Below are 1,153,433 nucleotides of genomic sequence, written 5' to 3'. Positions count from 1 at the left end.
GCTGTTAAAACTCCAGTTACACTGTTCTAACAAGGTTTAACATTTAATGGGTTATTTAACAGTGATATTACCATGGAAATGCCCAAGTCTTCGCCAGCTTCACCGATTTCACTGATTGACGGCTATGTTGGGAGGGGGCCGCCGATGGGGTTCACAGCTCAACCAATGTCGGAGCAGTGAATTACAGCCCGCAACTTTAGGATTTCCTCGTTTAGATGTGCATGGGCAAAATCCTGAAGTTGCAGTCAGTTTCAAAGGAGAAATGTCAGCACTACACAAGTGCCAGACAATCACTATCTCCAACCGCCGCCTCTTGACATTTAATGGCATTTCCATCCCCAAATCCCTCACCATCAACATTCTGGACCAGCCACATAAATAATGTGGCTACAAAAGCAGGTCACAGGCTGAGTATTCTGAGGCGAGTGTCTCACCTCCTGACTCCCCAAACCCTTTCCACCATCTACAAGGCACAAGTCAGGAGTGTGATGGAATACTCTCCACTTGCCTGGACGAGTGCAGCTCCAACAACATTCAAGAAGCTCGACACCATCCAGGACAAAGCAGCCTGCTTGATTGGCACCTCATCCACCACCTTAAACATTCACTCCCTCCATGGATGCAGAGTGTACCATCTATAAGATGCACTGCAGCAACTCACCAAGGCTTCTTCGGCAGCACCTCCCAAACCCGCAACCTCTACCATGTTGAAGGACAAAGGCAGCAGGCGCATGGGAACACCATCACCTCCAAGTTCCCCTCCAAGTCACACACCATCCTGACATGGAAACATATCATCTCAGGGTCAAAATCCTGGAACTCCCTCCCTAACAGCACTGTGGGAGTAACTATACCACAGGGACTGCAGCGGTTCAAGAAGACGGCTCACCACCACCTTCGCAAGGGGAACTAGGGATGGGCAATAAATGCTGGCCTGGCCAGTGACATCCACATCCCAGGAATGAATCAATAAAACAAAAAAAAACACCCAATCTCACACACTTCCCCATGTTAAAATTTCCACCAGTGACCAGGAAGGAGGATGGAACTGATGGTGAGGGAGTGGAGTTTGTGATGGGTGCCAAAGACAATGGCTTTTGTTTGCCATGTTTACTTGGAGGAAACTGCGGCTCATCCAGGATTGAGTGTCGGACAACTATTCTGACAATGAAGAGGCAGTGGAGAGATTGAGAGAGGTGGTGGTGAGTTAGAGCTGGGAGTGGTCATCGTTAATGTTCTGTCCAAGCTGCACGGCCGTAATGGAAAAGATCACTCACCGGCTTCTCCATTGTGAATACCGCGCAGGCACGGAAATTTAAAGGGACCATGCACTAAAAGAAACAGGCTGCGCAGAAGAAAGTGCTGCTTACAGGGAGCATGAATCACCATACATGTGGCTCCTGATGTCATTTCTTCGGATGACGTCGCCGAGGGACAGAATATAAATGAGAAATAGGAGGGGGCCTAGGATAGATCCTTGAGGGACTCCAGACTTAATGAGGACAAGAAGCCATTACAGGAGATTTTCTGGCTATAACTGGAGAGGTAAGAGTAGGTGAGTTGGCAGATTTCAGTGACGACCTCCTTAGCAGTGCGCAAACTTTGGCCGTTGCTGAGGTTCAGGCAGGAGAATTGCTCCCTAAACATTCCGGGTGGATATGGTCTCCTGCTGAGAACCTTTCTCCCCCACCTTCTCCTCCTCCCTCTTCTAGCAGCTTGTCCTGTTCGGCTTGGCCTCTGCTCATTCTTCCAGTTATGTTCAATGCCAAGAGGAAGGCCTACTAGTGCACCCATCTATGGAAGTAATTGGTTTGTGTATAAGCCTTGATGTCAATAAAATGTCCTTCAGCACCTACCAAACTACTCTCTGTAGATGTTTGAAACTTTAAATAACTATAGAAAGCATGCAAAGCTCGTAGAATTGCAGGAACAGCCAGAAGAAATAAACCTGTAACTAACCTGTAAGTAGTCGATGATCCCTTTAAATAGTGCTGGTGGGGGGGGGACCTTCATGCTGCTTAACGTCGTCTTCCGCTGTATGAGGTGACGAGAAGATGGAGGCTGGAGCATAGAAGTCCAAAAAGCCAGCGCTAGTGTCAAATCAGTATTGCACGCTGAATGATGTCATGATCAGCCTGCTCTGCATTCTATCGGTGGACATTAGGTGCTGGCGTGCTAACCTTTTACCAATATAGCATCCACCGCACCTCGCATCAGAAGTGTGCTTGCCAATATGGATGCCATTTTGAAACCTTACAGGCCTCTTGGCACCCAAATAATGGGCACGACTGAGCCCATTTTTGCTCCCTTATTTTCCAAGGAGGCTGTGGTTTCTTTATTCTTCCTACCAAAATATACTACCTCACACTGGTCCATATTGAAGTTCATTTGCTAATTACACACTCATTCTTCAAGTTTATTAATGTCTTCCTGTATTTACTCGCAGTCCTCCTCTGCAATGAACTACACCCCCCCAATTTGGTGTCATCTGCAAATTTTAAATTGTACTTCCAATTCCCGAGTCCAAATCGTGATGTAAATGGTGAACAACAGTGGTCCCTGCACCGATTCTTGTGGAACACTGCTTCCCGCCATTTGCCAGTCTGAATAACTACTTTTAACCCCCTACTCTCGTTTTCTGTTTGGGAGACAGCTTGCTATCCAGTCTGCTCCTTGTCCCCTGACTCCATGTGTCTGACCTTATTCATGAGTTAACATTATCAAAAGCTTTTTGGAAATTTATAAGAGAATTGGATAAGTATTTGAAAAGGAAAACATATAAATGAATATGGGAAAAGGGCAGGAAAATTGGATTAGAGTAGAGCTCCAGTTGAAGAAATAGTACCAGCAGAGCAAAATGGCTTCCTTCTGTGCTTTAATTTTTAAGATTCAATACATAAGTATTTTCCACGTGGTAAATACATGAAAGTGATAATTATTCACCTGTGATTACAATTTGTCTAATTACACACAAACAGGAAGAGTTAATAAGTTGTTTCCATAATCTGTGTAAGCAAGGACATTTCTACCAAAGCAAATAAATTAGAACCAATACTTCATTCAAACCTTTGACTCTTTATTCTCCCAAGCATTCAATCGACTTCATTTAAAAGCCAGTCAATTATTTTTTTCCCTGTGCTTCACTCAGCACTCTATGGTACTTCACTTGGTGATGATGTGCAGAAACACCGAGTGTTGCAGTAATTATTTGATGAACTATTCATGAGATGTGGCTGCTTATTCGTGCCACAATTATCGCTCTCATTTCTGTTAGTTTTTTTGTTTTTGAAATGCAAATGTGGTGAATATCACTTGTTTTGATTGTGGGCCATGAAAGACCTTATTACGCAGTGCACTGAGCACAGCCATAAAATAAATGATATGGTTTTGAGGGATTCGCAGTCTCGGTTAAATTGACATAGTTAGTGAGGCATTCCAAATACTATTACAGAGAGTTATTTATAGCTAGAAATCGACTTTAACTGTTATCACATTATTACAATAATGCCTGGAAAGTGACATTGTTATTTTGTTCTGATTAGTGTACGCCAGTTAGTCTGTGTTATGGATATGTGCTAGATATATCCTAACACAAACTCTGCGTTCTGGCATTTGACAAATATCCATGACCGGTGACAGAAACCTCATATACACAGTACTTAAATGAGATAAAAACAGCCCAAAGTCATTGAATAATCTCTTCAAGAAACAAAACATCATTAGCATTCCTAGTGTACTCATTTGTGTTTTTACAGTGCAATTTGTCAAAAAGGACCACCCACTGTTCAGACCAAAAGTGGTCCTTATGAATAGATAGTTCCTCTATGAAGTGCTGGAAAATAAAACCCTCCAAAGACATTAGGATTGTCCATTATACTTTTATTACATAAATGATGATGTATACCTAAAAGTGTGTACTAACGTAATATGGCTCATATAAATAAATAGAAAATCTGATCATGTTACACTACACTAGGCAGTGTTGGTATTCATTACAGAACCATCGCTAAATCTGTTTAGTAACATTTGGCCAATGCATTTGCTGGTATGTCTAAACAATAAAAGAATGAAACAGATTGCCATTACTGTGCTAGAGAATAGCTAGTCATTCTAGTGATAACTTCAGTAGCGGTACTATTTTTCAAACATGTAATATTTCTGTTACTTTAATATGCCAAACCATAAATAATCATAGAAAAACTTTGAATTCACAATGATGAGAAATCTATATTGCAGTATGAGTGCAGTCTTGCTTGCTCCTATACACTATCATGCTGGTGAGTGCATGTTTCAGATGGCAAATTGATATAAGCAGGTTGTCCCAGGAGGGACCATTTATATTGGTTCCAGAAAATGGTGCCTGGAGGTTTACTGGATGCCACTGCGAATATCAGTTGCATTGCAAGTCATAGTTGCGCAACTGTATATATATAAAATTCCTTTCAAACCCCATACCCCCTACCCACCCCACCACATTTAAAGGGTAGCATGACAAATTTAAAAAAATGCAAAAATACTACATGATATAAGTGTCGAGACTAATCTAATTTAATATTGGAGTGCACAGAAAAATGCCAGGTGTCAAAGCATTTATGAAAGATAGATTGCCACGTCAGGATCTCAAAGCTTACATTTTGCTGCAATGTTCAACTAAAGCACAAATAATACAGAGCAAAATACAGTAATGGATAGAAAACAGCGGTACCACTCTTCTTTTCATAGCATCACAGGGCTGTAAAGTAGAAACAATTGAACATAATGTCCACTTTAAACCTGCTTTGCCTCAACATCCTTTACTTAATTACCAACATTGGACTTTAAATAAGGTTTTGAAGTGCTGATGTGAGAAATAGTTGCACTCTAAGCAACTGTTTACTTAACACTCTTTAAACTTTCTCATTGCTTATGCACAATTTGAATGTGGACTGATCACTAATCACAAGCTGTTGTGCAGTTTTATGAGCAGAGGAAGTTTACACTACTTTAATCCCTTGTGGAGCCTCATAAATTATATGGAGCAAAGTTCAGTTATGTTAGCGAGCATACACTCTTATGCTCGTTAATGTTCATCCTCTTGTGTGACAAATCTATTTTCAGAACCAATCAGGTGCAATATATGCTCCAACACTTTCAAAGTTATGGAACTCCCTCACCTCACGGACTGCAGCGGTTCAAGAAGCCGGCTCACCACCACCTTCTCAAGCGCAATTAGGGATGGGCAACAAATGCTGGCCTCCCAGCGATCCCAGGAACGAATAAATGATGTTAAAAAAATCAGCAAAAGATTGTGACCTCAAATATCATTGAATATACAGAAAAATGCAATGAAATTTCTATGAGATTAAAAGAAAGATCGAGGAATACAAAACCCATATAATACAAAACCCACTGAAATTGTCTCCATTTCTCAAACTAAAGGATTTCTTGTCCTTGAAAAATAACAAAGGGCGATTGTTTGAGATGCCCTCAGAGGAATCCAAATCCCTTCAATCCTTTGGAACTCCTAATTAGTTCCTGTGATGGGGATGGATTATAATTCATAAAGGGAGAACTATAAAACTACTGTCTTCAAATTTGATTTTATCAGTAGTTTGACAAAGGCTGTAGTTAGCAACTGAATTTCCTAAAATTTTCCATTACTTGCCTGAATACATCTTATTGTCCCATTGAAAGATATAATAGCCTCTGCTTCATTGTGATTTGTTTGAATTGTAGCCTGGCACTGTGAGAGTGCCACAAACTATACACATAACAAGCAATAGTTGCCAACATTTGGGCATGACAATGACTGGTTCTATTTGGTTGGTTATTTTTGGCAATATAGTTATGGCCCCCAAAATATCCCTCTGCCCGAAACGGGGCGCACACTCCGCATTTTAGCGTCCCTTACCACCGAGATGGATGGAGTGGTGTTTAGAGCAAAATTCCGCTTATTCCAGCCCAAACGGAGCGGGGTGGTAATGACTGGTGGAATGGGCTGGGGTTTCAGTGATGTGGCAGCGAAGTGACGTTTGGACCACGACATTCCACTCTAACTGATGCTAATGATGCAGCTGCTCCCTGGCTTTCTTAAAGGACAGGTTTTGCAGCTGTGTCTTGAGTTCGGTCTGACTTGCTTGAGAGGGGATGGCTGCAAGCGGATGTTTGAGGAGGGCCAATGCTTCAGTGACGCGGAGCTGGAAATTCTGATGGAAGCTGTAGAGGGAAGGAGGTGGCTACTCTTCCCTGAAAGTGGAGGGAGACCAAGGAGGATCGTCTTCACAAACTCCTGGAGGGAGATTGCGGCGGTTTCAGGCACCTCCATTCACCAGCGGACCCCCAACCAATGCAGAAAAGGCTCACCGACCACATCCGAGTGATGAAAGTGAGAATATGCTCCCCTAACTCCCCACATTACATCTGCCACACTCTCCTTCACCTTAACTTCTTTCTCAATAGCACTACATAGTAGCTGAAGTAGCTGTCGATTGCTAAGGCATGTATGTTTGCACACTCAAAAATGAGATTCACAGCTGCATGTAATGGACCCATACTTGCACTCGTTGCCGAGGCCTCTGGAAACTACCACTTACCAACCCTTTGTTGCTTTGCAGGCACAACCGTGGCGAGCAACAAGCCATTGGTGGGGGCAAGTCCCAAAATGTCCAAGCTCACTGATATGGAGGAGAGGATGCAGTGGCTAATCGGCATGCACATTGGAATCCCTGTGGCTGCTGGTTGCTCCGATGGCACTGGGGGCAACATGGACAAGTGATTGTGCAATGCCATCTCTCCCTGACAGTGCAATGGCCTACCTGGGTATTGCTTATGCTTGTGTGCAAGCTGCTTGCTGCATGGTGCAATGCGGCTCTTCACCCTCACTACACCCCTTCTCCCAATTATTATTGCAGATGAGACCCCGAGTGTCAACATGGGCGACACAGAGACCCTTGATGCAACTGGCAGCCGCAGTCAGGAGGAGACATTTGAATGATCTTGGCAGCATGTCAGATGAGGAAGATGGAGAGGGGGAGAGCTCTGCCAGCAACAGCGCGTCACTGCTTCATACAGTCCCACGCACCAGCTCAGATATTGGGATTCCACGGTCAGGTAACATAGATTTAGGAGAGGAATCTGCACTTGGTGAAGCACCGGGGCCTAGCGGGCTGCAGCATGGTGAAGGGCAAAGGGAACCTCGGGTGCCATCTCTCCGGGGGACGAGTACACAGCCAAACCCTGCTGAGGAGGACTCAGACGAGCCCATCAATGTTGGGGCTTACGAACAAAGGGTGGAGGCCATGTAAACGGAGATATTGACGGCAATAGAAGGGGTGCTCGAGAGGCTGTCGCAAGTGATGAGGAGTGAGGAGAAGTTCGCCTCCCGTATTGTGGACAGCTCTGTGCATACCATGGGGACCATCATTGTGAGTGTGCAGACGATGGTGGAATCCCAGAGTGACCATGCGGATCCAGCTGCGATGACGTGCCCCTTGGCTAAGGTGACAGCACAGGCACAAGGGAGTGAGCATGGCTGTGCTTCTTTGCACAGGATGGCTGCTGCCCTGGAAGCTCAGAATGCTCTCATGCACTCTGGGCAACAGGGCACTGAGCGTTTGACTGCTATCGTCTCAGATGGCTTCCAGGGTGTGTCTGCTTTCATGCAGTCTCAGCTGGAGGCTACGCGAGATCTGACTGCTGCCATTGTAGCTGGGTCCACCACAGTCGACTGGGGGCCTAACGGCGCCACCCCACTCCGCCGACCTGTGCTCCTGCAGCTTGGTGGGGGAGGTGGGATGCTGCCCCGGGGGAGTGGTGCTGGATCCTCGGATCAGGATCCTGATGTGGGCTCTCCAGTTCACAGCAGCCCTGAGCCGAGACCTGCCACTCCACAATTGCTGCCAAGCATGGAATCGCCCCAGCCACTTCCGACTGAAGGCACAGAGGGGGATGTGGCCCAGTCTGCAGCCCGACCCTTCCAGGGCCAAAGCTGGTTGAGGGCGTCCGAGAAGGACATCTGTAGCTTCCTCTGCAGACACACAGCAGCCTTCCCAAAGCCATGAGGCAGCCACAGGGGAGACACTGCAGCATAGTGTAAGGATAGGGCTGCGTAAGAGGAGTAATAAGGAGTTGCACAAGGGTGAAAATTAATTATGTGAATGTTTTGGAAACCCATTGTTTGGGTTCTAATAAATCTTTATTTTGTGTTTGGAATTTGTGATGTTTCTCATTTAACTGCACGGGAATGATGTGTGAGAGGGCTCACAGGCTTGGCCCATGGGCATGGCCAGGTGCAGGCTCAGCTGGCCATTCAGTTAAGTGAACCGCCCGGCTATGAGACAGCTTTGTGCTTCCCTTGCAGGGTCACGATGGCGACGCTGCCTCCTGCGTGGCTGCCCACCTGCATCCTGCTCCTCCTCCAGTGCCTCCTCCTCCTCCTCCACCTCCTGCTCCATTGGTTCCACTGCTGCCTCGTCTTCCAATGGCTGCACCCTCATGATGGCCAGGTTGTGGAGCGTGCAGCACACCACCACAAATATGGAGACACGCACAGGCGTGTACAGCAGCATACCCCCCTGAGCAGTCCAGGCAACGGAACCTCTGTTTGAGAATCCCAATTTTGCGCTCGATGAAGGTCCTGGTGGTCGTCAGACTCTCATTGTATGTGAGCTGTGCAGCAGTTCTAGGGTCGCGCAAAGGAGTCATGAGCCAAGTGCTCAGCGTGTAGCCCTTGTCGCCAGGGAGCCAGCCGCAATCTTGATTGGGACCAGTGAAGAGGTGTGGCGTACCTCACTCTCCTCCTAGGGGACACAGTTGTTGAGGGCCTTCCTGTGGCACCTCTCTTGCATCCCCTCTGTGGCCATCTCCCTGGCCCTCTCCACGATGGGCCGCCATGATAGCTGCGGCCCTTGCCCACTGCCTCTGCAGCCATTGGACTGGCACCATCTTCTCCTGCGTACCTCGGCGGCGCGCACAATGTGCAGGAGGCGTTGGCCTGCCAGCACTGCCCCCATTTCCAACCCCTCCCCAAGCCCAGCCTCCTCGAAGTCGCCTCCCTGTACTGCAGGTGGAAGGTGCCTCCAGCACTCACAAAGAATCGAGCAGTGTATCCTTGCACTACTAGTGAAACAACGGGTAAAAGTACTCCGACACAAAAGCAACAGAAACCAAGACAGCTTTAAGGCACTCGGGCAGTGTACATCAGGAACAATGCACCACCCGATAAAAACTACTCTTGGCACCGCCGAGCGGTCGGAAGATTTTTATAGCGGAAAGTCGCTTCCAGCCCGGGACCTCGGCGGTGCGTGCAGTGCTGACGCACTTAGAAATGCTGGCCAGCACCGCCATGGAAGTGGGGGCGGGGGGCAGAAACGGTGAGGTGCTGGTCACTGCCGGAAAACCGCCAAAGGTCAATTGGGAGATCGGCGGTCATTGCACAAAAAGTCGGCGGCCACTCCACTCCGAACAGGCCTTAAGGAAAGAGGCAATTTTGGCCCCATTGTGTGTTATTTTCACAATGATAGCTGCAGACAGTTGGATATGTTTGCCACTTGGTTTGAATTAAGGCATGAATAGTCTTCTTAACCAACAATGTGTAGAGAAGAGACTCAAATTACATGTGAATTTGCAAGCGTATGAAATGAAGGGCAAGAAAAGAATAGGGTTATCAAGTCCATCCTACCTAGTCAATAACGCAACCTCATTCAGCATTCTCCCACCTCTGCTAATGCTACCTATTGGGAAAATCAATTGAAAGTGACCAGGTAACTATCGATGGATCATTAACTACACATTCTAAAATATTTTATTACACAAATACAAGCAAATACGTATATTATTTTTCAATTAATACTCCCATATAACTGCCAAGTGATCTGATATACCCTAAGTATTTTGTTGTACCCTCCTATATCCTGTCTCTTGGCAGATAAAATGTTGATGTTTTCTTCAGGAAACTTTATGCTGACAAAACGATTCTAGTATCGCTGCCCTTTTTTCCATCTAATGTGATCTGCCTTATATTTTTATATCATAACTGGGTATTACCGTCCTGTGACATCAACAGCGCTAGCATTTTCAGGGCACTCCAGCTTAATGTAGCCTATCAATTTAGAGTCACTTGTATGAAAAAGGGAAACAAAACCAAGATGGTAAAATGCCAATGGAGGACCCAGTAAAACAAGAACTGGCTGCGGAAGCATTTGTTATATATGCCAAGAAAATGAAACCTTCATTAATCTAAAAAAAATATTTAAAATGTACAAGGACAAACTCTGTCATATGTGAAATGAATAATGGTTTGCCTCATTACGCTCGGGGAGGATAGAGAAGTGCATCATTAGTACAGTTAGAAAAACATCTTGCAAATTCCCTTTCTTGAAAACACAAGAAAGAACACGCCAGGGAGTTTAGTTCTCTTTGTGCATTCGTTTTAGTGCACTGGTTAACACGTTTGTGTAACTCCCTGTCTCCACTATTTTGCTATGACTGCTAGCCCAGTTAAACTGATCAGATTAACCACTGTGTGGAGAGACAAAGCTGATGAAATGGGTTAACAACTACACAAAGGAAATTAAAGCCATGCCTAAAGAAAGTGGGGGTGGTTGAATTTCCACAGAGGCTCTCCCAATCATCCACTGTAAGTTTGGCAGAGGAGTCAGGGAAACCCGGAACAGTGGTGTAAATACCACATTCCTGGGAACGGGGCAGCTCCTCCGCCGAGGATTGGAAGAATTCTTGCAGAAATTCACCCCAATGATTTTAAACCCAATGTCATTAAAACTGTGACAGGTAACACAGTAAGCAGTTAAAGTACAGTTACGACGTCTGTTTTTGAAGTACATGATGAATATGTAGAAATGCAATAAATATTAAGTTTTGTGTAAAAGGTGAAAAAATATGAGAAGTACACGATACTCAGACTCCTCCAAAATAAAAATTAATCAGGTGACTACTTATTAACTTACAGCAATCTGAATTAAAGAATACTGGGGCATATCTTTTGTACTGATGGTTCCCTCCAGTGCCATTCGGGTGGTGGACATTTTGTGCAAAAGCTTCAGATCAATATTTAAATAAGGCCTAACTGTTTGCAAATTGGAGACCATATCCTATTGTTTATGATGGAATATGAACCCCGTCCATCAGCAGTGTGCAGACACAGAAGCATCATGCTTTGGGTTTTATTTTTCTGCGTTATTTCTTTTCTTTCTAATTCATTTTTTTGGAGGGTTTTTTTTTCATCAAAACATATTTGGAATGTTTACATGGACACCGAAGCTGTCAAATATTGTCTACAAGATCTCTGGGAAACCTAATGTAGTTGAAGCATTTCTAAGAGTTTAGCAGAACAGAAACATAATAAAAGGACAGTGACATAAAAAGATGCTCTTCCAATACAAGCATCTGTTCCAGGTCAGGGGACAGCAAACCACCTAATCCGTACTGCTGGTTCCATGCCAGTTGGTAGGACAACTTCAAATTAATGCTGTGCGCTGCTTTTAAAGTGTACCAAATGCATCATTCCATGGTGGAAATGTACAAGATGAAAGCAAGCATGCCAGAGAGATGAGCAGGCACCACCACTGCTTGACCACACTCACCATTCTACCATCAACTGCATCTGCAGCCATGGCACACATACCTGGCAATGACAGTGGCAGGCAGGATTACCACCACCCCCAACATTTCATCCTCTGCCTCCTTCCAGAATATAGATGGTAGCTTGGTGTCAGCTGTGGCTCAGTGGGTATCACTCTCACCTCTGAGTCAGAAGGTTGTGGGACTTGAGCACAAAAATCTACGCTGACACTCCAGGCCAGTACTGAGGGAGCGCTGTACTGTCAGAGGTACCGTCTTTCAGATAAGACGTTAAACCAACGCCTCGTCTGCCCTCTCAGGTGCACATAAAAGATTCTATTTAGAAGAAGAGCAGGGCAGTTATCCCCGGTGTCCTGGACAATATTTATCCCTCAACCAACATAACAGAAACAGTTTATCTGGTTATTATCATATTGCTGTTTGTGGGAGATGCTGAGCACAAATTGGCTGCCGCGGTTCCCACATTACAAAAGTATTTCATTGGCTGTAAAGTGCTTTGAGATGTCCGGTGGATGTGAAAGGCGCTATAGAAATGTAAGTCTTCCTTTTTTTTATGTCACTGGATTGTAATCCTTGTAATATTAGGAATGTTAAGAAAGAGCACGAGAAATTCTTGGCTAGTAAAATTAAGGAAAACCTTAAGATGTTCTATAAATATATTAAGAGTAAGAGGGTAACTAAAGAAAGGGTAGGGCCTATTAAAGACCATGAGGGTAATCTTAGTGTGGAGGCGGAAGATGTTGGGATGGTTCTTAACGAATACGTTGCATCTGTTTTCACAAAGGAAAGGGGCAATACAGATACTGCTATCGAGGAGGAGTGTGATATTCTGGATGAAATAAATATAGTGAGAGAGGAAGTTTTAAGGGGTTTAGCAGCTTTGAAAGTAGATAAGTCTCCAGGCCCGGATGAAATGCATCCCAGGCTGTTGAGAGAAGCAAAAGAGGAAATAGCAGAAGCCTTGACCATCATTTTCCAGTCCTGTTTGGATGTGGGCATGGTGCCGGAGAATTGGAGGACTGCTAATGTAGTACCCTTGTTTAAGAAGTGGCTCTAATGAACAAAATGTTGAATCACTGTGGGTGGAGATTAGAGATAGTAAGGGGAAAAAGTCACTGGTGGACGTAGTTTATAGGCCCCCAAATAATAACTTCACGGTGGGGCGGGCAATAATCAAGGGAATAATGGAGGCATGTGAAAAAGGAACGGCAATAATCATGGGGGATTTTAACCTACATATCGATTGGTCAAATCAAATCGCACGGGGTAGCCTTAAGGAGGAATTCATAGAATGCATACGGGATTGTTTCTTAGAACAGTATGTTACAGAACCTACAAGGGAGCAAGCTATCTTAGATCTAGTCCTGTGTAATGAGACAGGAATAATAAATGATCTCCTAGTAAAAGATCCTCTCGGAATGAGTGATCACAGTATGGTTGAATTTGTAATACAGATTGAGGGTGAGGAAGTTGTGTCTCAAACGAGCGTACTATACTTAAACAAAGGGGACTACAGTGGGATGAGGGCAGAGTTGGCTAAAGTAGACTGGGAACACAGACTAAACGGTGGCACAGTTGAGGAACAGTGGAGGACTTTTAAGGAGCTCTTTCATAATGCTCAACAAAAATATATTCTAGTGAAAAAGAAGGGTGGTAAGAGAAGGGATAACCAGCCGTGGATAACCAAGGAAATAAAGGAGAGTATCAAATTAAAAACCAATGCGTATAAGGTGGCCAAGGTTGGTGGGAAACTAGAAGATTGGGAAAATTTTAAATGACAGCAAAGAATGACTAAGAAAGCAATAAAGAAAGGAAAGATAGATTACGAAAGTAAACTTGCGCAAAACATAAAAACCGATATATAAAACGGAAAAGAATAACTAAAGTAAATGTTGGTCCCTTAGAAGATGAGAAGGGGGATTTAATAATGGGAAATGTGGAAATGGCTGAGACATTAAACAATTATTTTGCTTCGATCTTCAGAGTGGAAGACACAAAAACCATGCCAAAAATTGCTGGTCACGGGAATGTGGGAAGGGAGGACCTTGAGATAATCACTATCACTAGGGGGGTAGTGCTGGACAGGCTAATGGGATTCAAGGTAGGCAAGTCCCCTGGTCCGGATGAAATGCATCCCAGGGTATTAAAAGAGATGGCAGAAGTTATAGCAGATGCATTCGTTATAATCTACCAACATTCTCTGGACTCTGGGGAGGTACCAGCGAATTGGAAAGCAGCTAATGTAACGCCTCTGTTTAAAAAAGGGGGCAGACAAAAGGCAGGTAACTATAGGCCGGTTAGTTTAACATCTGTAGTGGGGAAAATGCTTGAAGCTATCATTAAGGAAGAAATAGCGGGACATCTAGATAGGAGTAGTGCAATCAAGCAGACACAACATGGATTCATGAAGGGGAAATCATGTTTAATTAATTTACTGGAATTCTTTGAGGATATAACGAGCATGGTGGATAGAGGTGTACCGATGGATGTGGTGTATTTAGATTACCAAAAGGCATTCGATAAGGTGCCACACAAAAGATTACTACAGAAGATAAAGTTACGCGGGGTCAGTGGAAATGTATTAGCATGGATAGAGAATTGGCTGGCTAACAGAAAGCAGAGAGTTGGGATAAATGGGTCCTTTTCGTGTTGGAAATCGGTGGTGAGTGGTGTGCCACAGGGATCGGTGCTGGGACCACAACTGTTTACAATATACATAGATGACCTGGAAGAGGGGACAGAGTGTAGTGTAACAAAATTTGCAGATGACACAAAGATTAGTGGGAAAGCGGGTTGTGTAGAGGACTCAGAGAGACTGCAAAGAGATTTAGATAGGTTAAGCGAATAGGCTAAGGTTTGGCAGATGGAATACAATGTCGTAAAATGTGAGGTCATCCACCTTGGGGAAAAAAAACAGTAAAAGGGAATATTATTTGAATGGGGAGAAATTACAACATGCTGCGGTGCAGAGGGACCTGGGGGTCCTTGTGCATGAAACTCTTTTAGAGTCTACCTGCAAAACATAAAACATGTATCCGTGCCACCCGACCTGGATGACACACCAGACATTTACAAGGCCCTTTTTTTTTTCTTTTTTTTTCTTTTTTTTTCCTTTTTTTTTTGGTTTTTTTTTTTGGGCACTAAAATCAAATTTTTCCTTTTTCCAGTGCCCCTATAAAGGAGAGGGGGACACTAAAAGCACCGGCAATTAAAATAAATTAAACTTTAAAACGTAAAATCAAATTAAAATTTGGTTGCCGGGCGTGATGATGCACTCCAGTCCCTCCGGTGCCCACCTCTCGCGGAAGGCCGCGAGCGTACCGGTGGACACCGCGTGCTCCATCTCCAAGGACACCCTGGACCGGATGTAAGAGCGGAAGAGAGGCAGGCAGTCAGGTTGAACGACCCCCTCGACCGCCCGCTGCCTGGACCGGCTGATGGCACCCTTGGCCGTGCCCAGGAGCAGTCCTACGAGGAGGCCTTCGGACCTACCCGCTCCCCTCCGCACAGGGTTCCTTGTGCATGAAACTCTTTTGAGTTTACCTGCGAAAACATAAAACATGTATCCGTGCCACCCGACCTGGATGACACACACAAGACATTTACAAGGCCCTTTTTTGTTTTTTTTTTGGGGGGTTTTTTGTGGGTTTTTTTTTGGGCACTAAAATCACATTTTTCCTTTTTCCAGTGCGCCCTATAAAAGGAGAGGGGGACACTAAAAGCACCGGCAATTAAAACAAATTAAACTTTAAAACGTAAAATCAAATTAAAATTTGGTTGCCGGGCGTGATGATGCACTCCAGTCCCTCCGGTGCCCACCTCTCGCGGAAGGCCGCGAGCGTACCGGTGGACACCGCGTGCTCCATCTCCAAGGACACCCTGGACCGGATGTAAGAGCGGAAGAGAGGCAGGCAGTCAGGTTGAACGACCCCCTCGACCGCCCGCTGCCTGGACCGGCTGATGGCACCCTTGGCCGTGCCCAGGAGCAGTCCTACGAGGAGGCCTTCGGACCTACCCGCTCCCCTCCGCACAGGGTTCCTTGTGCATGAAACTCTTTTGAGTTTACCTGCGAAAACATAAAACATGTATCCGTGCCACCCGACCTGGATGACACACACAAGACATTTACAAGGCCCTTTTTTTGTTTTTTTTTGGGTTTTTTTGTGGGTTTTTTTTTGGGCACTAAAATCAAATTTTTCCTTTTTCCAGTGCCCCCTATAAAAGGAGAGGGGGACACTAAAAGCACCGGCAATTAAAACAAATTAAACTTTAAAACGTAAAATCAAATTAAAATTTGGTTGCCGGGCGTGATGATGCACTCCAGTCCCTCCGGTGCCCACCTCTCGCGGAAGGCCGCGAGCGTACCGGTGGACACCGCGTGCTCCATCTCCAAGGACACCCTGGACCGGATGTAAGAGCGGAAGAGAGGCAGGCAGTCAGGTTGAACGACCCCCTCGACCGCCCGCTGCCTGGACCGGCTGATGGCACCCTTGGCCGTGCCCAGGAGCAGTCCTACGAGGAGGCCTTCGGACCTACCCGCTCCCCTCCGCACAGGGTTCCTTGTGCATGAATCCCCAAAAGTTAGTTTGCAGGTGCAGCAGGTAATCGGGAAGGCGAATGGAATGTTGGCCTTCATTGCGAGAGGGATGGAGTACAAAAGCAGGGAGGTCCTGCTGCAACTGTACAGGGTATTGGTGAGGCCGCACCTGGAGTACTGCGTGCAGTTTTGGTCACCTTACTTAAGGAAGAATATACTAGCTTTGGAGGGGGTACAGAGACGATTCACTAGGCTGATTCCGGAGATGAGAGGGTTACCTTATGATGATAGATTGAGTAGACGGGGTCTTTACTCATTGGAGTTCAGAAGGATGAGGGGTGATCTTATCGAAATATTTAAAATAATGAAAGGGATAGACAAGATAGAGGCAGAGAGGTTGTTTCCACTGATCGGGGAGACTAGAACTAGGGGGCACAGCCTCAAAATACGGGGGAGCCAATTTAAAACCGAGTTGAGAAGGAATTTCTTCTCCCAGAGGGTTGTGAATCTGTGGAATTCTCTGCCCAAGGAAGCAGTTGAGGTTAGTTCATTGAATGTATTCAAATCACAGATAGATAGATTTTTAACCAATAAGGGAATTAAGGGTTACGGGTAGCGGGCGGGTAAGTGGAGCTGAGTCCACGGCCAGATCAGCCATGATCTTGTTGAATGGCTGAGCAGGCTCGAGGGGCTAGATGGCCTACTCCTGTTCCTAATTCTTATGTTCTTATGAAAGGGATAGGCTGAGTAATTACAGGCCTGTCAGCCTAATCTTAGTGGTGGGAAACTTATTGGAAAAAATCCTGAAAGACAGGATAAATCTACATTTGGAAAGGCAAGGATTAATTAGGGGCAGTCAGCACGGATTTGTTAAGGGAAGATCGTGTTTGACTAACCTGATTGAATTTTTTGAGGAGGTAACCAGGAGGGTCGCTGAAGGTAGTGCGTACGATGTAATATATATGGACTTTAGCAAGGCTTTTGATAAGGTCCCACATGGTAGACTGGTCATGAAGGTTAAAGCCTATGGGTTCCAGGGCAAAGTGGCAAGTTGGATCCAAATTTGGCTTGGAAGTAGGAAGCAAAGGGTAATGATTGATGGATGTTTTTGTGACTGGAAGGATGTTTCCAGTGGGGTTCTGCAGGGCTCAGTACTGGATCCCTTGCTTTTTGTGGTACATATCAACAATTTAGATTTGAATATGGGGAGTATGATTAAGAAGTTTGCAGACAAAACTAAAATTGGCTGTGTGGTTGATAATGAAGAGGAAAGTCATGGGCTGCAGGAGGATATCAATCTACTCGTCAGATGGGCAGAGCAGTGGCAAATGGAATTTAATTCAGAGAAGTGTGAGGACTTTGGGAGGGCTAATAAGGAAAGGGTATACACATTCAGCGGTAGGCCACTTAATATTGTAGATGAACAAAGGAACCTTGGAGTGCTTGTCCACAGATCTCTGAAAGTAGCAGGCCAGGTGGATAAGGTGGTTAAGAAGACATACGGAATGCTTGCCTTTATTGGCCGGGGCATAGAATATAAGGGCAGGGAGGTTATGCTTAAATTGTATACTACTTTGGTTAGGCCACAGCTGGAGTACTACATGCACTTCTGGTCGCCGTATTATAGAAAGGACGTGATTGCAGTAGAGAGGGTGCAGAGGAGATTTACTAGGATGCTGCCTGGAATGGCGACTCTTAGTTATGAGGACAGATTGGATAGGCTGGGTTTGTTCTCATTGGAACATAGGAGGTTGAGAGGAGACCTCATTGAGGTGTACAAAATATTGAGGGGCCTGGAAATGTGTATAGTGAGGGCCTATTTCCATTGGTGGAGGAGTCTATTACAAGGGGGCATAGTTTTAAGGTGTTTGGTGGAACGTTTAGAGGGGATTTGTGGGGGGACTTCTTTACACAGAGGATTGTGGGGATCTGGAACTCGTTGCCTGGAAGAATGGTGGATGCAGAAAACCTCACCGCTTTTAAGAGATGGTTGGATGGGCACTTAAAGTGCAGTAACCTGCAGGGTTACAGAACTAGAGCTGGTAATTGAGATTAGACGGATGACCCTTTGTTGGGCGGTGCAGGTATAATGGTAAGTACTGCAGGGAATAAAATACGGCCAGGGTGATCTCCTGGACGAGTTTCGATCGCCTGGATGGGTCGGAGAGGAATTTTCCCAGATTTTTTCTCCCTAAATTGGCCTGTGTTTTTATCTGGTTTTTGCCTCTCCCAGGAGATCACATGGCTACAGTTGGGGTGGTGTGTGGAATGTTTCAGTATAAGGGGTGTCGCAGTTGTGTGAGCCGGACTGGGCTGGGTGCTCTTTGGCTTTCCGTCATTGTTCAAAGGTTTATATGTAACCTTTAGGGCTGCTGACCAGGGGCCCTGCGGCTCTTTATCGTCCAGCGCGGACACGATGGGCCGAAATGGCCTCCTTCTGCGCTGTAGATTTCTATGTTTCTATGAGTTCAAATCCCACTACGGCAGCAGGGAAATTTAAATTCAGTTAATTAAATAAATCTGGAATAAAAAGCTAATATCAGTGATGGTGACCATGACATTACTGGATTGTCATAAAAACCCATCTGGTTCACTAATGTCCTTTAGGGGAGGAAATTTGCCATCCTTACCTGGTCTGGTCTCTATGTGACACCAGACAAAAGCTTAACTGCCCTCTGAAATGGCATAGCAAAACACTAATTTGTGTAAGGTGACTCACTACCATCTTCTGAAGAGCAATTAGGAATAGGCAATAAATGCTGGCCTTGTTGGCGATGCCCACATCCCATGAACGAATCCTTTTTTTAAAAAGTATCAATCAATGTGCTATTCGTATATGTGGCAAATAGATGACAGATGCATTGGTTAGCATGACCAGTACTTTAATGTCCTTTATCCAATGAATATCAATTCCAAAATTAGGGGTGAGAGTGATGACAGCCATGTGACCTCAATCCCAGGACACAACAGTGGCCAGATACCTTACATACCCCTGCCACTGAGACAGATTTAAGAGCTCATATATCACATTGTCACCAAGAGGAAGGAAACGGTGGCCACTCATACATGTCACAAAGACAGTTAACAATAATTAGTTGCACTGAAGCTGTGTTTGAAGAGACCATTCTTGTAAAGGATAGGGCACATGTTTCAATCAAATGCCAAGAATGGGAGATTTCGGAGTTATGAGGAAAATTTAAAGCACTTGAAGTGAAGACATATTTGTGGAGGACATGGGGAAGTTGTAGAGAGCAGTGTTCATACAGTGTTCTTTGACAGCACTTCCTAAACCTGCGACCTCTACCTTCTAGAAGGACAAGAGCAGCAGGCATATGGGACTCCTGTCCATCACACACCATCCTGACTTGGAAATATATCACCTGTCCTTCAGTGTTGCAAAATCCTGGAACTCCCTCCCCAACAGCACTGTGAGAGTACCTTCACCACACGGACTGCAGCGGTTCAAGACGGTGGCTCACCACCACCTTCTCAAGGGCAATTAGAAATGGGCAATACATGCTGGCCTTGCCAGCAATGTCCACATTCTGTGAATGAATAAAAAAAATGCTAGGCTGGATTTGGATTGTCGCAATTTGGAGATATTTGAACTTTTCCGAAGGGAAAATATTCAAAGTAATTTTAGGAAAAATTAGGGATTTTTTTTCAATAGTTTCTTTTCCAGAAATTAATGCAACTTTTTTTAAAATTCAAGATTGTTTTGCCATTCCCTACCATGATGTTGAGATAGAGAATGATCGGGATATGGGTCAATGCAAAGCACTTCAAGATTAAATCCTTCTTTGCAGTGTTTCCTGAAGGAATGCAGAAAATACAGAAAGAATCATCGATAGCGCTACCTTGTACACAGGGATCCATATGGGACATTTTCCAGCACAAACATTAGCATCATTAAAGTAATTTATATTGGAGAGATTAAAATACTCGACAAAGCTCAAGACAGACAGAAAGGACTGATATACAGGAATGTATTATAGATTTGTGGGCGCTCCTTGATGATATCATCTTTTCATCTCCTCCTGTTTCTGGTTGTGCTCCAGAATCCTTTGAATGCATGGATTTAGAAGGAATTAGTGAACCGCAAATACATTTGAAAAGATCATATTTACATTACATCTGTGAGGTCGAAGAAAAGACACAGCAAGTTTCAACTTTGAATTTCATAGATACACCAACTAAGTTATAAGCTCGCACTTGGAAGTGAACGATTGATAAATGCCAATAAAGCAAAAACATTATAGGACTAATGCTTAGCTCCTAAAATGGAGAAAATGTGGGAAAATATAAATAAAAATGAAAGTCAGTCTGATTTCACCGAGAAAGCTAGATTAGATAGGTTATATGTTTGCTCAGCCTGTCACAGAACAACAACAACAATAATTGCGAATCTAATTTGAAGCAACTGACAGTAACCAGATACTACAAACATATCATTATAATAGCCATTTAAATCTCTTGTACATATAGTGAACGGATTGTATTAGCAGCTTTAAAAAGCAGATAGACTACATTATACAGGAAGATATTCTAACAAGCAACCATAGCCAGTGTTCAATTTTCAGAATCCTATGGAATCTTATTAGATTTTTGAACAATTCGTATAGGATCCTATAAGTCAAAATGCAGCTTTTTAAAGAAATAAAAACAGAGAATGCTGGAAATACTCAGCAGGTCAGACAGCATCTGTGGAGAGAGAAACAGGGTTAATGTTTCAGGTTGATGACCTTTTGTCAAAACTGGGAAAAGTTAGCGATGTAACAGATTTGAAACAAGTGCAGGGGCAGGGAAAGGGGGGAAAGGAGGAAAGAACAAAAGGGAAGGTCTGTGATAGGGTGGAAGGCAGGAGAGATTAAATGACAAAAGGGATGATGGTGCAAAGATGGTAATGGGATGAGTAAAGAAACAAAAGATACGTTTAGAAAAGGTGTAAATGGGAATGGCAGAATCATACAGCTGCCATATGAAAAAATAGGGGCAGAGATAATGGTCTGAAATTGTTGAACTCGACGTTGAGTCCAGAAGGCTGTAAAGTGCCTATTCGAATGATGAAGTGTTGTTCCTCGAGCTTATATTGAGCTTCGTTGGAACAATGTAAAAGGCCGACAAAGGAGATATCAGAGTGGGAGTGGAGCGGAGAATTAAAGTGACAGGTGACCGGAAGCTCAGGATCACACTTATGGACTGAACGGAGATATTCAGCAAAGCAGCCACCCAATCTGTATTTGGTCTCCCCAATGTCGAAGAGACCGCATTGTGAGCAGCGAACACAGTCTACTAAGTTGAAAGAAGTACAAGTTAATCATTGTTTCACCTGGAAGGAGTGTTTGAAGCCCTGGACGGTGGGGAGGGTGGAGGTAAAAGGGCAGGTGTTGCATCTTCTGCACTTGTACGGGAAGGTGCAGTGGGAAGGGGAGAGTGTGTTGGGGGTGTTTTAGGGGTGAACCAGGATGTCGGGGAGGGAGCGGTCCCTTCAGAATGTTGAAATGGGAGGGGAGAGGAAGATGTGTTTCATGGTGGGATCACACTGGAGGTGGCGGAAATGGCGAAAGATGATCCGTTGAACGAGGAAGCTGATAGGGTAAAATGTGAGGACAAGGGGAACCCTATCGTGGTTCTGGGAGGGAGGGGAAGGGGTGAGAGCAGAAGTGCGGGAAATGGAACGGACATAGCCGAGGGCCTGTTAATCATGGTGGAGGGGAATCCTCAGTTGAGGAGAAAGGACGACCTATCAGAATCACTAGTATGGAAGGTGGCGTTGTCAGAACAGATGCGATGGAGACTGAGAAACTGGGAGAATGGAATGGAGTCCTTACAGGAAGCAGGATGGGAGGAAGTGTAACAGGTAGCTATGGGAGTCAGTGGGCTTATAGTGGATACTGGTCGATAGCATATCCCAGAAATGGAGACAGAGAAGCCAAGGAAGGGAAGGGAGGAGTCGGAGATGGACCATGTGAAGGTGAGAGAAGGTGTAAATTGGAATAAAGTGAATGAAATGTTCGAGTTCAGGAAACGGCACCGATAAAGTCATCAAAGTACTGGAAAAAGAGGTGAGGGATGGGACCTGAGTCAGACTGGAACAAAGAATGTTCCACATATCCCATGTAAAGGCTGGCATAGCTAGGACCCATGTGTGTTCCCATAGCAATACCTTTAACTTGGAGGAAGTGAGTGGAGTCAAAGGAGAAGTTGTTCAATGTGAGAACAAGTTCAGCCAGGCGGAGGATGGTGGGGGTGGATGGGGATTGGTTGGGCCTCTGCTCGAGGAAGAAGTGGAGTGCCCTCAAGCTGTCCTAGTGGGGGTTGGAATTGTAGAGGGATTGGATGTCCATGGTGAAAAGGAGATGATTGGGCCAGAAAACTGGAAACTGTTAAAGTGGCGGAGGATGTTGGAAGAGTCGTGGATGTAGATTGAAAGAGTTTGCACAAGGGAAGAAAAATAGAGTCAAGATAGGAAGAAATCAGTTCCGTGGGGAAAGAATAGGCTGAAACAATGGTTCTACCATGGCAGTCCTGCTGTGGATCTTGGGAAGGAGGTAGAAGCGGGCTGTGCGGGTTTGGGAAACCATGAGGTTGAGGTTGACGGCTGTGAAGGAAGCTCTCCAGAGGATCCAAGTGACGGTCTTGGAAACCATGGCTTGATGTTTGGTAGTGGGGTCATGTTTTAGGGGGAGGTAGGAGGAGGTGTCAGAGAGTTGGCATTCAGTCTCCGCAAGGTAGATGTCAGTTCAACAAACAACAACAGCGCCACCCTTGTCAGAAGATTTAATGATAATGTTGGGGTTGGATCTGAGACAACAGAGTGTTGCAAATTCAGAGGGAGGCAGGTTGGAATGAGTGAGGGGAGCAGAGTAATTGAGGTGGCCAAAGTCACACCAGCAGTTTGCAACAAAAAGATCTAAAGAGGGACGAATCCAGGTAGAACTAAAATTCTGACAACGGGGGAAAGGGTCAGCTTTGTGGGGGGAAGACTGCTGGCCAAAGAATTGGGCACGGAGATGAAGGCCACAAAAAAAGAGCTCAGCATCATGCTGAGCTCGAAATTCATTGAGGTGGGGGCGTAAGATGATGAAGCTCAGGCCTTTGCTGAGGACTGGTCGTTCAGGGTCAGAGAGGGGAAGGTCGGAGGGGATGGTGAAAACACAGCAGGGCGCGAGATTGGAAGAAGGGATGGGTTCAGAGGAAAGTGAAGGGGAAGAAGGATCCGGAGGGGTGTTGGTGTCCAAAAGTTGTTGAAGCTTGCGATCCTTGACACCTGAAAGGAAGAATAAAAGTTTTTTGTTAAAGCGCCGGATGAGGCGAAGGATAAATGGAACTTCGGACCAGGACAGTTTTGAGATAGAGTGAGTTGGTGCTGCTGCAGAGAGAGGTCGAGAGCGTGCCTGTGACGCCGTATGGTGTTGAGTGTGGATCCCAGGATGCGGCGAGAGCAATAGTTCGAGGAACGCTGAATACCTTGGAGATATTTGTAATCCTCAGTGGATCCGAAACATGAAGGGTGGAATTTCAGTTGGAATCCATGTGGATTTTATTTCAGGTTTTCAGCAGTCACAGTATCTTGCTTTTGTATCAACTTTTTAAAGACATTTTGAGGAAGAGACAGTATGGGGTATGCAGTTTGCTGTTTCCTAGTATCTGTTAAATAAAGACATAATTACTAATAAACTATTTCTATTAAGCCAGTAGATAGTAGGAATTGCTTATTCTTTATATTACTTAACACCAAAATCCACAACATAAAAAAGTGAACAATAATTTCAAATGTAAATCAAAGTATTTGATCACTCCATATCAATTGTTTACTTCTTAAAAGGTTAAGGGGATATTTAATAGAGTGTTCAGAATTATGAAGGGTTTTTATAGAGTAAATAAGGAGTAGCAGTTTCAACTGGCAGGAAGGTCGCTAACCAGAGGACGCACATTTAAGTTAATTGGAAAAAGATTCAGAGGGGAGATGAGGAGAATTATTTTTATGCAGTGAGTTGTTACGACTTGGAATGCACAGTCTGAAAAGGTGGTGGAAGCAGATGCAATAGAATCTTTCAAAAAGAATTGGATATAGACTTGAAAAGGAAAAATTTGCATGTAAACAGCAGCGGAGTGGGACTAAATGGATAGCTCTTTCAAAGACTCTGCACAAACGATGGGCTGAATGGCCTTCTTCTGTGCTGTATGATTCTATGAAATCCTTGCGGTGGTAACAGACATGGCAGATGGAAGAATGTAGTGGATTTAATGTGTATGGACTTTAGGAAAGTCTTTGACAAGATAGCACACATAACATTACTAGAGAAGGTTAAGGGATGTGGAATGGGTAGGATAACATACTCGATTAAAAATTGGTCAGAAGGGATAAAACAAACATGAGGAGTTAACGGTAGTTTTACAGGGCCCAAGTTTCAGCCTCAGTTGCTCCTGATTTTTTGGAGCAACTGGTGTAGAACGGAGTATCTTAGAAATTCAAATTCTCGGCATTTAGTTTGCTCCAGTTCTAGTCAGTTAGAACAGTTTCACTTTGGAACAGAATTTTTTTTTCAAAAGGGGGCGTGTCCAGCCACTTACACCTGTTTTCAAGTTTCGGCAGTGAAAACTTACTCCAAACTAACTTAGAATGGATTAAGTGAAGATTTTTGTAGGCTTGAAAAAACCTTGCCTACACTTTAGAAAATCAGGCGTAGGTTACAAATCAGGCGTAGGGAATGGGGGGAGGGGTGTTTAAAGGGAAGTTTACAAACATTAAACACTTCAGTTTTACAAATAAAGAGCCATCATCAATAATAAATGATAAAAACATCAATAAATCAACCAATAAATCAATCAAAAAAAATTAATAAGAAATAATTTTTTTTTTTAAATCAATAATTAAAACATTTTCTACTTACCGACTGCAGCACCGGGAGCCCTCCAACAGCGTGCTGGGATGCCCCCTCAGTGTGTCTCTGTCAGTGTCTCTATCTCTCTGTCTGTCTGTCTGTGTGCGTCTCTCACTCTCTGTCTGTCAGTGTCTGTGTTTCTGACAGCGAGGGGTGGAGGGGAGCGGGAGGATGGGGAGGGGTGGTGGAAGGGTGGAGGGGAGGGGGAGGAGGAGTGGGGGAGAGGGGGTGGGGGGAGAGGGGTGAGAAGGGAGGGAGGGAAGGGGGGTGAGAAGGGAGGGAGGAGAGGGGGGGTGAGGGTGAGAAAGGAGGGAGGGGAGGGGGGAGGAGAGGTAGGAGGAGGGAGGGGAGGGGGGAAGAAGAGAGGGAGGGGAAGCGGGGTGGGGAAGGGGGAAGAGAGAGAGAGAGAGAGAGAGAGAGAGAGAAGGGGGAGAGAGAGAGAGAGAGAAAGAAAGGAGAGGGAGGCTGAACAGGGCGGGCCCGCCTGGGCCCAAGAATTCGAGCTTAGACTTACCGGATTGACAGGTATGTGGCGTCGGTTCCGGGGTCCGGGGGGCATCGGCGGGAGCGCGGGTCGGGGTGGAGGGGAGGGGGGGTCGGTCGGTCGGTGGGGGGGGGGCAGAGATCGGTCGGGGGGAGTGGGGGGAGATCGGTCGGGGGGGGGTAGATCGGTCTGGAGTGGAGGTCGGTCGGAGAGGGGGGGGGGAAGGTCGGGAGCGGGGGAAGCGGAGGTCGGGTCGCAGGGGGGGGGGGCGGGCGGTCCGGTGGGGGGGGTGGGAGTGGGAGTCAAGTCGGGTCCGGTCCGGTCCGGAGGAAACAGGAGCTGGGCGTGGGAGGAGCCTTATACACGCAGCCCCAGTGAGCCCATTCAGCCAGGGCTAGGGGCTGCGTGCTTCGGGCCCCTCCCACACAGTTTTGGGCGCCTGGAGCTACTGCACTTGCGCGCCCACTGTAGCGCGCATGTGCAGAGGTCCCGGTACTGTTTTCAGCGCAGGGACCTAGCTCTGCTCCCTACAGCTTTTGCTATGCCGCACCAAGGGCCAGAGGACCTGCCGGGAGCTGGAGAATCTGGAGGGTTTTTTTAGGCGCATTTTGTGGCGCGAAAAACGGGCGTCCAGGTCGGGGCTGCGCCATTCTAGGCGCGGCCCGAAACTTGGGCCCACAGAGTGGTTGGATGTGGGTAGTGGTGCCCTACAGGATTCAGTTCTGGACCACAATTGTTCATTGTGAATATGAATAACTTGGATACAGGTCTGGAGGGAGTTGTGTCGAAATTTGCAGATGGTATCAAAATAGGAGGTACAGTTAATTCTTTAGAAGACCAAAGGAAACTGCAAAGGGGTATTGATAATAAGGCATTAAACTATGACCCGTCTGCTTGCTCAGGTAGATGTAAAAGATTCCATGGCACAGGCCAAAGCAGGGAAATTCTCCTGGTTTCCTGGCCAATATTTACCCCTCAACCAACATTATTAAAACAGTTTATCTGATCAGTTGTCAGTATAGAATGAGGGGCCATAGATACAAGATCTAATGTAAAAGATTTAAAACAGAGAGCAAGGGGAGCTTCTTTACACAGAGAGTTGTGAAGCTGTGGGATCACTTACAGGGTTAGTGGTTGTGGCAGAAACAAAGTCAACATTCAAGATTAGATTGGATGAGTGAATGAAAGAAAGGGAAATAAAGAGGTATGGTAAAAAGGTACATAAACATAATTCGGACTAATCATGGAGAGTTAACACTGAAATATTAGCTTCCCTAATTTGACAAACGGACACTGAAAGGTTGGCAAAATGGCCTTTTGCTGAGTTACAACTTCTGTATATTTCTATATATTTCTTATATTACTATATATTACTGGAATACAGTTCAGTGGGTGATCAGCACTCCACTACCTTTCATTACAAACAATTCTTCATATGTGGCCAAGATAGTGAGTGTCAATAGTCTATTCAATCTTGGGTAAGTCTGTTCCTGTCCTAACTGAAAATTCACACATGTGCATTCTCCAGTAGGTATTGCCATGATCAGTAGAACCCAGTAGAACCCCTGGTTGTTCTTCTCTCCTCTCCCAAGTCCTATGACACTGAGGTCAACTCCAATCCCCCCTCCCCCTGACCCCCAACTTTGCTGCCCTCATTAATACCATGGACTGGACCTCATCTGCTAAGCTTGGTATTGTACCACGTGATGTCGCTGGAAGAATCCCTTGATCACTGTTTTTAGACTGTTGATCTTAAACATGGTTGAATTATTTAATTAGAAAACAAAAGCCTTACCAATCTTTTGCCACTGTTGTAAATCACTATTTGTATACCAGATTCATGATCATTTGGCTTATATCCATTAGTCAAATTAGGAAAACTAATTAAAAAATTGCTACATGAATCCTTGATATAAATGATTGATTGCCATTAAATGAAAAATGGGTCAGAAATAAAACAGCTTGTTGGGACATGCAGATAGGCCATCTCACATAATAGTGGGACATTAATTAATAAAATTGTTTATGATGTTCCAAATATCCCCTGCTGTGGCAACAAATAAAAGCTGTATTTACTTAGGATTATGTCTATCTTTCAATTTTGTTCATTCCCATGAGGCACTTTATAATTTATGACGCCATCTAATTTGTTGTTATTTATTTTCTGTGTTGTAATTTTAAACGGCTCTCTGCCTTCAGACTGATTGTAACAGTGCCGTGTGGCAGAATCCATCAGAAATTGGTACATTCACTGTGAAGAATTGTTTTTGCATCAGTAAGATTTTGTTTTTCTTGTTAAAAATATACTACATGTTTACTACTGGGCAAAATCTTCAGAAAGATCACATTGAAGAGTTAGGATTTTAATACTTTAATTTTAATAATTTAAATTTTATCCTGCTTGAGATAAAATTAAGCATTCATTCCACTCAATGTGCAGTAGATTTTATTACATGCTGCTTGCTACTTGGTCTCTTATGGCTTTGGTTACAGATGGTATTAAAAAATATTTTATTATATATTTTTTAAAATTCATTCTTGGGATTATGGGGTCGCTGGCATGGCTTGCTTTTACTGCCCATCCCTAGTTGTCCTTGAGAAGATGGTGGTGAACCTTCTTCTTGAACCGCTACAGTCCATGTGGTAAAGGTACTCCCACAGTGCTTTTTAATGCATTTTCAGTGAAACCCTGTATCATTTTAAAGTGGCACATTCTCTTACTTTTGACCTTTTCAAAACTTGATTTCAGCAGTAATATTGAACTGTGCCTCGGAGCTAGGAAACCTTATTAGAAAACCACATTGTAGAATGTAAAAGATTCAATAAGTTGTCCTTATATCAAGAATCATTTTAATTTGTTATGCATTACATGATGTATAACAGTGTTTTCTTCAGTGCAACACACATTTAGCAATCAAAGGGTTTATTAAGACTTTGGTACCAATAAACAATAACATGATGGCCACTGCATTTATGTTATTGTACTTCTGTAAGCTTAAATAAAAACATGCAGAAGTACAATAACATAAATTCCCATAATAACATTCAGTTTAATGGACTCTGTAATGAAAGTATCACTAGTTAGCTATTTGGTGTAAACTACCATCTTGCAATGCATCCTAACTGCTAAATCTGCCATGAAATTAATTTGCCTTACGTGTTTGTAATCCTTGTTCAACTCAGGCAGTCTTGCAGGAGAATTGCATTATTTAAGTCTTCTATAAATAACCATGGAATAGGGCTTCTGAGTTGGTTAAAAGGTCAATATCTCCCAGCTGAATGTGCAGCTGGTTATAAGCAGCCTTACCAACACTTGCAATGCAAATGAAGAGCTGTAAAATTGATTTTTAGATAATATATTTTTCAATCCTGTCCTCCACCAGTGACTGATATGAAGCGTATTATCCTAAGAATCTTTAACTATTGTCGTTAATAAATGAACGTGAAACAATTCAGTTTTATTTTTGTTTGTTTTTTCCCAGTTTTCTTTTTCTGTTCTCTCTTCATCCCCTGATGGTGTTGACTCTTGCTAGGCCCACAGGCCCACAGGTCTCAGCAACCTGCAGTACCTCACACGTGGTCAGTAACCATATGTGATGTCCGGCAGTGTTCCCCGGCAAGCTCTTTGACCAAGGAAGTTATCACACTGAGTCACAACATCCACGTATGCATGTTCCAACAGGAGTCATTAGATATTACCTCGGAGCAGGAACCCTGGCTACTGTTAATCCAGGGATCCTGAGGGCAACTGTAGCACCACAATTACTTCCCTGGCTGAGATCAGCTCACTCTCTCCTCACTTTGTTCGTGACAATTTTAGATTAATGAAGTTTCCTGCATTACAACAGTGACTACACTTCAAAAAGTATTTCAACTGTAAAGTGCTTTGGGACATCCGGTGGTCGTGAAAGGCTCTATATAAATGCAAGTCTTTCTTTCTAACTCTTGCTACGGTAGTACAGTGGTTATGTTACTAGACTAATAATCCAGAGTCCACGACCAATGATCCGGAGACGTGAGTTCAAATCCCACCACAGCAGCTGGGAATTTAAATTCAGTTAATTAAATAAATCTGGAATAAATGAAACCTAGTATCAGTAATGGTGACCATGAAATTACCAGATTGTTGTAAAAATCCATCTGATTCACTAATGTCCTTTAGGAAAGGAAATTTACCATCCTTACCTGGTCTGGCTGTAATGTATGCACCTGTGAGTATGCTCACAGGTTTGTAGAGCTGTTGTTCCCTGGAGATGGAGCACGCGGTGTCCACCGGTACGCTCGCGGACTTCCGCGAGAGATGGCCGCCAGAGGGGCTGGAGTGCATCATCACCCCCGACAACCAAATTTTAATTTGATTACCTTTGTTTAAAGTTTAATTTGTTTAATTGCCGGTTTTAGTGCCCCCCCCCACCCTTTTAGCTAGGGGGCACTTGTATAATTTGCCTCTCAGTGCCTTCGGAAAAATAAAACTCACAAAACAAGGGGGCACTTGTTTGAAAATGTTTGGTGTGTCCCCCCATTTAATCAGGGGACACTTGATTAATTGATTAATTGATTACAACAAAAATAGTTGTAGAGCTGTTGCTCACTGGAGATGGAGCACGCGGTGTCCACCGGTACGCTCGCAAACGTCCGCAAGAGGTGGGCGCCGGAGGGACTGGATTGCATCATTTGAACCTTTCAGGATCTTTTCATTGAACGTATACAGGTGCAGCATCCAGGTTCGGGTATTTCTGTATTTCGGAACATTAGAAGTGGGGGAGGAGCTACCTGCCGAGCAGCTGTTCGGGCCATACGGGGCCCGCCGAGGAGGTCGTCGGGCGGGTCCCCACCAAGGAGTTCGTCGTGGGGCTGGCTCCGCCAAGGATGTTGTTGGGCGGGCCGCCGGGGCCCATCGAGGAGGTATTTGCCTCGGGCGGGAGCCTGCCGAGGAGGTCGTTGTCGGGCTGGCCCCACCAAGGATGTTATCAGGCGGGGCCCCACTGAGGTCGTATTCAGGTAGGCTGGCCCCGCTGAGGAGCTTGTCAGGCCCCGCTGAGGTGGTGTTCGGGCAGGCTGGTCGTGCCGAGGTTGTTGTCGTCGGATGAGGCCCCGCCAAGGAAGTGTTCGGGCAGGCCGGCCCTGCTGAGGAGGTTGTCGGGCCAGCGGGCTCCGCCAAGGATGTCATCGCCGAGCGGGCCCCACCAAGGAGGTGTTTGGGTGGGCAGGCCCCACCGAGGTGATGTTCGGGCGGGCCAGCAAGGAGGCCCTGAGGTCCCAGCAGATCGGAAAACTGCAAATGGGGTAACGCCACTATTTTAAAAAGTAGGCAGACAAAAAGCAGGATACTATAGACCAGTTAGCCTAACATCTGTGGTTGGGAAAATTTTGGCGTCCATTATTAAAGAAGCAGTAGCAGGACATTTGGAAAAACAAAATTCGGTCAGGCAGAGTCAGCATGGATTTATGAAGAGGAAGTCATGTTTGACAAATTTGTTGGAGTTCTTCGAGGATATAACGAACAGGGTGGATAAAGGGGAACCAGTGGATGTGGTGTATTTGGACTTCCAGGAGGCATTTGAAAAGGTGCCACATAAAAGGATACTGCACAAGATAAAAGTTCATGGGGTTGGGGGTAATATATTAGCATGGATAGAGGATTGGCTAACTAACAGAGAACAGAGAGTTGGGATAAATGGTTCATTCTCTGGTTGGCAATCAGTAACTAGTGGGATGCCGCAGGGATCAGTGCTGGGACCCCCAATCTATATTAACGACTTGGAAGAAGGGAAGCAGGGAACTCTTGCTACAGTTATACAGGGTATTGGTGAGGCCACACTCGGAATACTACGTGCAGTTTTGGTTTCCATATTTATGAAAGGATATATTTGCTTTGAAGGCAGTTCAGAGAAGGTTCACTAGGTTGACTCCGGGGATGAGGAAATTGACTTATGAGGAAAGGTTGAGTAAGTTGGGCATCTACTCATTGGAATTCAGAAAAATGAGAGGTGATCTTGTTGAAAAGTTTAAGATTATGAGGGGGCTTCACAAGGTGGATGCAGAGAGGATGTTTCCACTGATGGGGGAGACTAGAACTAGAGGGCCTGATCTTAGAATAAGGGGCAGCCCATTTAAAACTGAGATGAGGAGAAATTTCTTCTCTGAGGGTTGTAAATCTGTGGAATTCGCTGCCTCAGAGAGCTTTGGAAGCTGGGACATTGAATAAATTTAAGATAGAAATACACACTTTCTTAAACAATAAGGGGATAAGGGGTTATGGGGAGCGGGCGGGGAAGTGGAGCTGAGTCCATGATCAGATCAACCATGATCTTATTGAATGGCGGAGCAGGCTTGAGGGGCCGTATGGCCTACTCCTGTTCCTATTTCTTATGTTCTTATGTTCGTATGGTAGCAATGCGGTGGAGGAGGATTTCCTGGAGTGTATTAGGGATGGTTTTCTAGACCAATATGTCGAGGAACCAACGAGAGGGCTGGCCATCCTAGACTGGGTGATGTGTAATGAGAAAGAACTAATTAACAATCTTGTTGTGCGAGGCCCCTTGGGGAAGAGTGACCATAATATGGTAGAATTCTTTATTAAGATGGAAAATGACACAGTTAATTCAGAAACTAGGGTCCTGAACTTGGGGAAGGTAACTTCGATGGTATGAGACTTGAATTGGCTAGAATAGATTGGCAAGTGATACTCAAAGGGTTGACGGCAAACATTTAAAGATCACATGGATGAACTTTAACAATTGTACATCCCTGTCTGGAGTAAAAATGAAACGGGGAAGGTGGCTCAACTGTGGCTAACAAGGAAAATTAAAGATAATGTTAAATCCAAGGAATAGGCATATAATTTGGCCAGAAAAAGCAGCAAATTTGAGGACTGGGAGAATTTTGTAATACAGCAGAGGAGGACAAAGGGTTTAATTAGGAGAGAGAAATAGAATATGAGAGGAAGCTTGTTGGGAACATAAAAATTGACTGCAAAAACTTCTATAGATATGTGAAGAGAAAAAGATTAGTGAAAACAAACGTAGGTCTCTTGCAGTCAGATTCAGGTGAATTTATAATGGGGAACAAAGAAATGGGGAACCAGTTAAACAAATACTTTGATTCTGTTTTCACGAAGGAAGACACTTTGGGGGCAAAAACACGAAGGCAGAATATTATCTGAATGGCAGCAGATTAGGAAAGGGGGAGGTGCAATGAGACCTGGGTGTCATGGTTCATCAGTCATTGAAAGTTGGCATACAGGTACAGCAGGCAGTGAAGAAGGCAAATGGTATGTTGGCCTTCATAGCTAGGGGATTTGAGTATAGGAGCAGGGAGATCCTACTGCAGTTGTACAGGGCCTTGGTGAGGCCTCACCTGGAATATTGTGTTCAGTTTTGGTCTCCTAATCTGAGGAAGGACGTTCTTGCTATTGGGGGAGTGCAGCGCGGGTTCCCCAGACTGATTCCCGGGATGGCGGGACTGACATATGAGGAGAGACTGGAACAACTGGGCCTTTATACACTGGAGTTTAGAAGGATGAGAGGAGATCTCATAGAAACTTATGATTCTGACGGGACTGGACAGGTTAGATGCGGGAAGAATCTTCCCGATGATGGGGAAGTCCAGAACCAGGGGACATTAGGATAAGGGGTAGGCCATTTAGGACTGAGATGAGGAGAAACTTCTTCACTCAGAGAGTTGTTAACGTGTGGAATTCCCTGCTGCAGAGAGTTGTAGATGCCAGTTCATTGGATATATTCAAGAGGGAGTTAGATATGGCCCTTACAGCTAAAGGGATCAAGGGGTATGGAGAGAAAGCAGGAAAGGGGTACTGAGGGAATGATCAGCCATGGTGTTATTGAATAGTGGTGCAGGCTCGAAGGGCCGAATGGCCTACTCCTGCACCTATTTTCTATGTTTCGATGTTTCTTTGTACTTATGTAAGGGTGGCGAGGCAAGCGATGACGAGGCGAGGTGAGGCCCAATGTTGGGCAGCGGCGCAGCCCCAAGGTCGGGCAACGGCGAGGCCCCGAGGTCGGCAGGGTTTTCCGGTCTGGATTCCGGAACATTTTACAGATTCCGGACGACCCTGCCACGAATCGTCCCGGAGTCCGGATTCCGGAACATTCCAGATTCCGGAACTCTGGATTTTGGACGCTGCACCTGTACCAACATTCCTTGTTCCTCCAAAAATGTATTACTTCATTCCTCCACACTTCAAATTGCATGTACCACCTGTCTGCCCATTATATTTCTGACGAAAGATCATTGACCTGAAATGTTAACTCTGTTTCTCTCACCACAGATGCTGCCTGACCTGCCGAGTATTTCCAGCATTTTCTGTTTTTAATTGCCCATTATAGTTGCCAGCAAATTTGAATATCGTGCTCACTATGCCCAAGTGCAAACCACCTTTTCTACCCAAGAACAAACATGGCCTTTACAGTAACCATTATGAAGAAGAAATTTCAAGTTCCACCAGGAAGAACCCCAACCACACACACTCCACCTAGTATCAGCCATTTAATTCAGGAGGTGGGAGGAGTAGGTGTATGTTTGGTGTTTTTCTTGATGGAATTTGAAACTTGTTCTTTCTGAGAAATGTGGCCCCAACTGCTGAGAAAAATGATCGGACAGAGGTATAACTAAAGGGAGATGTCAGTTCAAGAGGAGCTGCAGGAAATAAAAATTAATTCTCCCTCACCCACCCACTCCACCATATCTTCCACAACATTCATCTTGTAAAAACTTACAATTTGAGTTATGTAGGCATGCCAGTTCATTATAGTGAGGGGACACCATGAATATTATCAAGATATCAAAGCACATCCATTGGTATCAAAACACACCCACTGAGCATCACAGAGTTTACATGTGCTCACAGTCCAACTGAGAGCCTTAAAAGATGATTGCCCAAATGATCGCCCATCCCAAGTTTTGGCACCATGCACTTCGCTGGGCTGGTGTAAGGCCCAAAAGAGTGCTGAGAAATAGTTGCTTTTATTGGGCTTAAGAGAAGGAAATGGGCACCACGGACACCATTTTGAACTTCGGAGGAAGGGTGGAGGCTTAGTTGTGAGTTATTTAGAGAATTTATTTAAAGATAATTGTACTCAGAATATTGGGACAGGGAATATAAAGAGGTATTATCAAATTATTTTTGGTAAATAGGTTTTGTATATTGACATTTTTTTGTAAATAGCTTTTACATAGTGAAGTTATTTACTGATATTGTTGGGGCTTATCAAACTGACTGCTATACAGCATAGAGAGTACAGAGAGTGCAAAGTGCATTAATTAGAGAGTATAGAGTAGAGAGATTATTAAAATTATTGAAAGTAATTATTGCTAGTGATATGGGGCCTATGCTTTCCCTGCCTTTAATTGCAACTGCTCACTCACTGGTTACTGAAAGGATCAATCGAAGAGGTGGCAGAGTAATGCATAGTCGGAGACGAAGACAGAGGAGGAGACTGTATAGCCAACGAAGGTTATCTGAACTTGTCTGAAAATGCTTGTCTTAGGAGGCTGCGATTCCGGAAGGAGGTCATCGATGAGATATGTCAACTCGTCAAGGTTGATCTGCAGCCTTCCAGCACCATCAGAACCACACTGTCCGTTGAGGTGAAGGTTACTGCTGCCCTAGCCTTCTACGCATCGGGATCTTTTCAGGCTTCAGCTGGCAACATCTGTCATATCTCTCAGCACGCTACACACTGTAGCATTCAACAGGTGACTGAAGCCCTTTACGCTCGCAGGATGGACTTCATAAGCTTCCCAATGACCAGGAAGGCACAGACCAAGAGGGCTTTGGGTTTTTCGAGAATAGCAGACTTCCCCAACGTGCAGGGAGCAATAGACTGCGTGCACATTGCCCTGAAAGCACTCTTAAAGAATGCGGAGGTGTTTCGTAACAGAAAGGGGTTCCAATTACTAAATGTACAGCTTGTTGTCGACCACAATCAAACAATTTTAATAATGAATGCTACATTTCCTGGCATTATGCATGATGCGCACAACTTACATGAAAGTGCTATCCCTGACCTGTTTGTCACGGTTGGATGCTGGGGGATAAAGGATATGGCCTTGCCAGTTGGCTGATGACCCCTCTGCGTAATCCCGTCACTGAAGCACAGAGACGGTATAATGAAAGTCACATAGCGACTCGCAACATCATTGAAAAGACAATTGGAATCCTAAAGCAGCGCTTCAGATGGCTGGATCATTCTGGAGGCAGCCTACAGTACCACCCTGACCAGGTTGCAGAGTTTATTGTGGTGTGTTGCATGCTGCATAACCTAGCTATAAAGAGAGGACAAGTAATGCCAGATCGGGCTGCAGGTCCACCTCCAGAAGGAGGGGAGACAGAAGAGCCAGCCGGCGAGGATGAAGAGGAGGAAGAGGCGGAAGAGGACGCAGGCGAGGACACAATCAGGGGAACACAATCAGCCTGGCGATCTCGCACCGGTACCACCACACCCCTCCCGAAGACCAGTAGCCAGTGGCAGTTACACGGCTGCTAAGCTGGTGCGTCAGCAGCTCATTAATGAACGCTTTGCATGAACGATCATTGTGGATATTCAAATGTTCATTTACAGTTAGCGTTAATCAAAAGTTTCAATTGCGTGGGGTTTCCTTGTTGCCTTGCCTGCACTGGTCTATCATCGGAATTAATGCTTACTTTAAGTAAAGTTTAAGTAAAATACTGCTATAATAAAAGAATAAACAAATAAGGATGAACAACTGTAAATTTGATAACTAATGTAACTAAGAGAGAAGGCACACAATTTGTGTTGAATTAAAGATTTTTTTTATTAACAAAGACAACAAACGATTTTTAAAAAACTATTGAACAACACCCTCCCTCCACCCCAACCCACCCTTCCCTCAAATCCCAATGAACCTTGAACAAAATGTTAACAATTAAAAAAAAAAAGAAAAAACAATTCAACAACGAAAAACACACCCCCCTCCCGACCTGCGGCCATGTTTCCCTCCAGGTCCTGTCCCACCCCGTGTGCTTACCCCACCCACCCGTTTTGGTCTACGCAGACCGACACGAACGGGTTGTGCAGAATGGGACGGCAAGACTTCCTGCCGTGGTGGAGGTGACGGATTGGAAGCAGAAGCCTGAGGCTCCACTTCCGAGTCAGGAGGAACTGTGTCCTCCGTACTTGCTTGCATGCTTGGGGTCTCGCCTCGAGCTGACATGACACCTTGGGGTGCAGCGCCGTGTCCAGCCTGCAACACGTGCCGAAGGACATTGGTTGCGGCGGTCTGCTGACGAATGGCCTCCAACGTCTCTCATGCTGTCTGTGCTTGCATGGAAGGCCAGTTGGAGAAGTTCGTGCTGAACTCGCTCCGGGTTGCTGGAAACTGGCTCCGGTTCGCAGAGAACTGGCTCCAATTTGCGGAGAAACCTACAAAACCCTGGATAAGGTCGCGACCGATCGTGACCGTCTCCCTGCACCAGGATATCAAGCTCTCCGTCTGGCCCTTCATGGTAGGCGATTGCTCAACCCGCTGACCGGACCTCCCTGGGGTCGGCGTTTGCAATATTTCGTGCCTTGGCGTCACCACCTGCACACCGCTTGGTCCCGGTGTCTCATCCATCTCAATAATGATTGCCGCAGGTTGTTTCCCCCCCACAAAAAGAATGTCGTCGTCGTCGTCATCGATTGCTGCCCCATCTCCTGCGAGGTATTTGACGGTGCAGGAGTAGTGGATGAGTCCGCTGACTCTCGCGACACTTGACCTTGAAAAGACGACTGACATTTCTACACAACTTATCAGGACATTAACGGTGCTCATTGTTAGTAAACATACATCAATACATATCAAATTCTCAATAACCCATGACATAAGAATACTTTTCAATACCCCATATGCACAAGGGTTCACCAGGGTTGCCATGACCTCATTTGTAAATCAAGAGGACATCAAAAGTATATATCACATTGCATTATAATTGCAGAACATTACATTCATAACTAAGATATTTTTAATATGTATTTAATAATGTTTGACACATTGCACAGTTCCCATTACTCACGAGACTCAAGGGTGGGTTCGGCCACACCACGGGTCGTGACCGAACGGCTGTCAGGCCCCACTAAGGCGACTGCAAACTCCTCGTATTCGGATAAAATCTGCACCTGAGCAGAGCCGCCGCCTGTCCTCCTCTGCTCGGTGCGATTGATAGATATCTTCTTCCGTAAATGACAAGATAACATTGCATGGCATAAGCTAATGGACTTAGTAATAAACGTTTAAGACTGACAGATTTAAATATTCGATTAGAAATTAGCATTGCATTGCATATGAATAATATTTCATAATATAAAATTCACCTTAGTGTTCGGATGCATAAATTAATTCATAATTTAATTAATTAATACTATAACGAAATTACATTCAAGATTCAAATTAAAATTTGCATGCATCATATGTAAAATTTAAAACATAAAATGCAACTTACTCTGGCTGCTGCCAGCAAGCTGTTCCACCTTTTCCTGCACTGGTCAGGTGTAGGTACTTCATTCGAGGCCGAGGTTACGACAGCGGCAATCTCGGCCCAGATTCTCCTATATGCAGTGGGTGGAGATTTCTCATGGCCACCCCGTGTTAAATAATTCCACCTGCCGCTCACTATATTCACCAATGCCTCGTTGGCCTCCTCGCTAAAGGGTTTAGCCCTTATACGTTCAGTTTCTCCACCATAGTAATATATATTTAAATATATTTTTCAATATATTGGATAATATATTGTATATTATCTAAGTTCAAATATTAGACAAAAAAATTACTTAAAAGACAAAAAGAATGAATAATTTTTAACAAGATTTCGCTTTTCAATGCAACCACCCTCAAACAGTTCCTACTCCTTTCCTTCCTCTCTCTCTCTCTGACCCTCCATGTGTTTCTGAGCACGTGCGATGATCCCTGACCTGTCAAAACGCGGCAAAAAATTTCAACCACAAAAAAAAATCTCACACATGCGCAGAATAGCGTTGCTAGGGAAGCTTTTTTTTCTTCTTTGACTTCCGTTTTTGGTGGGCGATCATGAGATCGGCAAAAAGTCACATCGCCCATTTAACATCGCCGGGGTAAGGCCGAGTGGAAAATTGCCCAAAAAAAAATGGGCCTTGTGCCGGCGATCAGCAAGGCTGAGATGTCCCACATCGTTGGAACATGGCCCATTTTTTTGGGCCTTAGCCACCTAGTAGAAAGTCTAGCCCATATAAACATAGAAAATATGTGCAGGAAGAGGCCATTCGGCCCTTCGAGCCTGCACCACCATTCAATAAGATCATGGCTGATCATTCACCTCAGTACCCCTTTCCTGCTTTCTCTCCATACCCTTTGATCCCTTTAGCCATCAGGGCCATATCTAACTCCCTGTTGAATATATCTAATGAACTGGCATCGACAACTCACTGCGGTAGAGAATTCCAGAGATTAACAACTCTCTGAGTGAAGAGGTTTCTCCTCATCTCAGTTCTAAATAGCTTACCCCTTATCATTGTGAACCCTGATTCTGGACTTCCCCAACATCGGGAACATTCTTCCTGCATCTAACCTGCCCAGTCCCGTCAGAATTTTATATGTTTCTATGAGATCCCCTCTCATTCTTCTAAAGTCCAGTGAATATAGGCCCAGTCGATCCAGTCTCTTCTCATATGTCAGTCCTGCCATCCCGGGAATCAATCTCGTGAACCTTCGCCGAACTCCCTCAATAGCAAGAACATCCTTCCTCAGATTAAGAGACAAAAACTGAACACACTATTCCAGGTGAGACCTCACTAAGGCCCTGTACAACTGCATTAAGACCTTCCTACTCCTATACTCAAATCCCCTAGCTATGAAGGCCAACATGCCATTTGCCTTTTTCACTGCCTGCTGGACCTGCATGCCAACTTTCAATGACTGATGTACATGGCACCCAGGTCTTGTTGCACCTCCCCTTTTACTAATCTGCCGCCATTCAGATAATATTCTGCCTTCGTGTTTTTGCCACCAAAATGGATAATCTCACATTTATCCACATTATACTACATCTGCCATGCATTTGCTCTCTCACCTAACCTGTCCAAGTCACCCTGCAGCCTCTCAGCATCCTCCTCACAGCTCACACTGCCACCCAGCTTAGTGTATCTGCAAACTTGGAGATATTACACTCAATTCCTTCATCCAAATCATTGATGTATATTGTAAATAGCTGGGGTCCCAGCACTGAGCCCTGCGGCACCCCACTAGTCACTGCCTGCCATTCTGAGAAGGACCCATTTATCCCTACTCTCTGCTTCCTGTCTGTGAACCAGTTCTCTATCCACGTCAGTACATTACCCCCAATAACACGTGCTTGAATTTTGCACACTAATCTCTTGTGTGGGACCTTGTCAAAACCCTTTTGAAAGTCCAACACACCACATCCACTGGTCCTCCCTTGTCCACTCTACTTGTTACATCCTCAAAAAATCTTGAAGATTTGTCAAGCATGATTTCCTTTTCATAAATCCATGCTGACTTGGACTGATCCTGTCACTGCTTTCCAAATGCATTGCTATTACATCTTTAATAATTGTTTCTAACATTTTCCCCACTATTGATGTCAGGCTAAATGGTCTATAATTCCCCGTTTTCTCTCTCCCTCCATTTTTAAAAAGTGGTGTTACATTTGTTACCCTCAAATCCATAGGAACTGATCCAAAGTCAATAGGCAGTTAGAAAATGATCACCAATGCATCCACTATTTCTATGGCCACTTCCTTAAGGACTCTGGGATGCAGACTATCAGGCCTTGGGGATTTATCGGCTTTCAATCCCATCAATTTCCCTAACACAATTTGCTGACTAATAAGGATTTCCTTCAGTTCCTCCTTCTCGCTAGACCCTCGGTCTCCGAAGCAACAGAAAAACAGAAGCAGGAGGAAGAGACAGAAGGAAAAGGAAAGGAACCGAAGCTGCAGTTAACTACCACGAACCACGAATCTACAATGGTGATTGTATGTCTAAAGTCAAATTTCTCTCAGCCGTCTAGTCCTGTAGTTTATAGTTGGGTTTTTGTTCCGTAATAAAACTGAACACTGGGTTAAGCCTAAAATTTTGTGTCATGTGCTGTCCTTTCCCACCAAATGTTCCAAGGTCTAAGAATCAGAATAGAGTGTAAAAAACAAACACTCTACAGGTGCTGTACCTGCCCTGGGAGTTTTTGATGGGACAATGTACAGAGCTTCTGCTATCTCCACCCTTGCTTCACTCAGCAACCTCGAATGCATTACATCGGGACCGGATGACTTGTTAACTTGAAGCAAAGCCAGCCTATTTAGCACCCCCTTTCTATTTTGAGCTGATCCAATATCTCTACTGCCTCTCCTCTCCTGCAACATTAACTTCATTCTCTTCTTTTGTCAAGACAGATGCAAAGTAATCATTCAGTCCCTCAGTCCTGCTCTCTGCCTCCGCACAATATTTGCCTTGTTTTCCCTGATGGGCCCCACATTTAAGGCGGGTGAAAAGGGATTGGGGTGTAGCAGACTCCAGGGGAGCGATTTTCCCTAAATACTTTGGGTGGTAAAAAGCTGGTCAAGATGGGGTCTTAAGCTGATGCGCCCGGTTAGCGCATGTTTAGCACAAGATGCAATCTTGGTAAAGGAGTTGAAGACAGCGCTCGGAACGGCTGCCGGAGGCATGTTGAGCTGATTGCCACTTAAAATATCTGATAGCGCTCATTAAAGAGGCTGCACGGCATTCTGGTGGCTAGCGCTTCAACTAACACTCGCTCCTAACAGCAACCAGCTGTTTGGGAGAAAAAACAGTGTTTATGTCGATTTCAAGTACTACTTAAAGGGATACTCACCGCTTAAACGTACACTCACCATTTAAAGGGGGACTTACCATTTCATGGTCATTGCTGCTGGAGCTGTGAAGAGGATCTCTGAAACACATTGAGTAACTTTCTGGGAAATTTTGTCAAGACTTCATCAGCACTTGAGCAACATTTATTCCAGAAATTCTCTGATGACTTCCTCGAAGTGCTGTGCTACTCCTTCTTATTGGACACCTAATAAGAGTTGCCAGGAGAAAGGGAGTGCTTGGTCCTGGCCATCTTGCCAGGGTCTCCCCTTGGTCTGGATGAGAAATGGGAGGAGGACATGAGGCCAGGCACAGCAGCACCAACTGCTGCAGGAGAGAGGGACAGGAGGGCAAGTTGGTGTCCTTTGTGGTAAGGATGGAGGGGGTCAGGGAGAGGAGTTTAAGAAGTCAGTTGGTAGAGGAGAAGAGAAGTGGAGGCTTATCTATGCATTCTAGGATGATCAGTTGTGACAGAGGAGAGCGGGACCCAATATTGCTTGAGGTGGTCCAGCCAGATCTGACCAGATCAGTTGTGCATCAGAAATGCTTAAGTCTGTGCCTCTTGGAATTGGAGGCCTGACAATGGGGAAACAAGTAGGGTGGATGAGAGTAAAGATTTTACTGGGGACATGACATTAAAGGCATTCAACAGGATATAATATTAAAATTAGAGCCAGCACATTCAGGGATGAAATCGGGAAACACTTTAATCACACAAAGAGTAATGGAAATCTGAAAGTCTCTCCCCCAAAGGTCTGTGGATTCTAGGACCATTGGAGCTTTCAAGGCTGGGATAGATAGAATTTTAATAGGTAAGGGAATCACGGGATATCGAGCACAGGCGGGTAAATGGAGTTGAGGTGCAAATCAGCCGTGATTTAAGTTAATTGCAGCAAAAAGCTTAGGGGCTAAATGTCCTCCTTCTGTTCCTATGAAAGAGAGTTTTTTGTGGGGGTGGATGCAGAAGGAAGTGGGGTTGGAAAGAGATTGTTGGTGATATAAGGAATTGGCCAGAGATGGCCTTGTCAATGATTGAGACCATGGAGGTATGAAGCCAGCGGAGATGACAAAGTTGAGCGAGTAGCCGCAAATATCAGTTGGAGAGTTAAAAGGACGATAGGCAGGCAGTAAAATCATAGGAGAGGGGGCAAGGAAAGTTGCAATGGAGATTGAAATGACCAAGGATGAGGAGTCACTGAGTTCTATAAAAGCAGGGAAGTCTTGCTAAAGTTGTACAGGGTATTGGTGAGGCCTGGAATACTGCGTGCAGTTTTGGTTTCCATATTTACGAAAGGATATACTTGCTTTGGAGGCAGTTCAGAGAAGGTTCACTAGGTTGATTCCGGGGATGAGGGGGTTGACTTATGAGGAAAGGTTGAGTAGGTTGGGCCTATACTTATTGGAATTCAGAAGAATGAGAGGTGATCTTATCGAAACGTATAAGATTATGAGGGGGCTTGACTAGGTGGATGCACAGAGGATGTTTCCACTGATAGGGGAGACTAGAACTAGAGGGCATAATCTTAGAATAAGGGCCGCCCATTTAAAGCTGAGATGAGGAGAAATTTCTTCTCTTAGAGGGTTGTGAATCTATGGAATTCACTACCTCAGAGAGCTGTGGAAGTTGGGACATTGAATAAATTTAAGACAGAAATAGACAGTTTCTTAAACGATAAGGGAATAAGGGGTTATGGGGAGCGGGCAGGGAAGTGGACCTGAGTCCATGATTCGATCAGCCATGATCGTATTAAATGGCGGAGCAGGCTTGAGGGGCCGTATGGCCTACTTGAACCGCATAAGGAGATATTAGGGCAGATGGTCAAAGAGGTAGGTTTTAAGGAGTGTGTTAAATGAGGAAAGAGCTACAGAGAAGTCGAGATGTTTAGGGAGGGCATTCCAGAGCTTAGGGCTTTGGCAGCTGAAGGCACGGCCACCAATGGTGGAGCAATTAACATCGGGGTTGCTCAAGAGGCCAGAATTAAAGGAGCGGAGAAAGTCAGTGGGATTATTTGTTTAGATGGTGATGAACGTACAAACATACAACTGTGTTTACTCATCCTTTCTAGACCGATTCCATATTATTTGAGACTATCCTACTGGAGTGAAGGAGCTTTATTGTTCTGGGCTGAAAATGATACTTTTCCATTCCAACACTGGGATCATCTCATGATGTCAGATCTTTTATTTATAGTGTATTTAAAATTGATTTCATATGAACATCCCAATTTGGGGCAATTCTGCTCGGAATGTATGTCCTACACTCCCATTTCTACATCTTTTGTCACGTGTACTTTGAGAGTCTGTGGTGCAGTGGGTTCTTTATTAGGAGCAAACAGCTGCTCAATCCAATATGGCTGCCAAGGGTTGCAAATGATGCATTGACTGTATGGTCTGTATCTCAGGCCTGGGCCTTCACCCCCACCACCCACCTTAAACTGACACACACAGCCTTATATGGGCACATGACCCAGGGCCACATCACAACTGAGAGGTTATGTAACCTGGCCTCACAATGAACACCATGACAACCCAGAAACCACAGGGTGAAAAAATACAGCAAAGTGGTTGAAACTGTGCATTTGTGCGTGAGGAAGCAAAGAGGTGAGAGCTTCAAGGCAAGTGCTTTAATCAAAACTATCCAAATCCTGGATAATCACAAAGAACAAATTGAAAACACTGTGTTCATCATCCAACTGAAAGAAGTAAGAGAAGTCATCTGATTTCAAACTGAGTGAGTGAAATAGCCAATCTATACTCACAGAAATTATTTGGTTAAAACTTATCTTGAAGAATTGTAGAATTTGATGACGAAAATGTCTGTCAATGCCAAAACTTTCTCAGTTGCCCTCGTGAAGATGACAGCCGAGGAAGGTGAAAGTTGTCGGGAGAAAATATTCAAAGACCATCCTGACACTGGGACGTCAGCACCCAGAAATAATATTAACAAGTTGCCATGATTATCTGTGCCATCGCACCATGCGGACAGCTCCACGCGGTGTGGTAATATTGGAGAGCATGGTGATGATTATCAAGGACAACCTTGATCAACTCAGCCAAGCACGCGCCGAGAAAGTTATCTCTTTGGCTGAAATTTGGATGACAATGTCAGCAGGAGCGCAAGCTGAGAGCCAGGAAACTGCCTGCAATCTCCTGGTTGCCATGAGCTTCAGGTTCAGGAAGGAAGTTGTGCAGTTGATGAAAAAGAGTTTCGAACAAGGGCACCTTTCACATGTGTACGTGGTCAAGACATTAACAAAACTGGCTGTGGAAAATGTGCACGGCATGATGCCTTTACTAAAATCCATCTTAGGGACCATGATTCCAGTATTTGTTGGTGTTGACCAGGCTGAGCTCAAGTCTGCATTTGTTTCAGCGGTGGGAAGTTTTTCCAAGAGCATCCTGATTTATCTGGGAAATGTGGAGGGAGCCGTAGACTTTAACATGACTAAAGATTCTTTCTCCTCCGAGTTCCACTCCGTCTATAGTCTTATACTCAAGGTGTGGCTTGAGAAGGAGTCCTCTGCATTTAAGATCCCGATAGTGGACGCTCTAGGCTATGTCATCTCCCTGCTGCCCAAGGACACACTGGAGGAGGAGCTGCCCAGGTTATTTCGTAGCATCCTATCTCTCTCAAGAAGCAACCCAGGCATTGTTCCATTACAGAGTGTCTGTGCCGGGTACTGGAGGTTGCCATGGAGATGAAGTGTCTGGAGCTGAAAGCACAGATGGACAATCTGCTTCAAAGTCTCCACCAGCAGATGTGTGTGTTGACCGGGTATGATGACCATTTTGCTGCGAAGAAGATTCTTAGCTGTTTTGAAGCTCTGGCCCCAGCTTATGGAGATTCAATACAGAAACTTATCCTCTCGCAGTTAAAGAACACTGAACAAAACACGAGAGTTGCAACACTCAATGTATTGAGACAGCTCATCATATCGGTCTTCCCACAATGTGAGAGGAAGGCTCAGACTGTGGCCGCCTTGAAACCCCTTCTCCAAAACAAGAGCAGCAATCTGGAGAAGAAGCTCGTTGCCCAGGTAATCTGTGTCATGGTCCAGCAAAGTTACCTTGAGCTAGAGGGAAGCAAGGCCATGGTGGAATTTCTCATCCAAGAGTGTGCTGCATCCATTGACTCAAGGCCCTTAGTACCATCCAATAATCGGCCAGACCAGGTTACAGATGAGGAAGTAGTGACTGTATGTGAAACAGTAATGTACGTATAATCACAACTGAAGTCAAGATGGAGGATGTCCTTTGGCCATTCTTACTGCAGTTTGTCACTATGACCCAATACACCACTGCTTCAACAATCATATATAACTGTGCTGCACATCTTGGGAAGAAGAAACTGCAAGCCGGCAGTGAAAGGTATTTCCTTGCTTGAAGTGAAGATGTCAATCTCTCTAAAGCCCAGACATTGCTGACCTGGCTCCTCGTCGTGTCTTGTTGCCCAAATCAGGGAGGAAGCCAAGGAGCTTGCGGCACTGAGGCTAATGCAAGTCCTGAGCTTCAATATCCACCCAGCAACAGCGAGGGGGTAGGAAGAGGAGCTTCCTTCATTGGTAGAGGAACTGCTGACAAATTCAAAGGAGTCTCTGGCCCAAAGGGAATGGGAGGTGAAATTATTGCTGTTCTTGTCCACATCCCTCAATGCCAATGGACATGTCAGCTCGCCAGTCAAATACACAGCGAGATCGGCACCGGCAATCTCTCCCCACAAGAGAAGGGCTTTCTCTATAAATCCCTGGGGACAGTGCTCCGTCACATCCACTAAGCAAATAAAGGGGCAGCTTTCCAAAATGCTATTGAGTGTGCAGCACAGTGAGAGTGCGGAGAGGGTGCAGCCCTCGCGATTGGTTTCTGTGCCATGACGCACTTTGTTGAAACCCTCAGTAGCCTGAAGGAGATTGCTAACTCCAACCACTTGAAAGTGAAAAGTTTCTTGAACATTCTTGGGGACAAGCCTGATGGGGATTTGGCCAAGAACACTCTGGTACTGTGTTATGGGAACAGAGCCTTTTATGCACCTGCGGAACTAGTGTTGTCCACGATCGAGTCCCACATTCTGCCAGTTGTGGTCAACCTACACACCACAACTGGGCAGGAGAAAAAGTCGGAATCCGGAGATGTTACACTAAAGCTCAGCCTGATAAAGGCCATTAAACTGATAGCCAGCTCCCTACATTCAAATCGCCAGAGAGTTCCCCTCAACCTGATCAGAAACAAGGAGCTGCTGATGTACATGCTGGATGATATCGAGGCCGAGCCTCCAGAGCTGCTGCAGAGCCCTGTCCGACAGTTAGTCATGGACGCCTGCATACACCTGATCAAATTAAACATTGAAACAACCAGAGCGGACACCTGCCAAGTGATCCAAGCCTGCCTGACCAGTGCTTTCAGCGTGTTACCTCCAGAACTGAACAATGCCAAGGACATAAATGGGGATAGAAAAGAGATGGCAACACTTTATACCCAGACCATGAGTTCCCTGGAAGAGCTTCTGAAGCAATTATTGCTTCAGGTCCTGATCCTGAAGGACTGGAGGTCATTTTGAGGTCAAAAAGAAGTGGAAATAAATCAAAAGGTGACGTCACAGCCAAGGGGGTAAGTGATTGGCTGGTGATTGGTAAGTAGTTTTTCTTTTTTCTTTTTCTTTTCTTTATCAGTAATTAACCTTTTAGCATTGTTGTTGCCAAATTAAGTTAATCTAAGGGTTAAGTCATGGCAGGAGAGCTCGGACACGTGTTATGCTCCTCCTGTACTATGTGGGAAGTCAGGGACGCTTCCAGTGTTCCTGACAATTCCATGTGCGGGAAGTGCATCCGCCTCCAGCTCCTGGCGGACCGCATTGCGGCACTGGAGCTGGGGGTGGATTTACTCTGGAGTATCCATGATGCTGAGAATGACGTGAATAACACGTTTAGTGAGTTGGTCTTACCGCAGATAAAGGGTACACAGCCAGATACGGAATGGGTGACCAACAGGAAGAGCAGTGCAAGGAAGGTAGTGCAGGATGCCCTGCGGTCATCCCCCTGCAAAACAGATACACCGCTTTGGGTACAGTTGGGGGGATGACTCATCAGGGGAGGGCAGCAGCAGCCAAGTTCATGGCACCGTGGGTGGCTCTGCTGCACAGGAGGGCAGGAAAAAGAATGGGAGAGCTATAGTGATAGGGGATTCAATTGTAAGGGGAATAGACAGATGTTTCTGCGGCTGCAACCGAGACTCCAAGATGGTATGTTGCCTCCCTGGTGCAATGGTCAAGGATGTCTCGGAGTGGGTGCAGGGCATTTTGAAAAGGGAGGGTGAACAGCCAGTTGTCATGGTGTATATAGGTACCAACGATATAGGTAAAAAACGGGATGAGATCCTACGAGACGAATTAGGGAGCTTGGAGCTAAATTAAAAAAGACCTCAAAAGTAGTAATCTCAGGATTGCTACCAGTGCCACGTGCGAGTCAGAGTAGGAATCGCACGATAGCTCAGATGAATACATGGCTTGAGGAGTGGTGTAGAAGGGAGGGATTCAAATTCCTGGGACATTGGAACCAGTTCTGGGGGAGGTGGGACCAGTACAAACTGGACGGTCTACACCTGGGTAGGACCGGAACCAATGTCCTAGGGGGAGTGTTTGCTAGTGCTGTTGGGGAGGAGTTAAACTAATATGGCAGGGGGATGGGAACCTATGCAGGGAGACAGAGGGAAGTTGAATGGGGGCAGAAGCAAAAGAAGCAAAAAGAAAAGTAAAAGTGGAGGGTAGAGAGACCTAAGGTAAAAAGCAAAAAGGGCCTCATTACAGCAAAATTCTAAAGGGGCAAAGTGTGTTAGAAAGACAAACCAAGGAGTATTCGGAATAAGGTGGAAGAATTAACTGCGCAGATAGCAGTTAACGGATATCATGTAATTGGCATCACGGTGATATGGCTCCAGGGTGACCAAGGCTGGGAACTCAACATCCAGGGGTATTCAACATTCAGGAAGGAAAGACAGAAAGGAAAAGGAGGCGGGGTGGAATTGCTGGTTAAAGAGGAAATTAATGCAATAGTAAGGAAGGACATTAGCTTGGATGGGTGGAGCTACGGAATACCAAAGGGCAGAAAACGCTAGTGTGAGTTGTGTACAGACCACCAAAAAGTAGTAATAAGGTTGGGGACAGCATCAAACAAGAAATTAGGGATGCATGCAATAAAGGTACAGCAGTTATCATGGGTGACTTTAATTTGCATATTGATTGGGCTAACCAAACTGGTAGCAATGTGGTAGAGAAGGATTTCCTGGAGTGTATTAGGGATGGTTTTTGAGACCAATATGTCGAGGAACCAACTAGAGAGCTGGCCATCCTAGACTGGATGATGTGTAATGAGAAAGGGCTAATTAGCAATCTTGTTGTGCGAGGCCCCTTGGGGAAGAATGATCATAACATGGTAAAACTCTTTATTAAGATGGAGAGTGACACAGTTAATTCAGAAACTAGCGTCCTGAACTTAAGGAAAGGTAACTTTGATGGTTTGAGGCGTGAATTGGCTAGAATAGACTGGCAAATGATACTTAAAAGGTTGACGGTGGATAGCCAATGGCAATTATTTAAAGATCACATGGATGAACTTCTGCAATTGTACATCCCTGACTGGAACAAAAATAAAACGGGAAAGGTGGCTCAACCGTGGCTAACAAGGGAAATTAAGGAGAGTGTTAAATCCAAGAAAGAGGCATATAAATTGGCCAGCAAACCTGAGGACTGGGATAAATTTAGAATTCAGCAGAGGAGGACAAAGGGTTTAATTAGGAGGGGGAAAATAGAGTACAAGAAGAAGCTTGCCGCAAACATAAAAACTGACTGCAAAAGCTTCTACAGATATGTGAAGAGAAAAAGATTAGTGAAGACAAACGTAGGTCTCTTGCAGTCAGATTCAGGTGAATTTATAATGGGGAACAAAGAAATGGCAGACCAATTGAACAAATATTTTGATTCTGTCTTCAGGAAGGAAGACACAAATAACCTTCCCGAAGTACTAGGGGACTGAGGATCTAGTGAGAAGGAGGAACTGAAGGATATCCTTATTAGGCGGGAAATTGTGTTCGGGAAATTGATGGGATTGAAGGCCGATAAATCTATGGGCCTGATAGTCTGCATCCCAGAGTACTGAAGGAAGTGGCCCTAGAAATAATGGATGCATTGGTGATCATTTTCCAACAGTCTATTGACTCTATTCTATGGACTGGAGGGTAGCTAATGTAACACCACTTTTTAAAAAGGAGGGAGAGAGAAAGCGGATAATTATAGACTGGTTAGCCTGACATCAGTAGTGGAGAAAATGTTGGAATCAATTATTAAGGATGAAATATCAGCGCATTTGGAAAGCAGTGACAGGATCGGTCCAAGTCAGCATAGATTTATGAAGGGGAAATCAAGCTTGACAAATCTGGAATTTTTTGAGGATGTAACTAGTAGAGTGGACAAGGGAGAACCAGTGGATCTGGTGTATTTGGACTTTCAAAAGGCTTTTGACAAGGTCCCACACAAGAAATTGGTGTGCAAAATCAAAGCACATAGTATTGGGGGTAATATACTGACATGGATAGAGAACTGGTTGGCAGACAGGAAGCAGAGAGTCAGGATAAACAGGTCCTTTTCGGAATGGCAGACAGTGACTAGTGGAGTGCCGCAGGGTTCAGTGCTGGGACCCCAGCTCTTTACAATATACATCAATGATTTAGATAAAGGAATTGAGTGTAATATCTCCAAGTTTGCAGATGACACTAAGCTGGGTGGCAGCATGAGCTGTGAGGGGGACGTTAAGCGGCTGCAGGGTGACTTGGACAGGTTAGGTGAGTGGGCAAATGCATGGCAGATGCAGTATAATGTGGATAAATGTGAGGTTATCCACTTTGGGGGCAAAAACACGAAGACAGAATATTATCTGAATGGCGGCAGATTAGGAAAAGGGGAGGTGCAACGAGACCTAGGTGTCATGATTCATCAGTCATTGAAAGTTGGCATGCAGGTGCAGCAGACGGTGAAGAAGGCAAATGGTATGTTGGCCTTCAAGCTAGGGGATTTGAGTATAGGAGCAGGGAAGTCTTACTGCAGTTGTACAGGGCGTTGGTGAGGCCTCACCTGGAATATTGTGTTCAGTTTTAGTCTCCTAATCTGAGGAAGGACGTTCTTGCTATTGAGGGAGTGCAGCGAAGGTTCACCAGACTGATTCCCGGGATGGCTGGATTGAAATATGAGGAGAGACTGGATCAATTGGGCCTCTATACATTGGAGTTTAGAAGGATGAGAGGGGATCTCATAGAAACATATAAAATTCTGACGGGACGGGACAGGTTAGATGTGGGTAGAATGTTCCCGATGTTGGACAAATCCAGAACTAGGGGACACAGTCTTAGGATAAGGGTTTGGCCACTTAGGACTGAGATGAGGAGAAACTTCTTCACTCAGAGAGTTGTTAACCTGTGGAATTCCTTGCCGCAGATGTTGATGCCAGTTCATTGGATATATTCAAGAGGGAGTTAGATATGGCCCTTGCGGCTAAGGGGATCAAGGGGTATGGAAAGAAAGCAGGAAAGGGGTATTGAGGGAATGATTAGCCATGATCTTATTGAATGGCGGTGCAGGCTCAAAGAGCTGAATGGCCTACTCCTGCACCTATTTTCTATGTTTCTATGTTTCTATTTTGAACCAGGTAGAAGTCTGGATTATTTCAGGAGAAGCTCACGAGCGAGAAAGCGCCATGAACATGAACTTCCAGCTGCTGAAATTTTACAGAGAGCAGCTCAATGTATTCATCATGTGGCACCTGCAAATAACCTGGGGACTCTGATTGGATGACTGATGCCACGTTGTGCAGCCCCTTCGCTTCCCATGCGATGGATGGCTCTGGACACCTTATACACCATCCTGGTCATTCAGATATCGTATGAAGGCATCGATCGGGATCAGCAAAAGGAGTAGTTGGAAGTTCTGAAAGCAGTCAGGGAACAGTTAGTTAACCCTGATGCTTCAGTCCTCTTTCAAACTTACTACCAGATCGCGGAGGTCATTGCTAAGTGTTTGCCCCATGACCAGCTGACCAACCTACTCTTCATGTCCTTCAAGGAATTGTCCGACCAACACTTCAGCTATTCCAGTGCAGCCGCTGCCCTCATGAAAGCCATCATCGAGAGATGTAGTAGTGAATTTCAGGATCAGGTGGCAGAGATAATTTACGGGTTGAGGGCTCAGTTGGAGTCAGTTGCTCAAGAGGAGGTGAAACGTTTGGTTTTAAGGAGCATCGCCATTTTGTCCTCCCACAACAGTTCAACAGTTGTGTCCTGTCTCCTCACCTACCCTGTACCTTTGGACAAGCACGTCAGTGCCGTGTGGCAAGCACTGGCAGAGAACACTGACTGTGCCATGAGTACAGTGGGGGAGCTGCTGGACATCCCCAATAGTCAGCTGCCATTTACGGTAGGCAGAACCGATCCTGACCAAACAACCAAACATTGGAGCCAAGAATCCCTGGCTGCCATCTGTGGGCTACGTGCAATGATAAATGAGCCCGAGTCGGCAACGGCAGTGACATCATTGTTCCCGCAAATATTTAGTGCCCTGCTCATTTATCTTAACGCTTGCACAGATGTTTGTCTGGTCAGTGTTTTGGTTCCTGATGGTCAATTCCAGCAGAGTGAAATCTCCAGTGAGCCTCTAACACCAGAGAGCAGTGGCTTATGCGTGAACTGTATGCAGACGCTGAAGGTCCTGCTAACACGGACAAAGAACGAAGCAGTGCTGAACAACATGGAGCAAAATGGAGGATGGGACCAGATGATGGATCTCCGCACATCCCACAGGGGCATTGTCCTGCTGGCCAGGGCAATGGGGAGATTTGTTGGCCCCAGTCTGACTGGCATTGTGACACTGCTGGCGGCCCAAATCCTTACGCTTCAAGACTGTTGGGCAATCATCGTGGCTTGCTTCTTTTCAGAGCTGTTGAAATCCCCAGTGGCTTCACAGCAGCAGCTGACCGGCATTCTGGCGAGTAGATTGCGAAGCTGTTTGCTCTGTGGTTCTCCAGTTGTCCAGTTGGTGTGTGTCAGGGGCCTGTATAACGTTCGAGTGCATCATGATACTCAAAGTTTGTCTGAGAGCATGATACACACAATGATTACTGTGTTGGGGACCCAGGAGGACCAGGCAGGAGTGATATTATTTGAGGTATTGTCATGCCTCTGAAACACTTAATCCTGTCAGGAGCAAACATCATCCAACCCTTTTTAGGGAAAATCCTCGTCACGATTCAACCTCTCTTTGAGGCTGAATCGGATAAGGTGCAGGCTGAAGCGTTCAGCGTGTTGGGGATCTTGGCCAAATGTGGAATGGGAGGTTCCAAATCCTACTTCTCCATCCCAACCTGGTGTGCTTGTTGTTGCACCTGGCTGGAGGGAGTGAGGAGGTGACCAGGTCTTGTTGTTCCACACTACGATTGCTGCTCCCACTCCTTGGATCTGTCGAGGCTTCCTCAATAATCGCTGATTATGAGGATGCGCCCACCAGGAACTACGTGGGATTCTTGACAAGCATTTCACGTCAGTTGGCTCAAGATCTCCCAAAACAGATGACATCATTTGCCCAGGATTGCCAGTCATTCTTCCAGGGCCCCCAGGAACAACTGCGAGCAGGTGCAAAGACCTTGGCCAGTTTACTACACCATCAGTCGGAACGTGTCCGACTCGCCCGGAGGGTCAGCTGGTGGAACATGAGCATCATGACCTGCTACCGTTCACCATCATCATCATAGGTGGTCCTTCCCCATGTGCCCATGCCTCTCCTGAGCCCCGAACTCACGCCTGTCCTGGGCCCCGATCACATCGCTCTGCAATCTCTCGCTGCACCTTCGCCCTGGCCTCGCTGCTCCTGCTGTACCTGCCCATGCTCCAATCAGCGACCTGTGCCTTGGTGACGTCCAATCCAGTAGCTCCCTTCACAGCCATCGCTCGCCAGCACCCGCTGTACCATGAAGTCATATGTTCCTTTGAAGGCCCAGACCTGCTGATGCTCCTTGCTGCCGTTCATCAACAGACAACAGCTCAGGCCACCAACCTTCTCTACCTCCTCTCAGCAGCAGACTGATCAACCATTCAACCTGATTTCTAAATATGTAATTTTATGGCATGTAAATGGCAGAGGGTTGTGGAGATCTGGAACTCGCTGCCTGGAAGAATGGTGGATGCAGAAACCCTCACTACTTTTAAGAGATGGTTGGATGGGCACTTAAAGTGCCGTAACCTGCAGGATTGTGGACCTGGAGCTGGTAATTGGGATTCGACTGGATAACCTCTTGTTGGTCGGTGCAGATATAATGGCAAGCACAGCAGGGAATGGAATACGGCCAGAGTGATCTCCTGGACTAGTTTCGATCGCCTAGATGGGTCGGAGAGGAATTTTCCCAGAATGTTTTCCCTAAATTGGCCTGGGTTTTTATCTGGTTTTCGCCTCTCCCAGGAGATCACATGGCACCAGTTGGGGTGGAGTGTAGAATGTTTCAGTGCAAGGCGTGTCGCAGTTGTGTGAGATGGACTGGTTGGGCTGGGTGCTCTTTACCTAACCACCATTGTTCATTGTTCATAGGTTTATATGTAACCTTCAGGGCTGCTGACCGAGGACCTTGCGGCTCTTTGTCGGCTGGCGCGGACACGATGGGCCGAAATGGCCTCCTCCTGCACTGTAAATTTCTATGTTTCATTTCTAAATAAATTGATATCCTGTTGTTACATTAATGGCTATGTGTGGATCTTTAAAAGGTGCAGGTCCTGTTGCTGTGTGATTGGGAGTGAACTCTCCTGATACTCTCTCTCATACACACACACACACACACAGACACACTCTCACACACTCACACACACACACACACACACACACACACACACACACACACACTCACACACATACACTCATACTCATACACTCACACACACACTCTCACACACTCACACACACACACACACACACACACACTCACTCACACACACACACACACACACACTCTCACACACACACACACACACTCACACACTCTCACACACACACACACTCTCACACACACACACACACTCTCACACTCTCTCACACACACACACACACAACGGACATTAGACGCAGACCCTGCTCCTCACTCCATGCAATTCCTCGCTGGTTCACCATGCTGGTTTATTTATAGACGCAGTCCCCTTACAAACAGTGCAGGGATCTGCCTGTGCATTGCAAAGTGCATCACTTCACACTTATTCACATTAACTTGCATCTGCCATGTGTCTGCCCATTTTACCAGCCTCTCTGCACTCCTGAAATCTGATTCTATCCTGCTCACTATTTACTGTGTTGCCAAGGTTTGTAATCATGTGCGACCTTTGACATTGCATTTAATGTCGCAAAACATCCCAAGGCACTTAACATGAGCGATAGCAATAAAAACATTTTTGACACCAAGCCACAGAAGGAGGTATTGGGATAGACGGACAGACAGGATAAAGCTAGAGGAGAAAGGAGGGCTCGGGCGAGTAGGAGTGAAAGTCACAATTGAGAAAGGAACAGACATTGGGACGATTGGATGGGAGAAAGACTCACAAAGCAGCAAATCAATTTGGGATAGAGAGCAGGGTCGGAGAAGAAGAACTGCAAGTTGTGTGAGGATGGATGCTCATTTGTTAGGAATAAATGCTTGCCTGTTTGATAATAAAGAAATCACCCCCATGTTTTCAATCTTCTACCTTCAGTATTTTCATTGAAAGAGAGCAGACATCCACGTTCTGTCGGAGCACTAGGGCAACCATTGCACATATCAGCTACAACAATCACGCTTTCTCAACCCACCCTGCCAACATCAACGATTTGTGAACACATACCCCCAGATCTCCCTGTTCATGTGTAGGTAAAAAGCAGCGTGCTTTACCCTACGTAACAGTGTTCGTGACTCCGGGAATTATAGACACACACACACAATGTTGGATTAACCGTGAAGACTTTTATTTGTATAACCAAAGTTAAATCTCTCACAGAGGCAATGATTATACACAGCACAATATATACAAAGTAAATACCTAAATGTTTCCTTTTTATGCAACCCAGACCCAAATACTGGTCAGGCCTACCTTATCCCGGGTAATATCACCTTAGTGACCAAACTAAGGGCTCCTCGACTGTAGTATGTGTTAACTCTTCCAACTCTTCCAATATTTAAGCCTGAAATCCAGCGGCTGCAACTGAATACGCGAATCTGTTTTGATCAGTGTCGCCTCGGTGAGAAGATTGCTTGTTTGTCGTACAGGACGTCTCCTGCGCACCCCCCGCCCCCCACAGCAGTTGTCAGGGACAGTTATGCTCATATCTCGTTTAGGTTTTATAACTTTGTTTTTACAAGGATTTTATCTCTTACTTTTTCTAAACACTTTATGTAAGGCTTAGCTCATTATAGCAGCCATCTCACAGTTTCCCAATCTTATAATGACAATAGCCATCTTACATGTGCCCCCCCTCACATGCCTTTACTGACTGAAAGTCAGGGAGGGTATGTTCATTGGCAACTGGGTAGAACAAAACAGTTGCCCCCTCTCGCGTTACAATTTATACTCCCGCATTGTATAGAAATGTCCCCGTTTCCATCCGGCCCTGGGTAGCCCACAGGCCCCTCACAAGGCACCCAATGTGATAGCAATACATAAGCATTCTAGAGACAAGATAAGACTGTAGAAACAATAATATCACTGATGTTAGACGTAGCCAGGGATTTTGGGACAGGAGGAGGATGCTGTGAGGCTGCAGAGTGACTTGGATAGGTTAGGTGAGTGGGCAAATGCATGGCAGATGAAGTATAATGTGGATAAATGTGAGGTTATCTACTTTGGTGGTAAAAACAGAGAGACAGACTATTATCTGAATGGTAACAGATTAGGAAAAGGGGAGGTGCAAAGAGACCTGGGTGTCATGGTACATCAGTCATTGAAGGTTGGCATGCAGGTGCAGCAGGCGGTTAAGAAAGCAAATGGCATGTTGGCCTTCATAGCAAGGGGATTTGAGTACAGGGGCAGGGAGGTGTTGCTACAGTTGTACAGGGCATTGGTGAGTCCACACCTGGAGTATTGTGTACAGTTTTGGTCTCCTAACTTGAGGAAGGACATTCTTGCTATTGAGGGAGTGCAGTGAAGGTTCACCAGACTGATTCCCGGGATGGCGGGACTGACCTATCAAGAAAGACTGGATCAACTGGGCTTGTATTCACTGGAGTTCAGAAGAATGAGAGGGGACCTCATAGAAACATTTAAAATTCTGACGGGGTTAGACAGGTTAGATGCAGGAAGAATGTTCCCAATGTTGGGGAAGTCCAGAACCAGAGGTCACAGTCTAAGGATAAGGGGTAAGCCATTTAGGACCGAGATGCGGAGGAACTTCTTCACCCAGAGAGTGGTGAACCTGTGGAATTCTCTACCACAGAAAGTTGTTGAGGCCAATTCACTAAATATATTCAAAAAGGAGTTAGATGAGGTCCTTACTACTAGGGGGATCAAGGGGTATGGCGAGAAAGCAGGAATGGGGTACTGAAGTTGAATGTTCAGCCATGAACTCATTGAATGGCGGTGCAGGCTAGAAGGGCTGAATGGCCTACTGCACCTATTTTCTATGTTTCTATGTTTCTATGTTGTCACATACCAGGGTCCCGCTCCTCGTTCCTCATCTAGCGACTAGCTCTTTCCTTAGCCCTCTGTCGCCTGATTACCAAATGTTTCTGGGAGGTGGCGGTGTGTGGCAAGATTTGCTTCAGATTTAGAGAGAATGGAGGAATTGGGTTCCCGAAGGCAGCGGGAGGTCGAGGCCCAGATAAAAGGGTGTGGCAGTCGGGAGGAGCCAGCTGGTGCAGGGACAAAAAGTAAAAAGAATCGAAATCGAAGTGTGACGTCACAGCCAAGCAGGTAAGTGACTGGCTGGTGGATTGGTGAGTATTTTTCTTTTCTTTAGGAAACCTTTGGCATTGTTGTAAGTTAGGAGAACTGCAAGTAAATATATGTTATCTTAATTATCTAAGGAGAACGAGTTAATTAAATTGGCTGTTTGCTGAGTAGTGGCTGGGTATGTTTTGCTAAGGTTTAGAGTTTAGTTCTACTCGATAGTTGCGAGTGTAACGAGAGGGTTAGCATGGCAGCTCAGTCCCGTGGATTGCACATCCTGTGGCATATGGGAAATCCTGGATGCTTCGCGCAGCCGGGACGTCCACTTGTGCAGGAGGTGTCTCCAGCTACACCAACTCGAACTCCGTGTTGGCTGGAGTCACTGCGGTGCATCTGCGAGACTGAGAGCTACGTGGATAGCATGTTTCTAGAGGCAGTCACCCCACAGCTTAAGAGTGTGCAGGCAGAGAGGAAGTGGGTGACCCCTGGACAGAAGAGGAGGACTAGGCAGGTAGTGCAGGAGTTTCCTGAGTCCATCTCGCTCTCCAACTGGTACTCTGTTCTGAGTACCGGTGAGGGCGCTAGTGGCTCTGGGGAGAGCAGCCAGAGCCAAATCCATGGCACCACGGGTGGCTCAGCTGCACAGGGAGGGAGGAAAAAGAATGGAAGAGCTATAGTGGTAGGGGATTCAATAGTCAGGGGAGCAGACAGGCGTTTCTGCGGCCGCAGATGTGACTCTAGGATGGTATGTTGCCTCCCTGGTACCAGGGTCAAGGGTGTCACCGAGCAGCTGCAGTATATTCTGAGGGGGGAGGCTGAACAGCCAGAGATCGTGGTTCATATTGGTACCAATGACATAGGTAGGAAGACAGATGAGGTCTTGCAGGCAGAGTTTAGGGAGCTAGGAAAGAGATTAAAAAGCAGGACCTCAAAGGTAGTAATCTCCGGATTACTACCAGTGCCATGAGCTAGTGAGTACAGAAATAGAAGGATAGAGCAGATGAATATGTGGCTGGAGAGATGGTGCAGGCGGGAGGGCTTTAGTTTCCTGAGGCATTGGGACCGCTTCTGGGGGAGGTGGGACCTGTACCTCAACAGAGCCGGGACCAATATCCTCGCGGGGGGGCACTTGCTAATGCTGTTGGGGGGGAGGGGGTGGGTGTGGGGGTTTAAACTAGCTTGGCAGGGGATGGGAACCTGAAAATAGATTCAGTAAGGAGGGGAATAAAGCTGGAATTAGAAAGCAAAAATAAAGAAAGTGAGTTTGAAGGAGAGAGGAGACAAGCAGGAAAAAAGGGTAAAAAAAACAAATTTAAAGGCACTTTGTCGAAATGCATGTAGCATTTGTAACAAAATAGATGAGTTGACGGTACAAATTGAGACAAAAATGTATGATCTGATAGTCATTACAGAGACGTGGTTGCCAGGTGACCGGGACTGCTAATTAAATATTCAGGGGTATTTGACAATATGGAAGGATAGAAAGGAAAAGGAGGTGGGGTAGCTCTATTGATAAAGGTGCAATAGTGAGAAACGATATTGGCTCAAATGATCAGGATGTTGAAACAGTTTGGGTGGAGATAAAGAATAATAATGGGAAAAAGTCACTGGTGGGCGTAGTCTATAGGCCCCCTAACAGTAGCAACTCTGTTGGTCGGAGCATAAACCAGGAAATAGTGGGGGCTTGTAAAAAGGGAACAACAATAATCATGAGTGATTTTAACCTCCATATTGATTGGACAAATCAAATTGGTCAGAGTAACCTTGAGGAGGAGTCCATAGAGTGCATAAGGATTCCTTGAGCAGTATATAACGGAACCAACCAAGGGGCAGGCTATCTTAGATCTGGTCCTGTGTAACAAGACAGGATTAATAAACAATCTCCTAGTAAAGGATCCCCTCAGAATGAGTGATCATAGCATGATTGACTTTCAAATTCAGATGGAGGGTGAGAAAGTTGGATCTCTGACCAGCGTACTAAGCTTAAATAAAGAAGACTATGAAGGTATGAGGGCAGAGTTGGCTAAAGTGGACTAGGAAAATAGATTAAAGTGTAGGATGGATGATGAACAGTGGTGTACAGTTAAGGAGATATTTCACAACTCTCAAGAAAAATATATTTCAGTGAGGAGGAAAAGGTGTAAGAGAAAAGATAGCCATCTGTGGCTAACTAAAGAAATAAAGGACGGTATCCAATTAAAAACAAGGGCATATAAAGTGGCCAAAACTAATGGGAGGACAGAAGACTGGGAAGCTTATAAAAGCCAGCAAAGAATGACTGGCCCAAAAATTCCGACGTCCTGGGCCTATACGAAGTTTCTACGGACCCGGGAAGGCATCGGAAAAGCCGGTTTTCAGCACAAAATGCGCATGCGCTGAAAACCGTCTTTTCCATTCTGTCAAGCTGGAGCTCGACAGGTCCTCCTCGTGCGCGAGAACTGTTCTCGCGCACACTTCCGCATTTTAGAGATCTTCTGCCCAGGATTAGGGCAGGAAAGTTCTGCGACAGATAAAGCAAGCGTATAGCCTGTATTCTGTGCGCAGGACTGCTGGAGGAAGCAGATAATTAGGGTACTTTACAGGACGTTTACTTTTTAAAGCCTGACATCAGCACTGTAGTTGTTAAAATTTATTAGAAGGATTGTTTGAGATTTTCCTTTATATCTGCTTTGAAGGCTGCGTGTTGAATGGAAACATTTCAATAGTAAAACAGCTGGTGCTTTCGGTAATGGTTGTAGTATACCTAACATAGACAAGGAATAAGTCTCTGATCTTCCTAGTCTGCGTGGTGGTGATGGTGGTCCAGCATCTACCAACTTAGCCGTCGGGGGAAGCTCCTTATTTCTATTTTGAACCCATGAAAACATTCTGACTTTCTTTCACTCACTCATTGCAAGTTGGCCCCATTTACTGGTGCCTCTCCCCAAAATTAAAGCAATGGTCAGCTTAGACAATAAGCCAAATTAAAAGACGCTCCTGCGCTTTAATTCATTGATAACCATTCATTGTGGTAACCAACCACCAAAGCATGAGTGGCTGGAGCTGGAATCGGGGGGCCCGGGATACAGGGTCAGAATATGGACAAATACGCAAGCTGAAAAACAGGGAGAGAGGACCCGAGGGAGGGAGGGAGGGAGGGGGTTAGTAGGAATATGTGTGTGTTAGGCTCTACTGACTTTAAAAGTGAGTTCTACAAGTATTTCCTTCTTTCCTCCTATGTGTACAGCATCTATCTGTAAGGGAGAAACATGCCTGCGTATGATATACTTACCATGCAGGTGTGTGACATTCTGGAGCAGAGAAACATATGTCGCAAGGAACAACTAAGAAGATTTGTGAACCACCAATGCCTCCTCATCAGAGGGAATAACTACCCCCCACAGAGAGTGTACAGGGAGAGGCTCTCTTTTGAAATTATGTCGGAGGAGTTATGTGTGAGGAGGCTGCGCTTCAGCAAAGAGGCAATCGGACGACTGTGTGACAAGTTGAGAGATGACCTTCAAACACGCTCAACGACCCGCTACTTTGTCTGTGTCCATGAAGGTAACACCGCATTGACCTTCTTTGCATCAGGGTCATTTCAGACAGGCACCGGTGACCTTTCAAACATCAGCCAGTGTGCTGCGAGGTCCTGCATTCACCAGGTAACGGATGCCATATTATGTAGGGGCGACGAGTTCATACGTTTTGACTTGTCTGCTCTGCATCAAAGGGAGCGTGCCCTTGCTTTTTATAGATACTGCTGGCTTCCCAAAAGTGATTGCGGCCGTTGATGGAACCCACGTTGCATTGAAGGCACCGAGTAGTAATGCTGTGAGATTCATCAACAGGAAGGGGTATCATTCATTAAATGCAATGATCGCCTGTGATGCGAAACTCAGGATCCTAAGAGTGAATGCAGGTCACTGTGGAAGTAGTCAGGACTCCTTTGTCCTCCAGCACTCCTATTTATATGACTGTCTCAAACAATTGCCTCCAGGATCCGCATGGATATTGGGCGACAAGGGCTACCTGCTAAAAACGTGGCTGATGACACCATAGCGCAGGACCAATAATGAGGCCCAGGAGAGATACAACCAAGCACATGTGGGGACATGGCAAGTAGTCGAGAGGAGAATCGGGGTTTTTAATCACGCTTCCGGTGCCTGGACAGATCAGGGGGGGCATTGCAGTACAGTCCTGCAAAAGTGTCAAGGTTTGTGGTGGCCTGTTGCACTTTGCACAACTTTGCTCTGAAAGAAGGATTAACTCTTAACCCTTTAGATGAACTCCCTGCTGAAATGGAAGATCTTGAAAATGTCCCATGGGGAGGAGTGAAGAGGAGGAGCAAGCTGCTGCCAAAAGCAGAGCGGTCAGGGAACAGCTAATTGGCAACACGTTTACAAGGTGATGATACTGTCGCCTCCTCCCTCCCCGCTGCCCCAGCCCAGCAAGGCACAGAAAAGATGAAACAGAATTTTAAAGTGAAAATGTAACATTTTATTGCATCAAAGTTTTTCATCTTTGTCAGATAATTGCTACTTTACAAACATTTTCAAAAGTCTTTGATTAAAACATGTAAACAGTTTAAAATGATTTATTTGGTTTCTTACTGTAATAAAGACTCACCAATAAGATGTAAACTTATTTGCTACTATTCATTTGTACAGTTGTAACATTTCGTTGGTTGTTAATAAAAAAATTGAATCAAAATTTCAAGTGACTCCAGGCTACAAATATTAAATAAAATAGCGAAATACAAAATAGTGAAATACAAACACCAACAATCTTGGAGACACACAATTATTGACTTTTTACAACTTAGAAGCAGTTCAAAGATAAATGTAAACAAGCCCTTTCATTGAACCACAGCCATAAAACTTCACAATGAGCTCAGCTTACCAGACGATTAAGTCAGTTAACAAAGCACTTTTAAATTGGTTAAAAACATTTGAAATTTTTTATAACTATAGAAACCTTAGCAGATCTCACCAAATAATTTTTAATTTCTTGCGGCATTGTTCCGCTGTCCGTGGAATGGTGGAGTTGGCGCGAACAACCATCGCAACTTCATTCCATGCTACCATTTGTCCTTTCCGATGTGGTTTCGACTTTGCATTCCCAATGAGCCGAAGGCGTTTCGCCTCAACCTCAATTGACGAGTGTTGTAAGAATACCATCAGAGAAATTCTGAGCCCTTTTCATGACAACAACGTTAGATTCATCCATTTCACTCATCTGTTTAATGATAATTATTACAAATTATTTAAAAGGTTTTTAAGTCTTTACATCGTTTTAATTGTCTTTTAAAACTATTAAAATGTTTAAAATAAATTAGACAATCTTTAAATTATTCTAAAAGATTAAAACATCATTAAAATAGCTCACCTTTGAAAGCCTTGTTATGATCTCTACAGCTGCTACAGCACTGAAGTCAAAATTAATCGGGGGCGTGGCCTATGTAAATGAGCTCCTTTTGACAGCTCCTGCAGGCGGGGGCAGTCTCCGAAGGAAGCCACAGGCTTCGCGCACTCTGCGTTCCCGGGCGGCGTGATGTCATAATCTGCCCGGGAATAATCTTCACAGAATCAGAAGCTGCGGGGGGCACAGGAGAGAATGGTAGGTGCACATTTCTTTTCTATTTTTTACCTGTTTGCCCCCGGGAAGACCCTCAGAGGAATTTCTGGGCCATTAAGAAAGGGAAGATAGACTATGAAAGTAAACTAGCACAAAATATCAAACCAGAAAGCAAAAGTTTCTATAGGTATATAAAAAGGAAAAGAGTGGCTAAAGTAAATGTTGGTCCCTTAGAGGACGAGACCGGGGAATTAGCAATGGGGAACATGGAGATGGCAGAAACTCTGAACAAATATTTTGTATCAGTCTTTATGGTAGAGGACACTAACAATATCCCAATAGTGAAGTAGCGAAGTAACAACATTCTCACGAGGAATGGGAACACTGTCTGGGCACATGAGGGAGGGAATGTCGCAGCTAGTTGAGACACTGCTGGAGCACATGAGGGAGGGAATGTCAGAGGTAGCTGCTGCAATAAGGGAACATGCCCAGACCATGTGATTAAGAAAGGGAAGATAGACTATAAAACTAAACTAACACAAAATATAAAAACAGATAGCAAGAGTTTCTATAGATATATAGAAAGAAAAAGAGTGGCTAAAGTAAATGTTGGTCCCTTAGAGGACGAGACGGGGAATTAGTAATGAGGAACATGGAGATGGCAGAAACTCTGAACAAATATTTTGTATCAGTCTTTACGGTAGAGGACACTAACAATATTCCAACAGTGGATAGTCAAGGGGCTATAGTGGGGGAGGAACTTAACAATCACAATCACTAAAGAGGTGGTACTCAGTAAGATAATGGGACTAAAGGTAGATAAATCCCCTGGACCTGACAGCTTGCATCCTAGAGTCTTAAGAGAAGTAAAGGCAGGGATAGTCGATGCACTGGTTATAATTTACCAAAATTCCATGGACTCTGGGGAGGTCCAGCAGATTGGAAAACTGCAAATATAACGGTCCTATTTACAAAAAGAGGCAGACAAAAAGCAGGAAACTATAGACCAGTTAGTCTAACATCTGTGGTTGGGAAAATGTTAGAGTCCATTATTAAAGAAGCAGCAGCAGGACATTTGGAAAATCATAATTCAGTCAGGCAGACTCAGCATGGATTTATGAAGGGGAAATCATGTTTGACAAATTTGCTGGAATTCTTTGAGAATGTAACGAAGAGAGTGGATAAAGGGGAATCAGTGGATGTAGTGTATTTGGACTTCCAGAAGGCATTTGACAAGATGCCACATAAAAGGTTACTGCACAAGATAAAAGTTCACAGGGTTGGGGGTAATATATTAGCATGGATAGAGGATTGGCTAATGAACAGAAAACAGAGAGTCGGGATAAATGGTTCATTCTCTGGTTGGCAATCAGTAACTAGTGGGGTGCTGCAGGGATCCAAACTATTTACATTCTATATTAATACTTGGAAGAAGGGGTTGAGTGTAACGTAGCCAAGTTTGCTGATGATACAAAGATGGGAGGAAAAGCAATGTGTGAGGAGAACACAAAAAATCTGCAAAAGGACATAGGTTAAGTGAGAGGGCAAAAATTTTGCAGATGGAGTATAATGTTGGAAAGTGTGAGGTCATGCACTTTGGCAGAAAATAAGCAAAGAGCAAGTTATTATTTAAATGGAGAAAGATTGCAAAATGCTGCAGTACAGCGGGACCTGGGTGTACTTGTGCATGAAACACAAAAGGTTAGTATGCAGGTACAGCAAATGATCAGGAAGGCCAATGGAATCTTGGCCTTTATTGCAAAGGGGATGGAGTATAAAAGCAGGGAAGTCTTGCTATAGTTATACAGGGTATTGGTGATGGCACACCTGGAATACTGCGTCCAGTTTTGGTTTCCATATTTACGAAAGGATATACTTGCTTTGGAGGCAAGATCATATTAAATGGCGGAGCGCGCTCGAGGGGCCACATGGTCTACTCCTGCTCCAATTTCTTATGTTCTTAATATCTTATGAGCTGTACTCTGTATCTAACACGTGCTGTACCTGCCCTGGGAGTGTTTGATGAGACACTGTAGGGGGTTCTTTACTCTATATCTAACTCGTGCTGTACCTGCCTTAGGTGTGTTTAATGGGACTGTGCAGGGGGAGCTTTATTCTGTATCTTACATGAGCTGTACCTGCCCTGGGAGTGTTTGATGGGACACTCTAAGGGGAACTTTACTCTGTATCTAACCCGTGCTGTACCTGCCCTGGGTGTGTTTGATGGGACTGTGTAGACATGATTCTGGTGACATGAATCATAGAAATTTACAACACGGTAGGAGGCCATTTCGGACCATTGTGTCCGCGCTGGCCGGCCAAGAGCTATCTAGCCTAATCCCGCTTTCCAGCGCTTGGTCCGTAGTCGTGTAGGTTACGACACTTCAAGTGCATATTCAAGTACCCTTTAAATGTGGTGAGGGTTTCTACCTCTACCAGCCTTTCAGGCAGTGAGTTCCAGACCCCCACTACCCTCAGGGTGAAGATATTTCCCCTCAAATACCCTCTGAACCTCGTACCAATTACTTTAAATCTATGCCCCCTGGTTGTTGACCCTTCTGCTAAGGGAAACCGGTCCTTCCTATCCACTCTATCCAGGCTCCTCATAATTTCATACACCTCAATCAGGTCTCCACTCAGCCACCTCTGTTCCAAAGAATACAAAGCCAGCCTCTCCATCCTGTGAGTGAGATGGTGCAACAGACAATGCTATAGAACACCAGGATAGAAGGTCCCACAGACATTCTCTCTGTGACCACTTCCTGTCTTGTAACTGCAGTGAAGCACTATTTTAATTTGTCCAGATAATTTATCTACTGTTCGGAGAACTTGGCCCCCATTTTTGAACTTGGTATGTAATCTTCTTAGTGGGGCCAGAACATTCTAGCCACCCAGCAGTAAAGGCTGCCCACCTGTGGAGTGACGTTCCACACACGTGTCTGTCCAAGCTCACCTGATCGCGGCTCTTGAATCATCATGGTTACTGTGCACTGCACCAACTCATGGTGGTTACGCATCGCGCTGCCCACATATCAGTCTGGGACTAGTGTCTGCGGGTTATAATGACCCGAATAGTCATTGCAAATCTTGCAGAACTAGAATGAGTTAATTTAAAATCTCTCAGCAAATGTAATTAGTTAAAAAAATGATTACCTGGTAATTGAAATGTGAATATTGCTAAGTGTACTTGTATTTATTTTTCCGATTCAGATCTCAGTTGCCTCGCAACAGCCATAGCTTTTGTGGGCAAATTAGGAATCACTATAAGCTTCGAAATGGTGCTATATGTAAATGCTGAATTATACCCAACATTTATAAGGTGCGTGCTGAACAGAAATGATTCTGTACATGGAACCAGCAGTCTTATAATGAATCTTTAAATTATAGTTCTAGTGTCAGCTGTGGCTCAGTGGGTAGCACTTTTGCCTCTGAGTCAGAAGGTTGTGGGTTCAAATCCCACTCCAGGAAATTGAGCACAAAAATCTCGGCTGACATTCCACTGCTGAGGGAGTGCTGCACTGTCGGAGGTGCTGTCTTTCAGATGAGACGTTAAACCGTGGCCCCTCTGCTCTCTCAGGTGGTCGTAAAAGATCCCACAGCACTATTTCGAAGAAGAGCATGGGAGTTATCCCCGGTGTCCAGGCCAATATTTATCCCTCAATTAACATAACAAAAAAACAGATTATCTGGTCATTATCACATTATGGTTTGTGGGAGCTTGCTGTGTGCAAATCGGCTGCCGCGTTTCCTACATTACAACAGTGACCACACTCCAAAAGTACTTAATTGGCTGTAAAGCGCTTTGAGACAGCTGGCGGTCGTGAAAGGCGCTATATAAATGCAAGTTGTTCTAATTCAGTTATCGATTACGCATAGTGTTACATTTAGAATAACTCCACAAGACTGAGTACTGTTAGCTTAAACTGATGTGACCTTAGTCTCTTTAATAAAACTCCAGAGTGCCCGAGCAGCATGGCAGACAACCTTTTATACCTGCTTGCATGAGGTGTGCAGGTGACCTTTGGGTCTCTAACAGGTGCGCCCTCTGGTGGCAAGTCTTACACAGTTAGAATGTTTACATCCATAACATCCCTCCCCCCGCAAAGTCTTTGATACAAGTTATTTACAAGTTGAGGCGGTTCGGGGCCCTTCGATCCCTGGCTGAATGCCTGAGTTCGAATCCTGGCATGGGTGAGTTGGTCGGGCCATTGCTGCACTGCAGCGCGGCTGGTCTGACCAGGCTGCTGGGCATGGTGGGTTCATCCTCTTGATTGATGGCAAGGTCGATTGTTGGTTGGGTGTGTGTTGGTGGATCGATGATGGTAATGTCTTCTTCAAGTTGTTCCTGGTTGTCAGTTTGTTCTGATCCAAATGCTTTCTGCCATTACATAGTTTGATAATAAACACTCTATTCCCCTCCTTGGTCAAGACAGTGCCAACAAGCCATTTGGGACCATGACCATAATTAAGGACAAACACAGGGTCATTTACATCAATGTCACGCGATACAGCCGCACGATCGTGGTACAGTACATGTTTTGCCGGTGACACCGGGTTTCCACATGATCATTAAGATCCGGGTGGACTAAGGAGAGCCTGGTTTCGAGTGCTCTCTTCATTAACAATTTCACCGGGCAAACCCCGGTAAGCGAGTGGGGTTGTGTCCGGTAGCTGAGCAGAACCCGAGATAAATGGGCCTGCAGGGAGCCATCCATCACGCGATTCAAGCTCTGCTTGATAGTTTGGACTGCCCATTCTGCTCTACCGTTGGATGCGGGCTTAAATGGGGCAGAACCGACATGCTTAATGCCATTGCAGATCATAAACTCGTTGAATTCCGAGCTGGTGAAACACGGCCCATTGTCACTAACAAGGATGTCGGGCAAGCCATGGGTGGCGAACAGGCTTTCAATCGTGGCAGTGGACGTGCAGGATGACATGATTACACATTCAATCCATTTAGAGTAAGCGTCCACTACTACTAAGAACATCTTTCCTAGAAAGGAGCCAGCGAAATCTACGTGGATCCTGGGCCACGGTTTGGAGGGCCATGACCACAGACTCAGTGGAGCCTCTCTTGTGAGCAAGTGTTACATTGATGTATGCATGATTCCAAATCCGAGTCAATGCTGGGCCACCAAACGTACGACCTGGCGATAGCCTTCATCATGACTATGCCTGGGTGGGTACTGTGTAGTTCACGTATAAACGTTTCCCTGCCTTTTTTTGGCAAAACCATGTGATTATCCCATCAAAAAAAAACCGACTGGATGGACATTTCATCTTTACGTCGGTGAAACGGCTTAATTTCATCTTGCATTTCCCCGGAAATAGCCGACCAGCTCCTATTGAGGATGCAACTTTTTACTAGTGATAGCACAGGGTCCAGGCTAGTCCAGGTCCTGATCTGGCGAGCCATGACGGGTGACCCCTCGCTCTTAAAAACATCCATGACCAGAAGCAAGTCTGCGGGTTGCGCCATTTCTACCCCAGTGGTGGATAATGGTAGCCGACTGAGGGCATCAGCACAGTTCTCAGTGCCTGGTCTGTGGCGGATAACATAGTTATACGCAGATAATGTTAGTGCCCATCTTTGGATGCGGGACGAAGCATTGATGTTAATACCTTTGCTTTCTGAGAACAACGAAATGAGCGGTTTCTGGTCGGTTTCAAGCTTGAACCTGAGTACAAATATGTATTGGTGCATTTTCTTAACCCCATGTACGCATGCTAATGCCTCTTTCTCAAACATACTGTAGGCTCTTTCAGCCTTAGATAGACTTCTAGACGCATGTGCAACCGGTTACAGTTTGCCTGGTACATTGATTTGCTGTAACACACAGCCGACCCCGTACGAAGATGCATCACAAGTGAGCACTAAACGTTTACACGGGTCATACAATACAAGTAACTTGTTTGAACATAGCAGGTTTCTAGCCTTCTCAAAGGCTGTCTCTTGAAATTTAACCCAAACCCAAAAATTCGATCTCTGGCGCCAGGAAAACACACTTGGAGTGTTTCAGCCTGAGTCCCACTCTGTCTAGTCGACTTAAAACCTCTTCCAGGTTGTGCAGGTATTAGATGGTGTCATGACCGGTGATCAGGATGTCTTCTTGAAACACAACGGTGCACGTAACCGATTTCAGCAGACTCTCCATGTTCCTCTGGAAAATGGCAGCAGCCGAGCGAATCCCAAAAGGGCATCTGTGGTATATAAACAGTCCTTTGTGTGTATTGATGCACGTCAATCTTTTCAAAGATTCAGCCAGCTCCTGTGTCTTGTACCAGAAGTTAGATCCAATTTGGTGAATGACTTCCCCACTGTTAACGTTGCGAACAGGTCATCCGCCTTGGGTAGTGAATACTGGTCTTGCAACGAGACTTGGTTCATCGTTAACTTGTAGTCTCCGCAAATTCTGACCGTGCCATCGCTTTTCAACACCGGAACAATTGGGCTGGCCCACTCGTTGAACTCAACTGGTGATACGATTCCCTCTCGTTGAAGTCTGTCCAGTTCGATCTCAACTTTCTCCCTCATCATATATGGAACTGCTCGAGCCTTGTTATGAACAGGCCATGCATCAGGGACTAGATTGATCTGCACCTTGGCGCCTGTGATGCCTGGTTCAAATAGCGATTGAAATTTGTTCTGCACTTGAGCGCACTAAGCGTCATCTACCGAAGATAGCTCTTTGATGTCATCCCAGTTTCATCGAATCTTTCCTAGCCAGCTTCTACCGAACAGTGTTGGGCCATCGCCTGGTACAATCCACAGTGATAGTCATGCACAGATCCATCATATGATAACTTCACTGCCGCACTGCCAATGACTGGTATGAGCTCTTTGGTGTAAGTGTGCAGCTTTGTATAAATCGGGCTCAGTTTAGGCCTTTGTGCCTTGTTGCCCCACAGTTTCTCAAAAGCCTTCTGGCTCATAATTGACTGACTCGCCCCCGTGTCCAACTCCATGGAAACTGGAATGCCATTTAATTTGACTTTCAGCATTATAAGAGGGCTCTTGGTGGTGAAGGTGTGTACCCCATACACTTCTTCCTTTGCCTTGGGTTGAGTTGCCCCTCTCACTCGTTCTGTGTGATTCGGATCGACCATCTTCTGCCGACTCTGCCACGTGGTGAGTCGCAGCACGTTTGCACATTCACCGGAGGTGCCCCATTGTTTCGCAGCCTTTGCACATGTAATACTTGAATCGACATTGATGGGCTCTATGATTACCCCCGCAGCGCCAACATGGTCATCCTAGGTCTTGCAGCTGCAAACGTGTAGGCCCTGCCATGTACAGTTCTGCCTCCTAACGGCATTATTTTATGCGCAGTACTTGCCGGTGAGCTTCGATGCTGAGAAGATATCAGTTTACATTTGTGGACATGAAAGCCTGGGCTATCATGATGGCCTTGTTCAGGTCTGGGGATTCGGCAGACAGCAGCTTGCGAAGAATGACCTCATGGCCGATTCCAAGCATGAAAAAGTCCCACAGCATTTCCCCCAAATATCCAGCAAAATCGCAAGATCCCGCAAGGCGACTTAGGTCGGCGACATAACTTGCCACGTCCTAACCCTCGGAGCGATGGTGCATATAGAAGCAATACCTGGCCATTAAGATGCTCTCCTTCGGCTTGAGGTGTTCCCGAACCAGCGTACACAACTCTGCATATATCTTTTCCATTGGTTTCGTCGGTGCTAGCAGATGCTTGATGAGGCCGTATGTTGTAGACCCACAAACAGTGAGGAGAATCGCCCTGCGCTTGATCGCTTTATCGTCCGCATCCAGCTCGTTGGCCATGAAGTACTGGTCGAGACATTCAACGAAGGCTTCCCAATCATCACCCTCTACAAATCGCTCAAGAATACCAACGGCAGCCATAACCGCGTGAAAGTTCGTGATCTGTTACTCATCGCCAATTGTTACCTTTAGAATAACTTCACAAGACTGAGTACTGTAAGCTTAAACTGATGTGACCTTAGTCTCTTTATTACAACTCCAGAGTGCCCGAGCAGCATAGCAGACAAACTTTTATACCCGCTTGTATGAGGTGTGCAGCTGACCCTTGGGTCTCCAACAGGTGCGCCCTCTGGTGGCAAGTCTTACACAGTTATAATGTTTACATACATAACACATAGCATCTGGTCGAGGTCACCCATTCTCTTGAATTGTAACATAAAGATGAAGCCTGACTTGCTGGAAGTATTTAGTGCTCGTGAAATGGAGAAGCTACTTTGTCAGGAGGTAAAGGTACATTATTTTTATACAGGAATCTTGGTGTTTCCGAGCGCTCATCACTGTGTGGCATCGGAGGGATTGCAGCCCCATGCATCGTGTACAGACTGGCAGCTATCTGGATGGGAATGCCTTTTGTGGTTTTTGGTGAGGATCTTGTACTTTGTGCAATGCATTTAGCGAGTTTAATGTTAGGCTTTTATCATTTGCTGACACAACAAGATACACAACTATAACGATTGCAATTCTCAAACGTCCCAATAAGTCCACAATGGGCAAAGGGAGATCAGATTTCACACTCACTAAAAAGCAAACACTTCTTATGTCACTGTCTCTAATAATTCCTATTCTTAAGCAAAGGACCGATCACATCCCTCCATTCAAGTGGGGAGACCAGACCGGGGGAGGAATCACACCGAGGGGGTCGGGGGGGGGGGGGGAATCAGACACCGAGGGGGGGATCAGAAACCGAGGGGGGGTGGAAATCAGACACCAAGGGGGGGGATCAGAAACCAGGGGGGTGGGGCAATCAGACACCAAGGGGGGGGGGAATCAGACACCGAGGGGGGGTGAAATCAGACACCGAGAGGGGGGGGGAATCAGACACCGAGGGGGGGGGGATCAGACACCGGGGTGGGGGTAATCAGACACCGGGGTGGGGGGAATCAGACACCGGGGGGGGGGGGATCAGACACCGAGGGGGGGGGGATCAGACACCGAGGTAGGGGGGTGAAATCAGACACCAAGGGGTGAAATAAGACACCAAGGGGGGGGTGGGATAAGATACCGGGGTGGGGGGGGGGAACCAGGCATGCGGGGGGGGTGGTGGGATCAGACACCGAGGGGGGGAATCAGACACCAAGGTGGGGGATCAGACACTGAGGTGGGGGGGATCAGACACCGAGGTAGGGGGGTGAAATCAGACACCGAAGGGGTGGGGGTGGTCACAATACAATTCAGGATTGGTCAGAATCCAAACTAATGTCTTTCTGCAAACAATGGTCCTGAAATCCCGGCCTCCCCGGGTCCGTACGGAATGTGTATGGTCCCGGGAAGGCATCGGAAAAGCCGGTTTTCAGCACACAATACGCATGCGCTGAATACCGGCTTTTCCGATCGGTCAAGTTTCTGGCTTGACCGAGGGCCGCATCTCGGGAGAAGGATATTCCCACGGCAGAGATTGCACTATTTGCCCATCTCTTGCCCAGCGAATGTCCTTAAAACTCTTGCGCCTGGTAAAAGCAGTCGCATAGCATACTTTTACCAGCATAAGAGTTTTAAAACATATGAAAAACATTTAAAAATAAAATTTTAAAATACATATTTATCTTAAAAACCCTGCCCACTCAAGTAATTTTATTTTAAACCATAATTAAAACTTTTTTTTAAAAATCAGCAAAAATTTTTTTTCAAAAACATTTCTATCAACTTTAATTTCTGTAATGTATTTCTGTGAGGTGTTTTTTTTAATGTTTTATGTAGTGTTTAGATGTTTGGGGATGTTTTCCATTCATAGTAATAGGAGTTTCAGAGTTACGAAACACCTATAATATGAATGAGAAAATACTTTACCATGATTGGATGTCCAGGCCCACATGACTCCTACGAATGTCCCAATGTGAACGCGTTCCATTGCGCAAGAAGAGGCGGCCTCAAGTCTGGGATCTCTGGCGAGCATTTGACCAAAGGGTAAGTGCGCATCTTTTGTTCTATTTTTAGTCGAACGCCCGCAGGAAGAAGAAAGCGGTATTTCAGGGTCATACATTCTTCACTTCTGTTTCAACATTCCGAGCTGGTGTAGAATAAACTGTATTAAAACATATTTTCTTTATGTACAATTCCTATGAGCATCACAGAAAATATCAGTGCAGTAGCTTTCCTGAGCGAGAGTTCTTCAAATTTAGTTTAATTTAAAGTAACCTATTTGTCTAGTTTGCACTAAATGGTTTGATGTTGTGTCCATTCATTCCCAGGGGGACGGGTTTGATTTCTGGCGGCCTGGTGTTGCTCTTGCCTGAAACAAAGGGATTGACTTTACACGACACCATCGAGGACGTGGAGAGGATCAGGCAGTGAGTGAGTCAGTGAACAATTGTGGCCAGGCTGGCCAGCCCTTGCCATCAACTTTCCAACTTAATTATTTCGCCTATTGTTGAAGTTTTTTCCCTTCTCGTGTTTAAACTTCCCCCACCCCCCCAAACCACCATTACCATTATTTCCCAATCTTGTCCACAAGTGTTCCCGAACTCCTGTCCATTCTTCTGGAACTCTGGACCCATCCGGTGGATGGTTTAGAGCAGCAGAGCTTGGTCTCCAGTCGTCTTGGTTAAACCCTTGCCACTGGACCAAGACCTAGCTCTGTCAAGCCCGTGTGGTGGCTGGTGTGCAACGGTCACCACATGTTAAAAAAATCCATGCACAGGCATCTTCCACCCTTCAAGATGTCGTTCTGGATCTGGAATATCAGGTCCTTCATTGAAATACCTGTGAACTCATTCATTTTTGGCGTGGAAGCAAGTCATCCTCGATACGAGGGACTGTCTATGAGAAGATGGTTTAGAAGAGTGACCAGTGGTGACACATCCTCCCTCCCTGTGAGAGAGCAACCAGCATTTCCTCAGTGCCATGGTCCGAGGACCCGGGTAAAACCTGAGCTGGGGTGGGAGCTTGGATCGAGTGGGGCTCAGCTTGTTGGGCGTTGCACTCCACGTACGGGAGAGTAATCTTCACAGACGTGGTGGTCGGTGCGGAGCATCAAACACAAGATCTCCAGATTCCGGCTGAGTGCTTCCTTAGGGTCTCCGTCTGATGGAGGTGGTTTTGTAACCCCGCACCTGCTGAATGTGACTTCAAAATGCTGCAATTGTCCTTATGTCTTATGTCTTATAGTAATCTCCGGGTTACTGCCGGTGCCACGTGCCAATGAGTTCAGAAATAGGAGGATGGAGAAGATGAATGCGTGACTGGAGAGATGGTGCAAGCAGGAGGGCATTAGATTCCTGAGGCATTGGGACCGTTTCTAGGGGCGGCGGCACCTGTATAAGCCAGATGGGTTGCACCTCAACAGAGCCGGGAACAGTATCCTCGCGGGACGTTTTAAACTCGCTTGTCATGGGAGATGGGAACCGGAGAATAGATTCAGTGGGGAATGAAGCAAAGCTGGAATAGGGCAGCAGAAAAGTAGAAAGTGAATTAGGAACACAGAGGAAACAAGGGCTGGAAAATAGACAGCAAAGGAGTTTGGCCCCACTAAATGATATAAGATGGATGAGGTAAGAGCGTGGATAGACACTTGGGAGTACGATTGTATAGCTATTACTGAGACATGGCTGAAAGAGGGGAAGGTATAGCAGCTCAACATTCCTGGTTACAGGGTTTTCAGACAGGATAAAGAGGGGCGGGGGGAAAGGAGCAGTGGGGGGTGGGGGGCGGGTCACAGTATTAATTAAAGAAACAATTACAGCTGTGAGAAGGGATAATATGTTAGAGGGGTCATCAAACAAGGCCACATGGGTTGAATTGAAGAACAAAAAAGGGGTGATCACACTACTGGGAGTGTACTATAGACCCCCAAACAGTCAGAGGCAGATAGAAGAACAAATATGTGGGCAAATTATGTGAAGTGCAAAAACTATAGAGCTGCAATAGTGGGGGATTTCAACTACCCTAATATTATCTGGGACGAAAGTAGCATGAATGATACAGAGGGTGCGGAAATCCTGAAATGCATTTTGGAGAACTTCTTTAGCCAGAATGTAACAAGCGCAACAAGGGAGGGGACGGTTCTGGACTTGGTTTTGGGCAACGAGGAGGGGCAGGTGGCAGGGGTATCAGTGGGAGAGCATTTTGGTGCTAGTGATCGTAATTTGTATCTAACCCCGTGCTGTACCTGTCCTGGGAGTGTTTCATGGGACAGTGTAGAGGGAGCTTTAATCTGTTTCTAACCCCGTGCTGTACCTGCCCTGGGAGGGTTTGATGGAAAAGTGTTGAGGGAGCTTCACTTTGTATCTAACCCGTGCAGTACCTGCCCTGGGAGGGTTTGATGGGACACTATAGAGAGAGCTTTAATCTCTATCTAACACAGGCTGTACCTGCCCTCGGAGTCTTTGATGGGACAGTTTAGAGGAAGCTTTAATCTGAATCTAACCTGGGCTGTCTCTCCCCTGGGAGTGTTTGATGGGACATTGTAAAGTGAGCTTTCCTCTGTATCTAACTCCATGCTGTATCTGCCCTGGAAAGTTTGATGGGACACTGTAGAGAAAGCTTTACTCCGTATCTAACACGTGCTGTAACTGCCCTGGGAGTGTTTGATGGCACAGTCTAGAGGAAGGTTTACTCTATATCTAACATGTGCTGTATCTGCCCTGGGAGCGTTTCATGGGCCAGTGTTGCGAGAGCTTTATTCTGTATCTAACTTGTGCTGTACCTGCCCTGGGAGAGTTTGACCAGACACTGTAAAGGGAGCTTTACTCTGTATCTAACGCGTACTGTACCTGCCCTGGGAGTGTTTGATGGGACAGTGTAGAGGGAGCTTTACTCTGTATCTAACCGAGTGCTGTACCTGCCCTGTGAGCGTTTGATGCAACAATGTAAAAGGAACTTTGCTCTTTATCTAACCCGTGCTGCACCTGCCCTGGGGCTGTTTGATGCGACAGTGTAGAGTGAGCTTTATCCTGTATCTAACCGGTGCTGTACCTGCCCTGGAAGTCTTTGATGGGACAGTGTAGGAGTGAAAACTTTAATCAGGGGAAAAGTAATTTGGTAAAATTAAAACATAAAGCAAGAAAGGTTGAGAGAAAGGTTTAATGCGTTCATGGTGGAATAGCTGAATTTCACATTCCAGCAATTAGGCTGAAACACAGAACATTGGGTCTCACAAGGGCTAGGACTAAGGTCAGAGAAATTCTCTGAGTAGATAACACTTCTATGAGCACGCACAAGATTTATGTAGACAGCTCACAGAAATAATGAGCTTGAGGCCGCCATGTTCCAGTCACACGAGATAACAGAAAAAAGGCCCCTTTGAATTAGAATAGTCAGATGGATCTGAGAGCTAGCTTGGGAACACATTCACAGAAATGTAACACATAACCTATACGGGGTTTTTCCCTCGCAATAGTGGCCATAACTGAATGTACCAATGAAATCATTAGAAATTACTGCAACCAATGAAATTAATGTAACTGTAGTAACCAATGATATTGTTGTAACTGAATGAACCAATGCATTAATTGCAGGTGGGCGGGGATTGTTGGCAAATAACCAATGGAACACTTCCCCACGTAGTTTCGCCATTTTGACTGTATTTCGACTGTATAAAATGTAACTGCGCAGACTGTCCCACGAGACTGCCGATTAGGAGCATTCAGTAGGGGTACTGATGCAACTGGTTCTCCCTTGGTTAATCAGATTTTAATAAACAATTCTTTTCTCTATATACGGACCTTGTGTCGAGTGTTATATTTTTAATACTCCACAACATTTTGGCACTGCGAACAGGGTACAATGGGTGGCCTACACACGAGCATGTATGGATCCATCACGAGTGAGTACATTTAACTACCATTCATAATCCGATGTGAGCTGTTACGAGACGTGTCGGTTGCTCAGGGTACCAAAATCTGTGAAAGGTCTGCCATGGTGTAAAAGACTTGGGGGAATTAGGAAGTCACGATAGACACTATCATAAGGTGTCGATGTGAGTGCTGCCTCTAAGTTCAAGGGGAACCGGGTAGAAGGACAATCAGTAACTTAGAATACAGATAAATTGATAAGGGTGTCAATGTAATTGTAGGCTCTAGGGGTAGGGGAAACTGATTAGAGGGACAATCAGTATATAAGAAAAAGTTTAAATCGATATAAAGTCAGGTGAAACCAACAAGAGAGACGGTCAATATCTGAGAATACAGTAAAACCGATATAAGGCTAGACATACCAAAACTGAGTATGGTGTGGAAAGATATGCTGGACACTGCTTCCTTATGGGGGGCTGGCTAGATATTTTTCAGACGACCATACTAAAAACTGATCGTGACAATGTTAAGTGATGTATGGGATCCAAAAATAGAGCCGACCAAACAATAGAATTAATAAACTTTGTCGAATGAAAAAAACTGGTGTGAATGTCTGTCTTTAAATGCAAAGTGCTTGTGTGGTTTCATTTGTCTGAAAGCCTGTTTGAAAAAATGGTGGAGCTGTCTATTTGCTTTAGCTCCACCCACTTTTTCAGACAGAGTTGAAAGTTTTTAACCCTTTGTATTGTTGTCCTAGATGTGGACATTTTAAGAAAGTGTGAACCTAGAATTGAATTACATTTTAAGTTAGAAATGCAGGTGTGGATTTATTTTGATAAGTTATGGAGCTGGGAAATGCAAAAAAGATAGATTTGTTTAACAAAAGATAAAAAAATGCGTGGTCCAGTTTTTTTTTTTAATTCCGACACGCTCACTTGTCAAAAGAAAACACGTAATCATTGATTACATTGGGTTGAAAGATAATAAGTTTAGGCTTGGAATCAGATAAAGAACGGAGAATGGAAATTGTAATGCCTTTAAAAAAAGCCCGGGTTGATTTCTTGAGGCTGTGGGCTGGGGAAGTTATTCCCCCATTTTCCTTTATGTAAAATCTTACGTTAAATGACGTGAAAGTTTCTAGCTCAGTAAAAAGAGTTTTAAATAAAAGATTGGCAGTACAATATTTGAATTGGGATTTTGAGATAGTTCAGGTGATTCTCCTTGATAAACATTCTGGTTGTATTGGAAAATCTTGGGTTTGGAAGCCTTTTTAATAAAAGTGCACATCTGTGTAACTCTACCTCAACTACTGAATCAGAAGCTGAAGCTTAAAAAGATGTAATTTATGAGATACTGTATCACAAAGTATATCTTGATGTTACAGAGCAAAAGATTTGCTACTTATGCTATTCCTACTTGGATTGGAGTTTTTGATGTTCAGCTTCTAAAACAGAAGTTAGGCATATAATTATAAAACAAGCACTTTGCATTCTGTGATCTGTGAATCACTTAGAAACTATAAGCAGAAATGAGAAATCCAATAGTTAAAAAAAACAGTATTACAATATTTGACATTTTTGAATCAAAAATAAATTCAAATACTACAAAAGGGGAGCAGAAATTAGGGTGGGAAGAGTTAATTTTATTGTGAAGGTTTCAAGTACCACTGGTTAAGAAAAGGCACAACAAAATGTAAAGTAGTATGTTAAGTCTGATCTCTTTTAAAAAAAAAGAAAAACTAAAAGGTTTGGAAACAATCGAGAAATACCTTCGGGGAACAGAATAATTATGACGGGCATGCTAAGGTAGGAAGTGCCCAACTTCTTGAAAGGGAGTGGGAGGCACTGGGCAAGTGGGGAGCTATCTGTGAATGTGTAAAAGGAGTTTGGGCTACCTCAAAGCAGGACTGTGGGCTGGTAAAGTGCGAGCCTGTGGTGATTCCAGGACCCGGACACACTTCCCACCGCCAATACCCGATAAAACCAGAAGCCGCGCAGGCTGTGAGAGAGATAGTGGGGGATTTACTGGAAAGCGGTATACTCCGAGAGGGAACAGCAAACTCCCCTGTTTGGCCCGTGCGAAAGCCGGACGGATCATAACGTGTTGATTATGCTGCCCTCAATAAGGTCACCTGTCTACATCCCATCATGGCCAGCCCGGCCACAATATTTAATGGATTAAAACCAGAGCATAGGTTCTTCACCGTATTAGACATAGCCAATGGCTTCTGGTCCATACCCCTGGCAAAAGAGTCCCAAGATAAATTCGCCTTCACAGTCAGCGACCATCAGTGCACCGGGACCCAAGGGTTCCAATGACAGGAAGGAGGCCATTAGGATCATGCCCCGACCAAAAACAGTCCATAAGGTACTGGGGCTCTTTAGCTATTGCAGGAATTTTGTACCTAACTTCGCGGCAATTGCAGAACCAATACAGCGGTTAGTGAAAGGGGGAAAACCATCCTTAGAAACTATAGAGTGGGGCCCCGAACAAGAAGCAGCATACGGTAATCTGAAGGAAGCGCGAATGTCAGCTCCAGGGCTGGGACTCCCGAACAAGGATCTCCCATTCCATATATTGTGAGAACCAGGGAGGTTTCTATGGAGCGGTGGTGACACAAATGCATGGGAATAGGATGAGACCCGTAGCTTATTACTCGACACAGCAATCACCAGTGATTGCCGGTCTGTCCAGATGCGTGGCCGCACGGGATTGTGCCACTTGGGCAGTCAAAATTAGCGAGCCTGTCATAATGACAGGAGAAATAATACTGCACACAAAACACACACTGGTGGAAATGCTAAATACAGGGAAGCTCCGGGCCATCTCCAACGTCCGCTGGGCAAAATGTGAGGCAGTCTTATTACCACATGATTGACTCGGATCAAGGAACTCATTTCAAAGCTCAAGAAATGAAAGAAACTTGTAGAATATTCGGTATTAAGCAGAAGTTTCACATCCCATATCACCCCCAGAGTTCAGGGATGGTAGAGAGAATGAATCGAACCCTTAAAACCACCTTGAGCAAGGCAATATAGGAAACAGGGCAGGAATGGACTGAACTCCTACCGACAATATTAATGAGGCTGCGTGCCACACCAAACAGAACCACGGGATTAACCCCGTATGAATTAATGACCGGCTGCGCAATGAGGTTACCAGAAGGAATAGTCAGGAGGAGCTGACCTCGGTCCCTGTGAGACAGAATCAGAAAGTATGTGAGGGAATTGAGTGAGCAGTTGAAAGGTATGCGACAGGAGGTCCGAGAAAGGCAGAAGGAGGAGACGAAGGCGGTGAGACAACCACCTCGGCTATAATCCCTGAGGTGGGGGCGAAGGTAATGGTTAAGGAAATAGCAGAGAAACCAGAGTTTGCACCGAGGTGGAGCGGACCATATGAGGTATTAATTAGTGGAGATATGTGGCACTTGTGTGAATATGAAAGGTAGGGGCCGGTGGAAGCACTGGTCCCAGCTGATAGAATATAAAGATATGACAGAAGGCAAAACCTAGGGTAATCCCAGTAAAACACTTCTTAAGATACGCTTTAGAGTATAAGGAGTGAAAGGACAAACTGACAGATGAACTTTTTAGAGGATTAGGATGTATCTTTGCAATATTAAGGGTATTGGCTATAATAAAAATGGATCTGGAAAAGGGCACATGCCTGGAGAAACGGTGCAAACAATTGCAGAAATGATGCAAAGAATCCGGTTGAAATAGAAATGATAAGAAATTAATCCCTGGGATGCCAGGTTGTAATCTCTCAACAGAAAAAGAATGTGGCTCATTGCAAGGATTTTGACAGGCGCCTTAATCCTCACTAGCCTGGGAGAAGCTACCAGGACACTAACATGGGGACAACCGACTGAGGAACAGCAAGGTGTATATTACATGGATTCAGGTGACATTGGGTGTGAGACCGGTGGCGGTTGGAACAACAATAGACTTAAGGTGCAACGTCGGAATGCTGTATCTAAAACAGCGGACAAAGGGCTTGAAAAACCTGTGAAAATGGGGCAGTATGGAATTAACAATTTGGGTAAATGAGACCGCGGAGTGTCAGATAGACGAGTTGGGATGGGAGAGGGAGAAATGCGCCCAGAAGGAAGGGGTGCAGATAAGGTGCACATCACGAGACATTGAATTCTCAGGAGTACCTCAGCCAGGAGAGGACAAGAAAAAGTTGTGCCCGCCCTCTAAATGCACATATGGGACCAGTGGTGAGTGGTGCTGGGAGGTTGTTCCCCGAGGTAGACCCACCATCACTGCCCCACAAACTACCACAGCCCCTGTTACTACTGTCCCCCCATCGGAACCCCTGGAGTGCCCAAATAATATGACCATGGAAGCTCCACGAGGGCTAGTAATAAAGCGAACAAGTGACAGAATCCACTTCGAGATGTGACAGCAGGTGATTACAGTATTTTTAAACCTGACGGATATAACGATCCCCAGTTTCTGCGAGCCCAGAACAGTTGCACTATATAAGAATCTGACACTACGAGCCTTGGAGGGGCCAGAGTCTAACACCATGAAATTTGTGGTGACCCAAAAGAGGAGGAGGAAAAGGGGCATATTACAAATGGTAGGTGTGGGCTATGCAGCCGGGGTCGCGACAATTAACACGGTAAACCTTCAAGCCATAAATGAGCAAGTCAGTACTTTAACCCGTATCTTAAAGGGGCTGTCAGAAAGAGGAGATGATAACAACCAGCTACAGGCCCAATTAGGGGATGGGACCGAAAGAGAAATACTGCAAGTAGCCCACACTATTAACCATTAACCTGCTGAACGACCGAACCGCTAAGGCAAGTGCGGCCGGTGTGTGTGTGGGGTTTGGAGCATGCATGCTGGCCTCAGTGGAACATAATTTGGAACAGTTACAGAACGGAGAGGTCCCAGACTGGATAACCAACAACGTTTTAAAAACTTGGACGCTGGATAAAATTCCTGTTCAAGCCTGTCATATTCGGAGGAATAACCACGCATGGGTCCCGGAGAATAGATGCGTCACTGGCCACCAGAATATAATAGGGTTCGTAGTAAGCATTCCCCAATATAAACTTACTGAAGGACAAAGTCTATACAAAGTTACAAACATAGGGGGAATAAGAAACCAAACACGAGTAAGGTATCACAAGCTGCATCAGTATGTTATTAAAAATGGGAATAAGACCAAGGGTGTATCTATAACAGATTGTTATAAGAATAAACAAGTTGTGTTATATCGAGAGTCATTTCAGGAGGGAAAAGATGATTGTGGATACGGCCAAAAAGAGCATTGCGTCCTAAGCATCACCCCATGGGCATTGGACTATATGACTATCGTGGCATCACAAGGAGACGGACGGTGGTGCATCAGCACAACAGTCGCTAACCTGAATTTGAGAGGGGTGATAACATGCCCCATCAAAAGCTATGGCTTCTTTATGAAGCCTAAACACAAGATCAACGTAGAAGGATTTACAATATACCCAGAGCTGAAGGAAGAGACCATCGACGGAACGATGAGAGATACGATAAAAGCGGGGTATAAAGATTTTGGAGAACCACAAGGACAATCGACCCCTAAGCTGAGGGAAGAGCAGACGGCACTGGAAAGGAGTGTGTTTGGCCAACGAAGGAAATACGTTGTCTTAAAGGAACAAATAGACAAACTACAAAAGGACACTGATAAAGAACTGACTGACCGGCGGTGGTATTCTCGACTCTACCATTTCGGACTGAATCTAAACATACATCCTTGGATCAGAATTAGATCCCATGTGTTAGTCCCAGTGCAGCTGATAGTGGTGCTGATACTCTTGGGAGAATGTGCAGGCAGAAACAAGAGACACAGAGTGAAGGCATTGGCCAAAGACCTTAACCAAGAACGCAGAAAGCCTTTGCTGGATCCAAAAAGGGGTAATCAAACACAAAGACGGCACGAGTACCTGATATGAGTCGTGTCCCAATCCTATCGCCTGATCAACAAAACGCGGGGCGGGAGACACACAAATCGAGACAGGAAAAGGTAGGGAAAGGAAAATTGTTGTTCATGGTGGGTATTTGGGGTTACCACCTGATCAAATGGGGGATTGTAGGAGCGAAAACCTTAATCAGGGGATAAGTAATTTGGTAAAATTAAAACATAAAGCAAGAAATGCTGAGAGAAAGATTTAATGTGTTCATAGTAGAATAGCTGAATCCCATATTCCAGCAATTAGGCTGAAACACAGAACAACAGGTCTCACAAGGGCTAGGACGATCTAGGGGTGAAAGGGGGTCAAAAGGTGCATCCTAAAACGCGCGTGTGGAGGTAGCACGGCAGTGCGATCAGGGTACGACGCAAGGGAAGATATAGAGGGAGAGGGAGGTCTATTGACCCGAAGCGGTACGAGCACACGGTGCTGGGACGAGAGAGAGAGGGAATAGAGACAACGTCCCTGAGCAGTGACGGGATATATTGACCCAAAGCGTGCAGTGGTACGAGTGTATGGCGCAAGGGAAGACATATAAATAGCGTCCTGCATACCTGACACGAATTTAAGGGAGTACCCACGACCCTCATAGCCCGAAGAAGATGGGTAACACGGCTAGTAAAGGAACAAATGGAACTGGTGAGGGAATGGGGACCCAGGCCATTAAACAAGGGAAAAGGGGAGAGGGTAACCAGGGACCCGAAGGGTCTCTATTAGAATTACTAAGTAACAAATATGTAACCTTAATGGAAGGGATGAAGCGGAGAGGGTGGCAGCCCACGGATGCCCCCGATAGGCAGAAAAAATGGTGGGATAGTCAGACCAAAAACAAGGTTAGAATGGCCCAGGCAATTATCCTCACCTGCTACCGGGAACTAGTAAAGGAAATAGATACCCATGTTGAGCTGATTCAGAAATTAAACACGAAAATTGCAACCTTAGAAAGGGGCGTAAAGGAGAACGATAAACCCCTACAGTGTACACCAGCAATATCCAACCCAAAGGCAGCCCCGATAGCCGCTCCACTGAAACCCTTCCCTGGAGGAAATATCAGTAGGAAAGCCTCCAGATGGTGGAACACAGAGAGAGCCCCCAGCATATAATGAATACATACAGGCAGCTCCCGTACGCACGACTGCCACCCCTGCACACGGACAGCAACCCGCTCACGTCACTATACAAGAAGTTCCCCTTACCCCGCATGAGAGACAGACACTATTAAAGGATCTACCCACACCCAAACCCAATAGCAGAAATACAGACTTCTGGCAAAAGGTTGAGGAAATGTTCGATGCGCGTAACTTAACCTTAGGTGACATACCCAGTTTGGTAAAGGCCAAAACCGGTAGTGTAAATTGGCAGAGGGCTACCCTATACGTGCAAAATGGTGGCTGGATGACGATAGGGAACTGGACCAAGCCACAGCGGTTGCTAGACCTAAAACACGGGATGGATGGATGTTGGGGACCTATAAGAACTAACTGGAGCAGAAAATTAAAGATAACCCAGAAGCCAAACGAAACTGCAGGCGAGTATGGGGAGCGGAAATGACTTGAGTATAAGGACCACTCCGGTGCTAATGACCCCGAGAAGGATGACGAGGCATTTCTAGAAATGTTTAAGGATGGGCTGGGGGAGGCGCATCAAAAGGTAATTAAACTAGGATTTAAGATAGGGGATGACTATGATGAGATCTTAGAGTGGGCACAGAATGTAGAGGAGCTAAAGGCTGAGCAGAAGGAGAAAGTGTCAAAGATGGTGGCAACAGCATTAGCAACAGAAGGAAAGGAAGGGGATGGGGACCTCCGCGCCGCCCCCTCGACATGTTACACGTGCTATCAGGGCGGACACACTAGCAAAGAATGCCCACGAAAGGATGCCAGAAAGGGGACGTTTAGGTGCTATAATTGCAATAAACCGGGACACATGGCAAGAAACTGCCGAACACAGAAAGGGGGGGAGGCGGGGAAGGGCCCCCAGCAAACCGGGAAACAAACTGGGACGCCCATTACCCGTGAGGAACTGGTGGAGATCCTCCAGCAAAAGCTATTGCCCCCGCCGGAGCCACCCTCTAATGAAGAGCTCCTTAACCTGCTCAAACTGGCTAGTGGTGGCCGCTAGGGGTTACCGGCCCCCGAAGGACGGTTGGAACGGCCAACGCTAGATTCCCGTATGTTCATTAGTGCGGTGTTAGGGGGCCGGCAGTGCAACATGCTAGTAGACACGGGAGCGTCGGTATCCATAACCAACCTAGACCTCCCCCTTACCCAGACCACGGTCAATATTCAGGGAATATGGGGGGGATTTTAAAAAGCAACATTGAGTGAAGTAGTACCTCTGGAGATACAGGGCATAATGATACCCACCCAATTCTGGTGCTGCCCTAACCCAGAAGGCACCATACTAGGGATAGACACTTTGAGGGAAGTAGGGGCACTTACAGACCCCCAGCGGAATCGGATTATATGGGGAGGGAAACATCAAACCGAACAGAAGTTCGATTGCCCGGGACATCCACAACAGCGAGTGGCAAGGATAGTCCCAATACAGCCCGAATGGGAAACGAAGGGAGTGTGGGGTAGTGTCTGCCAACTATACCCGACGCTGTGGGCATGGCACAAACAGGATTGTGGACTGGCCCGAATGAACCCGATCAATGTTCCCAGGCCGGAGCATAAGGCCCATAAACAATACCCCTTAAAACCCGAGGCTGATGCAGCTGTCCACCAAATAGTCCAAGAGTTAGAAGCGCAAGGGGTGGTGAAGCTAGTAACAGCCACCACTAATTCACCGGTGTGGCCTGCGAAGAAACCAGACGGGACTTATAGGTTCACCGTTGATTATACTGCCCTGAACAAAGTCACCCCAAGGGAATACCCGATTGTGGCAAGCCCTTCGACTGTGTTCAACGGCCTGAACCCAGAACATAAAATCTTCATGGTACTTGACATAGCAAATGGGTTATGGTCCATACCTCTGGAGGAGGAGTCACAGAAGAAGTTTGCCTTCACTATAAAGGGGAGACAATATACGTGGACAAGGGTGCCCCAGGGGTTTCACAATAGCTCGGGAATATTTCACCGGGCATTGTCAGGGATCTTGGAACCCCTGGATGTAGGGGAAGGAAGCACTGAACTACAGTACGTTGACGATATTCTTATCGCCTCAGGTACTGAGGCACAACACCTGATGGCCCTAACTACAGTACGAGGGGCCTTACAGCGCTCGGGGTTGAAGGTTAACCCTAGGAAAGCCCAGGTCGGAAGAAGGGAGGTTACATACTTGGGATACGCAGTATCCCAATGGAACAGGCAGATGCCCGCTGATAGGAAGGAGGCTATTAGAACTATGCCTAGACCAGGGACAGTGAGAGGGGTTCGACAGATATTGGGGCTATTTAATTATTGCTGGAACTTTATTCCAGAATATGCAGAAATGGCCCAGCCAATACAAGATCTAGTGAAAGGAGGTAAACCATCCCAGGAGCCTGGGGCCGCCCCCAAGAGGCGGCATTCACACAGCTTAAACACGCCCTTATGAGCGCACCCGCCTTGGGGTTGCCGGATCAGAATAGGCCCTTCCACCTGTATATGTACAATAGTGAGACCCACTACAATGCGGTGGTAACCCAGGAACACAGGGATAGACAAAGACCTGTCGCATACTACTCCACGAAACAAGGAGCAGTGGCCGCGGGCCTATCTCGATGTGTCGCAGCCCTTGATTGTGTGGCATGGGCCGTGAGGGTTAGCGAGCTATCATAATGACCGGGCAGATTATCCCGCATACACCACATACCTTTGTGGAACTGCTTAACACTGGGAGACTAAGGACTATATCAGACGCACGACGCGCCAATTGGGAAGCAACGCTTTTGCCCCCAAATGGCGCTTTGACTATCATAAAGGATAGCGGGAATAATCCCGCAGGCTGGATAATCACTGAAGGCAAGGAGCACCAGTGTGACCCCACGGGGAGCGAGGAAGAAGGGAGCCAGATTAGGGAAACCCCACTCGAAAGGGCAGATATGGATCTTTATGTAGATGGATCCCGTCGATACGTAAACGGAACTCCCCGGACAGGGTGGGCAGTCGTGGACAACAATGGGCAAGACAGGGGAAAGGGTGCCCTAGAGGGAAATCTATCAGCTCAGGTAGCGGAATTGGTAGCCCTTACCAAGGCATTGAAACTAGCAGCAGGAAAAAGGGTCAACATATACACTGACAGCCGGTCCGCCTTCGGAGTGGTGCACGACTACATGACTGCTTGGAGGAGGCGGGGATACGTGACTTCGGGAGGGGGACCTATTAGGCATGAAGAGATAGTCAAGGGATTGGTAGAAGCTTCCCTCCTCCCTCAGGAATGTGCAGTAATAAAAATTAAAGCGCACTTAAAAATCACAGACAGGCACCAGCAGGGAAATGCCTGGGCAGCCGAAGCTGCCAGACAGGCAGCTGAAGCAGACAGGACCCCGATTGGCTCATGTGTCACCCAAACAGAAGAAATAAACATACTCAAGGTACAGGGAGAATCCACCCCGCAAGAAATAAAAGGATGGGAACAGAACGGAGCAAGAAAGGGGGCGGATGGAGTGTGGAGGAGAGATGACAACGTGTTGGCCCCGGAATGTCTCCGACAGAATCTATTGGGTCTCTACCATGGGTACACCCACACTGGTAGGACTGGCATGATAAACTCCATGTCACGATGTTGGTGGTGGGAAGGAATGGGGAGAGACGTAGAAAACTATTGTAGGAGGTGTATAACATGCGCAAAACACAACCCGGGAAAAAGGATAAAGGTCCGACTGGGACACCAACCTCGCCCAAAGGGACCCTGGGAAGCCCTACAAATAGATTTTACCGGGCCACTGCCCAGCCAGAGGGGAAAAATGTACTGCCTGGTAGTAATAGATCAATTTACAAAGTGGGTAGAAGCCTTTGCTACCAGGAATTGCACCGCCGATACAGTGGCTAAAATCCTGGCTGAGGAAATAATACCCAGGTGGGGGATGCCACTGCAGTTGGACTCAGATCAAGGTACACATTTTACGGGGAAAGTCATGAAACAAGCCTGTGCCCTGCTAGGGATCAAACAAAAATTCCACATCCCATACCATCCGGAATCGTCCGGATTAGTAGAGCGGATGAATAGGACCCTAAAAACTGCATTGGCCAAGGTAATCGAAGAGACCGGGAAGGGGTGGGTGGAGTTACTTCCACGAATCCTAATGAAATTAAGAGCCACCCCGAACCGAACCACCAGACTGACCCCCTTTGAGCTAATGACAGGCAGAGCTATGAGATTGCCAGAAGTATTAGTATCTGGGAGTGAGGACGTGGGACCCTACAAGGACAAGATACGGAGGTTCGTCATGGAGCTATGTAAACAGCTGCATGGATTACAAGCGCAAGCTAGGGACCAACAAGCCATTAGAGATTTAGAAAGGGATACGAAGGAACAAAGGGTTCAGGTACCCACCATAGGGAGCCAGGTCATGGTGAGGTTGAATCCCAAGAGACCCGGAGCTCTCACCAAAATGGATCATGATCAGCGACACATACGCTTGCATAGATATGGGGGGTATTGGTAGATGGAAGCACTGGACCCAGTTGAAACGATTTGGATCTTAACCAGAAATGTGTTTTACAGGATCCTATTCCTCCTTGGAGCCGGGACATCATCCGACGAAGGAAGCTACAGACCCCAAGGCCTATACTATAGAACATCTGAAACTATTAACTGTGATTCGAGAGCCTTAGTGGTGGTAGCCGGTACAACAGTAGATTTAAATTGTAGCATTGGACTAACGGGCATAACCCAATTCAACCCGGATGACAATCGACATTGGGGGTGGACCAATAACTAGGGCATAATAGTAATAGTAAACGAGACCGCAGTGTGCTTCGTGCTAGAGAAGAAACGGGGAAGTTGTACTCACAGGGAGGCGGCACAAATAAGGTGCACGCCTGTCTTTGCCCAATTCTCAGGGAGACCTCAACCAGGGGATACCAGTTGGAGAATATGCCCGGCCTCCCCGTGTGGGTACAGATCAGTGGTGTTGGGACATTCGAGTCCGGAATAGATCTACCACCGTTGTTCCAACAACCACTCTGGGAACTACAACTCTTTATAGTACCACCACACATCCCCCTCCCACATGCCCGTCCATAAAGACGGGAGTCACAGGGGGATTAGTAATAAGGAAATCTAAGAAGAAGATACATTTTGGGATGCGGCAATGGCTACTTACGGTGGTCCTAAACCTCACGGATATCATCCTTCCTACCTTCTGTGGGAATGAGACTATAAGTCTGTACCAGAATCTAACTCAGAGAATCCTTGAAGGCCTGGAATCCACAACCATGAGATTCAATACCAGAAAAGGGATAGAACGAGGTCGAACGAAGAGGGATATACTGGAAATGCTGGGCACGGGTTACACTGCGGGACTTGCAACAGTGAATACCATAGACCTGTATACAATAGACGATAGGGTCAATACCTTGATGCAAATCTTGAGGGGTGTGCTGGGGAGGGACATGGATAACCAAGTCCTACAAGCATGGTTGGGAGATGGCGCGGAAGGGGAACTGTTACAGATGGCCCATACCTTGCAAAAACATGCCAAGACAATAAATTTGATCCATGCAATGGGAAACGCTATAAGTAAACGATTACAAGCTGAGATAGTTTGCTCCGGGTATGGGGCCTGGATATTAAGTGAGGTACAACATAACTTGGAGCAACTCCAAAATGGGGACATACCAGATTGGATCCCAAACAGTATACTTAACAATTGGACTCTAGATAAAAAGGTGAATAACACATGCGAGGTACGAAGGAATAGCCACGCAAGGGTGCCAAAATTCAGATGTATTACTGGGCGAGTGAATATGATTGGATTTGTGTTGTCCATACCACAGTATGATGTAACAAAGGGAGACCCCTTATACCAGATTGATAATATCGGTGAAGTGAGAAACCAAACTCGGTTGCGTTACCATCAGCCTACCAGATGGGCAATTAAAGTTAACAATAGTACCAGAGGCATTGCCATAACCGACTGCTATAAAAATAACCAAGTGGTTTTATGTCGAGGTACGCCACGAATGACGAATGATGAGTGCGGATTCCACCAGATAAACGGATGTATGCTGAGTATTACTCCTCTTGAACACGACCTGGAGACCATCGCTGCCCCGCAAGGGAACGGAGAGTGGTGCGTGAGCACGGGGGCAGCCAACCTAACCATTAAGACCAGGGGAGGAGTCACCCCCTATGTCCTCATTAGTCCTAACTTCTGCTTCAGACCGAAGGGTGAAATAGACATAGACGGATATCATATTCATCCTGAGGCAACGGATATCACCCATGGAACAATCACGGATACCCTCCGAGAAGGGTACGAAGAGGCGGTATGGGAACCGCAAGGCAAACAGATACCGGAATTAAATGAGGAACAATTACGTCTGGTGCAAGGAATCCAAAATCAAAGACGATAGTATATCCGGCTGATGGAAGAAATAGACAATTTACAGAGAGACACTAACGCAATGCTGGCTGATCAGCCCTGGTACTCAAAGCTGTGGGACATTGGACTTAATATTCAAATTCACCCATGGATAAGAATAATATCACACGTACTTGTAGTAATACAGGGCCTTGTTCTGTTGGTCATGATTGGATTAACATGTGCAAGAATAAAACAGGCCAAACGACACGTCAGGGCACGCACTATGATTAAGGTCATAAGGGATGAAAATTTAAGCAGTCCGACTGGAAGGACTTACCTTATATAATTCTGTGGGAAGGTTTCAGGGGGTCCCGAAGCTTGGGAGATGGCCACCCAGGTGAACGAACCTATCTGGAACTTGCCTACAGGGAGATAGTTGTCGGGAATTATGGCCAGCTTGGCGTATAGCCAAGGGCCAAAATGGGGGGAATTGTAAGAGAAATTTGGCATTAGGGGTACCAGCGGGACAAGGGTTAAAGTGCTGGTTCCTGCATAAGGAGGTAAAGGCTTTTCTTCTCACGCCTTGTATCTCTTCTCACGCCTTGTACATTCCAGCTCCAAGGCTCCAGAAGGTACTGTTATGGGTTGGGATACCATATAGTATTCCAACATGGAATGTCAATAGGAGAAAACCTAAACAGACCGCTGATAAGGCGGTGAGAAGAGACCAGAGAGACTTCATGGCACCAAAGGAAATGTATAACAAATCCCAACGTAATGATACCATTCTGGGAACGGTCTAAGATGGTCATGAGATCATGGCCTGTCAGTCAGAGCTCATGACCTGTCAATCCGGAGTAGTACTGATAAGGTAGTCCAATTAGGGAAGTAGCGCTGCTAAGGTAGTCCAATTAGAGATCTAGGGAGGTCTTATCCGGGAACAGAGGGGTTTTTGAAATGTATAAAAGTTGTATGATTGTGCTGTTCGGGGAGCATCCCCACTCACAGGCGGCTGTGATGTGGTTTGTTCCCGGACGTTCGTAATAAAGATCATTATACTTTGCCATCAGTCTCTGTCTGCTAACTTCTAGAATTGCTACGTGGGCTGGGGCGAGCGTCGACCCTCTATATCAGTGGGAAAAGAAGCCTTCCCTCTCTCCCCCAACAGTCAGAAAAATTCTCTGAGGAGATAACACTTCTATGAGTACCCACAAAATTTATGTAGACAGCTCACAGAAATAATGAGCTTGAGGACGTTATGTTCCAGTCATACGAGATAACAGAAACAATGCCCCTTTGAATTAGAATAGCCAGATGGATCTGAGAGCTAGCCTGGGAACACGTTCACAGAAATGTAACGCATAACCGGGCTTTTCCCTAGCAACAGTGGCAATAACTGAATGTAACAATGAAATCATTAGAAATTAGTGTAACCAATGAAATTAATGTAACTGTAGTAACCAATGATATTGCTGTAACTGTATGAACCAATGTATTAGTAGCAGGTGGGTGGGTACTGGTGGCAAATAACCAATGAAACACTTCCCCGCATAATTTCACCATTTTGATTGTATTTTGACTGTATAAAATGTAACTGCGCAGACTGTCCCAACAGACCGGTGATTAGGAGCATTCAGTAGGGGTACTGATGCAACCGGTTCTCCCTTGATTAATCAGGTTTTAATAAACAATTCTTTTCTCTATATACGGAACTTGTGTCGAGTGTTATATTTTTAATACTCCACAACAGACAGTGTAGAGGGCGCTTTACTCTGTATCTAACCTGTGCTGTCCCTGCCCTGGGAGTGTATAATGGGACAGTATAGAGGGAGTTTTACTCTTTATCTAACCCCGTGCTGTGCCCTGAGAGGGTTTGATGGGACAGTGTTGTGAGTGGTTTGCCCTCGGTGGTTTCGAATCACTCCTCTTACAATAGTTCCAGACACCGGAATTTTCGTCGTGAACAGTAATATGCAGTCATTGACAGATCTTTCGGTCTCAACTGTCACGTTAAAATTCAAATTAAAACACCCCTGCCTCCAGAAAAACACACCCTGGTAGTGTAAAGCAAACAAAACACGGTACAACACACCCCCTGGCCCATCTAAAAAGGCCCCTAATGCGAAGTACCCATATCTAAAACACCTCTGCTCAGATTCAAAAGTGCACCACCGAATCTGTCCAATAGAATGTGTGTACGCCTATGATCCTTGCAGCAAAACTCCCAACTAAACCCCTAAGACTTGGTTGGGACACACAGCACCCTTTCACATGTGTGTGGGCTGAGAGAAATGCTCACAAATTACCCCTCTGGCTTACTCGCTGCTTCTCCCGATGAGGCGTATCTTCTGGTTCTGTACCAATCTGTGGTATTCAAGTCCAGTCTCAAGGTCAGCTTCCCAGTCGAAATAGCGAGACTCTCTTTGCTCGTAGATGGTGTTTCTTCTCTCTGTCCCAGATGGAGTGCTCAGTCCTTATGCATTGAAAGACGCAAGCTGGCGTAGAAAAGGGAGAGAGAGAGAGATGGCTGCAAACTACCGTCACTTATACTTGCAAAAATGCCTCTTCTCGCACCAAAAGTCCAACTGTCCGTTCACCTGAGGCAGTCCAACTGAAAAGCAAGACACATCTCCAGCCTGTCTCTTTGTTACTGTGCCTGTATTGTACCTGTCCTAGGAGTGTTTAATGGACAGTGTAGAGGGAACTTTACTCTGTATCTAACCCATGCTCTACTTGCCCTGGAAGCTTGATGGGACAGTATAGAGGGAGAATTATTCTGTATCTGACCACTGCTGGACCTGCCCTGAGAGTGTTTGGAGGAACAGTGTTGAAGGTGCTTTACTCTGTATCTAACCCCATGCTGTACCAGCCGTGGAAAATGTTTGATGAGACCGTGTAGACGAAGCTTTACTCTGCATCTAACCCATGCTGTACCTGCCCTGGAAGTGTTTGATGGGATAGTGTTGAGGGAGAATTATTCTGTATCTGACACCTGCTGGACCAGCCCTGGGAATGTTTAATGGAAAGTGTAGAGGGAGCTTTGCTTTGTATCCTAGCTGTGCTGTACCATCCAAGGGAGTGTTTTTTGGGACAGTGTAGCGGAAGCTTTACTCTGTATCTAGCGCATGCTGTATCGAGCCTGGGAGTGTTTAAGGGACAGTGTAGAGGGAGTTATACTCTGCATCTCACCTGCACTATACCTGCCCTGGAAGTCTTTGATGGGACAGTATAGAGGGAGCTTTACTCTGTATCTAACCCGTGCTGTACCTGCCCTGGGAGTGTTTGATTGGACAGTGTAGAGGGAGCATTACTCTGTATCAAACCCATGCTGTACATGCCCTGGAAGAGTTTAATGGGACATTGCAGATGGAGCTTTACTCACGATCTAACCCATGCTGTACCTTCCCTGGGAGTGTTTGATGGGATGGTAGAGAGGGAGCTTTACTCTGTATCTAACTCGTGCTGTACCTTCCCTGGGAGTGTTTGATGCGATAGTGTAGAGGGAGCTTTACTCTGTATCTAACACATGCTCTACTTGCCCTGTGTGTGATGGATGGGGCAGTGTAGAGGGAGCTTTACTCTGTGTCGGACCTGTGCTATACCTGCCTGGGTGTGTTTAATGGACAGAGTAGAGGGAGCTTTAGAAACATAGAAACATAGAAAATAGGAGCAGTAGTCGGCCATTCGGCCCTTCGAGTCTGCACTGCCATTCAATATGATCATGGCTTATCCTCTATCTCATCTCAACACCATATTCCCGCTTTTCCCCCATACCCCTCAATACCTTTTGTTTCTAGAAATCTATCTCTCCCTCTTAAATATGTTCAGTGACTTGGCCTCCACAGCCTTCTGTGGTAGAGAATTCCACTGGTTCACCACCCTCTGAGCGAAAAAATTTCTCCTCATCTCAGTCCTAAATTTCCTACCCCATATCCTGAGACTGTGTACGGGGAGCTTTACTCTGTATCTAGCCCATCCTGTACCTGCCCTGGGAGGGTTTGATTGGACAGTGTAGCAGGTGATTTACTCTGTATCTAACATGTGCTGTACCTGCCCTGGGGTTGTTTGATGGGACAGTTTAGAGGGAGCCTTACTCTGTATCTAACCGGTGCTGTACCTGCCCTGGGAGTGTTTGATGCGATAGTGTAGAGGGAGCTTTCCGCTATATCTAACCTGTGCTATACTTACTCTGGGAGTGTTCAATGTGACAGTGTAGAAGGAGTTTTATTCTGTATCTAACTGGTGCTGTACCTGCCCTGGGAGTGTTTGATGCAATAGTGTAGCGGGAACTTTACTGTGTATCTAACCCCATGCTGTACCAGCCGTGGAAAGTGTTTGATGAGACAGTGTAGATGGAGCTTTACTCTGTATCGAACCCATGCTGTACCTGCCCTGGAAGTGTTTGATAGGACAATGCAGAGGGAGCTTTACTCTGTATTTAACCTGTGCTGTATCTACTCTGGGAGTGTTCAATGTGACAGTGTAGACGGAGCTTTACTCTATATCTAACCCGTGTTGTACCTTCCCTGGGAGTGTTTGATGGGACAGTGCAGTGGAAGCTTTACTCTGTATCTAGCATGTGCTGTACCTGTCCTGGAAGTGTTTAATGGACAGTGTAGAGGGAGCTTTACTCTGCATCTAACCCTGTGCTATAACTGCCCTGTGAGTGTTTGATGTGACAGTGTTCAGGGAGCTTTACTCTGTCTTTAACCCATGCTGTAACTGACCTGGGGATGCTGGATGAGACAGTGTAGAGGGAGCTTTACTCTGTATCTAACCCGTGCTGTACCTGCCCTGGAAGTGTTTGATAGGACCATGTAGAGGGAGCTTCACTCTGTATCTAACCTGTGCTGTATCTACTCTGGGAGTGTTCAATGTGACAGTGTAGACGGAGCTTTACTCTATATCTAACCCGTGTTGTACCTTCCCTGGGAGTGTTTGATGGGACAGTGCAGTGGAAGCTTTACTCTGTATCTAGCATGTGCTGTACCTGTCCTGGAAGTGTTTAATGGGCAGTGTAGAGGGAGCTTTACTCTGCATCTAACCCCGTGCTATAACTGCCCTGTGAGTGTTTGATGTGACAGTGTTCAGGGAGCTTTACTCTGTCTCTAACCCATGCTGTAATTGACCTGGGAGTGCTGGATGAGACAGTGTAGAGGGAGCTTTATTCTATATCTAACCCATGCTGTACCTGCCCTGGAAGTGTTTGATAGGACCGTGTAGAGGGAGCTTCACTCTGTATCTAACCTGTGCTGTACCTGCCCTGGGAGTGTTTGATGGCACAGCGCAGTGGAAGCTTTACTCTGTATCTAACGCATGCTGTATCTAACCTGGGAGTGTTTAATGGACAGTGCAGAGGGAGCTTTACTCTGCATCTAACCCATGCTATAACTGCCCTGGGAGTGTTTGATGGAGACAGTCTACAGGGAGCTTTACTTTGTATCTAACCTGTGCTGTACCTACGCTGGGAGTGTTTAATGTGACAGTGTAGAGGGAGCTTCACTCTGTATCTAACCCGTGCTGTACCTGCCCTGGGAGTGTTTGATGGGACAGTGTATAGGGAGCTTTATTCTGTATCGAACCCGTGCTGTAACTGACCTGGGAGTGTTTGATGAGACAGTGTAGAGGGAACTTTACTCTGTATCTAACCCGTGCTGTACCTGCCGTGAAAGTGTTTGATAGGACAGTGTAGAGGGAGCTTTACTCTGTACCTAACCCGTGATCTACTTGCCCTGCGAGTGTTTGATAGGACCGCGTAGAGGGAGCTTCACTCTGTATCTAACCTGTGCTGTACCTGCCCTGGATATGTTTGATTGGACAGTGTAGCGGAAGCTTTACTTTGCATCTAATGTGTGGTATAACTGCCCTGTGAGAGTTTGATGGGACAGTGTATAGGGATCTTTACTCTGTATCTAACCCGTACTGTACCTGTCCTTGGAGTGTTTGATAGGACAGTGTGAAGGGAGCTCACAGGGCAGTTATAGCTCTGCTGCACCATTTGAAGCAGGGTGGTACGGTGGAAACTTGGTATGTTTCACAACATTTTCGCTCGTGAACTGTGCAAAGTCTTCTGAATGAAATTGTGGTCCATTATCAGAAACAATTTCTTCTGGGAGGCCAAATGAAGAAAATAATCTTCGTAAAATGTCGAATGTTTTACTTGTTGTTATTTTCCACATTGGAAACACCTCGACCCACTTCGAATGACTATCAATCAGAATGAACAATTTTTGTCCTTCTAGCTTGGCAAAATCGATATGTAACCTTTGCCACACCCTGGGAGGCCATTTCCATGGCTGTAATGGTACTGATGGTGGTTGCTTGCTTACCGATTGACATGTTGTACACTGACTGATGATGTACTCTATATCTTTATTTACATCTGGCCACCATAAGTAACTGTGTGCAAAGCTCTTGGTCAAGCACATTCCCAGGTGCTGGTCATGGAGGTTTCCTAATAATTTGGACCTGAATTTATTTGATATAACCACTCTTGCACCCCACATGATACAATCTTTATTGACTGATAATTCATTCCTACGAATATCTTTGCCTGTTACCTGGTTTGGCCATCCATTTGCAATATAATCATACACTCTTGACATAACTGGGTCACGTTTGGTTGCTCAACCAATCTTTTCAGCTGAAACTGGCAGTTCATCAATGAATGAAAAATAAAACACTTCTTCCCTATCAGGTGTAACTTGTGGTGGGGAAAGCAATCTAGACAGCATCAGCATTATTGTGATCAGCTTATCATCTGTATTCAATATCATATGTATATGCTGACAAAATCAAAGCCCATCTCTGCATTCGGGCTGCAGCTAATGTTGGAACTGGGGACTTTGGATGGAGGATTGCTGTCAGGGGCTTATGGTCCGTAATGATGGTAAACTTATGACCATACAAGTATTTGTGGAACTTCTTGACCCCAAAAATGAATGCCAAAGCTTCCCTTTCGATTTGCGTATAATTATGCTCACTGGCACTGAGAGTGCGTGAAGCAAAAGCAATTGGTTTCTGCTCTCCATTATGTAGTACATGAGAGATCACTGTCCCAATTCCATACGGAGAGGCATCACATGCTAGCTTGATTTACTTAGATACATCATAGTGAACTAACATGGTGCTCTCTACCAATTTGGCTTTTACACTCCTTGAAGGCTGTATTGCATTCTTCTGACCACTTCCAATGGACCTGTTTTTTCAAAAGTTCATTCAGTAGATGTAATACTGCAGCCAAATTTGGTAGGAAATTCCCATAATAGTTCAAAAGACCCAAAAATGATCGAAGTTCAGTGACATTCTTGGGAGTGGGTGCATCTCTGATTGCATCCAGCTTTCCCTCGGTTGGATGTAAACCGTCTTTGTCCACTCTGTACCCGAAGTACTCCACTGAGTTTTTAAATAACTCACACTTATGAGCAGACACTCATACTCTGTGCGTCCCTAGCCGTTTGAGGACTTCATTCAATATGTTATTATGAATTTGCCTATTTGTTGCTGAAATTAATATGTCATCTAAATAATAGACTACCCCTTCAATACCTTGCAAAATCTGGTTCATCACCCCTTGGAATATGGCAAGGTGGAAGACACTCCAAATGGTAGCCTATTAAATTGATATAGGCCTGGATGAGTAACATGGAAACATGGGCTAGACTTTCCACTTCACATCGCCCATCTATGGCCCATCTATCGCCCAAAACGGATCTCTATCACCCCTTTTGAGCAAAAAGTGGAAACTAGGCCCAAAACATCACCGGAAAAACAGGTGCTAATCGCCGAGATAATTGCCCAAATGATCGCCCACACAAGGCCCATCCCAAATTTTGGCACCATGCATTTCGCTGGGCCGATGCAAGGCCCAAAAGAGTGCTGAGAAATAGTTGCTTTTACTGGGCTTAAGAGAAGGAAATGGGCACTACGGACGCCATTTTGAACTTCGGAGGAAGGGTGGAGGTTTAGTTGTGAGTTATTTGGAGAATTTATTTAAAGATAATTGTACTCAGAATATTGGGACAGGGAATATAAAGAGGTATTATCAAGATATTTTTGGTAAATAAATTTTGCATATTGAAATTTTTTTGTAAATAGCTTTTACATAGTGAAGTTATTTACGGATATTGTTGGAGCTTGTTTGGTATACAGCGGAGAGAGTACAGAGAGTACAGCGTGCATTGATGAGAGAGTATAGAGTAGAGAGATTATTAAAATTATTGAAAGTAATTATTGATAGTGATAAGGGGCCTATGCTTTCCCTGCCTTTAATTGCAACTGCTCACTCACTGGTTACTGAAAATATTGTGTTCCTAACACAGATGAGACTGCACACAGGAAGGTTAAAGTAACAGTGACCTCAGATCTCAGTCTTTATTAAGACACTCCAGAGTGAGGAACAGGCCTTAGGGGCCGGCTTATATACAGTGCTCCCAAGGGATGCTGGGATCCCTTGGGACTTCAGGAGATGCGTTCCCTGGTGGCGGAACATGGGAATGCATGCTTTACAGATACACAACATCACCCCACCCCCGCAAAGTCAAAATGAAAACTATTTACAAGGTGAGGCGGTCGGGAGTCTTTCTTTCCCTGGTGGACCGCCTCGGTACAAATGTCTGTTCTGCTGTGTTGGCTGTGCCCTCGCTGGGCTGGCGTGTTGTTGGCCCTGCAGGGCTGCTGGGTGAACCTGACCTTACTGGGCTGTTGGGCATGATGGGTTCAATTTCCTGGTCTGGGGTGGTGTCGTTGATCCTTTGGGTGTGTGTTGTGGGCTCAAAAAAGGTGGTGTCTGCTGTGGGTTGTTCAGGGCAGTCTGTGAACTGCAGTCTCGTTTGATCCAGTGCTTTCTGCAAATTTGTCCATTGCCTAGTTTGACTACAAACACCCTACTCCCTTCTTTAGCCATCCCAGAACCAGGGGACATAGTCGAAGGATAAATGGTAGGCCATTTAGGACTGAGATGAGGAGAAACTTCTTCACTCAGAGAGTTGTTAACCTGTGGAATTCCCTACCGCAGAGAGTTGTTGATGCCAGTTCATTGGATATATTCAAGAGGGAGTTAGATATGGCCCTTACAGCTAAAGGGATCAAGGGGTATGGAGAGAAAGCAGGAAAGGGGTACTGAGGGAATGATCAGCCATGATCTTATAGAATGGCGGTGCAGCCTCGAAGGGCCAAATGGCCTACTCCTGCACCTATTTTTCTATGTTTCTATGTTTCTAATCTGGAATTAGTAGCTGCTGAGCACATTTGGTAGGGGGAGGAGAGTCATGGACCATTTAGTCTGGAATCTCCTATGGCAAAATTATACTGAAATTTACAGCGGTTTCTACGACAATCATGCCAATAGCAACTCACTCAGAAATTTCCTGAGAATCTCATTAGAACATAAAAAAAAGTGTAAATCAGTGTATACAATCGAGCCTCGAGGAGAGTGCAGAACATACGCCATCTTTCTTCTTTATGTTCATCTTCCTCTTATTAATGTTATGAAAATTGAAGTTTGAAGCCAGCAAATCATCATTTATGCATACTAAACACAGTACGGCAAGAAAATGTAGTTGTGGAAGCTTTTCTCTTCTTGATTCCCTAAAAAGCAATGAAAGTTAACAAAAATATAGTGCAGATCGCAGTAAGGATATATTAATAAAACTACTAAAACATTGCTATAAAAAGCCAGAAATAGTGACTGCAAGTCCTGTTTGTGCCTAAAATTTGGGGCGTATATTTAAATCCATTCAAACTTAGCATAAATGCAGGAAAATAACATTCTCTGCACTTTTGTATGGGAACTAAGCTATGTTAATGAACTAAGTGAGGTTTCAGTGGATGTAACTCGGGAGTGGCTTAAATGATCAAGGCTGTGTAGCGAGATTCTAGTGCAAAATCAGCGTAAGTCACTTATGCGCAAATTTCATCAGAGGTAACCAGCGCTACGCAGCTCTTACGCCGTTGAAGTTAAGAGGAAATTCAAGGTCATCATATCTTGTAATCAGAGCTTTCATGAAGCTATGGCTTATTATTTGTTGGATAACTTTGATTATTTACTCCCCCAAAGGATTAACACTTCAGCCTGGCTGGAGTCACATCTCTGCTAGGAAAAGCAAAACTGAAGCCAGGGTTAAATTAATTTGGGAGCAACAAAAATCATGAGTGGGGAAGGAAGCTAAATGGAATTGTACTGACAGAGAACGCAATCAGAATGAGAATAATTTTGATGCTCCATTAAAATTAGACTATCGCTCTATTATATTATACTCTGTTATTGTGGAACACTTATTATCATTTTTCTTTGCCTTTTCTGTCTTATCTCTTCAGATTTAAACGTAAATTTGCAATTATTGCTGGAATTGATCCAGCCTTTGCGAGAAGGCTGAGTTATGCTGCTTGTTCTGCAAACCAAATGCAAAGTTATACAGCTGTCTGAGGACATCAGATGTGCTTTGATTATATTTTCATGCTGCTGTCTAAACTGACTTAACTGCAGTAATTTATTTGGATCAAAAATACATTTCTTTAAGGACTGGGTAACATGACTTAGAACACTGTCCTGTTATATCTGGGTTTCAGATTTGAATCGGGTCCAGCTTGATATCTCCTCTCTAATGCTTAAGAGGGCCTAAAGTGAAATCAGTCTGCACTCAGCCCAGCAGCCAGTGTGTTTGAGTCTACAATTAGTTCAACATTAATTGAAAAAATAAGGTATCTTCAGTGCTATCAGCAGAGAGCCACGTTCAAAGGGAGTCGGAGGCTGGAGAATCGGCACTACAATGCTGTAACCTTATCTCCAAAGAATTCTCATTTCCAGCATTGCTCTCCCTCGAAGCGTGAGATTGCTAAATTTGTACTTACATTCGCAGTCTCACTGAGATGCCACCAGGGTAACTAATATGGGAAATGGAAACATCCACGTAGGTGCTCATCTCAGGCTGGGCTTACGGCACATTCAGCTGGATTTTCAGATTTGGGTGTTTTTGGGCGAAAACGTAAGCAATATGTGAAAATTACCATTTTCGCTGCGTTACCGATTTTAGGCCAAACTTTCGGCCTTTGAGGTCGGGCACATCGCAAAGGGAGGCATTGCACAATTATTCGCGCCGCAAATCGCGATCCTCGCTAACTTTAGTGCAGGGTCGGGAACGCTGCTAGAGAGACTTTGGGAGGGGGGAAAAATTTCAAAAAAATATTCACAAAACATTACCTTACCTAATAAATTGCTGCAAAAAAATGAAAAAATTAAAACCCTTAACTTAGCTTTTTTGCAGGTTTTCTAACTTACCGCTGCTGGCAGGGCTGCACAGATAGGTTTTACCTGTCGCTGTTCTGGGCACGGCGTAAGGGTGGGGTGAGTGCTGAAACTCAGACAGTAACGCAATCCGCGTTGTTACATGTCTGGCGCACCTCTCCCCGGCGGTACCTCCCAGCACCGCCGCAAACAACTAGCCAAGGATCACGCCCGGGCTTTGTAACCGGGTATTTGCCTCGGAGGGTCAAAACGCAGCGAAAACCCGATCACAAACCCCTCGAAAATCCAGCCCATCGGGCATAATTTTGACTTTTGGTGATTGATTTCAATGGAAATGAAAATCTGGAGAAATGATTAACAGACAGCTTTTCTGATATTAGCAATTTTGCACTTTTTTCCACAGTCAAAATGACCCCCATTTGACTTGAATTTCCTCAGGGCCGAGGGCAGAATTCCTGCACAAAAGGGTCAGGAGAGTACAGATGGTGGGGGCGGGAACAAGAATCAGACAGAGCCTGGGAACCACTGCTGGGGACCAGAATGGACCGAGGTTCTGTCTGTCTCACTACTGGGCTGAGGTTAAGAAGGAGATGGGGTCAGCGGGATGGAGTCATCCACTGCAATTCCTCCTATTCTTGCATCTTATTCCTTGAGTGACCCAGAGGCCGGCAAGATACCCAAGTCCAGATCAATGGAGTGGTGGAAGTGGAGCTCGTCGGAATGCCCAGGTCTGAGTCTTGGCCTGAAACGCCCCAAAATATTTAAAGCAGCTGCAGTAAAAGGGGATCTATGGACATACGAACAATGAAGGATAGATAAAGACCCTCTGGTCCATCGAGCCCGTCATGCACAATCCTTGTGTATCGCAACATATACTCTCCACCCCACCCGAAACCATGTGATCTCTACAACTTGCTCAACAGTTAATTCTGTTTCTTTCTGCACAGCTGCTGCCTGAACTTCTGAGTGTCTCCAGCATTTTCTATTCTTATTTCAGATTTCCAGGATCCTTTACAGTCCCAAGAATAGATTAAGCAACTATTTGATGGACTTTGCTGATACAGGTACAACGTCTGAAATCTGGGATCCTCGGGACTGAGTCCATTCCAGTTTTTAGGTTTTCCCAGATTTCAGACAAGAAAATCAATCGTCTGAAATCCGGAATCCTTGACCGAATCCGTGCCAGATTTTGAGCGGCAAGGTCTGCAATCCATCAAAACCTGAAATCCGGCACGGATTTGGTCGAGGATTCCGATTTTTTTGTCTGAAATCCAGAATCCTCGACCGAATCCGTGTCAGATTTCTGGTTTTGCCAGATTTCGGAACTTGCCGCTTGCCGATTCATGCCGCTTCTTGCTGATTCCCGCCACCCACGGTCCCCTGGCACTGCGCTTTTTACCGGTTTCCTTGTCTCTTGCTGCCCGATGTCGCCATCTTGATCGCCTCAGAAATGTCCAGTTTTCGAACAATAATTCCGGATTCCGGACGACTCCATCGGCTATGCACAAAATGTCCGATTTTCAGACAATACCAGTTTTCGGAGCTCCGGATTCGGGATGTTGCACCTGTAATGATCAAATGCTGTCTGTTACTGTTATTTTACTGGTGCTAATTGCCTGTTTGCATGTCTGCAGGTTCCTGAGGCTTCTACAAATGGCACAGTTATTATGGATGTGAACTGAACTTTTATCACTAACAGGAAAGCCAGACGTCTATTTCTTCCACAAATCTTATTCAAAGCAACCCTTGAGACTGATCTTCAAAAGCAAAATCAACTATAAAAATAATGCGAGGTGGGAAAACATTTTCTTTCCTCTTTAGGTAGTATAATAAATGTGAATTGAACCCAACATCTATGACGATGTGATCGTATTTCCTCATTTCATTTCTGTTATTGACAAATTCGATTGGTTACAGTTACAGAAAAGTACAAACCATTTCCAAAAGCAGAAGGCAAAGCTAAAGATGGTTAGTCAACTTGCTTCTCATTAATCATTTTCTCCATCATTAGAAATAGATAAGAGAAACTGTCTTGAAATTAAAACATTCACCACTTGGTTGAATTTCCTCCAGCAATGTCGGGAAGCCTGCTTGAGCATGTAACCCATCAGTTGTTACAAGCAGGGGTGCCACCCACCCTTGGTATGCGCTTATAACAGCTGCAAAACAGATGGTACCACCTACCCATATCAAGTATGCTTAGATATAATGATATAAATTAATTAGGATTAAGCGATTGAAGTATATCATACAGTACAACGTATAACTAAAGTCTTTACCAACACAGAACCCATACTGTATTAAATCAAATAATTAAAATTAAAATCCATGATAGAAAGCCCTATAAGTAAAATTAAATGTTGTTTTGCCCACCACTGCATAACAGTGTGTTGCTATCTCATTTTGTCCTTTGAATTAATTGATTATTTCAAACCATACATATGCTATAATATGCCACACATTTCCCAAAATAGTCATCGATATTGAACTCTTTTAATGGTTCTTTATGAAGTTAGATAAATGCTCACTCAAATCTACCTTAATGTACACTGACTCATACATCATTATTTCATTACATTGTGGATCAATCAGAGCTTGTCTAGACTTTTGGTAAATTCAATTGGATATTACGCAGTTGTACAATCCAATCTGTTTTACACACAGATAAATATTTCAGTATCAATATGGATTTTTCTACTTAATATAATTTAACATTATTTACATAAATGCAATTCTTAAGTGCTACCCTCATATGACCTGGGGGTATTCTTCATTGCCTGAGTGCAATGTGTTGAATCAGTTGTAGTCTTTCTCCCAATAGTAAAACATTTGTTTATATACATGGCAATAAGGGTGGCAATATAGAAATGTACTTCTAAGGTTATTTTTCATCATAATCTGAAGGTCGTGGGCAAATTCAACAATTCCACTCTCCCAGCAGGGAGCCACACTAGAAGGTCACACAGGTTAGAGAATTAGTGCTACAGTGTTGTAGCTCTATCTTCCATTCTACACTTCCTCCGAGCACGGCTCCCATCTGGAATAGGAGATTGGTGAATACATTGCCATGAGACCAGTGCGTCTCATAGATCAGTTTTATATATATTTGTGCCAGTCAGAATAAGAAATCGGATATCCATTAGACTATGAATCACAAAGCTTTGACCCTAATTTCAGTTTCCCAGCATAATAGTAAATGTTAAAAGTATGACTACATTATACAGGAATCAATAAATTGATACAGTGTGGACTACAGTCTATTAAAAGAGTAACCAACAACAAAAACAATTTGCATTTATATAGCACTTTTAACGTAGTAAAACACCCAAGGCACTTCACAGGAGAGTTATCAAACAAAATTTGACACCGAACTGAAAGGAGATATTGGGACAAGTTGATCAAAGAGGCAGGTTTTATGGACCGTCTTAAAGGAGGAGGGAGAGGTAGAGAAGCGGAGATGTTTAGAGAGGGAATTCTAGAGCTTAGGGGCCAGGTAACTGAAGGTAATGCCAGTCAATGGTGGAGTGATTAAAATCGGGGATGCGCAAGAGGCCAGAGTTGTAAGAGCACAGAGATCTCGGAGGGTTATAGAGCTGGAGGAGGTTACAGAGATAGGGAGCGGCAAGGCAATGGAGGGATTTGAAAACAAGGATGAGAATTTTTTAATTGAGGCATTGCCAGATCTGGTCAGTGAGCACAGAGATGATGGTTAAATAGGACTTGGTCCGAGTTAGGATACAACAGAGTTTGGATGAGTTCAAGTTTATGGTGGGAAGTAAATGGTTAGTCAGCACAGCAGAGACCCGCTCAGGAGAGGCATGCGACCAAATTCAAGTATTTGAGAGTGCGTTAATAGGCTATTAACAGTTTTTTTAACCTGAAGTTGCAGCTTTTATTGGCTGTCTATGGGATTCCGGGCTTCCTGAATGTAGCCTGTGAAAGCAAAGCAAGAGCTGAGCAGCCATTGTGTGAGTTGAGCAATTGACAGTTGAAAAACATAATATAAATACTCACACCTAACAGCTGCTTCCTTGCCAAAGGGAAAGGCTGTTGCTGACAGCATTTGTGCTGAGAATTTGCTTTCAGGAGTTTGCAAGTGACTTCTGCAACCACGGAAGCCACTCTCACTACATTGGAGGACTGTGCCTCTGATCTTCACTTTGCCTGGCATCTATCAGATCAGCATGGGTGCTGCTTATGCTGCTTCACCTTGGACCTCAGCTTCGGATCAAGTTGAGCCCCAGCAGCAACACCACCAGCAAAACCAGCAGTAGTCTTCTCCTCACCAACCTGCCGCACCTCAGGAGAGAGGGGATGTGCACCTCACCAGAGGAGATACCCCCAGGGTATACAGGCAGAGGATCAGCTTCCTGGACATGACTGAGCAGCAGTGCTTCAGGAGACTCAGGCTATCGCGCTATGTCGTCACAGACATCTGTAGCCTGCTGGAAGAAGACCTGATGCCAAGTGGACCTGGTGGAAACGCGTTACCAATGGCTGTAAAAGTCACCACTGCCCTCAACTTCTTTGCCTCAGGCTCCTTCCCGGGATCTGTAGCGGACATTTGCAGGATCTCGCAGTTGGCCGCACGCAAATACATCACCCAGGTGACCGATGCCATATTTCATAAGTCAGGTACTTATGTACACTATGTACCATTGATGAAGCCAGTCAGACTTGAGTGGACGCTCAGCTTTATGGTTCTGGCTGGCTTCCCACAGGTGCAAAGTGTCATTGACTGCACACATGTGCCCATCAAGGCACCGCCATATCACCCAGGAGTGTTTGTGAACTGCAAGAGCTTCTACTCCATCAATGTGCAACTCGTCTGCAATCACAAAAAGATCGTCATGCAGGTGTGCGCCAGATTCCCAGGGAGCTGTCCTGTGCCAGTCCACCTTCCCTCAGCTCTTCACAGATCAGTCATGATCTTATTGAATGGCGGGGCAGGCTCGATGGGCCAAATGGCCTAATCCTGCTCCTATTTTTTATGTTCTTATGCTCTTATGCACCTCCTGTGGCTTCAGCAGAGGTAGAGGCAGGCTGCTCACTGCTCTGCTCTGAGATCTTAGAAACTTTTGGGTTTTGAGCTGGTGAGGGCCCCGCCAAAGTCTGGTCCTCCCACACCTGGGCAAGGGGCAGACTCAGCCATCGGGATCTGAGATAGCATGTGGGGGTCTGACTGAGGGCGAGGCAATGGGGGAGAAGTGGGAGCACTTGGAGCAGAGCCCCCACTTCCATGTCCCCTCTCACTATCATACCTCTCATGGCCCACCCGCACTTCCTGCTCACAAGGAGCTGGAGAGCACCTTGCTGCACATCAGTGGGGCGATGACCGGGCATGTCTAGGTATATATCCCTCCGAGATATGGCTGCAATCAGAGTCTGCAAGCTGCTCACAGCAAGCATGCACTTGTTCGACTGGCGCATTTGATGCTCCATGCAGGTGGCCACCCTTTCCATGGAAGAGCACAACGTAGCCATCGGCTGCGACATGGTGCTCATGTTGGACAGGGACTCCTCCATTCTTCCTACAATAGCACACATCGCAGCTGAACAAACTGCCGGAACCTCCTGCAATTTTTGCTGCTCGTGAAGAATCATCCTTTTTGTCGACGGTCCCTGAGGTTCAGCACCTGCGTCCAGCTGAGCAGAGCTTGGAGCGTCCTGCGCCCTCCAACGAGGTCTCTCTGCTGCAGTCCCTGCCTCTACCATCTGCTCTATCTCACTTATGATCTGTGAGACACCAGGTGACAAGTCTACTCCATGTTGCATAAGACCCACCGAGGTACGCGTTTCTGCGCTGGTGTTGGGTGTGCATGGGTTGGGTGGCGGTGCACCCTCAGAGACCACGGCCTACTCTGAGATGTCGCCATCCTCCTCTGACTGGACAGCGGGGGGTGGGGAGGGGGCACTTGATGGACCTGTGGGAGAGTAAAATAGAACTGTTATGATAAGAATGCTTTAAGTTACCATTATGCACATGATCATGTTTCACTGGCTGCTGTCTTCACGTCACCATGAGTGACTGTTGTTTGTCATGTGGCTGTATGTTATTTATTCAGTCACCAAGTGGCTGGGAGGTCCCCCTCTCTCCACCTCCCACCAGCAGCTCCACAACTCCGCTGATATCCAGTGCCTCCTCCTCTGCTGCAATCAATGGTGTTGTTACTGGAGGGCCACCTCCAATTCTCTGCCTCGCCCGCGTGTTCTGTGCTCTCTTCCCCTGCAAGGAGGGAAACAAGGGACCTTTGAGTGAGAGTCATGGAATGAGTGTAAGGGATGGATGGGCTACATCTGTAGAGGGTGACCATGAGGGAGTGGCACCACATTGCCGAAGGGCCTCCTTCTGTGGCGTTAATTTCTATGATTCTATGATTGCATTAGGCTGAGGGAGAGTGTCAGTGGATCATCAGATGGGGATGTGCATAGGTGCATAGACAGTGAGCGATGGGTCCAAGGTAAAAGAAAGACTTATATTTCTATAGCGCTTTTCACGACCACCGGACATCTCAAAGCACTTTACAGCCAATGAAGTACTTTTGAAGTGTAGTCACTGTTGTAATGTGGGAAACCCGGCAGCCAATTTGTGCTCAGCAACTCCCACAAACAGCGATGTGATAATGACCAGATAATCTGTTTTTGTTATGTTGAGTGAGGGATAAATATTGGTCAGGACAATGCAGCGCTTCCTCAGCACTGCACTGGAATGTCAGCCTAGATTTATGTGCTTAAGTCCATGGAGTGGGATTTGAACCTGCAACCTTCTGACGGAGAAGCAAGTGTGCTACCCACTGAGCCACAGATGATTGACATGAGGAGTGGCGTGCGGGAGTAGGCTTGGGAAGGCAGAGTGAGGGGGTTGGGGTGGCATGCATATCAGGATGCAGGGCAATGCGGCATTGCACTCACCTTTCCTGTCCTCATGATGTCATTAAATCTCTTCCTGCACTGAATCACACTCCTGCTGCTCTCTTCTTCCGCAATCTCCAGCTATGCCCTCTTTGTCTCAGCTACTGGCCTCTTCCTCCCGTCACAGAGAAGAGGACCTCCCCGCGTGCCCTGACTCCCCGGATTTCCAGACAGGTATCACTGAATCTGGGACAGCTTTTTGGTGCTGAGCCTGCATTTTTGCTTCTCAATCTGTATTTCCCTGGGCCTAGACTTTCCACTTTATTTGCATCAATACCGTCCCACTTAATGTCCATTTTAATGCTGAGATGAGGTATAATGCCCAGATATCGGCCACTTAGCAACAAAATGGAAACTAACGCTCATGTATCGCTCACTTATCGCCCAGCGTTACTTTCGGCATGTCATTAATGCTGAGAATTAATAATACCGCCTACCCACTTTTTTTTGCAATAAAGATCAGAATGGGCGAAAGTAACGGCCATAATATTGGCGAGCGTTACTTTCAGCACCTCGGCCACATATCAGCGAAAATATCGCTTGCCAAAAAACCCCACTGAGAAAAAGTTGCTCTCACCTGAACTAAACCCAGCGGTATGGACACCGTGTTTTAAGTCGGAGATTGGTTCATATAAAAGGCTGCTTCAACTTCTGGGGTGTTTTGATGTACTGTGCAGTTCTTTGAAGGTGATTTGAACATCTGAACAAACATCTTATCATACTGTGGATGATTTGAATTTATTTTAGGTGTTTTAGTAGGTACATTTATTGTTTGTGAACAATAGGTATAATACTGATTGTTATTGTAATGGGGCCTGTAATTTCTCAGCCTGTCTTGATGACTGCGCACATGCTGCAGACTAGAGATGGCAGAAGTTATATTCAAGAGCATTATGTGCCCAATCAAAGAAGTGGTAGACTGCCGAGGAGGACGAGAGCTTACACCCCACGCACTTACAGAGAAAAGCGATCTTATCTGAGACAATGCACAACAAGGTTATGTGAAATAAAAAACATTTAATGAGAACATTTGTATAAAATCATAATTGTAACTGTAAAAAAACACCCCACCCCACTCCCATCCCACCCCAAAACAAATTGATGACATTTATATCATTCATTAAAAGTGTTCACATTTCATAATCAAAGAACACAAATGCAAAAAATCAAGGAACCTCCCTCCCGTCTTCCCTCAAACCTCCCAACAAAATAGCAACCACAACATAAAAATACTGTGACCAATACAACTCCTGCGGCCATGCACCTCACTTTCCTTCCCCCTCCGCCCCCCAACACCGCTTTTCCTCCCTACCTCTACCCTTTCCCCTTCCCCTCCTGACTCCAAGCTGCCTTGCCGAGGATCTCCTCAGGCACTGCTTCATTGGGAGGATGACGGCAGAACCGCTGGTTGGCCAGATCGGATGGTTCCGAGGTGGGAACGTCCTCCGAACCAGAAGCAAGATCTTCTTCCTGGCTCTCATGTCTCATTGGCAATGAGGGGGCGGCACCTTGGGGAGGTGGAGCAGGAGTTCGAGAGGCCTATAAAGGCCCATCGGATGTCCGGGGATCAGCGACAGCGTCGGAGAGATGGAGCAGGAGTTCGTGAGGCCTATAAAGGCCCAGCGGATGTCCGGGGATCGGCGGCAGCGTCGGAGAGATGGAGCAGGAGTTCGTGAGGCCTATAAAGGCCCAGCAGATGTCCGGGGATCGGCGGCAGCGTCGGAGAGGCGGAGCAGGAGTTCGTGAGGCCTATAAAGGCCCAGCGGGAGTCCGGGGATTGGCAGCAGAGTCGGAGAAGCGGAGCAGGAGTTTTTGAGGCCTATAAAGGCCCAGTGGGAGTCCGGGGATCAGTGGCAGCATTGGAGAGGTGGAACAGGAGTTCGTGAGGCCTACAAAGGCTCAGCAGAAGTCCGGGGATTGGCAGCAGAATCGGAGAGGCGGAGCAGGAGTTTGTGAGGCCTATAAAGGCCCAGCGGATGTCCAGGGATCTGCGGCAGCATTGGAGAGGTGGAGCAGGAGTTTGTGAGGCCTATAAAGGCCAGCTGGTGCAGCTGCAGCAGGGGCAGAAGGTACACAAAGAAGTAGAAAGAAATCGAAAGGTGACGTCACAGCCAAGGGGGTAAGTGATTGGCTGGTGATTGGTGAGTAGTTTTTCGTTTTCTTTTCCCTATCAGTAGGTAACCTTTATCATTGTTGTTGCCAAATTAAGTAAATCTAGGGGTTAAGTCATGGCAGGAGAGCTCGGACACATGTTATGCTCCTCCTGTGCTATGCGTCCCTGGCGACTACATGTGTATCCGCCTGCAGCACCTGACAAACCGCATTGCAGCACTGGATCTGTGGGTGGATTTACTCCACGATGCTGAGAATGATGTGAATAGCACATTTAGTGAGTTGGCCACACCGCAGGTAAAGTGTACACAGCCAGATAGGGGATGGGTGACCAGCAGGAAGAGCAGTGGAAGGAAGGAAGTGCAGGGGTCCTCTGTGGTCATCCCCCTGCAAAACAGATACACCGCTTTAGGTACTGTTGAGGGGGATGATTCATTAGGGGAGAGCAGCAGCAGCCAAGTTCATGGCACCGTGGGTGGCTCTGCTGCACAGGAGGGGAGGCAAAAGAATAGGAGAGCTATAGTGATAGGGGATTCGATTGTAAGGGGAATAGATAGACGTTTCTGCGGCTGCAATTGAGACTCCAGGATGGTATGTTGCCTCCCTGATGTAAGGGTCAAGGATGTCTCGAAGCGGGTGCAGGACATTTTGAAAAGGGAGGGTGAACAGCCAGTTGTCGTGGTGCATATCGGTACCAACGATATAGGTAAAAAATGGAATGAGGTCCTAAAAGTTGAATTTAGGGAGCTAGAAGTTAAATTAAAAAGTAGGACCTCAAAGGTAGTAATCTCAGGATTGCTACCAGTGCCACGAGCTAGTCAGAGTAGGAATCGCACGATAGCTCAGATGAATACATGGCTTGAGGAGTGGTGCACAAGGGAGGGATTCAAATTCCTGGGACATTGGAACCGGTTCTGGGGGAGGTGGGACCGGTACAAACCGGACGGTCTGCACCTGGGCAGGACTGGAACCAATGTCCAAGGGGGAGTGTTTGCTAGTGCTGTTGGAGAGGGGTTAAACTAATATGGCAGGAGGATGGGAACCTATGCATGGAGACAGAGGGAAGTAAAATAGGCGCAGAAGCAAAAGATAGAAAGAAGAAAAGTAAAAAGTGGAGGGCAGAGAAACCCAAGGCAAAAATCAAAAAGGGCCACATTGCAGCAAAATTCTAAAAGGGCAAAGTGTGTTAAAAAGACAAGCCTGAAGGCTCTATGCCTCAATGCGAGGAGTATTTGTAATAAGTTGGATGAATTAACTGCACAGGCAACAATTAATGAATATGATATCATTGGCATCGGCTGGGAACTCAACATCCAGGTGTATTCAACATTCAGGAAGGACAGGCAGAAAGGAAAAGGAGGTGGAGTAACATTGATGGTTAAAGAGGAAATTAACACAATAGTAAGGAAGGACATTAGCTTGGATGATGTGGAATCTGTATGGGTGGAGCTGAGGAATACCAAAGGGCAGAAAACGCTAGTGGGAGTTGTGTACAGACCACCAAACAGTAGTAGTAAGGTTGGAAACAACATCAAACAAGAAATTAGGAATGCATGCAATAAAGGTACAGCAGTTATCATAGGCGACTTTAATCTACATGTAGATTGGGCTAACCAAACTGGTAGCAATATGATGGAGGAGGATTTCCTTGAGTGTATTAGGGATGCTTTTGTGGACGAATATGTTGAGGAACCAAATAGAGGGCTGGCCATCCTAGACTGGGTGATGTGTAATGAGAAAGGACTAATTATCAATCTTGTTGTGCGAGGCCCCTTGGGGAAGAGTGTGCATAATATGGTAGAATTCCTTAGTAAGATGGAGAGTGACACAGTTAATTCAGAGACTAGGGTCCTGAACTTAAGAAAAGGTAACTTCGATGGTATGAGACGTGAATTGGCTAGAATAGATTGGTAAATGATATTTAGAGGGTTGACGGTGGATAGGCAATGGCAAACATTTAAAGATCACATGGATGAACTTCAACAATTGTACATCCCTGTCTGGAGTAAAAATAAAACGGGGAAGGTGGCTCAACCATGGCTAACAAGGGAAATTAAGGATAATATTAAATCCAAGGAAGAGGCATATAAATTGGCCAGAAAAAGCAGCAAACCTGAGGACTGGGAGAAATTTAGAATTCAGCAGAGGAGGACAAAGGGTTTAATTAGGAGGGGGAAAATAGAGTATGAGAGGAAACTTGCCGAAAACATAAAAACTGACTGCAAAAGCTTCTATAGATATGTGAAGAGAAAAAGATTAGTGAAGACAAACCTAGGTCCTTTGCAGTCAGATTCAGGTGAATTTATAATGGGGATCAAAGAAATGGCAGACCAGTAGAACAAATACTTTGGTTCTGTCTTCACGAAGGAAGACACAAATAACCTTCCAGAAGTACTAGGGGACTGAGGGTCTAGTGAGAAGGAGGAACTGAAGGATATCCTTATTAGACGGGAAATTGTGTTAGGGAAATTGATGGGATTGAAGGCCGATAAATCCCCAGGGCCTGATAGTCTGCATCCCAGAGTATTAAGGAAGTGGTTCTAGAAATAGTGGATGCATTGGTGATCATTTTCCAACAGTCTATCGACTCTGGATCAGTTCCTATGGACTGGAGGGTGGCTAATGTAACACCACTTTTTTAAAAAGGAGAGAGAGAGAAAATGGGTAATTATAGATTGGTTAGCCTGACACGGTAGTGGGGAAAATGTTGGAATCAATTATTAAAGATAAAATAGCAGCGCATTTGGAAAGCAGTGACAGGATTGGTCCAAGTCAACATGGATTTTTGAAAGGGAAATCATGCTTGACAAATCTTCTGGAATTTTTTGAGGATGTAGCTAGTAGAGTGGACAAGGGAGAACCAGTGGTGGTGGTGTATTTGGACTTTCAAAAGGCTTTTGTCAAGGTCCCACACAAGAGATTGGTGTGCAAAATTAAAGCACATGGTATTGGGGGTAATGTACTGATGTGGATAGAGAACTGGTTGGCAGACAGGAAGCAGAGAGTCGGGATAAACGGGTCCTTTTCAGAATGGCAGGCAGTGACTAGTGGGGTGCCGCAGGGCTCAGTGCTGGGACCCCAGCTCTTTACAATATACATTAATGATTTAGATGAAGGAATTGAGTGTGATATCTCCAAGTTTGCAGATGACACTAAACTGGGTGGTGGTGTGAGCTGTGAGGAGGATGCTAAGAGGCTGCAGGGTGACTTGGGCAGGTTAGGTGAATGGGCAAATGCATGGCAGATGCAGTATAATGTGGATAAATGTGAGGTTAACCCATTTTGGGGGCAAAAACACAAAGGCAGAATATTATTTGAATGGCACCAGATTTGGAAAAGGGGAGGTGCAACGAGACCTGGGTGTCATGGTACATCAGTCATTGAAAGTTGGCATGCCGGTACAGCAGGCAGTGAAGAAGGCAAATGGTATGTTGACCTTCATAGCTAGGGGTTTTGCGTGTAGGAGCAGGGAGGTCTTACTGCAGTTGTACAGGGCCTTGGTGAGGCCTCATCTGGAATATTGTGTTCAGTTTTGGTCTCTTAATCTGAGGAAGGACGTTCTTGCTATTGAAGGAGTGCAGCAAAGGTTCACCAGACTGATTCCCGGGGTGGCTGGTCTGACATATAAGGAGATACTGGATCGACTGGGCCTTTATTCACTGGAGTTTAAAAGGATGAGAGGGGATCTCATAGAAACATATAAAATTCTGACAGGACTGGACAGGTTAGCTGCAGGAAGAATGTTCCCGATGTTGGGGAAGTCCAGAACCAGGGGACACAGTCTGAGGATAAGGGGTAAGCCATTTAGGACTGAGATGAGAAGAAACTTCTTCACTCAGAGAGTTGTTAACCTGTGGAATTCCCTACCGCAGAGAGTTGTTGATGCCAGTTCGTTGGATATATTCAAGAGGGAGCTAGATGTGTCCCTTATGGCTAAAGGGATCAAGGGGTATGGAGAGAAAGCAGGAAAGGTGTACTGAGGTGAAAGATCAGCCATGATCTTATTGAATGGTGGTGCAGGCTCGAAGGGCTGAATGGCCTACTCCTGCACCTATTTTCTATGTTTCTATGTGCCATGCCCCGGGACCACTGGGAGCCCTCTGCCACCAGGCGATCACCTCCAGGGCCACCACCATCGCGGCACATACTTGGTCATGGTGGCGGACAAGGTGGAGGAGGGCATGGCCACAGGAGCTTGCCGATGTACGCTCCTCAAAATCGGCACTGTCATCTGTGGAGAAGGCACCCTGCAGCTCCACAGGCGATAATCGGGGCTCCTCAGCACCAGACGGACGATCGTCCGGTGAGTCTGGCCCCGGACTCCCAGCTTCTGGGCTCAGTGGTCTTCCATGGGGCCGCACTGCTGGCTGAGATACAAAACATAAATGAGGTTATTAGAGGATAAGGGGGTGCTAGGATCAAAAGGTGATTCCAATGCTACACACAGCATATGTATGACAAAAGCACCGCCGCTATCAAAATCATTACAGATGTCACATTTCATGACCATGACCAAATTCTGCATTGCAATAATTCTCATGAAGCCATTATTATTTATATAACACTTTTATAAATCATCTATCATATATTATTGGTCAGATATTAGTGGCATCTAATGACTTTACATCACGCAATGGTGAATAGTTTACTCACGTGGCATCACATCAGGTTTTGCTGCTGCTTGCTTGGCCGACCGGGGATGGCTCCACCCGCTCTACTGCCAGCACCCGTTCCTCGATGTCGATGAGGTCATTGATGACTGGTGGCCCGCCACCTGTTCGCCTCTGCTCGTCCCTATTCTTCGAAAGCTTCTTCTGTAAAAAGTAACATCAGCACGACATGGCATGAAATCATTGCATGATATCATTGCTAGGTACTGTCACAGAGACTGATACAACACATAACCGACAGATTTAATCATGATTATTATGAAAATTATCATTATTTACCTAAAGACATACACCATCAACGCAGGCTTTGAGTAAAACATTTCCGGTATAAGTGCAAGACATCACATCTGATTTTAATCAATCATTACACTTACAATTCAAATTATATAAATATATAAGTAAATGTAAACAAATGTAATACTTACTCTGGCGGATCCGACAAGGTCGTTCCAGCGCTTGGAGCACTGGTTTCCCTCACGCACCTCATTGGTCGCCGACGAGACCACCTCGGCTATGTTGGCCCATATCTTCTGGTAGACCTTTGGGGTGGGCTTCCCATGCACAACCCGGGTCAATTGATTCTAGCGTGACTCCATCTCCTGCAGAAGGATGGCATTTGCCTCGCTGGAGAACCTCTGAGCTCGTTTCGTCCTCCCAATAATTCCTCTCCCACTTTACTGCTTTCGGCAGCGTCCTCAGTCTCCACAGCGTGCTGTGTCACCTCCTGAAACACAGGAAACAACCATTGCCATGGCGTTGCTATGGACGCCGACAGTTTACAGCAGAAGGTGAAAACATTTAATGCTAACGCCCATTTCAGATCGCTCGTGGTAACGCCTATTTTATAAAATGTAAAGTTGGGATTTTGAAAATGGCCGATAATCCGGCGATCTCAAAACCCATATTTACCAGCAACGCTGGAAATAACGCCCATTTTTGGGCGATCTGCACAAAAGTGGAAAGTCTAGCCCCTGGACTCCAAGGGTTAAATTACGAGGATTACACAAATTAGGGTTGTATTCCCTGGAATTTAGAAGGTTAAGGGGTGATTTGATCAAAGTTTGCAGGATATTAAATGGAACAAATAGGGTAGATAGAGAGAAACTATTTCCGCTGATTGGGGAGTCCAGGACTAGGGGGCATAGTCTAAAAATTAGAGCCAGAACTGTCAGGAATTAAATTTGGAAACACTTCTACACACAAAGGGTGGTAGAAGTTTGGAACTCTCTTCCGCAAACTGCAATTGATTCTAGATCAATTGTTAATTTTAAATCCGAGATTGATAGATTTTTGTTAACCAAAGGTATTCGGAGATATGAGCCAAAGGCAGCCATGATCTCATTGAATGGAGGAACAGGCTACAGGAGCTGAGTGGCCTACTCCTGTTCCTATGATCGTATATATAATTTTATATAACAAGTTTACTCTGTCAACAATGCATTGTCTCCCCCATCAATTTCTCCTGCACCTCCACCAACCTTCAACAGTCATCTGTGCTTTGCTCCTTTAAATAGCTGAGCTGAAGTCGCGTCGTCTGTGATGTTATCAGACCCGTTCCAGTTAATTGGATGGGAAACCCAGAAGTCTGATTCAATTACAGTGGCTTAGTTAAAAAACCACTCCAAGACACGCCGCTTCAAAGCTCGGGTTTCTGATCCAATCCATGGCCTCCCTGCCCCCACCCGACGCAAGGTAAAAATTCAGCCCAATGGCTTAGGTCTTCCCAAATTTTATTTGGAGGAGGTTTCTGCTCATGTCGGACAAGCAGCGTGACAAATCAGACAGTGGAGCGGTCGATAGATAGTGGTAATGAGGTAGAGGTGGGTGTCGTCAGCGTGCATGGGTTTTCAGAAGATGTCACCAATGGGCACCATGTAGATGAAAAATAGGAGGGGGCCGAGGATAGATCCTTGGGAGACTCCAGAGGTAATGATGTGGGAGCCATTGCTGGAGATTCTCTGGCTACCATTGGATCGGTAAGAGTGGAGGAGGATCGTCTGGTCAACCATGGCAAAGGCTGCAGGACAGTTCGAGAGCTGTACTACAGCTTCTTCAAAAACAATCGCTCTCTCTACTAAAGTAATCATTCTGCAACTTTGTTTGTTCTACCCATATTTACAAAGGCATTCGACAGATTATGAAAATAATTTTTAATATTTTTGTATGAACCTTAATTTACTCAGAACAAACATTTCCACTGCAAACCCTTGTGCATCATAAAACATAGTTAATGTGTGGCTGGGGGAGACAGAGGCTCTGATATTTATGGGGAGGTAGGGAGGGGGACGCTTTGCTGTCGGGAAACCTGGAAGAATGGGTTTCCCTTAGGTCCTGCTGAATTTAACGGCAAGACCTGATTTCCATTTTTGGACATTGTTTCCCAGCCGCAGCCAGCCAGATTGAGAGATCGTGGGTGGGGGGGGGGGGGGGGGGGGGGGGGGTGGGGGGCGGCCGATGGTGGTTTGGGGGGGGGTGTGGTGGGGGTGGAGGGTTAACATTGGCGGGGGTGCCCGGAGAGATAGGTTGTGGGGAAACATTGGTGGGGGGGCAGAGAAACCGGTGCTGAAGGTGGAATGGTGGGGCGGGGGGGTGGGGGGGCCGGATAGATCGAGGGTTGTGGGGTTCCAAGACACCAGAGAGGCCGGAGAGGTCAGGGGTCAGAAGGTTTGGGGGGGTCCGATCGGTAGGGGTGGTTAACAGGGTAGCTTGATGAGCTGGGGGAAAGCTCTCCTGCTCCTCTTGGCCTACAAGCAATGCTGGAAAGGCACTTACCTGCTCCATCCAGAAGGCCTCCCCTCCCTTCAGTTGCTGGGGTTCCCAAGGCTCGGGAAACCTGGCCAGCCAGTATTAAAACTGGAACAGAGATAAAATCTTCGGCATGCAGGCTCATTGAAATATTTAAATGAGGAACCCGCCTTCTGGGATTGGGTTGGTCACCTGGGCGGCTTCCGTTAAAACCAGAAATGGACGGAATCGAGGCGAGTCGGGTTCGGACTTGAAATTTTTTTAATTGTAACTTCACACCCAACCAAAACCCACCCGGTCGTGAGGTTTAAATTACCCCCTTTGTGACTGGGTGGCACCTCCTATACCAGGAATTATAGTCTGTGTATGCTTTGCTTTAGTCTCTGAATTGCAGTTTGACTTTTCCATTATACAAAAAAAATGCATACAAGCAACCTGCACAACAGCACGTCAAACCTATATAGATTATTTTATTTATGATATTTAATATTTCTGATGACTGGAATTTAGAAATGATCATTCCAATTTAAATTTGGAACAAGTGACATAATATTAAATGGGAGACATTTTTAAAGTAATATACATTGAGGAAAATTTTCATCTGTTTTTCAAAATGGACACTGATCAAGTCAAATAAGATACTGCAGCCTGAAAATGACTGTTTTGCTATTAGCAGACCAACTCTCAATATTTTCTATCACTTTCCTGTGCCTGCTATTTAAACACAAATAACAACCTGTTTATATGATAAATGCTTTTTTTAAATTAATTCCTGGGATGTGGGTGTCACTGGCAAGGCCAGCATTTATTACCCATTTCTAATTGCCTTTGAGAAGGTGGTAGTGAGCTGCCTGCTTGAACTGCTGCAGTCAGTGTGGTGAAGGAACTCCCAAAGTAGTGTTAGGGAGGGAGTTCCAGGATACTGACCCAGCAACAATGAAGGAACGGCGATATATTTCCAAGTCAGAATGGTGTGTGACTTGGAGGGGAACTTGGAGGTGCTGGGGCTCCCATGTGCCTGCTGCCCTTGTCCTTCTAGGTGGTAGAGGAGATGGGTTTGGGAGGTGCATCAAAGAAGCCTTGGTAAGTTGTTGCAGTACATCTTGTAGATGGTACACACTGCATACATAGTGTGCTGGTGGTGGAGGGAGTAAACGTTTAAGGTGATGGTTGGCGTGCCAATCAAGCGGGCTGCTTTGTCCTGGATGGTGTTGAGCTTCTTGAGTGTTGTTGAAGCCGCACTCATTCAGGCAAGTGGAGATTATTCGATCGTCTTGTGCCTTGTAGATGGTGGAAAGGCTTTGGGGAGTCAGGAGGTGAGATACTCGCCACAGAATACCCAGCCTCTGATTGTTCTTGTAGCCACAGTATTTATGTGGCTGGTCCAGTTAAGTTTCTGGTCAATGGTGACCCCTAGGATGTTGATGGTGGGGGATTCAGTGATGGTAATGCTGTTGACTGTCCAAGAGCAGTGCTTAGACTCTCTCTCGTTGCAGATAGTCATTGCCTGGCATTTGAGTGGCACGAATGTTATTTGTCACTTATTAGCATAAGCCTGAATGTTCTCCATCTCTTGCTTCATTACCTGAGGAGTTGTGAATGGAACTTAACACTGTGCAATCATCAGCAAGCATCCCCCACATCTGACCTTATAATAGAGGGAAGGTCATTGATGAAGCAGCTAAAGATGGTTGGGTCTCGGACACTGCCCTGAGGAACTCCTGCAGCGATGTCCCGAGGCTGTAATGATTGACCTTCAACAACCACAACCATCTTCCTTTGTGCTAGATATGACTCCAGTCATTGGAGAGTTTTCCCCCTGATTCCTATTGACTTCAGTTTTACTAGGGCTCCTTGATGCCATACTCAGTCAAACAATGCCGTGATGTCAAGGGCAGTCACTCTCACCTCATCTCTGGAATTCAGCTCCTTTGTCCATGTTTGGACCAAGGTTGTAATGCCGCTGACAGAGAAATGTCATATGAACATGTGAGAAGATCATCCAAAAACATTGGTAATATTAATTTCTACCTTCATGCTTTTTATATTTATCAGTCAAATGTGATCTGCCTATTTCTTATGATTAAGAAGGTGCCGATACTGAAATTTAGTTATATAAAATGATAGGTTGAATGATGATATTCATAAGTTTTTCTCTTAAAATATGATAATCAAAACTTTGTGAATCTAATAGACCAAAATGAAATGAATTGGCAGGGTACTACCTCAATGCTTCAGGAAACGATTCATTATTAGACATGCTTCCCGGCAGGCCACTTTAATAGCAGCATTAATGGTTCCTGTGGGGACCTGCAAACCTAATACCCAAAGTTAACAGAGTGAGTTTGAAGCATTCACTTTGGACAAGAAGGAATAAAGGGCAAAAAAGTTAATATTTTTTGTAAATGCTGTGAATCTGTCCGTCATGTCAGTCCTTTGTAGTTAAATAGCTTTGCTGATTTAAGGGATACTTCGGCAAATTCACACTACTTGCACAAAGCTACGCATGAAGCAGGAATACAGGCAACCCCTATGATTATCCTCCATTTGGACAGAAAATTGTGTGGGCTGCACGCCAGAATTCCTGTTATACTCTGTACTCAGTTTCCTACATTACAACAGTGGCTACAATTCAAAAAAAATTACTTCATTGCCTGTAAAGCACTTTAAGACATCCTGAGGTTGTGAAAGGCACTATATAAATACATAAGAACATAAGAAATAGGAACAGGAGTAGGCCATTTGGCCCCTCGAGCCTGCTCCGCCATTCAATAAGATCATGGCTGATCTGATCATGGACTCGGCTCCACTTCCCTGTCCACTCCCCATAATCCTTTACTCTCTTATCACGCAAAAATCTGTCTATCTCCGCAAAAGGACTTAGACAGGCTAAGTGAGTGGGCAAAAATTTGGCAGATGGAGTATAATGTTGGAAAGTGTGAGGTCATGCACTTTGGCAGAAAAAAATCAAAGAGCAAGTTACTATTTAAATGTAGAGAGATTTCAAAGGGCCGCAGTACAGCGGGACCTGGGGGTACTTGCGCATGAAACACAAAAGGATAGTATGCAGGTACAGCAAGTGATCAGGAAGGCCAATGGTATCTTGGCCTTTATTGCAAAGGGGATGGAGTATAAAAGCAGGGAAGTCTTGCTACAGTTATATAAGGTATTGGTGAGGACAAATATGGAATACTGCGTGCAGTTTTGGTTTCCATATTTACAAAAGGATATACTTGCTTTGGAGGCAGTTCAGAGAAGGTTCACTAAGTTGATTCCGGGGATGAGGGGGTTGATTTATGAGGAAAGGTTGAGTAGGTTGGGCCTCTACTCATTGGAATTCAGAAGAATGAGAGGTGATCTTATCGAAACGTGTAAGATTATGATGGGGCTTGACAAGGTGGATGCAGAGAGGATGTTTCCACTGATGGGGGAGATTAGAACTAGAGGACATAATCTTAGAATGAGGGGCCGCCCATTTAAAACAGAGATGAGGAGAAATTTCTTCTCTCAGAAGGTTGTAAATCTGTGGAATTCGCTGCCTCAGAGAGCTGTGGAAGCTGGCACATTGAATAAATTTAAGACAGAAATAGACAGTTTCTTGAACAATAAGGGGATAATTGGTTATGGGGAGCAGGCGGGGAACTGGAGCTGAGTCCATGATCAGATCAGCCATGATCTTATTAAATAGCGGAGTAGGCTCGAGGGGCCATATGGCCGACTCCTGCTCCTATTTCTTATGTTCTTATGTTTTTATGTTCTTAATTATATTCAATGACCCAGCCTCCACAGCTCTCTAGGGTAGAGAATTCCATAGATTTACAATGCTCTGAGAGAGGAAATTCCTCCTCATCTCAGTTTTAAATGGGCAGCCCCTTATTCTAAGACTATGGGCTAGAACCTCCACTTCTTTTGCATGCTTAACACGCACTTAACTCCCATTTTACAACTGAAATGAAGTATAACGCCCATATATCGCCCATTTTAGCACAAAATAGAAACTGACGGGCATTTTTAGGAAACTTAGTGCCGAACGTTACTTTCCCAATGTGTTTAACGCCGGGAAAAAATATTACCTCCCGCCCACTTTTTGGGGGTGGAATCATTAGAATGGGCGAAATCAACGCTCATAATATCACCCAGTGTTACTTTCCGTACGGAATTAACGCCGAGATTCAATAATACCGCCCGCCCACTTTATTTTGTTGTAAAGAGTACATATGGCGAAACTAACGCCCAGGAGATCGCCCACAGTCACTTTCACCACCTCACACACATATCGCCCACAATATCGCTCGCCCCAAAAAATGCCCAGAAAAAGTGGAACCGTTCTGAACGAACGCCAGCGGTGTGGCTGGCATTTTTAAAATCCCACTCTTACGTGAGGAACTGATATCTGAACGTTTTACCTGAAAGAGCATTGATGTGATTGACAACGTTGTCACACTGCTGTGTGTGTGCAGCTCAGACATCAGTGGTGCCCATCAGCTTTGTGCTCGTTAAGGTTTACATTGATTGCTGCTAAGTTGTATTTAGCCCTTTCATGTTAAGGAATCACCAGTGTGTAACGGTGCAGCTATCTGAGACAGTGCGCAACAAGGTTATGTTCAATAACAAAAATTTTATACCAACATTGATCTGAAATCATAAGTATCACAGCCAATAACACCCAACCCCCGCACACACCCCACTTTTTCCACCATGGACATCAATCAAATGTTCAAAATGTCCAGCAGCACAAAAAAGAAAGGCAACGCAGGAGTATGGTCGCCAGCCCCCATACATTACAACAAATTGCATACACCCAGATGGAGATATAACACAGCCATCACCTGCGGACACGCACCTCACTTTCCTTCCCCCCCATCCCTTCTTCTCCCCACCTCTATCCCTTCCTCTCCTCACTCCATGGCGCCTGGCCGAGGAGCTCCTCAAGCATTGCCTTATTGGGGGGGGATGAAGGCAGATGTAGTCGTTGCTCGGGTACGGGAGCGGGGGGTGCTGAGGAGGCAACATTCTCTGATGCAGAAGCAAGATCTTGGTCTTTGCTTTCATCTGCCGTTCGCAGTGTTGGTGCAGAACCTAGAGGTTGAGTGCCGAACTCGGGGACCTCTGGGAGGCCTGTGGCAGCAGTGCTCCTGGCTATCGCATCCAGGGCCTTCGCCATCCGTGGAATGCACTAGGTCATAAGAACATAAGAACATAAGAATTAGGAACAGGAGTAGGCCATACGTCCCCTCGAGCCTATTCCACCATTCAATAAGATCATGGCTGACCTGATCATGGACTCAGCTCCACTTCCCCGCCCGCTCACCATAACCTCTTATCCCCTTATAGTTTATGAAGCTGTCTATTTCTGTCTTAAATTTATTCAATGTCCCAGCTTCCACAGCTCTCTGAGGCAGCAAATTCCACAGATTTACAATCCTTTGAGAGAAGAAATTTCTCCTCATTTCTGTTTTAAATGGTGGGCCCCTTAGTCTAAGATCATGCCGTCTAGTTCTAGACACCCCCATCAGTGGAAACATCCTCTCTGCATCCACCTTGACAAGCCCCGTCATAATCTTATACGTTTCGATAAGATCACCTCTCATTCTTCTGAATTCCAATGTGTAGAGGCCCAACCTACTCAACCTTTCCTTATAAGTCAACCCCTCATCCGCGGAATCCTAGTGAACCTTCTCTGAATTGCCTCCAAAGCAAGTATATCTTTTCGTAAATATGGAAACCAAACCTGCACGCAGTATTCCAGGTGTGGCCTCACCAATACACTGTATAGCTGTAGCAAGACTTTCCTGCTTTTATAGTCCAAGCCCTTTGCAATAAAGGCCAAGACACCATTGACCTTCCTGATCACTTGCTGTACCTGCATACTTTCCTTTTGTGTTTCATGCACAAGTACCCCCAGGTCCCGCTGTACTGCGGCACTTTGCAATCTCTCTCAAATAATAATTTGCTCTTTGATTTTTTTCTGCCAACATTTCACACTTTCCAACATTATGCTCCATCTGCCAAAATTTTGCCCACTCACTTAGCCTGTCTATGTCCTTTTGCAGATTTTTTGTGTCCTCCTCACACATTGCTTTTCCTCTCATCTTTGCATCGTCAGCAAACTTGGCTACGTTACACTTAGTCCCTTGCTCCAAGTCGTTAATATAGATTGTAAATAGTTGGGGTCCCAGCACTGATCCCTGCGGCACCCCACTAGTTACTGGTTGCCAACCAGAGAATTAACCATTTATCCCGACTCTCTATTTTCTGTTAATTAGCCAATCCTCTATCCATGCTAATATATTACCCCCAATCCTGTGAACTTTTATCTTGTGCAATAACCTTTTATGTGGCACCTTATCAAATGCCTTCTGGAAGTCCAAATACACCACATCCACTGGTTCCCCGTCATCCACCCTGTTCATTGCATCCTCAAAGAATTCCAGCAAATTTGTCAAACATGACTTCCCCTTCATAAATCCATGCTGACTCTGCCTGACCGAATTTTGCTTTTCCAAATGTCCTGCTACTGCTTCTTTAATAATGGACTCCAACATTTTCCCAACCACAAATGTTATGCTAACTGGTCTATAGTTTCCTGCTTTTTGTCTGCCTCCTTTTTTAAATAAGGGCGTTTCATTTGCAGTTTTCCAATCTGCTAGGACCTCCCCAGAATCCAGGGAATTTTGGTAAATTACAACGAATGCATCCACTATCCCTGCCGCTACTTCTCTTAAGACCCGAGGATACAAGCCATCAGATCCAGGGTATTTATCTGCCTTTAGTCCCATTATCTTACTGAGTACCACCTCCTTAGTGATTGTGATTGTGTTAAGTTCCTTCCGCCCCCATAGCCCTATAGTCCCTTGACTATCCACTGTTGGAATATTGTTAGTATCCTCTACCGTAAAGACTGATACAAAATATTTGTTCAGAGTTTCTGCCATCTCCATGTTCCCCATTACTAATTCCCCGGTCTTGTCCTCTAAGAGACCAACATTTACTTTAGCCACTCTTTTCCTTTTTATAAAACCATTAGAAATGCTTGCTATCTGTTTTTATATTTTATGCTAGTTTACTTTCATAGTCTATCTTCCCTTTCTTAATCATTTTTTAGTCATTCTTTGCTGGCTTTTAAAAGCTTCCCAGTCTTCTGTCCTCCCACTAGTTTTGGCCACTTTGTATGCCCTTGTTTTTAATTGGATACCGTCCATAATTTCCTTAGTTAGCCACGGATGGCTATCTTTTCTCTGACACCCTTTCCTTTTCACTGGAATATATTTTTCTTGAGAGTTGTGAAATATTTCCTTAACTGTACACCACTGTTCATCAATCGTCCTATCCTTTAATCTATTTTCCCAGTCCACTTTACCCAGCTCTGCCCTCATACCTTCATAGTCTCCTTTATTTAAGCTTAGTACGCTGGTTAGAGATCCAACTTTCTCACCCTCCATCTGAATTTGAAATTCAATCATGCTATGATCACTCATTCTGAGGGGATCCTTTACTAGGAGATTGTTTATTAATCCTGTCTCATTACACAGGACCAGATCTAAGATAACCGGTTGGTTCCGTTACATACTGCTCAAGGAACCTGTCCCTTATGGACTCTATGAAATTCTCCTCAAGGCTACCCTGATCAATTTGATTTGTCCAATCAATATGGAGGTTAAAATCACCCATAAATTTTGCTGTTCCCTTTTTACAAGCTCCCACTATTTCCTGGTTTATGCTCCGACCAACAGAGTTGCTACTGTTAGGGGGCCTATAGACTACGCCCACCAGTGACTTTTTCCCTTTATTGTTCCTTATCTCCACCCAAACTGTTTCAATACCCTTAACATTTGAGCCAATATCGTCTCTTACTATTGCAGTGATTTCATCCTTTATCAATAGAGCTACTCCACCTCCTTTTCCTTTCTGTCTGTCCTTCCAGTGGCCAGCTGTCGGGATATGCCCCACAATGCTTCAATGAGCTGGTCACCAATGTCTACAGTCCTCCTGGACAACTGTATCATCTCTCCACTGTCATGTGGCGCTCGTGGACTAGACCTGCCATGTCCACAAGACCTCCGCGGGGTCGGCGTCGTCCTGGGGACAAATGGGGTACCCTGTGGTGAGGTGCTTGGGGCCAGTACCTCCAGAGTGGAGGCGGGAATGACCGAAGGACCACTGGATGGCATTTGGGGTGGAATGGCTTCTGGAGCTTGGTGATGCAGGTTGCTCGAAGTCCGTGCTCTCATCCATGGAGAACAGACCCAACGGATTGACGGGCGAGAATCAGAGCTCCTCAGCACCAGATGTTGGATAGTCCGGAGAGTCGGGCCCCGCGCCCCCACCTTCTGGCCTCTGTGGCCCTGCCTTGGGATGCGCTGCTGGCTGAGCTGCAAAACACAAATTAGGTTATTAGAGAGAAGCGGGTGCTAGGGTCACAAGGTGAGTCCAGCGCTACACACAGCATATGCACGACAAAAGCACCACCACTCTCAAAATCATCACAGACATCACATTTCATGACCAGCAACATATTTGCTTTCCAATGATTTTCATTAGGCCTTCATTATTTCTATGACAATTTTAGAAATCTATCATATATGATTGTTCAGATGTGAGTGGGTGTGGCATCTATTGACTTTACATCACACAATGGTGTAAGCTTTACTCACGTGGCATCACTTCTGCAGATGTGTCCGTGGCCATCCGGGGGTGCTTCCCCACGAGTGCGAGCACTTGCTCCTCCATCTCAGTAATGTCGCTGGGGAGTGGTAGCCCCCTACCTGTTCCCCTCTGCACGTAACGCGTCGATAGCTTCTTCTGTAAAAGGTGACAGGACGACATGGCATGAGATCATTGCGTGATATTATTGCTAGGTACTGTCACAGAGACTGATACAACATGTAACTGACAGATGTAATCATGATTATTATGAAAATTATCATTCTTTACCTAAAGACGTACACCGTGATTTCAGGCTTTGAGTAAAACATTCCCGGTAAAAATGAAAGACCTCACATCTGATGCTAATCACTCATGACTGTTACAAATCAAACTATATATATATATAAGTACATGTAAATCAATGTAATACTTACTCTTGCGGATCCCACAAGGTCGGTCCATCGTTTGCGGCATTGGTTGCCCTCATGAACTTCGTTGGTCACCGACGAGACTACCTCAGTTATCTCGGTCCATATCCTCTGGTAGGCCTTTTGGGTGGGCTTCCCATGCATGGCTTCCCATGCCCACCCTGTGTCAAATCACCCCAGCGTGACTCGATCTCCTGCAGGAGGGAGGCATTTGCCTCGTCCGAGAACCTCCTGGCTCTTTTGCGCCCTCCAATGTGCTCCTCTCCCACCTCACTGCTCTCTCCAGAGTCAGTCTCCACAGCGTGCTGTGATGTCTCCTCCTCTCTCTCCATTATAGGCCAAATTCGGGCAAATATGTGGCTGGTAACAGCTACTTTTTGTTTGCCTACTTGCTGTGAAGATCTAAAGTCTCCCTCCTTCCATCCAACACAGCCACACCACACCCAGACATGCCTTCAGTTCCTCTGAGCTCCCTCTCTCTCTGTCTCCTCTTCTGCGCATGTCATAATGACCCTTGACCTCCTGAATCGCGGGAATCGAGCATTGCCATGCCGTTGCTAAGGATGGCCACACTTTACGGCAGAAGGTCAAAAAGATTTAACGCTACCGCCTGTCATGTATGCAAACTCTTTGTATTCACTATGTAACTTATGTACGATGTACCACCCCGAGGGTGCTGCTGTTGGAGGCCCCAGGGATTACCTGCCCAGGTGTGCAGGGGCATATAAAAAGTGGTCAGCCATGCTGCCCCTCACTGTACAGTCGTCTCAAATGGACTGAAGTCACACAGCTCTTACTCACAGTACAAGGCCTCATGGAGTTCTTCGGTGGTAATTGCAGACATAATACAGCCCATTTTATATCGCTCGCGGTAATGCCCATTTTCAAAACTCGAGACTAGGTGCTTTGAGAACGTACGAGAAGCCGATGATCCGAAAACCCTTTTTTAACGTCCGCGCCAGAAATATTGCCCATTTTTGGGCGATCACCACAAAAGTGGAGGTTCTAGCCCTATGTCCCTTAGTTTTAGTTTCCCTTGTGAGTGGAAATATCCTCTCTGCATCCATCTTATCGACCCCCCTCATTATCATGTTTCAATAAGATCACCTCTCATTCTTCTGAACTCCAATGTATATAGGCCCAACCTACTCAACCTATCCTCATAAGTCAACCCTCTTATCTCCGGAATCAATCTAGTGAACCTTCTTGAACAGCCTCCAATGCAAGTATATCCTTCCTTAAATACGGAGACCAAAACTGTACGCAGTACAACAGGTGTGACCTCACCAATACCCTGTACAGTTGTAGCAGGACTTCTCTGCTTTTATACACTATCCCCCTTGCAATAAAGGCCAACATTCCATTTGCCTTCCTGATTACTTGCTGTACCTGCATACTAACTTTTTGTGTTTCATGCACAAGGACCCCCAGGTCTCTCTGTACTGCAGTACTTTGCAATTTTTCGCCATTTAAATTATAATTTGCTTTTCTATTTTTTCTGCCAAAGTGGATAACCTCACATTTTCCCACATTATACTGCATCTGCCAAATTTTTGCTCACTCACTTAGCCGGTCTATATCCCTTTGCAGATTTTTTGTGCCCTCCTCACAATTTGCTTTCCCATCCATCTTTGTATCATCAGCAAACTTGGCTACATTACACTCGGTCCCTTCATCACCAGTCTTTCTTCTATTACTGGGATTTGTATATTCACACCTTAAAAGAACAGTCAATATATACTTTGTACGACTTTCATTCTCTTTGTTGGATGGGAATGGGCCAATAGTACGATTAAATAGCAATGTGTCACTTACTGCCCCATTCCCACTGATGTTTGAGTCACTGCCATTTAGTTGGAGGCCTAGAAATGAGTGGTTTAGGTGCCCGCCAGAAACAGTGGGAGCCCCATTTTCAAATCAGGTACCGTCGATAAGACCACAATCAGTGTTGAGATACCAATGGCTGGAACATTGATACTTGCCGATGAAATGTCTAATATCAGTCCTTAAAGGGACCCTGCAGAATGTTAAGACATTTTTTTTAATAAGATTTGTGAATCATTGTTATGGGATCAGGAGGAGCATTAATACTCATCCTGGTACTACAAAAATCGCCTGTCCCTCTGATGCCCAACCCTCCTCAGTCCTCACTGGCTCTCCCTGGGATTGTCTTGCCTCCCTCCTTTAACTTTCTTGGAGCCATCGAATCTCTGGCCTTTTCAACGGGTGAGCTGCTCTAAATGTGCGAGCAGCTCATCGACAGAATGTTAACGAGGCCTGATCACATAAATTGGCCAGGCCTCAGACTGCGTCCATCGGGCAGATGGAAGTGGTCACATTGAAAGTATTGTTTGGTGAATCTAAGGCTGCATTATCTACAGAGAGTGAAGGTATCTTGCAGAGGCCACGAATTTGTCAGATTAAAAATAAGTAAGGGTGCTACAATTGACCTCAGAAACACTGAACAAGGGAGATAACAAATCAGCCAGGTTCGCATGCCCGAAGGCTATTCAGTGACTGTTGCTGGAAAGTGTACTTGCAAAGATCGAGTGAGGAAAGGATCAGGCTGGCCTGTGTTGCTGCCCATCATATATAGCGCCTTTAACATAATAAAACATCACAAGGTGCTTCACAGGAGCGTTATCAAACAAAATTTGACACCGAACCACATAAGGAGATATTAGGACAGATGACAGAAAGCTTGATCAAAGAGGTAGGTTTTAAGGAGCATCTTAAAGGAGGAGAGAGAGGTAAAGAGGGAAAGAGATTTAGTGAGGGAATTCCAAAGCTTAGGGCCCAGGCAGCTGAAAGCACCAGATGTAAATCTGAGACCAGCAGCATGGGAAAGATGCAGGAAAATGTCTGTGTCTTTCTGCCTGCAACAAGAGGGCTGTCCATCATTGCTTTTGAAAAATAGGGATTTAACATTACATTTACATAACAGTTGCTATCATGGACATTCAGGACAGTTCTGACCTCCCCCTCCCTCACCTTCATTTATTGCATGTCATGAATGACTGACAGGTTGCACAGAAAACTGCTCAAGGTTTAACTTTTTTGTTTCATTCACAAAACGTTTCTTCTCGAAATCGCAAGAGAATTTGAAAGAAATAAAATTTTTGGTATTAAAACTGACAAGTCTCATTCAGAGAGGCTAGAAAGATGAAGGATAAAGAAATGCCACACTGGAGTAACAGTAGGTTCTGAGGCTCATCCACAGAGTTGTTGGAACCGAATAGACAGCTCTATTCTGCATCTGACTGTGCTGTACTCAACCTCTAATGCTGACACTAATAACAAAAGTGGAAAGGTGGTCTATACTATGGCATTGCTATCTTCTCCTTGATAAGCATAAATAAAATTCAACAAGGAATATAAATAACAAACTAAAACATGTACAATATTTTGGTGGATGATTAAGAGTTAAGTTAAGAATATTTATATAGCGTACAGCTTTAAAACATTTGCGGTCATCAGCCTCTGGTCTGAGTATTAATACAAAAATTCTGCTTAATCTATCACTGTATTATTTGTTTTGTAATCTCAAATTTTAAATAAACCGCCTGGGAATTTTTAAAACTTGGCTTTGCACTAAACTTCAATTATACTGCACCAAATATGAAGACCAAGGGCTGTGAGATGGTCGCATGCCTCAACTTGAGAGTAGTCGGCAATAGATTTTGCTATGATTTCGCATCCAAAACAACTCCACATTAACACAAAGCCAGTACTATAACTGTCCACTAATTGGCAGCAACAGGGATTATATCATTAACTGTGGATTGTGAATAATCTTTCCGAAGCAGTATATAGCTGCTCTCTGTAACTTAAAAGCTAAAAATGAATTAATACTGAGAACTGAAGCATGGAAATGACACTGTGTGATATTATTGTACAAAAGCTTGGCATGCTTGTATCAAATTCCTTTATCGCTAATTTAATGGATGTGTTAACCGGTTTAAAACAATTGGGTTAGTACCTTTGTTAAAATGATGGATAGAGTACTTTGATCAGAATGCATTAAGCGTGAAAGTATAATTTCTGTGCTATAATTACTTGACACTCTTTAATTACAGGTATAACGTGAAATTAGCTGGACTTCAAGTTATTTTGTCTCTGGTACTAATTCAAAGAGGTGTTTTCCTTGTTTGTAGACAACATGACCTATTCATTCATAGCTCTCTCTGAAATATCACGTGTTTACATTCCTTTACAAATATCAAGAGCATGGAGAGTATTATTTTACATTTTCTTTTGAAAGATAAAGTACCTGTAAAAGGTCACCCTGGATTAGCGATCCTAGCGAGACTTAGAACACTAGCAAAAGTTGACCAAAGGTTTCAAAACAAAGCTGACATAGTCTCCAAAAAAGCTTTTTTTTAAATTAATTCATGGGATATGGTTGTCACTGGCAAGGCCAGCATTTATTGTCCATCCCTAATTGCCCTTGGTGGTGCTGAGCTGCCTTCTTGAACCGCTGCAGTCCGTGTGGTGAAGGTACTCCCACAGTGCTGTTAGGGAGTTCCAGGATTTTGACCCAGTAACGATGAACAAACAGCGATATATTTCCAAGTCAGGATGGTGTGTAACTTGGAGAGGACCTTGGAGGTGGTGGTATTCCCATGCGCTTGCTGCCCTTGTCCTTCTAGGTGGAAGAGGTCACAGATTTGGAAGGTGCTGCTGAAGAAGCTAACAATCAAACATCCCCAAGTACTGGCCTGTGGCAAGCAAACACAACTCATTACACTGAAAGTGCAGTGGGCCATGGTTTGTTGTCATTTGAACTGTAGGTATATCCAAGAATCTAACAGTTTTGTCATTGGAAAAACCCCAAAGAACACACAAGCACAATTTGTAACAGTGGTGGATTTAGTAATTTCTTAAGGAGGCTGACGTGTGAGATTTATTTTCTAGAGTGGTCTGGGAGCATGTCTCCTCACCCAAAATTTTGAGTTCCTTGATCTGCATTATACCTACAATTCAATTACGCAGCACATTACTCCATGAAAAGAATCATTTGTTTTTAGAGTTCACTGATGTGTATGTGAAATAATGCAATGCCCCATTTTTCAGCGCTCCTCGCACAGAAACTTCGAAATGATGGCTCAGCAGGTTTAACCAGTGAGCAAATATGCCATACAGACCAAGTAGATCCTGCATTCAATACTTGGCCTATGCGAAGTTAACCAACTTTAGCTAGGAGGCCAATAGAAGGAGCTACAATTAGCCTCAGCACCTCTGGATTACAGAAGACAAAATTAGTCAGGGTTCCCACTCCTGCTTTCTACCTAGTACTCCCTGGTGGAAGTGAATATTTGTGGCCACCAGTTGTAATACCCCCTGTGATTGACTAGCCTGCTAACACTCAGTGTCAATACCCACACTTGAATAATGGACACCTGCACAAGGTACTGGAGGGTGGGCCAAATCCCAAGGAACTGTAACCCAACAAAGAATTGATCTCTTGAGAAGAGGAAGGGAAGAGAGACAACTGGCAGGAAAAATTGGCAAAGAAACCTATTATTTATTAAAAAATAATTATTTTTAAATTACTGGCAAATTACCTACAGTTAGTTGATGAATATAATTTGTTTTAGTATACAAAATGGAGCTAAGAGACTTCGGAAACTTGCTCCACAAGGCCACCTAGTGACTAGAGTCTGCAACTACATGGTCACAGGTAACAGCAAAATTGAATGGGAAATGTTGACATGGCAATTTACAATGATCAATGATGGTAGAAAAACGTGACCAAAATTCATGACAACTGGAAGTAGCACATGCTACTTACAAAAAGCAAAGTGTGATACCTCACATTGATGTTTTGGCCAAACAGAAGCCTCCAAAGGATTGTGTAAGTAATATAGACATTACTTAACATATCGTTTAAATATACCCTAAATGTTTCTTTAAGTATATTTTAATATTAATCTCGTTTTTTTTCCAATCAAGCACATGTAACAGACATTGTCATGCACTTTATTAAACATATTCCTTTTAGCTTTTTCTTATTGGAAAGATAATATTACAAGTACCAACAGGATAGCTGAGTTATCCAAAATGGAAGATCTATGCAATTTGAAGCTTGTCCATTCTTCAAATATCTTCCCGGCACAGGGCAAGTAAGTTATTGAAAGTATTTGAGGAGTTATCTGGCTCAGCAAGTTAAATGGGTTGGTCAAAGCACAGCCAATACACAGTTGTTTTCCCACAGCTTGATTTAGCTATTTGTGTAAAAGGCAACTGTCCAAGCACAAGGTCTGTAAGGGCTGGTTAATAATATTATAATATAGTGGCTATTTGTGGCTCCTATGAAATGATTCCTTCAATAATATATCCCGAATGCACATCATCAGAGTTTTACAGCAGCAATCTAATGTATTATTAGTTTAATGTAGTGTCATGCTTCACTGTCCACATGAAGAGACATAAAATGTACAACTCCAATAAGGCTGCCTCTCCACAGACACTTTGTTGTACAGGGTAACCTCACCTAGGAAGGGGAGCACCATTTCAACTCTTCAATCGATGTCTCAATTTGTATTTTAAGTAAAGGCTAAATATATTGGATGCAGATAAATGCAATACAAAGCTGAACCATGAGGATCATGTGTGTGGCATCTAGTCAACTCTCCAATGCACTTTTGGTGAATTCAAATCTAAGGTACAGCCTTCCGATGGTCAATTGTAGCAATGGTGGTTTGAATCCCAGAAGAAGGATTTGTCCTTTGCAGGTCTGTACTCACATGGTGTCTCTGTGACATTCTTTCTAGCTTCACCCATGCGACCCAGTGCTGCTTAGTTCAAGCACTCCCCAAATGCAATTGCGAACATAAGAACATAAGATATAGGAGCTGGAGTAGGTCATTTGGCCCTTCAAGCTTGCTAACCGCAGTTTGCCACAGGTATGAAATTCTGTAATGTTTATCACGAAGAGAAAAGTGGTCTGACTGCTTTGTGCTCAGCCCTGAAGTGACTCCCCAATAAAGCAGGAGTAGATTTCATGTAAGGAACAGCCCAATTGAGCAAAAACTAAGATGCTGAAATTTAGCAGATTGAGTCATAATAAGAAGGCTTTGCTAAGTCTTCTGGGATATCTTGTTTAAAGAAATTAGAAGCAATGTCTGTCTGTTGATATTTTTGCACAAATATATTGCCTTGCAGAAAATGAGTAGTTTAGACAATATTAACATAAATTTACAAATTCTGGTTGAATATTTTGGAAAATCCTACATGCTGGTGGACTAAAACATTGAGCTAATATAATAGGGGAGACTACAGAGTCAATTTCCTCAAATCAAATGACAAATTCTGAATCGTTAAGTGGTACACTGTATTGGCATCGTAAATCACACTTAGTTAAAACCTTTTTGAAATTAAGAAGTTGAGGTGAAGGGACAAGACATGGTACCTCTCAGATTATAGAAGGTTGAGGCTTATGCGTAGAGGGGGCTGGGTGTGGAATGTTTTAATGTGTACCACACTAAGGTGTTATTGGTAATTCTTAACATGTTGGGAGCGTCTTGAAATGTGATCTTCATCAAACCTCTTTAACTAAAATAACAAGAATATGGCTGGGTCTTTATATATTACTGGGATTGAAAAGTGTAGAAAAGGAGACATAGTAAATCAAGAAGTAATGATGAAAGCATGTAGATTGTAGGAGAGAGGGACAAATGAGGGGCTTCGACGTTTGGGAGGAAAAGCTGGAAAATTCAAAAGGAGCATTAAATAAAGACAATCTACACCAGCAGATTATAGTCAAATTAGTTTTTTAAATGTTTGATAAATTAATGTGTTTACCCTACTGGTATATATGGAAGCACTGAGCTGTAATACTGATGAGTTTTACCAAAAATTGGTACACATTGCAATATTTGAATCCTCTTTGCAGCTTATTACAGTAGTGCATTATTTGTAAAGTACATGAAACTTGAAAATACTGTAGAAAAATGCAACACTTGCTTGAACAAATTTCTCAGTTGCCACTCTCTACATGAATATATTAAAGACAGCAGACCTACAGGATACAAATGAAAAGTAACTGAAAAGTCTAGAAACTGTAACCGTTGCACCCATTGCCCCTCCAGGCAGTCGCATTTCGGTCATCCGTAGAATCTATTTAGTTCCAAAAGAGGATCTTGAGATTTGATGAATTATTTCATCAGAATGAACATTTTGCCCTCTGCAGTATATGGTTTGCCTTTTCACTTTAAAAGTAGATGTTGTTGTTCTTTATTGTCACTAATGTAAATCATATTCATTAGCATAAGTCAAGTAATCAATGTTTCCCACATTACAACAGTGAGTACACTCAAAAAAGTACAGCACTTTGACACAACTGGTGGTCGTGAAAGGCGCTATATAAATCTAAGTGTTTTGTTCTTCATTCTTACTCATTTTTGAAAACTCTAGTGAAAGAATGGAAGTTCTAACTAACTTCTGATTGGGTGTCTTAACTGACTGCCAAAGACAAATGAAGTTGATATGTGCTGGAATTTTCAGTGTTCCCACCTGGGTGATAAGTGAATAAGAACATAAGAAATGGGGACAGGAGTAGGCCATTTGGCCCCTCAAGCCTGCTCCGCCACAATAAGATCATGGCTGATCTGATCTGATCATGGACTCAGCTCCATTTCAACTGCCTGCTCCCCATAACCCTTTATGTCCTTATCGCTCAAAAATCTGTCTATCTCTGCTTTAAATATATTCAATGACCCAGCCTCCACAGCTCTCTGGGGCAGAGAATTCCATAGATTTACAACTCTCAGAGAAGAAATTCCTCCTCATATCAGTTTTAAATGGGAAGCTTTTTATTCTGAGACTATATCCCCAGTTTCAGTTTCCCCTATGAGTGGAACTATCCTCTCTGCATCCACCTTGTCGAGCCCCCTCATTATTTTATATGTTTTGATAAGATCACCTCTCATTCTTCTGAACTCCAATGAGTATAGGCCCAACCTACTCAACCTATCTTCATAAGTCAACCTCCTCATCTCCGGAATCAACCTAGTGAACCTTCTCTGAACAGCCTCCAATGCAAGTATATCCTTCCTTAAATACAGAGACCAAAACTGTACGCAGTACTCTAGGTGCGGCCTCATCAATACCCTGTACAGTTGCAGCAGGACTTCTCTGCTTTTATACTCCACCCCCCTTGCAATAAAGGCCAACATTCAATTTTCCTTCCTGATTAATTGCTATACCTGCATACTAACTTTTTGTGTTTCTTGCACAAGAATCCCCAGGTCTCTCTGTACTGCAGCACTTTGCAATTTTTCTCCATTTAAATTATAATTTGCTTTTCTATTTTCCTGCCAAAGTGGATAACTTCACATTTTCCCACATTATACTCCATCTGCCAAATATTTGCCTGCTCACTTAGCCTGTCTATATCCCTTTGCAGTTTTCTTGGGTCCTCCTCACAATTTGCTCTCCCACCCATCTTTGTATCATCAGCAAACTTGGCTACATTACACTCAGTCCTTTCATCCAAGTCATTAATATAGATTAGAATAGTTGAGGCCCCAGCACCGATCCCTGCGGTACCCCACTAGTTACTGTTTGCCAACCGGAAAATGACTCATTTATCCCGACTCTCTATTTTCTGTTAGTTAGCCAATCCTCTATCCATGCTATCCCCAACCCCATGAACTTTTGTCTTGTGCAGTAACCTTTTATGTGGCACCCTTAATGAATGCCTTCTGGAAATCCAAATACACCACATCCACTGTTTCCCCTTATCCATCCTGCTCATTACATCCTCAAAGAACTCCAGCAAATTTGTCAAACGTGATTTTCCTTTCATAAAACCATGTTGACTCTGCTTGATTGGAAAATGCTTTTCCAAATGTCCTGCTACCGCTTCCTCAATAATGGACTCCAGCATTTTCTTAACAACAGATGTTAGGTTAACTGGTCTATAGTTCCCTGCTTTCTGTCTGTCTCCTTTTTTAATTAGGCGCGTTACATTTGCGGTTTTTCAATCCGCTGGGACCTTCCTAGAATCCAGGGAATTTTGGTAGATTACAACCAATGCATCCACTATCTCTACAGCCACTTATTTTAAGACCCGAGGATGCAAGCCATCGGGTGCAGGGGACTTGTCCGTGTTTATGTATCTTTTCCTTTTTATATATCTGTAGAAACACTTACTATCTGTTTTTATATTTCATGCTAATTTGCTTTCATACTCTATCTTCCCTCTCTTTATTATTTTTTTTAGTCATTATTTGCTGGCTTTTAAAAGTTTCCCAATCCTCTCGTCTCCCACTAGTCTTGGCAACTTTGTATGCCATTGTTTTCAATTTGATACCATCCCTTATTTCCTTAGTTAGCCATGGATAGTTATCCCTTCTCTTACAGACTTTCCTTTTCATTGGAATATATTTTTGTTCTGAGTTATGAAATATCTCCTGAAATGTCTGGCACTGCTTATCAACCATCCCACACTTTAATCTATTTTCCCAGTTCACTTTAGCCAACTCTGCCTTCACACCTTTGTAGTCTCCTTTGTTTAAGCTCAGGACACTGATTTGAGATCCAACTTTCTCACCCTCCAACTGAATTTGAAATTCAACCATGCTAATGATCATCATTCCTAGAGGATCCTTTACTAGGAGATCGTTTATTAATCCTGTCTCATTACACAGTACCAAATCTAAGATAGCCTGCTCCCTGTTTGGTTCCGCAATGTACTGTTCAAGGAATCTATCCCGGATACGCTCTTCCTCAAGGTTGCTGTGGTCAATTTGCTTTGTTCAATCAATATGAAGGTTAAAATCACCCATGATTATTGCTGTTTCTTTTTTACAAGCCTCCATTGTTTCTTGATTTATACTCTGTTGAACAGTATAGCTACTGATAGGGGGCCTACAGACTATGCCCATCAGTGATTCTGCCCCCTTATTATTTCTTACCTCCACCCAAACTGATTCAACATCTGGATCTTCTGAGCCAATATCGTTTCTCACTAATGCACTGATCTCATCCTTTAGTAACAGAGCTACCCCATCTCTTTTCTTTTCTGTCTGTCCTTCCAAATTGTCAAATACCCCTGAATATTTAGTTCCCAGCCTTGGTCACCTTGCAACCACGTCTCTGTAATGGCTATCAGATCATACCCCTTTGTTGCGCTGTCTACTTGTTTATTTTGTTATGAATGCTGCGTGCATTCAGATAAAGAGCTTTTAAATTTGTTTTTTTACCATTTTTTCCTGCTTTGACCCCACTTTCTGATACACTTTTATGTTTATACATTCTGTCCCTTCCTGGCACACTCTGGTTTTTATTTCCCCTAGTGCTACCCTGCTTTATTGCCTTCTCCTTATTCTTTGACTTTTTAAATTTCCACTTACCTGAACCCTCCCCCGACTAATTCGTTTAAAGCCCTCTCTATAGCCCTACTTATTTGATCCACCAGGACCCTAGTCCCAGCACGGTCTAAGTGGAGCCCGTCCAAATGGAACAGCTCCCTCTTACCCCAGTACTGGTGCCAGTATCCGACGAACCAAAACCCATTTCTCCAACACCAGTCTTTGAGCCACGTGTTTAACTCTCTGATCTTATTTCCCCTATTCAAATTTGCTCGTGGCTCAGTTAGTAATCCAGAGATTATTACCTTTGTGGTTCTGCTTTTTAATTTGGCCCCTAGCTGCTTATAATCTCCTCAGCAGAACCTCTTTGTTTATCCTACGTATGTCATTGGTACCTACATGGACCACGACAACTGGATCATTCCCCTGCCACACCAAGTTCCTCTCCAGCCCTGAGGAGATGTCCTTAACCGGGTAAGCAACACAGCCTTCGGGACTCATGCTCACGGTTGCAGAGAACAGTATCTATCCCCTAATGATACTGTCCCCTATCACTACAACATTTCTTTTTACTCCCCCCACTTGAATGGTCCCCTGTACCATGGTGCTGTGGTCAGCTTGCTCATCCTCCCTGCAGTCCCTGCTCTCGTCCACACAGGGAGTAAGAGCCTCGAACCTGTTGGATAAGAGCAACGGCCGAGGCTCCTCCATCACTACATCCTGAGTCCCCATACCTTCCTCGCTTGTAGTCACATCGTCCTGTCCCTGACCACTGATCGAATTTGAATTAATTAATCTAATTGGTGTGACTAGCTCCTGGATCGCAGCATCCAGGTAACTCTCCCCCTCCGTGATGTGTCGTTACGTCTGCAGCTCGGACACTTACCTTCACATAACTCCCCAAAGTGTTTTAGTATTGCCTTTTCCAGGTATAGACCATTGAGATAATGCCTCTTAAATTAGAAATCTAAATACTTTTCTTGATTTCCCCTGACAACTGAATGGACCCATTATAGCTTACCTCAGTAATTTGCCAATTACCAATATGCAGTTATGTATGAAATTCAAGACACTTACTTGGTAACATGAAGCTTTCAGTTCTTCCCCTGCCTGGATACCACATTAATAAAAACCACAATGACATTCACGTAAGTAAAACTGTCAGCGTTCTAAAAGCATTTGTCACAGCTTCGTCATAGTACAAACCATGCCTCGATGGACAAAATATTTAAGTTTATATATGTTTTGAGTGTGTAAGCAATGTCTGCTTTATGCTTTATGACCACTGACAAGCCTATTTAATAGTCAAAGCACTTTTTGAAACGAATGCTCTTCTTTGACTTGGCTTCTGTAACCCGTACTCTCATCAAACAGCAATCCATAAAGAACTAAGGCAAGAAAAAGCAATGTCCCAAAAGAATGATCGGTGAAACATGAAACGAATAAACTGGCATGTAACAAATAGTGCTGACTTATACTGACTTATACTAAGTCGTAACTTCATGAAACTGGATTGTTGCAGGACAGGAGGTGACTGTGGGAAGTATCGTGCAGCAAGCTTAATATAGTTGCCATTGCATTGAAATATGCTCTAAATGTGTGGATAGTTTTCATTACTTTTTCACCAGCTGAATGTTTTCACCTAAGCACTACAAATTCCAGTTAAAATATTGCAGGCGATGTTAAATTATAAGTTGAGAACTTGGCATTTTTAATAACTGAAACGTTTTTGTTGGAGAAATATCTGCAAATGCTCACGATGAGGGGTCGGACATTAAGATTAGAAATGGGTATCGCAACTTTGGTCAGCTTCGTGGGTTCCCAGTTAATCACAGAGCCGGGACTCTCACAACTCTGCATCAGTCACAATTGGTGATGGATATAATTATACAACAACATGGCGGATATTAGATAACAGGCAAGTGGAGCCCAGTGTGTTGACTGCGTGCATCTGCTTTTTCTCAACCTGGGAATGCATACAGTGCCGAGGCATTCCTGCGCTGCTTTAAGGTCGTGCAAAACAAGGCAGGAGAGACAGAGCTTGACCCACAGGGTGGGGGTTCCGAGCATTGCTAAATCATGGTGGCGGGCGGGAGGTTGAGGCTATACAATAGTCACTTCAGGCCGCACGCAGATGTCCCAGCGGAATAAATCCAAGCGGTGTTGTCAAATGCAGGGCAGTGCCACAATGGACACGCTGCGCCGCTCTGAAAAATTGCTGCAGCGTGCTGAGCACAGATTAGATTCAGAGGCGAGCTGGAGCGAAACAGTTGGCATATGCAGATCCAGCATGATCCCACTCACTTCGAGGATGTGCCTGGGCTGCAGTGGGGCGATGTGACAGCGCGGAGAGCTTTGCAGCAGCTCCTCCGGGACTCCGCACTTGCGAACTGACACTTCTCCTGCTCGGAACACTGCCAGCGACGGTGCTCGGCGCGTTACCAAAGATAAGAAGGGGGAGGGAGGCAGGGGGCATGCTTTCTGCAACGTCGCTGCTTTTCACCCCCTTTTCCCACATGTCTTTCACAAGGAGCGGCGGCGAGGTGATTGGGCGCAAGTGGCAGCGCTCAATCCCTTTAAAGGCGACTTGAGGTAGTTGGCCGAGTGTGTGTGTGTGTGTGTGCGCTCTCTTCCTCTAACTGTGCCGAGCCAGTGCAGAGGAGGCGAAGGCGGACTGGCTTCAGAGTGGACATCGCCTGTTGCAGCAATTGCCCGGGAGAGTGCAGCTCCCAACATGTGATCCTTTCGTCTCATTTACAACTGCCGTTTGGAGAAGATTCGTTTTTTTTTCTGTGAGCTTTGGCAACTTTTCTGGATCGCTGAATATATATGTTTTCAGGCGGCAGTTTGGTGTTGCGGCCATTGCGATTTTAAGGCAGATTTGGCGCGCGTGTGTGTCTCTCCCTGTCCAGAGCCAAGTTGAATCAAACAAGGGACGGACGCTTCTCTCTCTGTCTCTCTCTCTCTGTGTACTGTTCGCCTCTGGACTTTCTGCACCGTTTAAGCACGGTGTGTGAGTGGGTGTGGAGAAAGAGAGAGTCTTTCAAAGAGGCTCCAGCTGCCTCATGTCCCGGGGAACAAGTCAGTGAAGACAACTTCGATGTGAGCAGACGGCAAGTCTTTCTGGAAGATTCTAACCCTTCCCATCAAAGTTTACCAAGGACGGTCTTGCCATCTCTCTCCCGCCCAAGTGCAAGGTGCTGCCAGGTTGCGAGCAGAGCCCGGGAGGCGGGATGTTGGCCGCTGAGCTGCCGTTCACTCTCTGCCCCTGCATTCTGAGTCGCTACCTTGTCACGTCTCTCTTCTTTTTCGTTCAGGTGAGTTAACCGGGCAGAAGCGAGCTTCTCGAGATAGATTGTGTCTATGTGTGTGTGTATCCATCCCCTCGCCTCCCCCTCCCTCCCTCTCTCTCCACTCCCTCTCCCCGGTCGTTTAATGCAAGTTTCTTTTACTTTGCCAGCTTGCTCAGAGCGAGCTCCAGAAATCCAGCGGGAGATCGGTTTTCGAGACGGTGACTGACAGCTGCCATGAGATCTGCTGGTGTCGACCTCCCCCGTTGCCCCCGCCGCCGCCGCCTCCTCCTCCCCCCAGGCAATTGGTGTCTCTAAGTAAGTGGAAAACAATTCCCTCAGAATGCACCTCAGACCTTTTTTTACAGTGTGTGTGTGTGTGTGTCAGAGAGAGAGACAGAGAGAAACCCCCCACACAGTTGGACTGGGAAGGGCCACCGCTCCTTCCTATTGACCAATTCCTCTTCCTGTTGAATGCTCCTCTCCCCTCAGTCAGGTCAGGAGTTTACATTAACCCCGAGGCAAAAGATGAACGTGAGCTCCACATCCCCTGCAATTTGCAACTTCCTTTCACCCTTTACAAGAAAGAGAGAGAGAGAGAAAGGGGACCTTTTGGACGAGTCTGTCTTTGCTTGGCTATTGTGGGCGTTTCTACTGACATCACATTTCACTTCCAGTCACCAGCAACAATAACTCAAGCACAGCTTGTCAGTGAAGTTCGGGAGATTAAAATGAGTTTCTGTGCCGCAAATTAATTCAACACAATTTTGAAACTGAAATCTGACGAACTAGTAACATTTGTGATGTTTGGAAAGTTCGGGAAATGAATCACCTGTGATTTTATACAATGTTGATTATATGTATGAAATTTTAAGTTGCATGTTTTGTGAAAGGTCCCGACGCTGTTGCTATTTTTCAGTACATTCCCAAATGATGTTCAAAGCAGGACAACCGCCCCACAAGTTAAAAGATTCGCACTGCAACTGTTGTCACATCCAGCTGGACGGAGGAAAATCTTTTAAATGACAGTTAGACTGCAGATCATAATTCCCAAAAGAAAAGTGCTATAAACATCTGTTTAGTATAACTCAAATATTGATTGTTCAGGAACCTAATTCATCATTTTTTTTCTGCAGGAACATATGCTGTAGGGATTTCACTGTAAGCTATACAAAATATTTGTTAAAGCAGTTGGGAAAAGATTCACCTATATATTTGATTAAAAAATAATTGTAATGAGTGCTGGATCGGAAGATAATCCCTTCTGATGTCCAGGAAAAAGGTCTGAAACTATTTTATGACTCTTTTAAAGCAAAAATATCAAAGGTTTAACTGCAAGAGCCTGCTCAGTGCAAGGTCTAGCAAATCAAATACCCAGTTTCATCAAGACATTTAATCCTCTCAACATAAATCTTTCCCCCACCTCTCAGTAAATGTGGAACAATTTCCACATCTCTTCTGATGACATTTTTAATTCACTTTTCCCTTTCCCATTCATTGTGGCAGTTATTGATGATTTTCATTGTTCTGAGATTTATGAAAGACTGAGTGGCTGGCCATGCTTTGCCTATGGTAAAGTGCATGGTAAAGTGCAAGCTTTCAGTGAAAGACTGCCTCAGGCTCTTGGCTACATAACAATAGATCAAGTCAGTGCATAGCCAGAGCAAATTACATCACTGTAGTCATGAGATTATGCAACTTCAGGCTAATAATTGTGTTAATGTCATGGGGGGGTTACTCTTTTTGTGATAAAAATGTGGAAAAGGATGCATTTTTAAATGATTAGCATGAACATTACAAGAATAGATGTTTTGGGGATGAACTGAAGTAATACAGTTCATGGCCAGTTTACTTTTCATTTTTTGTTAAAGACTGCATTCATCCAGTGCCCACGGATTGAAAGATAACGAATGTAATCCCACTATTTAAGAAAGAGGGAGAGAGAAAATGGGGAATTACAGACCAGTTAGCCTGACATCACTAGTAGGGAAAATGCTAGAATCTTTTTAAAAACGTGGTAATAGAGCACTTAGAAAATAGGATTGGGCAGAGTCATTTATGAAAGGGAAATTATGTTTGACGAATCTGTTAAGAGTTTTTGAGGCTGTAATTAGCAGAATAGATAAGGGGGAACCAGTGGATACGGTGTATTTGAATTTTCAGCAGGCATTTGATAATGTGCCACATAAGAGGTTATTAAACAAAATTCGGGGTCATGGGATTGGGGGTAATATACTAGCATGGATTTGAGGATTGGTTAATGGACAGAAAATAGAGAGTAGGAATAAACAGGTCATTTCTGGGTTGGCAGACTGTAACTAGTGGGGTACGCAAGGTTCATTGTTTGGGCCTCAGCTATTCACAATCTATATCAATGATTTGGATGAAGGGACCAAATGTAATATATCCAAGTTTGATGCTGATACAAAACTAGGTGGGAATGTAAGTTGTGAGGAGGCTGCAAAGAGGCTTTAAGGGGATATAGACAGGCTAAGTGAGTGGGCAAGAACCTGGCAAATGGAATTTTGGGCTCAAGTTTCCACACGATAAAAAACGGGCACCCCTCCGAGCTGGGCGCCCGTTTTTCGCGCCACAAAGTGCGCCTAAAAAAACCCTCCGTATTCTCCACCTCCCTGCAGGTCCTCTGGCCCTCGGCGCGGCGCAGCAGGAGCTGTAGGGGGCGGAGCTAGGACCCTGCGCCAAAAACAGTGCCGGGACCTCTGCACATGCGCGCTACAGTGGGCACGCAAGTGCAGTAGCTCCAGGCGCCCGAAACTGGGAGGGGCCCGAAGCACGTAGTCCATAGCCCTGGCCAAATGGCCTCACTGGGGCTGCGTGAATAAGGCTCCTCCCACGGCCAGCTCCTGCTTCCTGCCGACTCCTGCTCCTGCTTTCCCCCCACCGCCCGCCCTCCTCCCACCCCCCCCCCCCCGGACCCGACCCGACCCGACCTAGAACTCTGTAGTGTTTCTTTTTAAGTTGCTACTTCATGGTGGGAGACACTTCAGTCACATAGACCTCGTCAAAATGGGGGCTGATGGTTTTAGTAACCTCTACGTCTCCAGCTCCGAGATCAAGCACCCTGCCCGTCCTCCAGTGCGTCCCCACCCTGAGCAGCTGAAGGAGCTGCTCCTCAGAGAAGATGAGCTGCCGCTCCTGCTTCCCCGACCCCCGACCGGACCCGACTCGACCCGCCTGTCGCTGCCGCTCCTGCTTCCCCGCCGCTCCTGCTTCCGCCCCCCCCCCCCCCCCGACCGGACCGGACCCGACTCGACCTGTCTGCATCTGTCGCTGCCACTCCCGCTCCCACCCGACTCGACCCGACTCTACTCTCGTCCCCGGACTGGATCCGACCTGACCTCCCCCTCCCCGACCTGACCTCCCTCTCCCCGACCTGACCTCCCTCTCTCCCTCCCTCCTCTCTTCCTCCCTCCCCCTCCCTTTCTCCCTCCCTCCCCCTCCCTCTCTCCCTCCCTCCCCCGCCGACCTGAGCCGAACCTCTCTCCCCGACCCGACCCAACGCCACCTACCTCTGGTGCTGGGGACGGGCTCTGCCCGAAATCTCGGGCCCGGCCCGTTCAGCCTTCGGTCCCGACGGCAAACCTCTTCCTAAAGGCCTGCCTGAAGAACTTTCACACAGTTAGGAACATGGTTTATTTAATCTTTTCTTTGCTTATAAATGTTTATTCAGGTTGGATTTATTTGTATAATATTTGTATAAGTATAATTAAGGATTTATTGTAGAATTTAATGACTTCCCTTCCCCTCCCCCCTCGTTCCCTACGCCTAATTTGTAACCTGGGCCTGATTTTTTAATGTGTAGAACAGGTTTTTTCAGTTCTACAAAAATCTTCACTTGCTCCATTCGAAGTTAGTTTGGAGTACGTTTTCACTGTGGAAACTTTGAAATCAGGCGTCAGTGGCCGGACACGCCCCCTTTTGAAGAAAAAATTCTGTTCCAAAATAGAACTGTTCTATCTGACTAGAACTGCAGAAAAAAAAATGTGGAGAATTGCGATTTCTAAGATAGTCCGTTCTCCACCAGTTGCTCCTAAAAATCAGGCGCAAATCATGTGGAAACGTGGGCCCATAATGTGGAGAAATGTGAAGTTATTCACTTTGGTAGGAAAAATAAAAAAGCAGAGTATTTTTTAAATGGTGAGAAATTGGGAAATGTTGGGTGTTCAGAAGGACCTGGGTGTCCTTGTACACGAATCACTGAAAGTTAACATGCAGGTACAGCAAGTAATTAAGGAAGCAAAAGGTATGTTGGCCTTTATTACAAGAGAATTTGAGAACAAGAATAAAGATGTCTTACTGCAATTATCTAGGGTCCTGGTGAGACCAAACCTGGAGTATTTTGTACAGTTTTGGTCTTGCCTAAGGAAGGATATACTTGCCTTTGAGAGAGTGCAATGAAGATTCGCCAGACTGATTCCTTGGATGGGGGGGTTGTCCTATGAGGAGAGATTGAGTAGACTAGGCCTATATTCTTTAGAGTTTAGAAGAATGAGAGATGATCTCATTGAAACATACAAAATTCTTTAGGGGCTTGACAGGGTAGATGCAGGGAGGATGTTTCCCCTGGTTGGGGAGTCTAGAACCAGGGATCACAGTCTCAGAATAAAGGGTCGGCCATTTAGGACTGAGATGAGGAGAAATGTCTTCACTCGGAGGGTGGTGAATCTTTGGAATTCTCTACCCAGAGGGCTGTGGAGACTCAGTCATTGAGTATATTCAAGACAGAGATCCATAGATTTTTGGATATTAAGGAATCAAGGGATATGGGGATATTGAAGGAAAGTGGAGTTGAGAGAGAAGATCAGCCATGGTGGAACAGGCTCGAGGGGCCGAATGGCCTACTCCTGCTCCTATTTCTTATGTTCTTACATTCATTGCAATGCTGGTAAATGAAATAATTGTGCTACGCAAAGTATTGTGTAAGAGGTTGAGAGGTGTACATTATTCTTCAACAATAAACCATCTACTTGCTAGAATCTCATCTGTATTGCCAAAACTGTTTCATTTTTGAAACATAACCTTAATTTTTAAAAATAAATCGCTGTTGTAAAAGTGTTGTGTATTAACATTTAGAAAAGCATTTGCACAACCTCAACAGGTGAAGTTTGTTTTGTTTAGAAGGAAATCTAAAAGCTTTTAGAAGGAAATCTTTGTGAGGAAACATGCATAATCACTGGACCTTAGAATCAAGTTAGATTTTTATTTAGAATAGTTTTGACATGAAATGTAAGTGGAAGAAAAACACTTAATTTCTAATTGAATGAGTTTTTTTCCCCTCCTGTCGATCCAATCCAATAACATTTCGCTTGTGTCTTAAATTGTAAATACCTCTACTATTCAGACAACCATGTAGTGAAAGCAATTTGCCCAATTAACTCAACAGAAAATAGCTCTATCTGCTACAAGTATGCCAAAAACGGTCACTACTTTGTCCCGCAGTACGTTTCACCCTGCTCCCTGTCAGACTAACCATATCTCCTGCAAATTGTAGTCACCATTGACAAAATTATATCTCCATTATCATTGTTCTTATAGCTTAAATTTACAATCACATAAAAATATTTTATTGTAAATTTGACTTTGTCTTATTACTTATGAGACAAAGTCATTTGGAAATATTTTACACTGTAATTTATATGTTTACAATTAAAATAGAAACAGCCACCAGTTTTCATGTGTAACATATACCAAAAACAGCTTTAAATATGTTTCTTTCATGCATCGTTAGTGGATGTCCCGTGATACGATGTACTGTGTTGTAAGTACAGGCGTTTAATACCATGTAATGCACAGGATATTCTGCTAAAGTGGAACTAAGGAAACACAGTCTAAGGGGGGAGTTTTCTGAGAGGGTCAGCGGGCACGATCAGTAGTGGGTCGGGTGGGGAAGTGTTTTATTTTTGACAGTGAGTCAGGAACCCGCAGTCAACCCGCCGCCACGTTCCGATCCTAAATGTCGGGTCTGTCATCGCTGAGCAGACCCGAAACGCTGTGGCAGGGGAGGGAATTGAAATCAACAATGGCTTGTTTACAGCCACTTAACAATGCTTTTTTTCGCAGTTTTTTGATTTTGACAGGTCGTCCACCAATTTCACGCTGTGCCTAGACCTCGTCAGTAAAGCTAAGGTGGGAGGTCACTTATCATTGTTTCAGCTGATGAGTTGACAGCTTCAAATGTTAAGTCAAAGCTCTCAGTTGATTGAGAAATGTTCCCTTAGACACTAGCATCTTTAAAACTGCATTTCCACTACAGATTCAGAACGCTACTAGTCTTTACACAAGTCTCTATGCTGTCTCCTCTCCTCTCCTCTCATTACCTCTCCTACCATTGATAGATCAATTCTGTCATCTCAACTTCACCTGCCATCTATTCCACCAGTATCGGAGCCCTTTATACTGTCTCACTTTGGTCTTCAGTATCCCACCACGATCAGCCCCAACACCAGCAGCACCAGGCACACCAGCAGCACCAACAACAACACCAACCTTCTCTGCAATCAACTGATGCTGCACAGGACAAATGGCATCAGCTCCCGACCACATTGCTACCCAGGACACCAGGGATGGCCTCACCTTGGCCACATTTATTTCATTTGACACTGTACACTCTGGCTGCCACATGACATGCCAGGTTGGCACCAACACCATAAAGCATCCCTATAATGCCCAAGCCATTCCGTTCACACTCGTCAGCATTGTGGGGGGTACCATTATGTCTCACCATTCACTGCAACTCACGAAGCCACTTCCTAAGGTGCACAGAAATCTGTCCAAGAAAGCAAATGTTGAAAATAAAGATTTCAATGTTTGACACCACATTTACAGAAACTTTGCATGAACATTGGCTAAAAAACACAAGTGCCTACCCTTGTGTGTTGTTAGTTGGTATGATTGGACTCGGCTGAAAGTGACTGTGAGGGGTGCCGATTGAGATGGGGAAATTATAATGTAGATAGAGAGGGATTTGTGGTGGTACAAGGTAATTTGGTGTGAGTAAGGATGTGCAGAAATAGGTTAGGGAAGGCAGAGTGATGGGGATGTGCTGAGTGGCACAGCAGGATGAGGTTGAGTGTGGCTTTGCAGTAACATTTCGTGATCTACTAAGATAACTGAAAGGTTTGCTCCACTGCAGCCTGGTCTTCTTAGTGACATCCCTTGTGACCTCCTGTGCAATGTGAAACCAGGCTGCATTGATCTCCTGGGGAGTTCTCTTCCACTCATTGGAAGGGAAGAGGACTTCCCTGAGTGCTGTGACTCTGTCCATAAGCATATGGGGGAGTCATGAGAGAACCTGGGTGCTGCCCTGCACCTTTGCGCAGTGTTTGTCAATGTTTGCAGCACCTCAATGCTGGAGAACACTGACAGCACAAATGTCAAAATAAATTTGTGCAAGGTCCTTTAAGGAAACTGGCTGATGATGCATCATCAAATGATGTCATCAGATCCGCTTCCTTCAATTGGCCGGGAAACGCACTGGGCAAGTTTAACAAGCCCAGTCAAGGGAAAATTATTCTACACAGCGGGCTGGAGCCAGCAACAAGGCTGGGACCCGCCACCAGTGTTGCCCGCTATGGACTTGCCAAGGTTGGTAAAATCCAGCCCTAATTGTTGTGAAGTAAACATATAGTCAGGTTGCTCAGAGTTTAATTCATGTTCAGTTCAGCTCCAAGGGAGAAGTGCCCAGCAGTAAGTAACTACATTCTTTTGAGATTACTTTGCACCTGTAATAAATTCTCCAGAATAATATCTGCAGTATGACAACTGCATGAACTGATATACCATTTTTCATATATTACTAGCAAATATACCATAGCACTGATCATAGTAAGTCCAGGATTTAAATGGATGGGAACATTAGACCATGTAAAACACAATGGGCCAGAATTTACTGTAGTGCGCAAATCAGACAGCAATTTCAGGCAAATGTAGACGTGTAGTAAAACACGAAGGTCCAGAAGTTGCTGGCGAGATGCGCCGCTGCGCCGTAAGTTGCATGAAAACAGCATCTTGTCATCTGGCCCCCTATTCAAATGTGTTGAACGGTATGAAGTTCCTGTACTTATGTCAGATACGGACTTAACTTGCCATTTCAGCCTAAGTAGGCTCCATTTTCTAGAATGGTTCTAGGGATGAGGGATTGCAGTTACATGGATAGACTGGAGAAGCTGAAGTTGTTTTCCTTAGAGCATAGAAGGCTAAGATAAGATTTGATCATGGACAGTTTAAATACAGTAAATAAAGAGAAATTGTTTCCATTAGTTGAAGGGTCGATAACCAGAGGACACAGATTTAAGGTGGTTGGTAAAAGAACCTGAGGAAAATAAGGAAAATCATTTTTACGCAATGAGTGGTTAGGATTTGGAATGCACTGTTTGATAAGGTGGTAGATACAGATTCAATAGTAGCCTCCAGTAGGGAATTGGATAAATAGTTGAAGGAGAAAAAAATTGCAGTGATATGGGGAAAGAGCGGGGGAGTGGGACGAACTGGATTACTCTTCAAAAGAGCCGATACAGACTAGATGGGCCGAATGGCTTCTGTACTGTACTATTCTATGATTCTATAAGTACCCTTTTTAACAATGTGATAAGCCTTGATAACTGCCAAACAATCTCTGGCACTGAAAATTAACAAGCGGGAACCTCATTCCTTCAGTTTTTAATTGTTGATTTAAAAACATATTTTTTTACTTTTTCTGTCTCTCTTTTTCTCTCTCTCTTAATCCATTCTTTCTTTCCCTCTCTTTATTTAGCTTTCTGTATATGATTTGGCATTAGATTCACTATTCTAACTTAAACTTCCAGGTTCGTGCTGTTTGTTAACAATTATTCAATCTGATTAGCTGAGGAGATACACAGTTGCTTGACCTGATCACACAGGTCCCAGGTGCCCTGTAGAGGGCGCCGCGCCATTTCAATGTCCTGCTTGCAGCAACATGCCGAGCAAAAGTTCATGGAAATGATACAGGCGAGAGCAATTCTAACCAACGGTGGCCATTTACAGTAAACTCTGACCCAATGAATTATCCTTCTGCTACAAAGTCTAAACATGGTGAAATTATACAAATCTCAATTCAGATATGTTCTGACTCAAATATTTTGTGTTCCTGTACAGTTTCTTTGTTTCTTTATACATTTTAAGAACTGTTACGCAGCTGTCTTAGTTATCCACTTATATTTGTTATTATGGTTATTCTTTTAATTGAAGGTTTAACATTTAAAAAGACTCAAAGCCAGATCATTTTATAGATAGTTTAGCAGTTTTGTACAGGCTTATCAGCTTCAACCACAGAAAATATCACACCGGAAAAAAAATTATTTTCTTAATACTTTGATTTAAGACTGTCTTAAGCGTTTGACTTTGTGGTTACGCACAGTGCCTCATTTATATATGCAATTATGATGCAATGACAACAGAGAATGAGGCATGTGCTGACAGCCACATCTCAAAACGATAGGGGTGCATAATTATCTTTTTTGGAGAACAGTGGGCCGAAATTGCCCCTTTCGATAAGGCCTCTGACCACCGGAAAGCGGCGGCCATGGAGCGGCGTGGAATGGCCATCGCCTCTGCGTGGAAGTACCGCCATTTTATAAATTGCCCTTCCTCAGGGTCGGAGCGGTGTCCGCGACCTCTTGGGTGTCAGGCCATTGGCCCGACTGAAACCCTCCCTGGTGGCCCAGTGGGCCTAACTAAAATGAATGCAGAGTTCGCACCGGCCCTCCCCTTTAAATGAAGGGGAGAGACGTTGTGATATGCCAGCGCAATGACGTCATCAGCGTGATGCTGATGACTGACAGCTGCGGACACTCCGTTCCGCTCCGCTCGTGACGGCCACAGCGCTCCACTCCCACTTCCGCCCCCTTGATGATCCACTTCTGTCCCGCTGGGAAAAACCTCCCGAGGAGCTGAATTTCGCCGGATAGGCCACCGCATCCAGTGCGGCCAGAACACTTCAAAAAAGGTAGGTGCGCCACGTTTCTGGCGGAGGGCAATTTCTACCCCCGGTTCTCTTGCCTTTTAGTTGTGCTGGACTGATGTTTTACTCTTTAGATTATGTTGCTAATCATGAAAATATTAACAAAAATGGTTACGTAGGAGTGACATCTTTTTAGTTTGCAGAATGTGGGCGATGCTGGTAAAGCGATATCTATTGGCCATCCATTGTTGCCTGTCTTTGCTGCAGTCTTTGTGGTGTTTGAGCTGGTGTTAGATTGGGAATTCCAGGCTATTGGCCCAGTAACAGTAAAGGAATGGCAATATTTGTCTTTGATGTCATCATAGTGCATGACTCGGAGGCAACATGGAGGTGATTGTGTTCCCACAACATTGCTGCTCTTGTTCTTCTCGGTGTTAGAGGGTGCAGGGAATAGAGGTGCTGTTAAAGTTTAAAAAAAACACTAATACAAAGCAAAATACCGCAGATGCTGGAAATCTGAAATAAAATGCAGAAAATGCTGGAAATACCCTGTGAGTCCGGGTTCATCTGTGGAGAGAGAAACCGAGTTAAAGGCCGCGATTTCCTCAACCTGGGCGAATCTGTGGCGGGCGAGGTCGGTGGTGGGTCCCCGCCTTGTTGCTGGCTCCAGCCCGCTGTCGAAAATGATTTTCCCCTGAATTGGGCTTGTTAAGCCCTCCCAGTGGGTTTCCCAGCCAATTGAAGGAAGCGGGTCTGATGACATCATTTAAAGGGACCATGTGCAAATTAATTTTGACATTTGTGCTGTCACTGTTCCAACATTCCTCCCTCATTCAGGACCACCAAAAACAAATGATCTGGTCATTCATTCATTCGTTTGTTATTTGCAGAATCTTACTGTGTGGAAATTGGCTGCTATATGAAAGGTACTGTAACAGTTCAAGCCCATTCTTCCCTCCTTCCTTCCTGTAGGTTTTTAGCATACATTGCACATTCTGGTTTAGCAATTTTCTTAATGTGCTGATTCTGCAGTTCAGCTTTACAGAAATATTAAACTACAAGCCTTTTATTTCTCTCCCTGAGCTCGAGCCCTAACATTTCCTGCCATGTTTACGGAACCACTTCTGTAACTTTAATTAAGGCTGAGTTTGACTCTGCAGTTAGCCGGCATTCTCTGGAGTGCTGCAAGATTCTTGTAAATTGCAAAATTAATATCATTATTGCTTGATGAAGGAGTGGAAAGTTTCTACACAACAAATGAGTGCAAGTTCGTGGTATAATCTCGGCTTGGGAATTTAGTCTTCTTGAGCCTTTGGTTGAAATTTGATGGTTGATTTCCCTCTTTATTTCTTTTATCGTATGTCCTTGACAACAAATATTTTATTTCAAAATGGTAAGAAAAACTTGATGTTTATTAAGTTTTGCAAGAATGTGGAAAGCTAATCTCCAGATCGATTAACTATCTTATTTGAAGTGGTACTGGTCTAGAACTGCTGAAAAGCAGGATTAGATATGCTTTGGCCTTGTCCCACTCAATGTTGTAGCTAGAGAACGGAAGTGTTGATCACGAGTGGCAATATGTCACCTGTTTAGAAAGTGTATTTTCATGGTAAGTATTACTTGCTTTTATTCCCTTAATTGCAAATGCACCTCAATCGTCAAGGGGCTCGAAAGGAATAGTAACTACATAGGAATAAAAGGGGAAGCTCTATTGTGCGCAAAACCTAAAGGTCAAGATTGACACATTGATCAGAATATATGTCTGTGAGTCATGCTATATTATTTGTGTCCATTATTGAATATGGGACCAAAGCCAAATATACACAGATCTGGAGGAAGTTCCATACCACCCAGCCAGATGCTTTCTGCACATCTAGGAAGATTGCCACGGCTGGTATGTCTCCTTTTGTTGCATAGCCCTATTAGATTTAGTACTTTGCTGATGTTGTCAGAACTATATCCTCCTCGCATAAAGCTTCTTTGTCAATTAGTGTCATTAATTTCTTCCTGTAGAACTCCAGCAGGAAGCCTGTAAATTCTACAGTTACCAGGACCATTGCCTTTCTTGCATAGCCATATTTATCAGTCAATTAACCTTCCAGCCTAATTAACACTGTAGCATAGAGTAGGCATTTTCAAAAAGGGAGTTAGAGATACTTACAGACAAGTTAGTTTATAACATAAGAAGATAAGAAATAGGTGCTGGAGTAGGCCATTTGGCACTTCGAGCCTGCTCCGCCATTCATAAAGTTCATGGCTGATCTTCTACCTCAACTCCAGTTTCCCGCACTATCCCCATATCCCTTAATTCCTTTAGTTCCCAAAAATGTATCGACCTCTGTCTTGAATATACTCAATGACTGAGCACCCACAGCCCTCTATAGTAGAGAATTCCAACCTTTTGAGTGAAGAAATTACTCCTCATCTCAGTGCTAAATGGCCGATCCCTTATTCTGTGACTGTGGCCCCGTGTTCTAGATTCCCCAGCCAGGGGAAACATTTACTCAGCATTAACCCTGTCAAGTCGCTTAAGAATCTAATGGGAAATTGCAGTCGGAGACTTCCCACGGGCAATTGCCTCCGACCTGAAACATATCTACGAAATTACCTGGTGGTCCGGGAGGAGCGTGGGATTCCGGTGGGGAGGCCTTCTCTTCCCGCGCTGCGAAGCGTGCTCCCGTCCTCCAGGTTCCCACGCAGAAGGTGCAGTCACGTGTGACGGCTCAGCCAATCAGGTACAGTATTCCACATCTTTCCCATTAATAGCAATAAGAACTCCGTATCTACGAATTGTCATTGCTATTAATGAGAAAAAAAAACAAATACACTAAACACATATAATAAAAAACACACTTCACTTAATTAAAATTAATTGAAATTAAAGTTAATAAATATCTTAGAGAAATTTTTTTTTCCTGAGTTTTTCAAAAGTTTTTTAAATTATAGTTAAAAATAAATGTGACGTGGTGGGCAAGTTTTTTAAAAATAATATGTGTTTTTAAAATGTAATTTAATTATAGTTTTTTGTATGCTTTTAAACTCTTATGCCTGTAAAAGTAGGCTATACGTCTGCTTTTAACAGGCGCAAGAATTTTGAGGACATTTGCTGTGCAGTATATGGGTAAATGCCACAATCTTGCCCTTGCAAATGTCGTCGCTCCTGATATGTGTGAGATCTGTCAAGCTCCAGAATGACAGATTGGAAAAGCCGGTTTTCAGCGCATACACATTGTGCACTGAAAACCGGCTTTTGAGATGCCTTCTCGGGTCCATTAACACTCAGTACAGACCCAGGAGGCTGGAATTTCAGCACCTATATGTTTCAATTAGGTCACCTCTGACCTCTCATTCTTCTAAAATCTAGGGAATATAGGCCTAGTCTACTCAATCTCTTCTCATAGAGCAATTCCCTCATCCCAGGAACCAGTCAGGAAGAATATACTCTAAGACAAGTATATTCTTCCAGAGGTAAAGAGACCAAAACTGTACATAATACTCCAGGCATGGTCTCACCAAGGCCCTATGTAAGAACATAAGAACAAAAGAAATAGGAACAGGAGTAGACCATACGTTCCCTCGAGCCTGCTCCGCCATTCAAAAAGATCATGCTGATCTGCTCATGGACTCAGCTCCACTTCCCTGCCCGCTCCCCATAACCCCTTATCCCCTTATCGTTTAAGAAGCTGTCTATTTTTGTCTTAAATTTATTCAATGACCCAGCTTCCACAGCTCTCTGAGGCAGCGAATTCCACAGATTTACAACCCTCTGGAGAAGAAATGTCTCCTCATCTCTGTTTTAAATGGGCGACCCTTATTCTAAGATCATGCCCTCTAGTTCTAGTCTCCCCCAGTGGAAACATCCTCTCTGCATCCACCTTGTCAAGCCCCCTCAAAATCTTATACGTTTCGATAAGATCACCTCTCATTCTTCTGAATTCCAATGAATAGAGGCCCAACGTACTCAACCTTTCCTCATAAGTCAACCTCCTCATCTCCGGAATCAATCTAGTGAACCTTCTCTGAACTGCCTCCAAAGCAAGCATATCCTTTCGTAAATATGGAAACCAAAACTGCATGCAGTATTCCAGGTGTGACCTCACCAATACCCTGTATAGCTGTAGCAAGACTTCCCTGCTTTTATACTCCATCCCCTTTGCAATAAAGGCCAAGATTCCATTGGCCTTCCTGATCACTTGCTGTACCTGCATACTATCCTTTTGTGTTTCATGCACAAGTACCCCCAGGTCCCGCTGTACTGCAGCACTTTGCAACTTTCTCCATTTAAATAATAACTTGCTCTTTGACTTTTTTCTGCCAAAGTGCATGGCCTCACACTTTCCAACATTATACTCCATCTGCCAATTTTTTGCCCACTCACTTAGCCTGTCTATGTCCTTTTGCAGATTTTTTGTGTCCTCACACATTGCTTTTCCTCCCATCTTTGTATCATCAGCAAACTTGGCTATGTTACACTCAGTCCCTTCTAAGTCGTTAATATAGATTGTAAATAGTTGGGGTCCCAGCACTGATCCCTGCGGCACCCCACTAGTCACTGTTTGCCAACCAGAGAATGAACCATTTATCCCGACTCTTTATTCTCTGTTCGTTAGCCAATCCTCTATCCATGCTAATATATTACCCCCAACCCCGTGAACTTTTATGTTGTACAGTAACCTTTTATATGGCACCTTGTCAAATGCCTTCTGGAAGTCCAAATACACCACATCCATTGGTTCCCCTTTATCCACCCTGTCCGTTACATCCTCAAAGAATTCCAGCAAATTTGTCAAACATGACTTCCCTTTCATAAATCCATGTTGACTCTGTCTGACCGAATTTTGCTTTTCCAATTGTCCTGCTATTACTTCTTTAATAATGGACTACAACATTTTCCCAACCAGAGATGTTAGGCTAACTGGTCTACAGTTTCCTGCTTTTCGTCTGCCTCCTTTTTTTAAATAGGGGCATTACATTTGCAGTTTTCCAATCTGCTGGGACCTCTCCAGAATTCAGGGAATTTTGGTAAATTACAACCAATGCATCCACAATCCCTGTCGCTACTTTTCTTAAGACCCTAGGATGCAAGCCATCAAGTCCAGGGGATTTATCTGCCTTTGGTCCCATCATCTTACTGAGTACCACCTCCTTAGTGATTGTGATTGTGTTAAATTCCTCCCCCCCACATAGCCCCTTGACAATCCACTGTTGGAATATTGTTAGTGTTCTCCACCATAAAGACTGATACAGAATATTTGTTCAGAGTTTCTGCCATCTCCATGTTCCCCATTACTAATTCCCCGGTCTCGTCCTCTAAGGGACCAACATTTACTTTAGTCACTCTTTTCCTTTTCATATACCTATAGAAACTCTTGCTATCTGTTTTTATATTTTGTGCTAGTTTACTTTCATAGTCTCTCTTCCTTTTCTTAATCATTTTTTTAGTTGTTCTTTGCTGGCTTTTAACTGCTTCCCATTCTTCCGTCCTCCCACTAGTTTTGGCCACTTTGTATGCCCTTGTTTTTAATTGGATACCGTCCTTTATTTCTTTAGTTAGCCACGGATGGCTCTCTTTTCTCTTACAGCCTTTCGTCCTTTCTTGAGAGTTGTGAAATATCTCCTTCTTAAATGTACACCACTGTTCGTCAACCATCCTACACTTTAACCTATTTTCCCAGTCCACTTTAGCCAACTTTGCCCTCATACCTTCATAATCCCCTTTTTTTAAGCTTAGTATAATAGTAAGACTTCTTTACTCTTATACTTTAATCCCTTTGTAACAAAAGCTAACCTACCATTTGCTATCCTAATTGCTTGCTGTACCTGCATGTTAACTTTCTGTGACTCATGTACAAGGACACTGAATGCAAACATTGCCCAGTCTCCCACCATTTATATAACACTTTTCACAACCACTGGACATCCCAAAGTGCTTTACAGCCAATGAGGTACTTTTTTTGAAGTGTAGTCACTGTTGTAATGTTGGAAACGCAGCACAGCAAGCTCCCACAAACAGCAATGTGATAATGACCAGATAATCTGTTTTAGTGATGTTGCTTAAGGGATAAATAATGGTCAGGACACCGAGGATAACTCCCCTGCTCTTCTTTGAAATAGTGCAATGGTATCTTTTACATCCACCTGAGAGAGCAGACAGGGCCTCGGTTTAACGTCTCATCCGAAAGATGATTGGCTAGATTAGTTTTTGACTTTGTATAGGTTGGAATACTAATCTTTAGATTCTTTATCGTACTTGGTGATAGTCACCAGAGAATCACTGACTAATGGTGGTGGCTGTAATTTGAGGGTTTCATGAGCAGTATTTTGCTTTAAAAAGTCATGGGGCAGATCAGCAAGTAGAATATACACTAACTTTCTAACGCAGGTAGTGTTTGAATTCCTTGAGCTCCACAAGTTTCAGCCTTAGTTCAGTGGTAGCCCTCTTACCTCTGAGTTTGAAGATTATGGATTCAAGGCCCACTCTAGGACTTGAGCACAAGATATACTGAAGAAGTGCTGCTTTTCAGATGAGATGTTAAACCAAGACTCTGACAGCCCTTTCAGGTGAATGTAAGAGATTTATTTAATGAAGAGTAGGGGAGTTCTCCTGGTGTGCTAGTCTACAGCACCAGAAACAGATTGTGGTCATTTATCTCTTGTTACTGTTTGCAGGATCTTGCTGTGTGCACATTGGCTGCCTACAAACCAACAGTAACTAAACAGCAGAAGTAATTCATTGGATGTAAAATGCTTTGGGGAAATAGTGGGTGCTAAATAAGTGCAAGCTCTTTTTTCCACCTCCCTTTCTGCTTCATATATTGAAACCAACAGAAATAAAAATTGAAATAAAAACGGAAAATGTTGAAAATGTCAGTGGGTCAGGCAGCATCTGTGGAGAGAAAAGCAGAGTTAACGTTTCGGGATATCCAGCATTTTATGTTTTTATTTCAGATTCCAGTATCCCTGATATTTTGCTTATGTAGAAATGAAAATTGGTTGGTTTCTATAATGTGTGGCCAATCTGCATTGCCATTTTTATATCTGGCCTGAAAGTTGAAAATCTACCCCATGGTTTGTTTCCACAGCCTCCCATCCTTCTGTGTAAAAAAAAAAGTTTCTCATGCGCGCTTCCCTAATATTTAATCGTATATCTATGTCCTCTCATTAAAGACCCTCCAATCACTGGAAACAGTCTGTTTCTATCTACTCTGTCCCATCCCTTCATCATTTTAAACACCTCTATCAAATCACATCATAATCTCCTTGTTCTATTGAAAACAGCCCACATTTTTTCCAAGTATAGGTCTATCGTCTAACTCAACCATGAATACAAGTTGGATTTATGTCATTTTGGAGGAGGGCTGAAATTTTTATTTTGTTTACATTTAACAGTACAGTTCCTGATATTTATTCAAATGTTTTTATACAAATCTTATTTTATAAGTTCAGATATGAACTCGGAGCTGGAAATTGGCCACCTAGCACAAATATTGGATTTGGTTCAATATGGTCACTTGACCTTTAATTTAAGAGGATTATCTACATCTTAATCCTTTCATTAGTAGGAATTTGCACTTGGACCTAACAGAGAAAATGTGTGAAAAATATTTTTTAGATGATATATGTTTGTGTTGAAGTTCATGTTGCCATCTATACCATTTAGCATTGTGTAATATTCTTTGATAGATTCAGTGTAATATTGCAATCAGCAAAATTATCCAGGAAAGATCACTCAGATAAAGAACAGTGAGTTTCAAGAAGTTTATATGTTCAGTTACCAAAATTCAGTGCTTTTGGTAAATGCAATGGAACTGTAAAGGGGTTTAAAGTACAATTGATTTCAAAACGATATTCTATTGCAATTAAATATATGACTGACATTCAGCCTTGTAATTTAAACAAATTGCACCCACATTGCATTTTCTGAATAGGGACTTGTGTACACATGGGGATATAAGTTACATGAGAAGTGTATTGTGGCAAAACCAACAAGATGATAACATGGCATTTTCTGCTATTAAGGCAGCCATCTCCCTTTCAACAGGGAAATAGGAAGAGGAGGTACAAAAATACAACAACAACAACTAGTATTTATGTAGTGCCTTTAAAATAGTGAAACGTCCCAAGGCGCTTCACAGGAGTATTATGAGATTAAAAAATTGACACATAAGTAGAAATTAGCACAGGTGACCAAAAGCTTGGTCAAAGAGGTATGTTTTAAGGAGCGTCTTGAAGGAGGAAAGAGAGGCAGAGAGGTTGAGGCAGGGAGTTCCAGAGCTTGGGGCCTAGGCAACAGAAGGCACGGCCACCAATGGTTGAGCGATTATAATCAGGAATGCTCAAGAGGGCAGAATTAGAGGAGCACATACAAGCAGGACCATAACTGAGAGAGTGGATCATCAGGGTAAGAATGTCCTTCTTAGGACTAACAAAGAAGCAGGGTATAAGGAGAATCAAATTCCAACAAAGCACTAAAATTCTTTTCTAAAATGGTCGCAGATGACTTAAGAGTGTCACATGGAAATCAAATTACTCTGACTTAAAGTCTTTCACTGTTGGGCCATTCCAATCGCCTGGGGCTGGGAGTGGGATATATGAAACAATATCCAAAGGACTATTTAAAAAAAAAATACTGCAGATGCTGGAATCTGAAATAAAAACAGAAAATTCTGGAAATACTCAGCAGGTCAGAGATCGATCTGAAATGTTAACTCTGTTTCTCTCTCCACAGTTGCTGCCTGACCTGCTGAGTATTTCCAGCATTTTCTGTTTTTAATCCAAAGGATTATGTTCATTTGCAATACGGAGCTGACTGGTGCAGTATTCCTGAAGGGACACAGATTCATTCATTTGACAGATGCGCTCAGATAAACTTTTGGAGAGATAGCAATGTATACCAATTTTAGCTACCCCTTATACTGAAACATTCTACACTCCTCCCCAACTGGAGCCATGTGATCTCTTGGGAGAGGCAAAAACCAGATAAAAACCCAGGCCAATTTAGGGAGAAAAAATCTGGGAAAATTCCTCTCCAACCTATCCAGGTGTTTGAAACTAGTCTAGATCAGCCTGGCCATATTCGATTCCCTGCAGTACTTACAATTATATGTGCGCTGGCCAACAAAAGCTCATCCAGTCTAATCCCAATTATCAGCTGTTACGGCACTTTAAGTGCTCATCCAACCATCTCTTAAAAATGATGAGGGATTCTGCATCCACCATTCTTCCAGGCAGCGAGTTCCAGATCCCCACAACCCTCTGCATAAAAAAGCCCCCCCTCAAATACTCTCTAAACCTTCCACCAACCACCTTAAAACTATGCCCCCTCGTAATAGACCCCTCCACCAATGGAAATAGGCCCTTACTATCCACTATGTCCGGGCCACTCAATATTTTGTACACCTCAATGAGGTCTCCTTTCAACCTCCTCTGTTCCAATGAGAATAAACCCAGCCAATCCAATCTGTCCTCATAACTAAGATTCTCCATCCGAGGCTGCATCCTAGTAAATATCCTCTGCACCCTCTCTAGTGCAATTGTTGATTACTGGATTATTTTCCCTCAATCTGGTTCAGTGAAATCACTGAGTCGAATACCGATTGTGCTTTAAACAAAGCAAGCTTTTATTTAAAAAGCAAATCCCAATCGGGGACCTTATCAGACAGAAGGAATGCAACTCTGATAGATCGCACTCACTTCCTATGGACAAAGTGACGTTACATTGTAAAGGCACGACGGTTATACATTTTCGGAAAAAGATAACAAGATACAATATGAGTGACATCCTAGTTCAGCCTATCCTCTTTGATCCCTCTTTCCCTTTGTCCACTCACAAGCCGATCTAAGAATGGTCTGATTTTACACAAAGGCCCATTACTCTCTTACTGTTAATGTTTCAGGTGAGCAATGTGAGTTAGTACGGCCTTGAGGTTTTTTGCAAGCTGTGGGTTTTTTTTTAAACTGTGTTAGTATTGTAACATTTTGCAGTCTCGCGTCTGAGATGTCATGGCTATTCCTCCATGAATTCTTTGTTCAATTTCACTGTCTCTATATTTTCCCACATTCTCAACTTCAATGTCTCTATACATTTTTAAACATTCACACAATCACGTCCTTCCTATAATACAGTGACCAGAACTGCACGCAGTACTCCAAAGTATTATACAATTTAAGCATAACCTCCCTGCTCTTATATTCTATGATATTCTATGCCTCGGCCAATAAAGGCAAGCATTCCGTATGCCTTCTTAACCATCTTATACACCTGGCCTGCTACTTTTAGGGATCTGTGGACAAGCACTCCAATGTCCCTTTGTTCATCTACACTATTAAGTGACCTACCGCTTAATGTATATACTTTTTCCTTATTAGCCCTCCCAAAGCGCATCACCTCACACTGCTCTGAATTAAATTCCATTTGCCACTGCTCTGCCCACCTGACCAGTAGATTGATATCCGCCTGCAGTTCCTCTTCATTATCAACCACACAGCCAATTTTAGTGTTGTCTACAAACTTCTTAATCATACTCCCTGTATTCAAATCTAAATTGTTGATATATACCACAAAAAGCAAAGGACCCAGTACTGAGCCCTGCGGAACTCCACTGGAAACATCCTTCCAGTCACAAAAACTTCCATCAAAAACATCCTTTGCTTCCTACCTCCAAACCAATTTTGGATCCAACTTGCCACTTTGCCCTGGATCCCATGAATTTTAACCTTCATGACTAGTTTACCATGTGAGACCTTATCAAAAGCTTTGCTGAAGTCCATATACACTACATCGTACACACTGCCTTCATCGACCCTCTTGGTTATCTCCTCAAAAAATTCAATCAGGTTAGTCAAACACTATCTTCCCTTAGCAAATCCATGCTGACTATCCCTAATTCATCCTTGCCTTTCCAAATGTAGATTTATCCTGTCTTTCAGGATTTTTCCAATAATTTTCCCACCATTGAGGTTAGGCTGACGGGCCTATAATTACTTGGCCTATCCCTTTCTCCTTTCTTAAACAAGGGTACTACATTAGCAATCTTCCAATCCTCCGGCACCATGCCCAAATCCAAAGAGGACTGGAAAATGATGGTCAAGGCCTCTGCTATTTCCTCTTTTACTTCGTTCAACAGCCTGGGATGCATTTCATCCGGGCCTGGGGACTTATCTACTTTCAAAGCTGCTAAACCCCTTAATACTTCCTCTCTCACTATATTTATTTCATCCAGAATATCACACTCCTCCTCTATAGCAGTATCTGCATTGCCCCTTTCCTTTGTGAAAACAGATACAAAGTATTCGTTAAGAAAATTACCAACATCTTCCGCCTCCACACAAAAATTACCCTCATGATTTCTAATAGGTCCTACCCTTTCTTTAGTTACCCTCTTACTCTTAATATATTTATAGAAAATCTTAGAGTTTTCCTTAATTTTACTGGTCAAGAATTTCTCGTGCTCTCTCTTGGCATTCCTAATATCCTTTTTAATTTTGCCTCTAAACTTTCTATATTCCTCTAAAAATTCTATAATATTTAGCCGTTGATATGTGACATAAGTGTGCCTTTTTTTCTTTCTCCTCCCCTGTATGTCCCTAGACATCCAAGGAGCTCTAGAATTATTATTCCCAACCTTTTCCTTTCAGGGCACATGTTTGGCCTGAGCCTTCTGGATCTCCTCCTTGAATGCCTCCCACTGTTCTGACACTGATTTACCCACAACATTTATGTATAATCACCTGCACTTATGTGAGGAAAAAAATGCTGGCAGTGAATCAGATGGCATAATTTAAATACATTCAATATTTAGGCAGGCTGTGAAGCACATAGAAGGTTCTTGCATGTAAATGCCCAATGCCGAGTGTTAATACATGACTTATTCACACCCAGGCAGTTATTTCTGACTGTGTGGCATTAGACCTCAGTGAAGTGAATTGCTGGTTGTTAGCATTTTGGCTTGAAAAATGGCTTGAAAATGTTGGCACTCATAAGTCAAGCTGCCCAATAAAATCTTAGATGTAATAATACAAGCTTAACAGCTAAAAATAAGCCAGCTGACCCTTGTTTAAAAAATCTGATTTATTTTGTACTGGCAGTAATTAAAGCAAAATCATTTGCTGAAGCCCAGTAAGGTGCAGCCCATATTTCAGGGGGCATGATCTTTGTATTTTAGAGAAAGAAGTAATTAAAATGAAGGAAAAATTACGGGCTCAAAAAGCCATTTACCTACAGTGAACGGGAGTTGAAGTGCTTGTGCTATAATTGTAAGTTTCTGGTCATTTGAGTTAATGTCAAAATAACTAACAGATGGAAACATTACCTCAGCTGTTTCTCTCTCTAGGTAGGCATAATAGTACTGCAGCGCATACAGTATGTACGTGCCAACACATTTGTACCTTCACATGTTTAAAGCAAACTGTAATGCAGATTATATATGGGACATTTCGCCCAAAAACACAACAGTTCCATCGACTTGGTCTGAATCCACTGGCCTGAGCGGGAGGTTGGATTTCCACCGGTAAGAAAATAGTGGTTTCAAAATAGAAAATGATGTGGTGCCACTGGAGGAGATGTAGACTTCTGAGGTGCTGTGTTTGCTTTGCTTGGAGTTAGCACAATGCTACACCATGACTGAGTAACCAACTTGAATGTACTACCCAGAGAATTGTGAACCTATGGAATTCTCTACCACAGAAATTTGTTGAGTCCAGTTCGTTGGATATATTCAAAAGGGAGTTAGATGTGGCCCTTAAGGTTAAAGGGATCGGGGTATGGAGAGAAGGCAGTAGTGGGGTACTGAAGTTGCATGATCAGCCATGATCATATTGAATGTGGTGCAGGCTCGACGGGCCTAATGGCCTACTCCTACACCTATTTTCTATGTTTCTATTAGTGGAGACAGATCAGCTTAGCTGAAGTCCGACTATACCAGTATTTTCAAATTGAATTAATGTGGCCAGAGCTCTAAATTGGGTATCAAAACCCTAATGGGCAAAACAAAAACTTATCTGTACACAGGAAACATTCTTACTAGAATCACAGGAGGATCTTTGGGCAAATAGTGAACTCATTCTTTTCCAACAGGGTTACATTGCTGTACATTAGACAGCGAGGAAATCTCTCTTCTGTGTGCACACAGAAGAAACATTCACTGTTTTGTACATCAGAAAGGGCTTTGATCCACTGTCAGTGCTTTATAATTTGTATTGAGAGAGCGAGTTTGATTTGGGACAGACAAATTGAATTTTAGTGAGGTTAGCTTTGCCTTTCTACTTGAGAAATTGACTTTGTGCAAGAAGAAGCAATACAGGATGAAGTGCCCAAAGCAAGGAGAGCAGTAGTTCAAAATTCCTGAGCGGCAGCAATGTGAGTTGTGGTGATGCCTTTTCATCAGGTACCAATGACAGCCGTGTAAAGGGCTTACACTTACAGACATTGTTTGTGAAAATCTTTTCTTATTAACCTTCATATTAAAACTATACCAGACTTCTGATGTCTCCCTAACCTTTCAAATAAAGGTTTGCAAAACTTCACAGAAAAAGCAATCTACAAGCAGTAATTGCTAAGGCATATTAGAACCTTACTCACTGCTACTGAATCAAAGCAACTGCACCTCCGTTTCACTTGAAACATTGGAGTTCAAAATCAACTGTGATCTCCAGCAGATTTTGGGCACACAATAATGATCTCTGCATGATTCAAATGAGACTCGAGCAGCGGTTGCTATTGAAAGTACTCGAGCTTGCAGCTGACTTTAAATCAGCAATCCTTTCAGACAAAGTGCCTGTGAAGATCATTTTCATCTGTTTCCACTGAGCAATGCCAGATGATTCTGAAATTTCTTATCAGAATTTGGATGATAGCCATGCCTGATCTGATCATCCATGCTCTACATACCTCTTCCTTCCTACTTGGCTTGTCACTGAGCCATAATATTTAGTTAATATTAACCAGGGCCAAAGCCAGACAACAGGCTCCAGCCTTGCTTGGATTTCCATCATCTCATCCCAGGTTTAAATATTCAAATGAATAAAAAGGATAAAACAAGATAATTCACAATGTAATGTGAGGGCCCCAGTACTTAGATAATTTGTGCTGTCAGCAGCTCTTTAAAGGGTAGGAGAGTACTTGCAATGAATAAGTGTCCTTGTGTCTGCTATTTTTGAGGATTAGTGGGGCTGCTCTGTTGCTGATGGGAAGCTACAATTTATGAAGGTCTAAGCAGAATGGAAAGTGTCCATAAAGAACAATTACCATACAGTTCTTTCAGTTTTTGTTGCGAGCTCATGTGCAAGCCAAGCCAGCACCTGTTCAGTTTTGGAGAAGCTCGGGACATAATTTTAACCTAACTCGCCTGTGTAAAACGGGTGTCCGATCTGATTATGTCAGTTTCCCATCATCAGGTCAAAATGACCCCGCATAGTGAAATGTTGATCAGCACGGACGGAGGAGCTACACGTTGTTGCTTGCTGAGGGACACCTCCGTGCTGATCCCTTCGTGCAATGCTAGGTTTCAACTTCTTAACTTAGTGATTTGTCTTCTGTAAGAAGCTTAAAAGCTCCGATTTAGGAGTCACAGAACTAAGTAGTTTAAATTTAAACTGCTTTGTCCAAGTAACAAAATAAAACTAAGCATCATAAGCCATATTGCTTCACTTGAAAAGTAATCACATGTACAAACGAAAGCGCTTCTCCCCATCCATTCTTGTCCTGAAGGCATTGGCTCTGTTTATGTTTCCATTGATGGCATTTGCCTCTGATACATCACCCATGTAGCCTTTGTTAATGTATGAGCTTTGACAGTGACTTTAGCAGGCTCTTCGACTGTGTAGGGCTTTAGAGTAGAACCTGATCCTGTTTTGCCAAAACATGTACACTTCCAGCAGAGATTGAAATTTAGTCATGTTTTGCCCTTTCCCTCACCCAGGGGAACTGCAGCCTCATTGCTACCTTGGCTGAGATTAGGAAACACAGCACAGGGCAGGCATCTAACCTGGAGCCTTCCTAGTCTGTATGGCCCCTGAGGAATCATTTTAGCTTTGAGAGTCAGCGTCAGCCGGAAACATTTGTTAGGACGAGATTCAGTCATGCACTGCAGACAGCATACATCTATCTTTATCATTATAAAAGGAAGGTCTTTTACTTGCTTAAAATGTTCAGGGAATTGAGTGAAAAGTAATTTATGTACAATTTTTCCAAATGAGATCATATGACTGACATTTATGTTTAATCTATTTGAAGGGTAATGTTTAAGCAGGTAAAATAACTCAATTTTCCCAGATATCTCTCAAAATGCAGCCTCCCCCCAATATTCCATTCAGCAATATTAAATGCTCAAAACTCCAGTTTACCCAATTTGATTTGTCTTCCTTCAAATCAGAGTGATAGGGGCAGACTTTCCTGTTCCTGCACATGGGCTTTTTGGATCACCTGAGAGCAGCAAACAACACGAAACAGGCACATGGGATCGGGAAGCCTGCGGCCTGATATTTTTTCTCATCCAAATGAATGGACGAAAAATTAGGTGGGCTCCCCGCTGGGCATGTGATATAGCAAGAAGAAAATGGGACAAAATTAGGTGATTAGGCCTACTGTCGTTTCAACGCCCCAACCTCAGTTTCCCTCCCCAGCCACTAGTGGAACTGCCGCTGGCCTCGCCTTCCTTACCTGCTGTGTGCAAATGCCAGTGGGGAGGGAATTTCCCTCTCATCCACTCTTGGTCCTGCTGCTCCCTGGGATCGCCTGATTAAACCTGTTCATTTCTGGGGTAGCGACGACAATGTCCCAATGTCCCCAGATGGAGAGAGAGGATCTAGTAGCGGCCTTCTCTCCCTTCATATTCCCCTCCCAGCACTTAACTGCTGAAGGACACAGTCTTGGCTGAAGCCTTAGGTCGGAGATATGTTGGAGTCTTTGGAGCTCTTCTGCTCCTTTAACGTGGCTCCCGCCTCTTATGGTGCTGTAGCAGTGGTCCTGCTACAACACCACTGGGATTTCCCTTGGGGCCATTGACAGAAGTCATGGGTGGATTGGGACAGTGGACGTAAATCTTGTCCCTACTCTGTAGGGCAGGAAGAGGGAACCCCTGTCCCATGTGTTCATTTACAGAATTCTGATGAGAGGATTCCAATGTCAGATGCACATCATCATTGTAGCTCTGAAATATTATTGAAATTAGTCATAATGGTGTAACATGCCTTTTTAATATAAACTATCTTAAAGTATTTCACAACTTTCCTTCAGCTTACTCCAGCCGTGGACTAGAGCAGCATTCTATTGTACAGTTTTGTGTAGAATAATAATGGTCTTTCTCCTGAACACCAATTTACACATTAAAACTCTTGATAATAGCCTAGCAGATTTATATTATCCATAATTGTTTGCTTCCAGCAGCCTTGATGGGTTAGACTAGTGAATCCCCTACGGCATTGCTCATGGCATCTTTCGTAATGTGAAAGAGGTTGAATTGACAAGAGCACGTCTTGTTTTCTTTCTTTATCTCCATTTCTTATTTTTAGCAGTTTTTTTTCTTTCATTTGTTATTGATACTTTTCTAGCTGTATACAAATACAGCAGTCATAGCAACCTACAAACAAACTTTCCATCCCTGAAAAACAAAACTCTTCGCAGCTCTTTTCTGCTCAGTCAATACCAGCTGAGTTCCGTTAGTAAAGCGCGCAGGTCAGGCATGCTGATATAGCAAGTTCATGGCACAGAGAAAATGTTTCTAGTGGATTAGCTGACCATCGAGCAATGTAAGTGCTGCAGTTATTGACCAGCAGTAGAGCTGTGCTGATAATTTGAAACAGCTTAATTCAAGCTAATCTGATTGCTCGTTCAGTAACTGTCAGTATGAATTTTGCGAATGTAATTCATCGTGCCTGATAAGTTTTTGGCTCAGTTATTGTTATCCAAAATGTACATGCTTTATAATGGGAAACAAACATAATTGTATCAGAGGTTGAACACTGATAAGTACAGGAAGGAAAGGATAAGCCAACCTCACTGGAGGTTACTTTGACTTTGTGCGATAGTGTTAAACCGCCGATAGTGAATCGGCAGTCTATTTTACAGACCGGATTTTGCAGTGGGTAATGACAGAGAACTGTCAGCGTTCGCCGTCATTACCCCTCTGAAACAGACCACAACCTCAGGATTTAGCGCATGTGCATCTAAATGCGGAAACGACAACGTTTTCATCAGTCATTCAGTGCTCCGACACAGATTGCGCTGTGTAGCCCCCCCTCCCCCCCATAGCTGGCAATCCGTGAAATCCGTGGAACTGACAAAAACTTGAGCTTTTGCGTGCTAATATCACTGTTAAATACTCCATTAAATGTTAAACCTTGTTAGAATAAGGTGTAACTGAGATTGTAAGAGCATATTGACTGCTAAAATTCTGTGCTGTCCCAGAAAAACTAATTTTTATATTTTACAAAATATCACATTTCTCCTTTATGATAAAAATTATAATTTTTTTAAATAGAAACTTTTAAAAAAAGTTTGTTTGTGATATTTCAGCTTCCACCTTAACCCCATGTGTATGTTCCAATCTTCATTTCACTCTGTAACATTTTGAAAAAGTGCAGATAATCAGTGTTTTTCATTACCTGGTTTGCTGCCTGTGAGAATTCTTTAATGTGATTGGCTTAGACAGTTTGGTGATGTCACTGCCGCACTATGCTAGGAATCCCCTATTCACAGCGCTACAATCAATTATACGTTGAGAAACCTAAAGTTTTTGCCACAGAAATCGCGAGATCTCTTTGGGCAGCTTTCTTCAAGGCCAGCAGCGATCGCCGTCGCATCACCGCTGATCACAAATTACGGGCCATTTATATCCTAAATTTTATTCATATTCACGACTGATGTCAGGCTAACTGGTCGATAGTTCCCTGTTTTCTCTTTCCCTCCTTTCTTGAACAGCAGGTTTACATTTGCTACTTTCCAATCCACGGGGATCATTCTAAAATCTAGAGAATTTTGGAAGATCAAAACCAATACATCCACTATCTCTATAGTCACCTCTTTGAAAACCCTAGGATGTACACGATCAGGTTCGGGGGATTTGTTGGCTTTTAGTTCCTTTAATTTCTCCAATACTATTTCTTTAGTAATATTATTTTCTTTAAGTTCCTCACTTTCACTAGACCCTTGGTTCCCCATTAATGTTTTCAATGTTTTCTTCCTTGAAGACAGATACAAATAATTTGTTTAATGTCTCTGCCATTTCCTTATTCCCCATTAAAATTTCTCCTGCCTCTGCCTGTAAGGGACCCATGTTTACTTTCACTAATCTCTTCATTTTTACATATATGGTAGGGAAATTTTACAATCCTTAATTAAAGATGAAACTACAATAGGACGAGAAAATCGTTAGCAGCAGCCAGCTTGGATTTTAGGAAACAAAAACAAATGTGATATATTTCTTTGTGGAGGTATCACATATGGTGATTGGCAAAACACAATGCATGTGGACTTTGAAAAAGCTTTTAACATGTTACCAAACAAGAGATTATTGGAGATTAAGCATCATATAATTACAGGAATGGCAGCAAATTGGATTATAAACTGGTTAAAAGGAAGTAGGCACAGAGTAGAAACAAAGGCCAGTTTCTTAGGGCTCAATTTTCCCCAAAGTTTTTTTATGGCATACCTGAAGAGTTATTTGTTTGGGCCCAAGTACGCCAAAAAAAATGTTCTAAGTTTCCCCGTTGGATTTCTTCATTTTGGCATGGCCTAACCTGTCCTTTAGTTTTGGGGCTGGAGTCTTGATCTGCGCTAAAAAGATAAGGCTGCCATGGTAACCAGGGACACAATGCGAACTGAAGCTACCAGCTCCCAACACATAAGAATTGAAAAATACATAGCAGCAACTTACCTCCAACCACGCCCAAAGGGTTTGCCGGTCCGGTCCCATTCTCGATCCCCAGTCTCCCGGTCCAGTCCAATTCTTGGTCTCTCTCTCTCTCTCTCTCTCTCTCTCTCATGTGTGTGTGAACCGGGGACCGAGAATGGGACCAGACCGGAAGAATGGGGACAGCCTTCCGGCGAGGTTGGAGGTAAGTTGCTGCTGCTATGTGTTTTTCAATTCTTTTAGTGTGTGTCCGGGCATCTGCTGCGCCGATTTCCTTACTTGCGCCAATTTATTTAACTCTCCGCAAGGGTTTTCTGGAGAGGCCACATGCGCTGGCCTAAGCAGAACTGGAGTAACTCTCAGCTAGCCAAACTTCCATAAATGACCAGAATTGGCACGGGGGGCTGGTCACGCCCCCTTTGGCTGAAAAAAAAACTGACCTAAAAAAATCGTTACTGAGTTTCGCTGGTCCAAATTGATTGGGGAAACTCTGCTTTTTCATCTAAGGCCAAAAAGAGCAGCCTGCTCCAAAAAAAAATGGCACAAATCACTGCGGAAAATTGAGCCCTAACTTTGAGTTAACTCTTCTTTATTTGTAATTTGTTTTTCTTCTATCATGAGATCTAGTTCTTTCTCATTTCTTTGACTTTTATGGTACAGTTGCCTCTATTATTTTCTTTGACCACGTTCCAATCAATATCAAGTTTGTGTGGAATCTGACATGTTTTTGGATGATGTTGCCAAGGGGCAGCATGTAGATGAGAAATAGGAGAGAGCAAGGATAGATCCTTGGCGGACACCAGAGGTAACGCTGCGGGAGTAGGAAAGCTACCAAGTACATTTTTTATGCTCCTGATTGATGTAACTTGGAACAATGAATTGAGGATGGAAGTCAGTGAAAACGGAAATCGGGAGAGATGTTTAACGGGTGGTAGAGCCGATATCGCCCGTTTCACACTATCATCTAAATCAAAATTACCTCTCCTGCAACACTCCTCCAATTCTGGCCTCTTGCACATCCCTGATTTTCATCACTTCACCAGTGGCGGCCATGCCTTCAGCTGCTGGGGCCCTAAGGTCTCTGCCTCTCTACCTCTCATGCCTTCTTTAAGATTCTCCTTAAAAGCTACCTCTTTCATCTGCCCTAATATCTCCTGATGGGGCTCGGTCTCAAATTCTGTTTGATAACGCTCCTATGAAGCGCCTTGGGATGTTTTACTACATTAAAGGCGCTATATAAATGCAAGTTTTTGTTGCTATATATCTGTAAGAATAAATTCTGCTTCATTATTAAACTTGTTTTTACATTTTAGAATACATAGTAGTAAATTGTATATATGTTGCAAACCTTCTGTTTTAATTTCTAAAAATGATGAAGAATGCTGTTTAATGTTGATATTATGTTATATTGCTTATGGTTAACCTCAGATAACCCAATTTATCTTTGTCACCCCAGCCAGTATTAATGACATCCCATTACTGTTGTGACATTTAAAGTTGATGTAAATTGTGAATATATTGAAAAGCCAGCTTCTTATATTCAGAGCAAAAATTTAATTAAAAATACATTGACAGTGGCTGCATCTTGTATATTGTTTTATAGATTGTCTGTGCTGAACTTAATAAGATTTTATTTCAGTTTATATTTAGACTCCAGAAGGAAATAAATAAGAAAAAGTAACTACACTGACAGAAAAATCTAAAGCTGGACATTTCGTCATTGTTTCTGGACTTGCTGTAATAGATTCAATAGTCTAGAATTACTGTCAGCATAAAAACTTATGGAAATGGTAATCGAGGGAAAAGCATCAGAACAAATTGCAAGTGGTTCTTTGCATCCATATGCAACGAGTTTACTCTGTGTCCTATAATTCTGCCAATGCAAGAAGGCTACTATGTATTAAACTGCACAATGTACATGTAATTATAATTAAGGGCTAGAAATTGCAGTGGCTCACCGCCCGGTTTAAGTTAAAAGGATCCTGAGAATGTTTTTATGATTTTTTTATGTTTTGTTTTTTGAAAAAATATTTTTAGTGTTTTTCTCCTCCTAGGCCCAACCCGCAGCCTCGGGGTAAATTTTTAGTGAATTTTTAAATTATCGGCAATTTCTTTAAGAACCGCCCAATCGACCCTAAATTCCACCGTTTTGCCGAGAATTGGGGTGCAACGCACATTCTTTTCGCTGGGCAGATTTTTTTCTTTTTCGCCAGCGATAATCTTGGGAATCTTAGCGGTCTTTTGGGCGGCAATCGGACGCTGGTGGGTTGTTAGGAAATTCTAGCCGTAAGGCTTTTGGACCAACAAAATTGACAGTTAAAAGGGGAACAAACATATCAGTGAGCTTGTGCATCACACACTCCTATCTGTCCTTTCCGTTAATTTAATTTGGCTATTGGAGTTAAGCCAACATCTCTTGCAGGAGACAGATTTTTGTAACAATCAGGTTGAAACTCCCCAAGGAACAACTGATTTTGTGACCGAGCGCAATGAGGATTACATCCGGTGGTCCCCTTGCAATCAACTTGGCCGAAGAAGCTGAGCAGGCTAACGGTTATTAGGTGGCACCCAAAGACATATTGTTTGGACTCACTGCTGTAATTCCCATCAGCTGTACCTGAGAATGAATTAAAGAGCTGTTCCTTACAAGGCAACAATTTAATAAGGAAGCAGTGCTGACGTTGTACCAAATCCTTTCGAAAACCTCCAGACAACATTTTCAATCTGGATGGCACTGCCAATAACCATCAAGGTAATCACAGCTCTCGATGTTTCTATGCTTCCAGGCTGGCACTGGGGACATCAGCGGTACCACCCAGTTTGCTATCCATAGACACCTTCATAGCTTTCACCATTGAGCAGCAGCAGTGTGACAAGGCTGCACTATTCTATTGCACTGCTGGATTCCTAGGAATGCAAAGGGTGATTGATTATATATGCCTCTGCCCATAATTCTTTTGTGTATAAGAACAGAAATAAGTTCTACTTTCTCACTATTCAATAGGTTTGCAGCAATCGGAATAGAATCATGCAACACCTGGTTTCATAAGAACATAAGAATATAAGAAATAGGAGCAGGAGTAGGCCATACGACCCCTCGAGCCTGCTCCGCCATTTAATAAGATCATGGCTAATCTAATCATGGACTCAGCTCCACTTCCCCGCCTGCTCCCCATAACCTCTTATCCCCTTATCGTTTAAGAAACTGTCTATTTCTGTCTTAAATTTATTCAATGTCCCAGCTTCCACAGCTCTCTGAGGCAGCAAATTCCACAGATTAACAACCCTCTGAGAGAAGAAATTTCTCCTCATATTTTAAATGGGCGGCCCCTTATTCTAAGATCATGCCCTCTAGTTCTAGTCTCCCCCACCAGTGGAAACATCCCCTCTGCATCCACCTTGTCAAGCCCCCTCATAATCTTATATGTTTGAATAAGATCACCTCTCATTCTTCTGAATTCCAATGAGTAGAGGCCCAATCTACTCAACCTTTCCTCATAAGTCAACCTCCTCATCCCCGGAATCAACCGAGTGAACCTTCTCTGAATTGCTTCCAAAGCAAGTATATCCTTTCGTAAATATGGAAACCAAAACTGCATGCAATGTTCCAGGTGTGGCCTCACCAATACCTTATATAGCTGTAGCAAGACTTCACTGCTTTTACACTGCTTTTATCCCCTTTGCAATAAAGGCCAAGACACCATTGGCCTTTCTGATCACTTGCTGTACCTGCATACTATCCTTTGGTGTTTCATGTTTCCTTGTAGTGCTCACGATACATTCATTTTGCATCAATTATCTGTGCCAGAAGGTATTTAGAATGAAAGCAAAGAAAGAACTTGCCTTTACAAAACCCCTTTCATGGCCTCAGGACATCCCAATGTGCTTCACAGCCAATGAAGACCTTTTGAAGTGTAGTCACTATAGTAACCAAGGGAAACGTGGCAGCCAATTTGCGGTCAGCAATGAGATAAATTATCAGAAAATCTGGTTTAGTGATGTTGAGAGATAAATTTTGGACAGGACACTGGAAAAACTTCTCTGCTCTTCAAAGATCTTTTACGTCCACCTGAGAGGGCAGTTGAGGCCTCGATTTAACATCTCACCTGGAAGATGGTACCTCCAACAGTGCAATAGTCCCTCAGTACTACACTGAAATGTCATCCTGTATTATGTGCTCAAGTCTTTGGAGTGGGACTTGAATCTGTAAGCTTCTAAATCAGAAGCAAGTTGCTAGCACTGAGCCAAGGTTGAAGTGAGACCCTGAATAGCCTCTCCAACTCAGCGATAGTTTGCTGCTGGAGAGAGCTGCGAAGGAATAGTAGAAAAATACAATTTAAAATAAAAAATGTATTCTTCATTCTATTTGTATGATTCTACATGATATTGAATTACAAGAAGTATACAGAAAGCCATTTATCCAGATTGGTTATATTTTTGAACAATGTATTTTGGAGTGGAAGGATGGTTCCAGGGAGAGCAAGGCTAACTTCTTGAGCCACGGTTAGTCCAGCAGATACAAATAGAAGCAGAATGCAGCTACATGAGGCCCACACAATAACCATATCATAATTGAGCTTACAATCAGCATTTTCTAGACTAATATTATCCAGAGGTCAGTCTATAGTCTACATGCTACAATCTAGACATTGGATTGCTTGTGAGGTCATCACTGAGCATCATCCGCTAGTGTATGTAGTAACAAAAGATATGGGCCTAGAAATCCCGGCCTCCACGAGTCCGTACTGAGTATGTACAGACCCGGGAAGGCATGCACAAAGCGCATGCGCTGAAAACCGGCTTTTCCGATCTGTCAAGCGGATCCTCCGTATCTTGGTAGCCAGGACATTCGCATGGGCAAGTTTGCGGTATTTACCCAGATCTTGCCCAGTGGATGTCCTGAAAACTTGCGCCTGATAAAAGCAGGCGTATAGCCTACTTTTACATGTGCAAGAGTTTTAAAACATACAAAAACATAATAAAATAAATTTAAAAAGCACATTTTATTCTTAAAAACCCTGCCCACTACGGTAAGTTTATTTTAAACCATAATTTAACATTTTTGTTTAAATCGGAAAAATATATATTTTTTCTAAAGCATTTATTAACTTTAATTTAAATTAATTTTAATTATGTGAGGTGTGTTTTTTATTTTTTATTATGGTGTTTAGTGTGTTTGTTTTTTTCATTAATAGCAATGCGAACTCGTAGATAGATAGTTCTCATTGCTACTAATGAGATTGCTGTGGAGTACTGTACCCGATTGGTTGGTTGTGCAGTCACACTGAATGCACCTTCTACATCCGAACCTCGAGGACGGGAGCGCGTTTCACAACGCGGGGAGATAAGGCCTCCCCACTGGAATCCCCGGCGCCTCCGAGACCACCAAGTAAATTCGTAAAAATTCTCCAATCGGAGCCGTTCGTTCGAAAGAAGCCTCTGACTCAGGGCCAATACCTTTTCTCCAATGCTTTGCTTATAAAAATTTGCAAACAAATGCTGGATTATTATCTGACCCCAATGCGTACTACTGATGTCTTTCTTTGCCAAAGTATCAACTTGCAATGTCCCTTTAGCCAAACCATGGGTTCCTTGTGGGGCTGAATTCCTTTGTTTCTCTTCATTTAGATGACATTTTTCTTTAGTGATTGGTTATTAGTAGCTCTTGTAGTCTAGCGCATTAAGCTTGATGCAGTTTTGGTTCCAAATATACTGCACACTTTAAACACCATTTCTCATTTGGTTTATTTTAGCAGCTGCAAAACATTTTTTATATTGTATCTCTCATCCCATGTTCTGCCAACAAAAAGTACTTTTTTATCTTGTATTTTGACTGATGAAGGTGATGTCTTAATCTTATTCAGAAATTTGATATATTCCATTTGGATTGCTTTCAGGCAATCTAGATGCCATTAATTCTAGTGAAGGAAAAGAAATCTGAAACAAAACCTGTAGAGTAAGTTTGAGTTATATTTATCAGAAACCTTTCCATTGTGAAGAATGTGGGAATTATAAACAAATTCATCATCATAGCCAGTCCTATGGAAGACTTGCTTCCACTCTTAGCATTAGTTCTTAGATGGCTGTACAGTCCAATATGAGAACCACAGTCTCTGTCACAGGTGGGACAGATAGTCGTTGAGGGAAAGGGTGGGCAGGGAGCCTGGTTTGCCGCACGCTCCTTCCGCTGCCTGCGCTTGATTTCTACATGCTCTCGGCGACGATACTCGAGGAGCTCAGCGCCCTCCCGAATACACTTCCTCCACTTAGGGCGGTCTATGGCAAAGGACTCCCAGGTGTCAGTGGGGATGTCGCACTTTATCAGGGAGACTTTGAGGGTGTCTTGTAACGTTTCCTCTGCCCGCCTTTGGCTCGTTTGCTGTGGACGAGTTCCGAGTAGAGCGCTTGCTTTGGGAGTCTCGTGTCTGGCATGAAAACTATATGGCCTGCCCAGCGGAGCTGATCAAGTGTGGTCAGTGCTTCAGTGCTGGGGATGTTGGCCTGGACGAGGACACTAATGTTTGTGCGTCTATCCTCCCAGGGGATTTGCAGGATCTTGCGGAGACATTTCTGCTGGTATTTCTCCAGCGACTTGAGGTATCTACTGTATATGGTCCACGTCTCTGAGCCATACAGGAGGGCGGGTATTACTATGGCCCTGTAAACCATGAGCTTGGTGACAGTTTTGAGGGACTGATCTTCAAACACTCTTTTCCTCAGATGGCCGAAGCCTGCATTGGCGCACTGGAGGCAGTTATGGATCACATCATCAATGCCTGCTCTTGTTGATAGGAAGCTCCCGAGATAGGGGAAGTGGTCTACGTTGTCCAGGGCCGCGCCGTGGACCTTGATGACTGGGGGGCAGTGTTGTGTGGCGAGGACAGGCTGGTGGAGGACCTTTGTCTTATTAATGTTTAGCGTAAAGCCCATGCTTTCATACGCCTCGGTAAATACGTCGACTATGTCCTGGAGTTCAGCCCCCGTGTGTGCACAGACGCAGGCATCGCCCGCATACTGTAGCTCGGCGACAGAGGTTGGAGTGGTCTTGGACCTGGCTTGGAGACAGCGAAAGTTGAACAGCTTCCCTTTGGTTCTGTAGTTTAGCTCCACTCCAGCTGGGAGCTTATCAACTGTGAGATGGAGCATGGCAGCGAGGAAGATTGAGAAGAGCGTTGGGGCGATGACGCAGCCCTGCTTGACCCCGGTCCGGACATGAATTGGGTCTGTGATGGATAACGGCTTGCATGTCGTTGTGGAGCAGGTGGAATATGATAACATACTTTTGGGGGCATCTGAAACGGAGGAGGACTCTCCATAGACCCTTGTGATTGACAGTGTCAAAGGCCTTTGTAAGGTTGAAGAAAGCCATGTATAAGGGCTGGCCTAACAATCGTAGTGGTGAAAATGTTTGGAACAATTTTACAGAGTGCTCTCCATGTTCATCTGAAGAGAAAGGATAGTCAGTGTGGACGTAGATGCCTCACAAATCTATTGGGATTCTTTAAGGAAATGGGTAAAAAGGTTGATGAAGCTCCTATGAAGAAAATAATCTGCTTGTACGTTTAGGAACAATTTGATCATACAGTAATGCATGTTAGATTTGTAAAGGAGATAAAGGCCTATGGAAGTAATATCAGATTAGTGTATTGGATGAAAAACCACCTGAGAAACAGGAAGAAAAGGATGATGCCCAATCGGAAAAGGTCTGGCTTGGAGCCAGTGTTTAGTGGAGTATTACAAGAAGCTGTTGTGGCTGCCCTGCTGCTCACACTGTTCAGTAACAACATTAGTTGATGACACTGAATTGTGTGTCCAGCTGATAAATATAAGAAAGACAAAAGTAGTGGTGTATTCACGGGAGCAGAGAAGATTAAAAGTATCTAATTAAAACGATTTGCAAAATAATAGCAAGATTAATTCTATTGGGTGATGAATCAATAATTAGAGGTTGCTAATCAAGACCAGTACTAAGACTGTAAAGGGAGATATCAGGAAGAATTTTTGAATCAAAGCCAGTTCTGACGTTAGCTAAAAATTTGAAGATAGGTTAAATGTATGGTAACGAGCAGGGAAATGGGATTAGAGTAGATATGGGAGCACTGACATAATGACTTGGATGAAGGGACCGAGTGTAACATAGCCAAGTTTGCGGATGATACAAAGATGGGAGCAAAAACAATGTGTGAGGAGGACACAAAAAACCTGCAAAAGGACATAGACACGCTAGGTGAGTGGGCAGAAATTTGGCAGATGGAATGTAATGTTGGAAAGTGTGAGGTCATGCACTTTGGTAGAAGAAAATCGAGGAGGAAGTTATTATTTAAATGGAGAAAAATTGCAAAGTGCTGCAGTACAGCGGGACCTGGGGGTCCTGGTGCATGAAACACAAGGTTAGTATGCAGGTATAGCAAGTGATCAGGAATCTTGGCCTTTATTGCAAAGGCGATGGAATATAAAGCAGGGAAGTCTTGCTACAGTTACACAGGGTATTGGTGAGGCCACACCTGGAATACCGCGCACAGTTTTGGTTACCATATTTAAGAAAGGATATACTTGCTTTGGAGGCAGTTCAGAGAAGGTTCACTAGGTTGATTCCAGAGATGAGGGGGTTGACTTATGAGGAAAGGTTGAGTAGGTTGGGACTCTACTCATTGGAATTCAGAAGAATGAGAGGTGATCTCATCGAAACGTATAAGATTATGAGGGGGCGTAACAAGGTGGATGCACAGAGGATGTTTCCACTGATAGGGGAGAATAGAACTAGGGGGCATAATCTTAGAATAAGGGGATGCCCATTCAAAATTGAGATGAGGAGGAATTTCTTCTCTCAGAGGGTTGTAAATCTGTAGAATTCGCTGCCTCCGAGAACTGTGGAAGCTGGGTCATTGAATATATTTAAGACAGAGATAAGACAGTTACTTAACTGATAAGGGAATAAGGGGTTATGGGGAGCGGGCAGGGAAATGCACCTGAGTCCATGATCAGATCAGCCATGACCTTATTGAATGGCAGAGTAGGCTCGAGGGGTCGTATGGCCTACTCCTGCTCCTATTTCTTATGTTCTTATGTATATTGGGATGAATGGTCTCTTCCTACAACAAGAATTCTATGGGCTAGATTTTCCATGTTTTTTGCATGCTTAACGGCCACTTAACATCCATTTTACCGCTGAAATGACGTATAACGCCCATATATCGCCCATTTAGCCACAAAATGGAAACTGATGGACATTTTTCGGAAACTTATCGCCAAGCGTTACTTTCCCCATGCGCGTAATGCTGGGAAAAAATATTACCGCCCGCCCACTTTTTTGGGGGATGGAATCGTCAGAATGGGTGAAATCAATGCCCGTAATATCGCCTAGTGTTACTTTCCGCACGGAATTAATGGCGAGATTCAATAATACCGCCCGCCCATTTTTTTTTTCATAAAGAGCACATTTGGCAAAACTAATGCCACCGTCACTTTCACCACTTCGCACACATATCGCCCACAATATCTCTCGCCCAAAAAAACGCCCCAAAAAAGTGGAACTGTTCTGAACTAAAGCTAGCGGTGTGGCTGCCATTTTTATAATCTCAGGTCGCTTCATTCAAAAGGCTGCTTCAACTTCGGGGGAGTTTGAATTGACTCTGGAGTTCTTCTCAGGTGAAGTGACCATCTGAACAGACATATTTTCAGACACTGGACTATTGGGGGTTTATTCTAGGTGTATTTTAGTGAGGAAATTATTGCTTCTGATCAATCGCTATTATACTTTCATTGCACTGGGGCCAGCCATTTCTCAGCCTGCATCGATTAATATGCAGATGCTGCATAGTGCAGGTGGCTCAATATATGATGCACATCATTATGTCCCCAATTTAAGACGTGCAAGAATGAGGAGGAGGGCCAGACCATACACACCCAGCATGTACAGGGAAAAGTGGTCTTACCTCGACGTGTCTGACCTCACCTGCCTTCGGAGACTGCGCTTCAATGTGGTGATCAATGAAATATGTGAGCTCATCAGGCCACATATGCGGCCTGCCATCAGGACATCAGTGTCGGTCAAGGCCACCGCGGCACTGTATTTCTACGCGTCCGGTTCCTTTCGGTCAAGATTTGCCCTCTCATCGCTGCATTAGACAGGTCACGGAGGCCCTGTACGCGCGAAGGATGGACTTTATCAGCATCACCATGACCATGGAGGCTCAGACTTTCAGGGTTGGAGCACACCACCGCATTGCTAAGTTCCCCAGGGTGCAGGGAGCAATACAGTGCACTCACATCGCCATGCGGTCACCTTCTCAGGACCCGGAGCTTTTTCGTAACAGAAAAGGATTTCACTTCCTGAAGATCCAACTAGTTGTCGACCACAACCAGATCATAATGGTAGTGAATGCTAAATTTCCAGGCAGTATCCATGATGCTCACATCCTGCGTGAGGGCACTGTATCTGATTTGTTTAACAATCAGCCACAAGGCCAATGCTGGACGCTTGGTGACAAAGGATATGGCCTCGCCACCTGGCTGATGACCCCCCTGCGTGACACCCACACTGAAGCCAAGGGCTAATAAAACCAGAGCCACAGAGCCACTCGCAATATCGTGGAGAAAACCATCAGAGTGCTTAAACAGCGCTTTAGATGCTTGGACCACTCAGGAGGCGAGCTCCAATACCACCCTGAGCAGGTAGCTCAATTCATGGTGGTGTGCTTCATGCTGCACAACTTGGCTATCAGGAGAGGACAAGAATTGCCTGATGAGTCTGACAGTCCACCTCACTAGAGAGAGGAAGAGGAGGATGAGGACGTGGACGCAGACATCGGCCCAGACAATTGGTCTGAAGCCATGCCCCCGCCCCCCTGTAAACTGCATGAAAGGGCCCATGGTGGCATGATAGCTACAAGAGCCTTACGTCAGGAGCTCCTCAATTAGCGTTTTGCCTGAAAGAACGTTGGTGTTATTTACAAGGCTGACACACTGCTGGGTGTGCAGGTCATACATCAATGGTGGGCATCACCTTGTTGACAGTTAAAGTTTAAGTTTATTGAAGTTAAGTGTAATTATACCCTTTGATGTTAAGGAATCACCAGTGTGTAACAATACAGCTATCTGAGCCAATGCGCAACAAGGTTTTGTTAAATAAAAAACATTTAAATTGAACAGTTGTCTGAAATCATAAGTACTGTAAAAACCAACCTTTCCCCACCGCCCCCCCCCCCCCCCCACTCCGCTTCTCCTCCCCACCTCTACCCCTTCCCCTTCCCCTCCTGACTCCAAGCCGCCTGGTCGAGGAGCTCCTCAGGCAATGCTTCATTGGGGGCGGGGGAATGATGGCCGAACCGCTGCTTGGACGGATACAAGAGAGGACGGTCCCAAGGTGGGAACGTGCTCCGAGCCAGAAGCAAGATGTTGCTTCTGGTTATCATGTGTGGTTGGCAATGGGGGTGCATCATCTTGGGGCGCTCCAGGACCACTGGGAGCCCTCTGCCACCAGTGTTCCTGGCTACCAGCTCCAGGGCCGCCACCATCCCTTCCATTTTATATCTTATTGTTGGACAAAAACTCAGTGCCAACTATGTTCTTGGTGCTTAGTAGGCTTTTTGCTGCAGGTGAATCTCCCTCGTGCCTCCCACAGCTGCCAAACAAGCACAAACCACAGCCACACACGCTTTCAGTCCCTCTCACTCCCTCTCTCTCCGTCTCCTCTTCTGCGCATGTCATGATGAACCTTGACCTCCTGAATCGCGGGACTCCAGCGTTGCCATGCCGTTGCTAAGGACGGCGACACTTTACGGCAGGTCAGCGAGATTTAAAACTACCGCCCATTTCATATCACTCGCGGTAATGCCCAATTTCAAAAATGGAAACTAGATGCTTTGAGAATGGGTGAGAAGCCGGCGATCTGAAAACCCATTTTTAACGCCCACGCTGGAAATAATGCCCATTTTGGGGCGATATGCACAAAAGTGTAAAATCTAGCCCGATGACTTTTGATGCAAAAGGATTTGAACATATCAAGGAATGGCAGATGGATTTTAATGTGACAAGATGAAAAGTATTGGAACAGGAAATGCGAAACCGTTCTTCAGAATGAAGCACTATCCATTAGCAAAGGTACAAAAGGAAGAGGATTGTGACCATTCACTGGAAAGTATCCAGTCAATGTCGAGCTGCCAACAAGGGTAATCATGTTTTGTGATGCACAGAAAGGACAGTAAACTTTGGAAATCTTGTATAGAATCTCTGTATTACTACCTGAGCCAGGAGCAAATTTGCATAGGATAAATAAAATCAAGAGAGTTAAAAACATGGCTCAAAGATTGGTGTGGGAGGAATGGGTTTTGGTTCGTGGGACACTGGCACCAGTACTGGGGTAAGAGGGAGCTGTTCTATTGGGATGGGCTCCACTTAGACCGTGCTGGGACTAGGGTCCTGGCAAATCAAATAGCTAGGGCTGTAGTGGGTTTTAAATAATTAGTGGTGGGAAGGTTCAGGTGAGCGGAAATGTAAAAAGTCAAAGAATAAGGAGAAGGCAATAGAGCAGGGTAGCACTGGGGCAAATGAAAACCAGAGCGTGACAGGAAGGGACAGAATGCATAAACATAAAAGTGAATCAGAAAGTGGGATCAAAGCAGGAAAAAATGGTGAGAAAACAAATTTAAAAGGTCTTAGGGCTAGAATTTCCAGTGCTTCACCGCCTGGTTTCTCGCCGGTATTGACCGTTTTGGGCGAGAACCAGGTCGGCGAAAAATTCCACTGCTGAGTTACGCGGCGGTTTCGAAGTACTGCTGGGGAGCAGGCCGTCAGCGTGCACCATCCATAGATCGCCATGGCGCGATTTTTGGCTCAGCGGTGACCCGTAGGTAAGTTGGGAAAAAAAACACCCACGAGAATCAGCGGGGCTGGGCAGTAGGTAAGTAGCCCTGCAAGAAAAGGTAAGTCATTGGTTTTTTACTAATTATTTTTAAATTCTCTTGCAGTGATTTAAGTGAAAAGGGGCCCCGAGAATATTTTTCTGATTTTTTTTTTTTAATTTTATGCTTTTGGAACAAATATTTTTTGTGTTTTTCGCCTCCTAGGCGCAACCCGTAGCCTCGGTGTAAATTTTTAGTAAATGTATTAATTATCGCCATTTTTTTAAAGAACTGCCCAATCGGCCAAGATTCCTTTTTTCGCCGATAATAGGGGTGTAAGGCCCATTTTTTTTGCTGGGCGGATTCTTTTCTTTTTTTGGGGGGGAAACATAGAAACATAGAAAATAGGTGCAGGAGTAGGCCATTCGGCCCTTCGAGCCTGCACCACCATTCAATAAGATCATGGCTGATCATTCACCGCAGTACCCCTTTCCTGCTTTCTCTCCATACCCCTTGATCCCTTTTCGCCAGCGATATTTTTGGGAATCTTAGTGGTATTTTGGGCAGCAATCGGGCGCTGATGGATTGTTTGGAAATTCTAGCCCATATCTGAATGCACGCAGCATTCGTAACAAAATAGATGAATTGACGGCACAAATAGATACAAATGGGTATGATCTGACAGCCATTACAGAGACGTGGTTGCGAGGTGACCAAGGCTGGGAACTAAATATTCCGGAGTATTTGACAATTCGGAAGGACAGACAGAAAGGAAAAGAAGGTAGGGTGGCTTTGTTAATAAAGGATGAGATCAGTGCAGTAGTGAGAAACGATATTGGCTCAGAAGATCAAGATGTTGAATCGGTCTGGGTGGAGATAAGGAATAATAAGGGAAAAAAGTCGCTGCTGGGCATAGTCTATAGTTCTCCTAACAGTAGCTATACTGTTGGACGGAGTATAAATCAAGAAATAATGGAGGCTTGTAAAAAAGGAATGGCAATAATCATGGGCGATTTTAACCTTCATATTGATTGGACAAAGCAAATTGGCCAGGGTAGCCTTGAAGAGTTCATGGAGTGTATCCGGGATAATTTCCTTGAACAGTACATTGCGGAACCAACCAGGGAGCAGGCTATCTTAGATCTCGTACTGTGTAATGAGACAGGATTAATAAGCGATCTCCGAGTAAAGGATCCTCTAGGAATGAGTGGCCATAGCATGGTTGAATTTCAAATTCATTTGGAGGGTGAGAAAGTTGGATCTCAAACCAGTGTTGTAAGCTTAAATAAAAGAGACTAAAGGAGCAGAGTTGGCTAAAGCGGACTGGGAAAATAGATTAAACTGTGGGACGGTTGATGAGCAGTGGCAGCCATTTAAAGAGATATTTCATAACTCGCAACAAAAATATATTCCAATGAGAAGGAAAGATTGTAAGAGAAGGGATAACCATCCGTGGCTAACTAAGGAAATAAGGGATGGTATCAAATTGAAAACAAGGGCATACAAAGTGGCCAAGACTAGTGGAAGGCCAGAGGATTGGGAAACTTTGAAAAGCCAGCAAGTAACGGCTAAAAAAAGAGAGGGAAGATAGGTTATGAAAGCAAACGAGCACGAAATATAAAAACCGATAGTAAGAGTTTCTACAGGTATATAAAAAGGAAAAGAGTGGCTAAAGTAAATGTTGGTCCCTTAGAGGATGAGACTGGGGAATTAATAATGTGGAACAGGGAAATGGCAGAGACATTGAACAAATATTTTGTATCGGTCTTCACGGTAGAAGACACTAAAATCATCCCAATAGTGGATAATCAAAGAGCTAAAGGGAGGGAGGAACTTAATACAATCACTATCCCTAAAGAAGTAGTACTTGGTAAAATAATGGGACTAAAGGCGTACGAGTCTCCTGGCCCTGATGGCTTACATCCTCGTGTCTTAAAAGAAGTGGCCACAGAGATAGTGGATGCATTGGTTGTAATCTACCAAAATTCCCTGGATTCTGGGGAGGTCCCAGCAGATTGGAAAACCCCAAATGTAATGCCCCTATTTAAAAAAGGAGGCAGACAGAAAGCAGGAAATTATAGACCAGTTAGCCTAACATCTGTCGTTGGGAAAATGCTGCAGTGCATTATTAAGGAAACAGTAGCAGGACATTTGGAAATGCGTAATACAATCAAGCAGATTCAATAGGGTTTTATGAAAGGGAAATCATGTTTGACAAATTTGCTGGAGTTCTTTGAGGATGTAACAAGCAGTGTGGATAAGGGGGAACCAATGGATGTGGTGTAGTTGGATTTCCAGAAGACATTTGATAAGGTGCCACATAAAAGTTTACTGCACAAGATAAAAGTTCAAGGGGTGGGGGCTAATATGTTAGCATGGATAGAGGATTGGCTAACCAATAGAAAACAGAGAGTCGAGATAAATGGGTCATTTTCCGGTTGGCAAATAGAAACAGGTGGGGTGTCGCAGGGATCAGTGCTGGGGCCTCAACTATTTACAATCAGTATTAATGACTTGGATGAAGGGACCGAGTGTAATGTAGCCAAGTTTGCTGATGATACAAAGGTGGGTGCGAGAGCAAATTGTGAGGAGGACACAAGTAATCTGCAAAGGGATATAGACCAGGTGAAGTGAGTGGGCAAAAATCTGGCAGATGGAGTGATGGCCCCAAGTTTCCACATGATTAGCTCCTGATTTTTAGGAGCAACTGGTGGAGAACGGTGTATCTTATAAATCGGAATTCTCCACATTTAAGTTTTCTGCAGTTCTAGTCAGGTAGAACAGTTTCACTTTTGAACAGAATTTTTTTTTCAAAAGGGGGCGTGTCCGGCCACTGACGCCTGATTTGAAAGTTTCCACAGTGAAAACGTACTCCAAACTAACTTAGAATGGAGCAAGTGAAGATTTTTGTAGGCTTGAACAAACCTTGTCTACACATTAAAAAATCAGGCGCAGGTTACAAATGAGGCGTCGGGAACGAGGTTGGGGGGGGGGGGGTGGAGGGGGGGAAGGGAAGTCATTAAATTCTACAATAAATCCTTAGTTCTACTGATACAAATATTATACAAATAAATCCAACCTGAATAAAAATTTATAAGCAAAGAAAAGATTAAATAAACCATCTTCCTACCTGTGTGAAAGTGCTTCAGGCAGGCCTTTCAGGCAGCGGTTTGCCTTCGGGACTGACCGACGGCAGGGGGAGGGAGGGAGAAGGTTGCAGGAAGCCTCAGTACTTGAGGCAGCCGCTTGCCGTCGGGACCGACGGGAGGCAGGGGGAGAAAGCTGCAAGAAGCCTCAGTGCTGATCATGGAAGGGCAATGTGGTTTTATTAAAAAATTTAAAAAATTGAACAGCTACAAAGAATTTGAATAGTCTCAAACAAGTGCATGTGTCCCGTTTATCACAGTCTATCTTTAATTACAGAATGCACTCCCTCACTCTCACACACAGAAATATCAAGAAAATTAAAATACAAGCCTTTGCAAGGGTTCAATAAACAAATTTTCACTTTTTCTGCAGCACTTTTTAAAATGGCCGAGTGCCAATGTTTACGCACGCGCAGGGTTGCCGGCACGAAAAAAACTCATTTAAATTGTACCCGCCCCCTCCTACTTACAAAATCGGCGCGAGTGGTAGGCTCCGCCCCCTGTGCGCCACACCAAGCAGACATCGAGCTGCAAAGCGCTTGAGAATAGCGCGGTTTTTTCAGGCGCCGTTTTCGGCGTGAAAAACAGGCGCCCAGCTCAGAGGGGCGCCCGTTTTGTCACGTGTGAAAACTTGGGGCCATAATGTGGGAAAATGTGAGGTTATCCACTTTGGCAGAAAAAATAGAAAGGCAAATTATAATTTAAATGGAGAAAAAATTGCAAAGTGCTGCAGTACAGAGTGGACCCAGGGGTCCTTGTGCATGAAACACAAAGTTAGTATGCTTGCACAGCAAGTAATCAGGAGGGCAGATGGAATGTTCGCCTTTATTGCAAGGGGGATGGAGTATGAAAGCAGAGAAATCCTGCTTCAAGGTATTGGTGAGACCACACCTGGAGTACTGCATACAGTTTTGGTTTCCGTATTTAATGCAGGATAGAAACATAGAAAATAGGTGCAGGAGTAGGCCATTCGGCCCTTCGAGCCTGCACCACCACTCAATAAGATCATGGCTGATCATTCACCTCAATACCCCTTTCCTGCTTTCTCTCCATACCCCTTGATCCCTTTAGCTGTAAGGGCCATATCTAACTCCCTCTTGAATATATCCAATGAACTGGCATCAACAATTCTCTGCGGTAGGGAATTTCACAGGTTAACAACCCTATGTGCGAAGAAGTTTCTCCTCATCTCAGTCCTAAATGGCTTACCCCTTATCCTTAGACTATGTCCCCTGGTTCTGGACTTCCCCAACATCGGGAACGTTCTTCCTGCATCTAACCTGTCCAGTCCCGTCAGAATTGTATATGTTTCTATGAGATCCCCTCTCATCCTTCTAAACTCCAGTGAATACAGGCCCAGTCGATCCAGTCTCTCCTTATATGTCAGTCCTGCCATCCCGGGAATCAGTCTGGTGAACCTTCGCTGCACTCCCTCAATAGCAAGAATGTCCTTGCTCAGATTAGGAGAGCAAAACTGAACGCAATATTCCAGGTGAGGCCTCACTAAGGCCCTGTACAACTGCAGTAAGACCTCCCTGCTCCTATACTCAAATCCCCTAGCTATGAAGGCCAACATACCATTTGCCTTCTTCACCGCCTGCTGTACCTGCATGCCAACTTTCAATGACTGATGTACCATGATACCCAGGTCTCGTTGCACCTCCCCTTTTCCTAATCTGCCGCCATTCAGATAATATTCTGCCTTCATGTTTTTGCCACCAAAGTGGATAACCTCTCATTTATCCACATTATACTGCATCTGCCATGAGTTTGCCCACTCACCTAACCTGTCCAAGTCACCCTGCAGCCTCTTAGTGTCCTCCTCACAGCTCACACCATCACCCAGCTTAGTGTCATCTGCAAACTTGGAGATATTACACTCAATTCCTTCATCTAAATCATTAATTTATATTGTAAAGAGCTGGGGTCCCAGCACTGAGCCCTGCAGCACCCCACTAGTCACTGCCTGCCAATCTGAAAAGGACCCATTAATCCCGACTCTCTGTTTCCTGTCTGTCAACCTGTTCTCTATCCACGTCAGTACATTACCCCCAATACCATGTGCTTTAATTTTGCACACCAATCTCTTGTGTGGGATCTTGTCAAAAGCTTTTTGAAAGTCCAAATACACCACATCCACCGGTTCTCCCTTGTCCACTCTACTAGTTACATCCTCAAAAAATTCTGGAAGATTAGTCAAGCATGATTTCCCTTTCATAAATCCATGCTGACTTGCATCGATCCTGTCACTGCTTTCTAAATACGCTGCTATTTCATCTTTAATAACTGATTCCAACATTATCCCCACTACTAATGTCAGACTAACCGGTCTATAATTACCCGTTTTCTTTCTCCCTCCTTTCTTAAAAAGTGGTGTTACATTAGTTACCCTCCAGTCCACAGGAACTGATCCAGAGTCGATAGACTGTTGGAAAATGATCACCACTGCATCCACTATTTCTAAGGCCACTTCCTTAAGTACTCTGGGATGCAGAGAGCATGCAGAAATCAAGCGCAGACAGCGGAAGGAGCATACGGCAAACCAGGCTCCCCACCCACCCTTTCCTTCAACCACTGTCTGTCCCACCTGTGACAGAGACTGTAATTCCCACATTGTACTCTACAGTCACCTGAGAACTCACCTTTAGAGTGGAAGCAAGTCTTACTCGATTTTGAGGGACTGCCTATGATGATGATGATGATGATTCATAGGAGCTGACACTAATGGGCTGATGAACAACAGTTAATTGAGACAGTCTGTTCCTGCCACTTATAATCTCAGACTGGGAAACCATACAAGACTGTGTGGTGGATTTCATCTTTACCCACTGGGAATTAATCTAATGGAACAAATCGTCTGTTTTATAGAACCCACCAGTTTCACTGGAATGGAAATCAGATGGGTTCTGTAGCTGGTGGGCAATCTGCTCTGACAGATTACAATCCAGGCAGTGAAGAAAAAAATCCACCCCCATGATTTAGATTTCGGAGCATATAATGCGCCTCCAAAACTATAATGGACCTCAAAACCACAATGCTAACTGATATAGAAAATGAGCAATCGTATTGGACAAACTACTATTTGTCTACCAAATAGGACAGTAGTAATGCATCTTGGAATTGTTATGTGCCTCAACATATTAAGCAGTAGAGATCTGTACTTAGGGGCCTAAACTACTATTGAATTGCTGGTATTCTCCGGACATTTTTAGTACACTGGGCATTTGAATTGCTTAACATTCAAACTTTAGTGGCAGAGCTATTATTCCATAGTAAGCAGTTATTTTGTAATCAGATTTAGAAAACCTTGACAAAGTTTAAAAGAAATAAAACCCAAAGGCTTGGAAATTGGAACCTTCAGCGCTGGCTGTTAAGGCCAGTTTTGAAGAAAAAATGGCGGCTGCCTCGCTTCCGCCCAATTCCGGCGCAGAACACGGTGACCGCCATATTGGGCAGGTCGGTAACGCTGCTATTGCCTGTGTTCGCCTCAAATATTTAATGATGAAGAGCATGATATCAATGCCGAATTCATGCACGCTGAGCGATTTTGGACATTAGCGCTCCTTTTACCGCCCTCTCCAAAGCATGCACGTGTATGCAGCTGCTGCCAGTGTGTGGACCTGGGAGAAGCCGGCAGTGATAGATCTCTCCCAAAGTTTTCAATAACTATGTAGAGTATGTCCAGTCCAGTGAGATGGCTCATGGTCATTATTGCAGAACCACATCAACAGATTGAATGCCTGTTCTATCCCCGTTACAAGCCAGCACTCAACCGGAACAGGTCAGTGAATTCTGACATATGCAGCACGGCATATGGTTACAAATTGTCTGGGAGACTTGTGCTGTATCTAAAGGCCTGATACTTTACTGTTGGTCAGTTGTGTAATGCAAAATGTACACTTGTACACCAGATTTTCAAATCTTACTAATAACAGTAAACTGGAAATGAAATTATATTTGGGCTTTGTAATTGTTTACTGTTAGTTATTACAGAGTCTTTTCACTGAAAGTCCTTTTGTCCGTATTGAATATGCATCCTGTTCCTCTGAAGTAACATTACATTTTCAATTAAAGGAGAACTAACGCATTTTTCCTGTTTTTGAAGGAATTTGTACATCCAGTTTTGCAAAGAAATCTCCCAATTCCAGTACACCATTGTACTTTCTGGAGAGATATACTCCTAAAAAGACAGTGAAAAGCCTCTGTAATAACAAAGCTTATTCACTGTCTGTGTATTAGAAGAATAGGTTGCTTTTATTTGTATTCTAGGGAGTAGAATTGGAAATATTGGTTGCATTCTTTAAAACACGACAGATTGGTGTATTTTTAGGCTTTCATTTATCTTGCATATTCTCTCTGTCAACCGACAAAACACGAGAAGCATAACCGGAAACATTGCACTTCACTTTTATAAATTGCGATTTACTGATAATGCTGCACATATAGATTAGACCCGACCTTCGGCCTCCTGCTGATCGTACTGCCGGAAAGAGCGCGTTGCATGGGAGGTACTGCGCCGCGCTCATTTAAATCCGCACCAAAATATCGGTGCTACCTGCGCTCCTTTCACGGGCGGCCATTAGCCTTGGCCCACGGTGGCATTGCACGAACTCGGGCTTTATCAAATTTCGAGGCCAAAGTCTCAGAGTGACTGCAAAAATATCAGCAATAGTTTTACAAGAACCATCTTTCTCCTCTGGATTTGGTCTCTTAAGAATCTTTAAGGAAACCAATTGTTACCTTGTGCGTATGGACTTAAATGGTGATGGAAGGTAATAACTACTGACTCTTGAGTAAAAGAGACAATGCCCATGGATTACTCTCTTCATTTTAAAGGGATCGATAATACCATAATTTGTTTCCTTGGTTTGTCTTCCAAGGAATTTTCCTTCACACAAAGAATGATCAATACGTGGAATGGAATGCCGGATATAATAAATAGTGCAAATGAAATTCTGGTCCCTGTACCTCATTCCAACTAACCTCCCACGCACACCCAGACTTATCTGAGGGCAGCTACCAGTGAGGCCAGCAGCCTAAAATTGACGTCTTCCCTCAGGCGAGCTGCCTGGGTAAATTAGAGGCCTGTTAAAGGACCATATTGACAAATTTGTTAGCAGTGAGTCAGGGTTGCTCCGCTCAGGATTCTTCTGCAGCTCCTGCGGCCACCAACCAAAGGTAAGTATTGTAATTATATATTTTTTAAGAATCACTTCCCTCAACATTATTGAATGTCTCTGACACTCGCATTTGCGATGAAGGTGGTACAAAGCTTTTGGAAATAATTGACAGGTGAAGAAAATAACTTTATTCCTATCTTCCTCTCTTGATTGCGTGGAGATAATTAATAAAGAATATGTTACTGGGTGTAGGGGGGTAGCGGAAAGGCTTCTCTTTCCACGAGCGGACCCCCTGATATAAGGGGTCAACACTCATTCCAATCCGTGTAGCAACTCTCGAAGTTAATAGACGGAGACGGAAGGCGAAGTTCATGATCTGTCATCACGAAAGATCTGGGAGCAATTTCTCAACACAGCTGCCTGTGAGTGGAAACGCTCTGAAAACAGCAAATTCATACATCTTTTATACAATTTCAAAGACCCCTTTACTTCCCCAATACAACCTCCCACGACTCCTGATTGGTTACTTTATCAGTAATACCCTGGATTGACAGACCTGTGTCTTAAGGCAGTTTCAGGCCTTCTCTAGGGTGACCTCATCTTGTTAGAATGTGCTCACCTGGTGGCCTTCGGCTCGGGTTGGTTATTGGGGCTATCGAGCTCTGTTATAATTACAGGGTTAGGAATGGACCTCGGACATAGGCTTTTGTAATGGTCACTTTTATAAGGGTGTGTAAAGGAAATAACAAATCAGAATGATTAATTACAGGAGGCCTCATCACAGGAAACCCTGAGGGGCAGATAAGCAGGTCTAAAGTGATAATGGAAAAACTCCATCTGGTCAAGACAAGAGAGATGAGATAACACTCCAATGTGCTAATAAACCGTTGAGACACAGTGAGATTTATGGAGTACTGGAGATAGGCGTGTCCGAATTGTACCTTTACTTTGAATGACAAGGATTTCAACTATACACCTTTTCTGGCTAACTAACTTAAAACATTTCATATATACCCCTAATGCCAAATCTATTTTTCCTCTTACAGTGGGGGTCAAATTGGACAACTGTCAAAAACGGGAGTGGGGTACGCGATAACCCGCGCCCATTCATTGTGTTGCAGGCAGCACATTAAATTCGTGCTGCCTGCTGTTTTACATGATTCCTGCGTGCAGCCAGGTCCAACCTACACTGTTCATTGGCTGCATGCATCAGCAGGAGGCCCGATATCGTGGGTGGCTAGCATTACTTAAAGGCAGTCTGCACTTCTTAAAGAAGAGGTGCATTGTGGCTACAAGAAGTAGTGGGAGACCTTTGTGAACTGAACCTTTGCTGTAATATATTGAAGAATAATTAAATATGGGAGAGAGCCAACTATAGCACACCTTCAAAACATATACAATTGCACCAGCATCCAGAAGAAATAATCCAGCAACTAACCTGTAAGTACTTCATGATCCCTGTAAATAGTTCTGGTTGGGGTCCTTCGTTCTGTGGAAGTGAGGAATTAGAAAATGGCAGCGGTGGTTTCAATCAGCGTTGCACACTGATTCGCATCATCATCTCGCTGCTCTGCATGCTGCTGGTGGTCGTTAAGTGTGCGCGGACAAACCCCTTTACCAAGATGGCATCCTACACACTTCCTGTCGAAAATATGTACATGCATCTTGGACCACATTTTCGAGTCTTAGTTGGCAACCTGAAAAACAGGTGCTAAACAGGCCAATTTAGCCCACACTGTTTTTCAGTTAGACACCTAAGGTAACGAATAATGGTGGTGATGTGTAGTAATTATAATTTACAAAATATTTTTTAATAGTTTTACTGATACTATACTCTTATACATAAGTCATAATTGTTTGTGGAGCAATAATTGTACTTGGCATTATCCATCATTGGACGGATTTAAGAGTTTACAGGCAGCAAAAAAATTTACGTCCTGAAATTACACCATGAGAGATTCATGTCCGAATGCTTAACTCATTTGTCTGAAGTTCCTCTCTGTTTTGGCCGAGGTGTTAACTCACTTAAAATGGTAGACAACTGTAACAATATTGAGACTAATTCCCGATAGTTGTGCATAGTTGAGATGATTACAGTGTACCTGGCAGCAAGGTATCCTTTTCCTTTACAATATGTTCAGCCAAGGTTTGTATTTGATTAATTATTCCAAAGTACATGATTTAGCCCTTTAGGCGAAAGCAAGAATTGGCCGGGTTATCAATGGCATGAAACCAAATGACCTCCCAAAATTGCATTTCTCTGTAATGTTATTTTAACTATGTTTATTTTTCCAAAGCATTAATGTGTAGAATGTTACAGGGATACCAAAATCCCCTACTACGAGGTCCTAGATCTATTTGTCTGTGACTTAAAAAGGATTCACAAACTTGTTGTTTCTCAGAAAAGATGAATGCATGACAGCTTTATCATTTGTTTTAGTCTGTTGCCTTGTACACCAATAACAACTTTTACAAGATTGAATACTCTTTCCTACAGACATATTTATTCTGGCAAAACTTCCAGATTTCAATGTACGAACCTACAGTAGTGTTAGTACTTCCAGTTCTGAACCTCTTTTAATGTCTCTCAGACTTTCTAGTGTGTATTCTTTATTTCATCTTGTCGCAGCTGATTTAATCTTTTGAACAAGCTTTCCTAAAAATGATAATGAGCACTGAACACCTTTTTTTTGCTGTGTTGTGTGTTAACTATCTGAAACAATAAGGTGGGTCATTTTCACCTTTACCACTTGTGTGGTAATCTAGTGGAGCGGATTTTCCACCCCTTAAAGAACCCTCCCAATTTTCAGATGCATATTGTATTAGAAAAACGAACCTGCCGCCACAAATACATCTGCTGGCAGTTTTTTTTAACTCTTAAATTATCTTTTTTTGCTGTCACTTCAGCAATAAATGGCAGTCACTAGCTCGCTGCTATTGAAGTGGAAATGCTTGCAGTGAGATGGGTAACGTTGCAGTATATGTGCACCAAACAACACTTGTTGCTCAATGCTTGGACTGTGCTATTTTAAAGGAACAGGCCATGCATTTTAAAATAAACCTGAGATGATCTGAAGTTAACAACATTCAGGTATTTTTGAAGAAATTAAAAATTGCTTAATGTGAGTTACTTTAGGTTTTCACTTTGTCTTAAATCCCACTCAGGTAATCTATTTGCTGCCTTTGCATGCACATTATGTATATGCGTGTTATGTTGTATCACTGATTCAACTATCCAGATGAAGGCATTTTCCCTCATTCAGCACTATAGGGATTCATAGGTTCTTGCCCTCAAGATTTGACTGAAACACTGCAATACAAATTTTGGCAGATCACTGGACCATTGACTCAATAATGAGAAAGAGTTACTAATAATATCCGTGTAAGTGTCAGAAACATCAGTTTCATTAAATAGACAGCGATTGGATCTTTCTGCTCCAATTTGATTTTGAGGTTGTTACCAGGTGTGTATGGCACCGTGCTTGCTGCTTCTGAGATTTGTAGGTGCAAGGAATCAGACCAGTTATAACATTTTAAATTTCCACTTCTCTTGCATTAATAACCTTGATAGGTTTAAAATAATTTAAATTTTGTTTTCATAAAAGTCATTGGCTGAAAGGCTTCTTCTCATTTGAATCTTCCTTCTGATTTTGGCAATGCTTCAATTTGTCTCTTATGTAATTTTACTTCTGCGATAAATTTCCCAGAATTTATATTTTAGCAGTTGGTTTCCTAATTCTGTCATGAAGAACAACCATTTTCCGTATCTCGGTTTTGATAGCCTGACTAATGGGTTTCAGAAAAGATCAGCGAGCTGATTGCAAAATCTCTGTGCAGTCTCTGAGACACGGAACGTGCATATGTGTGCTGTATGCCAGAAGAGTTCTGGCATAGAGCACACGTATGCACTTATTTTACATTTAAGAAATTACTTTCATATTTTGAAGAGTCAGGTCACAAGGGACTTATTGCGGCTACCTTAATCTGATATTAGTAATACATTTTAGGCAGCAATCTGGTGCGTGGATGTTGTGGTTAGAAATTGGTTGATATCAATCTGTTTGCGTCTACAATATTTTAAAATAAAATCACTTATTTGATCCGACATTTCTGAATGTGGATGATACATATAAAGGGCCTGAGGCAAGGAATAAGATATGTTTAGGATATGTGTAATACATATTTAAAATAAGCTTATAATAATTAGGTTTAAAATTTAACGTACAGAAAGGCATCGTTCTGTAGAATTCTTCATTGTACATTAATCTTTATTGTAGTTCTTTGGTACATTAAGGAGAGAACTTCACCATCTGTACTAGTTAAGAATCAAATGAATATTTAAAATTTCAGTTCAACCTTAGACTCCTGCACAAGTATGTATATTTTTCACACGGTGCAACAAACTTATACTCAACAGTATTTCTGATTTCAGTTGTCACCAGGTTTAAAATTTAGCAATTGTGGCCCAGGAACACCTATGCAACTAAAAGTCCTCGAGTCGATCAAATATTGTTGACTTTGAGTCTCTGATCCACATAATATGAAGATTAATATTTTCAAATGTCTGAACTTTGCACTAAAACATTGACCGAGACAAATGGGAAAGATAAATGAATAATACTGGAATATTAATATGTTTTGTGACTGTCGTTTAACTGGTTTCAAAATTCCTGTGTGGTTATTGTGAAGTGGAGGCAGCTTGGTGGTTTTTAACTGTGCCTAAACTTGTGACAAATTGTGACTGTATAACCTAATGACACATGTCAGGTCAGGACCCTCATGCTGTTGCCTGAATTAATACAACAAGATGAACTATTAAGTATAACTTAGTAACAATTGCTCCGACAACAATATGGTTTTACAGGTGGTATCATACATATGGGAACATTTCTTCAACCTAAAGTTTAATCTGTTGATTTAGATTTTCATTAAAAATGTGAGAGCTGGTCTTTATGAGGTACTGAGCATAACAGTCTGAAGGAAATTCATTGACTTCCAGAGATATTTTATGTTTAATTCAAAGTGCTTCAACAATGTAGTATTTCAATTTTGTCTGTTAATTCAGCTCCCTCACTTGAGCATAGAAATTCCTGCCAGCCAATTTCTGCAATCATGCCTTTTGCATTTAAATATTGAAATTCTTCTGTTTATTATTTTAATGAAGATAAGAATATAAGAATTAGGAGCAGGAGTAGGCCATATGGCTACTCCACCATTCAATAAGATCATGGCTGATCTTTGATCTCAACTCCAATTTCCCGCCCGATCCCCATATCACTTGATTCCCCTAGAGTCCAAAAATCCATCTATCTCAGCCTTGAATGCACTCAATGACTGAGCATCCACAGCACTTTAGGGTAGAGAATTCCAAAGATTCACAACTCTCGGAGTGAAGAAATTCCTCCTCATCTCAGTCTTAAATTTCCAACCCCTTATCCTGAGACTGACCCATAGTTGTAGATTCTCCAGCCAGGGGAAACAATCTCTCAGCATCTACCTTGTCAAGCCCCCTCAGAATCTTATATGTTTCAATGAGATTGCCTCTCATTCTTCTAAACTCCAGAGAGTATAGGCCCAATCTACTCAATAAAGTAATTATCCCATTTAAAATAATTAAACAGGTAATGACTTTATTAAAAGAATTCTATGCAAACACATTAGCCATTGTATAAAAAATATTGCACTGTGAAATTGCAACTAAAATCAAACAAAAAAGTCCAGGGGATAAAATAGACCTTTACAAAAAAAAATCTACTAACAATTGGTTCATAGTTATACTGTTCAACAATGGCATTCAAATTTTGGTAAAATGGTAGCTAAAATGATGCGTCACAATGCCCCTCCCCTTCTTTTAAAGGGGAGGGCCGCTACGAACTTTGCAGCTGTTTTACTGCCGCCCACTGGGCCACCAGGGAGGGTGTCAGCCGGGCCAACGGACCGGCACCCAAGAGAGGGTTGGCATGTTGGCGCCGCCATTGTCGGGGTAACTGAGAAGTCGGCCCGACACAGAAAAGATGGGGGCGGCAGTGCTAACACTTCCCCTTCAAGGGCGGCCGGGGCACCTCAGCCACCACAATTTCTTGCCCCGCAAAGCTGTCGATGGCATCGCCCCATGCCAACCTCGCGTCCCGCGCGGCAATTTCCCCCATGGGGCACAAAGGGGTCAGCGCGGGCGATAAGGGGTCGTGTGCACCATGATGATGTCATCGCCGTGCTTGCGCCACCCAGACCGCGAATCGCGGGACGCGGCGCAAAGCCCTTTTCGCACGTGAGCCCCGGGTGTGGGGGGTGCTCTGGTCGCCGCGCTCGGGTGAAAAGCCGTTAGTGCCTAATGGGTCTTTCTCAGGTGGACAATTTTGACCCCATAAAATCTGCAGAGCCTGGCAGTAATCAATCTGTGGCCATCTTGGAAAATTGTATATTCATTGCTCTCAAAAGTTTTGAGTTGGGAGAGATGTGATCCTCTTGTTATTTTTCTCCAACATTATTTAACAGACTGATTGGAACACGGCTTATCACATGAGAGTAAATTCACAGTATACAAAAAAAACTCCAATATGTTTTTGTCTTTGTTTTATAGCTGTAAAACCAACAGATTATCCCCTGTTCAAACCCTGGTGGACGGACATGGTCATTTTAATTGCAGTGGGTTGTGCAACACTTGCTTTCCTGGTGGTAGCTGTAATTATCTGCTACAAAGCAATAAAAAGGTAAGCCTACATTTTTCACATCCTGTGGACCAATTTGACTTACGTGAGCGTTCTGTTCGTTTTATTGTGTTTTTTTTTCTGTGACTTTGTCTTCCTTGTTTCACCAGTTATTTTGCATAAAAAACAAACCACAACGTAGCCTTTATAAACGATAGCCTGACATCAGTAGTAGGGAGAATGCTAGAATCTATTATTAAGGACATGCTAACAGGACACTTAGAAAATAATAATAGGATCGGGCACAGTCAACATGGATTGACCAAAGGAAAATCATGTTTGAGTAATCTGTTTGAGTTTTTTGAGGTTGTAACTAGCTGAATAAATAAGGGGGAACCAGTGGATGTGGTGTATTTGGATTTTCAGAAGGCATGCGATAGGTGCCACACAAGAGGTTATTAAACAAAATTAGGACTCAAGGGATTGGGGGTAATATATTTGCATGGATTGAGGATTGGTTAACTGACAGAAAACAGAGAGTAGGAATAAACGGGTCATTTTTGGGTTGGCAAGCTGTAACTAGTGGGGTACTGCAATCAATGATTTGGATGAAGGGACGAAATATATCCAAGTTTCTTGATGATACAAAGCTAGGTGGGAATGTAAGTTGTGAGGAGGAAGCAAAGAGGCTTTAAGGGGATATAGGCAGGCTAAGTGAGTGGGCAAGAACCTGGCAAATGGAATATAATGTGGAGAAATGTGAAGTTGTCCACTTTGGAAGGAAAAATAGAAAAGCTGAATATTTTTTAAATGGTGAGAAATTAGGAAATGTTGGTGTTCAGAGGGACCTGGGTGTCCTTGTACACGAATCACTGAAAGTTAACATGCAGGTACAACAAGCAACTAGAAAAGCAAATGCTGTGTTGGCTTTTATTATAAGAGGATTTGTGTATAAGAATAATGAAGTTTACTGCAATTATATAGGGCTCTGGTGAGACCGCACTTGGAGTATTGTGCACAGTTTTGGTCTCCTTACCTAAGGAAAGATATACTTGCCATAGAGTGAGTGCATCAAAGGTTCACCAGACTGATTTCTATGAGGAGAGACTGAATATACCAGGCCTATATTTTCTAGAGTTTAGAAGAATGAGAGGTGATCTCATTGAAACATACAAAATTCTTACAGGGCTTGACATGATAGATGTAGAGAGGATATTTCCTCTGGCTGGGGCATCTAGAATCAGGGGTCACAGTCTCAGAATAAACGGTTGCCCATTTAGGACTGAGATGAGGAGAAATTTCTTCACTCAGAGGGTGGTGATTCTTTGGCATTCTCTACCCCAGAGGGCTGTGGAGACTCAGTCGTTGAGTATATTCAAGACAGAGATCAATAGATTGGTCATGTATTCAACTATCATTGTAACCCATGTATAAGCTGACCTAAGTTGTACACCTTGAGAACATTGACCACAAGGGGCGAACTTGTGGGAAACACTCCTAACCTGGACTTTCAGGTATAAAAGGGGAAGCTCCACCCACCTTCATCACTTGAAGTCTTGGTAATAAAGATAATTGGTGACAGAGTGACCTTCTATCTAGTATGGGCCTCGTGTGCATTTATACTGTATAGTAAGGACATATCATTGGCGATGAGAAACTGGGATTTAAACCACGCGAGCATGGCCACTAGCAGCACAGAAGAGAGGTACTGTGTTGGTGATGATTGGGACGACTTTATTGAGAGACTACAGCAAAGTTTTGTCACTAAGGAATGGTTGAGACAGGATTCGGCCGACAAACGCAGGGCTCATCTCCTGACAATTTGTGGATCCAGAACGGACTCCCTGATGAAGGACCTTCCAGCGCCAGAGAAGCCTGCGGACAAGACGTTCGAAGAGCTCAGTAAGTTGATCGAGGAACACCTTAAACAGGCGAGCAGCAGGCACATGGCGAGACACCGGGTTTACATGCACCGGCGGCGAGAAGGGCAAAGCGTTCCAGACTTCATGGCAGATCTCCGGCGACTGGCGAGCCTATGTAAGTTCCCAGATGCATGCAGAGCGGTGATACTGCGAGACTTTTTTATTGAGGGCATCGGGCACGCTGAGGTTTTCAGGAAACTGATTGAGACCAAAGACTTGACCTTGGAAGCGGCGGCTCTGATTGCCCAGACATTTATATCAGGGGAGGAAGAGACCAGAATGATATATGACAAAAATCCTGGCTCAAATGCGGCAAACGACCAGGGAGTCAACATTGTTAACGCGGCACACAGTTCTCTAGGCAGACAAGGGCAATCGGACATGCCCCAGCATGTAGTCGAACCCAAAGGGGGAATTCAACAGAGACAATGGCTAGCTGAATGGCGATTCATGCCATCGCAATGGACAATGGGCCATTAACACCTGTTAATGGTGCGCTTAAGGACAGTTACAGAGACAGTCAGAGACGATCGACTGGTAATGGACCTTTTGTTTCCAACAACGGGGCCTCCAGCTCATGCTGGAGGTGTGGAGGCAAACACACAGCCAGAGCTTGCAGGTATCAGCAATATACCTGCAGAAACTGCAACGTCAGTGGTCACTTGGCGCGTATGTGCAGGAAGCCTGCAGCCAGGTTGATGTACGAGGAGGACGGGCCCGATGTAAGCCCTAGAGGCCAAATGAATACTGGGGGAAATCGCTGGAAGCTGAAGTTCAGCGAGTTCATGTGGAGCACATTTACAGTTCATATACCAGGACGCCACTGATAATAATGAAAGTGCTTCTCAATGGCATCCCAGTATTAATGGAGCTAGGCATGGGGGCCAGCCAGTCCCTGAAGAGTATCAAACAGTTCGAAAGGTTGTGGGTGTCCAAGGCCAGGAGGCCAAAATTATTGCCGATTGACGCACAGCTACGGACATATACAAAGGAGATCATTCCGGTGCTAGGCAGCGCCACGGTAGTCGTGACCCACAAAGATTCGGAGAACAGGTTGCCACTTTGGATTGTCCCGGGGGACAGTCCCGCACTACTGGGGAGGAGTTGGCTTGCTGCCATGAACTGGAAATGGGGCGATGTCAATGCAATTTCTTCTGTGGAGCGAGTATCATGCTCACACATCCTGGACAAATTTGACTCATTATTTCAACCCGGCATCAGCACTTTCATGGAGGCCAAGGTAGTGATTCACATAAACCCGGACGCCAGGTCAGTACACCACAAGGCCAGAGCGGTGCCGTACGTGATGCGGGAAAAGATAGAATGCGAATTGGACTGCCTGCTGAGGGAAGGCATCATCTCGCCAGTCGAATTCAGTGACTGGTCGAGCCTGATCGTGCCGATGCTCAAGGCGGATGGGTCGGTCAGGATATGTGGCGACATGCACGGGGTTGTATTGAGAATAACAGATGCCCGTTCGGGATTCGTTCGGCTGTCGCGATCTTTCAGTGAAATATGGAAAGGCTCCTCAAGTCGATTCCAAGGACAGTGGTTTTTCAAGACGACATCCTCATCACGGGTCGCGATACCGAAGAACACCTCCACAACCTGGAGGAGGTGCTACGCAGACTGGACCGGGTAGGGCTGCGACTGAAAATGGCGAAGTGCGTCTTCTTAGCTCCAGAGGTAGAATTCCTGGGGAGGAGGGTAGCAGCAGACCTACTGCGTCCAAAACGGAAGCGATCCAGAGAGCACCCAGACCACGTGACACGGTGGAGCTGCGTTCGTTCCTGGGGCTCCTAAACTATTTTGGTAACTTTCTTCCCAAATTGAGCACGCTGTTAGAGCCGCTACACGTGCTCCTTCACAAATGTCGTGATTGAGCCTGGGGGGACAGCCAGGAAAGGGCTTTTGATAGAGCATGCAGTTTGTTATGCTCCAACAAACTGTTAACGTTATATGACCTGTGTAAAAAACTTGTTTTAACGTGCGATGGGGTCGGGTGTGTGTTGCAGCATGTGAATGCCAATGGTTAGTTACAACCGGTAGCTTATGCCTCCAGAAGTCTGTCCCAGGCAGAAAGGGGCTACGGGATGGTAGAAAAGGAAGCGCTAGTATGTCTATATGCAGTAAAAAAAATACACCAGTACCTGTTTGGCAGGAAATTTGAGCTGGAGATAGATCACAAATCCCTAACGTCCCTTTTGGCCGACAACAAGGCCATAAATGTGAATATATCGACCCGCATACAGAGGTGGGCACTCACGTTAGCCGCTTATGACTACACAATTCGGCACAGACCGGGCACTGAAAACTGCGCCGATGTACTCAGCAGGCTCCCACTAGCCACCACTGAGGGGGCAACTAAGCATGATGCTGAGATGGTCATGGCTGTTGAAGCTTTCGAAAGCGAAGGCTCACCTGTGACAGCCTGTCAGATTAAAGTCTGGACAAGTAAAGACCCGCTACTGTCTTTAGTTAAGAAATGTGTCCTGAATGGGGACTGGGCAGCCACGTACGGGGCATGCCCTGAGGAATTTAAACCGTTTCATAGGCGCAAGGATGAACTCTCGATTCAGGCCGATTGTCTACTGTGGGGAAACCGAGTCGTCATGCCCCAGATGGGCAGAGAGGTGTTTATCAGAGAACTTCACAATGAGCACCCGGGCATTGTCATGATGAAGGCAATTGCCAGGTCACACGTTTGGTGGCCAGGGATAGATGCAGACCTGGAACTTTGTGTTCGCAGGTGCAACACGTGTGCTCAACTGGGCAACGCACCCAGGGAAGCCCCCCTTAGCCCTGGTCCTGGCCCGCCAAGCCATGGTCACGCATCCATGTGGACTACGCAAGTCGTTTCATGGGAAAAATATTTTTGGTTGTAGTAGACGCCTACTCCAAATGGATTGAGTGTGCCATTTTAAATTCAAGCACATCCTCTGCCACGGTAGAAAGTCTACGGGCAATGTTCGCCGCCCATGGTCTACCGGATGTCTTGGTCAGCGACAATGGCCCGTGCTTCACAAGCACTGAATTCCAGGACTTCATGGCAGGCAATGGAATCAACCATGTCAGAACGGCACCATTCAAGCCGGCCTCAAACGGCCAGGAGGAACGAGCAGTGCAGATAATCAAACAGGGGATGCTCAGAATCCAAGGGGGTTCCCTAGAAAGCCGCTTATCACGCCTCCTGTTGGCCAATAGATCCCGACCACACTCGCTCAAAGGGGTTCCACCCGCAGAGCTGCTAATGAAAAGGATGCTCAAAACCAGGTTATCCCTATACACCCTACTATGAAAGAAATTTTTGAGAGCAGGTGTCAGTCACAATGTGACTACCATGACAGGAATGCGAGGGCGCGATGTATTGATGTCAATTCCCCTGTTTTTGTCCTTAATTATGCTGCAGGGCCCAAATGGCTTGCAGGCACTGTGATTGCCAAAGAGGGGAATAGGGTTTTGGTAGTTAAATTTACCAATGGACAAATCTGCCGCAAAAACGTGGATCAAACTAAAAGGAGGTTCAGCAACCCCATAGAAGAAGCGGAGGAAGAACACGACGTAGAGTTTACTCCACCACAGGTGACCGAACACCGGAACCAAGTGGAGGAGAGCCAAGTCACTGTGGGCAGTCCAGACAGGCCTGAGGCACCGCAAACAGCAGACTCTCAGGCCAGCGCTAAACAAACGGAGCCCCAACTCAGGTGCTCTACAAGGGAGCGTAAACCACCAGAGAGACTTAACCTGTGATCCCAATAAGACTTTGGGGGGGGAGGTGATGTCATGTATTCAACTGTCATTGTAACCCATGTATAAACTGACCTAAGTTGTATCCCGTGAGAACATTGACCACTAGGTGGTGAACTTGTGGGAGACACTCCTAACCTGGGCTTTCAGGTATAAAAGGGGAAGCTCCACCCACCTTCATCACTTGAGGTCTTGGTAATAAAGGTAACTGGTCACAGAGTGACCTTCTCTCAAGTATGGGCCTCGTGTGCATTTATACTGTATAGTAAGGACATATCAAGATTTTTGGATATTAAGGGAATTAAAGGATATGGGGATAGTGCAGGAAAGTGCAGTTGAGGTAGAAGATTAGCCATGATCTTATTGAATGGTGGAGCAGGCTCGAAGGGTGGCATGGCCTACTCCTGCTCCTATTTCTTATGTTCTTATGATAATAACTTACAGTTGTACCTGATATACCTGCACTGTGGATTTTGTAGTTACCATAATATGCTTATTATGCAGTGTTAAGGAGAAAATATAGAATAGGGATTTTGTGGGTACATTTTTTTTTAAGTTCTCTCTTCATAACCGGAAGAGCAAAACTTGAACAGTTTATGATCATTACTTGATCCGCGACATTGAACAACTGCTGCCTTTAACTCCATCTTCAGTGCTTTTAATTTTGTATAGTATATATCGTATGTGTTATTCAGTGGGGATACATTTGCTGGTGGGAGATTATTGCAGTGCCCTGATGGTTATAAATCTTGTTGGTTAGATATGGAGTGGATTTTTATATGAATGAGCATCATTGTATCCAATAACTTGAAGAAAATATTTGGAGTTGGTGAGATATTTTCAGTATCTTGTGGGTGGCGAATTATTAACACGTGGTGACTGTGTGAGTAGATGAGTATAGTTTTGTAGAACTCATGTATAAGGCATTATTTCACGAGGCTATGCTCCTGGCACTATCTGTGAGCACAGGTTGAAGATCAGGACTAGTGTTAAAGGCCTGTCACTGAACCGTGTTCAAGTCCAGCGGCAATGAAGCTTTGCAAAATGGTCCTCTTAAAGTTATAACAGCTACTGATTTTTCACAAAAAGAATAGCAGTATTATGTGATAGTTACTGCAGAATAACTGCACCATGAGATACTAACTTCTGAAATTACTCTCCTCACTATTTTATTCAGGCATTAACCCATTTACAATAAATGGATTAGTACCTCCACTTAAACAGAGAGAAGACTTGGGCATCATTAGTCACTTGTACTTTTGTACCTTACTGCCTAATTTTGAGGATTCATTTTTTTTAAAGTTTGCTTGAGTGTATGGTATAGAAGAATAGCGTAAGGTACATATTATGGAGGAATAATACAGAAATGGGTTGAAATCACTCTGTACAACATTAGTAACTGATGTGTTAATGCATTTTTAGGAAAGTCCTTCCCCCTTGTTTAATAGCAGTATCCCATTTATTTTAATTAAGCTAACACTTCTGTTAAAATAACAGACTGAAGAATCTCATGCAAATGCATTAATACATTCCCTACTAATATCACATGGTGTAACAATACAGTAGATATTATACCCAGTAAGTCCACTAACAATATGTATATCATAAACATGGTATGCTATATTATGCAATATTTTTTTTGAGGTTACAAGTTTGTTGAATGTAGATATGAAAATCATTTGTCTGCTTAGTGAAAAGTACAAAAAAATCTGAAATAAGTTTTAGTAAGTTTTGACATTACTACACCAAGTATCAAATGTTGCTATTTTATATATTCTTCAGTTCATTAACATCCACCACCCCCATACACTTCCTCATTTATGGAATGTGGGCTAAAAAAGATTATGGCCGAGAAATTCGCTGACGGCACACCCATTTTACCAGTGTAAATTGGGCACCTAAGATCCAATATGGCGGGCAGCCCACCTCACACATTCCGCGCTGGAATTGCACCACCTGCCATATTGGTAAAGGCTGAAGTATAGGCATTCCGGGCCTACACCTGAAACAGGTGTTAGGTCTTTCGCACATGCAAATAGGGGGCATAACATCTTGTTTCAGAATACCTTTCCGAAATTGGTTTGCCCTGAACACCGGCAAAGAAGGTTCAGAGGAGATTTGATATATTAGGGGGTAATATATTAGCATGGATAGAGGATTGGCTAACTAACAGAAAACAGAGAGTCGGGATAAATGGGTCATTTTCCAGTTGGCAAACAGTGACTAATGGGGTGCCACAGGGATCGGTGCTGGGTCGTCAACTATTTACAGTCTATATTAATAACTTGGATGGAGGGACCGAATGTAATGTAGCCAAATTTGCTGATGATACAAAGATGGGTGGGACAGCAAACTGTGAGGAGGACACAAAAAAATCTGCAAAGGGATATAGATAGGCTAAGTGAGTGGACAAAAATTTGGCAGATGGAGTATAATGTGAGAAAATGTGAGGTTATCCACTTTGGCACAAATAATAAAAAAGCAAATTATAATTTAAATGAGGAAAAATTGCAAAGTGCTGCAGTACAGAAAGACCTGGGGGTGCTTGTGCATGAAACACAAAAAGTTAGTATGCATGTACAGTAATTAATCAGGAAGGCAAATGGAATAGAAACATAGAAACATAGAAAATAGGTGCAGGAGTAGGCCATTCGGCCCTTCTAGCCTGCACCGCCATTCAATGAGTTCATGGCTGAACATTCAACTTCAGTACCCCATTCCTGCTTTCTCGCCATACCCCTTGATCCCCCTAGCAGTAAGGACCTCATCTAACTCCTTTTTGAATATATTTAGTGAATTGGCCTCAACAACTTTCTGTGGTAGAGAATTCCACAGGTTCACCACTCTCTGGGTGAAGAAGTTCCTCCGCATCTCGGTCCTAAATGGCTTACCCCTTATCCTTAGACTGTGACCCCTGGTTCTGGACTTCCCCAACATTGGGAACATTCTTCCTGCATCTAACCTGTCTAACCCCGTCAGAATTTTATATGTTTCTATGAGGTCCCCTCTCATTCTTCTGAACTCCAGTGAATACAAGCCCAGTTGATCCAGTCTTTCTTGATAGGTCAGTCCCGCCATCCCGGGAATCAGTCTGGTGAACCTTCGCTGCACTCCCTCAATAGCAAGAATGTCCTTCCTCAGGTTAGGAGACCAAAACTGTACACAATACTCCAGGTGTGGCCTCACCAATGCCCTGTACAACTGTAGCAACACCTCCCTGCCCCTGTACTCAAATCCCCTTGCTATGAAGGCCAACATGCCATTTGCTTTCTTAACCGCCTGCTGCACCTGCATGCCAACCTTCAATGACTGATGTACCATGACACCCAGGTCTCTTTGCACCTCCCCTTTTCCTAATCTGTCACCATTCAGATAATAGTCTGTCTCTCTGTTTTTACCACCAAAGTGGATAACCTCACATTTATCCACATTATACTTCATCTGCCATGCATTTGCCCACTCACCTAACCTATCCAAGTCGCTCTGCAGCCTCACAGCATCCTCCTCGCAGCTCACACTGCCACCCAACTTAGTGTCATCCGCAAATTTGGAGATACTACATTTAATCCCCTCATCTAAATCATTAATGTACAGTGTAAACAGCTGGGGCCCCAGCACAGAACCTTGCGGTACCCCACTAGTCACTGCCTGCCATTCTGAAAAGTACCCATTTACTCCTACTCTTTGCTTCCTGTCTGACAACCAGTTCTCAATCCATGTCAGTACACTACCCCCAATCCCATGTGCTCTAACTTTGCACATCAATCTCTTGTGTGGGACCTTGTCGAACGCCTTCTGAAAGTCCAAATATACCACATCAACTGGTTCTCCCTTATCCACTCTACTGGAAACATCCTCAAAAAATTCCAGAAGATTTGTCAAGCATGATTTCCCTTTCACAAATCCATGCTGACTTGGACCTATCATGTCACCTCTTTCCAAATGCACTGCTATGACATCCTTAATAATTGATTCCATCATTTTACCCACTACCGATGTCAGGCTGACCGGTCTATAATTCCCTGTTTTCTCTCTCCCTCCTTTTTTAAAAAGTGGGGTTACATTGGCTACCCTCCACTCCATAGGAACTGATCCAGAGTCAATGGAATGTTGGAAAATGACTGTCAACGCATCCACTATTTCCAAGGCCACCTCCTTAAGTACTCTGGGATGCAGTCCATCAGGCCCTGGGGATTTATCGGCCTTCAATCCCATCAATTTCCCCAACACAATTTCCCGGCTAATAAGGATTTCCCTCAGTTCCTCCTCCTTACTAGACCCCCCGACCCCTTTTATAACCGGAAGGTTGTTCGTGTCCTCCTTCGTGAATACCGAACCAAAGTACTTGTTCAATTGGTCCGCCATTTCTTTGTTCCCCGTTATGACTTCCCCTGATTCTGACTGCAGGGGATCTACGTTTGTCTTTACTAACCTTTTTCTCTTTACATATCTATAGAAACTTTTGCAATCCGTCTTAATGTTCCCTGCAAGCTTCTTCTCATACTCCATTTTCCCTGCCCTAATCAAACCCTTTGTCCTCCTCTGCTGAGTTCTAAATTTCTCCCAGTCCCCAGGTTCGCTGCTATTTCTGGCCAATTTGTATGCCACTTCCTTGGCTTTAATACTATCCCTGATTTCCCTTGATAGCCACGGTTGAGCCACCTTCCCTTTTTTATTTCTATGCCAGACAGGAATGTACAATTGTTGTAGTTCATCCATGCGGTCTCTAAATGTCTGCCATTGCCCATCCACAGTCAACCCCTTAAGTATCATTCGCCAATCCATCTCAGCCAATTCACGCCTCATACCTTCAAAGTTAGCCTTCTTTAAGTTCTGGACCATGGTCTCTGAATCAACTGTTTCATTCTCCATCCTAATGCAGAATTCCACCATATTATGGTCACTCTTCCCCAAGGGGCCTCGCACAACGAGATTGCTAATTAATCCTTTCTCATTACATAACACCCAGTCTAAGATGGCCTCCCCCCTAGTTGGTTCCTCGACATATTGGTCTAAAAAACCATCCCTTATGCACTCCAGAAAATCCTCCTCCACCGTATTGCTTCCAGTTTGGTTAGCCCAATCTATGTGCATATTAAAGTCACCCATTATAACTGCTGCACCTTTATTGCACGCACCCCTAATTTCCTGTTTGATGCCCTCCCCAACATCACTACTACTGTTTGGAGGTCTGTACACAACTCCCACTAACGTTTTTTGCCCTTTGGTGTTCTGCAGCTCTACCCATATAGATTCCACATCATCCAAGCTAATGTCCTTCCTAACTATTGCCTTAATCTCCTCCTTAACCAGCAATGCTACCCCACCTCCTTTTCCTTTTATTCTATCCTTCCTGAATGTTGAATACCCCTTGATGTTGAGTTCCCAGCCCTGCTCATCCTGGAGCCACGTCTCCGTAATCCCAATCACATCATATTTGTTAACATCTATTTGCACAGTTAATTCATCCACCTTATTGCGGATACTCCTTGCATTAAGACACAAAGCCTTTAGGCTTGTTTTTTTAACACCCTCTGTCCTTTTAGAATTTTGCTGTACAATGGCCCTTTTTGTTCTTTGCCTTGGGTTTCTCTGCCCTCCACTTTTCCTCATCTCCTTTCTGTCTTTTATTTTTGCCTCCTTTTTGTTTCCCTCTATCTCCCTGCATTGGTTCCCATCCCCCTGCCATATTAGTTTAACTCCTCCCCAACAGCACTAGCAAACACTCCCCCGAGGACATTGGTTCCGATTCTGCCCAGGTGCAGACCGTCCGGATTGTACTGGTCCCACCTCCCCCAGAACCGGTTTCAATGCCCCAGGAATTTGAATCCCTCCCTGCTGCACCATTGCTCAAGCCACGTATTCATCTGAGCTATCCTGCGATTCCTACTCTGACTAGCACGTGGCACTGGTAGCAATCCCGAGATTACTACTTTTGAGGTCCTACTTTTTAATTTAGCTCCTAGCTCCTTAAATTCATTTCGTAGGAACTCATCCCTTTTTTTACCTATGTCATTGGTACCAACGTGCACCACGACAACTGGCTGTTCTCCCTCCCTTTTTAGAATGTCCTGCACCTGCTCCGAGACATCCTTGACCCTTGCCCTTTATTGTTGGCCTTTATTGCAAGGGGGATAGAGTATAAAAGTAGAGAAGTCCTGCTACAAGTGTACAGGGTATTGATGAGGCCACACCTGGAGTACTGCATAGAGTTTTGGTCTCCGTATTTAAGAAAAGATATACTTGCATTAGAGGCTGTTCAGAGAAGGTTCACTAGGTTGATTCCGGAGATGAGGGGGTTGACTTATGAGGATAGGTTGAGTAGGTTGGGTCTATACACATTTGAGTTCAGAAGAATGAGAGGTGATCTTATTGAAACTTATAAGATAATGAAGGGGCTCAACAAGGTGGAAGCAGAGAGGATATTGCCACTCATAGGGGAAACTAAAACTAGGGAGCATAGTCTCAGAATAAGGCGCCGCCCATTTAAAACTGAGATAAGAAGGAATTTCTTCTCTGAGGGTTGTAAATCTATGGAATTCTCTGCCCCAGAGAGCTGTGGAGGCTGGATCATTGAATATATTTAAGGCAGAGATAGACAGATTTTTGAGTGATAAGGGAATAAAGGGTTATGGGAAGCGGGCAGGGAAGAGGAGCTGAGTCCATGATCAGATCAGCCATGATCTTATTGAATGGTGGGGCAGACTCGAGGGGCCAAATGGCCTACTCCTCTTATTGCTTATGTTATTATGTTCTTATGGGCCCACACCTGAAACAGGTGTTCGACCCTTCGCATAAGCAAATAGGGGGCATAACGCCTGATTCAGAACCCCTTCCCGAAATTGGTTTGCCCTGAACACCGGCAAAGAAGGTTCAGAGGAGATATGATAGACGTGTTCAAAATAATGAATGGTTTTGATAGAGTAAATAGGAGAAACTGTTCCCAGTGGCAGAAAGATTGGTAACCAGAGGACACAGATTTAAGGTGATTGGCAAAAGAACCAGAGGCAACATGAGGAAACATTTCCTTTACACGACGAGCTTTTGTGGTCCGGATTGCACTGCCTGAAAATGTGATGGTTCAATAGTAAATTTCGAAAGGGAATTGTATAAATACTTGAAGGAAAAGAAATTACAGGACTAGGGGAAAGAGCAGGGGAGTGGAACTAATTGGATAGCTCTACCAAAGGGCAGGCACAGGCACCATGGGCCAAATGGCCTCCTGTGCTTTTATTTTTTGATTCAGACTATTGAAGGCCGCCACCAAAAAGGTAAGTTCGTAACACTCCTGCTCCTCCCTGCTCCACAGCAATCCTAAAAACTGTTGCCAACTCCCACTCCGCCACCTCCAAATTGTTGAAATAGCTCACTTGTATCTGTCGTTGGATAAATATGTGCTTTCTTTTCATCAAACTGTACAGACACAATTACATTCTGTCACAGGGGCAGGAAAAAGATTTGAGAACATGAAGGGAAAATAAAATGGAGATACTAAGGTTTGATATGTAGATGCATGTCTCATGAAATGGCTAAAAAAAATGGAATCTAATTCTTGTTTCAAAATGTACAGTTTTGATTGGCAAAACAATGATGTGCATTTATTAAGACAGACCTTCTAGAGCTGTTCTATTGCATGGTGGAGTGTTAACCATTACCCCATTCAGCATCTTAACTGCAGTAGAGAGTATGCGCCGAATATTTAACCAGGATAAAACTGAATGTCTAAAATCGTAGAAGAAACCAATTAGTAATAATGGATTCCACCGTGCTCCACCAGGGATTGGAGAATACAAGACTGGCTGAAGGACTCGAGTTTCTGGTCTGTAGCTCATTGGAATGGTATATGTGGTTATTGATTACTGGTTAATTTACATTAGGTCTGCACTTCTGTCAACTTCATAGCTAGTTATTTTGACAACAAATGTGAGATTGAGATCAGTTTGTGCATTTGTTATATTCCCCTTGGCATTAATGTCACTTCTGTCATTCATTTTTCTCAGGGGTAAAATGCAATGGACGTGCTTCTCACAGCATTGTTATCTACCAAGGGAATACATAGCATTGCGCCTGGGCCAGGTCATTTTATGCCCTTCCCATTTAATTAAAGTCATTTTGGTCTAATAATCGATGCTGGTAACCTTGTCAGTAAGTTGATAGACTGTTAAATCTGTTAAATATGTTTGTATAGAACACCCCTTCTGCAGGATGCTGCTCCAAATGTAGTCCCTCTTGCTCGGCTTTGATGAAGTATGTTTTGCCTCAGGCTACAATAAGTCTCATTGCTACAAGATGTAAGTTGTCTACTATATCTCTGGTACAGCCAGTCTCCTGCTTATTCCTGACAGATACTCCGCCTTACAGCTTAGTAATAGCAAATGGAAGTGTTCTGTTCACAGTTTGCAGCAAATACTCAAATCTCTTTGGTTGTCACTCATGCGGAGCAGAAAAGATTACAATGAGCTTGGTCCTTCTGAGGTATATCTTTCTTGGCGGGTGGAACGATCTCACCGCTGCATCTCAGCAAGGCTGTGGTCAAGTATTTAATAGATCTTTATCCTCTACCACAGTGGGATTCTGGCCATGACAGCTGCTGAGTCCTGCTCAGATCACAGATTTTTAAAAATTAATTCATGGGATGTGGGCGTCACTGGCAAGCCAGTATTTATTGCCTATCCCTCGTTGTCCTTAGAAGGTGGTGATGAGCCGCCTTCTTGAACCGCTGCAGTTTGTGTGGTGAAGGTACTCCCACAGTGCTGTTAGGGTTGAAGCTCCAGGATTTTGACCCAGCGACGATGAAGGAACGGCAATATATTTCCAAGGCCCCCTGAGGAAGAGTGACCATAATATGGTGGAATTCTGCATTAGGATGGAGAATGAAACAGTAAATTCAGAGACCATGGTCCAGAACTTAAAGAAAGGTAACTTTGAAGGTATGAGGCGTGAATTGGCTAGGATAGATTGGCGAATGATACTTAGGGGGTTGACTGTGGATGGGCAATGGCAGACATTTAGAGACCGCATGGGTGAATTACAACAATTGTACATTCCTGTCTGGCGTAAAAATAAAAAAGGGAAGGTGGCTCAACCGTGGCTATCTAGGGAAATCAGGGATAGTATTAAAGCCAAGGAAGTGGCATACAAATTGGCCAGAAATAGCAGCGAACCTGGGGACTGGGAGAAATTTAGAACTCAGCAGAGGAGGACAAAGGGTTTGATTAGGGCAGGGAAAATGGAGTACGAGAAGAAGCTTGCAGGGAACATTAAGGCGGATTGCAAAAGTTTCTATAGGTATGTAAAGAGAAAAAGGTTAGTAAAGACAAACGTAGGTCCCCTGCAGTCAGAATCAGGGGAAGTCATAATGGGGAACAAAGAAATGGCAGACCAATTGAACAAGTACTTTGGTTCGGTATTCACTAAGGAGGATACAAACAACCTTCCGGATATAAAAGGAGTCAGAGGGTCTAGTAAGGAGGGGGAACTGAGGGAAATCTTTATTAGTCGGGTAATTGTGTTGGGGAAATTGATGGGATTGAAGGCCGATAAATCCCCAGGGCCTGATGGACTGCATCCCAGAGTACTTAAGGAGGTGGCCTTGGAAATAGCGGATGCATTGACAGTCATTTTCCAACATTCCATTGACTCTGGATCAGTTCCTATGGAGTGGAGGGTAGCCAATGTAACCCCACTTTTTAAAAAAGGAGGGAGAGAGAAAACAGGGAATTATAGACCGGTCAGCCTGACCTCAGTAGTGGGTAAAATGATGGAATCAATTATTAAGGATGTCATAGCAGTGTATCTGGAAAATGGTGACATGATAGGTCCAAGTCAGCATGGATTTGTGAAAGGGAAATCATGCTTGACAAATCTTCTGGAATTTTTTGAGGATGTTTCCAGTAAAGTGGACAAAGGAGAACCAGTTGATGTGGTATATTTGGACTTTCAGAAGGCTTTCGACAAGGTCCCACACAAGAGATTAATGTGCAAAGTTAAAGCACATGGGATTGGGGGTAGTGTGCTGACGTGGATTGAGAACTGGTTGTCAGACAGGAAGCAAAGAGTAGGAGTAAACGGGTACTTTTCAGAATGGCAGGCAGTGACTAGTGGAGTGCCGCAAGGTTCTGTGCTGCGGCCCCAGCTGTTTACATTGTACATTAATGATTTAGACGAGGGGATTAAATGCAGTATCTCCAAATTTGCGGATGATACTAAGTTGGGTGGCAGTGTGAGCTGCGAGGAGGATGCTATTAGGCTGCAGAGTGACTTGGATAGGTTAGGTGAGTGGGCAAATGCATGGCAGATGAAGTATAATGTGGATAAATGTGAGGTTATCCACTTTGGTGGTAAAAACAGAGAGACAGACTATTATCTGAATGGTGACAGATTAGGAAAAGGGAAGGTGCAACGAGACCTGGGTGTCATGGTACATCAGTCATTGAAGGTTAGCATGCAGGTACAGCAGGCAGTTAAGAAAGCAAATGGCATGTTGGCCTTCATAGCGAGGGGATTTGAATACAGGGGCAGGGAGGTGTTGCTACAGTTGTACAGGGCCTTGGTGAGGCCACACCTGGAGTATTGTGTACAGTTTTGGTCTCCTAACTTGAGGAAGGACATTCTTGCTATTGAGGGAGTGCAACGAAGGGATGGCGGGACTGACCTATCAAGAAAGACTGGATCAACTGGGCTTGTATTCACTGGAGTTCAGAAGAATGAGAGGGGACCTCATGGAAACGTTTAAAATTCTGACGGGTTTAGACAGGTTGGATGCAGGAAGAATGTTCCCAATGTTCCAATGTTGGGGAAGTCCAGAACCAGGGGTCACAGTCTGAGGATAAGGGGTAAGCCATTTAGGACAGAGATGAGGAGAAACTTCTTCACCCAGAGAGTGGTGAACCTGTGGAATTCTCTACCACAGAAAGTAGTTGAGGCCAATTCACTAAATATATTCAAAAGGGAGTTAGATGAAGTTCTTACTACTCGGGGGATCAAGGGTTATGGCGAGAAAGCAGGAAGGGGGTACTGAAGTTTCATGTTCAGCCATGAACTCATTGAATGGCGGTGCAGGCTAGAAGGGCTGAATGGCCTACTCCTGCACCTATTTTCTATGTTTCTAAGTCAGGATGGTGTGTGACTTGGAGGGGAACTTGGAGGTGGTGGTGTTCCCATATGCCTGTTGCCCTTGTTCTTCTAGGTGGTAGAGGTCATGGGTTTGTTTTGCCTTTCCATAAAAGTAGGCCTTTTCCCATAAGTTGTGAGCTGAGCTTCCCTTAGCCTAATGGATAAAACCATCATCTGCTGCAGTACTAAGCAACATACATGTGATGTTTCCAGATCCATTTCCAGGTCTGTCCTGAGTTGAATGATCTCATCTGTGGGCAGCAATAGTGGTGTTACAATTTACCTCAGTTTCCTTTAGCTAAGGATGAGAAAAATCAGCGAGAGTTTCCACCCTTGATTATTATCCATTGGCCCTTGATGGAGAGCGCATGTGTGGCCTTTAAACTACACAGTGGTCCGGCTTGGCTAGGATGTATCAGGAAACTGGCAGAGGGCAGCTAGCACCTATGAAGCATGCTGGCGGCACCCCAGCAAAAGTTAGTGTCTTCAGGACAAAATGTGGGAGGAAAAGTTGTTGCAAATTTTACACTTCCGGGTTTCCTGCCGGCCCCTCCCACCCTGCTCCCAGCGGGTCTCCAGGTAAAAATTTGGGCCACAGTTTGTAACAGACATTCAATGGGAGCAATCTGCATGCGAGCAGAAATTTATTGAAAGTATAAGGCACTTGTTTCTAAAACATTACATTAAAGAACCTACAAGAGTTAATACAATGATTGATTTCATTCTAATGAATGAGGAGGGAACAATAAGCAAAGTAGAAGTGAGGAAACATTTGGGATCTAGTGACCATAATGTTCTGACATTCAGGTTAACAACAACAATAACAACGTGTAATTATATAGCGCCTTTAATGTTGTGAAACGTCCCAAAGCACTTCATTATAAGAAAAAAAATTGACACCTAGTCACATAAGGAAGAATGGGGGCAGGTTAATCAAAAGCTTGGTCGAAGTGGTAGGTTTTAAGGAGTGTCTTAAAGGAGGAAAGAGAGGTAGAAAGGCAGACAGTTTTAGGCAGGAAATTCCAGAGCTTAGGGCCCCGGCAGCTGAAGGCTGAGCGGTTATAATCGGGGTGCTCAATGGTTGAGCGATTATAATCAGGGTGCACAAGAGGGCAGAATTAGAAGAACGCAGATATCTCGGGCGGGGGGGTAGGGGGTTTGTGGGGCTGGAAGAGATTACAGAGCTAGGGAGGGGCGCAGCCATTGAGGGATTTGAAAACAAGGATGGGAATTTTGAAATCGCGGCGTTGCTGAACTGGAAGCCAATTTAGGTCAGCAAGCACTAGGGTGATGGATGAAAGTGGACTTGGTGCGAGTTAGGGCAAGGGCAGCCGAGTTTTGGATGATATCTAGTTTACGTAGGGTTGAACATGGGAGGCCAGCCAGGAGTTCGTTGAAATAGTCAAGTCTAGAGGTAACAAAGGCATGGTATGAGTGTTTCAGCAGAGGATGAGCTGAGGCAAGGGCAGAGACAGGCGAGGTTACAGAGGTGGAAATAAACGGCCTTAGTTATGCTGCAGGTATTGGTCAGGGTCAAATATGACACCAAGTTTGTGACTAGTTGGGTGCCGCCAGGATCAGTGCTGGGGCCACAACTATTTACAATCTATATTAACGACCTAGATGAAGGGACCGAGTGTAATGTATCCAAGTTTGCTGACGATACAAAGCTAGATGGGACAGTAAGCTGTGAGGAGAACACAAAGCGCCTGCAAAGGGATATCGATAGACTGAGTGAGTGGGTAGTAATGTGGCAGATGGAGTATAATGCAGGGAAATATGAGGTTATTCACTTTGGTAGGAAGATTAGAAAACCAGAATAGTTTTTAAATGATGAGAAACTTTTAAATGTTGGTGTTCAGAGAGATTTGGGTGTCCTTGTGCAAGAAACACAAAGCTAGCATGCAGGTACAGCAAGCAATAAGGACGGCAAATGGCATGTTGTCCTTTATTGCAAGGGGGTTGGAGTATAAAAGTAAGAAAGCCTTGCTACAATTGTACAGGGCCTTGGTGAGACCTGGAGTACTGTGCAGAGTTTTGGTCTCCTTATCTAAGGAAGGATATACTTGCCTTGCAGGCGGTGCAACGGAGGTTCACTAGATTGATTCCTGGGATGAGAGGGCTGTCTTATGATGAGAGATTGTGTAGAAGGGGCCTGTACTCTCTGGAGTTTCGAAGAATGAGAGATGATCTCATTGAAACATGCAAGATTCTGAAGGGGACTGACAGGGTAGATGCTGAAAGGTTGTTCCCCCCGGCTGGAGTATCTAGAACTAGGGGGTACAGTCTCAGGATAAAGGGTCAGCCATTTAAGACAGAGATGAGGAGGAATTTTTTCACAGAGGTTTGTGAATATTTGGAATTCTCTGCCCCAGAGTGCGGTGGACGCTAAGTCTCTGAACATATTCAAGGCTGAGACAGATAGATTTTTGGAGTCCAGGGGAATCAAGGGATATGCAGATCGGGCGAGAAAGTGGAGTTGAGGTCAATTATCAGCCATGATCCTATTGAATAGCGGAGCAGGCTCTAGGGGCCATATGGCCTACTCCTGCTCCTATTTCTTACGTTCTTATGTTCTTATTCCCCATGTCATTATGAACCCATGACATGATAAGCACAGCAGGAGGATTTTCTATGTATGCTATTTTGAGTAAAACCGTAAAAGATTTCAAGAAAGTGTTTATAACGTAGCTGGAAATGATTAGAATGTCGCCAACACATAGGGCCCAAGTTTCAAGCCGCGCTTAGAACGGCGCAGTCCCGACCTGGACGCCCGTTTTTCGCGCCACAAAGTGCGCCTAAAAAAAACCCTCCAGATTCTCCACCTCCCTGCAGGTCCTCTGGCCCTCGGCGCAGCGCAGCAGGAGCTGTGGGGGGCGGAGCCAGGTCCCTGCACTGAAAACAGTGCCGGGACCTCTGCACATGCGCGCTACAGTGGGCACGCAAGTGCAGTAGCTCCAGGCGCCCAAAACTGTGTGGGAGGGGCTGAAGCACGCAGCCCCTAGCCCTGGCCCAATGGCCTCACTGGGGCTGCGTGAATAAGGCTCCTCCCACGGCCAGCTCCTGCTTCCTCCCGACCCGACTCGACTCCCGCTCCCCGCCCCTGCCCCCGGACCGGACCCGACACCCGCCTCCCCACCCCTGCCCCCGGACCGGACCCGACACCCGCCTCCCCACCCCCCCCCCCCCCCCCGCCCCCGGACCGGACACCTGCTCCCCGGACCGGACCCAACAACCGCTCACCCCCCGCCCCCGGACCGGACCCGACACCCGCTCCCCCCGCCCCCGGACCGGACACCTGCTCCCCGGACCGGACCCGACACCCGCTCCCCCCCCCCGCCCCCGGACCGGACACCTGCTCCCCGGACCGGACCCAACAACCGCTCACCCCCCGCCCCCGGACCGGACCCGATACCCGCTCCCCCCGCCCCCGGACCGGACACCTGCTCCCCGGACCGGACCCGACACCCGCTCCCCCCCCCCACCCCCCGCCTCCGGACTGGATCCGACCTGACCTCCCTCCCCCCGACCTGACCTCCCTCCCCCTGAACCGAACCGAACCGACCTCCCTCCCACCACCCCCCCGGCCCAACCCAACGCCACCTACCTGTAAATCTGGTGCTGGGGACGGGCCCTGCCCGTTCAGCCTCCCTCCCCCTTCTCCCCCATCCCTCCCCCTTCCCTCCCTCTGCTCCCCCCCTCTCTCCCTCTACCCCCCCCCCCCTCCCCCTCCCCTCGCTGTCAGAAACACAGACACTGACAGACAGAGAATGAGAGACACACAGACAGACAGAGAGATAGAGACACTGACAGAGACACACTGGGGAGGGCGGGGGTGGGGGGGCATCCCAGCACGCTGTTGGAGGACTCCCGGTGCTGCAGTCGATAAGTAGGAAATGTTTTATTTATTGATTTTTAAAAAAAAATTATTTCTTATTAATTTTTTTTGATTGATTTATTGGTTGATTTATTGATGTATTTATCATTTATTATTGATGATGGCTCTTTATTTGTAAAACTGAAGTGTTTAATGTTTGTAAACTTCCCTTTAACCACCCCCCCCCCCCCACCATTCCCTATGCCTGATTTGTAACCTACGCCTGATTTTCTAAAGTGTAGACAAGATTTTTTCGAGCGTACAAAAATCTTCACTTACTCCATTCTAAGTTAGTTTGGAGTAAGTTTTCACTCACGAAACTTTGAAATCAGGCGGAAGTGGCCGGACACGCCCCCTTTTGAAAAAAAATTCTGTTCCAAAGTGAAACTGTTCTAACTGACTAGAACTGGAGCAAACTAAATGACGAGAATTCCGATTTCTAAGATACTCCGTTCTACACCAGTAGAAATCAGGAGCAAATCATGTGGAAACTTGGGGCCATAGCAACCAGAGGAAATCTTTTCCCACAATGATTTAAAGCTGTGGCACTGAGTCTGAAGAGAAAGGTGTCACACCACAGTAACCAAAGCAGCCATTAACAAGATTAATGTGTAGTGGCAAGGTTAGCTGCACCCAGCACTCCGTAAAACAGCCATAAACACTGGAAAAGTCATTTTGTGTATTTATGAGCGTGAACTGCAAGAAACTGCAGCCATCCCCTTTGTGATATATAATTATGCCAGATAGGTAGTTTATAGCTGCTGCAAATCTCCACCAGCAGGGATTTAGTAGTAAATTGAATCCATTAGTCTAATAGCACAACAGAAACAATTACATTACATTACATTAATTACCTGAGGTGTTATCCATGCTTATTGCTGCCAGTGTGAAAATTGCCATGTTAGATTGCATAGTCAAAAGAGCATGTATTTGATCGTATGGTAAACAACATAGTCATGATTACTCACGATTGATGCCAGTGGTAATTAGTTCTAAATTTTTGCATATTAGGTGACGCATCAATAAGCCAGAGGCAACTATAACAATGACCAATGTCTCTTAAAATTGCCCCTAATGTTGCTGACTTCACAAAAGACTTGCAGAAATTAGCACAAGATTACCGTTTGCCAAGAGAAAAGTTAAGCACTTCTAATATCTGCTTTAATACTGTACCAATCCAGCACCGAGCATGCAAGTTTGATACAGTCAGTCGATAAGGCCGGGATGTCCCACTCCTTACTATTTCATCATGTGCCAGCCTCGTCTCAGTGGTAACACTCGCCTCTGAATCAGAAGGTCATGGATTCATATTTGACCCTGAAATGAGCTTCCGATCACATATCCACGGCATAACTAAGACCGCCTATTTCCACCTCCATAACATTGCCAGTCTCTGTCCTTGCCTCAGCTCATCCACTGCTGAAATCTTCATCCATGCTTTTGTTACCTCTAGACTTGACTATTCCAATGCACTCCGGGTTGGCCTCCCGCATTCTACCCTATGTAAACTTGAGGTCATCCAAAACTCGGCCACCTGTGTCTAACTCGCACCAAATTCTGCTCACGCATCTCCCCTGTGCCCGCTGACCTACATTGGTTCCTGGTTAAGCAACGCCTCGATTTCAAAATTCTCATCCTTGTTTTCAAATCTCTCGATGGCCTTGCCCCTCCCTATCTCTGTAATTTCCTTCAGCCCCACAACCCCCCCGAGATATCTGTGCTCCTCTAATTCTGACCTCTTGAGCATCCCTGACTATAATCGCTCAATCATTGGTGGCCGTGCCTTCTGTTGCCTAGGCCCTAAGGTCTGGAATTCCCTGCCTAAGTCTCTTTGCCTATGTACCCTTCTTTTCGCTTTCACCCTTCTATCCCCGGTGTCCTGGCCAATATTTATCCCTCAATCAACATAACAGAAACAGTTGATCTGATCATTATCACATTGCTGTTTGTGGGAGCTTGCTGTACGCAAGTTGGCTGCCGCGTTTCCCATATTACAATAGCGACCATACTCCAAAAGTAGTTCATTGGCAGTAAAGCGCTTTGAGCAGTCCAATGGTCGTTGAAAAGCACGATATAAATGCAAGTCTTTTTTTTTCTTTTTTCTCCTTTAAGACACTCTTCAAAATTTACCTCTTTGACCAAGCTTTTGGTAACCTGCCCTAATTTCTCCTTATGTGGCTCAGTGTCAAATTCTTTGTCTTATAATATGCCTGTGAAGCGCCTTGGGATGTTTTACTGCATTAAAGGTACTATGTAAATACAAGCTGTTGTTCAAGCCCCACTTGATCGCATAATCTAAGCTGACACATTGGTGTTGAGGTTGTGCTACACTTTCGGAGATGCCATCGTTCAGGTGAGTTGTTGAACCGAGGACCCGTCTGAATCGTCTCACTTCTCAGTTGGCTCTATTCAAAGAAGAGCAAGGGAGTTCTTCTGTTGGCCTGACCAATATTTATCCCTCCACCAACACCACCAAAAACAGATTATCTGCTCATTTCTCTCATTGCTATTTGTGGGACCTTGTGTGAAAATTGTTTGAGTTGTATTTGGGGCAGGACTCAGTTACACTAAGTCCCCGCCACGTTTTCTGCCTGTCAGAAATTAGAAACATACATAGAAAATAGGTGCAGGAGTAGGCCATTCGGCCCTTCGAGCCTGCACCGCCATTCAATGAGATCATGGCTGATCATTCACCTCAGTACCCCTTTCCTGCTTTCTCTCCATACCCCTTGAACCCTTCAGCTGTAAGGGACATATCTAACTCCCCCTTGAATATATCCAATGAACTGGCATCAACAACTCTCTGCGGTAAGGAATTTCACAGGTTAACAATTCTCTGATTGAAGAAGTTTCTCCTCATCTCAGTCCTAAATGGCTTACCCCTTATCCTAAGACTATGTCCCCTGGTTCTGGACTTCCCCAACATCGGGAATATTCTTCCTGCATCTAACCTGTCCAGTCCCGTCAGAATTTTATATGTTTCTATGAGATCCCCTCTCATCCTTCTAAACTCCAGTGAATAAAGGCCCAGTTGATCCAGTCTCCCCTCATATGTCAGTCCTGCCATCCCAGGAATCAGTCTGATGAACCTTCGCTGCACTCCCTCAATAGCAAGAACGTCCTTCCTCAGATCAGGAGACCAAAATTGAACACAATATTCCAGGTGAGGCCTCACTAAGGCCCTGTACAACTGCAGTAAGACCTCTCTGCTCCTACACTCAAATCCCCTAGCTATGAAGGGCAACATACCATTTGCCTTCTTCACTGCCTGCTGAACCTGCATGCCAACTTTCAATGACTGATGTACCTTGACACCCAGGTCTCGCTACACATCCACTTTTCCTAATCTGCCGCCATTCAGATAATCTGCCTTCATGTTTTTGCCACCAAAGTGGATAACCTCACATTTATCCACATTGTACTGCATCTGCCACGCGTTTGCCCACTCACCTAACCTGTCCAAGTCACCCTGCAGCCTTTTAGCATCCTCCTCACAGCTCACACCACCATCCAGCTTAGTGTCATCTGCAAACTTGGAGATATTACACTCAATTCCCTCATCCAAATCATTAATGTATATTGTAAATAGCTGGGGTCCCAGCACTGAGCCCTGCGGTACCCCACTAGTCACTGCCATTCTGAAAAGGACCCGTTTATCCTGACTCTCTGCTTCATGTCTGCCAACCAGTTCTCTATCCATGTCAGTACATAACCCCCAATACCATGTGCTTTAATTTTGCACACCAATCTCTTGTGTGGACCCTTGTCAAAAGCCTTTTGAAACTCCAAATACACCCCATCCACTGGTTATCCCTTGTCCACTCTACCAGTTACATACTCAAAAAAATTCTAGAAGATTTGTCAAGCAGGATTTCCCTTTCACAAATCCATGCTGACTTGGGCCGATCCCGTCACTGTTTTCCAAGTGCGCTGCTATTACATCTTTAATAATTGATTCCAACATTTTCCCCACTACTGATGTCAGGCTAACCGGTCTATAATTACCTGTTTTCTCTCTCCCTCCTTTCTTAAAAAATGGTGTTACATTAGCTACCCTCCAGTCCACAGGAACTGATCCAGAGTCGATAGACTGTTGGAAAATGATCACAATGCATCCACTATTTCTAGGGCTGCTTCCTAAAGTACTCTGGGATGCAGACTGTTAGGCCCCGGGGACTTATCGGCCTTCAATCCCATCAATTTCCCTAACACCATTTCCCGCCTAATAAGGATTTCCTACAGTTCCTCCTTGTCACTAGACCCTCGGTCCCCTAGTATTTCCGGAAGGTTATTTGTGTCTTCCTTCGTGAAGACAGAATCAAAGTACTTGTTTAACTGGTCCGCCATTTCTTTGTTCCCCATTATAAAATCACCCGAATCTGACTGCAAGGGACCTATGTTTGGTTTCACTAATCTTTTTCTTTTCACATATCTATAGAAGCTTTTGCAGTCAGTTTTTATGTTCCCAGCAAGCTTCCTCTCACACTCTATTTTCCCCCTCCTAATTTAACCTTTTGTCCTCCTCTGCTGTATTACAAAATTCTCCCTGTCCTCAGGTTTGCTGCCTTTTCTGTCTAATTTATATGCCTCTTCCTTGGATTTAATACTCCTTAATTTCCCTTGTTAGCCACGGTTGAGCCACCTTCCCCGTTTTATTTTTACTCCAGAATGTACAATTGTTGAAGTTGATCCATGTGATCTATAAATGTCTGCCATTGCCTATCCACAGTCAACCCTTTAAGTATCACTTGCCAGTCTATTCTAGCCAATTCACGTCTCATACCATCGAAGTTACCTTTCCTTAAGTTCGGGACCCTAGTCTCTGAATTAACTGTGTCACTCTCCATCTTAATAAAGAATTCTACCATATTATGATCACTCTTCCCCAAGGGGCCACACACAGCAAGATTGCTAATTAGTCCTTTTTCCTTGCACATCACCCAGTCTAGGATGGCCAGCCCTCTAATTGGTTCCTCGACATATTGGCCCAGAAAACCATCCCTAATACACTCCAGGAAATCCTCTCCACGGCATTGCTACCAGTTTGATTAACGCAATCAATATGTAGATTAAAGTCGCCCATGATAATTGCTGTACCTTTATTGCACGCATCCCTAATTTCTTGTTTGATGCTGTCCCCAACTTCACTACTACTGTTTGGTGGTCTGTATACAACTTCCACTAGCATTTTCTGCCCTTTGGTATTGCGTAGCTCTACCCATACCGATTCCACATCATCCAAGCTAATGTCCTTCCTTACTATTGCATTAATTTCCTCTTTAACCAGCAACGCCACCCCACCTCCTTTTCCTTTCTGTCTATCCTTTGCAAATGTTGAATACCCCTGGATGTTGAGTTCCCAGCCTTGGTCACCCTGGAGCCATGTCTCCGTGATGCCAATTACATCATATCCGTTTACTGCTATCTGCACCTTATTCCGAATACTCCTCGCATTGAGGCACAGAGCCTTCAGGCTTGTCTTTTTAACACATTTTGCCCCTTTAGAATTTTGCTGTAATTTGGCCCTTTTTGCTTTTTGCCTTAGGTTTCTCTGCCCTCCACTTTTATTTTTCTTCTTTCTATCTTTTGCTTCTGTCCCCATTCTACTTCCCTCTGTCTCCCTGCACAGGTTCCCAGCCCCCTGCCATATTAGTTTAACTCCTCCCCAACAGCACTAGCAAACACTCCCTCGAGGACATTGGTTCCAGTCCTGCCCAGGTGCAGACTGTCCGGTTTGTACTGGTCCCACCTCCCCCAGAACCGGTTCCAATGTCCCAGGAATTTGAATCCCTCCCTTCTGTACCGCTCCTCAAGCCACCTATTCATCTGAGCTATCCTGCGATTCCTACTCTGACTAGCACATGGCACTGGCAGCAATCCTGAGATTACTACCTTTTGAGGGTCCTACTTTTTAATTTAGCTCCTAGCTCCCTAAATTCGTCTCATAGGACCTCATCCCGTTTTTTACCTATATCGTTGGAACCTATATGCACCACGACAACTGGCTGTTCACCCTCCCTCTTCAAAATGTCCTGCACCCGCTCCGAGACATCCTTGACCCTTGCACCAGGGAGGCAACATACCATCCTGGAGTCTTGGTTGCGGCCGCAGAAACGTCTGTCTATTCCCCTTACAATAGAATCCCCTACCAAATCCCCCACCACTCTTGCTCTCCCACACTTTTTCCTGCCCTCCTGTGCAGCAGAGCCACCCACGGTGCCAAGAAACGTGGCTGCTGCTGCTTTCCCCTGATGAGTCATCCCCCTCAACAGTACCCAAAGCGGTGTATCTGTTTTGCAGGGGGATGACCGCAGGGGACCCCTGCACTACCTTCCACTGCTCTTCCTGTTGGCCACCCATCCCCTATCTGGCTGTGTACCCTTTACCTGCTGTGTGGCCAACTCACTAAATGAGCTATTCACATCATTCTCAGCATCGTGGATGCTCAAGAATAAATCCACCCGCAGCTCCAGTGCCGCAACGCGGTCTGTCAGGTGCTGCAGGCGGATGCACTTCCCGCACATGTAGTCATCAGGGACACTGGAAGCGTCCCTGACTTACCACATAGCACAGGAGGAGCATAACACGTGTCCGAGCTCTCTTGCCATGACTTAACCCTTAGATTAACTTAATTTGGCAACAACAATGCTAAAAGGTTACTTAATGATAAAGAAAAAGAAAAACTACTCACCAATCACCAGCCAATCACTTACCCCCTTGGCTGTGACGTCATCTTTTGATTTCTTTCTACTTTTTTGCCTCCAAGCTGCAGTTGCACTGGCTGGCCTCTTGTCGGCCTCACCACACTGCCGCTCCGCCTCCTGACTGTCCACTGGTCACTCCAATGGTAGAGGGGTGCACACATAGTACAAACGGGCAAACACATTCTGACGCCATGCAAATAAGGGAACTATGTCATACGCAGTAAATTTCCACCCCTGCTCCTTCTCCACATGATCCAGGCATCCTATGTGGAGTCTGAAGATGTCTCTAACCTTTGCATTTGGGACAGGATCAAGGATCCAATCATGGGGCAGCCGGAGATTCTTTTCCACCCACAAAAGCCTTCCGCTGGAATTTCTGGGTGCATCTGCTACCTTCCAAAAGATTGCCAATTACCCAAAGGATAACTGTTATTGCAGAAGTGTTTTTTTTACTATAGGTGCAACGTCCAAAATCTGGAATTCTGTAATCCGGAATGTTCCGTAATCCGGACTCCGGACCGATTGGTGGCAGGGTCGTCCGGAATCTGTAAAATGTTCCGGAATCCGGACCCGCCGACTCTGCCAACTTTGAGGTCCCACTGCTGCCTGATCTTGGGCCTCGCCTCGCAGCACCTCGCCTCGCCGCCGCTGCCCTTATCTCGGGGCCTCCTCGCCGGCCTGCCTAAACACCTGCTCCACGACAGGGCCCGCCCGAATAACTCTACTGCAGCGGGGCCCGCCCGAACACCTCTTTTGCGATGGGCCCCACCCGAACAGCTCCTCCATGGCAGGGCCCGCCCAAACAGCTCCTCCATTGTGGGGCCCGCCCGAACAGCTCCTCCATTGCGGGGCCCGCCCGAACAGCTCCTCCATTGCGGGGCCCGCCCGAACAGCTCCTCCATGGCAGGGTCCGACCAAACAGCTCTTCCATGGCAGGACCCACCCGAACAGCTCTTTCATGGTGGGGCCTGCCGGAACAGCTCCTCCATGGCAGGGCCTGCCCGAACAACAGCTCCTCCATTGCAGGGCTCGCCCGAACAGCTCCTCCGTGGCGAGGGCCCGCCCGACCAGCTCCTCCATGGCAGAGCCCTCCCGAACAGCTCCTCTGTGGCGAGGGCCCTCCCGAACAGCTCCTCCGTGGCGAGGGCCCTCCCGAACAGCTCCACAACGACGGGCCCGCCTGAACAGCTCCTACTCGATAGGGCCCCGCTGGAACAGCTCCTTGGCGGCTGGGCCCTGCCTGACGACCTTATTGATGGGGCCGATGGCCCAAACAGCTCCTCGGCGACCACCCCTCCCCACCCGCCCACTTTTCTGACAATCCGAAATCTGGAAATACCTGAACCTGCGCTCGGATGTTTCCAATTCGTGACGTCAGAAAGACAATCCAAAGTCCGGAAATACGGAACGGGGATTCAGGATTCTGGACGCTGCACCTGCAGTATACAATTTTTTGTAGAATCTGCAGGGGAGTCCTATGGGTCTGCAAGGTCATTAGCTTTGTCCCTTTCTGAAATCTCCTCCAATCCTATATCCTTTCCTGAGCAATCTGACTCTGATCACCACTTCCAAACTCTCCTTCCGTGACTTGATGCCCATTTTTCTTGTGGCACACCATGGGATGTTCCTTCACGTTAAAGGCACAGTATGAATACGTGTTGCAGATAATAACAGCTGAACTATATACTAAAGCAATTTACACCAATCCCACACCACTAGGATGATAGTTCTGATGAGAGATTTGGAAAATTTACAGAAGAGAAGCTTGTGGGGGGAGGTGGGGTGGGGGGGAGGAATCTAACAAGAGTGTTAAAATTTTTGAAAGCCTTTGCAAGGATAAATAGTGATGAAATTGTTTCTACTAGTCAGTCAGTTGGTAAGCGGGGGACATAGACTTAAATTACGTATTGAAACCAGAAAGAAATGGTTAAAAAAATTCTCTCAAATGTTCAAAAATGCAATTCATTACTGCAAATGATGATTAAACTGAGTCAATCATGGATGGCATTAACAGTAAATTGGATAAACATTTGAAGAATAAAAATATTAAAAGGTATGAAGAAACAGCATGGCGATGGAATTGGACTATTTACCTCCAATGTAGGTGGCCAATAAATGCCGGCTTTGTCTGCGACGCCCACATCCTGAGAATACATTGTTTTTTAATTAAATTACCAACACACAGGCACGAGGGGCCAAATAGCCTCCTGTGCTGAAATTGCAATGATTCTGGTCCTGATAATACGGATTCTTTTTCCCTCAATCTGTTTCAGCGAATACACTGACACAAACACCCATGTTGCCTTTTCTGTAAAAGACCTTTATTGAAGATTCTCCGATCGGGACTTGTCAAGATAAAGGAACACACTCTATTAGAGCTTGTTCATCTCCCTCAGGACAAGTCTCGTAACAATGCAAAAGCTCAATAGTTATACATTTTCAGAACAGAACACATTTGATTAGCACTTGGTCCATCCTATCCCTTTCTACCTCCCCCCGAGTACGTCCAATGGCAGGCCAACAGGTCCCCCAGACAGGGCGGGCGCTAATGTTAGTCTGTTTACAGTTTTGCTTCATCGTTGTTCCCTATTTTATGGCTTGTTATAGCAGTCTTTTTCCGTCTGACTCATACCTGACTTCGCTTTTCCCGTAACTCGTGTTTGACCACACTCTGAGTAACCTCTTTTTGTGTCGACACTGCAAGTATTGCAGCTTGACATTTCTTTCAGCTATCTTCCCATGATTCTCTTCACCACTTGACACATTCACAACCCCTCTATTCACATTCTCAGTCCAGCTATGGAATTTGTAACTTCTGCACACTTGTTCACTACAAGTTCGGCTCAAAACTAGACAAACTCAGCATAAACCGCAGCAAGAGCAGCACTTTAAAGAAATGTTACATCATAGAATTTCTTCCAGGACTCCACGGCCTTTTTCCATGTGTAACCATTCTATGATTCCATGGTTCTATGACTCGTGCCAGATCCTGTGGGTAGTGGAGACCAGAGGTAAGCAGCTGGTAATCTCCTCCCAGGCTTGCTTACTTGTGTGTGGATTGGGCAGAGGTTGTGTGCATGAACTGAATACTGCTGCCCTCCTGCCCAGTATCTCATCAACAATTAAGTTGACTTCAGCATTAGTGAAGTCCATCTGTCTGCCAGATTTTCCAACCGTGGACCTGAACTATACAATCAGCATATTTTGATAGGTGAAGATTTGTGGATTTTTTTGGAGTGGTGAAGTGCTTAATTTTCTTTTTGCTAAGCTGCAAATTTTTGATAGAAACATAGAAATCTGCAGCGCAGAAGGAGGCCATTCCGGCCCATCATGTCCACACCAGCCGACAAAGAGCCGCACAGCCCTTGGTCAGCAGCCCTAAAGGTTACATATAAACCTATGAACAATGATGGAAAGGCAAAGAGCACCCAGCCCAACCAGTCCGCCTCACACAACTGCAACACCCCTTATACTGAAACATTCTACAGTCCACCCCAACCGAAGCTAGGTGATCTCGTGGGAGAGGCAAAAACCAGATAAAAACCCAGGCCAATTTAGGGAGAAAAAAATCTGGGAAAATTCCTCTTCGACCCATCCAGGCGATCAAAACTAGTCCAGGATATTACTCTGGCCTTATTCGATTCCCTGCAGTACTTACCATTATATCTGCGCTGTCCAACAAAAGGTCATCCAGTCTAATCCCAATTACCAGCTCTAGGTTCGTAACCCTGCAGGTTATGGCACTTCAAGTGCCCCTCCAACCATCTCTTAAAAGTGGTGAGGGTTTCTGCTCCACCACTCTTCCAGGCAGCGAGTTCCAGATCCCCATAACCCTCTGCGTAAAGAAGCCCCTCCTCAAATCCCCTCTAAATCTTCCAACAATCACCTTAAAACTATGCCCCCTCGTAATAGACCCCTCCACCAATGGAAATAGGCCCTTACTATCCACTATGTCCAGGCCCCTCAATATTTTGTACGCCTCAATGAGGTCTGCTCTCAACTTCCTCTGTTCCAATGAGAACAAACCCAGCCTTTCCAATCTGTCCTCATAACTAAGGTTTTCCATTGCAGGTAGCATCCTAGTAAATGTCCTCTGCACTCTCTCTCGTGCAATCACGTCCATCCTATAGTACGGCAACCAGAACTGCGCACAGTACTCCAGCTGTGGCCTAACCAAGGTATTATACAATTTAAGCATAACCTCCCTGCTCTTATATTCTATGCCTCGGCCAATAAAGGCAAGCATTCCGTATGCCTTCTTAACCCATGATGTCACAGAGTGGATGCAGGGCATCCTGGGTGGGGGAGGGTAAATAGCTAGAGGTCGCGGTCCATATCGGGACCAACGACATAGGCAAAATGAGGGATGAGGTCCTACAGGAAGAATTCAGGGAGCTAGGAAGAAAATTGAAGGGTAGGATCTCAAAGGTACTACCAGTGCATGTGCTAATGAGTATAAGAATAGAAGGATAGAGAGGATGAACACGTGGCTGGAAAGTTGGTGTTGGAGGGAGGGCTTTAAATACTTGCGGCATTGGGACCGCTTCTGGGGGAGATGGGATCTGTACAAACCGGACGGGTTGCACCTCAACAGCGCCGGGATCAATATCCTCGCGGGGAGTTTTGCCAGTGCTGTTGTGGAGAGTTTGTGGCAGGGGGATGAGAACCTGAGAACAAATTCAAAAGGGAAGGAAATGAAGCAGAAATTAGATAGCAAGAATCTAGAAAGCGAATCTGTAAGACAGAGGAAACAAGCTTAGTAAGTCGTAAGCAAGGAAGTCTTCCTATGCTGAATGGTATATACTTTAATGTAAGAAGTATAGCGAATAAGGCGGATGAGCTAAGAGCACAGGTAGACACTTGGGAGTATGACATTATAGCCATTACAGAAACATGGCTGAAAGAGGACAGATTTGGCAGATCAATATTCCTGGCTACAGGATTTTTAGACAAGGTAGAGAGGGGCGTAAAAAGGGGCGGGGGGGGGGGGGTCGCGGTACTGATTAAAGAAATTATCACAGCGGTGAGGAGGGATGATATGTTAGAGGGATCATCAAATAAGGCCATATGGGTCGAATTGAAAAATAAAAAAGGGCCAATCACACTGCTGGGCGTGTATTATAGACCCCCAAACAGTGGGAGGGAGATAGAGGAGCAAATATGTGGGCAAATTGCTGTGAAGTCCAAAAACCATAGGGTAGTAATAGTAGGGGATTTTAACTATCCTAATTTAGTGTGAAGGGCATAGAAGGTGTGGAATTCAGGAGATCCGGAAGGCTCAGGCCAAACATGTGCCTTTAAAGAAAAAGGCTGGGAAAAATAACTCTGGAGCCCCCTGGATGTCCAGAGACTTACAGGGGAGGATTAAGAAAAAAAGGGACGCTTATGTCATGTACCAATGGCTAAATACTATAGAATCTTTAGAGGAATATAGAAAGTTAGGAGGCAAAATTAAAAAGGATATTGGGAATGCTAAGAGAGAGCACGAGAAATTCTTGGTCAGTAAAATTAAGGAAAATTCTAAGATGTTCTAAAAATATATTAAGAGTAAGAGGGTAATCTTTGTGTGGAGGTGGAAGATGTTGGTAGGGTTCTTAACAAATACTTTACATCTGTTTTCACAAAGGAAAGGGGCAATGCAGATCCTGCTATCGAGGAGGAGTGTGATATTCTGGATGAAATAAATATAGTGAAAGAGAAGTATTAATGGGCTTAGCAGCTTTGAAAGTAGTTAAATCCCCAGGCCCAGATGAAATGCACCCCAGGTTGTTGAGTGAAGTAAAAGAGGAAATAGCAGAGGCATTGACCATCATTTTCCAGTCCTTTTTGGACCTGGGCATGGTGCCGGAGGATTGGAGGACTGCTAATGTAGTACCCTTGTTTAAGAAGGGAGAAAGGGATAGGCTGAGTAATTACAGGCCTGTCAGCCTAACCTCAGTGGTGGGAAAATTATTGGAAAAAATCCTGAAAGCCAGCATAAATCTACATTTGGAAAGGCAAGGATTAATTAGGGACAGTAGCATGGATTTGTTGAGGAAAGATGGTGTTTGACTAACCTAATTGAATTTTTTGAGGAGGTAACCAAGAGGGTCGATGAGGGTAGTGCATACGATGTAGTATATATGAACTTTAGCAAGGTTTTTGATAAGGGCCCACATGGTAGACTGGTCATGAAGGTTAAAGCCCATGGGATCCAGGGCAAAGTGGCAAGTTGGATCCAAAATTGGCTTGGAGATAGGAAGCAAAGAGTAATGATTGATGGATGTTTTTGTGACTGGAAGGATGTTTCCAGTGGGATTCCGCAGGGCACATTACTGGGTTCCTTGCTTTTTTGTGTGTGTGATAATCACTGGTTTTCTGTGATTGCTTGCATATTGTTTGCTGAAAGTTCCAAAAACAAGCAGTAGGTGACTGATAAGAAGAACCTTTACCATTCAAACATACTCAGAAGTTCTTCACATTGTATAACACCCACATTTCGACACCTGGCAATCTAACTGTAATTTTGTGATACATCACAGGTAGATTATCAACAGTGTTACCTTTTTTCCCTAATTTTTGGACATTTGCTCATTTTCAAAGCGTTAAATTGCAGGTAAAAAATTGAAGGAGAGTTGAAATTACTCTCATTCTAACTCACAGTCCAGTCCACACTCGATGTGGATCTAATCTGCCTGAACATCTTTACTGGGAAAACAGTAATTATTGCATGTTATCCTCACTTGATCCTTTCACTACACGATGTTATCCTTTCACTACATGGTCCTGATAAATAAACTATTGTGGTACAGCTTTGTCTCTTTTTAGCTGGCAGAGATTCAGGCCATGAACTTGATGGATGATTCCCTTGAGCTGCTTTCTGCACAGATGTGCTGTTGTGGAGCATCAGGATAATTTTACAAATTGTGCGCTGAACCCTTGTTTTTTGTTCTCAGTCACTTCCGCTGGAAAGCTCTCTTTTCTCCGCTTTTCTTTCATTATTAAATTTGCGGCTAGTCACATTTTTATTTTATTTGCTGTCTTACCCTTGAGATCTTACTTTCTCTGTGGCACGTTTTTCAGTTTGCAATATTTACTGAATCACATGTCACCGCCTCTGCTACAGTTCTAGTGTATTTAACAACTATCTGTGTCAGCTTAGTGCTTGTGATAACGTAGTAGCAACCCAGTGGTAGTGAGCTCATAATCCCACCATGGCAAATTGTGAAACTAGATTCAATAAATCTGGTAATTAGAGGGCTTGCACCAGAAGATGACTGTTTAAACTGCTGGATTGCTGTAAAAACCCTACTGGTTCACTAATATCCTTCAGGAAAAAGAACCTCCTGCCCTTTCCTAGTCTGACCTGCATGTGACTCCAGTTGCACACTACATGGTTGACTCTTAATGCGCTCAGGGCAACTAAGCATAGGCAACTCAGGATAAAACACAACTCATAGTCCCAGTCTTAAAATACAGATTGAACCTCTCTGGTCCGGAAACATCCGTGGTTCGGCATTAGTTTGCGGAACTGCCGCTTTCCTGAGCCTGGGCTTGGAGCTCATTGTTATGCGCTCCCATGATGCTCAGCATCTCACTCTGCTTCCTCATTGTGGAATTCTGGGACTTGACGGCGCAGTGAAGGGGCGGCAGACCTGAGACAGACAGAGAAATGACCAATCACCAACGTTGCCCGCCTTTCCTCCCTCACTCAGCGATCACCAGCACTGACCTCCCGTGGTTTGGAAAATTCTCTATTTCGGCACTGGTCAGGTCCCGAGGGTGCTGGACCACAGACGTTCAATCTGTAGGAGGTTTTAGTTTTAATTGAGAAACTTAGATAAAGGTCCATAGTTCCGACACCATTTTGATTAGACATAGCCATAGTAGGGTAAGCATCAGTCCCAAGACCTAAGAGACTATCTTCACGTTAGCACTGGTATTGCAGGTTTTGTTAATATTGTCCTGGATCTCTTGGGATCTGTAAATTCTTTAGTCCTCAATTGCTGTAACATGGCCTCGCCCCCAATCCCCACCCAACCCTTCACCCTCTCATTACCAGCTACGCTTTCAGCCATCTAGGTGCAACTCTGTGGAATTCCCTCCCAAAATCCCTCAGCATCTGGATCTCTATCTGTTTAAGATCTTCTCTTATAACAGACCTCTTTGATCAGACTTTTGATTCTCCTAATCTCTCCTTTGGGTAAGTGGTTGTTTCTCCTCACAGTTTTGTGAAGTGTGTTTTTTTATACACTAAACAAACTATATAAATATATGTGCCTGATCTGACCTGCATGTGACTCCAGTTTCACACTACATGGTTGACTCTAAATGCCCCCAGAGCAATTAAGCGTAGGCAATAAATGCTACTTTGGCAAAACACAATTGATTATCCCAATCTTAAAATAGGTTTTATTTCTAATTCATAGAATCATAGAATGATTACAGCACAGAAAGAGGCCATTCAGCCAGTTGAGCCCATGCCGGCTCTCTGTAAGTGCACTTCAGCTAGTCCCACTCCCCCGCCTTTTCCCCGTAGCTCTGCAATTGTTTTTTCCCTTCAGGCACTTATCTAATTTCCTTTTGAAAGCCACAATTGAATCTGCCTCCATCACCCTTTCAGACAGTGCATTCCAGATCGTAACCGCTCGCTGCTTAAAATAACTTTTCCTCGTGTCGCCTTGGGTTCTTCTGCCAATCACCTTAAATCTGTGTCCTCTGGTTCTCGACCCTTCCTCCAATGGGAACAGTTTCTCTCATCTACTCTGTCTAGATTCTTCGTGATTTTGAACACCTTTATCAAATCTCCTCTCAATCTTCTCTGCTCCAAGGAGAATTACCCAGCTTCTCCAGTCTATCCATGTAACTGAAGTTCCTCATCCCTGGAACCATTCCTGTAAGTCTATTCTGCACCCACTCCAAGGCCTTCATATCCTTCCTAAAGCATGGTGCCCAAAATTGGACACAATACTCCAGTTGTGGTGAACCAGTGTTTATAAAGAGAGAGGGGGAGCGAGAGCGAGGTGGGGGCCGAGGGCGGGAGAGTGAGCGAGAGAGAGGAAACTTTGTCTGAATTACATTTTTATTAGCTTTTTAACACTAAATGTGACATGCTGTACAGTAAGAACCTTCAATGTTGTCTGATTAAGGGAAAGCACAATCAAAGTAGTCTATCTGGTATTCGATATGATTTCTAAAATAGATTTAATTGAATATATGGAGCGCTGAATATGCATTGAGTCATATGATCTTCTACGTATTCAATATGGGATCCTTCTTTGTACTAAAGTCTTAGTTTACAACCATCAGTACAAATTGAGGTCATCCTATCAGTCCTTTTTCAAGTCAGAAATGGAATGTTTAACTACCTAGAGGCCTAGCTAAACATATGTTAAATGCTCATCCTAACTGAAGTGGGCAAGCATGGATTCAACACAAGAGCATGTGCTTAGAAGGTCAGTACTATATCCAACAAACGTCAGCTCGGCATGTGTCCCTTACAATGTTTAAACATTGATTGCAGTTCAAACAGTGTGAGAGAGTTGCCTATTTTCACTCTATATATTTCATAGCCTGAATCAGAATACACATTGGTGTGTAGCAGAAGGAAAAATGTTGTCGATCTTCCATTCAGTTTTTAATATACTTAAAATAAAAGATTTATAAAAATTGGTTTGTCTTCACAGGAAACTTAGCTATATTGCAACCCCAAAACAGATAATATGTACAAATCTCATGTTTTTTTCTGTAATTTGTAGTGTTGTACCAGAGTGCTGGTTCAACTTTGACCTGTGTGACCTTTTGACAAATGTAACCTGCTAATGATAGTGTATTAATTCTGTAAAAATGCTTATTTTAAAAGAATACTCGGATAAGGCTTTAAATATATATCCAAAAAGTTTAATTATTTATATTTAATTTTTTTTAAATTATAATTTCAAATATTGCTCATGCCCTTTCTGAAGCTGAGATGGCTCTCAGTCTCCCCACTGCTTATTTATTTTAATAGAGCCATGTTTCCACAGGACGAGATCCGATTCAGGTCCTGGAAATGTTCTAGCCATTCAGTAACTGATATTGTTTGATTTTCAATAAAATAACTTGCATCATAAATTATTCCACAGTCTGATGAAATATAAGAATTGCCTTATTTATCAGCAACCACAATATTACTATCTGCAGGACTTGTAAATTATTCAGCTATCTTCTGAACATTATGTTTAATTCGACATTTCTTCATACAATCGATTTAAGCAAAAACCTTTGTTTGTCAGAAGACACTAAAAACAGATTCAATCATCATCTAAATGCCAGAGTCAACGATTATTGTATTTTATTATATTTTGGTTACAATAGTAAGATAACGGCTACTATGTGCTGTATCATTCTACAATTTTATTAGGGAGAAATTCCGATTGGGGCGATAACCTGCTCGGAGTGGGACTTCCTGTGCCCAGTCCGGAAGTCCCACCCTGGCCGTGAATTTGCCCCGGCCGTGCCCCGCTGGTGACCCCCGGGCCACCACGCAATCACCATACGCAGCGCTACTGTTGCAACGCCCCTGCTCACTCTTGCGCCATTTCACGGGAGCCGGTATAGCCCTCCCCCACCACCCCACCCATGGGCAAAAAGTGTTTCATGCCACCATAGTGCCCCCCCAATGCAAATGGGCATTGCAAAAAGTGGCAATTTTGACCCCTAAGTGTTAAAAATCAAGGAAGCAAAATTGCCCTGCATCCCAATTGGGGCGGTAACCTGCCGGGACCAGGACTTTTAGCGTTCGCCGCGGAAGTCCTGACCCCGCCGCGGAATTACTGCCCCTGAAAGGAAGCTGAGCACAATCTCCCCCGCTCCATTTCCTTTGAGGGCGGTAACATAGAAACGTAGAAACATAGAAAATAGGTGCAGGAGTAGGCCATTCGGCCCTTCTAGCCTGCACCGCCATTCAATGAGTTCATGGCTGAACGTGCAACTTCAGTATCCCATTCCTGCTTTCTCGCCATACCCCTTGATCCCCCTAGTAGTAAGGACCTCATCTAACTCCTTTTTGAATATATTTAGTGAATTGGCCTCAACAACTTTCTGTGGTAGAGAATTCCACAGGTTCACCACTCTCTGGGTGAAGAAGTTCCTCCTCATCGCGGTCCTAAATGGCTTACCCCTTATCCTTAGACTGTGTCCCCTGGTTCTGGACTTCCCCAACATTGGAAACATTCTTCCTGCATCTAACCTGTCTAACCCCGTCAGAATTTTAAATGTTTCTATGAGGTCCCCTCTCATTCTTCTGAACTCCAGTGAATACAAGCCCAGTTGATCCAGTCTTTCTTGATAGGTCAGTCCCGCCATCCCGGGAATCAGTCTGGTGAACCTTCGCTGCACTCCCTCAATAGCAAGAATGTCCTTCCTCAGGTTAGGAGACCAAAACTGTACACAATACTCCAGGTGTGGCCTCACCAAGACCCTGTACAACTGTAGTAACACCTCCCTGCCCCTATACTCAAATCCCCTCGCTATGAAGGCCAACATGCCATTTGCTTTCTTAACTGCCTGCTGTACCTGCATGCCAACCTTCAATGACTGATGAACCATGACACCCAGGTCTCGTTGCACCTCCCTTTTTCCTAATCTGTCACCATTCAGATAATAGTCTGTCTCTCTGTTTTTACCACCAAAGTGGATAACCTCACATTTATCCACATTATACTTCATCTGCCATGCATTTGCCCACTCACCTAACCTATCCAAGTTGCTCTGCAGCCTCATAGCATCCTCCTTGCAGCTCACACTGCCACCCAACTTAGTGTCATCCGCAAATTTGGAGATACTACATTTAATCCCCTCGTCTAAATCATTAATGTACAATGTAAACAGCTGGGGCCCCAGCACAGAACCTTGCGGTACCCCACTAGTCACTGCCTGCCATTCTGAAAAGTCCCCATTTACTCCTACTCTTTGCTTCCTGTCTGACAACCAGTTCTCAATCCACGTCAGCACACTACCCCCAATCCCATGTGCTTTAACTTTGCACATTAATCTCTTGTGTGGGACCTTGTCGAAAGCCTTCTGAAAGTCCAAATATACCACATCAACTGGTTCTCCCTTGTCCACTTTACTGGAAACATCCTCAAAAAATTCCAGAAGATTTGTCAAGGCTGCTACTAGGGCTGGGAGTCAAGTACCACGTGGCTGCTCAGCGTAGCGCTGACATGCTTCAACATCTCTCCCTTTCGATTAAAGGGGAAGGCCGCTGCGCATTCTGCATGGCCTCTGATGGCCTCCACTGGGCCACCAGGGTAGCGTGCGACTGGGCCAGCAGCCCGGCACCCAAGACGGAGTGCGTGGCTGCACGCTAGGGCCGCCATTGTTGAGCCGACCCAAGAATCTGACGACAAAAAAAGATGGCGTCCCGGGGCGCTGGCACCCTCCCCTTTAAGCATCACATGTTGGCTTGTTGAAATCTGCTTGTGCCAGCCTCATGGCCCGCAGGGCAATTTCCCCGCCGGGCAGGAAGAGGCCAGCGTGGGACGGTGAGGGGTCGCCGTGTACGACAATGATGTCATCGGCGGTTGTGCGGCTGTCCGGCGGGTGCTAACCGCAGGGCTTGCTGCTGCCATGGCAATGCCTCCCCCCCCTCCACAAACACCTAGGCAATTTCCCGCAAAGCGGTACCGCTCCCCTCTCCCAACCCCCCAGGTGAAAACTATCTTGCAGGGGCGCTGACGGGGCTAGAAAAAGGGGCAATTTCGCCCCCAAATTTCTCTACATTAACATTTTTTTGCTGTAATATCCAAGATTAAAAATAATCCTCAGAGCTCTTGCCATTGGATGATACTTTGGGAAAATTAGAGATAACACCGACTTTTGGTCCAATATATTTATGGGCCCAAGTTTCGAGCCGCGCCTAGAACGGCGCAGTCCCGACCTGGACGCCCGTTTTTCGCGCCACAAAGTGCGCCTAAAAAAAACTTCCAGATTCTCCACCTCCCTGCAGGTCATTTGCAGCTCGGCGCAGCGCAGCAGGCGCTATAGGGGGCGGAGCCAGGTCCCTGAGCTGAAAACAGTGCCGGGACCTCTGCACATGCGCGCTACATTGGGCACACATGTGCAGTAGCTCCAGGCGCCCAAAACTGTGTGGGAGGGGCCCGAAGCACGCAGCCCCTAGCCCTGGCCGAATGGCCTCACTGGGGCTGCGAGAATAAGGCTCCTCCCACGGCCAGCTCTTGCTTCCTCCCGACCCGACTCGACTCCCGCTTCCCGCCTCCGGACCGGACCCGACACTGACCCGACTCCCGCTTCCCCCCCCGCCCACCCGACTGGACCCGACCTGAACTCCCTCCCCCTGACCTGACCTCCCTCTCCCTCCCTCCCCCCGACCTGAACTGAACCGACCTCCCTCCCACCATCCCCCCGAGCCGCGCTCCCGACCCCGACCTGCGATCCCGACCCGACCCAACACCACCTACCTGTAAATCTGGTGCTGGGGACGGGCCCTGCCCGAAATCTCGGGCCCAGCCGGGCCCGGCCCGTTCAGCCTCCCTCCCCCTTCTCCTTTCCCCCCCCCACCACATCTCCTTTCCCCCCCTCATCTCCTTTCCCCCCATCTCCTTCCCCCCTCTCCTTTCCCCCCCTTCTCCTTCCCCCCCTCTCCTCCCCCCTTCTCCTTCCCCCCTCTCCCCCCTTCTCCTCTCCCCCTTCTCCTTTCCCCTTCTCCTTTCCCCCCTTCTCCTCCTCCCCCCTTCTCCTCCTCCCCCCTTCTCCTCCCGCCTTCTCCTCCTCCCCCCCTTCTTCTCCTCCCCTTCCCCCTTTTCCTCCTCCCCCCCTCCCCCTTCACCTCCTCCCCTCCCCCCCTTCCCTTCCTCCCCCCTTCCCTCTCCCCTCTTCCCCCCTTCCCCTCCTCCCCCCTTCCCCCTTCCCCTCCTCCCCTTCTCCTCCTCCACCCTCCCCTTCTCCCTCCCCCTTCTCCTCCCCCTCCCCCTTCTCCCCCCCTCCCCCTCCCCTCCCCCTCCCCTCCCCCTTCTCCCCCCTCCCCTCCTCCTTCTCCCCCCTCCCCTCCCCTTCTCCCCCCTCCCCTCCCCTTCTCCCCCCTCCCCTCCCTCTTCTCCTCCTCTTCCTCCTCCCCCCCTCCCCTGTCTCCTCCTCTCTCCCCCTTCTCCCCCCTCCTCCCCTTCTCCTCCTCCCCCCTCCCCCTTCTCCTTCCCCCTCCCCTTCTCCCTTCTCCACCTTCTCCCCCCCTCCTCCCCCATCCCTCCCTTCTCCCCCCTCCCCCTCCCCCTTCTCCCCCATCCCTCCCCCTTCCCTCCCTCTGCTCCCCCCCTCACTCCCTCTAACCCCCTCCCCTCGCTGGTCAGAAACACAGACATTGACAGACAGAGAATGAGAGACACACACAAGCAGACAGACAGAGAGATAGAGACACTTACAGAGACACACTGAGGGGGGCATCCCAGCACGCTGTTGAAGGGCTCCCGATGCTGCAGTCGGTAAGTAGAAAATGTTTTATTTATTGATTTTAAAAAAAAATTATTTCTTATTAATTTTTTTTGATTGATTTATTGGTTGACTTATTGATGTTTTTATCATTTATTATTGATGATGGCTCTTTATTTGTAAAATTGAAGTGTTTAATGTTTGTAAACTTCCCTTTAAACCCCCCCCCACCCCATTACCTACGCCTGATTTGTAACCTACGCCTGATTTTCTAAAATGTAGACAAGGTTTTTTCGAGCGTACAAAAATCTTCACTTACTCCATTCTAAGTTAGTTTGGAGTAAGTTTTCACTGACGAAACTTTGAAAACAGGCGTAAGTGGCTGGACACGCCCCCTTTTGAAAAAAAAATTCTGTTCCAAAGTGAAACTGGTCCAACTGACTAGAACTGGAGCAAACTAAATGGCGAGAATTCCGATTTCTAAGATACTCCGTTCTACACCAGTTGCTCCTAAAAATCAGGAGCAAATCATGGCGAAACTTGGGGCCAATAAATCTAAAGGTGCTTGTATATTTAATGATCTGTGGTGACACTTGCACATGGAAGAATCAATTGTTTTACATTATTGCCAAAAAATTAAATTAGCCCCAAGATTTTTATTCCATTAAAATGCTTTAGACTCACAGTGAAATAGTAACATCCAGGACTCTGATATGGTTAAAGAAAATGTAATGGTTCCTAGTTCGCAATTTATGCAACAGCTGTTAGACAATAAGGATAAGTCCATTGATGTTACTGTCAGATCACAACTTTCATTCCAAACATTGCTTCTGAAAACAAAATTTTTCTTCAGTAAGTTTAGCATTTTGCCTAGTAATTGCTGTAACTACTTGTGTTGTGAAAGCAATTATTGTGTCAGAGAATGACAGGTAGGCATACCATTCTAGTATCAATCAGAAATCACATCTCCATAACTCAGTACAAGAGACAGCAAAGTCTCATGTTTCATAAGAACATAAGAAATAGGAACAGGAGTAGGCCATACAGCCTCTCGAGCCTGCTCCGCCATTCAATAAGACCATGGCTGATCTGATCATGGACGCAGCTCCACTTCCCTGCCCGCTCCCAATATCCCCTTATCGATTAAGAAACCATCTATTTCTGTCTTAAATTTAATCATTGTCCCAGCTTCCACAGCTCTCTGAGGCAGTGAATTCCATAGATTCACAACCCTCTGAGAAGAAATTTCTCCTCATCTCTGTTTTAAATGGGCGGCCCCTTATTCTAAGATTGTGCCCTCTAGTTCGAGTCTTCCCCATCAGTGGAAACATCCTCTCTGCATCCACCTTGTCAAGCATCACCTCTCATTCTTCAGAATTCCAATGAGTAGAGGCCCAACCTACTCAATCTTTCCTCATAAGTCAACCCCCTCATTCCCGGAATCAACCTAGTGAACCTTCTCTGAACTGCCTCCAAAGCAAGTATATCCTTTCGTAAATATGGAAACCAAAACTGCATGCAGTATTCCAGATGTGGCCTCACCAATACCTTTATATAGCTGTAGTAAGACTTCCCTGCTTTTATACTCCATCCCCTTTGCAATAAAGGCCAAGATACCATTGGCCTTCCTGATCACTTGCTGTACCTGCTTACTATCCTTTTGTGTTTCGTGCACAAATAGCCCCAGGTCCCGCTGTACTGCGGTACTTGCAATTTTTCTCCATTTAAATAATAACTTGCTCTTTGATTTTTTTTCTGCCAAAGTGCATGACCTCACACTTTCCAACATTATACTCCATCTGCCAAATTTTTGCCCAATCACTTAGCCTGTCTGTCCTTTTTCAGATTTTTTGTGTCCTCCTCACTCATTGCTTTTCCTCCCATCTTTGTCTCATCAGCAAACTTAGCTACGTTACACTCAGTCCCTTCTTCCAAGTCATTAGTATAGACTGTAAATAGTTGGGCTCCCAGTACTGATCCCTGAGGCACCCCACTAGTTACTGATTGTCAACCAGAGAATGAACCATTTATCCCGACTCTCTGTTTTCTGTTTGTCAGCCAATCATCTATCCATGCTAATGTATTACCCACAACCCCGTGAACTTTTATCTTATGCAGTAACCTTTTATGTGGCACCTTGTCAATTGCCTTCTGGAACTCCAAATACATCACATCCACTGATTTCCCTTTATCCACCCTGTTCGTTACCTCCTCAAAAAATTCCAGTAAATTTGTCAAACATGACTTCCCTTTCATAAATCCATGCTGACTCTGCCTGACCGAATTTTGCTTTTCCAAATATCCTGCTGCTGATTCTTTAAAAATGGACTCCAACATTTTCCCAACCACAGATGTTAGGCTAACTGGTCTATAGTTTCCTGTTTTTTGACTGCCTCCTTTTTTAAATAGGGACGTTACATTTGCAGTTTTCCAATCTGCTGGGACCTACTTCTCTTAAAACCCGAGGATGCAAGCCATCAGACCCAGGGGATTTATCTGCCTTTAGTCCCATTATCTTACTGAGTACACCTCCTTTGTGATTGTGATTGTGCTAAGTTCCTCCCCGCCTATAGCACCTAGATTATCCACTGTTGAATATTGTTAGTGTCCTCTACCGTAAAGACTGATACAAAATATTTGTTTAGAGTTTCTGCCATCTCCATGTCCCCCATTACTAATTCCCTGGTCTTGTCCTCTAAGGGACCAACATTTACTTTAGCCACCCTTTTCCTTTTTATATACCTATAGAAACTGTTGCTATCTGTTTTTATATTTTGCACTAGTTTACTTTCATAGACTATCTTCCCTTTCTTAATCATTGTTTTAGTCATTCTTTGCTGGCTTTTAAAAGCTTCCCAGTCTTCTGTCCTCCCACTAGTTTTGGCCACTTTGTATGCCCTTGTTTTTAATTGGATACCGTCCTTTATTTCTTTAGTTAGCCATGAATGGCTATCCTTTCTCTTACACCATCTCCTCCTCACTGGAATATATTTTTCCTGAGAGTTGTGAAATATCTCCTTAAATGTACACCACTGTTCATCAACCGTCCTACACTTTAATCTATTTTCCCAGTCCACTTTACCCAACTCTGCCCTCATACCTTCATAGTCTCCTTTATTTAAGCTTAGTACGCTGGTCAGAGATCCTACTTTCTCACCCTCCATCTGAATTTGAAATTCAATCATGCTATGATCACTCATTCCGAGGGGATCCTTTACTAGGAGATTGTTTATTAATCCTGTCTCATTACACAGGACCAGATCTAAGATAGCCTGTCCCCTGGTTGGTTCTGTTATATACTGCTCAAGGAACCCGTCCCTTACGCACTCTATGAACTCCTCCTCAAGGCTACCCTGACCAATTTGATTTGTTCAATCAATATGAAGGTTAAAATCACCCATGATTATTGCTGTTCCCTTTTTACAAGCCCCCACTATTTCCTGATACTGCAGGGCTACTAACAGAGCTGCTACTGTTAGGGGGCCTATAGACTACACATACCAGTGACTTTTTCCCCTTATTGTTCCCAAACTGTTTCAACACCCTTATCATTTGAACCAATATTGTTTCTTACTTCTGCAGTAATTCCATCCTTTATCAATAGAGCTACCCCACCTCCTTTTCCTTTCTGTCTGTCCTTCTGGATTGTCAGGTTCCCCTGAATATTTAATTCCCAGTCCTGGTCACCTTGCAACCACATCTCTGTAATAGCTATCAGATCATACCCATTTGCCTCAATTTGTGCCGTCAACTCATTTATTTTGTTCCAAATGCTACGTGCATTTAGACAAAGTGCATTTAAGTTGGATTTTTAACCATTTTTTCTTTCTTGTTTCCTCTCTCCTTCAAACTCACTTTCTTTATTTTTGCTTTCTAATTCCTTCTTTACTCCCTTCCCTACTGAATCTATTTTCAGGTTCCCATCCCCCTGCCAAGCTAGTTTAAACCCTCCCCAACAGCACTAGCAAACCCCCCCACGAGGATATTGGTCCCGGCTCTGTTGAGGTGCAATCCGTCCGGGTCTCACCTCCCCCAGAAGCAGTCCCATTGCCTTAGGAAACTAAAGCCCTCCCGCCTGCACCATCTCTCCAGCCACGTATTCATCTGCTCTATCCTCCTATTTCTGTACTCACTAGCTCGTGACACTGGGTGTAATCCGGAGATTACTACCTGTGAGGTCCTGATTTTTAATCTCTCTCCTAGCTCCCTAAACTCTGCCTGCAGGACATCATTCCTCTTCCTACCTACGTCATTGGTACCGATGTGGACCACGACCTCTGGCTGTTCACCCTCTCGCCCCCAGAATGCCCTGCAGCCGCTCAGTGATATCCTTAGTTTCGGGCATTATTCTGAAAGCTACGAAAAGGATCCTTAGGAAAAGTCAGAATGTTACCCAGGAAATATAGGCCCTGAAATACCTGCCTCCCGGGTCCATACTGAGTGTGTACGGGCCCAGGAAGGCATTGCAAAAGCTGGTTTTCAGCACACAGTGCGCATGCGCCGAAAACTGGCTTTTCCAATCTGTCAAGTTTCTGGCTTGACAGATCACACGCATCTCGGGGAGAAGCACATTCCCACGGCACAGATCGTGGTACTTCCTCATCTCTTCCCCTGTGAATGTCCTTAAAATTCTTCCAGCGTAAGAGTTTTAAAACGTATCAAAAGCATATAAAAATAAAATTTAAAAATAGATATTTATGTTAAAAACCGTGCCCACTCAGGTAATTTTATTTTAACCATAATTAAAACTTTTTTTAAAAATCGGCAATTTTTTTTCCAAAACCATTTCTATCATCTTTAATTTCTAATATGTATTTATGCGAGGTGTTTTAAAAAAAAAAATTATGTAGTGTTTGGGTGTTTGGTGGTATTTCTTATTCATAGTAATAGGAGTTTTGGACTTACAGAACTCCTATTACTAGGAATGAGAAAATACTTTACCGTGATTGGCTGTCCAGGCCCACGTGACTCCTACGGACGCCCCAATGTGAACGCGCTCTGTTGTGCAATTAGAGGAGGCATTGAGTCCGGAATCTCTGGTAAGCGTTCGACCAAAAGGTAAGTGCGCATCTTTTCTCCTATTTTTAGTCGAACACCCGCGGAAAGAAGAAACCCGGATTTCAGGCCCAATACTGCAAAAAAAAATCAGTAAATTACGCATAGAGGTTGCAAATCTGCTTCCCCTCAGCCTCCTGCCAGAATTACACAGATCTGAGAGAACAGGCATTATTTTTCTGTGACATAAAAATGCACTGCCGAGAATATTTGCTCATAATTATCAAAAGGAGCTAAAAAAAAAAAGGTCATTTGTATACTCTTGAGGTGCAGATCAAGTTGTTGTAAATGGAAAATTTGTACCAATGTTAGTTTGATCACTGCTGGCTTCTGCAATTCCCATCCTGATACCTAATTGATTGGCACCATTTCACATTGCTACCAAAGAGCAATGACCATCATTAATTAGATTTCACCCCACCCCACCAAACAAGGCTTGTTAGCTAATAGGTCGAGGAGGCTCAAGTACGTGGGGAGATCCCGTCCGAACTGACCTCCGTCCAGACGGAATTCCTCATCGGCGCCAAACCCCGGAACCTCCCTTGGGAGCCGCGCCTCACAACTTGAGCCGCCTCGGGGAAATCCCCTCCGTGCCTTTCAGTTCTGCGCGGAGGGGTTTCCTGTACGGGCTGCTCCTGCACACTCTTAACCTTGCCATCCTCGTCTGCCGTCCGGACACGCCATGGCGTACCATCTTGCCGTCCCGAGGAGGCGGGGGTCCCCGATGGAGTGCACTCTACGCGGGAGTCCTCCCACTATTTATCGGGGACTTGGCCTGGAGGGTGGTGCACGGAGCAGTCCCGTGCAATAAATTTTTAAGCCGTTTCACGGGCTCCCAGGCCACCTGCAATTTCTGCGGTCTGGAAGAGTCCGTGTTCCATGTTTTTATTGAATGCACGAGGTTGCAGCCCCTGTTCCATTATTTAAAGGGGCTGCTCCTCAATTTCTGGCTGCACTTCAGTCCCACACTCCTGATCTTTGGGCACTCTGTGCGGAGGGGAGCGGGTAGTTCCAAAGGCCTCCTTGTAGGACTGCTCCTGGACACGGCCAAGGGTGCCATCAGCCGGTCCAGGCAGCGGGCGGTCGAGCGGGTCGTTCAGCCCGACTGCCTGCCTCTCTTCCGCGCTTACATCCGGGCCAGGGTGTCCTTAGAGATGGAGCACGCGGTGTCCACCGGTACGCTTGTGGCCTTCCGCGAGAGGTGGGCACCGGAGGGACTGGAGTGTATCATTACCCCCGGCAACCAAATTTTAATTTGATTTTATATGTTTTAAAGTTTAATTTGTTTTAATTGCCGGTTTTAGTGTCTCCCTCCCCTTTTATAGGGGGCACTTGTAAAATATATGATTTTAATGCCCAAAAAAAATCACAAAAAAACCCACAAAAAAAACAAAAAATTTTTTTTAAAAAGGGCAGTTGAAAAGTGTCTGGAGTGTCCCCCCGATCGGGGGGTACGTGATCTAACTGTTTATTTTGTTCCTTAAAAGAGTTGTTAGCTAATAGGCAGCATAATTTTACCATCAAAGGACGCGTTAATGAAAGTGACATCTACACTACCTGTTCAGCCCCGGTGATCTAAAGACCCGATGACCTATTTATTTGGGACTTGGAAGGCAAAACACATCAAATTACTTTGAAGCTGCCAGCTGTTAATGTAAAAAGTAATTGGTTGACAACTGCAGATTCCATTTGCAGAATATCCAACTCACTCAGTTAACCAGGCTTAAAGTGATGCATTTAAGCTAAAACAGCTAAGATGTACAACATTTTTCTTGAAATCTCTGAAAAATTTAAATTGCTAGAATTGCAATAGTCATGCACATGTGAAAATACACGATCTAATCAAAAAATACAAGTAAGGAATTGCAGTGCGTTGGGTAAATGACTAACTCATCCTTTACCATTTGCTGGAGTCAGAAAGCAGGCAAGGCTTTCATTTAGTAACACAACAACTATTGAATAAGGAAAGGCCATTCAAGTGTATTCCCTGCCTGAAAAATTTGCACTCTATTAGACTCTTTCCATCTTATTTAATATACCAATGGAGGTGGATAGTCACTGTGTTCACTTTGATGCTTCAAGGTCAATTCGAAACAGACATAACATTCTTGATCAACCAATGAAGTCATCATCATAGGCAGTCCCTCGGAATCGAGGAAGATTTGCTTCCACTCTAAAAGTGAGTTCTTAGGTGGCTGTACAGTCCAATATGAGAATTACAGTCTCTGTCACAGGTGAGACAGACAGTGGTTGAAGGAAGGGGTGGGTAGGTTGTCTGGTTTGCCGAACGCTCCTTCCGCTATCTGCGCTTGATTTCTGCATGCTCTCGGCAACGAGACTTGAGATGCTCAACGCCCTCCCGGAGGCTCTTCCTCCACTTAAGGCGGTCTTGGGCCAGGGATTCCCAAGTGCCAGTGCGGATGTTGTACTTTATAAGAACATGAGAAATAGGAGCAGGAGTAGGCCATACGTCCCCTCGAGCCTGCTCCGCCATTTAATACGGTCATGGCTGATCCGATCATGGACTCAGGTCCACTTCTCTGCCCGCTCCCCATAATCCCTTATTCCCTTATCGGTTAAGAAACTGTCTATCTCTGTCTTAAATTTATTCACTGACCCAGCTTCCACAGCTCTCTGAGGCATCGAATTCCACAGATTTACAACCTTCTGGGAGAAGAAATTCCTCCTCATCTCAATTTTAAATGGGTGGCCCCTAATTCTAAGATCATGCCCTCTAGTTCTAGTCTCCCCCATCAGTGGAAACATCCTCTCTGCATCCACCTTTCTAGCCCCCTCATAATCTTATACGTCTCGATAACATTGCCTCTCATTCTTCGGAATTCCAATGAGTAGAGGCCAACCTACTCAACCTTTCCTCATAAGTCAACCCCCTCAACTCTGGAATCAACCTAGTGAACCTTCTCTGAACTGCCTCCAAAGCAAGTATATCCTTTCTTAAATATGGAAACCAAAACTGTACGCAGTATTCCAGATGTGGCCTCACCAATACCCTGTATAACTGTAGCAAGACTTCCCTGCTTTTATCCCCTTTGCAATAAAGGCCAAGATTCCATTGGCTTTCCTGATCATTTGCTGTACCTGCATACTAATCTTTTGTGTATCATGCACATTACCCCCAGGTCCCGCTGTACTGCAGCACTTTGCAATCTTTCTCCATTTAAATAATAATAACTTGCTCTTTGATTTTTTTTTGCCAAAGTGCATGACCTCACACATTCCAACATTATACTCTATCGCCAAATTTTTGCCCACTCATTTAGCCTGTCTATGCCCTTTTGGAGATTTTTTGTGTCCACCTCACACATTGCTTTTCCTCCCATCTTTGTATCACCAGCAAACTTGCCTAAGTTACACTCGGTCCCTTCTTCCAAGTCGTTAATATAGATTGTAAATAGTTTGGGTCCCAGCACTGATCCCTGCGGCACCCCACTAGTTACTGACCGCCAACCCGAGAATGAACCATTTATCCCGACTCTCTGTTTCCTGTTAGTTAGCCAATCCTCTATCCATGCTAATATATTACCCCCAACCCATGAACTTTTATCTTGTGCAGTAACCTTTTATGTGGCACCTTGTCAAATGCCTTCTGGAAGTCCAAATACACCACATCCACTGATTCCCCTTTATCCACCCTGTTCGTTACATCCTCAAAGAATTCCAGCAAATTTGCCAAACATGACTTCCCATTCATAAATTCATGCTGACTCTGCCTGACTGAATTATGTTTTTCCAAATGCCTTGCTACTGCTTCTTTAATAATGGACTCCAACATTTTATCAACCACAGATGTTAGGCTAACTGGTCTATAGTTTCCTGCTTTTTGTCTGCCTCCTTTTATATAGAGGTGTTACATTTGCAGTTTTCCAATCTGCTGGGACCTCCCCAGAATCCAGGGAATTTTGGTAAATTACAAGCAATGCATCCACTATCCCTGATGCAACTTCTTTTAAGATACTAGGATACAAGTCATCAGGTCCAGGGGATGTATCCGCCTTTAGTCCCATTATCTTACTGAGTACCACCTCCTTAGTGATTGTGATTGTGTTAAGTTCTTCCGCCCCCGCTATAGCCACTTGACTATCCACTATTGGGATATTTTTAGTGTCCTCTCCCGTAAAGACTGATAACAAAATATTTGTTCAGAGTTTCTGCCATCTCCATCTTCCCCATTACTAATTCCCCAGTCTTGTCCTCTGAGGGACCAACATTTAATTTAGTCACTCTTTTCCTTTTTATATACCTGTAGAAACTCTTGCTATCTGTTTTTATATTTCGTGCTAGTTTACTTTCATAGTCTATCTTCCCTTTCTTAATCATTTTTTTTATCAAGGAGGCTTTGAGGGTGTCTTTGAAATGTATTCTCTGCCCACCTGGGGCTCACTTGCCGTGTAGGAGTAACCAGTGAAGTAGTATGTTTGCTACTGTAATACAGGTACACCTGGCAAATTAGCTGGTGCTGGAACATCATTAACAGAACACTGAACAGAACACTGAACAGAAGACTGTTCAGAACCACCAGCAACACAGGGACTAGACACAGCATCCAACTTTAAGCTATTGGTAAGGTTGTACTGTTATCACACTCACTCTAAAACTACCTGAAATTCAGCACAAAATTTGAGTTGAGGAAAGTGCAATTTACAGTATTTCAAATTGGTCGGTGAAATAGTCACTTCCCAGCCAAAACATAAAAATGTCATCTTCTCTTTACTTTGTGCTTTAGCAACTTCAGCACAAAATCTCAGCGACGACAATGTAATCTTTTCCTTTGTTACCTTGTCCCAGTTATTCTTTGCTGAGGTAATACCAGCTACTGCACAAAATTTTAATACTTTTTTTCTCTGTGCAAGTATAAACCAATTAGGAAATTGCACAAGCGCAAATGATCTTTGTGTCAAGGTGAAAGTTTCTCCAATACTTATGTGACTGCATTCTTCTTAATTCAGCTTTCTCTACACACACAACACAATTGATCTTTGGGAGCTACATGTTTGACATTGCAGAAAGTGATGACATGAGCCCATTGGGGTAAAAATTGTTCCCCGCTGGAAACGGGGCGCACCTACTATTTTTAAAGTGTTCTAGCCGCTGCGATGGATGCAGTGGCCTATCCAGTGAAATTCAACTCCTCGGGGTTTTTTCCCAGTGGGGTGAAAGTGAATCATCATGAGGGTGGAAGTGAGAGCGGAACGCAGTGGCCGTCACTAGCGGGGCTGGACGGAGTGTCCGCAGCTGTCAGTCACCAGCGCTGGCACGATAACGTCATTGTGCTGGCGCGTCACACCATCTCTCGCCTTCAGTTAAAGGGGAGGACCGCTGCGAACTCTGCATTCATTTTAGTTAGGAACACAAGGCCACCAGGGAGGGTTTCGGCTGGGCCAGCAGCCTGGCACCCAAGAGGGGATGCCAGGCTGCCTGTTGGCGGCCCAGCCGAACCCGGGGGGGTATAATTAGCGGGCCGACTTGGCAGTCGGCTGACAAAAAAAAATAACATGGCGGCCGCGGCAGTGCCAATTAAGGGCAGCCGTGCCGTCATTTCACACAGAGTGCTCTGACAGCAAAAGCCGACGGGGCACCGGCCGGAGGCGGGGCTGTGTCCCCAGGGCAATTTTGGGTAAGGGACAATTTTGCAAGGGCAATTTCACGCTGGGATCCCCACCAGATAGTAAGGAGTCGGTGCGTGCACACTGCGGCGGGAAAACAGGCGGAGCGATCCTGGACACCACTCCACTCTTAAGGAAGGGCAATTTCTAAAATGGCGGCCCCTCCACGGCGAGTGATTGGCCATTCCGCGCCACCCCGTGGCCGCCGCTGTCCAAAGGCCTTATCGGGAGAGGCAATTTCAGCCCCCATGTGTCAACACATCCTTGCTTATTCCAACAACAACAACTTGTATTTATATAGCACCTTTAACGTAGTAAAACGTCCCATGGCACTTCACAGGAGTATTATAAGATAAAAAATTTGACACCGAGCCACATAAGGAGTAATTAGGGCAGGTGACTAAAAGCTTGGTCAAAGAAGGATGTTTTAAGAAGCTTCTTAAAGGAGGAAAGAGGCGGAGAGGTTTCGGCAGGGAATTCTAGAGCTTAGAGCCTAGGCATCATCACCATCATAGGCGGTCCCTCGAAACGAGGATGACTTGCTTCCACGCCAAAAAAAAGACGAGTTCACAGGTGTTTCAATGACGGACCCGAACTACTTCCTGAAGGGTGGAAGATGCCTGTGCGTGAATTTTTTTTAATGTTTGGGTGGCCGTTGCACTCCAGCCACCACAAGGGCTTGACAGAGCTAGGTCTTGGTCCAGTGGCAAGGATTACCCAAGGCAACTGGAGACCAGCTCTGCTGCATGGACCTAGTGTGCACACGTATCGCAGTGTGGGCTGGTCCGTGCTGCCCCTGGGCCCCTGGCCCCAAACTCGCGCCTCCCATGGGCTCCGATCACGTCCCTCCACAGTCTCTCGCCGCTCCTTCGCCCCGACCTCGCTGCTCTTGCTGTATCTGCCCACGCTCCAATCACCGACCTGGATCTTGATGACATCACTCTTCACAGCCATTGCCCTCCTGCACCAGCTCACACTGGCCTCCACACTGCTCCTGGGCCTCCACACGCCGCTCCTTTTATGGCCCCGACCTGCCACTGATGTTCGCTCGCAGGTCGGGACCTCCACGCTGCCCATGGCCCCCGCTCCTTTTATGGCCCAGCGGCAGGTCGGGGCCATAAAAGGAGCGGCAAGCAGCGGCCATGGGCAGCGTAGAGGCCCCGACCTACGAGGGAACATCAGCGGCGTAGGCAACAGAAGGCACAGCCAGCAATGGTTGAGCGATTATATTCAGGGATGTTCAAGAAGGCAGAATTAGAGGAGCACAGATATCTCAGGGGGTTGTGGGGTTGAAGGAGATTACAGAGATAGGAAGGGGCAAGGCCATGGAGGGATTTGAAAACAAAGATGACAATTTTGAAATCGAGATGTTGCTTAACCAGGAGCCAATGTAGGTCAGCGAGCACAGGAGTGATGGGTGAGTGGGACTTGGTGTGAGTTAGGACACGGGCAGCCGAGGTTTGGATGACCTAATTTTTACGTTGGGTAGAATGTGGGAGGCCAGCCAGGAGTTCATTGGAATAGTCAAAAAGAAAGAAATAAAGACTTGGATTTATATAGCGCCTTTCACAACCACTGGACGACTCAAAGCACTTAACAGCCAATGAAGTACTTTTGCAGTGTAGTCACTGTGTAGGCTCAAGCAAGCTCCCACAAACAACAATGTGATAATGACCAGATAATCTGTTTTTTTTTTGTTATGTTGATTTGAGGGATAAATATTGGCCAGGACACCGGGGATAACTCCCCTGCTCTTCTTTGAAATAGTGCCATGGAGTCTTTTACATCCACTTGAGAGAGCAGACGGGGCCTCGGTTTAACGTCTCATCCGAAAGACGGCACCTCTGACAGTGCAATGCTCCCTCAGCCTAGAGGTAACAAAGGCATGGATGAGGGTGTCAACAGCCGATGAGCTGAGGCAAGGGCGGAGACGGGTGATGTTATGCAGGTAGAAATAGGCAGTCTTAGTTATGCTGCGGATATGTGGTTGAAAGCTCTTTTCAGGGTCAAATGTGACACTGAGGTTGCGAACAATGTGGTTCAGCCTCAGACAGAAGTTGGGGAGAGGGATGGAGTCCGTGGCTAGGGAACGAAGTTTGTGACGGGAATTGGAAACAATGGCTTCGGTCTTCCCAATATTTAATTGGAGAAAATTTTTGCTCATCCAGAACTGGATGTCGGACAAGCCGTCTGACAATTTAGAGGGGTCGAGAGAAATGGTAGTGAGATCAAGCTGGGTGTCATCAGCATACATGTGGGAACTGATGCTGTGTTTTTGGATGATGTTGCCAAGGGGCAACCTAAAACAAGCAGGCAGCATGCCTAATTGTCAGCACAAGATTTTCTCCAGAGATTATCATCAAACTAATTTGCTCTCTTTGCAAACATTTTTGAAAGAGAATCTCATCATATAAAAATATTTCAGTGAGGTGTGAGACTGTCACCCTCTACAAGGAAAGGAAAGGTGCAATCTGTTAAGGGATAAAAAGCAAGTCGTCTATCACAGCAATGTGCACTTTTATCAAAATCATCAAACATGATAAACATCTGTTGCTGCAATGAAAATCCCTCAAAATCTGCAGTGGTCCCCTGAAATTCAAACCAGCTCTTTGTGGAGGCATGACAGGCACTAGAAGTCCCCCATATTATTTGGTTAAGGCCCGAGGCCCAATTTGAGGCCTGCCTTGGGTTTCCTGGTTTGGGCGGTATTGCAACCCCACCTCTGTTTTTGTGCCCAAAATTGGCCGCCGATGATTTTCTGCCCCGTGGAATATATTTTTTTTAAAGAGGTAACTCTGTCTTATTAGAATTAGACAGAAAGCTAGTTCTTTCTTTTAGAAATAATTTATGATCCCATTTATTCCAGAACTTTGAATAGCATTTCCACAGTAAACCTTTATGGCTGGAATTAACTATTTCAGGCAGTCACCAGGACAGCCAAGTACATTCTGGACTGAATCTGGTCCAAAACTCTACTGCTGCTTGAATTAACTTGCATATACTGATATAATAAAATGGTACATTTTGGAGCTGGAGATTTTCTAAATCACCAAACTGCTCTTGCATTCTGAATAAATAAATTAGCGGGCTCTCTTCACTTAAGGATTCATGGGAGAACCGTTTTTGTGAATGTACTTCGTAAAGCTGGCATGCAAAGCTGTTGTACTGCATTAATGACTTGTGGATTATTGTAGCACAGGAAATGTATAATATATTAAGGCACTTAATCCTACATGTACAGTACCATGGAATCATTAAAAATGAATCAAACTACTTTTAGATTATAAATGCCTTACTCTATGGAGCTGGTTCTCAGGGAAAAGTTGCGTGCGTAGTATTTTCCGTTTAGGTGAGGGATTTATTTTAATTAATTGTTGGATCATAAATAGTTCTGTAACTCGCTGTCAAATCATGAGTAGTAAACTGTGGGATTTTATAACAGTGTAATCAATGAACACTTAATTCATAACGCTGATGGAAAGTGATGCTACTGATTCTTCATTCAAAACCAAAATGTGCTTCGATAAAAGGAACGGGTCATATTTCGCCTTGTATGAAAAACTATTTGGTGTGTGTCCTTTAACAGGTGAGAGACAAGGGCAGCTTTTACAGGTGCAACCTTCCAATGCAGAGCCTCTTCCATCAGGAATTGTGAAAGTCTGGGTATGCTGCTCACCAACTTCTTGTCCGGGAGAGCTGTTTTGTAAAAGCAGCCTAATAAGCATGGCAGACACATGGACCATCTTTTGTTGGAATTTAAGTCAGACACTTGACTAAGACATTTCTGCAGTTTTTGAAGCGGAAATGTAGTGAAAAAGATGATTTAAGTGAATGTGTTATAGTTCCTCAAACACTTAGACTAATCTTAACAGTTAATTAAACAGTGCTCAACATTCAGGTCCCAAAAGTGATGGAAAACTCCCTTTTAACACTGCAAATTAGTTTCCTTTCCCAAAAACATATCAAATGCATGTGATTAATAAATACTGACAATTAACATTTCTTTTCTGTTTTGTTTCTCCTTGCATTTAACCATCCTTCCCGCACTGGAATCAGGAAGCCCATGCGGAAAGAAGAGAATGGGACAAGTCGAGCTGAATATGCAATGACCTCCCAAAACAACAAAATGCCGGGCACAAATAGTTCAATCATTTAACTTAAAAAAAATTACCGCAAAGTTGTTTCAAGACAGGAGAGTGTTTAGTTCAAAATACACACAACGTGCTGTGTGCAAAGGTTGAAAAGGTGTTCTGAGGATAAGGACTGCATTTCAAAAAAAGGTGAACACATCAGTTATTCACAGCAGAGAAGCAGACTGCCCTTCAGCCCAGTTGACTGTGAGGTGGAGGATAAGCCTGCCAATCAAACTAAGTAAGAGACAAGACCTCACAAAGGCATAATCGCTGCTTGCAGTCTCCATTGAAAGCAACAACTTCAAGATGCCTCAGCACCTGGGTGAATCTCAACTAGTTCTCACGAACAATCTATAAACTCTTGCCAAAATAAATGCAATCTACTTAAATGGTTTTAACTTCTTGTATTCAGTTGCAACAGGAAGTGGGAATGTTGAAGCCTTTACCTGCATGACCCAGTGTCTCCAGAATAAAACAGGTTACAATGAAAGGGAGAAGACCGCTTCCATAAAACCAATGAAGCAACAAAGAGCATGGCTGTCTATCACACAAAGCGCATTTGCGATCTGATTGACTATGCAATTTCCTTTATCTGAATTCATCTCATCGAAATGTTGCAATTTCCTTTATCTGAATACATCTCATCGAAATGTTGCAATTTCCTTTATCTGAAGACATCTCATCGAAATGTTGCAATTTCCTTTATCTGAAGACATCTCATCGAAATGTACTAATTCTTTCAGAAAACATAGCCAGTCAAGTTTTGTGAATGACTTTTAAAACAGGTGCTTTTTAATCTTCATTGGCATATAATTTTTTGATTTGATTGATAAAGCCTTTTCTACACTGGCAGGTTTTATCCCAAGTTGCTTTAGCATTATTTTAAATCACAATAAAGAGTGCTGTTAATAGTCACAAGCATGGTAAAATATTATGTTTTTTTTTCTCAAGACCAAATCCAGTGGTTTATACTTCAAATGAGGTTAGAAACATTTATTTTCTATATCAAACATGTACTGTATAATGATTTGCAGCACTTTGAACATAATGTTTTTCGAATAAACATTGGAAATATTCATTGGTGGTAGAACAGATTCAGCAGGGTTAGTCAAGATGGCCGATTTCTCATCACTTCCTTAAGCCCTTATGTTATTTAAGTTGATGTTTATTATTTTCTGGATTTTTGCATATATGAATCTTTTAAATATATTTTTCATTGAACTTTAAAGATTTACTTCCAATTTCCAAAGTAAACTTTCTTCTACTTTTTAATCTAAATGTATGTTTTGCAAGTGAGCTGTTTTAGGTTCAGTAGCATTCATTTTCTGACAGGTGAAGGAAATTTGAAAGATTTGTGTGTGTGTTGCCTCTAAAACTGATATTAATTGACTTCAAAAGCAAATGTAGTCCAGTGTAAAAAAGGCTTTAGTTTACTCAAGATACGACTAAAATGCATCTCTGACTTGGTAGCATTTTCTAATACTGAAGCCACATCCCAGATGCTCTCTACTTTAATGAACATCCAATAATGATGTAACTGCTGATAGTATTCAATAATAGGTTAAATGACCTAAATCTTAGCCAGAACGTCCCTGAGTTATTCCTTTTATGTTCATGATTTATACGCATAGTACCTTTCCATTTGTTACATATTCAAATTGACCGCATGCATAAGTGAGAATGTATATACACTGAATGTAGAAATGATCAGCATGGCACAGGCTCAGGACCAGCTCCCTCTGATTGCATTCTTCCAAACTGTCCCCAAAGCTTTTAGAAGCATGTAGGTGTAACATGATGGAGTCAGAAATTTTATAATCTAATCATATCATTCACACATGTCTGTTCTTGTAAATTCCTCAACAGCAAAGCAACTTTGTGCAGATTATCCAACAAGTATTGCTTGCATCAACATTTACTAGCCAACAAGTGTACTTTCTTTCGGATGATAACCAAGGAGTCAAAAATTGGTTTTGATGCCTTGTGACCATGATTGAAGTCCATGTATAGAATTAAACACAAGAGCAAAATTTGTGAACAGTGTCACTACTCCTCCTAGCATCTACATCCTTTTAACATCCAAGCTAGACATCACCTAACCACTACTCGATCTTTCCGACAGGTAATTTCATTGAACCTGCACTCAGGGGAAGTGTGGGTCACGGTTATGATACTTAAAGGATGTGCACTGATAATAGAAATATCTTGGACCTCTTGAGAATGCCTTTTTATATTGCCCAGCAGCCTTCTGGAGATATCCTGGGCAACACTGTAGCCCCAAAATCCTATCTTTTGTGGTCACTCAGCACTGGAAGTGCGGGATTGTTCAATTCACTCTCTACTCTTTTCAGCCTTGAAAGGGATCCTTCAACCAGTTTTCTCAATTTTAGAACAATGTTCCAATTCTGCTTGCATTCATTATGGAAGGACTTTCCTAATCAGTGAAGTAATAATTAAATGTAATTAGAATTTGACAAGTGGGAAAAATCCTATTGGCTGGTTGCCCAGGATATCTCCAAAAGGCTGCTGGAAAATATAAAATGGCATTCTCAAGAGGTCTGAGATATTTCCATTATCACTACACATCCTCCAAGTGCCATAACATTCTATTAAATAATGGGCCAGAATTTGTGTCAAAATAACAATGAGGCTATGACGCTCGCCATTACTTGTGCACAAATGCTACAGCAACTTCAGGCGAGGGATAGATGCACGGTTAAATGCAAAAATCCAAACGTTGCTGTTCAAGATATGCCATTTCATCATTGGTTTTGTGAAAACAGCATCTTGCTGCATTGATTGGTGTGAAATTGCTATATTTGCGTGGTATATACAAACTAAACTCGACACAGAAAGTTAAGTCTGGTCCATTTCAAGTTACAAGTGTGGAATCTCATTCCTTCAGGTTTTAATTGTTGGAGATTTTAAAAATGTCATTTAAAAAACATCTTTTCATTTGTCTCTTTTTTTTCTCTTTTTCTGTCTTAATTCAATCTTTCTTTCTCTCTCTTTATTTCTCTTTACCTGATTTGACATTGAATTCACCCACTCTAATTTAAACTTTCTTCTCCGTCCTCGTGCTGTTAATTTCACAATCCTTTAATCTGATTGGTTCAGGAGATACACAGTTGCATGTCCTGTTCACTCAGGTCCCAGATGCCCGGTTTCCCTCGTTGCGATGTTACCAGCTCGCACTTTAAGCAGGTTGCCACGGAAAAAACCTGCAAGGGCAAGTCTAACTGGTGGCCGTCACCGAAAGATACACTACCACAGCAAATTCTGGGCCAAATTTATTTTTTTGAGTTTACAGCAAATAAAAGCTACATGTGTGTCTACATCTTTGGGTTGTGGATGTTCAGAACAATAGAAATTCAGTATCAAAATCTCTGCAGGATAACATTTGAACATTTTCCCTTTCCAAGATATGAAAATACATTTGTTTCAGTGGCTTGGATTTGTGTCCTTGAATTTGATTGAATTATGGTTTAAAAGTTCAAAAGGCAATTTCTAAAAGGGGCAAGCTCATAATATTGTTTACAGTTAATACTAGTAATTATTCACTGATACAGCTCAAGATAGGTAATTTTGGGGGAAGGTTAGGAATAGTGCAAGTCCGTTGCGTACCAGACCTTGAAATATAACCAATTCCAATTTTTGCAATTGTTTTCATTTCAGGGCACTGTATTTGTTATGATGCGTATAAAACAATAGCAGATCACACTCTTCAGTATGTGATTGATTTCTCCCAGTTGTTTGTATACTTATCTAAAAAACACACTTGAGAGTACGTGAGGTAGTGCAAAGGCACAGCACAAGGGTGCTCCAGTGCACTTGCACACAGGCTCATCCCTATGATTCTTCATACATCCATTTCTAATATTAGCTTTGCTGCCAAACAAAGATGTCAAGGAGAAGGCAAACCCCTCTCTAAATATGAGAAGAGGTAAGTGGGAGGGTGATTTGCTGTGGGCCATTCTCACAAACCTCCGAAAGGCCAACCCTATTGGCAGAGGCCCAAGAATAGCTTAGCTGCATACCCACTCATTTCCGTGACAATGGATGGATAGACATTATAAAGAAGCTTTTATTTATAAAATGCTAGACTAATACAGTAGTTAATGTGGTGTTAGACTGAGATTAATAATTAACAGTTGGCTTTCACAGCTATGACAATGGGCAAATTAAACCACTGTGCGTACTATGGGCTACAATATAGGCCTCCCTTCACCAAGAGGGCAGCTTCGTAACCTGCTCTGAGGCTTCTGCCAGTGTTACTACCAGTGCCAGTACTGTGGCTGATCACAGGAGAATGTCCGAGTGTGATTATCCCTCCGATTTCCTCTCACTTTCCAGGAGAAGTACCTGACCTGTTACACAGTGCTTCTCTAAAACAACACAATTGAAACTTTTAGCTGACCATAAAAGAATCATCAGTGTAAATGCATGTTCTACCAATCTTATGATATAGAGTTTTCCACAGTGCTCCAATATGCTACCCCATGAAATCAACCAACTGTACATAACTGCCTTAGCATTACCATCCCCTTAAGAAAAGAGCTTCCATAGAATTTAATGGGGACAATTTTAGGCTCACTAACAGTGGGCTGAATCTTTACAGGGACGAGCTGCGTAGGTGGAGCGGTGGAGTTTCTGTCGGAAATCCTGGAAGTTTGGGTTTCCCCGCATGTTGTGGAGTTTTGACTACACACTGTGCATAGATTCGCTTTGACAGGTTCCCCACCCAGAAGTCAGACTGATTGATAAGCTGGGCTTTCAGTCAGGCAGGGAGCAACCCCAGGTAGGAAGCCTGCTGCTGCTAGTGGGAGGGGGGGAAGGGGGGTCCAATCCCTGGCCCCAGGGGGAAGCACCTTCTCTCTGAAGCTGTCTTTGGCACCGTTCAGCTACCGGGTTTCCTGAGGCCTGGGAAACCTGGTCGGCCAGGGTAAACCTGCAAAACAGGTTAAATCAGAGGCTGCCAGTCTCATTACAATATTTAATTGGCTGCCCACCCCTTTTCCCACCTCTGTTAAACTTGGAAGTGGTTGGGTTTGAGATTTTTAAAGTTTTAACATCTTACCTGACCCCAACCCACCTATTTTGGGGGGGGTTAAGATTCAGTCTATTGAGTTATATAACAAGTTAATCAAAGCTTCAATGTCCTTTCCTCCATAGCTACTTACAGCTATCCATTATGATACATATTTGCTTTTGCAACAAGTGTGTAAATTGACATTTGTATAGAAAGTGGTAGATTTGTATCTTTACTGCATTAAACATCACCTGGCTGGCTGGAACATCTGGCAGGGAAGATCACATGCACCTTACAGAAACGACTGGATTTTTCTCCCATTACCAGCGTGGAATCCTCCCCTACCAGATTTTCCTTTCTGTGCTCAAGTGATGCCCAGATGGTAAAGATGAAAACCGACTCCATAGTCTTAAGATATGAGAAAGAAGGAGCCTGAATTTATATAACATAAGAAATAATAGCAGGAGTAGACCATGTGGCCCCTCGAGTCTGCGCCGCCATTCAGTAAGATCATGGCTGATCTGATCTTGGCCTCAACTCCACTTTCTTGCCCATAACCCTGGACTTCCCAAAAGTTCAAAAATCTGACCATTTCCACCTTAAATATATTCAATGACCCAGCCACCACAGCTCTCTGGGGTAGAGAATTCCAAAGATTCACGACCCTCCGAGAGAAGAAATTCCTCCTCATCGAGGGGCCACATGCCTACTCCTGCTCCTATTCTTATGTTCTTATCTCCGTTTTAAATGGGCGACCCCTTATTCTGAAACTATGCCCCCTAGTTCTAGATTCCCCCACGAGGGGAAACATCCTCTCAGCATCTACCCTGTCAAGTCCCCTCAGAATCTTATATGACACAATAAGACTGCCTCTCATTCTTCTAAACTCAATAAATATAGGCCCAACTTGCTCACCCTTTCTTCATAAGACAACCCCCTTCATCTCAGGAATCAACCTCGTGAACCTTTTCACATCCTCAGGACATCCCAAAGCACTTTACATCCAATAAGGAGATTAAGATTTTCGATGTCTTAAATGGTATAAACAAGATACTGTCTAGTTGTTCTTTATTGGTACCTTTAACACTGACAAGTCTCGTTAAAGGATTTGCTTCCTAGAAAATCACTAGTTCTGCACACTGCTGCATAACACACATAATTGCTGTTTTATTCAACACACTCAGTAATATTCTATCCACTTGTAACATTTGGTATTTTTTATTTGTTGACATGTTTCACCTTCAGTCCACATAAGTAATTGCACGCAATTTTCACACAAAAATACATTGAAATATTGTGGTAAGCAAGAGAAACAAACTAAAATCATGCCTGAACTTCATTCCTGTAATACAGGTAGTTTCATAAGGAAATCTGCAGTTTATTTTTATGATCGTTTTCTCACACATATCAACACTATTGTCCCAGGTGCCAGGGTGCTTCAGTCACAGATGTTTCTTTGAATGCCATCAATAAATCGTGATGAAAGTTTGCCAGACAGTGGACTTTTTTTTTAAATCAAATGAATGCCTTTAAAAAAAATCTCTATAGTTTAATGTGACTTGCTGAATCTGTTTTGAATTTATAACAGCTTTGTGATCCCCCACCCCCCATCCTCCACAGCCCATTTTAACATTTGGATCATTGGAGCTCTTTGCTTTCCTACCTGCATTTGAAAGCATTTTGCTAACCATGAACTTCTGTGAAAGAACGATTTCGGGAACAAAGTAGACTAGAATCTGAAATAGGAAGTTCCCTGTCAAGTACATAATGGGATTACTACAGGCGCATTGCTTTTGAAGTCAAATCCCACATCTGAAAAGGTAGATTAAAGTAGGGATTGTCACTGAATTGCTATGAAGTACAAAGGTGATGCTTTGCATAAGAATAATTTACCCATGAAGAAAAGGCTGGAGGAAAATAAAAGCAGCATAATGGAGCAAGATGGCCTGCAGCCGCATTTTCATTGTAATGTTTTAAATACTACTGTTTTCATTTGCCAGGCCTTAAAACAGCCAGCTCAAGTACACGTGAGTTACTGGATACAGCTGTTCTTTTTAGCAATAAATATCCAATGTTAGCTGCTACATACATAATCACCTGTGTTTGCCGAATTTGCAAGAGCAGATTCATCCAACAAATATGGTTACATTAGCTCTGTGACATATAAACTTACAATATACCCGACATCTGTGCATTTAAAATTGTAATCTGAAATGTATTGCAGATGCAACCAATAGTGAGATCTAATGCATGAATGTAAATATTTAAGATTCAGAAATCTGCCTACTATGTGTACAGAAGAAATATCTTTATAGAAAATGAACTGGTGGAAAAGTTAAATTATAATTAGAGATTGAAGTTATTGTTGTCATCTTTTCAGAACAAGCCTTTTAATGTACATTTTAGTAACTATAGGTTGTTGCACAATATGCTTTTTCAATGCTGACCCAATATGCTAAACATGTATTGTACATCAGTCTATTTATAATGCACCCTACTGATCTTTTTTTATTTTCAATAAAATGTAAAATTGAAGACTGTAAAAGTGTTTTTTTAAGCATTTGTAAGTTCTTATACAACAGATTCTTTGACTTTCTTGATTAACAAGCAAATATATTATTGAATCACTTACAGTACAGTATGATTACAAGAGCTCTGGTGAAAAATTATACAATTCCAATGATAAATTAAAGGAACATTTTAATCAACATCTCACATTGATCTTTTGTAAGTTCCTTATATTATTCAACTGCGCTGTGGGATAGTATTCAATGTAATGGACTGGGGGTCTGTTATGTTGTTCTCAGTAAAGGAAGGAACAGACTTGCAGGGCTTGAGAACAAATGGCGTTACACAGGGAAGACTATATTTGGAAAATGCAAAAAAGGAATGAAATGCCTTTACTGAAGAGTTTGTGGCAGGTTGAGTCTATCACCCGACTGGGTACTGCTCTTGCAATTGATAATAACTCAGTTTTCAGCTCTTACCATCACTTATCCTCTCAGCATTTCCAGCAGGCTAACAAGGCAAGTAATAATGTGTTTAAGGGAAGGTAGGTCAAGTTAATAATACCTTTATATAACGGCAACTTTTTAAGCTTTCAATTCATATTACATTTTGTTACAGATATATGCTCTCTTGCACCTACTGACTACAAAAGTAAATGTATTAACTTGTTAACATTATTATACATTGAAAACTTATTAAACAGAACAAATAATCTGGTTTTATTAATAATACCTGTAACTTAATAATTCCCTCTGATTTTTTTTGTAGAAACTCTGTAAAAACGCATATGTAGCATTCAGGATTTCTAATAGCTATTGCCACAGATGAACTGATTTAGGTCTATATCAGCATTTTGCACTATGCTATTAAACACAGTAAGGCTGCAATTTGTATTTTACTTTCAAAATATGATTGTACAGAAACATTGGGCTGGATTTTGCTCTCAGCGGCAAATGAATGGCGCCAGCCGTTCCTTACACTTGCACCTACCCACACACTTTCTGTGGGATTTTGCACTGGAACTTACAGGAAGAGAGTCAAAATAGTGTGGCACCCTTTACAGGGCATCCGGGACATGTGTGAACAGGGCACCCAACTGTGTATCTCCTTAACCAATCAGATTGAAGAATCGTTAATGAGCCGCACAGTGCCTGAACCAGGAAGTGTCAGTTAAAATATTTAATTCAATGTCAAATCAGGTACAGAAAGTGAAATAAAGAGAAGGAAAGAAAGGTGAGTTTAAAAGAGAGAGATAAAAGGGAAAGAAAAAGTTTTAAAAAAAACACTTATTTAAGATTTTTAAATCTCCAACAATAATTAAAATTTGAAGGAATGAGACTTCACACTTGAAAAAGTTCATTTTCAGTGCTAGAGAGGTTGATTGGCAGTAATTAAGATTTATCACGCCATTAAAAATGTACTTGCACTGAAATGGATAAGCACTAACCTTTTAGGAACATAAGAATAGGCCATTTAGTTCCTCAAGCCTGTTCTGCCACTCACTCAATGAGATCATGGCTGATCTGTGACCTAACTCCATTTTCTGATGAGTTTAGTGTTTATCATGTTAAGTACCGCAACTTCACGTTGTTCCATGTATTTCAGTGCCGAGTCTCTTTGCAAGGTACTGTTATAGCGCAGTTTCTGGAGGAGCAGGGCATCTCGGATAGCGACATGCCGATTTCTCCAGTTAACTGACCATGTGCAGTTGCCGGAAATTGCTGCCGTGTTTACTTCTGTCCTTGACAAATCCACGGAATAATGTGGTAAATATATAAGGTCTGCAATACATTTTCTTTAAATTGACTAATGTAGTTGAATTGTCTTTGACTCTCCCCAGGGTTTCTCTCATTACTGGCAGGGAACAGTCTGAGCCCAAAGAAACAAATAGCGATGTTGGTGACTTTAGTGTGATCAAATAATAAGACAAAGACCTCTTTACAACAGTACAATGGAACCTATGTTCTGCTTCAGAGCCATAGGCAAAGAGAAGAGATTGTAATGTATTGTGACAAGTGATCTTCAGACACTGTTTTCAGCAGAAATTTGAGATATTACCCAAGGACAACTTTGTCCTCACGGCAGAGGAAATAGGATTGGTTATTAATTAGCTTATAGTTCACTGACCCATCTTCAGGAGAGTAATGCCATTGAGGTGGCACTTTTGTAGATGAAGAGTTTCAGCTCATAAGATTGAATTTTCTCAAAGAAAAGATGCATATGTTTATGTAATACTAAATTAAGGTCTTGTGTCAGAGCCAGAAGGAAAAGTAAATCATATGCGATTAGTTGATGCTCTTCCATTGGATTAAATGCCTTTTTGGAACTGGTTGGACATCCCGGGGCCAAAACTACCCCTTTTGTTAAGGCCCGTTACTGCCGGAAATTGGCGGCCATGCTGCGGAATGCAATGGCCACCGATTTTAAGTGGAATGGCCTCCAATTTGAAAATTCCGCTCTGGCGGTGACCCGCTCCCCCCACTACCACTCCGCTGCTGCCGGTCCATCCTAAATGCGTCATCAGTGTGTGTACCACTGATGTTCCCCCCCCCTCAATCGCAAAATTCCGCCGAGAAAATCTTGCTCCTGCTGCTCAGTGCCACCGACAGCTTCTTCCGTTGGTGCACTGTGCTTGGAGTGCTTGCAAAATGGCGGTGCGACTGCCATTAAAGGGGAGGGCCTACTGCTGTGGCCGCCATCTTAATTTTTTTTGTCGGCCGACTGCCATGTTGGGCCAACAATTATGCCTCTGGGTTCGGCTGGGCCATCAGCAGGCTTCCTGGCACCACGTCTTGGGTGCCAGGCTGCTGGCCCGGCCGAAACCCTCCCTGGTGGCCCAGTGGACCTAACTTAAATAATGGCAGTGGCTCTCCCGTTTAAGCGAAGGGGAGCGATGTGGTGACGCACCAGCGCGATGACATCACCAGCGCTACGCTGATGAGTGACAGCGGCGGACACTCCGCCCGCCCCCCACTTACGCCTCTCTAGTGTGTGAACTTCCGCTCTCCGCTGCACTTCCGCCCCCATTATGACTGACTTCTGGGTGGCTGGGGAAAAAAAGCCAAAGAGCGGAATTTCGCTCAAGAGGCCACCACATCCACCTCGCCGGTAAAAACAGCTGAAAGAGGGTAGGTGGACTACGTTTCCGGTGCTGGGCAGTTTCGCCCCCCCACCCTTGTTAGTAAGTTAGGAAAACATAAGGGATTATAATGCCTTGTGACAAGGAACCTCAAACTGTTTTAGTGGAAGTTCTTTAAGTATGCTAAAATCTTATTTACAAATAATGAGATCCAAGTCATCATTTTCCATTCTTTGAAAATCCTCTCAATGGAAAATGTTCCAAATGCCATTGTACCATACTATATAATGTAGTCGGTCTAATAGCTTTAGTCTTTCATGATCAATTAGAATTTGGCCATGTGAATACCACAGCTGGCTATTCTTATGGCATCATTGCTCTACAGTGCAGTTGGGGCTGACATTAACATGTCCTCTTTCTGTTTCCTGTTTGAAGATAGGGAACAGAATAGTCTTTATACTTCAAAAAAGTGCTTTATTTGGGGGTGGGGGGGACGGGAATGGGGAAGGTTCTTCTTCGGGGTGAGTTTTTTCTTTTTGGAAAAGTTCAGAATTGCCTTGAAGTTCTCTAAAAGGCCAATGATAGCAGATCAGACATCCAGAGTAAGAATAGGACTAGAATCTACCTAAAAAATTCAAAACGAAATTTAATTACTTTTTCACCAGAAATCCATAACTTCGGGAGGCCCAAAGGCAGGGTTTACTGTCTTTTGCACTGGCATTGCAAAAAAAAAATTAAATATCAGTTATTTACTGTAGCACTTTACAGCCAATGTCCCCAAACCCTTCATCACCATCCCTGGGTATGTCCTGTCCCACTGGAGCGGCCCTGGGAATCCTCTACATTGACTCTGGACCCCATGAAGTTTCATGGCTTCGGGTCAAGCATGGGCAAGGAAACCTCCTGCTGATTACCTCCTACCGCCCTCCTTCAGTTGATTAATCAGCACTCCTCCATGTTGAACACCACTTGGAAGTCGCACTGAATGTACTCTGGGTGGGGGACTTCAATGTCCATCACCAAGAGTGGCTCGGTAGCACCACTACTGACCGAGCTGGACCGAGCTGGTCGAGTCCTGAAGGACATAGCTGCCAGACTGAGCCTGCAACGGGTGGTGAGAGAACCAACACAAGGGAAAAACCTACTTGACCTCATCCTCACCAATCTACCTGTCGCAGATGAGTTGTTTGGCAATACAACCATGCTAAATGGCATAGATTCAGAACAGATCTAGCAGCTCAAAACTGGGCATCCATGAGGCGCAGTGGGTCATCTGCAGCAGCAGAATTGTATTCCACCACAATATGTAATCTCATGGCTCAGCATATCCCTCACTCTACCATTACCATCAAGCTAGGGGACCAACCCTGGTTCAATAAGGGTGCCCCCACCCCCCCCGACCTGCGAGAGAACAGCTTCGGCAAGCAGGGGTATAAGTAGGAGGGCTAGCCACTGCCGCAAGTGGTGCGAGCTGACTCAGGAGTACAACCACTACTACAAGGGTGATGGGACTGAATCACTGGAGTCCAGGCAGCCCATTGGAGTGGGGTCTGAGCCCAGAGAGGGACTGAGAGCCAGGCCCAGTAGGAGCGAAGGTCGATCCCAGAGTGGGACCGAGATCCAGGATCATTGGAGCAGCGTCCGGGCCCAGTGGGGGCCCGTGACCCGGACACAGCAGGTGCGGAGGTCGAGCGCAGCTAGGAGCAGAGGTCAGGCCCAGCAAGGGGTGGCAGTTGATCCCAGCGAGGGGCGACGTTCGAGCCCAGCAGGTGGCGGAGGTCGAACCCAGCGATGGGCGGCATTCCAAGTCCAATGAGGGGTAGGGTTCGAGTCCAGCGGGGGGGGGCGGAGGTCAAGCCCAGCGATGGGCGGCATTCCGAGTCCAATGAGGGGTGGGGTTCGAGTCCAGCGGGGGGGGGCGGAGGTCAAGCCCAGCGATGGCTGGCTCAGCATTTAATATCGGCGGGGTCGAGGCCCAGGAGCAGCGCAGCATTAACAGCAGTGGGGTCGGGGCCCAGGGCAGGCGCAACAGAGCTGGTCTCCAGTCGCCTTGATCAATCCTCACCACTGGACCAAGACCTAACTCTGTCAAGCTGGTGTGCAATGGTCTCCACACGTTAAAAAAATCCATGCACAGCCATGTTCCACCCCTTTAAGATGTAACTCATTGTAACACCTGTGAGCCCATCTTTTTTGGTGTGAGGAGCGTCAATCTTGCCACGAGGGACTGCCGAGTAGTAGAAGAGCATGCCAGGAGCAGCACCAGGTGTACCTAAAATGAGGTGCCAACCTGGGGAAGCTGCAACACAAGATTACATGCATGCTAAAAAGTGTAAGCAGCATGCTATAGACAGGGCTAAGCGATCCCACAATCAACAGATCAGATCAAAGCTCTGCAGTCCTGCCACATCCAGTCATGAATGGTGCTGGACAATTAAACAACTAATGGGAGGAGGAGGCTCCATGAATATCCCCATCATAAATGATGGCAAAGCCCAGCACACAAGTGCAAAAGTCAAGGCTGAAGCCTTTGCAAACATCTTCAGTGTTATGTCTGTAATGTACCTATGAATGACTCCATGAGGCAATGTGTGGTACTCAAACTGTAGTGACCTTGGTCCTTTATTCGTAACTCCAGAGTGTGGCACAAGCATGGTGGGCAGCCTTTTATACTGGGCCCTGCAAACCTATGCAGGTGACCCTCAGGTCTCCCACCGCAGTGCCCTCTGGTGGACAGCCTCTGCCACAGGGGCAGGAATCCCCGGTCTTCACCAGTTGCACCCCCTAGTGGTGCCAGCATATATATATACACACTGTGTAAACCTTACTGATAGTACATCAGGTAACAAGTCTCCATCTTATGCAACTATACAGTGACTGCACAGAGAGTATATCTGTAGTCTGCATATATAACATCACTCTCCCCCAAGTCCTTTGTGTCGATTACCTTTGCACTATGTGCTCTGACTTAGCTCTCCCCAGACTTAAGTGCCAATAGCCCTTGCATCTTGACTGTGCTTTGGCTTGGCTCTCTCCCTGTTAACTCCCAAGTCCTTTTTCCACAACGTTGGGTAGTGGTTACCAGTTTGGATGATTGGATGATGCAGTGGAGGTTCTAGTGGGTTCTGGGTGTGATCCATGTGTGTGTCCATGGCTACATACATCCATTTCCCCCCCACCGCGAGATCGTGCAGCAGACCTGTTACATTAACATATAGGATTAGACACAGTGCAAGTACAAAGAAAGGAAGTTACAGTTTGTATCATGACACCTTGGTTATGACTTACATTTGTTACGTTTTGCAGTTGTGCACAGGATTGGGTAGATTGCATTCATGGTTCAGTCATGGTAAGTACTGAGGTAGCAGTACAGGTATGCGAGGACGCAGGTTCCAGAGCAACCGGACGGGGTTCTAGGTGTCTGATAGCGGCGCTGCACCCCCTGCTAGCAGGGTGGGCTTAGTTCGCTCACCTAGCCAGGACTCAGGGCCTTTGTCGTTGCCTAGTGGTGAGTAGAACCACAGATGTGTGTGGCCTCTCTGTCCTCCTTTGAGGGCTGCAGAATCTTCTGCCTGCTCTCTAATGGTGTTCGGAATCTGGCTGTTCCAGGTCCCGTTTGGAGAACTCGTTGGTTCTGACCTTTCGCTCCTGGGTCTGAGGGTTGCGCCGTCTCCACCCGGGTGATGGGCAACGGCGGCCGATTGCGTATATTGCTGCCATTTTTGTTTCCAGGTCCGTGGCGAATAGTGCCATTGGATGCCTGCAGCATGGGATAGACCTGGGGCAGGGTATCAGGATCAGTGCCTTCGCCCTCCTCAGGTCGCTGGCCTATAAGTTGTGGGGATACCTGGGGCAGGGCATCAGGATCAACGCCTTTACCCTCCCGAATTCGCTTGCTTGCTACTTTTGGGGACACTCTATTCCCGACATCTCGCAACAACATTTTGTTCACAATCTTAATCGGTTTGATACATTGATTGCCATGCATACAATGTCTCTTTAAGTTCAGTTGGTTGCAGGTCTCCTTTAAGAGAACCCTGCTGGCTTTACCCGACAGTGTAAACCTTATTGATAGAACATCAGGTAACAAATCTCCATCTTATGCAACTAGACAGTGACTGCACGGAGAGTTTATCTATAGTCTGCATACATAACATCCAGGCAAAAGTGTTGAGTGAATGATCCATATTAGCCTCCTCCTGAAGTCCCCACCATCACAGAAGCCAGTCTTCAGCCAATTCAATTCACTCCACGTGATATCATGAAATGGTTGAGCGCACTGGATACAGCAAAGGCTATGGGCCCCGGCAACATCCCAGCTGTCGTGCTGAAGACTTGTGCTCCAGAACCTCAAGAGCGTGCCTCTAGCCACACTGTTCCAGTACAGCTACAACACTGGCATCTATCCAACAATGCGGAAAACTGCCCAGGTCTGTCCTGTCCACAAAAAGCAGGACAAATCCAATCAGACCAATTACCGCCCCATCAGTCTAGTCTCAATGATCAGCAAAGTGATGGAAGGTCTCGTCGACAGTGCTATCAATCGGCAGTTACTCACCAAAAACCTGCTCACCGATGCCCAGTTTGGGTTCCGCCAGAACCACTCGGCTACAGACCACGTTACATCCTTGGTCCAAACATGGACAAAAGAACTAAATTCCAGAGGTGAGGTGAGAGCATTTGACCGAATGTTGCATCAAGGGGCCCAAGCAAAACTGAAGTCAATAGGAATCAGGGGGAAAGCTCTCCACTGGCTAGAGTCATATCTAGCACAAAGGAATATGGTTGTGGTTGTTGGAGGTCAATCATCACAGGCCCAGGACATCGCTGCAGGAGTTCCAAAGGGCAGTGTCCTTGGCCCAACCATCTTCAGCTGCATCATAATGACCTTCCCTCCATCATAAGGTCAGAAGTGGGGATGTTTGGTGATGACTTTACAGCATTCAATGCCATTTGCAACTCCTCAGATAATGAAGCAGTCCGCGTCTGCATGCAGCAAGACCTGGACAACATTCAGGCTTGGGCTAATAAATGACAAGTAACATTCGCGTCACACAAGTGCCAGGTAATGACTATCTCCAACAAGCGAGAGTCTAACCATGGCCCCTTGACATTCAATGGCATTACCATCACCGAATCCCCCACCATCAACATCCTGGGGGTCACCATTGACCAGAAACTTAACTGGACCAGCCACATAAAAATTGTCTATAAGAGCAGGTCAGAGGCTGGGTATTCTGCGGCAAGTGTCGCACTACCTGACTCTCCAAAGCCTTTCCACGATGTACAGAGCACAAGTCAGGGGTGCGATGGGATACTCTCTACTTGCCTGAATGAGTGCAGCTCCAACAACACTCAAGAAACTCGACACCGGCCAGGACAAAGCAGCACCACATGGACTGCAGCGGTTCAAGAAGGCAGCTCACCACCACCTTCTCAAACGCAATTATGGATGGGCAATGAATGCTGGCCTTGCTAGTGATGCCCACATCACATGAATGAATTAAAAAAAATAAAAATATGGGTAATATTCTGCCAAGAGCCCACACCAACTGAAGAACTAAAACATCACATCAATGATGTATTCCATTTATTTCATTAAGGTAAAAAGTCATCTTTGCAGATCCTCAGTATCAAATCCTCAATTAATTTTCAAAATGAGAAAATAGTAATGCATTATTAATTGGGCCAATTTTAAGCCACTCTGATGAGTAGGAAAAGGACGGTAGTGACTTGAAATTGGCTGTGCTGTGCTTACTGTCCTGTTCCCACACCATTCCCGTCCGCTGCCATTTTCCTGGGACCCTGCACGTGGGTGGCCCAGGCACCTGCCTATCTGCAGGGAGGAGACGCATGCCATTATGGTACCTGGGGTTCTACAATGTACCTAAGAAAAGTATTTCCAATGGTCATTGAGTCAGTCATCATCATCATAGGCAGTCCCTCGGAATCGAGAAAGACTTGCTTCCACTCTAGGAATGAGTCCTTAGGTGGCTGTACAGTCCAATACGAGAGCCACAATCCCTGCCACAGGTGCGAGAGATAGTCATTGAGGGTAACGGAGGGTGGGACAGGTTTGCCGCATGTTTTTTCCATGTCTGCACTTGATTTCTACATGCTCTCGGCGATGAGACTCGAGGCGCTCAGCGCCCTCCCGGATGCACATCCTCCACTTAGGCAGTCATTGGCCAGGGATTCCCAGGTGTCGGTGGGGATGTTGCACTTTATCAGGGAGGCTTTGAGGGTGTCCTTGTAATGTCCACCTTTGGCTCGTTTGCCATGAAGGAGTTCCAAGTAAAGCGCTTGCTTTGGAAGTCTCGTGTCTGGCATGCAGACAACGTGGCCTGCTCAGCGGAGCTGATCAAGTGTGGTTAGTGCTTCAATGCTGGGGATGTTGACCTGGTCGAGGACACTGATGTTGGTGTGCCTGTCCTCCCAGGAGATTTGTAGGATCTTGCAGAGGCAACATTGGTGGTATTTCTCCAGCGACTTGAGGTGTCTACTGTACATGGTCCATGTCTCTTGAGCCATACAGGAGGGCAGGTATTACTACAGCCCTGTAGACCATGAGATTGGTGGTAGATTTAAGGGCCTGGTCATCAAACACTCTTTTCCTCAGGCGGCCGAAGGCTGCGCTGGCGCACTGGAGGCGGTGTGGAATCTCCTCATCAATGTCTGCTTTTGTTGATAAAAGGCTCCCTGTAGTGTATGTAGGCACGTTTCGTAATGACTCCATGAGGCAGGGTATGGTGCTTAAACTCTGCATACCTGCAGTCCTTTACTAGCAGCTCCTGAGTGCTGACAACAAGCTGTGTGTTCCTTTTTATACTGGGTTACCTGCCGTGTGCAGGCAACCCCTGGGTCTCCAGGAACAGCACCCTCTAGTGTACTGGTAAGGTGTGTACAATACAAGGGTACATTCAATGTTGCATGACAGTGTTACAGACATCACACAGTAACAGGCATGCATACACAATAATACTCCCCCCTGAGCATTTTTCATATCCTAGTTGTCATGACCAGGGGAGGTGATCAGTGGTGGGCTAGGGGAGGTTGTGGTGAGGGCTGTGTGGTTGCCAGGTGTGACCCCTGTGCTTGAGGCTGGCCTCGTACGTTTCCCCTCCCTCACACACAAACCAAGTTGGTGTCACTGTTGTGGGATCCCTCGGGGAGGTAGCCACGGCAGCAGTGGGTGGTGTGTATACACTGTGATGTGAGTAGTTGTGGGGTGGTGGGCAGGGCCACAAGACTGGGTGGGCTCCTTGTCCACCAATGGGGATGAGGGTCAGGCCATCCCAGGGTTTGCCAGGGAAGCTGGAGGGTATTGGCCTCATGCTTCTGGTGTTGGCCCTGGTGGCCAGGAGCTGTAGGGCTGGTCTGGTGCCGGTTGCCATTGGTGGTGGCTGGGCTGCCCATTGACCACTGTCCCTGTAGTGGGTCTGCTCCCACTGCATGTGTATGTGTCCTGCAAGGGGCATCACATTCGTTCCAAAGGTCCAGGCTACATGGTCACATAGCCTGCTGGACCTGGGGGTCTCCCACAGGGGGATTCCATTGGCATTAGCATGGTCCCTGTAGGACCCAATGTCCTTTGGTAGTGTCCTACCGGTGTACATGACACCTTGACTCTGATAATACATAGTCAAGCCTGCATTATACATTCTAGCACTTGCATCACTTTTGGGTGTCCTGGTTTCAACAGACATTAGGTATTTCACAATCTCTATCATTATTGTTAAGCATAATAAACTTGTTCTTAACCTTACTGACACCTGCATTCATCTCATTAGTCACATTAGTTAAACCAGCATCACAATCCATTGTTACATTGCATACATTTTCATACTTGCACCCTTTAATTGCATCTTTAGCTTTAAAGTCTGTGTGCTCAAATAGTTGGAACTTCCCCTTTAAATTTTTTTGGTTACCGGTCTCCTTTAAGGGAGCTTTCAAATCTGATTGGCCGCTCGATGTCACATGATGCTTCTCCATGTTGACTCGCATTTTGAATGCAGGTTTGCTGCTTGGTGTGCTGCAGCCATTTTGTGGTGCTCTTTTCTTCCATGTTCTTGTGGTGCTGCAGCCATTTTGTGGTCTTGTTGCAGGCAGGCTGTAGTGCTCTTTTTTTCCACATGCTTGTGATGCTGCAGTTAAGCTGTGGTCTTCTGCAGGCAGGCTGTGGTGCTCTTTTCTTCCACAGCACCACTTCGCCTGATGTGGACCTGGTTCATCCAATTCCTGCTCAGCAGCGTGGGACCGTCGCCGGCTACAATCCACAGAGGGAGTTTGTGCCCTGGGAGACCTGGACGTCTACACTGCCAACTATTTGGATTTTACCTTTGGTATAGGTGAGCAACTTTGCCTGGACAGGAGACAGTTTTGGTCAAGTGGCAGGATTCCTCCAAATTTTTTCAAAGGTCTTTTGGCTCATCACAGACTGGCTCACCCCTATGTCGATCTCCATGGAGACTGGAACCCTGTCGCTGTCCACTTCCATCATCCACGGAGAACTTCCGGTGGAGCAGGTAAAGATTCCACTCTTCTCCCAGGGTTAGAGCAGCTTCATCTTCATCTGTGTCGGAGCCCTGTTGATTAGCCAACTCATCAGAGACACAGTGAGTACAGCCTTTTCTGCACATTCTCTGAAGGTGCCCTTTTTCTTTGCAGCCTTTGCATGCATAGTCTTTGTAGTGGCACTGGTGGGCCCTGTGGTTTCCTCCACAGCGCCAGCACGGGGCCATCCGGTTTGCCCCATGTGGCGGACTCAGGGTTGTGGGACTCGGGGCAGCATTTCTGCCTTTAGAAGTGTCCATGCGGTGCACTGCTCTCGCCAGTTTAGAGTCCTGAGTCAGTATTCGCCTGGAGTCGCTGGCCGAAACCATGTAGGCCTGGCTCACTTGAATTGCTTTCTGCAGGGTGACTGTGATGTCAGCCGAGAGCAATTTGTGTAGGAGGCCTTCGTGGCCGATTCCGATGACAAATATGTCCCTTAGTGCTTCATTAAGGTGGTCGCCAAACTCACACGGTGCAGCTAATCTTCTTAAGTGTGCAGCATACTTGCCAATTTCTTGGCCCTCAGGTCGCCGGTAAGTGTAGAACCGGTGCCTAGCTGTGAGGATGCTTTCTTTCGGTTTATTTGTTCCTGTATGATTGTTACAAGTTCCTCATAGCTCTTGGTGGTTGTCTTCTCCGGGGCTAGTAAGTCCCTGACAAGACTGTAGATGGTGGGCCCACAACTGCTCAGCAGGATGGCCCTGCGTTTGTTCAGTAGTGTGGCTGGTGTGTCCCCGTCCAGGTCGTTGGCTATAAAGAAGTGTTCCAATCTTTCCACAAAAGCATCACAATCCTCCCCCTCCGTAAATTGCTGAAAGTTGCTGAGGTGAGACATGTTGAGCGTGTAGTTCGTGATCCCGTATTCCCGGCGCCAGTTGTGGTGTATGTAGGCACCTTTAGTAATGACTCCATGAGGCAGGGTATGGTACTTAAACTCTGCAGACCTGCAGTCCTTTATATTAGCAGCTCCTGAGTGCTGACAACAAGCTGTGTGTTCTTTTTTATACTGGGTTACCTGCCGTGTGCAGGCAACCCCTGGGTCTCCAGCAACAGCACCCTTTAGTGTACCGGTAAGGTGTGTACAGTACAAGGTTACATTCAATGTTGCATGACAGTGTTACAGACATCACACAGTGAACAGGCATGCCTACACAACACTCCCGAGGTATGGTAAATGGTCCATATTGTCCAGAGCCACGTCGTGGATCTTGATGACTGGGGAGCAGTGCTGTGTGGCGAGGACAGGCTGGTGGAGGATCTTTGTCCTACGGATGTTTTGCGTAAGACCCATGCTTTCGTATGCCTCAGTAAATACGTCAACTTTGTCCTGGTGTTAAGCCTCTGAATGTGCGCAGACGCAGGCGTTGTCTGCATACTGTAGCTCGATGACAGCGGCGGGCCTACATCCCTCCAATGGGATCGGGCCTCTCCTCCTCGACGACGGCTGGGCCTCTCCTTCCCCACTGGTGACCTGGCCTCTTCTAACTGGTGAGCATCAGTAACTAGAAGGCCGATTGTAATGTCTGCAAGCTTGTAATGTTTGTAGCTCCATACTGTGGATGTGGACGTATTGTGTACTGCAATTGCAGAGTTAATCATTAAACAGAACCAGGCAGATTTCCGGAGGCTTCCGAGAGAGCGGCCCACCATTTTGGAAGCTGTGTCTGCTTGTGCTCTGTGAATATATCACATTTGGTGATTGAGATGGGATTTTTCGGATGATTTAAAGCTTAAATTTTGTTGGTGAAGGAGTCAGCCAGCCGACAGAGAGACTTTGGAAATTTCTGTCTTTGGAAAAAAGCTACAAAATCTGAGGTAAAATACAGCACATGGTGTGAACAGCTAGAGATTAAAATGGCAGGTGTAATCGGACATTTGGGGGAATATAGACATGACCGGGAATGTTTTAAAGCGTATGTGGATCGGCTAGAAATGTATTTCACTGCGAATAACATAATCGAAGTTCCAGACAATGCAGTCCAGAACTGGGCTGTGTTGGAATGTAAGAGAGCGATCTTCTTATCGGAGGTGGGTCCAGCATTGTATGACACTCTGGTAAATCTGCTTGTGCCTGACAAGCCAAAGGACACAATGCTTAAAGAGATTTTAACGAAGCTGGAGCAACACTATAACCCCAAACCGTTAGAAATTGCTGAAAGCTATCGTTTTGGGATTCGTAATCAAAAGTCTGATGAAAGTATCAGTGATTACATCATAGCATTAAAAAAGCTATCGATGCACTGTCATTTTGAAAACTTTCAAAACCGAGCATTACGGGATCATTTTGTTTGTGGGGTGAAAAATGATGCAATGAGAAGGAAGTTATTGATGATGGATGAATTGACTTTTGAGATTGCTTGTCAGAGAGTGAGGTCGATGGGCATGGCCGAACAATATTCCCGAGAATTAAATAATAATTACGGTAGTCAGTCAACCGAGGTAAATCACCTGCAGGTTCAAGGTAAAAGATGGTGGGGGCCCAAAGTCTCAGAAACTGGAAGTTCTAACAGAGCGTCGAAGTCATGCTATAGGTGCCTGGGACAACACATTGCTCACAGTTGTCCATACGTGAAGGTAGAGTGTTTCTTCTTCAGAAAGACTGCGCATCTTGTAAAGGCATGCCGACTGAAGGGTAAACCAGCTTTTAAAGCTATGAGTCCAACGTTCAAAACTATGAGTAGAGATTCCAAGAGACTACATAGCATGGAAGAACAACAACAGGACGAGGAGATGTTAGAGTTACACGTCATCAGGAGCACGAGGTTAACGGAAAGCGATTCGGAAAGCATCAAAATCCACATAGATGTTGCGAGATTCAAGATACCAATGGAAATTGACACGGGAGCATCCATGAGTGTAGTACCAGAGTCACTGTACCTCGACAAATTGTGTGATTCAAGAAATTCAAGATCGAGCTGCAAGGCTACTCGGGAGAAAAATTCCTGTGGTAGGTCGTATCACCGTACCAGTGAAATATAAAGAGCAATTTCAGAAATTGCCTCGAATAGTATTGAAAGGAGACAAGTCAGCCTTACTAGGAAGAAATTGGTTGAGCTCACTGAAGCTGGATTGGAGTAAGATTTTCTGTGTGGAAGTGAGATTTTCATCAAGAAGTATCCGAAGGTGTTCTGCAAAACGGGCATTCCGATCCAAGGCTTCAAGGCGAGTGTCATGGTACAGAAGGACGCTAGATCAGTTTACTACAAGCCACGTTCTATTCCATATGCACTCAAGGAGAAAGTTGAGCAAGAACTCAAAAGACTAGAGACTGAGAACATTATTTCTAAGATAGATCGATGTAATTGGGCTACACCCATTGTTGTTGTACCTAAGTCCGATGGTAAGGTAAGATTGTGTGGTGATTATAAAGTAACCGTAAACCAGGTTCCAGAGGGTAATGTCCCCAATACATTGCCGAATATAGAAGATTTCTTCACAACACTGACAGGTGGTCAGATCTTCTCAAAACTGGATCTTACGAATGCCTACTTACAGCTTGAACTAGATGAGGAGCCCAAGTCATGTTTGACTATAAATACTCATCTAGGCCTATATCAATTTAATAGGCTACCGTTTGGAGTGTCTTTCGCCCCTGCCATATTCCAAGGGGTGAGGAACCAGATTTTGCAAGGTATTGAAGGGGTAGTATGTTATTTGGATCACATACTAGTTTCAGCACCAAATAGGCAAATTCATAATAACATATTGAATGAAGTCCTCAAACGGCTAGAGAAGCACAGAGTACGAGTGTCTGCTCGTAAGTGTGAGTTATTTAAAAACTCAGTGGAGTACTTAGGGTACAGAGTAGACAAAGATGGTTTACATCCAACCATGGAAAAATTGGATGCAATTAGAAATGCATCCACTCCCAGGAATGTCACTGAATTTTGTTCATTCTTGGGTCTTTTGAACTATTATGGGAAGTTCCTACCAAATTTGGCTACAGTATTACATTCACTGAATGAACTTTTGAAAAAACAAGTCCATTGGAAGTGGTCAAAAGAATGCGATACAGCATTCAAGGCGTGTAAAAGCAAATTGGTAGATCATTATGACATAGCTAAGGAGATTAAGCTAGCATGTGATGCCTCTCCGTATGGAGTTGGGGCAGTAATCTCTCATGTATTAAGTAGTGGGGAGGAGAGACCAATTGCTTTTGCTTCACGCACTCTCAGTGCCAGTGAGAGTAATTATGCGCAAATTGAAAGGGAAGCTTTGGCATTAATTTTTGGGGTCAAAAAGTTTCACAAATACTTGTACGGTTGTAAGTTTACCATCGTTACAGACCATAAGCCCCTAACAGCAATCCTCCATCCAAAGTCCCCAGTTCCAACATTAGCTGCAGCCCGAATGCAGAGATGGGCTTTGATTTTGTCAGCATATGCATATTATATTGAATACAGACGATCAGATGATCACAGTAATGCTGATGCAATGTCTAGATTGCCTTCCCCATCACAAGTTACACCCGATAACGAAGAAGAGTTTTATTTTTCATACATTGATGAACTGCCAGTCACAGCTGAAGAGATTGGTAGTGCACCCAAACGTGACCCAGTGATGTCAAAGGTGTATGAGTATATTGCAAATGAATGGCCAAACCAGGTAACAGACAAAGATACACATCCATTCTTCATTCATAGGAATGAATTATCAGTCGGTAAAGATTGTATCATGTGGGGTGCAAGAGTGGTTATACCAAATAAATTCAGGTCCAAATTATTAGGAGACCTCCATGACCAGCACCTGGGAATGTGCTTGACCAAGAGTTTTGCACGCAATTATTTATGGTGGCCAGGTCTTGATAAAGATATAGAGTACATCGTGAGTCAGTGTACGACATGTCAATCAGTAAGCAAGCAACTACCACCAGTACCATTACAGCCTTGGAAATGGCCTCCCAGGATGTGGCAAAGGCTACATATTGATTTTGCTGAGTTAGAAGGACAACAATTGTTCATTGTGATTGAAGTGGGTTGAGGTGTTTCCAATGTGGAAAATAACAACAAGTAAAACATTGGACATTTTACAAAAATTATTTTCTCCATTTGGCCTCCCTGAAGAGATTGTTTCGGATAATGGACAACAATTTCGTTCAGAAGAATTTGCACAATTCACGAGCAAAAATGCTGTGAAACATACCAAGGTTCCACCATACCATCCTGCTTCGAATGGTGCAGCAGAGCGCACTGTACAAATTGTAAAATGTGCCCTCATAAAACAAATGTTAGATCCAAATCCAAGGAAACGACAGTTGTCATTGGATCACAAATTGGCTAATTTTTTGATTACATATCGAAATACTCCTCATACAACTACTGGTAGAACACCAGCAGAGCTGTTTCTCAAACGACAGCCACGAACCAGATTCTAGTTGTTAAAGTCAAATTTGGCACAGTCCGTCGAAGAGACACAATTAAGACAGAAAGAGAATCATGATAGAGGTAGAAAGAGGGAAGTGTGAAATCAAATCAGAAGGTGAGAGTGAAGAACCATCACCATAAATGGTTAAAGTGGTTACCAGGAAGAGTGGTGAAGATATGTGGTCCTCGCACATATTTGGTAAAAATGTTTGATAATGGACAGGTTAGGTTTGTTCATATTGATCATATTTTACCTACAGACATGGAAGGAGTTGAAGGTGGGAATGATTCAATTATTTCTGACTCATCAGGTAGTTTTGATACACCAGTAGCAAATCCTAAATCCAATGTACTGGAAACAAATCCAGGAGAGAATCAGAATGAAAGTCTGAGTCCAAGTCAGGAAAACAAAGAGCCTGAAGTTAGAATGAATTCAAATGAAAATCAAGAAAATTCCATGGAGGAAAACATTCCTCAGGATGAGCCTCGAATGAGTTTAGATTTGACACCATGTTTGGAAGGTTCTGTTCGAGAGCGAAGGTATCCTTTTCGAAACAGAAAACAAGTGGTGAAGTTAAATTTGTAAATATGGAAAAAAAATAAGTTTATATCCTGTGTTATGTATAAACATGAAAGTTATGTATGATGTTTGTTATAATAACTTCTTCATTAAGGAGGGAGAAGTATAATGTCTGTAAGCTTGGAATGTTTGTAGCTCCACACTGTGGATGTGGACGCATTGTGTACTGCAACTGCAGAGTTAATCATTAAACAGAACCAGGCAGAGAGAGCTGCCTGCCATGTTGGAAGCTGTGTGTGCTTGTGCTCTGTGAATATATCACACCAATATTTAAGATCTTTTGCAAAAGAATGAAAGGAGAGGGTAGGAGTTTTCATTTACAATAGCGTTTTGTTGGGACCTGTAATGCATTATCAGAAACAGTGGTGAAAACAGAATCAGTAATAGCTTTTGAAAGCGAAATTGATAAATGTTCAAAAAATAAAATATTAAATGTTTTAAAGGTCAGAGAAATGGGACAAGTAGAAGACAATGTTAGAGAACGAGCACAGGTACAAAGGTTCAAATAGCCTCTGCCTGTGCTGTAAAATTCCATCATTCTCAATATCAGCTGATTATTGTACTTATTAAACTTGTGTACAAAGCTCTAAAGGTGTTGATAGAATCTAGAAGCAAAATAAACTGATTGGTTTACTGCATGAGCTCGGATATCACCTCATTACATTTTAATTCAAATTGTAGCCTTTGCCATTATTATGTATGACATAGTTTTCATTGGTCATTGTCTGTTGTGTCAGATGAGCCAAATACTTGAATAAAATCCTGAGATTTACCACTGAGCAGAGTAATTAGGGCATTTGGAAATGTGCTGCCAAGATGCACCAGCTGTGATGTGAATATTTAAACCATTACCGTTCCAGCTGTGTCTCTACATCCTGTACATTAAACATTAGTAGGATTTTAAGAGCATTGCTGTACCGTTTTATTTCACACTTTCATAACTTAGATCAAACACAACAGATGAGAACCAAGGTGCAAATCTAACTGACGAATGAGATTTATGCACATGCTATATGATACTGAAAATACATTGTCGTGGAAAGACCATACAGCAGTCCCTGACAGATCCTTCAACACTAATTCAACTTATTTATAGCTGATGGTACAGCCATCTCTTTGATGGTTCTTAGGAGTTGACAGTAGCATGAGTTTGGCTCTCTGAGATGTGGCTGTCAGCTTGGTATTGTTGAAAATGTGACAAATGGAAATGTTACATGATGCGACTGACAGGTCTGTCATGCTGAGAACAAAAAAAAAGTAATGGTATTCAAATAATCAATTATTCAGCATAAATTAATTACATTTCCACATCATACTAGTGTCTACCAGAGCTAGTTAAGCATACATGAGAGAAGTGTTCGAGATGTATAGCTCTGTAAAAAGACACTGAATTAGCCTCATCATGTTTTCTCTTTCCAGTGCCCTATATTATGCTGTTATATCACCTTGATCTGCTATTTCCTCTAGCAGATGGCAATGGGAATAACTGACAACTTATATCAATCACTCATCTCGCTTGTTGTTAAAAGGAAAATGTATGTCTGTTTTTAGTTTCAGATCCAGTTTGAAAAATTCTACGGCCAAGAAATGCATTGGTGTCGCACTGGCATTTCAGGTGCAAAACGAACGCTTAAGCGTCCAATTTTGGATCGGGCCACTCTGAGGGCATCCAGGGCGTGCATTGGAAGCATGTTAAATGCTGAATAATATATTTAAATAAAGGTCCTGCGCTTGTTGTATGACTCTTTTGGGATATTGTTCTGCCTCAGCACCTGACTGGCCACGTGATAAATTCGCTCATCAATTCATGGCATTGACAGGCAGGAAGGATTGCAGCAGCACTATTTAAAGGACCCGTTTGCTACATATGGGTTGGTTGCTGGTTTGTCTTTTTAGGCTGCTGGTTAATTTCTGGGTATGTTTTGGCCTGTTTTCTAACTTATAAAAGTTAATTCTGGCATCTGTGACATTTTTACTTGTGCTACATGTTTTTGGCTGTGTTCAAAATAGTTTTAGCGCAGTCAGGGACGGTCTAATAGGGCTGCCTTTGGGGCTGGGCAACGAGGCGGTGCAGCAAAGCAGGCAGGAGATAGCAGGAGATGAGGGAGGAGGGGGTGGGCATGGCACAGGAGGCCACACCCACAGCGGGACTTCAGGGAGCATTACTCCTACCTGAAGGTCTCTGAGGAGCAATGCATGAGGCGCCTTTGCTTCACAAAGGAGGCTGTCACCTTGAACCAGGGCAAGGACAGCGCTGCCTGGTGCTGGCAATGTCACCGTGGTCTTAACTTTTATGCCACAGGGTCCTTCCAAGCTGCTGTAGGTAACATAAGTGACATCTCACAGTTCGGGCCTTATAATGTTACAGTGGAGCTTCCGTAATACAAAGGGAATCATTTTGTTCTAATATATTTTTTGCTTCATGTCTGATGTGATCACCATGCTCTCCTGTCATCCAGGAGAATTGAAGTGTTTGTAGTACAAAGAAATGAAATGTTTTCTTAAAAAAATTAACGACAGTTGTTTAACGTCAAAAATGACTATTACTCAAATAATGCGAATTCACGCCCGCAGAAATTGCAAATAGCCGCTTTCTGCCCAATGCCTTAGTGAAAAGCTGACATTTAGAAATACAAAGGAATAAATATATTGATAGGATCAAGAACTATTTATTTGATGACATAAAATGACACTTAGGGGCTGAAATTGCCCCCCGCTGGAAACGCGGCACACCTACCGTGTTTGAGCTGTTATCACCACCGCGGTGGATCTGATGGCCTCTTGCGTGAAATTCAGCTCTTTGGCTTTTTTTTTTGAGTGGACGGGAAGTCGGTCATAATGGGGGCAGAAGTACGGCGGAGAGCGGAGGTTCGGTCACTAGAGGGGCGGAAGTGGAGGGCGGGCGGACTGCCCACGGCTGTCACTCATCAGTGTCACGCTGGCACATAACCACATCTCTCCCCTTCACTTAAAGGGGAGGGCCGCTGCAAACTCTGCCTTTATTTTAGCTAGGCCCACTGGGCCACCAGGGAGGGTTTCAGCCGGGCCCGCGGCCTGGCACCCAAGAGAGAATTTTGTGCTTGGGGGGGAAACATCGGCAGTGCGTGCTCTGATGACGCACTTCGGACGGATCAGCTGCAGTGGAGCGATAGTGGGGCGAGCAGGTCACCGGCAGAATACCGCAGCAGGGCAATTTTCAAAATGGCGACCATTCCACGAAAAATCGGCGGCCATTTCACTCCTCCACATGGCCACCAATTTCCGCCGGTAACAGGCCTAAGGGAAGGGGCAATTTCAGCCCCTTAAAAGAAAATAATAGTCAAAACAGTGCCTCAAGGCAATGTAAGTCACAATGCATTGATATCGATGTCAAACATATTATTAAAGAATGAAAAATGTTTCCTTCCTGATATCTCTCTGAGAAACGCATATCATATTGGCATGAAACTTTCATTATTCCTGGCTGTTGAACACCAATTTAAGTGAGGAAATTGAAAACTACTAAATTGAATTCACTGCACCCGCCGTGGACTCAAGCTAGACATAGATAGACATGAAATTTAACTTCAGCTGGGATGTAAAACGGGCACTAGCGGATCGGCCTTTCATTATACACCCTGCCTGATTTCCAATGGAAAGAAAATGGAACAGCCAATCACGACTGCCAGTTTTTCACCCCTGACGAAATTGTATTTCACCCCCAGATATTTATTAGCTATATAGATCTGTCTATAAAAAAAAAATTGCAAGTAAAGGCTGCACATTCTGGTTAGTCTATCTTCGGTATATTTCAATGCACCAATGATAATGTGAGAATAAATTAAACCTTACATAAGAAATAGGAAATAGGAGCAGGAGTAGACCATTTGCCCCTCGAGCCTGCTCCGCCATTTAATACCATGGCTGATCTGATCATGAACTTAGCTCCATTTCCCTGCCCGCTCTCCATAACCGATTATTCCCTTATCGCTCAAAAATCTGACTATCTCCGCTTTAAATATATTCAATGACACAGCCTTCACAGCTCTCTGGGGCAGGGAATTCAACAGATTTACAACCCTCTGAGAGAAGAAATTCCTCCTCATCTCAGTTTTAAATGGACGGCCCCTTATTCTGAGACTATGTCACCTAGTTTTAGTTTCCCCTATGAGTGGAAATATCCTCTCTGCATCCACCTTGTCGAGCCCCCTCAATTTCTTATATGTTTCGATAAGATCACCTCTCATTCTTCTGAACTCCAATGAGTATAGGACCAACTTACTCAACCTATCTTCATAAGTCAACCCCCTCATCTCCAGAATCAACCGAGTGAACATTCTCTGAGCAGCCTCCAATGCAAGTATATCCTTCCTTAAATACGGAGACCAAAACTGTACGCAGTACTCCAGGTGTGGCCTCACCAATACCCTGTACAATTGTAGCAGGACTTCTCTGCTTTTATACTCTATCCCCCTTGCAATAAAGGCCAACATTCCATTTGCCTTCCTGATTACTTGCTCTACCTGCATACTACCTTTTTGTGTTTCATGCACAGAGGTCTCTCTGTACTGCAGCACTTTGCAATTTTTCTCCATTTAAATTATAATTTGCTTTTCTATTTTTTCTGCCAAAGTGGATAACCTCACATTTTCCCACATTATACTCCATCTGCCAAATTTTTGCCCACTCACTTAGCCTGTCTAAATCCCGTGGCAAATTTCTTGTGTCCTCCTCACAATTTGCCTTCCCACCCTCTTTGTATCATCAGCAAACTTGGCCACATTACATTCGGTCCCTTCATCCAAGTCATTAATACTGATTGTAAATAGTTGAGGCCCCAGCACCAATCCCTGCGGCACCCCACTAGTTACTGTTTGCTAACCGGAAAATACCCATTTATCCCGACTGTTTTCTGTTAGTTAGCCAATCCTCTATCCATGCTAATATATTATCCCCAACCCCGTGAGCTTTTATCTTGTGCAGTAATCTTTTGTGTGGCATCTTATCGAATGCCTTCTGGAAATCCAAATACACCACATCCACTGGTTCCCTCTTATTCACCCTGCTCGTTACATTCTCAAAAAGCTCCAGCAAATTTGTCAAACATGATTTCCCTTTTTATAAAACCATGTTGACTCTGTTTGACTGTATTATGCTTTTCCAAATGTCCTGCTACTGCTTCCTTAATAATGGACTCCAGCATTTTCCCAACGACAGGTGTTAGGCTAACTGGTCTATAATTTCCTGCTTTCTGTCTGCCTCCTTTTTTTAAATAGGAGCGTTACATTTGCGATTTTCCAATCTGCTGGGACTGCCCCAGAATCCAGGGAATTTTGCAGATTACAACCAATGCATCTACTATTTCTGCAGCCACTTCTTTTAAAACCCTAGGATGTAAGCCATTATGTCCAGGGCACTTCTCCGCCTTTAGTCCCAGTATTTTACCAAGTACTACTTCTTTAGTGATAGTGATTGTATTAAGTTCCTGCCTCCCTATAGCCCCTTGATTATCTACTATTGGGATATTTTTAGTGTCTTCTACCATGAAGACCGATACAATATATTTGCTCAATGTCTCTGCCATTTCCCTGTTCCCCATTATTAATTCCCCAGTCTCATCCTCTAAGGGACCAGCACTTACTTTAGCCACTCTTTTGCTTTTTATGTACCTGTAGAAACTCTTATTATCTGTTTTTATATTTTGCGCTCGTTTACTTTCTCCTCCCGCTCCATGACAGGAGGATTGCTGGACGGACCACCGTCTAATCCGATCCATCATCGACATCAACATAGCCCCAAAGTGGAGGGGGCAACAGAAGCAGTGGTGCAAAATGTCAATGCCAGGGCACTTAAAGACCCAGCTAAGAGAACCCTATACAGTCAGTGCTTCACAGCTAACCTGGCATGCCTTGATGAACCTGAGACGTAGTATGCCCACAGCGCTTGATCTGCCATCCAGCCCTCCATAACCAGTGCCTGCGAAGAGATGCTCAGCCACTCAACCAGGAAACACCAGGACTGGTTTGATGAGAATGATCAAGAGATCCAAGAGCTAATAGATTGCAAGCGCAGGGCATTTCTGGCCTTAAGCAACAACCCAACTCGGGAGCAGCAAAGCAGCATTACAGACGGCTCAAGGCTGAGGTCCAACAAAAAACCCGGGACCTAAAGAACAGGTGGTGGATGGAGAAAGCACAGGAGATACAGCAACTGACCGACAGCCATGATGTGCGAGGATTCTTCATCGCAGTCAAGGCCACCTACGATCCAAACTCCCAAGGCCCCACCCCACTGCTGGCCAAGAACAGGGAATCACTCATCAAGGACACCGAGGCAGTCAGGGCCCGCTGGAAGGAGCGCTTCGAAGATCTCCTCAATCGAGACTCTGCCTTTGACTCGAGTGTTCTCGACTCCATCCCGCAGCATGCGACCCGCCACCACCTCAGTAAAACCCCAACACTGCATGAGGTAGAATAAGCCATAAGACAGTTTAAGAACAACAAGGCTATGGGAGCGGATGGAATCCCTGCTGAGGCACTAAAGTATGGCGGAGAGGCACTGTTGGCGCGAATACATGACCTTATCTCTCTCATCTGGAGGGAGGAGAGCATGCCGGGAGATCTCAGAGATGCAGTGATCGTGACCATCTTTAAAAAAGGAGACACGTCCGATTGCGGCAACTACAAAGGAATCTTCCTGCTATCAGCCACTGGGAAAGTTGTCGCTAGAGTCCTCCTCAACCGTCTTCTCCCTGTGGCCGAGGAGCTCCTCCCGGAGTCACAGTGCGGATTTCATCCCCAACGGGGCACAACAGACATGATTTTTGCAGTGCAACAGCTGCAGGAAAAATGCAGAGAAAGCGCCAGCCCTTATATATGGACTTCTTCGACCTTACAAAGGCCTTTGACACTATCAACCACGAGGGTCGATATTGCGTCCTCCTCTGTTTCGGAGGCCCTAAAAGGTTTGTCAATATCCTTCGCCTGCTCCACGACATCATGCAGGCCATGATCTTTACCATGTATCCATTACAGACCCAATCCACGTCCGGACCAGGGTCAAACAGAGCTGTGTCATTGCCCCAACCCTTTTCTCAATCTTCCTCACTGCCATGCTCCACCTCACAGTCAACAAGCTCCCCGCTGGAGTGGAACTAAACTACAGAACCAGTGGGAACCTGTTCAACCTTCGCCGTCTCCAGGCCAGGTCCAAGACCACCTCAACCTCTGTTGTCGGGCTACAGTACGCGGACGATGCCTGCATCTGCACACATACAAAGGCTGGACTCCAGGACATAGTCGACGTATTTACTGAGGCGTACGAAAGCATGGACCTTACGCTAAACATGCATAGGATAAAGGTCTTCACTGCACAGCACTGCCCCCAAGTCATCAAGATCCACGGCGCGGCCCTGGACAATGTGAGCCATTTCCCATACCTCGGGAGCCTCTTATCAACAAGAGCAGACATTGATGACGAGATTCAACACCGCCTCCAGTGAACCAGTGCAGCCTTCGGCCGCCTGAGGAAAAGAGTGTTCGAAGACCAGGCCCTCAAATCTACCACCAAGCTCATGGTCTACAGTTCTGTAGTAATACCCGCCTTCCTGTATAGTTCAGAGACATGGACCATGTACAGTAGACACCTCAAGTTGCTGGAGAAATACCACCAACGATGCCTCTGCAAGATCCTACAAATCTCCTGGGAGGACAGACGAACCAACATTAGCGTCCTCGACCAGGCCAACATCCCCAGCATTGAACCACTGACCACACTTGATCAGCTCCGCTGGGAAGGCCACATTGTCCGCATGCCAGACACGAGACTTGCAAAGCAAGTGCTCTACTCGGAACTCCTTCATGGCAAACGAGCCAAAGGTGGGCAGAGGAAACATTACAAGGACACCCTCAAAGCCTCCCTGATAAAGTACAACACCCCCACCAACACCTGGGAGTCCCTGGCCAAAGACCGTCCTAAGTGGAGGAAGTGCATCCGGGAGGGCACCTCGAGTATCATTGCCGAGAGTATGCAGAAATCAAGCGCAGGCAGCGGAAAGAGCGTACGGCAAATCGTTCCCACCCTCCCTTACCCTCAATGACTATCTGTCCCACTCATGACAGGGACTGTGGCTCTCATATTGGACTGTTCAGCCACCTAAGGACTCATTTTAAGAGTGGAAGCAAGTCTTCCTCGATTCCGAGGGACTGCCTATGATGATGATGAGTTTACTTTCGTAATCTATCTTCCCTCTCTCTTATTTTTTTAGTTGTTCTTTGCTGGCTTTTAAAAGATTCCCAAACCTCTGGCCTCCCACTAGTCTTGGCCATGTTGTATGCCCTTGTTTTTAATTTGACACCATCCCTTATTTCCTGAGTTATCCCTTCTCTAATAGTCTTTCCTTCTCATTGGGATATATTTTTGTTGTGAGTTATGAAATATCTCCTTAAATGTCTGTTACTGTTAATCAACCGTCCCATGCTTTAATCTATTTTCTAGTCCACTTTAGCCAACTCTGCCTTCATACCTTTGTAAGTCTCCTTTATTTAAGCATAAGACATTGGTTTGAGATCCAACTTTCTCACCCTTCAACTAAATTTGAAATTCAACCATGTTATGTTCACTCATTCCTAGAGGATCCTTTACTAGGAGATCGTTTATTAATCCTGTCTCAGTACACAATACCAGATCTAAGATAGCCTGCTTCCTGGTTGGTCCCACAATGTACTGTTCAAGGAAACTATCCCGGATGCACTCTATGAACTCTTCCTCAAGGCCACATAAAAGGCTACTGCACAAGATAAAAGTTCATGGGGTTGGGGGTAATATATTAGCATGGATGGAGGATTGGCTAACTAACAGAGAACAGAGAGTTTGGATAAATGGTTCATTCTCTGGTTGGCAACCAGTAACTAGTGGGGTGCCGCAGGGATCAGTGCTGGGACCCCAACTATTTACAATCTATGTTAACGACTTGGAAGAAGGGACTGAGTGTAACGTAGCCAAGTTTGCTGACAATACAAGAGGGGAGGAAAAGCAATGTGTGAGGAGGACACAAAAAATATGCAAAAGGACATAGACAGGCTAAGTGAGTGGGCAAAAATTTGGCAAATGAAGTATAATGTTGGAAAGTGTGAGGTCATGCATTTTGGCAGAAAAAAAATCAAAGAGCAAGTTATAATTTAAATGGAGAAAGATTGCAAAGTGTCGCAGTACAGCGGGACCTGGGGGTACTTGTGCATGAAACACAAAAGGATAGTATGCAGGTACAGCAAGTGATCAGGAAGGCCAATGCTATCTTGGCATTTATTGCAAAGGGGATGGAGTATAAAAGCAGGGAAATCTTGCTATAGCTATACAAGGTTTTGGTGAGGCCACACCTGGAATACTGCGTTCAGTTTTGCTTTCTATTTTTACGAAAGGATATACTTGCTTTGGAGGCAGTTCAGAGAAGGTTCACTAGATTGATTCCTGGGATGAGGGGGTTGACTTATGAGGAAAGGTTGAGTAGGTTGGGGCTCTACTCATTGGAGTTCAGAAGAATGAGAGGCGATCTTATCGAAACGTATAAGATTATGAGGGGGCTTGACAAGGTGGATGCAGAGAGGATGGTTCCACTGATGGGGGAGACTAGAACTAGAGGGCATGATCTCAGAATAAGGGGCCACCCATTTAAAACAGAGATGAGGAAAAATTTCTTCTCTCAGAGGGTTGTAAATCTGTGGAATTCGCTGCCTCAGAGAGCTGTGGAGGCTGGGACATTGAATAAATTGAAGACAGAAATAGACAGTTTCTTAAACGATAAGGGGATAAGGGATTATGGGGAGCGGGTGGGGAAGTGGAGCTGAGTCCATGATCAGATTAGCCATGATCTTATTGAATGGCGGAGCAGGCTCGAGGGGCCGTATGGCCTACTCCTGTTCCTATTTCTTATGTTCTTATGCTACCCTGGCCAATTTGCTTGTCCAATCAACATGAAGGTTAAAATCGCCCATGATTATTGCCGTTCCGTTATTACAAGCCTCCATTATTTCTTGATTTATACTCCGTCCAACAGTGTAGCTACTGTTAGGGGGCCTATAGACTATGCCCACGAGCAACTTTTTCCCCTTATTATTCCTTATCTCCATCCAAACTGATTCAACATCTTGATCTTCTGAGCCAATATTGTTTCTCACTAACGCACTGATCTCATCCTTTAGTGGAAAAAGGAGAATTGCATCCATTTGGAAATATGATCTAACTCTGCTTGAGTTTATTCAGTAAGTAGCTGACTATACAGACCATGAAAGCCTTAGGCTGAATATAGAATCGTAGAAATTTACAGCACAGAAGGAGGCCATTCGGCCCGGTATGTCTACACTGGCTCTTTGTAAGAACAGTTGTAATTCATCTATTTCTTTATTTATTCATGGGATGTGGGCATCAATGGCAAGGCTAGCATTTATTGCCCATCCTTAATTGCCCTTGAGAAGGTGGTGGTGAGCCGCCTTCTTGAACCGCTGCAGTCCGTGTTTTGAAGGTACTCCCACAGTGCTGTTAGGAAGGGAATTCCAGGATTTTGACCAAGTGACGATGAAGGAACACCGATATACTTCCGGTTTGTGACTTAGAGGTTGCAGGTGGTAGTATTCCCATGCGCCTGTTGCCCTTGTCCTTCTAGGGGTAGAGGCCACGGGTTTGGGAGGTGATGTCAAAGAAGCCTTGGCGAGTTGCTGCAGTGCACCTTGTAGATGGTACACACTGCAGACATGGTGCACCAGTGGTGGAGAGAGTGAATGTTTAAGGTGGGAGATGGAGTGCCAATCAAGCGGGCGGCTTTGTCCCAGGTGGTGTTGAGCTTCTTGAGTGTTGTTGGAGCTGCACCCATCCAGGCAAGTGGAGAATAATCCATCACACTCCTGACTTGTGCCTTGTAGATGGTGGAAAGACTTTTGGGAGTCAGGAGGTGAGACACGCCCCAGATTACCCAGTCGCTGAGCTGCTCTTGTTGCCACAATATTTACGTGGCTGGTCCAGTTAAGTTTCTGGTCAATGGTGACCGCACCAGGATGTTGATGGTGGGAGAATTCAATGATGGTGATGCCGTTGAATGTCAAGGGTTGGTGGTTAAACTTTCTGCTCAAGTCTGTGCTGAGTTAACGCACCTCAACCTGGATGGTGAGGAGTGCTACAATCGATTCCCATTCCTGATCATTATCCAGTCAACCCAGCGGGAACCGGATGTCAGGTGAGAAGATTGGCCATGGTTGCGGTCCCTCCCTAGCCCACTACCCTGCTGGTATTTTCCTCCCTGGCAGTGTAAGTGTGGTGGGATGAGCTATACCTACCACTGCCCCCTAGCCAAGATCCCCATGGTCAGCCTTAATTTAAAAAAATGTTCCCAGTTCCCACCTGTGCTTGGAAGCTTGCTCCTGGGTCGGTGACAAATGGTATGGAGATGGGTTAGCAGCCTCGAAGAAAGAAAACTTCCAAGCAGCAATGAACGGCAAAATGAACCAATGTAGAACTTCCAATTCATTGTGCCTAAGTCCATTTTCCATCCTGTGTTGGCCATTTAAATGTCACGCACTGTTCCATCTTCCTTAGCAAAGCTGAACACTTGTCAAATGTTACTGTATGTGGCTTCCAGCATTACCAAGTGCAATATGACACAAAATGTGATGAATGACATCGAGTTGTCATTATCACCTTATTGCAATGCATCTGCCCATATTTGGGGAGCTTCTTCCAGCATCCAGCAGTAGTGACCATTAATGAGCCATTAACAACAGCCCTCCATCAAAGATCAAGGATGCTGTTGAAAGGTCAAATAAATGTTCTGTCCCTTAGACAAGAAGATTTCAAAAATCATGTCTAAAACAATTGCAGTTTTGGCTGTTCAGGCAGAATTTGTGTGTATTTGTCAAGCCCTTGTTATTATGATGTGATAAACTTTCCATTGAATCATTAGGAGGGTGTATGGGACCACCAACATAAATTTTGTTTGGCAAGAACTATATTTCCTGAGTCTAATGCAAACATTCAAATGAGCCTTTAACTTCTTGAGAAAGGGACTGGTGCACTGATCCAATCATTTATTGCAGCTTGAAATCTCCTTCAGGGAAAATGATAATCCAATTTTAGTTTAATAATTTCCCATGTCATAAAAAATGAACACACATTCTGTGCCATGAGTTTCATTGCAGAAGTAGAGTGTTTCTCAGACTACATTCATAAATAGCAGAAATGGATTGTCTCCTGTTGATTCTTCAATCTTTTGAAAATACTGCAGTCGCATTTTTCAAAAATATTAATTGGCCAAGATTTTGCGGTTGTAATGACAACAAAACTGTCAGCATTCACCGGCATTACTCTGTGAAACTGACAGCAACTTCTGAAGTCCGCTCTTGCGCAGTTAAACATGGAAATCCAGAAGTTGCCGTCGGTGATTCCCTGCTCCTCCACAGGGCGCGCTGTTGCAGTCCCTGCAGACGGCAATCTTTAGAAATCACTTAATTGATGTGAACTTCCCCTTTTACACTGCAATATCGCTGTTAAAACCCCCTGGAAAAAATTATGAGGTGTAACTAGGTTTTTAACAGTGTACTAAGTCATAACTACTGCTGAAATATAGGGGAATCAAGAAATATGGAGATCGGGCGGGAAAGTGGAGTTGAAGTCGATGATCAACCATGATCTTATTGAAAAGTCAGAGCAGGCTCGAGGGGCCATATGGCCTACTCCTGCTTCTATTTCTTATGTTCTTATGAACAACCTCTCTGGCCCTGAAAAACTAATTTCCTATTTGTGGAATGTCAAGTTTGTTCATTATGATAAAAATTCCATAGGTTTTTAAGATAATAAAAAATAATTTTATCTTTGAAGTTTATGATATTTTAGTTTCTACCTTAATCCCATGTGTATGTCCCAATGTTCTATTTTGCTCTGTAAAATGTATAAAAAGTGAAGGACAATTGCTGTCTGAGAATTCTTCAATGTGATTTAAGCTGCATAGCCTGCTTGATGACATCACTGCTGCTGGACGCTGGAGATCCCTTAGAGTTGGCGCCAGAATAAAATTAAAGTCGGGAAAGGTGAAATTGATGCCACGGAGATCGCTAGATCTTTGTGAGCAGCTTTTTTTGAGGTTAACTGTGAGCACCGTCACTTCACCGCTGACCGCAGAATCCGGGCCAATATAACAAGGGTGCCTTATTCCTTCTTAGGCCGTCCCTCGGAGTCTAGGATGCCTTGCTTTCACACTAAAAATCAGTTCTGATGAGTTTGATGCGAGACCTACAGTCTCTGCCACAGGTGGGGCAGACGGTGGTTGAAGGGACGGTGGTTGAAGGAACAGGTGGGTGGGCTGCTTGGGTTGTCATGTGCTCCTTCAGCTTTTTGCGCTTGGTCTCTGCTTGCTCCCAGCGAAGAGGCTCGAGGTGTTCACCGCCTTCCCAGATGCTTCTCATCCAAGTTGAGCAATCTTGGGCCAGGGATTCCCAGATAGGGATGTGGCACTTTTTCAGGGAGGCTTTGAGGGGGTCCTAGAAGCATTTCCTCTGTCCCCTGGGGTTCGCTTGCCGTGTCGGAGCTCTGAGTAGAGCGCTTGTTTTGGGAGTCTCGTATTGGGCATGCAGACAATGTGGCCTGTCCATCGGAGCTGATCGAACGTGGTCAATGCTTCGATGCTGGGGTGTTGGACTGAGTGAGAACTGTGTTCTCGCTTGGCCAACAAGGTTGTAATTTTAAATTTACTCACAATACATTGTAACTTATTTTTCTAAAATTACATTGTCAAGCATTAAACTTGTAAAAAACATATCTGTATTTCTTTATTTCTCTTCCAAAATAATTATTTTTAAAGATATCTGCCTTTTTAAAAGAGCATTGAGCCGTTCCATCTACACTGTATCCTGTGCCCTATATTGTCATTCTGTGTGAGTTTCATTTATTTTTTCCATGGTCAGCATTGGGAAAAGTTTGTGCTGCTCTCTGAAGCTATCTAAGGCCATGTTTTTAATATTTATTCAAGGAAAAAACAAACAGATCAAGTTCATGGGTTCATCTCAATTAAGACAGACGTAATCGTAGTAATACGTTCAACAAGCCTAAAGGCAAGATCCAGGTATTGCTTCTACCCTGGATATCTGTGTTCTAGGAATTGAATTACTGATTACATTGCCACTATAGAAAAGCACATGGTGTTTTGGTAGTCACCTACGTCTTGAGGGTTTCCATCTGTATCCTTATTTGGACAATTGGCTGGCAATTGCTTTGTAGAAATAAGTCAGTATGAGCTGTTCAGAATACAACTTTCGGATTACAGCAGTTAAAGCTCTTGGAATACCTGAAAAGGCACAGATGGATTGTTCCCAGAATATCATCTTAATAGGAATCGAATTCCAGCCTTGCAAATAATATTCTTCATGCCAAAGGAGCATTTGCACTACAGGTAATAGGAAACTAAAACAGTCTATCTCAGGACTCACGGAATGTTGAGATCCCATACACTAGACGGATTAATGAAAGGAAAGTACAGGGTATATATATATTTTACAAAGTACCTTCCTTTTAGATATAAAACAAATCTGAAAGCTGTATGCTGAATAACTCAAAGTGGCTTAATCCAAAATCATCTGTCAGTTGCCCAAATATAGCTCGAGATATAATTTAAAGAAATATCACAATTGCAATATAATTTGTATTTACAGATCACCAGTTCTATTTAGGCAAGATAGTGAAGTGATGGCTTCTGGGAGACATGATGTCTCCCTTCACTGCCTCATGACACCACTTTGGCTGCGAAACTCAGCAGTGAAAACCGCTACAATAAGGCCCCTGTATCCACCAGAATGGACTCTAGGGGTCTGAAAGCATGCACTGCCATTGCCACCTTCCTCCACATGATGACTGATTTTGGTGACATCCTTCTCGCTGAGTCCAGTACGTGATCGCTCTTGTGGCTTATTTCCCCAGGAGGATCTGTACAGATTGGCCTCTCCAAAACTCTGGGCTTACCTTCTTTTCCCACCACTTGCCTGATGCCTTTTTGTGCAAACCCCCAATGTATGAAGTTAAACCCAAGTCTTAAGAAATTAAAACTGAATCTTTTGGTACAAAATTGCTGTGGTTGAACATTCTGACCAAAGTTGGAGGAGTAAACAGACACCACTTCCCTGCTGCGCTCCAAAAATCTGCTGCCATCCTAAGTTGCTGCCGCCTTTTAAATCCTGTAGCAACAGGTTTCCGCCCCAAGTGATTTGCCTCCATGTTGCACAAATTCAAGAAAAGGCAGAAGTCCTGCCCTACTGGCATTACTGCAGCACAAATGGCAAAGCGCATTTCTGAGGCCATTGTCTGTAAGATGCTTCACACAAGGGTGTTTCTTTAAAAGTGTTGTTGGATAAGCTTGGACTGTGGTGATAATTAATAGTAGCTGGTTGAAGCTCCTCAGCACCTCTTATTTCAGTGCTTTTCGTTCAATCCCAGGAAGCTCAATCCGACTAAAAGTTCGCTATGACAATGTAATGAAGTATGCAACATTCTATGAAGATGTGACAGGCCTTTGAAGTATCAGAGTGCACCAACAAAGATATTAATTACTCCATCCAGTCTCTTCAATATCGACTTGCTGTGGCTGCAATCTACATGATGCACTGCAGCAACTCAGCAAGATTATTTTGACAGCACTTCTCTCCCCTGCGACCTCTACCACTGATGGAACAAGAGCAGCAATCTTGTGGGAACATCATCACCTCCAAGTCACACACCATCCTGACTTAAACATAGAAACATAGAAAATAGGAGCAGTAGTAGGCCATTCGACCCTTCGAGCCTGCACCGCCATTCCATATGATCACTGCTGATCCTCTATCTCAACACCATATTCCTGCTTTCTCCCCATACCCCTTAATGCCTTTTGTGTCCAGAAATCTATCTATCTCCTTCTTAAGTATATTCAGTGACTTGACCTCCACAACCTTCTGTGGTAGAGAATTCCACAGGTTCACCATCCTCTGGGTGAAAAAATTTCTCCTCATCTCGGTCCTAAATGTCCTACCCCGTATCCTGAGACTGTGACCCCTTGTTCTAGACTTCCCAGCCAGGGGAAACATCCTCCCCGCATCCAGTCTATCCAACCCCGTCAGAATTTTATACGTTCCAATGAGATCCCCCCTCATTCTTCTAAACTCTAGTGAATACATACCTAGTCGACCCAATCTCTCCTCATACGACAGTCCTGCCATCCCAAGAATCAGTCTGATGAACCTTCACTGCACTCCCTCTATGGCAAGTATATCCTTTCTTACGTAAGGAGACTAAAACTGCGCAAAATACTCCAGATGTGTTCTCACTAAGACCCTGTATAACTGTAGTAAGACATCCTTGCTCCTGTTCTCAAATCCTGTTGCAATGAAGGCCAACATACCATTTGCCTTCCTGGACTGCATCTGCATGTTTGCTTTCAATGACTGAGGTACAAGGACATAGAAACGTAGAAAATAGGTGCAAGAGTAGGCCATTCGGCCCTTCGAGCCTGCACCACCATTCAATAAGATCATGGCTGATCATTCACCTCAGTACCCCTTTCCTGCTTTCTCTCCATACCCCTTGTTCCTTTTAGCCGAAAAGGGCCATATCCAACTCCCTCTTGAATATATCTAACGGCATCAACAACTCTCTGCAGAAGAGAATTCCACAGGTTAACAACTCTCTGAGTGAAGAGGTTTCTCCTCATCTCGGTCCTAAATGGCTTACCCCTTATCCTTCGACTGTGATCCCTGGTTCTGGACTCCCCCAACATCGGGAACATTCTTCCTGCATCAAACCTGTCCAGTCCCGTCAGAATTTTATGTTTCTATGAGATCCCCTCTCATTCTTCTAAACTCCAGTGAATACAGGCCGAATCGATCCAGTCTCTCCTAAAATGTCAGTCCTGCCATCCCGGGAATCAGTCTGGTGAACCTTCGCTGCACTCCCTCAATAGCAAGAATGTCCTTCCACAGATTAGGAGAGCAAAACTGAACACAATATTCAAGGTTTGGCCTCACCAAGGACTGTACAGCTGCAGCAAGACCTCCCTGCTCCTATACTCAAATCTTCTAGCTTGGGGAAGAGTGATCATAATATGGTAGAATTCTTTATTAAGATGGAGAGTGACAAAGTTAATTCAGAAACTAGGGTCCTGAACTTAAGGAAAGGTAACTTTGATGGTATGAGGCGCGAATTGGCTAGATTAGACTGGCAAATGATACTTAAAGGGTTGACAGTGGATAGGCAATGGCAAACCTTTAAAGATCATATGGACGAACTCCAACAATTGTACATCCCTATCTGGAGTAAAAATAAAACGGGGAATGTGGCTCAACCGTGGCTAACAAGGGAAATTAAGGATAGTGATAAATCCAAGGAAGAGGCATACAAGGAAGAGAAAAAGCAGCAAACCAGAGGATTGGGAGAAATTTAGAATACTGCAGAGGAGGACACAGAGTTTAATTAAGAGGGGGAAAATAGAGTACGAGAGGAAGCTTGCCGGAAACATAAAAACTGACTGCAAAAGCTTCTATAGATATGTGAAGAGAAAAAGATTAGTGAAGACAAACATGGGTCCCTTGCAGTCAGATTCGGGTGAATTTATAATGGGGAACAAAGAAATGGCAGACCAATTGAACAAATACTTCGGTTCTGTCTTCACGAGGAAGACACAAATAACCTTCTGAATGTACTTGGGGACAGTGCGTCTAGTGAGAAGGAGGAACTGAAGGATATCCATATTAGGCGGGAAATTGTGTTAGGGAAATTGATGGGATTGAAAGTCGATAATCCCCGGGACCTGATAGTCTGCATCCCAGAGTACTTAAGGAAGTGGCCCTAGAAATAGTGGATGCATTGGTGATCATTTTCCAACAGTCTATCGACTCTGGATCAGTTCCTATGGAGTGGAAGGTAGCTAATGTAACACCACTTTTTTTAAAAAAGGAGGGAGAGAGAAAGCAATTATAGACTGGTTAGCCTGACATCAGTAGTGGGGAAAATGTTGGAATCAATCATTAAGGATGAAATAGCAGCGCATTTGGAAAGCAGTGACAGGATCGGTCCAAGTTCCCACACAAGAGATTGGTGTGCAAAATCAAAGCATGGTATTGGGGGTAATATACTGGTGTAGATAGATAACTGATTGGCAGACAGGAAGCAGAGAGTCGGGATAAATGGGTCCTTTTCAGAATGGCAGGCAGTGACTAGTGGAATGCCGCAGGGCTCAGTGCTGGGACCCCAGCTCTTTACAATATATATTAATGATTTAGATGATGGAATTGAGTGTAATATCTCCAAGTTTGCAGATGACACTAAACTGGGTGGCGGTGTGAGCTGTGAGGAGGACACTAAGAGACTGCAGGGTGATTTGGACAGGTTAGGCGAATGGGCAAATACATGGCAGATGCAGTATAATGTGGATAAATGTGAGGTTATCCACTTTGGCGGCAAAAACACAAGAGCAGAATATTATCTGAATGGCGGCAGATTAGGAAAGGGGGAGATGCAGCGAGACCTGGGTGTCATGGTTCATCAGTCATTGAAGGTTGGCACGTAGGTACAGCAGGCGGTGAAGAAGGCAAATGGTATGTTGGCCTTCATAGCAAGGGGATTTGAGTATAGGAGCAGAGAAGTCTTATTGCAGTTGTACAGGGCCTTGGTGAGGCCCCACCTGGAATATTGTGTTCAGTTTTGGTCTCCTAATCTGAGGTTCACCAGACTGATTCCAGGGATGGCTGGACTGACATATGAGGAGAGACTGGATCAACTGGGCCTTTATACAGTGGAGTTTAGAAGGATGAGAGGGGATCTCATAGAAATATATAAGATTCTGACTGGAGTGGATAGGTTAGATGCGAGAAGAATGTTCCCGATGTTGGGGAAGTCCAGAACCAGGGGACACAGCCTTAGGATAAGGGGCAGGCCATTTAGGACTGAGATGAGGAGAAACTTCTTCACTCAGAGAGTTGTTAACTTGTGGAATTCCCTGCTGCAGAGAGTTGTTAATGCGAGTTCATTGGATATTTTCAAGAGGGAGTTAGATATGGCCCTTGCGGCTAAAGGGATCAAGGGGTATGGAGAGAAAGCAGGAATGGGGTACTGAAGGAATGATCACCCATGATCTAATTGAATGATGGTGCAGGCTCGAAGGGCCGAATGGCCTACTCCTGCACCTATTTTCTATGTTTCTATGTTTCTATCAAGGCCAACATGCCATTTGCCTTCTTCACCGCCTGCTGCACCTGCATGCCAAACTTAAATGACTGATGTACCATGACACCGAGGTCTTGTTGCACCTCCCCTTTTCCTAATCTGCTGCCATTCAGATAATATTCTGCCTTGGTGTTTTTGCCAACAAGGTGGATAACCTCACATTTATCCACATTATACTGCATCTACCATGCATTTGCCCACTCACCTAACTTGTCCAAATCACCCTGCAGCCTCATAGCAGCCTCCTCATAGCTCACATAACCACCCAGCTTAGTGTCATCTGCAAACTTGGAGATATTACTCTCAATTCCTTCATCTAAATCATTGATGTATATTGTAAATAGCTGGGGTCCCAGCACTGAACGGCACCCCACTAGTCACTGCCTACCATTCTGAAAAGGACCCGTTTATTCCTACTCATTGCTTCCTGTCTGCCAACCAGTTCTCTATCCAAGTCAATGCATTACCCCCAATACCATGTGCTTTAATTTTGCACACCAATCTCTTGTGTGGGACCTTGTCAAAAGCCTTTTGAAAGTCCAAATACACCCCATCCACTGGTTCTCCCTTGTCCACTCTACTAATTACATCCTCAAAAAATTCTAGAAGATTTGTCAAGCATAAATTCCCTTTCATAAATCCATGCTGACTTGGACCGATCCTGTCACTGCTTTCCAAATGCGCTGCTATTTCATCTTTAATAATTGATTCCAACATTTTCCCCATTACTGATGTCAGGCTAACTGGTCTATAATTACCCGTTTTCTCTATCCCTCCTTTTTTAAAAAGTGGTGTTACATTAGCTAATCTCTAGTCCATAGGAACTGATCCAGAGTTGATAGACTGTTGGAAAATGATCACCAATGCATCCACTATTTCTAGAGCCACTTCCTTAAGTACTCTGGGATGCAGACTATCAGGCCCTGGGATTTATCGGCCTTCAATCCCATCAATTTCTCTTACACAATTTCCCGCCTAATAAGGAATAACTTTAGTTCCACCTTCTTGCTAGACCCTCGGTCCCCTAGTATTTCCGGAACATTATTTGTGTCTTCCTTCGTGGAGACAGAACCAAAGTATTTGTTCAATTGGTCTGCCATTTCTTTGTTCCCCATTATAAATTCACCTGATTCTGACTGCAAGGGACCTACATTTGTCTTCACTAATCTTTTTCTCTTCACATATCTATAGAAGCTTTTGCAGTCAGTTTTTATGTTCCCGGCAAGCTTCCTCTCATACTCTATTTTCCCCCTCCTAATTAAACCCTTTTTCCTCCTCTGCTGAATTCTAAATTTCTCCCAGTCCTCAGGTTTGCTGCTTTTTCTGGCTAATTTATATGCCTCTTCCTTGGATTTATCACTATCCCTAATTTCCCTTGTTAGCCACGGATGAGCCACCTTCCCCATTTTATTTTTACTCCAGACAGGGATGTACAATTGTTGAAGTTCATCCATGTGCTCTTTAAATGTTTGCCATTGCCTATCCACTGTCAAACCTTTAAGTATTATTCGCCAGTCTATTCTAGCCAATTCACATCTCATACCATCGAAGTTACCTTTCCTTAAGTTCAGGACCCTAGTCTCTGAATTAACTGTGTCACTCTCCATCTTAATAAAGAATTCTACCAAATTATGATCACTCTTCCCCAAGGGGCCTCGCACAACAAGATTGCTAATTAGTCCTTTCTCGTTACACATCACCCAGTCTAGGATGGCCAGCCTTCTAGTTAGTTCCTCGACATATTGGTCTAGAAAACCATCCCTAATACACTCCAGGACATCCTCCTCCACCGTACTGCTACCAGTTTGGTTAGCCCAATCAATATGTAGATTAAAGTCGCCCATGATAACTGCTGTACCTTTATTGAACGCATCCCTAATTTCTTGTTTGATGCTGTCCCCAACCTCACTACTACTGTTTGGTGGTCTGTACACAACTCCCACTAATGTTTTCTGCCCTTTGGTATTCCGCAGCTCTACCCATATAGATTCCACATCATCCAAGCCAATGTCCTTCCTTACTATTGTGTTAATTTCTTCTCTAAACAGCAATGCTTCCCCACCTCCTTTTCCTTTTTGTCTATCCTTCCTGAATGTTGAATACCCCTGGATGTTGAGTTCCCAGCTTTGGTCTCCCTGGAGTCATGTCTCTGTAATCCCAATTATATCATATTCATTAATAGCCGCCTGCACAGTTAATTCGTCCAACTTATTACAAATACTCCTCGCATTGAGGCACTGAGCCTTCAGGCTTGTCTTTTTAACACACTTTGTCCCTTTAGACTTTTGCTGCAATGTGACCCTTTTTGATTTTTGCCTTGGGTTTCTCTGCCCTCCACTTGTACTTTTCTTCTTTCTACCTTTTGCTTCTGCCCCCATTTTACTTCCCTCTGTCTCCCTGCATAGGTTCCCATCCCCCTGCCATATTAGTTTAACCCCTCCCTAACAGCACTAGCAAACACTCCCCCTAGCACATTGGTTCCGGTCCTTCCCAAGTACAGACCGTCGGGTTTGTACTGGTCTCACCTCCCCCAGAACCGGTTCCAATGTCCCAGGAATTTGAATCCCTCCCACCTGCACCACTCTTCAAGCCACACATTCATCTTAGCTATCCTGCAATTCCTACTCTGACTAGCATGTGGCATTGGTAGCAATCCTGAGATTACTACTTTGAGGTCCTGCTTTTTAATTTATAGCTCCCTAAATTCAACTTGCAGGACCTCATCCCGTTTTTTACCTATATCGTTGATACCTAAATTCACCACAACAACTGGCTGTTCACCCTCTCCCTCCAAAATGTCCTGCAGCCGCTCTGAGACATCCTTCACCCTTGCACCAGGGAGACAACATATCATCCTGGTGTCTCGATTACAGCGGCAGAAACGCCTATCTATTCTCCTTACAATAGAATCCCGTATCACTATCGCTCTCCCACTCTTCTTCCTGCCCTCTGTTTTGGAAGGGGATGACAGCAGGGGACCCTTGCACTACCCTCCTTCCACTGCTCTGCCTGATGGTCAGCCATTCCTTATCTGCCCGAGTAACCTTTGCCTGCGGTGCGGTCAACTCACTAAACGTGCTATTCACGACATCCTCAGCATTGCAGATGCTCCAGAGTGAATCCATGCACAGCTCCAGTGCTGCAATGCGGTCTGTCAGGAGCTGCAGCAGGATTCACTTCCTACACATGTTGTCATCAGGGACACTGGAATGTCCCTGACTTCCCACATAGCACAGTAGGAGCATGACACATGTCTGAGTTCTCCTGCCATGACTTAACCCTTAGATTAACTTAATTTGGCAACATTGTCAAAGGTTACCTACTTCTAAGGAAAGAAAAAGAAGAAAAAAAGATTAAATACTCACCAATCCCCCAGCCAATTGCTTACCCACTTGGCTGTGACGTCGCCCTTTGATTTCTTTCTACTTCTTTGTTTACCTTTTGCCAGGTCCCTTTGTACATCGACATTTCCCAAGCTATCACCATTTAAATAATACTTTATGTCTTTATGTTTTTCCTACCAAAGTGGATAACTTCACATTTATCCACATTATACGGCATCTGCCATGTGTTTGCCCACTCACTCAACCTATCTTGGAACATGTATCACTGTTCCTTCAGTGTCACTGGGTCAATATCCTGGAATTCCCTGTCTAACACCATTATGAGAGCACAAGGACTACAATGATTCAAGAAGACCTGCCAGCATATTTGCAGAGCAACGAGACATGGGCAATAAATATGGTGTTACCATCATCACCCACATCTCGAGAAAAAACCATTTATTTAATGTGTTTCAATAAAAACTCAAAAGAAAAGAGATTGTAAGTTTTCCAAATATCAAAAAAATATGTTTTGTAGCAGGGCTATTGTAAACACAGTCTAAGGAATCAACCCGCCAATTAAAGAACAAGCATATATTTGCAAGTTACACTTTATTACAACAGACAGATCTAATCCAACAAGTAGGCGAACCATAGACAGCCATCTCGTTTAGATTTATAATTTGAGAATAATGCAAATAGACACTCTGAGCAATTTAAGCATTCATGCAGTGTCCAACATGGGACCCCAGAACCATTCAACAATAAACACATCCTGACAGCCTTAGCAATAAGTGCAAATTTTCACATTGTCACAGAGGCCCTTTTAATCAGCTAGGAATTCTGCTTTGAAAAGAACAAAAATAAACAACATATCTTGTGACAACATGTCTAATCCACTCATATTTTAATACCAACACTCACTTTTCCAGTGAAGCAAGTCAAGGGTAAACACTTCAGATGCCATCTTTATTTTCTTGCATCTCAATACTGCAAATGATTTTTTCTAATTACATTTTGTTTTTGTTGATAACTGTAACAATGGACTTATTAATCAAAAATATAAATAAATATATTAATATTTTCAATTGGAATAGTATTTTTTAATTAACAAAGGTATCACGTGTATTCTTTTTGTGCTTTTATTCATCCTCGTCCAAGTGTCTCTGCAGGAACCAAGCTAACACACGAAACAGTCATTTATACAGTAACGAGGGGGTAATGTGAATAATAGTAGCACTGTTCTATGTCAACATCCTCTATCAATGCCTCTCTGCATTCCCAGATGACAACAAAATTGGCACTTAAACATGTCTCATTTACTTGGAGATGCCAAGAAAGTTGAGCTCTCTGGTTGTGTATGCTGTACATCACCAAGTATAAGAACAAATGTTCCATTCTGATGGAGAGATTCTGATGATGAAGCCTTCAGAACCAGTAAATCAAACCGTGTCTCTTTCTCTGGTTATTGATGCCATAATCAGAGACTTCAGTTTGATCGATGACCTGCTGGCACAGATGTTAGAAAATTATATTTAATAACAAGTGCCAGAGGACTGGCAGACAGCTAATGTGATTCCTATATTTAAAAACAGAGATAGAACAAGTGCAGGGAACTACAGATCAATTAGCTTAAATGTTGATGGTAGGATAGATAATGGATTCCTCGCTCAAAGATGTAATAGAAAAACACCTAGCCCATGAAATTTGTTAGCCCCCAAAAACAGGCAATGCACGATCAACCCGCCCACGTTCAGAGGAATGCAGGCAGCGGGCTAACTTCGTGCTGCCTGCTTATTTTCATGATTGCGACGTTCAGCCCAGCGCTGAATGTGCTGCTAAGTGGCTGAACGCTCAGCATGGGGCCCAAGTTTCTGCGAGGCTAGCGCCACTTAAAGCTAGCCTGCACTATTATAGGCAGTCTGCACCTCTTAAAGGAGATGTGCATTCTGCCTGAAGCAGCTCATTGAACTAGCTGGGGAAGAGGAGGAGAAAAGAAAAATTACGTCATAACAGGGGAGTGAACAAATGCCTAGATTCTCTGATGCAGCACTGGAGGCCTTGGCGCAGGAGGTCAACCCGAGGAGAGAGATGTTGTTTCCACAGGGGGTCAGGAGGCCCTCCAAGCAACAGTATAAAGTTAAATGGGAACAGATAGCCGCTGTGGTGAATGCCAGCAGTTAAGCCCCAGGGACCTGGAGTCAGTGCAGGAAGAGGTATAATGACCTCACAACAGGGTGGATAAAGAGGAACCAGTGGATGTGGTGTATTTGGACTTCCAGAAGGCATTTGACAAGGTGCCATATAAAAGGTTACTGCACAAATAAAAGTTCACGGGGTTGAGGGTAATATATTAGCATGGATAGAGGATTGGCTAACTAACAGAAAACAGAGAGTCAGGATAAATGGTTCATTCTCGGGTTGGCAACCAGTAACTAGTGGGGTGGCGCAGGGAGCAGTGCTGGGACCCCAACTATTTACAATCTATATTAACGACTTGGAAGAAGGGACTGAGTGTAACGTAGCCAAGTTTGCTGATGATACAAAGATGGGAGGAAAAGCAATGTGTGAGGAGGACACAAAAAATCTGCAAAAGGACATAGACAGACTAAGTGAGTGGGCAAAAATTTGGCAGATTGAGTATAATGTTTGAAAGTGTGAGGTCATGCACTTTGGCAGAGAAAATCAAAGAGCAAGTTATTATTTAAATGGAGAAAGATTGCAAAGTGCCGGGAGCAGGGGGTGCTTGTGCATGAAACACAAAAGGATAGTATGCAGGTACAGCAAGTGATCAGGAAGGCCAATGATATCTTGGCCTTTATTGCAAAGGGGATGGAGTATAAAAGCAGGGAAGTCTTGCTACAGCTATACAAGGGTTTGGTGAGGCCACACCTGGAATACTACGTGCAGTTTTGGTTTCCATATTTACGAAAGGATATACTTGCTTTGGAGGCAGTTCAGAGAAGGTTCACCAGGTTGATTCCAAAGATGAGGGGATTGACTTATCAGGAAAGGTTGAGTAGGTTGTGCCTCTACTCATTGGCGAGGTGATCTTATTGAAACATATAAGATTATGAGGGGGCTGGACATGGCAGAGAGGATGCTTCCATTGATGGGGGAGACTAGAACTACAGCGCATGATCTTAGAATAAGGGGCTAAGAGATGAGGAGAAATTTCTTCTCAGAGGGTTGTAAATCTGTGGAATTCGCTGTCAGAGAGCTGTGGAAGCTGAGACATTGAATATATTTAAGACAGAAATAGACAGTTTCTTAAACGATAAGGGGTTATGGGGAGCGGGCAGGGAAGTGGAGCTGAGTCCATGATTTTATTAAATGGTGGAGCAGGCTTGAGGGGCCGTATAGAAACATAGAAACATAGAAAATAGGTGCAGGAGTAGGCCATTCGGCACTTCAAGCCTGCACCACCATTCAATGAGTTCATGGCTGAACATGCAACTTCAGTACCCCATTCCTGCTTTCTTGCCATACCCCTTGATCCCCCTAGTAGTAAGGACTACATCTAACTCCTTTTTGAATATATTTAGTGAATTGGCCTCAACAACTTTCTGTGGTAGAGAATTCCACAGGTTCACCACTCTCTGGGTGAAGAAGTTTCTCCTCATCTCGGTCCTAAATGACTTACCCCTTATCCTTAGACTGTGACCCCTGGTTCTGGACTTCCTCAACATTGGGAACATTCTTCCTGCATCTAACCTGTCCAAACCCATCAGAATTTTAAACGTTTCTATGAGATCCCCTCTCATTCTTCTGAACTCCAGTGAATACAAGCCCAGTTGATCCAGTCTTTCTTGATATGTCAGTCCCGCCATCCCGGGAATCAGTCTGGTGAACCTTCACTGCACTCCCTCAATAGCAAGAATGTCCTTCCTCAGGTTAGGAGACCAAAACTGTACACAATACTCCAGGTGTGGCCTCACCAAGGCCCTGTACAACTGTAGTAATACCTCCCTGCCCCATACTCAAATCCCCTCGCTATGAAGGCCAACATGCCATTTGCTTTCTTAACCGCCGCTGTACCTGCATGCCAACCTTCAATGACTGATGTACCATGACACCCAGGTCTCGTTGCACCTCCCCTTTTCCTAATCTGTCACCATCCAGATAATAGTCTGTCTGGGGAGAATTGGGAGAAATTACAACATGCTGCGGTGCAGAGGGACCTGGGGGTCCTTGTGCATGAATCCCAAAAAGTTAGTTTGCAGGTGCAGCAGGTAATCAGGAAGGCGAATGGAATGTTGGCCTTCATTGCGAGAGGGATGGAGTACAAAAGCAGAGAGGTCCTGCTGCAACTGTAAAGGGTATTGGTGAGGCCGCACCTGGAGTACTGCGTGCAGTTTTGGTCACCTTACTTAAGGAAGGATATACTAGCTTTGGAGGGGGTACAGAGACGATTCACAAGGCTGATTCCGGAGATGAGGGGGTTACCTTATGATGATAGATTGAGTAGACTGGGTCTTTACTCGTTGGAGTTCTGAAGGATGAAGGGTGATCTGATAGAAACATTTAAAATAATGAAAGGGATAAACAAGATAGAGGCAGAGAGGTTGTTTCCACTAGTCGGGGAGACTAGAACTAGGGGGCACAGCCTCAAAATACAGGGAAGCCAATTTAAAACCAAGTTGAGAAGGAATTTCTTCTCCCAGAGGGTTGTGAATCTATGAAATTCTCTGCCCAGGGAAGCAGTTGAGGCTAGCTCATTGAATGTATTCAAATCACAGATCGATAGATTTTTAACCAATAAGGGAATTAAGGGTTATGGGGAGCGGGCGGGTAAGTGGAGCTGATTCCACGGCCAGATCAGCCATGATCTTGTTGAGTGGCGGAGCAGTCTCAAGGGGCTAGATGGCCTACTCCTGTTCCTAATTCTTATGTTCTTATGTTCTTATGTTCTCTCTGTTTTTACCACCAAAGTGGATAACCTCACATTTGTCCACATTATACTTCTGCCATGCATATGGCCTACCCCTGTTCCTATTTCTTATGTTCTTTTGTTCTCACACGCGTAGTCAACATATTCATCTTCAAATGGTATATCCCACCATCTGCACCACTAGTCTCATACACTGTTCAATGCACCACACCCGTATCACTCACCTACCGACAATCTCTACCAAACACCACTCAGTTCTCACATTTACAGCTTTACCTCACCCTCATACACTTACCACTGCTGCAAGACTCACACCCGTATCTCACACATTGCACACACTCTCAGCTATTCAACCATGACGGGCACATCATCCAAACACGTTGCCCCGCACTCACCGACACACTTCCTTTTTTCTTGCAGGAAAAGGTGGCTTACAACCGGCGCCAGGACAGGCACGCCTGCATAACCTGACACCCATCAGGGTCATTGCTGAACCTGCGGCCTGTGGCGGGGCTGAAAGAATATAAGATGCTTGTATCCTCATACATAATCCTTCCCATATCCCACTTCCCCCTCATCCCACAATCTCTTCTGATTTACAAGCTGCACATGGTGTAAGCATGCACATCTTGCTTTCTCCTCCTCCCCTCACCACAGCCCTACCCTTGTGCCTTTCTCATTTCAGAGAGCAAGAAATCCAATCTGCCCAGCCAGTGGTGCAAGAAGAGGGAGAGGAGAGTGATGATGAAAAATAATCACCATCACTTGATCTGACATTCGCAGCCAGCAGCTCAGATACTGGCGCTGCACAAAACTCAAAATGTAGCTTTGAGGCGGGAGCTGCACGTGGTGAGTCACCAGGCATGTGTGGACTGCAGCCAGGCCAGGGGGAAAGGGTCGCACAGGTGCCAACTTCCTGGACAACGAGGTCACACACGAGTTCTGCTGCACAGGACGCAGATGAGGACTTTGATGATGAGGCCGACAGAAGAAGGCTGATGGGTATGCACAATGAAATGCTTGGTGCATTGGCAGGCCAACCAGAAAGCCTGAGTGCAATGTCAAGGAGCATGGAGCAGTCCAGCACCAACCTGGCAAAGGGCTTTGAGCAGAGCTTGAAGCCCATGATTTCCGGCATGGATATGATGGGCGACTCGATTAGTGCACTTGTGGACCCAACCAAGATGCAGTGTCTGATGGCCGATGTCTCAGCTTCCATTGCAGCACAAGCTGAAGCCATCCTGCGTCTAAGTGCTGCAGTCGATGCTCAGATTTTTGTCATGGACGCTCAGCCTGCACCATTGTGGCTACGTTTACCAGTGTGGAATGGGGCTTGCCAAGTGTCACAGCAGTCCAGCAATCTGTCCTCCAACAGATTGCGAGGAGTGTTGAGGTGTCACCCTGAGGCAGTGGCAGTGGTTCCATGGAGCACAAATTTGCTGTCCTCAATCAGGATGATAGCATTCGTCATCCCACCACTGCCTCTCCACCAGTGCCCTTGCGGTTGCCTGTCAGTCAGCCATCCCAGACTGCTGCCGCCCATGCTGAGGTGGAGCAGTCCACAGCAGGGGCTTCTAGGCCCAGAGCTGCTTGACGTCTTCTTGCAAGGCCATCTGCAGTCTCCCGCACTGAAAGTCAGCAGTCTTCCACCAGCCATGCTGCAGCCACTGGGCTAACACTTCATAGAAGCTCTCGAACAAGCACAGACACACGGAAGATAGTCATTAAGGGAATTAGTTGACTTTATTATGTAATATTCGATGGATTGACGTGTAAAGTCAGATTGGAATGTTTCTTTTGTGGTGGCTTTTATTTCAGCATAATGGCCAAGACGATGCTGTGATGGTCAGTAACAGAGGGAAAGAAAGGTGTGGGACTATCTTTGAATGGGGAATGCATTCACTCGTATCGCAGTCGGATGAGTCGATCATGGACAGCCCAAGCAGAAAGGGGCTGTCTGGGTTGCCTTCACCCTTCCACTTCCTCCTCCTCCTCCTCTTCCTTCTCCTCCTCTTCCTTTTCTCCTCTTCCTCCTACTCAACTGCAAGAGCTGTGCTCTCATGATGGTGAGATTGTGGAGCATGAAGCAGCCTGTGATGTATCTTGAGCCACACTCTGGTGAGTCCTCCAGAGCAGTCCAAGAAGCGGAAGCATTGCTTGCCATTGGTCTGCTCCATCAGATTCCCTGTGGCAGCATGGCTCTCATTGTACACATGCTGCCCACGTGTGGTTGGGTTGCAGAGCAGAGTCATGAGCCAGGTAGTCAGCGGATAGCCCTTATCACCCAGTAGCCAGCTGCTCGGTTGTTGTGGTGGCTCAAAGACTGAGGGAACAGCAGACTGGTGCAAAATAAAAGCAGCATGACTGCTGCCAGAATACCGGGAACTCATCATCATAATGTGCTGAGCATGGTCGCACACCAACTGCACATTCAGAGCGTGGTAACTTTTGCGGTTGTGGTACATCTCAGAAATTAGCTGCGGTGCCCACAAAGCCACGTGCGTGCAGTCGATGGCACTCTGCCACATGGGGAAGCCCACTATCCTGGTAAAGCCATGTGCATGCTTCTTGGTCAGAGAGAAGACAATGAAGTCCCCTCTTCTGGCATAAAGAGCTTCTATCACCTCTCTTATTTAGCAGTGCATCGGAGAACTGGGAGATGTTACAGATGTCACCTGCTCCAGCCTGGAAGGATCCAATGCCAGGAAACTCATGGCCACTGGCAGTGTTGTCCTTGCCCTGCACTGAAGCTACAGGTCTGCTTGCAAAAGATGGCAGAGTTCTGTGAGCATCTCCTTCATAAAGCGTAGATGCCTCACACACTGTGCCTGGCTCAAGCTGAGTTAAGAGATTTTATTCTTGGAAGACCTAGATGGGTAAGGCCTCTTGCAGCCTGAGAACCCTCATCCTCCTCCTCCCTCTGTGAGCAGCTTGACCTCTTCTTCACTGCCTCTGCTCCATCGCCCTGTCATACTGCAGGCCAAAGGGGGATTACAATAGATTGGGAGCAAATGGTCTGACCAGACCCCTTGAAGTCAGAACCATGACCTTCTTCATTTGCAGCACCACTCCCTGTCACCTCATCAACTTTAAACAACTCTAGAAAGCTCCAAACACTTCCACAAACTTACACAGAGCCAGTAGAAACTAATCAGAAACTAACCTTAGAGTGGTTGCTGATCCCTTTAAATATCGCTGGTAGGGGTCCCTTGCTGCTGCTGAATGCATGTTCAGCTGTGCGAGATTAAGAGAGGTGTTAGCTCCAGATTTGTGGATGAAAATGACAGCGCTGGCATCAAATCAACTTTGCACGCAGATTGAAGTCACGATCTGTTGAATCTACATACTTGCAACGCACGTTCCAAACGCCCGCCCTACCGCCCTTATCAAGATGGCGTCTGGCACGGCACACACCAGAAGTGAGCGCACGCAGCGCAGATGCCATTTTCATTACAAAATGGCACCCATAGTGCCCCAAAAAGTCGGGCACTATGGAGCGAAATTTCTTGCTCCTAGAAACTAAAAATATAATAAAGAATAGTCAGCACAAATTCCAAAAGGGAAGGTCATGCTTTGAAGAAATAACATAAAGGGTAATGCAGTAGACGCAATATATTTGGATTTCCAGAAGACCTTTGGTAAGGTACCGCATAATACACTCAAGACTAAGGTCAGACATGTGGAGTTAGGGAGAAGTAGCAAAATTGATAGCAAGCTGGCTGCTAAACATAAAACAGAGAGTAGGGGTTAAAGGTAGTTACTTAGATTGGCAAAAGGTGAGAAGTGGTGTTCCACAAAGATCAGTGCTGGGACCACTTACATAAATTCACCATTTACATAAATGTAAATGATTTAGACTCGGGAATCAGAAGTACAATTTCAATATTTGCGGATAACACCAGATAATACAGAGGAGGATTGCAACAAAATACAGGAAGACATTAATAAACTTGCAGAATGGGCATGTAATTTTCATGTGAGGTAGAGTAGTACATTTTGGTAAGAAGAATAAGGGGCCACATACTCATTGGAAAAGTGTCCAAATGGGATAGAGGTACACAAATCATTAAAAGTAGAGACACAGGTTAAAGCAAACCAAGCACTAGGGTTCATTTCTACAGGGATAGAATTGAAAAGCAGAGAAGTTATGCTAAACTTGTACAGAATCCTGGTTAGAGCACACTTCATATACTGTGAACAGTTCTGGGGGCCGAAATTCAGTGCTGCCAGAAAGCTGGCAATGTTAACGCCTTTTTTCCCTGATTAGCGTCGCTATGGTTGCGGCAGTCATTGGATCAAAATTCAGCTTTTTGACCCCAAGAAATTCCTCCAGCGCTAATTGTGCTTCAAAACTGATCATTTGCAGCAATTTGGTTGGTTTGATTGGGGCGGTATTCCCACGGGGAAATTCATCCTTAGGGTGATTGGTAACCAACTTAAAGGCCAGGATTTACAGCTAGGCCCAGAGGAGGGAAATACTGGTGTGTAAGGATAGCTGGTGCTGCTGTGGTAAGACGGGCTGCGAGATTTTCTGACGCCGAGCTGGAGACCTGATGCAGAGTTTGAAGGGAAGGAGGCGACTCTTCTACCCAGATGTAGGGAGACCGACTCGACAGCAGGTTAGCAATACCTGGAGGGAGATAACGGAAGAGGTGCCGGGGACCTCCATCCATAATCGGACAGTGACCCAGTGTCGAAAAAGGATGAACGACATCATTCGTTTGATGAAAGTGAGTACCTGTTCCACCAAATGTCGACCTTCCATCTGCGAGCCTCTCCTTCATCCTTCCCTTATTTCCCACCTTCACTCTTTAGTCATTGATGTAGCATTTCATTGCTGAGGCCTCTCTCTCTCTCTCTCTCTCTCTCTCTATACACATATATATAAGTGTTTGCAACGGAGCTCCTCTCATCTCACATTGACAGCTGCATGTCACGAACACACACTGTGCTCTCATTTCTGATGCATCCTCACAGTTATATAAACCAACCATTCTTTGTTTTGTAGGCCAAACTTGCTCATAATCGGTTTGAGCAAAGGAGGACTGCTAGTGGCGAGACCGAGATACAAGTCCTCACATCCTTGGAGGCGAGAGTCGAGGCACTCGAGGGCAGACATGGCGCCTTCCCTGTGGCTCAGGGCACTGGCGATGCCGATGAGGGTAAGTGAAGGTCCTTCTTTAATGCTATCTCTACCTGAATGCTGGAGCACCTACTGTGCCTTTGCCTCTGAAAGTCTGCTACTTGTAGGCTCCTATAGAGTTTCTATAGGTATATAAAAAGGGAAAGAGTGGCTAGAGTAAATGTTGGTTCCTTAGAGGACGAGACTGGGGAATTAGTAATGGGGAACATGAATATTTTGTATCAGTCTTCATGGTAGAGGACACTAACAATATTCCGACATAGTCAAGGGGTTATGGGCGGGAGGAACTTAACACAATCACAATCACTAAGGAGGTGGTACTCAGTAAGATAATGGGACTAAAGGTGAAAAAATCCCATAAGCCTGATGGCTTGCATCCTAGGGTCTGAAGAAAAGTAGTGGCAGGGATAGTGGATGCATTGGTTGTAATTTACCAAAATTCCCTGGATTCTGGGGAGGTCCCAGCAGATTGGAAAACTGCAAATGTATTGCCCCTATTTAAAAAAGGAGGCAGACAAAAAGCAGGAAACTATCGAGCAGTTAGCCTAACATCTGTGGTTGGGAAGATGTTGGAATCCATTATTAAAGAAGCAGTAGCAGGACATTTGGAAAGGAAAAATTTGGTCAGGCAGAGTCAGCATGGATTTATGAAGGGGAAGTCATGTTTGACAAATTTGCTAGAATTCTTTGAGGATGTAACGAACAGGGTGGATAAAGGGGAACCAGTGGATGTGGTGTATTTGGACGTCCAGAAGGCATTTGACAAGGTGCCAAATAAAAGGTTACTGTACAAGATAAAAGTTCACGGGATTGGGGGTAATATATTAGCATGGATAGAGGATTGGCTAACGAAAAGAAAACAGGGAGTAGGGATAAATGGTTCATTTTCGGGTTGGCAATCAGTAACTAGTGGGGTGCCACAGGGATCAGTGCTGGGACCCCAACTATTTACAATCTATATTAACGACTTGGAAGAAGGGACTAAGTGTAACGTTGCCAACAATACAAAGATGGGAGGAAAAGCAATGTGTGAGGAGGACACAAAAAATCTGCAAAAGGACATAGACAGGCTAAGTGAGTGGGCAAAAATTTGGCAGATGGAGTATAATGTTGGAAAGTATGAGGTCATGCACTTTGGCAGAAAAAATAAAAGAGCAAGTTATTATTTAAATGAAAAAAGATTGCAAAGTTCCGCAGTATAGCGGGACCTGGGGGTACTTGTGCATGAAACACAAAAGGATAGTATGCAGGTACAGCAGGTGATTAGGAAGGCCAATGGAATCTTGGCCTTTATTGCAAAGGGGATGGAGTATAAAAGCAGGGAAGTCTTGCTACAGTTGTATAGGGTATTGGTGAGGCCACACCTGGAATACTGCATGCAGTTTTGGTTTCCATATTTATGAAAGGATATACTTGCTTTGGAGGCAGTTCAGAGAAGGTTCACTGTTATGTATGCAAACCTCACCATTGGTAAGACTTGCCACCAGGGGGCACACCTCTGGGAGACCTAAAGGTCACCTGTGCACCCAGGGCAAGCTGGTATAAAAGGCAATCCTCCATGCTGCTTACTCACTTTGGAGTTACATTAAAGAGACCACGGTCACAATGGTTTGAGATTACAACACAGTCTTGTGGAGTTATTCTGAACCTAATAATTGGCGACAAGTTACAGATCACGAACTTTGACGCGGTAATGGCTGCCGTTGGTATTCTTGAGAGATTTGTTGAGGGTGATGATTGGGAAGCCTTCATTGAGCATCTTGACCAGTACTTCATGGCCAATGAGCTGGACATGGCTGAGACGGCAGTCAAGTGGAGGGCGATTCTCCTCACCGTATGTGGGTCTTCGATATATAGCCTCGGCAAAAATCTGCTGGCACCTGTCAAATCAACGGACAAGACTTATTCAGAGTTGTGCACGCTGGTTCGGGAACACCTCAAGCCGAAGGAGAGCATCCTAATGGCCAGGTATCGCTTTTACACGCACCATCGCTCAGAAGGCCAGAACGTGGCGAGCTTTGTTGCGACCTAAGACACCTTACAGGACAATGCGAATTTGCCGGACCTTTGGGGGAAATATTGCGGGACTTTTTCATGCTTGGAATCGACCACGAGGTCATTCTTCGCAAACTGTTGTCTGACAAATCCCTAGATTTAAGTAAGGCCATGACGATAGCCCAGGCTTTCATATCCACGAGCGACAACATGAAACAGATATCTTCACAGCATCGAAGCTCACTGGCAAGTACTGTGCATAAAATAATGCCTTCAGCAGGCAGAACTGCAGGGCCTACACGACTGCAGAGGCCAGGCCTAGGGTGACTCAGAGGCCGCTGTGGGGTGTGAATGCATATCCATTAACACCATGTTGACGCTGCGGGGGCAGTCATAGAGCCCATCAATGTCGATTCAAGCACTGTGTGTGCAAGGGCTGTGGAACAATGGAGCACCTCCAGCGAATATGCAAATGACCTCTGACTCACCACATGGCAGAGTCAGCAGAGGATGACCGATCCAGCGCGGATCATGCTGAACAAACAGGAGAGGCAACTCAACCTAAGGATGAAGAGGAAGTGTATGGGGTACACACCTTCACCACCAAAAGCCCTCCGATAATGTTAAAAGTTAAACTTAACAGCATTCCAGTCTCTGTGGAAATGGACACGGGGCGAGTCAATCAATCATGAGCCAGAAGGCTTTTGAGAAACTGTGGGGCAACAAGGCACAGAGACCAAAACTGCGCCTGATTCACACAATGCTGCGCACTTACACCAAAGAACTCATATCTGTTATCGGCAGTGCGGCAGTGAAAGTATCGTATGACGGAATGGTACATGATTTACCACTATGGATTGTACCAGGCGATGGCCCATCGTTGTTTGGCAGGAGCTGGCTAGGAAAGATCTGATGGAACTGGGACGACATCAAAGCATTGTCTTCGGTGGATGAAGCCTCGTGCGCCCAGATGCTAAACAATTTCCCGGCGTTATTTGAGCCAGGCATCGGCAACTTCACAAGCGCCAAGGTGCAGATCTATCTTGTTCCTGGGGCACGGTCTGTTCATCACATGGTCCGAGTAGTCCCATATATGATGCGACAGAAAGTCAAGATCGAGCTGGACAGACTTCAACGAGTGGGAATTATATCGCTAGTCGAGTTCAATGAGTGGGCCAGTCCAATCGTGCTGGTGCTAAAGAGTGATGGGACGGTCAAAATCTGCTGGGACTACAAGTGAGTCTCGTTACAGGACCAGTATCCACTACCTAAAGCGGAGGACCTATTTGCAACGCTAGCAGGGGGAAAGTCGTGCACCAAGCTAGATCTAACATCTGCTTACATGACACAGGAGCTGGCTGAACCGTCAAAGAAATTGACCTGCATCAAAACGCACAAAGGACTGTTCGTGTACCACAGATGGCCTTTGGGGATTCGCTCAGCTGCAGCCATCTTCCAGAGGAACATGGAGAGTCTGCTGAAATCGGTTCCATGCACCGTGGTGTTCCAAGACGACATCTTGATCACTGGTCGCAACACCACCAAACACTTGCACAACCTGGAAGAGGTTCTAAAGCGACTGGACAGAGTGGGACTCAGGCTGAAACGCTCCAAGTGTGTTTTCCTGGTGCAAGAGGTCGAATTTCTGGGGAGAAAGATTGCGGCAGATTGCATCAGACCCACGGACTCCAAGATGGAGGCCATCAAGAATGCACCCAGACCACAGAATGTGACGGAGCTGCATTTGTTCCTGAGACTCCTCAACTATTTTGGTAACTTTCTACCGGGGTTGAGCACTTTGCTGGAACCCTTGCATTTATTGCTATGCAAGGGTGACAATTCGGTTTGGGGGAAATATCAAGAGACAGTCTTTAATAAAGCCAGAAACCTGCTATGCTCTAACATGATACTTGTATTGTATGACCCATGTAAATGTTTATTACTAGCCTGTGATGAGTCATCGTATGGGGTCGGTTGTGTGTTACAGCAATCAAATGTGTTAGGCAAACTGCAACCAGTTGCACATGATTCCAGGAGTTTATCCAGAGAGTCAGGATAAACGGGTCCTTTTCAGAATGGCAGGCAGTGATTAGTGCCACAGGGCTCAGTGCTGGGACCCCAGCTATTTACAATATACATTAATAATTTAGACAAAGGAATTGAGTATAATATCTCCAAGTTTGCAGATGACACTAAGCTGGGTGGCAGTGTGAGCTGTGAGGAGGATGCTAAGAGGCTGCAGGGTGACTTGGACAGGTTAGGTGAGTGGGCAAATGCATGGCAGATGCAATATAATGTGGATAAATGTGAGGTTATCCACTTTGGTGGCAAAAACACGAAGGCAGAATATTATCTGAATGGCGGCAGATTAGGAAAAGGGGAGGTGCAACGAGACCTGGGTGTCATGGTACACCAGTCATTAAAAGTTGGCATACAGGTGCAGCAGGCAGTGAAGAAGGCAAATGGCATGTTGGCCTTCATAGCTAGGGGATTTGAGTATAGGGGCAGGGAGGTCTTACTATAGATATGTAAAGAGAAAAAGGTTAGTAAAGACAAGTAAAGACAAACGTAGGTCTCCTGCAGTCAGAATCAGGGGAAGTCATAACAGGGAACAAAGAAATGGCAGACCAATTGAACAAGTACTTTGGTTCGGTATTCACTAAGGAGGACACAAACAGCCTTCCGGATATAAAAGGGGTCAGAGGGTCTAGTAAGGAGGAGGAACTGGGGGAAATCCTTATTAGTCGGGAAATTGTGTTGGGGAAATTGATGGGATTGAAGGCCGATAAATCCCCAGGGCCTGATAGACTGCATCCCAGAGTACTTAAGGAGGTGGCCTTGGAAATAGCGGATGCATTGACAGTCATTTTCCAACATTCCATTGACTCTGGATCAGTTCCTATCGAGTGGAGGGTAGCCAATGTAGCCGCACTTTTTAAAAAAGGAGGGAGAGAGAAAACAGGGAATTATAGACCGGTCAGCCTGACCTCAGTAGTGGGTAAAATGATGGAATCAATTATTAAGGATGTCATAGCAGCACATTTGGAAAGAGGTGACATGATAGATCCAAGTCAGCATGGATTTGTGAAAGGGAAATCATGCTTGACAAATCTTCTGGAATTTTTTGAGGATGTTTCCAGTAGAGTGGACAAGGGAGAACCAGTTGATGTGATATATTTGGACTTTCAGAAGGCTTTCGACAAGATCCCACACAAGAGATTAATGTGCAAAGTTAAAGCACATGGGATTGGGGGTAGTGTGCTGACATGGATTGAGAACTGGTTGTCAGACAGGAAGCAAAGAGTAGGAGTAAATGGAGACTTTTCAGAATGGCAGGCAGTGACTAGTGGGGTACCGCAAGGTTCTGTGCTGGGGCCCCAGCTGTTTACACTGTACATTAATGATTTAGACGAGGGGATTAAATGTAGTATCTCCAAATTTGCGGATGCCACTAAGTTTGGGTGGCAGTGTGAGCTATGAGGAGGATGCTATGAGGCTGCAGAGTGACTTGGATAGGTTAGGTCAGTGGGCAAATGCATGGCAGATGAAGTATAATGTGGATAAATGTGAGGTTATCCACTTTGGTGGTAAAAACAGAGAGACAGACTATTATCTGAATGGTGACAAATTAGGAAAAGGGGAGGTGCAACGAGACCTGGGTGTCATGGTACATCAGTCATTGAAGGTTGGCATGCAGGTACAGCAGGCGGTTAAGAAAGCAAATGGCATGTTGGCCTTCATAGCGAGGGGATTTGAGTACAGGGGCAGGGAGGTGTTGCTACAGTTGTACAGGGCCTTGGTGAGGCCACACCTGGAGTATTGTGTACAGTTTTGGTCTCCTAACCTGAGGAAGGACATTCTTGCTATTGAGGGAGTGCAGCGAAGGTTCACCCGGGATGGCAGGACTGACCTATCAAGAAAGACTGGATCAACTTGGCTTGTATCCACTGGAGTTCAGAAGAATGAGAGGGGACCTCATAGAAACGTTTAACATTCTGATGGGTTCAGACAGGTTAGATGCAGGAAGAATGTTCCCAATGTTGGGGAAGTCCAGAACCAGGGGTCACAGTCTAAGGATAAGGGGTAAGCCATTTAGGACCGAGATGAGGAGAAACCTCTTCACCCAGAGAGTGGTGAACCTGTGGAATTCTCTACGACAGAAAGTTGTTGAGGCCAATTCACTAAATATATTCAAAAAGGAGTTAGATGTAGTCCTTACTACTAGGGGGATCAAGGGGTATGGCAAGAAAGCAGGAATGGGGTACTGAAGTTGCATGTTCAGCCATGAACTCATTGAATGGCGGTGCAGGCTAGAAGGGCCGAATGGCCTTCTCCTGCACCTATTTTCTATGTTTCTACTACAGTTGTACAGAATCTTGGTGAGGCCTCACCTGGAATATTGTGTTCAATTTTGGTCTCCTAATCTGAGGAATGACATTCTTGCTATTGAGGGAGTGCAGCGAAGGTTCACCAGACTGATTCCCAGGATGGCAGGACTGACATATGAGGAGAGATTGGATCGACTGGGCCTGTATTCACGGGAGTTTAGAAGAATGAGAGGGGATCTCATAGAAACATATAAAATTCTGACGGGACTGGACAGGTTAGATGCAGGAAGAATGTTCCCAATGTTGGGGAAGTCTAGAACCAGGGGACACAGTCTAAGGATAAGGGGTAAGCCATTTAGGACTGAGATGAGGAGAAACTTCTTCACTCAGAAGTTGCTAACCTGTGGAATTCCCGACCGCAGAGAGTTGTCGATGCCAGTTCGTTAGATATATTCAAGATGGAGTTAGATATGGCCCTTACGGCTAAAGGGATCAAGGGGTATGGAGAGAAAGCAGGAAAGGGGTACTGAGGGAATGATCAGCCATGATCTTATTGAATGGCGGTGCAGGCCCGATGGGCTGAATGGCCTACTCCTGCACCTATTTTCTATGTTTCTGTTTCAAGGCTGAAAGAGCCTACAGTATGGTTGAGAAAGAAGCTTTATCATGTGTATACGTGATTAAGAAAATGCACCAATACCTATTTGGTCTCCGGTTCGAGCTCGAAACTGTCCACAAACCGCTTACTTCACTGCTCTCAGAAAGCAAAGGTATCAACACTAATGCTTCGTCCCGCATCCAAAGCTGGGCACTAACATTGTCTGCGTATAACTATGTAATCCGCCACAGACCAGGCACTGAGAACTGCGCTGACGCCCTGAGTTGGCTACCATTGCCCACCACCAAGGTGGAAATGGCACAACCCGTAGACTTGCTTCTGGTAATGGATGCTTTCGAAAGCAAAGGGTCACCCATCACGGCTCGCCAGATCAGGACCTGGACTAGCGAAGACCCTGTGCTATCACTCGTAAAAAGCTGCATCCTTAATGGGAGCTGATCAGCGGTTCCTAGGGAAATGCAAGGTGAAATTAAGCCGTTCCACCGACGTAAAGGATGAATTGTCCATCCAATCGTATTGTCTCCTATGGTGGAATTGCGTGGTTTCGCCAAAAAAAGGCAGGGAAAGGTTTATACGCGACCTACACAGTCCCCACCCAGGCATAGTCATGATGAAAACTATCGCCAGGTCGCACATTTGGTGGCCCGGCATTGACTCCGAATTAGAGTCATGCGTACACCAATGTAACACCTGCTCATTGTTGAGCAATGCACCCAGGGAGGCCCCACTGAGCCTGTGGTCATGGCTCTCCAAACCGTGGTCCAGAGTCCACCTATATTTTGCTGGCCCTTTTCTAGGAAAGATGCTTCTAGTAGCAGTGGATGCTTACTCTAAATGGATTGAATGTATAATAATGTCATCATGTACGTCCACTGCCACCATTGAAAGCCTCAGGGCCATGTTCGCCACCCATGGTTTGTCCGACATCCTTGTTGGTGATAATGGACCGTGTTTCACCAGCTCGGAATTCAACAAGTCCATGAACCGCAATGGCATTAAGCATGTCAGGTCTGCCCCATTTAAGCCCGCATCCAATGGTCAAGCGGAACGGACAGTCCAAACCATCAAGCAGAGCGTAACGGACAGCTCCTTGCAGACCCGGTTATCTCGGGTCCTGCTCAGCTACTGGACGCACCCCCACTCACTCACCGGGGTTCCCCCTGCAGAATTGTTAATGAAGAGAGCACTCAAAACCAGGCTCTGCTTAGTCCACCCAGATCTCAATGATCACAGTAGAAACCCGGCTTCACCAACATAACGTGTACCACAATCGCGCAGCTGTATCGCGTGACATTGAGGTTAATGTCTTTGTTCTCAATTACGGTCATGGTCCAAAATAGATTGCTGGCACTGTTTTAGCCAAGGAGGGGAATAGAGTGTTTGTTGTTAAACTGTTGAATGGGCAAACGTGCAGAAAGCACTTCGATCAGACCAAACTGTGATTCACTGACAACCAAGAACAGTTTGAAGAAGACTTTACCATCTATGATCCACCCACACACACCCAACCAGCAATCGATCTCACTGTCAACCACGAGGATGAACCCACCATGCCCGACAGTCCGATCAGACCAGCCGCGCTGCCATTCAGCAATGATCCGACCAAGTCACCCATGCCAGGAATTCCAACTAAGGCGATCGACCCGGGAACACAGAGCGCCAGATCGCCTCAACCTGTAAATAACTTGTACATAAGACTTTAAGGGGGAGTGATGTTATGTATGCTAACCTCGCCAATGGTAAGACTTGCCAACAAGGAGCACACACCTGTGGGAGACCTAAGGGTCACCTGTGCACCCTGGGCAAGCTGGTACAAAAAGCAATCCACCATGCTGCTTACTCACTTTGGAGTTACATTAAAGAGACCAAGGTCACAATGGTTTGAGCTTACAACAGTCTTGTGGAGTTATTCTGAACATAATATTCACATGGTTGATTCCAGAGATGAGGGGGTTTACTTATGAGGAAAGGTTGAGTAGGTTGGGCCTCTATTCTTTGGAATTCAGAAGAATGAGAGGTGGTCTTATCGAAACGTGTAAGATTATGAGGGGGCTTGACATTGTGGATGCAGAGAGGATGTTTCCACTGATAGGGGAGACCAGAACTAGAGGGCATGATCTTAGAATAAGGGGCCACCTATTTAAAACAGAGATGAGGAGAAATTTCTTCTCTCAGAGGGTTATAAATCTCTGGAATTTGCTGCCTCAGAGAGCTGTGGAAGCTGGGACATTGAATAAATTTAAGACAGAAATAGACAGTTTCTTAAACGATAAGGGAATATGGGGTTATGGAGAGTGGGCAGGGAAGTGGACCCGAGTCTATGATCGGATCAGCCATGATTGTATTAAATGGCAGGGCAGGCTCGAGGGGCCGTATGGCCTACTCCTGCTCCTATTTCTTATGCTCTTATGTTCTTATGTGTAAATTCCCCACCTCTCCCTCACAGCAGGCCTTCTCCCATTTATGTTTGCAGATGAGACCCTCCCTGTGGCCTCCGGTACTGGCGATGCTGATGTGGGCAGCATGGGCAAATAAAGGCCTACCTTTAATGCTATCTCTCCCTGAAAGAAACAGCGAACACTCTGCCTTTCCCTCTGAAAGTCTGCTATTTGCAGGCTCCATGTGTCAATTCCCTACCTCCCCCTCACGGCATTGATGTTTGCAGATGAGAGGCCGAGTGGCAGCCGAGGCGAGGGAGAGGATCCTGCTGAAGGATCGTCGCTAGGCCTGGAGGAGGCCCTTGTTGTAAGCCAGTCAGATGAGCATAATGACAGCATTGAGGACACTAAGTTTTCGAGCATTGCTGACACTCTGGATCTGACTCCATCGTTTGGCGACCTCAGTGATGAGGAAGAGAAGGACAGTGCTGAGAGCACCGCGTCACTCCTTCCACTCACACGCGTCAGCTCAGATACTGGGAGTGCATGGCCCGATGTAGTTAGTATAGTAGAGGGGTTGCACTGGGTGTTGCACCGGGGCCTAGCGGGCTGCAGCGTGGTGACGGGGCTAGACAACTTCAGGTGCTACCTCTTCGGGGGCGAGTCCACAACGGAGTTCTGCTGAAGACTTGGACAAGCCTATCGATGTTGCGGCTTACGAGACGAGGTTTAAGGCCATGCAAGGGTGCCAGAAAGCCTGTCGCAAGTGGTGAGGAGCATGGAGGAGTCCGTCTCCCGCATTGTCGGCAGCTCTACGCACTCCATGGAGTCCATCATTGTCAGTGTGCAGATGATGGTGGACTCCCAGAGTGTCCGTGTAGATTCTGCTGTGATGCCGCAACCTGCAGGCGATGTGGCAGCTGCCATTGCAGCACAGGCATGAGGAAACGAGCATATCGGTGCTGCTTTGGTGAGGTTGGCCATGGCTCTGCAAGCGTCGATGGAACGTCTAAGTGCTGTCATATCTGGTGGCTTTGACACTCCGACTGCTCTCATGCAGTCTCAGGCCGATGCCACCCGAGACCTCAGTGTTGCTTTTGCGGCTGGGTCCACCACGGGTCATGGGGGACCTTCCGGTGTGGCGCCTCAGCACCGACCTGAGCTCCCTCAGATTGGAGGTAGTGGTAATGTGCTGCCCCCGGTGAGTGACTCAGGCTCCTCGGGCCAGGATACGGATGATGCGTTCCCTCCGGCTCACAGCATTCCTGGCCCCAGACCAGTCACTCCGTCATTGCCTCCATGCATGGCCTCACCCTAGCCAAGCCAGACTGAACCGTCCCAGGAGGATGCTGACCAGTCTCCAGACAGATCTTCCAGGCCCAAAGCTGCTCAAGGGCATCCTAGAAGGACATCTGCAGCTTCCACACATGGAAGGCAGCAGCCTTCCCACACCCATGAGGCAACCACAGGGGAGATACTGAGGCGAAATAGTAGGGTAGGCACGCATAAGAGGGGTTATTTGGAAATGCACAAGGTGGCAAATTATGTTTATATGTTACTTTTCTGCGCTGTTTATTGTTCTGTTAATTGTTTGGAGTTATATTGATTATGTATTAAATCTTTACTTTTTGCACCTATATCTGGGCTGGTGTATAATGTGACGGTGGGCAATGATATATCAAGGCACTCATTGGGATGGCCATGGAAAGTAGAATTTGAAGGGTCGCGTGGGGATGAAATTATCGGAATCGAGCAGCAATCAGACGTGTCTGGACTTCCCTTGCACGGTTGGGATGGCGACGATGCCTCCTGGATGGCTCAGGACGCTCCTCCTCCTCCTCCTGCTGCTGTTGTGCCTCCTCCTGCGGTGGTACGGGTGGTTCGGCCTTGAGATGCTGTCCACTCATGACAGCCAGGTTATGCAGCATGCAACAGACAACCACAAAGATGGAGACCCATTCAGGCGAGTACTGCAATGTGCCACCAAAGCGGTCCAGGCAACGGAACCTTTGTTTCAGTATGCCAATGCAGTGCTCAAATGATGCACCTGGTCCCAGAAGGAGCGCCGTTATAGGCATGCTCGGCCGCAGTCCTGGGGTTGTGGAGTGGAGTGAGCAGCCAAGTGGACAAGGGATATCCCTTATTCCAAAGTAGCCACCCACAGACCTGGTTTGGGCCGGTGAAGAGGGTGGGCAAACTAATCTGGCACAGGATGAAGGCATCATGGCTGCTGCCTAGGTACCTGGCATCAACTGCCAGCATCCTTCGCTGGTGGTCGCACACCAACTGAACATTTAGGGAGTGATATCCCTTTCTGTTGATAAACAGTTTAGGATGGTGTTGTGGCGACCTCAGTCCAACATGCATGCAGTCACTGGCCTCCTGCACCCCGGGGAACCCTGCAATCTGGACAAATCCGGCCTGGCACTCCACCTGTTTCTCCCTGGTCATGGGGAAGGAGATATATTGTACTCTTCACTTGTACAGCGCATTGGTGACCTGCCGGATGGAGCGATGGGCGGAGAATTGGAAGATTTCGAGATGTCTACACTTGCAGACTGGAATGAGCCTGTTGTGTAAAAGTTCAAAGCTATCATTACTTTGGTCTTCATGCTGAGCACTGTCCTCAGCCTTGTGTGAGGCTCCAAATCTGGCCGCAGGACATTAGAGAGCTCGGGCAAGACGTCCTTCGTGAATCTCAGCCTCCACATACATAGTGCGTTGCTGAGCTGCAGGAAGGAGATCTGACGCCAGTAGACCCTAGGACAATAGGGCCTCCTTGGCATAGGTATGTGCTGGACTCCTCCCATGCCGGCTGCATGGGCGCTTTCTCCCTCTTCCTCGTCATGTTGTGGAACCTCTGCAGGCTGCTGCTGGCAAGGCTCCTCGCCCACTATCTGGTGAGGAGGGTCAACGTACCTCACCCTCCTTCTCACGCCATCTTCCTGCTGTCCAGCCTCTGGACGCTGACATCTGCGGCCATCTGCAGGCCGTTCTACATGTTGGGCAGCCATGACTGCTGTCTTCCTTGCCTGCTGCCCGAGGACTCGTTGGTAACAGCGATGCCTCCTCCTGCGTGCCTTCCTGTCTCTGACAATCTGGAGCAGGCGTTCCCCTACCAAAACTGAGCCCATTATGGGTGGAAGTACGACCCTCTGTGCAGCAGAGACTTACTCCCACTGGCCACAACTAATGCGAGACAAGGAAAAAAAAATTTCACTCAGCAAAAGTTTTTTGAATTCTGCTGCCCCTTTTGAGATGTTGAACAAAAAGCTCCGAGAAATTTTGATGAACCAAACACTTCTCAGGACACCAACTGTACACTGACCCTAAAAGCTGGCGGGGGCACTGTCAGTCAAAGGACCAGCTTTTTAAAGCTGAAAATGGTTTTGGGGCGGAGCAGCGGCAGTGCACACTTTGATCGCGTCATCACTGCCGCAAGCCCCACTCCACCACGAAAGTCTGTCGATCGGAGCGGTAGCCCACACCGGCGCAAAACCTTCAGGGCCAAATTTCTGTTGCGGTGGCCAGTTCACGGCAAAGCGGCAGCCACGGGATTCTGCCACATGGCCGCTACAAACAGGCGGTAATGGGTCTTACTGAGACACTGAATTTTGGGCCGCCAATCTCCATATTATAAAAAGGATGGCGAGGCAGTGGAGAAGATGCAAAAAAGATTTACAAAATGATACCAGAACTGAGAGGTTATACCTATCAGGAAAGATTGAACAGGCTGGGGCTCTTTTCTCTAGAAAAGAAAAATCTGAAGGGTGTACTAATAGAGGCCTTTAAGATTATAAAAATGTTCGATAGGGTAGACGTGGAGAAGATGTTTCCACTTGAGGGCAGGACCAGAATTAGGGACCATGAATATGAGAGTTATGAATAAGTCCAATAGGAAATTCAGGAGAAACTTCTTTACCCAGAGAGTGATTAGAATGTGGAACGGGCTATCGCAAGGAGTAATGGAGGTGAATACCATAGATGCATATAAGGGGAAGCTAGATAAATACATGAGAGAAAAAGGAATAGAAGGATATGTTGATGGGGTTAGATGAAGGGTGGGAGGAGGCTCATGCGGAACATAAACACCGGCATGGATTTTTGGGCCGAATGGCCTATTTCTGTCCTGTAAATATTATGTAATGCTATGATTATATTAAAATTCCATATTCATTTTTACTGCTAATCTTTGTTAGGATATGATAAATAGTGTTGGTTATTCATAAAAGTAAAATTTTGCATGGTTTGATGTACCCAGTAAGCTATAGATTGGATTACTGCCTGCAATTTCCTGTGTGACTGGTGAGTCCCCGCAAGCTGGCCTGCCCCATCTCCAAGCCACCAGTTTTCAGAATCCTCAGACCTGATCTCTCGCCAACTTACTTGATAAGCAATTGGTGCATGATTTAAAGAGGTGCACATAAATGGATAAAGAATATAAACAGAAAATTAATAAAAGTATTGGCCCGCTCTTATCTTGGGGCGCTTTCATAAGAGCATAATAAAAAGAATCCGCAGTAGGCCATTAGTCCCGTCTAGTCTGCTCTACCATTCAATAAGATCATGGTTGATCTGATCTTGGGCTCAGTTCCATTTCCCCGCCCACTCCCCATAAACCTTCACTCACTTATTACTCCAAAATCTGTCTATCTCCACCTTAAATATACCTTGCCACCTTACCAACGGATCCATTACAGACTCAATCCACATCCAGACCGGGGTCAATCAAGGCTGCGTCATCGCCCCAACCCTCTTCTTAATCTTCCTCGCTGCCATGCTCCACCTCACAGTCAACAAGATCCCCACTGGAGTGGAACTAAACTACAGAACCAGTGGGAACCTGTTCAATCTTCACCATCTCCAGGCCAGGTCAAAGAGCACCCCAACCAACTTAAAAGAATCACTATCACTAAAGACAAAAGTATTTGGTAAAATAATGGGACTAAAGGTGGACAAGTCGCCTGGACCTGATGGCTTGCATCCTACGGTCTTAAAAGAAGTAGCTGCAGAGATAGTGGATGCATTGGCTGTAATCTACCAAAATTCCCTGGATTCTGGAGAGGTTACAGCAGATTGGAAAACCGCAAATGTAACGCCCCTATTTAAAAAAGGAGGCAGACAGAAAGCAGGAAACTATAAACCAGTTAGTCTAACATCTGTCGTTGGGAAAATGCTGGAGTACATTATTAAGGAAGCAGTAGCAGGAAATTTGGAAAAGCATAATAAAGTCAAGCAGAGTCAGCATGGTTTTATAAAAGGGAAATCATGTTTGACAAATTTGCTGGAGTTCTCTGAGGATGTAACGAGTAGGATGGATAAGGGGGAACCAGTCGATGTGGTGTATTTGGATTTCCAGAAGGCATTCGATAAGGTGCCACATAAAAGGTTACTGCACAGTAAGAAACCTTTGGCATTGTTGCCAAATTAAGTTAATTTAAGGGTTAAGTCATGGCAGGAGAGCCCAGACCCATGTCATGCTCCTCCTGTGTTATGTAGGAAATCAGGATGTCCCTGACTACTATGTGTGCAGGAAGTGTGTCCAGCTGCAGCTCCTGTCAGACCGTATGATGGCACTGGAGCAGCGCATGGATTCACTCTGGAGCATCTGCAATGCTGAGGATGTCGTGAATAGCACGTTTAGTGAGTTGGTCACACTGCAGGTAAAGGTTACAAAGGCAGATAGGGGATGGGTGACCATCAGGCAGAGCAGGAGTAGGAAGGTAGTGCAGGAGTCCCCTGTGGTCATCTCTCTCCAAAACAGATATACCACTTTGGATACTGTTGGGGGAGATGGCTCATCAGAGAAAGGCAGCAGCAGCTAAGTTCATGGCACCATGGGTGGCTTTGCTGTACAGGAGGGCAGGAAAAAGAGTGAGAGAGCTATAGTGGTAGGGGATTCTATTGTAAGGGGAATAGATATGCATTTCTGCGGCCGCAATCAAGACTTAAGGATGGTATGTTGCCTTCCTGGTGCAAGGGTCAAGGGTCAAGGATGTCTTGGAGCAGCTGCAGGGCATTCTGGAGGGGGAGGGTGAACAGCCAGTTTTCGTGGTGCATATAGGTAAAAAAATGGGATGAGGCCCTACAAGCTGAATTTATGGAACTAGGAGTTAAATTAAAACGTAGGACCTCAAAGGTAGTAATCTCAGGATTGCTACCAGTACCATGTGCTAGTCAGAGTAGAAATAGCAGGAGAGTTAAGAGGAATATATGGCTTGAGGAATGGTGCAGAGGGGAGGGATTCAAATTCCTGGGACATTGGAAATAGTTCTGGGGGAGGTGGGACCAGTACAAACCGGACGGTCTGCACCTGGGCAGGACCGGAACCAATGTCCCGGGGGGAGTGTTTGCTCGTGCTGTTGGGGAGGGTTTAAATTAATATGGCAGGGGGAAGGGAATCTATGCAGGGAGGAAGAGGGAAGTAAAATGGGGGCAGAAGCAAAAGGTAGAAAGGAGAAAAGTAAAAGTGGAGGGCAGAGAAATAAATCAAAGGCAAAAATCAAAAAAGGTGACATCACAGCAAAATTCTAAAGGGGCAAAGTGTGTTTTAAAAAAAACAAGCCTGAAGGCTCTGTGTCTCAATGCGAGGAGCATTCGTAATAAGGTGGATGAATTAACTGCACAGACAGTTGTGAACGGATATGATGTAATTGGGATTATGGAGACAGGGCTCCAGGGTGACCAAGGCTGGGAACTCAACATCCAGGGGTATTCAATATTCAGGAAGGATATACAGAAAGGAAAAGGAGGTGGGGTAGCGTTGCTAGTTACAGAGGAGATTAACGCAAAAGTAAGGAAGGACATTAGCTTGGATGATGTGGAATCTGTATGGGTAGAGCTGCGGAATACCAAAGGACAGAAAACGCGAGTGGGAGTTGTGTACAGACCACCAAACAGTAGTGAGGTTGGGGACAGAAAATTCGGGATGCATGCAATAAAGGTATAGCATTTATCATGGGTGACTTTAATCTACATATTGATTGGGCTAACCAAACTGGTAGCAATACGATGGAGGAGGATTTCCTGGAGTGTATAAGGGATGGTTTTCTAGACCAATATGTCGAGGAACCAACTAGGGAGCTGGCCATCCTAGACTGGGTCTTGTGCAATGAGAGAAGATTAATTACCAATCTTCTTGTGCGAGGCAGCCTGGGGAAAAGTGACCATAATATGGTAGAATTCTTCATTAAGATGGAGAGTGACACAGTTAATTCAGAAACTAAAGTCTTGAACTTAAAGAAAGGTAACTTCAATGGTATGAGATGTGAATTGGCTCGGATAGACTGGCAAATGATATTTAAAGGGTTGACAATGGATAGGCAATGGCTGACATTTAAAGATCGCATGGATGAACTCCAACAATTGTACATCCCTGTCTAGCATAAAAATAAAATGGGGAAGGTGGCTCAACCGTGGCTAACAAGGGAAATTAAAGATAGTGTTAAATCCAAGGAAGAGGCATATAAATTAGCCAGAAAAAGCAGCAAACCTGAGGACTGGGAGAAATTTAGAATTCAGCAGAGGAGGACAAAGGGTTTAATTAAGAGGGGGAAAATAGAGTATGAGAGTAAGCATGCAGGGAACATAAAAACTGACTGCAAAAGCTTCTATAGATATGTGAAGAGAAAAAGATTAGTGAAGTAGGTCCCTTGCAGTCAGAATCAGATGAATTTATAATGGGGAACAAAGAAGTGACAGACCAAATGAACAAATACTTTGGTTCTGTCTTCACGAAGGAAGACGCAAATAACCTTCCGGAAATACTAGGGGACTGAGGGTCTAGCGAGAAGGAGGAACTGAAGGAAATCCTTATTAGTCAGGAAATTGTGTTAGGGAAATTGATGGCCGATAAATCCCCAGGGCCTGATAGTCTGCATCCGAGAATACTTAAGGAAGTGGCCCTAGATATAGTGGATGCACTGGTGGTCATTTTCCAACATTCTATAGACTCTGGATCAGTTCCTATGGTTTGGAGGGTAGCTAATGTAACCGCACTTTTTAAAAAAGGAGGGAGAGAGAAAAGATGGAATTATAGACCGGTTAACCTGACATCGGTAGTGGGGAAAATGTTGGAAGCAATTATTAAAGATGTAATAGCAGCGCATTTGGAAAGCAGTGACAGGATCGGTCCAAGTCAGCATGGATTTATGAAAGGGAAATCAGGCTTGACAAATCTTCTAGAATTTTTTGAGGATGTAGCTAGTAGAGTGGACAAGGGAGAACCAGTGGATGTGGTGTATTTGGACTTTCAAGAGGCTTTTAACAAGGTCCCACACAAGAGATTAGTGTGCAAAATTAAAGCACATGGTATTGGGGGTAATGTATTGACATGGACAGAGAACTGGTTGGCGGACAGGAAGCAGAGAGTAGGAATAAACGAGTCCTTCTCAGAATGGTGGACAGTGGGATACCGCAAGATTCAGTGCTGGGACACCAGCTATTTACAATATACATTAATGATTTAGACGACGGAATTGAATGTAATATCTCCAAGTTTTAAGATGACACTAAGGTGGTGGTGTGAGCTATGAGGAGGATGCTAAGAGGCTGCAGGGTGACTTGGACAGGTTATGAGTGGGCAAATGCATGGCAGATGCAGTATAATGTAGATAAATGTGAGGTTATCCACTTTGGTGGCAAAAACACAAAGGCAGAATATCATCTGCATGGTGACAGATTAGGAAAAGGAGAGGTGCAACGAGACCTGGGTGTCATGGTACATCAGTCATTGAAAGTTGGCATGCAGGTACAGCAGGCAGTGAAGAAGGCAAATGGCATGTTGGCCTTCATAGCGAGAGGAATTGAGTATAGGAGCAGGGAGATCTTACTGCAGTTGTACAGGGCCTTGGAGAGGCCACACCTGGAATATTGTGTACAGTTTTGGTCTCCTAATCTGAGGAAGGACATTCTTGCTATTGAGGGAGTGCAGCGAAGGTTCACCAGACTGATTCCCGGGATGGCAGGACTGACATATGAAAAAAGACTGGATCCACTAGGCTTATATTCACTGGAATTTAGAAGAATGAGAGGGGAATTCATAGAAACATATAAAATTCTGATGGGATTGACAGGTTAGATGCAGGAAGAATGTTCCCGATGTTGGGAAAGTCCAAAACCAGTGGTCACAGTCTAAGGATAAAGCGTAAGCCATTTAGGACCGAGATGAGAAGAAACCTCTTCACTCAGAGAATTGTGAACCTGTGGAATCCTTGACCACAGAAAGTTGTTGAGGCCAGTTCATTAGATATATTCAAAAGGGAGTCAGATGTGGTCCTTATGGCTAAAGGGATCAAGGGGTATAGAGAGAAAGCAGCAATCGGGTATTGAAGTTACATGATCAGCCATGATCATATTGAATGATGGTGCAGGCTCGAAGGGCCGAATGGCCTACTCCTCCACCTATTTTCTATGTTTATAAGGTAAGAGCTCACGGGGTTAGGGGTAATATATTAGCATGAATAGCTGATTGGCTAACTAACAGAAAACACAGAGTCGGGATAAATGAGTCATTTCCAGTTGGCAAACGGTAACTAGTGGGGTGCTGCACGGATCGGTGCTGAGGCCTCAACTAATTACAATCTATATTAATGACTTGGATGAAGGGACCAAGTGTTATTCAGCCAAGTTTGCTGGTGATACAAAGATGTGTGAGACAGCAAGTTTTGAGGAGGACACAAAAATTCTGCAAAGGGTCATAGACAGGCTAAGTGAGTGGAGTGGGCAAACATTTGGCAGATGGAGTATAATGTGGGAAAGTGTACCAGCGTAACTCACTTAGTTATGTTTTTTTAAGGTTAGTTTTTTTTCTCAAAAGAGGGCGTTACCAGCCACCTACGCCTATTCTGCTCATTTAGGCAACTTTGACCAGCAAATAGTTACTCTGGGCCCAAGTTTGTGGCCGCGCCTAGAACGGCGCAGCCCCGACCTGGACCCCCGTTTTTCACGCCACAAAGTGCGCCTAAAAAAAACTTACAGATTCTCCGGCTCCCTGCTGGTCCTCTGGAGCCGGGCGCAGTGCAGCATGAGCTGTGGGGGGCGGAGCTAGGTCCCTGCGCTGAAAACAGTGCCGGGAACTCTGCACATGCGCGCTACAGTGGGCGCGCATGTGCAATAGCTCCAGGCACCCAAAACTGTGTGGGAGGGGCCCGAAGCAGCCCCTAGTCCTGGCCGAATGACCTCACTGGGGCTGCGTGCATAAGGCTGCCTCCCACGCCCAGCTCCTGCTTCCTCCCGACCCGACTCGACTCCCGCTTCCCTCCACCCCCCCACTCCCCCGCCCCCGGACCGGACCCAACCCCGACCCCGGCACCGACCCGACTCTCGCTTCCCCCCCCTCCCCCGTCCCTGGACCAGACCCGACCCGACCCGACCCCCCGGACTGGACCCGACCCGTGCTCCCCCCCCCCACCCAACCTGACCTCCCTCTCCCTCCCTCTCTCCCCCCCAACCCTCCCCGATCCGAACCGAACCGACCTCCCTCCGCCCCCCCCGACCCGACCCGCGCTCCCGACCCTGACCTGCGCTCCCCACCCCGGACCCCGGACCCGACCCGACGCCACCGCCACCTACCTGTAAATCTGGTGCTGGGGACGGGCCCTGCCCAAAGTCTTGGGCCCGGCCGGGCCCGGCCCGTTCAGCCTCCCCCCCTCTTCTCCATTCCCCCCCCTTCTCCTTTCCCCGCCCTTCTCCTTTCCCCCCCCTCCTTCCCCTTCTCCCCCTTTCTCTTTCCCCTTCTCCTCTCCCCCCCTTTCCCTTCTCCTCTCCCCCCCTTTCCCTTCTCCTCTCCCCCCCTTTCCCTTCTCCTATCTCCCCCTTCCCCTTCTCCTCCTCCCCCCCTTCCCCTTCTCCTCCTCCCCCCCTTCCCCTTCTCCTCCTCCCCCCCTTTCCCTTCTCCTCCTCCCCCCCTTTCCCTTCTCCTCCTCCCCCCTTCCCCTTCTCCTCCTCCCCCCCTTTCCCTTCTCTTCCCCCCCTTTCCCTTCTATTCCTCCCCCCTTCCCCTTCTATCTCTCCCCCTTCCCCTTTTCCTCCTCCCCCCCGTTCCCCTTCTCCTCCTCCCCTTTCCCTTCTCTTCCCCCCACTTCGCCTTCTCCTCCCCCACCCTCCTCCTTCTCCCCCTTCCTTCCCCCTTCTCCCCATCCCTCCCCCTTATCTCCCTCCCCCTCTGCCTCCCTCCCTCCCCTCCCCCTGCACCCCCCTCTCTCCCTCTACCCCCCTCCTCCCCCTCCCCTCGCTGTCAGAAACACAGAGACTGACAGACAGAGAGTGAGAGAGACACACTGACAGACAGACAGACAGACAGAGACACTGACAGGGACACACTGGGGGGGGGGGGGGCATCCCAGCATGCTGTTGGAGGGCTCCCGGTGCTGCAGTCGGTAAGTAGAAAATGTTTTATTTATTGATTAAAAAAAACATTATTTCTTATTAATTTTTTTTGATTGATTTATTGGTTGATTTATTGATGTTTTTATCATTTATTATTGATGATGGCTCTTTATTTGTAAAACTGAAGTGTTTAATGTTTGTAAACTTCCCTTTAAACCGCCCCACCCCCCCCCATTCCCTACGCCTAATTTGCAACCCACGCCTGATTTTCTAAAGTGTAGTCAAGGTTTTTTCGAGCATACAAAAATCTTCACTTACTCCATTCTAAGTTAGTTTGGAGTAAGTTTTCACTGCCGAAACTTTGAAAACAGGCGTAAGTGGCCGGACACGCCCCCTTTTGAAAAAAAAATTCTGTTCCAAAGTGAAACTGTTCTAACTGACTAGAACTGGAGCAAACTAAATGGCGAGAATTCCGATTTCTAAGATACTCCGTTCTACATCAGTTGCTCCAAAAAATCAGGAGCAACTGAGGCCGAAACTTGGGCCCTCTATTTCTACTTAGGCCAGCGTATGTGGCCACTTGAGAAAACCCTTGCGGAGAGTTAAAGAAATCGGCGCAGGTAGGTACATCGAAAGAGCCATTCGGCCTGGGATAGGGGCGGGAAGCCGAGAGGACATGCACCTAAACCAACCAAACCTTACCCTTAGCAATGTTTGCAAACAAAAACGACTAACAATTCTATAAGAAATAAAATATTGAAGTCCTACCTTCATCTTCAAACTGCAATTCACCTTTCTGCACTCGGCCCGGGAAGGCAGTGGGCCGGTGCGGGAGGCCACTCGGCCTGGGCTAGGGGCAACGCACCGGGAGGCCACTCGGCCTGGGCTAGGGGCAACGCACCGGGAGGCCACTCGGCCTGGGTTAGGGGCAATGCACCGGGAGGCTACTCGGGCTGGGTTAGGGGCAATGCACCGGGAGGCTACTCGGGCTGGGTTAGGGGAAATGCACCGGGAGACCACTCGGCCTGGGCTAGGGGCAGGCAGGAGAACTGATAGAAATCACCGGCTGGCAGGAGCACTAACAGTTCTCCTGCCCGCTCCTAGCCCAACAAAGGAGGCAGAATATATGAGATAGATCATTCTACCTAAAGGAGCACCAGTTTCAGCGAGAGCGAGATAACAAGAGCAACACAGATTCGAAGAGAGGGAATGAGGTAAATTCAGCACCAATGAGATGGAAAAATAGCGTCAGCATGAGGAGAAACAGCACAAGGCTGACGAGAAGGAGGGAGAACATCGCCACGCTCTCAAACTGATAAAGAGATCTACATCAGTATGTTGACAAATTGAGACTGTTGTTGCAGACTCACAGCACTACTGCGCATGCGCGGACATCACTAATCACCACTACGCATGTGCAGACGTCCCGACACATTTTCCAGCGCAGAACGATTGGCCACGATGTGCGACTGCAGTGAAGAGGTCAGACAGCAGCCAAAGTTCCAACATTTTTTGTCGCCGCATCTGGGAACATACATAAGTGGCACAACTCTGGTAAGTGCGCTGAAAAACGGGCTCGACCAAAATTGAACTCGTAAGGAGGGATATACTTGCATTGCAGGCAGTTCAGAGAAGATTCACTATGTTTATTCCTGAGATGAAAGGGTTGACTTAGGAAGAAAGGTTGAGTAGGTTGGGCCTATACTCATTGGAGTTAAGAAGAATCAGTTGATCTTATTGCAATATATAAGATACTGAGGGGGCTCGACAAGGTAGATGCAGAGATGATGTTTCTCCTCAAGGGGGAATCTAGAACTGGGGGGCATAGTTTCAGAATAATGGGTCGCCCATTTAAAACTGAGATGAGGAGGAATTTCTTCTCTCAGAGGGCTGCAAATCTGTGGAATTGACTGCCCCAGAGAGCTCCGAAGGCTGATTCATTGTATATATTTCATCATAGGCAGTCCCTTGGAATCGAGGAAGACTTGCTTCCACTCTTAAAATGAGTCCTTAGGTGGCTGAACAGCCCAATATGACAACCACAGCGCCTGTCACAGTTGAGGGAAGGGGTGGGTGGGACTGGTTTGCCGCACACTCTTTCCGCTGCCTGGGGCTGATTTCTGTATGCTCTCGGAGATGAGACTCGAGGTGCTCAGCGCCCTCCCGGGTGCACATCCTCCACTGAGGGTAATCTTTCGCTAGGGACACCCAGGTGTCAGTGGGGATGTTGCACTTTATCAGGGAGGATTTGAGGGTATCCTCTGGCCACCTTTGGCTCATTTGCCTTAAAGGAATTCCCAGTAGAGCGCTTGCTTTGGGAGTCTCGTGTTTGGCATGTGGACAATGTGGCCTGCCCAGAGGAGTTGATCAAGTGTGGTCAGTGCTTCAATGTTGGGGATATTGGTCTGGTCGAGGACGCTAATGTTGGTGTGTCTGTCCTCCCAGGAGATTTGTAGGATCTTGTGGAGGCATCGTTGGTGGTATTTCTCCAGCGACTTGAGGTGTTTACTGTACATGGTCCATGTCTCTGAGCCATACAGGAGGGTGGGTATTACTACAGCCCTGTAGACCATGAGCTTGGTGGCAGTTTTGAGGGCCTGGTTTTCAAACACTTTTCCTCAGCGGCCGAAGGCTGCACTGGCGCACTGGAGGCGGTGTTGTATCTCATCGTCAATGTCTGTTCTTGTTGATAAGAGGCTCCCGAGGTATGGGAAATGGTCCACGTTGTCCAGGGCCATGCTGTGGATCTTGAGGACTGGGGAGCAGTACTGGGTGGCGAGGACAGGCTGGTGGAGGACCTTTGTCTTACGGATGTTTAGCGTAAGGTCCATGCTTTCTTATGCCTCAGTAAATACATTGACTATGCCCTGGAGTTCAGCCTCTGTATGTGCGTAGATGCAGGCGTTGTCCGTGTACTGTAGCTCGACGACAGAGGTTGGGGTGGTCTAGTGGGATGGGGGGTGGGGGGGGTGGCGGGAGGAGGTGGGAGAGATCAGGTCCATAGCATAGCATGAATTATAGCATGGTAACAGCACAGAATGAGGTCATATGGCCCGTCGAGCGCATGTCAGCTCTCTGCAAGAGCACTTCAGCTGGTCCCACTCCGCCACCCTTTCCACGTAGCCCTGCAATTTTCTTTCCTTCCGGTACTCATCCAATTCCCTTTTGAAAGCTCTGATTACGTCTGCCTCCACCACCCTTTCAGGCAGTGCATTCCAAATCATAACCACTCGCTGTGTAAAAACGTTTTTCCTCATGTTGCCTTTGGCTCTTTTGCCAATCACTTCAAATCTGTGTCCTCTGGTTCTCGACCCTTTCGCCAATGGGAATAGTTTCTCTCTATCTACTCTGCCTAGATCCCTCATGATTTTGAATACCATCTCTCAACCTTCTCTGCTCTAAGGAGAGCAATTCCAGCTTCTCCAGTCTATCCATGTAACTGAAGTCCTTCATCCCTGAAATCATTCTTGTAACCTTTTCTGCACCCTCTCTAAGGCCTTCAATCCTTCCTCAAGTGTGATGCCCTGAATTAGACACAATACTCCAGTTGAGGCCAAACCAGTGTTCTATAAAGGTTCATCATAATTTCCATGCTTTTGTACTCTATGCCTCTATTTATGAATCCCAGGATCCCATATGCTTTTTTAACCGCTTTCTCAACCTGCCCTGCCACCTTCAACGATTTGTGTGCATAGTCCAGTTCTCTCTGCTCATGTGCCCCCTTTAGGATTGTACCCTTTACATAGAAACATAGAAAATAGGTGCAGGAGTAGGCTATTCGGCCCTTCGAACCTGCACCACCATTCAATAAGATCATGGTTGATCATCACCTCAGTACCCCTTTTCTGCTTTCTCTCCATACTTCTTGATCCCTTTAGCCGTAAGGGCCATATCTAACTCCCTCTTGAATATATCCAACAAACTGGCATTCAACAACTCTCTGCGGTAGAGAATTCCACAGGTTAACAACTCTCTGACTGAAGAAGTTTCTCCTCATCTCGGTCCTAAATGGCTTACCCCTTATCCTTAGACTTTGTCCCCTGGTTCTGGACTTCCCCAACATCGGGAACATTCTTCCTGCATCTAACCTGTCCAGTCCCATCAGAATTTTATATGTTTCTATGAGATCCCCTCTCATCCTTCTAAACTCCAGTGAACACAGGCCCAGTCAATCCAGTCTCTCCTCATATGTCAGTCCTGCCATCCCAGGAATCAGTCTGGTGAACCTTCGCTGCACTCCCTCAATAGCAAGAACATCCTTCCTCAGATTAGGTGACCAAAATTGAACACAATATTCCAGGTGAGGCCTCACCAAGGCCCTGTACAACTGCAATAAGACCTCCCTACTCCTATACTCAAATCCCCTAGCTATGAAGGCCAACATGCCATTTGCCTTCTTCACCGCCTGCTGTACCTGCATACCAACTTTCAATGACTGATGTACCATGACACCCAGGTCTCGTTGCACCTCCCCTTTTCCTAACCTGCCGCCATTCAGATAATATTCTGCCTTTGTGTTTTTGCCACCAAAGTGGATAACCTCGCATTTATCCACATTATACTGCATCTGCCATGCATTTACCCACTCACCTAACCTGTCCAAGTCATCCTGCAGCCTCTTAGCATCCTCCTCACAGCTCACACCACCACCCAGCTTAGTGTTATCTGCAAACTTGGAGATATTACACTCAATTCCTTTATCTAAATCATTGATGTATATTGTAAAGAGCTGGGGTCCCAGCATTGAGCCCTGCGGCACTCCACTAATCACTGTCTGCCATTCTGAAAAGGACCCATGTATCCCGACTCTCTGCTTCCTGTCTGCCAACCAGTTCTCTATTCACGTCAATACACTACCCCCAATTCCATGTGCTTTAATTTTGCACACTAATCTCTTGCGTGGGACCTTGTCAAAAGCCTTTTGAAAGTTCAAATACACCACATCCACTGGTTCTCCCTTGTCCACTCTACTAGTTACATTCTCAAAAATTTCTAGAAGTTTTGTCAAGCATGATTTCCCATTCATAAATCCATGCTGACTTGAACCGATCCCGTCACTGCTTTCCAAATGCGCTGCTATTACATCTTTAATAATTGATTCCAACATTTTAGTTCATATTTCCTCTCCTCGTTCGTCCTACCAAAATGTATCTATCACCTTGCACTTTTCTGCATTAAATTTCATCTGCCACGTGTTGACCCATTTCACCAGCCTGTCTATGTCTTCTTGAAGTCTATCACTATCCTTCTCACTGTTCACTATACTTCCAAGTTTTGTGTCATCTGCAAATTTTGAAATTGTGCCCTGTACTCTTAAGTTCAAGTCAATAATATATTTCAAGAAAAACAGTGGTCCTAGAACCAATCCCTGGTGAACATCACTGTATATCTTCCTCCAGTCCGAAAAACAACCATTCACCACTACTCTCTGCTTCCTGTCACTTAGCCAATTTCATTTCCAGGCTGCCATTGTCCCTTTTATTCCATGGGCTTCAACTTTGCTGGCAAGTCTATTATGTGGCACTTTATCAAACGCCTTTTAGAAGTTCATATATACCATGTCAATCACATTTCCCTCATCGATCCTCTCTGTTACCTCATCAAAAATTTCAATCAAGTTAGTTAAACATGATTTGCCTTTAACAAATCCCTGTTGACTTTCTTCAATCAATGCATACTGGTCCAAGTAATTGTTAACTTTGTTCGGAATATCATTTCCAAAAGCTTCCCCACTACTGAGGTTAACCTGACTGGCCTGTAATTGCTAGGTTTATCTTTACACCTTTTTTTGAACAAGGGTGTAACATTTGCAATTCTCCAGTCATCTGGCACCACCCCCATATCTAAGGAGGATTGGAAGATTATTGTGGGATTAGGCGGTGGTGATGCGATCGCGGGGGGGAGGGGAGAAGAAGGTGATTGGGAGAAGTCCGATCGTGGAGGACTCAGATCGTGGAGGACGTGAAGATGGTGGTCAGGGGAGCGGGGGTGGGTATTCGATGGTGGTCGGGGGATCCAATCATGGGAGTGTTGGGGAAGATGATTGTCAGGGTGGCCAGATGGTGGTTGGGGTGAGCAGATTTTGGTTGGGGGCTATCCGATTACTTGGAGTGGGGAGCGTACAGATCGCGGGGGTGAGGTTTACTGGGTAGCTTGCTGGGCCTGGATGAAACATTTCTGTTACTCCTGACCCACAAGGAGCACTGTAACGGCACTTACCTGATGGAGTGGACTGGCTGCCCGTACCTCATCCCACCTCCGTAAAACTGGAAGCGGGCGGATTCGAGGTGGGTTGGGTTCCTGTTTCAGATTTTTAGTTTTTTACCCACCCAATTGACTCAAACCCACCATTTTTGGGGGTGAAAATGTTCTCCATTGTTTCAGTTCTAGACTGGGATTGAAAGTGGGAACATTTTGTTTGCTAAGCAAAATTCAGGCTGCTTTATAAATGCAGTCACGGTGCATTTGTTTTATTGATGCTGTTAAAATTCTGAACACTAATAAATTTGCATGAGCACTTTTGTAATGACTTCGTACAGTAAGATATTTTTCAATTTTAACCTTGAATAAATATATTAGTAGATTTCTTTCTTGCTCTATGATATTTATTTTTCCTTCTTTTAACTCTCTCTTGATCGCCATTCCTGGCTGGGAAAGCCACTGAACAATTCCCTTCCAGACCTTTAACACTCATGCTCAGCTACTGGCCTCTGAGGCATGTGAGAGTGATGTAGGTTGACTCGTTTTTCCTATTTTCCATCTCTCCCTGTGGTCATTTGGCATTTGCTGGATATTATCCCATGGTGGCACAGCAGAGATCGGTAGTGTAGAATTGATGGCATGAACTTAGCAATACAATTAAATCAAAGTTACAAAACTTATTACTGATGCATATTCAACAGAAGAAAAGCCATATTTTCTGGGAATTTGAAGACAAAGAGGTGATCTCATTGAAACATATAACATTCTGAGAGAGCGTGACAGAGTAGATGCTAAGAGGTTGTTTCCCCTGGTTGGAGAGCCTAGAACTAGGGGGGCATAGTCTCAGGATAAGGGGTTGGCCATTTAGGACTGCGATGTAAAGAAAAATGTTCACTCAAAGGGTTGTGAATCTTTGGAATTCACTATTCCAGAGGGATGTGGGTGCTCAATCATTGAGTATATTCAAGACTGAGATCAGTCTTTTTGTGACTGGAAGGCTGTTTCCAGTGGGATTCCACAAGGCTCAGCACTCGGTTCCTTACCTTTTGTAGTATATATTAATGACTTAGACTTAAATGTAGGGGACATGATAAAGAAATTTGCAGATTATACAAAAATTGGCCGTGTAGTTGACAGTGAGGAGGAATGCTCTAGTCTGCAAGAAAATATCGATGAACTGGTCAGTTGAGCAGAAAAGTGGCAAATGGAATTCAATCCGGAAAATCAAAGAGCAAGTTATTATTTAAATGGAGAAAGATTGCAAAGTGCTGCAGTACAGCGGGACCTGGGGGTACTTGTGCATGAAACACAAAAGAATAGTATGCAGGTACAGCAAGTGGTCAGGAAGGCCAATGGAATCTTGGCTTTTATTGCAAAGGGGATGGAGTATAAAAGCAGGGAAGTCTTGCCACAACTATACAGAGTATTGGTGAGGCCACACCTAGAATACTGCGTGCAGTTTTGGTTTCCATATTTATGAAAGGATATACTTGCTTTGGAGGCAGTTCAGAGAAGGTTCACAAGGTTGATTCCGGAGATGAGGGGGTTGACTATGAGGAAAGGTTGAGTAGGTTGAGCCTCTACTCATTGGAATTCAGGTGATCTTATCAAAACATGTCAGATTATGAGGGGTCTTGGCAAGGTGGAATCAGAAAGGATGTTTCCACTGATGGGGGAGACTAGAACTAGAGGGCATAATCCTAGAATAAGGGGCCGCCCATTTAAAATTGAGACGAGGAGAAATTTCTTGACTCAGAGGGTTGTAAATCTGTGGAATTCGCTGCCTCAGAGAGCTGTGGGAGCTGTGACATTGAATAAATTTAAGACACAAATAGACAGTTTCTTAAACAATAAGGGGATAAGGGGTTATGGAGAGCAGGCTGGGAAGTGGACCTGAGTCCATGATCGGATCAGCCATGATCGTATTAAATGGTGGAGCAGGTTCGAGTGGCCGCATGGCCTACTCCTGCTCCTATTTCTTATGTTCTTATTAATGCATTTGGGGAGTGGCAACAAGGCAAGGGAATACACAATAAATGGAAGGATACAGAGCGGTGTGGAGGAACAGAGGGACCTTGGAGTATATGCCCACAGATCCTTAAAGGTAGCAGGTGGTTAAAAAGGCATACGGTATGCTTTCTTTTATTAGCCGAGGCATAGAATACAAGAGCAGAGAAGTTATGCTAGACTGTATACAACACTAGTTAGGCCACAGCTTGAGTTCTGGTCACCACGCCAATCTGTGATTGCAGTAGAAAGGGTGCAGAGAAGATTTATGAGGATGTTGCCAGGTCTGGAAAACTTTATGAGGAAAGATTGGATAGGCTGGAGTTGTTTTCCTTGGAACAGAGGAGGCTGAGGGGAGATTTAATTAAGGTATATAAAGTTATAGGGGTCAAGTTGGAGTATATAGGAAGGACCTATTTCCCTGAGCAGACGGGTCAATAACCAGGGGGCATAGATTTAAAGTAATTGGTAGAAGGATTAGAGGGGAGATGAGGAAACATTTCTTCATCCAGAGGGTGGTCGGTGTCTAGAACTCACTGCCTGAAAGGGTGGTAGAGGCAGAAACCCTCATCACATTAAAAAATTACTTGGATGTGCACTTAAAGAGCCGTGACCTACCATGAACTTATTGCAGGCTCGAGGAGCTGAATGGCCTTCTCCTCCTCCTATTTCTTATGTTCTTATGTTTCAGACTTGCTTTAGTGCTCAACTATTGTCACTGTGGTGAAGTCAGTTCTCTGCTGTTAATTACAAGTGCAGTTTGTTACCATCTGTGTATGTGTTTTAGCCCAGAAATGCATTCGGTAATTCATATTTGTTGATGGACTCTGGCAGATGTGTTTGGGAATTTTTTCACCATCGCTTCCATTATCTCTTTTTCTCCCTGTTCTCGTTTAGACCAACAGGTCTTAATAATTATGAATGACAATCATGTATTTTTATCATAAAATGTCACATCATATAATGTTTTTTACTGTTAAAAAATATAACTCCATCTGAGTAAATATATATATCGTGCGCCTTCAGCCCAACAGGTCCATGCTGGTGTTTATGCCCCACAGAACCTTTAACATATAGCTTTATCTAAACATTTCTAACATATTAAATATAGTGCACAATTCCTGTCACAGTTACTTCCTGTAACATCTTCTCCTTCACACATTGTTGATAACACTCTATTGTTATGAAAACAGTGTATCCTCTGCACTGGGAGTTCTTGTGTTACTTATGACAAGGTCATTCAGAATACAACTGTTTGTTCACAAGACAATTATCTGCTCATATAAAATATTATAGTTTGTGTCGATAATTCATTCAGTTGCAGTTCTGGAATAAGTGCATGAAAGCAGCAGGAAAAAGTTCACTGTTTTACATTCATGACTTTTTTCCTGTTAAATGTTAAGCTCGTCAGAGTGATTGATGTTAGTGCAGAGATCTGAATGCGTTTACTTGCTGCTGACAGGGACCTCACGCACCAACCAAGTATATCTGGAAATCGCACGGCAGTGCAGTCATAAATTCCCCGATATGCACAGGGCAAGGCAACCCTGCCAGCCATGCAGATCTGGAAAATCAACCCTTCAGCGTCAGGCACTTGTATTAGTAGTTCAAAATAAACCACAGTTGGATACTGAGTAAACACCCGTTATTCTGCACTGCTCTAACAATGCACCTCAGCCCAACCTCAGCAGAGCACCTTACAACATTATATCATTTATTCTATGTGCTATACCAGCCACCTTGTGACCTCTACATGAGAATTGCTGATTAGTGCCAGATTTATTTGCCCATACGCTCAGATTGCACCCTTTTACAATCAGCAGAGGAAACTTTAATTCTGGTTTCAGAAAGAAAAGGCCAGTATCTATTCCACAGCAATAGCTAGTCCCCCAACTATTCTTCACTTAATACAACTGATATCCTAGAAATAGGTCATACCAAGCTGTGTGTTATATGATGGAAGGAAATAGCTTTGAAGGAACTTCATCAACAGATGTGAAATAAGTCTTGCAATTTTATTTAGACCCTACAAATACAAAAAAGATTAATTAGCAAATCTCAACAAGCGTAACAAAATATAATTTGTTTCTCAGAGAGACAGCATATGTTTGCGCACACAAGCGTGGTAATTAAGATCATTATATTTCTATTGCTAAAACATCACAAACCCACTGAGTGTAACTGGAACTGAGAGTCCCGATTGGGGCAGACAAAATATTTTATATGGACAATGGCTTAATTTAAATAGTGCACAGGAGTTTTACGCAAATACATTAAACATTGCACCATAAATAGCACGGAGTGGAATTTCAAATACTTGCAAAGATTAAATCTATGGGTACAATTTGGCAAAAAGATTGATACATATAAACAGGAGAAGGAGAAACAAAGTCCCCCCTAAGCACTAACAGGATAAAACAGAAACATAAACTTACGGACAACTCTATCTGAGGGAAGTAATACATCCCATTCTACACTAATGACATGAATCAGAGCATCTTGGGCGTAAAATTCAAGATGGCGGGAGCACATAAAGAGCAGTGGTGGCTTGGCCATACATTCTACATTCCGCCTGATATAAATACTGCCCAATTTTTCTCTCCCCACCTTCTGTCTGAGTCTAAACCAAACTGTTAGCAACATAGGTGTCATATTTGACCCTGAAATGAACTTTCAACCACATAGTCGCAGCATAACTAAGACCGCCTATTTCCACCTCCGTAACATTGCCCGTCTCTGCCCTTGCTTCAGCTCATCCACTGCAGAAGCCCTCATCCATGCCTGTGTTATCTCTAGACTTGACTATTCCAATGCATTCCTAGTTGGCTTCCCACATTCTACCCTACGTAAACTTGAGGTGATCCAAAACTCAGCTGACCGTGTCCTAACTCGCACCAAGTCCCGCTCACCCATCACCCCTGTGCTCACTGACCTACATTGGCTACCGGTTAAGTAACGCCTCTATTTCAAAATTCTCATCCTTATTTTCAAATCCCTCCATGGCCTCGCCCCTCCCTATCTCTGTAATCTGCTTCAGCCCCACAACACCCCGAGATGTCTGCACTCTTCTAATTTTTGTCCTCTTGAGCATCCCTGATTATAATCACTCAACCATCGGTGGCCGTGCCTTCTGTTGCATAGACCCTAAGCTCTGGAACTCCCTGCCTAAACCACTCCGCCTCTCTACCTCTCTTTCCTCCTTCAAGATGCTCCTTAAAACATACCTCTTTGACCAAGCGTTTGGTCACCTGCACTAATTTTCTACTTATGCGGCTCGGTGTCAAATTTTTAATCTCATAATAGTTCTGTGAAGCGCCTTGGGATATTTCACTACGTTAAAGGCGCTATATAAATACAAGTTGTTGTTGTTGTTCACTGAAGTTAATGGAAACGAAAATCAGGATTGGAGGGGGGTGGCGGGGGGTGTTGTATAATGGCCAGTCCACTACCGCCCATTCTATGCCTCTGCCGAAGTTGAACTTTACCCCCACTAAGTCAGAAGAGGTGGGAATTTTACTCCCTCCACTGGTGGAAACTGAGCAGAACACCAATACCAGCGATTTTAACTGCGAGCGGTTGAGGTGTCCACTTGAGTCAGACAGATGCCACATTAATATATGCTAATCAGGGCTCACTCACTCAGGGAGGACCCCAAGGCTATTATGACAGATAGCCGGATTGGTCTCGATCAGCGAAACCTGCCAGACTGTCCGAAGCTCCAACAGGGTAAGCAACAAACTTTTCTTTGTGGGTCCAGGAGGAGCAGGAGCATCCTGGGACCCACAAGGAAAGTCTGGCACTCTGTCGTCCGGGGTCACCTCCTTCCCACCCATGGAACCCTGCTGAAGCCCTCTCCACTCTACTCCATTCCACTCCAGCCCCAACTTACTGCCTGATCCTCACCTGTTGGCAGTCAGCAATCTGCCCTATTATGCCTGTTTCAGATGGGCAGCTGGCCAACAGGATGTTACTGAGTCCCAAGTTGTAAAATGGGACTGGCCTCCCATGGAGACGCCCTGGTGGTAAGTTCGGTGGCTGTTCCTGGCTTTATGCCCGGGAATTAAAATCTGCACTCAGCGTTTCCGACACTTGCTTCTTCATCAACGAGGATAACTTTCTGCCTTCAATTTTATATCCAAATTTATAAATGAAACAATTTAGAGACTCTTAAAGCTTATACTGAAAGAAGAGCTTGGACTTCTCATAACTTACCCTGATATAGTTTTGTGCCTTAGACTGGTGTGGGATCATCAAATATGGGTCTTATAGGAGGTGTATACTGTAGACTGCCATGAGACCGGCTACTGAAGGGGACAAAATGTTTTGTTATGAGGGATCTGGTGTGACAGACAATCTGGAGAAAAGCTGCTGCAAAGAGAGAGATTTGGACCATGAGACAAGCTGCCTTATAAAAGGTCATTTCTGGTTCTGTACGTATGCAAAGTGTACGTTTTTGTGTAGGCAAATGTCGCATGTAGAGAAGAAGGGGCCTGAAGCAAGAATGCAGTTTTTATAACTTTGAATTAGGGTCAAGCTAGCTGTCGACTCTATGTAATTGTATGTAAGCTTGAGGGAGGTGGTGGCTTATAAAGAAATAGGTGCAGTGTATGAATGTGCTGCTGTGTACCTGTGGGGGTTTGTTGCGGCAACCATTCAGATATAATCTTGATCACAAACTCATACCACTCATGCTGCTTTTACTCAATCAGCTATAAAATCTCGCAAATGAATATTATATTACCTCAGTTTTATGCTGGATGGTAAATGTAGCCTTAGGGATGTGAGTAAGTTCTTACCAATCTTAGCCGGGCCTGGTTATTATCAATGTGTTTTCTTGCATCTGAAAACCAATTGTAAAAGGCTATTTGTTCAATATATTCCATAAACTTACAGGGCGAATGGTCATGGAGCAGCAACAGTCATAACAGACAGCAAGGGTGTAACATTCCTCTTGGGCAGTAATGCAGAACAGGTGAAAGATGAATTTCACCTCCAAGAAGTTTTATTATCAAGATTATCTTTGCATCATTTTGAGATTATGGGGGCGTTTTCAAACCATGAGTATTTTTTGAAACAGTGAGGCTGTGCATATGTATGTATGTGTGAGTGAGAAAGAATGATAGTCCTATCAGAATTCTGTTGTAGCTTTTGTTTCATCATAGAATCATACAGCAGCAAAGAAGGAGATCATTCGGCCCATCTTGTCTGTATCAGCTTTTTAAAAGAGCTATTCAATTTGTCTCACTCCCCTGCTCTTTTCCATAGCCCTGCAAATCTCACTTGGAGAGGCCTCAGGATGGCTGGAATGGGGAATGGAAGAGGTGTCGCACTGGTGCAGTTAGGGCTGTTCTTCTCGGGTTGGGGCTGAGGCAGACTGTTAGGGCAGAGTAGAGGGAGCTTTATTCTGCATCTGGTTATGCTATACCTGATTTAGGAATGTTATGATAATGGTTGCCTGAGATAGAGGATATTCTATTCGCTAGTACTAACATCCCTCACCTTGATGAGCACAATTTGTTTTAACTACATGCCATGGTACAGCTTGTCTTTGTCTTAATTTTATACCAGCAGCTGTTCCCATTCCCTAAGCGTTTTGTAGTTGTTGTCTTATGCCCAGACAGAAGTGCATGTAACCTAGGGGCAAATGCAAGAACTATGGTTTCAAACAATTTCTGGTGTTCTTGCAATGTGCAGTAAATGTGCCCTAACATCATGGCACTATCTAGGGAATGATAGGAGAAATCCCATTTCCTATCACTGTACTGTATTGAAATATAAAATGATTCATTTCATAATATAAATTAATGTTATTAACATCAGTATGCATGACTTTGCATTTAACCACATTAAACACCATTGTCAATCATTACCTCAGCTCCTGGAGCTCTCCAGATCTCTCTGACTAATATCAGCAACCAGTATTTTTCCAACCCACACAATTATTTGTCATCAGCAAAAATATACATTCTGCCTTCAGCCTCCTACCTAACGCCACTTTGGTAAGTATTTAAGGAGCAATCCTGGGGAACCTCACCAGCCATTTCCCTCCATTGCAACAATTCCTGTTTGTAATTATTGGTGTCTTCTATTCCTTGTATATTTTTGGATACACTTCACTATCCTCTTAATTCCATGGATTTCTCACCTTTACCACAAGAACTGAAGTATATTATCTAACAATGTTTGAAAGCTGAAGTGTACATCAGCTGCAATGTCCCTATCTGTTAACTTGCTTGCTTCTTGAGCAAATGGCCATTAAAAGTTACGCTGATGGCAGCATCTCCTCTTGGTAAATCTATACTGATTTGTATTGATCATATTCTAACACTAAAGATGTCAAGTGAACCTTCAAGCCAGAGCCAAGTCTCTGCTCTATGTTTAATATATTATGTTAGGCACACAGATTACAGTTGATGAAGGTTGATGAACATTTTAGCACTTTTAGTGCAACACATCTATTTCTGCACTTTCAATTATCTTCTGAAAAGTTTGATCAAATTGTTCCAATCTCCAGCAGCATCTGTGGAGAGAGAAACAGAGTTAACGTTTCAGGTTTATTATGTATCTAGGCATCTTGTTAATGACTCCACGAGGCAGGGGTATGGTACTTAAACTGTGAAGACTATAGTCCTTTATTTGCAGCTCCTAGAGTCAGGACACCAAGAGGTGAGCTCCCTTTTATACTGGGTTACCTGCAGTGTGCAGGTGACCCTTAGGTCTCCAGCAGCAGCACCCTCTGGTATACAGGTAAGGTATATACAGGGTGAAGGTACATTCAGTGTTGCAGACATCATATAACAATACAAGCATGCTTACATAACAACATTCCGCTCTAAGCATTTTTCAAGTCCTTATTGCCATGACCTGGGGAGGTGATCAGTTGTGGGCTGTGGAAGGTTGTGGTGAGGGTTGTGTGGGTGCCAGGTGTGATCCCTGTACGTGAGGCTGGCCTCATACATTTCCCCCGCCTCACAGACAGACCATGTGGGTGTCACTGTTGTGGGATCCCTCAGTGCGGTAGCCAGTGCAGCAGTGGTTAGGGTTCATACTCTGTGGTGTGAGTAAGTGTGTGGCGGTGGGCAGGGCCACAGGACTGTGTGGGCTTCTTGTCCTCCATTTGGGATGAGAGTCTGGTCATGCCAGGGTTTGCCAGGAAAGCTGGAGGGCACTGGCCTTTCGCTCCTGGTGTTGGCCCTGGTGGCCATGGGGTGTAGGGTCAGTCTGGGGCGTAGGGTCAGTCTGGGGCAAGTTGCCAGTGGTGGTGGCTGTGCTGCCCATTGACCGCTGTCCCTGTAGTGGGTCTGCTCCAACTCGATGTGTGTGAGCCCTTCCTGGAGCATCACATTTGTTCCAAAAGGCCAGGCTACATGGTCAGGTAGCCCCCGCTGGACCTGGGCGTCTCCCACGGGGGGATTCCTCTAGCATTTACATTGTCCCTGTAGAACCCAGTGTCCTTTAACAGTCTCCTACCTGTATACATGACACATTGGCTCCGATCATACATAGTTGAGTCTACATTATTAACTATCTTTACATTGTTAATTACGGCATTTACATCACTTTCTTGTATCCTGGTCTCTCCATACATGGTTACATTAGTCATTTTGAACTTTCTATCATAATCATCAGACATTACAAGCTTGTTCTTAACTTAACTTACACAAGCATTCATTTCATTTTTCTCATCAGTTATTCCAGCATCACAATTCCTCGTTACATTATCATACCTGCAATCGCTAACTGAATTTTTAACTTTAAATTCCTTCTCAACCTTCGATTGAAACTGTCCCTTTAAATTCTTTGGGTTACCGGTCTCCTTTAAGGGGGCCTTCCAATCCGGTTTGCCGCTCGGTGCCACGTGCCGCTCCTCCAAAGCTGCCCCTCGTGGTCTGGTGGTGGCCATTTTGATTTTAGGTTCTTCTCCTCGTGTGCGGCCGCCAGCTTCTCATTCTCCTCCAGGTAGGCTCCTCCAGGTGATCTTTTCCTCCTCAGGTTCGGCCATGGACGTCTGAAATCCACTTTTCTCAATGATATTCGTCTCTTGGAGTCCTGTCCCGGCCCGGAAGGTGAAGTTTGGACTTTTGGTTCTGGAGATCTCGCCACGTTGTTGTGAAGTTGTCGGCACGCAGTCAAGCTAGACAGTAGGATCACTAGGTGCAGCGATGGATCCATGTTCGGAGCTGCGTGGGATGCCGATTGCTGGAGCCCGGAGGCCGTCGTCACGTCGACTGACTTGGACCTGCTTCATCCAACTTCTTCTCAGCAGTGTTGGACCATCGCCGGCAATGATCCACAGGGGGAGTTTGTTCATCATGCCGCGCTGGGAGACCTGGACGTCCACACTGCCAACCATTGGGATTTTACCTTTGGTGGAGGTGAGCAACTTCGCTTGGATAGGGGACAGTTTTGGTCGGTTGGCGGGTGTGATATCTTCACAGAGCATAGCACACACAGCTCCTAATATGGCAGGCAGCTCTCTCGGAAGCCTCCGGAATCTGCCTGGTTCTGTTTATTTATTAACTCTGCAGTTGCAGTACACAATACGTCCACATCCACAGTGTGGAGCTACAAACGTTACAAGCTTACAGACATTACACTTCTCCCTCCTTAATGAAGAAGTTATTATAACATCATACATAACTTTTATGTTTATACATAACACAGGATATAAACTTATTTTTTTTTCCATATTTACAAATTTAACTTTACCACTTGTTTTCTGTTTCGAAGAGGATACCTTCGCTCTCGAGCAGAACCTTCCAAACATGGTGTCGAATCTAAACTCATTCAAGGCTCATCCTGGGGAATGTTTTCCTCCACGGAATTTTCTTGATTTTCATTTGAACTCACTCTAACTTCAGGCTCTTTGTTTTCCTGACTCGGACTCAGACTTTCATTCTGATTCTCTCCTAGATTTGTTTCCAGTACATTGGATTTAGGATTTGCTGCTGGTGTATCAAAACTATCTGATGAGTCAGAAATAATTGAATCATTCCCACCTTCAACTCCTTCCATGTCTGAAGGTAAAATATGATCAATATGAACAAACCTAATCTGTCCATTATCAAACATCTTTACCAAATATGTACGAGGACCACATATCTTCACCACTCTTCCTGGTAACCACTTTAACCATTTATGGTGATGGTTCTTCACTCTCACCTTCTGGTTTAATTTCACACTTCTCTCTTTCACTCTACCTCTATCATGATTCTCTTTCTGTCTTAATTGTGTCTCTTCTACGGACTGTGCCAAATTTGGCTTTAACAATGAGAATCTGGTTCATGGCTGTTGTTTGAGAAACAACTCTGTTGGTGTTCTACCAGTAGTTGTATGAGGAGTATTTCAATATGTAATCAAAAAAGTAGCCAATTTGTGATCCAATGACAACTGTCGTTTCCTTGGATTTGGATCTAACATTGGTTTTATGAGGGCACGTTTTACAATTTGTACAGTGCGCTCTGCTGCACCATTCGAAGCAGGGTGGTATGGTGGAACCTTGGTATGTTTTCACGGCATTTTTGCTCATGATTTGTGCAAATTCTTCTGAACGAAATTGTGGTCCATTATCTGAAACAATCTCTTCAGGGAGGCTAAATGAAGAAAATAATTTTTGTAAAATGTCCAATATTTTACTTGTTGTTATTTTCCACATTGGAAACACCTCAACCCACTTCAATTACAATGAACAATTGTTGTCCTTCTAACTCAGCAAAATCAATATGTAGCCTTTGCCTCACCCTGGGAGGCCATGTCCATGGCTGTAATGGTACTGATGGTGGTTGCTTGCTTACTGATTGACATGTCGTACACTGACTCACGATGTACTATATTTCTTTATCAAGACCTGGCCACCATAAATAACTGCGTGCAAAACCCTTGGTCAAGCACATTCCCAGGTGCTGGTCATGGAGGTCCCCTAATAATTTGGACCTGAATTTATTTGGTATAACCACTCTTGCACCCCACATGATACAATCTTTATCGACTGATAATTCATTCCTACGAATGAAGAATGGATCATATATCGTTGTCTGTTACCTGGTTTGGCCATCCATTTGCAATATAATCATACACCTTTGACATCACTGGGTCACGTTTGGTTGCTCTACCAATCTCTTCAACTGTGACTGGCAGTTCATCAATGTATGAAAAATAAAACACTTCTTCCCTATCGGGTGTAACTTATGACGGGGAAGGCAATCTAGACATTGCATCAGCATTACTGTGATCAGCTGATCATCTGTATTCAATATCATATGTATATGCTGACAAAATCAAAGCCCATCTCTGCATTCGGGCTGCAGCTAATGTTGGAACTGGGGATTTTGGATGGAAGATTGCTGTTAGGGTCTTATGATCCGTAACGATTTTAAACTTACGACCATACAAGTATTTGTGAAACTTCTTGACCCCAAAACTTAATGCCAAAGCTTCCCTTTCAATTTGCACATAATTACTCTCACTGGCACTGAGAGTGCGTGAAGCAAGAGCAATTGGTCTCTCCTCCCCACTACTTGATACATGAGAGATCACTGCCCCAACTCCATATGGAGAGGCATTACATGCTAGCTTAATCTCCTTAGATATGTCATAGTGAACTAACATGGTATTCTCTACCAATTTGCTTTTGCACTCCTTGAATGCTGTTTCGCATTCTTTTGACCACTTCCAATGGACCTGCTTTTTCAAAACTTCATTCAGTGAATGTAATACTGTTGCCAAATTTGTTAGGAGCTTTCCATAATAGTTCAAAAGATCCAAGACTGAACGAAGTTCAGAGACATTTCTGGGAGTGGGTGTATTTCTAATTGCATTCAATTTTTCCATGGTTGGATGTAAACCATCTTTGTCTACTCTGTACCCTAAGTACTCCACTGAGTTTTTAAATGACTCACACTTGCGAGCAGTCACACATACTCTGTGCTTCTCTAGCCATTTGAGGACTTCATTCAATATGTTATGATGAATTTGCCTATTTGGTGCTGAAACTAATGTGTCATCCAAATAACATACTACCCCTTCCATACCTTGCAAAATCTGGTTCACCACCCCTTGGAATATGGCAGAGGCGGAAGACACTCCAAACGGTAGCCTATTAAATTGATATAGGCCTAGATGAGTAGTTATAGTCAAACATACTTGGACTCCTCATCTAGTTCAAGCTGTAAGTAGGCATTTGTAAGATCCAGTTTTGAGAAGATCTGACCACCTGTCAGTGTTGTGAACAAATCTTCTATATTCGGCAATGTATTGGGGACATTACCCTCTGGAACCTAGTTTATGGTTACTTTATAATCACCATACAAGCTTACCTTTCCATCGGACTTAGGTACAACAACAATGGGTGTAGCCCAATTACATCGATCTATCTTAGAAATAATGTTCTCAGTCTTTAGTCTTTTGAGTTCTTGCTCAACTTTCTCCTCGAGTGCATATGGTACGGAACGTGGCTTGTAGTAAACCGATCTAGCGTCCTTCTGTACCCTGACACTCGCCTTGAAGCCTTGGATCGGCCTGCCCGTTTCGCAGAACACCTTCGGATACTTCTTGATAACCTCATCCGTTGATGAAAATCTCGCTTCCACACAGAAAATCTCACTCCAATCCAGCTTCAGTGAGCTCAACCAATTCCTTCCTAGTAAGACAGGCTTGTCTCCTTGCACTACTATTAGAGGCAAGTTCTGAAATTGATCTTTATTTTTCACCGGTACGGAGATACGACCTACCACAGGAATTTTCTCTCCCGAGTAGCCTCGCAGCTCTATCTTGGATTTCTCCAGTTAGAAATCACGCAATTTGTCGAGGTACAGCGACTCCGGTACTACACTCACGGATGCACCCATGTCAATTTCCATTGGTATCTTGAATCCCGCAACATCTGTGGATTTTGATGCTTTCCGAATTGCTGTCCGTTAACCTCGTGCTCCTGATGACGTGTAACTCTAACATCTCCTCGTACTGTATGTAGTCTCTTGGGATTTCTACTCATAGCTTTGAACGCTGGACTCATAGCTTTAAAAACTGGTTTACCCTTCAGTCGGCATACCTTTGCAAGATGCCCAGTCTTCCTGCAGAAGAAACACTCTTCCTTCACGTATGGATAATTTGAGCAATGTGTTGTCCCAGGCATCTATAGAACGACTTCGACGCCCTGTTAGAATGTCCAGTTTCTGAGATTTTGGGCCCCCACCATCTTTTACTTTGAATCTGCAGGTGATTTACCTCTATTGACTGACGACCATAATTATTATTTAATTCTCGGGAATATTGTTCAGCCACACCCATCGACCTCGTTGTCTGACAAGCAATCTCAAAAGTCAAGTCATCCATCGTCAATAACTTCCTTCTGATCGCATAATTTTTCACCCCACAAACAAAACGATCCCGTAATGCTCGATTTTGAAAGTTTCCAAAATTACAGTGCATCAATAGCTTTTTTAATGCTTCGATGTAATCACTGATATTTTCATCAGTCTTTTGATTATGAATCCCAAAACGATAGCTTTCAGCAATTTCTAACGGCTTGGGGTTATAGTGCTGCTCCAGCTTCGTTAAAATCTCTTTAAGTGTTGTGTCCTTTGGCTCATCAGGCACAAGCAGATTTACAAGGGTTTCGTACAATGCCGGACCTGCTCCGATAAGAAGATCGCTTTCTTACATTCCAACACAGCCCGGTTCTGAACTGCATTGTCTGGAATTTCAATTATGTTATTTGCAGTGAAATACATTTCTAGCCGATCCACATACACTTTAAAACGTTCCCGGTCGTGTCTATATTCCCCCAAATGTCCGATTACATCTGTCATTTTAATCTCTAGCTGTTCATATCGTGTGCTGTATTTTACCTCGGATTTTTGTAGCTTTTTCCAAAGATAGAAACTTCCAAAGTCTCTCTGTCAGCTGGCTGAATCCTTCACCAACAAAATTTAAGCTTTAAATCATCTTAAAAATCCCATCTCGTCGCCTAATGTGATATCTTCATAGAGCACAGCACACACAGCTCCTAACATGGCAGGCAGCTCTCTCGGAAGCCTCCGGAATCTGTCTGGTTCTGTTTATTTATTAACTCTGCAGTTGCAGTACACAATACGTCCACATCCACAGTGTGGTACTACAAACATTATAAGCTTACAGACATTACAGTGGGATTGATCCAAAGTTTTTCAAAGGTCGTCTGGCTCATCAAAGACTGGCTCGCCCCGTGTCGATCTCCATTGAAACTGGATCTCCCTCGATGCCTACTTCCATTGTCCATGGGGAACTTTCGGTGGAGCAGGTATAAATTCCGTACTCTTCTTCCAGGGATTGAGCAGCTTCATCTTCATCTGTGTCAGAGCCCCAGTGATCAGCCAACTCTTCAGTGATGCGGTGAGTAAAGTGTTTTCTTTGCCATTCTCTGAAGGTGCCCTTTCTCTTTGCAGCCTTTACAGGTATAGTCTTTGTAGCAGCACTGGTGGGCCCTGTGGTTTCCTCCACAGCACCAGCACGGGGGCAGCATTTCTGCCTTTAGAAGTAGCCATTTGGTGCACTGCGTTCGTCAGTTTAGAGTCCTGGGTCAATATTTGCCTGGAGTCGCCGATCGAAATCATGTAGGCCTGGCTCACTTTAATTACCTTCTGCAGGGTGACTGTGATGTCCGCAGAGATTAATTTGTGGAGGAGGACCTTGTGGCTGATTCTGATAACAAATATGTCCCTTAGAGCTTCGTTAAGGTGGTCGCCAGAATCACATGTTGCAGCCAATCTTCTTACTTAGCAATTTCTTGGCCTTCGGGTCGCCGGTGAGTGTAGAACCGGTACCTGGCCGTGAGGATGCTTTCTTTTGGTTTTAGTTGCTCTTGTATTAGTGCTATAAGTTCCTCATAGCTCTTGGTTGTTGTCTTCTCTGGGGCTAGCAAGTCCCTGACGAAACAATGGATGGTGGGCCCACAACTGCTATGCAGGATGGCCCTGCGCTTGTTCGGTAGTGTAGCCGGTGTGTCCCCATCCAGGTCGTTGGCTATAAAGAAATGTCCCAATCTTCCCCATCGGTAAATTGTTGAAAGTTACTGAGATTCGACATGTTGTGCGTGTAGTTCGTGACCTCGTCGCCAGTTATTATGTATGTAGGCACCTTGTTAATGACTCCACGAGGCAGGGGTATGGTACTTAAACTGTGAAGACTGTAATCCTTTATTTGCAGTTCCTAGAGTCAGGACACCAAGAGGTGAGCTCCCTTTTATACTGGGTTACCTGCAGTGTGCAGGTAACCCTTAGGTCTCCAGCAGGTGTACAGGTAAGGTGTGTACAGGGTGAAGGTACATTCGGTGTTGCAGACATCATATAACAATACAAGCATGCATACATAACAAGGTTGATGACCTTTCGTCAGTTCTGACGAAAGTTCATCGACCTGAAAGATTAACTCGGTGTGTCTCTCCACAGATGCTGCCTGATCTGCTGAGTATTTCCAGCATTTTCTGTTTATATTCCAGATTTCTAGCATCCGCAACATTTTGCTTTTGTATTTGTCATTCCAATCTCTTTTATTTTCTTATTAATTCGGCCAGTTCCTGGGATATGAGTTTGCCCATGACAACAGGTAGTGTGTTTACCACCACTTTTGTCATTAGAAATAACATTACGGATCATAAATCTATTTTTTTTCCCCATGGCAGCACTGAAACGTGGGTGGAGAATTTAGTTACCACAGACTGTAACTCAACTTTTGCCTGCTGTCAATGGAAAAATAATCAGATCTCAGCGACTATAATTTTAACTATTTCCGCAATTAATATCTCCCTCCACCACACATGTCCTTGATGCTCTAGTCATCCTGACTGCAGCAAAAGGAATGATGTTACAATCTACCTTTGTGAGGAACCTATTTATTGGATTTTCTAGAATCTATCTATTCGAAATTGATGCAAAAATAATCCTTTATAATATATAGTTTTATTTCCCGAAATTAAAGTATTTCACAAGTCTGACAATATGTAAGAATGTAATAAGAACGTACCAGAAACTAAAAATCCGAGAGAGAGACTAAAGCGTTAACACATTAAACTAACCTATTGTGCTGTCTCTTAGACTATTGCTTAATATCAGTCAATTGCTAATCAGTTTAGACATAAATAATCTAATCACTGACACAGACAATGGATAAACTAGCCAAGAAAGCAGCCTTATCAATTCAAAGTATGTGGCCACAGTATGCTTGCATTATCTTTAGTGAGAGGGTTATACAGCAAAAATTAAATTTCACATAACTGAATTTATCATTATGTATGAGTAAGACTTTTTATAATTTTATTGTTTATGTCTTGACATATCCATCTAGAAGCGGCTAATAATAAGAGATATTATGATGAGACAAATTGAACTCTGCAATCTGCAATTCGTTAATAAAATCAGAATTTATACTAAGTAGAAATGGGACTGAAAGCACATACACGTATGTTGAATCGTGAATCGTTCTGTTTCCAGAAAGTTTAGATTAACAAGTACATTTTGAAATATTTATTTTAAAAAATGTATACTTGTTACATATTGGTGACTTACACATTTTGCTTAGCAGTATTTGCAGCAGCAATACACTGATACAGTGATTCTGCCAACAGAGTTGTGTATATTGGTATAACGGTGTTGCACGCATCATTATCAATATGGCTATGGGAGAGGCAGCAGTGCACACAAGTTATTGTACTTTGCCTTTGGAGTTGTTAGGTTGGGTCACTATATTGTCATGTTGGAGCAGGCTCTCTCTTTTATCAGCCTGTCCCTCTGTCTAAAATGCTGTGTCATCAGGAATTTTTGTGCATTGGTCCCAAATTCAACAGCATCTATGACAGTGATGGACTGTAAATATTTTTCAATACAGTACTTTCAATACTATCCTGTTGTGTATGCAATAACTGTTAGATTGAGTACTGTATAACTCCAAGAGATATGACCGTGGTTCTGCTTTATTAAGGCCCAAAGTGACTAATATACAAAATGGCTGGCCTTTTATACTTGGGCTGCACATACCCAAGCGGCTAGTGATCCCAAAAGTACAGACATGACAATACCCTCCTCTGAGATATTAACATAGTCTTTTACAAATTGAGACAGTCCGGTGTTTTATGCTCCCAGGTTGACTGTCTCAGTTCAATACCAGCCTTGGATGAGTGTTCAGAGTCTGTTGTGATTGGTGGCTAGTTGGCTGACCTGGTGGGAGTGGTAATGGCCATGTCAGGGATTGAAAGTCCATTTTCATTGAACATGTCAGTGATTGGAAGTCCCGATTCACTGATGACCACTGAGTCCTCAGATGACTGGGGGTAGGTTGGTTGGTCGTCGATTGTCTCTTCCTCTGACTGTTCCGGTTCATCTGTGTGCCGCAGCTTTATCTGATCCATATGTTTCCTGCATGTTTGCCCATTTTTGAGCTTGACAATAAATACTCTGTTGCCCTCCTTGGCCATGACAGTACCAGCGATCCACTTGGGACGCTGCCCATAATTGAGAACATATACACCAATGCGTTTAAGGTGGCCAAGGTTAGTGGCCAATGCGTATAAGGTGGCCAAGGTTAGTGGGAAACTAGAAGATTGGGAACATTTTAAACGACAGCAAAGAATGACTAAGAAAGCAATAAAGAAAGTAAAGATAGATTACGAAAGTAAACTGGCGCAAAACATAAAAACAGATAGTAAAAGCTTTTACAGATATATAAAACGGAAGAGAGTGACTAAAGTAAATGATGGTCCCTTAGAAGATGAGAAGGGGGATTTAATAATGGGAAATGTGGAAATGGCTGAGACCTTAAACAATTATTTTGCTTCGATCTTTACAGTGGAAGACACAAAAACCATGCCAAAAATTGCTGGTCACGGGAATGTGGGAAGGGAGGACCTTGAGACAAACACTATCACTAGGGGGGTAGTGCTGGACAGGCTAGTGGGACTCAAGGTAGACAAGTCCCCTGGTCCTGATGAAATGCATCTCAGGGTATTAAAAGAGATGGCGGAAGTTATAGCAGATGCATTCGTTATAATCTACAAAAATTCTCTGGACTCTGGGGAGGTACCAGTGGATTGGAAAGCAGCTAATGTAACGCCTCTGTTTAAAAAAGGGGGCAGACAAAAGGCAGGTAACTATAGGCCGGTTAGTTTAACATCTGTAGTGGGGAAAATGCTTGAAGCTATCATTAAGGAAGAAATAGTGGGACATCTAGATAGGAATAGTGCAATCAAGCAGACGCAACATGGATTCATGAAGGGGAAATCATGTTTAACTAATTTACTGGAATTCTTTGAGGATATAATGAGCATGGTGGATAGAGGTGTACCGATGGATGTGGTGTATTTAGATTTCCAAAAGGCATTCGATAAGGTGCCACACAAAAGGTTACTGCAGAAGATAAAGGTACGCGGAGTCAGAGGAAATGTATTAGCATGGATAGAGAATTGGCTGGTTAACAGAAAGCAGAGAGTCGGGATAAATGGGTCCTTTTCAGGTTGGAAATCGGTGGTTAGTGGTGTGCCACAGGGATCGGTGCTGGGACCACAACTGTTTACAATATACATAGATGACCTGGAAGAGGGGACAGAGTGTAGTGTAACAAAATTTGCAGATGACACAAAGATTAGTGGGAAAGCGGGTTGTGTAGAGGACACAGAGAGGCTGCAAAGAGATTTAGATAGGTTAAGCGAATGGGCTAAGGTTTGGCAGATGGAATACAATGTTGGAAAATGTGAGGTCATCCACCTTGGAAAAAAAAACAGTAAAAGGGAATATTATTTGAATGAGGAGAAATTACAACATGCTGCGGTGCAGAGGGACCTGGGGGTCCTTGTGCATGAATCCCAAAAAGTTAGTTTGCAGGTGCAGCAGGTAATCAGGAAGGCGAATGGAATGTTGGCCTTCATTGCGAGGGGGATGGAGTACAAAAGCAGGGAGGTCCTTCTGCAACTGTATAGGGTATTGGTGAGGCCGCACCTGGAGTACTGCGTGCAGTTTTGGTCACCTTACTTAAGGAAGGATATACTAGCTTTGGAGGGGGTACAGAGACGATTCACTAGGCTGATTCCGGAGATGAGGGGGTTACCTTATGATGTTAGATTGAGTAGACTGGGTCTTTACTCGTTGGGAGTTCAGAAGGATGAGGGGTGATCTTATAGAAACATTTAAAATCATGAAAGGGATAGACAAGATAGAGGCAGAGAGGTTGTTTCCACTGGTCGGGGAGACTAGAACTAGGGGGCACAGCCTCAAAATACGGGGGAGCCAATTTAAAACCGAGTTGAGAGGGAATTTCTTCTCCCAGAGGGTTGTGAATCTGTGGAATTCTCTGCCCAAGGAAGCAGTTGAGGCTAACTCATTGAATGTATTCAAGTCACAGATAGATAGATTTTTAACCAATAAGGGAATTAAGAGTTATGGGGAGCAGGCGGGTAAGTGGAGCTGAGTCCACGGCCAGATCAGCCATGATCTTGTTGAATGGCGGAGCAGGCTCGAGGGGCTAGATGGCCTACTCCTGTTCCTAAATCTTATGTTCTTATGTTTATTTACAAAAATATCGTGTGACACAGCTGCGCGATTGTGATACCCTTGCTGACTTTGTTTTCTATATTCAACATGATTATTCAAGTCAGGGTGCACAAGAGATAGCTTGGTCTTAAGACCTCTCTTCATCATTAGTTCAGCAGGCGAGACCCCGGTAAGCTTGTGTGGTCTTGTCCAGTAACTAAGCAGTATGCATGACAGGTGGGTCTGCAGTGACCCTTGGGTTACTCGCTTCATACTCTGCTTTATGATTTGAAGAGAACGTTCTGCTTGCCCATTGGATGCAGATTTGAATGGTGCTGACCTGACATGTTTGATACCATTAAGTTTCATGAACTCTTGAAACTCCTGACTGGTGAAGCACGATCCGTTGTCGCTAACAACGATGTCAGGCAGACCATGTGTCGCGAACATGACACTGAGATTCTCAATGGTAGCTGTGGATGTGCCGGATGACATGATTATACACTCTATCCACTTCGAATATGCATCCACCACAACTAAAGGGACCTGCAAAGTCTATGTGGATCCTGGACCATGGTTTGGACGGCCACGACCACAGACTCAGCGGCGATTCCACTGGTACTTTGCTGAGTTGCATGCAAGTGTTGCACTGATGCACACATGATTCCAGCTCAGAGTCAATTCCCGGCCACCATACATGAGACCTGGCGATGGCTTTCATCATTACAATGCCGGATGTGTGTTATGTAGCTCACGTACAAATTTCTCTCTCCCTTTCTTGGGCATAACAACACGATTGCCCCACAGTATACAATCCGACTGAACAGACAGTTCGTCTTTGCGACGAATGTAAGGTTTGGCCTCCTTGCACATTTGCTTGGGTATGGCAGACCAATCATCTTTAAGGATGCAACTCTTCACCACCGATAAAATTGGGTCCTGGCTGGTCAAGGTCTTAACTTGTTGAGCCGTGACAGGGGTTCCTTCACTCTCAAAAGCATCCAGAACTAACAATGGGTCCGTCAGTTGTGGTGTTTCCATCTCCGGTGTGGGCAACGGCAGACGGCTCAAAGCATCAGCACAATTCTTGGTGCCAGGTCTATGGTGAATGACATAATCATAATCAGATAATGTCAGCGCCCATCTCTGGATGCAGGATGAAGTATTGGTATTGATACCTTTGTTTTCAGAGAACAGTGAAATGAGCGGCTTGTGATCTGTCTCTAGTTCAAACAGGTACTGATGTATCTTTTTAACCCCATACACACAGGCTAATGCTTCTTTCTCTACCATGCTGTAGGCTCTTTCCGCTTTAGATAAACTTTTTGAAGCATACGCGACTGGTTGAAGTTTACCCGGCTCATTAGCTTGTTGGAGTACGCAACCAATTCCATATGACAAAACATCACAGGCCAATACTAAACGTTTACATGGGTCATAATGTACCAGCAGCTTGTTAGAGCAAAGCAGATTAGTGGCTTTCTCAAAAGCTCTGTCTCGAGATGCACCCCACACTGAGTTATCGCCTTTTCTTCGCGGCATGTGCAGTGGTTCTAATAAAGTGCTCAATTTAGTTAGGAAGTTACCAATGTAGTTGAGTAGACCCAGGAACGAATGCAGCTCCATCACATTCTGTGGCTTGGCTGCATTCTTGATGGCCTTGGTTTTCGTGTCCGTGGGCCTGATGCCGTCAGCAGCAATTTTCCTCCCCAGGAATTCGACCTCTGGTGCCATGAGGATGCATTTCAAGCGTTTCAGTCCGAGTCCCACTTTGTCCAGACAATGTAGAACCTCTTCCAGGTTGTTCAGATGTTCCTCGGAGTCATGACCTGTGATCAGGATGTCATCTGGGAACACGATGGTTCTGGGAATGGACTTCAGTAGACTCTGCATGTTCCTCTGAAATATTGCTACAGCCGAGCGAATTCCAAAAGGGCACCTGTGATAAATAAACAGTCCTTTATGTGTGTTAATGCACGTAAGTCTCTTCGACCTCTCAACCAGCTTCTGTGTCATGTAGGCTGCGTCAAGTCCAGTTTGGCGAACGACTTCCCCTTGGCTAGCGTCGCAAACAAGTCATCAGCCTTCGGTAACGGATACTGATACAGTTTCGAAATCCTGTTGATCGTAGCCTTGTCGTCTCCGCAGATTCTGACTGCGCCATCACTTTTCAGCACATGAAAAATGGGGCTGGCCCATTCATTGAATTCAACCGGTGATAATGATCCCTTCACGCTGGAGTCTGTCCAGTTTCATTTCAACCTTCTCCCTCATCATATACAGAACTGCCCGAGCTTTATGATGGACGGGTCTTGCATCCGAGTCCACATGGATCTGCACCTTGGCTCCCCTGAATTTCTGATGCTTGGTTCGAACAACAAGGGGAACTTGCTCAGTACTTGGACACATGTATCTTTGACGACAACGCCTTGATGTCGTTCCAATCGCATCTGATTTTTTCAAGCCAGTTCCTGTCGAACAGCATTGGGCCATTGCCTGGGACAATCTATAGTGAACCACACCGTCATACGACACTTTAATTGTGGCACTGCCAATCATCGTTATGAGTTCTTTAGTGTACGTACGCAACTTGGCATTAACTGGACTCAGCCTGGGCCTCATAGCCTTAGTATCCCACAGCTTACCGAATGCCCTCTGGCTCATTATCGATTGACTCGCCCCCGTGTCCAGTTCCATCGATACCGGCACCCCATTAAATTTCACGTTGATCATTATTGGTTTACTCTTAGTTAGGAACTAGTACAGTCCATACACTTCCTCCTCTGGTATCTCGGATTGCGTATCCGGATCCGCACTAGTCTGACCATCATCCTCCACGTGGTGTGTCGCAGCACACTTGCTCATCTGCGGACACTTGCACTGGAGATGCCCCACTCTCAGGCAGCCTTTGCAATTATATTGCTTAAATTGGCACTGCTGCTGCCGGTGATTTCCCCACAATGCCAACACGGAGAAATCGGATGCATTCCCACTGGCAGGCTTTGGGCAGCCACAGGTTTCGCTTACGCAGTCGGGTAGGCCCTGCCATGTGCCGCTCTGCAGAACGCCGAATCAATCATATTTACAGTACTTGACGAGTTTCAATTTTTCACTGATATCTGCTTTAGACTTCTATCTGTCGTCATGCAAGACTGAGCGATCGTGATGGCCCTGTTCAAGTCCAACGTCTCCACCGCCAGTAGTTTACGCAGGATCATCTTGTGGTTGATGCCGATTACAAAGAAGTCCCGCAGCATGTCTGCCAACACAGCCCCGAACTAACATGGTCCTGCTAGACGTCTCAGGTCAGCAACGAATTCCGCCGCATTCTGGCCCTCTGAGCGAACGTGCGTGTAAAATCTGTATCTCGAGATGATGATGCCTTCGCCTGGCTTAAGATGGTCCTGTACCAATTACACAATGCTTCATACGTCTTCTCTGTTGGACTCGCAGGCAGGAGTAGATTCTTTATCAGATCATAATTTTTGGACCACAAACTGTGAGGAACACCGCCCGGCACTGATCTGCATCGCAGACCTCCTATATTTTGTTGGCCTTGAAGAACTGGCTCAAACGGCTCACAAAGTCTGCCCAACCTTCTCCTTCCACAAATCACTCTAACAATCCAATTGTGCTCATTTTTGCATGCAAAGGTTCTTGTTGCCTCATTGCCAAATGTTGTGTATGCAATAACTGTTAGACGGAGTACTGTTTAACTCCAAGAGGTATGACTTTGGCTCTGCTTTATTAAGGCCCAAAGTGACTAATACACAAAATGGCTGACCTGTTATACTTGGGCTGCACACATGTGCATGCAGCCCAATGGCCTCCAACAGTGACGCCATCTCGTGGCTAGTGATCCCAAAAATACATACATGACAAATCCCTAACAACACGCCTTTACCTCAACCTCAGAAATGCTCAGCACTACTGTGATTTTTTTCATAGACTTTAGACAGTTCTTGTTCAAAGAGATGTAATTCTAAAAAAAAGACTTGCATTTATGTAGCGCCTTTCACAACCTCAGGATGCTCCAAAGCACTTTACAGCCAATGAAGTACTTTTTGAAGCAGTCACTGTTGTAATGCAGGAAATGCAGCAGCCAATTTGTGCATAGCAAGCTCCCACAAACAGCAATATGATAATGGCCAGCTCATCTGTGTTTTTAGTGATGTTGATTGAGAGATAAATATTGGCCTTCGAATAGTGCCATGGGATTTTTTACATCCACCTGAGGTACCTGAATGCCTCATCCGAAAGATGGCATCTCTGATGGTGCAGCGCTCTCTCCGTTCTGCACTGGAGTGTCAGCCTAGATTTTGTGCTCAAGTTGCTGGAGTGGGACGAACCCACAACCTTTTGACTCAAAGGTGAGAGCGCTACCCCCTGAGCCACAGCCAAAATGTATTCCCATGTTCCCTGTTGCAGCCTGATGAATAGAGCTCTGTGTTTGTATTTAAGTGCTCATGTATAACTCTGCTTCCCTAATTCAAGACCAGCCTAATCAACAGTACATCCTACACTTGTTTGTTTGCACCACTCTCAGCAATGCTTCCAGTGTTGTGTTAATGTATAACTGGGACTTAAGGTAATAGTCATAACCTGGGTATAAATCTTAGAAGAGCGTGGTTAGCTAACTTTAGCATAATTCATGTATACTAGGACAGAGTTGTGATTTGTCATGTGACCATTTTGCCCCTTGCTTAGCAAGATGTCACAAGAACTTCAATCCCTATATCTATAGCAGTTTATAACTCAATAAATGAGTTCACAACTAGTTAACGAAGCAATGTTAATAAAAATTTATCACGGGGTCAGAAAAACAGAAAAAAATCCAAGAAATAATGTGTGAATACATCAGCAAAAACCTACTTATATTTACACAGCTCTGCTTTGTTTAAAAAGAAGCATCACAGGTTTTTTTCAAGGATAGGTAAAGGAAGTGGTCGGGTAACAAGGAGGAAAGGAAATTGGTGGGAACAGGACAGGAGACAGAAAGCATGGTTGAGGAGATAAATTTTATGACTCATCTGAAGAACACCTCATCATTTTGTTGAATATGTATGGATAAAAGGAGGAACGGTTCCCCTGTGTGCGATGTATAATAAAATCCTAAACTTACTCTTTATAAACAGGTTTACGATTTCCTTATACATGGCGTACACCCAAAATCTTTCCCCAATGTATGTCATTAAATTATCATCTTTGGAAATAATTATCCCTTATAAATCTTTCTGACTTTGATTTCATGTCTTTCTGAAATATCTTAAATTACCAGCATAGCAATGTTTATTTATTGCTGAGTTATCAGTTGTGATGCCTGACCTGCACTCGCAGCCTGTTTATTTCTTGCCCACACAGTAAGACGTGTCAGTTTGATGGGAATTTGTTATGCGGAGTGTCAAAATGTTGAACGCATTACTACCCAAAGCTGCCTACACAGCTAACCTAAGCAGAGTCTGAAGGCACGTTGGTGATGCTTGTCTCACTTGACAAACATCTGTGTTCAATATAAACTGGCTAATAGTCTACATTAATTAAACGTATTTTAATTGAAAGGGAAGGAAGTTAAATGATCAATTTCAGAATATCTGACAACGCAGTTTGTTAATAATGACTTGCAATAAGCAAACCTTGATTCAGAGTAATTATTTTTCTCGGCACAAACGAGCGTGCTCGCTGACTTTTCCCGAGACAGGTTTTTGTTATGTTCATAACTAATGCTAGCCCACAAAATCTGCTTGTGTTCCAGGCTCTGCAATCAAGCTATCATGTGCTATATTGTGAAAAATAAGTATCTGACCTTTATTTGAATACGGCACACAAATAAAGTTTATTTTGAAAGATATATTTAAAAGGCAGTCATCGAAATTTGAGTAATTTTAATACAATCTTCATTCTTTCTCTTCAAAGCAGAATATCAATCGAGCAACTCCAAAGAGAAAATGTTCAGTACATCTGCCCATTTAAGAACATATTTCATGAATATCCCCTTTCATTTATATACAGCTTTTAACATAGAAAACTTCTCATGCAGCTTTACTGAGGGGTTGAAAAGTAAATATATCGCACCCAAAATTCATCGACATACCGCCCGCATACCGCTCAAAAATGCAAGTTTGGTCAAAAAACACGCACTGCTCGGCGGAATATTCATCATTGATATACCGCCGAGCGTTATCCGCCCATGCAGAACCGCACGCATACCGCCCAAAAAGTGCAATTTTCATGACATACCGCTGACATACCACCAGAGTTGCATACCATTCTGGAGAAGGTGGTTTTACTCGATCTTAAGTGGGCAGGAATGGGCAGTAGTGCTCGGAGCCACCATTTTGAAATCGGGAACAGTAAGTAAAAGCAGCACCTCAGTATTTCTGAGGTGAACAGTGACTTTACAGTGGGATTTACAGTGGGAAAGGTATTTTTATTGGTACTGAGTACATTACTAAGATCAAAGGCATTTTAGTTATTTTTTTTCATTGAAATATCTTCTGGAGATTTAAAAAGAATGGGGCCTGTACTATCTCAGCCTGTATTGCTGACTACTTGTCTAATGCAGGATCCAGATGGGAGAAGGTTTATTGATCAGAATTATCAGGGTAGTGGAGGAGGTCGCAGACTGATGAGGAGGAGGAGACCTTACCCCAAAGGATTTTCAGGGAGAAGCGTTCAAACTTGGACCTGACCGATCGACAGTGCGTTCGAAGGCTGTGCTTCCAAAAAGAGGTGAACAATGAGATTTTCCAGCTCATTAAGGCAGACCTGCAGTCCAGTACCACCAACATTACTGCACTCTCTGTCGAGATGAAGGTGACTGCGGCACTTTCCTTTTATGCATCCGGCTCTTTTCAGGCTTCAGCTGGGGACATATGCTGTATTTCTCAGTATGCTACTAATCTCTGCATTCGACAGGTAACCGAAGCACTGTATGCACGCCAGATGGAATTTATAAACTTCCCATTGACCAGGGAGGCAGAGAATGAGAGGGCGTTGGGATTTGCACACATTGCCAGCTTCCCCAAAGTGCAGGGTGCTGTTGACTGTACCCATATTGCCCTGCGAGCACCATTACAGGAGGCGGAGGTGTACTGAAACCGTAAGGGATTTCACTCCCTCAACATGCAGCTCGTCTGCGACTATACACAGCGCATAATGGCAGTGAATGCCAACTTTCCAGGGAGCATCCATGAGGCGCACATCTTGCGTGAGAGCACTGTATCTGACCTGTTGAAGTCTGAGCCACAAGGTAAATGCTGAATGCTGGGCAACAAAGGGTACGGCCTCGCCACCTGGCTCTTGACCCCTCCCCCCGCCCCCCCCACGAAACCCTCAGACAGAAGCTGAGCAACGATATAATAAGAGCCATATAGCCACACATAATTATCGAAAAGACAATTGGAGTGCTGAAGCAGTGCTTTCGATGCTTGGACCACTCGGGAGGCAGGCTGCAATACCACCCTGAGCCGGTTGCTCAGTTCACAGTGGTGTGCTGCATGTTGCATAATGTAGCATTCGTGCGGGGACAGGAATTGCCACAGGGGATTGCGGGACTCCCTGAGGAGAGAGTGCAGGAGATGGAGGAGGAAGAAGTGGAAAATGAGGGGGAGGAGGATGAGGAGGGGATTCCAGATGAACCCATGACACCACCTCCCCCTCAACACCACAGCGGAGGGCACACGGAGTGTATGCCACTGCAAAATTGTTACGTCAGCAGTTCATAAATGAACGCTTTGTTTGAATGTGGAGAGCTGCATTTTGGGACCCTGATGACTGTTACCCCAAAAGTTTGATACTGTACAAGAGTGCTTAAATTTAATTCAAATGTTAATGTAAAAAAATGTTAAATATACAACAATTTGAAAACTTTGTAAAACTTATAACTACATTTGAACAAAGGTAACAACTTTAATAACAACTTTAACAAAACTTTTACAACTTGAAATAAACTTTTAAAAATCAAACTTCAATTATTTTAAATCAACAACTACAACAAAAGATCCTTTACTGTCGTCAACCTCGACCGCGTGCTCCACAACCCTTGGGACTATACTCTCCTTTCTTACTCCCGCCCTTCCCTTTCCCATCGCCCCTGAGCCTGGACCTCCTCGTGGTGGTACCAAGTCGGCATGCAGCACTGCACCCCGAGTGCTGTTGCTGTTGTTGGGGGTCAGACATTGCAGGCGTAATGAATGGGGTCTCAGGAGAAGCTTGTGATCTGGAAAGCACGGCTTCAGGGCTGGAAGCTGCTGGCAGCTCCCCACCCTCAGGTGCTGTCGACCTGACTACTATGGCATGGGGGGATTCCGCGCCATGTCCCGATCCCGTCGATTGCCGCATGGCATCGACAGAGTTAGCGGTCCATTGCGGTGATCAGGCGCGACATATCCTCTGACTGTCATTCTGATGGCGCCGCGATGTTTCCGGCTATCATAGCCATGGTCTCGAGCAGCTCTCGACCTATGTCGACACTGGCCTGTGACAGACACACATGGTCCTGGTGCTCGCCTATCTATCTTGCAGCAACGACCTTTACTGCACCGACCTCTGTCGCTGTGGCAAAGGCGCTGCAATGCTGGGTGTGTGTTGCTGCACAACGCTTGGTCCCGCAGAATCACAGGAGGCATGGAGGAATCCCTTGAATATAGACACGGTGGTGGAGAATGATCCAGCTGGCCCAGATGGAACTGGTATATCCTCCTCCGTCTCCACCTCCACTGGCTCCAGGATCAGTGGCTCTTCCTCTTTGTCTTTGTCATGTATCTTACATTATTATCTATAACTGTATCCTAACATGCTATACATGACTGTAATAAGATATGACCTGTAACCACCAGCATATCTTACCACCAGGGGTGCACTTGCAAGAGACAGGTATATAAGCACAGGTCCCAGGCAAGTGCAGCATTCCAGAGCTGTGAAATAAAGGTGCAGCTCCAGAGTGACCTTGACTTCACTACATGCCTCGTGTGAATCTGTACTGAGGGGACAGGACTTTACAGTGGCGACGAGTTACGGGATTACAGAATCCACAGAATCGTGAACAACAGATCAGATGAAAAGTACAATGTGGGAGACAATTCGGAGGACTTTATAGAAAGGCTCCAGCAAAGCTTTGTAACCAAAGACTGGTTATGCGACGATAAGGCAGACAAGAAAAGAGCCCATCTCTTGACCAGCTGTGGCTCGAAAACATACGCTTTAATGAAGGATCTGTTGGCACCCAAAAAACCAGCAAGCAAGTCGTTTGAAGAATTGAGCACACTGGTAAGAGACCATCTGAAGCCAGCGAGCAGCCTAGATATGTCCAGACACAGGTTCTACAACTACAGACGGTGTGTGGGCCAGAGCATACCCGACTTCGTGGTGGAACTTCGGAGGTTGGCTAGTTTATGTGAGTTCTCCGATGAACTGAGAAGAGAAATGCTGAGAGACTTTTTCATTGAAGGAATAGGCCACGCAGGCATATTCCAAAAGCTCATAGAGACCAAGAACCTGATGTTAGAAGCAGCAGCACTGGTTGCACAGACATTCTTGGTAGGGGAAGAAGAAACGAGGTTGATTTACAATGCAGGTACGACAACTAACGAAATATTGGAACAAGAAGTTCACAGCACCAAACAAGCTGCTACCCCCCCACACAGACAAAACCGGGAGCACAGGTTCTCGACAGCAGGCAGAAGCCATCAAGGGCCACAGGAATGGCTGTTCACACCTCATCAACCCACAATGTAAGCAATCAACTACAAACTGAGAGAAGCTCAAGAGAGATCAACCAGACGCAGCTCATTCTTTGGGAACACCTTGAACAATGGAACAGGTCTGTGCTGGGTGTGTGGGAGTGGGCACTCGTCAAGGGAATGTCGATTTCAGCAGGCTGTTTGCAGAAATTGTGAATATACAGGGCATTTGGCCCGCATGTGCAAAGAAACGGCAGCTCAGCTGGTATACGAATCAGATGGGTCGGAAAGCAGACCAGAAGATGGTGGGGACAGTACCCGGGACACCGGTGTACAGCGGGTCAACACGATCAATGGCCGCTGCTCCTACAACAGGATGCCTCCTATAATGATGAGGGTCCTACTCAACGGGATATCTGTCAACATGGAGTTGGATACGGGAGCGAGTCAATCTCACATGGGCGCTCAACAATTTGAACAACTGTGGCCGCATAAAAGAGACAGACCAAAACTCACAAGGGTCGACACCAAACTAAGGACCTATACCAAAGAAATTGCACCAGTCCTCGGCAGCGCCATGCTCTCTGTCACACACAAAGGGACAGTGAACAGACTTCCCCTGTGGATTGTCCCCGGAGACCCCCCAGCACTGTTGGGGAGAAGTTGGCTGGCAAAACTAAACTGGAAATGGGATGATGTCCATGCCATGTCATTAGAGGAACGGACCTCCTGCTCAGCAGTTATAAAGCGATTTGAACATCTCTTTCAGCCAGGTGTGGGCACTTTCAAAGGGGCCAAAGTCAAAATCTACATCACACAGGATGCTCGACCGGTCCATCACAAGGCCAGAGCTGTACCCTATGTGATGAGGGAAAAGATTGAACACGAACTAGACAGGCTTCTGCGGGAAGGCATTATATCACCTGTGGAATTTAGCGACTGGGCAAGTCCCATCGTCCCAGTCATGAAGCCTGATGGATCCGTCTGAATCTGTGGGGACTACAAATCTACCATAAACAGAGTCTCCCTACAGGACCAGTACCCGCTGCCCAGAGCGGGGGACTTATTTGCCAAATTGGCTGGAGGTAAATTTTTCGAAAAATTGGACCTCACATCTGCGTATATGACGCAAGAATTGACCGAGGAATCCAAGCTACTGACCACCATCAACACATATCGAGGCCTTTTCATGTACAATCGATGCCCATTCGGCATCAGGTCGGCAGCTGCCATATTCCAGCGCAACATGGAGAGTCTGCTCAAGTCCATCCCGGGGACGGTTGTATTTCAAGACGACATACTTATCACGGGCAGGGACACCGACTCCCATCTCCGTAATTTGGAGGAAGTACTAAAGCGGTTGGATTGGGTAGGCTTACGAGTCAAGAAATCCAAGTGCCTGTTTCTCGCACCCGAGGTTGAATTTTTGGGCAGAAGGATTGCCGCTGATGGAATCCACCCAACCGAGTCCAAAACAGAAGCAATTCGCCTGGCACCCAGGCCCCAAAATGTCTCAGAACTGCGCGCCTTTCTCGGGCTACTCAATTACTTTGGGAACTTCATGCAGAACTTAAGCACGCTGCTGGAGCCTCTCCACATGCTACTCAGGAAGGGGTGCGATTAGTTTGGTGGGGACGCCCAGGAACGCGCCTTCAATAAGGCACGCAACCTTCTGTGTTACAACAGTGTTTTGACTTTCTTTGACCCAGGTATAAAGCTAGTTCTCACATGCGATGCGTCAGCGTATGGGGTTGGGTGCGTTTTGCAACATGTCAATAGTGCGGGCAAATTACAACCCATAGCTTATGCCTCCAGGTCACTTTCGCGGGCGGAGCGCGGGTACGGAATTGTAGAGAAGGAGGCGCTCGCGTGCGTGTACGGTGTCAAAAAGATGCACCAATACCTTTTCGGGGCCAAGTTTGCGTTAGAAAGCAACCACAAGCCCCTCACGTCCCTCCTATCTGTGAGCAAGGCAATAAACGCCAACGCCTCGGCGCAAATTCAACGGTGGGCACTCATGCTGGCGTCCTATGACTATACCATAAGGTACAGACCAGGCACAGACAACTGTGCCAGGCTACCCCTGGCGACCACAGAAGGGTCTGACGAACAAGACTGTGAGATAGTCATGGCAATCAATGCCTTTGAGTCCACAGGTTTGCCCATGACTGCTCGCCAAATCAGAGCCTGGACGACCAGCGACCCCACGTTATCCTTAGTAAAAAGATGTGTCCTAACCAGTGACTGGACAGAGGCTCGCGATGCCTGCCCCGTGGAATTAAAGCCCTTTCACAGGCGCATGACTGAGCTATCACTACAAGCAGACTGGCTGATGTGGGACAGCTGAGTAGTCATGCCTCTGCGAGGCAGAGAGGCATTTGTCCGGGAGCTCCACCGCGAGCACCCGGGGATCGTTCTCATGAAGGCCATAGCCAGATCCCACGTCTGGTGGCCTGGTATTGACACGGACTTGGAGCTCTGCGTCTGAAGGTGCACCATTTGTGCCCAACTCAGCAATGCCCCCAGGGAGGCTCCACTGAGCCCCTGGCCCTGGCCTACCAAACCGTGGTCGCGAGTGCACGTCGACTCTGCGGGACCATTCATGGGCAAAATGTTCCTCGTAGTTGTAGAAGCATTTTCAAAAGTGGATCGAATGCACCATTTTAAACTCGAGCACAACCTCCACCACTGTGGAGAGCCTCACAACCATGTTTGCAATGCACGGAATCCCTGACATATTGGTCAGTGACAATGGTCCGTGCTTCACCAGCGCAGAATTCCAAGACTTTATAATTGACCACGGCATAAATCACGTCAAGACGGCACCATTCAAGCCGGCCTCCAACGGCCAGGCGGAGAGTGCAGTGCAAATCATTAAACAAGGCATGCTTAAAATCCAAGGTCCCACGCTGCAGGGTCGCCTGTCGCGACTGCTGCTGGCGTACAGATCTCATCCGCACTCACTGACTGGGATCCCCCCCGCGCAACTGTTGATGAAAAGGACTTTAAAAACAAGGCTCTCATTAATCCTCCCAGACATGCACGAAATCGTTGAGGCAAAGCGCCGTAAGCTGACTGAGTACCATGACAGAAATTCAAGGGGGAGGTGGAATGAGATAGGGGACAAAGTGTTTGTACTAAACTATGGCAGGGGTCCCAAATGGCTTGCAGGGGCAGTAACGGGCAAGGAAAGAAACAGGCTACTGGTAGTATAAATGGACAATGGCAAAACCTGCCGGAGGCATGTAGACCAAGTCAAAAGCAGATTTACCAACAACACTGCGGAAGCAGAGGCAGACTATAATGTGGAACTCGCACCACACCTGGTGGACAGAGAGAGGGAACAACCTGAGGAAAGGGCAATCCCAACAGACAGCCCAGGCGAGATACCAGCAACCACACCCAAAGAAAAACAGACACCAAGGCAAACAACTGAACCACAACTCAGATGCTCCACGCGAGAGCGTAGACCACCTGAGAGACTGAACCGATAAAGACAATAAGACCTTGGGGGAGGGTGATGTCATGTATCTTACATTATTATATATAACTGTATCCTAACATGCTACACATGACTGTAATAAGATATGTCCTGTAACCACCAGCATACCTTACCACCAGGGGTGCACTTGCAAGAGACAGGTATATAAGGACAGGTCTCAGGCAAGTGCAGCATTCCAGAGCTGTGAAATAAAGGTGCAGGTCCAGAGTGACCTTGACTTCACTACATGCCTCGTGTGAATCTGTACTGAGGGGACAGGACTTTACAGTCCTATATTCTGTTGTACTCCTTTATGGGGGGGGCGGGGGGGGCCTTTCCACGACCACCCTTCATTATGTTGGAGTACCTCTCCGCAATATTCTCCAGCAGGGCAGGTAGTTCCGTCTCATCGAAGCTGGGCGCCCTCAACCTCCCATCCTTCTCGATGTTCCTGCACTTCGACTTCTTTTTTAGCATTTCCATTATATTTATAATTATTATATTTATTATATGATCTTGATTTATAAAATATGTATCATTATAGTAGACATTGTATAAATTATTATTTGTTATTAATATTATTTAACTCTGGAATCTGTGATTAAACCAACTGACCCTCGAATAGCTTGCTGCTCCTTCTCACTCTCTCTTACTCGACTTCAACTCACTGCGCATGCGCAGGTGACCCCTGACCCCCAAAATCGCGGATAAAAAGCTGTGCCGCACCGTCCATCAACTAGAAAGTCGATCTGGATTGATTACAAATGCTGCATACTGCCCGCTGCACACCGCTCGCAAACCACCAGAAAAAAATCCACCAAAATTGCGTTCTTCAGTCTTGGCGGTATGCCGGCAGTTTGAAACGACACACCGCCAGCATACCACCGAGAAATGGGTGGACCTTATGTCCTGATCAATTTCGGGCCCACAAAATAAACAAAAGGGAGAAAGAAATGGGCGTCAAATCACTTTGGGAGTTAGAGGAAGTGACTGAAAGCCGAGTGAAACGGATGTAATTTGAGAAGTGGGGGGTTTAGGTACAGAATTTCAGAGAGTAGGGCTGAGTCGGCCAAAGGCTTTGCCACCAATGGCGTGATGAATTGGGAGAGATACACAGAAGGTTAGAGTGGGAGGATCAGATGGCGCAGGAGGGACTATGGTTATTGGAAGTTGCAAAGATAGGGTAGAGCGAGGCTATGGAATGATTTGAAGATAAGGGGCTGGATTTTCCGTCTTTTGCTGCCCCTGTTAGAGCACTGAAGGAAAGCACTTCCAGACAGGCAGCCAGCTTCCAGCCCTTCGCCGGGACATTCGGTGCCAGTTTTGAGGGAGCGCGGAGCAGTACCACCCGGGAAAGGTGAGCTGGTGTGCAACACCCCTGGTTGCGACACCGGCTCGAGATTTGAAACTTGCCCAATCCGTAGAGCCACGTAGAGCCCCGAGTGGGAATGCCTGTGAAAGCTGGTGGTCCGAGCTGTACCGGCTGCAGTAAGTGAAGTAAAGTGGACCTGAGGTAAGTGTGATTGTTTTTTAATTTTTAATTTTTGCAATTATGTTGTTGTGGCTACAGTAATGTGTTGGGAATGTTCTGGTGGGTTTTTTCAGATTTTTTTCCCCACGGAAATCTCTCTTAGGGCAGTCTGGGGCTGGCTATTTAGCTCAGGATTTTCAGTTGCTCAGCCGGCCTAGCGCCTTAAAAAGAGGTGTGCAATGCTACCCTTAGCGTTCCACTCCAAACTCAGCGCCCAGCTGATGAATTTTGCGGCTCCAGATGCAAACCATTTGCTGGCGCAAAATTTCCCGCTCCGCTTGGGTTCATCATCATAGGTGATCCCTCGAACGAGGATGACTTGCTTCCACGAGTTCACAGATGATCCAATGAAGGACCCAATGTTCCAGTCCTGAACTCTAATTGAGGGGGTGGAAGATGCCTGTGCGTGGATTTTTATAATGTGTGGTGACCGTTGCACATCAGCCACCACACGGGCTCGACAAAGCTAGGCCTTTATCCAGTGGCAAGGATTCACCTAGACGACTGGAGACCTGCTCTGCTGCATGGACCTAGTATGCACACATATCACAGTGTGGGCGGGCCCGTGCTGTCCCTGGGCCTTCGGCTCTTTTGGGCCCCGTAGCCTCATTCACCGCACCTCCGCCATGACCTCTCGCCGCTCCTCCGCCACAAACATTCGCCGCACCTCCGCCACGATCCCTCACCGCTCCTCCGCTACAAAAACACTCGTTGCACCTCCGGAACAATCTCCCATCGCACCTCCACACCAAACATTCACCGAATCTCCGTCACGATCACCCACCAAATCTCAGCCACGATCCCTCACCACTCCTTCACCCCGATCACTCGTTGCAAGTCTGCCACGACCTTCCCGCTCCTCTGTTGTACCTGGGCTCCGCCGATGCTCCTGCCCACGCTCCAAACAACGACCTGAGTCCTGATGACGTCACCCAGTCGCCCACCTCGAAGCCGTCGCACATTTGTGTCAGCTCCCGCTGAAGCTGCAGTGGCATGCTCCAGCTCTTTTTATAGCCCCGACCTGCGGAGATGTTCTCTCGCACATTGGGGTGGCCCCCACTTGGGTTAACGCCGCAACAGAGGCACAACCGAATTTCTACCCCAATGATTTTAAATTCATTACTTCTGGGGACAAGGACCCAATGCAGATCCGTGAGGGCAGGGAGTGTTATGTATGGAGAAAGAGTGAGACTGAACACTGTGAGCTCAAAGTAAAGTGTGACCTTAGTCTTTTATTGCAGGTCTCCAGAGTGCCTCTCCAACCTGTGAGGTCTCCTTAAATACCTGTGCCCATAATCCCTTGGGACTCCAGAGGATGAGCCCTCTAGTGGCTGTACAGAGCAAATACAAGTTTACATATATAACAGGGAGGAGATCTTAGAAAAGGACAGAATAAAGTCAGGTGAATGTTGCACTAGGGCGAATTGGTCAGCAAGTGCGTAGCACTGACACGTTTTCACTGCCCCTCCCCTTTGGTTAAAGGGGAGGACCGCTGCACACCCTGTCAGGCCTCTGAAGACCTCCACTGGACCACCAGGGCGGCGTGGTGCCAAGGCCGCAGCCTGGCACCCAAAATGGCGTGCTGGGCAGCATGATGGCGGCCCAGACCACGCAAGGGGTGCAGAATTCGAGCCGACCGGTGAGTTGGCCAAACCGCCAACATGGCGACGCGGGGTGCTCCCCACCTCCCCTTTAACATCTGCCCCCAAAGCGGAGGTCAGCTGCGAGACTGGTGCTAACAGCGCTCGCGGCAGCTTCGCGGGGTGCAGGGCAATGTCTGCTGCAGGGCAGAAAGGGGTCAGCGTGTGCACTCAGGAGTCGGCGCACACGGCGATGACATCATCGTTGGTTGCACAGCAGCCCGGGGCACTACTGTGGCAGCGCCTGTGCTAACTGCCGTGCAATTTCACGGGAGCCGGTATTGCCTCCCTCTGGGCGAAAACTGTTTTGCGCCCTATTAATTCCCCCCTGTAGGCGCTAATGGGTGTCGCAAAACAGGGCAATTTCGAGCCTTCTATTTAAATAGACTCTGCTCGTCATAAGCCCTGCCCTGTCTCCAACACATTGGCTGACACAGCGGTGTCAATATTCACTCCATACCTTTTAAGCAGCATTTAGAGTGGAGAACTCACAGTCCAAATTATGTCTCAAGGCATATTTGGGCCTCAGTAACAATGGAAGATAATTCCTTTGGGGAGGGGACGAAGAGCTTACATTCCCAATAATACTGCAGCAGAACGTTATCTGTGCACTTCATGCCTCTTCCAAAGGTTCTACCTACTTTGAGCATAAGCCTCATCTTCATGCTCATAGATCTTGTCCTCCTTCAGTATCAAGTTTGGGTAGAGTACTACACAAGAGAATGAAAGAAAAAATGCAATAAAAGTAGATATTTCAGTTATGCACAATAATATGAATCGCATTGCCAACCATACTGCACAGAAAATTGTAATAAACAGCCTCAGACCTGGCTGCATCAGGCTACACTTGGATGAATCTGTCTTATCATATTGCATGTATTCCAGCAATTAACTGGCCACCAGTATAGCCCACCAGTTTGACAGTACTCTTGCCTCTGAGTCAGAAGGCTATCAGTTCAAGCTTCACTCATGACTTAAGCACATCAAGTTTCCACTTCAGCACAATACTGAGCACTCTCCTTTGATGTTAAGACAAATCGATGTTTGCGGTTCAGGTCAATAATAAAGGTCCCTTGATACTGCTTAATGAAAAGCAGGGATTTTTCCCAATAGCACCACAGGTTGACTAACCTTTCATTTAGTGGGATCTTGCTGAAATTGACTGGCATGTTTGCCTACAGAAATGATGCTATACAAAACGATCCGGTCTTTCTGAGATATTTTCAGTTCTATATTGAAGTTTTTCCTTCAACATGATTGTCATAGCTATAAATTTCATGGCTGAATAGGAGCTTAATCTCATAGGCTCATTCTTATTACCGTGGGTTAGAGCAGAGGGAAATAACCTCTTACTGCAGTGCACATGGAGTAAAACATAACAAATAGCATCATCGTTCCTTGGCCTTAACATGCAGCTCGGAACTTTGTATCTTTTTCATCCACAATTATATACAGACACGTCTGTTACATTACAAAACAGGTAGATCCCATAGCACACATAAAATTATGACTTAAAACACACATCCCAGGAGCAGAAAATACATGGATTATGTACACTGAGATTAAAAACAAAATAATTGAAAATGCTGGAAATCTGAAACAAAATAAGAAAATGTCGAAAACAGAAGCTGCATGTCAATGTTTTGGGTTTAGAATCTTTGTCAGAACTTCATCAGCAAAAGTCGTCTTCATTGGAACTGAATTCTAAATTAATATCACCAATTGCTTCAGCATCAAAAACTAGGGAAGTTAAACAGTTAGAGGGATCAGACTCACCGATTCCTTCATTGAACAGAACGGCAGGTTATCTCAAAAACATCAAAACACTGATCCGTTCTTTTACAATGTTGATGGACCTTTGTGTATTTCCAGCATTTCCTGTTTTTATTTCCACTGTTAGCTGTGGCTCAATTGGTAGCACATTCACCTCTGAGTCAGAAGGTTGTGGGTTCAGCTCACATAAATCTAGGCTGACACTCCACTCCACTGCAGTGCTGATGGAGAGCTGCACTGTTGGAGGTGCTGTCTTTCGGATGAGGTGTTAAACCCGGTGTCTGTTCTTTCTGATGGACATAAAAGATCCCATGGCACTATTTCGAAGAAGAGCAGGGGAGTTATCCCCAGTGTCTTGGCCAATATTTAGCCCTCAATCAACATCACTAAAACAGATGATCTAGTCATTATCACATTGCTGTTTGTGGGAGCTTGCTGAGTGCAAATTGGTTGCCGCATTTCCCATATTACAACAGTGACTACACTTCAAAAAGTACTTCCTAGGCTATAAAACACTTTGAGACATCCAGTGGTCATGAAAGGCGCTATATAAATGCAAATCTATCTTTCTTTTATCTGGGTTCTATTTATTAACTCAAGCAGAAAGAGAGTGCCTTTGCAATTGTATTCCTGATTTTTTTCCAACTGTTCTGCTTGCAAACAAACATCGCTACTCTCGCTGCTGTTTCTAAATAAATCTCCAGCTGCTCAGCTCTGCCTTCCTCCCCTATCTTTTAATTTTCAAAAGGTTTCATTACTATGAGAATTGGGGGAGGGGGGAGAATGAATCACTTCCACAAGTGGCTCAGCTTGGCTGTTACCAAGTTAAGTGCAGCCAGTTAATTTTCTACCACCCACTGTTAGATGCACATCTCTACTTTGCCTTTATACCAGTCACCAATTCTGAAATTAGACACATTATGCAAAGTATTGATGCCTCATTCTCCGAGTTTTCTGCTCCAGAAATGTAACTCGTTGTAAATCAGACCATTTTTAAGTTAATGGGCCATAATGTGCAGTAGGAGTGAATCTAACGGCAGCATGTTTTGGTTTATAAGTTTTTGCGTGTCAAATTGCTGAAAGTGCGAGCTGATAATGTCACAGAGGGGGAAACCGGGATGCTGGATGAACAGGGAAAGCAACTGTGTATTGTATTAACCATTCAGAAACAGCACAAGGACTGAGAAGGAAATGCAAGTCAGAATGGATGAATTTAATGTCAAATCAGGCACAGAAATAGAAATAAGAGGGAAAGAAAGATTGGGTTAATAGAGAAAAGGAGTCAGAGCGGAAAATTAAAAAAAAATTAAACTTTACATTTTAAAAATCTCCAACAACAATTAAAATCTGAAGCAATGAGACTCCACACTTGTAATAGTTAATTTTCAGTGGCAGAGAGCTTGTTTGGCAGTAATTAGCACTTACTTCATTGTTAAAGAGGTCATCATCATCATAGGCATCCCTCGGAATCGAGGAAGACTTGCTTCCATTCTAAAAATGAGTCCTTAGGTGACTGAACAGTCCAATACGAGAACCACAGTCCCCGTCACAGGTGGGACAGATAGTCGTTGAGGGAAAGGGAGGGTGGGACTGGTTTGCTGCACGCTCTTTCCGCTGCCTACGCTTGATTTCTGCATGCTCTCAAAGAGACTCGAGGTGCTCAGCGCCCTCTCAGATGCACTTACTCCACTTAGGGCGGTCTTTGGCCAGGGACTTCCAGGTGTCGGTGAGGATGTTGCACTTTATCAAGGAGGCTTTGAAGGTGTCCTTGTAACGTTTCCACTGCCCACCTTTGGCTCGCTTGCCGTGAAGGAGTTCCGAGTAGAGCGCTTGCTTTGGGAGCCTGGTGTCTGGCATGCAAACGATGTGGCCTGCCCAGCGGAGCTGATCAAGTGTGGCCAGTGCTTCAATGCTGTGGATGTTGGCCTGGTCGAGGACGCTAATGTTTGGTGCGTCTGTTCTCCCAGGGGATTTGTAGAATCTTGCAGAGACTGCCCCCCAGTCATCAAGATCCATGGCACAGCCCTGGACAATATGGACCATTTCCCATACCTTGGGAGCTCTTATCAACAAGAGCAGACATTGCCGACGAGATTCAACACCGCCTCGGCCGCCTGAGGAAAAGAGTGTTTGAAGACTCAAATCCACTACCAAGCTCATGGTCTACAGGGCTGTAGTAATACCTGCCCTCCTGTATGGCTCAGAGACATGGACCATGTACTGTAGGCACCTTAAGTCGCTGGAGAAATACCACTAACGATGTCTCCGCAAGATCCTAAGTTAAACAGGTATTTAGACTGAAATGGACAAGATTTTACTTTATGTGGCGAATTAGGTTCATACCTACTGGACAAGTATAGTGAAGTCACGCCATTCAATGGTGAGACAGACAGCGAGATGCAGTTTACACGAAGCTAACAGCGGAGTGGTGCAACTCGGACAGCAACTTTTGGACTTCCACTTTTAACCGCACATTAGCCCCAAGCCTAAAGGTGCTGTAATATTTACACATAAATAACGGCGAGCACCAGTAGCCTCACCATTATTTTGACAGCAAATTATGGCTCATTTGGCCCAAAGTTTCCCCAGCACTGGGCACCGTTTTTTCGGCACCCAGTGATTTTTTTTTGTGCTGAAGATCAGTTTGAATATTCCCAAATGTTGGTGTGCCGGCATCTACTACCAGTGCCAGAATGTTTGGCACCAAACTGGCACCGGTGTACCTGCAAAGACGGCTCCTGCGCCATTTCTGGGCATAGGGCCAAGCTTCCTCCCGAAAGAAATTTTTAGAACCGGCGCACAGACCCTACAAGCACCGTCGGAGAAGCCCTTACCTTTACGTACAGAAATCCGTGCTGGCCCACCCCTATCCCTAGCCGAATGGACTCCCTAACTCATAATTTAAGTTTTAGCAAAATTAAAAATGCAACAGGGACTGTACGTAAGTAAAAAAAAGTCAAGTCTAAACCTACCAAAAATGCTGCTCCTTCGATATTGAGTGTCATCAGGCCATAACATTGAGGAAAAAAAATAAATAAAATTTTTCCAGCGATGTCTCTGGGTCCAAAAATCTTCTAAGAAGGTTCAAACCAAGGTAATCCCATAGTTTCCAGAATCTTCGTAGACATCCAGCAGGTTTTCAAAGCAGTCTTCTCTTCACTGCACAAGGGTAGCCTTCTACCTTTTCTCGATGTGGACTGCAGCCGCTGCTAGCCCCCGGCCGAATGTTCTCCACCCATGCAGCCCACTGCTGTCCCAGGCCGAAGGTTTGCACACAAAAGACAGTGCAAGACACTCCAGGCTCATAGGGAAGCAGCAGTGATTTCTAATAAAGATGGAACATTATATTGAATTAAAAAAATAATCCCACCACAAATCGTATGTTTTTATGGAGTATTGGAGTGCTTAGGTGGAAACTACATAACATATATTAAATATTCCCACCACAAATCTTTTATGTTTTAAAGGAGTGTTGGAGTGCTTAGGTGGACATTACATTATGTTTATTAAATATTCCCACCACAAATATTGTATGTTTTAATGGAGTTTTGAAGTGTTGGAGTGATTAGGTGGACAATAATACTAAGTTGTTCATGAATGCACCCTGGGTGAGAGTCACTGATACATGCACCATGGTCCTTCGTTGCATGTATCAGTGACCCAGAACAAGGCAGGATTCATGAACACCTTAGTACTGGAACCTGCCCCTGTATCATTTAAACCAATAGGTTGCAAGGGGTGAGGCCATTTTACATGTTGAGTGCAGAATTAAAAAATGAAGTGTAGGAGTCAGGTTAAAAGTCCAAAATTAAAATGTTTATTAAATAGTTGTACACTGCAATTGTAATTAGCTTATTACTTATATTTAAACCTTCATAACTTTAAAAACTTTATTCAGAACTGTAGCAAACTTAACAATCAACAAAACAACCACAAACAAACAAGCCATCTATCCTCCTCCTTAGTGCTGTGTGCCAATCCTGCCCCAGTAGATGCTGCTACCCTTGCGCGTGCCACCCGCCCAGCCCACCCGTACCCCCAGGTGTAATCTGTTCCAGTGCGGCTTTCTTGCTGCTGGGTTACAACAGGGACAGAGCCAAAATACGTCATAGCAGAATGCTCGGGTTCCTCTTTGTAGTCAACCTCATCCTCAGGATCAACCCTTGAATTTGGTGGAGAGTGGAACGTGCTCCTCGCATTAATGACAGCCTGGGTGAGCCCCCCTATTGCCGCTACTACCTCGTTCAACCGTCCCGAAAGTCTTTCCACCAGTAATGACACTTCCCCTTCACCCTGCCTTCACCCCACCAAAGGCTTCCAGGAGCAATCGAGATTGTTGGATGTTCTCCCCACTCATCCCCACAAGATGTCCTATGTTCTCCGAATCCAGTGTTTCTGCATCAGGTCTGGAGTTCGCCCTCCTGTGATGTCTCGCAGGTGTGACTTCTGCTACACACTTGTACCCACAGCCTCAGACGTCACACCTAGAAAAGTCCTCTCGCTTGTTTCGCTCATGAAAGGGCTTGGAATCCTCAAGGGGTTCAGCACCTCCATATCCAGGGTGACCATTTCGTCGTCTATGACTTCTTGCTGCCCATCATTCTCCTGAATTGGAATATCTGGCGCGCCATTTTCTTGAACATTCTCTCCTTCAACTTCAGGTGCTCCTTCTATCTCCTCCTGATGCTCAACCTCTGCGAACAAAAGATAGATGCTTGGTTAGCAGCATTGAGGAAGGAGAAGTGTAGGAAGCACACGCAGTATGTAACATTTAGCCAACCCAGACTGCGCAATTTGCAGGGCTTACCTTCTAATGGAAAATTGGGCCCAGCTTTCGCGTTGATTGTTGGTTTTCTCCTGTGGCATTTACTCATTGACGCTATCCTCTGCTCCAGGGCTGTTAGTTTGCAGCCTACTTGGCGGGCCTCCTCCAGTTTGTGACCGTTCTCGGTTGATCTGTGACACCACCTTCTGCAAAAATGAAAATGTAACTTTTTAAAAAGGGTCCTTCTGAACACGCGCGCACACACACGGATCACATTTACAGTACATAAATATACATGTATTTAAAAGCCCAAGTAAATGTAAGTTTAACGTATTACTTACAGTCACTGCTTGTCCGAAAGCCTGACACTTCTTTTTCAGCTGCGCACCGGTTGTCGGGGTCAGGGACATTCCATTAAACTCGACTGTGACCTGGTCCCAAACTTTTGCGAGTATAGACGGTTTAAGCTTATTTTTACCGAAGCTCCCATTGTTCTCAAGATCTCCCCATCTACTCTCAATTAAGTCGATCAGGGGCTCAATTTCTTCCGCGAGAAATCTCTTCGCCCTTACGGTTTCCCCTTCTCCATCTCTGGTCCTATCGCCTTCTCTGCGCCCTTCCATAGCAGCCATCTCGTGAACGAAGATGTATTTCCTCCCTGAAAATCCACCTCTGCCACCAATGGATTCTCAATGGTGACCCACAGTCTCCACACGTACTTTAAAAAAATACTTTCTACTGCGCATGTGCAAATGTTTTTACATTTTTGTGCACGGTGCGTGCGCGCGATTTGGTGCCTGTTTTTTTTTTCCAGCGCACGCGCAGTGTGGTTTAAGTGCAGATTAGAGGCTCCGCCCTGCGAGTTCAGATCGGGTAGTGCCAGCGCCAGAGGGTGCACATGTGGTGAGAAAACTCTGCATTTTAATTTCAGCGCTGAGGGGCCGGAAAAAAACAGGTGTCCAGGTAAGTGAGCGCCAATTTTTTTCTTTAGGGAAACTTGGGCCCAGCGTGCACCCGTATTTATCGTGAAAAAAAAGGTAAAAAGCTGCGTTGCAGCCCTTGGAGCAGCAGTAGGTATGTAGACCTACAAAAAAGGTAAGTTAAAGTTTTAATTTTTTAAAATTCTTTTTCAGCAATTCGATAGTTAAGTGTCTTGTGAATATTTTGTGACATTTCATTTTTTGATGTTTTCCCCCCTCCTAAGGCCTCTCTTGCAGCGGTATCAGGCTCGGAGTCAAGTTGCAGAAAATTTGTGGTTTGTGCCATGAATCCTCGTGTAACGCCGATTTTTACCGCTGAGCAAATTGAAGTTTGAATCTTAGACCTCGTAGTGGTAGCGGAGTGAAAGCAGTATTTTTGGTGAAAAAATACCGCTTTCATCAAAAAATGAATTTCTAGCCCCAAATGTTAGTTTATCCCAGTTGATAGCATTCTTGTCTGAGTCAAAGGATTGTGGGTTCAAACCTCTATGGGTTTGAGCACATAATCTGGAATTGAGTTCAGTGGTGAGAGAATCTGCATTGCTGGAGATGCCATCTTTTGAACAGTCATTAAACCAGGGCCATGTGTTTGATCAGGCAGATGTAACAGATCCAATGACACTATTTGTAGAGCAGGAAGGTGCCTTCGCTAGCATTCCTCCCTTGCTATGCACAAACTGACTATGATTCCCCATAACAAAAGTAATTCATCAATTGTAAAGTACTTAGGAACATTACTTGGATGTGAAAGGTGAGGTATAAATGCACATTCTTTCTTTTCTTCCAAGATGAAATATTTTTGCTGATGATTTGAGCCTAATATCTCTTCTTCCTTATGTTCCTCTGCTGACGTTCTCTCATAGTTCTGAGAGCGGAAAGTGAAAGACTTTTAACACTTCTGGCAAGATTTACTTTATTTGCTATTTAAAGCACGGATTAGGAATGTATTTGCTATTTAAAGTGCATATAAAGAAATCTTCCTCCAATGATTCTTGACATAGTCATGAAAAACTTTCAGTACCTTTGTCATTTTGGACAGTTGAGGTCTTTGAAGATGCTGTTAGCTCTTTATCTTGGACCTCCTTGTAGCAGAATTTACATTCAAGGTCACCGAAGGCATCAGAAACAAAGATGTTAAAGCCAGGGTTGGCATAAATCAAAATGTCGTTCATAGCTTTCATACACTGAAATACCTCTCTAGTCAATGGCCAAACTGCCACAGAAGAGGATTGAGATGAAGACTGATGACAAGAAAAGTGAAGGTAGAGTCTTGGGACTTGGAATCCCTAATGCTGTCCCCTCAGTTCACCCACCCTATATGGAGGATATTTAATTTTAACAATTGTTAGTAAGTGCCGCTTGAATCTTTTGAGACACTTGTAAAGTGATCAATAAAGACCAACTACACCTCAGAGTTTATCTGTGAATCGTAGTTTCTCTTCCTACCACACCGTATTGTAACCATTTTATGGCTTTAATATCAGTATCCTCACACAACAAAAAATGGCACTTGGCTTTTAGTGACTGTACCTACAATCCGTGAGACAAGCCAATGTGTACATTTGCTGACTACAGCAAATGTAATAAGTATGAATGCGACGGAAAGAAAAATCAACCAGACTTTGGGTGACTAAATTAAGAGAGAATTGTGAACATTAGCAGCAAGGGATAAATGTAAAATTGTAACATTGTGTGTAATTTCTGCCTTGTATCACTAACTTGTTTTGTCCTTTGACAGCATCAACTTCCAGGATACAATCAGAGAGAAAAAAATACTTTTACAGATGTTCCTTCCTCCAGTGTTTTATTTGATTATTTAAAATTATTTATTTAAACTAAAAAGTTTCAAAAAAAATTTGAATAGCAATTTAAACTTCAATTTTCCTGAGAAAACCTAAATACACTTGCTGTATTTAAAAAAAATTGGTAATTGAGTTCTAGGTGCAGTGAAGGCATTCATAAGAACATAAGAAATAGGAGCAGGAGTAGGTCATACAGCCCCTCGAGCCTGCTCCGCGATTTAATACGGTCATGGCTGATCCAATCATGGGCTCAGGTCCACTTCCCTGCCCGCTCCCCATATTCCATTATCAGTTAAGATTCATTGAAAGCTGGCATCTTTTTTAATTATACAGTTCATTTCAAAGGAAAGCATTTTATCAATGTTAGGACTCAAAGGGGGGAATTTTTATTTGAAAAAACAGGTGGGTTTGGAGCGTAATTAAATTGGTAAAAATCGGAATCCCGACCTGAACCCGCCGACTTCCGGTTTTAATGGAGGCGCACGGGGAAATTTCTGATTTCCAAAAATATAAAAAATATTTCACAATAACGTGATTGCATTTATGCTTTGAATTGTATTTTAATGTTCCCAAAGCATGAGCTTGGGCTTGATATTTTTGCCCAGAGCTGAGTTAGAGCTGAATTTGGACTGTGCAGTCTGAGCAAGTGCAGTGTACCTAATTTCCCAGGATACATCAGTATTATTCAGTCAGTTGTATCCGTGTAATATTTTCTTGACTTCTTAACATTTTCTTTCCAATAGCTTTCCTTCAAATAATTTTGAAAAATAAGACGACAAAATACAAAAGCTTCACTGAGGTAAAATGTATTGTGTTTCTTTTATTTAAACCAGAAAGAGACAGAGAGGGAAAAAAAATATTTTCTATAAGCAAAACCAATTAAACCAAGATTGTGGGTATCCCTTATTTAACACAATGATTGCATTTCCATTGGTTTTGTATGTCGAAAATAAAATTTTCTAGTGAAAGCTGTAGTCGTTGGCAAATTTTTCTACGCAGTCAATTCCTGTTATTTTGACCTTCAAGTTTACTGGCAAACATTTTCATTCCAGTATGATGGAAATGTTCTCAGAAAAGCATTCAAGGTGAACCACTTTGCAGCACAATAGCCAATGTCAGTCCTTTTTTTGCAGTGAGCAGTGCACGAGTCTTAGAAATTTTATTATTTCACCACTTTCGAGGGCACTGTAAGTTTGTGCCTCGAATAATGAAATGAAATTATAAACTGTATGTGCTTTTAAAAATCCAAGTTACGACTTTTTCTGTATGCACGTGAATTTTAATAACGACAGACTGTTCAGTATTGATAATTGCAAAACGAAACAAATATCTTGGGGGGGGGGGGGGGGGGGAGTGCTTTAAGTACCAGAGCAGACCAAATGTGAGTTTCTACAGGTGTAATTTCTACAGAAATATCACACAATTATTTCTGACTAGCATTCCAATCTATTTCCAAATATACTGGGCAAGTTCTCCAATGCTCTTTGTGAAACATCGAAAAAGAACATTACAATGAAGCACAGGCAAATGGGACATTTTACATGAGTCCTCTACTAAAACGAGAGCCATTAACATTGCTGAAAGGATGTTACTTCAATGTGAAAATATGGAACTAGTGGTATTGGATCAGTTATGAACTCATTCGCAGTGTAAAGCCTGACCAGAAAAGGGTTTCTGAAAGCAAGAAAGTGCAACAAAAATAACATGATGAATTATTACTCTATTGTCACTATTGCTATCAATCTAAATCTTATTTAAATACCTTGTTATAGAAGTGTTTTCTTAAACTGTAAAGCAAACAGGAGGAGCGAGAACCCTGCCCAAATCGTTCCTTCCCTTTCCCTGGAGCACTGAAGCCAAAGGCAGCATCTGCATTGCCACCTGGCTGGAGCTGACTAACTCAACACAGTCCAGTGATTGCACCGAGGGCCTTCCTGGTCAGTAGGACTCAATGTTCCATAGTTTATCCACTAAGCCATCAAGTGTATACTTAAAGCTCTGGGGTTTAACCCTGCAGTTAAATTAATTATATAATTACATTTACCTTGATTAATTGATTTGGTACATTTACACCAAAAAACAAAAGGTTTCAATTAATTAACTTATGTTTTGTATGACTCTAATGTCGAATTGAATTAGAAAATGCCCCAATAATTTTAAGAGCCAACAATGGATCTACATATTTTGTATGTACTGTGCACTCTTAACTCTTTTCTTTTAAAAAAATCTCCTGTTTGGGTAGTAATGTAGTGTAGCACTTATAATGTCCATTAACAAATCCACAGTCATGGGTTCAAGTCCGAGATAGTACCTTGTACTAAAATTTGCTTCCCACATTAGTAAAATGTCAGTTCCAAACTAAGTGGAAAAATTGACACTTCATCCCTTTTGTTTTACAAGAAATATAGCTTGTATAGCGTAAGGACTGAATTGTACATATTCAGCACCAGTCTGCCTTTTCTTGAAGATGGAGGTGAATGGTTAAAGTGGCTACTAGGTCAGGAAGAGAAATAAAAGGGAAGCATTAAAAAAGGATAATTGTATTTTGCACCAGACTATTTTGGCTTAGAGAAATGTGTTTTCATCTCTGCTATGGAACTATATATTCTTTGTTCCACAAAATATGTATCTAATTTAATGATCTGAGTGATAATTTACAGGAAAGTATATACAATCTACTAGATACTGAAAAGATTGGTTTCTATTCTATTTCCAACGATGTTAACATTGATCTAAAGTATTATTTGCACCAGTAGTCAATTGGAATACCAGCAGTTGAAATGGTAAACTAATTATCTTTCTGTATTATTGCAAAGTATGACCTTCATATTAATTTTTTGCATACTTAGTACTTTTAGGAGTTAGCACATTCCTAGAGACATAATTAGGACACTAATTAGATCTTTTGTGTACAGAGAAAGGTATAGTTTCAGCAAATATCAAGACAAAAAAAAGAACAGCACATTTTCCAGTACAGCTGTACATATTCCAAATACAGAATATAGAAGTAGGACACAATATTAGAACTGACATTGCATATATTACAATAGTGTTGGGAGATACTGGCAAAGTGCAAAGATGATTTGAAAGAACCAAAAAGATATGTAATCCAATCAGTAGTTACATTTTCAACAGCAAAATGATTGTGAAAGGTTGTAACATGGATGCTGATGAATTTGCGAGTAATTAAAGCAACTCATGGAATGCATTGGCATGTAAAATAGCCCATTTAAAAAAAATACATTTTTGTTTTTATAAATGGATATGCAGTGCTATAACATCTCATATACACAGTGTGCAGCACATGTGATGTATAAGATTGTGATCATTCTATTATATATTTAAATTGCAAAACACTTCCTCTAATAAAACCAATGTCATTATAGTATTTATAAACAGTATTCTAGTTTTTTAATTAATCTATAATATTTGTAAAGATGATGAAATGATTATATTTACATAGGCTGTTTAGTTGACGACATGCATCTAATGTTTTAGCAGAGGATTGAACAAGAGATGCTGCTTTTTCAAGTCCAGTGTACTTAAAACGAGAAAGAGAACTTAAAGAGGATAAAATTGAGATGCAGCTTCTGATGACTGTATTTCCACCTGAGCCATTTTGAACTGAGTGCACTGCAGCCATTTACGGAGTACTGATGCACTTGTGCTCATCTGTCCAGACCCCTGGAATGACTGCAAGACATGATGGTTGGCATTGTTCTGGATTGATTGAAGGCGCAGTTGCAGACCCGCTGATAGATACTGTTGATTACAGGCCATGCGGAAAATTAAAAGTGAATTTGTGATAATAATTATTAATAAAAAGGTAAAAATAACGTGAGCCATGTTTTAACGTTTGGAAGTAAACAATAGCACACTGACCTTTAGATTTGATTGAATCATTGGTAACCACATTGGTATAAGCTGTTTAAAGAAGAAAAGTGTTATAAATTGTAGTTGCTCTTCTATAGTTAAACAAAATGTCAAACGATTTGTCATTGCAGGTTAGCTTCCTCCCATACTCACTGCTACATTAGTTCATAAAGGATGTTGACATTCTATTAACTGCAATCTGTGACTAGCAGCTTAAGGGTTTCATAGATTCTAAGATGTAAGTTGTTTAGATTGATTTAACAGTGAAGATCTGAACAGTGTGATGGCACAACACATTAGAGCTTCAACCTTCTTTCTCATAGAGAGGTGGGATCTACGTTCATACCAACGATTCTCATCATAATCAAACTGCCACTGGCAGGTGCCCAGGCAGAGGCATAGTGTTTTCCCACAAAATGTGGAAAGAAAATTAGAGAGCCCAGGCAAGCCTTGCACACCTCCGAACATCTATTCATTGCGAGATTCATGGAGACCCAGGAGAAGCTACAGGAAGACTTGAGAAGAGTGCCATAGGAGGTGAAGTACTGAAACTCAAAACTGGGCAGTTTATTTTCCCTCAGATCCTTGCCCAGGTCCCAGTATCAAGACTGCTTAGTGAATCAATCAGCACAAGTCACACTTATATAGAGGCAGAAGAGATGGAGGATTAGTTTTTAGAGGGGCTCATCTCATGTTGTAGATCAAATGAGATCATAAATTGGTACATATTACATGTACTGCATATATAACATACACTGGTAGGCACCTTTGAATTTCATCATCAAATGAGGTTGAAAAATTTCCATCATTTTCTATATTGCTGTCAGTGTCAGCTTGGCTCACTAGTAGCACTCTCACCTCCAATTTGGGAGGTTATGGGTTCAAGCCCCATTATGGACTGGACACTTCAGTGCAATACTGAGTGAGGGTTGCATTAGTGGAGGTGCTGTCTTTCAGATGTTAACTGTGGCCCAGTCTGCCTGCTCAGATAGATGTAAAGGAGCCCATAGCAGTATTCAAAAAAGAGCAGGGAGTTCTCCCAGTGTCATGACCAACATTTTTGTCTCAACTAACACAAAAAGAGAGATTATTTGGTCATTCATTTGCTGTTTTATGAGACCTTACTGGCTGCCAGGTTTGCCTGCATATTTACTGCTCTTTAAAAGTAATCAAGTGGCTGTGAAGTGTTTTGGATGTCCTGAAGATGTGATAGGCTGCTAACTAAATGCAAGTTTGTTCTTCCATATTACACTTAGAATTAACTGCCCAAAGGCTTGCTGTAAAATTATACAATAATTATGTTTGTATCTATACTAGGCTATAAGATGATAAATGTGCTACTGTATTTTATTTTTTTACTCCTTTCCGCTAGGGTTGGACAGCTTCACGAGACTGAACTCCACCTTCAATGATATGAAGCTTGACAGGGTATCTGATTTATCACCTAAAGTACAATTATTCTGCACTGCTTACATTATGGATCCAAGGTTATCTGGTGCTATGGATTACGCTGTCAGTTTACTAATTTATGTGTCTGCTTGAATGTTTTTTAATCATGAAAATGTCTAAAATGAAACAAACACAGGGCATTAAGTTAAGAAACTTCAGGTATAACAAAAAAATTTAAAAGATTACATAAAAATAACATATCCATCAATATTAAGTTAAAGTTGAAGTGCATTAAAGTCAACATAATGTATTTATTTATGTTATTAACAGGAATCATATCAAGTCATCAGTTGCAATTTTTAACTTGAATAATGCTGTATTCCATCCAACTATTAAATAGTACAATAAAGAAAGAATGGACACTTCACATTATGTTGTTAAAATGATTAAAAATTACATGCGTAATGTATTTTGTAAGATACAATGAATATTGCTCATAAAATATTTGAAATGCTTAACATTCGAGTAATTGCAGTAAATTACAAAAATTTTACTTTTTTTATGAAACGTTCTCATTTTTAGACTATAACCATTATTAACATTGGTATTTTCATAATTTACATGTTGAACATGAAATGTATTTTCCCCAAAGCACCATCTTCATGAAACTGATTACACTGAACCGGACACAAGGTTGTTTGAAGACCAATATTTTATAAGTGGCATTACTTTCATACAGCAATGGATTAAACATATTTTACGTTTGTTTTCAAAATTAGTATAACTTGAGTATATGTTTTCCAACAAAACAAATTTTCATTAGGAAAACTAACTCCCATCCTAGAATTGTGTGATGTGGAGCAAATGCATTTATCTTGTCCATCTGTTAAAAGGGGAACTAGTTACTGCGGGTATATCAAAACCTGTGTAAGAAAGCCACGATATCGGCCAGTAGACGTAACAGAAATATAATCACCTTCACAAAGATGGTTGAATTGCATTCCTGTAGAGCTTCCATCAAGTTGATAACATGCAAGCAAACCATTTCTACCATCTGAAACACAAGTGAAGTAAACTGCACTTGAAAAAAGGCTTGAATAAAAAGCAAAATGACTGAAAAGTTCGTTTTAAGAGCATTATTCGACATATTTGCACAACAGCAAAATACCGTGGATGATGGAAATCTGAAATAAAAACAGAAAATGCTGGAAATACTCAGCAGGTCAGGCAGCAGCTGCAGAGAGAAAAACAGAGTTAACGTTTCAGGCTATTGACCTTTCATGAAAGGTCAATGGCCTGGAACATTGGGCTGAATTTTTACCTTTAAGTCAGGTCGGGAGCACGGGAGCCGTGCAGTGGGTCACTATCCTGAACATTCCATCAGCGGCTCTGCAGTGTGTGTTAATTTAATTACATCAATTGGTTTCCCGGCCAATTAAATGGAGCGTCTATGATGTCACTGATGACTCGCCTTCAGCTCACCTATTTAAAGCAGTTTTACACACATCAGAGTTGAAGTTTGTTGGAGGAGGTTCTGAGGTTGTTGTGAGAGGTGGCTGTTGCTGTCATATAATTCCAATAGTTTGACTGTGAAGGTTCAAGCATTTATAACCAAGGATGGAGGCTCAGTGCTCGAAGGTTTCCTGATTCCTCCCTGAACTCCTACTCCAAGGAGTGAGAGCACACAAGGAGGTCCTCTCCCCTAGTGACGGCAGGAAGAAGCCAGCTGCTGTAACAGAGGGCATGGCCTGAGATCGTCCAGGAAGTGAACAGCAAACAGGTTGTGAACCGCTCAATGTAGGAAGAGATTTAATGACCTCATGAGCTCAGGAAAGGCGAGTTCAATACCACATTCAACTACATCCCGATGTGCGTGTCACTCCAACCCCCTCATTACCTTCCCAAGCCTACTCCTGCACATCACTCCTCACACCAACCTACCTTGCAGCTGCACCCATTCCTCCCTGTCTATGCACCTACTCACATCCCCATCTGACTATCCACTGGCACTCACTCTCAGCCAAATGCAATCATAGAAAGTAATGCCACAGGAGGAGGCCATTTGGCAAAGTCACGCCATTCTCTCATAATCAGCCTCTACAGATGTAGCCCAACCATCCCTTACACTCATTCCATCACTCTCACTCAAAGTTCTCTTCTTTCCCTCCTGGCAGAGGTGCAGAACCAGAGATGGCCTTCCAATTTACAGTGAGCTGATAAAAGCAGGGGTGGTGATACTGGAAATAAGTGGAGTTGTAGAGCTTCTGGCACTGAGAGATGGAGAGAGAGGGAGCTCCCAGCAACCTGGTGACCTAGTGACAGAATGAAATATCATACAGCCACATGGCATACAACAGTTACTCATGGTGACTTGATGTCAGCAGCCAGTGAAATATGATCATGTGCATGATGGTAACTTACAACATGCTTATTGTAACAGTTTTAATTCTTGTCATTACTCTCTTACTTAAGGAAGGATATACAAGCTTTGGAGGGGGTACAGAGACGATTCACTAGGCTGATTCAGGAGATGAGGGGGTTACCTTATGATGATAGATTGTGTAGACTGGGTCTTTACTCGTTGGAGTTCAGAAGGATGAGGGGTATCTTATAGAAACATTTAAAATAATGAAAGGGATAGACAAGATAGAGGCAGAGAGGTTGTTTCCGCTGGTCGAGGAGACTAGAACTAGTGGGCACAGCCTCAAAATACGGGGGAGCCAATTTAAAACCGAGTTGAGAAAGAATTTCTTCTCCCAGAGGGTTGTGAATCTGTGGAATTCTCTGCCCAGGGAAGCAGTTGAGGCTAGCTCATTGAATGTATTCAAATCACAGATAGATAGATTTTTAACCAATAAGGGAATTAAGGGTTATGGGTAGCGGGCAGGTAAGTGGAGCTGAGTCCATGGCCAGATCAGCCATGATCTTGTTGAGTGGCGGAGCAGGCTCGAGGGGCTAGATGGCCTACTCCTGTTCCTAATTCTTATGTTCTATGTTCTCTCCCCATGGGTCCATCAAGTGATCCCCAACCCCCGCACTGTCCAGCCAGAGAAGGAAGACGAATCCTCAGAGGAAGCTGCGGTCTCTCAGAGTGCACCATTACCCAACCCATGCGCACCCAATACCAGCGCAGACACGCGTACGTTGGTGGGTCCTGCGAGACATAGAGTAGATTTGTCAGCTGGTGTCTCACACATCACAAGTGAGCAAGAGCAGATGGTGGTGACAGGGACAGCAGTGGCGAGTCCTCATTGGAGGGCGCAGGATGCTCGAAGCTCTGCTCAGCTTGATGCATGCCAGGAGCAGCACCAGGCGTAATTAAAAATGAAGTGCCAACCTGGGGAAGCTGTAACACAGGACTATATGCATGCTAAACAATGGAAGCAGCATGCTATAAACAGGGCTAAGCGATCCCACAACCAACAGATCAGATCATAGCTCTGCAGTCCTGCCGCGTCCAGTTGTGAATGGTGGTGGACCATTAAACAACTGACGAGAGGAGGAAGCTCCATGAACCTCATCCTCAATGATGGTGGAACTCAGCATGAGAGAGCAAAAGACAAGGCTGATGCGTTTGTAACCATCTTCAGCCAGAAGTGCCGAGTGGATGATCCATCTCAGCCTCCTCCTGAGATCCCCACCATCACAGAAGCCAGTCTTCAGCCAATTTGATTCACTCCATGTGATATTAAGAAATGGCTGAGTGCACTGGATACAGCAAAGGTTATGGGCCCCGACAATATCCCGGCTGTCGTGCTGAAAACTTGTTCTGCAGAACTAGCTGCGCCTCTAGACAAGCAGTTCCAGTACAACTACAACACTGGCATCTACCTAACAATGTAGAAAACTGCCCAGGTTTGGCCTGTCCACAAAAAGCAGGACAAATCCAATCCAGCCAATTACCACCCCATCAGTCTACTCTTAATCATCAGCAAAGGGATGTAAGGTGTCATCGACAGTGCTATCAAGCGGCACTTACTCAACAATAACCTGCTCACCGATGCTCAGTTTGGGTTCCGCCAGGATCACTCGGCTCATTACAATCTTGGTCAAATATTGGACAAAAGAGCTGAATTCCAGAGGTGAGGAGAGAGTGATTGCCCTTGACATCAATGCAGCATTTGACCGAGTCTAACATCAAGGAGCCCGAGTAAAATTAAAGTCAATGAGAATCGGGGGAATGATTCTCCACTTGCTACAGTCATACCTAGCACAAAGAAAGATGGTTGTAGTTGTTGGAGGCCAATCATCTCAGCCCCAGGACAGCACTGCAGGAGTTCCTCAGGGCAGTGTCCTAGGTCTAACCATCTTCAGCTGCTTCATCAATGACCTTCCCTCCATCATAAGGTTTGCAGTGGGGATGTTCACTGATGATTGCACAGTGTTCAGTTCCATTTGCAACTCCTCAGATAATGAAGCAGTCCATGCCGGCATGCAGCAAGACCTGGACAACATTCAGGCTTGGGCTGATAAGTGGCAACTAACATTTGCGCCACACAAGTGCCAGGCAATGACTATTTCCAACACGAGTGCGTCTAACCACCACTCCTTGACACTCAACGGCATTACCATCGCCGAATCCCCCAACATCAACATCCTGGGGGGTTACCACTGGCTAGAAACTTAACTGGACCACCCACATAAATACAAGAGTAGGTCAGAGGCTGGGTATTCTGCAGCGAGTGTATCTCCTCCTGCCTTCCCAAAGCCTTTCCACCATCTACAAGGCACAAGTCAGGAGTGTGATAGAATACTCTCCACTTGCCTGGATGAGTGCAGCTCCAAGAGCACTCAAGAAATTTGACACCATCCACAGAATGACAAAGCAGTCCGCTTGATTGGCACCCCATTCACCATCTTAAACTTTCACTCCTTCCACCACCAGCGTAACGTGACCGCAGTGTGCACTGTCTACAAGATGCACTGCAGCAACTCACCAAGGCTTCTTTGACAGAACCTCCCAAACCCACAACCTCTACCACCTAGAAGGACAAGGGCAGCAGGCACATGGGCACACCATCACCTCCAGGTTCCCCTCACACCAACCTGACTTGGAAATATATCACTGTTCCCTCATCGTCGCTAGGTTAAAATCCTCCCTAACAGCATTATGGGAGCACCTTCACCACACGGAATGCAGCGGTTCAAGGCGCCGGCTCACCACCATCTTCTCAAGGGCAATTAGGGATGGGCAATAAATTCTGGCCTTGCCCGTAACGCCCACATCCAGGAACAAATAAAAATACCCTCAGGGGTCGTCGACAATGAAGCTGATCTTGGAGGAGCAGCAACAAATGCGCAAGGCTCTGGCAACTTTTCCAGCCGTGATGTGCGGGCTTGTAGGGAGAATGGAGGAGTCCATCTCCAACATGAGCACCACCGTGTCGCAGGCGATGGCAACAATGTGCTCTTCCATCGAAAGGATGGCCACCTGTGCCAGTCAAACAAGAACATGCTTGCTGCGAACAACAGCTTGCAGAAAATTATTGCAGTCATATCTAGGAGGGATACAAACCTAATCCTGGGCCTTCATCAGCCCACTGCTGTGCAGCAATGTGCTCCTTGCTTGCTCTAGCCGCTTGCTAGCAGGGAACTGCGGGTGGCCCATGAGAGGGATGATGGCGAGATGGAACATGGAAGTGGGTGTTCTGCTCAAAGCACTCCCACTTCTCCCCTATTGCCTTCCCCTCAGTCAGAGCCCCACATGCTGCCTTGGATCCTGAAGTCTGTCTGTCCCGGCACAATTGAAGAGGGAGCAGTCTTTGGCGGGGCCATCACAGGCTCCAAATGCCCCCACTTTCCCATCTTGTCCATTTTTGCCTGTTATCTGGGAAGAGGCATTGTCACTTGGAGTGAATGCTGAGACATTACTTAACCTGGAGCAATGGGTGTGGGTCTGTGACAGGCATGGTTTGGTATTTTAGGACTGCTTTGTGGTTTTCAGGATTGGGGTGAGGGGATGCGGGGGGGCGGGGGAAGAGTGGGATTTGCTTCAGTATCTGGGTGCCACATGGGTGCACTGGTGCAACCTAACTAAATTGTGCCATTATGAGTCCATCCCGGGCCTCCCGCGCAGCAGTGTGCGCCGCTGTTGATGTCATCTGCACCTCAAGTTCCTCCTCCTCCTTCTCGTGTTCCACCTGTTCCTCCTCCTCAATCCTGGTCCAAGGGCGCTCTGCACCTTGCTCTTCCTGCAGCTCCAATCCTCGCTGCTGGGCTACGTTGTGTAGAGCGCAGTATATGACTATCTTTCCGGAGACCCTGGCTGGTATGTACTGTAGGGCTCCTCCAGATCTGTCCATCGCAGCATCCCGACTGCTTGCTCTATTACACATCTCATCACCATGTGGCTTTGATGATAGCGCCCCTCGGCCTCATTGCTTGGCCTCCTCAAGGGTGTCATCAGCCATGGCCCTGGTCTCCAAGCAGCCAGCCAGTAAGTCTGTTTGGAGCTGCGAAGAGCTGAGGGAGATTGGACTGGTACAGGACGAGTTATGACCATTCCCTGGGAATCTGGCACACTCATGCATGATGCTCTTTTTGTAGTTCCAGAAGAGCTGCACAGCTCCACTGATAAGGCATATCCACCAGGCCCTCTGGGCAACAGGTCTTCTTTTAGCAGGTTACAAATGTCTGCTATGACCTGATGCAATAGCCATAGTCTCCTGAGGCACTGCTGCTCAGTCATGTCCAGGAAGCTGATCCTCTGCCTGTATACCCTTGGTTGGGGATATCGCTTCTGGTGAGGTGCACCTCTGTGCTCATCCCCGCTCTCCTGTGGAGCAGCAGGTTGGTGAGGAGAAGGCTGCTGCTGGTGTTGAGACCCAAGGTGAAACAGCATAAGCGGCACCCATGCTGATCTGATAGATACCAGGCAAAGTGAAGGTCAGGGGCACAAGCCTCCAATGTAGTGAGAGTGGCTTCCAAGGTTGCAGAAAGCACCTGCAAACTCCTAAAAGCAAATTCTCTGCACCATTGATGTCAGCAAGAGCTTTTTGCTTAGGAAAGGAAGCAGGTGTGAGGTGTATTTATGTAATTATTTCAAATGTCAATTGTGCAACTCACAAAATGGCTGTTCACCTCGCGCCTTGCTTTGACAGGTGTGTTTCAGGAGCCCATGAATCCCGCGCATAAGCAGTAAAATCTGAACCCTCAGGTTAAAAAACATCATAATGGTCTGTTAACGACCTCTTAAATATTTCAATGAGGTCGCCCGCCTCTCCCGAGCTGAGAAACGTGCCAGAGTAAAAGGCACGTTGGCGAGGTGAAGGCAGATTCCTAACACGTTGACAATTTCAGCGCCTGTAACAGCCTGCTCGCAAACCCCCACTCATTTCAAGGGGAACATTCCGACTGTGCCTCTCTTCACAGATGTTGCCTGACCCGCTGAGTATTTCCAGCATTTTCTGTTTTTAATTCCACATATTTGATTGGATTTAGATTATCTAGGTATAGTCATACTCTAATAAAGAAATCTCATGAAAGCTTCTGTAACCAGGAAAGAGAAGAATGGGTGAAGATATTCTGATTACTACTCACCACTTTGTTATGAATCATCAGCTGTAAAATACCAGGGGTCACTCGACTCCAGAATTCAAGGGCAGTCAGAATGGCTGTGGAAACAAACTCATTCTGGCTCTGTAGTGTAGGAGTAGAAGCAACTTGTTCACAGTAGACAGTCCAAAGCTGGGCAAATATGAATGCATGGAAGAGGGAGCACATGTGCAGTACAGATGTCTATAAAACAGAAAGCAAAAATCATTGCTTTATTATAGTTAAATCTGTCCATCATCTTGCACATTACTGGTACTGGACAAGTAATTCTAGATTTCACATTGCTGCGCTCTCATTTTAAACATCACATCCTTGCAGTGTACAGAAGTCAATTATAATTGAATAAAAATGTTATAATTATAATTTTGCACATTGTCCCATGTTGTGATTATAAACATTTACACAAACACAAAAGACTAATGGAAAAATTAATTAGTGCATTAGAAAGCTTAACTGATTCTATGAGATATCGGATACTATTACACTGTCATATGATCTAACGCAGAGACATAGAAATATGAGGTAATACTTGAATCTATTGCCATTTTATAGTTTGCATCAAGAAAATTAACTGTGCTTGAAGCAAGAAGCCAATGAGATTTATTTTATCTCAATGCTTTTCCTCTCATTGTATTTATTTTATGAATGATGATTCCATGCTTGAGTTATCATGAATCAGGTTGTTCATAGAATCATAGAGTAGTACAGCACAGAAGGCAGCCATTCGGCCCATCGAGTCTGGGCCGGCTCTTTCGAAGAGCAATCCAGTTAGTCCAGCTTCCCCGCTCTTTCTCCATATCCCTGCAATTTTTTCTCCTTCATGTATTTATCCAATTCTTTATTGAAGGATACTATTGAATCTGTATCCACCACCCTATCAAATAATGCATTCCAAATACTAACCAATCACTGCATAAAAAAGGTTTTCCTCATGTCGCCTCAGGTTCTTTTGCCAATCACCTTAAATCTGTGCCTCTGGTTATCGATCCTTCAGCCATTGGAAGCAGTTTCTCTTTATTTACTCTGTTATTTTTTCTTATTTCTACACAACTACATTTAATTTGAAAGGAATGCATACATTCTCCCCATTTTATTTAAAGAAATATTGCAAATCAAGTGAGATGAAGAGGGCAGTAGTAAAAAAATCACTTTCAAAGAGTCCAGTTACAAAAAGTACACGTTTAGTCTGCAGAGAGTGAAGAAGGATGCTGAGAGTATGCTAGAGAAGATCTTTAGTAGATTGCTAAGGCAGAAAGGAGCTGCTTAAGAACTAGAGGGGACCTAAACTGATGCCTTTCTTCAAAAATTGGCAAAAGATAATTTCTAGAAACTAAAGGCCAGTTACCTTGGGCTCAATTTTCCCCAAAGCCGTTTTTGGCGTACTTGAAGAGTTACACCTGTTTTTTTTGGGGCCCAACTACGCCTCCCCAAAAAAATCAGCCAACTTTCCCCTTTTGAATTGTTGATTTTTGCACCGCCTAGCCTGCCCTTTAGCTTTGGCGGTGGAGCCCAAGATCTGCGCCAAAAAGATCGGGTTGCCAGGGTAACGAGGGATACTGCGGGCTGAGGCTGGAAAGTGAAACATGCAACACATTCTGGCCAGCTCACAGCAACCTGCACAAGCACATTGCACATTCCAGCATTAAATTATTAAAGTGTGTATGCCAAAAGCCTATTCCCCCCCCCCACCTCCTGGTGCCGCTCCTAGCCCTGGCCGAAAGACCTCCCTCCCTCCTCCCAGTGCCTGTTGCCATTGCTAATCATGGCCGAAAGGCCTCCCTCCTCCTGATTGCTGCTGCTAGCCCTGGCCGAAAGGCCTCCCTCCTCCCTGTTGTGTATCTGTAAAGCATGCACTCCCATGTTCCGCCACCAGAGAGTGCATCCCCTGAAGTCCCAAGGGATCCCAGCATCCCTTGGGAGCACTGTATCTAAGCCAGCCCCTAAGACTTGTTCCTCACTCTGGAGTGTCTAAATAAAGACTGAGGTCAGTGTTACTTTAACCTCCCTGTGTGCAGTCTCATCTGTGTTAGGAACACAATAACTAGCGACAAGTATATGAATCCAACGCAAAGATGCAGCAAACTGTGAGCATCCTGGAGAAGATCTCGGAGGGTGAGGACTGGGAAGCCTATGTTGAACAGCTAGACCAGTACTTTCTAGCCAACGAGCTGGAATAAGAAGAAGGAAGCGCTGCAAAAAGGAGAGCAGTCCTCCACACGGTCTGCGGGGCACTGCCCTAGAGCCTCATGAAGAATCTTCTGGCTCCGGTGAAATCCACAGATAAGTCTATGAGGAGCTGTGTACACTGGTTCGGGGAGCATCTTAACCCGAGGGAGAGCGTGCTGATGGCAAGGTATCGGTTCTACACGTGTCAGCGATCTGAAGGTCAGAAAGTGGCGAGCTACGTTGCCGAGCTAAGGCGACTTGCAGGACAATGTGAGTTTGATGGCTACCTGGAGCAAACGCTCAGACTTTTTTGTGCTGGGCATTGGCCACGAGACCATCCTACGAAAACTTTTGACTGTAAAGACACTGACCCTCAGTAAGGCCATTGCGATAGCACAGGCGTTTATGTCACCCAGTGATAACACCAAACAAATCTTTCAGCACACAAGTGCTAGCAATGTTCATAAATTAACTGGAACTGTGTTTGCGAGCAGAAATGTACAGGGCAGAAACCACGAGTCTGCAACTGCCAGCAGGCCTCAGGTGACCCAGATGACTCAAGAGTCTCCAACAAAGGATGAATGCAAGGCAATTCACACCTTGTTGGCGTTGTGGAGGCTTCCATTCAGCCTATTCATGCCGCTTCAAAGGGTATGTTTGCAAGAGCTGTGGAACAATGGGGCACTTCCAACGAGCTTGCAGATGAGCTGCAAGCTCTGCAAAACCTGCTAACCACCACGTGGCAGAGGAAGGTCATTCCATGGTGGATCAAAGCAATTTCGAGCCTGAGAGAGAGGAGACAGATGCTGAAGTACACGGGGTGCACACATTTTCGACGAAATGTCCACCTATGATGCTAAACGTAAAATTGAATGACTTATCCGTAGCCAAGGAACTGGACACTGGCGCAAGCCAATCCATCATGAGTAAAATGGTGTTTGAGAGACTGTGGTGCAACAAGGCACTCAGACCAGCCCTGAGCCCCATCCACACGAAACTGAGAATGTACACCAAAGAGCTTATCACTGTCCTGGGCAGCGCCATGGTCAAGGTCATCTACGAGGGCGTGGTGCACGAACTGCCACTCTGGATTGTCCCAGGCAATGGCCCCACGCTGCTTGGAAGGAGATGGCTGGGCAAAACCCGTTGGAACTGGGATGACATCCGAGCGCTATCACATGTTGATGAGGCCTCATGTACCCAGATTCTTAACAAATTTCCTTCCCTTTTTGAGCCTGTCATTGGAAACTTTTCCGGGGCGAAGGTGTGGATCCACTTGGTCCCAGAGGCACGACCCATTCACCACAAGGCACGAGCGGTACCTCACATGATGAGGGAGAGAGTGGAAATCAAGCTGGACAGGCTGCAACGCGAGGGTATCATCTCCCCAGTGGAATTCAGTGAGTGGGCCAGCCCGATTGTTCCAGTACTCAAAAGTGATGGCACGGTCAGGATTTGCGGTGATTATAAAGTAACTATTAATCGTTTCTCGCTACAGGACCAATACCCGCTACCTAAGGCAGACGACCTATTTGTGACCCTGGCAGGAGGCAAGACATTCACCAAACTCGACCTGACTTCGGCCGACATGACGCAGGAGCTGGAGGAGTCTTTAAAGGGCCTCACCTGCATCAATACGTACAAGGGATTGTTCATCTACAACAGATGCCCGTTTGGAATTTGGTCGGCTGCAGCGATCTACCAGAGAAACATGGAGAGCCTACCCAAGTCGGTGCCACACACGGTGGTTTTTCAGGATGACATATTGGTCACGGGTCGGGAGACTGCCGAGCCTACCGAGACTACAAAACCTAGAGGAGGTCCTCCAGCGACTGTATCGCGTAGGGCTGCGGCTGAAGAGGTTGAAATGCGTCTTCATGGCAACAGAAGTGGAGTTTTTGGGGAGAAAGATCACAGCGGACGGCATTCGGCCCACAGACGCCAAGACAGAGGCTATCAGGAACGCATCCAGGCCACAGAACATCACGGAGCTGCGGTCGTTCCTGGGACTTCTCAACTATTTTGGTAACTTCCTACCAGGGTTAAGCACCCTCTTAGAGCCCCTACATGTGTTATTGCGTAAAGATGAGAACTGGGTATGGAGGAAAAAAAAGTAATTGCTTTTGAGAAAGCTAGAAACATTTTATGCTGCAACAAGCTGCTTGTATTGTATAACCCGTGTAAAAGACTTGTGCTAGCATGTGATGCGTCGCCGTACGGAGTCGGGTGTGTATTACAACAAGCTAACATTGCGGGGAAGTTTCAACCTGTCGCCTATGCCTCCAGCAGCTTGTCTAATGTCAAGAGGGCCGACAGCATGATTGAGAAAGAGGCATTAACGTGTGTGTTCGGGGTAAAGAAAATGCATCAGTTCCTGTTTGGCCTTAAATTTGAGCTGGAAACCGATCACAAGGCCCTCACATCCCTGTTCGCTGAAAACAAGGAGATAAATACTAATGCCTCAGCCCGCATACAAAGGTGGGCACTCGCGCTATCAGCGTATAACTATACCATCCGCCACAGACCAGGCACCAAGAACTGTGTGGATGCTCTCAGTCGGCTACCATTACCCATCACGGGGATGGAAATGGCGCAGCCTACAAACTTGTTGATGGTGGCGCAGTCCGCAGACTTGTTGATGGTCATGGAAGCGTTTGAAAATGATAAATCACCTGTCACGGCCCGCCAAATTGGGACTTGGACCAGCCAAGATTCTCTGCTGTCCTTAGTAAAAAACTGTGTACTGCATGGGAGCTGGGCCAGCATCCCCGTTGAAATGCAAGAGCTAATCAAGCCGTTCCAGCGGCGAAAGGATGAGCTGTCCATTCAGGCAGACTGCCTGTTGTGGGGTAACCACCCAAAAAGGGCAGGGAGACGTTCATCTCGGATCTCCACAGCACACACCTGAGTATAGTAATGATGAAGGTGATAGACAGATCCCACGTGTGGTGGCCCGGTATCGACTCTGACTTAGAATCCTGTGTACGGCAATGCAGCGTATGTGCTCAGTTGAGCAACGCACCCAGAGAGGCACCACTAAGTTTGTGGTCCTGGCCTAACAGGCCATGGTCAAGGATCCATGTCGACTATGTGGGCCAGTTTTTCAGTAAAATGTTCCTGGTGGTGGTGGATGATTTTTCAAAATGGATTGAACGTGAAATAATGTCGGGAAGCACCGCCACCGCCACCATTGAAAGCCTGAGGGCCATGTTTGCCACCCACGGCCTGCCTGACATACTGGTCAGTGACAACGGGCCATGTTTCACCAGTGCCGAATTTAAAGAATTCATGACCCGAATGGGATCAAATATGTCACCTCGGCCCCGTTTAAACCAGCCTCCAATGGGCAGGGTAGAGCGGACAGTATAAACAATCAAACAGAGCCTTAAACGAGTCACAGAAAGCTCACTCTAAACCCGCCTGTCCCGAGTACTGCTTAGCTACCACACAAGACCACACTTGCTCATAGGGGTGCCCCCGGCTGAGCTACTCATGAAAAGGACACTTAAAACCAGACTCTCGCTGGTACACCCGAATCTGCATGATCAGGTAGAGAGCAGGCGGCAGCAACAAAATGTAAACGATGGTCGAGCCACTGTGTCACAGGAAATTGATCTGAATGACCGTGTATGTGCTTAACTATGGACATGGTCCCAAGTGGATCGCGGGCACGGTGATAGCTAAAGAAGGAAGTAGGGTGTTTGTAGTCAAACTAGACAATGGACAAATTTGCAGAAAGCACCTGGACCAGTCTGCAGCTCACAGACTGCCCTGAACAACCCACAACAGACACCACCTTTTTCAAGCCCATAACACACACCCAAAGGATCAACGACACCACCCCAGACCAGGAAATCAAACCCATCTCGCCCAACAGCCCAGCAAGGCCAGGCTCACCCAGCAGCCCTGCAGGGCCAACAACACGCCAGCCCAGCGAGGGCACAGCCGACACACCAAAACAGATATTTGTACCGAGGCAGTCCACCAGGGAAAGAAAGACTCCCGACCGTCTCGGTACAAATGGGCAGCGAGTGATGTTGTGTATCTGTAAGGCATGCACTCCCATGTTCCGCCACCAGGGAGTGCATCCCCTGAAGTCCCAAGGGATCCCAGCATCCCTTGGGAGCACTGTATTAAGCTGGCCCCTGAGGCCTGTTCCTCACTCTGGAGTGTCTTAATAAAGACTGAGGTCACTGTTACTTTAACCTCCATGTGTGCAGTCTCATCTGTGTTCGGAACACAACACTCCCAATGCCAGTTGCCGCTGTTAACCCTGGCCAAAAGGCCTCCCTCCTCCCGATGCCGGTTGCCATTGATAGCCCTGGCTGAAAGTCCTCCCCCCACCCTCTCTCCTCTCCCCCTCTGCTGCTGCTGTCTCGGTCGTGGAGCTGCATCTGCTGCGTTGGTTCTCTTACCTGCGCTGATTTTAACTGCCTAGAAGATTTTTCCAGAGTGGTCACATACGCCGTCCTAAGAAAAATTGGAGTAAATTGGAGCTGGCCACACTTGCTTAAAATGGCATGAATTGGCACGGGTGACAGGTTAAGGTAAAAAAAAAATCGTAGCCTAAAAAAAAATCCTACCTAAGTGAATTAAGCTAGAGCAGAAACTTTGGGGAAACTTGGAGATTTGAATTTACTCCAAAAAAACCGGTGCACGCCAAAAAAAATGCGCAAATAATTGGGGAAAATTGAGCCCAAAACTTTAGCAGTTGGCAAATTATTGGAAATCACCTGAAGTGATACAACTGACTGTTTTCATACCAATCAAAATCATAAAAGACATTTGGAAGGAAATGCAATGTCTGATTAACCGACTGCATTAAAAAAATGTGGTTAATGAAAGAAGTCAAACAAAGTTGACATTTTCAAAAGGCTCCTGAATCCGTCTTTCACACAATACCTTAAACTTAGGCCCCATCTCTCTGTTGAAGGTGGATATTAAACATTCCATGCCACTTCTCAAAGAAAAGCAGAGTTTTCTTCCAGTATCCTATCCTACATTAATCCCTCAACTGATATTGCCAAAAACAGATTAAAAGGTCATTAATTCCATTGCTATTTGCAGGAACTTGCTGTTTGCTAAAATGGCCACCATGTTTGCCTGCTATCCGTAAAACAATTCACTGCATGTGAAGTAGTGTGACATATTTCTGATGTAGTGATATAAAGGCAATTCTCTTTCTCTGTGTTAAATAGGTGCCAGTCATAGGAGATTCCTACTGAAAATAATAGTAAGTGGAACTAGAACATTGTAGCAAGTTAGGTATAAGAGTTTTAAAAAAAATAGGCAGTACACATTGGCTATTAATGGGATTTTTTTGTAACGAGTGACTATAGAAGTGGTACAGATCTGTCCTGGGTTCACTTCATTATTCAGTCAGACTAGGTGATGAAGTAAGATATCCAAATCATTCAAGGACATTGTCTGGGAAAACCAATTGGTTGAAAAAGCAATTATTATTCAGGATGATTTGGAAAATTTATCACTCGGCAGAGAACTGGTCAGTGATAATGAATACTGATAAGTTTTGTATGTGGGATTTGGATATATTAGCCATGAATATGGATCAGGGATAAACTGGGAGAATAAACGATGAATTCCAGAGGGGATTAAGGGAATCATCAACCTGGGCATCCATCACTATTCCCATTGTGGTTCTTGACAACAACCCAGCAGCTATTTTAATTGCCTTATTCCACGTTCCCACAATTTGTTTCAACGTATATCTGGAGTTGATCTCCATCTTCCGCACCCTTTCCCCCATAGAGTCTCCCCAACCTCCTCCCCAGTGAGCCTCTGGTCATTCTCTCTGCACTGCGCTAAAAGATGTGTGCTCTCTGATGAGCAACTCCCTCTGTATCCATGACCTCATCCTAGAGAAGCATATTGACGTCCTTGATTTCATCAAAATCTGGTTAATCGATAGCGACGTACTCTCCCTCACTGGGCCACGCCCCAGGTTCATGTTCCATTCTTCATCATAAATGGCACCTTGGTCTATTCCTCCAGTCCACCAGCTCTTTCGCCTCATTTGAACATGTTACTTTTTTCTACCCCTCTTTTAAGGTCCTCCTCATTGACTGATCCCCCAGATGCCTTCCTCACTGATTCTCCTTCATTTTCTGAACTGAAAGAATGCTTATCCTCAATAAGTTTAACCTCCATCTTACTCACCTCTCTCAATCTCACCATCTACATTGATTCATACCCACAATCTCATCAAAGAAAGTAATATTGAGTCCTTTGATGTCTCTGTTACTGACAGGCCTTTCCTCAATTACTCCATGCCTGCCTGCCTCAAACCAGTGCACAATCACCTTTCAGCCCAAAGAAAACGAGTCCCAAAACTCCCTCACATATGCCTTCAAACACCCCAATGTCCCCCTAAGTCTGGCCCACACAGGATGGGATTGAAATCTCTGAGGCTTGAAATCCACATGCTATAAATGTGAGTGGAATTGATGAGTGACTGGCCTGACTATCCATTGCCAAACATGGGTCAGCCATCTTAAGTGCTATCATCTCACTTTCTATGGCCATGTCCTCATACTACTCTATGAACATCCTGAAGAGCAGGAACAATTCCAAGCTCTTGGTCTCCACTGCCAACTGTTTCCTCAAACCCTCTCCCACTACATCCTCCATTCTCACCTCAGACACCAATTCATGAACTTCATCACATCCACAATCAAGAGCATCCACTCTGATGTCTCGGACTCCTCCGCCGGCCCTCTTCTCATCCAGCCCTTCCATTTACCCTATTTCCGTATTGTTTCTCCTCCATCTCCACCCTACACTATCTCAAAATGTTTTCATGATCCCTCCACCTCCTCTTCTTCCCAACTTCCCCTTCCCAGCCACATACTTGCTGACCCTATCCTCCAGCATGATCACCATGTCCCTCAAAACTTCTGCATTCACTGCTCTCCTCAAAATTTGTGTTCTTAATCCATCTATTCTCTCTCAACAACACTACACCTCCAGCCTCCCCAATCTTTCTAAATTGCTTGAATGTATCAAGGCCTTGTAATTACACTCTCACTGTTAGACCATCAATCAAACATCTATCCAGCCCATAACACTGAACTCCTGCAATCAAGCTACTGCCTGGTCCATACCACTGACCAACAATATTCTTTATGAATGTGAACATGAGTCACTGTTGTTCCTCATGCTCCTTGATCTTTCTGCTATCTTTAAGACCATCAACCGCTCCATCTTTTTCAAATAACTCTCTTCCTCAGTCCACCTCCATGGCACATCTCTCTCATTGTTCCACTCTGACTTGTCTCATCATAAACATTATCACCACCTTCAATTGCTTCTTCTACCATGCCCTCAGAGTTGCTTGTGGTGTACTCCATAGCTCCATCCTTGGCCCCTTCACATTTACCATTTACATGCAACTTGTTGACAATTAGTATCCAGAGGCAAAGGGTCATCTTTCATATGTAAGCCATTGACAACTTTCTGCCTCATCCATTGACCCAACTCTCTCCAAATGGATGAACTAAAATGTCCCCTACATTTTTACATAGTCATATAATGCAGAGCTTGCAGTTTAAGAACCATTTAACAGCATTCAAGGTCCAGACTGTAATTTGTGAAATGTTCACATTACCTTGGATTGTTCAGGAAATCCAATCAAGATAACGATAAGATGATCTGCAACATGTGAACCAGCATCCAAGGGAATAGGCATGCATGAGGTAGATCCTGAACACACAACACTATGGCTTAGCGATCCCAGTAGCAGCCATGACAAAAGACGAACATGGGAAACACACTCAATAAATTCTTTCGGACTATAACATTTGGGGGAGGGAAAAAAAAGAAAAAAATTAATCATGATTGCTCAATTAGACATTTACACACTGATTCATATTTATTAATAAAGTCACTGATTGCTTTCCATAATATATCTTTCTAGATTTTGTCACTTGTTTCTTTAAATGTATTAGTTCATTTAAAAAAATCTTAATCAACGTGAAGTAATTTTTAGAACATCGTGGTAACACATCTTAAAATGCCATGAACTACATTATTTTACTTGTTATAAAAAACTGTAGCTTTGATTTCTAGAAACAAAGTATGCATTCATTCGATAACATATTGCTACAGTTCACACGTTACCCTTGTTGCATGGCAGAAGGAGGATGATACAACCATGGCAAGAAGCGAACAACAGCTTTATTATCACGATGATTTCCTCTGGTAATTTCCATCGCTGCTATCTGTGCTAATCCTACTTTCAGGTGCCCACCAAATGTATCTTCATGCAAAGGCTGAGAACAAGTTTTCATGTGACCCTGCAAAGCAAAGTTATTGCAATTTGTATTAGGTCACAAATATTTAAGCATTCAACAACTGTTCTCAGCACTCCTGGACTACGGGGTTAACATAAGAACGTAAGAAATAGGAGCAGGAGCAGGTCATTTGGCCCCTCGAGCCTGCTCCACCATTCAATAAGATCATGGCTGATCTGATCTTAGCATCAACTCCACTTCCCTGCCTGTTCCCAATAACCCTGAACGCCCTTATCCTTCAAAAATGTATCTATCTCCACCAAAAATTTATCTATCTCCACCATAAATTTGTTCAATGACCCAGCCTCCACAGCTCTGGGATAGAGAATTCCAAAGATTCACGACCCTCTGAGAGAAGAAATTCTTCCTCATTTCTGTTTTAAATGGGCGACCCCTGAATTTGAGACTATGACCCCCTAACTCTAGATTCCCCCACAAGAGGGGGTTGTGGGAATCAGCCAGAATTCACATTCTCTTAAATTCTGTTTGTGGTTTATAGCTCACCTATGATGCCTGGGATTGAATAGGCTGCTGCTGTGAATATTTCATACGGTTTGAAGAGATGAGATGGGTTTCTCTCCCATACCCAATCAATTCCAAGCATGTTAAACTGGCTACACAGACTCTCAATCTCCCCCACCTTGTCTTTAGACAGATACATTTAGTGCTAAATTAGGAACCTTTGTGTTATAGTCTCGACCTGTTCCCATATCCCTTTTCCTTCATCTACCTATTCAATCTAATCTTAAATGTTGCCATAGTTTCTGCCTCAACCACCAACACTGGAAATGAATTCCACAGACTCACAACTCTCTGTGCAAAGACTTTTCTCCTGCCCCCAGTTCTAAATCTTGTATCTATGGCCCCTTGTTCTTGACCCCAAAACAGCTTAAAAATGACTGCGTTGATCTGTCCCGCTCCATCCTTTCAAAATTTTTAAGACTTCTATCATATTGACCCATAGGGCTGAATCTTAACTCCAAAAAACAGGTGGGTTGAGGTCATGTCAGAGGTTAAGTTGCAAAAAATCTGGAAGAGGAACTGAACCCGCCCACTTTCAGTTTTAACAGAAGCTGGACAAGAGGTGACCAATCCACATATGCAAGCACGCACACCATATCTCCAGGCTAATAGCCAATCCATAAACTATTATTCAAATAAAAAAATACTTAGGGGCCGATATTGCAACTTTTTGAGGCCCGTTAGCTTTTTGGCCGGGGGGGGGGGGAGGGGCACGCTACCGGCTCCCGGGAAATTGCCCAGGATCTGCGGAGGCGCTGAGGTCTCACGGGTAGCGCATTGGGCCGTCGCTCAACTGGCGATGACATCATCACCGTGCGCGGCAACCCCTCGGTGTCACGCACCAATCCCTCACCACCCCACGAGAGAAATTACCCCGCGACTCGTGAGGCTGGCGCGAGCAGGTGTCAATGCCAGCTTCTCGGGTCATGAAGCTGGCCGACAGCTGCTCAGGGGGCGGAAGTTAAAGGGGATGTCGCCATCGCCCGGGCTGCCATCTCAGGTCGGCTTCAGGTCATCCCCCCCCAGCCTGGTCGGGACCGCCATCGTGCAGCCTGGCACTCCGTTTTGGGTGCCGGGCTGCAGCACCGGCATCACACTGCCCTGGTGGTCTCGCGGCGGCCATCACAGACCCTGCAGAGTGCGCAGCGGCCCTCCCTTTTAAGAGAAGGGGAGGGGCGTTGAAACGCGTCAGCGCTACGCGGATCATACGCGTAGCCCTGAACAACTTGCTCCGTTAGCGCCGCTGGAACAGCCCCTAAAGAAAGTGGAGCGCGCGAGATTACGCTCCACTTCACTTGAGGGACGGTAAGCCCAATTCAGCAGCCTGGGTGGGACATCTGCGTCGGACGCAGGAAGACCCAGCCCCAGAAGGTTACCGCCCGCAATCGCGGCGCAGGTCAATTTCGCTTTCTCAATGGCTCAAGCCATTTTTCATATTTGTATTTCCTCATACCAGGCAGCATCCAATGAAGTCTGCAGTATACCCTCTCTTTAGTCAAAAAATCCTTCATATAGTGATCAGATGTATGGGGTCAGCTGTTCCAATGTGATGGAGCCTCAGAAAATAAGGGCTTAAACAGAATTTTTTTTTTTTAAAGTGTATACATACCTTTAATTTGGTCAGTATGTGCATATCAGCTATAAAGTCCAGCAATTCGCTTATGTACTGTCGCATGCAGTCCATTGCTGCAGTTGTGTACTGCAAGGGTTAATAAAGAGATATACATCAACAATAGTTGGTTTCAGACACTTTCAAATTGACATTTATATAGTGCCTGTGTTAAGTAATTTATTGCTTAAGTTTTCAATGTGCATTTTGAAACACCATTATTTTCATTTTACAGTTAATGGTATATTTTAAGATGTATCAGGCTTGTTTCAAATCAAACAACTACAAAGATACATTAAATGTAAGTTAGTATATACAAATAGGCAATATTTAATTGGTAACAGATGCATAATAAGAACTAAGAAATAGGAGCAACAGTAAGCCATTTGGCCCCTCGAGCCTGCTTCGTCATTCAATATGATCATGGCTGATCTTGGCCTCAACGTCACTTCCCTGCCCGCTCCCCAGAATCCTTAACTCCCTTATCGTGCAAAAATCTGTATCTCCATCTTAAATACATTCAATGACCCTGCCTCCGTAGCTCTCTGGGGTAGAGAATTCCAAAGATTCACGACCCTCTGGGAGAAGAAATTCCTCCTCATCTCCATTTTAAATAGGAGACGCTTATTCTGAACCTATGCCCCCTAGTTCTAGATTCTGCCACGAGGGGAAACATCCTCTCAGCATCTACCTTGTCCAGCCCGCTCATAATTTTATACGTTTCAATAAGATGACCTCTCATTCTTCTAAACTTCAATAAGTATAGGCCCAACCTGCTCAACCTTTCTTCATGAGACAACCTCTTCATCTCAGGATTTCAACCTCGCGAACCTTCTCTAGACTGCCTCCAATGCAAGTATAGTCCTCCTTAAATAAAGAGACGAAGACTGTACATAGTATTCCAGGTGTAGTCTCACCAATGCCCTGTACAGCTGTAGCAAGACTTCCCTACATTTATACTCCATCACCTTTGCAATAAAAGCCAACATTCCATTTGCCTTCCAAAGTATTTGCTGTACCTGCATGCTAACTTTTTGTGTTTCATGTACATGGACCCCAGATCCCTCTGTACTACAGCATTTTGTAATATCTCTCCATTTAAATAATAATTAGCTTTTTCATTTTTCCTACCAAAGTGGTTAACCTCACATTTTCCCACATTATACTCCATCTGCCAAATTTTTGCCCACTCACTTAGCCTATCGAAATCACTTTACAGATTCTTTGTGTCCTCTTCACAACTTGCTTTCCCACCTAAATTCGTATCATCAGCAATTTTTAGCTACATTACACTCGGTCCCTTCATCCAAGTCATTAATATAGATTGTAAATTGTTGATGCCACAAGCACTGATCCCTGTGGCACCCCACTAGTTACAGTTTGCCAACCTGAAAATGACCCATTTATCCTGACTCTTTGGGCCCAAGTTTCCACACGATAAAAAACGGGTGCCTCTCCGAGCTGGGCCCCCGTTCTTCGCGCCTAAAACGGCGCCTAAAAAAAACCTCGCGATTCTGGAGCGTTCTGCAGCTCCTTGTCTGCCTGGCGCGGCGCCCAGGGGGGCGGAGCCTACACTCGCACCGATTTTGTAAGTGGGAGGGGGCGGGTACTATTTAAATTAGTTTTTTTTCCTGCCGGCAACGCTGCGCGTGCGCGTTGGAGCGTTCGCGCACGCGCAGTGTGAAGGAAACATTGGCACTCGGCCATTTTTGTAGTTTTTTGTAGCTGTTTAATTTTTGAACATTTTTTAATAAAAGCACATTGCCATCAGCACATCAGCACTTGCAGCCTTCACACTGTCTCCTTCCCCCCTCCCCCGCGGGAAGAACGTGCGCCTCCTCCGCCCCCCTGCGGGAAAGAACGGGCGCCTCCTCCCCCCACCCCGCAGGAAAGAACGGGCGCCTCCACCCTCCCCCGCGGGAAGAACGGGCGCCTCCTCCCCGCTAGGGAAAAACGGGCGCCTCCTCCCCCCACCCCGCGGGAAAGAACGGGCACCTCCTCCCCCCCCCCGCGGGAAGAATGGGCACCTCCTCCCCCACCCCGCGGGAAAGAACGGGCACCTCCTACCCCCACCCCGCGGGAAAGAACGGGCGCCTCCTCCGCCACCCCGCGGGAAGAACGGGCGCCTCCTTCCCCCCCCCCCCCCCCCCCCGCGGGAAGAATGGGCACCTCCTCCCCCACCCCGCGGGAAAGAACGGGCGCCTCCTCCCCCCACCCCGCGGGAAAGAACGGGCGCCTCCTCCGCCACCCCGCGGGAAGAACGGGCGCCTCCCCCCCACCCGCAGGAAAGAACGGGCACCTCCTCCCCCCACCCCGCAGGAAAGAACGGGCGCCTCCACCCCCCCCCCGCGGGAAGAACGGGCGTCTCCTCCCCCCACCCCGCGGGAAAGAACGGGAACCTCCTCCCCCCCCCCGCGGGAAGAACGGGCGCCTCCTCCCCCCCCCGCGGGAAAGAACGGGCACCTCCTCCCCCACCCCGCGGGAAGAACGGGCGCCTCCCCCCCCACCCGCGGGAAAGAATGGGCACCTCCTCCCCCCCCCCCGCAGGAAGAACGGGCGCCTCCCCCCCCACCCTCGGGAAAGAATGGGCACCTCCTCCCCCCCTCCCCCCTAGGGAAGAACGGGCGCCTCCCCCCCCACCCTCGGGAAAGAATGGGCACCTCCTCCCCCCCTCCCCCCTAGGGAAGAACGGGCGCCTCCTCCCCCCCTCCCCCCAGGGAAGAACGGGCGCCTCCCCCCCCACCCCCCTAGGGAAGAACGGGCGCCTCCTCCCCCCCTCCCCCCAGGGAAGAACGGGCGCCTCCCCCCCCCACCCCCCTAGGGAAGAACGGGCGCCTCCCCCCCCCCCTCCCCCCAGGGAAGAACGGGCGCCTCCCCCCCCCACCCCCCTAGGGAAGAACGGGCGCCTCCTCCCCCCCTCCCCCCTAGGGAAGAACGGGCGCCTCAGGCTGACTGCAGAATTCTCCGTGCCTGAAGCACTTTCACACAGGTAGGAAGATGGTTTATTTAATCTTTTCTTTGCTTATAAATGTTTATTCAGGTTGGATTTATTCGTATAATATTTGTAGAAGTATAAATAAGGATTTATTGTAGAATTTAATGACTTCCCTTCCCCTCCCCCCTTGTTCCCTACGCCTAATTTGTAACCTGGGCCTGATTTTTTAATGTGTAGAACAGGTTTTTTCAGTTCTACAAAAATCTTCACTTGCTCCATTCGAAGTTAGTTTGGAGTACGTTTTCACTGTGGAAACTTTGAAATCAGGCGTCAGTGGCCGGACACGCCTCCTTTGAAGAAAAAATTCTGTTCCAAAATAGAACTGTTCTATCTGACTAGAACTGCAGAAAAAAAATGTGGAAAATTGCGATTTCTAAGATAGTCCGTTCTCTACCAGTTGCTCCTAAAAATCAGGCGCAAATCATGTGGAAACTTGGGCCCTTTATCTTCTGTTAGTTAGAAATCATCGATCCATGCTAATATATTACCCCTAACCCCGTGAACTTTTTTTTCTTGTGCAGTAACCTGTTATGTGGCACCTTATCGAATGCCTTCTGGAAACTAAAATACACATCTATTGGTTCCTCTTTATCCACCTGGCTCATTACATCCTCAGAGAACTCCAGCAAATTTGTCAAACATGATTTGCCTTTCATAAAACCATGCCAACTCTATTTGACTATTATGATTTTCTAAATGTCCTGCTACTACTACCTTAATTATGGACTCCAGCATTATCCAAATGACAGGTGTTAGGCTAAGTGGACTATAGTTTCCTGCTTTCTGTCTCCTTCCATTCTTAAATACGGCATTACATTTGTGATTTTCCAATCCGCTGGGACATAGAAACATAGAAAATAGGTGCAGGAATAGGCCATTTGGCCCTTCGAGCCTGCACCGCCATTCAATAAGATCATGGCTGATCACTCCCCCAGTACCCCTTCACTGCTTTCTCTCCATACCCCTTGATCCCCTTAGCCGTAAGGACCATATCCAACTCCCTTTTGAATATATCCAATGAACTGGCATCAACAACTCTCTGCAGCAGGGAATTCCACAGGTTAACAACTCTGAGTGAAGAAGTTTCTCCTCATCTCAGTCCTAAATGGCCTATCCCTTATCCTAAGACTATGTCCCCTGGTTCGGGATTTCCCCAACATCGGGAACATTCTTCCTGCATCCAACCTGTCCAGTCCTGTCAGAATTTTATATGTTTCTATGAGATCCCCTCTCATCCTTCTAAACTCCAGTGAATACAGGCCCAGTCGATCCAGTCTCTCCTCATATGTCAGTCCTGCCATCCCTGGAATCAGTCTGGTGAACCTTTGTTGCACTCCCTCAATAGCAAGAACGTCCTTCCTCAGATTAGGAGACCAAAACTGAACAAAATATTCCAGGTGAGGCCTCACTAAGGACCTGTCCAATTGCAGTATGACCTCCCTGCTCCTATACTCAAATCCCCTAGCTATGAAGGCCAACATATCATTTGCCTTCTTCACCTGCTTTGCTGTACCTGCATGCCAACTTTCAATGACTGATGTACCATGACACCCAGGTCTCATTGCACCTCCCCTTTTCCTAATCTGCTGCCATTCAGATAATATTTTGCCTTCCTGTTTTTGCCCCCAAAATGGATAACTTCACATTTATCCACATTATACTGCATCTGCCATGCATTTGCCCACTCACCTAACCTGTCCAAGTCACCCTGTAGCCTCTTAGCAGCCTCCTCACAGCTCACATCGCCACCCAGTTTAGTGTCATCTGCAAACTTGGAAATATCACACTCAATTCCTTCATCTAAATCGTTAATGTATATTGTAAAGAGCTGGGGTCCCAGCACTGAGCCCTGCGGCACTCCACTAGTTACTGCCTGCCATTCTGAAAAGGACCCGTTTATCCTGACTCTCTGCTTCCTGTCTGCCAACCAGTTCTCTATCCACATCAGTACATTACCCCCAATACCATGCGCTTTGATTTTGCACACCAATCTCTTGTGCGGGACCTTGTCAAAAGACTTTTGAAAGCCCAAATACAGCACATCCACTGGTTCTCCCTTGTCCACTCTGCGAGTTACATCTTCAAAAAAATTCCAGAAGATTCGTCAAGCATGATTTCCCTTTCATAAATCCATGCTGACTTGGATTGATCCTGTCACTGCTTTCCAAATGTGCTGCTATTTCATCCTTAATGATTGATTCCAACATTTTCCCCACTACTGATATCAGGCTAACCAGTCTATAATTGCTTGTTTTCTCTCTTCCCTCCTTTTTTTTTTAAAAAAAAAAGTGGTGTTACATTAGCTACCTTCCACTCCATAGGAACTGATCCAGAATCGATAGACTATTGGAAAATGATCACCAATGCATCCATTATTTCTAGGGCCACTTCCTTAAGTACTCTGGGATGCAGACTATCAGGCCCCAGGGATTATTGACTTTCAATCCCATCAATTTCCCTAACACAATTTCCCGCCTAATAAGGATATCCTTCAGTTCCTCCTTCTCACTAGACGCACTGTCCCCAAGTACATTCGAAAGGTTATTTGTGTCTTCCTCGTGAAGACAGAACCGAAGTATTTGTTCAATTGGTCTGCCATTTCTTTGTTCCCCATTATAAATTTAACCTGAATCTGACTGCAAGGGACCTACGTTTGTCTTCACTAATCTTTTTCTCTTCACATATTTATAGAAGCTTTTGCAGTCAGTTTTTATGTTCCCTGCAAGCTTCCTCTCGTACTCTATTTTCCCCCTCTTAATTAAAATCTTAGTCCTCCTCTGCTGAATTCTAAATTTCTCCCAGTCCTCAGGTTTGTTGCTTTTTCTGGCCAATTTATATTCCTCTTCTTTGGTTTTAACACTATCCTTAATTTCCCTTGTTAGCCACGGTTGAGCCACCTTCCCCATTTTATTTTTACTCCAGACAAGGATATACAATTGCTGAAGTTCATCCATGTGATCTTTAAATGTTTGCCATTGTTTATCCACCGTCAACCCTTTAAGTATCCTTTGCCAGTCTATCCTAGCCAATTCACGCCTCATACCATCGAAGTTACCTTTCCTTAAGTTCAGGACCCTAGTTTCTGAATTAACTGTGTCACTCTCCATCTTAATAAAGAATTCTACCATATTACGGTCACTCTTCCCCTTTCCAGGGACCTTTCCAGAATCGAGGGAATTTTGGTAAATTACAATCAATGCATCCACTATCTCTGCAGCCACTTCTTTTAAGACCCTAAGCTGCAGGCCATCAGGTCCAGGGACGTGTCCACCTTTAGTCCCATTAGTTTGCCAAATACTTTTTCCAGTACCCCATGAATCAAAACCTATTTCTCCCATACCAATATTTGAGCCATCTCTCTAATCCTATTTTCCCGATGCAAAATTGCTCGTGGCTCAGGTAGTAATCCAGAGATTATTACCTTTGTGGTTCTGCTTTTTAATTTAGCCTCTAGCTGCTCATAGTCCCTCAGCAGAACCTCTTTCTTTGTCCTACCTATGTCACTGGTACCTACGAAGACCATATCAACTGGATCTTTCCCCTCCCAGTTCCTCTCCAGTGCTTAAGAACACTTTTTAAACTCAATACAATTTTCTGATTAACTAAAATACATATCAGTAGATGGAATGCTTGCAGCCTAAAATAATGAAAAGGCATTTTACCCCACCATTACCCCCCTCCCCCTCATTGTGTCATCTTTGGCTAAGTAGTGGCATTCTCGTGTCTGAGGGAGGAGGTCGTGAGATAAAGCCCCACTCTAGAGATCTGAGCATATAAACTTAGGCTGACACTTCAGTGCAGTACTGGGAGAGTGCTGCACTGTCAGTGGTGCTATCTTTCAGAGATGTTAAACTGATGTCTGCTCTTTCAGGTGGCTGCAAAATATCCCATGACACTATTCAAGGCAGAGCAGGGGAGTTCTCCTGGTGTCGTGGCCAACATTTATCCCTGAACAGGCACCAATAAAACACAGAATCAGGCCATTTACTCTTGGTTACCAGCTCTACCTCACTACCACTTCTCTCAATCCCTCCACCGTCTCCAAAAAGCTCATTGAAAACTTGACTGCCCGTGTCCTAACTCGCACCAAGTCCCGCTCACCCATCAACCCTGTGCTTGCTGACCTACATTGGCTCCCAGATAAGCAATGCCTCAACTTCAAAATTCTTATCCTTGTCTTCAAATCCCTCCATGGCCTCACCCCTCCCTATCTCTGTAATCTTCTTCAGCCCCAAAAAACCCCGCGATGTCTTCGTTCCTCTAATTCTGCCCTCTTGAGCATCCCTGATTTTAAATTACTAACCACTGGTGACCGTGCCTTCTGTTTGCCTAAGCTCTGGAATTCCCTGCCTAAACCTCTCCATCTCTCTGCGTCTCTTTCCTCCTTCAAGACACTCCTGAAAACCTACCTTTGACCAAGCTTTTGGTCACCTGCTCCAATTTCTCCTTATGTGACTTGGAGTCAAATTTTCCATTTCATAATATTCCTGTGAAGCACCTTGGGATGTTTCACTACATTAAGGGCGTTAAAAGAAATACTAATTGTTGTTGTTGGTGGTGGTTGTTTGTGGAATCTTGCTGTGTAGAAATTAGCTGATATGTTTCCCTACATTACAACAGTGACTGTACCTCATTTGCAGTGTGAAGTGCTATGGCACGTCCTGAAAGGTAATATATATTTGCAATTATGCTTTCTTTCTACTCCTTCACTACAGTGCTACAAGGCCACACCAGCCTCCTTCAACTAGGTGTGGGAGCAATTTACAATAGAATTCTCCATGCCCATCGCCAAGGTCACTACCCACCAGCTGACAGATTGATATATCCAGCAGGACAGGCTTTCAACACAAGCCACTCCTGCAGCTGCCAAGTGAAGAATGTCAGCAATAAAGTGTAGCTCGACTCAAGTATCTGTCAAAGATAGGAATTCAAACTATGCTTTCTGAATGGAAACCAATCCTTTAGAGGTCCTAAGTCTAAATCACTGCAGAATTTTAACACAAAATAAAATACAATAACATTAGAAGAAACTATTTTTTCTCCCCATTTAATAAACTAGATTTTTTGATAAATTACAGAAATTATATCAATAGTAAATTGCCAATGCACTATTTAATGCAATAATGCACACTGTTCAATAATTATTATAGTATGCATATTCTCTGATATTTGTAATTAACAAAGATGGCAATAACATCCAGAACCGTGACTATCTAGTGAAACAATATACCTGCTGCTATTATGTTGCAGACTACAACAGAGTCTGGGATTTGTGATTAGATAAACTGCTCAAGCTCCGCTCTTGTGAATTATACAGTTAAAATCTTGCAGCATGCCCAAACATATTTTAATTGGTTTACAATACGTGCTTAATATAGAAAATTTCAGAATGAATTGTAATATCCAGTAAAATTTTATTTTCAGTCACCATATTAATATCAGGAATATTCTTTTCACAAATTCTGTAACCCTCCCTTATTCTCTACTCCCTTCTCTCCCAGACACTAACAGAATTGGAGCTTTGATTGCGAAAAATACGCATAGGTGGTACTTTCCATCAACATATATCAGCTGGTTCAATAAACAATACTGGAATATAGAAGTCTCATACGTTATAATGTCTAAATCTTTTATGAGTCATTTCAAGTAAGTAACATGTAAAATAAAATGTTGAAAATTGGGTTGTATGATATGTATACTGTGATTTATCCCAGTAAAATCCAGTGAAATAAATTAAATACTATAGCAGCGCAGATCAAGCCGTACAACATGTACACAGGTACAAATCACACTGAATAATACAATTCAGTTTAAACAATGTGGTTCAAGTGTGGAGCCTGCTGTTATCATATCATGACATTTGTTTCCAGTAAAAAAAAATCACCAAAAACAAAAAAAAACTGACTGTACAAGCTCCAAATGGATGCATATTATAAGAAGTAATAACATGGCTGCTCAACTGTGCCTCACTCTCTCTTTTGGTTCATTGTTTATGTTTTAATCTGAAGCTTTATTAAACACTTTGCTTCAATATTATCTGAGGCTTACGATGTGTCTTCCCTTTTATAACAAAGTTTATGATAATGTCTTAAGAGTTTTTATCTATAGTAGCATATTATACACAAAAAATCTATACTATATCTTACATGTGAAAAATTCTATATAGAATATCTATTTATACCTAATGGGCCTGAAATTCCGGTTGGAGGCTTGTTTCGGAAGAACGCCTCCGACCCGAGAATTTTTATGAAATTACCTGGTGGTCCCGGAGGCCTTCTCTCCCCGTGCTGCGAAGCGCGCTCCAGTCCTTGAGGTTCGAATGCAGAACATGCAGTCACGTGTGAGTGCACAACCACAATCAGGTACAGTATTCTCATTAATAGCAACGAGAACTCCGTATCTACAAGTTCTCATTGCTATTAATATGAGGGAAAAAACACACTAAACACAACATAAAAAATAAAAAACACACCTCACATATAAAATGAATTGAAATTAAAGTTAATAAATGTGTTAGAAAAAATATTTTTCTGATTTTTTTAAGGTTTTGTAATTAGGGTTCAAAATGAACTTACCTTAGTGGGCAGGGTTTTTAACGTAAAAATGTGTTTTAAATTTTTTTAAATATATTGTAAAATTCTTACGCTAGTAAAAATAGGCTATGTGCCTGCTTTTACCAGGTGCAAGAGTTTTAAGGACATTTGCTGGGCAAGAGATGGGAAAATAGCACAATCTTGCCCCTGCAAATGTCCTGGCTGTGGGGATATGGAGGATCTGTCAAGCCAGAACTTGACAGATCGGAAAAGCCGGTTTTCAGCACATGCGCATTGCACGCTGAAAAACGGCTTTTGCGATGTCTCGCCAGGTCCGTACACACTCCGCACAGACCCGGGGAGACCAGGATTTCAGGCCCATTATTTATAATACAATATTATACACACAAAAAATCTAGAGTGTATTTATTAACTTCTCAAACATATTTGTTGTAGTTATGTCTCCCTTTCAGGGATGTGTCCAAGTGGTAATTTAACTTTGTTCTTTGAAGCACAGCAGCTACTGCAATTTTTCAAAAGGCCAGCCATGTCAACTTTATTGACATGACAGACCTCGTGCTAAAACTGTACAAGGTTTTCAGATGAGTCGGCAGTGATTTTAGATAGTGTCAAGATATTCAAGTGTGACAATAAATCCAGACTACATTTTTCAAGTATTATTTCATTGCCATCAAGCACATAATCTTAAGTACATGCAACATTACAAGATGGATCATCCTAGGAGATAACTAGATACCAAATTGTTGTGACTGATTAATAATCCTTTAATTGGGATAAACTTTGTAGATTTCAACACAGTTTGCTATGGCTTCTTTGGAAACACCTCCCAAGCCCATGACTTCTATCACCTAGAAGGACAAGGACAGCAGGCGCATGGGAACACTAATACCTGTTCCCCTCCAAGACACACACCATCCTAACTTGGAAATATATCGCCGTTCCTTCATCGTCGCTGAGTCAAAATCCTGGAACTCCCTCCTTAAGTACTGTGGGAGTACTTTCACCACACGGATTGAAGTGGTTCAAGACGGCGGTTCACCACCACCTTCTCGAGCAATTAGGGATGGGCAATAAATGCTGGCCTTGCCACATCCCATGAACGAATAAAAAAAACAATGCTATATTTCTGTTTAGCAGAGTCTCTTTATGCCAACATAATTATCTATATAGTTTCTGCAAATAAAATATCCATAAATTAAGTACTGTATAGTTATAACTTTTAAAAGACTTTAAGGTTTTTCTAAGGGGAGAAATTCGGTGCATTTGTGCCTCCCGTTGGCGCTAATGGGGCACCAGGGCGTGACACGATTCCCGCCATATTCAGATTTACCCCTGGTATGTGAACCAGATCAAATGTTTTCCACTGATGCCCACCACAGTGAGGCAGTGCTGCTATGAGTGGAATTAGGTGGGGAGGATTATTAAAATGACAAAAGTTTTCTCTCTTTTTACCGTAAACTACACGTTACACTATCTAATGACAAATGTACAAATGCAAAATCTGTGAATGTATTTCAATGTTTGAAGCCTTATATGTTGTATCATACATAACTTTCTGTAAAAAAAAAAGTCCGACACATACATTTTCTGCAGTACTGAGTGTCAGGGCAACATAGAAGTATGCCAATGCCACAGCGTAGAGTGACTAGGACACAGTTTGTGCTGCTCTTTCCCAGACTGAATTCCTAATAATATCAGCTTGTCACGAAAAGTAAAGATGAGTTACTTTCCCACATGATGAGAGGAGGAAAGTATTAAAAAGTGAGTCAATCTCACTTTTACCTCTTGTAATTCTGTAGTTCAGGTACACTGTGAGTTTGCCAAATACCTGGGAAGAGTTACTCTCTCAGTTGTGAAATGATGAGTGATATGGAGAACATAAGAATATAAGAAATAGGAGCAGGATTAGGCCATTTGGCCCATCAAGCCTGCTCCACCATTCAATAAGATCATGGCTGATCTGATCATGGACTCAGTTCCACTTCCCTGTCCATTCCCCATAACCCTTTACTCCCTTATTGCTCAAAAATCTATCTCCGCTTTAAATATATTCAATGACCCAGCCTCCACAGCTGTCTGGAGCAGAGAATTCCATAGATTCACAACCCTCAGAGAAGAAATTCTTCCTCATCTCAGTTTTAAATGGGCGGCCCCTTAATCTGAGACTATGTCCCCTAGTTTTAGTTTCTCCTATGAGTGGAAATATCCTCTCTGCATCCACCTTGTCAAGCCCCCTCATTATCATTCGATAAGGTCACCTCTCATTCTTCTGAACTCCAATGTGTATAGGCCCAACCTATCTTCATAAGTCAACCTCCTCATCTCTGGAATCAACCTAGTGAACACCTCTGAACAGTCTCCAAAGCAAGTATATCCTTCCTTAAATATGGAGTCCAAAACTGTAAGCAGTACTCCAGGTGTGGCCTCACCAATACCCTGTACAGTTGTAGCAGGACTTCTCTGCTTTTATACTCCATTCCCCTTGCAATAAAGGCCAACATTCCATTTGCCTTCCTAATTACTTGCTGTACCTGCATACTAACTTTTTATGTTTCATGCCCCCCAGGCATAAAACACAAGGACCCGCCCCAGGTCCCTCTGTACTGCAACACTTTGCAATTTTTCTCCATTTAAATTGTAATTTGGTTTTCTATTTTTTTTCTGCCAAAGTGGATAACCTCACATTTTCCCACATTATACTCCATCTGCCAGATTTTTGCCCAGTCACATAACCTGTCTAGATCCCTTTGCAGATTGTTTGCGTCCTCCTCACAATTTGCTTTCCCACCCATCTTTGTATCATCAGCAAACTTGGCTACATTACACTCGGTCCCTTCATCCAAGTTGTTAATATAGATTATAAATAGTTGAGGCCCCAGCACCGATCCCTGCGGCACCTCACTAGTCACTGTTTGCCAACCGGAAAATAACCTATTTATCCCGACTCTGTTTTCTGTTAGTTAGCCAATCCTCTATCCATACTAATATGTTATCCCTAACTCCGTGAACTTTTATCTTGTGCAGTAACCTTTTATTTGGCACCTTATCGAATGCCTTCTGGAAATCCAAATACACCCCATCCATTGGTTCCCCCTTATCCACCCTGCTCGTTACATCCTCAAAGAACTCCAGCAAATTTGTCAATCATGATTTCCCTTTCATAAAACCATGTTGACTCTGCTTGATTGAAAAATGCTTTTCCAAATGTCCTGCTACTGCTTCCTTAATAATGGACTCCAGCATTTTCCCAATGACAGATGTTAGGCTAACTGCTTTTTGTCTGCCTCCTTTTTTTAAATAGGGGTGTTACATTTGTGGCTTTCCAATCCGCTGGGACCGCCCCAGAATCCAGGGAATTTTGGTAGATTACAACCAATGCATCCACTATCTCTGCAGCCACCTCTTTTAAGACCCTAGGAAGCCATCAGGTCCAGGGGAGTTGTTCGCCTTTAGTCACACTATATTCCCGAGTACTACTTCATTAGCGATAGTGATTACATTAAGTTCCTCCCTCCCTGTAGCCCCTTGATTATCTACTATTGGAATGTTTTTAGTGTCTTCTACCATGAAGACCGATACAAAATATTTGTTCAAAGTCGCTGCCATTTCCCTGTTCTCCATTATTAATTCCCCAGTCTCATCCTCTAGGGGACCAACATTTACTTTAGCCACTCTTTTCCTTTTTATGTACCTGTAGAAACTCTATCTGTTTTGATATCTTGTGCTAGTTTACTCTCATAATCTACTCTCAGAAACTGGCAGATATAACTCTTGTCCACTTTGTAAGGGGAACCAAACTCCTTCGATACAGATCATTCACTTGTTAATCACATACAAATTATACTAGCGGAAAAAGTGACCAGACTAGTAATGGATTAGGAATCCTCAAGAACATTCAGGCCTACTTGTGACCATCATCAATTTCAGTTTTGTATTAGGCTCACTACGGGAATACCCTGTAATGTTTTTGTCAGGATGCAGGTAAAATTGATCTCTTGCTCTGACTGAACATGCTACAATCATGATGAGGATACCCTACTCCATTCTAAATCCGCTTACAACATTGGAGAGATGTGACCAGGTTAATTGAGCTAGACAAGAGTTTGCCTGGAGCAGCATCACAGGAGGTCTAGCACTTCAAGCAGATTTCCATGGTTACACCAGGAACAAAGGATCTTGCAACTGCACGTCAAGTGTTCTGTATGAATCCAAAAATTCCACTTGGAACAGAAGCAGTAAAGCTCTGTTCCCTTGAAGTTTACATTTAGATCTAAACATTATTTGCTGAGTTATGATTGTTGAGAAATGGATTAGATATTGGAAAATCTTTCACTTGTTCATTGGCTGTCAACAGTGTCAAATTCAGATGAGATCTATAATTGCTGCAGTTGCCTCAAGCTGTATCCTATTATGCCATATGCTAACCCTCCCCCTCCTCAAAGAAAAGGACACCACAAATACAACAAAAAAGCAGTTCTTTGGATATAATTCAAGTTTATGGGTAATACTTTACTATTTTATATGGCCTGTTCTCTTTTTCTAATATTAAATATTAGAAGAATCATTATAGTACTGGCATTTTAATTTGGTTTCATTATCACATGGTAGTTTATTGGAAAATCTAAGCAAAGTCTAGTTGATATGAATGATTAAAACTGTTATCATCAATTTACAATTCAAGACGTGTTGAATGAAATGGAAACAGAAGCCTTCCTCAAGTATTCTTAACTGACGTGCTGTATTGCCATATTCAAGAGCAAGATTCACAAGAGTTCTTACCTTAAGAACACAGGGCTTTAATTAATGTAAACATTTTTTAAACTTATGATGAAGAAAAAAAAGTGAGTAGGAGCGCAAATTTAAAATATATCTTTCACTATCCAGGTCTTTTAAAGGTCATTCACACTGGAGTATTTAAGTTATTTAATTCACTGCCAGAGCCCTACAGAACGACACTGATTCAGAGGTAAAAACAGAAAATGCTGGAAATACCAAGCAGGTCAGGCAGCATCTGTGAAGAGAGAAACGGAGTTAACGATGACCCTTCATCAGAACTGACTCAGAGGAGTAGTTTCATCAACAACTTGCCACGAGCACTAGGAGCAGATTTACTTGCAGTAGTCGAGAGGAATCGAAATAGTAGCAAGTAAGGTAGTCAACCTCTGCAGCAACGTCTATTCATTCTTCATTGGCGACAATCATAAGCACAACTCACACATCACTGTGAATTATACGGACACAGAATTAATGTGATTTTGCACTCACTTCTATTTCACTGCCATTAGTGTTGACTCCCAATTATATACATCAGTGAGGAAAGTGGAAAGTACCCATTAGCAAAATCACAAATTATACCATGATGATAATTGTATTGTTTTCATCAACAATAATATTCTTGAGAGAGAGCAGATGTCCTATAAACCAGAATTGCAGCAAATTGCAAGATGTTGTACAGCAATTTAAAACTGACAGAAAATTTTTAACAAGTTATTCTATTCAATATTTTAGTTATGTATGTACACACACATTATAAATTATTTTACATATATAAATATACACATATAATTTTATATATATATAATATATATATTATATATATTATATATATATATTCAAATCCTTTGGAACATTTTGAATGAAGAGCTGTGTCTATGTCTAATACTTACTCCAGGAACAGAAGCAATCATGTGTTTCTGCAGAATTGTTGATTCAGCTATTTTTGTTCCAGCGTCTGCACAAACAAACTAGTAAGAACAAGAGAGAGATCCATTAGTTTTCACATCAGCCTTCAAGCCATTTATTAGCATATTCCCATTATTCTGTAACTGCAACCTTCAAATGTCAGCGAACATATATCACTACTGCACAAGGCTGCCATTTACTCATTCTAGTTATAAAACACGGAAAGTACTGCTCAACTGTTTCAGCAATTTTACTTGATTTTTTTTCTTTACCCATGAATGATATTCTCTGTGATTATGACCATGGTGCGTTATGCCTCCTGGTCCTCAAAGATCATAAGATAATCATGGATGAGGGTAGCCATTCGGCTCGTCTCAATTCATTTATCTAGAAGATCCCGACAGTTACCTGCATTGCAGCAGCCAATTGTCTGTTAAATAGTTCGAGGTTTTGACTCCACTAATCTATACGGGAGTCTGTTCCATGTGTTGGGAAACAAAAAAATTCTCCAGCTTTTCCTCATAACACAAATCTCTAATACTGGGGATCAGCCTTGAAAGTCTTCTTTGCACTGATCTAGTGCTTAAAATCTGCTTAAAACATAAAAAAATCTAGGCTGACACTCCATTGCAGTGCTGAGGGCATGCTGCACTGTCTGAGGTGCCGTCTTTCGGATGGGACATTAAACTGAGGCTCCGTCTGCCGCTCAGGTGGATGTAAAAGATCCCATGGCCCTATTGCGAAGAAGAGCAGGGGAGTTTATCCCCTGGTGTCCTGGCCAATATTTATCCTTCAATCAACATAACAAAAACAGATTATCTGGTCATTATCACCTTGCTATTTGGAGGAGTATGCTGTGCACAATTTGGCTGTCACGTTTCCCACATTACAACAGCGACTACACTCCAAAAGTATTTCATTACATATAAAGCGCTTTGAGAAGCCCAGTGGTCATGAAAGGTGCTATATAAATCCAAGTCTTTCTTTCTTTAAATACTGCCCTTATGCCTCGGAGATCAAAACTAGACACAGTACTCAATGTGCAGTCTTACCAGAGCTCTCTAGATTTGATCAGGGCCTCCTCTAATTTATAGTCAGCTGGTTTCATTATGTAATTCAACATTCTACTGGCTTTGCTAATTGGTGCTATATATTGATTAAACATATTTAATGTTGAGTTTACTAAGACTTCCAAGTATCTTTCAAAATTATCCTCAGCTATTTCAACATCATTCGTGGAATATGTTTGTTGTTTATTTTTCCTTCCTATGTGCAGTGCCTTGCACTTGTCCACATTAAATATAATTTAATACAGTAAATATAAATTATTCATTTGGTCACATACTTACTTTGCCCAACTCCTGTAATTTTTGAGCTGCTTCCAAGACCATTTCCATTGCTCCTCCCAATTTGGTTCCATGAGCACATTTGACCACTTTGCGCTGAGTGTCTTTGTCTAGTAGTCAGAAACAGTAGCGGTCCCAACAGTGGGGCCTGGGGAATTTCACTCAGTACTTTTCCTCCATCCCTCCAGTTCCATGGACAGCTTTTGCATAGTTCCTACATGTTGTCACTTGGCCAAACTAGCTACAAGCACAGGATCAGTTTGCATATGCATACTGAAGAAAACAAGATCATAGGCGGTCCCTCATGTCAAGGATGACTTGCTTCCACGCCAAAAAGGGATGAGTTCACAGGTGTTTTAATGAAGGACCTAATATTTCAGGTCCCGAACTACATATTGAAGAGTGGAAGATGCCTGTGCGTGAATTTCTTTAACATGTGGTGACCGTTGCACACCAGCCACCACACGGGCTTGACAGAGCTAGGTCTTGGTCCAGTGGCAAGGATTAACCAAAACGACTGGAGACCAGCTCTGCTGATACTGAAGACACCCAGCTCTTCACAACATTCCTTGACCCAGAACCACTTCTGCGCTGTCAAATTACCTGTCCAACATCAAGTTATGGATGAATGAAAATGTTCTCTAACTGAGTATCAGGAATATCAAAAACATCTTTCTCGGCCTCCATCATAAAAGCTGCTCCCTCATCACTGACTCTATTCCCCTTCCTATCTGCTTGCTCAAGCTGAACCAGACCTTTCATAATGTTGGCATTTGACTTGACCCAGAGCTAAAATTCAAACCCCACATCCCTTAAAACACTAAGACCATTTACTTCACCTCTGAAACATTGCATCCCTCTGTCACCAAAACCTAAATCCATTTTTTTTTGTCACCTCTAGACGTGACTTCTCAATGACCCCCTCGCTGGCCTCCCATTCTCCACCCTCCATGAACTCTAGAACTGAGCTACTTGTTTCCCGTCCCATACTAAGTCCCACTCTCTCATCACCTCTGTCCTCATTGACATACACTGGCTCCCAAAACATTACAGTTTAAACTTTCCTAATCTTCAAATCCCTCCATGACCTTGCTCCGTCCTATCTCTGGATGCCTCTCCAACCTTACACCCATATTTCTGCCTGTAGCCTCCTGTGCATCGCTCCTGCTCTCCATTGGTGACACAGTCTTTAGCCTCACTTTCACTCTTTGGAACTGAGGACCTAAACCCTTCTTCCTCTCTATATTTCTCTCCACTTTTAAGAACCTAAAGGTCCTACTTTAAATATGCAGATCTCCAATGATGTCATCAGGACCTGAAGGCCTGAGTAGTGGAGTAGTGACAACATCCCCGTCAGGCAAACCTGCCGTGAGCCGGATGGTGGGGCAGAAGAAGCCCAGCAGGTAAGTTTTAAAGTTTTATTTTAGGATTTCTTGTGAGCCAGGAGGGTTAGGAATGCAACTCCAGGCCTCACAAGGCAGCCTTGGGCCTCCTTTGTGCCAGGCCACCCCTCTCCTGATCATGACCAGAGCCTTCCCACCCTGCCTCCCATTGACCACTGGGGACCGTTCCCATGTCTCCCCGGCTGCAGCCTCCTGCTGCCAGATGTCCACTGCCGCCCACTGGCCAGATAGTCAATCAGCTCGGGTGTCGAGCGGGACTTTGAAAATATTAATTCAAATGAGGCCTCCCTGTCCCCGACTCTGCCAGGTTTATCGCTCGCTATCGGGCTCCCAACATACCCTTCCCACCTCCCCTGTACAAATCAAGGTACGGACTCTATCAACATCATAGGCAGTCCCTCGGAATCGAGGAAGACTTACTTCCACTCCTGAAGTGAGTTTTTTGGTGGCTGAACAGTCCAATACGAGAGCCACAGATTCTGTCACAGGTGGGACAGATAGTCATTGAGGGAAGGGGTGGGTGGGACTGGTTTGCCGCAAGCTCTTTCCGCTGCCTGCACTTGATTTCTGCATGCTCTCGACATTGACTCTAAGTGCTCAGCGCCCTCTCGGATGCACTTCTTCCACTTAGGCCAGTCTTGGGCCAGGGACTCCCAGGTGTCAGTGGGGATGTCGCACTTTATCATGGAGGCTTTGAGGGTGTCCTTGTAACGTTTCCACTGCACACCTTTGGCTCGTTTGCCGTGAAGGAGTTCCGAGTAGAGCACTTGCTTTGGGAGTCTCGTGTCTGGCATGCGAACTATGTGACCCGCCCAGCGGAGCTGATCAAGTGTGGTCAGTGCTTCAATGCTGGGGATGTTGGTCTGGATGAGGATGCTGATGTTGGTGCATCTGTCCTCCCAGGGGATTTGAAGGATCTTGCAAAAAAGTCAATGCCGGAGCACTTAAGGACCCAGCTTAAGAGAGCCCTATACAGCCAGCGCCTCACAGCTAACCTGGTGTGCCTTGACGGCCCGAGACGCAGAATGCCCACAGCGCTTGGTCTGCCATCCAGGCCTCCATAACCAGTGTCTGCAAAGAGTCGCTCGGTCACTCAACCAGGAAACACCAGGACTAGTTTGATGAGAATGATCAGGAGATCCAAGAGCTAATAGATCGCAAGCGCAGGGCATTTCTGAGCCTTAAACAACAACCCAATGCGGGAGCAGCAAAGCAGCATTACAGACGGCTCAAGGCTGAGGTCCAACAAAAAACCCGGGACCTAAAGAACAGGTGGTGAATGGAGAAAGCACAGGAGATACAGCAGCTGGCCGACAGCCATGATGTGCGAGGATTCTTCATCGCAGTCAAGGCCACCAACGGGCCAAATACGCAAGGCCCCACCCCACTGCTGGCCAAGAACAGGGAAATACTCATCAAGGATACCGAGGCAGTCAGGGCCCACTGGAAGGAGCACTTCGAAGATCTCCTCAATCGAGACTCTGCCTTCAACTCGAGTGGTCTCGACTCCATCCCCCAGCAGCATGCTACCCACCACCATCTCAGTGAGACCCCAACACTGCATGAGTTGGAAAAAGCTTAAAAACAAGGCACGGACTCTAACTCTAACCGCTATCGGGCTCCCACACACCCTTCCCATCTCCTCTGTACAAACCAAGGCACGAAATCTGAAGCTTTATTGCATTACAGAGCAATTTAAAACTCATAATTAATGCTGTAACAGATACACCAAATGGACACATTCTGACCAGCTTTTCCTGCTGGAGCTATCATACTTCTTTGTGTTTTCACATTTAGTAAATGAAATGTGCAATATGTTTGCTTACTGCAATCATTTCATTAATAATAAACTTTAGAAGAATATCTGTACAAACATACGTAAAGAACCATTTTCTTTGGAAGACATTTCACCATCATTCTGCTGTACTCTTATTAAACATGTAGGGCTAAACTTTCCACTTCAGATTACTGGGCTAGTGCCCATATCTCGGCGAAAATGGCAGGCTAATGCCCAATTTTTGGCCGATAGCCAGCACAGTGGAATGTCTAGCCCATATAATTCTGATTACATTACTTCAAAAAATTTAGCTGAAACTAAGCAGGTTTAGTCATCGTGTGTAGCAATTTGAAGTCAGTTTATTCAGTAGGATGAACTTTTACAAATTTATTTATAAATAAAATGCACCTTAACTCAGAATATTTGAACAGAGCTTTACCTGTACCAGCAGCAACAGGTTGGTGTCAGGTAATGGAGACTTTAGCTTCAGTGCTTGTAACAGTTCCACTACCACACTTCGCGACAGGTAGAATTTATCCCGCTCCTGCAAAATACAACAAGCACAAAACACTATGAGAACCAATGGAACCTATGGCTGCTTTCAAATAGCTGGCTGAGCATCTATTACAAACCTTGCCATCACTGGCTACTACTCCATGCCACCACAAGAAATCTTAAACACTGGTGCAATTTGCTTGGCAAAGGCCCAATGATTAAATGAATGGCTGAGTTGTTTTTTGGAGGAGATGGGGAGGGTACTTTGATATAAAATACTCCTTCCCAGTTAGTTATACTTAAAATGATAAACAGATTCATATGTGGCATTCTTTTTTTAAATTTGTGTCGCATGATGTGCAAGTAGTGAAATTTAACTGGCTAATCTGGTCATCTGTATCCATGATTTGCCCTGTCAATGCAGAGGCCCCAAATGCATGAGAAAACCTAGAATCAAAGATTTTCATTGCCAAGAAGGAATGCAGATAAGCAATACGAACAACTGGCCGCAAGGAGGGAAACATGTTTTTTTGGAGAACTTGGAGGGTAATTTGTACTAACAATCCACCCCACTGTCAGCTGCGGCTCAGTGGGTAGCCCTCTCGCCTCTGAGTTGTGGGTTCAAGTCCCACTCCAGAGACTTGAGCACAAAAATCGAGGCTGACACTCCAGTGCAGTGCTGAGGGAGTACTGCACTGTCAGAGGCGCCATCTTTCTAATGAGACATTAAACCGAGGCCCCGCCTGCTCTCTCAAGTGGACGTAAAAGATCCCTTGGCACTATTTCAAAGAAGAGCAGGGGAGTTATCCCCGGTGTCTTGGCCAATATTTATCCCTCAATCATCATCACTAAAAAATAGATTACCTGGTCATTATCACATTACTGTTTATGGGAGCTTGCTGTGCACAAATTATCTGCCACATTACAACAGTGACAGTACTTCATTGGCTGTAAAACGCTTTGGGACATCCAGTGGTCATGAAAGGTGCTATAGAAATGCAAGTCTTTCTTTTTTACTGCAATAATGGGGGGAATAATAACTTTAAAAAATGGGCGAGTTGGAAGCGTGGGGTAGTTAAAGTGTTAAAAATGTGAATCCCGACGAACCCACCTCCACCCACCCACTTACGGTATTACCAGGAGGCAGGCGGTCTATTTAAATATTCTAATAAGGTTGGAAGCCTCATCTTTAACCTCCACTGTAGCTGGTTGGGTTTGAAACACCTCGTAAAACTCAGTAGTTACAGCAAGGCATGGACTGCTGCATCCAGGAGGTAAGTGCCTTTACACCTTACCACCTGAATCCAGGGTGTTGTGCATCTGTAAAGCATGCACTCCCATGTTCCGCCACCAGGGAGCGTATCCCCTGGGAGCACTGTATATAAGCCGGCCCCTAAGGCCTGTTCCTCACTCTGGAGTGTCTTATTAAAGACTGAGGTCACTGTTACTTTAACCTCCCTGTGTGCAGTCTCATCTGTGTTAGGAACACAATAACCAACGCCCGCGATTGGAGACCCCATGACAAGGCCTCCGATTGCCCGCCCACCCCACCCCCATCTTCTGATGCCTCCACGAGGCCTCCACCCCGCTCCTCTGTCCGCTTTGTGGCCCATTGCCCCCGATCTTCGGCAGACACCCCTCATCCCTCGCCTTGCTGCTCTGGCCAACCCTGGCTCCCACACAATTCCTCCCTCCCTCTTTCCTCTGTGTGCTGTAGTGCCACAAGCCTACCCACCCGGAGCTAGCCAGCCTCTCAATCTGGATGGCTGCAGCTGAGAAACAGAAGCCTTTCATGCAAATTAGGCCCTGCTGTTAAAGTTGGCAGGGCTTGGGGGAAAATCGTTCTACCATGTTTCCCGACCTCTTCAGACTCCCCTGCCCCCAACCTCCTTTCCCATTATAATTCAGCCCAATATGTCTCATTAAACAGCCATTATTTTGTTGATTGTAATATGTTGAGAGGGTGTTAAATAAATGAAGACAACTTTATATGGGCCTGAATGGTCAATTAGTAGCATTCTATTGGATCGGGTCCGATCGCGGAGGGGTCCAATCGCAGGGGTGTGGGGGGCTGATTGCGTGGAGTGGATAATAGATTTGCTTGAGAGGCCTGGAGGAAACATTCCTGCTCTTCCTGGCCCACATGCAGTGCTGGAATAGCACTTACCTGTTCATGCAGCATGCCTCACCTCTCTTTTGCTGCCGGGTTTCCAGAGGCCCAGAAATCTGGCTGGCCAGCGTTAAAGCTGGGAGAGAGATTAAATCTGAGGCAGGCAGCCCCACTAAAATATTTAAATGAGGAGCCTACCTCCTGGGAGCGGGTTGGTTGACACCTCTGGTCTCGCCGCCGTTAAAACCGGACTTAGGCAGGTTCGAGTAGGGTTGGATTGGGTTTGATATATTTTACATTTTAACATCCCACCCAACCCAAACCCACCTCTTTTGGGGGTTAAAATGACCCCCTCCCCCCACTTTATTTCTTTCTGTAGCTGATTTGATATTGAATTCACCCACTCTAACTCACCATCCTTCTCAGTCCTTCCTCGGATTATTTCTCAATTGTTTAATCCGATTGGTTAAGGAGATACACTGTATGTCCCCTTGTTCACCAAAGTCCCAGATGCCCTGTTGCCCTCGCTGTGCCTTTAGCAGCTCGCACTTCCAGCAACTTTATGGGTAAAAAATTTTTAAAACTGAAACATGCACAAGCAAGTCTAACTAACGGAGCAAGCCCCGATCCAGCAAAATCTGGGCTATAATTTCTGCAAGTCAGTGGAAAACAACATTACATAATTTGTTTACAGCATCCATACATGTCGGTCACGTAACTTTCATCTACTGCAAAACAGTATTGATTACAAGAATGCTTTACAATGGTTTAGATTTCTTCAAAATGTATAAAATGTACTATTATTAATCATTTAGATTGATTTGCTCTCATACATGTTTCTTCCTAAATGAACAAACCCATTCTTTTCAGATGGAAAGTTTGGTCCAATTTTACCTTATTGAATGTTCGATAACACAGTCCACACAATTCAACGAGATACGTAAGGCTGAAGACTCCATTCTGAATCACAAAGCTCAATAATTTTGAAAATGGCTCCAAAAGGCTCTAAAATCAAAGATAATAGAAAATTAGGGAGTAAGATACCAATGGGTTACCCTACTGAAAGGGGCAAAAGCTATAAGAGACTACAATCAGGCGAAGTTTGGTTTATAATACTGTCACAAGGAAGTAAATTCAGATCATAATGGGTCTGCTCAGCTTTGACGAAGCCCCATTTAAATTATACCACCATATTAAAGCTGTAAAAAGGTGGCATGTTAACAAAGTAAACCTCCTGCTGTGAAACCAGTACTGAAAAGTACCCACTTAGTTCTCAGTTTCATACTGTTTTTACATTAGTGCTTCCCTCATGTAAACACTTAAGAAGAAATCAGCCAAACACTAGTTTTGTGCCACTATTTATAAACAGGGATCTTTTGACAATATACAAGATTTGTCTGGGTCTGTTTTCACATCATACCCTCATTTGTTAACACTTATATTGGGACGTGACCGGCTTGTCCCCACATGCTCAGTTCCCAATCTCAGCTGTGCTGCTGTGGGGAGACACCAAGCAGAGGCCAGGCATTGTCCCACAGTGAGGGGAACTCAATGTAGACATATTCCTGGCTACCTTGTGCACCATCCAGCAACTACTTCAGAGTAGTACTGGCAGAGACCATTTCACCCTCTCGGCTAGAATAGGATACGTGCTTGGTGAGTAGCCTGCAAAGAAAGTGAAAATAGAGATGAAACAAGTAATGGAAGAGGAATGACTTTTAACTGCTAAAGTATGCTTTGGAATGGAATGACTACAACAACAGCAAAATAGAAGTCAAGAAAAGCAAGGTAATAAAAGATCAGAAACACAGCTTTTCAAAATAAATGGTGGAAAATTTGAAGAGACTGAGCAATATTATGCAAAAGTATATCAACTGAGCAATGAGACAAAGAAAAAAGTATAGGGCAGGAATTTCCACAAAGCTGCTTCCATTCCACTGCCGTAACTTCATCGAAAGTGCAGCGGAAACACATTTTACCTGTGTTGAAGGAGTCTCCATGGCACTTCTGGCAAGGTTATAGTGGGAGCAGCTCCAACAAAATTCCCACCCGAGATTAAAAAGGAAGATAAAAAGTGTGGCAACAGGAAAATGAATTGCATTAAATTGATAAAATACCGAGAATACAAAATAGATGAGAAAAAAATATCTAAAAATCAATGCCTACAGTATAATGCCAAAAGCAAAAGAATAAAAAGGCAAAAGTAAAATAAAGAAAGAGAGAGAGAGAACAGGCATAAATGATTGAAAATTCGGAAAAGTGTTAAAAAATAGGATGTGTTCCTCCCCTTCAGGAGAAAAAAATCTAACAAGAGGTCAAAGGTTTTAATAAGCCACATTAGCGCTAGCTTACCCGTGTTGCACTTGTGCTAGGTATCTTGAGAAGACAGAGCATGATTGCCAAACTGGAATCCAAGCAACACTGCATACAAGATGAAAGTTATCACTATTCAGCATTTATTTGGGTATTTATTTTCTCAGTAATTGACAAACACATTTAAGAGCCAATTTTCCACATGGCCGCTTTTTGGCACAGTTGTAGAGGTATGTCCGATTTTTTAGTGCCCGACTGCGGCAAAAAAAAAAGTTGCAAGTTTCGTCAGAATAAATTTTTATTTTGGAGCGGCGCAGATTGTCCTTAAGATCTGTGGGTGGAGCTTAAGGTTTGCGCCAAAAAACTGCAACTGAGGTTGCCAGGGTAACGAGGGACGCGCTGAAGGGCTAAGGCTGCAAAGTGAAACATACAAAATGCAGCAAGACATAAGCAATTGTGGAGCCCTGTTGCCACTGCTATCCCGGGCCGAAAGTCCCCTGCCGCTACTATCCCGGGCCAATGGACCTCCCGCTGCTATCCTGGGCCGAATCCTCCTCCTCCCACCAACCCCCCACCCGGTGCAGCTGCTATCCTGGGCCGAAAGCTCCCCTGCCGCTCCTATCCCAGGCCAAAAGGCCCCCCCGTCCCCGCTACTATCCTGGGCAGAATCCCTCCCCCCCCCCCCACCCCCGGTGCAGCTGCTATACCAGGCCAAAAGGCGCCCTTGCTACTCCTATCCCGGGCCGAATGGCACCCCCCCTGCCCCCGCTCCTATCCCGGGCCGAAAGACCCCCCTGCCGCTCCTATCCTGGGCTGAATGGGCCCCCCCCCTGACTCCGGTGCCTCTCCTATCCCGGGCCGAAAGGCCCCCCTGCCGCTCCTATCCTGGGCCGAATGCCCCCCCGCCCCCAGTGCCGTGTCTTCTTCCCTCCCCCTCCAAAACCTAATTCAGCCTAAAACAATGGCGTCTTCTCTGCTCCGATTTTCTTAAGTGCAGGTAAGTTTTTTCAGAATGGTGCACTGCACCATTTTTGAAAAAAATCCTAGTTGGCCAAACTCACTTAAATGGCCAGAAATAGCGCTGCCGGCAGCCAGCACCCCTGGTGACGTCAAAAAATCGTGAACTTTAAAAAAATCGGCTGTAATTAGTTTACAATGGCGCAGAAACCTTGGCGAAACTTGCAGATTTTAGTCTGCTTCAATAAAAAACAGCGTACGCCAAAAAAAGGCACAGAATGGTGGCGAAAATTCAGCCCTTAGAAAGTTTCAACACATACTTAATTGGCTGTAAAGCGCTTTGAAACGTCCGGTGGTTGTGAAAGGCGCTATATAAATCAAAGTCTTTCTTTTCTTTTTAATTTGTCATGTCATATAAAATATCTATTTCCAACATTTCATGAATATCTGGTTTCTGTACCACTTCAAATATCGAACGTATTGAGGATAAGTGACCTGTTCAGACATTTTCAAATCATTTCACCAAACATAAACTATCACCATTAGTGCAAAAACATTGATAGGTATTGATTAGATTATCTATATTTTTACTGAATTTCTGCTAATGGTAGGAGTCCTTCCTTTAGCATCCATTTTGTGGGTCTTCCCAACATTCCCACAGCCATCATGTGTGATAAAACATTCCACATGAACTGCAACTTTGTGCTACAACTTTGGAATGCACTGCTTTGTGATAACCATCCCAATACAAAGTTAGATAGGGAATAAAAACATGCAGAAAAATTGTCATATTTATTAATCTAAATGTCCAAAAGGCAACAGATTAGGAAATTCTTCCTTACCTTCTGCGGCAGTATGCATGGCAGTTTGGTCAAAAGTGTTTGAAACTGATTGCATATTGTAGTCCATAGGTTACTGGGTAAATCCATAGGCAAAGCTTCCATGTAAGTGGCTATGTTGTCTAAACAGCGAAGCATGGCCCTTCCTGCTGGTAGGCTCTTCTTGTTGTTTAAACCCTGTGTCACATTTATATCACAAATATTGCATGGAATACCGTACAGTATAAAGAATTAAAATTTAAAATTAACATTTAACAGAATAATATTGTCAATTATTATTGATTTTTTTTTCTATTTCAGGAGATTACAAAAAAATACTAAAAATGATTTATAACTTGCAAGTTCTTTCTAAACTCTGCAATACCTCCAGTAGTTGATTCAGTGCTGCCACTGAACTCAGCTCGTTGAAGTCCATCAGAGACGAGGCTAAAGTTCGAAGGAAGCTTCCGTCTAGATGGCAAAATAAAACGACTATTTTAAAATGTATTTATTTCTCTCTAAGTTTAGTATATCAAATAAATGTTGTAAAGTACCATACCTTTGATGTTGCTTTGGAATAGCTGTGGAAGTATGCCATTGGGAGCTAGCTGATGAAAAATACAGCGTAAAAATTGCTTTGCCACACCAGCAGCATTGCCAGGAATCATCATGCTTGAAAAAAATCAGAAATAATTCACACAGTTAAATGTTTACTCAAATATATACCATGAAATGTCAACATTTAGAAAGAAATTTAATAATAGTGTCCAATTTTGGGACACTCATACAATCTTGATACCAAGATTACAAGAATCATAACAGCACATTACTTGAAAACAAAGACTCCAGATTTTCCAAAAGAGATCACACACATATAATGAATTATGTAGGTCCTAGGTGTATCACTGATCATTTCTTTATATCACTTTCTACTCATATTCCCCTTCCCAACTGCATTTCTTGCCATTCCGCCCCTGGAAAACACTCTCCCTCAAGTCCCTTACCACTGCACTTTCAAATTCCCAACTATCTAGCCTTTGGCCTACAATACTTCATGACATTGCTGCAGTTACTGATTTGCAAAATCACACCCTCTCCACCATCTTTGATACCATTGTCGTCACTAAAACCATTACACTCTCTCACCTTAGTTGTTCCCCCAGTAGACCCCAACTCTGTTTCCTATGTCCAAGGGATGCAATCTTGAACATCTTTGGCAGACAATTGGTTTAACCATCCATCACCAGATATGGCTGGATCATATAAAGCATTATCGGGTCCAGCTCACATCACAAAAAACGCCCACTATTCGAAAATCATCTAGGGAGGCAAAGATAACACCCGGCTTCTCTTCTCCATCACAAACCTTCTTCTCAAACCACCCTCTCCCCTGCCTCCACCCCCCTCACCTCCAAAAATAAATGTGAGGAGCTCATGGACTTTTTTTGATAAAAAAGATCGAGAACATCCGTTCAACTGCCTCTGCTACTTTCCTTCCTTCCCCTCGCCCACTGGGCCCTAACTTCCTCTCAGTTTCCACCCCCTGCCCTAACCCTGAATTTGCATATTTCTCTAGTGTTGGTGTAAAAAGAAGACTTCTCTACCTCAAGATGGGCTCCCTGATATAAGGAATCGATACCTACTCGTATTGTAAAGCGACCACGGAATCACACAGACGAAAACTCGGTTTACCGGTTTTATTATTCGAATATGCTCGGGAAATGTTTTGATGAACACTTCCCAGAACAAAGGTTTTACAATTACAGTTATACAGTTTTCTGAGGTGTGTGACCCTCCTACAAAACCACCGATTGGCCTACTGCTCAGACTGGCTCAGAGTGGTTCTCCCCCACCTGTCCATTTCCCATAGTGTCACCCTTCTGGAATGTGTTCAACTTTGTCTCAGTTTCTCATGACGTGTTGATTGACCTCGCTTCCCAGGTATGCTATCTTTCTAGGCTGTTGATTCTCCACTGCCCTTGTCATTCAGTACTGAGTGTATGTTTTCATCTTCTATCAGTCTGTGCTAAGGATCATTGCAGTGTTGGCTTCTTATGATGGTTCATTACCCATCAGGCATTGCTGCCTCCCTCTTAACCCAATGTAAGCGAGTGTATAAGCGTGCTTTAGATACATAAGCAAGTTTTACATAATTGGTCAATATTACAATCCATACCATGCTACAGAGGAACTCCCAATTCCTCAGAACCTTCTAATTCCCTTATGCTTCTTACTCAAGTATACTTTTTACCCCCTTACATCTAGTTTCTCTCCTATCTCCCCTCATGTCCTCTCAAAGCTCATCTAGTCAAAGAGACTGATCCTATTCCCACACAATTTCCTGTCTTGGCTTCCATGTTAGCTGACATTGTTAATGGTTCTCTCTCCTCAGGTAATGTCCCCCTCACCTTCAAATGTGCCATCATCATCCCTCTCCTCAAAAAAAAACAACCCTTGACCCCTCTGTCCTTGCAAACTATCACTGCCATCTCCAACCATTCTTTCCTCACCAAAGTCCTTGAACGTGCTGTCGCCTCTCAAATCCATGCCCATCTTTCCTGGAATTCTGTGTTTAAATCCTTCCAATCAGGTTTCCGCCACAATACCAAAACGGCACTTACCAAGGTCACAAATGACATTCTAATTGGCTGTAAAGGCAGAAAACTAACACTCCTGGTACTTCTTGACATGTCTACAGCCTTTGACATGGAAAACCACAAAAGTCTGTGCCAGCGCCTCGACATCGTAGTCCAACTGGGTGGGATTACACTCGCCTGATTCCATTCCTATCTTTCCAGCATAGCCATAGAATCACCTGCAATGGCTTCTCTTCCTGCTCCTGCCCCATTACTACAGGTGTCCCCCAATGACCTATTATTGGCGCCTTCCTATTTCTCATCTCATCCAACATCCTGGGGGGTCACCATCAACTGGAAAATTAAATGGACCAACCACATAAATAGTGTGGCAACAAGAGTAGGTCAGAGGCTGGGTATTCTGCAATGAGTGTCTCACCTCCTGACCCCCGCAAAGCCTTTCCACCAACTACAAGGCACAAGTCAGGAGTGTGATGGAATACGCTCCACTTGCCAGGATGAGTGCAGCTCCAACACTCAAGAACGACAAAGCAGCCCGCTTGATTGGCATCCCATCCACCACTTTAAACATTCACTCCCTCCACCATCATTACACTGCAGCAACTCGCAAAGGCCTCTTCGGTAGCACCTCCGAAACCCGCGTTCTCTACCACCTAGAAGGACAAGGGCAGCAGGCACTTGAGAACACCATCACCTGCAAGTTCCCTTTCAAGTTGCACACCATCCTGACGTGGAAATATATCACCATACCTTCATCATCGCTGGGTCAAAGTCCTGGAACTCCCACCCTAACAGCACTCTGGGAGTACCTTCACCACACGGACTGCAGCGTTTCAAGAAGGTGGCTCACCACCCCCTTTGCAAGGGCAATTAGGGATGGACAATAAATGTTTGCCTTGCCAGCAACGCCAGGATGAGCAGCGGTTTCCTCCAACTAAATATCGGGAAAACCGAAGCCATTGTCTTCAGACCAATCCATAAACTCCATTCCCTTGCCATCGATTCCATCCCCCCTCTGTGGCAACTGTCTGAAGCTGACCCAGTCTGTTTGCAACCTTGGTGTTATATTTAATCACGAGTTGAGCTTTTTTTTTTTTAAATTTCATCCCTGGGATGTAGGTGTCGCTGGCAAGGCCAGCATTTATTGCCCATCCTTAATTGCTCTTGAGAAGGTGGTGGTGTGCCATCTTCTTGAACCGTGTGGTGAAGGTACTCCCACAGTGCTGTTAGGGTGGGAGTTCCAGGATTTTGACCCAGCGACGATGAAAGAATGGCGATATATTTCCAAGTCAGGATGATGTGTGACTTAGAGTGGATCATGACGGTGATGGTGTTCTCAAACGTCTGCTGCCCTTATCCTTCTAGGTAGTAGAGGTCGCGGGTTTGGGAGATACTGTCGAAGAAGCCTTGGCGAGTTGCTGCAGTGTATCTTGTAGATGGTACACATTGCAGCCACATTGTGCTGGTAGTGGAGGGAGTGAATGTTTATGGTGGTGGATGGGGTGCCAATCAAGCGGGCTGCATTGTCCTGGACAGTGTCCAGCTTCTTGAGAGCTGTTGGAGTTGCAATCATCCAGGCAAATGGAGAGTATTCCCTCACACTCTTAACTTGTAGATGACATATTTGCTACATTTTTTTTTATTTATTCGTTCACGGAATGTGGATTTCGCTGACAAGGCCGACATTTATTGCCCATCGCTATTTGCCCTTGATAAGGTAGTGGTGACCACCTTCTTGAACCGCTGCAATCCTTGTGGTGAAGGTACTCCCACAGTGCTGACTTTGTTGCAGTAGTTTGGTACAACTGAGTGGCTTGCTAGATCAGTTCAGAGGGGAGTTAAGTGTCAACAACATTGCTGTATTTCTGGAGTCACGTGTAGGCCAGACCGGGTAAGGACAGCAGATTTCCTTCCCTAGAAGGACATTAGTGAACCAGATGGGTTTTTACGATAATCTGATAATTTCATGGTCACCATTACTGATACTAGCTTTTTAATTCCAGATATATTTATTGAACTGAACTTAAACTTCCCCGGTTGCTGTGGTGGGATTTGAACTTGCGTCTCCGGATCATTAGTCCAGGTTTCTGGATTACTAGTCCAGTAACATAACCACTATGCTACCATACATCATTAAGACTACCCATTTCCACCTCCGTAACATTACCCGTCTCCACCGTTGCCTCAGTTTATCTGCTGCTGAAACCCTCAGCCATGTCTTTGTTGCCTCTAGACTTGACTATTCTTGCAATCCTGGCCGGTCTCCCTAGTTCTACCCTCCATAAACGTGAGGACATCTGCCGCCCATATCCTCACTTGCACCAAGTCCCACTCACCCATCTCCTCTGTACTTGATGACCTACATTGGCTCCCAGTTAAGCAAAGCCTCGATTTTAAAATTCTCTTCCTTGTTTTCAAATCTCTCCATGGCCTCGCCCCTCCCTATCTCTGTAATCTCCTCTAGCCCCACAATTCCCCAAGATCTCTGCACTCCGCCGATTCTGGCCTCTTGAACATCCTTGATTTTAACTGCTCCACCATCGGTGGCCATGCCTTCAGCTGACTGGGGCCCAAGCTCTGGAATTCCCTTCCTAAACATCATGCCACTCTATTTCTCTGTCCTCCTTTAAGACGCTCTTTAAAACCTATCTTTTCGACCAAGCTTTTGGTCACCTGTCCTAATATCTCCTTATACGGCTCGGTATCAAATTTTTGTTTTTTGATAACGCGCCTCTGAAGCACCTTGGAACGACGACATTAAAGGCGCAATATCAATGTAAGTTGTTGTTGTTATTTAATCCTTGTGCTAAATTAACTGATCACAACTGGGGTGGCAGAATAGGTCCTCAGCAAGCCTAGATTAGCAACCAAACAGCAAGGGTTCCCATTCCTGACCTCTACTCATTGATTCTTGCTAAAAGTACATGTGCATACGGTTGTGACTGCGATGGCCTGGTGGTAAATAGCCTGCCAACCTTCAATGTCAAGGCTTACACAAGAGCAATCGGCACTTGGATAATCCCTTTTCTGGAATAGTACAGCCCTTGGTAGAAAATAAGCTTCGCAAATAGCGCAGGAGGTTAAATGCACCTCACTGTGTGGTATTGAGCTAAGACCAAGAACGTCCCATGTTTGTACACTATACTGTGTTGGGTTAACTGACCTCACCCAAAGCAGTTGAAGGGCTATTATTATATATATATATACATGTAGAAAGGCTGCATTAGAGGGAGCAGCGTGCGGTGGCCCGACCCGGAATTCGGCGCGGTCCCAGACTGCAAGACCATCAGCAGGCCCCGGCCATCAGTGGGAGCAGCGTGCGGCGGCATACCACTGCAGGAGGGCGATGGCTGCGAAGTCAGGTCACTGATTGCTGTGTGGGCAGGCACAGCAGGAGGGGCGAAGAAGCTGCAAGAGTTTGTAGAAGGAAGTGACCGGGGCCCAGGAGAGTCTGGGGCCCAGAAGAGGCGAGAGCCCATGGACAGCACGGGCCAGCCCACACTGTTATATGTGCGCGCGCTCGGTCCGTGCAACAGAGCTGGTCTCCAGTCGTCTTGGGTAATCCTCGCCACTGGACCAAGACCTAGCTCTGTCAAGCCCATGTGGTGGCTGGTGTGCAACAGCCACCACATGTGAAAAAAAATCTAAGCACAGGCATCTTCCATCCTTCACAATGTAGTTCGGAATCTGGAATATTAGGTCTAAGCCTCATTAATATGCTGACAGCGAGCTGTGGTCACTGGTGCTGGGAAGGCAGAAAATCAGCCGGTTCCCACTCTTCCTACTCCTAGGCCCACCAAAAAAAAATTAAAGTTTGCTGGGCCACATTTTGAGTGCCTCCTCCTTGGTTAGGCCACTCAATGCCTGGTACAACTGGGTGGAACGTGCATGCTCTGCCCATTTGCAGACAAAAATTGCAATTGGTTTTTAACAACTGGTGCAGGAGCCCGATTTGCATATGAAGCAACCTTGTTGTAGGCAGGCGAGCTGCTTGCCCATTTACAGGCTCGTCTGAAAATTGCATCAAGCAGACCAAGAGTCCGCCATAGTGGTACCAACTTCCCCCCCACCCACCAATTTGCAATTGCTGGCTACCTGTTCTTCAAGTGAGAAATGGGAAGCTGGCAGTTGAAAATCTCTGCAATAAAACTGTCCAACCTGCCTCCTCTCTGCACTAAATGGTAGTTGTAGGTGTGTGAGAGGAAGAGGGTAAAATAGCTACAGCCTACTGAAGTATCAACAAGTGGCAAAGCATAGACTCCAGCGCACAAGCAGCGAGCTCCTGCTCTAAGCGATGCCCCATCGGCTGGCCACATGTTTCCCTCAGGCAGGGAAAGAGGAAGTAGCAGATAGCCAGTATGGACCACTGTGCTTCACTTTATAGCTAGCTAAAACAGCAGCATTAATGAAAAGCAATAATCATATTCTGGCCTGTCCCCTCAGCCATGGCATACGGAGATTGAACAAAGGCGTCAACAAATTACAAAAGGGGCTTAAACCAGTTAAGTGAAGGATAATCGTTTCAAGATTGGAACACTTTACAGACAATAGTAAAAGCACAACTGAACTGCTTTTGCAACCCTACAAGGCTACAGACTAAGAGCTGGAAAATGGGATTAGGCTGAAGAGCTCTTTTTTTGGCCAGCACGATGGGCCAAATAGCTTCCTTCTGTGCCGTAAATGTCTATGATTTTATGATTACTGTAACAACAAAGGCAAGTAAATACCTTTCTGCCTGGCCCGGAAAAAGGGTGCTTGATGCCAGTCTGGAATGAAAAATCAGCAGAAAAGTTACTTCATTTTACATAAAACATGAATTATATAGTTATATTTCACATCAAAACATTAATTCAGATAAAATATCGGAAAAATACTGATCATGCTGTTTCACTAAAAAATTCACCCTTGGCAACCAATGTTCAATGCTCAGTCAATACTTTTAATGCATTTTAAACAAGGCAGATATCAAAAACCATTATAATGGTTACCTTCCGACTGACTGCAGAATATCAAGCAGCAAAGGAGCAGCTAAATCTGGGCTCAAGTGAGTAAATGTTGAAAGTACAACAATAGCCAGTCCCAACGTTTCTTCGTCATATTCTTCGAGAACAGCCCCACAGTCAAGGCATCTGTACCAAAGAATGAAACTGTTAAAATGATCCTTCTTCAATACAATAGGTAATATAGTACTGAACTAGCAACCCACAGGTTATGAATTCAAATCCCACCATAACAGGTTGCAAAACTACCAGAGCTGGATTAAGAATTTGTGGGGCCCTGGGCACTCTGCCTCACCCCCGTCGGACAGTACTTTTCAATGCAGGAATATTTTGATTCAGTCATCACATGTAATTTTTCTGTGTTGTGATGAGTTTAATCGGTGGCTCCATATTTGGCCGGGGTTCTTGGATTCGAGTCTCATAGATCCCGGCGTTAATCCACCCCTGGAAACCAGTTTCAATAAATGCTGTCCTCACAGCAGAAAAAATGACCATGAAAACTGCTGGATTGTCATAAAAATACAATTGATTCACTCTAGTCCTCCACACTAGGTTTTACACAATCACGACACCATAGCATATCTGTCAGGGTAGAGTTAACCTTAAATTCATCCAAAACTCTGCTGCCCATCTCCTAACTCGCACCAAATCCCGTTCACCCTGTGCTCGCTAACCTACATTGGCTCCTGGATAAGCAACGCCTACATTTTAAAATTCTCATCCTTGTTTTCAAATTCCTCCATGGCCTTGCCCGTCCCTATCTCTGTAACCTCCCCCAGCCCTACAACCCTCCGAGATATCTCGCGCCCCTCCAATTCTGGCCTCTTGCACACAACGTTCTCGCTAAGGAGTGCGCGTGTGCGGCCGCGCAGAAATCTGCAAGGTTCCACACAGGCCGCTCACTGGCTTTTACAGTGTAAATACCGCGCTTGCATAGAAATGTAAAGGGACCACGCATTAAAAAAAAATATGCCACGCAGAACAAAGCGCAGCTTACAGGGAACATGGGCTTGCACATCCCTGATTGTAATCGCGCCACCATTAGCGGCCATGCCTTCAACTGCTGAAGCCCAAAGCTCTGGAATTCCCCCTCTAAACCTCTCCCCCTCTCTTTCCTCCTTTAAGACGTTCCTTTAAACCTACCACTCTGCCCTAATATCCCCTTATGTAGCTCAATGTGAGATTCTGTTTGATAAAGCTCCTGCGAAGCACCTCAGGACGTTTTACTATGTTAAAGATGCTATATAAATGCAAGTTGTTATGTTAAATATATATCTCTTTTATTTAGGTTTAATTCATGGCATGCAACTTGTAAAATGTTCAGTGACTACTTCTATTTATTTTACATTTGGTACCCTTTCATTAGAGTATTTTATGCTGTATTTCATTCCACTGCTTGTATTCGTATAAAACAATGTTATTAATTGCAAACATTAAGGAGGTCATTTTCTGACTACGTGCTAACTTGTCTTGTTTCTCAGTGGATGTTAGAAACCCCACCCCCCAAACCATGTTTGCATTCATTCAGATGTGGTAAAATGTGTCACCCAAAAGAAAGCTGGCACACATACTTTTATCAGAGTAATTTTCAATTTTATCTGTTCACTCAAATGTGGCAAAGATGCTGTCAATTGTTTTTGCTGATAAATGGAGCATAATAATGATATTTATGCGAATTAATGTTGTATCTTCTGGATTTGCTTCAGAGCAAAAACACGGAATTTCCATTTAAGAATATTTGAATATATAGTAAGAATTATAACGAGAAACAATCAGTAAAATGGTTGTCCAAAAGGCATGGTTAACAAATTGATATGCTTACCTGTCTGACATTAAGGTTGGCTGATCATCTGTAAATTCCTCTGGTGCAGGAACAAACATGCTGACTATGCTCTGTGCTGACAGCAAACTGGATTTCGTAGCACCTGTGAAAATAACAGACACTTACAAATGTTGCATAATTTATAAATGCAAGATATTGAAATACTTAAATCTGTACAAAATCTATTTCACTCAGCTTTTGATTTTTTTTTTTACTGTATGACTAAAGATGTCAAGGCCTATTTCAGACTACACTGAACACATCCAAATTAGTCCGAGTCAGATGGCCATATAGCATAATTTTATCGGTTTTGTACTGGTAGGAGCTTGGGGTGGCTTCCTGCCATTAGATAAACTCTGCACTGCACAATGGGATTGCATGGGCTTTGGTAAAAGTTACATAACAGAACTTTGTTCTTTGCTGTTGTAAAACTGATTGGTGCAAGAATCACAAAGGCAGTTAGCTCCGCTGCCACAAAGCACACAGCTTAATTGGGGGATTGGAACCCTTGAAACATTTTATGTCAGACCTGAGTGACTATACCTTTATTTGGTTGTAACTGATTAGTCTTTGTTGATGAATCCAACGTTCTTTTTCAGTTTGTATTTATTTCGAATGGGCAAGAAAATAGATTTTTTTTTAAATTGTAAGGGTGAAGTTATTGCAGGTAAATAAGGCAGACTCGGGGGCTCATTTGCACGTGTTTACCTGTAGAGAAAAGTATTGAGAGTGTGTCCATATGCACAATGCTTTTGTTTCTTTTTATTAGCTGCATAGGCGTGTGTCTATAGCAGCCATGCATGACATGCCAACAGTTGCTAAGAATTCAGATTACCATTTTCTGCTGAACTTATTCCCACGAGGTTAGCAGATCCACTTGATTGCAGGGGCGCGACCTATCCATCACAAGGCAAGAGCAGTGCCATACATAATGAGAGGGTGGAGATCGAGCTGGACCGGCTGCAACAAGATGGCATCATTTCACAGATCGAATTCAAAGAGTGGGCCAGTCGATTGTTCCAGTCCTCAAGGAAGACGGCACTGTCAGAATCTGTGGTGATTACAAATTAACTATCAATCGTTTCTCCCTGCAGGATCAATACCCGCTACCAAAGGCAGACGACCTATTTGCGACACTGGCGCGAGGAAAAACGTTCACGAAGCTGGACTTGACCTCGGCCTACATGACGCAAGAGCTGGAGGAATCATTGAAGGGCCTCACCTGCATCAACATGCACAAAGGTCTCTTCATTTACAACAGATGCCCATTTGCGATTCGATCAGCTGCGGCGATATTCCAGAGGAACATAGAAAGCTTGCTGAAGTCGATCCCGCGCACCATGGTCTTCCAGGATGACATCTTGGTTACAGGTCGGGACACTGTCAAGCACCTGCAGAACCTGGAGGAGTTTCTTAGTCGGCTTAATCGTGTGGGGCTCAGGTTAAAACGCTCGAAGTAAGTTTTCCTGGTGCCTGAAGTGAAGTTCCTGGGGAGAAGTATCATGGCGGACGGCATCAGGCCATCGATTCGAAGACGGAGGCAATCAAGAATGCACCGAGACCACAGAACGTGGCAGAGCTGCAGTCGTTTTTTGGACTCCTGAACTACTATGGTAACTTCTTACCGGGTCTTAGCACATTATTAGAACCACTGCATTCTTTACTGTGTAAAGGAGATGAATGGGTATGGGGTAAAAGCCAAGAAAATGCCTTTGAGAAAGCTTGGAAACTGTTATGCTCAAACAAATTGCTTGTGTTGTATGATCCATGTAAGCGTTTGGTACTAGCATGTGATGCGTCATCGAGCGGGGTCAGGTGTGTATTGTAACAAGCTAATGAATCTGAGAAATTGCAATGGGTTGCTTATGCATCCAGAAGTCTGTCTAAGGCTGAGAGGGCCGACAGCATGATTGACAAAGAAGCGTTAGCGTGTGTTTATGGGGTAAAGAAAATGCATCAGTATCTGTTTGGGCTCAAATTTGAATTGGAAACCGACCACAAGCCACTTATATCCCTCTTTTCTGAAAGTAAGAGGATAAATACGAATGCATCGGCCCACATTCAGAGATGGGCACTCACGTTGTCCGCATACAACTACGCCATCCTCCACAGAAAACTGTGACGATGCTCTCAGTAGGCTGCCATTGCCTACCACAGGGATGGAGATGGCACAGCCTGCAGATTTAGTTATGGTAGTGGAAGCATTCGAGAGTGAGCAATCACCTGTTACCGCCTGACAGGTTAGAACCTAGACGAGCCAGGACCCCTTACTGTCCTTAGTAAAAAGCTGTGCGCGCCACAGGAGTTGGTCTTGTGTCCCGTTAGAGATGCAGGAAGAAATAAAGCCGTACCAGCAGCGCAGAGATGAAATTTCCATACAGGCAGACTGCCTTCTGTGGGGTAATCGGGTAGTGGTGCCAAAAAAGGGCAGGGACACTTTCATTAGTGATCTCCACAGTACCCACCCAGGCATTGTAATGATGAAAGCGATAGCCAGATCCCACGTGTGGTGGCCCAGTATCGATGCAGACTTAGAGTCCCTGCATGCACAAATGTAACACATGTTCACAGTTAAGCAATGCGCCCAGGGAGGCGCCACTAAGTTTATGATCCTGGCCCTCCAAACCGTGGTCCAGGGTCCATATCGATTATGCAGGCCTATTCTTGGGAAAAATGTTCCTTATGGTTGTATTTGCGTACTCCAAATGGATTGAATGTGAGATAATGTCAGCAAGCGTGTCCGCTGCCACCATTGAAAGTCTGCGGGCCATGTTTGCCACGCATAGCCTGCCTGATGTCCTTGTGAGTGACAATGGGCCATGCTTCACCAGTGCCAAGTTCAAAGATTTCATAACCCGCAATGGGATCAAACATGTCACATCTGCCCCGTTTAAACCAGAGTCCAATGGTCAGGCAGAGCGAGCAGTGCAAACAATCAAGCAGAGCTTGAAGAGGGTAACTGAAGGCTCACTGCAGACTCGCCTAGCCCGTGTCCTGCTTAGTTACTGCACAAGACCCCACTCGCTCACTGAGGTTCCCCCCACTGAACTGCTCATGAAAAGAGCACTAAAGGCAAGGCTCTCGTTGGTCCACCATGATCTACACGAACAGGTAGAGAGCAGTCGGCTTCAACAGAATACATATCATGATCGCACAAATGTGTCACGCGAAATTGAGATTAATGATCCTGTATTTGTGTTGAACTATGGACAAGGTCCCAAGTGGCTTCCCGGCACTGTCATGGCCAAAGAGGGGAGTAGGGTGTTTCTGGTCAAACTCTCAAATGGACTCACCTGCAGAAAACACTTGGACCAAACCAAACTCAGATTCACGGACTATCCAGAACAACCCACAATAGCTTTTTCGACCCCCCAACAGACACACAAGTGGCAACTGACCCAGCAGTTGACCACAAAGCAGAACCCATCACCTGCAGCAGCCCAGCAGGACTCACCACACCCAGCAGTCCTGCAAGGCCAGCTGCACAGCAGCCCCGCGAGGGTCCAACGAACGACTCACCAAAACCAGCATTTGCACTGAGACGATCAACCAGGGAAAGGAAAGATCGACTCACATTGTAAATAGTTACACTATTGATTTTGGGGAGGGAGCAGGGTGGGGGGGGGGGGGGGGGGGGAAGTGTCGTTATATATGTAAACCTGTAAATACCTTGTTTAACCACCAGATGGCTCATCCCCTGGAGTCCCAAGAGATCCCACAATCCCTTGGGAGCACCTGTACATAAGGAGGCCTCACAGGCTGGAGAGGCACCCTGGAAACCTGTAATAAAGGACTATGTTCACACATTACTTTCAGCTTACAGTATCTGGTCAGATTCGTTATTCAAGACATAACACTTTCCTTCACCAACAACTTAATATTTCTGAAATTCAGCAGTTACAGTATTTAAATGTAGGCCAAGGGACTGGTTTTGAACTAGGGAGTAATGTACACGCTTACTGCCATGATGGTGGTGCCAGCCAACATGAGGCCCCGTGTATCGAACGGCGACATCTAAGCATAGCTGTCAGATTTGATAAGGCCAGTGGGCAGGAAGAAGCATAAACAAATGCATTTTCCCAGCTCCTAGCCTCAGCGAGTCCAGCAGATTCACGTCATTGTTGGTGCTAGCTGTGTAAAACCCCAGGTGCCAGAAGCCAATGTCTTTCACATGGCACTAAGCACAACAGCAAAGCATCATGAATGTTATGTCCCTTGCCAATGAAACTGATGGGACATATTATTTAATCAATACTAATTAACAACATAGAAACGTTAGGCACAAGAGTTTTCTGCGTTGATTTTACATTGGATTTGCTGACCAATTTTAATTCAAAATTTCCATTGTCCCAAAAATAACAACTATGAGAAAGCGAGACGACTACAGTAGCAGTGAGCAGAAGGATCAATGGTGGATTTCTTTTCCATTTTCTGTTTTAAGCACAGTTCCAAGTATCTGAACAATACACAACCCTGAGCACTAGGACTGGGCACAATGATGTACGCCTACATTCCATACACCACTGTACTAGCTGGGCAAATACTATTATCTCATCAATACGTAAAACCTAATGCACGCCCACATTTCATCTGGGAAAAGGACCCGGGCATCTGATGTATTCACACAAAGTGCATATGACACTTCGACCCTTATAGGTAAGCGCTTTAAATATAAAATAGTTACTCCTGGATTAAATGTATTTTCTTAGAATTCTGTATTAACTTTGACCTCGGAAAATCACCCCTGAAGCACCAATGTGAATTGTCCCATTCTCCACACCAACCACCATTGTAGCCTGAAAATATATTTATCAAAGGAGAAAAAAAATAAGAGCAAAGTACACCTTCAACAAAGCAATAAACATCACAGGGTCAGATGATGTAGGGTGGGAGGAGGATCATATGGAACATAAACACCACCGGCACAGATCAGTTGGACCAAATGGCCGGTTCCTGTGCTTTAACTTCTATGTAATAACAGTAATGTCATTTGGAACAATTGAAAAAAATACAGAAAAGCTACAGATTTAAAAAGGAAGAAATGTTATTTATATAGCACCTTATCATGATCTCAGGATGTTCAAAAATACTTCACAGTCAATGACGTACAATCACTGCTGTTACATAGGCAATTGCAGCAGTCAATTTACACATAGCAAGATCCCACAAACAGCAAGTGGGATGAATGATCAGTTTGTCTGTTTTTGGTAGCGTTGGGTTGAGGGAGGAATGTTTGTTAGGACATGGGGAGAATTTCTGCTCTTCATCAAATAGTACCATGGATCTTTTACACCTGAACAGGGAGACGGTGCCTCAGTGTAACCTGATCCAGAAGACAGCAGCTCCAATAATGCTGCACTCCCTCAATACTGCACTGAAGTGGCGGCCCAGATTATATACTCAAACCCTGGAGTAGAACTTGAACCCACAGCCCTCTGACTCTGAGTGCTACCAACTAAACCCAAGCTGATACTTAGCTGCAAAACAACACAGAGAAACACTATTATGTGTTGCATTAAGGACAGCTATCAGCAAAATGCACTTAAAATTAAATGTGTTTCGAAATGAAATGCCATTAGGTTAAAGAGCTAATTGACTGAAAAAAGCTGTTTTTTCGTTCCCCAAAACAGTATATTAAAAATAAGTTCTTGCCTCCAAACAAAAAAATATTTTCATTTGTGACAGCATTTGATTTTTACATCAATTTACCAAGTTCTTATTTAAAGTGACACTTATTTCTGGTTGGGAAACACAACAGAATGCAGGGAAAAGAATGACTAGGTTACTGACTCTAGTTCCACACTACTTGCTCCTTGATAAAGTGCAACATCCCCACCGACACCTGGGAATCCCTGGCCAAAGACCTCCCTAAGTGGAGGAAGAGCATCCGGGAGGGCACTGAGCACCTCGAGTCTCGTCGCCGAGAGCATGCAGAAAACAAGCGCAGGTAAGCGCAAGGAACGTGCGGCAAACCAGACTCCCCGCCCACCCTTTCCTCCAACGACTGTCTGTCCCACCTGTTACAGAGACTGTAATTCCTGTATTGGACTGTTCAGTCACCTGAGAACTCACTTTTAGAGTGGAAGCAAGTCTTCCTCGATTTCGAGGGACTGCCTATTATGATGATGATTACTTTCTAGTACAAAGAAATAGGAATGCACCATGGACTGGTGAATGTAATAATTATCTACTGAGCAAACAGCTTCATTTATTACAATGTCAAGTCTGCCTGTCAGATAATACCTTCTCCAATATGCATTCTATTATAAATACAAATGTATATCTTCGGAATTAGAATGTCAGAAATAGTAATAAAATGAGAAGTACTAAATTAAATCAAGGTTCTGGAAGTATGTTTGGGGGCATGTTCAGGCATATGTGCTCAGATGCGTTCACTGGGAACCTCAACCTGAGGTCAGGGGTAAATCCCTTCATCACCATGGCAATGGCAGGTACTGCTCCACTAGGGGCACATCTCGGATTCCCACCATATCAGGGGACCTAGAAAGCCCGACAGCAGAGTGGGGTGTTAGGTCCTCCCCCATCCCCGGAAAGAGGTTATTGATGTCCCCAGTGGTCATTATTTGTAAAGTGGTCATTTGAAAAAAAAAGTTTGCATTTTCTTTAAGGTGCAGGTCCCAATCCTGACCTGATCCTCAAGGTGGCCCCGCATTCACAATTTAGTGACATAGTACGCCTGGTCTGACCAGGTGACGTGCCTGAAGGCAGGGAAAGTAGGAATTCTCTCTCCCTGCCGGCCCTTTTTACACCAATGGCCATGTTTGGGGTGAGCAGAAGCTCTGTCCCCAACAGGGCCAATCGGAAATTCTGAAGGAAGGGAATCAGCTTACCTCGTTCTCAGTCCAATCCGCAGCTCTTCCAATGGACTTCCATCAAATTTACGGTGACAGTATGCCAAAAGGGCTGCAGAATTTTTGGGACCCAAATAAATTTCGAAGCAACATTTAAAAATATCTGATTCTGTTGTGATGCTTTGAATGCAGAAATGATTTAGCTAGTTTAGGTCTCTTACCCGTCACTGTGAAAGTATTCTTACACATAGGGGCCAAGTTTCAGCCCGAGTTGCTCCTGTTTTTTTGGAACAACTGGTTTAGAATGGAGTATCTTAGAAATTGCAATTCTCGGCATTTAGTTTGCTCCAGTTCTAGTCAGTTAGAATAGTTTCAGTTTGGAACAGATTTTTTTTTTCAAAAGGGGGTGTGTCCGGCCACTTACGCCCATTTTGAAAGTTTAGGCAGTGAAAACATACTCCAAACTAACTTAGAATGGAGTAAGTGTAGATTTTTGTACGCTCAGAAAAACCTTGTCGACACTTAAAAAATCAGGCGTAGGTTACAAATCAGGCATAGGGAATGGGGGGGGGGGGTTAAAGGGAAGTTTACAAACATTAAACACTTCAGTTTTACAAATAAAGAGCCATCATCAATAATAAATAATAAATACATCAATAAATCAACCAATAAATCAATCAAAAAGAATTAATAAAACATTTTTAAAAATTAAAAAATCAACAAATAAAACATTTTCTACTTACCGACTGCAGCACCGGGAGTCCTCCAATAGTGTGCTGGGACGGCCCCTGCCACCCTCCCCCCCCCCCCCCCAGTGTGTCTCTGTCTCTCTGTCTGTCTGTGTGTCTCTCTCACTCTCTGTCTGTCAGTGTCTGTGTTTCTGACAGCGAGGGGTGGGGGGGGGTGGAGGGGGGGAGGGGCGGGAGGAGTGGGGTGGGGGGGGGGGAGGAGGGGGTGGGAGGGCAAGGGGGAGGGGTGGGGATGGGAGGGGGGAGAGGGTGGGGGGGGGGAGGAGGGAGGAAGGGAGAAGGAGGCTGAATGGGCCGGGCCCAATATTTCAGGCTGGATTTACAAGACTTCAGCACCGGATTTACAGGTAGGTGGCATCGGGTCCCGGGTCTGAGGGGGGGGGGGGGGGGGCGCGGAGGTCGGGTCACCGGGGGGGTGGGGGGGCGGAGGTCGGGTTGCGGGGGAGGGGGGGCGGAGGTCGGGTCGCGGGGGGAGCGGAGGTTGGGTCACGGGGGAGGGGGGGAGCGGAGGTCGGGTTGCAGGGGTGGGGGGGGGTGGGGGGGTGGAGGTCGGGTCACCGGGGGGTGGGGGGAGCGGAGGTTGGGTTGCGGAGGTGGAGGGGGGAGGAGCGGAGGTCGGGTCGCCAGGGGTGGGGAGTGGTTGTCAGGTCGCCGGGGCGGGGGGGGGGAGCAGATGTCGGGTCGCCGGGGGGTGAGGGGAGCTTAGGTTGGGTCGTTGGGGGGGGGGGGGGGGGGGAGGGGTGAGGTCGGATGCGGTCTGGGGGGGGGTCGGGTCGGGTCCGGGAGGGGGTCGAGTCAGGGGAAGGTCCGGTTCGGTCCAGGGGGGAGCGGGAGTCAAGTCGGGTCGGGTCTGGTCGGGAGGAAGCAGGTGCTGGGCGCGGGAGGTGAGCCTTATCCACACAGCCCCAGTGAGGCCATTTGGCCAGGGCTAGGGGCTGCGTGCTTCGGGACCCTCCCACACAGTTTTGGGCGCCTGGAGCTACTGCACATGCGCGCCCACTGTAGTGCGCATGTGCAGAGGTCCCGGCACTGTTTTCAACGCAGGGACCTGGCTCCACCCCCAGCCGCGCCCAGCTCCAGAGGACCTGCAGAGAGCTGGAGAAAAGGTGAGTTTTTTTTAGGCGCACTTTGTGGCGCGAAAAACGGGCGTCCAGGTCTGGGCTGTGCCGTTCTAGGCGCGGCCCGAAACTTGGGCCCATATTAACTGTCTCTGTATTCACTTTGCAACAAACTACATTATGAGAAACCTATTATAACCAATGCTTTTCCTGGTTCTCCTGAAGCTCCACTATACTCGGCAAAGGAACTCATACATGACATAACGAACCCTGGGAAGAATCAGCAGTCTTCATGCGTTTGCCATATCAAGGTTTGACTGTCTGTATATTGTAATGTAGAACATACTAACCAGTATCCCAGTTACTGATGTTGTGAGGTACACTAGACTGGTGTTCCAGTTGTCTCTTCATTAACTGGTTCAGTGTCAGGCTTCCCAGAGATCCCCTTTTCATTTGCCTATATTGAACTAAACATGGCATAAAAACAAATACTGAAACAGGTGGAACTAGTATAAAGTAAATGGAACTCAGTGCTCTAGTAAATGGTTATTGTAAAGTCCTGTCCCCTCAGTACAGATTCCCACAAGGCATGTAGTGAAGTCAAGGTCACTCTGGATCTGCACCTTTATTTCACAGCTCTGGAATGCTGCACTTGCCTGAGACCTGTCCTTATATACCTGTCTCCTGCAAGTGCACCCCTGGTGGTAAGGTATGCTGGTGGTTACAGGTCATATCTTATTGCAGTCATGCAGAGCATGTTAGGATACAGTTATATATAATAATGTAAGATACATGACATCACCCTCCCCCAAGGTCTTATTGTCTTTATAGGTTCAGTCTCTCAGGTGGTCTATGCTCTCGCGTGGAGCATCTGAGTTGTGGTTCAGTTGTTTGCCTTGGTGTCTGTTTTTCTTTGGGTGTGGTTGCTGGTATCTCGCCTGGGCTGTCTGTTTCGATTGGTGTGATTATTGTTGACTCACCTGGGCTGTCTGTTGGGATTGCCCTTTCCTCAGGTTGATCCCTCTGTCTGTCCACCAGGTGTGGTGCGAGTTCCACATTGTAGTCTGCCTCTGGTTCCGCTGTGTTGTTGGTAAATCTGCTTTTGACTTGGTCTGCATGCCTCTGGCAGGTTTTGCCATTGTCCATTTGTACCACTAGTAGCCTATTTCCTTCCTTGCTCGTTACTGTCCCTGCAAGCCATTTGGGACCCCTGCCATAGTTTAGTACAAACACTTTGTCCCCTGTCTCATTCCATCTCCCCCTCGAATTTCTGTCATGGTACTCAGTCAGCTTACGGCGCTTTGCCTCAACGATTTCGTGCATGTCTGGGAGGATTAATGAGAGCCTTGTTTTTAAAGTCCTTTTCATCAACAGTTGCGCGGGGCGGGATCCCAGTCAGTGAGTGCGGACGAGATCTGTATGCCAGCAGCAGTCGCGACAGGCGACCCTGCAGCGTGGGACCTTGGATTTTAAGCATGCCTTGTTTAATGATTTGCACTGCTCTCTCCGCCTGACCTTTGGAGGCCGGCTTGAACGGTGCCGTCTTGACGTGATTTATGCCGTGGTCAATTATGAAGTCTTGGAATTCTGCGCTGGTGAAGCACGGACCATTGTCACTGACCAATATGTCAGGGATTCCGTGCGTTGCAAACATGGTTGCAAGGCTCTCCACAGTGGTGGAGGTTGTGCTCGAGTTTAAATTGGTGCATTCGATCCACTTTGAAAATGCATCTACAACTACGAGGAACATTTTGCCCATGAATGGGCCCACACAGTCTACGTGCACCCGCGACCACGGTTTGGTAGGCCAGGGCCAGGGGCTCAGTGGAGCCTCCCTGGGGGCATTGCTGAGTTGGGCACAAATGGTGCACTTTCGGATGCAGAGCTCCAAGTCCGCATCAATACCAGGCCACCAGACGTGGGATCTGGCTATGGCCTTCATGAGAATGATCCCCGGGTGCTCGCGGTGGAGCTCCCGGACAAATGCCTCTCGGCCTCACAGAGGCATGACTACTCGGCTGCCCCACATCAGGCAGTTTGCTTGTAGTGATAGCTCATGCATGCGCCTGTGAAAGGGTTTTAATTCCTTGGGGCAGGCATCGCGAGCCTCTGCCCAGTCACTGGTTAGGACACATCTTTTTACTAAGGATAACGTGGGGTCGCTGGCTGTCCAGGCTCTGATTTGGCGAGCCGTCATGAGCGAACCTGTGGACTCAAAGGCATTGATTGCCATGACTATCTCACAGTCCTGTGCCTCTGACCCTTCCGTGGTCGCCAGGGGTAGCCTGCTGAGCGCGTTGGCACAGTTGTCTGTGCCTGGTCTGTGCCTTATGGTATAGTCGTAGGACGCCACCGTTGAATTTGCGCCGAGGCGTTGACGTTTATCGCCTTGCTCTCATTTAGGAGGGACGTGAGGGGCTTGTGGTCAGTTTCTAATGCGAACTTGGCCCCAAAAAGGTATTGGTGCATCTTTTTGACACCATACACGCATGCGAGCGCCTCCTTCTCTACCATTCCGTATCCGCGCTCCGCCCGCGAAAGTGGCCTGGAGGCATAAGCTATGGGTTGTAATTTGCCCGCACTATTGACATGTTGCAAAACGCACCCGACCCCATACGCTGACGCATCCCATGTGAGAACCAGCTTTTTACCTGGGTCAAAGAAAGTCAAAACACTGTTGGAACACAGAAGGTTGCATGCCTTATTGAAGGTGCGTTCCTGGGTGTCCCCCCAAAACCAATCACACCCCTTCCTGAGTAGCACGTGGAGAGGCTCCAGCAGCGTGCTTAAGTTCTGCATAAAGTTCCCAAAGTAATTGAGTAGCCCGAGAAAGGCGCGCAGTTCTGAGACATTCCGGGGCCTGGGTGCCAGGTGAATTGCTTCTGTTTTGGACTCTGTTGGGCGGATTCCATCAGCGGCAATCCTTCTGCCCAAAAATTCAACCTCGGGTGCGAGAAACAGGCGCTTGGATTTCTTGACTCGTAGGCCTACCCGATCCAACCGCTTTGAAATTACGGAGATGGGAGCCGGTGTCCCTGCCCATGATAAATATGTCGTCTTGAAATAAAACCGTCCCTGGGATGGACTTGAGCAGACTCTCCAGGTTGCGCTGGAATATGGCAGTTGCCGACCTGATGCCGAATGGGCATCGATTGTACATGAAAAGGCCTCGATGTGTGTTGATGGTGGTGAGTAGCTTGGATTCCTCGGTCAATTCTTGCATCATATACGCAGATGTGAGGTCTAATTTTGAGAAAAGTTTACCTCCAGCCAATGTGGCAAATAAGTCCTCCGCTCTGGGCAGCGGGTACTGGTCCTGTAGGAAGACTCTGTTTATGGTAGATTTGTAGTCCCCACAGATTCGTACGGATCCATCAGGTTTCATGACTGGGAAGATGGGACTTGCCCAGTCGCTAAATTCCACAGGTGATAATGCCTTCCCGCAGAAGCCTGTCTAGTTCGTGTTCAATCTTTTCCCTCATCACATCGGGTACAGCTCTGGCCTTGTGATGGACCGGTCTAGCATCCTGTGTGATGTAGATTTTGACTTTAGCCCCTTTGAAAGTGCCCACACCTGGCTGAAAGAGATGTTCAAATCACTTTATAACTGTTGAGCAGGAGGTTCGTTCCTCTAATGACATGGCATGGACATCATCCCATTTCCAGTTTAGTTTTGCCAGCCAGCTTCTCCCCAGCAGTGCTGGGGGGTCTCCGGGGACAATTCACAGGGGAAGTCGGTTCACTGTCCCTTTGTGTGTGACAGAGAGCATGGCGCTGCCGAGGACTGGTACGAATTCTTTGGTATAGGTCCTTAGTTTGGTGTCGACCCTTGAGTGTTTTGGTCTGTCTCTTTTATGCGACCACAGTTGTTCAAATTGTTGAGCGCCCATGAGCGATTGATTCGCTCCCGTATCCAGCTCCATGTTGATAGGTATCCCATTAAGTAGGACCCTCATCATCATAGAAGGCATCCTGTTGTAGGAGCAGCGGCCATTGATCGTGTTGACCCGCTGTACATCGGTGTCCCGGGTACTGTCCCCACTGCTTTCCGACCCATCCGATTCGTATACCAGCCGAGCTGCTGTTTTTTTGCACATGCGGGCCAAATGCCCTGTATATTCACAGTTCCTGCAAACAGCCTGCTGAAATCGACATCCCCTTGACGAGTGCCCACCCCCACACCTCCAGCACAGACTGCTTCTGGCTGATATCTCTTGAGCTTCTCTCAGTTTGTAGTTGATTGCTCGTATTGTGGGTTCATGAGGTGTGAACGGCCGTTCCTATGGCCCTTGATGGCTTCTGCCTGCTGTCGAGAGCCTGTTCTCCCGGTTTTGTCTGTGTGTGGGGGTAGCAGCTTGTTTAGTGCTGTGAACTTCTTGTTCCGATATTTCGTTAGTTGTCGTACCTGCATTGTAAATCAACCTCGTTTCTTCTTCCCCTACCAAGAATGTCTGTGCAAGCAGTGCTGCTGCTTCTAATGTCAGGTTCTTGGTCTCTATGAGCTTTCGGAATATGCCTGCGTGGCCTATTCCTTCAACGAAAAAGTCTCTCAGCATTTCTCTCCTCAGTTCATCGGAGAACTCACATAAACTAGCCAACCTCCGAAGTTCCGCCATGAAGTCGGGTATGCTCTGGCCCACACAGCGTCTGTAGTTGTAGAACCTGTGTCTGGCCATGTGTAGGCTGCTCACTGGCTTCAGGTGGTCTCTTACCAGTGTGCTCAATTCTTCAAACGACTTGCTTGCTGGTTTCTTGGGTGCCAACAGATCCTTCATTAAAGCCTATGTTTTCGAGCCACAGCTGGTCAAGAGATGGGCTCTTCTCTTGTCTGCCTTATCATCGCCGAACTAGTCTTTGGTGACAAAGCTTTGCTGGAGCCTTTCTATAAAGTCCTCCCAATTGTCTCCCGCATTGTACTTTTCATCTGATCTGTTGTTCGCCATTCTGTGGATTCTGTAATCCCGTAACTCGTCGCCACTGTAAAGTCCTGTCCCCTCAGTACAGACTCACATGAGGCATGTAGTGAAGTCAAGGTCACTCTGGACCTGCACCTTTATTTCACAGCTCTGGAATGCTGCACTTGCCTGGGACCTGTCCTTATATACCTGTCTCTTGCAAGTGCACCCCTGGTGGTAAGGTATGCTGGTGGTTACAGGTCATATCTTATTACAGTCTGTGTAGCATGTTAGGATACAGTTATATATAATAATGTAAGATACATGACAGTGTTTTTGTCCCCAAAGTGGATAACCTCACATTTATCCACAATATACTGCATCTGCCATGCATTTGCCCATACACCTAACCTGTCCAAGTCATCCTGCAGCCTCTTAGCGTCCTCCTCACAGCTCACACTGCCACCCAGCTTAGTGTCATCTGCAAACTTGGAGATATTACACTCAATTCCTTCATCTAAATCAATGATGTATATTGTAAATAGCTGGGGTCCCAGCACTGAGCCCTGCGGCACGCCACTAGTCACTGCCTGCCATTCTGAAAAGGACCTGTTTATCCCGACTCTCTGCTTCCTGTCTGCCAACCAGTTCTCTATCCACGTCAATACATTACCCCCAATACCATGTGCTTTAATTTTGCATACCAATCTCTTGTGTGGGACCTTGTCAAAAGCCTTTTGAAAGTCCAAATACACCACATCCACTGGTTCTCCCTTGTCCACTCTACTAGTTACATCCTCAAAAAATTCTAGAAGAGTTGCCAAGCATGATTTCCCTTTCATAAGTCCATGCCTACTTGGACTGATCCTGTCACTGCTTTCCAAATGCGCTGCTATTTCATCTTTAATAATTGATTCCAATATTTTCCCCACTACTGTCAGGCTAAACAGTTTATAATTACCTGTTTTCTCTCTCCCCCCTTTTTTAAAAAGTGGTGTTACATTAGGTACCTTCCAGTCCATAGGAACTGATCCAGAGTCGATAGACTGTTGGAAAATGCAGCCACTATTTCTAGGGCCACTTCCTTAAGTACTCTGGGATGCAGACTATCGGGCGCTGGGGATGTATCGGCCTTCAATCCCATCAATTTCCCTAACACAATTTCCTGACTAATAAGGATTTCCTTCAGTTCCTTCTTCTCACTCGACCCTTGGGCCCCTAGTAGTTATTTGTGTCTTCCTTTGTGAAGACAGAACCAAAATATTTGTTAAATTGGCCTACCATTTCTTTGTTCCCCATTAAAAATTCACCTGATTCTGACTGCAAGAGACCTACGTTTGTCTTCACTAATCTTTTTCTCTTCACATATCTATAGAACCTTTTGCAGTCAGATTTTATGTTCCCAGCAAGCTTTCTCTCATATTCTATGTTCCCCCTCCTAATTAAACCCTTTGTCCTCCTCTGCTGAATTCTAAATTTCTCCCAGTCCTCAGGTTTGCTGCTTTTTCTGGCCAATTTATATGCCTCTTCCTTGGATTTAACACTATCCTTCATTTCCCTTGTTAGCCACGGTTGAGCCACCTTCCCCATTTTATTTTTACTCCAGACAGGGATGTACAATTGTTTGCATATTCATTTCAGTATTGTACTGCATTAAAATATATTAATTCAGCACAAACTCTATGTAAAGGTTATGCTGATATTCACTCATCAAATCTGGCAGACATATTTCGATTTCTAAACTGCAGCCACCCATTGTAAATCAGTGCATCAAAAAATAAAGAATACCAATATACAGTACAGGTACTCTTATCAACTGATGATCAGACCGTAAAACATTTGGGTGCCACATTCTGAGCTGACTATCTATCTAGACTGTTTTACAATGACCTAATCAATCACAGTCCTGTATTCAATTTCCTCACAATATAATGGCTGTTAGCCAACCCTACTGCAGACATACACATACATATATAGAATCAAAGGGGGCACTCTTAACCTAACCAGCCCATTGGGAAGCTGACAAGATCAGATGCAATGCAGATTTTACTCTCCATTGAAGCAAATGAAGCAAAGAGAGAGTAACATTTGGCAGGGTGTAAAACCAGCACTCTACCTGATCCCGTGGGCTTTTCGCCCAGCTAGTTAGGTTACAATTGCTCCCAAAATACCAACAGATCCTACATACAAGTCTGGCTGAAAATGGTGCCCAATGGCTTTATACAGTGTTTCATTAGAATAACAAAATTAAAAGGAATTCTATTCGACCAAGAAATAATCATCCTTTTTTCTGCTCAGAACAATTATCGAGAAGACATTTTGTAAACTAAATGTGAGGGTGAGATTTTTGTTTTTGGTGGGGGGGGGGGGTCGGGTTGTGGGGAGGGGTGAAGGGTCAGTTTCAGTTTGAGCAATGCAGGTCAGAGAGCTCCGCTGAACTTTCTGTCCAGACGGACAGAACTGCTATGTTCCCGGTGGATAAAGCTTCGCATCAGGAGATCAAATTCATTAAAAAAAAACAAATGTAACCTACCTCTAGACTGCCGGATATGAGATATAAACCTTTGTGGGTATGGCTAGGTGCGACAGAAGGGAAACCATTAGTGGGGTGCCAAGTGGATAAGTACAAATTGTACTTTTTTTGCAGGACACATAAAAGAGCACTGCATGTATATGGAGGGTCTTTTCCCTTCATTTAGAAAAGGAAAGGAACATTTAATCCTAAGAGTGGTTCAAACTGGGTAAAATGTGGACACTCACGAATTGACCCAAAATGGCCTGATTTGGGTTACTATGGTATCTCAATTCAGTTTGGCGCTCATCCCTGCCAGATAGCACATAACCAAGGAGACAAAATGTTGACTCACAGCTTCAAAGATGATCCAGAAGCAAGGGTTTTATTTGTTAAGGCCTTGTGACTGGTATTGGTGCACACTGAGATGCTGTGCAAAAAAAAACTATGAAAAGTGTGCAACTGTTTAGACAAGCATTTTGTACACAGTATTTTAATTAGATTACTTGATATGGAAGAGTGGCTACTTGTCTCTGGCACAGCTGCTTCTAGTGTTGGAGCAGAGGCAGATTCTCTTGGCATATCCAGAGCTGAAAGACCTTTAACAGACTGATCTGTAAAACAATTTTGTACCACGAATATAACTTTTTTTTTCTGTGCTTCATCACTGCAAACTATCACGACAAACTGAGCTAGATTTTAGCATTAAATGCTGATACTTTAAACTTAGCTAATAAATTCTCGTGACTATTTTACTCTGAAATTTAATTACAGTTTCTTCACAATTCTTCATGCTATTAATAATTAGCATTAAAACAAAATACTTGAACTTGATTCACAAAGATTAAAAAAAAAGTTAAACTGAAACAAGGTATTCCTTCCAAGTGTGTAACTTCTTTTTCACAAATTTTCATATCCACTTAAAACGTGCCAATATTTTTAAAAAATTAAAATGAAAACTGACATGTTTTCAATGACAATATTATTTAGAACAGGTTGAAGCACTTAGAAAGCAGACATAAACTTCATTACTTGGTGAGTTAAGAGCCATTTTCCTGATTTAGTTTGGTAAGCAATTAGCATTTGCAGTTTGTGGAGAATTGTTCCATTAATCTCCAGCTCATATATACATCAAATGTATTATTCTTAAAATAATTTTCTAGTAAAATGAATAAAGAACATTGAGAGCAAATCCTCTCACCCCTCCAATTTTCTCCCCTCCTCTGAAGAGGCACTAACTTGACTGGAGTATGGTTCCAGTGCCCAAATGATGATTGTTTGTGCATGAGCCATGGCAGTAGGTTACATAAGCCACATAAAAGGTTACTGCACAAGATAAAAGATCACGGGGTTGGGGGTAATATATTAGCATGGATAGAGGATTGGCTAACAAATAGAAAATAGAGAGTAGGGATAAATGGTTCATTCTCGGGTTGGCAATCAGTAACCAGACAGGCTAAGTGAGTGGGCAAAAATTTGGCAGATGGAGTATAATGTTGGAAAGTGTGAGGTCATGCACCTTGGCAGAAAAAAAATCAAAGAGCAAGTTATTATTTAAATGGAGAAAAATTGCAAAGTGCTACAGTACAGCGGGACCTGGGTGTACTTGTGCATGAAACACAAGGTTAGTATGCAGGTACAGCAAGTGATCAGGAAGGCCAATGGAATCTTGGCCTTTATTGCCAAGGGGATGGAGTATAAAAGCAGGGAAGTCTTGCTACAGTTGTACAGGGTATTGGTGAGGCCACACCTGGAATACTGCGTGCAGTTTTAGTTTCCATATTTACGAAAGGATATACTTGCTTTGGAGGCGGTTCAGAAAAGGTTCACAAAGTTGATTCCAGAGATGAAGGGGTTGACTTATGGAGGAAAGGTTGAGTAGGTTGGGCCTCTATTCATTGGAATTCAGAAGAATGAGAGATGATCTTATCGAAACGTATAAGATTATGAGGGAGCTTGACAAGATGGATGCAGAGAGGATGTTTCCACTGATGGAGGAGACTAGAACTAGAGGGCATAATCTTAGAATAAGGGGCCGCTCATTTAAAACTGAGATGAGGAGAAATTTCTTCTCTCACAGGGTTGTGGATCTGTGAAATTCGCTGCCTCAGAGAGCTGTGGAAGCTGGGACATTGAATAAATTTAAGACAGAAATAGACAGTTTCTTAAACGATAAGGGAATAAGAGATTATGAAGAGCGGGCAGGGAAGTGGACCTGAGTCCATGATCGGATTAGCCATGATCGTATTAAATGGCGGAGCAGGCTCGAGGGGCCGTATGACCTTCTCCTGCTCCTATTTCTTATGTTCTTATGTTACGTGATCTCGAGAGTCATTACAGCAGAGCCCAATCCTGTGCCCACCCAATCCTGTCCACACATGCACATTTTCCAGCAGCAGTTACTGGATAGTGATTGGGAGCAGGAACTCTCTGTCTGATTTTTCTTCTCCCCATCCCAGGAACATAATTAGGGTAAAACTTTCCACTCACATTATCTGCAGTGCAAACTCAATGCAAAAAGCTCGAGTTTATGCTGAAGAGTAAAAATACGAAATCCTCCCTCAGCAATCGCTGTTGGACACAACACAAAAGACTGTAGTTGTACTTTTTGCAAAATTCACCAAACAAAATAAAAACGTAATTATATTTTGCCAGCTTTGTCATTACAGCAACTGGAGTTTGGAAAGAAATTTTAAATAAAAATTTCACCTGAAATATCAACCATCTTTCAGATGCTTGCATATTTTTACTTTTTGTGTTTTTGTTTCAGATTTCCAGCATTCATGGTTTTTCTTTGTGTCTTAAATGCTTTCCAGTGTTGGTGCTAATGCTGTATTAACACGAGCTTTCAACCAGTGTTATTTAACAGGCTGAATATTTACTATGCACAGCTTTGGGGGAAACTAGTAGGGGCTAATATTTACTTTGCTGATATTTCTCTCTCGTAACTGAACAGTGTCTTCCCCAAGACAGATAGACACACACACACACATATACCTGAAAATGTTAGATTCCTTTGAATCAGTTTGTAGGGAGTATCTTTCTCTGCAGATAGTACTGTTTGTGCTGTTGGGGCAGTGGGGAAGTGTTGCACTACATACTCACACAGGAAGGATGATTCATTGAACCAGCACTGCCAACTCACAAGGAATACTGGTCAGAGAACTGGGGCTACAATGTTGTAGCTCTATCTCCAATCTGTGCTCCATAATAGCCCAGCACTTTGCACAAAGTACAGAATCACCCTTGGGTAAACTATGAAAGTTTAAAACCAAAGCACATTTGTTCTGTTAAGCTATTCTGCAACTTTTCATTCTATGTTTTCTTCTCATATACAAATGGATTAGAACCATGGACTAAATAATACAACAAACACCGTACTGGTTATATAAGAACATAAGAATTAGGAACAGGAGTAGGCCATCTAGCCCCTCGAGCCTGCTCCGCCATTCAACAAGATCATGGCTGATCTAGCCCTGGACTCAGCTCCAGTTACCCGCCCGCTCCCCATAACCCTTAATTCCCTTATTAGTTAAAAAATCTATCTATCTGTGATTTGAATACATTCAATGAGCTAGCCTCAACTGCTTCCTTGGGCAGAGAATTCCACAGATTCACAACTCTCTGGGAGAAGAAATTCCCTCTCAACTCGGTTTTAAATTGGCTCCCCCGTATTTTGAGGCTGTGCCCCCTAGTTCTAGTCTCCCCGACCAGTGGAAACAACCTCTCTGCCTCTATCTTGTCTATCCCTTTCATGATTTTAAATGTTTCTATAAGATCACCCCTCATCCTTCTGAACTCCCGAGTAAAGACCCAGTCTACTCAATCTAACATCATAAGGTAACCCCCTCATCTCCGGAATCAGCCTTGTGAATCGTCTCTGTACCCCCTCCAAATCTAGTATATCCTTCCTTAAGAAAGGTGACTAAAACTGCACGCAGTACTCCAGGTGCGGCCTCACCAATACCCTGTACAGTTTCAGCAGGACCTCCCTGCTTTTGTACTCCATCCCTCTCGCAATGAAGGCCAACATTCCATTCGCCTTCCTGATTACCTGCTGCACCTGCAAACTAACTTTTTGGGATTCATGCACAAGGACCCCCAGGTCCCTCTGCACCGCAGCATGTTGTAATTTCTCCCCATTCAAATAATATTCCCTTTTACTGTTTTTTTTTCCCCCCAGGTGGATGACCTCACATTTTCTGACATTGTATTCCATCTGCCAAACCTTAGCCCATTCGCTTAACCTATCTAAATCTCTTTGCAGCCTCTCTGTGTCCTCTACACAACCCGCTTTCCCATTAATCTTTGTGTCATCTGCAAATTTTGTTACACTACACTCTGTCCCCTCTTCCAGGTCATCTATGTATATTGTAAACAGTTGTGGTCCCAGCACCGATCCCTGTGGCACACCACTAACCACCGATTTCCAACCCGAAAAGGACCCATTTATCCCGACTCTCTGCTTTCTGTTAGCTAGCCAATTCTCTATCCATGCTAATACATTTCCTCTGACTCCGCATACCTTTATCTTCTGCAGTAATCTTTTGTGTGGCACCTTATCGAATGCCTTTTGGAAATCTAAATACACCACATCCATCGGTACACCTCTATCCACCATGCTCGTTATATCCTCAAAGAATTCCAGTAAATTAGTTAAACATGATTTCCCCTTCATGAATCCATGTTGCATCTGCTTGATTGCACTATTCCTATCTAGATGTCCCGCTACTTCTTCCTTAATGATAGCTTCAAGCATTTTCCCCACTACAGATGTTAAACTAACCGGCCTATAGTTACCTGCCTTTTGTCTGCCCCCTTTTTTAAACAGAGGCGTTACATTAGCTGCTTTCCAATCCGTTGGTACCTCCCCAGAGTCCAGAGAATTTTGGTAGATTATAACTAATGCATCTGCTATAACTTCCACCATCTCTTTTAATACCCTCGGGTGCATTTCATCAGGACCAGGGAACTTGTCTACCTTGAGTCCCATTAGCCTGTCCAGCACTACCCTCTTAGTGATAGTGATTGTCTCAAGGTCCTCCCTTCCCACATTCCTGTGACCAGCAATTTTTGGCATGGTTTTTTTGTCTTCCACTGTGAAGACCAAAGCAAAATAATTGTTTAAGGTCTCAGCCATTTCCACATTTTCCATTATTAAATCCCCCTTCTCATCTTCTAAGGGACCAACATTTACTTTAGTCACTCTTTTCCGTTTTATATATCGGTAAAAGCTTTTACTATCTGTTTTTATATTTTGCGCAAGTTTACTTTCGTAATCTATCTTTCCTTTCTTTATTGCTTTCTTAGTCATTCTTTGCTGTCGTTTAAAATTTTCCCAATCTGCTAGTTTCCCACTAACCTTGGCCACCTTATACGCATCTGTTAAACAGATCAGCCAAGTTAATTTAATCCACTGCAGTAAAAGTATGTACTTGATTTAAAGTTGAATTACTGATAACCGCATGGTGGCGCAGTATGCTGGCGCACTAATGTGCTGTCACAGGGTGACAGGAATAGATTGGCGCTCATGAGTTCTCACTCTCGACCATCCATCAAGGATGCACAGAGAGCACAGTTGCTTCCTTATAGAGAGAGAGAGCAAGGTAAAATTGTTGCTCTTGGTTCCCTCCAAGAAGGCAGTTCCAGAGTGGCACCAGATATCTGGGAACAGGACCTAAATACTCCACTGGGAGAAAAAGATTAGAATATTGGGTTTTCACAAAACTGGTTGCTAAATAAGTGGAAATTACAAATCATTTCAATTTTTTAAACATGTTTGGTTTCCATTTCATTGTTGGAAAGTTAGTTGCCAGTTGTCCCATTAAAACGAGGCTTTACATTGTTTGATTGTATTCTCTATGCAAGAGTTTAGTAAGTATTCCTGTGTTGATTATGTAGAAATTGTGTGATTTTACCAGAGTTTTTTTTAAAGTAACTTTGTTGACCTTGGTTTTCTCTCCCAATTCGTAGATAGCAAAACATAAAAACATAATAGGAACCATTCGGCCCTACGAGTCTGCTCTGCCATTCGATAAGATCATAAAACCTTGCTGATGGTTTTATTCAAATGCTGTGAATTTTTCAAGCACAATTTCACAGCAATATTCTTTGTGATAATAATTATGAATTCATGATATAACAGAATTGTTGGAACATCCAAATGCTTTTTCTGCACAAAACGTAAATAAAATCCAAAGTCGCACATTATTTTGTATATAGCACACATATAACTTTACATGTGACAAAAGGTTACTTACCAAAGTTGGTTTGAATTTGAGTTTAGAAAGCTCAAGTTTTTAAAATGTGTTCTGTGTCATGTCTGATCAAAGTAGTCTTTTGTGATCGGCTATGTAAACATACAGTCTATGACCAAAATTTTGTGGGGACGAAATTCAGGGTCCGGATAAGGTCTGTTACCGCCGTTTGCGGCGGAATTGAGTGGCCGCCACATTGCAGTCGATTAGCCGCCACGATCCAAATTCACCTCGGGGATTTTTCGGGCAGTCTCCCCTTCTGCCCCGCTGCTGCCGGCCGCCCCAAGCCCATCATCAAAAGCGCACACCGACGATCTCCCGCACCTCCATCCCACTCCGCCCAAAATTTACCTGAAAAAATTCACGATCCGCCACGAGGTGCCTCCGACAGCTTTTTTCTGTCGGTGCACCTTGATTTCTATGAGAGAGCCACGGCATCGTGTCGTCCTTCAAGGGGAGGGCCCACTGCCGCCACGTTATTTTTTTGCCGGCCGACTTCCTGATCGGCCGGACAATTATGGCCCCGGGTTTGGCCGGCCCACCAACAGGCATCCTGGCACCCCCTCTTGAGTGCCAGGCTGCTGGCCCAGCCGAAACCCTGCCTGGTGGCCCAGTGGCCGAACCTAAAAAAAAAATTGCTGCTTTTCTCCCCTTTAAATGAGGGGAGAGACGTGGTGACGCATACGCGCACTGACATCACCACCGCTCCGTGACTCCGTCCCGCCCCCACTTCTGTCCCTCACCAGCACTTACTGCCGCACTTCCGCCCCCATTATGACCGACTTCCAGTCCGCTCATTAAAAAAAAACTGCTGAAGAGGTGAAAATGGATCAAGAGTCTGCCTCGTCGGACCCGACGGTAAAAAAATCTAGAAAAGGTAGGTGTGCCAGCTTTCTGGCGGGCCTGAATTTCAGCCCCTGTAGCTTTTTCATCCTGTCCCCAAACCATTCAATACAGAAACCCGAGAGTTGATCAGCTGAACATAAATAGTGCAAGTTACTGTATATATGTTAAAAAATAATTTTGAGAAAGCCAAAAATGAAACAGGATGCCTTAGTTTGATGCTATAAGCTGTTTTTGAAGGAACTAGACAAATAAAATCTATCGGCTTCATTTTACAATCTATTTTCAGCGCCATGGATTTTTTGTAGATTCTTTTCTATAAAAACACACAACACATTTGCTTATACACTTTTCCCTCCCATATGATTTATTTGGGCCACGATATTTACGGGAGGGGAGCAGGGAAGACTTTTAGCAGCTGGGAAACTCGGAAATATCAGGAGCGTGCAGATCCTGCTGAATTTAATGGCAGGCCTACACTTGAATTTGTTTCTCTCCATTTCCGTCAACAGCTGGGCTGATTGAAGGCCTGCAGTGGAAGGCTGTAGCCAGGGACTGGAGAGAAGGGAGAGTTCGTGGGGGGCAGGTGGAGATCATGGGGTGCCGGGGGGGGAGGGGGGGGGGTGCGGGACAGCGTGGGGAAGAGGGATGGTTGTTAACAGATCGAGGGAGAGAAACCGTATCATGGCAGGTCAGCTTGAGGGGCCGGGGGAAGCACTCCTGCTCTTGCTGGCCCACAAGCAGTGGTGGAAAAGCACTTACCTGCTGCAGCCGGCAGTCCTTGCCTTCATTTAGCTTCCGGATTTCCCAAGCCCTAGGAAAGTCAGCGGGCAATCGCTAAATCCAAATGACTGCTAAAATCTGAGGCAAGCAGCTTTATTTAAATATCATAATTACTGACCCGCCTCTCGAGAGCAAGTTAATCATATGCCCACCAACCCACCCCGGTTAAAATGGAAGTAGGTGCGTTCGTGGTGAGTTAGGGTCAAGTTTCCCATTTTTAAGAATTTAACCTCCCACCCATCCTGAAGGATTAAGATTCCTCCTATAGCATGACAGTAGCACATTATGCTGTTAATATTTTTTTTTTACAACTGTGGTATTACTAGGCTATCCTCTGCCCCTCATCTCAAGTTGGAATAAACAAATGTTACAGTTGGCACTGTGCAGAGAAGGGAAGAGAGCAACTATTTTTTTTAAAAGGAAGATATAAAATCACATTTTTTCCTTTCATCCAATGCGCACATTTTAAAAGCACAATATCAAAATTATATTATGCTGTTTGTTCACAGCAGAAGAACAATGGTGTAATAATTACGTTAAATAATTTTTGAAAAAGTATTCATTAATAGGCCAGAACGCAAGTCAGATTTTGTGGAAAGGAAATTTTAAAATCCTTATTTATTGATAACTAGCGCTGTATTTTAAATAGCTGCTTCGGCACAAACATGTAACAAATTCAATATCAAAATGGAAATATTTACGGGAGAATCAACTTTGTGTTGATGCTCACAGCATCATAAATATGTTAGAAATACAAAGGTAGCATTTCTGTGCAAAACAAGTAAATTGCAATCACATTGCTTGCCATTGCTGTGCACACATACCCACATCATTCTTTAAAAATCTTCCCCTTATATTTTGTTTCAGGTTGGTACTTTTACATTAAATTAAAATTAATTATTGATTTAAAATTGTAAATCATTTGGAATCGGTCAACTGATGTGCCTGGTCATTAAGCTAGTTAATCAAAAAAAAATGTTTTAAATCTAACTGGAAAACATATGGAATAACCATGTGTTGAACCATACTTTGCTGCATTGTATCAGTGTTCAGCTTTGTGAATGAGGAATTCATCTCAAGTCCTTACCAGTGTCTCTTTGATCTCCAAGTCTGTCTAAAATATTGAAGGAAATGTCAAGGTATTCCCTCTGAATAGCACTGACAGCAATCTTCCTTTGTTTCTTCTGCCTTGGAACAATATGGATTTTGAATTCTGTTTCTTCGCCGCTTTCATCTTTTTCGTCAGTATCTTTTTCAATAGACAGCTCTGCATTTGACTTTTCATTTTGTTCGAATTCTGTAGGAAGTTTGAGAAATACTGTTTTAACCACAGGACTTGGTAATGGGCTGCCAGATTTCATCTGATCTCTATGCAACTCATAAGTGTCATCCTGGGATATTTCAAGCACAGCAGATGATTTCCTCAGGTTTTCTCTCTTCTGTTTAAGAGTTAGTGGGCTTTCACAACCAGAACACTTCGAATATTTCTGTTGTGTTAGATCTTCAAAGCCTTTTTCATCTACAAGAGTTAATGACAAAATGTTCTCAGTGTCAAGCAAAGAGATATTACCAAAATCCAGACATTTTGAGTCTTTTGAACAATCTTCAACATTGACTTTTACAACTGGTGTAACATTCAAGCTAAGTGACGCAGTATTGTGAGATGTCACATTAGTTTTCCCATTTGGTTTGTTATTAGGGGTATTCTGCATTTCATATTCCTCATCACTCTCCACAATCCTGAGAGGGGGGAGAGGCACGAAAACCAGTGAATCACTATCAGAACTTGATAGAATTGATTGTTTCTCAGGGGCAGATGATGAGTCAGAAGATAGGTCAATCAAATCGCTTTCTTCTTTATGAAAGGAAAGATGTTTCTCAGGAGATTCAAGTTCGATCTCAAACATTTCTGTGCAATTGAGTCTGACTTCTGGTATTACTGGTCGCTTCCCTTCTCGAGAGTTTTCTGCAGCTGAAGACCTTTCCTGAAGTTCTTCAATATCTGCACTGACAGACAAATCCTGGTCTGGTCTTCCATACATGCTTTCCATTTGAGTGTAGCAGGAAGGAAAACTTGGTTGCTTTTCAGATTCACATCTATCCAGACACGACTTTCTGCGATGTTCATCTAAAGAATATAGGACAGAATCTGCATTTCCCATATCAAGTGACTGCTGTTTCATTGCATGCAATTTCTTCTGTTGAGCAATCCTCTCCTGCAATTGTGGAGATGTACCACAGCGCATTATACTGTCCGGCAAAAGGCTGGAATCTCTGTACTCTGACAGCTCTATCTCTGAGCCTAAAAGAAAAAGCATTACGATTACACAAGGAATTTATATGTATAATTTCAATTCAGTCCAATAACATTCACAATTATACACCAGCTAAAATTAAACTTAGTTAGTTACAAATGACAATCTTTTGAAATAATACCAACAGCCTTTCCACATTTAATAAGCCTGACAGCTGGGTGGTGCCAAATTAAAGCATTGTGGGTGCTATCCAGTCACACGTAAAATTGAACTTCATGTTCCCATGAATTTGTAAACATTTCAAATTGAGGGTGCCAACATATATGCGTGTTCCAATTTATTATTTTCCACCAGTGAGGCAACAATACTCAGAATAGCCTTTCTAAACTTTTAGGGTCATAAAATTCAAACTGGACATACCAGCGAATGTGAAAAAAAAGTCGCTTGAGATGTCTGGGTTTTGAGGGCCAGGTTGCTTGGGTTTGGGGGCTGTGGCTCTGTGATCACAGTTTGGACATCACTGATCTAGACCATTGTATTGTAAATGACATTACTTTTGGAAATCCAGAAGTCTTTTGGAATTGGATCGCCCCGTCATACTGTTGTTGCTGTTCAATGCATAGATGAAGGTATTGGCCCTGCTGATTTCTTAAAACTTGTTTTTGGGATGTGAACAACATTGGCTAGGAAATATTTATTGCCCATTCCTCGACACCCAGAGGACATTTAGAATCAAAAACAGAGAGTTTTAACCCACCCCACCAGGCGGCAATGGGACAGGGAAACCTTAAAAATCAAGCGATTTGACACACTGCCCATTCTGGTTGCAATCATACTAGCCATCGTTTTAACTGCCCACTGCATTTAGCTGGCTGAGCCGCCTACGGAAAATCGTTAGGTGCCTCTTAACTGCATTCAAATTGTGGTCTGAGGTGGAACCGTTGGAGGAAGAGGAGCAGTATCCACAATAGCCAGGACATTTTCGAGGATGTTGCCGGGAGTGGAGAATCTAAGCTATGAGGGCAGATTAGATAGGCTGAGTTTGTTTTCATTGGAACAGAGGAGGCTGAGGGGAGACCTCATTGAGGTGATAAAATTATGAGGGGCCTAGATATCCTGGATAGAAATGGCCTATTTCCCTTAGCAGAGGGGTCAACAACCGAGGGGCATAAATTTAAAGTAATTGGTAGAAGGTTTAGAGGGGATTTGCGGGGAAATGTCCACGCACAGGGTTGTGGGTGTCTGGAACTCATTGCCTGAAAGGATGGTAGAGGCAGAAACCCTCACCACATTTAAAAAGTACTTGGATGTGCTCCTGAAGTGTCGTAACCTACAGGGCTACGGACCTAGAGCTGAAAAGTGGGATTAGGCTGGATAGCCTCTTGGTGGCCGGCGTGGAGATGATGGGTCGAAATGGCCTCCTTCCGTGCTGTAAACTTCTATGATTCTATGACAAGTAGCAGGTTGTTCCTGTTAGAAGATAGTCGATTATTGTGGGATGGGGAAGAGAGGTGTGCCAGTGGAAGGCCTTGCCTAACCTATAGCATCTGCAGGTTAAGAGTCACTTTCCTTTATATGACTGAAGAACATTGCATCAGGAGTCTGCACTTCATCCGACAACTGTTGCTGATCTATAGAGCTTCCTGCAACATGACTTGATGCCTGCTGGCCCAGGTGGCCATGCTTTTCCAGTAAAAGTCACCATAGCCCTTAACCTTTTTGCCTCAGACTCCTTCCAGGTTGTACCAGGGGATATCACCCACATCTCGCAATTTGCAGTGCCGAGCTGCATCAAGCAGTTCACCAATGCCCTATTTGCTAGAGCCAAGCATTCCATTGATGCCAACACTCACAATGAGAGCGCTCTTGGATTTGCAGCAAGGATGGCCTTCCTCGTGCCCAGAGCATTATAGACTGTACTCGTGTAGCCAGCAAGACACCAGAAAACATGCCAGAAGGTTTTGCTAAGCCATTGCCAGGGACCTGTGCCTGTATGTGATGGGTGGCATTGAAAGCTTGTCCAGTGGAACTGGCCAGCCCGTTCCTGCTGCTGTTGTAGTTCAGTGCCTGTAGATGCAATGGATGGCATAACAACAGATGTGGGTGGAACATTTTCGGGACCAGCTGACGAGTCTGGCAGCTTCCTTCTTTCTTCCTGCTAAGTGAAGTGAGAGGGGAGTACTGAAAGCAATCCCTTTTTCATTGAACATACTAGCTGCGCAAGCTGTGTCAGAACTGCTGCTGTTCCTTTCCGATTGTCAATATATGAAAAATTGCCACAGATGTAATGTCAATTAAATAGGAAATGAGTGCATGCCACAAGAAGATTGAAACTTCATGGGTTCCTCCCTCAACAAGAAATAATCTGGGAAAGAACAAGCACATAGCATGGGCATGGTAGTGCTCTGCAAGGTCAAAGGTGCTACAGCAATTTCCTGACCAGTGTGCACAGGGTGGGAAGACCATGAATTGACAGACTCTCCACATGGCTGGCCAGGAATGCTGATATACCTCTGACAGCCTTATGCTTCTCCCGCAGAGAAGTATAAACACTTACTCTTCTGTGCATTCATCTCGACTGGTTGATACTTTACTGATTTGCTGCCCCCTATCCTTTTCAGTCTTGCAAAGAAGGTTTGTGACTCCTTGTTGCAAGCTCCAGTTGGGGTGTCATGGACATCCGATTCATCGAACACGCTATCTTCTTCTGGCCAAGGGAAAAAGAAATGAAGCATCAAAATACTCTGCGGACGGATTTAAATATTAAGGACACTTCAATAACTGTTTGCAGGTGCTGAAATTGCTTATTTAGATATCAAAGTGTCAAAGAAACATAACCAAGAAGTATTTTTTTTTAAATACAGTTTGGTATTACACCATCAGACTCCACATGTGTGCATACTGTGTCATGGAGTGATCACATTTTAAACAATGCCTATAATTTTCTATGTGGTAAATTCCTAATAATTACCCAGGGCAGGGCTATTTTTTCCAAAGGGGGTAAAAATTGAAGGTAAAGTCAAAATAGATAGATTTCTTTCAGAAAATAACATTTTAGGATACAGTAAATGAGCAATTTGTGACATGACGTGGTAATTGTAACATGTTTGGGAGGAAAAAGCTGACTTTGGACCTATGGTTCCCAAAGCTCTCCACCCCTGGGGTTATCCTCAGGTCATTTCTGGGCAAGTTGTAGATTGATTGCTAGAGATTGATTGCTAGGATCAGTCAACAACTCCTTTATCATTGTATCATGCGACTACCAGGATGGAACCAGGAGCACTGGCATGGCTGAGTTCATCAAACAAGTCACCAGCCTAATTGCGGTCTCCCTGACAGCGTGCTCTCAGAGTACGCCAATGTAATCCACTTGAAAGGCCCCGCAACTTCCGCAAAATCCAGATCTTGCAACCTGTCAAGGTACGCCTCCGGCCGCAATTTCTAGTCCAATATGATGGAAGCTGTGCTGTTCCACAGTGTGGCAATCACAGTTTAATTATATAAACTGTCATAGCTTCAGGCTTTAAACTCCAAGGTCTATCAACATTAATACATTTTCTACTTTCGATACAAATCAAGGAATACGAGTTCATGTTTCCTTTGTAAAAGTTAGAAAATATAAAAAAATAAGAGCAAGCTTGCACTTTATAGTTGTATATCTTACCTTTTTCTTTCTCACTGTATTTGCTAATGTTACTATTGTCACTGTAAAGGGGTCCAGCAGTGGGATGGGGTTTACAGCTGTGGTATTGTGCATTAAGAGTATTAATTGTGATATAGATCAGATGCAGTATAATCTTGCTGATATCAGAGTCTCTGTAGGGATACTGGAAGGAAAATAAGGAACATTAGTGCAATATATCTATAAGTGAGAAAATGCTTATATGTTGAAATACATTTATCTAATTTTCCCTTTCTATTTTCCATTGCAGAAGCTACTTGCTCCCATTGTAAACATTAAAGAGGTGTGTAGAATGATATAATCTGCTTCCTCTCCATATCATTAATGCCGCGTAAACAACAGCAGTCAAACAAATGCTTGAGAAACTCTACTCTGTTAATGCCTGTTCCCACAGAAAGTTATGTATTTACAAATCCTCCTTTTCTTTGTTGTCAAGCCAATTTTCTATCAAGATGACTAATTGGCCAATGAGTCCATATATCTTTATATTCTTTGGAAGCCTCATCAACTTGCCAGATGCTTTCTGAAAGTCCAAGTATGTTAGATATTAGTGGATGTCCTTTAATTTTGTTATTTCTTTAAAGAATTGCAGAAGATTTGAGGCAAAATCAACATCTTAAACCACATTTTGACCAGAGCGTTTTTCACAGGTTGGCATTGCATCAAGTGCTCTTGCTGTTCTCCCTCACTACGAACATTAAATTAATCTACAAGTTTCGATTTCATGTCTACACGTTATTTGTCAATACTGTACTGGGATTACGCAAGCTGCTATCCAGTCTATAAACCCAAGCTCGGAATTTGTGGAGATCTTGAAATTACTGACAGCTTATTTTCTCAGTTATTTCTTTAAAAATTCCAGAGCTTATTGGAACTTCATTGATACCTTTCTAATTGAGAAACCTAGAAAAAACCATGGGAAAGAGAGCTGGAATGGGGGTCTGAGGAGAAAGAGGGCTGGGAATGAGGGTTCTGACAGGAAGGAGGGCTCAGGAAAACAAAAAGATTAAAAAAAACAGGCCAATTTGGGGGGGGAAAATATCTGGGAAATTCCTCTCCATTCCACCTAGGTGATTGAAAACTAATCCAGCAGATCACTCTGGCCCTGAATTCCCTGAAGTACTTACCTTCTGGAAGAGGTGATCTCTGCCCCAGCCAGAAACAGGTCCAACTCTCGCTTGAAAGAATTCAGCGAATCTGCATCCAACGCATAAGACGGCAGCCTGTTCCAGAGGTCCACTATTCTCTGGGAAAAAAACACTTCCTGACATCTAACCTAGATCTAGCCTTATACAACTTAAATTTCTGACCCCTGGTCCTCCCTAACCTAATTGAAACAATCTGTCAACTGGAACACAATCTATTCCCTTCATTATCTTATAAACATCAATCAGTTCACCTCTAAGTCTACGCTTCTCTAAATTGTAGAGTCCCAACTCTTTTAGCCTATCTTGATAACGAACCTGCTTTAAACTGGGAATTAATCTAGTAAGCCTCCTCTGCATCTTTTCCAAAGTCTCAATATCACCCACCATGTGAGGAGACCAAAACTGTTAACAGTATTCCAAGTACGGCCTGACTAAAGTCTTGTACAAGGTTATCTGCTTTTTTGCCTCTCCCAGGAGATCACATGGTTTCGGGTGGGGTGGAGACAGTCCCTCGGAATCGAGGAAGACTTGCTTCCGCTCTAAAAGTGAGTACTCAGGTGAATGTACAGTCCAATGCGGGAATTACAGTTTCTGTCACAGGTGGGGCAGACAGTGGTTGAAGGAAAGGGTGGGTGGGGAGCCTGGGTTGCTGTACGTTCCTTCCGCAGTCTGTGCTTGATTTCTGATTGCTCTCAGCGACGAGACTCAAGGTACTCAGCGCCCTCCCGGATGCTCTTCCTCCATTTTGGGCAGTTTTGGGCCAGGGATTTCCAGATGAGGGTGGGGATGATGCACTTTATCACAGAGGATTTGAGGGTGTCCTTGGAACATTTCCTCTGCCCACTAGGGGCTCGCTTGCAGTGTAGGAGTTCCAAGTGTATATATTATGATACACAAGGTATTGCAATTGTCTGGGATAGGCTCGATGGACCAGTCCGTCATTGTTCGTATATTCGTATAAAAGGCTGTCTACATTCCATGTAACAGCTATACTGAAGGCCTGTCTTAAACTTATTAATTGTTTACAAAAGATCTGAAATAGAATCCTATGTACAGAGATTGTGGGCGTGATTCTGCTGACCTCGGCGGGTCCAGGGCGAGCGATGTCGGTGGCAGGTCCCAACCCCACTGCTGTCTCCAACCGGTCTCTGAAATGAATTTATGCCGGCCAATTAGAGGAAACGGATCTGGTGACGTCATTTGATGCCAAATCATCAGCTGATTTCCTTAAAGGGACCATGGCCAACTTTATTTTGACATTTTTGCTGTCAGTGTGCTACAGTATTGAGTTCCTGCAAACACTAACAATCACTGCATAGAGGTGCAGGGCCGCACCCAGGCTCTTCCTTGACTCCCTCTATATGCTTATAGAGTGAGTCACAGCTCGCAGGGAAGTCCTCTTCCCTGCCAATGGGTGGAAGAGACTTCCCCAGGAAATCAACACAGCCTGGTTGCACATTGCAGAGGAGGGCACTAGCAGTGATGTGGTAGGGAGGGTAAGTGTGAGGGGTGCCAAGTGAGATGGGGATGTGAGAACATAGATAGAGAGGGATGGGTGTTGGTGCAAGGTAAGTTGGTGTGAATAAGGATGTGTAGAAGTAGGGTAGGAAAGGCAGAGTGATGGGGATGTGATGAGTGGCACAGCAGGATGAGGTTGAGTGTGGCTTTGTATTCACGTTTCATGATCTACTGAGATCATTGAAACATTTGCGGCACCGCACAGGACACAGGCATCAGACCCAACCACATTGCTGCCTGGGAGGCCAAGGATGGCCTCACCATGGCCAGATATACTTCAGTTGATGCTGTACACCCAGGCTGCAACATGATGTTGGTGTGGAGTGGTGCCAACCTGTACAGCATCAAGTGAAGTAAATCTGGCCATGGTGAGGCCATCCCTGGCCTCCCAGGCAGCAATGTGGTTGGGTGCTGATGCCTGTGTCCTGTGCAGCATCAGCTGATTGCGGAGATGGTTGGTGGTGTTGTTGGTGCTGCTAGTGTGCCTGTTTCAGCTGGTGTTGGGGATGATCGTGGTGGGATTCTGAGGACCAAGATGAGAGAGTATAAAGGGCACTCATGCTGCTGGAATAGATGGCAGGTGAAGTAGAGGTGACAGAAGCGATCTGTCAATGGTGAGAAAGGTAATGAGGTCAGACTGGATGGAGACTTGTGTAAAGACTTGCAGCATGGTGAATCTGTTGTAGAATTGCAGTGAGGAAGAGCTTATGGCTGAGGGAAGATATCTCTAAGGTGGGAGCTTTTACTTGACATTTGAAGCTGTCAACTCAACAGCTGATTCAATGGCCACTGAACTCCCACCTCAGCTTAACAGATGTGATCCCCGAGCAACGAGGACCCCATGGACGAGCACATAAAATAAAAAGGTGAGCTCAAATGTGTTCTTAATCATCTCTAAACAAGATCATAATGACCTGAATTGGGTCCCCCACCACTGCGTGTTGGGTCTGCTCAGTACTGAAAGGCGCATGGCGGCGGGTTCACAGTGGGTCCCACTGGGGGAAAGAAACACTTTGCCACCCGACCTGCCACCGATCACACCTGCAGACCGCCCAGAAAATTCAGTCTTTAATGTCATTCAAACGGTAGTAAATCAATCTTGAAAACCAGAGGTGTGATGATTTGCTAAATTTGTGCAGATACTAACACAGGTTCTATTACACTCCACTATGATTTAATCAATAATTGGCTAGCTGGTAACATTTAATTTACTACAGAAGGTACTGCAGAAACACATACACTGAATATTTCAATTATATTTGTACATCACAAAAGGTTTACATACACAAACAAATTCTATAATGCAACCTCCATGCATTAATTTAGACGGACTCTAGCCAATGCTGCAATGTACATTGAGTTGAACATAAATAGTTGTACCTTGTACAGAATCACTAGCAAAACCTTCAACCACATCTGTCGTATATGAGGTTTCAGAGTCCAAAGAGAACAGCGTGGAGGTTGCTGAAAGTAATGGCGTAGCTGTGGACAGGTGGAATACTTGAGTACTTGCACCACCAGAGGAAGGAGTTGGTTTCCCAGGCTAATATTATAGTCCATAACCTATAAGAAATATGGCATTAAATTTTTGTTTGACACAAACGTGCACAAGTTGGTTAAGCCAATGAAGTAGATTACCTCCTGTACTCGCCACTTGCTGGATATGCAGCTTCAACAACAATCAAGAAGCTCAACACCATTCAGGACAAAGCGGCCCGCTTAATTGGCCACCACCTTAAACATTCACTCCCTCCACCACTGGCGCACCGTGGCTGCAATGTGTACCATTCAACAAGATGCATGGCAATAACTCGCCAAGGCTTCTTTGGCAGCACCTTCCAAATCCACAACCTCTACCACCTAGAAGGACAAGGGCAGCAGGCACATGGGAACACCATCACCTCTAAGTTCCCTTCCAAGTTGGAAGTACATCACTATTCTTTCATCGTCGCTGGGTCAAAATCCTGGAACTCCATTCCTAACAGCACTGTGGGAGTACCTTCACCACACAGACTGCAGCGGTTCAAGAAGGCGGCAAACCACCACTGCCTCAAGGGCAATTAGGGATGGCCAATAAATGCTGGCCTTGCCAACGATGTCCATGTCCCATGAAGGAATTTTTTAAAAAATCATACGTGCCACATCAGAGAACTATTCCGCATTGATAATTAGTTTCATGGCCCCAAAATTTAGTAAAGCATAAGGTGGCAACTGCAATATAACAAAATATAATTTTGCTATTTTTCAATGAAAATGATCAACAGAGTGAAGTACTTTTGGAGTAGTCACTGTTGTAATGTGGGAACTGCAGCAGCCAATTTGCGCACAGCAAGCTCCCACAAACAGCAATGTGATAATGACCAGATAATCTGTTTTTGTTATGTTGATTAAGGGATAAATATTGGCCAGGACACATAGAAACATAGGCCCCAAGTTTCCACATGATTTGCTCCTGATTTTTAGGAGCAACTGGTGGAGAACGGAGTATCTTAGAAATCGGAATTCTCCACATTTAAGTTTTCTGCAGTTCTAGTCAGGTAGAACAGTTTCACTTTGGAACTGAATTTTTTTTTCAAAAGGGGGCGTGTCCGGCCACTGACGCCTGATTTGAAAGTTTCCACAGTGAAAACGTACTCCAAACTAACTTAGAATGGAGCAAGTGAAGATTTTTGTAGGCCTGAAAAAACCTTGTCTACACATTAAAAAAAATCAGGCGCACGTTACAAATTAGGCGTCGGGAACGAGGTGGGAGGGGGGGGGAGGGAAGTCATTACATTCTACAATAAATCCTTAGTTATACTTATACAAATATTATACAAATAATTCCAACCTGAATAAACATTTATAAGCAAAGAAAAGATTAAATAAACCATGTTCCGACCTGTGTGAAAGTGCTTCAGGCAGGGAGAAGGCTGCAGGAAGCCTCACAAGTTGAGGCAGCCGTTCCCGACGGCAGGGGGGAGGGGAAAGGCAGTAAGGGCCCGCCCGATGGCAGCTGGGGGGGGGAGGAGGCATCCGTTCCCGACGGCAGGGGGGGGGGGGGGAGAGGCAGCGGGGGGGTGGAGGCAGGGAGAAGGCTGCAGGAAGCCTCAGAAGTTGAGGCAGCCATTCTCGACGGCAGGGGGAGGAGGCCCCCCTGCCGTCGGTCGGGCCCGTCGGGAAACGGCTGCCTCAACTTCTGAGGCTTCCTGCAGCCTTCTCACTGCTGCAAGAAGCCTCAGTGCTGATCATGGAAGGGCAATGTGGTTTTATTTAAAAATTTTAAAAATTGAACAGCTACAAAGAACTACAAAAATGGCCGAGTGCCAATGTTTCCTTCACACTGCGCGTGCGCGAACGCTCCAACGCGCAGGGTTGCCGGCATGAAAAAAACTCATTTAAATGATACCCGACTCCTCCTACTTACAAAATCGGCACGAGTGGTAGGCTCCGCCCACTGGGCGCCGCGCCAAGCTGACATCGAGCTGCAAAGCGCTCGAGAATAGCGCGTTTTTTTTTCAGGCGCCGTTTTCGGCGCGAAGAATGGGCGCCCAGCTCGGGGGGGCGCCTGTTTTGCCGCGTGTGGAAACTTGGGGCCATAGAAACATAGAAAATAGGTGTAGGAGTCGGCCATTCGGCCCTTCTAGCCTGCACCGCCATTCAATGAGTTCATGGCTGAACATGCAACTTCAGTACCCCATTCCTGCTTTCGCGCCATACCCCTTGACCCTCCTAGTAGTAAGGACTTCATCTAACTCCTTTTTGAATATATTTAGTGAATTGGCCTCAACAACTTTCTGTGGTAGAGAATTCCACAGGTTCACCACTCTCCGGGTGAAGAAGTTTCTCCTCATCTCAGTCCTAAATGGCTTACCCCTTATCCTTAGACTGTGACCCCTGGTTCTGGACTTCCCCAACATTGGGAACATTCTTCCTGCATCTAACCTGTCTAAACCCGTCAGAATTTTAAACGTTTCTATGAGGTCCCCTCTCATTCTTCTGAACTCCAGTGAATACAAGCCCAGTTGATCCAGTCTTTCTTGATAGGTCAGTCCCACCATCCCGGGAATCAGTCTGGTGAACCTTCGCTGCACTCTCTCAATAGCAAGAATGTCCTTCCTCAAGTTAGGAGACCAAAACTGTACACAATACTCCAGGTGTGGCCTCACCAAGGCCCTGTACAACTGTAGCAACACCTCTGTACCTGCATGCCAACCTTCAATGACTGATATACCATGACACCCATGTCTCGTTACACTTCCCCTTTTCCTAATCTGTCACCATTCAGATAATAGTCTGTCTCTCTGTTTTTACCACCAAAGTGGATAACCTCACATTTATCCACATTATACTTCATCTGCCATGCATCTGCCCACTCACCTAACCTATCCAAGTCACTCTGCAGCCTCATAGCATCCTCCTCGCAGCTCATACTGCCACCCAACTTAGTGTCATCCGCAAATTTGGAGATACTACATTTAATCCCCTCGTCTAAATCATTAATGTACAGTGTAAACAGCTGGGGATAATGCCCCTGCTCTTCATCAAAATAATGCCATCGGATCGTTTACTTCCACCTGAGAGAGCAGACAAGGCCTCGGTTTAATGTCTCTCATCCGACAGACTTCAATCAGTAAAATAAAACGGGAGTGAAACTGGACTCAGCCAGGAGCACAAAGCAGGTAGAATTGCTTTTGCCGGCTGTTCTGCCACACGCCCGATATTCAGCTCCAGTGAAGTCAATCGAAATGAATATTGGGCAGAGCATAGAAAAGGCGACTGACATAATGCCACCTGTTCCCCCTCAACATGTTTAAATTCTATTTATTTTGTAGCTTGGGAAAATGTGATGTTTGTGAAAGATCTACACAACTAACAAAATTTGTATTTTGAAGCTTTTTAAAGGAGATTCAGCAAACATTATAGGAAATACTGGGAATACAGGAATAGATAAAAATGATATTCTTTACCACACTGATGTGCCTGCTAGCATGTATTTAGGTAAAAATTTATAAGTTATTTAATTTGAGTCAATAAATGACTGGGATATGGCCACCGTGGTTAATCAAAGCAGAAGAGGGACTAATTACCAGTTTATTTTCATCAAAAATGATTAGTATAATTTAGCATCTTAGTAAAGAGTGGTAAAACAAATTAATTTTTGGCAGCAATAGATTTAGTTCCTTGAGTTAATTTTTTGAGGGAAACAAATCTGGGTCTGAATATCGAAAGCCTATTTCTTGCTTTGTTGAAGAGTGCCATCTGGTGGACTATTCTGTTCAGTACCAGGGACATTCCTTTCATAAGAACATAAGAAATAGGAACAGGAGTAGGCCATACGGCTCCTCGAGCCTGCACCGCCATTCAATAAGATCATGGCTGATCTGATCATGGACTCAGCTCCATTTCCCCGCCCACTCCCCATATCGTTTAAGAAACTGTCTATTTCATTCTTAAATTTATTCAATGTCCCAGCTTCCACAGCTCTCTGAGGCAGCGAATTCCACAGATTTACAACTCTCTGATTGAAGAAATTTCTCCTCATCTGTTTTAAATGAGTGGTCCCTTATTCTAAGATCATGCCCTCTAGTTCTAGTCTCCCCCATCAGTGGAAACATCCTCTCTGCATCCACCTTGTCAAGCCCCCTCATAATCTTATACGTTTCGATAAGACCACCTCTCAGACTTCTGAATTCCAGTGAGTAGAGGCCCAACCTACTCAACCTTTCCTCATAAGTCAATCCTCTCATCCCCGGAATCAACCTAGTGAACCTTTTCTGAATTGCCTCCAAAGCAAATATATTCTTTCGTAAATATGGAAACCAAAACTGCATGCAGTATTCCAGGTGTGGCCTCACCAATACCTTATATAGCTGTAGCAAGACTTCCCTGCTTTTATACTCCATCCCCTTTGCAATAAAGGCCAAGATATCATTGGCCTTCCCGATTACTTGCTATACCTGCATACTATCCTTTTGCGTTTCATGTACAAGTACCCCCAGGTCCCGCTGTACTGCAGCACTTTGCAATCTTTCTCCATTTAAATAATAACTTGCTCTTTGATTTTTTTTCTGCCAAAGTGCATGACCTCACACTTTCCAACATTATACTGCATCTGCCAAATTTTTGCCCATTCACTTAGCCTGTCTATGTCCTTTTGCAGATGTTTTGTGTCCTCCTCACACATTGCTTTTCCTCCCATCTTTCACAGTGAGGTAGAGGAGAGACTGCATATTACAAATGTTGTTGACACAGGTAGGTGCAGTTCTTAAGTACTTGTACCATCAGAAGGAGGAGAAGCTTTTCCGGTCAAGTGTTCTAATCCGTGAAATATTTAGTAACATGCTAGTGTTAGATAACTGTAAGCATGTACTGTAAAAGGAGCCAGTGAAGTAATGAACCTCCTCTAAAAGCAGCAATATATAGCCATGTAACTGTACTGTCAAAACACTAGCTTGGATTTTCTACCTGGGTAAAATCAGAGTGAAAGCTGAGCTGCCTGCAAATCTCTACGAGCCAATGTGAACTGGGCTGACCCCGCTGTCGTATCGGAGGTCAGCCTAATTTAAGTAACTAGGATGAGTTCCAGGCACGAGGGATGCCACTGGTTGGGAAGCCATAAGAAATAGAAGCAGGAGTTGGCCACTTGGTCCTTCGAGCCTGCTCCGCCATTCAATAAGATCATGTCTGATCTTTAACCTCAACTCCACCTTCCAGCACTATCCCCATATCCCTTGATTCCCTATCTTTGGTTCCTCCCTCCCCCCGCCCGCCCGCCGCGCCACCCCCCGCCCCTCCGCCCCCCCCACAGAGCCTGTCTCTTTCTTTTTTTCTCCTAGTTTCTAATGGCAGCTGGTTGTTATGCCTCCATTCATACCCTATCTTGACTAACGTTTTTCTAACTCCTGGCATTACCATTCGAATTTGGGCCATCATCCCTTTTGTCGCTCCTGTCTTCAAATCTATCACAGACCTTCCCTTTTGTTCTTTCTTCCCCTCCCCCTTTCAGTGCTTGTTAAGAATCCGTTCTTTCCGAACACTCTCCAGTTCTGACAAAGGCTCATCGACCCAAAACATTAGCTCTGCTTCCTCTCCACGGATGCTGCCTGACCCGCTGAGATTTCCAGCATTTTCTGTTTTTATCCCTTGATTCCCTGATTATCCAAAAATCTAATGATCTCTATCTTTAATATATTCAACAACTGAGCATCAACAGCTCTCTATGGTAGAGAATTCCAAAGGTTTAGAATCCTTTGAGTGAAGAAATTTCTCCTCATCTCAGTCTTAAATGGTTGACCCCTTATTCTGAGACTGTGACCTCTGGTTCTGGAGTCCCCACTGGGGGAAGGCAGCCCACATGCTGCTATAGGATTTAAAGGTCTGCAACAGTAAAAAGATAGCAGCATCCACCAAAACCACTTTGCAGCAGAGGTGAAAAATTTCTTAAAGAAAGTCGGTGAGGTCTGCAGTTGTAAAAGTTGCTGGATAAAGTCAGAGATTGCTGACTACCTGTTGCATGTCTCTCGCTCTCTCCTGTTATTGGCTGTCTTGTCTTTGGGTGGGCGAGAGGGGGGGGGGCGCCGGGGGAGAGATATATAACACTTTTCATATCCTTCGGATCTTTTGGAGCAATTCTTTTGAAATGTAGACATAGTTATTTTGTCGACAAAAGGAACGAAAAAGTAAGATTGGTGCTATCTCCAGTTCATTTGTAGGTCTGATTGCAAACCGATCATAAGCGTGATTACAGATCTGACATTAGGTTCTCTGGGGATCTATCACAGTTCCTTTGGCAATAAGTTCTCAATTTTGGCTGTAAGAGGAGCAAATATGGTATTGCTAGAGGTCTGAGGGCAACTGACTTGCCTGTTTGCGAGATCCTGTTCATGTGATAAGGAGAGAAAACAACATCTGAATTTTACATTGGGCCTGAAATTCCAGTTGGAGGCTCCCTTCGGACAAACGCCTCCGACCCGAGAATTTTAAACGAATTTAGCTGGTGGTCCCGAAGGCACCTGCTATGGTGGTGGGGAGGCTACTCTCCCCGCGCTTCGAAGCGTGCCCCCCGTCCTTAACATTCGAACGCAGGCGGTGCAGTCACGTGTGTACAGTATTCTCATTAATAGCATCGAGGACTCTGTATCTACCAGTTCTCATTGCTATTAATGAGATTTTTAAAAAACACACTAAACACAACATAAAAAATAAAAAACACACCTCACATAATTAAAATTATTTTAAATTAAAGTTAATAAATGTGTTCGAAAAAATATATATATTTTTCCGATTTTTTTTTTACGTTTTGTAATTAGGGTTTAAAATAAATATACCTTAGTGGGCAGGGTTTTTAACATAAAAATGTGTTTATAAATTTTATTTTTATGTTTTTTATAGGTTTTAAAACTCTTACGCTGGTAAGAAGGGCAATAGTTTTAAGGACATTCGCTGGGCAAGAGATGGGCAAATAGCACAATCTTGCCCATGCGAATGTCCTTGCTGCCAGAACTTGACAGATCGGGAAAGCCAGTTTTCGACTCATGCGTATTGCGCGTGGAAAACCGGCTTTTGCGATGCCTCCCCGGGTCTATACACACTCCGCACGGACCCGGTGAAGCCAAAATTTCAGGCCCAATAGCTTGTGCGTCACAGTTTTATGGACTCCCAAATTGGTAAAACTCTCAGATCCTTAGTATACTTATGCAATATTACAGATTCCCAGCTGTAGTCCGGCAAATACCTTATCAAGGAAAAAAAAATAAACATTGCATGGACCAGTCCAGTGGGTTGGGGCATTCCACTAAACAGCTCACAAATTAGATCAGCTATCTGATCACTGGACATACTCTTACCTGGTACATACCTGGAGGTTGAAAAAGGTGAAAACGATTAAGGGGAAAGGTTTTCATGATGCACTATGGGGTAAATTTTGCAAGACTTTACCTGTTGGCAGTACTGCACGCAGTCAGCCCATGATTTTCTTGAAAAATTTATCCCTATGTGTCGTGAAATCAGAAATGACTTATTAATAAACACATTTAGCATCTTGCCACACAAATAGAGTTCAATAGGAAACTTTCCTCTGGGGTGGGGTAGAGCGGAACTACTTTAAAATATGATTCAAATGTTTTTAAATTTGTATTACTGATATTGTACATCTATAATTTTGGACATTCTAATAAACGTTTACACAGAATGTTTAAATAAACATTCAACAATTTTAATAAAATATAAAACATTTCCACGATGCTGAGAATGACGTGAGTATCACGTGTAGCGAATTGATCGTACCGCAGGGAAAGGGTCCACAGCCAGATAGGGAATGGAAGACGAACAAGAAGAGCAGTGCAAGGAAGGTAGTGCAGGAGTCCCCTGTGGTCATCCCCCTGCAAAACAGATACACTGCTTTGGGTACTGTTGAGGGGGATGACTCATCAGGGGAGGGCAGCAGCAGCCAAGTTCATGGCACCATGGCTGGCTCTGCTGCACAGGAGGGCAGGAAAAAGAGTGGGAGAGCAATAGTGATTGGGGATTCAATGGTGAGGGGAATGGATAGGCGTTTCTGCGGCCGCAACCGAGACTCCAGGATGGTATGTTGCCTCCCTGGTGCAAGGGTCAAGGATGTCTCGGAGCGGGTGCAGGACATTCTAAAAAGGGAGGGAGAACAGACAGTTGTCGTGGTGCACATTGGTACCAACGACATAGGTAAAAAAAGGGATGAGGTCCTACGAAACGAATTTAAGGAGCTAGGAGCTAAATTAAAAAGTAGGACCTCAAAAGTAGTAATCTCGGGATTGCTACCAGTGCCACGTGATAGTCAGAGTAGAAATCGCAGGATAGCACAGATGAATACGTGGCTTGAGCAGTGGTGCAACAGGGAGGGATTCAAATTCCTGGGGCACTGGAACCGGTTCTGGGGGAGGTGGGACCAGTACAAACCGGACGGTCTGCACCTGGGCAGGACCGGAACCAATGTCCTAGGGGGAGTGTTTGCTAGTGCTGTTGGGGAGGATTTAAACTGATATGGCAGGGGGATGGGAACCAATGCAGGGAGACAGAGGGAAACAAAAAGGAGGCAAAAGCAAAAGACAGAAAGGAGATGAGGAAAAGTGGAGGGCAGAGAAACCCAAGGCAAAGAACAAAAAGGGCCACTGTACAGCAAAATTCTAAAAGGACAAAGGGTGTTAAAAGAACAAGCCTGAAGGCTTTGTGTCTTAATGCAAGGAGTATCCGCAATAAAGTGGATGAATTAACTGTGCAAATAGATATTAACAAATATGATGTGATTGGGATCACGGAGACGTGGCTCCAGGATGATCAGGGCTGGGAACTCAACATCTAGGGGTATTCAACATTCAGGAAAGATAGAATAAAAGGAAAAGGAGGTGGGGTAGCATTGCTGGTTAAGGAGCAAATTAAGGCAATAGTTCGGAAGGACATTAGCTTGGATGATGTGGAATCTATATGGGTAGAGCTGCAGAATACCAAAGGACAAAAAACGTTAGTGGGAGTTGTGTACAGACCTCCAAACAGTAGTAGTGATGTTGAGGAGGGCATCAAACATGAAATTAGGGGTGCGTGCAATAAAGGTGCAGCAGTTCTAATGGGTGACTTTAATATGCACATAGATTGGGTTAACCAAACTGGAAGCAATACGGTAGAGGAGGATTTCCTGGAGTGCATAAGGGATGGTTTTTTAGACCAATATGTCGAGGAACCAACTAGGGGGGAGGCCATCTTAGACTGGGTGCTGTGTAATGAGAGAGGATTAATTAGCAATCTCGTTGTGCGAGGCCCCTTGGGGAAGAGTGACCATAATAGGGTGGAATTCTGCATTAGGATGGAGAATGAAACAGTTAATTCAGAGACCATGGTCCAGAACTTAAAGAAGGGTAACTTTGAAGGTATGAGGGTGAATTGGCTAGGATAGATTGGCGAATGATACTGAAGGGGTTGACTGTGGATGGGCAATGGCAGACATTTAGAGACCGCATGGATGAACTACAACAATTGTACATTCCTGTCTGTCGTAAAAATAAAAAAGGGAAGGTGGCTCAACCGTGGCTATCAAGGGAAATCAGGGATAGCATTAAAGCCAAGGAAGTGGCATACAAATTGGCCAGAAATAGCAGAGAACCCGGGGACTGGGAGAAATTTAGAACTCAGCAGAGGAGGACAAAGGGTTTGATTAGGGCAGGGAAAATAGAGTACGAGAAGAAGCTTGCAGGGAACATTAAGACGGATTGCAAAAGTTTCTATAGATATGTAAAGAGAAAAAGGTTAGTAAAGACAAACGTAGGTCCCCTGCAGTCAGAATCAGGGGAAGTCATAACGGGGAACAAAGAAATGGCGGACCAATTGAACAAGTACTTTGGTTCGGTATTCACTGAGGAGGACACAAACAACCTTCCGGATATAAAAGGGGTCGGAGGGTCTAGTAAGGAGGAGGAACTGAGGGAAATCCATATTAGTCGGGAAATTGTGTTGGGGAAATTGATGGGATTGAAAGCCGATAAATCCCCAGGGCCTGATGGACTGCATCCCAGAGTACTTAAGGAGGTGGCCTTGGAAATAGTGGATGCATTGACAGTCATTTTCCAACATTCCATTGACTCTGGATCAGTTCCTATGGAGTGGAGGGTAGCCAATGTAACCCCACTTTTTAAAAAAGGAGGGAGAGAGAAAACGGAATTACAGACCGGTCAGCCTGACATCGGTAGTGGGTAAAATGATGGAATCAATTATTAAGGATGTCATAGCAGTGCATTTGGAAAGAGGTAATATGATAGGTCCAAGTCAGCATGGATTTGTGAAAGGGAAATCATGCTTGACAAATCTTCTGGAATTTTTTGAGGATGTTTCCAGTAGAGTGGACAAGGGAGAACCAGTTGATGTGGTATATTTGGACTTTCAGAAGGCTTTCGACAAGGTCCCACACAAGAGATTAATGTGCAAAGTTAAAGCACATGGGATTGGGGGTAGTGTGCTGACATGGATTGAGAAGTGTTTGTCAGACAGGAAGCAAAGAGTAGGAGTAAATGGGGACTTTTCAGAATGGCAGGCAGTGACTAGTGGGGTACCGCAAGGTTCTGTGCTGGGGCCCCAGCTGTTTACACTGTACATTAATGATTTAGACGAGGGGATTAAATGTAGTATCTCCAAATTTGCGGATGACACTAAGTTGGGTGGCAGTGTGAGCTGCAAGGAGGATTCTATGAGGCTGCAGAGCGACTTGGATAGGTTAGGTGAGTGGGCAAATGCATGGCAGATGAAGTATAATGTGGATAAATGTGAGGTTATCCACTTTGGTGGTAAAAACAGAGAGACAGACTATTATCTGAATGGTGACAGATTAGGAAAAGGGCAGGTGCAAAGAGACCTGGGTGTCATGGTACATCAGTCATTGAAGGTTGGCATGCAGGTACAGCAGGCGGTTAAGAAAGCAAATGGCATGTTGGCCTTCATAGCGAGGGGATTTGAGTACAAGGGCAGGGAGGTGTTGCTACAATTGTACAGGGCCTTGGTGAGGCCACACCTGGAGTATTGTGTACAGTTTTGGTCTCCTAACCTGAGGAAGGACATTCTTGTTATTGAGGGAGTGCAGCGAAGGTTCACCAGACTGATTCCCGGGATGGCGGGACTGACCTATCAAGAAAGACTGGATCAACTGGGCTTGTATTCACTGGAGTTCAGAAGAATGAGAGGGGACCTCATAGAAACGTTTAAAATTCTGACGGGGTTAGACAGGTTAGATGCAGGAAGAATGTTCCCAATGTTGGGGAAGTCCAGAACCAGGGGACACAGTCTAAGGATAAGGGGGAAGCCATTTAGGACCGAGATGAGGAGAAATTTCTTCACCCAGAGAGTGGTGAACCTGTGGAATTCTCTACCACAGAAAGTTGTTGAGGCCAATTCACTAAATATATTCAAAAAGGAGTTAGATGAAGTCCTTACTACTAGGGGAATCAAGGGGTATGGTGAGAAAGCAGGAATGGGGTACTGAAGTTGCATGTTCAGCCATGAACTCATTGAATGGTGGTGCAGGCTAGAAGGGCCGAATGGCCTACTCCTGCACCTATTTTCTATGTTTCTATGAACAGATTATTAAAGCATGTCAATATTATCATTTTTCCATAATCTCAAAGTCAATGTGTGAAACTGAATAATAAACTTAGAGAACTTCTATTCAAAGGATCAAGAGCAACCTTCCCGCTAAGCTGTGGCATGTGGCCGTGCAGTCAAATGGAAGGTCCTGTGCCGGCTGCTTATCGGCTTTTCCATTGTAAATACCGCGCATGCGCAGAGATTTAAATGGACCACGCATTAAAAGAAAGTTAATGCGTAGAACAAAGTGCAGCTTACAGGGAATATTGATCAATGCCGAAAGCAATCTAAATTTGTTGCGCTCCAATGACAAGAATAGTAACATACTTTACCTGTGCTATTCCAGCAATAAAGGCATTGAAGCAAGTGGAAGTTCGCATTTTCTGAGGGGCAATCATGAAACACCCCTCCTGCTGGTCATAGCCAAGTAACACATACAGGTGCCGCTTTACCGTGTTGAATGCTTTGGCGCTGCTGATATCAGCTTCAGCACTGCTTTTATCCTTTGCCATGAATTTCATTAGAACTATGATTAGCTGATGGACTGTTTGATGATCAATCCCAGCATCTTCTGGTAAAGGATCCTTAATAATTGCATCATCCTCTGGAGAATGCTGACCTAAAAGTAACACAATGTTTAATCCTCTTGGCTTGTTTTCACATTCTCTCGGCTTGTTTTCACATTCTCTCTCAATTAATTCAAAAGTCAAAAATAATAGAAATAGTAATAAAGTTGAACGCAAGTGAGAACAATTCAACTAGCACACCACCTATGATATGTAACGGGAACATCCAATTTAAGTACTAGACAAGTTGTTAAGATATTGTATTTGAATTCAATATCATAAAATAGATATTTCATTTTAGCTGCTTTGTATTGCATGCAACTGGATGGTTAGTTTTAATCATGCAAAACATGCTCCATCGTTGGGTCTCATATAGTCAGCAGTATCTCCGGAATAAATCTTCCAGGATTTGTTAAAGCCAGCCGCTGGAACAACCCATAGGAACAGAACACACTTGCCCAAGTCCACAGAACTGAGGCACAGCTTGGCAATAGCCAAGACTTAGCCCTTCCCCAACCGCAGCGCCCCCCCCCCCCCAACAGATGTTTGCACGAACATACCTAAAACCATTCAGCTTACTAGCACAAAATACCAAAAACCTTCCCACTACTTTGTCAGATGGGCCCACCTACCCATGTCAGCATTGCCCTGCAAGGTTAGATGGAGTCAAGTATGAAAAATGCAAGCCCAAATGATGGATCTGCCCATTAAAGTCTCATCATTGACTGGTCAATCGCCAACAGTGTCTTGGATACCGTGAGCCTCGCTTGGCCCAGATTACTCAGTCTCCCAGAGAGAGGTGACTCTGTTCCAAACTTCCATCATCACCTTGGCAGCCAATTTGGCCCAAACAGACCATGCTTAACTCTCTCCCAAAAAAGTGTAGTCAGCAGTTGGTCATTGGATGACTGACAAGCACAGATTTAAGACCTCACTAGGTAGACAGCAGTTACTAGAAACTTCTTAAAAGCACCATAATGACCAGAGCAACTCAGCATAAAATAGGAGAGCAGTTCCACCATTCTCTGACCATAGCACGTCACACACCAGACCTCCTCAAACAGTAGTTCAACCAGTTGGAGCTGTGGGACTTTAGCAGTTGATGCACACCTCTTTGCAATCCAATCTGTATTTGTCATCCGACCTCCAGGTAATGCCTTCCAGCAGCTGTCATTCCAAGTCTCAGAATTTCCTCATCAGCGTGACAGACACCTGCTTTCAGTGTAATGAAAGGATGACGTGATGTAGCAGCCACTTTTATGGCCTAGTTCCTACATTACTCATCGCCAAATGCTCAATCAAGCATTAGCAAACAGACATCCTCATTGCAAGGTTGACTCTCCCTCCAGGATACTGAGGTAGCAAAGGAGGCATAATCTCAGGATTATCTTGAGAAGGAAGTTGGGACAATTTTTTCACATGGAATGCCTTATCACAAGACTGAGGCAGCAACAAGAATATTATTTTAACAAAGTGACTGCGGCCAATGAACCGGAAGTTACCCAAAGCTGCGCAAAAGCATTCTGCGCATAACTGTCAGGTCCCAACTTTTACAAATAATGTTCACGACAGCAGACGGAGGATCCGAGAAGTGCTGAAGCTCATCACTAATAAAATTTCATTAATGTTAGAGATTCCCAATCTAGCGACCTTACGACTGTTTCAGGAATCTCCGAATGCTTCTAGTTTCAGAACAGTAATTTGCAGAACATTAACAAACCCAACTACCCGAAGGCTAAATAGACGGTGCTGAGGCCAAACTATCCCCCACCTGAAAACTGCCGACTCTGACCAACCACAATGTAGTGACAAACTAGTGGCTCGTACCTGAATAAATTCTACAATTTACACAATTAATAAATTAAACTCCAACAATTAATAAATTAAACTACAATGGAACAAGATTTTTTATGTCCGCTTCGTTATTCCTCAATTGGAGAAGTCCGGCAACAACAAACCAACAAAAGCACTGGAACTGCGCATGTGCAACTACTTCCAGGTCGTTGGCAGCAGTCGCGTCCAAATTTTAAAGGGAACCGAAGAGTTGCCGGCACAGGCACAATGAGCAATTTGCCTCCTTCTGTGCTGTACTTGCTATGAATTTCAAATTTATATCAGAAAAGAAATCAGTGAGCAAAGATTTTAATATAAGAATCACTGGAAAGGTCAGAATTTTAAATGCCTAATCTGTTGCCTGAAGTAGTATTTAATACAATTTTGACTTAATATTTGATAATACACTAGAACAGTGTGTCACTGAAACAACGATTACTGGCAACCAATAACTTAGATTCTAAGACACACTAAATACTAACACAAAAATTTATATTGTTTTACCATGCATAACTTGCTCCATCATCGCACCAAGAGTTGGAGCTGACTGTTCATGTCTGGTCAGTCGCAAAGCTGTGAAAATGGAGAACAAAATAACATATCATATAATCTTGGAATTTTCTGAATTCAAACTGCTCTCTGAACAGGTTTTCCACTGTTGTCTGATACCTATCTGAGCAAGATTCTCGAAAGGACAATAAAAATGAGGTTCATATTTATAATTACAATTACATTTGATTTTTGGTAGTTATTAATGAGCAATAGTGGGAATTTGAGTGATTATTCTGTGTTTTTGTCCATCAACTGAGAAACTGTATATTCTTATTTCTATACACTGTCAAGAACACAAAAGGTGGTATGAAAGAGTTTGCACTGAAAAACACTATACACTTGAACAAGGTGTAAATGTAAAAAGCTGCACAAGTGACTGAATTATTTAGTGCAATTAATAAAGGGTTTTCAGAAATTCGCCAGTTAGCGCTAGCACTGTTTTTTTGGCGCTAATTGCGGTTACGCCTTTTTTTTTAATTGCCGAAATAGCACTATAAAACAAACTCGCAAAATTCACCAAACCGTAAACGGCGATGCCGATAAAAAAACGTCGTTGCTCAAAAATGGTGGTAAAACGGGTGCAAACTGGCGAATTTCTAGCCCATTTTTACAGCATCATGAAACATAATTTGCATCAGAGTTTAAGAATGCCATGATGTCACTTCATGATTATCATTGCATATGCATTATTATACATTTTGTTAAGTAGATCATATGTTGCTTCATAATCTGTTTTTGTTTCAATGAAAGCAGTCCACAATATCATTCATTTAAACAAAATGGCAGCAGTGAAGGTAACAGGCAGTAATAGCAGCAATTTCTCCTTGCTGTCATCCCTCCAGGGATATGTAGGCATCACCTTTATACAACACCTCTCCATCTAAAGACAGGTTTGGAGGTTCTACGATTGGATTCAATATTCCCATCAGGGGAGAATTTTTTTTTTTTAAATGATCAGAATTTCACTCCTTTTTCATTATCCAAAGACCTCCCACCATGTGCTGAAGCAGTATCTATATAAATGTCAGCTAAGAATAGGAGCCACCAGTTCCCAAACCCATACCCCAGCCTCATTCAATGGAGGGTGAGTAAAGAAAGAAAATTAGAGGCTAAATCGAAGGAGGAAGAAAAATAGGGTGAATCAACACGACTTAATCACCACACTGCTATTTGTGGCTGTAATAAAGTTCATGGATCATGGCACCAAACTCTCCACACAAGCCACCCCCTCCACAAAACAACACATATTCATTTAATTCCCCACTAAAATCTTCCTGTTCTTGAAACCAATCCAATCGTATATTAAAACATTTTCAGCTATAAATATATATGTATAGAATTAGAACTGGTTGGGAGTGATCGTTAAGACTATAAATCACTCAGTTGGTTCAGATAATATTATGAGTTAGAGAGATCATCAGAAAGCCCAGCCTGAATAATTGTTCTCTACCATCGTTCAGTTTTAGTACTACAAATAGAAAGTGCTGAAATGACATTGAGAGGCTACGGTGTCATCACAGTAGAATATATAAACTTAAATATACTAATCGAATTAGAAGGGAATCAAAACCCTTCTGCATTTAGGATACTAGATGACTGTTAGTGTATTGAAAAGCAGTAGTCTCAACTAAGGCGTACAGATGACATCATAAACTGAGAAAAATTGAAGCAGTTAATTCATCAAAGAAAGACTTGCATTTATATAGCGCCTTTCACGACCACAGGACGTCCCAAAGCACTTTTGAAGTATAGTCACTGCTGTAAGGTAGGAAATGCAGCAGTCAATTTGCACTCAGCAAGCTCCCACAAACTGCAATATGATAATGATCGGATAATCTGTTTTTTTGTGATGTTGACTGAAGGATAGATATTGGCCAGAACACCAGGGATAACTCCCTTGATCTTCTTCTAAATAGTGCCATGAGATACTTTGCATCAGCTGAGAGAGTAGATGGGGTCTCAGTTTAATGTCTCATCTGAAGGATGGCACCTCTGACAGTGCAGCACTCCCTCAGTATGACACTGGCATGTCAGCCTCCAATTTTGTGCTCATGTGTCTTGAGTAGGATTTGAACCACAACCTTCTGACTTAGTGGTGAGCATGCTACCAACTGAGCCACGGCTCACACTAGTTGAATGCCAGGATCCCAAAACAATTATTTAAATCAATGATCCAGATGACACTACAAACTGTAAGTAACGGCAAAGCTAAAAATAGTTTGTTGGTCTCCACAAGAGTGGATTACTGCTCGTAATCTGTGTCACATACACAGTATTGTTTTATATATATATATATATATATATATATTTTAATTTATTGTGATGCAATCTGTCTTATGACTGGTGTATTTACAACATTTGAGATTTACAGTTTTTCAGAGATTCTGTGCAAGAAGAACTCCAAAATATGGGAACATCACAAAATAGTGAATGATGAAGTGGGACCTCCACAGAATACCAAGTTATTCTGAACGGTGAGCTGAAGAGTAATCCATTGTGCACCATACAAACTGATTTGCTGAACAAGTGGTGTGGTTAAACAGAAAATACATGGCAGGTTCATCAACATTTCAAGAGAGAAAAGTTGTGTTAATGTTTCTGGTGCAGTACTAGTGGTTTTGGAAAATGACGTGTACTGGTCTCATTTGCCAAGCAATGTTGTTTGGCGGGGGGGGGGGGGGGTGGGGGCGGAGTACTTTTTATTCATTTATATCCTTCAAAATCATGCTGGGAGTACATGAGGAAATTACACTTGATTCAGTTTAAAACTGAAATTAAGTTACTGCTGATGCTGCTGTCTGTTGTTGATTACATTACAAAATTATAAACTGGTCTAATTCTCTGCTGCTTTCTGCCTCCTTTTAATAGTTACTTCGCCAATGCTGCTGCCATAAAATTAGTGTCGTAGTAATAAAGTCAGAAATATAAACATTCATTTTTATGTCTGTATATTATATCAAGAGAGTACTGGCCATATTAAATGGAACGCAGTTTTCTTACAACTGAAATAACAGTTCTCAAAATCTAGCCCTATAAAATTCACAAACAAAACTGCAATTTGTAGACGAAAGGCACTTACGCAGTTTGGTGCTCAGAGTTTCTGGAAGAGAAAGTGCCCTCTTTGACTCTCCCGGGCCTTTCACGCTGTCCCTGAGGGAGCGCACGCTCCTCTGTCGGTTTCGTGCAAAGCGAGCTCGCCTGATTTTCCACATGGCAGCATCACTGAGGTTAGCAACATTTGTCCTTACAGCAGTTATAGCTGCAGAAAAGCATACTCAAACATGAAGGCATTTTAAAATAAGTTGTTTGCATAATTCAGATATCAAATGTATGCATTTTAGGCTGTGAAAAAGCAAAACAAAGAAGACTTGCATTTATGTAGTGCCTTTCATGACCACCGGACATCTCAAAGTGCTTTACAGCTTTTGAAATGTAGTCACTGTTGTAATGTGGGAAACGCAGCAGCCAATTTGTGCACAGCAAGATCCCAAACAGCAATGCAATAATGACCAGGCAATCTGTTTTTAGTGATGTTGATTGAGGGACAAATATTGGCCAGGACACCCTGCTCTTCTTTGATAATAGGGCCACGGGATCTTTTACGGCCACCTTCGAGAGCAGACAGGGCCTCGGTTTAACATCTCATCCAAAAGACGGCACCTCCGAAGGTGCAGCACTCCCTCAATATTGCACTGGAGTGTCAGCCTAGATTTTTGTGCTCAAGTCCCTGAAGTAGGACTTGAACCCACAACCTTCTGACCCAGTGGCGAGTGTGCTACCCACTGAGCCACAGCTGCACTGGATGCAAACAGAGCACTGGGGTTCATTGCTAGAGGAATAGAATGGAAAAGCATTCAATGTTAAACTTGTATAGAACCTTGGTTAGACCACAATGGGAGTAACAGTTCTGGTCTCCATATTCTAAAAAGGGTATAGTAACACTGGAGAACGTGCAAAAAGGAGTTACAAAAGTGATACCAGAACTGAGAGGTTATACCTATCAGGAAAGATTGAACATGCTGGGGTTCTTTTCCCTTGAAAAGAGAAGGCTAACGTGTGACCTGGCAGAGGCCTTTAAGTTTTTGAAAGGGTTTGATAGGTTAGACATAGAGAAGATGTATCCACTTGTGGGGGAGACCAAAACTAGATACCGTCAATATAAGATGGTCACTAATAAATCCAATAGGGAATTCAGGAGAAACTTCTTTACCGAGAGAGTGATTAGAATGTGGAACTCACTAATACAAGGATTAGTTGAGGTGAATAGCATAGATGGATTTAAGGGGAAGCCAGATATACACACGAGGGAAAAAGGAACAGAAGATTATTCTATTAGGATTAGATGAAGAGCGGTGGGAGGAAGTTCGTATGGAGCATAAACACTGGCATGTCCAGTTAGGTTGAATGACCTGTTTATTTGCTGTACATTCTATGTAATTCTAAGTAATATATTTTACTTTCACGTAATTGCATTGTATGACAAAAAATCTGAATAGAAACACCAAAACTTAACTTCACATATACAAGAGAAAGAGATTCTGAAAATTGGTCTGATATTAAGTGCAACTTGCAGTACCAGGTATGCAGCACTGTTTTGCTATTTGAAATTCTGTAGCATTGTGATAATCACATTGCCATTCTGTATCCTAGCTTGGTTTAGTTAGCAGTACTGTCACCTCTGGCTCAGAAGATTTTAGGTTTGAGCCACACAGCAGGTTTTGAGCACACAATCTAGGTCAATATTCCAGTGCAGTTCTGAAGGAGATGCTGTTCTTTGGATGGAACATTAAATCAAAGTCTTATCTGTTTTATTCAGGTGGACATTAGAGATCCCGTGGCATTAATAGAGAGTAGGGAGTTCTTGTTTTCTTGCCAACATCTCCCTCAACCACAAAACAATTACAGATTAGCATTCGTCTTATTGTTGTTTGTGGATGTTCCTGGAAGAGTGTCGTTGTTGCATTTACCTAAGTCTCCTTCAAAGGACTCGAAAAGTAAATGACCCTGAAATTCTGATGTCCCAGGTTCATACTGAGTGTCTACGGACCCTGGAAGGCATCAGAAAAGCCGGTTTTCAGCACGCAACGCGCATGCGATGAAAACCGGCTTTTCCGATCTGTCAAGTTTCTGGCTTGACAGATCTCGTGCATATCGGGAGCGAGGACACGTGCAGGGCAAGATTTGCGATATTTACGCATATCTTGCCCAGCAAATGTCCTCAAAAGTCTTGCGCCTGAAAAAGCAGACATATAGCCTACTTTTACAGGCGCAAGTGCTTAAAAACATACATAAACATTAAAATTAAATTAAATAAACACATATGAAAACGTATTTTATTGTTAAAAACTCTCCCCACTATGGTACGTTTAATTAAAAACACTTAAAAAAGGCAGGAAAATATTTATTTTTATATAAGAACTTTAATTTAAATGAATCTTAAATATGTAGTGTATTTTTTTTTAGTGTTTTGTGTGTTTGGAGGGGGTTTCTCATTCATAATTATGGGAACTCCAACTTATGGAGTTCCCATTATTATGAATGAGAAAATAATGTACCTTGATTGGCTGCCCAGAGCCATGTGGCTCCAGCTCCAGCATACAGACGTCCCAATGTGCACGTGCTCCGATGCGTAGGGAGTGAAGGTCTCAGGATCGGAAGTTCGAGTGAGCGCAGCACTTTTCCTGTGTAGTACCTTCCCCATTGCTGCATGGCCGTGCTTGCACTGTATGTTACAGGGAACAGCCTGTGCGGTACCTTCCCCATTGCTACATGGCCATGCATAAGCACAGTTTACAGGGACCATTGCCCCCTTGTCTTTCCCACTCTTCTGTAACTTTCTTTCCTTCTGGCTGACCACACAGCATGCGTGACAGTGCAAAGTTACACAGAAGGAGCTGCTACCTTTATGATTTGGACCATACAGTCCATTTCTTATTTGGGCTTACCCAGAAACCTCTAAACATAGAAACATAGAAAATAGGTGCAGGAGTAGGCCATTCAGCCCTTCGAGCCTGCACCGCCATTCAATGAGTTCATGGCTGAACATGCAACTTCAGTACCCCATTCCTGCTTTCTCGCCATACCCCTTGATCCCCCTAGTAGTGAGGACTACATGGCAGACATCAAAACGCTGGTTTTTAAAATAAATAACTTGCATTTATGTTGCGTCTTTCATGACATCAAGATATCCCAAAGCACTGTACAGCCAATGAAGTACTTTTTGAAATGAAGTCACTGTTGTAATGTAGGAAACGCAGCAGTCAATTTGGGCACGGCAAGCTCCCACAAACAGCAATGTGATCATGACTAGATTGTCTGTTTTAGTGATGTTGGCAAAACAGCTGCTCATCTTTCTGCTTTCTTCTTTTGTAATGTAAAGGCATTAGTTACTGAAGTTTCAATGAATTTTTGTACAAGTAACAAGAAAAATCCCATCAGAACCAAGCCCCACCCTGCCTCCTTGTCTGGTTTTGGAGTTGGCAAAGGGAGGAACCTTATACCTCAGCAAGAGGCCTCTTGGGAATAGATAATCTGAGGAGAAAACGACTGCACTTACTTGTAGGAAAGGGAAATTCCTTATTGCAATCCAAATGAAGTTGAGCCTCCAGAGACAAGGTATCAAACCTATTGACAAAAAACTCCCAGCTTAAAGCTGGAATGTCTTCTTTTAAGAAATGAAGCAGAAATAATTTGCTGAGAATTGTTGGTCTGTCCTTCACTACAGTGTCAAATTGAAAGTCGAGACAAAGACAGAGGCCCTACATGAAAGTCAATAAAAACTAAAAATTAATCACACTGGCTGTATATATAATCTGATTTTAAAATCTTCTTAGTTGTACATGACATTATTTCAATATGTTATTTAATATTTAACATTTAAACTGCTATTTTTGTCTTTTACACCAGTATGGATGCCAAGTAAATCCAATGTGAACCCCCTTCAGTTTTTATTCTTCCCATGCAGTAAAAATACATTATCTCAAACTATATCATCAATCATTTGTGTCAGGTTCTCAGGAAATTATATTTGCAGTCACGATACATTAATTATATTTGACAATAGATCAAACTGTACTCTTTTCCTTCTTTGGTAAAATGTCTACCCTGTAATTTTTTTAAAGTTTGCTTTCAGGATATGCATGATGTTGGTAAGGTGTGCACATATTGCCCATTTCTAGCTGTCCTGAGAAGATGTTTGGTTCTCCTTACACTATTGAAAACCTTGCTGTGACAGTCCTCCCACAATGGTGTTAGGCAAGGGATTTACTCAGCAACAATGAACAGAAAGTGCTTTATAGCTCCAAGTCAAGATGGTATGTGGTTTTGGACAGCCGCAACAACACCCAGGCAAGTGGTGACTTTTCGATTACACTCCTGACTTCAAGCTTGTCAGTGGCAAAGGAGTGAGAAGGTGAGCCATTCATTGCAGTGCCCAGTCTCTACTCTGCACTTGTAGCAGCAGTGTTTATATAATATAAACAGATAATGGTGGAAATACTCGGCAGGTCAGGCTGCATCTGTGGTGAGAGAAACAGAGTTAACGTTTCAGGTTGATAGCCTTCCACTAGAACTTAAAGGTGGGTTCTGACCAAAGGTCACTAACCTGAATCATTAACTCAGTTTCTTTTGCCACAGATATGGCATGACCTGCTGAATATTTCCAGCATTTTCTGTTTATATTTCAGATTTCCAGCATCCATAGTATTTTGCCTTTGTAACAGTGTTTATATAGTTGGTCCAATTCAGTTTCTGTTCAATGGTGACCTCTCAACATGTTGATGGTGGGTGACTCGATGTTGGTGATGCCATTAAAGGTCAAGTGGGGATGACTGGACTTTCTCTTGTTCGAGATGGTCACCACCTGGCACTTCTTTGGAGCAAATGTTACATGTCAGCCCAGGTCTGGATGTCATCCAGATTCTGCTGTAGGCTGGCGTGGTTGCGTCATTATTGAAGAAGTTGTGAATGGAGCTGAACACTGTGGCATCATCAGTGAACAGCCCCACTTCTGACCGTATGATGGAGGGAATAATATTGATGAAGAAGCTAAAGGTGGCTGGGCTGAGGATGCTTCCCTGAGAAACCCTTGAAGTGATGTCCTGGGGTTGTGATGACTAGCCTCCGAAAACCACAATCATTTTCTTTCGCATCAGGTATGACTCAGGCCAAAGGAGGGTTTTCCTTTTGAACCCCACTGACTGGCTACAAGGCTTTACGATCATCCACTGGTTGTGCGACCACTTCATTTAGCTGATCTTGGTGTTTAGCTGCAGGTAATTCTGTGATGTAGCTTCACTAGGTTCATACCTCATTCTAAGGAATGTCTGATGCTGCTCCTGGCATGCCCTTTTACAATCTACATTTGAGCAATGGGTGGTTTCCTAGCCTGATGCTGTTCATCAGGAGCGTACTGAGCCATAATGTTACAGCTTGTGGTTGTATGCAATTCTGCTCCTGAAGATGTCACATGCTGCCTCCTGAATGCCCAATTTTGGGTCGCTAGATCTCTCCTTTGTCTGTCCCAGTTAACACTGCACAATGGAATATATCCTCATGGTGGAGATGAGTCTTGGGGGCCGAAATTCCACTGTTTGCGCCTCACGTTAGTGCCTCCAGGGGGGCGCAAAACTGTTTGCGCCTGCGGAGGGTTGGGTGGGGGTGGGGAGGGAGTGTTACCAGCTTTCGTGAATGTACGTGGGAGATAGCGGAGGCACGAAAACGGTAGTGCCGCGTTTCCACTGTTAGCGCCCCGGGACGCCATGCCTCTGGTGATGACGTCATCACCGTGCACGGCGACCCCTTTTGACTCCGCAGCAGCTGCTTTCCACCCAGCGTCGGAAATTGGCCAGCACCCCAAGAGACCGCCGCAAGTAATGCCCGCGCCAGCCTCTCGGGTCACAAACCGGGCCCGTCATCCATCGTGGGGCAAAGTTTAAAGGGGACACGTGCTGCCTGCACAACGCCATCTTTGATTTTTCTCCCCTTTACCGGTCGGGCCGATCGCCGCTCCTTTCGCGGGGTCCGGGGATTGCGATCATGCAGCCCAACACGCCATCTCGGTGCCGGGCTGTGGCCACGGAACCCCTTAGCCCTGGGTGGCCCCGGTGGAGGACTTCAAAGGGCTTGCAGCATCCATCCCCTTTAACTGAAGTGTAGCGCCGTTGAAACGCGTCAGCGCTATGCGGAAAAGCCACGTAGCACTCCCGAACCTGTCCTATGGGGAAGTGAAATGAACTACTTTGCGCTCCACTTCCTGGGAGGGGCATAACTGAATTTCGCTCCCTTGGTCTTCATAAGGTCACTTCGACCAATATCACTTTGGACAGATGTGTCTGCAACAGATGGATAGTGAAGACGAGGTGAAGTAGATTAGTTCTTCGTGTTGGTTCTCTTACCACCCAATGCAAGCCCAGTCTGAAGGCTATACCCTTTTAAGAGTCAGCCAGCTCGGTTAGTGGTGGGACGACCAAGCCATCCTTGATGATGGACACTGAAGTACCCTTTATCAGAGTACATTCTGTGCTTTGTTTCTCTCAGATCTTCCTCTAAGTGATGTTTAACATTGACGAGTGCCAATTCATCAGTTGAGGGGAGAGCAGCAGGTGGTTTTCTTTGTTTTGTTTTGTTTGAAGCTGTGAGAATTCATGGGGTCCAGAGTAAATGTTGAAGACTGCCAAGGCTACTCCCACCGGGACCGTACATCACTGTATAAGGTATGTGTATACAAGCTTTGGTGAGTTAGAACATATCCAAGAATGGTGATGAAAGAGTCTGGAATATAACCCACCAAAGCTGGAGCCACAGTGATGTAGACAACACTGATGGATTTGATTTTGTGAGGTCAACTAGGTCAGGCTGTCGCTTGCCGCGCCCACAGGTGAGCTCTCCTAAGCTCCAAGATGTCAATGAGGATACTTAGGGGATCAAATTCATTACCGCCCCAACATCGGGGAGGCACGAAACTTAGCGGCAGGCACAGAAGTCCCGCCCCGCTCAATACATTCGGGTTACCGCCCCCGTAACACTTCCTCCCAGAGGCGGTAACGGGGTGAATGCCCCAGCAGCGCTACGCACTTGGCCACTCAATTAAAGGGAAGGGCCTATGCTGCCGACTCTGCAGAGGAAAAGGCACCGACCTGGACCCCCAGGCAGCAGGGGTGCCGCGTGATCAGCAGAGTGCCAGGCTGAGCGATTGCGGCACCGACTCCGCGAAGAAACCACATAAGGAGCGGCAACAAAAAGTTACGTTTTTTTTCTGCATTCAGCCACCTTCCCTTTAATTTTTGTCCCGGTAGCGGCCGGCCGCCCAATACCCGTCCCCTGAAGCTGTCACCCTTATCGCCTTATTCTGCTTTAGTTTTTTTAATTTGATTGGACTGTTGGTTGCTTTAAAAAAACAAAAAAAGCCTATTCTAATTGAATCAGAATGCAGTATCGTAATTGTTTCCATTAGTATAAGCATTATTCTTCTTGGCCAATGTAATAAATAGAAATGGAAGAATATAAATGTCATTTGACTTTTAATAATATATCAAGCATGTGTGCTCATAACTTACTTGTAAAGCTGGCCTTTTGATGGAATCAAGCAGAAGTCTGGCTCGTGTTGCCACTGCTGGATTAACATCTTCAACTGCAGCCAGGAAGCAGCAGAAGGCATGAGCTAGAGAGTACTTCAGCACATGATTCTTTGTCACAGACTGGATATCCAGAAATCTGCACAGAACAACCACTTTCTCCACTACAGATCAAAAAATACAATATTGAATTGGTACCAAGAGCAGTAGCAAAGGGTTGAATGTCAAGACTTTGATTATTACGTGCAATAAAAGCTTATAATAACCCTCTTAACATTCTTGGTTTAATACTCAGCCGTGTATAATTAATGAGATACAGGTGCAACATCCAAAATCCAGAATCCTCGGGACTGAGTCCATTCCGGTTTTTGGGTTTTTCTGGGTTTCAGGCAAGAAAATCAATCGTCTGAAATCCGGAATCCTCGATTGAATTCGTGCCGGGTTTTGAATGGCAAGGTCCGAAATCCGGCAAAACCCGAAATCCCGCACGGATTCAGTCAAGGATTCCGGATTTCAGACTTGATTTTCTTGTCTGAAATCTGGAATCCTTGACCGAATCCGTGCCGGAGTTTGGGTTTTGCCTCAAAAATGTCCGGTTTTCTGACAATAATTACGGATGCCGGACGACTCCATCAGCTATTCCGGTTTTTGGAGTTCCGGATTCGGAACGTTGCACCTGTAGAATAATCAGGGGAGATTTCTGTCTGTTTGGAAAAAAAAAGTTTTAGTGTTCTGAATGATAAATTCTCTTCTGCTTCATTTACCAATGGGTAAGAAATTGCATTTATTTTATAAATTCTATGAAGAACATTAGCATTAAGGACATTAATTAATCTCAGAGTCAGTTGATGTGTATAACCACTTAAAGGTCAGATGACAACATAACACTTTCTGACTGAAGTTCCATGTGAACAAATATTTCTGATGGACAATCTGTTCCCATGCCACCAACATGCCCCTTTGGCCAACTGTTCAGAAGCACAAATTACCAGGCTTTATTTCCCTGCCACAAAGGACAAACACCATGGCCTCCCGCAGGTGCCTTGCTGTCAGATAGGGAATAGTTTTGGGGATTGAGCCCATTGCTTTCCCAATCTGAATGTTATATAGACTAATACTATTAATAATAATCCTTCAGAAGCTTCAGCTCCTTTCTGTTCACCCAGTCCCACCCAATGAACACCCAGTAACAATTATTGGAACAAATTTAGATTAGAGCAGAAAATCCCACCATCTCCCATCTGTTCCATTTTCCAAACGGTCAATGAATTTGGCTTGATCTCTAGCTACAAACTCAAATTCAGTAAAATGGAAACATAGCCCTCATCATGAGAACCCTAAATAAAGACACAAAGATTACGGGCTAGAATTTCGGTTCAGTTGTGCCTCAGTTTGTGCCTCGGAGGGGCGGTAAATGGTGTTTCTAGACATAACGCCGAGCGTCCAGCTTTTACCATCCAACCGGTAAATTCGGCTCATGGTTTGCGGCAGTGCAAAATCTTATCGCCCCGCCCTCTAGTTTCACTGAGATCATGACGTCAATCGTCGTGCAACGATCCGCTACCGCCTCGGATGCAAAATTCAGCCCCAACGCCTCATTTAACACCCAGCCCAGGAAACGTCTGAAAAGCCAGGCGATCCCAGGGTGCAGCAGGTGATATTGGCAGTGTTTTTAAATGGAGGGAGGAGGATCCTACATCGTAGGTCACATTGACTGCAACGGTTGCGCACAGCATGCTGTGTAAAGCTCAGACTTGCAAAGGGCACATTTGTCTGCCATTACAGTGCCCTTACGACTTCAGTGAGAGAATTTAATGGGGGCATTACTGGTTCGACAGAGTCTCATGCTCCATGCTATTGCCAGGCAGCGTCAAGCTAGAAGAAGGGCTCTTGGCCATGTTGGCTCACGGATGAGGAGAGGCCGAAGACGTCTGGGGAGGAGGGCATACCCCCACGGATTTACAGGCACCAATGCTCATACCGCCAGCTCTCTGAGGAGCATGTGTGAGAAGTCTGTGCCTCCGAAAGGAAGTGCCGACACAGATATGCCATCTCTTAGAGGCAAACCGATGCCAGGGCTCTGGAGCAGCCTTTAATACTCCCATCGACAGGTATCCGAATTCATTGTGGTGTGCTGCATCTTGCATAACTCGGCCATCATGAGGAGCCAGGCATTGCCAGTGGGGATTGCAGGCCCACTTCAGGAAGAAGAGGATGACTAAGACGAGTCTGGTGAGTCCCCCATTTGATAGCCACATCATCCACGGGGGAGGCAGCGTGGACATGCTGACGGACCAAGAGTCACACGTCGCCAGCTCATAATGGACCAGTTCTCCGAAAATGGAGGAAACTGAGGGATGGAGCTAATAGTTTAACACACTATGTGCCCCGATAAGGGCACAACTCTGGTGAATGTTGGAATGATGCACAAGACACCAATGGCAAAGGATGAATCATAAATGTTATTGCAACAAAGTAAGAAAAACTCCTCTCACCAAAATAAAACCATACAATGGATAACGTTATGTTCCAGAGCACGAAGCAACAATGAAGTGCATTAAATCAATGAAACTTTTTTAATGCAGTGACTTTCGGCTGGGCGCAAAAAGTTCCTTGTGTAATTCTTGATTTTGCATCCCCGATCATGGAACCTCATTTTTTATATCCTCACCGCCATTACCGCCCCAAAATGAGCAAAGTTGAAAATCCAGGCCTACGTGAGCAAATTGGCACCTTGGAAACAAATGTCTATCCATGGAGGAAAGAGGCTGTACAAAAAAAAAGACAAATAAGTTGATGAACGGGATTCGCGCCTGTGTTGTGAGGAAAGATTGTGAGTGTAGGGATAATGCTTACATGATGTACACTGGGTAAAAAAGGCAGCTTTACGAGTTATTTAAGATCTTAAAGGTGAATAGTATTTTGTGTTCCTAACACAGATGAGACTGCACACAAGGAGGTTAAAATAACAGTGACCTCAGTCTTTATTAAGACACGCCAGAGTGAGGAACAGGCCTTAGGGGTCAGCTTATATACAGTACTCCCAAGTGATGCGAGGATCCCTTGGGACTTCAGGGGATGCACTCCCTGGGGGAGGAACATGGGAGTGCATGCTCTACAGATACACAACATCACTTCCCTCCAAAGTCAAAGTGAAAACTATTTACAAGGTGAGGCGGTCGGGAGCCTTTCTTTCCCTGGTGGACCACCTCGGTACAAATGTCAGTTCTGGTGTGTTGGCTGTGCCCTCGCTGGGCTGGCGTGTTGTTGGCCCTGCAGGGCTGCTGGGTGAGCCTGGCCTTGTTGGGCTGTTGGGTGTGATGGGTTCGATTTCCTGATCCGCGGTGGTGTCATTGATCCTTTGGGTGTGTGTTGTGGGCTCGAAAAAGGTGGTGTCTGCTGTGGGTTGTTCAGGGCAGTCTGTGAACCGCAGCCTCGTTTGGTCCAGGTGCTTTCTGCAAAGTTGTCCATTATCTAGTTTGACTACAAACACCCTATTCCCTTCTTTAGCTATCACCGTGCCCGCAATCCACTTGGGACCATGTCCATAGTTTAGCATATACACAGGGTCATTCAGATCAATTTCCCGTGACACAGTGGCGCGACCATCATTTACATTTTGTTGCTGCCGCCTGCTCTCTACCCGATCATGCAGGTTGGGGTGAACCAGCGAGAGTCTGGTTTTAAGTGGCCTTTTCATGAGTAGCTCAGCCGGGGGCACCCCTGTGAGCGAGTGGGGTCTCGTGCGGTAGCTGAGCAGTATTCGGGACAGGCAGGTTTGGAGTGAGCCTTGTGTGACTCGTTTGAGGCTCTGTTTGATTGTTTGTACTGCCCGCTCTGCCTGCCCATTGGAGGCTGGTTTAAATGGGGCCGAGGTGACCTGTTTGATCCCATTGCGGGTCATGAATTCTTTAAATTCGGCACTGGTGAAACATGGCACGATGTCACGGACCAGTATGTCAGGCAGGCCGTGGGTGGTAAACATGGCCCTCAGGCTTTCAATGGTGGCGGTGGCAGTGCTTCCCGACATTATTTCACATTCAATCCATTTTGAAAAAGCATCCACCACCACCAGGAACATTTTACCAAAAAACGGTCCCAACATAGTCGACATGGATCCTCGACCATGGTCTGGAGGGCCAGGACCACAAACTTAGTGGTGCCTCTCCGGGCGCGTTGCTCAACTGAGCACATACGCTGCATTGCCATACACAGGACTCTAAGTCAGAGTCGATACCGGGCCACCACATGTGGGATCTGGCTATCGCTTTCATCATTACTATACCCAGGTGTGTGCTGTGGAGATCCGAGATGAACGTCTCCCTGCCCTTTTTGGGTAGCACTACGTGGTTACCCCACAACAGGCAGTCTGCCTGAATGGACAGCTCGTCCCTTTCGCCGCTGGAACGGCTTGATTAGCTCTTGCATTTCAACGGGGATGCTGGCCCAGCTCCCATGCAGTACACAGTTTTTTACTAGGGACAGCAGAGGATCTTGACTGGTCAAAGTCCTAATCTGCCGGGCCGTGACAGGTGACTTATCATTTTCAAACGCTTCCATGATCATCAACAGGTCTGCGGGCTGCGCCACCATCAACAAGTTTGTAGGCTGCTCCATTTCCACCCCCGTGGTAGGCAATGGTAACCGACTGAGAGCATCCATACAGTTCGCGGTGCCTGGCCTGTGGCAGATGGTATAGTTATATGCTGATAGCGCGAGTGCCCAACTTTGTATGCGGGCTGAGGCATTAGTATTTATCCCCTTGTTTTCAGCGAACAGGGATATGAGGGGCATGTGATCGGTTTCCAGCTCAAATTTGAGGCCAAACAGGTACTGATGCATTTTCTTTACCCCGAACACACACGCTAATGCCTCTTTCTCAATCATGCTGTAGGCCCTCTCGACCTTAGATAAGCTCCTGGAGGCATAGGCGACAGGTTGCAACTTCCCCGCAATGTTAGCTTGTTGTAATACACACCCGAGTCCATACGATGACGCATCACATGCTAGCACAAGTCTTTTACATGGATTATACAGTACAAGCAGCTTGTTGGAGCATAAAATGTTTCTGGCTTACTCAAAAGCAATTACTTGTTTTTTTCCCCCATACCCAGTTCTCACCTTTACGCAATAACACATGTAGGGGCTCTAAGAGGGTGCTTAACCCTGGTAGGAAGTTACCAAAATAGTTGAGGAGTCCCAGGAACGACCGCAGCTCCGTGACGTTCTGTGGCCTGGGCGCATTCCTGATAGCCTCTGTCTTGGCATCTGTGGGTCGAATGCTGTCCGCCGCGATCTTTCTCCCCAAAAACTCCACTTCTGTTGCCATGAAGATGCATTTCGACCTCTTCAGCCGCAGCCCTACGCGATCCAGTCGCTGGAGGACCTACTCCAGGTTTTGGAGGTGCTCGACGGTGTCCCGACCCGTGACCAATATGTCATCCTGAAAGACCACCGTGCGTGGTACCGACTTGAGTAGGATCTCCATGTTTCGCTGGAAGATCGCTGCAGCCGACCGAATTCCAAACGGGCATCTGTTGTCGATGAACAGTTCCTTCTGCGCGCTGATGCAGGTGAAGCCCTTCGAAGACTCCTCCAGCTCCTGCGTCATATAGGCCGAAGTCAGGTCGAACTTGGTGAACGTCTTGCCTCCTGCCATCATCACAAATAGGTCGTCTGCCTTAGGTAGCGGGTATTGGCCCTGTAGCGAGAAACAATTAATAGTTACTTTATAATCGCACAAATCCTGACTGTGCCCTCACTTTTGAGTACTGGAACAATCGGGTTGGCCCACTCACTGAATTCCACTGGGGAGATGGTGCCTTCACGATTCAGCCTGTCCAGCTCGATTTCCACTCTCTCCCTCATCATGTGAGGTACCGCTCACGGCTTGTGGTGAATGGGTCGTGCCCCTGGGACCAAGTGGATCTGCACCTTCGCCCCGGAAAAGTTTCCAATGCCTGGCTCAAAAACGGATGGAAATTTGTTAAGAACCTGGGTACATGAGGCCTCATCGACATGTGATAGCGCTCAGATGTCATCCCAGTTCCAGCGGATTTTGCCCAGCCAACTCCTTCCAAGCAGTGTGAGGCCATTGCCCGGGACAATCCAGAGTGGCAGTTCGTGCACCGTGCCCTCGTAAGTGACCTTGGTGACCTTGACCATGGTGCTGCCCAGGACAGTGATAAGCTCTTTGGTGTACGTTCTCAGTTTCGTGTGGATGGGGCTCAGGGCTGGTCTGAGTGCCTTGTTGCATGACAGTCTATCAAACATCTTTTTACTCATGATGGATTGGTTAGCGACAGTGTCCAGTTCCATGGCTACGGGTAAGCCATTCAATTTTACATTTAGCATCATAGGTGGACATTTCGTCGAAAATGTGTGCACCCCGTGTGCTTCAGTATCTGCCTCCTCTCTGAGGCTCGAAATTGCTTTGATCCACCTTGGACCGATCTTCCTCTGCCACGTGGCGGTTAGCAGGTTTTGCAGAGCTTGCAGCTCGTCTGCAAGTTCGTTGGAGGTGCCCCATTGTTCCACAGCTCTTGCAAACATACCCTTTGAAGCGGCATGAATAGGCTGAATAGAAGCCTCCACAACGCCAACAAGTTGCGAATTGCCTTGCATTCATCCTTTGTTGGGGACTCTGAGTCATCTGGGTCACCCGAGGCCTGCTGGCAGTTGCAGACTCGTGGTTTCTGCCCTGTACATTTCTGCTCGCAAACACAGTTCCAGTTAATTTATGAACATTACTAGCACTTGTGTGTTGAGAGATTTGTTTGGTGTTATCACTGGTGGACATAAACGCCTGTGCTATTGCAATGGCTTTACTGAGGGTCAGTGTGTCTACAGTCAAAAGTTTTCGTAGGATGGTCTCGTGGCCAATGCCCAGTACAAAAAAGTCTGAGCATTCGCTCCAAGTAGCCATCAAACTCACATTGTCCTGCAGGATGCCTTAGCCCGGCGACGTTGCTCACCACTTCCTGACCTTCAGATCGCTGACACATGTAGAACCGATATTTCGCCATCAGCACGCTCTCGCTCAGGTTAAGATGCTCCCGAACCAGTGTACACAGCTCCTCATGCGACTTATCTGTGGGTTCCACCGGAGCCAGAAGATTCTTCATGAGTCTGTAGGTCGGTGCCCCGCAGACCGTGAGGAGGACCGCTCTCCTTTTTGCATCGCTTCCTTCTCCGTCCAGCTCGTTGGCTACAAAGTACTGGTCTAGCCGTTCGACATAGGCTTCCCAGTCCTCACCCTCCGAGAACTTCTCCAGGATGCCCACAGTTTGCTGCATCTTTGTGTTGGATTCGTATACTCGTCGCCAGTTGTTGTGTTCCTAACACAGATGAGACTGCACACAGGGAGGTTAAAGTAACACTGACCTCAGTCTTTATTAACTCATTCCAGAGTGAGGAACAGGCCTTAGGGGCCGGCTTATATACAGTGCTCCCAAAGAATGCTGGGATCCCTTGGGACTTCAGGAGATACACTCCCTGGTGGAGGAACATGGGAGTGCATGCTTTGCCGATACACAACAAATAGAATTACTGGATCCAAGATAGATCTTCAATATTAACGAAAGACAGCATGGATTCAAGCTTAGATGAGAAAAGATAAACACTCCGTTTAGGTACAACTTCTTTACACAAAGAATGGTGCATATATGGAAACGCTCACCAAGGAAGCCAGTGAAGTCAGAGGATGTTAAAAATCATCGGGTGATTGATTCATTTTTACCATACAGGGCTTTAGAAGGATATAAGAGATAAAGTGGGACATGAAGTGTGTGACTTTTGGTCCAATGAATGGAAATATACTTTTTCAGTTCTGTTGTGGTGGGGGTTAGCTGAGCATGTCTGGTATGCATCATATATATCCATGGTGTCTTGGTACTCATTTCAATGGTTTACTGATCAGGGGGGATATTTCCCAGTTTTCTCTGAAGTTCATCACAGTTTTGTTTTTCTTTTTGCCTGCCTAAGGATTTATCACTTCTATCAACTGGGGAAGGTGGTGCATGAGTTTCTAACAAATAGGATGAGAATTGGTGGGTCTGATTATCTTTCCTCGCCCTCCTTTTTATAGTTTCCTATGTGACCAAATTATTAGTAGGATATTTGAGAGTCCAAGTGAGTGATGCAGAAGCTGCGCATGGAACTGCAAAACACCCATGAGGTATAAACATCCCCATCTGCAGGGACTATCTGTGGTCCATGGGAACCCCAGCTTCTCATTGGCCATAGTTGCACCCACTGAGGCTGCACATTGGCAAAAGCCTGCGCTTACACAATGCTCAGTCAGGCCGCAACCTACCCTCCAACCCTGTCCCAAGTCTGAGGAAAATGATCCCAACTCCATCAGCCTGCAACACCTAGTGATAATGTACTGTAACAATTGCAAATATGTGCAATGGCAATGTAACCTGCAATATGCCATTACTAAATAGGCATGCAAGTGCTTCTGAATTCAATAAAAATATGAATGAAAAAAAATAGCTTGCAGCTTATCACTAACTAACTATAGTCAGAAAGAGGCTAAAAATCTGATGATTTTAATTTCTGGTTATTAAATTAAAAGACAGAAGTGTAATTTATGGCTAGAATTTTGTCAGAGTAATTTTTTTTTAAGTAAGTTGTCAAACATCATTAAAATTATTGTAAAAATGTACCATGACAAAATTACAGCCTTATATATAATGCATGCTATCTGGTATCTAGCTTCAGGCTACACGCGCTTAAATTGCAGCCTGTGTTGCATTTCTAATTTTTGTACATATTTGTAAACAAAGTGGGCCTTATGGGAATAGAATACCCTGCTCAGCATATTGTGATTTAGAAAGTGTCTAAAAATGGCATTTTAGTAAGGTAGGCACGTGTGTAATGTAAAACAAGAGGTATGCAGTGCACATGGGCTGTATTGAAAAATAAAAATCTCAGTGGCATCAATCTTAAAATGCCCGAGAAGTAAGCCTGGGTTCTTGCTATGAGCAGCAGTTGGGTGATGTTGGAGCTGTGGCATTTATAAATTGCACAATGACTTACATTGGCGCCAGGAGCCTTTTTAATCAGTCAATTCATTGCATGGTTAATGTGTGCTTCCTGACTGCCCTCTGATTGAGTTCCAGACAGTCTACAGGAAAGTAAAATAAATCTTCCTGTTGCAATTGCCCCCAGCCCACCACAGCTTTGGGCTTTAAAAAAAAATGCTAAAATCATGAGATCTGCAACTCCCATTACAGCATTCATTTTAATTGCAGCACCCCATTTCCCTAACATGATTTTTAAATGTAATTTTTTTTTGCAATCTTGTTCTTTTTTATCACATTCAGTTTGAAAAGTTTCCATTCTCTCCAATGTACATTTAATTTTTTCATCTTACCAGATTCAAACCGCATCTTCCAGTCTTTACTGTTAAAATTGCTGTCAATGATGCCCCAGAATATATCGGCGCCATGAGAAAGTGAAAGAGCATGGAGGAACATAGGTACCGCCACAGAGGCAAGTTGTGAGAATTCAGACTTAAGTACTTTCCATAGGCTGCAACAATCAAAAGCAGAAATCAACTTTGGAGGCAATGTTTGATTTTTATAAGCTTTCCATTCAAAATAATGCATTCATGTACATTTTTTCTCCCCGCATCACGGATAATTTGGTTACTTTGGAATTCAGTATCTTTAGTCTCTAAAGTCTGCCTTAAATTTGTATTCTTGAGTTAGTTAAAAAAAAAAGTGGATTTCTGGGTTGGAACACAAGTTGGCAGTCTCATCGAAAGGTTCAGATGACATCAAGAACTGCCAGTGATAGCCAAGCAGTTTACAGCTGTATTCTAAATCAAAAGATCACCTTTTCTATCTATAATATATTAAAAATCTCAAATTTCCCTATATTTCCTGACAATTTTTTTCACTTATAAATCTCTTGTCCATATTTATAATGGGAAACTGCCTATGTAAATTTGTCACGTTGTAAATGCATCCTTCCAAAAGGAGCCACTGCCACAACTGGTGGAAGGGTGTAATTACAGCATGACAAGTTAACATAGGCAGTTTTCCATTACAAATATGTATACAGAAATTTATAATAGAAATATAAAGATAAGACAGAATGTATGGCTTTAAAATGTGGACTGAATTACATCCGCAAGCCCTGGTCCAATTAACCAGACTTCTAACTCCACTTACCCTTGGTCTTGCCTCCTGAAGTGCAATGCCACAGGTGATCAATTAGTGAGTTATTAAAATTAGTGAGCAATTAAAAGTCCGCATGCAGACCCTGTCAACTTTTGCCATTATAAAATTCCTATGTCCACATTATAATGGAAACTGCCCAGATAAACTGGTCATGTTGTAATTACACCCACTGCCAATGGTGACGCTGTATCATATGTTTTACACTTCCCAGCTCCTCAAGCTATACTTCAGAGAGACTCCTATGCCCCAAACAACTCTAACTCTCTGCTTCCAAAATTACTTGAAGTTTGCTACTTAACTATAAATAGCATCAAATCAAAGGGCAGAAAATGCTGGTGGGAGTTATGTACAGTCGTAGTGAGGTTGGGGACAGCATCAAACAAGAAATTAGGGATGCATGCAATAAGGGTACAGCAGTTATCATGGGCGACTTTGATCGACATATAGATTGGGCTAACCAAACTGGTAAGCAATACGGTGGAGGAGGATTTCCTGGAGTGTATTAAGGATGGTTTTCTCGACCAATATGTCGAGGAACCAACTAGAGGGCTGGCTATCCTAGACTGGATGATGTGTAATGAGAAAGGATTAATTAGCAATCTTGTTGTGCGAGGCCCCTTGGGGAAGAGTGACCATAAAATGGTAGAATTGTTTATTAAGATGGAGAGTGACAGTTAATTCAGAGACTAGGGTCCTGAACTTGAGGAAAGGTGACTTCGATGGTATTGAGATGTGAATTGGCTCGAATAGACTGGCGAATGACACTTAAAGGGTTGACGGTGGATAGGCAATGGCAAACATTTAAAGATCACATCGATGAACTTCAACAACTGTACATCCCGGTCTGGAGTAAAAATAAAACGGGGAAGGTGGCTCAACCGTGGCTACCAAGGGAAATTAAGGATAGTGTTAAATCCAAGGAAAAAGCATATAAATTGGCCAGAAAAAGCAGCAAATCTGAGGACTGGGAGAAATGTATAATTCAGCAGAGGAGGACAAAGGGTTTAATTAGGAGGGGGAAAATAGAGTATGAGAGGAAGCTTGCTGTGAACAAAAAAAACAGACTGCAAAAGCTTCTATAGATATGTGAAGAGAAAAGGATTAGTGAAGACAAACGTAGTTTCCGTGCAGTCAGAATCAGGTGAATTTATAATGGGGAACAAAGAAATGGCAGACCAAATGAACAAATACTTTGGTTCTGTCTTCACGAAGGAAGACACAAATAACCTTCCGGAAATACTAGGGGACCGAAGGTCTAGTGAGAAGGAGGAACTGAAGGAAATCCTTATTAGTCAGGAAATTGTGTGAGGGAAATTGATGGGATTGAAGGCCGATAAACCCCCAGGGCCTGATAGTCTTCATCCCAGAGTACTTAAGGCCCTAGAGATAGTGGATGCATTGGTGATCATTTTCCAGCAGTCTATCGACTCTGGATCAGTTCCTATGGACTGGAGGGTAGCTAATGTAACACCACTTTTTAAGAAAGGAGGGAGAGAGAAAACAGGGAATTATAGACCGATTAACCTGACATCAGTAGTGGTGAAAATGTTGGAATCAATTATTAAAGATGAAATAGCAGCGCATTTGGAAAGCAGTGACTGGATCAGTCCAAGTCAGCATGGATTTTTGAAAGGGAAATCATGCTTGACAAATTTTCTAGAATTTTTTTTGAGGATGTAACTAATAGAGTGGACAAGGGAGAACCAGTGGATGTGGTGTATTTGGACTTTCAAAAGGCTTTTGACAAGGTCCCACACAAGAGACTGGTGTGCAAAATTAAAGCACATGGTACTGGGGGTAATGTGCTGACGTGGATAGAGAACTGGCTGCAGACAGGAAGCAGAAAGTCGGGATAAACAGGTCCTTTTCAGAAATGGCAGGCAGTGACTAGTGGGGTGCCGCAGGGCTCAGTGCTGGGATCCCAGCTATTTACAATATACATCAATGGTTTAGATGAAGGAATTGAATGTAATATCTCCAAGTTTGCAGATGACACTAAGCTGGGGGGGGGCGGTGTGAGCTGTGTGGAGGATGCTAAGAGGCTGCAGGGTGACTTGGACAGGTTAGGTGAGTGGGCAAATGCATGGCAGATGCAGTATAATATGGATAAATGTGAGGTTATCCACTTTGGTGGAAAAAACACGAAGGCAGAATATTATCTGAATGGCGGCAGATTAGGAAAATGGGTGTTGCAACGAGACCTGGGTTTCATGGTACATCAATCACTGAAAGTTGGCATGCAGGTACAGCAGGCGGTGAATAAGGCAAATGGCATGTTGGTCTTCATAGCTAGGGGATTTGAGTATAGGAGCAGGGAGGTCTTACTGTAGTTGTACAGGGCCTTGGTGAGGCCTCATCTGGAATATTGTGTTCAATTTTGGTCTCCTAATCTGAGGAAGGACGTTCTTGCTATTGAGGGAGTGCAGCGAAGGTTCACCAGACTGATTCCAGGGATGGCTGGACTGACATATGAGGAGCGACTGAATCGACTGGGCCTGTATTCATTGGAGTTTAGAAGGATGAGAGGGGATCTCATAGAAACATATAAAATTCTGACGGGACTGGACAGGTTAGATGCAGGAAGAATGTTCCCGATGTTGGAGAAGTCCAGAACCAGGAGACACAGTCTAAGGATAAGAGGCAAGCCATTTAGGACTGAGATGAGGAGAAACTTCTTCACTCAGAGAGTTGTTAACCTGTGGAATTGTCTACCTCAGAGAGTTGTTGATGCCAGTTCGTTGGATATATTCAAGAGGGAGTTAGATATGATCCTTACGGCTAAAGAGATCAAGGGGTATGGAGAGAAAACAGGAAAGGGGTACTGAGGTGATGATCAGCCATGATGTTATTGAATGGGTGGTGCAGGCTCAAAGGGCCGAATGGCCTACTCTTGCACCTATTTTCTATGTTTCTATGTAAAAGTAAAAACTGAATGTATGACTTGAAAATGGAGTCTGAATTATTTCTGCACATCTTAATCCAATTACGCTCCCATCATCTAACCTTGTTTCACATGATGATTACACTGACTCTTCATTTGCAACACCAGCTATTTTGTTTAAATGTACGGTATAGTACGCAATTCATGCTATTGCCGTTGTTTTATTCTGTATTGTGCTCGTTTTCCCAATCATAGATAACACACTAGATGCTAATCACCAGTTCACTCTGATGCACCACAGCGTCCAGACTGAAAGACTAATTGTGACATTATCCTTACAAGTTGATTTCGCGATAATTAATACAGGGTAGTTGATTGCCAGGAAATAAAATGACCAGAAAATATTATAATGATATATTAAGTACTTAAACTGAAAGACCAAATTAATAATTCCTCCAAAAGATAAACTTTGTTTTGGCATCTCTGCAAAAGTTTACATGAATCAAAATGAAAGCTGTCAGAAAAAGTGTTAAAAAAGTTATAAGTACCTCAAAAACTGTGAACTTATACAAACCGTAAATTCTAACAATTAATGATAAATTATCGGTATTTCATACATTGTGAACTTTACCTTGCAATCAACATTGTGTCTTGAATATAAGCAAGAAAGTTTGGATAATCTTTTCGTGCAAAATATAAACATGCCCCGTGAAGACATAGTATCTTTAAACAATTGAGCATGTTGAAAAGAATGTCTGGCTCCTCACATTTTAGCATTTCCTGTTGATACAAACAAATGAAACAAGGTCAGGAAATCAAAAGACACAAAAATTGAAATATAAACTTAGAATAACTGAACAGGTCCAATAATGATTACCTGCAATATTGTATGGATTAGCTTCAATGTAACAGGAAGTTGCTGGCAATTAAATTTCCGTTCTGCATCATTCTTCACTTCTATTATAAATTTAAAAATTAAAATGTTAGCAACTGCAAAGATTAAATCACTGCTTTTCTGTAGCAACGATGCATTTATTTATTAAATGAAAAGCTCTTTTGATTTTAATTTGGAGCAAAACAAATTATATTTTTGAGTTAATGTCTAACAATTAGTATCTGAATACTTGCCTCAGAGATATAGCCCGCAGGGAACTCATAGTAAAAGTCAAAACTACTACAAGGTTCAAGTCAGGGATGCGATGGCACACTCATCACTCACCTGGATGGGTTCAGACACACGGGAGAAATTGTGTAGCGTCCCGTTTGGGACGATAACTTTTACGGGAAGCAAAGGCACTATCAAATACCAGCAGATGCAAACTTCCAGGTTAGCGCTCCAGGAGGGAAGTGGAGTGCTAAATCAAGTGCAACCACTTCTCTTTGAGCGCCAGACCAGCAGGAGAGGTGGTGGCAGTGCAGCACTGCACAATATCCCGTGCAGCGCTACCTGGATGGGAGGCTCCTTCTCTCCCTTAAAGGTAAGTGCCATTGCTACAGGCTCTGCATTAAATGTACTTCCACAGTGGCTGACAGCAGCCGCGATCTGCGACAATCAGCCCCAAGCACTCTAACAGTGTGCAGGGCTGATCAATCGCAGCTGAAGAAAAGGGAAAAAAAAGCTCAGAGAGTTGTTACAAGAGTTTTCACTTACCTTAGCGGCGATCCCTTGAAATACCGCTCTCCAAGCAGCCGACCTACCTTACAATGCCTCATGCAGCTGCTGGTGTTGACACCTGGCAATGCTGCAGGGAGCGGAACTGAAGTTCAGATCCGGGGCACTACCAAGTGCTGCACAGCCGGATGATGTCACAATCCCTGCGGCACAGGAGATCGTGGCGCTAGGCCTTACCACCTCTGCAAACCTCCATGGCAAGTTCGCGGGTGTTGGTACTCTCGTCACGCCCAGTCGCAGAGCTGGCAGCGCCCCGTTATCGCCCCCCAGAGGCGCTAACGGGGGGCACAAAAGGAGGCCAATTTCTAGCCCAACAACACTCAAAAAGCTCAATTCCATCCAGGACAGAGCAGTTCACTTGATTAGTGCCCCTGCCACTAGACTCTATCCATCCCCTCCACCATCGGCAGACTATGGCTATAGTATGTACTATCTACAGGATGAACGATGGCAACTCACCAAAGTTACTTTGACTGCACGTCCATCCCTTATGGTCTCTAACACAAAGAAGGTCAAGATCAGCAATGTTGTAGGAACACATTCAAGTTTTCCTCCAAGTTATACATCATCCTGGCTTGGCTATATATGATGAGGAGGAATTTCTTCACTCAGAGAGTCATGAATCTTTGGAATTCTCTGCCCCACAGGGCTGTGGATGCTGAGTCTCTGAGTATATTCAAGGCTGAGATAGATGTTTGGACTCTCAGGGAGTCAGGGGATATGGAGATTGGATGGGAAAGTGAAGTTGAGGTCGATGATCAGCCATGATCTTATTGATCAGCAGGCTCGAGGGGCCGTATGGCCTACTCCTGCTCCTTATTCTTATGTTCTTATATTATCTTTCTTTCAGCATCACCGGGTCAATATCCTGCATTTCCCTACCTAATGCCATTGTGAGAGACATCACAGCAAGGACGGCAGCAGTTTAATGAGAAGGACAACCAGCACCTTTTAGGGGCAACTAGGGATAGCCAATAAATAACATTGCCCACATCCCAAGAAAAAGTAACCAAGAATATTGCGGGAAAATTTTTGCTGGGGCCCTCCTGACCGTCCGCTGTAACTTCAATGGAACTGCGAAAAACAGCGTTAAAGCTGTTGATACCATTTCTACAGTGTTGCCGCGGTTCCTTTGTGTCAGTCATGGCTCGGTTGGTCGCACCCTCACCTCTGAGGTTGTGGGTTTAAGAGATTTGAGTACAAAAATATCGGCTGACACTCAGTGCAGTACTGAGGGAGCGCTGCACAGTCGGAGATGCTGTCTTTCGGATGAGACGTTATACTGAAGTCCCGTCTCTCAAGTGGACATAAAAGATCCCATGACACTATTTCGAAGAAGAGCAGGGGAGTTATCCCCAGTGTCCTGGCCAATATCTAACCCTCAATCAACATCACTAAAACAGATTATCTGATCATTATCACATTGTTGTTTGTGGGAGCTTGCTGTGTGCAGTTTGGCTGCCGCATTTCCTACATTACAACTGTGACTACACTTCACAAAAAAAAAGTACTTCATTGACAATAAAGCACTTTTGCGATATCCAGTGTTCATGAAAGATGCTATATAAATGCAAGACTTTCAAGTCTTTTTTCCTCCCCAAAATTGCATTGTACAATTAGGAGAAATTCATCCCTGTTGTCTTTGCTTCTAATAGGCACATTCCAAAAATTACAAATCCTCTCAGTATGATACCTATTATCTCAATATATGATCTGCCAAAATGTTAACACAAAAACTTGCTTGCTTTTCATCTGGCATACAATAAATATCCCTCAATATATAACTATAGACTCTATAATTAACACAAGTTCAAATTATTACTGATGATCTTTCAAAGTTAGATACCAATATTATTCAACGTTGGAATACAGACCTAGAAATTAATATACATTTGAAAAATATAAAGAAGCAATTTGCATTCATCACATCACATTCTTGGATGTTTCAAAGCACTTCCTATCCAATGAATTACTTTTTGAACTGTAATCACTACTATTATAATTGAATAAAGCTTTAAAGTAGCCAGTTTAACAATGGCACTTTTAATTAAAATAACCATTAACATCACATACCAAGGTTTTCTTCGCACCCATTATTGAACGTTTGTTTTTCCTCCTCTTTTGAATTGTCAACTTCTTCTCCTTCAAACCCTATAGTGAATTCAGGCCTGGAAAACAGCATACTTTCTTCAAAGCTGTCAGTGGGTTCCTGAAGGAGAACAAATATATGCTAACTTGGAAGCTACATGAACAATTGATATTCTGTTTCGAGTGTGGGGAAGGGGCACAAACCGATTGAAGAAATTCAAACAAGTAGTTATGGAAAAGGTGGGCACAGATCAAGGACTTTGAGGAATGAGCTTGGTGATGGGGTGGCAGTTTAGAGGGGTTGAGCAAGAAGGGTGATGACGTTAGTTTGGAAAGGAGGTGACCAGGTCTACCTGCAGGGAAGGAACTATTTACAATGTCAGCTAGCATGGGGGCTAGGATGGGAAGTTGGGTAGTCAGCAGTTTAGTAGGAATAGAGTCAAGAGAGCAGCAAGTCGGTCTCATAGATGAGATGAGCATGTAGAAGGCATGGGGGAAATGGAGAGAAGTTAGAGAAAGGCAGACATGGGTTCAAGGCTAGGACATTGAGAAACATGCAGGGAGGTTTGGTTTGGTGGGTATGGGAAAGGGGGGGATGCAGCAGAGGCAGCTGAATGGATGATCTCAAACTTGGTGGCAAAGTCATCCATAATTTCCTTATATATGTTTTGGAGATAAGGGAGCGACAGGGGTTTAAGGAGATGATTGGGAATAAATAAAAGAAACCGGGGTTATCTTTGCACTCTTGGATAATCCTGGAATAGTGTGGAGTTTGGGCAGATGAGAATGAGGCCCAACAGCACTTGATGTGGTCCAGCCAGATCTGGTGATGGATGACTCAGCCAGATACGCCCAAGTCTGTCCCCCTTTGACTAAAGGGAGCTAGAATGGGGGCCACACTCAGAGGAAAAATCGGTATACGAAAGTGTAACAGTTTTACTGAGGACAAGTGCATTTAAATTAACCCTGTGCTCATCATCAGGAAATATTCACTTTGTAGAAAGGTGAATAAAACAATCGCAACGCATTACAAAACATCAGATTATTAAACAATGTCATATTAAAAAGGCGTCCATGAGCTAACACCCAAACCATGTTTCAATCTACACCTGCCTTTCCTTACCACCAGTTTGATTTCCTCTTTCGGTGCTAATCGCTCCAACAGTTCACATGCTCGTTGGTAGCACAAAATGCTGGACTGACAAAGGTTGCATTCAATTGCTTTTTCATCTTTCTGGCATGTATGTGAGCCTCCCCAGGGTGCTTGGAGTACATTGTTTATAATGGAAATTATGTCCTTGGACAATCCATGGTCAAGGCCCAGGATTATGCCATCATCTTGCAATTCCATCTGTTCGCATTGAGATAAAATTATTTTTTTTAAAGACAATTACTTCTGGTCTGATCTTGGATAAAAAATTTCTATACATTTCAACTTTATTGTTTTTCAAGATGGCTTGGAGTAACTTTATACTAATATACATTTGCATTGCATTTCAAATATAAAGATCATATGTAACTTGAGTGAATGGTGCACAAAATAACCTATGACCTGAAATTATACTTATGGCAAACCAGGAAAGGGAGTAACAAAACCATTACCTGTTTCAATATCAAATCAAACACCAGGATAAAGCAAGGCAAGTTCATATCATCATCATCACAGTCGAAGTCAAAGGCTCTTCCTCCTGCAGAGCCAAAATTCTTAAAACAACTACGGAACGGACTGGGCACTGGGCTACGGAATGGGCTACGAAAGGGGCTGGGAAAGGGACTAAGAGTAGCATGTTGGGCTCTGCGTCCAGGATCTGATACAACACTGACCTGGAGGGAAAAAAATTTACTCATTAGGACAATGATGGATAGAAAATAAAGAAAAAAAATCACAGTATAAAATACACATATGGTTAGGAACTGAATTATTAAGCAGCCAGCTCAAGGGAATTTACACCAGACACACGCAAAGTAATACATGAATATTTCAAAGCCACAAGATCAATACACGTATACGATAATTTCTAGAGATAGACAATCACTGATGCAAATCTCAGCCTGCACTGAAATCTGAACTCACCTGTTGTTCTTATGTGAATTGGATCAATTCCCAGATGCAAAATTCTATTTTTTTTATTCTTCTACCCAGGGATATAATCTTCCTCTAATTTTATCCCAGTTCCCTGCTCTCCTTAGGTCACATCACATCGGCTCTCAAGGGGTGGGTAATCAGTTGCCAGGATCTGGAAATGCTACTCTGAGTCAGCTGTTAAAAGACATGCATGAATGTCTCGAAGTATGATTCCTCCTCTAATATTCCCTCCCTGTGGAGACACATCTGACTTCTAATGCCACACATGACAGTGGAGATAATCCTCGTACATCACTGGCATTCAGCATGCTACTTTAGGAATCAAAGCTTAAACTTTAAGTAGACATTGTGTCCCATGCAAAATTATCAGTGGCATCTCAAATTTTAAATAACACATTGACTGCAATTTCAGGCCCTGAGACTTCCCGCGAGCGGATGCCTCCAACCTGCAAAAAATCTACAAACCTACCTGATCGGACACTTGCTCTCCTGTGCCTCTACGTGTAGGCCTGCAAGTGCCCTTGAGATCACGTGTGCCGGCCCAACCAAAGAAGGGAGATCTCCATTCATTCTTGTGGGGATTCCGTATGTACAGATGGGAATACCCCCAAAAATACATGTATGATGAATTTTTAAAAAAATCATATATTTAAAATTAATCAAAATGGCATCTAATTAAATATTTAAAACATTTAAATTTTTTGAAAAATAAATGTACATATTTTAAAGGGTCTAAAAATAAATTACCTTATTTTACATGTGATTTAATGTTTAAATGAATGTAAAAAAAAAATTATTTTTACATCCTTTAAAAGTCTTACGCTGGTAAAAGCAGGCCTCACCAAGCGCAAGAATGTCACGGGCATTCGCGAAGCCCTTTTCCCGGGAATGCGTGCAATCTGTTAAAAAGATTCTTGACAGATTGCAAGTTCTGGGTTTTAGCGCATGCACTTCGCATGCCTAAACCTGGAACTAGCGCAGTCCCCACGGGTGCAAGCGCACCTCATATGCACCCATATAAACCACAAATTACAGACAATATTTTAGCCTGCATGCTGCACAATCTTTAAAAAGGGGACTAGTCCGACTGCGGCAACTACAGAGAAATCTCCACTGGCAAGAGTCCTCCTCAACCGTCTTCTCCCTGTGGCTGAGGAGCTCCTCCCGGAGTCACATGCAGATTTCGTCCCCTACGGGGCACAACGGACATGATTTTTGCAGCGCGACAGCTACAGGAAAAATGCAGGGAACGGCACCAGCCCTTCTACATGGCCTTCTTCGACCTTACCGGTGGACCTTCGACACTGTCAACTGCGAGGTTCTATGGAGCGTCCTCCTCCATTTCAGATGCCCCGAAAAGTTCGTCACCATCCACCGCCTGCTCCACGACGACATGCAGGCCATGATCCTTACCAATGGATCAATTACAGACACAATTCACGTCGAGACCGGGGTCAACCAGGGCTGCGTCATCGCCCCAACCCTCTTCTCAATCTTCCTCGCTGCCATGCTCCACCTCAGTCGACAAGCTCCCCGCTAGAGTGGAACGAAACTACAGAACCAGTGGGAAGCTGTTCAACCTGCGCCGTCTTTAGGCCAGGTCCAAGACCACCCAACCTCTGTCTTCGAGCTACATAGAGAGGCTGAACTCCAGGACATGGTCAACATATTTACTGAGGCGTACGAAAGCATAGGCCTTAGGCTAAACATCAGCAAGACAAAAATCCTCCATCAGCCTGTCCTCGCCGCACAGCACTGACGCCCAGTCATCAATACCCTGGTCCTGATGAAATGCATCCCAGGGTATTAAAAGAGATGGCGGAAGTTATAGCAGGTACATTCGTTATAATCTAAATTCTCTGGACTCTGGGGAGGTACCAGCGATTGGAAAGCAGCTAATGTAACGCCTCTGTTTAAAAAAGGGGGCAGACAAAAGGCAGGTAACTATAGGCCGGTTAGTTTAACATCTGTAGTGGGGAAAATGCTTGAAACTATCATTAAGGAAGAAATAGCAGGACATCTAGATAGGAATAGTGCAATCAAGCAGACGCAGCATGGATTCATGAAGGGGAAATCATGTTTAACTAATTTACTGGAATTCTTTGAGGATATAATGAGCATGGTGGATAGAGGTGTACTGATGGATGTGGTGTATTTAGATTTCCAAAAGGCATTCGATAAGGTGCCACACAAAAGGTTACTGCAGAAGATATAGGTACGCGGAGTCAGAGGAAATGTATTAGCATGGATAGAGAATTGGCTGGCTAACAGAAAGCAGAGAGTCGGGATAAGTGGGTCCTTTTCGGGTTGGAAATCGGTGGTTAGTGGTGTGCCACAGGGATCGGTGCTGGGACCACAACTGTTTACAATATACATAGATGACCTGGAAGAGGGGACAGAGTGTAGTGTAACAAAATTTGCAGATGACACTAAGATTAGTGGGAAAGCGGGTTGTGTAGAGGACACAGAGAGGCTGCAGAGATTTGGATAGGTTAAGCGAATGGGCGAAGGTTTGGCAGATGGAATACAATGTCGGAAAGTGTGAGGTCATCCACCTTGGGAAAAAAAAACAGTAAAAGGGAATATTATTTGAATGGGGAGAAATTACAACATGCTGAGATGCAGAGGGACCTGGGGGTCCTTATGCATGAAACTCTTTTGAGTTTACCTGCGAAAACATAAAACATTAAACGGTGCCACCCGACCTGGGTGACACTCCAGACATTTACAAGGCCCTTTTTTTTTTTCCCCCCCTTTTTTTGTTTTTTTTTGTGTTTTTCTTTTTTTGGTTTTTTTTTGGGCACTAAAATCACAATTTTCCCCAGTGCCCCCTATAAAAGGGAAGGGGGACACTAAAAGCACCGGCAATTAAAACAAATTAAACTTAAAAACGTAAAATCAAATTAAAATTTGGTTGCCGGGCGTGATGATGCACTCCAGTCCCTCCGGTGCCCACCTCTCACGGAAGGCCGCGAGCGTACCGGTGGACACTGCGTGCTCCATCTCCAAGGACACCCTGGACCGGATGTAAGAGCGGAAAAGAGGCAGGCAGTCAGGTTGAACGACCCCCTCGACCGCCCGCTGCCTGGACCGGCTGATGGCACCCTTGGCCGTGCCCAGGAGCAGTCCTACGAGGAGGCCTTCGGACCTACCCGCTCCCCTCCGCACAGGGTGCCCAAAGATCAGGAGAGTGGGACTGAAGTGCAGCCAGAATTTCAGGAGCAGCCCCTTCAAATAATGGAACAGGGGCTGCAACCTCGTGCACTCAATAAAAACATGGAACACGGACTCCTCCAGACTCCTTATGCATGAAACTCTTTTTGGAGTTCACCTGCAAAACATAAAACATTAAACGGTGCCACCCGACCTGGGTGACACTCCAGACATTTACAAGGCCCTTTTTTTTCCCCCCCCTTTTTTTTGTTTTTTTTTGTGTTTTTCTTTTTTTTTTTTTTGTTTTTTTTTGGGGCACTAAAATCACAATTTTTCCCCAGTGCCCCCTATAAAAGGGAAGGGGACACTAAAAGCACCGGCAATTAAAACAAATTAACTTTAAAACGTAAAATCAAATTAAAATTTGGTTGCCGGGCGTGATGATGCACTCCAGTCCCTCCGGTGCCCACCTCTCGCGGAAGGCCGCGAGCGTACCGGTGGACACCGCGTGCTCCATCTCCAAGGACACCCTAGACCGGATGTAAGAGCGGAAGAGAGGCAGGCAGTCAGGTTGAACGACCCCCTCGACCGCCCGCTGCCTGGACCGGCTGATGGCACCCTTGGCCGTGCCCAGGAGCAGTCCTACGAGGAGGCCTTCGGACCTACCCGCTCCCCTCCGCACAGGGTGCCCAAAGATCAGGAGAGTGGGACTGAAGTGCAGCCAGAATTTCAGGAGCAACCCCTTCAAATAATGGAACAGGGGCTGCAACCTCGTGCACTCAATAAAAACATGGAACACGGACTCCTCCAGACTCCTTATGCATGAATCCCAAAAAGTTAGTTTGCAGGTGCAGCAGGTAATCAGGAAGGCGAATGGAATGTTGGCCTTCATTGCGAGAGGGATGGAGTACAAAAGCAGGGAGGTCCTGCTGCAACTGTACAGGGTATTGGTAAGGCCGCACCTGGAGTACTGCGTGCAGTTTTGGTCACCTTACTTAAGGAAGGATATACTAGCTTTGGAGGGGGTACAGAGACGATTCACTAGGCTGATTCCAGAAATGAGGGGGTTACCTTATGATGATAGATTGAGTAGACTGGGTCTTTACTCGTTGGAGTTCAGAAGGATGAGGGGTGATCTTATAGAAACATTTAAAATCATGAAAGGGATAGACAAGATAGAGGCAGAGAGGTTGTTTCCACTGGTGGGGGAGACTAGAACTAGGGGGCACAGCCTCAAAATACGGGGGAGCCAATTTAAAACCGAGTTGAGAAGGAATTTCTTCTCTCAGAGGGTTGTGAATCTGTGGAATTCTCTACCCAAGGAAGCAGTTGAGGCTAGCTCATTGAATGTATTTAAGTCACAGATAGATAGATTTTTAACCAATAAGGGAATTAAGGGTTACGGGGAGAGGGCGGTTAATTGGAGCTGAGTCCACGGCCAGATCAGCCATGATCTTATTGAATGGCGGAGCAGGCTCGAGGGGCTAGATGGCCTACTCCTGTTCCTAATTCTTATGTTCTAATGTTCTTATCAAGATCCACAGCGTGGCACTGGACAAAATGGACCACTTCCCATATCTTGGGAGCCTCCCATCAACAAGAGCAGGCATTGACAATGAGATCCAACACAGTCTACAGTGCGCCAGTACAGCCTTCGACCCAGAGGAAAAGAGCGTTTGAAGACCAGGCTCTCAAAACTGCCACCATGCTCATGGTCTACAGGACTGTAGTAATACCCGCCCTCCTGTATGACTCAGAAACATGGACCATGTACAGTAGACACCTCAAGTCACTGGAGAAATACCACCAACGATGTCTCCGCAAGATCCTACAAATCCCACAAATCCCCTGGGAGGATAGACGCACCAACATTAGCATCCTCGACCAGGCCAACATCCCCAGCATCGAAGCACTGACCACACTTGATCAGCTCTGCTGGGCAGGCCACATAGTTCGCATGCCAAACACGAGACTCCCAAAGCATGTGCTCTACTCGGAACTCCTTCACGGCAAACGAGCCAATGGTGGGCAGCGGAACCGTTACAAGGACACGCTCAAAGCCTCCCTGATCGTGTGCAACATCCCCACTGACACCTGGGGACCCTGGCCAAAGACCGCCCTAAGTGGAGGAAGTGCATCCGGGAGGGCGCTGAGCACCTCGAGTCTCGTCGCCGAGAGCATGCAGAAATTTAGCGCAGGCAGCAGAAAGAACGTGCGGCAAATCAGTCCCACCCACCCCTTCCCTCAACGACTATCTGCCCCCACCTGTGACAGAGACTGCATTTCTCATATTGGACTGTACAGCCACCTAAGAACTCATGTTAAGAGTGGAAGCAAGTCTTCCTCGATTTCGAGGGACTGCCTATGATGGTGATGATGAGAGATTTAGAGTAAGCCTGCAAGAAAATGCCCATGTGATAATTTTCTCCTTTTTTATATTTATATTAATGAACTACTACTATCATTCTTCAAAATTAATACATTTACTGCAGAGACCTTGGTTCTTATAAATTATGTTGGGGGGTAACTAACAAGTCTTAGATCACTGTCCATTCACTTCCATGTTTGAACATAACTCAGAATGTGATTCTCCACTTGGTAAGGATTCCAGGTGAAATGAGGATTTTCATTCTGAATGTTTACATAAGAAGTTTCAATGTTGGAAGAAAAGTACAGCCAAAATTCAAAGCTGGGCACGAAGTACACAAGATCTTTGGTTCAAGCCAAATATCGACTTTTGCAAGTTATTGCAGCTCCTCTGTGCTTTATTTGTAGTGCACTGGTTAACTTGTTCATGTCAAATTCTTCTGTGTGTTGTTTTAATAAAATTCTAAAAGGACAAAGGGTGTTAAAAAAAACAAGCCTGAAGGCTTTGTGTCTTAATGCAAGGAGTATCCGCAATAAGGTGGATGAATTAACTGTGCAAATAGATGTTAACAAATATGATGTGGTTGGGATTACGGAGACGTGGCTCCAGGATGATCAGGGCTGGGAACTCAACATCCAGGGGTATTCAACATTCAGGAAGGATAGAATAAAAGGAAAAGGAGGTGGGGTAGCATTGCTGGTTAAAGAGGAGATTAATGCAATCGTTAGGAAAGACATTAGCTTGGATGATGTGGAATCTATATGGGTAGAGCTGCAGAACACTAAAGGGCAAAAAACGTTAGTGGGACTTGTGTACAGACCTCCAAACAGTAGTAGTGATGTTGGGGAGGGCATCAAACAGGAAATTAGGAGTGCATGCAATAAAGGTGCAGCAGTTATAATGGGTGACTTTAATATGCACATAGATTGGGCTAGCCAAATTGGAAGCAATACGGTGGACTGCGTAAGGGATGGTTTTCTAGACCAATATGTCGAGGAACCAATGAGGGGGGAGGCCATCTTAGACTGGGTGTTGTGTAATGAGAGAGGATTAATTAGCAATCTCATTGTGCGAGGCACCTTGGGGAAGAGTGACCATAATATGGTGGAATTCTGCATTAGGATGGAGAATGAAACAGTTAATTCAGAGACCATGGTCCAGAACTTAAAGAAGGGTAACTTTGAAGGTATGAGGCGTGAATTGGCTAAGATAGATTGGCGAATGATACTTAAGGGGTTGACTGTGGATGGGCAATGGCAGACATTTAGAGACCGCATGGATGAATTACAACAATTGTACATTCCTGTCTGAAAAATAAAAAAGGGAAGGTGGCTCAACCGTGGTTATCTCGGGAAATCAGGGATAGTATTAAAGCCAAGGAAGTGGCAACAAATTGGCCAGAAATAGCAGCGAACCTGGGGACTGGGAGAAATTTAGAACTCAGCAGAGGAGGACAAAGGGTTTGATTAGGGCAGGGAAAATGGAGTACGAGAAGAAGCTTGCAGGGAACATTAAGGCAGATTGCAAAAGTTTCTATAGGTATGTAAAGAGAAAAAGGTTAGTAAAGACAAACGTAGGTCCCCTGCAGTCAGAATCATGGGAAGTCATAACGGGGAACAAAGAAATGGCAGACCAATTGAACAAGTACTTTGGTTCGGTATTCACTAAGGAGGACACAAACAACCTTCCGGATATAAAAGGGGTCAGAGGGTCTAGTAAGTAGGAGGAACTGAGGGAAATCTTTATTAGTTGGGAAATTGTGTTGGGGAAATTGATGGGATTGAAGGCCGATAAATCCCCAGGGCCTGATGGACTGCATCCCAGAGTACTTAAGGAGGTGGCCTTGGAAATAGCGAATGCATTGACAGTCATTTTCCAACATTCCATTGACTCTGGATCAGTTCCTATCGAGTGGAGGGTAGCCAATGTAACCCCATTTTTTAAAAAAGGAGGGAGAGAGAAAGCAGGGAATTATAGACCGGTCAGCCTGACCTCAGTAGTGGGTAAAATGATGGAATCAATTATTAAGGATGTCATAGCAGCGCATTTGGAAAATGGTGACATGATAGGTCCAAGTCAGCATGGATTTGTGAAAGGGAAATCATGCTTGACAAATCTTCTGGAATTTTTTGAGGATGTTTCCAGTAAAGTGGACAAAGGAGAACCAGTTGATGTGGTATATTTGGACTTTCAGAAGGCTTTCGACAAGGTCCCACACAGAAGATTAATGTGCAAAGTTAGAGCACATGGGATTGGGGGTAGTGTGCTGACGTGGATTGAGAACTGGTTGTCAGACAGGAAGCAAAGAGTAGGAGTAAATGGGTACTTTTCAGAATGGCAGGCAGTGACTAGTGGGGTACCGCAAGGTTCTGTGCTGGGGCCCCAGCTGTTTACATTGTACATTAATGATTTAGACGAGGGGATTAAATGTAGTATCTCCAAATTTGCGGATGACACTAAGTTGGGTGGCAGTGTGAGCTGCGAGGAGGATGCTGTGAGGCTGCAGAGTGACTTGGATAGGTTAGGTGAGTGGGCAAATGCGTGGCAGATGAAGTATAATGTGGATAAATGTGAGGTTATCCACTTTGGTGGTAAAAACAGAGAGACAGACTATTATCTGAATGGTGACAGATTAGGAAAAGGGAAGGTGCAATGAGACCTGGGTGTCATGGTACATCAGTCATTGAAGGTTGGCATGCAGGTACAGCAGGCGGTTAAGAAAGCAAATGGCATGTTGGCCTTCATAGCGAGGGGATTTGAGTACAGGGGCAGGGAGGTGTTGCTACAGTTGTACAGGGCCTTGGTGAGGCTACACCTGGAGTATTGTGTACAGTTTTGGTCTCCTAACTTGAGGAAGGACATTCTTGCTATTGATGGAGTGCAGCGAAGATTCACCAGACTGATTCCCGGGATGGTGGGACTGACCTACCAAGAAAGACTGGATCAACTGGGCTTGTATTCACTGGAGTTCAGAAGAGTGAGAGGGGACCTCATAGAAACGTTTAAAATTCTGACGGGTTTAGACAGGTTAGATGCAGGAAGAATGTTCCCAATGTTGGGGAAGTCCAGAACCAGGGGTCACAGTCTAAGGATAAGGGGTAAGCCATTTAGGACCGAGATGAGGAGAAACTTCTTCGCCCAGAGAGTGGTGAACCTGTGGAATTCTCTACCACAGAAAGTAGTTGAGGCCAATTCACTAAATATATTCAAAAGGGAGTTAGATGAAGCCCTTACTACTCGGGGGATCAAGGGGTACGGCGAGAAAGCAGGAAGGGGGTACTGAAGTTTCATGTTCAGCTATGAACTCATTGAATGGCGGTGCAGGCTAGAAGGGCTGAAATGCCTGCTCCTGCACCTATTTTCTATGTTTCTATGTTTCTATTAACTTATTTCAAGTAAATCGATTAACAACTTTGGTAAAATAGCCCCCACCCCCACAGGCATTTGACACATTTATCCTTGAGTTAAAAATAGCACATAGAAGCATTTCAGTCACTATGAATCAAGATTCTACTATTGATCAGACGCAAACTTTTAGGTGCTAAAATTTAGCTGAGCTGGCAAGGATGTTGGTGGCAAAATTGATGTCTAAGCCAAACTCCTGCAGAGCATTCCATCTGGCGCAGGGAGAGAGGAAAGGAATTAACAGAGCCACCTCATCACAGCACAAATGCTTAACTTCTGTCTGACAATCATGAAAAATTAGAAGCAGCAAGTGAAATGATTGCAAAATCTGTCCAGTTAATGGAAACAGACGCAAGTGAAACTTACCCTTCGAGCAGTCAGATTTCCTGGTTGCTCATTAGCTCTTGTTTTTCTCTGATTGCCCAATTCCTTGACAGAGTTCACCCCATCGGAAAACATACTGATCAATAGCTGCAGAGGAACTATTATATCCAGTTCTGATAAAACCTAACCAAGGAATAGACCAAAGTTACATTTGCTAAACAGCAGGACGTTAAAAATATAAACACTTGCAAAACATAATTTGATCATTTATTATTTGAAAAATTCTAATTTGACAGGCTCTCAATGTACTTTCATTCTCAAACAGCTTAATTGATTTGCTTTATTGCAATCAGATCTTCAACCAATGGATGATAAGGGAACAATAAACATGATTTTTTATGGTGATTCATTTTAATGGTGATTCATAAGTGCTATATTGTTTTTAAAGTTGCACTATGGTTGCACAACAGATGACCTTTTTGCATATGTGTATACATTTATTTTCAAGCATATCGGAACTGTAGAAATCTTCCAATTTATTAAAGGTATTAAATAACTTCCAGGAGCTAATGAGCAAAGAAGCTACCTGATCATCAGTATAACACTCTCAGGTGTACCGTAATCTCTGATATAATAACAAATTACCTCTGGTTCTCTTTAATAGAGGCTACATTTAAACTAAATGTATATTGCATAGGATATACGGCACAGAAACAGGCCATTTAGCCCAACCAGTCCATGTCGGCATTTATGCTCCACTCGAGCCTCCTCCTGTCTTTCCTCATCTAAATCTATCAGCAAAACCTTCTATTTACTTCTCCCTCATATGCTTATCTAGCTTCCCCTTAAATGCATCTATACCATTCGCTTCATCACTTCCCTGTGGTAATGAGTTCCACATTCTCACCACTCTGAGTAAATAAGTTTCTTCTGAATTCCCTACTGTATTTCTTGGTGACGATCTTATATTGAGGGCCTCTTGTTATGGTCTTCCCCACAAACGGAAACATTCTCTCTGTATCCACTCCATCAAAACCTTTCATAATTTTAGAGACCTCTATTTGGTCAGCCCTCAGCCTTCTATTTTCAAGAGAAAAGAGACCAGGGGGCCGAAATTCAGCAGCGCAAAAAAGCTGCCGCACCAAGTGGGGGCGCCAGGCTGCCCGTTGGTGGCCCGGCCGAACCCAGGAGCACTGTCTTGCCGGGAGGTTGGCCGGCAAACATTAATAGATGGTGGCCACGGCAGTGGGCCCTCCCCTTGAAGGGCCACCGTACTCAGTGCGGAGAAGGTGCACCAACAGAAAAGCCTGTCGGGAGCACCGTGCGGCAGGGGACCAGCGGATCGAGCTGAATTTAGGTCAATAAGTTTTTATTTTAATTAAAAGCGGCGGTGCACTAACTGATGACTTGCTTGCAGCAATCATCAGCATCGGGTGGTGAGGGTCCAGGCCGAAAAATCCCCGACCTGAATTTGGGTCGGGTTGGCCAGTTGACCCCAAAGCGGCGGGCCATCCGCTTTGATAAATGGTCACCGCAAATGGGCATTGATGGGTCTCGCTGAGACCCTGAATTTTGGCCCCCCAACCTGTTCATCCTTTCCTGATATGTATACCCTCGCATTTCTAGTACCATCCTTATAAATCTTCTCTGCACTCTCTCCAGTGTCTCTACATCCTTTTTATAATATGACGATCAGAACTCTACGTAGTACTCCAAGTGTGGTCTAACCAAGGTTCGATTCAGATTTAGCATAACTATGTTTTTGCTTTGCACATGCTAAAAAGTTGTAGTATAAATCCAGAACTCCAGGCAGTCCCACATGACACAAGAACTGACCTGGGTTTATGCTACAGCTTTAGCAAAACCAATGTTACAGTTCTATGCTATTGGGAGTTTCAGGTCAGGTCAGGTCAGATTTTTTGCCTGTCAGGGATTCTCAGGCCTCTTCAATGTAGTGGTGAGAAGTTGGCTTTTTACATGTGCACATAGAAGGAATATGTTTAGGGATCAGTTACACAGTCAGATCCATTCCAGGGTGAATGTAATGCAGTGGAGAAAGCAGACATTCTGTGTAACTGTGTTGGTGTCAGTTCTCAGTTAATCTATAATTTTATGCAGTAGATAAACTTGGCAACACTTAACGATTGATGCTGTCTTTGGCAGTGCTAGAATAGAAGTAGCTTTTACAGCAGTAGCATGGAGTTATGACAATTTGCATCTCTGAGACTACTCAAATATAACTAAAATATAGATGTGATATTGACACTAAGTTTTCAAGTTAAACCTCATTTATAAGGATATGCACTTACATGAAGCCAAAGTAAAGCTTGTTCCTGTACTGAAGCAGGGTAGCCAGTGAATCTACAGCTAATAAAACCAAACATCTCTTCCAAGGAAAATGGCAATGGGCAAAGCTCAATATCAAACATTTTGCTGAAATAGATTAATGTTAATGTTATCTTCAATCAGAATAACAGAAATACTAATCAAATATAACTAAGCACATCAATAATAGAATACTGTCACATCAATTTTGTTTTATCATTTTGTTTATTTTATTATGAATATAATTAAAGGAGAAAGCACCTGTTTAAGAAAAAGTGATTTCATTACAAAGCACTTGCTCCATGAAGTCTTCCTCAGATTATGTTTATTAACTTCCACAACTCCAAGTAGATTGATAATGTTCAAAACTCAATGCACTCAGGTGTTGTCAATGTTAAGCAAGTGAATTACCAGACAAACAGGAGATATTACCACTCCTGCATGCTGTCCGGAAGACACAATGAATTTCCTAATCTGGTACCAAATGTGTTCTACTCCTGCTTGCTGTGAACAGAACTCAATCAGTACAGTTTGTGGAGAACTGGGGTGAAGCAGCAGGGTTTCTTTTTAAAGTAAATGAGCCGACTGAAGCAGGGGGTAGCCAGTGAAACTACAGATAATAAAACCAAACATCTCTTCCCAGGAAAATGGCAATGGACAAAGCTCAATATCTGATGAGCAGGGGAGTTCTCCTCGGTGTCCTGGCCAATATTTATCCCTCAACCAACATCACTAAAAAATAGATTAGCTGGTCGTTATCTCATTGCTGTTTGTGGGATGTTACTGTGTGCAATGTGGCTGCCGTGTTTCCTACATTACAACAGTGACTACACTTCATTATTTGTAAAAGGCTTTGGGACATCCTGAGGTCATGAAAGATGCCATATAAATGTAAGTCTTTCTTTCTTACTGTGCATTGAATGGATGACTAAATTTGTGTGAAAGGAGTGCTGATCAAGTGACATAGAGCTGTCAGCATAGAATACTTCCTTCGCTAGTTCAACCATTTTTGAAATAATTGTACAATACCTTTTCAGCACTATTGCCTCTGGTTTACTACTAGACTTCGAAGCACATCAATTAATCTCTGTGGTAAGAATTTAAGGGTAAATTCAGCATTCTCATGCTCTGAAATAGGGCTACAACACTGCAACACCAATTCACCAACACACATTCCCATCAAGCCTCACCTCTCACTGGGAGAACGGGATCACAGAATGTATTATTTATTCCAAGATACTGCGTGGAAAATTGCAGATAATTTTATTTTTTTCAATAGGAAAGACTCACAACAGAGTTGTAATGTGGAACTCAAAGTTCTTTGAAATAAACACAATTAAATGGGGGGGGGGGCGGGGGGGCGGGGGGGCGAATTGGAAAAATTATTCTGGTATCTTGTTATTTTCATGAAAATAATTGTAAAATTATTCCATTAATATTATCGCCACAGGCATGTTTTAAAAATTACTATCTCAAGCACCATATTAAGACAAAAAGATACAGAACTGAAGCAATTGGACGACCAACTCTGCACATACCTTAATACCTCCTTAAACTCTTTTAATTGGTTATCCGGCACCTCAGTTCGGATAGATTCCAACCATTCTGGCATAATGCATTCCCACACAGCCTGATTTATAACATTGTATGGAATGAGGCACAAGATTCGATTCAAGCCTTCTTTTAGCTGTGTGACAGTACTGCAGCACTTGTCCCAATAACCACCGACCTGAAATAACACAACACAGTACAACAACTTGCATTTATGTCACGCCTTTCACATACAGAAACATCCCAAAGTGCTTCACAGTATAATCAGACAAAAATTGACAACAAGCCAAAGAATGAGATACGAGGAGGTGTGACGAAAAACTTTGTCAAAGAGGTGGGTTTTAAGGAGGATCAAAGGAACAGAGGGAGATTGGGAGACAAAGGTTTAGGGAGGAAATTCCAGAGCATAGGGCATAGAGGGCTGAAGGCATGGCCGCTAACAGTGAGGCAAAAGGAGGAATACAGGAAAGGGAACTGAACGGATGGTGTCAATCTCAGTGACAAACAACTCCATGAGCTCCTCATACTTGTTGTTGGAGGCAACTGTGGAGGGGGCAGGTTAGAGGGATTAAGGAGATGGCTCGTAGTGGAGAAAAGAAGTATGGTTCAAATCTGCTATCACAGTAATTCGTAACAGAATTAGAACATGCTATTACGAAGCAGCTATGTGCTAGTTGTGTGTGCTTCGTCCATGACCTATATGCAGTCATGTTTTCCTCACTATAGTTTGATTAAGACTTTCTCTATGTTTCTAAGACCATGCAAATCTCATCTGTGGAAAGCAACAAACAGACTTGAATCCTCAAGGTTGTAAGCTTGATTAGATATTCTGGGATGTTGCTCAATTACTTTTTAAGAATTAGCAGAACTTTCCCTCAGTATATTAAAGAGTTTGAGTACAATCAACGATAACAAAAATCATGTGCATTTTGCAGTCAGAGTCCAGAGCCTAGATGGTTGGTTGGTGACAAGGATCTGGGGATTGCTGGCTGGTAGTCAGAGCCCAGGGCCTGAATGTTTGATTGGCAGTAAAGTTTTGGACCTGGCTAGCAGCAAAGGAGCCACTGAGACAGTGAGAGTTTGGGCGGAGATAAGAAATAATAAGGGAAAGAAATCACTGATGGGACTAGTCTATAGACCGCCTATATAAGGTATTGGTGAGGCCACATCTGAAATACTGCGTGCAGTTTTGGTTTCCATATTTACGAAAGGATATATTTGCTTTGGAGGCAGTTCAGAGTCCGGGGATGAGGGAGTTGACTTATGAGGAAAGGTTGAGTAGGTTGGGCCTCTACTCATTGGAATTCAGAAGAATGAGAGGTGATCTTCTCGAAACGTATAAGATTATGAAGGGGCTTGACAAGATGGATGCAGAGAGGATGTTTCCACTGATGGGGGGAGACTAGAACTAGAGTGTATGATCTTAGAAAAAGGGGCCACCCATTTAAAAAAGAGATGAGAAGAAATTTCTTCTGAGGGTTGTAAATCTGTGGAATTCACTGCCTCGGAGAGCTGTGGAAGTTGGGACATTGAATAAATTTAAGACAGAAATAGACAGTTTCTCGGGTGATAAGGGGATAAGGGGTTATGGGGAGCGGGCGGGGAAGTCGAGCTGAGTGCATGATCAGAACAGCCATGATCTTATTGAGTGGCAGAGCAGACTCGAGGGGCCGTATGGCCTACTCCTGTTCCTATTTCTTATGTTCTTATGTTCTTAAAAGCTAACTGCACAAGATAAGAGCTCATGGGTTTGGGGGTAATATATTAACATGGATAGAGGATTGGTTTACTAACAGAAAACAGAGAGTTGGGATAAATGGGTCATTTTCAGGTTGGCAAGCTGTAATTAGCGGGGTGGCATAGGGATCAGTGCTGAGGCTTCAACTATGTACAATCTATATTAATGACTTGGATGAAGGGACCGAGTGTACTGTAGCCAAATTTGCTGATGATACAAAGATAGGTAGGAAAGCAAGTGGTGATGAGGACACAAAGAATCTGCAAAGGGATATAGGGCTCAATTTTCCTAGTTATCGGCACAATTTTTTGGCGTAAATTTAAATCTCCCAGTTTCCACAAAGTCTCTGCGTCAACGTAACTCAGTTAGGTATGATTTTTTAGATTAGTATTTTTTTGCGTCATAAGGGGCGTAATCTGACGTCTGCACCAGTTTTTCATATTTAAGCAAGTTTGGCCAACTTACATTTTTCCTAGGATGGCGTATGTGACCACTCCCAATTAACCTTCTGGGCACATAAGAAAAACCAGCACACATTAAAAAAATTGGCGCAGAAACACACCACTGTTTTTAGGCAATTTTTTGGAGGGAGTCAAGAAGACAAAGCATATGCATCATGAAGTTTATTTTTTTAAGTCAAAAGGGAGAAAATGGAAGTCAAATGCAATTCATCAATTTTTGATTTTTTTTTTCAAAGTACCACACCACCACCAAACATCTCCTCACCGGGCTCGAGGGTCAGAGAATTGGCGGGCAGAATCGTTCTCTCGCCCAGTGGTGGGGTGGTACTTTGATAAAAATCAAAAATTAAAGAATTCCATTAGACTTTGTTGCCCCAAATGTCTTCTGTTGTGTATCTGTAAAGCATGCACTCCCATGTTCTGCCACCAGGGAGCTCATCCCCTGAAGTCCCAAGGGATCCCAGCATCCTTTGGGAGCACTGTATATAAGCCGGCCTATAAGGCCTGTTCCTCACTCTGGAGTGTCTTATTAAAGGCCAAGGTCACTGTTACTTTAACCTCCCTGTGTGCGGCCTCATCTGTGTTAGGAACACAATAACTGGCGACGAAAGTACGAATCCAACGCAAAGATGCAACAAACTGTGGGCATCCTGGAGAAGTTCTTGGAGGGTGAGGACTGGGAAGCCTATGTCGAACGGCTAGACCAGTATTTGTCGCCAACGAGCTGGACGGCGAAGGAAGGTCTGCATAAAGGAGAGCGGTCCTCCTCACGGTCTGCGGGGCACCGACCTACAGCCTCATGAAGATTCTTCTGGCTCCGGTGAAACCCACAGATAAGTCATATGAGGAGCTATGTACACTGGTTCAGGAGCATCTTAACCCGAGGGAGAGCGTGCTGATGGCGAGGTATCGGTTCTACACGTGCCAGCGATCTGAAGGTCAGAAAGTGGCGAGCTATGTCGCCGAGCTAAGGCGACTTGCAGGACAATGCGAGTTTGATGGCTACCTGGAGCAAATGCTCAGAGACTTTTTTGTACTGGGCATTGGCCACGAGACCAGCCTACGAAAACTTTTGACTGTAGACACACCGACCCTCAGTAAGGCCATTGCAATAGCATAGGCGTTTATGTCCACCAGTGATAACACCAAACAAATCTCTCAGCACACAAGTGCTAGCAATGTTCATAAATTAACTGGAACTGTATTTGCGAGCAGAAATGTACAGGGCAGAACCCACGAGTCTGCAACTGCCAGCAGGCCTCAGGCGACCCAAATGACTCAGAGTCCCCCAACAAAGAACGAATGCAAGGCAATTCACACCTTGTTGGCGTTGTGGAGGCTTCCATTCAGCCTATTCATGCCGCTTCAAAGGGTATGTTTGCAAGAGCTGTGGAACAATGGGGTACCTCCAGCAAGCTGCAAGCTCAGCAAAACCGGTTAACCATCACGTGGCAGAGGAAGATCGGTCCATGGTGGATCAAAGCAATTTCGAGTCTGAGAGAGGAGGCAGATGCTGAAGCACACGGGGTGCACACATTTTCGATGAATGTCCACCTATAATACAAAACGTAAAATTGAATGGCTTACCCGTAGCCATGGAACTGGACACTGGCGCTAGCCAATCCATCATGAGTAAAAAGATGTTTGAGAGACTGTGGTGCAACAAGGCATTCAGACCAGCCCTGAGCTCTATCCACACGAAACTGAGAATGTACACCAAAGAGCTTATCACTGTCCTGGGCAGCGCCATGGTCAAGGTCACCTACGAGGGCAAGGTGTGCGAACTGCAACTCTGGATTGTCCCGGGCGATGGCCCCACACTGCTTGGAAGGAGCTGGCTGGGCAAAATCCGCTGGAACTGGGATGACATCAGAGCACTATCACATGTCGATGAGGCCTCATGTATCCAGGTTCTTAACAAATTTCCTTCCCTTTTTGAGCCAGGCATTGGAAGCGTTTCCGGGACGAAGGTGCGGATCCACTTGGTCCCTGAGGCATGACCCATTCACCACAAAGTACGAGCAAAACCTCACATGATGAGGGAGAGTGGAAATCGAGCTGGACAGGCTGCAATGCCCAGTGGAATTCAGCGAGTGGGCCATCCTGATTGTTCCAGTACTCAAAAGTGATGGCACGGTCAGGATTTGCGGCGATTATAAAGTAACTATTAATCGTTTCTCGCTACAGGACCAATACCCGCTACCTAAGGCAGACGACCTATTTGCGATGCTGGCAGGAGGCAAGACATTCACCAAGCTCGACCTGACTTTGGCCTATATGACGCAGGAGCTGGAGGAGTCTTCGAAGGGCCTCACCTGCATCAGCACGCACAAGGAACTGTTCACCTACAACAGATGCCCGTTTGGAATGCGGTCGGCTGCAACGATCTTCTAGACAAACATGGAGAGCCTACGCAAATCGGTACCACACACGGTGGTCTTTCAGGACGACATATTGGTCACAGGTCGGGACACTGCCGAGCACCTACAAAACCTGGAGGAGGTCCTCCAGCGGCTGGATCGCGTAGGGCTGCAGCTGAAGAGGTCGAAATGCGTCTTCATGGCAACAGAAGTGGAGCTTTTGGGGAGAAAGATCGCAGTGGATGGCATTCGGCCCACAGACGCCAAGACAGAGGCTATCAGGAACGTGCCCAGGCCACAGAATGTCACGGAGCTGCGGTCGTTCCTGGGGCTCCTCAAATACGACTGGGGTTAAGCACCCTTTTAGATCCCCTACATGTGTTATTGCGCAAAGGTGAGAACTGGGTATGGGGAAAAAAACAAGTAATTGCTTTTGAGAAAGTCAGAAACATTTTATGCTCCAACAAGCTGCTAACCCGTGTAAAAGACTGGTGCTAGCATGTGACGCGTCGTCGTACGGAGTCGGTTGTGTATTACAACAAGCTAACGTTGCGGGGAAGTTGCAACCTGTCGCCTATGCTTCCAGGAGCTTGTCTAAGGCAGAGAGAGCCTACAGCATGATTGAGAAAGAGGCATTAGCGTGTGTGTTCGGAGTAAAGAAAATGCATCAGTACCTGTTTGGCCTCAAATTTGAGCTGGAAACCCCTCACATCGCTGTTCGCTGAAAACAAGGGGATAAATACTAATGCTTCAGCCCACATACAAAAGTGGGCACTCACGCTATCAGCCTATAACTATACCATCCGCCACAGGTCAGGCACCGAGAACTGTGCGGATGCTCTCAGTCGGCTACCATTGCCCACCACGGGGATGGAAATGGCGCAGCCTGCAAACTTGTTGATGGTGGCGCAGCCTGCAGATTTTTTGATGGTCATGGAAGCGTTTAAAAATGATAAATCACCTGTCACGGCCCGCCAGATTAGGACTTGGACCAGTCAAGATCCTCTGCTGGCCCTAGTAAAAAACTGTGTACTGCATGGGAGCTGAGCCAGCATCCCCGTTGAAATGCAAGAGCCAATCAAGCCCTTCCAGCGGCGAAAGGACGAGCTGTCCATTTCAGGCAGACTGCCTGTTGTGGGGTAACCACATAGTGCTACCCAAAAAGGGCAGGGAGATGTTCATCTCGGATCTCCACAGCACACACCCGGGTATAGTAATGATGGAAGTGGTGACCCGGTATTGACTCTGACTTCGGCACCACAGCAGACACCACCTTTTTTGAGCCCACAACACACACCCAAAGGATCGACGACACCACGCCGGAGCAGGAAATCGAACCCATCACGCCCAACAGCCCAGCAAGGCCAGGCTTACCCAGAAGCCCTGCAGGGCCAACAACACGCCAGCCCAGCGAGAGCACAGCCAACACACCAGAACAGATATTTGTACCGAGGTGGTCCACCAGGGAAAGAAAGGCTCCCGACCGCCTCGCCTTGTAAATAGTTTTCACTTTGATTTTGAGGGGGGAGTGATGTTGTGTATCTGTAAAGCATGCACTCCCATGTTCTGTCACCAGGGAGCTCATCCCCTGAAGTCGCAAGGGATCCCAACATCCCTTGGGAGCACTGCATATAAGTTGGCCCCTAAGGCCTGTTCCTCACTATGGAGTGTCTTATTAAAGAGTGAGGTCACTGTTACTTTAACCTCCCTGTGTGCAGCCTCATCTGTGTTGGTAACACAATATCTTCATTGAATGCCTAGCTTCCCATTCTAAGCGAATCTATTGCGCATGCACAGACCAGGGTGTGATCCATACTAGGGTGTCAACCTTGGGGAGAGAGAGAGAGAGGAAAGAAGGATTGAGTGCTTTGTCCTGCTGTTTTGAGCTTCTTGCAAAGCTACAATTGAATTATGGGGCAATATTGACAATGCCATACCTCGTGCAAGCCATCTGCATGATTGTGCTATGGAGGAGAAGATTGATTCGACATTATCACATAAGAAACCTCAGAACACGTTGGATGATGGGCAGGAAGCCTTACCCACATCGGGTATATCGAGTCAGGCATTCATACCTGAGTGATGCAGGCTGTGTGAGAAGGCTGCATTTCCACAAAGAAGTTGTAACTGAGATCTGAGAGTTAGTAAAAACAGACCTGCACCCTAGAAGTGTCAGGAGGACTGCTTTGTCAGTTGAAGTAAAGATTACACAGCTGCACTTTTATTTTATGCATCTGGATCATTCCAGGCCACAACTGGTGATGTGTGCACCATTTCTCAACATGCAACACATATCTGCATTTGGCAGGTGACTGCTGCACTATATGCCCGGAGGAATGACAGCATAAAGTTCCTCACGACCGCCCAGGCAATGCTTGACAGAGCAGTAGGCTTCTCCAGGATTGCTGGCTTCCCAAAGGTACAGGGCTGCACTGTTTGTAACCACATGGCCTTGCGAGTCATTCCTCCGGGCATATAGTGCAGCAGTCACCTGCCAAATGCAGATATGTGTTGCATGTTGAGAAATGGTGCACACATCACCAGTTGTGACCTGGAATGATCCAGCCTTTAGAGGATTCTGAGATGTACAGGAACAGAATAGGCTTCCACTCCATGAATGTGCAGCTCATCTGTGATGACATGTATCGCATCATGGCAGTTGATGCGAGATACCCTGGGAGCACTCATAATGCATTCATCCTATGCGAGAGCGCTATATCTGCCATGTTTCAGCAGCAGTCAGAAGGGCAGAGCTGGCTGCTGGGAGACAAAGAGTATGGCCTCAACATCTGGCTCATGATGCCCCTATGCATAACCTGGACGGAGGTTGAGCAGGAATTCAACATGTCACACATTGCGATGCGCAGCATAATTGAGGGGACCGTTGGCATCTTGAAGTAGCGTTTCCGATGCCTGGAGCATTCCAGAGGCTACTTGCAATTCTCCCCTGAGATTGTCTGTCAGTTCACTGTTGTAGCCATCATGAGGCAGCAGCAGTTGATAGTAGAACACCCACCTGAGGTGAGAGTGGCTGGTGATGAGAAGGAACATGCAGACAACAAGGAGAAGGAGAAGGAGGGGGAAGTCATGCAACTCCCTGAACCCGGAGTACCACGGCGGAGGAGGGCGGGCCTTCGTGCCTCTGTAACGATTGCTCGAGTCTTGCACCAGCAGCTCATCCGTGAACGCTTTGCTGTCTGAAGACTCAGCAGCAACTATTCCACATGGACCATGTTTACTGTTTGGACCTGTTCCATAATGTTGTGTTGTGTTAATGGAATAAATAATGGAAATTATTCTTCTGTAGTTCAAAAAGTTGGGTGAATAATGGAACAAATAATGGAAATGATTCAGTTCTACTTTAAAATATATTTTATTCAAAAGTTTAACACTTGTTTGTACTTAACTTAACTTTAATAAAAATATTCTTGTATCAAACTTTAAAGTTTTCAGTTAAGATCAGTTACAAACGTTAAGATCGCTGACAAACTTTTAAACTTGTAAATTTACATCACTTACAAAAACATTTAATTTGAGAACAGTTACAACAGTAACAACAATAACAACAATAGCAGCAAACAAAAGCTGCACCTTTCTCTCCTCCACCTTATTATAAGACCGTCCGCTGCCCTTGGTCTTGGTGACTTCACCCCTGCCCGCAGGCAGTGGCATAGCGTTTCTCGGGTTGGTACCAAGCTTATTCTTTCGAGCATATCATAAGAACATAAGAAATAGGAGCAGAAGTAGGCCATACGGCCCCTCGAGCCTGCTCAGGCATTTAATACGATCATGGCTGATCCGATCGTGGACTCAGGTCCTCTTCCCTGCCCGCTCCCCATAACCTCTTATTCCCTTATCGGTTAAGAAACTGTCTAACTCTGTCTTAAATTTATTCACTGTCCCAGCTCCCACATCTCTCTGAGGCAACGAATTCCACAGATTTACAACCCTCAGAGAAGAAATTTCTCCTCAGCTCAGTTTTAAATGGGCAGCCCCTTATTCTACGATTGTGCCCTCTAGTTCTAGTCTCCCCCATCAGTGGAAACATCTTCTCTGCATCCACCTTGTCAAGCCCCCTCATAATCTTTAACGTTTCGATAAGATCGCCTCTTAATCTTCTCAATTCCAATGAGTAGAGGCCCAACCTACTCAACCTTTCCTCATAAGTCAACCCCCTCATCTCCGGAATTAACCTAGTGAACCTTCTCTGAACTGCCTCCAAAGCAAGTATATCCTTTCGTAAATATGGAAACCAAAACTGCACGCAATATCCCAGGTGTGGCCTCACCAATACGCTGTATTGTACAGTAACTGTAGCAAGACTTATTTGCTTTTATACTCCATCCCCTTTGCAATAAAAGCCAAGATTCCATTAGCTTTTCTGATCACTTGCTCTCCCTGCATACTAACCTTTTGTGTTTCATGCACTAGTACCTCCAGGTCCCGCTGTCCTGCGGCACTTTGCAATCCTTCTCCATTTAAATAATAACTTGCTTTTTGATTTTTTTTTTGCCAAAGTGCAGAACCTCACACTTTCCAACATTATACTACATCCGCCAAATTTTTGCCCACTCACTTAGCCTGTCTATTTCCTTTTTCAGATTTTTTTGTGTCCTCCTCACACATTGCTTTTCCTCCCATCTTTGTATCACCAGCAAACTTGGCTACATTACACTCAGTCCCTTCTTCCAAGTTGGTAATATAGATTGTAAATAGTTGGGGTCCCAGCACTGATCCCTGCGGCACCCTACTAGTTACTGATTGCCAACCCGAGAATGATCCATTTATCCCGACTTTCTGTTTTCTGTTCGTTAGCCAATCCTCTATCGATGCTAATATATTACCCCCAACCCCGTGAACTTTTATCTTGTGCAGTAACCTTTTATGTGACACCTTGTCAAATGCCTTCTGGAAGTCCAAATACACCACATTCACTGGTTCCCCTTTATCCACCCTGTTCGCTACATCCTCAAAGAATTCCAGCAAATTTGAAAACATGACTTCCCCTTCATAAATCCATGCTGATTCTGCCTGACCGAATTATGCTTTTCCAAATGTCCTGCTACTGCTTCTTTAATAATGGACTCCAACATTTTCCCAACCACAGATGTCAGGCTAACTGGTCTATAGTTTCCTGCTTTTTGTCTGCCTCCTTTTTTAAATAGGGGCGGTACATTTGCAGTTTTCCAATCTGCTGGACCTCCCCAGAATCCAAGGAATTTTGGTAAATTACAACCAGTGCATCACTATCCCTGCTGCTACTTCTCTTAAGACCCTAGGATGCAAGCCATCAGGTCCAGGGGATTTATCTGCCTTTAGTCCCATTATCTTACTGAGTACCACCTCCTTTGTGATTGTGATTGTGTTAAGTTCCTCCCCCCCCCACCTATAGCCCTTCACTATTCACTATTGGGATATTGTTAGTGTCCTCTACCATAAAGACTGATACAAAATATTTGTTCAGAGTTTCTGCCATCTCCAAGATCCCCATTACTAATTCCCTGGCCACTCTTTTCCTTTTTATATATCTACAGAAACTCTTGCTACCTGTTTTTATATTTTTTGATAGTTTAGTTTTATAGTCTATCTTCCCTTTCTTAATCACAGGGTCTGGGCATGTTCCCTTATTGCAGCAGCTACCTTCGACATTCCCTCCCTCATGTGCTCCAACAGTGTCTCAACTAGCTGCGACATTCCCTCCCTCATGTGCGCAGACAGTGTTCCCATTCCTCGTGAGAATGTTGTTACTTCGTCCAACAGTCCCTATACTTCATCACCCATCCCACTGATGGTGTCCAGGAGTGATCACGTAAGGTTAATGCTCTCTGCACTCAGTGCCATCATCTGAACCACATCTGTTAGATCCTGCACCTCAGGAGTGTACGGTTGAGCTCGCCTTCCTCTCCTCACCCTGGGTGTGGCTCCCTGCATCCCACTGGGGCCCGCAGCTTCGGACTGTGTGAAACCATGGAGTGGCCCAACAATCGTACCACTCAGGAAAGGCCCTGGCACCTCAATGGGCGGCACCTGCATCTCCTCCAGAGTGAGTAGAACAATGTGGGCTTCCTCCTCCCCCTCCCCCCCATGCTCTTGGTCTGGAAGGTGGGATTGGAAGATGTTCTCCTCTTCAGGCTTGTCCGTGTCTGATTCTTCTTCTGCATCAGCTTCAGCCTCGTCAGGGTTGGCCTCAAGTTCTGCAAAATATAACAGAACTGACAAATGGTTAACAGCAGAGGAGGGGGCAGGGTGGCATGAGTAGGCCCACACAGCGCAGGCAGCAGGCTTATTTGAAGGACCATGATGAATGATAGCACATTGCTTCAATCGAAGCTGATGGAGAGAAGACATTCCCATGAACTAGCCCGCGCAGTACTTGACTTTTAGCAAAGCCAGAATGTGGAATTTGTAGAATATACCCTCTCCTTCGAGTGTGGGCCCAGCTTGTGCAGTGGTGGTTGCTTTTCTCCAGGCAGGACCCATCAAAGCAGCGACCCTGTCTTCTAAGTGTGTCAGTGGGTGCAGATTTGCTGGGGCTCCTCCTGTTCTCTTTTGTTGTGTGCCACCTTCATCTGTAAAGATGAAAATATAACTTTTTAGAGAGGGTGTCTTTCTGCTGGTTGGGACATACAGATGGTCACATTGACAATTGCAATTCCAGTGAATAAATGAAAACATTACTTACACTAACGACTTGACCAATGTCCTGCCACTTCTTTTTGCACTGTCCTCCAGACCTCGGGGTGGTCACCACTGCACAGTAATCTTCTGCAAGTTGGTTCCAGCGTTTCTTCTTTTGGTGAAACTTTTATGTGACCTCTACTGGTGTCCAGCTCATGCCATCTGGCCTCAATTACAGTAACTAGTGTCTCTACTTCATCCTGTGAGAAATTCTTGAGCAGTGTTGCATATTGCAGCTCCGATTTTTTTTCACTGAGAATTAAAGTTCTCACAGCACTCAAAGTTCTCACACACAACTGGCTTTTTAAAAATGGCCAAATGCAGACTGGGAGCTGAACTGGGCCTGCGCGTCCATAGCAGTCACGTAAAAAGCTTCATTTTCTTTCCGCGCATGCGCTGAAGGGGGAGCCTCCTTTTTTTGGCACAGACATTAGGCTCCACAACCGCACCCCCCCACCCCGAAGGTAAAGGACAGGCTGCGCGGCACCAAATTTAAAAATGAGAACGGGGAAACTTGAAAGTTATTTTTTTGGAGTAATCGGGGCCAAAAAAAACGGGAGTAACTCTTGAAATACAGCAAAAAATGGCACTGGGGAAAACTGAGCCCTAGATCGGTTAAGTGACTGGGCAAAAATTTGGCAGATGTAGTATAATGTGGGAAAATGTCAGGTTATTCACTTTGGTTGTTAAAATAAATGGAGACTACAAAATGCTGCGGTACAGAGGGATCTGGGGGTCCTTGTACATGAAACACCAAAAAGTTAGCATGCAAGTAATTAGGCAAGCAAAGGGAATGTTGGCCTTTATTGCAAGGGGGATGCAGTATAAAAGTAGGAAAGTCTTGCTACAACTGTATGGGGCATTGGTGAGACCACACCTAGAGTACTGCGTACAGTTTTGATCTCCTTATTCAAGGAGGGATATACTTGCATTAGAGGCCATTCAGAGCAGGTTTACTACGTTGATTCCTGAGATGAAGGGATTGTCTTATGAAGCAAGATTGAGCAGGTTGGGCCTATACTTATTGAAGTTTCGAAGAATGAGAGGTGATCTTATTGAAACATAAAAGATTCTGAGAGGGCTGGCCAGGGTAGATGCAGAGAGGATGTTTCCCCTCGTGGGGGCATCTCGAACTAGAGAGCATAGTTTCAGAATAAGGGGTTGCACATTTAAAACAGAGATGAAGAGGAATTTCTTCTCTCAGAGGTTGTGAATCTTTGGAATTCTCTACCCAAGAGAGCTGCTGAGGCTGTGTCATTGAATATATTTAAGGTAGAGATAGACAGATGTTTGAATGATAAGGGAGTCAAGGTTTATGGAGCGGGCAGGAAAGTGGAGTTGAGGCCAAGATCTGATCAGACATGATCTTACTGAATGACGGAGCAGGCTCGAGGGGCTAACTGGCCTTCACCGGCTTCTATTTCTTATGTTCTTATTAGATGAGAAGCTGAGACATTGAATATATTCAAGATGGAGATGGACAGATTTTTGAACTACAGGGGATTCAAAGGTTTTGAGGAATAGGCGAGAAAGTGGAGTTGAGGCCAAGATCAGATCAGCCATGATCTTATTGAATGGCAGAGCAGGCTCGAGGGGCCAAATGGTCTACTCCTGCTCCTATTTCTTATGTACTAAAGCAAGTTTATTTTGTTTGTAAATCCTGCATGTTGAGCAGATTAAAGCATTTTACATATTTTACCATGTCCAAATGAATGTTATAGAACAAGTTATAATAAATTAGAATTCTGACTTTTGGGACATGGGTTCAAGCACAAATAATATGCTGAAGACGTCTATATCTCACTCTTTGTTGACCAGTAAGGGTTCCATCTTACAATGTCATACATGAATTAATTTTGGACATCTTCAATGCAGTTCTCAGTGCATGTGCACATACAACACAAACCTGCCTTTAATCTTGGAATTAGCTGAAAAATCTATCTTTCTCTCTCATGTTCTGTGAATTTCTGATGATTACTCTTTTATTTTACTTAATCAACTGTCTTGCTCAAAGTGGATTATGCATTCTTATACTGGAGTTAAAGGCAGAATGCTGCAATGCACCCGTTATAGTACAGTTAACCTGTGTATGCTCAGCACGAGCCTGTGCTACCACTCTCAGGTTTAGCATTCTTAGTAACCCAAAATTAAATATAACCTAGTTGTAATTAGCATTGCATTTTATTTCATCAAAAGATATAATAAACATTAACTGATTTCAAACTCAGAAAAATTGTACTTTGCAAACTTAACATCTTAAAATGTACAGTATTACAGGTTAATAATTTGTTTCTTTTGTTCATTCTCAGAATGTGGGCATCAGTGGCAAGGCATGCATTTATTGCCCATACCTAGCTGTCCTTGAGGAGACACAGGTGGGCCTTCCTTTTGAACTGCTGCAGTTCATGTGGTGAAGGTACATCCACAGTGCTGTTAGGGAGGGAGTTCCAATTTTGACCCAGCGACAAGGCAGAAACAGCAATATATATACAAATCAGGATGGTGTGTTACTTGGGAGGGGAACTTGTAGGTGATAGGGTTGCCATGCATCTGCTTGCCTTGCCTTTCTAGGTGGTAGAGGTCGCAGATTTGGAAGGTGCTGCCGAAGAAGCGAATTGCTGCAGTGCATCTTGTAGACAGCATACACTACAATCACAGTGAATGTTTAAGGTGGTGAAGAGGGTGGCAATCAAACAGGCTGTTTTTTCCTGGAGCTTCTTGAGTGTTGTTGGAGCTGCACTCATCCAGGCAAGTGGAGAGTATTCCATCACACTCCTGACTTGTGCCTTGTAGGTGGAAGAAAGGCTTTGGGGAGTCACTCACTGCAGATTACCCAGACACTAGCCAGCTCTAGTTGCCATGGCATTTTGGTGGCTGGTCCAGTTCAGTTTCTAGTCAATGATGACCCCAAGGATGTTGATGGTGGGGGACTGCCGTTAGTAATACCACTGAATGATATGGGGAGGTGGTTATGCTCTTGGAAATCATCATTGCCGGACACTTGTGCGGCACGAATATTACTTGCCACTTATCAGCCCAAGCCTGGATGTTGTTCGGGTCTTGCTGCATGCGGGCATAGACTGCTTCATTACCTGAGGAGTTGAGAATGGAATTGAACATTTCAGACCTTATGATGGAGGAAAGGTGATGGGGCGGTAATTAACCGGGTTGGATTTGTCCTGGTTTTTTTTTACCGACGCGACATACATTTGCAATTTTCTATGTTGTCAGGTTTAAAAAAAAGACTTACTCTTGCAAACTCCATAGGTTTTGGAAGAAGACACATGACCATAACATCAAATCGAACATCACAAACAGTCTTCAACCATTTGGTGACAAACTGAGGCTTGAGCTTTTCCACCAGGCTCCCCACTTCATCGTCAAGCATGTACGCAGTGGAATGAAACCACTGAAACATCATGCTGACCAACCTGGCTAAACTTTCGGTAGGTGTGTTTTCACTTGGGGTGCAAAGACTGACCTGCACAGTAAAAGAAGTAAACATAGAGGTTTTGCATGAATAATTCATGTGACTTATTGGGGCAAATTTTCATCTTCACCGCATGGGCAGAAATCTGGCAAGTGGATCACCCACCTTTTGTTGATCTGGTCCAATTTTTAATCCATTCCTTTCTGCTATATTACTGCCCCCACAATGAAGACAGAAATTTGCCCCAAAGTAACATTTCAATGGTAAACATATTTTAGGTAAACATAGGAATGAAAAAAAGTGGATTTTACAATGACTTAAAGTTTGTTAAATACACAGCTTAAAATGCTGTACAGTGTTTAGCAATGCAGTACTGGGGAGGGAGTGGGAAGGGGGGGGGGTGCGCGGGGGCAGCAGAACTATCTTACTCGCTCATGCGGCTCAGGGGAGAGAAAGCAACATTCTCTACCTGCATTCCTAAATGTATACAGAAACCTCTGCTCATTGGCCTTGAATGTTAATGAAATTATTTAAAGATGATATAGAATTGTCTAACAAGTCAGTTGCACAGTGGCTGCAGTATAATCATACCAGCAGCCAATGCAGCTGCCTCTCTCCTGAGGTCTTGTTATCAATAATAAGATCATTTCAGTGAAATCAGTAACATTACAATATGCATGGCTGCCGCAAGTGATCACACCACAACAGTGACAAGCATTCGAAATAGGATAATACCCTTAAAATTAAGATTATTGCACTTCAGAAAACTAGTTACATTATCTGAACTCCTAAATATCATTATCATCTTCTAATGCACTTGCAGGCATTCATTATCTTCCATGCACTAGGTTTGTTCCAATATATACATATAAACATCACATTAAAATTATCATTTTATTTATTTACCAAAACCCAGATTCCAAATTGACTCAATAGGCGTTGATCATTTTTATCATCATCCTTGTTATCATAATCCATATTGTCCAATGAATGATGGGATAAGGACAGGCCCATTTGTCTTCTTCGATTTAATTCAAACTCCCGCTGCTCTGCGTAATATTCAGCTTCCTTTAGCAAACTAAAGTAAAAACAAGCAAAGATGCAACTGCTAAAAAAAATAATCATTTTGCAAATAATAATACAATCATATCTGATTCAGCACCAACTCTAAAAAAAATAAAGTCCTTTCAACAACTTTATTTTAATCCCAACTGTCCCATTCGTTCATTCCCTTAGTTGTACAGGTTGAACCTCCCTTATTCGGAACCCAAGGGACCTGGCATGTTCTGGATAAGAGATTTTTCCAGACGAGGGGTGGTCACGTTAAATTGGATGGTACAGGTACTGAGCAAGGGGATATCGGGCTGGTTGGCTTGGTGCTGGGAGTCCGGCAGAGAGATAATGGGGGGGGTGGGGGATCGCGGGGTCAGGCCAGTGATTGCGGGAGTCAGCAGCGAAAAAGGACTTTAATTTGTTTATGTTGGGAGTTTTGCACACGCGCCACCCAGTGACCGGGAATGGTTCCGGACAAGGGATGGTTCTGGATAAGGGAGGTTCAACCTATAGAACCAAATGTTAAATCAGTAATGGCAACATATTGAACAAGTCAAAAGGTCACTTTCCCAGCTATATGGGAATATTTCTTTAGGAGTTCCCGACAAAATAAGTTTCTGACCCTGGCCATTCAGTCAACTGGAGGTACTTAACTGGCATTTGGCATTTTCTAAAAGAGGCTAAAAGAAAAAAATAATTAAAATATATGTCACTAAAATATATGATGCCATAAAGTGTAAACTAGGTTTCTGAAATATTGCTGGTATAATTTTGTAAATTAGAAGCCATGACTGTGTAGAAAATAACTACTGATTTCAAAGAACTTTAAGAAAGTAATACAGTTTTTCATCTCTTTAAATATTGGCTAGCTGCAATGGAGTTTTTAATTACCAACGAGTTTTAAAGATTGCTCGTGAATATAGAAACATAGAAAATAGGTGCAGGAGTAGGCCATTCGGAGCCTGCACCGATCAATAAGATCATGGCTGATCATTCCCTCAGTACCCCTTCACTGCTTTCTCTCCATACCCCTTGATCCCCTTAGCTGTGAGGGCCATATCTTACTCCCTCTTGAATATATCCAATGAACTGGCATCAACAACTCTCTGCGACAGGGAATTCCACAGGTTAACAACTCTCTGAGTGAAGAAGTTTCTCCTCATCTCAGTCCTAAATGGCCTACCCCTTATCCTAAGACTGTCCCCTGGTTCTGGACTTCCCCAACATCGGGAACATTCTACCTGCATCTAATCTGTCCCGTCCCGTCAGAATCTTATATGTTTCTATGAGATCCCCTCTCATCCTTCTAAACTCCAATGTATAAAGGCCAAGTTGATCCAGTCTCTCCTCATATGTCAGTCCTGCCATCTCTGAAATCAGTCGAGTGAACCTTCGCTGCACTCCCTCAATAGCAAGAATGTCCTTCCTCACATTAGGAGATCAAAACTGAACACAATATTCCAGGTGAGGCCTCACCAAGGCCCTGTACAACTGCAGTAAGACCTCCCTACTCCTATACTCAAATCCCCTAGCTATGAAGGTCAACATACCATTTGCCTTCTTCACCGCCTGCTGTACCTGTATGCCAACTTTCAATGTCTGATGAACCATGACACCAAGGTCTCGTTGCACCTCCCCTTTTCCTAATCTGCCGCCATTCAGATAATATTCTGTCTTTGTGTTTTTGCCCCCAAAGTGGATAACCTCACATTTATCCACATTATACTGCATCTGCCATGCATTTGCCCACTCACCTAACCTGTCCAAGTCATCTTGCAGCCTCCTAGCGTCCTCCTCACAGCTCACACCACCACCCAGTTTAGTGTCATCTGCAAATTCATCTACTAAGCTGAGGTGACTTAGCCAAGGTGGACTGGATACAGCTACTGGAAGGTAAATTAGTGACAGGGCAGTGGGAGGCATTCAAGAAGAATATCCTAAAGGTTCAGACCAAGTATGACAGGATAAATCTTCATTTAGAAAGGCACGGATTAATTGTGGACAGTCAGCATGGATTTGTTCAGGACTAACTTGATTGAATTTTTTGAGGAGTTAACAAGGGTCAATGAGGGTAGTGCATTTGATGTAATGTATATGGATTTTAGCAAGACTTTTGATAAGGTCCCACAAGGCAGACTGGTCACAAAAGTAAAATCCCATGGGATGTAAGGCAAAGTAGCAAGTTGGATCCAAAATTGGCTCAGAGGCAGGAGGCAAAGGGTAATGATTGATGGGTGGTTTTGTGACTGTAAGGCTATTTCCAGTGGGGTTCCACAGGGTTCAATACTGGGTCCCTTGCTTTTTGTAGTACAGGTGCAGCATTCCGAATCCGGAACCCTCGGGACCGAGGCCGTTCCGGATTTTCCGTTTTGCCGGATTTTGGAACGTCTTTCTGATGTCACGAATCCGTAAACACCCAAGCCCACGTTCGTATATTTCCGGATTTCGGAACATCGTGTGGGGGGGGGGGGGGGGGGGGTGTGCGCTCATCGATGAGCTGTTCGTGTCGCCACCGTGGAGTTGTTCGCGCGGGGCCTCGCCGCCGTGAAGATGTTCGGGCGGGGCCCCACCGAAGCGGCCCCGTCACAGAGGAAGTGTTCGGACAGGCCAGTGGGGTGAGGCCCGAGAGCGGGCGGTGGCGGCGAGGCCCGAGGTCGGGCAGTGGCGGCACATCGAGGTCGGCAGGGTCCGGATTCCGGACGACCCTGCCACCAATCGGTCCGGAGTCCCGATTCCGGACCTCCGGATTTTGTACGCTACACCTGTATATATCAATGATTTAGACTTGTATGTAGGGGTATGTTTAAGAAGTTTGCAGATGATACAAAAATCAGCTGTATGGTTGATAATGAAGAAGAAAGCAAGGCAAGAGAATACACATTAAATGGTAGGACACTGACAAGTGTAGAGAAACAAAGGGACCTTGGAGTGCATGTCCACAGATCTCTGAAGGTAGCAGGACAAGTAGATAAGGTGGTTAAGAAGACATACGGAATACTTGCCTTTATTAGCCGAGGCACAGAATACAAGAGCAGGGAGGTTAGGCTTGAACTGTACAAAATACTATTTCGGCCACAGCTAGAGCACTGCATGCAGTTCTGGTCACCACATTACAGGAAAGGTGTGATTGCACTAGAGAGGGTCCAGAGGAGATTTACGAGGACGTTGCCTGGACTGGTGAATTTTAGCTATGAGGAAAGATTGGATTGGCTGGTTTTGTTTTCTTTGGAACAGAGGAGACTGAGGGGAGACCTTATTGAAGTATATAACATTATGAGGGGCCTAGATAGGGTTGATAGGAAGGACCCATTTCCCTTAGCAGAAGGGTCAATACCCAGGGGGCATAGATTTAAAGTATTTGGTAGGAGGTTTAAAGTGGATTTGAGGGGAAATCTTTTCACCCTGAGGGTTGTGGGGAGATGGAACTCACTGCCTGAAAGGGTGGTAGACGCAGAAACCCTCACCACTTTTAAAAAGTACTTGTATATGCACTTGAAGTGCCGTAATCTACAAGGCTACAAACCAAGAGCTGGAACATGGGATTAGGCTAAATAGCTCATTTTCGGCCGGCGCAGACACAATGGGCCAAAATGGCCTCCTTCCATGCTGTAAATTTCTATGATTCTCTGAGTAACATAGCAAAACATCCCAAGGGGCTTCACAGGTACATCATCAAACAAAATTTGGCACCAAGCCACATAAGGAGATATTAGGACAGGTGAACAAACGCTTGGTCAAAGAAGTAGGTTTTCATCATCATCATAGGCAGTCCCTCGGAATCGAGGAGGACTTACTTCCACTTTCAGGTTTTAAGGAGGATCTTAAAGGAGGAGAGAGGGGTAGACAGGTAGAGAGGTTTAGGGAGGGAATTCCAGAGCTTAGGGTCTCGGCAGCTGAAGCCAAAAGTAAAAGCCAAATGTCTGATACTGAATAGCAAAACTGTAGCTTTTAAAACTGATTCATTATAATGCATGGAATGTATTTCCTACAAGAGTTGAGCCTATTATTTTATATAACCATGGTTCGCCATTACAGATGCAGCACAGTATATAAACAGCCATTACAATATATCTTCAGGAAGATCTATTTTTAAGGATTATTATTGTTGATTACCTGACTACTGATTCCACAGTACACACCAGTTCCTCCGCACCACACTCTCTGGTGTTCATAGGAGGGGGTGAAGTCTGGTAAAGGTGAGTCTCTGCTGCAGCACCAATCTCGCTGCTGTGGTGGTTGTAGTGACACCTTTTGCAGTAGCGCACTGGCCTGTTTCCATGATGACCACAACATCCTGCCGAGAAGCAGGTCACAACGGCTCTCCTAACGTGTGAGCTACAATTCTTAGGAGGAGCAAAACCATCATGTTAATTAAACAAACTTCAAGTTCTAATTTTTATTACTAGAAAACATTTTCTGGGATGTTGCCAAGCGTTAAACTTCCATGCAGCCCCAATGTGCGGATCATGATGGAGTGACCAACAGCTTTGGAGGGGTTTGAATATTTTCTTTGCTGTTGGTGAAACATCATGGACAACCTTAACAAAATGAATATCTGCTTGTACTTTTCCTGTTAGTTATATTTTAGAAATTTCCAGACAGCCCATTCAGAAACTGGCCAGATGGCAAACCTAACCAAGTTAGTGCATGTAATAAAAACAAAGTGCTGGAAACACTCAACAGGTCAGGCAACATCTGTGGAGAGAAACAGTTAACGTTTCAGGACAATTTAGTTCTGATGAAAGGTCATCGACCTGAAAAGTTAGCTCTGCTTCTTGCTCCACAGATGATGCCTGACCTGTTGAGTGTTTCCAGCACTTTGTTTTTATTTCAGATTTCCAGCATCCGCAGTACTTGGCTTTTAAGTTAGCGTGTGTGATGAGTCAGGTCTGTTTCCAGCTCAGCCACCTAATTTTCCTCATCTAGAGGTAAAGGAACACCCCATACATTATGCTCCTAGGTTTGGATTCAACCTATAAATTAGCATTGACATCACAGCCCACTCCCTCAACTAAAAGGTTGTCTCAGTCGAAAATTGAAGTATTTGTGAGGTTCAATTTAAAACTATCTGCCACTTAATTCTAAACACAAGTGTAGTAATATTCTCACTATTAAGTGACCTTCTCCCTTCACCTTGCTAAGGTAAAAAAAAAATGTTGCAGGACAACACTAAGATTGGCTGTGTGGTTGATAATGAAGAGGAAAGTCATGGATATCAATCTACTGGTCAGGTGGGCAGAGCAGTGGCAAATAAAATTTAATTCAGAGAAGTGTGAGGTGATGCACTTTGGGAGGGCTAATAAGGAAAGGGTATACACATTAAACAGTAGGCCACTTAATAGTGTAGATGAACAAAGGGACCTTGGAGTGCTTGTCTACAGATCCCTGAAAGTAGCAGGCCAGGTGGATAAGATGGTTAAGAAGGCATACGAAATGCTTGCGTTTATTGGCCGAGGGATAGAATACAAGAGTAAGGAGGTTATGCTTAAATTGTATAATACTTTGGTTAGGCCACAGCTGGAGTACTGCGTGCAGTTCTGGTCACCGTATTATAGGAAGGACATGATTGCACTAGAGAAGGTGCAGAAGAGATTTACTAGGATGCTGGCTGGAATGGAGAATCTTAGTTATGAGGACAGATTGGATAGGCTGGGTTTGTTCTCATTGGAACAGAGAAGGTTGAGAGGAGATCTCATCGAGGTGTGCAAAATATTGAATGGGCTGGACATAGTGGATATTAGGGGTCTATTTCCATTGGTGAAGGGGGCTATTACGAGGGGGCATAGTTTTAAGGTGGTTAGTGGAAGGTTTAGAGGGGATTTGAGGGGGGGGGCTTCTTTACACAGAGGGTTGTGGGGATCTGGAACTCGCTGCCTGGAAGAGTGGTGGATGCAGAAACCCTCACCACTTTTAAGAGATGGTTGGATGGGCACTTACTAAAGTGCCGTAACCTGCAGGATAATGGGTTATAGAGCTGGTAATTGGGATTAGACTAGACGACCTTTTGTCGATCGGCGCAGATAAAATGGTAAGTAGAAGGGAATAGAACACGGCCAGGGTGATCTCCTGGACTAGTTTTGATCGCCTGGATGGGTCGGAGAGGAATTTTCCCAGATTTTTTTCTCCCTAAATTGGCTTGGGTTTTTAATCCGGTTTTTGCCTCTCCCAGGAGATCACATGGCTCCAGTTGGGGTGGAGTGTAGATGTTTTTAGTATAAAGGATGTTGCAGTGTTGTGGGGCGGACTGGTTGGGCTGGGTGCTCTTTGCCTTTCCAATATTGTTCATGGGTTTGTATGTAACCTTTAGGGCTGCTGACCAAGGGCCATGCAGCTCTTTGTTGGCCGGCACAGACACGATGGGCCGAAATGGCCTCCTTCTGCACTGTAAATTTCTATGTTTCTATATTTAAAGTTTACTGAAAGTTCCTTCCCCATTTCACCTAAATAAAATGAACTTGAGAAGAATCCTGATCGGTATCTTTTCTGGTCCTGAATAGAGATCACCAAGTGACCATAAGGCTCCCAACATAGAAATCTCAGTGAACGGCTAAGTTCTGGTGTGTACTTATAAATGACATCAGCTGACTGGATTGTTGCTGGATGTGCAGGTTTAGTTATTGGTGGGCATTGGTACTGGTACATTCTAAATTAATTATTCCATCTCTTCCCCAAGGCATTATCAAATATGTTGAAACATGTAACTCTGCTTAACAGGCTTAACATAAGAATTAGGGCTATCAAGTCTATTCCTTTTTTTTTTATGTACTTAACACCCAGTGATGGGCATTGCTGAGTTGATGAACAGAACATTTAATCAATCTGTGTTTTTGAAATACTTTTTCTCCCCTTTTCAACACCAAATCAAACACATGGCTGAAATTGTTTCCCATTCCGAACTGAATTCCGGTTAAACTGCAGGAAGCAGTTGACAAAGTCAGCACATTACACGGGATGTTGGACAGTGGATCAGCAACATTATTGACCTACCCGTTTGGAGAACCTGCTGTATTGTCACATGCGTATTTTCTGGTCATAGCTCCTTACTAATGGCACCGAAGGGATGGGAAAAATAAAAGGCTTGTCATGGACCATTTCTATTATATCACCAAGAGAAAGTCTCTCTAAACCTTATGGTGACAGTTATGGCTAAATAAAAAAATCTTGTCTACCAGATGGCCCATGGCCATCTAATTCATCCAAACTACCTGTAGTTTGCTCATTTAATCTTAGTAGAACTGACTGTTTCTACAATTTATAAAAAGCTCTAATCTCCTGCCAATAAACAACTACATTGTCAGAGGGCAATGTCTCCCTTGTGCTAGATTTGGCTCCTATTTTTAAAAAGTCTGAATCTCCTTCAGTTTTACCTATCTTAGCAATGTCAAATTACATGAGATATTTAGAAACATTTAGTTCAAAGCTGATATTAATCGTTGATCACACATCTGGAGTAAAACAATACAAATTATCTGAGAAGTAAAGCAGTATAAAAAAACATTTACGTACATTATGACGTATAGGAGGAAAGATTTCCTTTGCATTATTTGCAACAGATAGAGAAAAACAACAACTGTACAACAAATAATAATCAAATGAAATCTACTCTACCTCTCCCCCGCCCCCACCCCCCACCCCCACCCCGTAGAAATGGAAAACATCCACTCAATACAAAAATAATAAAAATTTTTGCCTTGAAGAAAAAATTATCAATTGTTCCAGTAGCACATATATTGGTATACCAATGTGTCATATGACAAAGTGGTAGCTACACAGAAATTACATTGCTGCAATTTGTCCTACAGCAAAATTCTCTACTTAGGGGGATGTTATTAAAGACTCCGCATTTCCCCACAGAGAGAAAAGGAAAACTGCAGGGAAAGTTAAACTGTTCCATTTTCACATAGCTCCTTTAGTCATTCAATAACAGCATTGATGTGTCTTTTTTAAGATGACGTAACAATTAGGTGGACTGTGATGGCTGTATCAAGGGAAGGATTTTAATAAATTTATGCCACTAGTAGTTGTTGGGAGCACTAAAAGACTGGAGTATCGGCAAGCAACAGATTTTCCACATTGTAGCTGCCCTATGGTGCAGGGGGAGTTAATACATTATGTAGCCCAGAAAAATAGCAGCAACATTAATATAAAATAATATTTCCATTTTTTGCACCAGAGTCATTATTAATTTTCCAAAAATAAATATAATTAATATGAACTTTGGAAATTACTATAGCACCTATTAAAAATTTAAAGAAACAATTAATAACCCTTATTATATATGATTAGGTATTCAAATAACTTGCTGATTCTCGGTCAACATCTTCATGATGACTTAAAAGTGTTGAGACTTTAAGAAACTGAAATTATATACTGAGGCATAATATCCGCTATTTGTGACTATTCTGTACCCAAACATAATGGATAAGCAAATACTAAAAACAATCAGGAGAATACTTCAGAGAAAATGCCTGTGGTCGTCAGACACATCTCATGGGTATTAAATTCCTTTCTCTTAAAGACACAATAGTAGTAACTGCATCTCTTTGATGTTGAATAACATTAAGCAGCAACTGAAACAAATTCTGCCATTGTGGCTAATGCACTCAATCATTCTAATGCATAAATAAATCTATACATAATGATTAAATTGAAAATGTCTCATCAAAAAGTTACTTTAGAAAAACTAAACAAACTGGTCTCCTTAAAATTAAATTTATTGAGTATGCTTGAAATTAAATTTAAAATTATGCTTTCATGACATAAGATCAATTAATTTTGTTTTTCTCTTGAGTACTTTCTCCAATATCATATTTCAAAATCGTTTTGCAAAATATGCCAATGAAAACTTTGTTTTTTGGAAGGGAAGATTGTAATTTACATTTCTGATGTATTGTTTAAAAATGGGAAAATACAGCAATGGAAAGCTTTTTTTTGGGGGGGTGGGGGGGAACGGTTAGTCTAAAACCAAGTAGCCTTTGCATAGCATTTACAGTATGCTTTTAAACTAGTAACACGCATTTTTGTAGAACTGTGCATTTTTCTATGATTCTTTCTTCTTTGTCATAAATGGTAGTTATTCATCCAGGACAACTAATTGCACCTGGCAGGATTTGTAGTGTATGCCTGCAGAAACAGTTCACATGTTACTGTAACTGAAGCAAAGTATTACTTCCATAAAATTATGGAAATCGAAGGCTGTTTCTAAATGGAAACTGAACTAAAGAAAATTGTTTTTCAAATCCAATTAACCTCTCAAAAAGATTCACCATTCAATTTAACTAAATTCCAGCACAGCCAGAATGGGCCGAATGGCCTCCTTCTTTGCCGTAAACTTCAATGATTTTAAATAAACTACTGGCTCATAAAACACACCAGCAATTAGACTTCTGTTGCCAAAATATTGCTGAAGTAAAGATGATGCAGAAGAAAGCTAATAATTCTTTTCAACATAATGCAGAATTTTTTCTCTTTTCTGGCTGAAGTCATTGTTATTTTATTTTAGTATCCTACAAACCGGGTATAGCAAAGGAATAAGTTTCCATTCTGCAAGACAAACTAATATGGTAAATACTGAAACCAAAAGGACTGAAACATCAAGAAGCCATATGAAAAGCATAAATGTGACTGGTTCAGCTCGATGAAGATTGCACATCTGGTTTCTTCAGATGCACAGTGTATGTACAATCAGCCACGATGTAAGTATATTGGCATTTTTTTTAAATTATTTACATTTTATTGCAGTTACGAATTACAATGCTTCAAGCAATATATAGCGGACAGATGTAAAATGAATTTCAAATGTTAGAAATATAAAAAAATTTAAAATAATGTAACTTTTGAGTTGTATTGTTCATATCCAAAAAATCTAAAGCCAAGGGCTGAATTATATTAGTATTACATGATGGATAAATTTTTGGGTTTTATTGCCACAGTAGAAACAATAAAGACCTATCCTGCCCAGCTCCTATTGGCCACAGTGCAAAAGGAGGGTCAATCTGCATTAATATGCCTTTTTGTTTGTATCACAGTACTTTTTAAGTGGCGTGACGGACATGGTGCACTCTACACTGTGGAGAAGTGGAGTATTTGCCCAGATAACAATAATTAAAAATGATTTTAATAAAAACTTATTCAGAGCTGACGCTGATGGGTCAACTATCCAACAAGGTTTTAGTAGCTTGTGTTGATGTTGCTTTATTTTCAAATGCTATGCCTCTTCATTTCTTGTTTTGGGAAAGAAATGGTCCCTGATTTTGTAAAGTACCATATGAACTGGTTTCTTCTCCATTGTTTCTGTGACATTCGGCACCAAAACTGTGTCAAATACATTTAAATAGATATACGAGGGGCAAATTTCGGTATCGCCCCGTTTGGGGCGGGAACCAAGGCGAGGCGGGACTTGCTGCGCCCAGCAAGGAAGTCCCGCCCTGGCCGTGAAATTGGGGTGACCGTCCCAGAGAGGAAGTGGAGCACAATGTTGGGCGCTCCACTTCCCCTCGGGGCGGGACCAGGGCTGTAAGCGTGTGAATTTTCCAGCACTATGCGGAGCGCCTTGGAGTGCTGGCACGAGCATAGGGCCCTCCCTTTCCATTAAAGCGGAGGGGGCACTGCGAGCTCTGCAGTGGGGCGAGGGGCCACCACTATGCCATCGGGGAATGGGGTGCCGTGACCGCTGCCCAACACAGAATCGGAGTGCTTGGGTACAGCATCGCAGCACGGACCCCGCAAAATCGTCCGTGAAAGGCCCAATCGGTAAGTTGGCAAAAAAAAATGGCGGCTTGCACCTCCCCATTACTTTTCACCCTCGAGTGGAGTGCAGCCCGGTTCGCGACGCATGAGTCTGGCGCAAACATCGCCCACAGCGGCCTCGCGTGGTTACCCAATTTTTGCTGAAGGGCAAAAACAGGTCGCTGCGCAGTGGCCTGGGGCTCTAATGTGTTGCTGAAATAATGCGAATTGCTCCCCCATGATATTTATTCACTTGCATGAAATGTAACTTTATTTTGCTGAATAAATTAGCAGAACAGTGTCCTGGGCACTGGCAGCTATGGTCTGTGGGTGCAATATAATTCAGCTCTATGTTCACTTCCTCTCCGTTAAACCATTGGAATTTTAAAATTTTATTTAGTTGCCTGAAACACTGGCAAATTCATGAAAGCATGTTACAGCATAAGTACAGTATGCAGCCTGGTGATCAAACAAAAACTACTGCACGATGGAATAAGCTGACAGAAGTACACCAATGAACCACAAGACGAAAACCACATCCACTGGAACTTTTCCACCAGACTACAAACTGGTCTTACCTTCTTCTGACAAATAGCAGAAATTTCAGCTGTAAAGGCGAAGGATATACAAACATATCAAAATGGACAAATAACGAACAATCATTGCTGGGACTGACCACTGTAAAACAGATAAGCATTCGGCAAAAAAATTAATTAATGCCAATATTTTAATGAAGAAAACAGAAAGAACAAATATGGAACGAAACAATGCAAACAATCTCTTAATAATTATATACGCTGCTTGACAATGGGACTCATTTAAAGGCCTAGAAAATTTGATTGCACAGCGAGAAACAGGCATGCTGAACCCAATATAGCTTGCGGCGTGCATGCTCTCAGTCTGCATGTCATATTGGTGAGGGCGCCCTGCAGTCATCTGCCTGAAACTGGCATTAGGCCCACTGCTTATGCATATCAAGGGCCTAATGCAGATTGCAGGTCCCTTTGTAAAATTTCTTTGTGACTGACCACAGCATGCTGAGGCCAATTTTCTCAGACGTACAGCAGCTGAAGCAGTGGTCCTTAAAGGGACTACTGTGGGCTGCCACCCAGAAGGCAAGTTTAACATTTGTTTCCTTACCTGATTATTATTAAAACTGTGGGCCCCTAACAGCGGCGCTTGCCCCAGCACACACCCCAACCCCCATCCCCGCCTGATTGCCTCACCGCCAGGACTCACCTAAAGACCTCGGCTGACAGGCTAATTTACTGTGCTCCTGCTGTTGGCCTCATTAGGTGCACATAGCATGCAATGCACCAGGAGCGGCTCCCAATTCAGGGGCGATCCAATTTCTAGCCTAAAGTGTCTTAACGATTTTGAAATGGCACCTTTACAAAGATTCATTTTAAATGCTTTTAGCACAGCTGGAAATTGCGTTTACTTCTTTCATTTAGAAAGAGAGAAGGAACTTGCATTTATATCACACCTTTCACATCCTCAGGGTGTCTCAGAGAGTCAAAACAATCTTTTCTCTACTGCCCAGAAATAATATAATGGAGCAACTCATCCTATTTTTTTCTTTTAAGTATGTACCTCAGAACTATAAAGTGAGGTGAACAGACTGAATGCCATTTTATGGGAGAAGAAAAAAAAACTAAACTTTCTTTTCATTTGCTCTTCCAGTGGAGAATCTGCTATTAAACTGCTACTGTCATTTGCAGTCAGTTCTTGCTGATACTTCAAAGGGAAACACTGAAAATGGTTTTGACAAAACATATGTTTCTTGTCTTCTTCAATCACAAAAACACATAAGAATAAAATAACTCATCCAACCAAAATGTACTTAGTCAGGCAGTAGCTTATGCATATTAGTAAGAAATTACAAAGAACCAAATTCTACATAAGAATATAAGAAATAGGAGCAGAAGTAGGCCATACAGCCCTTTGAGCCTGCTCCACCATTCAATAAGATCATGACTGATCTTCAACCTCAACTCCACTTCCCTGCCTGATCCCCATATACCTTGATTCCCCTAGAGTCCAAAAATCTATCTTAGCCTTGTATATACTCAATGATTCAGCATCCACTGCCCTTTGAGGTAGAGAATTCCAAAGATTCACAACCCTCAGTGAAGAAACTCCTCCTCATCTCAGTCTTAAATGGCCTACTCTTTATCCTAAGACTATGCACCCTAGTTCGAGACTCTCCAGCCAGGGGAAACAACCTCTCAGCATCTACACTGTAAATCCCCCTCAGAATCTTATATGTTTCACTGAGATCACCTCTCATTCTTCTAAACTCAATCTACTCAATTTCTCCTCAAAGGGCAACCCTCTCATCTCAGAAATCAATCTAGTGAACCTTTGTTGCACCGCATCTAAGGCAAGTATACTATTCCCCAGATAAGGAGACCAAGACTGTGCACAGTACGCCAGGTGTAGTCTTACCGAAGCCCTGTACAAGTGTAGCAAGACTTCCTTACTCTTGTACTCCAACCTCCTTGCGATAAAGGCCAGTGTGCCATTTGCCTTCCTAATGGCTTGCTGTACCTGCATGTTAACTTTCTGTGATTCCTGTACGAGGACACTTAAATCTCTCTGAACACCAACATTTAATAGTTTCTCTCCATTCAAAAAAAAATACTGTTTTTCTATTCTTCCTACCAAAGTGAATAGCCTTACATTTCCCCACATTACACCCCATCTGCCACCTTATTGCCTACTCCCTTAACCCTTACCAAGGAAGAAGATACTGCCAAAGTCAGTGAAAGAGGAGGTATTTGAGATACTGGATGGGATAAAAACTGATAAGGAGAAGGTATGTACTAGAAATGCTGGCTGTACTTAAAGTAGGTAAGTTACCAGGACCGGATGGGATGCATCTTAGGAGGCTGAAGGAAGTAAAGGTAGAAATTGCATAGGTACTGGTCATAATCCTCCAATACTCCTTGGATATGGGGCTGGTGTCAGAGGACTGGAGAATTGCAAATCTTACACCCTTGTTCAAAAAAGGATGCAAGGATAAACCCAGCAACTATAGCCCAGTCACTTTCCTAGAATCATAGAATGGTTACAGCATGGAAGAAGGACATTCGGCCCATCGAGTCCGTTTAACCTTGGTAGTGGGGGAGCTTTTAGAAACGATAATCCGGGGCAAAATTAACAGTCACATGGACAGGTATGGATTACTTAAGGAAAGCTAGCATAGATTGATAAAGGCAAATTGTGTTTAACTAACTTCATTGAGATTTTGGATGAGGCAACAGAGAGGGTTGATGAGGGTAATGCCATTGATGTGTACATGGACTTCCAAAAGATATTTGATAAAGTGCTACATAATAGGCTTGCCAGCCAAGTTGAAGCCCATGGAATAAAAGGGACATTGGCAGCACGAATATGAAATTGGCTAAATGACAGGAAACAGAGAGTAGTGGTGAACGGTTGTTTCTCGGACTGGAGGAAGATATACAGTGGTGTTCTCCAGGGGTCAGTACTAGGACCACTGCTTGTCTTGATATATGTAAATGGCTTGGATGTGGGTGTACAAGGCACAATTTCAAAATTTGCAGATGACACAAAACTTGGAAGTATAGTGGAGGATAGTGATAGACTTCAAGAAGACATAAACAGGCTGGTGAAATGACAGGTAGACAGACACATGGCAGATGAAATTTAACGCAGAAAAGTGCGAAGTGATAAATTTTGAAAGGAAGAATAAGTAGAGGCACTATAAACTAAAGGGGACAATTCTAAAGGGGATGTATGAACAGAGACCTGTGGGTATATGAGCACAAATCATTGAAGATGGCAGGGCAGGTTGAGAAAGCAGTTAAAAAAGCATATGGGATCCTGGGCGTCATAAATAGAGGCATGGAGTACAAAAGCAAGTCATCTATGATGAACCTTTATAAAACACTGGTTCGGCTTCAACTGGAATATTGTGTCCAATTCTTTAGGAAGGATGTGAAGGCCTTAGAGAGGGTGAAGAAAAAATTTACAAGAATGGTTCCGGGGATGAGGGACTTCAGTGACATGGATAGACTGGAGAAGTTGGGATTGTTCTTGATACGTCCTTACTACACAGTATAAATGCACACGAGGCCCATGCTTGAGAGGTCAGTCTGTGACCTGTCCTTTATTCCTTAGCACTCAAGTGATGAAGGTGGGTGGAGCTTCCCCTTTTATACCTGAAGGTCCAGGTTAGGAGTGTCTCCCACCTAGTGGTCAGTGTTCTCACGGTGTACAACTTAGGTCAGTTTATACATGGGTTACAATGCTGGCTGAATATATGACATCACCTACCCCCCCAAAGTCTTATTGGGATCACAGGTTGAGTCTCTCTGGTGGTTTACGCTCCCTTGTAGAGTGCCTGAGTTGGGGCTCCGGTTGTTGGGCGCTGGCCTGAGTGTCTGCTGTTTGCAGTGCCTCAGGCCTGTCCGGACTGCCCACAGTGACTGGGCTCTCCTCCCTTTGGTTCTGGTGTTCGGTCACCTGTGGTGGAGTGAACTCTATATCGTGTTCTTCCTCTGCTTCTTCCATGGGGTTGTTGAACCTCCTTTTTGTTTGATCCACATGTTTGCGGCATGTGTCTGCCTACCTGTCATTTCACCAGCCTGTCTATGTCTTCTTGAAGTCTATCACTATCCTCCACTATACTTCCAAGTTTTGTGTCATCTGCAAATTTTGAAATTGTGCCTTGTACACCCACATCCAAGCCATTTACATATATCAAGACAAGCAGTGGTCCCAGACTTTAATCTGACGGGCTGTCACGGGTGAGCCTTGGCTTCCGAAAGCTTCAACAGCCATGACCATCTCAGCACCATGCTCGGTAGCCCCCTCAGTGGTGGCTAGTGGGAGCCTGCTGAGTGCATTGGCGCAGTTTTCGGTGCCCGGTCTGTGCCGAATTGTGTCGTCATAGGCAGCTAACGTGAGTGCCCACCTCTGTATGCGGGCCGATGCGTTTGCATTTATGGCCTTGTTGTCGGCCAAAAGGGACGTTAGGGGTTTGTGATCGGTTTCCAGCTCAAATTTCCTGCCAAACAGGTACTGGTGCATTTTCTTTACCGCATATACACATGCGAGCACCTCCTTTTCTACCATCCCGTAGCCCCTTTCTGCCTGTGACAGACTCCTGGAGGCATAAGCTACCGGCTGTAACTGACCCTTGGCATCGACATGCTGCAACACACACCCGACATCATAGGACGATGCATCGCACGTTAACACAAGTTTCTTACATGGGTCATATAGCGTTAACAGATTGTTGGAACATAACAAATTGCGTGCTCTATTAAAAGCCCTTTCCTGGCTGTTCCCCCAGACCCATTCGTGACCTTTGCATAGCAGCACGTGTAGCGGCTCTAGCAGCGTGCTCAATTTGGGAAGAAAGTTACCAAAATAGTTCAGGAGCCCCAGGAACGAACGCAGCTCCGTCGTGTTACAGGGTCTGGGTGCTCTCTGGATCGCTTCCGTCTTGGATGCAGTAGGGCTGATCCCGTCTGCTGCTACCCTCATCCCCAGGAATTCTACCTCTGGAGCTAGGAATATGCACTTCGCCTTTTTCAGTCGTAGACCTACCCGGTCCAGCCTGCGTAGCACCTCCTCCAGGTTGTGGAGGTGTTCTTCAGTATCGTAACCCGTAATGAGGATGTCGTCCTGAAAAACCACTGTCCCTGGAATCGACTTGAGGAGGCTTTCCACATTTCGTTGGAAGATCGCGGCGGCCGAGCGAATCCCGAACGGACATCTGTTGTACTCAAACAACCCCTTGTGTGTCGTGATGGTGGTCAGCTTCTTCGACTCACTCGCCAGCTCCTGGGTCATGTAAGCTGAGGTCAGGTCCAATTTTGAAAAAAGTTTGCCACCGGATAGCGTCGCAAAGAGGTCCTCCGCTCTCGGTAGCGGGTACTGGTCTTGGAGTGACACCAGATTGATGGTGGCCTTGTAATCGCCACATATCCTGACCAACCCATCCGCCTTAAATCGGGCTTGCCCAGTCACTGAATTCGACTGGCGAGATGATGCCTTCCCTCAACAGGCGGTCCAATTCGCCTTCTATCTTTTCCCGCATCACGTATGTCCCCGCTCTGGCCTTGTGGTGTACTGGTCTGGCGTCCGGGTTTATGTGAATCACTACCTTGGTCCCCATGAAAGTGCCAATGCCGGGTTGAAATAATGAGTCAAATTTGTCCAGGACCTGTGAGCATGATACTCGCTCCACAGAGGAAATTGCATTGACATTGCCCCATTTCCAGTTCATGACAGCAAGCCAACTCCTCCCCAATAGTGCGGGACCGTCCCCTGGGACAATCCAGAGTGGCAACCTGTTCTCCGAATCTTTGTGGGTCACGACTAGCGTGGCGCTGCCTGCACCGGAATGATCTGCTTTGTGTAAGTCCGTAGCTGTGCGCCAAAGGCGATAATTTTGGCCTCCTGGCCTTGGATGCCCACAACTTTTCGAACTGTTTGATACCCATCAGGGACTGGCTGGCACCCGTGTCTAACTCTATTGATACTGGGATGCCATTGAGGAGCACTTTCATCATTATCGGTGGCGTCCTGGTGTATGAACTGTATACGTGCTCCACATGAACTCGCTGAACTGCAGTGTCCATTTCTGCAATTTCTGCAGGTATTTTGCTCATCTCTGCAAACTCCGGCTGAATGTATGCCTCCATGCCTCCAGCATGAGTTGCGGTTTGAAACAAAAGATCCCTTGCCAGTCGATCGTCCCTGACTGCCCCTGTTATTGTCCTTGAGTGCACCATTAACAGGTGTTGATGGCCCCATTACTGGCCGTATTGTCCCTTGCAATGGTGTGAATCGCTGTTCAGCTTGCCATTGTCTCTGTCGAACTCCCCCTCTGGGTTTGACTACATGTTGGGGCATGCCTGACTGCCCTTGTCTGCCTGGAGAACTGTGTGCTGCTTTAACAATGTTGAATCTCTGTCCCAACCATTCCTTAACACAGTACCTCTCGTCTGTTCTGCTAGTGGCCATGCTCGCGTGGTTTAAATCCCAGTTTCTTGTCGCCATTGATACGTCCTTACTACACAGTATAAATGCACACGAGGCCCATGCTTGAGAGGTCAGTCTGTGACCTGTCCTTTATTCCTTAGCACTCAAGTGATGAAGGTGGGTGGAGGTTCCCCTTTTATACCTGAAGGTCCAGGTTAGGAGTGTCTCCCACCTAGTGGTCAGTGTTCTCACGGTGTACAACTTAGGTCAGTTTATACATGGGTTACAATGCTGGCTGAATATATGACAGTTCTCCTTAGAGCAGAGAAGGTAGAGAGGAGATTTGATAGCCCTGTTCAAAATCATGAGAGATCTCGACAGAGTAGATAGAGAGAAACTGTTCCCATTGGCAGAAGGGTTGATAACCAGAGGACACAGATTTAAGGTCATTGGCAGAAGAACCAAAAGCAACATGAGGAAACATTGTTTTACGCAGTGGTTAAGATCTGGGATGCACTGCCTGAAAGGGTGAGGGAGGTAGATTCAACTGTGGCTTTCAAAAAGGAATTGGATAAGAACCTGAATGGAAACATTTTCAGCTCTACGGGGAAAGTGCGAGTTGTGGGACTAGCTGAAGTGCTCTTGCAGAGAACGAGCATGGGCTCGACGGGCTGAATGGCCTCCTTCTGTGCTATAATCATTCTATGATTCTAACCCATCTATATCCCTTTGCAGGCTCTGTGTGTCCTCACAGCTTACTTTCCCACCTAACTTGGATACATTAGACTCAGGGATGGATTTTCATCTCCTCTCCGCTCTATATTCCATCATGGAGCGGCGGCAATGGCGGCGGTGAGGTATTCTGGCCGGGTGGTCAGCCTCCAGCGTCTCGCAGCGATCCTCGGGTCCGGTTTTGCGGTGGCACGGAGCAGCAACACCCGGAAGAGCTGCACCAGTGTGCAACGCCCCTGCTTGTGACACCGGAGCGAGTTTTGACTCTTGCCTGACCCGTACCCTCAAAGCGCGTCCCGCATTGATCACCTGGGAAATCAGGCGGTGCAAAGTTACTGACAGCGGAGAGGTAAGTGATGGACTCCTAAGGTTAGTGTGATTGTTTTTTCTTTTATTTTCTTTTAGCGATTTGTGGTGTGGTGGTGTGGGCAATGTTTGAGGCATTTTGTTTTAGGACTTCGCTAGCAGCGCTCCAACCCGGCTTTTTAGTTCGGGAGTTTTCCATGCTAACACCCAAAGAGAGGTGTACAACACTTCCCTTAGCAGCCCCTGACCCAGGGCCCAGCTGCCCAATGTTACTTACTGGGGCACAAACTGTTCCCGGGGGCAAACTGGACTGTCCCACCGCCATTATCGCCCCCAACACAACAAAGCCAAAAATCGAGCCCTCAGTCTCTTCATCCAAGTCATTAATATAAATTAATGTAAATAGTTGAGGCTCAAGCACTGATCCTCGCAGCCTGCCAATCCAAAAATGACCCCTTTATCACTACTCTCTGTTTTCTGCCCATTAACCAATCCTCTCTCCATGCTAATAAATTACCCCCGACCCCATGAGCCCTTATCTTGCTTAACAACCTTTCACGTGGCACCTAATCAAATGTATTTTGGAAATTCTATTGGAACATGGCACTGAATAAGTAGCAACACAGAGGCTTACTATCCAGTCCATAACACATCATCAGCAATTTGGACCTATGGACAATCTCCCATTTCTGCATATTCCCTGGTTGGCTAGAGGAGAAGGGCTAATAATGCTTGATTTATATCATAGACCGCTTGCACATCTGTACATACAGGGCTTCCTTTCACCTTCCTGCTGATAAACCACACTGTTTGTAATGCATCACCAGCAGTTATTCTTTCCATATAATGGCAAGGGAGCAATTTTCACAAATACCCACTAATATGGTGCTTCTTCCATTGCTAAGAAAAGTTGTGAGGAGAAATTAATTGTTATTTTAAACAAAAGTACTTGCACAAACCACCACGGACACAGTATGCTTATGTATGCGCAATTTACTTTTCAGCACAACTTGTCACAGTCATAAAGGAGGCAACTTACCAGTAAGTATTAATAAGGTTGTTGCATAGCACTACTGGAACAGTGGGAGGGTTTCAGGCAGATATACTGATGCTGCTTGCACCATAGCTAGAATTTCTACTGCCAGGACATTCAAGTGTGAGACAGTAGTTTCCATTGATTAAGCCACAAATGGAGTATTACTTGTAGTTATGAACACTCTACAATGGAACAAAACCAGGAGCCAATCTAGTTCTTTGAGGACAGGAATGATGGGTGAGCGGAATTTGGCGTGGGTTAGGATATGGGCAACAGAGGTTTGAATGAGTTGAACTTTATGGAGGATGGGAGGCCTCCCAGAAGAGCATTGCAATAGGTGTGTCTGGTGGTGATAAAGGCATGGATGAGGGTTTTAGCAGCAGATGGGCTGAGGTAGTTGTCATGTTTGTAACCTTCACATAACTGGAACCTTTATGTAACAACACTGTATACACCTGAGTAATGCACAACTTGACCACAGGGGGTGAACTTATGGGAGACACTCCTCACCTGGTCATCCAGGTATATAAAGGGCGGTCCCACGCAGGATCGGCTCCTCTTGGTCCTGGGAATAAATTTTCAGGTCACATCGTGACCTTGTCTGCAGTACATGCCTCGTGTGATTCTATAGTAAGGTGTAAGGACACTACAGTAGTGATGGAGGCGGGCAATGTTCTGAAGGTGGAAGGATCCAATCTTTGTGATGAAGAGTATATAGAGACCGAAACTCAGCTTAGGTTTGATTAGGGTGATGAGATTAGAACATAAGAACATAAGAATTAGGAACAGGAGTAGGCCATCTAGCCCCTCGAGCCTGCTCCGCCATTCAATAAGATCATGGCTGATCTGGTCGTAGTCTCAGCTCCACTTACCCGCCCTCTCCCCGTAACCCTTAATTCCCTTATTGGTTAAAAATCTATCATTGACTTGAAAACATTCAATGAGCCAGCCTCAACTGCTTCCTTGGGCAGAGAATTCCAGAGATTCACAACTCTCTGGGAGAAGAAATTCTTTCTCAACTCGGTTTTAAATTGGCTCCTCCGTATTTTGAGGCTGTGCCCCCTAGTTCTAGTCTCCCCTACCAATGGAAACAACCTCTCTGCCTCTATCTTGTCTATCCCTTTCATGATTTTAAATGTTTCTATAAGATCACCCCTCATCCTTCTGAACGCCAACGAGTAAAGACCCAGTCTACTCAATCTATCATCATAAGGTAACCCCCTCATCTCCGAATCAGCCGAGTGAATCGTCTCTGTACCCCTTCCAAAGCTAGTATATCCTTCCTCAAGTAAGGTGACCAAAACTGCACGCAGTACTCCAGGTGCGGCCTTACCAATACCTTATACAGTTGCAGCAAGACCTCCCTGCATTTGTACTCCATCCCTCTCGCAATGAAGGCCAACATTCCATTCGCCTTCCTGATTACCTGCAGAAACCTGCAAACTAACCTTTTGGGATTCATGCACAAGGACCCCCAGGTCCCTCTGCACCACAGCATGTTGTAATTTCTCCCCATTCAAATAATATTCCCTTTTACTGTTTTTTTTCCCCCAAGGTGGATGACCTCAGACTTTCCAACATTGTACTCCATCTGCCAAACCTTAGCCCATTCGCTTAACCTATCTAAATCTCTTTGCAGCCTTTCTGTGTCCTCTACACAACCTGCTTTCCCACTAATCTTTGCGTCATCTGCAAATTTTGTTACACTGCACTCTGTCCCCTCTTCCAGGTCATCTATGTATATTGTAAACAGTTGTGGTCCCAGCACCGATCCCTGCGGCATACAACTAACCACCGATTTCCAACCCGAAAAGGACCCATTTATCCCGACTCTCTGCTTTCTATTAGCCAGCCAATTCTCTATCCATGCTAATACATTTCCTCTGACTCCGCGTACCTTTATCTTCTGCAGTAACCTTTTGCGTGGCACCTTATCGAATGCCTTTTGGAAATCTAAATACACCACATCTATCGGTACACCTCTATCCACCATGCCCGTTATATCCTCAAAGAATTCCAGTAAGTTAGTTAAACATGATTTCCCTTTCATGAATCCATGCTGCGTCTGCTTGATTGCACTATTCCTATCTAGATGTCCCGCTATTTCTTCCTTAATGATAGTTTCAAACATTTTCCCCACTACAGATGTTAAACTAACCGGCCTATAGTTACCTGCCTTTTGCCTGCCCCCTTTTTTAAACAGAGGCATTACATTAGCTGCTTTCCAATCCGCTGGTACCGCCCCAGAGTCCAGAGAATTTTGGTAGATTATAACGAATGCATCTGCTATAACTTCCGCCATCTCTTTTAATACCCTGGGATGCATTTCATCAGGACCACGAGACTTGTCTACCTTGAGTCTCATTAGCCTGTCCAGCACTACCCCCCTAGTGATAGTGATTGTCTCAAGGTCCTCCCTTCCCACATTCCTGTGGCCTCCAAATTTTGGCATGGTTTTTGTGTCTTCCACTGTGAAGACGGAAGCAAAATAATTGTTTAAGGTCTCAGCCATTTCCACATTTCCCATTATTAAATCCCCCTTTTCATCTTCTAAGGGACCAACATTTACTTTAGTCACTCTTTTCCATTTTATATATCTGTAAAAGCTTTTACGATCTGTTTTTATGTTTTGCGCAAGTTTACCTTCGTAATCTATCTTCCCTTTCTTTATTGCTTTTTTAGTCATTCTTTGCTGTTGCATAAAATTTTCCCAATCACCTTGGCCACCTTATACGCATTGGTCTTTGATTTGATAATTTCCTTTATTTCCTTGGTTATCCACGGCTGGTAATCTCTTCTCTTGCCGCCCTTCTTTTTCACTGGAATATATTTTTGTTGCGCACTATGAAAGAGCTCCTTAAAAGTCCTCCACTGTTCCTCAATTGTGCCACCGTTTAGTCCTTGTTTCCAGTCGACTTGAGCCAACTCTGTCCTCATCCCACTGTAGTCCCCTTTGTTTAAGCATAGAACGCTCGTTTCTGACACAACTTCCTTATCCTCAATCTGTGTTACAAATTCAACCATATTGTGATCACTCATTCTGAGAGGATCGTTTATTTTTCCTGTCTCATTACACAGGACCAGATCGAAGATGGCTTGCTCCCTTGTAGGTTCTGTTACATACTGTTCTAAGAAACAATCCAGTATGCATTCTATGAATTCCTCCTCAAGGCTACCCCGTGCGATTTGATTTGACCAATCGATATGTAGGTTAAAATCCCCCATGACTACTGCCGTTCCTTTTTCACATGCTTCCATTATTCCCTTGATTATTGCCCGCCCCACTGTGAAGTTATTATTTGGGGGCCTATAAACTACGCCGACTACAAAGATTGCAAACAGTCTGCTTCATCATGAGACAGTAGTCAGGGAGGGGGTTCAGTGGCAAGGATAGAGAGTTTGCAGAGGAGCCAAAGATGATAGGGAATTAAGGGTTACAGGGATCGGGAGGGTAAGTGGAGCTGAGTCCACGGCCAGATCAGCCATGATCTTGTTGAATGGCGGAGCAGCCTCGAGGGGCTAGATGGCCTACTCCTGTTCCTAATTCTTATGTTCTTATGATAGCTTCAGCTCTACCAATGTTTAGTTGGAGTGAATTGTGGCTCATCCAAGAATTTATGTGAGACAACACAGAGGCAGTAGAGGGGTCCAGGCAGGAGGTGGAGAGCTAGAGATGGGTGTCGTCAGCATATGTGAAAGCTGACCCCATGTATTTGGATGACGCTACCAAGGGTCAGCATGTAACATAGAAACATAGAAAATAGGTGCAGGAGTTGGCCATTCGGCACTTCTAGCCTGCACCGCCATTCAATGAGTTCATGGCGGAACATGCAACTTCAGTACCACATTCCTGCATTCTCGCCATACCCCTTGATCCCCCTAGTAGTAAGGACTTCATCTAATTCCTTTTTGAATATATTTAGTGAATTGGCCTCAACAACTTTCTGTGGTAGAGAATTCCACAGGTTCACCACTCTCGGGTGAAGAAGTTTCTCCTCATCTCGGTCCTAAATGGCTTACCCCTTATCCTTCGACTGTGTCCCCTGGTTCTGGACTTCCCCAACATTGGAAACATTCTTCCTGCATCTAACCTGTCTAACCCCGTCAGAATTTTAAACGTTTCTATGAGGTCCCCTCTCATTCTTCTGAACTCCAGTGAATACAAGCCCAGTTGATCCAGTCTTTCTTGATAGGTCAGTCCCGCCATCCCGGGAATCAGTCTGGTGGACCTTCGCTGCACTCCCTCAATAGCAAGAATGTCCTTCCTCAGGTTAGGAGACCAAAACTGTACACAATACTCCAGGTGTGGCCTCACCAAGGCCCTGTACAACTGTAGCAACACCTCCCTGCCCCTGTACTCAAATCCCCTCGCTATGAAGGCCAACATGCCATTTGCTTTCTTAACCAGCTGCTGTACCTGCATGCCAACCTTCAGTGACAAATGTACCATGACACCCAGGTCTCGTTGCACCTCCCCTTTTCCTAATCTGTCACCATTCAGATAATAATCTGTGTCTCTGTTTTTACCACCAAAGTGGATAACCTCACATTTATCCACATTATACTTCATCTGCCATGCATTTGCCCACTCACCTAACCTATCCAAGTCGCTCTGCACCCTCATAGTATCCTCCTCGCAGCTCACACTGCCACCCAACTTCGTGTCATCCGCAAATTTGGAGATACTACATTTAATCCCCTCGTGTAAATCATTAATGTACAGTGTAAACAAGCTGGGGCCCCAGCACAGAACCTTGCGGTACCCCACTACTCACTGCCTGCCATTCTGAAAAGTCCCCATTTACTCCTACTCTTTGCTTCCTGTCTGACAACCAGTTTTCAATCCATGTCAGCACACTACCCCCAATCCCATGTGCTTTAACTTTGCACATTAATCTCTTGTGTGGGACCTTGTCGAAAGCCTTCTGAAAGTCCAAATATACCACATCAACTGGTTCTCCCTTGTCCACTCTACTGGAAACATCCTCAAAAAATTCCAGAAGAAATCCATGCTGACTTGGACCTATCATGTCACCTCTTTCCAAATGCACTGCTATGACATCCTTAATAATTGATTCCATCATTTTACCCACTACCGATGTCAGGCTGACCAGTCTATAATTCTCTGTTTTCTCTCTCCCTCCTTTTTTAAAAAGTGGGGTTACATTGGCTACCCTCCACTCGATAGGAACTGATCCAGAGTCAATGGAATGTTGGAAAATGACTGTCAATGCATCCGCTATTTCCAAGGCCACCTCCTTCAGTACTCTGGGATGCAGTCCATCAGACCCTGGGGATTTATCGGCCTTCAATCCCATCAATTTCCCCAACACAATTTCCCGACTAATAAGGATTTCCCCCAGTTCCTCCTCCTTACTAGACCCTCTGACCCCTTTTATATCCGGAAGGTTGTTTGTGTCCTCCTTAGTGAATACCGAACCAAAGTACTTGTTCAATTGGTCCGCCATTTCTTTGTTCCACGTTATGACTTCCCCTGATTCTGACTGCAGGGGACCTACGTTTGTCTTTACTAACCTTTTTCTCTTTACATATCTATAGAAACTTTTGAAATCCGTCTTAATGTTCCCTGCAAGCTTCTTCTCGTACTCCATTTTCCCTGCCCTAATCAAACCCTTTGTCCTCCTCTGCTGAGTTCTAAATTTCTCCCAGTCCCCGGGTTCGCTGCTATTTCTGGCCAATTTGTATGCCACTTCCTTGGCTTTAATACTATCCCTGATTTCCCTCGATAGCCACAGTTGAGCCACCTTCCCTTTTTTATTTTTATGCCAGACAGGAATGTACAATTGTTGTAGTTCATCCATGCGGTCTCTAAATGTCTGCCATTGCCCATCCACAGTCAACCCCTTAAGTATTATTTGCCAATCTATCCGAGCCAATTCACGCCTCATACCTTCAAAGTTACCCTTCTTTAAGTTCTGGACCATGGTCTCTGAATTAACTGTTTCATTCTCCATCCTAATGCAGAATTCCACCATATTATGGTCACTCTTCCCCAAGGGGCCTCGCACAACGAGATTGCTAATTAATCCTCTCACATTACACAACACCCAGTCTAAGATGGCCTCCCCCCTAGTTGGTTCCACGACATCTTGGTCTAGAAAACCATCACTTATGCACTCCAGGAAATCCTCCTCCACCGTATTGCTTCCAGTTTGGTTAGCCCAATCTATGTGCATATTAAAGTCACCCATTATAACTGTTGCACCTTTATTGCATGCACCCCTAATTTCCTGTTTGATGCCCTCCCCAACATCACTACTACTGTTTGGAGGTCTGTACACAACTCCCACTAACGTTTTTTGCCCTTTGGTGTTCTGCAGCTCCACCCATATAGATTCCACATCATCCAAGCTAATGTCCTTCCTAACTATTGCATTAATATCCTCCTTAACCAGCAATGCTACCCCACCTCCTTTTCCTTTTATTCTATCCTTCCTGAATGTTGAATACCCCTGGATGTTGAGTTCCCAGCCCTGATCATCCTGGAGCCACGTCTCTGTAATCCCAATCACATCATATTTGTTAACATCTATTTGCACAGTTAATTCATCCACCTTATTGCGGATACTCCTTGCATTAAGACACAAAGCCTTCAGGCTTTTTTTTTTAAAACACCCTTTGTCCTTTTAGAATTTTGCTGTACAGTGGCCCTTTTTGTTCTTTGACTTGGGTTTCTCTGCCCTCCACTTTTACTCATCTCCTTTCTGTCTTTTGCTTTTGCCTCCTTTTTGTTTCCCTCTGTCTCCCTGCATTGGTTCCCATCCCCCTGCCATATTAGTTTAACTCCTCCCCAACAGCACTAGCAAACACTCCCCCCAAGGACATTGGTTCCAGTCCTGCCCAGGTGCAGACCGTCCGGTTTGTACTGGTCCCACCTCCCCCAGAACCGGTTCCAATGCCCCAGGAATTTGAATCCCTCCCTGTTGCACCACTGCTCAAGCCACGTATTCATCTGTGCTATCCTGCGATTCCTACTCTGACTATCACGTGGCACTGGTAGCAATCCCGAGATTACTACTTTTGAGGTCCTACTTTTTAAATTTAGCTCCTAGCTCCTTAAATTCGTTTCGTAGGACCTCATCCCTTTTTTTACCTATGTCGTTGGTACCAATGTGCACCACGACAACTGGCTGTTCTCCCTCCCTTTTTAGAATGTCCTGCACCCGCTCCGAGACATCCTTGACCCTTGCACCAGGGAGGCAACATACCATCCTGGAGTCTCGGTTGCAGCCACAGAAATGCCTATCTATTCCCCTTACAATTGAATCCCCTATCACTATCGCTCCCCCACTCTTTTTCCTGCCCTCCTGTGCAACAGAGCCAGCCACGGTGCCATGAACTTGGCTGCTGCTGCCTTCCCCTGATGAGTCATCCCCCCGAACAGTACCCAAAGCAGTGTATCTGTTTTGCAGGGGGATGACCACAGGGGACCCCTGCACTACCTTCCTTGCACTGCTCTTCCTGCTGGTCTTCCATTCCCTATCTGGCTGTGGATCCTTTCCCTGCGGTACGACCAACTCGCTACACGTGCTACTCACGTCATTCGCAGCATCGTGGATGCTCCAGAGTGAATCCACCCTCAGCTCCAACTCCGCAATGCGGTTCGTCAGGAGCTGGAGATGGATACACTTCCCGCACACGTAGTCGTCAGGGACACTGGTGTCGTCCCCGAGTTCCCACATGGTGCAGGAGGAGCATAACACGTGACCGAGCTGTCCTGCCATGACTTAACCCTCAGATAGGCAACAACAATGCTAAACTTTACTTACTGTTATCGAAGAGAAAAAAGAAAAACTACTCACCAATCACCAGCCAATCACTTACCCCCTTGGCTGTGACGTCACCTTTCTGTTTCTTTCTACATTTTTTTTTGCCTTCTCCCTGTAGCTGCACAAGTCACGCCTTTTATAGGCCTCACCAACGGACCTCCTCGACGCTGCTCCCGACTGCCGCCGACGCTGGGCCCCGGACTCCCTGCTGTGCCTTTTATAGGCCTCACCAACGGACCTCCTCGATGCTGCTCCCGACTGCCGCCGACGCTGGGCCCCGGACTCCCTGCTGTGCCTTTTATAGGCCTCACCAATGGACCTCCTCGACGCTGCTCCCGACTGGTAGGTGAGGAAGAGGAGGGAGCCAAGTGCAGATCCTTGTGGGACTCCGGTGGTTAACAGTGCATGGGCGGGAAGAAAAGCCATTGCTGGAGTTGTTCTGTCTACAAACAGATAGCTATGAGTGGAACCATGTGAGAGTAAACCCACAGAGCTAGACAAGGAAGGAGGTATTGGAGGAGGATGAGGTGGTTCAACCATGTCAAAGGCTGTACAAAGGTCAAGAAGAGCAGGGATAATACCCCATGATCACAATCACAGAGAATGCCATTCATGACTTTTGTTAGGGTAGTTTTGGTACTATGGCGGGGCAGAACCGGATTGAAGAGATAATTTTTTTTATACTCGTTCCTGAGATGTGGACGTCACGGGCAAAGCCAGCATTTATTGCCTATCCCTAATTGCCCTCAAGAAGGTGGGGGTGAGCCGCCTTCTTAAACCGCTGCAATCTTTGTGGTGAAGGTACGCCCACAGTGCTGATAAGGAGGGAGTTCCAGGATTTTGACCCAGCGATGATGAAGGAACAGCGATATATTTCCAAGTCAGGATGGTGTATAACTTGAAGGAGAACTTGCAGGTGATGGTGTTCCCTTGCGCCTGCTGCCCTTGTCCTTCTTGGTGGTAGAGAGCGTGGGTTTGAGAGGCGCTGCCGAAGAAGCCTTGGCAAGTTGCTGCAGTGCATCTTGCAGATGGTAAACACTGCAGCCACAGTGAGCCAGGTAAGTGGAGAGTATTCCATCACACTCCCGACTTGTGTCTTGTAAATGGTGGAAAGGCTTTGGGGAGTCAGGAGTTGCAGAATATCCAGCCTCTGACTTGTTTTTGTAGCCACAGTATTTATGTGACTGATCCAGTTAAGTTTCTGGTCAATGTTGATGGTGGGGTATTCGGCGATAGTAATGCCGTTGAATGTCAAGTGGTGATGTTTGGACTCTCGCTTGTTGGCGAAGTTGTGGGAAATATGGGCACAGATTTGGGTGGCAGCAACATGCTCAAGAACTTTGGAGAGGAAAAGGAAATTGGAGATGGGGTGGTAATTTGTAAGGACAGAGTGGTCAAGAGTAGGTTTTTGAGGGGGGAATGATGACAGCATTTTTGAAAGGGAGGAGGTCAATACCTGAAGAGAGGCCAGAGGGTATATTTTCTCTCTTGAATAATCTTGTAGTGGGAGCGGTGGGGGTTGCAGAAGAGACTGACGCCCGACAGTGCTTGGTATGATCTGGTGATCTGCTAAACCAATTGGTCACCAGAAACTTCAAGTCTGCACCCCTTGGACTTGAGGGAATGAAGATGGGGCCATACCAAGGAGAATAACCAGGATGGGAGACAGTAAAAGTTTGGTTTGGAACAAAGGCATTAAAATGCCTTTAATTTCCACCTTTGTCGATGAATACCTGTTCACTGGCTTCATGCTTCCTGCAAGCACTTGCACCACCTTTCCTTAGGTTTCAGAATCTTACAACAAATAAATTAGCCAGAATATGTTCATTGAAACGTTTGTGGATTTATGACAATGATTACCAGAAAAACTTATCCAAGTATAGCAAAAGAATTGCACAGCGTATTAGTGCATCAAAAGGATCTGACTCAGAGTGGCAAGTTTCTGGTTCATGCTTGTGATTTCTCATGTACTGAATTTCTCATCTTGCCAGTTTGCCAAGAGGAGATGCCTAATACAGCATGAGTGAAGAGAAAGTCAGCAAACAAGTCATGCCAGGCAGTGCCCACGAAGCCCCTAGCAACCAACTCAATAGCTGCATATTGGCAGTGATCTATGAGCAGACTATCTGCTCACCCTCTCAGATAGTAAATGATAATTGATTTCGGGAACTTAAAAAAGGTTAACAAAAATAACATTTTAAAATTAAATACAAATAAATACATTTTTATTTTTTCAACTACAGTTCTGTCTGCAGGCCCACATAAAGATGCATGGATTGATATTCATCTCCCACCTCCCCCACTCTGGATCAGGGAGGAACGGGGGTGGTAGCCAGATGAAAATAACAGAACACCTACCACCCTATCCTCACCCACGCCTGGGTGACTGCCATTTTGGTGGGACCTCAAAATGGGCAGCCCAGCCTCTGCAAATCGTTGTCCTATAACATCAATAGTGGGAGCGTGCAATTTTGACGTACCAATGGATGGAACATGCACCATGCACACTCGTTGGTATTTGGCATGGGACAGCCTGCACAGCAGTCATGAAAGGGACTGCTACAGGCCCCTCAAAACAATTAACCATTGCGTTTTTAAAAAAACTTACTGCAAAAATCAACACCTTCTAGATGCCCGACTCTCTGTCGCCCTCCCCCGGCATTGCCTCCTCCCTCCCAGTGAACTCACCTGCACTGGCTGGGCTCCACACTGAATCACCAGATTTCTTGCCCCCTTCCAATCAGCAAGCTGCTGCAAAAGGGCAAGTGGCTCACCGACAGAATGCTAATGAGGCCTGACCATGAAAATGGTTCCGACCTCCGACCTCATCCATAAAATGACCGTATAAAGACAGAATCAGCTTACATGTCTTTAAGGAAAATTCTTATCTGTGCAAAATCAGCAACTTTGTCCGGGCAAAAAATGTCTCACTCGATTTGGTATCAGTAGCTTTCCATATTAGTATTGGCAAATGATTATGGTTCCTGGAATAGCTGCTGTATACAAGCTAACCAAACTGGACTGTCCCCCTCCCAAGTCTTTTCCTGCATATATTTGTCTAAAGACATAAAATCTTATATTCCTAACATGTATCATTTTCTTACTGATCCATAACACCATGGTTTGTTATAAGATAAAATGCACCAACAAAAATGTATTTCATCCAGGAAATGCCACTGATAAACTATACCTGACTGGAGAACTACACCAGAACTCACCTTGTGGGAGCAAAACATCAATTAACCAATCAGCTTGGACTCTGAAAAAAGAACAGAAGTTTAAAATAAGAACAAAAGACCCTGGAGATAATAGCAGACTTTCAGTTTCAAAAATACAGAAGATGGGTTCACATTTTGTGTAGAAACCATTCTTCCAAACTGAAAAAGGCTTGTCCTTAAACAGAAGAACATAAGAAATAGGAGCAGAAGTAGGCCATTTGGCCCCTCGAGTCTGTTCTGCCATTCAATAAGATCATGGCTGATCTGATCCTGGATTCAATTCCACTTCCCTGCCCGCTCCCCATAACCCTTGACTCCATTTTCAATTAAAAATTTGTAAATCTCCACCTTAAATATATTCAATGACTCTGCCTCCACAGCTCGCTGGAATAGAGAATTCCAAAGATTCCAGACCCTCTGAGAGCAGAAATGCCTGCTCATTTCCATTTTAAATGGGCGACGCCTTATTCTAAAACTATGCCCTAGTTCTAGATTCCCCCACAAGGGGAAACATCCTCTCTAACCAGTCAAGCCCCAGCCATCTAACTCTATCAGCATAACCCTCTATTCTCTTCTCTCTCATATGCTTATCTAACTGCTCCTGAAATATATTCAATTAAATTAATAAAAAGTATAATCAAATGTACCCAATAATAATTATGACCATGTTTAAGGAATGATTGACTGACCTCAGTTTCAGCATTTGCATGGTCTATCTGATATGTTACTATTGTATATTGGCCAGATTCACAGATTTAAGGTAATTGGCAAAAGAACCAAAGGCAACATAAGAAAACACATTTTTACACAGCGAGTGGTTAGAATCTGGAATGCACTGCCTGAAAGGGTGGTGGAGGCAGACTCAACCATGGCTTTCAAAAGGAAATTGGATAAGTATCTGAAGAAAAAAATTCCATGATTAATAGGGACTGTTTAATTTAGATCCATGCTGTATTTTATAAAATTAGGGACCCCAGAAGAGTTTCATAAAAACACTTTTGTTTTGTGATACAGCTTTTAATGTTTCTCACACATGTCCTTAACATTTTAATGTGTACCATAATAAAGTTGTGTGATGATACCAATATTGATGCTTGTTTTACTAAACTGTACTCACCCTGCAATCCTTTGACTACATTCTTCGCACAAGTATAGTGGTGGTGGTTTCTCACCTAGTGCCACAGAAATGGATGGATCTATGCACATCTTCAAAAAAGAACATTTTTAAAAACTATAAATTAACTTAGTTCATCACACCAGACTAAATCTTCAACAGAACTCAAATAATTATAACAAAACTTTCTTCATGATATAACACAGTATTTATTCGAGAACCGCTTAGCTGTACAGTTAGAGCAGGAGACGTGGTTTAAAAAGTTGCATCTTACAAGCCAAAGCTTCTCGGGGTCTTAGGGATATAATGGCAGTGATGAAAGGATTCTTGTTACATCAATGTTTTAATTGCAAGATGTTGCCCCACCCCATCACAAAAAACCATCAGCACGATTAAGGAATAATGGACAATTAGAGCTTTTAAATTCTAATGATGTCTGAATAAAATGAATACGAATAATTTCGACAACTGTTTCTGGAACAGCGCTGTGCATTAAATGCACCTACAGCTGGCCAGATGTCTGAACAGTTGGATGGATGCTGCCACTTGTCCTGCCTCTCTGGCTCTGCCTGCCAAGCAACACACCCCTCGGCTGTATAATAATAGGCTATTGATCAAATTTTCAATTTGTGGGGAAGAGGTCATCAATAGTCACCAAGAAATCAAATAGGGAATTCTAAAGAAACGTCTTTGCCCAGAGAGTGGTGAGAATGTGGAATTCGCTACCACAGGAAGTGGTTGAAGTGAATAGTATAGATGCATTTAAGGGGCGGTTAGATAAGTATATGAGGGAGAAGGGAATATGCTGAGAGTCAGATGAGGAAAATTAGGAGGAGGCTTAGGTGAAGCATAAACGCCGGCAGACTGGATGGGCTGAATGGCCTATTTCTATGCTGTACATCCTATGTAATCCTATTTACTAACTACAACAGGGATCTGATTTTCAGCAAGCAAGCCCAAATATAGAATCATATGGGCTAGAAATTCATTATAGCCGAGAAATGGCAGGTGTTTAGACTAAAAATGGTTAAGTAGCGCCAGTTGAAATTCGTCTAGGACGCATGCAAATTTCGTCCTTCTCCTCATTAAAATGATTGCAGTCATGATTCTTGTCTAAAAACCCAAGCCCATTCACGTTACACTGAAATGATGGACCAATATCGGGGTTGCCTAGATGCAAGAATGATTGCCACGGGCTTTTTTCACTACTTAAAGAGGAGGTTCATTGATGCCGCAGCACCTCATTCTCAGCATTGTTGGGTGTGTAGCTGCCTCAACGATCGTAAGTCATCATCATCATAGGCAGTCCCTCAAAATCGAAGACTTGCTTCCACTCTAAAAGTGAGTTCTCAGGTGACTGAACAGTCCAATACGGGAATTACAGTCTCTGTCACAGGTGGGACAGACAATCGTTGAAGGAAAGGGTGGGTGGGGACTCTGGTATCCCGCACACTCCTTCCGCTTGCTTTCTGCATGCTCTCGACGACGAGACTCGAGGTGCTCAGCACCCTCCCGGATGCTCTTCCTCCACTTAGGGTGGTCTTTGGCCAGGGATTCCCAGGTGTCCTGGGGATGTTGCACTTTATCAAAGAGGCTTTAAGAAGTAGAAAAAGGAGAAGGAGCACTTCTTTACAAATCCTGACGGCAGATCGCCACCCGAGGGAGAGAAGCTGGAGGTTTTCCGAGAAAGGTTTGGAGGCATTGGTTTTAGCGGTGGAGAGAAGGCGGGTGGTCCTGTACCTGCCAACTGGCAGGAGACCCTCACCACAAGTCCACCATGCTATGTGGTGGGAGGTGGGACACCACATCACGGGCAGCACTGTGCTCCCCAAGACCCACACCAAGTGCAAGAAAAAGTTTAACAATCTCACACGGGTGGTCAGGGTGAGTGAAGACTTCAACAAATGCTACATAACACCATTTGTACCACAGGCTTCACACAATGCTCAATGCACCACACCCCCAGCACTCACTCACCAACAATCCCTACCTAGCAACACTCACACCCACAGCACACAATGACAGCTATTCTACTACTGTCTCGCTGCTTCCGCCCTCCCTGTCCTCCTCCTCCTTCTCTTCCTACTCCTCCTCCTCAGCCTCAGCATGCTCCTGAGGTAATCCCATAGCCCCCTTGACTGTGGGGAAAAGTGACCATAATATGGTAGAATTCCTTATTAAGATGGAGAGTGACAAAGTTAATTCGGAAACGAGGGTCCTGAACTTAAGGAAAGGTAACTTCAACAGTATGAGGCGTGAATTGGCTAAAATAGACTGGCAAATGATACTAAAAGGGTTGACGGTGGATAAGCAATGGCAAGCATTTAAAGATTACATGGATGAACTTCGGCAAATGTACATCCCTGTCTGGAGTAAAAATAAAACTGGGAAGGTGACTCAACCATGGCTAACAAAGGAAATTAAGGATAGTGTTAAAGCCAAGGAAGATGCATATAAATTGGCTAGAATAAGCAACAAACCTGAGGACTGGGAGAAATTTAGAATTCAACAGAGGAGGACTAAGGGTTTGATTAAGAGGGAGAAAATAGAGTATGAGCGGAAGCTCGCAGGGAATATAAAAACTGACTGCAAAAGCTTCTATAAATGTGAAGAGAAAAAGATTAGTAAAGACAAACGTAGGTCCCTTGCAGTTAGATTCAGGTGAAATTATAATGGGGAACAAAGAAATGGCTGGCCAATTGAACCAATACTTCGGTTCTGTCTTCACGAAGAAAGATACAAATAACCTTCCGAAGGTACTAAGGGACAGTGGGTCTTGTGAGAAGGAGGAACTGAAGGATATTCTTATTAGGTGTGTTAGGGAAATTGATGGGATTGAAGGCCGATAATCCCAGGGGCCTGATAGTCTGCATCCCAGATAGTCTGCATCCCAGAGTGCTCAAGGAAGTGGCCCTAGAAATAGTGGATGCATTGGTGATCATTTTCCAACAGTCTATCGACTGGATCAGTTCCCATGGACTGGAGGGTAGCGAATGTAACACCACTTTTTAAAAAAGGGTGAGAAAAAATGGGTAATTATAGACCGGTTAGCTTGACATCGGTGGTGGGGAAGGTGTTGGAATCGATCATGAAGGACGAAATAGCAGCGATTTGGAAAGCAGTGACAGGATCGGATCAAATCAGCATGGATTTATGAAAGGGAAATCATGCTTGACGAATCTTCTGGAATTTTTTGAGGGTGTAACTAGCAGAGTGGACAAGGGAGAACCAGTGGATGTGGTGTATTTGGACTTTCAGAAGGCTTTTGACAAGGTACCGCACAAGAGATTGTTGTGCAAAGTCAAAGCGCATGGTATTGGGGGTAATATACTGATGTGGATAGGGAACTGGTTGGCAGACAGGAAGCAGAGTCGGGATAAACGGGTTATTTTCAGAATGGCAGGCAGTGACTAGTGGAGTGCCGCAGGGCTCAGTGCTGGGACCCCAGCTCTTTACAATATACATTAACGATTTGGATGAAGGAATAAAGTGTAATATCTCTAAGTTTGCAGATGACACTAAACTGGGTGGCGGTGTGAGCTGTGAGGAGGACGCTAAGAGGCTGCAGGGTGACTTGGACAGGTTAGGTGAGTGGGAAAATGCATGGCAGATGCAGTATAATGTGGATAAATGTGAGGTTATCCATTTTGGGGGCAAAAACAGGAAGGCAGAATATTTTCTGAATGGCGGCAGACTAGGAAAAGGGGAGGTGCAACGAGACCTGGGTGTCATGGTTCATCAGTCACTGAAAGTGGGCACGCAGATACAGCAGGTGGTGAAGAAGGCAAATGGTATGTTGGCCTTCATAGCTAGGGGATTTGAATATAGAAGTAGGGAGGTCTTACTGCAGTTGTACAGGTCCTTAGTGAGGCCTCACTTGGAATATTGTGTTCAGTTTTGGTCTCCTAATCTGAGGAAGGACGTTCTTGCTATTGAGGGAGTGCAGCAAAGGTTCACCAGACTGATTCCAGGGATGGCTGGGCTGACATATGGAGAGACTGGATCAACTGGGCCTTTATTCACTGGAATTTAGAAGGATGAGAGGGGATCTCATAGAAACATATAAGATTCTGACGGGACTGGACAGGTTAGATGCAGGAAGAATGTTCCTGATGTTGGAGAAGTCCAGAACCAGGGGACACAGTCTAAGGATAAGGGGTAGGCCATTTAGGACTGAGATGAGGAGAAACTTCTTCACTCAGAGTTGTTCACCTGTGGAATTCCCTGCCGCAGAGAGTTGTTGATACCAATTCATTGGATATATTCAAGAGGGAGTTAGATATGGCTCTTACAGTGAAGGGGATCAAGGGGTATGGAGAGAAAGCAGGAAAGGGGTACTGAAGGAATGACCAGCCATGATCTTATTGAATGGCGGTGCAGGCTCGAAGGGCCGAATGGCCTATTCCTGCATCTATTTTTCTATGTTTCTATGTTGCTATGTGAGGAAGTGTTGTGAGCAGAAGCCTTTAACAAATAAGGAGTGACTTCTGAACTTGAATCAACACTCACCGTCACCAAAAAAATTTTGAAATGAATAAACAAAGCTGTTTCAGTTGCAACAAGTAGCAAACAGGCACTGAAACTGCAAATCCCTGTCAGGTACAGCTGATTGGGGATGGTGCCTTTAAATATCGCTGCTGCTGCTTTCTGCTGGTAGACGCCAGCCCTCCATATCAGTGTTCTGCACTGCCGTTAAGGTAACTGGCTAAAGCCAATGTTGGAAATCGGCCGTCCAGTGAGTGTTACATTGTATAACTTCCTTGCTTTTGTACTCCATGGGTTGACTTTCCAGAGAGCCCCTCAACGCCAGATTGCCCGCCCAGGAAAATCATTAACATTTTGCAAGTAACGCTGGCAAAAATTTCCATTATTAAGTTAAAAATAATCGCCTGACGAGAAAATGGATCTTGCACCATTATTCTTGGCGGTTTCTCGGCGGTTAAAGGGGGAAACTAAGTAAAATGGGCGGTTCTTAAAAATGTTTTTAAAATTTAGTCCAAGGCTACGGTTGGGCCTCGGGAGGGGGGATAAAACTTAAAAAAAACATTTCACTAAAAAGAAAGTTAAGAAACATTCCTAAGACAATTTTAAAGCTAATCGCCGTTTTACAATTTAAAAAAAATAAAGAACTTTTAACTTACCTGTCTTTGCAGAGTACTCACCTACCGCCCTGTTTAAGCAGCTTTCACAGGGCAATTCCCTTAGTGGTCTGGCTTCCGTTGAGGCCAAACTTATGCCCTGGCGATTTTCTCGGCAGTTTGCTCCCGGTGGGCATTGAGATTTGGGTGGTGTCATTAAAAAACTAAGGGGGAAACTTTCGCCGGGCGGGTTCTCTACCAAAAACAGCTGTACCGCCGAAAAGCACCAAAAATGAAGGTGAAAGTTTAGCTTTATGCCTCTATTTATGAAACCCAGGATCCCATATGCTTTTTTAACCGCTTTCTCAAACTGCCCTTCCACCAACGATTTGTGCACATACATCCCCAGGTCTTTCGGTTCATACACCCCCTTTAGTTCATATTGCCTCTCCTCATTCATCCTACCAAAGTGTATCACTTCGCACTTTTCGGTGTTAAATTTCGTCTGCCACGTGTCTGCCCATTCCACTAGCCTGCCTATGTCTTCTTGAAATCTATCACAATCCTCCTTCTTCACTGTACACTATACTTCCAAGTTTTGTGTCATCTGCAAATTTTGAAATTAAGCTCTGTACACCCAAGTCCAAATCATTAATATATATCAAAAAAAGCAGTGGTCCTAGTACCGACCACTAGTGAACACCACTGTATACCTTCCTCCAGTCTAATAAACAACCATTCACCACTACTCTCTATTTTCTGTCACTTAGCCAATTCTGCATCCATGCTGCCACTGTTTATTTTATTCCATGGGCTTCAACTTTGCTGGCAAGCCTATTATGTGGCATTTTATCAAATGCCTTTTGGAAGTCCACGTACACCACATCAACCACATTTCCCTCATCAACCCTCTCTGATACCTCATCAAAAAACTCGATCAAATTAGTTAGACACGATTTGCCTTTAACAAATCCATGCTGGCTTTCCTTAATTAATCCACACTTGTCCAAGTGACTGTTAATTTTGTCCCAAATTATCGTTTCTCAATGCTTCCCCACTACCAAGGTTAAACTGATTGGCCGATAGTTGCTGGGTTTAACCTTACACCCTTTTTTGAATAAGGGGAGTAACATTTGCAATTCTCCATTCCTCTGGCACCACCCCCGTATCAAAGGGGGATTGGAAGATTATGGCCAGTAACTCAGCATCCTAGGACCAAACTTTTGGTCACCTGTCCTAATATGGCTGTCAATTTTTTAATGCTCCTGTGAAGCACCTTGGGACATTTTATTACATTAAAGGCACGAAAGGATGTGCACTTGAAGTGCCATAACCTACAGGGTTACGGACCAAGAGCTGGAAAGTGGCATTGAGCTGGATAGCTCGTTGTTGGCCGGTAAGGACATGATGGGCCGAAATGGCCTCCTTCCCTGCTGTAAATTTCTATAATTTCTATAATTCTATAAAGACAAGTTGTTATTTTTGTTGAAGTACTTTGATGGAAGAATAGATAAACTTGAGTAGGTAAATATTTTCGGTAGTTACTAGTTTATCTACATGTTCAAGTAAAAAAGACCAGTTCAAACTCAAAATTGTAAATGATTCAAATCAAAATCTGTCTTTGTCTGGTTCCTTTTGCATGCCTAAAACAGAAATGATTTTAGTGATAGAATAACAGAACTAGTCTATAGGAACTTACACAAGTGGACAAGAGAGGTTTAGTCTGATCAAAATTGACAGTAGCTAAATGAATCATGCACAAAATTTTAATTATTATTTTAATTACTATTTGGGGTAAAAGTGGAACTGTTTGGATTGGCATAAACCTAAACAGACATGTGCTCATTGCACATTACTGCTTGCAAATTCAACATTAATTTGAAAATATTATTCAGAAAAGTCATTAGGGTAGAGGATGTGCTGCAGTACAGAGGGACCTGGGGGTCCTTGTGCATGAAACACAAAAAGTTAGCATGCAGGTACAGCAAGTAATCAGGAAGACAAATGGAATGTTGGCCTTTATTGCAAGGGGGATAGAGTATAAAAGCAGAGAAGTCCTTCTACAACTGTACAGGATATTGGTGAGGCCACACCTGGAGTATTGCACAGAGTTTTGGTCATATTTAAGGAAGGATATACTTGCATTGGAGACTGTTCAGAGAAGGTTCACTAGGTTGATTCCAGAGATGAGGGGGTTGACATGAAGATAGGTTGAGTAGGTTGGGCCTATACTCATTGGAGTTCAGAAGAATGAGAGGTGATCTTATCGAAATATACAAGATAATGAGGGGGCTCGATAAGGTGGATGCAGAGAGGATATTTCCACTCATAGGGGAAATTAAAACTGGGGGGACATAGTCTCAGAATAAGGAGCTGCCCATTTAAAACTGAGATGAGGAGGAATTTCTTCTCTCAGAGGGTTGTAAATCTGTGGAATTCTCTGGCCCAGAGAGCTGTGGAAGCTGGGTCATTGAATATATTTAAGGTGGAGATAGACAGATTTTTGAGTGAAAAGGGAATAAAAGGTTATGGTGAGTGGGCAGGGAAGTGGAGCTGAGTCCATGATCAGATCAGCCATGATCTTATTAAATGGCGGAGCAGGCTCGAGGAGCCAAATGGCCTACTCCTGCTCCTATTTCTTACGTAAGGAACTTGTGTATTTTGGGTCCATTCTCAGATTGAGAAGCACTTGATGTATGGCAAAGTACAGGGAGGTTTATGCCCCTTTGACCTGTGCTTGACTGCAATTTGTTTATGGATTGATAATGTCAGTGCCATTCCCTTGTCATTGTTATACCTCAACTTGCTGAGCAGGCAACATCAAACAGAACAATATGGTTTGATTGCAACCCATCTCAAAATCATACATTGAAAAACATGCTGAAGACCATTGTGAGTCACTTTCCCTCCCATGCAAATCAGCCATTTCAGGCCGTCACTGCTATGCTCTCTCCAATGACATAGCCATTTTAATTAATATATACTGAAAGTACTCCCCAATAGTTTATTTCTCCTTTAATAAGAAAGCCTTTCAAAATAATCTTAAATCAATACAAAGTGGTACCAATACAATGTTATATATTTTCCTCTGCATGTTAGATTAAAGACTTATTTTACTAAACTATCACTCATTTAATGTAAAAGAGTTTGAATTGCATACAAATTACAACACGGAAACACTGTTTCTGCCCAACCAGAAACCAATTGTTCATCCTCAATGTAAACAGTAGTTTGGATTCCATGTGCCTGCACTATTTCTATATCCCTTATTTCCCTTTCATTCAGCCACCTATGTATAGCCGATTTTAAAAAAATGTTCACACGTTTTAATCTCTAATTGCAGTAGCTCATTCGAAAACCTCACAACTCTCCATGTGAAAAAATGTTCCTCCTTCTCTGTCCTTAAATGTAATATCATATCTATGTCCCTTTGTTGAAGAGCCTTCAACCACTGCAACAGTCTGAGGAAGATGTTCACAGTGAATGAAAATCAGGTGGGTTCTATACAGGGCAGCAATTTGGTCCATCAGATTATTGCCCAGACAGTGAAGACAATGGCCCTGAAATTGCAGTGTCTTCACTGACGTACTCAGAGTATGCTGTGTATTCCCTCTGAAAGGCCCTGCAAGTTCAGAATTTCCACATGCGCTTGTGCGTGCGTGAAATGCGAAACTTGCGATCTCGCAACGTACACCTTGACATCATCCGATCCAACTGGAAAATGAGTATTGCTAGCGCAGATTTGAGCTATTTGCCCAACAACTGCCCAGTAATTGCCACGCAACTCTAACGGCTGGAAAAAGCAGGCATCAGGGCCTGCTTTCATCAGCATAAGGGTATATATAAGGCTTAAATAAAACATTTTTAAAAATCCAAAATTATGCACATGCACTTTAAATGAGTTTATGCAAATATTAAGATATTAAACTTTTATTAAGGTTGGTACAATGAAGCGACTTATGAATAAAATTGCAATTCAGTAGTTATAAATGCTGGAATTCTGCACATTGTATGATTATTTGGGTATTTCATCGCATATTATTAGGGGATTCCCTTCGTAAATGATTGCGATGGAATCCTTCTTTGTGATTTGAGAACCAGGCCCACGTAAACCCAGGGACGCTCCCAAATTGCCTACGTCCCTGGGCCTTTACGCTGCCGTACATCTGGAGGTCTGGAACCGCAACTCTTCGCAGCTTGGATGCCTGGAGGTAAGTCTGTAAATGTTTCGCGGGTCAGAGGTGTACTCCAGCGGTACGTCTCCGACTGCAATTTCTAGACGAGTGAAAAGCAGGTGGGTTCTGGAAAGGGGCAGCAATCCGCTCTGGAAAGTGAGCACCCTGGCGATGACGCCAAAAATCTTTCCCAAAAGGATATAAGAATCCACAATACCTTCACAGCAGGTTTGTTGATTGCATTTTGGCATTCGATGTGTTGACAGTGAATTGGATTCCATGCTGGAGGAAGATGAAAATTATTAGATGCAAATCTCACCATTGTGATTAACCTCGATCTTGCTGCTTCCTTCACAAATATTCTTAACCGCTATGAAGTCAAGACGTGTTTTTGATAAAATCAGAAATTTTTGTGGTTGGTTTTATTGGGCTGGATTGTTGGTTGGAGGCTTTTTTGGTCGATAATGGCGATGGGGCGGTAAAGTTTGCGCCAGGAAATGGTTTGCTTCTGCAGCCACAAAATTCAGCAGCTGGGCCCCGAGTGTGGAGCGGGATGCTCAGGGAGGCGTACCACACCTCTCTCTTAGGGTGCTAGGTCGGCTAAACAACTGAAAATCCGTTGCTAAAGAGCTGGTTGCAGAGCGCGTAAGAGAGGCTTCCCTGCTAAAAAAAAGCCACAAAAAACATTCCCAATACCTTGGTCACCCCACATAAAGATAAATCGCAAAAATAAAACAAAAAAACCAATCACACTTACCTCATGAAATAATTCCTACCCTCACCACCGCCGGGCAGCTCTGACCTGGTTTTTCAGGCGGTCCACTACGAGGTACCGCTCCAAACAAATTTCACCACTCTGTCACAGCCAGGGGCATTGCACGCCGGTTCAACGTTCACGGTTGGTACTGCTCAGCTCCCCCGCAAAACCGAGACCCAATTTCCCACTGGTAGCTGGCCGTCCAGCTGGAAATCATTTGCATACCCATTACTGCCCCAGGCGTCAATAGAGGCGTAAGCCCAACGAAAATCCAGCCCATTGAATTTTGACTATTTATGGTAAGTTCCATATTTAAAATGGCATTAGCCAGCTGAGCCGCTGAGGTGTTACAGAATTTCCTTTGTTCGGTGGTAAAATGTGTCTGTGGAAGGATAATTCACAAAGCTGGTTTCAATGCAAGTAGCATTCATTTACATTGGTTGGTAGATTAATTAAAAACTGTTTTGAATATTCGCCATATTCCTCTGTCATTGCATTTCACGTAGATGTATGTTCTTCTCGATCGGGTGTCAATAACGTTAATAAGGAGTGTATGACCACCCTCTGTGTTCCCAAACTTTGAGCAAAATAATCTATCTTATTGAGGATTAATGGCATTGCCACAGGGCAAAACGTTATTGTTGCTTCATTCAACAGCTTGTTACTATCTTCAAAGAAATTGTTCAAACCTCCAGGGAGAAATGATCCTTACAGTACTCATATATTCTAGTGCTCATCAGTTTCTGTTCACACTGATATTATATGTACAGAAGGCAGATAGAGTTCCATAATCAAAGCTTATATATGTACCTCCAGAGATCACAGGTCTCAAAGAATTTGGCAGAAGGGATTGCGAGTAATGGACACGTTTAAGTAGTTAACACAGTTGTATATAATGTACATTGTTGACTTACTGTACAGTATCATGCCTATGTTTTTCCTTTTGCAAATCATTTTATGTACATAAATCTGGACTGTAGATTAGCCTGTACAACATGGTTTAGTAATTTGATGTTTAAATCTTCCAAATTGACAGGTGTAGTGGACATCCCATGTGTTCTCCGGTAAGCAATTTACTGTGATCGGGGTTAATTGTTTAACCTGAGCTGTTCTAATTCAGTCCAGTAGAGAATACGAGACTCGTGTTTCAATTCATAGGAGATGCTGCTTGCCTATGGAAATTATTAGGCTAATCACATGTGAAGTAGTGTTGGAAAAAAGCCCAACCACAGCAGCATAGTATAACCCTCTTGAAAAATGACAAAATTTGAAAAGGCAAAATTGTAACAATACAGGGCCCAAGTTTCCACAGGATAAAAAACGGGCGCCCCTCCGAGCTGGGCGCCCGTTTCTCGCGCCTAAAACGGCGCCAGAAAAAAAACGCGCTATTCTCGAGCGCTTTGCAGCTTCTTGTCTGTTTGGCGCGGCACCCAGGGGGGCGGAGCCTACACTCGCGCCAATTTTGTAAGTGGGAGGGGGCGGGTACTATTTAAATTAGTTTTTTTTCCTGCCGGCAACGCTGCGCGTGCGTGTTGGAGCGTTCACGCATGCTCAGTGTGAAAAAATACATTGGCACTCGGCCATTTTTGTAGTTCTTTGTAGCTGTTTAATTTTTGAACATTTTTTAATAAAATCACAATGCCATCAGCACATCAGCACTGAGGCTACCCTTCTCACTGTCTCCTTCCCCTCCCTCCCCTCCGCTGCAACAAACGGCTATCTCCTTTCCTTCCCCTCCCTCCCCTCCACAACAACAACCCGCTGTCTCCTTCCCCTCCCTCCCCTCCGCGGCAACAACCCGCTGTCTCCTTCCCCTCCCTCCCCTCCGCGGCAACAACCCGCTGTCTCCTTCCCCTCCCTCCCCTCCGTGGCAACAACCCGCTGTCTCCTTCCCCTCCCTCCCCTCCGCGGCAACAACCCGCTGTCTCCTTCCCCTCCCTCCCCTCCGCGGCAACAACCCGCTGTCTCCTTCCCCTCCCTCCCCTCCGCGGCAACAACCCGCTGTCTCCTTCCCCTCCCTCCCCTCCGCGGCAACAACCCGCTGTCTCCTTCCCCTCCCTCCCCTCCACAACAACAACCCGCTGTCTCCTTCCCCTCCCTCCCCTCCGCGGCAACAACCCGCTGTCTCCTTCCCCTCCCTCCCCTCCGCGGCAACAACCCGCTGTCTCCTTCCCCTCCCTCCCCTCCGCGGCAACAACCCGCTGTCTCCTTCCCCTCCCTCCCCTCCGCGGCAACAACCCGCTGTCTCCTTCCCCTCCCTCCCCTCCGCGGCAACAACCCGCTGTCTCCTTCCCCTCCCTCCCCTCCGCGGCAACAACCCGCTGTCTCCTTCCCCTCCCTCCCCTCCGCGGCAACAAACCGCTGTCTCCTTCCCCTCCCTCCCCTCCACAACAACAAACCGCTTTCTCCTCCCCCCCCCTCCCGCTCAGCGGCACGAACGGCTTTCTCTTCCCCCCCGCCCTCACACTCAGCGGCCCGAACGGCTTTCTCTCCCTCTCCCTCCCCCTCCCGCTCAGCGGCAACGAACGGCTGCAGAATTCTCCCTGGCTGAAGCACTTTCACACAGGTAGGAAGATGGTTTATTTAATCTTTTCTTTGCTTATAAATGTTTATTCAGGTTGGATTTATTTGTATAATATTTGTAGAAGTATAAATAAGGATTTATTGTAGAATTTAATGAGTTCCCTTCCCCCCCCCCTCGTTCTGGACGCCTAATTTGTAACCTGCGCCTGATTTTTTAATGTGTAGAACAGGTTTTTTCAGTTCTACAAAAATCTTCACTTGCTCCATTCTACTTTAGTTTGGAGTACGTTTTCACTGTGGAAACTTTGAAATCAGGCGTCAGTGGCCGGGCACGCCCCCTTTTGAAGAAAAAATTCTGTTCCAAAGTAGAACTGTTCTACCTGACTAGAACTGCAGAAAAAAAAATGTGGAGAATTGCGATTTCTAAGATAGTCCGTTCCCCACCAGTTGCTCCTAAAAATCAGGCGCAAATCATGTGGAAACTTGGGCCCACAGTGTCACAAAAACGAAATGTCATTCAAGAGCAGAGAAATCTCTTATTTTGCATAGCATGTCACAGACTCTTTAAAATAGTTAAACTTTGAGCGGCATCTTCATTTTTCCTTGCAATATATATTTTATTGGATTGCCACAATTTACAGAAATACAGAAATATATCTCTCATAACCAACATTTCCCCATTGCTCTATGATTTTGTGATACAGTAGTATCAAAATATTATTTTAAATGATTTTTGCAAATTGGTAATATCAACAGTTGTTTCAATTTTTTAATCTTTTTCTGATGTTTTGTTTCTATAACTGTCTTTTCCCTCATTTTATTTATGCTTTTCATCCTGCATTTCTATGTTGAGCGAAATATTTGAAGCTTGCATTGAACTAACTGTATTCTGCAGCAACACCTTTAGGTCAGTCATGGAACTGAATGAAGAGGAACATTCGAAGTTCTCTTTTTTGCACTCCCTAAAGAACAAATATCACTGTTTATCCATAAACATAATAAAATGAAATTATACAAAACATAAGAGAAAGCAATCCCTGTCAATCATCTTCCGTGGGAAGGTGATGAGTCAGCAGCTTATAATTACTGTGTGAAATTTAACGTGATGTATACGGCATTGGCAATTACGTTCCGTGAGTATAGGATTGGCAAGGATGCTCTGGTGGAGCCCAAACAAAGCAAGGATGCAGCAGCCCTTCTACTCTGTGGCTACTTCCAGTTATGAGTCACACAAAATAAACAAAAGAATTTTAAAATAGCAAAAGTAAAGTACATCTTGTAAAAGTTAACAGTGTTGTGAAATTTCCTACTAAAAATAATGCATTGAGTTAATTTAAATATACATTGTTTTTAAAAATGTCATACCTGTGTACTGAAGTCCCCGGTATTCACAAATAGCCCCTGGTGGCTTTAAGTTGGGCCAATAGTGGAAAAGCATTTGAACAGCTGGAGGCTTAACTTGAGAGGGTCCGTACGCTATCACATACAACAAATCCTAAAGCAACAGAGAAATACTTTTATATTTTGCAAAAACTTTGCACATTCATATTAAACAAAATACATTTTGTAAGTTGACAAACCAGCATGACTGTCATAATTATCAATTATTTCTGTTACTTACTATTGTATTAACCACCTGCATTTTAAAACATCAATTCAAATAGTTTAATGACTCAAATAATAAATAAATGCAATAAATAAATAGAAATTAATTACAGACATGCAAATAATCAAGTTAATTTTTGGTTGGTATGTAGTCAATCTGAATGCAGTTAGAGATTGCATGCCCCACTGTAATTAATTTTTTTACAAAAATACAGATTTCTGATTGCACGTGATTAATATAAACAGTTGCTGTCATCTCAAAATTAGTTTTTTCCCCTTTTTATTTTTCCAGGTTTCTCAGTATCTCCTGATTGTGCTGTATCACCCAACGGTACAGTTTTGGTGCGTTGCCCAACTAGCCATTCTTCACCTGTGAGTTTTGACTGTGAGAGACAGGTCTATAGCTAGGTCTAGGGATGGATTGGCATCTGTGATATGGGCCAACTTACTATTTTTTTAAATTCATTCATGTAATGTGGGCGTCGCTGACAAGGCCGGCATTTATTGCCCATCCCCAATTGCCCTGAGAAGGTCGTGGTGAGCCAGCTTCTTAAACCGCAGATGGCAGTTATGAGTCAACCACATCGCTGTGTGTCTGGAGTCACATATAGGTCAGACCGGGTAAGGGACAGCAGATTTCCTTCCCTAAAGGACTTTAGTGAACCAGATGGGCTTTTACAACAATCCAGTTATATAATCACCGTTACTGATACTAGCTTTTTATTCCAGATTTATTTAATTAACTGAGTTTAAATTCCCCAGATGCCATTTCTCCAGGCCTCTGGATTACTAGTCCAGTGACATAGCCACTATGCTACCATACCCCTCACTAACCTCAAACTAATTCAATTCACAATCCTGAACATACCCTCATGAGATTGTGACTGGAAATGAGGGACAACAGGGGACGTTGGCATTGTGGGACAGGCCAGAGAGCCGTACTGCCTATGTTCACCAATGGCTTTGGATCACTTTGTTGGCAATGAGTTGTGTCCTTCTTTAAATCTTTAATCATTAATGGGTATACATTTCTTCTACAATAAAAGTTTGAGGCAATCTATCTGTACACATAGCCGCATCCACAACCATTGCCACAACACAATGATACTCAATGAAGCATCCTTTGCAGTGGTCACAAGAGTATCTTTATGAATTGACTATTTATAAGGTTCAATTCGCAAAAGTGCTCTCTGATGGCCATTAAAGGGGATATTGGGCCAAGACTCAAAAATGTAAGAGATTAAGATTGATTAGAAAATATGATCTGGAGGCATTTCTTCATCTATCAGAATCTTCCTCTTGAAAATGTTTGACTGCAAATTTTAAAAATAATGTTAGTTTAATACAAAAAATCTTCCAATTCCGGCATAACTGGAAGAGCTAAAAACATTACAGACTGAAGAACATTGGGGGGAATTTTTACATGAAACAATGGGTGGGTTGGAGGTTGGAGGAGATAAAGATTTAAAAATCTAAATATCGACCCCACTTTCAACTTTTACTCAAGCGGGACGTGGGGCGGGCAGCCAATCCACTGCCAGGAGACATGTTGGCTTTTTAAATATGGTAATAAGGCCCTGAAGCCTCTGCTTTAATCTACTGTGCAGGTTTTACTGCAGCGGGCCGGGGATTCCCGGTAGCTGCTGCTAGGCAAGGAACGGTCCTTGTGGGACGTGAGGAGCAGTAAAGCTTTCTCCCGGCCCCCCAGGTTCACCCACCAGCAGCCCGTCCCATACAGACACCAACTCCTACCCCCCCCTTGGCTCAGAAACCCATGCCCCCGTCCCCATCCCCTACCTGTTGGGTGTAGTCTTTCCTCCAGCGTTCCCCACCCGACTGGAAGTCAATCAGGCTGGCTTCCAGGTGGGGAACCTGTCCATGACGTCACATGCACGCTGTGGAATTAATCAAAACTACACAACGTGCGGGAAAACGCGTTTCCATGGTCCAGCAGCCCCACACTCCAGTTGGGTCGGAATCGTCACAATTCAGCATAAAGAGTGAGCCTCACATGATTTAAATGGTAGCAATTGCTGAAGCACCCCAAGTTAACTCTGTCTATTAATGTTAATTCAATTCCCTCATAATGTCTACCATGGAATTCAACAATTAAATTAAATAATGTAATATTCAACAGAAATAAACAGAAAAATATATATGGGCATATATGTTCAGTTGTATTTTGAAAAGGCTATAATGGTAAGGCTCCCTTTCATTTGTTTATCTATAGATATTCATTGCACACATGATATATTTTTGGTTCAGAATTATTTTTAAAGCTGTACAATACCGAGGAGTTCCTTACGACAAAAACAGAATACTTGAACTGCTCTGCAGCCTCGATAGAACAGCTGCAGCGGCAGAATCAGATGTCCAGGCATTTAAGTCAGGATTTCCATGAATTAAAATTCAACAAATAGAGCTGGGAATTTGATCAGTTCTTTGCGAGACTGCGAGATGAATGCTAGATGCAACACAGATTCACTAGAGTACCAGGAATGAAAGGAAATACAGGTTGAACCTCCCTTATACAGAACTCCTTTGTCCAGAATTCCCTTATCCAGAAACCCCCTCGTCCAGAACCATTCCCGGCCACCAGGTGGCGCATGCGCAGAACTCCGACATGAACAAATTGAAGTCCTTCCTCGATGCTGACTCCCGCAATCCTGGCCTGAACCCAAGATCCACCCACCCCCCCACCGCCATGATCTCTCTGCCGCACTCCCAGCCCCAAGCCAGCCAGCCCCATATTTCCTTGCTCAGTACCTGTACCATCCAATTTAACGTGACCACCCCTCGTCCAGAAAAATCCTTTATCCAGAACAGGCCAGGTCCCGAGGGTTCTGGATAAGGGCGGTTCAACCTGTAGTTACAAAGAGAGATTTGAAAATCCAGGCCTCTATTCAGAGGGGATATCGAACAGGCGTGTTCCAAATTATGGAAGAGTTTGAGAGGGCAAAGGCTAAAAAATTATTTCCACGAAATCATCAGTAAGGAGGAATAAACTTTGAATTAGTACTAGAAGCATAAGTGAGAAGAAGATCAAAGGACTGTTTTCCACACAAAGGGTGTGGAATATAGAATACCTTACCACATGTGGCAATTGAAGCTAATTAAATTAAACATTTTTGAGAGAGAGTTAGATAAACACTTGAAGCAAAAATTAAAGGAAACAGAAAGAATAGGGAACTGGGACTAGAGTAGATAGCTCTGGTAGCCAGCTGGTAATGGCACTTGTGCAATAGCCAAAAATGGCCACCTTTTGTACTTAAATTTCAGAATCTATGGAGTGACTCGTAGGCCGCAATTTCCTCTACCTGGGTGGCGTCAAGACGGGAGAGGGCGGCGGCGGGGGACGATCCCGCTCCTGCATTGATCCCAGCCAAAAGGATCGTCCCCTAATGGGCTTTGTTAAGACCACCCTGCGCGTTTACCGACCCAATTAAAAGGAGCAGGTTTGGTGATATCACCAGATGACGCAATTCTTTAAAGAAGCCATGGCTGTCAGTTGCTTTTTCAGAACTTAACTTCGTATGAGTGAAGGTCGCTACCATGACCTCACAGAAGCAGAGAACAGCGCCTTGTTTTTGCGATGAGACCCTCCATCATCTTGTGGAGGGAGTGAGAGGACAGAGGGAGGTTCTCTTCCCTGTGGACGGCAGGAAGAGGCCTGCCCAGCAGACAAAAGCAGCGGTCCAGTGTCGGAATAGGTTCAGTCCCCACTGCCAACCCTATTCCTGCACAACTTTACTCACCCCAAGATCCCTTGGACCTTAATCCATCCCTGTGTCTCTATCTACATTATCAGGTGTCCATCTTACGATGCACCCCTCACACTCAGCCTCATCATAATGCAATGACAGCAAGTTAACAGCACAAAAAGAGGCAACTTGGTAACGCCAAGCCACTCGATCAAAGTCTCCCTGTAAAGCTGTATCCCAATCTATTAATTACGCTCATTCCATCAGTCTCACTCAACCTTCTCTTCTTTCCCTCCTTGCAGGAAAAGATTGCCCACAGTAATAGGGAGAGGGAGAGAACAAGAGGGGACCCTCAATCGATGTTTTACTTGACGGAAGCAGAGGAGGCAGCACTGGACATTGCTGGAGTGGTGGAGTTTCCAGAAGTGGGGGACGGAGAGGGGAGCTCAATAGAAGCTGGTGACAGAATTATTTTCCATATAGTTGCATGCCTTTCATGAGTCACTCATATGGGATGCTATGTGAACCAAAAATGAAACATGAAACACAAAACATTAGCATGCAGATACAGCAAGTAATTAGCCTGAAATGTTGGCCTTTATTGCAAGGGGGATGGTGTATAAAAATAGGGAAGTCTTGCTACAACTGTACAGAACGTTGGTGAGACCACACCCAGAGTACTCCGTACAATTTTGGCCTCCTGATTTAAGAAGAGATATACTTACATTAGAGGCAGTTCAGAGAAGGTTCACTAGGTTGATTCCTGAGATGAAGGGGTTGTCTTATGAGGAAAGGTTGAGCAGGTTGGGCCTGTACTCATTGGAGTTTAGAAGAATGAGAGGTGATCTTATTGAAACATATAAGACTCTGAGAAGGCTTGGCAGAGTAGATGCTGAGAGGATGTTTCCCCTCGTGGTGGAAATCTAGAACTAGGGATCATAGTTTCAGAATAAGGGGTCGCCCATTTAAGACAGAGATGAGGAGGAATTTCTTCTCTCAGAGGGTTGTGAATCTTTGGAATTCTCTACCCCAGAGAGCTCTGGAGGCTATCATTGAGTATATTCAAGGCTAAGATAGAGAGGAACTACAGGGGAATCAAGGGTTATGGGGAGCAGGCAGGCAAGTGGAGTTGAAGCCAAGATCAGATCAGCCATGATCTTATTGAATGACAGACCAGGCTCAAGGGACCAGGTGGCCTACTCCTGCTCCAATTTCTTATATTCTTATGAATGGTCATGATGTGTATAATGGTATGTCTACAGTTGACATCTCACATATGTAACTCATGTCTTTGCTCTCCCCCAGGTCCATCAGGAGCCCCCACCCGCCATTGTCCACAAGCAACAGCAACAAGATTCCTCAGAGGAGCCTCCTGCCTCTGAGGGCGCAGAGTCACCTCAGACAATACAACCCAGCACCAGCGAGTTGTTGAGCATCTGACACACTTAGCTGACGTGATACCCGAGGGACGTGAACCTCGTGAAAAACTTGGAAGAATCCTTTGGACCTAGTAAAATAGCTTTAAGCAGCTTCTTAATTAGCACAATTGCCTGACAGCCACTTGGTGCCGGGTCTGCAAACCGCAGGCAGAGCCAGCACTTTGGAAATTCACAAGAAGGCGGGTTCAGAATGAACTTCCATCCCGCTGTCAATCACGGCCGTTTTGACAGTGGGCCCGCCTCCAAACCCGCACTCACAGGGCTGGTAAGATTCCAGCCATAATTTTGTTGAAATGGCAAAGCTATATTGTGATTAAAATATGCCAAGATCTGAGTTTTCCATTTTAGTGATGCTGGTGTTACCGCCATTAAAATACAATAAAAATGTCTTAGATTGGGCAGGCAGAATGCCATCTGCACTTGTTTCCCTTCTCCTTAGCAACAGCCAGCATTTTATTTAATTAGCTAAGTTACAAGTCAATGCAGAAGCCAAACCTTTGCTCTTGCAGCCATGTTGGAGTCAACACTGGAGGAAAGATGGGCATTTAGCCAGCAGCAAAGCTTAAGTCTGTGAACTTCCATAAATATTTGCTTTATCTAACAAATAAAATTCTATCTGGAGTGTTGACACACTGACAAGTGGTGACTAATTTAATAAAATACAAAAGCCAAGTTTTATTATGTATTATTTCCCGCAAGCCCTTTTGCAGCAACTTTACAAAAGCAAGTCAGTGAAAGAGATAAATAACCTGCTCCCCTCTCCCATTTCACAGCAAGATGACAAGCGTGCTGAAGCAAACCTTCTGTTTTCAGCACTTCAAAGGCTGTGAATCTGAATAGGTTTCACCCACAAATGTTATTTCTGCTGCCGCACAAAGGGAGAATTCCAGATATGAATAGTTGAGAAAAGGAAGTGTATGTAAGTTTATTATTTTGACTGGTGATTGTGGCTCGTGAAGCAGTTAATATCAACTTCAAGTGTATTACAACAAAGAAGTCCATTTTTAAAGCAATAATAATGCAGATTTTTTTTAAACTCGGCATGTCCATCACAGAGAACAATTATATCATGGTATTCTAGCTGCTGTACTATTTACTTACTTTCCAGACTTCCTGCTTGTACTTCATAAGACTTTCCAAGAACTGGCAATGGTACACTATAAAAAAACATTTTCAAATAAGCGTGCATTAAAATCAGCATTTCATATCAGTTCGCAAATATTTCATTAAAACTGAACAATGAAATTACTCATAACATAGCTGTGTATATTTACAATTATGAAATTTATTCTAGGTACAATATGAAGAAAGTTCATTCTAACTAATTAATTTGGTATTATTTACAAAAGGTTCTTTGTTCGTAATACCCATTTTATTGAGCTATTAAAGGCTTTCTTTCCATTATGATCAATCAAGTAGTGATTGATTTGAATGGTGTCAAAAGACACATTGATTGTGGGTGTGTTTGTGTGGCAATCATTCGGTGGTTATTTAAAATCATTAGCTTTTTATTAGCCTATATAATCCTAAGATATGATGGACTGTGTTGAAAAGCACATTAAAATTGGATCTCACACTGAAGTTGAGAGCCTGAATAAGAGTTTAAGAATATCAAGGATGAGTTTGGCAAAAAAAGAAAAATACATGAAGTACTGGACACAAGTAAAAGATTGGATGGGTATGCTCATCAAGAGTAGAAACTCAGTAATAGTGAAACCAAAACTAGGAGCCATAAATAAGAACATAAGAACATAAGAATTAGGAACAGGAGTAGGCCATCTAGCCCCTCGAGCCTGCTCCTCCATTCAAAAAGATCATGGCTGATCTGGCCATGGACTCAGCTACACTTACCCGCCCGCTCCCCGTAACCCTTAATTCCCTTATTGGTTAAAAATCTATCTATCTGTGATTTGAATACATTCAATGAGCTAGCCTCAACTGCTTCCTTGGACAGAGAATTCCACAGATTCACAACCCTCTGGGAGAAGAAATTCTTTCTCAACTCGGTTTTAAATTGGCTCCCCTGTATTTTGAGGCTGTGCCCCCTAGTTCTAGTCTCCCCGACCAGTGGAAACAACCTCGCTGCCTCGATCTTGTCTATCCCTTTCATTATTTTAAATGTTTCTATAAGATCACCGCTCATCCTTCTGAATTCCAACGAGTAAAGACCCAGTCTACTCAATCTATCATCATCAGGTAACCCTCTCATCTCCGGAATCAACCTAGTGAATCGTCTCTGTACCCCCTCCAAAGCTAGTATGTCCTTCCTCAGGTTAGGAGACCAAAACTGTACACAATACTCCAGGTGTGGCCTCACCAAGGCCCTGTACAACTGTAGCAACACCTCCCTGCCCCTGTACTCCAATCCTCTCGCTATGAAGGCCAACATGCCATTTGCTTTCTTAACCGCCTGCTGTACCTGCATGCCAACCTTCAATGACTGATGTACCATGACACCCAGGTCTCGTTGTACCTCCCCTTTTCCTAATCTGTCACCATTCAGATAATAATCTGTCTCTCTGTTTTTACCACCAAAGTGGATAACCTCACATTTATCCACATTATACTTCATCTGCCATGCATTTGCCCACTCACCTAACCTATCCAAGTCGCTCTGCAGCCTCATAGTATCCTCCTCGCAGCTCACACTGCCACCCAACTTAGTGTCATCCGCAAATTTGGAGATACTACATTTAATCCCCTCGTCTAAATCATTAATGTACAGTGTAAACAAGCTGGGGCCCCAGCACAGAACCTTGCGGTATCCACTAGTCACTGCCTGCCATTCTGAAAAGTCCCCATTTACTCCTACTCTTTGCTTCCTGTCTGACAACCAGTTCTCAATCCATGTCAGCACACTACCCCCAATCCCATGTGCTTTAACTTTGCACCTTAATCTCTTGTGTGGGACCTTGTCGAAAGCCTTCTGAAAGTCCAAATATACCACATCAACTGGTTCACCCTTGTCCACTCTACTGGAAACATACTCAAAAATTCCAGAAGATTTGTCAAGCATGATTTCCCTTTCACAAATCCATGCTGACTTGGACCTATCATGTCACCTCTTTCCAAATGCACTGCTATGACATCCTTAATAATTGATTCCATCATTTTATCCACTACCGATGTCAAGCTGACCGGTCTATAATTCTCTGTTTTCTCTCTCCCTCCTTTTTTAAAAAGTGGGGTTACATTGGCTACCCTCCACTCCATAGGAACTGATCCAGAGTCAATGGAATGTTGGAAAATGACTGTCAATGCATCCGCTATTTCTAAGGCCACTCCTTAAGTACTCTGGGATGCAGTCCATCAGGCCCTGGGGATTTATCGGCCTTCAATCCCATCAATTTCCCCAACACAATTTCCCAACTAATAAGGATTTCCCTCAGTTCCTCCTCCTTACTAGACCCTCTGACCCCTTTTATATCCGGAAGGTTGTTTGTGTCCTCCTAAGTGAATACCGAACCAAAGTACTTGTTCAATTGGTCCGCCATTTCTTTGTTCCCCGTTATGACTTCCCCTGATTCTGACTGTAGGTTAAAATCCCCCATGATTACTGCCGTTCCTTTTTCACATGTCTCCATTATTCCCTAAGATAGCATGCTCCCTTGTAGGTTCTGTAACATACTGTTCTAAGAAACAATCCCGTATGCATTCTATGAATTCCTCCTCAAGGCTACCCCGTGCGATTTGATTTGACCAATCGATATGTAGGTTAAAATCCCCCATGATTACTGCCGTTCCTTTTTCACATGCCTCCATTATTCCCTTGATTATTGCCCGCCCCACCATGAAGTTATTATGAAATATCAGATAGTTATTAATAAATCTAATAAGAAATTCAAGAGAAACTTATTTGCCCAGCGTTTGGTTGATATGTGAAACTCGCGGTCACATGTGGGGGTGATTTTAGCCCTACTCGCTCAGCAGGTACTTGGCAGAGAGGCAATTAAAATCGTCCTGGCTCTTACATGTCTGAAAGCCACCATGATCGCAAAACTGCAATTTTAACCTTTTCGCCTGAGCAGGCAGCAAGGACACAGGAGCCAACAGGGTACTTTGTTACATTTGCATGTTGTGGCCCAATGACATCATTGAGTCCCAACTGCAATTTTAACTCGGGCCTGAGCGGGGAATCCACCTGGAGTTAAAATCGGTGCAGTGGTTGAGGCGAATAGCATAGATGCATTTAAAGGGATGCTCGATAATTACATGTGAGAGAAAGGAATAGAAGGATATGCTGATATGGGAAGATAAACTAATGTGGGAGGAGGCTTGTGTGGAGCATAAACACTGGCATCGACCATTTGGGTTGAATGGCCTGATTCTATGCTGTAAATTTTGTAATTCTATGCAAAGTAGCTATTTATAAAACACACAGAAATGTATTTTACATGACTTGGAAACACTATAATTACTACCCAATAATTGTAAATGTCCCTCCTCGTAAAAGAAAAAGACAGTGGGTAAAGGCGGCACCAGGTATCTTCAGTTGTTTTCAGTTTGTATATGCACAACTGCTGGAGATAATTTTGTTCCCATCTATATTGGAAGGATCAACATTACTTCAACATTAATAAGTGATGTTAAAACTCAATAAGAGAATAACAGATTGGGGGCAGTCAGTCAGATCCACCTAAGACCAAAACTCTGCTCTCCACGCGACTGCTTCCCGAAATTGTCCTGCGGGAGCGGCGCTGCCGCTGGCTGGTGCCCGACAGCTTTTTGTGTCGGTGCACTCCTTGTTGGTTGGCAGCGCAGCCATCCTTAAAGGGGAGGTGGCGCTGCCAGCGCGCCATTTTATTTTTTTATTCTTAGCAGACTGTCAGGTCAGCTCGACAATTATGCCCCCGGGTTCGGCCGTGCCGCCAACAGGCAGCCTGGCACCCTCTCTTGGATGCCAGGCTACTGGCCCAGCCGAAACCCTCCCTGGTGGCCCAATGGACCTAACTGAAAAGTATGTAGAGCTCGCAGCGGCCCTCCCCTTTAACTGAAGGGGAGAGATGTTGTGACACATCAGCGCTGACACCATTAGCGCGGAGCTGATGAGTGATCGGGGGGCCGAGCCGCTGCAAGGGCACTTTCGACCCTCAGCCGCAACTACATCCACCCCGAGCAAAAAAAACGTCCAAGTGTCGAATATCGATGGCACCTCCGCCACAACCCGGCGTAGAAAAACTACAATAAATGGAAGGTGCGCCCGATTTGGGCGATGATAAACTTCTACCTATAAGAGTGGTGATCTAAAACATGAAATATATACCTCGCCCAATTTTCCTTTTCTTTGACTTCATCGGGAATGGGAAAATCGGATAAGGTGCATCATTGCATGCAAATGTGTTAAGCATTTCGCCACTATTATAACCGTGAGTAATTTCTAGCCTCAAGTTTTAACGTTATATAAATCAGAAAATGTTTGAAATGCACATCTGGTTGATCAGCATTTTTCAACAGGTTCATGTTTCAAAGAGTCTCTTCATCAAAACTCAATTATAAGATTTTGTTTTAATAATATTGACCCAACCGTACTCCTCCATAAAGGTACTATGGGCTCAATTTTCCCCATTTGTGCCGTTTTTTTTGACGCAGGCCACTTTTTTTGGCCGAAGTTAAAAAACCACAGTTTGCAGTGAGTTACGATTTTTTTAGGTATGTTTTTTTTCAGTGAAAGCGGGCGTAACCTGCCACCCGCGCCGATTCTGGCCATTTAGGGAAGCTTGGTCAGCTGAGAGTTACTCCAGTTCTTCATAGGCTAGCGTTAAGGAAATCGGCACAGGTAAGGAAATCGGCACAGGTAAGGAAATCGGCACAGGTAAGGAAATCGGCGCAGGTAAGACGCCCGGACAGCAGCAGCAGGAAAGGTAATAAAGAGGCGGGGGGGGGGAACCTTTTTGGGTATAATTAGGTGTGGGAACCGGGAGGAGGAGGAGGCCTGGAATAGATGCGGGAATCGGCACCGGGATGGGAGGGGGGTGGGGGTACTTTAATAATTTATTGGAGGCAAGTTGCTGCAATGTATTTTAATGTGCTTATGCCGGTTGCCAGCTGGCTGTTATGTTTCACTTTCCAGCCTCAGCTCGCATTGTGTCCCTGGTTACCGTGGCAACCCGATCTTTTTTCAAGGCTTTTTTCAAAGCAGATCAAGGCTCCACCCCCAAACTAAAGGACAGGTTAGGCTGTGCCAAAATGAAGAAATCAAACGGGGAAATTTGGAACATTTTTTTTTGGCTTACTTGGGCCCCCAAAAAAACGGGCACAACTCTTCAAGAACGCCAAAAAAAAGCTTTGGGGAAAATTGAGCCCGAAGTTATGGCCCATATCCTAATAACAATGTTTTTAAAATGCTGTAATCCTATTTCCCTGTACTTTCCCCACATTATTTTCTATTCTTCACGGATCAAATTCAAGCAATGGTTACAGTTTCTACCTCAATAGGCACTTGTGGTAAAAGTATTCTATGTTCTAATAAACCTCTGAAAAAAATCTAACCCCCTTTCATTCTTCTGGTGATAATCAGCAATCTTTGCCTCTTTGATCTCAGTTTTGTGCCGTGGCCTCACACCCACTCGGAACTGGTCTGGTAATCCACAAGGTCACTTCATGTAAAGTCTTTGCAGCGAACAAAGAAAGGTTCCTTGGCTTCCTCAATATGAACTGGGTTTCAACTGAGACCACAGAAGTGCAAGGATGGTCTGTCAATCCACCAGTTTCTAGGACCTAACTTTAAAAAGTTTATAAAGGTGCCAGAATTGGATCATCCTGAAATAGGCTAAGAAAAAGCATTCCAATTATAGCTTTAGTTTATTCCAGGAAGATCAAATTTGGCACTCATGTTATCAATCTGGAAGGAGGCACGCACACGACTGAAGATTCTCCTGTGTCTCCGTTTGTCCCCTTCTCAAGCTTCTACAAGAAAGAACTCTCACGTACACGAGCGACAAATGGAATCAGAGCCTGGCAAGAGAAGGGCACCACCAGACTTGGCCAGCTTCTTCATAAGAGAACTTGTCCTTGCAGGCAGCAATTAATAACAACTAGCATTCATATAGTACCTTTAACTTAGAAAGATGTAGCAAGGCACTTCTGAGAAGCGCAATAAGGACATAAAGCCAAAGAAGGAAATATTTGAAAGAGTGAATAAAAGATTATTCAAAGGGTTATCTTTTAAAGAGCGTCTTAAAGGAGGAGAGGAACTGGAGAGTTTTATGGAGGTAACCCCAGAGTTTAGTGCCCAGACTGCTGAAGACACAGTTGCCATTGATGGGCTGAGGAGATAGTTGTTATTGTAATAGTAATAATGGGGTCAGGTTTCGGGCCGCGCCTGGAATGGCGCAGCCTCGCGAGCCACGCCTGATTTCCGCACTCAAAACCGCGCCGAAATCTTACCTCGGTATTCTCCACTCCCTCAGGTCTATCCAGGCCCTCGACGCACAAGCAGTCGGAGCCAGGTCCCGGCGCTGAAAACAGTGCCGGGACCTCTGCACATGCGTGCTAGAGTGTGCGCACATATGCAGTAGCTCCAGGCGCCTGAAACTGTGTGGGAGGGACCCGAAGCACGCTCCCCCACTAGCCCCGGCCGAATGGGCTCATTGGAGCGGCGAAGATCGGACTGCACCTTCCTCCTCTTCAGCTCCTGCTCTGGCTGTGGCTGTGGCTCCGGCTCCCCCGCTGTTCAGCTCACGCTCCCTCTGGCTCTCTCCCGCCCCTCCCCCCCACCCCCCCCAGCTCCTGCTCCGCTGCCTGCCGCAGCCCCCGCATCCCCCCTCCAGCTCCCGCTCCGCTGCCTCTTCACGTCTTCGGCGGGGCCTGCCTGCCCGGCATCTTGCTGGGGGCGGGCCCCACCCGAAGTCTTCGGCCCGGCTTCTTCTCGTTGGCTGGGTCCATTCAGCCTCCTCCCTATCCCTCTCCCCCCTCCCCCCTCCCTCCCTCTCCTCCTCCCCCCTCACCCCTTCTCCTCCGCCCCCCTCGCTCCCTCTCCTCCACCCCTCCCTCTCCAACCCCTCCCCCCTCTCTTCCACCCCATCCCTCCCCCCTCTCCCCCTCTCCTCCACCCCCTCCCCTCCCCCCCTCTCTCTCTCCCCCCTCCTCCCCCTCTCTCTCTCCTCGTCTCCCCCCTCTCTCTCCTCCTCCCCCTCCCTCCTCCCCCCTCCCCCACTCTCTCTCTCTGCCCCCCCCACTCTCTCTCTCCCCTCCCTCTCTCTCTCCTCCTCCCCCCCTCCCTCTCTCTCCTTCTCTCCCCCCTCCCTCTCTCTCCTTCTCTCCCCCCTCCCTCTCTCTCCTCTCCCCCCTCCCTCTCTCTCCTCTCCCCCCTCCCTCTCTCTCCTTCTCTCCCCCCTCCCTCTCTCTCCTTCTCTCCCCCCTCCCTCTCTCTCCTTCTCTCCCTCTCTCTCCTTCTCTCCCCCCTCCCTCCCTCTCTTCCCCCACCTCCCTCCCTCTCTCTCCTCCCTCCATTCCTCTCTACCTCCCCCTCCCTCCCTCTCTACCTCCCCCCCTCACTGTCAGAAACACTGACAGACAGAGAGAGAGAGAGACACTGACACAGAGAGAGAGACACACACTGACAGACAGAGAGAGATACACTGGGGGGGCGCCGTCCCAGCACGCTGTTGGAGGGCTCCCTGTGCTGCAGTCGGTGAGTAGAAACGTAATTTTTTATTTATTGATTTTTTAATTTTTTTAATTTTTAATTTTTAAATAATTTTTGATTGATTTATTGGTTGATTTATTGATTTATTATTGATGATGGCACCTTATTTGTAAAAGTGATGTGTTTCATGTTTCTAAACTTCCCTTCCCCCCCCTCCCCCCATCTCTCTTCCTTACGCCTGATTTTCTAAGTGTCGGTAAGGTTTTTCTGAGCGTAAAAAAATCTACACTTACTCTATTCTAAGTGAGTTTGGTGTAAGTTTTCACTGCCTAAACTTTCAAAACAAATCTGTTCCAAAATGAAACTGTTCTAACTGGCTAGAACTGGAGCAAACTAAATGCCAAGAATTGCAATTTCTAAGATACTCCATTCTAAACCAGTTGCTCCAAAAAAATAGGAGCAACTCAGGCCGAAACTTGACCCCAATAATAGTAGTAAGAGAAACATGTTCTGGCCCTGCCCACAAATCAATTATTTTTGGGAAGCAATCTGGAACGCACATTGCTGCGCACAGCATCAATGCCCCAGATACATGCCCGTCTGCTCGGACTAATCCTAAACTGGCACAACTTTCACTGCCAGTGACAAAATGCAACCCTCAATTAATGTAAAACTTATATTAATCTGTAGATGAATAAATGGTGATATTAGCTCTTCCATACCACACATCAAATGAGGAAAAATTAATATCAATTTATCTATTGGATCCCATACTGAAACTTCACAGCAATTATCAATTAATAAGTATTTTTAATATGTCTATATTTTTGATATTTACATTTTAACATTGAACAGTTAACTTATTTTGTAAAACGTTGCAACCAATATGCACATGTAACAATATTGATTTATTAGAATGCCAATAAATTACAAGAGAAAAATCCCAAAGGTCAAACTTTATTTCTAAATTTATTTTAGCTAAAATGTTAATATAGTTCTCAATCACTAAAAATATTTGATATTCAATATACCATGCCACAACTAGTTCATCCTCAAGGGTATATACATTGTTTTGCACCTACCTGGATTTGATGTATACTGCATAGCAATCATCAGCATTGAAGACGCAGAATAATTCACATAAGGTGGAACACCTTCTCGCTTGGATGAACCCACTAGAGAAAGCATTTGGTAAATATCAAACTTTCAATTGAAAAGTGATTTATAATATCGATATTTATTTACAAAAACGGAGTGTCATGATTGTCCAACCTCATTCTGCAGCCCCCAGACCTTAGCGTCTCCACACCCTCTTGGCCTGGGCCACTACATCTCTGTTTATTCCTGGCCCCAGCACTTGCCTCAGCATTCAACCATTCCATTTCCTCCCAGCCCCAGCCTCTCCACTCCCTCCTGGCCCGGGTTCGGCTACCCCTCTTTAATGTGATGGCTGGGCAGGATTGGCATGGCCACAAATTCTGCAGTGTTTGACATGCACGTGCCACTCCAGCTTGAACTCCGCAGAGAACGAGCACAAATGAAGCCATGCCACAACTGTGCCTTCCTTTCATTAGGCAACTGTGCCACAAGACACTGCATCCAGCCTTGTATCACCACGTCAGGTCAGTTCGGAGGATTTTGAGAGTTTATTTAAACTATGGAAACCCAACATTTCGGTAATGGTGGAAGGAAACTGGAGTAATTCAGCCAAATGGCAATAAATGCACTGACTGCGTTATAAATCTAAGTGGATGTTTGCTCCAGATACTCACCAGCAGCCTATCAGGATGCTGCAATGATATTTTTCAAAAGATAATCTACTGCTATTGTTTATACATGCCCAGAGAGTTCAAGGTCCAATTAGACTGATGTGGCAGAAGAGTGCTGTCTCTTACATGTTGCACATTTAGGATTTTAAATTAAATTTAACTTGCAGAAAATGATCTTTTTCTTCTCCCGTTACCACGCTGCAAATGAATCAATCTATCCTACATAAATAAAGCATTTTCCTCTGTCCAAGCCCCAGTTTGCCTCCTCCATTTCAGCCCCAGCACTGTTCTCCCCACTCTCTCTCAGCCCAGCTTGTTCCCTGTTCCCTCTCACCCTGAGTCTAGCCTCCTGCTCCCATCCACAAGCAATGCTATGGGAGATGAACTAGTTAGATTTAAAAAAAACACAAAGTCAGCAAAACACATGAAAAATATACTAGAAATGCCATTCATTCCACTGAAACAGAATAGAAGAAAAGATAGTCATAAAAGTTAACACGCTCCAACTGTAGCAGGCTCTCATCTTTCCATTTATGCAACTGACACAAAGAAAAATTAGCAAAGTGTTAACACCAAGAAAACCACAGATACATAGAAGCAAATGGAAGCGGAAGAAAAAGAGAGATAATGTAACGTTTGCAAGAGTATGTTTCCAAGACGCTAAAAAAAACTTACATATTGCCATTGGGAGGAAAGATGTGCTCAGATATTCAATGATATCCTTGTGAAGAAATGGAGGAAATGTTGCTAAAGTGGAAATCATGGTGTAAGGTAAAGTACTCAGAATGTCATCGCTGAGGAATGGCAGCAAGCATGTTGTAGTATAAAATATGGACTGTCCTAAGTCTGTTAAAAAGAAAATAAACAAAGTTAAGTACAAAGCAATCCTAATAAACCCAGTAGTTTGCCAGAAAAAAAACAAAGTTTGGATCAGGATTCCTATATTAATTTGCCATATATATTGGGACCTTAGCCCATTTAATCACTCGTGGTGTAACTGTGTCTACATTTCACAATTCAAAATGTGATCTTGTGGAAGAGGTGGTTAGTGTAGATACCATGACCAACATGCAAGACTGACAAAAAGAACTGGTGCACTGAATAAAGAAATAATTAATTGGAGGACTTTTGAATTTAAAGCATGGAAGCATTGTTCTTTGATCAGGAATGCCATGTAAGGAGTTAAATGAATGGATTTGGTATATTGGAATTCTATGCTTGGATCAGGTGCACATTCACTCAGCGAAACAATGGCCTAGATTTTGCTGTAAAAATATCATAGGCAGTCCCTCGGAATCAAGGAAGACTTGCTTCCACTCTAAAAATGAGTCCTTAGGTGGCTGAACAGTCCAATACGAGAACCACAGTCCCTGTCACAGGTGGGACAGATAGTCATTGAGGGAAGGGGTGGGTGGGACAGGTTTGCCTCACGCTCTTTCCGCTGCCTGCGCTTGATTTCTGCATGCTCTCGGTGATGAGACCCGAGGTGCTCAGCGCCCTCTCGGATGCACTTCCTCCACTTAGGGCGGCCTTTGGCCAGGGACTCCCAGGTGTCGGTGGGGATGTTGCACTTATCACTGTTATTTATGCACAAATCGGATAGCAAGCGGAGATGCACAGTTAAACGTGAAAATCTGGAAGTTACTATCCAAGATGTGCTGCTCCTCCCTAAGCTGTGCATAAATGTCTCCCCACTCAAAACTATTCAATGGCGTGAAGTTCCTGTACTGATGTCATAGATACGGACTGAAGTCACCACAGTAAGTTAGGGTTTGTTCATTCCATCCTAATTACCATGTTAACACTATCAAACAAACTCTTTGGCACTGAAAATTAACTTTCACAAATGTTAAGTTTCATTCCTTCAGCTTTTAATTATTATAGATTTTTTCTTTACTTTTTCTTTGTCTCTTTTTTCATCTCTCTTAATCTAACCTTTTTTCTCTCCCTTTATTTAGTTTTCTGTACCTGAACTGACATTGAATTCATTATTCGAACTTACACTTCCTGGTTCAGACTCTGCACTGTTATTAACAATTCCTCAATTTGATTGGTTGAGAAGATGCACAGTTGCTTGTCCTGTTCACACAAGTAGCAGATGCAAAAGTAGCAAAACCCCACAGAAGGTCTATGGGTAAGTCTAACAAACGGCACCATTCACAACAAAATCTGGCCATTGGTTTCAATAATATTCATCCATCTTTGGTAATATATCACAAAAAGAACCCTAAACAATGCAACTACCTCAGTCAAACTATTGCTTTATCAAATGAATTTAAACACCTTAGTAAGTTGATTATGTGTTGAAGTCACAGCACTGGCTGACATCCAAACCTGGCAAATGCGTGTGCAAATAATTTGAGTACTTTTCAGTCAAGGTTTGCTAATTTGGCTCCTCAACAATATGGTATCTCACCTCAGTTGGAGGCAAGTTATTAAAAACAATGTCTCCAACTGGATGAATACAGGCTGCTGTCAGAAATTACACAGAAGACTATAGGCACAGCTATCAGCAGAGCTAAATGCCACATGTAAAGTCTTTACTTCAATGTTCAATGTGTTTCTGAATTCTTTCAAAATAATTCTCTAGTTCAAAGACTCCACTGTAAAACTATTAGCATTTCAATCAGGAGTCCCATTCCAGGGACTTGAGCACAAATAAATCTAGGGAGTACTGCACTGTCGGAGGTGTTGTCTATCTGATGAAATGTTAAACCGAGCCCCTTCTGCTCTCTCAAATGGATGTAAAAGATCCCATGGCACTATTTCAAAGAAGAGCGGGGGAGTTATCCCTGGTGTCCTGGCCAATATTTATCCCACAATCAACATAATAAAAAAACTGTTTATCTGGTCATTATCATATTGCTGTTTGTGGGAGCTTGCTTGTGCGCATATTGGCTGCCGCATTTCCTACATTACAACAGTGACTACACTCCAAAAGTACTTTATTGGCTGTAAAGCGCTTTGAGACATCCAGTGGTTGTGAAAGGCACTATATAAATCCAAATGTTTCTTTCTTTTGAAGCAAATGCCCTCCACTGTCAGTAGGGAAAGAATCTCACTACAAACTGGCTCTGATTTTAGCACACTAAAATAAACAGAAGCTGGTGAGGCAACATTCAGCAAAGCTCTCCTGTTTGACATCAACAGCATATATTTGTGATAAGGAATGGTTGGATGGGAGCTAGTACTAGCAATCTCCATGGGGAATTATTGATCTCAGTCATCATGAGGAGGTCAGATACCATGGGGAGGTCACACAATTCCCCAAAGGGAGGAATGAAGGCACAACAAAGGGAAATTCACCCAAGAATACTCTCAGCAATCTTGTAGGCAGCTTCAGAGCACCACTAGCATATCTGGTCACCATACACATACACACACTCTCTCTCTATCCCTCTTGCTGTGGATGGTGTGCAAAGGGAGACCCAAAAATGTAAAATGCAAGACAATACCTTTAAAAAGGAAGTCCCAAGTGGAAAAAACAATAATTTATAAATAATATGCTAATGAATAGAATCAATTCAAAATTTAAACTAAAATGGGAAGTGAATGTTTTTGCCTAGAATAGTTCCTTTTGAGTAAACAATGTGTTTTGCACCTAATATCCTATAAAAATAGTGCATTCTTTTCTTCAAATTAATAGAAATACAGGTATTGAAAGTTAAAACAGAATTATAAAATAATATATTGGCATTCCTTTGTAGTTACAGTTGCCGTGCACTACAAACATTGATACAGATCAATACTAATTACTATTACTGAATACTGCACAGAAACTTTAGTTTTTATTATTGTTCCAGATCCCTACAAAGGTTTATTGAATAGTTTGATGCCCACTCTTTCCAGGATCTAGTTGTATATAAATGCACGCATGCATGTAAGTGATAAGCAATGAATAACACATCCACAGGTTGGTTTACAGAATTCTTTTCCTTCATAAAGGATGGATTTATTTGCTTTAAAACTATTCATTTTGCAGCTGACTTTTAGTGGTATTAACATATACTATCTGTATCTAAACTATAGGGGAATATTTCAAATAAATCTCTGAAAGTCCAAATATCAGAACTGGAGACACAAACTGGTATTTTCCCAAGAGGAATTTCCACTAATAAGCGACCGCTGCTTACCGTGTTGGCCATGTTGTAGCAAAGGAACCAGGTCAAGCAGGGTCACCAGTGTCACATAGAGGCCTTGATAGTCCAATGAAGGGTATTCTGAAAGCTGTGCATCACGACTTTGCTGATTACGCTCAGAGGGAGCATCACGGAGGACGCTGTAAAGGAGGGAGCGAGTAACAGTAGGGTTGATGGAACTGACTTGTGGTCTTAGGGATGGGGTGAGTGGGAATGGCACAGGAAAAAGACACATAGTCATGGGCACTGTCAAATTGGAGCCATCCTGGTTGTCCTTCCTCCCTATGCGGGACAAAATGCTGTTTTGGAACAAAGAAAAAAAAGAGACAACAAAGACACAAAGAACAGCACATTACATTAAAATGACACTACAGACAACATAATAAAATACCAGATCAAAAGAGCACATAGGATCCAATCCCCAAAAAATAAAGAAAATCAATTATGTTATGAATATACTGCAGTAACATTCTGATATGCACATTTGGAATGGAATCAAAATTACTTAATTATTGCATCCTATGTGCTATCTGGCAAGAAGGAGCAAATAAATATAATGACATGTTCTAGGTGCCACCTCCATGTAAAGTTTCTTACATGGAAATCAAATAAAAGGCAATATAATTATCCTAAAGAATGCAGAAGGAGTTGTTTTTGAAACAGCAATTTATACAACAGCAAGTAGACTTGGCTGGTTTTTAAAAGTAGAGTTCAAGATAGTTTGGGTGTGATGAATCTAGCTGAAGTCTTCCAGTGTACATAACTAGATTGTTAACTGAATCCTAAATGTTCACACTGACACAAAAAGGTTTCATTAATTTACTCTGCTACATTTTTCAGGAAAGGTTTTTAAATACACTTGCTCTGGAAAATAATAATATTGATACGCTTATCATTTTTATCCTCAAACCAAACTGAAATTAAATCATCCATACTGCTACGCTGTTTTTATCTGCAGTAATTGATCACTTGCAGTTAAATTCACTATCGATTATTAATAATTTCACTACTACATCATAAAGTGCGTTGCGACTCCTGATAAACCAAGAGTAGCTTCTCTGACTAACCCTATACTTTTAGTTATTCTATCTGTTTCTCTTCTCCCTCATATCATAAAGCAGGCAAACAACCTGCTTCCAGGCTTCTGCTGCTCTGTCACCATTGCACAGGAGGTGCACGAGTGACCCATGGTGATCTATCCACCGATTTTCAGTCCTTTTCTGTTGGAAAGTCACTCAACTCCGCTCACTGTGTACCTAACTGGAGGAGTTAAAGCTGGGTACTGCCCATCTGTGGCATAGTGTTTGTACATCTACAACCGCTCAGTAACTCGTTTTAGGAATAATCAAATGCTGCTAAAAAGATGCTGTAGTTCTATACCTCCTTTTCACGACTATAAAATCAATGAGATGTCTCACTTTTTACATAAGAAAGCAAACTCAAATTCTTCAATGTGCAACACAATGGGATTGCACACTGATAATTCAATTCAGTGTGTTATAGAGTAGGAGAAATTGGGTTCGTGCCTATGGTTATTCATTGGGTTTGTGTCTATGATTATTCACATGTTGAGTTCCTGATCTCAGCAAGGAAACACAGCTGGGAAGGAGGTGTGAGTCATCGGGTGAGTCAGCACAGGGTGCTTTCCTCGTCTCTGGATCAAGAACAGCATTACAAAAAACCTAGGACCAGTTTACCTGCCCACTCAGCCCAGTCACTGGAAACTCGGGGAGGAAATAAAATTGATAATATAAAAAATGGTTTTAGGGCACTACACCTATTTTTTCCAATGACTTCAACACGCAAAAATGGTTTAATTTATGAACTTCACTGCAAAAGATTTTTGAAAACATAATTTAGTCACTATCCGTATCTTTTACCTTCACTAAATATGTGCTCAGTAGCTATAACAACAGTCTTTGTCCCAAAATAATTCATTCACAAGGGGGTGGCACCTATGAAACATGTTTAAGGAGAAGAATAAACATGTGTGTTTGATATGTAAATCTCTAAACAGCACATGTTTATCACACCAAAATAATGTCTGTATGTAAATTATGATACTGTGACAGTATCATTAAGGGTAATGAATTTTAACAGGTATGTGATTTAGTAAAAAAATAGAATTCAAAGATGTAACTAAACTACGTTTGTAGGAGTCATAAAAGAATATATACTAAAGGTCAATGACTGATAGCATATGTTTATGAATTAATGGTAATGGTAGTTTATGTATGCTATTGATTGTTCCATAAGATTTACTGAAATAAAAGGTTCTTTTTTATTTTCTGTTATACAAACACTATTTTGTTCTCTCTAAATGTGACAGCATTATTTAAGTACAGTGATAATAAGACAAAAGGTTGTGCATAATTGGCAAGTAAAATGCTTTGAAATTTTAAATACAGTGATGAACATCTGAAGTGCAGTACATTGCAGGCGCCTCTCAAAAGTCCACAGCAAATTCTTCGTAATGGGTGTAGTCAAATCATATACGCCAAACAGAAGAATTTTCATAGCAGATTTTGAGATTCAACCTCCTGGGTTTGATGCCTTCCAGTGCAACATATTGTCTCTCTTCAGTAATGATTCAGGAATTGCTTTCAAGGAGACAAATGCAGTACCTTTTAATTGGACCAACACACAAGTTAAAACATACAAGAATCAAGACCAAAAAAGGCGTGTAATGAAACTTTAAATATTTGTTTTTGCTATCATACATTGGTCAAGCTTTACATCAGTCTGACAACCCTTAATCTAAATTGTTGGCCCAATAAAAGGTATCACACCAGTTAGTTTGTCTGTCCTGTTTTATGTAGACAGATTATTTGATGAACAGTTTTACAACTTTACTGGGGTTTGAAGTCATCCATTAACATTACATGAACCATGGAAGCAGTTGCATGCCAGAAAATATTAATTTTAGAAAGTATCAGAAGTTTATCTGATTAAAAACACATATTTTGAAAGCTGCAAAGGAAATTCTGTATTTAAAATTGTTAATGCACAACTTTTTGCCCTCATATTTGCTTAATAATCAGCAATGTAATATTAGATAATAAACACATCATCTCTATACTTCCAAGCACTGTAGAGTCATTTAATGAATGTACTTGTTAAATTAAACCCCTGATATAACAGAACACTCTTTACAGCTACAAGACCCCACAATGTTTTAAAATATTCTATTTCAGCATTTCAGTCATTAAAGTAATGAACCTCAAATAGGATTTAATCTATGTATTTAATATTAATTTAAATACTAAACCTCAAATGACTTTACATGTTTAGCAAAAAACACAACTTTACATTTGGTAAATTGACAAAAAAGCTGATTTTTTACGTATGTATGCATTTACGGGTAACTCCTTCAACACACACCTGAACCCAAACAACTTTCTATCAAGTGTTGATGCAATACAACCTTGGCTTCACTAGGGATAGGCATAATTAGTTGAATTTAGGATTTTTAGATCTCAGTAGTAGGATACCAAATAAGTGTCAACATTATGTGCTTTTATTTCCAGAATGGATGTGCATAGTCCAATGGTTGCAAAGTTGTAATTATAGGCAGTCTTAAGTTCAAATAATTTTGCACAGTCTGTTTAGTACTCTGACTATAAGATCATTGGTTATGAATTCAAGCCCTCTGGGGAGTCATCCCACCTTATTGTGGCATTGCAGTTCAAGGACCATTAGTGTGTTATTAATATAATAGAACATTTTAATATAAAATTGTAAAACCTATGGGGTCATGCAATGTTAAATTTTCACACCAAAGAAGTATGGTGATCAAATATATATATGGAGTTGAGGCAGAAAATCAGCCAAGATCTTATTGATTGGTGGAGCAGGCTCAAAGGGCTGAGTGGCTTACTCCTGCTCCTATTTCTTATGTTTTATAAAATTTATACCATCTGTTCCATTGTCAAATTTACATGCCCCTATTTTTCAAGTTAACTGTTCTACAGAAGATGCCATGAGCTGTGCATAACAAAGAATGCAGCAGTTTATTGGAAGGAACATTTATCCGACAGTAAATTTGAAGATTTGTATTTAGAAATGTTATTAATTTATGTAATAAGTTTTATGTCTAATTTACATTCTTGCTGTAGAATTTAAAATGTTTGCCGTTTTTGATTTAGGTTGGGGATTTACTTTAAAGAACAATACAGGGTACTTAAAAAATACACATTTCTAATCTGGCATAAAAGCTGTCATTTACCTCCAGGACTTGTCTAACAACAGGCATCATCTTACTACTTATGACCACTACAGTGAGGCCAACTGCTATAAATGTATTTTCTTTTTTCCCCCAATTTCTTTTAAATAATTTATGCTCTTGGTTGCTCATCCAGTCTAAGGCTGACAGTACTATGAAAAACAACATCTTCCACTCTGCATCTAGTATCAACATCGAGCACTCCCATGCCAGATAAAGCACAAGAGAGATGCAATATAAAGCTTCTCCCACACTGAACCAACAAGGTGCCCAAAGTCCAGCTTCTGAGCAGCACCCTCTATTACATTCTTGTGATTTCTCCAACATTATCTAATTCATGTCAATTCCATGTATCCATTAGAGACTGGATGGAGACAGTCCAAACTCAACTCACTAAGCGCTTATAATAGCGATCAGCATCAGAAGACTCCTCCTACTTGCCGAGATTGGGCTTCAAGCCATAATACATGAGCAAAAACACAGTGTCAAGTCATGCATCCCCTAACAAAAAATATTTTTTCATTGTTATTTTGGTCCTCATTTTTGAGTTATGGTCAACAATTTTTACATTTTCCCACCCCTCCCCTCATGCTGCGTACCATTTACCATGAAAGGGTAAAGTCTGCTCCCAAACTTCCACCAATACTGTTGTGTAATTGCTAACTAAAGATGTATAACAGCAGTCTGGAGAAACTTCCCTGTCAATTGCCCCTCCTTGAAAGGAGTCTCCATCACATATCTTTCTAACATTTCAGTGAAGGTCAACAAAGGGACAATGGTAGTGCACCCAAATCCTATTCAAATGTTATTTGCCATCAGAACAGCTACTCTCAAACATGTTTGAATGTGACTTTCTTTCCAGGCTTTTTTTCATGTTACTTTGTTGCCATAATACATTTTAGAGAGCTCCTAATACAGATTCGAGAACTGTTTGCTGTCTCCAGGTTATGAAAAGCCTAGCTATCCCATAAATTTTAATAAAAATTACAGTATGATCATTTATATTTATTGTAGACAACTTACTTCCACTAATTTGTTTTTAGTATTTCTTAAACACAGTAAACCCACATTTTAAGATTTGATGGGTTTTACTTGCCTGCAAAAGCTATTAACTGTTTTGGAGAGAATGTTAATTTATTTTGCTTGTGACCAGATATTGATACCTCAATCCTTTTAACTAGCTGAGACGCATGGTAAACTGACACTAGTAAAGTGCACTAATGTGGTATTAGCATACCAACCTATTAATGCATTCATATGAAATCCCTTTGTAGACTATTTTAACAAAGGTATTGATGCTTGTGGCATGATTTCATCCCATTTCTATTTTCTCATGTATTTCAGCCAGCAGTAGCCAGAGAGTGCAACATCATTATCTGACGACAAAGATCTTTCCAAAGCAGTGAATGGCTATGGACAGGAAGCAGCATCCATATCAGTAACTGCTTTACTGGTTATATGAAATGATAAAACTCAGTTACTGGTAGGGGACGAGCTATTGTATTAAATACAACTATTGCTGCTCGAGATCTCCTTGTGAATAAAATTAGAAATTATTTTGCTTGATGATTTATATATAGAGAATGACAACACTAAATTTCAGTGCCCCATCCCATGTTATAAAATATCTAGGTAGTCAATTTTTTCAGTTACAAGTAGAAATAAAAATCAAGGCTTACCTTAATAATGTCTGTGAAAAGTACTTCAGTGTATTTGCTATATCAGTTCCGGATGGCACAGGATAAATGTTATGAAGAACACGATTGTGGTATTCTTGTAAATAACGAACCTTAGATGCAACTGAATAAGTGAGAATTTTGGAAAATGTCAGTTGTTTTAATAAATATTTCTGGTTACAAAATATTTCAAAAATGTGTAAGAACTGTTTCAGACAAATATGATGAACCGCATTCTTATTTTTTTCCCACTTTTTGGCCCCAAGTTTCCAGACGCGGCGAAAAAGACGCCCCTCAGAGCTGGGCGCCTGTTTTTCGCGCCGGAAAAAAAGTGCGGTATTCTCGAGCTCCTTGGAGCTCGATGTCTGCTTGGCGCGGCGCACAGGGGGCGGAGCCTACCACTCGCGCCGATTTTGTAAGTAGGAGGGGGCGGGTACAATTGAAATGAGGCTTCTTAGTGCCGGCAACCCTGCGTGTGCGCGTTGGAGCGTTCGCGCATGCGCAGTCTGAAGTAAACATTGGCACTCGGCCATTTTTAAAAGTACTGCAGAAAAAGTGAAGATTTGTTTCTTGGACCCCTGCAAAGGCTTGTATTTTAATTTTCTTGATATTTCTGTGTGTGAGGGAGTGCTTTTAGCAGCACTGCTGAATAAATCACCTGCTGAAATCAGTAAGTTCAGCTTTTCACTGCTAAACTTGCAGAACCGGTGCCTGCAAATTAAGGACTGTGTGTTTGGAGAAATAAAAGTGCTAATTCAACTTTGCAATGGATCAACGTCCACCAAGAACAAAGAATTTCTTCCTTGAGGAAGCAAACCATTGCATAAATATGTGTTGTTGACAATGCAGCACCCATTCTGCAAATTTAAATATAAAGATGTTGATGTGGCTGCCTCTCCTTGTCCAAATGGCCTCAGTCAGTCCCCCTCACAGCTCGAAGGCTGCTGCTGTTCTTTCTTCGGCTCCCGGCCAGCCACTGACGCCGTTGCAATCCCATGGCCGAATGGCCTCACGTCCGCTCCTGGTTTTTCGGCTGCCTTCGAGCCACTGACGCCGCCCCATAAGCGTGGCCGAACGGCATAAAGAATTTTAAATCTGCAGCTGCGTGTGTCCTGTGTTCATTCTTCAGCTCCCGGCCAGCCACTGACGCCGCTGCAATCCCATGGCCGAATGGCCTCAAGTCCGTCCGGGTGCTGCATCTTTGCGGGGAATGAAGGCCTGCCTCAAGCACCACAGCTCAGCTCGAAGGCTGCTTGCTGCCTGCCGCTGCCGTCGAGACGAGACACTGACGCCACACCCCTGCCTCAAGCACTGCAGCTCAGCTCGAAGGCTGCTTGCTGCCGCTGCCGTCGAGACACGGACGCCACACCGCTGCCTGAAAGGCCTGCCTGAAGCACTTTCACACAGGTAGGAACATGGTTTATTTAATCTTTTCTTTGCTTATAAATTTTTATTCAGGTTGGATTTATTTGTATAATATTTGTATAAGTATAACTAAGGACTGATTGTAGAATTTAATGACATCCCTTCCACCCCCCCTCCCCCCCCACCTCGTTCCCTACGCCTAATTTGTAACCTGCGCCTGATTTTTTAAAGTGTAGACAAGGTTCAAGCGTACAAAAATCTTCACTTACTCCATTCTAAGTTAGTTTGGAGTACGTTTTCACTGTGGAAACTTTGAAATCAGGCGTCAGTGGCCGGACACGCCCCCTTTTGAAAAAAAAATTCTGTTCCAAAGTGAAACTGTTCTACCTGACTAGAACTGCAGAAAACTAAATGTGGAGAATTCCGATTTCTAAGATACTCCGTTCTACACCAGTTGCTCCTAAAAATCAGGAGCAAATCATGTGGAAACTTGGGGCCTTTATCTCTTCCTTTCCTGACATATGCTGGATTATGGGTCCGGCTGATTATGGGTCCAGGAACATAGTCCTCCAATAACTTACCCAAGTAACTATGGTGACATGAGCGACTAGGTTCCCCCACAATGAGACAATGGATAGCAATCAGGAATGGGAACCCTGCCTGATTTCTCCCTTCTTTAGCCCAATGATGGTGAAGTTTTGCAGCACCCTACAGTTGAGATCTGCTAACTCAGCCAAGACCGGTTTGAACCAAGGAACATCCTTGTCTCCATGGCTCAGTACTACACCAAACAATGCATTTACACACAAGTGTGTATGTGTATGTGTGTGGGTGTATATATATGATGTTAATTGCCATTTTAAGGAAATCATAAGGGAAAATACATTCAAATATGTACATAAACTACTTGTGTTGTTTAAAACGTACAGCAAAAGAATGAACTATTCTGAACAGTAAAGTGTACTATAAATAGATAGCATGTTCTTTTCAACAACACATCACAGCACTAAAAGTCATATAACCATACCTCAGTTCCCATAGCTTCAGCTCTTACGTTTCTCCATGGAAATATAATCGCAAGATGAGTATGCAAACAATACAGCAGAATCAAAACATATGGCACAAATCACTCATGTCACACTGAATTTTTATATTGAAATATCGGATTATATATAGTAAATTTAGTATGTTGACTGTGTATTCAATTTAAAACTCCTATGTCAACTTGAACTTATGGGTTTTCCCATTATAAAAGTGTCCATATTTCCCTGAAATAATGGTTGTCACATAACATTCACTGTTTTGGTAAGTATCCTGCAAGGTAATTTTCCCACAAATCACTCAAAATATACGGGACACAGCAAAGGCTATGGGCTGCGACTATATTAACTGCAAAAATTAACCACACCCTTAGCTTAGCAGTTCTAGTACAGTACAACAATGACGTCTACCTGACAATGTGGAAAATTGCCTACTTATGCCCTGAGCACAAAAAACAAGAATCATCCAAACGGCAAATTACCATCCTAATCAGAAAAGTGCTGGAAGGAGTTGTCAACAGTGTTTTCAGGTGGCACTTACTCAGCAATAACCTGCTCACCGATGCTGTTTGGGTTCCACTAGAACCAGTCTGCTCCAGATCTCATTACAGCTTTGGTCCAAACATGGACACAAGAGCTGAATTCCAGAGGTGAGGCGAGAGCGATTGTCCTTGCCATCAAGGCAGCATTTGACTGAGTGTGGAACCAAGGAGCCCGAGTACAAATGAAGTCAATGGGTTCAGGGGGAAAACTCCCCACTGGCTGGAGTCATACCGAGCAAAAAGGAAGATGGTTGTGGTCAGTGGAGACCAATCATCTCAGCCCCAAGACATCGCTGCGGGAGTTACTCAAGGCGGTATCCTAGGCTCAACCATCTTCAGCTGCTTCATCAATGACCTTCCCTCTGTCATAAAGTCATAAGTGAGGATGTTAGCTAATGAATACAGTGTTCACCTCCATTCATAACTCCTCAGATAATGAAGCAGTCCATTCCTGCATGCAGCAAGACCTGGACAACATCCAGACTTGGGCTGTTATTGAAAAGTAGCATTCACACATGTTCCAGGCGATTGCCATTGTAGCCTTCAGCTATGTTCCCATGGACTTTAATGACAAATCTCTACTGAACAGCCTGTCTGTAAAGATGGGAGTGGCCCAGGTGAACTGATGGACATAAACTCCCAACCGATCAAGGGGAGGTTTGCTGTATCTTTGGAGAAACAATGTACCGAGAGGTCGACTCCCAACTGGTGAATAGCAGGAAATGGCTGGCCCATTGTCTATATGGAAATAAGTCAGTTAACTAGATCAGTTTGGAGATCAAAAGCCATCACCGACCATTAAGAACATTAAAACATCATCATCATCATAGGCAGTCCCTTGGAATCGAGGAAGACTTGCTTCCACTCTTAAAAGTGAGTCCTTAGGTGATTGAACAGTCCAATACAAGAACCACAGTTCCTGTCACAGGTGAGACAGATAGTCGTTGAGGGAAAGAGTGGGTGGGACTGGTTTGCAGCAAGCTCTTTCCGCTGCCTGCGCTTGGTTTCTGCATGCTCTCGGCGACAAGACTCGAGGTGCTCAGCGCCCTCCCGGATGCATGTCCTCCATTTAGGACGATCTTTGGCCAGGGACTCCCAGGTGTCAGTGGGGATGTTGCACTTTATCAGGGAGGCTTTGAGGGTGCCCTTGTAATGTTTCCTCTTCCCATCTTTGGCTCGCTTGCCGTGAAGGAGTTCCGAGTAGAGCGCTTGCTTTGGGAGTCTCGTACATAAGAACATAAGAAATAGGAACAGGAGTAGGCCATATGGCCCCTTGAGCCTGCTCCGCCATTCAATAAGACCTTGGCTGATCTGATCATGGACTCAGCTCCACTTCCCCGTCCATTCCCCATAACCCCTTATCGTTTAAGAAACTGTCTCTTTCATTTTTAAATTTATTCAATGTCCCAGCTTCCACAGCTCTCTGAGGCAACGAATTCCACAGAATTACAACCCTCAGAGAAGAAATTTTTCCTCATCTCTGTTTTAAATGGGCGGACCCTTATTCTAAAGGTCATGCCCTCTAGTTCTAGTCTCCCCCATCAGTGGAAACATCCTCTCTGCATCCACCTTGTCAAGCCCTCTCATAATCTTATACGTTTCGATAAGATCACCTCTCATTCTTTTGATTTCCAATGAGTAGAGGCCCAACCTACTCAACCTTTCCTCATAAGTCAACCCCCTCATCCCCGGAATCAACCTAGTGAACCTTCTCTGAACTGCCTCTAAAGCAAGTACCGTATATACTCGCGTATCCTGCGATCTCGCGTATCATGCGACCCCTAAACTTTCGTCCCCAAAACATGATTTTACCATATATCTCATGTATCATGCGAGTCACTTTTTTGAGATCGAATACAGACCTTAACATGAAACATCGAGTGGATTCTGCTGTGAAAGCTGTTCGCGAATCGAACACCGATACAGCAATCGTTCCAGCTGGCTTGACTAGCGTCGTTCAGCCACAGCCTCTACTGTGTTTGCGGGTAAAAGAAGCATGGGCTGAGATAGATGGAGCCTCTAATAATGCAGCAAACTTCAGAGGGAGTTGTGGGTGGCGGAGGTCGGGTCGCCGGGGGGGTGTGAAGAGGAGGTCGGGTTGGGTCACCGGGGGGAAGCGGAGGTCGGGTTGCCGGGTGGGGGGGGGAGTTGGGGGAGGAGCGGAGGTCGGGTCGCTGGGGTAGGGAGAGCGGGGGTCAGGTCGGATCCGGTCCAGTCTCTTTCCTCCGCCCCCCCCCCCCCACCTCCGCGACTCTCTCTCATCCCCCCCGATACAGTACAAGCGACAATAGAGGCTGCAATCCAGCCCAGGAGATACCTGCCGAGATTCAGCGTGGATACGGTCTGCTTAACAGCCTAACAGCCTAATCTTGGCCAGCACTTCACACCCGCAAATTTTGTATCTCGCGTATCATGCGACCCCCCAAATTTAGGTTACAATTTAGGTCTTCAAAAGTCGCATGATACGCGAGTATATACGGTATATCTTTTCGTAAATATGGAAATCAAAACTGCACGCAGTATTCAAGGTGTGGCCTCACCAATACCTTATATAGCTGTAGTAAGACTTCCCTGCTTTTATACTCCATCCCCTTTGCAATAAAGGCCTACCTGCATCCTATCCTTTTGTGTTTCATGCACAAGCATCCCCAGGTCCCGCTGTACTACAGCACTTTGCAATCTTTCTCCATTTAAATAATAACTTGCTCTTGGATTTTTTTTCTGCCAAAGTGCATGACCTCACACTTTCCAACATTATACTCCATCTGCCAAATTTTTGCCCACTCACTTAGCCTTTCTATGTCCTTTGCAGATTTTTTGTGTCTTCCTCACACATTGCTTTAGTGTTTGGCATGCGAACATTATGGCCTGCCCAGCAGAGCTGATCAAGTGTGGTCAGTGCTTCAATGCTGGGGATGTTGGCTTGGTCGAGGACTTTAAAGTTTGTGCATCAATCCTCCCAGCGGATTTGTTGGATCTTGCGGAGACATCATTGGTGGTATTTCTCCAGCGATTTGAGGTGTCTACTGTACACGGTCCATGTCTCTGAGCCATACAGGAGGGCGGGTATTACTACAGCCCTGTAGACCATGAGCTTGGTGGTGGATTTGAGGGCCTAGTCTTCAAACACTCTTTTCCTCAGGTGGCCAAAGGCTGCGCTGGCGTACTGGAGGCGGTGTTGAATTTCATCGTTAATTTCTGCTTTTGTAGATAAGAGGCTCCCAAGGTATGGGAAATGGTCGACGTTGTGCAGGGCCGCGCCGTGGATCTTATTGCCGGGGGGGGGGGGGTGCGAGGTTGCTGTGCAGCGAGGACAGGCTGGTGGAGGACCTTTGTCTTACGGATGTTTAGCGTAAGACCCATGCTTTCGTACGCCTCAGTAAATACATTGACTATGACTTGGAGTTCAGCCTCTGTATGTGTGCAGACGCAAGCGTCGTCCGCGTACTGTAGCTCGACAACAGATGTTGGGGTGGTCTTGGACCTGGCCTGGAGTCGATGAAGGTTGAACAGCTTTCCACCGGTTCTGTAGTTTAGTTCCACTCCAGCGAGGAGCTTGTTGACTGTGAGGTGGAGCATGGCAGCGAGGAAGATTGAGAAGAGGGTTGGGGCGATGACACAGCCCTGTTTGACCCCTGTCCGGACGGGGATCGGAGTTGTCACCAGTGCTTTCAGGTAGCACTTACTCAGCAATAACCTGCTCACTGATGCTCAGCTGGGTTCCACCAGAACCACTTGGCTCCAGACCTCATCACAGCCTTGGTCCAAACATGGACACAAGAGCTGAATTCTAGTGAGGAGAGAGTGATTGTCCTTGACATCAAGGCAGCATTTGACTGAGTGTGAAACCAAGGAGCCCTATACAAATGGAGTCAATGGGAGTTACTCAAGGCGGTATCCTAGGCACAACCATCTTCAGCTGCTTCATCAATAACCTTCCCTCCGTCATAAAGTCAGAAGTGAGGATGTTAGCGAATGAATGCAGTATTCAGCTCCATTCATAACTCCTCAGATACTGAAGCAGTCAATTCCTGCATGCAGCAAGGCCTGGACAACATGCAGCCTTGGGCTGTTATTGGAAAGTAACATTCACACATGTTCCAGGCAATTGCCATTGTAGCATTCAGCTCAGTTCCCATGGACTTTAATGACAAATATTGGATACGAGGACAAACCTCTGCTCAACAGCCTGTCTGTAAAGATGGGAGTGGCCCAGGTGAACTGATGGACAGAAAATCCCAAACGATCAAGGGGGGGGGGTTGCTGTATCTTTGGAGAAACAATGTCCCGAGAAGTCGACTCCCAACTGGTGAATAGCAGGAGATGGTTGGCCCATTGTCTGTATGGAAATAAGCCAGTTAACTAGATCAGTTTGGAGATCAAAAGCCATCACTGACCATTAAGGACATTAAAACATAACAAGAAGACATCAAACCTGAAGCACCTTTGGTTACCACGGAGGCCAGGCCCCGGAAGGCGAGAAGAGGCCACAAAGGACTCGAGTGGATGACTCATCCAGACCTGGGAGGAAACCTGGAAACCATGCCGTGAGTCCATTAAAACACAGACAGCAGTCTGTATTGGAGGAGTATATCAGAGAGCCGTTTTGGATAGCTCTCTCTCTCTTGCTACTTCACTTACCGGAAGGATGCAACATCACGAAGAGCTGAGCCTTGCTTTTTCACCCAAATAAGGACCGCAACTCAAACTGGGACTCGAATACTGCATCGGCGGTACAGAACCAGAAGCCACATCGTATGGGAAGAAGCTACAAGCAAGTCCGCGGGCAATCGGGGTGAGCATTGTCCATACCTACACATCCTTAAGACCACTTAGCTGTGTGAAGGGGCATTGTATGTTCTAGCCAAACCAAAGGGGTTTAGTCTGGGAAGGATCATTACTTGTGTACTGTATATTGTATGTTAGGCCGTGGTAACTTGACACGGCAGGGGCTTGTTGGACAAGCCAGGATTGTACTTTTGCACTGTATTGTACACTGTATATTGTTTTATTAGTGGTGCATTTGAACTTTATTAAACACTATACGGTTGAGCCCGAAAAACGTTGTCTGTGCCAGATCTGTCCATAGTAATCCCTATCGTCCAGAACTTGTAGTAGGTGGTGTGTTTCGGTACGCCCGAGCAAACTGCTTACAGAAATGGCGACCGGCGGCAGGACGATAGGTTGTGGATTAGATATGGACAGTTTGGAGGGCAAGAGATCCAGAATGGGGGATAGAATTTCCTCCTACGTGTTAACTAAAGTTATCGTGTCTCAGCACTGGGTGCTGGAGATGTTGCACTCTGAGAATCCCCAGGATTGGGCCGCAGAGTGGACAGGGAGCAAGGATCACAAGAAGTCCCAAGAGAAAGCGATTTGGCTCTTGTGTCTGCAGAAGCAAGTTCAACTGCTCAGGGAGCAGGTTGAAAAGCTGCAGAATGAGCTTCAGGAGTCGAAGGACAGGTCGGACGCATGGGGAATAGTAGCGAGCAAGCTTCTAGAGGAATTGCGCGAGGAAAGGCAGGAAAGACGCGCGCAGGAAGAAACCTCCCGTAACACAGGGGAATACCTGCAGTGCCAGGTTACAGAGGCCAAGCTCAATGAGCAGGCTCTGCGGGAGGAAAACGCGCGATTAATAGGGAGGGCTGACAGCTTGGAGGGTCAGCTAAAAGATATTAAAATTGCCTACCGGGTAGCCAGAACGCCACAACTGCAGGCCATGGTAGCGAGCGTGCCCAAGCTAAAGGAGGACGGGGACCCCTCTGTTCACTTCACAGAAGTAGAGCAGGTTGGGGGTATCAACGGGTGCAGTGAGAGCGAGGTTCACAGGCTGCTGCTGTTTACCCTTGACAGAAAACTGTATCAGACCTTGTCCGCAGCCACCAAGCTGGGGCAGGGTACGACAGCGGGGCTAAAGGAAGAGATCCTGAGGGTCATGGGGCATACCCAGGGTAGCCCGTTCTCCCAAGTAGAACGAACATTACAGCTGGTCGGTGAGGCACCGCGGGCATTTGCAGACAGGCTATGGCCTGTGTATGAAAAGGCCATGGGAAGGGCGCTAGACCGAGAGCAGCTACTAGGGGAGCCCAGGAATCACTGGCTCAGGACCCTGGTGGCAAACAGCTTGCCACAGATCAGGGCCAAGGCAGAAGAATGGTTTGACTCCAAAAACCTTGCAAATACGGAGGCTGGCGTGCTCCGAAAATTGAGGCTAGCCTTTAAGGCTAGTTCCGAGGAGGAGGTCAAACCAAAGGGGAGAGTACACGAGATGAAGGCCAGTGAGGGTAGTAGGAAGGAATGGCGTCAGGAAGGGGCTAGTACCAATAAGTCCAGAACTTGTTTCGGGTGTGGGAAGATGGGACACTGGAGGCGAGAGTGCCCAGGCCAAAAGGAGGAGCCAGGTCGACAGGGTCCTCCCAGGCGAAAACCCCAGGTCACAGAGGCAAAGGAGGCGACCGATGAACCATTTGTTCTGGTGGCCGCCCTTCGCACGATGCTGGGGAAGGACAAAGGAAGGCTAGACGCTGCCGTGAGCAGCATAACACAGACCTCACCCGCATGTCCCCCTTCACCCTGACTAGAACGCCCCCAGCCTGAGTACCTGTGTCCACTTATGTACGATGAGTGGGGCAGGCCCTGTGTGAGGATGCGGGTGGAGACGGTGCAGGGGACATATTTGGTTGATACCGGGACTCCCAGCACGGTGGTCCACTCAAAGAACCCGAACAATTCGCCCTGGTCTAGCAGGGTCCCATTCAGCCTTGTGAGGTTCACTGAGAACGAGCAGGCCGGGGCAATTTCCAGACCCCCGGTCACAGATCTAGGATCCCTCCATGGGGAAGTGCATCCTAATAAAATGGGAACAGCCAGGTTCAGGAGTTCTCGGGGCCGACTTCATGTTAACCCACTGAGTGACAGTGGTTTTAAGGAATCACTGCCTATGGGGCGCAGTGAGTTCAGATTATGAAGGGGAAGTAAAATAATCCCAAGAGACTGGGAAGGAAAGGGTAGTATGTGTAAGATGAACATAAACATAGGAACAGGAGTAGGCCATACGGCCTCTCGAACCTGCTCCGCCATTCAATAAGATCATGGCTGATCTGATCATGGACTCAGCTCCACTTCCCCACCTGCTCCCCATAACCCCTTATCCCCTTATCGTTTTAAGAAACTGTCTATTTCTGTCTTAAATTTATTCAATGTCCCAGCTTCCACAGCTCTGAGGCAGCAAATTCCACAGATTTACAACCCTCAGAGAAGAAATTTCTCCTCAGCTCTGTTTTAAATGGGAGGCCCCTTATTCTAAGATCATGCCCCCTAGTTCTAGTCTCCCCTATCAGTGGAAACATCCTCCCTGCATCCACCTTGTCAAGCCCCCTCATAATCTTATATGTTTTGATAAAATCACCTCTCATTCTTCTGAATTCCAATGAGTAGAGGCCCAACTTACTCAACCTTTCCTCATAAGTCAACCCCCTCATCCCCGGAATCAACCTTGTGAACCTTCTCTGAATTACCTCCAAAGCAAGTATATCCAAGTACAAGGTCAAGGCCCACTTGAAGAGAGCCCAGAGGGGAAGGCAACCAAAGGGCAGACGAGATGGCCAAACGGGCCAGGGAAGGGGGATTCTGGGATCCGAGCAAAGCAGGTGCAGGATCAGCAATCCGAGACAAGAGAGAAGCACAGGGGGTAGCTTTGGCCCTGGACTTAAAGCAAGTCTAAGCAGAGGATCCTGCCCTCAAGGCCATCCTGGGAAAAAGGGAGAAAGGTGAACCGGTAGACGGTCCATTCGGGGTAGCGGGCATTACCGTTAAAGAGGGGATGCTGTTTAAAGGGGATCGGTGGATAGTTCCAGCGCAGCACCAAGAGAAATTCCTCCAGTTGGCCCATGGGGGTCCAGGAGCTGGACATCCAGGGCCGGAAACTACCTGGCGAAGGGTAGAGGAGGCAGGGTGGTGGCCGGGGGTCAGTGAGGAAGTCCAAGAATTCTGAGCAAATTGTTCGTGTGCACAGCGAACAGCCTGACCCCCAGCGCAGAAAAGCCTCCACAGGACACACCAGGAGGGCAGAGGGGCCGTGGCGATCCCTGTAGGTCGATTTCATCGGACCGCTACCCACCACTAAAGCAGGTAACAAGTACTGCTTAGTCCTGGTGGACATATTCTCCAAGTGGGTGGAAGCCTTCCCATGCCAAGCAGCCATGGCACTAGTGACCACTAGAATCTTGGTGAGGGAAGTCTTCTCCCGATGGGGGCTGCCACAGGTCGTGGAGTCCGACCAAGAGAGTCATTTCACGGGGCAGGTGATGCAGGCCACCTTAAAACTTTGGGGGATTCAAGGGAAATGGCATGTGGCTCACAACCCCCAGTCATCAGGGATTATGGAGCACATGAACCGGACACTAAAGAGGCTAAGGAAGGAGATAGGGCCATTCCCAAAGAAATGGGATGAGGTCCTGCCGTTAGTCTTAATGGGTGTCCGAGCCAGCCCTTCCAGAAGCACAGGGTACTTCCCCACATGAGCTCGTGACCGGGAGGACTATGGGCACCCCAATCCACATGTTGGTGCCAGTCCAAGTTGCTTAACCCTGAGGGGGGGGGGGGAAACCAAGGCAAAGAGGCACCAGGGCACAATCATGAGCCTGGTGGACATGGGTCTTCCTCCCATAATGTGGGATGATGCTGACCCAGAGGATGGAGTGGTAAGGAAGAGCGGTTGGACACCACGGCCTAGGCCGCCCTGGACTCGCCCATCGCGAGCCGCAAGAGGCCCCGGTCGGAGAGGTTTTAAATGGGGGCACTCAGTAGTGCCGAAAGTAATGTTAATGTAAATAACGAAAGCCAGACCTGTGGAGGAAAAACCTCTCACAAGAACGGTATTGTTGTGTGTTGCTGTCTTAATATAGGAATCCGAAGAAGAAAATGGAAACAACCCTAAAACTGAGCATGCTCATGATTCTGGTCGGAACGGGGCATACGGAACGAGGAGACACCGAGTTGCCCTTCCTCTATGGCTTTACAGGAGAGAGCGGGCCCAACATGACACAGGGGGGTAGGATAGAACAGGGGACACTGATGGGATGGCGGCTTACTTCCACGAGGGAAGTTGGCCGGGTTGGCTGGGGTCCAGCCACAACGGGTTCAGGTATGGGGAGGCTTCCATACCATGTCCCAAACTACAGATCACAGCCACACGGGTTAGGGTGACCGAGGGAAAACGCGTATGTTTAAGATGTGAGGGACACATTCCCTTGGGACGGTGGTGGTGGCTAAGGAAATTGAACCAGGTCAAGGGTAACAGATCCGCGGACTGGGAGAGACATGGGGACGATGCGTTCCGACAGATTACAGGAACGGGGAGGTGGGGTGGTGATGTGGAAGTGTGCTGGGACAAGTGGTGGAAGGAGGAGCAGAGAATGTGTGTGTGTATGTGGGGGTCGGAGAATATCTGCCCGGCGGGTGTGTCGATTGCCTTTTTGCGGCAATGGCAGGATATGGGATTGGTGCATAGACTCCTGCGTGATCCCAGACCCTCCCAACACAGTCAATTCCATGAAACTCGTAGCACACGAGAGAGGAAGCTCCTGCCAACAGCCCCACCAGTAGAGGCCACAGAGATTAGGTGTCCCGTCACCTCACTGGGACCGAGAGATGGGTTAATGTTATTCCTGACTGGAAAGATCTTGTATCAGGATGTTCACTATGAAGTCGCATCGGTTATTTTAAATTTAACCTGGGTGCAGCTGCCCCAGTGGTGTCCGGTGGAAACTGAGGAACTGTCTGAGGCCTTGTTAAAAGAAATGCTCCGCCAGTTTTATGAGCTGAGCTACGGGGATGTGAGTTGGGAAAAGTTATATCATGTGGATGCAAACAGTCGCGTTGGTTCAGGGAGTCAGAGACGAGGGGTGTTTAGTGATGTGGCTACAGGATTTAGTACGGGTACGTCCCTCGTCAACAGTATGGATGATGTACAATTGCAGATGCAGGTAAACATTTTAAGGGACCAGCTGCGAAAGATACTGGGGGAGGGTAACAAGCTGGAGGGGTCGGAGTTATGGGAAGAGGTCATAGTCGAGCTGGAGACACATGCTCAAACAATAAATAATCTGATCAGAGAGGATAGGAATGCCTCAGCACAGGCAGCCAAGAATGATGTGTGTGTATTGTACGGTGCGTGGCTATTGAACGAAGGACACAGTAACTTGGAGGATGTGCAGCAAGGTCGCATTCCTTCCTGGGTTAGCAACCGGCACCTCACCGCGCTGAGCCCGTACCAACTCCGACTGGCCTCAGAGGCATACCCAGTCCCAGTCGATTGTGGCCGGTCCAATCACACTGTAATGGAGATTGTACTCCGGATGCCAGTAATGGGTGGGTCACTGCAGCCAGCATTGGTGTCCTGAGGAACGGGGTGCATGTGCGGCATCATGGGGCTCCACGGTTCCTAATAAAGTGGGAGCGCATGACCGGCATTGACCTCAAGGGGTGCCAGAGCAGGGGCACACACGTGATATTATGTCCCCCACACCTGAATGCGTTCGATCGGCCCGAGTGGGTTTGAATCAGAGAGTGCAGAGCCCATCAATTACACCATGGAGGTGATGGCCCAGAGCCACGTTCCACCCCAGGTAGCATACGTGGGCAACAGGACGTACTGCGTCATGACAAGCGTGGACCAGTACTGGGTACACAATGACACTTGGTGCCCGGTCACTGATACGACTTTCTGCTTCAAACCCCACACAGAGGTACAGGTGGCGCAAAAGCACATCATTCCCATTTCAGAGCCCACCACGGTACACCTCACGGTGAACGACAGGGTGCAGGACTTGCACCAGTACATAACACGCTTCAGGTACGAAATTCTTCCTCTGCCCGAACATCTCACAAAGCTAATAAAAACAGTCGAACTATCGCAAAAACACTTTTATACACTCCAACATCTGAACCGGGACACAGGGGAGGAAATTACAGGGATGCTCTCCCTGCCCTGGTGGGACATCGGTTTGAATGCCGAGGTCTCTCCGTGGATTCATATATTTTCTCATGCTCTCGTGAATGTTCAAAGTCTAATGGTATTTTATTTGTTGCGACTGGCCTGTAGAAAACGAAGTAAAGCACTCCGAAGTCGTTGGGAGGCCCTGTTAAAGTCAACCAGGAGTTTTCACTGTAAATATGTTTTAAGTGAGTGTTTGTATAAAGAACAGAACATGGGGGTTAAAATGTAATATACGGTTTGGTTGGGAGCCACAATGCATCTCCACAGCAGAAGACGAAGAAGGTGCTTGATATTCCAGTGGGGATATTGAAATAGCAAAGGAGGGACTGTAGCATTCAGCTCAGTTCCCATAGACTTTAATAACAAAGATTGGATACGAGGACAAATCTCTGCTTTAACAGCCTGTCTGTAAAGATGGGAGTGGCCCAGTTGAACTGATGGACAGAAAATCCCAAACGATCAAGGGGGGGGGGGGGGGGTTGCTGTATCTTTGGAGAAACAATGTCCCGAGAAGTTGACTCCCAACTGGTGAATAGCAGGAGATGGCTGGCCCATTGTCTGTATGGAAATAAGCCAGTTAACTAGATCAATTTGGAGATCAAAAGCCATCACCGACCATTAAGGGCATTAAAACATATCAAGAAGACATCAAACCTGAAGCACCTTTTGTTACCACGGAGGCCAGGCCCCGAAAGGCGGGAAGAGGCCACAAAGGACTCGAGTGGATGACTCATCCAGACCTGGGAGGAAGCCTGGAAACCTGGAAACCATGCCGTGAGTCCATTAAAACACAGACAGCAGTTTGTATTGGAGGAGTATATCAGAGAGCCGTTTTAGATAGCTTTCTCTCTCTCTTGCTACTTTGCTCACCAAGAAATGAGCACTCCACCACGGGCCGGAACATCACGAAGAGCTGAACCTTGCTTTTTCACCCCAATATGGACCGCAACACTGCATCGGCGATACAGAACCAGGAGCCACGTCATACGGAAAAAAGCTGCAAGCAAGTCCATGGGCAATCGGAGTGAGCATTGTCCATCCTTAAGACCACTTAGCTGTGTGAAGGGGCATTGTATGTCCTAGCCAAACCATAGGGGTTTAGTCTGGGAAGGTTCTTTACTTGTGACTTGTAATTTCTATGTTAGGCCGTGGTAACTTGACACGGCAGGGGCTTGTTGGATAAGCCAGGGTTGTACTTTTGTACTGTATTACACACTGTGTACTGTTTTACTAGTGGTGCGGTTGAACTTTATTAAACACTATACTGTTGAGCCTGAAAAACGTTGCCCATACCAGATCTGTCCATAGTAATTCCTATCATCCAGAACTTGTAGTGGGTGTGTTTCGGTACGCCCAAGCAAACCACTTACACCATCCCCAGCAAGAGAGAACCACCTCCCCTTCACAACGGCATTACCAATGGCGATTGCTCCATCACCACTTCCTGGGTTTGGGGGCAGGGCATGGTTGCCATTAACTCGAAACCCAACTACCATATATGCCATAGCTGCACGTGGTGGTCAGAAGCAGGGTATTCTGCATCGATTGGCTCACCTCCTGACACCCCTCAACCTATCATCTACAAAGCACAAGTCAGGAGTATGATGGAATGTTCTTCACTTGCCCTAGATGGGTGCAGATCCAACAGCACTCAAGAAGCACGACACTATCCAGGACAAATCAGTCCACTTGATCAGCACCTCATCCACTAGCTTAAACATCCACGTGCTCAAATACCGGTGTACCATAGCTGCAATGTGTCCTATCTACAAGCGCCTCCCAAACCTGCAATCTCCACCAGAAGGGTGGTGGGTGCATGGGAACACCATCATCCCCAAGTTCCCCTCCAAGTCACATATCATTATCCACATCTCAAGAATCATTTTTTTAAACATTTATGAAGTGTGGAGATAAAAATCATATTTCAAAAGAAATTCTAATCGCAAAGACAATGAAATGTTACAGAGCAGTTTCAGGTTTCTTTGGTTGTAAAATCACTCATTTAGATGAATTTATTTCACTTGAAAATGCACAACTGCCATGCACAAAACATGTCATGGTCAGTAGTGTGACAAGATAACTCTCTTTCAGTGTCATTGATTATAAAACACTTGTGACTTTGGCACTTACAAGTTGTGCAGTCTGCTTCACTTGAGATTTCGATCACAATATACACTTCCTATCTTATCTTTTCTATTCATTTTTATAAAAACAAACTGATTACCTTCAAGTGCATAATTTATGAAAGCCATATACACAGCATCTTAATTATAGCATGGTTTTTAAAAGTCACCTATACTGAACACTATTGTAGATGCACGCTACAGTGATGATCCATAATATAATTTCAAAAATAACAAGTTAGACCTACAGCAGCTGCAAAACAAGAGCCCTACAGTGAGGACTGCCTGCATGAATGCTTAAATAACTGTCTGCATGTATGTATATATATTTTCTTACTTTTAATAATCTGCCTCCATTCTCTCTCTTTCCTTTAACTCTTTCAGTGATCACTAATGTGTAGGAAAACTGGCATGTTTATGGGTCAAGCTTGAAAAATAAAATACATTTATATTCAACTAAAAGCGTTTACAATCATCCACCTTAATACTGCTTCCCTCATTACATCCCATTGTTGGCAATGGGCTGGCTGACCTTGGCAACTAAAGCGGTTCCAGAACAGGTGAGGGTGGTAACGGTAAGACTTGCAGTGCTAATTATTTTTTCTAACTTCACGATACGCGTGCAGAACAGGACTAAATCTACATAATTTTTGAAATAGTCGCTATTAAATGCATAGTGTATATATTTTTTTAAAACAAAAAAAGGCTTTACGTTATATTTGAGCCACATCTAGCCAGGCCCCTTAGCGTCTGGAGGCGGCAGCTTAAGCTGCACAATTGCACCATCTCCTACTAACGCCCCTTACTTTCTGCGGGTGCTCTACGACCGCTGTGCAAGTTCCATACTTACACTGCTCCGCTTTCGTGGACATTTTTTCTCAATGGCGTTTGTCACAAACATCAAATACGCCACAGAGCATCTTCCAGCAGCTCGGATCCTGGAGCTAACTGCAGCGCATGCGCGCGATCTGGGGCTCGGCTGCCTCTGCGTTTGGTCCAGGACACTGAATGGCAGAAGCAGCAGCGTCTCCTTAAACTTCTCCCATATCATGCTCAGATACATTGGAGAAATCCATGCAAACGATGCGGAGGATTGCGATGCTATGGGATATTACTATGTACAGGGAAGGCTGTAGCACGAGCTGGATTATTGTGAATGGGATTTAGTTATGGGGAGGTCGAGGTTTTCAATCACCATTCTCACTGATGGTGGGATTTCGTTGGCAATTGTATTGGATGTGTTTTTGATATTTAAATGAAATGACACCACACACACGCAAAATATTTATGTTCAACTTTCATTTAAATCGTTCGTTAAATCTGTTTGGAAAGTGTTATGTGATGTGTTTCAGCTCATCCGCAGCTGAAACCCTCATCCATGCCTTTTGCTACCTCTAGACTTCACCATTCCAACCCACTCCTGGCCGGCCTCCCACATTCTACCCTACGTAAACTTGAGGTCATCCAAAACTTGGCTGCCCCTGTACTAACTCGCACCAAGTCCCGTTCACCCATCATCATCATCATAGGCAGTCCCTCAAAATCGAGGAAGACTTGCTTCCACTCCAAAAATAAGTTCTTAGGTGACTGAACAGTCCAATACCGGAATTACAGTCTCTGTCACAGGTGGGACAGATAGTCGTTGAGGGTAAGGGAGGGTGGGACAGATTTGCCGCATGCTCTTTCCACTGCCTGCCCTTGATTTCTGCATGCTCTTGGCGATGAGACTCGAAGTGCTCAGCGCCCTCCCGGATGCACTTCCTCCACTTGGGGCGGTCTTGGGCCAGGGACTCCCAGGTGTTGGTGGGGCTGTTGCATTTTATCAAGGAGAATTTGAGGGTGTCCTTGAAATGTTTCCTCTGCGCACCTTGAAATGTTTCCTCTGCCTGCCGTGTAGTAGTTCCGAGTAGAGCACTTGCTTTGGGAGTCTTGTGTCAGGCATGCGAACAATGTGGCCAGCCCAGCGGAGTTGATCGAATGTGGTCAGTGCTTTGATGCTGGGGATGTTGGCCTGGTCAAGGATGCTAACATTGGTGCGTCTGTCCTCCCAGGGGATTTGCAGAATCTTGCAGAGTCATCGTTGCTGGTATTTCTCCAGCGATTTGTGGTGTCTGCTGTATATGGTCCATGTCTCTGAGCCATATAGGAGGGCAGGTATCACTACAGCCCTGTGGGTTTGAGGTCCTGATCTTCAAACACTCTTTCCCTCAGGCGGCCGAAGGCTGCGCTGGCGCACTGGAGACAGTGTTGAATCTCATCGTCAATGTCTGCCCTTGACGATAATAGGCTCCCGAGGTATGGAAAGTGGTCCACGTTGTCCAAGACCACGCCGTGGATTTTGATGACTGGGGGTAGAGTTGTGTCACCCATCACCCCTGTGCTCGCTGACCTACATTGGCTCCCAGTTAAGCAACGCCTTGACTTCAAAATTCTCATCCTTGTTTTCAAATCTCTCCATGCCCATACATCTCCTTTAACCCCACAATCCCCTGAGGTATGTGTGCTCCTCGAATTCTGCCCTCTTGAGAGCATCCCTGATTATAATCGCTCAACCACTGGTGGCTGTGCCTTCTGTTGCCTAGGCCCCAAGCTCTGGAATTCCCTGCCTAAACCTCTCTACCTCTCTTTCCTTCTTTAAGATGCTCCTTAAAACCTATCTCTTTGACCAAACTTTTGGTCGCCTGCCCTAATTTCTCCTTATGTAGCTCAGTGTCAATTTTTTTTGTCTTATAATACTCCTGTGAAGTGCCTTGGGACGTTTTACGACATTATTGTTTTTTAGAAAGCAAAGAAAGAACATAAGAATTAGGAGCAGGAATAGGCCATACGACCCTTCAAGCTTGCTCTGCCATTCAATAAGATCATGGCTGATCTTCGACCTCAACTCCACTTTTCCGCCCGATCTCCATATCCTTTGATTCCCCTAGAGTCCAAAAATCTATCTCAGACTTGAATATACGCAATCACTCAGCATCCACAACCCTTTTGGGTAGAGAATTGAAAAGATTCACAACCGTCTGAGTGAAGAAATTCCTCCTCAACTGAGTTTCAAATTGCCGACCCCTTATCCTGACACGATGCCCCCTAGTTCAATAACGATGTCCACCAGTTCTCGAACATGTATTTATATAACGTCCTTCACATCTTCAGAGTATCTCAAATGATTTACCATGGTAATTTACGCAATTCCCACAAACGATTATTAGAGGAATGACTAGTTAATCTGTTTTTTGGTGGTGTTGATTGAGGGATACAAGTTGGCCAGGCATCTGAGAACTCCCACACTCTTTGAATAGTTCCAAGGGATCTTTTGCATCCAGTTTGGCAGTCAGAAAGGACCTCTGTTTAACCTCTCATCCAAAAAGCAGCACCTGAAACAAAGCATTAGTCCCTCAGTACTGCTCTGAAGGATCATAGAATGATACATAGAAACATAGAAAATAGGTGCAGGAGTAGGCCATTCGGCCCTTCGAGCCTGCACTTCCATTCAATATGATCATGGCTGATCATGCAACTTCAGTACCCCATTCCTGCTTTCTCTCCATACCCCTTGATCCCTTTAGCCGTAAGGGCCACATCTAACTCCCTTTTGAATATATCTAACGAACTGGCCTCAATAACTTTCTGTCGTAGAGAATGCCACAGGTTCACAATTCTCTGAGTGAAGAAGTTTCTCCTCATCTCAACACAGAAAGAGGCTGTTCGGTAACTTGTGCCTGTGACAGCTCTTTGGTAGAACTATCCAATTAATCCCACTCTCCTGCTTTTCTCCCATAGCCCTGTAAATGTTTTCCCTTCAAGAAATGTATCCAATTCTCCTTTGAATGATACTATTAAATCTGCTTCCATTGTCCTTTCAGGCTGTGTATTCGAAATCATAACAACTCAGTCTGGCATGTTTTTTAAGGTGGGTGATGGGGTACTGATCAAGCTGGCTGCCATGTCATGGTGTCAAGCTTCTTTAGTGTTGTTGGAGCTGCACTCATCCAGGCAAGTGGAAAGTATTCCATCACACTCCTAACTTATCCCTTGTAGATGGTGGAAAGACTTAGGGGAGGCAGGAGGTGAGACACTCGCCATAGAATACCCAACCTTTCCTGCTCTTGTAGCTACCCATCATCATCATAGGCGGTCCCTCGTATCGAGGAAGACTTGCTTCCACACCAAAAAAGGATGAGTTCACAGGTGTTTCAATGAAGGACCTAATATTCCAGGTCCTGAATTACATGTTGAAGGATGGAAGATGCCTGTGCATGGATTTTTTTTAACGTATGGTGGCCGTTGCACACCAGCCACCACACGGACTTGACAGAGCTTGGTCTTGTTCCAGTGGCAAAGGTTAACCAGGACGACTGGAGACCAGTTCTGCTGCACGGACCTAGTGCGAACACATGTCCCAGTGTGGGCTGGCCCGTGCTCCCCTGGGCCCTGGGCTCGTCTGGCCCCGAACTTGCGCCTCTCCTGGGCCCCGATAACGTCCCTCTACAATCTCTCGTCGCTCCTTCGCCCCAACCTTCCCGCTCCTGCTGTACCTGCCCATGCTCCAATCACCGACCTGGACCTTGCTGACGTCCCTCTTTGCTGCCGTCGCCCTCCTGCACCAGCTCGCGCTGTATGCCGCCACGCTGCCCATGGCCGCCGCCCGCCGCTCCTTTTATGGCCCCGACCTGCCACTGATGGTCTCTCGCAGGTTGGGGCTGCCACGCCGGGTGAGTATTTATGTGGCTGGTCCAGTTAAATTTCTGGTCAATGGGGACTCCCAGGATATTGATGGTGGGGGATTTGGTGATGGTAATGCCATTGAATGTCAAGGGATGGTGGTTAGACTCTCTCTTGATGGAGAGGATCATTGCCTGTCACTTGTGTGGTGCGAATGTTATTTGCCACTTATCAGCCCAAGCCTGAATGCTGTCCAGGTCTTAATGCATGCGGGCACAGACTGTTTCCATCCACTCAGGTGTCTTAAAACAGCATACACTGCATATGTTTGGCTGCTGAATCGAGATCAGAAGTGAAACTCTGCCCAATTTTCTTCCCTTATGCAGAGGTACTCAACGACAACTTGTATTTATTTAGCGCCTTTAATGTAGTAAAATGTCCCAAGGCGTTTCACAGGCGTATTTTGAGATAAAAGGTTTGACACCGAGCCACATAAGGAGAAATTAGCGCAGGTGACCAAAAGTTTGGCCAAAGAGGTAGGTTTTAAGGAGCATCTTGAAGGAGGAAAGAGAGCTAGACAGGTTTATGCATGGAATTCCAGAACTTAAGGCCTAGGTCACAGAAGGCACCAATGGTTGAGCGATTATAATCAGGGATGCTGAAGAGGGCAGAATTTAAGGAGCGCAGATATCTCGGGGGGTTGTGGAGCTGGAGGAGATTACAGAGATAGGGAAGGGCAAGGCCATGGAGGGGTTTCAAAATGAGGATAAGAATTTTGAAATCGCAGCGTTGCTTAACCAGCAACCAATGTAGGTCAGCGAATACAGTGGTGATGGGTGAGTGGGACATGGTGCGAGGTAGGACACAGGCAGCTGAGTTTTGAATCACCTGTAATTTACATAGGGTAGAATGTGGGAGGCCATCCAGGAGTGCATTGGAATAGTCAAGTCTAGAGGTAACAAAGGCACGGATGAGGGCTTCAGCAACGGATGAGCTGAGGCAAGGATGGAGATAGGCAATGTTACAGAGGTGAAAATCGGCGGCCTTAGTTATGCTGCTGATAGTCGAAAGCTCATTTCAGGGTCAAATATGACATCAATGTTGCGAACAGTCTGGTTCAGCCTCAGACAGAAGTTGGGGGGACGGATGGAGTCAGTGGCTAGGGAAAGGAGGACCGAAAACAATGGCTTTGGTCTTCCCAATATTCAATTGGAGAAAATTTCTGCTCATCTAGAACTGGATGTCGGACAAGCAGTCTGACAATTTAGAGACCGTGGAGGGGTCGAGAGAAGTGGTAGTGAGGTAGAGCTAGGTGTCATCACCATACATGTGGAAACTGGCGCTGTGCTTTCGGATGATGTCGCCAAGGGGCAACATGTAGATTAGAAAAAGGAGGGGGCTTAGGATAGATCCTTGGGGGACACCAGAGAAGCCATTGCAGTTGATTCTCTGGCTACGATTAGATAAGAATGGAATCAGGTGAGTGCAGTCCCACCCAGCTGGATGACGGTGGAGAGGCATTGGAGAAGGAGAGTGGTCAATCGTGTTAAAAGCTGCAGCCAAGTCAAGAAGGATGAGGAGGGAAAGTTTGCCTTTGCCACAGTCACAAAGGATGTTTGTGACTTTGATGAGAGTCGTTTCAGTACTGTGGCAGGGGCAGAAACCAGATTGAAGAGATTCAAAGATGGAATTGCGGGAAAGATGGGCACGGATTTGGGAGGCGACAACACGTTCAAGGACCTTGGAGAGGAAAGAGTGGTTGGAGATGCTCAGACCAATTAGAGTGACCCTACTGTTGTCCCAGCGACAACAAGAACCACTGCATTTATAAAGAACCTTTAAAGTAAAAGAATATTCCAAGATGATGTTAAGATCAACTAAGTTAACACAAACCAGGTATCAAACCAGGTTTACATCACTGAGAACATAAGAACATAAGAAAAATGGAGCAGGAGTAGGCCATATGGCACCTCGAGCCTGCTCCACCATTTAATACCATCATGGCTGATCCGATCATGGACAAAGGTCCACTTCCCTGCCCGCTCTCCATAACCCCTTATTCCCTTATCGTTTAAGAAACTGTCTATCTCTGTCTTAAATTAATTCAATGACCCAGCTTCCACAGCTCTCTGAGGCAGCCAATTTCACAGATTTACAACCTGCTGAGAGAAGAAATTCCTCATCATCTCAGTTTTAAATAGGCGGCCCCTTATTCTAAGATTATGCCCCTTGTTTTAGTCTCCACTATCAGTGGAAACATCCTCTCTGCATCCACCTTGTCAAGCCCCCTCATAATCTTACACGTTTCGATAAGATCGCCTCTCAATCTTCTCAATTCCAATGAGTAGAGGCCCAACCTACTCAACCTTTCCTCATAAGTCAACCCTCTCATCTCCAGAATCAACCTAGTGAACCTTCTCTGAACTACCTCCAGAGCAAGTAAATCCTTTCTTAAATATCGAAACCAAAACTGTACTCAGTATTCCAGGTGTGGCCTCACCAATACCCTGTATAACTGTAGCTAGCAAGACTTCCCTGCTTTTATACTCCATCCCCTTGGCAATAAAGGCCAAGATTCCATTGGCCTTCCTGATCACTTGCTGTACCTGCATACTATCCTTTTGTGTTTCATGCACAAGTACCCCCAGGTACTGCAGCACTTTGCAATTTTTCTCCATTTAAATAATAACTTGCGCTTTGATTTTTTTTCTGCCAAAGTGCACAACCTCACACTTTCCAACATTATACTCCATCTGCCAAATTTTTGCCCACTCACTTAGCCTGTCTATGTCCTTTTGCAGATTTTTTGTGTCCTCCTCACACATTGCTTTTCCTACCACCTTTGTATCATCAGCAAACTTGGCTACGTTACACTCAGTCCCTTCTTCCAAGTCATCAATATAGATTGTAAATAGTTGGGGTCCCAGCACTGATCCCTGCAGCACCCCACTAGTTACTGATTGCCAACCTGAGAATGAAAGATTTATCCCGACTCTCTGTTTTCTGTTAGTTAGCCAATCCTCTATCCATGCTAATATATTACCCCCAACCCCGTGAACTTTTATCTTGTGCAGTAACCTTTTATGTGGCACCTTGTCAAATGCCTTCTGGAAGTTCAAATACATCACATCCACTGGTTCCCCTTTATCCACCCTGTTCGTTACATCCTCAAAGATTTCTTGCAAATTTGTCAAACATGACTTCCCTTTCATCAATCCATGTTGACTCTGCCTGACTGAATTATGTTTTTCCAAATGTCCTGCTACTGCTTCTTTAATAATGGACTCCAACATTTTGGTTTGGCTAACTGGTCTGCAGTTTCCTGATTTTTGTTTGCCTCCTTTTTTAAATAGGGGCATTACATTTGCAGTTTTCCAATCTGCTGGGACCTCCCCAGAATCCAGGGAATTTTGGTAAATCACAACCAATGCATCCACAATCCCTGCTGCTACTTCTCTTAAGACCCTAGGATGCAAGCCATCAGGTCAAGGGGATTTATCTGCCTTTAGTCCCATTATCTTACTGAGTAGCACCTCCTTGGTGATTGTGATTGTGTTAAGTTCCTCCCTCCCTATAACCCCTTGAATATCCACTGTTGGGATATTTTTAGTGTTCTTTACCGTAAAGACTGATACAAAATATTTGTTCAGAGTTTCTGCCATCTCCATGCTCCCCATTACTAATTTACCGGTCTCATCCTCCAAGGGACCAACATTCACTTTAGCCACTCTTTTCCTTTTTATATACCTTTAGAAACTCTTGCTATATGGTTTTATATTTTGTGCTGGTTTACTTTCATAGTCTATCTTTCCTTTCTTAATAATTTTTTTAGTCATTCTTTGCTAGCTTTTAAAAGTTTCCCAATCTTCTGTCCTCCCACTAGTTTTGGCCACTTTGTATGGCCTTGCTTTTAATTGGATACCGTCCTTTATTTCTTTAGTTAGCCACGGATGGCTATCTTTTCTTTTACACCCTTTCACCTCACTGGAATATATTTTTCTTGAGAGTTGTGAAATATATCCTCAAATGTACGCCATTGTTCATCAACCGTCCTACACTTTAATCTATTTTTGTAGTCTCCTTTATTTAAGCTTAGTACGCTGGTTTGAGATCCAACTTTCTCACCCTCCATCTGAATTTGAAATTCAACCATGTTACACTCATTCCAAGGGGATCCTTTACTAGGAGATTATTTATTAATCCTGTCTCATTATACAGGACCAGATCTAAGATAGCCTGCCCCCTGGTTGGTTCTGTTACAAACTGCTCAAGGAACCCGTCCCTTAAGCACTCTATGAACTCTTCCTCAAGGCTACCCAGACCAATTTGATTTGTCCAATCAATATGGAGGTTAAAATCACCCATGATTATTGCTTTTCCTTTTCACAAGCCCCCAGTATTTCCTGGTTTATACTCTGAACTACAGAGTTGCTACTGTTAGGGGGCCTATAGGCTATTCAAATCCCTCCATGGCCTCGCCCCTCCCTATCACTGTAACCATCTCCAACCCTACAAGTCTTTGAGATCTCAACGCTCCTCCAATGTTGGCCTCTTGAGCATCCCCGATTTTAATCGCTTCACCATTGACAACCATGCCTTTAGCTGCCTAGGCCCTAAACCCTGAAATTTCATCCCTAAACCTCTCTACGTCTCTCTCCTTTAGGACGCTCCTTAAAATCGAACTCTTTGACCAAGCTTTGATCATCTGACTTAATATCCTAATATCTCCTTCTGTCATATTTTGTTCTAACACTCAAGTGAAGAGCCTTGTGGCATTTTGCCATGTTAAAGGTGCTATAGAAATGCAAGTTGTTGTTGAAAGTAGTCTTCCATTCTCCTTCTTCTAAGCAAATCAAATGTCAATATCTAAGTCAGATATCCAGGCCAAAGCGTGTAACAGCGTGGATATCTTGTAGGCTGCATGCGAATTTCCTCTGAGGGCAGTGCTCAATGATGTGCTCCAAGGTCTGTTTAGGAGCTCCACAGTCACATGATGGAGATGCTTTAATCTTCCATCTATGGAGAAGGTGGCAGCATCTACCATGACCGGTTCTGAGGCAGTTGATGATTGTCCACTGTTTACGAGGAAGGTTTGATCCTTCAGGTTGTATTGTGGGGTCCTCTTATAAGGAATCTATTCCGTATGTCACAGTTCTTCCTAGTATTTTGCTATCGGTCATCAAGATTGAAGGGAGATCGCTGAAGGGCTTTGGCAACAGTCCAAAATGGCCTTCTAGATTTGAGACAGTTTGGTAATGGCTTCTTCAAGTCGGCCTGGATCGACATGTCTTTGCTGGTGTAGCAGTTGTATTCTCTGGAGACTGCATATTTGTGACATAGGTGTGGTGGTGCAATGCTTAAAGCATGGGCAGCCAAGGTGTTGGTGTCGATAAAAGCGTGGGCCAGCCCACACTGCGATATGTGTGCCCACTAGGTCCGTGCAGTGGAGCTGGTCTCCAGTCATCTTGGTTAATCCTTGCTGCTGGACCAAGACCTAGCTCTGTCAAGTCCGTGTGGTGGCTGGTGTGCAACGGTCACCACACGTTAAAAAAATCCACGCACAGGCATCTTCCACCCTTCAAGATTTAGTTTGGGACCTGGAATTTTAGGTCCTTCATTGAAACACCTGTGAAATTTTTGACGTGAAAGCAAGTCATCCTCGATTCGAGGGACTGCCTATGATGCTGATGATAGACTACGCCCACCAGTGATTTATTTCCCCTTATTATTCCTTTTCTCCACCAAAACTGTTTCAACATCCTGATCATTTCAGCCAATATCATTTCTCACTATTGCAGTGATTCCATCCTTTATCAATAGAGCTACCCCACCTCCTTTTCCTGTCTGTCTGTCCTTCTGGATTGTCAAGTGCCCCTGAATATTTAGTTCCCAGTCCTGGTCACCTTGCAATCATGTCTCTGCAATGACTATCAGATCATACTGATTTTTATCTGTGCCATCAACTCATGTATTTTGTTACGAATGCTATGTGCATTTAGACAAAGAGCCTTTAAATTTATTTTTTTTACCCTTTTTTCCTGCTTGTTTACTCTCTCCTTCAAACTCATTTTCTTTATTTTTCTTTCTAGCTTTACTCCCCTCCCTACTGAATCTGAGGAAACAGAAAAGGCTGAATTAGCAGAACAGAATCAAACAAATAAATGACAGACCTTTGAGCTTTCAAACATGGATTAATTGACATTTTAGAGTGAGTTAAGGACTACAATCTAATCAATGAGTTCATATTATGTCATTATTCAAGTAATATGACATTAGACTCAGTCTCTGGCATCTGTTATTTTATATAATGTGCTATTTATCAATACTTACATAAAGATGTGAAGTTTACAGGAAAATTTATTTCTGAAATTATGGATGAAAAAGTACCTTATAATTCTAAAACTATACAATTAATTGCTATATATTTATTGTGAGCTGATTAAATGAAAAATGTTCAGAAAGAGTATGATGACAATTTTAAATAATATATATAATTTATATATTTAATTTATCCAAATTTTTAATATATAAATTTTAAATATTTAAATAAAATAAAATAATTATTTTACTTACTTCAACAGCAATAAAGAAGAAGCATTCTTTCTATTTGTTAAATAACACTGAAGCTGCCCTATCATGGATGAAACAACAATACTCCGCATTGTTCATGGCACCTCATTGTACTTCAATTTTACTTTATTTTTAATGAAAGAAAAATAGTAAATGCAAATGGAAGTTAAGATTTAGTGCAACCAGAAATATTTCTAATGTAAACATCGCAAATTGTGAAAAACTAAATAGCAAGAAATGGAAACAATGAACATATAACATTACAAGTAGTGTCCACAACGAACCCCATTCGAAGGGAGCTGTAATAAACATGCTGTGGGCAGGTGCAGAACACGAATGAGGATTGTGGCAATAATTTCCTGTGCCTAGCTTTGTAAACACCATTCTTGATGTTTTCATTTATTCTGATAATTAACCTTCTTGAAAACATTATGGAGCACTATGTTTCTATTAAGAATAAGGTCAGTGGAATTGATTTACTAAGTTCTTTATTATAAATAAGATTATAATGTATAACAATCCAATTTTAAATAATTATTAATAGAATCATTCTCACAACACCCTATGGCCCTGAATTTGTGGTCAGAATAATAGCGAGGCAGACTGTGCTCACTACTATTAAGGAGGAAATTGGATAACAACTGTTGGGGTACGCACATGCACAGTTAAACACGAAAATCGGTGCTATCCAATTTCCCGCTGCACTGGTATCTCGCCAGTCGATTCGGCATTATAATGCATGAAGGTCGTGAAGTTGCAATACTTGCTCACTAGATACCTACTAAACATGCCAGGAAAAGTTAGAGCTGGTACATTCAGGTGTAAGTGAATTTTTAACGGCGTGATAAGTCTGCATTGCTGCCAAACAACCTCTCTAACCATGAAAATGTACTTTTACAAGTGTGGTTTTTCATTCCTTCAGAATTTAATTATTGTTGGAAATTTTGTTCTAAATTAAATAACTTTTTTTAACTTTCTGTTTCTTATGTCTCATTCTTAATCCCATCTTTCTTTCCCTCTCTTTATTTTGTTTTCTGTATAATCATGTTACATTGAATTAAATATTCTCATTTGTACTCCCTAGTTTAGATATGCGTGGCTCAGTGAGGATTCTTCAATCTGAATGGTTGAGGAGACACACTGTGGGGCCGAAATTCACCCCCACCGGAAATGAGTCGCACCTTCTGTTTTTGTTGTTTTTTGGCCACTGCAATGGATCCGGCGGCCCATCCTGTGAAATTCAGCTCTTTGTAATTTTTTTTTCGAGCAGGTTGGACATCGGTCATAATGGATTGATCGTCACTAGCGGGGCGGAAGTGGAGGCGGGACAGAGTCTCCGCCGCTGTCAGTCATCAGCGTCAAGCTGGTGACATCATTGCGCTGACGTGTCACAACGTCTCTCCCCTTCAGTTAAAGGGGAGAACTGCTGTGAGCTCTGCATGTTTTTAAGTTAGGTTCACTGGGCCACCATGGAGCGATTCGGCCGGGGCAATGGCCTGGCACCCAAGAGGGGGTGCTAGGCTGCCTGTTGGCGGTCCGGCCAAACCTGGGGGCATAATTGTTGGGCCGACCTGGCAGTCAGCCGACAGAAAAAATAAAAAGGCATCGCCACCTCCCCTTTAAGTACGGCCATGCCGCCGATCAACAAGGAGTGGACCGACACAAAAAGCTGTCGGGGGCACCGACCTGTGGCCAGAAGACTTTTGGAGGTGAATTTCCCTCCCGAATGGCTCTGTTGTGGTGCGCGTACTGATGACGTCTTTAATGACGCATATGCAGGAGCGGGGCAGAAGTGGGGGGAGTGGGGCAGATCTCCACATCGCAGCAAAAAGCCCCGCATTGAATTTTGCGAATGACGGCCATTCCGCTGCAAGTCAGCGGCCATTCCGCAGTGCCCCATGGCCGCCACTTTCCAGCAGCTAATGGCCTTATCGGGAGGCTGACTTTCAGCTCCTGTAACTTTCCCTGCTCACAGATACCACAGGTCCCCTGTAGACGGCACCACACTGAAAAGAATCTCTAAATACTGTAAATTGCTCAAAAGCTCGCAAAAGATCTGTGGGCGGCTGTAAGCCCAATGAGTGGCGAGCGTTTTTCCAACCCATTTTATGTTCAGCACTCCATTTTAAAAGACAGTTTTGGCAGAATCTGTTGAAATATTCAATGTCTGTAGAATATCAATGAATCAGCTTGAATCTCCAAGGCTGTACCAACTGTTCTCATACAAGATGGCCTTGTGTAGTTTTGATCTTCTAATAGATATGTCAATCTGTTTGGTGACTGGCTAGAAATTCCACATTTAAGAATAGCATTGTTTTTTGGCGCTATTTGCGAATAATGAACGATTTTTAATGACGAAATAGCACCAAAAAAGGCCAAAGTTTTGCCAAAAGTTTTTTTACATTTTGGCATAGCCTTAAAATGCCTCCGTTTTTAAGGGCGTAGAGAAATTTTTTTGACTTAAAAATAACGGCCATTCTATGCATACCCAACACTCGAATCATTTAGGTTTCCAGGGTAACGTTGTTCAACGAAACGTGAGGCACAATTGTAACTCAGCGAGTTTGTTCACAAAAAGATGGGGCTCTCGGCAATCTTAACATATCCTTAAATTGCATTTTCTGTTTGCATTTCGCCCCAGCTCCTTAAACTAATGACAAGCTATAGTAGCCTGAATTAAACTGGAGGGATTTGTTCACAAAACCCCAAGTTGGAAGGATTCCCACTGAACCGATTATGGATGGCAAAGATTTCAGCCACTACCAAACTGTTCACCTCCTGTCTCTGAAACTTTCAATTGTGTTTTACTATTTCTAAATGACCTTTTTATATTGGTTATACCTTTTGAATTAATTTGCTCCAGCAGTTATAATGGTTGACCGACGGATCAATTAATAATCAGATACAGGTCACGATTTACTGACTGCTGGATATACATTTGTAGGAAATGTGAATATTTTTAGTAATTTTTATATAAAATATAGGTTTTGTTCCCTCCCAAAGCTTTAACTTTTAGCTCCGTTTCCCAAGATGACACCGTTATCGGCGATTCCGATCGGACTCAACCAGGTAAGGCAAGCTTTTAAAAGTGGTATTTAGCACTGTCCTTAAAAATATCCTTATTGGGGAAACCCACAAAAACGGCGTTATTATTGGGTTTGACCCTGAGTGATGTCACAAAAACGGTTCTCAAACAAATCGGCCCTTATTTCTTAAGGACGGCGTTACACCACTGACAAAACTAGCAAAATGTTCTTAAATTTATTTAGCTCAAAAAAAAACTTGCTAAAAAGCTATCCTTACAGTGGTGCATTTCAGGCCCTATATGTGTACCTCTTCTGTATTTGTAAGGATAGCTTTTGTAATGGGCCCCATTCTCTGGAATGCTGAGCTCATGTAAGTTAGTGTAAAACCAAGAGTAAAGGTCATGGAGGAAGTGATGTAATGGCATTTTAGCTGAGGATAAAAAGTGAGATTATTGTAAGGCAGTTAAGGAAGACCCGAAGGTCTAATCACCCTGTGACTGAACTCAGCAATTGTAACGCGAGGTCTCCTGCAGCCTTCACATCACCGTGTATGTTATCTCTGAATACCGTTTTCGATAATAAATTCTGTAAAATGAAGACTCTGCATTTAGAACCTTAATTCCTGGCACAAAGACAACAGCCTAATCTACACTATGAATACATCTTTGAGATTTATCTTTTAATTTTACAAATGCAATATAAAAATAAACATTTCATATTTGGTTTGCATTATAGACTTTAACATGTTAAGTATTGTATTCATGTTTCACTGGTGAATAATAACAGCACATTATTGGAAAAGTAAGTTTGTTCGATAAAATATTCCAGTGAAGTTAGCTCATTATAAATGTAGCAGCACCAGTTTATTTTTACTGGTAAAATACTGCATCTCATGGACATTGACACTACGCAATGACTTTATAGTCTTTGTCAAGAAAGAAGCTTAATCATTGGTATACCAACAGCACACTATAGAGTGATGCAGCAGGGACTTGTGCCTACAGTTCTCACTGTGGTGATTTCTCCATTTTACAGATTTTATTCTAGGAACTTATACACACTCTCTGACGATTGAGAACTGAGGCCTTACCAGCGATTTATAAACTTCCTTGCTTGTGTACTCTATGCCTCTATTTATAAAGCCAAGATCCTGTATGCTTTTTTAAGCACTTGTCCTGCTACCTTCAAAGCTCAAATATGTATTAATTAATTTGGCAAAGAGTTTTACAAATTCACTGAATATAATAGTTTACTTTGTATGAGTTCCAAGTGTTACATATATACACAAATGAATCAAATTGTAATCTTGTGCATTTTTTTCCCAGGACATGATGTTTTATGTTTTCCTGTGATGCCAAGTTTAATGACTATCTGTTAAGGCAAGCTGGAGAATAGATCTTCACTGTCTCGTCCCAGGCACCATCTGCAAACCTAACCAGCGATACGTCAAGACCACCTACAAATTCTGTGAGATGCTCCACTGTATCAAGCACTGAGTCAGGCTTGGAAACATCCCAAAACCTGACACTGAAATCATATGAACCGGAGGCCAATATGGCTGCATGACATTGAGAAAATCTGACTCTTCAGAGAGTATGGGAATGGCCAGTGAGATGAATAACTGCCTGGCAGATATTTTGTAGATCCCGGCATCTTAAAGTGCGGTCAACTGAAAACTTAGAGCACAGCAAGGTCCCACAAACAGCAATGAAATAGCGGCCAGATAATTTGCTTTCTTGTAGTGTTCGTTGAGAAGTAAATGTTGACCAGGGCACTGGCAGATGACCAAGCTTTTGGTCATCTGCCCTAATATTTCCTTATGTGGCACAGTGTCAATTTTTTTTTGTCTTATAACACTCCTATGAAGCGCCTTGGGATGTTTTACGATGTTAAAGGCGTTATATAAATACAAGTTACACTCTGGTCTGTGACACCCTGATCCATTCCGCAATAACCCGCAGCATTCCCTCCCCTTCTCACGGCACCTTCCCGTGCAAGCGCAGGAGATGCAACACCTGCCCTTTTACCTCCTCCCTTCCCACTATCCAGGGCCCCAAATATTCCTTCCAGGTGAAACAGTGATTTACTTGTACTTCTTTCAATTTAGTATACTGTATTCGCTGCTCACAATGTGGTCTCCTCTACATTGGGGAGACCAATCGTAGATTGGGTGACCGTTTTGCGGAACACCTCCGTTCAGTCCGTACGTGTGACCCCAAGCTTCCAGTTGCCTGTCACTTTAATTCCCCGCACCACTCCCACCCCGACATCTCCATCCTCGGCCTCCTGCATTGTTCTGATAAAGCTCAAACCAAACTCGAGAAACAGCACCTCATCTTTCGTTTGGGCACTTTACAGCCTGTTGGACTCACCATCGAGTTCAACAATTTCAGACCATAACATCAGCCCATATTTGGCTCCCGCGCCCCTGCCTGATCCTATGTCATTTTCTTTTTCTCCGATGGCAGCTGGTCATTACTCCGCCATTCACACCCTATCTAGACTAACCTTTTTCTAACTTCTGTCATTACCATTTCAAGTCGGCCCATCATCCGCATGTTTCTCTAATCTCTCCTGTCTTCCACCCTATCACAGACCTTCCCTTTTGAACTTTCTTCCCCTCCCTCTTTCAGTGCATCTTAAGAATCGTTCATTTCAAACATTTGCCAGTTCTGATGAAGGGTCATTGACCTGAAATGTTAACTCTGTTTTTCTCTCCCCTGACCTGCTGAGATTTCCAGCATTTTCTGTTTTTATTTCAGATACCAGCATCCGCAGTATTTTGCATTTGTATATAAATAGAAGTTGTTGTTGTTGGAAGAACTTCTGTGCTCTTCTTCAAATAGTGCTATGGAATCTAGATGGGGCCTGGGTTAAAGTATCATCCCTAAGTGGGCACCCCAGACAGAGCAGCATTTACTTGGTACTGCACTGAAGCGTTAGCCTAGATTATGATTTGTACAGACTTTTGTCCAGATATAGATCTACACAGATGTTTGCAGAGAATATGGAAGATTAAAAAAAAGTGTCTTAAAAACAGAAAATGCTGCAAACGCACAGCGAGGAGCGCCAGAAACTGGATGAGCGAGTTAGGTTCCACCACGGCTTTCAGATGCTGACTGTTTCCTACATTTTTTGCTCTGGTTGCCAATTTCATTGGTGGCTTATCTTTCAAATCTCTATTTAAGAATGGCCTCCTTCTGGATGTGTTGTGACACCACAGATCACAGCCCGATTAGTATGAGTGAAGGTCAATTGAAAATGTACTATTTCCAATTAGGTTTATTGACTGTGAAGCAATAATGTCAGGGTCACCATGAAGACTCTCAACATAAATTATTCTGGGCACTGCACCTCAGGAAGGATGTACTGGTCTTGGAGGGGGTGCAGCATAGATTCACCAGAATAACACCAGGGCTGAAAGGGTTAAATTATGAAGACGGGTTGCTTAGACTCGGCTTGTATTTCCTTGACCATAGAAGATCAAGGGGTTTATGATGATTAAAGGATCTGACAGGGTAAGTTGAGAGAAACTATTTCCTCTGGTGAGGGAGTCCAGAACAAGGGGACATAGCCTGAAAAATAGAGCTAGGCCATTCAAGGATGATGTCAGGAAGCACATCTTCACACAAAGGGTAGTGGAAATCTGGCACTCTCTTGCCTAAAAAGCTGTTGAGACTAGATTACATAGGATTACATAGCATATACGGCACAGAAACAGGCTATTTGGCCCAACCATGCCGTGTTTATACTCCACTCAAGCCTCCTCCCATCTTTCCTCATCTAAATCTATCAGCACAACCTCATATGCTTATCTAACTGCCCGTAAAATGCATCTATGCTATTCGCTTCAACCACTCCCTGTGGTAGCGAGTTCCACATTCTCACCACTCGGTGGGTAAAGAAGTTTCTTCAGTACTCCCTATTTGATTTCTTGGCAACTTTCTTATATTGATAGCCTCTAGTTTTGCTCATCCCCACAAATTGAAAATTGAAAATTTGATCAATTGAAAATGTCAAAACTGAGATTGACAGATTTTGTTCGCCAAGGGCATTAAGGGTTCCAGAACCAAGGCAGCAGGTGGAGATAAGATACAGATCAGCCATGATCTAATTGAACAGGCTGGAGGGGCTGAATGGTCTATTCCTGTTCCTTTGTCTCTAAATAATTACATTAACACAGACAGGCGCCAACAAATGGTGTAGTTCCCCTTGATGAGACTTTATATAACAGAGGTACAAACAACAGCAAATCTTAAAACTAAGTAGAGAAAACCAAGTAGAGAATATTATATTAGAGAAAAAGACGGCTCGCTACGTTTCCAGGGCACATTGAACAGTCGAGACAATAAACCGGAGTATGGCAACGGGCAATAGAAAGTATCTTGCAATCCCGATAATAGCCTATTATCTACAGATTCTACAAATAACTGCAGGGTCGGAATGCATCCGTGCACTGATCACAAAGACTCCGTTGTTCTTCCTAATCTCTTTTGCGACAGTCCGGCAGATGATGGAGAATCCAGCCCGCTGGTCCGAGAAGGCTTAGTGCGAAAACGGACAAACACACGACCGTCGCCTGTAAAACACACACAAGCACACACAATTCAAAGGCAAATCCAACTTCCTGGCCTTAAAACTTGTATTTAAAAAAATCACACCGACAAATGTCTCATGAAAATTATGCAGCGAGCGGTCCAAAGCTTTCGTAACCCGTCTTTGATAAAGCCCAACGGGGTGAATTTACAAGAATAATCGCTTTACAAATAGATACAATGAGAGTTTAAACTAAAGCAAACAAAAATTCGATAAAGACAAATGAAGGTGTGAATTTCAAAGTGAATCACTAATACAACAACGAATGCAAAATTCGAAAGAGACTCAGAATGAATTAGAATTTTACAAAATCGCCTCTTCGATTAGTTGGGCTAACTTAGCGAATTCAGGATAAAGTAGATAAATAAAACGCATTAAAATGAGAAGATTTCCCGCACTGAGCGCTTCTTCCCCGCTTTTCCCACCAACTGAGTGTACGTGACACACACGGAGTTTCCAGTCGCTAGGGACAGACGTGACGGTGCCACGGAGACAAACTTACCAAGGGGCCAATCTTTTCTTTGGGTGGTTTCCCGTACACGTTGGCCGTTTGCATTAAAAGCTGCCCTCCGGCCCGGCGGCTACTGCCCAACACCCCGCGGAGCACGGCTGACATGGTCTTCACTGCTCGCGTTTGAGTCTCGAAGTTGAACACCCAGCTCTACACTTTCTCACAGTCACCGCCAAGTCCCAAGCCGGCGGCGGAACCGAGGGCGGTGTGGTTTGGCAGGCAGAGCCAGAGAGGCAGGACAAGTCGCAGCATCCATCCAGCTGTTCAACATCTGGCCAGCTGTCGGTCCACTTCACGCACAGCGCTGTTCCAGAAACAGTTATCCAAAGTATTCATCTTATTCAGACATCATTAGAATTTAAACGGTCTAATTGTGCATTATTCCTTAAATCGTCCTGATCATTTTTGTAACAGGGGTGTGGGGCAACATCTTGCATTTAAAACACTGATGTAACAAAAAGCCTTTCATCGCTGCCGTTAGATCCCCAAAGCCCCGAGAAGCTTGGGAAAGTAGCATACAACTTTTTAAACCACGCCCCCTGCTCTAACTGTACAGCTAAGCGGTTCTCCAATAAAGTTGAAACTTAAGGGTGAATTTCCAAAGTTCTCGCTCCTGGTGAAGTGTCCGCCCCGGGTATATATGCACCAGATTTGGCGAGGGTTTCAGCGTTAAATTTGCCACTTTTGCACTGCTGTAAAGAGGGAGCTTCACCACGTGGACTGCAGCGGTTCAAGAAGGCGGCTCACCACCACCTTCTTATTTAGGGATGGGCAATAAATGCTGGCCTTGTCAGCGACGCCCATCGCCCGTGAAGGAATGAAAAAAAGTTTCGGACTTGCAAAAGTGACTACACCGAAAGCCTGAGGAATTCTTGCCTGCATTGTGAGCCACTCCCTGCCCTTGCTCCCGCCCCATCCCTTTCCAGGCGACTGCCTCAAACTTTTGTTTTTGAGCTTCCACAGGTAACTGCAGCTTAGACAGAGGACAGTGCAGCCTCTGCTACATGAACATTAAAAATGAGTCAGCCAGGTGGTGGAGTTGTGGCCATGTGTTCTGCAGGGGTTTAGGCACTTTTCCACACATGAATCTGGCCAGTTCTTAGGGATACCCTGCCTTGTAAGAACATAAGAAATAGGAACAGGAGTAGGCCATATGGTCCCTCAAGCCTGCTCCTCCATTTAATACCATCATGGCTGATCCGATCATGGACTCAGGTCCACTTCCCTGCCCACTCCCCATAACCCCTTATCGGTTAAGAAACTGCCTATCTCTGTCTTAAATTTATTCAATGACCCAGCTTCCACAGCTCTCTGAGGCAGCGAATTCCACAGGAATGTTGGCCTTCATTGCGAGAGGGTTGGAGTACAAAAGCAGGGAGGTCCTTCTGCAACTGCAAAGGGTATTGGTGAGGCCGCACCTGGAGTACTGCGTGCAGTTTTGGTCACCTAACTTAAGGAAGGATATACTAGCTTTGGAGGGGGTACAGAGACGATTCATGAGGCTGATTCCGGAGATGAGGGGGTTACCTTATGATGATAGATTGAGTAGACTGGGTCTTTACTCGTTGGAGTTCAGAAGGATGAGGGGTGATCGTATAGAAACATTTAAAATAATGAAAGGGATAGACAAGATAGAGGCAGAGAGGTTGTTTCCACTGGTCGGGGAGATTAGAACTAGGGGGCACAGCCTCAAAATACGGGAGAGCTAATTTAAAACCGAGTTGAGAAGGAATATCTTCTCCCAGAGGGTTGTGAACCTGTGGAATTCTCTGCCCAAGGAAGCAGTTGAGGCTAGCTCATTGAATGTATTCAAGTTACAGATAGATAGATTTTTAACCAATAAGGGAATTAAGGGTTACGGGGAGCAGGCGGGTAAGTGGAGCTGAGTCCACGGCCAGATCAGCCATGATCTTGTTAAATGGCGGAGCAGGCTCGAGGGGCTAGATGGCCTACTCCTGTTCCTAATTCTTATGTTCTTATGCTCTTATTTACAACCCTCTGAGAGAAGAAATTCCTCCTCATCTCAGTTTTAAATGGGCGGCCCCTTATTCTAAGATCATGCCCTCTCGTTCTAGTCTCCCCCACCAGTGGAAACATCCTCTCTGCATCCACCTTGTCAAGCCCCCTCACAATCTTATACCTTTCGATAAGATCACTTCTCATTCTTCTGAATTCCAATGAGTAGAGGCCCAACCTACTCAACCTTTTCTCATAACTCAACCTCCTCATCTCTGGAATCAACCTAGTGAACCTTCTCTGAACTGCCTCCAAAGCAAGTATATCCTTTCGTAAATATGGAAACCAAAACTGCATGCAGTATTGCAGGTGTGGCCTCGTCAATACCCTGTATAACTGTAGCAAGACTTCCCTGCTGTTATACTCCATCCCCTTTGCAATAAAGGCCAAGATTCCATTGGCCTTCCTGATCACTTGCTGTACCTGCACACTAACCTTTTGTGTCTCATGCACAAGTACCCCCAGGTCCCGCTGTACTGCAGCACTTTGCAATCTTTCTCCATTTAAATAATAACTTGCGCTTTGATTTTTTTCTGCCAAAGTGCACAACCTCACACTTTCCAACATTATACTCCATCTGCCAAATTTTTGCTCACTCACTTAGCCTGTCTATGTCCTTTTGCAGATTTTTTGTGTCCTCCTCACACATTGCTTTCCTCCCCATCTTTGTATCATCGGCAAACTTGGGTACGTTACACTCGGTCCATTCTTCCAAGTCGTTAATATAGATTGTAAATAGTTGAGGTCCCAGCACTGATCCCTGCGGCACCCCACTAGTTACTGATTGCAAACCCGAGAATGAACCATTTATCCCGACTCTATGTATTCTGTTAGTTAGCCAATCCTCTATCCATGCCAATATATTTCCCCCAACCCCGTGAATCTTGTGCAATAACCTTTTATGGGGCACCTTGTCAAATGCCTTCTGGAAGCCCAAATACACCACATCCACTGGTTCCCCTTTATCCACCTTGTTCATTACGTCAAAGAATTCCAGCAAATTTGTCAAGCATGACTTCCCTTTCATAAATCCATGCTGACTCTGCCTGACTGAATTATGTTTTTCCAAATGTCCTGCTACTGCTTCTTTAATAATGGACTCCAACGTTTTCCCAACCACAGATGTTTGGCTAATTGGTCTATAGTTTCCTGCTTTTTGTCTGCCTCCTTTTTTAAATAGGGGCGGTACATTTGCACTTTTCCAATCTGCTGGGACCTCCCCAGAATCCAGGAAATTTTGGTAAATTACAACCAATGCATCCACTATCCTTGCCGCTACTTCTCTTAAGACCCTAGGATGCAAGCCATCAGATCCAGGGGATTTATCTGCCTTTAGTCCCATTATCTTACTGCGTACCACCTCCTTAGTGATTGTGATTGTGTTAAGTTCCTCCTCCCTATAGTCCCGTTACGATCCACTGTTGGGATATTTTTAGTGTCCTCTACCGTAAAGACTGATACAAAATATTTGTTCAGAGTTTCTGCCATCTCCATGTTCCCCATTACTAATTCCCTGGTCTCGTCCTCTAAGGGACCAACATTTACTTTAGCACTCTTTTCCTTTTTATATACCCATAGAAACTCTTGCTATCTGTTTTTATATTTCGTGCTAGATTACTTTCATCATCTATCTTCCCTTTCTTAATCATTTTTTTAGTCATTCTTTGCTGGCTTTTAAAAAATTTCCAATCTACTGCCCTCCCACTAGTTTTGGCCACTTTGTATGCCCTTGTTTTTAATTGGATATTGTCCTTTATTTCTTTCGTTAGACACAGATGGCTATCTTTTCTTCTGCACCCTTTCCTCCTCGCTGGAATATATTTTTCTTGAGAGTTGTGAAATATCTCCTTAAATCATACTTCTATACTTGATACTTCTTCTTCCTCTACTCTTCATCTTAATTGTGATTGAAAACAACTTGTATTCACCACCAGAGTGGCACCAATTTGGCTACATTGCAATTGTAGAATGTTAGAAAATGAACTCAGCAAACTAAAAGTCAGAGACATTAAATAATATGCCATGTAATTCTTCTCATGACTTCTGTATGAATAGAAGCAAACAATACAAAGTTCTGAACAAAATTTGTGCAAGCTATTATCATAGAGAGAGAACAATAGCCCATATCTACAATTTTCTTATAAACAGGTTGTTCTATCAGGCTGCAAAGTGGGATTTGTGAAAATGACACCAAGACCTAATAAATTATGAACCTAATCTGCATCATTTCTTTTTCATTAAACATCTTTACTACTGTTTATATACTATGTCTGTATTCAAGACATCTATATCTCCCCTCCTTATTGAAATGATGGTACAATCCTTCCAGGATTTTGCTCTGCCTTAATCCTTTCCCTGCTGATTGATTTTTGTTGTCTCTCTCTCATATAAACAAAATAGATTCAGCCAGCCCAATCACTTAGCACATATTACAAAATAAATGAACAATGCAAAGTTTCACTTGTCACCTGCACATCCAAGCTGCTTTCCTACTTGCATCAGTACAATTTGTAATGATGTCCAATCAGAAGTATAATTCTGGTTTGTTGACTATGCATTGCATTTCACAGATACCAGTTTTCATGGGTAGATGAAGTATAGCTGCAGCCTTAGTCACACCAATAACCAGCTAAATCGTTTTCCAGAGAAGACAAATAAAATTTGAAGACCAGCTTTCTAGGATTTGTGGTAGAAAGTGCTTCATGGAGCGGTCATGTGCAACAGGTTTTTAAACAAATTCACAGACTCCCAAGCCGCCTGCAACTTTTGAGGCCGGGAGGAGCCAGTTTTCCATGGAATGTGAGAGGTTGCAGCCCCTCTTCCACTACTTGATGGGACTGCTCCTCACTGTCTGTAACTGTAATTGAACAATGGGCTGTCTTTAAAGAGGAGATGGTCGGGTACAGTCGAGGTACATTCCAACGAGGGGGAAAGGTAGGGCAACCAAAGTCAGAGCTCCCTGGATGATGAAAGAGATAGAGAGTAAAATGAAGCAGAAAAAGGGGGCGTATGACAGATGTCAGGTTGAGAATACAAGTGAGAACCAGGCTGAATATAGAAAGTTCAGAGGGGAAGTGAAAAAGTAAAAGAAAAAAGAAGGGCAACGAGAATATGAGAATAGATTGGCAGCTGACATAAAAGGGAATCCAAAAGTCTTCTATAGGCATATAAATGGGTAGCAAGAGGAGAGGTGCAGCCGACTAGGGACCAAAATGGAGACCTACGCATGGAGTCAGAGGGCATAGATGAGGAACTAAATGAGTATTTACATCTGCCTTTACCAAAGAAGAAGATGCTGCCAAAGTCATAGTGAACGAGGAGGTCGTTGAGACACTCCATGGAATAAAAATTGATAGAGGAGGTACTAGAAAGACTGGCTGTACTTAAAGTAAATAAGTCACCATGACCAGATGGGTTGCATCTTCGGATGTTGAGGGAAGTAAAGGTGGAAATTGCAGAGGTACTGGCCATAATCTTCCAATCTTCCTTAGATATGGGGGTGATGTCAAAGGACTGGATAATTGTAAATGTTACAACCTTGTTCAAAAAAGGGTGTAAGCAACTACAGGCCAGTCTGTTTAACCTCGGTAGTGGGGAAGCTTTTAGAAATCACAATCCGGGACAAAATTAACAGTCACTTGGACAATGGTCGATTAAATAAGGAAAGTCAGCACAGATTTGTTAAAGGCAAATCATGTTTAAATAACTTGATTGAGCTTTTTGATGAAGTAACAGAGAGGGTTGATGCGGGCAGTGCAGTTGACGTGGTGTACATGAACTTCCAAAAGGTGTTTGATAAAGTGCATCTAATAGGTGTTATGTATGTAACCCTTGGCAACCTGTATCACAGCACCACCAGAGGGCCTAGCTGTTGGAGTCCCAAGGGTCCCAGCATCCCTTGGCAGCACTGTATATAAGCAGGCCTCCCATGTTGTACCAACACTCTGGAGTTTAATTAAAGGAGCCAAGGTCACACTTACTCATTGCATACAGTACTCAGTTTCATCCTTTATCATGAGCGTAACAATTGGTGACGAGGTAACGAACAACCACGCGAAAATGCAAAGAACTGATGGTATCCTGGAGAAATTCTCAGAAAGGGACGATTGGGTGGCCTTTGTGGAGCGACTCGACCAATACTTTGTGGCCAACGAGCTGGAAGGGGACGAGAATGCTGCCAAACGAAGGGCGATCCTTCTCACCGTCTGTGGGGCAACAACCTATGGCCTCATGAAGACTCTTCTAGCTCTGGTGAAATCAACAACCAAATCCTATGAAGAATTGTGTACGCTGGTCTGGGAGCACCTAAATCCGAAGGAAAGCGTTTTGATGGCGAGGTATCGGTTCTATACGTGTCAACGGTCGGAAGGCCAGGAAGTGGCGAGCTACGTCGCTGAACAAAGGTGCCTTGTAGGACATTGCGAATTTGATGGATTCCTTGAACAAATGTTAAGAGACTTTTTTGTGCTTGGCATGGCCATGAGGTTATCCTTCGCAAACTATTGACAGTATAAACACCGAATCTGAGCAAAGCCATAACAATAGCCTAGGCATTTACGTCCACCAGCGATAACACCAAACAAATTTCGCAGCATAAAGAGGTTTCGGCTAGTACTGTACACAAAGTAACGTCGTTTTCAAGCAGGAATGCATATGGCAGAATGTACACGCCGACTGCTGCACGACCTCAGATGACCCAGAGTCCGCCATCAATTGTAAATGCAAGGCAGTTAACACCTTGTTGGCGCTGTGGAGGTGATCATTGGGCCCATCAATGCTGCTTCAATGCGTGCAAAGGCTGCTGAACAATGGGATACCTTCAGCGAATGTTTAGACGAGATGCAAACCTGCAAACCACCACGTTGCAGAGGAAGATCGATCCATGGTGGATCAGGCTGAACTAGAGACTCGAACCGAGGAGGCAGAAGTGTACGGGGCACACACCTTCACCACGGAATGTGCACCGATCATGTTAAAAGTAGAACTGAACGGAATTCCAGTATCCATGGAACTGGACACGGACGCGAGTCAGTCTATAATGAGCAAAAAGGCCTTCGGCAGGCTGTGGAGCAATAAGGCACACAAGCCCAAGCTTAGCTCCATTCACACCAAGTTAAGAACTTACACCAAAGAGCTGATCCCTGTAATTGGCAGCGCAGAAGTAAAAGTCTCCTATGATGGAGCAGTGCACGAACTCCCACTATGGATTGTGCCAGGAGATGGCCCCACACTGTTCGGCAGAAGCTGGCTGGGAAAAATCCACTGGAACTGGGACGACATCCGAGCGCTTTCATCCGTCAACAACGTCTCATGTGCCCAGGTTCTGAGCAGATTCCCATCCTTGTTCGAGCCAGGCATTGGAAGTTTCTCGGGGGCGAAGGTACAGGTCCACCTGGTTCCCGGTACACGGCCCATCCACCACAAGGCACGGGCGGTACCGTATATGACGCGAGAGAAAGTGGAAATTGAGCTGGGCAGGCTGCAGCGAGAAGGCATCATCGTGCCAGTGGAGTTCAATGAGTGGGCCAGTCCAATTGTCCCGGTGCTCAAAGGTGATGGCACGGTCAGAATTTGGGGGGACTATAAAGTAACGATTAACCGTTTTTGGCTACAGGACCAGTATCTACTACCCAAGGCAGACGACCTATTTGCGACGCTGGCGGAGGGAAGACGATCACCAAGTTGGACCTGACCTCGGCCTACATGATGCAGGAACTAGAGGAATCTTCGAAAGGCCTCACCTGCATCAACATGCACAAAGGTCTGTTCATCTAGAACAGTTGCCCGTTTGAGATTCGTTCGGCCGCGGCAATTTTCCAATGGAACTTGGAGAGCCTGCTAAAGTCGGTTCTACGCACCGTGGTTTTCCAGGATGATATACTGGTCACAGGTCGGGACACCATCGAACACTTGAAGAATCTGGAAGAGGTTCTAAGTCGGCTAGATTGCGTGGGACTCAGGTTGAAACGCTCAAAGTGTGTTTTCCTGGCACCAGAGATCGAGTTCTTAGGAAGAAGAATCGCGGCAGATGGCATCAGATCCACCGACGCCAAGACGGAGGCCATCAAGAACGCGCTGAGACCAGAGAACGTGACGGAGCTGCGGTCGTTCCTCAACTATTTCGGTAATTTCCTACCCAGGTTAAGCACCTTGTTAGAACCCCTACATGTGCTACTGCGCAAGGGAGACGACTGGTTTATGGGGGAATTCACAAGAGGCTGCCTTTGAGAAAGCCAGAAATCTGTTATGTTCAAACAAACTGCTTGTCCTGTATAATCCATGTAAATGATTAGTGCTAGCTTGCGATGCGTCGTCATACAAGGTCGGGCGTGTGTTACAACAGGCTAACGAATTGGGAACATTGCAACCGGTCGCTTATGCGTCCAGGAGTCTATCCAAGGCCGAAAGAGCCAACAGCATGATTGAAACAGAAGCTCTGGCGTGCGTTTACGGGATGAAAAAAATGCACCAATATCTGTTTGGTCTCAAGTTTGAGCTAGAAACTAACCATAAGCTGCTCATATCGCTATTCTCAGAGAGCAAAGGGATTAACACCAATGCCTCTGCCCGCATCCAAAGATGGCCGCTCACACTGTCGGCATACAACTATGTAATCCGCCACAGACCAGGCACATAGAACTGTGGCAATGCTCTCAGTTGGCTACCATTGCCCACCACCGGGGTGGAACTGGCACAGCCTGCAGACTTGCTCTTGGTGATGGATGCATTCGAAAACGAAAAGTCACCCATTACGGCCCGCCAGATCAGGACCTGGACCAGCCAGGATCCTTTACTGTCCCTGGTAAAAAAAACTGTGTCCTCCATGGGAGCTGGTCCAGCATTCCAGCGGAGATGCAGGAAGAGATCAAGCAGTTACAGAGGCGCAAAGACGAAATGTCCCTACAGGCAGACTGTCTTTTGTGGGGTAATTGCGTGGTTTTGCCCAAGAAAGGCAGGGAAACATTCATACGCGACCTACACAGTACCCACCCAGGCATAGTAATGATAAAAGCCATAGCCAGATCCCATGTGTGGTGGCCCAGCATCGACTCAGATTTAGAGTCATGCGTGTGCCAGTGAAACATTTGCTCTCAATTGTGCAATGCACCCAGAAAGGCACTACTAAGTTTGTGGTTGTGGCCCTCCAAACCGTGGACTGGGATCCACGTTGACTTTGTGGGCCCATTTCTCGGCAAAATGTTCTTGGTTGTTGTGGATGCTTATTCAAAATGGATTGAATGTGTAATAATGTCTGTAAGCACGTCCACCGCCACCATCGAAAGCCTACGAGCTATGTTTGCCACAGACAGCCTGCCTGATGTCCTTGTCAGCGACAATGGACCGTGCTTCACCAGTGCTGAATTCAAGGAATTCATGACCCGCAATGGGATCAAGCACGTCACATCTGCCCCGTTCAAGCTCGCATCCAACGGCCAGGCAGAATGGGCAGCTCAGACCATCAAGCAAAGTTTGAAACATGTGTCGGAAGGCTCCCTGCAGACCCAACTGTCCCGAGTGCTGCTCAGCTACCGCAGCAGACTCCACTCACTCACCGGTGTTCCCCCAGCCGAGCTGCTCATGTAAAGGTGCTCAAAACAAGGCCCTCTCTTGACCACCCTGATCTCCATGATCACGTCAAGGGCAGGCGGCATCAACAATGCATGTACCATGATCGCGCAAACTTGTCACGCGATATTGAAGTCAATGACCCTGTATTTGTACTCAATTATGGACATGGTCCGAAATGGCTTGCTGGCACAGTCATAGCCAAAGAAGGGAGTAGGGTGTTTCAGGTCAAATTGGCCAATGGACTAACGTGCAGAAAGCATTTGGACCAAACCACATTGCGGTTCACAAACAGCTACGAGCAACCTGAAGAGGACACCACCAACTTCGACCCTCCAACACACACACAAGTGGCAACCGACATCATGGTTGACCATGAAGCCGAACTCGCCATCCCCACCAGCCCGGCAAGACCAACTGCCCAGCAGCCCAGTGAAGAACCAACCAACTCACCCACACCTGCATTTGTACCGAGACGTTCGACAAGGGAGCGAAAAGCCCCAGATCGTCTCACCCTGTAAATAAGTGTACTATTGACTTTGGGAGGGAGTGATGTTATGTATATAACCCTTAGCAACCTGTATCACACCACCACCAGAGGGCCTACCTGTTGGAGTCCCAAGGGATCCCAGCATCCCTTGGGAGCACTGTATATAAGCAGGCCTCTCATGTTGTACCAACACTCTGGAGTTTTGTAGTTTAATTAAAGGAGCTAAGGTCACACTTACTCATTGCATACAGTACTCAGTTTCATTCTTTATTATGAGCGTAACAATAGGCTTGTCAGCAAAGTTGAAGCCCATGGAATAAAAGGGACAGTGGCAGCATGGGTATCAAATTGGTTAAGTGACAGGAAACAGAGAAGTGGTGAACGGTTGTTTATCGGACTGGCGGAAGGTACACAGTGGTGTTCCCCAGCATTCAGTACTAGAACCACTGCTTTTCGTGATATATATTAATAACTTGGATGTACAGGCCACAATTTCAAAATTTGCAGATGATACAAAACTTCGAAATATAATGAACAGTGAGGTGGATAGTGATAGAATTCAAGAGGACATAAACAGGCTGGTAGAATGGGCAGACAAGTGGCAGATGAAATTTAATGGAGAAAACTGCGAAGTGATACATTTTGGTAGGAAGAATGAGTAGAGGCAACATAAACTAAAAGGTACAATCCTAAAGGTGGTGCATGAACAGAAAGACTGGGAGTATATGTGCACAAATCACTGAAGGTGGCAGGGCAGGTTGAGAAAGCGGTTACAAAAGCAAAGGGAATCCTGAGCTTCATAAATATAGGCATAGAGTACAAAAGCAAGGAAGTTATGATACTCTAAGAAAACACTGGTTTGGCCTCAACTGGAATATTGTGTCCAATTCTGGGCACCGCACTTTAGGAAGGATGTGAAGGTTTTAGAGATGGTGCAAAAAAGATTTACAAGAATGGTGCCAGGGATGAGGTTACGTGGATAGACCGGAGAAGCTGGGGTTGTTCTCCTTAGAGCAGAGAAGGTTGAGAGGAGATTTGATAGAGGTGTTCAAAATCATGAGGGGTCTAGACAGAGTAGATAGAAACTGTTCCCATTGGCGGAAGAGTCGAGAACCAGAGGACACAGATTTAAGGTGATTGGCAAAAGAACCAAAGGTGATACTTCTGTCCCATGCTCCTGATCTTCGGCCACCCGGTGCGGAGGAGGGGAGCTAGGAGGTTCCACGAGGGTCTGCCTCTGGCCCTGGCCAAGATGGCCCTTAACACATCCATCCATCTCAATTGCCAGCTTCTCTTCTGTGGCTATGTCCATGCCCGGTGCCCACCAGTACACTTGAGGCCTTCCGTGAACAGTGGGTACTGGAGGGACTATAGCACATAATCGACCCGGCTAACAACATCATAATTTAATAAGCTTTGTTTGCAGTTTTCTTTTACCAATCCAAATTGGTAAAATTAGTCTGTTCATTCGATTCTGATTGGTGACAGTCACTCCCATGGACCAATCAAAACAGGAATCATAGAATGATACAGCATAGAAGGATGCCATTCGATCCATCGTGCCTGTGCTGGAGGACCAGCTTTCTAAGTGAGTGAGTATACCAGCACAAATAGCCAGTCGAAGCACTGATATTAATTTAATGCTGATGTGGATGTTTATTGTATTACAAATCAATAACATGTCGATGGCTTCTTATTTGTGAGACAAGGAAAAGCTCTGGGTGCAAAGTACCATGGCGTAAATTAAGCGGAGAGAGGGTTAATTCTTTTCATATTGGTACTGTATTCACTGTCATCGCTATGGTAACACATCAAAGCAGCAATTTGAATATCGCTTAATCACGATGCTTCTGGCCAATCAGATCTCTAATTAAAGAGACCTGCTTAAAACCATGCTCTCAAGAAATTAGTGAGCAACCCTGTGTCACGTGTTCTATGTCTTGTTAATTAAATGTTGCTGATATTGGGTGAGGCAGGTTTAATGTTCTGTGTTTTAGATTTATTAAAATTAGACTGCATCAAGATCCCAAGAACAACAATTTATTGACATTTTTGAGAATAAAGGGGATGATTCTTTTCCACCTGGATGACATTATGATATTTTCACAATAATCTGTTATTAAATGCCTATAATTACTGACCACATAGAACACAATATTGCCTAATAAGCAGTGGTTTCACTTTCTGCTCGGGGAAAGTTAAGATACACATTAATGCTTGGTCTTGATAATCAAAGTTTAGCACCTTAACAAGCAGAAAATGAGCCTCCTGACCCCCATAAATCACCACATAAATGGCAATTTAAATGGATAGGTTGACAAATTTGTGAGAATTCTTTGAGGATGTAACGAACAGGGTGGTTAAAGGGGAACCAGTGGATATGGTGTATTTGGACTTCCATAAAGCATTTGACAAGGTGCCACATAAAAGGTTACTGCACAAGATAAAAGTTCACAGGGTTGGGGGTAATATATTAGCATGGATAGAGGATTGGCTAACGAACAGAAAACAGAGAGTAGGGATAAATGGTTCATTCTCAGGTTGGCAATCAGTAACTAGTGGGGTGCCGCAGGGATCATTGTTGGGACCCCAACTATTTACAATCTATATTAACGACTTGGAGGAAAGTACTAAGTGTAACGTAGCCAATTTTGCCAACGATACAAAGATGGGAAGAAAAGCAATGTGTGAGAAGGACACAAAAAATCTGCAAAAGGACATAGACAGGCTAAGTGAGTGGGTAAAAATTTGGCAAATGGAATATAATGTTGGAGAGTGTGAGGTCATGCACTTTGGCAGGAAAAATCAAGGAGCAAGCTATTACTTAAATGGACAAAGATTGCAAAGTGCTGCAGTACAGCGGGACCTGGGGGTACTTGTGCATGAAACACAACAGGTTAGTATGCAGGTACAGCCAAAGAAGGCCAATGAAATCTTGGCCTTTATTGCAAAGGGGATGGAGTATAAAAGCAGGGAAGTCTTACTACAGCTATATAAGGTATTAGTGAAGCCACACCTGGAATACTGCGTGCAGTTGTGGTTTCCATATTTACGAAAGGATATACTTGCTTTGGAGGTAGTTCAGGGAAGGTTCATGTTATGTATGCAACCCTATGTAACCAGCATTCTACCGCCACCAGAGGGCGTATCTGTTGGGAGTCCCAAGGGATCCCAGCATCCCTTGGGAGTACTGTATATAAGCAGGCCTCCCATGCTGTACCAACACTCTGGAGTTAGAATAAAGAGACTAAGGTCACACTTACTCACGTCTACAGTACTCAATCACATTACTATTCTGGAGATAACAACTGGCGACGAGATAACAGACCGTCATGCGAAAATGCAGAGAACTGTTGGTATCCTGAAGAAATTCTCAGAAGGGAACGATTGGGAGGCCTTTGTGGAGCGACTCGACCAATACTTTGTAGCCAACGAGCTGGAAAGGAGTGTGAACGCTGCCAAACGAAGGGCGATCCTCCTCATCGTTTGCAGGGCAACAACCTATGGCCTCATGAAGAATCTTCTTGTTCCGGTGAAACCAACAACCAAATCATATGAAGAATTGTGTACACTGGTCCGGGAGCACCTAAATCCGAAGGAGAGCGTTCTGATGGCAAGGTATCGATTTTACACATGTCAACGGTTTGAAGGCCAGGACGTGGCGAGCTATGTCGCCGAACTAAGGCGCCTTGCAGGACATTGCGACTTTGATGGATTCCTGGAGCAAATGCTAAGAGACTTTTTTGTGCTTGGCATTGGCCATGAGATTATCGTTCGCAAACTATTGACGGTAGAAACACCGAACCTGAGCAAAGCCATAACAATAGCCCAGGCATTTATGTCCACCAGCGATAACACCGAACAAATTTCGCAGGATAAAGATGGTCGGCAAGTACTGTACACAAAGTAATGTTTTCAGGCCAGAATGTACATGACAGAATGTACACGCCTACAGCTGCACGACCTCAGATGACTCAGAGTCCGCCATCAAGCGTTAATGCGAGGCAATTAACACCTTGTTGGTGCTGCGGAGGTGATCATCTGTTATGTATTTAACCCTTTGTAACCTGCATCACACCTGACCACCAGAGAGCCCACCTGTTGGGAGTCCCAAGGGATCCCAGCATCCCTTGGGAGTACTGTATATAAGCAGGCCTCCCATGCTGTACCAACACTCTGGAGTTAGAATAAAGAGACTAAGGTCACACTTACTCACGTCTACAGTACTCAATCACATTACTATTCTGGACATAACAACTGGCGACGAGATAACGAACCGTCATGCGAAAATGCAGAGAACTGTTGGTATCCTGGAGAAATTCTCAGAAGGGAACGATTGGGAGGCCTTTGTGGAGCGACTCGACCAATACTTTGTAGCCAACGAGCTGGAAAGGAGTGTGAACACTGCCAAACGAAGGGCGATCCTCCTCACCGTTTGCAGGGCAACAACCTATGGCCTCATGAAGAATCTTCTTGTTCCAGTGAAACCAACAACCAAATCATATGAAGAATTGTGTACACTGGTCCGGGAGCACCTAAATCCGAAGGAGAGCGTTCTGATGGCAAGGTATCGATTTTACACATGTCAACGGTCTGAAGGCCAGGAAGTGGCGAGCTATGTCGCCGAACTAAGGCGCCTTGCAGGACATTGGGACTTTGATGGATTCCTGGAGCAAATGCTAAGAGACTTTTTTGTGCTTGGCATTGGCCATGAGATTATTGTTCGCAAACTATTGACGGTAGAAACACCGAATCTGAGCAAAGCCATAACAATAGCCCAGGCATTTATGTCCACCAGCGATAACACCGAACAAATTTCGCAGGATAAAGATGTTTCGGCAAGTACTGTACACAAAGTAATGTTTTCAGGCCAGAATGTACATGACAGAATGTACACGCCTACAGCTGCACGACCTCAGATGACTCAGAGTCCGCCATCAAGCGTTAATGCGAGGCAATTAACACCTTGTTGGTGCTGCGGAGGTGATCATCTGTTATGTATTTAACCCTTCGTAACCTGCATCACACCTGACCACCAGAGGGCCCACCTGTTGGGAGTCCCAAGGGATCCCAGCATCCCTTGGGAGCACAGTATATAAACAGGCCACCTACGAGGTACCTGCACTCTGGAATCTTATTAAAGGAGCTAAGGTCATACTTGCTCATTACACACAGTACTAAGTTTCACCCTTTATTTTGAGTGTATCAATTGGCGACGAGGTAATTAACAACCGCGCGAAAGTGCAAAGAACAGTCGGCATCCTGGAGGCATTCTCAGAAGGGGACGATTGGGAGGCCTTCGTGGATAGACTCGACCAATACTTCGTGGGGAAGGGGACGAGAACGCTACCAAATGAAGGGCGATCCTCCTAACTGTCTATGGGGCAACAACCTATGGCCTCATGAAGAATCTCCTGGCTCCAGCAAAATCAACAGAAAAATCCGATGAAGAATTGTGTACACTGGTCCGGGAAATCCTAAGGAAAGCGTTTTGATGGCGATCGGAGGGCCAGGAAGTGGCAAGCTACGTCACCGAACTAAGGTGGCTCACAGGACATTGTGAGTTTGAGGGATTGCTAGAACAAATGCTGAGAGACTTTTTTGTACTGGGCATTGGACATGAGACAATCCTTCGCAAACTGTTAACTGTAGAAACTCCGAATCTAAGTAAAGCCCATAACGATAGCTTAGACATTTATGTCCACCAGCGACAACACCAAGCAGATTTTGAAGAATAAAGAAGTTTCGGCCAGTACTGTGCATAAAGTAACGTCGGTCTCGAGCAGAAATGTACATGGTAGAACGTACACACCGGCTGCTGTGGCCCAACCTCAGATAACCCAGAGTCCGCCATCAATCGTTAATGTGAGGCAGTTAACACCCTGTTGGCGCTGCGGAGGTGATCATCGGCCCCATCAATGCCGCTTTAAGCACTATGCGTGCAATGGTTGCAGAACAATGGGACGCCTCCAACGAATGTGCAGGTGAGCTGCAAATCCTGCAAACCACCTCGTTGTAGAGGAAGATTGATCTACAGGCTGAATTGGAGGCTCGTACTGAGGAGGCGGAAGTGTACGGGGTACACATGTTCACTACGAAATGTCCACCAATAATGTTGAAAGTTGAACTGAACGGTATTCCGGTATCTATGGAGCTGGACACGGGGGCATGTCAGTCCATAATGAGTAAAAAGGCCTTCGACAGGCTGTGGGGCAAAAAGGCACACAGGCCCAAGCTCAGCCCCATTCACACCAAACTAAGGACTTACACCAAGGAACTAATCCCTGTAATTAGTAGTGCAGAAGTCAACGTCTCCTATGACAGAGCAGTACACGAACTCCCGTTGTGGATTGTTCCAGGGGATGGCCCCACGTTGTTTGGCAGAAGCTGGCTGGGAAAAATCCGCTGGAACTGGAATGACATCCGAGCGCTTTTGTCCGTCGACGACGCCTCATGTACCCAGGTTCTGAGCAAGTTCCCATCATTGTTCGAACCAGGCATCGGTAGCTTCTCGGGAGCGAAAGTGCAGATCCACTTGGTTCCCAGTTCGCAATCCATCCACCACAAGGCTCGGGCAGTATCGTACATGATGCATGAAAAAGTGGAAATTGAGCTGGACAGGCTGCAATGTGAAGGCATCATCGCGCCGGTGGAATTCAACGACTGGGCCAGTCTGATTGTCCCGATACTTAAGGAGGACAGCAAGGTTAGAATTTGTGGGGACTATAAAGTAATGATTAACCGTTTTTCGTTGCAGGACCAGTACCCGCTACCGAAGGCAGACGACCTATTTGCGACCCTGGCTGGAGGGAAGATGTTCACCAAGCTGGACCTGACCTCGGCCTACATGACGCAGGAGCTGGAGGAGTCTTCGAAAGGCCTCACCTGCATCAACATGCATAAAGGTCTGTTTATCTACAACCGGTGCCCGATCGGGATTGGTCGGCTGCGGCGATCTTCCATTGGAACATGGAGAGCCTGCTAAAGTCGGTTCCTTGCACAGTGGTCTTCCAGGATGACATATTGGTTACAGGTTGGGACACCATGGAGCACTTGAAGAATCTGGAGGAGGTTCGTAGTCGGTTGGATCGCGTGGGGCTCAGGTTGAAATGCTCGAAGTGTGTTTTTCTGGCACAGGACGTTGAGTTCTTGGGAAGGAGAATTGCAGCAGATGGCATCAGACCCACCGACGCCAAGCCGGAGGCCATCAAGAACGCGCCGCGCCCACGGAACATGACGGAGCTGCGGTCGTTCCTGGGACTCCTTAACTATTTTGGTAATTTCCTGCCTGGGTTAAACACCCTGCTAGAACCCCTACATGCGCTACTGCGCAAGAGAGACGACTGGGTATGGAGGAATTCACAAGAGGCTGCCTTTAAGAAAGCCAGAAATCTGTTGTGTTCTAACAAACTGCTTGTCCTGTATAACCCTTGTAAACGATTAGTGCTAGCTTGTGATGCGTCGTCATACGGGCTCCGGTGTGTGCTACAACAGGCTAATGAATCGGGGATTTTGCAACCGGGCGCTTAGGCGTCCAGGAGTTTGTCCAAGGCCGAAAGGGCTGACAGCACGGTTGAAAAAGAGGCTCTGGCGTGTGTTTATGGGGTAAAAAAAATGCACCAGTACTTAGTTGGCCTCAAGTTTGAGCTTGAAACTGACCACAATCCGCTCATATCGCTGTTCTCTGAGTGCAAAGGGATTAATACCAATGCCTCGGCCCGCATCCAAAAATGGGCGCTCACGCTGTCGGCATAAAACTATGTAATCCGCCGGGCACAGGGAACTGCGCAGATGCTCTCAGTCGGCTGCCATTGCCCACCACTGGGGGACTTGCTCATGGTCATGGAGGCATTCGGGAACGAGAAGTCCCCCGTTACGGCCCGCCAAATCAGATTCTGGATCAGCCAGAATCCTTTACTGTCCTTGGTAAAAAACTGTGTCCTCCATGGGAGCTGGTCTGGTGTCCCATTGGAGATGCAGGAGGCGATTAAGCCGTTCCACAGACGCAAAGACGAGTTGTCCCTGCAGGCGGACTGTCTATTGTGGGGCAATTGCGTGGTCTTGCCCAAGAAAGGCAGAGACACATTCATATGTGAACTGCACAGCATCCATCCAGGAATCGTAATGATGAAAGCCATAACCAGATCCCATGTGTGGTGGCCCGGCATCGACTCATATTTAGAGTCATGCGTGCGCCAGTGCAACACTTGCTCTCAGCTGAGCAATGCACCCAGAGAGGCACCGCTAAGTTTGTGGTCGTGGCCCTCAAAACCGTGGTCGAGGATCCATGTGGACTATGCGGGCCCATTCCTAGGCAAAATGTTTTTGGTTGTCGTGGACGCTTACTCAAAATGGATTGAGTGTGCAATAATGTCTGTAAGCACGTCCACGGCCACCATTGAAAGCCTACGAGCCATGTTTGCCACACACGGCTTGCCTGATGTCCTAGTCAGTGACAATGGGCCGTACATCACCAGTGCTGAGTTCAAGGAATTCATGGCCCGCAATGGGATCAAACACATCACATCTGCCCCGTTCAAGCCCGCATCCAACGGCCATGCAGAACGGGCAGTTCAGACCATCAAGCAAAGCTTGAAACGTGTGTCAGAAGGCTCCTTGCAGACCCGGTTGTCCCGAGTGCTGCACAGACCCCACTCACTCACCAGGGTTTCCCCAGCCGAGCTGCTCATGAAAAGGGTGCTTAAAACAAGGCTCTCTCTTGTCCACCCTGATCTCCATGATCACGTGGAGGGCAAGCGGCATCAACAAAGTGTGTACCATGACTGCGCAAATTTGTCATGCGATATTGAGATCAATGATCCTGTGTTTGTGCTCAATTATGGACATGGTCCCAAATGGCTTGCTAGCACGGTCACAGCCAAAGAGGGGAGTAGGTTGTTTTACGTCAAATTGGCCAATGAACAAATGCACAGAAAACATTTGGACCAAATCAAATTGCGCTTCACCAACAGCTATGAACAACCTGAAGTGAACAGAACCAACTTTGACCCTCCAACACACACCCAAGTGGCAACTGCCATCATGGTTGACAACGAAACCGAACTCATCATCCCCAGCAGCCCGGCTGCCCAAGAGCCCAGTGAAGGATTGACCAACCCAGCCACACCCGCATTTGTACCGAGACGATTGACAAGGGAGCGTAAAGCCCCAGATCGTCTCGCCTTGAAAATAAGTATACTGTTGACTTCATGGAGAAGTGATGTTATGTATTTAACCCTTTGTAACCTGCATGACATCTGACCACCAGAGGGCCTACCTGTTAGAGTCCCAAGGGATCCCAGCATTCCTTGGGAGCACAGTATATAAGCAGGCCACCAACGAGGTACCTGCACTCTGGAATCTTATTAAAGGAGCTAAGCTCACACTTGCTCATTACACACAGTACTCAGTTTCACCCTTTATTTTGAGTGTATGAGAGAGAAGGTAGTGGGCGTCATTGAAGGCGCCGGCATCTCCGGTTCCTCGGGATCTATCGGCCTCGATGGTGTGGGCTCGGGGGTGTTGCATGACAGGGCCAGAAGCCATTGCTTGCCTCATCGCCTCAACAGAGTCAGTGTTGCACTCCACCGCACTAATGAGCCGCTCCATACTAGCAGTATGCTGCTGAGCAAAGATGGTGATGCTGGCAGCTATCCCAGCGATGGTCTGTAGCACATCTCAACCTAGTTCCATGCTTGTCCTCGACAGCTGGACCATTTCTTGAATTGCTGCGAGCCGTCCTCTATCCTCATCGGATTGTTGCATCATCCTGAGTGCTTGCAGCTTGATGGATTTTCCGGCACGGCCTCTGTGCCTCCCAGCACTTGTTCCTGCTTTGTCCGACTCGAATCCTAAGAAGTCGGACCCCGACACCGATGTTGGCCAGACAGATGGCATGCATGTCAGGATGCTGGAGTCCTCCTCTTCCACCTCCTCGACCTCAAGTGGTTCGAAGACTGGCATTTCTTCCTCCTCTCCCTCCTGGTTTCGTGACTCTGGGTGGGTGCGGTGGATATTGGTGATCTTGGGGGGGTGGCGGGGGCGGGGGAGGAAGGAGCTGGTGTGTTCGGTTGGTGACAACGTCGGGGTGGGAGATATTGGTGTCACAATTGGTCTTGTGTGCCAGAGGTGCATGGGGTGCATTGCTGGTTGCTGTCCGAATCAACATCTGCAAGTCGTTGACAACATTTCAGTGTATAGCTGGGGGAGGGGTTGGTCAAGCTGACATGTGAGCCGTAACATTTCACATTATTGCTTCAAGGAGTTCCATTGCTACATAAGCACACCATTAATTGCCGATACACTGTGCATTAAAAGGCATTTGACTTAACATTGCATGACCTTTCATGACAGGAGTGTGACACAGACCGGAGATTAGTATAAGCTTACCATGCTCTAGCACGAGATCTGCATCACCCTTTGTGGTGGCACGGCAGTGGTCACTCACCAATGCCAAGGCATGCTCCTCTAGGCTGCTCGACTCGATGACATCTGCTGGGTCTCCTCCCGTAGCACTCAAGCTTGATGCCTTGGATGTTCTTTTCTTCTGCAGAAAGAAACGTTGCAGCCTTTGCCCCTTTTGCTCATGCAGCACACACTCAGGCACACAAAGACACACACTCACACACAGACTCACACACTCAGACACTCACACACACACACCTGGCACAGAACCTTTTATAGTTGCACGGGAGTGGTCCAATAAATGTTTACTCACTCTTGCTGATGCCACTACATCGTTCCATCGTTTCCAACACTGGTCTCCATCCCACACAATGTTGCCCACTGAGGACAATCATGGCAAAAGTGAGGTCATTGCCCAGAGGAAACTACAAAAAAAAACAAGTCTCGCGCATGCGCGGTATACGGCCTCCGATGTTTGCCGAATCGAGAGGCCTGCACCTAGCGCCCACTGCTGCTGCTGCTGACTCATGCCCGCTGCCACTGCCGCCGACACAACCATGGCGAAACTCACTCCCGACTGGCCCCTGCAGCAGCGGGCGGCCAAAAGGTACGTTCCACCCAGTGACTGCCGAGAAATAGACGGGCCTTAACATTGACCAAGTTCGGGCCCCATTATGTCTAGATTTGCATTTTCAATTTGGTAATAAGTCAATGTTGAGATTACTGACAAACTGAAAATCACTACATAGTCTCTTACTTTATAGTTCGATCACACATAAAGGAATTAGCAAACTTAAGTTCAAGAGAGCTGCTCACATAAGCAGAAAGTTGCCAGAATCTAGATAAACTTTTGCATTTTACTGCTGTGTCATCATTATAGTCCCTGAAAATACAACCCAATTCAGCAAAAGAAAGAATACTTTTTATACAGATTAAACAATATACTATACCAAACATCAAACAAATAAAACAAATGTCACTTGACATTCTCTGCAAAGAAATTTGAACTTGGTACTTGAAGGCAAAGCTTTGTGCTAGTTCAGAGGCATTGGCTCAAAATTGTAACAGTTTAATCTTCTGGCAGCCATCACAGTTCTTGAATCATTTTTAATGAGCTACAATACTGAAAAGCTCCATTCATAAGCAGCACCATTAACCGCGATAGTGAGCCCAATGCAACATTGATGGTAAAATTCATTGAAAGTATTTTAATTTGGTTGTGTAATGACTGAAACTTTATGTATGAAAATGGTTGAAGTGTTTGCAGAAAAGTAATTAATAAAATGCTCAAAGGAGCTCCAATCCTATTTAACCATATGACTACTATCTTCAAAATGTAATAGTTCCAGGTTTAATAATGCTTGAGTCTGGTAGAATAACCAAACTGACAATGGGTGAAACAGGGATGATTGTAAACTTTCTGTTGACTCACTGAGATGCGATTGGTTGTGAATAAACTATGTTTATTAGCTTCAGTTTAATAAACTTCAGGATTAGTTTCTATTTCTGAAAAATGTAAGCCTAAAGTTCATTAATGATTAACACTCACTGTCTTTACTTCTTGAATATTATACTAGTGTTAGAGAGATGAGCCATAGGAACAACTAGATAAGTTGAGGCTCTTAAGGGTTGAACATTGTCATCTCAAACAAGATTTTATAGGGATATACAAAATTCTTAACAGAACAAAGAAAATAAATCCTAAACAATATTTTCAGATATGTGATGTTCAGGTGATGGGAGCAGATTCAGAGTTTAAATGGTAATCTTACGTCAGATGTCAGGAAGTATTTCTTTATATAGAGGGTGATCAACAGCTGGAATAGTTGTCAGGAAAAAATGTCTGTTGGCAGGACACTAAACTCAATTAAGAAACCTCTGGCTGCTGTAATAGTTGAGGTTGCTATTCCACATGGAGGACTTATTAGAAACATAGAAAATAGGTGCAGGAGTAGGCGATTCGGCCCTTCGAGCCTGCACTGCCATTCAATGAGTTCATGGCTGAACATGCAACTTCAGTACCCCATTCCTGCTTTCTCGACATACCCCTTGATCCCCCGAGTAGTAAGGACTACATCTAACTCCTTTTTGAATATATTTAGTGAATTGGCCTCAACAACTTTCTGTGGTAGAGAATTCCACAGGTTCACCACTCTCTGGGTGAAGAAGTTTCTCCTCATCTCGGTCCTAAATGGCTTACCCCTTATCCTTAGACTGTGACCCCTGATTCTGGAATTCCCCAACATTGGGAACATTCTTCCTGCATCGTACCTGTCTAAACCCATCAGAATTTTAAACGTTTCTATGCGATCCCCTCTCATTCCTCTGAACTCCAGTGAATACAAGCCCAGTTGATCCAGTCTTTCTTGATAGGTCAGTCCCGCCATCCCAGGAATCAGTCTGGTGAACCTTCGCTGCACTCCCTCAATAGCGAGAATGTCCTTCCTCAAGTTAGGAGACCAAAACTGTACACAATACTCCAGGTGTGGCCTCACCAAGGTCCTGTACAACTGTAATAACACCTCCCTGCCCCTGTACTCAAATCCCCTCGCAATGAAGGCCAACATGCCATTTGCTTTCTTAACCGCCTGCTGTACCTGCATGCCAACCTTCAATGACTGATGTACCATGACACCCAGGTCTCGTTGCACCTTCCCTTTTCCTAATCTGTCACCATTCAGATAATAGTCTGTCTCTCTGTTTTTACCACCAAAGTGGATAACCTCACATTTATCCACATTATACTTCATCTGCCATGCATTTGCCCACTCACCTAACCTATCCACTCTGCAGCCTCATAGCATCCTCCTCGCAGCTCACACTGCCACCCAACTTAGTGTCATCGCAAATTTGGAGATACTACATTTAATCCCCTCGTCTAAATCATTAATGTACAATGTAAACAGCTGGGACCCCAGCACAGAACCTTGCGGTACCCCACTAGTCACTGCCTGCCATTCTGAAAAGTACCCATTTACTCCTACTCTTTGCTTCCTGTCTGACAACCAGTTCTCAATCCATGTCAGCACACTACCCCCAATCCCATGTGCTTTAACTTTGCACATTAATCTCTTGTGTGGGACCTTGTCGAAAGCCTTCTGCAAGTCCAAATACACCACATCAACTGGTTCTCCCTTGTCCACTCTACTGGAAACATCCTCAAAAAATTCCAGAAGATTTGTCAAGCATGATTTCCCTTTCACAAATCCATGCTGACTTGGACCTATCATGTCACCTCTTTCCAAATGCGCTGCTATGACATCCTTAATAATTGATTCCATTATTTTACCCACTACCGATGTCAGGCTGACCGGTCTATAATTCCATGTTTTCTCTCTCCCTCCTTTTTTAAAAAGTGGGTTACATTGGCTACCCTCCACTCCATAGGAACTGATCCAGAGTCTATGGAATGTTGGAAAATGACTGTCAATGCATCCGCTATTTCCAAGGCCACCTCCTTCAGTACTCTGGGATGCAGACCATCAGGCCCTGGGGATTTATCGGCCTTCAATCCCATCAATTTCCCCAACACAATTTCCCGACTAATAAGGATTTCCCTCAGTTCCTCCTTCTTACTAGACCCTCTGACCCCTTTTATATTCGGAAGGTTGTTTGTGTCCTCCTTAGTGAATACCGAACCAAAGTACTTGTTCAATTGGTCTGCCATTTCTTTGTTTCCTGTTATGACTTCCCCTGATTCTGACTGCAGGGGACCTACATTTATCTTTACTAATTTTTTTCTTTTTACATATCTATAGAAGCTTTTGCAGTCCATTTTATTGTTCCCTGCAAGCTTCCTCTCGGACTCTATTTTCCCTGCCCTAATCAAACCCTTTGTCCTCCTCTGCTAAGTTCTAAATTTCTCCCAGTCCCCAGGTTCGCTGCTATTTCTGGCCAATTTGTATGCCACTTCCTTGGCTTTAATACTATCCCTGATTTCCCTTGATAGCCACGGTTGAGCCACCTTACCTTTTTTATTTTTACGCCAGACAGGGATGATTCCGGAGATGAGGGGGTTACCTTATGATGATAGATTGAGTAGACTGGGTCTTTACTCGTTGGAGTTCAGAAGGATGAGGGGTGATCTTACAGAAACATTTAAAATAATGAAAGGGATAGACAAGATCGAGGCAGAGAGGTTGTTTCCACTGGTCGGGGAGACTAGAACTAGGGGGCACAGCCTCAAAATATGGGGGAGCCAATTTAAAACCGAGTTGAGAAGGAATTTCTTCTCCCAGAGGGTTGTGAATCTGTGGAATTCTCTGCCCAAGGAAGCAGTTGAGGCTAGCTCATTGAATGTATTCAAGTCACAGATAGATAAATTTTTAACCAATAAGGGAATTAAGGGTTATGGGGAGCGGGCGGGTAAGTGGAGCTGAGTCCACGGTCAGATCAGCCATGATCTTGTTGAATGGCGGAGCAGGCTCGAGGGGCTAGATGGCCTACTTCTGTTCCTAATTCTTATGTTCTTATGTTATGTTCTTATGTACAATTGTTGTAGTTCATCCATGCGGTCTCTAAATGTCTGCCATTGCCCATCCACTATCAACCCCTTAAGTATCATTCGCCAATCTATCCTAGCCAATTCACGCCTCATACCTTCAAAGTTACCCTTCTTTACGTTCTGGACCATGGTCTCTGAATTAACTGTTTCATTCTCCATCTTAATGTAGAATTCCACCATATTATGGTCACTCTTCCCCAAGGGGCCTCGCACAACGAGATTGCTAATTAATCCTCTCTCATTACACAACACCCAGTCTAAGATGGCCTCTCCCCTAGTTGGTTCCTCGACATATTGGTCTAGAAAACCATCCCTTATGCACTCCAGGAAATCCTCCTCCACCATATTGTTTCCAGTTTGGTTAGCCCAATCTATATGCATATTAAAGTCACCCATGATAACTGCTGCACCTTTATTGCATGCACCCCTAATTTCCTGTTTGATGCCCTCCCCAATATCACTACTACTGTTTGGAGGTCTGTACACAACTTCCACTACCATTTTCTGCCCTTTGGTATTCCGTAGCCCCGCCCATACCGATTCCACATCATCCAAGCTAATGTCTTTCCTTACAATTGCATTAATTTCCTCTTTAACCAGCAACGCCACACCGCCTCCTTTTCCTTTATGTCTATCCTTCCTAAATGTTGAATACCCTTGGATGTTGAGTTCCCAGCCTTGGTCACCGTGGAGCCATGTCTCCGTGATGCCAACCACATTGTATCCGTTAACTGCTATCTGCACAGTTAATTCGTCCACCTTATTCCGAATACTCCTCGCATTGAGGCATAGAGCCTTCAGACTTGACATTTTAACACACTTTGACCCTTTAGAATTTTGCTGCAAAGTGGCCCTTTTTGTTTTTTGCCTTGGGTTTCTCTGCCCTCCACTTTTACTCATCTCCTTTCTGTCTTTTGCTTCTGTCTCCATTTTGTTTCCCTCTGTCTCCCTGCATTGGTTCCCATCCCCCTGCCATATTAGTTTAACTCCTCCCCAACAGCACTAGCAAACACTCCCCCTAGGACATTGGTTCCGGTCCTGCCTAGGTGCAGACCGTCCGGTTTGTACTGGTCCCACCTCCCCCAGAACCGGTTCCAATGCCCCAGGAATTTGAATCCCTCCCTGACGCACCACTGCTCAAGCCACGTATTCATCTGAGCTATCCTGCCATTATTTGGGGCTGCTCTTAGCAGTCAGCTGTAGAATCGCATTAGCAAGAGCTCACCAGGCCGCTCTCTGTCAATGAACAGTCTTGGATATAAAAGGATTCAAGCAAACAGAAATGGAGAGAAGAAAGAAAATAACTTATCAGAGGGGAATGAAGAAAACAATGCTTTGCTACTAAAAGATGCATTGTTTCAAACCCATAGTTTGTTTAAACACTGAGTGCTGATGGTATCATATGGGGAATTGGCTAAGATTTGGTTAGTCAAATAGCATGGAGGAGTTGTTCAATTTACATGGAACTTAACTCAAGGTCTGTCTGAAGTATCAGTTGTCTAATGTGTATCTAGCAAGCAGGAGGTCGACAGTGACTATTTTTTCAATGTATTCTGTTGATAACCAGAGATGTGTGCTTAACCTAATAATGTATAAAGAGTGATAAGTATATTTCCAAAGTCCCCAATTTATAAACAGATATGTATAAAAATACTATATTCAGGTTACAGTGTTGTCTCTCTCCTTGTAATCCTGTAATATAGATACTGCTCACTATAACAATCTAAAGTAGAATTCCATTTTTTGACATTATTAATGTATCTTATAAATCAAAATGGCACTTCTGACCAATTTCCAACATGTGTATAAAGCAGCACAGCAATGTGCTTAGAAATTATGCATTACGGCAAGGAATGCAACAAATATTCAGATTTATGAATTTTGTTATTAAGTCTGTGGCTATATTGTCTCTTTTACATTGATGTGCAATATTGTTTTATATCAACACAAAAGTGGAAACATATTTACAAAATTATACACTCAGCAGCATGAGAGTAACTGAAGGGGCTCTTGGATCACTGTGGGCTGAATGCGGAGCTTAACTCCAGTGCAGAGTAAAGCCAGGTTTAAGAAGTGGTCATTCTGGCTACTTTATAAATTTACTGCAGTCTTTTTCATGTTATGAGAAAACAGGCCCTCTTGTCAGCTCTTTCCTAACATCTAAAAATGCTTCAAATAGTTTTTGTAGCAAAGCCTAGTTTGCTTTGTTCCCCTCTGATATGTTATTTTTTGATAAGTAAGCAGCATGTGCAGAACTTTGTCCCGGTGAACAGACTCATTTGAAACCAGGTGCAGCCTTTGCTAGCTGAGCTGCATATTAAGCTACAGGTTTCAGACTAAGAAGCACATAGACGTGATTAAAGCACGAAAGAAGGGCATCTCATCTTTTATAAATACTATATACAGAATACAGAAAAGACAATTCCACAGATTCACAACCCTATGGGAGAAGAAATTCCTTCTCAACTTAGTTTTAAATTGGCTCCCCCTAGTTCTAGTCTCCCTGACCAGTGGAAACAACCTCTCTGCCTCTATCTTGTCTATCCCTTTCATTATTTTAAACGTTTCTATAAGATCACCCCTCATCCTTCTGAACTCCAACAAGTAAAGACCCAGTCTACTCAATCTATCATCATAAGGTAACCCCCTCATCTCCGGAATCAGCCTAGTGAATCGTCTCTGTACCCCTCCAAAGCTAGTATATCCTTCCTTAAGTAAGGTAACCAAAACTGCACGCAGTACTCCAGGTGCAGCCTCACCAATACCCTATACAGTTGCAGCAGGACCTCCCTGCTTTTGTACTCCATCCCTCTCGCAATGAAGGCCAACATTCCATTCGCCTTCCTGATTACCTGCTGCACCTGCAAACTAACTTTGTGGGATTCCTGTTAGTATAGGGGCCGGACAATCCACGACAACATTCATCTGGTCCGTGACCTCATCCATTGTTCCCAGGAGGCTGGTCTGTCGGTCGCCTTCCTATCCCTCGACCAAGAGAAGGCGTTCGACAGGGTGGATCACGACTATCTGCTCGGAACTCTGCGCGCTTTCGGGTTCGGGACGCATTTCGTCGCCCGGATCCGACTTTTGTACGCCGCCGCGGAGTGTCTGATTAAGGTTAACGGGTCCTTGACGGCGCCCCTTCGCTTTAGGAGAGGGGTGCGCCAGGGATGCCCCATGTCCGGCCAGTTATACGCCGTTTGCGTGGAGCCTTTCCTGCGCCTCTTGCGGACGAGGTTGACGGGACTGGCTCTGCAAGGGCCGGGCGTGGAGGTCGTCCTCTCGGCTTACGCCGATGACGTGCTCCTCGCGGTAGAGGACCCCGCTGACCTGCGGAGGATGCGTGAGTGCCAGAAGATTTACTCGGCCGCGTCCTCCGCCAGGATCAACTGGGAGAAATGTTCCGGACTCCTGGTGGGTCAGTGGCGGGTGGACTCCCTGCCGGAGGAGCTCAGGCCTTTTGCCTGGAGCACGACCCATCTCCTCTATCTGGGAGTCTACCTTAGCCCCGACGAGGGAGCCTGGCCGGCGAACTGGCAGGAGCTGGAGGCCAAGGTCGGCGCTCGCCTAGGGCGCTGGACAGGACTGCTCCGAGTGCTGTCCTACAGGGGTCGAGCGCTAGTCATAAACCAGCTGGTGGCCGCAATGTTGTGGTACCGGCTGGTCACTTTGACCCCTCCCCCTGCGTTTGTCGCCAAGATACAGAAGAAGCTGGTGGACTTCTTCTGGAACAACAGGAAGCACTGGGTCTCTGCTGCGGTCTTGAGTCTCCCGCTTGAGGAGGGCGGTCAGTCGTTGGTGTGCGTCAGCGCCCAGCTCGCGACTTTCCATCTTCAGAACCTGCAGAGATACCTTTACGTCGAGCCCCCTCCTAGGTGGTGTGCTCTGGCGACGTATTTCTTCCGCCAGCAGCGCGACCTCAATTACGACACGCAGCTCCTGTTTGTGAACTTGGGGGGTGTCAGGACCGCCCTCCGGGAGCTGCCTGTCTTTTACAAGGAACTCATCAGGATCTGGAACAAAGTCTCCACCAAGCGCAGCTCTCCGCCGGCTGGAGTGGCGGCCGTCCTGCAGGAGCCGCTGCTCGGGAATCCGTACCTCCACGACCGAGGTTTTATGTGGCGGTCAGAAGAGAGGGCTGTGGCTGGTGAGGTGACCAGGGTCAGGGACCTGCTCGATGGCGGAGGAGCGGGCTGGATGGCGCCAGACAAGCTGGCGCGGCGCCTAAATTCTGCCAACGTCCGCCACGCGGCCGATGCCATCGAGTCGCTAAAAACAGCTTTGGGCCCTGACTCCGTTAGGTGCATCGAGGAGGCTCAAGCACGTGGGGAGATCCCGTCCGAACTGACCCCCGTCCGGGCGGAATTCCTCATCGGCGCCAAACCCCGGAACCTCCCTCGGGGGCCGGCGCCTCACAACTTGAGCCGCCTCGGGGAAATCTCCTCCGTGCCTTTCAGTTCCGCGCGGAGGGGTTTCTTGTACGGGCTGCTCCTGCACACTCTCAACTTTGCCATCCTCGCCTGCCGTCCGGACACGCCATGGCGTACCATCTTGTCGTCCGGAGGAGGCGGGGGTCCCCGATGAAGGGCACTCTACGCAGGGGTCCTCCCACTATTCGTCGGGGACTTGGCCTGGAGGGTGGTGCACGGAGCAGTGCCGTGCAACAAATTTTTAAGCCGGTTCACGGACTCCCAGGCTGCCTGCAATTTCTGCGGTCTGGAGGAGTCCGTGTTCCATGTTTTTATTGAGTGCACGAGGTTGCAGCCCCTGTTTCATTATTTGAAGGGGCTGCTCCTGAAATTCTGGCTGCACTTCAGTCCCACTCTCCTGATCTTTGGGCACCCTGTGCGGAGGGGAGCGGGTAGGTCCGAAGGCCTCCTCGTAGGACTGCTCCTGGGCACGGCCAAGGGTGCCATCAGCCGGTCCAGGCAGCGGGCAGTCGAGGGGGTCGTTCAACCTGACTGCCTGCCTCTCTTCCGCTCTTACATCCGGTCCAGGGTGTCCTTGGAGATGGAGCACGCGGTGTCCACCGGTACGCTCGCGGCCTTCCGCGAGAGGTGGGCACCGGAGGGACTGGAGTGCATCATCACGCCCGACAACCAAATTTTAATTTGATTTTACGTTTTAAAGTTTAATTTGTTTTAATTGCCGGTGCTTTTAGTGTCCCCTTCCCTTTTATAGGGGGCACTGGGAAAATTGTGATTTTCGTGCCCAAAAAAAAAGAAAGAAAAACACAAAAAAAAAAAAAAAAGGAAAAAAAGGGCCTTGTAAATGTCTGGTGTGTCACCCAGGTCGGGTGGCACAGTTTAATGTTTTATGTTTTGTAGGTAGACTCTAAAAGAGTTTCCTGTTAGTGTAGTGGGGAGACCGGGATTCAATTCCCTGACGGGGAGGCAGTTGTTTCAAAATGCAGATTTTATATCTGTTTCTTGGTGGAGATTTATATTAAAAAGTTCCAGAGCAATATCGAACTGTAAAAATACAGATAGAGGAGATTGCCTCGTCCAGATTTTTCTCTAAAAGAGTTTCATGCACAAGGATGGCTCCCCCTTTTTCTACTCGCTGGAAAAAAGGCAGAGTGTCCGTAAGCAGCTCTTGACGCTGCTGGCCGACGACGGCTCCCTCGTCTCGGATCCGGAGGGCGTCAACAACAGGGCCCGTGAATATTACGGGGCTCTGTTCTCTCCGGATCCGTCCAGCGAGGAAGCGCGCAGAGTTTTGTGGGAGGACCTGCCGAAAGTCAGCCCGGAGGGCGGTGAAAATTTGGAAGCTCCGCTAAGCCTGGCGGAGCTGACCGGTGCCCTCGACCGGCTCTCGAGGGGAAAAACCCCGTGGCTGGACGGGCTGACCGTGGAGTTCCACAGGGCGTTCTGGGACGTCCTGGGGAGTGACTACGCGCGGGTCCTGGGGGAAAGTCTGGCGGCCGGGGAGATGCCCCTCTCTTGGCGCAGGGCAGTCATCATCCTGCTGCCTAAGAAGGGCGATCTCCGCCTCCTTAAGAACTGGCGCCCGGTCTCCCTCCTCAGCACGGACTACAAAATCTTCGCCAGGGCGATGTCTGCTCGCCTTGGTGCCGTGCTGGACCACATGATCCACCCCGACCAGTCCTACACGGTCCCGGGCCGGACAATCCACGACAACATCCATCTGGTCCGGGACCTCATCCGTCATTCCCAGGAGGCTGGTCTGTCGGTCGCCTTCCTATTTCTCGACCAAGAGAAGGCGTTCGACAGGGTGGATCACGACTATCTGCTCGGAACTCTGCGCGCTTTCGGGTTCGGGACGCATTTCGTCGCCCGGATCCGACTTTTGTACACCGCCGCGGAGTGTCTGATTAAGGTTAACGGGTCCTTGACGGCGCCCCTTCGCTTTAGGAGAGGGGTGCGCCAGGGATGCCCCATGTCCGGCCAGTTATATGCTATCTGCGTGGAGCCTTTCCTGCGCCTCCTGCGGACGAGGTTGACGGGACTGGCTCTGCAAGGGCCGGGCGTGGAGGTCGTCCTCTCGGCTTACGCCGATGACGTGCTCCTCGCGGTAGAGGATCCCGCTGACCTGTGGAGGATGCGTGAGTGCCAGGTGATTTTCTCGGCCGCGTCCTCCGCCAGGATCAACTGGGAGAAATGTTCCGGACTCCTGGTGGGTCAGTGGCGGGTGGACTCCCTGCCGGAGGAGCTCAGGCCTTTTGCCTGGAGCACGACCCATCTCCTCTATCTGGGAGTCTACCTTAGCCCCGACGAGGGAGCCTGGCCGGCGAACTGGCAGGAGCTGGAGGCCAAGGTCGCCGCTCGCCTAGGGCGCTGGACAGGACTGCTCCGAGTGCTGTCCTACAGGGGTCGAGCGCTAGTCATAAACCAGCTGGTGGCCGCAATGTTGTGGTACCGGCTGGTCACTTTGACCCCTCCCCCTGCGTTTGTCGCCAAGATACAGAAGAAGCTGGTGGACCTCTTCTGGAACAACAGGAAGCACTGGGTCTCTGCCGCGGTCTTGAGTCTCCCGCTTGAGGAGGACGGTCAGTCATTGGTGTGCGTCAGCGCCCAGCTCGCGACTTTCCATCTTCAGACCCTGCAGAGATACCTTTACGTCGAGCCCCCTCCTAGGTGGTGTGCTCTGGCGACGTATTTCTTCCGCCAGCAGCGCGACCTCAATTACGACACGCAGCTCCTGTTTGTGAACTTGGGCGGTGTCAGGACCGCCCTCCAGGAGCTGCCTGTCTTTTACAAGGAACTCATCAGGGTCTGGAACAAAGTCTCCACCAAGCGCAGCTCTCCGCCGGCTGGAGTGGCGGCTATCTTGCAGGAGCCGCTGCTCGGGAATCCGTACCTCCACGACCGAGGTTTTATGTGGCGGTCGGAAGAGAGGGCTGTGGCTGGTGAGGTGACCAGGGTCAGGGACCTGCTCGATGGCGGAGGAGCGGGCTGGATGGTGCCAGGCATGCTGGCGCGGCGCCTAAATTCAGCCAATGTCCGCCGCGCGGTCAAAGCCATCGAGTCGCTAAAAACAGCTTTGGGCCCTGACTCTGTTAGGTGCATCGAGGAGGCTCAAGCACGTGGGGAGATCCCGTCCGAACTGACCCCCGTCCGGACGGAATTCCTCATCGGCGCCAAACCCCGGAACCTCCCTCGGGGGCCGGCGCCTCACAACTTGAGCCGCCTCGGGGAAATCCCCTCCGTGCCTTTCAGTTCCGCGCGGAGGGGTTTCCTGTACGGGCTGCTCCTGCACACTCTCAACTTTGCCATCCTCGCTGGCCGTCCGGACACGCCATGGCGTACCATCTTGCCGTCCGGAGGAGGCGGACGTCCCCGATGGAGGGCACTCTATGCGGGAGTCCTCCCACTATTCATCGGGGACTTGGCCTGGAGGGTGGTGCACGGAGCAGTGCCGTGCAACAAATTTTTAAGCCGGTTAACGGACTCCCAGGCCGCCTGCAATTTCTGCGGTCTGGAGGAGTCCGTGTTCCATGTTTTTATTGAGTGCACGAGGTTGCAGCCCCTGTTTTATTAAAGGGGCTGCTCCTGAAATTCTGGCTGCACTTCAGTCCCACTCTCCTGATCTTTGGGCACCCTGTGCGGAGGGGAGCGGGTAGGTCCGAGGGCCTCCTCGTAGGACTGCTCCTGGGCACGGCCAAGGGTGCCATCAGCCGGTCCAGGCAGCGGGCGGTCGAGGGGGTCGTTCAACCTGACTGCCTGCCTCTCTTACATCCGGTCCAGGGTGTCCTTGGAGATGGAGCACGCGGTGTCCACCGGTACGCTCGCGGCCTTCCGCGAGAGGTGGGCACCGAAGGGACTGGAGTGCATCATCACGCCCGGCAACCAAATTTTAATTTGATTTTACGTTTTAAAGTTTCATTTGTTTTAATTGCTGGTGCTTTTAGTGTCCCCTTCCCCTTTTATAGGGGGCACTGGAAGGAAAAAAAATGTGATATTAGTGCCCAAAAAAAAAGAAAAACACAAAAAAAAAGAAACAAAAGGGCCTTGTAAATGTCTGGTGTGTCATCCAGGTCAGGGGGCACGGATTAATGTTTATTTTTTTTCAGGTAAACTCCAAAAGAGTTTCATGCACAAGGACCCCCAGGTCCCTCTGCACCGCAGCGTGTTGTAATTGCTCCCCATACAAATAATATTCCCTTTTCCTGTTTTTTTTCCCAAGGTGGATGACCTCACACTTTCCGACATTGTATTCCATCTGCCAAACATTAGCCCATTCGCTTAACCTATCTAAATCTCTTTGCAGCCTCTATGTATCCTCTACACAACCCGCTTTCCCACTAATCTTTGTGTCATCTGAAAATTTTGTTACACTACACTCTGTCCCCTCTTCCAGGTCATCTACGTATATTGTAAACAGTTGTGGTCCCAGCATCGATCCCTGTGGCACACCACTAACCACCGATTTCCAACCCGAAAAGGACCCATTTATCCCGACTCTCTGCTTTCTGTTAGCCAGCCAATTCTCTATCCATGCTAATACATTTCCTCTGACTCCGCGTACCTTTATCTTCTGCAGTAACCTTTTGTGTGGCACCTTATCGAATGCCTTTTGAAAATCTAAATACACCACATCCATCGGTACACCTCTATCCACCATGCTCGTTATATCCTCAAAGAATTCCAGTAAATTAGTTAAACATGATTTCTCCTTCATGAATCCATGCTGCGTCTGCTTGATTGCACTATTCCTATCTAGATGTCCCGCTATTTCTTCCTATCTAGATGTCCCGCTATTTCTTCCTTAATGAGTTACATCTTCAAATCAGTTACATCTTCAAAAAAACCTTAAGTCTGTCAAATACAACTTCCCCTTCACAGATTTATTATGGTTGTTTTTGATTATCATATGCATCTCTATTTTCAAATACAACTTTCCTTTCACAGATTTAGCCTGGTTGTCTTTGATTGTACCACGCATCTCTAAATACTCACTAATTGTTTTACAATATTAACGTGCCAAATCAAAATCTTCTTAGTAAAACTGAAGAACCAAAAACTATTCAATATAATCAATCCTTAAACATTAAATAATAAAGTATATTTGACATGTTGTATAACCCGATGTTAAAAATCACAAAATGATGTTTGCCATCATATTCTTTGTTCTATGCCGTTCAGATTTAGTTTTTGGAGCTGTGAAAAATACACTCTCTGCAATGTTATGAAAAAAGTTTATTATTAAAATGCATTGTAAATGAATGTATAATTATGTGGGAGTGAGCGAAGGCTGTAAGCCTGAGTAATTATGTGGGAGTGGATTGAAGGTTATAAACCAATCTTAGAGTTGAGGTTAAAATATATACAGTACAGATGTTGGATAATATATTTGAAATAAAACCAGAAAACGTTGGAAACACACAGCAGATCTGTCTACACCTAAAAAAAAATAAGATGTTAACGTTGAGAGGAATGATCCCCGTGTAAAACATGAAAGTCAGACCTTGTTTTTCTAATTAGTTTAAAAAAAAATCAGGATTCAAATAATGGTCACAAACAATTCAATATTCCACCTTCCATTTAATGGCATCGTGCGAACCACTCGACTGAATGGCAGCCTTGCAACTCGTTCAACCCTTTTTATCTGCTTACGAGACGGTAAAAGACCTCAAATAAGAAACAAACCTTTCATTCTCGCCAGTCGTCGGGTTGCTAAGCTACAGGTGCTTAGCGGCAAACACTTGAGCGGCAGCATGATGCTCGGTTCTCGTCCGATAGGTGGCGCTGTGACCGGAGTTCCTCCAGCCAGACAGCCCATTGGCGGCGGCTCTTGGCCAATCGGAGTGGGGGAGGCCGGGGTTCTCAGCAAGGGAGTTTCCGATTAGTCGGATCGTGTGAGGCGGGCCGTCCAATGACGTAGCGGCTTGGACGTCGGTGGGTGTGTGTGTTTGGGAGGAGAGCGAGCGCTGGGGGGGGGTGGGGGGAGGGGAATGTGTGGGGCGGGGGGAAGAGAGAGAGAGAGCGGAGATAATCCGGGCCCGGTTGTGGTGAGAGGAGTTAGTTTGTCTCGGGATTAATAAAGCTGGAGGAGGGGAGCCTGGCTGGGAGGCCGAGGGAGCGTCGGTGGATCCGGGAGCTGAGCGAGCCTACCGGCACTACCACCAGCAGCGGTCGGAGGTTGGAGGTCTCCAGCCGGATTTAAACCCCACAAACTTGGCTGCGAGGAGCGGCCAGTCGGCGGGACTGGCGGCGAGAAAGTTCAGGTAACAGCGGCCTCGCTGGGTGGTGGAGAGGCAGGCCGGCCATTGCCCCGCTGGCGGACATCTCCCGCTCCCCATTGCACCCTGTGTGTGTGTGTGTGTGGTATTTTATAATTGTTTGTGGTGCCCGGGGAGGGAAGGCGGGCAGGCCATACGCCTCCTCTCCCCTCTATCCTCTCCCAAACTGCTACTTCAAAGGGGAACGAGAGCTCGGTGCCGTCAGCCTCTCCGGGTGCAAGCACTTTTGTTTGTTTGTATATATATTTATAAAAGGTGAAAAGGGAAGAAAATAAAAAGTCGTCAGTTTATTGAGAGAATGAAATATGCAACTGGTCGCTGACATGTCTTCTCAACCCCCCCCCCCCCTCCAAACACAATATATATATTATATTCTGTGGCAGGTAGGCTGCAACAGGGGTGCAAACTCAGTAATAAGCATTAGTCATCTCACATTTTCTGCATTTTTTTCACGGTGAGTTATGTCGGTATGGGCGTTTTTTTATGGCGTCCTCTATCCTCCCCTCATCTTCTCCCCCCCCCCCCCCCACCTCTTCAAAGAGATGGTATCTGTTTTTGTCTCCCTCTACACAGTTTACTCTCAGTATTTCCTTCTTGGGCACATTACTGATGTTTTATTCATAGAATCACTGGAAAATTCAGCAGATGAGATCATATAATTGATTTAGTGATCTGTTTTAGAATTAAGAACAATTATGGTGACATTCCTATGGATTTGTCTTGCCTTTTAGATACTTGGGATTTGTTCACGTTTATGGGTTATAAATGGTCTATAGATCCTGCAGGTTATAAATAGCACTATGCTTGTGCCAGCACTTAGTGTTTGTGCATGGGCTTTGAGGGGTACAGTAGCATAGTGGTTATGTTACTGGACTAGTAATCCAGAGGTCTGGACGAGTAATCCAGAGGTCTGGACTAATCTGGAGATGTGGGTTCAAATCCCCCATGGCAGCTGGGGGAATTTAAATTCCGTCAATTAAATAAATCTGGAATTAAAAAGCATCAGTGAAACTACAGATTATTGGAAAAACCCAACTGGTTCATTAATGTCCTTTTAGGGAAGGAAATATTCCCTCCTTACCCGGTCTGGCCTCTCTCTGACTCCAGATCACAGCAATGAGGTTGATTCTTAACTGCCCTCTGAAATGGCCTAGTAAGCCACTCAGTTGTATCAAACTGCTACAACAAAGTCAGCGCTATGGGAGTACCTTCACCACATGAACTGCAGTAGTTCAAGAAGCCGGCTCACTACCACCTTCTCAAGGGCAGTTAGAGATGGGCAATAAATGCCGGCCTTGCCAGTGACGCCCACATCCCGTGAATGAATTTTTTTTAAAATTACAGATTTATAAAAATCCAGTAAGTAACCTGCCAGTGGTTGGAATGTCTAAATTGGAGCTGTGATGGTCTTAAGGTGGACCCCTGTTTATCATTTGTGAAATGGTTTTATGCCTGCTTGTCCTCCTTTTGAATTTACAGAAGGTGTTGTCCTCCAATATGAAGAACCAGAGCAACATCAAACTGGGGTAAATATTTGTAGTGTATATCATGCGCAGGATTCCAGGAGTGCTGTATCCTGTATTGTTATAAAACTCAATTGGCCATTCTTCATATATTAACCTGGGTAGTCGCCAAGCTATTTGATTGTGGATGATCACAGTTGTGTCTTGTCCTATCCTCACCTGCCATCAATGTCAGTGCATTTTTCATCAAGGGGTTGTAGGATAGTGATCAGGAAAGGAAGCTCTCAAGCAGCACATAGACCAATTGTAGAACTGACCCAGCTAAGATCATTTAATTCGGTCCTTAACGGATTTTTTTTGGTTTGAATGCCTTAAATGTAACACAAGACAATGCATTTACTCAACCATTTGAGAAGATTTAAAAAAAAAATTAAATCTCCCCAAGTCGCACGCCATTGTCGGTCACGAGTATGTGCAGTCAACCACCTCTCTGATGTCTGCTGTTGTCAACTTACAGAAGCCTTAGTCAGAGATGTATTCGAGTATTCTGAGATGACTCACCCCACCCCCTTTTTTTTGCTTTTTGCCGACGAAGAAATACATGCCTGGTGGAGATTAGGACTTTTCTGTGTGAGTAATGTTAGGGAGGCAGCAGTGTTTATATGTATGTATTTACATGTGTGTGTTAGAATACTTTTTTATTAGCCTTACTCCCTTGTCGCAATTTTGGTCATGATTTTGTCAACGTTTACTATTTTAACTTGCTGTCAACATTTTGCTCTGTCAGTTGTCACAATGTAATTGTATGCTATGGCCACTAGGTGTCTCTGAAATAACAATGATACAGCACAGAAGGAGATCATTCGGCACATCGTGCCTATGCCAGTTCTTTGAAAGAGCTATCCAATTCGTCCAATGCGCCTGATCTTTCCTCATAGCCTTACACATTTTCCCCTTTCAAGTATTTATCCAATTGCCTTTTGAAACTGCTTCCACCACTCTTTCAGGCAGTGCATTCCAGATCATGAGTTGCTGCGTAAAACAATTTCTCCTCCTAGCGCCTGTTTATTTACCGATCACCTTAAATCTGTGTCCTCTGGTTGCCAACCCTGCTGCCACTGGAAACAGTTTCTCCTTTATTTACTCGATCAAAATCTTTCATGGTTTTGAAGACCAAGGAAATCATGGTCATGCAAGATGTAAGCTAGCAAAGGTATTTTATAGTCCTGAAATATTTAAATTCAAACTCTGTTCAAGTTGAATTTTGAAAGGGCTGACTTTTTGTTTTTGGGTGACGGCATATATATACACACAACAGATTCACTGTGCAGACTGTAGAAATTTTAAGCCTATAAATGCACAGGCCAAAATGGACAACTTTGCTAACTCTCTTAAGCTCATTCATAACCTTTTCCCATGAGGCTATTAAGATTAAAATTAATATATTGGTAAAAAAATTTTTATCGTGTGCATTTAGTGAAAAGCTCAGTTAAGCAGGTTACAATTAAAAGTATATAAAAGCTAAAAATCTAAAACCAAATATAGGCAGTTATTGTTTTGGAACCATAAAAATGTGCCTGTAGTAACCTGAAAAAAATTGATTCATTTTAAAGGATAAATGGGAAAGGGGTTGGAGTTCAGGGCTTTTGAAATTTCCAGACAAGTTTTACTCTCAGAATTTGTGGTACTTTGTGTTGGAATGAAATCTGATTGTGGATAAAATATGCCTGTCTGTTACAAGGAGTCCTTTTTCCCATCTTAAATGTGCTAGTGAGAACCAGATAATTTTACTAATGTTTTTACAACCCATCCTTTAAAAATGGAAACGTGAATATTTAGCTTTCGACATGATTAAATATATTTTAAATTAAACTATAGCTTCCAGTGCCAATTGTTAAATAATACCGTTATGAAAATTGTGATGATATAACCATCTAATTGTAAGAGACGTTTTAGGAATGGAATTTTACTGCATATGCACATTAGTGCCGTTAAGGATAGGTTATGTCTTCCCAAATAGTATAAATTTACTGTTTGTAGTATCAATGGGAGTATGTATATAATCTCTCTCCAAGTATATTGGGCCCGATATTTGTGGGACAGGATCGGGGTGACTGCCAGCAGCCGGGTAACCCGAAAATACAGAAAATGAAAATGAAGCCAGATTGAAGGCTGGCTGACTGTTGGGCAGGAAAGCCTGCGCTACAAGGCAGCAGCCGTCCCTGACAATGAAAAAGATCGGGGGTGGATGCGCGGTGGACTCAGATCGCGGGGGGAGCTAGAGATAACTGGGTGGGACATCCAATCGCGCCAGATTAGGGGCCCAGGGATAGGATAGTGCTCCTCCTGGCCCACAAGTTGGGCAGGAAAGCACTTACCTGTTGCAGCCAGCAGTTCTCGCCTCCCTTTAGCTGCTGGATGTCCCGAGCCCTGGGAGATCCAGCCCATAGCCGTTAAATCCAAATTGATAAAATCTAAGGCACGCAGCCTCATTTAAATATTATTACTCTCCGAGAGCAGGTTACTCGTCCGACCCCAAAACGGCCCCGGTTAAACCATAAGTAAGTGTGGTTGGAGTTGGGTTTCCCACTTGTCCAGAGGATTAAAACCTCTCCCCACCCCCGATTGTCTCTGCTTCATGGCGCACTGTCAATAAACCTGTTGCTGACAATAGAACCGACTATTAGTCGTCACTCGATCATTTAATGTGCCCACAACAATGCCCTCTGCCCCAATGGGGGAGGAGTTTGTCATTTGTCTTCACTGTTACTTTTTTTGTCCTTTGTTTGATGTACTGAGTTTGTGTTCCAAATATTCTTGGGGTTTTGAGGTCTGGTTTCCCTCTCAATTTTCTCCGTGTTTTGCCACTGGAATTATAACCCGAGAAAGGGGCTTTTCATTCAGCAATCACTGAATTTAATGTTCTTGTACATAATTCTCTGTACCTGAACAGAGAAGCCTTGATAGCTTGATCCTAACTTCGTAAAATTGTAAGTCTTGGTCAGGGGGTCGCCAGCTCTTGCCATTTCTCTTTCTGACCCCACTTGTTGTGTAAGTGTACTGTGTTTTTTTTTAAGTATATACATAAGGCATTAAAAACTTCCCTGTGTATTACAAAAATGGCGATTAAGAAGTTTGATTTATGATGACAATACTACAGGAGCTGTTTTTTCAGGATGTCCCAGATGCGTTTACATAGGTTTCCTGTTTACAAGCCCAAGAGCACATAACTGATAGAACCCAAAAGCAAAATACTGCGGATGCTGTAATCTGAAATAAAAACAGAAAATGCTGGAAATCTCAGCAGGTCAGGCAGCATCTGTGGAGAGAGAAACTGATATAACCCAAGTGTGTGTGTGCGCAAGTGTATAATCCTTGAGTGTCGAGCTACATACTGACCTCACCTCACCGCACAGCACTGCCCCCCCAGTCATCAAGATCCACGGCGCGGCCCTGGACAAGGTGGACCACTTCCCTTATCTCGGGAGCCTCCTATCAACAAGAGCAAGCATTGACGACAAGATCCAACATCGCCTCCAGTGCAGCCTTCGGCCGCCTGAGGAAGAGAGTGTTTGAAGACCAGGCCCTCAAAATTGCCACCAAACTCATGGTCTACAGGGCTGTAGTAATACCCGCCCTCCTGTTTGGCTCAGAAACATGGACCATGTACAGTAGACACCTCAAGTCGCTGGAGAATACTACCAACGATGTCTCCGCAAGATCCGACAAATCCCCTGGGAGGACAGACGCACCAATGTTAGTGTCCTCATCCAGGCCAACATTGCCAGCATCGAAGCACTGACCATACTTGATCAGCTCTGCTGGGCAGGCCACATAGTTCGCATACCAGACACGAGACTCCCAAAGCAAGCTCTCTACTTGGAACTCCTTCAAGGCAAACGAGCCAAAGGAGGGCAGCGGAAACATTACAAGGACACCCTCAAAGCCTCCCTGATAAAGTGCAACTGTCACCTGGGAGTCCCTGGCCAAAGACCGCCCTAAGTGGAGGAAGTGCATCCAGGAGGGCGCTGAGCACCTCTAGTCTCGTCGTCGAAAGCATGCAGAAATCAAGCGCAGGCAGCAGAAAGAGCGTGTGGCAAAACAGTCCCATCCACCCCTTCCTTCAACGACTGTTTATCCCACTTGTGACAAGAGACTGTGGTTCTCGTATTGGACCGTACAGCCACCCAAGAACTCATGCTAAGAGTGGAAGCAAGTCTTCCTCGATTCCGAGGGACTGCCTATGATGAATCCTTGATGCATATTATGTAGAGACCTTCTCTTCATTTTCATTTCCCGCACCCCACGAATTTGAGATTGAATGTTGCACATAAACGGTAACTTTAGATTTTATTTTGGCTTGTGCAAAATACTCGTTGAGGGTGTACTTTCTGATTAACTGCTTTCCAGTATTCACTCTCATGAAATTTATTTGAAACCATTAAAGGCAATTACCTTTTTAAAACGTTATTGTATTGTGGTTCTGTTGCAGTGTTAAAATATTTAACATCTTGTCAATGTCTTGTATTGTAAATATAGAGTATATGGTAATGTAACAAGTAGGCTTTTTAAGCAATTGATGAATAACTCTGGCAGATTATGCTAAGAGATATTTTACTGCTTGTGGGAGGGGGAAGGGGAGGGGAAAGAGAGGAATGTTATCATGTTGCTTCACTTCTTCCCTTTCCCAAAACTTCTTTTAGGCTGCTTTATCATTGCTGTATCCATCGATGGTGTTTGGTTTGTGCCTTAGTACAATGGCTGTGCATTTGTGGAAGTGTTTGTTAGCAATAGCCAGGAATAGAGATCAAATTCAGACTTTCCCCTGGTCCCACCTGTTTTGTACAGGCTGATAATTGGTGTGGAATGTCACCACGACAAGAACACCCTTCTCCTTTACCCAAATAAGAGAAACACAGCACACATTCTCTCTGAACTGAAACCCCAACGTTTTTTTTAAAAAAAATAAAGCAATTCAAATTAAGATTGTCTGCAGTTTAATGAAGCAGCACCCACCAAAAGCAATCTACTAAGAACATAAGAAAGACAATATTTTATTTTTATGCTGAGCCATTTTTCTTGTAATCTGACACTTTATAATGAGTGGGGAAGAATTTACATCTGATCTCATTTTATTGGGATACATGAGTTTGGATAAAGCCCAGAAGTTTAGAGTTATTGTGGGGTTATCCAAGAGAGGTTCAGGTGTAAGGTTTGTAGCGTTACATTTTCTCTTGGATATTCTTTGCCCGTAGAGCTGGATATTTGGGCATGACCAAATGATGCACTGAATTGTTGGGCGGCAAGATGTTGAGGTACCATGAAACAGCGTGTTAGATAAGCGATCACTTAATATGATGCATGAAGGAGGAACGTTAGCCAGAGCTCCAGGAGAATTCCCTCCTCTTTAAATAGTGCCACCTGAACAGGCAGACAGACCATGGCTTAACATCTGTTCTGAAAGATGGCACCTTAGACAATGCAACAATTCCTCTGTGCTACATTGCCGTGTAAGCCGAGATTGTGTTCCAGCTCTGGAGTGGAGCAAAACCAGCAACTGAACCAAGATGGCAATACAGGTATCACTAAACTAGCAACAATATAAAATCTTGTTCTCATTAAATCCTCAAACCATCCTATGTACTTTATCTTCTCTTGCAGTTTTGATGTTATCAGCCTTGTATTCTAATTGATGGGAGCATGTCACTGTGATTTTGCATTCTTGTACTGACTTTGTTTTACCAAAGGAATGTTTATTTAAAAAGAAAAATCAGACTTCAGTTACACTTCAGTTTAGGATTGGGACAGTGTGTTGATATTCAAGTACACTGTTCTGTAGCGTGGTGCATCACATATTCACGCCCATAATTCCCCATTGGTGGTAGAAAACTTGGGCTCATGCTGCTGTTCCGCATCTCATAACAGTTGTCTTGAATGTTGTTGACATTGACAGTTGTCTGTCTGACCTCTTGTGTGGGAGACCTGAAGACAACCCCCCCCCCCCCCCCCCCCTCCACCTTTCCCTAGCTAAAGCAGCCTGTTAGAAATGTTTTATGTTGAGCCTCTCAACTGGAAGAGACCATTTTGGTAAAATGTCTCTCATTTGTCTTTGACTGTTCCCAGGGCAGCATGTTATTTAAAATGTACAGTACCTGCTCTAACTGGTTGCTGGAGATGGACCTGCCAGATAACATGCAGCAGTAAGACCTGACAAAACAGATCGCCATGCTGCCCTTTTTTTGACAAGATGGTTTGCGGGAGACACTAAATGGTGGTCAAGGGTGGGAGAAGAGGAAAGAAGAAAAGTACCTTCGAGTAGAAATATGAGTGATAAGAACATAAGAAATAGGAGCAGGATTAGGCCATTTGGCCCCTCAGCCCCTCAAACCTGCTCCGCCATTTAATAAGATCATGGCTGATCTCATGGGCTCAACTCCACTTCCCTGCCCTGTAGTTGAAAAATGCCTAGTTTTGAACAGGAATGGGAGGAAGGAGGTGCTAGCATTAATTTGTCATGAAATACCAATTTGATAGTTCTTGCTAAGAATTTTTAGATCTGATATAATTCAGATTGTGAAAATAAGAAGTGCCTCAGTTAAGGATTGATATATATTTCATTTCCTGAACCAAGGTCATAGACTCGTTTCTGAATCATGAACAAAATTGCAGGCAATTTGAATTTAGCTAAACTTTGTCCAATCCTAAATTATACTGCATTTGCTATTAACACACAAGCCTCTTTAAATGCAGTACAATCTGAATTTTGGTAAACTTGAGCACGGTTGCTTCTGCGGAATAGAGGATTGAGGAAAATTGTTTTAAGATGAACTAGTTGAGTATTTCATTTGACATCAAAATACATATTGTTTCTTCTGTGTCCTCCCTGCATTTCCAGTGGTGTGTTGTAAGATAAAGTTGGATAAACTGCATCCAATATAGTGCATTTAATGATTAAAAGCATTGTATGACTAATATGAATAGTCATTTTAGTGAAAATATTCTACTGTGCCTCTGAATAGTCTTGATGTGTTTTCGTTTGGTAGTAGCTGTGAAGTCTTGAAAGAATTTAGATCTTGCAATCATAATAATGGGTTATGTTGACAGGCGCTTCACCATATAAATCTTTTGGGACCTTGGGTGAAGGCAAAGAAATTGACAAAATGGCAAGATAATTGATTTTAGAGTGCACACAATCTGGTCCAGTACCCCAGCAAGTGTTTATTTGACAAGTGCTGAAATTTGATCACTTGCAGTAATCATTCATAAACGTTTGCAGATAAAAGTTTATGAATAAGGTCAAATTTATCAAAATGTTTTGATGCTGACCATAATATGTACTAGGGAAGTAAAAGTAATTGATAAAAAGAAACTGCTGCACAGAAGTCTTTTGCTACTGTTCATTACAGTAACCGAGAATCGCAATCCTTAAGTTTATGTGGTAGAAAAGAAAATGGGTAGGATGACTCACAGCTCATATTTATAGTTGTTTACTTTTCTGACAGTCCATGGAGTTATCAAAATAACTATGTCTGAGAGCTATATATGGTGTGTGTTTTATGGCTCTGATTCTGTGATTATAGCAAAACCAAAACAGTTCGGTTGGTGGGGTGATAAAATGTAGATTTTTCTTTAAATAAAATTTTTTAAAACTTAAGAGCATATGAGCCGTGGCTTCGACAACATTCTATTCTGAGTGTGAGAATCTGACCCCATCCGTGTATGAAATAAAACTGGATTGCTCTCCAGCTGTCTTTTGCCTGCCTACATTCTGCAGCATGTCTCTCATTCCCTGTGCAGTCAGGTGGCTGACAATGTTCTCCTCCATCTCGAAGCCTGACAAAACTTGTAGGCAGAAAAATGATGTAAAATTCATTCTTCTACTGTACTAAAAATTGTCACGGTTGATATTGTTGCCATCCAGCTGGATTTTGCCAGTGTGATCTGTAGATATATATTTCCAATAATTTTCAGGTTGTGTTTCAAGGCAGCCTTGGGGTTCCAATGATAGTGCTTAAGCTGTGCGCTCGCAATTTGACAGCTTCTGAGACCCTCTTGATGGCTTTATAACACGGCTCTATCTAATCCATTAATGGTTGGAAACATTATTGTAAGGTTTTTGCACAATGAAAATGATTTAAAACCAGCAAGTACGTTTAAGGCCATTGATATTTTACTAAATAGTGGTGCAGTGGCTCATGTTTTTTAAAATGATGTATTAATTAGATTTAAATAATTAACTCTGTTCCATCATTCCTGAGGAAAAGGAAACATGGCAGAATTTGTTCCCCTATTAGGACTATAAGATATTTAGAAGTGCATAATTATGTATGCATGTATCTTGCTAGCTGTAGAAATAGATTAACATTTTTAAATTGTAGCGCATTTTCCTTCGGTTCCCTATGCTTCTGTACCCGTTGCAAATTACTGAAAGTAGCCAGGGCATTGAAGTTTCATGGGTTTGAGAGGTTCTGAGCTATTTGTAAAAAAATTAAAGTGAGGTAGTTGAAGTATTTTGTGACAGAACATGAAAAACAATTGTTTTCTATTGGTTTCTTAAACAATTGTGTGTATAATAAAAATACACACACACACTGAAATGTTTGCAAACAGTGTAATTTGTATAAGAGGTAGGTTTGGTTGTGCAATTCAAATGTAAAATGCAAGGATTAATTTGGAAATATTTGAGAATTTAGCCATTTAAACACGGTACTAAATGAGAACTTTGGATTGAACCTGACGTATTCACCATTGGGTCACAGATTTTTCAAGTTGCCAATGCTGGGGGCTAATAACTGTTATCATTTGGGGAAGAAATATTTAGGAGCATAATTGCAACTTTGAATTTTGGGGAGATGTTCCTTCGTAAGGCATGTCCGTCTCTGGTTCGTTTAAATTATTATTTCCCTGAAAGGGTAAATTGATTTCTGTCTCTACAACTGGATGTTGTAGCTCTCTGTAAATTATTTACAAAGAAACATGAAAGGATTTAAAGATACTCAGCTCTTCATTAATTTCTCTGGATTATGTATGTTATCGTCTTGTTTTGTTCTGCTAGTACCTTTAACAACTTGGACCAATAATTGAGATTATATACTGCCCTTAAGATCTGGCTGGTGAACTGACAACATTTTGTATACAGCCAGATGTGTGGATATCAAGAAATCTTCAGAAGTACTGAAGATGCGTTCAATCATAATGTTGGACAGGTAAATTTTTGCTATTGTGAACTATTAAAACAGTTCTAATTATAACGTTGAATTGTGCAATAGCCAACAAGGATGAGCATGAATGGGAAATTGGGCAAATTTGGAGATTTTTCTAATATTTTAAAAGTTTAAAAAAAATCAATGGTCCGGAAATTGTGGTCGGAGGCTTCCAGCGGGCAGATGCCTCCAACCTCAGAAATTTCTATGAAAGTATCTGGTATCCCGGGAGGTTCGGAGACTTCCGGTCCTGGGCCTCTCTGCGAAGGCCTGCGTAGAGGCCCATGTATCCCAGCAGCATATGGGTTTCGTACGCATCACTGGGATCATGTGGGCCAGCCCAACCTATCAGAGTAGGGGTATTCCCATTCATACTTAATAGTTCCAATATATGGAATCACCATAAGCATGACTGGGAATACCCCCCCCAAAACAGTGAAAATTACTATTAAACAACCCATCACATTTCAAATTAATAAAAATTGAATTTAATTAATTAATGACGAATTTACATACTCAAGGGTCTAAAAATATTTTAAATGTTTAAATTATTTTTGAAAATTTATTTTTCTGTACTTTAAAAGTCTTATGCTGATAAAAAGCAGGCAGTTGGTAAGAATTTGATGGGCATTTACTGGGCAGGAGTTGGGCACTCTCCGCCCACGGAGGCCCTTTACTTTTGGATGAGGTGGATCTGTCGAGAGGATTCTTGACAGATCGCAAGTTCTGGGTTTAGGCGCATGTGCTTTGCATACCTAAACCCGGAACTTGCAGGGACCATACGGGTGCGTACGTGCCCGTAGAGACCGCGAATTCAGGCCCAATGTTTCAAAAACCTGTGTGTAATTCAGGCAACTGCGCTCTAACATATTGGTGTGTGATTTGTTTGTAGACAACCTGTGGTTTCTTTATTCTTGGTAAAGTAAATCCTTTGTACCTGCTGGAATGGAGTAAATGGTATGAGAGGGGTTTCCTCTCCTCGTAGGGATCAGCCTCTTGGCTCTTCTCTGCACTGCCTTTGGCACTTGTCTGTCTCGGTTGTTTCTCAGCAACCAGAACTGGACATTGTACTTAAGGTGTGGTCTGACCAGAGCAGTGTTGTTTTATCATTGCTTCCTCTGACTTGTATTCTACTATCTTGACTATGTAGTTCAGCATGTGTTAGCTTTGTTAATTGCCACTCTGCATTGGCTGAACATGTTGAGTTTATTAATACTTAGGTTCATTTAAATTTCATCTATTTCAGCACCAATCATGTAGTATGTATGTTGCCCATTTTTCCTTCCTATGTTCAATATTTTACACTTGTGTGCATCAAATTTCATCGAGCATTGTTTGGTCTATTTGCATATTTTGTTTATCCAACTCTCTGGTTTCTGGACAGCCGCCATTGATTCCATTGCCCCTCCTAGTTCGGTATCCTCTGCAAATTTAACTGCGTTATGTCGAGTTTCAGAATCTCACATTACCGATGTAAATTAGAAAATGTAGTGTCTGAACATTGAGCCGTGGGACACTTCACTCAGTACAACTGTGGTAAATCCTAACTCCATTAAGACTGAGGCTGTAATGCACAACTCCGCTCAGTTAACTTTTTTTAAGAAAATTCTATAAGCCTGAAAGACTCCCGTTTTAGCACAAAAGTCTGTAAACTGAACACATCCTTACATGAATTATTTTTCAGAACTTTTTAATACCTATATAAACTTTTCATCAGAGTTGCAATATATTAATTTCTGTCATCTTTTCCATCAACATGAATGATATTTGAACATGTGCCAATCTAGAAAAAGCTGATACAGACTGAAAAAAGCTGAACAGTTCTGAATATAGACACACAATGGGAACGAGTTAAGTTAAGTGCAGCGGGACACCGATCTGTCATAATCTAGGCTATAGGTATATCCAACATTCAATCACTTTTGTAGTACACAAAGTATGGTTATTGACAATGCTGATTTAGAAATCACTGAAGGGGGATGTGAATGATGAAAGCCTGGGAAATATCTTTGATAGCCTGCCTGCCTACCTGAGGAGTTATGAATGGAGGCAAACATGGTGGAATTGTCACCAAACAGCCCCACCTCTGATCTCATGATGGAGAGAAGGTCACTGAAGCAGCTAACAATGGTTGGGCTGGGGAGATTTAAACACTAGGATGAGAATTCTAAATTGAAGGCATTGGTGAACCAGGGGCCAGTGAGGGTCATGGAGGACAGTGGCGATGGATGAGCAGGCCTTGGTGTGCGATAGGATACGGGCAGCAAAGTTTTGCATGAGCTAAAGTTAACAGAAGGAGGAGGATGGGCGACTGGACAGGAGAACATTGGAAAAGTCAAATTTGGATATAAAAACTGCATGTATGAAGGTTTCAGTCACAGAGTGGCTGAGTTAAGAGTGGAGACTGACGATGTAACAGAATGAAAATAGGAAATCTTAGCTATGGAGGATATTTGGGTTCTGAAACTCAGCTCGGAGTTAAATAAGATGCCAAGGCTCCAAACAATCTGGTTCAGCATGAAACGGCAGCCGGAGAGGTGGATGAAATCTGTGCCAAATGTATGGAGTTTGTGATGGAGGCCAAAGATAATGGCAGTTATCTTTCCAATGTTCAGCTGGAAGACTTGATGTTGCACAATTAGACTGACAACACAGACAGTGGAGAGGTCCGGAGAACATTAAAAACTAGGAGCACGAATAGACCATATACCCCCTCGAGCTTGCACTACCATTCAATAAGATCACGGCTGTTCTTCGGCCCCAACGCCACTTTCCTGCCCGATCCCCAAGTAGAGCTAGGTGTTATCTGTGTACATGTAAATGCTCAACCCCTGTCAGACTGATGTTGCCAACATCTGGCTCAAGGTGCTCTAGCTATGATTGGATAGGCAAGAGTGGAACCAGGTGATGGCAATCCCACTTAGGTGAATGGCAAGGAGGGTCATGGGAGGAGGATGGTGTGGTCGACTATCAAAGGCTGCAGAGGTCAAGGAGAGAGAATGCACTACAGAAAATATAATTTTTAACTTTGGTTAGAGCCATTTCAGTGCTGTGGGAGGGTGGAAACCTGATTAGAGTTTCAATCATTGAGTTGTGGAAAAAATTGGCATAGAGAGGAGGGTTGGAGATGGTACGAAGGTGGATTTTTTTGAGGGGGTTGTTGTGACTGGTTTTGAATGGAAGGGGGTTAGTAGCTGAGGAGAGGGAAATATTTACAATGTCGGATAGCATGGGCGCCAGGAGGGGAAGTTGGGTGGTTAGCATTTCAGTGGAAATGGTTCCAAGGGAGCAGGAGGTGGGTTCCATGGACCAGATGAGCTTGGAGATGGTATGAAAAAAGATGCAAGATAAGTTGGAAAGATGCGGCTTCAGGGTTACGGCATGAGGGTAGCCTGGGAGTGGTTTTGTTTTGGGCAAGGGGAAGCAGCAGCAGCAGCTTAACAGATGATCTCAGTTTTGATGACAAAGAGCAGTGGTTTAAAGAGATAGTTGGAGTGGAGAAAATAATCCTGGGGTTATCTTTGCTTGCCAGGCTAATGCTGGGAGTAGTGCTTGGTTTTGGCAGAGAGAGTGAGGCCTGATTCTTGGTGTCGCCTAGCCAGGTCTAGTGACTGATGACAAAGTCAGTTGTGGGCTAGATATGCTTAAGTCTTGCACCCCTAGGATTAGAGGGAACCAAGATGGCTGCCATACCGGGGGAGTAACTTGAATGGGGAATGGTAATTATTTTGCTGGGAATAATTGTATTAAAGGTGGAGGTAAGGGAGTGGTTAAGCAAATCCATGGTTGGAAAAATGTTATGGTGAATGGGGGGACAAAGGCTAAGCAGTTGGGAGTTTGAAAGTGCAATTATAAGTCATTTGGGGAAAGCATTTTTATTTCCAGGAGCGGGCACAGAACAAAATAAGGTTGGAAGGTGTAGGACAATGTGGATGGTGAGGGATTGAAAGAAGTGGTCAGGGATGGCCTTGTCAGTGATTGAGGCCATCGGAGCAGAGATGCCATGGGAGGTGGCACGGTCAATATTCATGGCCACAACTATAATGCTTGGCTTCCAAAGACCACAGCCATCTTCCTTTTGTATCAGGTATGATTTAAGCCTTTTGAGGGTTTTTCTCTTGTCGCCCATTTGCCTCTGTTTTGCTCAGGCTCCTTGATGCCATACTCGGTTGAATGTTGCCTTGAGGTTGAGGGCAGTTATGCACGCAACTCTTCTGTAAAATTAAGCCAATATCAAGGCTGTGATGCTGTCTGGAGCTGAGTGGCTTTGGTAGAACCCAGACTGAATCGCATTCAGCCTAGATCCTGTCAGTGCATTTTTTCAAAATAAGTCTACGTATAAAAAAAAACTTGTGTATGTTCCATGAGTGGCTAAGCTATTATATGTGTGTGTATGTTCTAGGAAAATCTTTATGGTTCCTACCCCCTCCCAGCATTCACATCTCCAGATTTGTTCTGTATCATCAATGCAAGGCAGTTTTTTTAGCAAAGAAAGTTTGTGCTCAAGGGCTTACATGTAATCTTTCTTGCACTGATGTGCTCACTATACAAGGCCAAACAAATGGTGATTTGATGTGCTGTTGCAATATTCATATTATAGTGCTTAAAAATGTATTTCCAACTGTTAATCAGTACACAGTCAATAAAGCAATTTTAAGTAGATGCAATTTCAGATTTTTTTGTTAAAATTTTTAGTTAAAATTGCAGTTGTTCACCCCACCTGCTCATTATAAACTTGGTTGCATTTATTCATGGGGAGGAATGCATCTTGCAAGACATAAACCAGTTAGAATGTGAAATGCATAGATTCTCATTGGTGCTGTGAAAGCACCAGGCAACCTGGAACCCTTTTGAGGAAATTCACTAACGCCTTTATCTACACAGTAAGATTGTCTCACAGGAAGGTAAGAACGGCCCGGATTTTGCAGCCAGCAGCAAAGGGGCCAGCAGCAAAGGGGCAGAGTTCATTGCTAATCTCAAAAAGCTGCCCTTAAAGATTTAGCAAGGTCTAGAACATCGATTTTTTTTTTTTTTCTTCCCTCCCCTTTTTTTTAATATTCGTTCATGGGATGTGGATGTTGCTGGCAAGAACGGCATTTTATTGCCCATCCTTGATTTCCCTCGAGAAAGTGGTAGTGAGCCTTCTTGAACTGATGCAAATGAGTGGCTTGCTAGGCCATTTCAGAGGGCAGTTAAGAGTCAACCACATTGCTGGGGGTCTGGAGTCACATCGGCCAGACCAAGTAAGGACGGCAGATTTCCTTCCCTAAAGGACATTAGTGAGCTAGATGAGTTTTAAAAGACAATCTGGTAGTTTCATGGCCACTATTATTGACACTAGCTAGATTTATTTAATTAACTGAGCTGCCATGGTGAGATTTGAACTCTCCAGATCATTAGTCTGGGCCTCTGGATTACTCATCTAGTAACATAACCATTATGTTACCGTACCCCCATTCCATAGAAACATAGAAAATAGGTGCAGAAGTAGGCCCTTCGAGCCTGCACCACCATTCAATATGATCATGGCTGATCATGCAACTTCAGTACCCCATTCCTACCTTCTCTCCATACCCCTTGATCCCTTTAGCCGTAAGGGCCACATTGTTGTTCGAGAAGAAGGTAAGGTTAACATCTGAACCAGTTGTGACGAAAGGTTAACCCTGCCTCTCTCTCTCCGCAGACGCTGCCTGACTTGCCTGGTGTTTCCAGCACTTTCTGTTTTTGCTCCAGTTTCCTACTTATTGGGTGGCTAGAGAGAGCAAAAATATCCATAAGAATTTCTAAAACTGTGTTGCATAAGAACATAACATAAGAATTAGGAACAGGAGTAGGCCATCTAGCCCCTCGAGCCTGCTCCGCCATTCAATAAAATCATGGCTGATCTGGCCATGGACTCAGCTCCACTTACCCGCCCACTCCCCATAACTCTTAATTCCCTTATTGGTTAAAAATCTATTCCCTTATTGGATAAAAATCTATTCCTATGTGACTTTGAATCGGGTGCCATCTGTAGGGAATCTGTGGCATCCAGCAGCAGTAAAGTCATCAAGCAGGCTAATTAGCCAAGCAGGTTGAAGAATTCTCAGACAACAAATCAGGAAATAAAAAGCACAGATTACAATTCACTTTTTAATCATTTTACATAAAGCAAAATAAAGATTGGGACTTGTACATGGATTAAGGTAGAAGCTGAAATATTATAAAGAACCTTTTTTAAAAACACACAATTTTTATTATTTTAAAATCATGGAATTTTAAAATGTTATTCTGAGGGAATGATACCCCATATTTGTAAAATTAGTTTTTCGGGGCTGGAGAGTTTGTTCAGTGGTAATTATGACTTGGTACATTGTTAAAAGGTCAGTTACACCTCATTCAACAAAGCTTAACATTTTCAATGGTTATTACAGTGTTAATAATGTGCAAAAAGTTGCAAATTCACTTCAAATCAGTGATTCTGTGTTGATTACATCTGCGAAGACTGCAGCAGCGCACTCTGTGGAGGAGCAGAGTATCACTGACAGCAACTTCCAGATTTCCACGTTTAGCTGCGCATGTGTGGACGCCAGAAGTTGCTGTCTGTTTTACACAGCGCTGACCGTTTTGCCGTCACTATGATTGTAAACTCTGGGCCAATGAGTCAACTTGAAATTGGGTCACACACAAGTTGTCACAGATTCTTTTCCATTTGACAGGGATTTGAAAACCTCCCAAAGGGCGACGACCTAAACCTGTAAGACCCCCCCCCAACCCCTTCTTCCAGCATAGGCATCAAAGATTCAAACTGAAGGATGCTACCAAATTATTCTGACCACCACAGCATGTGGTTTCAAGCATGCCCTTAACTATTACCAACAACCTCGATGTATTTTCATGTAGTGTCATGTGGTAAACTGTTCAGCGACTTCATAAAATGTGTGTACTTTGCTAAAATTTTTTTTAATCAGTAATTTGAAGTTGGCCACACTTTAAAAAAAAAATAGAAATCTTGAGACTTCATAATTTTTTTTTGTTAGCCGTTTTAAAAGCAAGTACAAGTTGGCTAGATCATCTACTTTCTCTAAATTAGTGACATGCAGCCTATTGACTTGAATTATGCTTCTTGAAATTAAAAGCCAAACTGGTTCTATTTTCAGATAAATGATTGAAAGGGTTTTTGGGAGTTTTGGTTAAAAAAGATGAGGAGCTTGACGAGCTCCAGAAGTGGATTGGGAAGATTAGACAATTTACCGCTGGCATTCTGGTGCATTGACAGATCATCTCTTGTTTTCAGCATGCAATCTAGGGCAGTGATCAGGAGCACATAATTGACCACTGACATGGGGCTTAACTACTAGTAGCACACCAGGATTGAAAACTGGGATTGTAAATACAGCAGGCACATTGACCTTTCTTTAATGTAACACTTCTGTTTCATTTTTCTAGCTGTAAAATTTGATTTTAAGCTTGCTTAACTTCTGAGTTGGCTGGTTCCATGCTTGGGTCAACTGTTTGCCCTGAGATAACTGCGGACAATCCTTCAGACATTTTATTTTAGTTGTTTGGAAAGAGTAAAAATGACTTGAAATAAAAACATTAGAAATATAAAACCTGATCATTGGGCAGCACATTTGAAATATTAACTTGTCTTTTCTTTATACTGATGTTGATTGAGCTGTGGATTTCAGCATTGTTGCTTTGAATTGCACGTTTCCAGATTTTTTTCTTGTGCAAATTACTGGGGTGTTTTTCTAGACTCTTCATTGTGTTTGCCTTAAACTGCCACTGATGTTTTGTTTTGGATATTTCCAGAAATGGCTGAACAAACTGCTGCAATGACAGTTCTACATCTGATAACCTGCACCCGCTTCTGGAATTTGTAGCTGGTGAATTGGCGGCCAGAATGCTGCATTGTTTGACCTGAGAAAATGGGTGTTAATGCATCTAACTACCCTCACTCTTTCTCCCAGAGGGTAGGAGGAAATTCACAGGCTCAACAAACATTTATAGGTATGTTGTGTTTCATTTATCCACGATAATGTTTTGTGAAAGTAATGGATTTTAAAGTAAATTTAGGATATAGCTCTGGTAGGTTCCTTGATCTGGTTATAATAAACCTATTTCCGTCTCTTGATGACTGTGAATTATTTAGTGATAACTTTTTTAACATACTATTCTTGGGATGTGGGCAAAGCCCATTCCGAATTGCCCTGAGAAGGTAGTGTTGGGCCGTAGCTGCCGCCTTGTGGCAATAGTGCTGCTACAATGATGAGGTAGAGAATTTTAATACTGTAATGCATGGTCATAATCAGTGTTCCCTCTAAGCTGTGCTGCCGCACAGCAATGGGAAAGGTCCCTCGCAGGCTGCTCCCCGTCTTTTCCATTGTGAATACCGTGCATGCGCACATATTTAAAGGGACTGTACACTAAAAGAAACAGGACGCGCAGAACAAAGCACAGTTTACAGGGGACATTGGTCACAATGTGTTCATTTGAAAATATTGACCGTATAGATCAGGAAGCTCTTTGGTTGCATTCCTGGTCTGTGTTAAATTGGATCATCTTGGCTAAGGTACAATTTGTCAGGTTTTGGAGAGGAGCAGATCTAGATCGGCTTCACCCCTGATCGCAATCAATTGACCCTCCTTGAAGGATGACTGTGTGGCCATTTTGTGAGAACAGGATTGGACCTGTGTGCGTAATACTTCCCTATGGTTGAATAGCTTGCCACTCGCTATCTAAGTGTACACCTCAAAAGTGGCATTTGGGTGAGGTGATGGCACCTGTGAAAATGCCCCACAAAAAGGAATCTGCTTTCAGGAATAGAGAACAATGGCGAGAGAGGGGAGAGAAACAATGGCCTTGGCTTAAACTGCATAATGCTGAGATTGTTAACAACCATTTCAGTTAACAGTATGGAAAGGTTTGATAAAATCGACTTGCATTTTACATAAAAATTATCCAGCTGTTCATGACTGTCATTCTCTTGTTTCTGGCTTTCGCAGATTACAAATGAACAGATTTGTGTTTTTATTGGAGCAACAGCTGTTTGACATGTGCCACACTAAGCACAGTATGAATTTTTGTTTTTATTGCACAGGAACATCCTCCTATTTACATCAAGGATATGGATGCGAATCAAAATTATATAGCCTTGAACACAGTCACGAGAAACCACAAGACAAAAAGAAAAAGAGTTCTGGTCTTGCAACTCTGAAAAAGAGATTTATAAAAAGACGTAAATCGAATCGGTCTGCTGATCATGCTAAGCAGATGCGTGAGCTTCTTTCTGGATGGGATGTAAGGGATGTAAACGCATTAGTAGAAGAATATGAAGGCACTGCAGCTTTGAAGGAGCTTTCATTGCAAGGTAATTTGGCACGACCAGATGCACGGACCTTGCAAAGAGATCTAGCAGATCTTTATGAATACAAGTACTGCACTGATGTTGACTTAATATTCCAAGACACATGCTTTCCTGTACATCGTGCCATTCTGGCTGCAAGATGTCCCTTTTTTAAGACCCTGCTTTCATCCTCTCCCGAATATGGTGCTGAGATTATGATGGACATAAACACAGCTGGCATAGATTTGCCTATGTTTTCAGCGCTATTACATTATCTGTACACTGGAGAGTTTGGAATAGAGGATTCCAGGTTCCAAAATGTCGACATCCTGGTACAACTTACTGAAGAGTTCGGCACCCCAAATTCATTGGATGTTGATATGCGAGAACTTTTTGACAGTATGTGTTATTACGATGCTGTTCTCAGCTTTTCATCTGATTCTGAATTAGTGGAAGCATTTGGAGGAAGTCCGAGTTGTTTAGATGAGGAACTCTGTGGGCACAAGGCTGTCCTATCTGCACGTTCTCCGTTTTTTAGGAATCTTCTCCAAAGACGAATAAGGACCGGTGAAGAAATTACAGATCGAACTCTGCAGACTCCAACTAGAATCATACTAGATGAGTCCATCATTCCAAAGAAATATGCAAAAGTAATTTTACATTGTATGTATACAGATCTAGTGGATTTGTCTCTAGTACTGCATTGCAGCCCATCTGTAGGGAGCCTGAGTGAAGTCCAAGCGATGGTTGCAGGAAAAGGTAACATGTCAAGGGCTGAAGAAGCGATGGAACTTTACCACATAGCTCTCTTTCTGGAATTCAACATGCTTGCTCAAGGTGGGTTTACTATCATTTGAAATGGGCCTAAAATTTACATGCTGAAACATGTATGTATCTTTTATTTTCACTTCAATATTGGTAAGTGGGTCTAATTACAAGTAATAGTCAAAGTAAATGCTGGTGGTATGCTTTTACATTAAAAGCAAAAGTGCAATTTTAGTGTATTTAAGAACGTGTGAAATGCAACAATTAGAGCTGTAGAAGAGAAGTTGATTTTTTGCTACATTTTTGATAAAGATGGAACCTTGGGTGGATTAAAACTTGAAATTGATATCAGAATATTGCTTTCATCTGATCAAACTTGGATTGTACTGATTCAGTAAGTATCCTTTTAGCTGTGGGCATGCTACATGTTAACTGATCCCTTTTGGAATGAAAAAATGATGTGCAAAAATCTCAGTTGTAAAGTGCATCAAGCTAAGTTCATCAGTAATAAATAGTAGTGTACATTAAAACTCCAATAAATTTGCTGGAAGATTTGTTCACAGTAATTGGTTTTGATAAGAGAGGTACTTAAATTTTCCTGATGTAAAAAATCTTTTATAAGTGAATAGACTTGCCTGATTTACTTTTCTATTTCAAGCTACATTATCCAGCAGGGGGTCGGGCTGGAGGGAAGGGCTTTGCTGAAAGTATTTCTGACCCTGTCAGCCCAATCTCTCCAGTCTGGTGCAGCTGAACTCCTGAAAGTATCACCATGTGGAGTTGGAAGCTGCCATGAGAGGGGAGATCTCCAAAATAGGCCAGCTATTTCACAAAGGTCAGCTAGTGACCTTTGAATATGGACAGTTTCGTATTGCATATCATGACATCTGATGCTTCCAAATCCCCAACTGTATCTTGGATCCAGTCACATTCCAGTGTAAGCTAACCTTTTGTGCCACTTACTGAAATTTACCAGTGGGAGATGCAACTGCTGTTCCCTTTCCTCCCCTGAGCCTATTCACCTTTTCCTTGTGTGTGTATATGTGGATTGCAAGGGAAACTGCAATAGCTGCAGATGGAGGGCCCAGATTTATTAGCCATTTAGTATTTCCTCATTTTCAAGTGGAGCCCAGTTAGATTGCTATAAGTTTCAATAGCATTTCACCATTGTTGGGTGACAGAAGCATTCCGGGGCAAAGGACTGGAGACATTTCTGACCCATCAGGTAACTTGGTTCTTGCTGCTCATAGTAACAAGGCACATTCCCCTGCTTGCACTACAGCATGTTCTTCTCTGTCACCCAACAATGGTGAAATGCGATTGAAACTTATAGCAATCCAACTGGGCTCCACTTGAAAATGAGGAAATATTAATTGGCTAATAAATCCTGAGCCGCCCTCCTGCAGCTATTGCAGTTTCCCTTGCAACCCACATATACACACAAGGAAAAGGTCAATAGGCTCGGGTGGAAAGGGAACAGCAGTTGCATCTCCGACTGGTAAATTTCAGTAAGTGGCACAAAAGTCCACAAAACCAATTTCATATAGCATCTTAAATGTAGAAAAATGACTATAGTTTGAGGTGTAATCAAAAAAATGGACATCAAGCCAAAGGAGAGATTGGCAGTGGATGAACTAAAGCTTAGCCAAAGAGGTGGGTTTTAAGCAGGGCCTTAAACATAAGAAATAGGAACAGGAGTAGGCCATACAGCCCCTCGAGCCTGATCCGCAATTCAGTAAGATCATGGCTGATCTGATCATGGACTCAGCTCCACTTCCCCGCCCGCTCCCCATGACCCCTTATCGTTTTATTTATCTATTTCTGTATATTTCTCTCAAATTTATTCAATCTCCCAGCTTCCACAGCTCTGAGGCAGCCAATTCCACAGATTTACAACCCTCTAAGAGAAGAAATTTCTCCTCATTTCTGTTTTAAATGGGCGGCCCCTTATTCTAAGATTATGCCCTCTAGTTCTCGTCTCCCCTATCAGTGGAAACATCCTCCCTGCATCCACCTTGTCAAGCCCCCTCATAATCTTACACGTTTCGATAAGATCACCTCTCATTCTTCTGAATTCCAATGAGTAGAGGCCCAACCTACTCAACCTTTCCTCATAAGTCAACCCCCTCATCCCCGGAATCAACCTTGTGAACCTTCTCTGAACTGCCTCCGAAACATATCCTTTCGTAAATCTGGAAACCAAAACTGCACGCAGAAAGAGAGGAGTGGCTGAAGACACAACCATCAATGGTGAGATGAAGGGAGGGCGAGGGATATGCCATAGTCAGAAAAACCGAGTATTTTGGAGAGGGGGTGAATTGTAGGGGTGGGGGAGGTTCGAAATAGGATGGGGTGGAGCCATTGACGGATTTAAACACAAGGAAGAGAATTTTAAATTTGAGGTGTTGGGAGACCTATAGATCGGTGAGGACGGGATGAGTTGAAGTTTATGGAGGGCAGAAGATCGGAGGCTGTATGGGTGAGCTTTGGCATAGTCAAATGTCTTGAAATGACAGACATGGATGAGGGTTTCAGCAGCAGATGGTGTGGCCTGAGAGAGATGGAATTGGTGACTAGGGGGAGATACGGAGTTTGTGGCAGGAGCCAGAGACAGTGACTTTGATTTTTCCAGTGTTTAGCTGGGGCAATTGTGGTTCATCTAAAACTGGATGTTGGACAAAGCAGTCTGGGATGGCACAGAGGAAGTGGGGAGAGTAGGGGGATTTGGGTGGTGAGGGTTACAAGGATGTGGTCAGAGATTGACTCCGTGGGAGTAGAGAGGCCAGAGCAGGAAAGTGTAGGGGGGGTGATGAATCTTAGCGGGAGAGTTTATATGGAGGGAGATGCTTTGGGAGGGCAATAAATTCAAAAGAGGGCTGAAGTAGAGATTGTAATCACTGAGTCTGAGGAGTCGTTTAGTGCTGAGGTAGAAGATCTTGGGAAGAAACGGGGTTTAATTCTGTACTAGTTCTATCATGTATTTTATCCCCCATAAGATGGGTCCTTTCTCCCATTTACCCTTTTGCTTGGTGTCCCCAACAATGTATCTTGGCCAAAGAATAGCTTTGGTAAGTTTCCTGGACAGAACAGAATATTCAGTGTTTTAACTCTTATATAAATGTGTGAACACAAATCTACCTTGACTAAACCACGTGTAAAATTTGAGATGCAATTTAAACACTACATTATTGGGGCTATTGTATTAGCAGCAATATCAAGTGTTTTTAGGAACAGGAAAAGCCCATTGAATCCAAACACACCAGTTCCATTTCGCCACCACAATTTAAAAATTGCTCCAAACAATTCAGCAACAACAGCAGATCACTTGTGATGCTGATCACAGTAAGTTTGTGCATTACATGGCATTTTATTGAAGCAGATCTGTGTCCCTTTAAGGTCACAAAGCCAAATAGTTAAGAAACCCAGGTTGATGTCATTCAGTGTTTGTTGTCGAGGAATTTTGGCAACTGGAATATGCTTGTCAGTTTTAGGGTGGAGGTTAGAGGTCATGAGCACTTTTGAGTGTTTTGTACCTACATCTAGTGCACTCTTGCGGAGACATTGTTGGTGGTTTTCTCCAGCGAGTTGAGATGTCTACTGTAGATGGTCCACATCTCTGAGCCAAAGAGGGGGCACGGGTATTTCTACAGCCCTGTAGACCATAAACTTGGTACCTGATTTCAGGGCATGATCTTCGAACACTCTCTTCCTCAGGCGGCCGAAGGCTGCGCTGGCGCACTGGAGGCGGTGTTGAACCTCGTCGTCGATGTCTGTCCTTGCTGATAATAGGCTCCCGAGGTATGAAAAGTGGTCCACGTTGTCCAGGGCCGCGCCGTGGATCTTGATGACTGGGGGTGCAAGATCCTGCAAATCACCTGGGAGGACAGACGCACCATCGTTGGTGTCCTCGATCAGGCCAGCATCGACGCACTGACCACACTCGACCAGCTCCGTTAGGCGGGCCACATTGTTCGCATGCCTGACACAAGACTCCCAAAGTAAGTGCTCTGCTCGGAACCCCTCGCAGCAAGTGAGCCCCAGGTGGGCAGAGGAAACGTTTCAAGGATCCTCAAAGCCTCCTTGATAAAATGCAACATCCCCACCGACACCTGGGAGTCCCTGGCCAAAGACTGCCCTAACTGGAGGAAGAGCATCCGGGAGGGCACTGAGCACCTCGAGTCTCATCGACGAGAGCATGCAGAAATCAAGCGCAGGCAGCGGAAGGAGTGTGCGGCAAACCAGACTCGCCACCCACCCATTCCTTCAATGACTGTCTGTCCCACCTGTGACAAAGACTGTAATTCCCGTATTGGACTGTTCAGTCACCTGAGAACTCACTTTTAGAGTGCAAGCAAGTCTTCCTCGATTTCGAGGGACTGCCTATGATGATGAGTGCCTGGGAAGTGTGACGTGCAGCTTTTGATAAAATTGAGGGATGGCAGTGTGAGCTGCGAGGAGGATGTTTTGAGCGATTAAGCCGCTCAAACATGTGAGTTGAATAAACGCAATTAGAGAAGGGAACTATTTACCCACAGTTTGAGTAGACTGAATAACTTTTCCAAGCCACTTTTAAGCAGAAAGCACATGAGGATTTTTTTTGTAATTGATTGCTGATATGTGGTTTTTTTTTTTTTGCGCTCTGAGCCTACTTGATGCTAATGTTGAGGATGTTTCCAGTAGAGTGGATAAGGGAGAACCAGTTGATGTGGTATATTTGGACTTTCAGAAGGCGTTCGACAAGGTCCCACACAAGAGATTGATGTGCAAAGTTAGAGCACATGGGATTGGGGGTAGTGTACTGACATGGATTGAGAACTGGTTGTCATACAGGAAGCAAAGAGTAGGAGTAAATGGGTACTTTTCAGAATGGCAGGCAGTGACTAGTGGGGTACCGCAAGGTTCTGTGCTGGGGCCCCAGCTGTTTACACTGTACATTAATGATTTAGATGAGGGGATTAAATGTAGTATCTCCAAATTTGCGGATGACACTAAGTTGGGTGGCAGTGTGAGCTGCGAGGAGGATGCTGTGAGGCTGCAGAGCGACTTGGATAGGTTAGGTGAGTGGGAAAATGCATGGCAGATGAAGTATAATGTGGATAAATGTGAGGTTATCCACTTTGGTGGTAAAAACAGAGAGACAGACTATTATCTGAATGGTGACAGATTAGGAAAAGGGGAGGTGCAAAGAGACCTGGGTGTCATGGTACATCAGTCATTGAAGGTTGGCATGCAGGTGCAGCAGGCGGTTAAGAAAGCAAATGGCATGTTGGCCTTCATAGCAAGGGGATTTGAGTACAGGGGCAGGGAGGTGTTGCTACAGTTGTACAGGGCCTTGGTGAGGCCACACCTGGAGTATTGTGTACAGTTTTGGTCTCCTAACCTGAGGAAGGACATTCTTGCTATTGAGGGAGTGCAGCGAAGGTTCACCAGACTGATTCCCGGGATGGCGGGACTGACCTATCAAGAAAGACTGGATCAACTGGGCTTGTATTCACTGGAGTTCAGAAGAATGAGAGGGGACCTCATAGAAACGTTTAAAATTCTGACGGGGTTAGACAGGTTAGATGCAGGAAGAATGTTCCCAATGTTGGGGAAGTCCAGAACCAGAGGTCACAGTCGAAGGATAAGGGGTAAGCCATTTAGGACCGAGATGCGGAGGAACTTCTTCACCCAGAGAGTGGTGAACCTGTGGAATTCTCTACCACAGAAAGTTGTTGAGGCCAATTCACTAAATATATTCAAAAAGGAGTTAGATGAGGTCCTTACTACTAGGGGGATCAAGGGGTATGGCGAGAAAGCAGGAGTGGGGTACTGAAGTTGAATGTTCAGCCATGAACTCATTGAATGGCGGTGCAGGCTAGAAGGGCCGAATGGCCTACTCCTGCACCTATTTTCTATGTTTCTATGTTCTTTTGCCCATTGAGTGGATGGCTGAAAAAGAACATTTAAGCTGCATTTTCTCTTTTTCTTTCTATCCTCTTCACATGCACGCACACATTGGAAAAATTGGTTATGGCTAGAGTTTGACAGTATCATAAGTAACCAATTTGAACTTGCCTATTGGAGTACTACTTGTATTCTTGGGAGTAAAAAATACCCAGTGTGATGTGAGATCATTATAACCTTTGGAGATAGGACTTGTTTTACAAAGCCAACCTTTCAGTTTGCTTTTTTTATTTCAGTACTGTTTTAAGAAATTACAAATGCTTTCTTGGTATTCTCTCATGTCTTGGCTTTGTTTTGCTTCCTTAAACAATGTTAAGTTTGTCTTTTTAAAAATCTGATCAGGCATTAAGGAATGGTTTTAGCTTGTGCATTGTTTTTTATAACTTGGTACAGAATGAGGGCATTTGAGCTACATAGATTTAAGATTGAAAATGTCGAGGTCCAGACCTACAAAATTATTTATATGTACAAGTCAGACCCATTCAAAGGAAGCACTGACAGATCAGTGATCGTGTATCCAGTTTCTGCAGCTAACTGCTGGAGCATTTGAATTCGTATTACATGCTATGAGGGTCACGCCTTCAAAATTTACATGTTTGGATTAATTCTGTTCAAGCAAAATAAATGGTTTGCATAATATGGCCTGTGCAATTTGTCCATGAAACTAACTTGTATTGATACTGTAACGCACAGAGATGTTCCGTGAAAGTTTTTATCTTAATCCCACCTCCACATCTTTTTTACACTCCTTAAAAGCTGCCCTGTGTATTATATGTTCTGTATCTCTGCTGCTGGAATGTCTATTTGTAGCTGTAAGCACCTCATCTGTGGTGTCATCTTGGATCTCCTCTGTACTCTCTACGGGCCTGAGGTGCGCCGACTTTATAGACGAAAAACAGCACTGAAAACTTATCTCGGTATTCTCCCCGCTCCTTGGAACGTCGCAGGCCTTGGCATAGCGCAGCACAAACATTGGGGGTACGGAGCCAGGTCCCAACGCTGAAAACAGTGCCGGCTAGAGTGTGCACGCATGTGCAGTAGCTCCTCGCCCCCACAATCTCTGCGTGTGCTCTGCAGGCTGTGTGGGAGCGGTCTGAAGCACGCCGCCCCTAGCCTTGGCTGAATGGGCTCCCTCATCGGGGGCCCGCTGCCTTATCCTGCCACACCAGTAAAAGGTCTGAGAACCAGAACCCCAGCAGGTTGTCAGTGAAACCCTGCAGCTGGTTAGTATGCTGATGTTTTCCACAAGGAAATCAGTTTAGAAGTAGAAGATTGGGTTAGGTTAAGGTTAGGTGTCCAATGTCTGAAACAAATGGGAAGCATTGAGACAAATCATGCTGGCAATGTTCACAAGGCCACACAATACTGCACTTGGTCTATACATTGTGCTGAGTATTTATATGCCATTGGTTAGAATAAAGTAGGCCGCGCGATTGAAGGTACAGAAAGGAACTGTGTACGAGTAGTTTGGACAAGATTACTTTGTTTTTATTTGTTATTGATTGATTGCTTATTACTTTGGTCTTGGTGCTTTAGGTGCAGGGTTCCTTCTATTTTTTATTAATTAATTGCTTCTTTTTGTGCTTTGTAAGTCGGTGCTAGGTGCAGGTCCTTTCAGCATCCTTGTATTTTTTATTATTGAATGCTTATTTTTGTGCTTTTAGTGCTTGGTGCTTTAAATGTACTGCTTTGTTTAGTGCTTAGCGCTTTAAATGTACTTATGCATCTTTAATGTTGCTGTGAAGATGTTTAGTGCTTTGCAAGGTCTTCTCACTTCCTTTCTGCACCCCCACCCCCCCCCCGGCCCCCAATCTCTGGCTATTTCTTAACTCCCTGCAAGGTTTTTCTGTGCGGCCACATACACTGGCCTAAGTTAGTTTGGAGTAACCTTTAGCTGTCTAAACTGGCTTAAATGGCCAAAACAGGCGTAAGTGGCTGGTTTCGCCCCCTTTTGGAAAAAAAAACTAAACTTTTTTAAAAAAAAAACCTAATTAACTCACTTACACTGGAGCAAATTAAATGGGCAGAATTGTGATTTTTAAGATACTTCAAAAAAATATAGTTGCTCCAAAAGAAATGGAGCAACTCCTGGGCAAACTTGGCCCTACGGCCCTAAGCTGGATAAAACATTCCAAATGTGCCCTAACCAATAATTCATCTGGGGTTAGCAGTACGGAACTATTTACTTTGGTACTCTATACTCCTATTTTTTTTTAAATGTAGGATTTCCTGTTCTTTTTTTAACTTGTTTTCACTTTTTTAAAGATTTGCATATCTGAACCCGGTGTCTCTACTTCTGTATCCTTTTTAAAAAAATGTTACCAGTTCTCCTCCTTCCCCCCACCCCCAAATTTGTCACCTCACATTTCTCTTTCTCTTTACTTTTAAATTTCATAGACCTTTTGAAATTATCGACATGAAGCCAAGTTAGACGAATAAAGAACCGGACTTATTTCAATAAAATACTTGTAGCTCCAATCTATTTGAGTATCAAACGTGGCTGGCTTAGGGCACTGTCGCCATATAAAGCCAGCACGACTTTCTTCCACTCCACCCAGCTTATGGCTAGCTGCTGCACCCTTCCCACGTAATCTTGCTTCTCACAGGCCCTTCTCTACATTGCTTTGCCAGGTTGATTTTCTATCCTCTTATTCAGCTGCTATTTCATTGCTTTGCATAGATTATTTCATGATGACCACATCACAAAGCTAGCTGGTGTACCTTTGCTTTGTAAGTTTGGTTTACTGCTTATTTCCTTGCTCTTTCTCTAACTGCCTTGTTTGTCATTTTATCTGCCCACCTGATCCTGACATTCGAAGTCTCAAGTGTCCAGTTTCCTTTCTGTACTTAGTCAGGTTTCAGTACAGTATAGTAGGAGGGACAAGGTGTTGCTATAACATAGTGTTATTTATTTTGATGAATAGTTTAGTATTTATCCAGATGTTTTGCACTTTGTTATAAGCGCCATCTACTTTGCCAATTTTAATTGGTCATTTTTTACAATATCACTTGCAGAGAATATTATATTATATACACCATTGAACAATGTTGTTCGATCCACCGATTAGGCCTCAGTTGGAGTATAGCGTTCACACTTTAGGAAGGATGTCAAGGCCTTCGAGTGGGTGCAGAAGAGAGTTACTAGAATGGTACGAATTATGGGGATATTGGTTGGAGTTGGGAATGAGCTGAGGACATTAGTTGGGATGGGGAGGAGATTTGGATATTGAGTAGGATGGGGGAGGAGCTGAGGATGTTGAGTGGGGTTGGGGAAGAGCTGAGTATATTGGATGCAAAATAGATACCAAAAGACAGAGGTTGAACAAAGAGGCCAGCAGTTAGTTAAAATAAATAAATTCACCAACTTATTCGAAAAGCAGCAGTATAATGTTACAATTGAGGAAGGATATTCTGCAAAAAATCTTCAGATATTCTGAAAATTCCAAAACCTACAGCTGGAGATGGCTGCCTTTTATTAATTGGCTTTATTATTCTATTAAATTGATGCTTTAAGAAACATTTTGCTAAACAACATCCCACAATAGACATTGGAACACTTTCAAACTGGGCAGTTAAGTGGCAAATGAACTTTAAAATAGATGAATGAGAGTTGATGCACTTTGGTAGGAAATTAGAAACATCATCGGGGTAGTGCAGTTGATGTTGTAGAATCATAGAATGGTTACACCACAGAAGGAGGTCATTCGCCCCGTCGAGCCCATGCCGCTCTCTGCAAAAGGGATGAGTTCACTGATGTTTCAATGGAGGACCCGATATTCCAGTCCTGAACTCCAGGGGTGGAAGATGCCTGTGCGTGGAATTTTTTAACGTGTGGTGACTGTTGCACATCAGCCACCACACGGGCTTGACAGAGCTAGGCCTTTATCCAGTGGCAAGGGTAAACCAGGACGACTGGAGGCCTGCTCTGTTGCACAGACCTAGTGCGTGCACACATCGCAGTGTGGGCAGGCCCGTGCTGCCCCTGGGACCCTCTGCTCTTCTGGGCCCTGCACCCTCATTTGCTGCACCTCCGTCACGATCTCCCGCCGCTGATCTCTCACCACTCCTCCGCCAGGATCTCTCGCCGCTCCTCCGCCACAAGCATTTGCTGCACTTCCGTCGCGATCTCTTACTGCAACTCTACACCAAACATTCGTCGCACCTCCGCTGCAATCTCTCACCACTCATCTCTTTTCACATCTCAGCCACGATCTCTCACCGCACCTCCGCCACGCTTTCTCGCCACTCATCCACCGCGATCTTCTCTCTCCGCCGATGTGCCTGGGCCCTGCCGAAGTTCTTGCACATGCTCCAAATGGCAAACTGGGCCTTGATGATGTCACCCAGTCGCCCACCTCGAAATTGTTGCATACTTGGAACGGTTCACACTGGAGGTTGTAGTGGTATGTCCACGATGTTGCAGGGTTTGTATTAAGAGTACAAAAGCAAGGAAGTTATGCTAAACCTTCACAAAACACTGGTTAGGCTTCAGCTGGAGTATTATGTTCAATTCTGGGCACCGCACTTTAGGAATGATGTCAAAGCTGTGGAGCCTGTGCAGAAGAGGTGTACAAGAATTGTACCAGGGATGAAGGACTCCAGTTATGTGGGAGACTTGAGAAGCTGGGGTTGCTCTTGTTGGAGCTGAGAAGGTTGAGGGGCAATTTGATAGGTGTTCAAAATCATTAAGTGTTTTGATTGAGTAAAGGAGGAGAAACTGTTACCAGAGGCAGAAGAGTCATTAATCACAGGACAGATTTAAGATGATTTGAAGAACCAGCGGTGACGTGAGGGTATTTTATTTTTTTAGTTATTCTGATCTGGAATGCACTGCCTGAGAGGATGGTGGAAGTAGATTCAGTAGTAACTTTGAAAAGGGAATTAGATAAATACTTGAAGGGGAAAAAAAATCACAGGCTATGGGGAACGAGCAAAGGAGTAAGACTAATGAGAGAGGAAGAAAGGCAGGCTTGGATTTATATAGTGTCTTTCACGACCACCGGACGTCTCAAAGCGCTTTACAGCCAATGAAGTACTTTTGCACTGTAATTACTGTTCTTTCAATCAGTACCTTCTTTCAAAGAGCCGGCACAAGCATGATGGGCCAAATGGCCCCATCTGTGCTGTTATCATTCTGTGATTCTATATAAAGAGTAATTTTTAAAGTTATTTATGCCTAATGTCTTTGGATAACCACGCCTTTATCAAAAGGATAATATGCATCTGACTATATTGAAAATAATGTTTAAGTTGCATTTTTACAGGTTGTGAAGATATTGTGATGGAGAGTATCTCCCTGGACACCTTGATTTCCATTCTGAAATGGAGTTCGCAGCCTTACGGCTCTAAATGGGTTTATCGACAGGCACTTAATTTCTTATGTGAGGAGTTCACTTCAGTCATGATCTCGGATGTGTTCTTTGAACTCAGCAAGGACCACTTGCCTACTGTCCTTCAGTCAGACTATTTGCAGGTATTGACTTATGTTTCTTTCATCTGGCACAAATTGAGAAAATACTGAACTTATAGTTTGACAAAGCTGATTGCCTAATGTACAAGCTTAGAAATTTCATATTGGAGTGAGTCACGGTGCATAACTGACCATAATTTGGTAATAAATTGCCAATTCCATTTAGATCATAAGAATAACTATTATAGGAAATGGAAAACTTAGTCTGCCTGTTTACACTCTCTGCCAAATGTGGAACTGAATTTCATTTACCAGAACTGATGTACCTCACCTTGAGCACAACAATTCGCCCAGATCAGCTAACAAAACCGTTCAAAATATTTTTAGGAATGCTTTTGATAAAATGTTTCATATACTCAACAAATGGGAGGATGCCTTTAAGTGCATAAAATGTTTAATGTGGGTGTAACATTTTAACTGCTCCAGGATTGCTGGAGAGTGTACCTTCCTACTGCAACACAAAAATGACTGTTTAGAATTGCCCCTCCATATTAAAATCAATTTAAGATTGTTTCCAAAATGAGAGAGAACTAAAATTGGCTTAATTTCAGTTTACTCTTTATATTATGTTGCCTTCCTCTAAACACAAAAGGAGTACTGCTTACATAAGACCTATTCAAGCATGCAGCGTGACTTCATTATTACAGGGATAGGATTAGAGATAACTGAAGCCTTTGTCTTAACTGCATTGAACCAGTCATAATGTAAGCAGTTATATTCAATTTTTGTTGCAACAAAATTGTAATACTTCAAGATAAACTTTCATGATTTTTAGTACATAAATAGTGCAATAAAGGAGAGTACATTTAAATGTAATTGTGGAGGCACATGCTTTAACATGTGATTCAAACATGCGGTTTGTAAATTTCAGAACTCAGATCTTGAGAAGTGTCTAGTGTTTCATATTTAAAAGGCTCCAAATCGTCATTTATGTATATGCAATGATGTGCAATTTCAGGAGATTCATGCAAACTGCAGGTTGGGAAAGTTATTTTGTACTGGAACGTCCATTAAATGCTCAGAAAATACAAGGGGATTCTTCATTCTGCAGAGGAGAAACCTCCACGATGGTATCATACTATTAACAGTAAAAGGATCAAATCTGGACACTCCCATCTCTTGACAAAGGCATCATTCTCTTGCATGAGTGATACAGGTTCAGAGTTATAATTTAACTCATTCCTGTCCTATTTCTCTCTCATCCGTTGCTCCCTCATTTTATAAAAAAATTACGGCTTCCACCAGGGAAACTTGGGGGATATTGGTGATGCCACACCTGGAATACTGTGTACAGTTTTGGTTTCCATATTTAAGAAAGGATATACTTGCTTTGGAGGCAGTTCGGAGAAGGTTCACTAAGTTGATTCCGGAGATGACTGGGTTGACGTATGAGGAAAGGTTGAGTAGGTTGGGCCTCTACTCATTGGAATTCAGAAGAATAAGAGGTGATCTTATCGAAACATATAAGATTATGAGGAGGCTTGACAAGGTGGATACAGAGAGGATGTTTCCACTGATGGAGGAGACTAGAACTAGGGGGCGAAATTTTAGATTAAGGGGTCGCCCATTTAAAACTGAGATGAGGAGAACTTTCTTTAGAGGGTTGTAAATCTGTGGAATTCACTGACTCAGAGAGCTGTGGAAGCTGGGTCATTGAATAAATTTAAGACAGAGATACAGTTTCTTAACCGATAAGGGAATAAGGGGTACTGGGGAGCTGGCAGGGAAGTGGACCCGAGTCCATGATCGGATCAGCCATGATCGTATTAAATGGTGGAGCAGGCGTGAGGGGCTGTATGGCCTACTCCTGCTCCTATTTCTTATGTTATGTTCTTAACGAGAGAGACCTTCAGAGTTGTCACGAGATTGTAGCATTGTGTGCTCTTCGTGAAAATAGCAGATTTTTGCCATTGTATAAAAATGTTTGTCTACATAGACGTAATTTCTATATGGAAATAAGTTTAGGCAACATACCATTATTTAAGTATCTGCTCAGAATATCCAAAAATCTGATTTTGGAATGCAATTTTACCACAAATAAGCAGGAATCCAGGACTTTGAATTTCTATCCTGGACAATTGGGAATAAAGAATAAATGCCACTATCAATTATTCTTTAAATTCTGCCTTTTTTGTTACTGTGTGCTTAGGGCGGGAAGTAGTTTCTCGAGGGTATACAACTTTTGGCAATAGTTGAGGCGTTGCAACTTTAAACTGAGTTTTGTAAATCCTATTTTGTGCTGCAAGTATTTTTTTTTATATGACGTTCTTTGCACTAAGTCTCACATCCTTTTGTCATTATATCCTTTTGTTGAGCATTGAACAATTAAAAATATTAATTGGAGTTGATAACTTAGTCTATGAATGCATCTAAAGCACATATACGGGTTAGTTTTAATGGCCCCAAGTTTCCACATGATTTGCTCCTGATTTTTAGGAGCAACTGGTGTAGAACGGAAGTATCTTAGAAATCGGAATTCTCGTCATTTAGTTTGCTCCAGTTCTAGTCAGTTAGAACAGTTTCACTTTGGAACAGAATTTTTTTTTCAAAAGGGGGCGTGTCCGGGCACTTGCGCCTGTTTTCAAAGTTTCGGCAGTGAAAACTTACTCCAAACTAACTTAGAATGGAGTATGTGAAGATTTTTGTACGCTCGAAAAAACCTTGTCTACACTTTAGAAAATCAGGCGTAGGTTACAAATCAGGCATAGGGAATGGTGGGTGGGGGGGGGTGTTTAAAGGGAAGTTTACAAACATTAAACGCTTCAGTTTTACAAATAAAGAGCCATCATCAATAATAAATGATAAATACATCAATAAATCAACCAATAAATCAATCAAAAAAAATTAATAAGAAATAATTTTTTTTTTAAATCAATAAATAAAACATTTTCTACTTACCGACTGCAGCACCGGGAGCCCTCCAACAGCATGCTGGGATGCCCCCCTCAGTGTGTCTCTGTCAGTGTCTCTATCTCTCTGTCTGTCTGTGTGTCTCTCATTCTCTATCTGTCAGTGTCTGTGTTTCAGGGAGAAGGGGGAGGGATGGGGGAGAAGGGGGAGGGATGGGGGAAGAAGGGGATAAGGGGGAGGGATGGGGGAGAAGGGGGTAAAGGGGAGATGGGGGGTGGGGGAGGAGAAGGGGGAGGGAGGCTGAACGGGCCGGGCCCGAGACTTCGGGCAGGGCCCGTCCCCAGCACCAGATTTACAGGTAGGTGGCGTTGGGTCGGGTCGGTGGGGTGGTGGGAGGGAGTTCGGTTCGGGTCGGGGGGAGGGAGGTCGGGTTGGGTTGGGTCCGGTCCGGAGGCGGTGGGGGGGGGGGGACACGGGACGGGTGTCGGGTCCGGTGTGGGGGGGAGGGGGGCGGTGGTGGTGGTGGTGGTGTCGGGTCCGGGGGGGGAGCGGGAGTAGAGTCGGGTCGGGAGAAAGCAGGAGCTGGCCGTGGGAGGAGCCTTATTCACGCAGCCCCAGTGAGGCCATTGGGCCAGGGCTAGGGGCTGCGTGCTTCGGGCCCCTCCCACACAGTTTCGGGCGCCTGGAGCTACTGCACTTGCGTGCCCTCTGTAGCGCGCATGTGCAGAGGTCCCGGCACTGTTTTCAGCGCAGGGACCTGGCTCCGCCCCCTACAGCTCCTGCTGCGCTGCGCCGAGGGCCAGAGGACCTGCAGGGAGGAGGAAAATCTGGAGGGTTTTTTTAGGCGCACTTTGTGGCACGAAAAACGGGCGTCCAGGTCAGGACTGCGCGGCTCGAAACTTGGGCCCAATGTGTTTCTAATAAATATATTTGAGATCAATTTTAAAAGACATTTTTGGCAAGTACTTTGAGCTTTGAATACTTTTAGGATTTGTTTATTGTCCTTTTGGGGATCATGCTAAAGGGTTGTTAGTGGTTCAGGTGTAAGCAATTGCTGAATATACATTTACTGCAATAGACGGCCAGAATGAATTGGTTCTGAATATCCTGTGTGATATAAGCTTCTTTTTACAATGTGATTCTTGACATTTTTCATTAGAAGTTAACAATATATACATTTTATTTAAGGCTAGTGAGCAAGATATCCTGAAATACATGAATAAATGGGGAGAGCACCAGCTCATCAAACAAATGGCAGAAAGAGGTGAGAATATGTTTATAAATTTAAAATTATTTTCTTAAACTAGTTAAACGTAATGCACGAATACAGACTTCAAAAAGTCATTGTGTTAAAATGCAGAACTTGAAGATGACCCTTATTTCACGTCTTTTGATGTAAACAAAATCTGTCTCTGCTGCATACAATTATTTCAAAGGGTCTGTGCTTGTTTTGAGATGGTGGTATTTCTGCAGCAGATTAAGCTTTCAATATCTAACTTTAATGTGCTTGATTTATACAGATGATTAACAGACAAAACTAATCTAGATTCAATTCAAATGAACTTATTTTTCTGTAGCATTTACTTTCAATCATCATGGTGTACCTGACTGGCTGAAACTTGCTGCACCATGCTGAATCCACTGAGCGAATTGTGGAAAATAACATCAGAGTATGGATTAGAGGAATGTGAATTCTTGCATCTAAACCCACATAAATTAAAGTTCTGTAATATGATCTGGAAATGTATATTTTTGGAAAGGAAAAATGAATTGGAATGCTTTTTGAACACAAGAATGTTGGCATCAGCAACTAATTTGTACTTCTGGGATGATGCTTCCTACTTGTTGAGTTCTATTTAGTGTGTGGTCATTTTGCTTTTTAAAAAAAAACACACATCCTGTTATTATTTTTTGGATAATTAAAATGCACAAGATATGGAAGTACTGAGTTTTGTTCTGTTTTTTTTTGAGAGAATTTTATTGATTGCCACATTCAAAGCAAATTATTGATTGGGTGAGACTTTATGTTTTAATTTAGTCCTTCCCGGTTTTAAAAAATAATCGGTTTCAGAACAAAATAATTTAAGAATAAAGGAAGTCCACCAGCATGAAACATCATTCTGGCCCTGTTGCAGGAATTTGTGTGTTTTACTGCTTTTTTTGCCATTTTTTTGTCCTCTAAAACCTGTATCTCTCCAACCTCTTGCTTAATCAGAAATGGACCCAGTTCCCTTTTTGAATATACAAATTAAGCTAAAACTAACTGCATTAGGTCCAAGTCTGTTTGTAAGATAACAGAGTGTTAAGAGGCTATTCCTTCAATTCAATTCATGACTTCTATTGTACTCCCCGGTTCTCCTATCCTAGTCGTGCACAAAATACCTCTCTACATAAATGCAATTGATTCCCTTCACTTTAAAAGCTTGGGTTATGTGTATTTCTATACTGCTTCATCTTCAGTCACCCTTTTTTCATTCTGAATTCTCAACATCTTGCGGTAATTTCATAATTACTGTGGTCAAGGATTATGAATCGATGTGAGCTCGTGAACTTGCTGGCAAAGCGCTTTATTATTTATTCAAAATGCATAGCAATCATTGGTTTTCAACTTGTCAAAACTAGCAGCTTCCCCTCGAACAAAGACCAAATTCTTCATAAACTTGAGCTCATCCAAAACCTTGCTGCCCGTTTCCTAACTCACAGCAAGTTCCATTCACACATTGCGCCTGTGCTCGCTGACTTGGCTCCCGGTCTGGCAGCGCCTCAATTTAAAAATTCTCATCCTTGTGTTCAAATCCCTCCACCACCTTGCCCCCTCCTATCTCTGTAACCTCCTTCAACCCTACAACCCTCTGAGATATCTGCACTCCTCCAATTCTGGCCTCTTCATATCCTCGATTTTCATTGCTCCACCATTGGTGGCCGTGCCTTCAACTACCTAGGCCCTAAGCTCTGGAATTCTCTCCCTAAACCTCGTCACCTCTCTATCTTGCTCTCCTCCTTTAAGATGCTCCTTAAAACCTACCTCTTCCACCAAGCTTTTGATCACCTGTCCTATTGTCTCCTTATGTGGCTCGGTGTCAAACTCAGTTAATGCTCCTGTAAAGTGCCTTGGGATGTTTTTACTATGTTGAAGGCGCTATATAAATGTAAGTTGATTGTATTTACAAGTTGTTTTCTTTTGCATTCTGACCATTTGCAAATACAATTATAAGGGTTTCTATTAATGTTTTGTGTTTTGTTTTAGAGCCAAACCTGCTGAGTGGAACTGCGCACAGTGTAAACAAGCGAGGTGTAAAGCGACGTGATCTTGACCTAGAGGAACTAAAGGAGATCTTGTCCCCACTACTGCCTCATGTTCGCATAGATCATATCCTTCCCACAAACAGCGAGGTTCTTAATGATGCTGTAGGTTTAGTGTTTGTTTTTTCTTTTAAAGGGAATTATGATGTCTGAATTTTAAGGATTTTCTCTGTCTCTTAATTATTTTGCTCATTTTTACCATACTGTCTGATTCCATGGGTGAGAGATCTAGGAGACCTCTTGCCCAATGCCTCTAGCAGTGGTTCGCTGTAACTGGCTTCTGTGATGTGTGCAAGTGGAGCCTGTGGCTGATTGTGAACACTCTTGCTGTGTTCTGTTGTATGCTTCTCTCTGCCTCCTTTATTGTTGCCCTCCAATGCTTTGATTCATAACACTGCCATCTGGCAACACATTAACAGAAAACTAGCTAGTGCCAGCTGGACTATACATGGGGAATACATAATCTAATGAGTGCAGAGCATGCACATTTTGTTTGGAACTGCAGCACTCAACAAATAGTAGTCATGCAAATATAGTGATTAATGTTACGGCAATAATGACTTTGGGTGGGTGGGGGAAATTTCATTCTACTACTATCCTCGCATCACTAAATGCAGTAGAACTATACTTGCTATTCTACCGAGGGAGCACTATAAATGCAAGACTATAATGTCATTGCATAGCTTATTTCAAAATCTGTTTCATTTAGTGAGGTTTACATAGTAAAACCAGGAATTGTAAACCAGTAGAAAAGTTGATACCTTTCAACAATGCCATTTTTGTTCTTTAGATAAAGAGGGGACTGATTAGCACACCACCATCAGATATGCTACCAACAGCTGAAGGTGGAAAATCTCATGCTTGGCTGCGTCAGAAGAATGCTGGGATATATGTGAAGCCTCGCTTATTTGCACCATATGTGGAGGAGGCAAAGGTACACTTGGACAAAAGTAGATCATGTTCCAAAGCTGGAAAGATGTGTGTATTAAATACAATGTGCTTTTCAATTTAGTGCCTCCAGTATTAATTGATATTAGCCATAAATTATTTTCTATTTGATTCTTTATTCAAATTGTCATAGTATAAAGTACTTTATTCTTCTCCCAAATATCCAAGAGCTACAGTAGATTTAGAATATAATCCACAAGAAGTGCTCCAGCTTGGCTTGCTGATCACTTTGTAGTACGATGCAGAGCTCAAATTTGGCACAGTACTACCATGTTCTGTATATCCAGTTATAATATGACATGTCACAGTCAGTCCTGCTGGGGTCCTGTATTGTGTACTAAACAGCTTACTAGATTAACTGCCTGAGAGATCTGGCACCGGGAGACCTGATGAGGGAAAGAAATGCCTCCAAAATAAGAATGAATCAGAAATGATGGCAACAACTGAAATAACTAAAGTTTGAGGTTTGAATTTAATTTTTAAAATACAAACTTAGGTTTTAATTTTGATGCATCAATTTTCATTGTAAATTTCTGATTTCTAATACTGACTGTCATTTATCACTCTTAAAATGGGAAAAGCTAAATTAAATAAATGGGAGACAAAATAAGAGTGCAACTGAATAAAAGATTGAGTCTATATCTAAATAAAATATGAATGCATTATAAGTATTAAATAGTAACCGTTTCAGTGAGGCACAAATATTAATTAAAACTTTGGTATCATGTCTGCTATATCAGAATCGAACTCTTGAATTCTATCTTGTCTGTATATACTGTTGTTGCAGTCCAATTGGTTGCTACTGTCAGGAGGTTGAGTTTGCCTGCATTCATTACATTCAATTTCATGTCAATAAGAAGCTGCAGCTCGATTTTGTCTGACAGTTCTGTAGTTTTGTCTTGTAATTGTCCAATTAATCGCACTACATTTCCTGACTAGTGTTTGGACCATTTTAATCTGTGCACTGCCAGGATAATATATGAATGAGATGGTTAACTTGTGTGGAATGTTATCTTTCAGAAATGTTTGTATTAAATATTTCAGGTGTGTGTGCGCACATCCTTGGTTACTTTATGTATCCAGTAGCATGTGTTATGAAGTGAAACTTTTGGCGAGTGTAATTCAGTTAAAAATAGCAACTTGTTTTACATATTGACACCAATATGAACTCAAAAAAAAATCCTACTGTTTTAATTTACTCAGTCTTGATATTAAATGAGTAATGCAATGGACTTTTCAGAAAGGACAAAAAAACTTTTTATTTCAGAGTAATTTTAAGCCCTTATAAATCAGCATGATCCATTCATATTTTCTTGTTACATCAATAATCTCAAGTATTAAATCAGATTGAAATCAAGTCGAGAGACTTGCAGCCTTCAATATGGTGGTTCCATTTAGAATGGACGTTCTTGATGGAGTAATTCTAATTTAAAAAAAATTCTCTGATGTATTCAAGTTACACCGAGGGACATATGGTTCTAAAATGCTGTGACTTAGAGTGGTAGTATGTAGATTTGTGTTGGTAATTCTCCACACTACCAATTTGTTGCAACAATATGCAAAACTGATGGCATAAGCACTGCTTCAGATAGGGTAGGAAATATAAGTAATAGTCAGCTGGTGTGTTCTTCTGCACTTCTGGCACTGTTGGTAGTGACTGGAGAGTAAATTGCCTGTTTGCCTCATTGGAAATGGTGTGTGATAGAAGGAGGCTTGGAGTTGTACAGGAAGGATAACAGAATGTTCATCTCCCAAACAGTCTTTAATGTTAAGTTGATGAGCTTCATACTGAGAATTAGAGATTAACCCTACTTCCTGCTAAATTATTAATTATAAACACATATGAAAATAAAAGATGTGCTGCTATGATTGAGACCTTTTAGGTTTTAGGGTATTTGAATTGCTAATGATTGCAATAAAGACTGATTTGCTTTTAGTTTTGAAATCTTTCTATCATAACAGTAATGTGGTTTAATTAGAATAATTCACACTTTAGTTTCATTTTCACATGTTTAGCAATTCAGTTATAAGAAATCGATTTTCTTTACTCATGAAGTTATACAATCACTGCCCTTGTATGATGATTATTACATGAATTTGTGTTCTCAGACTATTTTGGATGAGATGATGGTGGAGCAGACTGATCTTGTGCGGCTGCGCATGGTTCGCATGTCCAATGTACCAGACACACTGTACATGGTGAACAGTGCTGTGCCACAGTGTTGTCATTTAATGAGTCACCAGTCGATAGGGACACCATCCAATCCTCCTTCAATCATTGCCAATGAAATACCTGGTGAGTGTGTGTATGTTTTGTGGTTTAACTGTGATTTGTTTTGACTTTTTGAAGTCTTGCAGGGCAGAAATTAGTTTTTCTTTCCTACATACCCCCCCGCCCCCCTCAACCACCCCAGATCACCTATATGATTGCACAGCAGTTGAGCAATGTGGCAACTTAACAACCAGCTGGCTTCTTCATTGGAGAGAATTTATTACTATACAGGGTATCACTGTCTTGTAATTTCATGCATAAAATGCTTGTCCAGACACTTGACAAACTGCTTCCAGCATAAATCAGGATACATGAAAGGTCGAATCTTTAGCTTGTGTTGGTTCAGTGGATTATAACTGTTGTACTTGTCGAGTTGGTTTGGAGCGCTGGAGGACTAAGCTATTATTTGCCTTGCTCAGATGGTACAAGTTTTTAAATTGCAATGTTCTGGGTTTTTTGTATTTTGTCTTTTGAATAGTAATAATTAGAAAGATACAGATATCCAGTTTGGATCACAAGACAGTATGATTGTTACACCTCTGATTCCTGCTGACGTACAAGTGGCTGTAGGGTAGTGGGAGTCAACTCTCATAAAAGTAAGGGAGCAATTGACTCCATTGAACCAAAGCGGGTATCTATGGCAGACCTGAATTTGCAACAGTCATATATCCTGTCAACACACTTGCTGCACAGGCTCATACATGAATAATGACCACTTGGATGAGGCACCACTCTGGAGGCACACTTCTGCCTCCCTGTTATTCCCACCTGCTGCCCCTCCCCCCAAACCCACACTTCCTCCTCCTATAAAATAGTTATAATGCAGGTGATCTTGGCAAAGTATTTACTAAATAAGTATTACTTTACAGTCCCCCCATTGAATATGGTAAAAGATATGATCAGGCGTCTGCAGGAACTTAGACACACAGACCAGGTGCAGCGCGCATACGCATTGAACTGTGGAGAAGGAGCAACCGTAAGCTACGAAATTCAGATTCGGGTGATGAGGGAATTTAACCTCCCCGATGCTGCTGTTGAGCTGCTTCAGGTATGAGAAATGTGACTGACCCTGTGAAATAGTATTACTTGCCAATCTAAACGAAAATTGAGAAGTGATAGAATTTCATATTCTAAAATGGTGCAAATAAGTTTTCAGAAAAGTATTAAGTAACGTCTTGCATAGTCGGAGTACTGGACAAATTCGTTTTCTGCAATATGCCGAGTTAATAAAGAGATTTATTAAACTACTTCTGAATTGATTAGGCTGTAATGAACATGATTAATCTGCGTATTAAAAATTCTTCCTGTTAACTCTCCACAGAGCTAGTCTTTTTTTAAGTTTGAATTAATAATAGAAATCCATTGTCATTAAAATGTCTAAATTGAGTCTGAATAAATATAGGTTCACAGCAGGATAGCTCTGCTAATGAATTGCTTTTGTTCTCCACAGAATCCTCATAAATTCTTTCCTCATGAACGATTTGGTGATGAGAGTCCATTGCTGGCTATTCGTCAGCATGGCCACTGCAGAATAAACAGTTCCCCAGCTGGAGACTATGGTGATATTGAGCCTTATGCAGCGTTCCAGCCGCCTTTACCACCACCTCCACCACCATACCACCCTCCTGCTATACCAGCTCATGAGAAGCGCAAAGCAGACTGGAAGCAGAGGCTGCCTGGCCAAATGTCATCCCGCTCCTTCTCATACCCTTGTAACCGTTCTCTGCTTTATTCTGGGCTAGCTTCCAGGCCTATATATCCATCTGGTGGTAAACTAATGCCCCCTGATTGCACCAATTCTGCTGGATTGGTCCGGATACCAACAGAACTGGGGGTAAGTTTTGACTTCCCAATATTAGATCAGTAACAAGGATTTTAAAAAGAAAAAGCCTTTCCTAATCCTCGATTTGTTTTAAAATGTTAAAAGGGGTACTTGGTTTTTTTACTGTGTTGAGTGTTAATTGAGTTATTGGCAAGCGATTAATGAGGTCAAATAGTGTGGGGTATTTTTCAAACTTCTTTCAAACTACCAGACAGGTGGACCACAGTGGATTTCTTGTGTAACTTGGGGAATTCTTTCTAATTAAGCTAAACCAAACATTTTAGTTTGTTTTCTAGTTTACCCTTATGACACACTACAGTAAAATATAAATGTAGAATAAAATAGTATTTCATAGTACACACTACCCAATTGATGATTTTTCACAAACTTATTTTAAATATTTTCTTTCTATGTGTGAATTTAGGGCTGATTTTGAGTCTTGGGTCCCAACATGGAGCCTTTCTCTGAGCTTGCATTGTAGTCTAGTGCCAGCTCCACTGATATCTGTAAATTCAGTAATACCACAAATCGAATTTTTGACCTCTGCACAGATTGTTCAGCCTGTGTTCCCATGATATATTTGGACTTTCAGAAAGCTTTCGACAAGGTCCCACACAAGAGATTAATATGCAAAGTTAAAGCACATGGGATTGGGGGTAGTGTGCTGACATGGATTGAGAACTGGTTGTCAGACAGGAAGCAAAGAGTAGGAGTAAATGGGGACTTTTCAGAATGGCAGGCAGTGACTAGTGGGGTACCGCAAGGTTCTGTGCTGGGGCCCCAGCTGTTTACACTGTACATTAATGATTTAGACGAGGGGATTAAATGTAGTATCTCCAAATTTGCGGATGACACTAAGTTGGGTGGCAGTGTGAGCTGCAAGGAGGATTCTATGAGGCTGCAGAGCGACTTGGATAGGTTAGGTAAGTGGGCAAATGCATGGCAGATGAAGTATAATGTGGATAAATGTGAGGTTATCCACTTTGGTGGTAAAAACAGAGAGACAGACTATTATCTGAATGGTGACAGATTAGGAAAAGGGCAGGTGCAAAGAGACCTGGGTGTCATGGTACATCAGTCATTGAAGGTTGGCATGCAGGTACAGCAGGCGGTTAAGAAAGCAAATGGCATGTTGGCCTTCATAGCGAGGGGATTTGAGTACAAGGGCAGGGAGGTGTTGCTACAATTGTACAGGGCCTTGGTGAGGCCACACCTGGAGTATTGTGTACAGTTTTGGTCTCCTAACCTGAGGAAGGACATTCTTGCTATTGAGGGAGTGCAGCGAAGGTTCACCAGACTGATTCCCGGGATGGCGGGACTGACCTATCAAGAAAGACTGGATCAACTGGGCTTGTATTCACTGGAGTTCAGAAGAATGAGAGGGGACCTCATAGAAACGTTTAAAATTCTGATGGGGTTAGACAGGTTAGATGCAGGAAGAATGTTCCCAATGTTGGGGAAGTCCAGAACCAGGGGACACAGTCTAAGGATAAGGGGGAAGCCATTTAGGACCGAGATGAGGAGGAATTTCTTCACCCAGAGAGTGGTGAACCTGTGGAATTCTCTACCACAGAAAGTTGTTGAGGCCAATTCACTAAATATATTCAAAAAGGAGTTAGATGAAGTCCTTACTACTAGGGGAATCAAGGGGTATGGTGAGAAAGCAGGAATGGGGTACTGAAGTTGCATGTTCAGCCATGAACTCATTGAATGGCGGTGCAGGCTAGAAGGGCCGAATGGCCTACTCCTGCACCTATTTTCTATGTTTCTATGTCTCTATGACGTGAAGCTGCATACCAGGATTAGCCCTGCTTGATCAACTGTTTTTTTTTAAATATACATTTTTTTCTTGTGCTGTGAGGGGAAAAACTAAATTGGGCTGTTGCTGTTGAGAAAATACATTGGACATCAGGATAACTTATGGGCAAGGTTCCTCTTCTGATTAGTCAAGAATCTTTGGTTGTCCATTGCTTTTGTCTGGTTTTGTTTTGTTGCTGAAGTTTAGGTTTTGGTGGTTTCAACTGATCAATGTTTTAATAGAATTTCATATTTTCCCTAGGTCTGCTTTCCTAGAGTTTAGAAGAACGAGAGGTGATCTGATTAAAACGTGTAAAATTCTTAAGGAGCTTGACAGGGTAGATGGAGAGTTGACAATTAGGGGTCACAGTCTCCGAATAAGGTGTCGGCCATTTAGGACTGAGATGAGGAGAAAATTCTTCACTCGAATGATTGAGTCTTTGGAATTCTCTACCCCAGAGAGCTGTGGATGCTCAGTCATTGATTATATTCAAGACAGAGATCCATAGATTTTTGGATACTAAGGGAACCATGGGATATTGGGACAGTGCAGGAAGGTGGCATTGAGATAGAAGATCAACCATGATCTTATTGAATGGCAGAGCAGGCTTGAAGGGCCGAATGGCCTATTCCTGCACCTATTTCTTACGTTAATCTAATTTATTTAAAATATTTTCTTTGTATATAGGTAATTTAGGGAAGATTTTGAGTCTGTGTTCCCGCCATAGAACCTTCCTTTATAGGAACCGGGATCAGACCGTCTGGTGTGGTCATCAGCCGTTTGTATTTCTGTAAAATGGGTAGAAGCAAAATCAGGTTGACGGAGCTCTGCATCCGATCGTTCAGCCCATGCTCCCATGAAGTGAAGATTTATGAAGTTTTATGTATGAAACTGTTTTTTGAGAAATGTTAGCCCAACAATTAGAGCTACATCAGTAGGTTCTTGTGCTTTTGTCCAGCAAGGCACTAATGTATGGAATAGGAGGAAGTCAATTGGTCTTTTGAGTTAACCTTCTTTCAATAGACCACATGCTTTTGCATTGTCAGACTCTACCCAACCCCTCTCATTTCCTGAAGGTGACCAAACCAGGTTAAAACCGGAAACTGACATTTCTCCCTCGCCTGATATGAAATTGACCAGAAATTCCATTATCATCACTCTAATATTGTGATGACATAATTCAATCCTCACCAGCTGCATTCCAGATGATATTGCCATGTCCTAACAGAATTGGAGCCATAGTGCTGACACTACATTAGTGTGTGACAAATTATGCTTTACATGGTGGGCTTTATTATTTTGCTCTAAAAAGCTGTGGAGCTGGAAATCTAAGCTTGTTGGCCATTTTATAAATGTGTTTTTTCAATTTTGCTAGAACACTGAAGGTACGTTAAATGAGCTGATGCCAGACATTGCAATGGGTGTGACATCCTTGAGTAACCTATCACTGAAGGATAGAAGGTTTCCAGAACTGACTTTAAATGCTGAAGTAAACCAGATGGCTTCAGATTCTGCATCATTTCCACGCCCTGCTCCGTATATACACAATAGACATGTACACAGTGTGAGGAGGAAACCTAGTGAGCTGAAAGTGGAATCTCGGGAAGGCCTCCAGGAGTACCCAGATCTGTATGACTTCTCTTCCAGTATAGCTTACCGACCATGCACTCCAGGATCCAGCAGACATACACTTGCTCCTTCGCAGGGAACGTACTTGGGCCCAGATTTGTACAGTCACAGTAGACCAGCAGCAGCAGGAGGCTTCAAGATGACCTCTCTTTGCAGTGAAACTTCTAATAAACCAGAGGAACCACGGAGAGAATATTTACTGCCTCCTGAAGCTCACCAGCCAAGACCCAGTGACCCACCATACTTCGATTTCTTGGAGCAGCCTCCACACAGGTTGGACTTGGCACTGTTGCAGGAGTCTAGTGGAGGCTCTCTGCATACTAGAAGTAGGGGTTTAATGGAGTCAGATCTGACTTATGGCCTCACGGCCAGTCGAGCTTTGAGTATGCCCTGCAACTCTGAGAACCATGAGGCTGGCTGTAACAGAAGGTCATCTGATGGTGATATGCTGGAGCCTGGACTCGGTGCTCAGCCACACAGAAACATTCAGAACAATAGGGAAGATACGCTAAGCCGAGAAAGGAGGTCACCAAGCAGACCTGATCTACCGTACAAAAAATCTGCTCTTTAATGACAACAGTAATCCAGAATACCTTTTCTGCAGATGACTCCATTATTAACTTTGCTTTCATAAATGTTTTGTACATAACATTTCTACCTTGAACTGAACTATTTCTAGATTGTTTTCTATGACTTTTGTGATATCTTGGGAGACCAGGTCCTGCACCAGTATTGCCATTCTTTCTAATGTTTAAATAGTCTGCTTAATCGAGTTTACCATTTTAAAAAAAGAGATGCTTGATCTTTTACCTCCTTTTTACAGGTTTGTTAAAAAAAAAAAGTCGTTGTTTTTTGCGTATTGAATTAAGGCTGTGTGATGTTTAATGGTGAGCTGTACTCTGGTGATACCCATTGACGTATTTTCTCATTTTTGAGAAAGTTTTTAGTCTTAAAAGACTGGACAGTGTTCTTTTAAAGTATCCTCTCAGCATTGGAATACATTTGCAAGGGAAGAGTGTCTGTATTCTACTGGCCAGCTGCCTGTTTTCGGAAAGAGCACACATCCTAGTCAATCTGAAGCAGTAGTCTTAATCTTGGGACAATCAGATTGCTGTGACAATCGGTTTATAGGATTAATGTTTTAATATATGGTGAGAAGCTGAATCCCAAAGGCAGAAATACTAGCAACACAGATAAAGCAGCTAAAGTTCCATCCGAAGCTGCTGTCGTGTCTTTTGCTTAATCATTGACCTGTGGTGGGATACGTGAAACCTTTTTGGCCTTTTTCTCTTATAATTTGGTTAGTCAGCTGCTTCTCAAATTTCTGGATGGGTTGACAAATGTTGGTCTCTGAAATAGTGTACTTGAAGTGTTGAAAACAATTAATACATTTGAGGAAAAAGCTAGAATGCAAGTTGTACGTTATGATTTAAATTCTTGTATTTCCCCTTGTTGCATCCAAGTAGGTTTTGCATATTGCACATTTTCAGGCTATATAGCTCCCTTACTGTGGGACTTTTCTGTTGTCCAGCATGTGGTGTGAGCTTCAGGCTCAATTCCCAGGTGACAGTAAGATCCAATATTACTCTTAACTTTCAGACTAGTATAATCTGTTTGAAGGGGTTAAAGCTGTTACACTAACCCTGGAGACAGGGTAAAAATATGTAGGGGTCTAGATTATTGATTGTTGTAGCTCTATTTTAACCAAGTATGCAGGTTCCAAAATTGCATACAGTGACTTTAGTTCTCTCCAGCTTGTTGCAGCCGATGAGCTACTTAAGTGCATTAATTGTAATTTGATCGTGGTATCTTTTTAAATTTTATTACTTCTGATCCACAGTACAAAACTGTAGTGACATAGTTGTGCACAGATTATATTTTTCCTGTCCTTTCTGTTCAGTTTTTTTGGTTTGCACGGATGAGCAAGATTAGAAGTAAAATTGGAGGAGGAGAATTGAGTGCCGATTTCTGAAGCAAAGCACTGGTGGTATAAAAACTGATCTATTATCCAGTGTTACTATGCAATCTCATGATCTGTCTTTACAGTGGTACTGGAATCAAAATGATCTGGTAAGTTTAAAATTTGAGAGCTGGAATGTTAACATTATGCAGGTTCTAAAATTACAAATAGAAACTTTAATTCTCTTAAGCTTCTTGCAGCCCATGAGCTACTTAAGTGTACTTTAGGTGTGGCTCAGTTGGTAGCACCCTTGCCTCTGAGTCAGATGGTTGAGGGTTCAAGTCCCACTCTAGAGACTTGAGCACAAAAATCTAGGCTGACAGTCCAGTGTGGTATTGACGGAGTGCTGCACTGTCGGAGGTGCAGTTTGCTCTCTCAGGTGGATGTAAAGGATCCCGTGGCACTATTTTGAAGAGCAAAGGGAGTTATCCCTGGTGTCCTGGCCAATATTTATCCCTCAATCAATATCACTTTAAAAATCAGATTATCTGGTCATTATTGCATTGCTGTTTGTGGGAGCTTGCTATGTGCAAATTGGTTGCTGTTTCCTACATTACAACAGTGATTACACTTCAAAAGTACTTCATAAGAACAAAAGAAATAGGAACAGGAGTAGGCCATACGGGCTTGCTCTGCCATTCAAGAAGATCATGGACTCCGCTCCACTTGCCCGCCCGCACCCCATAACTCCTTATCGCTCAAGAAACTGTCTATTTCTGTCTTAAATGTAGTCAATGTCACAGCTTCCACAGCTCTCCGAGGCAGCAAATTCCACAGATTTACAACCCCCAGAAGAAATTCCTCCTCATCTCTGTTTTAAATGGGCGGCTCCTTATTCTAAGATCATGCCCACTAGTTCTAGTCTCCCCCATCAGTGGAAACATCCTCTCCATCCACCTTGTCAAGACCCCTCATAATCTTATACGTTTCAAGATCACCTCTCATTCTTCTGAACTCCAATGAGTAGAGGCCCAACCTACTCAACCTATCCTAATGTTATAACCCCCTCATCCCCGGAATCAACCTTGTGAACCTTCTCTGAACTGCCTCCAAAGCAAGTATACCCTTTCGTAAATATGGAAATCAAAACTGCACGCAGTATTCCAGGTGTGGCCTCACCAATACCTTGTATAGCTGTAGCAAGACTTCTCTGCTTTTATACTCCATCCCCTTTGCAATGAAGGTCAAGATAGCATTGGCCTTCCTGATCACTTGCATACTATCCTTTTGTGTTTCATGCACAAGTACCCCCAGGTCCCACTGTACTGCGGCACTTTGCAATCTTTCTCCATTTAAATAATAACTTGCTTGCTCTTTGATTTTTTTTCTGCCAAAGTGCATGACCTCACACTTTCCAACATTTATACTCTATCTGCCAAATTTTTGCCCACTCACTTAGTCTGTCTATGTCCTTTTGCAGATTTTTTTGTGTCCTCCTCACACATTGCTTTTCTTCCCATCTTTGTATCGTCAGCAAACTTGGCTACATTACACTCAGTCCCTTCTTCCATGTCGTTAATATAGATTGTAAATAGTTGGGAGTCCCAGCACTGATCCCTGTGGCACCCCACTCGTTACCTGTTGCCAACCAGAGAATGAACCATTTATCCTGACTCTGTTTTCTGTTAGTTAGCCAATCCTCTATCCATGCTAATCTATTACCCCCAACCCCGTGAACTTTTATCTTGTGCAGTAACCTTTTGTGTGGCACCTTGTGAAATGCCTTCTGGAAGTCCAACTACACCACATCCACTGGTTCCCCTTTATTCACCGTTTGTTATATCCTCAAAGAATTCCAGCAAATTTGTCAAACATGACTTCCCCCATCTACCTGACCGAATTTTGCTTTTCCGAATATTCTGCTACTGCTTCTTTAATAATGGACTCCCAACATTTTCCCAACCACAGATGTTAGGCTAGTCTAGTTTCCTGCTTTTTGTCTGCCTCCTTTTTTTAAATAGCGTTACATTTGCAGTTTTCCAATCTGCTGGGACCTCCCCAGAATCCAGGGAATTTGGTCAATTACAATCAATGCATCCACAATCCCTGCCGCTACTTCTCTTAAGACCCTAGGATATCAGGTCCAGGGGATTTATCCGCCTTTAGTCCCATTATCTTACTGAGTACCACGTCCTTAGTGATTGTGATTGGCTGTAAAGCGCTTTTAAGATGTCCTGAGGTCACGAAAGGCGCCATAGAAATGCAAGGTTTTTTAATTATCCGAGGCATATGGAGACATTGGTTTAAGGGGAAGAAGAAATCTTGTCTCGAATTACACCAGGAAGCTTTTTCCGTTGGGTATGGTGCATTTTTTCCAGGTTTACATTAATTCTACTGGGATTCTCGAGAGTTTTAAGCAAATGATTGAAAATGAGTAAAACTGAGGCTTCTGGTTTTTTGTCATGTGGCTTCTGATCAGCATTTTTTTTAAAAATGGTGCTTGTTTTCTGCAGTGTGCAGATTCTTTTCAAAATTCTAAAAGAAAACCTGTTTATGCCTGCAAATCTGTCTAAACTGCTACAGAAAACTGTCTCGTCCTTTTAAATAATGATGAGAAAAAAACAGGATAACTAACCTTTGTTAAGCTTTGAAACTCATCATGTCCCAATATACAGCACAGCACCCTGAAGCTGCCTGGCCTGTTGCTACTTTCGTATCATCCCGACTGCAGCCATATACTTCACCACCCCACCCCAGATTGCATGCTCTTTAAAAACTGCAGTTGCTTACCAGTTTAACTTTGGTTGAATGTTAAGACTTATAAAAATATTGGAAACTGTTTGCTTAAAGATTTTTTGTTGTCTGGTAGCAAAAGCTTTTTAAAAACTTGCATTGCTGGTGTTAATCCTTCACTATTTTTTTTTTGATTCTTCTGATCTAAGCTGTTACTGGAATACAGTAAAGTGCCTTCTATGCTAAAGGCTCAAGTATCAGTAATTTAGATCAAATGTCCTATGCAAGTGTTTTCTACAAACTGCATAACCATCTTTGTAGATTCTACTATGCTTCAATGTACATAGTGTTTTTAAAAAGAGACTATTTTTATTTTAGCATCTTAATGAGGTTGTTATTGCTTAGTGAGATGCATCTCCCTAACGAGTACCATGGCAGTTGTACAGAATCACCACGATCTATTTTTCTACTGTTTCTGGGAAAAAGCATGTAACAAATTCTAAATTGGCATATAGTTGGTGTTTCAAATAAATGACCTATAGAATGTGTCTCATTCATTCTTTTAATTGCAAAATTGGTCCATACTATATGAAACTTTCTTTCCCCCCAGATTTTTTTCTAAATGGAGCCAGTGTGCTGCAAAGTCTAAGTGCAGAGGGCACAACCATTCCAATTTCATGTTCGTGCCTGAAGCTATTGCCAGAGAGTGCTGTGTGACCTGAAGAAGATCACTAAGCATCCATTTGAATCAGATATATTGCACTGGTTCCTGGGAATCCAAGTGACGAGCACTTTTTTTAGGTCCTTTTGATGGTTACACTCCTTTTCGCTGCAGCTAACAGCCAAAATCTACATCAGTGACAGAGTAATGCATATAACCGAAGCACCAGTAAACTGAAGATCTGTAACTGCTGCCCATATCTAGCTCACGCATCACATTGGCTTGCAGCTCACCAATACCACAAATTTAAAATCTCATTGTGTTCAAATACCACCCCTCTATAACCTCCTTCTGGAGAACTTCTTTAGCCATTGCATGACAAGCCCAAACTTAGTTTTAGGGAATGAAGTTGGCCAGATGGAAGGGGTATCAGTGAGAACATTTTGGTGGTAGTGACCATAATTCAGTTAGATTTAGTGTAGTTATGGGAAGAAAGAGGATAGATCAGGAGTAAAAGTTCTCAAGTGGAGAAAGGCCAATTTTTACTAAGCTGTGATGTGATTTAGCAAAAGTGGACTGGAAACAGCTATTTAAAGGTAAATCAGTGTCAAGAGCACTGGGAGGCATTCAAGGGGGAGATAGTGCAGGTTCAGGGTAAATATGTTCCCACAAAGAAAAAGGGTGGGACTCCAAAATTTAGACCCACCTGAATGCCAAGGAACATATAGGGTAGGATAATGCCAGATACAAAGCTAAATATTGCAGAAAGTCTAGGAGTATAGAAAGTGCAGGGGTGAAATTAAAAAGGAAATTAGGAAAGCAAAGGGCATGAAAAAATATTGGCAAATAAAATCAAGGAAATATAAATATATAAATAGCAAGAGGGAAATTTAGAAAGTTAGAGAAAGGACAAGGCAATAAGATGGGTAATGACAGCAAACCAGCCCCACCAACCCCTTCCCTCGACGAATGTCTGTCCCACCTGGAACAGGGTCTGTGGCTTTCTTATCGGACTGTTCAGCCATCAAAGAACTCACTTTGGGAGTGGAAGCAAGTCTTCCTCGATTCCAAGGGACTGCCTATGAGAATGATGATGAATGATAACTAGAGTGTGACAGGAAGGGAAAGAGTGTACAAACATAATAGATTAAAAGTAGGGAAAAATGGTAAAAAGACAAAATGAAAGGCTCTTTATCTGACTGCACGCAGCATTCGTAACCATATGAATTGTTGGCACAAATAGAAATAAGTGGGCATGATCTGAGCCATTAGAGACGTGGTTGCAAGGCTGGCAACTGAATATTCAGGGACATTTCCGAAGGATAAGCAGAAAGGAAAAGGAGGTGGGTTAGCTCTGTTAATTAATAAAGGATGAGATCAGTACAGTAGTAAGAAATGATCTTGGCTCAGATGATCAAGATGTAGAATCAGTTTGGGTGGAGATGAGAAATAGCAAGGGAAAGAAGTCACTGGTGGGTGTAGTCTATAGGCCCCCTATCAGTAGCTACACTGTAGGACAGTGTATAAATCAAGAAATAATGGGGGCTTGTAAGAGAGGAACTACAATAATGGTGGGAAACTTCAATCTTTTATATAGATTGGACAAATCAAATTGGCAAAGCTAGCTTTGAGGATGAGTTCATAGAATAATACGTTGTGGAACCAACCAGGGAACAGGCTATTTTAGATCTGGTAATGTGTAATGAGACAGGATTAATTAATGATCTCATAGTAAAGGATCCTCTACGGAAGAGTGATCATAACATGATAGAATTTCACATTCAGTTTGAAGGTCAGAAACTTGGGCTTGAAACTAGTGTCTTAAACCTAAATAACAGCAATTAGAAAGGTATGAAGACAAAGTTGGCTAAAGTGGACTGGGAAAATAGATTAAAAAGTCAGTAGATAAGCAGTTGCATTTTAGCTCGGAGGGAAGATTGGATAAGCTGGGTTTGTCATCTTTGGAATAGGAGATGTAATTGGAGTGTATAAAATTGAGGGGCCTAGATAGAGTAGAGAGGTCAATAGACAGGGAGCATAGATTTTAAGTAATTGGTAGAAGGATTAGAGGGGAGTTGAGAGCTTTTCACCCAGAGGGTGGTGCAGGTCAGGAATTCACTGCTTGAGGGGTAGAAGCAGAAACAGAAACCGAAACCCTCATCGCATTAAAAAAAATACTTGGATAGGCACGTGAAGTGCCATAACCTCAAGCTTTGTATGGCTTGCACACGATGGGTCAAATGGCTTCCTCTTGTACTGTAAGTGCCAGATTCTACAATTCCCCTCCACCCGAACTCTCCACTTTGGCCCCTTGTAATACCAGTGTATGTCATCAGCTGTCTATATGCTGAACTCGAGAATTTCTTCCCTAAACCCATCTTCCTCCAAGACCCTCCTTAAAATTGACCCCCCCCCCCCAAATCTTAAAGATAATTTACAATTGTATATTGATTATCAAGAGTCTTCCACTCAGTAAAGCTCACTCAACCATATATCCTATGTGTATAACATGCAAGCTTAAAAAAAAGTTGCATGATTGATAAAGCAATTCCAAGTTTTTAAAATTTGCATGGTGGGGAGGGAGCAGGGCAGAAAGTAATCACTCGGGTAGCAAAGTAACAAGTTTTTATTGGCTGTTTCAACTTTTCTCCACCCCTCCAACCCAATGATTTCCCAAGTGAACACTTAAACATTAGTAACAAAGTAGAGCAGCTTCGATAGACCTTCCCGTCAACTTTACAGATTTATGTTGGAAAAGCTGCATTAATGTGTTTACTTAAATGTAATTTAGTGAAACAAGCGTGCAAGATAGTGGAGGAAAAAAAAACAATGCCACATTTCTATTATAACCAGTACAGGCTGTGGAACCAAAATGCATTTCATAAAGCAATTTATAGAACATGGCTTCAGCTTAAGAAAATACAAAATTGTTTAGATGATGAACAAAAAGTGAAGATGCTAGCTCATTTGAATGTTTGCAGACAATGTAGTACTGTAACTAGATGCCACCTTTAACTCTTGATAATAAGCACATGTAGAATGGGATGCTAGCTTCTCATTTTCTTTAAAAGCCAAACATTAAACATTTTCTGCACCAAGTCCTTTGATGTTGAAGCACTTAGTGCAGTTCTAAACCAAAATCAGCAGAGTTCCAACAATTTACTACTAGCTTGTGAACTAGACTCTAAACAAGCTGTTTGGTTGCCAGATTTGTTTGCATCACCATCAAACCCATCTTAGCATGAATCTTAATGTCTTGATTAACAATTCTAAATAATGCACGTTTAGACCTATTTTAGTTTAATGAACTATCCCTTCTCATGATGGCAGTAGTTAGTTTGTTTTTGAATAGGAAGTTGGACAAGAATTATCTAATTTTCAGCTGCATGTATAGTTTGATATTGAACAACTACCACACTACAGCTGTCAAAGCTTATTGGATTTAGAATGTTACCAAGTTTTCTTTAACTTTTGAGGAGTGGGAGGGAATGTAGATGGATGGCCCAAGCAATGTCCATCATACTGGCCGAGACTGAATAGTCTATGTCCAACTTGTCCCAAAATTTATATGGTCAAGATTCTGTTTAAAAGCCATTTAAAAATCATACTGTGCATATATAGTACAAGCCATTAATTTCCATTATAAAAGTTTCAGTACTGCATCTCCTTGGGTACTTTTCCCTCACTATATAAAATGTGTACCAGTTATATAGTATATAAATTCTCAATTTCTATTGCTGCTGCACATTTATTCTCTCTGCTGCTCTATAAACTAAAGAGGCAAAATAAAACACACTGGGGACAACCAGTTAATTTTAAGTGCCATTCTTAGACAGACTTTTTTTTTCTTATGCACATCTTTGAGCAATATTTTTCCTACTAAAGGGCTTGTAGCCTAACTACAAAAGTACTGCATTCCATCCACTCGCCGCCGCTTCTTTGACTGAAGCTCTTCAAAGAATTGTTGTATATCTTCACTTGTAACAACCTGTTGCATACAAAGGCAGAATTAATGATTTTCATATTCGAAGCTGAAGCTCTTATTAGTACATGATTAATATTTTCAGTTCCACTATAGTGAGTGAAAACAATTACAAGACAGCAAGTTGGAATCCTTTCTCCTTTAGGCAGTGATCACGCCATCATCACAGAGCCTGATGCTGAAGCAGCAATGCACTGCAGGAGATGTGTAGTAATTCAGAGGCTGGTTTTCCTTTCCAACCCAGGACTGCTGCCAATTGGGTAGCATCTTTTAACATGAGCCCAGTTACAAATTAACCCATGTGTTGGTTAGGGGATCAAAAACATGGTCATCAGAGGGAGCCTTCGTTCCAAAGGGCAGAAATTGCTGAAATTCATTTTAATTTCCATCGACGTGGATCTCAGTCTTGGGTAAGTTCTAAACCAGTGTGTGAAGCCTAAAACATTACACCACTGTCAGTAATTAATGCATGCACTGAAGGCAACAAAAAGTTTAGGTGGGGGTGTCCATAACTGCAAAGCTAGCTATAGTGCACACATTACCTCACTTTTTGATGGCATTTATGTCCCATAACTCTCTTTCCTTCTTTCTTTCTCTCTTCCCTTCCCTCCCCCTCCTTCATTCTTCCAAGGCCTTTTAACAGAAGTAAAATTCCGTTGGAGACAAGTAGTTAATTGCTATGTGCTTCCAGGCAATAGATATTTGGGTTAATCAGCACCAAGATGACCTCAAAACAGATGAGGGGGCCCTGTACAAATGGAATGTCTCCTAGCCACAGTCAACATGCATCTCATGCAGGAAACCAGAATGACAAGTCCAGCTAATTGATAAAATAGTAGAACCATTACATTCCTTATTAAGGGAGCGTTTAACATTGAAGTTTTAGCTGAAGTCCTGTAACTTCAATTGATGCCACTGCTAATCAAATGCATTGCCATGTGAGACATCGCTGCTGTAGTTATCTGATTTTCTGCAGTCAGTTTTAAACCTCTACACACTACACCAAAACCTTCAGACACCCCACATCTAATCGAATCCACTGGTATTTTCCTACACAAGGGATATGCTTTACTATGATTACGCCACCTCAGCAACGGGTTGATAATGTAGCCACGTTCATATTAGTAATAAGATCTGCTATAGGCAGACTTCTGGTCTGACTTACCTTCAATTACTTGTATAAACAGAACATTATACGGATACAAAAGGAACTATTGTCCCTCCAACAGTCTGTTCCATTCAATGTTTTATTACTAGAGGATTGTGCAGAGTTTGCTCTGCCAAGTTCACTCTGGCTTCAACATAAACAGGGTGCTAAGTAACAGTGGTTGAAATCATTTGTTGGAGCTTAAGGGGTATTAAAACCATTTTGTTTACACCACAAAACAGGAGCTGCATTCAGTAGACTGTAAATGCACACTGCAGTCGCTGGTGTAATTTTGTGGCACAGTAAATATTCAGACACAGGCTCAAGCTTTGAAATGGTGGTGTTTTGAGGTATTATATAACCTCACAGCAAACTTGACCCAAGAAGCAAGATTGTGAAACTAAACGGAGAGCATTTCCAGCAGGCTTTTTGGGCAAAATGTGGTTAAGATCCACAAACTCGACACAAGCTGAATTGAATCCAGTCTATTCGGCTCAATTCCACACTAGCTATTTGTTCAGTCTAAACCCTTACATTCTGAATAACTGTAAAACAAACTTCAGTGAATCAGACAGACATTGACCCATCCTTACCTTTCCTTCATCTGCAAACCTCTTCAGATAATCCTTCAGTTCAGACTTTAAATCATTGTATTCTAGATGGGGGAAAAAAAAACCAACAACTCTCACTAAACCGCTCCATACTGAGTGAATGGCAGGATTTCATTCTGTGGTCAACAGTAGTGTTCTAGTTTGCTGCAGTCAAGCCACACTTCACGTGCACTGGCACCTTACCATAGAAACCCAGGCAAACACAAAAGCTGCGGACTTTATAATAGTATTTTCACCACACAACACTGTACACAATACTCATTATAAATATGCAATATTGAAGACCCATTTGCTTTGGTGTCATTTTTCGGAGACTGATTTTCACTTGTTTAAAAAAAAACTTGAATTTATTGCTTGGGTGGTTTTAGCCTGGGCCTAATCTCATTGTTCCCCACTTATGGCCTCCTTTAAAAAAAATCAGTACAGTATTTGAGTAAATCTAACTGCTTTGTGTAGATAGACTGGGGAGGGGGAGGGGAGGGGAAGAAAGAGAGGGAGAGGGGAAAGAGAGGAGAAGGGGGGAAGGGGGGGGGGGGGGGGGCGGGGAGGCTTCAAGGAGCCTAGTAGAAAAGGAAATGCAATGCACTAGTAATAATACTCCCATCCCAACTCCACACCCTAAACAGAAAATTTTCAATCCCTACAGTTAGCACAAAAAAAGCCAACACAACCATATTTTACTTCCTCCCCTCCCCCCCACCCTCCATCCATCATCTTACAATCTCCAGAGGTTTGTGTAAATATTCAGTACAGAAGTTGAAATGGTCTTTGGCAAAATTGATAAAGATTTCTTGCTTCACAGGGATCTTTAAATGATCTCAAACACATTGTGCACAGAGCTCAGCATGTGGGGGTTCAAACAAATTTGCATTGGAAAAAAATTCAATTATAACCAAAAAGAGGACCCGTTTACCATAAATGAGTTCAACTTGCTGGATTCTATTCATGTTGCTCAGCGCAGTCATTAATGGATCACACCTCTCTCCGCCAGACTCTTCATCGGTTTTGCCTTTATTCTCATAGGCCAGCACTGTGTCAAACTCGTCCAACAGAAAGGAGAGTTCTAGTTCTTTATACAGGTTCTGAAAAGAAGCACCAACTCTTGCATGTGAATACAAACTGACCTGGTCATAATTAGAAAGATGTTACAGCAACACCCTGTCAAGCAAAATCTCATTTGTTAAAAATAAAACATCCTACAATGTCAAATCTCATTCAGATCAGAGTGATTCCAGAAAGAAAAACATTTAAAAAAAATAAAACTCCTGTAAAAGTTGCAGGATACACTGATGGAGGATTCGAGTGTACACAAAACTTTAATCTGCGTATCCCATTTAAAATGAACCATGTTCCTTTGCAACTATCTCTTGTCCTTAAAAGCACTTACATCAATTTAATAGATCACCACCACTGTGGAGGATGTATGTACTAGCTTGGAATGTAACAGCAGCATTGTCAGAGATCCAAGCACAAACATTCTAATTACACTGTGTGTTTTCAGAGGCGATGTACTGCAAATTCCTCTCCTCCCCCCAAGACATTTGCACCTTGCATTCCTAGATACAGAATGAATGTATTTATATAAAATAGAGCCTTTGACAAAACATCAATTGACACCCAAGTTGAACATGTTTTACGAACGTAGAAGGGCGTGATCAGGGCCCAGGAGAGGCGCGGGCCCAGGGGCAGCACGGGCCAGCCCACACTGCGATATATGCGCGCTAGGTCCGTGCAGCAGAGCTGGTCTCCAGTCGGCTTGGTTAATTCTTGCCACTGGACCAAGACCTAGCTCGGTCAAGCCCGTGTGTTGGCTGGGGTGCAACGGCCACCACACGTTTTTTTTTAAAAAAAAATTCATGCACAGGCATCTTCCACCTTTCAACATGTAGTTCAGGACCTGGAATATTAGGTCCTTCATTGAAACACCTGTGAACTCATCTCTTTTTGGTGTGAAAGCAAGTCATCCTCGATACAAGGGACCGCCTATGATGATGAACATGTTTTAGGGAGACATCTTGTGATCTTTCATTACAGGAGTTCTATAATTTTTAGATGAATAATTTAATACATTGTGTTTACAAAGTGGCTCCCTTTCCAAGTCTGATTGTAACTGGTGGCCCAAGAATGGTTTCCGAAATAAGTCAAACCTGCAACAGCTGGGGACAGCAAAAAAAAAGGTTGGAAATGTACAGCAGGTCAGATAGCATCTGTAGAAGGAAGACATGTTCGTGACACTGTGGGGTGAAACCTTTCAACATTCCAGTGAAGAATTACACACCCAAATCATCAATAAGCTGCCATTTAACGTTACAGATGCTGACTGACTTGTCAATCCCCAGCATTACTGGTTTCAAATAAACCACAAAATGAACACTTGCTGTCCTTAAACAAAACAAAACAAAAAAATTCCAGTGGTTGAGTTTAACTTAGAGACGAGATAAATTAAACAAGAAAAGCCATCCTTCAAATCAAGAACATTTACGAAAAAAAGTTCATGCAAGAGACCAGACAAACCATACCTTGCAGGACTGGCAGGTACACAGCTTGTTGCGCCAATTAAGAGGCCAGTAGGTGGCACAGTCTCTCTGCACATCACCTCGCTGTTTCAGCTGCTGCAGTTTGCAGCCAGCATCCTCCTTCACACTGCAACTTGCTTCACTGCCATTGGCTGCCTGGGATAGAAAAATGATACAACCTTTAAATAAACTACGCCGCCAGGTGTCAAGCATTCAGTACAAGAAACATACCTATATTACAGCTTTCTAGTACTTTTAAAAAAAAAACTACAATAGCAATAATGGGTGCCAGGGAGTGATTAACTGGCAGACTCATGATCTATAATACAAAACCAAAAAGCTTACATCAAACCTTTGAATTATTGAGATAAGATTACTGTAATGGGACAACCCGTATGCTCCACAGTCCTTTAAAGGTTACTGTTGCAGTGATCACAGATTAATGAAAGTCCTTAAGTCATAAACATTCAGGGTCAGGGGAAAACAAGGAAGCAATATATATATATGTATATGCAACTAAGTGTTTGGGGTGACTGGTGACTGATAATATGTGGAGTTTATACCATTGTCCCAACAGTAAAAACAGAAGAGGAGCAATCGAGCAGCAAGTGCACCAGGTAAAGTCAGAGATTGGTATGTTTGATTTAAAGCGCAGCCCGGACAGGATCATTTGACCTGCTTTATATGCTCCAAAACATTTAATGGTAGTCAAGTAGTAGAGTCTGGTCTTCCTGGCTTTACATTAGTACTGTGGCGATACACAAGAGCTTTTGTTAGGCCAGGGAGTAAAAGGTAGATCAAAAAAAGCTTTAATACTGCCTTCTCCAGGCTAGAGTACAGCATTCGCTGACAGGAAAATGCCATTATGCGATCAGAGAAACTTGCACAGCACAGGCAGCCGAGTTAGGGTGATGGGCAAAACTTACTTGATTATCTTATTATACTCTCTAGTTACAGACTCACCGACAACCAGTGAAAGATGTTTCCCCTTATTTACTTTAACAAAACCTCTCCATTTTGAAAACCGCTGTTCTATCTCCTCTTAAAATCGCTTTGTTTTGCCCTAATAAAACTTACTCGAATCGGTCCCCACAACTAAAGCTGCTCATCCCTGGAATCACAGCAACTGTTTTCTGCACTCTGTACAAGTTGCTGAAATCTGGACACAATATTCTAACTGGCATAACCAATGACTTGTATAGGTATGGGAAACGGGCAGAGGATGGAACCAAGTGGATAGGTCTATCAGGGAGCTGCCAAAGGCACAATAAACCGAATGTTCCTGTGCTGTGAATGTCTGTGGGCATTACCCAGCTGAGACTGCAGTGCTCAACTATGCCACATAGTGGCGGGTTTTATGGTGGAATGTACCATAAGAAAATGAAGTACATGTGGTGAGTTGTTATAAACCCTGCATATAAACATCAGGCTCCAACATACAGGAGCACGGAACATCTATTTGGTTTACCCAAAGTAAATAGATTACAGTGCTAGTGAAAAATCTAGGTCACCTCAGAATTCTTCTCAACGTTACAGCTTGTGGAGGGTTCATTGCGCTTGGTTCCGGTTTCCGCACAAGCCATGGTTTTCTGGTTATGTGTATCTCCATTTTCCTGTATCGCGCACACATCAACAATGCCATCCTCCATTTTGGTCAGTGATCCACAATTACCAGTATCTGCTGCCTTGTTCACTGGAACAGGGTTACAAAAAAGGAACTTTAATGACCAGATCTCAGACTCTCCTCCCGCCCCGCCCCCCCCCCCCTCCTATTACAAATATGGCAATGATCCATCAGCAAGACACTTGACCAGCTCTGGAAGGGCTGCCTCCCATTAATTTTCCTCCTCTTCCTCCCACTTTCATGAAATAAAATACCCACCCCCCACCCCCACCAGTTCTTTTGAAGACACTAGCTGGGACACCACTTCATAGTCGCCAGCGGCTCTCCGTCACCTACCTCCACTCACCCTCCCCCCAACCCCACAAACCAAAAAGTGAATTCAATCAGGAGGCAAACTTGGTAGAGCAGCTAGTAAAAGGCTGGGTTCCCAACACAAAGACTAACGAGTTCAAGCCCCAAGCAAAGCGAAAGTAAACTCACCCAACCCGCGCGAGGCAATGTTTGTTACAAGGTTATGACCAAGCTCCTCGACAGATCACCGGATGGCAGAATCAGTCCCATCCCACTAAGGCACATCGTATTCAGTCACACCCACCAACATTACCAGCTCACAACAGGTTATAACACAATGAGCCATGCAAGACACCACAAGCCTTCAATAAATGCAGGGCACCATCATGTCCACTGCCCCTAAAAAGCAAACTTGTCTGGCCAAGGTTTGGCACTTTGTGATTAAACAACAGTAACAAACATCTGGAGTAAGTTTTAAAGCAGGATTTAGCATTGTCAAAAAGATTAAAAATACACTTTAAAAAAATTGAAATCAGTCAAACCAATCTTCTTAGAGAGGATAATCTCCAGCAGGTTACACGCAGTATCAGCTTGGCTTCAGATCATTGGTTTTTCAATCTAAAATAATATTCACTCTTACCCCACCGTGATTGTTGCCCTGGTTCTCTACACCCCGCCCCCGCCCCCACCCTCCCCCCATTAACATGTAGGGCACAAGGTTGGAAAGCTTTTTGTTAATCTTGAAGGTGTAAAATATACATTTACTGGAGTACTGGAATGAAGGTTTGTAGCCATGTTGGAGAACAATGAGCTCCAGATCTCAGCTGCTTCGCCACAGAAGAGGAAAGGTTAGGCAGCAAATCACCTTGGCTGATGGACAGGCTATACAGCAAACACTGTCTTGGGATTAGCTGGTCGCCCTGCCCTCAGGCAGTCTCAATTCCTATGGGAAAATCTGTTCTAAAAATTATTGAAGCAAGTGTTGTTTTAGAGCCAGCAGCCCCATTACTTTCACGGAAGCTCATCGGTCCCACTGACGGAGTCACTTGCCAACAATCTCATTGGCTGCCTGGTGAACAATCAGCAAATGCAAACAATTGTGTTGCCATGGATGACATCACAAAATAATTTCAAAGCAACAGTTCTCATCTTGCTCTTCTTCCTCCCCCTTTACACACAGCAATAGTCAGCAGCCTTTTCACGTCTGACAGCAGGTCAAACTAACTCCAAGAACACCGCCACCACCAGAGATCAACTCATACAGCAAATCTGGCCATCATTTAGTAATCTTACTCAAAGGTCAGACAGTGGAAAATAAACTGGTATACCCAACCGGAGAGTTCCTGAATTACACTGGACTCGTTACCCAACACAGAGACCCCCAAAGGTCAGCGAGCACAAAATAAATCAAATAAGGTGAAAGATGGCTTCTCTGCACTTGCTCGTTTTAAAGACAGTTAACGTCGCCACTGCAGTGCTTGGTGCAATGTCATACCTGCAGCAATTAAGCAGTGTGTATGTGATCTGTAGCATGCAGCATCATCGCAGCAGTGAAGGACCAGACTGCTACATTCAGCAAAGTGCAGATAAAGTGGCTTTACTAAACTTCAGACCAAACAAAGAGAATACCCCCAAAACAGCAACGGCAACAGAAACAATGCTGCGGGAAAATCAACGCCGGTGCACTCAAAGATCTTGCTAAGAAAGCCCTACTCAGCCAGCGCCCCGCTACCAACAGATGACTCCCAGAGACAGTGTCTCCAGAGTGTCTGGTCAACCCTCAAGGCTTCCATAATCAGCACCTGCGAAGAGATGCTTAGTCACTAGACAAGGAAACAGTAAGACTGGTTCGATGAGAATGACCAGGAGACCCAGGAGCTAATATGCCATAAACGCAAGGCATTCTTGGACTGGAAGCAGCAACACAACTCGAGGGCAAGAAAGCAGCTCTACAGATGTCTGACGGCTGAGGTCCAACCGAAAACTTGTGACCTAAAGAACAGATGTTGGGTGGAGAAAGCTCAAGAAATCCAGCAGCTAGCTGACAACCATGATGTGCGAGGATTCTTCAGCGCAATCAAGATAGCCTATGGCCCAAGCACCCAAGGCCCTTCCCCACTACTGGCCAAAAACAGAGAGGTGCTCATCAAGGACAGAGAGGCAGTCAGTGCCCGCTGGAAGGAGCATTTGGAGGATCTCCTCAAACGAGATACAGAAATATATAGACATAGAAAATAGGAGCAGTAGTCGGCCATTCGGCCCTTTAGGTCTGCAACGCCATTCAATATTATGGCTGATCCTCTATCTCAACACCATTTTCCTGCTTTTTCTCCATATCCCTGGATGCCATTTGTTTCTAGAAATCTATATCGCCCTCTTAAATATATTCAGTGACTTGGCCTCCACTGCCTTCTGTGATAGAGAATTCCACAGGTTCACCACCCTCTGAGTGAAAAAATTTCTCCTCATCTCGGTCCTAAATTTCCTACCCCATATCCTGAGACTGTGATCCCTTGTTCTACCTTCACCGAGGCGTACGATAGCATGAGCCTTACACTAAACATCCGTAAGACTAAAGGTCCTTTACCAACCAGCCCCCACCACACAGCACTGCCCCACCCTGGTTATCAAAATCCATATTGGACAACGTGGACCATTTTCCATACCTCGGGCAGACATCGACGACGAGGTCCAACATCACCTTCAGTGTGCCAGTGCAGCCTTCAGTTGCCTGTTTGAAGACCAGGACCTCAAACCCAGCACCAAGCTCATGGTCTACAAAGCAGTGGTGATACCCGCCCTCTTATATAGCTCAGAGACATGGACTATGTACAGCAGGCACCACAAAACACTGGAGAAGCACCACCAACGCTGCCTCCGCAAGATCCTGCAAATCCATTGACAGGATAAGCGCACCAACGTCAGTGTCCTCGCTCAGGCCAATATCCTCAGCATTGAAGCACTGACCACGCTTGATCAGTTCCGCTGGATGGGCCACATCGTCCACATGCCTGACACGAGACTCCCAAAACAAGCGCTCCACTCGGAGCTCCGACACGACAAAGTGGGCAGAGGAAACACTTCAAGGACACTCTCAAAGCCTCCTTGAAAAAAGTTAACATCCCCACCGACACCTGGGAATCCCTGACCCAAGACCGCGCAAAGTGGAGAAAAAGCATCCGGGATGGCGCTGAACACAGAGTCTCTTCATGAGAGCAAACTGAAGCCAAGCATCGACAGCAGGAGTGCGTGGCAACCCAGGACTCACCTGTTCCTTCAACCACCATTTGCCCTACCTGTGACAGAGACTGTAGGTCCTGCATTGGACTCTTCAGTCACCTGAGAACTCATTTCTAGTGTGGAAGAAAGTAATCCTCAACTCGAGGGACTGTCTATGATGATGATTAATCTTCTCAGTTCTCAGACCAACAAACAGAGAATATCCTCAACTGAAGCAGCAGAGCAAAGGTGCTTCCTACCTGCCACATGTGTTGCGTAGGCCCAAAGAAACAAGCATCTCTTCATACAGCTCCGACATACCATTTCCTGATACTCTACATTCTCTGGTAGAATGGCACCAAGATGCTGGAAATCAAACAATGGTCACAAATTAATTGGACTTTAATCGCTTAAAGCAGTAACCACCACAGGAATAGAGGCGGGCTGCGCAATATTACTAATGAAGGCTGCTATTTTAGTAAAGCCACCACCAAAATAGTAGACAAAAACTGCATACGAGTATTTCACGACATTCATGACCAATATCCTATAGCACCACTTCAATCCCTCAGTCTTAAAACTGCAGATCCTGATGCAAATGCTGGATCTCCACTAGTGTCAGTTCACAGGACTGATAGCGATCAAGTGTCGTTATGGTAAATAGCAGTTTTGATTTATATTTTTACAGGGCTCATAAAGCTAATATACAAAATGTTAATATATACTAAACATAGCGCCGCCTGAAAGGGTGGTGGAAGCAGATTCAATGGTACCTTTCAAAAAGGAGAATTGGATAAACACTTGAAAAGGAAAAACTTGCAGCGGTATAGGCAAAGTTCCCTCTTTAAAAAAAAGTTGTGCGCGCGCTACCTTTGAACTTGCCGGTATCTTAGAGGGAACATCTCGTGAGCAGCCTGTGCCGTTGTGCGTAGCTTAGAGGGAATACTGGCTCTGGGGAAAGTGCAGGGGTGTGCGACTAATTGGATAGCTCTTTCAAAGATCGGGCGCAGGCACAATGAGCTAAGAGATCTCCTTTTGTGTTGCAAGATTCTATAGCACAAAGAGGAGGAACTCTTGTTCAGTGGAATGTAAGTGTCCCTCCAGTTAATTATGATACAGTAAGTGACAGGTAAGTAGCACAGAGCAACAGCTACAGCACAATATCTGCAAGGGAAAAAGAAAATGGGGGAAATGTTATGAATTTGTGCTCCCGGCACAGAGTTTTGCCCACTGGAACGCTTATGGGAAATTCAGACAGAGGTAAGTGAGGCCCACAGGATTTTCTAACCATTATCTCTGGATATGTGCTTCCAGTGTGCAGTGCTCTGAATTCCTTAAATATGCTCCAAAAAGTGTCAAGCTGTTCATGGGTGCAAGTAGATGTGGTGTATTTGGATTTCCAGAAGGCATTCGATAAGGTGCCACATAAAAGGCTGCTGTTCAAGTTAAGTGCTCACAGGGTTGGGGGTAATATATTAGCATGGATAGAAGATTGGTTAACTAACAGAAAACAGGGATAAATGGGTCATTTTCCGGTTGGCAAACTGGAACTGGTGGGATGCCGCAGGGATCGGTGCTGGGGCCTCAACTATTTAAAATCTATATTAATGACTTGGATGAAGGAACCGAGTGTAATGTAATCAAGTTTGCTGATGATACAAAGATGGGTGGGAAAGAAAATTGTGAGGAGGACACAAAAAATCTGCAACGGGATATAGACCGGCTAAGTGAGTGGGCAAAAATTTGGCAGATGGAGTATAATGTGGGAAAATGTGAGGTTATCCACTTTGGCAGAAATAATAGAAAAGCAAATTATAATTTACATGGAGAAAAATTGCAAATTGCTGCAGTACAGAGGGTCCTGGGGTCCTTGTGCGTGAAACACAAAAAGTTAGTATGCATGTACAGCAAGTGATCAAGAAGGCAAATGGAATGTTGGCCTTTATTGCAAGGGGGATAGAATATAAAAGCAGAGAAGTCCTGCTACAACTGTACAGGGTATTGGTGAGGCCACATCTAGAATACTGCGTACAGTTTTGGCCTCCGTATTTAAGGAAGGATATATTTGCATTGGAGTCTGTTCAGAGAAGGTTCACTAGGTTGATTCCGGAGATGAGGGGGTTGACATGAAGATAGGTTGAGCAGGTTGGGCCTAGACTCATTGGAGTTCAGAAGAACGAGAGGTGATCTTATCGAAATATATAAGATAATGAGGGCGTTCGACAAGGTAGATGCAGAGAGGATATTTCCACTCAGAGGGGAAACTAAAACTTGGGGGTATAGTCTCAGAATAAGGGGCCACCCATTTAAAACTGAGATGAGGAGGAATTTCTTCTTTCAAGAGGGTTGTAAATTTGTGGAATTCTCTGGTCCAGAGAGCTGTGGGGGCTGGGTCATTGAATATATTTAAGGTGGAGATACATAGATTTTTAAATAAAGGGTTATGGGAGTGGGCAGGGTAGTGGAGCCGAGTCCATGATCAGATCAGCCATGATCTTACTGAATGACGGAGCAGGCTCGAGGGGCCAAATGGCCTACTCCTGCTCCTATTGCTTATGTTCTTATGCAAGTGATTGTGTTATGGAAGCATGTCACAAATTTCCACAGTTTAAAATAAGAATTGTCCAGGCTGCAAAAACTGAAGAGGGCCGCTCAATTCAAACAAAATTAACCTACAACTGATTGGACCCATAGAGAGACACAAATCAAAGGACTAGCGGATCAATCGTGAACATGCAGCCCAGTGTATTACTTATACATAGATTAAAACTGGATGCAGAGAAGATGTGTGGACCAATAAAATGATCCGCAAAGACATTGGGGTGAAAGGTCATTCAGATCACATTTTCCCCCCCCCCATTGGTACCATTTCCAATGGTTGTGTGTGTGATTGTTTAAATGCTTTGACAAGATGCTGCTTTACTATAAATAATAAAACAGAGAATGCTGGAAACACCTGTGGAGAGAGAAAGAGTCAACGTTTCAGGTCGATGATCCTCTGTCAGAACTGGAAAAAGTTAGAGATGTAAAAGTTTTCTTTAAATGCAAGTGTTGGGGCAGGGAGGGTGGGGGGGTGGGGAAGAAAAAGAACAAAAGTCTGAGTTAGGATTGAAGGCAGAAGAGATTGAGAGACAAAAGCGATGATGGTGCAAGGCAAAAGGAGATGGTAATGGGGCAAGTTAAGAAACAAAAGATGAATCTAGGGGAGGTGTAAATGGCAGAAGGCGAGAGGCTACTTTAGTGGACATTGATTATCTATTTGCCCACATTAGCTTTGCTTGAATAAAAATGGGATTACTAAATGTAATGGTTCTTCAATCAAGAATACTGTTTTCTACCTAATTTTTCATGCAATGCAAATATAATAAAATCTATTTCTAAAATGATATCCAAACAGACATACATAGCCAATGGCTATTATTGATCCGAGAACACAATGCTGATTAATTCAGTGTTTTTTTTAAGCATCATTAAGCTTCCTAAAAAATAAAACTTTACAAGGTAAATTCTTAAAGAACAAAGAAAAACTAGTAACGCTTCTAAAGAACAGATTGAACCCACTGACCGGAGCACAATTAACTCAACCTGCTATACTGCATAATTCTGACAAGCTTAATTGCATTTTGGCCCAATAAAGTGCGAGTGAAGAGATTGACCCAACATAAAATTTACAGCACAGAAACAGGTCATTCAGCCCAACTGCTCAGAGTTTATGCTCCACCCGAGCCTCCTCCCACCCTACTTCATCTAACCCCATCAGCATAATCTTCTATTCCTTTCTCCCTCATATACTTATCTAGCTTCCGCTTAAAAGCATCTATGCTATTCTCTTCAACGACTCCATGTTCTATATTCTAACCGCAGTTTGTCGATACTGCCTGAAAATAGACATTTGAGATAATCCTCAAGACGAGTCCGATTTGTCTTTTCTGCAGCCTTTGACATGGACAACCACACCATTCTCCTCTGTTGCCCTCGCTTAATTCCACTTTTATTTATTTCCCATATTACAACAGTGACTTCACTCCAAAAGTATTTAATTGGCTCTAAAGCACTTTGAGACATCCGGTGGTCGTAAAAGGCACTATATAAATGCAAGTCTTTCGTTTTGCTTTCTTTCAACACAGCCAGACCATTTTTACAATGGCTTTCCTTCCCAACCCCGCACCATTACATCCAAAGTCACACAAGGATCTGTCCTCTGTCCTCCCTTTCCTTATTTATATGCTGCCATCATCCACAGGCATGGGGTCAGCTTTTGCATGTATGCTGATGATACTCAAGCGCCACCTCTCCACTGCCGCTATGTTGTTAAGACTGCTTATCAGTCAGTCTTCAATGAGCTGCAATTCCTGTGTCAGCCATGGCTCAGTGGGTAGCACTCTCGCCCAAGTCAGAAGGTTGTGGGTTCAAGTCCCACTCCAGAGACTGGAGCACAAAAACCTAGGCTGACACTCCAGTATAGTAACTGCGGGAGTGCTGTACTGGCAAAGGTGCCGTCTTTCGGATAAGGTCAAACCCAGGCAGCGGCTGATTTCTCAGGTGGACATAAAAAAATCCCATAGCACTATTTCAAAGAGCATGGGAGTTATTCTCCAACATCCTGGCCAATATTTAGCCCTCAAATCAACATCACTAAAGCAGATTATCTGGTCATCATCACATTGCTGTTTGTGGGAAATGCATGGGCAAATTGGCTGCTGCATTTCCTGTTACTATAGTGACTACGCTTCAAAAGTACTTTATTGGCTGTAAAGCACTTTGGGACGACTTGAAAGGCGCTATAGAAATACCAAGTCTTTTTTCCCCAGCTAAACATGGGAAGACCAAAACTATCATCTTTGCCCCCCAATAAACTCACAGCCTAGTCCTCTCTAGGTCATGCTTGGGAAAAAGTATTTTAAGCCACGCAGCACTGGGCTGAAATAATATTGTTAATAGCTCAGTCACAGCTGATGGTAACAATCTGAGATAATACATAATCACACAAAAATCCAATTGGAATAACACTAGACTAAGTACAGCATATACCACCATACAGGTAGCAATAACATAAAAATCACTTCAATCCCTTCCACGTTTAAAAAAGATGGATAGATTAAGATTACTTTCTCCGCCCCCAATTAAGCTCAGTTTATTCCAATGACAACCGGATAGCTGTCATTTAACAATATGCATTTTAAAAGTTAGCTTGAATCATTCTTATTCTCTCATGGCCAGGTAACAAGCCAACTTTACTTTCTCCATACAGATTTGATGGAACATGGAATGCTTTGCCATGAGGATTAGTTGAGGCAGAGAGATTTGCATCTTTGAAGACAAAAAGCAGATACATATTTGAAACGGAAGATAGAAGGCTACAGGGAGAGGTCAGTGGGATTACTTTTGGACAGATACACAATCAGCTATGTCATGTAAACTTTAATGGTTCCAAAATGAAAGATCATTAGACTTAAAAAGAAAAAAAATTACATATATGCGAATGGTTACCTTACCCTTCCATGGAACCAGTCTTCACACACCACACACTGAATCATTTCATCAGGGGTCTAGAGAAACAACAACACACAGGCTCCATCAGGCACCAGCCTTGTATTAGAGCTAGAATTTGCAGCAATACCAAGATCAGTTTGGGAATACCGCACCTCATCCTCAGGATCTGGATAAGGCCTCTTGCAGATACAGTACAGTCCAAAGAAGTTGTCATTGTATTTATTTTCAGAATTTGTCTTTTCTTTTTCCTGATAAAAGAAAAAAAAAATGAAGCTGCAGGAAATCAGTGAAAATGATTTCCTGGTTAATTAAATAACTGCAAGCATGAAACTGCAGCACGAGTAATATTGTACAATGGACATTCTGCTATCTACGAAAATAAATAAAGGAGGGGTACAGACAGAATATTAAGGGTGGGGGTTAGAATTCAAAGTAAAACCTTCTAGAAAATGCAACAGGAAAAGAACAATGAAGCCAACATTGATGAATCACCAAATCCTTCTCCACAACTGCACACAGTACATACAATTCGAGAGTGTATAAGCCAGGACCAAAATACAATGCTAACATTCAATAAAAAGAAAATGAACACTGACAAATATAGTACATCAGCACACTCCCTGATATTCCCAGTTTCTATACTTTATTTCTACTTCCCCCACTCCAAATCAATCTTTCATTACTGATTATTCTCTCCGTTTCAATTACTGTCCCACATTCTTCCATGTCTCATTGCCTGTACTGCCATCGCTTCACTAGTTCAGTTCCTCTTGCTCCAATTCCATTTCACATTTCCCTCCTTCATTCTCATTCTCTCTCTCTCTCTCTCTCTCTCTCTCTCTCTCTCTCTCTCTCTCTCTCTCTCTCCTCTCCTCTCCTCTCCTCCCCTCCCCCCCCCCCCCCCCCCCAAAGTTTCTGCCTGGTTTCTCTCATTCCCTCCTTCTCAGTCCACCATTACCTCAACAATCCGTTTGTCCTCATTTCTCATTCTGTTCCTTTCTCTCCTCCTCCTGCCCCTTCCCCAGCCGTTCCCTCTCTTTGTCTCTCCCATTACCTTCCCCTCATTGGCTTCACACAGTGATCAGCAGTGGGTCAGAAAGCAACATCGGACTTTCACCTGCTTCTGTGTAAGCAGAGGGGTCAATAACCAGGGGGCATAGATTTAAAGTAATTGGTAGAAGGATTAGAGGAGAGTTGAAGAGAAATCGTTTCACTCAGAGGGCGGTGAGGGTTTGGAACTCACTGCCTGAAAGGGCGGCAGAGGCAGAAACTCTCACCACATTTAAAAAGTACTTGGATATGCACCTGAAGTGCCGTAATCTACAGGGCTACGGAGCAAGAACTGGAAAGTGGGTATGAGGCTGGATAGCTCTTCTTCGGCTGGCACTCTTCGATGGGCTGAATGGCCTCTTTCTATTCTGTAAATTTATGTGATTCTACAGTAGCAGTGGTGCTGCCGTCCATTTCATCCTTTGGCAGGCTTCGCTCAAAGGGGATTAGAGTGGATCTTTCCATTTCCACCCCCACCCACCCTCCTTATTGGCCTGGTTTTTTGCCTCTCCCAAGAGATTACATGGCTATGGGGAGGGTGAGGAAATATCTAGTCACGATGCTCCAGCCATCATGCGGTATGGGGCACCTTGATGGACCAGCTGGTCTTTTCCAGCCCGTTAATTCTGCATGTTCGGCTTCAGACCAGAGGATTGTTTCAGGGCCGAGTGCATGTAGCGGACTCCTCTCCCCACTGGATTATGGTAGTGCATTTAGACTCAAAATTCGATTTGTCAAAAATATGCTACAAACATATCACTGCATCTGATCAGAGGACCATTCTGGTATCATAGTTAACTATGAACTAAAACTAATTTCCAAATGGCTCTTATTCATTGTAAACAACATCAGTTTTCAATGATGTTTGGAATTTGGCCTCTAAATAATGCTCAGGTTAAAAAAAGTTGTATACAGCAAATCGGCTAATTGGAACAGTCAATGTTCATTTGAACCTTTGGGAATCTGATCCCTTACAAAAGGGTAGAGAGATCACAGGGTTTTGGAACAGGCCCTCTTGCTAATGAAGTTAATTACTAAAAAAAATGATTCTTGAGGAAGGGAGTGAGGAGAGACAACAGGATGTCAGTAGTGCAGAAGAGGTCAGATATTTGGGTAAAGAACATGGAGCATGCAGTCTACATCAAAAGCCAACACTGGGAAATGCAACATGTGCTTTTAAATGCTAGAACTGTCCCTGGCCCTTAGCTCCTGCTGACAGGCTTCAACCAATTCATAACAGCTCCTACACTACAAGGTCAAATAAAAAGCCGAGTGAAAGGTTAATGGCCATAGTAATGGCTGTGTGACAGAAACTTACCGAGAAAAACTTGCACTGCAGATCATTAAACTTGCTGTTCCCACAATCACAACGAAAGTTTCTGGAACAATACAAGTAGGTAGCTATTAGTTGTCATCTTTTAGCGATAGAAATTACCCTCCAAAACTATGGTTTACAATTGGACTATAACTCTGTTAAAGTCAGCACTTTACATCCTAATATCATGCAGTAATTTACATATTGCTGGATTTTAGCTAAATTTGCACTGATATAACTCTTGCAGGATATTACAAATATCCATTGTTGCCTGCAGCCAAAAAGCTGGGCCTCTTGTTTGTGAATAAATTTCCCATGGGCACCTGCAACAGATTTCACCTCAAATTTTAGTTATCACATTATCAGGCCTTCGCCAGCCAGACCTTCCACCCATTGGATTTCATCCTTCCCGAACACCATCCAGCACCTTCCCATTACAGCACGGGATGCCCAAGATCTTTGTCTCCGTGGGCCGCACACTTGCGTGACATGGAGCCTCAGGGGCTGCATATAAAGTTTAAAACCAACATTCCTATTCATTTGCATATATCTCCAGTCATTGATGCCAGCAGATCTCGATTTAGAATTTACCCATCAATTAGGCAATAGCACCAAGAACAGCCTTTTCCCCCAAATGCCCATGGCCACAAAATAAGAAACAGAAGACGACTGAGTGGAGTTCACGTGCAGATGAACATGGCAATTGCATGTGGCACACAGGCTAGAGTTCGCATGAGCCTGCAGTCTACAGCAGTGCCAGTAATGAGTCCAGTATCCTGGTCTCAACCAACCTTCCGAGTTGTTCAGCGCCTTCTGTGCAAAGAAGTACTTCTTGCTGCTTGTCCAATGCTTGCCCTTCACAGACCTGAGCCTGTGCCCTCTTGCCCCGCTGCCTTGGTGGATTTAAATTGCGTTCTGGGCTTACTGTCTCTGTCCCGTATAGTATCTTAGTATTCAGTTTGGAAGGCTATGGAGGGCAACACCATACCTTTTCGTGTACAATTCAAACAGCTCATGGCCTTCATGACACTTGTAGCTGCAGGCTAAACAGATGCCAGCAGGTTGTCCTCCCTTTGGTGTACAGGTATTACAAGCATACAATGCCTGCCTCTTCACATAGCCCTGCAAGGAAGAAGACAGCAAAGTCAGAATGAAAGCACTTACAAAAGGTGCAGCTGTGACATCTTCCATCACTTCCTAGAGAGAGACCATTTAATGCAGCTGTTGCTGGAGCAAATCCACAAGAGGCTAACGGTGAGATTAAAATGAACCTCAGAGGAAGCTGAAGTCTGAAGGTCAGGCAAGCACGGGGTTTAACTCGAGAATGCTGTACTGTTGCATTACCTATCAAGCCGCCAGATGTGCTACTGAGCAACAGATGAGGTTACACGTTTGGCCCATGCCAAATCAGCTGATTTTGGACAAGGTGCTATAAAAAAAAAATCACCTAACTTAACACAGCCCAGGGATCGAAATCAGGACCTTCTTGGGCTGTACGAGATGCACTGGGATATCAGCACCAGAATCCCTACAGTGGTTTTCAAAATGTTCCTATGCAAGACTCACTAAAAATACTGACCCGCGCCTGTAAATAGTAACACACTCCTGAAAACCTGATTCCAACTTCTGAAAGACCATGTTAACCACCTAAATGAAAATAGTACGGCATTATACAAACTGTTTCTTTTCTACAACTGCAGAAAACATTTTTGTTGTATGCAACAGAAATATCATGCTAGTAACTCAACAAATACAAAAATGTCAGATGACCTACTTCCACACCAAAAAGGGATGAGTTCGCAGGTGTTTCAATAAGAGACCTGACATGCTAGGTCTCAAACTACATACTGAACATAGAAACATAGAAAATAAGTGCAGGAGTCGGCCATTCGGCCCTTCTAGCCTGCACCGCCATTCAATGAGTTCATGGCTGAACATGCAACTTCAGTACCCCATTCCTGCTTTCTCACCATACCCCTTGATTCCCCTAGTAGTAAGGACTTCATCTAACTCCTTTTTGAATATATTTAGTGAATTGGCCTCAACAACTTTCTGTGGTAAGGGTGGAAGATGCCTACGCGTGGATTATTTTAACGTGGGGTGGCCGTTGCACACCAGCCATCACACAGGCTTGACATAGCTAGGTCCTGATCCAGTGGCAAGCGTTAACCAAGATGACTGGAGACCAAGCTCTGCTGCACGGACCTAGTGCAGGCTGGCTGTGCTGCCCCTGGGCCCTCGCCTCTCCTGGGCCCCGAACCCTCGCCTCTCCTCTGGCCCGATGAAAGATGGAGCATTATTGGATGTTAATAACCCTTCAATTAGGCTGGAGTTTAATATTTTGATATTTCAAATAACAGTGTTGATATCTGATTTCGCCAAGATAAGAGACTAATTGATGTCCTGCTTCTGACAAGGAGTATACGAGGATCATAGCAACATTGCATTGCTGGGGTCTTTGCAGTGTATACCTCTCAACCTGCAATGTGTTCAGCAGTTCTGGTGCACTTGATGCAACTTTCTACGAATAGGAGCAGAGCTGGGACCCTGCAGAATGCACTGGATCCTCAGTCCTGGATTACACAAGAGCAGGGACCCTACAGAATGCACTGGATTCTCAGGCCCTGGACTACACAGAGCAGGGACCCTACAAAATGCACAGGACCCTCAATTCCTGTATTGCACAGAGCAGGGACCCTCAATTCCTGTATTGCACAGAGCAGGGACCCTGCAGAATGCACGGGACCCTCAATTCCTGTATTGCACGGAGCAGGGATCCTGCAGAATGCAGTGGACTTTCGGGCCCTGAATCACAGAGCAGGGACCCTGCAGAATGCACTGGACCCTCAGTCCCTAGATCACACGGAGCAGGAACCCTGCAGAATGCAGTGGACTTTCGGGCCCTGAATCACAGAGCAGGGACCCTGCAGAATGCACTGGACCCTCAAGCCCTGAATCACAGAGCAGGGACCCTGCAGAATGCACTGGGCCCTCAGTCCCTAGATCACACGGAGCAGGAACCCTGCAGAATGCAGTGGACTTTCGGGCCCTGAATCACAGAGCAGGGACCCTGCAGAATGCACTGGACCCTCAAGCCCTGAATCACAGAGCAGGGACCCTGCAGAATGCAATGGGCCCTCAGTCCCTAGATCACACGGAGCAGGGACCCTGCAGAATGCACTGGACCCTCAAGCCCTGAATCACAGATCAGGGACCCTGCAGAATGCACAAATACCAACATTCCAAAAAACAGAACGAAGCGACTCTTGTCGAGCCAATCACAAACGGGCCAGAACACATTACGTAAAAATGGCGCGGGTAAAGGCCGGAGTTCCCGGGGAGGGGGCGATGTCCAGCTCAGTACCGCGGCTGCGAGGGAAGCAGTTGCTTTATAGCAACTCGCTGTCCGGGGCACCAGTCCTGAGCAGGAATAAATCCCCAAACCCAGGACTGCAAACACTGACTGCGGCCACTGTGTATTAATTAAAAGGCGCCTTTGTTTCTTGCTGCACCGATGTATTGATAACATGTCTGAAACTGATCAGTGTAATGGACTCGCTCCCTTATTGCTCTGGGGGGGGGGGGGGAGGATCCACAATAACTCTCTTTATTTGGTGCTGGGAATTGCCGTTACTTCCCCCCTGGGGACCAGGGCCATCCCACAGCCCGGCTGCTTATAAATCTGCGCGGTTCAAGGGGCCAGCCCCAGGCACAAAGAAAACTCCTTCAAACTCACGTCCGAGTAGGAACATTTATCCGAGTCGCTGCCGCCCAACACCGCGCAGGCTTCGCTCTCCAACTTGTCGTTCTCCTCCAACACCTCGGCCAGAGACACGATGGGATCCTCGTCCAGCCGCCGCTTGTGATTCTCTTCATTTGCCGCCATCTCCAAATCTGCAAAGACTTCCGGGTTGCGAGCTATTTAAAGCTGCAATTCCTCCCTCCCTCCTCCCACCCCTTCTATTTTAAATAAAGTGCATGTTGCAAAAGTTATCCAGAGCCCGAGACCTGCATTGAGTGCAGCCGCTGATTTTATTTTTTGGCGGAGGTGTGTGTGTGTGTGTGTTGTGTTTTTATTGTTACGTTAAATTGAAGCTGCCTTTTTTGTGTTATTGTGCGAGACGCCTGCCTGGGTCAGAGTGCGGGAGGAGGAGGGAGGTGTTGGTGGGGCCGCTGCTGCTGTTGTTGCCATGGCCGAGTCCGAGTGCGAGCTCCGCGGCGAGCTGAGTTACCGGAACGGCGAGCGCCAGCGCTTCGCCACCCGCTCCCCCAACACCATCAGCGGGATCCTGGGCGGCGTGCGGCGCCTCCAGGAGCAAGTGAGCGGCGCCCTGAGCCAACTCGTCCTGCAGGAGAAGCAGGCGCCAGGCGCTGAGACACCGGCCTCCGGTAGTGGTGAGTCTACGGTGGGGTGGGTGGATCAAAGCAGGACCTGCATTTCTATAGCGCCTTTCACCACCAGAGAAGTCCTGCTACAGCTGTACAGGGTATTGGTGAGGCCACACCTGGAGTACAAATAGTTTTAATCTCTGTGTATTTAAGCAGGGATATTATTTTAATATTATCCCTCCGGAGGGATATATTTGCATTGGAGGCTGTTCAGAGAAGGTTCACTGGGTTGATTCTGGAGATGAGGTGGTTGACTTATGAAGGTAGATTGGGTCTTTACTCATTGGAGTTCAGAAGAATGAGAGGTGATCTTATCGAAATTTATAAGCTAATGATGGGGCTCGACAAGATGGACGCAGAGAGGATATTGCCACTTCTAGGGGAAACTACAACTAGGGGACATAGTCTTAGAATAAAGGGCTGCCCATTTAAAACTGAGATGAGTAGGAATTTCTTCTCTGAGGGTTGTAAATCTATGGAATTCTCTGCCCCAGAGAGCTGTGGCAGCTGGGTCACTGAATATATTTAAGGCGGAGATAGACAGATTTTTTGAGCGATATCATCATCATAGGCAGTCCCTCGAAATCGAGGAAGACTTGCTTCCACTCTTAGCATGAGTCCTTAGGTGGCTGAACAGTCCAATACGAGAACCACAGTCCCTGTCACAGATGGGACAGATAGTCGTTGAGGGAAAGGGTCGGTGGGATAGGTTTGTCACACGCTCTTTCCGCTGCCTGTGCTTAATTTCTGCACGCTCTCGGTGATGAGACTCGAGACACTCAGCGCCCTCCCGGATGCACTTCTTCCACTTAGGGCTGTCTTTGGCCAGGGACTCCCAGGTGTCGATGGGGATGTTGCACTTTATCAGGGAGACTTTGAGGGTGTCCTTGTAACTTTTTCTCTGCCCACCTTTGGCTCGTTTGCCATGAAGGAGTTAGAAACATAGAAAATAGGTGCAGAAGTAGGCCATTCGACCCTTTGAGCCTGCACCACCATTCAATAAGATCATGGCTGATCCGAGTAGAGCGCTTGCTTTGGGAGTCTCCTGTCAGGCATGCGAACAATGTGGCTTGCCCAACGGAGCTGATCAAATGTGGTCAGTGCTTCAATGCTGGGGATGTTGGCCTGGTCAAAGATGCTAATGTTGATGCGTCTGTTCGCCCAGGGGATTTGTAGGATCTTGCGGAGACATCGTTGGTGGTATTTCTCGAGCAACTTGAGGTGTCTACTGTACATGGTCCATGTCTCTGAGCTATACAGGAAGGCGGGTATTACTACAGCCCTGTTATGGAGAGCGGGCAGGGAAGTGGAGCTGAGTGCATGATCAGATCAGCTATGATCTTATTAAATGGCGGAGCAGGCTCGAGGGGTCCCCTAGTTCTAGATTCCCCCATGAGTGAAGTTGTCCATTAAATAAGAGTCCTGAATTTCCCATTAGCCCTTTTAATAATTGATCAGGACAACAAGACTAATTGTTTGGAAGTCATCCACCCCCCCCCCCCCATTACAAATATTCTATAGTCAGCCTGTTCTATAATTGGGGTTAGATTCCTACTTAGTTACATTATTCGCATTGATTTTTTTAAATTCATTTATAGGATGTGGGCGTTGCTGGCCAGGCCAGCATTTATTGCCCATCCCTAAGAAGGTGGTGGTGAGCCACCTTCTTGAACCACTGCAGCCCTTGAGGTGAAGGTACTCCCACAGTGCTGTTAGGGAGGGAGTCTGAATTCGGTGCCTAGGTCGATGCAGGGGGTCCGTACCTTTTTTTAATCCTTGTTTTTCCTGGTAGTTTGATATGGCTTGCTGGGCCGTTTCAGAGGGCAGTTAAGAGTCAACCACATTGCTGTGGGTCTGGAGTCACATATAGGTCAGACAGGGTAAGGGCGGCAGATTTCCTTCCCTAAAGGACATTAGTGAATCAGATGGGGTTTTACGGCAATCCGGTAGTTTCATGATCACGTTTCCTGATACTTTTTATTCCAGATTTATTTAATTAACTGAATTTAAATTCCACAGCTGCCAACTTGGACTTGTGTCTCCGGATCATTAGTCCAGGCCTCTGGATTGCTAGTCGACTAACATCACCACTGTGCTACCGTTCCTGTTAAATCCTGATTGAAGTTGTGTTCTCTTTCTCCTTTTCGAGGTATTTCGAACCCACGCACCCAGATGCTGGCAATGCTTTGTAACCGTTTGAAGACACAAAAAGCAGCCTTGGGTGATTCCATCTCCTCACCCCTCCATTACATCTCTCTCTGTGGAGAGCCACCTAGTTTCTGCTTGCTCCGCCTGATAATATATCTCCGATCCGCTGCTGCCCTTCTAAACATCTTAAGGGAATTAAAATTCAATAATTATTGTTACTTTGTTTCTAGAAAATAAAATTAAATATTTAAAGGAAAGAAGATTATTTCTGACATTTTTAACCAAATGTATTGTTGGAAATCATTTGTAGCTTTTTAAAGCCTCTTACAAGGCTTGCTTTGTATTTTATGGGGCAGCACATTTTTAGAAAATATTCCAGACATTACACTTTTTTGGTAATTTTAATTGTTAGCATGCAGCTCCCTTCCTTTTGCTCATCACTAGGAAAAGTCCTCGTAAGTGCTTACTGTCAGGCTCTTTGGGGAAAGCAGAAACCCAGACAAGTGCACTCCTGGCAATATTTAAGCATCAAGCAGAAGCTGCTATCTGAGCATCATTTTAAAATCACTGATTAAATATACTGAGCAGAGACTGGTGGATTTACAGTATATCAGAATTGGCTGTTTTAGTTTAATCAGGTTCCGACTGAAAGCATGATTCATTTAATATTCATCTAATAATTCCCAAGCTTTGTAACCACGGGGGCTAGAGAACAGGCCAGCCTTTGCCAACACAGTAAAATATTAATGGCTGAAAATTTAAGATGTTTTTCACCTTTTTTATGATCGGGTACAGAAATACCTTTTGCATTTTCAAGGAAATCCTTTTATATTAATAAAATCTTGAACATTATCCCTTTTGTAACTGTGAAATGGACAGCATCTTTAAATTTCACTAAAATAAAAAGGAACAATTGGAAATGCTGGAAATCTGAAATTAAAACAGCAAATACTGGAAATATACAGCTGGCCAGTCAGCACTTGTCAAGAAACGAGATAAATTATGATTTTTTTCCCAGTTTATTTCTCCCTAATTGGCCTGGGATTTAAAAATCTGTTGTTTTGCCTCTCCCAGGAGATTACCTGACTCCAGGTGGGTGAGGAGTGATGCATACGGCATCACAACTGTGTGAGACAGTCTGAATGGACCAGTATGTCTTCATTTTTGTATGTTTTGAGTGTGTAACCCTTTACCTAATGAATACTTCTAGCAAGTTCAGTCTTTAAATTTGCAGTTTTCTTTGTATCCAAAATTTCCTGGTCCGTTTGCACACACTTTAAAATATATATATATTTCCTTTCCCATTCATTGTACAATGATCTTAATGTGATATTTTTTATTAATTAAAATAAACATTGTGCATCTTTTATTCACCTTCCCCCCCCCCCCCCAACCAAAAGATAGACGGCTTAGCTTTAAATTTGTATTTGTTCCTATTTCACGTGGCTTTGTGCAGGGGAGCTGAACTAATGTACAGATACTGGGAGTGGCAACTGAACTTGATTTTACACTAACATGCCTGTAACATTTGCACTATTGACTGAAGAAACGTAAGTTTTTATGCAAAATGATGCATATTATTGTGGTAATCTTGGTTTTAACTGACAATAGATCTATTTAGGATAAAGCTCTTGACTGACTAAAATTGAGAGAATCCCAGTTTTGGGGTTTTGGACTTTTCCTCCGTGGTTTAGCAGCAATGCCAGTAAGTAGATGATGTCCTTCCATGATCGAGAAATGGAGATGGTTTGTTAAAGGAAGGCTTTGCAGTTTTGGTGGGGGTGGAAAGGATTTGAGGTGGAGGTGACTGTCTTTAGTATATTAAGAGATATCAATGGATCAACTTAAGTTTAAAAATAAGGTGATTCAACTGTGGTGTTGCTCATGGTAAGTTGTAGCATGCAAAGTATTTACAGCACAGAAACGGGCCCTTCGGCCCAACAGGTTCATGCTATGCTCCACACGAGTCTCCTCCCATCCCGCTACATCTAACCCCAGCAACATATCAAGAGCATATCATCACTCTGTCTTTCCCATCTGTCTATTTTGTTGACGTGTGCACTCTCTGTTCTTTTGTCCTTTCCTTGTCCCGGTGTGAGGTATGGATAGTGATCAGGGGAATGACCCGTATAGGCAGGTTAGAGGTGCAAACTTGCTTTGGAGTGATGCCTGACTGGTGGGTTACAGGCCAGCAGTGGAAAGCAATGCAAAATGTGTGGTGGTACTCCAGCCGCCTGATATCTGCTTTTGCAGCTCCACATCCCTGCACCCCTACCACTACGCCTTAACCACACAGCCTGTTGCCCCTATTGCCTCCCTACTCCATTCCACCCCCTGTATAGTCTCCTGCTTCTTCGCATTGTGTGTCAGCTGTGGCTCAGTGGGTAGAGCTCAGGCCAGATCAACTAGTTTCAAATGGAAAACTGGGTTTCCCAATCTAGATGGTGAAACCAGTGTGTAAATGAACCAAACAAAAAAAAGCAGGTTTCCAGTTTGACTCCTAGTCTGTGCTGAGCTAACTGAACTCAGCCAGGGTGGCAGTAGAGGAGCTACAATTTGCTTCAGTGCCCCTGGGCTTGGGAGAAGAAATTGATCAGAGTGGGAAATATGCTCACAGCAAAATGTGCATGTGTGGACAAGCTTGCCAACTGACTTGCTATCTAGGTCTGTATGTCAGTGTGAAGAATGAGGTAGCTGAGGGTGTCCAGAGCTTGTGGAACTGTACTCCAGTAGAATAGGGAGAGCAGCAGAGAAAAACATCTGAAAAACAGCCCCCACAATTATCTCTTGAAGGAAATGAGCTATGCTTTTGTAATGATTCTATAGTTGTTGGTTGTCCAGTGGTACCATGCCCAATTGGTTAGTGTTCATGTTGGAGTTAGACTGAGTGTCAGCAGGCTCTTTAACCGTGGAGGCATCACATCCGAGCCAACACTCAGACCTGTTTTGAGGTCCGCATATACATGCACACGTTCCAGCAAGGGTCACTGGGAAATAATCTTGTGGGAACCACGGTTCATTTTCCCTTCATTTCCTGTTCCCTTTTAGCTCGGGGACACAGAGGCTAGTTGTATCTTCACCACCACTCCAGCTAAGATGGGCTAACCTGGCACAGACGGGAGTGTGAACCTCAGACTGGTGTGTATGGCTGAGTCCCACCTGGGGAGGTTCATTCACTTGCTGGGCCTGCCGGAGACCTCGTTTAGAAATTTTAGATATCTGCCATAGGATGTTTTTAACCTCTGCAGTACCGAGCAGATTATTACAACATGCTGACAAGGAAATACTTCATACCTACCTTGTTTTAAGCAGTGTTAACCAAAGTGCTGTAACTTATTAAAAGCACTTGCTTTCTTGATCATCACACAACCCAGATCTATAGAAATACAATTATAAAATCTGCTTTGATATAAATATATATATTTATTTTTCTTGAATCAGGTGAAGATGACGACAATGAAGATGAATCAGATGAAGACCGTGAAGATGAACCAGCTAATAAAGGAGATGGAGGTGCACCTCCTGCAAAAAGGACTAAGAAACAATCCTGACGTAGCATTTGAGACTGTCTTAACTGCTCCAGAGTATGTTTTGAGGCGCTGCAGTGACTTTCAGTTCCTTAAAGACGGTCACCATTTAAGACTTTTCACACATTTAAAAGGCTACTCAACTCTTTCTACGACCTAAAGTTTTTTTTTAAGCGTACAAGATTTTGAAAACCTGACATTTGTTAACTTTTTACTGTTTACCTAAGAAATTAAAGAAATTCTACAATTTGCTTGTTTATCGTCTGCGAAAAGATTGTGAAATCTATGGGCTAGAAATTCATGTATTTATCACCACTCCGGAGTGCCATTAAAATGGCAACCACCGCCATTTTGCCAGCTGCTGGCGGTTCCTGCAACGGCCGCCATATTGCTTTCCCCCTTTGTGCTGTCGGTAGCTGGCAGCGCCCTGGGGAAAAAAATGGTGACGTGGTGACGTCAATCGGCGTGCAACACCAACTTAACTGACCAATGCAAACTTCGACCCTAGCACTAAATTCAGCACTGGGTCCTAAGTTAACCTGGTGTGCAAGCAGGCTGACGGTGGCTGACAGTGGTGATGTCTGCAGCTCTTGAAGGGACACGCATATTATTCAGGTAAGTTTGAATTTAAAGGTTTGGACTTTAAAACATTTTTTTATTGAAGTGGTGGCTTGTTGCAATAGATGTGAAAAGTGTTTTTTTTAAAGTGTGTAGGGACTCCTGCTGAACCCTTGCAAGAGCTTGGATGTTAAATGAAGGCCTTTGAGAAGACAGATTATGCTGTGAATAATCAATAGGTCACGCAACATCCGTAGAGAGAAAATCGAGAGTTCACGTCTCAGACGTGCTGCCTGACCTACTGAGTATTTCCAACATTTTATGCTGTCATTTCACTTTTGCCGCTTAGGAAGAGGAAGATGAAGAGGAGGAATCAGACGGAAGGATGTATCCCAGACAGCCCCTTTGTGGTCGGAGTATTTGGGATAGAATCATCCGCCTGCAATCCCGCTGACTGGGCAAGCTGACTCTTGTTCACCCATTGGCTGGGCAGGCTGCATTTCTTGTGTGTGTGAAATGAGGAAGGCACAAGGCTAGAGTTGTGCTGACAGGAGGGTGGGAAAGCAAGAGGTTCATGCTAGAAGGAGGATAATGTACGAGGATGCTCGCATCTTGTATCCTTTCAGCCCCGCTGCTGGCCAAGGGCTCAACCATGCCCCTAACAAGAATGGCCTGCACCATCTCCTCCAAGGGGGTGAGGCGAGGCAAGGCGAAGCTAGGAATGGGAGATGTGCCTTGTCAATGGTGCAGATTGTTGGTAGATAAGTGATTGGGGGTGGTGTATTGAGCAATGTGTGAGGCTAGTGGTGCAGTTGGTAGGAGATGGATTTTGAAGATGCATTGACTGACCTTGACCAGAGGTTATGAAGCTACTTTGGGCACTGGAGCCAGGTGGGGAGGTGGGGGGGAAATCGACACTGCTGGCAGTGACGGCCTTAGTGATGTCCTCCCATATCGTTCTTTAGAGGGCCTCCTGGCTCATGCATGTTTATCCCCTGCACAAAGCTGGAGTGCTGTGTGTGAGACCCTTGGTGCCCCTGCCCTGGCTTGCTGAGCCATTTGTCTCGGTGCTGAGGCAGTTTTCCCATTAGGAAGGTAATTCAGCTTTAACAGCTGATTATTCACATTTGGAACTTCTTTTAAATATTGAATATTTCTTAAAAGGGCTGAGAATTGTATTGATTCACTGCATTTTATTTTGTATTGCTTCAGTGTGTATTGGCTCCTTTTTAAATCTCAGACCTCCTCATTGCCCACAATTCCCTACGAGCGCCACAGCTTTGCTTAGAGTCTGTGGGAAGCTGCAGCTCCAGACCTGGACAGAAATTTCGTCCCAGATCTCTCCAGCAACGCCACCTGGACAGCGTTGCACAGAAGGTGAGCACTGCACCACCTATCTCCATGCCCTTTCTCCCCCCCAGACCAATTTCACTGTTAGCATTGCGGCCATTTCCAGCGGCCGTTAACTGCAGTTGTCGGTAATACCAGCAATTTTGCTGGCAAACATGAATTTTCCCCTTAATTGTTTAAGACTAGCTTCTATTACACAACATGACAGATAGCTTAATAGTGGAAATCATGTCCAAAGCAGATAAGGCTATGGAAATGACTATTTTTAAAAGATGATTTCAGAGTGCTTTGGGACAATAAGGCATGTGGGATTTTCCATGTGCTATCAGAAGACACTTCACTGTGGGCCATTTTACTTATAAGGTGAGGCCTATAAGATTACTGGTAGTTTGGCTGTGCCATGAAGAAAATGGAGTGGGGGTGATGAGTCATTTTTTTAAATTAAAAAAGCCTAATTTCGAACAGTTGAAGCCAATATTTATCGTATGAAACTATGGACTCAAGCCCAAACTATTTTAGCAGAGGCCCAAGCCTGAAAATATTACTAGTAACTATGAAACACTATAACTAAGCACACAATTACTGCTGGTTTGTGCTGTTGCCAAATGATTCCTTGGCAAGGTGCAGGAAACCACCGTTACTTAAAACAGTTATTAGCTTTTAACAATGAGTTTCTGAATTGCTATAAATGTTATTTGAACAGGTGGCAGCAAGGAGCTAGGTTGACTGTTGTAATTGGAATGGCCCAACGTCTGATTTAGCATGAGTAAAATTAGTTTAAATTTTGGAGCATAACTGCACTTTTTAAATACCGTGCAGATGGAGACTATCCACTCCATACTGTAAGAAAATCTTTTCTCTAGCCTCCTGTTTAAGCCAATGGCTCGATTTGGAGCAGCAGATAATCAGTGTACATGTATTGTTGGCTGTTTGAGGTTTTTCGAAATCTATTTGCAATATTAGGTCTGAGACTGCCAATAAGTTTACATCTCCCAAGATCACTGACTGTAACTTCAGTTTCTTTTTAATTCATGCTAAAAGATCATTGTTTTAAAGCAAACATTTATTGTATTTAAAAAGCAAATAGACCCTGTGACAATCATTAAAATAATGAATTTACAACATTTGCCTTTTATGCAACTCACACCCCATGAAGGAAACAGACTTATGCGGTGCTTAAAAGGTGGATAAACCTATTAAATGACACTACACATTGAATCAAAATGAAATGCTTTTGGTGGGAAGGAAGCCTGCAACAGCAGCTCCATGATTCAGTGACCTGGATATATATTTACTGTACCAGAAACATTGGCAGATATTTCCCCACCTGTTCATGAACCATGTTGTTATGGGGAAAACCAGTAAACAATTGAGGCAAAGTTAAAACTTCATTGGGGGTAATTTTATACAAAAGAAAATGCTATGGTCAGACATGAAATAATCTCATATGGACTGTGTATTTATTTGTGCAAAAATTAAATGTCGCCTGGGTTTCCCTCCAATTGTTTAATAGTTGACTGCCTGAGAGTGCAAGAAGAAATTTGCATTTAAATGATAACTTGTTCTGGCATTCTACACAATGACCTGGACCTTCTCTTCTCCCTTCCCAGGCCAATATGACCATTCTTTATGTCCAATCACTGAGGTAAGCACCAGTGTGATTCCTTGCCTGACCCCTACATGCAACCATTTTGCAGGAAATCAGAGAATGGTGACTGATTTTTCTGTACTGTGACTCTGGGGCCAATTATAGCACCCAAACTGTTGCTGAGATCAGCAAATTCCACACAGACCATGAATTGAACCTGCTGCTCTGTATACACCAGATGCTATCCACTAGGCCAGCAGTAGGCTTACCTCAAATTATTTTGCTGAAGTATTGGCTGTTAGTATCTTCTTTTGTTCAAGACACAGACTCTGCGTTTCTTTCGGTTTTTGTATTTTGAAAACAGTTGCTTAACAATACAGCTTTTTCTGCTGTGCAAATTAACTATCCGAAGTTGAAGAACGTTGACTTTTTAAAGTATGGCTAATTCCATTACTGAGGGTCACAGATCTAAAACTGGTACGTGGGCAAATTGCTGCTAATCGGACAAATCCATATATACAAAATACACTATTGTAGGTAAAAATAAATCGGTAGGCTACTCTGCTATTGAAAGGAGCGTATTGGGTTAGTATGATTTAATGAACAATCTCTAGGCTACACAGCAGTTTCAGCAAAACAAATGTACATGAAAAACACGAGACACATAAAAGGGAATTTAATGCCATAAAACAAGCTCGTATCAAAATTATTTAAATAAAAGCTATTCAGTTTTGGGTGGGGCTGGTCTAGACACAGAGGCAATTGGTGACGCACATGGTTAGGGATTTATTTTCTTTACAGTACTTATTTGTTCCCTGCACAGTTCAAGTAAGAGGGCAAGGAGACATATGATCCAACTCCTCTGCTGCAGCAGGTGCTTGGTAGGTAGTTGTTCTTGATTTGAGTTGCACAACAGGTAGAACTATCCAATCACTAAACCACTGATACAAACTACTCTGCCCCTCCATATAGTCTACTCCTGATCATTTAAAGTTTGTGCTTTAAAAAAAGAATTATCCAATCATTTGAATTAAGCTATATAAATACAAATTGGAAATTCTGTGCTTAAAAAAAGCAAACACAACTGAGAAGTTCCCATTGAGATGAGGGGATGAATTGTATTTTCTTTGACCAATATAATATCAAAACCATTTTACAAAAGACCTAAACAAACATTTAGAAACCAAACTCCCAAATCACAACAGTTTTACATCTGGGAAATATCAGGTGGAAGAGTTAGACCATTTTCAAGCTTTGGCATCTCACACACACTTCTGATAACTGGCCGTGTGACCTGGCAGCAATGAAACATGTTTTTTTTTAAAAACTGAAATATAAATACTTTGAACCATCTTAACCTGCCAGTGTTAAATCAAAAAAAAGTCAAATAACTAAGCTTGTAATCCTATACAATGTCAAAATAGTGTAGCATTTTTACTGTGCACACTATAGTTATTTCCTAAAAGAAGCCCTTAAAGTTTCTGCCTTAAACTGTTTAGGGCTCTTCCTATGCAAGAAAAGAGGGAAGTTGAAAGTATGTTCCAATTCCATCACATTCGGAAACCTCACCCCCAAAATCAGCCACCCGAATAATCTGACAATCCTGCACTTTTGGATTTTGTGCTGATGCTAAGGCAGGGTGTTCAGTACCAGTTTGTGGATACTTTCTACTGCCATTCAAGTTACTTTCCTCTGCCATTCAAGTTACTTTCCTGGCAGCAGTGATGAGGGATGCAGAGATTTAAATATTTAGAATGTACACAAGTTATGGAACCAGAATTAAATAAAAAGTGAAACATTTAAATTAAGCAGGAATTTTAAGCAGAGCAATACTCGTCCATCTCAAATTTTCCTATTAATCTATGGTAAAGCAAGGCAATGTGGTTCGATCCAGTCCCACCTCAGAAGAACATTAATACATGCAAAACCCCAGTCCCTAGACCAGAAATGAATTATTTTCACCCAAGTATTGGAAATAGCAAGACACTGGCATCAGTCTATTAACACTGGGTATTTTAAACCAGTTGAGACCAAAAAGTTCGTACTCAGTACAGGACAAGACTTTATTAGCAGACAATTTTGAAATTTAGATGCAGCAGCAAATCCAGCACCATATTCCCTACATATAATTGTCTATACAAGAATTAAAAGGCATACGCATTCTGCAAGATGGCTAGGGTTTCAAACCCTGGCACATCTTGAAAGCCGAAATGGCTTTTTTTTTTAAAAAAGCAAAACATTCGCAGCTGTCTTATTGGCACCATATTACAATATCAGTTTATGGCAACACCACTACATTTATTTCACATGCAGCAACTGGCCACACAAAAGTAAACAAACATCTCCTGCCCAGTCTGGCATTTCCTTTCAGCCAAAAGAATGAATGGCGTTGACAACGCCAAATTCAAAAAGCCAGAAGGTTTGGAGAGGAAACATGAACCACCTAAACAACAACCCCCCCCCCAAAACCTCGGATATTCATTCCTCGCAGTCAAATCAGCAGTGGCGTTCCCTACCACATCAAACGACTACCAAAAAGACTTGCATTCATATAGCGCTTGATGACATTGCTATAGAAACATTCCAAGGTGCTTCATATACAACAAATTACTTTGGAGTGTAGGGACTATAAACAAGTCACTTTTTGGCCTAAGTGTGCAACAGTTTTCCAAAATTTAGTTCTCAACTTCTCCAAATGGGGGACAAAAAGGAATTAGGAAGCATTTCCCTTGTATACTCATGCAAGTCCCCACTTTGCAGTTATCCAGTACTTTTTGAAAGTCAGCTAGACACCCATCATTCATGTTATACAATTGCATGGTGTACAATTTGTGGAAGTTATCTTTTCCCCCTCCAATTCCAATAATCAAGGTCCATCAGGAAATGAGATGAAAGCTGCCAGGAATTAATTTTATCCTAAAAAGGAGTTGACATTTCCAGGAATAAAGTAATAATCTGCAAATCAAGATGGATATCAACTTTTTTTTTTAAAGTCAGAACTTTCATTATGGCACGATCACTAAAGTGCCCATCACTAAAAAAATAAAAACTATTTGCATTAGAATTTGTATAAAAAAGTGTTAGGCGAGAGTGTCTTGTCTTTCTGTACATTGTTAGTGGTAGGTACATCTTTCACTGCATTCTGCAGGTAATACTGTGGCTGGGTCACACGATGTGCTTACTTTCTCCATTAACTGCTTTTGCAAAGGGCTTGTGAGTATAATTTAAAGTCCGAAATTGTCCGTCATTTCAACTGATACTTTTGATCAAGTTGTATTAAAGGATAAATGGCTACTAGCTATACAGATTACTACTTATTTGACCCAGGTCTCAATGCACATCACAGAGTGAATGCTTAACCCAGATGAAATTATTTGTTTTAAAAACATTGGCTATACGGAACAAGTACCTTCATTATAAAGACAACTGCTCCCGAATCACAGTCATCCTTTTGTATATAAAAAGAGTCACAATGATACACTGGTTAATCAAACAACATAGCCTATGACAATTAGCGAGCATGGTTTAGTTTTACACTCAGAACCTTTAAGAAGCTTTCTGGAAAATCTGGTGCTTCCCAAATACTTAAAAAGATTCATGTACACCTTAAACACAATCATTAGCTCTTTCAGTTTATCATAAATGCCTCTAGTTACAGGTATAGCCCTTTATTAACTGAAGAGTACATGAATTCATAGCATATTATAGGGACTCTTGCTTTGCTGCACTATGGTGAGACGACTGTTGTGAACACAGGTTAAGGTGGCCCTTTAAAAAATATATATAAACCAGGAAATGACATTAGTAGATGGTCAAATAATCTGTATTCACAAGTCCATTTTGAAAACACCGCATTTCCAAAAATGGTAAATGTGAATCCAATCTGTACCGTTTTGCATGTACCCAAATAGACATTTTGCCAGAAGTAGAAAACATTTACTGTACCTTGGTTTCAATCATTAACAATTAAAACTGAAGTGCTAAAAATAAAGATATAGGTTTAAAGTGGAAGGACAAAGAATGAAACCCTTGGCCACCAAAGTGGCAAAAGAGCTGGAAATTCCCATTGAAAAATAATGAAAATTTCTCAAACATCTGCGTGGGAAGGGGTAAATGGAGTGACTCCCCGTGACTGATGATTGAAAATTTAACAGAATCCTAACAATGTTATTTTACACAGTTGTCTGCAGGATCTGTTCAGTACCAAATAAAGTTTAATATTTTTTTTTTAAATCAGTAATGAAATTTCAGATACAACTAGACATTTCATTAGATTACATCAAATTAAGCATCCATGCTGTGAATCTTGATTTTTGGTTGACTTATAACCCAAAGTAATAGGTCCATTCATGTATCAATTATTTTCAATCTGTTGATTTGATTGGAGGCTTTGACAAACGCTTGGTGGCGATTGCAGACGACTGCCAGATAGATTGGGAAAATGCAGTAGCCAACTGTCTTGGGATTGGCTCTCGTGCACGAATACAAGAATAAGAAGATTTGCAGGTATGGAATCAGAAACAGGATAGCCCAGAGCCAGAATGGGAGCGAAAACAAGCGCGCTGTCACTGTCTGTGTCCAAGAAGCTCCAATGCCCAGGTCCTCAGAGTTCCGCTGAATATGCTCCAAAGCCAGTTGGTTGTAAGTTTCATTTATTTCAAATACGTAATAAAAGGCTGCAGCACTTGCTAGCAGATACAATCCTACACCAATCCAACCCATTCGCTGGCGAAAGTTCATCATTCTCCATAATCTACTTTTTCTGCAATATAAAAAAAAAGATAGTTCAAAGATGGGTTAAAATAAATGAAAGGCTAACAATCTTAGCGCATCTGAAAGGGAATCATTTGCCCAGTGACCCCGAAACTGCAATCAGATCTCCTTTTAAAGAACACAGGATGATGGAGATTAAGACAAAAAGGAACTTGAAACTGCTGGAAATGCACAGCCAGTGACTGAAAGAGGAAGTTGGCTTAATATTTCAGTTGTGAAGGCCCACATTAGAAACCGTCACCTACCTTTCTCTTTCAGATGCTGATCAACACAGCCCCTGCTCTCTGATACTGCCTGGTCCTTGAACCCAGCTCTACAACAGGTGACCATTCCTTCAGCCACCATGGCCCCCGCCCTCTGGATCTCTCTGTCCCCCCAGCACCTCCACCGTATCATCTCCCTTCAAACGTGCTTTTGCCCCTTGATCGACTCACTCTTCTTCCTACTTGGCAGCTATTCTTCCGCTATGCTATGAAGCATTCAGAGACAATTCTCTATACGTGTGGAATGCTGTAGGACTATAACTTCTTGTTTCCATGCCTTACGATTGTTTTCCATTTTTACATAGCATTATTAGGCAAAAGGGAAGAATGCATTTATTTTGGTTTGAAAAATTGAAATGTGGTAGTGGATTACTCTACTCATTTCAAGCATTAGTATCTGAAATGTTCAAGGACTGCTGTAAACATGGATGATTAAAAAACACCTGAACACACAGCACTTCAAGGGCTTATTCTAAATCAGCGTTGTGTGTACCACAATTGAATCAAAACAATTTCCCCGACCAAACAATGTCTTACTCCTTTGTCTGTAATCTTGGCCCATCTATGAAAAGCACTCTGCAGAGGACCAATATCAATTATTTTTCCAAGAATAAAATGTACTCTATCCAAAAGAATTCATGTGTGAGCCTTGATTAAAGCCATGAAAGAGATAAAGCTATGTCTCCTTGTTTTTCCAGTCAGAGCTTTTTAAAGCTCCATAGTGCAAAATAAATGCAAGATCATGGTAGCAAGTAATTCCTTGCTACACCCTCAATGGGAGGTGTTGGTAGAGAGGGCAACACTTCATACACACACATACATATGGAAATAGTGAAGTATCTAGTGCTCTCCCCCCTCCCCATTTCCTGAAGATGCTGACTCCTCAATGGGATATGGCTCAGTGAATGCTGGTCACCTCTCTGTATTTTTCCCAACTCTCCATTTTTCTTTCTCAGCCGCCCAAATAAGGCCCTTGTAGATAATTTAAATACTTGTTGGTGGCAGTGGTACCTGCATTAAATACAATACATTTGATAGACGGATGGATGTGTGTTGATGCACATCTATTCTTCAATTACTCCTAAGAGCAATGTATAAGTTTTTTTGTTAGACAACGCTTAATAATAAGTGCTTTGCAAGCTGCAGAAAAGATAAGGTAAAAATGGGCTTCAACACAATATAAAAATCAGGTATAGACTGGCTTTAAATGTTACTCAAGAACCATTCTGATCAATATTACTCAAAAAAGTGCTGGTGTCAGCAGACATGATAACTGTTGGCAAGATGAATTAGCATTGTAACAGCTGGACTACCAGCTCACACACCTGTCCTCAAAACCAGTAAGGTTCCAGTAATCAAAATATGGCATTAAAAGCAGGCCACAGGAGACAGTTACTGGTTCAGTGTTACATTGAGACACCCACAAAAACAATGGGTTTCTCCTGCAGTTAGCTATTTGGAAATCAAGTTGTTTACGTGTGAGAACCTGGTCAGTGATGCAAGACCTCAGCACCTGCAATCAAAGGCAACCGGGTCAAGAAACAGGGTCAGGTGCATCAAAATGGGAAAGGGAAGAAACCTGCAGGAAAATCAGAGAGCGTTCAAGCAGGCTCAGTTCCAGAAACAATCAAGAATTACCTTCAGCAAAAGGTTTTATATGAAGCTGCCACTGAAACAAAACACGATGCTCCATCACCAACTTAAAAAAAATACTGCCAGATATAAATCAGCAAAACAATTACATTAAAAGGATTACAGATCAAATAATTAAGCCTCCTTTGTGAAAAGGTCTTAGAATGCAACACTAACATTATTCTCAAGGTACACTGAAATCCAGTAATGGTATTCAGACTACATCTAGCCAATAGTTAAATAAACAACATTTATAGAGCACCTCATCACATCTCAGAATCATCCCAAACTGCTTACATAGAATGAATTACACTATGCAGCTACTGTCAATACACAAGTAAACATGTATGGTCACATAAATATGACCAGTCTGTTTTGATGGTGTGGTTCAGAGACAGCTGTTGATCAGGGCACCTGGTAAACTCATCTTTCTCTTACAAATAGCACATGATCTTTCATCCAACTGAGCAAGCAGATTAGGCATCAGAAGGACGCACCTCTTACTCCCTCAGTACTGCACTGGAAGCATGATAATGTGAAGATCTTCTTGCTCAGGGACAAAATGGTTATCAATGACTCAGAGCCTGGAAGAAAGACAGACTTGTATTTACATAGCTCACTTCACAACCTCAGGACATCCCAAAGCACTTTATAGTCAACTAAGTACTTTTGAGGTGACGTCACTATAATAATGTGGGGGAAAAACAGCAGCCAAATTGTGCACAGCATGCTCCCACAAACAGCAATGTGATAATGACCAGATGATCTGTTTTAGTGATGTTGGTTGAGGGATAAATATTGGCCAGAACACCAGGGATAACTCCCTTGCTCTTCTTCAAAATAGTGCCATGGAATTGTTTACATCCACCTGAGAGAGCAGTTTAACGTTTCATCCGAAAGACGCCACCTCCGACAGTGCAGCACTCCCTCAGCACTGCACTGGAGTGGGATTTGAACCCACAGCCTCCTGACCCAGAGACGAGAGTGCTGTCTGGTTTACACTGGGGTGGGGAGGGTCAGCACAGCCCGGAGCCTGGCGGCCGATCGGTCGGTGTCTGAGTGGCCCCATGGCTGGCCCTGATTGAGGAGGACGCGGTTACCCAAAGCTGTCAGAGCCCAGGCTCAGCATGAGGCTCCCCCCGGGCCCCGGGCCGAGCCCCGGCCTCCGCTCACTCACTCACTCACTCACCATTAGGAAGAAGCAGCGGCAGTTGTGGCCGGGAAAGGTGAAGGGAGGGTAGGGGAAGGGGAGGGAAAGGAGGCCGGAGCGGCGGCGACGCTCGCTTTAATCCATCGCCTTGTCTCGGGTGCCTTTTTCTTTCCTCCGCACCACGACCTCGGCCGGCTGACGAGTCACAAATGCATCCGCTTCCGTATTATTGCCGACTGTATCCGGGCTGTTGCTGGGGCGACCGAGCAGTGCAAGGTGGCAAGAGGGACCCCCACTACTGAGGGGGTGTACATCCACAGCGTGCCTCTAGCGGCTGGAGGACCTAGTTTACTTTCACATCTCCTCCCCTCCAGTTTGCACCAGGAAAAAAAGGGAGAAACTCCAGCTATTCCTTTTTAAGTGTGTGTACCTGTTTGCTATCAGACTTATTATTCTTTATTTCCCATCTTTTATAGATTTTTTAGAGAACTATTTGGCCTTCCCCACAAAATCCCATCTTATCAACACTAAAGTGATGTTCGTCCATTCAACAACTTGTATTACATAATAAAACATTCCAAGGTGTTTCACGGGAGCATTAATAACACAAAATTGGACACCAAGCCACTTTAAGGAGATGTTAGGGCTGATGATCAAAAGCTTGGTCAAAGAGGTAGGTTTTAAGGAACGTCTTAAAGGAGGAGAGAGATAGACAGGCAGAGAGGTTTAGGGAGAGAATTCCAGAGCTTTGGGTCTTGGAAGCTGAAGGCACGGCCACTAATGATTCACAAGAATTAGAGGAGCGCAGATATCTGGGGGGGTGCTGGAGAAGATTACTGAGATAGGAGGGGCAAGGCCATGGAGGGATTTGAAAACAAGGATGAGAATTTGAAAATGGAGGCGTTGCTTAACCGAGAGCCAATGTAGGTCAGCGAGCACAGGGGTGATGGGTGAATGGGATTTGGTGTGAGTTAGGACATGGACAGCAGCGATTTCGATTACCACAGGTTTACAGAGGGGAGAACATAGGAGGCCAGCAAGGGTCCAACTAGGTGGAGTAGTACAGCACTCACGCTTTTTAGATGAAGACCTCAGAGAATTTCTGGAATAAATATTGCTCAAGTGTTGGTGAAGTCTTGACAAAGTTTCCCTGAAAGTCTCCCAATGTGTTTCAGAGGACCTTTTCACAGCTCCAGCAGCAATGAAGGTGGGTATCCTTTAAGTAGCACTTGAAATCGACATCAATGCTGTGTTTACTCCCAAACAGCTGGTCCCTGTTAGGACAGAGCGTTAGTTGAAGTGCTACCCAAGAAAATGCCGTGCAGCCTCTTTAATGAGCATTATCAGGCATTTTAAGTGGCAAATAGCTGTTTAATAAGTCTTCAGGCAGCCGTTCCTAGCGCTGGCTTCAACTCCTTGACCAAGATGGTGCCTTGCACTACTCGTGGGCTAAACCAGTGTTTCAGCTTAAGACCCTTATCTTGGCCACCTCTTTAGCACCTAAAGTATTCAGAGAAAATCGCCTCCCTCATATTTAATTTTTTTTTTAAATTTTTCGTTGCCAATCTTTCCAATTCTTTGTCAAATCACAAACGCCAGAGGTCACCTTGCACACATCAAGGATCACTCTGCGCCAATGCTCTTAGCCAAAAGGCCGAGAGCCACTGCACCGTTCCTGGAAGTACTGCAATACCAGGTTCGTGCCATGGAGGTGGATGGGTCAGGCCCCCCACACACCTCCGTGGAGGTGGATGGGTCAATCCACCCCACCCACCTCATATTTAATTTTTTTTTTTTTTTAAATTCGTAGCCAATCGTTCCAATTCTTTGTCAAATCACAAACGCCAGAGGTCACCTTGCACATGCCAAGGATCACTCTGCGCCAATGCTCTTAGCCAAAAGGCCTAGAGCCACTGCACCGTTCCTGGAAGTACTGCAATACCAGGTTCGTGCCATGGAGGTGGATGGGTCAGGTCCCCCACACACCTCCGTGGAGGTGGATGGGTCAACCCTCCCCACCCACCTCATATTTAATGTTCCAAGGCACTTCGCAGAGGAGAAACAGAAACTAAGCAGATGTCCAAAAGCACCACAACTGGTTAGCAGGATAGCTCTGTACTTATCAGCCAGTGTGGCCGGGTCGTCTCCTGCCAGGTCATTTGCTGTGAAGAAATGGTCGAGCCTCTCCACAAAGGCGTCCCAATTATCACCATCGGCGAACTGTTGCAACGTACCAAGGGTAGCCATTTTCGCGTGAAAGTTCGTAATCTCGTCACCAATTGTTGTGTCCTTGGATGCTCTAATAATGACTCCACAAGGCAAAGTGTTGTACTTGAACTGTAGTAACCTTAGTCCTTTATTTATTAACTCCAGAGTGAGGATCACACCTGGTGGCCTGCCTTTTATACTAGGCCAGGCACACCTGTACAGGTAACCTACAAGTCTCCCACTGGTGCCCTCTGGTGGCACACCTTGTGATAGTACCAACAGTAGCCATGTAGGATAAATGACTGTCATAATATCAGTGAGAACATAACCTGAGATATAGACCTAACCTGATCTTGACCTGATGCATACTCAGTATAGTGCCCTGTGACTTAGCTCAGTAATGTCATTTACTGCAGGATGTGAATGGGAGTAGTGGGCCTATGGTCGGGGTACTGCCTGGGGCCCTAGGCACCCTTAATCCGTCCCTGGACCCACCACCACCTTCTTAAGGGCAATTAGGGATGGGCAATAAATGCTGGTCTTGCCAGCGACACCACATGCCAGGAACACTTTTTTTTAAAGCAGTCTTAGTGATGAGCAGTCACCTCTAACCAACTACAGGATTACTCTGCCATAGGTTACCGACCTGAAACGTGCACTCTGTGCTTCTCTCCACAGATGCTGCTTGACCTGCTGAGCATTTCCAGCATTTTCGGTTTTTATGCTAGGATCACTCACTGCTTAAAAGAAAACTCAACAGAAAGAGCCAAAAAGAAGGTTGAATTTAACAATTAATCTTTGTGTAAATATTCGGGGTTTTAAAAAAAAAGTGAAGGTGACACTCGGTGTTAGAAGTAAATTTAATGGCATTATTCCAAGCTTACACGTGAAGAAATATTCGTCCATTTTCGATTGTTCCTAGGATGTGAGTTCTGGGAGTATCTCCGAATTGCTTTACGTGGAGAGCTAAAAATAGCATTTTTTCCTGGAAGGATTTCCCCCGGTGTCACTAGATTGCAGCTCACGGCTGTCACCAATATCACATTTTCCAAAGATGTCTTCAATTGCAAAATGCAAAATAATTTTGCAGGTATTTAAAATAATCAAAATATAATTTGTGTTTCATAATTTTCCAGGAACCTGTTGGTCATTTGAGAAACACAAATCCAAAGATCTTGGTCACACTCCTTTACATTTAGAGCGGGATTGTCTGGGAACACACTGCAGTGGCCGAAGTGACAGACCCAAGCAAATTCAACGATTCCAGCTCTCCGTGAAGTGCCTGCTTTGGTCTGTCCCGCCCTACAATACTTCCCATTTTATAGAATCAGGGCGTAGGTTACCCTTTGTTTAAAGACTCTCCAGATTGTTTTAAACGTAACTCAGGCTGAGTGACCATCGCTGGAAAGTCTTTTAATAAGGAGTTCTCTAGAATAAACCCCAATCTGATCAACATGGAAGTAGCGCATGGCCCCTTGCCCTAAATCTCAGGTAGGTTCACCAATGTCAACAACAACAACAAGTCACCAAGAAATCCAATGGGGAATTCAGAAGAAGCCTGTTTACCCAGAGACTGGTGAGAATGTGGAACTCGCTTCCACAGGGAGTGTTTGAAGCGAATAGTATAGATGCATTTAAGGGGAGGCTAGACATGTACATAAGGGTGAAGGGAATAGAGGGTTACGCTGATGGATTTAGAAAAAAAAAGGAAAAAAAACGGGAATGATCAGCCATGATCTTATTGAATGGTGGTGCAGACTCGAAGGGTTCTGCTCCTGCACCTATTTTCTATGTTTCAATGAGGCTCGAGTGGAGTGTAAACGCGGGCATGGACTGTTTGGGCCGAAATGCCTTTTACTATGCTGTATATCCTATGTAATGTAATCCAATGTAAAAAAAAATAGCTGTCCAAACTCATAAAAATAATTCTAACAACTATACGTGGCATTCAATGTCACATTGGTATGAAAACTTGTAACAACTAAAACCTATCTGGGACTTGGAATATTAGTCCTCGTGGTACGGCTAGTTAGCTGAAATCTGACCAGTTTAGAGAAAAATAACTTGCATTTCTGTAGCGCCTTTCGCCACCTCAGGACGTCCCAACGCGCTTTTTCGCCAATGAAGTACCTTTTCTTTTTGAAGTGCAGTCGCTGTTGTAATGTAGGGATATTTACACAGACACAGTCTGGTCTGAATGCTCCCGATGACCGGTTGTAGGTTTCACATCCACATTCACCTGCCGACGTGCTGAGAGAAAAAGCTGGTTGCCCGTGTTAGAGTACAGAAAACAGTACCCAAAGTAATTGGCGTGAGTGCGCTGTTTGACTTCATAAGACCAGCCCTTATTCCGCGTTTAATATACAACTGAAGGCGCTGTCGGTTTCCCGGTGGTGTTATTGCAGCGACGGGATGGCCAGTAAATAGTTGGGAGTGCTTTGTGCGGAGGGTGCTGATAAAAAAAAATGCTACATTTTATGATGGTATCGGCAACATGCATGTTATAAAGCATTGACAAGCGACGTTGTTGGTGTTCTAATTTTTAGGAACCCTTATATAATTGATAGTTAATATTTTTCACCCTTGATATTTATTAACTAATATTTTAACCACAGTTGTGTATATTGAGCAATGCTGATGTGGTTTATATGTTTTAGTGCAAAATTGCTATACTTGCAAAGAGCAAACAAATATACGAACGTTAATGCTGTGTTTGAATATACATTGTCCAATGTTAATTACAGTTGATGACTATAAGCTATTGACCTTCTCAGAGTTGGCTGTATTTTTGCTTTCAAAACGACCCATACTATGGGGACTGCGATAAAAGTTCCATCTTTAGGCCCTAAATCCACACCCAACTCAGACTGGTGTAAGAAAAAGAAAATCTTGCATTTATTTAGCGCCTTTCACGACCTCAGGACATCCCAAAGCGTGTTACAGCCAATGAAGTACTTTTGAAGTATAGTTAACTAGCTGTGGTTCAGTGGGTAGCACTCTTACTTCTGAGGCAGAAGGGTGTGGGTTCAAGTTCCACTCCAGGGACTTGAGCACAAAAATCTAGGCTGATACTCCAGTGCAGTGCTGAGGGAGTGCTGCACTGTCCGAGGTGCCGTGAGGCCCTGTCTGCTCTGTCAAGTGGATGTAAAATATCCTGTGGTACTATTTTGAAATAGAGCAGGGGGGTTATCCCCGGTTTCCTGGCCAATATTATTTATCGCTCAACCAACATAACAAAAACAGATTATCTGGTCATTATCACATTGCGTTTCCTACTTCACAACAGTAACTACACTTCAAAAGTACATCATTAGCTGTAAAACGCTTTGAGATGTCCGGTGGTCATGAAAGGCGCTAGATAAATCCAAGTCTTTCTTTTTAATGTAGGAATCACAACAGTCAATTTGCACACAGCAAACTCCCAAACACCAATGTGATCATGGCCAGATAATCTGTTTTACTGATGTTGGTTGAGCGATTAATATTAAGGCCACACTCTTTTCTACCAGAAAGAGAAACACAGGAATGCAAAGGGTGAAAAATAGCCCATTTCTGTTTAACTGACCACCCCAAACTTCAAAAATAGAAGACACAGTTCATTATTTATATCCTTCAATCGAATTTCTCGCCAACTGCCTATCCAACGTCCACTTAAAATTACTGATATTAATTGGCCCCATTCCTCCCAGAGCGATTCATTCACTCATGTGGATCTAAGAGATCCACTATTGGATCCACGAAATGGCACTATTTCGAAGAAGAGCAGGGGGGTTATTCCCAGTGTCCAGGCCAATATTTATCCCTCAATCAACGTAACAAACAGATTATCTGGTCATTATCACATTGCTGTTTGTGGGAGCTTGCTGTGTACAAATTGGCTGTCACGTTTCCCACATTATAACAGTGACTACACTCCAAATGTACTTCATTGGTTGTAAAGCGCTTTGAGATGTCCGGTGGTTGTGAAAGGCGCTCTATAAATGCAAGTCTTTTTTTCTAAATACTGAACACCCTCTTGTCAAATATAATGATAGAAATGTGTAATGTTCCGATTAGATTTGGGCCATTGCGCACAATTGCCTACAATTTAGCTCAAATTAACAGTCTGAGCAACCATGAAGATAATTTACATAGAAATGTAAAAGTGGATACTTGATAAATATGGTGTTAGCTCAAGTTAAAGAGCGAGCATTGTCTATGGATTGAATGGCTTTCTCCGGGCTGCAATTTCAATGATGCTAAGCAATGGGTGCCATTCTGAAGTTGAGGCTAAAGTATGTTCTTGGAGCAGAATAGAGCAAGTTTGACGCTGCATTCAATTTATACCATGTCTGAACTGGGAGTGGTCCTGTTGACGTTGGATGCCAAAACTGGGAAAATGACAGTGACATCCTTTGATGAGCGCAGTAGCTCACCTAAAACAAGAGAGGGCGCTTCTGTAATCTGAGGGTGAGACCTTTTAGTCCCAATTGCAGTTTATGTGCCCTATAATCCTCACTAAATTATTTCCCCTTACACACGAGTAATGGAAGTACCAATCTTTTGAAATTATGCTATTATAAAGATACTCAAATGTCCAGGGGAGTTGTCCACCTCGTGAGTGCAAATTGTGTACTCACACCACTGCCCTCAATTCATTGCATATATTGCTGTAGCATTGTCAGGGATCTGGGGCGAAAAGCGAGGTTCTACCATGTACTTATGCAAGGTACATGTTCCCATAGTCGACATTAGGTTTTAAAATCTAAGCGACTTCATAACAGGTAACACTGGAAGGATTTTATTAAGTCAGGAGATGAAGAACCTTGCTTGACCGCAAGCTGAGCTTCCGCCACACAGCCCATTCTGTCAGCAAGACCGCTCTAGTAACATCCCGCCGCCCCTCCTCCTCCAACCTGCCCTGGCTCCTTGCCCCTCAAATCCCTAGTCCACGCCTCGACTTCTCCATTGCTCTCCTAGTCAACCTCCACAAATTGCAATTCATTCGAAAACACTGCAATCAACACACTCACCAACAGGAAGTGCCATCTCCCTGTCATTTGCAAACTCCACTCACCCTCTATAGCCCAGCAATTTGACTTCAAGATCGCTTTATCATCATCTCTCAAATTCCATCACAATCAGTGCTGCAAGTGCCCGAGGACCGAGTCCGTGCCTCCGGCAGAGACGTTCATGTTTCGGGTGTGGGTCAAGACTGTTTTGACAAACGAAATGTTCACTTTGGCGATTCTCTCCACGGATATTGACAGCCCTGCCGTCCGTTTCCAGCATTGTGTTTGACATAATAACAGCTACCGCACCTCAAAGTAATGCATTGCATGCCACGCACTTTGAGACATGAAGTATCTTTGCTCCAATATAACTTTTAATTGTTGAGAACGATGATGTCCGCATGAATAAATAAGACGATTGAAACTTAAAAAAAACGTTACTTCAAAAGTTATTAATTGATTGAGAGGTCGTGCTGATGACATGCAAGGTCTTCTATAAATGCAGGATCTTCGTTTTTAAACCATACTATCTGCGAAGAGACAATTCAACACTTTAAGAGGTAAAAAAAAAGATAAATTAAAGTTAATGATACAATATGGAGAATTGACAATCATTTCTCGGAATAATTTCCATTTCTTGTTTGCAAAAGATGAGGCGACGAATACGATTAGAATCGCACAAATCGGATGGGCTGCAGCTGCATGGAGCCCTAAGTTTATAATATGAGTATCTCAGCAATTTTGATTGTACAAAATAAAGCAGGAGGACTAGAACTAGCGTGCATTTTAAAACGCAAGATTTAAAAAAAAAATGCAGCATTGAAGAAGCGCTGTGAAGAAATCTGGAGCACAGTAGATGAATTATTTTATGGGGTGCAGCCAGACAGGACACCTTTAAGGGGCAGTGGTGGGGGGGAGATGTTGGGAAGCGGCCGGGAGCGCCCCCTGTCGATCCCGAGCCGCCGCTGCCGGTATTTATGTATTTTTTTCCCCTGTGCCGAGCGGGGTTTGTGTGATTTCAATGAGCTGAGAGGCTTTGGGGGTGGGTGGTGGAATCGGGCTGCCTGCAGGCGGCCGCCGGCTCTCGCTCTCTGGTCCGCCCTTCCCTCGCTGCCCGCCTGTGTATGTGGCCGGAGACTGGGCTGGATGGCCGCGCTGTGCTGAAAGCAGCCCCGGGGTGTGGTGTGTCGGCCGGACTCGGTGCATTGAGAGACGATTAGTCAGTGGGGTGGTGGAGAGGGGGGAGATCTCGGAGCAGCGGCGGCTGATCAAAACCCCAGGCGCCAATACCAAGGAGAAGGATTTGTGATGAGCCGGACAATCAGCATTGATAGAGGTCTTTATACTTCTCGTCTGATTTTAAAATGTGCAATCTTTTGGATATTAGTTACTGTGCATTGCAAAGAAAATATAAATGCATTAAAAAATATATATATAACTGCAGATAGGCTGGATTAAAGTCGTGCTTGATCAACATTCCCAGCTGAGAATGTGAATGTTTTTTTTTAAGTAACGGGTTATTATTTTCCGGGTGCGCGATTGGAGATTGCACTTAACCATTCGGTTCCTTTAACTTCCCCCCTTCTCTCTCTCCTCGTAAACCATTGATTTCCAGGTTTGCTAACCTACGGGACGCACACGGCTTAGATTTCACTTCCGCACTTGTTCCGCCTTCAAGATGCAGACCTGGCTCAAAGGCAAGCGAGTCGGATACTGGCTGAGCGAGAAGAAGATCAAAAAGCTGAATTTCCAGGCCTTCGCAGACCTTTGCAGGTAAAGACAAGACCCACCCAGCCCCCCTCTCTCTCTCTCTGTATATATATATATATATATATATATATTTATAGGCAATGAATTGGTTGGGCTTGGGGCTGGCAGCAGGAAATAACGCTCCCTGATGCAAGAGCTCCATGTGCAAAGCCAAAGGAGGAAGGGGGAGAGAAGCAGAAATAACCATTGACCTGCGGGCAATCACCAGTGGGCTCACTTTGGTGGGTTAGGGGGTTCAGTGCTACTCTCTAGGTATAGAAAAGAACAAGATCCTTGGAGATTAGATCTGTAGGTTATGCTGCATTTCTTTTTTTAATTTGCAGAATATTTTAAGTACATTATCTTCCCCCCCCCCCTATTTTTCTTTACCCTCTACCCTGGTCTTTTGCATTGCACTGCGAACGCGCTGTTTTGAAAGAGGAAGGTCGCTTTCTGATCAAAGTTTAAGAATGGAGAAAGTGCTTCTGGATGTAGGACTGCACGAGGCGGTGGAGCTGAGAGCCGATTGCTGGGAGCAGGCTGCAGAGCCGATAGCCGAGTGCTCTTTTATACACTGTTAAAGTTACTGCTGACTCGGAGCCTTGAGGATGCTGTTTGAAGAGGCGCAGGGATCTCCATGTTAGTTAAAACATGGAGTATTACTGTCTCAGAGGCCTCGTCTTCAGTTAGTAATATTGTTCTGCTGTGTATACAATGACATTGTTGAGGGGCTGTAGTGCTGCAAAGTAATCTAGAAATGGCCCCTCGTTTAACCCGTTGTGGTTTGAATCTGATCACTGCATTTCCACTTCTGATCCGTTTGGAGCCCCGTTGGCTGTCAAAAAACGGGCACTAGATGGGACCAGCACACAACCTCTGATGCAGACCTTTAGTATACTGCTTAATCTGAAGTAGATAAAGGGATGCATTGTAAATGATTGATGCAACCTGGAATCTTGTCCATGCGTGGATCCTGCTTTCAATCCTATGTTTTGCATGAACTGCACAGAACCCTTGAAATCAGAAATAACTTTTGAATTCATCATTGTCTCTTAAAAGCTAATGTAAACCTGGGTCCAATCCATCAACAACAACTTGCATTTATATAACGCCATTAAAGTAGCAAAATGTCCCAAGGCCCTTCATAGGAATATTAGCCCTGTGAAAGGTAACATACGAACAATGTTCCCGTTGAGCTGCATGGCCGCGTGGTCATCTGTAAGGTCCCGCGCAGGCCACTCACCGGCTTAAATTTGTAGATACCGTGCATGCGCAAAAATTAAATGGACCACACGGTGGGGAGGAAGGCTGTGCAGGAGGCAGTGCAGCTCACGTCGGTAAAGATTCTCTGGTCCATCGAGCCAGTGCCACACAATTGCAATACCTTGTGTATCACAATATAAACTCCCCTCCTCATCTGAGACCATCTGATTTCCTGGGAGAGCCGAAATCCAGATTTAAAAAAAAACAGGCCAATTTGGGGGAAAATAATCTCGGAAATTCCTCCAAGACCCATCTGGGTGATTGATACTAGTCCAGGAGATCACATTGGCTCTGAATTCCCTGCAGTACCCACCTTCTGTAAGAGTTTATCTCCACCCCAGTCAGAAACAGGTCCAGCTCTTATTTGTAGGAATTCAGCGAATCAGCATCCACCACACAAGATGGCAGCCTGTTCCAGAGGTCCACTATTCTCTGGGGAAAGAACCACCTGATATCTAATCTTTGCAGTTCATTTTATTGAACAATTTAAATTGGTCATTAAAGTGTCTGTTACATTGTTTACTTTCACAGTTGAACATTGGGCTGTTGTGGCTACTGCTTTTTTTGCTTGTAGCATAGTACATGATGGGGCACTTATTATACCTGAAGTCATCATTTAGTTTTTCTCAATGTTTTTTCAAAGGCAGTGTTCGTTAGCTTAGTTGGGTACTTAAGAGGGAACTTTAATACTTGGTGTCAATGAGATAAATCCTAACTTGTGTTTTTTGAGAATTGGAAAATAAGATTATGTCCACAGAACCTAGCTTGAAGCGATTGTCTGTCATTCAGGGATTCTGATAAAACAATTGTAGCAGAGGTCTCTGTAAGGCTAAATTCTGGGTGGCGTAAAGTGTTGCCATTGTATTTTAAACCCCACTATAAAAAATAAATAAGTCCGCCATATCCTAAATTCAAGCAGAATTTGAAATTTGAACAAAAGTCCTATGGAAAACATAAATCCCTTATTAGGGAGATAGAGCACAAGCTCATACAGTTTGACATTTCGAGCAAGAACTTACTAGGTCTTGATCAGGGCCTGGGAAATTGTTCAACAGGGGGCCCTTCAACCTCAGAAAAGATGAGTGAATATTCATGTCAGCTGATAGGTCTTCCAGAAATTACTCTGGTGAGCCAGCATCCCACTGGTAGCACAGAATTGTTAGAGCCATTAACTGAGCAAAGCTGGATGTTTCTGTGAGGTGCATTACTTGAGATGTGAAAAGCTATGGACTGGACAATGTTGTATTTATGCTATTACCTTTTTGAGAGTGTAAAACTGATGTACATTGCACTAAAGAATAAAATTACTATACACCTTGTCAGATTGGAATAGAATGTCATTCAAAAGTCTGTCAGGAAAAGAGCCAAGATTTTAGGCATTGGATGAAGTGGGGTGGGCTGGGGTTGAGGGGTGGATTGGGTCGGGGGGAGCATGGAAGAGACTCTGGTTGGAGGGGCTAGCAAACCTATATAATTTTAGTATGATATCTACATTGGCTGCCAGTTTGGCAAAGCCTCACTTTTAAAATTCTCATCCTTCTTTTCAAATCCCTCCGTGGTATTTGGACTTTCAAAAGGATTTTGACAAGGTCCCACACAAGAGATTGATGTGCAAAATCAAAACACACGATATTGGGGGTAATGTACTGACATGGATAGAGAACTGGTTGGCAGACAGGAAGCAGAGTGTCGGGATAAATGGGTCCTTTTCAGAATGGCAGGCAGTGACTAGTGGGGTGTGATGGAGGAATTGAATGTAATATCTCCAAGTTTGTAGATGACACTAAGCTGGGTGGTGGTGTGAGCTGTGAGGAGGATGCTGAAAGGCTGCAGGGTGACTTGGACAGGTTAGATGAGTGGACAAATGCATGGCAGATGCAGTATAATGTGGATAAATGTGAGGTTATCCACTTTGGGGGCAAAAACACAAAGGCAGAATATTATCTGAATGGCGGTAGATTAGGAAAAGGGGAGGTGCAACGAGACCTGGGGGTCATGGTTCATCAGTCATTGAAAGTTGGCATGCAGGTACAGCAGGCGGTGAAGAAGGCAAATGGTATGTTGGCCTTCATAGCTAGGGGATTTGAGTATAGGAGCAGTGAGGTCTTACTGCAGTTGTACAGGGCCTTGGTGAGACCTCACCTTGAATATTGTGTTCAGTTTTGGTCTCCTAATCTGAGGAAGGACGTTCTTGCTATTGAGGGAGTGCAGCGAAGGTTCACCAGACTGATTCCCGGGATGGCGGGACTGACATATGAGGAGAGACTGGATCAACTGGGCCTTTATTCATTGGAGTTTAGAAGGATGAGAGGGGATCTCATAGAAACTTACAAGATTCTGACGGGACGGGACAGGTTAGATGTGGGAAGAATGTTCCCAATGATGGAGAAGTCCAGAACCAGGGGACCCAGTCTCAGGATAAGGGATAGGCCATTTAGGACTGAGATGAGGACAAACATTTTCACTCAGAGAGTTGTTAACCTGCGGAATTCCCTACTGCAGAGAGTTGTTGATGCCAGTTCATTGGATATATTCAAGAGGAAGTTAGATATGGCCCTTATGGCTAAAGGCATCAATGGGTATGGAGAGAAAGCAGGAAAGGGGTACTGAGGGAATGATCAGCCACGATTTTATTGAATGGTGATCGAGGCTCGAAGGGCCGAATGGCCTACTCCTGCACCTATTTTCTATGTTTCTATGTAATTAACAGTTGTTCACAGAGGAACAAATTGGTGCTTGCGGCATTTTATTGCATGTGCATTCAGTTAGGATTGGAAAAAGCTCTGAGAGCAGCTGATAAGGCAGCACTGTAAGCGTAACATCTGTGGTACAGAATGTGGTATTTAGAACTGCTAGAGGACACTTTTGTAACTTCAAGACAACTTGTTCCTTCTTGTCTCTCGTGTTTCCCCATTGCCTCTCTGAAAGCACCGATTCACGCAGAGTTATCAGGTCATGGGTGCTGGCTGCTTTCCACCATCGCGCTCGAGTGGCAGGTTTGAGCCTAAACTGTGGGCCCCGGAGGGACTGGAATGCATCATCACCCCGGGGAATAACATTTTGATTTAATTGGTTAAGTTACGGTTTTTATTGGTTATGCCCCTTTAAGAAGGGGGCACATGTTTACCTCTAAATTGGTGATGCCAATTGCCATCAGCCAGGGCAATAAGACGAGTGATCCTAAACAGTGAGCATTAGCTGGATATTTAATCAATCCTGTTCCTTTTCAACAAGGGTCACGAGTGATGGCGAGTGGGGACCCTGGTTGATTTTTCTTTCTCCCACTCCCTGTTTTGGAGTCGTAGAGGACAATGGAAGTGCCCGCATTGTTGCCCCAGCTGAGGGAAGCTCACACACCCTAGATCAGGCAATAACCCTGGCACTTTAGTCTCTGTAGCTAGCTCCTTACCACATCAGGCGTTGCATTTATCATTGTGGGAGCTGAAATTCATTCCCAAGTAGTCTCCCGCAGCACAGCATTCCTTTCAGTGCGTTTGCCTTCCACCCACATAGCAGATCAGACTCTACGGAGACAAGTTGCACATTTTCCAGTGGCACTAGAGCAATGACGTCTCACTCTTGTTCATTTCAGCTGGGGAGGGGAACAAAGGCAAAAAAGCAAAGTGCAAACAGCGGCACACATTCATGTGGCATTTTAGCCTAGACTGTTGCTATTTAAATAAATATGGAGAATTGTGAATGGGACTTTTTTTAAGTGCATACCTGTTAATGTTATACCCCTTTTCAGTGTATCATTTGTTTACAAGGCTAAAATAGTGCCCTCGTTCTCCTCCCCTCCTCCAAACATTGTTGTGGAAGCTTGTATATTCTCAATCTAGGTCACCTTTACCAGTGAAATAACTATTGATGATACACACTTGTCCTCACACTCTCGTTCTGCATGCTGCAATGTGATTTGGAAAATATCTTGGATCTCCCAGTGACTCCAGATTATTCAGTGCAGAGCTAAGCTATATAGACCAGGAAAGAAACAAAAACCTTGCATTTTGTATAGTGCCTTTCATATCCTCAGGACACCTTACAATCAATTAATAACTTTTGAAGTGTAGTCACATAGAATCATAGAATAATATAGCATAGAAAGAGGCCATTCAGCCCATCAAGTCTGTGTCAGCTCTTTCAAAGAGCAATCCAGTTAGTCCCACTATCCCGTTCTTTCCCCATATCACTGCAATTTTTTTCTCTTTGTATTTGTCCGATTCTCTTTACTATTAAGTGCATACCTGTTGATGTTATACCCCTTTTCAGTGTATCATTTGTTTACAAGGCTAAAATAGTGCCCTCGTTCTCCTCCCCTCCTCCAAACATTGTTGTGGAAGCTTGTATATTCTCACCCTAGGTCACCTTTACCAGTGAAATAACTATTGATGATACACACTTGTCAAGCTACTATTAAATCTGTTTCCACCACCACCACCCTATCAGGCAGTGCATTCCAAATCCTAACACTTGTTGAGTGAAAACATGACTCATCATGGCATCTCTGGTTGTTTTGCCAATCACCTTAAATCTGTGCCCGCTGGTTATGGATTTATTATGTGGGAAAATGCAGCCAAAGTCCCACAAACAGCAAATTAATTTTTTATTTGTTCTTAGGATATGGGCGATACTGACAAGAAATTATGTATTGGACATCCCTGATTGCCCTGATGGCATTAACAGGGTGGGTCGCTGAAGGGCATTGGGTTATACGACAATTTATTTCATTTTTCACTTTGGTCATTTTTTTGTTTCCAGATTTATTGAATTCCATTTTATACCTTACCAAGGTGAGATTTGAACTCACGCCATCTGGGTTGTGAGTCCAGTACCATAACCACTAGGCTATTGTATCATGATAAATTAATCTGTTTTGATGGTAATGGTTGATGGATAAATGTAGTCCAGGACACCGGTTATTCTTCAAATAGTGCCATGGGATCTTTTACGTCCATGTGAATAGGCAAGCAAGGCCTCAGTCTAACTCCCTCAATACTGCACTGAAGTGTTGGCCTAGATTATGTGCTCTAGACCTGGAGTGGAGCTTGAATCTACAGCCTTGAGACTGTGAGATATGAGTGCTACTAACTGAGTCAAGCTAACACTGGGAACGTGCAATGCTGGATTAGACGTAGAAATGCCTTAGGCTAGACTTTCCACTATGGTTGCTATCGCCCCAAAATGGGCGATATTTCCAGCCTTAGTGCTTTTTTTATTTTTCAGCATCACTGGAATATCGTCCATTTTAAAAATCGCTAGTTTTGCCTTTTTAATTTGGGCGATAGCCTTGCAATGTGAAATGGTCCTTAGCGATGTATTCAGTCGTGCAGGGCTGGCGTCCATAGCAACGGCAGTTTTGCTCAATCGTGTTTTTTTTTCAGGCAAAGAACTTTTCCCACGGGGGTTGACAGAATGAAAAGGGGTCTTGGTCCCCATCAATAACATTATAGAACCTTTCTTTTATTCTAGCCCCTGTTGTTTATAAAATAAAATCTTTCAGCCAACTGAGGTGAACTCTATTTCCTCCCTCATGGGATGATACCCTAGTTCTGCTTCGACTTGTACTGTGGACCAGAGGGGGACAAAATCCATGATTAATATTAACCCTGACATTACAGCAATGCACTTAATTTTTTTTTGAAATAGGATCAGGAGAAGGCCATACGGCCCCTCGAGCCTACTCCGCCATTCAATAAGATCATGGCTGATCTAATCATGGATTCAGCTCCACTTCCCCGCCCGCTCCCCATAACCTCTTATCCCCTTATTGTTTAAGAAACTGTCTATTTCTGTCTTAAATTTATTCAATGTCCCAGCTTCCACAGCTCTCTGAGGCAGCGAATTCCACAGATTTACAACCCTCTGAGAGAAGAAATTTCTCCTCATCTCAGTTTTAAATGGCGGCCCCTTATTCTAAGATCATGCCTTGTAGTTCTAGTCTCGGCATCCTCTCTGCATCCACCTTGTCAAGCCCCCTCATAATCTTATACGTTTCGAAAAGATCACCTCTCATTCTTCTGAATTCCAATGAGTAGAGGCCCAACCTACTCCTCCTTTCCTCATGAGTCAACCCCCTCATCTCCGGAACCTTCTCTGAACTGCGCTCAAAGCAAGTATATCCTTTCATAAATATGGAAACCAAAACTGGATGCAGTATTCCAGGTGTGGCCTCACCAATACCCTGTATAGCTGTAGCAAGACTTACCTGCTTTTATACTCCATCTCCTTTGCAATAAAGGCCAAGATTCCATTGGCCTTCCTGATCACTTGCTGTACCTGCATACTATCCTTTTGTGTTTCAGGTACAAGTACCCCCAGGTCCCGTTGTACTGCGGCACTTTGCAATCTTTCTCCATTTAAATAATAACTTGCTCTTTGATTTTTTTCTGCCAAAGTGCATGACCTCACACTTTCCAACATTACACTCCATCTGCCAAATTTTTGCCCATTCACTTAGCCTGTCTTTGTCCTTTTGCAGATTTTTTGTGTCCTCCTCACACATTGCTTTTCCTCCCATCTTTGTATCGTCAGCAAACTTGGCTACGTTACACTCAGTCCCTTCTTCCAAGTCGTTAATATAGATTGTAAATAATTGGGGTCCCAGCACTGATCCCTGCAGCACCCCACTAGTTACTGATTGCCAACCAGAGAATGAACCATTTATCCCGACTCTCTCTTTTCTGTTAGTTAGCAAATCCTCTATCTATGCTAATATATTACCCCCAACCCCGTGAACTTTTATCTTGTGCAGTAATCTTTTATGTGGCACCTTGTCAAATGTCTTCTGGAATTCCAAATGCACCACATCCACTGGTTGCCCTTTATCCACCCTGTTCATTACATCCTCAAAGAATTCCAGCAAATTTGTCAAACATGACTTCCCCTTCATAAATCCATACTGACTCTGCCTGACTGAATTATGCTTTTCCAAATGTCCTGCTACTGCTTCTTTAATAATGGACTCCAACATTTTCCCAACCACAGATGTTAGGCTAATTGGTCTATAGTTTCCTGCTTTTTGTCTGCCTCCTTTTTTAAATAGGGGCATTACATTTGCAGTTTTCCAATCTGCTGGCCCCCCCCCTGGAATTCAGGGAATTTTGGTAAATTACAACCAATGCATCCACAATCCCTGCCACTACTTCTCAAGACCCTAGGATGCAAGCCATCGGGTCCAGGGGATTTATCTGCCTTTGGTCCCATTATCTTACTGAGTACCACCCCCTTGACTAGCCACTGTTGGGATATTGTTAGTTTCTGCCATCTCCATGTTCCCTATTACTAATTCCGTGGTCTTGTCCTCTAAGGGACCAACATTTACATTAGCCACTCTTTTCCTTTTTATACCTATAGAAACTTGCTATCTGTTTTTATATTTTGTGCTAGTTTACTTTCATAGTCTATCTTCCCTTTTTAAATCATTTTTTAGTCATTCTTTGCTGGCTTTTAAAAGCTTCCCAGTCTTCTGTCCTCCCACTAGTTTTGGCCACTTTGTATGCCCTTGTTTTTAATTGGATACTGTCCTTTATTTCTTTAGTTAGCCACGGATGGCTCTCCTTTTTCTTACACCCTTTCTCCTCGCTGGCATATATTACTTGTATGTAACTTTTCTCATGTTATTCTCCTATCTCTATTCTGCAGCATGAGATTAATGATCAATACTGGTTGAGAAATTACAGCCCCCCCCCCTCATTATAGATGCTCTTAATTTGTCCTCAACAAATACAAATGTGATTAGATGATTGGCAAGAGTCAAAAAGGCCCTTAAAATCACTCACAAATTGATTCTCCTGACAGCCTTTTTCTACAGATCCTCCTCGTAGTGCCGAGTTATTGCAGCTTTTCTTCAGCATCTTTTTGGGCCAGCGATCATTTGGGCGAATTGTGGGTGAAATGCCGAAAGTAGCGCTTGGCGATAATCTGGCCCATAATCGGGCGCAAGTTTCTATTATGAGCACTATTCTCTGCTTTGCACGAGGATGATGTCATTTTTTTAAAAAAGTAGCCGGGCGATGCTGCTCATTCATGTATGCTGAAAGTTGGGCTTGTGATAAATGGGCTATAATTGGGCGCTAGTTTCCACTTTTCATCAAATATGGGCGATAGCCTGCATCTCAGCACTTATATGGGCGATAATGTGCCGAAAGTCTAGCTCCTTGTGTTTTTGCTTCTCTCCTGTGGCTCAAAACAGGTTTCTGTTTTTGCTAATGGATCTTCAAATGACCAAACGGGGAATGGAAGGAAAAAATGATACAGCATTTTTGTACTTTTCTTCTTGGAGAATGTGTTGGGCAGGATCTGAAAATTGATGTTGAACCTTTCCCATCTGTTGGTGTGCTTGTGTAAGGAAGTGTTTTGCTCCATAATACAAATATGCTGACCCACAGAAGTGGCTTGGCATGTTTAACAGACCACTGGAGGCATTTGTTTCAACCATAGCAGCCTGAGGAAATGTTCATTGTTTATGTCAGATGTATGGATGTCACTCAGTTTATTTCGAGGGCACCAGTAGTGCACAGCTATGACATGAGGTAAAACTGCCTGCAGATTGCACAGAGCAACTAATAAATGGCTGAAATATATAGGTGGGGTAAATACCAATTATTTTCTATGATCTTGGGTGAGCGTTGCTTTTTTATTTTAGTAGTGAAAGGGTTTTTGACTGATAAAATTACAGAGGGAATTTTAAAGTTGAAGTTGAGAAACCCTCTATTTGCCCTCCATCATTGATCAAGCCTTCAGCCATCATGCCCCTGCACACTGGAACTCTTCCCAAACCCCTCTGGCACATCTCTTTCTACCACTTTTAAAAGCCTTGGGGAGAGAAATTCACTATCTCCCTGTTTGGGGTGCTAACTTTTAAAAGTTTGAAAAGTTAGCGCCAAGATTTCAAACTTAAAGAAGAATTTTCTGTTTGCGCTCCAAGAAAGAAGTGAAATGCTAAATCAAGCACCTTACAATTGACAGCAGGTGGAGCGACGAGTGGAGCAGCGCTGCACAATGTCCCGTACAACGCTGCCGCGATGCAAGGCTTCTTCCCTCCCTTAAAGGGAAGGGCCATTGCTGCAGGCGCTGCAAAATCAAAACAATTTACCTGGGCCACGACGGCAGGAACCCGTGAAAAAAGCTGGTAGAATAGAGGTAAGTTTCTTTTTTACTTACCTCGGTCACCTCGCCTTTAAGCATCGCCCCCAAAGTGGCTGGCTACCCGATGCACGCCTCCCGATGCTGTGTTTTCGCCCGGCGCTGCTGCAGGGGGCAGCGGTAGGCAATTTATGGTCCGGGACGATGCACACGGCGATGATGGCACAATCTCCGGGTGAAGGAGATCAGGGCGCAGTGTTGTAGCGCCACTGCAAACCTCCCGGCAAATATAGCGGGAGTCGATGTTATTGCCGTGCCCAGTCGCAAAGCCATTTGCGCCCTGGGGGCACCAACAGGAGGCACAAAGACACCTAATATCACCCCCTTGGTCTTCCCTAACTCCTGATCATTGACCTTCTCTCCAGCTCCTTGTGGTGTGCCTGGCTGTAGAATTGCCAGCTGTTTCATATTTTCCGACAATCCCAGTTTGCAAAATTCTAACAGGAAGTTCCTTCCCCCTCCTTCATGTTTTCCTTTGGGATGTTCTGAGGTGAAGCGCACTATGTAACTGCAAACTTGTTCTTTCTAAATGCTATTCGTCAGTCACTTAATCCGCTATTAAAAGTCTCTTGGCTCCCTTTGTGTGGTACACATTTTGCAGAGCAGCAACTGTTGTGGTATCCGCATATTCTGCAAATTTAAAATTCTGCATTTTGTCCTTTTTAACCTTATTTACGCAGACTGGAATAGTCCCCATTGAACACTTACTATCTTCTTCGTTCCATTTGCACCGTCATTATTGTGAAGTGCTCTTTGAAACAAGGCTTGAAAGCTGAAGTAAGTAATATCTGCTGCAATGTCCCTATCCATTAAATTGGTCGCATCTTCAAAACATTCCAGTCAAACTTCTATGATGAAAACATTTGCTCTCCCTCTGCTACATCTGTTCTGGATTTCATTGATCGAATTATGGTTGTGTCCCTTCTAATAAGAACATAAAAAATAGGAGCAGGGGTAGGCCATGCTGCCCCGCCAATCAATAAGATCATGACTGATCATCTACCTTAACTCCACTTTCCTGCCCTATCTCCATATCCATTGATTCCCTTGGTGTCCAAAGATCCATCGATCTCAGTCTTGAATATACTCAACAACTGACCATCCACAGCCCTCTGGGGTTTATTTTTACCAATGTTAATTCTTTTCTTTTATTCGTTCACGGGATGTGGACGTTGTGGCATTTATTTCCCATTCCAAATTGCGCTTGAGAAGGTGGTGGTGAGCCGCCTTCTTGAACCATTGCAGTCCATGTAGTGAAACTGACATTTCAGAGGACAGTTAAGCGTCAACCACATTGCTGTGGGGCTGGAGTCACACATAGGCCAGACTGGGTAAGGAAGGCAGGTTTCCTTCCCTAAAGGACGTTAGTGAACCTGTTGGGTTTTTCCGACAATCCGCTAATTTCATGGTCACCATTACTGATTCTAGCTTTTTAATTCCAGATTTATTTAATCAACTGAATTTAAATTCCCCAGCTGACATGGTGGGATTTGAACTTGCGTCTGCCAGATTATTGGTCCATGCCTCTGGATTAACATAACCACTATGCTACTGAACCCCCAAATTGAATCAGCTCATGATTCATGGGTGATGCTTTTCTGCCGTTTTCTGCCTGTTTGTGGGTAGACGTATGATCAGCACACTGCTTGATGGGAGTGCGTGTGAGCACAAGAGTTCCGAGGTTACTTGCTGGCCTGTTTTGCCTGTCGCCGTATGGGAGGAGGTTGGTCCCTATTTGATCAGCTGATATCACAATCTTGTACCCCTTTGAGTCACAGTCTATTATAATGCCAGTGCACGACACCACCACCATTGCTCTTTTCCACCTAAGCCAACTGCAAGAAATCTGTCATGAGAATATTTTGATCCGGCTTGCACCTGTGATTGTGGGCTTCATCATTACACAAGCTTGGCAACTGCATCTTGGTATTATCAACATGGCTGAAAACAAAAGGGTTCATGGAACAGATTCTCCTTTACTAATTAATTCTAATTTGATAAGGATGCATGTAGAAATATTCCAGAGTTAAGTTTACATAAGAACATAAGAAATAGGAATAGGAGTAAGCCATACGGCCCCTTGAGCCTGCTACGTCATTAAATAAGATCATGGCTGATCTGATCATGGACTCAGCTCCACTTCCTCGCCCACTCCCCATAACCCCTTACCACCTTATCGCTTGAGAAACTGTCTTATTTCTGTCTTAAATGTATTCATTGTCCCAGTTTCCACAGATCTCTGAGGCAGCGAATTCCAGAGATTTACAATTGATCATGGGGGATCATTGGTCAAATCAAATCGCACGGGGTAGCCTGGAGGAGGAATTTATAGAATGCATACAGGATTTTTTCTTAGAACAGTATGTTACAGAACCTACAAGGGAGCAAGCTATCTTAGATCTGGTCCTGTGTAATGAGACAGGAATAATAAACGATCTCCTAGTAAAAGATCCTCTCGGAATGAGTGATCACAGTATGGTTGAATTTGTAATACAGATTGAGGGTGTTCTTTTGTTCTTATGTAAAACCCTCTCAGAGAAGACATTTCTCCTCATCTCTGTTTTAAATGAGCGGACCCTTATTCTAAGATCATGCCCTCTAGTTCTAGTCTCCCCCATCAGTGGAAACATCCTCTCAGCATCCACCTTGTCAAGCCCCCTTATAATCTTATACGTTTCGATAAGATCACCTCTCATTCTTCTGAATTCCGATGAGTAGAGGCCCAACCTACTCAACCTTTCCTCATAAGTCAACCCCCTCATCCCCGGAATCAACCTAATGAACCTTCTCTGAACTGCCTCCAAAACAAGTATATCCTTTCATAAATATGGAAACCAAAACTGCACGCCAGTATTCCAGGTATGGCCTCACCAATACCTTATATAGCAATAGCAAGACTTCCCTGCTTTTAGAACATAAGAACATAAGAATTAGGAACAGGAGTAGGCCATCTAGCCCCTTGAGCCTGCTCCACCATTCAATAAGATCATGGCTGATCTGGCCGTGGACTCAGCTCCACTTACCCGCCTGCTCCTTGTAACCCTTAATTCCCTTATTGGTTAAAAATCTATCTACCTGTGATTTGAATACATTCAATGAGCTAACCTCAACTGCTTCCTTGGGCAGAGAATTTCACAGATTCACAACCCTCTGGGAGAAGAAATTCCTTCTCAACTCGGTTTTAAATTGGCTCCCCCGTATTTTGAGGCTGTGCCCCCTAGTTCTAGTCTCCCCGACCAGTGGAAACAACCTTTCCACCTCTATCTTGTCTATCCCTTTCATTATTTTAAATGTTTCTATAAGATCACCCCTCATCCTTCTGAACTCCAACGAGTAAAGACCCAGTCTACTCAATCTATCATCATAAGGTAACCCCCTCATCTCCGGAATCAGCCTAGTGAATCGTCTCTGTACCCCCTCCAAAGCCAGTATATCCTTCCTTAATTAAGGTGACCAAAACTGCACGCAGTACTCCAGGTGCGGCCTTACCAATACCCAATACCAATACCCAATACTCCATCCTCTTTGCAATAAAGGCCAAGACACCATTGGCCTTCCTGATCTCTTGCTGTACCTGCATTCTATCCTTTTGTGTTTCATGCACAAGTACCCCCAGGTCCCGCTGTACTGCGGCACTTTGCAATCTTTCTCCATTTAAATAATAACTTGCTCTTTGATTTTTTTCTGCCACAGTGCATGACCTCATACTTTCCAACATTATACTCCCATCTGCCAAATTTTTGCCCACTCACTTAGCCTGTCTATCCATTTGCAGATTTTTTGTGTCCTCCTCAAACATTGCTTTTCCTCCCATCTTTGTATCGTCAGCAAACTTGGCTACGTTACACTCAGTCCCTTCTTCCAAGTCATTAATATAGATTGTAAATAGTTAGAGTCCCAGCACTGATCCCTGTGGCACCCCACTAGTTACTGATTGTCAACCATATTTAACTAAAGTTTGCCACTTTGGACTGCCTGTCATTTTTCGTATGCTTCCTTTTGTGTGATTGAAGTAAGCACGAGGGCATGGACAAGGAGGTATGTCGTTTTAGTGGCAGAACAACACGTTTAGTTTTTCGCCAGAAAGGTGCAGCTCTTTTTTAGGTTTTAACGAACCTTTTTTTTAATTTGAAAATTAACTTTTAGATTACTTCTCTCGTGCTACGTACACTTTTTGCTGGCCAGGAAGGCAGGAAGCCAATCCCCAACCTTTGCTAATGCTGATCTGGGTGACTTGCCTTCCAGTTTCATTGATCTGATTATTTTTCCCCCTCCGTGCCAAGTAGCCTTGATTAAAATTGGGCATTTCGCCGTGTAGGGAATGATGCTGTGAAACCCCTGCCCTACCTAAATTATAAGGACAGGTTGCATGGACTAGGATTTTCAGTTGAACATAGAAGATCAAGGAGTGATCTCATTGAGGTGTTTAAGATGATTAAAGAATTTAATAGGGTAGATAGAGAAACTGTTTCCTCTGGTGGGGAGTCCAGAACAAGGGGACATAGCCGTAAATTGGAGCTAGGCCATTCAGCAGTGATGTCAGGAAGCACTTCATCGCACAAAGGGTAATGGCAATCTGGAACGCTCACAAAAAGCTCTTGAGGCTAGGTCAATTGAAAACTTCAAAACTGAAATCGATAGATTTTTGTTAGGTAAGGGTATTCAGGGATATGGATGGCACCAAGGTGGGTAGATGGAGTTTAAATACAGATCAGTCATAACAGGCTCGAGGGGCTGAATGGCCTACTCCTGTTTGTATGTTCCTCCCATGGCATTTCAAGCTGGTACACCAAAACATTGTAGCACTGGGCTACTCTGATCTATTTTTAGTAAACCAGACTGACTGTAGGGGCACAATAGTTGGCCTAAGCACCCCTGAATTAGGAGAGAAAAACCAGTGAGCTCCAGGTTGATATCCTGTGAGTGCTGCTGGATAACACATAATTGAGGTCACAATTGGGCTTTGCTGTGATGTTCCCTGTTGTTGAATAGCTTACCAATACTGACTGGTGCTGACTCACACTTGAAGAATGGTTTCTTGGGCGATGCACTAAAGGATGGCTGGCACCTCACTCACCTGAACCAAGGCTGCAGGGTGGCCAAATATATGAGTAATCAGGCATCCTTAGCCAACTGACAGTAGAAGATGTAGAACTAATTGATTTTATTTATTAACTGTGGCTTCTTACTATTTCTAGAACCATCATAAATAAAGATTTGATATATTGGAGACTTACAATTTGATGTGGTATTATTTAAATGATTTTATAGGAAGATATTTTTGTTCAGTTTGCAACCCATGAGCCTTGGTATAAGTCCATCTTAAACTCTGTCACTGCAGATGCATCTAGATAAAATATATCTTTTTACATTTGAGGGCACCTTTATCTTCAACATCTTCAATTTTCTCTCTGTATACATGTCTAAGATGTTCCCATTTTCTTCTTTCCTTTCCTGAAGGAACAGACTGTTCCTAAGGTTATGGTTCCAAAGGTGTTTGCCAAGGTCTGATACCTCACTTCAACTGTGAGCTGAGATATGGAGACCTAATTGGTTAACTCAGCACAGACTGGAGATTACAGCTGAGACCTTTGGTCTGTATTTCTTGGTGGTGCATTATCCGCTGAGCTATATTGTGTGTGTATACCAGTTTGTTGAAGACTCCCATTACACATCCACTGTTATCAATTATTTGTGTGTTGACTCGGCTCCCCACAGTATATAATATAGGAAGTGGGGATGATCTGCAAGATGGTTGAGATGTCAAACAAACCTGTTGCCTTTGTTACTTCTAGACTTGACTATTCCAATGCACCCATGTTCTATCCTTTGTAATCTTGAGCTCATCCAAAACTCTGCTGCCTGTGTCCTAACTCGCACCAAGTCCCATTCACCCGCACCAAGTCCTGTTCACCCATCACCCCTGTGTTTGCTGACCTACATTGGCTTCTGGTTAAGCAACGCCTCGATTTTACAATTCTCATCCTTTTTTTCAAATCCTTCCATGGTCTTGCATCTCCCTATCTCGTGATCTCCTCCAGCCCCACAAATCCTCTGAGATATCCGCGCTCCTCTAATCCTGGCCTGTTGAGCATCCCCGATTTTAATCGCTCCAACACTAGCAGCCGCCCTTCAGCTGCGAAGGCCCTAAGGTCCGGAATTCCCTCCCTAAACCTCTCCGCCTCGCTACCTCTCTTTCCAGACGCTCCTTAAAACCTACCTCTTTGACCAAGCTTTTGGTCATCTGCCCATATATCTCCTTATGTGGCTCAGTGTAAAATTTTGTTTCATAACACTCCTATGAAGCGCAGTGGGACATGTTACTATGTTAAAGACACTATATAATTACAAGCTGTTGTTGGAAGGTTTCCTTCAGTTGAGGAACTCTCAGCGTAGAAGTAATCAGTGTGATTTGTGCCTGCAGGGGTGTTTAACATACACTGAGGAATGCTGAATGACCAGCTGGCGTGCAACGATGTAATAGTGCCTGCAGTTAAAATGGTCTTTAAATGTGTATAGTTAGAAAGCTGGAAAGTGCATTGCAAAGGCTCACCATGATGGATCCAATATGAGGGACTCTTTATTTTTTCCAAGAGGGATTTTCTATGTTGTCCTAAGAACATAAATTGAATAACTCAAGGCATCTATATAATCAATCGCCTGAGTTTGCAGAGGGTTAGAGTATTTGTTCTAAATGCTTCATGCATCCTGATTATAATGTGGGCTCAAGTCAGGCATTTGCATGTTTCACCTAACACAACACTAAATGCAACTTGAAATCTCAGCTCAGCTCCTTTACAATTTATGAATGCCTTGGGTATGCCATTTTCCTTATTAAAGATCCTTTCTGGGATGTCACTTCTGGTTTCCTGATCACAAGATAGCTATGGATGAGGAGGACTATTCAATCTTTAATCATCCAGCCAGAGATTTCCTGACATGCCCCTATTGTAGCATCCAATTGGTTCTTAAATGATTCCAGGAGTTTTGCCTCTACTATTCTATCTGGAAGTTTATTCCACACATTGCTCACCGTGTAAAAACTTACTGACACCAGTCTTAATATTACCATTTACTTGCTTGAACCTGAGTCCCCTCGTTCTGCTCCAATACTTTAATTTGAAGTAATATTCGAGGCTAACTTTTTCAATACCTTTAACAATCTTGTTAACCTATATAGGTGCACCGCTCTGATGCCTCCTTCAAATAGTCTCATAGTTTGACGGCAAGATTTTATTATTTACCCCCAAGCCGGCCAACCCCCCCACCCCCCACGGGACACTGACCAGAGGTGCAGCCCAACCCCAGCAGCTGTTCTGGGCCGGTGCAGAGTCCCTTCAGCTGGGGACAGATGCGGTTGGTACAGGGCCCCTTCGGCCAGGGACAGAAGCGGCCGGCACGGGGTCCCATTGAAACAAGTGGCAAGCTGGCCGCTTACATTTGCTGCATTGCCTCTGGAGGCAGGGAACAAAACTTGAGTTCCGCTTAGGGAAGGCAGGCCCTCAAATTCTGCAGAGAGTTCTCCCCAAAGGGTTGCTGCACCAGATTCGGAGGGCGTCTGGCCGGCCGAGGGGACTCCGGGACGACCTGCCAAAGGGGGGGGACTCGAGGATGTGGGACCGGTCAAGGGGACTCCGAGGCTGGTGCCTAACCGGCTGAAGGGACCGAGGCGTGGCGTCGTCTCATACTCCCAACCAACTTTTAATTAATTTTTAAACTTTTAGCCAACTTTTAAACTTATTAAACAATCTGGGAGAACTTTTAAAACATACATTTTAGACTCTCACCTGAAATACTTTTAAATATCTATTATTAAATTACATCTTTGACTTTTAACAACTTTTAGAAACTTTTTAAATTGGGGAAACTTTTATAATCTATTATTGATTTACATCTTAGATTTTTAACAACGCTTAGAAACTTTTGAAATAAATTGGGAACCTTTATCAACTTTTAATTTGTTTAAATTACTTTGGAAGTCACCTTCCTAATGCCTGCCTCCCAACCTAGTCTCGTGCCATCTACCATCAATGGCGCTACCCGGCACCGAACTTGCGGCCAACACTATGCCGTAGGCAATTAGGCTTATACAACTGTGCCTGGTCTCCAGTTGTCTTGGACCCCCTTGCCACTGGACCAAGACCTTGTTCAGCTAAGCCCGTGTGGTTGCTGGTGCGCAGCGGCCACGTTAAAAGAACTCACGCAAGGGCATCTTCCACTCCGTCAGTATGAAGTTCTGGACCTGGAACGTCAGGACCCTCATGGATAATCCCAACAGCAACAGGCCGGAACGCCGCACCGCCAGAGTTGCCCGGGAACGCAGACGTTTTGACAGTGACATCGCCGCCCTAAGCGAGACCCGGCGGGCAGGGGAAGGCCAGTTGAAGGAACCTGGTGGATGTTACACCTTCTTCTGGAAAGGGAAACCAGAGGCAGAACGCCGCCTTCATGGAGTCGGCTTTGCCATCAAGAGTGAGCTGGTCTACTGCCTCAAAGACTCCCCCTGTGGGGTCAACGAATGCCTCATGACTCTCCGTATCACCCTGTCTCGGAACCAATGTGCCACAGTCATCAGTGCGTATGCCCCTACACTCTATGCAATGGATGAGGCTAAAGAGGGTTTTTATTCCAACCTCGAGACATCCTTGTCCCGTGTCCCCACGGGCGACAGATTGATCCTCCTGGGTGATTTTAATGCCAGGGTTGGCAAAGACACAGCCCTCTGGGGAGGTGTGATTGGCAGGGAGGGGGTAGGAAAAGCCAATTCCAGCAGTACCCTACTCCTGACAAAATGTCTAGAACATGAACTCCTCATTACCAACACGCTGTTCCGCCAGAGGGACAAATACAAGGCATCGTGGCAACACTCTCGCTCCAAATACTGGCACCTGTTTGACTATTGTTGTGTATCTGTAAAGCATGCACTCCCATGTTCTGCCACCAGGAAGCTCATTCCCTGAAGTTCCAAGAGATCCCAGCATCCCTTGGGAGCACTGTATATAAGCCGGCCCCTAAGGCCTATTCCTCACTCTGGACTGAGCTCACTGTTACTTTAACCTCCCTGTGTGCAGCCTCATCTGTGTTAGGAACACAATAACTGGCGATGAGAATACGAATCCAACGCAACGATGCAGCAAACTGTGGGTATCCTGGAGAAGTTCTCGGAGGGTGAGGACTGGGAAGCCTATGTTGAACGGCTAGACCAGTACTTTGTAGCCAACGAGCTGGACGGAGAAGGAAGCGTTGCAAAAAGGAGAGCGGTCCTCTTCACGGTCTGCAGGGCACCGACCTACAACCTCATGAAGAATCTTCTGGCTCCGGTGAAACCCACAGATAAGTCGTATGAGGAGCTGTATACACTGGTTCGGGAGCATCTTAACCCGAGGGAGAGCGTGCTGATGGCGAGGTATCGGTTCAACACGTGCCAGCGATCTGAAGGTCAGGAAGTGGCGAGCTACGTCGCCGAGCTAAGTAGACTTGCAGGACAATGTGAGTTTGATGGCTACCTGGAGCAAATGCTCAGAGACTTTTTTGTACTGTCCATTGGCCACGAGACCATCCGACGAAAACTTTTGACTGTAGAGACACTGACCCTCAGTAAGGCCATTGCGATAACACAGGCGTTTATGTCCACCAGTGATAACACCAAACAAATCTCTCAGCACACAAGTGCTAGCAATGTTCATAAATTAACTGGAACTGTGTTTGCGAGCAGAAATGTACAGGGCAGAACCCACGAGTCTGCAACTGCCAGCAGACTTCAGGTGACCCAGATGACTCAGAGTCCCCAACAAAGGATGAATGCAAGGCAATTCACACCTTGTTTGTGTTGTGGAGGCTTCCATTCAGCCTATTCATGCCACTTCAAAAGATATGTTTGCAAGAGCTGTGGAACAATGAGGCACCTCCAATGAGCTTGCAAACGAGCTGCAAGCTCTGCAAAACCTGCTAACCACCACGTGGCAGAGGAAGATCGGTCCATGGTGGACCAAAGCAATTTCGAGCCTCAGAGAGAGGAGGCAGATACTGAAGTACACGGGGTGCACACATTTTCGACGAAATGTCCACCTACGATGCTAAATGTAAAATTGAATGGCTTACCCGTAGCCATGGAACTGGACACTGGTGCTAGCCAATTCATCATGGGTAAAAAGATGTTTGAGAGACTGTGGTGCAACAAGGCATTCAGACCAGCCCTGAGCCCTATCCACACGAAACTGAGAACGTACACCAGAGAGCTTATCACTGTCTTGGGCAGCGCCATGGTCAAGGTCACCTACAAGGTCACGGTGCACGAACTGCCACTCTGGATTGTCCCGGGCGATGGCCACACACTGCTTGGAAGGAGCTGGCTGGGCGAAATCCGCTGGAACTGGGATGACATCCGAGCGTTATCACACATCGATGAGGCCTCATGTACCCATGTTCTAAACAAATTTCCTTCCCTTTTTAAGCCAGGCATTGGAAACTTTTCCGGGGCGAAGGTGCGGCTCCACTTGGTCCCAGAGGCATGACCCATTCACCACAAGGCGCGAGCGGTACCTCACATGATGAGGGAGAGAGTGGAAATCGAGCTGGACAGGCTGCAACGCGAGGGCATCATCTCCCCAGTGGAATTCAGTGAGTGGGCCAGCCCGATTGTTCCAGTACTAAAAAGTGATGGCACGGTCAGGATTTGTGATGATTATAAAGTAACTGTTAATCGTTTCTCGCTACAGGACCAACACCTGCTACCTAAGGCAGACGACCTATTTGCGACGCTGGCAGGAGGCAGGACGTTCACCAAACTCGACCTGACTTCGGCCTACATGACGCAGGAGCTGGAGGAGTCTTCGAAGGGCCTCACCTACATCAACATGCACAAGGAACTGTTCATCTACAACAGATGTCCATTTGGAATTTGGTCGGCTGCAGCGATTTTCCAGAGAAACATGGAGCGCCTACTCAAGTCGGTACCACACACGTGGTCTTTCAGGACGACATATTGGTCACGGGTCGGGACACCGTCGAGCACCTACAAAACCTGGAGGAAGTCCTCCAGCAACTGAATCATGTAGGGTTGCGGCTGAAGAGGTCGAAATGCGTCTTCATGGCAACAGACGTGGAGTTTTTGGGGAGAAAGTTCGCGGCAGATGGCATTCAGCCCACAGACGCCAAGACAGAGGCTATCAGGAACACGCCAGGCCACAGAACGTCACGGAGCTGCGGTCGTTCCTGGGATTCCTCAATTATTTTGGTAAATTCCTACCAGGGTTAAGCGCCCTTTTAGAGCCCCTACATGTGTTATTGCGCAAAGGTGAGAACTGGGTATGGAGAAAAAACCAAGTAATTGCTTTTGAGAAAGCCAGAAACATTTTATTCTCCAACAAGCCGCTTGTATTGTATAACCCGTGTAAAAGACTTGTGCTAGCATGTGACGCGTCGTCATATGGAGTCACGTGTGTATTACAACAAGCTAACGTTGCGGGGAAGTTGCAACCTGTCACCTATGCTTCCAGGAGCTTGTGTAAGACCGAGAGGGCCTACAGCGTGATTGAGAAAGAGGCATTAGCGTGTGTGTTCGGGTAAAGAAAATGTATCAGTACCTGTTTGGCCTCAAATTTGAGCTGGAAACCGATCACAAGCCCCTCACATCCCTGTTCGCTGAAAACAAGGAGATAAATACTAATGCCTCAGCCCACATACAAAGGTGGGCATTCGCGCTATTAGCGTATAACTATACCATCCGCCACAGGCCAGGCACCAAGAACTGTGCGGATGCTCTCAGTCGGCTACCATTGCCCACCACGGGGGTGGAAATGGCGCAGCCTGCAAATTTGTTGATGGTCATGGAAGCATTTGAAAATGATAAATCACCTGTCATGACCCGCCAGATTAGGACTTGGACCAGCCAAGATCCTCTGCTGTCCCTAGTAAAAAACTGAAAACTGTGTACTGCATGGGAGCTGGGCCAGCATCCCCGTTGAAATGCAAGAGCCAATCAAGCCATTTCAGCAGCAAAAGGACGAGCTGTCCATTCAGGCAGACTGCCTGTTGTGGGGTAACCGCGTAGTGCTACCAAAAAAGGGCAGGGAGACGTTCATCTCGGATCTCCACAGCACACACCCAGGTATAGTAATGATGAAAGTGATAGCCAGATTCCACGTATGGTGGCCCGGTATCGACTCTGACTTAGAGTCCTGTGTACGGCAATGCAGCGTATGTGCTCAGTTGAGCAACGCGCCCAGAGAGGCACCACTAAATTTGTGGTCCTGGCCCTCCAGACCATGGTCGAGGATCCATGTCGACTATGCGGGCCCGTTTCTCGGTAAAATGTTCCTGGTGGCGGTTGATGCTTTTTCAAAGTGGATTGAATGTGAAATAATGTCGGGAAGCACCGCCACCGCCACCATTGAAAGCCTGAGGACCATGTTTGCCACCCACGGCCTGCCTGACATACTGGTCAGTGACAACGGGCCATGTTTCACCAGTGCCGAATTTAAAGAATTTATGACCCGCAATGGGATCAAACATGTCACCTCGGCCCCGTTTAAACCAGCCTCCAATGGGCAGGCAGAGCGGGCAGTACAAACTATCAAACAGAGCCTTAAACGAGTCACAGAAGGCTCACTCCAAACCCGCCTGTCCCGAGTACTGTTCAGCTACCGCACAAGATCCCACTCGCTCACAGGGTTGCCCCCGGCTGAGCTACTCATGAAAAGGACACTTAAAACCAGACTCTCACTGGTTCACCCCAACCTGCATGATCAGGTAGAGAGCAGGTGGCAGCAAGAAAATGTAAACGATGGTCGTGCCAGTGTGTCACGGGAAATTGATCTGAATGACCCTGTGTATGTGCTAAACTATGGACATGGTCCCAAGTGGATCACGGGCACAGTGATAGCTAAAGAAGGGAATAGGGTATTTGTAGTCAAACTAGACAATGGACACATTTGCAGAAAGCACCTGGACCAAACGAGGCTGCGGTTCACAGACTGCCTGAACAACCCACAGCAGATACCATCTTTTTCGAGCCCACAACACACACCCAAAGGATCAACGACACCACGCCGGACCAGGAAATCGAACCCATCACGCCCAACAGCCCAGCAAGGCCAGGCTCACCTCGCAGCCCTGCAGGGCCAACAACATGCCAGCCCAGTGAGGGCACAGCCAACACACCAGAACAGACATTTGTACCGAGGCGGTCCACCAGGGAAAGAAAGGGTCCTGACTGCCTCACCTTGTAAATAGTTTTCACATTGACTTTGCAGGGAGGTGGGGGGGAGTGATGTTGTGTATCTGTAAAGCATGCACTCCCATGTTCCGCCACCAGGGAGCTCATCCCCTGAAGTCCCAAAGGATCCCAGCATCCCTTGGGAGCACTGTATATGAGCCGGCTCCTTCGGCCTGTTCCTCACTCTGGAGTGTCTTATTAAAGACTGAGGTCACTGTTACTTTAACCTCCCTCTGTGCAGCCTCACCTGTGTTAGGAACACAATAACTATGTCATCGCCCGAGCCAGGGATTGCAAGGATGTGCGCATCACCCGCATTATGACAGGAGCTGATGACTGCTGGACGGACCACCGCCTAATCCGATCCATCATCAACATTAACATTGCCCCAACGCAGAGGGGACAGCAGAAGCAGTTCTGCAAAAAAGTTAATGCCGGGGCACTTAGAGACCCAGCTAAAAGAGCCCTATACAGCCAGCGCCTCACAGCCAATCTGGCTTGCCTTGATGACCCTGAGATGCTGAATCCCCATAGTGCTTGGTCTGCCCTCCAGGCCTCTATAACCAGCGCCTGTGAAGATACACTTGGTCAATTAACCAGAAAACATCAGGACTGGTTTGATGAAAATGATCAGGAGATCGAAGAAATAATAGATTGCAAGCGCAAAGCATTTCTGAGCCTCAAGCAACAGCCCAACTCGGGAGCTGCAAAACAACATTACAGACGGCTCAAGGCTCAGGTCCAACAAAAGATTTGGGACCTAAAGAACAGGTGGTGGATGGAGAAAGTACAGGAAATATAACAACTGACCAACAGCCACGATATGCGAGGATTCTTCACTGCAGTCAAGGCCACCTACGGTCCAAACTCCCAAGGCCCCACCACGCTCCTGGCCAAGAATGGGGAAACATTTATCAAGGACACCGAGGCTGTCAGGGCCCGATGGAAGGAGCACTTTGAAGATCTCCTCAATCAAGACTTTGCCTTTTACTCGAGTGTTCTCGATCCCATCCCTCAGCATGCGACCTGCCACCAACTCAGTGAAACTCCAACGTTGCACGAGGCTGGCAAAGCTTAAGAATATCAAGGCTATGGGTGCGAATGGAATCCCTGCTGAGGCGCTAAAATATGGCGGAGAGGCACTGTTGGCCTCATCTCTCTCATCTGGAGGGAGGAGAGCATGCCGGGAGATCTCAGAGATGCAGTGATTGTGACCATTTTTAAAAAGGGGACAAGTCCGACTGCGGCCACTACAGAGGAATCTCCCTGCTATCAGCCACTGGGAAAGTTGTCACTCGAGTTCTCCTCAACCGTCTTCTCCCTGTGGCCGAGGAGCTCCTCCCGGAATCACAATGCGGATTTTGTCCCCTACGGGCACAACAGACATGATCTTTGCAGCGTGCCAGTTGCAGGAAAAATGCAGTGAGCAGCGCCAGCCCTGATACATGGCCTTTTTCGATCTTACCAAGACCTTTGACATTGTCAACCGTGAGGGTCTATGGAGCGTCCTCCTCCGTTTTAGATGCCCCCAAAAGTTTGTCAACATCCTTCGCCTGCTTCACAATGACATGCAGGCCGTGATCCTTACCAGCGGATCCATTACAGACCCAATCCACATCCGGACCGGGGTCAAACAGGGCTGTGTTGTCGCTCCAACCCTCTTCTCAATCTTCCTCACCGCCATGCTCCACCTCACAATCAACAAGCTCCCCACTGGAGCGGAACTAAACTACAGAACCAGTGGGAAGCTGTTTAACCTACGCCGCCTCCAGGCCAGGTCCAAGATCACCCCAACCTCTGTCGTTGAGCTGCAGTATGCGGATGACGCCTGCGTCTGTGCACATTCAGAGGCTGAACTCCAGGATATAGTCAATGTATTCACCAAGGCATATGAAAGCATGGGCCTTACGCTTAACATCCGTAAGACAAAGGTCCCCCACCAGCCTGTCACTGCCGCACAGCACTGCCCTCCAATCATCAAGATTCACGGCGCGGCCCTGGACAACGTGGACCATTTCCCATATCTCGGCAGCCTCATATCAACAAAGGCAGACATTGATGCGGAGATTCAGCATCGCCTCCAGTGCGCCAGTGCAGCCTTCGGCAGCCTGCGGAAAAGTGTTTGAAGACCAGGCCCTCAAATCTACTACCAAGCTCATGGTCTACGGGGCTGTAGTAATACCCGCCCTCCTGTATGGGCCTGAGGCATGGATAATGTACAGAAGGCACCTCAAGTCGCTGGAGATATATCACCGCAAGATCCTGCAAATGCCCTGGGAGGACAGGCGCACCAACATCAATGTCCTTGACCAGGCTAACATCCCCAGTATTGAAGCACTGACCACACTTGATCAGCTTTGCTGGGCAGGCCACATAGTTCGCATGCCACATACAAGACTCCCTAAGCAAATGCTTTATGTGGAGCTCCTTCATGGTAAAAGAGCCAAAGGAGGACAGCGGAAACGTTAGGACACCCTCAAAGCCTCCCTGGTAAAGTGCGACATCACCAATGACAACTGGAAGACCCTGGCCGCAGACCGCCCGAGGTGGAGAAAGTCCATCCGGGAGGGCGTTGAGCTCTATGAGTCTCAACGCAAAGAGCATGAAGAGGCCAGGCGCAGGCAGCGGAAGGAGCGCGCGGCAAACCAGCTCCACCGACCCCTTCCCCCGACAAATGTCTGTCCCCTGTAACAGGGTCTGTGGCTCTCGTATCGGACTGTTCAGCCACCAAAGAACTCACTTTGGGAGTGGAAACAAGTCCTCCTCGATTCCGAGGGACTGCCTATCGTTACTGGCCGATGCATAGTTTAGGAAATGCAGTGTGCTTTATACAAACATATGGGAATGAAAGACCAGGAAAAGTTTATCTGGTTCATCAAGCATTCCCCACACAGCTGTTAGCTTGAATCATCAAGATGACACTCCCCTTTACTACCACCCTCCCATTCATCCACCAGCAGCCATGGGAGAAAGTAGAAAAACACAGATTTAAAAACCCCAAACCAATTGGGGGAAAAAGTCTGGGTAATTAGGCAAACAAAACTAGCCTGGGAAACAACATTGACTAAGCTTATATTACCTGGTATTTCCTCTACCTTTTACAAGATATGATCTTTGCCTCAGTCCGGAATTGGTCCAGCTCTCATTTGAAGATTTGTAGAGTCAACACTACTCACCCAAGCTAGCAACTTCCTCCGAATCTACTATCCTCTGGGGAAAGAAGTACTACCTAACATCTAACCTAGTCCGAGACTTGCGTAACTTAGACTGGGGGAGACCAGGGGTTATGCGTATATCAATAGGTACACATTCTGGCCCTTGACCTATTTTATATACCTCTATCACATCCAGAACACTATCTGTTCTGTACCATTTACCAGAGTTTGGCCCATTCTCCCAGTGCTTAATCTGCTTACAGAAATTTGTTCTGCATCCTTGCAGCTTTATTTGCAAATAAATGCATGTGAACTTTTACATCATCTGTGTATTGAAATTATATACTGTGCTTTGCATAACGTACAGTATGATTGTATTCCACATATCCGTCCTCAAATGCAAATCATGTGGAGCAGACACACTTTGCAGTGGCTGTGCTGTCAGCCATATTGACACATAATCTGTACTTGGGCCCGGCATTCTAATTGGTGGTTCTGGTGTGTTTTCCATTCTTGGGCATCCAAGGATTCCAATTGAGATTGACATATAGTACTCTTCTGCTCGTATCCTAATTCGCACCAAGCCCCGTTCACTCATCACCCCTGTGCTCGCCGACCCACGTTCAATCCAGCAACGCATCGATTAAAAAAATGTCCTCCTTGTGTTCAAATCCCTCCATGGCCTCGCCCTTCCCTAACTCTGTAACCTCCTCCCGCCCTACAACCCTCCAAGAACTCTGCATTCTGGCCCCTTGTGCAGCTCCGATTTCCTTCGCACTGCCACTGGCAGCTGTGGTTCCAGCCATCTGGGCCCTAAGCTCTGGAATTTCCTCCCGAAACCTTTATGCTTCGCCACTTCTCCCTCCAATTTTAAGGCAATCCTTAAAACCTACCTCTTTAACCAAGTTTTTTGTCACCTGTCCTAATATCTCCTTATGTGGCTCGGTGTCCAATGTTGTCCGATAACGCTCCTGTGAAGCGCCTTGGGACCTTTTACTACGTTAAGGGCGCTATATAAATGTAAGTTGTTGTTTTGGTGGCTAGAGTGCCAGGAGCAGATCCCAGCTCATGGAATTGCTGATTTCCTGCAGGATCTCCTCGTGGGGCAACACCAGCCTTATCTGTAGGTTGTCTGTTTGGCCCCTCAGCTGGGGAATGAGCGGTAGAGTTTTGAGAGGAATTGGGGACAAATTAACATTTATCGGTTTCAAATGAAAATTAATTAAAAATTCTCTTCAGAAGAATTCCTGAGTGACACAGGCAGAATGTGATAGAGATTCCATCTGCCGCTATTCTGGAAGATTCTGGAAAGAATTTGGCAGTTCTGGTGAGGAAGACTGACTGTTGCAAGTCTCGGAAGGAAGGAAGGAGGTAGAGAGATTTGTTCCTAAAGATTTAACGGTATCAGAATCCTTAGCTAGAGAGAGGTGCGAGAGGATCAGGTTCCCTTAGCGACGGACGCCCAACTTGATAAATTTGAGAACCACTGCAGTGTAATTTGATTTTGCACTCTCTTCTTGGCAGTATGTGTCATTTTGCACAAATGGCAACTAAAAAGATAAGTTATATTGATTACAATTTTAAATTTAGAATCACCCTCTTGAAATTCTCTCTTAGAAATCCAAAGATTGCACAAAGGATGGAGAGTGTGGAGAAGCTCGTTAGAATTGCATTGATTGCTGCTGCAATGATTGAGAGTGGACTCTGTATCAGTAGCTACTATGTCAAATGCCAATAAAGAATTAAAACAATCGGAAAGTACTTGCTTCTCGCAATTTCCTCCCTTCCCCACCTGTAAATAAGGGATACCAAATGCCAAAGGATCTAGACATTTAAAAATTAGGAAGTTCCAGGTTAAAAAAAACAGTGGAACTTTTTCACCAGAAGTGTTTAAAAAAATGTGGAATAGTCACCAGACATTGTGAATAGAAAACAGACAGTATGATTAGATCTGAGAGACAATTGAATGCATTTCCTGAGTGAGAAGGGATTGAGTGATGTGGCAAGAAAGCAGGTAGGTGCCATTGATTAATGAAAAAAGCATGGACTTGTTTGGCCTAATGACCTTTTCTTCTCTTGCTAAACATTAATCTTTTGTTCTTCCTTGAAGATAGTGAGCCATGCTGGTAGTGAACCATCCAGTTCCACAGATGCCAGTAGCCCTATGAGTTCTCATTCTTATGGCTAGTCTTCCTGGACAATAATTGTTGGTGCACTATTTGGCTGGGGAGAGCTGGTGCAGCCTAGCCTGTCCTGATTCGTATACAATGCCCACATGTGCCTTTGCAAAGGTCAGGAGTGTGAGCCCATGCTATTTAGTTTTGCCTCTCCCAAAATCTGCGATGCTGAGGCCAATTGCCTCACACTGACTGAAAGGAACTAAGTGTTGACTAGCGATAGAGCCTGGGTCCTTAATGATCTGGATGCCAATGCTTTTTAATTCAGTGAAAAATAAATTAGTATTTTTCTCTTTCAAGATTCGGATATAGAGACATTGATAGGACAGAATAGGGGCGAATCTGTGCCTAATTCTGTCACTGGATAAAAAAAGGAAAATCTTCTACTTAGAATTGTCACTACATTTCTTTCATTGTTTTGCACAGTTCAAAATCAAATGGGGTTTAGGCTATAGGTGAAGCACCATGGTTGAGAAGAATGGCTTGATGTCAGTAACATACCATCTTAATTGATATTGAACAGAAGGTTCCTATCCTGCTTCACAAAATATTTGATCAGGAATTAAGGGTTACGGGGAGCGGGCGGGTAAGTGGAGCTGAGTCCACGGCCAGATCAGCCATGATCTTATTGAATGGCAGAGCAGGCTCGAGGGGCTAGATGGCCTGCTCTTGTTCCTAATTCTTATGTTCTTATGTTCTTATGATAAACATTTTCAAACCAAAGTACTGGAGAAAATTGGAATAAAGTGCATTTATTTACAATGTCGTTTTTGAGTGCTTTAATGTGTGCTTGCTGGCTGCTCTTGCCACACCTAGAATGTCCTTGATCTTGTGGATGTTGAGCAGGAAAGTGCAGACTTTGTAGGCAAACTTCAGCTTGGTTCCAATTGTAGTCAATGAAGATTTGCGAGGAGGACTAAAATTGCTTGTATTGGCAGTCGCACTTTTTTTTAAAAACTGGAATTTTGGTGGCTGGTTCATGTTTGGAAATTTCCAAGTCATCATATTTTCAAAAATCATGCTGTCTGATTGAAAACCATTGGGGCCGCTTCCATTTCCTAACCACTTTGGTATTTTAAGTGTTTATATTTTTATTCGCCCTTTAAAGACCTGAACTGAGCCGAAACCCTTGGGATCATCTGCAAAAAAAGAAACTATTTGACTCTTTGAGATTCTGGATGTCCAGTTATGTTTGTTGCAAGTTCTCATAACATCGTTGTTCATGTGATTTGTAAAGCAGAGTTTGATGAACTTTCTTTTGCTGGAAAACCAGAAACTCTAACCCACATGTTTGGCGTTTGATGGAACAATAGTTTATTTTTACAGCTTACTGTTTTGAAGCTGTATATTTCTGCAATATTGCACAAGGACAGCGTTTCCCTAATTACTCTGTCCTTTCTTTTCTAGGAAAAGAGGCATAGACGTTGTACAGGTGAGTCACAATATCTTCATTCCAGGTGCTGTTACTTGTTTGACCCATTGATTCATGTTCAATAACATTCTGAAAGCGAAAATTGTTTCTTTGTTTAATGGATTTGATACATCAAGGGCATCCCATATAGACCGCGTGCCGTGACCTTTTTGTGATTCTGTTTCACAAAGGGGATTGTGAATTACTTTGCAAAATCTGTTTAATGTTGGCTGTGATGAAAATGCCATGGGAGGAAAAGCATCAATCTTCTTTTGAGCTGTTGAGCGGTTGGTTTCTCATGTACAAGGTAGAAGAACCTCTCTAGTTTGGTGTTTAAAATAATAAATGTGGTCCGATGGAAGAGCCCACATGGCTCAAGTCAAGTAACCCCTTTTGTCTCCCCAAAGCATTGTAAATGATCATTCACTCAGCTCGAAGAAATTGCTAATCCAAGAGTCGTTGTTAGTAGCAGCTGAATGAATTGAGGGATTGTGGCGTGGTGACTCAGTCGTTTTGTGTGACTAAAGTGCTCTCTGTGTTACTTGGGAGGAGGAAATATACTCCTTATTTTCCTCTTTTCATTGACAGGATCATTTATTTTGTGCTTGTTACTGTGTATATAAATGGCAAAAAATGCCATTAAATCCAAAGGAGGTCACTCAGGAGGTTGTCCTATTAGTTTAGGCTTGATTTGAAAGAGTTGAGGTGGAAGAATTTCATTTAAATTGTGTCCTTTCTGCTTGGAATGTTAAGTTGTCATTGCTATGTCAGTAGAGCTTCAGTTTTATTAAAGCAAACATTCTGCATAAATATGCAATCTATATGAAACCAATACTACGACTAGTTGCAAGTAAATGTCTCCCACAAACCTGCATTACAACAGTGGCTACACTTCAAAATTGGCTGTAAAGTGCTTCGGGACGTCCTGAGGTTGTGAAAGGCGCTATATAATTGCAAGTCTTTCGTTTGAAATATCGACCGTTGGTGTTTTTGAGACCCTATCCACGTGCCAACACTTGCTGACAAAATGAGGGGGGAATTTTAACCCCCAAAGACGGCTGGGTTTGGGTCAGGTGGGATGTTAAAATGTAAAAAATCTTGGACCTGCCCACTTCCATTTTAACGGAGGCGGGACAGGGGTGGGCAGCCAAACCACTCCCAGGAGAAGTGTGTCAGGGGAGTCAAGGGTTATGGGGAGCGGGCAGGGAAGTTGAGTTGAGGCCGAGGTCAGATCAGCCATGATCTTATTGAATGGCGGAGCAGGCTCGAGGGGCCAAATGGCCTACTCCTGCTCCTATTTCTTATGACCGTTCTTAAGTTTTCTGCGACTGTGTCCGCTTTTGCTAGTTTTCTAGGTTGCTATGCATGCACCATAATTCAACTTTGTTCGTTGTATCACGGCAACTACAACATTTATACTATAGGGGGAGGAAACAATTTGGTTCCTTCCCCTCCATTGGCTGGCCTGCGATTTTGAGTGCACCATTGTGAAGGCAGCAGACCTCTTGTCGTCATCCTCCTAGTCACAGAACCTGTTGGGGAATGTGGTACTTCCACTTTGAATTGGGGTGATGGTCTCGATTTGCGAAATGGGGCATGCTCTGCATTAGTGTTCCCGTTAGCGCTCGGGAGCTCATGGGCTTCTAAATAGGAAGACCCGCGCATGCGCGGTATTCTGAACGGGCCGTGCAGCCCTTTAATAGGGCTGCGTACCCTCCCAAAAAATGAAAGGGAACATTGCTCTGCATAGCGCTGATCCACTCGGCTTTGATTTCTATTCTTGTGTTTCTATAGATCTGACTGAAATGTCATTAAGCTGTGGAGATTGAACAAGCAAATAACCAGCTGTGAGGCTTGGCTCTGTTTGCATGCAGATATAAAGAAAAAGAAAAGCTTGCAGCTATATTACCATATGACTCAAATGCCCCAAAGCCCCTCAAATATATTGAGTTACTTTGAAGTAGAGTGACTGATATGAGGGGAAACCAATTTGTTCACAGCAAGACTTTGCACAGCAATGAGATAGATGGCCAGTTCCTGTGTTTTTTGGTGGTGTTGACAAAGGGAGAAATGTTGGTCAGGACATTGCAAGAACCTTCCTTTTCAAATAGGTTCATGGGGTCTTTAACGTCCTGAACTACAGAAATAGGCAGGTATGGCCTCGATTTAATACCTCATCCAAAGGAACAACAGTTGAGTTGCTGATGCACTGGTCTCTAACATTTCACAGATGGAGCGACCTGACTTTTTCATTAATGTAAGAGAATATGCCCATTAGTTCATTTGTAATAGAAAGCAAGTCTCGGTCCTAGATTGCTCTCTCTTCATAGCATTTGTTTCTCTTACTGAGGGAGTTGCTGTGCTGTCTTTCAAATGAGATATTAAATTTTGGCCCCACCTATTATTTGCTGGGCGAGGCACTATTTCAAGATAAACACGAGAATTCTCTGGGTGTGCTGATAATATTCCCCTCTCAACCACTGTAATGAAAACCAATTAACTGCTCATATATTTGCTGTTCGTGGCTTTTTGCTGTGTTGATATTGGCTGCTCTGATTGCCCAGATAACAACAGTGACTACACTTCAAAAGTAATTCATTGGTTCTGAAGCACATACAGACATCCTGAAATTGTGAAACGTGCTATATAAATGCAGTTATATCCTTCAATTAGGTACTGTACAACCTTGCGGACTCAACATGGAGTTGAACAATTTCAGATCATAACCACTGCTCCCATTATTTTGGACATCAGGTGCTGGTAATGATTCTGCTTTGCCATTTAGAGCTTGTCTAGACTAGAAACATAGAAACATAGAAAATAGGTGCAGGAGTAGGCCATTCGGCCCTTCGAGCTTGCACCATCATTCAATAATTCAATAAGATCATGGCTGATCATTCATCTCAGTACCCCTTTCCTGCTTTCTCTCCATACCTCTTGATCCCTTTAGACATCAGGGCCATATCTAACTCCCTCTTGAATATATCTAATGAACTGGCCTCAACAACTCTCTGTGGTAGAGAATTCCACAGGTTAAAACAACTCTCTGAGTGAAGAAGTTTTTCCTCATCTTGGTCCTAAATGGCTTACCCTTTATCCTTAGACTGTGACCCCTAGTTCTGGACTTCCCCAATATCGGGAACATTCTTCTTGCATCTAACCTGTCCAGTGCCGTCAGAATTTTATATGTTTCTATGAGATCCCCTCTCATCCTTCTAAACTCCAGTGAACTAGACCCATATCTTGCCTCTTTACTTGTCCCATTACCATCCCCATTTGCCTTGCGCCATCATCCCTTTTATCATTTAATCCCTCGGGCTTTCCACGCTATCACCGACCTTTCCTTTTTTTTCCTCCCCTCCCCCCATACTCTGCCTCTGTACTTTCTTAAAGCCTGTTACATTTGTAACATTTTCCAGTCTTAGAACATAGGAACATAAGAATTAGGAGCAGGAATCGGCCATCAATGTTCCCTGTAATTTTTTGGGGGCTGCGTGGTCCTTTCGAAAGTCTGAGCATGCGCCTTTTTTTTTCATTTTAAAAGCTGGCTTACCGGCTGCACAGGATCCCTGGAGCGCTGCATGGCTTAAAGGGAACATTGAAGGCCATATTGCCTCTCGAGCCTGCTCCGCCAATCAATAAGATCATGGCTGATCTTCGACCTCAACTCCACTTTCCCTCCAGATCCTCTTATCTCTTGATTTCCCTAGAGTCCAAATATCTATCTAAGCCTTGAATATACTCAATGACTCAGTATCGACAGCCCTTTGTGGTAGAGAATTCCAAAGATTCACAACCCTCTGAGTGAAAAAACTCCTCATCTCAGTGTTAAAATGGCCTTATCCTGAGACTATGCTCTTGAGTTCTAGACTCTCCAGCCAGGGGAAACAATGTCTCAGCATCTACCCTGACCTTTTGAAGAAAGGTCACCAACCTGTTTCTCTCTCTCTACAGATTCTGCCTGACCTGCTGAGTATTTCCAGCATTTTCTGTTTATATTTCAGATTTCCAGCATCCGCAGTTTTTTTATTTGCATATGAAGGCATGCTTGCTCCTTTCCCATTTAAATTTCAGTCTCTCTCACATCCATTTGCAATTCATTTTTTGAAATTCTGCTGGGTTACGTACCAGCCAATGAATTTGAGGAGATGGGTCCTAATTTTGACCAGAAACATCCAAATGTGCAGCCTTTTCTTATTATATTCCCGAAGCTTTTTCTTAATTATGTCCACTTTGTACTATTTTCCCCTGCTCGTTTATAAGAACCCTAACTCACCTACAATCTCTGTGTGGTGGAGAAAGGCAAACATAATAATCATGAAACTTCTTCAACTACAGTCAAATTGGGGTGGGGGGATAGAACCAAAGACCTGGAGTGTTCTTTGAATGCAGCAATTTGTGGATCTGTTCAGATGTTGGATCAAATTATGCTACATCGGTCATCAACCGTCGTGTCAGATCCCTGAAAGTAGCAGGCCAGATAGATAAGGTGGTTAACAAAGCATACGGAATGCTTGCCTTTATTAGCCAAGGCATGGAATACAAGAGTAGGGGGGGTTATGCTTGAACTGTATAATACACTGGTTAGGTCACAGCTGGAGTACTGCGTGCAGTTCTGGTCACCGCATTACAGGAAGGACGTGATTGCACTGGAGAAGGTACAGAAGAGATTTACGAGGATGTTGCCGGGAGTGGAGAATCTAAGCTATGAGGACAGATTAGATTGGCTGGATTTGTTTTCATTCGAACAGAGGAGGCTGAGGGGAGACCTCATTGAGGTGTATAAAATTACAAGGGGCCTAAATATAGTTGATAGAAAAGGCCTATTTTCCTTAGCAGATGGGTCAACAACCAGGGGGCATAAATTTAAAGTCATTGGTAGAAGGTTGGAGTTGATTTGAGGGGAAATTTCTTCACGCAGAGGGTTGTGGGGGTCTGGAACTTATTGCCTGAAAGGGTGGTAGAGGCAGAAACCCTCACCGCATTTAAAAAGTACTTGGATGTACATCTGAAGTGCTGTAACCTGCAGGGCTAAGGACCTAGAGCTGGAAAGTGGGATTAGGCTGGATAACCTCTTGTTGGCCGGCATGGACACAATGGGCCGAAATGGCCTCCTTCCGTGCTGTAAACTTCTATGATTCTATGATTTATATTTGTTTCTGCACCTTTTCCCCCACTCCTGGAGGCTTGGCCTCTTTGTTGGGGTATAACTCTACTGATCCCTCTCCCAATTCACTGAAGCCAATTGTAGCAAACCTATTGTTTAACTGATAACAGCTACTTCACCACAGACCAAGCGTACTGAACTGTGTAGCCCAGTTACGTGATTTTCCTGAATTGGTCGCATATTGTCTTTGGTCTTTTTGCTTCTCCCAGGAGATGGAGGATGGGGGGCGGGGGGGGTGGGGGGGTGGGAGGAGAGAGCGGGGGAGGGTGAGTGGTGCAGATGGGGTGGGATTTATTGGCCAGTGATCTTTTCTTGTTTACGTTTCATATGTTTGTGTAAACTCACTGATCCCACTGAAGGAACTTTGTCAGATTCATTTTTAAACTGAATATTTGATTCCTAGAGATTTGAAAATTTGCAAGAAAACCATTTGTAATAATTGAATCAATTTGAGGAATCATTTCGTGTAAAGTGGCTTCAATTGAAACTTAAATATAGATGGGTATATTGCACAATTTCCCCTTTCATTCTGCCCATTGTTTTTCTTTTTTCTTTTTTAATTTGCAACAGATTTCTATCATACAAAGTGATCATGACATAAATGCAAAATACTTAATTAATCAACAAAGATTAATTAAATAATGGAACACAGACCATCTAACAATTGATAAAATCTGCTCGAGAATGCATAAACAGCAATGCGGTTGTTTTAATTGTACAGCATGATATTAGGTAAATTACAACAGAAAACTGAATAAAGTGGTCAAAGTTGATTAAAGTCAGTAATCTCAACCCCATTGTCTCATAAATCAAGAGACAAAATCTTAAAATCTTAAAATTTTGCTATAGAAATCATGAATTGCTATTTTTTTTCCCGACCCGACGCCTCGCTAACCTTTGCTCCCAGACAGGAAGCGCATTTGGCTGTCACTAACTGATTACTGACATAAGAACATAAGAAATAGGAGCAGGAGTTGGTGGATCGGTGGCCTCACTCTGCTTTTGACCATTACTCTTTCCGGAACATAACCTCCTCCAGCCCTACAACCCTCCAAGATATCTACGTCCTCCAATTCAGGCCTCTTGCCCATTCCTGATTTTAATTACTCCACCATTGATGGCCGTGCCTTCAGTTGCCTGGGCCTGAAGCTCAGGAATTCCCTCCCTAAACCTCTCTGCCTCTCTACCCCTCTTTCCTCCTTTAAGACGCTCCTGAAAACCTACCTCTTTGACCAAGCTTTTGGTCACCTGCCCGAATGTATCCTTAAGAGGCCCAGTCAAATTTTATTTGATAATCGCTCCTGTGAAGCGCTTTAGATCGTTTTACTATTTTAAAGGCGCTATATAAATGCAAGTTGTTGTTGTTGCTGTTGTTATCGACTTCTGGTAAATTAATTTCCTCCTTTGAGAGAAAATAATCTGTAAGCCAGTGTTTAGCACTCTTCAATGTACCAGTGTAATTAAACCACAACAGACCAGGAAAGATTGAAATTAAGTGTTAAAATGGCTGTTAATTTATTGAAATGTTTTTTGTGCTACAGCTACAAGCAAAAACAAAATATAAACCCATATAGCAGCAATGGCTACAGTCCAACTGCATATGTAGAAATTTGCACAGTCAGTAGGTTATTAGCAAGCTCGACACATTCTTTAGTTAAAATTCACTCCTAAGTCTCAGCATCCTGTGTGGACTTACCAAGCAGTGACAGCTTAAATCTGCTGAAGCCTAGCCCTGACCAGTTTTAATGCCACATTTAGCTGGGAATGGCTGGACACTGGAGCCATCAGCTAAAACTGGTTTACTAGAAGGAAGAAGTTTGTCAGCTTTGAAAGGGCTTCTCGACCACTGATCGGTCAGCCGGCTGGTATTGGATGTTTAAGGCAAATATGGTAACCAACAGAAGATGTATTGCTCTGGTCACTGTGTGCAATGACATTGTAAATGCCATCATAAAGATTTCCTCTGGTGAGCATTTCATCAAAAATGCAAAAGAACTTGTTTGTGATTTCATTAATAATATCAATTGGCATATATTTTTTCATGCATATGCGTAAATTGGTATTTTTTACACCCATATTGGCTGCCTGGCTATGTTCATACAGGGGTTCCGGTTAAGACGCTGTGATATCTTCACAGAGCACACACACACACACAGCTCTTAAGATGGCAGGCTCTCTGTCCGGAAGCTACCGGAAGCTGCCTGTTTGTTTATTATAACTCTGCAGCTGCAGTACACAATACGTCCACATCCACAGTGTGGAGCTACAAACATTACAAGCTTACAGACATTACACTTCTCCCTCCTTAATGAAAAAGCCATCATAACAAACATCATAAATAACTTCATTTTTATACATATTTACAAATTTAACTTTACCACTTGTTTTCTGTTTCGAAGAGGATACCTTCGCTCTCTAACAGAACCTTCCAAACATGGTGTTGATTTCACACTCATTTGAGGCTCATCCTGAGGAACATTTTCCTCCATGGAATTTCCTTGATTTTCATTTGCACTCACTCTAACTTCAGGCTCTTTGTTTTCCTGACTCGGACTCAGACTTTCATTCTGATTCTCTCTTGGATTTAGGATTTGCTATTGGTATATCAAAACTACCTGATGAGTCAGAAATAATTGAATCATTCCCATCTTCAACTCCTTCCATGTCTGTAGGTAAAATATGATCAATATGGACAAACCTAACCTGTCCATTATCAAACATCTTGACCAAATATGTGCGAGGACCACATATCTTCAGCACTCTTCCGGGTAACCACTTTAACCATTTATGGTGATGGTTCTTCACTCTCACCTTCTGGTTTAATTTCACACTTCTCTCTTTTAGTCTCCCTTTATCATGATTCTCTTTATGTCGAATTTGTGTCTCTTCTACAGACTGTGCCAAATTTGGCTTTAACAATGAGAATCTGGTTCGTGGCTGTCGTTTGAGAAACAACTCCGCTGGCATTCTACCAGTAGTTGTATGAGGAGTATTTCGATATGTAATCAAAAAATTAGCCAATTTGTGATCCAGTGACAACTGTCCTTTTCTTGGATTTGGATCTAACATTTGTTTTATGAGGGCACGTTTGACAATTTGTACAGTGCACTCTGCTACACCATTCGAAGCAGGGTGATATGGTGGAACCTTGGTATGTTTCACACCATTTTTGCTTGTGAATTGTGCAAATTCTTCTAAACGAAATTGTGGTCCATTATCCGAAACAATTTCTTCAGGGAGGCCAAATGCAGAAAATAATTTTCGTAAAATGTCCAATGTTTTACTTGTTGTTATTTTCCACATTGGAAACACCTCAATCAACTTCAATCACAATGAACAATTGTTGTCCATCTAACTCAGCAAAATCAATATGTAGCCTTGGCCACACCCTGGGAGGCCATTTCCATGGCTGTAATGGTACTGGTGGTGGTTGCTTGCTTACCGATTGACATGTTGTACACTGACTCACAATGTCCTCTATATTTTTATCAAGACCTGGCCACCATAAATAACTGTGTGCAAAACTCTTGGTCAAGCACATTCCCAGGTGCTGGTCATGGAGGTCTCCTAATAATTTGGACCTGAATTTATTTGGTATAATCACTCTTACACCCCACATGATACAATCTTTATCTACAGATAATTCATTCCTACGAATGAAGAATGGATGTGTATCTTTGTCTGTTACCTGGTTTGGCCATCCAGTTGCAATATACTCATACACCTTTGACATCACGGGGTCAGGTTTGGTTACTCTACCAATCTCCCCAGCTGTGACTGGCAGTTCATCAATGTATGAAAAATAAAACACTTCTTCCCAATCGGGTGTAACCTGTGATGGGGAAGGCAATCTAGACATTGCATCAGCATTACTGTGATCAGCTGATCGTCTGTATTCAATATCATATGTATATGCTGACAAAATCAAAGCCCATCTCTGCATTCGGGCTGCAGCTAATGTTGGAACTGGGGACTTTGGATGGAGGATTGCTGTTAGGGGCTTATGGTCTGTAACGATGGTAAACTTACGACCATACAAGTATTTGTGAAACTTCTTGACCCCAAAAATTAATGCCAAAGCTTCCCTTTCAATTTGCGTATAATTTCTCTCACTGGCACTGAGTGCGTGAAGCAAAAGCAATTGGTCTCTCCTCCCCACTACTTAATACATGAGAGATTACTGTCCCAACTCCATACGGAGAGGCATCACATGCTAGTTTAATCTCCTTAGATATGTCGTAGTGAACTAACATGGTGCTCTTTACCAATTTGTTTTTACACTTCTTGAATGCTGTTTCGCATTCTTTTGACCACTTCCACTGCACCTGTTTTTTCAAAAGTTAATTCAGTGGATGTAATACTGTAGCCAAATTTGGTAGGAACTTCCCATAATAGTTCAAAAGACCCAAGAATGAACGAAGTTCAGTGACATTCCTGGGAGTGGGTGCATTTCTAATTGCATCCAATTTTTCCTTGGTCGGATGTAAACCATCTTTGTCAACTCTGTACCCTAAGTACTCCACTGAGTTTTTAAATAACTCACACTTACGAGCAGACACTCGTACTCTGTGCTTCTCTAGCCATTTGAGGACTTCATTCAAAATGTTATTATGAATTTGCCTATTTGATGCTGAAATTAGTATGTCATCCAAATAACATACTATCCCTTCAATACCTTGCAAAATCTGGTTCATCACCCCTTGGAATATGGCAGGGGTAGAAGACACTCCAAACGATAGCCTATTAAATTGATATAGGCCTAGATGAGTATTTATAGTCAAACATGACTTGGACTCCTCATCTAGTTCAAGCTGTAAGTAGGCATTCATAAGATCCAGTTTTGAGAAGATCTGATCACCTGTGTTGTGAACAAATCTTCTATATTCGGCAATGTATTGGGGACATTACCCTCTAGAACCTGGTTTACAGTTACCTTATAATCACCACACAATCTTACTTTACCATCAGACTTAGGTACAACAACAATGGGTGTAGCCCAATTACATCGATCTACCTTACAAATAATGATCTCAGTCTCTAGTGTTTTGAGTTCTTGCTCAACTTTCTCTTTGAGTGCATATGGTATGGAACATGGCTTGTAGTAAACCGATCTAGCGTCCTTCTGTACCGTGACACTCGCCTTGAAGCCTTGGATCCGACTGCCCGTTTCACAGAACACCTTCGGATACTTCTTGATAACCTCATCCGTTGATGAAAATCTTGCTTCCACACAGAAAATATTACTCCAATCCAGCTTCAGTGAGCTTAACCAATTTCTTCCTAGTAAAGCAGTCTTGTCTCCTTTCACTATTATTCGAGGCAAGTTCTGAAATTGATCTTTACATATCACCGGTACGGTGATACGGCCTACTACAGGAATTTTCTCTCCCGAGTAGCCTCGTAGCTCTATCTTGGATTTCTCCAGTTGGAAATCACGCAATTTGTCGCGGTATAGTGACTCCGGTATTACACTCACGGAGGCATCCGTGTCAATTTCCATTGGTATCTTGAATCCCGCAACATCTATGTGGATTTTGATGCTTTCCGAATCGCTGTCCGTTAATCTCGTGCTCCTGATGACGTGTAATTCTAACAACATCTCGTCCTGCTGTTGTTCTTCCAAGCCATGCAGTCTCTTTGGATTACTACTCATAGCTTTGAACGCTGGACTCATAGCTTTAAAAGCTGGTTTACCCTTCAGTCAGCATGCCGTTGCAAGATGCCCAGTCTTTCTGCAGAAGAAACACTCCGCCTTCATGTATGGACAACTTTTAGCAATGTGTTATCCCGGGCACCTATAGCACGACTTCGATGTTCCGTTAGAATTTCTAGTTTCTGAGACTTTCAGCCCTGGCCGTCTTTTACTTTGAACCTGCAGGTGATTTACCTCGGTTGACTGACGACCGTAATCATTATTTAATTCTCGGGAATATTGTTCGGTATTGCTCATTGACCTCGCTGTCTGCCGAATCCCGAAACGATAGCTTTCAGCAATTTCTAACGGTTTGGGATTATAGTGCTGCTCCAGCTTCGTTAAAATCTCTTTAAGCGTTGTGTCCTTTGGCTCGTCAGGCACAAGCAGATTTACAAGGGTTTCGTATAAGGCCGGACCTGCCACCAATAAGAAAATCACTTTCTTCCGTTCCAATACAGCCTGGTTTTGGACTGCATTGTCTTGAACTTCGATTATGTTATTTGCAGTGAAATACATTTCTAGCCGACCCACATACACTTTAAAACGTTCCTGGTTGTGTCTATATTCACCCAAATATCCGATTACACCTGCCATGTTTAATCTCTAGCTGTTCACACCGTGTGCTGTAGTTTATCTCGGATTCTGTAGCTTCTTTTTCAAAGACAGAAACTTCCAAAGTCTTCTGTCGGCTGGCTGAATCCTTCACCAACAAAATGTAAGCTTTAAACATCCGAAATATCTCCATCCTCAGTCGCCAACTGTGATGTCTTCACAGAGCACACACACACACAGCTCTTAAGATGGCAGGCTCTCTGTCCGGAAGCTACTCCCGGAAGCTGCCTGTCTGTTTATTATAACTCTGCAGCTGTAGTACACAATATGTCCACATCCACAGTATGGGGCTACAAGCATTACCAGCTTACAAACATTACTCTCGCCACTGCTCTATCTGCACATTGATTCATTTTGTAAAGGAGATGGTGGGGCAAACACATAGGTCAGTGCTTACACCACATTTACCCACCACCTACCTAGGCACAGAGACAACTTTCATTGCTTCACGATCTTTTGATGTTGATTTGGAATTAGAGATGCAACTGCCAAAGTCGACCAGCATTACAGTTTAGCTCCTTTTTTGGTTTATTGGAGGATATGCCAAGATCTGCAGTGTGAGCTAGCACGTGGGCTATATTTTCCAACAAAAAATCATTCTTGGACTATTCTATGAAAATACCAGCTGCAGTTGAAGAGCCAGGGGAAGCTGTCACAAAGGAAAGTGATTCATTCAGTAACTGGTCCTGCTTGTAATTGTCTTACTGACACTTCTTGGGGAACTTCAATCTCAGTCTGTCATAAGCTGCAGAGCATGAATTTGCTGTATGCTCAGGCCCGTGGAAGATTTTTTTTTTGAGTGTTATTTGTAATGTATTTGGGTGACTGTGACACTTTGATGGAAAGTTGGATAATGGCACTTCTGCTTTGTTACTGTCAGGGAGACATTTTGTAAATACAGCTATCCGGTCCTTTATCTCTTTTTATGAATGCTGGCAGACCTGTTGTGCCTTTCCATCATTTCCTATTTTTATTTCAAATTCCTGCATTGTACTTCTCTCTCTCTTTTCTTTGCATTCATTTGCCGTGTATCTTTCTCCTCACCTTATTCCGTTACAGTCACCCACTTTTGTTACAATGCCTTTTTATTGCCTCGTGGGATGATTTTTATGTCACCCACCTGTTTTCACCTCTTACTAGGTTTTTCAAAAAGCCTTTCTTGCTGGCCATTTGACTCACTAACTCCTCTCCGATGGGAGTCGGCATACCTGCATTGACTTCTCCTTATTCCGTTCTGTTTCTCCCATCTCCCCCTTTTGGTCTTGTTTGGTCCTATTGAACGACAAGGAGTAATTAAGGGAAATAGCACAGATCTCTTTAAAGGGAAGCTCGCTAAGTCTATGAGAGAGAAATGAATAGACGGTTTTGCTGATAGAGTTAGATGAAGAGGGGTGGGAGGAGGCTCGTGTGGAGCATAAACACCGGCACAGACCAGTTGGTCTGTTTCTGTGCTGTATAACGAGGCTCGCTCAACTTCCAGCCCTGACAATGGGGCTACACCTGTTTTTCTGTCACACACATGGACAGACCTGCTGCACAACTTCCAATATTTTCTATTTTTATTTCAGTTTTTTTCATCTATTTTTAATCTTTTCCTTGTCCAAGTTCCAGAACTTGGAACTGATGCATGACAGAATACACCTTTGATGGGGCTCTCTCCACACTTGTCGCCCAGCAACAGTGTATTTGGAACCTTTCCAAGCTGACCATGCTGTGTTTATATTGGTTTAGGGTAAAGCCTGGAGGTAAATGTTTGTTTTGGAGTTTGTAGCTATAAAAATGCTAACAATAACCAGCTCAGTATGTGAACTATCGCCCAGAACCTCTTGGGAGATTAAGTTAGAATGAGAAAACTAAAGGTCCTTTTAATCTCTTTAACCCCTTAACATCTCCTGCAAAGTAAACTGTTTAGTTTATGCTGACTGGCACTCAGCATTGTCAGTACAGTGTTCCCTCTGCCTTTGAGGCTGGAAGGCAATATTTTAATGTGTTGAGCACTGTCCAAAATGATGAATGGTGTTAAATTTTGTGTAGTTCTTTTAAAACCTTTACATGATGGTTCAAATGATGCCGAGAAAGGACATCAATGACTCGGAGGGTGGAGAGGATATTTATTTTGGGACCAAATTTAAAATAGCGCCTTTATATTCATTAAAAAACCCAATGTGGATGAAACCAGAGTTCTGCCACTTCCTCGTCCCTTTTTCTCCCCCCAACCACGCTTTCCAATCGCACTGCCTTAATTTTGGCTGCTCTGGGATCATGGGGGCAATGTAGGCCGCTATTTTCCTATCCCCAGGGAGTCTCCAGTGGTTCAACCCTGACTCCTCACTGGCAGCCCAAGGTAGTGCGGGCACAGGGGGCCAACAAAGGCTCTCTCGGGTCATCCATAACATGGAAGTTAAATCCTTCGCTGCCTTCCGATCTGAATTCCAGCTCAGCCTGACTGAGATGCTCTGCTACCGGCTGCCAATTACTTCCCATCTGCTTGGGTCAACTGGGCCAGCGTTACTGAGGAAAGCCACTTCCCTAGAAACCTTCCTCATTTCTCATTAAGACATTTCTCATGGGAATGCGGACTTTTATTTCCTTAATTGCTCAGAGATTACAAAATTGAGGCCTTTATGGTGATGTGTGGGAATCCATTTGTGCGGCTGCACCACTTCTCACTTTCTCACAAAACAACTAAAAGGAATTCAGCCTTCAGGTGTACCACACCTTTCCCACCTGCACACGTAAGAGTCTTTGGGGGGGGGGGGGGGGAACCACTTGTTTGGGTGTGAAGGCTGAGGCTGAATCAGGAGAAATCCTTCAAAATCTGCTGCCCTCTTCACTCCACCACCCAGTCTGACTTGTGGCACTGTACATTGACAACATCTGCTTTATCGTCCGGCTACTTCCTAAAAGAGATGTAAGCCAATGTACTGGAGTGTGACCGTTCACAAAAACTAGCGAGGGCAGCAGAAAGGATCCAACAATTATCACACATCCGGCATACATTTTTAAGAAGGTCATAACTGAGAACTGTTAAAGAGCATTATCAGAAACATCTTTCTATACAATGAATTGCTTTAAAATGAACAATATATATGTAGGCAAATGGATATAATAAAAATAGTCTTGCATAACTCACAGGAACTTTGATCTGTTTACTACGTTGTTGTCAATGTTTGCAGACTCAGTACAATATCTGCATTCAGTGATAGAGATCAGTATGAAATTATGTCCTGTAAGCATGACATTCCTGATGACGTAGGACCTTCACAAGCTAGTCTGTTATAATTTATTTGTGGTCACATTTTTCTGGTTTCCATGTCCGCCTGCATTCCACATCTCCTCTCCCTCCCTCCCTCCCGATTTGCTGTCTCATTCAATGAATGGCCTAGAATGGAGGAGGGACAATTCGCCGATTGGAGAAAACCTATTTTTTTAAAAGATGATGTTCGGTGATCTTTATCTCTGTGAAGGGAGAAAAAAGATTTTGACTAAAAGTACATGGCTTAATACATAGCTATTTGAAGGGGAATGTATGTGTTCACGGGCATCTTTATAAGCGAGAGTGCGAAAAAGGAAGAGATCAGTGGGCAGGTGGATGGACAGGCTAGATGTGCCAATGCTGCCTGAAATAAGTCTTGGTTTTGAAATTCTACTACAAACACTGCTAATATTTAGATTTTGTGGTATGTTTTTTGTTTTAAAATGTAATTACCAGTAGAGTAGCTACCTGACCCTGCTTCGGCAGGCAAAGTGCAGAGAGTGGATGGGCATTGGGCACCACATTATGTTGGCATTCCAGCCGCCAATGAGAGGGCAGCGTGATTCCATTTTATTTAAACTTAAAACATTTTGGTCTTTTTAATAATTACTTTCTATTTCTGATTTTTAAAATTCAGCCACTTAATCTGATTGGGGCAGGAACGTTTATATAAAGACGGGATACTGCATTTAACTGGTTAAACCCTCCATTTCTTTATTTTTGAGCTTCTGTTCTGCTCCAATGAAATATCCATTTTATTTTCTCTCTGTCTTCCCTCAGAGGGCCTCTCTGGGAGGAGGGGGATTTTTTTTTTTACCTCTGCAGCTAAGAGGCTGATGTGGTCAGAGAGGTGCCTGTGTGCAATTTCTCTCAACTAACTTTTTTGCCATCTCCCTTGCTGCAGATAACTGCAGTAAGAGGTAGAGTGGTAGTGAAGGGAGATGCTTTGCCAAATGTTGTTGTCTTGCACTTGTGACCCAAGTCTGAACGAGTGGCTGTGGGTTCTGGTGCAGTTGGTTATGTTTTGCACACAGTAACAATAATTAAGATTTGTGCATTGAGCCTCCAACATGTGCTGGACTTCCTGGAGCAGCTATGGGAACAAATGCTTCAAAGGTTGTCCGTTTTTGGATGAGTAGCACTTTGCCTTGGTGATGGAGGCTGAAACACACTGGAGATAATGATTTGCGGCTCATCAAGGTTGAAAAATAGGTTTGCCCCTGGTTAGTTGACGGATGGAATTTCCGAGCTCTGCTTCACTATATAATTAGTAATAAAACTTTGGAGTTTTGTTGCGATGCCCATTCAGAGCTGCGAAATTGACAGAGCTCGTCTAGGCTTTAATAAATACTGGGTGCTGGTTCGATGTCCCAATTGTGCTTTGAATTTGTTTGTGCTGCAGTTTTGGAGCCAAGTTTCAGTTTTATTGTTTCCTCAGCTGTTTCTGTACCTTCTCAGAATGGCCAGAGTTGGAGTCTAAAGTGCACTATGCAGTGATCCCTACTAGAATTTGCTAATGGCTTTGGAGCTGATCCCTACTTCACATTGCATAGTTATTATGAAGTGCATCTTTTTAAAACTTTATATTGTATGGAATAAATGTTGGCACCTGAAAACTCTCTTCCCTTTTATGTATCTGCCTCTGTAATGTTTGCAGTAAACAAGCAATGATGGATGTAAGTATTATTTCAGGATAGCGGGTCACAGCATAGCTTGCCACTTCATTCCCCTGGCATTGTGCCTTAGCTCCACTCTCACAAGAGCACCCTCTACAGGCTCATTGTGACTTTTGCTCCTCCTACATTTTTGGCCTCGTGGATTTTCGGAGAAAATGTACCAAATTTGAGAGTGTTACTATCCACAAAGTTTGGACTGTTATTTAAACATTGCTTATAGAGTGCAGACAAGATAAACGCTTCATTTAGAAGATATGAGCCATCAGTTCAGCTAGGCAGCACACAGCTACGGTTTAACATAGCAAATTTGCAACCATCCTACAGTTGTGCACTGACGTAATGATCCACGTGTCTGTGTGTGTATGTATTACATTCTTACCGGGTTTCTCTGCTCTCCACCTGAAGGTGTTAATTGTTTTCTAGAGTATGTTATCCCATGTATCTCACCCAAGTAAGTGTTGTAGATCAGCTTCAACATTGAGCGGCAACAGGCTTTCCAGCTTTAGTAGGCGTGAAAGTGGATCTTGTGCATTCAAGTACAATCCAGCATGCCAGCAAGGATGGCTGGATAGTGATTGAGTCAGGACCCCAACTGTGTTTGTTGAGTTGTTTTTCACTTCCCCTTGGACCCGAGACCACACCAGCCAATTCTAGTGCTCCTGTTGTCACCCAGTTGAGATCAACTAATTCAGCATTGACCCAGGGTCAAACCTGAGACTGACCTGCTCGGTGTGGTTCAGCTGCACACTGCTCACTTTGTTTTAATAATTTGAAGTGGTGGCAGAACATCGCGTCGGACTTGGAAGAGGAATACTATTTCGGAAGAGGAATACTATTTCAAAAGAGGACTCTTAAGTTTCCAGAAGGTGTTCTCTTTCTAAGACAAAAAAATTGCCATGGAAACAAAAGATTTAGATGCTAATCTACTTGCTATACTTCCTAAAGTTTCTGAACTTAGAAAACTTTTTAAAGCTGGCCAAAAATCCACTGTGGAAATGAACAAGAATGAATGAATTGCTAGACGTTTGTAAAGAATTGGAAATCCTAATTCCATAATGGTTAAATAATTGCGCTTTTGTGCATTGCAAGTAGGGTTTCCCAGTAACTTGCTGGATAAATGCCCCACCCAATGTGGCACTGAACTAGGAAGCTCCCATATTTGACTTCTGATTTGTGCTGAATAGGCTGATCTCAGATGGAGTGTTCATCTGGGAGCTATAGTGAGTGATTTCTAGGCTAAATAGGCTGGGGGTGGGGGAGGAAGAACAGCAAGTCAGTCAAGATTCCCACTAGTTTTAGCTATCCATTGAGCTCTGCTGGAAAATGCCAATGTATAGATTTCTGCTGAGGACAGGATTTGGGTTCGAGCCGCCAACTGGCAACATGTACTGTGTGGGCCGAATGTGAAGAATGGCCACTTGAGAAAAGTATTGTAGGTTGCTGGTGCCTGTTGAACTGTACCCCAGTTTGAGATACTGCCTTCAGGAGAGGGCAGGGGGAAATTGGAAGGGTGGAAATCAACTGAAATGCAATTTCATAGGGCAGGCTCACCAATTTTGGTTGGTGACTTCAACTCACAGCTGACAGTATTTTCTGATGGAGAAGGAAAATCGGCCTGACTCTCATGAACGGTTTAGCCAAACCTGTCTTGAGACCGATCTGAAACCTCTGAGCTTAGCAGTTGTTTTTTTATTCGTTCCGAGATGTAGGCGTCACTGACAAGGCCAGCATTTATTGCCCATTCCTAATTGCCCTTGAAAAGGTGGTGGTGAGCTGCCTTCTTGAACTGCTACAGTCCTTGTGGTGAAGGTACTCCCACAGTGCTGTTAGGGAGGGAGTTCCAGGATTTTGACCCAGCAACGATGAAGGAACGGCGATATACTTCCAAGTCAGGATGGTGTGTAACTTGGAGGAGAACTTGCAGGTGATGGTGTTCCCATGCACCTGCTGTCTTTGTCCTTTGCTCATTGCTGTCGGTTATAACATTTACCATGGGAAGAATATACCTAATATAGTATTAATCGCAAAAGTTTCTTTCAAACATACATCCGGTTTTAGATGACTCGCCCACTACTCTGATTTATTCCTTTGTAAGAATCTCCATGCCTATGTATATCCAAGCCGCATGCTGGACAACTGCCCAGGATGACGTAGTGAAGAGTTAACCACATTCGTGGAGCTTGTTAGAGCATGAACCCATCTCATCTCCACTGTGACGGGTCTTGCCAGCTGAATTTTAAGCCTGTCTTGGAGTTGGAAGAATGGCATATTCCAATTCACTGCCCCATCTACCCCTATTGAAGAGTTACATTTGTGAAAGTGCGGCAGTATCTTCTGTTCAGAGATGCGGTTGTGAAAAAAGTTGGTGTGGAGTTTAAAAGCAAATGTTACATTTTGGCGCTGGTTGTCCAGTGTGCTGTGCCAGCCGCCAGCTGCCAGCCTAGTGGTTTATTAACCAGTTTTGCTGGTGCCGCTCTCCATCAGGCTCCAAGGGGAAGCAAATCTGGCGACAGCTCCTAAGACGCATGGAAAAATGGGCACAAAGGAAGTCAGCATCGTTATGCTAACAAATGCAGCAAGAGAGCTGTCGTCAGCTGCAGCATTTAAATGTCAAAACGCCAAAGTGATTACAATGAATAATTAACATGTTGATGGTTGAAGTTTTAATTGAAGCCTGTCTTCCTCCAGCATGATGTCATTGGTTACCAAAATAATACTGAGTGGGTTAGATTTGAATGTGAGACTGCTTTAATTGTGCGTGATGAATACGCACCCCCGCATGTACAAAATGAGGACTCTGCAGCATATGCTAATTTTGTAACCTTTTTATATACAAACTATTTTTACTGTAGTTGGAGAAACATTGTCATTACATTCTAGTTAGCCATGGATGGCCTTGAGTTTAATTAGTTCATGAAGGACTTCTGAGTGTGATGATCATTATCCTGTTTTTACATTTATTTATAATATATAGAGATATATATTATACAACCAATGAGAACCTGTTCAACCTGCGCCGTCTCCAGGCCAGATCCAGTAACCAGCCCAACCTCTGTCATCGAGCTACAGTACGCGGACGATGCCTGCATCTGCGCACATACAGAGGCTGCACTCCAGGACATAGTTGACGTAGTTACTGAGGCGTACAAAAGCATGGGCCTTATGCTAAACATCCGTAAGACAAAGGTCCTCCACCAGCCTGTCCTCACCACACAGCACTGTGTCCCAGTCATCAAGATCCACGGCGCGGCCCTGGACAACGTGGACCACTTCCCATATCTCGGGAGCCTTCTATCAACAAGAACAGGCATCGACGACGAGATCCAACACCGCCTCCAGTGTGCCAGTGCAATCTTCGGCCGCCTAAGGAAAAGAGTGTTTGAAGACCAGGCCCTCAAAACTGCCACCAAGCTCATGGTCTACAGGGCTGTAGTAATATCCGCCCTCCTGTGCGGCTCAGAGACATGGACCATGTACAAATGACACCTCAAGTTGCTGGAGAATTATCACCAACGATGTCTCTGCAAGATCCTACAAATCCTCTGGGAGGACAGGCACACCAACATCAGCATCCTCATTCAGGCTAACATCCCCAACATTGAAGCACTGACCACACTCGATCAGCTTCGCTGGACAGGCCACATAGTCCGCATGCTAGACACAAGACTCCCAAAGCAAGTGCTCTACTCGGAGCTCCTTCACGGCAAACGAGCCAAAGGTGGGCAGCGGAAACGCTACAAGGACACCCTCAAAGCCTCCCTGATAAAGTGCAACATCCCCACTGACACCTGGGAGTCCCTGGACCAAGACCGCCCAAAGTGGAGGAAGTGCATCTGAGAGGGCGCTGAGCACCTCGAGTCTCAACGCCGAGAGCATGCAGAAAACCAGTCCCACCCACCCCTTCCCTCAAAGACTGTCTGTCCCACCTGTGACAGAGTCTGTGGCTCTTGTATTGGACTGTTCAGCCACCAAAGAACTCACTTCAGGAATGGAAGCAAGTCTTCCTCGATTCCGAGGGACTGCCAATGATGATGATAGAGATATATTGTAGTTCTTACTGGAATTGTTGACAGTTGGTAAAGCCTCGTGTGGTTACTCTGGGAGCAGATTAACTGGGATGTGGTGAGAGTTGCTGGTAATCACCATACAGAAGCTAAGTGGCTCTGAACTATTCATTATACCATCAGAAACAGTTAATCCTATGTTGATTTAACGCTTTGAACAAAAAACTGGCTGAATATTTTCTTTTATACCAGGCACTATATCTTCTCCAACAACAGTTTTTTTATGAAAAGAAAATCTGTTAATAATGGCCGGTTCTATCTTTCTGCCATCACTCTTGACTCTTCAACTGCTATTGTGCTGCTCAACATTGTCATTGAATGAGCAAGAACTTACAGCCATCCTCTTTGGCTCCTACCAGAAGCTCCGCAGTCTAGTCCCTGACTCCATTGTCCTCCAGGGCTTCTGTCTTCCGTTGACCCTGATGTTGGCATCCTCAGTGTTCTTCAAACCCCATATCTTATCCATCTCCAAGACTGCCTGTTTTCATGCATTTGTGCCCTTGTCCACCCCCACTGCTGCTGAAACCCTCATCCACGCCTTCCCCAGCAGCAATTTAGACTTTTCTAATGCTTTCCCACAAGCCTCCCAAATGCTGTCCAACATGAACAACAACATTCTGCTCACAGCCTATCCCTCAACATTCTGCTCACAGCCTATCCCTCAACATTTTGCCCACATCCTATCCCACAACATCCTGCTCACAGCCTATCCCTCAACATTTTGCCCACATCCTATCCCACAACATCCTGCTCACAGCCTATCCCTCAACATTCTGCTCACAGCCTATCCCTCAACATTTTGCCCACAGCCTATCCCTCAACATCCTGCTCACAGCCTATCCCTCAACATTCTGCTCACAGCCTATCCCTCAACATTCGGCCTACAGCCTATCCCTCAACATCCTGCTCACAGCCTATCCCTCAACATTCTGCTCACAGCCTATCCCTCAACATTCTGCTCACAGCCTATCCCTCAACATTCTGCTCACAGCCTATCCCTCAACATTCTGCTCACAGCCTATCCCTCAACATTCTGCTCACAGCCTATCCCTCAACATTCTGCTCACAGCCTATCCCTCAACATCCTGCTCACAGCCTATCCCTCACATTCTGCTCACAGCCTATCCCACAACATCCTGCTCACAGCCTATCCCTCAACATTCTGCTCACAGCCTATCCCTCAACATTCTGCCCACAGCCTATCCCTCAACATTCTGCTCACAGCCTATCCCTCAACATTCTGCCCACAGCCTATCCCTCAACATTCTGCTCACAGCCTATCCCTCAACATTCTGCTCACAGCCTATCCCTCAACATTCTGCTCACAGCCTATCCCTCAACATCCTGCTCACAGCCTATCCCTCAACATCCTGCTCACAGCCTATCCCTCAACATCCTGCTCACAGCCTATCCCTCAACATTCTGCTCACAACCTATCCCTCAACATTCTGCTCACAGCCTATCCCTCAACATTCTGCTCACAGCCTATCCCTCAACATCCTGCTCACAGCCTATCCCTCAACATTCTGCTCACAGCCTATCCCTCAACATTCTGCCCACAGCCTATCCCTCAACATTCTGCTCACAGCCTATCCCTCAACATTCTGCTCACAGCCTATCCCTCAACATTCTGCTCACAGCCTATCCCTCAACATTCTGCTCACAGCCTATCCCTCAACATTCTGCTCACAACCTATCCCTCAACATTCTGCTCACAGCCTATCCCTCAACATTCTGCTCACAGCCTATCCCTCAACATCCTGCTCACAGCCTATCCCTCAACATTCTGCTCACAGCCTATCCCTCAACATCCTGCTCACAGCCTATCCCTCAACATCCTGTCCACAGCCTATCCCTCAACATTCTGCTCTGCTCAGCCTATCCCTCAACATCCTGCTCTGCCCACAGCCTATCCCTCAACATCCTGCCCACAGCCTATCCATCAACATTCTGCTCACAGCCTATCCATCAACATCCTGCTCACAGCCTATCCCTCAACATCCTGCCCACAGCCTATCCATCAACATTCTGCTCACAGCCTATCCATCAACATCCTGCTCACAGCCTATCCCTCAACATCCTGCCCACAGCCGATTCCACAATATCCTGCTCTGCCCACAGCCTATCCCTCACCTATACCCTACAACTGCACTCTTCACCAACTGCCATTGACTTCCAGTCTCCAGAGTCCATGATACTTGTATTCATTCACAAATCCCTTTACAGATTTATCTTCCCTCTCTATCTCTGACAGTTTCTCAGAATGTGCTGTCTGCACTTCTGATTCTGGCCTTTTTTGTATACTCCTTCCACCATTAGTGGCATGAGGTTTTTGTTGTCTTGGCCCCTGCACTCCGAAATACTCTTCTTGAACCCCTCTGCCTTGTAAAGTTTCTTTCAATCCCTACCCCTTTGATCATGCTTTCATCCACCTCCCCCAATTCTTCTTCCACCATTGCCTGCTGTCAACTTTCATCTCTGGAAATGCCGTGGGACGTTTTACATTAAAAGTGCCCTGTTGGGTCAGCTTTGGCTCAGTGGTAATGGTCTAGCCTCTGATTCAGAAGAGCATGGGTTCAAAGGATCACTTCAGAGACTTGACACATAATCTAGGCAGGCACTTCAGTCCTGAGGGAATGCCACAGTCCGAGATATTGGGGCCGAAAATTCAGTGCTGCCAGAAAGCTGAAGGTGTTGAGGCCTTTTTTCCCTGATTAGTGCCGCAATGTTTGTGGCGGCCATTGGATCCAAATTCAGCTTTTTGACCACAAAAAGTGTTCCAGTCTTATTAGCACTTCAAACCTGAAAGTTTACAGTCTTAATTGGGGCGTTATTCCCACTGGAAAGTCACCCTTAGGGTGCTGTGGCAGTTGCTATTGCAGTACAGGCGCGAGGGAATGAGCGTATCAGTGCTGCTTTGGAGAGGGTGGCTGCGACTCTGCAAAAGTTTCTGTCATATCTGCATGCAGTCTCAGCTGGCTGCCCCCCCGAGACCTCAGTGTTGCTATCGCGGCCATGGTGGACCTTCTGGTGTGGAGCCACAGCACTGACCTCAGCTCTCAGATTGGAGGTGGTGGTATTGTGCTGCCTCCGGTGAGTGACTCAGGCTCCCCGGGCCAGAATACGGATGATGCGCTCCCTCCGGCTCGCAGCATTCCTGGCCCCAGGCCTGTCACTCCGTCAGTGCCTCCACGCCTGGCCTCGTCCGAGCCAAGCCAAACTGAACCGTCCCAGGAGGGTGTTGACCAATCTCCAGCCGGCCCTTCCAGGCCCAAAGCTGCTCGAAGGCATCCTAGAAAGACATCTGCAGCTTCCACACAGGGAACACAACAGCCTTTCCAGACCCATGAGTCAGCCACAGGGGAGACACTGAGGCGAAGTTGCAGGTTAGGCACACGTAAGATCATCATAAGCAGCCCCTCTTTCCACTCTAAAAGTGAGTTCTCAGGAGGCAGCGTTGGTGGTACTTCTCCAGTGCTTTGAGATGTCTGCTGGAAATAGTCCACGTCTCTGAGCCATACAGGAGGGCGGGTATCACTACTGCCCTGTAGACCATAAGCTTTGTGTCAGATTTGAGGTGAAACACTCTCTTCCTCAGGCGACCAAAGGCTACGCTGGCGCACTGGAGGCGGTGTTGGACCTCGTCATCGATGCCTGCCCTTGCTGACAGTAGGCTCCCGAGGTATGGAAAATGGTTCACGTTGTCTTACGGATGTTTAGCATAAGGCCCATGCTCTCGTACGCCTCAGTGAAGGTGGTGACGATGACTTGGAGTTCAGCCTCCGAGTGTGTGCAGACACAAGCACCGTCTGCATACTGTAGTTCGATGTCAAAGGATGGTACAACCTTGGATCTCGCCTGGAGGTGGCGGAGGTGGAACAGATTCTCATTTGTTACCGAGTGGAATGCTGAGCTGGGGCAACGTTTCCAGTCTGAGCCCCTGGATTGAGATTTCAGCTTTCTCTCTGTGAATCTCGGGATCTCTATATTTTTTCTCTCTCTCTCTCTCCTGTTTTTTCCCCCCTTTTCTCTTTCTCTATTCTTATTTTTCCCTCCCAATCAAATTTTCTCATTCTGTTTCTCATTCCCTTCCTCACTTCTATCTCTTTCTCCTTTGTCTTTTGCTCCCTTCCCCCCTCGCGCTCTCTCTCTCTCTCACTCTCTCTCTCTTTCCCTCCCGCCCTCTCCCTTCCGCCCTCTCTCTCCCGCCCTCTCGCTCTCTCTCTCTTGCTCGCTCTCTCGCTCTCTCTCTCTCACGCTCTCTCTCTCTCTCTCTTTCCCTTGCTTCCTCTCTCCCTCTCCCTTGCTCCCTCCCCTTGAGTGCGGATTCTGTGCTGAACTCCTCCGGTCCATTGAAGAGGCTCCTGGACTTGTTGCTGAGCAATATGGATCTGGCTCCGGGATCTCGTCCCGTCCGGAGCTCGCTGATCTCCCCCAGATGATCTCTTACCGGACTTCTCTATGAGACCGGCTCAGCTATTATTACTTCGAGGACTCCGGGGAGTTTCCGACCCATCCTCAGGTTTGGATCTTATCCTCTTGTCTCTCTCTGCTCCCACGGTTCTGAGATCGCTGCCACTCTGCACCAGCCCTAAAAGCTAAAAATGGGTCCGGGGGTGGAGCGGCCGTGGTGCGCACTTCCAGCGCGTCACTACTGCCGCAAGCCCCTCACCGCCATGAGAGTCGGCGGGGGCCCACACCACACCTCCCGGGCCGAATCTATGTCGGGGCGGCCAGTTGAGCCCAAAGCGACGGCCATTTGATTTTGACGAACGGCCGCCACAAACGGGCCGTAATGGGTCTCTTTGACTTGAAAGGCGAGTCTATTTTTCATTCTTTTCTTTCTATTTATTTCATTTCTATTTTTAAAACATTTTGCCGTGTGCAGATTGGCTGCCATGTTTGTCTACATAACAACAGTGACTACTTCAAAAGTACTTAATTAGCTGTAAAGTGCATTGGAAATCCTGATGTTATAAAGGTGCTATAATAATGGAAGTTTTTTTGTTCTTTCTATATAAAAATTTGTTGTTGTTGTGATCGGATTAAAGGTTATATGGGTAATTATAGATCAAACTCTATGAAGCACAATGATTCCTTTACAGTGAAAACCATGGAAATATCTTCCATAGAAAGTAATTGCACAGCTAAACTATTTGATTTTTTACAAGTTGGAACCTGTTCCTTTTGTCCTCCTGTCATGATTTAGTTTGAGGCAATATTCCAGATCTACTTTTTAATGCCATTTCTAGCTTCACTATTTCATTGTCGGCACAGGAAAGATGGGCCGAATGGCCTGCTCCTGCTCTGTATAATTCTATGATTCTAAAGTCAGCTCCTTTCAGGGCTTAAAAAAAATCAAATTTCTACAACTTTTTCTTCTAATTAGTTCACTTGGGTAGCTGTGAGTCCCCTGATCCTTCCCTGCACTGCCTCCAGGGCTTGAACTGGTGATCAGAACTGGGCACAGTGCTCTCCAATGTGGTTCAACGCATGACCTCCCACTCTGAAACCCAGTGGGCCACTGACCCTCCCAATGCCTGCCCCCAACCAGGCCTTGGACCACCTACCATCAAGGGGGCTACCCAGCGCCGAGCCTGCGGCCAACATCTCACCGTAGGCAACTAGGCCCACGTAGCAGTGCCTGGTCTCCAGTCGTCTTGGACCCCCTTGCCACTGGGCCAAGACCTTGCTCAGCTAAGCCCGTGTGGTTGCCGGTGTGCAGCGGCCACCCCACGTTAAAAGAACTCACGCACAGGCATCTTCCACTCCTCTCCCACCCACCCTTTCCCTCAACGACTATCTGTCCCACCTGTGACCGGGACTGTGGTTCTCGTATTGGATTGTTCAGCCACCTAAGGACTCATTTATAAAAGTGGAAGCAAGTCTTCCTCGATTCCGAGGAACTGCCCTATGATGATGATGATTAACGAGAGCATTGAACAGTTTAAGTGTGACTTCCTGACTTCCTCTGACTTCTGTTCTGCTTTAGTTGCATAGTTCAATGCTCTCTTTTTGTTAACAGCTACACTGCAACGATGATGTATTAGGGGGTGGTGGGAAGGAAACGAGTCTACTAAAATCCCTAGATCTTCAACTTTATCCTTGGTGATATTGGCGTATTGATGAAGTACTTAGGTCTCTCATTTTTTTGCTTCCAATGCTTTTATATTTGTCCATATTAAATGTTATCTGCCCACTTGCATATTTTGTCTAACTCATTTTGTAATTCCCGGGCTGCGTCTCCTAATTTGGTATCGTCTGCACATTCTGTAGTCTGACTTGTGATGCCAGCAGGTGATAGTCTCTCTGCCAAGTGCGCTTTCTCTTGTGCTAATGTATGTCTGATTCTTAATGGGTATTCAGTATTGAAATCCCAGGGTTGCAGTATCTGTACTGCTTGTTCATGGTGGGGGGAGGGGGAGGGGGAGGAGTCAGCTCAAACAGCCTTGTGTTGAAGTGAGGTGTTTTGCGCTCTGTCTTCGATCAAAGCAAAAACCTTGTAGGTCAGTTGATGTGCTTAGTGTCCAAATGTACAATGCGAGGAAAAGAGCTGGTGACAGATGCAAACAAGTTGTCAGTTTTACCATAAACACCCAGAGACTTGAAGTGGAAACTCCACGGTTGGATAGGATTAGGAGAGACTGGCACTTTGCTTGCCTTTCACTCTTGAAAATGTTGATTCATGGAAGAATACCATTCCACGGGTACACTATATACTCTCTTACCCAAGGAGCTACATTTCATGTGTGGTTCAAGACATTTTGAGTTTTGGTGGGGTCTTCTGAGATGTCCTAAAATGTCCTGATCAAACATGCACACCTCCAGTACTGTAACCAGGAGTGGGACCCTTGGACATCATTTGCGACCACCCGCACCAGCCCAGTGACCAGTACCCCACTAGCCCAGGGTCACATAATCCAATTGTAGTGCCCAAACCACTGATTATTTTCAAATGTTTTAACTCCGCGCATACCATGAATCAAACCCATGTTGCTGCTGGTATGGCATTTCGCACTGTTTCAGGCCACTAAGCCATTGAAAAAGTTGTCAGTTCAAAATATTTTTTTTAAGGCATATTCCTGTCTTTGGCCAGTGGCTCAATTCTAAACCTTGTCTTCAGTCACCACAGACACACATCTTCCTGCTTGGTTAATGTTGTGTGGGTGTACTCTTGTGCCGTTTAAAGCTTTGAACTTCCTTGTTATAAATTCTGTTCGGCTTGTTTCTTGAGTTTTCCTCATACTTCCTGTCATTCCATCAACATCCTGGGGGGTCACCAACGACCAGAAACTCAACGGAACCAACCATGTGTCAGCTGTGGCTCAGTTGGTAGCACTTTTGCCTCTGAGTAGGAAGATTGTGGGTTCAAGTCCCAATCCAGGGACTTGAGCACAAAATTCTAGGCTGACACTCCAGTGCAGCACTGCACTGACTGAGGTGCTGTCTTTCAGATGAGATGTTAAACCGAGGCCCCATCTGCTCTCTCAGGTGGACGTAAAAGATCCCTGAGTAGGGGAGTTATTCTCGGTGTCCTGGCCAATATTTATCCCTCAATCAACATCATAAAATCAGATTATTTGGTCATTATCACACTGCTGTTTGTGGCAGTTGCTGTGTGCAAGTTGGCTGCCGCGTTTCCCACATTACAACAGTGACTACACTTCAAAAGTACTTCATTGGCTGTAAAGTGCTTTGAGACATCCGGTGGTAGTGAAAGGCGCTATATAAATACAAGTCCTTCTTTTCATAAATGCTGTGCTTACGAGATCAGGTATTCTGTGGCGTGTGGTTCACCTATTGAATCCCAAAGCCTCTCCATCACCTACGAAGCACAAATCAGGACTGTGATGGAATGCTCTCCACTTGCCTGGATGGATGCAACTAGAATGACATTCAAGGACAAAGCAGTTCACTTGATCTGCACCCCATCCACTAGCCTAAACATCCACCCCCTCCACCACCGATGTACCGTGGCTGCAGTGTGTACTATCTACAGGATGCATTGCAGCAACTCGCCAAGGCTTCGTTGACAGCACCTCCCAAACCCTCGACCTCTACCACCTGGAAGGGCACAGGGAGCAGGTGCATGGGACCACCACTACCTCCAAGTCACACCATCCTGACTTGAACAGTTCCTTCATTGTCGCTGGGTTAAGTTCTTGGAACTCTCTACCTAAAAGCATTGTGGGAATACCTTTACTACACAGACTGCGGCGGTTCAAGGAGAAGGCCCACCACCATCTTCTCGAGGGCAACTTGGGATGGACAATAAATGCTGGCCTTGCCAGCGATGCTCACATCCCAAGAGTGAATAATAAAAAAAAGTTTCACTGCATTGACAATTCTCAAACTCACGAGGAATAATTCAAATATTCTAGTCATCCTACCATTTCAGTATCCTATTTGACAATTCATAAGCCCTTCCTCTTTGATTTGTTTGATTATTTAATTGTTTTTCTGTTATGATAAAGCATCAAAGTGGTTTGTGTCCCCACAGCTTAATTCTGTAACGTTTAGTTGTGTATGTTACCTGTGATAGATATTTGATGTATGTGTGCAGAATTTCTCAGGATTCCATAAGCAATTAAAAAGAAAACAAGTACAGCTATTAATATGTTCCTGTAGAGACTGCATCATACAGGATAGAAGAAAGAAAAAGAAAGACTTGGATTTATATAGTGCCTTTCATGACCATGGATGTCTCAAAGCGCTTTCCAGCCAATGAAGAAGGATAAACCTTTATTACAGTCCAATATTTCAGTTTGCTTTAGGTCTCCAGAACTCCTGTTTTTTTTAATAACTATTGTAATGAGAGTGATGGGCGACTTAGTTCAGTCAAAATCTGGTATAATTTCAGTCACATGGTCCTAAACTGTTTGTGGTCCCCTAGTCATTGTCCCAGCATGAAACGTTCTGCAGCAAAGGATCCTTTTGCTGTTGTGACTATCACAATTTTACTTCAAACATAACTGTTGTTTTAAATGTTTTTTTTAATATAGCAGTGGTCATCATGGAGTGTTCGGGAATCACTGATTCCTGGATCCCTTGTGCGTGACACCTCTGAGTACAAGGTAGATCGCATCTTAACTAAGTGCTTGTTATTGTGATAGCAAACCACATCCTCTTGTGCAAAATGTAATGCTCAAAGTTAAAGAACTGTGCTGAACTAATTTGATCTAAAGTGTTGACTTCTGCCAGTTTATAAAATTGTGATGATTGGTGATGTAAAATATTGTTTTTTATCAGTGAAATACTGTTCTATGTAATGGAGTTTGGAATCTTTTGATTTTTACCAGGCCCGATAGATACGTGATGGGTACGATAGTGTAATGGTTGTGTTACAGAGGCCTGGATCAATAACACATAATCAAATCCCAACATGGCTGTTTTGAAAAATTGAATTTTTTTTTAAAATCTGGAATTTTTTTTAAAGCTGGTGTCAGTGAAAATGACCATGAATCTGTTGGTTTGTCATAAAAAACTTACCTGATATGACCTATATATGTTTCCAGCCCCACAACCATGTGGTTGACACTTAATTGCCCTGTGAAGAGACCTAGCAAGCCGCTCAGTTATATCTAGCTATTACCCAAACTTGTGACCTCTAACATCACCATCATCATCATCATAGGTGGTCCCTCATATCGAGGATGACTTGCTTCCACACCAAAAAGGGATGAGTTCACGGGTGTTTCAATGAAGGACCTAATATTCCAGATCCCGGACTACATCCTGAAGGGTGGAAGATGCCTGTGCACACCAGCCACCACACAGGCTTGAGAGAGCTAGGTCTTGGTCTAGTGAAAGGATTAACCAAGACGACTGGAAACCAGCTCTGCTGCACGGAACTAGTGCGCACACATATTGCAGTGTGGGCTGGCCCATGCTGCCCCATGGCCCTCGCCTCTTCTGGGCCCCGAAATCACGGATGGAACAACTCCTCTTGCTTGACTTTTGGCGCTTCTTGCCGCCCTTCGGTGGTGTTTTCTTGATTACTTTCTCGGCGTCTTTTTTTGGCGGTAACTGTTTTCGCCGGGCATCATCCCGTTCGGTCCGGCACAGAACATCTGGAACGACAAGGGCAGCAGGTGCATGGGAACACCATCAGCTTGAAGTTGTACACCATCCTGACTTGGACATATATTGCCGTCCTTAATCGTCGCTGGATCAAAATCCCGGGACTCCCAACCTGACAACATTGTGGGAGTACCTTCACCACACAGTCTGCAGTGGTTCAAGAAGGCAGTTCATCACCACCTTCTTGAGGGTAACTGGGAATGGGCAATAAATGCTGGCCTTGTCAGCGACGCCCACATCCCGAGCATGAATTAAAAGAAAACACATGTATTTTATGTCATTACTGTCATTGACAAAATGGAAAGCAAATTTTAATATTGCCCAACCATTTTACATAACATTTAAAAAGGAGAATCCTACAGCACCTTACTAAACACAGAAATTGCTACTATTGACTATTTAAAAAATATTGCAGTCTTTGCAATCTTGATGGAAGAGAATTCCTGGCATTGTCTTTCGAGATATGCATGTTTTTACCAAGTCCAGTTATATACCTGATATTCTCTGTGGTAACCAGCTGCATTGATTCCACTGTATGCATGCATTCTTACTCTATACACACACTATTTATCCAAACTTGACTGCACATATGGGCTGTAGCAGTAAAGTATCAACTTCATGGCTCAAAACTAACTGAGACTATTATAATACATGAAGTGAAAGGATAGGTGCACTGTTTGTTGCACAATAGGTCACTTCTGTATCCTGAAGGCAAGTTGTTTACCTCCTTGGCTTAACATTGTCAGTTTTTTGTTTTATTATATCTTTGAACTTTATGTGATTTCACTTGAGTAGCAGATCTCAGCAGGGGCCCTCCAATTGGCCTCAATTATCTGGATCAGTAAGATGAAAATCAGCCAGTGTTCCTGCTTCTGATTGCTCTGCAGAAATCCCAATTGAAAGTGTGTACATGTGTGCGTGTGTGTGTGCACGCGCGTGTGTGTATACGTGTGTATGTACACCAGTTGTGAGGACAAGTTTAGGCCCAAGTTAAGACTAAAAAGAAGGGCGCTCCTATCATCATCTGGAGGGATTGATGGTGAGGATGTACATTGAAACTTTAGTACCCTCTAATTATGGTCCAGTAATGTGCAATAATGTTTTGTGCAAAACTAGCTGAATATTTTTGCACGCAGTGCAATTTGTCTTATGTAATCAGTGGGCGATAGTCTCTCTGTTCTGTGCCCACAACTGCCATTTACTGAAATCATTATGTGCTGATATTAATTATTTGAAATTACAATTGCCACTTTTAATCAGTCTAAGGCTGTCATTTTATACTACTTACATGTGGAAAATGTGTGGAGCTGTTTTATCATTGTGGTTTTTGGTCTCATTTATATTTCAGAAAAGTTTTTCTGGTCTACACGTGGGTCTGTACATGTTTTCTATTGAACACATTATCTCATGAAGTGGTGTGCAGTATCCTTTTGTGAATGTGACAATACTGTAGAATGGAAGTGATTTGGAGTCTGTCAAAATTTCCGTCGTTGTAAGAGAAAATATTGTACATAACCAATGAATGGTTTTTGTAACTGGCTTATTTCAATATATACTGCCCACAAAGAAAGGCGGTCGTATCTTGCTGTCCACTGGCTCACGCTTTAGTCATTCTTGAGTGAGTGCTTTGTTCCTCGCCCCTATTCATTGTGTCTCATCTCTACAAGGTGCGGACACGTACTGGGGTACGGCACCACTGGTACCGGCTACCACCCAAGCGATATTCATGGTAAATTGGCCCTGATGGCAAGTGCCAGTGAGCTATTTGACTGTAAAGGCATCATAGCTGAGCTTCGTCGCATCCTCATCTGATATGCACACACTTGCACTTTGCAGCATGGATCACGGATAGCAGTCCAAAATTGATTTTTCCACTCCCGAGCACATTACTAACGGCGAGAGAGTTGAGCCTGCGACCTTCCCATACCGGGAAGTGCATTTATTCAATAGTCGATCGAAAAACGACACATTTAAAACCATTGTATGCTATCCATTGCTTAACCGTTGTAATCTGCCGTGCTTTCTCAGTGCCTTTTAGTTTCTGAATATTCTAGTTGATTCTAAGCCTGGTTTCCAATAGATAGCCTTTAATTATTTACGTGTACAGAGTGTACTAGTCCATGTGATTTAAACATCAGAAAATGTCCGCTCCAAAATGGGTCAGTGCAACCGCCCTCGGAGGTAAGCAGAAGTGACGGCCACTGGAATCATGGCCACTGGAATCAGTGCTGGCAGTTCTGTAGTAAAGTTGCACACTCCTGTTTCTTACTCTGTAGTGTGGGACCTAGTGCTTGCTTTGTCGACCAGAATATAATCTACAGCCTTCCACTATTCTTGAATGTTGCTTGGTTTGATTTATTTATGGGTGTTCATACGGTAACAGCATCATGCGTGATTTGGCATTACGGTTTGTAAAATAAGAGGCACTCTCAGTCTTTCAACTAATTGCAGCCGCACAATAATAGAGCTTAAAATGGTAAATGTAATGGCGTGCAATCTAATAATTAAACGCTGCATATAATATTTCCACACCAAGTAATTCCTCCACACCCTGCCTCCAGCACCGCCTTCCAAAGGCATGCAGTAAATTGAGTGATGACTGTGTCAGGCATGGCCCAGTGGGTAGCACTCTTGGCTCGGAGTCCGAAGGTTGTAGGTTCAAGTCCCAATCCAGAAACTTCAGCCCATAACCTAGGCTGGCACCTCAGTGCAGTACTGAGGGAGGGCAACACTGTCGGAGGCATTGTCTTTTGGTTGAGCCGTTAAACCGAGGCCCCGTCTGCCTTTTTGGGTGGACATAAAAGTTCCCATGACAATACTCGAAGATGAGCAGAGGAGTTCTCCCAGTGTCCTGGCCAATATTAATCACTCAAACAACATCCCTAAAATAACTGATTATCTGCTCATTGCTGTTTGTGGGAGCTTGCCGTGCACAAATTAGCTGCCATGTTTCCAACATTACAACAGTGACAACACTTCAAAAGTGCTTCATTGGCTGTAAAGCACTTTGCAACGTCCTGAGATTATGAGAAGCGCTATATTAATGCAAGCTTTTTCTTTACTGGGAACGTAGAGCTGACATGGTGTAATGAGGAGGTTAGTGGTGTGCAGATTACATATAGTAATGAAGCACAGACACAGACAGAATGAGCAGGAGTGCTTCACGACCACCCCCACCACCCCCAAGCAAACCAGTAAGACCTCCCCAGCAATCAGACCGCTATTACCCCCCCCCACCACCGTGATCCAGTGCCTTCCTGATGTTCTCCATGGTCTGCAATCTCCTCCTGACACCACCCCCCATCCCATGATCTCCATGGGCCCCTCCATCTCCCCATTTCTCCATCTCCCGATCTTTCCAGCCCCACCGTTGACCTCTCCTTCCCTCCTCTCCGCCCCATCACTGCGGCCTAGTGCCGAAGGCTTACCTACCCGACAGCCAGCCAGCCTCTCAACCTGGCTGTGGCCGGGAAACGGACTGCAAAAATAATAATCGGGTCCCGCCGTTAAATTCGGCAGGACTTGAGGGGAACTAGTTCTTCCCGGTTTCCTGACTGCAGAACTGTCCCCTCCCCACCGCTCCCTCCCCGTAAATATCGGGGCCCAAGTATCTGCTTTCTCCACATTGCTATACCATCGCTGCAATGACCATCCCATCACGGCTTGCAGCTCTACTGAAATGAAACCTCAATCCTTTTACAGCGGAGTGGTCATTGACTCAAAGTCAGAGACTTCACCATATTCGCACCCAGAGGAGTGGCCAGCACTTTGATGGACCCATCAGGCCCATCTGCTCAAGTGCAGTGGGTTCTTCACCAAACCTGATTCAGGGTGTAGATGAAAAATGACGATCCATGGCCACTTTCCAAAAAGCTGGTCGTGTACCAGATATATTGTCCCCTGCAGTGTGATCTTTCTCCAGCCTCCAGTACAGCAGTGTTTGGAGAACGGATTGCATTGGACTCTTCGGTCACCTGAGAACTCACTTTTAGAGTGGAAGCAAGTCATCCTCGACTCCGAGGGACTGCCTATGATAATGATGATATTTGCAGAGCAGATTGCTCCTGGCTATTTTAAGAAACAGGTCCATCTGTAAACTGTCCATTACAGTAATGCTGCCCTGTTAACTCTTGTCTCTGGATACTCAGAATAAAATGAAGCATACCGGTTCAGATGAGTTCAGTTTGAGGCTGGTTCAGCACCATTAATGCAGCCCACTCACTGAAGAAGAAGATAGTACAGAATGTAGTGTTGCTGAATAGCTAGTGTTCCACTGTTGTGACCAGAATTGATGTTGACGAATTGAATTTTTAAAGCAAGGGATTGTAGTCTAAGCTTTTGGCTGGTATAATTAAGCTGCTGTGTGGAACATATGTAGGAACAGGAATTGGCCATTCACCCCCTCGAGCCTCAGGATGAGGGGTTGGCCATTTAAGACAGAAATGAGGAGGAATTTCTTCACTCAGAGGGTTGTGAATCTTTGGAATTCTCTGCCCCAGAGGGCTGTGGATGCTGAGTCTCTGAATATATTCAAGGCTGAGATAGATAGATTGTTGGAGTCTAGGGGAATCAAGGGATATGGAGATCGGGCGAGAAAGTGGAGTTGAGGTCGATGATCAGCCATGATCTTATTGAATGGTGGAGCAGGCTCGAGGGGCCGTATGGCCTACTACTCCTCCTATTTCTTATGTTCTTATGAGATCATGGCTGATCTGTACCTGAACTCCAATTACCTGCCTTTGATCTCTATCCCTTGATACCCTTTGTTAGTAAAAATCTGTCGATCTCAGTCTTGAAAATTTCAATTGACCCTTCATCCACAGCCTTTTGGGGGGGGAAAACCAATCCAGTATCACTTGTGAAAACCTTGAGAATGGAATGCAAAATACACAAGGTGTAAGTGATTAGAAAATAAGCAAACAGCTGGTTTCCCCATCCACCAAAGATCATGTTTAATGGTTACTGAACTCTCTTTTGTAGCATTCATGACAGATTCTTCTGCAGGTGCGATATGGAAACTGGGGACTAAGTTCTATTTTTGCTTTCAGAAGCTGATAATCTGAGATGCATTTACACCAGGATTGTAGCATTGAGCAAAGTGGTTTTGCTACACACCAACCGTTGCAGTTCTATTTACACACAGCCTGAATCGAGCGTCCGGGCACAAGCTGACAGCAGAGTCAAGTGGAGTGAAACTTCCCCGGAGGGCAGAGTCCTGTTTCACTTCAGAATCTGTTCGTACTTTGACACGCGTTTTAAAACACTCGGTATGGTGCAAAATCAAAACCACTTTTCACCGATACTCAGCTTGTGCGAACGCACTGTTAGAAACTGTATGCAAAATGTTAGTGATCTCTGCTGCTCCAGGTTGTGTCTGCAGCTTTTTGCACCGTCTCCAGTTTCTGCCCTTCAGAAAATTGGGCTGCTGGGGACTGCTTTGAAGTGATTTTATTACCAGCAGTTCAAATAAGAAAAGTGGCTTTCTGCTCCTAACATAGGTTTATGTTTGTGCTTTGTTTATGAGGTGTTTTTTTCCCCCTTTGGGCAAAATCATGGACTGCATTTTCCATGTTGTAGATGAAACAGTTCAATGTCCAGCTGCCAGACAGAATCGTTTTCAGCCCCATTAATTGTTTTATTCTAAATGGTTTCAAGCTGTAACTTCTCTTCCCTGTTTCTCCCCCAACCCCTTTCACGCACACACACACATACACACACACACCTCACTCACTCACTCACTCGCTCTCTCACACACACACACACACACACACACACCTCACTCACTCACTCACTCGCTCTCTCACACACACACACACACACACACACACACACTCTATGGATGGACTTCCTTCTTTTCTAATCCCTAACACCCGTACTTTGCTTTGCATCATTGTCTTACTATCTGAATCAGAGAAAAATCTGAGATGGCAAATGCCAGCTCAGTGCCTTCATACTCTGTACAGTCTGGGGGTGTGTTTTCCTGTATTCGCTAATGGCTGCACAATAATCAGCATCATTGTACAATCGGTTTCCCCACCTCATTCCCATGCAGAGTTTTGCACCAACATTAGTGAGCGGAGGCAAATGCTTCCCCAGCTGCTACTTGAAAGGGCTATAGTGCCAACATTGTGCCCATGAATTCAGAAGAAAAGAACCGGCCATGCAATTCAGGGCAGATTCCAGGTTGCTTCTGGGACTTGGAAGTCAGTGGTTTATTTTCCAACCAGAAGAAGTATCTGTGTGGCTTTTGTCTTAGTCAGCAATAAAAAATCTGTCGGTGGTCAATGTGCTTGAAACAAGATGTGGGTGGACGGCACGGTGAGGGTCCTTGCCTCCTACTTACTTTCTTCATTCCGACTGGAAGAATGAATTGTACATCTCATAGTTCCCCATTGCACATTCCGACCACTCTCCATGTCTTTCTGGAGCTGGTGACTCACACTGGGCATCAGTGGCTCGCTAGCACCTTGGATGGCGAGTACCAATAAGCTGATTGATAACGTGGGCATCTCATCTGATCCAAATCCTGCTCGCATAAGTATTTTCCAACAAGGATCACCAATTGGTGATCAGGGGCTCAAACTCATGGATGACACTAATTTGAATTCCCATCCCTCTTCCTTCCCCAAACCTTAGGACATTGGGTTCATTGGGGTGGTACCGTTACTGTCTCACCTGAGAGCTAACTGAATACAGATCCGAGATCGAGTGTGGGACTTTATGGCGAAGTAACACATCACTTTGATCCTCAGAGAAATGGAGGAGCTAACTTTTTTTAAGAATATTGATTTCCAATGTTGTTTGAACCCCTTGAATGAGTTACAGCTACGTAAATCATTCTTAACCAGCCGTTACTCAACTTACTTAGCGCTCTGTCTGGTAACCAAAATACATTACGTATTCTATTGTTTGCACAATGTGGTCCAGGCTTAACTTTTTATGTTTTACAACATAAAAACATAAGTATATAGAGAGCACTTAAAGACGAACTGTAGAATATGCAATCACTTTCACTCATTAGGAATATCCTTTTATAACTTGTTCATGACTGATTATTTCTATCCGACTGCAAGAATAAATTGTACATCTCATAGTTCCCCATTGCACATCCTCTTTTTTTTTAGTCCACAGTCAGTTTCTGTTTATTACTGATCATGTGTAAAAATGTAGCATTCTGAGTATGTATTTATTTTTGGTTCTCTCCTTAAGGCCTTGACTCTTGTCGGGGTTTCGTTCTAGGGGCAGCAGTTGGTACCTGCTACCTTCCTCAAATGGCCATTATTCACCTGTGAGCCTCGACAGTAAATGTTGGCAGGATGCTGAATAGTGATTAACCTAACTTCCCCTTCTCCAAATCAGAATGCCAAAGCCAATTGTAGCATCGCTACTGTGCTCCCAGCTGAGTTCAGCGAACTCCACCCAAATCAGTGGTCAAAACTTCCTGTTCTGTATGGTTCGGAATAAATATACTGAAGCATTTGTGGGGTGGGGGGGCGGATCTGTTCACTTTGTTTTTCTTCTACACTTGTTCTTCCTTTATAGCATGCTACTATACATCACTTCCCTAGTGTATAGTGGGGTACTCGATTGGTCCGTCTCCGCCCCTGCCTTAGGTCATCTACTACTGAAAGCCTCATCCATGCCTTTGTTATCTTTGGACATGACTATTCCAATGCTCTCCTGGCCAGCCTCCCATATTCCACCCTCCATAAACTCGAGCTCTTCCAAAACTCTGCTGCCGGCATCCTAACTCGCACCAGGTTCCGTTTACCCATCACCCCCATGTTCGCTAACTTACATTTGAGCTCGGTTTGACCGCCTTGATTTTAAAATTCTCATATTTGTTTTCAAATCCCTCCATGGCCTCCCTATCACCGTGACGACCTCCAGCTCTACAGCCCTCCAAGATCTCTGCACTCCTCTAATTCTGGCCTCTTGCGCATCCCCTATTTTAATCACTCCAACATTGGTGGCCTTGCTTTCAGCTGCCTCGGCTGTAAACTCTGGAATTCCCTCCCTAAACCTTGCCACTTTGCTACCTCTCTGCTCCTTTAAACCTACTTCTTTGACCAACCTTTTGGCCATCTGTCCTAATATCTCCTTATGTGACTGTGTCAAATTTTGTTTGATAACCATCCTGCAAAGCGCTTTGGGATATTTTACTACATTAAAGATGCTATATAAATGCAAGTTATTGTTGTTTTCTTGTTAGAGGTTCATTAACTTTAAATTTTATTAACCTTTGAGATCTGGAGTCCAAGTGGACTTCTTGTCTATTGAGAGAAGTGAGGCTTCCTGCTGCACGTGAACTGATGGAAGTTGAGAGTTAGCATGTTTGGTTGTGATTAATTCTCCATTTGGAAGCCAACTAAATTGCTATGATAAATTGGGTAGTGGGCGGACCAATGTTGTACTATCTTCCACGCAGAGAAGATCCAAGTCCATAACTGCAACAAGAAGGATTGATCTGAATTTTATCCACCTGTCAACTCTGAGGGCCGTCACGTCCCTGTTCAATTTCTTTCTTGTAGCTTCACCTGCAATTGTTCACCACCAAGAGATTCAAAAAACGGAGTCCACAATAGGGCAGATTGTACCTGTCCTGTCGGAATGAATAATATGCTGATTTCAGCTGTGGCTCAGTGGATATCACACTTGCCTTTAAGTCAGAAGGTTGTGGGTTCAAATCCCATTCCAGGGACCTGAGCACATAAATCTTGGGTGACACTCCAGTGCAGTGCTGAGGGAGTGTTGCGCTGTCAGAGGTGCCGTCTTTCGGATGAGACGTTAAACTAAGGCCCTGTTTGCGTAAAAGATCCCAATGGCACTATTTCGAAGAAGAGCAGGGGAGTTATCCCCGGTGTCCGGTGAATGTTAATCCCTCAATCAACATAACAAAAACAGATTATCTGGTCATTATCACATTGCTGTTTGTGGGAGTTGCTGTGCGCAAATTGGCAACCGTGTGTCCCACATTACAACAATAACTATAATCCAAAGAGTACTTCATTGGTTGTAAAACACTTTGAGACGTCCGATGGTCGTGAAAGGCGCTGTATAAATGCAAGTCAGTCTTTCTTATGACCTTTTGTCACTCTGTACTCCCTCGTATTCTTAAGTTATATTTCTGCATCTGTCTGAACAGAATGGAAAGTTTTGAAACCCAGCCCCCTCCCTCCCCCCTCTCACCCCTAGTGTCACTGTACTGTAGCAAATGAATGCAATGCTGTACATACAGTTTGGTGACAGGTCCCAGTAATGTGCATCGTTTGGCTGTAGCTAAGAAGACTGCCTTTGTAAAATGCTCCGTTTCTAAGTGGAAACCTAGCTAAACGTGGGAGTGAGAACAATCCATAATTGATGTGACCTTTCCTTCATCATAAAACAAACAAAGGGTTCTTAATGCCTATGTTTTCTGAATGTATCATTAAAATACAATACATCACCAAGCATAAACTTGTACTAAGACAATCCCAGCTTCTTGGAATAGAAACAGACAATACTGGAAATACTCAGTGGGTTAGGCAACATCTGTGGAGAGAGAAACAGAGTTAACATTTCAGGTTGATGACCTTTCGTCAGAACTGGTTCGACATGTAACAGCTTTTAAGCAAGTACAGAGGCAGAAAAAAGGGGGCAAAGAAAGAAAGAGCAAAAAGGGAAAGGACTGTGATTGGATATTGTCATGTATGTACTTTTGGGATCACTAGTCACTAGATGGCGTCACTATTGGAGGCCATTGGGCTGCATGCACTGGTGTGCAGCCTAAGTATAAAAGGCCAGCCATTTTGTATATTAGTCACTTTGGGCTTTAATAAAGCAGAGCCAAGGTTATACCTCTTGGAGTTAAACAGTACTCAGTCTAACAGTTATTGCATACACAGCAGATGGAGAGCAGGAGTGCTTCAGTGACAAAATTGATGATGGCGTACAGTAAAACGAGTTGATGGGACAAGTATAGAAACAAAAGATGTGTCCATAGGAGATGTAAATCGTTCCAGCAGAATAGCAGAGGGAAGCATGGGAAATCTGGCTAGGCGGAGAATGCTCCCGTGGCCCAGGAATGTGGCGGAAGGAAGGCAGGAAGGTCCCCAGGATGTGGACTGCAAGCTTGTGTCGAGCTTCATTGGAACAATGTAGGAAGCCAAGGACAGAAAGGTCAGAGTGTGGGATGGAACACGGAAGCTCTGGGTCACACTTGCAGACTGAATGGAGATGTTCAGAAAAACAATCACCCAATCTGTGTTTGGTCTCCCTAATGTAGATGAGACTGCAACATGAGCAGCGAATACAGTATACCCAGCATTCATGCTGCTTGGAACTGTGGCAAAGATTTGGATTTGAATTATTCTAGCCATCAGTCCTGATTTGCGGGGCTGGGGAGGGTGGATAATGCTTTCTAGTGTCCTTGGTATTAAGACAGAAAGTTCTGGGCCTTCAATGTCTGATTGAAGCTCCTGTTTAGGTCGCTGACAAAGAACTTGCATTTATATAGCGCCTTACATGACCTTTGGACGTCCCACAGCCTTTTGCAGCCAATGAAGTTCTTTTTGAAGTGCAATCACTGTTGTAATGTAGGAATCCACATCTTAGAACGGTGACGACAGACAGATGGGATAAAGGAACGGCCCTTAACGAGGCAAACCGGATGAAGGCAGGGTGGGGGGTCGCGGGTAGAGCAAAAAAAAATCCAATATAATTCCAGAGTATTTCTTTAAAATGGCTGGATGAACTTGTGGAAGACCAGCCTTTGTTGGAGAGAGAAAATGTTTGTGTTCTATATTCTAAAGCATCTGTTTAAACACTTGTTTCAAAAATGCTTCCTGATATTTTCATAAAGAACAAAAAAAATGCTTTATTCCCCGATGCACCAGCTGCTGCGGTACTCTGCACGTGGACCAGGAATGTGTGTGGATCAGTCCCAGGTACATATTGTTCGGGCAAAGACAATATCAGGCTTGGCTGTAAAGTCTTCCACCGTTCAACAACAGCAACAACTTGCACTTACATAGCACCATTAACGTCGTAAAACGTCTGGTTGACGTCCACGGTCCAGCATGAAACATTTGCACATTGGACGCAACTCCCAAAGTGAGAGTGACTTGCAGATGTTGTTGCTCAGCAAAACCTTCAGCGATGCAGAGTATAAAACCAGGTGCCGCTCACCTCCAAACAAGTATAGCACTTTGGACAAATTACCACAAGAGCCACAAAAAGCTTTTTGAAGATATTGTAGTGCATTCGAGACAAGATTATGTGGGCGTTTTAAAGCATTCGAATCAATGCCAGACAAAGAAAGCACCTGCTAGGAGTGGATTATAAGAGCTTCCAGCTAATCAAATGTCATGTTGAACCCATAGCACAAGATCTGAATTCAAATACAATTTAGGCCGTCATTTAGTTTTTTTCTCAGGTAGAATGTAAAATACTTCTTTTCCTTTTCACGTATGATACTGTTAGTTTTTTTTCCTCTTACTTTATAAATGTGTGGGGTCCTTGTAATTCCAAAAATGAATGTGCAGATGATGTGATTGCTTTCCACAAAACCTGTAATTATGATGACCACATACTAAATTGGACGTGTGCACTGTGATTGACTAGAATTACACTGTATCATATGGGAGTGAGACATCCCAGTGGGTGAAATAGTGCATGACACAAATCTTTTCCTTTTTTTAATTTCTCCCCCATGCCATCGACCCATTTCATTTACCACAACTCATCTCTGTTATGTTAACAAAAAGGGAGAATCTGATGGAATGGAAAACTGCATCTGGCTGTATTTAAAAAAAATATTACTACAGATGGGTGTTAAAAAAGTGTTGCATTTACATAGTGCGTCGTCTCTAAGACATCTTTAAACACTTCACTTGCAGTACTTTGAAGTGTAGAGACTGTTGCCACATAAGCAAACATGGCAACTATTTTACACACAATAACATCTCACAAACAGTAAAGAGACCAACGATCAATTTTTAGTGGTAATGTTTGCAGGAGGAATCTTGACCACTCCCTGAATACTCCCTGTTCTTCAAATAATGCCGTGGCATCTTTAATCTTCACCGGTACAGGCACACTGAGACTCTGGTTTTATGCCTCAGTGAATGCCTGAACCCCAACAATATTACAGTCCCTTAGTATTGCACCGGAATATCAGCTTCGAACGTGAATTCAAACTCTCGGCATTGGGATTGAGCTCACAAATGGAGACCCAGAGCCGAGAATACTAACAATGGAGCCATGATATCACAAGTTATGCAAATGACATGACATTGAGTGACTATGATGGAATCGTTCATCACTAAAATACAATGCTGTTTAATTAGAAGGTTAAGAAACGTCAAGGATGGGAAAAGGACATTTGGCCCATTGAAGATCACTGTGTGGTGTCTTGTTGCCAATTGAAATGCCAGTGACCCAGGTTATTTTATGTCACTTTGCAATGCTCTAAAGGGGAAATGGTGGTTCAATTTGAAATATGAACAAAAAGGACCTATCTAAACTACAAAGGAAGGTACCATATAAGCCATATAATTAGAAGCTTGTTTGGCTCAATACATTGAGCACGTAGACTAAGCCTGTATACACCAAGCACAATAATGCAAAATGTCATCCAGCTGGAGGTTTTGAGTTCCATGGAATGCTTCCTTTTAAAAATAGCAGTGCTGCAGAGTAAAATATTTTCCCTCTTTGCACTCAGGGTTCACATCATGCATTCTGGATGACTTGTAGCAGAGTTAGTTGCAGATACAGTTTATAGCACACTCTCCCAGTGATCTCTGGTTCTTCCAAAACACCGATATTATATTTCCATTTTCCATAGCACTGATTTTGTAGCCTTTGAGTAAGCGGCCAAAGTATTGACAGAATTATAGTGTCTTGAATATCTCAAGCCTAGATTGAGCCCAAATTCAGAGGTGAAAGGATCATGTTCTAAAGCACTGAGCCAAACATTGTCCCTGATAAATTAGAAACCAAGTTATAAATCGCTAGCGAAGAATGTAAACCTGAATTCTGTTAAAAAGATTCAGTTGCCAAGTCTGAGAATTGTGCCCCTTTTCTGCTCTTCATAATTTACAGCTTCATCTCGGCTAGTTTGATGGAGCCACAGCAAAACAAATAATAGAGTTTGTGAACTGACGGGACATGTAAAGTGTTCTTCGTTTTCCCTCTAAGCTTTCCACATTGTGTGAATTCCAAGTACAGAAATTCTTTTGGGGTGGTTAATTTTGGGTTGATTTTTAATTGGGGCATGGGAAGGGGTGGCAGAAGGTGGTGGTGCTGCGGGTGGGGAAATGTATCTAGATTCACTGCCGGCAAGCTGGCATCCATTGAATATATTCTTCTATTATCTTTCTCTGAAAATTACATCATGTGTTTCCCATCATTACTGCCTTACCATTGCTTGATTTTGTCTGAATGATTCTGATTGTAAAGTAACTACTTGTTCCCATGGACTACAGTTTCTGTATGGCAAATGAAAATGCTCTAGGGACTTAGTACAACCTAAGTACATAAATATAAAAAGTATTTGGTTTCTACAATAGTGACTACACTTCAAAAGTACATCACTGACTGTAAAGCGCTTTGGGACACCTTGTGATCGTGGAAGGTGGTATCGAAATGCAAGCCTTTCTTTCTTAGAAGATAAGTGAATTAAAATGCTAATTTGTGTTTGCTGAAACTGTTAATCAAACACAGGGTGCTGCCTTGAATTGATTTCTAGTCGTCAGTAAGAGGTTTTACTCCCATCTATTGCAAAGCCGTGACCAATCATACAGTTCACTGAAAGTTGTAGGTAGTAGATTACATAGAAACATAGAAAATAGGTGCAGGAGTAGGCCATTCAGCCCTTCTAGCCTGCACTGCCATTCAATGAGTTCATGGCTGAACATGCAACTTCAGTAACCCCTTCCTGCTTTCTCGCCATACCCCTTGATCCCCCTAGTAGTAAGGACTTCATCTAACTCCCTTTTGAATATATTTAGTGAATTGGCCTCAACTACTTTCTGTGGTAGAGAATTCCACAGGTTCACCACTCTCTGGGTGAAGAAGTTTCTCCTCATCTCGGTCCTAAATGGCTTACCCCTTATCCTTAGACTGTGACCCCTGGTTCTGGACTTCCCAACATTGGGAACATTCTTCCTGCATCTAACCTGTCTAAACCCCTCAGAATTTTAAACGTTTCTATGAGGTCCCCTCTCATTCTTCTGAACTCCAGTGAATACAAGCCCAGTTGATCCAGTCTTTCTTGATTGGTGCCTCACTGTAACTTTCTGTGAGTAGTATAGGACTAACTGGCTATTGAATCTTTCTGTAGTGCTTCTTTCATTGTACAAAATGGGATGTTTTATAAACATTGCATTGAGTGTGAAAGGCTATGGGATCTGCAGTACGTGTGTGCATGCATGTGTTTATGACTCTACATAGCACTGCATCGAAGCACTTGGTGTTCACAGTGGTACAGCTAAAAGAGAAGAGATGAGAGTACCTGTCCTCAACATCAAGGCAGCTTTAGACTGAGTATGGCACCTAAAACTGAGGTCAGTGGTAACCGTGGGGAAATCTTTCCAGTGATTCGAGTCATACCTGACACAAAGATGTTCATCATGGTCGGAGGCCATCGGTAGAATGCTTCGCCTACTTCATTAATGATTTCCCCTCCATTCATAAGGTCAGGAATGGGGCTGTTTGCTGATGATTCTGCAGTGTTCAACTCTCTTCCTCTGATAGTGAGGCAGTTCATGCCAGTCTACAACAGATTGGACAACATCCAGGCCTGGGCTGAAAAATGGCAAGTAACATTTGTATCACAAGTGCCAGATAATGACCACCTCCAACAAAAGAGAGGCCAACTCACTCCTCTCATCTTCAATGGCACCACCAATGGTGTCAACATTGACCAGAAACTTAAATGAACAGGAGCAGAGCAAAGGCTGGGTACTCTGACAGGTGGCTCACCACCTTCGCCCTGAAATCCTCTCCACCATCTGCAAGGCCCAAGTCTGGAATGACAGGGAACACTCACTACTTGCCTGGATGGGTACAGCCCTAACAGTACCCTCCAAGATAAAGCAGCTTATTTGGTTGGTGCTCTTGCTACTGGACTCAGTAGTTACCCTCTCCTCTGCTGTGACTGCAGAGTGTACTATCTACAGGGTATACCGCAGTAACTTGCTCAGGTTACTTTCACATTACCCCCAGCCCTGTAACCTCTACTACTACTTAGATGGACAAGAGCAGCAATATTGTGGAAGCACCATCCATCCCGGGATCCCCTCCAAATACACACTATTCTAACTTGGACATGTATCACAGTTTCTTCTTCTTGTGGGGTCAAAATCCTGAAATTCCCTACTTAACACCACCATGGGACCACTATCCCCAGAAGGACTGCAGCGGTTTAAAAAGGCCAACCACTCTCTGGACAATCGGAGATGGGCAGTAAATGTAATAAATGTGGCCTTGCCAATGTCGCCTGCATCCTGGAACCATTTTTATAAAAATGTTATATGTACCATAGAAGCTGTTATCTGGATGTGTTGGGACTGGAAGAACGTCTATAAATTCTATGGATGTGTCAGTATGTACAAGGTAGAAATGTTGTGAAAAAATATTTTAATATCTCTGTAAAATATGCCTTTGAACACAAGTGCCCTAACTTTGTGAACAAGCCCGGTGCAGCTCACTGCAACAAGTACTGAAATAAAGTACTGTAATATAAATTCCTGTAAAAGCTTGGAGGAATTCGCAATTGGTCCTTTTTCTATTTTAAAAAGAAAATGATGACGCAAAATGCTGGCTTAAATGTCCCACTAAGGACCATGATTCTGAGGTAGAACTATAATATATTTTCTAATTTTGAAGCTTTGAGGTACAATTATAGAGCTATTGAGACAGTAATACATATGCTTATTTTACAGTATATTCTGTCAATAACTTAGACATTATACTTAATTACAATCTATGCTTCAAGTCTTGCTAGATAAGCACTTATTAGCTGTGGCCTAGTATGGCCTTGACGTGCAAGTCTGGAGACGGAATATATCCCATAACACGTCATCCCTATAGTAGCTATTCCGCTGCTTGGACAGTTGAGATTTCAATAATCTCTCAAACAGGAGCTAAACAAAATAATCCAGTTGCCTGAAAAAATTCCTGCAGTTTCGTTAGTGTGTTACAAGATGTGGATTTTGTTGGTGAAACTTGCTGAAGTCTTGCTTAGTGCTTGGTGAAAAATGATCTTGCTTCATTTCCGCTGGGAGAAGATCATTAAAAGACTAAGTTACCCAACCTTTGTTTTGGCCAGTGTTGAGACCAGTTATTCAGTCATGCACCCATTAGTTCTGAGCTTCCCATATATGGTAAATCCAGTCTCTCATTCCTCCCCCTGCCCTGTTATATGTTCACTCATATGTTTATACATATTCATGTAAGTAGAAAGATGGTCGTAGTGCCCTTGTTCTGCCCAACTACAAGCGAAAAGCAGCAGTTAACACTTCGGTGTACAGATTCCCTAAAGCGATCTGCAGTAATCTTCTGGGGAGGTAAAAGTCACTTGATCGCATTTGTTCTTGCCCTTGCAAGTTATTTTTTTCTCTTTTCACCTTTTTCGCTCTGTACCCCCTCTCCCCCCACCATCCCGAGTAAACTTCCTTGTCCACACTGCCAGCTGTCCTCCAGTACTCAGTGGCCATTCTTCCTGTGAGACCAGGCAGAGAGTGTGGACAGTCTACTTGAGTGTGGGGTGAGGGGAGGAGAAAGGACAACCCTCACAGGAAAGCCTGATTCTCTCCACGCAACCTCTATACAGGAGCTTTTTCTAAAAGGAGTCACCGGATAGCGGTCAGGAGTGACAGGTAGATTGACAGCTCCCCCTTCGCACGTCTGCAGGTGCTGAGATCAGACTTGGAACCTGTTATGTATTGAATAAGGAGTCTGACTAGATACTGTGAGCTCAAAGTAAAGTGTGACCGTAGTCTTTTATTACAGGTCTCCACAGTGCCTCTCCAGCTTGTGAGGCCTGCTTAAGTACAGGTGCTCCCAAGGAATCCCTTGGGACTCAGGGGATGAGCCCTCTGGTGGTTAAACAAGGTATTTACAGATTTACATATATAACAACAGCCCTCCGTGCCCCCACCCCCGCCCCAAAGTCAATAGTGTAACTATTTATAAGCTGAGTCGATCTGGGGCCTGACTTTCCCTGGTTGATCGTCTCGGTGCAAACGCTGGTTTTGGTGAGTCGTTTGTTGGGCCCTCGCTGGCTGCTATGCAGCTGGCCTTGCTGGGCTGCCTGGTGCGGTGAGTCCTGCTGGGCTGCTGCGGGTGATGGGTTCTGCTTCGTGGTCAACCGCTGTGTCGCTTGCCACTGGTGTGTGTGTGTTGGGGGGTCAGAAAAGGTAGGGTCTAATGTGGGTTGCTCTGGATAGGCCGTGAATCTGAGTTTGGTTTGGTTCAAGTGTTTCCTGTAGATGAGTCCATTTGAAAGTTTGACCCGAAACACCTTACTCCCCTCTTTGGCCACGACAGTGCCGGGAAGCCACTTGGGACCTTGTCCATAGTTCAACACAAATACAGGATCATTAATCTCAATTTTGCATGACACATTTGCGCTATCATGATATGTACTTTGTTGAAGCCGCCTGCTCTCTACCTGTTCGCGCAGATCAGGGTGGACTAACGAGAGCCTTGTCTTAAGTGCCCTTTTCATGAGCAGTTCAGCAGGTGGGATCCCAGTGAGCGAGTGGGGTCTCGTGTGGTAACTAAGCAGAACTCGGGATAGGTGAGCCTTCAGTTACCCTCTTCAAGCTGTGTTTGATTGTTTGCACTGCTCTCTCTGCCTGACCATTGGATGTTGGTTTGAACGGGGCAGATGTGACATGTTTGATCCCATTGCGGGTCATGAACTCTTTGAATTCAGCACTGGTGAAACACGGTCCGTTGTCACTCACAAGGATGTCAGGCAGGCCGTGCGTGGCAAACATGGCCCGCAGGCTTTCAGTGGTGGCAGCGGACATGCTTGCCGACATTATCTCACATTCAATCCATTTGGAGTATGCATCTACAACCACCAGGAACATTTTTCCCAAGAACGGGCCTGCATAATCGACATGGACCCTAGACCATGGTTTGGAGGGCCAAGACCATAAACTTAGTGACGCCTCCCTGGGTGCATTGCTTAACTGTGAACATGTGTTACATTTGTGCACGCAAGACTCTAAGTCCGCATCGATACCAGGCCACCACACGTGGGATCTGGCTATCGCTTTCACCATTACAATGCCTGGGTGGGTGCTGTGGAGATCACTAATGAAAGTGTCCCTGCCCTTTTTTGGGTACCACTACCCGATTACCCCACAGAAGGCAGTCTGCCTGTATAGACATTTCAACTTTGCGCCGCTAGTACGGCTTTATTTCTTCCTGCATTTCGAATGGACACTGGACCAGCTCCTGGGAAGCAGACAGTTTTTTTTTACTAAGGACAGTAAGGGATCCTGGCTCATCCAGGTTCTAATCTGTTGGGCGGTAACAGGTGATTGCTCACTCTCGAATGCTTCCATTACCATAACTAAATCTGCGGGCTGTGCCATCTCCACCCCAGTGGTGGGCAATGGTGTAGCTTACTGAGAGCATCGGCACAGTTTTCTGTCCCTGGCCTGTGGCGGATAGCATAGTTGTATGCCAACAACATGAGGGGAAAAAAAAGAAAAAAAAAGAAAAAGAAGAAAAAAAAACATGAGCACCTACCTATCGCTTCTCGGCCTTTTGGCTAAGATCATGTGTAACTGACCTGACAGGGGAGTAACCACCATAACCCCAAGGTGGTTCTCCCTGGATCAGGAAGGTATATGCTTGCTTTTTTGGAAATAGGAGGTGGGTGGGTGGGGTGGCTTGACCCATCCACCTCCACGGAGGTGTGTGGGGGACCTGACCCATCCACCTCCATGGCACGAACCTGGTATTGCAGTACTTCCAGGAACGGTGCAGTGGCTCTAGGCCTTTTGGCTAAGAGCATTGGCGCAGAGTGATCCTTGAATGGGCCCAAGGTGACCTCTGGCGTTTGTGATTTGACAAAGAATTGGAACGATTGGCTACGAATTTCAAAAAAAAAAAAACATGAGCACCTATCTCTGGATGCGGGCCGATGCATTCGTATTTATCCCCTTACTTTCAGAAAACATGGATATCAGTGGCTTGTGGTTGGTTTCCAATTCAAATTTGAGTCCAAACAGATATTGATGCATTTTCTTTACCCCATAAACATACGCTAACGCTTCTTTTTCAATCATACTGTAGGCCCTCTCAGCCTTAGACAGACTTCTGGATGCATAATTAACCAGTTGCAATTTCCCAGATTCATTACCCAACACCGTATGATGACGCATCACATGCTAGTACCAAACGCTTTCATGGATCATACAACACAAGCAATTTGTTTGAGCATAACAGTTTTCTAGCTTTTACAAAGGAATTTTCTTGGCTTTTACCCCATACCCATTCGTCTCCTTTACGCAGTAAGGCGTGCAGTGGTGCTGAGACCTGGTAAGAAGTTACCAAAGTAGTTCAGGAGTCCTAGAAACGACCGCAGCTCCGTCACGTTCTGTGGCCTCGGTTGCCTCCGTCTTCGAATCGGTGGGCCTGATGCTGTCCGCCGCGATTCTTCTCCCCAGGAACTCCACTTCAGGCGCCAGGAAAATGCACTTCAAGTGTTTTAACCTAAGCCCCATGCGATTAAGCTGACTAAGAACCTCCTCCAGGTTCTGCAGATGCTCGACTGTGTCCCGACCTGTAACCAAGATGTCGTCCTGGAAAACAACCGTGCGCGGGACCGACTACAGTAAGCTTTCCATGTTTCTCTGGAATATCGCCGCGGCTGATTGAATTCCAAACGGGCATCTGTTGTAAATGAAGAGACCTTTGTGCGTGTTGATGCAGGTGAGGCCCTTCGATGATTCCTCCAGCTCCTGCGTCATGTAGGCCGAGGTCAAGTCCAGCTTCGTGAACGTCTTTCCTCCCGCCAGCGTCGCAAAAAGGTCGTCTGCCTTTGGTAGCAGGTATTGAACCTGCAGGGAGAAATGATTGATAGTTACTTTGTAATCGCCACAGATTCTGACGGTGCCGTTTCCCTTGAGGACTGGAACAATTGGACTGGCCCACGCATTGAATTCCATCGGCGAAATGATGCCCTCTTGTTGCAATGGATCCAGCTCGATCTTCACCCTCTCTCATCATGTACGGTACTGCTCGCGCCTTGTGATGGATGGGTCGCGCCCCTGGAATTAGGTGGATCTGCACTTTTGCTCCTTGGAACTTCCCAATGCCTGATTCGAACAGCGAAGGGAACTTGTTTAGGACCTGGGTGACGTCGACGGGCGAGAGCGCTCGGACGTCGTCCCAGTTCCAGCGTATCTTCCCCAACCAGCTCCTGTCGAGCAGCGTGGGGCCATCGCCTGGTACCACCCAGAGTGATAACTTGTGAACCGCTCCATCGTAGGAGATCTTTACAGTAGCACTGCCGATTATGGGAATCAATTTCTTTGTGTAAGTTCTCAGTTTAGTGTGAATGGGATTCAGGACTGGCCTTGAGGCCATGTTGCACCACAATTTATCGAAAGTTTTTTTGCTCATAATGGACCAGCTCGTGCCCCTGTCCGGCTCCATTGACACCGGGAGTCCATTTAATTCAACCTTCAGCATTATCGGGGGACACTTTGTGGTAAATGTGTACACCCCCGTATACCTCTGCCTCCTCGGTCTGAGGCTCTGGTTCGTCGTGATCTGCCGTGGATCTGTCCTCCTCTGCAACATGGTGGTTTGCAGGATTAGCAAGACTTGCAGCTCGCCTGCACACACGTTGGAGATGTCCCATTGTTCCACAGACCTTGCAAATGTACCCTCTGAAGCGGCATGAATGGAAACGATGATCACACCCGCAGCGCCAACAAGATGTTAATGGCCTTGCATTCATCACCCTTGATGGTAGTCTCTGAGACATCTGTGGACATGCAGCAGCAGGCATGTGAGGCCTGCCCTGTTACGATTCGAAAACAACATTACTTTATTCACAGTACTTGCAGCAGCACTCGTGTGCTGAGAGATTTGCTTGGTATTGTCACTGGTGGCAATGAACGCCTGAGCTATCGTTATAGCTTTACTCAAGGTTGGGGTCTCTACAGTCAAAAGTTTACGCATTATTACTTCATGGCCAATGCCAAGTGCAATGAAGTCCCTGAGCATGTGCTCCAAATGTTCTTCAAATTCGCAATGTCCTGCAAGGCATCTTAGCTCGGCGACATAGCTCACCACTTCCTGGTCTTCAGACCTCTTGTACGTGTAGAACCGGTACCTCGCCATCAGAACGCTTTCCTTCGGGTTAAGACGCTCCCGGACCAGTGTGCACAAATCATCATACGATTTCTCTGTGGGTTTCGCTGGAGCAAGCAGATTTTTCATGAGGCCATATGTTGGTGCCCCGCAAACGGTGAGGAGAATCGCCCTTCGTTTGGCAGCTTTCGCTTCTCCTTCCAGCCCGTTGGCTACGAAGTATTGGTCGAGTCGCTCCACGAAGGTCTCCCAAATATCTCCCTCCGACAATTTCTCCAGGATCACTGTTCTCTGTATCGTTGCGGTGGGGTTCGTCATCTGTATCTCGTCGCCAGTTGTTATGTATTGAATAAAGCATCTGACCAGATACTGTGAGCGCAAAGTAAAGTGTGACCTTCGTCTTTTATTACAGATCTCCAGAGTGCCTCTCCAGTCTGTGAGGCCTCCTTAAGTACAGGTGCTCCCAAGGGATTGTGGGATCCCTTGGGACTCCAGGGGATGAGCCCTCTGGTGGTTAAACAAGGCATTTACAGGTTTACATATATAACAGAACTTCTACTCTTATTTTCAATAAATACTTCAGTTGGTGTGGCTGCAGAGATTACAGAGATAGGAAGGGGCGAGGCCACGGAGGGATTTGAAAACACGGATGAGAATTTGGAAATCGAGGCATTGCTTAACTGGGAGTCAGTGTAAGTCATCGAGCACAAGGGTGATGGGTGAACGGGACTTGGTCAGGGTTAGGACAAGGGCAGCCGAATTTTGGATCACCTCTAGTTTATGTAGGGTAGAATGTGGGAGGCCAGCCAGTAGTGTGTTGGAATACACTTCGCCAACTCCAGGCCAGGTCCAAGACCACCCCAACCTCTGTCGTCGAGCTATAGTATGCGGACAACGCCTTCGTCTGCGCACATTCACAGGCTGCACTCTAGGACATAGTCGACGTATTTGCTGAGGCATATGAAAGCATGGGCCTTACGCTGAACATCCGTAAGACAAAGGTCCTCCACCAGCCTGTCCTCGCTGCACAGCACTGTCCCCCCAGTCATCAAGATCCACGGCGCAGCCCTGGACAACGTGGACCAATTCCCATACCTCGGGAGCCTTTTATCAATAAAAGCAGGCATTGATGAGGAGATTCAACACTGCCTCCAGTGCGCCAGCGCAGTCTTCAGCCGCCTGAGGAAAAGAGTGTTCGAAGACCAGGCCCTCAAATCTACCACCAAGCTCATGGTCAACAGGGCTGCAGTAATATCCGCCCTCCTGTATGGCTCAGAGACATGGATCATGTAAAGCAGACACTTCAAATCGCTGGAGAAATACCACCAACAATGCCTCCGCAAGATCCTCCAATTCCCCAGGGAGGACAGATGCACCAACATTAGTGTCCCAGTCCAGGCCAACATCCCCAGCATTGAAGCACTGATTACACTTGATCAGCTCCGCTGGGCAGGCCACATTGTCCGCATGCCAGACACAAGACTCCCAAAGCAAGCGCTCTACTCGGAGCTCCTTCACGGCAAACGAGCCAAAGGTGGGCAGAGGAAACGTTACAAGACACCCTCAAAGCCTCCCTGATAAAGTGCAACGTCCCCACTGGCACCTGGGAGTCCCTGGCCAAAGACCACCCTAGGTGGAGGAAGTGCATCCGGGAGGGCGCTGAGCATCTCGAGTCTCATCGCCGAGTGCATGCAGAAAACAAGTGCAGGCAACAGAAAGAACATACGAAAAACCAGTCCCACCCACCTCTTCCCTCAACGACTATCTCTTCCACCTGTGACAGTGACTGTGGTTCTCGTATTGGACTGTTCAGACACCTAAAGACTGGAACCAAGTCTTCCTCGATTCCGAGGGACTGCCTATGATGATGGAATAGTCAAGTCTAGAGGCAACAAAGGCATGGCTGAAGGTTTCAGCAGCAAATGAGCTGAGACAGGGGCAGAGACGATTGATGTTATGGAGGTGCATTTAGGCAGACTTAGTTATAGAAACATAGAAACATAGAACATAGATGCAGGAGTAGGCCATTCGATCCTTCGAGCCTGCACCAATATTCAATATCATGACTGATCATTCCCTCAGTATCCCTTTCCTGCTTTCTCTCCATACCCCTTGATCCCTTTAGCCGTAAGGGCCATATCTAACTCCCTCTTGAATATATCCATTGAACTGGCATCAACAACTCTCTGTGGCAGGAAATTCCACAGGTTAACAACTCTCTGAGTGAAGAAGTTTCTCTTCATCCCAGTCCTAAATGGCCTACCCCTTATCCTTAGACTATGTCACCTGGTTCTGGACTTCCCCAACGTCGGGAATATCCTTCCTGCATCTAACCTGTCCAGTCCCGTCAGAATTTTATATGTTTCTATGAGATCTCCTCTCATCTTCTAAACTCCAGTGAATACAGGCCCAGTCGATCCAGTCTCTCCTCATATGTCAGTCCGGCCATCCCTGGAATCAGTCTGGTGAACCTTCGCTGCACTCCCTCAATAGCAAGAACGTCCTTCCTCAGATTAGGAGACCAAACTGAATACAATATTCCAGGTGAGGCCTCACCAAGGCCCTGTACAACTGCAGTAAGACCTCCCTGCTCCTATACTCAAATCCCCTAGCTATGAAGGCCAACATACTATTTTCTGCCTTCACTGCCTGCTGTACCTGCATGCCAACTTTCAATGACTGATGAACCATGACACCCAGGTCTCGTTTTCCTAATCTGCCGCCATTCAGATAATATTCTGCCTTCGTGTTTTTGCCATCTAAGTGGATAACTTCACATTTATCCACAGTATACTGCAACTGCCATGCGTTTGCCCACTCACCTAACCTGTCCAAGTCACCCTGCAGCCTCTTAGCATCCTCCTCACAACTCACACCGCCACCCAGCTTAGTGTCATCTGCAAACTTGGAGATATTACACTCAATTCCTTCATCTAAATCATTAGTGTATATTGTAAATAGCTGGGGTCCCAGCACTGAGCCCTGGGACACCCCACTAATCACTGCCTGCCATTCTGAAAAGAACCCGTTTATCCCAACTCTCTGCTTCCTGTCTGCCAACCAGTTCTCTATCCACGTCAGTACATTACCCCCAATACCATGTGCTTTAATTTTGCACACCAGTCTCTTGTGTGAGACCTTGTCAAAAGTCTTTTGAAAGTCCAACTACACCACATCCTCTGGTTCTCCCTTGTCCACTCTAGTAGTTACATCGTCAAAAAATTCTCGAAGATTTGTCAAGCATGATTTTCCTTTCATAAATCCATGCTGACTTGGACTGATCCTGTCACTGCTTTCCAAATGCGCTGCTATTTCATCCTTAATAATTGATTCCAACATTTTCCCCATGACTGATGTCACGCTAACTGGTCTATAATTATCCGTTTTCTCTCTCCCTCCTCTCTTAAAAAGTGGTGTTATATTAGCTACCCACCAGTCCATAGGAACTGATCCAGAGTCGATAGACTGTTGGAAAATGATCACCAATGCATCCACTATTTCTAGGGCCACTTCCTTAAGTACTCTGGGATGCAGACCATCAAGCCCCGGGGATTTATCGGCCTTCAATCCCATCAATTTCCCTAACACAATTTCCCGCCTAATAAGGATTTCCTTTAGTTCCTCCTTCTCACTAGACCCTCGGTCCCCTAGTATTTCCGGAAGGTTATTTGTGTATTCCTTTGTGAAGACAGAAACAAAGTTGAACTGGTCTGCCATTTCTTTGTTCCCCATTATAAATTCACCTGAATCTGGCTGCACTAATTGTCTTCACTAATCTTTTTCTCTTCACATATAAGAACATAAGAATTAGGAACAGGAGTAGGCCATCTAGCCCCTCGAGCCTGCTCTGCAAATATATCTATAGAAGCTTTTGCAGTCAGAATTTATGTTCCCAGCAAGCTTTTTCTCATACTCTATTTTCCCTCTCCTACTTAAAACCTTTGTCCTCCTCTGCTGAATTATAAATTTCTCCCAGTCCTCAGGTTTGCTGCTTTTTCTGGACAATTTATATGCCACTTCCTTGGATTTAATACTATCCTTAATTTCCCTTGTTAGTCATGGTTGAGCCACTTTCCCTGTTTTATTTTTATTCCAGACAGGGATGTACAATTGTTGAAGTTCATCCATGTGATATTTAAATGTTTGCCATTGCCTATCCACCGTCAACCCTTTAAATATCATTCGCCAGTCTATTCTAGCCAGTTCACATCTCATACCATCTAAGTTACCTTTCCTTAAGTTCAGGACCCTAGTCTCTGAATTAACTGTGTCACTCTCCATCTTAATAAAGAATTCTACCATATTATGGTCACTTTTTCCCAAGGTCCCTCGCACAACAAGATTGCTAATTAGTCCTTTCTCATTACACATCACCCAGTCTAGGATGGCCAGCTCCCTGGTTGGTTCCTCGACATATTGGTCTAGAAAACCATCCCTAATACATTCCAGGAAATCCTCCTCCACCGCATTGCTGCCAGTTTGGTTAGCCCAATCAATATATAGATTAAAGTCGCCCATGATAACTGCTGTACCTTTATTCCACACATCCCTAATTTCTTGTTTGATGCTGTCCCCAACCTCACTACTACTGTTTGGTGGTCTGTACACAACTCCCACTAGCGTTTTCTGCCCTTTGGTATTCCGCAGTTCCACCCATACCGATTCCACATCATCTAAGCTAATGTCCTTCCTTAGTATTGCGTTAATTTCCTCTTTAACCAGCAACGCCGCCCCACCTCCTTTTCCTTTCTGTCTATCCTTCCAGAATGTTGACTACCCCTGGATGCTGAGTTCCCAGCCTTGGTCACCCTGGAGCCATGTCTCCCTGATGCTAATTATATCATATTCGTTATTTGGTGCCTGCGCAGTTAATTCATCCACCTTATTATGAATATTCCTCGCAATGAGGCAGAGAGCCTTCAGGCTTGTCTTTTTAACACACTTTACCCCTTTAAAATTTTGCTGTAATGTGGCCCTTTTTGCTTTTTGCCTTAGGTTTCTCTGCCCTCCACTTTTACTTTTCTTCTTTGTATCTTTTAGAACATAGAACATAGAAAATAGGTGCAGGAGTAGGCCATTCGGCCCTTCGAGCCTGCACCACCATTCAATAAGATCATGGCTGATCATTCCCTCAGTACCCCTTTCCTGCTTTTTCTCCATACCCCTTCATCCCTTTAGCCGTAAGGGCCATATCTAACTCCCTCTTGAATATGTCTAACGAACTGGCCTCAATAACTTTCTGCGGTAGAGAATTCCACAGGTTAACAACACTTTGAGTGAAGAGGTTTCTCCTCATCTCGGTCCTAAATGGCTTACCCCTTATCCTTTGACTGTGACCCCTGGTTCTGGACTTCCCCAGTAGCGGGAACATTCTTCCTGCCTCGAACCTGTCCAATCCCATCAGAATTTTATATGTTTCTATGAGATCCCCTCTCATTCTTCTAAACTCCAGTGAATACAGGTCCAGTTGATCCAATCTCTCCTCATATGTCAGTCCTGCCATCCTGGGATTCAATCTGGTGAACCTTCGCTGCACTCCCTCAATAGCAAGAATATCCTTCCTCAGATTAGGAGACCAAAACTGAACACAATATTCCAGGTGAGGCCTCACCAAGGCCCTGTACAACTGCAGTAAGACCTCCCTGCCTCTGCTTCTGCCCCCATTCTACTTCCCTCTGTCTCTCTGCATAGGTTCTCATCCCCCTGCCATATTAGTTTAACCCCTCCCCAACAGCACTAGCAAACACTCCCTCTTGGACATTGGTTCTGGTCCTTCCCAGGTGCAGACCGTCCGGTTTGTACTGGTCCCACCTCCCCCAGAACCGGTTCCAATATCCCAGGAATTTGAATCCCTTCCTTCTGCACCACTCCTGAAGCCACGTATTCATCTGAGCTATCCTGCTATTTCTACTCTGACTAGCACGTGGCACTGGTAGCCGTCCTGAGATTTCTACCTTTCAGGTCCTACTTTTTAACTTAGCTCCTAGCTCCCTAAATTCGTCTTGTAGGACCTCATCCCTTATGCTGTGGATATGCGGAAGGAAGCTCATTTCAGGGTCAAATATGACACCAAAGTTGCGAACAGTCTGGTTCAGCCTCAGAGAGATGTTAGGGAGAGGAATGGCGTCAGTGACTGCACCAAAAGTAATTAATTGGCTGTAAAACACTTTGGGATGTCCTGCAGGTGTGTACGCAGTTCTATAAATGCAAGTCTTCTCCTTTCTTTAAGACTCTCTGTACACATGTCAGTTTTAGTTTGGGAATTTCCACTATATGTTTTTATGCAGAATGACATCGAGCCATTTTCTTTCTCTCTTTCTGTATTGCTTATGTCACTGCAACAAGTTCTGGTGTTTGTAAAGCTGTGTTTCATTGCTTAACAGCTGAAATGTTCAAAGTTCAAGGATCCTGATTTCTGTTTTCTTTTTAAAACGATTATTGATTTGAGTAAAGCCTCAGTTATTTAGTTTTGTCACACTCTGGGATTAGTGGAAGGTATTTTCAGGCTGGTTTATTGATGGGATTTGTATGTGCTGAATGTGTTCATTGTTCAGAAAGATGATCATGATCATTTATTGTAAGAGTCCTGTGACTCGGCTGTGTTTAAACTGTCCCTGATAAGTGGTTTGATCGTCGCCCCATGACATTCACTGAAGTAGGTCAAGATTCACTTGTGCAAGCAATCCCAGTATTGTGCTTTCCTTCAAAGTGATGAAGGTGTGGAAAGAGCCATTACGATGGTCTGATTGGCACACACATGGTGACCTGCTTCGATCTACCTAATTATAACAACTTGCATATATATATATAGAATCTTTAACATAGTAAAACATCCCAACAGGCTTCACAGGAGCGATTATCGAACAAAGTTTGACACCGAGCCACATAAGGCGATATTAGGAATGGTTGGTCAAAGAGGTAGGTTTTCGGAGTGTCTTAAAGGATGATAGAGAGACGGAGAGGTTTAGGGAGGGAATAATTCCAGAGCTTGAAGCCTAGGAATCTGAAGGCACGGCCACCAATGATGGAGCAAAGAAAATAGGGGAGGCTAGAATTGGAGGAATGCAGAAATCTTGGAGGGTTGAAGGTTACAGAAATATGGAGAGGTGAGGCCATAGAGAGATTTGAAAACATACCTAGGGGCCTTTTGTAGTGTGTTTTTTCCCTCCAAATAATATTTAGTTATCAACTGTCATTTGATATTTTATTTTTCACTGTCTTTTAAATGAGAACATCACAACTTTTCGTGGAGTCAAAGCACAGTTTGGGACTTGTGTTTCTTCTGTCACCTCAATGCTAATTGAGTTCAAAGTTGGCAATCTGAATGATGCATTCTTGATTGCTTAATTTGGTCATGAGCAAATGTTACAGCATGCCACACATTAAGTATAAGGGTGAAAAATTCCACTGGTCTCCATCTCCGATCTGCTCTCTTTCCATCTGGATCAGCAGAAAATATTTCCCAGTGTATGAGTGTATGCACAGATTAAAAAGGAATGGCTGCACTGCAAGAAAATCACAGGGTGAATCATGATTGTAATGGTGCAATGTTGTGTAAACTAAAACTGATAGAAGGGGCATGAAAGGACACTGTCGTTTGGTTCCCCCTGTAAAGTAAATCTGTGTGGAGCCAAGGTTTTTAAATACACCGGACTAAAGGAAATTAGTAAACTAACACAGGTATCTGCATTACTCACTGAACTTAAATTTCTGTAGCCAACAGATAAGGCTCTACTCAACCCACTGAAATTACTTCCTGGTATGGTGCACATTCTAGTACTGGATATTTGATTGTTAGCCTTGAATACAGAATGGGCCAGTTTCGGCAAGGTACTCTTGACTCCCGACTGCTATCTTATCAGAATTCTGAAGTCTGAATTGCACCATGGCATTAGTTGATTAATGTGGTCGGTGTTTCTACTCCTTCTCAAAATGTTTGGCTGCCCTTTTGGCAAAAGTGATCCAGTTATGTAAAAACAGGGGTATGGTAGCATAGTGTTTATGTTACTGGACTAGTAATCCAGAGACCTGGGGTAATCATCTGGAGACATGAGTTCAAATCCCATCACGGCAGTTGGTGAATTTAAATTCCGTTAAGTAAATAAATCTGGAATATAAAAAAAAAGCTAGTGTCCTGAAACTACCGGATTGTCGTAAAAACCCATCTGGTTCGCTGCTGTCCTTCGGGGAAGGAAATCTGCTGTCCTTACCCGGTCTGGCCGATATGTGACTCCAGACTCACAGTAATGTGGTTGACTCTTAAATGGCCTAGCAAGCAACTCAACAAAAAACTGCAGCCGTTCAAGGTGTCTTACACTACCTTCTCGGCAATAAATGCTGGTCTTGCCAGCGAAGCCCACATCCCGTGAATGAATTTTTAAAAATTGGCTCTGGGGCCCGAGTGCCATATTTAAATATTTGAGGCCACGGTCTGCCTGTGATTGATGATCTTGATGCTTCTGAAAACCCAAGAGTTAAAATGTCGGGTGTGCCGCATGCTGTGGGGAATGCAGTGGTTACCACAAGGGCTGCCATTTAACCCCCCAGCCCATGCATCGTACCCACCGTGCGGGTTGGGTTAAAATTGAGGCTAACCTAACATCTGGCTGTTCTGGTTCTTCTCCCTATTTAAACCAAAACACCATTTGTCAAATAGTTCATGGAATTAGTTGAATCACATTTGTAGTGGGTTACCCTTTTTGATTTACTTCAGACATCTTGTGATCTCGCTGAATTTGACGAGACTACTCTTTCTGTCACACGAAGAAAGCTCTGCCATCATCTTTAACTCAAAGACTGTTGGATTGAAAACCTCAAACTGCCATGCTGCAACATTTTTTGGAACGTGAAGAACTGTGGAAGTCTGCAACATGGTCTTCAGTACGAATGAGGTAGTGTATGAAGCATAGCTAAGCTGTGACCACCATGCAGATAATGCAATCCAGCAGCACACAAACTACGTGAAGAGGAACTACTGCCCTCTTTTGCTCCATCTCCAAGATCTGAATCTCGTCTGTATATTCTAGAAATGCAGGAGTATGCTCTTCCAGGATCTTTATTAAGTGTTCCACAATCGATGGTATATTTAACAAGTATAATTTTAGGAAGAAAAACAAACGAGTGGCGGGAAACTTTTTTCCTCCTTTAGAGAATATTGGCCTTCCCAGGAGACTCCCACAAACTATTTTAGCCACATCTCTTTGAACTGGTAGTTTCTCACCACCAACTGATGGGGCAGATTAGGTTGGTATTCATATGACATTGAGGTTAATGGCAATACTGTACAACTTTGATCATGACAGGCTTAATACTAGCATTGGTCCAGTCCTAATATTCTCAAATCAACGTTGACACTATACCCAAACAATTATGTGTGGAGAGAAATAATAATGTATGGCCTTAAGGGTTTTCATTTGTACATCTGTTTTGATTTACTGTTTGACCAGGGAGGAAACAAACACATAATTTAAGACTTTGATATCGGTTAGCGTCTTATTTTATTTACTGTGGCACCAGATAATATCTTTGTGGCAAGGGCATTATGCACAGAATTTGAATTGGGGTCAGTGCTAATGTTGTAAGCAGCACAAGTAAAGTTTGTATCTCTTGTGTACCTCTTAAGTGTCCAGTATCTGAGATACAACTGTATTAAATTTTGAGTTAATTCACTTGTAGATCTGAATGTGTTTATTTAAGCCAACAGCCATCAAATGAACCAAAATGTTCCATATTCAGCACAACGATACTGCTTTTGTTAACAACATTGAATTATACTCTTGACGCTGACCTTCTGTGGCATTGCTCACAGACTTTAACTGTGGGTCTGCTCCTTTCCCACTTTCCCCATTCTTTCTTTATCCCTCTGCTAATGAGCACACATAGGATGTTTTGTGTTAACCTTTACCCAGCTGAGTAAGCAAGAGCTCTTTATGATTTGATGACAAGTGCCACAATGAGCCCCTTTCAGTGTGAAAGGTTGGCAGAAATGATTCTGATTTTGCATTCGTGCTGTGCACCTCACTAAAATACACGTGCCAATGTTGTGAGGGTTTGACTGTTTAATAGCAAGCCAGTAGACATTCTAATCTAGTTTCACAGCATAATTAACAAATAAATGTGCTCTGCCTTAACCACCAGCAAATCCATCTTCAACTGTGTGAGAATAGTGGCATCAGTATGAGCAGCTTTCAAGAGTCCACCAGTAAAATGAGGTTCTTCTTATTGCTGCATATACCCTCAAAGGACACCCTCAAAGTCTCCTTGATAAAATGCAACATCCCCACCGACACCTGGGAGTCCCTGGCCAAAGACCGCCCTAAGTGGAGGAAGAGCATCCGGGAGGGCACTGAGCACCTCGAGTCTCGACGCCGAGAGCATGCAGAGACCAAGCGCAGGCAGCGGAAGGAGCGTGCGGCAAACCAGGCTCCCCACCTACCCCTTCCCTCAACTACTACCAGTGACAGAGACTGTAATTCCCGTATTGGACTATTCAGTCACCTGGGAACTCACTTTTAGAGTGGAAGCAAGTCTTCCTCGATTTCGAGGGACTGTCTATGATGATGATGATGATGATGATGCATATTGGGTCAAATCTGAGTCAAAACCAAGATTATCTGAATTCTGAATAGAACCCATTCCTCCTCCCATCTCAATAACAAAGTGAAACATTTGGTATACGGCTTTTTTTTTGAGGGAGGTGGGTGGGGACTGTGCGGTACACCCTAGCCAAAAGTCACAAGTGTCTGTCTTTCAATTTTGAAGCTGGCTTCAAATTCAGCCAAGTTGATGAATAGAAGTCTTAACTTACTGCAAATGCCCCCACAATATGCGACTACTCAAAATGTTGATAGTGAACATACGAGCATACGAAAAATGACGGACAGGAAAAGACCATCTGGACCATCGAGCCTGCCCCTTGCGATACCTTGTGTATCACAACATATACACTCCACCCTACCTGAAAATGAGCAGACTGCCTGGAGAAGCCATAAAGACGGCAGGTGTGGGAGAGGATACGATTCACAGGATCTGAGCATGAGTTAAGGCACATTGTTGAGGCAGAGTAATGGGACCTTGTGTTGTGTATTTTCCCCCTGCTTTCCTTAATGTGCAGGTGCTTCGGCTAACACTGAAATCCATAAATTCCATTCCTCACCACTGATGTTGCTGCCTTTAATGAGCACAACACTGCCAAAATGCAGAGAAAAATAAAGAACATTGCCTGTATTGGATATCTCGGTAGCCCTACTGTTACAGCATTATACTATAAAACCAGACGTTTTTGAGTTTGCACCAATCTTGAATACCTTTTCTTCACTGGGTGTGTTTGGCCTGAAGTCGCCAAGGCTTCTTCGATAGCACCTCCCAAACCCACGACCTCTACCACCTAGAAGGACAAGGGCAGCAGGCACATGGGAACACCATCACCTGCAAGTTCCCTTCCAAGTTGCACACCATCCTGACTTGGAAATATATTGCCATTCTTTCGTTGCTGAGTCAAAATCCTGGAACTCCCTCCCTAACAGGTTCAAGAAGGCGGCTCACCACTACTTCCTCAAGGGCAATTCGGGATGGGCAATAAATGCCAGAGACGCCCACATCCCAGAATGAATTAAAAAAAAATCTTGTTGGCTGCGATGTGCAAAACCTCATGATCTAAGAGTTCTTTGTGATCAAGAGGCAGTAAGACCAGCTGGACCAGTTCCAATGCACTGAGAGACACCTTCCTTTTCACTGGAGAAAAGACTGATGGAGGTACGACGCGGGTTTTAAAAATGTAAGGTATAAATAGAGTGGAAGTAAATGAGCTATTTGTCTAGAGCATAGAACTAAAGGACACAAATACACAGGTTCAAGATAAGAAAAAACTCTTATTTTTCCCAAGGGAAGTTCAATACGTGGAACAATCTCCCAGAGAATAATAACTTTTATTTATATCGTGCCTTTAAAGTAGTAAAACATCCCAAGGTGCTTCACAACAGTTTTACAGACAAACAGATAAATTTGACACCGAGCACACAGAAGAAATTAAGGTGGATGATCAAAAGCTTGTTTAAAGAGGTAGGTTTTAATGAGCCCTTTAAAGGAGGAAAGAGAGGTGGAGAGGTTGAGGGAGGGAATTCCAGAGCTTAGAGCCCAGGCAGCTGAAGGCACGTCCACCGATGATTGAGCGGTTATAATGAGGGATGTTCAAGAGGCCAGAATTTGAGGAACGCAGACATCTTGTGGGATTGTGAGGCTGAAAAGGATTACAGAGATAGGGAGGGGCCAAGGAGTGATTTGTAAACAAGGATGAGAATTTTGAAATCGAGACGTTGTTTAACTGGGAACCAATGTAAGTCAGAAAGCTTGTGTCTTAGGCGGTCCTTCATATCGAGGATGACTTGCTTTCACGCCAAAAAGGAATGAGTTCACAGATGTTTCAATGAAGGACCTAATATTCCTGGTCCCGAACTACATATTGATGGGTGGAAGATGCCTGTGCATGGATGTTTTTAACGTGTGGTGGCCGTTGCACACCAGCCACCACACGGGTTTGACAGAGCTAGGTCTTGGTCCAGTGGCAAGGGTTAACCAAGACGACTGGAGACCAGCTCTGCTGCACGGACCTAGTGCGTGCACATATCGCAGTGTGGGCTGGCCCGTGCTGCCCCTGGGCAAACTCACGCCTCTCCTGGGCCCCGATCACGTCGCTCCACGATCACTCGCTGTTCGTGCGCCCCAACCTCGCCGCTCTTGCTGTACCTGCCCACTCTCCAATCAGCGAACTGGACATTGATGATGTCCAATCCAGTTTACAATGGTATCTGCAGCACCAGACTCTGAAATGTCTGGTGCAGACTTGGTGCGGGTTAGTACACGGGCTGCTGAGTTTTGGATGACTTCAAGTTTATGTGGTGTGGAATGTGGAAGGCCGGCCAGGAGTGAGTTGGAGTAGTCAAGTCTAGAGGTAACAAAGGCATGAATGAGGGTTTCAGCAGCAGAAGAGCTGAGGCAGGGGCAGAGGCGGGCAATGTTACAGAGATGGAAAAAGACGGTTTTAGTTATGCCGTGGACATGTGGCTGGAAACTCATTTCGGGGTCAAATATGACATCTAGGTTGCGAACAGTCTTGTTCACCCTCAGATTGATGCTAGGGAGAGGGATGGAGTCAGTGGTTAGGGAACGCAGTTTGTGGAGGGGACCAAAGATAATGGCTTCGGTCTTCCCAATATTTCACTGGAGAAAATTTCTGCTCATCCAGTACTGGATGTCGGACAAACAATCTGACAATTTAGATACCAAGCAGGGGTCGAGAGAAGTGGTGGAGAGGTAGAGCTGGGTGTCGTCCGCGTCAAGGAGAGGGGGACAGTACCTGAGGACAGAGAACAGTTAACAATGTCAGCTAACATGGGAACCAGAAAAGAAAGTTGGGTGGTCAGCAGTTTAGTGCAAATAGGGTCAAGAGAGCAGGAAGTGGGTCTCATGGATAAGATGAGTTTGGAGAGATTAAGAGGGGAGATCAAAAAGAAACTAGAAAAAGATGTGAGTTTAGGGCTCGGGCAGGTGGGGACATCAGATGAAGTTTGACCCTGTGGGCTAGGGTAAGGAAGGGAACTCGCAGAGGCAGCTGATTTTTATGGTCTCAATCTTTGATGCAAAAAAGTCCACGAGTTCCTCACACTTGTTGCTGGAGGTGAGTGTGGTGGAGACAGGGGAGAGGGGTTTAAGGAGACGGTTAGCAGTAGAGAATAGTAGCCTGGGGTTATTTTTGAAATCCAGAATGATTCTGGAATAGTGAGCAGTTTTTTAGACAAGAGTAAGAACCGATAATGTGTTATGTGTTCGAGTCAGATCTGGGGGTGAATGGCTAAACCGATTGCCCGCCACATCTGTTCAAATCTACATCTTTTTGACTTGAGGGAGCAAAGATGAGGGCTGTACCGGGGGAACGGTAAGGGTGGGAGAGAGTAATCATTTTAATAGGGACTAGGACATCAAAAATGGCAGTGAGGGTGTGATTGAGCAGATCGGTGGCTGAAGAAATGTCATTGATTAAAGAGAAGGTTGTTGATATGGAGTCAATTGTCCCTTATTAAAGGAGTTGGTTCAACGTCTATTGAGAAGCAGGATTGAGGGTTACAAAAGGTATTTAACAGCACTGCCTGACTTTCTTTTCCCCCAGGGGGAAGGCAGTGAGGGGAAAGTGGTGTCCACAGGTGATGCAGAAGGGGAAGTCCATGGTGCGAAATCACCCATGAGCTCTGGATGGGAAGGGCTTGTAAGGGTGAACGGCATTTTCTCGCTGTATTTTTGTGTACTTTTGTCTGCGAATCCTAGTTTTAGAGAAGCAAATGGCTAATACTGTTATTGCACCTAAAGCAGGAAGCATTGTGGTGAAGATTCAGTGGTGGGGGAACCGCAAAAAATGAAAAGGGAGGGAGGGGGTGAGGGGAGCGTGTGACTCTGTCTATCTTGCTATCTGCTATAAGACAGTACACTCTAGAAATGGCCATTTAGCTATCACATTTTCGGGCTGACATTTAAAAAATTCAGCCATACAGCTAGATTTTGCCTCCTGCACTGAAAGCTGGTTAGACTGCTGTATGATTATAGGGTGGCACTGTATTGTTTGTGTGGTTTCAAATTTCCTGTCCCAGCGAGCATTAATGTGCTTGGTTCTAAACAGGAAATTTTTATCTGTATATGTAGTGTCCTAAAATAACCTAAATGATGCAAAAAATAAAGTCACACTTGAAGGACAGCATTTCAAATAACAAAACCTGTAAAGAGTTAGAATAGCTTAATCTGATAAAGTAGATAGTTCTTTTAAATTTAAAAATAAGGCAATTTCAGCTTTTAAAGAAGGACTTGCATTTATATAGCGCCTTTCACGATCACCGGGTGCTTCAAAGTGCTTCACAAAGTACTTTTGAAATGTACTCACTGTTGTAATGTTGGAATATTTTAGCTGATACTTGCTTCCTATTGGATAAATCTTACCTCTGCCTGATTTTTCAATCTCGTGGTTTAAGGCAGGTTGCAAGTGATTTGCCTTAATATATGGATTTTCTTAAGGCCGGAATGGTCCCTGCCCAGAACACGGTGAATTGATTCCGTTAACACGTCTGCCTCAGTTTCAAGATATCGACACTGTGCTGGAAAATTCCTGCAGCCAACTGGTACAGGGTGAGAGACTGAACGCAAAGGAAATCACCTGCTCCATTAATGGTTTACTTTCCCTTCCATCTCTAATCTTTCATTATTTCTTTTCCTACTGTTTTGGTCCATTTCATCCCTTAAGACGTGCTGCATCACTTTCACATCCCATGGTTGTATGGTTTTTTTAAAGGGCGAACTTGCAGTGATTTTTGATTTGGAGAAAGTAGTTCTATCAAAATAAATAATGGTTGCTTTTATCTGGGCCCCTTCATATTGCAACATCTCAGTGCTTTCCAAAATGAATTACTTTCTTTTGAAAGGTAGTGACGGTCAAGTAAGCAAATGTAACAGCCATTCAACACCTGCAATGTCCCACAAACAGCCCACAAATCAAATACCAGTGAATCTGTTTTGGGTGGTATTAATTGATGAAGGAATGTTGGGCAGGACACTGGGAAAACTCACTTTTTTTCAAAACTGCATTTAAAGAAAGAGGAAAAAACTTGCATTTATAAGGCACCGTTCACGACCTCAGCGCTTCACAACCAATGAAGTACTTTCCAAAGGTCATCATCCTCATAGGCAGTCCCTCGAAATCGAGGAAGACTTGCTTCCACTCTAAAAGTGAGTTCTCAGGTGACTGTACAGTCCAATATGGAAATTACAGTCTCTGTCACAGGTGGGACAGACAGTGGTTGAAGGAAAGGGCGGGTGGGGAGTCTGGTTTGCCGCACACTCCTTCCACTGCCTGCACGTGCTTTCTGCATGCTCTCGCCGACGAGACTCGAGATGCTCAGCGCCCTCCCGGATGCACTTCCTCCACTTAGGGCGGTCTTTGGCCAGGGACTTCCAGGTATCGGTGGGGATGTTGCATTTTATCAAGGAGGCTTTGAGGGTGTCCTTGAAACGTTTCCTCTGCCCACCTGGGACTCGTTTGCCGTATAGTAATTCCGAGTAGAGCGCTTGTTTTGGGAGTCTTGTGTTGGGCACGTGAACAATGTGGACCACCCAATGGAGCTGCTCAAGTGTGGCCAGTGCTTCGATGCTGGTAGTCACTGGTAGAAAGTAGGGAAATAATGCAAACAAATTGCATACAGCAAGGTCCTAGGAACAGCAATGAGATAAATGATCAGATAATCTGTTTTAGTGACATTGGTTGAAGTCCTCTGCTTTTCTTTGAATAATGCCATGGGATATTTCATGTCGACCCGAGAGGGCAGATGGGGCCTCAGTTTAAGATCTCATCTGAAAGACTGCAGCTCCACCAGTGCAGCACTCCTTCAGTAGTCCACAGAAGTATCACCAACTCCCTGAACCCACGTCTGACTCTGAGCCAAAGTTGACACTTAATTGGGGTGTTTAACATCCACTTGAACCACTGAAACATATTATCACCTGAAGGGTGGCACCTCTGCTAATGCAGCAACCCCTGACCCCACAAGTATTGTGTTGGGAGTGTCGGACTAGATTACGTATTAAAGCCCTGACATTGCAGAGCTTGCTTCTACAACCTTCCGACACAGTGCTACTAACTAAGCCAAGCTGCATTGCTTATATAGTATGTATATAGTGTCTTTCATATTGGCATGTCTCCAAGCACTTTGCACTATTAACTACTTTTTTGAAATGCAATGACGATGATGTCTGCAAAGTATTTAAAACCGCAGTCACATAGGAGGTACTTAATGATAGTTGTGTTACTGAGCAGAGATGCGCAAAAAAAGAAATGCATGCATTAATTGTAGGTCACTGGCATTTTTCCCCCCCATCCTTTCCTAAAAGGTGATGGCTGCCAGCCCCCAGACGCCCCCCCCCAAAACCCCCCCCGACCCGATACCTGTCACAATTGCTTCTTCTGCCTGTGACCCGAGACAGCGAATATCAACAGGCAATTCGATAGGGGCAGGGGGAAGTGCCTTTACTCAGTATCCACATGCATGGGCTTTGCAGCAGGAATCAGTTGGTAGTGATCAAGAATGGAAGCCCTAAGGCCCATTGCCACCTTGGCTAGCATTAGAAACAAAATAATTTAAAGGTAGTTTCATGTTTTGCCATGTCAAAATCAAGCTATAGCTGGAAAAGAAAAGGGAAGTCTGCCTCTGGTTTTATGGTTAATTTGCTTTCCAAAAGGCCTGACTGAATGTTGTCTTGTGCTACGCACGCATGCATTAGATTTTCTACCTTTTGAAGGCCCTTTGACACTGAATTATTGATACACAGTACCAGCTCTTCCATTACCTTGTGTGGGTTTGACAAATAGATCTGTATCATTTCATGTGACCTTTTCAGTGCTGTGTCTCTGCCCAGTTCCGTTTGCCAAGTGTATGAAAGTGCTCAGACCCAAGGGAGAAGGGTGTGGAATGATTGCACTTTGCTGATGTGAAGATGGATTATAATGGCAGTTATGCAAATATAAAGGGACACGATTCTTCCATTTCATTTGGGGTTAGCTACATATTCACAATATGAATACCATCACATTCTAACATGCTCTTATCTTGATTAACTGGCTGGTGAGTGATATAGTAAATATGAACTTTAGACTCTTGTACTAATCTCAATACGCTGCGTTGAAATTTATGCAGGGTGTCAGCTATTGTTCATAGGCCAACGAAGCACTTATATTTTATAACGTAAGTCAGGGTGGAATGATGGAATGTACCCATCAATCAGCAATATAACCGTGGCAGTGCATGAGATACATGCGCTGTTTCTATGCTAGGGGAGATTAGATTTCAGGTGAGTCAGTTGGCTTAGTTTAGTTGCCAACATCTGTTGCACTGTGCTTTGAACAGCTCCAACAACTGCCCTGCCCATGTGGAGGCAATACTTTACCCTCCATTTACACTTATATTTATAACGTTATGTTTAGATGTCTAATAATATTAATAAACTTAATATAATATAAATACTGCAAATTGTACACGAGTATATTTCTCTTTTGTGTACAGTTCAAAGATCGCACGTTTTCATGCAGCTCCCTCTTGTGATGACAGTGAAATCCTTCCTATTGTGAGGCTGTGGAGATCACGTCCAGACTCAGTGGTTCAATATTCAGGATTAGATTGGATTGCTGGATGGAGGAGAAGAAGCGGAGGGATATGAGAACAGGCGGGGCAATTGGGACCACTTGTTTGGGTGATGGTTAGACGCCAGCACAGACTGGTTGGGCTGAATGGCCCATCTCTGTGTTGGAACTTTGTGTTTCTTGTTCCATATGGGATATTTGAAGTAACTGGACGGTGAAGAACAAACTCCAAGCCAGCCTGTGTTTCTTTGTTTTACAAATCAAGTATCAAGTTTATCGTAAAACAACTTCTTAAATCTATATGATGCAACTCAAATTTAACAGTTTATAGAAACTAGACCTTCTTAATGGTAGGTTTTAATTTTGTAAGTGGATCAAGCCCAAGTTTTAAACGCTCACTTTGGTTGTTTGATGTTGATCAATGTTCTTTGCATAGCTCCCATTCATGAGCACGTGCTAACTACAGTGGTGCAGAGCTTTTTCAAGACAAACCCTTGTGTGAGGCATTACTTCATTGCACAGCTTCTTTTGTTTAATTTTACTTCATCTCCTGATGGTGAATAAGGCTCTGCAATTGTTTGGTTATTTGCATTATACCTATCTTCAGTCTCTTGCCTAGGGTACTGTGTCGTATGTGTTGAGATCAGAATTTGGGGAATCTTGATCATCTGCCATGTTTCATGATGTAGCAGGGTGGGATAGGGTTCGGGGGGGGATAACTTCCCACCATGCCATGTATTAAAGATCGCTCTGTAAGCGAACATTTCCGGCACTTCCTCAGGCAGTTATTCTTCAAGTTGGCATGCAATGCTACTGTTGGGAATGGATGAGCCACCGAATTCAGAGAGGAACAGAGATGAAGAAAAGCACTATGGCAGAAACAAAGCCCTGTTACATTTCACAATGTAAAGTCCAATATGACTTTTTAGATAGATGAGAAAATTACGAATTTGAATGAAACTTATTATTTAGCATCTGAAAAGAACGTGAGGCGATAGACAAAGCTTTTTTTTTGCTGGGGAGTGGGGGTGTTGTTGCCAGCTGGCTCCCCATATTGCTGTCGGTTGCCTATTCTTGTAACTTAATTACATCAGCAATTAGCCTCTGTTTTTTTAAAATGTTAATTTATGCAAGCATGGTTGTCTAATATCAGTGCCAGGCAATCTATTTGAGGACCGATTATGATCATCATCATAGGCAGTCGCTCGAAATTGAGGAAGACTTGATTCCACTCTAAAAGTGAGTTCTCAGGTGGCTGTACAGTCCAATGCGGGAATTACAGTCTCTGTAACAGGCAGGGCAGACAGTGGTTGAAGGAAAGGGCGGGTCGGGAGCCTGGGTTGCCGCACGCTCCTTCCGCTGTCTGCACTTGATTTCTGCATGCTCTCGGCGACGAGACTCGAGATGCTCAGCGCAATCCCAGATGCTCTTCCTCCATTTTGGGCAGTCTTGGGCCAGGGATTCCCAGGTGCCGGTGGAGATGTTGCACTTTATCAAGGAGGCTTTGAGGGTGTCCTTGAAATGGTTCCTCTGTCCAACTGGGGCTCGCTTGCCGTTTAGGAGTTCCGAGTAGAGTGCTTGCTTAGGGAATCTTAGTGGCCCGCCCAACAGAGCTGGTCACGTGTGGTCAGTGCTTCAATGCTGGGGATGTTGGCCTGGGCGAGAACACTGACGTTGGTGCGTCTATCCTCTCAATGGATTTACAGGATCCTACGGAGGCAGCGTTGGTGGTACTTCTCCAGCACTTTGAGATGTCTGCTGTATATAGTCCACATCTCTGAGCCATATAGGAGGGCGGGTGTTACTACTGCCTTGTAGAGCATAAGCTTGGTGCCAGATTTGAGGTCCTGGCCTTCAAACACTCTCTTCCGCAGGCGATCGAAGGCTGCGCTGGCACACTGGAGGCGGTGTTGGGCCTTGTCATCGATATCTGCCCTTGCTGATAGTAGGCTCCCGACATATGGAAAATGGTCCACATTGTCCAAGTTATGTATCAACAGCAATTGTAACTCATCAAATGTTGTAAGTCTGCAGGTCGCAGTTATCTGCCTGAAAATCAAAATTGATCGCGAACATGCCCAGTCTGCGAGAATTGCTTTGATCTAGGGTGCCAAATGTCTGTTTGGTGCAGTCATCCTCCACTTTGGGCGATCTTGGACCAGGGATTCCCAGGTGCTGGTGAGGAAGTTGCACTTTATCAACACTCCAGATGCAGTGGTAAGTTAAGACTTCGTGGAATGAAGAGGTACTCGCGTTACATTCGCCGAGGTTTCTATTATAAATATTCTGAAAAAGACTCCTGAGGTTTTAGACAATTTATGACCTTTGAGTTGATTTAAACGTATTGTATAAATCTAGCATTATATTATGTATTTGTTGTATTCCTTTTAATGCTGTGTAATTTTAAGTCTTACAACTAAATCCGATTACCAGTTTTAGCCTGATGTAATGGAGTCCGTCAGTGGGGTTCTCCACCTTGTAGATAGGAGTGCAGCCGATGTAACCACCGTTATGCAATATTTTGATAAAAGGCTAATTGTTAATCCTGTGGCATAATACTCCCATTCACCCCATCAGGACATATGTTTCAGATCATTGGAGATGACAGTCTGTCTAGAAAAACGATACTTCGCTGCATACATGGATAAAAAGAAATAAAGAAATAACTTGCATTTATATAGTACCCTTCACCACCTCAGGATGTCCCTAAGTACTTTACAGCCAATGAAGTACTTTTGAAAGGCAGTCACTGCTGTAATGTAGAAACGTTATAGTAGGGTGAGAGCCTAAGCTGTAACAAGACATATAGGCTGGACAGGGATGGATTTTGGAGACTATATATAGTCGAGGTTGATTGCGTAGAGTGTGTGACTGATAATGGCCTGCTGGACAATGACACACCGCTTGATTAAAGAGGGAGCACTTGCTTCCTAAACTTACACATTGCTGGCTGCAGCATTTGGGGTTGCTGTGCTGTGCACTTGATCATCAAGGATGCTGATCTCATAACTGTGAAGAGCAAAGAGGTGATTGGGCTCAGATTAGATTAGCATTATTTTGGAATTACGATTTGCATAAACTCGCGATTTAAAAAAAAATCAATTTGGAAATCTAAATTGCAGCCAAATTGACAATGCATTAGGGAATTGGACAATTGCTAGTTCAGTTGGATGTAGATCAAACTGGGGTGAAAAGTGGGCCGAATAGGTTCTGAGAGGGCGCCTAATTGAGCTCCGTGACCGGTGGACCCCTCAGGACTTTAACAGCATAAATGATCACAACAAGATGCAGATTTAGTTTTAAGTTACGCTTTTATCAGTTTGATTGGACCTCGGGTTGGTCTATTTTATTGGTCCAACTAATAAAATATTCCTTCAATTAAGGAGGCATTTGTGATATTGATTTCATAACAACATAAGCAATAGGAGCAGGACTAGGCCATATGGTCCCTCGAGCCTGCTCCGCCATTCAGTAAGATCATGGCCCAAATTTCTGTCCAGTGACACTGGGGTTAGCCAATGCCCACCCTTGTTGGTCCAATGAAATAAACCTAATTGAGGCGCATCAGGTGGGTATTTCCTTGTCACGATAATTCTTAACCTTCAGCCTTCTGGGAACCTATTAGTTGCTAATGGCGGAATTTGAATATTCAAGCTGTTCAATTTAAACATAAACAGAAAGCACTTAAAGTCTATTTCGCACAATTGATTTTGATTTTCTAAAAGGTGCTGCTGCTTCTGGCTGAACAATGTGAGAATTAAAAATAGATTAATGGAGAATTACTGTAGTCATTAGCAATGTTCCCGTTAATTTTTTTGGGGGTGCGCGGCCCCTTTAAGAGGCTGTGCAGCTCATTCAAAAAACCGCGCATGTGCATTTTTAACCATTGAATAGCCGGCTGCGTGGGTGATCCAGGGAGCTGCGTGGCGTAAAGGGGAACATTGGTCGCTCGTGTCTTTTTGGGGGGGGGAGTGGGGGAATATCACTAGTTGCTTGCCTGTGACGAATGAACTCTGAAGACGGAGGTAGTCTGTTTCTAAACTGGTTTAAAATAGACATTCCTGCACTAGAAATCACATGCCCATCACATTTCCCAGGTTTGGTTGTTGACAAGTCAGTCAAACTGGTTCCTTCCCACTTGAGAACATTAATGTTACCTGATGCTGTAAGCATGAGCTACTGAGGTACATAGATCTGTGAATTTTAATAACTCAACTTTTGTATTTTGTTAGCACCCGTTATATCATCAAGCTGTGGTCTGGCACCTTTGGTGTGGTGATTGATTGATTTATGTGTAGTTAGATGTGGCTTTACACTTGCTGGGATTGTATGTTGTTACGCCTTTTCTAAATAAAACTATAAGGAGACACTGGGTTGCCATCGAACAAAAAAAACCTAACAAAAGTGCCTCCTTTTAAGAGGGGCACAACTAAGAAAAAAAACTGAACCGTAAAGGATAGGAAACTTATAAGATTAAATAATATGTGCATAAGAACATAAGAAACAAGAGCAGGAGTAGGCCTGGAAAGACTGAGCAGATCAGACAGCATCCATAGAGAGAACAGACAATCGAATTCAGGTGTGGGTGGATCTGTTGGGAGATCCTACAGATGAACAGCATGTAAAAAGGAAAGTGGAGGGAAAAACACACACACACACATGCATGCGTGCGCGTGCGCACACACACATGAAGAAATAAAATAAGTGGAAACCAAGGAGATGGTTAAATGGCTGAAGTAATTCAGCTAGGACAATAGGAGACATATTGAGAAAAATCAAATGAACCAAAGCACACTGAGAATGTGTGACTCACTGAAGCAGTGGGAGCGAGGTCGGGGCGCAGGAGCGGCACGTGATCGTGGAGCAACGTGATTGGGGCCCAGGAGAGGCGAGAGTTCGGGGCCCAGAAGAGGCGAGGGCCCAGGGGCAGCACGGGCCAGCCCACACTGTTATATGGGTGCGCACTAGGTCCGTGCAGCAGAGCTGGTTTCCAGTCGTCTCGGTTAACCCTTGCCACTGGACCAAGACCTAGCTCTGTCAAGCCCGTGTGGTGACTGGTGTGCAACGGCCAACACACATCAAAAAAATCCACGCACAGGCATCTTCCACCCTTCAGGATGTAGTTCGGGACCTGGAATATTAGGTCCTTCATTGAAACACCTGTGAACTCGTACCTTTTTGGCGTGGAAGCAAGTCATCCTCGATACGAGGGATCGCCTATGATGATGATGTAAATTGCTGTCTCACCTAGAAGGGGTGTTTACAGCCTTGGAGAGTGATGAGAGAGGAGATAAATAGGCAGAGGATGCTTCACACAAGAAAATATATCAGCATAGCATTACAGCTTAAACTTCTATTTCGACCCCCACCCCTGTCTCCTACACGGGAAGTTGTTGGGAGAAGTAGAGCAGAGGGTCGTGAAAAGGCGAATTGGGGGCGGAGAATAGTCAGTGTAAATGGAACTTAGTTCTGTGGGGTAAGAGTAGGCTGAACAAAGCAGTCCTTTTGTGCACCTTGGGGGTAAGGTAGAAGCTGACTGTGTGGCTTTGGGAAACTGTGAGGTTAAGAATCATGGTGGGAGCGGGCGTAAGATCTCCAGGGGAGAGGAGGTCAGTAAAGCTCTGGGAAATGAAGGCTTGGTATTTAGTACTGGGAAGAGTTGTCCAGAGTTGGCTTTCAGCTTCAGCACTGTAAGCCCTGGACAGGAAAGGGGAAATAGAGATTTCGGGGCAAAATTCCGTCCCGCCCCAGCAGTTAACTTGACACACTCCACTTCCTCTCGGGGGCGGGGCTAACCGCGGGAATTTCCCAGCACTACGCGGAGAGCCGCGCACAGCTGGCGTGAGCACAGGGCCCTCTTCTTCCGTTAAAGAGGAGGGCACACTGCGGACTCAGCAGCAGGGAGAAGGGGCCACCACTACATCACTGGGGAGTGGAGTGCCAGGCCGCAACATCGCGGCATGGACCCCGTGATTGCAAGAGGGCAAGGCCTCGACCGGTAAGTCTTAAGACTATAAGAATTAAGAGAAGGACGAGGCCATTTGGCCCCTCGAGCCTGCTCCGCCATTCAATAAGATCACGGCTGATCGTCAACCTCAACTCCACTTTCCTGCATTGTCCCCATATCCCTTGATTCCCTTAATATTCAAAAATCTAGCGATCTCCATCTTGAATATACTCAGTGACTGAGCCTCCACAGACCTTTGGGGTAGAGAATTCCAAAGATTCACCATGCTCTGAGTGAAGAAATTTCTCCTCATCTCAGTCCTAAATGGCCGGCCCCTTATTCTGAGACTGTGACCCCTGGCTCTAGACTCCCAGCCAGGGGAAACATCCTCCCTGCAAATACCCTGTCAAGCCCTGTAAGAATTGTGTATGTTTCAATGAGATCACCTCTCATTCTTCTAAACTCTAAAGAATATAGGCCCAGACTACTCAGTCTCTCCTCATAGGTCAATCCCCCCATCCCAGGTATCAGTCTGGTGAACCCTCTATGGTAAGTATATCCTTCCTTGGGTAATGAGACCAAAATTGCACACAGTAGTCCAGGTTGGGCCTTTTTTTAAAACAAATGTCGGTGCCGCCCCCCCCCCCCCTCCCCCCCCCCTTTAATTTGCGCCTGGTTCGCGACCCGCGAGGCTAGCGCAGACATCTTCCTCGGCAGCCTCATGGGGCAGTACCGAATTTCTGCTCCAGGGCGAAAACGAGTCACTGCGCACAATGATGATGTCATCGCTGGCGCTACCGGCAGGAGCAGGGCACTACTGGTTAGCGCCTCCGCTAACCCCCGCGGAATTTCGCGGGAGCTGGTAGCGGCCCCGGGGAAGAAGATGTTTGAGCTCCCGTTAGTGCTTCTCCGGGGGTGCAAACGATGAGAATTCCTCCCCTCCCCTCCGCGCCCCCACCCCCCCCAGCTTTAATTTTGTGCTGATACACGTTTTGTGTGATTTAAAAAAAATTCATTATCTCAAATTGGTAATAGGTCTGTAACTACCAGCTCAAAATACTCTTTTCAGATATGCCCCAAGTTTCGATGAGCAAAATCTAACATTGTACTGCTGGGTGTTTTTCCACAGCTTTTGAGTGGTTTAAAACTGACATTTTATACCACTGAAATGCTTTTCTGAAATCCTAGTGACATCACCAGTAAGTGGCCACACTGCAAATGAACTTTAAGTAACATCCAACTTAAGCACATTCAAGGATCTGTATACTTTGTATGGTTTCTTGTTTTTTTTCCTTTGGCTTCCCTTTACATGTATCGTTCCTGAACGAGGAAAGGGGTAGCTCCACTTAGCTGCTCATGATTCAATTCTGAGCAGGTATGCAAGAAGGCTCTTTTTGTAACCCCCCCTCCTACCTCCTTGCTTGAGATAAAACACATTCCCATGGCAGCACAGCCAAGATTGGGAATTGTAACTGCTAACCCACATCCTGCAATTCCACTATGCAGCTCACTGAAGTACTGGTACGCTTTGACACTGCACAGTCTTTGATCAACTTTAGCGAAGAAAAAGGAATAGATCTGCTTTACGACTAATAAGGGTTTTGCCCAGTTACAGTAGGATGGGTCTTTACAATATATAATGCGTTTATTTCACTTCCATGAACTTAACCACAGGAGGCCAGCATGTGGGTTCGACAGTTATGATGTCTTCCGTGACACTGTGATCATTCTTCTAGTCATAAGATTCAGACAGTTAAGCTCTGGCAATTTGTCACATTTTAGAGAGTGCAGAATGGTAAAAGGATGAGATATGAGCACCACTTAATCCCCATCAAGTAAAATACAGTTGGTGATCAGTGGCCTGGACTAATCTGGTGTGCATGGTATGACCTGGACCAGGCCTGGTTTTGTTGACTGCACTGACCTGATGAATGTTTTTTGGGACTGCTCGGTGTTTTGAATTTAAAAAAAACTGGTGTCAATTTAAAAGAATGAATAAAACTTGATTTTAATTTGAGATCGCAATCCATCTTTCTCACCCTCTCTCGCTGTCTGTCTCTCTGTCTCTCTCACACACTCATACACTCATTCTCTCTCTCTATCAGCTGTGGCTCAGTGAGTATCACTCTTGCCTCTGAGTCAGAAGGTTGTGGGTTCAAGTCCCAAAATCTAGACTGACACTCCAGTGCAGTGCTTGGAGGTGCCGTCTTTCGGATGAGACGTTAAACCGAGGCCCCGTCTGCTCTCAAGTGGATGTAAAAGATCCCATGGCACTATTTCAAAGACGGCCAGGGGAATTATCCTCGGTGTCCTGGCCAATATTTATCCCTCAATCAACATAATAAAAAAACAATATCTGGTCATTGTCACATTGCTCTTTGCAGGAGCTTGCTGTGCGCAAATTGGCTGCCGCGTTTCCCACATTACAACAGTGACTACACTCCAAAAGAACTTCATTGGCTGTAAAGCGTTTGAGACATCCGGTGGTCGTGAAAGGCGCTATATAAATGCAAGTCTTTTTCTTTAATTTTCTTTTGGACTCTCACACATTATTTACTCTAATTTTTTCTCTCCCTCACACACACACACACACACACACTCATTCACTCTCTCTCATTTTCACTCTCACTGACAGGAACACAGCCTCCCATCCCTGCGCAAAGCTGTTTTTCTGATTGATATGTTCTAACTTTGCATTGTTAAATTCTGACCATCTTACAATAGTTTGGGTCCCTCAGTTTTTCATTAGATATACAGCAAGTATGTTTCATGCTGCATTGCTCGAGTAAAACAAGTTACAATGTACCTGCTGTCTCTCCAGATGCCCATGCTGATCCACTAGTCATCTTGGGCTTTAGATTGCCACCTGCACTGGCTGATCTAGACTGGTTGGCCTATGCTCAGTGAGCACATCACTACAATAGACATTTCTGCTTTTGACCGTAGGCAAGCTATGAAATAAGGTATATGGGTACCATGAGCTGCATACTAGTACGGTTTAATCTAGTTTTTTTAAGGATCTAGAGCTACACAGGTTTATATTTGGAATATAAATATGCTTCAGAAGTACATTTATCCTCTTCGTGATCACAGTTTATTTAGCCAGACCTTCCAGATAGTTTCAGTCAAAGCCTTTTATGTAAGTTTGAACTGCTTTTATTACAGTGCTGTGAGACAATGTGACAAAAACAACCAGTAAATTGCCTGCTTCATGATCATGTGCTCTGTTCCATTATCCTGACATTGTGCTGGTTTTCAAATGGGCAGCAGTAATGCTCAATATCTCTCCATTTAAATAAATCCATTTGCGATTTACAGCCAGACTAATGAATTCAAAAGAGGATATTTCAATCTTAAATTTAAAATTGTGGTGCACTTTAGCTTTTAATAGTTTATTTCTGGTAGTTTTCATTCACATATATTTTCTAAAGCCGTTGCACATTTTGGTGACATGATGCATTGATACATCAACGTTTCTTGGCATGGCCATGCCAACACTGGGAATTGCAGGTTAAAGAGTTGGTGTTGGGGAGGGGGAAGGCGGGAGAAGGACATCGGCGGTGGTTAGGCAGGGGGTTCAGTTGGCTTGGGTTATCTCCCATCTTTATTGTTCTTATGTTGACAACAGAAGGGCAGTTTCCATAAGCAGACTGAGTCCCCTATAACCTGAAACCAGCTCCTTCACATGTGCCGTGAGTAGGATACTTGCCACGGGGCTAACTGTAGCCTCAGTATACAACACTAGAGACCACGGGAGTGCCTTTGACACATTCCTGTCTACTATGAAAGGCTGTAATACCACATTGTCAGACCATTGCATTCAGGCTAAAACCAATAGTTTTACCTGCAAATGAGATAGAACACAGTCGCAGTAAGAAATGCAACAAGTTCCTGATGGTGCAAAACTGAAGATAAAATCAGTTCACAGTTGGTTGAAATGCTCATTGTAAAATGTATTTTTGCACTGTTTGTTCCATTGCATGGTTTATGGTTGAAACAGTCTAGATCTTTCACAATGAGATGGCTGTACGTGCATGATGCTAAATTCCCGACTTTTACACAGAATCTAGCTGTTTATTGCAGTGGAGTGAAACTAAAGACATAAACATTTATCTCAGTTCAAAGACTTCTGCATAAAGAGCTATTGATTGAGTTCAAAGAAACAATGAATGGAAGATGTAAGGAGCAGATGTTTATAGCTTGTCCAGACCATGTATATCTCTTAATGCTTTGACTAAATCATTTGATTAGCATTCACAAAAAAGCTTGTGTGTCTTGGCGTATTTACGGATCAAAGGAACTGGACTGGACCCGTAGCCACTCCCTCTCTAGGTTTCTGTTTTGAAGTTGGGTAGGAGAAATGAGCTTCCATCTTAACTCGCCATTGTTTCAAATGATGGACAATAACTCTGCTCCTGTGCCAAGGGTATCCTGCCCACCAGTTGTCCTCTTCGTGCCTGCCCAGGGGCGGGTTGCTGGTTTGCCTTCTGCTCCCAGGAGGAGATTTTGATGGAAGGGAAGGCTTGTGCCACGGGATCCCACATGAATGAGCTCCGCGGGACTGCTTGGTGTTTATTCAGTTCCAGAAAGACAGGGGTGGGTCGAGGCGGGTGTTGGTGAACATTCTTGAAACAGGTGTACTCGCCTGAATGCTGCAGGGAACCTGTTCTCCATTGAGCAGGCCCAGCAAGTATTGGGTTCGGCCACCTGTCATTGTATGGCAAGTCATGGCCCCTGAATAGTCCTGCAGAATGGTTGAATGCAGGAGCATAACCAGAGTACGTGCAGGAAGATTACTTGAACTTCCCCAACATTCAAAGGTATGAAAAGAGGAAATTTGGGATGTGAAATGTACAATGTATGATCTCAAGTTTGCTGCTGATAGTGGTGCTGAGGACTGTCCATTCAAGTCCTTTTTTATATACAGGATTCTCCATTAAGTTTCTCACTAGTCCCCCATTTCCAGCCTCTCCCCAGGTTGTCTGAGGTGCTTTTGCCACGGAGATGAACACGGTGCACAAAATAGAGATGTGTCTTGGGGATTTGACGGGAAGTTTTTTTTTATTCGTTCATGGGATGCTGGCAAGGCCAGCATTTATTGCCCATCGCTAATTGCCCTTGAGAAAATGGTGGCGAGCCGTAGTCCACATGGTGGTCTTATTATTATTTTTCATAGCCATTCCAAAGGGTAGCTAGAGTCAATCACATCATTGTGGGTCTGGGGTCACATATAGGCCAGACCAGGTAAGGATGGCAGATTTCATTCCCTAAAGGGCATCAGTGAACCAGATGGGTTTTTATGACAATCTGGTAGTTTCATGGTCACCATTACTGACACCTGCTTTTTAATTTCAGATTTATTTAATTAACTGAATTTAAATTCCTTAGCTGCTGCAGTGGGATTTGAACTCATGTCACCAGATCATTAGTCCAGGCCTCTGGATTACTTATCCAGTAACTTAACCACTATGCTACTGTTCCCTTGAACAAAGAGTTACATGGGGAGGGAAGGGGTTGACGTACTCTAGAACCTGCACAGTTCTATTTGGATCTGAAAGTATTGGGCAAAGTAACATTTGTCAACTAACTGATGGAAGATCGTACTGATATAGTTTTACAGCATAGGAACAGCCCATTTGACCCAACAAGTTCACGTTGCTGTTTATGCTCCACACAAGCTTTTTCCCACCCTTCTTCATCTAATCCCATCAACATATCCATCTCTTCCTTTCGCCCTCTTATTTATCTAGCTACCCCTTAAAAGCATTTATGCCAGTCACCTCAACTATTGCTTGTGGTAGTGAGTTACATATACTAACCACTCTGGGTAAATAGGTTTCTCCTGAATTCCCTGTGGGATTTATTAATGATTATCTTATATTTATAGCCCCTAGTTTTGGCTTCCACCACAATTGGAAATATCTTCTCTTATGTCTACCCAATTGAAGCCTTTCTTAATCTTAAAGACTTAATCTTAATCAGGTCACCCTCAGTTTCTCTTTTTTTTCTAGAGAAAAGAGCCCCAGCCTGTTCAATCTTTCCTGATAGGTACAGGTTGAGCGTCCAAAATCCGGAAACCTCGGGACCGAGGTCGTTCCGCATTCCGTGTATTTCCGGATTTTGGAACATCTTCGCCTGGACCGAGGTAGGTGGGGTTGGGCAGCTGAGGTAAGGGGTTGAGGTTGGCCTGTCGAGATAAGGGGAGGGAGGGGGAGGGCGGGCCGGCCGGGGCCGGGGCGAGATAGGGCCGGAGCGAGATTGGGCCGCCGAGGGCCGGGGCAAGGTAGGACCAGGGCGAGGTCGGAGCCACCGAGGGCTGGAGCGAGGTAGGGCCGGGGCGAGGTTAGTCCGCCGGGGCAGGGGAGTCCGGATTTTGGAAAATTTTCCGGTTTCTGGACGGCCCCGCCACCGATCGGCCCGGTGTCTGGATTCCAGAACTCCAGATTTTGGATGCTGCACCTGTATAACCTCTCAGTTCTGGTACAATTCCAATAAATCTATTTTGTACCTTCTTCAGTGCCCCTATACTCCTTTTATAATATGGAGACCAGACACTCTGGCCCTGATGATGATCTATCTGGTGATCCTGCTTTGAATCTACAGGTGATTGTGAGAGCTCCTCATTGTGCCAGATTGGAGCAAAGGCTAAAGCGCTTAGAGAGATGTTCAGGGAGCGCTGGGCTGCCCCCCTGCTGGGATAGTTAGTGTGACAGCGAGCTACTGCTCATACGCTATTTGTCCTCTTGACCATGCTGTAAGACCATCAGCAGGCTGAGGCCATTGGAGGGAGCAGTGTGCAGCGACATACCACTGCAGGGATCAGCGCGTGCTGCTGCAGGAGGGCGACAGCTATGAAGCTGATTGCAGTGCAGGGTAAAGGAAACATAGAAACATGGAAAATAGGTGCAGGAGTAGGCCATTCGGCCCTTCGAGCCTGCACCACCATTCAATAAGATCATGGCTGATCCTTCACCTCAGTACCCCTTTCCTGCTTTCTCTCCATACCCCTTGATCTCTTTAGCCGTAAGGGCCATATCTAACTCCCTCTTGACTATATCCAATGAACTGGCATCAACAACTCTCTGCGGCAGGGAATTCCACAGGTTAACAACTCTCTGAGTGAAGAAGTTTCTCCTCATCTCATTCCTAAATGGCCGACCCCTTATCCGAAGACTATGTCCCCTGGTTCTCGATTTCCCCAACATCGGGAACATTCTTCCCGCATCTAACCTGTCCAGTCCCGTCAGAATCTTATATGTTTCTATGAGATTCCCTCTCAGCCTTCTAAACTCCAGTGAATAAAGGCCCAGTTGATCCAGTCTCTCCTCATATGTCAGTCCAGCCATCCCGGGAATCAGTCTGGTGAACCTTCGCAGCACATCCTCAATAGCAAGAAGGTCCTTCCTCAGATTAGGAGACCAAAACTGAACACAATATTCCAGGTGAGGCCTCACCAAGGCTCTGTACAACTGCAGTAAGACCTCCCTGCTCCTACACTCAAATCCCCTAGCTATGAAGGCCAACATACCATTTGCCTTCTGCACCGCCTGCTGTACCTGCATGCAAACTTTCAATGACGGATGAACCATGACACCCAAGTCTTGTTGCACCTCCCCTTTTCCTAATCTGCCGCCATTCAGATAATATTCTGTCTTCGTGTTTTTGCCCCCAAAATGGATAACCTCACATTTATCCACATTATACTGCATCTGCCATGCATTTGCCCACTCACCTGACCTGTCCAAGTCACCCTGCAGCCTCTTAGCGTCCTCCTCACAGCTCACACCGCCACCAAGTTTAATGTCATCTGCAAACTTGGGAGATTAATTACACTTAATTCCTTCAATAAAAATCATTAATGTATATTGTAAATAGCTGGGGTCCCAGCACTGAGCCCTGCGGTACTCCACTAGTCACTGCCTGCCAATCTGAAAAGGACCCGTTTATCCCGACTCTTTGCTTCCTGTGTGCCAACCAGTTCTCTATCCACGTCAGTACATTTCACCCAATACCACGTGCTTTGATTTTGCACACCAATCTCTTGTGCGGGACCTTGTTAAAAACCTTTTGAAAGCTCAAATACACCACATCCACTGGTTCTCCCTTGTCCACTCTGCTAATTACATCCTCAAAAAATTCCAGAAGATTTGTCAAGCATGATTTCCCTTTCACAAATCCATGCTGACTTGGACCGATCCTGTCACTGCTTTCCAAATACACAGCTATTTCATCCTTAATGATTGATTCCAACATTTCCCCACTACTGATGTCAGGCTAACCGGTCTATAATTACCCGTTTTCTCTCTCCCTCCTTTTTTTTAAAGTGTTGTTACATTAGCTACCCTCCAGTCCATAGACTGTTGGAAAATGATCACCAATGCATCCACTATTTCGAGGGCCACTTCCTTAAGTACTCTGGGATGCAGACTATCAGGCCCTGGGGATTTATCGGCCTTTAATCCATCAATTTCCCTAACACAATTTCCCGCCTAATAAGGATATCCTTCAGTTCCTATTTCTCACTAGAACCACTGTCCCTTAGTACATTCGGAAGGTTATCTGTGTCTTCCTTCGTGAAGACAGAACCGAAGTATTTGTTCAATTGGTCTGCCATTTCTTTGTTCCCCATTATAAATTCACCTGAATCCGACTGCAAGGGACCTACATTTGTCTTCACTAATCTTTTTCTCTTCACATATTTATAGAAGCTTTTGCAGTCAGTTTTTATGTTCCCTGCAAGCTTCCTCTCGTACACTATTTTCCCCCTCTTAATTAAACCCTTAGTCCTCCTCTGTTGAATTCTAAATTTCTCCCAGTCCTCAGGTTGTTGCTTTTTCTAGCCAATTTATATGCCTCTTCCTTTGTTTTAACACTATCCTTAATTTTCCTTGTTAGCCACGGTTGAGCCACCTTCCCCATTTTATTTTTACTCCTGACAGGGATGTACAATTGCTGAAGTTCATCCATGTGATCTTTAAAGGTTTGCCATTGCTTATCCACCGTCAACCCTTTATGTATCCTTTGCTAGTCTATTCTAGCCAATTCACGCCTCATACTGTCGAAGTTACCGATCCTTAAGTTCAGGACCCTAGTTTCCGAATTAACTGTGTCACTCTCCATCTTAATAAAGAATTCTACCATATTATGGTCACTCTTCCCCAAGGGACCTCGCAGAACAAGATTGCTAATTAGTCCCTTCTCATTACACATCACCCAGTCTAGGATGGCCAGCTCTCTAGTTGGTTCCTCGACATATTGGTCGAGAAAATTATCCCTAATACACTCCAGGACATCCTCCTCCACCACATTGCTAACCGTTTGGTTAGCCCAATCAATGTGTAGATTAAAGACGCCCATGATAACTGCTGTACCTTTGTTGCACATATCCCTTATTTCTTCTTTTATGCTGTCCCCAACCTCACTACTACTGTTTGGTGGTCTGTACACAACTCCCACTAGCGTTTTCTGCCCTTTGGTATTCCGCAGCTCCACCTATACCGATTCCACATCATCCAGGCTAATGTCCCTCCTTACTATTGCATTAATTTCCTCTTTAACTAGCAGCACCACCCCGCCTCCTTTTCCTCTCTGTCTATCCTTCCTAAATGTTGAATACCCCTGGATGTTGAGCTCCCAGCCTTGGTCACCCTGGAGCCATGTCTCCGTGATGCCAATTACATCATATCCGTTAACTGCTACCTGCGCAGTTAATTTGTCCATCTTATTCCGAATACTCCTAGCATTGAGGCACAGAGCCTTCATGCTTGTCTTTTTAACACAATTTTCCCCTTTAGAATTTTGCTGTAATGTGGTCCTTTTTGTTATTTGCCTTGGGTTTCTCTGCCCTCCACTTTTACTGTTCTCCTTTCTATCTTTTGCTTCTGCCTCCATTTTATTTCCCTCTGTCTCCCTGCATAGGTTCCCATCCCCCTGTCATGTTAGTTTAACTCCTCCCAAACAGCACTAGCAAACACTCCCCCTAGGACATTGGTTCTGGTCCTGCCCAGGTGGAGACCGTCCGGTTTGCACTGGTCCCACTTCCCCCAGAACCGGTTCCAATGTCCCAGGAATTTGAATCCCTCCCTCTTGCACCACTCCTCAAGCCACGTATTCATCTGAGCTATGCTGCGATTCCTACTCTGACTAGCTCGTGGAACTGGTAGCAATCCTGAGATTACTACTTTTGAGGTCCTACTTTTTAATTTAGCTCCTAGCTCCCTAAATTCGTGTCGTAGGACCTCATCCCGTTTTTTACCTGTATCGTTGGTACCTATATGCACCACAACAACTGGCTGTTTACCCTCCCTTTTCAGAATGTCCTGCACCCGCTCCGAGACATCCTTGACCCTTGCACCAGGGAGGCAACATACCATCCTGGAGCCTCGGTTGCAGCCGCAGAAACGCCTATCTATTCCCCTTACAATCGAATCCCCTATCACTATAGCTCTTCCACTCTTTCCTGCCCTCCTGTGCAGCAGAGCCACCCACGGTGCCATGAACTTGGCTGCTGCTGCTCTCCCCTGATGTATCATCCCCCTCAACAGTATCCAAAGCAGTGTATCTGTTTTGCAGGGGGATGACCGCAGGGGACCCCTGCACTTCCTTCCTTCCACTGCTCTTTCTATTGCTCACCTATCCCCTATCTGGTTGTTTACCTTTAACCTGCGGTAAGATCAACTCGCTAAACATGCTATTCACATCATTGTGGGTGCTCCAGAGTGAATCCACCCGCAGCTCCAGTGCCGCAATGCGGTCCGTCAGGAGCTGCAGGCGGATACACTTCCTGCACACGTAGTCGTCAGGGACACCGGAAGCGTCCCTGACTTTCCATATAGTATAGGAGGAGCATCACACGTGTCCAAGCTCTCCTGCCATGTCTTACCCTTAGATTAACTTAATTTGGCAACAACAATGCTAAAGGTTACTTACTGATAAAAAAAAGAAAAAAGAAAAGCTACTTACCAATGACCAGCCAATCACTTACCCCCTTGGCTGTGACGTCATCTTTCAATTTCTTTCTACTTGTTTTTTGCCTCCCTGCTGCAGCTGCACCGGCTGGGCCTCTCCGACACCTCCTCGCGCTCCCGCTGGGCCTCCGACACCTCCTCGCCCTCCCGCTGGGACTCTCCAACACCTCCTCGCCCTCCCGCTGGGACTCTCCGACACCTCCTCGCCCTCCCGCTGGTGCCTCCCGACTGATGGGCCTTTTGTAGGCCTCCCGCCTCTGCTGCTCCGCCTCTCCGACACCTCCTCGACCTCCCGCTGGTGCCTCCCGACTGATGGGCCTTTTGTAGGCCTCCCGCCTCTGCTGCTCCGCCTCTCCGACACCTCCTCGACCTCCCGCAAAAGTCCATAGAGGGAAGTGACCGGGGCCCAGGAGAGGCGAGGGCCCAGGGGCAGCACGGGCCAGACGACACTGTGATAGGTGTGCGCGCTCGGTCTGTGCAGCAGAGCTGGTCTCCAGTTAGTCTTGGGTACTCCTTACCATTGGAACAAGACCTAGCGCTGTCAAGCCTGTGTGGTGGCTGGTGTGCAACGGCCATCACATGTTAAAAAAATCCACGCACAGGCATCTTCCAACCTTCACGATGTAGTTCGGGATCTGGAATATTAGGTCCTTCATTGAAACACCTATGAACTCACCCTTTTTGGCGTGGAAGCAAGTCATCCTTGCTTGGAGGGACTGCCTATGATGATGATGATTTGTCGTCTTTGAGAGGCTGTGAAGCCGTGTAGGGTAGTTGGTAGGGAAGCCCAGTTTTTGATATCCCAGAGGTATATACTATCTGCCTTGTGAGTGACGCATTTGAGTAGATGATTTGCAAAGTCTAGCTTGCTTTGGAAGATTTAAATAGCTTCGGCAAAATAAAATAAAAGTTTCATAGGAATATAAAAATGGAATCGTGGCACTGTGAAAACTGACATGTAAACAGATTCTGATAATGGGTGTGTGGGCTTTTGAGGGAAGATGACTTAATTTGACATGATTCCTTGATGGGGCACCTCTACTCTGCCTGCCGTTCCTTCCCCTGAAATGGCCATGAGCAGATCGGGACTGGCTGTTTCCCACATTTCTTCATTCTTTGTTGATTCGGTTCTGCAACTCTGGTCAGGAATTCGGTTTGACAATCCCGTGCTCCATGTTGCCGAAATCCACCTGAACATATTAAAAATAAGCAGTGGTTTGGATAGTGAAACCTGTTTTCTGTTTGTTCCTGCTCTTCTTATTACACAAGTACAATGATTTTTTAAATAAAATGTTTCTCTGTGTGGACAGCTGTCCACATGAGATCATCGCGGCAAGCGAACATTGAAAGGAGCAGGAAGTTCCAGCAATAGAACTGAGGGGAAGGCCCACTCTCTATCAGTGACTAATATCAAGTGGTAGATGTGGCAGTAACAACCAGCACCAACTATGGGCTAAACCGCGAAAGCAAGAGAAGCACAAGCATCTTTAAAAAATATATATTTATTCGTTCACAGGATGTGGGCATCGCTGGCAGGGCCGGCATTTATTGCCCATCCCTAATTGCCCTTGTGAAGGTGGTGGCAAGCCGCTTTCTTGAACCCCTGCAGTCCATGTGGTGAAGGTACTCCCACAGTGCTGACTTTGTCGTAACGGTTTGGTACAACTGAGTGGCTTGCCAAGCTATTTAAGAGTCAACTGCGTAGCTGTATGTCTGGAGTCACATATAGGCCAGACTGGGTAAGGACGGCAGATTTCCTTCCCTAAAGGACATTGGTGAACCAGTTGGGTTTTTCCGACAATCCAGTAGTTTCATGGTCACCATTTGTGATACTAGCTATTTCATTCCAAATTTTATTTAATGAACTGAATTTAAATTTAAATTAAAGTGCATTAAACCGGAGAGAATACTTTTAATAAATCTAACTTTAAGGAATTGTAGGAAACGGTCACACCAGGGAGATAAACGTGAAAGCAGCAGAATCCATAAGATAAGCATGTACCCACTGATAGAAGCAAGGACTCGCGTTCTGGGCATGTGCAGTCAATATCATTCGGCAAGATCCACAAAGATTTACTCCAAAAAACACAACATGCACCAAGACTGCCGAAGGGAAAGGGAAAAAAATTGCAGAGTTCACAGGTTCCACCCCAGAGGAGCATCTTGGGTGGTTTATTTGCACTGTCGCTTCTCCACATCTCCCCCAATGGGAGTGCAGAATTTGCAGAAGGATTGTATGCAAGTCAAAATGGCACCTTAGTGTCAGTTTAGCCACTTGCAAATCACAGCCCTGAGCTGGAGTTGTTTCCCTCCGCCCTCTCATGACATAGATATATGGGTTACGTGGAGCCCTCCTATAAATAATTAACTTCTATCCTTGAAGAAGAATAGTTTCTTCTTCTTCGTTTGTGTAGACTTGGGATCGCACTTCCAGTTTTATTTTTCAATAGCTAGCTATTTTAGGTCTGTTTTAGTGAGACAAAATTGGCAGCACATACTGTACAAACCACTTCCTAAAAAGGAGAGCTTTAGAGCGGTATTGTAATTAAGAGGTTGGTTCGGGATCAGCATAGATGTGGATTCTGTGGGATGTATAATGTTTATAAAAGACGACGTACAAACTATATTCCCTGCAAAGGAGAAAAAAATGGGCTTGCCTTCTCTTGCTAATTTGAAAAGCTGACTCTGATGCTAAGCAATTAAAAAAAAATGAACTTGTGCAGAACTGCGGGACTTTTCTACCTGTTGATGAATTGCATTATGTTGATTCTATCATTCTGTTTATTAGAGGCTGCTGGGCTTGCATTAGCTTGGATTGATGTGTTTTGCTTAAATTGTGCTTTGATTCGGGTGGAGAAAGAAAGGAGATTGTTTCCTGCATTGCTGTGATGGATACATATTTTCTGGTCGCACACTGGTGTGATTCCAGTGTATTTTCAAATTACCGAGTATTTAGCTCTGAACTGACACCTCATGACAAAATTAGATTTCATGGTTCACCGTGCATGACTCCCCAAGCTACTTTTCCAATTTCAGCTATCCACCGCCAACATGCCCCACTCACCCCACCCCACCCCACGCTTCTCTCACACAATTCATCATCATAGGCAATCCCTCGAAATCGAGGAAGACTTGCTTCCACTCTAAAAGTGAGTTCTCAGGTGAATTACAATCTCTGTCACAGGCGGGACAGACAGTCGTTGAAGGAAAGGGTGGGTGGGGAGTCTGGTTTGCCGCACGCTCCTTCCGCTGTCTGCGCTTGTTTTCTGCATGCTCTCGGCGATGAGACTCGAGGTGCTCAGCGCTCTCCCGGATGCACTTCCTCCATTTAGCGTGGTCTTTGGCTAGGAATTCCCAGGTGTCGGTGGGGATGTTGCACTTTATCAAGGAGGCTTTGAGGGTGTCCTTGAAATGTTTCCTCTGCCCACCTGGAGATCGCTTGCCGTGCAGGAGTTCCGAGTAGAGCACTTGCTTTGGGTGACTTACGGATGGCACTCATCATCGTCATCATTATCATCATAGGCAGTCCCTCGGAAGTGAGGAAGACTTGCTTCCACTCCCAAAGTGAGTTCTTTGATGGCTGAACAGTCTGATACGAGAGCCACAGACCCTGTCACAGGTGGGACAGACATTCGTTGAGGAAAGTGGTCGGTGGGGCTGGTTTGCCGCGCGCTCCTTCCGCTGTCTGCACTTGGCCTCTTCACGTTCTTTGCGTTGAGACTCAAAGAGCTCAACGCCCTCCCGGATGCACTTTCCCCACCTCGGGTGGTCTTCGGCCAGTGTCTCCCAGGTGTCAGTGGTGATGTCACACTTTACCAGGGAGGCTTTGAGGATGTCCTTATAATGTTTCCGCTGTCCTCCTTTGCCTTGTTTCTCACGAAGGAGCTCCGCATAAAGCATTTGCTTAGGGAGTCTCGTATCTGGCATGCGAACTATGTGGCCTGCCCAGCGAAGCTGATTGAGTGTGGTCAGTGCTTCAATACTGGGGATGTTAGCCTGGGTGAGGACACTGATGTTGGTGCGCCTGTCCTCCCAGGGGATTTGCAGGATCTTGCGGAGACATCGTTGGTGATATATCTCCAGCGACTTGAGGTGCCTTCTATACATCGTCCATGCCTCAGATCCATACAGGAGGGCGGGTATTACTACAGCCCTGTAGACCATGAGTTTGGTGGTAGATTTGGGGGCCTGGTCTTCAAACACTCTTTTTCTCAGACGGCCGAAGGCTGCACTGGCGCACTGGAGGTGATGTTGAATCTCCGCATCAATGTCTGCCTTTGTTGATAAGAGGCTCCCGAGATATGGGAAATGGTCCACATTGTCGAGGGCCGCGCCGTGAATCTTAATGATTGGAGGGCAGTGCTGTGCGACGGTGACAGGCTGGTGGAGGACCTTTGTCTTACGGATGTTAAGCGTAAGGCCCATGTTTTCTTATGCCTCAGTGAATACATTGACTATATCCTGGAGTTCAGCCTCTGAATGTGTGCAGACGCAGGTGTCGTCCGCATACTGCAGCTCAACGACAGAGGTTGGGGTGATCTTGGACCTGGCCTGGAAGCGGCGTAGGAGGCACTACCATTCCGTGTCTTATTTTCTGTTGTAGGGGTAAGAAGCTCGTGTCTGTCGCGAGCATGGTAACTAAAATGAAGTTAAGTTCCAATTCTCACATTGTTAGTAAAAGGGTAGAATGGAGGAAGGCCACTTGTTTGCTGTGACTGATTGCATTCTTTGTTTTCCTGATTCTCTCACCTTAGGGTTGAGTTTCTGAGTAGATGCTAAAAAAACATCTAAGATTTGCATTTAGGCCTCAAAAGTAATGCATGAGGCTCACAAGTTGCTGGTTGGACACGCATGTAATGTATGAGCAACAAAGTTACAAGCATGTGATGTCTGTTTGAGACTCATGATATTTTTGAACACTAAGGGTATCAAGGGATAAGAGAGAGGGGGGAAAGTGGAGTTGAGGTAGAAGATCAGCCATGATCTTAGTGAATGGCAGTGCAGGCTCGAAGGGCCGAATGGCCTATCCCTGCACCTATTTTCTATGTTTCCAGTGGTCCACTGCTCCAGTAAGCTGCACTATGGATGCTCTCCTGTTGTCCATTTCCTTCCCCCAAATGTTCATAAGAACATAACAAATAGGAGCAGGAGTAGGTCATACAGCACCTCAAGCCAGCATATATAGATGGGTGTGCACGCAAAGTGAGAGAGAGCACAAACTGAAGAAAGAAGCGGGTTTAGAGGGGAAACGAAAACAGCAAGAAAACAAGGAAATAAAAAGCGGTATGTTTGTAGGTTTTTATTTCAACTTCCTGTGATTTAGGTGGTGGTTATTTTGTACCTCGAGTTTGGTGTCCTTCTTTAAATCCTGTACAGTCTGAGTAGTGTGATGACTGGGAACGTGTTGTACCTGTCATATAAAAGTTCAGTGAAGAAATGGTATGGTGCTACTAAGTATAACTCCAGAGACCACGGCCATTCTGGTGGTACGACTTCTTGATCATGTGCTTAGTAACTCACTAATTGGACATTCTTTTTTGTTGATAAGATTTTACCATACCTGTCCAGCCCTTGGATGAAAATATTTCTCAATGCGTACCACCCTAAACATCTGATGCTCAAATATTTGCAGTGCCAATGTTGCCTGTAGATTGCGAACACAATTGACATCAGATTCAGAATTCCAATCTTGATCCTGTTGTGTAGAATTCCCCTAAATGTCTGCTAACCTCCACATATCCATAGTTGTATAGTTTGCTCGCTGCCCGGTTTCATCTGGAGACAAGAGAACATTTTAAAACAAACAGTGTATTTTAGTATTTAAAAAAAAATAATTGAATGAATGATTAAACAGTCTGTGAACAAGATCTGCCAGTTGACTATTTTTCCTGCATTTTAGAGAAACATCTATCCAGGCAGTGCATTTCTTGGCAAATGAATTGTGTGCGGTGTTCTGAATTCACTGGCTTTAAACGTCAAGCAATGTGTCACTCAATTATTTTTGATAGTTTTCTTTGTAGATAATTTCTTGCATTAATGCTTCTCCCCATTTAAAACAAAGCATTCAGGCTGATGGTTTTCATCAATTATGTTGCATACAGCTTTTTAACAATAGATCATATTTCATGCGGTTTAAAGGCTAGTAACTCTGAACTTGGCACTAAAGCTGAGGGACAGTGTGTTCCAGAGGAACTGTTGTGGTGGATTTGGAAAATGTTATAAATGTAGGTAAGATATTACACAGACCATGTCGAGAAGAATTACTGTGAGGGAACCATGCGCTCACAGCAGGGTTCAAATCGAGGGCCTAATTGCACGTAATAAATGCTCGTATAATTATCTCTTTGCAGAGTTAAATATAGTTGCCTTTCAATTGGGCCTGAAAAATAAAGTGTATATTTTACTCCCTGTGTCCATTTCTAAATGTGATCCCGGTATCTAGCACCCGATGATAAAACTTTACCGAAGGAATTATGGAAAGGATTTGTCATTTTATTCCCCCTCCCTCAAATTTGAGGGCCTGGTTGACTGATTCAATTTCTTTCAGCCTGGAGTTTTCTGTGAAGCAACAATCCATAAGTCAAGAATTTTGCTTGCTTTAAGTTGTGGAATACTGTGATTGTAGTAACTTCTTTTTTTAACAAGGTGCATCTTAAATGATGCTCTGTAAGGAAGTACTCGGATTGACAAGCACTTCCCTTTTGAAACTTTCAAATCATTTTTGAGTGTTCTGCCAGGGATTGTTCTGGATTTCCTGCTAGTTACACTATCTAAACGTTTGAATACCTCCCCATGGATACCCTCTGCCTTTTTAAGATTTTCCTTGTGGAGGGTGGGGGAAGTTTTTTTTCCTTCACGCTAAGATGCTGTTAACCAGCTCCTGGACCTGCAATTACAAGGAGCCTGAGGCCTGCACCTGCTCTCCTGTAGCCTCATGTTTGGGAAGCTGAACTTGACTGCTTCACTTTTTTGAAATGCTGTAATTGCATAAAGATCTCTCCTTGTAATGTATCTCGCTCCTGCCAGTACAGTAGCTCCCAGCTACAGAATTCTGGGAACCTAGCTTCACTCCTCAACTACAAGAGTTAGGCCCTCAGCCCTGATTTAAATGGGTTGTGACAAGTCCTGACTAATTCCATGCACTTAAGGAGACTGCCCTGATTGCTCTTTGAACCAGTGTAATGCAAAATGACATCAATTCCCAGTGGTTAACTGTGAACATGTATTTTAGCCACATTTGTTTCTATCCCAGGATTATGGGCTTCAGCAAAATGGCTCTTCTGGTTTGCCCAACCAGATTGTTTACTTTGGGAACACTTGACTTTTTGAGTTTTGAGTGGTGGTTGCCTGAAGAGGGGATATGCCCCACAAGCTGGTGTACGGCAAGATGTCTTCACTGCAATGCTGTCATACATTGAATAAAGCAAAGAGATCCTTGTATGAAATAAAACAATTCATGAATTTTTGCTGCTTTTTTATTCCACAAGGAAGACAAGTACCTTTTGATGCACTCTTCCCTTTTGCTGTTCTGAAGCTGTGATTGTTCCCTCTAAGGCGCTGGCCTTGGCTCAATGGTAGCACGTTCGCCTCTGAATCAGAAGGTCATGGGTTCACTATATGAACAAATAATCTAGGCTGGCACGTCTGCACATTACTGAGTTAATGCTGCACTGTTAGAGGTGCCATCTTTTGGATGGGACATTAAACCAAGACCTCGTCTGCCCTCATGTGGAGGTACTATTTGAAGACGAGGAAGGAAAGTTTCCCCGTTGTCCTGGCCAACATTTATCCCTCAACCAACACTTAAAACAGATGATCTGGCCATTTATTTATTTGCTGTTTGTGGGAGCTTGCAGTGTGAAAATTGATTGCCGGGTTTCCTACATTATAACAGTGACAACATTTCAAAAAGTACTGTGATTATTTGCCCTGTGTTTTTTCTGCGTCCTCTGGACTCTGCTCCCGAGGCCTCTCGCGCACGCGCAGACTCCTCGGACGCGGAAACGGAAGCGGGGCCCCGCTGAACTTGGGCTGGGGGGTGGGGGGGGATGAACTTGGGCTGGGAGTGTCAGGGACTTCGGCTGGGGGAGGCATGCACTTGGGTTGGAGGCTTTTGCGGGTTTGTGCAGCTCTTTCCTCTCTGTGACTGCTTGCAGGGGAGTTCTGAAGTCAGAATGGCTCGAATTACACTTTGCAAAGTCACTCAGAACTTGGGCTGGGCGGTTCCAATTACACACTTGGGTAAATATCTGGGTGTGGCTTATCCTCCAAGGGGACCAATCAGCAATCAGCCAGAAACACTGCAAATAATTGGGTCCGTAAAGCACTTTAGGACATCTTGAGGTTGTGAAATGCGTTATATAAATTGCAAGTTTTTTTTTTCCCCCTCTAAATAATTTAGAAGATCACACCTCAAACTATTTACAGTATTTTAAACACGGCAGGTGTTGTGAACTGAGTAACCAGTCTAAGCAAGGAATAAAATGCCTAGGAACAGTTTTACACGTTTACAGTGCCCTGCTCACTCGAGCTGCCATACTGAAATACCAGAGTTCCAATCCCAGTCATCACAGAGAATTGATTTTTGCTACCCTCCCCATTCCTTTTAACTAACGTTGTTCCCTTTCTGCTCCTATTGTGCATCATTTCCCATTGGAGATGAGCATTGGGGAATCTATTCTCGGTCTATGATGCTGTAGTCATCAGAACTCTTTCATAAAACACAAGTGACCACTCACTTGACCACATTTGACAAGTTAAGTCTGGCATCTCTGCCCTTCTGGTCTCTGCATATGCTTCCCTTGTACTGACTACTTGAGGTTAGAGGTTTGTGTTTTCCCCCCTCCCAGATCTCCACCCCCGGCGGCTTCCACTAATAGCATCACCACCAGCTTTCTTCGTCTCGCGGTGTTTTAATCTGGTTATTCCCCAGTGAGAGACTTCCACCAATTCATAGGCCAGGCTTTTGGTCAGAAGCACATTGCCAGTTCCATGCAAAGCACACCACCCGTGGCCCTATAAGAAAAAACTTTAGCATGCATGGGATGAAGGAGGCCATTTGGAAGGGTAAGGAGATGAGAGTGTGGATGACAAAGTTTAAAAAAAAGATGGCTTTCCATATAGTTTTGTTTGAAAAGCTGATTCTTTTACGAAGTATTTCACTGTTGCAAATTGGTAATTGATGTCCTTCACCTGGAACAAAGAAATCAAACTTTTTTTGGCATGCGGGAAATCCACGGCTTTGCACCCCGCCCAATATTACCTTTTGACTTTAGTGGAGAGTAAAATTGGGAAGGCTGTAAAACCAGCGTTGCACCCTATCCGTCGGTTACCCAATGGGCAGGGTTCCATTTGCCATTTTCTGATTTGTTGTTAACAAGCATGTGACTTTCCTCATGTCAAAATCTTGGAGCACACATTTCAACAAATTCACCTTTTTTGAAAGGATGGTCTTTTGATACGTTCAGATAAACCTGATTCATGATTGCTCGACACTAAGCTACAATCTTGTTGCTGTTTGGGAGTTGCTCGTGGATTTCTTCTGAGGACAAATTGGCACTGGCACCGAAGCTGGTTGCTTATCTCTGTACATCCCGCTTCAGTAAATGTACAGAATCCAAGAAGGGCATTGACATGGGGTATTTGGAAGGAGGTTAGAACATAAGAACATAAGAAATAGGAACAGGAACAGGCCATACGGCCCCTCGAGCCTGCTCCGCCATTCAATAAGATCATGGCTGATCTGATCATGGACTCAGCTCCACTTTCCCGCCCGCTCCCCATAACTCCTTATCCTCGTTTAAGAAACTGTCTATTTCTGTCTTAAATGTATTCAATGTCCCAGCTCCCACAGCTCTCTGAGGTAGTGAATTCCACAGATTTACAACCCTCAGAGAAGAAATTTCTCCTCATCTCTGTCTTAAATGGACGGCCCCTTATTCTAAGATCATGCCCTCTAGTTCTAATCTCCCCCATCAGTGGAAACATCCTCTCTTCATCCACCTTGTCAAGCCCTCTCATAATCTTATACGTTTCGATAAGATCACCTCTCATTCTTCTGAATGAGGTACATCAACCATTCAAGGTGGATTTGCCTAATGTGTGCCAGACTGTCACATCCTCACAGTACTGATCATGGATTTCATACATTAACTTTCAAATACATCGCCCAAATTGAAGGAATTTGTGGAAGATATTTATAGCTTCAGATAAAGTTAGAAATGTTGTCAAACAAGTTTTTTTTATCATGTCAATTTTACAGCCTTTTGCAGCTACTGATTATAATGCTGAATTCTCTTAAATACATATGTGGCTCAATATATATTTATCTTTTGAAATAAAGCCTATAAAAATGGGCAGCAAAAGACCGTCACACCTGTCTCGGCCAGACATGGGTGTCGGCTGAATACACCATCAACTTATCCTCCACAGTCACGCAGTCTCACTGGAGAGGCAAAAAATACAACTGTTAACTTCTCAATATGCTGGCTTATTTCCCCCGCCCCCTCCTTTATCTGCTCATTTTCTTCTGCCTCTCCCTTGTTCTTTTCCCCTCCTCTTTCTCCCTCCGCCTACCAAAGCCTCCTCACCTAGGATATGGTTCCTCGGATGTCAATAGCCTCCAAATGGCCTTTCTTCATGTGGGAGCCAGGGAGAGGGACAGTGAGTGTTCCAGGGAGAGGGATGGAATCACAATCGAAGTAATTACTGATCTTCTGTGGTGTGCACCACACTCAGCTGTGGCTCAGTCGTTAGCCCTCTCGCCTCTGAGTCAGAATGTTGTGGGTTCAAGTCCCGCTCCAGGGACTTGAGCACAAAGTTATCTGGGCTGACACTCCACTACAGTGCTGAGGGAGTGCTGCACTGTCAGAGATGCCGTTTTTTGAATGAGACGTTAAACCGAGGCCCTGTCTGCTCTCTCAAGTGGATGTAAAATATCCCATGGCACTATTTTGAAGAAAAGCAGGAGAGTTATCCCTGGTATCCTGGCCAATATATATCCCCCAATCTACATAACACAAAAGACAGATTATCTGGCCATTATCACATTGCTGTTTGTGGGAGCTTGCTGTGTGCAAATTGGTTTCTTACATTTGGCAGATGGAGTATGTGAGGTTATCCACTTTGGCAGAAAAAATAGATAAGGAAATTATAATTTAAATGGAGCAAAATTGCAAAGTGCTTCATACAGAGGGACCTGGGGTCCTTGTGCATGAAACACAAAAAGTGAGTATGCAGGTACAGCAAGTAATCAGGAAGGCAAATGGAATGTTGGCCTTTATTGCAAAGGGGGATGGAGTATAAAAGCAGAGAAGTCCTGCTACAGTTGTACTTCTTCTTAGGCAGTCCCCCGGAGTCGGGGATGACTTGTTTCCACACTAAAATGAGTTCTAAAGTGACTGATGAGAACAATGCGGGCCAGGTCCCGAACTTCATTTTCAAGGGTGGAAGATGCCTGTGCGTGAATTCTTTTAATGTGGGGTGGCCATTGCAAACCAGCTACCACATGGGCTTGACAGAGCTGGGCCTTGGTCCACCGGCAAGGGGATCCAAGATGATTGGAGAGCATGGGCCTAACACACACACACATACAAAAATTCTGACTAACCCCCTCCCTCCCTCCCTCAGGTCCTCTTTCCCTGTTTTTCAGCTGAGTATTTGTCCATAGAATACTGACTGTACTCCTGGCTCTAGCTCCAGCGCGCTGCTCTCGGTGCGCAGGCTCTGCTGCACTTTTCCGCGTAGACCAGGTACCTCCGACCTTTCTAGTCTGTGTGGTCCAGCATCTACTAACTTAGCCATCAGAGGAAGCACGGTTCTATTTTTAACCCATAAAAAGATTCTGACCTTCTTTCACTCACAAACATCATTGCAAATTGGCACCATTTACTGGTGCTTCTCCCCAAAATTAAAGCAATGGTCAGTTTAGCCAATAAACCTAATTAAAAGACACTCCTGTGCTTTAATTCATTGAAAGCAAGTTCTGCACAAGGAAACACCTGAGACTATAACATCTCCAATTTCACAATCAGCAGCTCGTTAGAAGGACGAAGATATTGGCCCGGAATTTGCAGTCAGCAGCGAAGTGAATTCATTCGCCATTGGCCCCGAAGTAAGCTTCCCACGAAGATCTTTGAGTTTTCCGACGTGTAATTCAAATCAACGGAGTATAGTGGGGATTCCCTAGTGGAGCTGCTGTGACATCAACAAGCTGTCTAGGCAGCCAATCAAAATGCAGAATTTTCACACACACTGAACAAGGACGTGAGTAAGCTATTAAAATTCTAACTTTAAAAAAATGTTAGAGCGAGCAAAACAAAGATTGGGGCGCTCACACTGGGGAATTGGCAAACCTGAAATAAAGATTAATTTTTTTTTTAATGGAAAAATTTGACACTGCACAAAATTGAAATTTGTTTTTCAGGCCCATAACCTTTGTTTAGCAGTCAATATGCTGCTAAAACCCCAGTTACACCTTATTCCTTTTGATCTAACTATTCATGGGGAATTTAACAGCCTTCACAGCCTTCTGGGTTAGAGAATTCCAAAGATTCACCATCCGTTGAGTGAAGAAATTTCTCCTCATCTCAATCCTTATCCTGAGCCTGTGACCCCTGGTTCTAGACTCCCCAACCAAGGGAAACATCTATCCTGTCGAGCCCTGTAAGAATTTTGTATGTTTCAATGAGAGCACCTCATTCTTCTAAACCCTAGAGAATATAGGCTGAGTCTACTCAATCTCTCCTCATTGGACAATCCCCCCATCCCAGGAATCAGTCTTTTTTGCACTCCCTCTATGGCAAGTATATCCTTCTTTAGCTAAGCAGACTAAAACTGTACACAATACCCAGGTGCAATCTCACCAGGGCCCTATATAATTGCAATAAGACGTCTTTACTCTTATACTCAAGTCCTCTTGTAATAAGGGCCAACATACCATTTGCTTTCTTAATTGTTTGCTGCACCCACATGTTAACTATTCGTGTACAAGGACACTCCAGTCCTCTGAACGCCAGAATTTCCCAATCTTTCACCATTTAAAAATACTCTGCTTTTCTATTTTTCTTATCAAAGTGGTTAACTTCTTATTTCTCCACCTTATATTCCATTTGCCATGAGGGGGGAGGTGGGAGGCGGGTGGTAAAGAGAAGAATCCTTGATGTTCAGCCACCTAAGAACTCGTTTTAAGAGTGGAAGCAAGTCTTCCTCGATTCCGAGGGACTGCCTATGATGATGAGCAACCAAAGCATTGTTATCCCAATGAAGTCAAGTCCCCCTTCACAGAAACTGATTCATCATCTTTGGTGGCTGAACAGTCCAATATGAGAGCCACAGACTCTGTCACAGATGGGCAGATAGTGGTTGAGGGCAAGAGAGGGTGGGACTGGTTGCACGCTCTTTCCGCTGCCTGTGCTTGATTTCTGCATGCTCTCGACGATGAGAGTCGAGATGCTCAGTGCCCTCTCGGATGCACTCCCTCCACTTAGGGCGGTCCTGGGCCAGGGACTCCCAGGTTTCAGTGGGGATGTTGCACTTTATCAGGGAGGCTTTGAGGGTGTCCTTGTAATGTTTCTGCTGCCCGCCTTTACTCGTTTGTCATGAAGCAGCTCCGAGTAGAGCACTCCGAGTAGAGAAACTGATTATCTGTTAATTAAATCACAGCTTTGAAACATGTGAAACTCTGACCTTGCAACTTCATCATCAGATTGTAAGTTAAGGGAAAGAACTTCCCAAACATAGAATTATGGTTCCTAAAAAGGTCACACACACACACAAAGCCGATCTAACTTCAACCCAGACTAGCTGATTAACACTCCTCGTGGTTCCTGTTAGTGCTCCTCACCATAATCCCAGGACCCTCTCTCCTGTCCCAATGACAGGACCCTGTCCCTGCAGCTCACAGATAGTCATTGATCATAACCCTGAGCATTAATCCCAAACCACTGCCACCTCCAGCCTCTATCACAAAACCACCCCCCAGCTCCTGTCCGTATCACAAAACCACCCCCGCCCCCCCACCCCATCCCTGACCCCTCAGGGCCCGACACTTACCCCAATCCCGGTCCCTGGACGCACTGCCAAAGTCGCTCCCCACCGGTTTCGGCTGTTCGCTCAACTCGATGGCCATGTCCTGGGTCTGCGTTCTCTCTCTCTCTCTCTCTCTCTCTCCCGGTTTCTCTCTCACTCTCTATCCTGGTTTCTCTCTCACTCTCTATCCCGGTTTCTCTCTCACACTCTCTCTATCCCAGTTTCTCTCTCACAAACACCCCCCGCACCCCCCCCCCCCCGCCCCCCAGTTTCTCTCACACACTCTATCCCGGTTTCTCTCTCACACTCTGTCTATCCCAATATCTCTCTCCCACTCACTCTCTCTCTCTCCCCCCTCCCCAGTCTCTCACACACTCTCTATCCCGGTTTCTTTCACACACTCTCTCTCTCCCGGTTTTTCTCACACACTCTCTCTATCCCGGTTTCACTCTCATACTCTCTCTATCCCAGTTTCACTCTCTCTCCCTCTCTCCCCCTCCTTCTCTCCCCCTGTTTCTCTCTCACTTTCTCTATCCCAGTTTCTGGGACTTTTCCATCGCAAGTAACACGTTTGTTTAACAATAACTCGACAAGGTGGATGCAGAGAGGATATTTCCACTCACAGGGGAAACAAAAACTAGGGGACATAGTCTCAGAATAAGGGCCGCCCATTTAAAACTCAGATGAGGAGAAATTTCTTCTCTGGGAGGGTTGTAAATCTGTGGAATTCTCTGTCCCAGAGAGCTGTGGAGGCTGAGTCATTGGATATATTTAAGGCGGAGATAGATAGATATTTGAGCGATAAGGGAATAAAGAGTTATGGGGAGCGGGCAGGGAAGTGGAGCTGAGTCCATGATCAGATCAGCCATGATCTTATTGAATGGCGGAGTAGGCTCAAGGGGCCAGGTGGCCTACTCCTGCTCCTATTTCTTATGTTCTTAACAGTGATTACACTCCAAAAGTACTTAATTGGCTGTAAAGCGCATTGAGACGTCCGGTGGTCGTGAAAGGCACTATATAAGTCCTTCAGTGGCACTGAGACCTGGTGTCATTCTCCTACTGTCGAATTCTGATCCTTCTGAGAATTAAGTATTTAGTTAATAATGTTTGGAATGTGTTGAAAAAGTCATTTTTAGCAGGAGCCACCCTACTGGAAAATGTTGCATCACTTTTATAAAAAAAAACATTGGATCTGTTTGTTTCCATAGGAGTGAGTAATTACATTGTGGAGTAAATAGGGCCCAAATTACCCCATGAGCTGCACCGTTTTTTTTTGGTGTAACTTGATTTTTCTGGTGTATCTTTTTAGTTGCAAATATGTCCATTTAATTTGCGCCAGTGTAAGTGAGTTTGTTAGGTTTTTTGTTAGGTCAGTTTTTTTTTCAAAAGGGGGCGTTCCCAGCCACTTACACCATTTATGCCAATTTGGCCAGAAAAAAGTTGTACTAAACTAACTTAGAACAGTGGATGTGTCCACTTTTGTCCGCACAGAAAGACCTTACTTACAGTTAAGGAATCGGCGCAGGTAACTACATTTAAAGCACCACCAAGCACCAAACAAAGCACAAAAAGTAATAAGCAATTAATTAACAAATAAAATAGAAGGAACCCTGCCCCTAAAGCATCAAGACCAAAGTAATAAGCAATCAATAAATAACAAATAAAAAAATAGAAGGAACTCTGCACCTAAAGCACCAAAATCAATCAGTAAATAACAAATAAAAACTAGAACTCCTACCTTAGGGAATGCAGCGGGCCGCCGATGAGGGAGCCCATCCTGCCAGGGCTAGGGACAGTGCGCTTCGGCCCCTCCCACACAGCCTGCAGCGCGCGTTTGCAGAAACGGCCTGCCAGGAGCTACTGCACATGCACGCAGACTCTAGCGCGCATGTGCAGAGGTCCCGGCACTGTTTTCAGCGCCGGTACCTGGCTCCGCCCCCAATCCATTGGGCCACGCTGCGCCATGACGGAGGAGAGACTGGGGAGCGGCCAGAATACGCAGGTCTTTTTTCAGCGCGCTTGGAGGCGGACAAAAGGCGCAGCTCGAGTGAGGGCGCCAGAAAAAGAGGTTAGGGAAATTTGGGCCCATAGAATGGTACAGCATAGAAGGAGGCCCATCATGCCTGTGCTGACTCTTTGAAAGAGCTAACCAATTAGTTCCACTCTCTTGCTCTTTCCTCATAGCCCTGCAATTTTTTCCCCTTCAAGTTTTTATCCAACTCCCTTTTGAAAGCTGTTGAATCTGCTTCCACCACTCTTTCAGGCAGTGCATTCCAAATCATCACAACTCGCTTCTCTCCTCATCTCATCTCTGGTTCTTTTGCCAGATTAAATTAGCTGTATTTTTTCCCCCACACCAAATTCCTGAGAAATATAAACCGTGATTTTACTGTGAAGGCTAGGGTAACATTTTATGTTGCAAAAACAAAGGAAGCCAATGCGACTGAATATGACCATTTGTTTTGCTGTCTGTGAGTGGCACAGGTTTACCATGGTGGAAAACAGTTGTCCCTAGCATTAGCCTACCTCTTCCGCAGTACCACTAGTTAGCTTCGCAGAGCAATCAGTTTTCTGCTTCTCCTGAAGGCACTGGCTGAAATATGCTTGGACCGTCGACAGTAGCCCTCCTGTAACTCGCCCACGTGTCCAAGCTTCATGAGCCTTTGCAGCTTATTTGAGCATAGGAGCATTACAGTAGAGTCATATCCCCTCCAGCCGTGCCCGCACGTTAACTGTCGATCAGGAACTACTGGCGACAATCAGGAGTGTGGGCCCCAGTTTTCTTGCTCTTCTAGCCCAACAGCAACGTGCATTAATAGAGTACCTTTAACGTTCCAAGGCTCTTCACAGGAGCGTTGACAAAACAAAATTTGACACCTAGCCACATGAGATACCAGGACAGGTGACAAAAAGCTTGGTCAAGGAGGTAGGTTTTAAGGAGCGTCTTAACGGAGGAGGGAGAGGTTTAGGGAGGGAATTCCAGAGGTTAGGATCTCAGCAGCTGAAGTCACGGCCGCCAATGGTGGAGTGATTAAAAATCAAGGAGGCACAAGAGGCCAGAATTGGAGGAGCGCAGATATCTCTGAGGGTTGTAGGGCTGAAGGAGGTTACAGAGCGAGGGAGGGGCGAGGCCACGGAGGGATTTGAAAACCAGGATGAGAATTTTAAAATTGAGGCATTGCCGGACTGGGAGCCAATATAGGTCAGCGAGCACAGGCGTGATGGGTGAACGAGACTTGGTGCGTGTTAGGACACGGGCAGCAGACGCTGAGGCTTATATAATTTCACCACTGCCACCAACTTGGCACAGTGCAGAGAGCCTCTTAATCTGCATAGCTTGGCGACACACCAATGGCTTTTTTACATGCATTTTTTTTTCTCTCTCAAGGTTTCAGTTCAACATCTTGAACAAAATCCTGCTTCAGATAAGAAAAGGGTAGAATTGTTCATTGATTCATTGATTTAAAAAAAATTTGCTGTGGTTTCATTAAAATTAGGATCGCTATTCCCCAAACTATACGTAGCCTTACATAGTATTTACTGCATGGAAATAATCATATCATCATAGACAGTCCCTCGGAATCGAAGAAGACTTGTTTCCACTCTTAAAATGAGTCGTTAGGTGGCTGAACAGTCCAATATGAGAACCACAGTCCCTGTCACAGATAGTCGTTGAGGGTAAGGGATGGTGGGACAGATTTGCTGCACGCTCTTTCCGCTGCCTACGCTTGATGCTCTGCATGCTCCCGGCGATGAGATTTTACTGTGGAATTGAAAAGAAAAAAGTACAAATCTTGGACATCTCAAGTTACAGATAATGCTCGAAATACGCCGTCGTCACCTGAAAAGACAAATGAAAGGTGAATGTTTCGCATGTAGTTTGGGTTCTTGAGTCTATACATGAATAATGAACCTGTCTGCTCTCTAGTCAGATGCTAACAGACCTGTTGTGTACTTCAGCTTTTTCAGTTTTTCTTGTTTTTGGCACAGCAGGGGTTCGAACCTTGTGAGGAGGTTAGGATCTTGAACACTATAGCTGTGTGTCATGCCACTTTTCAGCTGCTTCTCTAGACTGACATGAAACGATTGCAATTCTATTACGCCTGTTTTATATCAGCAAACTGAGGTTTTATACCAAAACTACAAATGCTGGGAATCTAATGTAATAGAAACGTCTAGAAATACGCCGTGGATATGACAGCAATTATATAGAGTAAAGACAGATTAGTGTTGTTTCAGGGCTGAACAAAGGAGGGTTGCACTCCATTTGTGGCACTGGCTAAATTGGAGGGCAGGAATGGAACAAAAATGGGAAAAAGTCGTGGGGTCAAATAAATTAAATACTAGTACAAGGCAGCATACTAGTACCATCTCGTGAATCGATTCTTTTTAAAAACTGGAATGAGTTGCACAGCATTGACTGATGTAGAAAGTCAAGGAGACAAAAGGTAATGAACACAGCTTCAACACGTAAAGGAGCAATGTGGAGGAAAAACAAGCAGGGAAGTGGGGGAGGCAGCTTAAGTCTGCAGTCATTGTTCAGGCTAGAAGGCTGAAGAGTGCCCAGGAAATGATACTATTCCTGACGTCTGCATTGAGTTTGGTTGGAACGGCTTAGGAGGCCAAAGATGAGAAGGTTGGAATGTGTGGGAGAGTTCGCGTGGTGCAGCACAGGGAGGTCATGGTTGCGCTTGGGAACAGAGCAGTGATGTTCGTCAAAGCGATTGCTCTGTATCTGTTCCAGAAAGGAGAGCGGGGCCTTGCGGGGCAAGCTTCTCGTGGTTCTTCCTGTGCTCCTTTTAATTTTTGTTCCGCTGACTGGTACTGGAGATGTCACAGACGCTACTGAGCAGTACTGGCCAAGTCTGGTTTGCTTTCGGTCATGTTTCTGATTTAATTGTTTATTCTCTTTTGTTTTGTGCTAATTTTCTGTTGGGCTGTGCATATCAATTCACATGCCGTGCTATACAATCTGCATCGTGTTTGATTTTGTTCCTGGATTTTAAAGCACCAGCAATCACGAAACTGCAGTGACTTACTTACATTTTTGCAAAAAGACAAGTGAAACAGAATGGCATGGGTTTGGCACCTGGCCTGATTTCAGACTGGGGCAGGGGCATCAGAATGGCCTTGGCATTCCTGGCATCCCCCTTCTGATCTTTACTCAACAGCCTCCATTTGAATGAGATAGCGGGACCTGAGCGGCGGGGATAAAAGGACCTGAGGCCCGAGATCAGAGCGAGAGCGGGACCTAAGCAGCGGGGATAAAGGGAACCGATGCCCGAGATCAGAGCGAGAGCGGGACCTGAGCAGCGGGGATAAAAAGAACGAGCTGCACGGAGCAGGAAGCAGCGCGAGAGGAGTGAAGAGGGGGACAAAATCAAAGTGTGACATCACTGGAAAGAAGATAGCTGCGCGGAGGTCGGAGCGGAGCAGGTCGGGAGCAGCGAGGCCCATAAACGGGCCCAGAAGGCGGGAGAAGCCAGCTGGTGCAGGGGCAGGGGCAGAAGGTAAACAAAGAAGCAAAAAGAAATTGAAGTGTGACGTCACAGCCAAGCGGGTAAGCGATTGGCTGGTAGATTGGTGAGTATTTAATCTTTTTCTTTTCGTATCAGTAAGAAACTATTGGCATTGTTACCAATTAGGTTAATTTAAGGGTTAAGTCATGGCAGGCGAGCCCAGACCAGTGTCATGCACCTCCTGTGCTATGTGGGAAGTTAGGGACGCTTCCAGTGTCCCTGACAACTACATGTGCTGAAGTGTATCGAGCTGCAGCTCCTGACAGACTGCATTGCGGCACTGGAGCTGCAGATGGATTCACTGTGGAGCATCCGCGATGCTGAGGATGTCATGATTAGCACGTTTAGTGAGTTGGTCACACCGCAGGTAAAGGTTACACAGCCAGATAGGGAATGGGTGACCATCAGGCAGAGCAGTGGAAGGAAGGTAGTGCAGGGGTCCCCTGCGGTCATCTCCCTCCAAAACAGATACACCACCTTGAGTGCTGTTGGGGGAGATGGCTCATCAGGGGAAGGCAGCAGCAGCCAAGTCCATCGCACCAGGGATGGCTTTGCTGCACAGGAGGGCAGGAAAAAGAGTGGGAGAGATGTAGTGATAGGGGATTCTATTGTAAGGGGAATAGATGGGCGTTTCTGTGGCCGCAATCGAGACTCCAGGATGGTATGTTGCCTCCCTGGTGCAAGGGTCAAGGATGTCTCGGAGCGGATGCAGCACATTCTGGAGGGGGAGGGTGAACAGCCAGTTGTCGTGGTGCATATAGGTACCAACGATATAGGTAAAAAACGGGATGAGGTCCTACAAGCTGAATTTAGGAAGCTAGGAGTTAAATTTTAAAAAGTAGGACCAAAAGGTAGTAATCTCAGGATTGCTACCAGTGCCACGTGCTAGTCAGAGTAGGAATTGCAGGATAGCTCAGATGAATACGAGCCTTGAGGAATGATGCATGAGGGAGGGATTCAAATTCCTGGGACATTGAAACCGGACAGTCTGCATCTGGGCAGGACTAGTACCGATGTTTGCTACTGCTGTTGGGAGGGTTTAAACTAAAATGGCAGGGTGATGGGAATCTATGCAGGGAGGCAGAGGGAAGTAAAAAGGGGGCAGAAGCAAAATGTAGAAGGAGAAAAGCAAGAGTGGAGGGCAGAGAAATCAAGGGCATAAATCAAAAAGGGCCACATTACAACATAATTCTAAAAGGACCAGGAGTGTTTAAAAAACAAGCCTGAAGGCTCTGAGTCTCAATGCGAGGAGTATTCGTAATAAGGTGGCTGAATTGGCTGCGCAGATAGCTGTTAATGGATATGATGTTATAGGGATTACGGAGACATGACTCCAAGGTCACCAAGGCTGGGAACACAACATCCAGAAGTATTCAATATTCAGGAAGGGCAGACAGGAAGGAAAAGGAAGTGGGGTAGCATTACTGCTTAAAGAGGAGATTATCGCAATAGTAAGGAAGGACATTAGCGTGGATGATGTAGAATCTATATGGGTAGAGCTGCGAAACACCAAAGGGCAGAAAACGTTAGTGGGAGTTGTGTACAGACCACCAAACAGTAGTAGAGAAGTTGGGGATGGCATCAAACAGGAAATTAGGGACGCGTGCAATAAGGGTACAGCATTTATCATGGGTGACTTTAATCTACATATTGATTGGGCTAACCAAACTGGTAGCAATACTGTGAAGGAGAATTTCCTGGAGTGTATAAGGGATGGTTTTCTGGACCAATATGTCGAGGAACCAACGAGAGAGCAGGCCATCCTAGACTGGGTCTTGTGTAACGAGAGAGGATTAATTAGCAATCTGGTTGTGAGTGGCCCCTTGAGGAAGAGTGACCATAATATGGTAGAAATCTTCATTAAGGTGGAGAGTGACACAGTTAATTCAGACACTAGGGTCCTGAACTTAAGGAAAGGAAACTTCGAAGGTATGAGACGTGAATTGGCTAGGATAGACTGGTGAATGATACTTAAAGCGTTGACGGTGGATAGGCAATGGCAGACATTTAAATATCACATGGATAAACTACAACAATTGTACACTTCTGCATGCATAAGAATAATAAAGGGAAGGTGGTTCAACCGTGGCTAACAAGGGAAATTAGGGAAAGTGTTAAATCCAAGGAAGAGGCAAATAAATTGGCCAGAAAAAGCAGTAAACCTGAGGACTGGAAGAAATTTAGAATTCAGCAGAGGAGGACTAAGGGTTTAATTAGGAGGGGGAAAATAGAGTATGAGAGTAAGCTTGCAGGGAATATAAAAACTGACTGCAAAAGCTTCTATAAATATGTGAAGAGAAAAAGATTAGTGAAGACTAATGTAGGTCCCTTGCAGTCAGAATCAGGTGAATTCATAATGGGGAACAAGGAAATGGCAGACCAATTGAACAAATACTTTGGTTCTGTCTTCACTAAAGAAGACACGAATAACCTCCCGAAAATACTAGGGGACTGAGGGTCTAGCGAGAAGGGGGAACTGAGGGAAATCTTTATTAGGCGGGAAATTGTGTTCGGGAAATTGAAGGGACTGAAGGTCAATAAATCCCCAGGGCCTGATCGTCTGCATCCCAGAGTATTTAAGGAAGTGGCCGTAGAAATAGTCGATGCATTGGTGGTCATTTTCCAACATTCCATGTTCTCTGGTTCAATTTCTATGGATTGGTAGCTAATGTTACCCTACTTTTTAAAAAAGGAGGGAGACAGAAAACAGGGAATTATAGACCGGTTAGCCTGACATCGGTGGTGGTGAAAATGCTGGAGTCAATTATTAAACATGCAATACCAGCGCATTTGGAAAGCAGTGACAGGATCGTTCCAAGTCAGCATGGATTTATGAAAGGGAAATCATGCTCGACAAATCTAGAGTTTTTTGAGGATGTAACTAGTAGAGTGGATAAGGGAGAACCAGTGGATGTAGTGTATTTGGACTTTCAAAAGGCTTTTGACAAGGTCCCACACAGGAGATTAGTGTACAAAATTAAGGCACATGTTATTGAGGGTTATGTATTGATGAGAATGTGGGAAAATGTATAGAGACATTGAAGTTGAGAATGTGGGAAAATGTATAGAGACAGTGAATTGAACAAAGGATTCATGGAAGAATAGCCTTAAGAATGTCAGACTGCAAATGTTACAACATTGGCACAAATAACAGACTGGCTCAAGGTCTTGCTAAGTCACACCAGTAAACTTGAAACAATAACAAGGGTGAGAAAGGCTCTGAAAGGCTCTTTGTGTAAAAACAGTTGAACAATTGCTGCTACACATAACTACAGCCCATACCTAATTGGGCCAGGAAGGCCAGATGTCGGCTCATGAGTGGACAAAGGGAAGGAGGGATCATAAGGGGATAGGGTGAACTGAATGTCACTCAAATTGTATCATGTACTGAAAATGTCTAACCGTTGCGCCCCTACATTGTAACAGGACTTGTCCGTGGGGAGTGAGTGCACTCTAAAGGGAGAGCATTCCTTCGTTCTGATAAGTCCCGGCCGGTGAAACAATTAATAAAGTCTGCTTTGTTATAAGCGGCTACGGTGTTCGACTCAGTGAATTCGCTGAACCAGATTGAGGGAAAAGAATCCGTATTAACATTGACGTGGATAGAGAATTGGTTGGCAGACAGGAAGCAAAGAGTGGAAATAAAAGGGTCCTTTTCAGAATGGCAGGCAGTGACTAGTGAGGTGTCGCAGGGTTCAGTGCTGGGATCCCAGCTATTTACAATATACATTAATGATTTAGACGAAGGAATTGAATGTAATATCTCCAAGTTTGCACATGACACTAAGCTGGCAGTGCGAGCTGCGAGGAGGATGCTCGGAGGCTGCACGGGGACTTGGACAAGTTAGGTGAATGGGCAAATGCATGGCAGATGCAGAAGAATGTGGATAAGTGTGAGGTTATCCACTTTGGTGGCAAAAACAGGAAGGCAGATTATTATCTGAATGATGACAGATTAGTAAAAGGGGAGCTGCAACGAGATCTGGGTGTCATGGTACATCATTCATTGAAAGTTGGCATGCAGGTGCAGCAGGCGGTGAAGAAGGCAAATGGCATGCTGGCCTTCATCGCGAGGGAATTTGAGTATAGGAGCAGGGATGTCTTACTGCAGTTATACAGGGCCTTGGTGAGATCACACCTTGAGTATTGTGTGCTGCATTGGTCTCCTAATCTGAGGAAGGACATTCTTGCTCTTGAGGGAGTGCAGCGAAGATTCACCGGACTGATTCCCGGGATGGCAGGACTGATGTCTGAAGAAAGACTGGATCGACTTGGCTTATATTCACTGGAATTTAGAAGAATGAGAGGGGATCTCATTCCTGCACCTATTTTCTATGTTTCTAAGGTGTGTGTGTGTGGTCACTGGGTAAGGACCAGACCACGCATGGCTATGATGCTCTATACGATTAAACAACGTGCCTACACCTACTATTCATTCTCTCGTGTGAATAATAGGCACTTTAGCAAAGTACCAAAGAGCTATTAGCGCTAGCAGAATCGTATCCCAGCAAGGACTCCGTACGTTTGAAAGGGGAGAAAATTGACTGGAAATACTGAAAAGAGATGAATTAAAGTAAAATCTACAATACTTTGAAGTTTGAAGGAAAGGTATATCTTCTGATTAGTGCTCTTTGCAGGCTTTGTGACTGATTTGTCAGCAGTGCGTTAGAACACTAGAGAAATCTTGGGAAAGATATCTCTGCACTCGCCTTCCTTCAGGTTGTACACAGCAACCTGCTTTAAACTGTATAATTGCGTGGGACTTCCTTCCTGGGCTCTAACCAGCATATGTGTTTAAAATGACAGTGCTACATGCAACACAAACAACTAGTATGCAGGTACAGCAATTAATTAGGAAGGCAAATGGAATGTTGACCTTTATTGCAAGGGGGATAGAATATAAAAGCAGGGTAGTTTGCTACAACTGTACAGGGTATTGGTGAGACTGCACCTGGAGTACAGAGTACAGTTTTTGGTCTCCTTATTTAAGGAGGCAAATACAGTACTTACATTGGAGACAGTTCAGAGAAGGTTCACTAGGTTGATTCCTGGGATGAAGGGCTTGTCTTATGAGGAAAGTTGAGCAGGTTAGGCCTGTGATCTTTGGTGTTTAGAAGAATGAGAGGTAATCTTATTGAAACATAGAAGATTCTGAGGGGGCTTGACAGGGCAGATGCTGAGAAGATGTTTCCCTCGTGGAGGAATCTAGAACTAGGGGGCATAGTTTCAGAATAAGGGGTCGCCCTTTTAAGACGGAGATGAGGAGGAATTTCTTCTCTCAGAGGGCCGTGAATCTTTGGAATTCTCTACCCAGAGAGCTGTAGAAGCAGAGTCATTGAATATATTCAAGGCTGAGATAGACAGATTCTTGAACTATAGGGAATCGAGGGTTATGGGGAGCAAGAGGGAAAGTGGAGTTGAGGCCAGATCAGCCATGATCTTATTGAATGGCGAAGCAGGCTCGAGGGGCCGTATGGCCTACTTCTGCTGCTATTTCTTATGACGTAAGCGATCCCTCAGGAAGGCAAGGAGAGCATACATGAAGGACTGTGTTAACTGGACTGTCGTATCTCTTTGAGGAGAGCTGCTTCTATCTGCTTGGCCTGATGTGAATTAAGTCCTGGAGTAATCAGTATGTATTTGCCCTGACTTGTCACACTTTGGGGGTTTGTGAAGTCAATTAAAGCGGAATAATGTTGAGTGAAATAGTGCGTGAAGAGGAGTGGAAAAAGCTGGTGCAACATTGACTGCAATGGAACTGAATATTGGGCAGCCTGTATTGCAGTTGGCCGATCTGATACCACTCGTTTTGTGCTACCGACTGAGCTGTATTTCTCCCCACTGGGTGTTCATCTCAGGGTAGCAATGTTGTTTGACAATGTTGTGTACAGAGCCCCCACTGATCAATTCAAGGGGCGGAGTTCACGTGGCATTTGGTCTACCTCTCCCACCCTCCTTCAGACACCGTGATTTATGTTCTTGCAGCAGTAGCAAGAAGCTCCGAGCCAGTTTAGCTCGAAAAGGTTATGTTTCGTCTCTATTATTTTTCATAATCAAAGAGCATTATGAAATTGATTGTTGTCACGGGGAAGATTCTATATGGTTCATGTAAATTAACCAGTTGATAATTTGAAGCTTAGTAAAATTCCCTTCCATAAAGAGAGAATTCATATGGTGTCACAACTCGCTCCTCCTTTCGGATGGCTGCTTAAAACCTACCTTCTTGGCCAAGCTTTTGTTCACCTGTCCTAATATCTCTTTATGTGGCTCGGTGTCAAATTGTGTTTGATAACGCTCCTGTAAAGCACCGTGGGATATTTCACTGTTAAAGGTGCTATATAAATGCAAGTTGTTGTTGATATTTCAGTAGCAAGTACACGGAGGTCCTCTGTTACAGATTCTGTGCACTGGCACTGCTGTTGTCTAACTAGATATTGGGCTGGAGTGGTGCACTCCAGATTGTAGTGGACACAAGGTCCATTTAAGGGAGTGACATGTTAATACTGAGTGACTATCTCGCATAAAAAAAAAACAAATCCTGACACGACTATATAAATGCAAGACTTTTGTTCTTTTCTTTTTTTCATGAGCCATTCCTGATTATGAAGACGTTGATATCTTAGGTGCTTGTTCTTTGAATCTGGTTTGGCGTTAGAACTTGGTTTCTTTTGACAGTTTTACTTTGTTGATTGATCCACTGGGTAGATAGACGTACCAATGTCAGTGTTCTCGATCAGGCTAACAACCCCAGCATCAAACCACTGAACACACTCGACCAGCTCCATTGGGTGGGCCACATCGTCCGCATGCTCGACATGAGATTCCCAAATCAAGCGCTCTACTCGGAACTCCTACACGGCAAGCGAGCCCCAGGTGGGCAGAGGAAAATTTTCAAGGACACCCTCAAAGCCTCCGTGATAAAGTGCAACAGCCCACCGGCACCAGGGAATCCCTGGCCCAAGACCGCCCTAAGTGGAGGAAGAGCATTCTGGAGGGCGCTGAGCACCTCGAGTCCCGTAGCCGACAGCATGCAGACAGAAAACAAGCGCAGGCAGCGGAAGGAGCGTGTGGCAAACCAGACTCCCCAACCACTGCCTGTCTCACCTGTGACAAAGACTGTAATTCCCGTATTGGACTGTACAGTCACCTGCGAACTCACTTCTAGAGTGGAAACAAGTCTTCCTCGATTTCGAGGGACTGCCTATGATGATGATGATGATGATATGCTTGTTCTTTGAATCTGGTTTGGCTGTTAGAACTTGGTTTCCTTTAATAGTTTTACTTTGTTGAACTTTGTTCATTATTAACAGTTCAAACCCATACATTGCAGCTACAACTGCACCACAGATGCATGTGTACAAGCAGTGACGCTTCACCTGCCAGTTCAGACAGGTTGAATGAAGAAGTGACTTGGACTGCATGTTCAGTATTGAAGCATAGTGTACCACTCGTTGTGCAGCTGAGTAAGTTATTCTCAACCCACCCCGCCCCTCCCCCTATTGCTCTGCATTGAGTACATGATTTAATTGTAGTCTCCAAGGGCTCAATTTTCCCCGTTCTTTTGCGCTGTTTTTTTGGCGCGCACTTCTTTTTTTGCCGTATTTATTTTTTTCCAAGTTTCCCCCTCTGCGCCGGTGTAACCGACTTAATTACGATTTTTCTAGGCCCGTTTTTTTTGTTCCCTCATGTCTGCGCCATTTTTTTAATTGTTCGCAGTTTGGCCAATATTTTTCTCTCAGGTCGGCGTATCTGGCCAGTCCCAAAAAACCTTCTGGTGAGTTTAAAAAAACCCAGCGCGCATTCACAAATCTGCGCTGAAAGACGCCATTGTTTTTAAGTTGAAGATTTTGGACGGAGTCAAGAACACTGTCAAAATCAATAATAAAGTTCCACTTTTTTTTAACCTGTCAACGTAAAAGTGTAAATTTGTTGGATTTCAGAAGCTCTCTCATTTTATAACTCACAAGCCACCAGCAAACGTCTTGAAGCAGGGCTAGAGAGTCGTAGGTTTGGCCGGCACTGGCTCGGGGTTTGGCTACAAAAGAAGCCATGGTGGGGGGGAGGGAAAAGAGGAGAGAGAGAGAGAGAGAGAGAGAGAGAGGTGCCGATCGGAAGGCTTGGAGCCTGGGCAGGGGGAGGGAGAGAGCGAAGTCACAAGGTCCTGCCACTTCCTTTTACACTGGCTTCTAGATCTCATGGTGGTCACCATTGCATGGTAATCTTCTGCAACTTGGCTCCAGAGTTTCTTCATTTCTTTGGATGGAACTTTTATGTGACCTCTGCTGGTGTACAGCTTCTGCCATCTGTTCTCAATTACGGTAACTCGTGCCTCCACTTATCCCTGTAAGAAATTCTTGGTTCTTGCATCGCGTTGCATCTTGTACTGCTCCAGCTGCGATTTTCCCAATGCTCTCACACAGCACTCCTTCTCACACACACAACTGGCTCTTTAAAAATGGCTGATTGCCAACTCGGAGCTGCACTGGCGCAGACAGCAGGCTCCACCCCCCCCACCCCCCCCCACCCTCCGACGCGACTGCACACGCTGCGCAGCGCCAAATTCGAACTGTACATCGGGGAAACTTTGGCAAAATATTTCTGGCGCATTTCTGGCCTAGAAAAACGGGCATAACTCTGGCAATACGCCAGAAAACGGGCTTGGGGAAAATTGAGCCCTAACTCCCTGCTCTGTCACTTTGTACTCTTTTAATATTTATTTGTGCCAGAGTGATTCTATTACCTGTACCAAAGTGGTTTCATGTTCACAGGTGAACGATTGATGAAGTGTGCAGATTTCATTAGACGTAGGGGAACATCAGACCTCCTTATGCTGAAGATATACTGCCATGTAACTAGGTCATAGATTGGAGGGGAGAAGTTATGTTTGAGGTTTACTTTAGAGGAGCTGTGTGTGTTTTGAAGCATGAAATTTCATGGCATTTCAAACCAAACTGAGTGTCACTTCTAATGAATGAGATGTGACATTTATGGTCAACAGAAGGGAGTTTAATTTTAAGTGACCTTTATCAAAATAGACTGCATTTGTAAAATCTAAAGTGAGGATCACTTTTAACGAGCAGCACTATAATTAATAATCCTTGAAGTATAGAATGGCATGCATGGACAGTGCAACCCGAAATAGGAATTTTACAATTCGAAGTTGGCTTGTTACTCTAATTATTTTTTTCCTGTTGCTTTTTCCCCAGCTTCAAGTGCAGCCAAGTGGCCTGCTATCGGCTCTCTGCCAGTTGCTAATCTGTATATTTTCTGAGAGGTTTTAGTTGTCCTCGGTTGCCGTACAAACGCGACACAATCATTGATAGCCCAACTCGGAGCGGGTGCTTGCCACGTTGACCAATCATGGCCATAGATGCCTGTATTACCATTATAAAGTGTAGCATACCCATTATAACATCTAGTCGAGCTGTTCCAGTACAGCTATAACAACACTGGCTTCTACCCGATGACCTGGAAGATTGCCCAGATAAATCTGGATAAATCTAATCCGGACAATTACCACCATCACCCTCCACACATCGTTAAAGTAAAGGCAGAAGTTAGCAATAGTGCCATCTAGCAATGCCTACCGACCATAACTTACTCACCGATGCTCAGTTTGGCTTCTGCCAGAACTGTTTGGCTTCAGCTCTCACACGCCTTTGATCCAGACATGGATTCAAGAGGTGAATGCCACAAGGGAAATGACAGTTACTTCCCTCGACATTAAGGCAACATTTGACTGATTATGGCATCGAGGATTCCTATCTAAACAGGTGTATGAGGGGTTATACCTGACCGAAAGAAAGATGGGTGATGGAGGCCAATGATCAAAGCCCAGAACATCACTGAAGGAGTTCCTCAGGGCAACTATCTTCACCTGATTCATCAATAACCTCTTCTTCATCGTTAACGATTCCACAGTGTTCAGCTCCATTCACAGCTTCGATAATGAAACAACTCCTGCAGTCTGCAGCAAATAACATCCAGACTTGGGCTGATAATTAGCAATTAACATTCACCCAACAAAAGTACCAGATAATGACCATCTCGAGCAAGAGAAAGCTCAAACATCTCCCATTAACCTTTGGCGCCACCATTGCTAAGCCCACCACCATCTGGGGGTGAGGGGGCGTGACCGATCAAGGAGAAGGCCCACCACCACTATCTTGGAGCAACTAAGGATGGGCAATAAATGCGGCCTTGCAAATGTTGCCCATATTCCAAGAACAAATCATTTTTTTTTAAACTCTTGTGCTACACCTAATTGTGATCTGTGAAGCGTGTATTTGTGTGTTTTTTGAGTAGTTTGAAGGGTGGGGGAGAATTTTTGTCTTTTTGTTGCTGTGTTACCCCCACTCCCAGCTGTGTGGGATGCTTCTGACTTGTGAATTGCCTTTCGAAGCAGACGCAACTCATTGTGTGGCTGTTCAAAATGAATGTTGCACTGCTGGTATTGAGAATGGTGCCTCAATTCAGGACGGAGAAAGGAACTGAATCTGAAATTTTCAGGAGGTAATGATGTCCACTTTGGACTGCAGCTATAAACCCAGCCAGAAGTTTATTCTGCTGCTTGTTAAGTTTATGCTTCCCACACAGCATGGGAGATGGCACATGCAGCGTCGCAGATACACCTGCAAAATGACCACGAATGAAACTTTGAAACAAAACAGCCTGTCCCGATAGGTTCTGGAACTGAGACCGACAATCGCCATAGACAACTCTTGAGACCAAAACTGCTCTGCCCTCCGTGTAGGAGAGGGGAGGGGGCAAGATGGCCCTTTTGGTAGCTTGGGAGCATTTAAGTTTGCGTGCATGTGTGCCAATAATTTGAAAACTAACATGTAGTCGTTTTGGGGTTCAGTGGGGGATTAAATCATTCGGTGTGATTTTCGGCCAGACAAACTAGCTTTGAATACTCTGGGTTTGGTTACTGCTCTCAGCCAGGCTGGCTGTAGGAGCACTGCAGTTGGCTTCAGTGTCCCTAGGAAGGGAAGAGAAACTGGGCAAGGATCCAGTTGCTAATTGCCATCCGGTGTTCCCTGCTGGAGAGCGTCATGTGTCCGAATCGAGTGCGTTCAGGTTTAGCGGTGGTGCCGTTCACAGTCAAATAGCTTGCCTACATGCAGGTAGGGCAGACATAGGTCCATACATGGAGAATGAGCCACGAGGGAGAGATAATAGATGGCTCCCAGTGACCTGAAACCATAAACGAGCAAGAATTGCCGCCTTTGGTGACAGTGGGTGGGAGAAGGAGGAGGAGAGAAACTTAAGCTAGGCTCCTCGGTAATTAAAGGCATGCCCACAATGATGTACCGATCCATACAGACCAAGAGGGTCGCACATTCAATTGCCTCCATGAAAAGAAGGGAGAAATACATAAAATATGTTTGTGGGGCACTGTGTCTTTAAACCTGGGCCTAAAGTCGTCTCCGTTTTTTGTGATTCTTGAACAAACAAATCCTCGAGAGATTTAAAAAATGTTGACGGCTCATTGTATCCTCGGAGAATGAAGAAATAGAAACCCATTCCAAAAGAATTTGCCGGCAGTAGGCATTTGTTCATTCAAGGCCTCTGTCAAGCTGCCAGAACAATTGAGGGCATTTTTGGAAAGTGGCAGACGGCCAAAGTATACAGGACCTGGGCACTTAATGCAACCATAGCAACAATTATTTTTTCTCTCCACTTTTCAATCAGACCTCATGTTTGGTTGTGTGTGGCATTCAGTGGAAAAACTGATAGCCAACATTCCAACTTTAAGATGTTTTTAAATGTAAAAAATAAATAAGTAGAACTATGCCAAAAAATTGACTTAATATTTGATCTTAACCCTGTTATGGCTGGAAATAGTTTGCAAAATCAAATAACCTGACTTTAAATTGGGGCAGTTAGTCACAGGTGTGCACGCGCTTTGATTCGTGTGTGATGCGTGCTGTTTAAGACTTTTTCTTTGATGAAATATGTGAATGCCATTCTTGTCAAAGAAAAATGCCCAAAAACCTTAGAATCTGGATGGAGAGGCCAGGAGCAGCATAAACCACTTGGGCTCTCTTTGTTGCTGTACTGATCTCTTGTCTGGTGACTTCCTCCTACATTTACACAAATTCATCTCCGCACCTGCCTCAGCATATCTGCTGCCGAAACCCTCATGCATATTTTTGTTACCCCCAGACTCGATTATTCCAATGCAAGCCTGGCCAGCCTCCCATCTTCCACCCTCAGCAACCTTGAGCTCATCCGAAACTCTGCTGTCCATATCCTATCCTGCACCAAGTCTCGCTCACCCATTACCGCTTGTGCTCGATGACTTATATTGGCTCCCGGTCCAGCAACATCACGATTTTAAAATTTTTTATCCTCGTGTTCAAATCTCTCTACGGCATCACGCTTCCCTATCTCTTTAAACTCCTCCAACTCCACACCATCCAAAAACTCTGCCTTCCTCCAACGTTACCTCTTGCTCCCCCAATCTCTTCACCCCGCCATTGATTCATTGATGGCCATGCCTTTAGCCATCCAGGCCCTGAGCTCTTGAACTCCCTCCCTAAACCTCTCTCTCCTCTTTTAAGACCCTCCTTAAAACCTGCTTCCTTGACCTTGTCCTAATATCGCGCTATGTGACTCGGTGTCAAATTTTGTTTGATAAAGTGCATTGGGACGTTTTAATATGCTAAACCTGTATCGAACCTTGGTTCGACCACACAGAGTACTGCGTAAAGTTCTGGCCGCCATATTACAAAAAGGATATAGCGGCACTGGAGAGGGTGCAGAGAAGAGTTACAAGGATGATGCCAGAACTGTGAGGGTATATATTATCAGCAAAGGATGAACAGGCTGGGTCTCTTTTCATTTGAAAAGTGAAGACTGAGGGGGTGACCTAATAGAGACCTTTAAAATTATGAAAGGTTTTGATAGAGTGGATGCAGAGAGCATGGGCCCAAGTTTCGGGCCGCGCCTAGAACGGCGCAGCCCCGACCTGGACGCCCGTTTTTCGCGCCTCAAATTGCGCCTAAAAAAAACTTCCAGATTCTCCGGCTCCCTGCTGGTCGTTTGCAGCTTGGCGCGGCGCAGCATGAGCTGTGGGGGGCGGAGCCAGGTCCCTGCGCTGAAAACAGTGCCGGGACCTCTGCACATGTGCGCTGCAGTGGGTGCGCATGTGCAGTAGCTCCAGGCGCCCAAAACTGTGTGGGAGGGGCCCGAAGCACGCAGTCCCTAGCCCTGGCCGAATGGCCTCACTAGGGCTGTGTGCATAAGGCTCCTCCCACACCCAGCTCCTGCTTCCTCCGGACCCGACTCGACTCCCGCTTCCCACCACCCCCCACCGGACCGCCCCCCCCCCCCCCCACACCCCGACCCGACCTCCGCTTCCCCCGCTCCCGACCTCCTCCCCCCTTCCCGACCGATCTCCGCCCCCCCCGACCGACCGATCTCCGCCCCCCCCGACCGACCGACCCGCCCCTCCCCTCCACCCCGACCCGCGCTCCCCCCGACCCGCGCTCCCGACGCCCCCCCGGACCCCGGACCTGACACCACCTACCTGTCAATCCGGTAAGTCTAAGCTCGAAGTCTTGGGCCCGGCCTCCCTCTCCTTTCTTTCTCTCTCTCTCTCTCCCTTCTTTCTCTCTCTCTCTCTTCCCCCCTTCTCTCCCCCCCTCCCCTCCCTCCCTTCTCTCACCCCCCCCTCCCTTCTCCTTCCTCCCTTCTCTCCCCCCCCTCCCTCCTCCTACCTCTCCTCCCCTCCCTCCTTTCTCACCCCCCCCTCCCCTCCCTCCCTTCTCACCCCCCCTCCCTTCTCAACCCCCTCCCCTCCCTCCCTTGTCACACCCCCTCCCCCCCACCCCCTCTCCCCCACTCCACCATCCCTCCTCCCCCTCCCCATCCTCCCCCTCCCCTCCACTCCTCGCTGTCAGAAACACAGACACTGACAGACAGAGAGTGAGAGAGACACACAGAGAGATAGAGACACTAACAGAGACACACGGGGGGGCCGTCCCAGCATGCTGTTGGAGGGCTCCCGGTGCTGCAGTCAGTAAGTAGAAAATGTTTTATTTATTGATTTTTTTATTTTATTTATTTTTTATTAATTTTTTTTGATTGATTTATTGATGTATTTATCATTTATTATTGATGGTGACTCGTCTTGTAAAATTGAAGTGTTTAATGTTTGTAAACTTCCCTTTAACCCCACCATTCCCTACGCCTGATTTGTAACCTACGCCTGATTTTCTAAAGTGCAGACAAGGTTTTTTCGAGCGTACAAAAATCTTCACTTACTCCATTCTAAGTTAGTTTGGAGTAAGGTTTCACTGCCGAAACTTTGAAAACAGGCGTAAGTGGCCGGACACGCCTCCTTTTGAAAAAAAATTCTGTTCCAAAGTGAAACTGTTCTAACTGACTAGAACTGGAGCAAACTAAATGCCGAGAATTTGAATTTCTAAGATGCTCTGTTCTACACCAGTTGCTCCAAAAAATCAGGAGCAACTGAGGCCGAAACTTGGGCCCCATGTTTCCACTTGTGGGGAAGAGCATAACTAGAGACCATCAATATAAGACAGTCACCAAGAAATCCAATAGGGAATTCAGAAGAAACCTCTTTACCCAAAGAGTGGTGAGAATGTGGAACTCGCTACCACAGGGAGTGGTTGAAGCGAATTATAGCTGCATTTAAGGGGAGGCTAGACAAGCATATGAGGGAGAAGGGAATAAAGGGCCATGCTGATAGATTTAGATGAAGAAAGATGGGAGGAGGCTCGAGTGGAGCATAAACGCCGGCATGGACTGGTTGGGCCGAATGGCCTGTTTCTGTACCGTATATCCTATGTAATCTTATGTAATCCCACGTAATCCAACTTGCATTAAGGAGCTATATAAATGCAAATTGTTATTGATTCGCATTCTCACTCCCTGTCTTTCTCACACATACACGGTTGGGCCTCATTTCCATAAGGTTGGCGAGCTGCAAGCACTGAAACAGTGCTCACAAGCCACTCACTCATCATGGTGGGCGGGGCAATCCTGCAAAAATCAGTTAAAGGGAGAAGGAGGCATTTGCAGGGCTGGGGTCATGCACAGGCAAGCAGCAGGGTTGGGAGATTTTTGTGGGTTCAACAGGTGCATTCAGTTCCTCCTAGCCCCACAAATAGCTCTTTTTTAAAAAAATAAATAAAGGCTAGCTAGCTGTTTTTGAGCGGACTGCAACTGTTTGCTTTTAGGAACCGTTGGTCATGCTGTTTGCCGCCTAGGATCAGTGGAAGGAATATCCACGGACCCCATCGGTACTACAACTGGCATAGGACCCCGCCTTGAATATTGACACAAGACTCTGGCCTGTTTCTATTTCAAAGCCCAATCAAAAATCATGTCAGGCGGGAGATTAAAAAAAAAAATTCCTTTGCCAGCTGTAAATTCTCAGCACGAACGGTGTACTTTCATCATCATCATCATAGGCGGTCCCTCGAACGAGAATGGCTTGCTTCCACAAGAGTTCACAGATGTTTCAATGAAGAATCCGTTGTTCCAGTCCTGAACTCCAATTGAGGGGGTGGAAGATGTTTGTACGTGGATTTTTTTTAACATGTGGTGACCAGTGCACATCAGCCACCACACGGGCTTGACAGAGCTAGGCCTTTATCCAGTGGCAAGGGTTAACCAGGACGACTGGAGACCTGCTTTGCTGCACGGACCGAGTGCGCACACATATCGCAGTGTGGGCTGGCCCGTGCTGCCCCTGGGCCCTCGGCTCCTCTGGGCCCCGTACCCTCATTCGCCGCACCTTGTTCCATGATGTTCCAGGGTCCGGCGCTTTAGCTCTATTTATAGCCCCGACTTGCGGTGATCTCACACAGGTCGGGGCAGCCCACGATATTCCAGGGCCCAGCGCTCCAGCTCTATTTATAGCCCCGACCTGCGGTGGTGTTCTCACACAGGTCGGTGTGGCACACAATGTCATATTCAAGTCTAGATCATTCACGTACACCACAAAAAGCAAGGGACCCAGCACTGAGCCCTGCGGAACCCCACTGGAATCATCCTTCCAGCCACAAAAACATCCATCGACCACCACTCCCTGCCTCCCGTCCCCGAGCCAACCCCGGATCCAACCCGCCACCCCACCCCGGATCGCATGGGCCTTTGTGACCCGTCTGCCATGCGGAACCCCATCGAAAGTTCTGCCAGAACCCATATACACCACATCACACGCGCCACCCTCATCGAACCTCCCGGTTACTTCCTCAAAAAATTCAATCAAGTTAGTCAGACACGACCCTCCCCCAACAAATCCTGGCCGACCATCCCCGACCAACCCGTGTCCCTCCAAATGCAGATCCATCCTGTCCCTCAGGATTTCTTCCAACAATTCCCCCACAACCGAGGGCAGGCGGTCCACCCCCTTCTCCCTTCCCAAACAAAGGTACCACGTTAGCAGTCCTCCGGCACCACACCTGAAGTCAGTGAAGACTGGAGAACGATGGCCAAAGCCTCCGCCACATACACCCCCATCCCCCCCCCCCCCCCCCCCCGCCTCGCCCAACAGCCTGGGATACATTCCATCCGGGCCTGGGACTCCATCCACTTTTAAAGCTGCTAAACCCCTTCATACCTCCTCTCTCAGTATATTTATTTCATCTAATATTTCACACTCCTCCTCCTCGATAGCAGTGTTTGCATTGCCCCTCTCTATTGTGAAAACAGACGCTAAGTATTCATTAAGAATCATACCACATCTTCCTCCTCCACACACAGATTACTCTCATGGTCTCTAATAGGCCATACCCTTTCTTTAGTTGTCCTCTTGCTCTTACTATATTTATAAAACATCTTTGGGTTTTCCTTGATTTTACTTGCCAATAATTTTTCATGCTCCCTTTTTGCTTTCCTAATACTCCTGGACTTTCGATACTGCTCGAGAGATTCTGCCGTATTTAGCCCTTGGTATCTGTCATGCTTCCCTTTTTTTCTTTATCCTACCCTGTATGTCCTTAGACATCCAGGGGGCTCTAGATTTGTTAGTCCCACTCGTTTTCTTTAAGGATACATATTTGGCCTGAATCCTGCAGATCTCCTCCTTGAATGCCTCCCACTGCTCTGACACTGATTTACCTTCAAGTAGCTGTTTCCAGTCCACAATGGCTAAACACCTCTCAGCTCAGTAAAGTTGGCTTTTCTCCAATTTAGAACTTTTATTCCTGGTTTAACCTTGTCCATTTACATAACTATCTTTAATCTAACTGGATTATGGTCACTAGCACCTAAATGCTCTCCCACTGATACCCCTTCCACCTGCCCAACTTCATTCCCGAAAACTAAATCCAGAACCGCCCCCTCCCATGTTGGGCTTGCTAAAAAAGTTCTCTTGAATGCATTTTAGGAATTCCGCACCCTCTATACCCTTCACACTAATTCATCAGGGAAAGAATTGTATGTCGTGTGAGTCTGCCACACTCCTGAAGTCATGCTTCAAAATATCAAGTGTTACATATGTGAAATAATCTTTTAAAAAGAGAAGTTACTTCATGACGGAATGGAGCACTTTACTGCATGTGTGAAAAACATGTGTGACTTGAGGGCAGACAATTGGTGTGAAAAATCTTTTTTTAGAGGGCTACGGGGAAATGGCGAGGGTGTGAGACTATCCGAAATGCTCGTGCAGAGAACTGACACAGGCTCGATGGGCCAAATGACTTCCTTCTGTGCTGTAACCATTCTATGTGTAGTGACTAAAATGTGTAGCGCACACACACTTCCAGTTACCATAGTCCCATTTTCCCCTAGGGTCTTTTTTAATGGGAAGGTTGTGAAAACTCATTGCATGGCCATGATGACTAATATTAAAGGTTTCTTGTTGGGTTGATGGATCCACAGCAGTGTTGCCCCACAGATACCCCAACCTGCTCAAGAGCCCATATTCCTATTGTACAATTGTAAACCATCTGTCTTTTAGTAGCTCCATTTTCCTGTGGTTTCTCTGCAGGGAAAGCAATGCTTGTATAGAATTTTATTCTTCACAAAGGTGTGTGAGATAATGGTCCAGCTTCCCCTGGGTGCATTTTATTCCTAGTCTCGGCCAATTAACTCAGCAGGTCTCCCGCTTTCGTTTGTTGCAGTCGGCCACGGTTGGGCGAAGCTATGTGCAAAAGATCGACAATAAATAATGTCGTTAGTTTGAAAACGGAGCACTCGCTGCAACGAGACTTTCACACTTGGCAGTGCCGTACCAGTTTCAAAAGGCAAGCCTTGGCTGCGGGGTTTTCTGTAAGCTGAATTTTATTATGTGGCTTTGTGTTTTCTTTTTAAGGGAGCAATTTGAATTGAACATTTTTGCTTCAGAAAATCCCACAGACGTGTGCTGAGCAGCTGTGACTGAGTAGCAGCAGCTGAGCTTAAATCCCCTCCTCGTAGGACTGCTCCTGGGCATGGCCGAGGGGGCCATCAGCCGGTCCAGGCTGCGGGCGGTCGAGGGGGTCGTTTAGCCCGACTGCCTGCCTCTCTTCCACGGTTACATCCGAGCCAGGGTGTCCTTGGAGATGGAGCACGCGGTGTTCACCAGTACGCTCGCGGCCTTCCGTGAGAGGTGGGCGCCAGAGGGACTGGAGTGCATCATCGCCCCCGGCAACCAAATTTTAATTTGATCATTTAAGTTTAAAGTTTAATTTGTTTAATTTGCCGGTTTTACTGTTTTCCCCCACCCCGACCCCTCCCTTTTAGCCAGGGGGCACTTGTATAATTTCTGTTTTTAGTTTCTAAACCCCCTTCCCTCCCCCCCACCCAAAAAGGGGCAGTGGAATAAAATGTATTTTTGAGTGTGACCCCCCCCTTGCAGGGGGCATTTGTTTAAAGTGCACAACTAAAATAGTTGAGCTTAAATCCCTGGGCTGTCACTCAAACCTACCAGTCCTGTCACCTGTCGGCTGGGCTGCAGGACGGGCTGTCATGGCTCAGTGAGGTGATTTTTGTGGGTTCAGGAGAAGCATTCAATGTGGCTCGCTATCAAATGTTGCTCATTCTCCTGTGAAGCGCCTTGGGATATTTTACGACGTTAGAGGTGCTGTAGAAATGCAAGTTGTTGCTATTGTGATATCTTAACTCGCACCAAGTCCTGCTAACCATTCACCCCCTGTGCTCGCTGACCTACAATGGCTCCCGGTCCAACCCAACACCTCGATTTTAAAATCCTCATCCTTGTTTTCAAATCGCTTCACCCCTCCCTATCTCTAACCTGCTCTAGCCCTGCAAGCCTTTGAGAACTCAACGTTCCTCCAGTTTTGGCATCTTCCACATCCCCGATTTTAATCGCTCCACCATTGTCGGCTATGCACTCAGCTGCCTTGGCCCTAATCTCTGGTGTACCCTCCCTAAATCCTCCGTCTCTACCTCTTGCTCCTCCTTTAAGATGCTCCTTAAAACTTACCACTTTGACCAAACTTTTGGTCAGCTGTCCGGATATCTCCTCCTGTGGATTGGTGTCAAAAATATTTATTGATAGCGCTCTTGTAAAGTGCCTTGGGACGTTTTACTGCGTTAAAGGCACTTTATAAATGCAAGTTGTTGCTGTGATGCATCGGATATTTGCCGAACTTGAATTTAAACTCCCATCAAATCATGAGGTCTCATTTGCAGAGGATTCCTTGGGGACTTCCTGCTGAATGGGGTGTGTAGTGCTGATGGATTATTTCAAAACTGATTTATCGCTGATGTTCAAGTCCTCCAAATCTGCTGTGAACAAGATGGAATTGCCTTTCTCTTGGGATGCCTGGCGAGGAAGTAAGGTGTGGCGATAAATTTGCACATTTTGAGTTCATTTTTGGTCTCAGACTGTGCATATATATCTTTTGCTCTCTGGTGAAGGGATTCAGTTCCTGCAGTGACTACACTCCAAAAAATACTTCATTGGCTGTAAAGCGCTTTGAGACGTCCGATGGTCGTGAAAGGCGCTGTATAAATTCAGGTCTTTCTTTTCTTTCTTGTGTGGAACTCCCTTGACGTCACTGCAGCAACTGTGATTCAGAAAAGCAAGTGGTATCTGAGGCTCTGTGTTTATTGTGGACTTTTCAGTGGCTCTCAGCCAACCGGAGCCTGGTATTAATTCTCAGCTAGCATCTAATGTAAACAAATGCTGCATTTCTTGCTTTGACATTGCTTGCGGAGAACTATTCTCGGAGAGAGCTGGGCTCCACTGTTAACACAGAGGCCTACGCGTGGTCAGGCTCCCCACATTTCCCTCACTTCAGTAGGATCTCTGATCCTGATGGCTGAATCCACACTTCCACAGATGTAGGACACTGTCGGCCAGTAGGACCTGGGGTAGTTTACACCATGGAGTGTTGCCGGTGGGGAAGCGCGGCCATATTTCGACAGATGGTCACACTCCTGCAGTATAAAAATACCTTTTGCTGCTGTGTCTGGTGATGGAGACAACTTCGCCCCGAACTGTCACCGACTTAAGTTTGTCGGAAGCAATTCGGTTTAATTTTTTTCCCCTAGTTTCCATGTGGGGGGGGGGGGTAGTAATGAAAATGGATCCAATCGCATTCATTTAAAACTGGCAAAGTGCTGTATAACGAAAGGAATGAATGAGGAGATCAACCTAAATATCAAATATTTAAGTATCCAGTAACGGTCTCCAAGTCATTTGTCATTGTAAAAATGTTAACTGTCTTTCCATGTTTAGGCTCTTTGTTTAAAACTGTTTACTCTTCTAGTTCATTTTAAACTGTTTGTCTCTGGCAGTTTAAGTCCATTTACAATGCTGCGAGCAATTCAGAAAAGATATGGGAAAATGAGCTGCTTTTAATAAAAAAAGAAAAACAAACTGTTACTCTGCCCATAAAAGGTAAAATAGTGAACTGAAGATCATCATCACAGGCAGTCCCTCGAAATCGAGGAAGACTTGCTTCCATTCTAAAAGTGAGTTCTCAGGTGACTGTACAGTCCAATGCGGGAATTACAGTCTCTGTCACAGGTGGGGCAGACAGTGGTTGAAGGAAAGGGTGGGTGGGGAGTCTGGTTTGCCGCATGCTCCTTCCACTGCCTGCGCTTGGTTTCTGCACGCTCTCGGCGACAAGACTCGAGGTGCTCAGCGCCCTCCCGGATGCTCTTCCTCCATTTTGGGCGGTCTTCAGCCAGGGATTCCCAGGTGCCGGTGGGGATGTTGCACTTTATCAAGGAGGCTTTGAGGGTGTCCTTGAAACGTTTCCTCTGCCATGTCAGAGCTCCGAGCAGAGTGCTTGCTTAGGGAGTCTCGTGTCGAGCATGGGGACAACGTGGCCCGCCCAGCGGAGCTGATCGAGTGTGGTCAGTGCTCTGATGCTGGGGATGTTGTCCTGAGCGAGAACACTGACATTGGTGCGTCTATCCTCCCAGTGGATTTGCAGGATCGTGCGGAGGCAGTGCAGGTGCTATTTCTCCAGCGCTTTGAGATGTCTGCTGTATATAGTCCTCGCCTCTGAGCCATATAGGAGGACGGAAGAACTTATCTGTACAGTATTCAATAAATCCTGAACTTGCTGGTTGCAACACTGCCCTGATGGCCCAAGTGGGTAAAAGGCATTCACTGTGTGGCTATTGAGCTCTGCAGATCAGAAGCTGCCACATTCTCTTCCAGGTTTGTGCATTATCTAATTTCAACTGGGCCAGCACTAAGCTAATGGTTACTTCAGTGTATGGGGTGAAAGGAATGTGCATTTATATCGAGCCTTTCATGACCTCAGGTCATTCAAAAGTGCTTAACAGCCAATGAAGCACTTTGTTTTGAAGTAGGCGCTGAAAAATCTTGCTTCAGCCAACTTTTTATCAATCATGGACTCTTTTTTAATTCATCACCCTAAATTGATTCCAGCAGTGATGGGCCTGTAAACCTCAAGTCCTAATGATGTTTAGCTCAAAATGCTCTCTCTGGCCACAACCATAATGTTGGAAGGACTTGTTTTGCATTTGCTGCTAGGTATATTTCACAGTTGAACCAGGTGCAGTCAGAACATTTCACTTGGATCGCCCCTTTAACGTAGTAAAACATCCCATGGCATGTCACAGGAACGTTATCAAACAAACATTGACACCGAGTCAAAGAAAGAGACAATAGGACAGGTGACCAAACATTTGGTTATCTTTCTTCCTTCCTTACTGCTTTACTGAGATGGTTATAAATGGGGACACCCTACAGTTTGGGGGCTGAAAAGGTTCCCTTCCCTGTCACGTATTATTAAACCCTGGTGACCACACATTTTGTGGGGGAGAGGGTGCAAAAAAATAAATTATTTGCTCAATTCCCTTCCTTTCCTTGTTTCCTTCTCACTTTTTAAATTCTTTTTCCGCTTTCTCTCTTTTGTTCTGTCTCTTTCTCTCCCTCTCTTTTTTGCCACTTGCTCTCTTTTCTCGCTCTTTTTTCTCTTTCTCGTTTTTTTTTCTTTTTCGCTGCTTTCTCTCTTAATTCTTTCTATCTCTTTTCTTTTTCTCTCCCGATTTCTCTCTCTCTCTTTCCTTTTTTTCTGTGTTCTTCTCTTTGATGACATCATCTGCTTTTGTTTTATTTGTGTGACCTTGGTTCAGTTCCAGCTCAGGCTGATTGGCCAAAGAAGATGTGTCTCTGGGAGCTTGTAGTAATGCTAAGTGACCCGTTTGGAGAGTCTCGACTCCGTATATGTGAACATGCCTGGAGTATAACCCGCCCTTGCATTTGGAACTAATTGGCCCTCAAAAGAAAATTTAAAAACCTATGATTATATAGTTCCAATTATTGAATTACTGCAATTGAGTTTCTTTTGAATTAGCTGTTCGCAAATAACTCATTGCCGTAAATTGGTACCTATTTTTGTGGGAACATTGTAATGCTAGCTAACCCTTTCAAAAGTAAATTGCAAGCAAATTTGCCACTTTGTAACTGAATTATAGAAGATAAGGGCCTGTGTGCAAAGACCATGCCAGTTTGAAGGTGGATATGTAGACTGAGTGATTTGTAAAACTATCCAAGCAGAACTCATGTGATGTCTGAGCTTTGTACTGAGATCTTGTACATTCTTGGGATTTGTAGGGGTCTTAAATCACTGTTTGAAATGAAAAATCCAGTAATGTTGACAGCATCCATATTATGGTATAAAATGGTGGGACTTTGTAAATGTCAGACCTCAGAATGTATTCATACTTTTATAGTATGTTTAATTCTCCCTCATAAACACTGAGTATATATTGTTCACTAAGTTTTTTGACCATTTCTTTGCTGTCAGTGAGCACTAATTAATCTAGTATATATAGAATCATAGAGGTTTACAGCACAGATGGCAGTCATTTAGCATAGAGACGGAGATATATGTTATATTTATTTATAGATCTATAATTATAAATCAGCCTCGGTTCAGATAGTGCATTTGACTCCTGAGCCAGAAGATTGTAAGTTGAAGCCCCACTAAAGAAATTTTAGTGCATAATCTAGGCTGATACTTCAATGCAGCACTGAGGGAGTGCAGCATTGTCACAGATGCTGTCTTTCAAATGAGACATAAAACAGAGGCTCCGTCTGACTTTGTGGATGTAAGAAATCCCATGGAGCTATTGAAAAATTGCAGGGAATTCTCCCAATGTTCTGGCCGACATTTATTCCTCAAATGGCACCACTAAAACAGATTATCTGGAAATCTCAGCAGGTCAGGCAGCACCTGTAGGGAGGAAGCGAGAGAGGCGGGAGGCGGCAGCGGCTGAAAAAAGGCCCAGCAGTTCAGGGAGTTCGAGGTGCGTCGGAGAGGCGGGAGTTGGAGCAACAGCGGCCTATAAAAGGCCCAGCAGTTCAGGGAGTTCGAGGTGCGTCGGAGAGGCGGGAGTTGGAGCAACAGCGGCCTATAAAAGGCCCAGCAGTTCAGGGAGTTCGAGGTGCGTCGGAGAGGCGGGAGTTGGAGCGGCAGCGGCCTATAAAAGACCCAGCAGGAGATCGGAGAGGCGGGAGTTGGAGCGGCAGCAGCCTATAAAAGACCCAGCAGGAGATTGGAGAGGCCCAGCCGGTGCAGCTGCAGCAGGGAGAGAAGGAAAAAAAGAAGTAGAAAGAAATTGAAAGGTGACGTCACAGCCAAGGGGGTAAGTGATTGGCTGGTGATTGGTAAGTAGCTTTTCTTTTTCTTTTCTTTATCAGTAAGTAACCTTTTAGCATTGTTGTTGCCAAATTAAGTTAATCTAAGGGTTAAGTCATGGCAAGAGAGCTCGGACACATGTTATGCTCCTCCTGTACTATGTGGGAAGTCAGGGATGCTTCCAGTGTCCCTGACGACTATGTGTGCGGGAAGTGTATCCACCTCCAGCTCCTGACGGACCGCATTGCGGCACTGGAGCTGCAGGTGGATTCACTCTGGAGCATCCACGATGCTGCGAATGACGTGAATAGCACGTTTAGCGAGTTGGTCTTACGGCAGGTTAAAGGTACACAGCCAGATAGGGGATAGGTGAGCAACAGGAAGAGCAGTGCAAGGAAGGTAGTGCAGGGGTCCCCTGCGGTTATCCCCCTGCAAAACAGATACACCGCTTTGGGTACTGTTGAGGGGAATGACTCATCAGGGGAGAGCAGCAGCAGCCAAGTTCATGGCACCGTGGGTGGCTCTGCTGCACAGGAGGGCAGGAAAAAGAGTAGGAGAGCTATAGTGATAGGGGATTCGATTGTAAGGGGAATAGATAGGCGTTTCTGCGGCCACAACCGAGGCTCCAGGATGGTATGTTGCCTCCCTGGTGCAAGGGTCAAGGATGTCTCGGAGCGGGTGCAGGACATTCTGAAAAGGGAGGGTGAACAGTCAGTTGTCGTGGTGCATATAGGTACCAACGATATAGGTAAAAAACGGGATGAGATCCTATGTGACGAATTTAGGGAGCTAGGAGCTAAATTAAAAAGTAGGACCTCAAAAGTAGTAATCTCAGGATTGCTACCAGTGCCACGTGCTAGTCAGAGTAGGAATCGCAGGATAGCTCAGATGAATACGTGGCTTGAGGAGTGGTGCAGAAGGAGGGATTCAAATTCCTGGGACATTGGAACCAGTTCTGGGGGAGGTGGGACCAGTACAAACCGGACGGTCTGCACCTGGGCAGGGACGGAACCAATGTCCTAGGGGGACTGTTTGCTCGTGCTGTTGGGGAGGAGTTAAAACTAACATGGCAGGGGGATGGGAACCGATGCAGGGAGACAGAGGGAAATGAAATGGAGGCAGTAGCAAAAGATAGAAAGGAGAATAGTAAAAGTGGAGGGCAGAGAAACCCGAGGCAAAAAAAAGGGCCACATTACAGCAAAATTCTAAAGGGGCAAAGTGTATTAAAAAGATAAGATTGAAGGCTCTGTGCCTTAATGCGAGGAGTATTCGGAATAAGGTGGACGAATTAACTGCGCAGATAGCAGTTAACGGATATGATGTAATTGGCATCACGGAGACATGGCTCCAGGGTGACCAAGGCTGGGAACTCAACAACCTGGTGTATTCAACATTTAGGAAGGATAGACAGAGAGGAAAAGGAGGCGGGATGGCGTTGCTCGTTAAAGAAGAAATTAATGCAATAGTAAGGAGGGACATTAGCCTAGATGATGTGGAATCGGTATGGGTGGAGCTGTGGAATACCAAAGGGCAGAAAATGTTAGTGGGAGTTGTGTACAGGCCACCAAACAGTAGTAGTGTGGTTGGGGACAGCATCAAACAAGAAATAAGGGATATGTGCAATAAAGGTACAGCAGTTATCATGGGTGACTTTAATCTACATATTGATTGGGCTAACCAAACTGGTAGCAATGCAGTGGAGGAGGATTTCCTGGAGTGTAATAGAGATGGTTTTCTAGACCAATATGTCGAGGATCCAACTAGAGAGCTGGCCATCCTAGACTGGGTGATGTATAATGAGAAGGGACTAATTGGCAATCTTGTTGTGCGAGGCCCCTTGGGGAAGAGTGACCATAACATGGTAGAATTCTTTATTAGGATGGAGAGTGACACAGTTAATTCAGAAACTAGAGTCCTGAACTTAAGGAAAGGTAACTTCGATGGTTTGAGGCGTAAATTGGCTAGAGTAGACTGGCAAATGATACTTAAAGGGTTGACGGTGGATAGGCAATGGCAAACATTTAACGATCACATGAATGAACTTCAGCAATTGTACATCCCTGTCAGGAGCAAAAATAAAACGGGGAAGGTGGCTCAACCATGGCTAACAAGGGAAATTAAGGATAGTGTTAAAATCAAGGAAGAGGCATATAAATTGGCTAGAAAAAGCAACAAACCTGAGGACTGGGAGAAATTTAGAATTCAACAGAGGAGGACTAAGGGTTTAATTAAGAGGGGGAAAATAGAGTATGAGAGGAAGCTTGCAGGGAACATAAAAACTGACTGCAAAAGCTTTTATAAATATGTGAAGAGAAAAAGATTAGTGAAGACAAACGTAGGTCCCTTGCAGTCGGATTCAGGTGAATTTATAATGGGGAACAAAGAAATGGCAGACCAATTGAACAAATACTTTGGTTCTGTCATCACGAAGAAAGACACAAATAATCTTCTGAATGTACTAGGGGACTGTGGGTCGAGTGAGAAGGAGGAACTGAAGGATATCCTTATTAGGCGGGAAATTGTGTTAGGGAAATTGATGGGATTGAAGGCCGATAAATCCCTGGGGCCTGATAGTCTGCGTCCCAGAGTACTTAAGGAAGTGGCCCTAGAAATAGTGGATGCATTGGTGATCATTTTTCAACAGTCTATCGACTCTGGATCAGTTCCTACGGACTGGAGGGTAGCTAATGTAACCCCACTTTTTAAAAAAGGAGGGAGAGAGAAAACGGGTAATTATAGACCGGTTAGCCTGATATCAGTAGTGGGGAAAATGTTGGAATCAATTATTAAGGATGAAATAGCAGCGCATTTGGAAAGCAGTGACAGGATCGATCCAAGTCAACATGGATTTATGCATGGAAATCATGCTTGACAAACCTTCTGGAATTTTTTGAAGATGTAACTAGCAGAGTGGACAAGGGAGAACAAGTGGATGTGGTGTATTTGGACTTTCAGAAGGCTTTTGACAAGATCCCGCAGAAGACATTGGTGTGCAAAATGAAAGCACATGGTATTGGGGGTAATGTACTGACGTAGATAGAGAACTGGTTGGCAGACAAGAAGCAGAGAGTCGAGATAAACGGGTCCTTTTCATAATGGCAGGCAGTGACTAGAGTGGTGTCGCAGGGCTCAGTGCTGGGACCCCAGCTATTTACAATATACATTAATGATTTTTATTGAAGGAATTAAGTGTAATTAATCTCCCAAGTTTGCAGATGCCACTAAACTCGGTGGCGGTGTGAGCTGTGAGGAGTACGCTAAGATGTTGCAGGGTGACTTGGGCAGGTTAAGTGAGTGGGCAAATGCATGGCAGATGCAGTATAATGTGGATAAATGTGAGGTTATCCATTTTGGGGGCAAAAACACGAAGGCAGAATATTATGTGAATGGCGGCAGATTAGGAAAAGGGGAGGTGCAACGAGACTTGGGTGTCATGGTTCATCAGTCATTGAAAGTTGGCATGCAGGTACAGCAGGTGGTGCAGAAGGCAAATGGTATGTTGGTCTTCATAGCTAGGGGATTTGAGTATAGGTGCAGGGAGGTCTTACTGCAGTTGTACAGAGCCTTGGTGAGGCCTCACCGGGAATATTGTGTTCAGTTTTGGTCTCCTAATCTGAGGAAGGACGTTCTTGCTATTGAGGGAGTGCCGCGAAGGTTCACCAGACTGATTCCAGGGATGGCTTGACTGACATATGAGGAGAGACTGGATCAACTGGGCCTTTATTCACTGGAATTTAGAAGGATGAGAGGGGATCTCATAGAAACATATAAGATTCTGACGGGAATGGACAGGTTAGATGCGGGAAGAATGTTCCCGATGTTGGGGAAGTCCAGAACCAGGGGATATAGTCTTAGGATAAGGGGTAAGCTATTTAGGACTGAGATGAGGAGAAACTTCTTCACACAGAGAGTTGTTAACCTGGGGAATTCCCTGCCGCAGAGAGTTGTTGATGCCAGTTCATTGGATATATTCAAGAGGGAGTTAGATATGGCCCCTACGGCTGAAGGGATCAAGGGGTATGGAGAGAAAGCAGGAAAGGGGTACTGAGGGAATGATCAGCCATGATCTTATTGAATGGCGGTGCAGGCTCGAAGGGCCGAATGGCCTACTCCTGCACCTATTTTGTATGTTTGTGTGTTTCTATGTTAACGTTTCAGGTCGATGACTTCGTTGTCACAGACCTGAAACGTTAACTCTGCTTGCTTTCCACAGATGCTGCCTGGTCTGCTGAGATTTCCAGCATTTTCTGTATTTATTCCAGATTCCAGCATCCGCAGTATTTTGCTTTTGTAGAATAGATTATCTGGTCATTTATCTCATTGCTGTTTGTGAGACCTTGTGCACAAAGTGGTTACTGTGCTTCCTACATTATAGCAGTGACTGCACCTCAAAAATATTTTATTGACGGTGCAGCACTTTGAGATGTCCTCAGGATGTGAAAGGTGCTGTATAAATGCAAATAGGTTTTCTTGGGTTTTTTTTCCTTTCCTATCACAAAAATAAATAAATGGATGTAGGAGCTGCCTCTCTAGAGCCGTTTTTTTTAATGTGTTTAGTTATCAGTGTCAGTTATCCAACATAACCTCGGATCAGCCTGTACACCATCTCCGCTATCAAAGGAATGGATGGACAGCCGACTTCCAGATCTTTGCCAGTGCCCCCTTTGGCTGCTGTGCAGTGCGAGGCATTGGTGAGGCAGGAGCTCGTCTGTTGTTTATGTTGTGGCCAGTCTCAACATACGCTTGGACAACTGGAGCTGTGCCCTCCCTCTCCACGGAACAGAGAGCACCTGCCCCATTGTCCAAGGTAAGCCTCTCCTTTAAACACATTACAACAAAGTGAGTGGGTCACACTGATAGAAAAATGCCCTGTATTGCTGGCTGAATGTGTTAACCATGGCTCAGTGGGTAGCACTCTTACCTCAGTCAGAAAGTTATGGGTTCAATTCCCACTCCAGAGACTTGAGCACAAAAATCTAGGTTGACACCCCAGCAGAGTGCTGAGGGAGTGCTGCAGTGTCGGAGGTGCCGTCTTTCGGATGAGACATTAAACCGAGGCCCCGTCTGCTCCCTCAAGTGGACGTAAAAGATCCCATGCCACTATTTGAAGAGGAGCAGGGGAGATATCCCCGGTGTCCTGGCCAATATTCATCCCTCAACCAACAACACCTTTAAAAAAAAACAGATTATGTGGTCATTATCAGGTTGCTGTTTGCGGGAGCTTGCTGAGCGCAAATTGGCTGCTACGTTTGCTACATTACAACAGTGACTGCACTTCAAACGTATTTAATTTGCTGTAAAGCACGTTGGGGGACCTGAGGTCGTGAAAGGTGCTACATAAATGCAAGTTCTTTTCTCTTATGTTGAAATTCTTTACCTACTGCCTTTCTCTGTTTCTTTGAAACCCTAACATTTCATGTCACTTTTAGGCGATTCATGTATACAGTAATGTGGGAATTGGTGCTGAGGATCTGGTCTTGCCCAATGTTCCATATGGGAAGTCGAGACCAAGTGTGGTCTTCAGTGAAGCAGGGTTAGAGAGAGGGGTAGAATTGGACCAGGGCGTACAGACATCATTCATTCTCTATTTTAATGTCATATTTTTGTACTATACTTTGTTTTTATATTATTTGCATTCCAATTGCAAAACTGAGCACAATTTGGCGAGAAGAGATGAAGAATTGGTTGGAACACAAGAGTTTCTCTGCAGTACAGGCCGAGGGGCTGGGAGACACGGTAGTGAGGAACAACAGCACCATCGTTGGTGGGAGGGTGCAATGACAGTGTGACAAATTTACATAGGCAGTTTCCATCATAAATGTGGACGTGGAAATTTATAATGGCAAAAGTTGACACATACATGTGACAAAAACATGACAGCAGAAAGTAAGGATTTATAGACTGGAAACGTCTGCAGATGTAAGATTTTTAATCGGTATCATTTAGTGCATCTTTCTGGGTGTAAAAATCTGATTGTACTTGGTATGCCCACTTGCACTGGCATTCAGTACTTTTTCAAACCGATAGCTCCACAAGGCATCTCTTACCAAAGAGGCTGGTGCTAGTAGAGACCTCTGAGGCATTGCCTTGCATTGACTACTTGCAACAGTGACCTGTTCTTGGTAGCAGTATTCCAGTGCTGAGCGCTTGTACCACGAGCTCTTGTCTCCAAGCTTGCATAGCGCTCAAGTCTTTTTACTTTGTCTTTTGTGCTCTCTGATTTCCGAGCAATTCTGTCAGCAAGCCGTTTATCTGCCACCAAGTCTTTTTTTTGCTGGTTCGTCACTTTTTCCAGAGGCCAATGATTGATGCTCTGCTATTAGGTCATTTTTTTTTAAGTTATTAGAAAACAATAGAGAGGAATGGAACCAACCAATTGAGGACTGCTTTAGCTTATGGAACCTACAGCAAATTGAATAGCTTTTGTCACTGCAGGGCAGCCTTCAGTAACCTGTTGTTCAAGTGACATCTTTACAATGGGGATTGATTTCCTTGTGGCTTTGTACTTGAAGTTCGCATGTAATGCAAATCCGCTTTTAGTTTGTTTTAGAGTACAACTGTATACATTTTACCTGAGGAGACTCTCTTTCAGTTCATTATGGGTTTACGGCACCCAGCTGGTAAATATCTAAAGCCCTAGTTTACACAATCCAGCTCCAGTTACACACGGTCACAGGCCACAAACAAGATTCCTGCTAAGGTGTGCGCGTGGCCATGGAGTAATCTGCAAGGTCCCGCGCAGTTAGCTCACCGGCTTTTACAGTGTGAATGCCGCGCATGTGCAGAGATTTAAAGGGACCGTGCATTGAAAAAAACAGGCTGCGCAGAACAGAGCGCAGCTTACAAGGAACATTGGCCACAAGTTTCCATCCAGTTTTAAGACGTGGCGGATGGAATCTAGATCAGGCCTGGTGTCCCCTGCACTCCCCTCGTACCTCTATTGTCAGGCAACTGTAAGGTGTTTGGAATAGAGGTTCAGGCAGGTGTTAATGTTGAGAGCTAGTATCATTACCTTCTGGGCTTCACATTCAAATGATGGTGGGGTTGCTGATAGTGATCCATACATTTTTATACTTTTGGGGCAGTCCCAGTTCTAGGTGTGTCATCATGGTAATATTTTTGCCTTTGAGTCAGACGTTTGTCAGTTCAAGGCCCACTCCAGGACTTGAGCACACAGTAGTTTGGACTTTGCAGTCAGCGGCAAATGACTGGCACTCATTATTCATTATGCTTGTAACTGCCCACAAACCTTGCGTGGGCTTTTGCGTGGCAACTTACCGTAATTAGAGAGCCATTTCAGCACAGTGGCCTCTACAGGGGATCTGGGAGCTGTGTGAACCAGGCAAGCGAGTCTCTTCAACCAATCAGATTGAAGAATCCTCATTGAGGCACGTAGAGTCTAAACCAGGAAGTGGCAATTAGAATATTTAATTCGGTGTAAAATCATGTACAGAAAGTGAAATAAAGGGAGGGAAAGAAAGATGTGATTGAGAGAGAGATAAACGAGACAAAGAAAACGTTTTAAAAAATTTTAATTTTTAATTTTTTTTAATTGAAATTTAAATATGAAGGAATGAGACTCTACACTTGTAAAAGTTAATTTTCAGTGACAGAGAGCGTTTGACAGTAATTAAGACTTATCACAGCGTGAAAAATTCACTTACACTTGAATGCACATGTGCTAACTTTTTCTGGCGTGTTTAGTGGCTATCTAGTGGGCCAGTGCCCCAACTTCATGCCATTCATGTGTTTCAATGCTGTGTCTCTCCACGAGATACTGGTATAGCGAAGCTTGCAGAGGAGCAGGACAACTCTTGACAATAATGTCCTGATTTCCGGGTTTAACTGCGTATCTGCAGATTCCGGAAGTAGCTGTCCGGTTTGTTCTGTAATAACGGTGAGCCCTGATAGCCTCACGGTTATTTTTACTGCAAAATCTGGGCCAATGTAGGCTGATGCCTCAGTTCAGTGTTAAAGACATGTTGCATTGTTTGTGGTGTAGTCCTTCAGATGAGGCATCAAACCAAGGCCCCATCAGTCTGTTCAGATGGGCTTAAAAAAATCTCTTCGCACTATTTGAAGAAGAGCAGAGAATTCTCCGGTGACTGAACCAACATAACATCCCACTAACTCTGCCAAAAAACGGATTAACTGGTAATTCATCTCATTGGAACATGCTGTTTGCAATGTGGCTGTTGCAGTTGCCTACATAGCTGTACTTCAAAGTAATTCATTGCATGTGAAGTAATTTTGAGATGATTCTGAGAGATTTGATAAGGTGCTATTTAAATGCAAATCTTTTTCTAGACGTGTCTGTTTTTATAAAACAGCGATAAGCTCACATTTTATAGGGAACTGCGAATGTACACTTTAAAAAACATGTACATCACTAGCTGGTGCTGGTTTTGGGGGCGGAAGAAAGAGTGAAAAAGTGCAAGACCCACACTGCATGTTTTGAGAAGCTCGATTACTTTAAATAATTGGCCTCATTTTACTGGCGACATTTGGTGATTAGTTTTACAGAAAAACTTTACAACCGCTCTTGGAATGTTTAAACTGGAGCTCTGACAGATATTAGGTCGTGCAGGCTCTTTAATCTTTAAAGACCCCCTCCCCTCCCAGCTCTTAAGTGGTGTACAGGGGAAAATAAATGGGTGCCATACAGTGTTAAGATTAATATCTGGGCATAAAGACTCAATAGCAAACATGATTTTAACCCTTCTGATTTGTTTAACTGTTTATGATCATCTTTCTTTATTCCCTGCTCCTTTTTCTTTCAATTTTTGACACCAGAATGCCACAGTCTAGCCAAACAAAACAGTGGGAATTCACTTTGTCTCTTTAAATCTTCCAACTTTTTAAAAAATTAGTTCATGGGATGTGAGTGTCACTGGCTGGGCCAGCATTTATTGTCCATCCCTGCCCTTGAGAAGGTGGTGGTGAGCTGCCTTCTTGAACCGATGCAGTCCGTAACAGTTTGGTACAACTGAGCAGCTTGCTGGGCCATTTCAGGGGGAAGTTAAGAGTCAACCAGATTGCTGTGTGTCTGGAGTCACATATAGGCCGGGCCAGGTAAGGACGACAGATTTTCTTCCCTAAAGGATATCAGTGAACCAGATGGGTTTTTACAACAATCCAAAAGTTTCATGGTCACCATTACTGACACTAGCTTTTTATTCCAGATTTATTTAATTAACTGAATTTAAATTCCCCAGCTGCCGTGGTGGGATTTGAACTCATTTCTGGATCACTAGTGCAGGTCTCTGGATTACGTGTCCAGTAACATAACCACTATGCTACCGTACCTCCATTCAACGAAATTTGACTAGAACCATCAAAGAATCTTGGCTGCTAATGTGCAAAGTTATTTGAGTTAACATGACAGGTTTTGTTGGGTAAGGATATTCAGAGATATAGTAAATGGAGTTAAGATACAGATCAGTCGTGATCTAATTGAATGGCGGAAAAGGCTCGAGGGGCTGAATGGCCTACTCCTGTTGCTATGACAGTGCTTCCTCCCCAGTTCACACAGGTACTTGGGATCAAAATCTTTCTGCAGCACCCTTTTACTGCTGGCACGTAATCACCAGTGTGCTGTAACACCCTGCAGCGTAATATTGAAAAGCACAGTTATGACATCCAGTGGTGGAAATTTGCTGCAGCAGCGTTTGTGTTTGCTGGTCGAGCAGGTCATTTTTTCCAGCTGACTTGAACAGGAAATTCAACAGGACTGTTGTGCAGACTTAAAATTAAATTGGATTATTGACCTTTCCTGAAGCTCAAATGAAGCTTTAAAATGTTGTGGTGAGGGACAGCTAAACATGCTTGAACTGCTGTACTTCTTGAAAATGTATTCAGGCACCGGTTGCAATGTCTGGGGACGGTATCTGACACATTGAGCAGGCGACTGTGACACGGTCCTGCATTATTGCTTGAACAACAGAGGTCCTGAGCTATATAAAAATAATGCCCGACATATATTGGCTGTGAGCTTGGTTGCAACACAGCCAATTAAAACCGTTGTAGGCTAGGCCGAGTTGGCTGCTCGCAGCCTCGACATTATGATTGGCAGCAGAGCCCCTGGAATTAAAGAAAAGAAAATCATCCAGGGTTTCCCCCCGTCATCTAATTGTTGTGTAGCTGGAAGTGGGCACTGAGTGCGAGCGGCATTGAGCGTGGCCTGATGCCCTCCATAGGCTACTGATATTTGCTGTCAAAACCCGCACGCGAGTTAGCGTCACGTGGGTGAGGCATGGACGTTCACTCCTGGAATTGTATCCCAGTGAGAGTCAGGGCTGCAGGAGAGCTGGGGAAGGGAAATAACAAAACACAAAACACCCGTTCAAACATTGCAGATAAACACATTCCCGAAAGCAGTCTAACCCCTCTGACGAATCAGTTATCAGTATATAGTAGTAACTGCACATTTCGCATGTGGCTCAAGTAGAAGGATTGTAACCCCATGACATTGAAAGTCTACTTTTCCTCCATATTGATGCACGAGTGTGACTGAATGTGAACCAGTGTTGCTTGGCACATCTCTCTTGGGTTGGCGAGGGACAGTGCCACAAGAGTGAATGAATGTTTTGCTGTGGACATACTTTGTATTGCTAGGCAACCTGAGGGTCACTTCCTTTGCAGCTCCCACTTATGCCACTAGTGAACCTCAGCCAGGGCACACGATACATGCTTGCTTCGCTCCAATCAGTATCGTCAATGCTGCAGGTGAGTGGTGATTCACCAAGGCAACGGATCACTTAGCAGTCGGCAGTTGTTACCAACTTTCAGAACGTCACTGAACTGGGCAGACCAAGTACGTGACCGAAAGACTGGCACTCCTTCTGTTGCCCGGAAAGTTCAGTCGCAAAGAGTTGGTGAGTATGTGGAAATGTTCATTAAATTCTTGCAGATAATTCCCAGGCATTCATTCAATCTGCTGTTATTTGCCACACGAACACTCTAAACTACCTTTGACCTGCTAATTTTCAGTTGTGTATCTCGTGTGCTGCCATGTATCTCTTTGAAGATCTTTTTGTTTAAGTTTATAAGAAAAGCATACAAGAGTATAGTGGAATCCTGTAATACAGGTCACTATAGTCACTTATAACAATTAAAATCTGCTTCGTTAAATCACAGCCTATTGTTGATAGTGATCAGTGCAGATTAGTTTTAGTGACTTCACACTTGAGGGAATACAATACCTATCATTCAAAGGCAGTTGCTTCAGTTGTGACGTCGTTGGGTTATACAATTGAGCATAGGAATGGATAATTGATAATACTAATGCTAGTAATCGCTCTTATACTTTTGAACAGAACAAAATGTGAACTTTACTTACGTCATAGAATGTTACAGAGCAGAAGTAGGCCTCCACTGGTGTTTTTCTTAGAATCATAGAATGGTAACAACACAGAAGGAGGCCATTCGGCCCATCGAACCCATGCCAGCTCTCTGCAAGAGCACTTCAGCTAGTTCCACTCGCCCGCCCTCTTCCCGTAGCCCTGCAAATTTTTTCCTTCAGGTACTTATCCAATTTCCTTTTGAAAGTCACGATTGAATCTGCCTCCACCACCCTTTCAGGCAGTGCATTTTTGTGTCAAATTTATTTGTTTTGTCTTGTAACACTGCTGTGAAACGCTTTGGGATGTTTTACTACATTAAAGGCATTATATAAATAAAAGTTGTTGCATTTCAGATCCTAACCACTCGCTGCGTAAAAAGGTTTTTCCTCGTGTTGCCTTTGGTTCTTCTGCCAATCGCCTTAAATCTGTGCCCTCTGGTTTTCGACCTTTCTGCCAATGGGAACAGTTTCTCTCTATCTACTCTGTCCAGACCCCTCATGATTTTGAATACCTCCTCTCAACCTTCTCTGTTCGAAGGAGAACTTCTCCAGCCTATCCACGTAAGAGAAGTCCCTCATCCCTGGAACCATTCTTGTAAATCTTTTCTGCTCCCTCTCCAAAGCCTTCACATCCTTCCTAAAGTGCAGTGCCCAGAATTGGACACAATACTCCAGTTGAAACCGAATCAGTATTTTATAAAGGTTCATTATAACTTCCTAGCTTTTGTACTCTATGGCTCTATTTATAAAGCCCAGGATCCCTTATGCTTTTTTAATCGCTTTCTCAACCTGCCCTGCCACCTTCAACAAATTGTGCACATATTTCTTCACGCAGGCCACCTAGTCTATTCCCAATCTCCTACTTTCTCCCTGTATATATTCCTCATTATATTCTAGCAACAATCAGATTTCTTTTTAAAAGAATTAATGGTTTCTGCAGCAGTTTATGGCAGAGAATACTGCTTTCTGACCACCTGTGTAAAAATTTGGATTTAGACATAGTGGTGGATATCAAAGTATGATGCCGATACTAAACTGGGAGGAGCAGCAAACTGCCAGGAAATATACTGGAGACAACAGAATGACATTAAACAGGCTTTGTGAATTAGTGGCAGGTGCAGTTTAGTACAGTAATATTTGATATACAGGTGCAATTTCCCAATTCCGGAATTTCGAAAACCGGAACTGTCCAAAAACCAGACATTTTGCACATTGCTGATGGAGTCGTCCGGAATTATTGTCTGAAAACCGGACATTTTTGAGGCAAAACCCAAAATCCGGCATGGATTTAGTCAAGGTTTCCAGATTTCAGACAAGAAAATCAAGTCTGAAATCTGAAATCCTCAACTGAATCCGTGCCGGATTTCGGACTTCCCCACTCAAAACCCGGCACGGTTCATAGAAACATAGGAAATAGGTGCGGGAGTAGGCCATTCGGCCCTTTGAGCCTGTACGTCAAGGATTCTGGATTTCAGACTATTGATTTTCTTGTCTGAAATCCGGAAACACCCAAAAACCGGAACGGATTTGGTCCCAAGGATTCCGGAATTCGTACGTTGTACCTGTAATAGAATTTTGGGAACAGGAATGAAGAATCGACATAAATTTTAAGTTGTAAATTCCCCATTGTACGGAGGAACAAATAGATAAATCCATAAAAGTGGCTGTGTGCCGATATCAGTAGTACTTGTGCACACCTTGTTTGTGAGTATTATTTCCAAACCTTCAGTTGTTCCCTGTCTGAATCTGTTTGCAGTACTCAGCTTTATAATTGTATTAAACTACTCTGTAGGTTGGCTGGTAATAAACCGTTTCTATATTTCCACAAAGTGCAGCTTCACCTTGTTAATTGTTGAATTGCACCAACTCTCAATTCCCCATGCTGCGTCTGTCAGCACCGACTCAGCACACCAGTCAACAGTGTCGACTTTAATATAGTAATGTGATCTGCTGCGGACCAGCCAAAGGCTGTTGTAATACAGCTCCCTGACCCACTGCTAATATTATTCATGGATTGGTGTCTACTTGCAAACGTATCCAACATGGTGACACTCTGGAGATCATTGGCATTTGTCACTTTAACAACAAAGTGCTTCAGAGTTTAACCAAACTTTGAAGAGCGTTTCCCAGCACTCCCTCGCTCCATTCACCAGTACTTTTGGGATTGTCATGCTCCAACCTTTCATGTCTCCTGTTTGTGTCAGTAACAAATAATGAAGTACCTCAGTGATTCTTAAACTGCTGTTTTTGGACTGTCATCAATCTCTTCCCATCATCTGTGATCCTTGTTCTCTGGGTATCTCTAGCAGCTCGGCTCAATGTTACAATATTTTTCCCTCCCTGCAAGGTTTCTTCCCATTGTTGGTCTTTTCCTAAAAGCAGGGATTTATGTTGAGCTATGTTTCTTCTTGTTACTCACCCAAGTGGCCCTCCTTCCTGTGTAGGCCCAGTGAGTACCAGCTGGCTGTTGGACCTGAGAGACATCAAAACTGAACCCAATGTTGTTCTCGTGAGACATGCTCCTTCCAGTAGGGTCCCTGGATAGATGGGACCAATTGCTTTATTTAAAAAAATATCCTCCCTATCCTGTTGGCACTGCGATAATCATAGGATCATACAGCACAGAAGGAGGCCATTCGGCCTATCATGCCTGTGCCAGCTCTTTGAAAGAGCTCACCAACTAGTCCCACTCCCATGCTAATCTCGAGCATTGCTTTGGCCAGGATCAGCTCACTTGATAGAAACCTGGGATCAAGTGCAGGACCAACTGGGTCTGTACAGCTAAGTACCATACCACTTGGTGCATTTAACCGTTGAGTCATTGGAGAAACTGTCAGCCCTATTTTTTATTGGCAATCCTGAATCCCAAACCCAGTTTCACCTCCTACATTTGAATGTTTCTTCCAGACGGGGGGAGCAGCATAGGTCTGCTCCATCTCCATGGACAGTCGGTGCATTCTAGTAAAAGCTGTGGTGTAGAAATTCCGGGGAGAATGGTTTGGGGGTGGGATTCCACCCGCATGTATGCCCCAGTGCTGATCCCATCCAAATTCCAGTCTTTATCTGCCTGCCACTTTTCTAATGGCAGTTAAGTTTGGTTGCTATTGGGGAGCGGCATTCTGGGCCCCACTTATACACTGTATGACTAGTACACCTGCATCGTATTGTATTTAGGCCACTGGATAGAAGGACCTGGACGGGCTGTCATCCCTTCAGTCCCATTCTCGTAGGATAACAAAGGCGGGCAGAAGAAGCGCTTGTACCTCTTCTCCATCCCTCCCAACCAGTCAGAATTTTGCCTTGCATCCAGAAAAGGGGTGGAAACCTGGTGCTGACAAGTTCTGCCCCAAATTCGTCCCCCTCAGCAAATTGTGTGCGATTTTCATTACCAGAGAACTGGAAGAATTTCTCTCGGCTAGGTTTTCTAAGCTGATGTTCTTGATCAGTGGTTTTTGTTTATTTGTTCCAGGATGTGGACGTCGCTGGCAAGGCCAGTATTTATTGCCCATCCCTAATTGCCCTTGAGAAGGTGGTGGTGAGCCGCCTTCTTGAACCTCTGAAGTCCGTGTGGTGAAGGTACACCCACAATGCTGTTAGGGAGGTAGTTTCAGGATTTTGACCCAGTGACGATGAAGGAACACCGATATATTTCCAAGTCAGGATGATGTGTGACTTGCAGGTGATGGTGCTCCCATGTGCCTGCTGCCCTTGTCCTTCTAGGTGGTAGAGGTCGTGGGTTTGGGAGGTGCTGCCAAGAATCTTTGGCGAATTACTGCAGTGCATCTTGTAGATGGTACACACTGCAGCCGCGGTGCACCAGTGGTGGAGGGAGTGAATGTTTAATGTGGTAGATGGGGTGCCAAGCAAGCGGGCAGCTTTGTCCTGAATGGTGGTACCATTCACTTCAATAGGGCTGAAAAGGTTTGGATTGATTATGGATTGATGCATAAGTCATTGTTCCAGAAACATACATTTTTCACCTTTTTGTAAGTTACCAAAAGATGTGAGCATACATAAGATGCGGTTACAGACAACACGTTTAGAATAGCTGAGTAATATGAGGGAGTGTGCCTCTGTGTTACTAATTTGTTGAAGGTCTGGAGGAGAGAAGCCATATTGTAAAACCCCAAAACAACTTTCATTCTGTATTTTTTGCAGCTTGATCTGGAAAAACCAATTGAGGATCAGGGACCACTTGATGTTATAATCCACAAACTGACCGATGTCATTCTGGAGGCGGACCAAAATGATGCACAGTCCCAGGAACTGGTTCAGAGGTTTCAGGTGAGGATACTATCTGATCCCATAAAACACCTACACACCATCTAATGGGGTCACTTTAGCCCCAATTAGGGTTGCCAACCCTCCAGGATTGCCCTGGAGTCTCCAGGAATTGAAGATGAATCTCCTGGATACTTCTGTGAGCAACCCTGGAGAAAAATTGCAGGGGGCATTAAAAATAATTGTGTGTTTTTTTCATTTACTTTGAACATTTCTGTCAATAAAATATTGGAGATGAGAATAAAGGCTGTTTGACTGACTGTTAAGAATCATCCGATTGGGTAATGAAGAGTCTTTTCATCTTCCAATTGGCGTGAGAAGGTAGTATGCCTGAGGATGAATGCGTTGAGCGGCCAATGACGGGAGGGGTGGGGCGGGGCAATTGGAGCTAGGAGGTCATGTGATGAAACCTCCAGGAATACATTCAACCAGAGTTGGCAACCCTAGCCCCAATCCAAATTGGAAACAGTTGACAGTCTCTTGCCCTTTATGTTTGATAACACGCGCACTAACGAATATTACAGTTCAATAGAAGGGTAACTAGAGGCACTTTTATATTCTCATGTGTTGTGGGGAGAAGTACCTAAATGGAGTCCCGTGGCCACATGCACCGTTCCGTGTAGTGGCTGGTGTGCAACGGCCACCCCACGTTAAAAGAATCCATGCACAGGCATCTTCCACCCTTTAATATGTAGTTCGGGACCTAGATTGTCAGGTCCCTCATTGAAACACCTGTGAACTCATCTATTTTTTGTGTGGAAGCAAGTCATCCTCGATACGAGGGATTGCCTAATATTATACTCTCACTGTTTACTTTTAGCTGGTGTCCCCACTCCAAATCGAGGCCTACAATTCTTGTAACTGAAAGTGAGGAAATCTGGCTTTGCAGTTATATTATTAAGTGAGAGCTAGCAGCAGCTGATGACGTCCATGGAAATGTGTGTCTCTGGAGTTTGGGTCCTTTTACATTACGGAGTGGCATTGACTGTGGGAGTAAGATCCATTTGCTATTGATGGCACCCCTTCAGCATAAAATGAAAAAACATTTATTTTACATTGGAGCACAAAGCAGTTTAAAAAGGCCGAGGTCACAAGATTGTGGTTTCGTAAGCAAAGCGAATTCAATTTCTCTTCTAGCATGTCAAACCAATAAACGAATATTCTTCATGAAACTTGATTCCTTTAAGAATAATGGTGAAAGAATAAATTGGATATTGACCACAATTTCTTTTCCCAAGTTATCTTTATTACCCGTTGGCATAATGGAATGTGCTCGACTGCCTGCCACCTTCTTCTGTCTCTAAAGGCATTGATTCCTTGTTGGACAGGATTCTGTGGGGGTCAGTCATCCTTTGTCGCTTGTCCAGGTAGCCATTATTCATGCGTTGAGTATGGACAGTAAACGCTGGGAGGTCATCCAGCCACAGGGAATGTCACAACCAAGCCTTCCTCCTCTGATGTCCAGACGAGCAGTTCCAGCGGAGGTTACCGGATAGCCACCAGGAGCTATAGGTGATTCCAAAATCCAAGGCAAGGAGAACAATAGTGGCACTAGTCCCCCACCAGCTGAGATCTGAGAACTGAAGATCTTCCTGTCCTATGTAGCGCTACTGTTGAGGCAGCTGCTGTCATTGTTCCGTTGCTTTTGGCCTCGTTCCTGGTCAGTTCATCAAATGTACCCTGTACCTGGCTTGCAGGAGCCATACAGTAGTGGCCAGGATTCACTTGATCATCTCTGAATGAGTGTCTTGCCTATAAAGTCCTTCTTACTCCAGAAGAATCACAGGTGAGTTACATGTGCTGTATCAGCGGACAGCTTTCAGGAACTCATTTTTATAACCTGTATCTCTTAAGATCCACTTAAGCTGCTAATTCAGAGATGAATCGGTGACACGGAGCCTGCAGTGGATTGATGCTATTTGGGGTAAACCTGGTACCATTTTTAAAAACTCCTTTCCCTTTAATCTATCGAAAACCTTTCACAATTATATCCCTGCTTTCAGATTCTCTCAAACTCTGGCAACTGCGTCAGTGCAGTAATCCCTCCCCGCCCCCTCCACGAGGAGACCTGAGAGATCCAGTTCATCCGGCTGTCTCCAGAGTCCCATTTTTCTTCAATTACTTTGCTGTATTGTTCCAGTCTTGTCTCTTCATCCTAGCAATAAATAACCTCTGGCCCTGACCCATATTTTATAAAACAAACAAACCTTGTGTACTGTGTTGTTTATTGAAATGTTCATGTTAAAGTTGAACACCACTGTAGTTTATTGCTATTGATGGGTCCTGCTTTGATGACGTATTCAACAGATTAGACTTTTATTTTATTCTAAAACTATGGCAAGATGCCCAGAGTAAAAGTATGCTGATTTTATTTAATTCCGATGTTGTTTCCCCTTTTATTTCTCCCAAGCTCCACAAATGCTGCTTTGTGGCTCTTCCTCCTTCCTCTATTCTCACGTTATTGAAATTGAGTCATTGCACAGTCTCCTACTCTAAGTAAATCTTTCCCAGGATCTCAAAACTGTAGGACTCCGAAGAACTCAACCTCACGTTCCTGTGCCTGGGGTAGAGAGTACAAGAAATATCGGTTTTGATGGGACACCTGCCCTAACACAGCCCACCAGTAATTCTGCCCATTAAAGGGACAGAAAATTATTCAGGCTTCCTTTAGGGGCGTGTGTTGCTTCTAGTCCACATTTCCTGTGGTTTGCCCCTCCCAACTGAATGGCACAGATTGACGACAGTTTGCTGTTGGTCCTGTAATGTTTAAAGAGTGTGGTTTCTCCTCGTTCAGGTGTTGCTGGGCATGCTCAGTGTTGGCTTAGCCTGATGACACCACGAGGAAGCGGGAATGCTGGAAAACAATTACCATGTCATGTTGTCCTGCATCACCACACTTACCTACACTGCAGTACTTGTCTTCGTTATCTTCTCCATCCCACTAACCAGCTTCCTTTTATCCGCTATTGAGTGACCCACTTGCAGGTGGAGATTAATCAAGGATGGCGGTGAGGTCCCCAGTGACTTGCCAATATGTACTGGCTAGGCTAGCGTCACTAATTTGGCTGAAGGACCAGCTGCATAACCACTCCACCAGAGATTTAACAGAAGAGGAGTTGGGGAAATAGACAACGGGAAAAAAAAGCACTTGGAAGATCGACATTTGAAGATGTGATGTTAGGAGACTATACTGAGGAAAAATGCTCAAGTACCGTATCTGTATTTTCAGGACTACATTGACGCACACCCAGAGACCATCATTCTGGACCCGCTCCCTGCAATCAGGACCCTCCTAGATAGATGCAGGTCATATGAGCTGATCCGCAGACTTGAAGGCTACATGCAAGGTATGTAGCTAAACTATATTGCTGTAACTCAAAATGAACATTGAATTTGCATTAGATTGCTAATTATCTGCTTTTATACATACATACCTAAGCATTCATTAAACCTGAATTGTAAGAGATGTTCGACAGACCACCAAAACCCATGTTCTCTGAAGAGTTGCTTATGACATTATAAGCTAAGCCCTCTGAATGTAATTGTCCCAACCTTATTTACAAGCTATGGATTTTGGGTGGTATGTTTCATTATATTACAGGACATGGCATGCAACTGTCACTGTGATGGCCCAAGTACATGGGGGCGTGAGGAGTGAATTCTGATGAACGTGAACTCTGCTCCCATTTCTTTCCCTGGTCTGCTTTGCCCTTCAGCTTCTAAGTTGTCACCTCAGGCTAAATCCAAAGGTGCTGAATGATGTGCATTTCCCACATGTGGACTATTGCCATTCCTTCACCTCAGAAATGTTTCCTGTCTATACCCCAACTTCACCCCCCCAACCCCTACGCTCCGTGCTACTAAAACCCTGATTTATGACTTTATCACCTTCAATGCTCTCCTTATTGGCCTCGCCACTGCAATTTCCCAAACTGCAATTTACTCAGAATACTCCAACTAACACTTCCATCATTCTGTTCTTGCCAAGCTCCATCTGCTCCCTGTATCCAGTGAATTCATTTTAGGATCGTTGGTCTTCTGTCTTCAAATCCTTCCAGAACTTCACCCAATCCTACCTCACTGCGAACATCCCCCGCTCCTCTGCATCTTTGATATTGGTCAGTTTAAACCATTAAACCTCTTGGGTGGACCGAAAATATCCCATGGCACGATTCGAAGAGGAACAAGGAAGTCCTGGCCAATATTTGTTCCTCAATCAGCATCACTGAAAACTTGATCACTTATATTGGCACAACATTCTTTCCTTGTTTATGTCTGTCATGGTCTGCCTGTCCTTCAAATCACAGGGCAGTTTGAACCCATGTCCCCTTGACCTACTCTTGGAATTTAATTTAAACTATAATTCCACATTTACCTTTTTCACTCCTGTAACGCTCTAAGATCACCTCTCAGGTGTCTCGTTTCCGGCCTGATATGCCTACATTTCTCCCACCTTCCCTGTAACCCATAACACTGGGGATTAGCCTCGTGGCTTTTCTCTGCACTACCCCCAGCACTTAAATGTCTCCCCTGTTTCTCAGCGATCATAACTCAAGGCGCAGTCTGACCAGAGCACGATACAGTGTGATCGTGACTCCCTTTGATTTGACTATTGCTAGCTGCTGTGTAGTTCAACATTCCCCTGGCAGTTAATTGCTACTCTGGACTATTTTACTTTCTTATTTATTCATGGGATGTGGGCGTCGCCGGCAAGGCCAGCGTTTATTGTCCTTGCGAAGGTGGTGGTGAGCCGCATTCTTGAACCGCTGTTCTTTGTACCGGTTTGGTACAACTGAGTGGCTTGCTGGGCCATTTCAGAGGGCAGTTAAGAGTTAACCATGGTGCTGTGGATCTGGAGTCACATATAGGCCAGACCGGGTAAGGACGACAGATTTCCTTCCCTAAAGGACATTAGTGAACCAGATGGGTTTTTATGAGAATCCGATAATTTCATGATCACCATTACTGATGCATGCTTTTAATTCCAGATTTATTTAATTAACTGAATTTAAATTATCCAGCTGCTGTGGTGGGATTTGAACTCATGTCTCCAGATCATTAGTCCAGGACCTCTGGATTACTCATCCAATAACTTAACCACTATGCTACTATTCCCTGGTTGACCATGTTTAGCACTGAGTCTACAAAGGTAGCAAGGTGTATTTCAACTTTATTTTTAGTTATTGCAACACTATTCGTGGAGTAAATGTGCTGCACATTTTTCTTCCTATGTTCAGTACTGTCTGCATTAAATGTCATCTGCCATTGTTCTGCCCATTCAATTTGTAGTTCTTGAATCTCTTCCATTCTGTACTGCTCCCTAATATGATTGCTGGCTTTAATGTTTTGATCTGAATATTAAACCGGTCTTTTGCTTTCAAAGTGGCTTTCCTTATGTGGACAGGATAGAACCTCCTACAACCCTCCAAGAGCTTTGCATTCCCCCAATTTTGACCTCTTTGACCATTGACGGCTGTGCCTAATGTCCCTTTCTTTGGTTGGGTGTCAGTTTTTGGTCTGATTGTGCTGTTGTGAAGCACCTTGGGACATTTTACTACGTTAAATGTGCTATATAAATGTAAGTTGTTGTTGGATAAAGGTGAACTTGTCACTGTTTGGCTGAGGCATTCATCAGACAGAAGTGCGTGACAGCTTCCCCTGCTGGATTGGTAGGCAATGGTGCTGCCCAATTTGGTACTTGCTCAGACATGGAGAAGAGTCACATGTAAGGTACAGGCAGGCAGGGTACTGGCACCTTTTGAACTGTACTGCAACAAAAATCCACAACTTCAGGAACAGGAATATGAAGAAATGGGTAATGGCTCGTGGCTGGAGGGAATGTCAAGCAGATCAGAATTGGGAATGTGACTGCTTTGCCATGAGTTGAAGTATACACTGCCTAAACTCCCTCTTATGTCCTATACGCTGAAGTTCATAGGAAGGAGTGTCAGTATTCCACATCTATGGAAGTCCAGGATTGTTTAAGCTGAAATATCCAATTATCCGGATTTTAAGACTGATTTCCTTGCTCTGTATTTCATTAAACACTCAGCCAACCTGTCACCCTGGTTGATGCTCCAGTGCTAACAAGCTGCAATTTCTCTGCCTGTGTTTAGACTGCATTGCAAACAGTTATAACTCTCAGGAACAGTGCCTGCCAAATTGCTGCAATACTTAAAAGGTGTGGGCTTCAGACAGGCTCAGCCACTGCATCAGTACTCGAGGAACCTCCTGACACATACTTTTAACTGGTTATCACTTGGCTGAAAATAAAAGTCTCCCATTGAACAAAGAGGTGGGGGAGGCCTTTAGTGTTCGACCCAACAGCTGCTCAGGATATTAGCTAACCTAGCAAAGACCAGAGATCAAACCCAAGGCTCACGGCCACGCTGGCTGGTGAATTTGCCCATTCTTTAATCACGAGAGAACCCCAACCAACTGTGCTACATAATTGATTCTTCCAACAGTTGTGTGTGAAATTCTGGGGGTTTTAATGAGTTGAACTGGGCCATGAAGCTATCAGCGCTCACAATTATTACAGAGTAAATCAGACAGCAACTTCGGACTTGGAGAAACCTCAGTTAACAGCTTTGGAAGGCCAAACCACTGAAGGACTGCAGGTGATGGCTTCAACTTCAGTGCATGGGGGGATGAACATAGAAACATAGAAAATAGGTGCAGGAGTAGGCCATTCGGCCCTTCGAGCCTGCACCGCCATTCAATGAGTTCATGGCTGAACATGCAACTTCAGTACCCCATTCCTGCTTTCTCACCATACTCTTTGATCCCCCTAGTAGTAAGGACTACATCTAACTCCTTTTTGAATATATTTAGTGAATTGGCCTCAACAACTTTCTGTGGTAGAGAATTCCACAGGTTCACCACTCTCTGGGTGAAGAAGTTTCTCCTCATCACGGTCCTAAATGGCTTACCCCTTATCCTTAGACTGTGACCCCTGATTCTGGACTTCCCCAACATTGGGAATATTCTTCCTGCATCTAACCTGTCTAAACCCGTCAGAATTTTAAACGTTTCTATGAGATCTCCTCTCATTCTTCTGAACTCCAGTGAATACAAGCCTAGTTGATCTAGTCTTTCTTGATATGTCAGTCCCGCCATCCTGGGAATCAGTCTGGTGAACCTACGCTGCACTCCCTCAATAGCAAGAATGTCCTTCCTTAGATTAGGAGATGATGGAAGGGATCATCAATAGTGCAATTAAATGACACCTACCCACCAATAACCTGCTCTCTTACTGAGAAAGCTCGTCACCAATAACCTGTTCTCTGAGAAAGTCCACCACCAATAAGGCCATCCAGTGACGGGCAATAAATGTGGCCTTGCCAGCACTCCCCACATCCCCAGAACAATTTAAAAAACTATGGTTGATTTTTGAATTCTCAATCCTGATAGTGTTCTTTAGTATGGTTCCCAAAGCCTTAGCTCTGGATAAGCATGGTTGTACTGAATAAAGAAGGTTGGTTACAGCTTGGGTCTTTTGTGAATGAAAGCACTTCACCCAAATTTGGGAGTAATGGCTCGGATAGTATTGACGAGAAAGAGAGCTAAAGGCCAGAGGTAAGATAAGGATGACAAACTTTTTCTTTTGTGTTGCAGTTTAAAAAAAAATATTTTCAAGGTTTCAAACAACTGCACTTGTTTTGACTGATTTATCATTGAATGCATTTCAGAACTGATCTAACACTGTCCTCTGGCAGTGAAACTAGCCTCTTTAAACCAGCAGCCTTGAATAGAATAGTTGGCTGGTGCTATGTCCTTGGGACCAGGATGATTTGAGGGTTAAATGAATGCTATTGAAAAGAGAATAGTGTTTAAACAAGCCAAAAGATAAATTGTGTAACCAGCTAAATGTCATAGACTAAATACAGTTCATGTAATCCTGTAGAATGTTAAACAAGATGTAGTTAATGCAGCTCCTTGTGGGTATCTTGTGCTGAAGAAACCATAAACAATCCTGTCAAGGCCAGCGGCCTATCTAAAATCAATCTAGATGTACTGACATATTTGTTTGATTGAAATATCTGCAGTTCATCAGGGGTTTATGAAGTATGTAGCTCATTGTTTGTTTAACTTGGCTGGAACCAATGGAATACAATGAGAGCTTCCATTGATTCTGGGTCCCTGGGCAAAATGCTCTGATTAAATGAGACAAATATGGGTTTTATTGGACTGACTGAAGTCTTATCAGGTGCTTTTCCCTCCACACTAATGGGGGCAAAAAAAGTTGTTGTGAATCTAAAAGGGCAGCTTTATTCCCCAGTCGACTTCTTGGCTTTTGTTTGTGACTGAGGGGGACTGTCTCCCTATGTTCTTAGGGTATGGAAATAAACTTGGCAAAGAGTCCGTTCCTGCATTTTCTGCTTCCTTTCATACTAAACATTTTGCTCGTAAAGTTAATTATGCAATGATGACACGCCTAATCTGTGTGACATGCAACAATGTCGGATCAATTTGGCACAAGCTGGGTTCGAATGCCAGAGCAGATGCTCGATAGATGCATACCTTTTGAGTTAATTATTGCCATTACATATTGTGGTATTGTTGAGGATTCTTTAACAAACATGGTCTTGTAATGGAATCCCACATTAAAAAGGGAATTTCATATCAGACCTCGTTTTTTTAAACTAAACCATCACCAAGAGTTGCTACTATTTGAACACTTTGTTTAACCCACCCCTTTCTGTTAAACACGTTGGGGTGCTATGTTTGAATAGCCAACACTGACTGTCCAGGTTCACAAATGGGGGGGTGCCTGCCACAAGTGGACCTGTACCCCAGTATTAGGCCGTGCCCTCAAGAAAGGACAAAGCTGAATTGCAGAGAATTTCACAACTTCAGAATTTCAGAATTTCGAGAGAGAGATAGAGATATCGAGCTTCAGAAGGAAGTTGGGTAATGAGCAGTAGGAGGGAAGCACGTTTAATAAACTTTCTGAGCATCTTCGGAACCCCAAAAGATTGATTTAACAGCCTCACGCTCCCTCCCTGGGATCTGTTTGCATAAATACTGCTCCAAGCTTATTTTTAATTTGTGAGAAGAGCATGCTGCTCTGATTTGTTTCCTCTTTAACTGCTGAGGTAAAGTGGCCTTCAACCTGCAGCCTGGTCTGTTAATCATGTAACAAGAACTCACAGTCATGCAAATAAAGATCTGGAATGTTTTAATAGGCGCTTTTTATTTTAAAAGGTGAAGAAAAGCTGATGGTGCTCTTCACTTTTTGCAGCACATATTGTATGGTTCTGGTTCTGGTTGCACAATGTCCCCATGTGTGGTGTCTAGACAGCCATCTGCTACATTAGGTTTAAAATATTTCCTGCTCTGTGCTTAACAGGTTAATCCACTTAAAAGTACACAACTGGGCAATACTGTGTTGCCTCTCGGAAGTTGTGTGTCAGCTTGATCAGTAGCAGATGAAAGAGGTTCATCGACATAGAATCATGGAGTGATACAGCACAGAAGGAGGCCATTTGGCCCATCGTGCTTGTGGCGGCTCTTTGAAAGATGTATTCAATTAATCCGATTTCCCTGCCCAGCAAATATTTTTTTCCCCGTTGAGTACTTATCCAGTTCCCTTTTGATAAGTTATTATTGAATCTGCTTCCACCACCCTTTCAGGCAGTGCATTCCCGATCATAACAACTCGCTGCGTAAAAAATAATACTCTCCTCATCTTTGAATGTGTTGTCTTGTGACAACTTTGTTGATTAGTCTTCGTTCTTTGGCCAGTGTCTCAATCCCCTTACTCTGCACACATTAGCTAATTAGATGCCTAGTTACTAATGATTGTAACTTCAGGTGGATGTAAATTGAACAAAGCAGTAACATTGGGAGGCCAAGCTAGCTGATGAGGCGCTTTTGTTTCAATTATATTGGATAATTCATGATCCTGGCGTCATTGGAGAGTTCAACCTTGTGTTAAATCAGTCATGGTCGGTCACTAACTCTGTACTTCACTTGCGCATGTTCCCAATGGGAACATTTCCAAATTAGGCACCAGTTCAATATTAATCAACTTGTGAATAAAGTGTTTAATTGACCAAGATGAGTAGAAATGGCTTAAATTTGTTGAATTTCTAGTTCATCTTCATATACCGACCGAGCCACACCACGTACAGATTCAGTTAAGAATAAACTTGCTGCCTAAAACGCCTACATGCAGTCGAGGAATCTGCTCCACCCACCTGCTCAGTCAGAGGAGATCGTGTGACTGTGGCCTACGAGGAAAAAAATGTAGGAAATTCTATGTGCAACAAACTCCATGAATACAAAAGCAAAATGCTGCGGATGCTGGAATCTGAAATAAAAACAGAAAATTCTGGAAATCTCAGCGGGTCAGGAAGCATCTGGGGAGAGAAACAGCGTTAACGATTCAGGTCGACAACCCGAAACGTTGACTCTGTTTCTCTCTCCACAGATGCTGCCTGACTCGCTGAGATTTCCAGCATTTTCTGTTTTTATTTCAAACTCCATGAATAGTCTGTCCTATAGAGGTAACAGTTTTGATACTTTTCAATAAAAATTCAATTTTAGCTCATAGTCCCCACTTTGTTTTAAGCAGTTTGCCCTTGTCATGAAGTAGACTTCAGATGGGCTACAGACATCACCAGACTGCTACACATGCCACTCAATCACAGAGTGACAGAAGGTATGCTTGTGCCATGGAGAGATGAATGGCCTGGCTTTTGGGGCAAAATGCTCCTTGCCCCTTTATACTTCCCAGCTGCCTTTTGTGTGATTTTGAGAATGCATTCGACCGTATTAGATTTGTTTTAACTCTGAACAAAATAACTCTTGAGCAGTTCTGCTTTGTACTGAAATCTTTCCTTTCTCTCACTTCCATGGCAGTACTCGTCCAAATTGTGCCCAATTCTACGAGCAGTTAGGTGATGAAGATACAAATCTGTCTTCTGCAAATAACCAGTTAAATGCTTTAATCGGGTAACGTTTTCATTTATCAGCTTTCATTCTACAAGCTGCTAAACTTCAAATCTGTCTTCTGCAAATAACCAGTTAAATGCTTTAATCGGGTAACGTTTTCATTTATCAGCTTTCATTCTACAAGCTGCTAAACTTCTTACAAATAGCTTCAAACTCATGACTGTCTTCTCAACACACTTTCTTTGATTTTATTTCAAATTCATATCAATTCTTAAATAGATCTTCCGTTTGGCCAGAGAATAACGGCCAGTTATCAAAGAATTTCTGATTGCAACATTAAAATCTACTTTGGAGTACAGTACTCTTATTGGACAGTGATGCACTGCTCGCCATTGCATGAGAGACTGTGATCTGTAAAGCCTTCCACTCTGGTCTTGATGCTGAAGGCTCCCTTCAGACTGTGCACTCGTGATTCTTGGGAAGTTTGCTTTTGAAATTTATTCGACTTTTTCTGCGAGTCGTATTGAATAGTTAATTCATATTCTTGTTCTGTTCAGTCAGAAATTGGCAAACTGATGTAAGTTGACAGCAGTACACAAAGTTAAGTATGCGCCTGGCAATCAAGCAAGATACTGCATCAAATTTCATATACCTCCGGATTTCTTGGAGAGTCAACATCTGATAAACTTTCTGTAAATAGAAAGAAATACTGCAGTCATCCTTGCTTTTATGGCAAGTCACAAAAGGAACATTTTTCAGGCTATATATGTTGTTGTTGATAAATAACTTGTCTTTGTTGGCAAGGTAAGAGCTAGATTCCAACATGGGCCATGCCAAGAGGAAGGTTGTGTACACCAAACATCGCTCTATACAAGGAACGGGAGGGTAAGATTGCCATATGTGTGTCCAATTTTGGATATGTAATTTTCATTGCCAGAAATGCTTTCCCCCCTCCCCATTGTTTACTGTGAAGGATTATACAATGAAATGAGGGCACAACTGAAGGGGTTATTACATTTTTTTTTAAACAGCTGTGTTCCCCTGATGGCCCATTGAGTTTGTCCAGTGAGTGCTGATCTGCACCGACCAGGAAGGTCATGGGTTCAATCTTTTATCTCTGCTGCGGCAGCGACCCGTAGCAGGGGCAGCAGTAGATGCACACAGGTAACCTCAGTGTCTCTTGGTTAGGGAGGGCAAACTTCATTCTTATGCACGTTTCGAATGCCAGCTTTGGGCTCGACTGCGACGACCCACATGATCAAGGTTCATACATGAATAATGGTTATTTGACCGAGCCACTCGAGGGTTTCTGGTGCCTGTGGATCTGTGCCTCAGCAAAAAGACCATACCCTTGTGGATTCATTCTTGGGCTAGGCTGATTTAGAAAGTAAAGCCGTAAGATTGTTGTGTGAACATGTACTTGTGTGGAGCAGTGTTCGGAAAGCTTGTAAATGGGATTCTGTAGCAGCCCATGCAACAGATGTGCACACATTCATCTGGAATTCTGATTAATTTGTCCTGAGGGGACTGGATGTCACATTGAGTTAGAACATTGCCCTTTCAGCCTGCAGACCTGGAATTCATCCCAGACTATTAGGATGAAAGTTTGAAAGATTTAGAAATTACTTAGTGCAGTTAAAAACCATTCCACTTAGACTCCAACCCACAGCGCAACATTGGTCACAATTTGACCTCAGTGAGAGGCCATAATTAAGGATCAGTGCTGAACAAAATGTGGGAGTGCCCACTGGTGCTGTTGGAAATGCTCTTCTAAGATTGAAATTTGGCCCAGTCTAATGGAAATGCTGAATGATATCTAACCTGCATGCCACCAGATCTTGGTGCTTAATATGTGAATGATCCGGTACATCTGCCTCCCATCTTAATTAGCACAACATTTAAGGAGCAAATGCAACTCATTGTACATTAAAAATGAAACTTCCCTCATGTATTTTCTTTCTTATTAAGTTCCTGCCTGCTTCCAACCTGGACAGTATTGTTTGGTTATGGGGATGCAGTTTTGTGGGCGCCCTCTGTTACCTTGTCCAAGTAACCATTATTCTGGTGTGAGACTGAGTGGGGAATATTGGTGTGGTGTCTGACCTGGAGAGCATCACAGCCCAAGCTCAATTCTGCCCACATTTACGGCCCAACTTTGGCCATGACTTACATCAATTTCTTTTGAGTAAGTTGTTTTTTCTGGCGTAAGTTTAAAAAATACCATTTTCCCCCCAAAATTTGCTCCAGAGCAAGTCCGTTAGGTACGATTTTTTTTAGGTCATTTTTTTTTTCAAAAGGGGGCGTTCCCAGACACACATCAGTTTTGGACATTTATTCCACTTTGGCCAGCTAAAACTTACTCCAAATCGACTTAGGTCAGCGTATGTGGCCAGCTCTGAAAAACCTTGCGGGCAGTGAAGAAAAAGCAGCGCACATTCGGCAGACATTAGGGCAGGGATAGGAGAGGGAAGGGAACTGGAGAGGCCCTCAACAATCAAGCACCAAACATTGCAAGGAAAAGCTCAAACAATTAAAATACTAATAAAAAAATGACGTAAATCCTATGACGTCACGGGGGGTTGGCGGGGGGGGGGGCGGCGGAAGGGCGCTATGCAAAGCGAGACAGAGAGATGTTGGTATACAAAACACTCTTTCTCTCCTTCGCCCCCCAAAACTCTCCTCCTCCTCCCCCTCCCCCCCACATACCCTTTTTTTTCCTCTTCCACCCCCCCACCCCCGCCCTCCCCCCAAAAACTCTCCATCTCCCAGCCCCCCTCCCCCCTCCCCCCCCATCAAAACTCTCAAGCACAACCAATAAATAAAAAATAAAACCGAAGTCCTACCTCGCCCGGGAACTCGGCCGGCCAGTGCGGGAGGCCACTTGGCCGGGGATAAGGTGCGACAAGATCGGGGTGTCCTTTTGGCCGAAGATAGGAGCTGTGAGCATCGGGTCCTGCTCACAGCCCACAGGACACGCTGGGAGGGCAGGAGCGTACGCGCAGATTTCATTTAAGGTAAGTGCGCCGAAAAAAGGGGTTGGGCAAAGTTGGGCCCAAAGTGTCCATATTGCATGCTTTCAACAAGAGTTGAAAGACAGTTGAGTCAGACACCCATCAGGAAAAGGACATCTGACCAATTGTCTGCTCCCTAACCCAAGAGGGCAGAGATCAATTGTAGCATTCCTGGAGTGCCCCAGCTCAGATCAGCTAACAGCACAGATTGAGGATCAAATCTGGGGCCTTCCTGGTCTGCATGGCTCAGCGACTAAGTTTAATAAACTTACCCGGCCATCCATCCACCTAAAGAAACTATTGCCACTTGATGACGGCCCAGCCTTAAAGATTTTGGCCACTACATAAAAAGGAGGGTTATTTGTAGAATTGAATGCCTTGCAGATAATTGTGGATGCAAGTTTTATTTGTTTTTTTTAAAGTGTTCTCAGGATGCGGGCGATGCTGTCACAGTCACATTATGGCCTATTTCTTTGCCCTGAGAAGGTGGTGGGTCCTTTTGCTTTGTAGTGATTGTTTTACAACTTGATTTGCTTGCTAGGCTGCTACAGAGAGCATTGCAAATCAATTGCATAGTGTAACACTGGAGTGTCGGCCAGATGTAGGATAGGCCAGCTAGGGTAGCTAGGCTCATTAGCGAGCCAGTTGGGTTTTTGTGACAATCCGATAGCTTTCATAGTCACTTGTTTTGTGTCCGCCCATAACTTACTAATGATTAAGAGAGGGAAGATAGATTATGAAAGTAAACTAACGTGAAATATAAAAACAGTAAGAGTTTCTACAGGGACATAAAAAGGAAAAGAGTGGCTAAAGAAAATGTTGGTCTCCTGCAGGATGAGACTGGGGAATTAATAATGGAGAACAGGGAAATGGCAGAGATGTTGAACAAATATTTTGTATCGGTCTTCACGGTAAACACTAAAACCATCCCAATAGTGGATAATCAAGGGGTTATAGGTAGGGAGGAACAATCAATGTCACTAATGACATAGTACTCGGTAAAATAATGGGACTAAAGGCGGACAGGTCCCCTGGACCTGATGGCTTACATCCTAGGGACTTAAGAGAAATGGCTGCAGAGATAGTGGATGCATTGGTTGTAATCTACCAACATTCCCTGGATTCTGGGGAGGTCCCAGCAGATTGGAAAACTTCAGATGTAACGCTCCTATTTAAAAAAGGAGGCAGACAAAAAGCAGGAAACTATAGACCAGTTAGCCTAACATTTGTGGTTGGGAAGTTGTTGGAGTCCATTATTAAGGAAGCAGTAGCAGGACATTTGGAAAAGCATAATTTAATCAAGTAGAGCCAGTATGAAAGGGAAGTCATGTTTGACAAATTTGCTGGAATTCTTTGAGGATGTAATGAGTAGGGTGGATAAGAGGGAACCAGTGGATGTGGTGTATTTGGATTTCCAGAAGGTATTCGATAAGGTGCCACATAAAAGGTTACTGCACAAGATAAAAGCTCACGGGGTTGGGGGTAATATATTAGCATGGATAGAGGATTGGTTAACTAACAGAAAACAGAGAGTCGGGATAAATGGGTCATTTTCCGGTTGGCAAACAGTAACTAGTGTGGTGCCACAGGGAAATGGAGCTGAGTCCATGATCAGGTCGGCCATGATCTTATTAAATGGCGGAGTAGGCTCGAGGGGCCAAATGGCCTACTCCTCCTCCTATTTCTTATGTTCTTATGTTACTAGATTTCTTGGATTCAATTTACAATTAGCTTTGGTGGGGTTTGGACTAATCTGGAATATTAGTCCAATGACATCCACTACACGACCATATCCAAATGGAAGTCACCACTCAAATAAAAATATATCTCTGACGAAGAACTAAATCCATCCTTGAATATGAAGGGGATTGGGAGGAGACCTGTTGGGCCGAATGGCCTCTTTCTGTGCTGTACACTCGATGTAAGCTGTAAGCATATTTATAGAGAAAGAATTTTCTTTTGTTGATGAATTCAAAATGACCCCGTGTCACCGATATAATCGAATAACTAACCTGCTGGAGCGATTACATGTTTGCTCACAGGAAGTTGACCTGCAATGTTGCTACACTCCCAGGAATATTGCAGGAGCACTGTGTGTCTGTACACAGTACAGTATGCCAAGCTCTGTTGGATTCTTCAGTTTATAACACCGCTTGAGCATGACCAAGTTGTCATCATTTAGCAAATTAGCACTGATGTTTGAAATCCCACCCCAGCTTTGTGCTTCTCTGCGAGCATACTCACGTGTTAATAGTGCCAATAAATGCAAGAGGAGCACCTCGTGTCCAAATCCTTTCTCGCTCTTCTGGAGCACCCCTAAAGTGTTATGTATGTGAACCTCACCTATGTGCAGGACTTGCCACTAGGGGGCACACCTGTGGGAGACCTATGGGCCACTTGTGCACCTTGGAGCAAGCAGGTATAAATGGCAGTCCACCACGCTGCTGCCTCACTTTGGAGTTATATTAAAGAGACCATGGTCTCAATGGTTTGAGCTTACAACACAGTCTCGTGCAGTTATTCTGAACTTAACATAATGGATTCTCAGAATTGACTGTGAAATCTTAGACCGCACTCATCATCATAGGCAGTCCCTCGGGGTTGAGGATGACTTGTTTCCATACCAAAAATGAGCACCCTGGTAACCGATGGATTCATTTTAAACAGTTTAAACATTTTAAAATGCCTGTGCCTGAATTCTTTTAACATGGGTTGGCCGTTGCATCACACGGGCTGGACGGAGCAAGGTCTTGGTCCAGTGGCGAGGGGATCCAAGACTGGAGACCAGGCTCCGCCACATGTGTCAATACATACACACAAACTCAAACATCCTCCTTCCTTCCTCCTTCCACAGGACCTCTCTCTATCTCAATATCCCTGGATACCATCACCTAACAATATTATCGATCTCAGTCTTAAACTCCAATTATCCCAGCATCCACAGCCTTTTGGGGAGATAATTCCCAATACAATATGCACCCATCACAACAATGTGTACCAACTGCTATATTATAAGTTAAGATCACAGGAAGAGCCAGCCAAGTAAAAGAGGAACTAGTGCCCCTTCTCAACCAGAGATCCTAATGCCCTCCCTTAAAATCTTCCATGATCTCATGTATTAAATGACACCATGCTTTAAGCTTCTTCTTTCACTGTTACAGAGAATTACATAGGCCATTTGGCCCAACTAGTCTTGTGTTCTCCCTGTCTCAATTCCTTAAATAAAAGCACTATTCCTGAATGATTATCATTGTCTGCTATAGATGTCCTTCACATTGTTTTAGATGTGATGAGATGCATTTAAAATTACCCCTCTCCCTCCAAGTACAAGGATGTGACTTAAAAACGAGTGCAGTTTTTATAGTGGTTTACAATTGTAAAATAGGGACATTATTTCATGGATTTTTACAGCATGCCCCTTAGTGAACTGATGCTACTTTTACAGCTCTCCAGTTTTAAAATGGAACAGCTTCAGGGGGCATCTATGACACATACATGGAGAGGAACACTGCATCTTAATCTTGACCTGCCTTTTGAAAGCTACAGAACAAAATTAGCCATAAGCCTGGAATGCAGGCAACATAGCCGAAGAAATTTACTTATGTTCACATTCAGTGTCACAGACGGGAAGGCCCAGATTTAAACATCCCGGCTTTCTTGTCGCAATCAGGTAACCAGACTGAAGAGTTGTTGTCGAACCAACAGGAAAGATTGTACCTTGGAATTAAAAGCCATTTTATTCTCAGCCTGAGCAGATAAGCTACTTCACTGAGCTGCTGTTGAGGTAAATTGTTGTGTCTTCCTATCAGAGTGCAGAAAGGAGCTGTCATTAACTACTGCCTGTATAATAGGAACAATAATTAGAGACATAATTTTTCTTTTTGCTGTAATTGAACTTACTGCAATGATCGAAATCAAGGTGCGACTGATTCGCAAACCATTTCATCACACCTCCCTGAATATTTTCCAGACATCCATTACTTCTTTCTGTTCCTTTTTTTTTTCTCCTGAAGGTGCCAACCCCTACAGTGGTATAGGTCTGTGGGTTCCGGTTACCTACTGGTGCCAGGTGGCCATTTCCCTTCAAGCATGAGCCTAGCAGGTGGAAGGTCTGCTGGTTGCTATTCAATTGAGTGAGATCGACCTCCTGCTCCATTTCCCACTAGACTCCTGATCTCACACATTCCTTTCCTGGCCATCATTTTAGCTGATGTTGTAAATAGTTCCCTGTTCTTATGCATTGCACGCTGGCTCCCCGCCCCGCCTTCCCCCCCCCCCCACCTTTTGAAACTGCCATTGTCACCCTCTTCAAAAAAAACAGCCTCGACCCTTTGTACTCTGTAAAAAAAAATGTCTCATCTCTAACGTCCCTTTCACCTCAAGTCCTTGAATGCGTTGCTTCCTCATAGATTTGTGCCTGATCTCCTGTAATATGTTTTCCCTGTTAAAGCTGCTATATCAATGCATTTTTTAATGGGAAGTAGTAATTCACCTTGAACTTGCCCTGATGTATTTATTTGTCTTTCTATGGACCGGGATCCCATAGAGGTCATGAGCGTGCAGTAAAATAATTTATGTTCACAGTCTTTGCTCACCTGCTGGTTTCTGAAGCCAAATAAACAGTACTTCATCAGTTCCTGTTATTTCCTTTTTTTTTAAATAAACAGCTCGTTGTTGAGCTGGGTGATAACCCTAGCTATTAAATAGAATACCGCAGCCCTTGGTAAATAAAGTAGCCAAGCTATATTATAGGGAATGCACGCAGGTTGCCAGAGAGCACTCTCTTTATGGCCCTGCAGAGATGTTGTCACAGCTGACTCTGCCCGTACAACAGTGAGTCCATTGTTTATGTAATCTTAAACCAGCAGAAAGTTCATGAGCTGCTACTGCTGAGTTCACAAAGGGTGCTCTAATTTTACCTCATTGTTTTTTCGCATTAATTTTATTTATTCTTTTGAACTCATTTTTGAACGGGCCAGAGTCCGATCGGATCTCCTTAGGTCATGTGATCTATGCATCCGAGCTAGTCTTGTGTGAGGATGGAGACTAGCAAGGGAGAAAGTTGAGGCCTGGATGTGCAAGATGAACCAGGAAGTGGAAAGGCCACAGGCCGCTGCTTGTTTTAAGGACTTGCACAGAGGGGGTGTTTGGTCATAGCATGGTCTGTGGTTGCAACAGGTGATAGTTGGCATTTTGTCTTTGTCGTGATGCTTAACCAACCACTTCAACTATAAGCTTAGTTGAGCCTTCGCTGTGATGCCACTGAAGCAAAGGTAGCTCACCAAGTTACAGGCTGTTTTTCTGTGGCTTAACGCATCCCTCGAATGGGCCAAATCTAATTTTAAGAAATGAAGTGTCGGGCCATGAAGCGAGATGTTTTAAAGGAGGTGGATGTCTTCATATGTAAAGTCCGAATTTACAGAGCCATTTTATTAACAGTCTGCCAAATTAAAATCAATTTCTTTGAAGCAACATTTTTGTTATTTTGACACCCCTTTAGACGCAGTGCTATTTTTATTATAGGTGGGGGTGAGGGAGCTTCCTGGCCACTTGCAGTCAGACCTCTTTTTCCAAGCAGCCTGTAGACTCATGGAAATGAGTGCCATTAGCTGGAAGACTGAGTTCAGGGCAGCTAAAGGTGCTGTTGTCTCAATCAATGTGAACATATCGTGAAATTGGGAATGACTGGTTATCGACATGTGATGTGTGGGGCAAAAACACTGAGTTAATATTTGTATGTGAGTCAGTCTGTACATACTGTACCAGAGCCAGCAGTCTGGCCATGAGTCAAGTAATACGACAATGAACAGGCTTTTAATGTTACACATTTTTTGTTATTACCTCATATAGTCATTTGTGTCACATTTGTAATATTGATAACTAGAACTTATGTGGGACAGATTGAAAAGCTGCAGGTGGTTTGCATTGTGAATAATTGCCCAGTCAGTGGGCAGTAAACCTATTCTGTAAGAATGAAACCTATGAATAAATGCCAACCTTGGTTTAAAGGGACATCATTGCATCTGTAAAGTTATTAGGAAGGGCTCTGAAAGAATATGACAGGGGAGTGTCTTTCTGTATCTTGAGCATGTCATTGCTTTGCTAAGGTAGTATTGATGAATATGCTACTTAGACCTTCCAGAACAGAGCACTTAAATACACTCATCCACTTGGTGTCACTACCTCATGTCACTTGTAAATCAAAGTTCAGATTGCTAACCCCAAACTAGCTCTATGTAGAATCATGGTCTGTGTTTTTTATGTGTCTTAGACGAGGAGATAATTGCAGAGAGCTGTTCGCAAGCTTCCGATTTACTGACTCTGATGCTTGGTCTAACTCTATTGCAGTTGGGCAGTTTTAATTTTGTTTGTTTTCGAGGCTGCGTTTACATGGCAGCTACTGGTCTCAGATTGGTAACCGCTGTTTTGGTTCCAGCTGGGCAAAGTCCTGTTTACATTGCTTGGCTCCTGCCTGGCGAAAACCCCTACCCTGGGAGAGCTCGGCATATGCCTGGATCCAAGTGTGGAGTCCTCTCCAGACAGTTAGAAATCTAAATAGGTTTAAAATGCCCCCATAACATTGAAATTCAAATAAGTATAAAACATGTCAAGAGGTGTAACAGAGCCTTTGAGCACTGTAAACCAGGTTTGACGACACACTGGATGTACACTCCATGCTTACCATCAATTGAACCACTGTAAAACTGCACCTCCCAGTTTCTCGTTGCTTCACACCTAATGTAAATACACCCCTAATTAGCTCCACTTCCAGCTTCTAATCCAGATTGTTATCAGCTCATCCAATGGCCAAGTCCACATACAGGCCCTTCTTTCAATGCTGCGTAATGGGTCAACCACACCACCTTCTGTGCCCTGAGGTGACCCAGCTAAAATCGCCAAAGCTCAGATATGATTGCCCATTTCAATTAAGATCCAAACTCCTCTGCCTCAGTTGGGTGTCGAGCATTCCCAGCCCGAAATCTAAATGACCACCGTTGCACCCAATTTCCTTACCTTTTAAAACCTTTTTGTGTTTGTTTATAACTGTGGGGCAATTTACGAGCTCAGCCTGTTGGCAGTTTTGCTCTGCCAGAAATCTCCGTTTGAATCTCAGGGGCTGTTTCTTGCTCACTTTGCCTGTTTCATGCTGGGTGAAATTTGTCATCTTGCAGCCAAGCTGCTTGAAGAAATGCTGCACAGCAGCAAGACATTCCATCTCGATGAGGGAAACTCTAATGGTAGTCAACTGTTCCCCGCCGATAACCCCTCCCCCCCCGACCCCCCCCCGCCCGCCGCTGACTGATCAGGGAGTGCCATTGGGATAATTGTGGTACACTCTTGGTTATAGGGGAATATGCGGCAACAAGAAACACCGTGTCCCCCTCCCCCATTACAGGTTTGTCCCCTCCTTTGCTAAAATGCACTAACTAGCGCTGGGGTACAGTTCCACAGCATTGGCCACCTCCTGGTACTTTACCCAAATGGTCGTTCTTCACACGAGAGCCTGGATTGGGAGTGTCGAAAGGCAGACAGAGACATCACAACCAAGCCTAATTCTTTTTGCAGCTGATGTCCATAACATAGAAACTAGAAAATAGGTGCAGGAGTAGGCCATTCGGCCCTTCGAGCCTGCACCACCATTCAATAAGATCTTGACTGATCATTCACCTCAGTACCCCTTTCCTGCTTTCTCTCCATACCCCTTGATCTCTTTGGCTGTAAGGGCCATATCTAACTTCCGCTTGAATATATCCAATGAACTGGCATCAACATCTCTCTGCGGTACAGAATTCCAGAGTGTAAAACAACTCTCTGAGTGAAGAGGTTTCTCCTCATCTCAGTCCTAAATGGCTTACCCTTTATCCTTAGACTGTATCCCCTGGTTCTGGACTTCCCCAGCATCGGGAACATTCTTCCTGCATCTAACCTGACCAGTCCCATCAGAATTTTATATGTTTCTATGAGATCCCCTCTCATCCTTCTAAACTCCAGTGAATACAGGCCCAGTCGATCCAGTCTCTCCTCATATGTCAGTCCTGCCATCCCGGAATCAGTCTGGTGAACCTTCGCTGCACTCCCTCAATAGCAAGAACGTCCTTCCCCAGATTAGGAGACCAAAACTGAACACAATATTCCAGGTGAGGCCTCACCAAGGCCCTGTACGACTGCAGTAAGACCTCCCTGCTCCTATACTCAAATCCCCTAGCTATGAAGGCCAACATGTCATTTGCCTTCTTCACTGCCTGCTGTACCTGCATGCCAACTTTCAATGACTGATGCACCATGACCCCCAGGTCTCGTTGCACCTCCCCTTTTCCTAATCTGCCGCCATTCAGATAATATTCTGCCTTTGTGTTTTTGCCACCAAAGTGGATAACCTCACACTTATCCACATTATACTGCATCTGCCATGCGTTTGCCCACTCAGCTAACCTGCCCAAGTCACCCTGCAGCCTCTTAGCATCCTCCTCACAGTTCACACTGCCACCCAGCTTAGTGTCATTTGCAGACTTGGAGATATTACACTCAATTCCTTCATCCAAATCATTGATGTATATTGTAAATATCTGGGGTCCCAGCACTGAGCCCTGCGGCATCCCACTAGTCACTGCCTGCCATTCTGAAAAAGACCTGTTAATCCTGACTCTCTGCTTCCTGTCTGACAACCAGTTTTCTATCCACGTCAGTACATTACCCCCAATACCATGTGCTTTAATTTTGCACACCAATCTCTTGTGTGGGACCTTGTCAAAAGCCTTTTGAAAATCCAAATACACCACATCCACTGGTTCTCCCTTGTTCACTCTACTAATTACATCCTCAAAAAAATTCCAGAAGATTTGTCAAGCATGATTTCCCTTTCATAAATCCATGCTGACTTGGACCGATCCTGTCACTGCTTTCCAAATGCGCTGCTATTTCATCTTTAATAATTGATTCCAACATTTTCCTCACTACTGATGTCAGGCTAAACGGTTTATAATTACCCGTTTTCTCTCTCCCTCCTTTTTTAAAAAGGGGTGTTACATTAGCTACCCTCCAGTCCATAGGAACTGATCCAGAGTCGATAGGCTGTTGGAAAATGATCACCAATGCATCCTATTTCTAGGGCCACTTCCTTAAGTACTCTGTAATGCAGACTATCAGGCCCTGGAGATTTAGCGGCTTTCAATCTCATCAATTTCCCACCAAATAAGGATTTCCTTCAGCTCTTCCTTCTCACTAGACCCTCGGTCCCCTAGTATTTCCGGAAGGTTGTTTGTGTCTTCCTTCGTGAAGACGGAACCAAAGTATTTGTTCAACTGGTCTGTCATTTCTTTGTTCCCCATTATAAATTCACCTGAATCTGACTGCAAAGGACCTACGTTTGTCTTCACTAATCTTTTCCTCTTCACATAGCTATAGAAGCTTTTGCAGTCAGTTTTTATGTTCCCAGCAAGCTTCCTCTCATACTCTATTTTCTCCCTCCTAATTAAACACTTTGTCCTTCTCTGTTGAATTCTAAATTTCTCCCAGGTTTGCTGCTTTTTCTGGCCAATTTATATGCCTCTTCCTTGGATTTAACACTATCCTAAATTTCCCTTGTTAGCCACGGTTGAGCCACCTTCTCCATTTTATTTTTACTCCAGACAGGGATGTACAATTGTTGAAGTTCATCCATGTGATCTTTAAATGTTTGCCATTGCCTATCCACTGTCAACCCTTTAAATATCATTCACCAGTCTATTCTAGCCAATTCACATCTCATACCATCGAAGTTACCTTTCCTCAAGTTCAGGACCCTAGTCTCTGAATTAACTGTGTCACTCTCTATCTTAATAAAGAATTCTACCATATTATGGTCATTGTTCCCCAAGGGGCCTCGCAGAACAAGATTGCTAATTGGTCCCTTCTCATTACACATCACCCAGTCTAGGATGGCCAGCCCTCTAGTTGGTTCCTCGACATATTGGTCTAGGAAACCATCCCTAATACACTCAAGGAAATCCTCCTCCATCGTATTGCTACCAGTTTGGATAGCCCAATCTATATGTAGATTAAAGTCGCCCATGATAACTACTGTACCTTTATTGCACACATCCCTAATTTCTTGTTTGATGCTGTCCCCAACCTCACTACTACTGTTTGGTGGTCTGTACACAACTTTCACTCGCGTTTTCTGCCCTTTGGATTTCCACAGTTCCACATCATCCAAGCTAATGTCCTTCCTTACTATTGCGTTAATTTCCTCTTTAACCAGCAACGCTACCCCACCTCCTTTTCTCCTTTTCCTTTCTGTCTATCCTTCCTGAATGTTGAATACCCCTGGATGTTGAGTTCCCAGCCTTGGTCACTTTGGAGCCATGTCTCCGTAATCCCAATTATATCATATTCGTTAATCGCTGCCTGCGCAATTAATTCGTCCACCTTATTACGAATACTCCTCGCATTGAGGCACAGAGCCTTCAGGCTTGTCTTTTTAACACACTTTACCCCTTCAGAATTTTGCTGTAATGTGGCCCTTTTTGATTTTTGCTTTGGGTTTCTCTGCCCTCCACTTTTACTTTTCTTCTTTCTGTCTTTTGCTTCTGCCCCCATTCTACTTCCCTCTGTCTCCCTGTGTAGGTTCCCATTCCCCTGCCATAATAGTTTAACCTCTCCCCAACAGCACTCGCAAACACTCCCCCTAAGACATTGGTTCCGGTCCTGCCCAGGTGCAGACTGTCCGGTTTGTACTGGTCCCACCTCCCCCAGAACTGGTTCCAATGTCCCAGGAATTTGAATCCCTCCCTTCTGCACCATTCCTCAAGCCACGTATTCATCTGAGCTATCTTGCGATTCTTACTCTGACTAGCACGTGGCACTGGTTGCAATCCTGAGAGTACTACCTTTGAGCTCCTACTTTTTAATTTAACTTCTAGCTCCCTAAATTCGTCTTGTAGGACCTCATCCCATTTTTTACCTATATCGTTGGTACCTATATGCACCAAGACAACTGGCTGTTCACCCTCTCCCTCCAAAATGTCCTGCAGCCGCTCCGAGACATCCTTGACCCTTTCACCAGGGAGGCATCCTGAAGTCCCGATTGCGGCCACAGAAACGTCTATCTATTCCCCTTACAATAGAATCACCTACCACTATAGCTCTCCTACTCTTTTTACTGCCCTCCTGTGCAGCAGAGCCATCCACAGTGCCATGAACTTGGCTGCTGCTGCCCTCCCCTGATGAGTCATCCCCCCCCCCCCAACAGTACCCAAAGCGGTGTATCTATTTTGGAGGGGGATGACCGCAGAGGACCCCTGCACTACCTTCCTTTCACTGCTCTTCTTGCTGGTCACCCATCCCCTATCTCTGTGTATCCTTTACCTCTGGTATGACCAGCTCACTAAACGTGCTATTCACAGCATCCTCAGCATCGCAGACGCTCGAGAGTGAATCCACCCGCAGCTCCAGTGCCGCAATGCGGCCCGTCAGCAGCTGCAGGTGGATACACTTCCCGCACATGTAGTTGCCAGGGACACTAGAAGCAACCCTGAGTTCCCGCATAGCGCAGGAAAAGCATGACATGTGTCCGAGCTCTCCTGCCAGGACTTAACCCTTAGATTAACTTAATTTGGCAACAACAATGATAAAGGTTACCTACTGATAAAGGAAAAGAGAAAGAAAAACTACTTGCCAATCGCCAGCCAATCACTTACCCCCTTGGCTGTGACGTCACCCTTCGATTTCTTTCTGGTTTTTTTGCCTTCTCACCCTGCACCAGCTGGCTTCCTCGATCTGCTGACGCTGCTCTGCTGACGTTGGGCCTTTATAGTCCTCCCCGGACTCCCGCATCATCATCTCGATCCGCCGATGCTGCTCTGCTCTTAAGACAGAACTCATTGGATAGCAAGCAAAAATACAAACCCAGTCGATCTTTCTTCTCTCTCTCTCTCTCTCTCATTCCCCCCCCACCGCCCACCCCAGTGTCTTGAAAGCAAATATAGCCCCCTCGTAAGGTATCAGTTGTAATCAGCTAACTCGGCACACACCAGGAATCAAATAAAGGCCCTTCTTTGGCTGTGTGGCTCGTCACACGCTTAACAGAAGACTTCCCAACTAAGCCATCAAAGGCAGCTTAAGCAGCAGGAATTGGAAAAAGATTATTAATTTTAAAAAGACACAGCAGACATGTCAAAATCCTTCCCCAAAAAATTGATGCTTCATCTTGTATCCGTAGATCTAAACCAAACTTTTAAGAGCTTTTCCACCTGGTGTACTGCCTTGCTAGATGTCTGATGAGATAAATCTAAATAATTTTTGATTTTAATTTCCTTGTCCTTGTATAATTATTGCTCCATGTACCATTGCAAACTCCTGCAGGTCTTCGCTGAGACTGGACCACGTTGCGTTCTTCCTTTAGAAACATAGAAAATAGGAGCAGTAGTAGGCCATTCGGCCCTTCGAGTCTGCAGCACCACTCAATATGATCATGGCTGATCCTCTATCTCAACACCATATTCCTGATTTTTCCCCATACCCCTAGATGCCTTTTCTTTCTAGAAATTTGTCTATCTCCCTCTTAAATATATTCAGTGACTTGGCCTCCACAGCCTTCTGTGCTGGAGAATTCCACAGGTTCACCACACACTGAGTGAAATTTTTTTTCCTCATCTCGGCCCTAAATTTCTTACCCTGTATCCTGAGACTGTGACCCCTTATTCTAGACTTCCCAGCCAGGGGAACCATCCTCCCCGCATCCAGTCTGTCCAGCCCCATCAGAATCTTAATACGTTTTATACTTCTGCTTGACCTTTGGTATCAAACCTTTAGATTCTGGAGGATGTAGGGAGCGAGTGGGGGGGACTGCACTCTGGAACTGTCGTCCTAATCTCTCATCCTTACTACATCTCCCCCCACTTTCAAAAGTCTGTTTAAAAACCAACGTCTACAGCCACCTCCACAATCTGTTTTCCCAGTTTTTACTCCATGTCTAATCCCTAGCTATTCACTCCTTTGTGAAGCACCTTGGGATGTTTTGCTATATTAAAGGCACTGTATCACGCAAGTTACTGCAGTGGCATAATGCAATTAGCACCTTGTCAATTCTGTTTAGAAACTACAAATGTCAAACTTTTAGTGAGGTAAAAAATGAGCAGAGATCAACCTCCCAGCCCCCATTCCCTAATTACAATAGTTTGCACAGGCACAGGAGCAGAATTACTAAAATTTGCAGTTGTTCTAGCCAACAGGAAGCTTTTAGGAGCAAGATTTGCAGAGCAAGCTGTTGTATGTACTGAATCTTTTCAGCCCTCCCCAGTAGATTGACAGTAGCATTTAAGGCCAATCAGGCCAGCTACTCATTCTGTCACATACACACTGAGATTGTAAGCAAAGACTTGTCTTCGCCTGCGCTTTGTGTGGTGTTTGTCCAAGGTTTAAATGCAGGTACATTCACCGTCACAAACTGGGAGGCTACATTGAGTATAATCGGGCTTCAGAACACTTAACAGGTCAACCTATCAGGAATGGATGAACAGGCTGGGTCTCTTTTCTCTTGAAAAGAGAAGATTCAGGGATGGCCTAATAGAGGTCTTTAAAATTATGAAAGGTTTTGATAAAGTAGATACAGAGAGAGTGTTTCCACATGTGGGGAAGATCAAAACTAGAGGCTATCAATATAAGATAGTCACCAAGAAATCAAATGGGGAATTCAGAAGGAACTTCTTTACCCAGAGAGTGGTGGGAATGTGGAACTTGCTCCCACAGGGAGTGGTTGAAGTGAATAGTATCGATGCATTTAAAGGGATGTTAGATAAGCATATGAGGGAGAAGGGAATAGAGGGTTATGCTGATAGAATTAGATGAAGAAAGATGAGAGGAGGCTGGAGTGGAAAGAAGACGACTCCCAAAGTACTGTTAGGGAGAGAGTTCCTGGATTTTGATCCAGCGATGATGAAGGAACGGCGATATATTTCCAAGTCAGGATGGTCTGCAACTTAGAGGGGAACTTGCAGGTGGTGATGTTCCCATGGGCCAGTAGACATTGTCCTGCTAGGTGGTAGATGTCGCGGGTTTGGGAAGTGCTGCGCTGCCTTGGTGAGTTGCTGCGGAGCATCTTGTAGATGGTACACACTGCAGCCACGATGTGCCGGTGATGGAGGGAGTGAATGTTTAAGGTGGTGGATGGAGTGCCAATCAAGCGAGCTGCTTTGTCCCAGATGGTGTTGAACTTCTTGAGTGTTGTTGGAGTTGCACTCATCCAGACAAGTGGAGAGTATTCCATCACACTCCTGACTTGTGTTTTGTAGCTGATGAAAGGCTTTAGGGAGTCAAGAGTTGAGACACTCGCCGCAGAATACCCAGCCTCCGACCTACTGTTGTGTCCACAGTATTTATGTGGCGAGTCCAGTTAAGTTTCTGGTCAATGGAGACCCCCCCCAGGATGTTGATGGTGGGGGTTTCAGTGATGGTAATGCCATTGAATGACAAGGTATGGCGGTTAGACTCTTGTTTATTGGAGATGGTCATTGCCTGGAATTTGGGGTGGCGTGAATCTTATTTGCCACTTATCAGTCCAAGCCTGAATGTTGTCCAGGTCTTGCTGCATGGGGGCATGGACTGCTCCATTATCTAAGGAGTTGCGAATGGAATTGAACACTGTTCAATCATCAGTGAACATCCCCAATTCTGACCCTGCTCGGCTGGCGGTTAAAATCGCCACGGCAACTTTCCCGCTGCGATCATATGTAAAAAGACGGAAACAAACCACCTAGTTCACCAAGCCCACCCCTTTCCGATATAGAGCAGCTTACAGGTCCCCCACCAAGTCATGCAATCTGCTGGGAGAGACCGAGGCGAATTTAGGTAAAACTCCTTCTCAAACCTCTGAAGTCAAACAACCAAGCTCCAGGAGACAATGGTGATGCATGAGTACCAATAATCCCAGCTCCCTCTCATCGACCTTCTATAATTTGAGATGACTTCCTACATAAGAACATAAGAAATAGGAACAGGAGTAGGCCATACGGCCCCTCGAGCCTGCTCCGCCATTCAATAAGATCACGGCTGATCTGATCATGGACTCAGCTCCACTTCCCCGCCCGCTCCCCATAACCCCTTATCGTTCAAGAAACCGTTTATTTCCGTCTTAAATTTATTCAATGTCCCAGCTTCCACAGCTCTCTGAGGCAGCGAATTCCACAGATTTACAACCCTCTCAGAGAAGAAATTTCTCCTCATCTCTGTTTTAAATGGGCGGCCCCTTATTCTAAGATCATGCCCTCTAGTTCTAGTGTCCCCCATCAGTGGAAACATCCTCTCTGCATCCACCTTGTCAAGACCCCCTCATAATCTTACACGTTTCGATAAGATCACACCTCATTCTTCTGAATTCCAATGAGTAGAAGCCCAACCTACTCAACCTTTCCTCATAAGTCAATCCCCTCATCCCCGGAATCAACCGAGTGAACCTTCTCTGAACTGCTTCGAAAGCAAGTATATCCTTTCGTAAATATGGAAGCCAAAACTGCACGCAGTATTCCAGGTGTGGCCTCGCCAATACCCTGTATAGCTGTGGCAAGACTTGCCTGCTTTTGTACTCCATTCCCTTTGCAATAAAGGCCAAGATACCATTGGCCTTCCTGATTACCTGCATACTATCCTTTTGTGTTTTATGCACAAGTACCCCCAAGCCCCGCTATACTGCGGCATTTTGCAATCTTTCTCCATTTAAATAATAACTTGCTCTTTGATTTTTTTCTGGCTAAGTGCATGACCTCATACATTTTCCAACATTATACTCCATCTGCCAAATTTTTGCCCACTCACTTAGCCTATCTATGTCCTTTTGCAGATTTTTAGTGTCCTCCTCACAATTTACTTGTCCTCCCATCTTTGTATCGTCAGCAAACTTGGTGTTAATATAGGTTGTAAATAGTTTGGGTCCCAGCACTGATCCCTGCGGCACCCCACTAGTTACTGATTGCCAACCAGAGAATGAACCATTTATCCCGACTCTCTGTTCTCTGTTAGTTAGCCAATCCTCTATCCATGCTAATATATTACCCCAACCCCGTGAACTTTTATCTTGTGCAGTAACCTTTTATGTGGCACCTTGTCAAATGCCTTCTGGAAGTCCAAATACATCGCATCCACTGGTTCCCCTTTATCCACCCTGTTCGTTACATTCTCAGAGAACTCCACCAAATTTGTCAAACATGACTATCCCTTCATAAATCCATGCTGAGTCTGCCTGGCCGAATTTTGCTTTTCCAAATGTCCTGCTACTGCTTCTTTAATAATGGACTCCAACATTTTCCCAACCACAGATGTTAGGCTAACTGGTCTATAGTTTCCTGCTTTTTGTCTGCCTTTTTTTAGCTCAGATGAATACGTGGCTTGAGCAGTGGTGCAGTAGGGAGGGATTCAAATTCCTGGGGCATTGGAACCGGTTCTGGGGGAGGTGGGACCAGTACAAACCGGACGGTCTGCACCTAGGCAGGACCGGAACCAATGTCCTAGGGGGAGTGTTTGCTAGTGCTGTTGGGGAGGAGTTAAACTAATATGGCAGGGGGATGGGAACCAATGCAGGGAGACAGAGGGAAACAAAAAGAAGACAAAAGCAAAAGACAGAAAGGAGATGAGTAAAAGTGGAGGGCAGAGAAACCCAAGGCAAAAAACAAAAAGGGCCACTGAATATAAAGGGGCAGCAGGAGGGGTCAAAACTAAAACTCATGGTTAAAAAACTAGTATGAAAACACTCAACCTAAACGCATGCAGCATTCGAAATAAAGTAAATGAGTTGACGGCACAAATCATTACAAATAGGTATGATTTGGTGGCCATTACAGAAACGTGGTTGCAGGGTAGCCAAGACTGGGACTTAAACATACAGGGGTATCTGACGATTCGTAAAGATAGACAAGAAGGGAAAGGAGGTGGGGTAGCTCTGTTAGTAAAGGATGATATCAGGGCAGTTGTGAGAGACGATATTGGCTCTAATGAACAAAATGTTGAATCATTGTGGGTGGAGATTAGAGATAGTAAGAGGAAAAAGTCACTGGTGGGCGTAGTTTATAAGCCCCCAAATAATAACTTCACGGTGGGGCGGGCAATAATCAAGGGAATAATGGAGGCATGTGAAAAAGGAACGGCAGTAGTCATGGGGGATTTTAACCTACATATCGATTGGTCAACCCAAATCGCACGGGGTAGCCTGGAGGAGGAATTCATAGAATGCATATGGGATTGTTTCTTAGAACAGTATGTAACAAAACCTACAAGGGAGCAAGCAATCTTAGATCTGGTCCTGTGTAATGAGACAGGAAAAATAAACGATCTCCAAGTAAAAGATCCTCTCGGAATGAGTGATCACAGTATGGTTGAATTTGTAATACAGATTAAGGGTGAGGAAGTTGTGTCAGAAATGAGCGTACTATGCTTAAACAAAGGGGACTACAGTGGGATGAGGGCAGAGTTGGCTAAAGTAGACTGGAAACACAGACTAAACGGTGGCACAATTGAGGAACAGTGGAGAACTTTTAAGGAGCTCTTTCATAGTGCTCAACAAAAATATATTCCAGTGAAAAAGAAGGGCGGTAAGAGAAGGGATAACCAGCCGTGGATAACAACAACAGCAAAGAATGACTAAAAAAGCAATAAAGAAAGGAAAGATAGATTTCGAAGGTAAACTTGCGCAAAACATAAAAACAGATAGTAAAAGCTTTTACAGATATATAAAACGGAAAAGAGTGACTAAAGTAAATGTTGGTCCCTTAGAAGATGAGAAGGGGGATTTAATAATGGGAAATGTGGAAATGGCTGAGACCTTAAACAATTATTTTACTTTGGATTTCACAATGGAAGACACAAAAACCATGCCAAAAATTGCTGGTCACGGGAATGTGGGAAGGGAGGACCTTGAGACAATCACTATCACTAGGGGGGTAGTGCTGGACAGGCTAATGGGACTCAAGGTAGACAAGTCCCCTGGTCCTGATGAAATGCATCCCAGGATATTAAAAGAGATGGCGGTAGTTATAGCAGATGCATTCGTTATAATCTACCAAAATTCTCTGGACTCTGGGGAGGTACCAGCGGATTGGAAAGCAGTTAATGCAATGCCTCTGTTTAAAAGAGGGGGCAGACAAAAGGCAGGTAACTATAGGCTGGTTAGTTTAACATCTATAGTGGGGAAAATGCTTGAAATTATCATTAAGGAAGAAATAGCGGGACATCTAGATAGGAATAGTGCAATCAAGCAGACGCAGCATGGATTCATGAAGGGGAAATCATGTTTAACTAATGTGCTAGAATTCTTTGAGGATATAACGAGCATGGTGGATAGAGGTGTACCGATGGATGTGGTGTATTTAGATTTCCAAAAGGCATTCGATAAGGTGCCACACAAAAGGTTACTGCAGAAGATAAAGGTACGCAGAGTCAGAGGAAATATATTAGCATGGATAGAGAATTGGCTGGCTAACAGAAAGCAGAGAGTCAGGATAAATGGGTTCTTTTCGGGTTGGAAATCGGTGGTTAGTGGTGTGCCACAGGGATCGGTGCTGGGACCACAACTGTTTACAATATACATAGATGACCTGGAAGAGGGGACAGAGTGTAGTGTAACAAAATTTGCAGATGACACTAAGATTAGTGGGAAAGCGGGTTGTGTAGAGGACACAGAGAGGCTGCAAAGAGATTTGGATAGGTTAAGCGAATGGGCGAAGGTTTGGTAGATGGAATACAATGTCGGAAAGTGTGAGATCATCCACCTTGGGAAAAAAAACAGTAAAAGGGAATATTATTTGAATGGGGAGAAATTACAACATGCTGAGATGCAGAGGGACCTGGGGGTCCTTGTGCATGAATCCCAAAAAGTTAGTTTGCAGGTACAGCAGGTAATCAGGAAGGCGAATGGAATGTTGGCCTTTATTGCGAGAGGGATGGAGTACAAAACCAGGGAGGTCCTGTTGCAACTGTATAGGGTATTAGTGAGGTCGCACCTGGAGTACTGCGTGCAGTTTTGGTCACCTTACTTAAGGACGGATATACTGGCTTTGGAGGGGGTACAGAGACGATTCACTAGGCTGATTCCGGAGATGAGAGGGTTACCTTATGATGATAGATTGAGTAGACTGGGTCTTTACTCGTTGGAGTTCAGAAGGATGAGGGGCGATCTTATAGAAACATTTAAAATCATGAAAGGGATAGACAAGATCGAGGAAGAGAGGTTGTTTCCACTGGTAGGGGAGGCTAGAACTAGGGGGCACAGCCTCAAAATACGGAGGAGCCAATTTAAAACCGAGTTGAGAAGGAATTTCTTCTCCCAGAGGGTTGTGAATCTGTGGAATTTTCTGCCCAAGGAAGCAGTTGAGGCTAACTCATTGAATGTATTCAAATCACAGGTAGATAGATTTTTAACCAATAAGGGAATTAATGGTTATGGGGAGAGGGCGGGTAAGTGGAGCTGAGTCCACGGCCAGATCAGCCATGATCTTATTGAATGGCGGAGCAGGCTCGAGGGGCTAGATGGCCTACTCCTGTTCCTAATTCTTATGTTCTTATGTTCTTATGCTATAGCCCCTTGACTATATCCACTGTTGGAATATTGTTAGTGTCCTCTACCGTAAAGACTGATACTAAATATTTGTTCAGAGTTTCTGCCATCTCCATGTTCCCCATTACTAATTTCCCCGGTCTCATCCTCTAAAGGACCAACATTTACTTTAGCCACCCTTTTCCTTTTTATATACCTATAGAAACTCTAGCTATCTGTTTTTATATTTTGCACTAGTTTACATTCATAGTCTAGCTTCTCTTAATCATTTTTTTAGTCGTTCTTTGCTGGCTTTTTCAAGCTTCCCAGTCTTCTGTCCTCCCACAGTTTTGGCCACTTTGTATGCCCTTGTTTTTAATTGGATACTGTCCTTTATTTCTTTAGTTAGCCACGGATGGCTATCCTTTCTCTTACACCCTTTCCTCCTCACTGGAATATATTTTTCTTGAGCGTTGTGAAATATCTCCTTAAATGTACACCACTCTTCATCAACCGTCCTACACTTTAATCTATTTTCCCAGTCCACTTTATCCAACTCTGCCCTCATACCTTCATAGTAATCTTTATTTAAGCTTAGTACGCTGGTTAGGAATTTTTCCAGCTCCATTGTAACAGACTGGCGGGAACCTGCACTTGCCACATGCTTTGCTAATCTGTTTGAGATCAATGACTGTGTTAAAAGGGATTTGACCCTAAAAATTCCATTCTTTTTAACCGCTAGCGGCTAGTCTAACTTCTTGTTCATAAATAGGTCTTGTACCTCGATCCGATCATAGAAATTTAAGCATGTAGGTAGGCCATTTCAGCACATTACGCCAGTGCTGTCTGTACACCAGAGCTATCTAGTCCAGTCCCATTTTCTTGCTCTTTCACTTTTATTATTTTCCTTCGAGTGTTTATCAAAGTTCTTCAATCGCCACTTGTGGTAATGTATTCCATATTCTAATCACCATTAGAATATTTCTTCCCCTCGTTTATGTTTCTTGTACTGGTTTTAAATTTATGCTCTCGTTACTGATTAATCGGCCCATGGAAATAATATTTCAGTATTTATCTTCTGAAATCCTTTCATGATTTTGAACGCTTTAGTTAGATCTCACTTTAAGCTTCTCCATCGAATACAGAAACTTTCAATATTTCATCATAATTACACGGCCACGTGTTCACATGTAGCCAGCCCCGAATGGAAATAAATAATTGAAATTATATGGGACCCGCTACAGCATAAAAGATTTGATTATCAAGGAAGAACCAGAACCAATAAGGGTTTTAACTTGGCATGTTCCTTGAGAAAAAATGGAACATTTTAAGTCTATTAATTGGTAGATTTTACCACACACGTAAATCATGCGGCACACGATGCGTGGAGATTGGCTGTTATCATTCCTTAAACAAATAGTTGTGGGACACCATTAAAGCAGGAATGTTGCTGGAAAGGACTGCAAGTGCAGCTGAAAGAAAAAAAGAAAGACATACATTTATATAACGCCTTTCACAATCACCCGACGTCCCAAAGCGCTTTACAGCCAATGAAGTACTTTTGGAGTACAGTCACAGTTGTAATGTGGGAAACACGGCAGCCAATTTGCGCACAGCAAGCTCCTGCAAGAAGCAATGTGATAATGTTCAAAAACTGTTTTTGTTAGGTTGATTGTGGGATAAATATTGGCCAGGACCCCGGGGATAACACCCCTACTCTTCTTCGAATAGTGCCATGGGATCTTTTACGTCCACTTGAGAGGGCAGACAGGGCCTTGGTTTAACGTCTCATCTGAAAGACAGCGCCTCCGACAGTGCAGCACTCCCTCAGCACTGCATTGGAGTGTCAGCCTAGAATTATGTGCTCAAATCCCAGGAGTGAGATTTGAACCCACAACCTTCTGACTCAGACGCGTGTGCTACCCACTGAGCCACAGCTGACATGGAAAGAGGGAATTACAAAGTCACTGAGAACTCAAACAGTAACTGGATCAAGTTGAATCCGAATATGACAACTAATGCTGATAAATATTCTGATTAAATTGGGTTTTGTGGCATGAGAACAGTCCATTGATGAAAATTGAAGCTGTGATCTGAGCTCATTGAGACTCGGGTGTACAATGTCCGTCTCATTGTAACCACTACGCCAGTACGTCTTTTTCAAGCATGGAAGGCTCCAGAAAATCTTCTGCTTCCTTTGCCAGGACCCTTTACTTGCTGGTGTTTATTCAGAATTCGCTTTATGCGGTTAATCTCTATAGAGATGGATGCAGTCACACCAAATAAACAGAATTATATTGTTCTAAAAGGCGCTCGTCATTTTAACTGCAAGAATGTGTGTATCAGTTGTTGGCACTGCTCGCAGATTTCACATGATTCTTGTTTGTTTGACACTGTTTGACATAGTGTTCCACTTGGAGCTCAGTATTTCACTCACTGAGTAATTTGAAATCTGGTCAATGGAATAGGTCAAGAAAGTGATATGAAGTGGAGCTTGTAACAGTTCTGTTCTCAATCAGGTCACTCCTTTTCACCTGACTGCTTGACATCAATAAATGTGCTCTTCTGAACACCCTGTGTAGTCTTGAAAGCACGTACATTTCATGTTCTACGAAACAAAAGAATGAGTATCACAATACAATGTGAATCACTCCTCCCCTCCTTTTAGATGCCAGTGTCATTTAGTGTTACCTGTCTCCAGGCTGGTGCTGTGTGATGGGGCCATGAGGTATGGTAAAGCAGCACAGGTTGATTTTCTCCTCAGAACTGTATTGGTGTAAAGTGCAGAAGGGAGGCCATTCATCCCATTGTGTCTGTGCTGGCTCTTTGCTACAGCAATCCAAAACGAATCCCAATGCCCTGCTCTTTACCCAAAGGTTTGTATCTTCCTCTGTTTCAAATGTGATCTACTTATCTATTCTTAAAAGATGCAAGAGTCACTGATTCAACTGCTCCCTCTGACAATGTACAGAAGACCATACAACGAGAGGAACAGACCAACGGGTCCATCGAACCTTCCCACACAGCCCCGATGCCCTAAGCAACATGATTTACAGCACACACTGATCTCCAGCAGTCACCTGATCTCCCGAGAGTGGCCAGAAACAGATTTAAAAACGCCAATTATGGGGCGAAAAAAATCTTTAAAATTACTCTCTGACCCTCCACTAAGGCAATCAAAACTAGTCCAGGGGAACACATTGACAACAACTTATATTAATATTTTGCCTATCTGTTGTATACTGTCATCTCTGCCCCAACCACTGTATTTCCATGCTCTAACAACCCTGTATGTAAAGAAGTTTATCTGAATCTCCCTCCTCACTCTCTCGGTGACGATTTTAAATCGATGACTCCTCGTCACTGACTTTCCAGCCAGAGGAAATTTTCTTTCTTTATTCACCATATCAAAAATTTCATAATTTTGAAAACCTCTATTAAATCTCCTCTTAGCCTCCACTGCTTCAGTGGAAATAGTCCCAGTATCTTCAGTTTCCCCTTTCCCCTCAGCGGTATCATCTGAAAACCCAGTGTCAGCTTCGACCTGCTTGTTGACTATACCCAGCTCTGCCTCACCAGCACCTCTCTCGGCCCCTCCGCTGCCTCTGATTTGTCATGCTGCTTGTCCGACATCCAGTGTTGGATGAGCAGAAATTTCCGACAATTAAATATTGGGACGACCGAGGCCAATGGCCCGGATTTTGCAGTCAGTGGCGAACGAACGATGCTTGGGGTTCATTGCACTAAACACTTGCCCACAGGCTTTTTGTGGGCCTTTGCACGATGACTTGTGGTAATTAGAAATCCGAAGCGACACGGCGCGGTGCCTGTGTGAACCCGGAAAGCAACAGCGTGTCTCTTCAACCAATCGAAATGAAGAATCCTTATTGAGTCACGCAGAATCCAAACCAGGAAGTGTAAGTTAGAATGGTTAGTTCAATGTAAAATCAGGTACAGAAAGTGAAATAAAGAGAAGGGAAGGAATGTGGGATTAAGAGAGAGAGATAAAAGAGACAGAAAGAAAGTTTAAAAAAAGTTATTTAAATTTTTTTAAATTTTGAATCTCCAACACTAATTAAAATCTGAAGGAATGAAACTCCATACTTGTAAAAGTAAAATCTCTGGTGTGTTTAGTGGGTATCTAGTGGGTAAGTACCCCAACTTCACACCGTTGCATGTATTTGAATGCCAAATCTCTTGGTGAGATAGTATTGAATTGGAGGAACAGGGCAACTCTGACAGCAACTTCCAATTTCTACGTTTAACTGTGCATGTGTGAGCTCCGGAAGTTGCTGTCCAATTCATTCCATAATGGTGCATGCTGATAGCCTCACCGTTATTCTTACCTCAATTGCCTTCAGTCCCCGACACAAACTCTGTTCCGTAAGCGCGGACTCCAACCCTCCCCTCTGAGGCTGAGCGCTGTGTTTCCGATCCCATATCCTCTCCCACCAGCAAGTCACCGCTGACTTCCACCTCCATAATGGCACCCGCCATCTGCTGCAGGAATCCTCATCCATACTTTGGTTACCTCGAGACTCATAGAAATATAATCATAGGGCCCGAACTTGGTGGCCTTACCGCCGGCTGCCGCCGAGTTTTTTGAGCGGTCTCCCCTCGGTGCCAGTATCCACTAGTCCTCCCGCTGGCGGGAGGGGAGGATCGCTGGGAACCGCCCGCTGACTGCCGCTAGCGTGCAAGGCGTGAAAGTGTCCTCCCACCCGCTGAGCTGGCAGATCAATCCGGGCGGGAGTCGGCAGCAGCAGGGGGAAAGACTGCTGCGTGGAGGCAGGTCTAACCCCAACGGTAAGTATGAAGACCTGCAATAAAAGGTTCATAAACTTCTTATTTATTTATTTTTTTCCTGTGATTCATCTGAATGGGGTCCCCTGAATGTTTTCCAGTGGCTTTTTTTTCTGTGCAAATTTTAATTTTCCTGTGTTTCCCCGCACCCTGGGCCCGACTCAGTCCTCGGCAGCACTTTGGCGAGGATTGCATTTGCCGCTGAGAATGGGAGCTCCCGCCCGCTGCCGCCCACCTTCAGGACGCAAGTCTTTTTTTTGCCGCCGGGCGGTCTCTGCAGATGTTTTTGAGTTCTCTCGCCGGTCCTTTGGGCGGCACTTGAGCGGGCCTTGGTATTAACCAAGTTCGGGCCCAGAGAAACTTTCAGCACAAAAGGACACCATTCGGCCCGTCGTGCCTGTGCTCTTTGAAAGAGCAGTTGTGCTTCATCCCACTTTCCTGCTTTTTGTCCGTAACCCTGTAAGTTTCTCATCCTCAAGTACCTGTCCAGCTCCCTTTTACAATTATTTATGGAATCCGCTTCCACCACCTTTTCAAGTAGTGGGTTCCAGATCCCAACAACTCTGAATTTTGTTTCCTTATCTCCCCTCTCGATCTTTTGCCAATGGTTTTAAATTTATGACCTCTGGTTATTGACCCACTCACCAGAGGGGATAGTTTTTCTCTATCAAAACCTCTCATCATCTTGAAAATCTCTATTAGATCACCTCTTAACTTTCTCTGTTCCAAGAAGATTCTTGACTATAATACTTGACTATTCCATTGCTCTCCTGACCGGCCTCCCACTTTTCATCCTCCGTAAACTTTAGCTCATCCCAAACTCTGCTGCCCGTATCCTAACCCACAACAAGTCCTGTTCACCCATGACCCCTGTGCTCGCAGATCCGCAGGTCCAGCAACGCCTCGATTTTAAAATTCTCATCCTTGTTTTCAAATTCCTCCATGGCCTCGCCCCTCCCTATCTGTGTAACCTCCTCCAGCCCCACAACCTCCTGAGATCTCTGCCCACCTCCAAGTTCTTTTACAGCCCTCTTTGCTGTTTGCCAAACTCCTTATTTTTGTGTCATTAGCCAGTGTCAAAATTGTGTTCTCTATGCCCGTCCAAATCATCTATATATCTTAAGAATAAAAGTGGATCTTTCGGGTACACCACTTCCAGCTGCTCTTCAATCCAAATAACAGTCATTCGCTCTCACTCCCTGTATTCTGTTCATCAACCAGCTTTCTATTCATACTGTTACCTTTCTTCTTGTACCATACGCTTGAACTTTTATTACAAGTTTCCTAAGAGACACCTTTTTGAACACCTGAAAATTGATACACACTACATCTACTGCATTCTCTTTAAATATGCAATCGGTCACTTCTTCAAATGTGTCAAATGCAACATACCTTTAACAACCCAATGCTGGCTGTTTTTGATTATCAAATATATCTCCAAAAGATTTTACCTTGGAATTATGGATTCTAAGTTAGCCAACAAAAGATTTTAGACTAATTGGTCTATATTTACCCAGTTTATCCTCTTTTTGAACAGGGTTTTACGCTGACCACTCTCCAGTCCCACGCCATATTTATGGAGGATTGAAAATTAATGGTCAGAGCCTCTGCTCTCTCCTCTCTGAATTCCTTCTGCAGCCCAGGGCGCATGGCATCAGGAACCAGTAACCTATCCAGCTTCAGTCCTGCTAATTCTTTCAGAACCAGTTCCTTTAGAGAAACTTGTACAGGAAACACAGAAAATTAGCATTAGGTACAGCAAGCAATTAGGAAGGCAAATGACATGTTAGCCTTTATTACAAGGGGGTTGGAGTACAAGAGTAAGGAAGTCTTATTACAATTCTACAGGGCTATGGTGAGATCACACCTGGGTACTGTGCACAATTTTAGTCTCCTTATCTGAGAAAGGACATACATGCCTTAGAGGTGGTGCAATGAAGTTTCACGAGATTGATCCCTAGAATGAGAAGGTTGTCCTATGAGGAGAGATTCAGTAGATTGGCCCGATACTCTCTGGAGTTTAGAAGAATGAGAGGTGATATAATTGAAACATATAAGTTTCTGTGGGGGATTGACATCATCATCATAGGCAGTCCCTCGAATCGAAGATGACTTGCTTCCACGTCAAAAAGTTCATCGGTGTTTCAATAATGGACCTAAAATTCCAGGTCCGAATTAACTCTTGAAGGGTGGAAGATGCCTGTGCGTGGATTTTTTTAACGTGTGGTGACCGTTGCACACCAGCCACCACACAGGCTTGACAGAGCTAGGTCTTGGTCCAGTAGCAAGAATTAACCAGGACGACTGGAGACCAGCTCTGCTGCACGGACCTAGTGCGCACACATATCGCAGTGTGGGGGATTGACAGGGTACATGCTGAGAGGTTGTTTCCTCTGGTTGGAAAATCTAGAACTTGGGCATTGACTCAGGATAAGGAGTCGGCCATTTAAGACTGAAATGAGGAAATATTTCTTCACTCAGAGGGTGGTTGAATCTTTGAAATTCTCTACCCCAAAGGGCAGTGGATATTGAGTTATTGAGTATATTCAAGGCTGAGAGAGATCGATTTTTGGACTTGTGGGGAATCAAAGGATATGTGGGTCAGGCGGGAAAGTGGAGTTGAGGTGGAAGATCAGTCATGATCTTATTGTATGGCCTACTCCTGCTCCTAATTCTTATGTTTTTATTTCCCACAGATATCTTCAATTCTTCCTCTTCCTTCTCTAGTGTACCTACATTCTCAGTTCCACCATCAACTTTAAACTAGATGCAAATATTTATGTAATATATATCTCTGCCCTACCTTCAGTCTCCATAAGTATATTTCCCCTTCATCCCTAAGTGGGCCTACCCTTTCTTTAACTATTATTTTACTGTTAATATCCTTATAAATGCCTTTGCTATTCCCTTTTTGTAGTCTTTCCTAGTCTTTTCATTTTCTATTTTAATCTCCTCATCCACGAGCATCAATTCCTCTTTTTGTCTTATAAGATCAGATCTATTTTGTACTCTATCCATCTCTCATTTGAAGATTACCTGCTATATGTTCACTTTTCTGCCCAATGTTCCTTTTGTATCTCATTGAACTTTGCCTTTTCCAATCCCAGCGTCCTTACTGTTGATTCTTCATTATCCTTTTCTATTTTCTCATTGGCCCTATCTATGTTGTGGCTTCTCCTTCCCAGTTATTCTTCTACTCTCATCAATTATATAATCCATTTCATCTCCCAGAACGAAATCAAGCAATGCTTCATTCCTGGACCGGAAACATACTGATCTAGAAAATAGTCCTGCATTCTAAAAAGCATTCCCAATTCTGGAGCCTGATGTCACTTTTCGTCTGGTCTATTTTAGGATAGTTGAAATCACCTCATGGCACCGTAGGTGTCTCTGCTGCACATGAAAAAGAGTGGGAGAGCTATAGTGGTAAGAGATTCTATTGTAAGGGAAATAGATAGACGTTTCTGCGCCCGCAATCGAGACTCCAGGATGGTATGTTGCCTCCCTGGTGAAAGGGTCAAGGATGTCTCGGAGCGGCTGCAGAACATTTTGGAGGCGGTGGGTGAGCAGCCAGTTATCGTGGTGCATATAGGTACCAATGATATAGGTAAAAAACAGGATGAGGTCCTACAAGATGAATTTAGGGAGCTAGGAGCTAAATTTAAAAAGTAGGACCTCAAAGGTAGTAATCTCAGGATTGCTACCAGTGCCATGTACTAGTCTGAGTAGGAATCGCAGGATAGCTCAGATGAATATATGGCTTGAGGAGTGGTGCAGAAGGGAGGGATTCAAATTCCTGCGACATTGGAACCAATTCTGGGGGAGGTGGGACCAGTACAAACCGGACGGTCTGCACCTGGGCAGGACCGGAACCAATGTCTTAGGGGGGGAGTGTTTGCTCGTGCTGTGGGGGAGGGGTTAAACTAATATGGTAGGGGGATGGGAACCTATGCAGGGAGACAGAGGAAAGTAGAATGGGGGCAGAAGAAAAAGATAGAAATAAGAAAAGTAAAAGTGGAGGGCAGAGAAACCCAAGGCAAAAAGGGCCACATTACAGCAAAATTCTAAAGGGGCAAAGTGTATTAAAAAGACAAGCCTGAAGGCTCTGTGCCTCAATGCAAGGAGTATTCATAATAAGGTGGACGAATTAACTGCAGATAGCTGTTAACGGATATGATGTAATTGGCATCACGGAGACATGGCTCCAGGGTGACCAAGGCTGGGAACTCAACATCCAGGGGTATTCAACATTCAGGAAGGATAGACAGAAAGGAAAAGCAGGTGGGGTGGCGTTGCTGGTTAAAAAGGAAATTAATGCAATAGTAAGGAAGTACATTACCTTGGATGATGTGGAATCGGTATGGGTGGAGCTGTGGAATACCAAAGGGCAGAAAACGCTAGTGGAGTTGCATACAAACCACCAAACAGTAGTAGTGAGGTTGGGGACAGCATCAAACAAGAAATTAGGGATGCGTGCAATAAAGGTACAGCAGTTATCATGGGCGACTTTAATCTACATATTGATTGGGCTAACCTAACTGGTAGCAATGCGGTGGAGGAGGATTTCCTGGAGTGTATTAGGGATGGTTTTCTCGACCAATCTGGCCATCCTAGACTGGGTGATGTGTAATGAGAAAGGACTAATTAGCAATCTTGTTGTGCGAGGCCCCTTGGGGAACAATGACCATAATATGGTAGAATTCTTTATTAAGATGGAGAGTGACACAGTTAATTCAGAGACTAGGGTCCTGAACCTAAGGAAAGGTAACTTCGATGGTATGAGACGTGAATTAGCTAGAATAGACTGGTGAATGATACTTAAAGGGTTGACAGTGGATAGGCAATGGCAAACATTTAAAGATCACATGGATGAACTTCAACAATTCTACATCCCTGTCTGGAGTAAAAATAAAACGGGAAAGGTGGTTCAACCGTGGCTTACAAGGGAAAATTAAGGATATTGTTAAATCCAAGGAAGAGGCGAATAAATGTGCCGGAAAAAGCAGCAAACCTGAGGACTGGGAGAATTTTATAATTCAGCAGTGGAGGACAAAGGGTTTAATTAGGAGGGGGAAAACAGAGTATGAGAGGGAGCTTGCTGGGAACATAAAAACTGACTGCAAAAGCTTCTATAGATATGTGAAGAGAAAAAGATTAGTGAAGACAAATGTAGGTCCCTTGCAGTCAGATTCAGGTGAATTCATAATGGGGAACAAAGAAATGGCGGAGCAGTTAAACAAATACTTTGGTTCTGTCTTCACGAAGGAAGAGACAAATATCCTTCCGGAAATACTCGGGGACTGAGGGTCTAGTGAGAAGGAGGAACTGAAGGAAATCCTTATTCGGCAGGAAATTGTGTGAGGGAATTTGATGGGATTGAAGGCCGATAAATCCCCAGGGCCTGATAGTCTGCATCCCAGAGTACTTAAGGAAGTGGCCCTCAAAATAGTGGATGCATTGGTGATCATTTTCCAACAGTCTATTGATTCTAGATCAGTTCCTATGGACTGGAGGGTAGCTAATGTAACAAAAGGAGGGAGAGAGAAAATGGGGAATTATAGACAAGTTAGCCTGACATCAGTAGTGGGGAGAATGTTGGAATCAAATAGCAGCGCATTTGGAAAGCGGTCACAGGATCGGTCCAAGTCAGCATGGATTTATGAAAGGGAAATCATGCTTGACTAATCTTCTAGAATTTTTTGAGGATGTAACTGGTAGTGTGGACAAGGGAGAACCAGTGGATGTGGTGTATTTGGACTTTCAAAAGCCTTTTGACAAGGTCCCACAGAAGAGATTGGTGTGCAAAATTAAAGCACATGGTATTGGGAGTAATGTACTGACGTGGATAGAGAACTGGTTGGCAGACAGGAAGCAGAGAGTCAGGATAAACGGGTTCTTTTCAGAACGGCAGGCAGTGACTAGTGGAGTGCCGTAGGGCTCAGTGATGGGACCCCAGCTCTTTACAATATACATTCATGATTTAAATGAAGGAATTGAGTGTAATATCTCCAAGTTTGCAGATGACACTCCTCTGGATGGCAGTGTGAGCTGTGAGGAGGATGCTAAGAGGCTGCAGGGTGACTTGGACAGGTTAGGTGAGTGGGCAAATGCATTGCAGATGCAGTATAATGTGGATAAATGTGAGGTTATCCACTTTGATGGCAAAAACACGAAGGCAGAATATTATCTTAATGGTGGCAGATTAGGAAAAGGGGAGGTGCAACGAGACCTGGGTGTCATGGTGCATCAGTCATTGAAAGTTGGCATGCAGGTACAGCAGGCGATGAAGAAGGCAAATGGTATGTTAGCCTTCATAGCTAGGGGATTTGAGTATAGGAGCAGGGAGGTCTTACTGCAGTTGTACAGTGCCTTATTGAGGCCTTATCTGGAATATTGTGTTCAGTTTTGGTCTAATCTGAGGAAGGACATTCTTGCTATTGAGGGAGTGCAGCAAAGGTTCACTAGACTGATTCCCGGGATGGCATGACTAACATATGAGGAAAGACTGGATCGACTCGGCCTGTATTCACTGGAGTTTAGAAGGATGAGAAGGGATCTCATAGAAACATATAAAATTCTGACGGGACTGGACAGGTTGGATGCAGGAAGAATGTTCCCGATGTTGGGGAAGTCCAGAACCAGGGGACACAGTCTAAAGATAAGGGTAAGCCATTTAGGACTGAGATGAGGAGAAACTTCTTCACTCAGAGTTGTTAATCTGTGGAATTCCCTACTGCAGCGAGTTGTTGATGCTAGTTCATTGGATATATTCAAGAGAGAGTTAGATATGGCTCTTACGGCTAAAGGGATCAAGGGGTATGGAGAGAAAGCAGGAAAGGGGTACTGAGTTGAATGATCAGCCATGATCTTATTGAATGGCGGTGCAGGCTCGAAGGGCCGAATGGCCTATTCCTGCACCTATTTTCTATGTGTCTGGTATTATTGTTCTGAACTGTCTTCAATTCTTTCCCTCTTTCTCGTCTCAACTGTTTGATCCATAATACACATGGAGAAATCCTCTCGTTTCCCCCCTCTCCCCCTTTGCTCAGTTCAGTCAAAGTCAGGGACACCCTAGGTGTGTTCTGTGGGTGTGCCTCCCTTCCTGTGACCTCTGATCCATCAGAGCACCACCACACTAACTAATAAAAATAGATGATCATCAAGTCTAAATTGAGGGAAGAACTTTTACAAATGTAGAACTTTCTAGATGTGCTCTTCTGCACAATACAAAAGTGATATTATTGATGACAGTGTGAAGAATATGCTGGAGGCACTGTCCTTGGCACCAAGGAGAAAGAATCATTACATACCTCCTTTGTCACAATATGCACAAGTGATGTTGGCCCCGAAATTCACGGTCCCGGGAAGGAATGTTACTGCCCATTTGCGGCGGCCATTCGTCAAAATCGAATGGCCACCGCTTTGGGCTCAACTGGCCGCCCCGACATAGATTTGGCCCGGGTGGTCTTGCAGCATTATGGGCCCCCGCCGCGATCGACCGACCCTCGAGGCGGTGTGGGGATTGCGGCAGTAGTGACGCGCTGAAAGTGTGCACCGCTGTTGCTCCGCCCCCGGACCCATTTTCACCGTTAAGGAGCCGGCCCTTTAGCTGACGGTGCCCAGGCCAGCTTTTAGGGCCGGTGAACAGTGGCAGAGATCTCGGAGCCAGTTTAGCTCCTCGACAACAGCTGAGTTGGCAGCAAAGAAGTCCGGTAAGAGATCATCTGGGGGAGATCAGCGAGCTCCAGACGGGGCGAGATCCCGGAGCCAGATCTGTGTTGCTCAGCAACAAGTCCAGGAGTTTCTTCAATGGACCGGAGGAGTTCAGCACAGAGTCCGCACTCAAGGGGAGGGAGAGACAGGGAAAGTGAGAGGGTGAGAGGGGAGCAAAAGAGAAAGGAGAAAGAGATAGAAATGAGGAAAGGGAATGAGAAACAAAGAAAATTTGATTAGGAGAGAGACATGGTAAGGGAGCCCCAGGTGGGCAGAGGAAACATTTCAAGGACACCCTCAAAGTGCAAAATCTCCACTGGCACCTTGGAGTCCCTGGCCCAAGACCGCCCAAAGTAGAGGAAGAGCATCCGGGAGAGCGCTTCGCACCCCGAGTCTAATCGCCGAGAGCAACCAGAAACCAAGCGCAGACAGCGGAAGGAACGTGCGGCAAACCAGACTCCCCACCCACCCTTTCCTTCAATCACTGTTTGCCCCACCTGTGACAGAGACTGTAGGTCCTGCATTGGACTGTACAGCCACCTGCGAAGTCACTTTTAGAGTGGAAGCAAGTCTTCCTCGACTCCGAGGGACTGCCTATGATGATGATGATGGTCACCTCACATTATACAGCAGCCGAGATATGGGTGCGAAAAATAAAGATTTAATACATAATCAATATAGCTACGAACAACTCCCAGAACAGTAAACAGGTTAGAAAAATAACACATAAACATCATTTTCCACCCTTGTGCATTTCCTTATAACCCCTCTTATATGTGCTTAACCTGCGACTTCGCCTCAGTGTCTTCCCTGTGGCTGTAAGCTCTGCAGCTTCCACACGGGGAACACAGCAGCCTTCCCATGGGCTGCTGTGTTCCCCGTGTGGAAGCTGCAGATGTCCTTCTAGGGTGCTCTTGAGCAGCTTTGGGCCTGGAAGGGCCGGCTGGAGATTGGTCAACATCCTCCTGGGACGGTTCAGTCTGGCTTGGCTCGGGCGAGACCATGTGTGGAGGCACTGACGGAGTGACAGATCTGGTGCCGGAGGGAGTGCATCATCTGTATCCTGGCTCAAGGAGCCTGGGTAACTCACCGGGGGCCGCACAATACCACCACCGCCAATCTGAGGAAGCTCAGGTCGGTGCTGTGGCACCACACCAGAAGGTCCCCCGTGGCCCGTGGTGGACCCAGCCGCGAAAGCAACACTGAGGTCTCGGGGGAACGGGGGGGCATCCTGCTGAGACTGCATGCGAGCAGCCACGGTCTGAAAGCCACCAGATATGACAGCACTTAGATGCTCCATCGACTCTTGCAGAGCCGCGGCCATCCTTCCCAAAGCAGCACCGATACGCTCGTTCCCTCGCGCCTGTGCTGCAGTGGCAGCTGCCACATCACCCTAAGGATGAATTTCCCGTGGAAATAACATTGAAACATAGACAATAGGTGCAGGATTGGGCCATTTGGACCTTCGAGCCTGCACCACCATTCAATATGATCATGGCTGATCATGCAACTTCTGTACCCCATTCCTGCTTTCTCTCCATGCCCCTTGATCCCTTTAGCCATAAGGGCCACATCTAATTCCCTTTTGAATATACCTAACGAACCGGCCTCAACAACTTTCTATGGTAGAGAATTCCACAGGTTCACAATTCTCTGAGTGAAGAAGTTTCTCCTCATCTCGGTCCTAAATGGCTTACCCCTTATCCTTAGACTGTAACCCCTGGTTCTTGACTTCCCCAACATCGGGAACATTCTTCCTGTATCTAACCTGTCCAGTCCCGTCAGAATTTTATATGTTTCTGTGAGGTCCTCTCATTCTACTAAATTCCAATGAATATAAGCCTAGTCGATCCAGTCTTTCCTCATATGTCAGTCCTGCCATCCTGGGAATCAGCCTGGTGAACCTTCGCTGCACTCCCTCAATAGTAAGAATGTCCTTCCTCAGATTAGGAGACCAAAACTGTACACAATATTCAAGGTGTGGTCCCACCAAGGCCCTGTACAACTGCAGTAAGACCTCACTGCTCCTATACTCAAATCCTCTAGCTATGAAGGCCAACATGCCATTTGCCTTCTTCACCCTCTGCTGTACCTGCATGCCAACTTTTAATGACTGATATACCATGACACCCAGGTCTCGTTGCACCTCCCCTTTTCCTAATCTGTCACCATTCAGATAATATTCTGCCTTCCTGTTTTTACCACCAAAGTGGATAACCTCACATTTATCCACATTATACTGCATCTGCCATACATTTGCCCACTCACCTAACCTGTCCAATTTACCCTGCAGCCTCTTAGCATCCTCCTCACGGCTCTCACTGCCCCCCAGCTTAGTGTCATCTGCAAATTTGGAGATATTACATTCAATTCCTTCGTCCAAATCATTAATGTATATTGTAAATAGCTGGGGTCCCAGCACTGAACCTTGTGGTACCCCACTAGTCACTGCCTGCCATTCTGAAAAGGACCCGTTTATTCCTACTCTTTGCTTCCTGTCTGCCAACCAGTTTTTTTTCCATATCAATATATTACCCCCAATATCATGTGCTTTAATTTTGCACACCAATCTCTTGTGTGGGACCTTGTCAAAAGCCTTTTGAAAGTCCAAATACACCACATCCACTGGTTCTCCCTTGTTCACTTTACTAATTACATCCTCAAAAAAATTCAAGAAGATTTGTCAAGCATGATTTCCCTTTCATAAATCCATGCTGACTTGGACCAATCCTGTCACTGCTTTCTAAATGCACTGCTATTTCATCTTTAATAATTGATTCCAACATTTTCCCCACTACCGATGTCAGGCTAACCGGTCTATAAATCTGTTTTCTCTCCCTCCTTTTTTAAAAAGTACCGTTACATTAGCTACCCTCCAATCCATAGGAACAGATCCAGAGTCTATAGAATATTGGAAAATGACCACCAATGCATCCACTATTTCTAGGGCCACTTCCTTAAGTACTCTGTGATGCAGACTATCAGGCCCTGGAGACTTATCAGCCTTCAATCCCATCAATTTCCCAGCATAATTAAGACTGCAAATTTCAGCTTCAGAGACTGAAATAAGACTGGAATACTTTTTTCTTGTCAAAAAGTTGAATTTGGATCCAATGGCCGTCGCAACGATTGCGGTGCTAATTGGGGAAAAAAAAGCTCTTAGCACCACCAGCGTTCTGGCGGCACTGAATTTTGGGAACGTCATGCCTTGCCATGACTTTTTTCCCCAATACACTGACTTACTTCACAAACTGCGAGTAATGTTTTGCCAAATGATTTGTTAAAGACCGTGCCCTATCTACAGCTCAACGCATGGTAACACAGTCCTGTTAAAATCATGGATCCTTCTTTTCTTGCAGATGAAAGAGTTTGTTCACCTCCCTTTATGGAGCTCGGTAGCCAGTGTGGGGAGGACACTATGGCGGAGATTGAGAAGCACAAGCTGACATTCCCATTCAGTAAGTGTTAGCAAAGGCAAACAATGCCCAAGGGGACAGCTGCAGACTTGCTGTGGTTCCTGCTTTGCTGTTTAATATTTGTAATAAATCAGTTCAAACATTTCCGCTAACAATTTTGAAGTGGACTTTGGTGATTGTAATAAATTTATTGCAGCAGCTTCTATATAAGGAGAGCAGGAATTGTGAATTTAGTTTAGAAGAAGTGCAACAAGTCGACTTGCCAAGTGTCCTCTAAGAATGTATTTGCCCGACTTTCTGAAGAGCTGGGGCATTGTCCTGACCCATCATCACATGCTGACCTCCGAAATATTCCTTTCCGAATTTAAGAATCTTGCTTTTGGAAAGTTCCTGTTTATTTTTTCCGACTTTCCTCCTGACCTTTTCTCATGGCCAGGCGAGTGTCTGGATGACCTGTTCCCGATCTACAGCTGTTTTTTTCTTTTACAGAGGAGAACGAGGCAAGCCTGTGAGTACGTGACCCACAGTTGCTCTTTATTTTGTCCCTCCCTCCCTCCCTCCCTCCCTCCTAGTGCAGATGTGCCTGGCCTTGACTTGACCCTCTTTTGGCCGGGTTTACGGTCTAAACTTCCCTCTGCGGGGACTCCTGGACACAACCCACTTCGCAGCGTGTCACAGTGGGCTGGGGCCCCACTGCACAAAGTGCTACCCTCGCAACCATTTCTTTCTGTGGGTCTCACCTCCCATTGAAGCTGTAGCACCTGGGATAATGAGATACTCCACATGCCAATCCAGGTCTGGAATTTTATTTTTTCTCCACGGTCTGTGTTTGAGTTCTGCCACCGCACCATTTGAATTCAAATCTCCCCTCCCCCAGTTCTCCTCCCCAGCACGTTGCCATGCACCATTCCACAGCAGAGCGTGTGGGTAGATGATTCCCAGGCCTCTGCCAGTACTGTTCTGATAATTTACATGTTTAATTTATTCAAAGTAATGACTACATCTCCTTGGGCTGTGGGGTCACTCCTCCGCTCACTGCATGCCCTCCTAACAGCACAGCGAGGACTGGCAGCTTTCACAATGCCCTTCCACCATGTCACTGTGTCAACCTGCCCCTTGGTATTTGGTATCTGCATGCAACCAGACCAGCACAGTGCCATAGTATTCCCCTAATGGTGCACTCCTGACCTTTGGTGTGGTTAGGGACAGCAGGGAATCACCGCTTAGAGTGGGGAAATTTTAACTCCCTCAGGTTCATATCCATGCTGGCTCATCTTGGTCATGGCTGTGTGTTTCTCAGTTGCTCTGTCTTGCAGTTGGGTTTTTTGTTGGCCGGACGACACTGGACCAAAGTTTGATGAATGGTACTGATCGATGGTATTGTTTCTGGGATGCGACCTTTCCTCATACAACCTAGTTTGGGGGGAGGAGGGGGAAGGTTGTCAGGCTGTTGTCTTGGTCACTCCAAGCATTTTAATGGTCTCCTTTTTCTTTGCAGTTTGCAAAACCAGAGTGGCGCATGGCACCAACTCTCATGAGGTGAGTAACAACACAAAGATTTGTAAGAAATGACTTAGCCACACAGTTTATTTAAAATAATTCCACATTCCTGTATGTATGTGTACATATGAACCATTTGAGAACTGAAAGATTCTTCTTATAGTTTTCTTATAAGAATCTGTATTTGATTCATCTGTTCCTCTTGAATAATAGTGAAGAGCTTATTGCTTCTAACCCAGTGATGAGCAACAGTGAGGTGTAAGAATGCAAACAAACCCAGTAGCATCCATTTTGTCCAGGGACGATTTCACTGAGGCCGAGACTATCTGTTTTCCAGTGGGTTTTGGGATATTTATTAAAACTATTTCTGACCCATTTTGATCATGTATATCTGCTAACAAAAGCTACAAACTAGCTTCATCACGTGCTTTAATACTGCCAGAGCTCATGGGCACTAAAGCATTGAATACATCCTCTCTGTTACAATCCCAGGCCTAGGACTGGTTAGCAACGGTTGACTCTTATTATCTGGGCCTTGCAGTAGTGTCAGTGAAGGCCGGAGCAGACAAACTGCACAACTCCCAGGCTTTCTGTGCAAGGACTACAGAATGTTGGCTTCTGACGAGATTTATTTCAGGTTTTCCACATAGTTGTTTGCAGAGTTGTGCAGTTAAAAAGAAAGACCGACATTCATGTGGTACCTCGTGTTTCTCGGCAACATCTCGAAGAGTTTCACACTAGTGAATTGTTTTTCAAGTGCAATAACTGTTGTACGGGTACACAGGGCAGCCATTTTGCATTCGCACAAGAATTGAATGTCTGTTTAATCTGGGTATTTTTTTGTTAGTGCTAGTTAATGGAGAAAAGTGCCATCGGAAGTTTAACTTCCACTTGAACCACAAAGTTAAGGAAACCAGCACTTGGTTCAAGATCTCATCTGGAAGTCAGCTCTTCCACCAATGCAGTACTAGCCTAAAGTGTCAGCCTAGATTATAAGGTCAAGTCCTGGTGTGGGCCTCAAAACCAGACTGTTCTGACTCAGGCAAAAGGTTGACTAACTGAGCCAAGCTGCTGATACAAGAGGGGGTGGGGGGGGGGGGGGGGGGCGGATAACTTTGACCTTTGGGCGATAGTGTAAAAGGGACATTATTGGATCAGCCACCCATTGTACAGCTCTTCTTTGAAGTCGATGGGAATGAAATTTGGCAGAGATGTATAAGGCCCGGCTAATCCGAAGTCAAAATTACCCCCAAGGTGTGCAGTTCATTAAACGTTACGAGATGACACTTCTAATACAGGAAGTGTTTCCATGTGTCAGCCCTTCATTTGGCCAAGCCATTTGGCGTGGTGCCTTCTAACAAGAACTGCCACAAATTTCCATGCTTGCCCCTTGTAGGCAATTTGCTGCCCGAATACCACAATTTTGCACACAAAGTCACAGAGCAGTGAAAATGCCTGTTTCTGAGCAATGCATCATTTGCCCTGATCGTTTCCTGTTTAAGTGCATCTTGTTGCACTCCTGACATTCTCTCATAGAACGATGGGAGTTGCTTTGAAGCAGTTAATAACTTCAATTCCTCAGAATGTGTCACTGAAGGCTTTGGCCTTGTTGGCTTGTCTCTTGGGGAAACTTTGGAGCTTGGGATTCTTTCATAGAGATATTTATTCTTAAAATAGTGCAAATTCTGGTGCTATGTTAGTGAGATCTAGGAGATCTTGAATAACATCTGGCCAAAAAAGCACGTCGACTCCTACATCTGCTGATACTTGGATGAGGTCCAGTTCGAATCTATAGATAGTTCCTACGACGGCCCTCGAGTCAAACGTAAAGTACCAGGACATTCATTCTGCAGCTTCACTTGATAGCAGTGAAGAACAAGGCTGCTCAGGACTTTTGCAAACCTCTCAATCTTCTGAGCAGTTGGACAAAACATTTTGAGACAGACACAGAGGAGCCACGATTATGGATGAGGGTTTCTTTAATTCGCGCTTGGATGTTTGATTTGGCTGCAGAAGTTCCAAATATAGTTCTGTTTGACTGATTATCAGCGAATGTACAAATGTGTGCCGTCTGAAGGTTGTAAACCCAATAACACATACTGTGCTTAGGCGACACTCAGTTTGAACCGAAATAATCTGAAGATTTACAGACCATACTCTGCCAATGTCACTAGTAATCTGATGCTCCCCCTGTCCTGAACTAGCAGGAAACAAACTGCCACCGGTGGATCACTTTATTCACTCACCTACCAAAGCCCATGACAAGAAAAAACAAACGACTTGCATTTGTCTAGCGCCTATCATGACCTCAGGATGTCCCAAAACATTTTACAGCCAATTAAGTACTTTTTGAAATATAATCACTGTTGTAATAGAAAGAAAGATTTGCATTTATATAGCGCCTTTCACGGCCACCAGCCGTCTCAAAGCGCTTTACAGCCAATGAAGTACTTTTGGAGTGTAGTCACTGTTGTAATGTGGGAAGTTGTGTAAGAAAGGAACTTATGAAGACATTGTTGGGAGTGGGTAAATCATGAAAGGATAAGGGTGTCGCTATTCTTTTAAATCCATTGCTCAGCCCGAATCGGGATTTCAGGACTTGGACTGAGCTTTCCGAGTTTGGCTCACATTGGCTCGGGATATCCAGCTGTTCATTGGAGCTGGTGTAAGACCAACAGCGATTCTGTAGAGGCACAAGAGTAAAGGAGGGAAAAAAAATCAGTGGAGAGGGAATCCGCCTCACTGAAGGGAGGCCAATGTGTCGAGACAAGGCCGAGACAGGGACATGGCATTTCAAGGTGGTGAGGCACTGAGGGTTATCATCACATGCTGAGGTTCCCTTGACATTCAAGACTCCTCATGAATATTTCATGGAACCGTTAAAAGATAATTTTACTGCTGATAATGCTAACTCTTTACTTGAGCATATTAATTTTATTTCTGAGACATCAACTCCAGCTTCAGTATACTGGCATCCTTGAACTGGAAATTCCACCCCACCCCCTCTGGGGATCTGCTCGCCCCAGACACTGTGTACTTGGACAGAATCATTGCTGTCTTCCAGCTTTCCTTGTCCAACACGAACTGTTGCAGTTTTGTTTCTGGCAGTTTCATTGAATAGTCCCATTCATGGTTTCTGCATTCTTAAAACTGGGGGAGGGAACACACTGCTATAAAAAGCAAATAGTAAAAATGAGGAATGCACTGTTGGGCCATTGTCCTGAAAAGCACGTGGCCCTCTGCATTCGAGAGTAAATTCTACTCACCCTCCTCTCAGAGCTCCGACTCTTGGACTTTCATGTATAGTTACAAGTGATGGAGAAGGGGTGGGGGGAGAGGATTTAACTCGCAGACTGTTCAAAGTCCATCTGATGGGGGTGGGTGTAAGGGGAGAAAAGCGAGACCGCCATTTCTATTTACGTCCCATCCATATCCTCATGCTGTTTTGCCCCTTTTTCCTGAGCTACATGTCGAACACAGACATGAATAATGGTTACAGAATGGACGCACAAATAACAAACAAAATAACAGGAGAGGGACGGAGTGGGGAGGAGAGGGACGGAGTGGGGAGGAGCAGGGGTGAAGAGAGGGACGGAGTGGAGAATCAGCAAATGTGATTGGCCCCAAAATCGTTTTTGTCTATTTAAACATATCTCTGATCTCTTTGTTGAGGATTAGACTGCCTTTTAAGGTATTCTCTCCTAAGACGCTAAGAGGCTGCAGAGGGACTAAGACAGGTTAGATGAGTAGGAAAATGCATGGCAGATGCAGTATAATGTGGATATCCACTTTGGTGGCAAAAACATAAAGGCAGAATATTATCTGAATGGCGGCAGATTAGGAAAAGGGGAGGTGCAACGAGACCTGGGTGTCATGGTACATCAGTCATTGAAAGTTGGCATGTAGGTACAGCAGGTGGTGAAGAAGGCAAATGATATGTTAGCCTTCATAGCTCGGGAATTTGAGTATAGGAGCAGGGAGGTCTTGCTGCAGTTGTACAAGGCCTTAGTGAGGCCTCACCTGGAATATTGTGTTCAGTTTTGGTCTCCTAATCTGAGAAAGGACGTTCTTGCTGTTGAGGGAGTGCAACGAAGGTTCACCAGACTGATTCAAGGGATGGCAGGACTGACATATGAGGAGAAACTGGATCGACTGGGCCTGTATTCAATGGAGTTTAGAAGGATGAGAGGGGATCTCATAGAAACATATAAAATTCTGACAGGACTGGACAGGTTGGATGCAGGAAGAATGTTCCCGATGTTGGGGAAGTCCAGAACCAGGGGACACAGTCTAAGGATAAGGGGTAGGCCATTTAGGACTGAGATGAGGAGAAACTTCTTCACTCAGAGTTGTTAACCTGTGGAATTCCCTACCCCAGAGAGTTGTTGATGCCAGTTCATTGGATATATTCAAGAGGGAGTTGGATATGGCCCCTACGGCTAAAGGGATCAAGGGGTATGGAGAGAAAGCAGGAAAGGGGTACTGAGGTGAATGATCAGCCATGATCTTATTGAATGGTGGTGCAGGGCCGAATTGCCTACTCCTGCACCTATTTTCTATGTTTCTATTTCTTTTGGTTGTTGGGATATGTACCATGTCTGTGCCCAGCCCTCTGCCTATGCTGCTGGAGGTGTGTGACCGTTACCAGGGACGAGTGTGGTTTTAGATCTGCAAAATTAATTTAGGTTCAATTGTTGGTTTTCTAATTTAATTTGATCCTTTCTTTTTTTTTGCGCAATAGTTCTATTTTTAATCAACAAATTTGGTAGTGAAGATTTCTTCTCATGGTAGTTAATGGAAGCCATACTTCTCTGTTGTGACTCTCTCCCTGATTTCATGGCTGTCCATGATGCTGATGCTGCCGGCCTTGGTGCTGTGGAGAACTGTGGCAAATCCAGGCATTTCTGTGAGGGGAGAGGGAAATGCAGAGGAGGAATTGCCACCGGGTAACTATCCCAGCCCTTCTTGCCCTCTCACAACCGTTATAGAGCAGAACTGGGGAAGGTCCACCAACAGGTTACCCATCTGCCCCCTCAGGGACAGCAAGTCCTGTATGGGACGTTTTAAAGAAAAAAAGCTATTATTCAGTGAGATTGTTCTGGTAAAACCCACTTAAATGGCACTTCTTAAAAAAAAAACATTCCGTGGATGCGGATGTCACAAGCCAGGTGAGCATTTACTGTTCTTCCTTTGTTACCCTCAAGAAGGCGATGGTGAGCCGCCTTCTCGAACCGCTGCAGTCCGTGTGGTGAAGGTAGTCCCACAGTGCTGTTCGGTCGGGACTTCCAAGATTTTGACCCAGCGACGATGCAGGAACAACGATATATTTCCAAGTCAGGATGATGTGTGACTTGGTAGGGGAACTTGCAGGTGGTGGTGTTCCCATGTGCCTGCTGCTCTTGTCCTTCTAGGTGGTGGAGGTTGTGGGTTTAGGAATGCCCTTGTGGTATACGGCAATACTCAATCGCCTTGTGTCGAACTCTGTTATCCCAGTGTAATTTGCTCAGTTGCCAATTTTGCCCTTTTGCTAAGGGTTCAGTCAGCCCTCTGAATGGCAGTGCGTATGGTCCAGCAAACAGCAGCCCCTCAATCACGGCAGAACTCCCAATCGTTACAAAATCTGGCACTGACTTCGTGCATAGTGTGAAACTGCAGACGGCGCCTCTTTTTTTTGAGAACTACATTCATCAAATTGGAAAAGCAATGCTGTGTTTATAATTGGTTTCAGAAATGCAAGAACAGCTTTCTATGTGTATGGTTAAATTGAGGCCACGAGTCTGTCATGACTAGTGTTCATTTATTGCCGTAGTAAAGTAAAGTAGGCCTATTCTGCCAGGGCCTTGCTCTTGCTGGCTTCTAATGGTGACGTTGCCTCAGGCAGTGAGAGATGCCCACAGGCAGAGCCCGCTCAGGATACCGCTCAAATATTCCCATTCTCCGATGAATTAGGGCATGAGGTAGAATGCCCAAGGTTGTGTAGGATGCCTGCAGGCAAGAAAGCCCTTTGAGGCCTGAAAAATGCCTCTGATGGTGAATCAAATCCTTGTTGTTTTTCATTTAGTGATTGAAACAAAGGATGGCTGTGGATAGAGCAACAGTAAACCCACAGACTCACCTCAATGAGCATCTTTGATCCCTCTATGCCTGGAGTTTACGATTCCAGTAAAATTTGATGCATCTTAAGTATTAGCAATTTAAAATCTCTATTCCACTGGGATTTAAAAGGATTGTGAAAGTGATACACCAGATTTTAAATTCTGTCAAGAAAAAAGAAGTTATTCTGCATACATTGTGGGGAAGAGAGGTGTTTCTATGAGAGAGGTGCAGAAGATTTTCAGTGGGACTGGCACAGATGCAAGGGGCAGAATATTAGAGTGCCAATGTACTCTTATCTTAACACAGAAACATAGAAAATAGATGCAGGAGTAGGCCATTCAGCCCTTCGAGCCTGCACCACCATTCAATATGATCATGGCTGATCATGCAACTTTAGTACCCCATTCCTGCTTTCTCTCCATACCCCTTGATCCCTTTAGCCGTAAGGGCCACATCTAACTCCCTTTTGAATATATCTAACGAACTAGCCTCAATAACTTTCTGTGGTCGAGAATTCCATAGGTTCACAATTCTCTGAGTGAAGAAGTTTTTCCTCATTTTGGTCCTAAATGGCCTACCTCTTATCCTTAGACTGTGACCCCTGGTTCTGAGCTTCCCCAACATCGGGAACATTCTTCCTTCATCTAACCTGTCCAATCCCGTCAGAATTTTATATGTTTCTATGAGATCCCCTCTCATTCTTCTAAATTCCAGTGAATGTAAGCCTAGTCAATCCAGGCTTTCTTCATAAGTCAGTCCTGCCATCCCAGGAATCAGTCTGGTTAACCTTCGCTGCACTCCCTCAATAGCAAGAATGTCCTTCCTCCGATTAGGAGACCAAAACTGTACACAATATTCAAGGTGTGGCCTCACCAAGGTCCTGTACAACTGCAGTAAGACCTCCCTGCTCCTATACTCAAATCCTCTCGCCATTTTGCCTTCTTTACCGCCTGCTGCACCTGCATGCCAACTTTCAATGACTGATCTACCATGACACCCAGGTCTCGTTGCACCTCCCCTTTTTCTAATCTGTCACCATTCAGATAATATTCTGCCTTCCTGTTTTTGCCACCAAAGTGGATAACCTCACATTTATCCACACAATACTGCATCTGCCATGCATTTGCCCACTCACCCTGCAGCCTCTTAGCATCCTCCTCGCAGCTCACACTGCCACCCAGCTTAGTGTCATCTGCAAACTTGGAGATATTACATTCAATTCCTTCATCTAAATCATTAATGTATATGTAAGTAGCTGGGGTCCCAGCACTGAACCTTGCAGTACCCCACTAGTCACTGCCTGCCATTCTGAAAAGGACCCGTTTATTCCTATTCTTTGCTTTCTGTCTGCCAACCAGCTCTCTATCCACGTCAATACATTACCCCCAACACCATGTGCTTTAATTTTGCACACTAATCTCTTGTGTGGGACCATGTCCACATCCACTGGTTCTCCCTTGTCCACTTTACTAGTTACATCCTCAAAATATTCTAGAAGATTTGTCAAGCATGATTTCTCTTTCATAAATCCATGCTGACTTGGACCGATCCTGTCACTGTTTTCCAAATGTGCTGCTATTACATCTTTAATAATTGATTCCAACATTTTCCCCACTACCGATGCCAGGCTAACCAGTCTATTATTCCCTGTTTTCTCTCTCCCTCCTTTTTTAAAAAGTGGGGTTACATTAGCTACCCTCCAATCCATAGGAACTGATCCAGAGTCTATAGAATGTTGCAAAATGATCACCAATGCATCCACTATTTCTAGGGCCACTTCCTGAAATACTCTGGGATGCGGACTATCAGGCCCTGGGGATTTATCGGCCTTCAGTCCCATGAATTTCCCTAACACAATTTCCTGACTAATAAGGATTTCCTTCAGTTCCTCCTTCTCGCTAGACCCTCGGTCCCCTCAAATTTCCGGAAGGTTATTTCTGTCTTCCTTAGTGACGACAGAACCAAAGTATTTGTTCAATTGGTCTGCCATTTCTTTGTTCCCCATTATAAATTCACCTGATTCTGACTGCAAGGGACCTACATTTGTCTTCACTAATCTGTGGTCTGTCACAGGTTTGAATTTCAATAAAATCAAATTGTCAAAAATCTTTTAACACCTTGTACAAAAGTTACCTATTTCCAGTGAATTGAGTTTTTATATAACGGTCATGCAATATTTCAGCTGCTTCAGTAACAGCCTGTTCTGTGCCTTTTGGTTCTCTGCGGCTCTTTGTTGGAGCCTCCACTTCTCCTGTCCTTAGTCGGGAGAGTCCCCGAAGACACAGTGCCTAAAATGTGTATTTTGGGGCCTTTTTACTCTCTGCAAATAATAAGCGTTGTCTTAAAACCAAAGAAATGATTCAAGTACCTTATCATTGTGATGTACTGTGAATATAATAGAGCCTGGTCATATTTCAGGCAGAAATGATAATATTTTCTCATTTTCCTATTGCAACAACTCTCAGCTGAATACTTCAGATTTGTAGGCGTGTGTAATCTGACTATCTCCGAACCCTCGTACATTTGGGATAGTTTTGAGACCCCACTGCTGATCTTTGCTATTCTGGCTTGCGTCTGTAGAATGACACTGTCGCAGTGCTCTGGATTGGTGTCCCTCTCCTGTCCCCAATTTTCTCACTTTTAAGTCCTGGTGTCACACTACACCCACCTTTCAGCGTGTGCAGTATCTTGGACATCACCTGCTGTATAACAGACAAAGCTGCACAAGGATATTGCAGCTGCTGCCGACAAATGGTTTATGTAGAACCATGAGATTTCCTCTAGTAAATGATACAATAAGGGGCTTGCATACACTTTTGGCTGGTTACTTTATATAGCTGAAATCCACAGTGTAAATTCCCTGACTCCCAGCTGCTAAATGGGCGAGCGTGGAAGAGACATCATCTGATGTGACATCTGTCTGCTTGTAGCTCTTGGCTGTGCCACCAGATGGCACTAGAATCCCAGTGGCCAATATGCCGAATATTAGCAAAAACACATTAAGAAGTGTGCTGACTGGTTAGTAAAGAAAAACATCCTTGAAAAATAAACTGGTATTTAAATGATTAACTGCATCATCAACCAATGTTTTTGTGAAAGGAGGAATTCTTTCTGGTATGTGTGGGAGAGTATTTTAATAAGTTGATAAATCTTTCCCAATCTGATTTACTGTTAATTTTTGCCCTCCCCGCAGATGGTAGGCGTGTTGGAGGTTGGTATAGTTGGGTGTTTCCAGTCTTTTTCAGTAACTGGCTGTATCACATGCTGTGAAAGCATTTACATTATGTCACTTCAGTCAAACATGAAAACGGTTTCTCTCGGATGTTGAGAAAATGTGGGCAAGGAACAAATGAGCTGTAGGATTTTTTTTTAAACTGTTTATGTTTGAATTTAGGTAATAATGACATTATAAAGGCTGTAATGATAGACAATTGGCCAATCCCACAGCATAATTATACATGACAATCCTCGAGCAGTCCAAGAGTTCAGTTACAGCGAATTCAAGAGGGCAACACTGTCAGAAATCAGATATTGATCTCTTGTCTGAAAATGTGGAGGAAGAGAGTTACTCGGGACCATAGAAAACGGAAGGAAGCTATTCAGCCCATAGGGTCAGTGTGGGCTGGAATAACCACAACTAGCCCTGCATTCTGCTGTAATATCATAGCTTCAATTCGGAGAGTGGGAGGGATGAGGAAAATAAGTCTCCAGGGAAGGCTGCTATGGGTTTATTGGCCTCAATCTACTTTGTTATTTGGCATAAGTTTGTAGAAAAATCATACTTGTAAGCAATTGAGTGGTTATTTTCTTAAAATATACATTTTAGAAATCTGAAGAAAATTCACCTTTCAACAAGCGTGTGGTTTGGCAGAATTGGGCAAAGGGACATTTTGGGTTTCAATTGTTTGGGTCAACTGCCCTGATCTTACACGACATCCCATTCGCAGGTTTAGATTTCTGAAAGCAGGGCTCTACCCAGTCTACCAGTCAAAGATGGAACAGAGTGAAAAAGGGAGGAGAACACTAAAACCCATATAGGAAAGGGAGTCTTTTCACCTTAAAATATAAAATGTGGATTAGAAAGACGCAAAATGTTAATCCTTGTATGTGTACCTATTTATGTGTCCGCTGTGACCCTCGCCTCTGAGTTAGGAGATCACGGGGCCATTTCTGTGGCTTGGCTGCCCTTGAAGGGGAGGTGCCACTGCCGGTGACTCCGTTATTTTTTTTGTTGGCTGGCTGCCAGGTTGGGCCGGCAATTATGGCCGCGGTTTCGGCCGGGCCCCAAACGAGCAGCCTGGCACCCCCCCTCTTTGGTGCCAGGCCACTAGTCTGGCCGAAAGCCTCCCTGGTGGCCCCAGTGTTTGCCACTAAAGTGGCTGCAGAGTTCGCAGCGGCCCTCCCCTTTAACTGATGGGGAGGGACATTGTGACGTGCCAGCGCGATGACGTCATCAGTGAGGCGCTGATGCCTTGGAGCGTCCCCACTTCTGTCCCGCTAGTGGCGACTACTCCAACCCACCCCCACTTCCACCTCGATGATGAGGCCACCTTACCCGTGCTTCAGAAAAAAGCACAAAGCACTGAATTTCTCCCGATTGGCCGTCCCATGCACTTCGAAAATGGCAGGTGAGACTCGTTTCGGGCAGTGGGCAATTTTGAGACTTGAGCACATAATCTAGACTGACCCTCCAGTGCAATATTGAGGGAGTGCTGCACTGTCAAATGGGTGGTCTTTTGGATGAGACATTCAACTGAAGCCCAGTCTGCCCCTCAGAGGGAGGTGAAAAATCCCGTGCAACTATTCCAAGAAGAGCAGGGGGATTATCCTGGTGTCCTGGTCAATAGTTACACCTCAGCCAACATCACTAAAACAGATTAGTCTGGTTTAGTTAGGGTTAGGGTTGATTGTGGTAGCTTGCCTTGTGGAAAATTTGATGTTTCCCTACATTACAACAGTGACCACCCTTCAAAAGCTCTTCATTGGCCGAGAAGCAGTTTGAGACGTGCTGGGGACGTGAAAGGCAATATATACATTTTCTTTCTTTCCTAATTGTGAACCATGATTTTTATTAATAAGGAACCCAGGCAAAAAGCTAAAACCAAAAGTGTAAGACATAACCAAGGTTGAGAACAGATGAGATGCATCCAGAAATGATGCTTAGTTGATGGTAATTAATAAAAGCCTGACGACTGTAAGAAGTAGGAAAGACTGAGAAAGGTACAAAGGTCCATAGATTTGAGATCTGGAGAACGAATGAGCTAAGAGTAGCAGACGGTCCATTTATTATATATGATACGGACTGTTTGTTTCCACAGATGGCCATTATTTTCAGTGAAGATGGTTTGAAAGACATAAAGCCACAGTGTGTCATCCAGAGCTTTATAAACCACAACGCGGTTCTCTACAAAGTGTTCGTTGTTGGAGAGTCGTACACCGTGGTTGAGCGGCCGTCACTGAAGAATTTTTCTGCTGGCGTTTCAGGTTAGTTACCGGAGAGATCTGGTGAGAGGTTCCACTTCCGGCCCGCAGGTCTCTCGAGCACGCCTTGTGTTCCTCATTCGTAAATTGTCCGAACCAATTCGACTGTCGAACCTTGCAGCCCATTAACCATGGGCCTTGTTTTAGACTGAACTTCATCCTTTCCCTGATTGGGCCCAGTATCGAGGACAGAAAGCATCATGCCACATTTACACCATCAAATGGACATCTCACATTAAGTGCAGGTGAAATCCAGTCCATCCCTAAATTGGAAAACTCCAGGGAAAGTGTCTGGAATGCTGCGTTCTTACCCTGGCCTCACGCCCTCAATATTGGAGGATAGTGTCAGGAATGCTTTGGCCTCATTCCATACTCAATCCCTCAGTGATAAATACTTGTGATGCCCTGATGCCCCGCACAGTCAGCAGGGTTAGGAGTTGAATCGATCGGCTAATAGTTTTGTCAAAATCCTTGAAGAGATTAGAATACATTATTGTAATGAATGTAATGACTCAAAAGACTTGCTACTGTAAACTGCCTCAGGTGTAAACCTGATCCAACTTTATTCGCACCCAAAGTAACCTGCGTGACATGGTACCCCCACTTCTATACCAGTGACCGCGCACGCGCGCATACAGCCCGATGATCTCCGACAGTGGTGCCCCCTGGTGTTTGATGACCCCAAGCATAAATACATAACAGTATTCCCTTTCAAGATCTTAATATCAGTCTTTTTAGAAATTAAGACGGTCTGGAACTTTCCGCTCACGAGTTGACCGTCTCAGTTCAACTTCAGTTCTAGGTGATTTTGGGGAAGTCCAGAACCAGGGGTCACAGTCTAAAGATAAGGGGTAAGCCATTTAGGACCGAGATGAGGAGAAACGTTTTTACCCAGAGAGTTGTGAACCCCTGGAATTCTCTGCCACAGAAAGTTGTTGAGTCCTGTTCGTTGGACATATTCAAAAGGGAGTTATATGTGGCCCTTATGGCTAAAGGGATCGGGGGTATGGAGAGAAGGCAGGGGTGGGGTACTGAGTTTGCATGATCAGCTATGATCATATTGAATGGCGGTGCAGGCTCGAAGGGCCGAATGGCCTGCTCTTGCACCTATTTTCTATATGTTTCTAGGCGAGCGTTGAATCAGTTGTGACTGAAGGCTGAGTAACCGATCTGATGGGAGTGGTAATGACCACATCAGGGACTGGAGGTCCAGTTTCAATAATGACAGCAAAGTCCTCTGATGAATGACCATTGGTTGGTTGGTCACTGACTGCATCTTCCTCAAGCGGTTCCAGGTCATCCGTGTGCCACACTTTTATCTGATCAACACGTTTCCTGCATGTTTGCCCATTCTTGAGCACGACAATAAACACTCTGTTACCCTCCTTGGCTGTAACAGTACCAGCGATCCACTTTGGACTTTGACCATAGTTCAGTACATAAACCGGATCGTTGAGATGTCACATGACACAGCAGCACGATCATGATACCCTTGCTGACTTTGACATCTGTTTTCAACACGATCATTCAAATCCGGATGAACAAGAGAGAGCTTGGTCTTGAGACTTCTCTTCATCAGTAGTTCAGCAGGGGAGACCCCAGTAAGCATATGAGGTCTGGTCCTGTAACTGAGCAGTATACCGGACAAGCGAGTCTGCAGTGAACCCCGAGTTACACATTTCATACTCTGCTTGATCGTTTGAACAGCACGCTCTGACCACTAGAAGCAGGTTTGAATGGGGCTGACCTCACATGTTTAATACCATTGAGTTTAATGAACTCTTGAAACTCCAGACTTGTGAAGCATGATCTGTTGTCGCTCACAACAATGTCAGGCAAACCATGAGTAGCAAACATGACACGAAGTCTCTCAATAGTAGCTGTAGACGTACTGGATGACATAATAATACACTCTATCCACTTTGAATATGCATTCACCACAACAAAAAACATCTTTCCCAAAAATCGATGTGTATCCTTGACCATGGTTTAGATGGCCAGGACCAAAGACTCAGCGGAGATTCCGCTGGTACTTTACTTAGCTGCATGCAAGTATTGCACTGATGCACACATGATTCCCGATCAAAGTCAATTCCAGGTCACTATACATGAGCCCTAGCAATGGCTTTCATCATGACAATACCAGGATGAGTGCTATGCAGTTCACTTACAAATTTTTCTCTACCTTTCTTAGGCATGACGACACAATTGCCCCACAATAAACAATTTGTCTGAATGGACAGTTCATCTTTGCGATGGTTGTAAGGTTTGGTCTCATCACACATTTCCATAGGTATTGCAGACCAATCACCACTGAGGACACAACGTTTCACAACCAATAATATAGGGTCATGGCTGGTCTAGATTCTAACTTGTTAAGCAGTGACAGGGGGTCCTTCACTCTCAAAAGCATCCATTACTAACAGTAGATCTGCAGGTTGAGGCATCTCCACCTCAGGTGTGGGCAATGGCAGACGACTCAGTGCATCGGCACAATTCTCAGTGCCAGGTCTATGAAGAATAACGTAAACATAGGCAGACAATGTCAACGCCCACCTCTGGATATGGGACGATGCATTGGTATTAATACCTTTGTTTTCTGAAAACAATGAAATGAGTGGCTTATGATCCGTTTCGAGTTCAAAACGAAGACCGAACAGGTACTGATGCATCTTTTTCACCCCATACACACAGGCCAAAGCTTCTTTTTCTACCATGCTGTAAGCTCTTCCACTGTTGACAAACTTCTCGAAGCATACGCAACAGGTTGTAGCTTACCCGACTCATTTGCTTGTTGGAATATACAGCCAACCCCATATGATGAAGCATCACAGGCCAATACAAGACGCTTACATGGATCATAATGAACAAGCAACTTGTTTGAACAGAGCAGATTCTTAGCTTTTTCAAAGGCTCTAATTTGAGACACACCCAGACCCAGTTGTCGCCTTTTCTGAGTAGCACGTGCAGTGGCTCTAACAAAGTGCTCAATCTGGGTAAGAAATTACCAAAAGTAGTTGAGTAGCCCAAAGAATGAACGCAGCTCCGTCACATTCTGAGGCCTGGGTGCATTTTTGATGGCCTTGCTTTTTGAATCAGTAGGCCTGATGCCATCAGCAGCAATCTTCCTTCCCAGGAATTCAACTTCAGGTGCCATGAAGATACATTTCGAACGTTTCAGCCTGAGTCCCACTTTGTCCAGACGATGTAGGACGACTTCAAGATTGTTCAGATGTTCAGTAGTGTCGCGACCAGTGACCAGAATGTCATCTTGAAACACGACAGTTCTATGAATGGACTTCAGTAGACTCTGCATATGCTTCTGAAATATGGCTGCAAGCGAACAAATTCCAAAAGGACACCTGTTGTAGACAGGTGGGTGTTGATGCAGGTGAGTTTCTTCGAAGTGTTGACAAGCTCCTGTGTCATATAGGCCGACGTCAGATCCAGTTTAGTGAATGACTTTCCACCAGCTAGCATGGCGAACAGGTCATCAGCCTTCGGTAACAGGTACTGATCCTGTTCCGAAAATCGGTTAATCGTAACCTTGTAGTCTCCACAAATCCTGACAGTGCCATCACTCTTCAACACAGGAACAATAGGACTGGCCCACTCGTTAAACTCGACCGGTGATATGACCCTTTCACGTTGGAGTCTGTCAAGCTCAATTTCAACCTTCTCCCTCATCATATAGGGAGCAGACCGAGCTTTATGATAAACAGGCCTTGCATCAGAATCCAGGTGAATCTGCACCTTGGCTCCAGTAAAATTACCAATGCCCGGTTCAAACAAAGAAGGAAACTTCTTCAACACTTGAGCACACGAAGTGTCATCCACCGATGACAACGCTTTGATATCATTCCAATTCCACTTGATTTTCTCGAGCCAATTCCTGCCAAACAGCATTGGACCATTGCCTAGGATGATCCATAATGGAAGATCATGAACCATACCATTATATAACACCTTGACTACTGCACTGCCAATCACCGGTATGAGTTCCTTAGTGTAAGTACGCAACTTGGCATTGACTGGACTCAGCTTAGGCTTCACCGCCTCAGTGTCCCACAGCTTGTCGAATGTCCTTTGGCTCATTATCGACTGACTCGCACCCGTGTCCAGCTCCACTGATACAGGCACGCCATTCAGCTTCACATTAACAATTATCGACTGGCTCTTTCCCAAAAACTGACCAAACACTTCCTCCTCGGGTTGTGTATCCGGGCCAACACTGGACTGGTCATTATCAGCAATGTGATGAGCGGCAGGACGCTTGCTCAGTTGTGGGCACATTCTCTGAAGATGCCCCACTTTCGAACAGCCATTACAGGAGTACTGTTTAAACCGACACTGATGATGCCGATGATTGCCCCCACAACGTCAACAGGGTGAAATTGGATTCGTACCTGTTGGCAGACTTTGAGCAGCTACAGGTTGCACATAAGCAGTCGAGTAGGCCCTGCCATAAGCAGCTCTGCCAGACGACGACACAATCTCATTTACAGTACCTGCCGTGGAGCTCCGACTCTTCGATGATATCTGCCTCAAATTATCATCAGTCGTCATACATGTCTAGGCAGTCGTGATGGCCTTGCTCAAATCCAGCTTCTCTTCGGACAGTAACTTCCGAAGAATCACATCATGGTTGAAGGCCTATCATGAAGAAATCTCGCAGCATGTCTTCTAACACGTTCCCAAACTTACACGGCTCAGCAAGATGTCGCAGCTCAGCGACGAATCCCAACACATCCTGGCCCTCAGCACGGACATGCGTGTAGAAGCGATAGCTTGCGATGATTAAGCGATGGCTTAAGATGGTCACGCACCAAAGCACACAAATCCCCATATTCTTTGTCCGTTGGACGGAAAGGCGAGAAAAAATTCTTCGTGGCCATAAATCTTTGGACCACAAACGGTGAGGAAAACCGCTCTGTGCCAAACTGCGTCAGCCTCTCCCTCCATTTTGTTGGCCACAAAATACTGATCCAGGCAATCGATAAAATCCACCCACTCCTCGACATCCGTGAATATCTCCAGAATGCCAATAGTGCCCATTGTACATGCGAAGGTTCTTAAGTTACCTCGTCGCCAAATGTAATGACTCAAAAGACTTGTTACTGTAAACTGCCTCGGGGTGTAAATCTGATCCAACTTTATTCACGCCCAAAGTAACCCGTGTGACATGGTAGCCCTGCTTATATACCAGTGACCGCGCGCGTACAGCCCGATGACCTCCGACAGTGGCGACCCTGGTGTCTGGTGACCCCAAGCATAAATACATAACAATTATATTCTCTCCTTTTTAAAAAAAAATCTGATGTACAGGTACTGTGCCTTTAAAGGGTTTTGTGTAGACATTAATTTGTGTCATTTTTCTATTGCTTACAGACAGAAAAACAATATTCTTCAACAGTCACAACGTCTCAAAACCGGAGTCCTCGTCTGATTTAACAGCAGTAAGTACTAACCTTTGAACTCCTGCATTTCCTTTTGAAGTCAATCACTCTGCCCTGTGCTTCTCTTTGGGGAAGCTATGCTGGTGAAAGATGAAACGACAGTGTTACTTTCTGGTTTAACTCATACCACAGCTCCCCTGAGAATGAATAAAATTGTTTTTTGGGAGGAGAGGAGCGGGGACGGGACGAGGAAAAAATTAGACTTTATTTACCTGCCGTAGTTACCTTCCTACCTGGAGACGCAAAGATTAACAGGACCTTCAGCCACATGGCGCTTGTGAGCCCAGCTGTAAAGAAGCCTCAGCATGCTTGTATTGTCGCCAGGACCCCTGTCAATGTATAAACTCATGTGGTCGTAGCCTAGCTGGATGCAAAGGAAAGTTGGCCGTTGGTATTCGGCACTGCCACAATCTAAAAGCGTCCTTTTGCAAAGAAGCCCAAGGGGCACCAGTGCTCATTTCTTCGAAGGAGCCCTGTGGATTTGACATGACATGTTTGTTTGACCTACGAATCGCAGGCCAGGCAGTAACTATGCAGGCCTACAGAGATCATCCAGAAAGGCTGCAACTTTTCTGATCCCTTTGCCAAACTACCGGATAAGCAACTGAATGAGTGTACATGCTGGGTCAAGCTGCCATTCTATGTAACAGTACCTTTCCTGGGATTACAGGATCAGTTAAGGATTTTGCTGCAACTCGTTCTAGTTTGGAGTGGAAGCCATTTCTCCATTGCTGACGCTGGGCTCCTCAAGCCTGTTACTTTATTGTATTGTTCTGACTGCTTTTGGCTGCCTGCAGGCTCATGGCAATTTGGAAGGCCAAGAGGGGACTATTTTCCACTGCCGTTTCCACTGCCGTTTAGAAATGGCCATTTAGAACTGACGGAAAGCCCGTAGATAGGCTCCTGTGCTTCTCCCTGTTTTGCACCAAAAATATAATGGGATTGAAACTTTTATTTTAAAAATCTGCTGCTGGTTGCTAGGGCCTTGCCAGTGAGTTCTCTTTTGAAAGATGTGGCAGGTTGCTGCTGGGGAAAAGCAAAATGACCAGGTAAGCATTGGCTCACCTGCTGAACAGGAGTAGTGTAATTCTGGTCCAGTTGCAGTGTTTATATGGACTGTTTCAATGTCACCATTGATGGGTTGCACTGGAAGCTAATCGCCCAGCCATTACATTGGGTTGTTGGAAGAATCTTCTGTACTGCGTGAAGTGGCACTTAATCAGCTGAGCGACAAAGAGGCTCAGAGCACTTTGTACAGATGAGTTGTGAACTATTTAACTGTTCTGATATACCGAGCAGTTATACATTTCACCGTCCCCAATGGGAAAATCAAAAAGGTCAGATTTGGGATGTTTAAATAAACCATTACAGGGACAAAGAAAGCCACAAATAAAGAGGAAATTAAAATGAATATTACTTTCAATGCGAACAGCACAAACAGTTGACATAGCCAAATTTTAAAACTTGCATTGTCGTTTATTCTGTTTCTGGTCTCCGAAAGGTTGATTACACTCATGGAAACAAATCCCTTGATTCCAGTGCTATAGATCGAGAAATACTTCTTTCAAAATCCAGAAGTGGCCTCGTGGCTGGGGTTGTACAAATTCACGACTCTGCCTAATTCCCTTTGGGTTCTTTAAGCTTTGCTAATTCATCTGCTTGCTGTCTCACCAGTAGCATGGTAAAAATAATGGCATTTCAAGCTGCTTATTCGAGTGATTGGTTGTTCTTGCATAAGACACCCTCTGTTGTGTAAAAGTGCTGTATATACTTGGTTTGTCAATGTGGAATTGTGTCAGGAAAGTTTTGGTTCCTGTTGACTGACTCTGAAGCTCTGGTGACTGGTTCTTTGTGCTCTTTCCAGCTCGATGTGGTGGAAGGCGTCTTCCGGCCCCCAAGCGATGAAGTCATCAGAAAAATATCCAGGACATTGCGTGAAGCACTTGGCATATCCCTGTTTGGCATTGACGTAATCATCAATAACCAGACCGGCCAGCATGCTGTCATTGATATTAATGCATTCCCAGGTAAACAGCTGGTTTTGCTCCTTTTAAGGTACACATTTCAGCTTGATGCAACCAAATCGCCAACGTTCCCAGTTTACACGAGAGTCCAGTGATTCGGCAAAGTTTTCTAAGTGCCAGTATTTCATGCGGGAAATGTGTCTCGTGTTTTTCTAGGCATTTGAATTTCTCGTATGAAGTGGAATCAAATCGGCAAATTCTCGGACTCGTGATAGACGCATTTAAGGGAAAGCTAGATAAAGACATGAGGGAGGAAGAACTAGAAGGATATGTTGAAGGGGTTAGATGAAGTAGGGTGGGAGGAGTCTCATGTGGAGCAGAAAGGTTGGGCTGAATGGCCTGTTTTGGTGCTGTAAATACGATGTAAGACTGCACACTGAAGGGAGGCTTTGATTGTTTCAAGCTTGTATCCTTGTTGGTGAAATCATCCTTTTTTATAAGGCGCGAGAGGTCAAATAACCCAGGAAAGAAAAAGATGGCCATGTTTAAAAATAGGCAGTCTGTCTGATTCTGCTTCTATCTGCCTACAAGTAAACGTACAAGTTTCATATGGCTGCTATTTGAGGATACAATGTGGACCTATACTTGTTAGAAAAATAAAAGTGCTTGTGTGCACACCAACATGCAGCTAGGGTGTTTGGCATATGTACATTTTTTTTTAAAGAGAGGTCACATTTTTCATCCGTACAAAGGGAGACACATCAACGGCAATGTGAAAAATCCTTATGGTTGCAGTCAGGACCAAAGCAGGCAGGCAGCATGGGATTGGCCACCAATACTTTTTGTCACTTCAAATTCACTTTCAACTCTGTTTATACCATGCTGTTGGTAAGCTTGGCTTACCAACGGATTTAGAGCATACAGTGAGGACAAAGTGACATGGGTAAATGTCCAGGTTTCTTCCCTGAGTCGAAGAATTTTATAATCATTCCGCTGAATGCAATTCTCCTCTTAAGTCTGCTTCCCTCTTGATTGCCGCAGCACTTAAAGGGTTGACGGTGGATAGGCAATGGTAAACATTTAAAGATCACATGGATGAACTTCAACAATTGTACATCCCTATCTGGAGTAAAAATAAAACGGGGAAGGTGGCTCAACTATGGCTAACAAGGGAAATTCAGGATAGTGCTAAATCCAAGGAAGAGGCATATAAATTGGCCAGAAAAAACAGCAAACCTGAGGACTGGGAGAAATTTAGAATTCAGCAGAGGAGGACAAAGGGTTTTATTAAGAGGGGGAAAATAGAGTACGAGAAGAAGCTTGCCGGGAACATAAAAACTGACTGCAAAAGCTTCTATAGATATGTGAAGAGAAAAAGATTAGTGAAGACAAACGTAGGTCCCTTGCAGTCAGATTCAGGTGAATTTATAATGGGGAACAAAGAAATGGCAGATCAATTGAACAAATACTTTGGTTCTGTCTTCACGAAGGAAGAAACAAATAACCTTCCGGATGTACTAGGGGACTGAGGGTCTAGTGAGAAGGAGGAACTGAAGGATATCCTTATTAGGCGGGAAATTGTGTTAGGGAAATTGATGGGATTGAAGGCCGATAAATCCCCGGGGCTTGATAGTCTGCATCCCAAAGTACTTAAGGAAGTGGCCCTAGAAATAATGGATGCATTGGTGATCATTTTCCAACAGTCTATCGACTCTGGATCAGTTCTTATGGACTGGAGGGTAGCTAATGTAACACCACTTTTTAAAAAGGGAGGGAGAGAGAAAATGAGTAATTATAGACCAATTAGCCTGACATCAGTAGTGGGGAAAATGTTGGAATCAATTATTAACAATGAAATAGCAGCGCATTTGGAAAGCAGTGACGGGATCAGTCCAAGTCAGCATGGATTTATGATGGGGAAATCATGCTTGACAAACCTTCTGGAATTTTTTGAGGATGTAACTAGTAGAGTGGACAAGGGAAAACCAGTGGATGTGGTGTATTTGGACATTCAAAAGGCTTTTGACAAGGTCCCACACAAGAGATTGTTGTGCAAAATTAAAGCACATGGTATTGGGGGTAATGTACTGATGTGGATAGAAAACTGGTTGGCAGACAGGAAGCAGAGAGTCGGGATAAACAGGTCCTTTTCAGAATGGCAGGCAGTGACTAGTGGGGTGCCACAGGGCTCAGTGCTGCTAGGTCAGCGAGCACTGGGGTGATGGGTGAACGGGACTTGGTGCGAGTTAAGATATCTCAACAACACCAACTTGCATTTCTACAGCACCTCTAATGTAGTAAAACATCCCAAGGTGCTTCATAGGAGAGTGATCAAAATCTGACACGGGCAGCCGAGTTTTGGATCCAGTTTACATAGGGTAGAATGTGTGAGGCCAGCCAGGAGTGCGTTGGAATAATCAAGTCTAGAGGTAACAAAGGCATGGATGAGGGCCTCTCTGCCACCTCCTCTGTCTCTCCACCTCCCTCTCCTTTAAAAACAACCTCAAAACGTCTCGTTGACCAAGCTTTTGGTCACCCTCCTGATTTCCGTCCCCCACCGCTTTCTTGTTTCACATCTGTTTTCTATGCGTCTGTCTGTAGAGTACCTTTGGACATTTTTTAAGCTAAAAGTGCTACATGAATACAGGTTACTGTTGTCTTTGTTATTCCAGTCACTTTGATATTCAGATAGATTTTACACGCGACTTCAAAGCACTAGTTGCCTAGAACATTTGAATTAATTAATTTTAATGACTATACCTTGTGTTTGAAAATGTTCCATTATTGATACAATAGAGAGAGAGAGAGTGGCGAGTAAACAGAAGCCTCCTTTATCAGACAATTAATTAAGATTGCACAGTTAAATTAAATGCAGTTCCCTTGTAAATTTGGGGTGCAAGGTATCCAATTCTGTATCTGTTGGCACTTTTAGAATCAACATGAATCCACCATGGACTAGCAGCTGATGTGACCTCTGCAGTGTTAGCTGTGGAAACATTGAATAAGCCCTGAGAAACAGGAAATAAACAGGCTCGAGCTGTGCAGTCATTCCCATTGTGTGCGAGCTGCCTTAATGCATTTTCATACCAGCTGAAATAATACTCTCGAGGGTGCAGTGCCAGTTCCCTGCGTGTGTGTAAGGCTTTTAGGTAATGCCTTTGAAAGCAGTGAGTGTGTTCCAAAATTGTTGCACAGCTTTTGTCAAACTGACAGCCTCCTGCTTTTGGGGCCATGCAGTTGTTAGCAGCAAGAGACGGAATGTTGCAGGTCCTTTTTTAATGAGCTTCGTCGCTTGCTGTGAGAGGCTTCTGCCTACAGGGTGACCCTGACTCCTTGTGACTGTGTGTTCCAGTGGGAGCTCTGAATTCCAGGCCCCAACTGAAGCAATTCACCTCCACCTTCAGACACGCATTTTACCGAATGCATCCATCTATTCAGCTTCCCTCCATAGTCCTGCGATTCAGTCCAAACATTTTTCTTAAATGTCGTTAATAAGTGGCAATACCTGCAGCTGCCTATCGATTTAAGATATTTAAAATGCTTTTGTTCAGCACTATTTCAGATGTAACGTAGTTTTAGTTTAGCTCCCAAAATTTCCAGTCTTAAACCGTAACGGTTTACCCCTGAATTGTGCATTGGAGGGTCTAATGTTTAGTGCAGCAGTGGGCCTATTACAATGGATTTATCGATGCTTCATTTTGCAGTTTATTCCAGAGAATATAAATTGATTTAAGGCTGAATTGAGTGTCAGAGGATGATATTGCTTTGCATCCTGTAGGCTTTCTTGAAGTTCAGTCCCACTGTCACAGAAATCCTTCGGAAACATGGTGTTACTGCAATATGTGAACACAATAGTGCGATCCTTCGGTGATTATCACTTTCTGTAGAGCATGAACAGATCCCACTCTTGTGTATCTTCGAGCTTCACATCCACCCTTTGAAGAACTGCAGCCCTCCAGCACAGGCCATCTTAGGTTACTGGGAACTTCAGTTTTATACAACACTATGGCATGGAATTTTATCCTAAAAAAAAGGTAGGTCTGGAGCGTGAGAGCAGTTAAATTGTTAAAATTGGGATTCTCAACCTGATCCCACCTGCAACCTGCCCAAATACGGTTTTAATGGAGGCGGGGCGGGCAACCAACCCGCTCCCAGAAGGTGGAACATCAAGTTAAATATTCTAATGAGTCTGGAAGTCTCTTTTCTAACCTCTATTTTGTTTTTCACTTCATATGGGCGGGTTGTACACAATTCATAGGATTACATAGGATATACGGCACAGAAACAGGCCATTTGGCCCAACCAGTCCATGCCGGCGTTTATGCTCCACTCGAGCCTCCTCCCATCTTTCCTCATCTAAATCTATCAGCATGACCCTCTATTCTCTTCTCCCTCATATGCTTGTCTGACCTCCCCTTAAATGCATCTATACTATTCGCTTCAAACACTCCCTGTGGTAGCGAGTTCCACATTCTCACCACTCTCTGGGTAAACAAGTTTCTTCTGAATTCCCCATTGGATTTCTTGGTGACTAACTTATATTGATGGGCTCTAGATATGCTCTTCCCCACAAGTGGAAACATTCTTTCTGTATCCACTCTGTCAAAACCTTTCATAATTTTATTAGTCGCCCCTTAGCTTTTTCATCCTTTCCTGATATGTATACCTCGCATTTCTGGTATCGTCCTTGTAAATCTTCTCTGCACTATTGCACAGCCTCTATCCTTTTTATAATATTGCAACCAGAACTGTGCGAAGTACTCCAGAAGTGTGGTCTAACCAAGGTTCGATACAGGTTTAGCGTAACTTACTTTTCAATTCTATACCTCCTAGAAATAAACCCTAGTGCCCGGTTTGCTCTTTTACGGCCTTGTTAACCTGTGTCGCAACGTTTAGCGATTTGTGTATTTGTACTCCGAGATCCCTTTGTTCCTCTTCCCCACCTAGACTCGCGCCCTCCAAGTAATAAGTGAGTTCCCTATTCTTCCTACCAAAATGTAACACCTCACCTTTATCTGTGTTGAACTTCGTGAAACCTGGCAGTTAAAGCAAGGCAGGGATTGCTGGATCCATGAGGCAAGTGCCTTTACATCTGCCTCCTGGATCCAGGGTCCCTGCCTACCCATCCCTCACAAGGCCTCCAATCATGTCCCCAGGCCTTCGCCCGCACCCCCCCCCCAAACCATGATCCTGAGGCTGGCCACCATCCTCTGCTCGCCACCCCCAATGCTCTCTCCATGCTCCCCCCACCCATCTTTTCATGACCACACCCCCCCCCACCACCACCACCCGATGCATCTCCCGGCCCGATCCCCGATCCTCTCTCACTTTCCCCATATCTGCCCCCGATCCTTTCCCTGGCTCTAATCCCTGATCCTCTCCTCCCGATCCATTGCCCAGCCCCCGATCCCCGGTTGTCTTCCCCCACCCTCCCCCCCCCCCCCCCCCCCCACACCCGATCCACAGCCCGACCCAGCCCTCACACGAACCCTCCCTGCAGCCCCCAGGCCTACCCTCTCAATTTGACTGGCTGAGGATGGGAAACCAAGGCCTCACCTGCAAACCAGGCCTGCCCTTAAAGTGGGCAAGTGCTGCTGGAATCCCGGCCTCCCAGGTTCCAGACCGCATCGGAGCCCCCCTGCCCCCAACTATAGCCGCTTTCCAGAAAATTCCAGCTTATGGCAAATGCTTCTTCTTCTTTTTTCATCTCCTGCTTATAATGCCTTTCGCAGATGTCACTTCATCCAGTAGAAAAACAAAGGTGATTGGCAAAAAAACCAGAGGCGACATGAGGAAAAACTTTTTTTACGCAACAAGTGGTTAGGGTTCGGAACGCACTCCCTGATAGGGTGGTGGAAACAGATTCAGTAGAAGCCTTCAAAAAGGAATTGAATAAATACTTGAAGGATAAATAAATTGCAATTAGAAAGGGAAAGAGTGGGGCTGTGGGACTAACCATGGATTGGTCAAAGGAACTGTTGCCATACAATGACAGAAATATCACACAACACTGGATTCACACAAGACACAAGATTTTTATAATAGTATTACATAACATCATCATCATAGGCGGTCCCTTGTATCGAGGATGACTTGCTTCCACACCAAAAAGGGATGAGTTCACAGGTGTTTCAATGATACTACATATTGACGGGTGGAAGATGCTTGTACGTGGATTTTTGTAACATGTGGTACCCGTTGCACACCAGCCACCACACGTGTTTGACAGAGCTAGGTCTTGGTCCAGTGGCAAGGATTAACCGAGACGACTGGAGACCTGCTCTGCTGCACAGTCCTAGTGCGCACACACATCGCAGTGTGGGCTGGCCCGTGCTGCCCCTGGGCCCTCACCTCTTCTGAACCCTGAACTCTCGCCTCTCCTGGGCCCCATCACGTCGCTCCACGATCATAACATAATAATACATAACAAGACTCCAATCGGAGGGTGTAGATTGTGTCATAAACTGCTGAAAGAAAACTCAAGCTGGCCAGCTAAGATGAGAACGAGTTTGCAAAAACAACTTAGTAAACATTCCAAAGTGCTTTACTAAGGAGAAAAAAAGGAGAGATATACAGCCGCGAGTGGAGGAGCCTCAAGGGGCCGTATAGCCTACACCTGCCCCTATTTCCCATTTTTTATACCGAGGTTGGAGGGATTCGGGGAGCAAGTTTGCGTGGAGGACCCAGATGGCTGAAAGCTCTGTGACCACTGGGGGAGCAGAGGGAGCGGGGGAGGCACATGCAATATCATAAGTAAAAATAACACTGGCTCGCTGACGGAAAACCATCCCGCAACTCCTTGCGTCACGTTGATAATGAACATATTTTTTTGAGGTAAGTGCTACATTTGTAACGCTGTTAGTTTTTCCTTTCTGTGGGGTGTGACATATGATCTTGTAGCTGTCAGTAGATTTTGAATAGTGAATGATGCACATTCAGTCTCTCCATATCATGTTTCTCCTGCACGAACAAAACGTTCCAATAACAATAAGATATGTCCTCCCACCTTAATATTACTGCACCACGTCCGTGAAAAATTTCAGTACAAAGTTGTGCAACGTGAACTTTAACCTTTCATGTTTATATGTGACATGATAAAAAAGTTTAGTAATTTAAAAAGTTAATATGGTGGGATTGGGGGCAAGTGTCCCGAAAGGCAGTGTGATTTTAATTTGTCTTCTTACAAAGATCTAATTCAAGCAAGACCTTTCAATGCGATTAAAGCCTGGATTCTGCCTGAAGTACTCTGAGTACAAAAAGGGTGTTTCTATTAGGTTGAAACCAAAGGAGTACTGGCAATAATCTGAAGGGTTTTGCATCCATCAGAATCCGACTTCCGATTGGCTGCTGTGTGTGTAAATAGGGGAGACTTTGTTAATAATGACATTTTAGCCTTCCCCTAAAGAGTATTCTAAGTTTTCTAAACGTTGTTCGATTAATTGACCTCTCGACAATGGAGTGGTGCTGCACCCTCCATTGTGGATCGACCTGCTCCAGCTCTCGGTTTGACCCATGAGGAAAATGCCGTGTGGCTGACCTTAAGATCAGCTGGCTGAAATCAGGAACTCGTCTTGTGGAGAGTCATGAAGAACTTCACTATGTCTGTACGGACTGCTTGGCATGAATGATGTTGTCCAGAGATAATTGTGGTAAGAATCCTGCTGAGTAAACCTCTTCAAGTGTTTAGCTCCAACTGTAGCAATGGTAATGCTGGAAAGTAACAGTCTTTGAGAGTTAATTAGTGCTTGCAATTGGTGATTACTGATCTTCAAACCTAGAGACTTCGAACCTATTCATAAATAGTGAATTATGTCCAGACCAGTGATATTAACAATTAGGGACTAGAAAAAGCCATTATGCCCATCAAACCAATCCTAAGCCCTTGAGTTATGCGAACAGGAGGTTCCCCAAGAAGACATGGTTCAGTGTTTGTGACCTTTTTGACAAAAAAAATCAGTTTCTCGCATTGTTTACAAAAAGTTTGTACGTGTGCATTTCTAGCAAAACAAATGACTGGTTTGACTTTGTTGCAGGATACGAAGGTGTTCCAGAGTTCTTCACAGAGCTAATAAACCACATTCAGTGTGTTCTGCAAGATCAAAACCCGGAATCGCCTCAGTTCAACCAGATCGGAAAGGCGGCTGAGCAGGCCACGAGCATTTGTGGGGACCGGGCCTGTTCTGCTGCTTCAGGCTATGTGGCCATGGCAACAAAAGATACATGGCTTGTGGAAGATGACCCGAGCAATAGCAAGAGGCTGCAGCACCAACGACTAAGTTGCAATTCTGCTTTGCCACCCAACTTTCAGAACTGTGTTGCTCCCATGGCAACGAAGGCTTCCTCACAATAACCACTGAGAACACTGGACCAAACCCAATCTTTAATGGGGATCAACATGAACCACTTTCTTAAATCAATGGAACAATTTATGTTTTGTTGAATGACTTCACAGATTGACACAAAGACTGGAGCAGAGTATCGAAAGGGTGTTGATGAGCAGTTTGCAGATCCTTTGATAAAGTGTGGATACTCAATCTAATTCTTGTTAAACATTAACATTGGCAAAAATTGCTTTGATGGGCTTTTACCATACATGGAGCTATTACTAATGCTCTCAACAGGAATCAATCACAAGTGGCTCATTCAGTTAATCAGGAATCCTTCCTTTTGCCCTGCGTATTCAGGCATTGCATCTTTCTTCCCTCTTGACACTTCACCTCAACCAGCACACAGAACCCAAATGGTTTGCGCCCTTTTTAAAATGGTCTTGTAGTTTCCTTTTAGAAACTGCAGGACACTGAGAGTTCTGTGGACTTTACAGTCTGTTAGACTCCAGTGAGATTTGTTGTGTCAATCTGCAAGCATCTGGTTGGATTTTAGAACAGGATATGCTGTGGGCTTCATTTAGCGAGAATAGTTCTCAGTGAATAAATGTTTTGCATTTCAAATGAAATTCGAAAGTATAGTTTGAGGGAATATTGATGCATATTAAAGTGAGATTGTGTCCAAGTAACAGCGTGTTTGCATGTAAAAGGCAGGGCAGTTAAAGGCTTATGAAAATGCACAACACAAATCCCAAGAACAGAGACATGATGATGCAGTATACTTTGTAGTCTTATTATTTGTTGTTCAATTTAATAGGTGCCAATATTGCACTTTCATACATCTCTTCATTTGAAACCAAAGTGTGAATGAAATTCTGTGCAAATAGCTGTAAAACATCATCTATTTTACACTGTATCTATAGATGGTGATGCTTACAGCTCAATTTTACAAATAGTCATTACTTATCCTTTGGTTATCGTTCTTAGAAAATGGGGGGAAAAAAGCAGCATCGAGGAATTTGCGACGTACTTTTGCTCATTTTACAGGCTGGCAGTTTACAAGCGCTGGATGGGTAGTATCCCAAGTCAGCACCAAGAGTTCTTGCCCCATGTTGAGAGGGCTTCAGTATTTAAACAGAGACTTGTGGTTTCAATGCCGCTCGCCAGTAAACCCGAGTTTAGGCAATTTTAGAATGAAATGGGAAAGGGAAGAGTCAGAGGTAGATTATTTGAGTGCTTGCTACGCTAAAGCAAAAATTAACCAGGGGAATGTTACCCTCTTGAAACCAAAGGTAAGTGGCCATTTTATTTTATTAATTTCACAATTTCATGCATTCAGTGCTCCTTGAACTACCCTTTCTTTTACACAAAATAAAAATCCATATTTTTTTTGATTCAAATCCAAAGTGATTATGTATGAAGATAATTGAGAGATACTGGTTGAGGTTTTTTTTTAAATGTGTCGCAATGGTGTGCATTGTACTTAAAACCTAAAGTCAAACTTTTAAGACCGTGTACCTGATAGAAAATCGGCACCATTATTAGGTTACTATATTGCTTTAATAGACACTCCAGTTCACTTGATTCAGCGGCTTAGGAAGGCTTTGTTGAGATTATTGTAAAAACCTACACCTTTAGACCACACTATCCTTCTTGCAGCCCTTAAATACAAGCCTACGCCTGGAGCCACGTGGGTGGTTATAAATGGGACTTGTTCCTGTTGAGAGTGCCATGGAAACCAGGCCTAAATATGTTTACAATACATTAAGTTTAGTGCACTAGATATTAGGCAGCCTTCTTAGTGTGTCTGTGTATTTCCTCTCTTGTCTCGTTGTATGAGAAGTAACGTGAGATCGATGAGTGATTTTCTTGCTGCCTTAATGCATCAGCTGGGCTGTATTGCACTGCTCATTCTTCAATATAAACTACTGAAAGGTAATTGGGCATTTAGCAATTATTTAAAAAAAACGAAGAACATTTTGTTTTGTTTGTTGAGATTCACTTTCATGAGCAATATTACCAGAAGGTGGCATATTTGATATCCCATCAGTGTAAGTGTAGCTGTGGTAGCTGCAATTTAAAGTGCTGCAGTTTATTGCAAAGCGAATTTGCCCCAGAGGAAGAGGTATGAAGAGGTATAGGGATCTTCAGCTTCTGGTACCTAAGGAGCTCCATCTAGTGATAGAAGTGTGCGTCTGCAGGCACAACTGCGTGTCAGTGAATGGTGATACCCAAACAAAGAGGGCATAGAAAATAGGTGCAGGAGTAGGCCATTCGGTCCTTCGAGCCTGCACCACCATTCGATAAGATCATGGCTGATCATTCCCTCAGTACCCCTTTCTTGCTTTGTCTCCATACCCCTTGATCCCTTTAGCCGTAACGGCCATATCTAACTCCCTCTTGAATATATCCAATGAACTGGCATCAACAACTCTCTGGAGCAGGTAATTCCACAGGTTAACAATGCTCTGAGTGAAGAGGTTTCTCCTCATCTCAGTCTTAAATGGCTTACCCCTTATCCTAAGACTGTGTTCCCTGGTTCTGGACTTCCCAAACATCGAAAACAATTTACCCACATCTAACCTGTCCTGTCCTGTCCCGTCAGAATCTTGTATGTTTCTATGAGATCCTCTCTCATCCTTCTAAACTCCAATGTATAAAGGCCCAGTTGATCCAGTCTCTCCTCATATGTCAGTCTGGCCATCCCAGGAATCAGTCTGGTGAACCTTCGCTGCACTCCCTCAATAGCAAGAAAGCCCTTCCTCAGATTAGGAGACCAAAATTGAACACAATATTCCAGGTGAGGCCTCACCAAGGCCTTGTACAACTGCAGTAAGACCTCCCTGCTCCTATACTCAGATCCGCTAGCTATGAAGGCCAACATACCATTTGCCTTCTTCACCGCCTGCTGCACCTGTATGCCAACTTTCAATGACTGATGAACCATGACACTCAGGTCTCGTTGCACCTCCCCTTTTCCTAGTCTGCCACCATTCAGATAATACTCTGTCTTCGTGTTTTTGCCCCCAAAAATGGATAACCTCACATTTATCCACATTATACTGCACCTGCCATGCATTTGCCCAGTCACCTAACTTGTCTAAGTCACCTTGAAGCCTCTTAGCGTCCCCCTCACAGCTCACACCGCCACCCAGTTTAGTGTCATCTGCAAACTTGGAGATATTATACTCAATTCCTTCATCCAAATCATTGATGTATATTGTAAAGAGCTGGGGTCTCAGCACTGAGCCCTGCGGCACTCCAGTAGTCACTGCCTGCCATTCTGAAAAGGACCCGTTTATCCCGACTGTCTGCCAACCAGTTCTCTATCCACATTAGTACATTACCCCCAATACTATGTGTTTATTTTGCACACTAATCTCTTGTGTGGGACCTTGTCAAAAGCCTTTTGAAAGTCTACATACACCACATCCACTGGTTCTCCCGTGTCCACTCTACTAGTTACATCCTCAAAAAATTCCAGAAGATTTGTCAAGCATGATTTCCCTTTCATAAATCCATGCTGACTTGGACCGATCATGTCACTGCTTTCGAAATGCGCTGCTGTTTCACCCTTAATAATTGAATTTTCCGCACCACTGATGTCAGGCTAACCAGTGTATAATTACCCGCTTTCTCTCTCCCTCCCTCTTTAAAAAGTGGTGTTACATTAGCTACCCTCCAGTCCATAGGAACTGACCCCGAGTCGATAGACTGTTGGAAAATGATCACCAATGCATCCATTATTTCTAGGGCCACTTCCTTAAGTACTCTGGGATGCAGACTATCAGGCCCCAGGGATTTATCGCCCTTCAAACCCATCAATTTCCCTAACACAATTTCCCGCCTAATAAGGATATCCTTCAGTTCCTCCTTCTCACTAGACCCTATGTCCCCTAGTACTTTCGGAAGGTTATTTGTGTCTTCCTTCTAGAAGACAAAACCAAAGTATTTGTTCAATTGGTCTGCCATTTCTTTGTTCCCCATTTGACATACATAACAAATTTAAGATATTATAGATAGATGTACGTTTTGTCTCCCCGCAGTTGGGAGGCTCATTACAAGGTCACGTTCAGCAAGGTACAATTTTTTTTTTTTAAGTTTTATTTTCCCCCTTCATTTCCTCCCGGTTTTAAGTTTCCCTACTGATGCCTTGTTGTGGAGAATCAGTACCAGCTTTTCTCAGCTGTTGCCAATTCAACTGGGTTTCTATGCGAGCGAGCGGGGGCCGGGGGGGGGGGGGGTGGGTAGGGTGCGGTTTTCCTTACCCTTATGAGAAAGTTCAATCTGTTGCTGAGTGCGGTTTTTCTGTTGGCGGGGCGGGGGGGGGGGAAGAACCTGGCAAAGAATTGGCAAATTTCAGCCAATAATTAGCTGGAATGGCAGTTGGCTGGAGACTGCATTTAGGACCTTGTGCTTTGGATGGCCAGTGCTCTCTTATAGAACTCCTTCCTCGACTACCTTGTTTATTGAATATCAACCAATCCATAGTATTTTCATAAAAATAGCAAGGTTAAATGCTTTAAATTTATGCAAGAATAATGGTTTTACTCAAGAACGTAAGTGCTGCAAAATAAATTAGTACTACTACAGTGAATGCATTCAGTTAAACTATTGTAGAAATATACTTGCATGGAAGACTGGGAGCATGTCACCATCCCTATTCATTATGTGCCCAGTGGGACAATTTTCTCATTTCACACTTTTAGTCATTATCCCAAATCCCGAGGTCTTTGTGGGGTAGGCTGCACCTCTCAATGTTTTAAGTTGATGTCTTTGGTGTCGTCCATTAAGAAAAGAGTGCTCCTGTTTTTGTTCAACAAATTCCTGGCTTTAAAACCTACATTTATCTGAACCTCAGTAGTTCTTAGCACTGATTTAGACAGAATGGACTAAATTTAATACACTATGTCCATCTAGTTGTTATGGTGACATAACCCAAAGCTTTCTGGTAATATTGTGCAATGGGAAGGTACTTGTTTAAGTTGTGCACTCTAGTGACCAGTGGAGTGTGTAGTCTATAATATGTATTTTATGTAATATATATTTTGTGGCACCAGTTATCATAGTCTACACAGCTTCACCAAAATATATTGTATATTAATTTATCCATTTTATTTTTTAACAATTGCTGCTTACGTACAACCAAAAATATTTGCTGTTTATTCTGCTAATTTTATTGCATGAAGAGCAACTTAACTGTCTCATGTGAATGATACTTCAGATTTTACCCCTCAGCTAGTCCATTCAGCACAATTTAAAAAAAATAATAATAATTCTAGTTCTGGGTGTTGACAATGGTTCAATGACCAATAGCAGACCAATTAAAATATTGTAACTACGTCAGTTGCATTTTGGGATGTAAACTGACTTTAATTATTGTGTATCTTAAAAGGGCTTCAAGGGACCAGACCTCTCGATACAATTCAGCCCTGACTTTGATTTTTCTAGTGTGATGATTGTGTTGTACATCTTAACCATAATCAGTTGTTTCAATTCAGTGTAGTTGATGGTAAGAGGAAATATGTATATAACGTGATTCTTAAACCTTGTTTTACAGCGTGTTTTATTTTGTAAATGTTGCATTATTCAGTATATCTGTCCATTTTCAAGGTTACGGACACGACCACTTTGAGAACAATGGTAGCGACTGGGCCGATACAGCCTGTGGAACAGAGGAGGGCAAATTAGATGGGGGGAGGAAAAGGAGAGATGAGCACGAGAGTCTTACTATAATATGTAAATGACACCAGAGTGCAAGCATATAGCGATGAACAAGGAAATGTGCATTACTTAGAGTCAAGTAAACAAGGCAAAACCATCCGTGTAAAGCAGCACTGAAGTGCTTTTCTGTAAACTGTAAATTTTGTTTTCTATATGAAGTGCTTCCAGTATAAAGTATAATCACCAAGAAATTAGCCATGATATATCGCGAGCATTTTTAACACACTGAGGTTGGGGTTGGGTTGTTCTTTCAGTTTGACTGCAACCTTAGTTTGCAATCTCATCCAGTTACACAATGGTAAAAATATTCTTTGAAGAGAATAGGAAAGACACCCTGTTCTATTTTTGTTTTAACAATTTTTGTTCTATTGAAAAATATTTTCTTTTGTATTCTAGTGTTCTTTATTATTTAAAAAAAATCCAAATTGGGTTCTTGGAACTACTTCAAAAAAAACTAGAATAACTCCATAAAATGTAGATAACCATTTGACTCCTTAAGAGTTATGCATTGAGATATTATTGACCTATAATTATTCTGTGAGCTTCAAAAGATAACATCCCTTATGGTTTTTTAATGTGAATTATGCTGAACTTTGAGGTCAGCCCACATTTGAATGCCTCCTACTTGAAGCTTCAAATACGACCTGGATTTTGTACATACATTTACAGTAGTCTCATTTCTGGAGGTTTGAGAAGGAGCAGGGAAGGCTGGATTAAATTTGGTATTAAAATTGATTGGTGGCTTGTTACGGTAATCATCACACTCCAAATGATTCATGAATCCCAATGTTTGTGGTAAATGGAGGCTTTAGTTTTGCCGTTCAAAGCAGTAGCATTATTGTGATGGTTGAGAAAGCGAAGTAAAGAACATTCCTCTTTTGCATTTGAATATTTTCTATGTACTGTACAGTTTTTTGGTTCGAAAAGTCTGTGGGCCATTCAACCATGTGGACCTTCACAGCCAAGCCCAGTTCTTTTCTCATTGGAAGTCCCTGCAGGGTCACTAATAGAAATCCTGGCGCATTGTGTTTGTTTCCTCCAGCCTCTTTCTCAAAAACACTAAAGTCAATTGTACTCTTCGCCCCTCCCCACTCACCCACTCCCACCTCACCCACTTCCCCCTCCCCTCCCCACTCACCCTCACCCACTTCCCCCTCCCCTCCCCACTCACCCTCACCCACTTCCCCCTCCCCTTCCCACTCACCCACTCCTACTCACCACCCCATTCCCACCTCACCCACTCCCCCCCACTCACCCACTCCTAACTCACCCACTTCACCCCCCCTCCCCCTCACCTACTCCCCCCCCCCCACACTCACCCACTCCCCCCCCCACACACTCACCCACTCCCGCCCCACACTCACCCACTCCCCCCCCCCCACACTCCCCCACTCCCCCCCCCCCACTCACCCACACTCCCATTTCACCCACTCCCATCTCACCCACTTCCCCCCACTCACCCACTCCCACCTCACCCACCCCCAGCCTCCCCCACTCCCCTAGCATATACCAAGGACCTAACCTGAAACCTTCCTGTGTATATAGCCCAGTCACACAAATGGCAATGCCCTCATGCGCTGAGCCATGAGGCAGATAGAATGAATGTTTCCAGGTATTTTCTCTTTAAAAGTGCATCCATGTAAATACTCTGCTGTCTTGAAATAGACAAAGTAAGATCCCAGTCATAAATATTTGCTAAGTTGCATATGATCTTTCAACTTTTCAGAGTCACTAGAAATGAGGCGTTCAGTGACTGGACTTCCATGTGGATCTGCTTGATGTATACATCTTTAATGGAAAATAGGATTTACTCATGAGTTTGATGCATTGCTTTTACAGTCCAGATAAAGTGACTGGAAACCAATAGTGCCTGGTAATGATTGTCTACAATTTAAAGTCACATTAGCTTGCAGTAACCACCTTGTTCTCTTTTTGTCGACTGAATCTTGGAACAGCTTAGCTCACTATTTGGAAATAGTGAAATTCACTTTTTTCAGGTAAAGCACTTTCAATTCTTACCTTTGCCAAACCGTAACTTAGAAAATCTAATATATGGTCCAGCAGCAGGAATGTGCCTGCAGGGATTTCCAGTGTTGCTAGACAGCACATTCTGAAAAACTGACAAGTTATTCAACTTTCGCGAAATACCTATTAAACAATAAGGTGGCACTTTAGAGCGTTATGACTGGTAAGGGGCAAATGGCTAAGTGAGTTGTAAGTCGCCATTGCATATCTTAATGAAGTGGTTTCTTTCAGTTTATTGCATTAAGAGCTTGTTTCAAGGCAGTTTATAATTGAATTGTTTTCGTGTCTGGCCAGTAGCTTGCAGGAACTGTGACTTTAAAACTCATGTGTTCCTCACTGAGCAATGTGACACTGCACTTCGAGGTGCGGGAAGAACATTCCATAGAGGGAATAGTATCAGCTGATTACACAAGGCAAATTGGAATTATTCATGACTGACTTGCTAGACCCTTGAATTCTGTTTTTAGAAAGTTATGGGGAAATGTCAATCACTTCCTTTCGTATACTGCAGCTTTCAAATCCTGGGTCAGTGTGTAGCAGTTTGTAGTTCTGCTGTATTTTGTACTCTCCTTAGAAGAAAACCATTGGCTTGTTGCACGAGCTACAGGGACTGGCTCGCCAGCTCCAAGCTGCCTTAATGAGTGATTGGCTCCTTCTCCCCTCACTTTCCCTATGCAGCTTTGCCAGCGGCCAGCTTATCCTCAGCCAGAAGGGACCACTTCATTGACTTCTCCACCAACATCATCCAAACCACTCCATGAATAGCATGTCATCCATGAATGTGAGTTCTTCCCGATAGGGATAGCACAATGAATGTTGGATGAGGCTAAGAATTGCGCTTCAGTTTCCAAGTCGGGAGGGATTGAACAAGTTCCTTCCCTGGCCCTGCCCATTCCCCAACCTTCTGAATTTGTTAAAATCGACAATAGAGACTTGTAATATGCTCAAATACAATATGGTCTCATTTGTTCCAGTAATTTTTGTCTTATAATTTACTCAGAATGAAGTGCTTTCATAGAAAGGTATCGACACTAAAGGTTAGAAATAGTACTTTTTAAATGCCTTCCATTTTTACCCACGTTTTATAGAGTCCGAAACTCTTCTATTATACAGAATTTTCTTTTACAGTAATGTATTACCTAAGCTGCTTAGCATGTGTACCATTGTTCCATGCAATATCTCAGATGATACATGCTGACTAATCATTTACAGTTTCAAAGATTTCAATTCTGTTATTGAAGTAGGTTAAGCAGCAAGCAAAGTGCATCGAAACCATGTCCTTTCAACTTGGGTCTGGGTTCAAATCTAAGACTGAGCTGAAAGACTTTCTAAGGCTCCTAGGTGAAATGAGCATGGGGCAGTCGAAGGCGATATCAGGCTGCAGCACTAAACTTTACTCACACTTCTTGGAGGGGAGCATGGGAAATGGAATTGTGATTATCTGGGTTGAGGTTCAGAGATGTCAGCTCAGGCTAGTAGAGGACCTTTGCTCTGTCTCTCACATGTTGCTGATGTCATTGGGTGTAAAGTCAAAACAGTATTCAGCTTCAACTCACCAACAGTCATCTCTCATCCTGATATACACTCACAGAAAAATGTTTTCCATTAGAAGTGCGACTAGTGCTTTAGTATTATTTCATCAGCTGCAACTTACAAAAGGAATGTCCAATGTCCAATATGCAATGTCCAGAAACTACTGTCTATCCACTTATTAATAGCTGCCTCTACATTACGCCTGTTTCATTTTTTTGTCATTGTGAATGTTTTCTGTTTTGAGTATAATCAACACTTTTTTTAAAGATCCCTAATGTTTTATTCAGCTTGTATAATTTGCTTCTTGCTGAGCATTGTCCAGTGTAAACTGTAGAACTGTATGTAATTGAACATTGATGCATGTCAACAAGATCCACTACCTCTTATTTGCTCCAACAGATAGCAAATTCCTAGTGACTCACATGTTAGTCAATAGTGGCTTTTTAAAATGGGTTGTTATGAGGCGATTGAAAAGCTTGAAAAACTGACTGAAGAAAGTCTTTGTAATGATATCTGTATTGACTGAAAATCTGTTTCTCTTCGCAGTGCAATCAGTTGGGTTTGACCAATTCCCTCACATGTGCCTTGAACCTAACCGTGCTCCTTTTCACTGTGTGCATGATCATACATTCACCAAAATAGTAAAAATGAATTACAACATTTCAAGTGGTCTTTCTCTTATTGATATTGTCTGTGTGACCTCCTGTCTGTCTGTTGTCAATTTGCTGTTCATTTCTAAAGCGGTTTACAAAAGCACCCAAAATTATTCCTCCTCACCCTCCCCTCTCCTTTGCATTGTATGATTTTAAGGAGAGTTGAAGTCCGCAGTCAAAATCTATTCCATCCTCTTGTCCCGAAGGGGCCTGCCTGTATTTGTGTGTTGAAATATGACTCTTAAATTTAGTTGCTGAAGAATTGTCACTCTAAATACTTTTATCATTTGTGTTTAGAATTACCATCTGAAAGGTGCAGTGATTTTGTATTTTCCAGCTGCAGTTATCTTGGAATGGCTGTAGTACAGAAGAAGGCCATTCGGCCCGTCGAGCCTGTGCCGGCTCTCTGCAAGAGCACCTCAGCTAGTCCCACTTACCTGCCTTTTCCCCATAGCCCTACAATTTTTTTTCTTTCAAGTACTTATCCAACTCCTTTTTTGGAAGCAACGATTGAGTCTGCCTGAGTTATGGAGAAATGTGTTTTCAATTACATTTTTTGAAGTTGCTAAAGGTAACGCAATATTTATTGGGAACTCTGGACAAAGACGCACAATGTCTTTGAGCTATTGATTTGTCTTTAAAGCTTAATTTGTTCAACTAACGACTGGCAATCTTCATCAGACAAGCATCCTGATACTTTCCAGACTCCACTTTGAGAAGAAGCAGTCTAATAAATCAGCAAATCTCCTCAATTCTAATCAGATGAAAAGAAAGGCTTGCATTTGTATAGCACCTTTCACAAGCTCAAGCTGTCCCAAAGCGCTTTATAACCAATGAAGTATTTTTGAAGTGTAGTCACTGTTGTAATGTAGGAATAAACTGCTCAACCCTCAAACCTAACATGTGCACACAATTCATTGGCTTGTGCAGGTACAGCAACCATCAGGTATACCTGACTAATCAGCTTACACAGGTAAATCTACAAGCAGCCCATACCACTCCTGACAAGACAAAAATTCACATGTTTTGTATTTGATATCCTGGTTAACTGGCAATAGTGAGTCATTTTGCATGTCAGGTAAATTAAAGGATCAGCAAAGTGAGCTTAATAATGGCCAACGTACTGGTAGAAAGAAAGATGGATTTATATAGCGCCTTTCACGACCACTGGACGTCTCAAAAGTGCTTTACAGTCAATGAAGTATTTTTGGAGTGCAGTCACTGTTGTAATGTGGCACTAGAATTGTACTGCTTGGTACATCTTCTCTGGATCATAAGGTCATTCATTATTCAACGTGCAAATACAGGAGAATACAGCAAAACATGAAACAAAAAATTGTTTTGTATCATTGGAAAAGCTTTTAGTGGGATGTCCAGTTTGGCTATCCATTCGATGGCCTCCTGGGAGGCCGAGTGGAGAAATGCTGTCTGTGGGCAGGTTGATGTCATGTGTTCCATGGTTTGGGACTCATGGCCACAGTTGCACTTTGGGTCGTCCCTCATCTTCCACTTGTGGAGCAGGTGGCCACATTGTCCATGCCCTGTGTGGATTCAGTGGAGCGCTGTCCACTGTCTTCCAGGTAGGTCAAAGCCAGGGGTCAGCGATGAGGTGTTAGTTCTTTACGTTGCATGCGTCCCATGAACCTGTCCACCTGGATACCAGCTGGGTAAACATTGGCTCCTGTTTCCCTGAATGGTTGGTGTGATTTTAAGTACTTTCATGAAAGCATCGAACAAAGAGTTGAAAGTGAGAGGTAACACTACAAGAGTGTTCCTCCTCAATGGTGCAGTGTTTCAATTAATGCCAATAATGGGTCTGATACACCCAGCAAAAGAATACACAGGCTGGCAACATAGGCTAGCACACATTCTGGGTTTAAATTCAACCCAGATAAACAGGAAGAAAGACTGCCCTTATTACAGACTAAGGGTTCTTAAATGAAATGAGGACTGGCTGCCTCGGTGTGAATTTGATACCAATCCAAAGCATGTGTGGAATCTCACTCTGAAAAACCTATAAAACAAACATTCTAAAGCTATAAAACTCCCTACTGCTACAGTTGGGGTGGTGGTGGTGTGAGTTTAGTTGATAAATCTCAATATATCAGAGATAGCTGGTTTTGCATTTGGTCCGTCTATACCTGATTTGAGCGCCCTAAGTGGAGAACGTGCATCTGGGAGGGCGCTGAGCACCGCGAGTCTCAACGCCGAGGGCATGCAGAAATCAAGCGCAGGCAGCGGAAAGAGTGTGCGGCAAACCAGTCCCACCCACCCCTTCCCTCAACAACTATCTGTCCCACCTGTGACAAGAGTCTGTGGCTCTCGTATCGGATTGTTCAGCCACCAAAGAACTCACATCAGGAGTGGAAGCAAGTCTTCCTCGATTCCGAGGGACTGCCTATGATGATGACCTGATTTAACATTGGATGTTGAAATTGAGGGTAAGATGTTAAATTTTCCTGAGCTGGATGAATAATCTATTTTAACCAGATCAAAAGAATTAAAGCTCCCATACTCCAATGGTGATGTTGATCAATTACTAGTCAGTATGTTCATATAATTTGTGTGTTCCAAGATTTCAGTCTCTTCCATTATTGAAGTGCTGTGATTATTTGGCTTAATATTGTACTAGAACTAGATCTATTTTCATGATTTCGATGGTCATCTCCAGCCACTTCTTTGTATCCCTCACAACCCATATGTCAATGTCCACTTCCATCCCCACTTTCTTCTGTCTGTCCCTGGAAGAATCTCCTCTGTCAAATCACTTCCAACTGAACTATTAAACTCCCAACTGCCCAGCTGAAGGTCCTCCTTTTGCCACAATACTTCTACAGCTGTCGGCATGCTCAATTACTGCCCCTACTGTACAATTGGTTTAGCCATTCATCGCCCGATCTGGCTGGATCACATCATTAGACTTCACTGTCTGCCAAAACCGTCGACTACTCCACAATCATCCCAGAGAACAAATCACGCCAAGCTGCTTTTCTGCACGACCAACTCATTGAACTCCTCTCCCCTGTCCCCTTCATGCTAACAACAAGCACGAGGAGCTCATCGATTTCTTTGTCATTCAGATTGAGACCACCTCAACTCTTGTCGTTGCAAGCTACCACCCTATCTCCAACCTCCCTGAACAAAGTCCTTGAATGTACTGTCGCCTCCAAAATCTATGCCATCTTCTCTGCAATCCATGTTTGAGCCTTTCCAATCAATTTCTTGCCTTTGATACTGCACTGAAACTACCCTAATCAAAGTTGCAAAAGACATTGTCTATGACCGGTGCATTTTGCTCCCTCATCCTCCTTCAGTCTCTCTCTAGCCTGTGACACAGTTGATCACACCATCCTACTCCAATGAACCTGCGCCATTATCCAGCTCAGTGGAACTGCCCTCGACTTGTTCCACTTTTAATATCCAATCACAACCAGTGCAACTCCAGTAATGACTTCACTTTCCACCCCTGCACCAATAACTCTAGACTTCCAGAAGGATTTACCCATGGCCCTCTCCTTTTCCTTATCTACATGCTGTGCTTGGCGACATCATCCACGGACATGTGGTCAGCTTCCGCATAAATGACACCCAGCTCTACGTCACCACCCCTCTCGACCACTGCACTTCCTCTGTGCTGTTCAACTGTTTGTCTGACATTCAGTCTTCGATGAGCTGCAGTTTCCTCAAGTTAAACCAACACCATTGTTCTTTGGTCCCTGCCACAGACTCTCTACCCGTTTCACCGATTCAATCCAGCAAATATCCCGTACGACTCCGTGATACATCCTAAAGTAATCGTATGTCAAAAACACTGAAGGCAAGAAAATATTGGAGTTAAATATTAGAATATTTGTATTTTTTTCTTAATTTAACATTTTAGATTCATTGTGTAGCATTCATGTATACAATAATGTTGACATACCATACATGCTTTCATTGTAACATGGTCATATAACATGTATCTTCAGTTGTTCCTAATGACCATTCTCTAGAATTTCTGAATTGTGCAGAAGCCTTTTTTTATGGATGTGCTTATTTGTACTGCAAAAATGGCCACCATGCTCCACCCTTTGTCTATGATTGGTCGCTTTGGAGGATAAGCCACATCCTGAAGTTTCACGGGAATGTGTAACTGGAACTGACCATCCCAAGGTCTCACTGACTTTGCAAATTGTAACTCGATCAACTTTGAAGTGACAGAGGACAGAGCTCCCCAGAAGACAGCAAGGGCCAGCCAAATTGCCTTACCCCAGCGCAAGTGCATCCTTCCCCCACGCCCCACCCCACCATAGATGCGGCAGGCATTATGTACGGATTGTTAACAGGTTTATTGGGTATGAAGTGAATAATGACAATGTCATGACTTCTGGATATCATCCACTCCAACGATGTCCCTTGTAGGGGGTTGGAAGAACATGATCCGTCTTCCCTGATTTCCCCCTCTCCCCTCTGATCCCCCCTCCCACCCACTCGTATCTCTTCCCCCCCCCCGCCCTAGTCTCTCTCTCTCACTTCCCCCCTACCGCCCAGTCCCTCTCTCTCTCCCTCAGCCTCTCTCTCTCTCTCCCTCAGCCTCTCTCTCTCTCTCTCCCTCAGCCTCTCTCACTCGCCTCCAGCCATTCTCTCTCTCCCAGTCTCTCTCACTCTCCCCTCCCCCAGCGCCCCTCTCTCTCTCCTGCAGCCTCTCTCTGTCTGTCTCTCTCTCTTTGTCTCTCTCTCTCGCCCAGCATCTCAGTCGGGGGGGGAGAGAGAGAGAGTCGTGGGGGGAGAGAAGAGGGGAGAGGGAGAATAGAGTGGGGGGAGGGGGAGAGTAGAGGAGAGCGTCGGGGAAGGGGGAGAGTAGAGGAGAGCGTCGGGGGAGGGGGAGAGTAGAGGAGAGAGTCAGGGGAGGGGGAGAGTAGAGGAGAGAGTCGGGGGAGGGGGAGAGTAGAGGAGAGAGTCGGGGGAGGGGGACAGTAGAGGAGAGAGTCAGGGGAGGGGGAGAGTAGAGGAGAGAGTCGGGGGAGGGGGACAGTAGAGGAGAGAGTCAGGGGAGGGGGAGAGTAGAGGAGAGAGTCGGGGGAGGGGGAAGAGGAGAGAGTCGGAGGGAGGAGAGGAGAGAGTCAGAGGGAGGAGAGGAGAGAATCGGGGGGAGGAGAGGAGAGAGTCGGGGGAGCGTGGGGGGAGGAGAGAGTCGGGGGTGGTGGGGGGAGGAGGAGGGGAGAGAGTCGCGGCGGGGGGGTTGACGGGGGAGAGTCGCGGCGGGGAGGGAGGAGGGGAGCAGGGGCGAGAGAGAGTTGGCGGGGGGGGGAGGAGGGGGAGAGTCGCGGCAGAGGGGGGAGAGTCGCGGCGGGGGGGAGGAGGGGGAGAGTCGCGGCGGAGGGGGAGAGTCGTGGCGGGGGGGAGGATGGTCGAGGGTGGATGAAAAGGGTCCGGGAGGGGGAGAGAGTCGGGGAGGGGGGGGACTTGGAGGAGGGAGTCAGAGGGTGGGGAGAGAGTCGCGGGTTGGGGGGGTGTGGAGAGAGAAAGTCGGGGGGGGTGGAGAGGGAGTCGGGGGGGGGGGTCAGGGGAGAGGATCGGAGTAGGAGAGAGACTCGCGGGGGGGTGAAAAGGATCCGGGAGGGAGAAAGAATCGGGGGGTTGGGTGGAGAAGAGAGAGTCGGGGTGGGCGAAGAGAGTCGGGGCCTCAGTGCCGTCTCGTGCCTCAGGTCCTGCTTCTCGGCACCACGTGGAGGGAATGATTCGGGGCCGGGAGGGGGAGAGGGAGGCGGCAGAGCTTGGCAGGGGGCAGGGCTTGACAGATGCATGTCTGTCAAAAAAATCGGTCAAAAAAAGTGCAAATGCAAATAGTTACACTGTTTTTATATCTCTTTTACATTCACCAGTGAAAACTAATCTCACGTGTGATTCAATCTTAATGGCCTTTAGCTTTTTACTATAAATAAGTCGTGATTCAGACTCCACGGCTACTCGTAGATCAATTAGTAATTGTTGTATTTAAACATTTTGATGCAGTGGCAATTAAATACTGGATTTACAATTATAAGGAAATCACTTGTGAATAACTAGACTTTCAATTGTTTTTTACTCGCTTGAGCATCCTTTGCTATTTTCGAAGCAATGCGATATTAATAGATATTATAATGGCGATGGCCAGTGAAGTAAATGTTAGTATTGCTTGGAATTTGCATGGCCACAGATTGTCTTCAAAGCTTTTATGATTTACGAATTAGATGTCATATCTAGTCTCCTGAACAGTTTCTTTCAGTCTACCCTATTCCGCGGGTACTTGCATTTATTCAGAAGAATCTCGGAGCGCAGAAAAGACATTGGGCCTGAAATCCCAGCCTCCCTGGGTCCATACGGAGTGTGTACAGACCCGGGAGGGCATTGCAAAAGCCGGTTTTCGGTATGTGCCAAATATCGGCTTTTCCAATCTGTCAAGTTCTGACTTGACAGATCGCACGCATCTCGGGGATGCAGGGGCAAGATTGCACTATTTGCCCATCTCTTGCCCAGCGAATGTCCTTAAAACTCTTGCGCCTGGTAAAAGCAGGCACACAGCCCACTTTTACCAGTGTAAGTTTTAAAACATATAAAAAACATAAAAATAAAATTTAAAAATGCATTTTTATGTTAAAACCCTGCCCACTAAGGTAAGTTTATTTTAAACCCTAATTACAAAACTTAGGAAAAAAAAATACTTTTCCAATTTTTTAACACATTTATTAACTTTAATTTCAATTAATTTTAATTATGTGAGGTGTGTTTTTTATTTCTTATGTTGTGATTAGTGTGGTTTTTTTCTCATTAATAGCAATGAGAACTCATAAATACAGAGTTCTCGTTGCTATTATTGAGAATACTGAACCAGATTGGTTGTGCAGTCACGTGCTGCGTTCAAACCTCAAGGACTGGAGCGCACTCCGAAGCGCGGGAAGAGAAGGCCTCCCCACTGGAATCGCAAGAGCCTCCAGGACCACCAGGACATTTCGTAAAGATTCTCGGGTCGGAGACGTTCGTCTGAAAGAAGCCTCCGACTGGAATTTCAGGCCCAATGGTCCAGACTTTGCAGTAGTAATAACGGTGAGGTGATCAGTGCTTGCTATTATTAAAGAGTAAATTGGACAGCAAATTCTGGCGACTGCACATGCGCAGTCAAATGCAGAAATCAGGAAGTTGCTGTCCGAATTCCTCTGCTCCTCCAGAAGTTTCGTATGGAAACACATGGAACGGCATGAAGCTGCGGCACTTACCCACTGGATACCCATGAAACTCGCCAGAAAAAGTTAGGGCTTGTCTATTCAAGTGAATTTTTAACGGTGTGATAAGTCTTAATTACTGCCAAACAACCTCTCTGGCACTGAAAATTAACTTTGCAAATGTGGTGTCTCATTCCTTCAGATTTTAATTACTGTTGAGAATTACACTTTCCTCTGAGTTGATGGGCTTGAGATGTTTTTCCGGTACCTGTACATTAAATTACTCATAACTGATTGAAACAATAGTGATTAATAAGCAAATTAGTGTTATTAGAAAAGGTATGTTTGCTGTGTTAGTGGCTTTATTGTAGTTGAGCTCTGTAAGAAAACAGAGAAGGGGTCATTTCAATTCTGAAAATGATCTCATAAATTGAAGACCTATAGTGTGGCAATATTAAAATTGAAAATCCCAGGTGCAGGAAGTGGATACTCAAAGATCCTAATTGTTTAACCTTTGCGACAGTAATACATTTTTAACAACTGTGAGTTTAAACCCTATCTTGGAACAATAACTCACACCACTGCCAGGCCACTTAAATCCTTATTATTAAATGTGAGCGGCAGTGACATGAAAACAGGAAAATCGTGATTGTCGTTGATTTTAATAGAGGCGAAACTATAATTTCCTTCCAACTGTTTTCAGTGAGGGTAACAGCAGAGTGGCGCAAAAGTCCCAGGAAATTATGGAGTGATGTAAGTGCCTTACTCCATAATTTCCTCTCTTGTGCCGCTCAAGAGTCTCTACATCGTAAATGCATCAGTGAAATGGCGCAAGTCCCCAGGAAAATCTAGGCCAATATTTTCTGCAGATTTGGAACAAGTGATATTCTAAGCTCCTAATTGCAAGATGCTTTTAAAGAAGTGCAGCTAACTGCATACGTGTGGTTCTCCTGCAACCCCTTGCACTCCGAGGTTTAAACAGAGCAACTGTAAGGAACCCACATCCTCAGGCCTGCAGTATCCCATGGGTTATGAATTCGCCGTTGGATTAAGCTCCCTGTTCTAGCAAAGTTCAAGACCAAAAGGACTGCAGCGATTCAAGAAGGCGGCTCACCACCACCTTCTCAAGGGCAATTAGGGATGGGCAATAAATGCTGGCCCAGTCAGCGACGCCTACATCCCAGAATGAATTAAAACAAAATTAAGGGATGGGGTTCACCATTCTCTATGTGCTGTTGAGCAATTGGGACTAGTATTAAACATAGAAACATAGAAAATAGGTGCAGGAGTAGGCCATTCAGCCCTTCTAGCCTGCACCACCATTCAATGAGTTCATGGCTGAACATGCAACTTCAGTACCCCATTCCTGCTTTCTCACCATACCCCTTGATCCCCCTAGTAGTAAGGACTTCATCTAACTCTTTTTTGAATATATTTAGTAAATTGGCCTCAACAACTTTCTGTGGTAGAGAATTCCACAGGTTCACCACTCTCTGGGTGAAGAAGTTTCTCCTCATCTCGGTCCTAAATGGCTTACCCCTTATCCTTAGACTGTGTCCCCTGGTTCTGGACTTCCCCAACATTGGGAACATTCTTCCTGCATCTAACCTGTCTGAACCCATCAGAAGTTTAAAAGTTTCTATGAGGTCCCCTCTCATTCTTCTGAACTCCAGTGAATACAAGCCCAGTTGATCCAGTCTTTCTTGATAGGTCAGTCCCGCCATTCCGGGAATCAGTCTGGTGAACCTTTGCTGCACTCCCTCAATAGCAAGAATGTCCTTCCTCAAGTTAGGAGACCAAAACTGTACACAATACTCCAGGTGTGGCCTCACCAAGGCCCTGTACAACTGTAGCAACACCTCCCTGCCCCTGTACTCAAATCCCCTCGCTATGAAGGCCAACATGCCATTTGCTTTCTTAACCGCCTGCTGTACCTGCATGCCAACCTTCAGTGACTGATGTACCATGACACCCAGGTCTCGTTGCACCTCCCTTTTCCTAATCTGTCACCATTCAGATAATAGTCTGTCTCTCTGTTTTTACCACCAAAGTGGATAACCTCACATTTATCCACATTATACTTCATCTGCCATGCATTTGCCCACTCACCTAACCTATCCAAGTCACTCTGCAGCCTCATAGCATCCTCCTTGCAGCTCACACTGCCACCTAACTTAGTGTCATCTGCAAATTTGGAGATACTACATTTAATCCCCTCGTCTAAATCATTAATGTGCAATGTAAACAGCTGGGGCCCCAGCACAGAACCTTGCGGTACCCCATTAGTCACTGCCTGCCATTCTGAAAAGTACCCATTTTAATCCTACTCTTTGCTTCCTGTCTGACAACCAGTTCTCAATCCATGTCAGCACACTACCCCCAATCCCATGTGCTTTAACTTTGCACATTAATCTCTTGTGTGGGACCTTGTCGAAAGCCTTCTGAAATTCAAATATACCACATCAACTGGTTCTCCCTTGTCCACTCTACTGGAAACATCCTCAAAAAATTTCAGAAGATTTGTCAAGCATGATTTCCCTTTCACAAATCCATGCTGACTTGGACCTATCATGTCACCTCTTTCCAAATGCGCTGCTATGACATCTTTAATAATTGATTCCATCATTTTACCCACTACTGAGGTCAGGCTGACCGGTCTATAATTCCCTGTTTTCTCTCTCCCTCCTTTTTTCAAAAGTGGGGTTACATTGGCTACCCTCCACTCGATAGGAACTGATCCAGAGTCAATGGAATGTTGGAAAATGACTGTCAATGCATCCGCTATTTCCAAGGCCACCTCCTTAAGTACTCTGGGATGCAGTCCATCTGGCCCTGGGGATTTATCGGCCTTCAATCCCATCAATTTCCCCAACACAATTTCCCGACTAATAAGGATTTCCCTCAGTTCCTCTTTCTTACTAGACCCTCTGACCCCTTTTATATCCGGAAGGTTGTTTGTGTCCTCCTTAGTGAATACTGAACCAAAGTACTTGTTCAATTGGTCTGCCATTTCTTTGTTACACAATAGGGACACACAACAAAAGATCATCAACTGACAGGAATGATGAAAGGGGAAGGACACTTTCTTGGAACAGGTGCTTTGTCGTTAAGATATTGGACTGAATTTGCGCCCCCTACGGGCGTGTACAAGGTACGCATGCATCCGTAGGGGCCCCGCAAGTTCTTGGTTTAGGCAGGCACTGCGCATGCACCTAAACCAAAAACTTCCGACCTGTCAAGAATCCTCTTGATCGTACAAGTCTAACATAAATGGGCAGCCCAACTTCTGCCCAGCGAATGCCCTTGAAATTCTTATGCCTGATAAAAGCAGGCGTAAGGCCTGCTTTTTATCAGCATAATACTTTTAAAGGACAGAAAAATAAATGTTTTCAATAATTTAAACATTTAAAAACCTGTGAAATAAGGTAAGTTTATTTTTAGACAGTTTAAAATATGTAAATTTATTTTTCAAAAAAAAAAAAATTGTTTTACATTAATTAAATTCCATTTTGATTAATTTTAAATGTTATTTTTTTATTTTTTTATTTTAAGTGTGTGTTTTTTTGGGTATTCCTGTTCAGACTTATGGTGATTCTGTAAGTATGGAACACACCACAAGTATGAATGGGAATACCCCTACTTTGATTGGTTGGGCCGGCCCACATGATCACAGGAATGCTTGCGAGACACCTACGTCCCTGGGATACGTGGGCCTCTACGCAGGTCTACCTGTAGAGGCCCAGGACCGCAAGCCGCCGACTCTCCCGGACCACCAGGTAAGTGCAAAGATTTTTTTCAGGTCGGAGGCATCCGCCCGCGGGAAGCCTCTGGCTGCAATTTCTGCACCATAAATGTAAAAATAGCTCTGTTTTGTCTTGGATTTCCAAAAACATCCTGCAGTGTCCTCATGCAATTCACTAGGGACAAAGACAACCAAATGGGATGCTGAAATTTAATGATTTCAAAATGAAAAGCAGATTGGTAAAAATATCGTAACATGAATATTATTCGAAATGGCAATAATTTCATAGCAACTGCTTACAGAAATGAAGATATATATAAAATTATCCCAAAGTACTATGATATTTTAAAGACATGCATTTGCAAGTGTACATACAAGTAGATTTTTAATAATTAACAAGTGCAGAGGAGTAAATCTAAAACAGGAATAGTGGAGTAATGGTAGTCCGATGAGCATTTTATGCACCATCTGTTGACCTTCCCTATGAAAGGTTGCTTAGCAGTGAGAATCTTATAAACATGTGCTATTAGTCTGCCTGTAGGTGATTTTGACAGATGACAACTTTTGAATACTGCCTCCCTTCAGTTCCTCAGTTGGAACTAAACTCCCCTTTATAAGTTTTTTAAAAAGTTAACGTTTGCTCTGGATATTTTGATCCTTTTATATTTTAGCAGGAAACACAGCAGTGATTAATATTATTAATAATCTTATTGTAATAATGGCTTCCCTGGCAGTTTACATGATGAGTGACAGATATACAAACCAAAAAAGGTTTGACATTAAATAACCAGTGTGTGCGGAGTTGACTCTCTCAACCAGGACTGTGGTCAGGACACGATGGTCATGGCCTCCATTCGCTGAGCACTATTCAGTGAGCTCAGCTGGAATAGATCTATTATAGTTCAAAGCAATATATCATTCTTTGTATAAATAAAATGAGAAAAGACCTGGCTCTAATTTTTAGGCTATGCCCCTAGTCCTAGATTCCCCAACCAGCGGAAATAATTTCTCTCTACCTACCCTATCAGTTCCCTTTAATATCTTGAAAACTTTGCACAAATCACCCCATACTTTTCTAAATTACAGGGGAGCGGGTGTTGTGTGTGATGGAAGAATGAACCAGGGTTTCGCAGTAGGAACAGTCCCTTCAGAATGTTGAAAGAGTCACGGATGTAGGTGGGAAAGGACTGGACAAGGGGAGAAAAAATAGAGTTGAGATGGGAAGAAATTAGTTCTGTGGGGCAAGAACAGGCTGAAACGATGGGTCTACCGGGGCAGTCCTGTTTGTGGATATTGGAAAGGAGGTAGAAGCGGGCTGTGTAGGGTATGGAGGACTATGAGGTTGGAGGCCATGGTGGGAAGATTTCTAGAGAAGGTGAGGTCAGTGATGGTCTGACTTGATGTTTGGTGGTGGGGCAAGGTCCAGGGGGAGGTCGGAGGAGGTGTCAGTGAGTTGGCGTTCAGCCTCCGCAAAGCAGATGTTTGTTCGCCAAACAACAACAGTGCCATCCTTGTCAGCAGGTTTAATGACAATGTCAGGGTTGGATCCGAAAGAACTGAGTGCTGCAAGTTCAGAAGGAGGTAGGTTAGAGAGAGTGAGGGAGTAGAGAAATTGAGACAGCCAATGCCATGCCGGCATTTCCCAATGAAAAGATCAAGAGAGGGCAAGAGGCCTGAGGGAGGGGTCTAGATAGAATGAATATTCAAAAAGGAGTTAGATGAAGTCCTTACTACTAGGGGGATCAAGGGGTATGGTGAGAAAGCAGAAATTGGGGTACTGAAGTTGCATGTTCAGCCATGAACTCATTGAATGGCGGTGCAGGCTCGAAGGGCCGAATGGCCTACTCCTGCACCTATTTTCTATGTTTCTATGTTTCTAAGACAATGAAGGGGATTGACTCCTGGCCAAAGAGGTGGGCGCATGTCAGAGAATTGTTTTCCTCTGACTGATAGTTCTGAAATAAATAAATGCTCTTTAGACGGAGGAACTATTCAATTGAAAACGAACTGCATTTTCAAGGAATGCACACAATATAGTAATGTGACAGCAATATTTGCTGGCAAAAATCAACAACGAGTCTCAAATTGATTCATATGAGGGCAGAACTATTCTCTACCATCAGGAACGTTACAAATCACTACCACTATTCTTACAGCTACCCTGCGAATACCAATGACTTTGTGCTCAGGTAACTAAGGTAACCAATAGTTTATACTAAAAATCCCCTAGCAAAATCCACTGATAGTCATCTAATCTGTATTGAAGAGTGAATTCCATATATTTGAATGCCAATTTTTCTGAAAAACTTGTTTATAATGTGCTCAATTAGTTGCAATTGATACACATTCCCAGGCCAGGGGGCCTTCTCCTCCATACCGGATATTCCATGCTTCCCTCCTCCTCTGCTATTGTGCTGTTGCTATTTACACCTCCTCTGGAACTATCTTCTGTTTTTTTTCTTGTCCCATTTTTACCCCCTTTTGCCTTGCACCATCATTCCTTTTGTCTCTCTAATCTCTCCTGCCTTCCACCCGATTACAGACCTTGCTTTTTGTTCTTTTCCTACCCCCTTTCCCTCCCTCTGAACTGGCTTAAAAACTGTTAATCTCCAACAATTTCCAGTTCTGATGAAAGGTCATCGACCAGAAACGTGAACTCTGTGTTTCTCTTCACAGTTGTCACCTGAGCTGCTGAGTGTTTTCCAGCATTTTCTGTTTTTATTTCAGATTTCCAGCATCTGCAGTATTTTGCTTTTTGTACGATTTAGTAAGTGATTTATTTTACGCAGATATTGGCATTTTCACAGCCTCTGGAGCATTTAGTGTAAAATTGCAGCACTCAGCAGCAAATAGTGCTGCGTGTGGAAATTTGTGGGATTTGTTACAGGATGTTATGCTGTGCCACATCATCTGCCCTATTTATAGCTCCTTGAGGCAGTGGTTCTCTGCGGCTGGCGTAATGGGAGGATTGTTGTCTTTGACGACGCCAACGCACTCTTGGTTGGCCTCCCACATGCTACCCTAGGTAAACTTGAGGTGATCCAAAACTCGGCTGCTCATGTCCTAACTCACACCAAGTCCCGATCACCCGTCACCCCTGTGCTCGCTGACCTACACTGGCTCCCGGTTAAGCAATGCCACGATTTCAAAATTCTCATCCTTGTTTTCAATCCCTCCATGGCCTTGCCCCTCCCTATCTCTGTAATCTCCTTCAGCCCCACAACCCCCAAGATGTCGGCGCTCCTCTAATTCTTCTCTCTTGAGCATCCCTGATTATAATTGCTCAATCATTGATGGCCGTGTCTTCTGTTACCTAGGCCCTAAGCTCTGGAATTCCCTGCCAAAACCTCTCGGCCTTTCTACCTCTCTCTCCTCCTTTAAGACGTTCCTTAAAACCTAACTCTTTGACCAAGCTTTTCGTCAGCTGCCCTAATTTCTCCTTATGTGGCTCGGAGTCAAAAAAAATTGAATGTAAAATTGCAGCAGCGGCAATGGCAGCAGTCAGTCTCCAGTGTCCCGCAGCAATCCTCGGGTCCTGCTTAGCACCAGTGCTAAGCAGCACCGCCCGGAAGAACTGCACCCGGTGTGCAACGCCCCTGGTTGTGACACTGGCGCGAGTTTGGACTATTGCCCGACCTGTACACACCAAAGAGCGCCTCAAACTGACTGCCTGGGAAATCAGGGCGGTCCAACAATGCCGGCAGCAGAGAGGTAGGTAATGGGCTCCTAAGGTAAGTGTGATTATTTTTTCTTTTCATTTATTTTGCGATTTGTCTTGTGGTGGCGTGGGTAATGTTTTGGGAACGTTTTTGTGGTTTTTTTTTTCGGGTTTCCCCCACCCCAGGCGTCTCTCGCAGTGCTTTCGGCCGGGCTCTTTAGCTCAGGAGTTTCCCATGCTAGCGCCCAAGTGAGGTGCACCATGCCTCCCTTCGCGCTGCGCCCCCTGCCTCAGGGCCCAGCTGCTCAAACTTACTTACTGAGGCGCAAACTGTTCCCGGGCACATACTTTACCACCCTGCCGCCATGGTCGATGGATATTGGCTTTTTTCATTCCCTGCATTATGTGTTCTTTAAAGAAGTTCTTGTTTAAATACTAAAGAAGGTATTGAAGAGTGGATCAGTTCCAGTAAAAGATGTGACATTCAATTTATTCATCTGCGTTCTTGTTCCCCAATATTGCCCTTTCATCTTTATCCAGTTATTCAAAAGGATTGAAGCAGCTGTTTCCCTGCAGTGGCACAGATCTGGCAGTTATCCGTATAATACAGGTAAGGGTATGTGAGTAGGAATGACAAACGTAAACAATATTTTCCTTCACCAATTTTAATCATTCACATATATAAATAGACCAAGCTGAAGCTTGACCTACCCATAATACACACGACCTAAGACTGTTAGAGGTACACATCGCATAGAAATCATAGAAACTTACAGCACAGAAGGAGGCCATTCAGCCCGTCCGCCTGTGCTGACTCTTTGAAAGGGCAGTCGTGCTTAGACCTACACCCCTGTTTTTTGTCCGTAACCCTGCCAGTTCCTCATCCTCACGTACCTGTCCACGATTAAAATTATTTATGGAATCAGCTTCCACCACTGTCTGAGTGAAAAAAATTCTCCTCATCTTCCCTCTAGATCCTTTGCCAGTGATTTTAAATCTATGGCCTATGGTTATTAACCCACTTGCTAGAGGGAATAGCATTTCTCTATCTTTTAAAAAATTCATTCATGGGATGTGGGCGTCGCTAGCAAGGCCAGCATTTATTGCCCATCAGAAGGTAGTGGTGAGCCACCTTCTTGACAACTGAGTTGCTCGCTAAGCCATTTCAGAGGACAGTTAAGAATCAACCACATTGCTGTGGGTCTGGAGTCACATGTAGGCCACACCAGGTAAAGAGGCCAGATTTCCTTTTCAGTAAAGGATATTAGTGAGCCAGATGAGTTTTTACCACAATCCGGTAGTTTCATGGTCACCATTACTGATACTAGCTTTTTATTCCAGATTTATTTAATAAAACAAATTTAAATTCCACAGCTGCCGTGGTGGGATTTGAACTGATGTCTCTGGATCATTAGTGCAATTGTCTGTATTATTAGTCCAGCAACATAACCACTATGCTACCATACCCATACCTATCTGCTCTATCAACACTTCTCATCATCTTGAAAACCTCTATTAGGCTGTCCCATGAGGAAAGATTGAATAAAATGGGCCTATACTCTCTGGAGTTTAGAAGTATGAGAGGTGATCTCATTGAAACATACTGAGGAGGATTGACAGCGAAGATGCTGAGAGTTGTTTCCCTTTGCTGGAGCGTCTAGAGCTAAGGGGCTTTGTCTCGGGATAAGGTGTCGGCCATTAAAGATTGAGATGAGAAGGAATTTCTTCACTCAGAGTGGATGCTCAGTCGTTGAGTATATTCAAGGCTGAGATAGATAGATTATTTGGACTCCAGGGAAATCAAGGGATATGGCGATCGGGCGGGAAAGTGGAGTTGAGGTCGAAGATCAGCCATGATCTTATTGAATGGCAGAGTATGGCCTACTTCTGCTCCTAATTATTATGTTCTTGCAAAGTTCTGGCATGATAGCTTTGCTTTCATATTCTATGCCTCTATTTATAAACCCAAGTAACCTGTATGCTTTTTAAACCACCTTATCAACTTGCCCTGCCATTTTTAAGGATTTGTGTATATGGACACCAAGGTCTCTCTGCTCTTCTAATTTTATTTTAATTGAGGATGAGAGAAAAAAAGCAAAGACGATGGGGTAAAAGTTGTTTTATTTTAATTACATAAATTGTATATAGAATGTACAATACAATTAGTCTGACTTGGTACAAACAGACACCAAGTGCAATAATTATTGAACTTGAGTTTCATTTCTTCTGTAGGGTATTCTAAAAAGCCATTGCATTTTAAACCATAAAGTAAAATATTGCAAACTGATTCAGCTATTGTCGAAAAAAAAGTGTGCCCTGGTAGTTGGTGCTTTTCATTAAACTAAATGATGCAAAATGATTTAATAAGCAAGCGTATGGCAGCACTTCAGAAAGAAAAATAAAGTGAATGTAGAACCTAAAAGCACTAGTGATTTTGGTACACTAGATAAAATATTATCAAACGAAATGTACTTTGAAGGTGCTGATAGTTGCTTCATTATTATGGAGCTTTGTAGCACTAGATTTAACTTTGACGCAGTTGGTGTAACCTCCGTGCCATGTCTTCCAGTTCATTTTCAATCTCTTCAAGGTTCTCCACGTCTTGCTCCTGGGAAAATATTAGACATGCCTAAATGTTATTTAATGCTGAGAGGAGAATTTCTAGCAATTAATTTCACAGATGGAAAAGAAAGACTTGCATTTCTATAGCCCTTTTCATGACCTCAGGACATCCCAAAGCACTTTACAATCAATGAAGTACTTTTTGACGTGTAGTCACTGTTATAATGTAGGAAATGCGGGAGCCAATGTTTGCACATTCCCACAAACAGCAATGAGATAAATGACCAGATCATATATTTTAGTAGTGTTGGTTGAGGACATCGGGGAAAATTCCCCAGTTCTACTTCAAAATAGTACCATGGGATCTTTTACGTCCAATTGAGAAGGCAGACAGGGCCTCAGTTCAACATCTATAGATATGTAAAGAGAAAAAGGTTAGTAAAGACAAACGTAGGTCCCCTGCAGTCAGAATCAGGGGAAGTCATAACGGGGAACAAAGAAATGGCGGACCAATTGAACAAGTACTTTGGTTCGGTATTCACTGAGGAGGACACAAACAACCTTCCGGATATAAAAGGGGTCGGAGGGTCTAGTAAGGAGGAGGAACTGAGGGAAATCCTTATTAGTCGGGAAATTGTGTTGGGGAAATTGATGGGATTGAAGGCCGATAAATCCCCAGGGCCTGATGGACTGCATCCCAGAGTACTTAAGGAGGTGGCCTTGGAAATAGTGGATGCATTGACAGTCATTTTCCAACATTCCATTGACTCTGGATCAGTTCCTATCGAGTGGAGGGTAGCCAATGTAACCCCACTTTTTAAAAAAGGAGGGAGAGAGAAAACAGGGAATTACAGACCGGTCAGCCTGACATCGGTAGTGGGTAAAATGATGGAATCAATTATTAAGGATGTCATAGCAGTGCATTTGGAAAGAGGTAATATGATAGGTCCAAGTCAGCATGGATTTGTGAAAGGGAAATCATGCTTGACAAATCTTCTGGAATTTTTTGAGGATGTTTCCAGTAGAGTGGACAAGGGAGAACCATTTGATGTGGTATATTTGGATTTCAGAAGGCTTTCGACAAGGTCCCACACAAGAGATTAATGTGCAAAGTTAAAGCACATGGGATTGGGGGTAGTGTGCTGACATGGATTGAGAAGTGTTTGTCAGACAGGAAGCAAAGAGTAGGAGTAAATGGGGACTTTTCAGAATGGCAGGCAGTGACTAGTGGGGTACCTCAAGGTTCTGTGCTGGGGCCCCAGCTGTTTACACTGTACATTAATGATTTAGACGAGGGGATTAAATGTAGTATCTCCAAATTTGCGGATGACACTAAGTTGGGTGGCAGTGTGAGCTGCGAGGAGGATGCTATGAGGCTGCAGAGCGACTTGGATAGGTTAGGTGAGTGGGCAAATGCATGGCAGATGAAGTATAATGTGGATAAATGTGAGGTTATCCACTTTGGTGGTAAAAACAGAGAGACAGACTATTATCTGAATGGTGACAGATTAGGAAAAGGGGAGGTGCAAAGAGACCTGGGTATCATGGTACATCAGTCATTGAAGGTTGGCATGCAGGTACAGCAGGCGGTTAAGAAAGCAAATGGCATGTTGGCCTTCATAGCGAGGGGATTTGAGTACAGGGGCAGGGAGGTGTTGCTACAATTGTACAGGGCCTTGGTGAGGCCACACCTGGAGTATTGTGTACAGTTTTGGTCTCCTAACCTGAGGAAGAACATTCTTGCTATTGAGGGAGTGCAGCGAAGGTTCACCAGACTGATTCCCGGGATGGCGGGACTGACCTATCAAGAAAGATTGGATCAACTGGAGTTCAGAAGAATGAGAGGGGACCTCATAGAAACGTTTAAAATTCTGACGGGGTTAGACAGGTTAGATGCAGGAATAATGTTCCCAATGTTGGGGAAGTCCAAAACCAGGGGACACAGTCTAAGGATAAGGGGGAAGCCATTTAGGACCGAGATGAGGAGGAATTTCTTCACCCAGAGAGTGGTGAACCTGTGGAATTCTCTACCACAGAAAGTTGTTGAGGCCAATTCACTAAATATATTCAAAAAGGAGTTAGATGAAGTCCTTACTACTAGGGGAATCAAGGGGTATGGTGAGAAAGCAGGAATGGGGTACTGAAGTTGCATGTTTAGCCATGAACTCATTGAATGGCAGTGCAGGCTAGAAGGGCCGAATGGCCTACTCCTGCACCTATTTTCTATGTTTCTATGTTTCTATCTCATCTGAAAGACAGCATCTTTAATGTTGCAGCATTCTCTCAATACTGCACAGATCTGTCGGCCTAGATTATGTGCTCAAGTCTCTGGAGTGGACCCACTGCCTTCTGACTCCAAGACAAGAATGGCACCACTGAGCCACAGTTGACACTAATACCAAATTACTAAACAATACTATATTAAATATTAGTAAATTGATCATGGTGTTGCCTGTGGTTAATTGGGGAATATGAGGATTTAAAAAAAAAATCTACAGCAGAGTAACGGAAATTGCCGATCTCTAGAACTGACTCTGCAGGGCCACTTAATGGCCAGAGCCTGCATCTACATAGTAGCAGTTGACATGGCAAAATTGAATGTGAAATGCCGACTACACCCTTAACTGAAGACAGAAAAGTGTGATGAAAAATTGTGAAAACAGAAAGCCAGGATTATGGTCAGGAAGTGCATACCCTATGTAAGATGTTTAATCATTTATAAAGGTCAATAGATTTTGTTCTTAGAAATTGGAATACGATCTACTCGATTCGGAGCATTTAGGTTTTAATATCTGTTCTGAAGACATCATAAAACATTTAAACATGATGATCTAATTTGATACAATAACAGTTTTGGTTAGTCTTGCTGAAAATGCCAATTTCCCTTCATTGTATAAAATGCTGAAGAGCCAGTTGGCAGCTATAATTTGCAGTTGATACTCTGAAGGGCTCAGGACTTATTTGGAAGACTTTACCTGTCAAATATATATTTTTTAAAGCAACAAAATGGGAGTTGCTCCATGTAGGAAAAGAGACGATTTGTACTGTCTTAATGCCATATTCATACCGATTTAATCACAAATTATGCTGCTATTTTTTTTTTCATTTAAAGGGTACAGCTACCAATTGTACCTCTACTTTATATGGTATCTTTAGTGAAATAAGTAACACTGGGTCAATGCGAAGAATTCTAGTCGGTGAACATAAATAAATATAACTTAACACCTGCTGCTCTCAAATGAAATTCTACTGACTTTGCTGGTCTGTATAATTTTCTAAGGTATTGGAGCTAGGATATGCCATGATCAGCAGTCTATGATAAATATGTTCGCCCATTAGACTGACCCTATTCCTCATGACGTTCATTTCTCTGCCTCTTGAATACAGTTGATGTTAGCTCTTCAACTTCTTTTGTCTTACATCTGCTCAATGGAACAAATTACATTCTCCACTATCGAGAATCACGGTGAGTAAAGGGTTGATGATGTATAATCTCGTAAACTGCTGCCCAACTTGTACGTAATATCCACAAACAATAGAAAGAATGGTGAAAAGTCTGTATAGAGATACAGCTACTGGAAATGTCTCATTATGAACCGGATGTATGTAATTGCACCCATCATCTTTAAGGGTTTTGAAATGAATTGGTAGGAACTGAAGTCCTCAGATACTCAAAGGAAAAGAAACTTGGCACATCTGCTCCCTGCTGCGAGGGGAAATCTGAAACAAGAGATTACTAGTTGACTGAAAACAATCAAATTTGGCACCAGTCCTACCAGCTAAGAGAATTTTTACACTATTTTTATTACAAATAGGTTGCGGAGTACCTTGTATTAAAATACTTCACACCTCTTTCTTGAACTATTCCTTTAAACATACTTTTGCAGAATAAAGAAGACTGACACATTTTCAATGACGTACTCTTTAAAAATGTGGTAACAGAGAAACTGTAACCACCATGACAGTAATGGAATGAAATGCCTGCCTATATATACATCTGTATATACACACATACATAAGTATTGTGTATTAGCTTAGTTTTAATTTCGAGACTTCATTTGGATACTTGTCCAAGCAGGTATAATTATTTTCATAGAGTCTTAGAAACTGAAGCTTCTTCCGTCTGGGAACGTCATTGTTACGCCAACCGTAAAAGCAGGCTAACAATAATAAATATTTCATTTTTTCTACCAGAATGAGTTGCTAATATTTCAGTAAAGCTGTAAATACAAAATTATACCCAATCTAGTCCACCTAATTAAAAGTCTTCCATAGCGTACACTCCACACATTAAGTGTATACGTCATACTCCACAAGTATGTTATATGAAACATCAGAACCAGCTTTGATTGGCCCAAACCATCATTGACACTTTATTGATTTTCTCAAATTTAAAAAAGAAAAAATGACTGACCAGGAACCAGCAGCTCAGACACAATTGATCAAATGCCTGAAAAAAAACTCCAAGTGGTTGGAGTGATTATTTTGCATCTCCAGACCAAAAGTAATATTTCAGACCAGAAACTAATAAATACATATTTTTTTAATTACTGGAGAACAAACACGATTGACCCATAAAACTATTTTGTGATGGAGGTTGTGTGGAACTGCATTGAATAAACTACATATTTTCAAAACTGCTCTTGGTGCGGGGGCTGGGGGGGGCGGGGGTATTGGAGCTTGTTTTCAAAGCTAATAAAACGGAAACAGGTCCCTGTTTCTCTCCAGGTCCAGTGGTTTTAATTTTTAAATTCTGTACTCCACTCCCCAGCCCCTCTCTACCCTCCTTTCAAGCTACCATTCACTCCCTGGTCCTCCACTTAACTCTGCTCCCAGCTTCACACTAAGCATCATAATCACACTCCAGTGCCTCGAGCACCCAGAAGCAATGTCACAGGACATTAATAATGGATTTCTAAATTTGTGATAAATAAGGTTTATGAAAAACAAAACAGGGCTAGCTGGTGGAGCATTGGTGCACTGTGCTGCAGAGCAAGTGGGGGGGCAGTAGTAGTCCAGGTTTTACCCTTCTGTTGCCCATACAGTGAACTCTGAATTTTAGCTGGGCCATCTGCAGAGGAGGGATGAGCAAACACATGGCGAGAAATGCAGGTCAACCTTCAGCACTCTCAATGTGTCAGCAAATGGGACAAGCTGTCAAATTACACTGAACACAAGTATGGTGTAATAATTAGTATGTCTGCATAAAGGGGTAACTGAGGAGGTGAAAATAACCTTACAGTAACTGTGTCTCCAAATTTCCTCAAAACTCCAAATGCATCAAAAGCAATGTCACCCTTGTCAGGATGCAATGTATTCAGCCAGCCACAAGTAAATTAATTCACATTCAACTCTAGAATCATCGTTGTAGTTGTAGTTACAACGGGAATGTGGACAGCAACCGGACAGCACAGCGTGACTCACTCCCCTTTGCACCAACACTAAATGCAGTGTGAATGCATTGCTAATAGGATTGTATCCTTAGTCACACATTTCAATCAGGTCCTGCATGCACACATTCTGCCTCTCTGAATAGATGTGCCTTTTCTTCTCAGACATGCTTGATAAAACATTTTACTGTGTCACCTCACTGTATGCAACATTTCACATTTAAATAGCAAGTGAGCCTGAAAATTATGAAGTTACAATATTGTTTTAATACACCTGTGTGTTTATCACATGCATGTATACCTATTGTATGAATAAAATGCATATTATGGAGTGGTGGTTTATGGAAAATAAACTCGTGATATGAACTCACCATCATTTGCTGAGCTGGTGAGTCTTTTTGCATCAAATAATGATTTATAAAGATCCCTGGTGCCAGTGTGTATGCTCTCTTTCTACTGTGTGTTCTGGAAACTATGGGGATACTTATGTTTCCACACTTATCCCATGTTATCACACATTTATTTTAAAATGCACAACAGAAGGGCATCTCAGATGGCGCACAGCTACCTTATCCAGTGAGTATCTAAACTACATAGACCAGACAGAGCCCTGGTTCAATCCCTGGTCTGTGTTGTTAGCTGACCAGTCAGATTAGTGGTATGGGGTATGACGATTGGCCTTGATGACAATGGAAGGGAAAAGTCAGCCAAGATTTCCACTCCCGATCACTCCCCAGCAATGTTTGTGGACAGCCACTGAAGACAATACCAGCCTGGGTTGTGATACCTCCGTGGGAAAGTAGCCAGTTGCCATTCATCGTCAAGCTTACACACCAATAATTGCCACCTGCTGAGGTACCAGAATATGCCCAGCGCTGTGCAATCATCCTCCAAGAGGCGTTAACGCCTAGAGGTGGGGAGAGAAATTGAATAAAATAGAGATGCATAAATATAGTATTTCTTGGCAATAGCAATTCTGGCCTCTTGCACCCCCGATATTCAGTGTTTCACCATTGGCGCTCATGCCTTCAGCTGCCTCGGCCCTAAGCCCTGGAATTCCATCATTAAACCTCTCCATCCCTCCTCCTTTAAGACACTCCTTAAAGCTACCCCCTTGACCAAACTTTCAGTCACCTGTCCAAATATTTCCTCATGTGGCTTGGTGCCAAATTTTGTTTGTCGCTCCTGTGAAGCACCTTGGGACATTAAAGACGCTATATAAATGCAAGTTGTTATTGATAAATATTACCAAATGTGAGGCTATTAACAACTGACCTCCAGCTTTGGCATTATCAGTTTCACTTGTGGAGGTATGTCTCAAGCCTTGCTACTGGCCATGATAGAACATAGAGGTTCTGAGATTGAAAGTAAAACTGTTGGCATTTGGTGCCACCATGTAAAGCTCATCATGATTCCATACCCATATACAAGACGGATAGTCTTCTGCAATATCTACACATGACCAGTACCTCTGAAACCAAATCTACTGATTTCAGTAATATTTTCTCTTCTAGTCTACTATAATTACTGTGAGCTTTGTGTGGTTATGTGGAGTTGCACAACACCACTGTTGCCACATGACATGGAGTGTAGTGGATAAAAAGCACCAGCTATCTAATTAAGTGTTAGTGGCAGTAAGATAAGGACTTCAGTAAGCCTCCACAGGTGAATACAACTAAACTGAGAGTCACAGTCTCGACAACACTGAATGTTATAGCATTGCTCTCATTGTAGATGTAATCTGAACCCCTCCACTGTTGTACAGTAATGGTTACCAAATTTAGAAATGGCTTAACTCATACTTATACTTGATAATCGGTCTCTATTTTTAGAATATCCAAAAAACCTGTACAGAGTGAAGTGACCCATTTGAGCCAATCACACCATGTGTGGAAATATGTTATAACCACTAGCTTCTATTTCAAATTAATGCATGGTAGAGTGTTACCAAATATTTCTAATTTGGACTATGGAGAAATGAGTTTGCCATTACAATTTTAAAAAAAGTATTTGCAGTATTAGGCCTTTAAATAAAAAGTATTTATTTATGATGGCCACTTAAATTCTACAATGTTTGCACAGTATTTTATACTTGATTACACCTGCACCTAATCATATTTCTTAATCTTCCTCACCCTTTTCACTACTTCTTTCTATGCATTATTAAAATTGGTATGTCCCATCACTTGTCAATATTCTTTATGGGGTGTTAATTGCAATGTTAATTGTTTCCATGCCACATTACATTTTTAATTACCTAAGATGCCTGCATGTGACACCTTAATAGGATTTTCTATTTAGAGCACTCAGCCCTTGGTCACACTTTCAGTCACAAAAGCCTGTGACCTGCAATTCCCTATTAAAAAGCTTGGGTTGAGTCTGCCCACAGTTCCATGTTCTGTCCACTAGGTGGATCATGGAACACCTTATTCGTGTTCTCAGGTCTGACTGGTAGCCATGTTGGCAAACTATGCAGGTGAGTCATTGCCCTCATTTAAAAGTAATTGAATTACCTTCTGGTTGTTATTATGCTCTACCTCTTCCCCCCGCACCCCATATCTTCACTCTCTGGCCTCCAGTATTGTAATCCTCCCTTAGCCTTCTTCCACTTATCCCTGGCCGCCTAACCCTGCTTCACCTGACGATCTCGACAATCCCCACCTCACCCCACCCACCGGTAATAGTAAATATCTAGGGTATAGTGCCCACTTCTTGTGTGACACTCATTTCTTTTAAACCTTTCCCTGTCATACTTTGTTGATAACACTACTCTTATTATAAAACACCATTCACCATTTGTAAGATGAACTGGTGGAACGGATCCACCACACAATTTTCATTTCCATTAATTTCAAAAAGGACAACCCATATCTTCTGACTGGGCAATGCCACATGAACCTTGCTAATATATATCTAGACAAATAGACATGTCTCGCACCTAGTCTGAATCGGTCACGCTTCCAAGTGTCAAAAAGACAGTCAATTTCCTTGTTTTTCTGACCTTGATGACCTGGCCTCTCCCCAAGGGCAGGGATGGGGAGTTTACAAGCAGTTGCCAATCTACAGAAACATCCCCCATCCAAAGTGAGTATCTCAGCATTGGCTTACAGAAACAAGCATGGTAAGAGATAGCTCCATCTTAGCAGCTAATCATCACAACTATGATCCAGATCACCGCTGATGGGAAGCACCACAGTAGATCAGCTAGTGCACATAAAATGACACAAACCTCATTTTTCCTATTGGCACTTCCTTCCTCTTCTTTCTCTTTCTTATCCTCCACATTAAACCTTTTTCGTCCCAGGTATGATGCAGTGGATTTCTTCTTCCCTTTCTCACTGATATCTTCCTCGGAGTGAGATCTTCTGTTTTCCCACAAGTGCTGGAAATTACTGTGTTTGTTGTGCTGTTTGGGATTTCCAGATCCGATAGATTTACCTTTTCCCTCTAATTCACTTGTGTCTTCATCGCTCATTTCTCCACGTTTTCTGGAGTTCCGCTCTTGGGCCAGTTCACCCATCATCTTCCATTTTTTACTCTCCTCCAACTCTTCTTCAGACAACCCGTCCTTCTCATCAGTGTCGTTTGAGTACTCGTCCTCTTCTATTTCTTCTTCCTCTGAGTTCTGGTGGCTCATGTTGTCCTCATTGGACCTTCTTTCTTCCTCGAAGACCTTTCCATCCCTATCTGAATGATCGCGGTCTTCGCTTTGGCTTCTGTCCTCTACTTTGGTTTCTTCATCTCCTCTACCTTCTTGTGAAGGTTCTTCCCCATTAGCTAGCTCCTCATCCTTACTCTCATCGTAATGGCTGTGGTTTTCTTCCTCGTCCTCTTCCTCACTCTCTTTGATTTCATCTTCATCCACTTCCTCATCCTGGGTGTACTCGTCTTCACTTTGCTCACTTTCCTCTGTATTCTGTTCCTCGCTTTGGCTCTGATCCTGAGACTGCTCTGCAACAGATTCACTTTCAGTGGAGCCACGCTTCATTTGGCCATCTCCCCTTGCATCTTTCTTTTCTGTCGTCATATCTCTACTGTTAGTTTCATCGCTGTTTGAGTCTGTAGTTGTATCCTTATTGTCCAGAAAGCTGTGTCCACTTACATTCGGCTGTGTCCCCTTGATGCGGTCCTGCTCCTCCTTGTCCTTTATTCCCATTACCTCAGCAGTTGATCCTTGCTGTTCCTCTGTGGGGATCTCTTGTGATTTATCTGCAGACCAATCAATACAACAAGTGAACATTCAAGAATTCATCTTGATTAATTGCTTTTTCTCAGCTGTCGTAATAATGCACAGTGGCAAACATGTCTTGTCCAAACACTATGGGGCCAAAAATCCCCCCCCCCCCCCACCGCAGGCAAAAGCTGGTTGTGTATCACTTAACGAGTATCATGTTAAATTAATGCTATTTCCATTTTTTTTAAATGATGGCTGAGAGAGCAATCTATACATAGTAACTGTTACGAATGAAACATAGAAAATCTAATCTATACTGATATCACTTTTTTGCAATGTAATCTATTTTAAACAGTCTCCGATGTTCTCAGCGGTATGATATTTGTAAAGTAAACTTACTATGACATGTAAATAGATTTAACCATGTTACATTACTCCAATCAGAAAGATGGTCTGCAACTGAATAGGTGTTTGGATTACGTGGAGACTCTGCAAGGATTAGGTGGGTTACATTGACACTAACCTGCTGATGATATCCTTTTGTCGATGTGACTCTTGAGAGCAGCAGATAGCTCGTCTTTGTAATTGTTTTGCTTTTTCTGATGCACCTTCTCATTGGCCCCTGCACCAAAATTTCAATGAAAATATGTTATTGGAACAAAGTACTGAATCTTCCAATCTTATCCCGAGCTGCTTGGATTTATTTGTAGAGGTTGAGTGTGTCATCCCCTTTGACATGACCTTTCTCAGATGTTCCAGTTTACTGTATCCTTGAGGATATCAGATTCTATTGGTTTGCCTTCACCTTGAGGATGAAGTTACTTGTACCTTGCTTTCTCAATCAATATAGAACATTGCAACAACAGAAGAAGGTTTTATATTACTGACAATATCAGGTTTCAGTAGCGTTAAATGGAGAGGTCTTAATTAATGCTTTTGGTACAGTATTCCTTATATCATTAGATTGACAACCTGGAAATTGGCACGGTCCTGGCCTGCAAGACCATCAGCAGGCCGGGGCCATTGGAGCAGCGTGCAGCAGCATACCACTTCAGGGAACAGCACGTGCTGCTGCAAGAGGGCGACGTCTGCAAGCCAGGTCGCTGATTGCCGTGCGGGCAGGCATAGCAGAAGTGAAGGAGCGGCAAGAGTTTTTAGATGGAAGTGACCGGGGCCCAGGAGAGGCATGTGTTTGGGGCTCAGAAGAGGCTAGGGCCCAGGGGCAGCACGGGCCAGCCCACACTGCGATATGTGCACGCTAGATCCGTGCAGCAGAGCTGGTCTCCAGTATTCTTGGGTAATCCTTGCCACTGGACCAAGACCTAGCTCGGTCAAGCCCATGTGGTGGCTAGTGTGCAACGGCCACCCCACATTAAAAAAATCCACACACAGGCATCCACCCTTCAAGATGTAGTTCGGGATCTGGAATATTCATTGAAAAACCTGTGAATTCATCCCTTTTTGGCGTGGAAGCAAGTCATCCTCGCTTCGAGGGACTGCCTATGATGATGATGAGATTGATAACTCTGTGTTTAATTGCATTAACTGTGTTGGAGAGTATGGACAGCTGAATGAATGTTCATGGTGAAAGCTTTGTGCTTCGCTCAACTTTCCAAACGTTGGTAGTTATTTCAAAAGTTAGCCCTGCAAGCCAGTATCCCAACAGGTAGGATGGTCCTAGCTGGAGTTGCAGCTTATGGCAAGCAGCTCTGCTTTGGCTGGCAAGACTCTAGTAGCTCTGCCAATCTGCATCTAAGCTCTGCATTTAGATTAAGTGGGATATGTCCCAATGGAGAGAGTATACACAATATTGGGCAAACAGAACCCATACAGATGTTCTTAGATTCCTCAGTGGTTTGATTGTGATTCCTAAATATACTGATGGGGTTTCTCCTGGCAGCTGTGGCTCAGTGGGTCACACACTCGACTCTAAGTCGGAAGGTTCTGGGTTCAAGTCCCACGCCAGGAATTTGAGCACATAAATCTAGGCTGACACTCCAGTGCAGTGTTGAGACAGTGCTGCACTGTCGGAGGTGCCATCTTTCAGATGAGACATTAAACCGAGGCCCCGTCTGCCCTCTCTCAGGTGGACGTAAAAGATCCCATGGAACTATTTTGAAGAGCAGGGAAATTATCCCTGGTGTCCTGGCCAATATTTATCCCTCAAATCAACATAACAAAAACAGATTATATGGTTATTATCACATTGTTGTTCATGGGAGCTTGCTGTGTGCAAGTTGGCTGTTGCGTTTCCCACATTACAACAGTTACTACACTCCTAAAGCACTTAATTGGCTGTAAAGCACTTTGAGATAACACAGATATCTTTTATGTGTTAGATATCTAGCAGACAAAAAATACTTCTTTAAAGTTAGCCTCTAACCCACTATTACAGGTTATCTAGTGCTTTATTGAAACCTGATTTCATTAGAGACAGATGCACGTTATAGGGTGTAAAGATTGCTTTAAAGTGTGTAATATTTCCATACTACACATTCACTGGCAATATTAGGATCCTTTCCCTGGAAAGAGATGGCAGCAGTCAATGAGGGTTTTAATTAAAACCTTTTCTCTAAGTGAGTTATTATAATGACGGTGGCATTTATGTGGGGAAGCCACAGCTGCAAATTGTTTTTCTGTTCGTTAGTTTAGGTGCAGAAAATATGCAGACTTCATGGAGAAAGGGGGTAGAGCGAACGTGTTAGATTGCTGTTTAGTGTGGCATCGCCTGCAAGTCTGGCACTATCTCAGACTCGTCCTCAGTCTTAGAAATAACAAGTCGCCTGGTTTACAGTTACAGAAACACAGCCATTGGGCAGTACCTTCAACAGCAAGTTCCTGCAATTCACGCAGCAGATTCTGATGGCGAAGTACTGAGTTTATCCTCTCATCTGCAAAGAGCACAGAATCGGAAAGTTAACCAGCAATTATTTCAAATCCATGAATGTGACCGTGTGTCGTAGTCTGAGTTTCATGGTGCAGAGAACTGTAATAAGTTAAACTGTAGATGGCTGTAATTTTTTTAAAAAGCATTACAGTTATAAAAGATTAAATAGATTTCTGCTCAATAACTAATTGATTTAAAGTCGAAAAAATTAGTAATGCTTTCTTTAAAAAGGTCATTTTGAAAGGTGATACTCGGTTTGACGCAGGAGATGAAATGGATTTTATAATTAACTTAATGGAGCTGGGTGAAATGGTGATAGAAAATGAAATGAGTTGAATTCAACCTACCTCCCCGGAGAGCATCCATACATTCCTGGCTGATTGGCAAGGGGCTGGGTTTGGACAGAGTGTCGGAGATGACTTCTACCACACATTTCATTACCTACACGACAAAAAGAGGGTTTCAGTCAGTGCTGTCCCCCGCCCCCCCCCCCCCCCCCCCAGGGAAAGCCATCCAAGGTCAAAAAGAGGTCAAACAATTATCGTGCGGAGACTGTCTTACCTTGGCGTCGGCTTTCGATTGCTCACTGGGCACAGGAGAGGAAAAAGCTGTAAGAGAGGAAAATAACACATCGGGAAATGTAATTTAACCTGCTGTCCGTTTGAGAGGAATTTCAGAACCGTCTGCAGGGGCTCCCAGGTCATGAATGTTTGACAAGACACTGGAGCTTCGAAAGACCGATATAAACAGGCAACTTCTTGTTAATACACATTAGGTGGAATTAAGCGCCGCTCATCATTTTATTACTGCAACGGGACAGGGGGAGCAACGCTTCGGGAGTCAGTGGTTACAATCGGGTACATTATCGAGGACTGTACTGGGAGCGAACAGAGAAGCACCGGCAGCACCTCGTCTCTCAACCCTGCCCTGTCCTTGGTGCTGAAAACCGGCCATCCCCGTTTCTCCAGAACTCCTGATTTCTACCCGCTCATATTTTTAATATATCACATCACAACATGTCAACATAGCCACGAGACTAAAGCGATACATTTATCCAGAAAGAGGAAACAACTGACGGTCCTTACCTTGGTTCGCAAGTAAAAGGAAAGTGAGAAATCCCAATGCTATCATTTTTCCCCCTTTCAGACTTTGCAAATGCTCAATAGGTGCAACAAAGCAAAAACACCCCACACCGTGTTCTCCTTTATTCCTCGTACAGCCCCCACTGCCCCCTTTCAAAAATAAAACAGCGGGTATGAGCGAGAATTCGCTGCGCTGACTGGGGGCTGGAGATTGAAGTGGTGCTGAGCTGAGCTCTGCTGCAGGACTCTGGAAACCGCATGGATTGCAGCCTCAACTCCAGCTTTAAATCCCAGCAGCCGGATGTGACATCGAGCGGAATCCAACTGAAATCCCAGTAGCGTCGGAGGCAGAGCCAATCCAGGTGAGGCCAGAGAGTGGAAACAGCACAGGAGCCACCTGGCATTCAATAACTCTATTCTTAACCAGAGCAGACAAAAGGCTCCCAGGAAATCAGAGTTCTCAATCTTTGTCCAACATGAATTCAAACATTATGTCAATGACAAGTTATTAGGTACAAAGTAGGAGTCCACAGTTATCCGCAGGTTCACCTTACACAAACAAGATGCCAGCTGTGTCTAGAGCGCACTGAGATCACCACTTGCAAGTGTAAAATATAGACTTTCAACACTTGGAAGCTTAGGTTCTGCACCGGCATTAAAAATGTAACATTTGATATTTTATTTACACAATATTGTTATATAATTTTATGTTTTTGTAGGCATTCCAAATTTAGCAAAAAATCATTGCACATTTTAAGGTCCATTGTTATCAGAAATGTTTAAGTAGTTAAAAAAAATCCCGTGGAATAACACGCACTTAAGATTCTGGCGACAGTACAAACAGAAAGTTCAAAATAGCATCAAAGGCAATGGGCAAGGCAAGTTCACTAGTTCCACAGTAAACATCTTGTTTTATCATTCTCAGTACAAATAATAAATACAGTCACATTTTATCTCAAGGCTCACTTGCAAGAGTCACCAGAGATATTGCCACCCATGGGCCCATACTCCAGCGAGGAAGAGAGGGGAATGGAGAAAGTTGGAGAGAAAATAAGAAAGTGTTGCTGGATAACATATTTATTTTATTTTTAGCCGATCATTCCTTAGATCTGCTAATTGCACTATTATTTGCAAGCGGTTATTAAACAATAAAGTGGTCAATATGTCAGTAGTTACATAAGTGTGCTCTTACAGAGCTGTCAGACACCAGTCCCAAAGGACATTTTCATTCACTCGGGAGGTTGAATATGATACAAAAAGCAAAATGCTGGAAATCTGAAACACAGAGACATTAAATGCTGGAAACATTCAACAGGTCGGGCACCGTTCGGAGGCCAGGACCATACCTGAAATGCTTTGTTAGTTCTCTCCACAGATACGGCCTGATCTGATTTAATATGAGAGTTTGACCCGACCGTGGAAAAGGAACAGCAAGGCCACACATTGGTGTGATTATAGGAATGTCATGTGTGAGTTTGCAAAGGGTTAGGGATGGGGAAAAGAAATCTCGGAGAATGCGGTTCACAATGTTCTATTTACGTGGCACCTCTCCAGTCCGGCACGAATAAGATCATGAGAGCAGTAGGTAGTAGGTCTGGAAAGTGAACTGAGCCTCGCCACCCCACGGTCACCATACTGCGCCTGCTGACACCAAATCTGTCGCTTTTAGACTGATTGCACTCAATCTTGGCAACTGACCTTACAGTAAAGATTCTTAATATCTTTTCTCAACATCAGAAGGTGCTGATATTTCTTTGTGAACGTCAGGTACACTGACAGCCAAATAGGCACACTGACAACCAATGAATATGTTGACAGACACTTGCGATGTGGATAGCCCTCTGCGATAGTATTAAAACAAAATCTGATACTTTAAGGCTAAATCTGTAAAATGGGAATGATTGGTCTATAGCCGTTAGTAAAATTTCCATCAGTTCAGATGAGTTGGAATTTTCCTTCTGTATTAGGAATGAGGGAGCAATTTGACAATTACTAACTGAAGTAAAATGCAATAAGTATCCAACTGCAGCTTATAGTCAATTAATGACCATAACAATATAATGCAGAATACATTTGAAAAGATACTCCCATAAACAAGAGAACAATGGACTATTGATCATTTTTAGGGCAAGTGATTTGTTTCTGTGCACCATCCCATGACAAACCTCAGGAATGTCTACACTTGCAGCAGGTCATGTGATGTGGTGTCCGAATACAGCCATTTTGTATTTAAAAAACAGATGCAGTTAAAATGCCCTATCTGTACAGAGCTGAACAATAACACACAGTTGTTGCAGACAATCACTTGCCACAGTAATGGTTAGAGTCATAGAATCATAGAATGGTTACAGCACAGAAGGAGGTCCATTGAGCCTGTGCCGGCTCTCTGCAAGAGCACTTTAGCTAGTCCCACTCCCCCGCCCTTTCCCCGTAGCCCTGCAAATTATTTTCCTTCAGGTACTCATCCAATTCCCTTTTGAAATCCCCGATTGAGTCTGCCTCCACCGTCCTTTCAGGCAGTGCATTCCAGATCCTAACCGCTCGCTGTGTAAAAATTTTTTTTCCTTATGTTGCCTTTGGTTCTTTTGCCAATCACCTTTTGCCAATCATCTGTGCCTGGTTCTCTACTCTTCCATCAATGGGAACAGTTTCTCTCTATCTGCTCAATCTAGGTCACTCTTTATTTTAAACACCCCTATCAAATCTCCTTTCAACCTTCTCTTTGGTTTAGGAGATTCTTTTATTTTCTGACATTACCATAAATTACATGCCCTATGGGTCTTCCACATACGTTAAAGAACTTTCACCATGTACCCTCATTGGGCTGAGATTTTCTCTGTAGGGAAGAAACTCACAAACTGGTTCTTGGTGAGATGGTAAAGTTCTTCATCAATCTGAAGAGTACTTTGAGCAGAACACAAGTAAATATGGATTGTCAATAAGCCATTCAATAATCCAACTAATTCAGGGAAATTTGCAATACTTTGTACACTAAATGATATGCAGTGATATAATGAGGACATTGCATTCAAAATTTCACGATACCTGCTGGAGGGGGGGCTAAAAGATGGGCAGACATGGTTCTGCCGTGATTTTGCCATGTGGGGAAAAGACTGGGAAATTCTGGTGGCCAAATCTCCCACATCAAGGTACCATGTCTAGGGGTGATTTAAAAATAAAACAAATATTGGGGGTTCCTTTTGGTGGCAGGGTGAAAATAGGCATTAAGCAGGTGCCGTGCTAATAAGAAATGCCTGTTTCAAAGTCTGGTTTTAGCACACAATTTTGAACCTAATTGCTGATTACCATAATTTGAACTTGCCTGGAGTTGTTAAAATAGACACCTGCAGGTTTAGCACTCAAGTGCTGATTAGAAGCAATTTTCATGGAGCACCCATTTCCACTGAAGGTGTGCGGTGCTCTGCTGACACAGAATCGCACATTTCAGGATGGCTCAGGTTCTGAAGGAGAGGGCGCACAGGTTCTCGGATGCGGCACTGGAAGAGGAGGAGGGATGTCCTGTACCCGCAGTTGGGAAGAAGTCTACCTTGCCCTCCTGTCCCTCTCTCTTGCAGCTGCTGGTCTGTCTGGCCTCATGTTCTCCTCTCATTCCTCTTGCAGACCAAAGGGAACCCCTAGCAAGATACCCATGACCCAAGCACTCCCTTGCTCTTGGTGACTTCTATAGGTATCCATTAAGGTAGAATAGCACAGTAACTAAGTAAAGTCCCCAGAGACTTTCTGGAATAAATGTTGATCGAGTGTTGATGAAGTCTTTACAAACTGTCCCTGAAAGTCCCCCGATGTGTTTCAAAAGTCCTCTTCAAATCTCTAGCAGCAAATGAACAGTGAAAGCTGAGCATACCTTTAAGTAGTGTTTGAAATTAAGTAGCAATTTGACTAAATAGGTGCAAATTCAAATTTTACTTTCTGGAAACAGCTGAATATTTAAGCCGATTTTTTACCTGAGTTGCTTTGGATCATTGTTCATAACTAAACAAGCTTTTCACACATTCACAAACATGTACACAGATGAGCACAATGCATATATAAATGCGCACACAAATGCAGATGTATATGTGCACACCATACACAAACATAAGAACGTAAGAAATAGGAGCAGGAGTAGGCCATTTGTCCCCTTGAGCCTGTTCCGCCATTCAATAAGATCATGGCTGATCTGATCTTGGCCTCAACTCCACTTCCCTATCCACTCCTCATAGCCCTTGACTCCCTTATCGTTCAAAAATATGTCTATCTCCACCTTAAATATATTCAGTGACCCAGCTTCTGCAGCTCTCTGGGGTAGAGAATTCCAAAGATTCCAGACCCTCTGAGAGAAGAAATTCCTCCTCATTTCCATTATAAATGGGCGACCTTTTATTCTGAAACTATGTCCCCCACGAGAGAGCACATAGTTGCACTTTGCATACATTCACAGATAAATGTGCATGCACACATAAATACACAGATGTGCACACACCTACACAGCTGCATGAACATGCACACGCATACAGACATGCACACAGAGGCGTGTGTGCACACACATATACATCATCATCATAGGCATTCCCTGGAAATCAAGGAAGACTTGCTTGCACTCGAGAAGTGAGTTCTCAGGTCAATACGGAAATTACAGTCTCTGTCACAGGTGGGACAGACAGTGGTTGAAGGAAAGGGTAGGTGGGTAGTCTGGTTTTCTGCACGCTCTTTCCGCTGTCTGCGTTTGGTCTCTGCATGCTCTCGGTGACGAGACTCGAGGTGCTCAGCGCCCTCCCAGATGCTCTTCCTCCACATAGGCTTGTCTTGAGCCATACACAGACAAGCACACACATGCACATGTACATGCACACATCCATTGATATGCATACAGATGCACCAATGCACTTGGATAAACCTATACACAGATGTACGTGCACTAACATGCAGGAGCTTCAATATGAAACCTGTTTCTGCATTATTGCTATTTTTAACACAATGACTCATGAAAAAATACAATATTTGGTCTGTGAGATAAAATATTGATTTGGAATTGCAGAGTTGTAAATGGAAGTTTAAAGTTTATTATCAATCTTAGTTCTCTCCTTGTATTTCAGTCACTATAAATTCAAGTGATCCTTCAGCTCTCTGTATGTTGAATGGTTTGGAAATCTTCCTTCAGCACCATTGGAGATATTTGGTGGGGTTATACCTTTTCACAAATAATTTTAACTGTGTTGGTATATATTTTGTCCAGAACTCCTAATTTTTGCTCTTTACACAGAGAAGTACACTATAATAGAGCAAAATTTTCCTTCTGTTCATAGTCAGGTATTAGAAAATCCATGTGAGTATTCAGTTATATACACAGCTTGGTTCTTTGACTTATTAGTACTTTGGTCTTCCAGCTGTGAGGAGGTCCAGATCCACTTTTCATATCGAATGCTGAGTGCCAGTGAGTATGAAGTATTGTTGACAGTTACAGTTTAGGGTCCGGGACTTAGGTTCTTTAGATTGACAAAAAACATGAGTTGCATCAATATTACCTGTGATATATATCTGAGTCACCAGTGATTTCACCCCTTGTAGCCTCCAGGTAATTGTCAGGAAATTGAAAGTACAGTACAATATTTATTGCAGGAAATTAATAAATTTTGCTGATGGGGGTAATTTTGACTTTGTGCAATGGTGTAAAACAGGTGATAGTCAATCGGCTATTAAAGGATATACAAAAACTTGAAGGATGTAAAATGGGCTGCCGATTCACTAATATCATAATGGAAAAATTTGACATTCCACAAATATAAAATTAGTTTTGCAAGGCCAGAACTGTTGTTCAGCAGTAATTCTGACCCAATACATCGTTAAAAACCCAATTACACTTCATTGAACAAACTTTAACTTCTCCGGGGGGCGGGTTTAACAACGTTATTAGAGCGTAAAAGCTGAAGTTCTCGCCTGACAGCAACTTCTGGATTTCTGCATATAATTGCGTCCGTCTGGACGCCAGAAGTTGCTGTCAGTTTCACAGTTGTAATGACGGCGAGCGCTAACAGTTTCGCCATTATTGCAACTGCAAATGCCGCTCCATTCTGTTTAAGCATCGCTTCTGATATGTTAAAGTTTGCCAACTCTAGTTGGACAGTCCTGGAGAGTTCATTACATGACCTCCTGCCTCCAAACGCCTTTGTCCATCAAACAGCCTTTATGCCCATCTTCAATATTATGAATGAACTAATAAATGAATGGGCTCAAAGAAAATGAGAAAAAAGATTTTGAACGCCTCTATGATTTTTCTCCCAGAGGGCTCACAGCAACATCCTGAAGATTGATCTTTCATTCCTGGAAACTCCACATGGAGAGTAATTTCATTTCAGTGTCAAACCAGGTGCAAAATGTGCCCGGAGATGTCTTGGACCTTCTGGATACATTTTACATCTCGCTGCAATTAGTTTAAAAGTTTAGATTCCAATGCTGCTGTCACCACTGGGGGAAGAGCTGTGCATATGCATGTGTGCACACACGCACATATCTCCCTCCTGGGTAACAGAATTAAAGTTCCTGCCAGATAGTGTAAATATATAGCTTATAAAAACAGAAAATGCTCAAAAGGAACAGATCTGATGAAAGGGGCTGACTCGTCTTATCATAACCTGGCTTTTCTCTATTTGACCTGTTGTGTATTTCCAGCATTTTCTGCTTTTATTTCAGATTTCCAGCAATTATAATTGTTTTGACTTTTCATTTTAATGTAAACAAGTTATTGTCCAACTGAAAAGCAGAACTGCCGTTACCAGGCTCAGATTTACTGAACCTCCAGTACTAATAAAGCGTTCTAAATCAATGATGTACTTCAAAGTTAACCAATGCCAAGAGATATTTATCAGTAAAGCAAAGTTTTAAATTATTTTCAAAGGAATGTTACTGGCTAAGTTTCCCCCTTTATTTTCGCCTGTTACCACTTTCCTTGGCCTGTGCAGTACAGGTTGGACCCAGTAGATGGGGTGCTTCCAAACTTCCACCTATGGCGTGTGAGCCACCAGGAAGCTCACAAGACGCTACCAGGGACTTTCTACTTCTCTGAGTTTACCATCCCACCATTAGAAGGGGGGGAGGGAGGTGGGGGGTTGGAAACAGTCCTCACTCAGCACCTTCTCATGCTGGTATGGCTGAGAAAGGGAACTTGGCAGAATATTGAGAGTTCATTGTCCCACATATACCTTTGAAATAGTGGTGCTAAATTAAACATGAAATGATGACATTACATTTGCCACGATGCACTTGATAGGCAATGTTCGGGATCAGATATTGCAGGAAGCATAGAAACATAGAAATTTACAATGCAGAAAGAGGCCATTTTGGCCCATTGTGTCCCCGCTGGCCGACAAAGAGCCACACGGCCCTTGGTCAGCAGCCCTAAAGGTTACATATAACACCTCTGAACAATGACGGAAAGACAAAGAGATCCCAGCCCAACCAGTCCACCTCACACAACTGCGACACCCCTTATACTGAAACATTCTACACTCCACCCCAACCGGAGCCATGTGATCTCCTGGGAGAGGCAAAAAACAAATAAAAACACAGGCCAATTTAAGGGGAAAATTCCTCTCTGACCCATCCAGGCGATCGAAAATAGTCTAGGAGATCACCCTAGCCGTATTCTATTCCCTGCAGTACTTACCATTATATCTGTGCCGTCCAACAAAAGGTCATCCAGTCTAATCCCAATTACCAGCTCTAGGTCTGTAACCCTGCAGAATACAGCACTTTAAGTGCCCATCCAACATTTCTTAAAAGTGGTGAGGGTTTCTGCATCCACCACTCTTCTAGGCAGCGAATTCCAGATCCCCAAAACCCTCTGCGTAAAGAAATACCCCCTCAAATCCCCTCTAAACCTTCCACCAACCACCTTAAAACTATGCTCCCTCATAATAGACCCCTCCACCAATGGAAATAGACCCTTACTATCCACTCAGTCCAGGCCCCTCAATATTTTGTACACCTCAATGAGGTCTCCTCTCAACCTCCTCTGTTCCAATGAGAACAAACCCAGCCTATCCAATCTGTGCTCATAACTAAGATTCTCCATTCCAGGCAGCATCCTAGCAAATCTCCTCTAGTGTAATCACGTCCTTCCTATAATATGGCAACCAGAACTGCATGAAATACTCCAGCTGTGGCCTAACCAAAGTATTATACAATTTATGCATAACCTCCCTGCTCTTATATTCTATGCCTCGGTCAATAAAGGCAAGCATTCCATATGCTTTCTTAACCACCTTATCCACCTAGCCTGCTACTTTCAGGGATCTGTGGACAAGCACTCCAAGGTCCCTTTGTTCATCTACACTATTAAGTGGCCTACTGCTTAATGTTATACCTTTTCCTTATTAGCCCTCCCAAAGTGCATCACCTCACACTTCTCTGAATCAAATTCCATTTGCCACTGCTCTGTCCACCTGACCAGTAAGATTGATATACTCCTGCAGCCTGTGAGTTTCTTCTTCATTATCAACCACACAGCCAATTTTAGTGTCGTCTGCAAACTTCTTAATCATACTCCCTACATTCAAATCTAAATCGTTGATATATACCAAAAGCAAAGAACCCAGTACTGAGCCCTGCAGAATCCCACTGGAAACATCCTTCCAGTCACAAAAACATCCATCAATCATTACCCTTTGTTTCCTACCTCTAAGCCAATTTTGGATCCAACTTGCCACTTTGCCATGTATCCTATGGGCTTTAACCTTCATGACCAGTTTACCATGTGGGACCTTATCAAAAGCCTTGCTAAAGTCCATATATACTACATCGTATGCACTACCCTCATTGACCCTCTTGGTTACCTCCTCAAAAAATTCAATCAGGTTAGTCAAACACCATCTTGCCTTAACAAATCCATGCTGACTGTCCCTAATTAATCCTTGCCTTTCCAAATGCAAATTTATCCTGTCTTTCAGGTTTTTTTCCAATCATTTTCCCACCACTGAGGTTAGGCTGAATGGCCTGTAATTACTCGGCCTATCCCTTTTTCCCTTCTTAAACAAGGGTACTACATTAGCAGTCATCCAATCCTCCGGCACCATACCGAGATCCAAAGAGGACTAGAAAATGATGGTCAAGGCCTCTGCTATTTCCTCTTTTACTTCGCTCAATAGCCTGGGATGCATTTCACCCGGGCCTGGGGACTTATCTACTTTCAAAGCTGCTAAACCCCTTAATACTTCCTCTCTCACTATATTTACACTCCTCCTCGATAGCAGTATCTGCATTACCCCTTTCCTTTGTGAAAACAGATGCAAAGTATTTGTTAAGAACTCTACCAACATCTTCCGCCTCCACACAAAGATTACCCTCATGGTCGCCAATCGGCCCTACCCTTTCTTTAGTTACCCTCTTACTATTAATATATTTATAGAACATCTTAGGGCTTTCCATAATTTTACTGACCAAGAATTTCTCGTGCTCGCTCTAAGCATTCCTAATATCCTTTTTAATTTTGGCTCTTAACTTTCTATATTCCTCTAAAGATTCTAAAGCATTTAGCCGTTGGTATATGGCATAAGCGTCCCTTTTTTTCTTAATCCTCCCCTGTAAGTCCCTAGACATCTAGGGGGCTCTAGAATTATTTTTCCCAGCCTTTTTCTTTAAGGACACATGTTTGGCCTCAGCCTTCTTGATCTCGTACTTAAATGCCTCCCACTGTTCTGACACTGATTTACCCACAAGTAGCTATTTCTAGTCCACTATGGCCAAATCACTCCTTAACTTAGCAAAATTAGCTTTTCCCCAATTCGGAACTTTTATTCCAGGCCTGTTCTCAAACCACTATTCCCATGAAAACATTTATTTAAAACAATGAGTGAAAGTAAAGAGCTTTCCTAGTGAGAGAGAAAAAGATTTAGAGGACGCATTAAAATAGTACCTGAGATAACACGAGAAGAACAGAACTACCCAGTATTCATTTGGAAAGGTTTACAATTGACTGAACAGTACTTCCATTTATTCCCCCTCCCAATACAAGGCTCCTAGATATACAATAACCTGCGATGTTATGGCTCCCTTTATCACAAAACACCACATAAGATGTTTCTTTCCGAATGTTCTCTTTGTCATGTATTCAACCAGCATTGTAACCCAGGTATAAACTGACCTAAGTTGTACACCTTGAGAACACTGACCACTAGGTGGGAGACACTCCTAACCTGCACCTTCAGGTATAAAAGGGGAAGCTCCACCCACCTTCATCACTTGAGTGCTAAGGAATAAAGGACAGGTCACAGACTGACCTTCTCCCAAGCATGGGCCTTGTGTGCATTTATACTGTGTAGTAAGGACGTATCAATGGCGACAAGAAACTGGGATTTAAACCACGCGAGCATGGCCACTTGCAGAACAGACGAGAGGTACTGTGTTAAGGAATGGTTGGGACAGAGATTCAACATTGTTAAAGCAGCACACAGTTCTCCAGGCAGACAAGGGCAGTCAGGCATGCCCCAACATGTAGTCGAACCCAGAGGGGGAGTTCGACAGAGACAATGGCAAGCTGAACAGCGATTCACGCCATTGCAAGGGACAATGCGGCCAGTAATGGGGCCATCAACACATGTTAATGGTGCACTCAAGGACAATAACAGGGGCAGTCAGGGATGATCGACTGGCAAGGGATCTTTTGTTTCAAACCGCAACTCATGCTGGAGGCGTGGAGGCATACATTCAGCCGGAGTTTGCAGAGATGAGCAAAATACCTGCAGAAATTGCAGAAATGGACACTGGGGGAAATCGCTGGAAGCTAAAGTTCAGTGAGTTCATGTGGAGCACGTATACAGTTCATACACCAGGACGCCACCGATAATGATGAAAGTGCTCCTCAATGGCATCCCAGTATCAATGGAGTTAGACACGGGTGCCAGCCAGTCCCTGATGGGTATCAAACAGTTCGAAAAGTTGTGGGCATCCAAGGCCAGGAGGCCAAAATTATCGCCGATTGACGCACAGCTACGGACTTACACAAAGCAGATCATTCCGGTGCTAGGCAGCGCCATGGTAGTCGTGACCCACAAAGATTCGGAGAACAGGTTGCCACTCTGGATTGTCCCGGGGATGGTCCCGCACTACTGGGGAGGAGTTGGCTTGCTGTCATGAACTGGAAATGGGGCGATGTCAATGCAATTTCCTCTGTGGAGCGAGCATCATGCTCACAGGTCCTGGACAAATTTGACTCATTATTTCAACCCGGCATTGGCACTTTCATAGGGGCCAAGGTAGTGATTCACATAAACCCGGACGCCAGACCAGTACACCACAAGGCCAGAGCGGTGCCATACGTGATGCGGGAAAAGATAGAAGACGAATTGGACCGCCTGTTGAGGGAAGGCATCATCTCGCCAGTCGAATTCAGTGACTGGGCAAGCCCGATTGTGCCGGTGCTCAAGGCGGATGGGTCGGTCAGGATATGTGACGATTACAAGGCCACCATCAATCGCGTGTCACTCCAAGACCAGTACCCGCTACCGAGAGCGGAGGACCTCTTTGCGATGCTATCCGGTGGCAATTTTTTTTCAAAATTGGACCTGACCTCAGCTTACATGACCCAGGAGCTGGCGAGTGAGTCAAAGAAGCTGACCACCATCACGACACACAAGGGGTCGTTTGAGTACAACAGATGTCCGTTCGGGATTCGCTCGGACGCCGCGATCTTCCAACGAAATATGGAAAGCCTCCTCAAGTCGATTCCAGGGACGGTGGTTTTTCAGGATGACATCCTCATTACAGGTTACGATACTGAAGAACACCTCCACAACCTGGAGGAGGTGCTACGCAGACTGGACCGGGTAGGTCTGCGACTGAAAAAGGTGAAGTGCGTCTTCCTAGCTCCAGAGGTAGAATTCCTGGGATGAGGGTAGCAGCAGACGGGATCAGCCCTACTGCATCCAAGACGGAAGCGATCCAGAGAGCACCCAGACCCCATAACACGACGGAGCTGCGTTCGTTCCTGGGGCTCCTGAACTATTTTGGTAACTTTCTTCCCAAATTGAGCACGCTGCTAGAGCCGCTACACGTGCTCCTACGCAAAGGTCGCGATTGGGTCTGGGGGGACAGCCAGGAAAGGGCTTTTAATAGAGCACACAATTTGTTATGTTCCAACAATCTGTTAACGCTATATGACCCATGTAAGAAACTTGTGTTAACGTGCGATGCGTTGTCCTATGGTATCGGGAGTGTGTTGCAGCATGTCAATGCCAAGGGTCAGTTACAGCCTGTAGCTTATGCCTCCAGAAGTCTGTCCCAGGCAGAAAGGGGCTACGGGATGGTAGAAAAGGAGGTGCTCGCATGTGTATGCGGTAAAGAAAATGCACCAGTACCTGTTTGGCAGGAAATTTGAGCTGGAGACAGATCACAAACCTCTAACGTCCCTTTTGGCCGACAACAAGGCCATAAATGCAAACACATCGGCCCGCATACAGAGGTGGGCACTCACGTTAGCTGCCTATGACTACACAATTCGGCACAGACCGGGCACCGAAAACTGCGCCGATGCACTCAGCAGGCTCCCACTAGCCACCACTGAGGGGGCTACCGAGCATGGTGCTGAGATGGTCATGGCTGTTGAAGCTTTTGGAAGCGAAGGCTCACCCGTGACAGCCCGTCAGATTAAAGTCTGGACAAATAGAGACCCGCTATTGTCCCTAGTCAAGAAATGTGTCCTGAATGGGGACTGGGCAGCCACGTACATAGCATGTAGTAAGGACGTATCACTCTTTATGATATTTTTTGGAACTCGGTGTTATTGGGGAGAAATCCTGATTATGTTGAATCAACACAATGCAATGATATTATATTTTCAGATATTTCAGAATGCTACGGTAAATAGCTTTTCAATATAATATATGAAGAGGCATCCCCATTTTATCAAACACAGATTAGCTGCAGAAAAATCATCTGGTGCTACCCATTTGTGATTCCTGAGGTAACACTGGTAATTACAGAATACGGCCAATCAGCTAAAGCATTTTTCTTTCATCACTGGACGGCAATCCCGATAAAATATTTATTCTGGTTAACACAAAGACTTAATTTTCCACAGTAGGGCAGGCATAGATTTCTGCTGTATTGATTAGTCTTGGAGATGTCCAATAAACAAATATGATTCATTTCATATGGCACAAAGCCTAGAATGCAATGGATCGTTAGAATTTACAGTGAATGGCCTTAGTTTCAGAACGATGACAGAGAATAACTGAAAAAGGTCACCTGCAGTTTTATTCCACAAAATAATAAAGAGATACAAGCACACACTCAACATGACCTGGCTTATGAATGCCTTTTTTCACAATTAGATCATAGAAAGTAACCCAGCCTATTTCAGCTTTTCAATAAGTGCATCCGAAATAATGAATTTGAAACATCCATAACACTGCCCTATTGTCCAACAAATGGCTGAATTTTAATGAGATATGATACAAACTGCCTCCTTTTGAAGCCATTATTATATTTCTAAGGGGCAAAAGAATAGAGAGCTCAGCAATTCAAATCCTATTGTAACAGAGTTTGATGCAAATGTAATGTGTGAGATATTACATGCTATTTATGAAAACGGTTGCTTCGATGGGACCATAGTTCTGCATTCATGATTGGTAAAAAGCAAACACTGGTGTGATGCAAGTATCTTCTCTATGGAAACTTTTTATCATTAACACGGCAATATATGATTCTGCTGTGGCCATAATAGCTTTGAAAGTATTCAGCCAAACTATTAGCACAACTTATATGTGACTCTTTAGCCAATGGAATCAAACTTTCTTTTGAAACGGAGCAACATCGCTTCTCGGCCTTTTGGCTAAGATCAGGCGTAACTGACCTGACAGGGGAGTGGCCACCATGACCTCCGGGCGGTTCTCCCTGGATCAGAAAGGTATATGCTTGCTTTTTTGGAAACAGGAGGTGGGTGGGGTGGCTTGACCCATCCACCTCCACGGAGGTGTGTGGGGGACCTGACCCATCCACCTCCATGGCACGAACCTGGTATTGCAGTACTTCCAGGGTGCAGTGGCTCTAGGCCTTTTGGCTAAGAGCATTGGCGCAGAGTGATCCTTGGCGTGTGCAAGGTGACCTCTGGCGTTTGTGATTTGACAAAGAATTGGAACGATTGGCTACGAATTTCAAAAAAAAAAAAACATCGCTTCTCGGCCTTTTGGCTAAGATCATGCGTAACTGACCTGACAGGGGAGTAGCCACCATGACCTCCGGGTGGTTCTCCCTGGATCAGGAAGGTATATGCTTGCTTTTTTGGAAATAGGAGGTGGGTGGGGTGGCTTGACCCATCCACCTCCACGGAGGTGTGTGGGGGGCCTGACCCATCCACCTCCATGGCACGAACCTGGTATTGCAGTACTTCCAGAAACGGTGCAGTGGCTCCAGGCCTTTTGGCTAAGAGCATTGGCGCAGAGTGATCCTTGATGTGTGCAAGGTGACCTCTGGCGTTTGTGATTTGACAAAGAATTGGAACGATTGGCTACGAATTTAAAAAAAAAACATCAGCTTGACCTTTATTGGTAGCACTCTTGCCTCTGAGTCAGAAGATAATGGGTTAAACTCTATTCCAGTACTTGAGCACATAAACTAGGTTGATACTCCAGTGCAGTATTGAGGGCGTTCTGCAATTTTCAGAGGTCCTGTCTTTTGGATGAGATGTGATACTGAGGGTCCAGCTGCCTCTTAAGATGGAGGTAAAAATATTCCAGGGCATTATTTGAAGAAGAGCAGGGATTCCTCACAGAATTCTCTCTCAACTAAGACCACCAAACAAATTACCTGGTCAGTTTGCTAATTTGTTGTCTGTGGGACCTGACTCTGCACAAATTGGCTGTCTTATTTGCCTAAAAAAATAACAATGAGTGCATTTCAAGAAGTAATTTATTGGATGTGAAGCATTTCGATATTTTCTGAGGACACGATAAGGTGCCAAATCTTAAAGACTCGGAAAAATTCAGGATGTGATCTTTTCATTTTCTTCATCCAGCTAACTATCCTACTTTTATACATAATGGGCTGGACTTTCGGCAACATTTCACTCATTTACCGCCCATATTACCACCCATTTTCCATTTTGTAAGCTATTACCGTCCATTAATTGCTTTAAATGGAAACTAGTGCCCACTTACCGCCCATATATCGCCGGTGGTAATTTCGGCAGCCTATTACCACCGGCAGTAAATGGAACTGACCGCCCATCGGTTTTAGGTGATTTTCCCAGCACTTCAACATGCACCGCCCAAATACTGCCCATATTACCGCCGGGCGCGAAATTCGGCAATTTGCCCAAATTACCGCCGACATAATGTACTGTCCTGAAAATGCTGCACTTACCTGACCTTAACCCAGCGGTATGGACGCCATATTTTAAAATGGATGAACTTGAAGAAAAAGCTGATTCAAGTTGGAGGGAGCAGTAAAATCATTCGTGTGGATTTTAAGGGTGTTTGAAATCAATACTCATAATCTGAGGGTATAGTAGTCTATCTGGATTAATTTTTTTGGTTGTTTAAGGAAAATTGAATAATATTTGACAGTTTAGAGGACTTTTCAAGGAATGGGGCCTGCAATTTCTCAGCCAATATGCAGACTTACTTACATGCTGCAGAATAGAGGTGGAAGAAGGTTCATTGAAGAGCATTATGTGCCCAGTCAAAGAGGTGGCAGACAGCTGAGGAAGAGGAGACCTTACACACAATGCATTTACAGGCATAAGCGGTCATACCTGGATCTGTCCGATAAAGCATGCGTTAGAATGCCGCACTCCTGAAAGGAGGTCATCAATGAGATATGTCAGCTAATTAAGGGAGACCTGAAGGCTACCAGCACCATAAGATCAGGCCAACATCCCCAGCATCGAAGCACTGACCACACTCGACCAGCTCCAATGGGTGGACCATATCGTCCGCATGCCCGACATGAGACTCCCAAAGCAAGCGCTCTACTCAGAACTCCTACACGGCAAGCGAGCCCCAGGTGGACAGAGGAAACATTTCAAGGACACCCTCAAAGCCTCCTTGATAAAGTGCAACATCCCCACCAGCACCTGGGGAATCCCCGGCCCAAGACCGCCCAAAGTGGAGGAAAAGCATCTGGGAGGACGCTGAGCACCTCGAGTCTCATTGCCGGGAGCATGCAGAAACCAAACACAGAGAGCAGAAGGTGCATGCGGAAAACCAGACTACCCACCCACCCTTTCCTTCAACCATTGTCTGTCCCAGCTGTGACAGAGACTGTAATTCCCATATTGGACTGTACAGTCACCTGAGAACTAATTTTTATAGTGGAAGCAAGTCTTCCACGATTTCAAGGGACTGCCTATGATGTTGATGATGATGATGACCAGCACCATCAGGACAGCGCTGCCCGTTGAGGTTAAGGTTACTGCGGCACTTTCATTCGATGCATCGGGCTTCTTTCAGGCATCAGCTGGCAACATTTGCAGCAACTCTCAGCACGCCACACATTGCTGCATTCGACAAGTGACACAAGTGCTTTACACTTGAAGGTTTGATTTTGTAAACCTCCCAATGACCAGGGAGGCACAGAGTGAGAGGGCTTTGGGTTTCTCGAGAATAGCAAACTTCCCTAAGGTCCAGGATGCAATAGACTGTTTGCATATCGTCCTGTGATCACCTTTAGAGGATGCAGATGTGTTTCGGGACCCAAAGCGATTCCACTTCCTGAACATACAGCTTGTTGTCGACCACAAGCAAATAATCATGGCAGTAAATGCCAATTTTCCAGGGAACATTCATGATGCGCACATCTTGCATGAGAGCACTGTCTCCGACCTCTTTAAGAGTCAGCCACAAGTTCAGTATTGAATGCTTGGTGACAAAGTTACGTCCTCGCCACCTGGCTCTTGATCCCCCTCCGCAAGCCCCCGACAGATGCCGAGCATCGATACAATAACAGCCACATAGTCACACGCAATATCGTTGAAAAGACAGCACTTCAGACGTCTGGACCACTCTGGAGGCAGCCTACAATACCACCCTGGGTAGGTCACAGAGTTCATTGTGGTGTGTTGCATGTTGCACAACTTGGCAATCAGAAGGGCACAGGAATTGCCACAGGGCACTGCAGGGCCACCTCAAGACAGAGGGAACGAGGCAGAGGAAGAAGCAGAAGAGGGAGAGGATGTTGAGGAGGAGGAGGAGGAGTCTGGCGATGAGCCCATGACACCACCCACGCTACACCGCAGGAGAAGCACCGTGGTAGTTACACTGCAGCAGAACTGTTACTCATAAATGAATGCTTTCCTTGAACGGTGAGAGTTAAGTTTAAATCTTACCTGGCCATTGTTTGCAACCCTTGCATTGATTGTTGACCCCTCATTTTGTAAAAGTGAGTGAGACACTGCACAATAATTATTAAGTTCAATAACATTTTAGAAATTATGAAAAATGATTTTTGTGAAAAAAATTAAGAAATAATAAATACATCTTTTTAAAGTTAATTTTCAACAAAATGTAAACAAAGCAACAAGATTGAAAAAAATTAAACATTAAACTTTAAACATTAAACCCACAATGCCCCCCCAAACAGTAAACAGTTAACAATTTTTCATTAAAAGGTAACATTTTTTGAATAAACAACCCTCCCCCACCAACATGCCAACAAATCTACCTGCAACCACCGCCTCTCCCCCGGCCCCCTCCACCTCACCACCAATTGCTTTTTTGCATCACCCCTACCCCTGCCCCTGCCCGAGTTGGGCCCAGTGCATTGTGCAGCAGGGCGCCCCGAGCGTTGCTGCTGTAGGGGGGTGATGGTGGCAGTGCCATGTGTGGGGAATCTGGAGAAGAGGAAGGGTCTGACGACCTCTCTTCGGAGTCCCATGTGCGTTCGGCGGTGGTGTTACGACACCTTGGGGTTCAGTGTCGTACACCGATTCCAGCGTCTGCCGTCGTGTTCTCCGATTTCCAGCTAGTCCACCAATTACCTGGAGGAGCTCTCGACCTATGTCGATGTTCACCCTAGACAGCACCACCATGTCCAGGTCGGCATCTGCCTGTCTTCGAGCATGCCTCCCCTGCCCAATCAGCCTCCATGGATTAGGCATGGGAACTGTACCACTCGGTGTTTCCTGCAGCACACTGCTTGGTCCCGCCAAATGTGGATTCAGCTGAGGAAAGAGGTGGTTGCAGGTATTACGGACCCTTCAGTTGCCAGCCCCCCCCTTCTTCAACATCCAATGGTACAACCTGGGGTGGGTCGGAAAGCCGATGGTTTTATCATCATCATCCTCCTCCTCTTCGGTGTCGTCTCTGGTCAAAAGCACTACAATCGGCACTGCGTGCTCCTGATCAGCTAGAAATCATAACAGAAGTAAGCAGAAGGGCAAGGGAGGGAGGGTCAGGGTGACATTTTAACATTTACATTGCACAGATGTATGTAGAGGAGCAACTTTACTGCATTATATATCACCGAGAGATGCTACATGCAATGAACATGAACAGAATTTACAGAGACTGCATGGAATTATAATAAGATTTCATGATGGTTCCGGCATTACATTACATCACTTGGCATCATTTATACATTATGTTCATATGACTATATTACATGAAGGTTGCCCGGCCCGGAGATTATGCGTGACTTACGTGGTGCACCCCCACGGGTGGCCAAACGATCATGTGCCCCTGTGAGGGCTGCAGCCCGCTCCTCCAGATCCGTGAGCTCTTCCAGCTCTGTCGGCCTTCCTCCTGTGCGCCAACGCCCGCCTCTATTGAAAGCAATTTTTTTCTGAAAAGGTGACAATAGCATGGTGTAAGATAATTGCTCAGTTATTAGTACCGACCCCAATGCCTTTGAACACGGTCCCATTAATGTAATGTTAGCATGCATGATGAAAACATCTTATTAATTACAGGAAAACAATATAACAATGTGTAAAACCAAGTTTACCAAGATTAACAAAATCACAATATGGCAGTTTTACATTTTAAGTAATGAGTCAATGCATGATTAAAGTTATTAAAGTTATTACTTACTCTTGCAGCAGAAACAAGGTAATTCCAGCGCTTGCGGCACCGGACTGGCCCCCGACAGACCTGGGCAACCGAAGACACCGCCTTGGCAATCTCTGCCGATATTCGCTGATATTCAGGGGGGCTGGGTTTGCCACGATCACCCCGGGTCAATTGGTCCCACCGTGTCTCCACTTCGTGGAGCAAGGCAGCTTGGACATCCATGGTAAATCTCTTTGCTCTGTTCCTCCCTCCTACCTTTGCCTCAACCATCAACTGATATTCAATATCCATTTTATAATATTTTTATGTATAATCGTATAATAGTATTATAGTGTGTTTGGTATAGTATTCTATTGTATACAGTCAAAGATATAGGCAAACATAAGCTTGTCAAACAGGCTGTTAAACAATTTTTCCTCTCTCTCTCTCTCTCTCCCTCTCTCTCCCCCTTCCTTCCTCATCTGCACGTGCGTGGGCTGACCCCTGACCCCCGAATCGTGGGAAAAAGAAGAAAAAAAAACGCGCATGCACAGTAATGCTGTTGCCAAGGTCACTGGCCTTAGATGAGGAATGTATACCGCTCCCGCCCACCCGCTACCACTACCACTGGGGGGAAAAAGCCGCAACTAGTGGCTTTGGATCTTAGCGATATTCGGGCGGTATTGAAAAATCGAGAAGTTCATACCGCAGGAATACCGCTGAGATATGGGCGGTAACGGTAGAAATGGAAAGTCTAGCCCCTTGTCCTACTGGTACATTCTAAAGAGTCACCAGTAACACTTATATCTTTGTGTGATCACATTAACAGCTTTCAAACTGTTCAGCTGATTTTGTATGTCGTGTTCTGCCATCAAAGTTGAGTTTACTTTCAAAATGTAGTGTGATTAGTTAACATGTGAGATGCTCACAGTCAACACTTCCATCAACTCAATACCACATCTTCCAATTTTAATGAAGGAAGCAGAAAGCTCAATGTTTGCACTTGTGTCTAAAATCCCACACACCCGAGTTCTTGCCTCTCAAATCAATTTTTGGAGACATTCTTGGGGCATTGGAGTGAGTTCTAGATCAAGGGAAGGGACAACCTTCACCTGAACCAAAACGGCAACAATAATATTGCAGAGAGCACCATTTTAAAAAAGTTCATTCTTGGGATATGGGCATCGCTGGCAAAGCCAACGTTTTTTCCCATCCCTAGTTGCCGACGAGAAGATGGTGATGGGCGGTATTTTTGAACTGCTGCAGTCCTTGTGATGGAAGTACTCCGACAATGCTGTTAGGGAGGGTATCCAGGATTTTGAAACTGGCAACAATGAAGGAACGGCGATATATGTCCAAGTTGGGATGGCCAAAGTAGTGGTGGAGGACAATCTAAACTAATATAGAAAGGGGGTGAGGAAAGGTTGGCCCTGAATTTGCGGCCCCTACAGGCGTATACAAGGTGCTCACGCGTCCATAGGGGCCCCGCAAGTTCCGGGTTTAGTCATGCGAAGCGTCTTGACAGATCGAATGCATCCGGAAGTAAAGGGCCTCCACAGGCGGAGAGTTGAACTATTTGCCCAACTTCTGCCCAGCGAATGCCCTTGAAATTCTTACGACTGATAAAAGCAGGCATAAGGCCTCACTTTTATCAGTGTAAGACTTTTAAAGGACAGAAAAATAAATTTTTTTCAATAATTTAAACATTTAAAATCCTGCTAAATAAGGTAAGTTTATTTTTAGACCCTTTAAAATATGTAAATTTATTGTTTTAAATAATTAATTACATTCAATTTTGATTAATTTTAAATATGTGATTTAAAAAAAAATTAGTTTAAGTGTTTGTGTGTTTTTGAGGGTATTCCTATTCATACTTATGTTAATTCTGTATATAGGGAACTCACCACAAATATGAATGGGAATACCCCCACTTTGATTGGTTGGGTCGGCCCACGTGATCTCAGGGACGCTTGCAAAGCTCTTGTGTCCCTGGGATACGTGGGCCTCTATGTAGGCCTTCATGTGGAGGCCTAGGATCACAGGTCGCTGATCCTCCCGGACCACCAGGTAGATTCATAGAAACATAGAAAATAAGTGCCGGAGTAGGCCATTCGGCCCTTCGAGCCTGCACCACCATTCGATAAGATCATGGCTGATCATTCCCTCAGTAGCCCTTTCCTGCTTTCTCTCCACACCCCTTGATCCCTTTAGCCGTAAGGGCCATATCTAACTCCCTCTTGAATATATCCAATGAACTGGCATCAACAACTCTCTGCGGCAGGGAATTCCACAGGTTAACAACTCTCTGAGTGAAGAAGTTTCTCCTCATCTCAGTCCTAAATGGCCTACCCCTTATCCTAAGACTGTGTCCCCTGGTTCTGGACTTTCCCAACATCGGGAACAATCTACCCGCATCTAACCTGTCCTGTCACGTCAGAACCTTGTATGTTTCCATGAGATCCCCTGCATCCTTCTAAACTCCAATGTATAAAGGCCCAGTTGATCCAGTCTCTCCTCATATGTCAGTCCGGCCATCCCGGGAATCAGTCTGGTGAACCTTCGCTGCACTCCCTCAATATCAAGAACGTCCTTCCTCAGATTAGGAGACCAAAATTGAACACAATATTCCAGGCCACACCAAGGCCCTGTACAACTGCAATAAGACCTCCCTGCTCCTATACTCAAATCCCCTAGCTATGAAGGCCAACATATCATTTGCCTTCTTTACCGCCTGCTGCACCTGTATGCCAACTTTCAATGACTGATGAACCATGACCTCCAGGTCTCATTGCAACTTCGCCTTTCCTAAATCTGCCGCCATTCAGATAATATTCTGCCTTCGTGTTTTTGCCACCAAAGTGGATAACCTCACATTTATCCACATTATACCGCATCTGCCATGCGTTTGCCCATTCACCTAATCTGTCTAAGTCACCCTGCAGCCTCTTAGCGTCCCCCTCACAGCTCACACCGCCACCCAGTTTAGTGTCATCTGCAAACTTGGAGATATTACACTCAATTCCTTCATCCAAATCATTGATGTATATTGTAAAGAGCTGGGATCCCAGCACTGAACCCTGCGGCACTCCACTAGTCATTGCCTGCCATTTATCCCGACCCATTTATCCCGACTCTCTGCTTCCTGTCTGCCAACCAGTTCTCTATCCACGTCAGTACATTACCCCCAATACCATGTGCTTTGATTTTGCACACCAATCTCTTGTGTGGGACCTTGTCAAAAGCCTTTTGAAAGTCCAAATACACCACATCCACTGATTCGCCCTTATCCACTGTACTAGTTACATCCTCAAAAAATTCCAGAAGATTTGTCAAGCATGATTTCCCCTTCATAAATCCATGCTGACTTGGACCGATCCTGTCACTGCTTTCCAAATGCGCTGCTATTTCATCTTTAATAATTGATTCCAACATTTTCCCCACCACCGATGTCAGGTTAACCAGTGTATAATTACCCACTTTCTCTCTCCCTCCCTTCTTAAAAAATGGTGTTACATTATCTACCCTCCAGTCCATAGGAACTGATCCCGAGTCAATAGACTGTTGGAAAATGATCACCAATGCATCCACTATTTTGAGGGCCACTTCCTTAAGTACTCTGGGATGCAGACTATCAGGCCCCGGGGATTTATCGGCCTTCAATCCCATCAATTTCTCTAACACAATTTCCCGCCTAATAAGGATATCCTTCAGTTCCTCCTTCTCACTAAACCTACTGTCCCCTAGTACTTCCGGAAGGTTATTTGTGTCTTCCTTCATGAAAACAGAACCAAAGTATTTGTTCAATTGGTCTGCCATTTCTTTGTTCCCCATTATAAAATCACCTGAATCCGACTGCAAGGGACCTACATTTGTCTTCACTAATCTTTTACTCTTCACCTATCTATAGAAGCTTTTGCAGTCAGTTTTTATGTTCCTGGTAAGCGTCTTCTCGTACTCTATTTTCCCCCTCTTAATAAAACCCTTTGTCCTCCTCTGCTGAATTCTAAATTTCTCCCAGTCCTCAGGTTTGCTGCTTTTTCTGGCCAATTTATATGCCTCTTCCTTGGATTTAACACTATCCTTAATTTCCCTTGTTAGCCACGGTTGAGCCACCTTCACCATTTTATTTTTACTTCGGACAGGGATGTACAATTGCTGAAGTTCATCCATGTGATCTTTAAATGTTTGCCATTGCCTATCCACCGTCAACCCTTTAAGTATCATTTGCCAGTCTACTCTAGCCAATTTACGCCTCAAACTATCGAAGTTACCTTTCCTTAAGTTCAGGACTCTAGTTTCTGAATTAACTGTGTCACTCTCCATCCTAATAAAGAATTCTACCATGTTATGGTCACTCTTCCCCAAGGGGTCTCACACAAGATTGTTAATTAGTCCTTTCTCATTATACATCACCCAGTCTAGGATGGCCAGTTCCCTGATTGGTTCCTCGACATATTGGTCTAGAAAACCATCCCTAATACACTCCAGGAAATCCTCCTCCACCGCATTGCTACCAGTTTGGTTAGCCCAATCAATATATAGATTAAAGTCACCCATGATAACTGCCGTACCTTTATTGCATGCATTCCTTATTTCTTGTTTGATGCTGTCCCCAACCTTACTACTACTGTTTGGTGGTCTGTACACAACTCCCACTAGCATTGTCTGCCCCTTGGCATTCCGCAGCTCCAACTATACCGATTCCACATCATCCAAGCTAATGTCCTTTCTTACTATTGCATTAATTTCCTCTTTAACCAGCAATGCCACCCCGCCTCCTTTTCCTTTCTGTCTATCCTTCCTAAATGTTGAATACCCCTGAATGTTGAGTTCTCAGCCTTGGTCACCCTGGAGCCATGTCTCCGTGATGCCAATTACATCATACCCATTAACTGCTATCTGCGCAGTTAATTCGTCTACCTTATTCCGAATACTCCTCGCATTGAGGCACAGAGCCTTCAGGCTTGTCTTTCTAACACACTTTGCCCCTTTAGAATTTTGGGGTTATGTGGCCCTTTTTGCTTTTTGCCTTAGATTTCTCTGCCCTCCACTTTACTTTTCTTCTTTCTATCTTTTGCTTCTGCCCCCATTCTACTTCCCTCTGTCTCCCTGCGTAGGTTCCCAACCCCCTGTCATATTAGTTTAACTCCTCTCCAACAGCACTAGCAAACACTCCCCCTTGGACATTGGTTCCGGTCCTGCCCAGGTGCAGACCATCCGATTTGTACTTGTCCCACCTCCCCCAGAACCGGTTCCAATGTCCCAGGAATTTGAATCGCTTCCTGCTGCACCACTCCTCAAGCCACGTATTCATCTGAGCTATCCTGTGATTCCTACTCTGACTAGCACGTGGTATTTCAGGTCGGAGGCATCCGCCCGCAATTTTTGGGCCAAGTTATGTTTGAGACTGAAGAGGGAGAACAAGATTAATACAGCTGGTGTAATAGAAGACTTTGTTGAAATAAATAGAGAAGATATTATTGGGATGACTGGAAAGCCAGCTATGAGATAGTGAGAGATAAAAATACTGTTATAGAAGGGGCAAGGGATCTCAAAAATTAAATAAGAAAACCAGGAAAAAGAATAAGGCTCAATGTTCCAAAAAATGGAGTAAAGATTGAGTGGTATGTTTGTGAATGCACAAAGCATTCGGACCAAAATTGGAGAGTTCAAAGCATTATTATCTATGGAGGGGTATGATACTGTAGTTAATATGGTAAATTGCTTATGTTTGGACAGGGGCTCTCATCCAAGGGCTCTGAGAGCAATTATAATCAGTTTCCCACCGCCCTGACTGAGATCAGCGGACTGGGTTGAACCTGGTACCTTCTTGTTCTGTATGGCTCAGGTATTCACTGAATGGGGATTTACCTCGGAGCCCTGCATTTCCCTTCTTATTAAAATTTCAGACTTCCAATCTCAATATATTCTCTATGTATCCACAAGCCCTTTTCTGCGTGATATTTGGATTCTTCAGCGCAATGCCAATGATTATAAAATAAACTAACAAGTATCAACAATGTTCACTGCTATATCACAAAAATATATAGGTGATCTCGAACCCAGCTGCATTATTGCAACACAAACTAGATGTAGCTTTATTGAATCTCACTCTCTACATGAAATTAAAATGAAGTCTTCTTGTGCAGCATTCGTAGCTTGTGATCTATGAGGTAAAGCTATGGAATACATTAACATGTAAAAAAATGAGGCTTTCTCCCAGTGGATTTGACAATAAATTATTCTCTTCAACATATTGCATGGAGCACAGCACAGCTATCATTCAATCTGCTTATGCAGCAGAAAGCACAGAAGTGCAGTGCTGCTGTCAGTGTATGCAGAAAATTAATCATTCTGTAGTCAATCTATGTACTCAGTGATGAGGGTAATGAAAAGGGAACACAAAACACAGGCCCTGGAATTACCCATGGGATAACATAAGGGGGTGATTTACTGATTTACTGATTTTAACCCTGCCCGCCTGAGGAAATGGTGCGCAGTTAAAATATCCCTGGTCAGTTACTCAACAGCAGTGAGTAACAACATACCTGCCAGAGCTACCCAGCGAGAGGCCCCAAAAGGTACAATTACATTTTTAAAAAACTTCCTTGTGGGATGAGGAGGAGCAAGGGTGCTCCACAGGGCCGGACAAGGGAACTTTAGCCTTCCCTTACTGCGATAGCGGTCCCCCCACTGATAGTGGGAAATCCCCGAAGGACAACCTGGCAGCCAAACCCATGGACTTACCCGCTGTTGGCGGGCGGCCTCTGAGCCATACAAATTTGTGCTGCTTGCCACCACTTCCCACATTCTACCCTACATAAACCAGAGGTGATCCAAAACTCGGCTGCCCGTGTCCTAACTCGCACCAAGTCCCGCTCACCCATCACCCCTGTGCTCGCTGACCTACATTGGCTTCCGGTTAAGCAATGCCTCGATTTCAAAATTCATCCTTGTTTCCAAATCCCTCCATGGCCTCGCTCCTCCCTGTCTCTGTAATCTCCTCCAGCCCCACAACCCCACGAGATGTCTGCGCTCCTCTAATTCTGTCCTCTTGATCATCACTGATTATAATCGCTCAACCATTGGTGGCCATGCCTTCTGTTGCCTAGGCCCTAAGCTCAAGACTTCCTAAACCTCTCCGCCCCTCTACCTCTCTTTCCTCCTTCAAGACACTCCTTGAAACCTACCTCTTTGACCAAGCTTTTGGTCAGCTGCCCTAATTTTATTCTTGTGTGGCTCGGTGTCAAATGTTTTGTCTCATAATACTCCTGTGAAGCGCCTTGAATCGTTTCACTACATTAAAAGCATGTTATAAATACAAGTTGTTGTTGTTGTTGAATGTTGGCTGGCAGCCTTTACTTGAGGCCAGGGCGCTAAAATAGCCCGGGGTCTCTTTTTCTGCTCCCCTGGGTGAGTTTTGAATTGACACCAAAACTCACCCACCAAGAACTGGCCCCCAGTTAAAATTGAGGCTTAATGTTTCCGTCTCAATAGTTTTGTCGCTATTTCAGCTCTTTTCCTATATCCCTGCAACTTTTTCTTCAAGTATTTTTCCAATTCCCTTTTGAAGGCTGTGACTGAATCTGTTTCCACCACCCTATCAGGCAGTGCATTCCAAATCCGAACCACTCATTAAAAGAAAAGTAATCAAATTATTCTGCAAGTGTCTGCTTGTTTAATTCTTTCCCATTCCATAAGAGCAGTGACCAAACCAATCAATTCACTCGGAGATGTGCTTAAATCATACACGAATAGGGGTCTGGCCGGGTTTCTGTCCTACCTTCAGACAACAAGAAGGAAGCAGTCAAAACTTCTAATCCCACCCCCTCATCCAGGGAAAACCTGCTTGTTTATAGTAGTTGAGACCTGGAGTTGAAAATGGGTCTCCCAGTCAGTAAACGAATGAACCAAACAACAGCTATTTTAATTTACTAACTGCTCAGGACACACAAAATAAATTTGCTTTAACGATCTGTGTAAACAGAGGAGTCACCATTCAGCTTAAAAATGAAACCTGCGCCTCGTGGTTATGCAACGTATCACTCAAAAGCAGCTGAAGCCTGGAGTTTTTGGCAATCAACAGGAGACTACGAAGGTTGATGATAATTTCAAAAGGATTATCAATCACGACTTGATCAGGACGTGTAATATGCTTTGCAAAATACAGTTCATGGGACAAGTGCGATGAGAATTGAAGCCTGATCACAGCAATCCCTGTGAGAGCAGCAGGTCCTTATTACTGGAAGCACAACAAAGGTTTTCAATTTGATGTGGTCTGTTAATCTGAGCAATTTGGAAACCTGAGCCGCGTGAGATAAGACAGTAATGAAGATTTAATGCAAAACTACTGGGCGGTGGCCAAGAATAGACCTCAAGAGTAAATCTTGTTTATTAAGTTTCTGACATAAGTATGTTAACAGTTACAAATTTCACAGGAAGATCTTTAAATTTACTCAGATTCTTTTGTGCATTTGAAATGTCTCAAACATTTTAAATTGGAGGCCTGTCCCTCGCTGAGAAACCTGAAGATTGAGTTTCTGGGTTGTCCAGAGTCTCAAACAAATAGCAGACCAGAACGTCAGAATGCGCTCTTGTCACTCTGCAAGCAATCGGAGTGTAACAGACAAAACCTGAACCGCATGAGGCAAGCATGTTAGAGATGGAGGGAGGCGGAAATAAAATACTGAGATTTGAAAAAAATTGATAGTATAGACTGCTCCGTTATTTGTTATTTTGAGGTCCATCCCCGGCTGTCATCCAGTAATGGAAAAGTGGTTGTTTTATCGCAAGTTCCAAAAGGAGCTACTGCTTGCTAGTGCAGGTAACATTCACCAATTTGTTATCCATTGATACTTCAAGCAGGTGATTTATGATTTATTCAGTAGGACCACTGACACCTCGGAATCCCTGACCCAAGACCACTCAAAGTGGAGGAGAAGCATCCAGAAGGCGTTGAACACCTTGAGTCTCTTCACCTGGAGCAGGCGGAAGCCAAGCGCAAACAACGGAATGAGCACACGATAACCCAAGCACCCCACCCACCCATCCCTGTCTGTGACAGAGACTGTTGGTCCTGCATTGGACTCATCAGTCACCTGAGAACTCATTTTTAGTGTGGAAGCAAGTCTTCCTCGACTCCGAGGGGCTGCCTAAGAAGAAGAAGAAGATGATTCAGTAGGGCCATCACCTACATCTCCTATTTCATTGGCCAGCAATAGAAACATGGCTTAGCTTTGCCCCAATGGCTCTGGTTGGGGTGGAGTGTAGTATGTTTCAGTATAAGGGGTGTCGCAGTTGTGTGAGGCGGACTGGTTGGGCTGGGTGCTCTTTGCCTTTCCGTCATTGTTCATAGGTTTATATGTGACCTTTAGGACTGCTAACCAAGGGCCTTGCGGCTCTTTGTCGGCCAGCATGGACACGATGGGCCAAAATGACCTCCTTCTGCGCTGTAAATTTCTATGTTTCTATGATGACATGCCAGACCTGCCCAATCTCACTGCACTACAGTAAGTGTGCCCATGCTATATGGCAGCAGAACTCTTGGCAGCAAGGTTCACAAAGTCCAATCTCCCAGCACATTGAACTCAGACAAGAGAACCTTTTGTCGATTAGAGCCCAAGTCCTCTACAGCAGTAGTCTGACCAATCACAAGAGATACTCCAGTTGAGTGTAAGATGACCGCTGCAGATGCCCCACAATTGGCAAACCTGCAATACAAGACCACACAGATGTAGCTAATAGACTTCGCCATAATTATAGCCAAACATGGTAAGGTATTTTGCATGGCCCCAAGTGAGTCCTGTACACAATCCTGTAGGCTGAGTTGCAGCATTTTCTTTTCTGTTTATGTTCCTGTTCCTATATGATTATTCTTGAGTTGACCACAGCGTTTTGAGCTTTAAGGGTCTAGCGGGTTTCAAAGACTGCTACTTCACTGGTGAATTTAGACCAATGAGGGAGCAGTCTTTTTTTAATAGGATCATCAATAAAGTACAGTGCACACAGCTTACTGACACTCAATCAATGGGAAACAGTCCACACAGTGTTCCTCACAGCCGCTCAATGGAATGCAGCGCACACAGAGTTATCGACACACCATGAGAAATAGTGCAGGTGGTTTCAATAATGTATTCTGATGCTTACATTCCTAGCATCTATTTTGGAGGCAGCGTCAGCTGTTGGTGAACATGCCAGCTCCTGTGATTCCCATATTGTTGATAAACAAAAGATTCACAACGAATGCTTCAGATTTTTGATGCAGTTACTTAAACCTATGGAAAACTAATTTGGAGGTAGTGGCTGGGAAATTCTAGTGTCAGTGTGTTATAGAACAATAAATGCTGCTGTGAGGAAGAGATTGGAAAGTAATTAAGTTCACCCATATTTTCGTTTCATTTCACAGAAATAGGATATTCACATTAAAAAGTGAGCTGGTTTTGCATTGTGAATATGTTAGTTATTCATCATTTAAAAGAGGTTTATGATATTTGCATAAGTAGTTTGTCTCATACGGAACTATATAGCAATAGAAACTGTTCATTGCTGTTTGTTTATTGCTTTCAGGATATTTTTTTAACAGAATAATAGCTGGCAACTTGCAGATCTCAGCATGATAAACATGAGCAGCCAAGTGTGCTAAATATATCTCAAGTCCCTCTGGTGCATTTCTACCAGATCCCTGTGTTCTCAGCCCTCAACCAGTCAACTGTCAAATTTCAATCTGCTGTATGCTGTTCTCCACTCAGGAATGTCTCAGACCCCTTGGACTGGAGAAGGAAAAGGGAAATTAATCAAAATGATGATGTTAGAAATTGTAGGCTGGGCAGAAATCAGGTCTGTTGTGTCCCTCCACCTTGACGAAGGATGTGAAGGCCTTAGAAAGGGTGCAGAAAAGATTTACAAGAATGGTTCCAGGGATGAGGGACTTCAGTGATGTGGATAGACTGGAAAAGCTGGGGTTGTTCTCCTTAGAGCAGAGAAGGTAGAGAGGAGATTTGATAAAGATGTTCAAAATCATGAGGGGTCTAGACAGAGTAGATAGCGAGAAACTGTTCCCATTGGTGGAAGCGTCAAGAAACAGAAGGCACAGATTTAAGGTGATTGGTAGAAGAACCAGAGGAAAGACTTTTTTATGCAGCAAGTGGTTATGATCTGGAATACACTGTCTGAAAAGGTGGTGGAGGGAGATTCAACCGTGGCTTTCAAAAGGGAATTGGATAAGTACGCGAGGGAAAATAATTTGCAGGGCTACAAGTAAAGGGCGGGGGAGTGGGACTAGCTGAAGTGCTCTTCCAGAGAGCAGCATGGGCTCGATGGGCTGAATGGCCTCCTCTGTGCTATAACTATTTTATGATTCTATGATCTGATCCCTCGTTTCATGCTGAGCTCTCCCCATTGCCACACTGTAGTCTATCCATATCTCTGTAAAGGATTGTGCAGCAGACTGCGACTCTCTTGCTTACTGATGGTGGCCATTAACCTTCAAATATATTGGGTAAAACACTTGATATAATTAGACTGTTGGATGAAAAGGTACTTTAGGCACTTTCACTGCGTTATCTCCATTCAGTTTGGACTGAACCAATCAGACATCATTTTTGGCTCGCTGGGTTTTGTTATGCTATCAGCTGAAATTTGAGCAATTAAATGGAGGAGAAATTATCTGAAAAAGAACAGAATTATCTGAAAAGAAGTTAAGACCCTATTCATAAGGTGCCTCCTTTGGATCAGTGGTAGGATTCTAGCCTTTGAGCCAGAAGGTTGAGGGTTCTAAGTCCCCTTCCATGGACTTGACCAGTTAATCTGGGCTGACACTTCCGTGCAGTGTTGAGGGAATGGAGCATTGTTAGAAGGCATTGCCTTTCAGATGAGATATTAAACCGAGGCTGTCTCTGCCCTCTTAAGTTGATTTATAAGATTCCATGGCACTTTATGAAGAAGCGCAGGTTAACTCTCGTGGTATCCTGACCAACATATCATCCCTCATTCAATATTACCAATGTCCCTGACTGGTGCAATAGGGAATACTCTTGTGGTTGAGGCATGTTGTCAGGGCAAAGCAGTGGGAGCTTTACTTTGCATGTAGCTGTGCTATACGTGACCTGGGAGTGATTAATGCTGACACTGGCTCCCTGACATAGGGAGCTCGACATTCCCCAGCATCTAACACCCCTTAAACAAAAAAAAACTTTTTAAAGAGAATAAATAGTCCATATGACATGGCTAATGAAAATGAACAAAAATGGGGCAGAACATTCAGTGGGTATGATGGCATATTCTGAGAGTATGCTGTCATAACCCTTTTGAAATGGAGCATGCGTTAAATCCCGAACTTGCGAACTGTCAAGTTCCGACTTGACAGATCATCGCTCTGACATTGAAAACGTAATTGTTGGCACAGAGTTGGGCTAATTGCCCACCGATGGCCCAGCAATTACGTATGAAAATTTTACGGCTGGTGCAAACAGACGCAGGGGCTGTTTGCACAGTGTAAGGGGATAACCTTTTGGAAATCCCAATACATATTTAATTTTAAAAGCTTAAACTACAAGTCAGTCTTTCAAACTTACTGTCAGCCCCCATCAGAGTAGAAAACTCTTCCAAAAATGTTCAATAACATACAAAATAACATTCCACTGTAGCCTGGCATTTATCCTCTATTTTTATTTTTGTACACGAATAGAAAGTTGCTGCATTTTACTTGATTGTTGCAAACATTTACATACAAGTAATTTCCCACGCTAAACATTTGGTTGACTCATGAGTGAGTGACTCGGGGTGAATGAGAGACGTTCTGTTTACTGATTGGAGCACCGGCTCATATGATCCCAAGTACGCTTCCACGCAGGCTATGTCCCTGGGACCCGGGGGGCCATTACGCTGCCCTCAAGTACACAGTGTCTGCTGACAAGTTCACAGAGGAGGGTCCCCATCAGGTAAGTGTGCATTCCATTCAGATGCCGGCGCCGTAATCTGTAGTTTAGAATCATGAGTCCATTTTCTGCTTGTATATGTTTTTAAGAACATAAGAAATAGGAGCAGGATTAGGCCATTTGGCCCCTCGAGCCTGCCCCGCCATTCAATAAGATCATGGTTTATCTGATCATGGACTCAGCTCCACTTCCCTGCCTGCTCCTCATAACCCTTTACTCCCTTATTGCTCAAAAATCTGTCTTTCTCTGCCTTAACTATATTCAATGACCCAGCCTCCGCAGCTCTCTGGCTCTCTGGGGCAGAATATTCCACAGATTTACGAACCACTGAGAGAAGAAATTTCTCCTCATCTCAGTTTTAACTGGGTGGCCTCTTATTATGAGACTATGTCCCCTAGTCTTAGTTTCCCTATGAGTGGAAATATCCTCTCTGCTTCCACCTTGTCAAGCCCCCTCCTTATCATAAGTTTCAATAAGATCACCTCTCATTCTTCTAAACTCCAATGTGTATAGGCCCAACCTACTCAACCTATCCTCATAAGTCAATCCCCTCATCTCCAGAATCAACCTAGTGAAACTTCTCTGAACAGCCTCCAGTTGTATCCTTCCTTAAATACGGAGACCAAGACTGCACGTAGTACTCCAGGTATGGCCTCACCAATACCCCGTACAGTTGTAGCAGGATTTCTCTGCTTTTATACTCTATCCCCCTTGCAATAAAGGGCAACATTTCATTTGTCTTCCTGATTACTTGCTGTACCTACATACTAACATTTTGTGTTTCATGCGCAAGGACCCCAGGTCTCTCTGTACTTCAGCACTTTGCAATTTTTCTCCATTTAAGTTATTTCTGACAAAGTGGATAACTTCACATTTTCCCACATTATATCCTATCTGCCAAATTTTTGCCCACTCGCTTAGCCTGTCTATATCCCTTTGCAGATTTTTTGTGTCCTCCTCACATCTTGCTTTCCCACCCATCTTTGTATCATCAGCAAACTTGGCTGCATTACACTCGGTCCCTTCATCCAAGTCATTAATATAGATTGTCAATAGTTGAGGACCCAACTATTTTTATTAATGTTTGTGAGTTCTTTAATAGGTGTGGGTGATGCTGGCAAGGCCGCATTTATTATTCATCCTTCATTACGCTGTGAAAGTGATGGTGTGCCTTCTCTTTGAACTGCTGCAGCCCTCATGGTGTTGGTGCTCTGCAGTGGTATTAAGTAGGGGGTTGCAACAATAATGCAGTAACTGAAATATGTGTAAGTCAGAATGGGTGTGAAGAAGAAGAATTTGGTGGTGACGATGCCCCCACAAAATTGCTGCTCACGTCCTTCTCTGGTAGAGGTTACAGGAGAGGTGGGTGCTATCGAAGTAACCTTGGTGAGTTGTTGCATTTTGTGGATCATACGTACTGCAGCCACAGTATGCCAGTGGTGAAAGAAATGGATGTTGAATCTAGTGGTTGGTGCCAATCGAGAAAATAGCCCTATCCTGGACGTTGTCAAGGCGAGTGGTGAGTATTCCATCGCACTCCTGACCAGAGCCTTGTAGATGATGGAGAGGGTCTGATGGTCAGGAGGTGAGCCACTCATTGCAGAGTACCCAGCTTCTGCCCTGCTCTTGTTAACTGGTCCAGTTAAGCTGCTGATCAACAATGACCCCCTAAGATTTTGATAGTGGGGGACTCAGTGATGATGGCGCCATTGAAGTCAGCGGGAGATGACTGGCCTTGCTCTTGTTTGCTTTGGTTATTACCTGGCACTTCGATGGCACGAATATTACCTGCCACTTGTCATCCCAAGTTATGTGTATGGGTCTGGGGGGGTATATTTATCATTTGTGCCTCATAATGTTTTTTCACTTATCTTCTGAAGGATGTGACTTGTGGTGCAGTATGGATCTGCATGCAATTATAGCTTCTGGTATCTTGTCAAAGGGTAAACCCAGATAGTAAGTGTTGGAAGCTTATTTGGCTGTTGGGAAAGGTCACAGCCAAGCTTGCTCCTGTTCACACCCAGTGTCAACACACATGAAGTTTCCAGCAGAAAGCGCTAGATTACGATCAGGGATCGATGTAGTTCATAATCTCCTCCTTATCTGAGGTGCACTGCTGCCTCACCTGAGATTGGCTAACTGAGCACAGAGCAGGAATTGAATTCTAGACATTTCTGGTCTATTTGGTCCAATTTAGTGAATTTAAATACTGAGCCAGCAGTGGCATCCTTAACCATCTCACTTACAGAAAGTTTCGGGCCATAAAATGCTGCAGAATTGTAATGCTAGCGAGAGACCGATGGAAACCTCAGAGGAATGATATAAACGACTGAATGCCAATGCTGACGGGATTTCTGCCAGTCTCCCACTGAGGTTACAATGGGAAACCAATGATAGCCCTATGGAATTTCAGGGCCTTGGCAATCATTGGACCTGATTGATTTGCTCATATTTGTTCTGTCCATATGTTAAACCTATCAAAGACAAGTAAAAATATTTGTTACTGTGAGGCTAATTAGTCACAGAAAGAGGGCATTCATTCCATTGTGCCTTTGATACTCCCCTGCTCTTTCTCCATGGCCGTGCAATTATTCCACCTCCACGTATTTATCCTATTCCCTTTTGAAAGTTACTATTGAATCTGCTTCCACCACCCTTTCAGGCAATATATTCCAGATCACAACAACTCGCTGTATAACACAAATTCTCCTCATCTCCCTTCTAGTTCTTTTGCTAATTACCTTAAATCTGTGGGCTAGAACTTCCACTTACAGCACCACCGCCCGAATCTTAGCGGTATTCCGGTGGTTGCGTCTTTAGAACCACTGGAATATCCCTAAGGTCCGTGCCCCCGATTTTTGCCAGTCCGGTGTCGAAAGTGGTGGTAGAAGGCCCGAGCGGGCAGTAGCGTTGCTCTCCCCGGCGTCGTTGATCTGCTTGCCTGTATAAAGGCAAGCACGCCCACTAGCATCGAGCCTCTCCTCTTCTCAGGGCATGCGCGGGCATTTTCCTACAATTTCGGGGCTCAAGGCTAACTCTGTTCATGTGCAGAGAAGACGAGAGGCTCGTTGCTAATGGGGAGGAGAGAAAGCAGTTGTGAGAAGGAAGAGGAGAAATAAGCATTTGCAGTGTCAGTACTTAAAATATACTAATAAATAAATAATAATAAATCATAAACAATAAATTATATATATATAAAGCATTTAATAAATAAAAATATATATAATTTATGCAATATTTATAAATATTTATAAATATAAATATGCAAGGAGAAGAGATCGAGGTGGAGAGAGAGCTCGGTGGGAGGAGGAGGGTTGTAAGGTTCTCGGAGGAGGCGCAGGAATCGCTGGTGCATAAGGTGGAGGCTGGTTGGGAGCAATTGACCCGGGGTGGGCGCGGAAAACCCACCCCAATCGTCCATCAGAGAATCTGGCGAGAGATCGCAGAGGTGATGTCATCTGCCGCGCCCGTCATGCGGGAGCAAACCAGTGGAATGATATCGTTGGGTCGGCGAGAGTACTTAATAACTTTTATCATGCACTGACTAATTACTCTTAACGTAGTGTCACGTTTAATTATGTTGTAAAGCTAGGTATCACGCATTATTTCCCATCATCGATCTCATTGAGCTACTCTTCTGTACTTTGATGTGTTCATCATGCAACACTTGCATCCTAATGGTACATAAATGGTCATTGAGGAAAGGACTGGGAATGGTTAATTGGGGATGTCTATCTATCTATGTGTTCCATAATAGTTGCACATATTTTTTGTCACCTTTGCAGAAAAAATTAGCCAGCAATAGGGCGGAGCTCCGTAAGACGGGCAGAGGTCCACCGAAGACGGTCGAACAGTCCGACTTGGAGGAACGCGCTGCAGCTCTGATGGCGCCCGTGATCACACCGCCACGCGTGTTGGTGCTGAACCGGTGCTCGTGGAGGGTAAGTCTGCATAATCTCCAGGCTGTACTGCGGACATGTAATTCAATGTTATGTCAATATAATGTAGAATGTAATGTAATGCTGGGAACACTAAATGTTATTAGTTCTGACATGAACTTTTGGCTGATCACACTATGCCACTTGGAAACTGTCTGGGACTCAAGTTTTTGTTATGTCCTGCTTATGACTACTCTGCTTATGATAGTTTCATGTAATGATTCTCGATAACATATGATGCAGCGCCTGAGCAACACCGCTGAAGTGCACTCATGTCACCTCTGACCTGACCCCTCCCCTCCCCTCCCTCCTCTCCCCTGTCGCTAGCCATTAATATTGGCCGAGATATCACGGTCGGCTGCTTCCCGCAGGTGATTGACTGAAAAAGGGAAAAAAGATGCGCATTTACCTGAACCTGCTGCGCCCACGAGAGATCCTGGTCCTGAGGCCTCCACTCACTGCGCATCGGAGTGCGTACACGTCGGGACGTCTGCCGAGCTGAAGCTGCAGTCACATGGCTCTGGGCAGCCAATCCAGGTACAGTATTTTCTCATTCATAATAATGGGAACTCCGTAAGTTGGAGTTCCCAATATTATGATTGAGAAACAGCCCCCAAACTCCCAAAACACTAATAAAAAAAAAGAAAAAATACACCACATATTTAACATTAATTTCAATTAAAGTTATTTACGTTTTATAAAAAAAATATTTTTCCGATTTTTTAGTAAGTTTTTAAAATTATGGTTTAAAATAAACTTACCTCAATGGGCAGGATTTTTAAACAATAAAATGTGTTTTAAAATTTTATGTTACAATGTTTTTGTGTGTTTTACAACTCTTAAGCCTGTAAAAGTAGGCTATGCGCACAAGAGTTTTCAGGACATCCGCCTGGGCAAGATATGGGTAAATACCGCAATCTTGCCCTTGCGAATGTCCTGCCTGCCGAGATGCGGAGGATCTATTAAGCTCCAGCTTGACAGATCGGAAAAGCCGGTTTTCAGCGCAGGCGCATTGTGCATCGAAAATGCCTTCCTGGGTCCGTACACACTCCGTACAGACCCAGTGAGGCCGTGGTTTCCAGGCCATTATGCTTTATAGTTGCACAAGAGGAGCCACCTGCACCAAACGCTCCTCCCAGAGAGGACTTATTAGAGGAAGAGACGGTGGAAGAGATGGTGGAAGAGGAGGACACTCCTCAAACTTTTGTGACGGTGGTGGAGGAGGAGGGAGGGGTGGTGGGAATTGAAGGGTCCTTTCTACCTGCGGCCACCGGTTCCCTGTCAGAATCCAACCTTTCTGGATTCCGGTCCGAGGAAGCGGGATCAAACAGCATGCAGTGGCGCACACTGACCCCCATGCTAAATCCGCGGTGGCTGATCCGGCAAGCTGGGAACACTGTGAGACAGGCAGATGCAAACCTGGACCTGGTGGGTGTAATGTATGTACGTAAGGTCTGCCCACCACCAGGGGGCACTACTATCGGAGGTCCTAGGGTCATGGGTACACTCGTGCTGGGCCCGGTATATAACCTGAACTTCACCTTGGTATCTTCACTTCTGGAAGCCATTAAAGACTGACCAGGTTACACCTGGTCACTGGCTCACAAAATGGAGTTCATTGTATCATTTCATACACCACAACTGGCGACGAGGCAAATACGAACCCACGCAAAAGAATGGCGAGCACAGCACGATCCAGTACTGTTGAAATTCTCGAGCGATTCAATGAGGGAGAGGATTGGGGAGATTTCACGGATCATCTTGACCAGTATTTCGGGGCAAACGGCCTAAACAAAGAGAAGGATGCAGAGAAGCACAGGGCAGTTCTTCTCACTGTCTGTGGCCCCACGACCTATGCACTCATCAAGAACCTATTCTCACCCACCCGTCCTACAGAAAAGGATTACAAAGAACTGTGTGCTCTAGTTCGAGAACACCTTAAACCCACGGAAGGAATCCTCAAATCCAGATATCGCTTCTATACGCATGTTCGTCCAGAAGGCCAGGAAGTAGCGGCATTTGTTGTCGACCTGAGACGTTTTGCAGGGCCTTGCAAATTTGGGCCTGTGTTGGAAGACACGCTGCGTGACTTTTTCGTGATCAAGGTCAACCATGAGGCGATCTTAAGTAAGCTGCAGGCTGCGTAGACGCCGGACCTCAGCAAAGTCATCACCATCGCCCAGCCTTGCATGTCCACGCAGAAAAGCACGAAACAGATATCGTGACAAAACAGGAACTCCACGGCAAGTACTGTGTACAAAATTGTGTTGACAGCTGGCAGAGCTGCACATGGCAGGGCCTACTCGACTGAGTCTGCAAGGCCAGGAGCTGCTCAAAGTTCGCCATCGAGGGCGTACTCGACTGCATATGTGAGAACCGGAGCCGTTCAAAGCCCGCCATTGGGCACAAATCTGAGCTTAACGTGTTGGCGCTGTGGGGGCAATCACCGACCCCATCAGTGCGACTTCAGGCAGTATGTATGCAGAGGATGTGCGAGGACGGGGCATCTTACATAGAAACATAGAAACATAGAAAATAGGTGCAGGAGTAGGCCATTCGGCCCTTCTAGCCTGCACCGCCATTCAATGAGTTCATGGCTGAACATTCAACTTCAGTACCCCATTCCTGCTTTCTCGCCATACCCCTTGATCCCCCTAGTAGTAAGGACCTCATCTAACTCCTTTTTGAATATATTTAGTGAATTGGCCTCAACAACTTTCTGTGGTAGAGAATTCCACAGGTTCACCACTCTCTGGGTGAAGAAGTTCCTCCGCATCTCAGTCCTAAATGGCTTACCCCTTATCCTTAGACTGTGACCTCTGGTTCTGGACTTCCCCAACATTGGGAACATTCTTCCTGCATCTAACCTGTCTAACCCCGTCAGAATTTTAAATGTTTCTATGAGGTCCCCTCTCATTCTTCTGAACTCCAGTGAATACAAGCCCAGTTGATCCAGTCTTTCTTGACAGGTCAGTCCCGCCATCCCGGGAATCAGTCTGGTGAACCTTCGCTGCACTCCCTCAATAGCAAGAATGTCCTTCCTCAGGTTAGGAGACCAAAACTGTACACAATACTCCAGGTGTGGCCTCACCAATGCCCTGTACAACTGTAGCAACACCTCCCTGCCCCTGTACTCAAATCCCCTTGCTATGAAGGCCAACATGCCATTTGCTTTCTTAACCGCCTGCTGCACCTGCATGCCAACCTTCAATGACTGATGTACCATGACACCCAGGTCTCTTTGCACCTCCCCTTTTCCTAATCTGTCACCATTCAGATAATAGTCTGTCTCTCTGTTTTTACCACCAAAGTGGATAACCTCACATTTATCCACATTATACTTCATCTGCCATGCATTTGCCCACTCACCTAACCTATCCAAGTCGCTCTGCAGCCTCACAGCATCCTCCTCGCAGCTCACACTGCCACCCAACTTAGCGGAGCAAGCGAGCTGTGACACACCACGTGGATGATGATAAATTCAACGTGGATCTGGCGATGTAGCCCGAAGCATTTGAGAGCTCCAAGGAGGAAGTGTATAGCGTACGTGCATTCCTAATAAAGAGCCAACCGATAATGATGGAGTAAAATTAAACGGCGTGCCGGTATCCATGAAATTAGACACGGATGCGAGTCAAATCAAAAATGAGCCAGAGGACTTTCGAAAAGCTGTGGGAGACCAAGGCAGAGAGTACCAAGCTGAGTCCGATAAATGCGAAGTTTTGTACCTACACCAAAGAGCTCATACCAGTGATTGGTAGTGCAGCAGTAAGAGTGTTGTACGAGGGAGCGGTTCATGATCTACCATTATGGATTATCCCGGGCAATGGCCCATCATTATTTGGCAGGAGTTGGCTTGAGAAAATAAAACGGAAATGGTACGATACCAAAGCTTTGCCATCAGCGGATGATGATTTGTGTGCTCAAGTGCTGAGCAAATTTCCCTCACTGTTTGAACTGGGAATTGGCAGCTTCAAGGGAGCCATGGTGCAGATTCACCTAGGCCCAGACGCAAGGCCCATCCATCACAAAGCCAGGACGGTCCCGCACATGATGAGAGAAAAGGTCAAGCTCGAATTGGATAGGCTACAAAGCGATGGGGTCATCTCACCGGTCAAATTTAATGAATGGGCCAGCCCCATTGTTCCTGTGTTAAAGAGCGATGGCATGGTCAGGATTTGTGGAGACTACAAGGTCACGATCAACCGAGTTTCGAAACAAGATCAGTACCCGCTACCGAAAGCTGATGACCTGTTTGCAACGCTAGCCGGGGGAAAATCATTCACCAAATTGGATCTAACGTCGGCCTACATGACACAGAAACTGGTTGAATCATCAAAGAAACTTACATGCATCAATACGCACAAAGGACTGTTTATTTACAACAGGTGCCCTTTTGGCATTCGTTCGGCAGCAGCCATATTCCAGAGAAACATGGAAAGCATATTGAAATCTGTCCCCAGGACCGTGGTATTCCAAGACGACATCCTAGTCACAGGTCGTGACACTGCCGAGCAGCTGCACAATCTGGAAGAGGTTCTGCGTCGTCTGGACAAAGTGGGACTCAGGCTTTGTTTGAAATGCTCGAAGTGCGTTTTCATGGCACCAGAGGTCGAATTCCTTGGAAGAAAGTTTGCTGCAGACAGAATCAGGCCTACAGACGTGGAAACAGAGGCCTTCAAAAATGTGCCCAGGCCCCAGAATGTGACGGAGTTGCGTTCATTCCTGGGTCTTCTCAACTACTCCGGAACTTCTTACCCACATTGACCACAGTATTAGAGCCTTTGCACAAGCTGCTCAGGAAAGGAGATGACTGGGTGTGGGGTGAACTTCAAGACAGAGCCTTTGAGAAGGCTAGAAATCTGTTGTGTTCCAACAAGCTGCTGGTACTGTATGACCCATACAAGCGTCTAGTTTTGACCTGTGATGCGTCATCTCATGGAGTTGGCTGCGTACTCCAGCAAGCCAATGAGTCAGGCAAACTACAACCAGTTGCATATGCGTCTCGAAGCCTGTCCAAGGCAGAAAGAGCCTATGCATGGTAGAGAAAGAGGCTTTAGCATGTATTTATGGGGTTAAAAAAAAGCACCGGTACCTGTTTGGGCTTCGCTTCGAGCTGGAAACTGATCACAAGCGGCTTATATGGTTGTTGTCGGAACATAAAGGTATTAACACCAACGTGTCGTTCCGCATCCAGAGGTGGGCGCTGACATTATCTGCCTATGATTATGTCATTCGCCATAGACCAGGCACCGACAACTGCGCTAATGCATTGAGCCGGTTACCGTTGTCCACACCAGAGGTGGAAATGCCAATGACCGCAGAGCTACTCATGGTCATGAATGCCTTTGAGAGTGAAGGGTCGCCTGTCACTGCTCAACAAGTTACCAGCCAGGATCCGACCCTATTGGTTGTAAAATGTTGTGTTCTTAACGGGGATTGGTCGACCATCCCCAAGGAAATGGGTGATGAAACCAAACCGTACAGCCATCGCAAAGATGAGCTTTTCATCCAGTCCGACTGTTTACTGTGGGGTAATCATGTTATAATGCCCAAGAAAGGCAGGGCGAGATTTGTACGGGAGTTACATAGTACGCATCCCGGTATTGTCATGATGAAGGCCATCGCCAGGTCCCATGTTTGGTGGCCTGGCATTGACTCAGACTTAGAGTCATGCATGCATCAGTGCAGCGCTTGCATGCAGTTAAGCAATGCTCCAAAGGAAGCTCCGCTCAGTCTGTGGTCATGGCTATCCAAACCGTGATCTAGAATCCACATCGACTTTGCATAGAAACATAGAAACATAGAAAATAGGTGCAGGAGTAGGCCATTCGGCCCTTCGGGCCTGCACCACCATTCGATAAGATTATGGCTGATCATTCTCTCAGTACCCCTTTCCTGCTTTCTCTCCATACCCCTTGATCCCCTTAGCCATAAGGGGCATATCGAACTCCCTCTTGAATATATCCAATGAACTGGCATCAACAACTCTCTGCGGCAGGGAATTCCACAGGTTAACAACTCTGAGTGAAGAAGTTTCTCCTCATCTCAGTCCTAAATGGCCTACCCCTTATCCTAAGACTGTGTCCCCTAGTTCTGGACTTCCCCAACATCGGGAACATTCCATCCACATCTAACCTGTCCAGTCCCGTCAGAATTTTATATGTTTCTATGAGATCCCCTCTCATCCTTCTAAACTCCAATGTATAAAGGCCCAGTTGATCCAGTCTCTCCTCATATGTCAGTCCTGCCATCCCGGGAATCAGTCTGATAAACCTTCGCTGCACTCCCTCAATAGCAAGAATGTCCTTCCTCCGATTAGGAGACCAAAACTGAACACAATATTCCAGGTGAGGCCTCACCAAGGCCCTGTACAACTGCAGTAAGACCTCCCTGCTCCTATACTCAAATCCCCTAGCTATGAAGGCCAACATACTATTTGCCTTCTTCATCACCTGCTGTACCTGTATGCCAACTTTCAATGACTGATGAACCATGACACCCAGGTCTTGTTGCACCTCCCCTTTTCCTAATCTTCCGCCATTCAGATAATATTCTGTCTTCGTGTTTTTTCCCCCAAAATGGATAACCTCACATTTATCCACATTATACTGCATCTGCCATGCATTTGCCCACTCACCTAACCTGTACAAACCACCCTGCAGCCTCCTAGCGTCCCCCTCACAGCTCACACCGCCACCCAGTTTAGTGTCATCTGCAAACTTGGAGTTTCTCCAAGTTTCATGTATATTGTAAAGAGCTGGGGTCCCAGCACTGAGTCCTGCAGCATTCCACTAGTCACTGCCTGCCATTCTGAAAAGGACCCATTTATCCCGACTCTCTGCTTACTGTCTGCCAACCAGTTCTCTATCCACGACAGCATGTTACCCCCAATACCATGTACTTTGATTTTACACACCAATCTCTTGTGTGGGACCTTTTGAAAGCCCAAATACACCACATCCACTGGTTCTCCCTTGTCCTCACTACTAGTTACATCCTCAAAAAATTTCAGAAGATTTATCAAGCATGATTTCCCCTTCATAAATCCATGCTGACTTGGACCGATCCTGTCACTGCATCTGCCATGCATTTGCCCACTCACCTAACCTGTACAAACCACCCTGCAGCCTCCTAGCGTCCCCCTCACAGCTCACACCGCCACCCAGATTCCAACATTTTCCCGACTACTGATGTCAGGCTAACCGGTTTATAATTACCTGCTTTCTCTCTCCCTCCCTTTTTAAAAAGTGGTGTTACATTAGCTACCCTCTAGTCCATAGGAACTGATCCAGAGTTGATAGACTGTTGGAAAATGATCACCAATGCATCCACTATTTCTAGGGCCATTTCCTTAAGTACTCTGGGATGCAGACTCAGGCCCCGGGGATTTATCGGCCTTCATTTTCCAATACAATTTCCCGCCGAATAAGGATATTCTTCAGTTCCTCCTTCTCACTAGACCCTCGGTCCCCTAGTACATTCGGAAGGTTATTTGAGTCTTCCTTCGTGAAGACAGAACCAAAGTATTTGTTCAATTGGTCTGCCATTTCTTTGTTCCCCATTACAAATTCACCTGAATCTGACTGCAAGGGACTTACGTTTGTCTTCACTAATCTTTTTCTCTTCACATATCTGTAGAAGCTTTTGCAGTCATTATTTATGTTCTCGGCAAGCTTCTTCTCATACTCTATTTTCCCCCTCTTAATTAAACCCTTTGTCCTCCTCTGCTGAATTCTAAATTTCTCCCAGTCCTCAGGTTTGTTGCTTTTTCTGGCCAATTTATATGCCTCTTGCTTGGATTTAACACTATCCTGAATTTCCCTTGTTAGCCATGGTTGAGCCACCTTCCCCGTTTTATTTTTACTCCGGACAGGGATGTATAATTGCTGAAGTTCATCCATGTGATCTTTAAATGTTTGCCATTGCCTATCCACCGTCAACCCTTTAAGTATCATTTGCCAGTCTATTCTAGCCAATTCACGCCTCAAACCATCGAAGTTACTTTTTCTTAAGTTCAGGACCCTAGTTTCTGAATTAACTGTGTCACTCTCCATGTTAATAAAGATTTCTACCATGTTATGGTCACTCTTCCCCAAGGGGCCTCGCACAACAAGATTGCTAATTAGTCCTTTCTCATTACACATCACCCAGTCTAGGATTGCCAGCTCCCTAGTTCGTTCCTCGACATATTGGTCTAGAAAACCATTCCTAATACACTCCAGGAAATCCTCCTCCACCGCATTGCTACCAGTTTGGTTAGCCCAATCAATATGTAGATTAAAGTCACCAATGATAACTGCTGTACCTTTATTGCATGTATCCCTAATTTCTTGTTTGATGCTGTCCCCAACCTCACTACTACTGTTTGGTGGTCTGTACACAACTTCCACTAGGGTTTTCTGCCCCTTGGTATTCTGTAGCTCCAACCATACCGATTCCACATCATCAAGCTAATGTCCTTTCTTACTGTTGCATTAATTTCCTCTTTGACCAGCAATGCCACCCCGCCTCCTTTTCCTTTCTGTCTATCCTTCCTAAATGTTGAATACCCCTGGATGTTGAGTTCCCAGCCTTGGTCATCCTGGAGCCATGTCTCCGTGTTGCCAATTACATCATACCCGTTAACTGCAATCTGTGCAGTTAATTCGTCCACCTTATTCCGAATACTCCTCGCATTGAGGCACAGAGCCTTCAGGCTTGTCTTTCTAACACATTTTGCCCCTTTAGAATTTTGGTGTAATGTGGCCCATTTTGCTTTTTGCCTTAGGTTTCTCTGCCCTCCACTTTTATTTTTCTTCTTTCTATCTTTTGCTTCTGCTCCCATTCTACTTCCCTCTGTCTCCCTGCATAGGTTCCCATCCCCCTGCCAAATTAGTTTAACTCCTCCCCAACAGCCATAGCAAACACTCCCCTTAGGACATTGGTTCCGGTCCTGCCCAGGTGCAGACCATCCGATTTGTACTGGTCCCACCTTACCCAGAACCGGTTCCAATGTCCCAGGAATTTGAATCCCTCTCTTTTGCACCACTCCTCAAGCCACGTGTTCATCTGAGCTATCCTGCAATTCCTAATCTGACTAGCACGTGGCACTGGTTGTAATCCTGTGATTACTACTTTTGAGTGCCTACTTTTTAATTTAGCTCTTGGCTCCCTAAATTCGCCTTGTAGGACCTCATCCCATTTTTTACCTATATTTTTGGTACCTATATGCACCACGACAACTGGCTGTTTACCCTCCCTTTTTAGAATGCGCTGCACCCACTCCGGGACATCCTTGACCCTTGCACCAGGGAGGCAACATACCATCCTGGTGTCTCGGTTGCGGCCGCAGAATCGTCTATCTATTCCCCTTACAATTGAATCCCCTATCACTATAGCTTTCCCACTCTTTTTCCTGCGCTCCTGTGCAGCAGAGCCACCCACGTTGCCATGAATTTGGCTGCTGCTGCCCTACTCTGATAAGTCATCCCCCTCAACAGTACCCAAAGCGGTGTATCTGTTTTGCAGGGGGATGACCACAGGAGACCCCTGCACTACCTTCCTTGCACTGCTCTTCCTGTTGGTCATCCATTCCCTATCTGGCTGAGTACCCTTTACCTGCGGTAAGACCAACTCACTAAACGTGCTACTCACGTCATTCTCAGCATCGTGGATGCTCCAGAGTGAATCTACCTGCAGCTCCAGTGCCGCAATGTGGTCCGTCAGGAGCTGGAGATTGATACACTTCCCGCACACGTAGTCGTCAGGGACACCGGAAGCGTCCCTGACTTCCCATAGTACAGGAGGAGCACAACACGTGTCCGAGCTCTCCTGCCATAACTTAACCCTTAGATAAACTTAAACTGGCAGCAACAATGCAAAAGGTTCCTTACTGATAAAGAAAAAGAAAAAGAAAACCTACATACTAATCACCAACCAATCACTTACCTCCTTGGCTGTGACGTCATCTTTCGATTTCTTTCTACTTCTTTTTGCCTCCCTGCTGCAGTTGCACAGGCTGGGCTCCTCGACGTCCCGCTGGCCTCTTGTCGGCCTCAGGAACTGCGGTTCCGCCTCCCGACTCCTTGCGGGCTCCTTCCTCGGTAAAATGTTTTTTGTGGTGGTGGATGCATTCTCCAAATGGAGAGAATGTGTGATCATGTCATCCAGCACTTCCACTGCCAGCATTGAGAACCTGAGAGCCATGTTTGTCACACATGGTCTGCCAGACATCGTTGTCAGCCTGAAACGCATAACTAACAGTTTCTTGCAGACACGCTTGTCACGCATACTGCTCAGTTACAGGACAAAGCCACACACACTCACCAGGGTCCCGCCTGCGGAACTATTGATGAAGAGAGGCCTCAAAACCAGGCTCTCTCTCGTCCATCCTGACCTTAACGATCATGTTGAAACCCAACGTCAATGCCAGCAGTGGTATCACGACCGCGCCGCAGTGTCACGCGACATATCTGTAAATGACCCAGTGTATGTACGTAACCATGGTCAAGGGCCCACGTGACTTCCGGGCAATGTTACGGATAAGGAGGGTAACCGGGTGTATATGATTAAGCTCAAGAATGGGCAGATGTGCAGGAAACTGGAACAGTTGGAAGAAGACGCCGTGAGCTTAAACAACCAACCAACTCATGTCGAGCCAACAGAAGAACCCACTGTGGCCAATACCCAGCCCCAAGTCATGAGAGACTCGGAAAGCACTGGGATTGTACTGAGACTGTCAACCAAGGAGCGAAGGGCTCTAGACCATCTGAACTTGTAATATGGACATGCCAAGAAATGGGGGGGTATGATGTAATGTATGTACATAAGGTCTGCTCACCACCAGGGAGCACCACCTCGGAGGTCCTAGGGTCATATTGCAGCAGTGAGGGAGAATAACCAGTCCGTCAATGCCATGCTGCAATTGATGGTCTTGTGATATGGCACTGCACCCCAAGGTACCATACCATCAGTGGCAACAGCACCTGATCATCAGGAGGAAGTATTTTCTTCCAACTTTGAAGACAGATCCTCAACACCCCCAGCTTCTTCAGACCCCACACACATAGCTCTGCCATTGTCAACCCCCCCCACAACCCCCCCCGGGGTGGGGGGGGTGGGGGTGATGTCACTGATTCATCGCCAGGCTCCTCAACCTTGTCCTCCCTGTTTTCCTCCTCGTCCTCGGTGGTCTGGCAATCCCATCTGGCAATTCCTGTCCCCTCTTGACGGCTAGGTTGTGCAACATGCAACATGCTACAACGAGCTCACTGACCTGCTCAGGGCGGTATTGTAGGCTGCCTTCAGAGTGGTCCAGATATCGGACGCGTTGCTGCAGCACTCCAATTGTCTTTTCGACGATATTGCATATGGCTGTATGGCTTTCGTTGCAGTGCTTCTCGGCTTCTGTCTGAGTCTTTTGCAGAGGTGGTCATGAGCCAGCTGGCAAGGCTGTATCCTTTTACCCCCAGCATCCAACCGTGACCTTGTGGCTGACTCTTAAACAGGTCAGAGACAGCGCTCTCACGCAAGATGTATGCGTCATGGATGCTTCCTGGAAATTTAACATTTACTGCCATGATTATTTGCTTGTGGTCGACAATGAGCTGCATGTTCAGGGAGTAAAATCCCTTTCGGTTTCGGTATACCTCCGCTTCCTCTAAAGGTGCTCGCAAGGCAATGTGCTTACAGTCTATTGCACCCTGGACCTTGGGGAAGTTTGCTATTCTCGAAAAACCCAAAGCCCTCTCACTCTGTGCCTCCCTGGTCATCGGAAAGTTAATAAAATTAATTCTGTGTGCGTAAAGCGATTCAGCATATGTCACCAGCTGATGCCTGAAATGAGCCGGATGCATAGAAAGAAAGTGCCGCCATCACCTTCACCTTGACAGGCAGTGTGGTGCTGATAGATTGCACGTCTGCCATAATGAGCTGACATATCTCAGTGATTACCTCTTTTCGGAAGCACAGTCTTCTAATGCATTGCGTATCGGTCATGTCCAGGTACGAGCGGTGCTCCCTGTAATTTTGGTGAGGGTAAGGTCTTCTCCTCCTCAGGAGTCTGCATCCTATTTGATTGAGCACATAGTGCTCTTCAACGAATCTTCTTCCAGCTCTATTCTGCAACTCATCATAGGTGGTCCTTCAAACGAGGATGACTTGCTTCCACCTGAGTTCACAGATGTTTCAATGAATATTCTGCATCATGTAAGTAGTTAGCAATATTGGCACTGAAAGTACAGGCCCCATTTCTTTAAAAGTACTCAAAAATGTTTAGATGTCCACAAAATTTGTTTGAATTAAAGTCAATGTTATTATTATCCTAAATGTAATCAAAATCCCTTATAAACAACTCCAAAAATCACTCACAAATCAATTTCAGGCTGCTGGCAACTTGACACAGCCTTGTCCTCAAAAAAAGATGATTTTTCAAAGATTTTCAAAGATGGAGTCATAACGCTGGGAATAAGGCCAGTATGTAAAAAATGGGCGTATGTTTCTCCAGCAATAGCGGACGATTAAAACGGGCGATTTGGTAAATTTCGCGCTGGGGGTGAAGTTTGTGTGTTTTTTGGGCAGTAGAAGTAGGCGAGCGATTTCCAGCAACGCCAGCAGCAATTGAATGCCGCTGGCGATATTCGGGCGGTAAATGGGTGGTAACGGGTGGTAATTTCCATATTGGTAATTTTTGGGTGGTAAATGGGTGGGCTAAGTTGAAATTCTAGCCCATATGTCCTTTGGTTACCGACTCCCCTGCCAGTGGAAACAGTTTCTCTATATACTCTATCATAACCCTCCTCATTTTGAACACCTCTATTAAATCTCTTAACCATCTCTGCTATGGAGAACAATCCCAGCTTCTAATGTTGACACAATGCAATGTACATGTATCTGAATAATTTGAAATACGACTAGTTACCTCAATTCAAGGTGATCTGAAGACCATTAATCTTTCATGTATTAATGTGAGACACTGAAGGAAAATGTGCTCTAAGAATGAGGCCATTAACAAATACATCTCTATTGTTTTGTGTTTTAAACCATGGAGATACCATTCAGTTGATCAGTGAAATGGACTTAGTGAACAGAATGCTTGACATTGATGTTCAACTACTCTAAGCGATCAGTTCAGAAATGCCACGTCATCACACGACAGGATGTTTTTTGTTTATCTACCATATCCCAATCGTGCCGCCTTTATGCTGCATTACAAGCTGGACTAACCACCTGGCCACACTAATGCCCGAGGGGTGTGTCTGTCTTTCTCCATTTCTCTTTCAAGCTTCACTGTAAAGGCTGAAGGCAGACAGCAGACAACTCTTTTGATTGGAGAAAATAAACATTAACTCAAGTGCCCCCTGATTTGGGGGACACTCCAAACACATTCAAACAAGTGCCCTTTTTTTGTGTTTTTTTGGCGTTTTTTTTGTGGGGTTTTTTGGGGCACTAAAAGCATAAATTTACAAGTGCCCCCTATAAAAGTGAAGGGGAACACTAAAACCGGCAATTAAAACAAATTAAACTTTTAAAACATATGAAATCAAATTAAAATTTGGTTGCCGGGGGTGATAATGCACTCCAGTCCCTCCGGCGCCCACCTCTTGCGGAAGGCCGCGAGCGTACCAGTGGACACCGCGTGCTCCATCTCTAGGGACACTCTGGCCCGGATGTAAACATGGAAGAGAGGCAGGCAGTCAGGCTGAACGACCCCCTCAACTGCCCGTTGTCTGGACTGGCTGATGGCAGCCTTGGCCGTGCCCAGGTGCAGTCCTACGAGGAGGCCCTCAGACCTACCCGCTCCCCTCCGCACAGGGTGCCCAAAGATCAGGAGTGTGGGACTGAAGTGCAGCCAGAAATTGAGGAGCAGCCCCTTTAAATAATGAAACAGGGGCTGCAACCTCGCGCACTCCATAAAAACATGGAACATGGACTCTTCCAGACCGCAGAAATTGCAGGCGGCCTGGGAGCCCGTGAACCGACTTAAAAATGTGTTGCACGGGACTGCTCCGTGCACCACCCTCCAGGCCAAGTCCCCGATAAATAGTGGGACGACTCCCGTGTAGAGTGCACTCCATCGGGGGCAGACAGCAGACAAACAAGGTTTCCGTGCCTCAGCCATTGTAAATTAAATTTGGCAACATATGAATCCAATAAGAAAGAACTCAAAAGTTACTTTTATTGTAGTCTGCTCTTTAGTGAGAGCGATATTTCTAAATCAGCACAGATATTGACTAGTTCATTTTGATTGTGTGAAATTAACAAATGACTAGGAAGTGGGTATTGTGCCATTAATTTATTCAAAAGAAACCACGCACACAACTCTTTTAGGGGGAGACAAAATAAACATTAAATCAAGTGCCCCCCGATCTGGGGGACACTCCAGACACTTATACCTGCCCTCTTTTAAAAAAAAATTTTGTGTTTTTTTTTCCTTTTGTGATTTTTTTTTTGGGCATTAAAATCATATAATTTACAAGTGCCCCCTATAAAAGGGGAGGGGGACACTAAAAACACCGGCAATTAAAACAAATTAAACTTTAAAACATAAAATCAAATTAAAATTTGGTTGCCGGGGGTGATAATGCATTCCAGTCCCTCCGGCGCCCACCTCTCGCGGAAGGCCGTGAGCGTACCGGTGGACACCATGTAAACCACGCACACATGGCAGCCGTGTCTCTTACCAGCTGCTACTAATTAAGTCTCTATTTTGTAATCAGACAACAAATGAAGCATAATTGGTGTATTTCTGATCTAATTACTGAATTAATAATTAGTAAAGCACTGAAAACTGAAATTTACTCTAATATAAAACTGTAAGAAAAATGGCATTCTGCATCGAGAGCTATACCAGCAACTCCTTACAGTGTGCTGCTGGACTGTCACCATACAAACTGTTTAAGGGCTCAGGTATCAGGGGCTCTCAGTAACATGGTTGGCAATAGCAGGCCCTGAGCAGCTGCCAAAAATCAGCTATGGGCAGATAGATGGGTCATGGAGGCTATCTGTTAGGTACAGAAATGATCAAACAGAAATCACAATTGCCTTCTGGAAAAATGTTTTACATTTGTCAAAGAAATCTTTAAACAATATATCATGCACCATATAAGGCAAGATTGGATAGACGGAGTCCTTCCAAAACTATAACTACACTCATTAGAATCATAGGGCCCAAGTTTCGAGCCGCGCCTAGAACGGCGCAGTCCCGACCTGGACGCCCGTTTTTCGCGCCACAAAGTGCGCCTAAAAAAATCCTCCAGATTCTCCACCTCCCTGCAGGTCCTCTGGCCCTTGGCGCAGCAGGAGCTGTAGGGGGCGGAGCCAGAAAACAGTGCCGGGACCTCTGCACATGCGCGCTTCAGTGGGCGCGCATGTTCAGTAGCTCCAGGCACCCAAAACTGTGTGGGAGGGGCCGAAGCACGCAGCCCCTAGCCCTGGCCCAATGGCCTCACTGGGGCTGCGTGCATAAGGCTCCTCCCGCGGCCAGCTCCTGCTTCCTCCGGACCGGACCCGACTCGACTCTCGCTTCCCGCCTCCGGACCGGACCGACACCGACCCGACTCCCGCTTCTCCCCCCCACCCCCCCCCCCCCCGCCCCCGGACCAGACCCGACCCGACCCCCCGGACTGGACCCGACCCGACTCCCGCTCCCCCCCCACCCCACCCCCCCGCCCCGCCCCCGGACTGGATCCGATCTGACCTCCCTTCCCTCGACCTGACTTCCCTCTCCCTCCCTCCCCCCGACCCGAACCGAATCGACCTCCCTCCCACCACCCCCCCGACCCGCGCTCCCCCCGACCCGACCTAACGCCACCTACCTGTAAATCTGGTGCTGGGGACGGGCCCTGCCCGAAGTCTCGGGCCCAGCCCGTTCAGCCTCCCTCCCCCTTCTCTTTCCCCCCCCCAATCTCCTTCCCGCCCCAATCTCCTTCCCCCCCAATCTCCTTCCCCCCCTAATCTCCTTCCCCCCCAATCTCCTTCCCCCCCAATCTCCTTCCCCCCCAATCTCCTTCCCCCCCCAATCTCCCCCCCCCAATCTCCTCGCCCCCATCTCCTTCCCCCCATCTCCTTCCCCCCCATCTCCTCCCCCCATCTCCTTTCTCCCCTTTATCCACTTCTCCCCTCCTCCCCCCTTCTCCCCCCTCATCCCTCCCCCTTCTCCCCCATCCCTCCCCCTTCCCTCCCTCTGCTCCCCCCCTCTCTCCCTCTACACCCCTCCTCCCCCTCCCCTCGCTGTCAGAAATACAGACACTGACAGACAGAGAATGAGAGACACACACAGAGAGATAGAGACACTGACAGAGACACATTGGGGGGGGGCATCCCAGCACGCTGTTGGAGGGCTCCCGGTGCTGCAGTCGGTAAGTAGAAAATGTTTTATTTATTGATTTAAAAAAAAAATTATTTCTTATTAATTTTTTTTGATTGATTTATTGGTTGATTTATTGATGTATTTATCATTTATTATTGATGATGGCTCTTTATTTGTAAAACTGAAGTGTTTAATGTTTGTAAACTTCCCTTTAAACCCCCCCCCCCCCCCACCATTCCCTACGCCTGATTTGTAACCTACGCCTGATTTTCTAAAGTGTAGACAAGGTTTTTTCGAGCGTACAAAAATCTTCACTTACTCCATTCTAAGTTAGTTTGGAGTAAGTTTTCACTGCCGAAACTTTGAAATCAGGCGTAAGTGGCCGGACATACCCCCTTTTGAAAAAAAAATTCTGTTCCAAAGTGAAACTGTTCTAACTGACTAGAACTGGAGCAAACTAAATGACGAGAATTCCGATTTCTAAGATACTCCGTTCTACACCAGTTGCTTCTAAAAATCAGGAGCAAATCATGTGGAAACTTGGGGCCATAGATACTGATGTCCAGTGGGTGGGTGAGGTGCTTGGGTTGTCATGCACTCCTTGCTTCCACATGCTCCCAGTGAAGAGACTCGAGGTGTTTGGCGCCTTTCCGGATGCGCATCCTTGCTGTCTTGGGCCAGGGATACCCAGGTGCCAATGGGGATGTTGCACTTTTTCAAGAAGACTTTGAGGCTGTCTGCCTTTCCTCTACTCACCTGCGACTCGCTTGCTGGGTCGGAGCTCTAAGTAGAGCACTTGTTTTGGGAGTCTAGTATCGGGCATGCGGACAATGTGACCCATCTATCAGAGCTGATCGAACGTGGTCAATACTTCGATGTTGGGAATGTTGGCCTGAGGGAGAACATTGACATTAGTGCGCCTATCCTGTCAATGGATTTGCAGGATCTTGCGGAGGCAGCGTTGGTCATACTTCTCCAGTGCTTTGAGGTGCCTGCTGTACATAGTCCATGACTCTGAAACATATAGGAGGGCAGGTATCACTACTGCTCTGTAGACCATGAGCTTGGTGCCGGGTTTGAGGTCCTGGTCTTCAAACGCTCTCTTTCTCAGATGACTGAGGCAGACAGCAGGGAAACTCCTCTGTAATTACTGCAATCGGACTTGTCACCTTTCTTGAAGATGGTCATGATTACAGCATCTCTGAGATCCCCTGGCATGCTCTCCTTTTTCAAAATAAGAGAAATGAGTTCATGGATTCGCACCAATAGGGCTTCTCCGCCATACTTTAGTGCTTCAGCGGGGATTCCATCTGCTCCTGAGGCCCCGCTGTTCTTCAGTTATCGGTTGGCTTTTTCAACCTCATGCCGGGCTGGGATTGTGCTGAGATGGTGGCAGGTAGCATGCTGCGGGATGAAGTCGAGGACGCTCGTGTCGGTTAAGGAGATCTTCAAAGTACTCGTTCCAGTGGGCACTAACTGCCTCTCTGTCCGTTCTTGGCCCTCAGTGGGGTAGGATCTTGGGTGCTTGGGCCGTAGGTGGTCTTGACTGTGCTAAAGAATCCACACACATCGTGGTTGTCAGCTAGTTGCTGTGTCTCCTGCACTTTTCCCATGCACCATCTGTTCTTTAGATCACGATTATTATGTTGGACCTCGGCCTTCAGACATCTATAGAGCTGCTTTCTTGCTCTCGAATTGTGTTGCTGTTTCCAGTTCAAGAATGCCTTGCGCTTGTGGCTTATCAGCTCCTGTATCTCTTGGTCATTCTTGTTGAACCAGTCTTGGTGTTTCCTGGTGGAGTGACCAAGTGTCTCTTCACAGGTACTAATTATGGAGCCTTGAGGGCAGACCAGGCACTGTGGACACGCTGCGTCTCCGGTTCACTGGAGGTCGTCAGGTTAGTTGTGAGGCGCTGGCTGCATAGGGCTTTCTTAGCAGGGTCTTTGAGTGCTCTACCGTTGATTTTCTTGCGGCAGTGTTTCTATTGCTGCAGCTGTTTTGGGGCTACATTGATGGAGCTGACAGAGAGGATTAGGCGGTGGTCAGTCTAGCAGTCGTCAGCTTCTGTCATGGCGCGAGTGATGCGGATGTCCTTGCGGGCCCTCGCTCAACTGATGACATAGTCTAGCAGGCCAGATTTACTTCACTTGATGTTGTACACCAAGGCTGCCACATGATGTACCAGGTTGGCACCACCCCACACCAACACCATAAAGCATCCCTACAATGTCCAAGCCATTCCTTTCACACGCACCACCATTGTGGGGGGGGGTGCCGTTATGTTTCACCATTCACTGCAACTCACTGAGCCACTTCCAAAGGTGCACACAAATCTGTCCAAGAACGCAAAGTGTTGAAAATAATGGTTTCAATGTTTGACAGCACAATAACAGAAATTTCACAAGAACATTGGATAAAACACCCAAGTGGCTACCCTTGTGTGTTGTTAGTTGGTATGATTGCACTAGGATGAGGGTGAATGTCAGGGGTGGCTAATGAAATGGGGATGTGATAATGTAGATAGAGAGGGAGGGATGGGTGGAGGTGCAAGATAAGTTAATATGAATAATGTTTTGTGATCGAATGAGATAATGGAAAGGTTTGCGACACTGCACCCAGGCCCTCCTGCTGACATGCTGCTTGTCACCTCCTCTGCAATCTCCTGGGGAGGTCTCTTTCACCCATCGGAAGGGAAGAGGGCCTCTCTGTGTGCTCTGACTCCCTCCAAAGCATCTAGAGGGAACCATGGGAGAGCCTGGTTGCAGCTGTGCACCTCTGTGTTTGTAGCACTTTAAATCTGTAGAATACTGACAGTACAAATGTTAAAAGAAAGTTGGCCATGGTCCCTTTAAGGATACCAGCTGATGACATGTCATGAATGAAGTCATGTGACCTACTTCCTCTAATTGAACTGGGAAATGCGCTGAGCGGGCCCAATCAACGGAAATTCATTTTCCAGAGCGGGATGGAGCTAGCAGTGGGGCCATGACCCACGACCGACCCCACCGCACCGGACCTGCCGAGGTAACGAAAATCTCGGTCATGGAATCATACAGCACAGAAAGAGGCTATTTGGCCCATCATGCCTGTGCCATTCCCCTGCTCTTTTCCCACAGCCCTACAATTTTTTTCTTTTCAAGCATATATCCAATTCCTTTGTGAAAGTTACTATCGGACCTGCTTCCTTCACTCTTTCAGGCTGTATGTTCCAGATCATAACAACTCACTGCGTAAAAACGTTTCTTCTCATTCCCCCCTCTGGTTCTTTTGCCAATTATCTTAAATCTGTTATTCACTCTCCTGCCATGGTAACAGATTCTCCTCATTTACTCTATCAAAATCCCTCCTGATTTTGAATACACTCTGGTTGCAGTCTGTACTAGTATCGTGTTGTAAGGACTTCCCCACTGCTTTCTGATCTGGCCCCTTAGAGTTGTGCAATAGTCTGCAGACAAATCTCTTGTTGATTTTCCCTCTGCTTAAGAGCTGGATGTTGCCAGATCTTTATAAGATTAAATGCTCCCTTTTTAATTTGTTTATTGGCTTATCCCAGGATTTTTGATAAGTCGGGATGCTTAGTTCCGAGGCCTCTTATTTATTTACCAATGTAATTAATTGCTTTATACATTGTAACAGAATGTGCCACTTCTTAACTGGGGAGCACTCTTTCTTCTTCAATGTCCTGTTCCCTGACCTTCAGGTCCAAGGTCACTCTGCACTCAGTAACACAAAAACATATACTGCGGCAGCTGGAACTCTGAACTAAAAACAGAAACTGCTGGAAATACTCAGCAGGTCAGGCAGCATCTGTGGAGAGAGAAACAGAGTTAACATTTCAGGTCCATGACCTTCCGTCAGAACTGGAAGAAGTAAGAGATGTAACAGATTTTAAGCAAGTACAGAGGCAGGGAAAGGGGGCGGGGAGGAAAGAACAAAAGGGAAGCTCTGTGATAGAGTGGAAAGTAGGAGTGAATAAATGACAAAAGAAGGACGGTAATGGAACAAGTAAAGAAACAAAAGATGGCCCTAGAAGAGCTGTAAATGGCAGTAGCAGAATAATTACCCGCCCTTGCTGTGGGAAAAAATGGGAGCAGTGGTTATGATGTGAAATTGTTGAACTCAATGTTGAGTCTGGAAGATTGTAAAGTGTCCAATCAAAAGATGTTCCTTGAGCTTCCGTTGAGCTTTATTGGAACATCTCTGACTCTTCCCTTCCCTTCCTCAACTTCTCTATCTCCATTTTTGGGGATAGGCTGTCAATCAATATCTACTATAAACCCATCAACTCCCACAGCTACCTTGATTACACTTCTTCCCAAAGGACTTCCTGTAAGGACTCTATACCATTCTTCCAGTTTCTCCGTCTCCGTTACATCTGTTACGATGCTACCTTCCACACCAGTGTTTCCAATATGTTTACCTTTTTCCTCAACCAAGGATTTCCCTCAACCGTGGTTAACAGGGCCCTCGACCGTGCCCGTCCCATTTCCTACACCTCTGCCTTCACCCCTTCCCCTCCCTCCCAGGACCATGATAGGGTTCCCCTCGTCCCCAACTTTCAGTCCATCAGCTTCCACATTCAATGGATCATCACAAGGCACCAAACACATTCAGCTCCACAATACACAGGCTACCAGGTGAAACCTGGATCAGCTGCTAGTAAAGAGCTTTATGATTAATAGGTTATTTCTGGTTAATTCGCCTTTCTGAACACATTTTTGGTATAAGGTGGTAAAACTAAAGGTCTCTGGTAGAAAAAACATTATGAAGGTGAAAACAAGAAGGATTATAGTGGCAGATTGATATTCAGTAAAAACTTACAGATTCAACCCATTTGACTTCAGTTAATTTTTATGTAAGGATCTTGACAAGAATGGCACAGTTTAAACCAGCTATTTTCATGATTACCGACTGAATGAGATTGTCTTAGATTGTCTATCTGCTACTGTTCCACAGCTGAATAGTTACAGTACAGAGCCACAACACCATGGCTGGCAGACTAGGATCACCTTCAGAGTCTAACCAAAGTTTGCACTTTGACTTCTTCAGAGAAGGACATTTTCAGAGGTTTGTATGTGGGAAAGGACACAAGCTAAATTCAAACTCCCTGAACAGCTTAAATGTGGCCCATAATAAGTAAACTATGAGCCAATTCAGGCGTTAATTCCTGTTATGGTAACAAAGGTGGACAAGTGTCTGGAGGAGGGGAGTGTGACCCTTGACGGAGGAAATGCCATCAAAAGGCGGTTGAGCTAATCCTTTAATTAGCCAACGGCATCTGATAACCTGCAAGCCATGACACAGCTATAGTGCAGAACAAGCCAATGAAAGAGCAGAACAACTCTGATGATAGTTGACCGATGATGATGAATAGTTTCAATCAGAGGCACTTTTGACTGTGATGTCACTAGGTGGGACTGAGCTTAACTATGCTGTCTTCCTTCTGCCGGAGAATAGTATCGATATCAGATGTGTGGGCGCAATAGGGAAAATCTACAAGCCCTCAAAAAAAAACAGTATTGAAAAGCAATTGTGGAATTATCATGATTTTAGTTTTATTAAAATGTCAGCTCCACACTAGCAATGTAGTTGATAGCGCTAATGGGGCAAGGCTATCTCTCCAACTTGGTTTGCCACTAGTGTCAATGATAGTATCTGAGCAATTGGCAGCATTATACAGAATGTTTAACATCGTTACTGGCCCAGTGCCAGGAAGATAGTGTAAATGGGACATACAGTTTTTTAAAATTGACCTTTAATGAGGATGATAGAGAGGATAGGAAGGACCTATTTCCCTTAGCAGATAGGTTAATAACCAGGGGGCATAAATTTAAAGTAATTGGTAGATGGATTAGAGGGGATTGAGGAGAACGATTTTCACCCAGAGGTTCATGGGGATCTGGAACTCACTGCTTGAAAAGGTGGTCACATTTAAAATGTACTTGGATATGCACTTGAAGTGCCGTAACAAGGCAACAGGCCAAGAGCTGGAAAGTGGGGTGAGGCTGGATAGCTCTTCTTCGGTTGGCACATGATGGGCTGAATGGCCTCCTTCTGTGTTATAAATTTCTATGATTCTATTATCCTATGATTCCCTGTTGGATATCTCCTTTAATACTCATTATCAGCTCATCTGAATGGCCTATTAGAGACCATGAGGGTAATCTGTGTGTGGAGGTGGAAGATATTGCTATGGTTCTTAATGAAAACTTTGCGTCTGTTTTCAAAAAGGAAAGGAACAATGCAGATACTGCTATCGAGGAGGAGTGTGACATTCTGGATGAAATAAACATAGTGAGAGAGGAGGTATTAAGAGGTTTAGCAGCTTTGAAAGT

The 1,153,433-nt window shown here is 44.4% G+C and overlaps 8 protein-coding genes, 3 long non-coding RNA genes, 1 other non-coding gene and 2 pseudogenes across 17 annotated transcripts; 9 read left to right on the top strand and 5 right to left on the bottom strand.

Moving 5' to 3' along the window:
- The first annotated feature begins 141,199 nt into the window (after positions 1-141,199).
- Positions 141,200-255,636, top strand: prima1 (proline rich membrane anchor 1). The gene is made up of 4 exons (XM_070879515.1): positions 141,200-141,363; positions 141,507-141,654; positions 197,813-197,942; positions 254,386-255,636. Exons 1-4 carry the CDS (start codon positions 141,280-141,282, stop codon positions 254,483-254,485), a joined length of 462 nt encoding a protein of 153 aa, XP_070735616.1. The 5' UTR covers positions 141,200-141,279; the 3' UTR covers positions 254,486-255,636.
- Positions 255,637-354,302: 98,666 nt separating this feature from the next.
- On the top strand, positions 354,303-388,658 carry LOC139263439 (uncharacterized). The gene is made up of 3 exons (XR_011593148.1): positions 354,303-354,364; positions 385,883-385,938; positions 388,641-388,658. It is a non-coding gene; the product is annotated as an uncharacterized lncRNA (long non-coding RNA).
- LOC139263437 (protein unc-79 homolog) lies at positions 388,606-641,860 on the bottom strand. The gene is made up of 49 exons (XM_070879516.1): positions 641,785-641,860; positions 624,869-624,989; positions 618,962-619,266; positions 615,504-615,674; positions 614,142-614,234; positions 605,574-605,629; positions 599,093-599,222; positions 594,665-594,729; positions 585,198-585,286; positions 584,081-584,121; positions 564,617-564,645; positions 557,424-557,653; positions 553,164-553,335; positions 552,078-552,308; positions 537,578-537,768; positions 536,024-536,147; positions 533,757-533,897; positions 523,981-524,202; positions 523,502-523,729; positions 522,364-522,499; positions 519,496-519,575; positions 519,250-519,398; positions 514,927-515,084; positions 505,530-505,711; positions 501,530-501,731; positions 498,053-498,232; positions 494,926-494,994; positions 492,355-492,641; positions 480,323-480,505; positions 476,259-476,421; positions 475,152-475,301; positions 471,427-472,641; positions 446,431-446,533; positions 444,597-444,737; positions 444,336-444,374; positions 437,571-437,683; positions 437,397-437,482; positions 437,036-437,209; positions 435,276-435,344; positions 433,818-433,928; positions 430,758-430,862; positions 425,777-425,854; positions 410,562-410,651; positions 408,258-408,433; positions 407,746-407,929; positions 397,941-398,138; positions 391,378-391,455; positions 389,022-389,063; positions 388,606-388,901 (listed from the first exon to the last, which is right to left on the bottom strand). The coding sequence occupies exons 1-49, from the start codon at positions 641,804-641,806 to the stop codon at positions 388,701-388,703; spliced, it is 7,803 nt and encodes a 2,600-aa protein (XP_070735617.1). The 5' UTR covers positions 641,807-641,860; the 3' UTR covers positions 388,606-388,700.
- Positions 572,008-605,720, top strand: LOC139263438 (uncharacterized). 2 transcript variants are annotated; one of them, XR_011593147.1, is made up of 6 exons: positions 572,008-572,079; positions 573,041-573,077; positions 596,241-596,268; positions 599,625-599,704; positions 603,336-603,492; positions 604,339-605,720. It is a non-coding gene; the product is annotated as an uncharacterized lncRNA (long non-coding RNA). The 2 variants fall into 2 exon arrangements; XR_011593146.1 differs by lacking the exons at positions 596,241-596,268; positions 599,625-599,704 and adding an exon at positions 580,981-581,204.
- Positions 641,861-659,390: 17,530 nt separating the features above from the next.
- LOC139262361 (uncharacterized) lies at positions 659,391-695,475 on the bottom strand. The gene is made up of 2 exons (XR_011592954.1): positions 695,386-695,475; positions 659,391-659,768 (listed from the first exon to the last, which is right to left on the bottom strand). It is a non-coding gene; the product is annotated as an uncharacterized lncRNA (long non-coding RNA).
- A 225-nt stretch (positions 695,476-695,700) lies between these two features.
- btbd7 (BTB (POZ) domain containing 7) lies at positions 695,701-747,956 on the top strand. 2 transcript variants are annotated; one of them, XM_070879514.1, is made up of 12 exons: positions 695,701-695,963; positions 697,458-697,504; positions 714,439-714,636; positions 715,727-716,809; positions 727,948-728,156; positions 732,192-732,267; positions 734,251-734,411; positions 735,097-735,240; positions 737,364-737,550; positions 738,396-738,574; positions 738,977-739,360; positions 742,522-747,956. In XM_070879514.1, the coding sequence occupies exons 3-12, from the start codon at positions 714,555-714,557 to the stop codon at positions 743,344-743,346; spliced, it is 3,330 nt and encodes a 1,109-aa protein (XP_070735615.1). In that variant the 5' UTR covers positions 695,701-695,963; positions 697,458-697,504; positions 714,439-714,554; the 3' UTR covers positions 743,347-747,956. The 2 variants fall into 2 exon arrangements, with proteins under 2 accessions (XP_070735615.1, XP_070735614.1); XM_070879513.1 differs by lacking the exon at positions 697,458-697,504.
- A 2,723-nt stretch (positions 747,957-750,679) lies between these two features.
- Positions 750,680-773,245, bottom strand: ubr7 (ubiquitin protein ligase E3 component n-recognin 7). The gene is made up of 11 exons (XM_070879509.1): positions 773,054-773,245; positions 770,306-770,439; positions 769,321-769,381; positions 767,105-767,200; positions 766,955-767,008; positions 761,720-761,825; positions 757,837-758,018; positions 756,329-756,481; positions 754,723-754,891; positions 753,792-753,853; positions 750,680-752,057 (listed from the first exon to the last, which is right to left on the bottom strand). The coding sequence occupies exons 1-11, from the start codon at positions 773,201-773,203 to the stop codon at positions 751,965-751,967; spliced, it is 1,260 nt and encodes a 419-aa protein (XP_070735610.1). The 5' UTR covers positions 773,204-773,245; the 3' UTR covers positions 750,680-751,964.
- Positions 773,246-773,371: 126 nt separating this feature from the next.
- Positions 773,372-779,638, top strand: LOC139263433 (uncharacterized). Its single transcript, XM_070879512.1, has 2 exons — positions 773,372-773,712; positions 779,296-779,638. The coding sequence occupies exons 1-2, from the start codon at positions 773,508-773,510 to the stop codon at positions 779,403-779,405; spliced, it is 315 nt and encodes a 104-aa protein (XP_070735613.1). The 5' UTR covers positions 773,372-773,507; the 3' UTR covers positions 779,406-779,638.
- Positions 779,639-784,919: 5,281 nt separating this feature from the next.
- On the bottom strand, positions 784,920-790,912 carry tmem251 (transmembrane protein 251). 2 transcript variants are annotated; one of them, XM_070879510.1, is made up of 2 exons: positions 790,735-790,912; positions 784,920-787,639 (listed from the first exon to the last, which is right to left on the bottom strand). In XM_070879510.1, the coding sequence occupies exon 2, from the start codon at positions 787,618-787,620 to the stop codon at positions 787,225-787,227; it is 396 nt and encodes a 131-aa protein (XP_070735611.1). In that variant the 5' UTR covers positions 787,621-787,639; positions 790,735-790,912; the 3' UTR covers positions 784,920-787,224. The 2 variants fall into 2 exon arrangements, with proteins under 2 accessions (XP_070735611.1, XP_070735612.1); XM_070879511.1 differs by lacking the exon at positions 790,735-790,912 and adding an exon at positions 790,043-790,126.
- An 8,017-nt stretch (positions 790,913-798,929) lies between these two features.
- itpk1a (inositol-tetrakisphosphate 1-kinase a) lies at positions 798,930-1,114,053 on the top strand. Of its 3 annotated transcripts, none has more exons than XM_070879506.1 (11): positions 798,930-799,230; positions 799,510-799,667; positions 830,006-830,030; positions 976,063-976,188; positions 979,415-979,532; positions 1,025,469-1,025,567; positions 1,027,024-1,027,064; positions 1,038,440-1,038,605; positions 1,043,991-1,044,058; positions 1,045,923-1,046,085; positions 1,113,985-1,114,053. In XM_070879506.1, exons 2-11 carry the CDS (start codon positions 799,573-799,575, stop codon positions 1,113,996-1,113,998), a joined length of 915 nt encoding a protein of 304 aa, XP_070735607.1. In that variant the 5' UTR covers positions 798,930-799,230; positions 799,510-799,572; the 3' UTR covers positions 1,113,999-1,114,053. The 3 variants fall into 3 exon arrangements, with proteins under 3 accessions (XP_070735607.1, XP_070735606.1, XP_070735608.1); XM_070879505.1 differs by lacking the exon at positions 1,113,985-1,114,053 and adding an exon at positions 1,054,056-1,055,206; XM_070879507.1 differs by lacking the exons at positions 798,930-799,230; positions 799,510-799,667; positions 830,006-830,030; positions 1,113,985-1,114,053 and adding exons at positions 936,546-936,577; positions 1,054,056-1,055,206.
- LOC139263559 (U2 spliceosomal RNA) lies at positions 879,309-879,551 on the top strand (annotated as a pseudogene).
- Positions 1,081,387-1,095,006, bottom strand: chga (chromogranin A). The gene is made up of 7 exons (XM_070879504.1): positions 1,094,961-1,095,006; positions 1,094,437-1,094,483; positions 1,094,223-1,094,316; positions 1,093,811-1,093,879; positions 1,091,512-1,091,610; positions 1,090,044-1,091,023; positions 1,081,387-1,081,470 (listed from the first exon to the last, which is right to left on the bottom strand). The coding sequence occupies exons 1-7, from the start codon at positions 1,095,004-1,095,006 to the stop codon at positions 1,081,387-1,081,389; spliced, it is 1,419 nt and encodes a 472-aa protein (XP_070735605.1).
- Positions 1,108,763-1,108,960, top strand: LOC139263631 (U2 spliceosomal RNA). The gene has a single exon (XR_011593179.1). It is a non-coding gene; the product is annotated as a U2 spliceosomal RNA (small nuclear RNA).
- On the top strand, positions 1,109,121-1,109,359 carry LOC139263603 (U2 spliceosomal RNA; annotated as a pseudogene).
- Positions 1,114,054-1,153,433: the final 39,380 nt, after the last annotated feature.

The sequence above is a fragment of the Pristiophorus japonicus genome, chromosome 4 (assembly GCF_044704955.1).
Source record: "Pristiophorus japonicus isolate sPriJap1 chromosome 4, sPriJap1.hap1, whole genome shotgun sequence".
Lineage (NCBI taxonomy): Eukaryota > Metazoa > Chordata > Chondrichthyes > Pristiophoridae > Pristiophorus > Pristiophorus japonicus.
Note: the sequence above shows the minus strand (reverse complement) of the source record. Positions and strands in the feature narration are given on the sequence as shown.

Coding starts and splice junctions, on each gene's coding strand:
- prima1 (XM_070879515.1), top strand. CDS start 141,280: ATGTTGGCCGCTGAGCTGCCGTTCACTCTCTGCCCCTGCATTCTGAGT. Junction 141,364..141,506: donor CTCTCTTCTTTTTCGTTCAG/GTGAGTTAACCG, acceptor TTACTTTGCCAG/CTTGCTCAGAGCGAGCTCCA. Junction 197,943..254,385: donor TGCTACAAAGCAATAAAAAG/GTAAGCCTACAT, acceptor CACTGGAATCAG/GAAGCCCATGCGGAAAGAAG.
- LOC139263437 (XM_070879516.1), bottom strand. CDS start 641,806: ATGTCCACGAAAGCGGAGCAGT. Junction 537,769..552,077: donor AACCTATGGAGTTTGCAAGA/GTAAGTCTTTTT, acceptor GTGTTATTTCAG/GTCGGTGGTTATTGGGACAA. Junction 498,233..501,529: donor GGAATTTCCCTTTCCTACAA/GTAAGTGCAGTC, acceptor GCTTTTCTGCAG/CTATAACTGCTGTAAGGACA.
- btbd7 (XM_070879513.1), top strand. CDS start 714,555: ATGGGTGTTAATGCATCTAACTACCCTCACTCTTTCTCCCAGAGGGTA. Junction 728,157..732,191: donor TTCAGTCAGACTATTTGCAG/GTATTGACTTAT, acceptor ATTTTATTTAAG/GCTAGTGAGCAAGATATCCT. Junction 738,575..738,976: donor CTGCTGTTGAGCTGCTTCAG/GTATGAGAAATG, acceptor TGTTCTCCACAG/AATCCTCATAAATTCTTTCC.
- ubr7 (XM_070879509.1), bottom strand. CDS start 773,203: ATGGCGGCAAATGAAGAGAATCACAAGCGGCGGCTGGACGAGGATCCC. Junction 770,440..773,053: donor ATAAATGTTCCTACTCGGAC/GTGAGTTTGAAG, acceptor TCTTCCTTGCAG/GGCTATGTGAAGAGGCAGGC. Junction 752,058..753,791: donor GGTTTGCAGATGAAGGAAAG/GTAAGGATGGGT, acceptor TGTATGCAACAG/GTTGTTACAAGTGAAGATAT.
- LOC139263433 (XM_070879512.1), top strand. CDS start 773,508: ATGGCCGAGTCCGAGTGCGAGCTCCGCGGCGAGCTGAGTTACCGGAAC. Junction 773,713..779,295: donor GACACCGGCCTCCGGTAGTG/GTGAGTCTACGG, acceptor TTCTTGAATCAG/GTGAAGATGACGACAATGAA.
- tmem251 (XM_070879510.1), bottom strand. CDS start 787,620: ATGATGAACTTTCGCCAGCGAATGGGTTGGATTGGTGTAGGATTGTAT.
- itpk1a (XM_070879505.1), top strand. CDS start 799,573: ATGCAGACCTGGCTCAAAGGCAAGCGAGTCGGATACTGGCTGAGCGAG. Junction 1,025,568..1,027,023: donor CAAGCTGACATTCCCATTCA/GTAAGTGTTAGC, acceptor TTTTCTTTGCAG/TTTGCAAAACCAGAGTGGCG. Junction 1,044,059..1,045,922: donor CCTCGTCTGATTTAACAGCA/GTAAGTACTAAC, acceptor TGCTCTTTCCAG/CTCGATGTGGTGGAAGGCGT.
- chga (XM_070879504.1), bottom strand. CDS start 1,095,006: ATGATAGCATTGGGATTTCTCACTTTCCTTTTACTTGCGAACCAAG. Junction 1,094,484..1,094,960: donor CCTTTTACTTGCGAACCAAG/GTAAGGACCGTC, acceptor CCTCTCTTACAG/CTTTTTCCTCTCCTGTGCCC. Junction 1,091,611..1,093,810: donor GCAGGAACTTGCTGTTGAAG/GTACTGCCCAAT, acceptor ATTTTGGTGCAG/GGGCCAATGAGAAGGTGCAT.